We start from the raw sequence: 1,153,433 nt of genomic DNA, 5'->3' as shown, positions 1-1,153,433 counted from the left end.
TTGTGATCTCCTTGGAAGTTGGCTGACAGGTGGCCCTCAGGAACCCCATCTTAGAAAATTTCCCCAAGCAACACTGTCTCTACTTTCCCCAATGGGTCAAAAGGCTCTCTCCTCCATTTCCCATGTCTGTTAAGATACCTGAGAGCACAACATATGCCACTGTGAAAATCTAAATGGTTCACAGGGACACAAACCATCCTAGAAATTCAGGTATTGACAGCCTCTCTCAGGGGGCAACTCTGCTCACCCTATCAGCCCCCACTGCTTTGGGAACTCTGCCTATGAGCTGCATGTGTCCAAGTTTTACAGGCATATCTCTGACACCTGAGGAAATTCCCCCTAGACCACAATGCCACTCCCCTACTTTGAGCCTCTAGAGACTTCCCATATTCCGTTTGCATAAGTTCACTTCCCCTTGTATCTAATAATCCTACTGCCACCCCTCTTATAGCCTCAGATATGCACCCTTTGTAGACAAGGACCCTTTAAACAACTGAGAGTGAAACTCGTGTCTTTAAGTGAATCAACAAATCTGCTTTTCTACCTCCATTCCTGTTACCAATTAGAATGCACCCATAAATGGGATAATCCCACTATAGGAAAAATCCAGGCCAACCTCCCAGTTTATGGATGCTATCTTGGTTGGCTCTACACCATGCAATCTATCCGCTCCATGGCTGGACTGTATCCTGACACAAACAAGGACACATCACCACCAGGGACTGCAGATATGATCTGCTTTAGTAAGGGTCCCTCGAGGTGCCCAGGTTGCCTTGAGATCTGCATTCTGACCCAGGATGCTGGCTCACAGCCTGCAACCAAAATGGGCACACTCACTGATCTGGGGACACCAAGCTTGCAGTCAGTGTACAAGGTTGGGAGGCCTTCCATTCAAACTTACCTGACATTGACCAAGCTAGAGACCTCGGGGACTTCTGGCTTTAGTTGGGGATCCCAGGAGTCTGATGAGCTGCCTTGGGATCTGCACCTAGACCCAGGGATGCCCAGGTCTCAGGCTGAAAACCTTACTGTCAGGGAAGGACACCCTGGGATCCATCCCAAAGCTAAGAAGCTGACTAGTTTTTCTCTGTCCTTGCCATTATTCCAGATGGGAAACAACCAATAAACTAATCAACAGATGCCCTTAATATGTATCCTTAATAAATGGGAGCTATTTGGCCCTCAGACTCTGAGGTGAAGACATTTAATATTCTTTTGAAACTCAGCATGGCCACAATATCCTCTGGAGGATGGGGAACACTGGCCCAAAAATGGGAGCTTAAGTTACGATACTATCCTATAATTAGATTTGTTCTGTAAGACACGAGGGAAATGGGTGGATTTTCTATGTTCAAATTTCCTGCCATTAAGGGACATGAAGGAACTCTGCTTCAAGTGAGGGATTAAGTGCAAACCTGCTAAACAGAGGGTGTTTGACACAGACAACCAAGAATAAGAAGCCCCCTTGAAGGTTCACCTTCCACCGCTCCAAAATCACCTAGTGCTTCCCCCTCAATATAGTCAGAATCACCCCCATACCCTGAGCACCCTCTCCACTGGCTTGAGTATGCCCTTTAGTCAAAACTGGAGGGGAATTCGGACCAACCTGGATCCATAAGCTCTTCTCACTCCTAGAGCTAAGGCAAATCAAACTGGATTTGGGAAGCTACATAGATGATCCATGTAAATACATGGATGCATTTCAGTATATCTCCTTGGCTTTCAACCTAACATGAAAAGATGTCATGGTCATATTTAATCAGACCTTATCTGATCTGAGAATGCTAGGGTCATCAGGGCAGCTGAAAAATATGCTACAGAGTATCTAATGTCAAGCAGGAAATACCCACCGGGGGAAACAGCAGATCCCTGACTTGTCCCTTTCCATGCTGTGAAAAAGGACTAAGATGGGGATTCTGCACAACTGAAGCCCAAACATGTGGGGACAGAGTCAAGGAATCCACCATTGCAGAAACTTGTTTTATTGTTGATAGTGAGAAAGCCAAATAGACCTCTGAGCACAAACAGGTTCACAGAGTTCACCCTCATGAAATTAACCCACCCCTGGACTGCTGCTGCTGCTGCTGCTAAGTCGCTTCAGTCGTGTCCAACTCTGTGCGACCCCATAGACAGCAGTCCACCAGGCTCCCCCATTCCTGGGATTCTCCAGGCAAGAACACTGGAGTGGGTTGCCATTTCCTTCTCCAATGCATGAAAGTGAAAAGTAAAAGTGAAGTTGCTCAGTCGTGTCTGACTCTTCATGACCCCATGGACTGTAGCCTACCAGGCTCCTCCATTCATGGTATTTTCCAGGCAAGTGAACTGGAGCGGGTTGCCATTTCCTTCTCCAAATATAAAGCTAGTAGGGAAGAAATCAGCAGGGCTACAACTCAGAAGCTCCAGCGGAAAACACTCAGTTGAACCTTAAATAATTCTAGGGAGTAGAATGACGGAGCTGAGAGCCTGAAGCCTCAGAATTCATTCCTCTACTCCCTGCCTTTCCAAGAGTGTAAGGGCCTGCTCCCCAGGTAGTTTGTTTTTTATTCTTAAACTAACAAGCAGAGTCTACCTGAGCAAACACACTTAGCAGGGAGCCTATTGTCTCCCTGAGACGACCTCTCTCGGCCCTTTCAAGGCTTATCAGCTGTAGAGGGCCTCGCGCTGAGCCAAGCCCAGGTGACCCCCCACAGGTGCATCTCCCTGGCCGAGCTGCTGCCAGAAAGGGGGGCACCTGCGTGCTGGGCAGCTTCTGCTTGTGCCCGGGTCACTTCACCAACCCCTGCTGTCAGCAGGACCAGAGGTGCCAGTAGGCTTCGGGTTGTGCAGGCTAGGGGCAGTACTAGGCCTGCGGGGGACAGGAGACTGGGAGCTCTGCAAGGCATGAGGGATTGGAGAACCAGGCGGGGCGGGGCCGCAGGCGCGCGCCGCCTGCACTAATGCAAGGCCTGGGCTTCCTCAGCAAGTGCAGCACCCTGGACCTTCCACGGCTGCCACTTCTGCAGGTGTGCCTTTGCGACCCTGCACTGCCTCCCCCTCCAGACATCAGGCTGCTGTGTTCACAACCCACACTCAGGCAGTTGTTGCTTTATACTTACAGATCCATAGGGATCTACCTGTGCAGATGACACAGGAGTGAGCAATCTGCATGGATTCATCACTCGGGAAAGTCACATTCCTGGTGAATTACATAATGTATTATCATTATTGCCATTTAAGAATTTATTCCTAGGCATACCATATCACAATTGCCCAATTTAAACGTGATTTCATAACAATGTCCTTTACAGAGAGCAGAATTTTGAAAGCACACAAGATGGTAAGCAGAGCCGCGCCTGGCAGACAGAGTACCCTACATAAATCTCTAGGGATTTCTCTACACTGGGCCAACACACATCTTCTCAATTGTGAAATGCAGAGGGCTCGCTGGAGAAGGACAGGACCAGTCCTGAATGGCCAGGTGCTGCTCTTCAAGGCCAACCTGGCAATGTTCCCAGGGAAGCAAGGTGCCTGGTAACCACAGCCCAGGCCTGCCACATAAATAAAAGCCAACATGCAGGTAAATACTTACTTGTGATGACTCTGAGCAGTTCCCAACCCCATGCAAATGTAAAACTAAGGAACGTGAACTTCCAAGGTCAGAAAACAGACAAAATCCTCTGCTGGGGAGTGGTCATCTTGGGCAGGGACTGGAGACACAAGTATAGTAGGCACAGCATTTCCATGACCCTCTCCCCTTTACAGTAAGCTCTGGCTGAGATAGCAGTAAGGGACTCAGTTAATGCAGGCACAGGCCTTTAGCCCTCTTTGTTATCCCTGGTTGGGTTTCATGTGAAGCCCCTAGGCCCACTCTCTTATTCTTCCCTGCACTGTAGTCGACCCTGGGCCAATCTCACAGGGTAAAGCCATGCTTAACGGCAGTACATCCCTTCATCCCCACTTCACATCCCCTTTCCCACTGGTAGGACTGCAGCACTCCTGGGAGTGGAGCCCTTCAAGTCACCTCTTTGTTGGGTTCCGTGAGTGGGGCACTAGTGGAGGAACACACTTAATGAATGCTCAGCTTCAGGCCCATCTTCCTCCCCTCCTTCTTCCTCTGCAACCTGGGATGGGATCAACAGTCTATTGACATTCTTAGTGAAGGTGCAGCCCTTCAGCCCCACTTCTGCTCTCCCTCCTCAGGCAGCAGCCAGCTCTGCACAGTGCCAGAAGTGTGGGAGTGTGGGGTGGGTGATGGCAATTATAATACAATATCCTTTTCCTCCCTCCTTCTCCTACTAGGCTCTCCATTTGCTGGGCCTGTGCCACTGATTCACTAGCTGCTCTTTGAATGCCCCAGAGAAAGGAGGACGCAGATTACGGCAGAAGCATCAGAATTGTGGATGGTGCCTATGTAGTCCTACAGGTGAAGTAATTTCCCACTTGTCATTGGTGGTCCTAGCAGTGATGTGGGGAAAGGCCTAGCTGTGATCATTTCCAGTCTTCTAAGCAAGGCCAGCTTGGGATCTAAGCAGCAGAGCAGGAACTGAGCTCCAGGATGTCTGCTCACATCCTGGAAAACATTCAAGACTGGGACTGCTGTCTGCCAAGGACAATGACAGTGACTGAAAATGTGGCTTCTGCTCATCAAAGGTGAACCAGTTAGTGAGGTCATCTCTGAGTAGTTTCTCAGATATACTCTTTGACCCCTAGATTGCAGATGAAGTAGTGGTGGCTGTGCTGATGGTGTTAGGAGGACATGAGGATGACGATGATAATGATAGCAGCTGTGCTGATAGATGGTTATGATGATGTTAGGATGGCAATCATGATAACTGTCTTTATTAGCTCTCAGTTTATTTCATGGACTTTATATACTTAATTTCATTCAATTCTTTAAAAAAAGCCTATGAAATAGGCATTATACCTTTTATAATTGAAATTGAAGCTTAGGGTGGTTAACTTTTTCAGCTATTTCTTTTTTTTCCTTAGGAGATAAGTTATTGTATTTTACCATTACATTTAAATTATCTTAAAATATTATAAATTAACATAGCATACTAAGATAAACATTGACATAGTGATAATTAATACATAATTAATATTATTCTGAATAAAATTGCTACCATTCATGGTGCATAAGCACATCCCTAAACTATGTCAGACACTTTTTTTAATTGAGATATGATTGCCATATAGCATTATATTAGCTTGAGGTATACAACACAATGACTTGGTATTATACACAAATATATAGAATTCAGTTCAATTCAGTCGCTCAGTCATGTCTGACTCTTTGCAACCCCATGAATCTCAGCATTCCAGGCCTCCTTGTCCATCACCAACTCCCAAACTTTACCCAAACCCATGTCCATCGAGTTGGTGATGCCATCCAGCCATCTCATCCTCTGTCGTCCCCTTCTCCTCCTGCCTTCAATCTTTCCCAGCATGAGGGTCTTTTCAAATGAGTCAGCTCTCTGCATCAGGTAGCCAAAGTATTGGAGTTTCAGCTTCAACATCAGTCCTTCCAATGAACACCCAGGACTGATCTCCTTTAGGATGGACTGGTTGGATCTTCTTGCAGTCCAAGGGACTCTCAAGAGTCTTCTCCAACACCACAGTTCAAAAGCATCAATTCTTCTGTGCTCAGCTTTCTTTATAGTCCAACTCTTGCATCCATACATGACTACTGGAAAAACCATATATAGAATTGAGAAATGATAATCACAGCAAACCTAGTTAACATCCATCACCATACATACAATAATGACTTTTTTTTCTTGTGATGAAAACTTTTAACATCTCATCTGTTACTAACTTTTAAATATGCAATGCAGTATTATTAACTGTAGTCACCATCTTGTACATTACATCAGTTTCTTTTTTTATTTTTAGATTCTACAAAAAAAAAAAAGTGAAATCAAGTGGTATTTGTCTTTTTTATCTAACTTATTTTGCTTGGGTTTCCCTGCTGGCTCAGATGGTAAAGAATCTGCCTGCATTGGGGAGGCCAGGGTTTGATCCCTGGGTTAGGAAGATCCCCTGGAGAAGGAAATGGCAACCCATTCCAATACTCTTGCCTGGAGAATCCCACGAACAGAGAAGCCTGGCAGGCTTCAGTCCGTGGGGTCACAGAGTCAGACACAACTGAGTGACTAACACTTTTACTTTCACTTATTTTGCTTAGCATGATGCCTTCAAAGTCCATCTATGTTTTTGTAAATGGCAAGATTTCTTTTTTTAATGATTGAATAATATTGTTTTATATACAGGTATGTACCTAGCTCACATTTTCTTTATCTATTCATCCATCGATGGACACTAAGGTGCTTCCCTGTCTTTTATTCTATGGCTACTATAAATAATGTGCAATGAATATGGGAGTGCAGATATTTTCTGATGTTATTGTTTTCATTTCTTTTGAATAAGTACCCAGAAATGAAATTGCTGGGTCATATGGTAGTTCTATTTTTAGTTCTTTGAGGAACCTCCAACCTGTTTTCCAAAGTGGCTGCATAAATTTACATTCCTACCAAAAGTGCACAAGTGTTCAGAGTCTGATTCTTTTTTTTTTTTTTTATAAATTTATTTATTTTAGTTGGGGGCTAATTACTTTACAATATTGTAATAGTTTTTGCCATACATTGACATGAATCAGCCATGGGTTAACTACTTTACCATTGCAGACTTTTCCTATAATTATCAGCTTAAAATAAATATTCTTTGGAGTGGCTTTTTTTTACACTAAAATTTTATTATGGATATAATTAGAACTTTTATTGGCAAAACTAGTTTTACTGAATTTTTCTCTGAGCCACTCAGTAGACTTGCCCTAAATATGTCTTTTTTTAATTGAATGAAAGATTCTTTAAATTCTTTAGTGTTTTTTAATTTTCTGAAATTTCACACACATGATTTCATATAATCCCATAATAGTCCTTGTATTTTCTGAATACCTAACTGCCCCTCCCAGCTTTTTTCTCTCCTCTGAGTCTGCTTCATTTTTTGTTTTATTCAATAGGTTGTTGTGTTTTTAGCTTCCACATATAAATTATACCATTCAGTATTTGTTATTTTTTTGTCTGACATTTCACTAAGTGTAATACCCTCCAAGTCCATTCATGTTGCCGAAATGGCAAAATATCTTTCTCTTTATGGCTGAGTAGTATTCCTGTGTGTATGTGTGTATCACATCTTCTTTATCTGTTCATCTGTTGATAGATGCTTAGGTTACTTCCATATTTTGGCAATTGTAAATAAAGCTTCTTTGAACTTTGGAGTGTATATATCTTTTTGAATTAGTGTTTTGGGGTATTTTTGGATGTATACCCAGGAATGGAATTGCTGGGTCATATGGTAATTCTAATTTTAGTTTTTTGAGAAACCTCTATACTGTTTTTGACAGTGGCTACACCAATTTACATTCCCACCAACAGTATAGGAGGGTTCCCTTTTCTACACATTCTCAACAGCATTTGTTATTTTTGTTCTTTTTAATGATGCCCATTCTGACAGGTTAAGAGGTAACATCTCACTGTGGTTTGGATTTGTGTTTCCCTGATGATTAGAGATATTGAGCATCTTTTCATGTGCCTGTTGGCCATCCACATTTCCTCTTTGGGAAAAAAGTGTTGTTTTCTGTCCAATTTTTTAAATCTGTTTTTTAGTGGGGTTTTTTGTTTGTTTTTTTGGATGTTGAGTTGTATAAGCTGTTTATATCTATTGGATATTAATCCCTTATGTGTCATACCATTTGCATATATTTTGCCCCATTCAGTAGGTTGCCTTTTTGTTTTATCAATGGTTTCCTTTGCTGTGCAAAAGGTTTTATGCTCAATTAGGCCCCACTTGTTTATTTTTGCTTTTACTTGCTTTGCTTTAGGTGACAAATCCAAAATCACACTGCTGTGATTTATGTAAAAGAGAGTTCTGCCTATGTTTTCCTCTGGGAGTTTTATTGTGTTCATTCTTACATGTAGGTATTTAATCCATTTTGAATTTATTTTTGTATATGGTGTTAGGGAGTATTCAAATTTCATTCTTTACATGTAGTAGTCCTATTTTCCCAGCAGCACTTATTGAAGAGACTGTCTTTTCTCGGTTGTATAATTTTGTTTCCTTTGTCATAGATTAATTGACCATTTATTAATGTTTTTATTTTGTGGCCCTTTAAGAATATTTTTGACAGTGTTATTTAGAATATTGAAAATTTGGCCACATTGTAAATCCAATAGCAGAATTATAGGTAAGTAAATGTTTTAATTCCTTTAATGGAATTTTATGATGACTTTGAAGAATATATAGAAGATAGAATGGAAAACTGTATTCCAATATAATTCTAATGTGAAAGGAGACATATGGATGGGAGAATCACAAATATTGGGTTGGCCAAAAAGTTCCTTTGGTTTTTTTTAACATCTTAACATGTTTTGTAACTTCTAAACTCAAACACACTTTTTGGCCAATGCAAAAGATAAAAAATATGCTATAAAATCGTGGTGCTCTGGCTCCTCTAGGCACCTAAAGGCCAAATGATCTCCAAGGCCCCTCTTTGCTCTGACATTCTATGTGTCCATGTACAACACGCTTTCTTAATCCCAATATAATACCTTTTCAAGGACTTCTTTTTCATTCTGTTTCAGAGGAACACTGTTTCCATTTCCTCATAAAATGAGGATAACCTGCCATGAACTTTCACACAGATATTGAAGGATAAAATTTATGCAAAACAATCTTATTTGTTGGTGTGAGCTGTTTTATAATTTTTCCCTTCCATGCTCTGTGCATAATAATTCACTATAAATATTGAATGGATGACCATTGACCTTTTAGTTCCAAATATAGTGCCAAAAAATAAACACCATATAGGTGATTACCTACTCTTATATTACATTAAAACGATCAATTTTCAATGTTCTACTAGTAAATACATTGTGCTTTAGACAGGCAAATATCATTCTGCCATTTTCTTCATTTACATTTGTCAATTTACCTTTAGAGTGGCAATGTAGCAAAGTAGATAAAGCATGGGAAATCCCCAAAATATTGTTCAAATCCCCCCAAATACTTATTGTAATGTTTACTATCTTTATGAACTGTGTTTCAGTCTCCACAGCAGGAATATTTACCCCATTGATTCGTTAAGATACAAAAACCCTATGTCTCTTTTATATTATACATAAAGTAAAATATTGTTACATTATTATCATCACCATCAACAGTATTCACATCAGTACAATGAGGTTAGAAAAATTACTTCATAATCTAGTATTTACATGCAAATTTACCAAAATGTGCTTTTTTACATTGTGAACAGTACCCACTATACCATTAATTGAGGAGTATTCTTAGAGGTTAAAAAAAAAAGTAAAGAATAATGACAGCCTTGGAGCTAGCAGTCTTTAAATCAACCCATGATCTCGTTTATTGAGAGGGTGATTCTTCCTACACATAGCCCAAAGAATTAGTATTTTTTTAGCATTAAGAAACATTATGTTCCAAAGTTTAGTCTAAACAATGACACAGTAAAGTAGCAATTCAGAACTTCTTCAGAATTAAGGAGGTCATGTAAATGTCAGATTGGGGTCAATGCAGTTCAGTTCAATTCAGTCGTTCAGTTTGTCCAACTCTTTGAGACCCCAAGGGCTGTAGCATGCCAGGCTTCCCTGTTCATCACCAAATCCCAGAGCTTGCTCAGACTCATGTCCATTGAGTCAGGGATGCCATCCAACCATCTCATCCTCTGTTATCCCCTTCTCCTCCTGCCTTCAATCTTTCCCAGCATCAGGGTCTTTTCCAGTGAGTCAGTTCTTTGCATCAGGTGGCTGAAGCTTTGGAGCTTCAGGTTCAGCATCAGTCCTTCCAATGAATATTCAGGTCTGATTTCCTTTAGGATTGGCTGGTTTAATCTCTTTTAAGTCCTAGGGACTCTCAAGAATCTTCTCCAGCACCACAACTCAAAAGTATCAATTCTTTGGCACTCAACCTTCTTTATTTTCCAAATCTCACATCCATATGTTACTACTGGAACAACCAAAGCTTTGACTAGATGGACCTTTGTTGGAAAAGTAATGTCTCTGCTTTTTTCCTTTTTTTAATTTATTTATTTTTTATTGAGGGATAATTGCTTTACAGAATTTTGCTGTTTTCTGTCTAACCTCAACATGAATCAGCCATAGGTATACATATATCCCCTCCCGTTTGAAACATCCTCCCATCTCCCTTCCCATCCCACCCCTCTAGGTTGATACAGAGCCCCTGTTTGAGTTTGCTGAGCCATATAGCAAATTCTCATTGACTATCTATTTTAAATATGGTAATATAAGTTTCCATGTTACTCTTTCCATACATCTCACCCTCCCTTCCCCTCTCCCCATGTCCATAAGTCTATTCTCTATGTCTGTATCTCCACTGTTGCCCTGTAAATAAATTCTTCAGTACCATTTCTTTAGATTTCATATATATGTGTTAGAATACAGTATTTATCTTTCTCTTTCCGACTCACTTCACTCTGTATAATAGGTTCTAGGTTCATCCACCTCATTAGAACTGACTCAAATGAGTTCCTCTTTATGGCCGAGTAATATTCCACTATGTATACATACCATAGCTTCTTTATCCATTCATCTGTCAATGGACATCAAAGTTGCTTCCATGTTCTAGCTATTGTAAATAATGCTGCAGTGAACAATGGGATACATGTGTCTCTTTCAAGTTTGGTTTCCTCAGGGTATATGCCTAGAAGTGGGATTGCTATGTCATACGGTCGTTTTATTCCTAGTTTTTTAAGGAATCTTCATACGTCTTCCAAAGTGACTGTATCAATTTACTTTCCCACCAACAGTGCAAGAATGTTCCCTTTTCTGCACACCCTTTTCCGCATTTATTGTTTGTAGACTGTTTGATGAGGGCCATTCTGACCAGAATGGTCAGATTCTAAGGAACTCCTTAGAAGAAATGGAGCAGCCATCATCGTCAGCAAGAGTCCGAAATGCAGTACTTGGATGCAATCTCAAAAACGACAGAATGATCTCTGTTTGTTTCCAAGGCAAACCATTCAATATCATGGTAATCCAAGTCTATGCCCCGACCAGTGACGCTGAAGAAGCTGAATTTGAATGGTTCTATGAAGACCTAAAGACCTTTTAGAATTAACAACCAAAAAAGATGTCCTTTACATTATAGGGGACTGGAATGAAAAAGTAGGAAGTCAAGAAACACCTGGCGTAACAGGAAAATTTGGCCTTGGAGTACAGAATGAAGCAGGGCAAAGGCTAATAGAGTTTTGCCAAGAGAACGCACTGGTCATAGCAAACACCCTCTTCCAACAACACAAGAGAAGACTCTACACATGGACACCACCAGATGGCCAACACTGAAATCAGATTGATTATATTCTTTGCAGCCAAAGATGGAGAAGCTCTATACAGTCAACAAAAACAAGACCAGAAGCTGACTGTGACTCAGATCATAAACTCCTTACTGCCAAATTTGGAAAGACTAGAGATCTATTCAAGAAAATTAAAGATACCAAAGGAACATTTCATGCAAAGATAGGCTCGATAAAGGACAGAAATGGTATGGACCTAACGGAAGCGGAAAATATTAAGAAGAGGTGGCAAGAATATACAGAAGAACTGTACAAAAAAGATCTTCACGACCCAGATAATCACGATGGTGTGATCACTCACATAGAGCCAGACATCCTGGAATGTGAGGTCAAGTGGGCCTTAGAAAGCATCACTACAAACAAAGCTAGTGGAGGTGATGGAATTCCAGTTGAGCTATTTCAAATCCTGAAAGATGATGCTGTGAAAGTGCTGCACTCAATATGCCAGCAAATCTGGAAAACTCAGCACTGGCCACAGGACTGGGAAAGGTCAGTTTTCATTCCAATCCCAAAGAAAGGCAATGCCAAAGAATACTCAAATTACTGCACAATTGCACTCATCTCACATGCTAGTAAAGTAATGCTCAAAATTCTTCAAGCCAGGCTTCAGCAATACATGAGCCGTGAACTTCCAGATGTTCAGCTGGTTTTAGAAAAGGCAGAGGAACAAGAGATCAAATTGCCAACATCTGCTGGATCATCAAAAAAGCAAGAGAGTTCCAGAAAATCATCTATTTCTGCTTTACTGACTATGCCAAAGCCTTTGACTGTGTGGATCATAATAAACTGTGGAAAATTCTGAAAGAGATGGGAATAGCAGCCCACCTGACCTGCCTCTTGAGAAAACTGTATGCAGATCAGGAAGCAACAGTTAGAACTGGACATGGAACAACAGACTGGTTCCAAATAGGAAAAGGAGTACGTCAAGGCTTTATATTGTCACCCTGCTTATTTAACTTATATGCAGATGATCTTAGTTTCTGGTCCCATCACTTCATGGCCAATAGATGGGGAAACAGTGGAAACAGTGGCTGACTTTATTTTGGGGGCTCCAAAATCATTGCAGATGGTGATTGCAGCCACGAAATTAAAAGACGCTTACTCCTTGGAAGGAAAGTTATGACCAACCTAGACAGCACATTAAAAAGCAGAGACATTACTTTGCCAACAAAAGTCCGTCTAGTCAAGGCTATGGTTTTTCCAGTAGTCATGTATGAATGTGAGAGTTGGACGATAAAGAAAGCTGAATGCTGAAGAATTGAAGCTTTTGAATTGTGGTGTTGGAGAAGACTCTTGAGAGTCCCTTGGACTGCAAGAAAATCCAACAAGTCCATCCTACAGGAGATCCGTCCTGGGTGTTCATTGGAAGGACTGATGGTGAAGCTGAAACGCCAATACTTTGGCCACCTGATGTGAAGAGCTGACTCGTTTTAAAAGACCCTGATGCTGGGAAAGATTGAAGGCAGGAGGAGAAGGGGACGACAGAGGATGAGATGGTTGGATGGCATCACCGACTCAATGGACATGAGTTTGGGTAAACTCCGGGAGGTGGTGATGGACAGGGAGGCCTGGCGTGCTGCGGTTCATGGGGTCGCAAAGAGCCGGACATGACTGAGCGACTGAACTGAAATGATTCTGACCGGTGTGACATAATATCTCATTGTAGTTTTGATTTGCATTTCTCTAATAATGAGCGATGTTGTGCATATTTTCATGTGTTTGTTAGCCATCTGTATGTCTTTCCTGGAGTAATGTCTGTTTAGCTCTTTTTCCCACTTTTTGATTGGGTTGTTTGTTTTTCTACCATTGAGTTGTATGAGCTGCTTGTGTATTTTGGAAATTAATCCTTTGTCCGTTGTTTCATTTGCTATTATTTTCCCCCATTCTGCGGGTTGTGTTTTCACCTTGCTTATCTTTCCTTTGCTGTGCAAAAGCTTTTAAGTTTAATCAGGTCCACTTGTTTACTTTTGTTTTTATTTCCATTACTCTAGGAGGTGGGTCATAGAGCATCTTGCTTTGCTTTATGTCATCGAGTGTTCTGCCTATGTTTTCCTCTAAGAGTTTTATAGTTTCTGCTCTTACTTTTAGGTCTTTAATCCATTTTTTAGTTTATCTTTGTGTATGGTGTTAGAATGTGTTCTAATTTCATTCTTTTACAGGTAGCTGTCCAGTTTTCCCAACACTATTTATTGAAGAGGCTGTCTTTGCCCCATTGCATATTCTTGCCTCCTTTGTACCCATAAGGTACATGGATTTATTTCTCAGCTTTCTATCTTGTTCCATTGGTCTATATTTCTGTGTTTGTGCCAGTATCAAACTGTCTTGATGACTGTAGCTTTGTAGTATAACCTGAAGCTAGGAAGCTTGATTCCTCTAGCTCCATTCTTCTTTCTCAAGACTGCTTTGGCTATTCGGGGTCTTTTGTGTTTCCATATGAATTGTGAAATTTTTTCTTCTAGTTCTGTGAAAAATGTCATTGGTAATTTGATAGGGGTTACATTAAATCTGTAGATTCTATTTGGTGGTAGAGTCATTTTCACAATATTGATTCTTCCTGCCCAGGAACATGGACTATCTCTCCATCTGTTTATGTTGGCTTTGATTTCTTTCACTTGTGTCTCATAATTTTCTGTGTACAGTTCTTTTGTATCCTTAGGTAAGTTTATTCCTAGATATTTAATTCTTTTTGTTGCAATGGTGAATGGGATTGATTCCTTAATTGCTCTTTCTGACTTTTCATTGTTAGTATATAAAAATGCAAGTGATTTCTGTGTATTGATTTTGTATCCTGCAACTTTGCTAAATTCACTGATTAGCTCTAGTAATTTTCTGATACTATCTTTAAGGTTTTCTATGTACAGTATCATGTCATCTGAAAACAGTGAGAGCTTATTCTTTTCCGATCTGGATTCCTTTTATTTCTTTTTCCTCTCTGATTGCTGTAGCTAGGACTTCCAGAACTATGTTGAATAATACTGGCAAAAGTGGACACTCTTGTCTTGTTCCTGATTTTAGGGGGAATGCTTTCAGTTTTTCACCATTGAGAATAATGTTTGCTGTAGGCTTATCATATATGGACTTTACTATGTTTAGGTAGATTCCTTCTATGCCGATTTTTTGCAGAGTTTTAATCATAAATGGGTGTTTAATTTTGTCAAAGGCTTTTTCTGCATCTACTAAGATGATAATATGGTTTTTATCTTTCAACTTATTAATAAGTTGTATGACATTGATTGATTTCTGTATATTGAAGAATCCTTGTGTCACTGGAATAAACCCAACTTTGTCATGGTGTATGAGCTTTTTGATGTGTTGCTGAATTCTGTTTTCTAAAATTTTTTTGAGGATTTTTGCATCTATGTTCATCAGTGATATTGGCCGCACTTTTCTTTTTTTGTGTTGTCTTTGTCTGGTTTTGGTATCAGGGTGATTGTGGCCTCATAGAATGAGTTTGGAAGTGTTCCTTCCTCTGCAATTTTTTGAAAGAGTTCTAGAAGGATAGGCATTATCTCTTCTCTAAATGTTTGATAGAATTCTCCTGTGAAGCCATCATGTCCTGGGCTTTTGTTTTTTGTTTTTTGTGAGATTTTTGATCACTGCTTCAATTTCAGTGCTTGTAATTGGGTTGTTCATAACTTCTATTTCTTCCTGGTTCAATCTAGGAATATTGAACTTTTCAAAGAATCTGTCCATTTCTTCCAGGTTATCTATTTTATTGCCATATAGTTGTTCATAATAGTCTTATAATCCTTTGTATTATTGCATTGTCTGTTGTAACCTCTCCTTTTTCATTTCTAATTTTGTTGATCCTTCTCTCTTTTTTTCTTAATGAGTTTGTCTAAGGGTTTGTCAATTTTGTTTATCTTCTCAAAGAACCAGCTTTTAATTTTAATAATCTTTACTATTGTTTCTTTCATTTATTTTTCATTTATTTCTGCTTGAATCTTTATGATGTCTTTCCTTCTACTAATTTTGGGGGTTTTTTCTTCTTCTTTTTCCAGTTGCTTTAGGTGTAAAGTTAGGTTGTCTATTCGATGTTTTTCTTGGTTCTTAAGGTAGGATTGTATTGCTATAAACTTCCTCTTAGAACTGCTTTTGCTGCATTCCATAGATTTTGAGTTGTAGTGTTTTCATTGTCATTTGTTTCTAGAAATTTTTTTATTTCCCTTTTTCTTCAGTAACCTGTTGGTTATTTAGAAACGTGTTGTTTAATCTCCATGTGTTTGTGCTTCTTACAGTTTTTTTCTTGTAATTGATATCTAGTCTCATAGCATTGTGGTCAGAGAAGTTGCTTGATACGATTTCAATTTTTTTAAATTTACGAGGTTTGATTTGTGACCCAAGATGTGGTCTATCCTGGAGAATGTTCCATGTGCACTTGAGAAGGTGTATTCTTCTGCATTTGGAAGCAATGTCCTCAAGATATCAGTGAGATCGATCTCATCTAATGTATCATTTAAGACTTGTGTTTCCTTATTAATTTTGTTTTGATGTTCTGTCCATTGGTGTGAGTGGGGTGTTAAAGTCTCCTCCTATTATTGTGTGACTGTCAATTTCTCCTTTTATGTCTGTTAGTGTTTGTCTTATGTATTGAGGTGCTCCTATGTTGGGTGCATAGATATTTACAATTGTTATGTCTTCCTCTTGGATTGATCCTTTGATCATTATGTAGTGTCCTTCCTTATCTCTTGTAATATTTTTTAAGACCTATTTTGTCTGATATGGGGATTGCTACTCCAGCTTTCTTTTGCTTCCCATTTGCATGGAATGTATTTTTCCATCCTCTCACTTTCAGTCTGTATGTGTCTTTAGGTCTGAAGTGGGTTTCTCGTAGACAGCATGTATATGGGTATTGTTTTTGTATCCACTCAGCCAGTCTGTGTCTTTCGGTCGGAGCATTTAATCCATTTACATTTAAAGTAATTTTTGATATATATGTTCCTTAAGTAATTCTAATTACTTAAGAATTAAGTAATTCTTAATTGTTTGGGGTCCATTTTGTAGACCTTTTTTCTCCTGTTGTATTTCTTGTCTATATAAGTCCGTTTAACATTTGTTGTAAACCTGGTTTGGTGGTACTGAATTCTCTTAACTTTTGCTTGTCTGAAAAGCTCTTTATTTCTCCATCAATTTTGAATGAAATCCTTGCTGGTTATAGCAATCTTGGTTGTAGATTTTTCATACTTTAAATATATCCTGCCATTCCCTTTTTGCCTGCAGAGTTTCTGCTGAAAGATCAGCTGTTAAGTGTATAGGGTTTCCCTTGTATGGTACTTGTTGCTTCTCCCTTGCTGCTTTTAATATTCTTTCCTGTGTTTAGTCTTTGTTAGTTTGATTAGTACATGTCTTGGCATGTTTCTCCTTGGGTTTTTCCTGTATGGGACTCTTTGTGCCTCTTGGACTTGATTGGCTATTTCCTTATCCATGTTGGGGAAATTTTCATCTATAATCTCTTCAGAAATTTTCTCATACCCTTTCTTTTTCTTTTCTTCTTCTGTGACCCTTATAATTCGAATGTTGGTGCATTTGATATGGCCTGGGACTGTCCTCAGCCCTTTTCATTCTTTTTACTTTATTCTGCTCTTTGGAAGTTATTTCCACCATTTTATCTTCCAGCTAACTGATTCGTTCTTCTGCTTCAGATATTCTGCTATTGATTCCTTCTAGAGTATTTTTAATTTCAGTAATTGTGTTATTTGTCTCTGTATGCTTATTCTTTAATTCTTCTAGGTCTTTGTTAATTCATTCTTGCGTTTTCTACATTTTGTTTTCAAGGTTTTTGATCATCTTTACTGTCATTATTCTGAATTCTTTTTTAGGTAATTTTCCTATTTCCTCTTCATTTATTTGGACTTCTGTGTTTCTAGTTTGTTCCTTCATTTGTGCAGTATTTCTCTGCCTTTTCTTTCTTTCTTTTTTTTAAGTTATTGTGTTTGAGATCTCCTTTTCCCAGGCTTCAGAGAAAGTTGAATTCTTTCCTTGAAGAAGGTTGAATTCTTTCTTCCTTTTGGTTTCTGCCCTCCTAAGGTCGGTCCAGTGGTTTGTGTATGCTTTGTATAGGGTGAGATTTGTGCTGAGTTTTTGTTCATTTGTCTGTTTTTCCTCTGATTGGCAAGGATGAGTGAGGTGGTACTCCTGTATGCTGATGATTGGGTTTGTATTTTTGTTTTGTTCGTTATTTAGAGAAGAATCCTGCACAGAGTGTTACTGGTGGTTGTGTAATGCCGGGTCTTGTACTCAAGTGGTTTCCTTTTTGTGAATTCTCACTATTTGCTACTCCCTAGGGCTAGTTCTCTAGTAGTCTAGGGTCTTGGAGTCAGTGCTCCCACTCCAAAGCTCAGGATTTGATCTCTGGTCAGGAATGAAGATTCCACAAGTGGTTTTTTATGGCATTAAGGGAGAATAAGACAAATATCCGAGAAACCAAAAACAAGAAAACAAAGATGAATCCTAGACAAATGGCAGTTACAAAATCAGGCAAATAGTAATTAAAAAAATGGAATATACACATATACACATACACCCATGAGCAAAGTGTAAACAGTGCAACAAAAATAAAGTACAGGAGATTGATCCAGCGAACAAAGGAAATCAAAAATTATATTTACCAGTTAAGAACAAAACTAACTTAAGCACAAACTGGAAAACAAAGCTAAATCAAGGTGCCAAGTAGGGAATAAAGCAATGAAAACAAAACTAACAAATGAGAGGAAAGGAAAGAAAAAAGAGTAGATATGCAAAGTTAAATAGAGGTAGATGAAGAAAATTTTTGTAAAGATTAACTACAAGGGGGAAAGAACAGTAGGAAAGGCAAACGAAGAAATAAATGTAGAAAAAAATATAATAGATTTAAAAAAAAATAAATTATAAAAAAGAGAAAAGATAAAAAAACAAAGAAAGAAAAAAGGGGAAAAAAGGAAAACTCCACAGAACTGCAAAAGCCAAATGTAGAGGCAGAGGTTTATAACAACAATAGAAAGTGTGACTAAATATACACTATACATATACACCCATAAGCGAAATCAAAACAGTCCAACAAATTTAAGTATATAGATAGACCTGGCTAACAAAGGAAACCAAAAACTGTATCTACCAGAACAAAACTAATTAAAGCACAAACTGGAAAACAAAACTAAAGCAAGATGCCAATTGGGGAATGCTGCTGCTAAGTCGCTTCAGTCGTGTCCGACTCTGTGCGACCCCATAGACGGCAGCCCACCAGGCTCCGCCGTCCCTGGGATTCTCCAGGCAAGAATACTGGAGTGGGTTGCCATTTCCTTCTCCAGTGCATGAAAGGGAAAAGTGAAAGTAAAGTCGCTCAGTCGTGTCCGACTCTTAGCGACTCCATGGACTGCAGCCTACCAGGCTCCTCCATCCATGGGATTTTCCAGGCAAGAGTACTGGAGTGGGGTGCCATTGCCTTCTCCAAATTGGGGAATAAAGCAATGAAAATAAAACTAAGAAATATGTTGAGAGGAAAGGAGAAAAAGAAAAGAAAAAAAAGAGTAGATATGCAAAGTTCAATAGAGGTAGATAAAGATTTATATACATTAAAGATTAACTGCAAGGGGAAAGCACAGTAGGAAAGGCAAACAAAGGAATAAGTGTAGAAAAATAATAATAGGTTTAAAAAATTAAAAAAATAGAAAAGAAAAAAAAAAAGGAAAACTCCACAGAACTGCAAATGCTCAACATAGAGGCAGAAGTTTATGATAACAATAAAAAATGTGACTGAGGAAAAAGAAAGATAAAAAAGCTCAAAAGCTTAATTGGATTTCTTAGTGCCAATAAAATCGACAACTACAACAGAGCGGGGAAAAAGGGGAAAAAAGAAAAAAAATCCAAAACAATCTACAGAATAAGTTAAAAAATAAGAATAATAAATGTTTTTCTTGAGTCACTGCTGTCAGAGTTGTTTCCCACGCTGGGAATCACAGTCCACCTTACCTCCCTAGGATGCCCTCTAACCCTGTACTGATCTCGACCTGCTGTGGGGGCTGCTCAGATTCTAATCTGGTCCTGCTGCTGCTGCTGCTGCTGCTAAGTCGCTCCAGTCGTGTCCGACTCTGTGCGACCCCATAGGCGGCAGCCCACTAGGCTCCCCCGTCCCTGGGATTCTCCAGGCAAGAATACTGGAGTGGGTTGCCATTTCCTTCTCCAATGCATGAAAGTGAAAAGTGAAAGTGAAGTCGCTCAGTCGTGTCCGACTCTTAGCGACCCCAGTGTCTGCAGCCTACCAGGCTCCTCCCTCCATGGGATTTTCCAGGCAAGAGTACTGGAGTGCGGTGCCATTGCCTTCTCCTACCCCTGTGTTTTCTTGCCTCCAACGTCCACAGCAATCAAAGCTAGTGCATTTGCTTTTGTGGGAGCTCTCAATGGCCTTTTACATATTCCATAGACACAGAGTCTGCTTCGTTGATCATGCAGATTTAATCTGCAGCTTGTACAGCTGGTAAAAAGTTTTGGGTGTTCTTCCTTAGACACACTGCCCCTGGGGTACAATTGTGGTTTTATTTCCACCCCTACAGTGGGTCGTCCACTGGGGTTTAGCTCCTGAGGCTGCCCTGGAGGGCTTGGGTTTGCCCCTATGAGAGCCAGATGCTTGGGTTACAGGGGTTCTGGCAGCACCAGGTGCTCGGGGTGGGTGGGGGTGGAGAGGGAGGGAGGAGGGGGTGGCGGCTCGGGCAGCAGGAAATATAGTGCTCTAGAAGGGTATGGCAACCAGTATTGGCCAATACGCTGCAGTATTCTTGCCTGGAGAACCCCCTCTCTTACAGAGAATCCTGGCAGGCCACAGTTCACAGGGTCGCAAAGAGTCGGACAGGACCGAAGCGACCCTGCATGCAAAAACACAAGACTTTTTTTTTTTTTTTTTTGCCTGTGGGAGCTCTGCCCCAGTGACAGTTGAGCCTGAAGGTGGTGCATCAGCTTGGCTTTCAGGGACCCTAGCCACGACAAGTGTTCAGGGACACAAATTGCCTCCACAGCAGGAGTTATGGCCCTTCACTTCAGTTCAGTTCAGTCGCTCAGTCTTGTCCAACTCTTTGAAACCACATGGACTGCAGCATGCAAGGCCTCCAGGTCCATCACCAACTCCCGAAGTTTACCCAAACTCATGTCCCAATGGAGTCGATGATGCCATCCAACCATCTCATCCTCTGTTCGCTCCTTCTCCTCCTGCCTTCAATCTTTCCCAGCATCAGGGTCTTTTCAAATGAGTCAGCTCTTCACATCAGGTGGCCAAAGTATTGGAGCTTCACCATCAGTCCTTCCAATGAACACTCAGGACTTATCTCCATTAAAATGGACTGGTTGATTCTCCTTGAAGTCCAAGGGACTCTCAAGAATCTTCTCCAACACCACAGTTCAAAAGCATCAATTCTTCGACGTTCAGCTTTCTTTATGGTCCAACTCTCACATCCATACATGACTACTGGAAAAACCATAGCCTTGACTAGATGGACCTTTCTTGGCAAAGTAGTGTCTCTGCTTTTTAATATGCTGTCTAGGTTGGGCATAATTTTCCTTCCAAGGAGTAAGCGACTTTTAATTTCGTGGCTGCAATCACCATCTGCAATGATTTTGGAGCCCAAAAAAATAAAGTCTGACACTGTTCTGCTGTTTCCCAATCTATTTGCCATGAAATGATGGGACCAGATACCATGATCTTAGTTTTCTGAATGTTGAGTTTTAAGCCAACTTTTTCACTCTCCTCTTTCACTTTCATCAAGAGACTCTTTAGTTCTTCTTCACTTTCTGCCACAAGGGTGGTGTCATCTGCATATCTGAGGTTATTGATATTTCTCCCAGCAATCTTGATTCCAGCTTGGGCTTCATCTAGCCCAGTGTTTCTCATGATGTACTCTGCATATAAGTTAAATAAGCAGGGTGACAATATAAAGCCTTGACGTACTCCTTTTCCTATTTGGAACCAGACTGTTGTTCCATGTCCAGTTCTAACTGTTGCTTCCTGACCTGCATACAGGTTTCTCAAGAGGCAGGTCAGGTGGTCTGGTATTCCCATCTCTTTCAGAATTTTCCACAATTTATTGTGATCCACACAGTCAAAGGCTTTGTCATAGTCAATAAAGCAGAAATAGATGTTTTTCTGGAACTCTCTTGCTTTTTTGATGATCCAGCAGATGTTGGCAATTTGATCTCTGGTTCCTCTGCCTTTTCTAAAACCAGCTTGAACATCTGGAAGTTCACGGTTCATGTATTGCTGAAGCCTGGCTTGGGGAATTTTGAGCATTACTTTGCTATAGTGTGAGATGAGTGCAATTGTGCAGTAGTTTGAACATTCTTTGGCGTTGCCTTTCTTGGGGATTGGAATGAAAACTGACCTTTCACAGTCCTGTGGTCGCTGCTGAGTTTTCCAAATTTGTGGGTGTCGGAGCCAGCCGACGAGTCAACGTAGGCACGGACGCGGGATTCCTCGGCTGAGAAAAGAAACAGACACAGAGACACAGAGAGACACAGACACAGCGGGGCGTTGAGAGGATCACTGCAACCTGCAATGCCAGTGATACCTGTTTATTCTTACATACAGAATTATATACCCTTATACCAGGAAATTCTTATACAATACTATTATTAAAAATTACCTAAGTAACATGCATCAGAAATCACCTAAAAAACATAAATCTATTAACCAAACTCCCATGATTTTCCCATGATTGTGTTTCTCAGGACTTAGGTCATAAAAGCCATTTGTCCTGTGTCAGATGTGCTCCAGAAAGCTGCAAGGAGTTTCCCTAGTAAACAATAAGAGGTGGCGGGACAGAGAACTATGTCTGGACTCGACCCTTGAGTTAACAAAGGCGGCCCCAGCTCTCAAAGCAGAGCCTGCGTGCCAGGTTGCCCTGGAATTAACCCCTGAGTTAACAAGGCAGTTCTTCAAGGCACGTCCTGCTCGCAGGTTGCCCCCCGCAGCTCCCTCCTATTTATATACTAAAGCACTGATTTTTGTGCTTTAGACGAGCAGCATGAATAGCTGCTTTGATGTCAAGCAGCTCTGAAATTAAATGCTTGATGCAGCATGGAATGAGACACATCAACAGCAGTAAAACGGCCAGTACAACCATAAGACCGAGAATATAATGCCAAAATGTACTCAGAGTAGGAAAATGGGAAAATAGCCCTTCTAGAAATCCATTAACAGCGGAGCCAATATCCGTGTTTGGAGAGAGCGAATCTTCAATGTTTAGAATTTCTTGATGTAACTTTATCAAATCTATAGAAAGGTTATCGTGGCTCCATATTCCAGCAAGATGAGCTTTAATATGTTGCCACGATGTATCTGATTCATTATACTCTTTTTGAGTGACACATATCCAATAATAATTAGCATGACATCTCAACTTACTCCTAAACCTTAGCTCTTGCATTTGTTCTCCTAAGTATAACACAGAATCATACAGAGCATTTAAACGATCTTCTAAACGTTTATCAATATCTTCTTGTACTCCTAAAGCATTGGATGCATTTTTGGCAAGCCCATCTACAAAGGCAGCAGTATGAATAGACTGACTAAGAGCTATAGAAGCAGAAATAGTGGGTGCTATTAACATTATCAGAGAAATTATCCCTAGTATAACTAAACCTATTCCTCTCCGAGGCCTGGAGAGTGCATTATTCAGGCGTTCCCACAATTCTACTCCTGTATCTTCATACCAGGATTCTGACACATTTACAGGGATAACAACAAAAGGAGGTTGCTTTACAATAAGCAAGCCTGACTTGTCATCAATTCCTCGAATACAATTTGACAATGTACAGTTTAAACAGGTAATATTATACATACCAAATTGTTTACGAATAACAACAGACCCCGTTATTATCATGAAAGGTAAAGGTACACAAGCACGAGGATATCTGTAAGGTTCATTCAGATGGTTTGCGCCTGTATACGACAACCTCACTGTCTTGCTTGTAGCGGCAGCAAGCTTCCACAGGTCTGTCTGGAAGATCTTATCACCGCCGAGATTCCAAATGGGAGGATGAAGCTCTCGATAGCCAGACCCTTGTGCAGTTATCAAGTCAGGACCCCAGTCCCAAAGCCTTTGTGTCTCATTATAGATGGTATACGTGGTAGCAGTTTCGTTTCTACATGATGTCCAGGGCACATAGATCTGCTGTTCCCTTAGTCCAAGTCCACAAAAGAGAATGTCCTTAGGCCCTATTCCATTCTGCTGTTGGGTCTGTCCAGCCTTTTCTGTTATTGATGGGAAACGTAGTATCCATGTATTCTGAGCAGCAATCTTGGTTCTGTAGAAGGTTTCTGTAATTAAAGGACAGCTAGAAGCATTATAGTTTTTATACATACATATAGGAAGTTTTGCAGAGAACCCTGTATAATTTAGAGAAGCATTTTGTGGAATAATATGTTTATCTGAAGATCCTCCCAGTGTAATAGTGTCATTAACATATACAGGAATAAATGCCATCTCCCAGGTGACTGGCTGTAACAAGAGAGGGTCAGGGACATAGGCCCAATATACCTTTCCCTGAACATCAGAAAGATTTTGCAAAAGCAATAATAATTGAATCCACACTCTAAAAGGAGAGATGTGTTGATCAGACCCTTGTTGGGCCAGCCGCAAAAGGGCTTGTACTTGCTGTGATGATGGAAGAGACGAATCATCGCTGTCCGTCATTCGCCTCATCTGAGCTGTCAAGGACTGCCTCCGACGCGCGTACCAGCCTTTCCGGGAGCCAGCGCGGCGCTTCGGCATTCTGCGGGAACACACAAACATGGCCTCTCCCCCATATTAATACAGGATCAGGACCATTCCAAGATCCGTTCATAGGATCCTTCCATCGTACGAGTGGAAACTTCCGTGGTGGATCCTGCATCCAGAAGCGCTGGGCGGCAGTATTGCCTTTATTATCAAAGGTCAAAAAATTCAAAACATATAAAGCATGGCTCAATAGAGAAGGAATACTGCCCTGCACCCAATTCCCCCTTTTTAGTTTTTTCAGTTGATGTTTAAGGGTTAAGTGAGCCCGTTCAACAATTCCTTGTCCTTGAGGATTATAAGGGATGCCAGTTTTATGCAGTATAGAAAAAGTGTCACAAAAGGAACGAAATTTACGCCCAGTGTAGCCAGGACCATTATCAGTTTTTAACACACGGGGTATTCCCATGGCAGCAAAACAGCGGAGGCAATGTTGAATACAATTTTTACTAGCCTCTCCAGAAAGTGCTGTAGCCATAAGGAAGCCAGAATAGGTATCAATAGTAACATGAAGATACTTCAGCTTTCCAAACTCAGCCACATGAGTAATGTCCATTTGCCAAAGATCATTAGGACGGAGGCCACGAGGGTTGACACCAAAAGAGGGAACAACAAAGAACTGAGGACATGTTGAACAGCTTTTAACAATTTGTCGTGCCGTTTCTCTAGGAATGTGAAACTGCAAGCGTAAAGAATGACTATTTTGATGATGTATGGCATGAGAAGCTTTGGCAGCTAAGGCTGCATCTTGAAAATAAATGCTTTTTGTCAGGGCATCTGCTATCTTATTACCCTGAGCAAGGGGTCCAGGCAGAGCCGAATGAGCTCGTATATAGCCAAAGAAACAGGGGTTGACACGCGTTTGTATAGCCTTTTGGATACGAAAAAACAAATCAAATATTGAAGTTTTAATTGAGCCAATCAGCGGGACTGTTTCTATGACAGACATGGCTCTGACTACATAATGACTATCTGAGTATAAATTAAAGGCAGAAAAAACTGTATGAAGAGCTCTCAGCACCGCATACAACTCAACTTCTTGTGCTGATTCATAAGTAGTCTGAGTAAAATATGTTTGTTGACCGACAACAAGACTAGCTATTCCATTAGAAGAGCCATCGGTAAATATAGTTACAGCATTAGGAATAGGATGCTCTTTTACAATAGTAGGGAAAACAAATGGATGTTGTAAAGCAAATTGTAACAGTTTATCCGCTGGGTAATGTTGAGTTAATTGTCCAGGGAAGTCAGCTAAGGCAAGCACCCAGTCATCAGAAAACTGGAAAAGCCAGTTTTGCTGTTCAGATGAAAAAGGGACACATATAAAGGAGGGATCTTTGCCCAAATACATAATAGAGTCTTTTCGACCTCTAGCAATTACCCTAGCAACCTGAACATGGTAGGAATCAAGGGCCCGCACAGGAGAAGCTGCCAAATAAATCCATTTTAATGGCTTATCCTGATATAGTACTCCTGTGGGTGAATGTTGAGTAGCAAGTATATATAATCCCCATGGCCGGGTGTAATCACAATACGCTGTGTATTGTTCAGCAAGTGCCCTTTCCACAGTTTGCAGAGCCAACTCTCCTTGTGGTGTTAGTTGCCGAGGAGATGTAGGTGATGAATCTCCTTTCAAAATATCAAACAATGGTTTCAAACTTACAGTAGGGAGGCGTAAGTAAGGGCGTATCCAATTAATGTCTCCCAGCAACTTTTGAAAATCATTTAAAGTACGTAACCCATCTCTTCGTAACTGAAGATGAGGGACAGAGAATTTTTCCTTTTCCAAACGGAAGCCCAAATAGGAGTATGGAGGAAAAGTTTGAATTTTTTCAGTAGCTATAATTAAACCTCTAGACTTTAATGCAATCTCTACTTCAGAAAAGGCTTTTAATAAATAGGCATAATCAGTATGAGCCAAAAGAATATCATCCATATAATGAAGCATGTAGACATCTGAAAACCTTTCACGCACATCTGTTAGGGCTGCATCTACAAACTTTTGGCATAACGTAGGACTATTAGCCATTCCTTGAGGCAACACCTTCCATTGATACCTCTGCATGGGTCGTGAAAAGTTAACAGAAGGAACCCTGAATGCAAAACGATAACAATCCTGAGGTGCAAGGGGAATGGTATAAAAGCAATCTTTTAAGTCAATAATAATTATATGAGCTCCCCTAGGAATAGCCATTGGAGAAGGCAACCCGGGTTGCAAAGCACCCATGATCTGCATGGCTTTGTTAACCTGACGAAGGTCTTGCAATAAGCGCCATTTTCCAGATTTCTTTTTGATAACAAAAATGGGTGAATTCCAAGGTGAATTAGAAGGTTCTATATGGCCCAAAGCCAACTGTTCCTGTACCAGTTGTTGTGCAGCCAGCATTTTTTCTATAGTTAGGGGCCACTGATCTACCCACACAGGTTCCTCAGTTTTCCAAACAATAGGATCAGCATGAGTAACAGGACAATCAGTAGTCCCCACTAAAAATATCCTAACCCTGCTCTTGGTGCCAGCTTTTGAGGCTGAATTGGCGCAATTTTTCCCTGACCATGCTTACCCAGGCCCTGGTGAGGCAAAAGAACCTGATCAAACATTTGTGAACTTATTGCAGTGCTTGGACTGTAAAGAAAGACTCCCATTTTTGACATAACATCCCTTCCCCAAAGATTAACTGGCAATCTAGGTAGTATGTAAGGACGCATCTCGCCTTGATGACCATCTTGATCTTGCCAATGCAGTAGCTCTGCACTCTGTTCTGGATTACTGGACTGCCCAATTCCTTGTAAAGTGGAAATAGCTATATGTTTAGGCCATCCGCTGGGCCAATGATGCTCAGCAATAACAGATACGTCAGCTCCAGTATCCAAAATCCCTTTAAAATTTTTCCCATTAATTTTTAGCTCCAATTCAGGCCTGGATTCTTTAATAGCTTGGATCCAATAGGCATCTGAAGACCCAAAGGCAGCAGTGCCATGTGTCTTTTGAATCTCGCGCCCTGTGACTTTAAGAGGGAGGAGAACAAGTTGTGCAATTCTTTGTCCTGAATGAATAGTACTAATAGTACGAGGTGATTCTGCCATAATTTTAATTTCTCCATGATAATCTGAATCTATAACACCTGGAGCGACACTAAGGCCCTTTAAAGTGGTACTACTTCTCCCTAACAGTAAGCCTACTGTCTCTTCAGGCAATGGCCCAAACACTCCAGTAGCAATAGTCTGAATTCCCATTTCAGGGGTTAGTACTGTGTAGGAGGAGGCACACAAGTCCAATCCGGCGCTCCCTGAGGTGGCTCTAAACAGGTCTGAGACCCGCTTTCGACTGGAGAAGTCTGCTGAATTGCCCCATAACATTGTTTCGGGGCCAGGGGCTGGCCCCTCACCCAGTTTCCCTGCAAGGGGGGTAATGGATTGCCCTGTGAATCTGTTTTTGACCTACAGTCTTTCATCCAATGTCTTCCTTTCTTACATCTAGGGCACACATTCGGGGCTATACCTCTTGTCCCCCTGTTAGTCCTCTGAGGACAGGCTGCAGCTCGATGTCCTACTTGGCCGCAGGCATAACAAACAGCATTGGACGAATTTTTCATCATCTCCTTTTTACGCTGCTGCTGAAATAATACCTCTTTTATGTTTTTCCCTTGCAAAGCAGCTGCAATAGCAATTCCCTGCATATAAGATGGACCAATATCAGCACAAATACAAATATAATCAGACAAAGCCCCCTTCTTTCTATATGGCCGCAAAGCAGCCTGACAGGCAGAGTTAGCATTTTCATAAGCCAATTGCTTAGTTAAAATCATACCTGCTTGATCATCAGACATTATTTTTCCCACAGCTTCTAAAAGCCGGGCAACAAAATCTTGATAGGGCTCGTCGGGCCCCTGCCGTATCTTGGCAAGATCCTCTGATCTATTAGAGGGACATGGCAATTTCCTCCAAGCCTGTCGTGCGGCGTTGGAAATTTGAGGATATGCTCCTGGCTGATAATTAAGCTGTGCATTGGTAGCCTGAAATGCACCTTCCCCTACCAACATTTCATAAGTTGTGGGAATTCCTTGTCTTTGATTAATTTCAGCTATATAGTGACATTGTTCTGCAAATTCTGATTTCCACAATAAATAATCACCGCCCGAAAGACATGCACGAGCGATTTGTTTCCAGTCATTAGGAGGCAGATTTAAGGCTCCTAAATTCTCAATCATAGCCTGTGTAAAAGGTGCAGTAGCCCCATATTGTGCACAGGCGACTTTAAGTTCTTTTAACTGTTTAAAGGGAAGAGGATCATAATATCGCTGACCAGCATTTTCCAGTACTGGAAATAGAACTGGGAAACCAGAAACATTTTCTCCATCCTTATATGCCTGATGAATAGCCTGCTGTAACGGGGAAAAAACCTGAACTTGCACAGTGGCCTGAGCGGGAGGAGGATCTAACCCAGCAATAATAGAAGCGGCATAAGCGGGTGGTGCAGCAGGTACCACAATTTTTTGAGGAGGTGGTTCTTTTAAAGTAAGACGCTCCATGGGAGCACAACAGGACTGTTGCACCATTTTATTAGCAGCAGGAGGCGACTCCTCAGCTAACAGATCCCAATCATCCTGGTGATATTCAGCTACTTGCTCATCTAAATCTTCCTCATCAGAAGGAGACAGCCTATCCTCCGTTTTTGCAAGATGGGACAAAGTAACTAATCTGTCTTGACCCTCTGGAGTAGCATAAATTGGCTCCTCATCAACCATTTGATTAATTTTAGAACCCTCTTCATGACTAAAATCAAGGCAATCACGGATTAAAGTCCACAATGAAAAGGTTTCCACTGGAACTTTGGAAGGGCCATAAAGTGAATAATGTGTTTGAATCTGCTTACCAATCTTTTTCCAAATCTCTAAACTCATAGTTCCTTCCTCAGGGAACCATGCACAGACTTCTTCAATAAACTGCAAGAATGTGCGCAATTTAGGCTTAGATACTTTGACCCCTCGGTCTCTTAACATTACATATAACATATGAACAAACACTTGACGACTATGATCTTGCCCCATTTTTTACTCTCAACTATAAACCTTCCTGCCCCCGTATTTTGCTTTTTCTTTTTTTCTTTTACAGGATTTTCTTTACCTATACGCGCGTTTTATCTCTGGGCAGCGGCCGAGAATCTCCTAAACGTCGATGCCCCACGTTGGGCGCCACTTTGTCGGAGCCAGCCGACGAGTCAACGTAGGCACGGATGCGGGATTCCTCGGCTGAGAAAAGAAACAGACACAGAGACACAGAGAGACACAGACACAGCGGGGCGTTGAGAGGATCACTGCAACCTGCAATGCCAGACACAGCGGGGCGTTGAGAGGATCACTGCAACCTGCAATGCCAGTGATCCTCTCAACGCCCCGCTGTGTCTGTGTCTCTCTGTGTCTCTGTGTCTGTTTCTTTTCTCAGCCAAGGAATCCCGCGTCCGTGCCTACGTTGACTCGTCGGCTGGCTCCGACAGTGGGCATATTGAGTGCAGCACTTTAATAGCATCACCTTTTAGGATTTGAAATAGCTCAACTGGAATTCCATCACCTCCACTAGCTGTGTTTGTAGTGTTGCTTCCTAAGTCCCACTTGACTTCACATTCCAGGATGTCTGGCTCTAGGTGAGTGATCACACCGTCGTGATTATCTGGGTCATGAGAATCTTTTTCACACAGTTTTTCTGTGTATTCTTGCCACGTCTTCTTAGTATCTTCTGCTTCTGTTAGGTCCATACAATTTCTGTCCTTTATTGAGCCCATCTTTGCATGAAGTGTTCCCTTGGTATCTCTAATTTTCTTAAAGAGATCTCTAGTCTCTCCCATTCTATTGTTTTCCTGTTTCTTTGCACTGACCTCTGAGGAAGGCTTTCTTATCTCTCCTTGCTATTCTTTGGAACTCTACATTCAAATGCGTATATCTTTCCTTTTCTCCTTTGCTTTTCCCTTCTCTTCTTTTCACAGCTATTTGTAAGGCCTCCTCAGTCATTTTGCTTTTTGGCATTTCTTCTTGGGTATGGTCTTGCTCCCTGTCTCCTGTACAATGTCACGACCTTCATCCATAGTTCATCAGGCACTCAGTCTATCAGATCTAGTCCCTTAAATCTATTTCTCACTTCCACTGTATAATCGTAAGGGATTTGATTCAGATCATACCTGAATGGTCTAGTGGTTTTCCCTACTTTCTTCAATTTCAGTCTGAAGTTGGCAATAAGGAGTTCATGGATCTGAGCCACAGTCAGCTCCCAGTCTTTTTTTGCTGACTGTCTAGAGCTTCTCCATCTTTGGCTGCAAAGAATATAACCAATCTGATTTCAGTGTCGGCCATCTGGTGATGTCCATGTGTAGAGTCTTCTCTTGTGTTGTTGGAAGAGAGTGTTTGCTATGACCAGTGTGTCCTCTTGGCAAATCTCTATTAGCCTTTGCCCTGCTTCATTTTGTACTCCAAGGCCAAATTTGCCTGTTACTCCAGGTGTTTCTTGACTTCCTACTTTTTCATTCCAGTCCCCTATAATGAAAAGGACATCTTTTTTGTGTGTTAGTTCTAAAAGGTCTTGTAGGTCTTCATAGAACCATTCAACTTCAGATTTTTCAGCATTACTGGTCAGACATAGACTTGGATTACCGTGATATTGAATGGTTTGCCTTGGAAATGAACAGAGATCATTCTGTCATTTTTGAGATTGCATCCAAGTACTGCATTTTGTACCATTTTGTTGACTATGATGGCTCCTCCATTTCTTCTAAGGGATTCTTGCCCGCAGTAGTAAATATAATGATCATCTGAGTTAAATTCACCCATTCCAGTCCATTTTAGTTCACTGATTTCTAAAATGTCGATGTTCACTCTTGCCATCTCCTGTTTGACCACTTCTAATTTTCCTTGATTCATGGACCTAACATTCCAGGTTCCTATGCAATATCCATGTTCCTATGCATGTTTCTATATCATTCTTCAAACCCAATTTTAAAAATACAGTTCTGTCAAAAAGCAGTCAACTAACCAACAACAAGCAAATGAAGGTCTTCAGGCCAGAGCTGGCCCTTTCTCTCAGAAGGAAGGCCCTCCTAGGTCCTAGTCCCAGCTGACTCAGCCAAGGGCATCCTGCTTGGGAGAGAGCAGTTGTGCTATGCTGTACTTAGTTGCTCAGTCATGTCCAACTCTTTGTGACCCCATGGACTATAGCCTGCTAGTATCCTCTCATACAGAAGACCCTCTGTGAAATCCCTCTGGGACATTCTCCATGAAAGGTGCCGTTTCAGTGGGGTAGCTTCTCCGAGTGTCATGACATACAAGAAGCTATTTGGTTTTCCAAGGGCATTCAGGGGTATCTGCAAATTGGAAGATTTGGAGAATGCTAGCTCTGGACCACATATTGAAATATGGTTTTATCCTCATCCAAGGTGATCTACAAACTTTATTTTTAAACCCATTTAGTGGTAGTTACATAGTGCCGTATGCTGAGCATTCACAAATTTGATTTCACTTATATCTTTCTTTTCACACATACTTAAGCATGTGTGATAAGCAATGATAAAAATCTCTATTATGTGCAAGTCTAAAAAGAAACCTTCTGATAAGTATATTAAAATCCCAGATTGTAGTAAATCATCATTGGTAACAGAGTTTTCTTTCTGGTAGGACATAAAATAATGAAGGGCTTCCCAGGTAGCGCTATTTATAAAGGACCTGCCTGCCAATGCAAGAGATGTGGGTTCGATCCCTGGGTTGGGAAGATCCCCTGGAGGAGGGCATGGCACCCCACTCCAGTATTCTCGCCTGGAGAATCCCATGGACAGAGGAGCCTGGTGGGCTACAGTCCATAGGTTCACAAAGAGTAGGACATGACCTAAGTGACTCAGCACAGCACAAAATAATGATAGGCCATAGAACCATTGATTTCTTAGGTTCCAATAAACAGTAAATGTTAATAAAGCTTATTTTAATTTTTCCTATCAATATATAGTGGAAATTCTAAGCTTTCTCTCTAAGCTTAAAGGGTGACTCTGGGCTCCCTAAGAGTGACACTGCTGGTGCTCATGGCCCCAGTTTGGGGACCCCTGCTTGAGGGACTGACTCAGTATAACCAAATCCACAAAACTGATTATAACAGCGGCCTTTGAGTTCACATAAAAGAAAAAAGTGCCAACAGGGCCTGAGTCCTCTCTGTAGGCAGCCTGTTCCCTTTCCCTGGGAGAAAATCAGCAATGAAACTCAGTATGGCCTGACTCCCACTTCACCTGTAACTGCTTCTCACACTGGGAGCACCTGTTGTACCCTCAGCTTTTCTGAAGGTTCCTCTGAGCCCACAAGCAAGCGTTGCTGCTTTGTGGGGTTCTAGTACCCTGGGACAACCTTCTCCCATGTGGGGTGACGTGGAGAATGGTGCCAGGTCTGCAGTGGGCCTGACCTCAGTCTTGTGCTGAGTGTGGCCTCCTGGACATGCCCACCAAATTCACCTGCAGAAAGAGGCAAGGCAAGTCTCTGCTGTGGTGGCTTGTCTTTATCTCTCCTCACTAGTATCTGATGACTCATGCTCACCACAGGTTTTCACATTCAGAAGGCACTTTCTGGAGGAATCCTAGAAGACAGGACTTGGCAGGTTTGTTGGGGGAAGAGCAGGCTGGCCTCTGCCAAACAGCCCTGGGGGAAAAGTCCCTGTTAGTTGGGCCTTTGTCATTTGAATGCTTCCCCGCCCAGCTGACCCCACGTCCAGCCAGACTTGCTTTTGAGAATGCTTAGTAGAGTTGATGCCCCTGCCTATAGCCATGCCTATGGGGCTTGACAGCTTCACATGGTAACCCCTTACCACCAGGGAGTTTAGCCAACACACTTGCCTGGTCTTACTACCCCAGAGATTCCACTCAACACCTCTGTTCTGGGTTCCTAGCTATACAGAAAGCCAGAACTACAGAGTTTGGGGCTCAGAGTGAGACCTGCAGTGGAAGAGCCACATTGCCTCATTGGGGTGGTGAGCACTCCAGCTGGGGCATAGTCCCCAGTGCTCTGCAACTGTGCATTGTTGTAACCTCCTCTGTGGGAATGTCCACCATTGCTATAGGAAAGGGTGCTTTCCCACTCATTAATTAGTGGTCCCAATCGGAAAAGGCAATGGCACCCCACTCCAGTACTCTTGCCTGGAGAATCCCAGGGACAGCGGAGCCTGGTGGGTTGCTGTCTATGGGGTCGCACAGAGTCAGACACGACTGAAGCGACTTAGCAGCAGCAGCAGCAGCAGTCAAAGAAATAATGTTAGGACTAATTGGTGAATGAATGACACATGTGGATGCAAGCTGTTTTATTTTATTTTAAATCAGATCCACTTGCCTTAATTGTTAAATGATGGTGTGGAACTCTGAAGCACCACCTTCGTCAGCTCATTTGCCAAAGAAGAAGGGCTGAAGGGTTGTTTCTTTGTGAGCCTAAAAGCAGCAAACAGATTCTCCTTTAGCTCTCCAAGTGTTATAAAAATTCCTCTGTTTCCAGCTGCAGTGAAAGGAATGTACAAGCTAAAGGGAAGCACATTTCCCTTGAGCTGCATTGCGCTCTCCACAGAGGATGTCCTTCCATGCTGTGTGCTGCCCATCCAGTTGCACAGTCCACTGGGCAAAGCCCAGTAAGGAGACCCAGCCAAAAAAGACCTTTCCCTGTGCAGGTGCAGACATTTCTACTTCACTCTCTTAAAGCAGGCCTGCCACAGCATGTCTCATACACTCTGGATTTTTTTTCAGACCTGACCTTCTCACTTCACACTCTAATGGACCAAGAACCCAACTCATGTGGAATGTTCTCCTCCTCCTGCCCTGCTTCCTCCTGAAGTCTATCCTCAGCAAAGGGGGTGCCTGCTGATCAGACTACACTATACCCAGCAGAACCAGAACAATTCCTGGCCTCCCAGCGTGGCTGACCCAGATGGTGCTGCCTGGGGAAGCCAGGGATTGTGTGCCCTCTTGCATTGTCTATGTTGTATGTAATAGACTGGTTTCATTTCTTATAAACTAGAACATTAAATGAATATTTGTAATGTTAATAAACATTTTCATGAAAGAACTTTTTTTGCTTTCCAGAGTATTTCGAGGTACAGTAAGTCTTGTACATGCAAATGAGTTTCATTCTAAGAACATGTATATAAGTCAAATTTGTTTGTAAGCCCAGCAAATGTACCCAGCCTAGGTACTAAGCTAACACAATCAGCTATATAGTACTGTACTGTAATAGGTTTATAATACTATTCACAAAAATAATACATTAAAAACAAATAAAAAAAGAAAAGAAAATATTTTTAATCTTATAGTAGTACTCCAGCAGAGGCATGGGTAAACAGTGGCCTGCTGTGTGTTCAAGGGCACTGAATACAACAGTACAGGCATAAGTCCTTTTGAAGAAGGACCCCTACAATAGTTTAGCCTCAGACCAAACAACAAGGAGGGAACACAGCCCTGCAATCAACAGAAAAATGGATTAAAGATTTAGTGAGCATGGTCCTGCCCATCAGAACAAGACCCAGATTCCCCCACAGTTTCAATCTCTCCCATCAGGAAGCTTCCACAAGTCTCTTATCCTTATCCATCAGAGGGCAGACAGAATGAAAACCACAATCACAGAAAACTAGCCAAAGTGATCACATGGATCACAGCCTTATCTAACTCAATGAAACCATGAGCCATGCCATGTCAGGCCACCCAAGACAAACAGGTCATGGCAGAGAGTTCTCACAAAACATGGTCCACTGGAGAAGGGAATAACAAACCACTTCAGTATTCTTGCCTTGAGAACCCCATGACAGTATGAAAAGGCAAAAAGAGATGACACTGAAAGATGACACCAAATGCAGGTTGGTAGGTGCCCAATATGCTACTGGAGAAGAGGAGAGAAATAACTCAAGAAAGAATGAAGAGACAGAGCCACAGAAAAAACAACGTCTAGTTGTAGATTTGACTGGTGATGGAAGTAAAGTCTGATGCTCCAAAGAACAATATTGCATAGGGTAAATTGGAAGTGGTCAAACAAGAGATAGCAGGAATGAACATCGACATTTTAGGAATCAGTGAACTAAAATAGGCCAGAATGGAAGAATTTAATTCAGATAACCATTATATCTACTACTGTGGCAAGAATCCCTTAGAAGAAATGGAGTACACCTCATATTTGACAAAAGAGTTCAAATTGCAGTACTTAAGTGCAACCTCAAAAATGACAGAATGATCTCTGTTCATTTCCAAGGCAAACCATTCAGTATCACGGTAATCCAAGCCTATGCCCCAACCACTAATGCTGAAGAAGATGAAGTTAAATGATTCTATGATGACTTACAAGACCTTGTAGAACTACCACCAAAAAAAGATGTCCTTTTCTTCATAGGGGACTGGAATGCAAAAGTAGGAAGTCAAGAGATACCTGGAGTAATAGGCAAATTTGGCCTTGGAGTACTAAATGAAGCAGGGCAAAGGCTAACAGAGTGTTGCCAAGAGAACACACTGGTCATAGAAAACACCCTCTTTCAACAACATAAGAGATGACTGTACACGAAGATATCACCAGATGGTCAATACTGAAATCAGACTGATTATATTTTTTGCAGCCAAAAATAGAGAGGCTCCATACAGTCAGCAAAAATAAGTCCAGGAGCTGACTGTGGCTCAGATCATGAACTCCTTATTGCAAAATTCAGACTGAAATTGAAGAAAGTAGGGAAAACCACTAGACGATTCAGATATGACCTAAATCAAATCCCTTATGGTGAGAGGGTAACAGGCAGGAAGGCCAGGGGTCTCCAAACAGAGGAAATAGGCTGCAAGTGTCACATTTTTTTATCTCTCTCTTGAGTGGCAAGAGGAAACAAACTAGTGTTATGTTTTTTCCCTTCTCTATGCAAATTTAAAAAGAGGTTTCTCTTAAAATTCTGTATTGCCATAATGACACCTAGTTTCACCTGGACTTAACTTTTCTCAAACCTTAGCTAACCAATTCATTTTTCTAATGGAAATGTTTGTCTTAAGCTATGTTAATGTACTATGTATTTACCCTAGACTCTGTCTTCAAGTCGTTCACCTAAAGGCTCAGAACCAACTTGACAAGCCAGTATGTTTTACTCTTGCAAATGTTCTCTTTAAGCTATGTTAATGAGACTGTATTTGCTTGGAAACCTGCCTTTCTTCAAGATTCATGTCAATCATTTTAGGCACAGGAAATTCACCTTGTGCCAATGTTGTCTCAATGCATGTTGTGGGTGAGGGGCCTGGTGCCATTCTCGAGTTTTGAGACATTTCCTTTCTCTAATTTGCAGACTGCTAAAGCTATATAACACCCAGCTAAAGACTAGCAGGGGTGCATTCTTTCTGCCACCTTCTGGTGTCTATGTCAGAAGCTTTCTCTATCTCTTTTATACCTTAATAAAACTTAATTACACAAAAGCTCTGAGCGATCAAGCCTCGTCACTGGTGCCGGATTGAATTCTCCTCCAGAAGCCAAGAGTCCCGTCGTCTTTCATGGTTTAGCAACAACCTTCCAATGATTATACAGTGGAAGTGACAAAGAGATTCAAGGGATTAGATCTGATGGACAAGTTCCTGAAGAACTATGGACAGAAGTTCATGACATTGTATAGGAGGCAGAGATCAAGACCATCCCCAAGAAAAAGAAATGCAAAAAGACAAAATGGTTGTCTGAAGAGGCCTTACAAATAGCTGAGGAAAGAAGAGAAGCTAAAGGCAAGGGAGAAAAGGAATGATATAACCATCTGAACGCAGAGTTCCATAGGATAGCAAGGAGAGATAAGAAAGACTTCCTCAGCGATCACTACAAAGAAATAGAGGAAAACAATAGAATGGGAAAGACTAGAGATCTCTTCGTGAAAATTAGAGATGCCAAGGGAACATTTCATGTGAAAATGGCCTCAATAAGGGACAGAAATGGTATGGACCTAACAGAAGCCAAAGATGTCAAGAAAAGGTGGCAAGAATACACAGAAGAACTATACAAAAAAAGATCTTAATGACCCCAATAACCATAGTGGTGTGATTACTCTCCTAGAGCCAGACATCTTGGAATGTGAAGTTAAGTGGGCCTTAGGAAGCATCACTACGAACAAAGCTGGTGGATGTGATGGAATTCCAGTTGAGCTATTTCAAATCCTAAAAGGTGATGCTATTAAAGTGCTGCACTTAATATGCCCGCAAATTTGGAAAACTCAGCAGTGGCCACAGGACTGGAAAAGGTCAGTTTTCATTCCAATCCCAAAGAAAGGCAATGCCAAAGAATGTTCAAACTACTGCACAATTGCACTCATCTCACACTCCAGCGAAGTAATGCTCAAAATTCTCCAAATGAGGCTTCAACAGTATATGATTGAGAACTTCCAGATGTTTAAGCTGGATTTAGAAAAGGCAGAGGAACCAGAGATCAAATTGCCAACATCCATTGGATCATAGAAAAAGCAAGAGAGTTCCAGAAAAACATCTACTTGTGCTTCATTGACTATGCCAAAGCCTTTCACTGTGTGGATCACAACAAACTGTGGAAAATTCTGAAAGTAATGGGAATACCAGACCAGCTTACCTGCCTCCTGAGAAACCTGTATGCAGGTCAAGAAGCAACAGTTAAAACTTGACATGGAACAATGGACTGGTTCCAAATTGGGAAAGGAGTACACAAAGATTGTATATTGTCACTCTGCTTATTTAACTTATATGCAAAGTACATCATGCGAAATGCTGGGCTGGAAAGACAAGCTTGAATCAAGACAGCTGGGAGAAATATCAATAACCTCAGATATGCAGATGACACCACCCTTATTAGAAAGCAAAGAGGAACTGAAGAGCCTCTTGATGAAAGTGAAAGAGGAGAGTGAAAAAGCTGGCTTAAAACTCAACATTCAAAAAACTAAGATCACGGCATCCAGTCCCATCACTTCATGGCAAATAGATGGGGAAATGATGGAAACAAGGACAGAATTTCTTTTCTTGGACTCCAAAATCACTGCAGATAGCGACTACAGTCATGAAATTAAAAGATGCTTGCTCCTTGGAAGAAAACTATGACAAACCTAGACAGCATATTAAAAAGCAGAGACATTACTTTGCTGACAAAGGTCCATCTAGTCAAAGCTATGGTTTTTCCAGTAGTCGTGTATGTATAGTAGAGTAGCTGAGTAGCCGAGTTGGACCATAAAGAAAGTTGAGTGCCAAAGAATGGATGCTTTTGAACTGTTTGAACTGTGGTGTTGTATAAGACTCTTGAGAGTCCCTTGGACTGCAAAGAGATCAAACCAGTCAATCGTAAAGGAAATCAGTCCTGAATATTCATTGGAAGGTCTGATGCTGAACCTGAAACTCCAATACTTTGGCCACGTGATGCGAAGAACTGACTCATTGGGAAAGACCCTGATGCTGGGAAAGATTGAAAGCAGGAAGAGAAGGGTTATCACAGAGGATGAGATGGTTGGATGGCATCACTGACTCTGTGGACATGAGTTTGAGCAAGTTCCAAGAGTTGGTGATGGACAGGGTAACCCTGGTGTGCTGCGGTTCATGGGATTGCAGAGAGTTGGACATGACTGACCAACTGAACTGACTGAATGTGTGGAGCAATCATAAGCAGTATAGTATAGTGACAACAGGAGTCAGCAAGGGAAATAAATATCCAGCTCCAAACCCCTCCTCCCCAAGAGACGAGCCCATTAAGGGACTTGAGACAATCTAGGGGTCCCCTTGTTCGATCTTTGAGATCTTGGATAGTCTGTATTTTTTGAGAACCAAAAGTTTTCTTCAACTTAGCTTGCGGTGTTTAACCCAAGCCCTGTAGGATGGCACTGGTTCCTCCTTGTTCTACAGTCAGAAAATCTATAGCCCAACTTTTTTGAAGTACCACTCCTGCCAAACTGTCAATGGAATTTTCTTGTTCCTCTAGATCCAACACCAACACCTTCCATCCTTGTTGCATCATCAGTGAGATATTTTGTATTGACCTCTCGATGAGGGGAATTCCCTTAAACCAAAAGAACCTTCTGACGGTAGAGTGCTATATCCTCGGTTTTTCTAGGATGGGATTATCTTGGCCATATCATATGGTGACTGGTAAGAAGGGAAGGAGCACTTGTGTGATATGTAGCCTTTTCTATAGCCCATTCTAAGAATGAACCCAAATTGAGACTCACCTCTGAGGATGCCCCAGTTTGCTCAGCTGTAGGGAACTGAACTCTCAGAATAGTCAGGACTATAGTGCAGACCCCATACCATTGGGCTGGGAGGACAAGGTATAGAGTCTTCCCATGTAGCAAATAATACCCCGTTCCCACCAAGGATATTTCCCCCTTGATGTGGGCTGATGTGAGATGTCAGTTTCAGCCGTGGTCAGGTAATACTTTGCCCTGCACACTGGATGGGTGTCTGGATTGGGTGATGTTACCCCCATTTATTGCAGTCATTTATTGAGGGCAGTATTCTGCATACAGAAGTGTTGTTGTTTTTGACAAATGTTGTTTTAGAAAAATGAGTGAAATAATATTTCCAGGGTGGTGTATGGACTGGTTAGAGTGTCATTCTTTTGCTGTGTGCTCAGCTCCACAAACTTGGTCAGTGTTGCAGGGATTTGCTCCCCATGTCTTTGCTCCCCTCCACCAACCTCAACTCGGACAGACCTGTATAGCTGTATGCAACATCTACGAACCAGGTTCCATCATTGTTATTAGGGAAGCTTTCAGTATTGTTGTAGATCACTAAATCGCATGCATACATATGATTTCTTGCATATTTCTGGACAAGGGGTGCCCATTCCCAGTCCCAGGGATTGATAAACTGATTTTAGTACTAATTGATTCCTCTGGTTCCCATCCACACCATCCATCTGAAGTGAACCCTTTGAGGGTTCGAGTCATTGTTTCGGTATTTCTGAACCTGGAGTCCCAGAGCCAGGAAGAGTTCAGTATCGCCATCGCCCAGTTACAGTGGGTGGGGAAGTTAAGTACCCCAGTGAAGAGATCACAAAGCATCCTCGTGAGTAGTTTTCCATTTTGCCAGGGGCAACTCATGAAGCATATAGAGGCAACACCAGACACTGTTTCAACTTTTCCAACCTCTAGGATATTATTTCCTTTTGAGTGAGTGGAACTTAGCCAGGTCCCATTGACCTCTGCCAGGTCAACAAAGGGTACAGGGATGGCCACTAAGGGGTATTCAATAAGTCACCATTTTGTATTGTCATGTTTTTGATGGCCAGATCAGGGTACACCCAGCCGTCAGATCTGTTGAGGGTCTTGGTGACCTCAGTGATGGCCAGGCTCAAAGGGTGTATATATAATAGTTTAACCAGTGAGGAAGACCAGAAAGTGTTAACCACATCATGGAATCTAGGGTTTAGGGCTTATGGGATCTGAGCAAAAAAACATGTAATGAGTTCCCTTGGAATAAGCAAGTTAAAAGGGTGACTGTAAAAAAGTATAAGCGAGGAATAGGCTTAACCTGAGAAGTTCAATTCCCTGGGTGTTCATCAGAATGGCACTTACCTGTAGTTTTGAATACATGTTGAAGTTCTCCCAGGGGCTTACAGGTATACTGGGCATCCTCACATTTTTCCTTCCATGGCTTGACTCGAGAGGAGTGTATCCAGGAGTTGTGTCCTGGTACCTTGATTGCTACAGGGATAGAAAGTATTACAGGGTAGGGTTCTTTCCATGTGGGCTGGAGTTGAGCCTTCAGGGCCCCAGTTTTCCAGGTCTTGATTAGGACTTTGGTCCCTGGGCATAAAGTGGTGGTCTCTCAGAGTCCTTTAGGTCCTGGTTGACAACCCACAAGTGCATTTCTTTTTGGAATTTTCCAATGGCCATAGCCTAAACTTGGAGGGCCTAAGTCTCTGTATCTAAAGAGAAATCATTAACATAGAAAAAAGTTCTCCTGTATAGCATCTCATAGGGACTGAGACCAACCAGTTCTTCAGGAGCAAGCAGAGGAAGGCTATATGCAAAGCCTTCTTTTACCTGAGGGAGGTCTTCTGGGTTATCTTTTTTATTGCTGATTTTTAAAATTAGTTAGCTCTTCCAACTCTTCCTGAAGACTAAGCCCTCCATGCCAGTGAAGGTGATAAGTAACGCCCATTGCTCTGGAAACCCCTTGGGTGACTTTAGAAGTAAATGATATCCTGTTGTCACTTTGTAGCACCTTGGGCAGACCAAATCTCGGAATAATTTCATGGAGCAGCTTTTTCACTACCTCTCCAGAGCTTTCAGTCCAGGGAGGAAAGCCTTCAATCCATCCTGTAAAGGTATCTACCATAACCTGTAGGTAATAATATCTTCGAGAGACTAGCATTTGAATGAAATCTATCTGCTGGCCCTCCCCTGGGTATGTTCCCTGCTACTGGACATGTTGGGCCAATTGCAGTTTTGGGGCTCCTTGAGGGTTATTTAGTTGGCAAGTGGGACATTAACAGACTACCTGCCTTACGGTCATTTGGGGGCCTATTCCTCTGAAGGACCTCTCTGGTAATCTTTTGAAGGCTTTGTCCCCCACATGAGTGGTGGCATATAGGGTGTCAACCAACTTCCAATGGAGGTATCTGGGCAGAAAGAACTGTCCTTCCTTTTGGAACCACCCAATAAATTAGAGATACCAAGGGAACATTTCATGCAAAGATGGGCTCTATAAAGGACAGAAATGGTAGGGACCTAACAGAAGCAGAAGATATTAAGAAGAAGTGGCAAGAATACACAGAAGAACTGTACAAAAAAGATCTTCATGACCCAGATAATCATGATGGTGTGATCACTCACCTTGAGCCAGACATCCTGGAATGTGAAGTCAAGTGGGCCTCAGAAAGCATCATTATGAACAAAGCTAGCTGAGGTGATGGAATTCCAGTTGAGCTATTTCAAATCCTGAAAGATGATGCTGTGAAACTGCTGCACTCAATATGCCCACAAATTTGGAAAACTCAGCAGTGACCACAGGACTGGAAAAGGTCAGTTTTCATTCCAATCCCAAAGAAAAGCAATGCCAAAGAATGTTCAAACTACCACACAATTGCACTCATCTCACACTCTAGTAAAGCAATGCTCAAAATTCTCCAAGCCAGGCTTCAGCAATACGTGAACTGTGAATTTCCAGATGTTTAAGCTGGTTTTAGAAAAGGCAGAGGAACCAGAGATCAAATTACCAACATCCGCTAGATCATCAAAAAAGCAAGAGAGTTCCAGAAAAACATCTATTTCTGGCTTTATTGACTATGCCAAAGCCTTTGACTATGTGGATCACAATAAAATGTGGAAAATTCTGAAAGAGATGGAATAGCAGACCACCTGACCTGCCTCTTGAGAAACCTGTATGTGGGTCAGGAAGCAATAGTTAGAACTGGATAGCAACCTAGATAGTATATTAAAAAGCAGAGACATTACTTTGCCAACTAAAGTCTGTCTAGTCAAGGCTATGGTTTCTCCAGTAGTCATGTATGGATGTGAAAGTAGGACTGTGAAGAAAGCTGAGCACCAAAGAATTGATGCTTTTGAACTGTGGTGTTGGAGAAGACTCTTGAGAGTCCCTTGGACTGAAAGGAGATCCAACCAGTCCATCCTAAAGGAGATCAGTCCTGGGTGTTCATTGGAAGGACTGATGTTGAAGCTGAAACTCCAATACTTTGGCCACCTGATGTGAAGAGCTGACTCATTGGAAAAGACTCTAATGCTGGGAAGGATTGGGGGCAGGAGGAGAAGGGGACGCCAGAGGATGAGATGGCTGGATGGCATCACCGACTCAATGAACATGAGTTTGGGTAAACTCCGGGAGTTGATGATGGACAGGGAGGCCTGGCATGCTGCGATTCATGGGCTCGCAAAAGAGTTGGACATGACTGAGCGACTGAACTGAACTGAACTGAATCAATGAATATAGTAAAGTTGCAGGATATAAAATTAACACACAGAAATCCCTTTCATTCCTATACACTAACAATGAGAAAACAGAAAGAGAAATTAAGGAAATAATTCCATTCACCATCGCAATGAAAAGAATAAAATACTTAGGAATATATCTACCTAAAGAAACAAAAGACCTACATATAGAAAACTATAAAACACTGATGAAAGAAATTAAAGAGGACACAAATAGATGGAGAAGTATACCATGTTCGTGGATTGGAAGAATCAATATAGTGAAAATGAGTATACTACCCAAAGCAATCTCTAGATTCAATGCAATCCCTATCAAGCTACCAACAGTATTTTTCACAGAACTAGAACAAATAATTTCACAATTTATATGGAAATACAAAAAACCTCAAATAGCCAAAGCAACCTTGAGAAAGAAGAATGGAACTGGAGGAATCATCCTGCCCAACTTTAGGCTATACTATAAAGCTACAGTCATCAAGACAGTATGGTACTGGCACAAAGACAGAAATATAGATCAATGGAAAGAAATAGAAAGCCCAGAGATAAATCCATGCACCTATGGACACCTTATCTTTGACAAAGGAAACAAGAATATACAATAGAGAAAAAACAATCTCTTAAACAACTGGTGCTGGGACAACTGGTCAATCACTTGTAAAAGAATGAAACTAGAACACTTTCTAACACCATACACAAAAATAAACTCAAAATGGATTGAAGATCTAAATGTAAAACCAGAAACTATAAAAGTCCTAGAGGATAGGCAAAACACTCTCTGACATAAATCATAGCAGTATCCTCTATGACCCATCTCCCAGAGTAATGGAAATAAAAGCAAAAATAAACAAATGGGACCTAATTAAACTTAAAAGCTTTTGCACAATGATGGAGACTATAAGTAAGGTGAAAAGACAGCCTTCAGAATGGGAGAAAATAATAGCAAACAAAGCAATGGACAAAGAATTAATCTCAAAAATATACAAGCAACCCCTGAAGCTCAATTCCAGAAAAATAAATGACCCAATCAAAAAATGGGCCAAAGAACTAAACAAACATTTCTCCAAAGAAGACATACAGATGGCTAACAAACACATGAAAAGATGCTCAACATCACTCATTATCAGAGAAATGCAAATCAAAACCACAATGAGGTACCAGTTCACGCTGGTCAGAATGGCTGCTATCCAAAAGTCTACAAACAATAAATGCTGGAGAGGGTGTGGAGAAAAGGGAACCCTCTTACACTGTTAGTAGGAATGCAAACTAGTACAGCCACTATGGAGAACAGTGTGGCGATTCCTTAAAAAACTAGAAATAGAACTGCCATATGACCCAGCAATCCCACTGCTGAGCATACATACCGAGGAAACCAGAATTGAAAGAGACATGTGTACCCCAATGTTCATTGCAGCACTGTTTATAATAGCCAGGACATGGAAGCAACCTAGATGTCCATCAGCAAATGAATGGCTAAGAAAGCTGTGGTACATATACAAAATGGAGTATTACTCAGCCATTAAAAAGAATACATTTGAATCAGTTCTAATGAGGTGGGTGAAACTGGAGCCTATTATACAGAGTGAAGTAAGCCAGAAAGAAAAACACCAATACAGTATACTAACGCATATATATGGAATTTAGAAAGATTGTAACAATAAGCCTATATGCGAGACAGCAAAAGAGACACAGATGTATAGAACAGTCTTTTGGACACTGTGGGAGAAGGCAAGGATGGGATGATTTGAGAGAAGAGCATTGAAACATGTATATTATCATATGTGAAACAAACTGCCAGTCCAGGTTCATTGCAAGAGACAGGGTGCTCAGGGCTGGTGCACTAGGATGACCCAGAGGGATGGGATGGGGAGGGAGGTGGGAGGGGGGCTCAGGATGGGGAACACATGTACACCCATGGCTGATTCATGTCGGTGTATGGCAAAACCACCACAATATTGTAAAGTAATTAGCCTCCAATTAAAATAAATAAAATTTAAAAAAAAATAAAGGTAATGGTTATTACTTGTAATTGCATAATTTAGTTATATACAAAAGTAGTTACATTTATGATGTTAAACCAATCATAACTTCTTCATGAGTGACATGGATGAACACTAATGAACACAGATAAGCTGAAGGATATTTTTAAACAAAAAGGTTTTGAACTGTTCAGTTTATAAGATATTGAATCCAAACCTTCCTGATAGTATTAAAATTTTATAAGTATTTCCTAAAATCTATAGTTTCTTTTACTAAATTTTGTATTTTCAAATATGCACAAAATCTGAAATGATGATTCAATAAAATTGGGTTCAACAAGCAACTGGTGCCAATCTTACTTCATTGATTATCTCCAACATATTTTTTTCTTGAAGTTTTTTAAGGCAAATAGCAGGCATCATAATATTTCCTATGTCAAATAATGTTCTGAAAATATGTGTCTTACAAATGCAAACTGAAGGGAAATCTCATACCAGCAAGATAGAATAAAGGCTGTAAGTAGGACAAGTGTCCCATCTCTGAGTGTTTACTTAGGAGCTGAAGTCAGCTCTGAGGAGAGTTCAAATTGCCACAGATCAATTTGCCAAATCCATTGGATCGTAGAAACAGCAAGGGATATCCAGAAATACATTTCTGCTTCATTGACTACACTAAATCCTTTGAGTGTGTGGATCAAAACAAACTATGGAAAATTCTTCAATTTTCAGACCACTTTACCTGAGAAACCTGTATGCAGGTCAAGAAGCAACAGGTAGAACCAGTCAAGGAACAATGGGCTGGTTCAAAATTGGGAAAGGGGTATGTCAAGTCTGCATACTGTCCCTGTTTATTTAATTTCTATGCAGAGTACATCATCTGAAATGCTAGGCTGGATGAATTATAAGCTGAAATCAAGATTGCCAGGAGAAACATCAACAACCTCACATATGCAGATGACACCACCCTAATGGTAGAAAGCTAAGAGAAACTAAATAACATCTTGATGAGGATGAAAGAAGAGAGTGAAAAAGCTGGCTTAAATCTCAACATTCAAAAAACTAAAGATCATAAACATTCACAAAGCTAAACTAAAACTAAGATCATGGCATCCTATCCCATCACTTCATGGCAAAGAGATGGGGGAAAAACAGGAACAGAGGCAGAAATTATTCCCTTGGGTTCCAAAATCACTGAGGGCTGTGGCTGCAGCCATGAAATTAAAAGACATTTGCTCTTGGAAAAAAAATTATGACAAACCTAAACCATGTATTGAAAAATAGAGACATCCCTTTGCCAACAAAGGTCCATGTAGTCAAAGTTATGGTTTTTCCAATAGTCATGTACAGAAGTGAGAATTACACCATAAAGAAGGCTCAGCACCAAAGAATTAATGCTTTCATAGAGTGATAATGGACAAGACTTTTGAAAGTCCCTTGGACAGTAAGGAAATCAAACCAGTCAATCTTAACGGAAGTAAACACTGAATATTCATTGGAAGGACTGATGCTAAAGCTGAAGCTCTAATACTTTGGCCACCTGATGGGAAGAGCCAAATCACTGGAAAAGACTCTAATGCTGGGAAAGACTGAAGGCAGGAGGAGAAGAGGATGAGATGGTTGGATGCAAGGTAGGCAATCTGAGTCATGGCACCAAAAAGTCAAGCTGCTTCTTCTTCCTGAATTCTTGTCTCATTGTACCAAATAATTGAAATGACACACTACTGTTCAGCTCAAGCAGACAAGATATATTGGGCAAGCAGCAAGCAACACTCTCTCGAGGTGTGAGAGCAGACCTATCTTCACAGGAATGGCCCTGTACCAGTTTCACCTCCCTCTTTTATACCCCAGGTTTCCTTCCCTGAGCAGGTTCCTGGGGACTGACCTTTTATGTTCTATGCAAAATAGAGGATCCACCGGCATTTGCATGACTAGTTACACTCAGGACCAGTCGGGGAAGGGGGGCTGTATTCCCATCAGAGGTTTTCACTGTTGTCCATGACTTCCCTTTTCTAATCTAGATACTGCTTATCTTGACCGCTATCCTGGGCCCTGTCTCCCTATTCCAACTACCTAACAAGCCCACATGGCCAGGAATCAAACCCAGGCAAAACCCACAGTCTTCCAACTGAGACACAGACCTGGTTTCATGACATAATGAAGCTCAGATTCTTGATGTCTCATCGCAGAGAAAATTCAGTAGAGACACGGTGAGAAGTCGATATATTTAGAGATAAACACACTCCACAGACAGAGTGTGGGCCACCTCAGAAGGAGAGAGGCTGGATAATTTCATTGGCTAATGAGGGGGAAGATTATTCCAACTATTTGGGGGGAGGGGTGGAGACTTTCAGGAATTGGATGACCACCCACATTTTGATCTTTGAGAGTTGGCCTTGGAACTGTCATGATGCCTCTGAGTGTGTCATTAGCTTGCTGATGTGCTACACTGAGCCCATACTGAGAAACGAGTTCTCATCCAAGTTGACTTGTCTGCCATCCTGGACCCATTAGGCTCTAACTAGTTTATGTTGGGTCTTCATTCTTTCAAAGGTTGCACTCTGCCCCCCAACCTCATATTTCACTAGTGCCTGCTCTGAACCAAGAAGGGAGTGGTTTGGAGGCTTCTCCTGGGACTTGCTGATTTTCAATTCTCCTAATTATCAAAAGAGGGACAGGGGTCCTTGTATCATAGTACAGCAGATGCCTTGCAACTCTGATACAAATTGTCCTAGGATTTTAGTATAAAAACTGTTTTCTAAAAATGATATGTTCCCTTCAAAGATGAAATAATCTTTGATACTGATTAAATGTTTTAAACTTTTAAATGGGAGATTAATTAAAGAGGCTGTGAAATAAACTAGTAGGGAATTGGTGAGACTGGCTTCCATGAGGCCTCCCAAAAGCTGGGTCCATGAGCTGCCAGGACCAGGACCCACAGATCTGAGTGGGCAAAACATACAAAGGAGGTTGCCTCATGCCTTCATGAAACATCTGTAATATGAATCAAGACAAATATACTTTTAGATGTAATGGTTATTACTTGTAATTGCATAATTTAGTTATATACAAAAGTAATTACATTTATGAGTTTAAATCAATAGTAACATCTTCATGAGCAATATAGATTGTTCACTAATGAGCATGGATAAGCTAAAGGATACTTCTTTAAACAAAAATATTTTTAAACTGTTTAGTTTATAACATGATATTCAATCTTAATTTTTCTGATAATATTATAGCTTTATAAGTACTTTGTAAAATCTATAGTTTCTCTCGTTAAATTTTGTATTTTCAGATATACGCAAAAGGGGGAAATTGATTCAATAAAATTGGGTTCAACAAGCAACCATTGCCAATCTTAACTCTGATATTCCCCCAATATATTTATTGAAAATTTTTAAGGCAAATCACAAACATCATGATATTTCCTATGTCGAATAAGGTTTTGAAAATATGTGTCTTACAAATGGAAACTGTAGAAAAATGGAGAGAAATGTCTTGCCAGCAAGATGGGATTGAGGCTATAAATAGGGTGAATGTCCCATCTTTGGGTGTTTGCTTAAGGTTTGAAGTCAGATCTAAGGAGGGCTGAAATTGGCAAAGATCAGATTGCCAACATCCATTGGACCATAGAAAAAGCAAGGGAATTCCAGAAAAACATCTACTTCTGCTTCATTGACTGTGCTAAAGCCTTTGACTCTGTGGATCACAACAATCTGGAAAATTCTTAAAAGAAATGGAAATACCAGGCCACCTTAACCTCCTGAGAAACCTATATGCAGGTGATGAAGAGCAATAGTTAGAACTGGACATGGGACAATGGACTGGTTCAAAATTGGGAAAGGAATATGTCAAGGCTGCCTACTGTAACCTTGCTTATTTAACTTCTATGTAGAGTACATCATGAGCAATCCCAGATTGGATGAATTATAAGCGGGAATCAAGATTGCTGGCAGAAATATCAATAACCTCAGATATGCAGATAACGCCACCCTAATGGCTGAAAGCAAAGAGAAACTAAAGAGTCTCTGGATGAGGGTGAAGGAGGAGAGTGAAAACTCTGGCTTAAAACTCAGTGCTTAAAAAACTAAGATCAAGGCATCCAGTCCCATCACTTCATGGCTAACAGATGGGGAAAAAATGGGGACAGTGTCAGGAGTTTATTTCCTTGCGGTCCAAAATCACTGCTGATGGTGACTGCATCCATGGAATTGCAAGACACTTGTTCGTTGGAAAAAAAGCTATGACAAACCTAAACAGTGTATTAAAAAGCAGAGAGATTACTTTGCCAACTAAGGTCCATGTAGTAAAAGCTATGGTTTCTCAAGTAGTCATGTACAGATGTGACAGTTAGACTATAAAGAAGGCTGGGTACTGAAGAACTGATGCTTTTGAAACATGGTGCTGGAGAAGACTCTTGAACATCTCTTGGACAACAAGGAGATGAAACCAGTCAATCCCTAAAGGAAATCAACCCTGAATATTCACTAGAAGGACTGAAGCTGACTGAAACTCCAATAACTTGGCCACCTGACGCAAAGTGCTAACTCATTGGAAAAGACCTTGATTCTGGGAAAGACTGAGGGCTGGAGGAAAAGAGATGGTTGGATGACATCACTGGCTCAATGGACATGAGTCTGAACAAGCTCCAGGAAACAGTGAAGGACAGGGAAGCTTGACATGCTGAAGTCCATGGGGACACAGTGTCGGACACAACTGAGTAGCTGAACAAAAACAGCAACAAAAGAGTGAACCAATTTTTATTGGTGCTTTGGACTCACATATTAGAATCATGAAATATCAATTATGGAATTCGGTGTTCGTGTGCTACACATATCTGTCATTGACATCTAACTGACCCTGGTAGGCGAATCAATGGGCAACATCTTCCTTTAGAAAATACAGGTAAACCCCACCAAAACATATTGACTTTTATGCTTAATAACAGCAACAGTGATATCCACTATAACAACTAAAAAAAAATAGCGAATACTGGGAACGATATGGAACAACTTAAGCTCTTATATTGATAAAAAATTAATTTAAACACACAACTTATGCATGAACCAGCCATTTGGACATCAAGTTTTTATCCAAGGAAAAAAATAGGTCCCCAAAATTGTGTGACTAAATGTTTATAGTAGCTTTCTAAATTTCCTTCAAAACTGGAGACACATTCCATATCCTGCAATAACAAAATATATAAACACAGTGTAGCTACATAAAGGTTAAAATTGGAAACTCAGGTAAAATGAGTCAGTTTCATAAATACAAGAATTGGTTAAATCTCATAAAAATCATGCTGAGCAAAGGTGAGATAGGTGGATAAGCTGTCCTGCTGAAAACAAGAGCTTTAATCACATATTACAAATGGGATCCCACCTCTTCTTTCCCTGATCAGCTTCCAGAATCCTGGCACCCATGCTTAATCCTGCCAGGCAGGAGACTAAAGAACATGTGTGGAGACATCTAGAGACATCCAGTCCAGGTCAAAGACCTCCAGCTCTGTATACTTCCCATCAGTTAGCACAGTGAGGAGCACTGAGAGATACAGGCTACCATCCAGGCACATAGAGTTCACAGTCAGCTGATTCCTACCCTGCACACAATGTGAACAAGCAGGGTTGGGGGGGGCATCTTTTAGTATGAAAGAAATGAAGAAAAAAATGCAGAGAGTTCCCCAAAGAACAGGGAAACAAAGAAAAAATATAGGAAAATGTGATAAATTATCTTTTAATGTATTTTTAAAATAGGGAAGATATTCTAACTATTGAGTACTCTCATGTACCTATATTACAACTATACATATGTATGTGTGCGTGTACATGTAGGTACAGGTATATGTGCATACATAATATGCATATGTTTATGGTTGCACAACCACCCAGTTGCACAATCGACCAACAGGCTTACTACCCTCATTTGCAGCTTTGCATACCTGCATGGAATAAAGTCCTGACTCACCTTGGAAAATTTGAACAGAACCACTTGGATTCATAGTATGCACTCAAAATACACTCTCAGTACATACGTCATCATGTGTACCCCCTTCACACATCACCACAAATGGCTTTATTGTCAACTATATATTCGGGACAGTTCAGAAAGTTGCCCTCTTCTCCCTAGTCTGTTGGCTCCCATGGGACCCACATGATAAACATTTACATGCACTGTCTTCATATTAGAGTCCTGAAAGCTGGCCTTGACTTGCAGGAGTGGTCAACTAGAATGAGTGACTGAATTTTCTTGCATCTTAGTTTATACCTCTATAATATGGTGTTATAGCAGATGCTACCTTATTTTGTCCTCATGAGGATGGACTGAGATCCAAATAATGTATGCTTTTAATTTCTTTTCCCATCTGGGTTAGTTATTTTCTGGCTAATTGCTAGGCGGGATTAGAGGACTCATGTGGCATTCATGGGTTCTGACTTCCTGGCTAAAGCATGCTGAACCTCAGCCTTGGGAAGTGGGAGGGAATGGATTCAATGGTTCATAGGCTTATAGGGCTGGAAATTGCCCTGAGAAGCATAAGGGAAGGTGGGATCTCTTATCATCTGAAGACTACCTGATAGTGAGGAGAGTAAGGATACACAGAGGCACATCCCAGAGTTCAAAACCCAATTGCAGGCTGAGTCTCCAGGTCAAACACTGGTTGGCATCATTTGACAAGAGGCAAAGACAAGAGCAGCACTTCCTGTACCATGACTCTGTGATGGTTCAGACCACATTCCTCATTTCTCTCAGGGCTCTGTAACTACCTGACGTGTCCCTTCCCATGCTGTGAAAAAGGACTAGGAGGGGGATTCTGCACAGCTCAAGCCCAAACATGTGGGGACAGAGTCAAAGAAACCACCACTGCAGAAACTTGTTTTATTGTTGATACCTGGAAACCCAAATTGGCCTCTAAGCACAAACAGGCCCACAGAGTTTACGTCATGAAATTAACCCAGCCCTTGGGCTACCTCTCTGCAAAGGAACTTTACTCCCCAATGACTCTTCACATTTATACTACATCTGTAATCACTCCCTGACTCCTAAGACCCTTGTATAACCCTATGCACTTGGTACTTCTGCTTTGGTGTCATAGGGCCTTGTCTCCTCCCAATTTTCCATCCAACTACACTCCTCTGCCTTCATTCTCATTTCACTAGAAAACACCATCTCTGATGCCGTTGCTCAGAGAGAAATTTCTTGACTTTATTCCAACTCCTCTTTTACGTGGGACTCACAGGCATCGTCATATCTCATGGTCTATCCCTGTAGGACTCATTCTGGATCTGATTCGATCTTTCCATTTCCACCTTCATTTCTTCCCTTGGCCCAGCCTTCACTGTTCTCAGCCTCAAATCAATGTCACAGACTTCAACTTGGGTTAAGCTTTAGTCAAAATGGCAGGCAATGTTCTTTAAAAGGAAATCAAGAGAGTTCCAGAAAAACATATATTTCTGCTTTATTGACTATGCCAAAGCCTTTGACTGTGTGGATCACAATAAACTGTGGAAAATTCTGAAAGAGATGGGAATACCAGACCACCTGACCTGCCTCTTGAGAAACCTGTATGCAGGTCAGGAAGCAACAGTTAGAACTGGAAATGGAACAACAGACTGGTTCCAAATAGGAAAAGGAGTGCGTCAAGGCTGTATATTGTCACCCTGCTTATTTAACTTATATGCAGAGTACATCATGAGAAATGCTGGGCTGAAAGAAATACAAGCTGGAATCAAGATTGCCAGAGAAATATCAATAACCTCAGATATGCAGATGACACCACACTTATGGCAGAAAGTGAAGAGGAACTAAAAAGCCTCTTGATGAAAGTGAAAGAGGAGAGTGAAAAAGTTGGCTTAAAGCTCAACATTCAGAAAACTAAGATCATGGCATCTGGTCCCATCACTTCATGGCAAATAGATGGGGAAACAGTGGCTGACTTTATTTTTCTAGGCTCCAAATTCACTGCAGATGGTGATTGCAGCCATAAAATTAAAAGACACTTACTCTTTGGAAAAAAAGTTATGACCAACCTAGACAGCCTATTAAAAAGCAGAAACATTACTTTGCCAACAAAGGTCCGTCTAGTCAAGGTAATGGTTTTTCCAGTAGTCATGTATGGATGTGAGAGTTGAACTGTGAAAAAAGCTGAGCACTGAAGAATTGAAGCTTTTGAATTTTGGTGTTGGAGAAGACTCTTGAGAGTCCCTCGGACTGCAAGGAGATCCAACCAGTCTATCCTAAAGGAGATCAGTCCTGGGTGTTCATTGGAAGGACTGATGTTTGAAGCTGAAACTCCAATACTTTGGCCACCTCATGTGAAGAGTTGACTCATTGGAAAAGACCCTGATGCTGGGAAGGATTGGGGGCAGGAGAAGGGGACGACAGGATGAGATGGTTGGATGGCATCACCAACTCGATGGACATGAGTTTGAGTAAACTCTGGGAGTTGGTGATGGACAGGGAGGCCTGGTGTGCTGCGTGCGATTCATGGGGTTGCAGAGTCGGACATGACTGAGCGACTGAACTGAACTGATTGTGGTGTCAGCTCCCTCCATTTTCGAATACCTGGTGGCCTTCACCCCCATTTCTGCCATCCCCTCACTGCATTCTGGCCACCTTGCATTTTGGCTGGTACTCACACCCACCATGATCCTGCCTCCTTCAGAAATATCACATGTAACTGTCCCTTCAGATTACAAAGCTTCTACCCAGGTGTCCTCGAGGCTCAAGCAGAGCAGCCTTCCAGGACCACTTCTACTAAGACCACCACCGCCCCCCGAGTCCACTGGTTCCACTTTCCCTGCTCATATTTCTCCATAAAGCCTATCACATCCCAATACATACCATGACTTCAGTTTAATTTTCCTATCTGGAATCTTCCTCTCCCTTCTCCCCATCCCCTGCACATCACCCCGACAAAAAGACGTGGACTTTCTTTTTGGTTTTCATTAATTTTCTCCAATCCAAGCACACTTTTACTTATCAATTGTGGGGAAATGCCATTTACCATATCCTGATGCTGTCTCTGTCATTTACTCATGTGATTCCCTCCAGTTATAAAAGTGTTATGTACTGCTTTCCTTATACCATGATAAAAACCAGTGTGTGCTCATGTCTAATGAGAGGACATCATTTACATATAAAGATGTTCATTGTGGAACTTGGACTCAATTATGTGAGGGAAAAAACCTTGAGAATTCCCTAACCTCCTACTGAGGAGTGCATGATGGGGAGGGAAAGATGAGGAGCAGTGACTAGCAATTCCCCCATATTGTCCAGCTGGGTTTCTTCTTGGTCCAAAAGCTCATACCATCTCCATGGCATTTTTCAAATGTAGCCATTATTAAATTCGAATATAAATATTGTTATAAAAATTTCTAAGTATTCTATTTAAGAGCCTCTCAAAGAGGGATTACATTTTTTAAAGGCAAAAAGGCAGACGAGTTCTTTGACTTAAACGACTTAAACATGTAACTGTTATGAATTTAGATCTGTAAGTATTGCTATTGCCAGACAAAAGTCTATAATTATGAACTGCATATATTTTCACATTATAATGCAATATTTCTACATGTAATACTATATATTATACACACACACACACACACATATATACAGGATTGATATATAATAGATGCCAAAACTATTTTGAGAATTGTGGCTTAATGAAGATTCAAACTGAGTAAAAGATTAGTCTCTAAAGTACTTTTCTTTCATTGTAATAAGAAATAATCCAAGCATTCTGTAAAAAGAGAAAGTCCCAAGTTTTTTGGCATGTTCTAGGAATTTCATTACATTTAAATGAAAGAATTTGACCAGGAAGGACATCACTACTGTGCTCAGCATATAAAGTTTGAGGAACTGAAGCCCATGGTGGAGGCTCCCCTGCATCCACTGGTCTGAGCGTAACTGTGCTGGACAGTCATGGAGGTGGGTGAATGCAGTCTGGCAGCTTGGAAGGCCTGAGAGGAGGGTATGGAACAGCACAGTTAATACTCAGGCCCACTCCTAGGGAAGAGACAACCAGGGCTTGGTGCTTGGCCACCTGGCTGGTTTGGAAAAGGCCCTTGGGATCTGGTGGTTCTCATGACCTCTTCCAAAGACTTAAGCACTTTTAGCATCTCCTGCATCTCCTCCTCTGCAGGAATCTCTCTTTGATCAGTCCTTGAACCAGAGAATTGAGTTCCTGCCTCAAAATCAAGTTGACTCTCCTCAATTTTCTGTAAGTGTCAGTAAGACTGAGTACACTTATTGACTCACTCTCTAGCCTGGCATTCTCTAAAGATGTCTCCATCTCTGCATACTCATTTTTGGCAGCACGGTACTTGTCAGTGAGTTGGCATTTCTCATCAGTCTGTGCAGCCAGTGTTTCTGTGAGCTGCTTTTTGTGTCTTACATATAGTTGACTTCTAACAAACTGAACAAGTCTAAGTGTAAATAAGAGACCCACCAATAAGCTGATGACAGGCAGACACACCACTGTCTCCCACTGGAAACTCTGGAAAGTGAACTGTGAACTCTGGCCGCTTGGCAGCAGCAATATCATCATCTCACTTAGCTTCCCAAGGATCAGCCCAAAGCCAGGCTCCACAGAGGATGGCAGCCCCTCCAAGGCACTCACTCACCACGGTGCTCTGCCCAGTTACCATGGGACCATCAGCCACAACAAACCCCAACTTTCCACCTGGAATCCAACCAGCAATCAGCATCCTGAAATGGACAGTATTTAGGGAAGTAGGGGTCATAGGGAGATTTGTAAATAAAATGTTATTCTGTTGTTGTCTAATTGTAATTTTTCTTTACCTCTTTCTTAGAGTGTCTATATCAATATACAATTGAAATATAGTGAAATGTGCCAATCTTCACTTTATGTCTTCACAAATCTTTAAAATTCATAACCTCTACAGTTCCAAAACTTCAATGTATCAACAAACATATCAATCATATCCATTAGAACTGAAAAGACCTCTCTGCCAAACTTCAGTTGAAACACACCCAGTTACCCCATGCTGCCTCAGTTTCAGTTTTTTTAAACATCTATCAGTTTGGCAGAATTTGAACTTAACAAACACTAAGTAAATCACAACATACACTTTGATGTTTCTCTCTTTTGCTCTAAGTCACATATTTTTATTTGAGAAAGCAGTTCTTTCTGTTTTTAGGACTGAATAATTTTTCCCTGTAAGAGAATATCACAAAATCTTCATCTATTATTTTATAATGGACATTTGGGCAAGTTGAAGTGTGTGGTGTTGTAAATGTATTTTGCATATTTTTATACATCTCTTTTTTCTAAATATCTGTTTTTACTTTCCCTGGGTTAAGAAAACCTGGGAAGTACACTATTCAGTAGATATGTCCTAATAAATATAAACACTCTTTTATTATATAGTATATTTCTTGAGATATAGTTTACATTCCATATAGCCACTCATTTAAATACACAATTCTTTGCTTTTGTGTGAGTTAATGCACAGAGCTGTGTCTGCATCACCATCACACTTTGGAATAATTGTATCAAGGTAAATAGATTCTCAGCCCTCAGTATTTTCTACTGACTTCACATCACAGTCAGTGTCTCTCTCCTTGAAATATTTCCTTCATTTAGATTCCAGTTCTGGTGACTCAGACAGTAAAGGACCTGCCGACAAAATTGGAGACCTGGGTTCGAATCCTGGGTGGGGAAGATCCCCTGGAGAAGGGAGTGGCTACCCACTCCAGTATTCTTGCCTGCAGAATTCTGTGGACAGAGGAGTCTGGCGGGCTACACTCCATGGTATCACAAAGATTTGGACACTACTGAACGACTAACACTCTCTATACATTCTATAGTTTTTATCATTGTCTTTGTTGTTTGGTGCATTTTTCTAAACTCATGTGCCTTTCTTTTTCTGGCTCCATGGATGGTCTCTAGTTCTCTCCCCAACCCTTTAGCATTAGTTTTCACCTGGGATGTAGCTCTTGGACCAGTTTTCTTTCTCAGTAACACATCCCCTTGCTGACTTCATCAAGTCTTGTAGCATTAGTGATAGCTAATACTGTCATGACTTCTACATATATTTATCCTTTCCAAACCTTTCCATACAGTCCAGATTTACACCCTCCCCCCCACTGCCTCCACATCTCTGTGTGGGCACTGAGCATGCCAAAGCCAAACTAGATCCCTCCCTTGAGCCTGCTCTGCTTCAGTTTCCATGTCCCATGATAGTTAAGTCCTTTCTGACAGATGTTTCAAGCCCCAGACTCGTGGACTCTATTGACTTCTCCCCTCTCTCCACCTCATCTCCTTCCAGCCACCAAAGTCTCAAGCTACAGCTCCAGAAATGACCCTTATTTGACTCTCCCTACTCTACCTGGTCGAGGCTGTCTTCACTTCTTTACAGGATGCCTGTGGCTGCAGCAGCTAACCACCTTCCTTCTCCTGCCCTAACCCTGTAAGCTGTTCTCCACCCAACAAAACAGATTTGATCAGGCCACTCCTCAGTCCATCTTCCCCATAGATTTCTGCTCATCGGATTTCAAGCCAAAATGCACACATCCCCCTGAGTCCTAGGGATCTGACCCCTGGTTACCCATCAACAACATGGCCAGGCCTAACTCTGCTCCAGCCTCACTGACCTCCTTACTGCTCCTTGAGTGTGACAGAATGCTCATTCCCCAGGGCCTTGCATTAACTCTTCCCTCTGCCTAGAATTCACCCTTCAACAATCACATGAGAGTATCCCTTCTTCCCTTACAGTCTCTGGTCAAATGATGGTGAGGAGTTCTCCCTAGAAGATCCCACATAGTAAAGACCCAGCAGCTGTTCCATCATGATGTTACCAAACAGGCTTGACTGCTCATCACCCAAGAAGCCAACGCTGAGAGACAAGTATTGGGTAAAGGAAAAGTAGCTTTATTTTAAGGAAACTAACAACCTGGGGAAAAGATCCTGGTCTAAATAAACCAACTCCCCAAGTTTTAGCCAGGATTTATTTAAGAGATGAAGCAGAAATGCCTGCAAGCTTTGTTCTGGAGGTAGGCTGCTCTTCTATTTTTAAAGACTTGTATATTAGTCATGAGGTGCCTTACTAGCATCAGAACCTAACTGTGGACATTACGTGGTTTGGATTAGCACATCTGTTCCATAGGTCAGTGAAACAAAGGAAGACAAAGACAAAAAACAGAGCAAAACAAGACAAATAGGAACCAGTACATCAAACCCTGGACTGTTTTTAGGTATCAACAAGCCCTTGGATATAAAGCAAGAGTGGTTGCAGTGATACCCACGTACATCACCTCCCCTCCAGTCTCTCTGTCTCATTTCCCTTCCCACCCTCACTACAATTTCACATGCACACAAGTACTGTCTTTTATGAATTTTCTAGTTTGTCATTTAACTGCAAGTTTCATAAGTACAGAAATTTCTTCACTAATTTATTATTACTTTCTTTCCAATGCTCATTAGAGAATTGCTGCACTGTAGTACAAATGAAACACTGACAGAATTGCATGAGAATAAAAAATGTATTTCATTTTACTTTAATGAATCTATGACTTTTTCCAAAGCTGCCTATGGAGGTACATGCCAGCATATTTCAGTTCCTCTTTAGTCTTTTGATATAAAATTAATTTCTTCAATATCTTCTTGGGAAGTAACTCTAAGAGTTATGGAAGTAACTCTAGAGTTAAGTAACTCTAGGTTTATGAAGTTTAAATAGCGAACAGTAGAGGAAAAGGAAAAGGGCTTCCCTGGTAGCTCAGCTGGTAAAGAATCTGCCTGCAATGCAAGAGACCTTGGTTTGATTCCTGGGTCAGGAAGATCCCCTGGAGAAGGGCATGGCAACCCACTCCAGTATTCTTGCCTGGAGAATCTGCATGGACAAAGGAGCCTGGTGGGCAATAGTCCATGGAGTCACAGAGTCAGACATGACTGAGCAGCTAAGCACAGTAGAGGAAAAAGTGAAAATTAATAACTTAGTAAACACTTAAATGTGGCTACCAGTGTGCAAGTCACCTAATGGAAGCTTTCAGAAGGGTAGCTCCTGGAAAAGGACATAATCCACCCCCCACCTCCGCTCTGCATATGAGGAATGTTGCACGCCCATGGATGTGTGTGACCAGTGAGGGAAATCACAGTACTGAAAGTCTCATCAGGACCTACTTCTACTCCTTCCAGGCCTGTCCTTGAGCAGATCTACAATCAGGTTCAGTCCCTCAGAATTTTCTGGGACTCTCTTTTTTTCCCTGGCACAAGTAGGAGAACAAAGCCACATGGCTCAACTCATGCAAAAGAACTAGAGATGTTGGGCCCACTCAATGATGTGCTTTGCATACAAAAAACTCAGATTATGATAGACGAACCATAGCAACAGAGGCAGCTCCTCAATTGTGCAAGATAGTACAGGTCATATTTCTGGCATGTGGGCAGGGTCCAAGGTTTGCTCTGGTCTCAAGTCCTTTGCTTCTTCCCTTGAAATGGCCAGACTCTCAGCTATGCACCTAGATAGAGACTGTGGATTCACTCATTAGTGTTGGCCCTTTCTGGTGTGTCCGTGGTAGGATCCTCAGTTAGGGTTTTCTTATTCCTTTGTAAACAAAGGTAAAACTCAAGACACTACAATTTATGTATTATGTTAATTCCTCCTCTCTGCATAATCTTTTGTTTCTTAGTTGAAGAGGAGTTTATTTACAATGTTGTGTTACTTTCAAGCACACAGCAAAGTGACTCGGTAATATGCATGTTTATATGTATATATATTCTTTTTCAGACATTTCCATTAAAGGTTATTACAATGCTTTCATTACAAGGGGCATGAGTTCAATCCCTGGTTGGGGAAAAGATCCTGCATGCTGCATGGCTCAGCCAAAATATATAAATTAAAAAATGAATTAAAAAAAAAAACAAAAATAGAGTTGCCATATGATCCTACTCCTGCACAAGTATCCAACAAGACTATAATTCAAAAAGATATGTGCACCACTTTGTTCATAGCAGCACTATTTATAACAGCCAAGACATGGAAGCAAACCAAATGTCCGCTGAAAAATTAATACATAAACACGATGTAGTACATATATACAACCATAAAAAAGAATGAAGTAATGGCAATTATAGCAACAGAGATGAACCTAGAGATTATCACACTAAGCAAAGTAAGTCAGAAGGAGAAAGCTAATACCATATCACTTATATGTGGAACCTAAAATATGACACAAATGAAGTTATTTATGAAACAGATTCACAGACAAAGACAACAGACTTGTGGTTGCCAAGAAGGTAGGCTGGTGGCAGAGTGGATTGGGAGTTTGGGAGTAGCAGATGCAAAGTGTTACATATTGAATGGATAAACAACAAGGTCCTATTGTGTTGTATAGGGAACAATATTCAATATCTTGCAATAAAACATAATTGAAAAGTATATATATAACGTAATCACTTTGCTATACTCCAGAAACTAACATAACATTGTAAATCAACAACACATCAATTAAAAAATACTTAGTGGTCAATTAAAAAAATAAAACTTACTACAAGAATATTGAATACAGTTTCCTGTGCTATACAGTAGGTCACTATTGGTCACCTATTTTATATATGGTGGTGTGTATATCTTAAGCCCAAGCTCCTAATTTAATCTCTCTCCCCATATCCACTATCCCCTTTGGTAACCATAATTTTGTTTCCATGTCTGAGAGTCGATTTCAGTTTTGTAAATAAGTTCATGTGTATCACTATTTTTGATTACAAATATAAGTGATATATGGTATTTGTCTTTCTACATCTGACTTATTTCACTCAATATGATGATCTATGTCCATTCATACTGCTGCAAATGGCATTATTTCATTCTTTTTATGGGTGGTAATATTTCATTACATATCATATCTTCTTTATCCACTCAGCTATTAATGGACATTTAGATTGCTTCCATGTCTTGGCTATTGTAATAGTGCTGCAAGGAACACTGGGGTGATGTATCTTTTCTAATTCAAGTATTCTCTGAATCTATGTCCAGGATTGGATTACAGGATCATATGTTAACTCTACTGATGATTTTTAAGGAACCTCCATAGTACATACTTGCTGCGGTTGTTGTTGTTGAGTCGCTCAGACATGTCCGACTGTTTGCAACCCAGGCTCTTTGCAGTCTGACTTCTGCAAAGGACTGCAGCAAGCCAAGCTTTCCTGTCCTTCACTATGTCCCAGAGTTTGCTCTAACTCATGTGCATTGAGTGATGCCATCAAACTGTCTCATCCTCTGTGGTCCTCTTCTTCTCCTGCCCTCAATCTTTCCCAATATCTGGGTCTTTTCCAACGAGTCCACTCTTCGCATGAGGTGACAAAAGTATTGGAGCTTCAGCACCAGTTCTTCCAATGAATATTCAGAGTTGATTTCCATTAGCATTGACTGGTTTGATCCTCCTTGCTATCCAAGAGACTCTGAGAGTCTTCATCAGCATCGTATTTCGAAAGCATCAATTCTTCAGTGCTGAGCCTTCTTTATGTTCCAAATCTCATATCCGTATGTGACTTCTGGAAAAAACATAGCTTTGACATTAAGGACCTTTTTCAGAAAAGTGATGCTGCTGCTTTTTAATACACTGTTTAGGTTTGTCATAGCTTTACTTCCAAGTAGCAAGCGTCTTTTAATTTCATGGCTGCAGCCACCATCTGCAGTGATTTTGAGCCCAAGAAAATAAAGTCTGTCACTGTTTACATTTTGTCCCCATCTATTTGCCATGAAGTGATGGGACCAGATGCCATGATCTTCATTTTTTGAATGTTGAGTTTTAAGCCAGTGTTTTCACTCTTCTCTTTCACCTTCATCAAGAGGCTCTTTTGCTCCTCTTCACTATCTGCCAATAAGGTGGTTTCAACTGCATATCTGGGGTTATGGACAAATCTCCCAGAAATCTTGATTCCACCTTCAGGTTCATCCAGCCTGGTCTTTCTCATGATGTACTCTGCATATAAGTTTAATAAGCAGGGAGACCACTTGCAGCCTTGATGTACACCTATCCCGATTTTGAACCAGTCAGTTGTTCCATGTCTGGTTCTAATTATTGCTTCTTCACCTACATATAGATTTCTTAGGAGACAGGTAAGGTGGTCTGGTTTCCATCTCTTTAAGAATTTTCCACAGTTTGTTATGATCCACACAGTCAAAGGTTTCAACACAGTCAATGAAGAAGAAGTAGGTATTTAACCGGAATTCTCTTGCTTTTTCTATGATCCAATGGATGATGACAATTTGACCACTGGTTCCTCTCCTTTTTTAAATCCTGTTTGAAAGTCCAGAAGTTCTCGGTTCACAGACTTTTAAAGTTCTGTTTGAATGATTTTGAGCATTACCTTGCAAGCATGTGAAATGAGTGCAATTATGTGGTATTTTGAACAATCTTTGGCATTGGCCTTCTTTGGGATTGAAGTGAAATCTGACCTTTTCCAGTCCTGTGGCCACTGCTGAGATTGACAAATTTGCTGACATATTGTGCAGCACTTTAACAGCATCATCTTTTAGTATTTTAAATAGCTCATCTTGAATTCCATCACCTCCTCTAGGTTTCTTCGTGGTAATGCTTCCTAAGGCCCACTTGACTTCACACTCCAGAATGTCTCCTCGGGCAACCATTTTGTCTTTTTGCTTTGCTTTTTCTTGGAGATGGTTTTGGTCACCACCTCCTATACAGTGTTATGAATCTCCATCCATAGTTCTCCAGGCACTCTATCAGATCTAATCCCTTGAATCTATTTGTCATTTCCACCGTGTAATCATAAAGGATTTGATTCAGGTCATACCTGAATGGCCTAGTGGTATTGCTTCAGTTCAGCTCAGTCACTCAGTAGTGTCCAACTCTTTGTGATCCCATGGACTACAGCACGCCAGGCCTCCTTGTCCATCACCAACTCCCAAAGCTTACTCAAACTCACGTCCATTGAGTTGGTGATGCCATCCAACCATCTCATCCCCTGTCATCCCCTTCTCCTCGTGCTTTCAGTCTTTCCCAGCATTAGGGTCTTTTCCAATGAGTCAGTTCTTTGCATCAAGTGGCCAAAGTATTGGAGTTTCAGCTTCAACATCAGTCCTTCCAATGAATATTCAGGACTGATTTCCTTTAGGATGGACTGGTTGGCTCTCCTTGCAGTCCAAGGGACCCTCAAGAGTGTTCTCCAACACCACAGTTCAAAAGCATCAATTCTTCAGTGCTCAGCTTTCTTAGAAGAAATGGAATAGTCCTCACAGTCAATAAAGGAGTCTGAAATGCAGTACTTGGGTACAATCTCAAAACCGACAGAATGATCTTAGTTCATTTCCAAGGCAAACCATTCAACATCGGAGAATTCAAGTCTATGTCTCAACCACTAATGCTGAAGAAGCTGAGGTTGATTGCTTCTATGAAGCCCTACAAGGCCTTCTAGAACTAACGCCAAAAACAAAGATATCTTTTAATCATAGGGGAATGGAATGCAAAAGTAGGAAGTTAAGAAATACCTAGAATAACAGGCAAATTTGGCCCTGGAACACAAAATGCAGCAGGGCAAAGGCTAACAGAGTTTTTCCAAGAGAACGCACTGGTCAGAGCAAACACTCTCTTCCAACAACAACACAAGAGATGACTCTACACATGGACATCACCAGAGGTCAATACCAAAATCAGATTGATTATATTCTTTGCAGCCAAAGATGGAGAAGCTCTATACAGTCAGCAAAACATGGCCTGGAGCTGACTATGGTTCAGATCATGAACTCCTTATGGCAAAATTCAGATTTAAATTAAAAAAAGGAGGGAAAACCTCTAGCCCTTTCAGGTATGACCTAAATCAAATCCTTTATGATTATACAGTGGAAGTGACAAACAGATTCAAGGGATTAAATCTGACAAAGTACCTGAAGAACTAACTATGGGGGAAGGTTCATAACATTGCACAGGAGGCTGTGATCAAAACCATCCTCAAGGAAAAGCAATGCAAAAAAGTAAAATGGCTGTCTGAGGATACCAAAAAGCAGAGAAATGAAGAGAAGTGAAAGGCAAAGGAGAAAAGGAAAGATACCCATTTGAACGCAGAATTCCAAAGAATAGCAAGAGATAAGAAACACCATTCCATGTTCGATGCATGAGACAAATGCTCAGGGCTGGGGCAATGGGATGACCCAGAGGGATGGGATGGGGAGGGAGGTGGGAGGGGGGTCCGGGAAGGGGAACACATGTAAACCCATGGCTGATTCATGTCAATGTATGGCAAAAACTACTACAATATTGTAAAGTAATTAGCCCCCAACTAAAATAAATAAATTTATTAAAAAAAAAACCATTCTTTTTTTTTTTTTTTTATAAATTTATTTATTTTAGCTGGGGGCTAATTACTTTACAATATTGTAATAGTTTTTGCCATACATTGACATGAATCAGCCATGGGTTTACATGTGTTCCCCTTCCCGGACCCCCCACCCACCTCCCTCCTCATCCCATCCTTCTGGATCATCCCATTGCCCCGGCCCTGAGCCCTTGTCACATGCATCGAACATGGAATGGTGCTCTGTTTCACATATGGCAATACACATGTCTCAATGCCATTCTCCCAGAACGTCCCACCCTCACCTTTCTTATATGAACAATGCAAAGAAATAGAGGAAAACAGTGGAATAAGAAAGACTAGAGGTCTCTTAAAGAAAATTAGAGACACCAAGGGAACACCTCATACAAAGATGGGCACAATAAAGGGCAGAACAGTATGGACCTAACAGAAGCAGAAGAGATTAAGAAGAGGTGGCAATACACAGAACTACACAGAAAAGGTCTTAGTGGCCAAGATAACCACGATGATCTGATCACTCACCCAGAGCTAGCCATCCTGGATTGTGAAGTCAAGTGGGCCTTAGGAAGCATTACCACTAACAAACCTAGTAGAGGTGATGGAATTCTAGCTGAGCTATTTAAAATACTAAAAGATGATGCTGTTAAAGTGCTGCACAATATGTCAGCAAATTTGTCAATCTCAGCAGTGGCCACAGGACTGGAAAAGGTCAGATTTCACTCCAATCCCAAAGAAGGCCAATGCCAAAGATTGTTCAAAATACCACATAATTGCACTCATTTCACATGCTAGCAAGGTAATGCTCAAAATCCTTCAAGCTAGGCTGCAACAGTACATGAACTGAGAATTTCTGGATGTACAAGCAGGATTTAGAAAAGGCAGAGGAATCAGTGATTAAATTGTCAACATCCATTGGATCAAAGAAAAGGCAAGAAAATTCCAGAAAAACACCTACTTCTGCTTCATCGACTGTGTTAAAACCTTTGACTGTGTGGATCACAACAAACTGTGGAAAATTCTTAAAGAGATGGAAACCAGACCACCTTACCTGTCTCCTGAGAAACCTATATGTGGGTCAAGAAGCAATAGTTAGAACCAGACATGAAACATCTGACTGGTTCAGAAATGGCAAAGTAGTACATCAAGGCTGTATATTGCCACTCTGCATATTTAACTTATATGTGGAGTATATAATGCAAAATGCCAGGCTGGATGAAGCTGAAGCTGGAATCAAGATTGCCAGGAGATACATCTATAACCTCAGATATGCAAATGACACCACCCTAATGGCAGAAAATGAGAGGAACTAAAGAGGCTCTTGATGATGCAGCAAGAGGAGAGTGAAAAAGCTGGCTTAAAACTCAACATTCAAAAAATGAAAATCATGACATCCAGTCCCATCACTTCATGGTATATAGATGGAGAAACAATGGAAACAGTGACAGAATTTATTTTCTTGGACTACAAAATCATTGCAGATTGTGGCTGCCGCCACGAAATCAAAAGATGCTTACTCCTTGGAAGGAAAGCTATGACAAACCTAGACAGTGTATTAAAAAACAGAGACATCACTTTGCTGACAGAGATCCATAGAGTATTCACATATGGATACGAGAGTTGGACCATAAAGAAGGTTCAGTGCCGAAGAATTGATACTTTCGAACTGTGATACTACAGAAAACTCTTGAGATTCCCTTGGACAGCAAGGAGGATCAAACCTAACAATCCTAAAGAAAGTCAATCCCAAACATTCATTGGAGGGACTGATACCGAAGCTGAAGCTCCAATATTCTGGACACATGATGCGAAGGGCCGACTCATTGGAAAAGATACTGATGCTGGGAAAGATTAAAGCAGGAGGAGAAGAGGATGACAGAGGATGAGATGGTTGGATGGCATCACCGACTCAATGGACATGAGTTTGAGCAAACTCCAGGGGATAGTGAAAGATGGGGAAGCCTGGCATGCTGCATGCCATTGGGTCAAAAAGAGTCAGACATCTGAGTGACTGAACAACAGTAGCAATAAGTATGTACTATGGATGTTCCTTAAAAATATATCAGTAGAGTTAACATATAATCTAATTGTGAACATAGACTCAAAGAATACTTGAATTAGAAAAGATGTTCTTTGCAGCACTATTTACTATAGCCAAGACATAGAAGCAACCTAAATGTCCATTGACAGGTAAATGGATAAAGAAGATGTGGAATGTAATGGAATATTTCCAGCCATAAAAAGAATGAAATAATGCCATCTGCATAATATGAATGGACATAGATTATCATATTGACTGAAATAAGTCATATGTAGAAAGACAAATACCATATATCACTTTAATGTGGAATCTAAAATAGGGATACACATGAACTTATTTACAAAACTGAAATAGACTCTCAGACATGGAAACAAAATTATGGTTACCAAAGGGGATAGTGAGCATGGAGAGAGACATAAATTAGGAGCTTGGGCTTAACATATACACACCACCATATATAAAATACGTGACCAATAGTGACCTACTGTATAGCATAGGAAATTGTATTCAATATTCTTGTAGTAACCTTTATTTTTTTTAATTGAACACTAAGTATTTTTTTATTGATGTGTTGTTGATTCACAGTGTTATGTTAGTTTCTCAAGCACAGAAAAGTGATTAAGATATACATATATATTCTTTTTTATATTCTTTTCATTATGTTCTATTGCAAGATATTGGATATTGTTCCCTATACAACACAATAGGACCTTGTTGTTTATCCATTCAATATATAACACTTTGCATCTGCTACTCCCAAACTCCCAATCCACTCTCTGCCACTAGCCCACCTCCTTGGCAACCACAAATCTGTTGTCATTGTGAATCTGTTTCATAAATAATTTCATTTGTGTCATATTTTAGGTTCCACATATAAGTGATATCATATGGTATTTGCTTTCTCTTTCTAACTTACTTTGCTTAGTATGATAATCTCTAGGTTCATCAATGTTGCTGTAAATGCCATTTCTTTATTCTTTTTTATGGTTGTATATATGTACCATATCATGTTTATGCATTAATTTTTCAATGGACATTTAGGTTGCTTCCATGTCTTGGCTATTATAAATAGTGCTGCTATGAACAAAGGGGTCCATTTATCTTTTTGAATTATAGTTTTGTCTAGATACATGTGCAAAAGTAGGACTGCTGGATCATGTGGTAATTCTATTTTTGCTTTTATTAACTCATTTTTATTTACATATTTTGACTGAGCCATGCAGCATGCAGGATCTTTTCTCAACCAGAGACTGAACCCATGCCCCCTGCAATGGAAGATTATAATAACCTTTAATGGAAATGTCTGAAAAAGAATGTATATACATATACATATTACTGAAACACTGCTGTGAGCTTGAAAGTAACACAATGTTGCAAATGAACGATCTATCAACTAAGAAACAAAAGGTTATGCAGAGAGGAGGAATTAACATAATCCATAAATTGTAATGTCTTGGGTTTTACCTTTGTCTGCAAAGGAAGAAGAAAACCCTGACTGAAGATTCTACCAGGGACACACCTAGAAAGGCCCAACACTAATGAGGGGCCACAGACTCTGTCCACCACACAGCAGAGAGAGAATAGTCGTGTCAAGTGAAGAAGCAAAGGCCTTGAGATCAGAGTCAACCTTGGACCCTGTCCCAAATTTTATTACTATGACTTGTACTGTCTTGCACAATGAAGAGCTGACTCCATTTCTATGGTTCTTCTTTTATAATCTGAGTTTTGTGTGTGCAGAGTACATTTCTGTGTGGGCCCAACATCTCTAGTTCTTCCTTTTTCATGAAATGAGCCATGTGGTTTGTTCACCAACTGTTGTACCAGGGGGAAAGGGCTATATGTGAAATGACTGCAAATGTGTGGCAGTTTGAGCATTTTTTGGCATTGCCCTTCTTTGAAAGTGAAAGTGTTAGCCGCTCAGTCATGTCCAACTCTTTGCGACCCCATGGATGAGTCTCCTCTGTCCATGGGATTCTCCAGGCAAGAATACTGGAGTGGGTTGCCATTTCCTTCTCCAGGGGATCTTCCCCACCCAGAGATGGAACCTGGGTCTCCTGCATTGCAGGTGGACCGTTTACCATCTGAGCCACCAGGGAAGCATCCTTTTACCCTTCTTTGGGATTGGAATAAAAACCCACCTTTTCCAGTCCTGTGGCCACCTCTGAGTTTTCCAAATTTGCTGACATATGGAATGCAGCACTTTAACAGTATTAGCTTCTAGAATTTGAAATAGCTCAGCTGGAATTCCATCACCTCCACTAGATTTGCTCATAGAAATGCTTCCTAAGACCCACTTGACTTCACATTCCAAGATGTCTGGCTCTTAGTGAGTGACCACACCATCATGTTTATCTAGGTGATTAAGGTTGTTCTTGTATAGTTCTGTGTATTCTTGCCACCTTTTCTTAGTATCTTCTGCTTCTATTATGTCCTTACCATTTCTGTCCTTTATCATGCCATCTTTGTATGAAATGTTCCCTTGATATCTCCAGTTTTCTTGAAGAGGTCTCTAGTCTTTCCCGTTCTATTGTTTTTCTCTATCTTTTTGCAGTGTTCACTGAAGAAGGCCTTCTTATCGCTCCTTGCTATTCTCTGAAATTCTGCATTCAGTTGGGTATATATTTCCCTTTCTCCTCTGTCTTTCATTTCTCTCCTTTCCTCAGCTATTTGTAAAGCCTCCTCAGATAACCACTTTGCCTTCTTGCATTTCTTTTTCTTTGGGATGTTTTTGGTCACTATCTCTTATACAATGGTACAAACCTCCATCCATAGTTCTGCAGGCACTCTGTCTACTAGATCTAATCCTTTGAATCTATTTGTCACCTCCATTGTATAATCATAAGGGATTTGATTTAAGCCATACCAGAATGACTTAGTGGTTTTCCCCACTTTCTTCAATTTAAGCCTGAATTTTGCAATAAAGAGTTCATGATCTGAGCCACAGTCAGCTCCAGGTCTTGTTTTTATTAACTGTATAGAGCTTCTCCATCTTTGGCTGCAAAGAAAATAATCAATCTGATTTTGGTATTGACCATTTAGTGATGTCTATGTGTAGAGATATCTCTGGTGTTTTTGGGAAAGGATGTTTGCTATGACCAGTGTGTTCTCTTGACAAAGCTCTGCTAATCTTTGCCTTGCTTCATTTTGTACTCCAAGGCCAAACTTGCCTGTTACTTCATGTATCTCTTGATTTCCTACTTTCATATTCCAATCCCCTATGATGAAAAGGACATCTTTTTTTGGTGACAGCAAAACGTTTTAACTGATTGTTGGGTTTGTCATCAGATTCCTTGGTCAATACAAGGCCAATATAAGTCTTTCAGAATTCTTATTACTGACTCTTCAGATATTCCTATGATCTATAAAATGTTTCCACATCAGAATATACCTTCATGTTTGTTTCCTACATTCAATTCACCTACTTAACTAATTCTGAAGTTTCTATGATGACAAAATGTTGCAAAACCAAATGGTTCTTGATTTTCAAAACTACTTTGCAGGGGAAAACATACTATAATCCAGACAATGTTGTGCTTCTCTAATATCACCATCTACTGACTCACATGCAAAATAAAATTTCTGCATTGAAGGATCCCCTTTCTAGTTGAAATGAAATCTTGGGTAGATGGTTCAATTCTGGGGATTCATGGATTCAATCTCTGCTTCTGACTTTGTTATTGTTGTTAGTTATATTGATTGTGTTCCATATTATCTATAGAGTAACAACCTCTTATGCCTCCCAATGTATATTCAAAACTCCAACAAAAATAATGATGTCTAAATGACTTGATCATATCTATGTTGTTGTTGTTTAGTCACTAAGTCATGTCTGACTCTTTTGCGATCCCCATGGACTATATCTTGCCAGCCTCCTCTGTCCACAGGATTTCCCAGGCAAGAATACTCGAGCGGGTTGCCATTTCCTTCTCCAAGGGATCTTCCTGACCCAGAGCTCAAACATGCATCTCCTGCTTGATGGGTGGATTCTTTACCACTGAGCCACCTGGGAGGCCTGATATAAAACAATGTGCATGCACAATGCACATACAGGATAAAATTGGTGTACATCCTACTGGACAACCTAGAATTGACTATCAGTTCTTGCCAAGCATTCCACTAGATTAAGCCCCTAAAAGGACAGAAAGAACTGAGCTATAAAGACCCAGCATTGAGGGACATGATGGATCCAGGGCAGGTAAGTAACTACTCTGGTATCAGGGGACCAAATATTTGATCACTAATGCTTTCTATCAAAAGATTAATGACAGAAAGATGTTGAAATAAAATGTATATTTTAAAGCAGGACAAGAAAAGATTAAGCATAAAATTCTCTCTGTGTGTTTGTTTGGATCCCCTCCGTTCCTCCCTAATGTGCAATGTGTGTCTGCATTACACATTAACTAGAGCTCCTCAAAGATGGGAGAACCAACTCAACTGTGAAGATCAATTGTTTTTATTTTTTCTTCTGACACTAGCACTGTAACTTATTAAATCACTATTCTGTTTTCTGCCCATGGATGCCACCAAGTAAGTATCATTAAAATCTTCACCCTCTATGGCTGTCAGAGTCTCCTAAAGAGCCCAAACAATTTGGGAAGTTCTTCATCAGAAGTCTGAGCTTTGAAACAACTGATGGGAGTCTGAGGAACCATTCTGAGCAATGGGGAACCCTCACAGCCTATCCGTGGTGATAAAGGATCCAAACACCAAGTGCTCTAGAGGCTTCAGGTTTCTCACATATGCCAATGTGCAGGAGGTGGGTGCAGAGAGGAATACAAGGCCACACAAGGTAGGTAGAAGAGTTGTGGAACCAAAGACGGCTGTCTCAAGAGAAGATTCTCAAAGACCTGGTGCCCACTTACCTATGAAAAAGATTTTTGTTGGTGGCATTAAAGAAGACACTGAAGAACATCACCTAAGAGTTTAGTTTGAACAGTGTGGGAAATCTGAAGTGATTGAAATCATGAATGATTGAGGCAGTGGTAAAAAGAGGTTTGGCTTTTATAAACTTTGATGATCATGACTCTATAGACAAGACATGACTCTACAGACAATGACTCTATAGTCATTCAGAAACATACCACACTGTGAATGGAATTCCCAGGTAGTGCTAGTGGTAAAGAATCCACTTGCCAATACAGGAAAACCTGGAGATGCAGGTTCGATCCCTGGGTCAGGAAGATCCCCTGGAGAAAGTTTTCTTGCCTGGAGAATCTCATGGACAGAGGAGCCTGGTGGGCTACAGCCCATGGGGTCACAAAGGGTCAGACATGACTGAAGCGACTTAACACACACACTGTGAATGGCCATAACTATGAAGTATGGAAAGCCCTATCTAAGCAAGAAATGGCTAGTGCTTCATCTAGTCAAGGAAGTCACAGATCTGGAAACTTTGGTAGTGGTCACAGGTGGTTTTGGTGGAAATGACAACTTTGGTTTTGAAGGAAACTTCAGTGGTTGAAGTGGCTTTGGTGGCAGCCTCGGTAGTGGCAGATATGGTGGTCGTGGGATGGCTATAATGGATTTGGTAATCATGGTAGTTATGGAGGAGGCAGACCTGGTTATGCTGGAGAAAGCAGAGGCTATGGAAGTGATGGACAGGGTTATGGAAACCAGGGCAGTGGCTGTGGTGGGAGAGGCAGCTATGACATCTATAACAATGGAGGAGGTGGAAGTGGTTTTGGCGGTGGTAATGGAAGCAATTTTGGATATGGTGGAAGTTACAGTGATTTTGCCAATTACAACAATCAGTCTTCAGATTTTGGGACTATGAAAGGAGGAAACTTTGGAGGCAGAAGTCCTGGCCAAGGTTCCAGCAGTACCTGTAGTTATGGTGGTGGCAGAAGGTTTTAATTACACCCAGGAAACAAAGTTTAGCAGGAGAGTCAGAGAAGTAACAGGGAAGCTACAGGTTACAATAGATTTATCAACTCAATAAAACACAGTGGTGGTGGGCCTAACTGCTAAAAAGTAGACTTGTTTCAGACAAGACTCATTGTGTACGGGCAAAAAAACTCGAGGACTCTGTGTGTGACAAACTGTACAACAGGTTAGTTTAGTTTTTGTTCTGTGTTAAGTGTAAAGCAGTCCAAAAAAAGGATTTTAATGTAGTTTTGTTGTGTACCTATAGTATTAATTGCTGAATGCAATAGTTTGATTATGATGCTGAATAACTGTGTCTTTTTTAAAAATGTGCTGTGTAAAGTTAGTCTACTCTGAAGATCTTTTGGTAAACTATATCAACAGTGTGAAGTTAGAATTCCTTCAGGGTGATGCCAGGTTCTATTCAAAATTTATTTACAACCTGCTTGAGGTTTTTCCAGTAGTCATGCACGGATGTGAGATTTGGACAATGAAGAAAGCTGAGCGCCAAACAATTGATGATTTTGTACTGTGGTGTTGGAGAAGACTCTTGAGAGTCCCTTGGACTGCAAGAAGATCCAACCAGTCCATCCTAAAGGAGATCAGTCCTGGGTGTTCATTGGAAGGACTGATGTTGAAGCTGAAACTCCAATACTTTGGCCACCTCATGCGAAGAGTTGACTCATTGGAAAAGACCCTAATGCTGGGAAAGATTGGGGGCAGGAGGAAAAGGGGACGCCAGAGGATGAGATGGCTGGATGGCATCACTGACTCAATGGGCATGGGTTTGGGTAGACTCTGGGAGTTGGTGATGGACAAGGAGGCCTGGCGTGCTGCGATTCATGGGGTCGCAAAGAGTCGGACACAACTGAGCAACTGAACTGAACTGAACTGAACTGAGTGTAGAAACCCTTGTCTTCAGAAATCTTGATGTAGTTGAACTGACAGTTACTGTGTTGTGATCTGGAGTTTACCGTTAAAAGGGTCACCCAAGCAGAGTCATGGAGTTTTTGGTTATTAATATGATCGTTGGCACATCCTATGCAATACATCTAGTTGAATTATGGTACCAGATAAAGTTATAGATGGGAATGAAGTTTGTGTATAATCCATTATCATGTGTAATCAATAAATTATTTAATACCTTCTTGAAAAAAAGGATAGAGTTCTTTCCTAGCTCTGTAAGAGCCATGGTGACTTGTCGCTCTCTTTGTATGTGTTTGCCTGCAGTATGTATGTATCCTTGATGACCTTTATGTAAAATATCAGTATGTCATTTTGATGTATGATCCTTTGTCTCAAAAATGCATATGACTATGCCTTCGACTTCTAACAGGTGGAAGAGTTCTCAGAGCTTTCTGAGAATCTGCCTCCCAAGTTATAATCCTCAGTTTGGCTCAAATAAAATTCTCTTTTTTCTTCTCAATTTGATAGCTAATTGAATAAAAAATTTGAAGATGGAACACAGTCTATATGTCCAAAATGGGTATTTACTAAACCTAAGCATTTAGCAAAATTTCTAGAAGAGTGTGAAGTAATGTTGTGGTCTTTATTAGAGACCCAAGGCCTTGGGCCAGTTCCCAAGGGAGCTCCTAGGTGTGGAGGGAAAGTCTGCCCCTGGGATCAGGTAGTCAGTTCCTTTCCACTCATGCAATCTTGACTCATCCTTGAATGGCTCATGTTTCATCTTATCTACCCACGGGTGATGATATTTACCTCTGAGAATTTCTAGGACGATTAAACAAGAGGAGAAAAATCCTAGACATAAGACACCCTTACTACATTAGTCACAACCAGTTGCCAACCTCCCCCTCCTCTCTCACCAGTCACCAAAGGATAAAAAAGTTAGTTTCTGGCCCAAATGTTCTAGATTGAGAGCTTGTGTGATCAGGCTGTAGTTTTCCTTAACATCCAAGAAATCCTATATAGTGAACATAAACACAAGAAAAATTATTTCAGCATATGAACTCTGAATATTTTTTGTTATAGAACTTTTTTATGTTATAGAGCTTTTTCTACGGGCTAGATGCATCACATACATTATCTTATTTAATAGTTAGGATACATTTTTAAACAAATTATTTCTGTTTTCTCCCTTTCCTAGACCACTACTATGAGAAACTTAGTGACTATGAATCTTTTGATATCTGTATAAATTTTTGTAAAGATAAGCCACTTGCTAGTTTTATAACCCAGAACTATTTCACAATCGTCTGGGGTTCATCCCTTTTGAAATGTAAACACCTGAGGTGACACCTCACTCTCCCTGTCACTGTAGAGTCTAACCTAAGTACCTTTCTTGGAGCTGTGACCATCTGCTAGCAGGGAAGATTGTCATAGAAATTTATGATTCCATTAGATAAAGACATTTAAGTAGTGCAAGTGGTTTTTTGATTTCCAAGTGAGTTTAGATGCTGTCAAGTCCTCTAATGGGAAGGAGACATGCATTAACTGTGAGAGTTTATGTATGTCATGGTTAAAAATAGGGTGTCATAGAATGGCTGTGGCAGCTCAGCTGTGTAAGTGGGTAGAATATCCTTTGCTATCTCTTTTCACAGATAACCTGAAATGCATTGTACACTGATATGCATATTCACTAGTAAAACTGCTTGCTATCTTCTCTGTTTTGTGGAAAGAACTCTTATTTTGGAAGGAATTTACTTCCTCTACAATGCTCATTGTTGTTCTTGTTGTCGTTTAGTCGCTCAGTCATGTCCAACTCTTTTGCAGACCCGTGGACTGGAGCCCTCCAGGCTTCACTTCCCAGGCTCCTCTGGGATTTCCCAGGCAAGGATACTGGAGTCGGTTGCCATTTCCTTCTCCAGGAGTTCTTCTTGACCTAGGGATTGAACCCATATTTCTTGCATTGGCAGATGGATTCTTTACCACTGAGCCCCCAGAGAAGCCCACAGTAATCATTGCAGCCCTCATTTTACAGATAAGAGAAGTGAGGTGAGGCGGTGAGCAGGCCAGGGGGCGGCAGAGCTCAACGAGAAGGGAGGTGAGGTGGCGAGCAGCCAGGGGGCATCAGACCTCAATAAGGCTCCTGAACAGCAGTTCACCCACGGCTTTCATATGGCCTTGCTGACCATGAAGACAGCACCTTTCACGTTCCTGTGACTGGGCTTAATAAGACCTGCATTTGGAGGAAACCAGTGGAAAAATTGCTTTGTAAATTGTGAAGTGCTATCAAAGACATCAGGCCTTCTTATGATGCAGGGCTTCAGAACACCATGGACTCAAGAATCCCTTCACCCTATACAATAAGATGCTTCCAGAAGGATACTTGGCATTACAAATAAAATCAATGGAGTGGTTTTTAGTTAATTATTTGTATATTTATAATTTAATGATTTGTAATAAAATCAAACTAATGTAAAATTAAGTTTTCTTTTAGGTAAGCTACTAAATTTAGCTAGACTTCACTTTTTTAATCCAAAAACAGTAGACAAGTTGTAACACACTAAACAAAACTCTATTACAGGGTTCTAGGTACTTTCACCCAAAGCATTTTGTTGCAATCATTTTTGCCTCATAACTAATAGGCCATAAGGCATTTTTTCCATGAAAGATAAAATAACTGTTTGGCAGTTTAGTTTCAACTGGTTGAACCATTAGCATTTCTTCCAGTTAATAACATTATTAGTGGTTTATCAAGCTGACAAATGACAATGATCTGCCCCAGAAGTTGGTTTACTTTGAAACATACTACATTGCATGAGAAAGAGGCCAAGGGTCTTGAAGGCAGAGAGTTGAAATCACATTTCCCATAGAACTTTAGAATGTCTATCAACGAACAGATGACAATCCGCCAAGAACAAGCACTGTAGAAGAGTTCCCAGTGCAACACAGAGAATGAACAAACATACATCCTAGTGTTTGGAAATTGATACCTCTCTTAAGGAAGGAAGACATTTCAGTGAAATATGCAATGACAAATCAACAAGCAAAACAATACATTTATAAAACACTGTGAACAAAAGACCTGGAAGATAAGTGCTTAGGTACAATCCACAGAATAAAATGAGTTATTTGTGCCGTATTGCCATGGATACATACACTATTTACTTATTGTTACTTTAACTTTTAAGGTAAAATTGCCTTATCAGTTATTTGACAAGAATGTTTGTGGCAAAGATGTTTACAACAGCAACAAAAAAAAGATGTATACAGCAAAGTACTTACCCAGACAGGACATTAGAGATCCCAAACCTCTCAATTCTCACCTGGTGTTCTGGTAGTAGGCCACATTGTCAGAACTTTGGAAGTCATGAAAACACAGATGAGGAAACAAAGTCTCCTGACTAGTCATCATCTTGTACTTTCTAAGTAAAACTATATTCCATGCCTTTCTGAGAATGACTGAAAAGCCGAGCTTCTCACCTTGGTTCTCACTGGCATCCCCTGTGTGGGACTAGCCCAACTTCCAGAGGTTCTGGTTAGTTGGTCTGAAGTGCTCCCTTCAGTTCAGTTCAGTTCAGTCACTCAGTTGTGTCCGACTCTTTGTGACCTCATGGACTGCAGCACTCCAGGCCTCCCTGTCCATTGCCAACTCCCAGAGTTTACTCAAACTCATGCCCGTTGAGTCAGTGATGCCATCCAATCATCTTAGCCTCTGTCGTCCCCTTCTCCTCCCACTTTCAATCTTTCCCAGCATCAGGGTCTTTTCCAATGAGTCAGTTCTTCGCATCCGGTGGCCAAAGTATTAGAGTTTCAGCTTCAACATCAGTCCTTCCAATGAATATTCAGGACTGATTTCCTTTGGGATGGACTGGTTGGCTCTCCTTGCAGTCCAAGGGACTCTCAAGAGTCTTCTCCAACACCATAGTTCAAAAGCATCAATTCTTCAGTGCTCAGCCTTCCTTATAGTCCAACTCTCACATCCACACATGACTACTAGAGAAACCAAAGCTTTGACTAGACGAACCTTTGTTGGCAAATGTGGGTGTTTTTTTAAACAATGATCTCTCTAGATAATTGTAATCTGCATCGCCTTGCTAAGCCTCATCTGCCCCCTTTCCAGTGGCTCCCTTCCATCCAAAGGAACTCCTCTGTAAGGCAGTGCAGAACAACTTCATTTTTAATCTGGCAAATCCATGATTCTGAGTCAGGACATGTTCATGGGCTGACTTAACTGACAATCTACGAGGTGCAATCTGGGCCAGGGAGGAGGTCAGGAGAGAAAGGAGAGAAGAGCAGCTGCTCACTGCTTGAAGGTCATAGGCTGCAGATGAGGAGTTAGGCTTGAGGAAGTGATCAGCCTAAAATCAGCTGGAGAGGTTTGAGTGGTGGTTGAACCTAAGCGGGTCTGACTCCAAAATCTTCCTGAATCCAACAGTTATGCAAATAGCCTTAAAAATTGTGAGGCTATGATGAGCCATTTGTGGGCATGGGTTCTCCCATTTTATCTTCTCCACAACCTTATGAAATTGATACTTTGCCTCCATTTTCTATACAAGAAAAATGGAGACATTGAGATGTTAATAATGTGCCTGACACAATCAGGAGCAAGCCCATAAACTGTGGCTCTGGAGCCATGGCATCCAAGGTGGCAGCCACCACCCACATGAGGCACTGAGATGTGCTGTAAGTGAAAATTCTCACCAAACTTTTAAGATAAGTAAAATGTATTAATATAATAAGAGTTTGTGTCGATTACATGTTTAAATGATAATATTTTTGATATATTTGTTTACATAAAATACATTATTAAAAGTAATTCCAAAAAAAAAGTAATTCCAGGTCTTTCTTTTTGCTTTCTAAGGTGGATACTAGAAGATATAAAAATTTGGGTTGGATTTTATTTCTAGTGAGTAGTGCTGCTCAGGATCCTGTCCTCCTAATCCCATATGGCACTCAATGCAGAGGATGCTGGTATTTCTGGGCTTCATCACCAAGTAACTTCATGATCCTGAGGAAGGCACTTTATACAACCAAGAGCGAATTTCTTAGTCCGCAAAATGGGGGAGGAAACACCCTCACCGCAAGATCTGTAAGAACCAAGCATGATCACATACACACACAGAGGCAGTGACAGATCCTGGCACTGATGGAAGGCTGGCAGTGCTAGAAGTGCAGGACACACTGCCTTCTGAACAGTACTCTGTGCAAACAGCTCCAGTGGTGTAACCCAGGGCTTATGTGCTTTCCAAACTGCTGGACACCCCACGGTGTACTGTGAAGTCAAGTTTTTGGGATATTACCTGAAGGAAAGTTACATGGCTCAAAATAGCCTGGAGTTAAAACTCCCCTCCAGGTCCTCCCCACCATTCTATGCAAAACAACTCTCTCACCAGAAGGAAAAAAAAATGGACATTAAGGTTGATTAAGCCCAGCTCCCAGCTGGTCCAGCCTCTGGCCAATCTCCAAAATTCCTTGCCCCAGCCATTTAAGAGATAACTACTCCGAACAATCTTGGAGAAGAATAGGCACCCTTACTCTTTTCTTGGGTAAGTGCAGCAGCTAGCTAATCTGACTGCTGCCCCTTCTCGCCTCATTAAAGGTGATCTGTTGCTGTAAAGTGCCGGTCTTGTTCCTTTTCTGAACCTCGCCTTCTCTAACTGCCTTACCTTACATTACCAGCTTTAAAAAAAGAGAAGAAAAAAAAAAAAACAGAAAACGTTAAAACACTTTTCCGGTTAAGGTAAAGAATAGTTCTCAGGAACTTTTGATTTTGTATGTGTTGGGCGGGGGACGGGGGGGGGGGGGGGTGCGGGGCGGGGGGGGGGAGGAAGGGGGGGTTGCTGTAAATGAACTAAGAAACCCCTTTCTTCCTGTGGAGAATGGAGAACAACCTTTGGAAGCCCCTGGAATTGATAAGAGTCTTCCTTGGTGGCTCAGATGGTAAAGAATGCCTATAATTCAGGAGACATGGGTTCGATCCCTGGGTCCGGAAGTTCCCCTGGAGAAGGGAATACCCACTCGGCTATTCTGGCCTGGGGAATTCCAACGACAGAGGAGGCTGGCGGGCAACAGTCCCTAGGGTAGCAAAGAGTCCAACAAGACTGTGCAGCTAACACACACACACACACACACACACACATACACACACTCTTTAAGGGACTGGCAGAGGAACTATGCAGAGAAGAGACTCATGAAGGGCTAGGAGGAAAGTCGGCAAAGAGCCGGGAGAGGGGTTCCTGTGGGTTCAGGAAGGCAAGGGCTTTAGGGCGGCCACCAGGTGGGCCTGAACCATGTCCCCTAAGGTGGCAAGGTGCAGGGGCGATCGGGGCAGTGGCCAGCGACCAGGCCACCGACGGAGCCCCACCCTGAGAGCGCAGACTGCGCTCCCCTGGCTCTGTCCCTGCAAACCCCACCCCAACCAGGTCCTAGACGTTATTGTGCCTGCTGGTCTTACCACCACTCCCCCATTACCGGAAGTCTCTTTCAGGGAGCAGTAGGTATGGCAATATGGCAATCTTACGCATTTAGTGGATCAACAGCCGCTGTTCAGAAAGTACCACTGCCTTCACGGGAGCGGGCTTCACTTAGCAGCTCTGTGGATGCACGTGGACTCTCGCGTCTGCTTGAGGTGACCGGGAGGGCACCGGAAGATTGGGATGAGGAGAGCTTCTAACAGGGCATTGCACGGGCTGTAGGTCTGCGCCAGAGGTGGCTGCAGCCTGGGCCGCCAGAAGCACAGAGCCGGTGGGCGGGGACCCTCACTGGGGACCGGCTGGAGCAGGTGGGAACAGCTGTCCCAAGGCTGTCTCACTGGCCTCCTAACCAGGAAGCCCTAGCCTGTGGCTTGCAGGTGGCTTCCTGGGTTTCAGGAAGGTGTGGAGGGTTGGTGTTCATCTGACACAAGACCCCATCACTTTAGAGAACTCTTTTGAAAAGATGCAGTGTCCCTTAGGGTATCAAAGGCGCTTGTGTTTATTTGAAAATAAAACTTTTCAACAGAAAACTTCATTCCTTTTTCATGTAGTAGGAATTGACATCTGTAGTAGGCAAATTAATGGCCCTCCTAACACATCCCTATCTAAACCCTGGAAGTTGTGAATATGTTAGGTTATACAGCAAAGAGGAAATTATCCTGGATTATCTAAGATATGGAATCACAAGGCTTCTCAAATGTGGAAGAAAGAGACAGATCAGAGTTGGAGAAGGAGCTATGAGGATGGAGGCAAGGTCAAAAAGAGAGATCTGAAGATGCAATGCTTCTGGCTTTGAAGATTGGAGAGATAGAGGAAGGGGCCAAGATTCAAGGAATTTGGGCAGCCTCAAAGCTGGAAAAGGCAAGGAAATGGCCCTCTAGAGCCTGCAGAATATAACACAGCCCTGTTAGCACCTTGATTTAGCCTGTGAGAGCAATGTCAGACTGCTGAAATACAGAACTGTAAGATAAGTTATGCTGTTTTTAGCTACTAAGTTTGTGGTAATATGTCACAGCAGCAACAAGAAACTAAAGCAACATCATACATGAGGAAACACTGATCTACAGCATACTCCGGATCTACCTAATATCCCAATCAAAAAGGAAAACAGATAACAGGCCTGTGTGACCCCGGGTCCTGGTAGCCATCACTGCTCATCACAAGCCACCATTCATAACCCGTGTCTGGGATCCTGCCTCATGTCCCTTGGGTGCACAAAGAAAACCTGACTCATCTTGGTTAGTGCAAAGGTCACATTTTACATAAAAAATGATGAGCATAGAATGCCCCAGTTGTTTAAACAAGAGGGTTATACATACAACTTGTACACACTTGAATATTTCTGAAAGGAGGAATGAGAAGCTTGCTAAAGAGAGGGCCTCAGTTTGGGGTCTGAACTAGGAGGGAGATTCTTTGTACTGTACCCACTTTTGTGTGTGTGTGTTTTTCAGTATTTCTATAGTTTTATCGGGTACCACTTCTTTACATGATCACATGCTCTTTCCCTACAAAACATAAACAACTAAGGAAAGAGAAAACATGCAGAACACAGGTGGAGGCATGTGGATCAGGAGCAGCATACATGACAAAGTTTGGGGGAGTCCTCACTCAACTGTGGGTGCTACATGGACCAACGTGGCAATCTATTTGTTATATTTCCACTGGGAGTTTCCCTTACTAAGCCATGTTGTCCTTTGTTGGAAGACAGGATATTCAGGGTTCTGCAAAGGCACCGTGACTCACATAAGCATGGTGGTAACTGATGAAACTGCTCATCTCGGCAGCCCCTCTGTGAAAGAGACCAGATATGAGAATCCAGATGTCATACTCTTCCAAGGATACTCCTTTACAGACAGACAGTGTGCTGTCTAGGCCTCCAACTTCTTACTTCAACTTCAGAAATGCTGGATATTCAACATCAAGTTAAGATGGAAAATAAGACCAGATAAAAAGACCAATGTGAAACGTTTCTGGTAGTGAGAATTTTTCTTACTTCAACTTCAGAAATGCTGGATATTCAACATCAAGTTAAGATGGAAAATAAGACCAGATAAAAAGACCAATGTGAAACGTTTCTGGTAGTGAGAATTTTTCAGCATTGACCAAAGTCACAAAAGAAAGTGGTAAAAATTCATTTCCAAAGGACTCAGTAGCAATAAGGTAGAGCTTTGCCTGCTGGGCCTCTCAGACCAATGTGTGAGGTGGGTCATCCCCACAGACACCCTCTACTGTGTAGTAGAAACATCTGCAACAGCTGTTGTGGACAGTCATGAGCTTGTGCTTGCCATTTTCACAATGTGAACTAGCTTCATCACATTCACTTCTTCTTCATCCCAATTTTAAGATCACTGAGGAAAAAAAGTTGTCGATGAAACTGTGTGCTAATGCAAACAAATAGGGGAAAAAAGGTAAAAGTAATAAGTAAAATCTACCGAATGACATTTGATTGGAGAAGAGCCCTTTTATAATGATTTATTCTCCAGGCTAACATATCCCTGGCTTTCCGTATATCCACTAACTTTCTAGAGGAAAAGAGTGGAGCCAGATAATGTAGAAATGGAAGACAGGACGAGTATCCTCACCTTTAGCATTAAATAGTAATTATGAGATGGTTGGATGGCATCACCGACTCGATGGACGTGAGTTTGAGCAAGCTCCAGGAAGTGGTAATGGACAGGGAAGCCTGGCGTGCTGCAGTCCATGGGGTTGCAAGTGCTCTGGATACTGGGGCAGCTGCAGTCAAATTTGGATCCTGCATCTAAGTGCTCTTTGTTTCTAAGTGTTCTTCCAGAGTTGGTGTTTTGGTCCAGAATTCCAAAGAATTATTACCCAAAAAATTATTACCCAAAAAATCTTACCCAATACTTAATTTGGGCTAACAGTCTTTATAAGGAAAGAAACAACCTCTCCCATCCTTGTGAATAAATTCTTGTTAGCCTAACTGTCATCTCTAACTGTTAGGGGACACACACTGACTGAAACCACCCACTCTGGCCGGAAACCACAGTAACCATTTGCATGAGTTATTTTATGACAGGAGGTTCTGGTAAGGAACACGGAACTAACAAGCCACCACCAACTAGAAGAATTCCAGAGAGGTCAAAAGGAGATGCCATGTGTCCTACCACCTCCCAGAATCTTTCTTGCTGGCGTCCATCAGCCACACACACTTGGCTGAGCCATGTGTGTGCCACCAGGAAGAACCCTGAGTCAGAATGACTGGCCAAAGACAACCCAGAAACGAATCCCATCACCATAAAAGCCAAGACTGTGAGCCACATGACAGAGCAGTCCTCCTGGGTTCCCTTACCCTACTGTTCTCCGCCTGGGTGCCCCTTCCCAATAAAGTCTTTTGCTTTGTCAGCACATGTGTCTCCTTGGACGATTCATTTCTGAGTGTTAGACAAGAGCCAATTTTTGGTCCCTGGAAAGGGTCCCCCTTCCTCCAACATAACTCCTGGCTTTTCTGGCTGATGTCTGTTGCTGAGAACTGTGCCAGAGCTAGAGGGCCAGCATTTGTTCAGTGCAGCTTCTAGCCATTTGCAGACTTGCTAACCCAGCAAAGGGCTCAGAAGCAAAGCCACAAAGAGGTTGTGTCCCAGAAGTATCTCTGCTGATTAGAATCTTGTCTAAACTTAGTTTATTAACAGAATCAATGTTTCAAGCAAAAATGCAATTCATCTAGTCTCCTGTGTTCCCTGGTCTGTGATGTGTTCCTGGAGGTGATGAGTTGATTACAGAGACTCTGATGAAAAGTTTTTTATATTAATAGTTTGCTATTAATTTTTATATGCATTTAAGAAACTATTACTAGCAAAATATTACTATTAAACAACCAAGTAGAAGGAATGATTATATTCAAAGTCAAATCCGAAAAAATATTAAGAAAAATAGAATTAAAACATAGATAGCCATGAAAAATACCATGAGTCATAGGCCAGTGACTGATGCTGGGAAGTGCAAGGTGTGTGTGATGGTGGTCCTTTGCGGGTCTTGCACAGGCCAGTACATCAGACAGCACACAGCAAGCTCCTTCACTCTGAAGAGTCTGCTTCCGCCCTCTCCAGCTCCCTAGACTTTATCTCTTGATTTGTTCACTGTTTTTCATTGGAAGAGTCTCCTGCGATTTTACCTCTCTTACACACCATTGTTTTCACTTTTCCATATTCTCTTCCAGGAAGAGGCCACTTACATGAAACTATTTGCATGCATATTTTTCCATGGTTGTTTTATCATGCAGATAGTTTACATTTTGGCTTTATTTCATTCAGTATTATATCAGAATCATTTTCTATTTGCAAATAGTTTTCATTTTTAAGGGTTAGTTGTTTCCATTTTTTAGAAATGAGTATCATTGGACACATAGCTCTTGCCTTCTACCGAACTTTAAGGCTTTCTTAGAGAATAAATTCATGTAAGTGGCATGAATGAGTCAGAGCATATAAGTTTTCATTGCTTCTTTTTTCCTATTTATCTGATTTCTTTTATTATTTAAGAAAAATGGAAAATCAAAGGTGCAATTTTCATTCAATAAATATAATTTGATCCTTAGGCAGTTTTGTTGCAGGAAGTGAAGTTCATGGTTTTAGAATGATGGTAGCAATTCATCAACCAAGTAATCAGTTTTCACACAGTTTCAATAATTGCAGCAATTTCCTTGAACTGTCTATAGAAATCCTGACACTGTGGAATTGTCATTTCAAAGGACTTGTTCTTTACTTGGCCTGAATGATCTGCCACCTTGAGCATCACTGTAACATAAGGATACTTACGTGATCTGCAGCTGTCCAAGCTCACAGCCATACCCAGCTTCCACTGAAAATCTACGAGTTGGTTGGTGACCTTGGACTTAGCATCCATCTGCGGTCACTAGACCCCTGCATAGTAGGACCCAGGCTCTCAACACTCACTCAGGTAGAAGCTCCCAGGGCCATCTCATCATCAGTTCTGAATTGTCTACACCATTAAGCTTGAGTCTTCTTAGACCCTAAAATTAATGATTGCCTTTGTTCTTATAGGCAAAGAACATTTTCAAAGAAAGGGGTAAAATGTTCAGTGGAAAAATAACAAAGGATATGAATGTTTTCTCAGAGGAGAAGGAATACACTTGGCTATAAGCATATGATAAATTCTCAACCTAATCGATCATTAAAAATTTGCAAATTCAAGCAAAAAAAAGATACCTAGCAAGGTTTGAAAAGTTTGAGGACACATCCTGAATATAAGGTTGGGGAAACAGCCACTTTCATTAAATTTCTGCAGATACATTAACTGACAAGATTTGGGGGGAAGATAATTTGATAATCACTGCCAAAACTTAGAATGTAAATGCTTTCTGATCCAACAATTCTACTTCTAAGACTAAATCTCGGAGACTCGCAAAAGTTCACAAGGGTAAATAAACAACTGTATTTATGTCAATATAATGTTTAATAGTGAAAACTGGAAGGATGTTAAACCTCCACCCACAGAAGACCTGGTTGAATAAATCATGATACATGTACCCCAAAGCACTGCCACTGACTGAGGAGAGGTCTGAAGTATAGTACAGACATCTGCCAGGGTCAATCCCAAGGGACACAGTTCATGTGAACTCTTAGTTGCACGATGTAGAATCTAATTCCCTAGCCATGGATTGAACCTGGGTCCCCTGCATTGAGAGTGTGGAGTCTTAGCCACTGGACGACCAGAGAAGTCCTCACAGTATTTCCTTTCTCAATAGAACTTGCCAGTGAGTTCATTCTGTTTTGCTTAGTGAGTCTTCCAGTGACCAAGGTACTAGCCTAGGTATCAGAAAACTAGCATTCTGCTACTTTCACTGAATGAGTCACTGGATTCCACACTGTGCCAGAAGCTGGCTGGGAAATAAAATCTTGTCATTTATGGATGAGAAAAATTGCAGCACAAAGAATACAGATGACTGCCAGAGATATTGAGAATGCAGTCTGAGAAAACTGGCCAGTGCTGGGTCCGGGACTTCTCTAGCCTTGCTCTCTGCTGTATGGAAACAGAACTTGTGCCACAAGCCCAACTTTCCATGCATGACAGCCTCCACACTCTGACCACTGTCCACAGAGGTTAGGTGCAAGCCCACATGCAAACATTGCTGTGCCTTTGTCCTGAGACCTACTGCTATACCTCTGACTGACTGTACCCAGATCCATACCTGCTGAAGGCCAGCCTCCAGAGCACGGCTTCTGGCCATGACAGAATGTTCTGGACACAACTCAACATGCCACCACAAACCACAGATGCTTACTGAGCACTTGAAATGTGACTACTACAACTGACAGGCTAGGTTTTTTATTTTATTTAGTTTAATAAACATACATTTAAATAGTCATGCATGGTTACTGGCTACTGTGTTGGGTAAATGACACTCTAAAAGTACAGCCTTTGCTTTAAGAACTCTGACAAATCTGACTACAACATGTTGAATTGTGGTTAGCTGGACCATGTAAATTACTTATGGGGAATTTTGTGTGCAATACAAGAAGGAAGAATAGAAAACAAAGAAAGCAGGAGAAACAGGAGAGAGGAATGAGAGTGCCTGTGTTTGAAGTGTGGCAAAATGATGGGGCCTCCAGGATTTGTGGTTGCATCTGAATGGCCATGGTCAGTGCCCCAGGCATGTGTGAAGTCTGGCTTTGCAGCCACTAAGAAGGGGCTTTGCTGCTTCCAGCCTCTCGGTAGAACCTGCCAAAACTGGAAGCTCATTTTCACGCCTTGCTATGGGATCAGCCTAGTCAACACTCTCTGTACCTACGTATACAACCCAAAATGTTATTGGATGTGATGGCTTACAAATCTTGATGTACATAGAATGGATTGGCACAAAAAGAAGCATAGCTTAGTTTCTCCATGATCCAGTCTAGTGTAGAGTGGGGTTGAGGTTTGCAATAACAACAATAGGCTGACTCGCTCTGCCAGTCAACTCTCATTTCTCTCTTGGGTTCCTCTACCATCTGAGGTATGCATCAATATTTCCCAAAATGAGCAACAAAACAGACCATTTTCAAGGCAATTACTCTTAAAAACACCTGCAAATTCATGTGGGGACCCCATTTGGGATTAGACTTCTCCAATTTCTTAGAGCATACAAGTGTAAGTCAATTTCAGTTTACATATTTTTTTCACCTTTAAAAGTACATCCATTCTTTTTCATTTGTTTTAGTCACATATGTAACTTACAAATATAGTCATAAAATAGATGATAGGTATATAGATAGCCATTTTCTACCCCAAAGGTAGAAATATTCCCCTATATTTTCTAATATACCATTACAATTTTTTGAATGTTTAATTTTTTAATATTTGTGAAATTTAAATTTGCTAATAATTAGAAAGAGAGCTGCCAAATTTTTTTTCCAAATTTTTAATCAGTTCTCTAAACATTAATATATTTCTTTTTTTCCACCCATGTAAAACACTTTCTTCAATATTTACCATATTCCTAGATGTACATCAGCTTTATCTGGATCTGAGATTTTTGTTTCTTGTTCCATCTATCTCTATCAATTTAATTAATACAGTTTTCAAAATTCCTAAAATTCTTCTTAGCTGTTGCTGTACATTTTCTCTTCTAAATGAATATTAGTATCAGTTTGTCAAGTTTAATTCTAAAATCCTTTAGGTAATTTGATTGCTTATTTTCTAAGCCTAAACAGTATGTGCTGTGTTTAGTCACTCAGTCATGTCTGACGTTTTGCAAGTCTTATTGACTGTAGCCCACCAGGCTCCTCTGTCCATGGCAAGAATACTGGAATGGATTACTAAAGATCCTCCTCCAGGGGATCTTCCTAACCCAGGGATCAAACCCAGGTCTCCCACATTGCAGGCAGATTCTTTACCAACTGAGCCACCAGGAAAGCCCATAAATACTGGAGTGGGTAGCCTAATCGTTCTCCAGGGGATCTTCTCGACCCAGGAATCTAATCAGAGTCTCCTACGTTGCAGGAGGATTTTTTATCAGCTCGGCTACCAGGGAAGCCCAAGCCTAAACGATATAGTGGGAAGTTAAATGTTACACACTATGAATCTTGCCTCCTCCCTGCCCTTACCAACCACATTTCCATACCACACATTGCTGGCAGAAAACAGCACTCCTCACACAAAACATATCCTATTTCCACTCATCCTGTGTTCTGCCATGATGCCAGGCCAACCCCTACATGTTATGGCTGCTGTGGTCTTTCTTGTTGCCTTTTAACCCAAGGAGTCCACTTTGGAGGATCAATCCAAAGCAAATAGGTACGCATTCAAGTGAAAATGTATGTATACCTCAGAATTATTATTAATGGAGAAAATACCCCTAAATATAGGCATAGAAAAGATCTGTGAAGCAAATACATGCCATTAGTCATGCCAGGCAGACCAAGTTTGGACTAGCTGGTAGAGTGCTCAGCCATAAGTGACCACTGTCAGTGGAGCTTGGTGCTACCCTCATAGTGATATCTACAAAGGCTTCAGGTGGCCTGGAGACACTTCAAGAAAAATGTTAAGTAGAAAAGTGAAGCATATAGCCATAGGTATAAATATATATAATCTTAACAGCAATGTAAAAGGAACTTATGTATTCATTCAATGAATATTTCTTGAGTATTGATCCTCTAGGGGAGATATGCACTCTTACTCCATCTTTTTTTCCATGACTTATGGTGATATTAAAGGGGGATGGCACAGAACATCCTTAAGGAGAGTCTAGCTAAGCCCCTGGACAAGGCTTCAAAAGGTGTTACCGCACCTGTTCAGGTCCAGAAACTGGATTTTTCACCCAGATACCCAAAATTGATGAGGCTTATGAGGATCAAATAATGATGATAATTTATAAGTCAATTGCCAAGATGCCTGTGTACCACTTTCTTCAATGCCAATAGGGATAGAATTCTCCAATAAGTGGAGAATTCAGTGATCCCTCAGGAGCTTTCTGATCCCAGAAGAACCTAACTCAGCCTTGAAAGAGAACTGGCTGACCCAGAATTGGAGCCAGATGTGTGTCTTGGAGAAAAGCCAGACAGACCCCAGTGAGAGAGCCATGGCAAGGCTAAAGGGTCCACTTTGAGGGGGGTTCCAAACAGGCCACATCCTATCAGCTAACATTTTGTGTTTTACCTCTATGTGTAAAGCAAATTACCCAAACTTAAAAGCTTAAACAATAACTTCCTATCTCAGTTTCTCCAAGTCAGGAACCTGCGTGTCGCTGGGCTAGGACAGAGTGGCTCCAGTGGCTCAGGCCATAACCTTTGGTCTGTGTCCATACATCACCTACAATGTATAATTTATACTTGCATACTTATTTCCAGCAAAGCCTTTCTGTGACTAGACATCTAAGCACAGGAATTTTCAATGTTAGCTTTTAAAGACTGAGTATTCAAATAACTCCTGACCTGACCACTGGATTTGATGAGATTAGACCACACAGGAGGCAGGTTAGCAGTGGGGCCACAGTCTGTCCAGTGGGGCCTGTGTGGGTGTGCTAAAGTGGGCTTCCCCAGCACTCTGCACAGCACCGTCTTCCTCCCAAGCTTCTCTGAGACAGTAGAACTTGCTCCTGGAGTGTGCCTCTTGCTTGAGGCCTTCTTTCTTTTAATGCCAACACACCCGCCCCTCGTCCCAGCCCCCCACCCCCACAAGCCCCCAACTCCGTCTTACGGATCAGAGGCCAGACTGGCACAGGGGCTGGACACAGTGCCCCTGCCCCACAGCGTCACTGCGCGCATGAGAGCCCACCCCCAGCCCTCTGGGCACCACCTCCTGTTGCCTGGTGCTCTTCCTTTCACATGATTGAGGCACTGGCCCTGTGAGTGTGAATGTGGGGAAAAGACTCAGTGTGGTCAAAGCCCCGGAAGCAAATTCTATTCCTTAACCTAAAGTACACCCCATGGAACCAGATGCAAGGTTGGCAACTCAGACACTGGAAGCCCCTGTGACTGCTCTGCCGCCCCTCAGCTGGGACTCAAGTGCAGCCTTACCGGGCATACTACAAGATGCCACCAAGGATGTGGGCTTTTTGCCTGTCATGTGCTGGGAACATCTTCCCTGGTAATCCTCAAAACACACAGGAATTGTAGTTCTATAAATCAGACTGCATTAATAAGTTGGACCTGCTAGTCCTAGATCCACAGGACCATGCTGCCTGCTCTTTCCACCGGATGGACAAAGATGGTCTCTTGATAAACACACACTGCCTCTATCAATGTCAGGTGCCAGGAACTTGACTGGAACCTGCTTGCCTACAAGTGACCTGGTAAAGCAACCAGGAACCAGGTTCCTTTCCAGACTGCATCTGCACTCCCATGGCTCTACCTTCATCTTTGTTCACATTTATTGACGCCTGTCTCCCAAATGATGTGTTTGTCACCTCTATCTGCCTCCTTCTCTTCTTTTCCTTCTTCTAGAAAATATGGTGCTCGCTATTAATAGTTCTAACATACCATGATTTTTTATCTTTCTCTTTTCCAAAAACCATGCCCTCAATTCCACATTAGAGCTAAAACTATCTCTTTGTCTTAGAATCACAAAACTCAGTTGCTTAAAAGAAAACATAACATGGGTCTCTTTGAAAAACTGAACATATGAAGAAATTTAGAATATGAGGGAAACGCAGAAATAGCTAATATTGGGAAAAGTGTGTGTATATGTGTGTGTGTAGGTGGGGGAGTAGGAGAAAGAACCAAAAATTGGTAGGGAAAAGCCTGAGACATATTTTATCTTCTTCCAGCAAATAGTAAAGGCATTCTATGAATGTACTCAATGTTCTCCAAGAGGACACTCAGTCCTGGGGAATCTAAACTTCTTTTAATGCACCCTCAAATGAAGCATTTTGTAGACATGAAATTGTCTAGACATCTAAACTTATCTTTTCAAAAAAGGATCAATTATATAATTGAATGCTAATCTTGTATACGAATACAGGTGCTAACGAAGACAGCTGGGTGTTAATTTTAAATTTCATAAAGTCTGGTTATATTAGTGCAATCAAAATTTTCCTCAACCCAAACATCTATTGTTCAGGTCCCACCAATCATTAAACTCTCTGAAAAGCAGAGAAGTTCAGAGCCACTTAGAGAACATTTCTTAGATATTTTATTCTGTGGCTGACATGTGTACTGTGTGTGTAAGGCACATAGTTTGATCAAATAAGTGTGCTTATGTGGTTAAGATCATCTATGTGAAACAAACAAATAAATAAAGACCAGAAGAAATAGTTGCCAGAGGCCTACTCTTCCTACCCGACTTCTCTCGCTGCCCACCCAGCACCATGGACTATGCTCCTGTACAGCAAGGCTAGGGTGGGTTCTGCCCAGTCTCAGTGAGAAGGCCAAACAGCTGTCCCAGATTCAAGGAGGAGAGCATGAGACGCCCCCATTTTCCAAATATACATGCTGGGTATGGTGCATGTACAGTAGGCACATCTGGAGGGAAGTCAGCTATCCCAGGAAGAAGCCTTGAAGTTTCTGGATGGAAAAGCACTCAGTGTAAATAAATGAGGGAACATAACTGTGTTTCAAATGCCACTAGCTGGTCATTCTTACCAGTCCTTGTGGTGTCCTTTCCATGCTCACAACTTTGCCCATAAAAGTAGAGCATAGCCACAGAAAGACACTGTGCAGGAGCCCCCTAGGTTTTAGCTCCTCATCTGAAACAGGAGAGGAAAATGGGAAACACTTGACGGCTGATTCAATGCACATTGAGTCTCCCCAGTGGGCCGCCAGCTCACACAGACAAGTCTACCTTTCATGATCCTTCCAGCAGAGTTTTGTTTGATTGCTTTTAATAATCACATAGCATTATCCCAGAGGGTGATACCTCTCTTCACAGACAGACCACCCCCCTGAACTCCAGAGAAAACCATGTTTAGTGAACTTTTGAGAATATATCCGGAGAGTAGACTCCTAGTGAACTGGTTTGCTAAAGGGCAGCCATTATCAAATAATTAATGAAAACTGCTACTTCAATATATTTTGCCATTGGCAATACATGAAAGGACCAATTTGCACGTTATGGGGTCTCTGTGGTTCTGTTTCAATGACCCCAGGAGAACACAAAGGTCAACTCTCACTGGTAATTAACTTAGCCACAAGAAACTGAACTCAGTGAGTGTAGCTCTGTCAAGGTGTCATTTCCTCGAGAGGCCCCTCCTGACTCCTCCTTCCTCATTTGTTACTGGACCAAGACACATCCACCCTTGCTCCCCCCCGCATTGTTTATTATACTTTTCACCTATATAGGAAAGTGCTTCCTTCTCTTTCTGCTCCCCTCCTTCCTCTGTCCTGTGCATACTATAGAGGTTTCCCCAGTACACCACCCATGTTGGTATCCTTTTGCTCATATCTAAATACATCTGCCAAATTTGAGAGAAACAGAAATATGGCTGAGTCTTCTCTCCTAAGCTCAGATGTCTTGATCAGGAACATTTCTCCCACCGCCAAAACAAACCCAAGTTAAGGAATACGAAGCCAACTAGAGTATTCAAAGCAACTGTTTCCAGTGTGCTTTTCCAACCCCACCAAATACTTCTGCTATTCTCAGTAGACAGTGATTGCATGCGTGCTAAGTCACTTCAGTCATGTCTGATTCTTTGTGACCCCATGGGCCGCAGCCTGCCAGGCTCCTCTGTCCATGGGATTCTCCAGGCAAGAATACTGGAGTGGAGTTGCCATGCTCTCCTCCAGGGGATCTTCCCGACCCAGGAATAGAACCTAAGTCTGTCTCCTGCATTGGCAGGTGGGTTCTTTACCACTAGCACCACCTGGGAAACCCCAGACACTGATTAGGTGTTCCACAAATTAAGCTCAAATTTGACATCTACCTGCAGAAGGCATCAAATCCCACAGGTTAAGTCCTACTTAACCAGTCCTACTTTGTGTTCTTCTGGGGTCATAACTTGGCTCAGTCCTACCAAGACTACCCCACTTTAAATGCCAGTGCAAGGCCAGGTTGTTACCTGTGCTTCTGACCAACTAGCTATCAGTTGAAGGTTCCCCAAACACCTATGATTAATTTGCCACAGTGCCTTACAGAACTCAGGAAAACAGTTCACTTAATTAGGTTACTGATTTATTACAAAGGATAGGAATGAACAGTCAAACAAAGAGATACGCAGGGTGAGATCTGAAAAGGTCCTGAACACAGGAGATTCTGTGCCTGTGGAGTTTCAGGTGTGTCACTCTCTCAGCGTGATGATGCCTTCTGGTTAACCAATCTGGAAGCTCTACAAAGTCAGAAGTTCAGGGATATTTATGGAGGCTTCATTACATGGGCATGACCAATTGAATCTTTGGCCATTGACGACTGAACTCAATTTCCAGCCATCGCCCATGACCCCACATGACCTTCCCAGGTGGGAGGTTGGTGCTGAGTGTTCCAACCCTCTAATCATCTTAGTGGTTTCCCAGACAACCAGCGTCCAACCTCGGTTGCATGCAAAGTTGCTTCCGTCATGTCCGACTCTTTGTGATCCCATGGACTATAGCCCTCCAGGCTCCTCTGTCCAAGGTATTCTCCAGACAAGAATACTGGAGTGGTTGCCACTTCCTACTCCAGGGGAATCTTTCTGACCAAGAGATTGAACCCACATCTCTTGTGTCTCCTACATTGGCAGGCAGGTTCTTTGCCACTAATGCCACCTGGAAAGACCTCGGGGGTTTTCCAAAAGTCACCTTATTAACGTAAATTCAGGTATGGTAGAAATGGGTTTGTTACAAATAACATGACACTTATTTCACCTTTATGGCTCTGAAGCACTTTCAAGAACTGAGGACAAAAGATCATATATTATAACAAAAGTGCTCCCCTTGCTCTTACTGCTTAGGAAGTTCCAAGGGTTTTGGGAGCTGGGAGCCAGGAACAATAGATGAAGTCAAAAATAAATATTTGTTACAAATCACAATATCCCATTTTTGATATTTTTGATGTTGCTTGATTTTAAAGCATCCACTATATACATAATGCTAATTTGAACCAGTTCCTGGTAGCTGTAGAGCTGCTGATCCTACACTCTTGGGGGGCTTTTACCTATTTAAAGGTCAGGGTGGGAAAAGTTCAACTTTAGGCTTTTAGGCATGATCACACTGTAGTGCTCTTTCTCACCAACAGTTTCCATTCTTATTAAATTCAATAAATATTTACTAACCCCAAACTCTGCTGAACTCATAGAAGAAAACAAAGATTTTTGAAACTGGCATCTTTCTTACCACGATAAGTTTAACATGATAAGGCAAAAATTCCTACTCCTTGGGATTTCCCTGGTGGTCCAGTGGCTAAGACTCCATGCTGCCAATGCAGAGGGCCTGGATTCAATCCCAGGTCAGCAAACTAGATCCCACATGCCACAGCTAAGAGTTTTCATGCTGCAACTAAGAGTCCACATGCCACAACTAAGACTCAATGCAGCCAAATAAATAAATATTAAAAAAAATTTCCTACTCTCGGCACTTGAAAAAAAGTCATGGTAGTCACCCTGTTGACCTTATCAGTCATCAATCCCCAAATAGCCAGTCAGATACTTCTTAGGGAACTCATCCTCAAAGAGAAGGCTGCAGGCCATAGGTTTATTTGAGACCTGTGGAATCCATTGAAATCACTTCTCAAGTGAATTTTGTATTTATGTTTGGACCCTCTTCTTAGCTGTTAAAGAATCTGAAATTGATTAGAATGCTGATGTGGCTTTTACAAACACTTGTCTGTCTCATATTTTCTTAAGGATTCATATCCTCTGGAGCAATTTATATATTCTACAAGAAATGCGCCATAAAATAAGTAAATAAAACAATTCCCACTCACTAGATAATTTATTCATATGTTGACCTTATATTTGGACTAAATTTAGCTGTTATCAAACTTTGATCAATGAACAATAGCTGCTCAGTGATTTCTTTCATGACTTTCACTGAGGCTGCAATTGACATTATGCAGGCTTTCCAACAAGACCATTTTGCAGGAGTCTCCAAAATTTACAAACAGCTTATGACAGGTAATAGCATCAACACAAACAACCCACTTAAAAACTTGGCAGAAGACCTGAATAGACATTTCTCTAAAGAGGACGTACAGATGGCCAATAGGCACATGAAAAGCTGCTCAACATTGCCAGTTATTAGAGAAATGCAAGTCAAAACTACAATGAGATATCACCTCACAACGATCAGAACGGCTATTATCAAAAAATCGGCAAACAACAAATGCTGGAGAGGGCATGGAGCGAAGGGAACCCTCCTGCACACTTGGTGGGAATGTAAATTGGTACAGCCACTATGGAGAACAGTACGGAGGTTCCTTAAAAAACTAAAAATAGAACTACCATATGACCCTACAATCCCACTCCTGGGCATATATCCAGAGAAAAACATGGCTGAAAAACGTACGTGCATCCCCATGTTCATTGCAGCACTGTTTACAACAGCCAAGACATGGAAACAACCTAAATATCCATCAACAGTGAGTGAAAGTGAAAATCACTCAGTCATGTCCTACTCTTTGTGACCTCATGGACTATACAATCCATGGAATTCTCCGGGCCAGAATACTGGAGTGGGTAGCCTTTTCCTTCTCCAGGGGATCTTCCCAACCCAGGGATTGAACTCAGGTCTCCCACATTGCAGGCAGATTCTTTACCAGGTGAGAAAGATGTGGTACATATATACAGTGGAATTACTCAGTCATTAAAAAAGAATGAAATAAGGCCATTTGCAGCAACATGGATGGACCTAGAGAGTGTCATACTGAGTGAAGTAAGTCAGAGAAAGAGAAATAGCATACAATATGCCTTATATGTGGAATCTAAAAAGAAATTATACAAACTTACAAAACAGAAGGAGACTCACAGACTTAGAAAACAAACTTATGGTTGCTGGGGGGGAGGGGATAGTTAAGACTTTGGGAAGGTCGTATATACACTGCTATATTCAAAATGGATAACCAACAAAAATCTATTGTATAGCATATGGAACTCTGCTCAATGTCATGTTGGCAGACTGTATGGGAGTGGCGTTTGAGGGAGAATGGATCCATGTATATATGTGGCTGATTGCCTTCACTATTCACCTGAAACTATCACAACATTGTTAATTGCCTATACCCCAATACAAAATGTTTTTGGTGTTAAAAAATTAAATTAAAATTTTAAGAAAGGATCATTTTGCAGGACATGACTGAGCAATTCCACTTGCCAAACTGAAATCCACATGTACTGAGCACTGCTGTGTACAGGGTATGCTCCAAATTTATAGGCAGCAAAGAAGAGCAAGACACATCCCTGACCCACAGAACTACCCTGCAGTCCCAGGATCATGCCAGCCAGGGAGGGATATGACAAGAGCTAACACCAGGTGTTCTGGGAAATAGAGGCCAAAGGGTAGGGCAGGTGAGAGAATGTTCCACACTTTCCCTGAGCAGGTGAGATAGGAGCTGGGTCCTGTGGGATGAGGGAAGCTGTAACTGAAGGAGAGTGGGGAGCTTTGGGGAAGGCAGTGCATTTTGCTGGGAGCACTGTGTGTGAGGGAGAGTAGAAGATGGGAAAAAGAAGTGGAATGGGGCCAGGCAGCCCAGTTGCCAAAGGCCATTAGATTCTTAGCAGCCCCAGACCTCAGAGACTCCCTTCTGTGTAAGATTTGAGAAGTTGAGGACCTGAGACCTAAGTGGAAATTCTTCTCTTCTGGCTGCATGAGATCAGCTATCCATTGCCCAGTGTCCAGCAGCATCTTTTAGTACCACGTTTTGTTTCTGAAGGTAATGAGATATTGTACATGGGGTGGGGGGCAGTGCGGAGGGAGTGAGCAAAAAGATCATTGAATTAAGAGTTAAGAAACTGGGACTTCACGGGCAGTCCAGTGGTTAAGACTGTGCTGGCAATGCAGGGGACATGTGTTCAATTCCTGGTCAGGGGACTGAGATCCCACATGCTATGTGATGTGGCCAAAAGATAGAGTTAGGAAACGAAAATGAAGTTTCCATCACTGTGAAAAACACCTCTACACCACTGGTGTTAAAAATAACATATGTGACAAATGGATAAGAAAGCTGTGGTACATATACACAATGAAATATTAAATGTTACTCAGCTATAAAAAAGAATGCATTTGAATCAGTTCTAAAGAGGTGGATGAAACTGGAGCCTATTATACAGAGTGAAGTAAGTCAGAAAGAAAAACACCAATACAGTATATTAATGCATATATATGGAATTTAGAAAGATGATAACGATGACCCTATATGTAAGACAGCAGAAGAGACACAGATGTAAATAACAGACTTTTGGACTCTGTGGGAGAAGACAAGGGTGGGATGATTTGAGAGAATAGCATTGAAACATGTATATTATCATATGCGAAACAGATCGCCAGTCCAGATTCGATGCATGAGACAGGGTGCTCAGGGCCAGTGCACTGGGATGACCCTGAGGGATGGGATGGGGAGGGAGGTGGGAGGTAGGGTCAGGATGGGGACACATGTACACCCATGGCTGATTCATGTGAATGTATGGCAAAAATCACCACAATTATTGTTAAGTAATTAGCCTCCAATTAAAATAAATTAATTAATTTTTAAAAATATTTTTTAAAAAATAACACATGTGGCCACAGATAGGGCCTTATTTTTTCTCAGAGACATCACAATCTAAAACAAGAAACAAATACTATACATAGAGGAGGAGTAAAGTCAGAAGATGTTGAACTCAGAAAGGAGAGAGGAATCACTGAGGGAGAGTGGAGGAGGTGTCACCTGATACCACCCTACTTAAACACGGACCACAACTTGTCCCTGTGTCACTGGTGCTGGCAGAAGGCGCGAGATTACTGAGTTAGCAACCAAGGGGCACCCATCATTCTTGCATCTCCTGCCATGACATCCCACTGGAGAGGGATGTGTGAGAGACAGGTGCCACTCACACAAAGGGCTGAATCACAGCTGAGGAACACTGAATGCAAGGAACATTCCAGAGGGAGCCATCGCCTCTCTGAAAATTTCCTGCTGCAAACACAACTCTGAGGATGGCCTGGGGAAAAAATGGTCCAGTCTCACATTCTTGGCGCACCCAGTATTTGAGTTTCTGGTGGCTGCCATAACAAATGATCATAAACTGGTGGTTTAAAACAACAGATCTGGGATCCAAAGGTTTTAAATGGAGGTGTTAGCAAGGCTGGTTTCTTCTGGAGGCTCCGGGGGAGAGTCCTCCCCAGATCTCTCTGCCAGCTCCTAGTGGTTTTCTTTGGTGTTGTTCAGCTTGTAGATGCATCAGTTCAATCTCTGCCTCCATCTTCAATGACCTTCTCTCTGTCTCTCTGTCTCAAATCTCCTTTCTTTTATGAGAACATCAGCCAATCCTAGATCCAAGATGATCTCAGGGTGCTTAACTTAACTATACCAGCAAAGACTCTTTTTCCAAAAATGTCAACTTCACAGGTTCCCAGAGCTAGGAATTAGACATTTTGGGAAGGAGGGGCAATATTCCACTCACACCCAGCAAAGATATTCAGGAAAGGAAGAGGCCCACAGAGGATAGCTATCTCAATGCTGAGTAACTTCTCAATCAGAGGAGGGCTGTATGTCAACCTGAGGCAATCACTAACATGGAAAGACTTAAGGCACATTTGAGACAAAGCATCATATTTTACTAAAAATTGGGAAGCTATTAGGTTGGTGCAAAAAGTAATTTTGGTTTTTCAGTTGTTGAAATTTGCCATTTGACATTGGAATACATTCTTATAATTCTTATATAAATGTGGCTATGTTCTACATCATTTTAATGCACATTTCTCACTATGTTTTCTTGCTAATGACTTACTATTTGCTGTTTCTTTTATATACATTTTAGACTATGGAGATAATATTAGACAAAAAGCAAATTCAAGTGATTTTCTTATTCAAGTTCAACACAGGTCACAAAGCAGCAGAGATAACTCTCAACATCAACAACACACTTGGCCTAGGAACTGCTAACGAAAGTACAGTGCAGTGGTGGTTCAAGAAGTTTTGCAAAGGAACTGAGACCTTTGAGGGTGAGGAGCATAGTGGCCAGCTATTGGAAGTTGACAATGACCAATTGAGAGAAATCATCAAAGTTGATCCGCTTACAATTACACAAGAAGTTGCCAAAGAACTCAATGTCCACCATTCTATGGTTGTTCAGCATTTGAAGCAAATTGGAAAGGTGAAAAAGCTCAATAAGTGGGTGAAAAAAATTGTTTTGAAGTCTTATCTTCTCTTATTCTACACAACAATGAACCATGTCTCGATTGGACTGTGACATTCTACGAAAAGTGGATTGTATACAACAACCGATGACCACCAGCTCAGTGAGTGGTTGGACTGAGAAGAAGCTCCAAAGCACTTCCCAAAGCCAAACTTGCACCAAAAAAACGTCATGGTCACTGTTTGGTGGTCTGCTACTGTCTGATCCACTACAGCTTTCTTAATCCTGCCTGATGAAACCATTACATCTGAGAGGTAAGCTCAGCAAATCTATGAGATGCCCCGAAAACTGCAACACCTGCATCCACCATTGATCAACAGGATGGGTCCAATTCTTCTCCATGACAGTGTCCAACAGCACATCATACAACCAACACTTCAAAAGTTGAACGAATTAGACCACAAAGTTTTGCCTTACCCACCATATTCACCTGACCTCTCATCAACTGACTACCACTTCTTCAAGCATCTCAACAACTTTTTGCAGGGAAAACATTTCAACAACCAGCAGGAGGCAGAAAATGCTTTCCAACAGTTCACTGAATCTTGAAACATGGATTTTTACACTACAGGAATAAACTAACATTTCTCATTGGCAAAAATATGTTGATTGTAACGGTTCCTATTTTGATTAATAAAGATGTGTTTGAGCCTAGTTATAATGATTTAAAATTCACAGTCCAAAACCACAATTATGTTTGCACCAACCTTAATAGGAATAAGCAATGGTTCAAAATTGGGAAATGAGTATGTCAAGGCTGTATATTGTCACCCTGCTTATTTAACTTAAATGCAGAATACATCATGCAAAATGCTGTGCTGGATTGAGCTGGAATCGAGATTGCCAGGGGAAATACCAACAATTTCAGACATGCAGATAACACCACCTTAATGGCAGAAAGCAAAGAGGAACTAAAGAGCCTCTTGATGAAGGTGAAGAGGAGAGTGAAAAAGCTGCCTTGAAATGCAACATACAAAACACTAACATCATGGCATCTGGTTCCATCACTTCAAGGCAAATAGATGGGGGAAAAAATGGAAACAGTGACAGACTTTACTTTCTCAGGCAGATGGTAACTGTAACAATAAAAACATATCTATAAATGTTCATATAAAAATACTTTTATTTTTTTTAATATAAATTAAATCACATACTCTTTTTTTTTTTCCATTTTGCAATGTGATTTGGAGATTCCAACACACCAGGGCATAGAGGTGCTTTCACTCCCTTTTTTAAATAGCTGCATAAAATTCCATCACAGCATTTATTTAACCACAACCCCAGGGAGAACAAATGTTTCCAGTCTTCCACTACTACAGTAAATAACACGATGTAACAGTCATTGTGGAATTCTGTGACTACCTACATAAGATAAACGCCTAGAAATGAAATTTCTGGTTCAAATTGCATGCGCATTTTAAATTTTAATAGCTATTGTTACAGTGCTCTCCGTAGAGGCTGTATGAATTTATACACTTTCTTGCCTTGTATGAGAACATCTGTTTTCTCACATCTTAGTCAACATACTTCATTAAACTTTTTGATCTTTGCTAACATAAGTGAAGAGAGTGATCTCAGTATAATTCTAATTTTCATGGTTTTTATTACACATGAAATAGGGCATCTCTGCACATTTTTGAGTTTGGGGGCTTTATTTATTGATTCATAGAAACTTTTTACATCTCAGAAATTCAGCCTTTTGTTTGATCTCATTTGTAATTTTTTTCAAGTTTGTCATTAATTTTCTGACTATGCTTATGGTAATTTTTGTGAGGTTGAAATCCGCATTAAAATTTATCAGTATTTCTGGGCTTCTGATTTACATTTCCATAGCTAGCAAGGAGTGCTGCAGCCCAAAATTATAAAGAAATCTTCCCATAATTTATTCTAAGATTTTTATGGGTTGATATTTTACATTTAAACCTTTGATGCATTTGGAATTTTTCTTGCCGTGAAGCATATGGCTCAATCTTGTTTTTCCTAAATGGCTCACTGCACCGTGCTCACTGCTCCAATTGTCTTGCTGTATCTAACTGTTCGCTGAACCCAGGGTAGGCAAGCATAAGGGGGAAGCTGGAAGAAAACTCAAAGAGCTGTAGAACTGCAGACATGTTTCTTCTCTCTGGGCTGGACAACAGCCCTAGTGAAGTAGAAATTGCTAGGCAGTCAGTATAGAACACTGAGACCTCCCTCTTGTTTTCAGTAAACATCTCGATCCATTAGCATAAAACTATATCCTTTGTCTAGAATTCCTGGAATGTGTCTTTGGTCTGATAAATTATCAGCACTCAGATCCAGGGAAGGGCAGTATAATTAGCTTCTATTCCATTTGCCTGAGGGAAAAACAACTGGTGATCATTAATCTTAAACCCTTACATCTGATCCATTGTAAAATGGCCAGGAGGCATGAAAAAGGGTGAGGAGAGAAGCCATAAAGATGTTAAGTTAAGCATCTTGACCTTTAAACTGATTGGTTAGAAATAACATGATTTAAGAACAGGAGCCAACCAAAAAAGGAAGAGATTAATACTGGTAAAGATACAAAACCGCTGTAATCCCCAGCTTTTGAGGGACTCTTTACCCGCCTCTGTGTCTTCGCTGAGAGCTTTATACTTTCCTCCTCCCTAATAAATCGTATTCGCTTGCTACCATGAGTGTTTATGTGTTCCTCGAGTCCATACTTCGGCTTCATGAACAGGAACTCAGATTCCCATTTCAATAGCAGCAGACACAACACGACACACAACCTCCAGGGCTTTCCAGGTAGAACTTAAATATGCTTACAGAACAAAAGTAGCCCGTGGCCAAGTACCTCCTCATGCACATGCACAGTGCTCTAAGTGGTCTCAGCTGTTACTTAATCATTATTAACAAGAGAGGGAGGGTGTGGGGTGAGAGAGCCTGACCCTGCCATCTTGGCTAATTTGCTCTATCCCTACAGCTACTTAATTATATCAATAACCTATATTGAATAAACGATTTTTCTGCCCACTGATTTAAAATGCAACAGTTATTGAAGACTACAGCCACTAGATTTTAAGCAGGAGAATATATAATTAAATTTACTTTCATTAATTTTTGTCTTAGGTACATGTTTTCGGTTTTGGTTTTGGTTTTGAGATCATAGTCCCCTGACCAGTGATCAAACCAGTGCCCCCTACAGTGGAAGCACAGAATTCTAGCCACTGGACCACCAGGGAATTCCCATGACTCAAGCAGAGCTTTTGATATTATCATCTCAACTACATGGAATTCTGTTTTATTCTAGGAATAATCAAAAAAATTAAGAAATATTCCTGTGTTTATTGTAAAAATCCAGATTCACAGTGTAGGAGCAAAGTAGCCAAGATGCATTATTTTGTAAATAATGATTATATGACAGCTGAGATCACTAATAGCACTGTGTGTGCACATCACTGTGAGGTACATGTGAGGTACTCTCTTGGCCACGGGCTACTTTGTTCTGTAAGCATATATAAGCTCCACCTGAAAGCCCTTCTGGCTGCATTATGGTGGTGAAGATGCATTATGGCTGTGTCCACTGGGTCAACCACAAGAGGAGAGAATATAGCATGTCTGCTGCTACAGTTGCTGTGCCAGTCAGGGAGAATAAACGTATCTGCAGTTCCTAGAACTCCTTGAGTTTTCTTCGAGCCTCTTAGTCCGTGCCTCGCCTACCATGGGTTCAATGAACAGTGTACACAGTGATGAAGAGTGAGGCACACAGTTATATATGTAGCAACAATATGATAAATATAATTTTATGGCCCCCATTTTACAGACTGGAAAACTGAAGCACTGAGAAATTAAGAAGCTTGCTCAAGATCACACTAGTAAGTGACTGACTCCAAGCTATTCATCATTATGATATAGCCCAACTTAGTTTAAAGAAACAATCAAATGATGGGAAGACGCCTCTTCCTTCTGCCATCAGCTCCGTGTCTCCTGAGACACTACTTTTTCCCCTTCTGGTCTCCAGAGCACAATGACAATGTTTCTGTCTGAGGTTGGTTTACACTCTAAACCACATCTTCAGCCTTCTTTGCTACTAGCAGTTCTAGGGCCTCCTTTCTGCCTATTTAAATCAAGATTACTCCAATTTTCACCTGTTGCCCATTAAGCTAGGGACTCCCTAGTTTCTCTGCAGTTCATAGTTTCTGCTGGTTGAACTGCTTCTTGTGCATAGACTATACACACTTGAAAAGCTGAGTCACTCTCAACAAGCACTGTTGTGGTCAAGGAAGGCAAATTTCATGCTCCTTCCACCAACACTCAAAGGGCAAATGACTTGTCTCAGTGCCTATAGTGAATGCAGGGGCCTGGAGTTAATTATGGTTGAACATTTCTTGAGTAGAGGCTGCTGCTGCTGCTGCTGCTAAAGTCGCTTCAGTCGTGTCCGACTCTGTGTGACCCCACAGACGGCAGCCCACCAGGCTCCACCGTCCCTGGGATTCTCCAGGCAAGAACACTGGAGTGGGTTGCCATTTCCTTCTTCACTGCATGAAAGTGAGAAATGAAAGTGAAGTCGCTCAGCCATGTCCTACTCTTTGCGACCCCATGGACTGCAGCCTACCAGGCTCCTCCGTCCATGGGATTTTCCAGGCAAGAGTACTGGAGTGGTGTGCCATCGCCTTCTCCGTGAGCAGAGGCTAGGCTCTTTATATTATCTTTCACTGAATTCTCATAGTTACTGTATGAGGGATGTGGCCTGGTTAGGCAGGTGGAAGGTGGTGGTCTGTGCTCATCACAGACTCAGGGTAGCTTTCCAACAGCTTGGGGGACATACTGCGTTGGGGAAGAATAGCTGGCCATCCACCTAGATAAACCTAACATTGTTGGACAGACACTGCCAGAAGGAAGATCATGTCGGGAGGGAGGCTCACAGAGCAGGATCGGGGTTTTGGAGCATCATGTGTAAATTTACTCATCTTTTTGTCTACCTTGTGTTCTGTCTGGTTTGACGGTTTTATATATCTGGCTGGATAACCCATCTGTCTGTCCAGATAGAGCTTTGTGTGGCTCACTGAGAGTCTACTGTCTTTCGGGCTGGAGGTCTGCATGTCTGTGCTATGGGTTTGTCTAAGGATCTTTTCAAGTTGGCAGTCGGTCTGTCTGGGGCTTATTTTCCCAGCTGAGTCTACTTGAAGGTTCACCAGTCTATCAGTCTGAGGTCAGTACATCTGACTGTGAGGCTAGTGGGCTGTCTTGCTGAGTGCAGATTTGTCTGCCAAGCTGGTGATCTGTGTGCATCTGCTGTCCAGCTCAAGGGCTGGGGCTTGTGTGGCTAGCAGCCTGTGTAAACAGCTAGGGGTCTGACTTGTTGGAGTCCTTTCATGTGTCCAGATGGGAGTCTACCTGTTCATCTGGTTTTGGGGTCTCTTCATCTAACTTGGGATATAACTGGCCAGTTGCTTTGCAATCCATCTATTTCTCTGGTTGAGGATGGTGTCTCACTATGGCTGAGAATCTTACCTGTCCAACTAGGGGTACATCCAACCAATGGGATCCTATGTATCTGAGGGCTAGGAGCCCATCTGGCTAGCAGGGAGTCCATCTACCTGAAGGATTTGCAGTGTATGTCCCACTGCCAGATGGTCTGTATAGTGGGGGGTCCATCTGACTCATGTGGCTTTTTCTATCTGAGAATCCATCTGCTTATCTGACCAGCTGACCACCTGGGAGTCCACCTGGCTGTCTTCCCAGCAGGAGATATATCAATTTGTCTGCCAAAATATGGATTCTGTATAGTTGGTGAGTTGGTAAAGTCTGTCCACTTGTCTGCCTAGTTGGAAGTCTGCCCGGCTAGGTGAAGTGTCTGTGCAATCAAAGGTCTGTGTGGCTGATATCTGCCTGACTGGAGTACATTTGGCTACCTGGAAGTCCGTGTGATTATGCCTGTCAGTCTGTCTGCCCACATGGTAGGTCTGTGTAGCTGAAAGTCTGTCTAATTCAGAGAACATCTGTGTCTATTCAGCTGAGGATCTGTTTATGGCTGTCTGGGTGTCTGTCTGGCCAAGGGTCTGTCTGGCTAGTGTCTAGCAACCTAGCCGGAGGAGAGGGTCTGTCTTTGTGGTGATCTCTTTTGCATGGGGTGGTCTGTTAGGCTGTTGGTGTGTCACTCTCCCTGACTGGAGGTCTACCCATGGAATGGACTGTCCCTCTGAAGCTCTGGCTGTCTAGGGGAATGGCCTGTCCAGGTTGGAATTCCATCTGTCTGCTTACCCATCTGGGGATATCCTTAACCTGTCTGTCTGAAATCAGTCTGCTTGGCTGTTGTTACGCCTGGCTTCCATCTGTCTGAATGGTAGTGGGGGGTGAGGGTCCATCCATCTCTTTGTATTGTAAGCTGAATGTCTGAGTGAGGGAGTCTCAGATACTGAAATGAACCAATCTTTCAAGTGGTCTCCAGAAGTCTATCTATCCATCATCCCCTTCACAACGGGGGGCCCTACCAGGCCCTTGGGGTTGAGTTTCTTCTTGAGTATGCTCAGTGTAACCTCACCAGTCATCATCACCCAACTACCTCCCCAAGTCTCATGGTGTTGCTGAAACTTGGCCTCTGTTTACTGGTACCAAACAGAAATGCAGAGACAGTTTTGGGTGAAGTAGAAAAGAGTAGCTTTTATTGTTTTGCCAGGCAAAGGGGGCCACGGTGGGCTAATGCCATGAATACTGTGTGACCCACCCTAGAGGGGGCAGTAAGGAGTTTTATAGTATTCAAGGAGCAGGGGGTAATCACGGACCAAGCTCATGGACAGTCCTTCGATTGGCTGGCATCAAGGTGAAGTTTCAGCATCTTCAACCTCTGGTTTCAACCAGTCTAGGGTCTATGTTCTTGTTGTCAGCAGTTTTTATCTTGTGGGAGTCTGCTTCCTGTAAAAACAACTTAGGAATGTGTGTCAGGTCTTTATCTATCCCTTTCAGGAAACTGGGAGTTCAGTGATTCCACTATGGGGTAGAATTATAGTCTAAATTGTTACCAGTTGCCTAGCTCAACAACTATTCTTTGTTTTTACATCTTCACATTTCCAAATCATTAACTCTTGAGTCAGCATTTTACTTCAAAAGATAAGGACACAGGGACTTGAACATGGTTTCAGTGCCTTGAATGCTATAATCACTAAGGCAAAGCCCCACATCTTCCACGCCAAGAAACGTTTATTTTGATTCAGCCCAGCACCCCCATTCCCAACACTTCATAAAGCAGAGCATGACCCTCAGCAGTCCAGGCATCCATGCGGAGCAACAGACAGGCAGGGGCGCAGCGCTCACACCCGGGTCCACTCAGCAGGCGGATCTCGCGGTCCTTTAGGCCTCCCAATGCGCAGGTTAAAGCCTGGAAGAGGAAGGGCACCATAAGGCTCATAAGAGAAGCTGAGGTGTGGATAGGAAGGCAACCGGTGGAAAATCATTCTCAGGCCTCCAGGCCTTCCTGGTTTGCTGCAGCCACATCCACCAGGCTCTGAGGGCGTGAGTCCCCTGCCACCATCCTCGCCCCACCCCCGTCGCAACTGCACACGGCCCCACCAACCCAGTTTATCTGACTTACCTAGCCCACCAGTCTGAGCTCCATCCGCCACGTCCTCATAGGCGCCAGGCCCAGCTAGGCCTTCGTCAACAGGAACTGAGGGCAGAAAATCAGCCCGAACAGGTCAACTCAGACGGCCCTTCAAATTCCGGCATCCTCCCTGCCCAAGAAGGCAGGCTGGGGGCTGGGGGCTGGGGGTCCCAGCCCAGTGGGCAGGGGCGTGGCCAGGGGCGTAACCAAAACGGAGTCCTCTGCCCAGACCAGGTGACCGGGTCAGAGGCTGCGGCGGGGCCAGAGACCACAGCGTGGCCCTAGACGCTTCCGGGTGTGACCTGAGGACAGGCAACAGTCCTAGAAGCATGGCCAGGGAAGCCCGAACCTCAGCCCTCCAGGGCGTGCCCCGGCCAGACTCGAGCTGGGGGGAGGGGAGGTCATCGTGGCCTCCAGGCTCTCCAGAACCTAGCCACGGAGGATCGGTAGGAACAGGTAGGGGACCACCCAACCCCGCTCCGCCCCCCGGCCTCCTAGACTTACCGCGGCCCGGCTGCGCGCCGCGCGCGTCCTCAGATTGCGCCTGGGGCCGCCAGGCGCGCGGCGTCACCTGGCTGTAGAGTGGCGTGTCCTCTGTGCCGCGCGGCCGCGCGCCTGCGCCTGCCCCGGTGCCCACGGGGGCCGCACGCTTCTGCACCACCGCGTAAGTGTCGGCCATGGAGAGGGCCGGGGGCCCGGGCACCGAGATGCTCCTGCGGGTGGGGAGGGCGGGGAGGAAGTGAAACTGCAGCGCCCGGCCGGGGGAGGGAGGGGGCAGCTCCCTGGGCGAGCGAACCACCGGCTTCCTTCCCGCCTGAGGCGGCACGCAGGGAAGGAGCGCGGAGAGGCAGGCGGTTGGTCTCTGGGGAAGGGGGTCTCATTTCTGTGTCCCTAGGGCCCAGCAGGTTGCGTGGATGCAGGAAGGGCCCAGCAGGTTGCGTGGATGCAGGAAGGGCCCAGCTGGCAGGTGAACGGGGCGAGGTGTTATTGCTGCTGCTGCTAAGTCACATCAGTCGTGTCCGACTCTGTGCGACCCCATAGACGGAAGCCCACCAGGCTCCGCCGTCCCCGGGATTCTCCAGGCAAGAACACTGGAGTGGGTTGCCATTTCCTTCTCCAGTGCATGAAAGTGAAAAGTGAAAGTGAAGTCGCTCAGTCGTGTCCGACTCTTAGCGACCTCATGGACTGCAGCCTACCAGGCTCCTCCGTCCATGGGATTTCCCAGACAAGAGTACTGGAGTGGGTTTCCATTGCCTTCTCCGAGGTGTTAGTGAGGAGTGGTCATTTCTGTGTAGTTGTTTATTGAATAAATGAATGAGGAAGTGACATCTAAAGGGAAGGAAGGGAAAGTCTCAAAATGGAGAGCTGGTCTCAGACCAAGGGCTGAAGTCTGCTGCACCAGATACAAGGCCTGACAGTTGGGCAGCATCAAGAAATATCTGCTGAATTAATGACTTGGGGGGAATGTAGGGGTAGGGACAGAGGCAGTGTGATCTCTGGTATTGAAGAATCATATTCGGAAAGGCTCCCAGAGCTCAGTTCAGAGAAAGGGCTGGTGAATATGTGGTGAACTGAACGACAAGGATGGCGCCAGTGTTTCAAGGGTGAGGAAAGGGCTAGCCTCCAAGAAGAAGAAACTGGAAAGGGAAGACTCCGGGGATGGGGCTAGGTACCTGAGGACTCCACTGGATGGGCAGGCGATGGCATTAAGGGTCTGGGAAGGCCAGAGGGAGAGGGCGTCATCGTAGAGTGGGACACAGTTCTGGGGGAAAGACAGGAGGGGAAGGGCATGAGGCTTCAGAGGACACTGTCCAGGCTCCTAGTAGAGGTCACTGTGGTCTCTGTGCGGGGAGCTTAAGAGGAGACACTCTGATAAGGAAGCAAGGAGGATGACAAAGGTAGATATCAGAGTCAGTCCCTGCTACTGGAAGGAGTCCAAGGGCTAGATGCTGCCATAGTGGTGGCCATAGACCCCTGCTCTGGGTCCTGGTCTCTGAGGGTTGGAAGGGGGCCTTGGTACCTCCTTGAGGTTCTGGTAATGAAGGCTGGCATTCTGTAGCGCTGAGAGAAACATCTGAGCCACCGTGTGGTACAGGAACCTGTACTGCTCCTAGGGTAAGGGGGAAGACAGGTCATTGAGAAGGGAAGACAAGAACAGGAGGGATGTGTCCTTGGAATGGGGAGACCCTGCTCACACCTCTGTCTGTATGGCCATAGGCCGCTGCTTCCGAATCTCGAGGACCACATTGAAGAGGCTGAAGTTAGGTGGGATCATCTAGGGCAGAGAGACGGGCACATGAGAAGGACCTAGTGGGCACAGGACGCATGCTTCACGTGCATGCCCTCTTCATACCTGGGTCAGAAGCAACTGTCTCACATAATCCACAGTGCACAGGACACCTGTTCGCCCGCAGCCAGCACTGACAAGTAAGAATCAGAATAAGCTCAATCAGGGCCTTCCTGAAACCCATTTTAAAGGGGACATTTGGGGTGGGGGGTGAAGGGCTTAATTAATGGAGGGGCCCCTGCAGGACTTTTTGGTTCCCGGTTTCCCAGGTTATAATTTGAAAGGAAAAACTTTTTTAATTGCTGATATTTGTTTAGCATCAGCTGTGTACTTATTTCCCAGCAGACAGTCTGTGCTCAATAAATACTGACAATTTCAGTTGCAAATTTACCAAGTGTGGCCTCAGGTTTCTCAAAATAGGCATTCGAAAAACTGCAAGACTGGCTCCAAGTCCTGCGCTATTCTTCCCTGCCTCCCTCCCCAACTAGCATCCACTCTGTCTCACCAGATCCCCATAAAGCCCATTTATTAAACCTGCAATGGACACAGAGGGGGTTGGGACCAGATCCCTGGAGGTGCCGAGCTTCCTCAACCATGGCGAGCACATGATCAGGATTGCTGGGGACCCCTCTGTCTGGCCAGGACATATACTGCAGCTGGGACACTGAGCGAGATTCCTGAAACACAGAAAATGAGAGGCAAAGAATAAAAAAAGAAAGAAAAGCATTTATTGAGCAACTATTTCATGTCAGCCCTATTCTCCACATCTTCCATGTAAATGAAACAGATAAGAACTAAAGAGAAGGGTACTATTGTTAATGCCCATTTGACAGATAAGAAAGCCGAGACAGGAAGCTCTCACCATGTGGAAGTCTCCTCCTCCCCTTTCAGTACCTTCTGGAAGGTGACCTGCAGGATCCTGAGTGTGATGTCTGGATTCAGCCACATCTCCCTTGTCTGTGGATATGGGGCATGTGGGAAGAGGGCAGAGAAAAAAGATCACAGGTGCCAAAAGACACATTTTCAGGAAACAGTATTTCTGATTAAAAATTTTTAAAAAGGAGTTCCCTGGTGGCCTAGCGGTTAGGATTCTGGGCTTTCACTGCCACGGCCTGGTTCAGTCCCTGGTCAGGGAACTGAGATCCTGCAAGTCGTGCAACACAGTCCTTTCCCCCCACCCCACCCCCAAAAGAAACACCTGTTTCTAAAAATTCATTTAGTCCAAATATCCCCCATGACTTCTGTGAAGGAAACATTTTACATAAGGGAGAAAGAGAAACTATGAGCTAGTTCCAACAAGCTCATTTACAGTGAAAGAAAGAAATGTCTTTTGTTTTAAAACAAAAGTTTGCTTGTATTTATCAGTACCAATTGTTTTTATAACCTATGAGAGATTTTTCTGAGTTCTTTTGAAATGGTAAGGGAAATAAGAATTTTAAGAACCTAACCAGGTACATTTATATTTGCAGAGATAACCATGATAGTAGTTAAAATGCAAAATCAGTGTATAATGAGTTCTGACTATTTGCATGCTAATACCAGAGAGCTCCCTGCAGTGTGAGGGGGACTGTGGGGAAATTGTTCATCCTTTCAAGCCCAGCCCAAAAGCTTTCCACTCAGAATCTTCTGTGAAAGACAAAATCCAAGACTCCATAAAGTGCTGTTCCCACCTCTGCCCCAACTCACCAGAGTGATGCAGAAAGGCCCAATCTGCAGTGGTTCCTGTTGTAGGGCCCAATAACGCTCACACTTTTTCTGCAAAAGACAAGGGGAAAAGGGCAGGGACTGAAGAGGGGGAGTCTGCCTCAGAGTTCATATTAACATGTATACAACCCCTTGGGACAGCCCAGCTTGCTGGTGGAAGCACGGAGAGCAGCAGAATCTCATCAGATTAAACACAGACTCAGTGGAGATGTGAGCTTCTGACTGTGCAGGAGGAAGACTGTCCAGAATATTCTCCTACTGTAAGCAACTAAAAACTTGGAAAAAAATGTATGAGCCACTATTTTCAGACACTGGTCCACATGCATTTGCAGGACTGTGATCACTGAACAAAGGGAAACACATGAGTGAAACCCTATGAGTTCCCAAGCTTACTGCCTAGAGGCAGTAACCAGGCTGCAGACCATGAAGAGTCTGATGATCCCACTAGTTGAGAAACCAGAAATCTTGGCTCAGGGAGGCCGAGACAGAGTTCTTGAAAAAACAGTACTATGCAAACAAAAGCAAAGAACTCCAGAAGTCTGCATGGGGTCCCCTTGAGTCTTTAGCTGATAATAATCTGGGCACAGATTATTATGATATGAAACCCCAGGAAGCTAGGAAAGAATAACGTCCCATGAAAGCATAATAGCTATGGAACTATAAGATGAACATTTCCTAGAGCTCACAATGGAACAGAAATAATTTACATTTCCTCCAGCCAGAGTGGAGACCTGATTGATTAAAATGGGCATTCAGTAAGGAACAAGACACCACACATTAGTAAGTAGAATGAACTTAGTTCTAGAATAAAGGCTTCTTTAGATGTACCCTTAAAAAGCTTAAAAATAAACCATAAAATGATCAAATATCCAAAAATAACTGCCTTCCAAAAAACGTTCCAACACTTTTTTAAAAAAGTTCCTTTTTAAAAGAAAATAACAAGATCTAAAATTTATCAATACTTGTGTAAAATTTAGGCTTCCCATGTGGCACTAATGGTAAATAACCCACCTGGCAATGCAGGATACATAAGAGATTCAGGTTTGATCCCTGGGAAGATCCCCTGGAGGAGGAAATGGCAACCCACTCCAGTATTGCCTGGAGAATCCCCAAGGACAGAGGAGCCTGACAGGCTACAGTCCATAGGGTCATAAAGAGTCAGACATGACCCAAGCAACTTAGCAAGTGTAAAATATAAAATATTAAGCATCCAATAAAAATTTACTAGATATACAAAGAAGCAAAAAATATGACCTACACCCAGGAGATAAGTCAGTCAATAGAAAAAGACCCAATACAGATGAGGAAAAAAGCAGACAAAGACTTTAAGACAGCTTTTACAAACATGTTCAAAGATGAAAAGAAAAAACATGAATGTGGTGAAAAAAAAAGATATAAAAAAGACCTAAATGGAACTTCTAGAGAGGAAAAATAAAATATATGAAATAAAAAATTCACTATCTAAGGTACATGAAAAGATGTTCAACATTGGTAATTATTAGAGAAATGCAAATTAAAATTACAATGAGGTACCTCCTCACTCTAGTCAGAATAGCCATCATTAAAAAGTCTACAAATAACAAATGCTGGTGAGGTTGTGGAGAAAAGAGAACCCCCATACATTGCTGATGGGAATGTAAATTGGTGCAGCCACTATGGAAAACAATATGGAGGTTCTTTAAAAACTACAAAGAGTTGCTATATGATCAAGAATTCCTACTCCTGGGCATTTTTTGGGCTAATCTGAAAAGATACGTGCCCACTGTGTTCACAGTAGCAGTACTCACAACAGACAAGCCATGGGAACAACCTAAGTGTCAACTGACAGATGAATGGGTAAAGGAGATGTATGTATACACACACACACACAATATACTCATCTATAAAAAAGGAATGAAATAATGCCATTTTCAGCAACATGGATGGACCTAGAGATTATCATACTAAGTAAAGTAAGTCAGAAAGAAAAGACAAATACCATATGATATCACTTATATGTGAAATCTAAAATCTGACACAAATGAACTTACCTACAAAAGAGAAACAGAGTCACGAACACAGAAAACAGACTTGCAGTTACTGGGGGAAAAGGGAGTGTGGAGGGAACAATCAGGAGTGTGGGGTTAGCAAATGCAAACTATATATATATAGAATGGATAAACAAGGTCCTACTATATAGCACAGGGAACTATATTCAGCATCCTGTGATAAACCATAATGGAAAAGAATATGAAAAAAAATTCACTGTCTAATCGCAGATTAGGAGCTTCCCTGGTGGTCCAGTGACTAAAACTCCATCTCCCAACACAGGGCGCCTGGATCAGGGAACTAGACCCTCATGCCACAACCTGAAGATCCTGAGTACTACAGCTAAGATCTGGCATAGCCAAATAAATAAGTAATTTTTTTTAATAGCAGATTAGATACCAGAAGATCAGTGAACACAAAGGCATAGCAATAGAATCTATTAAAAATGAAAAAGAGAAAAAGTGGAGGAAAAAAACTAACAGAATCAGATATCTGTGGAAATATATCAAGTGGCCTAATGTATGTGTACCTGGAGTTCAGAAGGAGAGGAGAGGGGAGAATGGAAACTATTTTTGAAGAAATAATAGCTGCAAATTTTTCCAAATTTCATGAAACTATGAACCCACAGACCCAGAAAGGTCAGTGAACCATAAGGAGAATAATCCGAGGATTATTAACACCAAGTTAGATCATGAACAAATTGCTGAAAAATCATAATAAAAAAAAAAATCTTAAAACCATCATACACAAAAAGACATTAAATTTGAGAAATAAGAGTGACAGCACAATTTTGTCAGAAGCTTGCAAGCCAGAGGTCAATGGTGTTATGCCCTAAAAATGCTAAAATTAAAAATTCAGACAAAAGCTGAAAGACTTTATCATAAGCAAAACTGCACTATGAGAAATATTAAAGTAAGCTTTTCAGGAACTTCCCTAGTGTTCCAGTGGTTAAGACTCTGCACTTCCACTGCAGGGGGCATGGGTTTGATCCCTGGTTGGGAACTAATATCCCACATGCTGCATGGTGAGGCCAAAAATAAATAAATAAAATTCTGATTTCTTCTTTAACAAAAAAAAAGTAAGCTTTTTATACAAAAGAAACATGATCCCAGGTGGGATAATGACCTACACAAAGGGATGAAGAATAAAGAAAAAGGCAAATATGTAGCTAAATATAAAAGGTATTTCTCATTTTTAACACCTTTAAAAGATAATCTAGTGAATTTTACCAAAAAAGAAGGAATAGCAATCCTTCACAAATTTTTCCAAAAATTTCAAGAAGGAATATTTTATGAGACCAGTATTACTCTGGTATCAAAACCAGACAGATATCACAAGAAAACTATTCAACATCTCAAGAATATAGACAGAAGAATCATTAACAAAAGATTATACACAGTACACAAGATTGGTTCAAGATATGAAAGTCAATATATGAAAGTCAATCAATGTATAACATAATAACAGAAAATAAAACAGAAACACATGACCAACTCAATAGATGCAGAAAAAATGAACAAAATCCAGTACCTTTTCATAATAAAAACATGAAAGGCACTAGACATAGAAAAGAAATTCCTCATTGTAATTTAAAAAGCAAAACCAACAAGTATCTAAAAAAAACCTATAGCCAACCTAACACTTAATGGTGAAAGACTGAATAGTTTTGTCCTTAAGATCAGGAACAAGACAAAGATGTTTGCACTTTCTACTTCTGAACAATTTCATATTGGAAGTTGTAACCAGTGCAATTAGGAAAAAAGAAGCAAAGAAAGGAGAGGAGGTGGGAGGGAAGAAGAAAGAAAAGGACAGGAAAGAAAAAAGATGGGAAGGAAGAAGAAAGAAAGGGAAGTTACTCAGATTGGAAGAGACAAAACTATCTCAACTTGCAGACAGCATGATGTTATATATAGAAGTGATATCAGATAAAGTGTTAATCGCTCAGTCGTGTCCAACTCGGTGACCCCATGGAATGTAGCCCGCCAGACTCCTCTGTCCACAGATTTTTCCAGACAAGAATACTGGAGCAGGTAGCCATTCCCTTCTCCAGGGGATCTTTCTGACCAGGAATCGAACCTGGGTCTCCTATATTGCAGGCAGATTCTAGCCACTGGGAAAGCCCTATAGAAATCACATATAAACAACCCTGAAGAACACACACACACACACACACTATATCAGAGCTAAAAAGTGAGTTCAGCAAGGTTCAGAATACAAAATCAATACAGAAAAATCAATTGTATTTTCATGTAAAGAAAACTGTTGTTTGCAATATCTACCCTGAACTGATAGATTCAGTGCAATCCTTATCAAAATCCTAGGCTTTTTGATGATATTGGCAAGCTGATCTTAAAATTAATATGTTAACATTAATAAATGTGTTGTGGATACCCAAGGCTGCCCTCAGGTTTGATGATTCAATAGGAGGACTCACAGGACTCTGTACAGAGTTGTACTCATGGCTACAATTTATCACAATGAAAGGATACAGAATAAATTGGCAAAGGGAGAAGGCACACAGGGTGAAGTCTGCAGAAAACAAGGTGCCAGCTTCCAAGGGTCTTCACCCAGTAGAGTCACTTAGGATGTGCTTAACTCCTCCAGCTATGAGTTGTGACCACACATGTGAAATGTCCACAGGGAAGCTCCTTAGAAATTCAGTGCCCAAGGTTCTTACTGGGGGACTCTATGTGGTATGTAGGCACCTCTGACTAGCATGGGCCAAAACTTCAGACTCCAGAAGGAAAGCAGGTATCATATAAACATACTGTCACTTAGACACATTGCTTATATAAATACTTCAGGCAAAGTGGGCCACTCTTATTGGAAATCGGATTTCCAGTTAAGAGCCGACCTTACAGGAAGGCCTTTCTAAGCATAAGCACTACGCTTGCTATGTTAACTCTTTTCTGCACAGCAAGTGACCAAGAACAGACAAAACAATCTTGAAAATAGAACAAATTTGGAAGACTCACACTTCTTGACTTCAACACTTAACTACAAACCTACAATATGTTGTAGTACTGGCATAGTACTACAATCAATGGAATAGAATTGACAGTCCAGAAATAAACCTTTACATGTATGGTTGGTCAACTGATTTTCAGCAAAGGACCAAGACCATCCAGTGGAGAGAGCAGTCTTTTTAACAAGTAGTACTGGAACAACTGGATATCTAGAAACAAAAGAATGAATTTGGATCCCCTATCTTACACCATATATAAAAATTAACTCAAAATGAAAATGAAGCAGAGACCTAAGCATAAAACACTTAGAAGAAAACATAGGAGTAAATCTTTTTGACCTCTGGTTAGACAATGACTTGTTAGAAACAGCACCAAAAGCACATCAAAACAATAGATTGGAAGTCTTCAAACTTATAAAATGTTTGTGCTTCAAAGGACACTGTAAAGAAAATGAAAAGACACCCACACAATGAGACAAATATTTGTAAATCATATATTGATAAGGGACTTGTATTCAGAAGAATTCTTCCAATAATAAAAAGACAAATAATCCAATTAAAAAATGGTAAAGGACCTAAACAAATACTTGTCCAAAGAAGACATACAAATGGAAAAATAAGCACATGAAAAGATATTTGGTAAATCCACATCATTAGGCAAATGCAAACCAGAACCATGAGACAACACTTCCCACCCATTAGGATGGCTAAAAAACAAAACCAAAAAGTAACATATATCTTGGTGAGTGTATGGAAAAAAATGGAACCCTTGTGCATTGTTGGTGAGAATATAAAGTGGTGCAGCCACTGTGGAAAACAAAACAAAAACATGAAACACAGCGTTGCCACATGATCCAGTAATTAATTCTACTACCCCAAAAAATTGAAAACAAGGACTCAAAACAGATACTTATATATTAATATTTATAGCAGCATTATCACAATAACCAAAAGGTAGAAACAACCCAAATATCCATCAACAAATGAATGGATAAACAAAATGTGATACAAATGTAAAACAAAATGTTATTCAGCCTTAAAGAGAATGAAATTTTGATACGCTCTGCAACATGGATGAACCTTGAAAACATGATAAATGAAATAAGTCAGACACAAAAGGACAGGTATTGTATGATTCCACTGATATGAGGTACCTAGAATACGCAAATTAATAAAGCCAGAAAGTAAAATAAAGGCTACCAAGAGCTGCAGGAAGAGTAAAGGGGAAGTAATTATTAAATGGATAGAGTTTCTGTTTTGGATGATGAACAAGTTCTGGAATTGGATATTGATAATGGTTTGAAACATTGTGAATGTACTTAACGTTTCTAAATTGTATATCTGTAATCATTAAAATGGAAAAATTTATGTTATGTATATTTTATCACAACTGAAAAAAGAAAGACACAATGAATACCACTTCATATCCGACAGGATGGCTATAATGAAAAAGACAAAAATAACAAATGTTGGTTAGAATGTAGAGAAATTGGAAGATTCATACATTGCTGGTTGAAATGTATTGCAGTTTGACAGGTCCTCAAAATGTTAAAAATAAAGCTTACCGTATGACCCAACAATTCCACTTCTAGGTATATACTGAAGAGAAATGAAAACATACTTCTACACAGAAACCTGCACATGAATGTTTATAGCAGCAATATTCATAATCACCAAAAAGTGGAAATAGCTCAAATTTTATAAAGTGATTTTACTGTATGTGCTTAGTCACTCAGTCATGTCCAACTCTTTGCAGCCCCATGGACTGCAGCCCGGCAGACTCTTCTGTCCATGCAGATTCTCCAAGTAAAAATACTGGAGTGGGTTGCCATGACCTCCTCCAGGGGATCTTCCCCAACCCGGGGATTGAAGTCAGGTCTCCCACTTTGCAGGTGAATTCTTTACAGCTGAGTCATGGAAATATAAAATGGAATGTTATCCAGCAACAAGAAGGACTGAAGTATTGACATGGGCTTCCCTGGTGGCTCAGTCAACACATGCTACACTATGCATGAACCTTAGAAACACTACCTTAGTGTTTGAAGCCACTCAGCAAAGACAACGTGTCATATGATTGCAGTCATATGAAAAGTCCAGAGTGGGCAAATCTAATAGAGTAGATAGATTAGTAGTTGCTTAGGATGGAGTTTGGTAGGAAATGGAGTATGACTGCTAATGGATACAGGGTTTCTTTGTGGGGTGATGAAAATATTCTAAAATTTAATTGTGGTGATGGTTGTATAACTCAGGAATATACTAAAAACAACTGAATTGCACACTTTAGATGGATGAATAATATCTCAATAAAGTTTTTTTTTAATCTATATGAAAATAATAGCAGTATGTTGTGTAGTATATTTTAAATTTAGAACTAAACCTGTGGCAACAATAGCCTGAAGCATAGAAAGAGAAAATTGAAATATGCTGTTGTAAAGTTCTCACATTTTACCTGAAATGGTATAATAATAGTATTTGAACACAGACTGTGATAAGTACATATTTCACTAAACACACAAGCGCATAATACAGAGGTAAAACTAATAAAGTAATAATGACTATGAAATGGAGTCATAAAAATTCTCAGTAAAAAAGACAGAAAAGAAGAAAGGAACAAGAACAGATGGAACAAATAGAAAACAAATAGCAAAATCATAGATTTATACACATCACTGACACATTAAAGGTGGTGGTGCTTTAGTCACTAAGTCTTGTCTGACTCTTGAGACTCCATAGACTGTAACCCATCAGGCTCCTCTGTCCATGAGATTTTCCAGGCAAGAATACTGCAGAGGGTTACCATTTCCTTCTCCAGGGATCTTCCCAACCCAGGGATCAAACTCCTGCTTTGCAGGTGTATTCTTGACTGCTGAGCCACCAGTGAATCCTCCAATACATTGTTAGCCGCTCATTCATGTCCGACTCTTTGCGACCCCATGGACTGTTGCCTGCCAGGCTCCTCTGTCCATGGAATTCTCCAAGCAAGAATACTGGAGTGGGTAGCCATTCCCTTTTTCCAGGGGATCTTCCCCACCCAGAGATCAAACCCAGGTCTCCTGCATTACAGACAGATTCTTAACCATCTGAGCCACCAGGGAAGCCCAACACATTAAATACTACACCAATTAAAGGCAGAGATTGTCAGATTGGATTAAAAAAGTAAGTATCCACAATATGACAGCTATAAGAAACAATTTAAAAATAAAAATGAAGAATTCCCTGATGGTCCAGGGGTTAGGACTCCATGCTTCCATTGCAGGGGGCACAGGTTCAATCCCTGGCTGGAGAACTAAGATCCCTCAAGCCTCACGGTATGGACAAAAAATAAAAAGAAATTGAACACAGATTTTAAAAAGTAAGAGAGTAAGAAAGATAATCACACACACTCTAATCTAAGGAAGTTTAAATGGCTATATTAATACCAAAGTACACTTCAGAGAAAGGGTCATAAAAGAGACATTACATATTGAAAACAGGCTTGATTTATCAGGAGACATAATCCTGACTGTATAAGCACTCAATTATAGTTTTAAAGTACCTTAAGCAAAAACTGACAGAACTGAAAGAAAAAATAGATAAATGCAAGATTACAGTTAGAAATCTCAACACTCCTCTTTCAGCAAATAATAGGACAAGTAGACAAAAAAACATCTATTTCTGCTTTATTGACTATGACAAAGCCTTTGACTGTGTGGATCACAATAAACTGTGAAAAATTCTGAAAGAGATGGGAATACAAGACCACCTGACCTGCCTCTTGAGAAACCTGTATGCAGGTCAGGAAGCAACAGTTAGAACTGGACATGGAACAAACAACAGACTGGTTCCAAATAGGAAAAGGAGTATGTCAAGGCTGTATATTGTCACCCTGCTTATTTAACTTATATGCAGAGTACATCATGAGAAACACGGGGCTGGATGAAGCACAAGCTGGAATCAAGATTGCCGGGAGAAATATCAATAACCTCAGATATGCAGATGACACCATCCTTATGGCAGAAAGTGAAGAAGAACTAAAGAGCCTCTTGATGAAAGTGAAAGAGGAGAGTGAAAAAGTTGGGTTAAAGCTCAAAAACTAAGAAAACTAAGATCATGGCATCCGGTCCCATCACTTCATGGCAAATAGATGGGGAAACAGTGGAAACAGTGGCTGACTTTATTTTTTTGGGCTCCAAAATCACACAGATGGTGACTGCAGCCATGAAATTAAAAGACGCTTGCTCCTTGGAAGGAAAGTTATGACTAACCTAGACAGCATATTAAAAGCAGAGACATTACTTTGCCAACAAAGGTCCATCTAGTCAAGGCTATGGTTTTTCCAGTAGTCATGTATGGATGTGAGAGTTGGAGTATAAGGAAAGCTGAGCGCAGAAGAATTGGTGCTTTGGAACTGTGGTGTTGGAGAAGACTCTTGAGAGTCCCTTGGACTGCAAGGAGATCCAACCAGTCCATCCTAAAGGAGATCAGTCCTGAGTGTTCATTGGAAGGACTGATGTTGAAGCTGAAACTCCAATACTTTGGCCACCTGATGTGAAGAGCTGACTCATTGGAAAAGACCCTGATGCTGGGAAAGATTGAAGGCAGGAGGAGGAGGGGACGACAGAGAATGAGATGGTTAGATGGCATCACCGACTCAATGGACATGAGTTTGGGTAAACTCCAGGAGCTGGTGATGGACAGGGAGGCCTGGCGTGCTGCGGTTCATGGGGTCGCAAAGAGTCGGACACAACTGAGCGACTGAACTGAACTGAGACAAAAAAATATGAATAATACAATTTGAGTAATACTATTGACAAGCTTGTACTAATTGACAGTTATAAAACAGTTGAAGGTTTCAACACTCCTATTGGGAACTGACAGAACATTTAGAGAAAAGAAATCAGTAAAGATATATAAGATACAATAAATACATAAAAGATTAAAGTGTCTTTCAAAAAGACACAATCAATTTGATCTGATATTTATAGAATACTCAACGAGGCAGAATATACATTCTTTTCAAGTGCACACAAAACATTTACCAAGATAGATTGTATTCATGGCCACAAAGCAAGTTTCAATACATCTGGAATAATATTAAATTGTTCTTTGACCACAATGGAACTGAAATTTAGTAACAGGAAGATACATGGAAAAGTCCCCAATATTTGGAAATTAAGCACAGCCGTGGTCAAACACCATGTCAAATAAGAAATCACAAGGGCAACTAGAACACATGTTAAATTAACTGGAAAAAAAAAGACAACATAGTTTATGAAATGTAGCTAGAGCAGTGTATAGAGAAAAATGAATGACATTACTTACATGTGATAAAAATCACAAATCTATTATCTAAGCTTAAAGAACTAGAAAAAAAAGAGCAAGTTAAACCTAAACCAGAAGAAATGATAAAGATAAAAGAAATTAATGAAATAAAAATTTAAAAACAGAGAAAATGAATAAAATTCAAAGCAGCTTCTTTGAAAAAATAAAACTAATAACCCTCTAGCCTAGAGATTGGCTAACTTTCTATAAATGGCCAGATAATAAATCTTTTAGACTTTGTGAGCCATACAGTCTACTTAACTTGCAACTACTGAACTTGACAATTGTGGCATGTATACACTGTGTAAACCAATGAGCATGACTATGTTCTAATACATTTTTTTGTTTACAAAAACAGGCAGCAGGACAGATTTAGTACAACAGTTAAAAGTTTGCTTCTTTATTCTAGCCAGACCGAATAGCCAGGAGAGAAAGACATATCACAACTATCAAAATTAGGGATGAAAAATGTACATCACTACAGATTGCATAGACTCCATGATCAGCCAGCTATCCCAGCAGGCCAGGATGCAGAAACCATGTGCCTTCAATATTGAATTACATTTATTGAGTAACTAATTTATGCTTATGGGCAAAACAAAGATCCCCGCTCTCCTGGAACTTTCCTTCTACTCAGGGAGACAGAATAAACAATATACATAATGCATTTGTAGATTATCTTATATTTCATTCAGAAGCTGGTAAGAACTGTGAAGAAAAATGAAAGTAGGACCAGGGAAGAAGAGTGGGATTTTCAAATGGGGTGAGTTCCAGGAAGATCTCATTGAGGAAGGAGCGTTTGAGCCAAGACCTGAAGGTGGTGATGCAGCAGCCCAAGGAGAAAAATGTCCCAGGCAGAGGGAACAGACAAAGCACAGGACCTGAGGCAGAACAAAGGCCCCAGTGGTTGGAGCATAGTGAATAAGTGGAAGAAACATGGGGAAAGACATCAGAGTTGTACTGGGGAAGCCACAGTTATAGGGCCTTATGGTCTATGGGGCAGGAAGACCAGCAGGAGAGGGTTGCCAACATTGGAGGGATGAGCCCCATGAATAAAAGGAAAAAGATCATAAAAAAAATTAAAGCCAGTAATAGTGGGCTTGGCAGAGCTACAGTGGGGGTCACTCCAAGAACCAGTCCCTTGAGTCATGGGATCAGGGAAGAGCTAATGAGAGTTCTCCTGTCTCCCTGCATAAGGACATGCTCTCGAGAGGCTGAGCACACCTACCCGTCCATTCTCCATCTCTTGACAGGCCATCAGGATGACCTAGAGATAGGGGTAAGGGAGGAGAATCAGTTTAGGGGGTGCAGTTATCAAGGCCAAGGGAGGACCCAGAATACTGGCCACACCTCCCCCTCCCCCAAAGCTGACCTTGACCCCAAATTCCCAGACAAGGCGCCAGAAGTCAAGCAAGGTGTGAGGCAGGGGTCCTTGTGTGGCGATGTAGGCCTGGCTTCCGTCTGTGCCCTGGTAAAGGCTAAGTTCACTATAGAGAATCCACTGTCACCTCCACCACCTCTGCCCCTTTCCTGACTCCCAGGCTGACCCTGATGAAGTTGCCATTGATGTAGTCGCCATGTCCCTCTTCCTGGAGCAGGGAAAGGATCACTCGTGTCTGATCGTCTGCCAGGAGGAGAAGTGAGAAACATGGAGTTTGTGGATGACAGGGGCCCTGATTGCCTCCCAAATGAAAGCCAGCAGGGGATGGCACACCTGGGAGATCCCATCGAGGTGCACTCGTGGGATGCTGGGGAGAAGTGCAGCCACTGCAAGGCTCTGGGAGGGAGCGTTCTGGGAACCCAGGAGGACACAGGGACCCTGGCTGGCACCTGGATTCCACGGGGTGAGGGCACTGACTCCTCCGGAGGCCCCACCCCCACCTCCGACTTACAAGGCAGCACATCCTTGTAGCGGTTCTTCCTCACGTTCTCGGGTCGACTGCCGGCCTCCGTTGAGCACATGCTTTCCTTCTTCCAGGCGGCTGAGCGGGCCCGGATGTCCTGGTGGGAGGACCGCAAGAAGACTCGGGGGTGGGAAGAGAGAGTAAGAGAGGAGCCAGATCAGAGTCCTGGGACACTGAGGCTCTCACAGGGATATGCGGCACGTGGCCTATGAAAGGTGAGTGCTGCCTCCAGATAGGGTAGAGCTTACTAATTATATTGATTCAATAACAGTAGCCATTCAGAGTGCCCTCTCTACGCTAAGCCTTGTGTGAGGGCATTGAACTATCTGCAAGGTCCCTCCAAAGTGGGTATTATTGACTCCCCATTGTGCAGGTAAGAAAGCTGAGGCACCACATGTGTGAGTGACTTTCTGAAAGTGCCACCCAGGAAGTGGGTGAGTGAGTGTTGAACTCAGACCTCTGAGCATCTGTCCTCGTACCCTCAGTGTGTATTTACACCTTATCGTGAACAATAATTGTAATATATTATGTACTTAATATAACAAACATGATACACAAGAGGATAAATACAATGTATATGAAGTAAATGTATAACATTACTTATGTAGATACTATTAGGTGCTTTAATACTGTTAGATTATTATGATCAGTGAATAGTGTTGCCATCATCATCAGGTATTCATAATCATGACAATAATAAATAACACCTACCAAGCCACCATGAGTGCAAGCCACCATTCTAAGTGTTCTTACACCTACCAGGTAGGTCATTTAAGTCTTCCTGTACACATTTCTGCAGTGGGTACCACTATGGATATTTCTACTATGTAGATGAGGAAACCAAGGCCCAGAGAGGCCTTGGAAGATCCTGTGAGTGCAGGAAACTGCAGGAGGGTGGCCTCCAGCAACTGGCCCTGCTCACCACCCAGCTTCTGCATAGGGGTCCTCAGCACTGCTCACTGTCCCAGACTGGACCCAGACCTGGACGGACATGATGTCATGTACTACCTGGGTATTATGTGTTTACATTTATTATGCACATTTTCATATTGAATAAATTATATATTCTGCATTTATTACACATTTCATATATTTAATATTTATTTTATATTTGTATAAACAGATTTATCTTATACTTTTATCTATTTATTACATTGTTTCTGAGAAACTTGAATAACTGCTCATTTTATAAATGAGTATTTATGTTTATTCTACTGTTCTATGAAATTAAGGTGTAAAATATAGTTTATGACCATATTTATACATATACACTATATATTTTATATATATAATATTTTATTATATATATTTATATATATTATAATAATATATATTATATTTATTAATACAATTATTTCATAAATCTGTTCTCTATTTCTATTGTACTTAATGATTATATAGTCATTTATTACTTACATATATTTATCAGACATTTCTAAATTTGAGATGTCCCCATATATGATTCTAACACGGTTCTATGTTATTATATTCAAAATATCTCAGTACTTGTACAGTGCGATGCCTACGACGCTGCTGCATTATCACTCCTTAAGTATGGCTTGCACTACCCCACTGTGAAGTTTAGGATTATTTATAACTAGTGACAAAGGCGCCTATAAAGAAAGCGCTCAAGATGTGCTAAGCGCGGTTTACCCACACTGGCTATTTTAATCCTCAGGTCAGTTTAGTCATCAAGGTCCACATTTCACCCTAACCGCAGCGGGGCCTCTTGGTTCCTCTTTTCCCAGCCTCTCCCTCCCCAGGACCACAGTAGTGACAGTGACCACCGGGTCGCCTGGAGTGGCCGGGCATCGCGTGAGCGCCCGCCTTCTCCGCTCAGCAACCCAATGATACCCGGAGCTCAGCTAGGGCGCAGGGACCCGAGGGCGTGTGCGGCTGTGGACTTCGCCCTCTGGGGCTCTGCAGGCAGAGGGTTAAGACAGGCAGGGAGAGAGTGCGACAGAGAGAGGTGCTGGGGAGAGAGAAACAGAGAGATCCCGAAGTGAGAAGACGACCCTGGACGCCGAGAGAGAAGCAAAGTGCAGCAGGATGCACAGAAGAACAGACAGAAGTCCGGACTGTCCAGGGCGAGGAGCAGGAGCTCAGCAGTCCACACTCGCCCACTCACGCTGAACTCGCCGGCGAAGACCACCCCATCCCTGCCGCCCAGTGCCTCCAGCTGCTCCAAGAAGCTCCGCGCCGCATCCAAACTGCGGCTCATAGTGCCGCCTGGGAGTGAGGTACAGTCTACCTGTGGTGCTCCGCGCTCTCCGCTAGGGTAGACTCCGCCGGAGGCAGCGAGGCCCCGCCTCAGATCTCGCCGGCCAATGGGAGTGCGCAGCGGCAGACCGGGCGCGCCCCTCGGCCAATGACACTCAGAGCCCGCCCCAGCCCCGCCCACAGGCTCCCGGGCTAGGGGCGCCAGGTTCCCCTGGCTGTGCGTGGGGCTGGAAAACTGCGCCGGCGCTTCCATTTTTTTGTCTCCGCGCGGGCTGGCTGAGTCCCTGTGGTCCTTTGGACACCTTCTCTAGCTTGGGCCCGGGGTCCACGCCCTGGCAGGGCAGATGGCTGCACGCATTCGCCCGGCCTCCAGGGCTCGGTCTTCTGGGAGATGGACTGTGTCCGGATCCCAACCAGGATGGCGTGTCAGCTGTGAGTAAAGACGGCTGCCCAGATCGAGCTGAAATTCCTGACCGGAAAACCCTGGGTGGAGACCTTACCCCGCTCTGCGCTCGGGCAGACTCCAAGGGAGGTTGGGAGAAGTAGCCGCGGGGGGAAATGACACCCGGGCACCTGAGCTGTGAGAAAGAATTTTTTGAGCTGAGGGAGCCAGGATCATCCTAATTTGAGAATCTCAAGCCGTATAAAACTTCCAGGAAACTGAGAACCGAGGTTTTGGGAGTGGACTCCAGGGGTCTAGATGTTCTAAACGCTTTTGAGGATTTTTTTTTTTTCATCCTCATACTCTCGTCTTCAGAAAATGGGGAGAAGGCCAGAGGACGGCTGCTGCCCTAGGGCCACCAAGGATAAGGATGGAGAGAGTAGGGAGGAGCCAGGGGCCCCTGCCAAGGGCCGGTCAGTGTAGATGGGCTAGCCCATCCTTCACTTTGGAGGTAAGGAGTGTGAACCCAATTCATTAGGGAGTTATCAGAATGTTGTCACAGACAGGCAAACTGTTTCTAAAAGGACTCGGGTCTCTGGTTCTTGTCCCAGCCACTCAACTTCAACAGGCAGGGTGAAAGCAACCACAGGCCGTATGTAAAGGGATGAGCATGGCTGTATTCCAAACTTTATAGACTTTAAATTTTATTTCATGTGTCAATTTTTCTTTCGTGGGCTGCAGGCTGTAGGCTGCCAATCTGTTTAAGTGACTGAAGGCAAAAAGCAGATCAGTAGGAATGTTTCACTTATTGAGGGATCGAGTCACTGTTGACTCACTGTCATCTTTGAAAGTTCAAAGGTCAGTAGTGACCACCGAGGATGGACGTTGTGAGTTCACTGCAGGCCAGTGAGAGTTCCTTGCATGTTCATGGAGACTATCAATAGATGTCAGTGGCAGTTACTGGGAGATGTCAGTGAGAGACTGAAAGTAACCAGGGAGCCAGTGGGACTTGGAGTGTTAGTTTACTAAGTAATTGAGGGATCAAACGAGTCAGGGAAGTCCATTGAGGACCCCTAACCAGGGCTCGACAGTGAATGTCAGTGTAATCACTGAGATTTCTTGGATGGTCTAGGGGCTGTTGTTGGACTCAGGGTGGTGGGATAAAGAAGCATCAGTGAACTTGGAGAAAATATGGAGGTCCACTGGAGGAGTCACAGAGACGCTTGAGCCCCTAAGTAATCATGGACACTGACAGCAATCATTTGGGGATAGTGGACACCAGAGTAAAGGGGGAACATCCGCTGCGGATCACAAAAGGGCTTTCTGAACCTGCTAGTAGTGAATGTCATTGGATGTCAACAGTCACTGGAAACGGACGACCTGGAGAGCAGAGGCAACACTGAGGGTCAGTGAGCCCTCCACATCTGTGGTGGTGACTGGGAGGCAGGGCAGCTAATGCAGCAAATGGTTCTGGCTAGTTGGGGGATCTCTGTTCCACTAGGGGCTGAAGGTGTGTTTGTCCATGTCTATCTGTCCCCCTGGTTTAGGGGACATCTGTCTATCCTGAGCACCTTTCTGATAGGCTGGGGTCTTTCCTACTGGCAGAGTTAAGTCTGTCAAGCTGAAGGTCTGGCTGGATAGTTGACTGGGTAGTAGGATGTCTTTCCACTGCCTGTCTCTCTGTCCTGTTGTGGTGCTTTGTCTATTCTTGAGGGATTCTGTCTTTTGGTTGGCTGGAAGCAGGGTGGGAGGAGTATCATGTCTTGGCTCAGGATGATCCCCTGGAGAAGGGCATGGCTATCCTCTCCAGTATTCTTGCCTGGAGAATCTCATAGACAGAGGAGCCAGGTGGGCTACGGTCCATGGGGTTGTAAAGAGTCGGACACAACTGAGCAACTAACATTAACATCTGTTATAATTTGAAAAATACATTCAATTGAGGAACAATTTTGCACCTAGAGCTTGGCCAAGTCTGACAGTCCCCAGGGCTGACAAGGACACAGGAAACACTCAGATCTACTGACAGATCTACTGACAGTGGCTGAAGAGACAGCCTTTTGGAGGACAATTCAGCAGCATCTATAAACATTTTCAAGACACAATTCCACTTGCAGCAGTTTACTCATTAGATATACTTGCATAAATATGCATAGATGTTATGTTCAGTGTTCCCGAAACAATGTTTGTGGTAGTAAAAACAGGAAACAAGTTGAGCTTGTGCCCATCAAAAAGTGGTGAATTCACATACCAGACATCCTGGATAACTTAAAGAGATATCCTCGGTAATCTAGAAAGATCCTAAAGAGACCCTTAAAGGGAAAGATGGCCATATAAAGCTTCCCACTGCTGGTGAACCCAAGTGCACTGGGTTCTCTGAAGAACTTGAATTACACTCAAAGGAGGCCACAATGAAATGAATAAATGGTTTGCATCTTGTTTATTTTCTGCCTGCCCTGGCTAAAAGCTTGTCCCCAGGGCCAATCTCCACTGTGAGACTTCAGCTCACATTTTTATTCCCACTCCCAAATGATGAATGTACAAGGCCACTAACAGCAGCACCAGATCTCCCAGGGTAGCACCAAACCCTCCCAAAAGACCAGGAGCTCATCACTGCATCAGGTCTTCCTTGTTCTACGCACAATGTCACTACCAGGCCTGAGAACATCCCGGGGCTGTCAGGTCCGCACCTGAGGAAACCCCCACATCTTTCACACTCAACCTGACAGACCTGCCCTGACCACTTAAGAGGTAAACAGCGTGCTATGGCAATTAGACTTTATCTGATCTCTCCCCACCTCCCAGGTCCAGGTCCACATCCTGACTGGTGAGTGGGCTCACTCAGCACTCAGGAAGACTCTCTTGTGTGCAGTGTTGGTGTAGGGGTGCCAGCGCCACTCTACGTCTGCAGTGGCCTCCTGTTCCAGCGTGCCCAGGCGGATCATGTACACTGGGGGAAGAGAATGAGATATGGTCACCTACATATCCTGCATTGCCCACCACCAGATGTAGGAGAAAGCCCCAAACTCACACTTCAGCTCAAAGCGTGGCCCAACCTCAGTCAGCTCCACATTGCGGTGGTTGGTCTTCTTGTATACATGGTGCCTGGGGCAAAGGGGCAGGGCAGGGTTGAGGGGAGGCAGGGAGCAGCTCCAGGATAAACAACAAATAGTACAGGGATATAAAGGTCAGGACATCACTTGAGCCCAGCCAGCAGACCCACCGGAAGGAGATGTAGTCGTCTTGGTTGGCGAAGGTGATGACCCGGTGGCTGTCATCTTTGGGCACAGGAAACAGGTAGCGGAGTATGTCAGAGACCTAGGGCAGCAGGAAGAAAAGCCTCAAATGCCTGGCCTGGCACCCCACAGCCCCCAGCCCTCAGCCCATGGCCTCAGACTCACCCGCTTACCCAGGCGGGAGGAGAAACCATGCATGATGAGGTGAGGTTTGGCCTCTGATGCAGTGCCCAGGTCAGGGATGTCATGCCTCATGACAACGTTGCACAGTGTGAAGTACGCAGTTGGGCCAAAGGGCAGGTGGCTGACAATGAGCCCCACTGGCAGGGCCACGCAAGCCGTCAGAGACCCTCTGCTCTTAGCCAGCCACTGTCGCAGCACCAAGCTCCCTCCCACCAGCCTTACCAGGTGTGCCTCGATGCTCGTGGACAACCAGCAGGTCAGTGACCCCATTGGCTTTGCAGGCTCGCACCAGAGCCCCTACCTCATGCCGGCCACGGTTCATGCGCTGGGCACCAGGGAACACCAGCTTCAGCTCCTGCATGTGAACTCCCTCTGGTTAGGACTAGGGCCCCGAGTGTCTGAACGCCTCCCACTCACGCCTGTCGTCATACCTTTGCGAACATCTTAAGGCGGGAACTGGGATCTCGGGAGGTAGTGATCATGATCTTGGGATCCTCAACCCCTGCCCATCGATACTCATCATCTATGTGGTTGGTCACACCTGTTAGGAGCACAAGGCACGAGAACATAATATTGCCGAGGGAAGTGAACACTAACTTGCGGTGGCCAAATCCACCTAGAACAACACTGTCTGACATGACCTTCAAGGATGGAAACACTCTGTACCTGCTCTAGGCAACAGGGTGGCCCCTGGCCAAACTGGCTATAAGCACAAGTGTGATCGAGGAATTGAATCTTTATATTTAATTGTAGTTCATTTAAGCTCCAGTAATCACATGGAACAGGTAGCTACCATGTTAGCACAAGTCCAGATTCTGTTAAGGCCAAGAGGAACAGACTCCTTTACCTCACAACAAATATTTATGCTGGGATTCCTTTCATATTAATGCAATGAATCAAACATCTGGATACCAATGAAGTCCTGGTAGCTGAGGACACAGGAATGAACAAAATGGTAACTGTTCTGTCCCAGCAGAACCTACATTCCTAGTGAGAGGGCCAATTAACAGACAAAACAAAGTACAAAGTGCGGTAATACTGTGTCATGTAAACAGAACTGGGAGCACTCAGCGAGAGGTCCCCTGAGGTGTCCTCTGTGCACAGCCATGAGGGTGCCTGGAGGACAGTTTCAGGATCAGGAGCTTCACAGCCTTTCTTCAAGGTGTCTCAGGAATGACATGGAAGTTAGTGGGCTCAAGTGCACGAAGAGAAGCTGGCCCATAGTCAGGGAAGGTCACCTTCACCGCCGGCATCGTCAAACTCCAGGGACCCTTGTAAGGCCAGAGCTTCCCTGCGTAACTCAGTAGGAATCAGGCGATTCTCTGCAGGGGAAAAACAGAGAGGTTGAGAGAGACACGCATAGAACCTTCAGGTTTTACAATGCTGTACAAACTTGATGGAAAAGCACCCCTTTACTCCTTTCTGAGCAGAGAGCTGATATGTAATTAGAGGTGGAGGTGGTAATGAAAAGACTTATTTTTGGCTATATGCCACCTTGTTAAGAGTGTTTATAGGTGATTTCATTTACTATGGGTCCTGAGTGTCAAGACTTGAGAGGTTTGTAAAGTATCTAACCACAAGTATGCATTCCCTTTGTAGTGAGAAAAAAATTAACAATGTTAAGAAAAATAAATGGAAACTACTCATTCTATATGAAGGTGGATCAGAAACCCTCAAACCCTCTGATGTTAAAATCATTAATCGTGATGCTCTGGGTCAGAGGTTCCCTCTGTGAACTAAAGCTAGATTTGGCAGAAGGGCTGGGCTGTGTGGCCATGCCCACTTTGGAGCATGTCCTTGAACCCACCACTTCTCTGTAACATACCCTGGACAAACTCTTGCACACTGAAGACAATGTTCATAGCAGCAGGGCTTACCCAAACTTACCCAAACTAAAAATAAGCTGTCCACCCCCCCACAGTGAATTGGATGAAGACCCTGTGGAATATTCACCTGCAGGAGCCCCACCTACACTCAATGGATCTTAGAAAGGATCCCAAACAAAAACATAAAGTGGCAAAAGAATACACAAAACCTAATACTGCCTAAAATCAACCAATATGATTTAATATTACAAACAAGCATGATATAGGCAAAAAAGAAGAGGAAGGAAATGGCTTATTTTTATTTATTGAATCAATATTCAATACTGTGGTTCTCTAAGTTGGGGGAAATATTTCTGAACTTCAATATATTTATCATTTTTTATTTCTTAACGTGAGCAGATAGGTCATTACATTATGAGCTCAGTCACAATGGACTCTCTATGGGCTCCATGGGCTGTAGTCCGCCAGGTTCCTCTGCCCCTGGAATTTTCCAGGCAAAGATACTGGAGTGGGCTGCCATTTCCTACTCCGGCATCAAACCCACACCTCTTGCATCAGCACGGTAGATTCTTTTACCACTAGCGCTGAGAAGCTCTGTTTTACATTATGCTTGACATAAATATACATACATATACTACAATACTTTACATGTCTAAAACCTAAGACGATCAAAGTGAATTTAAAACGGAGGTACTGAGTTGATGTACTATCAGGAAACAGAGCTCCACCAACACAAGAACCAACAAGATACATATACATAAAGCATTTCCAATCAGGCATGTGTGACAGACTCTTTTAACAGTAGGGCAAATGGAAAAGTGGGCAAAATATTGCCAAGTTAAATTCCTAATTTACAACGCAAATAAAATTAAGTTCTACACGAATAAACAGTTTTCAAATACAGGGACTCGTAACAGCAGTAAAAGACAATCAGATGTTACCTTGTAGTGGAAACAGGTAAACAACAGAAACGACGCAGGGGAAATATGTATAGGACCACGTGAAATGTTTAAATCTGGAAAGGCCTAGACACTGCAACTTAAGGCGACTAAACAACAACAAAGACACTGTAAATAAAATTAATAAGCAAGCTGTAAAACCTGGATACTGTAACATGAATGACAAGTAATTCATACCATCTTGAAAGGAACACCTGAAAACCATGAGGAAGATCAAACAGTTAAGGGAAATGACCAGTAAATACGTGAAAAGATACTCACCACACTAACACGAGTAAATGCAAATTAAACGCGTTTTACAGCATGGGACCTGTTTCCCGTTGGGTTTTTAAACTAAGGTCTCTAGAAAAGATCGGAGAGCGGGGGACACACGTACCCTCAAGCGCGCGCCGAATCTTGTCCTTCCTCTCCTGGGCCGTTCGCTCAGCCTCCTCTCGTGCCTTGCGGTACAGGTACTCGCGGCGCAGGCGGGCCTCGCGGCGCAGCTGGAAAAGAGCGGGCCCATTCAGAAGGCCCGTTTTCGCCAAGTAAAGCGCGCTCCAGAAACAGACGCCCCGACCCCACCGGCCACAACCCCAGCCTCCACGAGCCCCCGACCTCCAAAACAGGAGTTTAAAACATCCCTCCTACCATCCTGAGCGCAACTTCCACGCGGGTCCAGGAGAATCTTTGGATACCGCCTGCGCAACTCAGTCCTCGCTTCCGCCGTCCTCGCTTCCGCCCTTAACCAAAAGTCGGTCCAGACCTCACTAGATTCCGCGGATTCCGACAATGCCCGAAGTTAAAATGGCGAACAGGGGGTAGGAGTCGCAAAGCGATTGGCCAGACTGAAGCGCGTGCTCACTGAAGCAACCAATGGGCAGGATGGGGGGGGAGTACTGTCAAGTGGCTTAGAACGGCAGTTAATAAAAGCGACAGCCCGCGGCTTCACTACCTATCCCGAGGAGACGAATATTCGATTTGAAGGTGAGGAGCCCCTAAAATAATCATAACTGTAGGCTCCAGCAGCTGTAAAAGCTGTACAGCGATTGACCAGATGATCGCCTACCTGCCCATTATGAAATTAAAGCCGCCCCTCCTTTAAAATGGACGCCTCGTTTCACCGCCACTCCGACAACCCTACGTTTAAATCGCAGCCGGTTCCAGAAGTGATTCGGAGATACCCACAGCTCTTGCCGACTGTCCGGGTGGCTGGTCCCCTTCGGATGCTTGCCTGACGAAGGTTCTCACTTCCAGGGTCGCAGCTCTGAGGGCGCTGATCCTGAAAAGCACAAAGCAGGGAGCCACAAGCCACCCACGACTGGGAACGCCCCCGAGGGGGCGGGCCTCACACGCCTATTGGCTGTCCTGCTAGGACGGCGGGCACTGATTGGGCGACCTGTCTGGAGCCGGCTCTCGACTCTGCGGAGCAGATGGCTTCTCGGGATCTGCGGGCCGAGCTGGACTTTCTTCTCCTGCAGCTCCTCGGAGACCTGGAGCAACTGGAGGCGAAGCGGCAGGCGCTAAACGCCCGGGTGGAGGAGGTGGGAACTTAGGGCAGGAGGGCGGGCTGGCCGGCGCACAGAAGTTACTTTGTTTCACCTCTCTCTTCTCTCTTCCCAGGGCTGGCTCTCGCTCTCCAAAGCGCGCTATGCCATGGGTGCCAAGTCAGTAGGGCCCCTGCAGTATGCCTCCCACATGGAGGCCCAGGTCCGCGTCTGCACCTGGTGAGGAGCCTTGCATGCTGCAGCGGGTGGGCGGGCAGAGGCCGGCCCGGGGCAGCCAAAGGTCCAATCTCCTTTCTCGTTCTGTAGCGAGGCTCAGGACGGACTCCAGAAGTTCTGGATGGTGAGAGCCGGCACCCAGACTCCAGAGGAGGTGGGATCCCGCGAGGCAGGTGAGCTCCCCCTCTTCTTCCCGTAGGGTTCTTTCCCATATAAAAGACAAAGTGCTGGAGATGAGGAGATGATTTTATTTAGGCTGTTGCGATAGAGCGTGCCCCAGTTCTGAAGATCAGAATATCTCAGCAGAGCAGTTTTTTTGCCTTAGATTTATAGGGGGAATAGAAAGTTATGGGTGAGGTCCTTTACCGTTAGAATTGTTTTGCAGTCAGAGGAAGTCTCAGCTGAACAGAAGATGTTTATTTCTGTGTCTAGCTAGTTTCAGGGGGACAAATTTCTAATCCCAGTTAATCATTCATGAGACAATGGGGAGTTGAAGGGTGTGTCTGGCCTTTCAGCAGGTTCAGGCAAAATGGCAAAAGTCTGTGTATCTTTTTCACAGGTAAACAAGGGGGGGGTCATTTGCTGGTTTTATGACAGTCAGTAAAAATGAGTGGACAGACACAGGGGGAAGGGTGGTTCTTTGTAATAAGGTGTTTTCCGAAATATAAAACGGATTTTCCAACCGTTGGTATTTTCTGGGATCTTGAGCTTAGATCAAGTTTAACATTGTTGCCGAGAAGACGGCCCGGTATTAACAACAAGACCCCAGCCTTTCTTTCTTCAGCTCTGCGCAGGCGCAAGGGTCTCCCAAGGACCCCAGAGCCAGACTCCTCCCCAGCTCCCCAGAACCCTTTGAAATGGTTTGGAATCCTGGTTCCTCACAGTCTGCGACAAGCTCAAGCCAGCTTCCAGGAGGGTGAGTGACCCTGAAAGGAACCTTCTATCTATAGGGAGTGCTAATGCCAGGCTTGGGATTAGTCTGCAAAAGGCTTTGCAGGTTTTCTCCATTTCAGACTTGTTGCACAGCTACTGTTTTTTAAAAAAAGCATTTATTGGCTGTTGGCAGAGTTCAGGTTCATAGGAGGTGCTGGGGATACAGCAGGAAACAAAAGGTATAACACCCTCATGGGATCTTTATTGAGTGCAGAAAAACAACATGCATGCAAACAAATAAGTAGGCCCTAAATAAAATACCAGGCAATGAAAGTTCCTATGAACAAATAAGGTAGAGAGAGTGCAATGGATGGCATAGCCTAGGGGAGCTGTTGTATATTTGGTAGCCTGGAAAGGCCTCTGAAGAGATGAAGGAAAGACCTTTGTTGGTGATCTGGGGTAACAGTGTTCTAGGTGCCAGGGACCAGCCAGGGCAAATCTGTGAGGTGATGTTGTGTCTGGTATGGCAGAGAGGAGGCCAGTGGGCAAGAGTGGAAGTGGTGTGGACAGTGGGACACAGGATAAGTGGGGGAAACTGTGTTTTTTTGAGTAGAAACCACAGGATTTGCTGATAGATCAATTCAGGAGTAAGGGAAGGAGAGCAGTGAAGGATGAGCCCAGTCTGTAGGCAGAATGCCTGAAAAGGTGAGGCGGGAGGGCCACAGAATGGCAGCTGAGGTGAAGTCAGGAGTGGTATGGGGTATGTTCCTGGTGTGGTGGAGATTTTGAGTGGATGGTTGGGTACATGTATCTGGAGTTTGGAAGAGCCCTGGACTGGAGAGAGAGATTTGAGAGCTCCCTCCGTAACACTGGTTTTAAATTCCCAAGTTGCTGACACAGCCACAGCATTAAAGTTGAAATGGGATGAGGTCAGCAGAGGTCCCAGGAATGTGAACAGGAAGTAAGGGGAAAAAGAAGAGGCCAGTCAAGAAGACTAAGGAGTGGGGCAGAAGCAACATCACGAGGGTAAAGTGTGATCTGGAGGGAGGTTATCAGTGTGACCAGGCAGTACGGCAGAAGACAGGACTGACCAGTGGACTGGGTGGTGTGCAGGGCCCAGGGGACTTCACAGCAGCTGTTCCAGGAGAGCTGGAAGCAACATAGGTGTGGATCCAGAGTGTGGACCACTCTTGGGGGCAGAGAAAACAAGTAGAAGGAGGGCAAGAGTAGTGAGGGCCTGTGATAATGGAGAAAAGAAGGAATGACATAAGGACACGAGACTATGTTATGATCTGTGAATTTTTAGTTCCTGGTGGGTGCTATAAGAGGGTCAAGGAAATCTGAGGAGGAGGTGACATTTTAGCAGTGACCAGAAGGACTTGAGAGTATGATTCCAGTGAGGTTCTCAAGGAGTCAATGCCAGCTGTACCTGGAATGTTTTAGTAATAGTTTGAAGGCCAGAGTGGCCTGAGGGTGTCCAGAGCCCCTTGAGTCATGTGGCACCATAGATACCACTGTGACAATCTCTTCTCTTCCTCTAGGTCTGCAGCTGGCTGCAGACATGGCCAGCCTTCAGAGTCGCATCAACTGGGGTCGAAGCCAGCTCCAGGAACTCCAGGAGAAACTCAAGCAGCTAGAACCCAGGGCTCCCTGACCTGTCACCACAGAAGCAAGGCAGTGGGAACAGCTGTTCTTTGATGTGGCTCCCTTATCAGGCCTTCCTCCTTCACGGATTGCCCGCCACCCCAACTAACTCCTGCTCCTTAATACCTCTCTGGTTTTCATGTTTCCAACTTTGTTAGGTGGGGAAGTCTGAAGAGGCAAACTGCATAATGTTCAAAGTTACTACTGTGAAACCACTTGTAAACTTATATTGTTCTAGGACACATCCATGTGGAGCAGTCACAAAGCTATTAGGTTAGTTCATATCATTGAACAATAACAACTTCACTCATCAATTAGCTGTGGTTTTTCATTACTGGATGAAATACTACACAGCTAGTGGCAGGGAAGGACAAGAATTAGGTGCTCCAGTTTCTCTAGATCCTTAAAACTGACTTTGATGGAGGGGAAAAAAAAACACATAGCTACACAGATCAGGACAGAATGATTCTGCATGGATAGAAAAACACACATACCTGAGTAGATGGGGAATGCTTAGCAGGTTTTAAGCCAGAAAGTAAAAAGGATCTGACCTAGATTTTCAAGGGAACTCTTCAAGAGATCATTGAGGTTTTTAAAAAACCGCTTTTGCCTTTCAAGAGTGAGTCTTTTAATTTGTTGAGGGGCCAGAAACTCTGTGTCCTGGCTTCATTTTTCTATGGGCTTGTTGATATTTTTAGCAGTTTCTAAGAGCTTATGGGGGATGTTAGTTTTTCGTTCATAATATGAGATGTATTTTTTCCCAGTTTTTGTGTTTTGACTTTACTTATGGTGGTGTTTTTTAACTTTTTATTATAAAACACATTACATTAAACTGCACAGAACAGTTGAATAGCTTAATGAGTAAGGTGAACGCTCTCTCAGCTCTTGTGTGTTTAAATCAAGTTTCTTAGAACAGTTGAAATTATCAGGTAGCTATTTTATAATTTCTAGCTTTGGGATTGCAGTTGATGGGATAATAAGGGAATTCTCCAGTGTTTTCCTCAAGAACTTTTGTATTCAAGTGAAGTATGGGGTGAGTCCTGCACTCAACTTCCTCTTTTCTACCATAGTTCACATACAGTGGACCATCCTTAGCGCTGATTTGTAATGCCACCGTTTTCTTTTAATTCCAGTGTTGTATACCCCTACCATATTTTGGCATTTCCATTTTTTTCATTGATCTTAACATAAGTTAAGACACAGGTACCACAGTGTTTAATAAATACATACTTGAATCGCAGTAGGGCAAATTTTCTGGTTGGATTGGGGGATTTGGGAGAGGGGGCATCCTACCTTTGTGAAAAGCTTAATTGAAGCACTCAAAAGGAAACAATGTGACTGGAGGAAAAAAGGGCATCCCTCTCCCAACACAAAGGCTGCATTTCCGAGATTCTCAAGCCAAAATGAGTAAAGGAGAACACCCTGGTTTTGCTTTTTCTAGGAAAATATTTTCTCTGGGAACCTGGTCCTGAGGACGGTGCGCGGGGAGGGGGGTGGCCACGGGGAGAGAAGTCTTTTGTTTTAGACGTCAGTTGACATCGAAGGTCAAGCAATAGCCCTCCCTCTTTTACTGTTTGAAACTGGGCTTAGGGGGCGCCCAGTCTCCAAGGGGGTTACAAGCACCTCGTCACCCACCCTCGCTGGGGTTCTAGGGGACGCTTTCCGGAGTAAGAATGCCGCCCTTCACGAGACGCCCAGATGTGCTGACAAACACTGCGTAGGCAGAAGACCCGGGCTCGCGCAGCCGCAGACAGGTCGAAATGCTACAGGCGCGCGCAAAGCCTGGAGTGCGTAGGCGTGTGGGTGTGCTGACGAGAGGCTGACGCAGATAATATATACACAAATAAAGGGCCAGTGCCCCTAGTGGTTCCCATATGGTCTAGCGGTTAGGATTCCTGGTTTTCACCCAGGCGGCCCGGGTTCGACTCCCGGTATGGGAACGAAGGAGTCTCTTTTACTTAGAGTTATCGGCCAAAGTTTTAGTTTTTTGCCTTTAGTACATCTCGAGCCAAATTAACTGCTTCTTTCCATTTAGTCCTAGCGAAACCAAGCCCAGGAAGCTCCGGAGCCCATTCTTAAATGTTTTAATCATTGTCAATTTTCATCACATTATTAGCTAGTTGTTCTCTACCACTGAGTTACATAAGGTACCTTATATACTACAGATGTGAATAATATTATTAATATTTACATATTAAATATTTAATTTTTAAATGTTAAACCTCCTCTGCGCAGGACGCCCCTCCTCTCCAGCTCCTCCCTGAAGGGCTGTGCGGCAGGGAAAGGTGGAGCCCCACCGCTGCACATTGGCCCAAGAGACTGCTGGCAAGCCCAAGGGTGAGCTGCTGCTGACCTGAGTCCGCGGAGGGCCGGTGGGCTGGGTGTGGGGAGGAACGGGAGAGTTCCCTGACAAATTTAACTTTCTTAGCCCTGTGGCTGCTGTGTTCCTCCTGTGATCCAGTGGCTGGGGATCCTGGTAACAGGCAGGAAGGCTAGGAGTCTCCAAACGGAGGAAATAGACTGCAAGTGTCAGACGTTTGTTCTCTCTCTCTTAAGCAGCATGAGAGAGCAAACTACAAGTGTCAGATTTTTTCCCTTATCTATACAAATTTAAAAGCAGGTTTCTCTTAAAATTCGGTGTTGCCATGATGACACCTGGCTCCACCTGAATTTAACTTTTCTCAAACCTTGAGCTAACCAATGCGTTTTTCTTATGGAAATGTTTTTCTTAAGCTACGTTAATGAACTATGTATTTCTTTACCCTAGACTATCTTTACGTAGTTACGCTTAAGAGTCAGAACCGATAAGGGCTGAACAAACCAGTATGTTTTACTCATACATTGTTCTTCTAATCTATGTTCAGTTTAGTTCAGTCACTCAGTCGTGTCGGACTCTTTGCAACCCCATGGATTGCAGCACTCCAGGCTTCCCTGTCCATCACCAGCTTCCGGAGCTTACTCAAATTCATGTCCACTGAGTCCCTGATGCCATCCAACCATCTCATCTTCTATTGTCCCCTTTTCCTGCCGCCTTCACTCTTTCCCAGCATCAGGCTCTTTTCCAATGAGTCAGTTCTTCGAACCAAGTCGCAAAACTATTGGAGTTTAAGCTTCAGCATCAGTCCTTCCAATGAACACCCAGGACTGATTTCCTTTAGGATGGACTGGTTGGATCTCCTTGCAGTCCAAGGGACTCTCAAGAGTCTTCTCCAACACCACAGTTCCAAAGCATCAATTCTTCGGCGCTCAGCTTTCTTTATAGTCCAACTCTCACATCCATACATGACTACTGGAAAAACCATAGCTTTGACTAGTTGGCAAATAATGTCTCTGCTTTTTAATATGCTGTCTAGGTTGGTCATAACTTTTCTTCCAGGGAGCAAGTGTCTTTTAATTTCATGGCTGCAGTCACCATCTACAATGATTTTGGAGCCCCCCCCCAAATAAAGTCTCTCACTGTTTCCATTATTTCCCTATCTATTTGCCATGAAGTGAAGGGACCAGATGCCATGATCTTTGTTTTCTGAATGTTGAGTTTTAAGCCAACTTTTTACTCTCCATTTTCACCTTCATCAAGAGGTTCTTTAGTTCCTCTTCACTTTCTGCCATAAGGGTGGTGTCATCTGCATATCTGAAGTTATTGATATTTCTCCCAGCAATCTTGATTCCAGCTTGTGTTTCATCCAGCCCAGCATTTCACATTATGTACTCTGCATATAAGTTAAATAAGCAGGGTGACAATACACAGCCTTGACATACTCCTTTCCCGATTTGGAACCAGTCTGTTGTCCTATGTCCAGTTCTAACTGTTGCTTCTTGACCTGCATACAGTTTTCTCAGGAGGCAGGTCAGGTGGTCTGGTATTCCCATCTCTTTAAGAATTTTCCATAGTTTATTGTGATCCAAACAGTCAAAGGCTTTGGCATAGTCAATAAAGCAGAAGTAGATGTTTTTCTGGAACTCTCATGCTTTTTCCATGACCCAATGGATGTTGGCAATTTGATCTCTGGTTTCTCTTCCTTTTCTAAATTTAGCTTGAACATCTGGAAGTTCTCAGTTCACATACTGTTGAAGCCTCACTTGGAAAATTTTCAGCATTACTTTGCTAGCGTATAAGATGAGTGCTCTTGTGCAGTAGTTTGCACATTCTTTGTCATTGCCTTTCTTTGCGATTGGAATGAAAACTGACCTTTTCCAATCCTATGGCCACTGCTGGGTTTTCCAAATTTGCTGGCATATTGAGTGCAGCACTTTCACAGCATCATCTTTTAGTATTTGTAACAGCTCAGCTAGAATTCCATCACCTCCACTAGGTTTGTTCGTGGTAATGCTTCCTAAGGCCCACTTGACTTCACAATCCAGGATGTCTGGGCATAGGTGAGTAATCATACCATCGTGGTTATCTGGGTCGTTAAGATCTTTGTTGTATAGTTCTTCTGTGTATTCTTGCCACCTCTATTAATATCTTCTGCTTCTATTAGGTCCATACCATTTCTGTCCTTAATTGTGCCCGTCTTTGCATGAAATGTTCCCTTGGTATCTCTAATTTTCTTGAAGCGATCTCTAGTCTTTCCCATTCTATTGTTTTCCTCTATTTGTTTGCATTGATTACTGAGGAAGGCTTTCGTATCTCTCCATGCTATTCTTTGGAACTCTGCATTCAAATGGGTATATCTTTCCTTTTCTCCTTTGCCTTTTGCTTCTCTTCTTTTCTCAGCTATTTGTAAGGACTCCTCAGATAACCATTTTTCCTTTTTGCATTTCTTTTTCTTGGGGATGGTCTTGATCACTGCCTCCTGTACAATGTCCCAAACCTCCACCCATAGTTCTTCAGGCACTCTATCAGATCTAATCCCTTGAATTTATTTGTCACTTCCACTGTATAATCATTCTAGTTATGGATGGCTCAGATGGTAAAGCATCTGCCTGCAATGCGGGGGGCCCAGATTCAATCCCTGGGTCAGGAAGATCCCCTGGAGAAGGAAATGGCAAGCCATCCAGTACTCTTGCCTGGAATATTCCATGGACAGAGGAGCCTGGTAGGATACAGTCCATGGGGTTGCAAAGAATCGGACACGACTGAGAGACTTCACTTTTCCTGTATAATCATAAGGGGTTTGCTTTAAATCATACCTGAATGGTCTAGTGGTTTTCCCTACTCTCTTCAATTTAAGTCTGAATTTGTCAATAAGGAGTTCATGATCTGAGCCACAGTAAACCCCTGGTCTTGTTTTTGCTGACTGTATAGAGCTCCAACTTTGGCTACAAAGAATATGATCAATCTGATTTCGGTATTGACCTTCTGGTGATGTCCAGATGTAGGGTCTTCTCTTGTGTTGTTGGAAGAGGGTGTTTGCTATGACCAGTGCGTTCACCTGGAAAAACTCTGTTAGCCATTTCCCTGCTTCATTTTGTCCTCCAAGGCCAAATTTGCCTATTACTCCAGGTATCTCTTGCCTTCCTACTTTTTCATTCCAGTCCCCTATAATGAAAAGGATATCTCTTTTGGGTGTTAGTTCTAGAAGGTCTTGTAGGTCTTCATAAAACCTCTCAATTTCAGCTTGTTCAGCATTACTGCTTGAGGCATAGACTTGGATTGCCGTGTTATTGAATGGTTTGCCTTGGAAATGAAGAGAGATCATTCTGTTGTTTTTGAGATTGCATCCATGTACTGCATTTCAGACTCTTTTGTTAACTGTGGTGGCTATTCCATTTCTTCTAAGGGATTCTTGCCCACAGTAGTAGATAAAATGGTCATCTGAGTTAAATTCACCCATTCCAGTCCACTTTAGTTTGTTTGACACTCGGAGGGCTCAAACAAACCTTGTGTGCACCAGAACCCAGAGACTTCACAGAAACTGAGCCAGAACTGTATTTGAGCATCTCCTGTGGAGGTTTGGGTCAGCAGTGGCCTGCCACAGGGGCACTCATTTCAGCAGTGCATGCACGGGACATTTTAAAGGAGGTCGCCATTAGATTCATTACCTCCACCATAGTTTGGCCTCAGATCAAGCAACAGGGAGGAAACACAGCCCTACCCACCAACAGAAAATTGGATTAAAGATTTACTGAGCATGGCCCTGCCCATCAGAACAAGGCCCAGTTTCTCCCTCAGCCAGTCTCTCCCATCAGAAAGCTTGCATAAGATTCTTATCCATCAGAGGGCCAACAGAATGAAAACCACAATCACAGAAAACTAATCAAACTGATCATATGGACCATAGTCTTGTCTAACTCAATGAAACTATGAGCCATGCCATGTAGGGCCACCCAAGATGGATGGGTCATGATGGAGAGTTCTGACAAAATGTGGTCCATTGGAGAAGGGAATGGTAAATCACTTCAGTATTCTTGCCTTGAGAACCCCATGAACAGTATGAAAAGGTAAAAAGATAGGACACTGAAAGATGAACTCCCCAGGTTGGTAGGTGCCCAATATGCTACTGGAGATCAGTGGAGAAATAACTCCAGAAAGAATGAAGAGATGGAGCCAAAGCAAAAACAACACCCAGTTGTGGGTGTGACTCATGATAGAAGTAAAGTCCAACGCTGTAAAGAACAATATTGCATAGGAACCTGAAATGTTAGGTCCATGAATTGGAAGTGGTCAAACAGGAGATGGCAAGAGTGAACATCGACATTTTAGGAATCAGTGAACTAAATCTATGTTAATGAAACTATATATTTACTTGGAAACCTGCTTTTCTTCAAGATTCATGTCAATTGTTTTATGGCCCAGGATGACTCACCTTTTGCCACTATTATCTCAGAATGCATGTTGTGGGTGAAGGGCCTGGTGCCAGTCTCTAACTTTTGAGACATTCCCTTTCTCTAACTAGCAGCCTGCTGGTAGCTATATAACATCCGGCTAAAGACTAGCAGGGGGCACTCTTTCTGTCTCCTTCTGATGTCTATGTCAGAAACTTTCTCTATCTCTTTTATACTTTTATAAAACTTTATTACACAAAAGCTCTGAGTGATTAAGCCTCATCTCTGGCCCCGGATTGAATTTCTCTCCTCTGGAGACAAGAATCCCGGTGTCTTTCATGGCTCAGCAACAACTCTTCACTGGTTTTTCAGGGGAACAATCCAGGCTTGTCACCCATGCCCCTACTCCACCACCCCACTATCTACCCCCAACCTGTGCACACTTTCCATCGAGAGGAGAGTCAAATACACAAACATGAGTCAGTAAGTGCCTTCTTCAGTTCCATTTCTTTACTTTGAATTGATCAGTTAATCTGGAAAAGTTTTGTGCAGCCTGAGGTCCTGTCTCCAGGAGTGTACTACCACACTTGTTTATTCAGTCACACTTTTGGGTGGGTGAGGGAGAAATTATCTCTATAATCATATTAATTTTTTCAGTGTAGAAGTTAAAATAGGATACAATGGTCTCTGATGTGACATGAAAAGAGCTTGGATGTCATTTCTGACCTCACAATAAGGAAAAAGCTGAATAAACTATGGTTTAGCAGCTCTTCTCAGATCATGAGAAAATTGAGGTCACAAGGCAAACTGCTGCCTTGAAAACTGTAGAGAAGAGTGAATACAGAATCATATACCTACCCAGGCTCAGAAGCTGCTGCTACAGTCAGCTAAGTAGCTTCAGTCGTGTCCGATTCTTTGCGACCCCATGGACTGTAGCCCATCCCTGGGATTCTCCAGGCAAGAGCACTGGAATGGGTTGCCATTTCCTTCTCCAATGCATGAAAGTGAAAAGTGAAAATGAAGTCATTCAGTCGTGTCCGACTCTTTGCGGCCCCATGGACTGCAGCCTCCCAGGCTCCTCTGTCCATGGGATTTTCCAGGCAAGAGTACTGGAGTGGGGTGCCACTGCCTTCTCCGACTACAGTCAGCAACTGGTAGAAAAACTTAAAGTCTTGTTTATCCTCACCCTCTTGTGGGTTTTACCTCCAGCAGCCCTACTAGCTGCTCAGAGTCAAGACTGGAGAAAAATCCCCAGGTGCTTCTGGCAAGAGGAGGAAGATAGAAACCACTTTGAAATGTACCAGAGCACCCAGTTCTCCTTAACAAAATTCTATTCTCAGGAAAACTTTTACCAGAGCCTACCCAACCTGGAGGAAGGGAAATAACCAACTCCAGCCCACTCTAGCCATCCTGTGTCACATGAAATGAGGAAAAAAGCTCAGAAGAACTTGTGAGGGTCTTGACCCAGGGGCACAGGCTCAGTAAAAGACTGGGTCTAGGGATTCCTGGCAGTCCAGTGGTTAAGACTCAGTCCTTCCACTACAGGGGGCAAGGGTTCATCCCTCATGCCCTGTGGTGTGGCCAAAAAGAGAAAAAAAAAATTTGAGAGGAAATAAAAATGGACTTATCTTTCTGGAAAGGTATAGTATAGTTGCTTTACGATGTTGTGTTAGTTTCTGCTGTACAATAAAGTGAATCACTATATGTATACATATCAATGTATCCCCTCCCTCTTGGTCCTCCCTCCCATCATCCCTATCCCCTTCCCACCCCTCCAGGTCACCATAGAGTACCAAACCGAGCGCCCTATGCTATGGAACAGGTTCCCACTAGGAACCTCATCTTACAATTCATCCCACCCCTCCCCCCATGTCCACATGTTTGTTCTCTACCTCTGCATCTCTATTTCTGCCCTGCCCATACATAGAAGAGCACAAAATCCCTTAATTTGAGAGATCTGATTTTCCTTAATTAACAGTAATCTCTTGAAATTCAGATTACCTGCCTCTTGCTGCAATAGCCTGGCTCCTCTCCCCATCTCCTCAGAAACAGTTCTCTCAGGGTCACCGGAGATGCTGTCTCCTGGGCTTGAACTCCTCATGATTCCCACCAAATAAGCCTAAATCTCAACTTTTAAGTCGCATGCGTTTTTCAGTTGACAGCCCATTTCTTCGGTCAGCTGGCTGGCTCACCAGTAGTTGGATCACACCCTCAGGAGTTTCCTGGGTAAAATCTAAAATGGGCCCCCATATGCAGAAGCTAGGGAAAGATTAAAGAAAGAGCAGATACTCTAAATTGGTAGGTGGCAGGTTTAATAAACAAGGGAACTTGCATACAAGTTTTGTCTTAGATGGCCACAAGTAGACCTCCATATTCACCCACTAGAATCTTAAAAACTTACATAGAAGTCTTACCCGAGTTCCATCAGACATATGCCATCCAGATGGTCTCAACAACACTTTATTATTAGAAATCCGTATCCTTGGGACAGCTTCTAGGATGGGGGAGGCAAGTGAATATGAACGGGTGAGGAGCCTCATTACCTGGGTCTAGCTCATAGGTCACCCAGCAGTGAATGATATCATCTTAATGAAATCCTCCAACATATTTTGTGGAGGGTTTTTACATCAATATTCTTTATAGAATATTGGTCAGTAGTTTTCTTTTCTTACAGTTTCTTTGTCCAGTGATAGTATAAAAGAAATTGCTAGTATTACTGAATCCAGCTTCCGTCCATTCATACAACAGGCCAGTAATTGGGAGATGAGGTGCTGAGGCAAGGAATGGCAACTTTATTTGGAAAGCCAGGCGTCTGAGAAGACAGTGGACTAGGGCTTCCCTGATAGCACAACTGGTAAAGAATCTGCCAGCAATCAGGAGATCCCGATTCGATTCCTGGGTCGAGAAGATCCCCTGGAGAAGGGATAGGCCACCTACTCCAATATTCTTGGGCTTCCCTTGTAGCTCAGATGGTAAGGAATCTGCCTGCAATTCAGAAGATCTGGGTTCCATCCCTGGGTTGGAAGATCCCCTGAAGAAGGGAAATTCTACCCACTCCAGTTATGGGGTCATAAAGAGTTGGACATGACTGTGACTCTCAGTGTCCTAGATTACCATCTTCTCGGGGTCTGGATGCTAGTTTCTTTTACAGAACAGAAAGGGAGAGGTGAAGAAGTAAAGTAAGAAGCCCATTTGTGGCTGTTCAGTCGCTCAGTGTGTCTGACGCTTTGCAACCCCATGGACTGCAGAACTCCAGGCTTCCCTGTCCTTTACCACCTCCCAGAGCTTGCTCAAATTCATGTCCATTGAGTCAGTAATGCCATTCAGACATCTTGTCCTCTGTCGTCCTCTTCGCCTCCTGCCTTCAATCTTTCCCAGCATCAGGGTCTTTTCCAATGAGTCGGCTGTTCGCATCAGGTGGCCAAAGTATTGGAGCTTCAACTTCAGCATAAGTCCTTCCAATGAATATTCAGAATTGATTTTCTTTTTGGATTGACTGGTTGGATCTCCTTGTGGTCCAAAGGACTCTCAAGAGTCTTCTCCAATGCCATGGTTCAAAAGCACCAATTCTTTGGTGCTCAGCCTTCTTTATGGTCCAGCTCTCACATCCATACATGACTACTGGAAAAACCATCTTTGACTATATGGATTTTTGTTGGCAAAGTAATGTCTCTGCTTTTTAATACACTGTCCAGGTTGGTCATAGCTTTTCTTCCAAGGAGCAAGTGTCTTTTAATTTCAAGGCAGCAGTCATCATATGCAATGATTTTAGAGCCCAAGAAAAAGGCCATTAGTCTTACAGAATATCTCTTGGCTTGGCCAACATCAAGGAGGGGATGTGTTAACTTCTTTTCTGTAGCCATTCACAGGTAGGCAGGGACACAATATCTCTCTTGCAGCTGAACAAAGGTATATTAGTTTAACATTCAGGCAAAAGGGCAGGTTCCACAGGCAGGCCATTGTGTACACTTGCAGCTATAGACAGCATCCTTTTAGTGATTATAATAACAGAAGCAAACAACAAAAAAAAGCAAAGGTTAGAGTAAAAGAAACAGATCTATATCATGGAGTCAGATTTTGCTCTTTTCTGTTACTGGCTTCAGAATGAGTTTAGAAATGTCCCCTCCTCTTCAATTTTTAAAAGAGTTTGAGAAGGATTGTTGTTTATTCTTTAAATGTTTGGTAGAATTCTGCCAGTGAGGTTATCTGGTCCAGGGCTTTCCTTTGCTGAGAGTTTTTGGTGACTTTCTTGTTAAATTGTGGAAAAATACATTCTTTGTTGAGAAGTTTTTGGTTACCATTTCAATCTCCTTGCTAATAATAGGTCCTTTCAGATTTTCTATTTCTTCATAATTCAGTCTTGGTAGATTGTTTTTCTAGGAGTTTGTCCATTTCATCTAAGTTATTCAATTTTTGGCATACACTTGTCCATGGTACTCTCTAATAATCCTTTCTATTTCTGTAAAATTCTATTAATCATCTCACTCTTACTTATTTGAATTTTTTGTTTTTCTTACCTGGTTCTTCTCTTTTCTTCTTAATCTAGTTTTATCGCCTTTGTTGTTTTGTTCAAAGACCTGACTTATGATTTTATTGATTTCTCCATCATTTTCCTATTTTCTATATCTCTGAACTATTTTTTTTTAATTTCCTTCCCTCTACTATCTTTGAGTTTAGTTTTTTGTTCTTCCTTTTTCTAGTTTCTTGAGATGTGAAGTTAAGTTATTGATTTGAGATCAACCCTCTTTTTTAATGTAAGCATTTATAGCTATGAATTTACCAGTTATCACTGCTTCTGCTGCATTCAATAAGTTTTTTTTTAATTTATTTATTTGGCCACACTGGATCTTGGTTGCTGCACTCAGAATCTTCAGTCTTTGTTGCAGCATGCAGTATCTTTTAGTTGAGATATGTGATCTCTTAGTTGTGGCATGTAGGATCAGGTTCCCTGAAAAGGGATTGAACCTGGATCCCCTGCATTGGGAGTGCAGAGTCTTAGCCACTGGACCACCAAGAAAGGCTCTTCATAAGGTACTGTATGCTGTGTTATTGTTTTATTTTGTCTCAAGATATTTCCTAATTTCCCTTGTGATGTTTTCTTTGACTTGGGTTGTTTAAGAGTATGTTGTTCAACTTCCACATATTGTGAAATTTTTAGGTTTCCTTTACTCTTGGTTTCTAGTTTCATTCCATTGCAATCAGAAAGTATACTTTGTATGGTTTCAATCTTTATAAATTTTAAAACTTATTGTGTATCCTAATATATGGTCTATGCTAGAGAGTGTTTTATGTGTCCTGAGAAGAATGTGCATTCTGCTTTTCTTAGGCAGAGAGTTCTATATATATATCTGTTAGGCATAATTAGTATAGCATTGCTGAAATCCTCTATTTCTCTATTTATCTTCTGTCTATATGTTCTAACCATTATTGAAAGCAGAGTATTGCAGTATCCAACTACTGCTGTAGAACTATTTCTCATTTCAATTCTGTTAATGTTTGCTTCACATATTTAGGAGTGCTGAGGTTTGGTGCACATATATTTATAATTGTTATTATCTTCTTGGTGATTTGATGCTTTTATCAATAATTAATGTTCTTCTTTGTCTCTTAAAACAGTTTTTTTATTTAAAGTATATTTTGTCTGATATTAGATAGCCACTTCTGCTCTCTTTTTATTACTGTTTGCAAGGAATATCTTTTTCTATCTTTCACTTTCTACCTATAAGTGCTCAGTCACTTCAGTTGTGTCCAGCTCTGTGTGACCGACCCTGTGGACTGTAGCCTGCTAGGGTCCTCTGTCCATGGGATTCTCCAGGCGAGAATACTGGAATGGGTTTCCTTGCTCTCCTCCAGGGGATCATCCCAAGCCAGGGATCAAACCCTCATCTCTTATGTCTCCTGCATTAGCAGGCAGGTTCTTTACCACTAGTGCTACCTGGGAAACCATACATGTTTTAAACACAGGTATGCATGCCTTGCTGTATGGCAAAGTAGAAGAGATCAAGAAGAGGTAGGAAGAATACACAGAAGAATTATACAAAAAAGGTCTTACTTAATGACCCAGATAACCACGATGGTGTGTTCACTCACCTAGAGCCAGACATCCTGGAGTGTGAAGTCAAGTGGGCCTTAGGAAGCATTACTAAAAGCAAAACTAGTGGAGGTGATGGAACTCCAGCTGAGCTATTTCAAATCAAAAAGATGATGCTGTGAAAGTGCTGCACTCAATATGCCAACAAATTTGGAAAACTCAGCAGTGGCCACAGGACTGGAAAAGGTCAGTTTGCATTACATTCCTAAAGAAGGGCAATGCCAAAGAATGTTCAAACTACCACACAATAGCATTCATTTCACATGCTGGCAAGGTAATGCTCAAAATCCTTCAAGCTAGGCTTCAACAGTATGTGAATCTATAACTTCTAGATGTACAAGCTAGATTGAGAAAAGGCAGAGGAACCAGAGATCAAATTGCTAACATCTGTTGGATCATAGAAAAAGCAAGAGAATTCCAGAAAAACATCTACTTATGCTTCATTGACTATGCTAAAGCCGTTGACTCTGTGGATCACAACAAACTGTAGAAAATTCTTAAAGAGATGGGAATACCAGACCACCTTACCTGTCTCCTGAGAAACCTGTATGGGGGTCAAGAAGCAACAGTTAGAACCGGACATGGAACAACAAACAGGTTTAAGACTGGGAAAGGAGTATATCAAGGCTGTATATTGTTACATTGCTTATTTAACTAATATGAAGAGTACATCTTGTGAAATGCTTGGCTGGATAAACTACAAGCTGGAATCAAGATTGCCAGCAGAAATATCAACAACCTCAGATATGTGGCTATTACCACTTTAGTGGCAGAAAGCAAAGAGGAACTAAAAAGCCTCTTGATGAGGGTGAAAGAGGAGAGTGAAAAGCTGGTTTAAAACTCAACATTCAAAAAACTAAGATCATGGCATTTGGTCTCATCAGTTCAGTTCAGCTCAGTTCAGTCACTCAGGCATGTCCAACTCTTTGTGACCCATGAACTACAGCACGCCAGGCCTCCCTGTCCATCACCAACTCCCAGAGTTTACCCAAACTCATGTGCATCGAGTCGGTGATGCTATCCAGCCATCTCATCCTCTGTTGTCCCCTTCTCCTCCTGACCCCAATCCTTCCCAGCATCAGGGTCTTTCCCAATGAGTCAGCTCTTCGCATCAGGTGGCCAAAGTATTGGAGTTTCAGCTTCAACATCAGTCCTTCCAATGAACACTCAGGACTGATCTCCTTTAGGATGGACTGGTTGTTTCTCCTTGCAGTCCAAGGGACTCTCAAGAGTCTTCTCCAACACCACAGTTCAAAGGCATTAATTCTTCAGCGCTCAGCTTTCTTCACAGTCTAACTCTCACATCCATACATGACTACTGGAAAAACCAAAGCCTTGGCTAGATGGACTTTTGTTGGCAAAGGAATGTCTCTGCTTTTTAATATGCTGTCTAGGTTAGTCATAACTTTCCTTCCAAGGAGTAAGCATCTTTTAATTTCATGGCTGCAATCACCATCTGCAGTGATTTTGGAGCCCCCAAAAATAAAGTCAGCCACTTTTTCCACTGTTTCCCCATCTATTTGCCATGAAGTGATGGGACCAGGTGTCATGATCTTAGTTTTCTGAATGTTGAGCTTTAACCCAACTTTTCCACTCTCCTCTTTCACTTTCAAGAGGCTTTTTAGTTCCTCTTCACTTTCTGCCATAAGGGTGGTGTCATCTGCATATCTGAGGTCTCATCACTTCATAACAAATAGAAGGAGGAAAAGTGGAAGCAATGACAGATTTTTCTTTGTTTGGGCTCCAAAATCACTGTGGAAGGTAACTGCAGCCATGAAATTAAAAGATGCTTGCTCCTTGGAAGAAAGCTCCAAAATCACTGCAGATGGTTCTTTACCATTAGCACCACCTGGGAAGCCCTCCTAGGTGTATGCCCAGAGAAATAAAAGCATATATCAACACAAAAACTTGTACCCAATTGTGCATAGCAAGATTATTCATAATAGCCAGTAAGCAGAAATAACTCTATTAATCAACAACTGGATATATAAAAAATGGCATCATAAAATGATTTGGGAAAAACACAAATTAAGTATTGATAGTTGATACATGCTATGTGGATAAACCTTGAAAACATTTTGTCAAGTGAAAAAAGTCAATCATCAAGGCATGAACACAGTTACGTGAAGTGTCCAGAATAAGCAAATCTATAAAGACAAAAATGTAGATTGGTGGCTACCTAAAGTTGGAGGGAATGGGAGATTGGGAGATAATAGATGAGAGATCTAGAATTTCTTCTAGAAATTTAACTTTTCTAAAATTGTTTATGGTGAGGATGCCCAACACTGTGAGTACATTAAAATACCCATGAATCATATCATTTAAGTGGGTGAAGTATATGTAGATGACTTATATTTTACTAACAGCTGTTTAAAAAAAAAGAATGGTAGATGAACCTATGAATAAAAAAATAGGTTTAAAATAGACAAATGAACAGAAAGATCATTGAAAAACATACAGATAGTTAGATATACAAATAGTGTAAAGGCAGACAATGATATAGATGGACAAGCGGACAACTAGAAACCAGATAGAAAAGAGAAATAGATGATAGATAGATGGTGGGTAGTGGGTAGATACTGTATACTTGCATGGGTAGTTAGATATTAATAGATAGAGAGACAGAGAAACAGCTAGATAGATATATATGCAAGCATTCATACAGGCAGAAAGACAGGTAGGTAAATAGGAAGAAAGACATAAAAACAGAGATGATAGAAAAATAGACATAAATATAGACAAAAAGGTAGAAAGTCAAAAAGACAGACATACAGAGACCCACAAACAGACAGTTACTAGGACTGACAAATAGATGAGATGGATAAATAGAGATATTGACAGATGGACAGACAGACATACTGACAGCTATGATAGGGAGTAGAGAGAGACTTTGAGAGAAATAGATAAACAAAAATAAGCAGAGACTCAGACAGAAAACCAACAGATAAACAGATGGTCAGACAGGCAAACAGAAATTAAGACGTCTAGGTAGACAGAAACTCCAGTACTCTTACCTGGAAAATCCCATGGATGGAGGAGCCTGGGAGGCTACAGTCCATGGGGTCACTAAGAGTCGGACACAACTGAGAAACTTCACTTTCACTTTTCCCTTTCATGCACTGGGGAAGGAAATGGCAACCCACTTCAGTACTCTTGCCTGGAGAATCCCAGGGACGGCAGAGCCTGGTGGCCTGCCGTCTATGGGGTTGCACAGAGTCGGACACGACTGAAGTGACTTAGCAGCAGCAGCAGGTAGACAGAAAACAGATGTATTGAAGGTAACATAGACAAACAGATGTATAAATGAATGGATAAAGACTATAGGCATGGATAAATAGAAAATAAATAAGTATTCAGACACAGACAAGTATATAAATCAGGAAGAAAGAAAGACAAGAAAGGGTTCCACTTGTGTGTTGCTAGCACGAGGATCTCTATGGGCCAGCAAAACAAGGGGAGCTGTGAAAACATTTCAAATATCTGAAAATAGTCCTAAGGACATACAACAAATGACAAATTTTGTTAAAAAAAATTTCTGGCCATGCCACGCAACTTGGAGGATTTTAGTTCCCTGACCAGGGATCGAACCTGTGTTCTTGGCAGTGAAAACACAGAGTCCTAACCACTGGATCACCAGGGAATTCCCAACATTTATTTTTTTTAATTAACTAAAACTCAGTAAAAAGAGCCACAGTCTACAGCATCTGAGGCACAACCAGCTCTCTTCCTCCCCCACCTTCTTAGTGTGCTGAAAGCTCTCCTCCAGGTGGTGGCCAAGAAGGCAGCACTCCTCCCCATCAGCTCCCCACTGACCAGTGTTTCATTGGGAGGATCAGCATTTCTCATTCCCTGCAACTCCAATAGAAGAAGCTAACTTCCTGATTTGTGCAGTTGAGCATAGGGACTCCTTTTCTTTACCCAGCACTCAGAGAAGTGGCCAAGGACCCTTAAAAACAATCCCTCTCTTAATTAAGAGCAAGGAGCAAACTATTGCCCTGCCCACTCACCACCCAAAGCAGAGTGGAGGCAGCTGAAAGAGAACCCCCGGGGTCAAAACATAACGAGTACAAATACACAAACCACTCAACACAGCGTTTCTCTCCCTTTTTCACACACACCTCCCACCCCATAAACTTAGTGCCCTCATTCATTCACAGTGTCTCACACACAAAGCCCACCCCACAGTGTCTGCCACAAATGCACAACACTAAACACAGTTTCATACACATCTATCTCTAAACAGTGTTCCACAGACTCCACCAGACTGTCTCACACAAACCTAAGAAACTGTCTCACAAATAAGCAAAACACTACTAAACACATTAGCTCTCTTACAGACACACACGGCTAAATACAGTAACACACCACCATTCAAAACACTGTCTCACACACATGGCAAACATACTTCACATGCACATACTCACATGAAACAGTCTCACACACATCCCCCACTATACTCACATCTCACTGTTGTCCCATGGCTATAATTACAGACCCATTGTCTGGATGTACAATTGTACAACATGTATATTATTGGTGTGATTTTATAGTACAGTTTCCCTGGTGGCTCAGATGGTAAAGAATCTGCCTGCAGTGCAGGAGACCCAGGTTTGATTCTTGGGTTGGGAAGATCCCCTGGAGAAGGGAATCTCCAGGATTCTTACCTAGAGAATTCCACAGACAGAAGAGCCTGGTGGGTTACAGTCCATGGGGTCACAAAGAGTCGGACATGACTGAGAGACTAACACTATAGTATAGCTCTGTTGTGCAATAGATGTAAGTTGAATAGCACAGAGGATGAATGGGGCCCACTGGCTATGTGAGGAATTAGGTGGAACAGCATCTGTTGAACCTGCAAGAGAGTTCAGGATGAAAAAAAAAAAAACAGGATGAGGCACTTATCCTGATAGTTAGATAGCTAGATGCATATCTCTGAAAGAATTTCAGGACTTCCCTGGTTTTTCCAGTGGTTAAGAATACTCCTTCCAATGCAGGGGACACAGGTTCCATCCCTGTCCATGAAGATCCCACATGCCTTCAGTTCAGTTCAGTCACTCAGTTGTGTCCGACTCTTTGTGACACCATGAACCGAAGCACGCCAGGCCTTCCTGTCCATCACCAACTGCTGGAGTCCACCCAAACCCATGTCCATTGAGTCAGTGATGCCATCCAACCATCTCATACTCTGTCAGCCGCTTCTCCTCCTGCCCTCAATCTTTCTCAGCATCAAGGTCTTTTCAAATGAGTCAGCTCTTCGCATCAGGTGGCCAAAGTATTGGAGTTTCAGCTTCAACATCAGTCCTTCCAATGAACGCTCAGGACTGATCTCCTTTAGGATGGACTGGTTGGATCTCCTTGCAGTCCAAGGGACTCTCAAGAGTCTTCTCCAACACCACAATTCACAAGCAGTTCTTCGACGCTCAGCTGTCCTTATAGTCCAACTCTCACATCCATACATGACTACTGGAAAAACCATAGCCTTGACTAGACGGACCTTTGTTGGTAAAGCAATGTCCCTGATTTTTAATATGCTGTCTAGGTTGGTCATAACTTTCCTTCCAACACATGCCTTAGGGCAACTAAAAATGAGTGCCACAACTACTGAGGCCCACAGCCTCTAGAGCCCATGCTCCCCAATAAGAGAAGCCACTGCAATGAGAAGCCCACACACTACAACAATGATCCAGCAGAGTCAAAAATAAATAAATAAATATTTTTTAAAAATCTTAAAAAAAGAATTTCAATGAGTCAGATTCTTGCATGTTCCCAAACATGGGAAAACACCAAAATCATTACCTTGAACTATCTCTTTGTGACTAGCAGTAATCTTTTAACTACACTTTGGGTAGCAAGGTCCACTTTTAGGGAATGTTAAATTCTTTGCTACTTGTTTTGGGAATTTCATTTGTTTTCTTTTAGATTTTTTAAATCTGACCCTAAATCTCTGGAATTCTATAGTCCCCATGAACCCCTTCAACTTATACACACTATTCTAAGACTGAATTCTCTTTAGTCCTCTCCATTTACCACATTAGCTGTTGAATATTTATTTCACGTTTATTGAATGCCTCCTGTTTTCTAGTTTCTGTGGGAGATGTACACTGGTGAAAAGATCATAAATTTCCTGCCTTCACGGAACTTACCTTTAATGCAGTACTGTCCAGTATCTACATTGGCTGGTGGCTGCCATATTGGATAGCACAGGTCCAGTGGGAGAAACAAAGTATCAAACAAGTCATCACACCAGATATTTCCAGGAAGGCTTTATTTCCTGTTGTACTAGAGATTAATTAACTACTATCTGGGCTCAGAAAGGATGTCATAAAAACCTTGTCAAATGGCATAATATAAATTATGGCATTTAAGAAAGACCTGGTCATTCAAAAGAGAACGTTTTGGTTTTTCTTGTGTGTAAAAGAAGCAAACCAAAGCTAGTAACTTGGTTGTCAGAAGGAATATTTAAGCTCTTTCCTTTAATGTAATTTAGCCAGTTGACATTTGAGCTAGGTTGAACTTGAGTTGGATTTTTATTTAGGTCTAATAATTTTAAATTGTATAGCACTGAATTTTTACAATCAAAGAGATTGTCCTTTATTTCCCAACATTTTCCTGTGGTAGTCATAATTATGTCTTCTTCAGTCCTCTGTTTCTACCCTTTTTCTTTCTTTTAATTCTTCATCAACAAAAGGAGGATCCCTTAGATTCTTGCACTCTGACTATTGATTCTTATATATTTGTCTCCTGTCTTCCTTTTAACTTTTATTTTTAATTGCAGAATGCCTCCGTTTCTGATCTCTAAATTATTGCAGCTTGCCTTTGATGCATTTGGTAATGTTAGTTAATGGACGACCTCGAGAAATGTTTTGAAGTTGTAAGATGACATGAGTATCTTAAGGGGTTGGACTTCCTAGCTTCTGAACAATTTGTTGAAATTAATAAAGTGCTTTCTTTTTTAAAAATTCTTTTTAGTTGTGATAAAATACACATAACACAAAATTTATCATTTTAACCATTTTTTAAGTTTACAGTTCAGTGGCATTAAGTGCATTCTCATTGTGCTAGTCATTTACATCATCTGCAGAACCTTTTTCATCTTGCCAAACTGAAATTCTCAAGCCATTGAACAGTACTCCCCAATTCCACCCTCCTTTCAGCCCCTGACAACCATCATTCTACTTTCTGTCTCTGTGAGTTTGACTATTCTTAAATACCTCATGTAAGTGAATACAAACAGTATTTGTCCTTTTATAACCAGCTTATTTTATTTAGCGTCATATCCTCAAGGTGCATCTTGTTGTAGCATGTGTCAAAATTTCCTTTGTAAAAATAAATAATATTCTGTTGTATGCATATTTTGTTTACCCATTTATATGTTGATGGATACATCCATTACTTCCACCTTTTGACAGTTGTGAATAATGCTGCTATGAACATTGATGTACAAATACCTATTGAAGTCTGCTTTTTTAATTTTAAAAAATTGAAGTATAGCTGATTTTACATTGTTGTGTTTCAAGTGTATGGCACAGTGATTCAGTTGTATGTATATTATATAAATATATATAACATATATATGTGTGCCTGTGTTCTTTTTAGACTCTTTTCTCTTATAGGTTATTATGAAATATTGCATATAGTTCCCTGTGCTATACAGTAAGTCCTCAAGTCTTTGCTTTTAATTCTTTTAGGTATATCCCCCTAAGTCAAATTGCTGAATCATATGATGATTCTACTTTTAATTTTGAGGGGTGCTTTATTTTTATTATTCTATTTAGATATTATTCTAATCCACTAGGAAGAGGAGAAACACTTAGTATTGCTTCAAACTCTAGGCAGGCTTTTGGTGCATTATAATTAGCTTAGTATTACCCACACACTGAGCAAATGAACTCAAATGTCAGGTTTCTACCTCAAAGTTTTGTTATTTTTGCTTCCAATATTTGTTCAGTCACTGAGCTTATGTTGAGAGCTTACTTTGTGCTAGGTACTGCAGACTAAGTATTAATGAAACTTCCTCTCCTGTCCTTGGAGTACCAAGTATCATTATCAGGTATTTTGAAATTTTGATCCATGTTTTCTGCTAATTGACTGGTCTTGTGTCATGTTCTCCTTTGGTTAGAAACACAGAGACTCCTCTGGCCACCTTGGAACAGGTAGTGTGTGGTCAGGGAACCATGGGCTGGAATGGGCCCAGTGCTGGGGCCAGGATGCTCTCTGCTCTCTGCTGCTTTCTCAAAGCAGCTCTGCCTGTCCATGGAACTTCTTTCTCCCTGTTCCTCCGTCCTTGGGCCCATCCTCTGTATATCTCTAGTCCAAATTCCAGAGGAAACCTGTCTGACTGACCTGAGTAGCTGCTCTTGTCCTTACTGGGCAGAGCCTGGCCTCGGGAGTTGCTGATCAGCCTGTTAATTGGCCCCTCTTGGATCAGTACCTGTTGCTCCCATCCAGAGGGTAGCCATCTCAACATTCTTCTTCCTACTGCTGATACAGGAGCTGTTACAACCAAAAGGAAGTTCCCCTGTCTGCTCTGTACCTGGGGTAGTGCTGGGTTTAATGGATATTTGCTAGCAGATGCCAAATGGGATACAAATTGTCAGGCCCTGGGGATGATGGTCTGGTTCATGTTTTGAATCAAAATTGGAAAAACAGTCACATAAAATAGCAGATCTTTTTTGAAGAGCTTATTAGACAAGGGTGGTAGTGAACTGTTTGATTTCCATTAAGGACAGAAGCTCTCTCTTAATAGGGTAACATGTGTACTTGAGAGAGAAAAAAGAGGATGCCCAGTTTGCAAGAGATCTTATTAAAGCTTTAATCTCTGTGAACCAGAAAAATTTGCAAGTCTAAACATTTTAGTTATTTAGAAGGTAAGCATTTGAGCTTTCCAGGTGATGCTAGTCATAAACAACCCGTCTGCCAACGCAGGAGACGTAAGAGATGCAGGTTCAATCCCTGGGTCAGGAAGATCCCCTGGAGGAAGGCACAGCAGCCCACTCCAGTATTCTTGCCTGGAGAATCCCTTGGACAGAGGAGCCTGGTGGGCTATGGTCCATAGGGTCGCAAGGAGTCAGACACAACTGAAGCAAGTGAGTGCGCACGCATCTCTTTGTGACTAGCAGTAACCTTTTAACCAAGATATATACTTGAATACATGTATTTCCCTAGAAAAAAACCCCATTTATATACAGGTTCCTTCCCTACCTCTTTGGCACAGTTTCCCACGGTATATTTGATTTTCTTCAAGTCAATAGTTTACAAGGAGAGAAAGTTGAATGGCACTCATGTGGGTGTTCATGAAGTGTATGTTGAATGGTACAGGTGGATGAGTAAGAGGTGGCCATTGAACCACACAGAGTGAGTATGCAAAAGTGACATCTGAATGACAAAGCAGGAGGGCAAGATGCAGTCTTAGATTGATGCACAATAGTGTTCAGGCTTTGAATCAACACAGCACAGGTGCTGAAAGTGAGAGTGGGTGTCCAAGGAGTGGAAGTGGATGATCAAAGAGCCGAAAAAAGTGTATAACAGCTGGAAGTGAGGAGGCTCACAGTGGGTGTGAGAGTCATATTAGCCAGATGACTTGGTTGGTGTGTAGACTAGTAGGTGCATGGAACACCTAGATGTGCAAGGAGTCATGTTAGGATAACGTGGAATGGGTGAGCAAAGAACTATTATTTCTCTGCAAGGAGTTGTAATTGAATTGCACAGGCTGTGTGAAAAGTGTGGAAATGGAGAGAATAGCCTGATTGTGCAGCAGCTGTCAGGTGACTAGCACAGAGGGGGCATGTCAAACAAAAGCTGGATGGAGTACAGTGGATGTGCAAGAAGTGTCATTGCTGAGGGTCTTAGTGACCACCTGAAAACATCCTTATGTCTCCTTTCCAGTGGCAAGGCCAGAACAAGGTGGGGGAGGCTGCGGGGTGGGGAGAGGCAAGGCAGTCACAGAATGTGCCTCCTGAGAAATTGCTTAAGCCTCCCCATGGAGGTAATGACCACCAGGCTGGAGAGTCTTAAGGAGGATGTCTTGGGCTGGCCTGGTCATTGCATGTACTCCCCAAACCTTTCCACCACCTCTGACAAGTGGGTTTGGCCCAGGTTAATCTGGTCCAGCCAGATGAGATTCCTTGTGATGCTCAATCATGGAAGCACCTCCTGAAAATATTTTCCAAGTCCTCTCTGGAGTACAGAACCTGCCTGAGCCTCATCCTATATAAACATCTTGAAAAATCTTTTAAAATCCTTCTCCAGAGGAATGAACCAGCATTTCCCCAGAGGAATACTCCAGAAATGTTCTAGGAAGCATGTAGTTTCTTTCCCAGGGAAAGATGGTCCTGCCAATGTCCATTTCTGCAAATGAGTTAGAAATACCTTGTAAAGGTGGTTCAAAACTATCGGCCACGTGGTCCTTCCTTGATGCCCCCCCACCTTGGCTAGATTCATTTCCTCTCCAAAGTGACACAGATTTTCTAATCTTTCAAAGGTGCATTCTGCAACAGAGCCCTATGCCTCCTATAAGCAACCCAGGCTTACTTTGGTGAAGCCCTACTGCCCTCCACAGAACTTCCTGGACCCTGTCCCAGAGGGAGACAGAAACATCTTCATGGTGCACAGCCTCTTGCACCCCATGAAGGGTTGTGGTGGTACTGGGGCACCTTCACTGGCCTGTGACAGACACTGGCCACTGTTTGGTGCAAACCAAACAGTCCTGGCCCCATTCCCCACATTTAGACATTTTTTGGTGGGGGCTACCCATTACTGAGACCCCACATGATTGAGGCATGACCAGGTGTGCAACCTATGGCCCCCTGCTCAACCTAGCCCACTGTACCCACTCCAGGGGGTGAATTGGAAATGGTAAGGGAAATTCATACAATTACCTGCTGTTGCCTAACATGACTGTGACCAGACTTGGTGTTCGCAAGGGCCAGCCTGTCTATCCTGGGATGTCCCCACCACCACAGGTGGATAGAAAACATTGGAAGACACACTGACCAAGCAGAGTCAGCCAGGCCCAGGTACACCCTGTAAAAGATAAACACAGCCAGACATTAGTTAAAGCCATGAAAACAGATTTTACTAGTAACTTTTGACAGTATACAGCTAAGCTGTATAGAAATGCAAGAATACAGCTGTATACAGGAATATAGCTACGCTCTGTTCCAGTGAGTGTGTTTTAGGGGAGCACAAGGGAGGGGAGTGTGGTGGCTGGGCAGAGAGCTGAAGAAGTACACAGGGTTGTTCAGTACAGATGCAATCTGTTCTACATGCAATGTAGTTCACTGACAGTTAGAGATGTTACGACAAAGACTGGGGTACAAAGACCTTATCCTCAGCAATTACATTTCCAAGGGAAGGCTCTCAGGTCGCTGACAGAGATGTTTCTGAGTTGCAAGCGATACTGTACATACAATTACAAGCCCATTTTAGTAAGTACTCTGGAAAGGGAGGGCAGGGGCCGATCATCAGGTGTTGGCTGAAACAAATAGTGCATTTCCTGTCAGCATTGAGCTTTATCAAGCAGATATTTTATTTGGGGTGGGGGTTGGGGAGGATCGGGGGTCATCCTAGAGACACATGCTGGCAATAGACAAGCTACAGCTTCGTCAAGTCTTTTAGTGAAAGTGTTCAGATAGAGTTGTTCTGTGCCAGGAGCTCTTATAGTTCTTACCCTCTGGGCCTCCCAGGATGACCAGTTTCCACCAACACAGGAGGTGGGCCCCATGCAGCAGTGTGGGTGGACATGGACAACTTCCACAGTCATCCCTCTCTGACTGGATCATTTCAGGACTGCAGGAAACATTGTGTGAGGTGCTCCAACTCTGGGAGTAGGAAGCCAGTTCCAGACACCCTCTCCATGCCTCCTTGGGTCCAGAAGTGGACGTGGATACATTTTCTAAAGGGGCATGTGATGACAGGGGCCCATGTGGGACTGTGACTGAACCATCTGCCCCTCCACAGGTATCTCTGGCCAGCCATTCTACAGATACGGAAAAACATTTCAGACGCACATCTGGCCACCAAGCCATACTTAGGACGTGGCAAGGACAGTGCCATCACTGGGCTTCCCTGTCCATCCTAGGTCAGTCTCTGTCTCCAAAAGGGACTTAGAAAAAATTTCAACAGACACATATGATAAACAGGCTAGACTGTGTCCGGGCCCCGGAACCACTTCATGGCATCCCTACCCAGTGCTATGCACAGGGACGATACTTGGAAACATTTTCCACAGGTGACCAGGGCCCATGCCTGACCATGGTTGGGATACCTCATGAGGCTCCCTGGCCATTGCAGGCCAGTCTCCATCATCTATGAGAGTTTAGGAAAGTTGTTGGGTGCTGCCTCCAGTGACCAGGCCCTTGATGACCTGCCCCAAGTGTGATTTCAGGCTGCACCCAATCCACCTGCAGAGCCTCCTCTGGTTGGGGACAGGAAAACATTTGGAGGGGCTGCATGCAATGACCAGGCCCACATGGGATACCACCAGGCCTGCGTATGCCCCTCTTGATTCTCAGTGGTTCCCCTTCATTGGAATGAGACTTAAGAATATTTTAGAAGTGACTTCTATGACTGGGTCCCACAAGACGCCCTTCCAGGGACCTCTCTGGCCAGCTCAGACCAATCCCCATTTGTAAGGGGGATCCAGCAACCACAGCTGAGACTAAGGCACCCTCCTAGAGCCTCCATGTCAGTCACAAGCTGGTGTCCACCACCAGAATGGGACATAAAAAGTTTCTGGGGGCACATCAGAAGTGACCTCATACAGTTCAGCACCCACATGGGATGAACTTCCAGAAGCCATCCAATGTACAGACCCACACAGGATCAGGGCCTGACCCTTAGTGGCCTCTCAGGCCTCCCTGGTGGGTTCATGGTGGCACATCCTCTCCCCTTGAGGGGAACTTGGAAATGTTTTTGGAGGCACACTAATGACTTGGGCCCATGCAGGACCATAGCTGTGTCCACTCCACCTACCCCTGCTTCCAATTTGGCTTGGGACTAGGAACACTCAAATGGCTGCTGTTGACTGCCATGCTTTCGTGGGACTGTGGTAGAGCCCAGAGCACGCCCTAGGCCTCCCTGGCAGGCTGTTTACTTCTCATTCACTGGAGGGGGACTGAGAAACATTTTGGGAAAGCACTTTTTCCTTTAGAGTCAGATACTAGCCCTGTATCAGCCCTGTACCAGGTCCCGAGGGCCCCCCAGTTCTGGCCATGGTCCCAGTTAGACACTAAAAGGTGGATGTACATTCTGTAGATATCGATGTCTCCCTCTCGAGGGGGTCATCACCAACACAGGCCTGGAGACTGTGGAGGCACCTTGAACTTCGCTGTCCTCCTGCCTGGGGATTGGTCTTTGGAGACACCCCAAAACATTTCTAAGCCTCTCTCTGGTGTGGAGACCTGGGAAGGCCAGAAAGACCTAAAGGAGGAGTCTGGATAGGTCCTGGTATTGGGAGCCCCACCCCCAAAGTTTCTAATGCCTCCTCCAAGGAGTACAAACAGGCTCAGGAAGGGTACTCTCACTGGCCACAATCCTGCATCAGTCCTGTTTATTGGCTATATTTCCCCCAAACATTTCCAATTCCCCCGCCCCAGAGGTGGGCATCACTTCATGCTGGACATGAATAAAGGGACGAGCATTGCACACACACACCCCCACCCCTCAATTTTTGAAAGTTCCCTCTAAAGGCCAGGACAAACTTTACTGGGCATGTAGATCTGTGGTAGGCCTCTCTAGACTGGCACAGTCCCATATGTGGCACATTCCCAGAGACACCCCTTAAATATCTCTAAGTCCCTCCAAAGAGGTTATTGGGACAAGCTAGACAACGAAGAAGAAGGCAATGGCACCCCACTCCAGTACTCTTGCCTGGAGAATCCCATGGACGGAGGAGCCTGGCAGGCTACAGTCCATGGGGTCGCTAAGAGTCAGACACGACTGAGTAACTTCACTTTCACTTTTCCCTTTCATGCACTGGAGAAGGAAATGGCAACCCACTCCAGTATTCTTGCCTGGAGAATCCCAGGGACAGCAGAACCTGGTGGACTGCCGTTTATGGGGGTCGCACAGAGTGGGTCACAGCTGAAGTGACTTAGCAGCAGCAGACAAGGAAGAAGGGGATGGAGCCCTTAGCCAGGCTACAGTAGTGCCTGGGGCCTGGTCTTTGCATCAGTCAGTTCAGTTCAGTTGCTCAGTTTTGTCCAACTCTTTGTGACCCCATGGACTGGCATGCCAGGCTTCCCTGTCCATCACCATCTCCAGAGCTTGCTCAAACTCATGTCCATTGAGTCCGTGATGCCATCCAACCATCTCACCCTCTGTCATCCCCTTCTCCTCCTGACTTCAACCTTTCCCAGCATCAGGGTCTTTTCAAATGAGACAGTTCTTCGCATCAGGTGGCCAAAGTATCGGAGTTTTAGCTTTAGCATCAGTCCTTCTAAGGAATATTCAGGACTGATTTCCTTCAGGATTGACTGGTTTGATCTCCTCGCAGTCCAAGGGACTCTCAAGAGTCTTCTCCAATACCACAGTTCAAAAGCATCAATTCTTTGGTGCTCTGCTTTCTTTATAGTCCAACTCTCACATTCATACACGACTACTGAAAAAACCATAGCTTTGACTAGACGGATCTTTATTGGCAAAGTAATGTCTCTGCTTTTTAATATGCTATCTAGGTTTGTCATAGTTTTTCTTCTAAGGAGCAAGCGCCTTTTAATTTCATGACTGCAGTCACCATCTGAAGTGATTTTAGAGCCCAAGAAAATAAAGTCTGCCACTGCTTCCATTGTTTCTCCATCTATTTGCCATGAAGTGATGGGACCAGATGCCATTATCTTTGCTTTTTTAAATGTTGAATTTTAAGCCAGCTTTTCCACTCTCCTCTTTCACTTTCATCAAGAGGCTCTTTAGTTCTTCTTTGCTTTCTGCCATAAAGATGGTGTCATCTGCATATCTGAGGTTACTGATATTTCTCCCAGCAATCTTTATTCCAGCTTGTGCTTCATCCAGTATGGTATTTTGCATGGTGTACTCTGCATATAAGTTAAATAAGCAGGGTCTTTGCATACACTTTCAGAAAGTTTATCTAGAGGCCGTTCTGGAGGACTGCATTGGCCTAGACCAGCAAAGGACATGTGGTAGTGCACCCAGCCTGTTTGCTGTTCTTTCTTTGCATATTCTTTTCAAAAGTATTTCCATGTCCCCAGCCTTAGAGGCCCACAGAGGACACCTGGGGCCCAGTGGTATTCTGAATGAGGCTCCAATTCCTTTTCTTGAAAGGGAACACTGGCCTATGACAGCCAGGGAGGACTGTGAGAATAGCACAGTCCCTACTGGGTCTAAGTCATTGGGAGCACCCTATGGAAAGTTTTCTAGATCTTCCTCCAGAGGTCAAGACCAACTGGCTGGATAGGGAGTCAGGAGAGACACATGTTAAGTGTGTATGTTCATTTCTGGAAATGTACAATAAGCAATTTTAGATTTGGAGTGCTAAGAAAAATGTGGGTTGCATACACAAATCTGAGAGTTATAAACACAGAGATGATAGTTGAGATTGGAGTAGAAAAAGATTGCCCCAGTGAGATGGTATAAATTTCCTTTCACAGAATCATTTCTACTCCTATGATTTCCTCTTTCTTACGGGATTTGTTCAGTTGTGTGCAGCCTATGTTTTAGCTAGTTGCTATATCCTGGGTGTTTGTGCACCCTCACAATTAATAATTTGAAATCTTAATGCCCAACATGATGGTATTTGAGAGGTGATTAGAAAAGGATGGTGGAGATCTTGAGAATGCAATGAGTACCCTTATAAAAGAGACCCTAGCGAGTTCCCTTGCCCCTCTTATCATGTGAAAACACAACCAGAAGTCTGATTCCAGGAAGAGGGCCCTCACCCAATCATGCTGGCACGTGGATCTCAAACTGCGGCCTGCAGAGATATGAGAAATAAATTTCTGTTGTTTACAAGCCATCCAGTCTATGGTATTTTGTTATGACAGCCCAAACAGCTAGAGGAATGCAATGTAACAAACCACACGAAAACCTAGTAGATACCGAAAAGAAAAAAAAGTTAAACGTTTTATGCAACAAGTCTTGGAATGGTTATGAGCAATCCTTTACATAAACAGTTTAAAAGTACAGTTTTAATTATGAACAACAACAAAAGCATTACTCCACTTCCAGCCAGTGTTGTTTACTAAGTCCTCCTTGGCCCACTGGGAGTCGCTGGAGCAGACTGGGGAGAGCACTGGGGAGAGCAGGAGGCAAGGCGCTCAGCCTGTGTGCGGGACAACGCGCTTTCTTTACACCTGCTGTAGTGTGTGCCACGTAGTGGGGCCCATGTAGGCAGAGCGGAACCCAAAGATCACTGGATATCACCTCTAGGAGAAACTGAATGATGGACAACTGACGAATCGTGGTACCTAAAAATTGTGCAAACCGGTACACTGAATGAGAAGAGGCTGCTCTCGAAACATCAGACGTTAGACCATCAACCAAAGTCAGTCAGAGACTATTATCAATAAATTAATAATAACTGCTTCTCCTTTGACGATACTCCTAAATTTAATCAGATAAGACTGGAGAACACACACACACAACCCCGCCACCGACGAGAACCAGACCCAAGGCTCAACGTGACGGCAGCGCGAACTCTCGCGAGGGCGGCCACAACCTTTCCGACGCGCAACGCGGCGGCAGCTCGAATTCGCGCGAGAGCTGGCGCGACCTCGCGAAGGACGGCTGGAGCGCGGGAGGTATGGCGTCCCTGCCGCCGTCCTGGAGTCGGCTGGATAGACGACAAGAGCGCGACGTGCGCGAGCTTGTTCGCCTTGTGGCGGGCGTCCAGGACGAAGCGGACCCCAACTTCCAGCTCGCTTTGCACTTCGCCTGGTCCAACTTCAGGTGTGGACGCGGCATCGCAGCCGGGGAAGGGAAGGGGTCTGGCGAGTTGTGTTGCACGACCGGCAGAGTCCCCGCGCGCTTTGCCGCTCCAGCAGCTTAGTGCCTTCGTGGCTTCTGGGTGCCCGAGGCGGTGATCAGTGCAGTTGCTCAGTCGTGTTCGACTCTTTGCCACTCCGTGGGCTGCGGCACGCCAGGCTTAGCTCAAACAATGGGTTGTGGGTTGCTGGGGGTCGTCCTCGGATCTTTCTCCTAGTGAAGAGTCCTGTCGATCCGGTTCCCTGCTCCGCCCACTGCGCTTAGCGCGGGCCCCTGCCCATCAAACAATTTTCTGAGTGGTTGGTTGAGTAAAATTTTAGAGCAAAATAATGGTCACACCCTGTTCTCACTGACTCCCTCTCTGCTCGGAGCACTCCGTATTTCTCTTACCCTGCTCTTTTTTTCCAAAACGCGAAGCATAACACATTGGATAACTTTGTTGTTACTGTTTGTCTACACCCTCACCGTCATGCAGAATACAAGCTCCACCAGAGTAGGGATCTTCGTTTGTTTTGTTCATTTCTTATCCCAGCACCTAAAACAGTTCTTGGCACAGAGTATTCGAGGCCATCTAATGCAACTTTTAATGCGGTTTTTTATTTAATTTTTAAAGATTTATTCAGATTAGGTACTTAGGTGAAATCAGAGCTCTCATTTTTCCTTATGGGACATGTAAATCAGTTATGATCATTACCTGTAATGAAATTATTATTAGAAGAATGGCAGTCATTGTTAATCTTCTGCCTGTTTTAATGTTGATAGAAGTCTTCTTGAATGGTAAACAGTTTTTCAAAATCGGTAATCTTTTTATCAACCTTAATGATCATACATAAAGTGCCCACTTGGTTTATAATAATAGATGAGTCTAAACGGCCCGTTTCTGAAATAAAATACTCAATTCTTAAGTGTAACATAAATATAACAATTCCTTAATAGATGATATTCAGAGAATAGGTCGTATTCATGTTCAGAGAATAGGTCATATTAAGAGAAACTTAAATGTCCTATCCCAAATAATTTTTCTATTAGTATATCTAAATGACAGTAGGTAAGCGGACATCATTTTAGAGTTAGGAGAGACATTTGCAGTTACTAACTCCTTTTACACATTGAGAAACTAAATTTATAGGTAAAATAGTATTCCACTCAGCCATTTGCTAGGTTAGAATTAGATATTTTATTGAGTAGTGTAATTTACTTCTTTTAAGTACAGATTGTGCGGCTTCCACTAAAAGATGGAAAACGAGTTGAGTGAGCTATACTGTAATTTTGTGATGCTTTAATCCATCAGAAACAATTCATATTTATATTTTTAAAATTTGAGGCCACATTCTAGGCCTTAGAAATTCACAGACGGGTGCAATACAGCTTCTATTCTTAAATAAGACAGACAAAAATTATTACATATGATGTAGAATAGGACTTCTTAACCTGAGGGTCTGAATGTATTAATAGTAGAATTCAGATATTACAGATTTGGACAAGAAGAAAATTATACTAACCTGTAGCTAAAAAGTAGCATTTCCTTCAATTATGAGTGAAAGCAACAAGAAGTAATAGCTTATGTATGACTGTGTCACCAGTAGAAATCACATATTTCACTGTCATATTGTAGTTACTGCAGGTATTTCTAATAAATCTTATTTACTGTTATGTAGTTATGAACCCACTTCTAGATCTTGTTATTTAATGTTTTAACAAATATGTCTCACTATATCACAGACTTCAAAAAATATTTCAAAACTGTATTTCAGTATGCTTGGCTTCCTTTCTATTTCATTTTATCCTGAGACGGGATTCCTAGGATTCATGGGGCTTCACAATGGCATAAAAAGATTAGGAAACCCTGCTAACAAGGATGTGCTGTGCTAGACTTACACACAGGGCATTATGGAAAGAGAGAGGAGCCAGAGGACAGAATTGGGAAACTCAAGACAATCTGTGTCATAAGGAAAGGATGCTTGAACAGTCTCAGATTCACTGGTTGCATGAATGACAGAGGTGATACAGGGAGAGAGGTGCACTCAGTGGAAACACATAACTGAGTATAGGGTGTTTGGGGGGGAATGTGTTGGACTGTGAGACTAGTCTACCTAGCTTTATGACACGATTGATATAAGAATCACATTTTCTCTTTTAGATTTCATCGTTTCTTAGATGTCAATAGCCACAAAGTAGAAAAGACAATAGAAGGGTAAGTCAGTTTATATGTATGTATATGTATGGATGTTCAGATATCTATGTATCTTCTTATAGACCTTTTTATTAATATAGCTTTATAGTTATTAGTTGATATTTTTTTAACATTCTAGGATTTATGAAAAATTCATCATACATTCCGATCTCAGCAAAGCCGCTAGTTGGAAGAGATTAACTGAAGAATTTCTAAATGCATCGCTTCCAAGCATAAAGGAATTCAAAGTATGCTATATTGTGAAATCTCTGCTGTATTTTACTGTTTCTAATCTGATTATTGTCAGCCTGTATCTATTAACATTTAGAAATTCATTCTGTTTTACTATTGTCCACCGACTAGAATCACCATCTCCTGGAAATTGACAGAAAATCCACTGTGTCTCAGGCTTGTGATTAAAGAAGTATATTCTTGTTTAATCATGTTGGCCCTAACCTACTGTGGAAATTGAGATCAGAGATTGGAAGAAATAATAGCGCTTCTAGCTTTCTTAAAACTTTTCAATGACTTCTCAGCACTTTGCAATATAATTATTGGTATATTGCTCACTAGATGCCAGGTGCTGTTCTAAGCTCTTTCATATTCAGTCATGTGTCCCTAAGACCACCCCTTAGGCTCAATGATTCAGTAGAAGAATTCACAGAACTCCAAAAAGAAAACTGCTATCCTTATTGTATGGCTTATTGTAGTGGAAAAGTTATTTCTGATTTTGAGATTCAGGACCACTTCAGCTATAATAAATGTGCAGCACATGGGGCTGCTTCTTTCAGTGTATATGTAATGTATGTCTTGACTTCCCGTAGAGTAGCAGGGATTGTGCAGGTTTTCATAAGACAGACTGTGAAGGGACATGTGACTAATATAGAGATGGAGCTCCAACTCTTTACTTTCATCTCTTTGTAAAGAGATAACGTTGTTGTTCAGTTGCTTAGTCGTGTTTCCCATCCATATGTGACTACTGGAAAAACCAAGCTTAGAATATACAAACCTTTGTGAGCAAAGTGATGTCTTTGCTTTTTAATACGCTGTGTGGGTTTGTCATAGCTTTCCTTCCAAGGAGTAAACGTCTTTTAATTTCATGGCTGCAGTCAACATCCACGGTGATTATTTAGCCCAAGAGTGTAAAAGCTGAAACTGCTTCTACTTTTCCCCCATCTGTTTGCCGTAAAGTGATGATACCAGATGCTGTGATCTTAGTTTTTTGAATGTTGAGTTTCAAGACAGATTTTTCACTATCCTCTTTCACCCTCATCAAATGGCTCTTTAGTTCCTCTTCACTTTCTGACATTAGAGTGATGTCATCTGCGTATCTGAGGTTGTTGATATTTCTGCCAACAGTCTTGATTCCAGCTTGTGATACATCCAGCCCAGCATTTTGCATGATGTACTCTGCATATAAGTTAAATAAGCAGATCGCTAGTCTTTCTCATTCTTTTGTTTTCTGCCATCTCTTTGCATTGTTCATTGAAGAAGGCCTTCTTATCTCTCCTTGCTGTTCTCTGAAAATGTATTCCATTGGGTATATCTTTCCCTTTCTCCTTTGCCTTTCATTTCTCTTCTTTCTTCAGCTATTTGTAAAGCCTCCTCGGTCACTTTACCTTCTTGCATTTCTTTTTCTTTGGGATGGTTTTGGTCACTGCCTCCTGTACAGTGTTACAAACCTCCTTCTGTATAGTACTTCAGGCACTCTGTATACCAGATCTAATCTGAATCTATTTCTCACTTCCACTGTATAATCATAAAGGATTTGATTTAGGTCATACCTGAATGGTTTTCCCTACTTGCCTCAATTTTAGCCTGAATTTCGCAATAAGGAGTTCATGATGTGAGCCACAGTTAGCTCCAGGTCTTGTTTTGGCTGACTGTATCATTCTGATTTCCGTGTTGACCGTCTGGTGATGTCCATGTGTAAGGTCGTCCCTTGGGTTGTTGGAAGAGGGTGTTTGCTGTGACCAGTGTGCCCTACTGTTAGCCTTGGCCTGCTTCATTTTGTACTCCAAGGCCAGACTTGCCTGTTATTCTGGTTATCCCTTGCCTTCCTTCTTTTGCATTCAAATCTCTTATGATGAAAAGGAGATCTTTTTTTGTTGTTAGTTCTAGAAGGTGTTGTAGGTCTTCATAGTGTAGTAGTAGTCCTGTTTGCTCAGTCATGTCCAACTCCTCGCAACTCCATGGACTGTAGCCTGCCAGTCTCCTCTGTCTGTGGAATTCTCCAGGCAAGAATACTGGAGTGGATAGACATTCCCTTTTTCAGGGCATCTTCCTGACCCAGGGATCGAACTGGGATCTCCTGCATTGAAAACAGATTCTTTACTAACTGAGCCACCAGGGAAGCCCCAACAGGTCTTCATAGAACTATCAGCTTCTTTGGCATCACTGGTTGGGGCATACACTTGGATTACTGTGATGTTGAATGGTTTGCCTTGGAAATGAACTGAGATTATTCTGTTGTTTTTGAGATTGAACCCAAGTACTGCATTTCTGACTCTTTTGTTGACTATGAGAGCTACTACATTTCTGTAAAGGGATTCTTGCCCACAGTAGTAGATAAAAATGAGATTCCCAAGTGGCTCAGTGGTAAATAATCTGCCTGCCAAGCAGGCGACGTGGGTTTGATCCCTGGGTCAGGAAGATCCCACAGAAAAGAAAATGGCAAACAACTCCAGTATTGCTGCCTGAGAAATCCCAAGGACAGAGCAGCCTGGTGGGCTACATCCCATGAGGTTGTAAAGAATCTGACACGACTTAGCAACTAAACAACAAAAGTAGATATAATGGTCGTCTGAATTAGATTCTCCCCATTCCCATCAATTTTAGTTCAGTAATTCCTAAGATGTCAGTGTTCAATTTTGCCATCTCCTGCTTGACCACGTCCAATTTACCTTGATGCACGGACCTAACATTCCAGGTTCCTATGCAGTATTGTTCCTTACAGCATCAGACTTTAATTTCACCACCAGACACATCCACAGCTGAGTGTCATTCCCACTTTGACCCAGCTGCTTCACTCTTACTAGAGCTACTAGTATTTACCCTCAGCTCTTCCCCTTCATGGATCACAGCCTTGTCGTGTTGAAGTGACTTGTATAACTCAATGAAGCTATGACCCATGCTATGCAAGGCTACCTAAGATGGAAGGGTCATAGTGAAGATTTCTGACAATACGGCATCCCCTGGAGAAGGAAATGGCAACCCACTCCAGTATTCTTGGCTGGAGAACCCCATGGTCAGTATGAAAAGCTTAAAAGATACAACACCAGAAGATGAGCCCCCCAGGTTGGAAGGTATCCAGTATGCTACTGGGGAAGAGCAGAGGGCAGTTACTAATAGCTTCAGTAAGGGGGAGCATAAAAGAACAATTAGGCCATGTTATAATGAATTGAAGTGCAGTTAACCTACAACACTGTGTTAATTCCAGGTGCACAACACAGTGATTTGGTATTTCTAGTTACCATGTGTCACCATACAAAGTTATTGTAATATTATTGACTGTTCCCACTAGTATACATTTCTTCCCCATGATGACTCATTTATTGTGTAAGTGAAAGTTTGTTCCTCTTACTCTCCCTCACCTATTTCACTCATTCCCCATCGCTCTCCTCTTTGGTTAGCTGCTATTCTCTGTATCTTTGACTTTGTTGCTGTTTTTTTTATATTTGATTTGGTTTTGTTCATTTGTTTTGCTTTTTAGATTCCACGTATTAGTGAAATGATACAGTCTTTGTCTTTGTCTCTCTGACTTACTTCACTTAAGCATGTTATTCTCTAGGTTCATCCCTACTGTTAAAAAAGTCAAGATTTCATTCTTTTTAATGGCTGAATAATAGTCCATTGTATTTATATACCTCTTCTTTTTTATCCACTCATCTATCTGTGAACACTTAAATTTCTTCCATGTCTTGGCTGTTGTAATTATACTATGATGAGGATAGGGATGATGTATGTATTCTTTCAATTTAGTGTTTTTGTTTTCTTCACATAAATACCAAAAGAAGTGGAGTTGTTGGATCTTATAGGGTTTTTTGTTTGTTTGTTTTGGCTACACCACGTGGCTTTTAAGATGTTAGCTCTCCAACTAAGGATTGGACCTGGGCCATGGCCATAGAAGCCCAGAATCCTAACTACTGAATCCACCAGGGAACTCCCTATTTTTATTTTTTTAGGATGCTCCGTACTGTTTTCCATAGTGACTGTACCAGTTTTCATTCCCACCACCAGTGTACAGGACTTCTTTTTTTTCACATCTTTTCCAGCACTTCTAGTTTTCTTTTTCACAATGACCATTCTGACAAGTGTGAGGCTATATCTCATTGTGATTTTAATTTGTATTTCTCTTATGATGGCTGATGTTGAACATGTTTTCCTGTGTCTGGCCCTTTGTATGTCTTCTTTGGGAAAATGTATATTCATATACTTTACCCATTTTTTAATCTGATTTTTTTTTTTATGTTGAGCTGTATGAGTTCTTTGTGTATTTTGGATATAAACCCATTTCAGATATATTGTTTGTAAATATCTTCTCGCATTCAGTAGATGGCCTTTTCATTTTGTTATTATCCTTTGTTGTATAAAAGTTTTTAAGTTTGGTGTAGTCCCAGTTGTTTATTTTTCCCTTTGTTTCCCTTGCCTGGGAAGCATCCCCCAAAATACTGCCGAGACTGATGTCAAACAATGTACTACCTATTTCTTTTTCAGAGTTTTAAGGTTTCAGGTCTTACATTTGATTTTTAATCCAGTTTTAATTTACTTTTTGTGCATAATGTAAGAACGTTGTCTGCCTTGATTCTTTTTTTTTTTTGCCTTGATTCTTTTACATGTAGTTGTCCAGTTTTCCCAACACCATTTATTGAAGAGGGTGTCTTTTCCCCACTGTATATTCTTGTTTTCTTTGTCATAGAATAATAGACCATATAAATTTGGGCTCAACTCTGGGCTCTCTATTCTGTTCAATTGATCTATGTGTGTATTTTTGTGTCAGTATCATTTTGGTTACTGTAACTTTATAGTGTCGTTTGAAATAAGGGAGTGTGATACCTCAAGCTTTGTTTTGCCTTTTCAAAATTGTTTTGGCTATTTAGGATCTGTTGTGTTTCCATACAAATTTCAGAATTATTTGTGGTAGTTCTATGAAGAGTACCATTGGTATTTTGATAGGGATGCATTGAATCTGTAGATTGCTGACTAGTGTTGTCATTTTAATGGTATGAATTCTTCCAATATATAACAACTGTAGATCTTTTCATTTCTTTTGTGTCATCTTCAGTTTCATTCACCAGTGTGTTTTTTCCAAGTATAGGTGTTATACATTAGTTAGATTCATTCCTAAGTATTTTATTCTTGATGCAGTTGTAAATGGAATTGTTTTCCTAATTTTTCCTTCTCATAGTTCATGTTAGTGTGTAGAAATGCAACAGATTTCTGTATATTAATTTTGTGTACTGCAACTTCGGTGAACTCATGAAATAGTTCTAGTAGTGTTATTGTGACATCTTTACGATTTATATATATATATTATCATGTAATATGCAGTAACAGTTTTACTTCTTCCTTTCCAGTTTGGATTCCCTTTATTTCTTTACCTTTTCTGATTGCTGTGGCTAAGACTATATTGCATAGAAGTGACAAAATTGGTCATCCTTGTCTTTTGTCTGATGTTAAGAGAATATTCTGTCACCTTTGAATATGATGTTAGATGTGGGCATATCATATATGGCCTTTATTATGTTGAGGTATATTCTGTCTATTCATGTTTTTTTCACGAGTTTTTATCATAAATGGATGTCGAATTCTGTCAAAAGCTTTTTTCTTCTTCTGTTGAAATGATCATATAATTTTTATTTTCCAGTTTATTAATGTTACGTATCATATCAATTTGCAGATTTGAATCATCCTTAATCCCTGGGATAAACTCCAGTTGATCATGATATATGACCCTTTAAATTTATCATTTGAATATTTTGTTGAGCATTTTTACATCTGTGTTTATCAGTGATATTGGCCTGTAATTTTCTTTTTTTGTGTGATATTTTTCTCTGATTTTGGTATCAGGGTAATGGTGGCCTCCTAGAATGATGTCAAAATCGTTCCTTCCTTTGTAGTATTTTGAAATAGTTTCAGAAGCATAGATGTTGGCTCTTCTTAAACATTTGGTAGAGTTCACCTGTAAACCCATCTAGTCCTGGACTTTTGTTTGTTGGAAACTTTTTGGTTACCAGTTGAATTTAATTACTGGAAACTGGTCTGTTCATATTTTCTATTTCTTCCTGAGTCAGTCTTGGGAGACTGTATATTCCCAGGAATTTGTCCATTTCTTCTAGATTGTTCATTTTATTGGCGTATACTTCTTTGTGTAGTGTCTTATTACCCTTTATATTTCTGTGGTGTGGGTTGTAACTTCTCCATTTCTGATTGTATTGACTTGGGTCTTCTTTCTTTTTTTGATGAGTCTGATAAATTATTAAATTTGTTAATTTTTTCAAGGAACCAACTCTTAGTTTCATTGATCTTTTCTGTATTTTTTTGTCTCTATTTCATTTATTTTTTCTGTAAATCTTTATGATTTCTTTCCTTTTACTTTTTGTCTGTTCTTCTTTTTCTAGTTCCCATAAGGTGTGAGGTTATATTGTTTACTAGATATTTTTCTTTTTTCTGAAGTAAGATTGTATTGCTGTAAACATCCCTCTTAGAACTGCATTTACTGTGTCCCATAGATTTTTGAATCATTCTTGTTTCATTTGTCTCTAGATATGTTTGATTTCCTCTTTGATTTCATCAGTGACCCATGGTTCTTTAGTAGCATGTTATTTAGTCTCCCATGGTTTTGTTTTTGGGTTTTTTTGCAATTTTTTTTGGTAGTTGATTTCTAGTCTCATAGCACTGTGGTCAGAAAAGATGCCTGAACTGATTTTTACTCTTCTTAAATTTACTGAGTCTTATTTTGTGGCCTAGTATATGATCTTTCCTGGAGAATGTGTATTCTGCTTTTTTTGGATGAAATGCCCTACGTATATCTGTTACGTCCATCTGACTTAATGTATCACTTAAGGCCAGTGTTTCCTAAGTTATTTCTGTCTAGATGATCTGTCCATTATGTATGGAAAGACGTCCCCTACTATTATTGTGTTACTGTCATTTTTTTCTGTGTTTGTTATTTGATTTCTGTGTTCAGGTCCTCCTGAGTTGGGTTCTTATGTATTTACAGATGTTGTATCTTCTTGGATTAATCCTTTGATCATTATGTAATGTCCTGTGTCTCCTTCTGCAATCTTTGTTTTAAGGTCTCTTTTGTCTTGTTTAAGTATTACTACCACAGCTTTTATTTCCATTTGTATGGAAATCCTCTTTCCATTTCCTCACTTTCCATCTGCATATTTCATCTTTAGATCTGAAGTGAGACTCTTATGAGCAGCATCTATATGGGTATTGTTTTTGTATCCATTCAGCCACACTTTGTCATTAGATTGGAGCCTTTGTAGTCTATTTATATTTAAAGTAATTATTGAGGGAATTCCCTGTTGGTCCAGTGTTTTGCTTTCACTGCTAGGAGCATGGGTTCAGTCCCTGGTCAGAGAACTAAGATCTAGCAAGCTGCACAGCACAGCCACAAATAGCCATTTTGTTAATTGTTCTGGGATTTTTTTTTTTTTTCCGATTGTCGTTCATTTCTTCTTTTGTTCTCTTTTCTTGTGATTTGATGACTGTCTTTAGTGTTAATATTTGTATTTCTTTCTCTGTGTGTGTGTGTGTATTATAGGGTTTTGGTGTGTGATAACCACGAGATTTTTATATAGCAGGCTTTATATATTCGTGATTATTTTAAGTTGCTGATCTCTTATGTTTGAACACATTTCACAACCCCGTGTTACCCCCCAACATTTAATGTTTTTGACATTTTAATATTTTTTTATATCTTTTTGTTTTGTGTATCTCTTAATTACTTATTGTGGATATAGGTCATTTATCAGAGGAGCCTGAAGAGCTACATTCCATGGGGTCACAAGGATTTGGACACAACTGAATGACTAATACTAATTACTTATTGTAGATATAGATCATTTTATTATTTTTATCTTTTAACCTTCCTACTAGCTATATAAGTGGTTGATCTACTACCTTTAATGTATATTCATCTTTACCAGTGAGACTTTTCCTTTTGTAATTTTCTATGTCTAGTTCTGGCCTTTTCCATTTAAAGAAGTCCCTTTAACAATTCTTGAAAAGCTGGTTTGGTGTTGCTGATCACTTTAAGCTTTTGCTTATTTGTAAAACTTTTGATCTCTCCTTTAAATCTGAATGTAGCCTTGCTGGGTAGAGTATTTTTGGTTGTAGGTTTTTTTTTTAATTCCATCACTTTTAATGTATCATGCTACTCCATTCTGGGCTGGAAAGTTTCCAAAAAAAAGCCAGCTGATAGCCTTAAGGGAATTTCTTCATAAGTAACATTGCTTTTCCTTTACTGACTTCAAGATTCTCTCTTTAACTTTAATTTTTTTGTATTTTAATTACAGTGTATCTTGGGGTGGATCTCTTTGGGCTGATCTTGTTTAGAACTCTGTGTTTCTGAGCTCAATGTCTGTTTCCTTTCTCATGTTAAGGAATTTTTCAGCTATTATCCCTTCAAATAAGTTCTCTGTCCATTTCTCCTTCTTCTTCAGGGACACCCCCTCCCACCCCATAATATGAATGTTAGTATTCTTGACATTGTCCCAGAACTCTCTTAAACTATCCTCGTTTTATTTTATTTTTTTTCTGTTCAGCTTGCACAATTTTCAGTACTCCATCTTATACTTCATTGATCCATTCATTCCTCTATATCATCTCATCTGCTGTGAATTACTTCTAGTGTATTTTTAATTTCAATTATTGTATTCGTCACCTGTGTTTGGTTTTTCTTTGTGTTTTCTAACTTTTTGTTATGCTTCTCATTGTGTTCATTCTTTCTTCTCCCGAGTTTGGGAAACTCTACTGGGTAGATTGCTTATCTCTACTTTGCTTCTTTTTTTTTTTTTTGGCATCTTATCTTGTTCCATCATTTGGAACATATTTTTCTGTCACCTCATTTTCCCTAATCCTCTGTTTTTATTTCTGTTCATTAGGTAGAATGCTCATGTTTCCCAATCTTGGAGAAGGGCCTTATGTAAGAGATGTCTTTGGGCCTCCAGCAGAGCACTGCCCTCTGGTCACCAGAGCTGTTTGCTCTATGAGTATCCCCTCTATGGGCTACATGAACCCTTCTGTTGTGGGCTAACTGTTGTAGGCACAATAGTACATAGGACTGATCCTCAGCCCAGTTGGCTGCACGAGCTGGCCTCATCTAGGTCTGCCAGCTGCTGGTAGGCAGTGCTGGCGCCAGGCATAGCTGGCTTCAGGACCCAGGAGGTCCCTGTGCTGGTGCACTAGTGGGTGAGTCTGGGTCCTGAACACACTGGTAGTTGGGCCTTGGTCTCCACATGGCTGGCAGCTTGCCTGGGGGTCCTAGGATTGTTGCTGATTGGCTGTTGGGCAGGTAAGCCACCTGTGCTCATAGGCTAGAGAAATACTCCAAGATGGTGCTCACTTGTACTCCTGTCCTTGTAGAACAAGCTCTCCCAGGTGGCTGCCACCAGCATCTGTGTCCTCAGGGTGCTCTCCAGGATCAGCAGGTGGGTTTGACCGAGGCTCCTTTCAAATTGCTGCTTATGCCCTGGGTACTAGAGCACGTGAGATTTGTGTATTCACCCTTTAAGAGTGAAGTCTATTTCCCATAGCCTTTTGGGTTACTTGAATATAAGCTTTACTGGCCTTCATAGCCAAAAGTTCTGGAGGCTCATCTTCCCAATGCAGAGCTCCAAGGCTGCAGAGCCAGATGTGTGGCTCAGACCCCTCACTCCTTGAGGAGAACTCCCATTTGTGGGAGGATAATTTTAACTGGGTGTATGGATCTTGGCTATACCATGTCCCCCCCTCTCTTACCCATCTCATTGTGATTCTTTCTTTGTTTCTTTAGTTGTAGAAGATCATTTCTGCTAGCCTGCAGGGGCATTTTCACCAATTGTTGTTTAGTTGCTAAGTCATGTCTGACTCTTCTGCAACCCCATGAACTGTAGCCCACCAGGCTCTTCTGTCCATGGAATCTCCCAGGCAAGAACACTGTAGTGGGTTGCCATTTTCTTCTCCAGGGGATCATCCTGACCCAGGGATTGAACCTGCGTCTCCTGTGTTGGTAGGCAGATTCTTTACCACTGAGCCATCATTCTCACTATTAGTTGCTCTGTAAATAGTTGCAATTTTGGTGTGCCTATTGGAGATGAGCTTCCCAATCTGCCATCTTCGACAGTCTCCTATATCATCTAAATGTTAACTTTCAGAGTCCTGGCTCTTAGTAGCAGTCTTTTTTCCTTAATACCATCAGTATGTTATTACTAATACATGAAACTGTAGTTTCAGGTGTAGAGTTCTTTCAGAATAAGTAATCTGACATAAGTGATTACCAGAAAATAATAGACTTATATGTTGGGAGTTATTTTCTTCAAGTATGTACATTTTAGACCACTTTTCTCTATGGAATTAAAGTTTCATTTTTTGTTTTTCTTTTTTTGGTTAAAGGAAGTTAAGGCATTTCCAAGCAGAGAAATTATCTAAAAACAGGCAGCTCTTGCGATCTTACTAGCCGTACATTGCCTTATGCCTAGGAAAGTTTACCAGGTGTCTTCTGTGTCCCTGGCATCACTGGGTTGCAGGAATACAGAATAAGCAATACATGATCATTACTATCCAAGTAGTTATTGAATAGCTATTTAGTTGTAATTATGATAAACCTTATGAAGATGTTCATGAAGTACCACACATTATATAATAAGGAGAGGTCACCTGAAACTTCCCTTTCATTCCTTGAATTTAATTCATCTCCTCTCTCCTTTCCATGCATAGTTTGCTTGTTTGGAGTGTTTTTAACTTTGACACCTTTTTAAATGTGACTTTTATAAATACAATTTAAGTTTTGAAAAAGCATGGAAGTTGAAGAGTAGTAAAAGGAATGTCTGTGTACTTTTGTTCAGGTTCACCAGTTGGTATACTTTGATCCAGAACATTGCTCACCACTTTTTTTTCTGACCTTGACATTGTTGAAGAGAGCAGGCTAATTATTTGGTAGCTTGTCCTTCAGTTTAGGTTTGTCTGACAGTTCCCCATTATGATTCAGGTAGTACATTATTGCACAGGTTCCTCTATCTGTCCATGTTTGAACTATAAAAGCAAGTTTAGAGATTGAGATTTATTTAGGTATGATTGTTTTCTTGAAGCACACACAAAAAAATTGAGGACATAACTGTCATGAGATAATCTGTTCTTTTTTTGAGGGAGGGGCCTGCACCAAATTGGCATACAGGATCTTAGTTCCTCACCCAGGGATCAAACCCGTTCCCCCAGCAGTGGAAGTTCCAACTACTGGATGTCCAGGGAAGTCCCAGGGTGAAGTTTTATTTACTCAAACTAGTTTAGAAAGCTCTTACCAACCTCAGTGATTCATATTTTTCATTTCTTGTTTTAAAGACAGATGTACATTATTCCATACTATCACTTCTTCTGTGTCTGTCTGATTCTCCTTCGAACAGCAATTATGTGGAAACACCAAGAGATAAAGAAATGGGTATGTTACCAGATAAAAGAGAAACTGGTTTTATGATATAATTACTAGACATTGAGAGTTTATAAAAAGTTGTAAATGTATGAAATAAATATTTCTGTTGTCTTGAAATGCAATTGTAATTGTAAATTTTCATATAAAATATAAATTATGACTTTGTAAGTTAAAACTACTTTCAATTATGTAAAGAGAAAAATCAGAACTGAAGATAAAAAATCAAAATTTTAAATATATTAGAATGTCAATTTATTGAGTGTTTCGGTATTTTTGAACTTTCATTTCTCAAGTGTGTTTTATTTTGAGTTTTGCTAAACTTTTTACTATAATATGGGGTTTCTTTCCCATATATTTCTGATAAAACTCATGAGATTCTTCTGTTATATTTTAGAAAAGAAGGATGATTTTGATTGGGGAAAATACTTGATGGAAGGTGAAGAAATTGACCTTGGCCCAAATGTAAACACACCGGTGAGTGGCAGTAGTTTTGCTATATATAAATACATCCCAGGTTATTTAGATTATTTTTATGGGTCCTTCTGCCCTGTAGTAACTTATCTAAAATAGGAACACTCTTCACTAAATTAGAGTAGTTTATTATGGAATTTTTATTAAGATTTTGCACCAAAATACTGGTACTAGAAAGTTGATCAGAATGAATATATATATCCCTTAAGGAGCTATAAATGTAGGGATTTTTGCCACCAGAAATAATTCCATCCTGTTATAGTAACTTTCAACATGTAGAAAAAATTTCATTTGATATAGTTTTTGCTTTTCTTCTGAACTTTTCGTAATCTTTTAATCTAAATAGGTCCATTTGTTAGGTGCTCTAAGGTTAAGGTATATTTCCTTCTTTTAATCAGAATTGGTCTGAAGAAAGTGAAGATGAAAATGATCAACAGTCCTTAAGCAGAGAGGACTCTGGGATTCAGGTGGACAGGACACCATTAGAAGAACAAGATCAAAACAGAAAACTAGGGCCTCAAGTCATCTGGAAAGGTACTGTGTGTTCTTGAATGCTGGCATCTCTCCAGTAGCATTCTCTAAAAGGAAAGGCAAGCTTTGAGAATCAGTCCCATGTGATTTATAACATTGGTAAGCTCTGCCTCCCTAATAAAACAAACCTTTTTAAACCATTGGCAGATCTTCTGTAATGCATTATAAGTATTATAGCTCTATAGAATTAATGTTGAAAAGGCATTTACAGTGCAATTTTGGTCTTTTTTTATAGGTCTGAGAACTTTGTTAGTCTTAAATGGTTTGTTTATATTTATACTGAAGAAAGATTGGCTTTGCTAAAGTTGTCATTCAGTTGCTCAGTCATGTCCAACTCTTTGCGACTCCATGGACTGCAGCACACCAGGCTTCCCTGTCCTTCACTGTCTCCTGGAATTTGCTCACTCATGTCCGTTGAGTGAGTGATGCCATCCAACCATCTCATCCTCTGTCATCCCCTTCTCTTCCTGCCTACGATCTTTCCCAACATCAGGGTCTTTTCCAGTGAGTTGGCTCTTCGCATCAGGTGGCCAGAGTATTGGAGCTTCAGCTTCAGCATCAGTCCTTCCAGTGAATTTTCAGGATTGATTTCCTTTATGATTGACTGGTCTGATCACCTTGCAGTCCAAGGGACTCTCAAAAGAGTCTTCTCCAGGACTAGTTTGAAAGCATCAATTCTTCAGCTCTCAGCCTTCTTTATGGTCCAACTCTCACATCCATACATGACTATTGGAAAAACCATAGCTTTAATTAGACAGGTGATGTCTCTGCTTTTTAATACGCTGTCTAGGTTGGTCATAGCTTTTCTTCCAAGGAGCAAGCGTCTTTTAATTTCATGGCTGCAGTCACCCTCCAGCAGTGATTTGGGAACCCAAGAAAATAAAGCCTGTCACTGTTTCCATTGTTTCCCCACCTATTTGCCATGAAGTGATGGGGCCAGATGCCATGATCCTAGTTTTTTGAACGTTGAGTTTTAAGCCAGCTTTTTCACTCTCTTTCACCTTCATCGAAAGATTCTAAAATTAGTGACTAAATAAAATAAAAATATCTTACTCAATTTAATTTTAAATTTTAATGCTTTTTCAGTTTTTAGTGAAAAAGTATGATTTGGTAGAATCTAGAAAGAGCTAGAAACAACCTTAGAGATTAGACAATCTAATCCTACTTCTCATTTTATAGATAAAAAACAAAGATGTGGTTATAATGGTTTTCTCATGCGCACAGCTATGAAACTAACTCCAGAAGCTGGGAGCTCTGACCTGGCCCTGTTCATTGTACCTGAACCTTGCCAAATGCACATAAAGTAGTTAAAACTGATTTAGCACGCTAACAATTTTCTGGTTTCTTTTCTCTTCCCTTTCTTTTTCATTATTGAATTGGACCTTTAGGGCAAAATGTGTATTAATCAGCTCAATGTCATGAACAGCAGCCTGTGCAGGGCCTTTTGGTTTAGCTTATTTATGCTCATCTGCTCTTTCTGATTCTCACTCTGCTTTCTCTGCCAGCCCAGTGACAGGCTCTTCTAATGTATTTGATATCTGTTCTCAAACACATTGAGGTCTTGTAAAGTACATTGTGTGGATTGGTTGTATTTTATTTTTAAATTACATGCTGATAATATGCTGTGTGTAACCTCTGTTCTTTCACTCTTTCCATTTAACTGTTTTAATCTGTCCATGTTGTTCTATGAACATTTTTTCTGTTGCTCTAATGGCTACATAGGATACTGCAGTTTGCAACACCACACCTGTGTTGTTGCTTCTCTTGTTGATAGGCCTGAGCTACTTTCTCCCCTTCTCCCTAGTGCCATGCCCATTCTATGGACACAGCCCACAGTCTCATCCCTACTTGTTTAGATCACCCACTTTGATTTGGTTTGCTGTTTTCATTTGTGTTTGTCTGACTACTCGGGATAAGTACTTCGGATTCCTTGGTTCCCCCCTTATATGATGTTTCCATTGATGTCCTTTCCTTGCTTTTCTTTGGAGTTTCATGTCCTTCCTGCCCATCCCCACCAACCAGAGTTCATTGTATATGTAGATAATAATTTCAAGGTTTTATACATTGCTATTTTCTTCCCTTAGTCACCTGTTAACATTTTCGTGGTATCCTTCAAACAGAATCTGATTTTTTAAAATATTTTATTGTAGTTAAATCTGTGAATTTTTCATGATATGGTTAGAATTTGGACCTTGATATTTTTCTTTATGAAAACATCCCCCTGTATTTTCCTTCTCTGTGCTTTTTTATAGCTTTTGTGTAGCTCTTCAGTGACCACCAGATCTTCTCTTACATATGAAGTGAAGAACAGCTTATTTTTCTCCAATGTCAGGAGCAAATTTCCCCGCAGTGTCTAGTGAACAGTCCATTCTTTCCACATTGCTTTGTGGTTCTAAAATTATTGTATATTGATACACTTATTTCTGAACGTTCAGTTCTCTGTCCTGAGTGTGAGTTGTGGAAGCACAGACTGTTTATATGTCTTTGTAATGTGTTTCAACACACAGAAAGCAAGTTTTTCCTTCACCTCCTTTACTCTTTTTCAAAATTGGCTTAGCTATTTGTAGACTTTTATTCTTCTGTAGACATTTTGGGAGCAGTTTGGTAAGTTCCTTTTTAAAAATCCAGCTGAAAAAAAATCTACCTGGAATTTTTATTGGGATTGCATTGAATTTATAGAGTTAGCTTGGGGAGATTTGATGTCTTTTCTGTGGAAATATCTATATTCTAATTTTTTTTATGTCTTACTAGATTTTAGAAATTTTCTTTGTCAAGATCTTAAGTATTTATTGATTCTATGTGTGTTAACAGTGTCTTTTTTTGTTTTATTTATTGCTGATGTAGGGGGACACTTGGTTTTTGTAAACTGGTTTTTTTCCCAGCATTCTTTAATTATAAATTGTTAATTCCCAAAATATTGGGTTTTTTGAATAGATGGTCAGTATTCTTTGCAAATATTGACAGTTTTATCCACTACCAGTTCTTATATCTTATTAATGAAATGTTAACATGTCTCTTTTCTGGCCAGCCCTCTAGTCTGCAGAGGAAGCAGTAGCAATGTGCATGGATTTCCTGCAGTGGTTTTTATCTCAAAAAGGTGGCCCATGAAATTCCTTAATTAAGTGTGATGGTTTTGGTGTAGGTTCTGGATATGTGGCCTTTGCAAAATTAAGACTTCTATTCCTATTTTTCTGGGAGTCTTTAATCATAAATGGTAAACTTTATCAAATGCTATTCTTTATCTGTGAGGTAATTCTATAATTCATCTATTTTGTTCTACTACTTTACTGATAGATTTTTTTGATAGTGAATTGTTATTGTATTCCTGAGCTAAACTTCTCTTGACTACATCGTGGGATTGGGTTATTAGCTTTTTTTAACTGAAAATTTTTAATCTTTATTCTTTGATGAATTACTTTTTCATATTATGTCTTCATTTGGTTTTAGAAGCAAGGTTATATTAGCCTCATAATGTTAGGTAGCTTTCCCTTTTTCTGTTTTCTACACCAATCTGTATAAGATGGCTAATCCTTCAAAGCTTAGTACTAGTTCTAAGGCTTTGGGGGTGCTTGGAAACATCTTTAGTTACCATTTCAACATCTTTCACGATTATTAAACTATTCAAATATACTGTTTGTGTTTTTTTATTCATGGGGTCATTTTAAGATTGAGTGACTTCTTTAATTTGTAGCAATGACATTAATTAAATTTTGTATATATGTCTCTTTATAGTTTTGACTGATTTTATACATATATATAAATGTTTTCAGGTAGCTGTTATATTAAAGAGCTTTTTTCAATTGAATATTTGAATGGAATCCTAAGTCTAGCTATCATAGCAAAGTTGATCAAGTATTCTTTTCTTAACTCTTATAACTTAAATGTAACTAAATTTCTTTCCACTAGATGAACCAGATGCCCGAAGCTGGTTGGAACAGCATGTAGTCCATCAGTACTGGACAGTCAGGTCCTCAAGATTTCCGCATAGTTTACATTTGCATTCCAATCTAGCTACTGTCTGGTAAGAAGCTAGTTTTCATTTCATGTGTTGTTAGAAGAAACTTTGATGTTTTAATATTTGTTTTTGAGTTGTGATTTAAATCTAGTTCCTTAAACTTTTTAAAATTTGAAGTATACTTAATTTACAGTGTTGTATTAGTTTCAGGTATACAGTTACGCATGCATACATTACATGTGTGTATGTATATATTTTTTTCAAAGTCTCTTCCACTGAGTTATTACAAGATGTTGAATATAGTTCCCTGTCCTATACAGTAGGTCCTTGTTTACCTATTTTATATATAGTAGTATATATGTTAATCCCAAATTCCTGATTCATCTCCACCCTCACCCCTGCTATCCCATTTGGTTACTATAAGTTTGTTTTCTATGCTTATGAGTGCATTTCTGTTTTGTAAATAAGTTCATTTGCATCTTTTTGTTTTTTTAGATTCCACATATAAGTGATATCATATGAGATTTGCATTTGGCTTTCTTGCTTCACTTGGTATGATAATCTCTAGGTCTATCCATGCTGCTGCAGATGGTGATTTTTTTGTGTGTGGTTGAATAATATTCCAGTTAGTGTGTGTATGTGTACCACATCTCTATCCATTCATTTGTCGATGGTTATGTAGGTTGATTCCATGTCTTGTACTACTGTAAATAGTACTGCTATGAACATTGGAGTACATGTATCTTTTCAAATTAAGAGTTTTCTATGGATATATGCCCAGGAGTGGAATACAGGATTATGTGGTAACTCTGTTGTTAATTTATAAGGAACCTCTATATAGTTCTCTTTGCATGAAATGTTCCTTTGGTATCTCTAATTTTCTTGAAGAGATCTCTAGTCTTTCCCACTCTCTTGTTTTCCTCTATTTCTTTGCACTGATGGCTGAGGAAGGCTTTCTTATCTCTCCTTGCTATTCTTTAGAACTCTGCATTCAGATGGGAATATCTTTCCTTTTCTCCTTTGCTTTTCACTTCTCTTCTCTTCCCAGCTATCTGTAAGGCCTCCTCAGACAGCCATTTTGTTTTTTTGCATTTCTTTTCCATGGGGATTTTCTTGATCCCTGTCTCCTGTACAGTGTCACGAACCTTTGTCCATAGTTCATCAGGCACTCTGTCTATCAGGTCTAGTCCCTTGAATCTATTTGTCACTTCCACTGCATACTCATAAGGGATTTGATCTAGGTCATACCTGAGTGGTCTAGTGGTTTTCCCTACTTTCTTCAATTTAAGTCTGAATTTGACAATAAGCAGTTCATGACCTGAGCCACAGTCTGCTCCTGGTCTTGTTTTTGCTGACTGTATAGAGCTTCTCCATCTTTGGCTGCAAAGGATATAATCAATCTGATTTCGGTGTTGACCATCTGGTGATGTCCACGTGTAGAGTCTTCTCTTGTGTTGTTGGAATAGGGTGTTTGCTATTACCAGTGCGTTCTTGTGGCAAAACTCTATTAGCCTTTGCCCTGCTTCATTCTGTACTCCAAGGCCAAACTTGCCTGTTACACCAGGTGTTTCTTGACTTCCTACTTTTGCATTCCAGTCCCCTGTAATGAAAAGGACATCTTTTTTGGGTGTTAGTTCTAGAAGGTCTTGTAGGTCTTCATAGAACCGTTCAACTTCAGCTTCTTCGGCGTTACTGGTCGGGGCATAGACTTGGATTACCGTGATATTGAATGGTTTGCCTTGGAAACGAACAGAGATCATTCTGTCGTTTTTGAGATTGCATCCAAGTACTGCATTTTGAACTCTTTTGTTGACCATGATGGCTACTCCATTTCTTCTAAGGGATTCTTGCCCACAGTAGTAGATATAATGGTCATCTGAGTTAAAATCACCCATTCCAGTCCATCTTAGTTCGCTGATTCCTAGAATGTCGACGTTCACTCTTGCCATTTCCTGTTTGATCACTTCCAGTTTGCCTTGATTCATGGACCTAACATTCCAGGTTCCTATGCAATATTGCTCTTTACAGCATCGGACTTTGCGTCTATCACCAGTCACATCCACAGTTGGGTATCGTTTTTGCTTTGGCTCCATCCCATCATTCTTTCTGGAGTTATTTCTCCACTGATCTCCATCAGCATATTGGGCACCTACTGACCTGGGGCGTTATCTTTCAGTGTCCTATCTTTTTGCCTTTTCATACTGTTCATGGGGTTCTCAAGGCAAGAATACTGAAGTGGTTTGCCATGCCCTTCTCCAGTGGACCACTTCCTGTCAGACCTCTCCACCATGACCCATCCGTCTTGGGTGGCCCCACACAGCATGGCTTAGTTTCATAGGCTCAGTAGGCTCAGTAGAGGACAGAAATGGTATGGACCTAACAGAAGCAGAAGATATTAAGAAGAGGTGGCAAGAATACACAGAAGAACTGTACAAAAAAGATCTTCACAACCCAGATAATCACGATGATGTGATCACTCATCTAGAGCCAGCCATCCTGGAATGGGAAGTCAAGTGGGTCTTAGAAAGCATCACTACGAACAAAGCTAGTGGAGGTGATGGGATTCCAGTTGAGCTATTTCAAATCCTCAAAGGTGATGCTGTGAAAGTGCTGCACTCGATATGCCAGCAAATCTGGAAAACTCAGCAGTGGCCACAGGACTGGAAAAGGTCAGTTTTCATTCCAATCCCAAAGAAAGGCAATGCCAAAGAATGCTGAAACTACCACACAATTGCACTCATCTCACATGCTAGTAAAGTAATGCTCAAAATTCTCCAAGCCAGGCTTCAGCAATACGTGAACCGTTAACTTCCAGATGTTCAAGCTGGTTTTAGAAAAGGCAGAGGAACCAGAGATCAAATTGCCAACATCTCCTGGATCATCGAAAAAGCAAGAGTTCCAGAGGAACATCTATTTCTGCTTTATTGACTATGCCAAAGCCTTTGACTGTGTGGATCACAATAAACTGTGGCAAATTCTGAAAGAGATGGGAATACCAGACCATCTGACCTGTCTCTTGAGAAACCTGTATGCAGGTCAGGAAGCAACAGTTAGAACTGGACATGGAACAACAGACTGGTTCCAAATAGGAAAAGGAGTACATCAAGGCTGTATATTGTCACCCTGCTTATTTAACTTCTAATAAATTATTTATTAATTATACTGTTAATCCAACACATTCTATGCAGAGTACATCATGAGAAACGCTGGGCTGGAAGAAACACAAGCTGGAATCAAGATTGCCGGGAGAAATATCAATAACCTCAGATATGCGGATGATACCACCCTTATGGCAGAAAGTGAAGAAGAACTAAAGAGCCTCTTGATGAAGGTGAAGGAGGAGAGTGAAAAAGTTGGCTTAAAGCTCAACGTTCAGAAAACTAAGATCGTGGCATCTGGTCCCATCACTCCATGGGAAATAGATGGGGAAACAGTAGAAACAGTGTCAGACTTTATTTTTTTGGGCTCCAGAATCACTGCTGATGGTGACTGCAGCCATGAAATTAAAAGACGCTTACTCCTTGGAAGGAAGGTTATGGGCAACCTAGATAGCATATTTAAAAGCAGAGACATTACTTTGCCAACAAAAGTCCGTCTAGTCAAGGCTGTGGTTTTTCCAGTGGTCATGTATGGATGTGAGAATTGGACGGTGAAGAAAGCTGAGCGCCGCAGAATTGATGCTTTTGAACTGTGGTGTTGGAGAAGACTCTTGAGAGTCCGTTCGACTGCAAGGAGATCCAATCAATCCATCCTAAAAGAGATCAATCCTGGGTGTTCATTGGACGATCTGATGTTGAAGCTGAAACTCCAATACTTTGGGCACCTCATGCGAAGAGTTGACTCATTGGAAAAGACCCTAATGCTGGGTAGGATTGGGGGTGGGAGGAGAAGGGGACAACAGAGGATGAGATGGCTGGATGGCATCACTGACTCGATGGGCATGGGTTTGGGTAGACTCCGGGAGTTGGTGATGGACAGAGAGGCCTGGCATGCTGCAATTCATGGGGTCGCAAAGAGTCGGACGCGCGTGAGCGACTGAACTGAACTGAACTGATATAGTTCTCTTTAGTGGCTGCAGCAGTTTGCATTCCCACCAACAGTGGAAGAGGGTTCCTTTTTCTCTGCACCCTCTCCAGCATTTATTATTTGTAGACTTTTTAATGATGGCCATTCTAAGTGGTATGATCTGATGCCTGATTGTAGTTTTGTTTTGCATTTCTCTAATAATTAGCAGTATTGGGCATCTTTTCATATGTCTGTTGCCCATTTGTGTATCTTCTTTCGAGAAATGTCTGTTTAGGTTTTCTGCCCATTTTTTGATGGTTTGTTTGGTTTTTTTATACTAAGCTATGGGAGCTGATTATAGATTTTGGAAATCTATCCCTAATCAATTGCTTTATTTGCAAATGTTTCCTCCCAGTTGCTCAGCTGTCTTTTTGTTTTGTTTATGGTTTCCTTTGCTGTGCAAAAGGTTTTAAGTTTTAATTATTTATCATTTGTTGGTTTTTGTTTTTATTTTCATTACTCTAGGAGACAGATACAACAAAATATTGCTGGGATTTATGTCTGAGAATATTTCAATATGTTGTCTTCTGGGAGTTTATGATGTCATATCTTATACTTAGGTCTTTAATCCATTTTAAGTTTATTTGTATATATGGTGTTAGAGAATGTTCTAATTTCATTCTTTTACATCAGCTATCCAGTTTTCCAAGCACCACTTATTGAAGAGACTGTTTTTTGCATTGTTTATTCTTATCTCCTTTGTTGTGGATTAATTGACCATGAGTGTGTGGTTATATTTCTTGGCTTTCTATCCTGTTCCATTTGATCTGTATGTATGTTTTTATGTCAGTACCATACTGTTTTGATTACTGTAGCTTTGTAGTATAGTCTGAAGTCCTCCAGCTCCATTTTTCTTTCTCAAGATTGTTTTGGCTATTTTGGGTCTTTTGTGTTTCCATACAAATTTTAAGACTTTTGTTCTGTGAAAAATGCCATAGGTGATTTGATAGGGATTGCATAGAACCTGTAGATTGCCTTGGGTAGTATGGTCATTTTAACAATATTGATTCTTCCAGTCCAAGAACACTGTATATCTTTCCAGCTGTTTGAGTTGTTTTAAATTTCTTTCATCAACATCTTTACAGTTTTCAGAGTATGGATCTTTTGCCTCCTTAACTGGGTTTATTCCTAAATATTTTAGTCTTTTTGATGCAATGGTAAATGGGATTGTTGCCTTACTTTCTCTTTCTGACATTTTGTTGCTAGTGTATAGAAATGCAACATATTTCTATATATTAATTTTGTATCCAGCAACTTTACTGAATTTATTGATAAGCTCTAGTAGTTTCCTGGTGGCATCTTTTGGATTTTCTATGTATAGCATCATGTCATCTGTAAGCAGTGACAGTTTTACTTCTTTTCCAATTTTGATTGCTTTTATTTTTTCTTCTCTGAATGCTGTAGCTAGGACTTCCAAAACTATGTTGAATAAAAGTGGCAAGAGTGAACATGCTTGTCTTTTTCCTGATCCTAGAGGAGTGCTTTCAATTTTTCACCTTTGAGTATGATGTTAGTTGTGGGTTTGTTCATAATATGACTTTTATTATGTTAAGGTGTGTTCCTTTTATGCCCACTTTCTGAAGAGTTTTTATCATATTTTGATGTTGAATTTTATCAAAGATTTTTTCTTCATCTGTTGAGATGATCATATGGTTTTTATTTTTCAGTTTGTTCATGTGGTGTATCACATTGACTGATCTGCAGATACTGAGAAATCTCTTGTATCCCTGGAATAAATACTACTTAATCATGATATACAATCCTCTAAATGCATTGTTCAAGTCAGTTTGCTAGTATTTTGTTGAGGACTTTTGTATTAATAATCTGTGTTCATCAGGTGATGGCCTGTAATTTTCTTTTTTTGTGTGATATCTTTGTCATATCAGGGTAATGGTGGCTTCATAGAGTGAGGTCAAGAGTGTTGCTTCCTCTGCCATTTTGTTGGCACGATTTCAGAAGGATAGATGTTAACTCTTCTCTAAGTGTTTGGTAGAATGCACCTGTGAAGCCATCTGGTCCTGGTCTTTTGTTTGTTGGGACTTTTTCTAAGCACTGATTGAAGTTAATTACTGGATGTTTGTTCGTTCATGCTTTCTATTTCTTTGTGATTCAGTCTTGGGAGATTGTACCTTCCCAGGAACTTGTCCATTCCTGCTAGGTTGTTTGTTTTGTTGGCATATAGTTGCTCATAGTATTTTCTCATTACCCTTCATATTTCTGTGGTGTCAGTTTTAACTTCCCCTTTTTCATTTTTGACTTTATTGATTTGGGCCTTCTCTCTGTTTTGTTTTGGTTTTGTGTGTGTGTGTGTGTGTTCTTCCCCCCACTGAGTCTGATAAAATAGAGGTTTGTCAATTTTGTTTATCTTTTCAAGGAACCAGTTCTTAGTTTCATTGATCTTCTTTATTTCTTTGTCTCTATTTCATTTATTTAAAGTCTCCCATCATTATTGTGTTACTGTCAATGTCTTCTTTTAGATCTGTTAAGATTTACTTTATGGTTTCTTTCCTTCTACTAACTTTGTGTTTTATTTCCTCATCTTTTTCTAGTTGCTTTAGGTGCAAGGTTAGGTTGTTCGAGATTTTTCTTTCTTCCTGAGTTAGGTTTGTATCACTGTAAACATTTGTCTTAGAACTGCTATGTCCAGTAAATAGACTTTGGATTAATGTGTTTGTGTTTTCATTTGTCTCCAGGTATTTTTTTATTTCCTCATTGATTTCATGACCCATGACCCACTTTTTTTTTGCAGCTTTTTTTTTTCTCATAGTTGATTGCTAATCTCGTAGCATTGTGATTGAAAAAGATGCTTGATATGATTTCCGTCTAATTTACTGAGTCTTGCTTTGTGGCCTAGCATGTAATCTGTCCTGGAGGATGTTCCATGTGCAGTTGAAAAGAATGTGTGTTCTACTGCTTTCAAATGGAATGTTCTATAAATATCAGTAAGGTGATCTACCATAATGTATAACTTAAGACCTATATTTCCCTATTTATTTTCTGTCAGGATGCTCTGTCCATTAATATAAGTGGATATTAATGTCTCCCATTATTATTGGGTTACTATCAATTGTCCTTTTAGATTTGTTAACATTTTAGTTGTACATTCAGGTACTTTTATGTTGGCTGCATATATGTTTATGCAGCCATTATATGTTATTGGATAGATCTTTTGGTCATTGTGTAATGTCCTTCTTTGTCTCTTGTAACTCTTTATTGTAAAGTCTGTTTTGTTTCATATAAGTATTGCTACATCAACTTTCTGTTGATTCCATTTTCATGGAATACCTTTTTGCATCCCATCACTTTTAGTATGTGTCTCTAGATCTGAAGTGGGTCTCTTGTAGGCAGAATGTATACAGGTCCTGTTTTTGTACCTGTTCATCCAGACTGTGTTTTTTGGTTGGAGCATTTAGTCTGCTTACATTTAAGGTAATTATCAACAAGTATGTTTCTGTTGCCAGTTTATTAACTGTTTTGGATTTGTTTCTGTAGATCTTTTCTTCCCCCTTTCTTTTGTTCTCTTATGATTTGATGACTATCTTTAATGTTACGTGTGGATATCTTTTTCCTTTTTTTGTGTATGCCTATTATAGATTTTTGTTTTACAGTTACCCTGAGGTTTTTGTATAGGAGTCTATATACATACATGCTTGTTTTAAGTTGCTGATCTGTTAATTTCTTTTTTTTTATTTTAAATTAGTTTATTTATCTATTTTTTAACTTTCCAATATTGTATTGGTTTTGCCATACATTGACATGAATCCACCATGGGTGTACATGTTTTCCCCTTCCAGAACCCCCCTCCCACCTCCCTCCCCATCCCATCCCTCCAGGTTATCCTGGTGCACCAGCCCCGAGCACCCTGTATCGTGCATCGAAGCTGGACTGGCGATTTGTTTCACATATGATAATTTACATGCTTCAGTGCCATTCTCCCATATCATCCTGCCCTCGCCCTCTCCCATAGAGTCCATAATACTGTTCTATTTATCTGTGTCTGTTTTGATGTCTCGCATACAGGGTTATCTTTACCGATTAACTAAATACCATATATATGTGTTAGTATACTGTATTGGTGTTTTTCTTTCTGTCTTACTTCACTCTGTATAATAGGCTCCAGTTTCATCCACCTCATTAGAAATGATTCAAATGTATTCTTTTTAATGGCTGAGTAATATCTTTTTCCTTTTTTTGTGTATGCCTATTATAGATTTTTGTTTTGCAGTCACCATGAGGTTTTTGTATAGCAGTCTATATACATACATGCTGTTTTAAATTGCTGATCTGTTCATTTCAAATGCATTTTATAGTCTCTTCCCTTCTCTTTGCAGATTTTCTGCTGAAAAATCAGCTGATAGCATTATAGGAGTTCCCTGTATGTTACTGTTGCTTTTCCATTGTTCCTTTTTATAATCTTATCTTCAAATTTTTGTCATTGTGATCACAGTATGTCTTGGTGTGCTCCTCTGTGAGTTAACCCCGTATGAAACTCTGTGCTTCTTGGACTTGGGTGACTGTTTCCTTTCCCGAGTAGGAAAGTTTTCAGCTATTACCTCTTCAAATATTTTTTTCAAGCCCTTTACTCTCATCTCTTTTTGGGGCCTCTATCCTGTAAATATTAGCACATTTAGTGTTGCCCCAAAGGTCTCTTAAAAACTGATCTGCTATCATCTTATTCTCTTTTCTGTTCAACAGTAGTGATTTCCACTGCTCTGTCTTCCAGCTCACTGATCTGTTTCCTGCCTCATTGAGTCCACTGTTGATTCCTTCTGGTGTAGTTTTTAGTTACTGTATTTCTCAATTCTGTTTAGTTGTTCCTTTTATTTTCTCACTTTTTTCCTAAAAACTTCTAATTTCTTTCTCTGTACATCCACTCTCCTTTCACATCCTTTGATCATCTTTACAATCATTACTTTTAACTCTTTCTTGGATGAATTTTCTATCTCTATGTCACTTACTCTTATGGGGTGTTATCTTATTCCTTCGTCTGAAACATATTCCCTCTGTCACCTCATTTTGTTTAAATTGCTATTTATATTTTTATGAATGTGGTAGGTGAGTTACATTTCTCAATCTTGTAGAAGTGGCCCTCTGTAGGAAATGTCCTATGTGTCCCAACAGTGCACCTCCCCTCTTCGCATACAAGGGCCAGGAGCCAGCTGGTCCCAGGGTATTATCTGGCTTGCATTTGTGGACTCAGTCTACAGGCTGCAGGACTGTGGTTTTCTTGCTTGTGATGTCTGTCCCCTGGTGGGTAAGGCTGGTCTAGAGGCTTGTGCAAGCTTCCTGCAGGAGGGGCTGGTGCCTGCCCCCTGGTGGGTAGAACTGGGTCTTGTCCCTGTTGTTGGCAGGGTCATATCTTAGGGCATGTATAGAAGTGGCTATGGGCTCAGGAAGTGGAAGTCTTCGGGTATCCTGTCTTCTGGTGGGTGAGACTGTATCCCTGCCCAGTTTGTTATTTCGCTTGAGGTGTCTCTGCACTCCCTGGAGTCTATAGGCTGTTGGCTAGGGCCAGGCTGGTGCCAAAATGTCAGCCTCCACGAGAGCTTATGCAGGTGAATGCTCCCTGATATATCTACCACCAGTGTCTGTCCCCAGTGTGAGCCACCAACGATCTCCCACCTCCCCAGGAGACCCTCCAAGACCAGCAAGTGGGTCTGGCCCAAGTTCCTATCATATTGCTCCTTTTGTCCTTGATCTTGGCCTGCTTGAGATTTTGTGTGTATCTTTTAAGAGTGAAGTCTGTATTTCGCTCAAGGCTACAGAGATCCTGCAATCATGCCCTACTAGCCTTTGAAGCTAAATGTTCTCCTCTTTCTGGTACCAGGTATCCAGCAAAGGCTCACATGTGGGAGAACATCTGTAATAATTCTCCAGTTTGTGGGTCACCTACCTAGGGGTTAAATGGATTTGATCATATTGCAAGTCTACCTCTCCACCTGTCTTGTGGTTCCTTCTTTAATATTTTCTGGTATGTTCCAGTGTTTTTCATCAGGTTTTCTTTCTGCGGTAAGGTGTCATTTTGGTGTGCTTATGAGAGGATATTCTTAGCTTAAGGTCCTGCCATCCACTCTCCTCAGTCACTTATTCTTTATAACACTTTACACTTGCCACTTACCCTGTGTTCATTTCCTCGACTGACTAGATCTGTTTGCCTAATGAGCAGCAAGCCAAATTCTGAAACACCACGGTTGCAGCAGGAAAGGGTTTATTCCCAAGGCAGCCAAGTGAGAAGGGAAAACAAATCTCAAATTTTCTTGAAATTTTTGTCAATTTCAATTGAATTGATAAATTTAGCTTTTAATTAATGACTTTAATTATTTAATTTCATAACAAAGTTATTATTTAACTATAGTCTGTCTTTGATTTATTTTCAAAGTGGATGGATTGGTATATATTAGGCCATTTATTTGATTTCTGTTTTCATGCACTTACTGTAAAAATAGTTAACAATTTTTCCCAAAACAACAATACGTAATTTTAAATATTTGCTTAAGTCAGCAATAAACATAACAAATATTCTGAAAGTGCTTCTTGGAGAGTATTTCAGTTGACTTGTGAAAATGAATATGGGAGGAAATTTAAAGCATGTGTATGTTTATTAGCTCATTGAGTACTTGTTAAATTGCTTGTAAATTACTTATATTCTTTGAGACTGCTAACTTTACTTAATGAAACATCTTTTCATTGACATTTGATGTTTGTTATCTAATAGGGACCAACATTTGTACAGCAGTGACCCGTTATATGTTCCAGATGACAGAGTTTTTGTTACTGAAACACAGGTTATTCGGGAAACCCTATGGTAAGATCCGTTAACCTAATTCATAGTCTAAAGACTTTATTAATGAGAAGCAGAATTTTGATTTTTTAAAGAAAGATGTTTGAGGGTATTTCACATGCATATTAAAAATAGGCCATTAGATTTGAACCCAAAACAGGTCCTTAGGCACCTAATCTAGTGCTGTTACCTGCTGAGATTTCCAGGTTCTGGTTCTCAAAAGTGGGAAGATGTGTTTTGACCATCACCTATGTGAGGAAATGCTTTAACAACACTGTTTTGGACTTTTTTAAAGATGAAATTGAAATATGTTGAGTCTTAAAATAATAAGATGAAAAGATTGATGTCTTTTATTTTCTGATTATATTACCTCTTTGCCCTCCCTCACCTTTCTGTTCGGAATCTTTATTTGAATTTCCTAGACATTACTGTAGTGAATATTTTTTTAGACTTATATTCATCTTTTCATTTCATTTCAGGTTACTTTCAGGGGTAAAAAAGCTCTTTATATTTCAGTTGATTGATGGAAAAGTAACTGTGAGGAACAATATTATAGTAACTCATTTGACACATGTAAGTTATTTGTGCTTGTAATTAAGATTTATATAAACCATGGTTATGTAATTTTATAGCATTTTGCAATATTGAAATTAACTACTAAACAAGTTTCAGAAGGCAAAATTAAGTTTGTGTCTTTAGAGTGCTTGGAGAATTCTTTAATATTGTTTGTGGTGTTCATATTTAGTTTTGTATTTTCTGTCATTTCGTATTGGGAAAGCTATCTACTATAATTTTTTGCCTGTAGTACATATACCTTTTATGTGTTTTGAAACAGTATAAGCCACAGTTCTATACTGTATAAAATTTAATACTTAAGCTGTTTCCTCTGAATGTAAAACTAAATATTTACTTTATTACTTTGTCTTTTGATAAGCATACTGTTTCAAGCAGTCACAAAAGAAATATTTTATAGTGAGGGAAATACTCACTAGAATTCCTGTGGAAGTCTGACTATAAATCATTGTGGTTTGCTTCTGTTGTAGAGCTGTTTGCGATCAGTGCTAGAACAAATCGCAGCATATGGCCAGGTTGTGTTTCGACTCCAGGAATTCATTGATGAAGTCATGGGGCATAGTTCTGAAAGCATATTACCTGGAAATGGTTCTGTTCCTAAGAAATCAACAGAAGCACCTTTTAGAACATACCAGGCTTTCATGTGGGCCCTATACAAATACTTCATTAATTTCAAAGAAGAACTTGCAGAAATTGAGAAGTGCATCATCAATAATGGTATTTAAATATTCTTCCTTTAATAATTGATATGATTTGAAATTTACATGGCAAATAAGTAATTGTCCTGAATACACTCGTTTTTTTTAATTATTTTAAATTTGTATTTTTAAGCCATTCATATCTCTAAAAATCCAAACAGTATAGAAAGATTTACAGCAAAAATTTTTTCTCCTGCACTGGTTCTCCATTCCAGAGGCAACCAAGTGATGCATTTCTTGAGCATCCTTCCAGGTATAATTTAGACATATGAAAGCAATACATATTCATATCCACAGGCCTAGTAGTCTTTTCACTACTGTCTTCAAATTGTTTTCTAATTTAAATTTTGAGAATTAAATCATACAAGTATTTAATTAAAGAGCCTCCTCATTCTTTTTTTTTTTTTTTTTTTACCAACTGAGCATTTTGTTGTATGGCTGTATTGTAGACCAGTGCCCTTTTCACAGACATTTGGGCTGTGTCTGATCTTTTCCTGTTGCCAGCTTCAGTGAGAACCACTTACATATCAGTGATTGTGCACATGTGCAGCAGATTACCTATAGCACAGATTCTTAAGAGTGAGATTGCTGAATCAAAAGGTATGTGATGGCTTATGTGATTTTAGTAGTTATTGTCACATTGTTCTCCGTGGAGGTATAGATAAATAACTTTTCACCCTTGCTGGGAATATATATGAGTATGCATTTGTTCAGTCTTGTCAGCAGTGTGTTATCAAACTTTTGGATCTTCACCAGTATGTTAGGTGAAAATGGTAGCCCAGTGCAGGTTTTTCTCCCTTAACTTTTATATGCAACTGTTGTAAAAAAAATTGTACATCGTGGTCCCATGTTCACATCACCCAGCATCCTTTGTGTTGACACCTAAAATACATTAATCAAAACTAGGAGATTGACACTGACACAATACCATAACTAGTCTGCAGGCCTGACATGGGTTTCACCACTTTTGCAGGTGCTTGTTTTTCAAGGAGGTAAGTCAGTCTTTCTCTAGTTCTTTGGCATTTTACCACATGTGTAGATTTGTATTACCACCTCCATATTTAGGATTCACAGCTGTTCCTGACCAGGGAACTAGCTCTTGCTGCCCTTATTACTCACCCTTTTCTGCCTCCCCTCACTGAAACAGTAGCCCACTATATTCTGTTTTATTTGCCCAGTCTAGTTTTATTTTGTAGTCTTTTTTTCGTGAGGTTGAACATCTTTCTGTATGTTTAAGAATCACTTGAATTTCCTTTCCTGTGAATTGTCAGTTCCTTTAATTATTTTTCTGCTGAATTGTCTTTTCCTTCTTTTAGGGAGTTCTTTCTTGGGGAAATTAGTTCCTTGTAACATGAGATTAAAACCCACTATCCTGGACTCACCTCGTGGTCCAGTGGTTAAGAGTCTGCTTGCCAGTGCAGTGTACACAGGTTCAGTCCCTGGTCTGGGAAGATCCCACATGCTGTGGGGCAGCTAAGTTCGTGCTCACTAGAGCCGTTGCTCTGCAACAAGAGAAGACACCCAATGAGAAGCCACAACTAGAGTAGCCACTGTTTAGTGCAGCTAGACAAAGGTTGCGTTCAGCAACAAAGACTCAGTGCAGCCAAAAGTAAATTAAAAAAGAAAAAAGAAAAACCGTCCTCCAATATTCCATGCTTTTCCATAAGTGGCTTAGCATTTATATCACATTTCGAATGCAGATATTTTTCCTTGCTAAGGAGTTTGATTTCTTGATATTTGCAGATACTACAGTAACTCTTGCAATAGTGGTGGACAAGTTGTCACCTCGATTGGCTCAACTCAAAGTTCTGCACAAAGTGTTTAGTACTGGAGTAGCAGAAGTTCCACCTGACACTCGAAATGTTGTCCGAGCATCTCATCTGCTCAACACCTTGTACAAAGCCATTCTTGAATACGACAATGTTGGAGAAGCCTCTGAGCAAACTGTAGGTGGGATCCTTGTCTAGTCCACTGTGTGTGACTCATTCTGCTCAGAATAGGAGTGGTGGATAGCCTGTTGTAGATCTTTGTAAAAATGGTGTGTCAGACAGTTGTGAGTTTTTAAATTAGCTTCTAAATTTGAGGCTGCATAAAACTAGCTTTTCAGCTGTAGTTGCCAAGCTCACCAGATGACTGTGGCAAAAATAGAGCAAAACATAAAATAAAAGCAAGATGGGAAAAATACCTAGCTGACTTCGATACAGATATTCACCATACCCTTTGTTAAATACAAATACAAATTTATTATATGATGTGTCTAGAGTAGCCAAACTCATAGAAACAGAGAGGAGAATGAGAATGTTGGTTACCAGGAGCTGGGGAAGAAGAGAAAAGGGGATAGTTAATGGGTACATAGTTTCAGTTTTGCGGCATGCAAAAGATTAGAAAGGTCTATTTTCACAACAGTGTGAATATACTTAAAACTGCCAATCTGTGCACTTTGGTTAAGATAGTATATTTTTTTACTATAATTTAAAAATGGAAATCTAACTAGAGACTTTGATGTAGATAGCTGCAGGTTTGCTTGGGCACATAACTTAGGTGTTTCGCCTAGTTTGTTGGTGTGACCCTTATTTCCTCACCATTTTGGTACTGCATTTCAATTAAAAGGAAGTTGATTTCTTTCATCTCTGTACTTTCTTTTTTATTAATAACTGTAGTAGAATGAAATCACTTCCTTGTTGTTAATGGACATTTTGCTAATAGCACTGTTTGGATAGGGTTTGGATTGTCCAGTTTAGAACTGTTGCTCCTGTGTAACTTTCACTACTAAGAAAGCACTGTTATGGACAGTATGGTTTCTCATATTTAAGTGAGGTTTTTCATAAAGATTTTATAGCATGTATTTTGGATTTTTAATTTCTTACTTTGTTTCAAAAAACATAGATGGATTTCCCTGGTGATCCAGTGGTTAAGACTCTGTGCTTCCACTGCAGGGGACGTGGTTTGATCCCCGGTTGGGGAACTAAGATCCCACGTGGCCAGTGTGGCAAAAAAAAAAAAAACAGGAATCACTTCTTAAAAGGTGCTTCAGAAATGCTTGAGTCTCAGCTTATCCAAGGACGAGGGAGTTCTGAGAATGGATGTGCATCTCCTCAGGTCTCGTTACTCTTCTCCCTCTGGGTGGAGACTGTGCGGCCCTACCTGCAGACTGTGGATGAGTGGATCGTGCATGGGCACCTGTGCGACTCTGCCAGGGAGTTCATCATCCAGAGGTGAGGGAGGCGCACCAGACATTGGCTCTTCTCCCCAACATTTCCATTGGCTTCAGATGATATGGGGGGGGGGGCAGTTCCAATAATAGAGCTGTGTTGTCACCACAGGTAAGTTCTCTTGCATTTTTATATAAATAGAAGACATCAGGTACCAGCCACCAAAAAAGTTTTTTCCAAGTTTTATGTCAATTCACAGCTTTCTGTATTAGCAAATTGCATTTTTTGGATTATAGTATGTTTATGGATGGCTGGTATGGTGAAAGGCACACCGAGTCCTTTGAAATGAATTGTTGTTCAGTCACTAAGTCATGACTTTGCATCCCATAGACTACAGAATGCCAGGCTTCCCTGTCCTTCACTATCTCCGACACTTGGCTCAAATTCATATCCATTGAGTCGGTAATGCTAGCTAATCATCTCATCCTCTGCCGTCCTCTTCTTTTGCTTTCAATGTTTCCCAGCATCAGAGTCTGTTCCAATGAGTTGGCTCTTCACATCAGGTGACCTGAGTATTGGAGCTTCAGCTTCAGCATCGGTCCTTCCAATGAAAATTTAGGGTTGGTTTCCTTTAGGATTATTGGTTTGATCTCCTTGCAGTCCAAGGAAATCTCAAGAGTTTTTTCCAGCACCACAGTTCAAAAGCATCAATTCTTCAGCGCTCAACCTTCTTTATGGTCCAACACTCACATCCGTACATGACTACTGGAAAAACCATAGCTTTGACTAGACGGACCTTTGTCGGCAAAGTGATGTCTTTGCTTTTAAATACGCTGTCTAGTCTTGCCCTAGCATTTCTTCCAAGGAGCAAGAGTCTTAATTGCATGACTTCAGTCACCATCCACAGTGATTTTGGAGCTCACGAAAAGAAAACCTGTTACTGCTTTGAATTTTTCCTCTTCTATTTGCCATGAAGTGGTGAATTAGGTGATGTCAAATGGCTTCATTAATGGCAATCAAAGAGAATAAATTAATGATGAGATAAAAGAAAGTATTACCAAACATACCTCTAATATATTTATTTCTCCTAGTTAGCTACTCTTTTTTTTAAATCTTTTTAGTATATTGTTTAATAAAACAGTTAAGGAAAATCTTAATCATCATGAAATCCACTTGTGACGATTCCCCTTCACTTAATTGATTTTTCTGAACAGAATCATAGAAGCTGCAGTGTAGAACTGTTTGCACTCTCTTATCTCAGTCTTAAGTTCTGCATTGTGTAGAGGTACGTGTTTTAATTGATGGGTATCCATTTAACTCATCAGGGAGAATAGCTTTCTTAGAGTTACAGAAAGGTAGCCCGGTTTACACAGTGCTTATATAAAATGAACTGGCTTTTCTTTTATCTGAATCTTCAGTCTCTCATAATGTCCTGTTTCTTCTATTGCACATGAGGATTACTGTAAAATCAGGATTCTTAGTCTCCTTAGAGGGGGATGAGTAACCCTCGTTTCATTGTTTGAACAGTCCAGCTAGAAATTTATGTGGAAAAAAAGATGTCGAAATCTGGAGTTTACTTTCATAGGAGATGGCAAAATAGGTAATTTATTCTACCTTTAGAGAAAACCAAATTAATCAAATTTTGTTTAATTCCGATTCAGGAAACTTTCTGCTTGTTAGATTTTACCAATGCCATTCAGAATATTAATCCATTTTTCTATGTTAAACTGAAGTCAGGTAAGTCCCATTTTACCTAAAGATTGCATTGTTTTACTAATCATTGATATTACTGTATTTTGGAATGTCTGGAAAACATGCATAAGTTAGAGCAGGTATATTGTTTTTAAGAAAGAAAGGTTAAAGTTTAAAATTCTTTTGAATCCCTGTAGAAACAAAAATGTTCCAGTAAATCACAGAGACTTCTGGTATGCAACCTACACACTATACAGTGTATCTGAAAAGACAGAAAATGAAGAAAAAATGAGTGATAATGCTAGTGCCAGTTCTGGCAGTGATCAAGGGCTCTCCAGCAGGCAGCACACCATGGTGTCCTTCCTGAAACCCGTCCTCAAGCAGATCATAATGGCTGGCAAGTCAATGCAGCTGCTGAAGAACCTGCAGTGCACGGAGAGCACCACATGCCAGGCCACAGCCAGAGGTACCCCTTAGTGGTGGGGCAGCAGTTCCTTCCTCATACTTGCCATCCTGAGATACGCCATTATTTTGCACTTTGGAAATGATCAAAGCCTTTTATTTTCATGGAAATTATCACTATGATCAAATTAATAGATCATGCTGCTCTTGGCTGAAAACAGATTATCCTCATTGGAGACTTTGAGCATGGTGTTTGAAAGGCAGTGATGATATGTTCCACATGCATCTTCCTTATTCTTGTTGCTTTAGGACTGGTCCTTTATAGTAATTCTCTGGAATTTCTTAATGCAATGCAGCATTTGGCATCTGAGGACATGAACTCTGGCAGATAGGAATTTGTTGGTGAGCAGTTCAGACTTGACTATAGATTTTGAGGAAATCTTGATATAATTTTTTATATTATATAAAGTTTATATTATATATGGTCTTTTTTGAGCAGTGTAATTTAAGCAATATACTGAAGTTTTTATCATCTGACTAAAAAGGCCCTGAGAAGTATAGGTGTGACCTTACTTGTTTTGTTTGTAAATCACCTTAATGCTATGTTAATTATTTTGAATTATTTTATGTCTACTTTAATATTTTTTCAGTTTGTGGAATATTTCCTTTCTTACTGAGTAATAAAACATAAAGAACTTTACAGGGCCACTGTTGGAAGTGTTTTTCCCCGTAAACTATGACTCATGTTAGTGTTATCATAGTGCTGTCTAGTGTGGTGGCAAGTTAACTCTCAGGCATCCTGTTTGGTCTGTTACTCTGTTCAGAAAAAAACAAGCTTGTATTTTGAATGTTTGACCATGAACTTTGCAGTTGTCTAACAGAGGGTATAAAAATGTTTAGTTGTACTAAAGGTACTATACTGTAAGGGTAACATAACAAAACAGGGATAGAACTTCACAGGCTGAAGGAAAAATATCAGGCTATATTTATATAAGTTTACTTAATAATTCTTGTAGTTCCTTATTTACTAAAACATAGTTCACCTTACACATTTTTGTTTTCAGATGCAGAAAGAAAAAGTCTGTATACCCTCTTTTTGGAGTCTGTACAGTCTCGTCTTCGACGTGGAGAAGACTTCACTGCACAGGCCCTCACTGAGCAGCAGGCCACCAGAGAGACCCTGATAAAGATGCAGTCCATCGCCGAGAGGCATCTTGAATTGGATGATGTTCACGATCCACTGCTGGCAATTAATTTTGCAAGGTGTGATACATACCTGCTGGATTTTTGATGTTTGAAATGGCAGAATCTGTTTATTTCTGCCAGGTAGGGCTTTCCAGCCTTTAAAATAGAAACCTTTATTCTCTGCTTTCTAATGAATGAAATACAAGAATATATTGTGTTCACTTGTTTCAAATATATAATTTGCCATCCTTGTTATTGTGAAAGTCCACAGACTGTCAGGTGCTTTAAGCCCATGGGCAGCACTGCCGCTCATATAGCAGATGCTCATAGAAGTTGCAGTCCTGGGACATGCTGAGTCAGACCTTCCCTGTGTGTCTTGGCACTTTAGAAAGTGTTTTTAGGTACTTAGCCTGAGGAAATAAGTTGTTAATACCCACACAATGAGTACCCTGTTTATCGTTTAGTGGCCATCAGTCACTGTCTTCAGCCTAATGGCTAGAAAGACCTCCTCTGTACTTGATCTTTTAGGGCAAAAGCAACTGTGTGAAGGACTATTTCACACAAAGACTATTTTGAGGAAAAAGATTTCTATTTCTATGATAATTGGCATTTTTAAGACTAAAGATAAAAATGGGCCTGGAGTTTTGATTAAAGAGAATTCTATTGAAATGAATGTATAGACAAGATGTGGTATATTAAAAAGATGAAATTTTGCAATTTGCAGCAGCATGGATAGAGTTAGAGGGTATTATACTTCAGTGAAATAAGTCAGGGAAAGACAAATAATATATGATATCACATATATGGGAAATCTGAAAAATACAACAAACTGGTGAAATAACAAGAAACAGACTCATAGATATAAAGAACAAAATATTGGTTACCAGTGGAGAGTGGGATGGGGGAGGTGCTACATAGGAGCAGGGAATTAAGAGGTACAAACTACTATGTATAATATAAATAAGCTACAAAGATATATTGTACAGCACAGGGAATATGTCAATATTTTATAGTAGCTATAAATGGAATATAACCTGTAAAAAAATTGTGAATCGCTGTGTTGTATACCTGAAACTTACATTAATAAAATATTCTAAATCAACTGTACCTCCATTGAAAGGAAAAAAGGAACTGAGTGTTTTGTTTTTTTTTTTAAAGAGAGAATTCTGTTGACAGCACCTCTTAAAAAGAAAACTCATGTTTTTATATTAAAGGTTGTATTTGGAACAGAGTGACTTTCATGAGAAGTTTGCTGGTGGAGACGTATGTGTGGATAGATCATCAGAATCTGTGACTTGCCAGACTTTTGAATTAACGCTGAGATCTTGCCTCTATCCCCATATTGACAAGCAATATCTAGATTGCTGTGGAAACCTCATGCGAACTCTGAAAAAAGATTATAGGTATGAGCAATGGTTAAGTTTGGGAAGTAGATGGTAGTTTTTTATACTTGAAAAATAGTTGAAATTATTTTTAACCTAGATTTCGAGCTAATTTTTATTACAATAGGGAATGGATATGCAATGAACACTTTTCTTTTGAGAGGATCAGTTAATCATCAGTGTTTTCTTAACTTTATATGAAATTTGTTTCTGAGAATTTATCCCAAATGAACACAGTAAAAGCTTGTTACACAAAAAGGCTTGTGTATCACAAAATTTGCTATCAGAGGGAAAAACATGAAATTGCTTAGTAATAGATAACTTGTGTTTTAAATTATGGCATATCTATAAATACCATATGGCATATCCATATTAAAATATGGCGTATTTATCTCCATGAACTTTGTAAAGTTCATGTAAGTTTATAGAGTTTTAAATAATGTGAAGTTTCTTAAATTGTAAAAAAATCCAGGATGTATAAAATGGTAAGAACTCTTTTTTTTTTTTAATGCATAGATAAAAAGACTGAGGGAAAAATGCCCTGAATATTAACTGGAAATTCATCATGATTTGGATTAACCTTTTTTGTAACACTTTAGTAAGTTTGCCAGATTTTTTCAGTTACAGGAAAATAACATACCTCTCTGATTATTAAAAGTAAGCAATATGCTGTTTTTTATTTTTGAAAGTCTTTAAAATGTTTTAGTATTTCTGATTTTAGTAAATGTAGTATGTAAACCTGTTTCACTGAAAATGATGTACAAAACCTGGTACTGGTCTAGAATCCTATTTTATGGGCCTAAGATGTTTCTGTGACTTTTCTCTTCATTCAGGTTGGTTGAATACTTGCAGGCCATGAGGAATTTCTTCTTAATGGAAGGGGGAGATACCATGTATGACTTCTACACATCAATTTTTGATAAAATAAGGGAAAATGAAACCTGGCAGAATGTGTCTTTTCTTAATGTCCAGCTCCAAGAAGCAGTAGGACAACGTTATCCTGAAGACAGTTCACGGTAAAATATGGGAGGCACCTTTTCTTTTAAATGTTATAAAATAACCCATGTGCCCCAAACTCTTCTATGACTTCTTTATGCTATCTTATTTTATCCTCACACCGATCCATGTGAGTTTATTAATGTTATTTTACACATTAGAAAACCAAGGCAGCAGCCACTTGCCAACTGAGTGAGAGGAGATGTGAGATGGGACCGTGTGGTCTCTCAGGATCTGATGACCTTGCTCACGTGGCTGGAGTCCACGCTGGCCGACTTCCTGCCCCATGGTTCTTTCTCTCCAGCCAGCTGTACCAACCTTCATTGTGGTTCACAGGTGGTTTTCTGAGAGAGTGAGAGCAGAGCCCTTGGCACTGCCAGGGCCTGAACTCCAGGCCTCACAGACCCTCACTTCCACCACAGACCCAAGTCAGAGTCCAGCCCAGTTAGGAGGGGGAGATAGATTTCACCACGCTTCATAGGCAGGGTTGCCTGTTTTCAAAGTGTTGTGCTGACTTTTCCTTAGTCAGGGAGCTCACCTTCCCCCCTCGTCCCTCCTCCTACCTGCTGAGCAACTTGGCCACGTTGGTACCAGTAATACTTATATGGCAGAGGCTCATCTTCCATCCTGTTTGGTAGTCCTTTTTCCCATTCTGTGTCCTTACTTGGCTACATTTCTTGGTACCCTCATTGGCCCTTGAAAAGTTATAATAATAATTAACATTTGTTTCATGCCACTTAGAACATTGTTTTCCCCACAGCCATGCCAGATTCTACTTCTTAGTAGTACATAAAATAATTCCTTTTATTTTTATGTGATTTTTGTACAAAACCAGAATTTTCATCAAAAACTTTGGTTAGTAAAAGCAGGGTAACGGCTAGATTCTTTTCATAGTAAAAAATTAATGCCCAGTAGTCCCCAGAGGGGGCCAGGGAAGGTTAAGGTTGTATTTTCCACTACCAATAGAAACTCGTGAATTTTGTTATTTTTAGAGTGCTTCAATCTATTACAGTTACTCCTTTTTCTTGCTTTGACTGTCCTATTTTTACCCAAAGGGAACTCCTTCAGTTGACCCTAGTAATCTTGGAGAGCATCCTTGCTTTTAGGACTGGATATCTGGGCTTGTCCTGTGCACTTCCTGCCCCAGGCAGTACACCTCCCCCAGGAGCACTGGTCCTGTCTATTCTGTGACTTTCAAGGCCCTTGCTCAGTGTCCCAGAGTGTTCATCTGTTCTGGATTATCAATACTTCTGGACTTACTCAGTGGTTGGAGCTAGGAAATAAGTAGAAAAAGGAAAATGAATCATAAGCTCATATTGATATTTCCAATATATATTAAAGATTACAAGATTTCACTTCTTTGATTTTCTTTTGTATCTTTCCCCTTGAGTGGTTACCAACACATTAATATAAATACTTACTGGATTTATTCTATAATAAATCATAATAGTTCCAAAGTAACAATAGCAGCAACAAACCCTCTGAGAATTTAAAATATGCTTGTGACTTTATTCTCTTCTTTGTACTTTCAAGTCATCAGAATCCTGTCTTTCAAGGTTACTTGGACTAATTCTCCATGTTATTATAGCACTGATACAGGGTTGGGTTCATTTGTTTTCTTTTTTACTTTTAGTCATTGCTTTGTTTTTGTTTTTTTTAATTTAATTGTATAAAACGGCTCTATTTTTTAAGTTAAAATCATTGATGCAAAGGTACTCTTAGTCTGGCTGCTGACCCACTCAGTCTTAGCCACCGAACCACCAGGGAAGTCCCTAGAAAAGCTGTATTTTTTCTAACTCCCACCAATATAGCTTTTGCCACAACCTCACTAACAGAATATGTTGTCAGACTTTTGGATTTTTGCTAGTCTGATGATGAAAAATGCTGTCTCAATATAGTTTTAATTTACATTTTTCTTAGTCATCTTTTCATATGTTTATTTTTGCGTTTTAAAGTGAACTACCCATATCTTTTGCCACTGTTTCTGTCAGTATCAAGTTATTTATTGGTCTTTATCCTCTTTGTTTTTAGAAGCTCTCTCTCTCTCTTTTTTTTTTTTTTGGCTGTGCTGTGAGGCTTGTGAGATCTTAGTTCCCTGACCAGGGATTGAACTCATGCCTCCTGCAATGGAAAGCACAGAGTCCTAACTACTAGACCACTAGGGAATTCCTTAGAAGCTCTTTCTATAGGTTTCCTAATTTGACATTTGTCTTTTTGTTCTGCTTATGGTATAACAGTTTTTTGTTTTGTCATGCAGTCATTTTTTATTGTATGTATCATAGTGTATTTACCACGTATCAGTCTTTTCTCTTACTACTTTTGGATTTTGAGTCATAGTTAAGAAAGTTTTACTCTTTCCTAGTTATAAAGAAATTCACCCAGGTTTTCTTTTAATGCTTTAATGGATTTTTTTTCAACATTTAGATGTTGAACCATTTAGAGTTTACTCAGGTAAAAAACATGAGAAATAGATCCAGTTTTATCTTTTTCCAGATGATTGGTTGCCATTGTTTATTTCTTTTTTAAAAAAATTCTTTTCCCTATTTATTTGATTACCCCTTTGTCATTAAATTTTCATATGCACTCATTATATGCATTGTGTCTCTAGATTTTTCGTCCTGTTTTACTGTTTTTTATTCACATTGCTAGTAGCATTCTGTTTCAGCAATAGGGCTTTCTTGGCTATTCTTGCTTATTTATTTTTCCAAAAGTACTTTATCGTTTTGTCTAGTTCTACCCAGAAAAATGAAAGCAAAAACCATGGTGGTATTTTTATTGAGTTTCTCTTTCATAGATTTAACTCAATACAGATGAGCCATCACTTTGGGACCCCTTCGCCTATGGCTTCCATGTGTTCTAGATGCCTGTCTGTGCCCTCAAGCTTCCTGAGTCTGAACCCATGAGTTTCCTCGGTTCCAGGCTCCCCTGCCCTGCTCACACCCCTCCCATGTCATTGGTGCTCCATCAGCAACTTCCCTATGGGTCTTTGGCCTTCACCTACCCTTGGTATAGCTTTTTGCTCTCCTGCCTTGGGCATCTTCATTCCATGTTTATGGCTTCAGCAACCCCTAATGACCTGCAAATCTGTATTTTTGGCCCAGGCATCTGCACAACCAGCCCTTCATGACTTTACTCAAATGTCATGTATATATAACTGAGCTCATCATTTTCTTAGCCCTTTGTTTCTCCTAGATGGACACCACTGTTCACCAGTGCCCAGTGGGATGGGCCCAAGCTCACCTTAGATTCCTTCCTCTCTGCCAGCCTCCACACACCCTTAGTCCCTCAGTTCTGCCTCCTGGATAATATTCCCCATCTCGGTGCTCACTTGAGCACTCCCTGCCACCTCCTAACCAGCTGTCTCAGAGTCTCTCCCTTCCACTTGACCCTACAGGGCCACTCAGGACATGAGTCACCCCACTAACACTCATGCTCAGGCTCCTTTGTGCCTCAGAGCAGATAGGCTGAGCTTTTCACGAGGGAGAAAACTTTTCACTGTTTAGCTCCCCACCTTGTTTCTTATACACACAAAGGTACAGACATAGTGTGTACTTTCTCCACCATGCTTTCCATTTCAGAGATTTGGAAATTCAGAGATTTCCATTTCAAGAATATTCCTGGTTTCCTTGAGAACTGTACCCTCTCTCCCAGGAGCCTTCACTTTTTTTTGTACTCCCCAGTTACATAAGTTACCTGCTCTCCCGTGGGCATGGCCATCAGTGATCTGCCCATCTGGCTTGGTGCAGTACCCTGTGTCTGCTTGGTGACAAGAGGGTGACTGAGCATTTGCTCTGGGCTATGAGCCTCTGGAAGAGGGGGAGGGATTGATTTTTTTATCACCTGCTTGTACAGCACTTGACAAATAAGGTATTCGGTAGGTGCCTACTAAGTACTTAGTGGATGCACTTGCGTACTAAAAAATTCTAACTAGCTTGTGACGTGGAATGAATTGGCTAAACTCATAAATCACACACTGCCCTTTGTATCTCTGGTTGTAAGGCCTTAGAGTTAATCTTTTGTGGGCTGCTCACAGACATTGTCAGAGGTGCTTTGTAATCGTGGGAGAGTCATGTCATTGCTCAGTCCACTGACAGAACTATTCTGAGGACAAGTGCCTGGCTCAGGGACGTTTCCATGCCCAATGGTAGCTGCATTTTATTGAGAGTTACACTCAAACTTATTAGGAAAGAGTGGATAAAGCAGTCTGTGACGCCTTTGCTTTAGGAGCAGACTCCATGCTTGCTCACACACTGCCTGTGTGCTCTCCAGGGCAAGGAGAAGAGTGCCCCTCCCCAAGACACACACACACACTTGCACCACCCTCAGCAGAGGGTCTGTCTCCTGGGCCTATTGCTAAACTCTGCCAGGTTTAAGCACATGGTAGGTTAACCTTCCCTGACTTCATCTTTTTTCCTAAGTAGGTTTACTCTATCTCATTTTTTATAGTTAAACCCATTATTTTAAAATTTTACCCCCTTTTCCTGTTTCTAAAACATGATTTCTATTCTGCAACATATGCTTAGAAAATATACTTTTATTGGAATATTTGTGTTCCTTTTATGAAATATCTTTTTGTAATATATAAATTAAATTAAAATGCTAAATAGCTAAAGCTGATATCTCTTTATCTAGTCTATCTATATCTTTTGAAAATGTTGACACAGCTAAGAAGAAACTCCCTGTTCATATCTTAGATGGTCTGACCCTGAGCTATAAGGTATGTGCTGGTATTCTTTGTAAGAACATTTTCTGTTAAAATTAAGACATACAAGTAACAGGTTACTTTCTATTCTGAGTCTAAACAGTGAAAATTCTGTTTTTGCTTTCATAGGTCCCATGGCCTGTGGACATTGTTATAAGTTTGGAATGTCAAAAAATTTATAATCAGGTGTTCCTTCTCTTACTGCAAATAAAATGGGCAAAATATAGCCTGGATGTTTTATTATTTGGTGGTAAGATTTGTTTTCAGCACATAAATTATAATTTAATTTTAGCTCTTTTCAGAGAGGTTGGTGGTCTTAGGTCATTTTTTATGTATACACAGGTACCAGAATGACATAAATTTATGGCATTACATAATAGTTTTACAGACATTAGAATTAACTTCCTTGAATCAGTATGGTTAATCTAATATACAATAACTAAATTAGGAATTTAACCAGAATTTAACCAGAATTAAAATTTGGGGGTTATATGAAAAAATTTTAATGACAAGTTAATGGAACTTTGTTTTTACATTTTTGATGACATTGATAATCAGAGTGATACGGCAGCACTTATTGCTTCACCTTCCAGATAGGGAAGGTAGTGTCCCTGCTGTGCATCCAGACAAGTGTTCTTTACAGGGCCAATGATCACACCATCACAAGTCCTAGGGCAGTAGTGCAGGTGAGGTCTGAGTAGATGCTCTTCCCACCCCCTCTCCTCTTTGTTCCTTTACAGAACTAGCTAATCCTGCTGACAAATCACAACTTAAAGAAGAACTTTTAGGTGACCAAGACACAGCTGCTCATTTTGGACCACAGAAGGAGCCAGTAAGACTGCAGATTCATCGTATGTTCCTCTTAAGAGTGAAGCTCATGCACTTTGTGAACAGCTTACACAACTACATCATGACCAGGGTTTGTGTCTGTCCATTCGTTCAGTTTTATCACCATATGTACATATGTTCATGGAGAATTACTTGTAATATGTTTATAAATACAAAGAAGCATGCAGAATAGGCTGTAAATGTGAAGATATTATGTACTAAAAACTTGATCATAAAATAACATGGCAGTGGGTTAAGTGTTTGCTTTTCTTTTTTTTTTTTAAACATGCCAGAGCACATGTCTCCAGAGAATGCTCTTTCTCTTGTCTAGTGACCCTTTGGGACGACACACCCAGAGCTCCTCTTTTGGAATTGCCATCAGAACTTGCCACGTAGTCCTTTAAATTTCACCAGTGATAACAGGGCTATCCCTGGAAAATGGCTTCACTTTTTATTAATGGAAACCTAAAAAAAGTCTGTCAGGCTAGTATGGAGTGTAAGACGGAAAATGCACCCAGATTATGTAACTTTTTCTTAAATATAAGAACTAACTCATAGAGTAAATAAAATTGCTCTTCTTACACATATTAAAACCAGTTCTAGAGGAAGTTCTGAAGAGAAAAATCAGATATTTGAACAGTGGCAGTGTTATTCAGTTCAGTTGCTCAGTCGTGTCCGACTCATTGCGACCCCATGAATCGCAGCACGCCAGGCCTCCCTGTCCATCACCAACTCCCGGAGTCTACCCAAACCCGTGTCCATCAAGTCGGTGATGCCATCCAGCAATCTCATCCTCTGGCATCCCCTTCTCCTCCTACCCCCAATCCTTCCCAGCATTAGGGTCTTTTCCAATGAGTCAACTCTTCGCATGAGGTGGCCCAAGTATTGGAGTTTCAGCTTCAACATCAGTCCTTCCAATGAACACCCAGGACTGATGTCCTTTAGTATGGATAGTTGGATCTTCTTGCAGTCCAAGGGACTCTCAAGAGTCTTCTCCAACACCACAGTTCAAAGGATCAGTTCTTCGGCGCTCAGCTTTCTTCACCATCCAGCTCTCACATCCATACATGACTACTGGAAACACCATAGCCTTGACTAGACAGACCTTTGTTGGCAGAGTAATGTCTCTGCTTTTCAATATGCTATCTAGGTAGGCCATAACCTTCCTTCCAAGGAGTAAGCGTCTTTTAATTTCATGGCTGCAGTCACCATCAGCAGTGATTTTGAAGTCCAAAAAAATAATGTCTGACACTGTTTGCACTGTTTCCCATCTATTTCCCATGAGGTGATGGGACCAGATGCCATGATCTTAGTTTTCTGAACGTTGAGCTTTAAGCCAACTTTTTCACTCTCCTCTTTCACTTTCATCAAGAGGCTCTTTAGTTCTTCTTCGCTTTCTGCCATAAGGGTGGTGTCATCTGCATATCTGAGGTTATTGATATTTCTCCTGGCAATCTCTATTCTAGCTGGCGTTTCTTCCAGCCCAGCGTTTCTCATGATGTACTCTGCATATAAGTTAAATAAGCAGGGTGTCAATATACAGCCTTGACGTATTCCTTTCCTATTTGGAACCTGTCTGTTGTTCCATGTCCAGTTCTAACTGTTGCTACCTGACTTGCATACAGGTTTCTCAAGAGGCAGGTCAGGTGGTCTGGTATTCCCATCTCTTTCAGAATTTTCCACAGTTTATTGTGATCCACACAGTCAAAGGCTTTGGCATAGTCAATAAAGCAGAAATAGATGTTCCTCTGGAACTCTCGCTTTTTCGATGATCCAGGAGATGTTAGCAATTTGATCTCTGGTTCCTCTGCCTTTTCTAAAACCAGCTTGAAATCTGGAAGTTCATGGTTCACGTACTGGTGAAGCCCGGCTTGGAGAATTTTGAGCATTACTTTACTAGCATGTGAGATGAGTGCAATTGTGCGGTAGTTTGAGCATTCTTTGGCATTGCCTTTCTTTGGGATTGGAATGAAAACTGACCTTTTCCAGTCCTGTGGCCACTGCTGAGTTTTCCAGATTTGCTGGCATATTGAGTGCAGTACTTTCACAGCATCATCTTCCAGGATTTGAAATAGCTCAACTGAAATTCTATCACCTCCACTAGCTTTGTTCGTAGTGATGTTTTCTAAGGCCCACTTGACTTTACATTCCAGGATGTCTGGCTCTAGGTGAGTTATCACACCATTTTGATTATCTGGGTCATAAAGATCTTTTTTGTACAGGTCTTCTGTATATTCTTGCCACCTCTTCTTAATATCTTCCGCTTCTGTTAGGTCCCTACCATTTCTGTCCTTTATCGAGCCCATCTTTGCATGAAATGTTCCCTTGGTATCTCTAATTTTCTTGAAGAGATCTCTAGTCTTTCCCATTCTGTTGTTTTCCTCTTTTTCTTTGCAATGATCGCTGAGGGAGGCTTTCTTATCTCTCCTTGCTATTCTTTGGAACTCTGCATTCAGATGGGAATATCTTTCCTTTTCTCCTTTGCTTTTCACTTCTCTTCTTTTCATAGCTATTTGTAAGTCCTCCTGAGACAGCCATTTTGCTTTTTTGCATTTCTTTTCTATGGGGATGGTGTTGATTCCTATCTCCTGTACAATGTCACGAACCTCTGTCCATTGTTCATCAGGCACTCTGTCTATCATATCTAGTCCCTTAAATCTATTTCTCACTTCCACTGTATAATCATAACGGATTTGATTTAAGTCATACCTGAATGGTTTAGTGGTTTTCCCTATATTCTTCAATTTAAGTCTGAATTTGGCAATAAGGAGTTCATGGATCTGAGCCACAGTCTGCTACCGGTCTTGTTTTTGCTGACTGTATAGAGCTTCTCCATCTTTGGCTGCAAAGAATATAATCAATCTGATTTCAGTGTTGACCATCTGGTGATGTCCATGTGTAGAGTATTCTCTTGTGTTTTTGGAAGAGGGTGTTTGTTATGACCAGTGCGTTCTCGTGGCAAAACTCTATTAGCCTTTGCCCTGCTTCATTCTGTACTCCAAGGCCAAATTTGCCTGTTACACCAGATGATTCCTGACTTTCTACTTTTGCATTCCAATCCCCTCTAATGAAAAGGACATCTTTTTTGGATGTTAGTTCTAATAGGTCTTGTAGGTCTTCATAGAACCGTTCAAGTTCAGCTTCTTCAGCATTACCAGTCGGGGCATAAACTTGGATTACCGTGATATTGAATGGTTTGCCTTGGAAACATACAGAGATCATCCTGTCTTTTTTGAGATTGCTCCAAGTACTGCATTTCAGACTCTTGTTTACCATGATGGCCACTCCATTTCTTCTAAGGGATTCCTGCCCACAGAAGTAGATATAATGGTCATCTGAGTTAAATTCACCCATTTCCAGTCCATTTTAGTTCGCTGATTCCTAGAATGTCGATGTTCACTCTTGCCATCTCCTGTTTGACCACTTCCAATTTACCTTGATTCGTGGACCTAACATTCCAGGTTCCTATGCAGTATTGGTCTTTACAGCATCAGACTTTGCTTCTATCACCAGTCATATCCACAGCTAGGTATTGTTTTTGCTTTGGCTGCATCCCATCATTCTTTCTGTAGTTATTTCTCCACTGATCTCCAGTAGCATATTGGGCACCTACCAACCTGGGGACTTCATCTTTCAGTGTCCTATCTTTTTGCCTTTTCATACTGTTTATGTGGTTCTCAAGATAAGACTACTAAAGTGGTTTGCCATGCCCTTCTCTAGTGGACCACATTCTGTCAGACCTCTCCACCATGCCTGTCCGTCTCGGGTGGCCCCCGACGGCATGGCTTAGTTTCATTGAGATAGACAAGGCTGTGGTCCGTGTGATCAGATTGGCTAGATTTCTGTGATTATAGTTTCAGTGTGTCTGCCCTCTGATGCCCTCTTGCAACACCTACCGTCTTACATGGGTTTCTCTTACCTTGGACGTGGGGTATCTCTTCACGGCTGCTCCAGCAAGGTACAGCCGCTGCTCCTTGCCTTGGACAAGGGGTATCTACTCATGGCGGCCCCTCCTGACCTTGAATGTGGAGTTACTCCTCTTCGCCCTCCTGTGCCTACGCAGCCACCGCTCCTTGGACGTGGGTTAACTCCTCTTGGCCGCCGCCCCCGGCCGCTGCCCCCCAGTCTTGGCCATTGGGTAGCTCCTCTCGGCCGTGCTTCTGCGTGGTCTGTCGCAGCCGCCGCGTTTCTGTGCATCAGTGTTATTAGAGGATAATATTCACTTGGGGTGTAAAATGGTTGCTAAAAAAAATGTGTAGTCACCCTGGTAGATAGGTTCTAGAGCCCACTTTTGTGTGGATGAAGTGTGCCTTTGAAGCCTTTGTTTTAGACATGGTACAAATGGCAGAGGTACTCCCTGTGTCCTGTACACTAGTGGCCTTCAGAGGGCAACCTTAATCTCTCAATTGTTCAGTCTTTTTTTTCAATTTTTTTTTTTTGAAGTATAGATGACTCAGAGTGTTATGCCAATCTCTGCTGTGCAGCAAAGTGACTCACTGCTACATATATAGGCATTCTTTTTTTTAAGCCCTTAATTGTTGAGGGTAAATGGTAAGAGATTGTTTTTGTTTTGTTTTGTTTTGTGTTCTGCTTAAAATGGCACCCCACTCCAGTACTCTTGCCTGGAAAATCCCATGGATGGAGGAGCCTGGTAGGCTACAGTCCATGGGGTCGCTAAGAGTCGGACACGACTGAGCGACTTCACTTTCACTTTTCCCTTTCATGCACTGGAGAAGGAGATGGCAACCCACTCCAGTATTCTTGCCTGGAGAATCCCAGGGATGGCGGAGCCTGGTGGGCTGCCGTCTATGGGGTCGCACAGAGTCGGACACGACTGAAGCGACTTAGCAGTAGCAGCAGCAAAGTACAGGTATGCTCCTTTTAAAGAAGGACCATTATGTAAGTAGTGGAATTTATTGAAACATATAAATTCAGCTTACCTGATGACTTTTAAAAAATCAGTGGGTTTTCTATACTTGTCCCTCTGTGCAGGAGCAAATCTGTTAGTCCAGAGTGAGGCATTCCCTCCCTTTGCAAGTGAACGTAGAAGAAGTTGGTAAAAAAGTTTTGTGTATTGCATACAAATGCTCACAGAAAAGATGTGCTGATTAAATTTGTCATCTTTCTCTTTCAAGATTCTTCACAGTACAGGGCTGGAGTTTCAACATCAAGTCGAAGAAGCCAAGGATTTAGATCAGTTGATTAAAATTCACTATAGATACTTATCAACCATCCATGATCGATGTCTGCTGAGAGAAAAGGTACATGAACTTGGCCATTGAGGCAAGAATGAAGCCAGCCAAGGGAAATTGTCTGTGTCCTTTGGAGTTTTATGCTTAGTAAGCTTCTGATGCAGAATATTCTTTTAAGAAGGCACCAGATCCAGTGAGGTTATAAATGTGTGCCATGTTACAAGAAATTACATCTAAAAGAAACAGTTGACATTTTTATTATGACAGTCTATACTCACTCAGCACTGTGTTTGAATTCAATTAGAAAATTTTATCTGCTATTATGGAATAGTAGTACTTTGTTCAGGAAGTGTGTCCAGTTTGATGTGAATATATGGGATTAAGTCATCATACAGCCATTGGAATGACTTGCCCCATTTCACTGGTGAATTTAAATGACTGTCTCAGGAAATGGTAGCTTATTGGCTCTGCTGATCAGATTCTACTGCTGATGCACCTTTACATGGGTACAATAGGCCTGTGGCCCAATTCCAAGTATGTTGTGTTCAGAGCCTAGCACCCTTCCTTATACTTTTTTGTTGTTGTTTAGTCATTAAGCTGTGTCCGACTTTTGCAACCCCACAGAATGTAGCATGTCAGGCTCCTCTGTCCTCCACTGTCTCCCAGAGTATGCTCAGATTTGTGTCTGTTCAGTCAGTGATGCTATCGAACCATCTCGTCCTCTGCTACCCCCTTCTCCTTAGACTTGGAAGGCAGTTATTGCATTAATGAACTTTTTCTGAGACCTTTAAATTAGGTAAAAGTGTTGGTGTCTATGTTCAAACATGGTCACAGGGTTTGTGTTCTTCCATGACTTTCTCTCCAGGTCAGCTTTGTAAAGGAAGCCATCATGAAGGTGTTGAACTTGGCTCTCATGTTTGCAGAGGGGTGGCAGGCTGGCCTGGGGGCATGGCGGTAAGTATGCAGCTTGTGGAGCTCTATGCTGTGACCATTTCAGTTTTGCTTTTAGCTGGCTTCATTCTGGCAGTCTTGTTTTTTCATTGTGACAACATACCACATACACTTATAATTATGGAAAGAATTGAAAATTGAATTTGTTCATCTGTACTAGACAGCATCAAAAATCATGCAATTAATTTCTGACTGATGAAACAGAAAAATCTGAAGTCTTGATTAGCAGAAGCAGATATCTTTAAATTACATTCCTGTTGTATTGCAGTGTTAGTTGCTCAGTTGTGTCTGACTCTTTGCGACCCCATGGGCTGGAGCCCACCAGGCTCTTCTGTCCATGGGATTCTCCAGGCAAGAATACTGGAGTGGGTGGCCATTTCCTTCTCCATCTTGTTGTATAGGTTTGCTAAGTGTTTGTTATGGTTGCCTCCAGACATACACAGAAGTGGGTGGCGGGGTGGTGGAGGGGAAGCATAACAGACCCTGGGGTCCATTACTCCACTTGAGGAGATGACAGTGACACCCAGTTTTGTTTTGTGTTTACTGCTCACTCCCAGTCACTCAGTTATTTTAAGCCAAATTCTGGACATTATGCTAGATTGTAGTCCAAAATCGTATTTTAGAGAGCTCTAAAAGAATGATTGTATATTTTACTGTTTGGGTATTTATTATTCACTCCTATCACATAGAAAGTCAGAGGACACTTGAAAACCCAGGAGCTCTTTCTTCCTATCCAGAATACATCTTCTACTGTTACCTTGAAAGTGTAGCTCAACAGCCTGTCCTTGTCTTATTTATAAAATTAATGTTATGCTGCTGGTATTACATACCTGAAATAAAAGTGTAAGTCTGGTTGACTAGACTGTTGAGATAAGAGTTAATAGTTTATACTTAGTTGATATTAGTAAGGAACTGAAAGTTCATTATAGCACTAATCTAAAATCCTATGTTATGACCAACCTTGACAGCATATTAAAAAGCAGAGACGTTACTTTGCCAGCAAAGGTCTGTCTAGTCAAGGTTATGGTTTTTCCAGTAGTCGTGTATGGATGTGAGAGTTGGACTATAAAGAAAGCTGAGCGCCGAAGAATTGATGCCTTTGAACTGTGGTGTTGGAGAAGACTCTTGAGAGTCCTTTGGACAGCAAGGAGATCCGACCAGTCCTTCCTAAAGGAGATCAGTCCTGGGTGTTCATTGGAAGGACTGATGTTGAAGCTGAAACTCCAATACTTTGGCCACCTCATGGGAAGAGCTGACTCATTGGAAAAGACCTTGATGCTGGGAAAGATTGAGGGCAGGAGGAGAAGAGGACGACAGAGAATGAGATGGTTGGATGGCATCACTGACTCAATGGACATGTGTTTGGGTGGACTTCGGGAGTTGGTGATGGACAGGAAGGCCTGGCGTGCTGCAGTTCATGGGGTTACAAAGAGTCGGGCACGGCTGAGCGACTGAAGTGAACTGAAAATCGTAACCTATAAGGCTTTATCAAAGTGTTCTCAGTGAAGAAACTCCGATGGTAGATTAAATCTCCGATAGTAGGTTAAACTCCAATGGTAGATTAAATTCCTAATTGGAGGGGTGAAAACAGGAGTCTTACTTGCTTTATTATTGCTGTTTCCAGTGTGTGAAGCAGACTTCTCCCTCCATGTCACTGTCAGATGGAGGAGAAGGTAATAATACTGCTGTGCACACATGGCTAAAATAGAACTGTTTCTTCAACAAGTAAATTGTAAGAAAAAAACAGGATGTGAGGAGGACTTAAGAATATTAACTATCACAGTTTGTGGAAATTAATTGATCCTGAGTCACATTTAAAGCAAAAAGTGAAAAATTTTTAAAGATAGGTATAATTTGAACAGTATTATTTCATGATATTTTTTAAATCATTAAGAATTTTTAAACAAGTGATATTGTGGCTATGGATTTAAAGGAGTCTTTGTGTTTAGTGCGATACTGAAATATTTATGACTGAAATGCTGTGATGTCAACTTTGCTTTTGAAGATGTGAGGCTGGGGGTGACTGCTGAAGCTGGATGTGGGTATTTGCTATTGCCCGTATTACAAGTTTTTTAGTAATTTTTAAACATAAACTTTTTATATCTTTAATGTGCTATTTATTTCAAAACAAGGTATGCTTATGAAAAGTAAAAATATAGACTTGTACAGTAGAAAAGGGAGGGACTTCCGTGGGAGTCCAGTGGTTAAGACTCCACTACAGGGGGCCCAGGTTCAATCCCATGTCAGGCAACTAAGATCTCCTAAGCTGTGTGGCCAAAAAAGGGGAATATCCCCAGTGATCCTCACTCTGGAACTCAGCAGCATGCTGAAGCAGCAGTTTTGTGTCCTAATGACACTTTCCTTCAGCCTCTTTGAAAGTTTGGCAGATTTTATATTTTATTTTAGAATCTTTAGACTTAGGAATCTAAATAAATTAAACTGAAGCACATTTGTAATTACTCCAAAGATATTTTGTAGCCTGCTTAGTAACTCCTTATACACTTACTTAAATTGAAATTTACTCTTTCCTAGGATGGAATCTATAGAGAAAATGGAGTCTGATTTTAAAAACTGCCATATGTTTCTTGTAACCATTTTAAACAAAGCTGTCTGTAGAGGATCCTTTCCCCATTGTGAGTATTACGTTAAAATATTATTGCTTTTATATTTTCTGGTAACACAGTCTGTTACTGTTTTGTTACTGATCTCATGAGAGATTTAGAATTTTTCACTACTTCAAACCTTCAGCAGTTGATTACTACTTCACTACTTCAGAGTCCCTCAGCAATTGATTCCCAAGTAAGTGGGGTGAGTGAATCAGATGTAAAATATTGAGACTGAAGATACTGCTTTCTAGTATATCATGTGTAACACCAATGGATTTCTAAAACCGTAAGTAAAGCAGATGGCAGAGTAGGTTTCAGTCACATTTCACTATCATGCATAGCTTTTGTAACTATTCCTTTCAAAAGATAGGATTTTGGGGTCAGTTTGCTTTGTTTTTTTTAAGCAATTTTAAAACTCCCAAGGCTTCCTCTTACACAAAGAAATGCAAGCCTGACAGTTCAAAACAGCGTGAAGCAAACAGAGGTCTGTGTGGCGAGTCACAGGGAGAAGAGAGCTGTGTGTTTACAGACACAAAGAACAAAGTAGTATTTCTTGCACAGCTTTTTTGGAAAAAGTATGCTGGGCTAATTTTTTCCCTATTTCTGTATATTCAGATTGTGATATGCTCATTAAGAGTAGGTGAACATTTTTTAAAACACTATTAGAGTAACAAGAGAGAACACTGCTGCTGCTGCTGCTAAGTCGCTTCAATCATGTCCGACTCTGTGCAACCCCATAGACGGCAGCTCACCAGGCTCCGCCATCCCTAGGATTCTCCAGGCAAGAATACTGGAATGGGTTGCCATCTCCTTCTCCAGTGCATGAAAGGGAAAAGTGAAAGTGAAGTCGCTCAGTCGTGTCCGACTCTTAGCGACCCCATGGACTGTAGCCTACCAGGCTCCTCCATCCATGGGATTTTCCAGGCAAGAGTACTGGAGTGGGGTGCCATTGCCTTCTCCGAGAGAGAACACTGGGAATTAACAAAAACATATCATCAAAAAGTTGTTAATGCAAGGACATCTAAGTAAATTAAGTTCTGGTATGAGATGAGCCTTTTAGTGCTAACCTGCTATACCCACAGAGCAGGTAGGTTGGGCAGTGACTAACTAGAGGCACATAGACTTTGCCAGAATAGAGAAACCCCTTGTTGGTATAGCAGACTGGAATCCTAGATGCCCCCACAGAGAGCCAGTCTTCCCCACTCCCAGCCTACCTAAGGACTCTGTGTAAGTAGTGATGTGGAAGCTGGGGGCCAGCAGGGCTGGAAGACAATGCTAATCTCACAGATCCCTAATTTCCTGTGTTGAGTTGACTCTTCTACAATGGTGAGGCTTTCATCTATTATGCAAGTATATAAAAACTAATGTTGTAATCCCCTACTGCCACCTCTCAGCCTCCCCCATTTATACCCTTGGCCAAAAAAAAGCACTGTGTTAATAATGTGTTAAAGGAAACAGATTCCATTCATAGCTTAGAACATGGTGTTTTGTTATGAAGTGAGTCCAGGTTTCATGACATTTCAAAAAATGTGATTTGTTCAGTGTAAAGCCCAGATTTTTTTTTTGTTTTCAAAACTAAAATATTATGAAATAGAAGTAAATCATAATTTTTCAATTTGCATTTAATAAATTAAGATTATTGTCTTTAGTATATGTTAAAGATAATTAGTATTTTCATTAAAAATAGAAAATATCTAATACTTTTTGAGACATTGATTAAAGCTTATTCAGCCATTGTCATTTAAATCTATCTTGTTAACCTATTTTTATTCTTCCCACAGTGGAATCTCTAGCACTATCACTCATGGCCGGCATGGAACAAAGTTAAATATCTTCAGTGTAGTAAATACCTCAGATTTAATCTTATACGTACACATTTCCACCATATGGAGCTAAGAAATGGGACTCTTATTTTGGTTTATTTTTAAACTGTTGTCTGCTGTCCAAACAAGTGGGTTTTATGTGTATTCTCTTGGGATTATTGGTTGGTATATAGAGTTACGTGTATAAAACTTTATCAATGCAAAGTATATACAGTCTGTTTACACTTATATTTCCTACTGTAAGCAATAGCTTTATGGTATTGATACCTTTAAATGTAAAATATATCATTTTTGAAAATATAATTAATATTCAGAATAAAGCACTTTATTCCCCTTTTGCTTAGTCACAGAAGTTTTTTATACAGTTTTACATGCTGTCTTCCCTAAAGGTTGTCGTAGATTCGGCGGTCTAAAAAATGTATTTTTATATGCTTGGAAATTTCCAAGATAGAAAACAGCTTCAACCAATGTCAATAAATGTAAAAGCCAGCTGTGGTACAAGAATCCTATTATATGGCCTTTGTGAGCTAACCATAATTGATTAAAACTATATTTACTGTTCAATATTCCCACATTTTTTTTTTTGCACAGTTGTATTTCTCTAGCAGTTATGACTCAGCACTATATTTACTACTTATTTTTTGAAAACAGCTACTGAAGTCCAAATAGCCTCAGAGCTGAGCATCAGGGGCCCCTACCCTATACACAGTCTCAGTCATTTTACAGCATGCAGGTGGCACAGTCAGCTAACAAGACCTCCTGGGAACCAGCCCAGGTCTAAGACTTTACTCTGAAGTCTTGGAAACCATTCACTGAGGAGGCCTTCAAACGCCAGCAATGAATAGTTATTACTTCCAGGTCTCAAGAAAAGACTGAAGTATAACCTAACAACTGTAAAATGGGAGAAGGATTTCTTAATCTAGCCCTACAAGTCAAAACTGTAGAAACTGGTGGGAGCACATGCTCGTATAAAGCATATGATGGAGTCAGGTCCAAACAATGATGGCCTGGCTGTTTTGATAAAGTTCTATATGCATAGCAAAAATCATATCAAACATACCAAAACATAACTTCTTTCATAAATTGACTTACACTTATTGTCTGTGTCACTAAACCAGGAATAGAAGATACATTTATTTATAGGATACTTAGGAAATATTTTCACTTTAAAAAATGAGTATTTAGAATTTGTTGTTGCCACAGACTGGTTTTATGCTATATTTGTTCTTTTTTTTTTAATAAATTTATTTATTTTAGTTGGGGGCTAATTACTGTACAGTATTGTAGTGGTTTTTGCCATACATTGACATGAATCAGCCATGGGTTTACATGTGTTCCCCATCCTGAACCCCCCTCCCACCTCCCTCCCCATCCCATCCCTCTGGGTCATCCCGTTGCCCCAGCCCTGAGCATTTGTCTCATGCATTGTTCTTTTCTCATGACTTTAGAGTTTCCAAGGGAAGATTAGCAAAGTTTAGATTGAGGGAAGGATAGACTTTACAAACTGTCACCAATTGGTTTCTTTGGGAAGTAGCCTCCAAAGTACAGAGTACCCAGTGAAAAGAAGGGAAAGGGAGATGGACTGGCCAGAGAGAAAAGCTGTCCCAGCAGGTTGTCCCATGTGGGGCTGAGATAATTGGCTTCTGTTCCCCACCTCCATCAGTCATTTGTTGTGTTACCCTAGGGCAAGCGTGATATCTGCAGCTGAGGCCACCCAAGGAGCAGCACTGAAGCTGTCTGCTGGAAGTGCATCAGCACATCAGCTACACTTATCTGGTGATTCTTGAGTTGTGTGGGAGAGTTAATGCTTTGATGTGCATTAAACTGTGGAATTTGATGGGATCTCTTTTAATTTTTCTGCTGTTTCTGTTTGGACCTTTAATCTTACGGTTTTCCAATTGAGCATGTTAGGAGCTTAGAAGTCATTATTCATCTTTTGCAAGAACCAGAACCAGGCTAAGGGAATTTAAATTATAATTGACAAATTGCTAGAGACTCAATGTGGATGAAACTCTTAGTTAAAGACTCCAGGGGACCTGGACATAAGGGATGAGGTGCACTTTTGTGAGTTTTGAGACCACTGCCAGTTTCTCACAGTGAAGATAAGAGGGAAATCCTCTTGTGTTTCTGCCATGAGGAAGGGAACAGTGTCCATTTCATAATATGTCCAGAGAATTCTGTTTTTAGCAGGCCTGAGTGAGGGAAACTTTATGAGAGCCTGTCCAACCTGGAAGAAGCAAAATATTGATAGTCAACTCCAGCCCCTTCTAGCCTTCATGTGTTGTGTGTGTGTGTGTAGGAGCAGAGCGAGGAGATAACCAAGAAGTACTTGTAAAGGTCATAGCACAGGGGCACAGACTGACTACAAGAATAAAACTCATACTACAAAATACTTTTCTTCCCCTACACGAAATACCTCTGCCACACCAGTAGGGCTCCTGTGTAACTGAGGAACACAATAAATTACAACAACTGTGCTAAAACCTTATTTAGGAATAAATCTAAGGAAACCTGACTACAACAGGACACAAAAATCAGAACACCAGAGGAAGTTTTAGCCTCTGACACCTACAGCTATAGATTCAAGGAATGAGATCTGGTATACAGAGTGCCTGAAGTACTATAGGTGGAGGTTCATAACAGTGTATAGGAGGCGGTGACCAAAACCATCCCAAAGAAAAACAAATGCAAAAAATAAAAGAGGCTGTCTGAGGAGGCTTTACAAATAACTGAGAAAAGAAGTAAAAATCAAGAGAGAAATGGAAAGATATATCCAACTGAATGTAGTTTCAGAGAATAGCAAGAAGAGATAAGGAGGCCATCTTAAATGAAAATTGCAAAGAAATAGAGGAAAACAATAGAATGGGAAAGACTAGAGATCACGTAAAGAAAATTGGAGATATCAAGGGAACATGTCATGCAAGGATGGGCATGGTAAAGGCAGAGATAGTAAAGAGCTGACGGAAGCAGAAGAGATTAAGAAGAGGTGACAAGAATACACAGCAGAACTATTCAAAAAGGTCTTAATGACCTAGATAACCATGGTGGTGTGGTCACTCACCTAGAGCCAGATATTCTGGAGTATGAAGTCAAGTGGGCCTTAGGAAGCATTACTACAAACAAAGCTAGTTTCCAGTCCCAAAGAATGGCAATGCCAAAAAATATTCAAACTACCATACAATTGTGCTCATTTAACATGCTAGCAAAGTTGTGCTCAAAATTCTTCAAGCTAGACTTCAGCAGCACTTCATTCAAGAATGTCCAGATGTACAAGCTGCATTTAGAAAAGGCAAAGATCCAATTTCCAACATTGGCTGTATCATAGAAAAAGCAAAGGAATTCCAGGAAAATACCGATTTCTGCTTCATTGACTATGCTAAAGCCTTCGTATGGATCACCACGAACTGTGGAAAATTCTTAAAGAAATGGGAATAACAGACCACTTTGCCTTCGCGTGGATCACAACAAACTGAAAAATTCTTAAAAAGATGGGAATAGTAGACTGCCTCACTGGCTTCCTGAGAAACCTGTATGCATATCAGGTCAGTTCAGTTCAGTCACTCAGTTGTGTCCTACTCTTTGCAACCCCAGGGACTGCAGCACGTCAGGCCTCCCTGTCCATCACCAACTCCTGGAGTTTACTCAAACTCATGTCCATTGAGTTGGTGATGCCATCCAACCATCTCATCCTCTATCATCCCCTTCTCCTCCCTCCTTCAATCTTTCCCAGCAACACGGTCTTTTCCAATGAGTCAGCTTTTTCAATAGGTGGCCAAAGTATTGGAGTTTCAGCTTCAACATCAGTCCTTCCAATGAATATTCAGGACTGATTTCCTTTAGGATGGACTGGTTGGATCTCATTGCTGTCCAAGAGAGGCTCAAGAGTCTTCTCCAACACCACAGTTCAAAAGCATCAATTCTTTGACACTCAGCTTTCTTTATAGTCCAAATCTCACATCCATACATGACTACTGGAAAAACCATAGCCTTGACTAGACGGACCTTTGTTGGCAAAGTAATGTCTCTGCTTTTTAATAAGCTGCCTAGGTTGGTCATATCTTTTCTTCCAAGGAGCAAGTGTCTTTTAATTTCATGGCTGCAGTCACCATCTGCAGTGATTTTGGAGCCCCCCAAAATAAAGTCAGCCACTGTTTCCACTGTTTCCCCATCTATTTGCCATGAAGTGATGGGACCAGATGCCATGATCTTCGGTTTTTGAATCTTGAGATTTAAGCCCACTTTTTCATTCTCCACTTTCACTTTCATCAAGAGGCTCTTTAGTTCTTCACTTTCTGCCATAAGGGTGGTGTCATCTGCATATCTGAGGTTACTGATATTTCTCCGGGCAATCTTGATTCCAGCTTGTGCTTCATCCAGTCTAGCATTTCTCATGATGTCCTCTGCATATAAGTTAAATAGGAAGGGTGACAGTATACAGCCTTGACATATTCCTTTCCTGATTTGGAACCAGTCTCTTGTTCTATGTCTGGTTCTAACTGTTGCTTCTTGACCCGCATACACATTTCCAGGAGGCAGATCACGTGGTCTGGTATTCCCATCTCTTGAAGAATGTTCCACAGTTTCTTGTGAGCCACACAGTCAAAGGCTTTGGCATAGTCAATAAAGCAGAAGTAGATGTTTTTCTGGAACTCTTGCTTTTTTCATGATCCAATGGACGTTGACATTTTGATCTCTGGTTCCTGTGCCTTTTCTAAAACCAGCTTGAACATCTGGGAGTTCACAGTTCATGTGTTGGTGAAGCCTGGCTTGGAGAATTTTGAGCATTACTAGCGTGTGAGATGAGTGCAATTGTGTGGTAGTTTGAGCATTCTTTGGCATTGCCTTTCTTTGGGTTTGGAATGAAAACTGACCTTTTCCAGTCCTGTGGCCACTGCTGAGTTTTCCAAATGTGCTGGCATATTGACTGCAGCACTTTCACAGCATCATCATTGAGGATTTGAAGTGGCTTAACTGGATTCCATCATCTCCACTAGCTTTGTTTGTAGTGATGCTTCCTAAGGCCCACTTGACTTCACATTCCAGGATGTCTGGCTCTAGGTGAGTGATCACACAATCATGATTACCTGGGTCATTAAGGTCTTTTTTGTATAGTTCTGTGTATTCTTGCCACCTTTTCTTAACATCTTCTGCTTCTGTTAGGTCTGTACCATTTCTGTGCTTTATTGTGCCCATCTTTGCATGAAATGTTCCTTTGGTATCTCTAATTTTTTTGAAGAGATCTCTAGTCTTTCCCATTCTATTTTTTTCCTCTTTTTCTTTTCATTGATCACTGAGGAAGGCTTTCTTATCTTTCCTTGCTATTCTTTGGAACTCTGCATTCAAATGGGTATTTCTTTCCTTTCCTCCTTTGCCTTCTGCTTCTCTTTTCATAGCTGTTTGTAAGGCCTCCTCAGACATCCATTTTGCCTTTTTGCATTTCTTTTTCTTGGGGATGGTCTTGATCCCTGCCTCCTGTACAATGTCACGAACCTCCATCCATAGTTCTTCAGGCACTCTGTCTATCAGATCTAATCCCTTGAATCTATTTGTCACCTCCACTGTATAATCATAAGGGATTTGATTTAGGTCATACCTGAATAGTCTAGTGGTTTTCCCTACTTCAGTTTAAGGCTGAATTTGTCAATGAGTTCATGATCTGAGCCACAGTCAGCTCCCGGTCTTTTTTTTTTTGCTGACTGTATAGAGCTTCTCCACCTTTGACAAAGAAAATAATCAATCTGATTTCAATGTTTACCATCTGGTGATGTCCATGATGACCTATGGACAGAGGTTCATGACATTGTACAGGAGACAGGGATCAAGAAAATCCCCATGGAAAGGAAACGCAAAAAAACAAAATGGCTGTCTCAGGAGGCCTTACAGATAGCTGGGAAGAGAAGAGAAGTGAAAAGCAAAGGAGAAAAGGAAAGATATTCTCATCTGAATGCAGAGTTCCAAAGAATAGCAAGGAGAGATAAGAAAGACTTCCTCAGCGATCAGTGCAAAGAAGTGGAGGAAAACAACAGAATGGGAAAGACTAGAGATCTCTTCAAGAAAATTAGAGATACCAAAGGAACATTTCATGCAAAGATAGGCTCGATAAAGGACAGAAATGGTATGGACCTAACAGAAGCAGAAGATATTAAGAAGAGGTGGCAAGAATACACAGAAGACCTGTACAAAAAAGATCTTCATGACCCAGATAATCACGATGGTGTAATCACTCACCTAGAGCCAGACATCCTGGAATGTGAAGTCAAGTGGGCCTTAGAAAGCATCACTACAAACAAAGCTAGTGGAGGTGATGGAATTCCAGTTGAGGTATTTCAAACCCTCAAAAGTGATGCTGTGAAAGTGCTGCACTCGATATGCCAGCAAATCTGGAAAACTCAGCAGTGGCCACAGGACTGGAAAAGTTCAGTTTTCGTTCCAAACCCAAAGAAAGGCAATGCCAAAGAATGCTCAAACTACCGCACAATTGCACTCATCTCACACGCTAGTAAAGTAATACTCAAAATTCTCCAAGCCAGGCTTAGGCAATATGTGAACTGTGAACTTCCAGATGTTCAAGCTGATTTTAGAAAAGGCAGAGAAATTGCTAATTGCTAACATCTGCTGGATTATTGAAAAAGCAAGAGAGTTCCAGAAGAAGTTCTATTTCTGCTTTATTGACTATGCCAAATCCTTTGACTGTGTGGATCACAGTAAACTGTGGAAAATTCTGAAAGTGATGGGAATACCAGACCATCTGCCCTGTCTGTTGAGAAACCTGTATGCAGGTCAGGAAGCAACAGTTAGAACTGGACATGGAACAACAGACTGGTTCCAAATAGGAAAAGGAGTCCGTCAAGGCTGTATATTGTCACCCTGCTTATTTAACTTATATGCAGAGTACATCATGAGAAACGCTGGGCTGGAAGAAACACAAGCTGGAATAGAGATTGCCAGGAGAAATATCAATAACCTCAGATATGCAGATGACACCACCCTTATGGCAGAAAGCGAAGAAGAACTAAAAAGCCTCTTGATGAAAGTGAAAGAGGAGAGTGAAAAAGTTGGCTCATAGCTCAACATTCAGAAAACTAAGATCATGGCATCTGGTCCCATCACTTCATGGCAAATAGATGGGGAAGCAGTGGAAAGAGTGTCAGACTTTATTTTTTTGGGGCTCCAAAATCACTGCTGATGATGATTGCAGCCATGAAATTAAAAGATGCTTACTCCTTGGAAGGAAGGTTATGGCCAACCTAGATAGCATATTTAAAAGCAGAGAGATTACTTTGCCAACAAAAGTCTGTCTAGTGAAGGCTATGGAGTTTCCAGTAGTCATGTATTGGATGTGAGAGATGGATGGTGAAGAAAGCTGAGCGCCGAAAAACTGATGCTTTTGAACTGTGGTGTTGGAGAAGACTCTTGAGAGTCCCTTGGACTGCAAGAAGATCCAACCAGTCCATCCTAAAGGAGATCAGTCCTGGGTGTTCATTGGAAGGACTGATGTTGAAGCTGAAACTCCAATACTTTGGCCACCTCATGCAAAGAGTTGACTCATTGGAAAAGACCCTAATGCTGGGAAGGATTGGGGTCAGGAGGAGAAGGGGACGCCAGAGGATGAGATCACTGGATGGTATCACCGACTCAATGGACATGGGTATGGGTAGACTCCGGGAGTTGGTGATGGACAGGGAGGTCTGGCGTGCTGCGATTCATGGGTTCCCAAAGAGTCGGACACGACTGAGCGACTGAACTGAACTGAACTGAACTGAGAGAAATGGAAACTCAGTAAAGACCTGGTTGTACTGAGCATCAACTGGATGGAATGGTCCCATTTAAATTACTTCAGCAGAATACAACTCAAATGTATAGAACATTCACCATGATAAGCCTCAATTCAGCCATAAACTGTATTTTAACAAATTTTTGAAAATAGAAATCATTTAAAATATGCTCTCAGACCACAATGTACATAGGATGAACAAGCAGGGGTGACAAGAGGCAGACTTTGTAGTAACTGGACGTGGAGGGGACAGATGTGGTTGGTTTGGATAATTCTGTGGACTGGCAGCGAAATGAAACCCGTTAGTTTGAGGACAGGTAGGGTGCTGTGAGTTCAGTGGTCAGGGGAGATTTGGTGGGAGATTTATCTAGGGAGCAAGGGAATTCACAGTTAGGCTTTTCTAAGGCCCATCCTGGAGTATGAAGTCAAGTGGGCCTTAGGAAGAATTATCACCAATATAAAAGATGATGGTGTTAATGTGCATCACTCAATATGTCAGCAAATTTGGAAAACCCAGCAATGGCCTCAGGACTACAGCATCCATTTACAATAAAAACTCTCATCAAAGAAGTCAGAGAGGGAATATATCTCAACATAATAAAGACTATAAAGACAAAAACCACAGCCAACATCATACTCAGTGGTGAAAAATCCAAAGCCTTCAAGGGTGCTCACTCTGTGGCTTCTATTTAATGTAGCATTGGAAGTCCTAGCCATAGCAATCAGACAAGAAAAAGAAACAGACAAAAAAAAAGAAAAAGAAAAAGAAGATATCCAAATTGGAAGGGAGGAAGTAAAATTGTCTCTGTTTGTAAATGTTATGGTACTCTATATAGAGAACCCTAAAGTCTCCACCCCAAACTACCGGAATTAATAAATGAATGTAGCAAGTTTGCAGAATACAAGGTTAATACACAGAAATCTTACATTACTATATATTAATAATAAATATCAGAGTAAGTTTTTTAAATCCTCATTTCAAATTGCAACAAAAAACCACCAAGGAATAAATTTGAACAAGGAGCAAAAGACCTGTATGCTGAAAACTATAAAACATGAATGAAGGAAACCAAAGATGATTTAAAGAAATGGAAAGAAATCCCATGCTCTTGGATTGGAATAATTAATATTGCTAAAATCTCCATACTACCCAAAGCAATCTACAGATTTAATGCAATCCTTATCAAAATACCCATGAGTGTTCACAGAGCTAGAATAATCCCAAAACTTATACAGAACCACACAATGATCCCAAATTGGCAAAGCAATCCTAAAATAAAAAGAAAACCTGGAGGTATAACCTTCTCAGACTTCAAAGGGCTACAGTAATCAAAATAGCATGGTAGTGGCACAAAAACAGGTCAACAAAACAGAATAGTGAGCCCAGAAATAAACCCATGCACCTACAGTCAGTTAATCTATGACAAAGGAGGCAAGAATATACAATGGAGAAAAGACAGTCTTCAGCAAATGGTGCCGGAAAAACTGGACAACCACATGTTAATCAGATTAGAATAGTCCCTAATACCATACACAAAAATAAAATGGTTTAAAAATCTAAATGTAAGACCTGAAACCATGAAACTCCTAGAGGAGAACATAGGCAAAATTCTTTGACATAAGTCATAGCAATAATTTCCTGATCAGTCTCCTAAGACAAAAATAAATAAAAGGAAAAAATAAACAAATGGCACCTAATTAAACCTGAAAATTTTTGCACAGCGAAAGAATCCATTGACAAAGTGAAAAGACAACTACTGGGTGGGAGAAAATATTTGCAAATGATGTGACCCACAAAGGCTTAATATCCACAGTTCATACAACTCAATGTCCAAAAAAAAAAAAACAATTAAAAAATGGACAGAAGACCTGAATAGTCATTTCTCCAAAGAAGATGTACAAATGGTTAACAGGCACATAAAAAGATGCTCAATATCATTAATCATTAGAGAAATGCAAATCAAAACCACAACAAGATATCACATCACACCTATCAGAATGGCTGTCACAAAGAAGTTTAAATAACAAATGTTGGAGAAGATGTAGAGTAAAGGGAACACTAGTACATTTCCACTACTGGTGAGAATTTTTAATTGGTGCAGCCACTATGGAAAACAGTATGGAAGTTATTCAAAAAATTAAAAATAGGGGATTCTTTGGTGGTCTAGTAGTTAGGACTCCATGCTTTCACTGCCAAGGAAGTCCTTGGTAAGTGAAAGATCCTGCAAGTCATGCAGCATGGCCAAAACAAGCAAAAAAAAAGCAGTCTAAAAATACAACCACTATATGATCCAGCAATTCAACTCCGGGGCATATACTTGGAAAAAAAAAATGTTAGTATATTCACCCCAATGTTTATAGCAGCACTATATACAATTGCCAAAACATGGAAGAAACCCAAGCATCCATCCACAGATGAATAGATACACACCACATACACACACAAAACACACACCCCATGGAATATTACTCAGCCATAAAAACGAAATGATGCCATTTACAGCAATGGAGATGGACTTAGGGAAGACTGTGCTTAGTGAAATAAGTCAGACAGAGAAAGACAAATACTGTATAATATCAGTTACACGTGGAAACTAAAGATTAATACAAATGAATGCATATTTAAAGCAGAAACAGACTGATAGCTGTAGAGAACAAGCTTGTATTTACCAAAAGGGATAGAGAAGAGGAGAGCAACAAATTAGGGGCGGAGTATGGGATTAACAGATACAAATACTATATATAAAATAGATCAAAAATGAAGATATTATGTAGGGAATTATACCCATTATTTTGTCATAGATGTTGTTCAGCCACTCAGTTTGCGTCCCCACAAACTCTGACTCTTTGTGACCCCACGGACAGCAGCACGCCAGGCTTCCTTGTCCTTCACCAACTCCTGAAGCTTGCTCAAACTCATGTGCATTGAGTCGATAGTGCCATCTAACTATCTCATCCTCTCTAGTCCCATTCTCCTCCTACCTTCACTCTTTCCCAGCATCAGGGTCTTCTCTAATGAGTCAGCTCTTCACATCAGGTGGCCAAATTACTGGAGCTTCAGCTTCAGCATGAGTCCTTCCAAAAAATATTCAGGATTGATTTTCTTTAGGATTGACTGGTTTGATCTCCATGCTGACCAAGAGACTCTCAAGATTATTCTCCAAAACCACAGTTCAAAAGCATCAATTCTCCAGTGCTCAGCTTTCTTTATGGTCCAACTCTCACATTCATACATGACTACTGGAAAAAACATAGCTTTGACTAGACGGACTTTTGTCAGCAAAGTAATGTCTCTGTTTTTTTAATAAGCTGTCTAGGTTGGTCATAGCTTTTCTTCCAAGGAGGAAGCGTCTTTTCATTTCATGGCTGCAGTGATTTTGGAGCCCCAGAAAATAAGATTTGTCACTGTTTCCATTGTTTCCCCATCTATACGCCATGAAGTGATGGGACAGGATGCCATGACCTTAGTATTTTAAATGTTGAGTTTTAAGCTGGTTTTTTCACTCTCCTCTTTCACTTTCATCAAGGGGCTCTGTAGTTCCTCTTTGCTTTCTGCCATAAGGGTGGTGTCATCTGCATATTGGAGGTTATTGATATTTCTCACGACAATCTTGATTCCAGCTTGTGCTTCATCCAACCCAGTATTTCACATGATGTACTCTGCATATAATCATGTACTCTCAATAACCTCAGATATGCAGATGACACCACCCTTATGGCAGAAAGCGAAGAAGAACTAAAGAGGCTCTTGTTGAAAGTGAAAGAGGAGAGTGAAAAACTTGGCTTTAAACTCAACATTCAGAAAACTAAGATCATGGCATCCAGTCTGATCACTTCATGGCAAATAGATGGGGAAACAATGGAAACAGTGAGAGACTTTATTTTGGGGGCTCCAAAATCACTGCAGATGGTGACTGCAGCCTTGAAATTGAAAGACGCTTGCTCTTGGAAGAAAAGCTATGACCAACCTAGACAGCTTATTAAAAAGCAGAGACGTTACTCTGCCAACAAAGGTCTGTCTAGTCAAAGCTATGGTTTTTCCAGTAGTCATGTATGGATGTGAGAGTTAGACTATAAAGAAAGCTGAGCACCAAAGAATTGATGCTTTTGAACTGTGGTGTTGGAGAAGACTCTTGAGAGTCCCTTGGATGGCAAGGAGATACAACTAGTCAGTCCTAAAGGAAATCAGTCCTGAATATTCATTGGAAGGAATGACTGACTCATTTGAAAAGACTCTGTTGCTGGGAAAGATTGAAGGTGGAAGGAGAAGGGGACGACAAAGGATGAGATGGTTGGATGGCATCACTGACTCGATTGACATGAGTTTGAGTAAGCTCTGGAAGTTGGTGTCGGACAGGGAAGCCTGGCGTGCTGCAATCCATGGGGTCGCAAAGAGTCGGACACAACTCAGCAACTGAACTGAACTGAAGTGAACTCTGCATATAAGTTAAATAAGCAGGATGACAATATACAGCCTTGACATACTCATTCCCTGATTTGGAACCAGTCTGTTGTTCCATGTCCAGTTCTAACTGTTGCGTTTGACCTGCATACAGATTTTCCAGGAGGCAGGTAAGGTGGTCTGATATTCCCATCACTTAAAGGGTTTTCCAGTTTGTTGTGATCCACACAGTCAAAGGCTTCAGCACAGTCAATGAAGCAGAAGTAGATGTTTTTCTGGAATTCTCTTGCTTTTTCCATGATCCAGCGGATGTTGGCAATTTGATCTCTAGTTCCTCTTCCTTTTCTAAGTCCAGCTTGAACATCTGGAAGTTTTCAGTTCACATACTGTTGAAGCCTCACTTGGAGAATTTTGAGCATTACTTTGCTAGCGTGTGAGATGAGTAAACTTGTACAGTAGTTTGAACATTCTTTGGCACTGCCCTTCTTTGGGATTGGAATGAAAACTGACCTTTTCCAGTCCTGTGGCCACTGCTGAGTTTTCCAAATGTGCTGGCATATTGAGTGCAGCACTTTAACATTATATTTTAATATTTGAAATAGCTCAGCTGGAATTCCATCACCTCCCCTACTTTTGTTCATAGTGATGCTTCCTAAGGCCAACTTGACTTCTATTCCAAGATGTCTGGCTCTAGGTGAGTGATCACACCATCATGATTATCTGGATCATTAAGTCTTTTTTGGATAGTTCTTCTGTGCATTCTTGCCACCTCTTCTTAATATCTTCTGCTTCTGTTAAGTCCTTGCTGTTTCTGTCCTTTTACCACGACCATCTTTGCATGAAAAGTTCCTTTGGTATCTCTAATTTTCTTGAGGAGATCTCTAGTCTTTCCCACTCTATTGTTTTCCTCTATTTCTTTGCAGTGTTCACGTAAAAAGGCTTTCTTATCTCTTCTTGCTATTCTTTGGAACTCTGCATTCAAATGGGTATTTCGTTCCTTTTCTCCTTTGTCTTTTGCCTCTCTTCTTTTCTCAGCTATTTGTAAGGCCTCCTCAGACAACCATTATGTCTTTTTGGTTTTCTTTTTCTTGGGGATGCTTTTGATCATCACCTCCTATACAATTTTATGAACCTCCATCCATGGTTCTTCAGGCACGCTGTCTAACAGATCTAATCCCTTGAATCTGTTTGTTACTTCCACTGTATAATCATGAGGGATTTGATTTAGGTCATTCCCAAATGGCCTAGTATGAGGCCATTTCCCCTACTTTCTTCAAATTAAATCTGAATTTTGCAATAAGGAGTTCATGATCTGATCCACAGCCAGCTCCTGTTCTTGTTTTTGCTGACTATATAAAACATCTCCATTGGCAACTGCAAAGAATGTAATCAATCTGATTTAGGTATTGACCATCTGGTGATGTCCATGTGTAGGGTCATCTCTTGTATTGCTGGAAGACGGTGTTTGTTATGACCAGTGCATTTTCTTGGCAAAACTCTGTTAGCCTTTTCCCTGCTTCGTTTTTACTCCAAGGCCAAACCTGCCCATTACTGAAGGTATATCTTGAGTTCCTACTTTTGCTTTCCAGTCCCCTGTGATGAAAAGAACATTTTTTTTTTTTTTTTTTTGGTGTTAGTTCTAGAAGGTCTTGTAGCTCATCATAGCACCATTCAACTTCAGCTTCTTTGGCTTTAGTGGCTGGGGCATAGTCTCGGATTACTGTGATATTGAATGGTTTGCCTTAGAAATGAACAAAGATCATTCTGTCGTTTTTGAGATTGCACACAAGTACTGCATTTCAGCGGAGAAGGCAATGGCACCCCACTCCAGTACTCTTGTCTGGAAAATCCCATGGACGGAGGAGCCTGGCAGGCTTCAGTCCATAGGGTCGCTAAGAGTTGGACACGACTGAGCGACTTCACTTTCACTTTTCACTTTCATGCATTGGAGAAGGAAATGGCAACCCACTCCAGTGTTCTTGCCTGGAGAATCCCAGGGACGGCGGAGCCTGGTGGGCTGCCGTCTATGGGGTCGCACAGAGTCGGACACGACTGAAGCGACTTAGCAGCAGCAGCAACTGCATTTCAGACTCTTTTGTTGACTATGACGGCTACTCCATTTCTTCTAAGAGGTTCTTGCCCACAGTAGTAGATATAATGGTCATCTGAATAAAATCCACCCATATGAATTAAATTCACCCATTCTGGTCCATTTTATTTCACTGATTCCTAAAATGTCTATGTGGACTCTTGCCATTTCCTATTTGATCACTTCCAATTTATCTTGATTTATGGACCTAACATTACAGGTTCCTATGCAATATTATTCTTTATAGCATCGGACTTTACTTCTACCACCAGACACATCCAGAGCTGGGTGTTGTTTTCACTTTGGCTCTGCTTCTTCATTCCTTCTGAAGCTATTTCTCTGCTCTTCTCCAGTAGCATAGTGGGAACTTACTGACCTGGGGAGCTCATCTTTCAGTGTCATCTCTTTTTGCTTTTCATACTGTTCTTGTGGTTCTCAAGGCAAGAATACTGAAGTGGTTTGCCATTCAGTATTCCCTCTCCAGTGGACTACATTTTTGTCAGAACTATCCACCATGATCCAACTGTTTTGGGTGGCCCCGTATGGCATGGCTTGTAGTTTCATTGACTTAGACAAGGCTGTGATCCATGTGATCAGCTTGGTTAGTTTTCTGTAACTGTGGTTTTTATTCTTTCTGCCCCGTACAGATGAGGATAAGAGGCTTGTGGAAGCTTCCTGATGGAAGGGACTGGCTGTGGGGAGAACTGCATTGCTCTAGTGGGTGAGGACGTGCTCAGTAAATCTTTAATCCAATTTTCTGCTGTTGGTTGGGACTGTGTTCCCTCCCTGTAGTTTGACCTGAGGCCAAACCATGGCAGGGGTAATGGCAACCTCCTTACTTACTTCACTCTGTATAATAGGCTCCAGTTTCATCCACCTCATTAGAACTGATTTGAATGTATTCTTTTTAATGGCTGAGTAATATTCCATTGTGTATATGTATCACAGCTTCCTTATCCATTCATCTGCTGATGAGCATCTAGGTTGCTTCCATGTCCTGGCTATTATAAACAGTGCTGCGATGAACATTGGGGTACACGTGTCTCTTTCAATTCTGATTTCCTCAGTGTGTATGCCAGCAGTGGGATTGCTGGGTCATATGGCAGTTCTATTTCCAGTTTTTTTAAGGAATCTCCACACTGTTCTCCATAGTGGCTGTACTAGTTTGCATTCCCACCAACAGTGTAAGAGGGTTCCCTTTTCTCCACACCCTCTCCAGCATTTATTGCTTGTAGACTTTTGGATAGCAGCCATTCTGACAGGCGTGAAATGGTACCTCATTGTGGTTTTGATTTGCATTTCTCTGATAATGAGTGATGTTGAGCATCTTTTCATGTGTTTATTAGCTATCTGTATGTCTTCTTTGGAGAAATGTCTTGAAGTCAGAGCATTGATTAGGAAGAAATGAGATCCTGAAAGTTGGAATTGGAAATACACAAAGATTCTAAGGATGCTGGGGACATCAAATCCCTAAATTTCACTGTCTTCTTTGCCAGCAGAAGCAGTCATTCCATCCCTGCCTGAGCTTAGTCCTTTCTCGCTTGAAAAACCTGAAATAGCCTCCCCTGAGCAGTTGCCTCGAGAGACACTACCTACCTTCCTCAGGATTTACCCTACCAGCCCTGTTTCCTTGTAGACCTATAGTTAGACTTAAATCCCAAAATGTCCCAAAGCCGAGGTCTCAAAGCAACGTGTGACCAGTAAGAAGATATTCTTTATTGACATCATTTTAAATTTTGGTTTTTAAAACAACAGAATTTCTTTTAATAGTCACCTGAGGTCCCTGGACCAATTTGAATGGCCATCTAACAGCTGACTAGGTCAGGTAGGATATGTAAAATTCAGTTTTGAGGACAAGAGCAGGGGTTTCAGAAGACCCTTAGAATTAGCTCTTGTCCTTCTAGCTCCTTTCCCTCTTGCCTTCCTTGGCCCAGCACTCTACCTGTTCTTATCTTGAGAGGAATATTTTTGTATGCTGTCTTGTTGTGGCTCACTATGTGAACTGTTCACTGAACCCATGGTAGGAAAGGTGCAAATTAAGTTGGAAGAAAATTCAAAGAGCCATAGGAACTGCAGACACATTACTCCTTCCTGCCTGGCACAGCAGACACACCATATTCTCTCCTCTCCTGGTTGACCCAGCAGACACAGCCACAATAGAGCCAACACACCATAACACAGCCATACGTAGCCACAAGGACTTTTTTCAGGTGGAGCTGATACAGGTGACTGCACAAAGTAGCCCGTGACCAAACCAGTACCTCGAGGCAAGCATGCACAGTACTGTAAGTGATCTCAGCTGTGACATAACTATGTATTTATGAAGCATGGGGCAAGAGCGAGAGGCCGTGGGGCAAGAGAGCTTGACCACGCCATCTTGACTATTTGCTCTCTCCCCACACTCCACCCCTTCAGGGTGTCTCACCTCACAATCTATGCACAGTTCACCTTCTGTGATATTCCCTGAGTGAGTAACACTGACCCTTGAACTTACATCTTGCAACAACAGCAGATGTTACAACCACAAACAGGTACATCCCCAATACATGGCAAAATCCAATGCCAGGTATCACCTGGAACTCATGTTGCAGTCCTTGCCCTCATGGGGCTAGAAGAGCCACCACAGGTGGAGTGCCTTTATCTCCCATGACCAAGTCCAGTCCACCATCTGTCTTTGTGAAATTGTAAGAGAGCCTCCACAGGGGCAACTCCACTCCTGCAGGGTTTTTATTAAAGACCCGCAAAACCCCTCATGGGCTCTAGGCCCACCCCTTCAAGGAGGGGATTTTTGTGGCATTTACAGTCCACCCACATGATTCACAGTCTACCCACATGATTCCAAACACTGTTCTAAATCTGCAAGAGAATCAGAGGGTAGTAGCATATTACAGGACACAGACTTTATACACTGTTCTACATCATTGGACACAGCCTTTACAGTATACCTTTGCACAAATCAGCCCACATTTGCATCTGTGTAACCTGGATGGGACTCCTGCCAGCTCGGGCCCCCTTTGGGGTCTTCACACTTTCAAAATGGTTTCTCACATGCAGTCCCTCTACTTCTCTCAGTAAGAACCTGCAAACCCTTCCTACAGGTGCTGGGCCCACCCCTGTGTCTCAGAGTCACAAAAGCTAACCTGCCAAGGTTTCCCCTTGCTTTTGCCAAAACTTCTTACCCAAGTCGACCAACTCTGCCTGAGTATATGGTTGATATGTAGTGAACTCAGTCACATTGGGGGCCCCTTGAGGATTTCCCCCCTGGACCATAGGCTGCTCATGCTTCACCTCTGCTGCACAACAGGTGTTGCTGACAAGCGGGGACCCACAGTCTCATAACAGTCATCATCATTATCCTTAGTTTCATAACGTTCGTCATCACCATCACTTACCACCCTGCTATCAAATTCAAATTCAAAGCCACGAGGTTCTTGCTCTAATGCCAGTATATGTTGCTCTGCTTCTTCCAAGTGTCACTGCACATGGCACACTGGCTTGGCATCACATAGGGCACTATCCACATTCGCCTTCAGGGCAGTCAGGAAAATCCATCCCACGGTGCCAGCAGCAGTACGTGCCACCTTGTTCAGCAAATGGGAACTCACTGCCTGTAATGCCTTTTCAATGTTCTCTGGTGACCCATCCACCCATCCACCACCTCCCAGTCTTCCACCAGAGCCCACGCCGATAGGATTGCAGCCACATGGCACTATGTTCTACGTGGTGGCCACTGGCTTCCTCCATCCAGTGGAGCCTCAGGCTCTTATCCTGCTGGATATCCTGCCTCCTCTTCTTCTGTGGAGCCTCAGGCTCCTCTACCTGCTGGGTATCCTGCTGAGTACACTGATTATCTTGCTATAGCTCACTGTATGAACTGTTCACTGAACCCCTGGTAGCCAAGGTGCGAGCTAAGAAGCTGGAAGAAAACTCAAGGAGACATCGGAAGTGCAGACGCATTTATTCTCTCCTGGATGGCCCCATAGCCGTAGCAGCAGACATGCTTGTTCTCTCCTCTCATGGTCGACCCAGCAGACGTAGCCATAACACAGCCAATGTGCCATAATGCAGCCATAGTGTAGCCCCAAAGGCTTTTTCAGGTGGAGCGGAGATAGATGTACCACACAAAGTGGCCCAAGACCAAGCCAGTACCTCATGGTGCACATGCACAGTATTATAAGTGATCTCAGCTGTTACATAACCATGTATTTACTAAGTCTGTGGTGAGACTGAGTGGCCATGGGGTTAGAGAGCCTGACCATGCTGTACGTACCTGGTAAGTTGCTTCAGTCGTGTCCAACTCTGTGCGACCCTATGGACTGTAGCCTGCCAGGCTCCTCTGTCCATGGGATTCTCCAGGTCAGAATACTGGAGTGGGTTGCCATGCCCTTCTCCAGGGGATCTTCCCAATCCAGGGATTGAACTCAGGTCTCCCACATTGTGGGCAGATTCTTTATCAAAATATTGAGATACACTTTATACTGAGATAAACTTCACTATAATAACACATTTTATGTTAGATAATAAAAATGAGAGGGAAGAAAGGGATATTTGGTTTGTGTAGGGAAAAGGCAAACTAGTCAAGATAGTGTGGTCAAGGCTTCCCAGGTGGTGCTAGTGGTAAAGAATCTGCCTGCCAATGCAGGGGATGCAAGAGACGCAGGTTCAGGGACATTGGTGGCCTCTCCTTTCCATGAAATTTCACACATGTAGTCTAATGCATTCATGATGTTATGCTGATTGAACATTGTGAGCAGGAAGTAGCAACTACTCCAGACATATGGCTAGGATGCATCAGAAGGTATAAAATAAATTCCACAAAAAATTCAGGGACCTACCACTTCAGTGAAATTTCTAGGGGTCATGATGTGGGAGATGTAGAGATATTCATTCTAAGGTGAAGGAATGATGGGTTGTCATATCTGGCCCCTTCTCTGACCAAGACAAAGGCACAATACCTCTTTGGATTTTGAAGACATAGTTTTTCTCTGGGTGTGCTACTCTGGTCCGTCTGCTGAATGACCCAAAAAGCTGCTCATTCTGAGTGGACTCTGCACCTGCCATGCAAGCTGCTCTGCCACTTGGGCCAGTGGCGTTTGAAGTGTCAGTGTTGGTGAGGGATGCCGTTTGGAGCTTTGGTAGGCACCGATAGATGAATCACAGCACAGGTCCTTAGGATTTTGGAGCAAAGTCCTGCTATCCTTGGCGAATAACTGATCTTGGTGAAGCAGCAGTGAGTGGTGGCTTGAAGCGAGATCCAATTCCCTGCCCAGGAATTGAACCTGAGTAACCTGGAAGAAAAGCAGGAATCCTAGCCACCAGACCAGCAAGGGCTAGAGGCTAGAAGCTAAGTTTTCCTGGATCTCTGCCCCCAGTGAAAAATACATTTATCATAGAGGCAGAAAATGTAAATGCAGGTATTAAGTTTATTATTAGATACAAAACATAACAACAAGTGGGAGAGAGCATACAGAGAAATGGTTTGTTAAGATAGAAGCAAGGCAGAGATGCACACTTGAAAAGAAAGGATGTGAGTGTCCACCCAGTGAGGAGGAGCACAATAAAGAGGCAGTTTTCATGGAGAAGGAAATGGCAACCCACTCCAGTATTCTTGCCTGGAGAATCCCAGGGATGGTGGAGCCTGGTGGGCTGCCGTCTATGGGGTCGCGCAGAGTCGGACACGACTGAAGTGACTTAGCAGCAGCAGCAGCAGCAGGGCCTTTGCACTTGCTGATCCTTTAGTATGGAAATAACTTTTCTCCAGAGAGTCATTACTGGGATCAACTGCTCTTTTCATCCAACATTATTTTTAAATGTCATTTGTTTTGAAAGGTCTTCTCTGTGGATCCTCTATAAATAGAACTAACTCTTCCATCCCTTTCAAAAAAAAAAAAAAACAGAGGCAGTTTTCATTTATATAGGTCAGTTCTTCCTGGTCTTTGTCTTCCTCAGGCCAATTATCTGGTTTCTTTTTCCACACCTGACCTACCCTGGGACCCTCCACTGGGGTGCGCATGCACCCCTCAGCCAAGGTGGATCTCAAAGTGAAGGCTTCTGGGAAGAGTAAGACTCATTATGGCCTGGCATTATCCCTTGACTTTTAACCCACAAGCAGCCTTTCTATGCATGTGTAGTGTTTCTCTTGTCCCAAAAGAGGAGGAGAGGGAGATTCCTTAATCCTTCACTCAAACGGAGTTTTGCCTTTCTGTGTTCTTGTGATGACTATTACCTTAAGGTGTTTACAAGAGACAAACACTGGCTATTTACCCTGCTTCTGTTTTTACTTCCATTTCAGAGGGAAAACAGGAGGCTGATTGTAGATGTCTCCACTGGAGCCCACCTATCTCCTGTCTCAGGAAATGCAAACAGGAGGCTAGTTTTAAGTGTCTAACCTGGAGCCCATCTATCTCCTACATCATACTGCTGCTGCTGCTACTGCTAAGTCGCTTCAGTCACGTTTGACTCTGTGCGACCCCATAGACGGCAGCCCACCAGGCTCTGCCGTCCCTGAGATTCTCCAGACAAGAACACTGGAGTGGGTTGCCACTTCCTTCTCCAAAGCATGAAAGTGAAAAGTGAAAGTGAAGTCTCTCAGTCATGTCCGACTCAGCGACCCCATGGACTGAAGCCTGCCAGGCTCCTCCGTCCATGGGATTTTCAAGGCAAAAGAGTACTGGAGTGGGGTGCCATTGGTCTTCTCCAACTACTACCCTTTTGAGAACCAACTTTTGGTTTGCTACTGGCCCTAAGTAGGGACTGAACAATTAACCATGGGCCACCAAGTTATACCATGTGACCTGAGCTGCACATCATGAACTCCAGTCTGAAGCACATCATGAACCACAAAGACATCAAGCTGGAATACATGAGATAAGTTCAAGCAGGCCTTGAAGGCCCAATTAAACTGCATATGGAAGTGGTCTAAGTGAATATGGCCCCCACATTTGCTGAACTACTTCTCTCTCTAGGACCATTCCACTTTTGAGTGGGCTCCTCAGAGGAAGAGAACACAGGGCCTGGCTTACTCATGGTTTTACACAGTATGCAGGCCCACTCAAAAGTGGATAGTTGCAGGTGCAGCCCTTTCTGGGACATTCCAGAAGGATAGTGGTCAAGGGAAATCCTCCTAGCCCAGGTGGTTCCTTATTTTTCCTGGAAGGAGAAATAGTCACAGGTGCAATTATTTATCAACTCATGACTGCAGCCAATGGTTTGGCTAGATGGTCAGGGACAGGGAAGGAACATAACTGGAAACTTGGTGACAAGGAGGTTGGAGAAAGAAGAATGTGGCAGCCATTTCTTTATGGGCCAAGAATGAAAATGCTCACTAATGGTGTCCTCAGCAGAAAAGGATGGGTTAGTAATTGGATGGGTAGTATGATCTGTTCTGTGAATACCAATCAACCTCTTTCCTCAATCACCTTGTCATCACCCAATGGGCTCTTGAATAAAGTGGCCATGGTGGAGGGACTGAGGTTGTGCATAGGCTCAGTAATATGGACTTACACTCAACAAGGCCAACCTGGCTAGTGCCCATTTGCTTGCAGAAAAAAATGAACACTGAACACCCAATATGGCACCATTGTCCACGTTTACATTAGATCCCTTCTATCATAGAAGAGGCAGTGTTTTGTTCTTACTGAAATAGACACTTACCCTGGATGTGGATTTGCCTCCCCTGCACACAATGCCAAAACTACCATCTGTGGACTTATCCACAATTATGGTATTCCATATAGCACTGAACCTAGACAGCATATTAAAAAACAGAGACATTACTTTGCCAACAAAGGTCTGTCTAGTCAAGGCTATGGTTTTTCAAGTAGTCATGTATGGATGTGAGAGTTGGACTATAAAGAAAGCTGAGCACCAAAATTGATGCCTTTTAACTGTGGTGTTGGAGAAGACTCTTGAGAGTCCCTTGGACTGCAAGTAGGTCCAACCAGTCCATCCTAAAGGAGATCAGTCCTGGGTGTTCACTGGAAGGACTGATGTTGAAGCTGAAACTCCAATACTTTGGCCACCTCGTGTCAAGAGTTGACTTGTTGGAAAAGACCCTGATGCAGGGAAAGATTGAAGGCAGGAGGAGAAGGGGACGACAGAGGATGAGATGGTTGGATGGCATCATCGACTCAATGGACATGGGTTTGGGTGGACTCTGGGAGTTGGTGATGGACAGGGAGGCCTGGTGTGCTCCAGTCCATGGAGTCACCAAGAGTAGGACATGACTGAGCAACTGAACTGAACTGAACTAAACTGATATAGCATTGCTTCTGATCAAGGGACTCACTTCTGAACAAATACAGTGTAGAAATAGGTCCATGTTCATGCAGAAGGCAATGGCACCTCACTCCAGTACTCTTGCCTGGAAAAATCCCATGGACGGAGGAGCCTGGTAGGCTACAGTCCATGGGGTCGTGAAGAGTCAGACACGACTGAGAGACTTCACTTTCACTTTTCACTTTCATGCATTGGAGAAGGAAATGGCAACCCACTCCAGTAGTCTTGTCTGGAGAATCCCAGGGACGGGGGAGCCTGGTGGGCTGCCGTCTATGGGGTCGCACAGAGTCGGACACGACTGAAGCGACTTAGCAGCAGCAGCAGCAGCATGGGCTGAACTTGTCTTATCATGTTGCCCATCATCCTGGATCGGGTTCCTTAATAGAATTTATTGAAGAACATTTTTAATTTCTTTCATCAAAGTTTTATAGTTTTCAACGAACACATATTTAACATTCTTGGTTACATGTATTCCTAAGTATTTTGTTGTTTTTGATGCTATTGTGAATGGGATTGTTTCTTTCATTTCCTTTCCAGAATGTTTATTGTAAGTGTATACAAATGCAATTAATTTTTTTATGTCAATCTTGTGTCCTGAAACCTTGCTAAATCTATTTACTAGTTTTAATAGTTTTTCAATGGATTCCTTAGACTTTTCTATACACAAGGTTATGTCTTTTGCAAATAAAGATAGTTTTTACTTCTTCCTTTCCAATATGGATACTTTTTCCCCCTGATTGCCCTGGATAGAACTTTAGTACAACACTGAGTAGAAGTGATTTTAGAGGGAAAGCATCCAGTCTTTCTCCATTAAGTGTGTGGGTTTCTTGTAAATGTCTTTTATTAAGTGAAAGAAGTCCACTTCCATTCATAGTTTGTTAAATGTTTTTATCATGAAAGAAGGTTGTTGTGTTTGATCAAATGCTTTTCTGTGCTTATTGAAGTGATTGTGATTTTTGTTATTTATTCCATTGATACTCTGTAATTGATTACACTTACACTGTAACTGATTTTTGGATGTCTAAATAACTTTGCACTCCTGGAATAAATCCCACTTGGTCATGGTTTATAATTCTTTCTATATTTTGTTGGATTACACTGGTTAGTATTTTGTTGAGAATTTTGTATGATTTTTTAAAATTGTAGTGAAAGCATAAAATGTAAAAATTATTTTTAAGTCTAAATTCAGTGATACATTGCTGTTGTTGTGCAATCATCACCATAGTCCATCTACAGAACTCTTTTCATTTGCAAAACTAAAACTCTGAATCCATTAAATAATAACGCCCAATTCCCCCTCCTCACAGCCCCTGGCAACAACCCTCAACATTCTATCTCTATGGATTTGACTACTCTAGATGCTACAAAGAAGTGGAATTATATACTTTTTGTGACTGGCTTATTTCACTTAGCATAGTGTTCTCTAGGTTCAGCCATGTTGTAGCACAAGTCAGAATTTCATTCTTTTTTAAGGTTGAATACTATTCCATTGTATGCATATATCATATTTTGTTTATCCACCCACCTGTCGATGGACACTTGGGTTACTTTTATCATTTGGCTCTAGTGAACAATGCTATTATGAACATAGGTGTACAAATCTTTCTCTGAGACATTGTTTTCAATTCTTTTTGGTATGCACCCAGAAGTGGAATTGCTAGACCATGTGTTGATTGTATTTTTCATTTTTTGAGGAGTCACTGAACTGTTTTCCCCAGTATGTGCATCATTTACATTTCCACCTATAGTGCACAAGGGTTTTAATTTCTGTACATCCTCAGCAAAACTTGTTATTTTCTGTTTTTTAAAATTAGTTTTAATTAATAGCCATCCTAGTGGATGTGAGGTAGTATCTCATTGTAGTTTTGATTTGCATTTCCCTAATGATTAGTGATGTTGAGAAAATATTTTCATATGCTTATTAGCCATTTGTTATTTTCTTTGGAGAAATATCTAATCAAATCCTTTGACCATCTTTAATTGGGCTGTTTGTTGTTGAGCTGTGCAAGTTCTTTATATATTTTGGATATTAAAACCTTATTAGATATACGTTTAGAAATATTTTCTCCCAGTCTGAGGGTTGCCTTTTCACTATGCTGATTATGTCCTATGAGGCAAAAAAAGTTTAAAAATTTGATGTTAGTTCAATTTATCTATTTTTTCTTTTTTGTTGTCCTCGTTTTTGGTGTCATATTCAAGAAATCACTGTCAAATCCAGTGTCATGAAGTCCTCTCATGTTTTCTTCCAGAAGTTTTATAGTATTACCTCCCTCTTACATTTAGGTCTTTGATCTATTTTGAGTAAATTTTTGTGTATAGATTAAGGTGATACTACAACTTCACCCTTTTGAATGTGGATATCCAGTTTTTCCAACATCATTTGTTGAAAAGGCTGTTCTTTTCCCATTGAGTGGTCTTGAAATCTTGTTAAGAATCACTTGACCATATATGTGAGGGTTTATTTATAAGGCTCTTTTCCTTTGGTCTGTATGTCTGTCTGTATGCAAGTAACACACTGATGTGATTACTGTAAGCTTTATAATAAGTTTTGAACCAGGAGGTTTGGATCATCCAGCTTTGTTCTGCTTTTTCAGGATTGTTTTGGCTATTTGCGGTCTCTTGAAATTTCATATTAACTTTAGGATGGAGTTTTGTATTTTTGCAAAAAACACTGTTGAGATTTTGATAGGAATTACGTTGAATATGCAGATCACTTGGGGGGTAGTATCAACATCTTAAAAATACTGTCTTGGGACTTTCCTGACAGTTTCATGGTTAAGATCCTGTGCTTCCACTGGAGGGGGCACAGGCTTAATCCCTGGTTGGGGAACTAAGATCCTGCATGCCACTTGGCTTGGCCAAAAAAGAATATTAAGGTTTCTGGACCTTTTTCCAAAGGTGATATTCAAATGGCCAATGGGTTCTTGAAAAGGTACTCAGCATCACTAATCATTAGGGAAATGCAAATCAAAACCACAATTAGATCTCACCTCATGCCTGTTAAAATGACTAACATCAAAAAGAAAAGAGATAACAATTGTTGGGAAGGACTCAGAGAAAAGGAAACCCTGGTGTACTGTTGATGGAAATGTAAATTGGTACAGCCAATATGGAAAACAGTATGGAGGTTAGTCAAAAAATTAAAAATACAATTACTACACTATTCAGCAATTCCACTTGTGGGTATATATTCAAAGAAATCAAATTACTATGTCAAAGAGGCATCTATAATAGCCAAGACATGGAATCAACCTAAGTGTACATCAAAAGATGAATTGATAAAGGAAATTATATATATATGTACATTATAATGGAATACTGTTCAGCAACAAAAAAAGAAAGAAGTCCTGCTCTTTGCAACAACATGGGTAAAACTCAAGGTCATTATGCTAAGTGAAATAAATCAGAATGAAAAAGACAAATATTTTATGATCTCTATTATATGTGAAATCAAAAAGAAACAAAAAATACAAGCAACAAACAGAAAAAGTTCAGATTTGTGGTTACTAGAGGCAGGAACTTGGAGGTAGAGCAGTTCGATGAAAGTGATCAAAAGGTACTTAAGATAAATAAGTACTGGGGATGTAATGTGCAACAGTTAACACTGCTGTATGGCATATTTGAAAGTTGCTGCAAGAGTAAATCCTAAAAATTCCATCAGAAGGACCTTTTTTTTCTTTTTTCTTTTTTGCAACTGTGTGAGGAGATGGATATTAACTAAATTTATTGTGGTATCATTTTGCAGTACATTTATGTTAAGCCATTATGAGTTACACTTTAAACATATACAAAGCTGAATGTCAGTTATGGGCTTCCCAGGTGGAGCAGTGGTAAAGAATCTGCCTGCCAATGCAGGAGACACAGGAGATGTGGGTTTGATCCCTGGGTCAGGAAGAAGACCTCGAGGAGGAAATGGCAACCCATTTGAGGACTCTTGCCTGAAGAATCCAGTGGACAGAGGAGCCTGGCAGGCTACAGTCCATGGGGTTGCAAAGAGTCAGATGTGACTGAGCACACATACATGTCAGTTATATCTCAGTAAAACTGAAAAAAATTGCCTTTCAATAGATGAAAGTGATCTTTTCATATATTTCTGTCTTTAATTTCTTTTGGCAAAGTTTTGCGATTCTAAATATATAAACTTTTTGTCTTTTTTTTTTGTTTAGTTTATTCCTAAGTATTTTATTCTTTTTGATGCTATTGTACATGGAAATGTTTTCTTAATTTCCTTACTGGATTGTTCATTGTTAGTGTATGTAAATGCAACTGACTTTTTAATGTGTTGATTTTATATCCTACAACTTTCCTGACTTGGTTTATTACTTCTAACAGTTTTTTTCTTTTTAATGAGATCTTAGATTTTCTACAAGTAAGATCATGTCATATACAAACAGATAATTTTACCTCTTTTCCATTTTGGATACTTTTTTTCCTGCCTAACTGCTCTGAAGCTCAATGTTCAGAAAACTACAATTATGGCATCTGGTCCCATCACTTCATGGCAAATAGATGGGGAAACAGTGGAAACAGTGTCAGACTTTATTTTTTTGGGCTTCAAAATCACTGCTGATGGTGATCGCAGCCATGAAATTAAAAGACGCTTACTCCTTGGAAGGAAGGTTATGGCCAACCTAGATAGCATATTTAAAAGCAGAGACATCACTTTGCCAACAAAAGTCCATCTAGTCAAGGCTATGGTTTTTCCAGTGGTCATGTATGGATGTGAGAGTTGGACAGTGAAGAAAGCTGAGCGACGCAGAATTGATGCTTTTGAACTGTGGTGTTGGAGAAGACTCTTGAGAGTCCCTTGGACTGCAAGGAGATCCAATCAATCCATCCTAAAGGAGATCAATCCTGGGTGTTCATTGGAAGGACTGATGTTGAAGCTGAAAGTCCAATACTTTGGCCACCTCATGCGAAGAGTTGACTCATTGGAAAAGACCCTAATGCTGGGTAGGATTGGGGTCAGGAGGAGAAGGGGACGACAGAGGATGAGATAGTTGGATGGCATCACCGACTCGATGGACATGGGTTTGGGTAGACTCCGGGAGTTGGTGATGGACAGAGAAGACTGGCGTGCTGCAATTCATGGGGTCGCAAAGAGTCGGACATGACTGAGCGACTGAACTGCTCTGAATAGGCCTTCCTGTATTAAACAGAAGTGATGAAAGTGGTTTATCCTCGAGAAAGTTTCCTGTACACTTGAGAAAAATGTGTGTTCTGCTGTTGTTGACTGGAGTGTTCTGTATATTTCTTTCAGATACAGTTGATTTCAAAAACTTGTTGCAGAACTTCCCTGGTGGTACAGTGGATAAGAATCTGCCTACCAATGCATGGGACACGGGTTAAATGCCTGGTCTGGGAAAATTCCACATGCCTCAGAGCAACTAAGCCCATGTGCCACAACTACTGAAGCTCTTGATCCTAGAGCTTTTGCTCCGCAACAAGAGAAGCACTGCAGTGAAGAGTAGCTCCTACTCACTCACTGTAACTAGAGAAAGCCCATGCAAAGCAATGGAGACCCAGTGCAAAAATAATTAAATAAATAAAAATTAAAAAAATTTTCTTGAATAAAAATTTTTTAAAAACTTGTTACAAAGCTGCAGTAGTTATGACATACAGTAAATAACAACACTGTGGTACTGGCATAAAGAAAGACAAACAGACCACTGGAATAGAATAAAAATTCCATTAATAAGCCCTCACATACATGGTCAAATGATATTTGACCAAATAAGGAAATAGAGTACTTTAACAATATGTCCTTAACATATTAATCATAGCTTTTAAAAGGCTCCTGATCGGATAATTCCAACATTCTTTCCATATCTGAGACTTGTTCTGATGCTTGCTTGATCTCTTCAAACTGTTTTGTCTTTTTGTTTGTTTTTTACCTTTTAGTTATGCGTGTGTATGTGGATATATATATGCAACCTAAAAGATGAGAATTATGTTTTATTTAGCAGTCATACTGAGGACTTCAACTCTGACAGGCAGCATTTCAAGTAACCCTGAGAAAACTGCTCCAAGGAGAACAGAGGTGAGCTAGGATATATAGGAGTTTTGCAACAAAGGGTAGGTAGTAAGAACAAAAGATTACTGTTAATGAAAGAAAACTAGATATCTCAAGTTAAGGAGTTTAGTGCTTTTCTATGCATGAGAAGATGCAAGAGTCTGAGCTCACTGAAGTCATTCCTTTGATATGCACCTCAGATGTCTAGGGCCAGTATCCTGTTCTCACATCCGCGTTTCCTCAGGGCTCACCATCTGGAGTGACTGCAGTCCAACGGCTGTTAGATGGCAAGTGTTCTTTACTTCCTGAGTTCCCTCAGGTCTCAGCAGCTCACTGTGGGAGGACTGCAATTGTTGATGATTGTAACATCCTTTGTTTACTGATATGGCAGGCAATATTTTATTTCTCATAGTATACCTTGTGATTTTTGTTGAAAGACAAAAACAATGTACTAGATAAAACAATCTGTGGTAAACAGGCATTTACCGATGTGGTGATAAGGTGTAGATGGAGGGGTAGCATTCCATAGACCATGAAATATTAGTCCTCAGTCTTATAGGGAGACTGTTCCCCTGAGCTGTGAACTTTACAAGTGTTTCTCAGCTTTACCCCTCCTTTAGATGGGAGAGGATGTCTAGAGGGGCTGGCATTATTTCCCTTCATCCAGGTGGCTTATGCTCTGAAAAAACTCCAGTAAGTTAGAGGTGTTGAGATAGTTGTTGAGGTGTTGTTGAGCTCCTTCTCCTTAGGGCAGACTTTGTTAATAACAGAATGCTCTGGTTTATTTCAAAATGGTTCCTTTCCCCCTCCCTCTGCTGAAATCACAAGAGGATTTTTTTTCTCTAATTCTTACTATAAGTAACTGGTAAGGCTCCTGGAGATAAAACTCAAAAAATTACAAGCACACTCATCTAAGAATGGTCCCCTCTGGAGTTTTTAACTCTCAAACTTTTCCACACTAAGCCTCCAGCAATTCATCAGTTTCAATTTAGGTTTCCTACCTTGATACTAGCTCCCACAGAAGTTTCTGTTCGTGGGATTCTACTTTGGTGTGTTTTGATTCTCTGAGTCTACTGGTTTGTCTCTGATTTATGGGTCAGCAATATGCCCTCTGACCTCACTTCTCTAATGGATCTAAGAAGATTTGCTGATTTTTCGTCCATTTAGCTTGTTAGAACACAGTGACAATTTTCATGCTCCAGATATGCTGGACCAGAAACTGGATCTCCATAATTTCTCTCTCATAGATACTTTCATTTTGTTCATATATTGACTTCCTGATTTCCTTAGTTTTCTGTATGTGTTACAACTTAAGTCATCAAGCTGAATCATTAAGAAAATTGCTTCAAAGTGTTTGGCAAGTAAATTTGAAGGCTTTCTTTAGGTTCATTTTCTGAAGACTTATTTTGCTTCTTTGAATGGGTCATATGTCTGTTGAAAATCAAGCATTGGACAATCAGAAACCTCTCCCAGTCTTTGCAGCCTGACTGTACAGGAGTCTTACCTAATCAATGCAGTATGAGAGCTAGGGTCTTCACCAAGCTTTTGGGTGGCGCACCTTCCTTGGGCCTGTGTGTGTGCTTTTCCCTACCCTTAATTCCTCTACATATACAGCTGCTTTTCAAAGTACATTATGTCCCTAAGAGTCTCGGCCTTCTTCTTCTTAGGGCCTTGGATGTTCAGCTGTACTGCTCTACCCACAGTTTTTTGCCCCCAGATACACATAGGTCAAAAATCCCCCTGCAGCATTCCACCATGCCCTGGCACCACACTGCTGTCATGAGCCTCCAGTCCCACACCCAAGTTAATCCACTATTCCTGTCAGCCCTCTGAGTCAGCACTCTGACACAAAAACCAGTCCTTCCAATAACCCCCAGACAAGTTGAAACATTGTAGACAACTTCCTTTCACTCTAAGGGAGGGATCAGGAATTAAGTGACTTACTGTATCTGTAGCATGCCTTTGTTGGGGATGGGCAAGCTGCTGCTGCTGCTAAGTCGCTTCAGTCCTGTCTGACTCTGTGCGACCCCATAGACGGCAGCCCACCAGGCTCCTTCGTCCCTGGGATTCTCCAGGCAAGAATATTGCAGTGGGTTGCCATTTCCTTCTCCAATGCATGAAAGTGAAAAGTGAAAGTGAAGTGTCTCAGTCGTGTCTGACTCTTTGTGACCCCATGGGCTGCAGCCTACCAGGCTCCTCCGTCCATGGGGTTTCCCAGGCAAGAGTACTGGCGTGAGGTGCCATTGCCTTCTCCGTTGGGGGGGTGGGCAAGGGTGGTTGCAAATGCCATGAAATTTTTGTCTGGAATGTTTTGAGTGCTGCTATTTCTTGGTGGGGCATTCATTTGGCTGCTGCAGATCCTTTAACTGGTTTCTAGAGTTCTCATAAAGCTACTGAGGTCAGTATGATGTTTACTTGATGTTTCTATGAGGAAATGAGGACCTGGAGCTTCCTCCTCTTCTTTCTTGATCACATCAACCAATATTATCTTTTGTACCTGGTAAAATTTCTTTGTGATAATACTTGGACAGTAATTCTTTCTCTTTTAATATTAATATTCCATTGTACAAATATACAACAATTTGTTTATCCACTTTTCTAATTATATGCTTCGAGTTGTTTCTAGTTTTTTCTTTTTATGATTGATTACTCATGTACAAGCCATTGTGTAGATATAAATTTTCTTTTCTTGGGTAAATAAAAGTAGGATTATGCTATGTACCATATGTATATGCTATGTAGCATATATATATATATATATATATATATATATATAACTTGATAAGAGACTTCCAAAGTAATTTCTTCTTTGAAGTGTCCTATTTTTGTTGGGTTGGCATTTTATTGTTGATTTGTAGGGGTTCTTTGCATATTCTGGGATCAGTTGTCTGTGTGCCAAGACTGTCTTCAAGTCTGGCATTTCACTGTCTTAACATTGTCTTTTGGTAAGAAGTTTTAAAATTTCTGACCAAATCATTTATCACTTTGTTTTTAAAGGTACTGACCAAAGAGGTTAGTACATTTTCTCTTCTAAGACATCTTTTCCCACCTATAGTCTAAGCTTGTAAAATTACTCTCTAGTTTCCTTCTAGAAACTTTGTATCTTTAGCTTTCATGTTTAGGTCTATGATCCATATCAAATTAATTTTTGTGTATGATGTGGGCAAGGAGATCAACTTTTTCCACATAGTTATACAATTACTTAGCACCATTAAAAATACTTCCCTTTGTCCATTGAATGCCTTTGGTATGTTTATTAAAAATCAACTGATTCTCGAGGTGTGGGCTTGTCAATCTGTTTGGGCAGAATATCATACACTGGGTAGCTTACAAACTACAGAAATTTATTTCTCACAGAGTCTGGAGGCTGGGAAGTCCAAAAGCAAGGTGCTGGAAGATTTGGTGACTGGTGAGAGCCTACTTTCTGCTTCACAGACCTGTAACCTCACATAGTGGAAAGGATGAAGAATCTTTCTGGGGTTTCTTTTCTATAGGAACTAATGCTATTTGTGAGGGCTCTATTCTCTTTACATATTCACTTTCCAAATACCAACACATTGGGGTATTAAGTTTCAACATATGAATTTTGAGGAGACACAAGTGATAGGGGCAGAGTAAAGGGACAAAGTAAGTAATGAAATAGTTAATCCCACTAGAGGACTGTAAGTAAAGAAAAAAGCATGGGAGACCCCTGCAAGTTAAGTGAAAAGTGAAAGTCGCTCGGTTGTGTCCAACTCTTTGCGACCCCATGGACTGTAGCCTGTCAGGCTCCTCTGTCCATGGAATTCTCCAGACAGAATACTGGAGTGGGTAGCCATTCCCTTCTCTAGGGGATCCTCCCAACCCAGGGACCTAACCCAAGTCTCCCACACTGCAGGCAGATTCTTTATCATCTGAGCCACCAGGGAAGCCCCTCTGTAAGTTAATGATCACTCAAGAAAGCAGGTTTCCTTAACCACAAAACCAAGCAGGCTTCTTAAGCAGCAAAACCACGCAATAGAAGCATGAGACAAAAACAATAAAACAATGATGGCATGAGACCCACATTTTGTCCTGTGAGCTCAGTAAGTTAATGATCCTTAAGACATGCTCTTTGCACACATTAAAAAAAAAAAAATTATGGAAAAGTGAGATTTCAAAGTGAAACACCATTGTTGTCCTGAGGCCTGGAATGATATTCCCTAGTGCCATGACCATGTAGGGACAAGAAAACTTTCTTGCCCAACGTGGAGAAGGAGCTAATGATGGAAGTTTGACATCTACTCAAGAATAAGGAAGAATGTGGTCTCCCTCCCCCACTTTCCTCTGATTATAAAACTGTAGCCCACTAAGTTCTCTGGGTGCAGTACCCTCTCACTCATCTGCTTATAAGCCTCGCAAGTCTCCAATTCTAAAATATCACTTCTTATCTACCACTTTGCCTCTCACTGAATTCTTTCTGTGCTGAGATATAAAGAACTGGAACCCCTGGGAGTCCCCTGAAATGACATCTAGAAGTTTCACAAACATTCAGTCTATACCAGGGATTTTTTTCTTACTATTCTGTTCCATTGGTTTATTTGTGTATCAAGTCAATACTATTACTGTTGCTTTGTAAAATTGGTGTTGCTTCTTTCTTAAATGTTTTATAGAATTCACCAGTGGAGCTATACACCCTTGGAGATTTTCTTTATGGGATGGTTTTAAATTACAGATTCAACTGTTTCCTTCTACCAGTGTAGAAGGGATTGAATCCTCCCACATTTGCAGATGGATTCTTTACCAGCTGAGCCACAAGGGAAGCTCAAGAATACCGGAGTGGGTAGCCTATCCCTTCTCCAGGATATCTTCCCAACCCAGGAATGGAACCGGGGTCTCCTGCATTGCTGGCAGATTCTTTACCAACTGAGCTATTAGGGAAGCCCCTGTTAATCCCAAACTCCTGATTTATCCCTGTGGGAGCAGAGGTGGATATTCTTATTTGTTCATTCTATTTTCTAGTTCATTGACTTCTGTTCTTATCTTTATTATTTTTTTACTTATATTTTCCTTGGATTTAATTTGCTTCTGTTTTTCTAACTTTTTTGAGGTAGAAGTTTAGGTAATTGATTTTAAACTTTTCTTGTTTTCTACTATGTGTATTTGATATATTAACTTTCCTTCTGAGCATTCATTTAGCTGCATCTCACAAATTTTTATTTTTTTCATCATTATTTAGTTCAATATATTTTCCAATTTCCATTGTGGTTTCTTTTTTGATCAAAAGAATATTTAGAAGTGTATTATTTAGTTATCTAATATTTGGGCATTTAAAAAGTTGTCTTGGACTTCTCTGATGATACAGTGGATAAGAATCCACCTGGCAATGCAGGGGACATGGGTTTGATCCCTGGTCCATGAAGATTCCACATGCCCCAGAGTAATAAAGCCCATGCACCACAACTACTGAGCCTACTCTAGAGCCAAGCTGCAAATACTGAGCTTGTGTGCTGCAACTACCAAAGCCCAAGTGCCTAGAGCCTATGCTCTGCAACAAGAGAAGCCACCACAATGAGAAGCCCATGATGCACAGCTAAAAAATAAAATAAATAAATAAAAAATATTTTTAAAGTTTTATTTTTATTGCATTTTAGTTCAATTTCGTGATGGTCAGAGAAAGTTCTGTATGATATCAACAATTTGACATCTATTGAGACTTGTTTTACTTCCTAACATATACTTTGTGCATGATATTTGAAAATTTTACTTCTTCTCAGTAATACCTTGAGGGTTCAGCATAAATATTTTGAACATCTCTCATCAAATACAACATATATTGTGTTTTGTTTTGTGAGGCTTAAGGGTAAATCAGTCAACTGCTTTAACATTTTTCTGTATCTGTACTTATTTTGGTGTCTGCCTGTCACATCAGTTCCTAAGAGAGGGGTGTTAAATCTCTAACTGTGAGTATCTGTATGCCTATTTGGAGAAGGCAATGGCATCCCACTCCAGTACTCTTGGCTGGAAAATCCCATGGACGGAGGAGCCTGGAAGGCTACAGTCCATGGGGTCACTAGGAGTCGGACACGACTGAGCGACTTCACTTTCACTTTTCCCTTTCATGCACTGGAGAAGGAAATGGCAACCCACTCCAGTATTCTTGCCTGGAGAATCCCGGGGACGGCGGAGCCTGGTGGGCTACCGTCTATGGGGTCTCACGGGGTCGGACATGACTGAAGCGACTTAGCAGCACCAGCAGCAGTATGCCTATTTCTTCTTCTGACTCTATCAATTTTTTCACAGCTTGTTTGGTGCATACACTCTAAAAATTGTCATTTTTTTTTCTGAATTAATTGATCCATTTATCTTTACCCAATGTCCCTTTTAATTTCTGGTCATGCTCCTTGTCTTGAGGTCTACTTTGATATTAATATAGTCACTGACTTTTTTTATGATTAGCATGGGCATGGTAGATGGTTTTTCATCTTTTAAAATTTCAACCTCTTTGTGTCCTTATATTTAAGGTATGTTTCTTTTAAACAGCCATGTATTTAGGCTCTGTTTTTAGCCAATGTGACAATTTCTTTGGAGTGTTTAGCTCATTTACGTTTAATGTAATTACTAATACAGTTGCATTTAAGTCTAACAGCTTGCTGTTTGTTACCTATGTGCTTTTTGCTCCTTCTTTGCTTTCTTCTGATTTATATTTTAGCATTCCATTTCATTTCCTCTCTTGGATTTTTTAATTGCTTATTTTTCATTAATTGCTCTAGGGAATTACAGTATTGGGATTACAGTATTTTTAAATTATCACACTATACCTTGAATATGTATTTCACCACTGCACTTACAGTATAAAACAAACAAAAATGAAACAGCCCTTGGGAATTTAACTTTGAGACTTAGCCCTGGGCTGAAAATGTGTGGACTGTCTGGGAACCAGAAAGTCACTCAAAACCCATGTTGGAGTGAGGGACCTCCAGGAGATTCTAGAAAAAGTGGTCTCTGAATATTTAGACAACTGGTAGATTTTGGTTTAGTCAGGATTCATTTGCTGTAACTTTGCATCATCTAGAAGACAGCCAGGAGGTAACGAAACTTCTTGTGGTTTTCAAAGGCTAATGGCCTGATACTTGCTGCTCATCTTTATTGCTCTCCCTTAGGACAGATTGGGGAGGTGGTGGTGGTGATGGGGATCGGGGGTAGTTTAGGGAAAAGTTTCTCCCAAACATGCTTGTGACAAGCTCACTCCACTTGGCCTCTCTCAAGACTGTGTGGGGGCTAGTTCGTCAGATTTCTGTTCTCAGCTATTCCCACAAATCTGTGCATGCCTTTGCCCCTGGCTCAGGGGGGACACGCAATCACTTCAGAGGCCAAACCGGATCATTTTCTCCCGGTTGGCTGGGTTCTGGCAGCGAGTCCCAGTCGTACCCCGCACCTGGCCGCTAGCAGGTTCCCGCCCGCAGAGCTCAGGTGTGAGCACTTCCTCCTTGGTTGTGGGGCGCCAGGCCATCGCGCCTGGGTGTCCGCCTAAGTTCGTTCTGCAGCTCATCTCACTTGCCGCCCTTACCTCACGGAGGCCCGGGACAGGGTGCGCTCTTTTTAAGGCCCAAGCTGAGCAATTCCCACTAGGAAACCCCCCACCTTCCTCCCTCCCGCGGTGCCTCAGCCAGCAGGTAGCCCTCGAGGTTCTCTCCCCTGGGGAGCATTTTCGACCGCCAGAGGTGCCCGTAGCCCCCGGGGTCGAGGGCGGGAGCACCGCGCAGCAGAGCTAGCCGACTGGCCAAGGGCCGGCGCGTGGAGGGAGGAGCGCCAGGAGGAAGGGGCCGAGCCGGGAGAGCCCCCGCCCCGGGAGGAAGGGGAGGAGGCCGGGTGTTTCCTGGCGCATTCCCGGCCCGCCCGAGTGACTCACTCGGTCAGGAAACTCCCAGGGCCTGCCCGGGACCCCCGAGCAGCCGCCGCGGACCCAGGTGAGGAGCGCTGCGGTCCCCTTCCCGCCTCGCGCCCCGCTGGATCCGGGCCCTCCCTCGGAACCTGGCCGGCCGGGAGCTGGGAGGTGGCGGGGTCGGACCTGGGCCCCTCAGGCAGCCGGGACTTGGACCTCCGCGGCGCGGCCTCCCGGGCGGCGCGGCCTCCCGGGATCACTCCGGCCCCGGAGTCGCGAAGCCATTCCCCAGCGCCCCTGGCGCGTGGCGGAGTTCCAATGGGGAGGGTCCATTGGGATTTTGCAGTTATTGTTTGAAAGTAAGGAGCAGGAGGTTTGTCCTGAGGTCGTGCTTCCCTCTCTGAGGGAAGGAGAGACTGACCAAGCGAGACCATTTTGCAGATTCTTGGAGAGAGGAGTTGGGGGCTTTGTTAAGGAGCCGGGATTGTTACGTGGGCAGCGCGATTCAACACAGCCAGATTGAGTTGTATATTTTAAGCCTAAAATGCGTGCTCCTACCTAATTCGCAGCGCTTGGTGCGGGGAGGTGAGGGGGGAGAAAAGGGTGCAAGAATAATTTGGAAATGGGGTTTAAGAAGCGCTTTCTAAGCCGAGAGAGGCGTCCGGAGCACGTCCACCCTAGCGTTCTGTCTGAACGGCCGGATAGCGAATGCTTATGAAGCCGGGTGTTGGACGGTGTACGCTTCTGTGGGAGTCTGAGACTTGGGAGTTTCCTTTTCCAGGAGTAGAGAGAGGGTGCGCCGCGCCGCACCGCGCGGCTCAGGGTTTTGTCAGAGCTTGGGGAGTTGGGTGGTATTTCTTGGCCATTGTCAACGTGATTCCGTCAATGACCCGTGATTGAAAGCAGCGGTGTCCTCGGTGTTGTAGCTCAGGTTGCTATGGTTGACAATTCACCAGCAGCTCCAGCGGCTCCGGGCTCGTGCTGGAAAATCCTGCTCCGCAGCTCGGCTGAGGCGCGGGCCTGTGAAGCTGCGCTCCGGTGCCCACCGTCCCTTCTTCCTGAAGGCCTTCAGTGGTTTTTCGGGTAAAGCGCAGATCTACTCGTACTGAGTCTGAAGAAAATAATCAAGTTTTAAATGAATGTGGGCCACGGCAAGTTTGCATTTGTGGGAATTCACTTAGGAAGATGGTGGCAAACACTGTCTTCACGCAGCGGCATCTCTATGCCAGAGGTGAACAGGGAAATGTGGAAAACATTTCCGATATTAAAACATACATTTGTATGCTCATACGTCCCTCAAAGAAAAGTTACTCGCCAAGTGTTTTTGTGTGTTTATTTAAATTTATTTTAAATTGACATACAGTAATATTGAGTTTGTGATAAACAGTCTGAATTTTAACAAATGCTTAGTGTCTGGTGACTTTCAACCACAGTCAAGATACAGAGCAGTTTTATCACCCCCTAAACTCCTTTCTGTCCTTTTGAAGGCAACTCCCTTTTCCACTCCAGACCCTTGATCTGCTCTGCATTCCTACAGTTTTGCTTTTTACAGAATGTCGTATGTGGTTTTTGAGTTTGGTTATTTCACTCAGCGTAACGCATTTGCGATTCATCCATACTCTAGTTTGTCCCTGAGGGGTAAAGACATTAAAGTTTAAAACGTGTGCCTCTAGGATACAACCTGAGCTATTCAAATAACACTTAATTCATGAGAAGAATTACAACACTTAAGCTTATTAAAAATTCAAACAATACTCCACTACATATACTAAAAGTGAAATTCCCTCAGTAAGTCTCTCTTGGTATGTAGCCTTTTCTGTGCATAGGTTTTATTTTTGTGTATGTTCTTTTTCTGACAGTGAGATTATATTACATGTATTATACCTTTTCACTTAATGCTCTTGGATTATTTAAAGATCTTGGAAATATTAGCATGTTGGCATGTATATTATATTGACATATATATTATATATACACACAGATATTCTTCATTCCTTTTAATGACTGTATAGTATAGTGCTTTATGGTTAGATGTATGATAATTTATTTAATCAGCCCCTAGTTAACTGACATTAGTTTGCATTTGTCACCACCATATTCTGGGAAAGATTGAAGGCAGGAGGAGAAGGGGATGACAGAGGATGAGATGGTTGGATGGCATCACTGACTCGATGGACATGATGAATTTGAGCAAGCTCCGGGAGTTGGTGATGGACAGGGAAGCCTGGTATGCTGCAGTCCATGGGGTCTCAAAGAGTCAGACTCGACTGAGCAACTGAACTGAACTACCATATTCAGTGCTTGTGTCTATATCTTTATGTTTATACTCAGATTTATCATTCTGGAAGTGAATGAGGGTTTAAATAAAAGCTAACGTATCTTTTAAGTTGGCTTAAAACTCAGCATTCAAAAAACTAAGATCATGGCATCTGGTCCCATCACTTCATGGCTAATACATGGGGGGAAAGTGGAAACAGTGGCAGATTTTCCTTTCTTGGGCTCCAAAATCACTTAAGAAGGTGACTGCAGCCATGAAGTTAAAAGACACTTGCTCCTTGGAAGAAAAGCTATGACAAACCTAGACAGAGTATTAAAAAAAAAGCAGAGACATCACTTTGCTGACAAAGGCAAAGCTGTGGTTTTTCCAGTAGTCATATACAGATGTCAGAACTGGACCATAAAGAAGGCTGAGCACTGAAGAATTGATGCTTTTGAAATCTGCTGGAGAAGACTCTTGAGTGTCCCTTGAACAGCAAGGAGATCAGACCAGTCAGTCCTAAAGGAAATCAATCCTGAATACTCATTGAAAGGACTGATGCTGAAATTGAAGCTCCAGTACGTTGGCCACCTGATGCGAAGAGCCTCCTGATTGGAAAAGACTGATGCTGGGAAAGATTGAGGGCAGGAGAAGGGGGCTACAGAGGATAAGATGGTTGGATGTCATCATCGACTCAATGGACATGAGTTTGAGCAAACTCTGGGAGATAGTGAAGGAGAGGGCAGCCTGGCATGCTTCAGTCCATGGGATCGCAAAGAGTCGAACACGATTTAGCGACTGAACAACAGCAACATTTCTTGAGTACTTACTTTGCTTCAGTGTTGTTTTGTGTGCGTGCATGTTAAGGCACTTCAGTCATGTCTGACTCTTTGCAACCCATGGACTGTATGTAGCCTGCCAGGCTCCTCTGTCCATGGAATTGTCCAGGTAAGAATACTGGAGTGGGTTCCCATGCTCTGCTCCAGGGGATCTTTCCAACCCAGGATGGAACCCATGTCTCTTATGTCTCTTGCATTGGCAGGCGGGTTCTTTACCTCTAGCGCCATCTGGGAAGCCCCAGCATTGTTGTAGGCCAGGATTACTTTTCCTGTCAAGGTCCAAATAGTGATTATGTACAGCTTTGCAGGCCATATGGTTTCTGTCACAACCTCCCCAGTTTCACTACTGTAGCATGAAGTCAGCATAGACGATTTGTAATGAATGAGTGTGGCTATATTCCAGTAAAACTTTACTTATGGAACAAACCGTAGGCTGTAGTTTGCTAACTCTTGAGTACTTTACATACTAACTAGTCACACAACCCTCAAAGATAGGTGCAATTATTATTCTCACTTTATGGATGAGGAAAATGACAGAGTTGAAGTGTGTGCCCAGAGTTAAACGTCTGGGGGCTTCCCTGGTGGTCCAGTGGCTGACTCCTCGCTCCCAATGCAGGGGGCCCAGGGTTCAAGGCCTGGTCAGGAAACTAGATCCTGTATACTTCAACTAAGAGCTCACATGCCACAACTATTAATAAGACCCAACACAGCCAAATAAATAAATAAATTTTTTTAAAAGTGAGCATGCCTGATAAGAGCTAGACTTTGAATCCAGCCTTCTGACTAGTAAGTTAAAAACTAGAAAGAAGCTGTCAAAGATGCTTTCTCCAAAATATTAGACCTTGGGACCTGACCCTCATACACTTACTGAATCACTCACCTATGATTTTTTGAAGGCACTGTGCTTGCTCAGGTACCACTCCAGGACCACTGCCTCTACTCCTCAGTTGGGCCAGCGCTCCCTCAACCCCTCTCAGTGTGTGACAGTCTTGTGTCTTGGCTTTTGATCTGTGTTTTAATAGTACTAGTTTATAGAGGGGTCAGCACAGTCAGTGCAAGTGAGATCAAGTTGGGTCCTGGCAAAGCTACTGCTTTGACTGTTGTCAATGTCTGCTATATGATCACCTGAGCTCTGATAGGTATGTTGGTTGGACTACCTTTGACCATTTTTCTTCTTTGGTAAGATGGAAAAAGCACCTATTAGATTGTTACGAAGATCAAAGGAGATAGTATATATAGGAATGTATTGTTAATATTCAATTAACTTAAATGTTAATTCAATTCAGTATGCTTTGGCTTCTAAAGCTTTTATATGTCTTGTCCTAGCTATTCATCATTTTTGCAACCAAAGAAGAAGAGCATGGATTAATAACATATATATAATAATTAAAAAACTTTATTTTAGCCAGGGCAATAAGGTCAGAAAAATAAATAAAAGGCAGATTGGAAAGAGAAAATTGTCCCTTTTTGCAGATGGTATTATCGACATAGAAAATCCAAGGAATCTATGAAAAAACTATCAGAATGAGTATCTGAAGTTAATAAGGTCACAAAATACAGTCAACATATGTAAATCAGTCTTATTTCTATATACCAACAATGTGCAATTAGAAAGTAAAATGTTTAAAAATAACCATTTTCAGCAGCTTCAAAAAATCAGATACTTAGATATAAATTTAATGAAACACAGGATCAATAAGCTGAAAACTGCAAAATGCTAATGAATGAATCAAAGATCATGTAAATAAATGAAGAGGCATGTTATGGGCATGAGTTGAAATACTCAACATAGTAAAGATGTCACTTCCCTCCAAGTTGATCTATAGGTTTAACACAATTCCAATAAAATATTGCAGCAAAAAAATATCTTTATATTGAGGTACAAAGTACATACCATAAAATTACCTCCTGTAAGAGTGCAGTGATTTTTAGTAGGTTTATGGAGTTGGACAGCACCATTATAACATACATATCACCCCAGAAAGATCGCTCATGACCTTTTACAGTTAATCTCCATTCCTAGCCCCTATTCCTGCTAATCACTAATTTGCTTTCTTTTATACATCTGCCACTTCTGGACATTTAACGTAAATGAAAGTGTACAATTTGTGTTCTTTATGTGTAACTTTCTTCACTTAACATAATGTTTTTGGAGTTTATTTCTGTTCTAGTATGTACCATCATTTCATTCCTTTTTTGTTGCATTGTATTCCATTGAATGGATATATCACATTTTCTTTAACCATTCATTAGATTCTTTTTTTTTTTTGCCTGTTATGAATAACTGCTGCTATGAAGACTCATGTTCAAGTCTTTATGCAAGCCTATGTTATATCATCTTCTTGATAGAAATCTAGAGTGTTCTTGCTGGGTCATAAGATATTTTTATTTAATTATTAGAAGTCACAGCAGATTGTTTTTATAGATGAAAGACAAACTGACTGACATTTCTATGAAGGGGGAAATAAACTGCAGTAGTTGAAAAAATGTTTAAAAAAAATGGGAAAATATTGCCCCATTTTTTTTTTTTACTATAATAAAATATAAATAGCCTAAAATTTACTATTTTAATCATTTTAAGTGTACAGTTTAGTAGCTTTAGGTACATTTACATTGTTGTACAGCCATCACCACTATCCATCCCCTGAACTTTGTCTTCATCCCAAACCGAACGTCTGCACTTATTTATTTTATTGAAGTATAGTTGATTTACAATGTTTCTGATATACAAAGTGGTTCCATCTTTTTTGTATCTATATCTATATCTATATCTATCTATATCTATATATACACACACACGTGTGTACATACACAGGTCTATTTTTTTTCAGATTTTTTCCATTATAAATTATCATAAGATATTTAATATAGTTCCCTGTGCTATACAGTAGGTCCTTGTTTATTTTATATATAGTAGTGTGTATCTGTTCATCTCAAATTCCCAATTTATCTCTTCCCCCCCTTACCCTTTAGTAACCATAAGTTTGTTTTCTATGTCTGTGTCTTTACCCATTTAAGTACTAACTCCCCATTTTCTCATTCCTCTAGCTCCTAATAACAACCATTCTACTTCCTGTCTATGAACTTGACTATTCCAGACACCAATCAAGCACTGCTATGGCTTAATATAACTATGAACATTGATGTACAGATATCTTATTGAGATGCTGTTTTCAGTTCTTTTGCTTATATACCCAGAACTGGTATATTACTGGGTTATATGGTAATTAAATGTTTAATTTCTTTGAACAGTTGTCATATTATTTTCCTTAGCAGCTTCACCAACATTTCTGTATACCAGCAATGCATAAGGATTCCAATTTCCTCACATCCTTTCCAATACTTGTTATTTTCCTTTTTATTTTTTTTAATTAGTTTATTTTCTATTTTTTAACTTTACAATATTGTATTTGTTTTGCCATACATTGACATGAATCCACCATGGGTGTACATGTTTTCCCCTTCCAGAACCCCCCTTCCACCTCCCTCCCCATCCCATCCCTCCGGGTCATCCGGTTGCACCAGCCCTGAGCACCCTGTATCATGCATTGAACCTGGACTGGCGATTCGTTTCACATATGATAATTTACATGCTTCCATGCCATTCTCCCATATCATCCCACTCTCTCCCTCTCCCATAGAGTCCATGTGAATGTGAAGTCGCTCAGTCGTGTCCGACTCTTTGCGACCCCATGGACTGTAGCCTACCAGGCTTCTCTGTCCATGGGATTTTCCAGGCAAGAGTACTGGAGTGGGTTGCCATTTCCTTCCATAATACTGTTCTGTTTATCTGTGTCTCTTTTGATGTCTCACATACAGGGTTATCTTTACCGATTGACTAAATACCATATATATGTGTTAGTATACTGTATTGGTGTTTTTCTTTCTGGCTTACTTCACTCTGTATAATAGGCTCCAGTTTCATCCACCTCATTAGAACTGATTCGAATGTATTCTTTTTAATGGCTGAGTAATATTCCATTGTTTATATGTACCACAGCTTCCTTACCCATTCGTCTGCTAAAAAATAATAACCACTTTAATGGGCATGAAATAGTGTCTCATTCCAGTTTTGATTTGCATTTCCCTAATGATTAATGGTGTTGAGCATCTCTTCATGTATTTATTTGCCATTTGCGTATCTTCTTTAGAGAAATATCTGTTCAAATCCTTTGTCCATTTTTTAATCATGTTTTTTTTTTTTCATGTTGAGTTGTAGGAGTTCTTTATATATTTTGGATAGCAATCCCTTGTCAGATGTATGATTTGCAAATATTTTCTCCCATTCTGTAGGTCTTTTAATTCTCTTGATAGTGTCCTTGGTGCACAAAAATTTTTAACTTTCATGTCTAGTCTAGTTTTACCTACTTTTTCTTTTGTTGCTAGTGCTTTTGGTGTCATATCCAAGAAATCATTGCCAAATTGAGTGTTGTGAAGCTTTTCTTACATGTTTTCTTCTTAGAGTTTTATAATTTTAGCTTTTCTGTGTAGGTGTTTTGTTCATTTGAGTTAATTTTTGTATATGGTGTGAGATGATAGTCCAGTTTAATTCTTTTGCATGTGGATATCCAGTTTTTCCAGCACAATTTGTTGAAGACAGTCTTGGGCTTCCTTGGTGGCTCAGTGGTAAAGAATCCGCCTGCCAATGCAGGAGACATGGGTTTGATCCCAGGTCCAGGAAGGTCTCACATGCTGCAGAGCAGCTAAGCCCATGAGGCACAACTATTTAGCCTGTGCTCTAGAGCCCATGGGAGCCGCAACTACTGACCCCACGTGCTGCAGCTATTGAAGCCTGCACGCTCTAGAGCCCATGTTCCACAACAAGAGAAGTCACAGCAATGAGAATCCCTCGTACCACGACTAGAGAATTGCCTCATTCTCTGTAACTAGAGAAGAATCCTGTGCAGCAATGAAGACCCAGCACAGCCAAAAATTAAAAAAAAAAAAGAAGGTCCTTTTTTCTGTGAATGGTCTTGACACCCTTGTTGAAAATCATTTGATCATATACACAAGCAAGGGTTTATTTCTGGGCTCTTTATTCAGTTTCATTGGTCGATGTGTCAGTCTTTATGCCAGTATCACAGTTTTGATTATTATAACTTTATAGTAAGTTTTGAAATCGGTAAAAGACTTTCAGCTTTGCTGTTCTGTATCAAGATTGTTTTGGCTATTCTGGGGTTTTTTGAGATTCCATATTATTTTAAGATGAGTTTTTCTATTGCAAAAAAAAATGCTGTTAGAATTTTGATGGGGATTACACTGAATTTGAGGATAGGTTGGGTTATACTGACATCTTTTTTTTTTTTTGGTTGCTCCACGCTGCTTGGGGGATCTTAGTTCCCCAACCAGGGATCAAACCCAAGCCCCTGTCAGGGAGAACAAGGACTCCCAACCACTGGACCACCAGGGAATTTTGTATATTGTTATCTTAACAATATTAAGTCTTCCAGTTCATGAACATGGAATATCTTTCTGTTTATTTATGTCTTTAATTTCTTTAATCAGTGTTTTGTAATTTTTAGTGTATAAATTCTTAAATTTATTTTCTTTTTGATGCTATTGTAAATGGAATTGTTTTCTTAATATTCTTTTTGGAACATTTATTGCTAACGTATAGAAATGCAGCTGACTTTTATGTGTTGCTTTTGTATCCTGTACCTTTGCTGAATTCATCTATTAGCTCTAACAGGTTTTTTTGTGAAATCTTTTGTGAAATCTCTACATAGAAGATCATGTTCTCTGTGGTTTCATGTATTCCAAAGTTGTGTTGTTAGTTGAATAGGTTTATAGTTGTTACATCTCTCTGGTGGAGTGACTATTTTATTATAATGTTTCTAGTAACAATTTTTTGTTTCAAGTCTATATGTTTAATATTAATATAGCTACTCTGGCCACTTTTGGTTTCTCTTTGCATGGTATATCTTTTTCCATGCTTTTGATTTCATCCTCTTGTGTCTTTGAATTTAAAATTTGTCTTTCACGGGTAGCATATAGGGCTTCCCAAATGGTGCAGTGGTAAAGAATCTGCCTGCCAATGCAAGAGATGCGAGAAACATGGGTTTGATCCCTGGGTTGGGAAGACCCCCCGGAGAAGAAAATGGCAACCCACTCCAGTATTCTTGCCTGGAAAATTCCATGGACAGAGGAGCTTGGTGGGCTGTAACCCATGGGGGTCACAAAGAGTCAGACACGACTGAGCAGCAGCAGGTGGCGTATACTTGGTTCATGCTTTGTTTGTTTTTTTCCCCATTCTATCATTGTCTGCTTTTTGATTGCCTACTCCATTTCCATTTAATGCAGATACTTATATCTTAGGATTTACATATGCCATTTTGTTATTTGTTCTCCGTATATTTTATATCTGGAGACCCTTTCTTTGGCCATAGTGAGGAGCTTAGACCCAGCAGCTGTGTAGGAGCCAGTAGAGAACCTAGCACTGTGAATGGCCTGAGTTCAGGCTACCTAATAAGACTCCAGTATTCTGGCTTGGAGAATTCCATGGACTGTGTAGTCCATGGGGTTGCAAAGAGTCAGACACGACTGAGCGACTTTAAAAAAAAAAAAAAGTAAGATTTCAGAGCACTCTGAGAGTAAGATTTGCATTTATATGAATTTTTTGTGTTAAAGGCCTCTCAGAACTTGGTCTCAAGAATACGGGGATGTGTTTTTTTACCTTTTTTACCTTTGTGTTGGTTTGAGCCTGGTGTACACTTGTGCTGTTGAGCGTTCATTTACGTCCCTGCCCCCCCACCAGACTTCGTCACGACTGCCTTACCTTCATGCAAGACTGTGGAGACAGAAGCCAGGCCTTGAACTGTGAAATTCAGATTTTTTAATTGTGAATAAGACAAATGGACAGTGACAGCTACTGTGACTTGAAACAAGCATATTTGTGATTTGTATTTGTATCTCAGAACTGGACTAGCCAACGTTGTCAAGTCCTGTTCTTTCCTCTCTTATAGGGGAATTTTGCTCCATGGGAGAGAAAAACCAGTGCTTAGAGAGCAATGAGTTCCATCTTGGAACTTAATCTGATAACCAGAATTTTATGCCCTGAGCTAGCATGGTTATTCCTTGTGCCCATTTGTCCTGACTAGAAGAGTGGAGGTGGGCAATGATTCATCTTTGAAGATATTCACAGAAGGTACACTTTGCTGTGAAGAACCACACAGGCCCAGGTCAGAAGTGGTGATGAGGATTTACATTATATTTAATCCCTACCTAAACCTCGAGTTACTCAAGCTGTTCCATTTTAAAGAATTTTCTTCTTTTCCCACAAATCCTGCCTGGAAGGACCAGTCTCCACAAAACCAACTAGCGTTACAACCACCTGGACTCTTGACTCATTGGGGTTGTCTGTCCCAGGGGTCATGGAATAAGTTAAATCAAGCAGACTTGTGCATGTGCATGATATTTTCAGATTCTGAAGTCAGCTTTCCTTCTGCCCTGGAGACCACATTCATAAGAGTTTTGTACATGCTAGCTGTGTTTCTTCCTTTGCTTTAATTGGGGTGGGGGTGTGTGTATTAGTCAGGATTCTCCATAGAAACAGAGCCATAGGGTATATGGAAAGATTTATTTTAAGGATTTGACTCACATGATTGTGGAGGTTGGCAATTCTGAATTCAAAGAGGAGGCAGGCTGAGGCTTTGGGAGAGTTGATGTTACAGCTCAAGTCCAAAAGTCCTCTGAAGGCAGAATTCCTTCCTCTTTGGAGAACCTCATTTTCTTCTTTTAAGGTCATCAACTGTTTGGATGAGGCCCACCCATGTTATGGAGGATCACCCGCTTTACTCAAAGTCTGCCTGTTTAAATGTAAATCACACCTAAGAAATACCTGCACAGCAACATCTAGACTGATGTTTGACCAAAAACCATATTATACCATAGCATAGTCAAGGTGGCACATAAACTAGCTCATCATAGGGAATAGTTTTTACTTTGTATTTTAAGCTTGCACTTTATTTGGCTGTGCTGCGTCTTAGTTGCCACTGGGTCTTAGTGTTGGCACATGGGGTCTTTGCAGAGTCTTAGCCACTGGACTACCAGGGAAGTCCCAGTAATTTTCGTTTCAGACAGTTGCCTCCTCCTGCAAAGACTGGCTTCAAGGTAAGCCCCATGCAAAGGGTGGGAGGGGGGGAGGACGGTGCTTGCCCTCTGGAACTGCCAGCTGAGGGAGGGAAAAACCAACACTGCCCACCCTCCCTCCACTGGGAATGTGTCACTGACCAGCATTGTACACAAGCTCTGAGAGGCTCGGACCCTCTCAGTGGCCACAGTTGCCCTGACGGCCACCAGGAGTGGACAGAGCAGGGTTAGTCCACTCTGGGAGGCCTCTGCCTGTATGGCCAAGCTCTGGGGCAGCTCCCTTGGAAGGCGTGACTTCCTGCCCTGCACTTCTGAGTGTCCCTGGACCATTTTTGAATGTGCTTTTAAGGAACTCTGTACCTCAGGAGCTTGTGTTGTGGTTTTGAGTGATTGGGGACTGTGTCCTGCTGGACAGCAGTCCCGCTGGCTCTCCCAGAGGGCCTCACTCCGTCCTGAGGCCTTTGTCCTTGGCATGTAGGTGGCCACATTCTCACCATGTTTTCACATGGCCTTCCCTCTGTGCTTGTTTGTGTCCTGATCTCCCCTTCTTAAAAAAGACACCAGTCACATTGCATTAGGACCCACCCTATAACCTCATTTTGCTTTGATTGCATCTGTAAAGACCCATCTCCAAATACAGTCAGTCTGCGGTTCAAAGAGTTAGAACTTGAAAGGGGAACACAGTTCAGCCCCAAGCAGTTCATTTAATTACAGTGATGGGGTGCCTATGAGCCTCAGGAGCCATTGGCTCCTGCTGCTCCTTGAGGATCTGGCAAGGAGGCGGGGGCAGATGTGTTGCTATCAGGGAGACTTTGTTCCTCTTTGTGAGGCAAAATTACAGACAGTCCAGCATTTTATTCTGTCACTTTGAAGGATTATATGGTATACTGTTATGTTGGAGACTGCTACCCTAAAACGGCCTCAGAACTGGCTGGTTCCCTGCTGCTTGCAGCCCCTTGCTGTTTCCCAGCCTTTAGTCCCTTCATCTGACAACTCCCAGGAAGGGGTGGGTAGGGAGCAGCCACCCATCGTGCTGTCGCCCTGGCCACACTTTCTCTAAGTGTGGGCGAGAGGCTCCAACCTCAGAATCAAGAGGTGTATGTGGGCGCGTGCCTGGTCAGCCAGCTCCCCTAGTCAGGGCAGGGTGTGAGAGTCAGCATTTGCATCAGGTCTCCCTGGCAAGCATCGTCTGTTTCAGTTGCAGCCAGCTCATACCCTAGCTCCCTAGGCATCCTGGGGTACTTGGCAGGAGGAGCCCACTTCCAGGATTTTATGGTGCTTTGAATAAGGTACAGGCAGACATCATATAATTGCTCTTTGCTTTATTGCACTTCTCAGGTAGTATATTTTTTACAAATGGAAAGTTTGTGGTGATCCTACATAAAGCAAATCTGTTGGTGCCATTTTTCCTTCAGCATTTGCTCACTTTGTGTGTTTGTGTCACATTTTGGCAGTTCTTGCAATATTTTAAACTGTTAAATTATCTTTCTATTTGTTAGGTTGATCTGTGATCAGTGATCTTTTAAAAAAATTTTTTTTATTTATTTATTTTGGCCATGCAGCATGTGAGATCTTAGTTCCCTGACCAGGGATCCAACCCGCGCCCCCTGCATTGGAAGGGCAGAATCTAAACCACTGGACCACCAGGAAAGTTGCTATGATCAGTGATCTTTGATGTTATGATTATGCCATGTTATGTTATTATTGCTGCAGGCTCAGATAGTGGTTAGCTTTCTTTTAGCAGTAACATGGTTTTAAATTAAGGTATATACTTTGTTTTTACTTTTTGATGAGACACAACCATTATGTAGTCTCTCAATACCAAGATCCTGAGCTGCTTATACATCACCACAATGGCATGCTTTTAAAAATACATTTCTAGCACCCTTATTATTTTCCCTCCAGTATTGTCTTCTAATACTCTTGGTTGACATTCCTATGGGACTCTTGGCCTGTCCCCTCTGCTATCACAGAGGAACCCTACACATTATTTCCAACTCACAAGTAATACTAAAGTGCAGTAAATTTCTGGTCTTGGTAAGTACTGTTGTCAAAAATACAGTCTTGAATTTCTTGTGCACAATATTAAATACAAATATTCTACTGTTTTACTTAAAAGTATGGTCAAATTTGAATGGTGGCAAAAGAGATGTGGGACATTTGGGGAAGTGCAGCATGAGTCAATCACATTCAGCACTTTTGTGTATCAGCCACTATTATTTAGATCAGATCTGTACATTATTTTTGGGCTTCCCAGGTGGCTCAGTGGTAAAAGAATCCACCTACCAATGCAGGAACCGCAGGACACATGGGTTCGATCCCTGGATGGGGAAGATCCCCTGGAAGAGAAATGGCAACCCACTCCAGTATTCTTGCCAGGATAATCCCATGGACAGAGGTGCCTGGTGGGCTATAGTCCATGGGGTCTCAAAAAGAGTCGGACACAACTGAGCACACACATACATTATTTTTTAAGAAATACTGCTATCACATACTTAATAGGCTACAGTATAGTGTAAATATAACTTTAGATGCTCTGGGAAACTGAAAACGTTGTGTGACTCCCTTTACTGCAGTATCTGCTTTATTGTGATGGTCTGTAACTGCACCCACAGTGTCTCCCGAGATATACGTGTACTTACCCTTTCAGCTTGGTAGTAGCCTGAAAATGCTTGTTTGCAATAACTCTTACCTCTCGAAGGCTTTCTAAGTATCACAGGGGAAAAGAAGATGTAGACAATTAGAACTACCCAGGAAGGAACTTTAAATAAGGTGGCCTCAGGGCCCAGTGGCTACAGGCAGAGCCACTAGCTGCTATATCACCTGCAGGGATGAAGCAGTGATTGCACATTCTAGCTCAGTCTGAAACCTGAAATCTCATATGTATGTATATTAAATTGTTCGTTGAGGGCAATTCCTTCATGTGCAGAGGCATGGGAAATAGTATTATGAACCCTCAATAGTGTTCTGAGCTCTCCTGTAACCCCTGCCCCACACTGCTGTTGTGAAGGAAGTCCCAGAAGCAGCATCTTATCTCAGTCATAAGCATTTCAGTACATGTCTCTGAGAGAGAGTTTTGCTGCTGTTTTTCTGGGCCAGAAGTGGAAATGGTTTTATATTTTTAAGATCTCTTGCTATTTTGTATAAGCTGGTTTCTTCAGATCCTAAAAATCTGTGAAGTGTCAAATTTTAAGTAATTGAAGCTAAACATTTGGAGTGTATATATATTTTAAACAAAGCCCACTACTCTGCAGTTGCACTATTGTGAAACACTTGATTATAGAACGAAAATGATCACTGCTGAGGGCTGAATTGCCTGAGGATGTGTGGCCCTCAGCCCAGATTTCCGTTTGGTCAGAAGCTTTCTTCAAGAGGGCAGGACTCTGGGCAGACAACAGGGATTTCCAAGGCAGATGTTCGGACTGGAAAGATGTGTTTTACTCTGAAGAAATGACTTTACATGTGGACATCACCAGATGGTCAATACCAAAATCAGATTGATTATATTCTTTGCAGCCCAAGATGGAGAAGGTCTATACAATCAGCAAAAACAAGACTTGGAGCTGATTGTGGCTCAGATCTTGAACTCCTTATTGCAAAATTCAGATTTAAATTGAAGAAAGTAGGGAAAACCACTAGACCATTCAGGTATGACCTAAATCAAATCTCTTAAGATTATACAGTAGAGGTGGCAAATAGTTTCAAGGGATTAGATCTGATAGACAGAGTGCCTGAAGAACTGTGCACAGAGGTTCATGACATTGTACTGGAGGCGGTGATTAAAACCATCCCCAAGAAAAAGAAATGCAAAAAGGCCAAATGGTTTCTGAGGAGGCCTTACAAATGGCTGAGAAAAGAAGAGAAGCTAAAGGCAAAGGAGAAAAGGAAAGATATATCCATCTGAATGCAGAGTTCCAAAGAATATCAAGTAGAGAAAAGAAAGCTTTCCTAAGTCAACAATGCAAAGAAATAGAGGAAAACAATAGAATGGGAAAGACTAGAGATCTCTTCAAAAAATTAGAAATACCAAGGGAACATTTCCTGCAAAGATGGGCACAATAAAGGACAGAAATGGTATGGACTTAACAGAAGCAGAAGATAGTAAGAAGAGGTGGCAAGAATACACAGAAGAACTATCCAAAAAAGATCTTAATGTCCCAGATAACCATGATGGTGTGATCACTCACCTGGAGCCAGACATCCTGGAATGTGAAGTCAAGTGGGCCTTAGGAAGCATCACTATAAACAAAGCTAGTGGAGGTGATGGAATTCCAGTTGAGTTATTTCAGATGCTAAAAGATCATGCTGTTTAAGTGCCGCACTCAGTATGGCAGCAATTTTGGAAAACTCAGCAGTGGCCACAGGACTGGAAAAGGTCAGTTTTCGTTCCAATCCCAAAGAAAGGCAATGCCAAAGAATGTTCAAACTACCACACAATTGCATTCATCTCACACGCTAGCAAAGTAATGCTCAAAATTCTCCAAGCCAGGCTTCAACAGTATGTGAACTTCCAGATTTTCAAGCTGGGTTTAGAAAAGGCACAGGAACCAGAGATCAAACTGCCAACATCCGTTGGATCATGGAAAAAAACAAAGTGAATTCCAGAAAAACATCTACTTCTGCTTTACTGACTACACCAAAGCCTTTGACTGTGTAGATCACAACAAACTTGGAAAATTCAAGAGATGGGAATACCAGACCACCTTACCTGGCTCGTGAGAAATCTGTATGCAGGTCAAGAAGCAACACTTTGAAACCAGACATGGAACAACAGACTGGTTCCAAATTGGGAAAGGAGTACGTCAAGGCTGTATATTTTCACCCTGCTTATTTAACTTATATGCAGAGTATATTATGTGAAATGCTGGGCTGGATGAAGCACAAGCTGGAATCAAGATTGCTGGGAGAAATATCAATAACCTCAGATATGCAGATGACACCACCCTTATGGCAGAAAGTGAAGAAGAACTAAAGAGCCTCTTGATGAAAATGAAAGAGGATAGTGAAAAAGCTGGCTTAAAACAACATTCAGAAAACTCAGATCATGGCATCTGGTCCCATCACTTCCTGGCAAATAGATAGGGAAACAATGGAAACAGTGAGAGGCTTAATTTTCTTGGGTCTAAAATCATTGCAGATGTTGGCTGCAGTCATGAAATTAAAAGATGCCTGCTCCTTGGAAGAAAAGCTATGACCAACCTAGACAGCATATTAAGAAGCAGAGACATTACTTTGCCAACAAAGGTCCATCTAGTCAAAGCTATGGTTTTTCCAGTAGTCATGTACGGATGTGTGAGTTGGACTATAAAGAAAGCTGAGCACCGAAGAATTGATGCTTTTAAACTGTGGTGTTGGAGAAGACTCTTGAGAGCCCCTTGGACTGCAAGGAGATCAAACCAGTCAACCCCAAAGGAAATTAGTCCTGAATTTTCATTGGAAGGACTGATGTTGAAGCTCCAATACTTTGGCCACCTGATTCTGGGAAAGATTGAAGGCAGAAGGAGAAGGAGACAATAGAGGATGAGATGGTTGGATGGCATCACCAACTCGATGGACATGAGTTTGAGGAAGCTCTGGGAGTTGGTGATGGACAGGGAAGCCTGGCATGCTGCAGTCCAGTGGGTTCCAAAGAGTTGGACATGACTGAGCAACTGAACTGAACTGTGTGCAAATGTATAACCCGCTTTAAGTCACAGCATTGCGGAGTCACTCTGCAGGTGTTTTCAACATTTTTCATTCTCTTTCCCTTATGTTCACAAGTTTTTGGAGGGATATTCCATTTTTTACTGTTTTGAAATAAATTCACACTTAAAAAAATTGCAAAAATAAAAATACCTCAATATCTGTTTGTGTTGCCTGAGGGTAAGGATATTCTTTTGCAAACCCACAGAACGATCACCAACTCTGGCCCTTTATAGAAAAAGTTTACTGATCCTCTCCTAGAGAACCCATTGCACATATTAGTGTGCAGGAATTTTCCTCACACTTTACCATAACAAAGACCCTGTTTAGGAAACCTCAGGAGATGGCACACAGATTGATTCATTCTTCAATGGAATAGTATATATCTGTCAAAACAGTGCTTCAGAGCAGTATGTGTGTGTGTGGATCCTTTTAGTAATAATGAAGAAAATAAATCAGACAGTTAAGAACAGCATGATACTCTTGTGTAAAGACTGAATTTTAAAAGTACTTTTCTGAGAATATATATAGGTGAAGTGCAGCTTATATACACAAAAACGCAGAGAATTTATGCCCACGTGGGATTTGCTGTATGTAAAAGTCAGGACCCTAGCTTTTGTTGTGGATGGTGGTTCACCTGTCTTTATGCCATCATTTTAACATAACAAGGTGCGAGTGGGCCAGAGTCTAGGAACTGTTTCTCTGAATCTCAGTATTACTTTCAAGTTAAATCTTTGAGATTACTGGCTGTCTCAGAAATGTTTCTCAGATGGGCAATTGTTTGACTTCTGACAGAGGTCAGCAGTTTGCTCAAGTAGGGACTGTGAGTTAGAAACTGCTTTGTTCCCTAATCGCATCATGGGGCTGGTAGAGTTCACTCTACTTGATAAATTTATAAGTGAAAGATTCCAAAGGGAAAAGGCTGAAAAGTTGATAACGGTAAAAATATTTTAAACTGGGTTTTCAAAGAAAAAAGTAAGTGACTTAAGAAGGCAAGTAGTCTGACTGGGAAACATTTTTGTAGCAACTTTCACAGTTTTAATGTCTCTAGTATCAGAGGTAGAGGTATAGTGAGTACCTGCCATTGATGAGGAAAATACTGAGGTTTCAAAGGACAAAAATAACAAGAAAAGAAACCAAACTGGCAAGTCACAGAAGAAAAAAAAATGGGTTACTCTATAAAAATTTGTTCAAATTCCTTAATAGGAATGAAAGTAATACAAATTAAAACATTTATTTTATGTTTTTAATATTCCAGTTTTTACTATTTATTTTTATTTTTAAGTTTTTATTGGGAATATAGTTGAGTTACAATGTTGTGTCAGTTTCAGGCATACAGCAAAGTGAATCAGTTTTGCAGGTACATATATCTACATTTTCTTACATTCTTTTCCCCTGTAGGCTGTTAGAGTGTGCTACATGGCAGCAGGTTCTTATTTATTATCTATTTTATATATAAGCACATTTAGATGTGGTTCCGCTTATTAAATTGTAAAAATGGAAAGTGATCCTTAGATGCTGTCCATGCTGGTATCTTTGGGGCCCTGTGGGGGTCCTCACCCGAATCCACCTGTAGCTTTTTAAAAATTGAGAAATAATTGACATGCAACTTTTTATTAGTTACAGGTATACAGTATAGTGATTTGATATATGTACCTATTGTGAAATGATCACCACAGTACGTCTAGTTAACATCTATTACCTTCACAGTCACAAAAAAATTTTTTTCTTGTGATGAGAACTTTTAAGAATCTATTTTCTTAGCAACCTTCAAATACACAATACAGTATTATTAACTACAGTCATCATGCTATACATTACATCTGCATGACTTGCTTATTTATTTTTATAGCTAGAGGTCTGTAGCTTTTGACCCCCTTACCCAATTCTCTCACTTCACACCTCTGGCCCCCACCAATTTATTATCTATCTATGAGTTTTGTTTTCTTTTTAAGATTCCACATGCAAGTAAGATCATAGGATATTTGTCTTTCTCTAACTTGTTTCACTTAGCATCACATATATCTTGGCTACTGTAAACAACACTATAGTTAACATGGGGTACAGATATCTTTTTTGTTGTTGTTGTCTGTGCTGGGTCTCAGTTGCGGCATATGGGATCTAGTTCTCTGCCCAGGGATCGAACTCCGGCCTGTTGCATTGGGAGCGCAGAGTCTTAGTCACTGGACCACCAGGGAAGTACCGATATTAGTAATTTTGTTTCCTTTGGATAAATGGCCAAAAGTAGGATTGATGGATCATCTCCTGCAGCTTTGAAGACAGAAATTCATGGGATTTAAGAATCCCCTCCATGGCTAATTCATGGAGAAGGCAATGGCACACCACTCCAGTACTCTTGCCTGGAAAATCCCATGGTCGGAGGAGCCTGGTAGGCTACAGTCCATGGGGTCACTAAGAGTCGGACACGACTGAGCAACTTCACTTTCACTTTTCCCTTTCATGCACTGGAGAAGGAAATGGCAGCCCACTCCAGTATTCTCGCCTGGAGAATCCCAGGGACGGCGGAGCCTGGTGGGCTTCTGTCTATGGGGTCGCACAGAGTCGGACACGACTGAAGTGACTTAGCAGCAGCAGCAGCATGGCTAATTCATGTTGATATATGGCAGAAACCAACACAATATTGTAAAGCAATTATCGTTCAATTAAAAAAAAAAAAAGAATCCCCTCTTGGGGTGTGCTGGCAAGAAAGTCATCTGAAAACACAGACACCCCTTGGTGTCCACCAAAGGTTGATTCAGAAACTTCTGTGGATACTGAAATCCACAGATGCTTAAGTCATTTATATAAAATAGAAGTTGTACCATGAATACAGTCAGTCCTCTGTACGCCCGGGTTTTGCATCTGCGGATATGGAGGACTGATTATACTGGACTTTTCTGCCCAGATGTTGTCATCTTAGACTTCTATCTAGAAGGTAAAAATCTGTTATTAATAAAATGGCTCACATGAAGGGAAGGCTCAGAAGGACTACTGGGTCAGAGTTCTTGGGGAGCATTTATGAGGTTGTGTAAGAAAGGTTGAGCCAGGTTGAGCCACCTTCCAGTATGGAGGGGTGGCTGGAGCCTGGACAGGAAGCATCTAGGTCCACATTTGTGGGGCCAGGCCTTCCCTGTGGTGAGTGGGGATGTCTCTGCCCCTGACAGGCGGGCCCTCAGGGTGGTTGTCAGGCTTGTATGCAGGCTTGCTCTCCTTTCTGGGGCAGGCAGCTGTCATGGTGAATGGGGAGCCCTCAGCCTGGTTGGAAGTTTGGTGGCACCTCTCTGTGGTGTGACCACCCCCCCAGGGCCAGAGACTGCCAAGCTTGACTCCATCCTAGAAAGAACATGCTGAGTTGCTACTGGCATCTTCTCTAGTGTCTTAAACATGCACTGGAGTCTGTGTAAAAGATGAAGGCCACCCCAGTCAAAGAAATGGTCAGGCATTGGTGGACCAGAGGGTCCCAAACCATGGAGGAAATCAACCTCCCACTGTCCCAACCTCATCCCACTGCAGTGAGCTTGCCTCACGGGGCTCACCTGTGTGCTTGGTGTACTGGCACTGAGAACATTTCCATTTTTCCCCTAAGGACCCACTGGAGGTGGCAGGAGTGGTAGAGCTCAGCACAGGGTATCAGTCTGGGCCAGGTGTGGGCGTTGCACGCTGTGAGGACCCTCTTTATCTCAGCAATTGAGACTTGATTCTGTGGAATTGTACACCCAGCCCCACCTTTTGTTGATTGATTTATATTTGCCTCAGATTAGTTTTTCATAAAATCTCAGGTGGCATCCCAGTTCATAAATGGATAAATGCAGTGCTACTCTCCCTTGCCATCATGGGGCACCCCAGAATTCCAGGACATGGTTTGAAACCCACAGCATGTAAGCAGGAGAGCCACAGGGTCAGAATACTACTTGCATAGTTAAAAGGAATTAAAAAGGAGTGTGGCATATGAGTGCTCTAGGTCGGGAAGAGGCCAGTCAGGCTGAGTAGAGCAGTGACAGGAAACTGGGGAGAAGGCATTCAGGAGGCAGAGAGACCGCTCTGTCTTGAGAAAGCCCTGTCCCAGGTCTGAAGACTGAGTATGAAGGGCAGGAGAGCAGTGTCAGGACCTAAGGACTGACAGACTCAAGACTCCTCTGGGGGCTCTGTCTTAGACTTCACCTTATTGTGATTTTCAAGGAAACTAGGTTTTTGTTTCTCTGTTGATGCAGTGATTCTTTTGAGGTAATTGCAGAAGGGACCAGTGCTGCTTTTGAGAATGGAAGTTAATATTTTGTGCAGTTGAATTTATTCAATAGTAAATAAATTTACTATACTCTTTTTCTTGGGCAGAAGATGATGTTTGTGTTTTAATTATGAAGTTCTTTGCCTAGGGATTATAGCAGCCCCATTCTTTTTCCCCATCCCACTTAATCTGGGGAAAGAAGCTAGAACTGGAAAAACACATTGTTTTAAAATGCAAGATAGAAAGGCACAGTTGAATACAGTATACTTCTCTTCCTCAGATGATCTATTTTACATGTGAACAGACTGCACAAAAATTTGGATGTAATTTTCTGGGAAGTGCCATTATTTGTATATAGAAGAGGAAGAAAATCAATTAGAAACATTTTGTAGTTTGCTGTGGTTTGGTTATTCTGTGCCATTTGACAAGTGAAACACTGTCCAGTTGTAAAATTTCAGAAGTACAGGTTTGGAGCTGCTGGGGAGACCCTCTTTCCAGCCAAACCACCCTCTTGCCTCAGGTTACATGGGCTTGAAGGATCACACGGGCAAACAGGCAGTGGTGCCCCAAGGCAGGATGTTTAGATGGGCATGAACCATCAGTTCTGCATTTTCCCTTCTGTTTTTTCACCACGTTTTGCAACCTTGGCATCAAGCTGCCTTGGCAGTTCTATTTTAAAGCCTATGCAAAGCACCCGTTCACTGGCTTTCAGCTGGGATGCAGCCTCCCTTATCTTTGTGTCTGACCCTGGGCCCCGTCTGTACTGGACGCCATCACTCTCTGTGTGTGGGGCTGACACAGCCTCCTGCCTGCCCTGCCCTGTCTGGCTGGACCAACCCAGACCCCGGTCCTCGGCTCCTTGCCCATGGGTGGGCATTCCCCCACCACAGTGCTTTCTTGTGCCTCACCTTTAACGTCCATCTCCTAAGGCATCTGTATCAATCTTGCTCCTTTGTTTCATCTTGTCTCTGCAGCCAGTGTTCTGATGAGGGAGCCTGTGTTCTCTCAGTCATAGAGGCTTACTAAAAACGCATACACACTTTTTTTCTCTTTTTCTTTTATTATTTTGGTGCCACCCTTGCTACCAGGTTGAAAATTACTCTCTCCCCTTTAATTTCAATTAGTGCTTTGCAGCCTAGCCCAAGTGTTCTTTTTAAAAAGTGTTGAGTTATATAAGGAAGGATTTGTTGTCTGTCTGTTACTGCCAGCAAACAGACGAGGCATCCCTTTCTCGCTGCCCACCTACTCTCATGCTGTCCAGAGACAGGGAAATAGTCAAATCATGCTTACTAAACAACACAAGTTTTGTTATCCACTGTTCTTGGTTTTGAAGCATGTGGTGACTGCTGTGAGTCACAGAAATCCTTTTAGCGTCTCCCTGTCCCCATCCCCAACATTGCCCCCTCGACCCCACCTGGAGGTTTGGGCTCTTGCTGCCCCTCTCCTGCCCTCAGACCTGGCTGGCTTCTCTACCACTAATATCACGCTTGTGAAAATCACTGTGTTGACCTCTGTCTGCCTGTACCCCCTGCCCAAGTGCACATAGCACCTGGTGCTGAGGTCACATTGACTCTGTCCCTCATCTGTGGCTGTGGGCTCTGTGCCTTTCTCTGCTCAGCTGTCAGAGCGTGATGACCCCACCTTAAGGGTGACTGTGAGGATGACTTGTTGAGAAGATGTAGGGTTATCTAGGCTGAGGGGTGGACAGTATCATGTGAGGGTCAGCAGCCATGGGGTTTCTAGCCTGGCACTAGGAACCTGGGCCTCCTACCTACTTGAGGTTGCTTGCCCCTATTTGGGGTCTCCTGGTCCCACTTGGGGTCATCTGATGCCTACGTGTGGTGGCTACCTGAGGTTCCTAGGGCACCTTCATTGGCCCTAGTTCTGGTCATGCATAGATTCCAAGTCCAGGTGAGGACTAGAGGAAGGGTCACTAGCTGGCTCTGCTGTCAGCCACGCCAGAAGTATTGTCTCGGTGCTGGTCATGGGAGAGTGGGGTTGGTGCAGCTCCACGCAGTGGTCCCTGTCATGGCAGGAGAGAGAACGTTGTCTTATGGAGGCAAGATTTTAAACCCTGCCCTGCACAGAGCTGAGCCTGAGTCTAGGTGCAAGAATGTGTGTCTGCCAAGGCAGAAGAGGCCCCTCACCTAAGGGCAGGGGGCAGGGAGTGTAGCAGAAGGAAGCAGTTGGGTCTCACTGGCTCCAAGTGTTGTAAGGTGTCACATCATAGCATCCTGTACCTCGGCCTTGCTGGTAATCTTGCCCACTCTCCTCCTCTCGAGCTCATGGGTGTAGGTACACTGTGCGAGGGCTAGGGCCCAGCTGCGGGAGCCCAGGACACTGCCAGATGACTGAACAAGCCGGGTGAGTGGTGGTGTACAGTGTGCATGAGGTTCTACCAGCTTGGAGTTCTGGCTCTGCGCTCACCCACCCTACCCATGGGGAAGATACTGAGGAGCTGTCCAGAGCTGGGTGTCCCCTGAGCCCCAGAGCTCCCTGAGTCAGGGACACTCAAACAGCAGCAAAGTGAAATCAGGATGTCTATTCTTTCTCCACATGCAGGATCTTATTTTTCTGACCAGGGAGTCAGCCTGTGCCCCCTGCAGTAGAAGGCACAGAGTCTTAACCCCTGGACTGTTAGCAAAGTCCCAGTTGAAATCTTTGTCTTAAAAACTTAGGCTTTCAAAATAAATTAGTTAATAGCTTGTTAAAAGAAAGTTCCCCTGACATATTTAAATTCATTTTTATAACTTGGCAAACTATAGGAATCAGAAACAGGGTTGAAAACTGCTGTTGAAAGAAATCAATCAAGGAAGAAAAATACCTGGCTTATATGTTGTTGGAGGACAGAAACTCTGGACAATGTCTATTTGCTTTGTTGTTTCACCCCCATGGGAAGGAAGGATGTGATGGGTGGGGGGCAAGCTGAGGTGTGGGAGGGGCGGGTCACAGACGAGAAGTGCTGATGCTAGACTTTGAGACTGAGGCCCTGGTGGGTCGGTTAGTCTTTGTTTTGCTCCTAGCAGTCTGCTTTTTGTGCATCAAGTATGTATGTATCAGAAAAATGCCAGCATGAGGGTGGATTTAGTGGCCAGTCAGCACGAGGGGGTAGGTACCCTGTCTGGGCAATTCTGCTCTACTCAATCTTAGTTGTGTTAGTCTGCTCAGGCTGTATGTGTGCTAAGTTGCTTCAGTCGTGTCCAACTCTTTGCGACCCTATGGACGATAGCCCGCCAGGCTCTTCTGTCCATGGGATTCTCCAGGCAAGAGTACTGGAGTGGGATCTTCCTGTCCTAGGGGTCAAACCCCCATCTCTACGTCTCCCATGTTGGCAAGTGAGTTTTGTTTTTTGTTTTTTTTTTACCACTAGCGCCACCTGAGAAGCCCAACTGGAACAAAACCCATACCCCAGGCAGCTTTCACTTCAGTTCAGTCGCTCAGTCATTTCTGACTCTTTGCGACACCATGGACTGCAGCACGCCAGGCCTCCCTGTCCATCACCAATTCCTGGAGTTTACTCGAATTCATGTCCATTGAGTCTGTGATGCCATTCAACCATCTCATCCTCTGTCATCCCCTTCTCCTTCCGCCTTCAGTTTTTCCCAGCATCAGGGTCTTTTCAGATGAGTCAGTTCTTCACAGCAGGTGGCCAAAGTATTGGAGTTTTAGCTTCACCATCAGTCCTTCCAATGAATATTCAGGACTGATTTCCTTTAGGATGGGCTGATTGGATCTCCTCGCAGTCCAAGGGACTCTCAAGAGTCTTCTCCAATACCACAGTTCAAAGGCATCAATTCTTCGGCACTCAGCTTTCTTTATAGTCCAACTCTCACATCCATACATGACTACTGGAAAAACCATAGCCTTGACTACATGGACCTTTGTTGGCAAGGAGCTTAAGCAATAGAAAAGTATTCTCTCCTAGCTCTGGAGGCCAGAAGTCTGAGATCAAGGTATCAGCAGGGCTGCTTCCCTCCGAGGTGCCTCTCCTTGACTTGCAGACGGCCGCCTTCTCACCGTGTCCTCACATGGCCTTCCTTCTGTGCCTTTGGGCACATGCCATCCTGCTGTGACCAGGCCCTAAGCCGTGGAGGGTATTGAGCTCATTTGAGCTGAGCCAAGGGAGACAGAAATGTAATCGAATTGTTAAACTGTGAAGTCCTGCGTGGCAGCAGGGGAGGTTTTGAGTGTGTTCCAGGTGTGTTATTTTTGTTACACTTGGGCTTTGGCACTGTGGAAGCCCACTGCAAAAGCGTTTCAGTCCTTCAGGTGTAGTTGAGGTTCTGTCCCAGGACCGTGTGGTGGGTTACCAGGCACACAAGGCCCCTGTGTTGTGCTGAGAGGAAACCCCAGTGGGCCGAAGAGGGTGAGGCTGGCAAGATTCTGGATTTGGGGTGGCTGGAGCAGGGACAGGGAGGGTGGATTTTATTCCTGGGGCAGTGGGCCAGCCCTGACAAGGGTGTGGCCACTAGAAATGGAGAAAAGTAAATGGATTTAAAGGGAATCTTGAGGTGAAATTGTGAGGTGTCAAAGAAAGCGGTGAGATGGAGACTGGGGACTTGAATTCAGAACTGACAGTTCCAGGTTTCCTTAACAGATGAGGCAGACATCTGCTTCTTCTTTGTGGAAGAAGCACAGGCTGGAGAGTCATGGAGGTGCCCATGGCCCTGGAATTGGATGTTTGTAGGGTGTATTCATGATCGAAAAGCACAGAGAGGAAAATGCAACAATTAGGAAAGAGCTTCTGTGTGTGATAACAAGAGCCTTGACTGGTTGTTCACACAAAGATTAAAGGATGCTGTGAAAGAATATTCAACAACTTCAGTGTTTTTATGGAAGTTGGAAGGGAAAAGCAGCTTACAGAATAACTTATATCACTTGTTTCTGTGAGGGATCAGAGGATTATGAATAATTTCCTTTACGTTTTCTTTATTTTCTGATTTATATGCAATAAATATTGATAATTTTATCCGAATTTTTAATTGTAGTATAATATGCAGAGCATAAAATTTACCATTTTAAATATTCCCACTGTTGTGTAACCGTCACCACCATCCATCTCCAGAACTTTTCCCATCTTCCCAAACTGGAACTCTGTGCCCATTAGACAGTAATTCCCCAGTCTTCTCTTCTCCAACCCCTTGGTAACCACCATTTTACTTTTTCTCTATGAGTTTGACTCTGCTCCTATGAGTGGAATCATGCAGTATCCTTCCACTTGTGACTGGCTTATTTCAGTTAGCATGACTTCCGGCTTCATTTGTGTTGTTCCATGTGTCAGGATTTCCTTCCTTATTAAGGCCAAATAATATTCCATTGCATATATAAACCACAGCAAACAAAAATGTCCTTAAACACTGATTTAAAATAAGTTGGACATTTGACATTTTTCCTAGGATGTGACCAAAGTGTGTCACAGAGCCTTTCTGCAGTTCTCTTGCACCACCTCTTCTGTGTGGGTGATCCTGGCCTATCCTGGGCAGAGGGTGGGGAGGAAGGGGCTCCCATGGGCACTGAGTGGAAAGCTAGGGCAACTGGTCATGTGGGCTGCATGGTTGTTCCTGGGTGGTTGGCTTGACCTGTTTTACTCCTTGGCCAGTGGAGGTGAGAGGCAGAGAGGTAAGGCCAAGCAGCCCTGTGGGACCACAAGAACCTTGTTGGGCAGCCTGGCTCCTTGGGGGCCATCAGCTTTGAGGTGCCCTGTATGGGCACCACTGGGGCCTCTGCACTGGCTCTGCAGGGCAGTGACCAGGAGGAGGACTTGGCTCCGTGCACCCCTGTCCTGGATGTACTCCTTTCTTGAGTGTGTGGAATAGGAAGTTGTGATGACAGAAGGAAGTTGGTAATGAAAGGGAGATTTTTTCATTGCTGTGAAAAATATCTGCTATATTTAACATTAATGTGTATGGTGAGAACCATGCAGAATAGATCTTGTGCTGTTGTTGGGGGTGGGGGAGGAGTTCTGTGAAACGCCGGCAGCCCTTGGCGCTCCCTTAGCGTCTGTGCTCCCTGTCCTGCTGATCTCTTGTTGCTGGCTGAGAGCTGTTGCTGTCTCCAGGGTGGAGTTACTTCTCCTTTCGGGGCTGTCAGCGTTTGCCTGGTTTGACCCTCTCTTGTTAGTGCACTCACACTGAGCGTGGTTGTTTCCTTTCTGAATGATCTTCTGTTGTGCAGCCCCCCTCTTTATCCCTGGTCATTTCCTGCTCTGAAGTCAGCTTTCTCTGACACTTGAGTAGTCCAGCTTCCTTTTGACTAGTCTTGCATGGTTTCTCTTTTCCCCATTTACTATCAGCTACCTATGTCATTATGTTTGAAATGAGTTTCTTATAGCTGGCATATGCTTCGGTCAGGAGTTCTAAATTCATTCTGACAACCTCTGTCTTTAATTGGTGTGTTTCAACTTACTTTGATAAATCTAATTATTGATATGTTTGGGTTTAGGTCTGTGTATTATTATTTAACTCCTCGTAGATCCCTCCCTCTCCGTCTCTCTCTTTTTGGCTTATAAACAATGGAAATTTATTTCTCACAAATCATTGTTCTCTAGGTCATGAACTGCTTTTCTCAGGCTATTTTTAAGATATTTTTTCATTGTTTTTATTTTTCAGCAGTGTGACTGTGATATGTCTGGGTAGGGACTTCTTTAGGTTTGTCTTGTTTGGGATCTGCTCAGCTTCTTGAATGTGTAGACACATTTGCAAAGTTTTCAGTCGTGTTTTCAACTGTTTATCCAGCTGAGACACTTTGTTCTTGTATTTTTATGAGACAGTGTTTGATATTTTTCTCTTGTTCCAGAGGTCCTCAAGGTTCTTCATTTTTTTCAATCTTTTTTTCCCCTCTGTCATTCAAATTAGCTTATTTCTGTTGCTCTGTCTTCAAATTCACTGAATCTTTCCTCTGCTTTTAAGCTCATGTGGGGAGTTCATTAAATTTCAGTATTGTATTTTTTAAATTTATTTTTAATTGGAGGGTAATTGCTTTGCAGTGTTGTATTGGTTTCTGGAAAACAACATCATGAATCAGCCATATGTGTACATATATGCCTTCCTACTTGAGCTACCACCCCTTCCCCCCATCCCACCACTCTAAGTCATCACAGAGCACCCAGCTGAGCTGCTTGTGCTATATAGCTGCTTCCCACTATCTCTTTTACACATGGTAGTGTATATATGGCAGTGCTATTCTCTCAATTTGTTCCACCCTGTCCTTCCCCCTCTTTGTCCACAAGTCTGTTCTCTACGTCTGTGTCTCTATTCTTGCCTTCCAAATAGGTTCATGAGTACCGTTTTTCTAGATTCCATATATATGTGTTAATATATGATAATTTGTTTTTCTGACTTACTTCATTCTGTATAATAGGTTCTAGGCTCATCTACCTTAGTTCAACTGATTCACATTTGTTCCTTTTTATGGCTGAGTAATATTCCATTGTGTATATGTACCATGGCTTCTTTATCCATTCATCTATTGATGGATATATAGGTTGCTTACATGTCCTGGCTATTGTAAATAGTGTTACTATGAACATTGGGGTACAAGTGTTTTTTTAAATTATGATTTTCTCAAGGTATATGCCCAGTAGTGGGATTGCTTGGTCATATAGTAGTTTTATTCCTAGTTTTTTAGGGATTCTCCATACTCTTTTTCATAGTAGCTGTATCAATTTACATTCCCACCAACAGTGCAAGAGAGTTCCCCTTTCTCCACATCCTCTCCAGCATTTGTTGTTTGTAGAATTTTTTGATGACATATTTTTTAGTTCTAAATTTCCATTCGGTTATTTATTTACTTATTTGTGACTTTCAGTTTTTGTGTTCAGGAGTGCCATGTTTGTTTAGAGCATTTTTATAGTAGGTACTTCAAGTCTGGTAGATAATTGTAGCATCTGTATTATTTTGGCATTGGTATCTGTTGCTCATCTTTTCCTGTAGGAGCTAAGACATTATTGGTTCTTTACTGAGTAGTTCAGATTGCAGCTAGACATTTTGGATATTATAGTTTGAGATTCTGGGTCTTGTTAAAATCCTAGGAAATGTTGTTGTTTTTATTTTAGCTGGCAAACAACCTGCTTTGATTTAGGTGACAGTTCTGACCTGTCCTCTCTGGACTCTGGTGTAGTGTCACTTCTGTCTTCGGAGCTCAGCAGTGCCTTTTGGATCTGTCCTGTGTGTGCCTCCTATGGCCGTCTGGGACCTGGCTGTGGTCTCAGGGTTTGGGATGTGAGGATCAGATCCATGCATGTGCAGCTTGAGGGTGAGCCTGATGACATTTCTGACCAACTTTGTGGGCTTCCTTCCAAGCTGCTTCCTCTCCACATTGTCCCTGGGGCTTTCCAGTGCCCTGGGGTTCCCTTTTTGGTCCTCTGACCCGCATGCTGAGGCTTTGGAAACCTGCCTCGTGAAATACTTCTGCTCCCATGCCTGTCTGGTGCCCAGTGCTAAGTGGAGCAGCTGGGTACCTGTTCCTTTTCTTTCAGTGTTCTTGCCCAGCCCGCCTGCTGTTATTTCCAATCTCAGAATGAACATAGCTGTCCACGTAGCTGCCCTATGTATCCTGCTGGGGTCAGGGCTGCTTCACATGTCCATCTGGAGTTAGAGTTGCTCCCTGAGTCCCATCCAGGATCACAGCAACATTCAGCGGGAGGCAAGCTGGAGTGTGTTGACTCCTTCCTTCTGGAGCCAGCATAGATGTATCAGATGAAGTCCGTCTCCTTTTCTGTGCTTCTGTATGGCAGTCACAGAGTCCATGCTCTCAGTCCTCTGCCAGTAGCCCTCTCCCTATTTCCTTTCCTTAGCCATAGGCCCTCACCTGATTGGGCTCTGCAGGCTGTCTTGTATTCTTGGAGTCAGGGCACTGGCTTTGTGCATCTTCATCCCGAGCGTGTGGCCCTGCTCGAAGGACCCGCCTGGGAAGCGTCATTGGTTGCAAGCACTGTTGCCCATCCGAGGCTGTGCTGGCCTCCTGAGGACAGGCGTAGTACTGGAGGAACTGTTCCTGCCCCCAGCTCAGTGAAGAGGTTGTCAGACCCTCTCGGAGAGCCCTCCAGGATGATGGCCCTGAGGTGAGAGGGTGGCAGGAAGCACATGTGTTGGCCCTTGTGCCCTATACTACGACCAGCAGCAGCTGTGTTGTGACTCCCCTGCTGATGAGGCCCGAGAGAGATGCCAGGCCCCAGGGACAGTTTAAGATGCCTCTGCCATCCCCAGCTCCCTAAGGAGAAGACACAGGGGAGCAGGACCCTTAGTACCCCACCCTGGAGGGATTGTCGTGCCCTTCCTCACAGTACAGGGGGCTTTGTGTTTGGTCCTAGGCCAGGATGGCAGCCCAAGTGACGCTGGAGGATGCACTTTCCAACGTGGACCTCTTGGAAGAGCTGCCTCTGCCTGACCAGCAGCCCTGCATTGAGCCCCCACCATCCTCACTGCTGTACCAGGTGGGTGCTGGACAGCTGCAGGACACGTGACCTGTGATGCTGACCTCCATGTGATGGTTTTCTTTTTCCTTCCAGCCAAATTTCAACACTAATTTTGAAGACAGAAATGCATTTGTTACCGGCATTGCAAGATACATTGAACAAGCAACTGTCCATTCTAGCATGGTAACTACATGGTTTCCTCAGTGGGAGGGCAGGGGGTTGACACATCTGAATGGCAAATGTCTTTTTTTTTTTTGTAGTATTCTATTACTAAGAAGAGTATATGCTCTTTCTGAAAATCTGGCTTCTGTGGCCCAGAGAAAACCTTTGTCAGCATCAGCAAGCCCACTCTCCTTTGTTTATACTTGTGCTCAAGCATACCAGGCACACACCAGGCACATACCCATATGGGATTGAGATTGCAGAAATGAATTGCATTGTTGTTATAATTATGTGTATTAATAATTTAATAAGCATTTTGGTATGTCATTAAGTTACACCAGATGAAGTAATTTTTAATAGCTGTCTAGTCCATTTTGTAAATGTTCAGAATTTAACTATCTTTGCATGTGTACTTAGTTTGCCTTGGTTTCTTATAATAAGAAATTCTATGATGAATATCTTCCTAAATACATAATTATTCTCCCTGGCTAGATTTGTACAAGGGAAGTTATTAGATCAAACCTGTGAGCATTTTAACGCATCTTAAAAATATTTTCAGACTGTAGTCAGCCTCCTGGCCTCTCCCTCTGGTTTATGGCTGTATATGGTAGCAGTTTGTGATTGTTCTGCTTGCCTTTGATTTGCCTGGTGTACCCTTGCAGAATGAGATGCTGGAGGAAGGCCAAGAATACGCTGTCATGCTGTACACCTGGAGAAGCTGCTCTCGGGCCATCCCACAGGTGCCCGTCCCAGCCAGACCCTGCCGCATCCCCACCGGCCACGCCCCGCTCCAAATAGACCAGGCCTCATCTCTTCCAGTCTTTCCCGCCCAATCAAACCACACCCCACCTCTGATCTGCCCTCCTCCAGCAACTCCTCACATTCTCTGGGTTGAAGCCTCTCTATGTCATGCTTGTTTACTTCCAGGTGAAATGTAACGAACAGCCTAACAGAGTTGAAATTTATGAGAAAACTGTGGAGGTCCTTGAGCCCGAGGTCACAAAACTGATGAATTTTATGTACTTCCAGGTAAAATGGTGAAATAATCCCAGGGGTTTAGTGCAGAGGAGTGAGACGCTGGCACCATGTACTAACTAAACAAACTGCATGTAAATTCAGATGATCACAACAGCTTTGAGACCAAAGGGAACTAAACCTTTGACAGGCTAAAGCTTGACTGGCTGCTTTTATGTTTCACTTCTCTTCTTCCCTTGAGAGTAAATTTGTATTTCCTGCATGAAGACTGCTTTCTATCAGTATGCTTGTACTTTCAATTCATCTGGTTTTCACATGTTTTCATCCCATTGTCTGCTCTGGTGGGCTTCAGAAGGTGTCTTGACTCCTTCTGGCCCTTGGGTTAGGCAGGGTGGCCACAGGAGGGGACTTCCTGGATTTTTAAAGACATACTTGAGAAATGTGTGTGAGTTTTTTTATTATAGATTCCTTTAGCAAACAGAGAAGATAGAACTCCTTAGGTGATGAGTTTTTGTTTTATCTTAAAAAATTGTCAAGTGGAAATCCTCCCACTCCATTTTTCAACTCTGAAAGCTAAAGCAATCTGCTTTACAGATGTTCTTTTGCAGCATTTTGCTCAGTAACTTTGCTGGAATAGTCAACAAAATTCTTCTACTTTGGGGACATAATTGGTAAAGTGCAAAATCGATGATGATTGTTACAGAGCAAAGACATGTGGAAATCACTTTCTAGAAAATGTCTCTTTACCTGAGCTGTAAATACGTACCTGTTGGTTGGGCATTTCATCAGCGAGTAATGTGAGTCTGGACCCTATGCCTGGAGCTGGGTCTGGGGTTGGCCTGTCCCTAAAAGCAGTGTATTTGTCCCTGCTTCCTCTGCACAGAGAAATGCCATTGAGCGTTTTTGTGGGGAGGTGAGGCGCCTGTGCCATGCGGAGAGAAGGAAGGACTTTGTGTCTGAAGCCTACCTAATCACCCTGGGCAAGTTCATCAACATGTTTGCTGTACTGGACGAGCTGAAGAACATGAAGTGCAGTGTGAAAAATGACCACTCAGCCTACAAGAGGTGAGTGCGCCTGGGCCTTACACCTGGGCTCCCGAGTGCCTTTGCGTGGTGGGTGCGGCACCCACAGGGGCCATTCTTGGGCCTGAGACAGATCACGAGCCCTGCGAAGCATTCTTGTAGTCCTGTGTGTGGAGTGGGCTCTGGGCTCCCATCACCCTAGAGGACAATGTGCACTGGAGCAGTGCTGCTGTCAGCTTGCGGGCACGTCTGGTCTAGGGGGCAGGAGGCTCCACGCCTGCTGGGGTTGCTTCTCCTTGTTGCTGGCTGGGTGGTGGGAATCCCTGGCAGGCATGCACTGTCGCCACAGTGGGTGCAGCTGGCTCCTGGATCCATACGGTCCCCCAGATCAGCTGTCCTCCAGGGTGGAAGGACAATGTAGACAACTTCTAGAAAACAGAATTAGAAAAAGTTGGACACATCACAGCAGTGTGTCTGTAAGACTGAGTATGTTGGTGGCAGGTAGAGCAGAGCAGCTGTCCTGTAACCAACTCTCTAGAGAAAGTCTGTGCCCTAGACTGTTAAAACAAGTTGGCTGGAATGAGATGCTGACTTCTGTTTCCTTTGTTAGATGATGAATCTTAGCTATACAATTGAAATAGAAGAAATTTATTTTGTATCTGAATAGGCGCTGGTTTCATTTGTAGAGAAAGAAAAGTAATTTTTCCTGTGCCCTTCTAGGTTCTTGCCTGAGAACCGCCTTTAAGAAAGCAGAAATTATTAAGAGCAAAACAAATTTAATTTAATAAGTGTGGCAGGGTCCCAAGACATGAGACCCAAAGAAGTAACCTTTTAAACAAAGAAAAAGTAACCTATGAAGAATTGACAAGACAGAGAAGTTTGAGTTGTCATGGTCAGTGAGTGAGGAGGTAGGGAAGTTGTTCAGACAGCCTCTGGTGATGAGGATGCCTCCTGACCTCCTGGTACAGGGAGGTTACCTTTCATGTGGGAGGTTTGTTTCCTGCTTTCAGGAGGACAGAGGAGGTCAGAATGTACTTGTTGCAGCTGTTTAAGTAACTAATTCAGAATAAATCAGTATGCCACAGTGGCATATTTGGGGGCAGCCTACCCTGAACCCTAACACACATCTAAAATCATGCAACCATTGCTGTGTCTTTAAAATGAAGTCAACTTGAGATGCAGCACGAAACAGATCTGAGTTTGGGTCAACAGTGGGGGTGGAGCTAGATCTCCCAGACTTCAAGCCTTGTTCATGTGAGATAAGTTCAGGTGTCCCATTCATCACCAAGAGTCCACTCTGCATGAAAGCGTAGATCTTCAGAATGACAACATCTTTTGAATTGTCCTGGTAACTCCTCTCCAGTAGGAGAGTCTGAAGTTATCTCCATTTGATGCCAGTTTTCGGGGATTTCAAGTGTGTGGGACTCTTGGTGGAGCATGGGGCTTCTGAGCTTCCCAGTCCAGGGGGACAGCTTCTGCTCCTGATGGCACAGATCACTTGTTGCATGATTTTGATCAGCTTTCTCAGCCTTTCTAACTCTATCAGAGAAATGGGGAGGTAGATAGCACCAGTGGTTTTTCATTTTAAAAAGGTTTCTTTTCTCTCTCTCTTAGCAGTAGCACCTTTATTTCAAAGCCCAGTCTGGAAAACAGTTTAAAGATGGGACTGCTCTGTGGAAGGCCATTGGAGGGCCCCTGGGCACCCCCTTCAGAAATTGCCCACCATCTTTGCCACCCCCCAGGCTCCCCTGAGCACAGAAGAGGGCTGAGGCACCCCTCATCCTTCCAGCATCCTCTTCCTGTGATCTCCTTTATGGACCCTCTGTTGGTTCACTTTCCCAGACAATAACCCTTACTCGTCCCCAGCCCTCACACCCACACTCAACATTCAAAACACTTTTTATTAAAAAAAAAAAAAAATCAAAAAAACACTTTATTTGCACCTAGCTGGTATTTACAACTTCTTCTAAGTATAAGTTCCAGATAACCCATATTGTCATGGTGAGGCTCAAGGAAAATGAAAACAGGTATTTTTGGTCCTTTTCTTAATTTCCATTCTTGCAGCTTCAACAATCACTCAAATCAATAAAGTGAACACTATACATTCTTTAAAAAAGAATGTAAACGTACCAGTTAATATTATTTTACTGCATATATTTTTTTAAAAAACTTACAGAAATAAGCAAAATTACAGTTTATTTCTCACCTGAAATGTCCCGATGTAGGTGGTCTGCAGCTAAGTGGGTTCCACACCGTTCAGGAACCAGGGCTCCTGCTGTCTTTATGTGTTGCCTTGTAGCCCAGAATGGCTACTTGAACTCCAGGTATCATCTCTGCATTCAGGTCAGCAGGAAGCAAGGCGAGTTGAAGGCCCCACAATATCTCTTATAAGTAAACTTTCAAGTGCCTTACAAAGTTTTGCATTATATCTCATGGCTGAGCAGTTGATCCCATTGTGGAGATGAGGCACACTGCTGCACTACAGAAATTCAGGGTTTATTTTGAAGCAGGAAGGAAAGGAAACGACAGTTGGGGCAGGTTAACCAGTCTTTGCCATGAAAGCTTTTCTTTAGTAAAACCCTCAAGGTTCTAGGTTGCACAGACAGGTCCTAGATATTTTTGGGGAAGCCCTAGACGTGCAGAGTCCTCTTCTGTGCTTTCATACTGCTTTGTGAAACTAGAGACTCAGCCCATGTTCTGCATGATTGCTGGACCTCAGGGTACAGGTCCTGCTATGTCCGCTGCTCCCTTGTCAGCCCCATAAGTAGGTCATATAGGTCTTGTTTTCCAGATATGGTGAGAGTCAGGAGAGTTCAGGGGAGATGTATTGATTTATAATAAGAAGTGTATGTTCATCCTCATTTCTGGCACAACTCCTAAAACCCTTGGAATTTCCTGTGATGAAAGCAGTGAAGTTTCTTTTGTTATGTTAATGTGATTTTGGAAAGCCCCTAGGTACCCTCAGGATGGGGCTGGTCACCAGAGGAATCAGCCCTGGGACTGGAGGGTTGGAACTTTTAGTCCTACCCTCCTGACCTCAATGTGGAGAGAGGGGTTAGAGGTTGAACCCATTGCCAGCATCCAGTAATCTAATCAAACACGTTTATGCGAGGAATCTTCCATTAAAAACCCCAAAGGACAGGGTTCGGAGAGCTTCCAGGTTGGTGAACATGTGGAAGTTTGGTGGAGTGGTGATTGGAGAGGTCCTAGAAGCCCTCATTCTTTTCCCATACATTGCCCTACTCATGGGGTCTGATGCTATCTTCCGGCAGTGTCAGAATTGAGTTAATTGCAGGCCACCCAGCTGGTGTTAGAATATTGCTTGATGGTGTGGGAACAGAATTGAGTTAATTGCAGGCCACCCAGCTGGTGTTAGAATATTGCTTGATGGTGTGGGAAAACCCACTCCTCATGTTAGACTTGGTACCAGATCTTTAGGTTTGTCCAAGATGGAGCTGCAAATTGGTGGTGGAATCAGGATTTTGTCTTAGACCTTTGGCACAGAACTGTGTGTGGTGTGGTCCCTGACTGGTGGGAGGTTTGGCTGCCCAAAAGTTTCCCAACAGAGAACCTAAACGGTGCCGGCCACCTCACTCAGCACTGGAATCACAGAGGGAGTGTCTGCCTTTCTCAGACTTGGGGATATGTAGCCGATGTGAGAGGCCATTGTGTCGGCACCCTTTAGGAAAACCTGGGAGTGGCACTGCCACATCTCTGAGGAAGTCCGTCAGCTATGGACAGTGGGGTCATGAGCTGTCCACATTGCAGAGAGACTTCCCTGGAGTTCAGGGGAGGAGCTGGAGGAGGCTGAAATTGCGACCAGCGTCTGTGATGCACATTTCTACAGATAACTGTAGCAGTAGTAAAGTAATTTTGATTTTCCCAGGCTGTTTTTTTTTAAATGTCATTAAGCATGTTGGTTGATTAACCCTTTTTTCCCCCCTCTTTTATAGGGCTGCTCAGTTTTTACGTAAAATGGCAGATCCACAGTCCATCCAGGAATCACAGAATCTGTCCATGTTCCTGGCCAACCACAACAAGATCACACAAGTAACTCACCCTTGCCACTCTGGCTGATGGGGCACATTGCTGGGGGGCTGAGGGGCAGAGAGTGGTCAGTGACATAGATCTCACTCTGTGTTTCAGTCTCTGCAGCAGCAGCTTGAAGTGATCTCTGGTTATGAAGAGCTCCTAGCAGACATTGTGAATCTCTGTGTGGATTACTATGAGAATAGAATGTACCTGACGCCCAGTGAGAAACACATGCTTCTCAAAGTACGTGTATTGAGGGAAAACTGCCAACAGCACCATGAGAAAGAGGCAGCCTTCTTTTCATGAATAGGCTGAACTTTATGATTGTTTTGCCAACCTTTTCTCTCATGCTTGTGTGTGTATGTGTGTACATATAGCATCTTCCATCCTACGTGCAGTTTGCACTGCAAATCCTTGACATATTCCCATGAGTGTGTCCCAAGCTTGAGCCCAGTGCCATCCCTGGAGAAGGTGCTTGTAGATAAGGAGGTTTTGGTCAAGGACTTTTCTCAGCATAAAGCTTCTTGTAGCAGAAATTGTGTCAGATTTTACTTGGCAGGGATGTAGTTCCTAGAAATTTAGTATACTGTGTCACCATGATTGGGCTTCTCAGGTTATTCTAGTGGTAAAGAACCCACCTGCCAGTGCAGGAGACATAAGAGATGTGGGTTTGATCCCTGGGTTGGGAAGAGTCCCTGGAGGAGGGCATGGCAACCCACTCCAGTATTCTTGTCTGGAGAATCTCATGGACAGAGGAACCTGGTGTTCTACAATAATCCATAGCATTGCAAAGAGTTGGACATGACTGAAATGACTTAGCACGCATGCACGTCACCATCATTATAGTAGAATTTGTTGTTCAAGAATCATGCCATTTAATGTATTCCTCATTATTACTCTGTTTCAAATTGGGGAGGTTTTCAATGATGTTTCTCACTGGGAAAATGAGACTTCTTTTTTTTAATCAAATGAAAGTTTAATAATGTGTACATTGGAGAGAACCCAGGAAAACTGAGTAGCTTGGAGGAGATGGTTCTACCATTCTCTTCACTCTGCTCTCTACCTTCATAGAGGGCAGCTCTGTGGGACCCTGTGCTGGATGTCCTGCTGGCCCAAAGCAAGTCGGCCCAGCTCCAAGATTTCTTCCATGTAGGAGAACAGCGTGGAGGGGTCAGAGAAAAAGGGCACTGTCCAGTGGAGTGCTTTATGATATTGGAAACATTCTGTTTGCACCTATTGGTACAAGAGCCCCCTGGCAATAGGTGCCTTTGGAAAGTCACATTTATTATAGCATTGTGCTTCTGGAGAGGTGGAGCTGATGTGTATACATGTAAGAGGAAACAAGAAGTGACATAAAACAGCTTCATGTGAAGGGCTAGCTATTAATTTCTGAGGGGCTTTTGAAAATACTTTTTACCAAGCCTAGAAATATTAAAATTACAAAAAGAAAAATCTCATTGGAAAAGACAAATAAACAATAAAAGTAGTAGATCAACTTGTAGCAAGGTTAAAAGACAAAAGTAGTAAAATCACCTGTATTCATAATAAATAGTTAAGGGATACAGAAAAGATACAAAACATGATGTAAAAAAACATTAAGTGTTGGTAGGGGAGTAAAAATGCAGAGTTATTAGAATGAGTCCAAACTTAAGAGATTGTAACTTAAAATAATTATATATGTATATGTGTATATATATATATATATATATGTTGCTATATATCAACCTCATAATAACCACAACCAAAAATTTATAATAGATACACAAAAAAGAGAAAGAAATCTAAACCTAACACTAAAGATAGTCATCAAATCACAAGGGAATAGAGCAAAAGGAGGAGAAAGGAATGAAAAGGAACTATGAAAAACTCAAGAAATTAACAATGAATAAAATGACAATATGTTGTTGTTGTTTAGTTGCTAATTGTGTCTGACTCATTGTGACTCCATGGACTGTGGGCTGCTTCAGTCCATGGGAATTCCCAAACAAAAATACTGGAGTGGATTGCCATTTCCTTCAGCAGGGGATCTTTCTGACACAGAAACTGTCTCCTGTATTGGCAGGCAGATTCTTTACTGCTGAGCCACTAACTAGGGAAATACCTATCAATAATTAATTTAAATGTGAGTGGATTAAATGCTCCAGTCAAAAACATACAGTAGCTGAACGGGTTAAAAAAATAGGACCCATATGTATGCTGCCTTCAGGAGACTCACTTTAGATCTAAAGACACATAGACTGAAAGTGAGGGGATGGAAAATGATATTTCATGGAAGTGGAAAGAAACCTAGGGTGCCAATACTTATATCAGACAAAATAGACTAAAACAAAGACTTAACAGCACAATTCTAAAGGACAAGGACAAAATCATGAAACGTGGAAGTTCGCTGTGCCTATGATGTCAACAATAATGTTGAAATGTAGGAAAATGATAGAGGAGATGGAGGAACTTCTCAGGGTGTAGATGCAGGGTCAGCCACTCAATGCTGATTCAAAAGAAAGCTAAAAGCCTTTGTAAAGACCTGAGGAAGAAACACAGTAAAGAATCAGAGGGTGTGTCTTTTAATGCCAGCCATGGCTAGCTTCATCAGTTCAAGGCTAAAGTCAACCTTTACAACATGAAAGCAAGTGGCGAGATAGCCAGTGCAGAGAGGGTAGCTGCCTGGGAATTTCCTGAAATGCTTTGAGAAATTATTGATGAAGGCTTATATTTACCAGAGCAGGTTTGTAATGTGGATGAGACAGGACTGTACTGGAAGTGGATGCCAGACTAAAGTTACATCAGTAAGGAGGAAAAGATGATGCCAGGCTATAAAGAAGCAAGTTCAGTTCAGTCGCTCAATTGTGTGACGCTATGGACTGCAGCACTCCAGGCTTCCCTATCCATCACCAGCTCCTGGAGCTTGCTCAAACTCTTGTCCATCGAGTCAGTGATGCCATCCAATCATCTCATGCCCTGTCGTCCTCTTCTCTTCCTGCTTTCAATCTTTCCCAGCATCCAGGTGTTTTCCAAATAGTCAGTTCTTCGCGTCAGGTGGCCAAAGTATTGGAGCTTCAGCTTCTATGAGACTAGAAATAAACTATAAGAAAAAAAAAATCCAAAAAAACACAACCATGTGGAGGCTAAGCAATATGCTACTAAAGAACTAAGGAGTCTCCAATGAAATCAAAGAAGAAATTTAAAAATACCTGGAAAAAAATGAAAATGGAAACACAGTGTTCCATGATCTGTGGGGCATAACAAAAGCAGTTTTAAGAGGGAAGTTTATAGCAATATAAACCTCAGGAAACAAGAAAAATTTCATATAACCAATCTAAACTTACCCCTAGAGGAACTAGCAAAAGAATAAACAAAACCCCAAGTTAGTAGAAGGAAATAATAAAGATTGGAGTGAAAAATAGATGAAATAGTGACTAAAAATAATAGAAAAGAGTAAAACTAAGCTCGTTTTTCGAGAAATAGACACATCAACAAACCTTTAGTTAGACTCCTCAAGAAAAGTAGCAAGAGGGCCCAAATCAATAAAATCAGAAACGAAAAAGAAGTTACAGCCAACACCACAGAAATACAAAGGGTCAGAAGAGATTACTATGAACAATTATATGCAATAAAATGGACAGCCTAGAAGAAATGGATAAATTGCTGGAAACGTATATTCTACCAAGATGTATCAGGAAGAAACAGAAAATAAATATGAACAGACTGATTACCACTAATGAAATTGAATCAGTAATCAAAAAACTTCCAACAAATGAAAGCCCAGAACCAAATGGCTTTACTGGTGAATTCTACCAGACATTTAAGGAAGAGTTAACAACTATCTTCAAAATATCCCCACCCCCACCCCCACCACAAAAAATGAAGAGGAAGGAAGGCTTTCTACCTCATTCTGTGAGGTGTCGTCACTCTGATAACAAACCAGGCAAAGATATCACACACACACAAATTACAGTTCAATATCATGTATGAACATAGAAGCAAAAATCCTCAACAAAATATTAGCAAGCCAAATTCAGTACATTAAAGAGATCATACACCATGATCAACTGGGATTATTCCAGGGATGCAAGAATAATTCAATAACTGCAAATCAATTGATGTGATAACACATTAACAAATTGAAAAATAAAAATCATATGACTACCTCAATAGATGTGGGAAAAACTTGAGAAAATTCAGGATCCATTTATGATAAAGAATCTTAACTAAGTGGATATAGAGGGAACATACTTCAGCATGATAAAGGCTGTGTATGATAAAGGCTGTGTACGACAAGGCCACAGTTAGCATCATCATACCCAGCAGTGAAAGTGTATTCTCTCTAAGATTAGGCATAAAACAAGAATGCCCACTCACTCTCACCACTTTTATTCAGCATAGTATTGGAGGTCCTGGCCACATCAGTCAGAGAAAGAAAAGAAATTATAGGAATCCAAATTGGAAAGGAAGAAGTAAAACTGTTAACTGTTTGCAGATGACATGATACTGTACATGGACAATCCCAAAGATACCCACAAAGAGCTTTTGAAACTAGTACATGAATTCAGTAAAGTTGCTGGATGTAAAATAATATACAGGAATCCATTGTGGTTCTTTATACCAACAACAAACTATCTGAATGATAAATTTTTTTAAAAAATTCCATTTACAGTTGTATCAAAAAAAATAAAATACCTTGAAATTAATATAACCAAGGAGGTAAAAGACCTGGACTCTGAAAAACTATAAGACATTGTTGAAAGAAATTGAAGACAACATGAACAAATGGAAAGATCTATTTTGTTTTGGGGATTGGAAAAATTAACATCATTAAAATTCCCATACTACCCAAGGCAATCTACAGTTTTGGTGCAACCCCTATCAAAGTACCAATGGCATTTTTCACAGAACTAGAACAAATAATTATAACATTTGTAAGGAAACAAAAAAGACCCCAAATAATCAAAACAATCTTATAAGAGAAAGCTTTAAGAACAAAACTGGAGGTATCATGCTGCAGTTTGCTGTAATTGATTTCAAACTATACCACAAAGTCAGAACAGTATGGTATGGCACAAAAATAGACACATAGATCAGTGGAACAGAGAGCTCAGAAATAAACTCACAATGGGCAGTTAATCTATGACAAAAGAAACAAGGATATGTGACAGGGAAAAGACAGCCTCTTAATAAGTGGTACTGGGAAAACTGGACTACTCTCTCACACCATATACAAAATCAAGCTCAAAATGGATTAAAGATTTAATTGTTAAGACCTGAAACCATAAAATTCCTGGAAGAAAACTCTCTGACATTATTAGTTTTAGCAATAGATATATTTTTTTGATCTGTCGCCTCAGAAAAGGGAAGCAAAGGCAAAAATAAACAAATGGGACTACATCAAACTCAAAAACTTTGAAGAAAACTATCAACAAAATGAAAAGACCACATACTAAATGAAGAAGGCATTTGCAAACAATATATTCCACGAAGGGTCAATCTGAGATGTAGAAAGAACTTGAACAACTCAATGTGAAAAAAATTTAAAAATGGACAGAGGATATGAATAGGCATTAATTACAAAGAAGACATAGAGATGACCAAGAGCTACATGAAAAGATGCTCAATATTACTCATCATCAGGGAAATACAAATCAAAATCACAATGAAGTATCATCTCACGCTTGTCAGAATGGATATTGTCAAAAAGACTAGAGATAACAATTGCTAGCAAGCAAGTGGAGAAAAGGGAATGCTGGTACAGTTTGAAATCTGGTGGGAATGTGAATTGCTGCAGCCACGACTGAGAACAATATGGTGGTTCTTCAAAGAATGAAAAAAATTACCATAAGATCCAGCAATTCCACTTCTGGATATTTATATGAAGAAAAATACTAATTAAAAAAGATATATGCAGCATTGTTAACAATAGCCAAGACATGAAAGCCGAAGTGTACATTGATAGAAACATAAAAAGATTATATATATCTGTATAGATATATGTTTAGATATAATGGAATGTTATTCAGCCACAAAAAACGAAATCTTGCCATTTGTGAATATACTTAGTATTATGCTAAGTGAAATAAGTCAGGCAGAGAAAGATATCATATGATTTCACTTATATGTAGAATCTAAAAAAATAAATGAACAAACATAAAATAGAAACAGACTCATAGATACAGAGAACACACAGGAAGTTCCCAATTGTGGTATAGAGGAGAGAATGAAATAGGTGAGATTAAGAGGTGTAGACTTCTGGCTACAAAATAAGTGAGTCTGTAGGATGAAATGTACTGCTTTGGAAATACCGTCGTTAATATTGTCTGTCTTTGCATGGTGAACCAGTGGTAACTAGACTTATGGTGATCATTTTTGAATGTATAGAAACATCAACTCACTGTGTTGTCCATCTAGAACTAACACAGGGTTGTAGGTCAACTACAGTTTTTTTAAAAAGTGCTTTTTGAAATAAGAATGAATTGTCATTTCAAAGTTACGAACTATAGCAGTGTGTTTATGGGTAATTAGACCTGCAGATCTAAGCTTTATGTGCCATTTTGTGATTTTCAGGTCATGGGGTTTGGTCTATATTTGATGGATGGAAGTGTCAGCAACATTTATAAACTAGATGCCAAGAAAAGAATAAACTTATCCAAAATCGACAAATACTTCAAGGTGAGTTGCAGTTTCTAGATAAACCTTTTTATTGAAGTGTATGCAGTTTGAGCTTTGGGAGGTCAACCTCTGTGACTTCGGTCCATAGTAGGAAATGCAATGTTGGCAGGTGGGTGGCTGTGAGTAGACTGTCTCCTGCCCTTGTAGCAGTTTTGCCTGAATTTGAACCTTGTCTAAAGGAATCATGCCATATATATTCTTTTGTGTCTGGCTACCCCCACTTTGTTCGTCATATCATCCCTATGGGAACCTGCAACTATAGTTTTTACTTTTTCATTGTGGTGTGGCTCTACATTTTATGACTAAACTGCAATTTACTTATCCATTCTCTGATGAACATGAGATTGTTTCTGCGTTTTGGCTTGTCTGAACAGTGCTGCTCTGATTTGAGCACATCTATGCACATTTTTACTGGGTGAGTACCCAGTGATGGATTGCGTACTCATCTGAGAGAATGGACATTGTTGGTGCAGTAGATGCAGCCTCCCAGTCCCCCACATGGCTGTGCTGACTTGCCTCACCACCAGCAGTGAGTGAGCCTTCTTGGGGCTTCATATCGTCACCAACACTTGCCTCTGCCATTCTTTGGGGAGAAGGGAGCACCCTGAAGGTTGTGCCTGTGTGTCTTTGAGAATTTATTGGCTAGTGTTTCCTTGTGGTTTAGTTGATGTTTCCCTGATTGCTTTTCACAGTATTATTAGTCTTTTGTGTGTTCTCTTTGGAAGTGTCCTTTCAAGTCTCTCATTCTTTTTTTTCCCTGTTGATTTGTAGTTTTTTACATATTCTGGATATGTATCCTTTGTTGGATACATGTGTTCTAAAATACATGCATTTCCCCTATGTAGCTCTTATTTTTCACTTTCTTGAAGAGTCATTGGTGAACTGAGGTTCTTAATTTTAATGTGGTCCGATATATTCATCTTTGATGTCCACTTTAAGAACTCTTTGATAAAACCGACTCTTGAGAATTTTCTTTTGCATTACCTTCTAGTAGCATCATTGTTTCCTTTTCCATCTAGATCTATAATCCCCCTGGAATTGATGTAATGTATGCTGTGAGATAGGGGGTTGACAGTCTTGGATTTATTTTTCCCCTATGGATATCTAGTTGACTCTGTTTTCCCTTCATTGCTCTAAGGAGTCACCTGGGTCATAAAGCAGGTGTCCCTATGTGAATGACTCTGCTTTAAGTTGCTCTGCCCCACTCGTCTGCACCTGTGCTGGCTTAGTTGCTGTAAGTCTCCAGCAGGTCATCAAGTTATGTTCTCCACAATTGTCTTGAGCATTGTCCCTCTATCTTTTGAAATATATTTGAGAATTGACTTGCTGATTTATACGCACACATATACACACATGCACATACTACCCATAAACCATTTTTCCTTTTGGAATATTGTTTGGGATTCTGTTGAATCTATAGATCAATTTAGGGAAAATGGGTATTTTTAAAATACCATGTTTTCTAATACATGAACCTAACATAAATCTCTGTTCACTTAGAACTTTAAAAAATTTTCTAGAATTTTTGGTAATATTTTGTTTTGAAGTCTTAACATATTTTGTTAGATTTAATAATATATACTTTTATTTTTTGATGCTATTGCAACTTTTTTCTTTAGTTGTTTTTCCTAATTGTTTCTTGTGTATAGAAATGCAGTTTTTTTTTAATGACCATGGTTCTAGCAACAAGATAGGTTAATTTTAATGTTTGAATTGGTTCTTTAAGTGAATGCAGAAGTTGTTTACAATTTTTTTGCAGTAAGTGATTTGCAGAAATAGCATTCAACCCGAAGTAATTATTAGCATTCCTCATTCTTCTTAGAAGGTATATGGTGAGTAAATACAATATATAATGACCCTGGGTTTTTTATTTTATTCTTTGAATACAGCAGCTCCAGGTGGTTCCGCTGTTTGGAGACATGCAAATAGAACTGGCAAGATACATCAAGACCAGCGCCCACTATGAGGAAAATAAATCTCGGTAGGCGGAGAGTGAGTTGCCCAGTCAGAGCATTCTTCAGTGTTCTCACTGTGGTTCCTGACATGGTGCTTATCTGTCCAGATATGCCACCTTTGACATTTTCAATCACATGCCTGATATGGTAGTCTTTTCCATGTGTAGATGTTTACATTTAAACTCATTTACAAGTGCAATTTATTTTCTTAGTAGAATGGCCACATTTCAGATATCTAATAGTTAGGGTCTACTGTTTTGGTCAGCACAGATATAGAACTTTTCATCATCCCTAAGAGTTCTGTTAGACAGTGTTGGTCACATATATGGAAGTATAAACAAATTGTCTGGGTGCTGATAAAAGCTTAACAACCAGTCTGCTGGGAAGGGGCTGGATGTTTGTATGCAACTTAAAGAGGTTATAGAACTATCACCCGAGGGCCAGAACCAGACCAGGCTTATTTTTGCAAGGTCTCAGTTGTTGAGAATGGTCTTTACATTTTTAAAGAGGTTTGTTTGTTTGTTTTTTTTTTTTAAGATGATGGCTCTACAGCTGATGTGACAGAGACAGTGTAGCCTCCAAATTGTAAAGTGCTTACTTTCTGGGCCTGTGCTAAGACAGTTGACCAATCCCTGTTATAAAGAATCTGCAGCTTATAGTTACAAGTGATAGTAAATACATAATTCTTTTTATTGTACCTTCCACATAGTCACGTGAGTCTCATAGGATGCTTCTGTTGACTTTTGCCAGATCCGTAGTCTCCATTCAGCCATGGTTTTGAAAAATACAGTTGCACCTCAATCTGGCTACTCAAAGGTTAGCAGTCTTTTTCTGTGAAGGCCAAATTGTAAACATATTATGTCTTTCTAGCCACATGTGTCGCATACTCTTTTTTGTTACTTTTTTATTTTTTTAATTACCCTTTAAATCTGTAAAAACCATTTTTGTGGCTTTGGGGCACATAAAAACTGGTCATGTTGGGTCTGTGCTATATGCAGCTTGCCAGCCTCTGTGCCACCTTATTTCCTAACACATCTACCATTAAATTTGATATGTGATGCCCTTCCTCAAAATCACATTCACTAAACTGAACCCTCTCTCCATTTCAGCATCGACTTGAGCTCTAATTTGGAGGGTGTACTGATTTCCATGGTATAAATAGAAATGCCTAAATGTAAGTTAGCAGTGTAGACCTCCTACTGTAATAAACACAATCATCTCTATAGTGTAAGTTATGGTGGAATCAATAAAAGAATCAGGAAGCAAGGAGTTTTGCATACTTTGTTTTTAGTAAGATCTGGTGTAAGTCATTGGCCATTATTACCAGTTAATTTCTGTTTCACAGCCACTGAGGCAGATGCCTGAGCCTGTAGCAGTCAGCTCTAAGAGCTCACCCCAACAGTCTAGCACCTGTGTCTGGCCCCTGGGGGTTGGTGCAAGTGGCAGCTGTTGGCATCTGGCTCCTGTGCCAGCTTATTTCCTAACACATCTGCCATTAAATCTGATAACACATATGCCTCTCCTGAGGTGGACATGCTGTCTGGGGCCTGCAGGGAAGGCCAGTGTGTTTGAGAGTGGACCCTGGCGCAGGGCCTGGCCTTGTGTGCTTGCTACAGACTCAAGGAGCTGCCTTGGCCAGTGTCTCTGTAATTGTCATGTCATCATATAGTGGAATCAAAGTTAAAAGTGATGCTGCTTGAGATAGTGTACTGATCATCTTGAAAATTTGTAATCTGCATCCTTTCCTTCTGGCAAAGGGGGCGAACTTGGTAGAAACATGGTGCAGGTTGGTGCTGAGTGTGAGGAAACCAAGGGAACCGCTCTGAGCCCAAAGACCCATGCTTTCTGCCCAAGAACGCCGACAGATTTAATCTTTTTTTTTCCCGATTTAATTTTTGATACCCTTTTTTTCCACTCTGTTAACTATATCTGTTTGCTGCTGAAATGGTGTGTTGTACACATAGTTAGTTATGGCAACACTGTCTAATTTCCAAGTCATGTCAGTTTCAACTCTCCCATCAAAGATAACTTTTGTTCCTGAGTCTTTGGCTGACTTGTTTTGTACTATAGTTTATATTTTCACATGTGAATAATAAAGAAATATTAGTTCCTGCCAACTGTGCAGTAATGTGTCAAGGGGCTCTGGAAGGGTTATGCAGTATCTTGAATCCAGCAACTCTCAGCTTTGTGGAAAGTAGTTCACTGATTAAGGAGAAATTACGGTTCCTTTTCCAGAATACAGACATGAGAAGGTAGACACAGACCCAACACAGGGAGCTGAGGCAGACCCAGCTGTTGCCATGCAGAGAGTTCCACGTTTCCTCTGCACCTCGATCTCGGCTACATTGGGCCTCCTGGGCTGGGGGTGGGCCTGCCTTGCATGTGTCCTCAGCCAGGTGTCCCTCAGGTCATGCACGTTTCCCCTTTACCACCAGGTGGACCTGCACGTCCTCCAGCAGCAGCCCACAGTACAACATCTGCGAGCAGATGGTCCAGATTCGGGAGGACCATATGCGCTTCATCTCGGAGCTGGCACGCTACAGCAATAGCGAGGTGAGTGGTCTCTGCCTGCAATGCACACCTGGCAACACCATGTCTGATGTGGTCCTTGTATTCTCTGCACCCAAATTTACTTTGAATTTTACACCTTTCATTTACTTTGAGAAGCACAGTTTAAGTACTGTGTACTTAAGAAGCTCTCATTATAAATGGATGAGGCAGTGCAGATATGATATAATGGAATTTGTTTGGATCTGTTCAGCTGTACAAAAAGCATCTTCTTTTTTTTGGAAAAATATTAGCAGTGATCCCCAAAAAATGACTGAGTTGAGACCATGAATTAAGTGCATTTTCTAGTCTAGTTCTGTGGTTCCAAACTGCTAGGAGAAGGGAGAGGAGAGTAGAGGACATTAGGAACAGAAGGATGGTTTTGACTTGTGCCCTTTCCTGTCTAGAGGGAGGAAGTACAAGAGCTTCCACGTTGATGGGAAGATACATCAAGTGCCCAGAAAAAGGCCTGAGGGTGGGTGTAGAAGGTAGTGCTCTCTCTTGGGCCACGGGCCTTGTTAATTCCTTCCAGCTTTGCAGCTGGGTTTTCTGTGTCCTTGTTTGGGCCAGTCACATTGCCCATACCCACTCCATGCCTGGCTCCAAGCCAGCATTACTCACATGGGGTGGGTGAGTCAGGGGTCTAAGAGAGGAGAAACAGCAACGGGAGGGTCATTTCTCATGTCCTAGCAGACAAGACACCAAGGTCAGGGTCAGAGCAGTGGTCAGTGGCATGGATGGGTGCTGCAAATGGTCTAGAGGGACCTAGGGATTTGGGGCCACATATATAGGTCTGGTTTTTGAGATTGTAGTACCTTGGGGTTCTCAGGAGGACCATTACATTTGGAGGAAGAACTCTGTGTGCTGGTTCTGCCCATTGCAGGACAATGAGCACTCCGTCCCTCAACCACAAGCACTAGTCAGTATGTAACCAAAATGACTGAAAGATAGCCCAAGTGATCAGGGCCTGTTACCTCCTTGCAGACCCCAGGTGGGTGGCCGCCCAAGTAGAGAAGGGGGCCAGCCCCCTGGACTTCTTCATGTAGTTGTAAACTGAGTTCATGAGGAGCTCTCAAACAGCACAGAGAGCTAATGTCTACCTTTTCAAATAGGAGCATTTGACAGCATGCATGGTTCCTGTCTGTCTTCTGAGTTCTGCCATAGTGCCCTTATAATCAAATGCTGGTTTTAATAAGAGAAAAGAGATCTATCTTTGAAAGCTTTGCTCAGTTTATTTTTAAACAGATATATGAGGACATAATACACATATCAGACAATTCACCCATTTGAATTATACAGTTCAAAGATGTTTAGTATATTTAGTGAGTTGTGTAACTGTCACTACAGTCTTATTGAACACTGTCAACATCCCCAGAGCAATTCTGCATCCATTAGTAGTCACTCCCCATTCTCCTTCCTTCTGGCACCTGGCAGTCTACTTTCTATCTATGGATTTACCTACTGGACATTTCATATAAATGGTATCATATAATACATGCTCTTTGGTGACTGGCTTTTTTAATTTAACATTGTATTTTCAAGGTTCATCCATGTTATAGCCTGTATCAATAATTTTATGGCTTATTTATAATACTTAAAATAATTTTATGTCTGAATAATACTGCGTTGCTTGGACACACTACATTTTGTTGGTTCATTATGAATAATGCTGCTATGGACATCTGTGTACAAGTGTTTGTGTGAACATAAGTTTTCATTTCTCTTAAGTAGATATCTAGGAATGGAACTGCTGAGTCATATGGCACTCCATGTTGAACATTTTGAGGAACTGCCAAGCTGTTTTCAAAGCAGCTGCACTGTTTTACATTCTCACCAGCAGTCTGTGAGGAGTTTGATTTCTCTACATCCTCGCCAGCCCTTGTTTCTGTTTTTTTTTTTTCATTCTGACCATCCTAGTGCATGTGAAGTGGTACCTGGTTGTGGTTTGGATTTATATCCTTAATGGCTAATGAAACTGAATATCTTTTCATGTACTCATTGGCCAATTTTAAGAAATGTCTCTTGAAGTATTTGCTCATTTTAAAATTGTAGTATCTTTTTTTTTTTTTACTGTTGAGTTCTTATATTCTCTTATCTGTTATATGATTTTCATATATTTTCTCCTGTTTTTTGGAGTTCTATCTCCTGTCTTTTTCCTGTTCGTCTGTCTTTTTGCTGTCTCAGTGATGTTCTTTGAAGCACAGTTTTTTATTTTTGATGTGGTCCAGTTTGTTTTATTTATTTACTTTTGGCTGTGCTAGGTCTTCATTGCTGTAGAGGCTTTTTCTCTAGTTGTGGCATGCAGGGGCTTCTCTCAAGTCTGCTACTCTCATTGTGGTGACTTCTCTTGCTGCGGAGCACAGAGTCCAGGGCATGCAGGCTTCAGCAGTTTCTGCATGTGGCTCACTAGCTGTGGCTCCCGGGCTCTAGAGCACGAGCTCAGTAATCGCAGTGACTTCTCTTGCTGCGGAGCACAGAGTCCAGGGCACGCAGGCTTCAGCAGTTTCGGCATGTGGCTCCGCAGTCGTGGCTCCTGGGCTCTAGAGCATGAGCTCAGTAATTGTGGTGACTTCTCTTGCTGCGGAGCACAGAGTCCAGGGCAGTCATGGCTCCCATGCTCTAGAGCACAAGCTTAGTAATTGTGGTGCCCGGACTTAGTTGCTCTATGGCATGTGGGATCCTCCAGGTCTAGGGATCAAACTCATGTCCCCTGCATTGGCAGGCAGACTCCTTAGTGCTGAGCCACCAGGGAAGCCCTGATGTAGTCCACTTTTATCTATTTTTTCTTTGGTTGTTTGTGCTTTTGGTCATAATGAATAAACCGTTGCCTAACCCAAGTCACAAAGATTTACCTCTTGTTTTCTTCTAACAGTTTTGTAAAAGTTTTAGCTCTTATATTTAGATCTATGATCCATTTTAAGTTACTTTTTAAATATGATATAATTTAAGGGTTCAGGTTCATTCTTTTGTATGTGGATATCCAGTTTTGCCAGTATTGTTTTTTAAAGACTATTCTTTCTCCACTGAAGACACCCTCATCAAAAGTCAAGTGACTGTACCACTTCTGTGTTCATTGCAACATTATTTATGATACTCAAACCAAAGAAACAGCCTAAGTGTCTACAGATAGATGAATAAAGAAAATGTGATATATATTACACAATGGAATATTATTCAGTCATACAAAAGAAGGAAATCCTGCCATTTGTGACAACATGGATGGACCTTAAGGGCATTACACTAAGTGAAGTAAGTCAGACAGAAAAAGACAAATACAGTATGATATCACTTTTATGTGGCGCCTGAAAAACCAAACTCATGAATACAGAGAACAGATTGGTGGTTGCCAGAGGCAAGAGGTAAAAGAAGTGAGAAAAGTTGGCCAAAAGGTACAAATTTTCAGTTAATAAGATAAATAATTTCTGGGGCTGTAATATACAGCATGGTGACTATAGTTATATAGTACAGTATTATATATTTGAAAGTTCCTAAGAGAGTAAATCCTGAAAGTTCTCATCACAGGAAAAAAAAAATTGTAACTATGTGAGTTGATAAGTATTAACTTATTGTGTAGTCATTTCACAGGATACGCACTTGTCTTAGTCGCTTAATTGTGTCTGACTTTTTGTGACCCCATGGACTGTAGCCCACCGGATTCCTCTGTCCATGGAGTTCTCCAGGCAAGAATACTGGAGTGGGTTTCCATGCCATCGAACCCAGGTTCTCCGCATTGCAGGTGGATGCTTTACCATGAGAACTACCAGGGAAACCCATATCAAATCAAATCATATTGTACACTTATGTATGTATCAGTTATATCTCAATAAAACTAGGTGGAGGAGAATCAATTGATTATAACCTCGAGGCTTCATTTTTGGACTCTCAGTTCTGTTCCATTGACCTTTATGTCTGTCCTTATGCCAGTACCACACTTGCTTTTTTTAATTGAAGTATAGTTGATTTACAATGTTGTGCCAATCTCTGCTGTACTGCCAAGTGACTCGGTTATACACATACAGACATTCCTTTTTTAATATTCTTTTCCATTATGATTTATCACTTGATGTTGAATATAGTTCCCTGTGCTATACAGTAGGACCTTGCTGTTTATCCATCCTATAAATAATAGTTTACACATGCTAATCCCAAACTCCCAGGCCCACCCACCTCCCGCTTGGCAATCACAAATCTGTTCTCTGTGTCTGAGAGTCTGTTTCTGTTTTGTAGATAGGTTCATTTGTGCCGTATTTTAGATTCCACATATAAGTGGTATCATACGGTGTTTGTCTTTCTCTGTTTGACTTAATTCACTAGTATGACAATCTCTAGCTGCATCATGTTGATGCAGATGGCATTGTTTTGTTCTTTTTTATGGCTGAGTAGTATGGCTGTATGTTTTAGCTGTTGTGAATAGTGCTGCTGTGAACACAGGAATACATGGATCTTTTTTTTGCCGTGCAACGAGGCACGTGGGATCTTCCCTGATCAGGGATCATACCTGTGCTGCCTGCATTGAAAGTGTGGGCTATTAACCACTGGACTTCCAGGGAAGTACCCTGCATGTGTCTTTTTGAATTATAATTTTGTCCAAGTATATGCCCAGGAGTGGGATTGCTAGATCATATGGAAATTCTATTTTTAGTTCTTTTAAGGAATCTCCATACTGTTTTCCATAGTCACTGCACCAACTTGCATTCCCACCAACAGTGTAGGAGGGTTCCATTTTTATTATTTGTGTTTTAGTTCTCCATGACATAAATTTTCAAGCACACAAATGAAGAGATCAGTCCTGGCCCCTCAGATGCCACACTAGGCTTCATCACCTACCCCTGTTCAGATACTCTTCCAGGTGAGCTTGAAGCAATTGCAAGATAACATAGCACTCCCTCTGAATATAGTTCCCATGTGTCTCTAATAAATAAAGAACGCTTTTAAAACATAACCATAATTCCATCACACCTAAAAAACCAAGTATGTATTCCTTAATAGTAAATAGCTGGTCATTGTTCACATTTACGCTATTTGCTCATTATCAATAGTGGTTTATTTTTCTAGGTTTTTGTGCCTCAGTCACCAAATAAGTTGTATAAACTGCAGTTGGTTGACATGACCATCCTCTGTCTCATGCCTGTGTCCACCCTCATTTTCTGTGCCATCATTTGCCATGACCTTGTTCCTGTGTGTCCTGTACACTGCCAGATCAGAGGCCCCGTCAAACACAGCTCCCGTTCTCCAGGCCCACTTGGCCCCTGGGCTGCCATGCTGAGGTCTGCTGAGGGGTCCAGCTGACTGTCTGGGAAGTGGCCAGCTGCATCCACTGCCTTGAGGCATGACTAGGGCTCAGCCTGGTGGTCCTCTCAGCTCCTTGCTCCTTCCATAGCTGGATTCCTTTGCTTTGTGTATCAGTTATTAAAATAATTGATTCCCTAGCATCATCTAAAGTAATAGCTAGTTTTTTAGAACTACTTTTGCCAGTGTACATTTGGAGTAGGCTCCTAGAATGGGTTTGATAAGTGGTTTCCTGGACACTGGTGACTTCTTAATGATCTATCATCTCTAGGTGGTCACGGGCTCAGGCCGCCAGGAGGCTCAGAAGACGGACGCTGAATACCGGAAGCTCTTTGACTTGGCTCTTCAAGGTCTTCAGCTGCTGTCCCAGTGGAGTGCTCATGTGATGGAAGTGGTGGGCTCTCTCACTTTTATTTGGAACTGCACCCCCTAGTTAATTAGAAGTGCTTTTCTTCCTAAACTTGTCAATAAACTGACTAAACTATATTTTTTCTGCTTTAACTTTGGCCTTTGGATCAAAAACAAATTGACTTTTTATCTTCGGCAGTAGAAATAAGAGTATATATTAATTTAAATGTTTCTAAGATGGCTCAATGTACATTTCGTTTACATATATTAGAATTAAAGGTCTTTATCTTTTAAAACACATTGGTAGAATTACATTTGTATTGTTATGATGATTTTTAATTCTCATTTTTTTAAAAACAACACTCGGTATTTCTAGCCATCAGTTTCTTTTGTTTAGGATTAGTAAAGTGGTTTATGATGCTTAGAAAGGATTGGATACTTACAAGTCAGAAGATTTTTCTGTTTCGTTGTTTATTTTGCTCAGACAAGGATTTTTATATTTGGATGGGTACTTGATTGTTTGAAAGGCTAATTCTTTTAGAAATGGTGATAAAGTGCTTATAGTCTTAGATATTCCACATAAAATATCCAGACCATTTTACCTGATGTATTTCTTAAGTTTTTGATGTATTACCTGAAACTGAAGTCACATTTCCAGAATGTTTTGCAGTTTTATGGAGATGGACTGTGTGTGCATGCATATGTAGTGTGCGTGTGCACATGTGTGCATGCATTGTGTGCGTGTGTGCATGCAAGCATTCATGCCTGTGTGTGACTCTCAGACCCAGTGAACAATAGAAGGCTGACCTTTGACCTTTGGTAGCTTTTGGCAGTAGTCCTTTAAGTCAGATCAGCAGTTAAACATTTTGCATTCAATGTGGCTGTCGCCTCTCTTTTTTGATCACACCAGTATTCATGGAAACTTGTGCACCCAACGGACAAGTACTCTAACAAGGACTGCCCTGACAATGCTGAGGAGTATGAGCGTGCCACCCGCTACAACTACACCAGTGAGGAGAAGTTTGCCTTGGTGGAGGTAAGGCTTGTCTGCTTTCTCCTGCTCCTTTGATTCTGACCTCAAACTGTCTTTGCTTTACAAAGAAAAACAAAAACATGAATGAACTACTTGTTTTATGCAGTTGTGTCTGTGTAGGGCGGCTCTTTGAATCTGTCACAGATGTCAGAATAGAGATTAAAATAGGTTGTAGGTTCCTGGTCTCTGCATAGACACTCCCCTGAGCCAGATCAGGGCATGTTCTGGGGAGAGCTTGGGAGCGTAGCAGCTTTTTGTTGGCACACACAAGAGGAGCGAGCTGAGACCTGGGCGTTGGAGGGAGAGGAACCCCACTCATAGCTGTGTGGTCCCCAGCTCTGCACAATGTTTAGGACTCTTGTGATGAACAGGTCTTAATTTCTGTGCCATCTAGTTTCTGAATGTATGTTTTGTAGCTATAAGTTTCCTACCTTGTTTGAGAAATCTTTGCATACCCCCAAGGTCATGAAGATAGTCTTCTACATTGTCTTCTGGATGTCTTATTCTGCCTTTCACATTTAGATCCGAACTACCCCCTCCAACCCTCCCAGCTGCTCTGCCTGCCACCTCTGTTGTGCGTCAGGTGACCATACCCAGGCAGATGTGTTTCTGCTCATGTTCCAATCCGTTGGTCAATCTGTCTCTCCTTTCCTAATCCCTCTGTCTTAATTACAGTAGTTAAGTGTGTCTTGTAAAGTACATCTTTCTCTCTTCAAGAGTTCTTAGCTATGCTCACCCTTTGCATTTTCATATACATTTTAGAACCATCTATTTATGTCCCAGTGAATCCTGTTAAAATTTATTACAAGGGTATGAATAAACCTATAGACCATTTTTGGAAGAATTGACAAATTTATCATGTTAAGTCTTTCATGAATCTGATACGTCCATCCATTCGTTAAGATTCTCTAATACCTCTTTTCATCTGTAAAACTGTTGCACATCTTTTGTTGGTTTTATTTTTTTTTTTTCTAAGTGTTTATCACTTGTGTTTAAAATCAGTTTTGTTTTTTTTTTTTTTAGTTTTCCTTGTATCTGCCAACTTGTCTAAACTCACTTATTAATTGTAATAAATCATCCATAGATTCTTCTGTATTTTCTACTTATATAATCATATCATCTGGACATGATGACAGTCTTATTTCTCCCCCTTCTTTTTTTTTTTTTTTTTTAATCACACTGGGTAAGATCCCTACTCATTAAATAGAAGGAGACTCTAGGCATTTTTGTCTTGTTTCCCATCCCAAAGGGAAAGCTTTCAACATTTCGCCATACAATGTATTTGTTATAGGTTCCTTGTAACTACCCTTCCTCAGATCAGGGAAATTGCCTTCTATTCCATATTTGCTAAGAGATTTTATCATGGATAGATATCAGTTTTATAAAACATTTTCCATCCTTTAAGATAGTTTTATGATTCTTTTATTCTATCAGTGTGCTAGATTTACATTAATAGGGTTTTTTGGATCAAGTTTATTATTAAGCTAGCCTTGCATTCCTGTTATAAACTCAACTTGATCATGATATTTTATCCTTTTTATATATTGCAAGATACAGGTTGCTAAGATTTTTATATGGATTTTTGCATTGAAGTTCATGAGTAAGAGTGGCTTTTAATAATACTTTTTTTCTTTTAATGTTTGGTTTTAGAACACTTTTAGATTTGCAGAAAAATTGCAAAGATAGTACAGTGGATTCCCATATACCCTGTGCCCTTTTTCATTTATTACTAACATCTTATTTTAGTATTGTTATGTTTTTAATAAGCCAATGTAAATACATTATTATTAGCTAAAGCCCATGCTTTATTCACATATCCTCACTTTTTCTATAACATTCTTCCTCTGATCCAGGATCTCACATCACATGTAATCATCATGTACCCTTTGACTCTTCTGGGTCATGACACTGTCTCAGACTTTCCTTGTTTGTGATGACCGTGACAGTTTTGAGTCTTTAGACTATCCCTCAACTGGAATCTATCTGATGTTTTTTTCATGATTAAACTGGGGTTGTAGCTTTTTCAAAGGAGGAGCATAGAGCTGAAATCCCATTTTAATAACATCACATCAAAGGCCCATGTTGTCAGTGTTGTTGATTCATCGGTGCTGGTGTTGACCTTGGTCATTTGGCTGAGAGCGTGTCCAGGTGCCTCTGTTGTGAGGTTACCTGCACCAACTGCCAACACCCCCTTTCACGGGGTGCTTTTAGGGAGGAGGTTATTATGCTTAGCCCACACTTTGATAACTTTCCGTTCTAATTTTTGGGTTCTGGCTTCATGAAATGGTTGATGTCACTCCCGTCTTTTCTGTTGTCTGTTGTGGTTTGTGTAAGATGTTATTTTTTCCTTAAATGGTTTCCAGCATTTACTTGTGAAGCTTTTCTTGTGTGGGATGGCTTTGGAAACTTTCAGTTTCTTTGCTATATATACAAGTATTCAGATTTTCTATAACTTGTATCAGGTTTGGTAAGTTGTATTTTCAAAGATTTTTCTAAGAATCTTTCTAAATTTTATTATTTTTGACATAATTTTTTTATAATAAGTTTTCATCTTTTTTGGTAACAGCTTTTTCCCACATACCTACAGTTCACAGTTCACCCATTTAAAGTGTAAAATTCAGTGCTTTGAGGGGATATGGTCACAGAATTGTCTAATCACAAATTTGGAAATTTTTTTTTGTCTCAAAAAGAAACTCATACCCATTAAGAATCACCCCCGCATTTTCGCCTTCCTTCATCCCATGGCAGCTAACAATCTACAGTCTGACTCTGTAGATTTGCTTATTCTGGACATTTTACACAATATGTGATTGTGATTGGTTTCTTTTACTTAATGATATTTTCAGGGTTCCCACATAAATCAATATTTCATTCTTTTCCTTGCCAAATAATATTCCATTGTATGTATATATCATATTTTATTTATCCATATTAGCTGACAGACATTTGGGTTGTTGTACCTTTTCACTTATGGATAATGCTGCTATGAACTTGTGTGTGTAGGTTTTTGTGTGGACTTGTTTTCCTTCCTTCTGATAATACATCTAGGAGTAGAGTTTCTGGGTCATATGGTATCTCTGCCTTTAACATTTTGAAAAACTACCAGATAGTTTGCAAAATGGCAACACTTCTTTACATTTCTGCCAACAGTGCATGAGAGTCCACTCTCTCCAACTCCTTGCCAATCCCTGATGTCTGTCTTGATTCTGGCCATCCTACTAGATGTGAAGTAGTGTCTCATTGTGGTTTTGATATGAATTTTTATAACAACTAATGCTGTTGAGCATATTTTCATGTGCTTATTGACAGTTTGTGGGCTCCCCTGGTGGTGCAGTGGTAGAAGAATCTGCCTGTAAATACAGGGGACCTGGGATTGGTCCTTGGGTCAGGAAAATCCCCTAGAGGAGAAAATGACAACCCACTCCAGTATTCTTGCCTGGAGAATTCCATGGACAGAGGAGCCTGGTGGGCTATAGTCCATGGGGTCACAAAGAGTCAGACACAATTGAGTGATACAGTTGACAGTTTGTATATTTTTGGAGAATTGTCAGATCCTTTGCCCATTTTTAAATTGAATTATTTGTCTTTTTATTATTGAGTTCTTTATATATTCTAGGTACCAGTTCTTACCAGACATATGATTTGCAGCATTTTCTCCCATTTACTTTTTACTTTCTTAATGGGATCTTTTGAAGCATAAAAGTCTTTCATTTTAATAAAGTTCAGTTTTTCAATTTTTTCCTTGGTTGCTTGTGCTTTTGGTGTCATATCTTAAGAAATCACCACCTAACCCAAGTCACAAAGATTTGTCTTGTTTATTTTGTTTGTTTGTTTTGTCTTACATATTTTTAAATGTGTATGGTCCATTTTGAGTTAATTTTTTAATGCTGTGAGATAGGGTGTTATATCAGAGGTCCCCAAGACCACCTTTAGCCTAGATTTGCTAGAACTAAGTAGCTGTTTCTGTTCAAGGTTATGATTTATTATAGAGAAATGACATAGATTAAAATCAGTAAAGGGAAAAGACACCTGGTTTAAGTCCAGGAGAAGCCAGGTGCAAATTCCAGATGTCCTCCTCCTTATTGGAGCTGCAGGGAATGTGTTTAATTCCCCTGGCAGTGGTGGGTGACCACAGATGCAAAGTGTTGCCAACCAGGGAAGCTCACCTGAGCCTTGGTGTCCAGGGTTTTTATTGAGGGTCAGTAATGTTGGCGTGTAGCACAATTGCTATAGCACTCAGCTACTCAGACTGTAGACCTAGAAGAAAAACAGCTGTTTCTTATAAATCACATTGTTAACGTAAAATATCTGGTGAAACTGCTATTGAACTGGCCCAAAGCCTCAGACACATATTCTCTGGGCTGAGTATTCCAGTGGCTTAGAGTCATTTCCTAGGAGCCAGCCACAGGCCAGACTTTCCTGGGAATGTGCAGGGTTTGTTCATCCCAGGCTACTGATATGACCCGTTCCTACACAAGAGTCCAGCTTGATTCTTTTGCATGAGGCTATCTAGTTGTTTCTCAGTATTATCTGTTGGCGTCGCAAAGAGTCGGACATGACTGAGGGCACGCACATTTGTTGAAAAGATAGTATTTCCCTATCAAATTGTTTCACACCCTTGTTGAAAACAAATTGATTATAAATGTGAAGATTTATTTCTGGACTCTTAATTCTATTCTGTCAATCTGTGTGTTTATCCTGTTCCAATACAGTCTCATAATCTCTTAGTATCTCTGGGTTGTGTGATAATGTCCCCTCTTTATTCGTAATGCTTGTCTGTTTTTTTTTTTTCTTGATCAGTCTTCCTGAGCATTTGTTCATTTATAAAACAGCTTTATCTTAGTTGATCACTTTCTAGTATATGCTTGTTTTCTGTTCCATTAATTTTTGCTTTTAGATATTCGTTTCCTTCTACTTTGGGGGGGTTATTTTTATCTTTTTATAAATTAGTGATGAGTATTGTTGTTATTATATTTAGGCCAAAGCTCCAGATTTACCTTTCAGCACACCTTTCCTACATTCCATTGTTTGAATATTTTGTTACTGTTGTTCAGTCACTAAGTCGTGTCTGACTCTTTGCAACCCCATGAATTGTAGCACACCCAGCTTCTCTGTCCATCACTATCTCCCTGAGTTTCCTCAAACTCATATCCATTGAGTCAGTGATGCCATCCAACCATCTCATCCTTTGTCATCCCCTTCTTCTCTTGCCCTCAACTTTTTCCAGCATGAGGGTCTTTTCCAGTGAGTCAGCTCTTCACATCAGGTGGCCAAGATATTGGAGCTTCAGCATCAGTTCTTCCAGTGAATATTTAGGGTTGATTTCTTTTAGGATTAGATTTCCTTTAGATTGCTGTGAGCTTGAATATAGTTCAACTTCAATTGGAGAATTTGCTTTTTTAAATAGAAAATTTCGCTTTGTTTCCTCATTAGAAAAGCAGCTCGGGTTCGTTATATAAATCCTCCAAGCAAACAGAGAAAACATGCATGTGAAATGAGGACAGAATCCTGTCTCTGGTGCCATCACAAAAATGAACTTGAAGCAGTTCACTGAATTTTCTTCTGACTTTCCATGCATATCAATTCACTGTGCCATTGTTAACAGATGGGATTTGGGTTACAAACTTGTAATTTCTTTTTTATTTTCCAGATAATAACAAATTTGCTCTCCTGAATCTTTTTCCTCTTTTTTGTTTAAAGTCTTTCACAGAGAGGTGTCCCCTAGTAGATTCAGAAGCATTTTGAGTCAGTTACTAAATGCTCCTGTTAGCTCCAGGCCAAGCAGATCTGTCCCTGCCCTCAAGGCACTTGTAGTCCGATGGGGTCAGACCCAGAAACAGGGACAGCTGCAGGTACAGTAGAAAAACAGGAGGCCAGGGGAAGAGGGCCTGTGCTCAGGGGAGGCATACATCTGGCATGTGTCAGGCTCACCTGCCACCCTCCACACACTGAAGATCATATGTCCTCCTGCAGGTGATTGCCATGATCAAAGGCTTGCAGGTGCTGATGGGCAGGATGGAGAGTGTGTTCAACCATGCCATCCGCCACACTGTCTACGCTGCTCTACAGGACTTCTCCCAGGTCACCCTCAGGGAGCCACTCAGGCAGGCCATCAAGAAGAAGAAGAATGTCATCCAGAGGTCAGCCTGCTGCACACACCTCCCTCCACAATCATCCACAACTGAAGGATCAGCTTAGGTTTGAGCAACTGTAGAGTTACATTTTTATAAATATGCTCAATACACTTATGTTCAACCTCCAGACGCCTGTTTGGTGAATTTCCTCTAAATGTAAAGTAATGGGTCCAGTTATTAACCTGAACAACCCACAATAAGTCAGATACAAAGGTCTAAGCAGTCCAGAGACCTAGGAACAAAGGTTTGGTTATCTCAGACCTGGGTGTGTCTCAAAATCTGTGTGACAATTCTGCTTACCAGGACTGTAGGGACACACAACTCAGCATCTCATCTCCCATTTCAAAGTTTATTATCTTCAGTATTTTTGCTTCTATTCCTATGGCCTGTCCTACAAATTAATCATAAACCTCATACATATTGCAGTGATCCTACAGCAATCTTAAGCTGCTGCTAAGTCACCTCAGTCATGTCTGACTCTGTGCGACCCCATAGGTGGCAGCCCAGCAGGCTCTGCTGTCCCTGGGATTCTCCAGGCAAGAACACTGGAGTGGGTTGCCATTTCCTTCTCCAATGCATGAAAGTGAAAAGTGAAAGTGAAGTCGCTCAGTTGTGTCCGACTCTTAGCGACCCCATGGACTGCAGCCTACCAGGCTCCTCCATCCATGGGATTTTCCAGGCAAGAGTACTGGAGTGGGGTGCCATTGCCTTCTCCTTAAGCTAGGTTTCTATTAATGCTTAGCATTTTAGATAAAGTCGTCTTTCAGAGATGTTTGTTTAATATGAAGCTCAGAGGGGCTCACATGGATAGTGATTTCATTTCGTTGCTTTATAGTTGATATAATTGTCACCTGGTATTGTATGACTTTAGCACTAATAAGATCTTATTACACTGTCAGGCTTCCTAGTTTTTGTTCTCTCACCTGGAGGGCTTAGTGAAAATTTTTGTGTTTTCAGTGAGCCTCAGTATTGCTGCAAGGAGCCTCACTACTACTGTGTGGGAAATGTGCAGTGTAGCCTAGCTCAAGGTGATTAGAGTGGGCTTGTGGGTGTGTCTGCCCTGAACGTGGCGCCTGTGGGGGACTGTATATGGTGGATCCCTGTTGGAAGTAGCAGCATCCGGATGTCCAAATGAGGTAGGGACAGAGTCCCCAGGATTGTGTTGGTGACCATATTCAAATGAGAAAATGGGATATATCTCAAGAAGGTTGTTTGAGCTCTGAGAGGATGTTTGGGGCCTGTCTTCTTGCTGCCCTTAGCATGACTCAGTATTTAAGAAATCAGACACCACTTCTGGGCTAATTGATGCAAAATGCAAGCACATTAGATTTTCTGAGGGTGGTAACGTCCCCAAGAAAATGGTCTATTTTGAAAGTTTAATGTTGAACTGTCTCATTACCACGTCCTCCCACTGCCCCCAAGGGAATTCATGTGTCAGAGTTGGCTGTGGGTTAAGTTAGGAGATACTGTGATTGTAAAAGTGCTGAGGAAGTCAACACTTTGTCCTACCCTAACATCTTGACTGGTGGTTTAGTGTCCTGCAGGCCATCAGGAAGACTGTGTGTGACTGGGAGACAGGGCATGAGCCCTTCAACGACCCAGCCCTACGGGGCGAGAAGGACCCAAAGAGTGGCTTCGACATTAAAGTGCCACGGCGCGCTGTAGGACCCTCCAGCACCCAGGTTCTCGTTCCTTGCTCTACTGAGTGGGGTGACCGTGAGCTGGGGAATTGGTGGGAGGCTGGGAGTGAAATGACCTCACCGTGGTCAAGTACAGTCTGGGTCTTTTTTGCTCCTTTATTTCTTGTCCAAGTGAATCTAGGGTATAGACACCCCATGATTCCCAGGTTTGGTCATTTGCATGCAGAACTTAATTTGACTGCATCAACTTCTATCCCCAAAATGTGGGTGCAAGCCTATGTGTCCATATTTACACTGTGTTTCCTGGTGGGTGTTTAAATGTGTGGTTTTAATTTTTATGTAGGGTCTAAAAAATGATTATTCCTAAGATAAAATTTTTGGAAATTTGAAAACGTAGCTTTGCTATATCCCTGGTCTTCAGCTACCACTGCTGGTCTTTCTTCTGGCACACTCAGCTCCCTCCTGCCCCTTCACGCAGCTTTCCTCTGATCATCACATCTGATTTAATTGCCCTCTGCTTTTTCCCCTCTTGTTTTGGAACTTTGTTCTCATCAGCTCTGTGTTGTGGGCTTTTAGAATCTCTTCTGTCAGCCTTTCAGAGAATTGCCAGCAGAGCATGTTGCTGGCTCTGTATGAAATCTTGGGGTACTTGGGAGGAGGGTGAGGGTGCTGTCTAGGGCCTGTCCCTCCCATCTGCCAGCATGCACATCCCTGCTCATCCGCGTGCGTCCCTGCCCCGTGCCCCAGTGACTAACGCTCTCCTGTCTGTCCATGTTTAGCTGTACCTGGTGCGCACCATGGTGGAGTCCTTGAGCTCTGCCGAGCTGCTCAGGCAGCTCAAGTCTGTGGGCGCGGAAAGACTCTTGCATGTGGTTAACGCGTTTCTGAGGCAGTCCTACGTCTATCCGCCCCTTTTAACCTTTGGTGGTAAGGCATCATTTGTTTTTCTTGTTAACGTTGATGACATGAGGCTCTGCTCTGAGTTCTTTGTCCCAAGCAGCAACGACTTGGCCATGTGGACTGGTGTTGCCCCTGCAAGGAGCCAGCGCAGTGTCAGCGGGGCAGTGCTTCTCCTGGTTTATCTGTGTTTGTTGTAACTAATGTGCCATGTATATTTTCTCCCCTACAAATGTTTCCTTGGATAATGCAGCTTTACATGGTGAGAACCATGCTAGAGTCCCTCATTGCAGACAAAAGTGGTTCCAAGAAAACCTTGAGAAGTAGCCTTGAGGGGCCTACCATATTGGACATAGAAAAATTTCATCGCGAGTCATTCTTCTACACCCACTTGATAAATTTCAGTGGTAAGACCTACTGCTGACCAGTGTCTGCTCCAGCATATTCTAACACCACTAACACTGTCTAGAAAGCTCCTGCCTAGCTGGCTGCCCCTGCTGTGGTCCCTTCGTCCTCCCAGGCAGTGACACATGTTGTAACCCTCATGGCATTTCCTCACCTGTTGCTTTAAATGCATGGCTGGCCAGGGACTTTCTCCATGTGGCATGGCCCTTAGAAGGGTGAGGCCCATCGGTCTGGGGCTGGCCCAGTGACCTGGATACAAAGTCTTTGTAACCTACACTGGGTCAGCAACTCAGGCCAGTGTAACTGTCACCTGGCTTCAGATCCAGGTGGTGATAAATACTGGAAACCACTCCAAGGCTAAGTGTCGAAAGGAGCAGGTGACCTGAGGGGCACATTGCACGTCCCATCCTGGGGTGACCATGGTGCATGCTGATGCCCTTGGTCTTCATGGAGCTATACATGTTTATTTCTGTGCTGTAGCCTTTATTCAGTGTGCGAAGCCTCTATCTTGGCTGCAAGTGCTATAGGTTTATAGTAATAGTTAGGCTTTTGTTTTTCTCTTCATAAAAGGACGGAAACATTTTTTTTCCAATCTGTTTTGCATTAGATAGACATGCACTAAGTATACATACAATACTGTGTCTGTATCCTAAGTAAGAAAAATCCTGTCAGAAGGTGCACAGTGTTAACCGTGTCCTGTTGCTGGGCGTTGCTGGGCTTGTGGTGCTGGACGCTGACTTTCCTGTTTGTGAATGAGAATCAGCGCATCCAAGTGGCTTTGTCTGTGGCCACACTGTGTGCAAGGCACATAGTCATGTCCACTCGCCAAGGCCCAGGGCTGAGAGCCTGGCACGCGCCCCCTTTCACCACCCTGTGGAGTCTTTTCTGCTTACAGAAGATTAATGTGGTGTCTTTTGAATCCTTTAAGAGACGCTCCAGCAGTGCTGTGACCTTTCGCAATTGTGGTTCCGAGAGTTCTTTCTGGAGTTGACAATGGGCAGAAGGATCCAATTCCCCATTGAGATGTCCATGCCCTGGATCCTGACAGACCACATCTTGGAAACCAAAGAGGCATCGATGATGGAGTAAGTGTTCTGGAGGCCTGTCCCAGCCTCCTGTCCACGATGTCTGAAGTCCTTGATGGTGTTTGGGAGATGGAGGTAGGGCCGATTGTTCTAAGTGCTTCATTTGAAGTCATAATTCTTGGGGTGAGACTTCAGAGATCAATACAAGGAACAGGTGTCTTGGCTTTGGATTGAAATCTGGTGCCCAAGCAATAAAACTGATTAATAAGTTCTCTGTGTCCAGTTGCCAGCAAGGTCCTGGGAACTTGGTGAGGGGAAAGGTAGCCTGACCTCTAGTGTGGCATGGCCTCAGACCCAGATGGATTTGGGAGAGGAAATGTTTAGTGTGAGGCTCAGGGTCAGGGCTGGGGGTCAGAGACTATGAAGGGGTCAGAAAATATGAAATCCATGGAGGGAAAGTAATCGCAAACAGGGTACCGTCTGGTGAGCAGATGGGGTCCCCACCCAGCAGTCCTCCCTGTCTTCCTGGCCTGTGCGCACCAGGAGAGCAGCCTTCCTTCCCTCTGCAGCAGCAGTGGCATCTATTCCACAACATTAGAGGTCTTGATGAGCGTGTATGCTTTCTGAGGGCGTGTTGGGCCTGCTGCTCATGTGACTCAAGCCCGCAATGAGACCTTACCTCTGCAGACTGCTAGCTATCACCTTTCGTCCAGGGCAAGAAGGGGTTTAGCCACCCCAGATTTGCTCTTGGTCAGTTATGGGGCCTGGGACCTTTGTATGTTTTTCTTTTTAGGTCAGGCAGTTTATTCTTAAAAATAAGAAAGTGACTCATTCTTGTGGTTATTAAAAAATTGCAAATTGGCATGACAGTCTTTGAAACACAATAAGTGAGAAGATGAAGTGGCAGGAGGCCGTCATGGATCTGCCAGGTGCCCTGGGTGTGGCTGAACCATGCATGTCCTGCCAAAAGCCCAGCCTGCCTGATGGGGCTGTTTTGCCAGGGCACTTACAGGAACCAAATTTGGCATCTGAAGTAAGAAATTATTTTTCCTCATGAGAAAGGAGAACAGTGTTACATTTCTGGTGGAGGGGAGGGTGTGAAAGCCAAGAAAGCCCATGTGGGCAGCCGGGCTGACCTGTCTACCTTTCTGCAGGTACGTCCTCTACTCACTGGACCTATACAACGATAGCGCCCACTACGCCCTCACCAGGTTCAACAAGCAGTTTCTCTATGATGAAATCGAGGCGGAGGTAAGGGCCCAGGCACTTTTAACAGACTTTCTTTAATTTCCTTTTTCCTCTGAATATTAGAGGAAGCAAACTTTCTTTTTAATACAAAGAGATTTAAACAATGGAATGAACTTTGAAATAAACATTTTGGGATGAACCCTTCTATCAGTACTTTTTTCTATGCATCCATGCAGGACGATTGGGGTCTTCAAACCAGCTTCAAACTACCCGTCAGCTGTTGGGTGACATTTTTTTCACATGATCCCATGTCTCACATGACCCCATGTCGTAAGCACCACATATCTTGCCTGTTTTCTTGCATGAACACAGTCTAGAACAGGGGCATTGTATGAAATAGATGGACTGAACCAATCTCTATTTTATTTCTCTAGTTTTAGCTCTTTATTTTTTACTCATTATAAATAATGCTTTAATGAACTTCCTTGCATGTAACTTTTTAGTTGTGTTGGGTTATTCTTGAGGAAAAATTCCTACAAGTAGAATTTTTAAGTCTGTGTACATACAGCTAAGGAGATAAATCTTATTTTCTAGCTCAAGATATAAGAGAATTTAACCTTAACAGATTACATTATACATATGGGTCTCATTCCCCATTGTTGTTGTTCAGTTGTTTAGTTGTGTCTGACTTTTTGTGACCCCATGAACTGTAGTACGCCAAGCTTTCCTGTCCTTCACTATCTCCTGCAGTTTGCTTAAACTCATGTCCATTGAGTCAGTGATGCCATCCAACCATCTCATCCTCTGTTGACCCCTTCTCCTCCTGCCCTCAATCTTTCCCAGCGTCAGGGTTTTTTCCAATGAGTTGGCTCTACACATCAGGTAGCCAACGTATTAGAACTTCAGCTTCAGCATCAGTCCTTCCAGTGAATATTCAGGGTTGATTTCCTTTAGGATTGATTGGTCTGATCTCTTTGCAGTCCAGTGGACTCTCAAGAGTCTTCTCCAACACCACAGTTCGAAAGCGTCCATCTTTCAGCGCTCAGCCTTCTGTATGGCCCAACTGTCACATCCACACATGACTACGGAAAAACTGTCCCTTTGACTCTACAGACCTTTGTCGGCAAAGTGATGACTCGGCCTTTTAATACACTGTGATTGTCATAGTTTTTTTCCGAGGAGCAAACGTCTTTTAATTTCATGGCTACAGTCACTGTCCGCAGTGATTTTGGAGCCCAAGAAAATAAAGTCTGTCACTGTTTCCATTGTTTCCCCATCTATTTGCTGTGAAGTGATTGGACTCGGTGCCATGATCTTAGTTTTTTGAATGTTGAGTTTTAAGCCAGCTTTTTCACTCTCCGTTTTCACCTTCATCAAGAGGCTCTTTAGTTCCTCCTTGCTTTCTGCCATCAAGGTGGTATCATTTGCATATCTGAGGTTATTGATTTTCCCGGCCATCTTGATTCCAGCTTGTGCTTCATCTAGCAGGCATTTTGCATGATGTATTCTGCATATAAGTTAAATAACCAGGATGACAATATATAGCCTTGACATACTCCTTTCCCAGTTTTGAACCAGTCCATTGTTTCATGTCTGGTTCTAACTGTTGCTTCTTGACCTGCATACAGATTTCTCAGGAGGCAGGTAAGTTGGTCTGGTATTTCCATCTTTTTAAGAATTTCCACAGTTGGTGGTGATCCACACAGTCAAAGGCTTTACCATAGTTAGTGAAGCAGAAGTAGATGTTTTTCTGGAATTCTCTTGCTTTTTCTATGATTCAGAGAATGTTGGCAATTTAATCTCTGGTTCCTCTGCCTTTTCTAAATCCAGCTTGAATATCTGGAAGTTCTTGGTTCACATACTGTTGAAGCCAAACTTGGAGAATTTTGAGCATTACTTTGCTAACGTGTGGGATGAGTGCAATTGTGCAGTAGTTTGAACATTCTCTGGCATCACCCTTCTTTGGGATTGGAATGAAAGCTAACATTTTCCAGTCCTGTGGGCACTGCTGAGTTTTCCAAATTTGCTACATATTGAATGCAGCACTTTTACAGCATCATCTTTTAGGATTTGAAATAGCTCAGCTGGAATTCCATCACCTCCACTAGTTTTGTTTGTAGTAATGCTTACTAAGGCCCACTTGACATCACACTCCAGGATATCTGGCTCTAGATGCTTGATCACACCTATTTGTAAGGCCTCCTCACACAACCATTTTGCCTTATTGCATTTCTGTTTCTTGGGAATGGTTTTGATCACCGCCTCTTGAACAATGTCACAAACCTCTGTCCATAGTTCTTCAGGCACTCTGTCAGCTCTAATCTCTTGAATCTATTTGTCACTGCTACTGTATAATCATAAGGGATTTGTTTTAGCTCATGCCAGAATGGCCTCATTCCCTATATCCTCACGAAAACCACAGGAAACACTTCTTCAAGGAGATGTTCTGGATTCCCTGGTAAGGCAGGGTCGGCTGGGGAGAGAGACCCATGGGTCCTGGGGCAGCTCCACTATGAGCACAGGGTGTCCTCATCACAGTTTGGGGATATGAGCTAATCCCATTTGCAAGTGAGAATACAGTCTTGAGGGTTAAGTCCCAGAACTGTCCACCTTGCATCTCCTGACTAATCTTGGCAGCCCAGGAGAGGCCATGGGCAGATGCCCTTGGGACATACATCCTGGAGACAGGGGTATACCCCCTCAGTTCTGTTCAGTTCAGTTGCTCAGTCGTGTCTGACTCTTTGCAACCCTATGAACCACAGCACGGCAGGCCTCCCTGTCTATCACCAACTGCTGGAGCCTACCCAAACCCATGTCCATTGAGTCGGTGATGCCATCCAACCATCTCATCCTCTGTCATCCCCTTCTCCTCTGCCTTCAATCTTTCTCAGCATCAGGATGTTTTCAAATGAGTCAGCTCTCCGCATCAGGTGGCCAAAGTTATTGGAGTTTCAGCTTCAACATCAGTCCTTCCAATACACCCAGGACTGATCTCTTTTAGGATGGACTGCTTGGATCTCCTTGCAGTCCAAGGGACTCTCAAGAGTCTTCTCCAACACCACAGTTCAAAAGCATCAATTCTTTGGTGCTCAGCTTTCTTTGTAGTCTAACTCTCACATCCATACATGACTACTGGAAAAACCATAGCCTTGACTGTACCCCTTGGAGGAGCCCAAATGCAGTGCACATTAGCCCCCTGGGAATACATGATAAAGAGAGACTTTTTAATATTTCTTTATATTTAGGAGAATTGGAGTATTTTTTTCCATCATTAAGAAAGGTTCTGACATAATTTTCAGTGGTAATGTGGTGGTCACTCCTGGTCACACTGAAATGGATTTAATCTGCTAACGTTGGATGGTAAAGTTGTATCCTTTCTCAAGAGAACCTCTTTTAGTTGCCTAAACAAAGGGTTGAGATTTTGTGGAAGGGTTGAGGTTTTGTGATTTTAGGGTTTTTTTTATCCCTAGAACGAACTTATAAACAGGAAGTTTGTACCTTTTGACAACCTTCACCCATTTATCCTATGCTCCACCTCTGACAACCACCAATCTGTTCATTGAATTTATGAGTTTGTTTTTATTCTTTTAAGATTCCACATATAAGTGAGATCATGCAGTATTTGTCTTTTTCTGACTTACTTCACTTAGCATAGCACCCTCAAGGTCCAGCTATGTTGTTGAAAATTGGCAGGGTTTTCTTATCTTTTATGGCAGAGCAATATTCCACATACCACATCTTCCTTATCCATTTATCCATCAGTGAACACTTAATGTTGTTTCTATGTCTTGGCTATTGTCAATAGTGCTGCAGTGAACTTTGGGGTACAGATATCTTCTTGAGTTAGTGTTTCCATTTCCTGTAGATTAATACTTAGAAGTTCAATTGCTCAATCAAAAATTTTTTTTAAGTTTTTTTTTTTAATTTGATCTTAATTCACAAAAGCAAAATTTGGGGCGAGAGTGCAACTTGTGGGATCTTAATTCCCCTACCAGGGGTGGGATCTGTACCTTCAGCAGTGAAAGCGCAGAGTCCTAGCCCCTGGACTGCCAGGGGAGTCCCTAGGGAAGCAGAATTCAATGCATGCTTTCTTTTTCTTCAGGTGAATCTGTGTTTTGACCAATTTGTTTATAAGCTGGCAGACCAGATATTTGCATATTATAAGGTTATGGCAGGAAGGTAAGTATGTGGTTTGCAATTTGGGTACAGAATCTTGGGAAATTTGATCTGACATTCCCATTAAAATTCATAGTTCATGAGAAATTGTCCTCTCTTCCCTCCATGCTAGTTTGCTTCTTGATAAACGGTTACGATCAGAATGCAAGAATCAGGGCGCAACCATCCACCTCCCGCCATCTAACCGCTATGAGACACTGCTCAAGCAGAGGCACGTGCAGGTGAGCAGGCCTCTCCTGGTTGCAGTGAGATATGGGGCCGGCAGTGGAAAAGTGGGGTTTTTCTTAGAGCTTCTCAGATTTTAATGGATGTCAGTATGTATGTGGCTATGGGAACATCCCTGTAAATAGCTGAGATTTTAAAGATAAAGTTTCTCTTGGATAACCTGACACACAAGGGACGGCTGCCCAGCGCAGCTCCCAGGAGGCCTGGGCCAAGCACAGGTCCTCTCCAGGAGCCCAAAAGCCAGAACTTAAATGAGAGAAGATTCGCACACTTGTTATAGTGGTGTGCTCAGTAGCTTCAATCGTGTCTGACTCTTTGCAACCCCATGGACTATAGCTCACCAGGCTCTTGTGTCCATAGGGTTTTTCAGGCAAAAATACTGGAGTGGGTTGCCATGCCTCCTCCAGGGGATCTTCCTGACCCCGGGATCAAACCTGCATCTCCTGCATAGCAGGCAGATTCTTTACTGCTGTGGCTCAGATTCTGAATCTTGCAATTCAGGAGGCCTGGGTTCAATCCCTGGATTGGGAAGATACTCTAGAGAAGGGAATGGCTAACCACTCCAGTATTCTTGCCTGGAAAATTCCATGGACAGTGGAACCTAGTACATGGAGTCTCAAAGAGTCGGACACAACTGATTAACTAAGACTTTCAGAGTGGTGGGGAGGAGCTTTTTCTTGCCCAGCATGAAGAGTAAGAATACAGTGCTTGTTTTGTTTCTTTAAAAATAATATATGTATATATAATCAAAAGGAAAATACAGAAAGTTGTAGGGAAAGTTTCATGTCATTCTATCTACAGATAGTGTTAGTCACTCAGTCATGTCTGACTCTTAGCGACCCCATGAACTATATAGCCTTCCAGACTCCTCTGTCTGTGGAATTCTCCAGGCAAGAATACTGGAGTGAGTTGCCATTCCCTTCTCCAATCTACAGATAACTGCCATTCATATTTTGGGCCATTTTCACCAGGGTTTTGTCTGTATCTTTATGTTATTGAAATGATGCTGAGGTATACCCTTGTTGTTACTACTCTGCAGTAGAGATGGAGCGGTTTTCTCTTATTCATCCCTGTGACACAGTGGAGGTAAGGCACACACAAGCCACTCTGTGCTGGAAGGTGGCCCTGAACCCATTACAAGGGATGCTAAGTGACAGACCCAGGTTCTCCAGGAGGCTTGACATCTCTGCCTGTGATATAAGTGCAAATTCACTGCAATGAACACTACAAAAAGTACTTTACAGCTTTGACTTGCAGAATTTCAGCTCTAGGAAAATAGGATATTTAATCATACTGCCATCTTAAATTTTGTATGTTATTTGTCTTATCCTTTGGAATAGCTTTCTGGGGGTAGATACATATTCTTTTGCTTGTTTGTGTTTTGTTGCTCACACTTTCCACTCTCTGTGTTCAGCTTCTGGGCAGGTCCATAGACCTCAATCGTCTGATTACCCAGCGCGTCTCCGCTGCCATGTACAAGTCCCTGGAACTGGCAATTGGGCGATTTGAGAGTGAAGACCTGACATCAATAGTTGTAAGTGTGCCCCCTTCTTTCAGATGCAGTGTACTTGGGGGAGGACTGGTTGCAAGGATTGGAGCTGCTACTGCTTTTGTCATTATTGATAAATTGACCTGATTGTAGGTGAAGTTTTTGCATAGAACTCAAAAAGTGTGCACTCACTGAGCTGGGCCTGCCTAGGCATTTGCTCTTAGTGTTCACAATTCCAAATTGATTTCAGAGAACACATAGTTACATCTCAGTATTGCATAAGATATGGTAAAAGAGTAAAAGGTGAAAAGTTTTAAATTAAAAAGAAATGAAGACAGACAAAAAGGATTTGAGAGAAAATCATGTAGAAGATGAGATAGTGAAGATTCAACATAACATGTCCTAGAGGCCCTGAAGACAAAAACCAAACAATGAGATGGAACAAACATTAAAAATGCTATTTCAAGAAAACTTTGATGAAATAAAAAACATAGTATAAATGCTTATTAGAAGCAAATATCACATACCAGGGAAACCAGACCTCAGGTGGCCAACACCAAGGAACATTGTAGTGAACATTGTAGTATTGGACTTTTGAAGAAAAGGAAAAGTCCTGTGGATATCTGAGCAGAGTGATCAGGGAAAGAAAAATCCAGTTGTCCTCAGACCTGAGCTGGCAGAAAAGGAGGTGCAACTTAAGGACCTTTTTGCCAAATCTGTCTTCCAGGAATAATGGCTGCAGGCACATGCTAATGAACTTGTGATAACTCCAGGAAAACTCTTTGTCCTTAGAAATCAGTAGTGGGTGGGGATTGTCTCCTGAGCCCACCTCTGAGCAGAGCATCTCCACAGGAGTTAGCATGCTTCGCCATCCTTCCTCAGGATCCAGGCTGTCTTGGGACGCGAAGCCTAAAGTGGCCTTCCCTTCAACCTGGCTTGGACTTGGCCATTGTGTTTTCATGCCCTTGGTCTTTCATGACTTAGAGGAGTCTTTGACCAGTATAAACAGAATGCAAGTCACAGAGACCATTTTCAGTTTACTTGTAGTCACATTAGAAAAGGAGAAAGAAATAGGGGGAATTAATTTTAATAATCTATTTTATTTAACCCAGTATATCCAAAAACTGACATTTTAACATATAATCATTATAAGAATTTTATTGGTGTGGATATTTTATGTTCTTTGTTTTCATATTTGGTTTCTGAAATGTGTGTATCTCACACATACGGCACATCTCAGTGCAGGCCAGCCATGGCCTCATTGCCGTATGTGGTCAGTGGCTGCCACAGTGGATGGGAGCGACCTGGGCAGGTTTCTGAATGGTCATTGTGGGAGCCTGGAAGGCTGTCTCTGAGCGTGCTTGCCAGTGCTGCTACACGGCTGTGCCTTTGAGTGACCTAAGGTGTTTTAGGGAGCTGACCGAGGCTAACACCTGAGGACACATCTCCGTGTTCTCTGCCCCGTGAAGGGTTTGGAGGATCGCATTGGACAGTAGGGGTTACTCCTGTGGAGAATGGACAGTGGCCGTATGGGGACGACCGTGGAAAGGAGGGGCATTTTAAGAGCACTAGAGAGGGCGTGCGGAGAAGGCAATGGTACCCCACTCCAGTACTCTTGCCTGGAAAATCCCATGGACGGAAGAGCCTGGTAGGCTGCAGTCCATGGGGTCGCTAACAGTTGGACACGACTGAGCGACTTTACTTTCACTTTTCCCTTTCATGCACTGGAGAAGGAAATGGCAACCCACTCCAGTATTGTTGCCTGGAGAATCCTAGGGACGGTGGAGCCTGGTGGGCTGCCGTCTATGGGGTCGCACAGAGTCGGACACGACTGGAAGCGACTTAGCAGCAGTAGCAGCAGAGAGGGTGTGATGAGTTTAGGTGTGAGAAGTAAGCTCGCATCACCTGTCAAACCCCCACCATGTAGGTTCTTGGCCTAGTACACTGACCCCATCTCAGTGTAGCCCCTTCCTATGCATGGCCTGTCCTGCTCTGTCTGCCTCCAGCCTACCACCACGGCACTGCCTATGTAGAGGATGGAGGCCACCATGCCATGCCCAACTCTGTTCTCATGTGCCTGACTTTGTGGTCCCATAGGAGCTGGATGGCCTCTTAGAAATCAACCGCATGACCCACAAACTGCTGAGCAAGTACCTGACTCTGGACAGCTTTGATGCCATGTTCCGGGAGGCCAACCACAATGTGTCTGCACCCTACGGGAGAATCACCCTCCATGTCTTCTGGGAGCTCAACTATGACTTCCTGCCCAACTACTGCTACAATGGCTCCACCAACCGGTAAGCATGTCGCCTCACAGACAGCTCTGGGTGCCCCTGTCATTGGGCATCGAGAAAGGATGGTCTCAGGGCCCATCTTTTCCCATGTCCAGGACATGCAGGCCCTTGTGATCGCCTCTGTTTGCAAGTGCAGCCCAGGGCCAGCCCTTGGTTGTGTGGTCATGGCTTTCATGTGCAGAACACGTGTGGAGCCAGGGTTCCTATCTAGGCCACTCCCTTGGGGCCCAGGGTCAAATCTGTGGTACACGTGGGTAAGCTGCTGGATCTATACCACCTCCATGCTTTTACGTCTACTGATGTTGGGATGTGCTGGGTGACTCTACACTTAGCATGCTTCCACTCTGGGATGCTGGAGCACGTGAGGGTCCAGTTGGCCTCCCTTCACCCATCTACCATTTTACTACTGTGTGGAACGCACAGGGTGGCCTGCTGGGTGGTGGGCAGGGCTGCTGGCTACAGTCTCATGTGGTCCAGCCTCAGGGTACATCCACATCCTGGGAGGGCCCTGTGTCACTTCCAGCTCTGTGCAGAGCTCCATTCCTGCTGTGTCAGCACATGCCAGGGACACATGGGAACATACGTGTGTGTGTGAAAGAGAAAACGTGGGTGGATGTGCGAAATAGGAGTGAGGGCGAATGAGGGTCTGTGTGAGAGACTGTGTGTGTTTGAGCGTGATGACCACTTTTTTAAAGCAAATGTCGTTTGCTTTTACTTTGTTTCCCTACTGCGTCTGAACATCCCATCCCATTAAGTGTAAGCTTAATCACTACTGACTTTTAGTCCTAGATTTTTGTGTCTTAATCCGGGGTGCTGAGGTTCAACCCCAAGGGCAGAAGGGAGGTCCTCCTGTGTTGTGACCAACCTGCTGTTGCCATTGTCTGTTTGGGACCCCAGGCTTGGTTTCCTTGTGGGAATACAGGCCTGTTGCTGGTACATGGAGGTGTGCCATTAGGGCCATCGTCTCAACCCCATGTAGCAGCAGAAGGCATGTGGCCATGGCCACGAGAGCCGCTGGTGAAGGAGCCCTAGTTGGCTTCCTTGGGTCAGGGGCCCTATGACCAACTGGATGCAATCCACTGAAACCAAACTTAAGTTTTTTTAGGGTTGGAATTAACTGGAAAAATATTTTTATTACACAAGTAATGCATCATAATTGTGGAAAAGCTAGAAGTCGCGTGTGTGTGTTTGTGTGTGTGTGTGTATATGGAATATTATGGGGAAAATAGTTAAATCCCTAGAGATTTCCCTTGTAAAATGTCTGTCTTTTAGAGTTTTTGCCATACAGGCAAATATACATGTGTACTTTTTATTTTGCAGAAATGGAGGCATACTGTTAAATTCACATTCTTTTTTTCACATCATATGTCACAATGAGGGGTATTCTGTGTTAGTGAGGGTGCATATATGCTTATTGTGCATTTGAAAATCTAATTCATGGCCATTTGCAAGATTTTCTTTGCTTTGGTTGGTCCGTTTGGAACTTTGGGAATTAGTTTCTGTTATGTCTGTTAACAGGCTTCCCTGGTAGCTCAACTGGTAAAGAATCTGCCTGCCCCTGGAGAAGGGAGAGGCTACGCACTCCAGTATTCTTGGGCTTCCCTGGTGGCTCAGCTGGTAAAGAATCTGCCTGCAATGTGAGAGACCTGGGTTTGATCCCTGGGTTGGGAAGATCCCCTGGAGAAGGGAGTGGCTACCTACTCCAGTATTCTGGCCTAGAAAATTCCATGGACTGTATAGTCCGTAGAGTCACAAAGAGTTGGACACGACTGAGCAACTTTCACTTTCACTATATCCCTTAAATTATTTTGCCTAGTGCTTAGAACTGGCATCTCCAAAGGTGAAATGCAACAGAACCCTGTTATAGAAAAACTGAGAAAATTTGTTACAGTGGGGGCGGGGGCGGGAGGGTTAGAATCAAGCAACATAAGGAGTTCTAATTTTTTTCTTTATTTTAGATTGCATTTTTGATCATCTAGCATTTTGTCGCCCTTTAAAGAATTCTCAGAGATCTTGGAAAAGGAACAATTGAAGATGTTCCCTGGACCCCCTTTGTGCCCCCTGCATTGCATGTGTACAGCACCTGCCTGTTCTGGTCATCTTAGTGACAGCCCAGTGGGTTAGGGCTCAGAAACAACAGGAGCTGTGTGGAAGGGCCATGGGGGTGGGGGAGGTGGGGGGGGTGGGTCAGGTGAAACTTACATGATGATGGAAATTCATGTAAACCCTGCTGTTGAGTCACTACGTTTTGTGAAAACCCTGCAGGCATGATGAGTGGTCAGTGTGAAGTTAGGAAAAGAGATCTACGCTGAGGCCTTGCTTGCCAAGCTGGGCTTACATGGGTGCCCTCACCCTGATGGAGGCAGATTCTGGGGAGCAAGCCGCCATCCAGGCCTTCTGTCCTAGTGGCAGCGGGAGTCTTGTTATCAGAGACAAGGTTGCCAGGACTCGGGTCAGGAAGTGGTGCCAGTGACCTTAGCAGGAGTGGGGACACCTCCAGGCTGTGTTACTCTCACTGCCTGGTAGAGCTGTCGGCGTGGAGGACACTGCAGCATAGGGCATATGAACGGACTCGAGGCCCCTCTGCCCTCAGTCCCCTTAGCCCGTCCCATGTGAGATCTCACGTGCCCTCAAGTAGAGGCTGCCTTCACCTGCTGGTGTGTTCCTGCCTCCCAGGAGGTGCTGAGAGGTGGCTCTGCCCCAGGCTCTTGAAGCCTATGCCACCTTCAACAGACTTGGCGATCGCAAGGAAATACAGTTTTACATGCATAGAAGCTGCAGTCTGGCAGGGGCTGGCATAAAGTGACATCAGCCTTCTTGGGCCCAGAAACCTGTGTGCAGTTCAGAGACACCATCTTCGCCAGAGCAGCTCTGGTGGCCTTCACCTTTCTTAGCGTTGGCAAAGCCAGTTACTTCTGTATTTCTAACAGTCTTCTAGTAGATCCCCTAGAGCTTTATTATCTGGAAAAGACAGTAAAAAATAGCATTTTATATCTCCACCTTACATATGGAAACCTGAGAAGACAGACAAAACTATGCCGTCCAGTATCTTAAATCCACGCTGATGGTTTTCTGAGAGCTGCTTGCAGGAAATTAGCACTCCATTTGTTTCTTGTCATATCTACTTATTCTGCTGCTTATTTCTGCTTAATAATTTATGCCTGGGGACTCTGGGAGGTCACATGGGGTGACATGTGACTTAAATTTAACCAGTACAGCTACTGATTTTGACAGTGTGATAGCCCTCAAAGTAAGCCAGCTGTTCGGAAGAGTCTGCCTGTTTGGCAGCAAGACTGCTGAGAAGGGAGCGTCCAGAGTGCAGTGTACCACAGGGTATCCCATCACTGGCCGTCGTAACATCCATCCCCTGGTTCGGGTTCTGCTTATGCTAAGTTGCTTCAGTTTTGTCTGACTCTGTGACCCCATGGACTGTAGCCTGCCAGGCTCCTCTGTCCATAGGATTCTCCAGGCAAGAATCTGGAGTGGGTTGCCATTCCCTCCTCCAGGGAATCTTCCCTGGTTAGGTTGCTGGCTGCCAAATTTCTCTACTGACATGTTTCCATTTTTCTGTTTGAAATTTGTAAGTAATGGAGATAATCTAAAGCTTTCAAAATGGTTCCTTATTAAAACTTGACCCACTAATCTGAACATCTGTTGATGATTCTTACTCAAATCAATTGTCCCTGTGGTGTCTGAACAGTGGTGATTTTCTAACCTTGTCATTCCATCTACAGTTATTCGTTGGCATTCTGCTGTACATGTTAGCATTTTTTATTTATTATTAGTAAGGATGTGGGGATTTTAATACACGGTTATAATCTGTTACTGTCGTGACTTGGTTTTAGTTTTTGTGGCTCAAATCTGTCTTGTTTTGGCTCGTGGGAGCCCCTTCTGCCCCATTTCTGTCTTCTTGGCTGTCCCATGATTCTTAAGCCTTCTACTGTGTGTAACACAAGAAGTCCCAGGTTCATCTTAGAATTATGCTTCTTTATTCTTGTAATCTGTGAGTCAGTGGTTCCTTTTAATGGAGAATATTTTAAAATTGAGCAAAGTCTGAGTGTTAGGTGTACTCACCGCTACTGGTGTGTCCTTGTTTCTCAGCTCCTTTCAGTGGTCAGAGCTGGGAAGGACTTGCATCTGAGCTGGGCTAGATTCCTGGGGCTACCAGAACAAGTTGTCATAAACTGGGGTGCTTAAAGCAACAGGAAGTTATTCTCTCACAGTTCTGGATGCAAACAGTCCAAAATCAAGGTGTCAGCAGGGCTGTGCTCCCTCTGAGGCCGGGTAGGGTCCTCGCTTGGTCTCTTCTGCCGCTGCTGTGACTGGCCGCCCTTGGCCTGCTGCTGCACGGCTCCGTCTCCGTCTTTGTTGGCATGTGGCATTTTCCTCGTGTGTCTCTCCTCTCTTCTGTGAGGAAGTGAGTCATGTTACATTGAATTAAGGGCTCACTCTGCTCCAGCATGACTTCATCTTAATTAATTACATCTGCAACAACTGCATTTCTGAATAAAAGCACATTCTGAGGTACTAGTAATTCAGACTTCAAGTTATCTTCTGGGGGGACACAAACCCATAATGTGTACACGTGTGTCTACTTGTATCTAGGCTTCCCAGTTGGTGCTAGTGGTTAAGGAACCTGCCTGCTAATGCAAGAGATAAAAGAGACACAGTTTCAGTCCTTTGGTTGGGAAGATCCCTTGGAGGAGAGCATGGCAACCCACTCCAGTATTCTTGCCTGGAGAATCCCATGAACAGAGGAGCCTGGCGGGCTACAGTCCATAGGGTCACAAAGAGTCAGACATGACTGAAGAGACTTAGCACGCACGCATACTACTTGTTCAGCTTCCCTTGTGGCTCAGCTGGTAAAGAATCTGCCTGCAATGCGGGAGACCTGGGTTCAATCCCTGCGTTGGGAAGATCCCTTGGAGAAGGGAAACACTACCCACTCCTGTATTCTGGCATGGAGAATTCCATGGACTGTATAGTCCGTGGGTCGCAAAGAGTTGGACACAACTGAGCGACTTTCAATTCACTCACATGCTACTTGTACCCAGCTCTCTCTGTATTGAAACGATGAATTTACACAGCTTTGTCTTCAATTCCAGGTCAGCGACACAGGCTTCATTTCCATTTTTTACTTCCTTCTATACTGAGAATTCTTATTTTGTCATTCTTAATGTATTTATTCATTTGCTTAATTATGGAACATGAAGAAAGTAGTTTCAGAATTACTTGACCTTCTGACTGTGAAGCACAAACCTATTAACTAGAATTCAGTGTTTGTTCCCATTTTTTTGTCTTTAGATTGAGAAATGTGTATAATCAAAATGTGGTGTTTAAAAGTTATTTGAGATAATGGAGTAACAGGGTTTGAATTTACTCTTTCACCTTAAACAAGTGGAAAACTGGAGAGCATTTATAAAACAACTGTTTTCATTGGATGTTTCCTGGAGGGAAAGGAAATGAAGGATGGAGCTGTGTGGCTCCTTGGCTTCCTACCTGAAAGCACTTTGGAGGTCTTGCTTGGTGGAGGAGACAAAGAAGCTGAGATGGCTGGGTGTGCACGGCAGAGTATGGGAGAGGAAAGAGATAACAGAGGAAGAGCTCCTGACACCAACTTAGGAGCCCTTTTTGTCTATTAGTCACTCAATCACGTCTGGACTCTTTGGGATCCCATGGACTATAGCCTCCCAGAATCTTCTGTCCATGGGGATTCTCCAGGCAAGAAACTGGAGTGGGTTGCCATTTCCTTCTCCAAGAGATCTTCCCGACCCAGGGATCAAACCCAGGTGTCCTGCATTACGGGCAGATTCTTTATCATCTGGGCCACCAGGAAGCCCAGTCTTTGCTTGAGTATGTATTTTGTGCTTTTTCGTGTGTGTGTGCATTGGTTTGTTGGGTTTTTGGTGGGTTTTTTTTTTTACTGTACCCATAGCATTCAGGATCTTAGTTCCCTGACCACCTATGTAACCTGTATCTGCTGCAACAGTAGCATAGAGTGTTAACTGCTGGACCACCAGGGAAGTCCCCATTCTTGAATATTAAACTGTGTGAGCTGAGTGGAACGCCACAAGGCTGGTAGAAGAACAGCTGCCAGGAAACTGTAGATGGAATTGTTCCCAGAGCTCACCAGGACTAGGAGTCATTTGAGGCTGCCTGTAAGAACGGAGAAAGCTCCCTGAATACTCAGGCATTCGATAGAGTTGCCAGCAGGGCCTATCTTAGTACCAGCACTAGGGTAGTGACTACTTTGTGTGCTGTCCTTAGTCACTCAGTCATGTCCGACTCTTTGTGACCCTATGGACTCTAGCCCACCAGGCTCCTCTGTCTATGGGGATTCTCCAGGCAAGAATACTGGAGTAGGTTGCCATGCCCTCCTCCAGAGGATCTTCCCAACCCAGGTCTCCCACATTTCAGGTGAATTTTTTTTTTTTTTTAATATTTATTTATTTGACTGCACCAGGTCTTAGTTGCAGCATGTGGGATCTAGTTCCCTGGCCAGGGATTGAACTTGGGGCCCCTGAATTGGGAGCCTGGAGTCTCAGCCACTGGACCACCAGGGAAGTCCCTCAGGTGGATTTTTTACCGTCTGAGCCACCAGGGAAGCCCAGGAATACTGGAGTGGATAGCCTATCCCTTCTCTAGGGGAACTTCCTGACCCAGGAATCGAACTGGGGTCTCCTGAGTTGCAGGTGGATTCTTTACCAGCTGAGCTACCCGGCAAGCCCGGTGGCCTCTTTACACCCTAACAGACCAGTTGACTTGCAAGCAGTTTAACCATCTGCCTCCCAAAATTCAGCAGTCTTTAAATCCAGCCACTCAACACCGTGATGTTTCCACGTCATTGTGCTCAGAGCCACAGGCCGCTCCTCCCCTTGGTTGCAAATGTTTGTTCCATGAGCTGTTAGTGGTTCAACAGTTACACTCTTTTTTATTTATTAAAGTGTGATATATGTTAATCAAGTTCTTAGAATTTAATAATTAACAAACCCATGACTTTTTTTTAATTTATATTTTAGTTGAAGGATAATTACTTTACAGAATTTGTTGTTTTCTGTCAAACTTCAGCATGAATCAGCCATAAGTAGACATACATCCCCTCCCTCTTGAAGCCCCCTCCCATCTCTCTCCCCATCCCACCCCTCTAGGTTGATACAGAGCCCCTGTTGGAGTTTCCTGAGCCATACAGCAAATTTTACATGTTTCCGTGAAACAAAGTAACAAAGTTTCTATGTTACTCTCTCCATACATCTCACCCTCTCCTCCCCTCTCCCCATGTGCATAAGTCTGTTCTCTTATTCTGTTTTTCCATTGGTGCCCTGCAAATAAATTCTTCAGCACCATTTTTCTAGATTCCATATATATATATTAGTATACGATATTTATCTTTCTCTTTCTGACTTCACTCTGTATAATAGGCTCTAGGTTCATCCACCTCATCAGAACTGACTCAAATGCGTTCCTTTTTATGGCTATTATTCCACTGTGTATATGTACCACAACTTCTTGATCCATTCATCTGTCAGTGGACATCTAGGTTGCTTCCATGTTCTAGCTATTGTAAATAGTGCTGCAGTGAACAGTGGGATACATGTGTCTTTTTCAGTTTTGGTTTCCTCAGGTTACATGCCTAGGAGTGGGAGTGCTGGGTCATATGGTGGTTTTATTCCTAGTTTTTTAAGGAATCTCCATACCACCTTCCATAGTGACTGTATCAATTTACATTCCCACCGACAGTGCAAGAGGGTTCCCTTTTCTCCACACCCTCTCTAGCATTTATTGTTTGTAGGCTTTTTGATGATGGCCATTCTGTCCGGTGTCAGGTGATGTCTCATTGTAGTTTTGATTTGCATTTCTCTATTAATAAGTGATGTTGAGCATCTTTTCATGTGTTTGTTAGCCATCTGTATGTCTTCTTTGGAGAAATGTCTTGTGTAGGTCTTTTGCCCTACTTTTTGATTGGGTTGTTTGTTTTTCTGGTATTGAGTTGTATGAGCTGCTTGTATATTTTGGAAATTAATCCTTTGCCAGTTGTTTCATCTGCTATTATTTTCTCCCATTCTGAGGGTTGTCTTTTCACCTTGCTTATAGTTTCCTTTGCTGGGCAAAAGCTTTTAAGTTTAATCAGGTCCCACTTGTTTACTTTTGTTTTTATTTCCATTACTCTAGGAGGTGGGTCATAGAGGATCTTGCTTTGATTTATGTCATCGAGTGTTCTGCCTATGTTTTCCTCTAAGAGTTTTATAGTTTCTGGTCTTACATTTAGGTCTTTAATCCATTTTGAGTTTATCTTTGTGTATGGTGTTAGGAAGTGTTCTAATTTCATTCTTCTATGTGTAGCTTTCCAGTTTTCCCAGCACCACTTATTGAAGAGGCTGTCTTTGCCCCATTGTATGTTCTTGCCTCCTTTGTCAAAAATAAGGTACCCATAGGTGCATGGGTTTATTTCTGGGCTTTCCATCTTGTTGCATTGGTCTATATTTCTGTTTTTGTGCCAGTACCATACTGACTGGATGACTATAGTTTTTTAGTATCTATGACTTGTTTTTTATCATGCTTCTTTGTGAGAGTTTAATGTGTTTAAACGAACCCTTCTGATGATACTTAGTCAATTTTGATATTTCTGTTTTAAGGTCCAAGCGTTTCATTTTCAGTGGCTCCTAATCCATTGTGAAGCCACAGTCTCTTGGTTCCACAAGTGTGTTTTTGGACTCATCTTCTGTTAGTTCGTACCCAGTGACCTAAGTGACCACATCGCTGCCCAAATCTGCCATCCTACTTCTGTCCCCTGGCATCATTGCTGTGTCCACAGGCCCCTTTTCAGAAGACAGAATTAGGCTTGAAACAGTTCTGGTGCCAGCTCTGGAGACTCTCTTTATGATCCAGAAGGGCCCTGGTGTTCTCTGTTTCTTTGAACTTTGAATACATTTATCAAACTTCAGAGTATTTGTAGCTCATTCCTAATATGGGTTTTGATTTCCTATGTGATGATTAATTGGGAGGAAGATTTAATTGATGAGTAATAGAAAAGTTCTCAATTTTAAAGAAGTACCATTAAATTTTTGATTTTCTTTATTTTTTAAAATCTTGTTTAGATTTGTTCGGACAGTATTACCATTTTCTCAGGAGTTTCAAAGAGATAAACAGCCAAATGCACAACCTCAGTATTTGCATGGATCAAAGGTAAGTTCTTTTGTGTTTATATTATATTATGATTTTTAAGTTCACAGTGAAGTGTATTTTGAAGTTTAGTTTGAATCAGTTTAGTTGCAATAATTTAAATGTATCCTGCCACGTAGTGCTTTCCAGGTGGCTCAGTGGTAAAGAATCTGCCAGTGCAGGAGATGTGGGTTCGATCTCTTGGTTGGGAAGATCCTCTGGAGGAAAAAATGGCAACCCACTCCAGTATTCTTGCATGGAGAATCCCATGGACTGAGAAGCCTAGCAAAGACATGACTGCGTGACTAAGTACACACACTCATCATGCCACATACAAAACGTAATCGTATCCTTCAGTTAGCATCTTTCTAAATTGTAATGTAGTGCTGCCTTAAGTGTGGCTGTAGGAGTACACAGAATCCTAGGAGGCTGTCTGTAGTCATCAGTATTTACATGTTCTCACTTGTAGGAAGTCAGACTCCTAAGGAAATAAGTCAGACAAGTACAAAGTGAAGTATGTTACAGGGGCAGTAATACATCATCGTCATAAAAAGCATGGCAGCAGACTAACTGACCACAGCACCTGCCTCACAGGTTCGGGGCTGGGGGGCTAGAGACGAAAGCCCCCTGCTCAGTACTGCTGCTGGGCAGCTGTGCAGGTAGGACAGGTGACAGGTGGGGTGGAACATGAGGCCCAGGACTCTGCCTCTTCCCCACACCCAGGTGACTATCCATGCTCTGGGACTACACAAGAAAGCACTGTCATGGTGTCTGAGCTGCTGGTGGGGCGAGGCTGGGTGCCCAGCCCACCCTTTAAATTGGGTCTGTAGAGGCTGGGATGTAGGTTGGGAGCCTCCTTAGGATGTGAGCCTTTCATTTCCGTCCTCTCACTGCAGATGTGGCTGGAACTCAGATGTGAAATGAGTAGATAATACAGTTTGGGCTCATGTGTGGGTTCAGCCTTCCTCCTACACCACTTGGTAAGGGCATGAAGTGGATAACTTTAAAAGGACTAGAATAAGTGCTCTTAATGCACCTCTTTTTGGAATTAAAATACAGTGTTTAACCCCCTTGGAACTAAAAGAAGTTTTATGTAATTTTAAAAGACAGAACTAGAAACTTTGGTGATTAAGATAGAAATTTCTGGAGAAGGAAGTGGCAGCCCGTTCCAGTATTCTTGCCTGCGAAATTCCATGGACAGAGGAAGCTGGTAGGCTATAGTCCATGGGGGTCACAAAAGAGGCAGACACAACTTAGTGACTAAACAACAAAACTGTGCTCATGTTTGCACTCCCTCCCAACCTTAGAAAGCAGTCCATGGCCACCCCTTGCTGACGAGAGTATGTTCAGCTGCCAAAATGGAATCAGGAATAATAGCTTGATTATTTTTAGTGCCAGTGAGCTGAACTCACAAGTTTCAAATAGATTCAGGATGATGTCATTGTCTTTGGGTAATGAAATGACACCGCCATGCTTTGTTTGGGACCAATTCAGGAAAAAGAAAATAGAGTATCTGCGTGAAACAACCCTACAATGGTGCTCTCAGACTTTAACATGCTTTCTATGTGATTCCCCTGGACTGCAAGAAGATCAAACCAGTCAGTCCTAAGGGAAATCAACCCTTAACATTCATTGGAAGGACTGATGCTGAAGCTGAAGCTCCAATACTTTGGCCACCTGATGTGAAGAGCCAACTCATTGGAAAAGACCCTGATGCTGGGAAAGAGTGAAGGGAGGAGGAGAAGAGGGCGACAGAGGATGAAATGCTTAGAGAGCATCACCAACTCAATAGATATAAATTTGAGCAAACTCCAGGAGATAGTGGAGGACAGAGGAGCCTGGTGTGCTGTAGTCCTTGAGGTCACAAAGAGTTGGAAGCAACATAGCAACAACAGTGTGATTCTGACAAAATTCTAGCATCACTGATTCAATGGATATGAATTTGTGCAAATTTCAGGAGATAGTGGAGGGCAGAGGAGACTGGTGGGCTACAGTCAGTCCATGGGGTTGCAGAGAATCAGACATGATTTCATGACTGAACAACAACAATAAAGGTGAGCAGAAGATAAGAGGAATCACATAGGTGTTCTTGCTTGAGTAGATTTTTTTCAAAGTGGCGAGTGACAGATCCAGCTTCTTTGCCAAATTGGTCCTCTGCCACCTTCAACACTTGCCTCCCAAGGAGTGTTCCCTGTACATAAACACTAACTGTACAGTTTGGGTATATTGAAGGAGATGGGGTGGGGAGAATATGCAATATGCAGGATGAGAAACAAAACAGACCTGCACCATAATATTAGGAAGTAACAGGAAATTAATTTGGCAGCTGTCTCATACATTTCAAGTAGAACACAACTTTCTAATTATAATTTTCCACTTGCCAGCATAATGAAAACAATACTTCAGGAGGGTAAGTTTACTGTACATCATCACTGGTAAAATTAACAGGGCTTTTACTTTAAAGATTGTGAAGATAGGGAATGTATTTATTTTTTAATTTGCTTTTACTATAGCCGAAAAGTATTTGAGTATCCCTCTTCTGGGACAGTTCACGGCTATCAGAAACACATTTTATGTGATGCAAAGCAGATAGAACACATGTCATTGTCACAAAACCCTTGTTTTTTTCGATGGGGTCTTTATTATTGTCATTTACTCCATGAAGATGGCTACTTCTGGAATCCACATAAGAACAGAACAGAGAGAAAGTTCTGGGACTTCCCTGGTGGTCCAGTGGTTAAGGCTGTGCTTCCACTGCAGAGAGCACTGGTTCAATCCCTGATCAGGGAACTAAGATCCCACATGCCAGGTGTTGCCAAAAAAAGAAAAGAAAAAGGAAGGTTGTGCCACCAATCTCTGGCGCTCCAGGAAAAGCCAACCTCCAGGAACGGAGCCAGGAAAATCCTGATTGTACATGTCAGTGCATTTCCAGCTTTCCACTCATATAAGAAACAAGGTGTGATATCCCAGTTTTCCTTTTTGTTCAGATGTAGTCACTCTAGAATAGCTTCTTTTGAGAGGCAGTAAGATTCTAGATGTTCATGGCTCAGAATGCAGAGTTCATTGCTCAGAAGAAAAGGGAAACACCTAGAAGAGCCTCCATAAGCCTTGAGGATGGAATGATCTCCCGAGAGTTGATGACTGATGAGAGGTTTCACACTTCCTCCTTAGAAGGAAAGCCATGACAAATCTAGAGAGCATATTAAAAAGCAGAGACATCACTTTGCCAAAAAAGTTCCGTATAGTTAAAGCTATGATTTTTCCAGTAGCTATGTACAAATGTGAGTTGGACCATAAAGAAGGCTGAGCACTGAAGTATTGATTCTTTTGAACTGCGGTTCTGGAGAAGACTCTTGAGATTCCCTTGGACTGCAAGGAGATCCTAAAGGAATATTCATTGGAAGGACTGATGCTGAAGATTAAGGTCCAATACTTTGGCCACCTGATATGAAGAGGCTGACTCACTGGAAATGACCTTGATGCTTGGAAAGATTGAAGGCAAAAGGAGAGGATAAGACAGTTAGATAGCACCAGCAGATATGAATTTGAGCAAACTCTCGGAGATAGTAAAGGACAGGGAAGCCTGGAGTGCTACAGTCGAGGGGGTCGCAAAGAGTTGGGCACTACGTAGCAACTGAACAACAACAATGGCTCCTGAGGATATTCATTCAGAGCGGAACAACCAGACTTGCTAGTCCAGGTCTTCAGAATCTTCTTGTCCTGATGTAGTTCTCTGTGTTTGTAGAGGAAATATTTAAGACAATTATAAGAGGATGTATAATCCAGCATATACATTACATCCTCTGTCCGTGGAATTCTCCAGGCAAGAATACTGGATTAGGTAGCCATTCCCTTCTCCAGGGGATTTCCTGACCCAGGGATCGAACCTGGTTCTCCTGCATTGTGGGCAGATTCTTTACTGTCTGAACCACCAGGGAAGCTCTTAGGTTAACTCACATAACATATAATGTAAAACTTGGAACATCACTGAAAGACTTGTGTAAAGAGATGTTCTCAAAAATACCACAGTTACGTCACAACAGAATTCCAGAAAATATCTAAGTGACCCACAGGAAGACAAGAAGAAAGACCCTACTTAAAAATCAGTAATTGCATTATTTGTAAATGTGTTATATGTAGGTAGTCTAAAGACAGTTCAAAGGCAGAGATTGACTGTGGATTAAAAAGTATGACTGCATAAGAAACTCACTTCAAGTCAATGGAAAAAGATGTACCACATATCAGGGGCAAAGAGGGAGGGACATAACATAATAATAATAAGGTCAAGCCACCAAGAAGACATAGCAATCCAAAATGTTTATGCACCAAACAACAGTTTCAAAATACTTGAAGCAAAAACTGACATAAGTGAAAGGAGAAATGAACAACTCCATAGTTGTAGTTGGGGAAGTCAACTTTCCTCTCACTTAGTAATCAAAAGAATAAGTATACAGAAAATCAGCAACAAAGAAGAATGAACACCATCAACCAACAGGATCTCATGGACATGTGTAGAACACTTCACCCAACAACAGCAGAACACACATTGTTTTCAAGTACCCATGGAGCATTCTTAAGATAGACCATATCCTGGGCATTAAAACACCCTCAACAGAATTCAAAGAATCAAAATATTACAGAGTGTTATCTGACCACAGTGAACTCAAACTTGAAATCAGTAACAAAGAGATGACAAGAAAATCTCCAGATGCTGAAATTAACATATTTCTAAATGATCCTTAGGGCAAGAAAGTCTCAAGGGGAGGAAATCAAAATTTGCAGGGTGCAGCTAAAGAAGTGCTGAGAGTGAAATACATAGCACTGAATGCTTAACATTAGGAGTTTCCCTGACAGGTGTGCACCTGTGTCCTTAGACAAACTTGGAGGCCTTATTACCAGCAACTACCCTGCCTACCTTTCTTGCCTGCCCACCATGCAGGAGCTGCTGTCTCCAGCTCCCTGGTACCCACTGTCCCATCAGAACCTATTGTTGGGTGTCTCCCTTAGGAGACGGGGAACACTAATATGGGGGCAGCAGTGAGGTTCTAAGATATATTCATTTCTCATTCCAAGACCTCAAAATATTTTCTGTAGGACTGGCAGTTTAATAAATGGTGAAAGGCCATATGGTTTTGTTTCTTCCTTCTGTTTTAGCGAGCTTGTTTTCATGTCTTCAGGTTGAAATCATAGATACCAATAAAGGGCAGTCTATCAGGTTCTCTGGATCCCTCCATCTGAGGGCATCATGTGCTAATGCATATAGATATGGATTCTTCATTTTCATGTGTGCATGGGGCTACACTGCAGACCTGGCAGCTTCATCAAGCACTAATGTTCTGTGCCCCCAGGCTTTAAACCTGGCCTATTCGAGCATCTATGGCAGCTACCGGAACTTTGTGGGGCCTCCGCACTTCCAGGTCATTTGCCGGCTGCTTGGCTACCAGGGCATTGCAGTGGTCATGGAAGAGCTGCTGAAGGTGGTCAAGAGCCTGGTATGTTTCCCTCTGGTGGGCTTCCTTCCCAGGGCTAGGGGGAGGATTCTGCACCCAGTTCCTGTGTGGTGATGGGCTGCCCATTCCCATCAAAGTTGCTTTCCTTCTATGTGTGAGATTTCCTTTCCAGCCAAAGTGATCCTCAGTCCTGGGTCATTACCGTGCATTTTACTAACAAATTTGTTTTCAAAAGTCCCCATCACACCAACAGCCTACAGGGTAATGTGGCTAGTGGTTGACACAGACCATCTCTCACAGCTGCAAGGCACAATCCTACAGTATGTGAAGACGCTGATGGAGGTGATGCCCAAGGTCTGCCGGCTGCCGCGACATGAGTATGGCTCCCCTGGTGAGCACAGAGTCTCTCTGGGGTGCGCAGGGAGGGGCAGTGTCAGCCCTAGGCCACGTAAGGGAAATCAAGTTGGAAATTACTGGCAAGGACCAGATCTGCCTTCCCAAAGTGGGAGAAGGTGGGAAGCCCAACCAGAACCTGATTGTCTCCAACAGAACGAACAAGCCTTTCAGCCAAGAGCAGGTGTGCAGGGTGGGAGAGCTGGGTGGGGGCGACAGTGCTGTGAACCCTGTGCACCTTGGCTCTCCTGCAGTACCAGGATCTTGCAAATCACTGATGAGGGAGGGGCAGGGAGCGCCACGGCCTGGTCCAACTGCCTGCTAGTCTTCAGCAGCCCAGGCCTCAGGGGAGCCCCATGCAGGGGGGCCACTTCCCCAACAGTGCAGCTTCTCTGCCTCTGTCTGGCAGCCTCCCCCTGCCGAGGGCCTGTCTCACTGACTGGCCAGCTGCAGGGCCCTCAGGCAGATGTGATCTTTGGGGTGCCAGACAAACCTATGTGGCCTGACCAGAGTGGATTTGGGGCTTTCTACATGGGTAACTTCATGATCTCAGAGAGCTTTGTTTGTGATAAAATTGAACTACAAGAACCCTTGTCCCTTAACAAAGCTGCCTTTCATCTCATATCTGTTAATACTTTATTGAAAGCTGGAAAACTATCTTGTTGGTCACCAATGAGATACTGACCTGATAGGCAGTTGACTGGTGTGGTTGAGCCCCTGGGTGTTCCTGGCACCACCCAGGGCTGTTGTTGGTGTTTGAGAAGACAGTGAGGTGACCCATTTGGCCACTGGGAAGGGAATAACCATGGGTATGTCCTGGCTTAGGGAAATCTCAGAAAGTAGACAAATAATGTTGGGATAATAAAACTGGTGCTCAGATCCTTATTAGAGGTTGATATTTTAAATGTCAAAGACAAAGCCAGAGCTGGTCTGGGGGAGAGCTGTGGACTTCTGGGCTGGTTTCCACATGTCCTCACCCAGCTGGCATGGCACCACTGTAGTGCCATGTTGCTAGAAGTACCCCCGTGCTCATGCTCATTGTGGGGTGGGCCACCAAGAGGAAAGGATGGTCTCAGGCAGGCAGGGCTGTGGGGTCATTGTGGAACAGCACTCAGGGCCTGACCTGATGGGATGAGAAGTTTGAAATCTCTTAAGTATCCAGCATTTTTCTCAGTGTTGTTTTCCCTGTTCTGAGTCTTCAGTATGACTATAAATTCTGGAGTCAGCTTGGGGATTTTGACTGTGTCAGCATTGAATGGATAGAGTGCTTCCTAGACTTTATGCTTCGTGTCTTTTCCTGCCTTATGACAGCATCCAGAACTTCCAGGAGAGTGGTGAAGATGTGTTGTCTTTCTCTGGAGCTCGGGGAGAAGGCATGCAGATTCACCACTGAGTATGGTGTTAGCTACAGGGTTTTTGTAGATGTCCTTTATCAGATTAAATACATTCCCTTCTATGCCTGTGAAGGGATTTTGAATTTTATCAAATACCTTTTCTACCTCTGCTGGAGATGAGTGTGGTGTTGCTCATTTATCGCAACATGATGCCTCCTCTGAAGGTATACACAGACCTCAGAGATGTTGCAGATCTGGTTCCAACCAGCTGCAAATTATCACAATAAAGCAAGCCATATGAATTTTTTTTATTTCCTGATGCATATAAAGTTATGTTTGTATTATGCTATAGTCTATTAAGTGTGCAGTAACACAAGATACGCCTTTTAAAACATACATATCTTGGACTTCCCTGGTGGTCCAGTGGTAAAGAATCCGCCTGCCAATGGAGGGGACATGGATTTGATCCCTGGTCCAGGAAGATCCCACATGCCCTGAAACAACTAAGACAGTGTGCCACAACTGCTGAGCCCTCACTCTGGAGCCCATGCTCCAGAAAAAGAAAAGCCACCAGAATGAGAAGCCTGCACACCTCAATGAAGAGTATTCCCTGCTTGCTACAACTAGAGAAAGCCTGAGTGCAGCAATGAAGACCCAGCACAGCTATAAATAAATAAATAAAACTAAGTATCTTAATTTAAAACACGTCATTGCTAAAAAATGCTAACCATCATCTGAACCTTTAGCAAGTTGTGATCTTTTTGCAATAATAAAATCAAAGATCCCAGATCACCATGACAAATACAATAATAGTGAAAAATTTAAAATATTGCAGGAATTATCAAAATCTGATACAGAGACATGAAGTGAACAGATGCTATGGGGAAAATGACACCTATAGATTTGCTTGACACAGGAGTGCCACAGACCTTCAATTTGTAAAAATAACACAATATCTGCAAAGCACAGAAAAACAGGCTGTGCCTGGACTAGGTTGACAGGCTTTGGAGCTGAGGACCAGGATCCAGGCGGTGGAACAGGAGACGTGGCCATCTCCTTGGTGGGCAGGATGGCAGTGTCGGAGCGTGCTTCTGCACGGGGGCTCTGGCTGTGGACCCCAGGCTGCACACTGTCATGCTCCCGCCCCTCTAGCCTCCCCCAGCCCCACATTCCTTCTCTTCCACTACAGGCATCCTGGAGTTCTTCCACCACCAGTTGAAGGACATAGTTGAGTATGCAGAGCTGAAGACGGTGTGCTTCCAGAACCTGCGGGAGGTGGGCAACGCTGTGCTCTTCTGCCTGCTCATAGAGCAAAGCCTGGTGAGTGCCCAGCGCTGCCATGTCCCACATCCTGCCAAGCCACTTCCACCTCACGGATGACAGAAGAGGCCATTCTTTAGAGGCTTGATTTAGTGCTGTTATTTAATGGGGGAAGGAGAGCAAGTGTTGTAAAGCACTTTTCTTTTTTTCATGGTTCAGTTCAGTTCAGTCGCCTCCCTGTCCATCACCAACTCCCGGAGTCTACCCAAACCCATGTCCATCGAGTCGGTGATGCCATCCAGCCATCTCATCCTCTGTCATCGCCTTCTCCTCCTGCCCCCAATCCTTCCTAGCATCAGGGTCTTTTCCAGTGAGTCAACTCTTTGCATGAGGTGGTCAAAGTATTGGAGTTTCAGCTTCAACATCAGTCCTTCCAATGAACACCCAGGACTGATCTTTAGGATGGACTGGTTAGATCTTCTTGCAGTTCAAGGGACTCTCAAGAGTCTTCTCCAACACTACAGTTCAAAACCATCAATTCTTCGGCACTCAGCTTTTTTCACCATCCAACTCTCACATCCATAACGTGACTACTGGAAAAACCATAGCCTTGACTAGACGGACCTTTGTTGGCAAAGTAATGTCTCTGCTTTTCAACATGCTATCTAGGTTGGTCATAACCTTCCTTCCAAGGAGTAAGCATCTTTTAATTTCATGGCTGCAATCACCATCAGCAGTGATTTTGGAGCCCCCCAAAATAAAGTCTGACACTGTTTCCACTGTTTCCCCATCTATTTCCCATGAAGTGATGGGACCAGATGCCATGACCTTAGTTTTCTGAACGTTGAGCTTTAAGCCAACTTTTTCACTCTCCTCTTTCATTTTCATCAAGAGGGTCTTTAGTTCTTCTTCACTTTCTGCCATAAGGGTGGTGTCATCTGCATATTTGAGGTTATTGATATTTCTCCCGGCAATCTTGATTCCAGCTTGTGTTTCTTCCAGCCCAGTGTTTCTCATGATGTACTCTGCATATAAGTTAAATCAGCAGGGTGACAATATACAGCCTTGATGTACTTCTTTTCCTATTTGGAACCAGTCTATTGTTCTATGTCCAGTTCTAACTGTTGCTTCCTGACCTGCATACAGGTTTCTTAAGAGACAGGTCAGGTGGTCTGGTATTCCCATGTCTTTCAGAATTTTCCACAGTTTATTGTGATCCACATAGTCAAAGGCTTTGGCATAGTCAGTAAAGTAGAAATAGATGTTTTTCTGGAACTCTCTTGCTTTCATGGTTATTTAGACTCTAATTTGAATTTGTTTCCTACAATTGAAAAAAACAAAAATGCAGTAGTTCATTTAAGAATGTTTTACTGTGTGAACATTGTAAGAATGTCTTACTATATAGTATTTACTGCGTCTAAATGAACATATATGATATACACATAATGTCTAAGGCTGCTGCCAGGAGAAGTGTTTATGATGGAAAATTCCATAGCTGAGGCTATTGAGACCTCAGAGTGGGGCTCCATGTGACTGAAGAACTGAGTTTTAAATTTCATTGAATTTTAATTTTTTACATCGAAATAGTTACACATGGCCCATGCCTGCTGAGGTGGACAGCATAATAAAGCAAACACTAGGAGCCCACAACACTAAGAAATCATACATGGGGCACCCGCAGTCCCCACTGCCTGCCTCGTGGTGGTGTCCTTTAGCCTTGCCCTCTGTCCCCTGTAGCTCATGTCCGCTGACTGACTGCTCTGCACTGAGAGCCCTCTCGAAGGTGGCCTCACTCTGCCTTTCAGTCAGGACTGGGGAGCGGGGAGTCTTCCCTGCTGCTGGGCTCTTCTGTTAAATGTTCTATTTGTATCTTTTGTCCATTTTACTACAACTTGTGTATCTTCTGTGTGTTACACATAAGTGCTAATATTGTTGTGTATCACTCAGTCATGTCCGATTCTTTTTTGTGACCCCATGGACTGTAGCCCACCAGGCTCCTCTGTCCATGGGATTTCCAAGCAAGAATACTGGAGTGGGTTGCCATTTCCTTCTCCAGGGGATCTTTTCGACCCAGGTATTGAACTTGTGTCTCCTGCATCGGCAGGCGGATGCTTTACCACTGAGCCACCAAGGAAGCCCAGTACCTCTCCCTGATTTTAAGCTTGTCTTTTCACTCTTAATAGTGGCAATGTTTGAGAAACTGATACTCCTAATTTGATTATAGTCTCTTTTCTATGGTTCTTGTATACAAGCACTTCTTGTATCTCTTCAAAGAAGTCCTTTCCTCTCTAGGAATCATGAAGACATTCTTTCATATTTTCTTCTAAAGATTTTAGGTTTTGTTTCTACATTAAAGTTTATAATCCTTCTGGAGTTGGTTTTTGTGTGTAATGTGAGATGTGGATGAAGATTCTTTTTTCCTCATGGGGTCACCAGTTGTCCCTTCTCCAGTAACTGAAGGAAGACTCCTTTCCTTGTTGGTCAGCAGTATCCCTCTGTCATCTTTAGCTTTCTGTGGATGTGTTAGTCTGTCTCTTGGTTTTCTTCCTCATTCTACTAGTCTGTGTCTCTCCATGGCTTCTAACATGTTGTCTTACTTATGGTAGCTCGAACTAAAGTGTTAACCCCTGGTAGGACATGCTTCTTACCTTATTCTTCTTCAAGCACATGCTACCTCTTTGTGGATCTTTGCTCTGCTCTGAAAGTATGAGAATCACCTTGGGCCAAATACACTGAAAAAGCACACTGACATTTCAGTGGGAATTGTGTTACATTTCTAGCTCTATCTGGGGAGATCTGTGCTTTGTTACTTCTTAAAGCAGTCTCTTCTCTCTCTGGAGCCTTGGCACCTTGGCAGAGGCAAGGTGTGTTTCGCGACGACCTGGGCCAGGGTGTTCCATACACTGTGCAGGGTGTGGCAGTCAGACTGCAGGCCTGAGGAGCTGAGCCAGTGGACTAGGCACCTTACACCTGATTACTCAAAAAAGATATGTTGGCTCTCATGTCAAGGAGCCCAAGTTCAGTTGCAGGGTACAGTCTCTGGTCAGGACTGGCATCTTCCAGACTCCACTCTGCCACTCTGCTCGCAGAAGACCCTCTCCGTGTGGTGCCAGAAGTGGGCAGCTCCCGGGCCCTTGCTGTCCCACCGCCTGCAATCAGCCCAGCTGCTCCCTGTAGCAAGACTGCTGGTGCTGGGCCAACAGGCAGCTCCCCAAGGAGCTGGTGTCCAGGGCAGCCTTGCTCCAGAAACAGCTAAGAGAGAACTGAATCTTTTACCTAAATACACATGAATTTTTAGCAGCAAGATAAGTTAGGGAAAATTCCTTTAAATAGTAATCACTCATCATGAATTTTAAATACTTAATATGGAAAAGTCCCTTCATGTATGACTTTTCCTGGACACACACATAAAATGCAGTATGTATCCATGTGTATCCATGCCCATCTCCTCATTCCCTTTTTCACTTGACAGTAAATATATTCTGGAGATCATTCCACATTAGTAAGTGGTGACAATCATCAGCCTTTTTCAGCTGTGTGATACTCCACAGACATTATGCTCTAGTCTGTGTTTGCGTGGTATGCCTTCACTGTCTCATGCCTTTCTTCTGTGTGAAGAACTTGTGTTCTTTCTGGACTTGGGCATAGGAGGTGGGGTGGGAGGGGGTCAGCCTCCTTTTGGAGGGTTCTGGAGGAGCAGGGCTGGCTGACTGGCTGCTCTTCCAGGCTTATGTTAGGTGATGACAGGACCTTTACATGATGGGTACAGAAAGCCTTCTCTTCTCCTCTTGGTCTTAGTTTTGCTATCATCTTTGTAGAGATCCTCAGAAGGGAAACTCTTATCAGTCACTATGTTTTGATTCTCTGATAAACATTTCTTTGTTTAGCAGTTTGTTTTATCAAGATTTCAGGAAGGGTGTAGAGTAGGAGGCAGGAGAGCGCATTCTCCTTTCCTGTCTTTGGCCTGTGAGCACACTGCTCTCTTAACGAGTTTCCCTTGATTATGGCCCCTCCAACTAGGGAAGGGCACCCTTCTTGACCATCTTTGGGTTCATGGTGGAGTTTTAGATATTCTGCAACCCCTGTGATATTGGAAGTAAGCTTTCTTCCTGCATTGCATTGTTCTGGAGAACAGGTTCTATGTAGTGTGGGGCTTTATTGCCTCTTTAAAGGAATCTGTGATCCAACAACAGGTTCAGAGTGACTGCTCAGACCCTTGTTTTAGGCTCAGTGGGGAATAACTGACGGTGCCCCTTCCTTCTACCTCCTGTTCTTTGTTTCCAAAGGAGACACCTTCTTCCTGGCTCTACAGGGATGGCTGAAGGACCCTAAAGACAAAGTCACCATGTTCAGTGCTGTCTGGGTTTCAGTTCAGTTGCTCAGTTGTGTCCAACTCTTTGTGACCCCATGGACTGCAGCACTCCAGGCTTCCCTGTCCATCACCAACTCTTGGAGCTTGCTCAAACTCATGTCCATCCAGTCAGTGATGCCATCCAACCATCTCATCCTCTGTCGTCCCCTTCTCCTCCTTCCTTCAATGTTTCCCAGGATCAGGATCTTTTCCAGTGAATCAGTTCTTCGCATCAGGTGGCCAAAGTATTGGAGTTTCAGCTTCAGCATCAGTCCTTCCATTGAATATTCAGGACTGATTTCCTTTAGGGTTTGATCTGCTTGCAGGGTTTGATCTCCAACACCACAGTTCAAAAGCATCAATTCTTCAGCGCTCAGCTTTCTTTGTCGTCCAACTCTCACATCCATACATGACTACTGGAAAAACCATAGCTTTGACTATACAGACCTTTGTCAGTAAAGTAATCACAATCTGCTTTTTAATATGCTTTCTAGGTTGGTCATAGCTTTTCCTCCAAGGAGCAAGCATCTTTTAATTTCATGACTGCAGGTATCATCTGCAGTGATTTTGGAGCCCAAGGAAATAAAGTCTGACACTGTTTCCACTGTTTCCCCATCTATTTGCCATCAAGTGATGGGTCCGGATGCCATAATCTTAGATTTTTGAATGTTGAGTTTTAAGCCCGCTTTTTCACTCTCCAATTTCACCTTCATCAAGAGGCTCTTTAGTTCCTCTTTGCCTTTTTTCCATAAGGGTGGTGTTATCTGCATATCTGAGGTTATTGATACTTCTCCAGGCAATCTTGATTGCAGCTTGTGCTTCATCCAGCCTGGCATTTTGCATGTTGTACTCTGCATATAAGTTAAATAAGCAGGGTGACAATATTCAGCCTTGACATACTCCTTTCCCAATTTTGAACCAGTCCATTGTTCCATGTCCAGTTCTAACTGTTGCTTCTTGACCTGCATACAGATTTCTCAGGAGGAAGGTAAGGTGGTCTGGTATTCCCATCTCTTTAAGAATTTCCCACCGTTTCTTGTGATCCACACAGTCAAAGGCTTTTTGTGTAGTCAATGAAGCAGAAGTAGTTGTTTCTGTGGAATTTTCTTCTTTTTCTGTGATCCAACAGATATTGGCAATTTAATCTCTGGTCTGTGTTTAAATTAATCAAAATGAAAACTGAGTAAGTAAAAATGAAAATTCAGTTCCTTAGCCACATTCCAAGTACTTAATCACCACAGGTAGCTGGTAACTACCTGGATAGAACAGCAAGGGACATTTCCACCAGCACAGAGACTCCTGTTGGGCAGTGCTGCTTGCAGTGTTTATTTTTACAGAAAATGACAAAGATGTGCCTTGTTTTCAGCATCCGATTTCTTTGTCCATCTTTACTGTGAGATAAACTTTTTCATGCAGCCTTCTTTTTCATTGTTCTAGTCTCTAGAAGAAGTATGTGACCTGCTGCACGCAGCCCCTTTCCAGAACATCTTGCCAAGGGTCCACGTGAAAGGTGAGCCAGTCCTCTGACCAGGGTGGAACACACATCTGTGTTGCCAGAGAGTTCTCTTTAGTTAAAAGGCCAGCTTTGAGTTTGCTTCCTGTTCAGTCACTTCCTGGAAGTAATATAATATAGTTAAATGAATATTGAATAATGGAAGTATTTAGGATGGAAATGCTGTATCTTGATTGTATTTCAGAATAGCATGGGAGCAGGGGTATTGGGTATATATAAAAGAAGAATGCCATGAGCTCATGATTGTAGCAACAGATAATCACAGAGAATTCATTGTATTCTGCTGTTTTTGACTACATTTGGATTTTTCAGTAAGTTTTAAAAAGTTTGAATATTGAGCAAAGACTCAAGTTCTCTGAGTTAAAATAGCAGATGAGCTAGTTGCATAAAAGGATTTTCAAAGAGAACCTCTATGCATAATGTTAACCATTTTTCATTTGGGTTTTTTTTTTTCTTTTTTTTTTGACAAAATTAAACTTGTGCAGTTGTTATTCATACAAAGGAATAGAATATAAAATATTGTTTTCCACTGTAGAGGGAGAGAGACTTGATGCCAAAATGAAAAGACTAGAATCAAAGTATGCCCCACTGCACCTTGTCCCTCTGATCGAAAGACTGGGAACTCCACAGGTAATGCAACATGCTGCTGTGAGCTGGGCACTCGGTTGGGCCGGTCATTGGCAGGGTTGATGGACTCTGGGTGAGACCTAGTCCTAAGGCATCAAGAGATTGCATGGGCCTGCTCAGCAACTCAGGCCTGAGTTTTCCAAGTGAGTTTTATAATAGGACCTTGTCACAGGGTGGCTGGGAAGTTTGAACGAGCTAACACGTGAAAGGATGCAGAACTTCACCTGGCAGGTGAGACGTGCACAGTAAACATCGCTGTTTTTGTTGTCCATCCCTTCATGAAGAAAGCTTTCTCATAGGTTTTTTAAGAACAGAAGGCAGGGAGGAACTTAAGCTAGCAACATCAGAGTCTCTCAACCTGTTGCCATTTTGGATGAGATAATTCTTTGTTGGGGGGACTTTCCTATGAATTGTAGGATATTTAGCAGCATCCCTGGCCTCTACCCACTAGATGCCACTAGACCCACAAGCTGTGATAACCAAAAGTATCTCCACACGTTGCCAAATATCCTCAGGAGATAAATCTCTCCCTTAAGAACAACTGTGCTTGACAGTTCTATTTAGTCTGATAAGACATATAAGTAATAGCTGACATATTTTGTTTATGTTTATTTTTAAAAACCCTCTTCTGCAAGCTGTAACAGTTTCTAGTGAGTCAAAAACAATACTGGCGTACTTCGACTTAAGCATTCTAGCTTCCTGCCGTGCCTGTGACATTTTGCCTTTCTACAGCAAATTGCAATAGCAAGAGAGGGGGACCTGCTGACAAAGGAGCGTCTCTGCTGTGGCCTGTCCATGTTTGAAGTCATCCTGACTCGGATCCGGACCTTTCTGGACGACTCTATCTGGCGTGGGCCTCTGCCCAGCAATGGGGTCATGCACGTAGATGACTGTGTTGAATTTCACAGACTGTGGAGTGCCATGCAATTTGTCTACTGCATTCCTGTGGGAACACACGAGTTTACAGTCGAGTAAGTGAGTGCTCAGGGAGGGGAGATGGGAGAGAAGCTGGCGTTAGGCTCACACAGAGGACCACTTTCCTCTGGAAATGGATCCCCATATTGCTGAGCTGCAATAGAGCAGCTTAAGTAGGGGCTGTTACCTGATGCCTAAGAAATGCCTCAGGGCTGGGCTTCTGGAGTTTTCTGAACTCATGGAAACATGCAAGTCAGGTGTGTATTTTGCTAGACAGGAGGACCAACACTTCACGAACTCATTCTTCATGCTGGGGCCTTGATCTAAAAAGAGGTTCAGAAACAGTTTACCAGAGGAACCCCAAAGAGGTGTTTACCAAACCAGGGACACACCTCCGCTCATCATTCCTTGTGGGACACACAGGTGGTTTCACTGGCATCAGATCACCCATTCTACCTACTGCTTCTTGTCTCCAGGCAGTGTTTTGGCGATGGGCTCCACTGGGCTGGCTGTATGATCATTGTGCTTCTTGGGCAACAGCGGCGCTTTGCTGTACTGGATTTTTGCTACCATCTACTTAAAGTCCAGAAACATGATGGCAAAGATGAAATTATCAAAAATGTGGTACGTGGAAGCTTCACAAAGACTCTATTTATTAAAAGTTTTTTTTTCTGGGAATGTTTCTCATCATCTGAGGACAAAAGGTGCCACCAAATGAAACTTTCTTTTCATTCCCCAAATGAATCTAAATAGAATTAGTAAGCAAAGGAGTCTGGTTCCATTTTCCTTCTATTTTCAAGGTATGTAGATCTACTTCATATTATAGAGCTTTGTAAGATCTGCATTTTCAGTTTATTGGCATACTCTTCAAGTCTTCTGGCTTCCTTCATTAAAGATCTTTTTGTGTTTGTCATTTTATGAATTCTTTGTAATTGAATTCCAGAAAATACTTATTATCTTTTCAAATATTTTAGTTTTTCTTCCATTTTGGGACTTCATTAGACACTTCAGTTCCGTCGCTCAATCGTGTCCGACTCTTTGAGACCCCATGAACTGTAGCACGCCAGGCCTCCCTGTCCATCACCAACTCCCGGAGTTTACCCAAACTCACGTCCATTGAGTCGGTGATGCCACCTAACCATCTCATCCTCTGTCGTCCCCTTCTCCTCCTGCCTTCAGTCTTTCCCAACACCAGGGTCTTTTCAAATGAGTCAGCTCTTCGCATCAGGTGGCCAAAGTATTGGAGTTTAAGCTTCAACATCAGTCCTTCCAGTGAACACCCAGGACTGGTCTCCTTTAGGATGGACTGGTTGGATCTTCTTGCAGTCCAAAGGACTCTCCAGAGACTTCTCCAACACCACAGTTCAAAAGCATCAATTCCTCGGAGCTCAGCTTTCTTCACTGTCCAACTCTCACATCCATACATGACTACTGGAAAAACCATAGCCTTGACTAGACAGACCTTTGTTGGCAAAATAATGTCTTTGCTTTTAAATATGCTATCTAGGTTGGTCATAACCTTCCTTCCAAGGAGTAAGCGTCTTTTAATTTCATGGCTGCAATCACCATCGGCAGTGATTTTGGAGCCCCAAAAGATAGTCTCTCACTGTTTCCATTGTTTCCCTATCTATTTGCCACGAAGTGATGGGACCAGATGCCATGATCTGAGTTTCCTGAATGTTGTTTTAAGCCAGCTTTTTCACTTTCCTCTTTCACTTTCATCAAGAGGCTCTTTAGTTCTTCTTCACTTTCTGCCATGATGTACTCTGCATTATAAGTCAAATAAGCAGGGTGACAATATACAGCCTTGACGTACTCCTTTTCCTATGTGGAACCAGTCTGTTGTTCCATGTCCATTTCTAACTGTTGTTTCCTGACTTGCATACAGGTTTCTCAAGAGACAGGTCAGGTGGTCTGGTATTCTCAGCTCTTTCAGAATTTTCCCCAGTTTATTGTGATCCACACAGTCAAAGGCTTTGGCATAGTCAATGAAGCAGAAATAGATGTTTTTCTGGAATTCTGTTGCTTTTTCGATGATCCAGCAAATGTTGGCAATTTGATCTCTGGTTACTCTGCCTTTTCTAAAACCAGCTTGAACATCTGGAAGTTCACGGTTCACATATTGCTGAAGCCTGGCTTGGAGAATTTTGAGCTTTACTTTACTAGCGTGTGAGATGAGTGCAGTTGTGCGGTACTTATCATCTCTCAGTTTTCTACGTCAGAGACTGGGTACAGCGTGGCTCAGCTGGGTTTCCATTTACAGTTTCACAAGGCCACTATCAATGTGTCTGTAGGGCTGTGTTCCTTTCTGTAGCTTCTAGTTATGGATCTACTTCCAGACTCATTCAGGTGATTGGCTCCATTCAGCTCCTTTCCATTGGAGAGCTAAGGTCTCCATTTCCTTGCTGGTTATTTAGCTCACATCTCTTCTCATGCTTTCCACATGGCCCCTTCCAGCCAACGTGATCAAGTCCTTCTCACACTACTAATCTTCTAATTGTATTTTGTGCCACATCTCTGCTGTCTCCAGCTGGAGAAAGTTCTCTGCTCGTATGATTAGATTGGATTCACCTGGGTAATCCATCTTTCTTCTCCTATTTTAAAGTCTGTAACCACCTGACTATATTTATTTGCAAGGTCCCCTTTGCTATTGGAAAGTAATACATTTACAGGTTCCAGGGATTGGAGCATGGACATCTTTGAGGGGCAACTCTCCCTCCCATACCTCCATTTCCTTGGCTCTCTGGGCTGTACCCAAGTACTGACATAACTGACTTCACCTCAGTGTGGATCTGCTGTTTTCAACTTTTGAAAGTCACTAGTTTATATTTAAAATGTTGATTTCCTTCTTCAAATCTTGGTAGTAATTGATAATTTTATCTTCACAGAATTTTTTTCCATTTTTGTTTCTTTATACATCTAGTCTAAATGTATAAAGAAATAAGTCATCATATAGTCTTTACTTTTCAGTTCTGAGACCTCAAGGGGTATCTAAAACTCTGAAATGTTTCATTGTTTATTGGATTTTTATTTGGCAGCTTTTGTTTCGTTGAACTTAATTTGGGATGCCTTTCTCCCAGGATTTACATCTACTGCTCATCTCCCAGAGTTACTACCAACTGGGAACCACCTTTAACTTCCTGAGAGGCCTGGGCTTGGTGGAGAGCCTTGGCGTGTAGGCCACCTTGCTGAAAGCCCAGGCTGTCTCTTCATCCCAGCCCTGCTGGCAGCATCTCTCTCTGAGGCTTTTCTCTCACTTCTTGCATAGGCAAAATCAGCAGTGCTTTAAACTGAAATAGACTTTAAAGTTTGTTCTGTTTTCATTTTTGTGTGGTTTTTTAATCCAGTTCTATTATAGCAGGAAGTGAAGTGAAAGTTGCCCAGTCATGTCCAACTATTTGCGACCCCAGTAGTCCATGGAATTCTCCAGGCCAGAATACTGGAGTGGGTAGCCTTTCCCTTCTCCAGGGGATCTTCCCAACCCAAGGAATGAACCCAGGTCTCCCACATTGCAGGCCGATTCTTTACCAACTGAGATATGAGGGAAGCCCATTATAGCAGAAGGGTCTGTCAAAGCATCCTGTCCACAATAACTGGAAATTTTTTAAGCTTGTGTTGTATTTGTTTACTGGTCTTCATCTTTACATTTCTAGCTTTTAGGACACTATAGGTTCTCAATACCTGTTTTTTGAATAAATAGGTCTATAAGTTTTACAAATGAATCTATAGTAGCATGAAACCAACAGAGAAATGTTGCAAAATATATTCCAGTAGTTACATTAAAGAGATGGTTTGGATCAATAGTTGGCTGTAATTTTTCTAATATGAAAATCCTGACATATTTTGAAGCATGAAGAATAAATGACAGCTATCCTAATTTTAATTGTTGTAGCCTTTGAAGAAGATGGTGGAAAGAATTCGCAAGTTCCAGATTCTAAATGATGAGATAATCACTATCTTGGACAAGTACTTGAAGTCAGGCGATGGAGAGAGCACACCTGTGGAACACGTCCGCTGCTTTCAGCCACCTATCCACCAGTCCCTGGCCAGCAGCTGAAGGAGTGTATCTCACCTGTTTTTGAAGAGTTCCAGTACTGACTGCATTTAAGATCTGGAAGGGCATGTTTTTCTTTCCATAAACTCTTTAGTAGGATTTTTAGGAACTATTTTTCAGTATCTCTGTGCGTGTTAAAGTAAGGGGGTGCTTTTCAATCTAAAAGCTTGATTTTATAAAATTGACTTATTTTTCTACACTAAAATTGTATATACTTTTGGTAATTGGAAAATCTGAGAATGTTGACTGCAGATTGTTGCCATCATGTTCTTACAAAATCATTTTCCATTTTTCTATGGAACGTACTAACAGCTAGCTATGTCATGAAGTGCTGCTGAGTTCATCCATTTATCCTGTAACAAAGGATCTTTAACATTTAAAGAAAGATTTGTGAATTTAAGCAAGAAACTTAATACCAGCTAATTGTAATAAAACTTATTACCAATTAGAATTAAACTTAATGATTAGCTTTTGTTGAGGGATTTTTCTGGTTTTTTTATGAAAACCTTTTCTAAGTCATTTCCCTTTCCCTTTTTGTGTGTTTCACAAAATAGTGAACTTGATTTCTCTGTTTCTACTAAATCCAGCTGTAACAAAATCTAGTTTGTGACAGGATTTAAAGGTTACAGAAATAAAAATAATGGAACCTGTTTGTGTTCATTCATTTACTGTGACCCTGTGCGCCCTGGCTTTGTTAAGGTATTTTCCCTACTTGCTCGAGTGCACAAATCAGGCTAGAAGTCTAGGTCACCTGCAGGCATGAAGGAAGGGACAAGATCATGATGGTAACTTCTATATGGCTTTAAAAATATTAATAACAAAGTCCAGGTGCATTATCTATGGCACCAAAAATAAAGTCTGTGAACTACTTGGTTTTACTTTTAACCTTAACATAAAACAGAACTGCTTTAGAAAAAGTAAACTAAAAATGTTGCTTGTGATAATGTGAAATAATAACCCTGGGGCCAGTATTCTCTGGCAGATTTAAGAGGTAGTATCTGTGCTCACCCTATAGTGGAAGTATAGAATATGATGAAAAATTAAGTTTAATGAGTAAATTTAAATAATCCATGAGTTTTATAAGACTTAATTATAAACTAAAGAAAAATTTTAAGTGCTGTAAGATGTTAAATAATTATAAATTTATTACTATAAAGCTATGCATTCTCAACGAGGGCAATATCACACCCAAAGGGGTGAAAATTGGTTTTCATCTATTGTGTACAAAGCACAGATATAGTTACGGTTTAGTACATAAGCAAATATAGAGTATATCTGTGGTATCAAAATTATATGGAGAGAGGCAGTTAGGAAAAAAATGTCTACAGAGGCTCCTTAGAAGATCAACAATAAAATACTGGGAAAATGGAATGTGTTTCAGAGACCTGGAAAGTGTCAACTCTGCCCTGATAAGGCCAGTGAACAGTGAAGCTCCCATGGGTGGCTACTTACACAGTAGACCAAGCTTTGTGACTGTGGGCAGGAGCAACAAAATGGAAACAGGCCCGAGTTCTTCCTACCTAGGTGGAAACGAGTTGTATTTTTGAGGCCAATTGATGACAGGTTTTGAAGCTGGACAGAGGTTCATTACACTGTTATTTTTTGCACAGGTTTGATGTTTTCTGTAAACATTTTTTTCATGGACATTTTAACAAAACCAAAATAGTGGTCCAAACTCTTTTAAGCAAAAATAAGTGCTACAAAGAAATTACATTTTACAAACACCCTGTCTGTTCTAAACATTCAGACTTAGATCCTTCAGTTTTTTTATTTCAACATGAGCTAAACTTAAGAATTTACCCTAGTCTTCTGACTTTATTTTCCAGCGTTGTTAGAAGAGCTAAATGACAATATAACTCGGTAATCAAGGTTCCAGCCATCAAGGGATTAGAGTAACTGAAGAAAACCAGCCAGGTTATAGTCTGACAAAGGATGTGCTGATTTAACAACGTGTCATTTATGAAGGCCTTCAAATGTTCATGGTGGCAACTCCCAGCCTGAGAGATACTTCCATGCAGTGATTTCCTACCTTTTTTTGTTTGTAAGTTTCCTTCATTTAATAATTTAGGGGTCTCTTAAATTAATAGTTCAAAATTTAAATAATTCATTAAATGGGAGTCATTATTATAGGTAAGATAAATTACAGGATAATGTGTTGTTTTTTTTAATCAAAAAGCCTTAAAATGATCAGAAATTGATAAGAGTGGGCATGAAAAATGTACACTTCAGACTTTCATCACCAGTGGGGAAAAAAAGCCTTTTTATAGACCTAAAACTGTCATTAGTGCATTTAGATTTTGGTGAAGGAAAATTTAACATAACTCTACAATAATACAATGTTAATAGAAATTGGCCATGTATTGAATAATCATTTAAACGTAAGTAATTTCTTAGTCCAAATTAGTGAAACCTTAAAAAACGATTGTCTCTAGAGAACATCATTTGAGAACAATGCTTTTTCAGACACATTCTGATACTCAGATTCACTTTATAACACAGTTATAGATTAATTACATCTTTCTTACTAAAAAGCCGTCAGATTTCCATTTCTTCGGGAGATATTTTCAGCAGTGTGTTGTTCGATTCCACAGGTTAAGCTCTCTTCATTATTATTAAGAACTTCATACATACTAGAAAGACTGCCATTCACTGCTTTTTCGTCTTTCCGAAAAGACACAGGCAGACTTGAGAGACTAAAGCTGACGTCTTTAAAGGCATGCAACAAGAATATTCCCACAATGATTGTAAAGAAGCCACTCAGAGTACCAATGACATCATCAACAGGCATATTTTGCCACTCCTTAAAAAGAATAGCTGAACAAGTTAAAACTGATGTTGTAAAGAACACGTAATATATTGGAGTCACGATAGAAGTGTTGAATATGTCCAGGGCCCTGTTCAGGTAATTAATCTGTGTGCTCACACAGACTATAAGGCTCAGCAGCAGAATCCAGGTCAGGGGATGTCGTAGTACAGGTTTTCCAGCAAACAGCTCTTTGATAGCAATGCCCAGGCCTTTAGCGCAGGAGACTGAAACTGCTCCAATTACAGAGCAGATTGTGATATACACAAGAATGTTTGTCTGTCCATGGCGAGGTCCCACCACAAAGATTAATATCAAGGACACAATGACCACAAGTGTTGCAAAGACCACAAAACCTGGAGGAAGCAAAGAAAAATTATATTTAGTTAAATGTTTAAGTACTTGATAAGGAGAAAATCTGTGGTCCGAAAATAAAAATTAGCTTTCTTTTGCTGCCCCAGCAAAAACACACTCATAATAATTTAGTTAGATGTACACACTGGAAGATTACGCTTCACATTCACAAATTATTATACTACTAACATTTTTAAAGTAGTATCTTGGGCCTCATACAGATATCCCTTGATTAATATGAGATTGAGTTGCATGGATCCAATTATACATGGATTTTTTTTTTTCCAGTCAATACAGTACAATACAATCTGAGGGCTGAACCTGTGGATGTGGAACCTCAGATAGACAGGATGGACTGTTAAATGGGTTTTCTCCGATATCCCTAACCTCTGTGTTGTTCAAGTTCAGTTCAGTTCAGTTCAGTCACTCAGTCGTGTCCGACTGTTTACGACCCCATGAATTGCAGCAAGCCAGGCCTCCCTGTCCATCACCAACTCCCGGAGTCTACCCAAACCCATGTCCATCGAGTCAGTGATGCCATCCAACCATCTCATCCTCTGTCGTCCCCTTATCCTCCTGCTCCCAGGTCAAATGTATATCAAAGGAAACAGTATCAGGCTGACTCACAGCCATTCGTCCAAGAACACTGCCCTACTTCCACCCACTGGGGTGCTCTAATTCCAAGAACAGGTATAATACAGTCAGAACAATCAGAAACCAGTGGAGAGAAATTATGAGATGACCTTGAATGCTCAATGATTTGTAGATGCTAAAGAACATTTGTCTAACAGGAGCAAATTTTTAAAATATTTAGGGACCAACCACTGCAGTAAAAAACAAATCAATAAGAGAACTTGACAATAACTGTCAGGATCCAAGTTAGATAGACAACTTGAATCCAACATGATAATAGCTAATGACTGTCTAAGCACTTTGCTTGGTCAGACACTTTTCTTAGCAATTTGCATCAATTAAGTCATTGAATTCTCACAATTACCTTGTAATATAGACACTGTCTTTTGCAATTTTAAGGTGAGGAAACAGAAAGAGCAGTTGTTTAATATTTTAACTCTTCTAATTCTAGTAATATGATTTTTAGAGTAGGAAACACAAAAATAAGAATTTGTAAGGAGATGATAGAAACATGAAAGCCAAAAGTCAGAAGATAATAACTGATAACAGTAGATTCAAGAAAGCTGAATCCCACATCAGCAGTGATCAAAGATTAGAAAGTGCCTCAGTGTGCTATAAAGAATACTCTGAAGATACAAACTACCTCTAGAAGTGGGTTGAAGAGCAGACTAAAAACAGGAGGGCTGGCTAAAGTCTTTTCATAGAGCACTGAAACCACCTCAGATTCCTGCCCAGTTCTGAATATCTGAGTGGCTGAGCCCCTTGCCACAGGGTATGGAAGGATGCCAGACCAGCTGAGTGCGTGGCGGCCTCACTAAAATAGGGGGCTGGAGTAAGGCATATGTCTATGATGGTAGCCATCTTCCCTTCCCCACTCAAATCCTAGGATGCTAGCAAGCCAGATTCTGACCAGCCCAACTCGCAAGGCAGTCAAGGATCACTAGGAGAGGGGCCAAAACAAACAGAAAAAGTCTGTTAGTTCAGCATAGACAGAGGGAAACTTCAAAGACAATAATGAAATGAAAGGAATCAAAGCAGTCAAAATCTGAAGTAAAAGGAAGTACCCTGAGGTAGGTATACAAAGACCACACAAAGCAATGAAGACCCAGCGCAGCCCGAGATAAATAAAAATTACTTTTGAAAAAGAGTAAAATACAGTAAGACTAATAAAGTTTTTATTTTTTCATACCCGGATCTCCTAGCTTGTGAGACATTTCATTTAAAGTCTCAATCTCCTCTTCTTTTGGAGCATGAATAACCATAACTGTAGATCCCAGAATACTTAGCAAACATCCAATTTTTCCATGAAGATTAAGTCTTTCATTTAGAAAGTATGAAGAAAGAATGGCACTAAAATGTAGGGAAAGATGGAAGATTATTAAATAATCAGCTACTTTTCTCATTTTTAAATATCAACACAACTTAAGAATTTAAATTACTGAACTCAAACTAAAACACTGAGCTTATAAAGATTCTACCTTTCAGCCAAGGTAAAGAAAATGCACCTTCAATCATAAAGTGGAAGTTTCTGGGAACCACCTGCTTCATCATACTCTAAACCAGTATAGTTACCATCTTTCTACTGAAGGACATCAATATGAAATTTTATAATAAACAGAGCTATGATACAAATATAAGAATCTAGGTCCATTTGGCAGGTCAGGTGGTCTAGTATTCCCAGCTCTTTCAACATTTTCCACAGTTTATTGTGATCCACACAATCAAAAGCTTTGTCATAGTCAATAAAGCAGAAATAGATGTTTTTCTGGAACTCTCTTGCTTTTTTGATGATCCAGCGGATGTTGGCAATTTGATCTCTGATTCCTCCACCTTTTCTAAAACCAGCTTGAACATCTGGAAGTTCACGGTTCACGTATTGCTGAAGCCAGGCTTGGAGAATTTTAAGCATTACTTTACTAGCGTGTGAGATGAGTGCAATTGTGCGGTAGTTTGAGCATTCTTTGGCATTGCCTTTCTTTGGGATTGGAATGAAAACTGACCTTTTCCAGTCCTGTGGCCACTGTTGAGTTTTCCAGATTTGCTGGCATACTGACTGCAGCACTTTCACAGCATTATCTTTCAGGATTTGAAATAGCTCAACTAAAATTCCATCACCTCCACTAGCTTTGTTCGTAGTGATGCTTTCTAAGGCCCACTTGACTTCACATTCCAGGATGCCTGGCTCTAGGCGAGTGATCACACCATCATGATTATCTGGGTCGTGAAGATCTTTTCTGTACAGTTCTTCTGTGGATTCTTGCCACCTCTTCTTAATATCTTCTGCTTCTGTTAGGTCCATGCCATTTCTGTCCTTTATTGAGCCCACCTTTGCATGAAATGTTCCCTTGGTATCTCTAATTTTCTTGAAGAGATCTCTAGTCTTTCCCATTCTGTTGTTTTCCTCTATTTCTTTGCATTGATCGCTGAGGAAGGCTTTCTTATCTCTCTGTGCTATTCTTTGAAACTCTGCATTCAAATGGGAATATCTTCCCTTTTCTCCTTTGCTTTTTGCTTCGCTTCTTTTCCCAGCTATTTTAAGGCCTCCTCAGACAGCCACTTTGCTTTTTTGCATTTCTTTTCCATGGGGATGGTCTTGATCCCTGTCTCCTGTACAATGTCACGAACCTCTGTCCATTGTTCATCAGGCACTCTGTCTATCAGATCTAGTCCCTTAAATCTATTTCTCACTTTCACTGTATAATCATAAGGGATTTGATTTAGGTCATACCTGAATGGTCTAGTGGTTTTCCCTACTTTCTTCAATTTAAGTCTGAATTTGGCAATAAGGACTTAATGATCTGAGCCACAGTCTGCTCCCAGTCTTGTTTTTGCTGACTGTATAGAGCTTCTCCATCTTTGGCTGCAAAGAATATAATCAATCTGATTTCGGTGTCGACCATCTGGTGATGTCCACGTGTAGAGTCTTCTCTTGTGTTGTTGGAAGAGGGTGTCTGCTATGACCAGTGCATTCTCTTGGCAAAACTCTATTAGCTTTTGCCCTGTTTGCTTCTGTACTCCAAGGCCAAATTTGCCTGTTATGCCAGGTGTTTCCTGACTTCTTACTTTTGCATTCCAGTCTCCTATAATGAAAAGGACATCTTTTTTGGGTGCTAGTTCTAAAAGGTCTTGTAGGTCTTCATAGAACTGTTCAGTTTCAGCTTCTTCAGCGTTACTGGTCGGGGCATAGACTTGGATTACCGTGATATTGAATGGTTTGCCTTGGAAACGAACAGAGATCATTCTGTCGTGTTTGAGATTGCATTTTGGACTCTTGTTGACCATGACGGCCGCTCCATTTCTTCTAAGGGATTCCTGCTCACAGTAGTAGATACAATGGTGGTCTGAGTTAAATTCACCCATTCCAGTCCATCTTAGTTCGCTGATTCCTAGAATGTCGATGTTTACTCTTGCCATCTCCTGTTTGACCACTTCCAATTTGCCTTGATTCATGGAACTAACATTACAGGTTCCTATGCAATATTGCTCTTTACAGCATCGGACTTTGTTTCTATCACCAGTCACATCCACAGCTGGGTATGAATCCTTCATATATATTTTTTCATTTAATTCCACATAACTTGCCTATTAATTATCAAGTTTTAATATAGCTAGTTTTATTGAAATCTTAAAAAAGTATATACCTATAAATAATGGCATAACAGAAAATTAAGAATAAGACATTACCATAATATATGTTACACATAATACATAAATAGCATCTTGTATCTTTATATATTATGTATAATATAGAGTTTCTTGAAAATTATATAATTTTGCATACAATATAGATTTATATAACTATTAATGTTAAAAAAAGGATAAAAATATCTATCAATCAACCAACTGTGAGAATACTAGCCAAAATCCAGACTTCAATATGGGCTTAGCTGTTTCAGCTAACGATTAAAACAACAGAAACAGGACAAGTCTTGGACTGTTCCTTCCAAAAAAGTATCCCAGGCCAGTCTTCAACCTTGCTCCAATCAATTACTTTCTAGAGAAGGTATAGAAATCGATTCATCACCAGTCACCACCTACCAAAGTATACATGTGTCAAATGATAAGTATTGTAATGAATGCAACTTGGAATTTAAAAATACTGAAATTAAAGTAGAACTAGTGTTGACTCTGAACACAAACAAGACAAAGCATAAAAGCATTTTCTCCGACAACTTGATAGCTGGCCTATGCACAGAAAATAACATTTCAAAAGCAAACTACTACACAGCATAAAAAAAGTCTAAAGGTTGTTTAAATATAAATTAAACTGAGCATGTGTAATTAGTAGGTACTGAATACCTTACAGATGAAACATTATTGGCTGTTTCTACACGTGTCCTTACCTTACTAGGACACTGAGTGCTCCTAACGGAGTCACTAGGGTGGCTGGTGCAAAGGCATATGCAGCAAAGTTGGCCACCTCGCCAGCTCCCACTTGGAGAAAGACAACAAAAAGAAAACACTCAGATAGGAACATATTTAGTCAGAATGAAAACGCTGCATTTTACATACATTTTTTAACATACTATTTAAATTGTTATTCATAAGGGTTCTCCTGTAAATTATCAACATTAGAATAGAATTCAAACCAATTAGAAACAATACAAACCTATAATTTTAATGGAAAATATCTGATTTCTATGTGGGTTTTTTTTGTTGTTGGGCTACGTGGCTTGTGGGTTCCTAGTTCCCCAACCAGGGATCGAACCAGGGTCCTCGGCAGTGACAGCACTGAGTCCGAATCACTGGTCTGCCAGGCAATTCCCCTGTGTATGGGTTTTTTAAATTAAAAATTTAGTATTTATATCCTATGACCACAAACAAGAAATCAGCTTAAACAGATATAAAAGCCTTTTTTACTAGCTCTTTTCTTTTTTAAAACCCAACTCTTTCATTCAAAAGATATTCTTGGTTTGCTGCTATGTGTCAGATGTTCTAGGATGAGGAAAAATAAAGATATTGCTCACGTAAGACATTTTCGTGCGGGAAAACAAACAAAACATACAAATGAAGTCAAGTGTGCTATTTAGAAAACAAAGCAAGGGAAGGAATGAAGAGCCGGTGACAGCCAGATAATGGTGCCAGGCAAGGGTGCTTGGACAGGAAATTTTGATCAGTCAGATACAGAGTTAGGGATTTACCAGTAGCAATGTGTAGGGGGGAAACGGGGAGACATCCCAAGCAGGAAGAGCAAGTACAAAATTTTGACTCAAGACCATGTCTGAACAGCAAGGAAGCCAGAGTGCTTCCTACAGAGCAAGCAATGCGGCGAGTGGCCAGGGAGAACAGTACCTTTGTGAGTCTCTCAATGGATTTCATCTGAGCTGAAAAGCCACTGAGGAATTTTAGCAGGGGAGGGACATGTGATCACATAAAATCACTCTTGGCTACTGTTTTCAAAATGGTTATGCCAAATTACACCTAGTAGTGTCTGAGAGTTTCCTGTTTCTCACTCTCCCCAACATTGCTGATCTGTTAATGGGAAACAGGATTATTTTATTATGCTTTGAATTTGCATTCCTCCTTTTCATGTTTATTAGCCAAGTTAAATCTTTTAGTGAAGCAGTTTGGGTTTTTTACCAATTTGTCTACTAGGGTATTTGTTTTCTCTTATTAAGTAATTCTTCATATATTTTGAATACGAGTATTTTCTCAGCTTCAAAAAAAGTCTTCGATATTTCCCCATTTTGGTGTTTACTATGGGCTTCCCAGGTGGCTCCAGTGGTAAAGAACCCACCAGCTAACGCAAGAGATGGAAGAGATCCCTGGGTTGGGAAGACTCCCTGGAGGAGGGCATGGCAACCCACTCCAGTATTCTTGCCTAGAGAATCCCAAGGACAGAGGAGCCTGGCAGGCTTCAGTCCACAGGGTCCCAGAGTCAGACATGACTGAAGTGACTTAGCACCAAGCAATTGTTGGTTCTGGCATTTTTTTGGCTTCAGTTCAGTTCAGTTCAGTCCCTCAGTCATGTCTGACTCTTTGCGACCCCATGAACCGCAGCACGCCAGGCCTCCCTGTCCATCACCAACTCCCTAAGTCCACCCAAACCCATGTCCATCGAGTCGGTAATGCCATCCAGCCATCTCATCTTCTGTCGTCCCCTTCTCCTCCTGCCCTCAATCTTTCCAAGCATCAGGGTCTTTTCCAATGAGTCAGTTCTTCGAATCAGGTGGCCAAAGTATTGGAGTTTCAGCTTAAACATCAGTCCTTCCAATGAACACCCAGGACTGATCTTTAGGATGGACTGGTTGGATCTCCTTGCAGTCCAAGGGACTCTCAAGAGTCTTCTCCAACACCACAGTTCAAAAGCATCAATTCTTCAGCACTCAGCTTTCTTTATAGTCCAACTCTCACATCCATACATGACTACTGGAAAAACCATAGCCTTGACTAGACCGACCTCTGTTGGCAAAGTGATGTCTCTGCTTTTAAATATGCTATCTAGGTTGGTCATAACCTTCCTTCCAAGGAGTAAGCGTCTTTTAATTTCATGGCTGCAATCACCATCAGCAGTGATTTTGGAGCTCGGAAAAATAAAATCTGACACTGTTTCCCCATCTATTTGCCATGAAGTGATGGGACCAGATGCCATGACCTTAGTTTCCTGAACGTTGAGCTTTAAGCCAACGTTTTCACTCTCCTCTTTCATCAAGAGGCTCTTTAGTTCTTCTTCGCTTTCTGCCATAAGGGTGGTGTCATCTGCATATCTGAGGTTATTGATATTTCTCCTGGCAATCTTGATTCCAGCTTGGGCTTCCTCCACCCCAGCGTTTCTCATGATGTACTCTGCATATAAGTTAAGTAAGCAGGGTGACAATATACAACCTTGACTTACTCCTATTCCTATTTGGAACCAGTCTGTTGTTCCATGTCCAGTTCTAATTGTTGCTTCCTGACCTGCATACAGGTTTCTCAAGAGGCAGGTCAGGTGGTCTGCTATTCCCATCTCTTTCAGAATTTTCCACAGTTTATTGTGATCCACACAGTCAAAGGCTTTGGCATAGTCAATAAAGCAGAAATAGATGTTTTTCTGGTACTCTTGCTTTTTCGATGATCCAGCATATGTTGGCAATTTGATCTCTGGTTCTTCTGCCTTTTCTAAAACCAGCTTGAACATCTGGAAGTTCACAGTTCACGTATTGCTGAAGCCTGGCTTGGAGAATTTTGAGCATTACTTTACTACTGTGTGAGATGAGTGCAATTGTGCGGTAGTTTGAGCATTCTTTGGCATTGCCTTTCTTTGGGATTGGAATGAAAACTGACCTTTTCCAGTCCTGTGGCCACTGTTGAGTTTTCCAAATTTGCTGGCGTATCAAGTGCAGCACTTTCACAGCATCATCTTTCAGGATTTGAAACAGCTCAACTGGAATTCCATCACCTCCACTAGCTTTGTTCGTAGTGATGCTTTCTAAGGCCCACTTGACTTCACATTCCAGGATGCCTGGCTCTAGGCGAGTGATCACACCATCGTGATTATCTGGGTTGTGAAGAACTTTTTTGTACAATTCTTCTGTGTATTCATGCCACCTCTTCTTAATATCTTCTGCTTCTGTTAGGTCCCTTCCATTTTTGTCCTTTATTGAGCTCATCTTTGCATGAAATCTTCCCTTGGTATCTCTAATTTTCTTGAAAAGATCTGTAGTCTTTCCCATTCTATTGTTTTCCTCTATTTCTTTGCATTGATCGCTGAGGAAGGCTTTCTTAATATCTCCTTGCTATTCTTTGGAGCTGTGCATTCAAATGGGTATATCTTTCCCTTTCTCCTTTGCTTTTCGCTTCCCGTCTTTTCACAGCTATTTGTATGGCCTCCTCAGACAGCCATTTTGCTTTTTTGCATTTTCTTTTCTTGGGGATGGTCTTGATTCCTGCCTCCTGTATAATGTCACGAACCTCCATCCATAGTTCATCAGGTATTCTGTCTATCAGATCTAGCCCTTTAAATCTATTTCTCACTTCTACTGTATAGTCATAAGGGATTTGATTTAGGTCGTACCTCAGTGATCTAGTGGTTTTCTCCACTTTCTTCAATTTCAGTCTGAATTTGGCTTAGAAATCCTTTATCATCTTATCATCTTTAATTCACCTCAATTACTAATTTGAAGTGGTTTTAGTCGTGAATAGCTGAATTTTACTGAAATAATCATATAATTTTTCTCCTTCAATTTAATACAGTAAATTATAGTGACTTGTTCTCCAAGATTATGCCAATTTTGCATCTGCAGAATAAATCTAACTTGCTCATATTATTTTGTTTGTGATTTTTACATATAGGTTCGTGAATGAGACTAGACTTTCATTTTTCCCTTCTTACTCTGTTCTGATCAGGTTTTGGTATTAGGATTATACTAGCTTTTTAAGAGAGTGAGGGAACCCTTTTCTGTTATTAAGAAACTTCTTAAAACTACAATTATTTCTTCTTTAAATGACTGTGTAATTTACCTATGAAACCATCTGGGCTCAGGATTTAGTATATGCAAAGGATTTAGTATATGCAAAGGTTTTAAAACTACAGCTTCAACTGGGTTAAGTTAGAGGAGTATTTCAGTTTTCTATTTCCTCATGAGTATTGATAAACTTTACTTTTCCATAAATTTTATCTATGTTTTTTATCAACTGGATGCATAATATCCTGTTAATATCTATGAAACCTTAATTACATCACCTAGCTATTCTCTCTTTTCCTTTTCTTAAGCAGTTTCAACAAAAGGTTTGTCAAGTTCATTATTCTGAGCATTGACCCAAATGTCGCTTTAATACCTTTTCTATTTAAATACTTTTAGCTCTTCTCTCTATTCCTTCTATATTTTGGGGTTTATTCTACAATTCTTTTTCTATTTTCTTCAACTAGATGCCTCATCTTTCTTTTCAATTATATTTATTTGAAACCATAAATTTTACTCTACTTCAGTTATATTCCATAAGTTATGATATTTTGTATTCTGTATCAACATATTGAAGTATTGTTTAAATTAAACATACTTTTAAAATATTTTCTAATTTCCATTCTGACTTCTTTGAACCACGGGTTACATAAAAGCATATTTCTAAATTTCTACATGTTTTTTTCATGTTATATTTTTGTTACCGATTTCTAATGTAATAATGATCTGTGAAAACACTTCATTAAATCCTTTGAAAAATTTCAAGACTGGCTTTTTAGTCCAGCAAATAGTTCATCTGCATCAATATTCCATATGCACTGGAAAATAATGTAGACCTGAAGTTGCTGAGTTCAGTGAGTTAAGTTAAATCTGCTGTTTAGATTTTCTATCACCTTAAGAATTTTACTCTGCCTCCCCCATCAACTGCTCAGTGTTATATTAAAATTTCGCTATATGAGTTTGGATTTGTGTATTTCTCCTTGCTGTCAACTGCTGCTTTGTATTTCAAGGCCACATTATTATTTTTATTTATTCATTTACAGCTGTACTGGGTGTTCGTTGTTTGCCTGCACAAACATTCTTCAGTTTTTGGTGAGCGGGGGCTACACTTTGTTGCGGTGCGCAGGTTTCTCCTTGCCTCTAGTTGCAGAGCACAGAGCTTAGGAGTTGTTGATATATGGGCTAAACTGGTCTACAGCATGTGGGATCTTCCCAACACAGGGATCAAACCCATGTCCTCTGCAATGGCAGGCAGATTCTCATCCACTGTGCCACCAGGGAAATCCTCAAGGCCATATTATTAAAGTTAGGACTGATAAAACCTCCTGAGTTGAACCCTTTGTTTTTAAGAAATAATCCTCTATCTCCAGTGTTGTTTTGCTATGAAGTATATTTTTTCTAAAACAATAACAGAAATATCAACTTTCTTTAGGCATGTTTTTCCTACCCTTCTCTTTCAGCCATTTTATATCCTCATGTTTTCTAGTGTACCTTACAACAGGCATGTAGTTTTTTTATTATTTGTTTTTATAATTCCAATAGAATAGTCTTTGTCTTTAACTGGGGCATTTTATGCCAGTAGTTGATAGATCTGGATTTAAATATACCTATGGCTGATTCATGTTGATGTTTGGTAGACACCAACACAATACTGCAAAGCAATTATCTTTCAATTAAAAATAAATTTTAAAAATTAGTTAAAAAATAAATATACCACATTTTAAAAGATTTTCTTTTCAAGAGTTTAAAGATTAATAATGCAATACTTCAAATTTTCATAAAAACAGAATAAAATATAAATGACAGCTATATATCCACCACCCGAGTGGTATCACCCTTCTTAGAGCAGTTCACAAGTTCTCTTTCAAAAGCTGCCTGCTCTGAAGTCTATAGTTACCTCCAGGGCAGAAGTATCTTCAGCTCATCCTGAGCTTTATGTGTTTCCCTGATGCTGGCTAGGTAATCCTTAACTATCATGTTGGCTCTTTAATGCTTTTAAGAGGATACTATTTTTATGTCCTGTCCAGTCTTTCAACTTGTTTTCAGCAAATCTTATTAGTTTCATCTTCAAAACACATCCAGAATTCTACCACTTCTCACCATACTAACTGCCATTACTCTGAGTCCATGCCATTATCACCTCTTACTGAATTATTTCAGTACCTTCTTACTGGTTTCTCTGCTTTTGCCCCTACGCAGTCTATGCCTCAACACAGCAGCCCCAGAGTTCCTATTAAAACCTGAGTCTGTACATGTTACCCCTTTGTTCAAGCCTCCAATAATTGCCCATCAAACATAAAAGTCAAAGTCTTTTCTGTGACATACAAAGCCCCATGTAATCAGCCACTGCCCTGCACTCCCACTCCCTTACTATCCTTACCTCTTTAAAATGTTTCCTGAGGTTTTAGTAATTCAGTGCTGTACAACAAAGCACCCCCAAAACTGGCAGCTTAAAACAACAAATGTCAGATATGTTTTCTGTTGGCCAAGACAATGATTTCTCATAGTTTCTGCTGATCAACAGGCACTTCTCACTCAGGGTCTTTCAAAAGGCTACAGCTGATACACAATCTGGAGCCTGTGCCTTGCCACAATCTGGAGGACTCACATCCAAGGTAACGCACGTGACTAGTAAGTCGGTAACTGAGTGTAGCCGGGGGACCTCTACTCAGGCTGACTGTCCTCCAGCACAGAAGCTGGCTTCAGAATGACCAATCCAATCAATCAAGGCAAAACCTTAATGCCTCTGATGACTTAAGTCACAAGTCATCAACTCTGGTGTACACGTTGATCACATCACACTAATTCAATGTGAGAGGAGATAATACAAAGTTGTGACTACCAGGGAGCAAGCAGCTTTGTAGGCTATCTTGGATTCTGCCTACCACATTTTAATCCGCCAGGCATGGTCCTGCCTCGCTGCCTTCATGTTTGTTATTTCCTCCTGCTTAAAATGTTCTTCACCCAAATACCCATATGGTCAGTCCCTCATTTCCTTTATCTTTTACTCAAATATTATCTTTCCAGTGAGGCCTGCTCTGGCCCCTCAACTATAATCCTATCTATCCTTCATTTTACTACATCCCTTCTCTACATACTACTAGCAAATGTCAGCATTTATCACTAACATACATTTTAGTTTATCTTCTTTACTGTTGTCTACCTAGAAAGTAAAGTCTCCTGTGGGTAAGAATTTTTCTCTTTATTCTGTTTATTGTTATCTCCAGCACCTAGAACACCTGACATACAAAAAATGCTCAAGAAGTATTTGCTGAATGAATAGTTAAATTGTCTCTTTGTTACTTCAACTGCCCTTAGAAAAAAATTTTACATAATTTAATCCTAAATATTTTGACAGCTCAGCATCTTAAGGATCACTCTTTCTATGTACCTTTTAAAAGACAATCATCAGAGCCCCCTCGCCTGCCCCCTTGCACCCCTCACAAGCATCCTACATTAATAAACCTACTTCTTGTCTATCAAAAAAATAATACATAAATACACAAAATGTAATCATCAAAGTATGCATGGAAGTCTTACCAAATGCATACCTCCTTTCTAATTTGGAATGAAAATCATTGGAAGGACAGGAATTAAAAACAGGATGCTTTCTATGATCTTTCACTTTCAAAATCACTTTAAACTGAGTATAATTTTAAAAAATACATATATATGTCACGTTTTAATCAGATAAGACAAAAGTTTTCTCATCCAAATTAAATAAACTATTATTAAACTGTTAAGTGACTTATACAGGCTTAAATTTTACATATTTTGAGTTTTGTTCATTAAAAAAACCCAGAAAGCTTTAAAATTTGCTGGTAATATAAGGCTGTAAAAAAGTGTACATAAATATTTCAATATACACCTATAGTATTTTCTTGAAATATCCTCTATACATACTTGACAGCAGTCCAGCCCACCACAACCATTCTTTGAGATATGCATGGCCACCTTGACCTGTCAATGAAAACATATTTCACTTCTTTGGAAGATTATCAGACTTTAATATATTTATGACAACAATTAGTAATGAAAGATTTTAAAATATCATTTGCTCATTATTACTATATTGAATAAAGGTTTCATCATGATTACACAGGGCATTTCTTAGATAATATTTTTATGATTATCCTAAAAAAGGGGATGTGAGGATCACAAGAATGTGAATGAAGGAGTTAAAACAATCCTTCTATTTCAGTTCATACTTCATGCTTTTGTTTTGTGAACTTACCTTCAATAAACAAAGTGAACCAATCAGAACAGCCCAACTTCTAGTGAATTAGATAGTAGAGCAGCCTAGATGTGGGTTAGCCCCACTTATGAGGTAGTAACCCTGGAGAAAAGGGTCCTTTATTGACCAGAACATAAAAAGATTGAGCACCGCTCACAGTTTGGAGCTTCTAGGATGTTCATCTTGCCTTTTCCTCTAGACCATCCTTCATTTTCCTCTAGACCAAACTAACAAAATTCAGAAGCAATCAGTACTTAAGCCATTATTCAAAAGAAAAAGTCAATGTGAATGTACCCTTTGATAAGCATATCCACTTGGAAAATATGAGTATCTGACTTAGGAATAAGGATATACTTGTTCAAATAGTATATGTCAATACTTTCTCCTTTCTGCACTAAATCCAACAGAGGTCATTATTTTAAGAGCTTGATTAGGTATGGCTATAGAAATGGCACAGAAAAGAAGAAGGGAATTTTTTTTTCACTGCCAAAGCAGATTTTCCTATGAGAACAGAACTGGGTCTAAAACTGAAGCAGAGGCTGAATGACAGAACATGGCCATAATGCAACATAAAGCTGGAAGCTGTCATGATACACCAAAGTCAGAGGGAGTTCAATCACATTAGGCATCTCCCAGGGTCTCACGGCTTGTCAGTAGTTTCTGGGGATCAACCTAAACCACCAATCAGAATTTCACTCAGCTGAGTACACTTCAACCCAAAGAAGCCAGCTCTCCTTCCTGCCCATTTGAGATCAAGGAGGAAAATGTCTAAGGAAAAAACAAACTTTTACTATCATAGACAAAAGATCCTAGTCTTTGATAAGATTCTGATTCTATCCATATAACCTCATTTCCTTCTCTGCAGACATATCAAAATTTAAAGAAAGGGCTGGATGCTAATTGGGTATTGGTCCCTATTCCCACTTTGATAATAACTGCAAGAGTGAGTAATTAACCTATTTTGACAACTTTTTATTTTTCTTATTACAAAAATGATTCTCTATAAACATTTACAATTCTTACGAAGTGCAAAGTTTTGAATATAGTCACTAGGAATGACAAAATAGTCTTCTACAGTCAAAGAACCCAAATATCAATACAAAGGAACGCACTGATGCCACATTTCAAAGTCACACAGGGCATAAAGAACCTACCTGCTCTCATGGAGCCTTTTCTGGCAAGTCGCAGAAGGCCTTTTTTTTTCAAAATGAAACTCCCTCCAATGAAAATACTGGAACTCATAGCCAATCCCAGACCAATATAAAAGTCATACTTTCCATGCCCCTGGCTCATTTCGCTTGCTACTTAAAAAGCTACTGTGAATCACATTGATCAAGAACAGAGAAACTGTTGGTGCTGGAAGCAGGATGATGCAGTCTTCAAACCTAAAGAGGGAAAACAAAATGAAATTTTCACAGAATGACAGGATGCATGATCATATACAATGCAAAATTTTACTGTTTCTTTTCTCATAAAATAATAATGCTTTTTATTACTACTATTAATAACAAATATATTTACCATTTGTATTTAGCACTAATTATATATCTTCCAATTATGGAAAAAGATGGGATTGTGATATAAAACCAAACTTAAAAACTAGGACTTCCCTGGCAGTCCAGTGGTTAAAACTCCGTGCTTCCACTGCAGGGGGCAATGGTTCAATCCCTGATCAGGGAACTAAGATGCTGCACACTGTGTAGTGCAGCCAAAAAAGAAAAAACACTGAACTCATAGAAACAGAAAACTCTGAAAGGTGGGGGTTAAGGGGTAGGGAAAGGGAGTGAAGGTGGTCAAAAGGTACAACCTTCCAGTTATCAGTTTAATAAGTGACATAGTTAACAATACTGTATTGCATAGGCTAGTGAATGTGGCTAGACAGTAGATCTTAAAAATTCTCACTACAAAAAAAACCCCAACCATTTAACTATGTGTGGTCATCAATGAACATTAACTAAACTTACTGTGGTAATTATTTTGTAATATATACATTATGTGGTACACCTTAAACTAATACAATGTTACACATCAACTGTAATTCAATAAAACTGGGGAAAAAATAAAAAGTAAAACCATATTTAAATTGATTTTATAAACTCTGGTTTCATATTTTAAAAATGTTTCGTCTTAGCTGCATAGTCCACAGTTAACAAACTTTCCTAAGGAAAAAAACTCCTCAGAATGAAAATGAGGCATAAAAATATACAAACCTAGTTTACAAAAACATTTACCAATTTCACAAATGTGTCTTTTTGAATACTCTACACAAAGAAACAAAAAATTTTCTCAAGCATACATTTTCTTCTTAGAAATCTATGTAGATATAAGTATATGGTAATTTACTTCTTATGTAGCCCATTCAGGAATGTGTAAGGAGAAGGCAGATGTCACATTATTTTGGTATAGTAGAGAACGAAGTCTAGCAGATAGATGTTTGTCAGGGTGTGTGTGGTACTATTGGCCCTTTTAGAAAACAGGAGGGCCATGGAACCTAGAAGACTCAAGCTACAAGACCAGAAAGGATGGCAGTGGCTTACCAAAGACTACAGTTTTTTTCAAATAGCCAAAACTCAGAACTCTGCTGGCAAATGAACTAAACTGGGTAGAAAAGCAGAGGAAAAAGCACTTACTCAGCTACAAGATTTACCACTGGTTATAACTAACTGCCAGCCCAACTTTCTGGTATGTCTTGAGATTTTTTTAGTTCCACAATTTAACAACTGAATCCCAGAATCAATCTACAATTCAGTCAGGATCCTTAGTCATTAACCCTCACTGACCAACAAGATTTTTCCATTCTTCAGGTTATAGGACTCTGGCCTTTAACAAAAGCAACTTAATTTCCTATCTACCTAGCCCCTCAATTACCTTATCCATCCACTCAAATAGTTTTTACTGAACATAACGTTATGTGCACTAAGCAATATGATAAGCTGTTTGGATAAAATGGTAATAGCTTTTAGACTTTAGTGGGGAGACAGATAAGGGACAGATTATAACAGGGGGTTGGGAGATAAGTGAAATAGGTGAGGGAGATTAAGAGGTACAAACTTTCAGGTACAAATAAGTGAATCACTGAGATGAAATATACAACATGGGGAACATAGTCAATACCAATCTAATATCTTTTTATGGTGATAGACGGTAACTATGTTCATCATAGTGATCATTTTGTAACATATAGAAATATCATAATTAATCCTGAAATGCATTTCTAAGGTCCCAAGCTGCTGAAATAGTGAACTAATTGCATCCTTAAGCAAATGAGCCAACATAAAAGAGGTTCAATTTTTTTTTTTTTAATATTTTGCACTTGGAACATAGCATTGCGGGTCAATTATACCACACACACACACAAAAACTTTCAATAGTAAACTTCCAGGTATGAAAAAATACCTTAAAAACTGTACTTACTGTAATCGTATAATAAAGTTTGACAATTTTCTTAAACACAAAGGAATGAAACCCTCTGCTGTAGTTTTTCACATCTAGTGGCTTAGTTTGAATCAATTCCTTTATTTCTCCTTCTTATTAATAAATATACAAAAATGAAAGAGAAGTTCTAAATCTATAATTAAACTGCTCTATCACCAAAAGAAAAAAAAATTATAACAAAATAAAAAGTGTGTTTACAGGTTCCCACCATACCCTACAACTTGTCTATCCATGTTTATGACTCAGTTACCCTAAGCAGAAGGCCAGCTTCTGGGCTCCTGCACAAGAGCCACCTTTATTTATCCTGTGTGCCAAGCTATCTAGCAATCTCAAAATATGTCAGATGTTTTCTGGGTGAATACTGATGAATGGAATCATATGATTGGCTCTAAAAAATAAAGCTGGCTATTTATGAGTAGTCACTGATAGAAAACCACTGCATCATTCAGCTTAGTATTCTAAAACGTAACCACTGTAAAACATAGCCTATAAACTGAAGAACTGTAAAAAGTTATCAAAATATGCTGGGAAGTGACAGTACCACATACAAATGAACATGCAAAGATAACAGTAACAAAGGCTGGAAAATGAGAGTAAAGAAACCTAGCCACCACTAAACACTTCAGCCTACTTGGCAGATATATTCTCCTAATGAGCAAGAGTCACCTAACTTAAATGAACCCTCCTCCTTTAACCACTATGTTCATGGAACAATGTTCTTAATTATCATTCAAGTTCCACTGAGGAAACAACTAGTTAAATCTTTGAAAATCTCCCTTTTGAAGGTTTGAATAAAACAAGCCAACTTATAGTCTGAATATCCTAGAATCAATAAAACAGAACTTTGTTATCTGCAAGGACCATACTCAGAAACAAGCCAAGCTTATCTATAATTCCAATCCCATTATAAGGATAGCCTCACAAATCCAAATTCAGACTTTAACTATATAAAACTGACCTTCAAATACCAAACCTGTAGCTACCAGCTTACTAATATTTACTAGTAAAGTTAAGAGAAGGAAATGGCAACCCACTCCAGTACTCTTGCCTGGAAAATCCTATGGACAGAGGAGCCTGGTAGGCTGCAGTCCATGGGGTCGCTAAGGGTCAGACACGACTGAGTGACTTCACTTTCACTTTTCACTTTCATGCATTGGAGAAGGAAATGGCAACCCACTCCAGTGTTCTTGCCTGGAGAATCCCAGGGATGGGGGAGCCTGGTGGGCTGCCGTCTATGGGGTCGCACAGAGTCAGACACGACTGAAGTGACTTAGCAGCAGCTTAAAGTCAACTTTCCATTAAATGGCAAGTTACAAGTAATGTAAGGTCTAAAATTAAGATCCAATATATTGTGCTGCCTTGACACCTGGTAAAACTGGGGTGACCTAACCACAAGTTTCGGTCCTCCCCTACTCTGCTTTCATGGATAGGTCCCAAAGTCAAACAGCTCTCCTTATCATGGAGACCAGGCACACTTCCTGCTTATCCCTGAGTAGTGAGTTTCACTGCCTTGACAGACTGCAGAATTATTAGAGCAAGCCAATCACATTCTCCTGCAGGAACTGAGGGGCCCCTCAACCTCCCGCTTGCCTCACAGAGGTACTGGTTCTTTACTCTGCAGCATGTGTGCAGCCCTGTGTAGTATGTGGTGTATTCTTCCTAGATATGTAAAATTGACTAATGAACTGCTAAGAAACTGCTCTCATGTGCCCAGTGTCTAATGTCATGGGGAGGGAATGTTCTCCAGCAACAAGGTGAAGAAGAGATGACTAAACCAACACATTAAGTCAGAATCTTATTTTATCCTACAATCACTGAAAGTTCACTGTTCTTAACTTTACTATGTCTATATATAAATTTTCTCTGTATTTTACATCAAGTTGCATGATGCTATTTAAAATCTTTTCCCCTCTTTTCTTTTTATTGTTACTGACTTATTGTGGAAAGCTTCAAGCATACAAAAGCAAAGAAGGATTTTTTTTGATCAGTTGAGTCAATCTTATTATACACATGGCTTTGGAGAGCTGTACCCCTCATCACAAATTCATTTCCAAACACAGAATCATGGCTCCCTTCAGACAAGTCATCACTGCCCAGACATACCACAGCCCCTCACATCCTTCTTTCCACTATGTAAGAGGATGCTCTTCACTTCAGGCCAGTTCACACTTCAAGTTGTGCTATGAAGACTTGTCCAGTAGCTACAGTCCACAGGCATTTTCTCTCCTGTGCAATTATTTTATTTACAGACAGGCTCATAAAATTTATTTCCCAATTAATAGTATCTCTGAAGATAAATTCTAAGTTTCTTAAAGACAATGAGTAGTTCTTTGTGGTGGTTTCCCCAGAAAAAGGCACTCACTTATACTGGCAAATCTGATTCATAAGCTTTTCTAAAATTAAGGTTATTTGTTGTATGTGTTTGTTCACTTACTGAATACACCAGTGTGTACATGGGTGGGGAAGGATGCCAAGTAACATAAAAATTGCATACCATCAAGTTATAAAGCAGCCTTCAGCCACTAAACTAAGTAAATGAATCACCTCATTTGACTTATACAGCAGTGAGTCAGAATCTGTTTCGAAGTGCAGAGAAGTTCCTCCGTGCTATGTGGGGACAACGATGAACACCCAGAAGGATGTTCAACTCCCAAAGCAGCAGCCAATGATGTAGATCTGTGGAGAATGTTACACAGAAAATGAAACAAAATTAAGGGGTCTAATCCGATGCAAAGAATGTGGATACAGAATAATGTAGAATAGGACGAAAAGACTGGTGGGTTTTGATGCTCAATGAAGCATGAAATTCAGAAGAATATCTTCATTTGGATTTGTTGTTAATGTTGTATAGCTTTTGACTATTGCATTTATGAATACAACTATACATAAATGATTTCATTTTAAAAACCATGTTGTATTTAGGTATCTAATAGTTTATATAAATATATTACTTTTTGTTCAATTAAAAAAAAGAAAGGAAAGAAAATAGACATTAGCATAAATGTCCTGAAAGGAATATTTGCTTCACTATTCTCAGACCTGGTAATGTTCTGTTCCCACTCTGTATAACTGAAGGTCAATCACAGCCAGGAGAGCCTGAAACAGAGATTATTTTTTATTTCTCAAGGATTCGCTTCAGGCAGAGCCAGATTTAAAAAGTTAAACAAGAAAACTTGCTAAGTTTCACTTCAACTAGGTTCCCAAACCAGAAATGACGAGTTCCAGGTGGTAACCTGCCCATCTTACCTCTCAGAGGGACTCAGGTGAAAGGTCCCACTCCGCTACCCTTGACTGTTACAGTTTAATTTTTGTGGCAATCTGTTCAATAAACATACACTAAGCAGCACACGTCCCAGGCACGTCCCAGGCATTGGCGTTATAAAGATAACCAAAAGTTCCTGTCCTCAAGGATTCCACAGCTAAGTAAGAATTCTGAAAATAAACTATTCAAATTTTAAACACACTTCCAAATTTCAAAAACTTTTAGAATTTTCAGCTTGTTCTAACAGGCACTTAATTTTCATAACTGATTTCACTAATGTCTATGAATACACTGTTAACTTTCATCAAATGCAATTATGTCAAAAATGAAATTAACACAGCTCAAAGAAAAAAAATTATGAAACTGGTCCACTTCCTTCTAAAGCACAGAGAACATACAATTTAAGGAAGAGGAAAACATGGACCAGTATTCTAACACCTATATGAAAAGCCTGAAGTTAGATCTGTTTTGGGAGTTCCCTGGCAGTCTAGAGATTAGGACGCAGTGCTTTCACTGCCCTGACCCCATGTTTAATCCCTGCAAAGGGAAAGATCTTACAAGCTGCAGCACAATCCAAAGAAAAAATGAAAAAAAGAAAAAGATTTGCTTTGCAAAATGACATCATCAATTTCAAAGTTAGCTAACTTTAAAAATTATACCTATTTAACAGTTTTAAACTTGTCAAAGCACTTTTGACATTTCATTTTCACAAGAGCTTACATGTGATAATGTTAAGTAACTTCTCATGCAGCTGGTAAGTAGCAGACCTAGGATTAGAAAATGAGTCTCCTCATCCTCAGCCTTTTGCGTTTTCCATTACAGTTTCCTTTTAATCCCCAAGCTGGAATACAATCACGGGACAACTCAAACCAGGTTCTCAGTGTAGGTCAGTCTTCATGCCCAACCTGCTTCTCGTGTTCCAACTGTGGCTTCACCATCCTTCATCACCCAAATTGCCTACAACGGCCAAGGGTGCCAGATGGATTCTCTCTCTGAAATACGGCCTTGCATTTTCATGTCTCTCCTTACCCTAATCCAGCTTAAAAACATGATGCTACCACACTGTCTATAAAACACATCTCACTCCTGCTTACAAAGTTAGAATGGCTGGCTACCCACTATTTACAGAAAGAATTCCAAATTTTGTAATCCAATATCTAAGACATTTCACCATTTACTCCAAACCAGTATTTTAAATCTCTACTTCCCAATACTGTATTTCATATACTATGGTTCCACCCTAGGACAACACACTGCTGCCATTCTTACTTATTCCTTTCACTCCTCTGTATCTTTTTTACATTATTCAACTTTAAAGACCTACTTCAAAAGAGCACCTCCACAATGAAGCCCTGCTTGAATTCTATAAACCAATTTTTTTTGCATGTGCTAACCTTTACTCTGAACCTCTCTTTGGACACTTTCCCAGCCTCTATTATGATTACTAATGTACCTGACTCATACCCCCTCACTGTGGCTCCCTATGCACAATGGTATGCTTATCTCATTTACTCAGTCAACAGATAACTGATTTACAGTAAATGAATACACACTATGTTCAAAAACAGGGGTACACAGTGAATACAGCAGACCAAAACCCTGCCCTTATGGAGTTTACCTTCTGTTGGTAAATAAGAACATTAATTTGGAAGGTGGTGAATGATATAGTGAAAAGTAAAGCATGTTCAAGGTATTAGTAATCTTATAGATACTGGGTAATATAAAGTAATTGGGTTCAGGGGCTTCTATTTTAACTAAGTTGGTTAGGAGGCCTATTGGATAATGTAACATTGAGTAGAGGCTTGAAAGAAATAGTAAAAGAACAAAAGCACAGAAAGAAGCAAGTGCAAAGGCACTAAGGCATGAGCAAGCATGTACTTTCTTAGGAAAAGAAAGGCTACTATAACTGACATTAATTGAATCAGAGGGCTTCCCAGGTGGCTCAGTGGTAAAGAATCGGCCTGTCTAGCAAGAGATGTGGGTTTAATCCCTGACTCAGAAAGATCCCCTAGAGAAGGAGATGGCAACCCACTCTAGTATTCTTGCCTGGGAAATAACATGGACAGGGGAGCCTGGAGGGCTACAGTTCATACAGTAGCAAAAAGAGTCCAACGCCATTTAGAGACTAAACAAAAACTGAACCAGGGTACGTGGATACCACAGCAAGGTGTTTTCATACAATAGAAATATCCTCAAAAGAGTGTAATTGTTTCTTATTATTATGTCTCCCTAGTAGTAAAAACTACCACTAATTGAACACCTCTGGAGGCACTGGTGTGATTGATCAATCCTGGTGATTGATACACATTAATTCTAATCCACACTATAATGAGAAAAAGCTATCATTACCCCCCACCTTTAAGGTAAAGAAACCAAACCTCCTAGAGATTAAATCTCAAGTAGAGGATCAAATAAAAGTTGCACAGCCTGAAATGGAACCTAAGTGTCCACTGGACTCAACTTCTATACAGACTGCTCACATCTAAGAGTTCTCATTATTTACTTCCGCTTGGTTTCCACTGCTTTAATTTTTTCCAGCCTCTCCTTGGGCTAATTATTTTTAAACATAGTAACTATAAATACTATGGAACCTAACTTTCCGATCCTATTTAGCAACAGTAATTATAAATTAAAATTTTAACTTACATGTAAGTTTAATATGGTCTCTCTTATGAATAAAAGGCTGGAAGAGGTTAGAGATGACTTATTCATTCTCATTTCCTCGTAAATAAAACCCTTTATTCTCATTTAAAGTTTTAAGCCCTGGCAGAGTAGCTCCAGCCTGGAAAGAAGAAAATACAGAAGTAGCAAAAGGAATGAATAGTTACTGAACACTTTTTAAAATTTAGCTACTAGCCTCCATACTCATTTTACTTACCAACTAACATAAAAAACCTACTCAACTGAGCATAACATACTGCTTCAACAGACAGCTTACTGGTATGAAACGAAGATCTCTATTCTCTCATATTTATTGTTAGCACTTTAACAAAAAATGTACTAACTGGGTTCACGGTATATAGAGAATTTCTAGAAACAAAACTAAAACATAGCGTGTAGTAAATGAATTGAAAAATCTATAAGAGAGATTCAAGAGACAAACACAAAATCAAAGGTATAATGAATTTTGTTCAGTTGTATAGAGAGGGAGAGAGGGCTCACTGACTATAAAAGTTAGGAAATTACACAGGCCATGCTCAAAATGTTACAGCGACATCTAAAGCTTGTTCAACTGTCAGTTAATATCTCCGTGGTAGCTGAAACAATCTTTTAGAACTCATAACAAAATGAAACTATTTTAATGAACTTAATGAACAGGGACCCCGACAATGCCAGGCCAGGTTTCCGTGGGATTTATTGGCAATCCATTCATGGTGGCATTACTCGATTCAGGTTACGGCGGAAATTACTTCCATCTCAGAACACGCATGGCTCAGTGCCTCCAGAGAAAAGAGGCGCCCCTGAGGAGTCCTTCCCGACCCAAGAGGGGCAGGCCTGCCCACAGTTAGCCCCTTCGCGCTTGCCTGAAATGAAGAAAAGTGGAGACCTCACCGAAGTTGGCAGGCCCGCCGCGCGGCTTCCCCTCCGCTATCCGACCCGGGTCACCTCCGCTCACACCCACACACAGGCCGCTCCCGCTACCCCCTCCTGAGCTCGCGCGACCACCGCCTTCGTCTCCGTCCAGTGAGAGGTGCGAGCATCCAGGGCTGCAGCCGTGCGCACCGCTTCCTCCATGGGGGAGCGCCCAGGGAAACTTGTCCCGGACGACCTCCAGCCCGCACCACCGCCGCCACCACCACCGGCGCCACCAGGACCTAAAGGGACAGCTAAGAGAGCCTGGGCGCGGCCGAATGACGCCAGGGGCAGCGCGCGCACGCGCAGTGTGACGCGGCAAACGCCCCGTCCCCGGCGCGCCTTCCGGAGCAGGGGGCGGGACAAAGGAAGATGGTCTGCACTGTGGGCTGACCGAGTGATCAAAATCAAATCAAATCAACATCAAGAAGTGCCATGTGCGGTGAATTCCCACGCGCGGTTAGCACATGAAGCTATGCCTCTCAGCTATCCTAGGGAAAGGTGCTCCGAGAGGGCGAGGGCGGGACTAGAGTGAGACCCGGATGCCCCGGGCGAGGTGGAGGAGGCCGAGGGGCGAAACCAAGTGCTGGGGGCGGGGCGGAGCTTGGCTCCGGGTAAGGCCTTCTCTTCCCAGATGGCAACTAACCGAATCCGAATCTATTCGATACGTTCTTTGAGAGAGTTCATGGTTTGCTAAAAAGCCGACCTCCCGACACTTGAGAGATTTATTTTTCATGAGGTGCACGGGAAACCCACTGTTAAGCTGCCCTGCCCTGGCTTCTTCTGGAACGTAGAAAGTTCCTGGGACCCATGATCATGGTTTCCTCAAAAAAGGACGAAGAGGGCTCAGTTATTTACTAGAAATCAGGAAGAGCAGCTAGCTGGATCTAGAGTGAGACCTGCTGATAAAACAATAATACCTTGGTTACAGGTGCACTTCCTTTGGGGATATTTTTCCAGTTTTTGACTAGATATGGGAACACTATCACACCAAATTTAAATAATTTTGGGTGAGAATCTTTCTAAAATGAAGTCTGTGCTTATTTAGCCAGAAAATGCCAAATGTAATTTGCTTGTTTAGGACTGTAGTCTCATTGGACTGGTATTATCTAGACTGCACAGTCCCTGACTACTCTGATTTTGGTAACTATGCAGCTTCTAATTTAAAACCTTTTAATCTTCCCTAAACTTGGCAACCAGACAACTGTCCTTTTTAGAATTGGCTCAGAGGAACTTTTTCGTTTACTTTTTTGGTCTCACCTGTTTTATCTAGAGGACATGGTCAAATAAGGAATTAAATTGACTATTGAAAGATAGTTGACAAGCTGGTCTCTAATGATGCAGTAGATTGTTAAAAATGGCTCTAATTCTGTACCCATTTGCCCACATATTTTGCAGAGTGACTTTGCAGTTCTACTCCATCCCGATTCTGCCTTAGCCAAGAAAATGCGGTGGTTGCCAGCCTAAATCATGATGAGAAGCCTGGACTAGTTGGCTGGAGGAGGAGACCAGGTGGAGCAGAGCACCTTGCAAAGCCACCTAACTGACCCAGAGAACAGACATAGAGCCACGTTGGTTGAGGTACACAAAACTGTCCTGTTGACCCATAGATACATGAGAAAGAATAAAGCAATCTTCTATTAAGCCACTCTTTTTGACATGAATAGGTATGTAGCAATAACTAATAAATTCCAACAGGTACCTCTAGGAGGCAGATGGCTGTAATGAAAGCAGTGGCTAGTTCATATGAGCAAAAATGCTTAGAAACTATGTTGACTTAACCTAACAAATTTGCTTGCACCTCTTTTCTACCAGTATTGTAATCATACCAACTAAATCCTGCCTCATCTAGTCATCTTTCTCTCATCACTATAGCTCACAGACTCATCTCCAATTCATTATCTGAACTCACCACACACCTGACACTTATGTCTGCATGGTGTATTATTTTTATAAGTATATGTAATATTCCCTTCTAATGTGATACAAGCTCATTAAATGCCCAGATAAATTCTTCAGCACATGATGATTTACATCTTATATACCAGAAGTGTTCAAGCATTGATCATGAGATATTTTTAAACTTTTAAAAGTTGAATGCCTTTTCATATACTGCTGGTAGGATTGTAAAATGGTACAACCTCCTTATAAAACAGTTTGGCAATTTCTTAAAAAGTTAAACATACACCAACCATATGATCCAATGATCCAGCTGTTCAACTTCTAGGTAATTTTCCCCAAGAGAAATGAAAACATATACCATTAAAAGATAGAATGTAAATGAATGTAACGTGAATGTAAATGAACATTCAATAACAGCTTTATTTATAATAAAAAAATAGAAACAATCTAAATATCGGTCAATAGATGAATGTATAAACAACTATGGTATGTCCATATAATGGAATACTACTGAGCAATAAAAGGGAATGAACTGTTGATACATGCTATAATATGGTGGCATGTCAAAGTAATTCTGTTAAGTGAAAGAAGCCAGACCAAAGAGAGAGTATATACAGATTATTACATTCATATAAAATTCTAGGAAATGGATGGTAATATATAGCAACAGAAAGCAGATGAATGGTTGGGAGTAGAGGGGGCAAGGAAGGCAGACAGATTACAATGGGGTAAAAGGAAACTTTGAGAGTGATAGGTATGTTCACTGTTTTGCTCGTGGTGATGCTTTCATCATATGACATCATATGATATATATTAAAACATACCAAATTGTGTATTTTATATATGTGAAGTTTATTGCATGTCAATCATACCTCAATGCTGCTGCTGCTAAGTCACTTCAGTCGTGTCCGACTCTGTGCGACCCCACAGACGGCAGCCCACCAGGCTCTGCCGTCCCTGGGATTCTCAAGGCAAGAATACTGGAGTGGGTTGCCATTTCCTTCTCCAATGCATGAAAGTGGAAAGTGAAAGTTAAGTTGCTCAGTCGTGTCTGACTCAGCAACCCCATGGACTGCAGCCTACCAGGCTCCTCCGTCCATGGGATTTTCCAGGCAAGAGTACTGGAGTGGGGTGCCATTGCCTTCGCCACATACCTCAATAAAACTATTAAAATCTACTTTTGTCATTGTTATAGAAGTATAGGCAAGATTTATTAAGTAATATTTTTTAAAAATCATGAATTAGTAAATCAAAATTACTTCTCATATATAAATTGTCCTTCAGTTACTCTCCTGTGTCTTGGTTTTGTTACCATAGATGTCAGCCAGAAACATGAGACTAGCATTTCAGATAATCTTTTTAATTCAGCTCAACCCCCTATTAATAATTTTACCCTTTTTCATTGAAAAGTAAATAATGACATTCTCTAGCATTTTAATAGTTTATTATTATATACATTTTTCAATTAATATTAGTTTACTCAAGGCCATAGATGACTAACACATGTAGTAGGCATTTTCTAATACATTTGTTGGAGGGAGAGGGGAGAGCTCTCTGAAAAAGTAGTAACTTGAATTTTTGGGTAGAACACTAGGATATTAGTTAAAAGCCAGATGTTGGCTTTTTTTAATATTTAATTATTTTAATGAGCATGTGACACTGTTAAGAAATAACCACAGAATCCTTCAAAACTTGTACACATCCATGTGTGTGCTTGGTTGCTAAGTCATATTTGACTCTGTTGCAAACACCATGCTCCTCTGTCCATGGAATTTCTCAGGCAAGAATACTGGAGTGGGTTGCCATCAGATGTTGGCTTTTAACAGTTGCTTCACTTGATGAAATGTTGAGTGGATCAGGTGGGGAATATTATGGCCCCCCAAAGATATCCACAGTCCTCATCCTCAGAACCTTGTGAGTATGATTAAGTTAAGCATCTTTAGATAATCCTGGATGGCCCAGGTGTGCCCAAAATAATCACAAGGGTCCTTGTAAGAGGGAGGTGGGGGTATCAGAGTCAAAGAAGGAGATATGACAGTGGAAGAAGAGAAATGTAACATTGTTGGCTTTGAAGATGGAGAAAGGGGAACAAGCCAAAGAATGTGTATGGTCTCTGGAAACTGCAAAAGGCAGAGAATAGGTCTCCTCAAGTGCCTCTAGAAGGAATGTAATCCTGCCAACATCTTGACTTGAGCCCAGTTAAACTTGTGTTGGACTTCTGACCCTCACAACTATGAGATAGTAAGTTTGTGTAGTTGTAAACCACAAAGTTTGTGGTAATTTGTTAGAGCAGCAATAGAAAACCAACAGTGAATAAACATGCCAAAATAGGGGAAGAACACTGAGATCCTCCAGACATCTTCACCCAAAATAAAACGATTCCATTTTATAAACAGACAACCTAATTTGAACTTCCTCCACCTTCCAGCCCGTTACCTCAATTATTTTACATGGATCTGTTGTGTTTGCTACTTGATTGGCATCTCTCCTATCCTGCTTGCCATGGCACAATTCCAAACCCCACACTTAACAAATTTCGTCAGCTGGAATTAATACCTCTTCTTTGAACTGCTAATATAGATACAGGTATCTTTTTATTTCTCTATTCCTTGACTGTGCCTCAGCTTTCCAAAACAAAAAGTCTTTTTGAAACTACCTATGATATGAGGTTAAAAATATGGTGTGATTAGTATTACATCAAAGATGCTGGCATGTGATGTCCAAAGGTCAACTGACAGGGATATAACTCATCAACAGAGGAAGTGGAAAGTGGGGAGCACATCTGATTTTCTATACTCCTCAGAATCAGATACAGAGCTCAGGTTCAATAGTAGTATACTTGGCTACTTAGTAGCCAAGTAGTATACTTTCTTCCAAGGTGTTAGTTGTTAGCTACAACTAACAGTTTTGTAATAGTAACCAACCCAGGCAAGTTTTTGAAGAATTTGGCACTTAATGCATTTCATCCCAAAAACCTCTGCAGAAAGGGTTATCCATTTGGTGGTTTCTTAAAATGTTTTTTCCTGATTTCTGTACAGATATACTATGATTAAAATGTGAATAATTAAATCTTTTTGGATAGAGCCTAAGGAAAAGTATTTTGCTCAAATATTTTTTTTCATTTAATAAAATTACTTTAGGACACTAATAAAGATTAGTGACAAGATTTTTGATGACAGAGTATTAAAATGTGTTATGATTCTCAATTTTCCATGTATTTAAAATGTGTTATACACCTCAAAAACATGTAAAAGACATTAACATATTAAAATACAAATGGTTTTCTTTAATACATCATTTCAGTGTATCAGAAGGTCGTCACTAGGTGGTGAATTCCTCCACACAGCATAGATTTGCTTCCTAAAATATGCATGAGTGGACATTTTCTACATCCTGATGGAGACCTGGGCTGTTTGTTTCTATGAAGAAAATGGGAAGCATCTGATTGAGAAATTAAGATGATATGGAACCTGAGACCACACAAACTTCTCATGTAAAGGGCAAAAAAGCAACGAGTGTTCAGCTAGAAATAAGTTATTTTATTTTAAAACACATACATATTAATAAATATTATTGGAAAACTTAATAAATAGCCTTTTATTTACATAAGGCAATTACAACATGCTATGACTACTTCTATAAAGCAGAATATAAGCAAGTATTAGTCATTGACAAATATGTGTGTGTGCTAATTGGAAGCTCTCCTGATACATTTACATGAAAAAAATTTTATGCAACCAACCAACATTTTACATTTTTTATCTAGTTTTATTCCTCTTTCACAATTATATTCCATTTTACAAGAAAGTTATTTAAAGAGGGAAAAACACTCAGGAATTCTACTGAAAAACAGTACCCTTAAATTTTTTCAAAGTGTAAAAACACTGACATGAGGTTGGGGTTGGGGTTGGCAAATTATTATGGTCTGACAAATAGATTCTGAGCTTTTCAATGTGACCCTTTGGCACTAATGGTTTGGGAGTTCCTGACATTCACCTGGTGTCAGGTAGTTCATGGTCAGGGTTGAGCCACTTGGAAGCAGGAAGTTCAGCATCACCCATTACAAATTCACACAACAGAATTAATCTGGTTTACAGGTCATTGATTCTTCCGCAGAACATACACCTTTGTGGAATGTCAGAGAAGCTCATCACACCATCAGAATGTGATCTCTCAGTGCAGCTTTTTAAAGTCCTTGTTTAATTTCCATATTTTACAACAGAATATATAAAACCCTTCTTTTTAAAACAAAAAAATAAAGGAAAATTAAAGCTTCATAGAGTCATGCAAGCTTTACACCCAGTGCTTCCTTTGCTTACTCAGTGCTCAAAGTTGCGTGTCTACAGCATGGCCCTGAGCAGACAGGGTGCCCAGTCCATCACTCCCAAGGAGTCCTGTACATGCACTCTGGTCTGAGGTGATCAGCATATGCTAAACATGCAAGCACTCTAACACAGATATGGAGACCCATCCCACCCTTTAGAGGTAGAGAAACTGAGGCACAGAAAGGTTAAGTGACTCACCTACAGTTGCACAATTCAGAGGAAAATAGAGAAAAGAACAAGTAAATCCTCCTGGCTCATGCTCTGGGGCCTAGACTATGCTTTTTATCATATTGGGTACATTTGAAATTAATGTTTATTTACATGATCATTGTTCTACTGAATATCAACTTTTCACTAGACAATATTTTTTGATGTAACACAAAGTTACACTTTTTTAAAATATAATTCTTTTGTTGCTTCTAACAGCATGTGAGAAATATGTATGAAAATAAATGAGTTGTGAAATTGGGCCAAATTCTTGTTCCCATTCCTATATTTCTTAATCTATTCAAGTATATGATGGAGGTATAAGAATCTGGCCAGATGTGAAAAGTCACCTGTAAGCTAAAGGATAGACCCTCAAAATTCATCACCAGTACAACTTTGAGGCGGAGGTGAGGAATACAGAAAGTTGAGGTATTTTATATGATAAACTGTTTTATGGTGTGACTGGTGTACAAACTGGTCTTTCTCTTCCTAACTCAAACTAACAGACCTCTAGCTGTGATTATGAGTAAAACATATGAAAAACTATTAATAACACAGACATGTCTTTGAGAGGAAGGTCAATGCTAAGGAGTTAATGTTACGTTTTTGGTCCCTGAGAAGGTAGAACACCAAGATTCCATCAAATCCTGCTTGATGGGTGAACTATTTCCATGGTGTCAGACACAGTAAGGACAACTTCATCAGACCACTGGAGCCAATTGGTCAGTCATGAACAGATCTAAACTAACGCTTCTTCTCTTTGCAGGTTCCTACTCAGTCCCAGGAATTCTAAGTCAGGATCAAGTAGGTGTCAAAGAAGAGTGATGGGCAGAGCTCTGTAGATTGCTCTTCTGGGTTAGTTGAGAAGCTCAGAAAAGAGAGGTATCATCTCCCAGCAAGAATTAGGCAGCATGACAGTAGCCTGTGACCAACAAACACCTCAGTCTCCGTGGACTCATCCATGCCTACAGACAGTGCATCTCAAGCACTTTACAGATGTCTAGGAACTGGCCTCTAGAAGTGAGCACAGTATTTACAAACAGCTGAGAGGTCAATGAAGAAGGAAGATGAGAGGTGACTGCCTACTTCAATAGTACTTTCTTCTATCAGACAAGAAACCCAAAGAAAAATCCAAAGACCAATCTATTGACTACAGCTAGAATCAACTTCTGGAAATAAAACTGCATATAACAAACTGGCTTGAAAAGTAAGACTTGAAAGAATATTTCTTATTGCTGAACCAAGAGCAGCAAAGTGTATTTCACTAACTTTCTAATGTGAAAAGACCATAATAACATCTGAGTAATGATACCACTGAAGACCCACCCACCTGTGGGGAGTTCTTGCTCCCCATGTGGCAGTGGGGAGACTGCCCTTCCTCTCCAGATTCTTCTCTGCAGAGGTGGAGCAGTCCTACAGAACAGCAAAATACTCAGGGTGATCTCGGTGCTGGGTTTGGGTTAGAATCCTTAACAGGCCCTACACTTGACCACTAAGCAGAACAGGAAGCAATCTTTTTAAATGCAAAGATTCAGAGGAGAAAACAAGGCATTGTCCAAGTAAGAGAGGAGAGACATGGCCTATTTAGGTATCTATCCAGGTAAATGTGCAAGTTTTGATCACAAACATGATTTTACAGGAGGCTTGAAAACAAGTGGACAATTTTTTCCTTAGTTTTATCAAAGATAAAACCCAAAGAATAGCATAATAACGAAAACATTTACTTTTGGAAAGATCACTGTAAGACCTATCCCCATTCTGGGCCTTTCTCTTTAAAGCTTTTATTTTTTAAAATTCCAAATAAATTATAAAAACACAGATTTGTAAAATAAATACTGTAAGTCAGAAATTATATGCTCTATGTTAAACTTGAAAATTAGGCTGTTAGACGGCTGGTCATGTCAGTTACTTCCAGGCTACAGTCACACATTGAATACAATGGATGATATGAATTGCATTCCACTGGAAGAAAAGCTGTGCATCCTCCAAAGTAATTTGCTAAACAGATAAAAATTTGGAAGAGTCTAACTATTCTGGGGCTTATCACCTTCAAGAGACGACAAGTTGTTTATACTTTGAGATTTTATTTTACTAAAAAAAAATCATAGGGAGATAACCCAGAAAATATCACCTCTAAGTATCTATGTAATCAAGGATTAACTGCAATCAGGAACATCAATAAATGGATTTAAATAAACTAAGCTTCACGTGTAAACTGCAACCCCCAAAAATGGTAATTTCCATGAACTTTCTTATGATACTTGTATAGCCACATGTATTTTTTGAATATCTCAACTCCTTACCTAGGAAACTATTTTTATGCTGAAAAGTATATTTATACACCTACATTTTTAGAAAATTCAGTTCAATAAATTAAGGCCTGTATTCCTAAAAATACTGATGATAAAAAAAAAATCTTCAAGAGTTGATAAAAAGAGTAATGGATTTCTGAGCATTTATTAACTATCAGTTACTGTAAGATTTAGAAAATTTTTAAAATCTTGCTGCTGTTAATTCACAGCTCACTGACAACTCATGATCATCCAATGTACTTTTAATTCATAAGGGTGTTTTTTGCTCTATCCTTGTTTTATTTAGCCTCTTTATTCAACACTTTAGGGAACTATCCCTTAGGTCTTTAGAAATGTTCTTTTTATCTAAAAAAAAAATACATCTTTTTCTATTGACATTCCTTAGTAATTTTAACTGGGTATTATTGAATTCCACCTTCTACTTCACCAAGTAAATCCCATCACCTTACTTAATCCCATCTTTCAACTTGGCTTAGTTCCCTATTTAGATAAAACACTGCCCTTAGGACTTTCCCGGTGGTCCAGTGGTTAAAACTGCACTTCCGCTGCATGGGGCACCGTTTCAATCCCTGGTAGGGGAATCCCACATGCCTCGCAGGGTGGGATGGGAGAACAATATTGCAGATGAAATATATGATATCTTGATGAATATCTGCATCACTCTGTGCTTTGTTACCATTTCATACACTTGGAAGGTTACTATAGACAGGCAAATGACCTCTTTTGATCCAAATACTTGGGATAATTAATGGCTATTTTGCATTTCAGAAGTTTAATGAGAGATTGGGTGAGGGACTGCAGAGTGCTTTGTCATCTCAAACAACAGGGAGATGGTTAAACTGTTTTCATTTTTGCTAGAAATTCTTTCTAAAACTATGTGTGTTCCAATTTGTAGCAGAAAAAAAAAACCAAAAAACTTAAGCTTAATTGTGTCCTTTAACTTGTTCCTGAACTCATATGTGCCACTGAACAGTTACTCTCTCATTTAACAGCCTTATTATCAAGTTAAATAATTTCTTCTTAGTGGCCACAATGCTTGGTGAATGAGAACATGGGTAAATTTAATACTGGATCCCAGTTACATTAGACTGAATACAAATAAAATACCTCATGCTACTTAGTCAGTTGTCTTTAATTGGACTATAACTATATGCTGAAAGGGTCAACTTACTCTAATGTGTCTTTCATCTTGATTCTCTTCCAATAAATAATATTCTATAATTTATAACTCCTTTGAACATTTATAGTTTGAATAGTGAGATACTAAAGTATAATCATGGAAGTTGCATTATTCTAATCTAAGAGAACATACACACAGTAATAGTCAAATTAAGTGAATAGTTCAAGTGATAAAGGCACTGAAATTGATTTGAGCTACTGAAAATCATCCTGCAAATGGAACAGTATATGGTATCCATTCACTCTTCTCTCTCTGTTTCCAATTAAGATGTCTAGGAGTCAGGGGTAGGAGAGTCAACACATCAGAGGATTAAAAATAATTAAATGTATATACCTCTGATTTGGATGGAACACCTGAATGTTATACATGCTTAATGCAAAATAACAAGACTAAAGACACATTTACTGTAGAGTCAGACTTCAAGACAACACTTTCTCCCATTTCCAAAGTAAGCTTCTAAATAAGAATATCTGTTCCCCTGCAAACACTAACCAGAATAGGCCCATTCTATTTAAATAATGAATGTTTTAAAAGCAAAGAGTATTCATCAAAGCTTCCAGGTTAATGGCAATGAACATAAGATTCCTCTCATCAGAGAGAGATGACACTCAGGCAACCATTGAGCAACTTCAGAGAACAGAAGGCTGAGTCCACACTCCAGTGCTAAGCAATGCATCCTCATTCTCCACCAGCCTATTCATCATATACAAGCAACTCCAACACAAGTGATTTACTTGTGTAAATTTACTCTTCTACTTCACATCAAATTAGGACCAGAAACCGTATCTACTTTCTGTTCCTCAAACCATACAATTCCCTGTTACATCCTAGTCTGTTTTCACATTAGATTTGTTCATCTCCCCCAGGTTGAAGTTGAACTCTTTGAACACCTGTATAAGGACAATTCCAACGGAGACAGTGGTGAACCCACAGGCCATGCCCAAGAAGTCCACCAGACCCACGTTGCTCCACTCCCGGAAGAGGATGGCCGAGGCCAGCAAGACCAGTGTGGTGAACACAACGTAGTAGATGGCCCCAAATACAGAGGAGTCGAAGCACTCAAGGGCCTTGTTGATGTACCTGAACTGGACGATGATACTGCAGCCAAGCACGGCCAGGAGCACCAGGCATAGGCAGAGGGCCCTCTGACTAGATGGGTTGTTGTGGAAGATGTCTTGGGCAGCCAGCCCAATGCCCTTGGTGGAAGGCACGGTGAAACTCCCCAGCAAGGAGCAGATGCTGATGTAGACCATGATGTTGGTGGGCCCATGGGCCGGTGCAATCCAGAAGATGAGCAGCAGCAGCATGAGCAGCACAATGCACAGATAGCCCACAAACACTGGAAAAGAGAGGGTACACAGTGACCCGGGGGGGCCTAGCAGAGCAGCCCCCATCGTACGCTCCACCCTCATCACCAGGACACTCCACTGCTCCAGACCCACTCAGCTCATTCCAAAAAATGTTTTCCCATCACTATTTTCACCATTAAAAAAGTCATAGCTCCTACATATTACAAGTCAATAAATAAGTCTTCTATTAGTAATATTTTATAACATTAAAAGTCAACATATACACTATGAGATTTTTCTTTTTCTTTTTCTGCACACACAGCATGGCATGCAGAACTACCCCCACCAGGGATCAGACCCATGCCGCCTGAAGTGGAAACACAGAGTCCTAACCACTGGACTGCCTGGGAAGTCTCAAGAATTTTTTTTAAGCCATTTCATAAGATGGTCAATTCAACAAACCCTAGGCAGAGTACCCCTGTTGGGGCGGGGAGGGGGCAGGGAAAGAGAGTCATGTGGGGGTCTTAAAGAACATGAAGGAAAACTGTGGGGGTGTCTCTGGCTGTTGCAGGGACTGAGGGCTGCACGCAGAGGCCATGGGTCCTCAGGTGTGTAGATAGTTTCATACAATAAAAAATCACTGGGTTCTCCTCACAACTTCTGAATGTCACCTTGGCAGGTAACTGAAAAATGTTTATGATAATCAGAGCCCAGAACCTGTTTTATGTATAAAACAAAGTAATTTGGCAAGCATTTAATATATATTGAATTTTTCAGTACTTCAAGAGTTCTTTTCCATTTCAGAAGATCTCACTGCTGGGAGTTCCCTTGTGGCCAGGTAGTTAGGATTCCAGGCTTTCACCAACAGAGTCAGGGTTTAACCCCTGGTCAGGGAACTGAGATCCTGCAAGCTGTGTGGTCCAGCCAAAGAAAAATAATAAAATAAGAAGAAGAAGATCCCACTGATGATGGAAAAATCCCAAGTGAGTCAATAAGACAACACCTCCACATCATCTGTTTTGCACCTGCCAGATTGTCAGCGACTCCACATATGCTGTGGGGTCTGCTGGCTTTAATATATCTATTCCCATGGCTATACTTGAGCATTCTATTTTATCCCAAAGTATTATTCTTAGAGCATTATGTTGACTGCTGCTATTTATATGTACAAGGAAGTTGTATTTGCCACGAATTTCATTCCCAGATTATAAAGTGAGTGCTAGGCACTGGGCCTAAGAGGGCTGGGTACAGCCTGGACATGTGTACCAGCCTGGACATGTGTACCAGCAAACAGGTGGTGGGAATCCCCTCTTTCCCAAGGGTAAGGAAAAGGACCTTGGAGCTCTGCTGCAAGAGAGGATTCAGGAAGACACTACAGCTGAAAGCTGTCTGGGAGCCTGACCTATAAACGGGGGAAGAGGTAGTGAGGGGCTGAGAGAGCAGTGTGCACAAAAGTATTATAAAATACTGCAAAAGCATGGGCTGTGTTTGTGGAAAAATCAGAAAAAGCAGCCAAGCCTGAACGTGTAGTGGATTTCCCTGGTGGTTCAGATGGTAAAGAATCTGCCTGCAATGCAGGAGACCTGGTTCAATCCTTGGGTTGGGAAGATCCCCTGGAGAAGGAATGGCTACCTACTCCAGTAATCTTGCCTGGAGAATCCCATGAACAAAGAAGCTTCATGGGTTACAGTCTGTGGGATCACAAAGAGTAGAACATGACTGAGCAACTAACACTGAATGTGCAGGAGTTTCGGCTTTCGAGTCTCATGGGGATGGGGGTGGGGGATGGGAGGTGGTGATTGCAGTTATCACAAAAAGAAAGAAAGAGAAACTAGGTAAAAAATATATACCAAAGAACAAACAAAAAACACATACAGAGCTCTACAGGGTCTCTAAAGATGAATTAAATCAGGCCTTGGCTCTCAGAGAGCTTCACAACAGAGGGAGGAACCAAGGCCTGGACACATGGTGGTCCTAAGGGAAACACCGTGTGGGAGGCCCGCAGAATTGGCACCCGTTGTGCTCTGGATAGGGAGGCAATGTCAATGTACAAGGTCCAGTCCCAAGAGGCAAGAAAGGGGCCAGGTCAGCAAGGCAGCCCCTGGGGACAGCTGTGGACAGTGGTGAGCAAAGAGGAACCAAGGGCCTGGAGGACAGACCACACAGCAGGGCAGGGCAGAGGGCACAGCTCCCCTGGGGAGAACCACGATGGAGGTAGCAAGCTCTGGCAGTGAGACCCTGAGTTACCTGGATTGGTCAGCTTCTCCTCCAACTCAGCCTGAGTAGTCACACTCTCAGATTTCGGGGAATGGATAATCAGCACGACAGAACCCGCACAGCTTAGCAGACACCCCAACTTGCCCAAGATGTTGAGCTTTTCTTTCAGAAGATAAGAAGCTAAAATGGACCTTCAATTTTAAAATAAGAAATGATTAAATCAAACCATCTGACCTGTTTCTGCTCATTGCAGATGTTATTAAAGCTACATTTTCTTTATAGTCACATTTTATTTTTAAATTAGTTTTGAAGTGTAGAAGGATTAGGAATTTATTGAAGTTGCTATTTCAATGCAAACAGGATTTTCATACCAATTCCATGCACAGCCAATATATAATGATACTCTTAAGTCATACCACGATATTATTTCAGTAGATATGAAATATACCAGGATAGAAAAATAAGTTTTATGATTGACCAAAAATTAAAATATTGCTTCCATATTTTTAAAAGTAAACAGTCCAAAAAAACTATGGTAAGTAGAATATGAAAGTTGTTAAAATAATTACAAGTAATTTATGATCAAAACACTTACATTAAAATGAATTAAATTGAGAAAGTGCACAAATAAGAAAAAAATCAAAATGCTAACAGAAATTGAATTATGATAGAAAGAATCTGGGTGATTACTTTTAAAATGTGATCACATTACTTCTTTAATTCAAGAAAAAACATTCCTCATAGAACATCTCTAATTTTAAGGCTGGTACTTTGTAGTTGTTCAGTTGCCAAGTTGTGTCAACTCTTTGCAACCCCATGAACTACGACATGCCAGGCTTCCCTGTCCTTCACTATTTCCTGGAGTTGGCTCAAATTCACATCCATTGAGGCAGTGATATTATCTAACCATCTCATCCTCTGCCGCCCACCTTTCCTTTTGCCTTCAATCCTTCCCAGCATCAGGGTCTTTTCCAGTGAGCCGGCTCTTTGCATCAGGTGCCCAAACTATTGGAGCTTCAGCTTCAGCATCAATCCTTCTAATAAATATTCAGGGTTGACTTCCTTTTGGATTGACTGGTTTGATCTCCTTGCAGTCCAAGGGACTCTCAAGAGCCTTCTCCAGCACCGCAATTTGAAGGCACCCATTCTTTGGCACTCAGCCTGCTTTATGGTCCAACTCTCACATCCGCACATGATCACTGGAAAAACTATACCTTTGACTGTACAAACCGTTGTTGGCCAAGTAATGTCTCTGCTTTTTAATATGCTGTCTAGGTTTGTCACAACTTTCCTTTCACGGAGCAAACATCTTTTAATTTCATGGCTGCAGTCACCTTTCTCAGTGATTTTGGAGCCCAAGAAAATAAAATCTGTCACTGCTTCTACTATTTCCCCTTCTGTTTGCCAAGAAGTGATGGGACCAGATGCCATGATTTTATTTTTTGTTTTTTGTTTGTTTTAATTAATTTGAAGGATAATTGCTTTATGGTATTGCATTGGTTTCTACCAAACATCAACATGAAAACAGCCATAGGTTTACCCATGTCCCCTCCCTGATCTTATTTTTTGAATGTTCAGTTTTAAGCCAGCTTTTTCACTCTCCTCTTTCACCTTCATCAAGAGGCTTTTTAGTTCTGCTTCACTTTCTAAAGCTGGTAATAGTGTTTCTTATTTCCCTGTATATAATTTGAATTGGGAAACCTGGGCTTTTTCTAAATCATGGGATTGGTCACTGTCAATTTGCTACTGTCCATGCCGAAGGCACTGAGAGAATATGAACATCTTACAGGGAGGAAACACAAGACCCAGATACATACAGGACTATTTCCAATAATCATTTCACAGATAAGGACACCAAGCCTCAGAAATGATCAGCATTTAAGCCAAAGCCACAAAGCTAAAAAGAGATGAAGCCATGGAGAGGTCAAAACTTCCATCTTCCCTTACAGCACTTTGTGTCCCTGGTCCCCAAGAAGACCCAGCAGTGTAGCTGAGAAAATAAGCAACATATTTGAAGAAACTACACAGGATACTATAATACGGAACTGGATGCTAAATTCAGGGGCTCCAAATAGCCGCACTGCTGCTGCTGCTGCTAAGTCGCTTCAGTCGTGTCCGTCTCTGTGCGACCCCATAGACGGCAGCCCACCAGGCTCCGCCGTCCCTGGGATTCTCCAGGCAAGAACACTGGAGTGGGTTGCCATTTCCTTCTCCAATGCATGAAAGTGAAAAGTGAAAGTGAAGCCGCTTAGTCGTGTCTGACTCTTTAGCGACCCCATGGACTGCAGCCCACCAGGCTCCTCCGTCCATGGGATTTTCCAGGCAAGAGTACTGGAGTGGGGTGCCATTGCCTTCTCCGAAATAGCTGCACAGAGAGGTGGAAACCAGAGGAGTGGGAAGCTCCAAGAAGAAAGAGATAGCCTGGAGTCAGCCTGAGACAATGGGTGGGCCTACGGCGAGAGGGGAAGGGGCTGTCATGCATGAAAGAAAGGGGCAGGGACAATCTTGGACCATGAGGCCAACTCATCTTTTATTCCACTCTTAGTATTACACCAGAGCACAAATTAGACACTCTATTTTTACAAAAGAGAGTGTCTAACAGAAAACTGGAGGGATACCCTTTCTCCTCTCTTCCTGGGGTGCAGTTAACTTCAGCTTGCTACCTTTTGAGCCAAGATTGAACAAAAAGCATACAGAAGCTCTTTGACTTAAATCAGGAGTCAACAGACTATGGCTGAAGGCCCAAGGCAGCCCTTCACCTGTTTTTGTAAATAACATCTTACTGGATCGCAACCACGTCCACACAGTCAGCTCTGTGGCTACTTTCTACCATGATGGCAGAGGCAAGCAGCTGCAACAGAGGCCACAAGGCCCACAAAGCCTAAAATGTTTACCATCTAGCCCTGTACAGAAAAAGGGGGCCACTCCCAAAGTGAGAGAGTCATTTCCTAGGCAGGTTGATAAGAAGTCTAGGGGTCCCCAAGGAGAGAGGGTTCTGGAATTCTGAAGGAGGAAGAAAGGACAAACTTTTTCTTTTCTCTCTACATTCCTTAGGATTATATAACAATAATATATCCCACCTGAGGACAGTCTCTGGATTAAACTTTCTGGCTAATTCTGTTATCTTAAAATGTAAATTATGGGAGTAGGTCTGTCTTTACAAGGATAATAACAATAATGTATCCTGCCTGAAGGACAGTCTCTGGATTAAACCTTCTGGCTAATCCTGTTATCTTAGAGCATATAACTCCACTGCTAACACTAGCAAGGGGGTACTCTTTCTGCCCCCTTCTGATGCCTGTGTCAGAAGCTTTCTCTATCCCTTTTATACTTTAATAAATTCTATTACACAAAAGCTCTGAGTGATCAAGCCTGTCTCTGGCCCCAGATTGAATTCTTCTCCTCCGGAGGCCAAGAATCCCGACGTCTTTTTGTGATTCAGCAAACAACCTTTCAAAAGTTAAGTGATCTACAGAACTAATCACACACCTACTTGGAGAGCTGGCCTGAGATGGAGGCACGAGTTACATGTTGGCATCAGGGCCACAACACAGAGGAGCAGTATCCTACCAGAGGGCTTGGGGAGTGGAGCAAGCATGGGAGGGTGGAGTAAGGAATAGTGTGATAAAAGGAAAGAAGGGGAAAGAAACTTAATGCCAAGAAAGAGTCAATAAACTATCTTAATAAACTTATAGTAATAGAAAGCAAACAAAAACATGCTGTAGAATTGACAGCAACGTCTTGAAAAGAAATCTGTACACTCCTGTTCATAGCAGCATTATTAACAATAGTGAAAATGTAGAGGCAAATCAAGTGTCTACCGATGGATGCATGAACAAGTAAACAGAGCCCAGAGTGCACAAGGGTTCTCTTTTCTCCACATCCTCGCCCATACTTACTTCTTGCTTATTTTTTATGAGGGCCATTCTAACAGGTGTGACGTGTATCTCACTGTGGTTTTGATATGGATTTCCCTGATGACTAATGATATTGTGCATCTTTTTGAGAGGGTAACAGGCAGGAAGGCCAGGGGTCTCCAAACGGAGGAAATAGGCTGCAAGTGTCAGACATTTTTTATCTCTCCCTTAAGCTGCAAGAGGAAACAAACTACAAGTGTCAGATTTTTTTCTTGTAAAATTCTGTGTTGCCAAGATGACACCTGGTTCCACCTGAACCCAACTCCTCTCAAACTTTGAGCTAACCAATGCATTTTTCTTAGGGAAATGTTTTTCTTAAGCTATGTTAATGAAACTATGTATTTGCTTTGGAATTTGCCTTTCTTCAAAATGGTTTCACCTAAGACTAACTTTTGGCTATAATAGCTCAACAAACCAATATTCATATCAATTATTTTATGGCTGGGGGATGACATACCTCGTGCCATTCAATCTCAAAAATGCATACTGTGGGAGAGGGGCCTGGTGAAACTCTGTTAGCCTTGAGGTGTCTCTCTTATTTGATTAATAGCTTTCTAACAGACATAAAACAGCTTGGTAAAAATAGCAAGGCAGGGCACTCTCCGGCCCGCTTCTGATGTCTATGTCAGAAGTGTTCTCTGTCCCTTTTTATGCTTTAATAAAACTCTGCTATTAAAAGCTCTTGAGTGATCCAGCCTGGTCCCTGGTCCTGAAGTTAAATCATCTTCTTCGGAGATCATGAATCTGACACCATTCACCGAAAGCTATCATTTTCATGTACCTATTGGCCATTTGTATGTCTTCTTTGGAAAAATATTTGTTGAGTTCCTCTGCTTAATTTTTAAATCAGATCGTTTATGGGCATTTTGCTATTGAGTTGTAAGAGTTCTTTATATAATTTGGATATTAACCCCTTATCCTATCTATGATTTGTAAATACTTTTCCTATTCTATAAATTACCTTTTTATTTTGTTTATAGTTTTCATTGTTGTGCTGAAGCATTTTAGTTTGGTATAGTCCTTCTTTCTTACTTTTTTGCATTTGCTGCCTTTGCTTTTGATATCAGACCCAAAAAGTGTCTAAGACCAATATCAAGGAGCTTACTCCTTATACTTTTCTTCCAGGGGTTTTTTTTTTTTGGCATGGTTTCAGGTCTTAGGTTTTGAGTTGATTTTTGTGTACAAAGTAAAATAGTGATCCAGTTTCATTCTTTTATATGTGGACTTTTATATGTGGACCAGTTTTAAGGAAGAGACTATCCTTTCTCTGTTATATATTGTTGATACTTTTGACTTAATTGCCCATACATGTGTGGGTTTTATCTGGGTTCTCCATTCTGTTCCACTGATCTATATGTCCATTTTTATGCCAATACCATATTGTTTGGATTACTATAGCTGACAATATAGTTTGAAGTCAGGAAACATGATGCCTCCAGCTTTGTTTTTTCTCAAGATTGCATTGTCTATCTTTGTCTTTTGTGGGTCCATACAAATTTTAAGATGGATAGTCCTCTTTCTATGAAAAAAATGCCACTGCAATCTTGATAGGGATTGCACTGAATCTGGAGATTGCATTGGACAGCATGGACATTTTAACAACATTAATTCTTTCAATGTATAAGCATGGAAGACCTTTGCATTTGTGTCTTCTTCAATTTTTTTCATCAATGTCAATGGTTTTTACTGTACAAGTTTTGCTTAGTTAAATTTATTCCTAGGTATTTTATTGTTTTTGATGAAACTGTAATTGTTTTTTTTATTTCTTTCTCTGGTACCTCATTTTTAGACTGTAGAAACCTGATTTTTGTAAACTGATGTTTGTATCTTGAACTTCAGTAGATTTATTTACTAGTTCAATAGTTTTTTGTTAGAGTCTTTAGGATTTTCTATATTAAGTTATCTGCAAATAGGAACAATTTTACTTCTTTCTTTCCCATTTTATTGCATTTTATTGCATTTTCTTCCTTCCTCTGGTTATAATTCTCAGTATTATGTTGAATAAAAGTGGCAAGAGTGGGCATCCTTGTCTTGTTAATTATCTTAGAGAGAAAGCATTTGGCTTTTCACTGTTAACTATGAAGTTAGCTGTGGAATTGTCATCAGTTCAGTTCAGTTCAGTCGCTCAGTCATGTCCGATTCTTTGTGACCCAATGAATCGCAGCAAGCCAGGCCTCCCTGTCCATCACCAACTCCCAGAGTTCACCCAAACCCATGTCCATCGAGTCAGTGATGCTATCCAAACATCTCATCCTCCGTTGTCCCCTTCTCCTGCCCTCAATCTTTCTTAGCATCAGGTCTTTTCAAATGAGTCAGCTCTTCGCATCAGGTGGCCAAAGTATTGGAGTTTCAGCTTCAACATTACTCCTACCAATGAACACTCAGGACTGATCTCCTTTAGGATGGACTGGTTGGACCTCCTTGCAGTCCAAGGGACTCTCAAGAGTCTTCTCCAACACCATAGTTCAAAACCATCAATTCTTCGGCGCTCAGCTTTCTTTATGTCCAACTCTCACATACATACATGACTACTGGAAACACCACAGCCTTGACTAGACTGACCTTTGTTGGCAAAGTAATGTCTCTGCTTTTTAATATGCTGTCTAGGTTGGTCATAACTTTCCTTCCAAGGAGTAAGCGTCTTTTAATTTCATGGCTGAAATCACCACCTGCAGTGATTTTGGAACCCAGAAAAATAGTCAGCCACCGTTTCCACTGTTTCCCCATCTATTTGCCATGAAGTGATGGGACCAGGTGCCATGATCTTAGTTTTCTGAATGTTGAGCTTTAAGCTAAATTTTTCACTCTCCTCTTTCACTTTCATCAAGAGGCTCTTTAGTTCTTCATCACTTTCTGCCATAAGGGTGGTGTCATCTTCATATCTGAGGTTATTGATACTTCTCCTGGAAATCTTCATTCCAGCTTGTGCTTCCTCCAAACCAGCGTTTCTCATGATGTACTCTGCATGTAAGTTAAAAAAGTAGGGTGAAAATATACAGCCTTGACATACCCTTTTTCCTATGTGGAACCAGTCTGTTGTTCCATGTCCAGTTCTAACTGTTGCTTCCTGACCTGCATACAGGTTTCTCAAGAGACAGGTCAGATGGTCTGGTATGCCCATCTCTTTCAGAATTTTCCACAGTTTATTGTGATCCACACAGTCAAAGGCTTTGGCATAGTCAATAAAGCAGAAATATGTGTTTTTCTGGAACTCTCTTGCTTTTTTGATGATCCAGTGGATGTTGGCAATTTGATCTCTGGTTCCTTTGCATTTTCTAAAACCAGCTTGAAGTCCACGGAACTTCAATGTGGAAGTTCACGGTTCACATATTGTTGAAGCCTGGCTTGGAGAATTTTAAGCATTATTTTACTAGCATGTGAGATGAGTGCAATTGTGCGGTACTTCGAGCATTCTTTGGCATTGCCTTTCTTTGGGATTGGAATAAAAACTGACCTTTTCCAGTCCTGTGGCCACTGCTGAGTTTTCCATATTTGCTGGCATACTGAGTGCAGCACTTTCACAGCATCATCTTTTAGGATTTGAAATAGCTCAACTGGAATTCCATCACCTCCACTAGCTTTGTTCATAGTGATGTTTCCAAGGCCCACTTGACTCCACATTCCAGGATGTCTGGGTTTAGGTGAGTGATCACACCATCGTGATTATCTGGGTTGTGAAGATCTTTTCTGTACAGTTCTTCTGTGTATTCTTGCCACCTCTTCTTAATATCTTCTGCTTCTGTTAGGTCCATACCATTTCTGTCCTTTATTGTGCCCATCTTTGCATGAAATGTTCCCTTGGTATCTCTAATTTTCTTGAAGAGATCTCTAGTCTTTCCCATTTTGCGGTTTTCTTCTATTTCTTTGCACTGATCCCTGAGGAAGGCTTTCTTATCTCTCCTTGCTATTCTTTGGAACTCTGCCTTCAAATGGGAATATCTTTCCTTTTCTCCTTTGCTTTCCGCCTCTCTTCTTTTCCCAGCTATTTGTAAGGCCTCCTCAGACAGCCATTTTGCTCTTTTGCATTCTTTTCCATTGGGATGGTCTTGATCCCTGTCTCCTATACAATGTCTCGAACCTCTGTTCATAGTTCATCAGGCACTCTGTCTATCAGATCTAGTCCTTTAAATCTATTTCTCACTTCCATTGTATAATCATAAGAGATTTGATTTCGGTCATCAAACCACTTGAACAAACCACTGAATGGTCTAGTGGTTTTCCCTACTTTCTTCAATTTAAGTCTGAATTTGGTAATAAGGAGTTCATGATCTGAGCCACAGTCAGCTCCCAGTCTTGTTTATGCTGACTGTATAGAGCTTCTCCATCTTTGGCTGCAAAGAATATAATCAATCTGATTTCGGTGTCTACCATCTGGTGATGTTCATGTGTAGAGTCTTCTCCTGTGTTGTTGGAAGAGGGTGTTTGCTATGACCAGTGTGTTCTCTTGGCAGAACTCTATCAGCATTTGCCCTGCTTCATTCTGTAGTCCAAGGCCAAATTTGCCTGTTACTCCAGGTGTTTCTTGACTTCCTACTTTTGCATTCCAGTCCCCTATAATGAAAAGGACATCTTTTTTGGGTGTTAGTTCTAGAAGGTCTTGTAGCTCTTCATAGAACTGTTCAACTTCAGCTTCTTCAGCATTACTGGTTGGGGCATAGGCTTGGATTACCGTGATATTAAATGGTTTGCCTTGGAAACGAACAGAGATCATTCTGTCGTTTTTGAGATTGCATCCACGTACTGCATTTTGGACTCTTTTGTTGACTATGATGGCTACTACATTTCTTCTAAGGGATTCCTGCCCACAGTAGAAGATATAATGGTCATCTGAGTTAAATTCACCCATTCCAGTCCATCTTAGTTCACTGATTCCTAGAATGTTGATATTCACTCTTGTTATCTCCTATTTGACCACTTCCAATTTGCCTTGATTCATGGACCTATCATTCCAGTTTCCTATGCAATATTGCTCTTTACAGCATTGAATCTTGCTTCCATCACCAGTCCCATTCACAACAGGGTGTTGTTTTTGCTTTGGCTCCATTCCTTCATTCTTTCTGTGGTTATTTCTCCACTGATCTCCACTAGCATAGCGGGCACCTACTGACCTGGGGACTTCATCTTTCATTGTCCTATCTTTTTGCATTTTCATACTATTCAGGGGGTTCTCAAGGCAAGAATACTGAAGTGGTTTGCCATGCCCTTCTCCAGTGGACCACATTCTGTCAGACCTCTCCACCATGACCCATCCGTCTTGGGTGGCCCCACATGGCATGGCTTAGTTTCATTGAGATAGACAAGGCTGTGGTCCATGTGATCAGACTGGCTAGTTGTCTGTGATTGTAGCTTCAGTCTGTCTGCCCTCTGATCCCTTCTCTCAGTGCCTACCCTCTTACTTGGGTTTCTCTTACCTTGGACGTAGGGTCTCTCTTCACGGCTGCTCCAGCAAAGTGCAGCCACTTCTCCTTACCTTACTGCAGTATGTTCCCTTTGTATACAGTTTGTTGAGAGTTTTTATCATGACTAGATACTGAATTTTGTCAAATGCTTTTTCTGCATCTACTGAGATGATCATATGAGTCTCATCCTTCATTCTGTTAATGTGGCATAGCAGGTAGATTGATTTATGGATGTTGAACCATCCTTGCATCCCTGATACAAATCCCATTTGTTCATGGTTTATGATTTTCTAGTGTATTGTTGAATTAAGTTTGCTAATATTTTATTAAGAATTTTTGCATTAATATTCTTCAGTAATATTGGTAAGTTATTTCCTTTTTGGAGTATCCTTATCTGGTTGGAATTATAGTAATGCTAGTTTCGTAAAATGAGTTTGGAAGTGTTCCCTCCTCTTCAGTTTTTGGGAAGATTTGAGAAGGTATTAATTCTCCTTTAAAGATTGGCTAGAATTCACTCGTGTAGCTAAAGATTGGGTAGAATTCACTTGTGTAGCCATCTCTTCCACAAACTTTTCTTTTGGGATATTTTAAATTACTGATTCAATCTTCTTAGCCTGTTTAGATTTTCTGTTTCTTCATGATCTAGTCATGTTAAGATACATGTTTTAGAAATTTATCTGTTATTTCCAAGATTATCCAATTTATTGGTATGTAATTGTTCATAGTAGTATCTTATGATCTTTCTATGTCTGCAGTTCAGTTGTAATGCCTCGTCTTTCATTTCTGACTTTATTTATTTGAATCTTCTCTCCTTTTCATTAGGTAATCTAGCTAAAAGTTTCTCAGTTTTATCAGAAAAAGGGAGGTCTTAGTTTTGTTAAGCATCTCTACTGTTTTTATGGACACTGTATCATTTATTTCTGTTTGGCGTTTTATTTTCTTCCTTCTGCCTACATTGAGGATAGTTTACTCTTTTCCTAGTTTCTTGAGGAGAAAAATTAACTTGTTTATTTGATATATTTCTTTTGTCTTAATGAACGTGTTTATTGATGTAAACTTCCCTCTTGGATCTGCTTTTGTAGCATCCCACAAGTTGGATATATTAGGTTTCCATTTTCATTTGTTTCAAGATATTTTTGGATATCCCATTTGATTTCTTCTTTGACACATTGTTCAAGAGTGTATACTGAATATTCACATATTTGTGAATTTTCCAGCTTTTCTCCTGTTATTGATTTGTAGTTTCATTCCACTCTGGTCGGAAAAGATACAACGTACAATTTCAATTTTCTTAAATTAGCTAAGACTTGTCTGTAAGCTATATAAGGTTTTATCGTGGAAAATGCTTCCTGCACACTTGAGAAGAATGTGCACTATGCTGTTGTTGGACGGGCTGTTCTGTATATCTTGTTGTTCAGTCACTCAATCGTGTCTAACGCTTTGAGACCCTATGGACTGCAGCATGCCAGGCTTCCCTGTCCTTCACTATCTCCCAGAGCTTGCTCAAACTCACATCCATCGAGTCAGTGATGCCACCCAACTTCTGTCATCCCTTCTCCTCCTGCCTTCAATCTGTCCCATAATCAGCATATTTTCTAACGACTCGGCTCTTTGCATCAGTTGGCCAAAGTATCGGAACTTCAGCATCAATATTTCCAATGAATATTCTGGATTGACTTCCTTTAGGATTGACTGGTGTGATCTCCTTGTAGTCCAAAGGACTCTCAAGAATCTTCCTCAACACCACAGTTCAACAGCATCAATTCTTCAGCATCCAGCCTTTGTGATGGTCCAACTCTCACATCCATACATGACTACTGGAAAAACGACAGTTTTGACTTTACAGACCTTTGTTGGCAATGTCTCTGCTTTTTAATACGTTGTCTAGTTTTGGCATAGATTTTCTTCTGAGGAGCAAGCATCTTTTAATTTCACGCTGCAGTCACCATCTGAAATGATTTTGGAGCCAACAAAAATAAAGTCTGTCACTGTTTCCATTGTTTCCACATCTATTTGCCTTGAAGTAATGGGACTGGATGCCATGATTTTTGCTTTTTGAATGTTGAGTTTTATGCCCGTTTTTTCACTCTCCATTTTCACCTTCATCAAGAGGCTCTTTAGTTCCTCTTCACTTTCTGCCATAAGGGTGGTGTCACTTGCATATTTGCAGTTATTGATATTTCTCCCAGCAGTCTTGATTTCAGCTGGTGATTCATCCAATCCAGCATTTCACATGATATACTATGCATAGAAGTTAAATAAGCGGGGTAACAATATACAGCCTTGACGTACTCCTTTCCCAATTTTGAACCAGTCCATTGTTCCATGTCCGGTTCTAACTGTTGCTTCTTGACCTGCATACATGTTTTGCAGGAGGCAGGTAAGGTGGTCTGGTATTCCCATCTCTTGAAGAATTTTCCACTGTTTGTTGTGATGCACACAGTCAAATGCTTTGACTTAATTAATAAAGCAGAAATAAATGTTTTTCTGGAATTCTCTTGCTTTTTCTATGATCCAGCAGATGTTGGCAATTTGATCTCCGGTTCCTCTGCCTTTTCTAAATCCAGCTTGAACATCTGGAAGTTCTTGGTTCACGTACTGTTGAAGCCTAGCTTGAAGAATTTTGAGCATTACTTTGCTAGTGTGTGAAACGAGTGCAATTGTGCGGCAGTTTGAACATTCTTTGGCACTGCCCTTCTTTGGAATGAATGAAAACTGACATTGGAATGAAAACTGGAATGAAAACTGACATTTTCCAGTCCTGTGGCCACTGCTGAGTTTTCCAAATTTGATGGCATACTGAGTGCAGCACTTTAACAGCATCATCTTTTAGGATTTGAGGGTTTCCTTTGTGGCTCAGCTGGTAAAGAATCTGCCTGCAATGTGGGGGACCTGGGTCTGATCCCTGGGTTGGGAAGATCCCTGGAGGAGGGAAAGGTTACCCACTCCAGTATTCTGGCCTAGAGAATTCCATAGACTGTAAATTCCATGGGGTCGTAAGGAGCAGGATACAACTGACCGACTTTCACTTTCACTTTCACTTTCCTTTAGGATTTGAAATAGCTCAGCTGGAATTCCTTCACCTCCACTAGGTTTGTTAGTAGTGCTGCTTCCTAAGGCCCACTTGACTTCACACTCCAAGATGTCTGGCTCTAGGTGAGTGATCACACCATGGTGGTTATATGGGTCATTAAGATTGTTTTTGGATAGTTCTTCTGTATATGTTAGGTTGCTCTAATATAGGGTTCAAGTCCACTGTTTTCTTGATTTCTCATCTGGATGATCTATCCATTATGAAAGTGTGGTACTGAAATCCTTTACCATTATTGTATTGTTGTCTATTTCTCCCCTCAGCTTTTTAGTACCTTCTTAATATATTTATGTACTCTGATGCTGGGTGTGAATATATTTATGATACTAACATTTTTTGAGGAACTGACCACTTTTTCATTATGTAATGACCTCTTCATTATCTAACAGTCTTTTGTTACAGTTTTCAGATTAAATTCTGCTTTGTCTGATATAAGTATAGCTACTCCTGCTCTCTTTTGGTTTCCACTGGCACAGATCTTTTTCCATCACTTTACTCTGAGAGTATGTGTTTCCTTAAAACTGAAGTGAGTCTCTTGTAGGAAGCATATAGTAGGGTCTTATATTTTAATCAACCTAACCACTCTATGTGGTTTTTTTAATTATTTTATTTATTTATTTATTTAGACTGTGCTGAGTCTTCCTTGCTGTGCAGGCTTTTCTCAAGTTTCAGTGAGCAGGGGCTACTCTCTAGCTGCAGTGCATGGGTTCACAATGCAGTAGCTTCTCTTTTTGTGGAGCACAGGTTCTAGGGTGCTCAGGCTTCAGTACTTGTAGCTCATGGGCTCAGTAGTTGCAGTTCCTAGGCTTTAGAGCACAGGCTCTATAGTTGTGGCACATGGGCTTAGCTGATCCATGGCAGATGGGATCTTACTAGACCAGGGATCAAACCCATGTATCCAACATTGGCAGATTCTTTACCACTGAGCCACCTGGGAAGCCCACTCTATGTGTTTTAATTAGAGAAATCAATCCAATCATACTCAGTAGTTGTTGATAGGTAATAACTTATCAATATCATCTTATTAACTGTTTTCTGGCTTCCTGAAGTTCACTTGTACCCTTCCTTCTCCCTTGCTGCCTTCCTCTGTGAATTAATGATTTTCCATAATGGTATGTGTTGATTCCCTTCTCTTGTTTGTGAATCTACTGAAGGTTGTTCTGTGGTTACCATGAGGCTTACATTAAAACATCTTAAACATATAACAGTCTATTTAACACTGACAACAATTTAACTTCTGTTGCACATAGGTCTAACCTTTGACTCCCTCCTTTTCATATTTTTTATGCCACAATTTACATGTTTTTCTACTGAGTATCCATTAATACAGTGTTGTAGCTATGGCTCTTTTTAGGACTTCTATCCTTCAACCTTTACACTAGAGTTAGGTAGCTAACACATCACCCTACAACAGTATTAGAGTATTCTGAATCTGGCTACATGCTTACCTTTGCCAGTGTGCTGCATATTCTCATATATTTCTATGTTACTAACCAGTGTTCTTTCATTTCAGCTTGAAAAACTCCTTTAGATATTTCTTATAGACAAGTTTAGTGGTGATAAACTCTCTCAGCTACTATTTGTTAGAAAAAGACTTTTTCTCACCCTTATTTCTGAAAGGTAACTTTTCTGGGTATAGTAATCTTGACTGACAGTTTCTTCCTTTCAGCACATCAAATGTATCATCCTCTTTTCTCCTGGCCTGAAAGATCTCTGCTCAGAAATCCACTGATAGTCTTATGAGGGTTTCCTTCTATGAATTTTTTTCCCTTGTTTCTTTTAAAATTCTCTCTTTGACTTTAATTTTAGATACCTTTATTATGTGTATTGAACAAGATCATTTTCGACAGAAATTTTAACGAAACCTATGACCTTCAAAAACCTGGATGTCCAAATCTCTCCCCATGTTTGGGAGGGTCTCAGCCACTATTTCTTTACATAAGTTTTCTACTCCTTTCTCTTTGCTTCTTTTCCTGGGATTCCAATGAAGCCTACATTGTTTCTCTTAATGATGTCATTTAAATCCTACAAGCTTTCTTCATTCTTTTTCATTCTTTTTGCTTTTTGTTCCTCACATTGGATAATTTCAATTGATCTGTCTTCAAGCTTACTGATTTTTCTGTTTGGCTGTCTGCTGTTAAAGCTCTCTATTGAATTCTTCAGTTCTGTCATTTCATTCATTAGCTCTAAAATTTCTGTTCGGTTCTTCTTTATATTTTCTGTCTCTTCATTAAACTTTTCATTTTGTTCTTGTACTATTTTCCTGATAGGAAAATAATTATTAAATGTTTATTTGTTATTTTGAAGCTAAGAATCTTCAGCACAATTACTGTGAATTATTTGTTAGGAAATTCACGATCTTCATTTCTTTGGGTGTTACTGGAGGTTCTTTTGGTGGAGTCATGTCTTCTGACTCTTTGTGATTCCTATAGCTTTGCATAGATGTCTGCACATTTGAAGAAGCAGTCACCTTTTCCAGACTTTATGGGTAAGGGAAGACTTACTACTCAATGATCGATGGATCAGTAAAGAAATCACAAGGGAAATTAGAAATCACTTTGAAATGAATAAAAATGAAGCAACAACATGCCAAAGCATTTAGGATTCAGTTAAATAGGTACACAGAGAGAAATTTATATACATAAATGCCTACAGGGCCCAATCCAGACTAACATGTACCTGTAGAGGGCTGGCTCTCAGAGTGCTTTCCTGGGCTGCCAGTCCACCCACTCCCAACATGATTATTGCAGAGGAGGCCTGCAATGTGGCAAGGCACAGCAGAAGGGGCTAGCTTCAAGGAAGCACATGGTGGTGATAGTCAGCTGTGGGGATACAGGCTAGTGTCTTGCACTCACAAAGGCAAACCATAATCACTCCTACTGTATGGCTGCCAATGATGTCTCTTGCCTTTCTTCCTTGTTCCTAGCCATCTTAAGACACTTCTGTTTTTCCAGTCTAGGTGAGACTTTCTTGTGGTGCTCTGAAAGTCTTGGGAAAACTGGTTACTTACTCCATTCTTCATTTCCTGGCTAGGGGAACAACACTTCCTAGCTGAGAACTTCCCTCATGGCACTGAGCAAAGCCAACTTTGGGGAAAGGATAATGCCACCAAAATGAAAACACCCTCCTTCCTTTTTTGGTGCAATTATTCTCAGGGTTTTGGTTCCAATGTATCACTAAATTTTCTTAAGTAGACTCCAGAGCTCTCCCAGGGCTGCTATTCTTTATGGATAGCTGATTGTTGATTTTTGTAGCGAGATGTTTTCTGACATCACCCTTTTTTTCCCTGAATTTTCATTTTCTTGATGTTATCCTTTAAATCACAAAAGCTTCTAATTATTATGATGTCCAGTTTATCTATTTTTCTTTTGTTGCTTGTGCTTTCAGTTCAGTTCAGTTTAGTTGCTCAGTTGTGTCTGACTCTGCAACCCAGTGGACTGCATCTTCTCCACCAGGCTTCTCTGTCCATCACCAACTATAAGAGACTGCTCACACTCATGTCCATCAAGTCGGTGATGCCATCCAACCATCTCATCCTCTGTCATCCCCTTCTCCTCCTGCCTTCAGTCTTTCCCAGCATCAGGGTCTTTTCCAATGAGTCAGTTCTTCGCATCAGGTGGCCAAAGTATTGGAGCTTCAGCATCAGTCCTTCCATGAATGTTCAGGACTGATTTCCTTTAGGATAGACTGGTTGGATCTCCTTGCAGTCCAAGGGACTCTCAAGAATCTTCTCCAACACCACAGTTCAAAAGCATCAATTCTTTGGCTCCCAGCCTTTTTGATGGTCCAACCCTCACATCCATACATGACTAATGGAAAAACAATAGCTTTGACTATACAGACCTCAAGAATCTTCTCCAACACCACAGTTCAAAAGCATCAATTCTTTGGCTCCCAGCCTTTTTGATGGTCCAACCATCACATCCATACATGACTAATGGAAAAACAATAGCTTTGACTATACAGACCTTTGTCAGCAAAGTAATGTCTGTGCTTTTTAATACGCTGTCTATGTTTGGCATAGCTTTTCTTCCAAGGAGCAAGCGTCACCTTTTATTATTATTAATTAAATTAAATTAATTAATTTCACACTGCAGTCACCTTTCTCAGTGATTATGGAGCCAACAAAATAAAGTCTGTCACTGTTTCCATTGTTTCCACATCTATTTGCCTTGAAGTAATGGGAACAGATGCCATGATCATTGTTTTTTGAATGTTGAGTTTTAAGCCCACTTTTTCACTCTCCATTTTCACCTTCAAAAGGCTCTTTAGTTCCTCTTCACTTTCTGCCATAAGGGTGGTGTCACTTGCATATCTGCAGTTATGGATATTTCTCCCAGCAGTCTTCATTTCAGCTGGTGATTCATCCAGTCCAGCATTTCGCATGATGTATTCTGCATAGAACTTAAACAAGCAGGATAACAATATATAGCCTTGATGTACTCCTTTCCCAATTTTGAACCAGTCCATTGTTCCATGACGGTTCTAACTGTTGCTTCTTGACCTGCATACATGTTTTGCAGGAGGCAGGTAAGGTGGTCTGGTATTCCCAACTCTTGAAGAATTTTCCACTGTTTGTTGTGATCCACACATTCAAAGGCTTTGGCGTAGTCAATGAAGCAGAAGTAGATGTTTTTCTGGAATTCTCTTGCTTTTTCTATGATCCAGCAGATGTTGGCAAGTTGATCTCTGGTTCCTCTGCCTTTTCGAAATCCAGCTTGAACATCTGGAAGTTCTCAGTTCACATACTGTTGAAGCCCAGCTTCAAGAATTTTGAGCATTACTTTGCTAGTGTGTGAAACGAGTGCAATTGTGTGGTAGTTCGAACATTCTTTGGCACTCCCCTTCTTTGGGACTGGAATGAAAACTGACCTTTTCCAGTCCTGTGGCCACTGCTGAGTTTTCCAAATTTGCTGGCATACTGAGTGCAGCACTTTAACAACATCATCATTTCGGATTTGAAACAGCTCAGCTGGAATTCCATCACCTCCATTAACTTTGTTCATAGTGATGATTTCTAAGGCCCACTTGACTTCACATTCCAGGATGTCTGGCTCTAGGTGAGTGACCACACCATTGTGGTTATCTGGGTCATTAAGACCTTTTTCGGAGAGGCCTTCTGTGTATTCTTGCCACCTCTTCTTAATTATCTTCTGCTTCTGTTAGGTCCATACCATTTCTGTCCTTTATTGAGCCCATTTTTGCATGAATTTTCCCTTGGTAACTCTAATTCTCTTGAAGAGATCTCTAGTCTTTCCTATTCTATTGTTTTCCTCTATTTCTTTGCGTTGATCACTGAGGAAGGCTTTCTTATCTCTCCTTGCTATTCTTTGGAACTCTGCATTCAGATGGGAATAGCTTTCCTTTTCTCCTTTGCTTTTCGCTTCTCTCCTTTTCACAGCTATTTGTAAGGCTTCCTCAGACAACCATTTTGCCTTTTTGCATTTCTTTTTCTTGGGGATGGTCTTGATCACCGCCTCCTGTATGTCAGGAACCTCCATCCATAGTTCTTCAGACACTCTGTCTATCAGATCTAGTCCTTTAAATCTATTTCTTACTTCCATTGTATAATCATAAGGGATTTGATTTAGGTCATACCTGAATGGTCTTGTGATTTTCCCTACTTTCTTTAATTTAAGTCTGAATTTGGCAATAAGGAGTTCATGATCTGAGCCACAGTCAACTCCCAGTCTTGTTTTTGCTGACTGTATAGAGCTTCTCCATTTTCAGCTGCAAAGAATACAATCAATCTGATTTCGGTATTGACCCTCTGGTGATGCCCATGTGTAGGTTGTCTCTTATCTAAGAAACCACTGCCTAATCCAAGATTACAAAGATTTATATCTGTTTTCTTCTAAGAGTTCTACAATTTTAGCTTTTACATTTACATTTGTTTTGTTTTATAATCTATTTCATCTGATCCACAGCCTCTCCAACTGTCTTATGGTTAGTATTGGCATAATATATCTTTTTCTCTTTGGGGGCTCTCTATTCTATTTCACTGATAGACATCTTTTTTGCCAGTGCCACATTCTTTCATTTCTATTTCTATATAATTCTAGCAACCTCATTCCATTAACAAAAATAGAACTGCTTTTAAAATATATATATACATACGTACCTATATATTGATATATTTGGTTTTTCCAAATTAATTTTAGTTTTCTTATTTTTAAAAAACCTTTTATTGGGATCCTGATTTGAAAGTACTCTTTTCATCCAGAATGCCATTTCACACACTTCTTTGGGAAACATCTCCTGAAGACTTGGAGTAGTGAACATTTCTGGTTAGCAGACCTAATTATCAAAGTCCGTAAGAATAGTTCTTTGGAAATTAATGAAGCAACGTATTTTAATATATGCACCTTAAATACGCAAAGATCACATAGTTGGGTTGTTTATTTGCCTGATTATTTTTCAGGAAACAGAGAGTGAGGCTGGGCTCTGAAAAGCTGAAGTAGTGATTCCCCAATAATAGCACCACTCATGTAATCCAAGCTTTTCAGGGTCATCCAAAATGAAAAGTGACATTAAGCCACATGTAATACTAAGAATATGTTTGCATTAGAAAAATATACTACAAATGCATTTTTAAATGTTGACATGTTGGAAAATGCATTTGTATTTTTTAGGCCACAGAACCTTACAGCCTAAGTGACTTTAAATTAACTACATCTATCACAGATACATTTCTCCACAAGTATCTGTAGCTCTGTCTGGAACACAGCAGAATACAAATATATCAATGAGTTAGAAACTTGGATTCTATTTCACTTCTATTTTATCTCTGTTTATTAACAATTTCTTCAAAGGTAAAATAATATAAATAGGTTCACAAAAGGATATGTGTTAATACAGCAGTCCTCAACCTTTTTAACACCAAGGACCGGTTTCATGGAAGACAATTTTTCGATGGATGGGGGTGGGTGGTGGGCTGGGGAATGATGGTTCAGGCAATAATGGGAGTGATAGGTAGGATGGTGCAGGTGGTAATGCAAGTCATGGGGAGCCGTGGGGTGCAGCATATGAAGCTTCACTTGCTCGCTCATTGCATACCTTGTGCTATGCAGCCAGGTTCCTAACAGGCCAAGGACTGCTACCAGTCCGTGGCATGGGGGTTGGGGATCCTGTGTTAATATATTTAATAACTGTCTCACAAAATCATTTTCAAAAGAGAAAGACTCCGTTTGTGGTGGCTGGTAGCTTTCATGTTCCCAATCCTCTCTTTTCCCTTTTGTCCCATATCTGGACAACCTCATAAAAAGGAGAGCTTATAATGTTAGGCCCCAGCATACTCAGTTCCTTGGCACTAAAATTTCAAAGCATGCAAACCCTAGCCTGAGCATGGAACTCTCTACCTGGCTTATCTCCTGACTGTAATAAAAACTCAAAGCCCTGCATTATTCCTGTTCTACTCCAGATCAAACCAGAGCCATTTTCCTTGAATGATACATTTACTATTGACTGTTGTGAGTAACGAATCCTTTTCATACTCACTGGAGCCCAGGTGTCATTTATCCCAACCTCCATAACTTCCTGAGTTAGGGGACTGCCTAGCATCCAGTAGGAGATGGTAAATAAAACACCAAATAAAACACCAACTGACAGTTTTGCTTACTGATTTCTCAGAATCACTTGCCAAGGAGCTAGGATGATTCCAATCTCTAGGAAGTCCTCCAGAGAAAGACCAGGACAGTAATAGCATCATGTTGGTAATCATGAATAAGTTAGAATGTGAAATATACTAAAGCAAATGTCTAAGAGAAGGTTAATTCTCACAACTAAATCTGAAGGGATAAAATTAAGCCCAGCAGTGCAATATTAAAGACCTAACTTCAGTTACTTTTATTATTTTAACAAAAACATTTAAAATGAAAAGTTTTCTTATACCTAAACTACATTAAAAACCCAAACACAGAATCCCAGTTCTCACCCAAATGGCACTCCAAGGGCACCAAGAGGAGTCACCAGGACCGTGGGGACCGCTGTGTAAGCCAGGAAGTTTCCAATCTGGCCAACAGCCACTGTCAAGAGAATCACAAGGATATCACTGCAATTACAAAACTCTCTTGGAGCATCATCACAGAGTTGAATTTTGCAAGACTGTGCTCTGAAAGGGCTTCTTTTCCATTCCAGGTGAGGAAGGATATATGGGACACTGTTTGCATGTTTAAGAGTCCTGAGGGCAAAGGACAGAAGGCCCAGTAGTATCTATCACTGGCCCAATTAGTCAAGCGAGTAGCTTCAACTTGCTATGAAAATTCCCAACTTAACCAACAGTGATTGACAGTGGATGCAATAAAAGTGTATTTCCACTTTCTTCTTAACATATCCCTGTTTTAAGACAGATCATATAGAGCTTTCCATGTCCCTTCAAGGGGCCTGGGATACAATTCCAGCGACACACTGCTGGCACATCCAGTGGAAACACTATTGCCTGCACAGGACTGTGTCTGAGGCTGCATCAAGATAAAGCTTAAACATGAGTTCTTCAATAAAGCAACATCTGCCAGAAAATTTCTTGCCTAAAGACGTGTGACAAATAGACCTCAAGATGTATCTGAAATATCTAACAAAATTTTTCTTTACATATTTAAAGTTCTGAACTGCAATTTTATAACACATGACCTCTGCTAAGGCTGAGTGAAGAAACTCTCCTTTGTAAAACCAATGACGTTGAGCAAAAGTTCACCAAATGCCCACAGGCTAACAACAGATGAGGAAGCAAGAGCTTCTTTAATTTCTTCAGACCCAGGGCAATCTGACCTGCACAAAATTTAGGGCTAATTTCAGGCAGCAGGAACCTCTACCCTCTCCCTCCATTGCTCCCCACCCTCTTGGTCCTCATTCCAGAGAACAAGCTAAGCTCAACCCAAGCAAGAGCTTCTTTAATTTCTTCAGACCCAGGGCAATCTGACCTGCACAAAATTTAGGGCTAATTTCAGGCAGCAGGAACCTCTACCCTCTCCCTCCATTGCTCCCCACCCTCTTGGTCCTCATTCCAGAGAACAAGCTAAGCTCAACCCACCACCTCCACCCAGCCCTGCCAGACAAATGGCTGATCGTACAAAAGGCCAAGCTTTTCACCAAAAAGAGTACTTACTTGCAATTGTTCCTGCCCACCATACAATGTCTGTTAAGTAGGAGGTACCTGTAAAGAGTGAGATACATGTGTCAGGAAAGTATGAAGCGAGAGGCTTACAAGCTACATACTGAAAAGAGGAAGCCAATCCAAACAAATAAAATCTTTATAAACTGTAGGGTTTTTCAGCTCAACATGTCCCCTAGTGACAAATATTCTTTGGAGTAACATTTTATACATTGATTTCAAGTGAGATTTGATCTTCAAAGTACAATTCTCTCATGCATTTACAGAAACCCATGTATATGATAATTTTACTAGCATAGGGTTTAACAACTTGCTACTTAAACAGGTTACTCAATGTTCATAATGTAGAAGCTTTCTGACATGGCTCTTTTTGAAACCATGTGAAAATGGCTGAAAGCAGACACTTACACTCACTCAGTGACTGACACTGTACACAGCGCTTTCTCTTTACTTTCTTAGATTACCCTCCTATGTTCCCATGCACGCCCGGGCAGGCAGAGACGGGAGCAGCTGTCCAGGCCCTCGTTACATCCATCCCTCCTTCTGTCCTTCTTCAGGTATGTCAAAATGCTCCTAGTCCAAGAGGCTTTTATCACTTCAGATTAAAATACCTAATTCTATTTGGATGTTTTAATTTTGAGTAATTTGGTATAATGAACATAGGAAGCCAACCTGTTTCACTGAGAAGCAGAGCTCTAGGTATTTAAAAAGTACCTTAAAAAAATTGAGACCAATAAGTAATGATAAAGTAGAAGGAATGGTCTAGTTCAAATAGCACCATCTGGCAACATCACAGTAAAAACTTATTCAGGCAAGAACCATCAATGGATACTAAAATGGGTGAACGAAAGATTGTTGAGGGATAGGATTGTCACATAGTCTCCATGGATCACCTCCACCAGTTTTATAATCACAGGAGATCAAGTTATCCTTGGGCTCCCCAGGTGGCACCAGTGGTAAAGAACTTGCTTGCCAATGCAGGAGACATAAGAGATGTGGGTTTGATCCCTGGGTGGGGAAGATCCCCTGGAGAAGGGAATGGCAACCCACTCCAGCATTCTTGCCTGGAGACCCCCATGGACAGAGGAGCCTGACGGGCTACAGTCCATAGGGTCATAAAGAGTCAGACATGACTGAAGCAGTTTGCACGCACAGCGTGCAAGACTCTGATGAATACCACCTTAACCAAATGGTCAAAGTCAAGTTTAACACAATCACCAGCGGGACAAGCTAAACTGTGTCCTCCTGTGGGTGTACCAAGAAGGGCACAGCATGATGTCTTCAGAGCTCCTACCAGAGTGCATCACCTGATCTAAGCACAAGGAAACTGTGAAATGGTCCATACATCAGCTGGCCTGTACTCGTTGAAACTGGCAATGTCATGAAAGACAACTGTTGCAGATGACAGGAAATTAAAAGAGATGTGACTAAACACAACACATGATATGATGGAAAAAAGGCTGCTATAGAGGACAGCATAGCGTAACTGGCAAAACCAGTTGGACTGCTGTAGATAACAGAGTAACAAAACCTCTTCACTTACTACATGAGAATGTGACTTATGGTCCACTTTTTGAGGGATAATAGGGCAAAAATGACCCCTGATGGGCAAATGGCACCTAACTGGAGGTGTGTGAACACCTGCTGGAAATTATCACTTGAGCTTCCCCTTAGTGCAATACCTCTGGGAACAGGCACAGCTCTTCGAAGGCCTGGGAGTTCTGCATCTATAGCTTTACACTGGGAGGCATAAGACTTGTAAGGATGGGCAGTTGAGCACCGCCTGCTGCAGTTCTGCCTCTAAGCCCTTAAACCAAACCCTCAAATAGCACCTGATAGCTCTGCCTCTGCCTCTCCTGTCCCATGTCCTTCTGAATGTGCCTGATATGAATGTGGCCCATGGTGTCCTACATGTCCGAAAATATAGCTGAGCCTAAGAATGCCCTGCAGTGAACACTGCAGAACAGCTATCAACTATTAATACAGAATCCTGGTTGAATTTCCCAAAAGTGCTGTAGCTATTTTAGAGCATGTCCTTACTTACAGGTGAAATCTTAAAGAAAGAAAGAGAAAAAGACAGAATTGTCAAAGCAATCGTGAAGAAAAAAAACTAAGCTGTAGTCATAATCCTCCCAGACTTCAGACAATACTACAAAGCTACAGTAACTAAGACATGGTTACTGTAACTATGGTTCTGGCACAAAAACAGATAGACCAATGAAACAGGACAGGGAGTCCAGAATTAAACCCATAGACTTAGGGTCAATTAATCTTCAACTAAGGATGAGGCAAGAATATACAATGAAGAAAAGACATGCTCTTCAGCAAATTGTGCTTGAAAAGCTGGACTGCTGCTGCTGCTGCTAAGTCGCTTCAGTCGTGTCCGACTCTGTGCGACCCCATAGACGGCAGCCTACCAGGCTCCCCCTTCCCTGGGATTCTCCAGGCAAGAATACTGGAGTGGGTTGCCATTTCCTTCTCCAGTGCATGAAAGGGAAAAGTGAAAGTGAAGTTGCTCAGTCGTGTCCGACTCTTAGCGACCCCATGGACTGTAGCCTACTAGGCTCCTCCGTCCATGGGATTTTCCAGGCAAGAGTACTGGAGTGGGGTGCCATTGCCTTCTCCGGAAAAGCTGGACAGCCTCACATAAATCAATGAAAGTAAAACACTCTGAGAGAGTCATTTCCTAGGCAGGTTGATAAGAAGTCTAGGGGTCCCCAAGGAAAGAGGGTTCTGGAATTCTGAAGGAGGAAGAAAGGACAAACTTTTTCTTTTCTCTCTACATTCCTTAGGATTATATAACAGTAATGTATCCCACCTGAGGACAGTCTCTGGATTAAACTTTCTGGCTAATTCTGTTATCTTAAAATGTAAATTATGGGAGTAGGTGTGTCTTTACAAGGATTATAACAATAATGTATCCTGCCTGAAAGACAGTCTCTGGATTAAACCTTCTGGCTAATCCTGTTATCTTAGAGTATATAACTCCACTGCTAACACTAGCAAGGGGGTACTCTTTCTGCCCCCTTCTGATGCCTATGTCAGAAGCTTTCTCTATCCCTTTTATATTTTAATAAACTTTATTACACAAAAGCTCTTAGCAATCAAGCCTCGTCTCTGGCACCGGATTGAATTCTTCTCCGGAGGCCAAGAATCCCAACGTCTTTTCGTGATTCGGCAAACAACCTTTCAACTCCCTCACATCATATACAAAATATAAACTCAAAATGGCTTAAAGATATACAAAATATAAACTCAAAATGGCTTAAAGAGATTTCCCTGGTGGTCCAGTGGTTAAGACTCTGCTTTCAACACAGGCAGTGTGGGTTCAATCCCTGATCAGAGAAATAGGATCCCACATGCTGTGTAGCATGACCAAAATTTTTTTTAAAAATAAAAAAAAAGCTTTAAAGACCTAAATACAAGACATGAAACCATAAAACTCCTAAAAGAGAACAGAGACAAAACATTCTCTGATATAAATTGTAAAAATAGTTTCTTGGCTCAGGCTCCCAAGGCAAAAGAAATAAAAGCAAAAATAAACAAACTGTACTGAAGCAAACTTAAAAACTTTTGCACAGGAAAGGAAACCATCAACAAAACAAAAAGACAACCTATGGAATGGGAGAAAATATTTGCAAATGATACAACCAAAAAAAGACTGATATCCAAAATATACAGCTTATACAATTCAGTATCAAAAAACAACCTAATCAAAAAATGGGCAGAAAATCTAAATAGACATTTCTCCAAAGAAGACATACAGATGGCTAACATGCACATGAAAAGATGCCCAACATCACTAATTATTAGAGAAATTCAAGTCAAAACCACAATGAAGTATTGCCTCAAACCAGTCATAATGGTTATCATCAAAAAGTCTATAAACAGTAAATGCTAGAAAGGATGTGGAGAAAAGAGAACTCTCCTACACTGTTGGTGGGAATGTAAATTGGTACAGCCACTATGGGAAACAGTATGGCAATTCCTTAAAGAACTAAAAATAGAGCTATCATATGATCCAGCAATCCTATTCTTTGTATATACTGAGAAAGAGGTAAACTCTAATCTGAAAAGATACACTCACCCCAATGTTCACAGCAGCACTATTTACAATAGCCAAGACATGAAAGCAACCTAAGTGTCCATCAACAGATGTGCGGATAAAGATGTGCGGTGTATGGGAATACATGTGTTTGTGTATGGAATATTACTCAGCCATTAAAAAGAATAAAATATTGCCATTAGCAGCAATGCATGGGCCTAGAGATTATCATATTAAGTGAAGTAAGTCAGATAGAGAAAGACAAACAAATATACAGTATCACTTACATGTGGAATCTAAAAATAATACAAATGAATCTATAAACAAAACAGAAACAGACTCATAGAGTAGAAAACAAACTGATGGTTACCAAAGAGGAAAGGGAGGGGCAGATAAACAAGGAGTATGGGATTAACAGATACACATTACTATATATAAAACAGATAAGCAACAAGAATTTACAGTATAACAGAGAATAATATTCAATATCTTGTAATAACTTTATGTAATTATAAGTACATGCAATAATCTTTTTATGTAATATAATGTAAAATAATCTGAAAAATACACACATATATAAAACTGAACTAATCTGCTGAACGCTTGAAATTAATATAATATTATAAATCAACTACACTAGGATTTTTAAAAATTTTAACAAAACCAAACTCATATATACAAAGAAAAGATTGGTGATGGCCATAGGCAAGGGGTAGGGGAAATGGGTGAAGGGGGTCAAATGGTACAAAATTCCAGCCATAAAATAAATAAGTCCTAGGGACACAATGTATAGCATGGTGACTATAGTTGATAATACTACATTGTATATGAATGTTGCTAACAGTAGATCTTAGAGAGTCTTATCAGGGGAAAACTGTTACCACGTGTGGTGATAAATGTTAACTAGACTTATTGTGGTGATCATTTCACAGTGTATACATATATCAAATAATTATGCAGTACAACTGAAACTAATATAATGTTATACATCAATTTTATTTCGATGTTTTTTTAAAAAAGAATACTATGCACCCATTTAAAATAAAAAAAATTTTGTGAATCACTGTTGTACACATGTAAACTAATATTGTACATCAACTATACTTCAATAAAAATACAATTTAAAAATCAGTCATTCATGTGCATTTACCTCATTAAAGGAAGACTACCAGCTCATCAGGTGACATACATACCAACATGCATGCATGCTCAGGTGCTTCAGTCGAGTCTGCTGCTTTGTGACCCCATGGACTGTAGCCCGCCAGGCTCCTTTGTCCATGGGATTTTCCAGACAAAAATGCTGGAGTGAGTTGTCATGCCCTCCTGCAGGGGATCTTCCCAACCCAGGTACTGAACCCGCATCTCCTGTAACTCCTGCACTACAGCAGATTCTTTACCTGCTGAGCCATCAGGGAAGCTCACACACAAACATATATAAAATTAAAAATAACAACAACAAAAAATTTAGGGTCTCTCTTGGTGGTCTAGTGGCTAAAGACTCCACATTCCCAATGCAGGAGGCCCAGGTTCAATCCCTGGTCAGAGAACTAAGATCCCATATGCCATGAGGTACAGTCAAAAACAAAAACCAAAAAACACCACATGACACAACCAAGAGTCCACATGACACAACTAAAGATCCTGCATGCCCCAACAAAGACTGAAGATCCTGAGTGCTACAACTAAGACTCAGCACAGCCTAAATAAATAAATAAATAAATATTTTTATAAGAAAGGAAATGTCCCTGTACCTAAAAAAATACATGCTGTCTATTTAAAAATAAAAGGTCATAAAGCCTACTTTCAAATACTGTGTATGAGGAGCCTCATGGATAGTTCCCTAGCAAAACAACCATAACTGGTAAATAAAGCGGTAAAAATAAAATAAAATAAAGTCTCTGGAAATTGTCCCAAGAGGATACAGCAAATGAAGAAACATTTTTTTCATGAAAATAAATAAAATCTCAGTAAGAACAGTGAGTCTTTAGCACATGAGCCAAGACCCACTTCTCTCCCTGCTGCAGCTCAGCTGGACAGAAGATCCACTCCAGGCTGGTGTGACCAAAAGACAGGGCTCCTTCCCCTCTCAGCTCTCAGTCACCAGAAGAACAGGCCTCCAGCACTTCCAACCCCTTCCAACTTCAAGTTGAAGAGATTAAATATCTGGTTAATCCATCCAGCTGGGTTGGAGGCTCACTTCCTTCACTCAGTCCCTATTTTTAGGGTGGAGACTCTACCCTAGGCATGGCAGGCCCTGATCATCCTGTCCTAAGCATGAAGATAAATGTAGGGTGAAGATCCTACATCTGGAGAAGCAACCCACCCACTAACTTTTCTCAACAAGTAAATCTGCCTGAATTTAACAGGATAAGGTGGTAAAGCAATTTATCCACTGAAGCATTGTCAACAACAGTAGAGCAACTAACCAGCAATTAGTAGATCTGGGCGTAGTACCCAATGAGGCAGACAACAAAGAAATCAGGGTAAGAGACAGTCAAAGATTACCAGTTGCCAGTTGGATGACCACTGTCATCCCAGGGTAATAGTGCATATATCCAAGGCTATTCCCTCTAAGGAGTGACATACTTTATCAAAGTATTCTAAGTCACTAAACAAATAAACAAATAGCAGTTTGGGGAGGGGGGGTAGGAGAATATGCATCTAGAGTTGCTACCACATATTACTTAAGATGTCTCGGTATCAACAAAAATATCATGAGGTAACAACAACAAAATCCATTTCAAAAATGGAGAAAAGATTGGAATAGATGTTTCTCCAGAGAAGATATACAAATAGCCAACAGGCACATATAGAGATGCTCAAAATCACTAATCATTAGGGAAATGCAAATTGTAACAATGATGAGATACCACCTACACCCATTAGAAAGGTTACTATCAAAACAAACAAAAATCCAGAAAATAGCAAGTGTTGGTAAAGATATAGAGAAATTGAAACCCTTGCTGATTGCTGGTGAGAATGGAAAATGATGCACTTGCTGTGGATAACAGAATGGCAGTTCTGCAAAAAGTTAAATATAGACTTAGCATATGATCCAGCAATTTCCCTTCTGGGTATATAGCCATAAAATCTGAAAGCACAGATTTGAACAAGTATGTGCACACTTATGTTCTTAGTGACATTATTCACAATAGCCAAAAAGCCATTAGAATCCACATGTCTATCAATGGATGAATAGATAAATTGATAAACAAAATATAATGTATATATTCCCTTTTGTTATGCATGAAACAGCAGGCAGTACAAAATGCACTGTATCAGTGCTTTAGTAGTATTTGTCTTTCTTGCACTAAGTATAAAAGTTCCGGAAAAGAACTATTGAAGAGATACAATCAGGTAATAATAAAAAAATAATTTTTAACTGAAAAAAATTACAATATGCACCAAACAAACAAGAAAACATGCACTATATTTCAAATATCATTTAGAGGGGGAATGCAAGCCACAAAACTGCCCATGAGAGCATCCAGATTTTAGATATAACAAAAACTTCAAACCAGTTATTAAAAATATGTTCAAATAACTAAAGCAAATCATGCTTAGAGAAGTAAAGAAAGATATGATGACAACTCATCATCAAATAGAGTATAAATAGACAGAAATTATTAAAAAAAAGAAAAGAAAAGCCAACTGTAAATTCTGGGGTTGAAAAGTAAAATGACTAGAATGAAAAAATCAATAGCAGATTTGAACTTTCTGGCAGAAGAAAGAATCAGTGAACTTGAAGACATATTGATAAAGATTATACATTCTGGAAAACATTAACAGAGAACAAGAAGTAAAGAGAGAGAGGTACAAAGAAACATTAACAGCACCTCAGAGAAATGTGGGACATCATTAAGAATATCAATAGATATAATGTGATTATCAGAGGAAAAGAAAGTATCAGAAAAAATATTCGAGGAAAAATAGCTGAAACTTACCAAATGTGACAAAAAAACAAATCTATACCTCTGGGAAGCTCAAAAAACTCCAATAAGACAAACACAAAGATATCTACACCCAGTCACATGATGGTAAAATGCTCAAAGACAAAACTGTGAAAGAAACAAGAGAAAAACAACTGACAACAAGGAAATTCCAGTAAGATTAACAAATGACTTCTCAGCAAAATAGTGGAGGCCAGAAAGCAGTGAAATAATATAGTCAAAATTCTTAAAGGAGAAATTGTCAAGCAACAATCTTACATCCAGCAAAACTATCTTTCAAATATGAAGGTAAAACAAAGACATTCCCAGATAAGTAAAACTAAAGAGAACTAAGAACAGATGCAGTTTACAATAAACATTAAATGAAGTTCTTCAGGTGAAAGCAAATAAATTCAGATGGCATTTTGAATACATACACATATACACACACACTCCAGTAATGACAGAGGTAATTGTGTAATTATAAAAGTCAGTGGAAACGAAAATATATTGTCCTTTCTCATCTTAGCTGATTTGAAAAGGTACTGAATGTATATCATTTTATTGTTGGATCAATAACATACAGCATTATACATTATATAGTATACATTATATATATACACACACACATATATATATAACATATAGTAATAAATTTGATAAGGACAGCACAAAGGATACGTGTGTGAGCAAACTTTTACCGAGTAAGAACATGATAACTTGATGGTAACTTGATCCACAGGAACAAATGAAGAAAATAAGAAATGGTAAATAAGAAAGTAACATAACAAGGACTTCTCTGTGGACCAGTGGCTAAGACACCACACTCTCAATGCAGGAGGCCTGGGGTTGACCCCTGGTCTGGGGGCCTCCCTGGTGGCTCAGATGGTAAAGAGTCTGCCTGTGGTACAGGAGACCTGGGTTTGATCCCTGGGTTGGGAAGATCCCCTGGAGAAGGAAATGGCAATCCACTCCAGTATTCTTGCCTGGAAAATCCCATGAATGGAGGAGCCTGACAGGCTACAGTCCATGGGGTCGAAAAGAGTTGGACACGACTGAGTGCCTTCACTCTGTTTCAGGGAACTATCCCACATGCTACAATTAAGAGTTTGCATGCCACAGCTAAAATCCAGCATGCCACAAAGAAGACTGAAGATCCAAGGTGCTGCAACTAAGACCCAGCATAGTCAAATAATTTCTTTAAAAAGAAACATAACAAACACTATAAATCTGTATTTGACTTCCTTTGTTTTCTAAGCCTCTTTGGGATATAAAATAATATAAAATATACATTATCTTTATTATAAGCTACAAAATATATTGTTGGGTTTGTAACATAAAAAATGTAACATATATAACAATAATAAAGAAAGAAGTTACATGTCTATATATGGCTGAGTCCCTTTGCTACTCACCTGAAACTACCACAATATTGTTAATTGGCTATACCTCAATACAAAATGCTTCTGGTGTTAAAAAAAAATTACAACAACAAAAAAGGAAGAAGCAATGCAGCTGTATAGGAGTAATGTTTCTATATCTACCTGGATTTAAATTAGTATAAGTCTGAAGTAGACTCCATTAGCTAAGATATAATAGTAAGTCCTAGAGCAAATAACTAAAAAATATGGTGAAAAATCAATAAAGGAATTAAAATGTTACACTAGAAAAATTCACATAATGCAAATAAATGAGTAGAGAAACAGAAAATCTATGAGATGTATAGAAAAAGAGTAAATGGCATAAATCCAACTGTAATAATTAAAACAGTAAATGCCAATTGATTTATAGTATTGTTCAAGTCTTCTGCTTCTTCGCTGATCTTCAGCCTTGTTTTTCTATCCATTTTGAATGTAGGATACTAACATCTCCAACCACTGTTTGTTTTTTTTAATTTTTATTTATTTGGTTGCATCAGGTCTTAGTTGCGGTGCACAGGCTTAGCTGCCCCATGGCATGTGGGGTCCTAATTCCCCAACCAGGGATCAAACCAGCATCCCCTGCATTGGAAGGCAGATTCTTCGCCACTGGACCACCTGGGAAGTCCGATCCAACCACTGCTTTTAATTTTCTCTCTCTCTCTCTATTCTGTCAGTTTTGCTTCATGTATTTGGGGTGTTGTTGCTAGGTCCACATATATTTAGAATGGTTACATCTTCCTGAAGATTGACCATTTCATCATTATAAAATGTCCTTCTTTGTCTCTAGTAACAATTTCTGTCTTAAAGTTTATTCTGTTTAATATAAGCATGGCCACTCCTGCTCTCTTTTGTGTGTAAATAAATATTCTTGCTTATTATTTAAAATAGCTCTGAACATACTTCATTCTAGATCTTGAAGACTGTTTCACAGCAAGTGAACACACTAATTTACTCAACAGCTTTTCAAAATTCTATATATGATATTCAAAAGATTCCAGGAACTTAGAAATCAAGGAATCAGTCACAATCTTTTCTGTTAGAGGTCTATGCTGAGGGCATGGGATCACTGCAACAGCAGCAGCTGGAATGTGGGCAACCCTCCTGCAGTTCCAGGATGCCAGTACAAGGGGACCCACTGAGACTCTCCTCTTTCACTGCTTTCACTACCATACAACACTACTATACAGCGTATGCTTTTGATGGTTTGGAATGGATTCTCACTAAAATGGGGAAGAACCTGGGATACTAGGAATGAATAACAAGACTTTGGTCTCCCTTTAGTCAAAGGGTACAAGTCAGCTGCAAGTGTTTAGGGTCCTCCCACTCATACTCCCCAAGAGGAGTTTCAATTTGCTGAAACCCAAACGGTATTGCAATCACCTGCACCTTTTAAGTCAATATTAGGTATAATTTTTCTGCTTTAATAGGCATTAAGTTACACTCCTAACTATACATCAAAGTGGTACTTCTCCACGTGGTCCCCAAGGACCCCAGTGCAGCAGTACCCCCAGTGCTCATGGAAGAAAACCCACTGCTCTTTCTGCTTATCCACCTGTGCGGTAGCTGCCCCAGGTTCCATCCTCTGGCAGCCAGAAACTCTTAGGAGCCTGCCTTCCATGTTAGGCCTTGGCCCTGTCATAGACATTATTTTCTTATGCCCTAAAATCACAGTTTCTTCATAGTTTCACCTTCATCACTGTCCCTAAACATCCTAGTTACTCAGCTGATACCCTCAGGGGGCCCTTGTTCAAGCTTACGTTCATGCTCATCCTCTTCCAGGCTGATGTTTGGGACTCTTCAAGTTCTCTGGCCTCAGCAAGAACAAGGAGCTCAGAACTGTAGGACACTGATGATTTTCTGTTTATTTGACTGCACTCATGCCTCCTCCCCTCCACTCCTAGGTATGGCTTCCAAAGGTAGCAATACTTAAAGTCTAGAATTTATTTTCCCCCTCATACTGGAAACCCTGGATGCTGAGGGTTCAATGGTTGTTTATAACAGCTGAACCATAAGACAAAGAACTGTTGTGCAACACAAAAGAAACTTGTCAGGATGATAATACCAATTGGCAGTGATGTTGTCAATTGATAGTCTATTGTCTATTGATATTGATATGATAATATCAATTGGCAGTGATGATGGACTACTGGCTTTTAAAACCTTCCATTTAGTTATAAACGTGTATCAGAAATGTCCTTAAAATATTACTTTCTAGCACAAAAATACAGACAGCCATCTAGTTTATGTACCTCCTGATCATACCACAGGAAAATTGCTTCCATTCATGTGTGCTCCTGAGAGGAAGAACAGAAGTCGCTGCTAACAGCAAAGCAGGAGTGGATCACTAAGTCCTTTACTAGCTAATTAATGCCTTAACTTAAAAGATGCTACATAGTTTTTACAGAGTTCTTTTAAAAAAAGAACTATCAAGAAAATTTCTTTCCTGACATCAACCAGCTAAATGAGAGCATTAACTAGACTCAATTTGGGCACTTGGTATTCACCAATGTATGAATGGAGTTAGTACCTGAAGTTCTTTTGTATGTTTGTTATTAGATATATAGAATCTACTTTCCTAAAGAAATAGCTAGGTAATCTTGAAAAAAAAGAAAAACATTGTATGACTTATACTATCTGATTTTAAGATTATAAAACAACATAATCAGGACAGAATGGCATAAGTATAGGCATAAACAATAAAAAGCTGAAGCTCCAATACTTTGGCCACCTGATGCAAAGAGTCAACTCATTGGAAGAGACCCTGATGCTGGGAAAGATCAAAGGCAGGGGGAGAAGGCAACAACAGAGGACAAGATGGTTGGATGGCATCACCGACTTAATGGACATGAATTTGAGAAAACTCCAGGAATGACGAAGGACAGGGAAAGCTGGTGTGCTGCAGTCCATGGGGTCACAAAGAGTTGGATACAACTGAGCAACATACAATTAAAACTGGAGAGAGAAATGGCAATCCACTCCAGTATTCTTGCCTGGAAAATCCCATGGACAGAGGAGCCTGGCAGGCTACAGTCCATGGGGTCTCAAAGAGTCGGACACGACTGAGGGACTGAGCATACAATAAAAACAGAATACAATTCAGAAATACACTCACACGTGTACACTCAGATAATGGACTAAAGCAGCAGTATAATTCAGTCAACAAATGACAGAGAACCAAATGTCTACTAGGAGAGAAAATACTGAACCTTGACTCATACCTCCAGTTCAGTTCAGTTCAGTCACTCAGTCATGTCTGACTCTTTGCGACCCCATGAACTGCAGCACGCCAGGCCTCTCTTTCCATCATCAACTCCTGGAGCTTACTCAAACTCATATCCATTGAGTCGATGATGCCATCCAACCATCTCATCCTCTGTCGTCCCCTTCTCCTCTGCCCTCAATCTTTCCCAGCATCAGGGTCTTTTCAAATGAGTCAGCTCTTTCCATCAGGTGGCCAAAGTATTGGAGTTTCAGCTTCAGCATCAGTCCTTCCAATGAATATTCAGGACTGATTTCCTTTAGGATGGACTGGTTGGATCTCCTTGCTGTTCAAGGGACTCTCAAGAGTCTTCTCCAACACCACAGTTCAAAACCATCAATTCTCAGGTGTTAGCTTTCTTGATACTCCAACTCTCACATCCATACATGACCACTGGAAAAACCATAGCCTTGACTATACGGACCTTTATCGGCAAAGTAACGTCTCTGCTTTTTAATATGCAGTCTAGGTTGGTCATAACTTTTCTTCCAAGGAGCAAGTGTCTTTTAATTTCATGGCTGCAGTCACATCTGCAGTGATTTTGGAGCTCAGAAAAATAGTCTCTCACTGTTTCCATTGTCTCCCCATCTATTTGCCATGAAGTGATGGTACCAGATGCCATGATCTTATTTTTCTGAATGTTGAGTTTTAAGCCAACTTTTTCACTCTCCTCTTTCACTTTCATCAAGAGGTTCTTTGGTTCTTCTTCACTTTCTGCCATAAGTGTGGCATACCTTGACTCATACCTTAGTCATATACAAAAATTAATTCAAGATGGCTTTCAAAAAAGATCTTAATGACCCAGATAACCATGATGGTGTGCTCACTCACCTAGAGTGACATCCTGGAGTGTGAAGTCAAGTGGGTCTTAGGAAGCATCATTACAAACAAAGCTAGTGGAGGTGATAGAATTCCAGCTGAGCTATTTTAAATCCTAAAAGATGATGGAACAACAGACTGGTTCAAAATTGGGAAAGGAGTACGTCAAAGCTGGATATTGTCACCCTGCTTATTTAACTTATACACATGCAGAGTACAGCATGTGAAATGCACAAGCTGCAATCAAGATTGCCAGGAGAAATATCAATAACCTCAGATAAACAGATGACACTACCCTTATGGAAGAAAGTGAAGAGAAACTAAAGAGCCTCTTGAGGAAGGTGAAAGAGTGAAAAAGCGGGTTTAAAACCCAACATTCAAAAAACTAAGATCATGGCATCTGGTCCCATCACTTTGTGGCAAATAGATGCGAAACCAATGGAAACAATGACAGACTTTATTTTCTTGGGCTCCAAAATCTTGCTTCTTGGAAAAAAATCTATGACAAACCTAGAGAGCATATTAAAAAGCAGGGACTTTGCCAACAAAGCTCAGTCTAGTCAAAGCTACGGTTTTTCCAGTAGTCATGTATGGATATGAGAGTTGGACCATCAAGAGGGCCAAGCTTCAAAGAACTGGTGCTGTTGAACTGTGGTGTAAGAGAAGACTCCTGAAAGTCCCTTGGACTACAAAGAGATCAAACCAGTTAATCCTAAAGGAAATCACTCCTGAATATACATTGGAAGGACTGATGCTAAAGCTGAAGCTCCAATACTTTGGCCACCTGATATGAAGAGCCAACTCACTGTAAAAGTCCATGAGGCTGGGAAACGTCTAAGGCAGGAGAAGGGGATGACAGAGGACGAGATGTTTGGATGGCATCACCAACTCAAGGGACATGAGTTTGAGCAAACTCCAGGAGATGGTGAAGGACAGGGAAGTTTGGCATGCTGCAATCCATGGGGTCACAAAGAGTTGGACACTACTGAGAGGTTCAACAACAACAACATTCATGCAACCACTGAATATTTTTTCAAAGGATATTTAACAGCATGGGGATGAGCACAACCACAGGACATAAACTGGCACACAGTTTTCAAGGTACATGGTGAAGAGATATACCACATCTGACAGGTGGTATTTATTTCATTTTTCTCTATACCCTATGTATTATATATATATTTGGTACACAGGATTTATTCATTAAAACTCAATGTTGAAATATAAGTATTGAATGTGACTAAGAAGAAATACACCTAATTTTAACAGTAGTTACCTCAAAGTGAAGAGATGAATACTTTTTATTTTTCTATTCATTATGTACTTCCCAGATTTTAAAAAACGACCACATTTCTATAATCAGGAAGAAGATGCTCTTTTAAAAATATGACAATACCCACAGTTCTCTGGAATGATATGATTGTTAAGCAGAGCTCTGATTGGGCACGAACAAGCAAAGTAAGCCCTCTGCCTGCCCACCCTCCCTGGTTGATGCAGGCAATATCTAAAAGAATCAGTTTACAGTCACAGATTTGGAAACATTAGGGAATGGCACGGATACATAGGGAATGTGGGGTTAGGGAGTGTGGGATTGAGCATATTCTTCTTGAAAAGTGGTCTTATCTAGTTGCTCATCTTTAAAATTTTTTTAAAAAGGACTGTTTACTCACTGAAATATATATTACATTATATTTTAATATAAATATAAATTACATTATATTTTATACTGTATCAATAAACATTTTAAGAAAAAATATACTCTGTCCAACAGAAGTTCAATAAGATCAAGCGGTATTTCATGCAGGAATGTATATTAGTGATCTAGTCCCATGTTTGTCATAATAAAAAAGATTAGAAATTCTTTACCTTAATGTTTTAGGGCATTAACTATATGTACTTATTTATAATAAACCAGTATCATAGTATGAGCTTTTCCCAAATAAGTTATGAAACTCATTAGAAAAGTCTTACTTGTAGGTGAATTTATGTATTAATATCTTCCCCTTCACTTTTCCTACAGGCAGCAGGAGAGAAAGACCACCTTCAAAGTCAGCCTGAGCTGGGTTCAAATCATGGTACCACCAGTCCTGTATCGAGTGCATGCCTCAACTTCTCTCCTACATCATACCTCCTGGGATCCATGTCCCTATACTGTTCCCTCACACTCCAAACCTGGGCTGGCTCTGAGTATACCACTAGATTGTGGCAGAAGTAGTATTGTAAGAGTTCCAAAACAGGTCACAAAGATCGTTCAGCCATCACTTTAGTCTTTGGAAGATTTGGTCTAGACGAAGTTATCCAGCACATAAGGGGTATGACTTCCCTGAGACCACTATGGTGTGAGAAAGCCCAAGGTAGCCATGTGTGAAGAGACTACTATAGTGACAGAGGTAGGGAGGAAGGGGGAGAGAGAAAAAGAGAGGGGACTCAGGACTTCCCCTAGCTGTTTTGGCTGTCCCAAACAAGTGAGTGAAGAAATCATCTCAGATGTCTCCAGCCCCAGCCATCATCTGACTGCAACCCACTGGAAGACCCCAAGGAAGCAGGGCCCATCTGAGTCCAGATGGATGCATGAGTCTGGGACATCATGAGTCTTGTGTAAGTAGCAGCCTTCTTTACCTTCTCTTCTCCTGGAAATACTATCAAGTAAACTAGATATGTACAGCCTATGGAGACACTTGATGCTCTTCACAACTGCACTATTCTCATCATGTTCCTTATCAATGATCTCCCCTTGGAGCTGGACAGAGGTCAGGGCTACAGATTTTCAGATCCAGCAAGAACTCTGGTTTCTGTTACTTAGCAGAGGCCACAGGTAAATGAGGTCAGCTCTGAATAATCTGAAGAAAGCTCACAAATAAAATACAAGGTTCAGTTTTACCCTCTTTACTACATGGATACTCATGGCCAGTTAGATGGCGTATTGAGTGTCCACCATATGCCTCCCATTGACAGGATGTGTCCCCTGCCTTGAACAGCCACAATCCAGGGGGCACACAGGCAAGTGAACAAGCCAAGCCATTATACCACAGGTTCTGGGGGCAGAGAAGAGTTGAACATGGGCCCAAAGAAGACACACAGCAGGAGAAGGAGCCAACTCCATCTGTCAGGGCATGGAGGATTCACAGAAGCTGAGAAACTAACCACAGGCCCAAAGGGCAGCAGGAGTAAAGATAACATATGTCCATCTCATCTCTGGGTACAGGGGCACATGCACCTAGGTGTGTGCCTGGGAATGACAGGAGAGGCAAGGGAAAACGTGTACTTTCGATAGCCAGAGAGCACGTGTCCTTCAAATTAGTACAGGAGGCTTGAGACTAGCAGGCGGGATACTTGGGTCCCAGTTTTCACTCTCATGAGACAACTCACTCACCTTCTGAGCATCTTAACAGTGTAACTACACACCTAGGCTGTACTCTTCTCAGGAAAAGAGACTATGAAATCTGAAAAGGATTTTTTTATTGTGGAAAAATACATAAAAAAATCACCATTTTAACCATTTTTAAGTGTACAGTCCCATGGCATTAAGTACATTCACTCTGTTGTACAATCATCACCATCCATCTCCAGAACTATCCCACCTTACAAAGCAGAAACTCTGTGCCCATTAAACATTAGTTTTCCACCCCTCCTTCTTACAGCCCCTGTGACACCATTCTACTTTCTGTCTCTATAATTTGACTACTCTAGGTACCTCATATGGGTAGAATCACATAAGGTTTGTCCTTCTGTGACTGATTTATTTCACTTAGCATAATGTCTCAAGGCTCATCTATAATGCAGCATGTGTCAGGATTTCCTTCCTTTTTAAGACTAAATAATATTCCTTTTAAATGTATATACCACAATTCGTTTATCCATTTATCCTTCAATGGATATTTGGGTTGTTTCCACACTTTCTCTATTGTGAATAATGCTCCTATGAAGAAGGGTGTGCAGATATCTATCCAAGTCCCTGCTTTTATTTCTTCTGGATATATATACTCAGAAATGGAACTGCTAGCTTATATGGTAATTCTACATTTAATTTTTTGAAGAACCTCCATAATGATTTGCATAGCGGGTGTACTGTTTTACATTCCCACCAACAGTGCACAACAGTTCCAATTTCTCAACATCCTCATCAATGCTTATTACCTCCTACTTCTTTTTAAAACAACAGCCATCCTAATAGGCATTAGGAGGTATCTCCTGGTTTTGACAAAAGGGAATTTTTTAAAAGTTCATGGTTCTTCCAGGCCTAGGACATTCTAATAGAGTTACTCATCTATGTAGTTCTCCGAAGCCTCCAGCAAATCCATGCTTATGACTTTCCTGAAGCTGTTTCTACAATGTCAGTCTGAGGGTAGGACATCATCCGCCTAGCTAAGAGGCTCCATCCCAGCCTGTGTACCAGCACAGGAATTCTAATATCACAACTGGCTTTCAACAAACATCTTTACACTCAATGATTACCTTGTCTCTCTTTTATAAGCTCTGCTTCAAGTGGGTTCTAACACTAAACATATTATCAATGTCCTGTAGCCCCAGGTGCTCCCGGACCTCTTCCCATCTTCAGAGTCCTTCAAAGCCACCCCAGAAGCAAGGCAGTTCACCTTAAGCCTGTGTTGTGGATGGTGCTCCTAGCCTATCCCTTCTCATTCCACATGTGATATTCTATTCAAGGTCCTTTCAAGAGTGAGTGAAAGCTAGTAACAGAGGAAGCTGTACCCCAACCTCTCCCAGCCAACAGAAGGGCTGTGACCAGAATGGTGGCTCTCCTGAAGCTGAGACTCAAAAGAAATGCTGGTGCATGGCAATGCAATAAAGTTGAAACCTTCAGTAGGACAGCTTTTTACAGAGTTAGAAACCATTTCTTAACACAAGAACTTGACTCCCCAGTTTTCAGCCACCTCCTCTGTCTTCCATTTCAGTCATTTCATAATGGCCAACAATGCTGCTTGTCAGCAGAGGCAGAAAAAGGACTCGGGAGGAGTCGATTTTGAAACTACGTACCCTCAATACCTACAACAGTGTCTGATATATAGTTAAGACTTTCATGAACATCTGCTGAACAAATCAAAACTAATTTATCAAAACAAGACTATATGTCCATACTCTACCATTATGAAGAACCCAGCTAGCTTGAATTAGTAATGGTAGATAGTAACTGGGGAAGAATGAAATTAGCAAATATCACATCTTCACTCATTAATTTAAGGGCATAGTATGCAAGCATAAATAAAAGCATCAATAATTTTTTTTCAGGTTTCTGTGGTTTTTTTTCTTATTCACTAACTGCCTTGAACACATAAGCTGAGCTGAAACAACACATTTAATTTTACTCAATAATTACTGTTTTCTGTTAAGTCTATATTTAGGTTTCCTTAGATTTTACCTAATGTCTTATGGTCACGTGTCCTCAAGCTCCTCCGGGCTCTGACAGTCTCTCAGACTTTACAACCTTGACAGGAGGGCTGCAGATTTTTGCAGGCTATTTCTGAATTCAGCTTTGTGTGGTGTTTTTCTCATGGTTACACTGGGTTGTGGGTTTGGGAGATCATGTACCCATCCTACCAAGGGCACATATGTTGTTTACTTTTAAATTACAGCAAATACTTCATCCTAAAGCCCCTCAAACTGACAGGTGCTCCCTGAAAAGTGTGCAGCTGTCAGATGGCTATTTCCTACCTTAGAGTTTACAGCTGCATCCAAGGAAAACTACATTAGATTTCATTTAGATCTTATGTATAGACTGCAACGTTTTCCCTTTGAAGCTGAATTCTTTAACAAATATCTATGATTTCATATTTTCTCTCGAGGTTGTTGGTCCCTTTATCTCTTTCCTCAATTCACTCATGGCTGAACATCCAGGGCACTCAAGAGAGTTTCACTTGCATTCTAGAATTTGAACTATTAAATGAGTTAGCTTATTCTTAAACCCATGACCTGGGGGCTTCCTCCTTCCCAGAAAGCTCCTAACACTATTCTTGTAGAACACAATGAACAACCACAAGATCTTCTCAGTCCTTCTGGACAGGTTCATTAGCAGTTTTAAAGCATGCTACATCTTGCCTTCAGTAAACAGTCTCAACCTCTCTTAGCACACAGGAACACTGGCAAAGAACTATGCCACATCTCTCACTTTCCATACTGATAAGGATTGTCCACCCCAAGCAATATTCAGTCGGCCCATTCTTGGTTATTTTAATTTGCCTTGCGTGTTCTTCACACTGAAAATCATTTGTAGTCAAACAGGTCAAATCTAAGCCAAAGATGGTTCAGTCGAGGACCTCAGGTACAGAAGCTGCAGGAAAGCACAGAGCCGGAGGGCCAACGCCTCCTTGGCCCACAAGTCCCACCCTGGCCTGCCTAGCGCACATTTTTTCTTCTGCACTGATGTGGCCACTGCAGGGAGAGAGGTCAGCGGACCTTGCCCTCCAAGTGCACCCCAGGCCCGAGTCACAGAAAAGGTGGGAGGCCAGTCGCTCCTCCTGGTCCGGCAGTGGGCTCCGACCATTCCAGGAATACTGTAGACAAGAAGCTTTCCCTAAGCAGCCGGCGAATGCAGGTGACAGGGACACCGGGGCGACAACCAGAGGGCAGGTCGGCGGGCTGCACGGCTGCAAAGGGATTGGGTCTGCGAGGTAGGAAAGAGTCTGCTGGAAACCCGTGTAAAACTGAAGACGGCCCTGGCAGCCGCGGGGAAGGGAGAAAAACAGTGGCGGCGACACCACTACCATCGTTCAGGGCGGGAGGCTGATTTCCCCGGCAGCTTCCGTAGCAGAGACGCTCCTGGCGCGCAGGGCAGCGTCAGTGCCTGCGCTTCGGGTGGGCTAGGGGGTCTCCCGCCGGGGCAGCTCACCCGTCGGAGGTGCCCCGCCCGGTCTGACGACCCGAACACTCCCCTACTTGAGGCAGCTCCTCTCCCAACACCCGGCGGCTGCTCCCTCCACACCCCCCACCCCCACCCCGAGCACTGCCGCTGCCTGCCCTACCTCGCCGCTTGGCCCGCACGATGCCCTTCTTCTGAAGCACGAACGTGGACCCATTCACCAGGCTCGACACTACGGCCACGCCCAGGCCGAGCGACACGGCGGCGGGGCTCGGGCTGCGCGCCCCCTCCCCGGCCGCCGCCGCTGCAGCAGCCGCAGTCCCCATTCCGCCCGTGCCCGCCCTCTGCGCCTGCGCGCTCGCCCGCCCGGCCAGAAGGTTGGGGCCGGCTCCACGGCCCAAAGCGGCTGGGGTGTGGGGCGGGGGGACCCTGGGCTGCACAGAGGCAGGGTGGAGTCTGGGCTCCTCGCGGAGGTCAGGCGGAGGGTGGATCCCGAGTTCTGGGAGGAGGGTGAGCGTCGAGAGAAAGCGAATGAGGGTTCGGAGCGCATTAAGAGACGCGGCGATGGTGAGGGATGGAGTGAGACGGTAGGTGGATGGGTGTAGAGGCAGAGTTTCCAGATTTGGCAACTGCAAATACAGGACCCCCAGTTAAGTTTGCATCTCAGATAAACACATAATTTTTAGTGGTTGTCCCATGCAATATTCGGGACTGAAAAAGCGCCAACAAGACGCAGTCCTAACTGGGATCATGGACCCCCACAAAGCTGGTCCGGGATCAGCAGGGAGCCGCCCCTGGGGCCTGAAGCCAAGCCAGGTATGGAAACTCAAATGGGACCACTAAATGAAGTCATCTGCCTCCGCATTGGAGCACTGAACTTGTGATCATACTGTCTATCCCAATTTATTTTTGATAAAACATACCAAATTTCAGAAAACACGGAACAGTATTTTAAAATTACTAAAGCGCACAACCCTAGCCTAATAGTTATTATTTAAAATGTTTTCCCACCTAAAGTACAATTTCAATTACAATATACAAAGTAGCCTTTTTATTTAATATACTATAATCAGCTTTAATGTTGCTGCACAATGATTGTTTTAATGATAGTATGGTGTTGGTGGTTTAGTCGCTAAGTCATGTCCAACTCTTGCAATCCCATGGACTGGGAACCTACCAGGCTCCTCTGTCCATGGGATTCTCCAGGCAAGAATGCTGGAGTGGGTTGCCATTTCCTTCTCAGCATTAAAGTTCTCATACAGAAATACAGAAATGATAGTATAATCTCCCGTAAAGTTAATTACCATAATCTGTTGTTGGTTGTTAGTGTTGAGTCCTGCCCCAGGCCATAGGTACAAGGACTTGTACCAAGGCCGCAGAAGCAGAGCCCAGCATCAACCTCACCCACGAAGCTAATTGAACCCCTTTGTAACGTTTGCCAAAAGCCCCTGATCATCACTAACTCCAAACTCCTAACTCCAAATTAGGCAAAGATGCCCACTCCGGGGAACACCCTATAGCACCTCAACCAATCACCTAATGACAACCTTCCAGCAGGAATTTTGTTTGTCTTGAGGCGATAAAGACTGGCTACTAAGCCACAAAAATACTGACTCTCCCTGGTCTGTCAGGAGGCCGGCCTGCTGCACTTACAGCATCTTCATTATCTCTGCTCCTTGCTCCTAATAAACTCATTCTCTACTGAAATACTCTGTGTCTGGAAATTCTTTTCCAACCTGAGCTCAGACTGCTTGAACAGTAAGGTTGCTACCAGTTTGTTTGTTTTTCTACTGTAAGTGAACATTTTCCTAAGTTTTAAAAATACTGGAGTATCAATCTATACCTATATACATCACTGTTTGTGAAGCAATATAAAATCGAATACTATTTCTGTATGAAAACTTTTATGCTGAATGAATCTAGTCTTTTGCTTATTCTTTTTTGTTGTGGTAATGTATATATAACATAAAACTTACCCTTTTAACCATTTTTAAATATACAATTCAGTGGCATTAATTACATTGACAATGTTGAACAACCCTTATAACTATTTCCAAAAGTTTTCCATTATTACAAACAGAAACTCTGTAACCATAAAGCATATCCCATTTCCCTCCCCCTAGTCCCTGCTAACCAGTAAGCTACTTTCTGCCTCTGTGAATTTGCCTATTTTAGATATTTCATATAAGTGGAATTGATCTATATTTGTCCTTCTGTGACTGGCTCGTGTCACTCAGTATAACATTTTTGAGGTTCATGGATGTTGTAGCATTTGTCCATGCATGTGTTGTAGCATTCCTTTATGACTGAGTAATATTCCATTGTAGGGGTATACAGTAGTCCCCTCTATACAAGGTTTCACTTTACTTGGTTTCAGGTACCCAAACTCAACGTGGTCTAAAATGTTAAAGAGAAAATTCTAGAAATAAATAATTCATACATTTTAAATTGCATGCTGTTCTGAGTACTGTAGTGTGATGAAATCTCGTGTCATCCTTCCCAGGACATGCATTATCCCTTTGCCCATTGTATATCATCCATTTGGTCATTTAGTAGCATCTTAGTAGCATCACATCGACTACTCGTAGCACAGTGCTAATGTTCATGCAACCCTTATTTTACTTAATAATGGCTCCAAAGTATAAGAGTAGTGATGCTGACAATTTGAATGTGCCAAGTTCAGTTCAGTTCAGTCGCTCAGTCATGTCCAACTCTTTGCGACCCCATGAATCGCAGCACGCCAGGCCTCCCTGTCCATCACCAACTCTTGGAGTTTACCCAAACCCATGTCTGTCGAGTTAATGATGCCATCCAACCATCTCATCCTCTGTCATCCCCTTCTCCTCCTGCCCCCAATCCTTCCCAGCATCAGGGTCTTTTCCAATGAGTCAACTCTTCGCATGAGGTGGCCAAAGTATTGGAGTTTCAGCTTCAACATCAGTCCTTCCAATGTATACCCAGGACTGATCTCCTTTAGGACGGACTTGTTGGATCTCCTTGCAGTCCAAGGGACTCTCAAGAGTCTTCTCCAACACTACAGTTCAAAAGCATCAATTCTTTGGCGTTCAGCTTTCTTCATTGTCCAACTCTCACATCCATACAGGACCACTGGAAAAACCATAGCCTTGACTAGACAGACCTTTGTTGGCAAAGTAATGTCTCTGCTTTTAAATAAGCTATCTAGGTTGGCCATAACCTTCCTTCCAAGGAGTAAGCGTCTTTTAATTTCATGGCTGCAATCACCATCTGCAGTGATTTTGGAGCCCAAAAAAATAAAGTCTGACACTGTTTCCACTGTTTCCCCATCTATTTGCCATGAAGTGATGGGACCAGATGCCATGATCTTAGTTTTCTGAATATTGAGCTTTAAGCCAACTTTTTTACTCTCCTCTTTCACTTTCATCAAGAGGTTCTTTAGTTCTTCTTCACTTTCTGCCATAAGGGTGGTGTCATCTGCATATCTGAGGTTATTGATATTTCTCCCAGCAATCTTGATTCCAGCTTGTGTTTCTTCCAGCCCAGCGTTTCTCATGATGTACTCTGCATATAAGTTAAATAAGCAGGGTGACAATATACAGCCTTGACGTACTCCTTTTCCTATTTGGAACCAGTCTATTGTTCCATGTCCAGTTCTAACTGTTGCTTCCTGACCTGCATACAGGTTTCTCAAGAGACAGGTCAGATGGTCTGGTATTCCCATCTCTTTCAGAATTGTCCACAGTTTATTGTGATCCACACAGTCAAAGGCTTTGGCATAGTCAATAAAGCAGAAATAGATGTTTTTCTGGAACTTTCTTGCTTTTTCAGTGATCCAACGAATGTTGGCAATTTATCTCTGGTTCCTCTGCCTTTCCTAAAACCAGCTTGAACATCTGGAAGTTCACGGTTCACGTATTGCTGAAGCCTGGCTTGGAGAATTTTGAGCATTACTTTACTAGCGTGTGAGATGAGTGCAATTGTGTGGTAGTTCGAGCATTCTTTGGCATTTCCTTTCTTTGGGATTGGAATGAAAACTGACCTTTTCCAGTCCTGTGGCCACTGCTGAGTTTTCCAAATTTGCTGGCATATCGAGTGCAGCACTTTCACAGCATCATCTCTGAGGATTTGAAATAGCTCAACTGGAATTCCATCACCTCCACTAGCTTTTTTCGTAGTAATGCTTTCTAAGCATTGACTTCACATTGCAGGATTTCTGGCTCTAAGTGAGTGATCACACCATCGTGATTATCTGGGTCATGAAGATCGTTTTTGTACAGTTCTTCTGTGTATTCTTGCCACCTCTTCTTAATATCTTCTGCTTCTATTAGGTCCATACCATTTCTGTCCTTTATCGAGCCTATCTTTGCAAGAAATGTTCCCTTGGTATCTCTAATTTTCTTGAAGAGACCTCTAGTCTTTCCCAATCTGTTGTTTTCCTCTATTTCTTTGCATTGATCACTGAGGAATGCTTTCTTATCTCTCCTTGCTATTCTTTGGAACTCTGCATTCAGATGGGAATATCTTTCCTTTTCTCCTTTGCTTTTTGCTTCCCTTCTTTTCCCAGCTATTTGTACGGCCTCCTCAGACAGCCATTTTGCTTTTTTGCATTTCTTTTCCATGGGGATGGTCTTGATCCCTGTCTCCTGTACAATGTCACGAACCTCTGACCATAGTTCATCAGGCACTCTGTGTATCAGATCTAGTCCCTTAGCTCTAAAGTACTTCTGTCATGTGAAGAGGTGAAAATTCTCAACTTAATAAGGAAAGGACAGAAAAAAAATTATATTCTGAGGTCATAAGATCTACGCTTAGAATGAATCTTCTATCCATGAAATTGTGAAGAAGGAAAAAGAAATCTGTGCTGGTTTTGCTGTTACACCTCAAACTGCAAAAGTTATGGCCACAGGGATAAGTGCTTAGTCAATATAAAAAGGCATCACATTTGTACAAGAAGATATTGTGAGAGAAAGACTATATTCACATAACTTTTATTACCATGCGTACATGCTAAGTCGCTTCAGTCATGTCCAACTTTGAGCGACACTATGGACTGCAGCCTACCAAGCTCCTCTGTCCATGAAATTCTCCATGAAGAATACTGGAGTGAGTTGCCATGCCCTCCTCCAGGGTATCTTTCTGACCCAGGGATTGAGCTGGCATCTCTTATGTCTCCTGCATTGGCAGATTGATTCTTTACCACTAGCACCACCTGGGAAGCCCCTTTATTACAATGTATTGTCACAATTGTTCTATTTTATCATTATTGTTGTTAATCTCTTACTGTGCATAATTTACTAATAAACATTGTCATAAGTATGTATTTATGGGGGGAAAACACAGTATCTATAGAGTTCAATACTATCTGAGGTTTCAGGCATCCACTGGGGTTCTTGGAGCATATTGCCTGCAGGTTAAAGGGGACTTCCCTGGTAGCTCAGATGGTAAAGAATCCACTTGCAATACAGGAGACCCAGTTCAATTCCTGGGTTGGGAAGATCCTCTGGAGAAGGGATAGGCTACCCACTCCAGTGTTCTTGAGCTTCCCCGGTGGCTCAGATGGTAATGAATCCGCCTGTAATGCAGGAGACCTGGGTTCAATCCCTTGGTTGGGAAGATCCCCTGGAGGAGGGTATGGCAACCCACTCCAATATTCCTGCCTGGAGAATCTCCATGGACAGAGGAGCCTGGCAGGATACAGCCCATGGGGTCACAAAGAGTCGGATACGATTGAATGACAAAGCACAGCACAAAGGAGGATTACTGTACAACATTTTGTTAATCTAGTCATCTTTTGATGGACAATTCAGTTGTTTCCACCTTTGGCTGTTGTGAATGTTGTTGCAATGATCATTGTCATGAAAGTATCTATTGGAGTCTCTGACTTAAATTCTTTGGGGTATATACCTAAAAGTGGAATTGCTGAGTCATGTGGTAAAATCTATATTTAGCTTTTTGAAGAACCACCAAACTTTTCCACAGCCACTATACCATTTTATGTCCCCACCAGTAATACATGAAGGTTCCAATTTCTCCAAATTATCACCAGTACTTGTTATTTTCCCATAGTCTTTTCCCCATAGCCATTATAGTAGGTATGAAGTGGTTGCTTATTCTTTTAAATATACTACTGAACATCAATGATGTTTTTTGAAAACATAAACAACATCTTGTATCTTAAATCTCAGCAGAAGCAAGTGGACACAGCAGCAATAGCATTACCATAATCATAATGTTTTACTTTCCTAATAATGCTACTTAAGACTAAAGCACTTTTGGCAAAAAGAAGCATGCTCAGTTTAAAAAAAAAAAATGAATAAATTTAGAGAATATAAAATCATCTCAAATTTCATCTCACTAAAGTAACTTATTACCGTTGAGAGCTCCACTCCAGACATTTTTCCAGTATATGGGTATATGGGTAGACATTTTATCCAATGGGAAGGCTCATGTACATAACTTGAATTTAACATTTAAAAAACTGAAAAGAAACTAAAGTAACTACCCAAGATGAGATAAACACTAATATACCATAAGAGATATTAGTTCCTGAAAGTTATCACTAAAATTTAAATGAAAAGCAGTAAGAGGTGGTAGTTATTACGTTTTTCTTAACGCCACATTTCAAACTTAGACAGTGAGGAAGTGAGGAAATCGGCTTACTTTCTGACTCCTTGAAATGTTTTATATGTTCAGACATATAACACTTAGAGACTATTCCTTATTCATACCTGTCTTAAATATATATATGAATTGAGGTGCTCCTATGTTGGGTGCATAGGTATTTACAATTGTTATGTCTTCCTCTTGGACTGATCCCTTGATCGTTATGTAATGTCCTTCCTTATCTCTTGTAATCTTCTTTATTTTAAGATCTATTTTGTCTATTAGGAGGATTGCTACTCCAGCTTTCTTTTGCTTCCCATTTGCATGGAATATATTTTTCCATCCTCTCACTTTCAGTCTATATATGTCTTAAGGCCTGACTTGGGTTTGTTGTAGACAGCATATATATGGGTCTTGTTTTTGTATCCATTCAGCCAGTCTGTGTCTTTTGGTTGGAGCATTTAATCCATTTACATTTAAAGTAATTATTGATATATATGTTCCTATTGCCATCTTCTAATTGTTTGGGGTTGATTTTATAGATCTTTTTCCTTCTATTTTATTTCCTGACTGTATAAGTCTGTTTAACATTTGTTGTAAAGCTGGTTGGGTGGTACTGAATTCTCTTAATTTTTGGTTGTCTGAAAAGCTCTTTATTTCTCCATCAATTTTGAATGAGATCCTTGCTGGTTACAGTAATCTTGGTTGTAGATTTTTACCTTTCAGTACTTTAAATATATCCTGCCATTCCCTTCTGGCCTGCAGAGTTTCTGCTGAAAGATCAGCTGTTAAGCATATGGGGTTTCCCTTGTATGGTACTTGTTGCTTCTCCCTTGCTGCTTTTAATATTCTTGCCTTGTGTTTAGTCTTTGTTAGTTTGATTAGTATGTGTCTTGGTGTGTTTCTCCTTGGGTTTATCCTGTATGGGACTCTTTGTGCCTCTTGGACTTGATTGGCTATTTCCTTTTCCATGTTGGGGAAATTTTCAACTATAATCTCTTCAAAAATTTTCTCACACCCTTTCTTTTTCTCTTCTTCTTCTGGGATCCTATAATTTGAATGTTGGTGCATTTGATATGGTTACAGAGTTCTCTTAAATATATATAAAAGTGAGTCATTATTCATGTCATCCTTTTACTAAGGTTTCCCATTCATCTTTGATCCACTGGAAATTTTTCAATGACTGTATATTAAAAATAAACAACTATGGGTTGTACAGTCTTTGAGCTTTTTTATTTACAGAGAGTTTGCTTGAACTACAAAATGAACATGTCTTATATTTCCAGGCCATACTTTATTTTCCTAAAACTTTGCAGGTATTGTCCCATTGCCTTCTGGCATTCAATGTTATTTTAAGTCTGAGTCCAAAGTCAGGGGAAATTGAACACAAATATGGTATAAATAATGTTGAGGAATGTTTGTTAGTTTTCTTGGGTACAGTAATAAAATTGTGACTATATTAATATCTTGACTATTACAGACAACTATGACAGTATTTACAGATGAAATAATTATACTGCAGATTTGATTTTTTTTTAACTTCACAAGGAAAATAAAAAAGAGTGTGTGAGCATGTATGGAAATGGATTTGTCAAGCAAATGACACCTGTAACCACCCCCAGGGAAAAGTCCTACTGCATGGAGGATAGCAAATAGCATAGGAATGCCTGCCAGCAAGACTGGCAGTCCCAGGATATCTACTTTCTCCATGGTTTGTAGATGTCAAGGTTGCCAAGAGAGACACGACTCATGTAGAAACTGGATGGAACACTTTGCTTACATGCAAAAGAGGCAGAGCAAGGTCAGCTTCAATAGTGGGCATTGGTCCCTCATGGTCAGGGATGCAGATAAAAAATGCAAATGAGAAATCAGGAAAGATTGAAAAAGCTGTTGTTTTCCTTTATCATAAAGTATTTCAAGTGTATATAAAAGTACTGAGAATAACACTTTTTAAAAATCTATGAATTCATTCTTCCAAATCTGTCTAATCTGTTATTTTGCTGTTTGCATCAAATGTTTTAAGGAAATAGGTAGTAGGAGAAACTCTCTTTATTTCACCTCTCTTCTGCCTAGTGCCTCCAGAATTATTTATTCTTGAAGCACAATAGCTCAATCAGGATATTACAATATTGCTCAATCTGTATCATTCTTCCTAGTGCACAGTATATCCTTTCTTTTGTAGATTGTTTTTCCTTCTTTCAGGCAATTCTTTACCACTGTGGGTTTAAAAAAAAATTTTTTTTTAATTTATTTGGGCATACAGAATCTTTTAGTTGCAGCATGCAGGATCCATTTCCCTGACCAGGGATCAAACTCCTATCCCCTGCATTGACAGGTGGATTCCTAACTACTGGATCATCAGTAAAGTCCCTACCATTGTGTTTTTTAAATATCCTCAAACTATCTCTCTTCTTCTTAGGTTCTATCGGTAAATTCTCTCTTTTAAAGACACCACTTCTCTTTGTGTTGAATAGTATTTTACCTGTATTTTCTTAATTATCTCAATATATATCATTGGAAAAGACCCTGATGCTGGGAAAGATTGAAGGCAGAAGAGGGCGACAGAAGTTGGATGGTATCTCTGATTCAATGGACATGAACTTGGGCAAACTCCAGGAGATGGTGAGGGACAGGGAAGCCTGGTGTGCTTCTGTCTTTGGGGTCTCGAAGAGTCGGACACAACTTGGTGGCTGAACAACAACAACTAAAACCACTAGTAGGATAATGGTGGTGTTCTATTTCCTTAGATCTGAAATTTTCTTCTTCATTTTATCCATTGTCTTGTTATCCAGTGTCTGAGTTCTTTCATTGTTCTATGTTCTTATTAAGCATCTGTGTCAGGGGTTCCCAAGACTACTCAGTGGTTTGATGATTCACTAGCAAGACTCATAAGGCCTCAGCAGATAGTCATACTCATGACACTGGCTTATTACAATGCAAGGATGCAAAGCAAAATCAGCAAAGGGAAAGGTCCATGGGTTGAAGTCTGGAGGAAACCAAGAGTCAGCTTCCAAGAGTTCTCTTTCAAAGGTCACACAGTATGTGCTTAATTCCTTCAACAATGAGCTGTGACAACATGTATGAAGTGCAATCTGCCATGAAAACTTGCCTGACCCCAAGAGTCTAAAGATTTTCTCTGTGGTCAGTGATACACCAAAATTCAAGACCTCCTACAGGAAAGCAAGGGTTCAACATAACCCCTATTGTTTGCACAAAAAACAGACACAGTGAACCATTCTTATCAGTTAGTGGAAAAGATAATAATGAAGCTGTGAGAAGCATAACTAAATCCAAATTCCCAGAGGTCACTCAATGGAAAACTTGGCAAGCAGGCCTCTCTCAGGACAGTTTATTTACCTATCTATCTATCCGTCTTTGTGTCTGTCTTTTTCTTCCCTTTCTTTCTTTTTTCTGTTGTGTATTTGCAGTAAGAGTTTCCTCCATATATCAGTTATAGTCAGGGAAGTACGCTCATAAAAGGTATCTGAATAGATAAACTAGGTATCATAAAGCCAACAGATTGATTCTATTAATTTTAAAAGCAGGAGGAGCTCAAGTCTTACTCAGAAAAAATTATTTACTCATTTATTTTTACACACAGAGCTTCCCAGGTGGCTCAATGGGTAAAGAATCAGCCTGCCAATGCAAGAGTATTAAGAGATGCAGGTTCAAATTTATTTAAAAAAAAAAAAAAAAAAAGAGATGCAGGTTCATTCCCTGGGTTGGGAAGATCCCCTGGAGGAGGGAATGGCAACCCACTCCAGTATTCTTGCCTGGAGAATTCCATGGGGAGCGGAGCCTGGCAGGCTACAATCCACGGGGTCACAGCGTCAGACACGACTGAGCTTGCACACACACAACTACACACAGAACTAGAAAAGTTGTAAACTTTATTGGAACTGCCTAACTATTGTGTGGTGGAAATGTTAATGGATAAGCTGAGCACAACTTGATGCTCAAAGAAAGAACATTACGTTGGATCCATTTATTACAACTTGCAGCCAAATAAATTCCAAGTGGATGAGTCTTTTAATGTTAAAAAGAGTCTCAGTCAATATTTTGATTTCAGCCTTGTGAGACCCTAAGGAGAGAACCAGCTAAGCCACGCTGAGTCCTTACACACAGAAACTGTAAGATAATAAATATTTTTTAAGTCTCTAAGTTTGTCATACAGCAATAGATAACTAATGAAGTCTGCTAGGTTTTTTGTGTGTGACAAAATTTTATTTGTTCCTCTATTCATATTTTCTATACATTGGATGTTACTTCTACATGTTTGATTAGATTCCAGTTCTACTTTTTAATGTTAAAAATATGACATAGATAGTGCTAATGATTTTATTTTTATTGCATCGAATCTGGAGGCACCCAATGCCTGATAAGGTCAGTGGGTTCAGGTGATAAGAACCTGATCCCTCCACTCTAAACTCTCCCATCATCCTTTCAACTAATAGTTTCATTCATTGCCTAAATAAATTAATATGGTGAAATGGTGATTTTTATAAATCAGTCAGCTTTTCTACATTTACTAATTGGTATCTTAAGTGTGCAGCTTGGTCTATCTATCTAACTGCTGCCCAGATCAAGATGTACAAAATTCCTAAGACCCCAGAAGATTCCTTTTCATTTTATCATTTAGTTTGCTTTCTTGAATTTCATATGGTGGTGGTGTAGTCACTATGTCATCTCCGACCCTTGCAACCTCATGGACTGTCCCTGAGATTTTCCAGGCAAGAATACTGAAGTGGGGTGCCATTTCCTTAGCCAAGAGATCTTCCTGACCTAGGGATCAAACCCTGGTCTCCTGAAATTCAAGCATATTCTTTACCAACTGAGCTACCAGGGAAGCCCTTGAACTTCATATAAGTGAAACCACATAGTGAATTTTCCCTTGTACCTCATTTCTTCATTCAACCTAATATCTGTGAGATTAGTCCATATTATTGAATGTTCTACTGCCTCATTCTGTGTGTGTGTGTGTAGTACTCCATTAAGTGAGTATCACAGGATTTATCCATTCTCTTGTTGATGGGCATTTAGATTGTATGAACTTGGAGACTATTATAAATAAAAATGGCTATGGGATTTCCTGGTGGTCCAGTTGTTAAGAATCTGCCTGCCAGTTCAGGGGACTCAGATTCAATCCCTGGTCCAGGAAGATTCCACATGGCGTGGGGCAACCAAGCCTGAGTGCCACTACTGAAGCCTGCATGTCCTAGAGCCTGTGTTCCTCAACAAGAGAAAGCACCATAGTAACTAGCCCTTGCTAGAGAAAGCCCACGTTCAGCAACAAAGACCCAGTGCAGCCAAAAACAAAATAAATGATTTTTTAAATGGTTATGAACATTGTTATACAAATGTCCCTGTGGACATATGCACTCATTTCTCTTGTGTAAATGCCTAAGGGTGGAATTTCTGAGGGTAGGAATATGTTCACAAAACGACTTTGTAATGTGATTTTACTACTCTCTACTCCCACAAACATTGCTTGACAGTTCTGATACCACCACACATTTACCAATACTCAGTATAACACACCATTTAACTTGTAACAGAGATAAAACAATGGAAATATCCAAAGTAGTATGCACATTCCCAAGTAATATTCAGTAAAGTACCAGTTTTGTTCATCTAATTCTGGTACTAACAGCCATGATACAGCCAACTTGGAGAAGGAAGTTTGAAGAACCGTCCCAGTGAGGTGTGTGTCTCACACTCCAGTCACAGAAGAAAGAGAAGGGATGGAGGAGGTTTCTTCTGGGCATGCTGGTCTCTCCTGACCTTGCTTGCTTGGCCATAGAAAGAGTAAGGAGAGCAGAAAGTGGTGTCTTCTGCCGTATCCTTCATGGAGAGACCAGCCCCTTGGCTTCTCTTTCAGGAATTATGAAATCCATAGGTCCTTGGTGTATTTATTCACTGAACATGGTTTAAAGCAATGTCTTCCTCGCTCTGTTGGATGAGTCCCGTGAAAAGAGCTGAGGCTGACAAGGGGTTCTTGAAGGAAGAAGCCCTCTGGTCAGAGTCTTTGGGCCTCTAGTTCTTGTGACTGAGGTGAGGCTGTCTAGGGAAAGCCTTCTTGACTGGGACAGGGAGTCCACAGTAATGGTGCCAGCAGGACCCAGGGTCTGTGGTGGAGCCAAAAGGCCTTGAGAAGTCACTGTTTAGCCCCATCTGAAAGAGTGCTCATGTTACTGAATGCACTGACTCCTGCTGCTTGCAATTTACAAAATCAATTACATACTCACAAATAGAAGAAAAGAAAAATGACCTTAATCAGAATGCCAGAAATTCAAGGAGATGGTAGGCTCAGTGTCCCAAAAACCCACCTCTGAAGATTCTGCTTGGCCCTGAAACTTTTAAAGGGAAACAGGAAAGTAAGTTCAGTTAATCATTGAGATAGGGAGTCATCACTATCCTCTACTGTGTACAAGCTTGTGCACAGGCTTGTTGACCTCTTGTGATCTTCATCTAGAGGTATCTTGTTCAAACAGTTTTGGTCACACAGGGAAAAGGGAATCTGAGCTCTTGTTCACAGAGACAAAGAATGAACTTCACAAACACTCAAACACTCATAGTAGCAAACAAACAGGATTTATTTCAGAGAGAAAGAAAGTACAAAGCTCTCAGCATAGACACTGAGAGGGGGTGAAGTGGCCTGAAAAGGTGGGACTTACAGCAGTTTATATCCATACTAACATTGATTTGTACACTTTTGATTGGTTCTTACTTTTAACATGTGTCATTTCTAACCAATCAGTTTAAAGGTCACAATGTTTAACTTGACATCTTTATGTCTTCTTTTGATTCTTAGATTCTTAGTTTTCATAGACATTAAGTCACCATCCCACAACCTTTTTTCATGACCCTTGTCCATTTTACAGTGGATCAAATGTATAGTCTAAAGATTAATGATCACCAGTTATTTTTCCCTCAGGCATATGGAACAGAAGTTAATTACTACGCTTTTCTGGATCTGAGTGCTGATAATTCAATCAGACCAAGGACTCAGAGCCAGGAATTTGGGACAAAGGGTATGATTTTAGGTTAATGAAGTGGGATTTTTACTGAAACAGGCTGAGGTCTCAGAGTTTCTACACTAACTGCCTAACAATTTCTACCTCAAAAGTTGGTTCAGGAGATTGCTGAAGAGGAGGCTAGGGAAGAAATCTGGTTGTCTGTTAATTATTTATTCTTCATTTTTATTTCTTTGATGTACAGAACTGACAATTTAGGCAAAGTATTGTGTGATTAAAAGACTTGAGAGGTGTGCTTGGGTGGGAGAAGAGTGGACGACGGTGAAACTACTAGGTGGAGAATTAGGGGCCTCCAAAGAGCTCCAGTTCTTTATGTCTCAGTGCAGAAATACTTTAGCAAGAGGCAAAATGATAGATAAGTGATTTGTTAGAATAGGACACTTGTGAGGCCTACAAGCAGGTAAGTTAGAGGGTGCAATATGCTGAAAACTTAGCAGGCTGCAGTTTTCTAGTCAAAGGAAAACTGAGAAGGGGGAAAAGACCACCTTCTTCCTCATTTTTGAGAAGAGATCACACTTCCATTGTCAGCTCCTCCTCCAGGTTGGGTGTGCTTTCCGTGCTAAGTTGCTTCAGTCATGTTTGGTTCTTTGTGACTCAATAGACTGTAGCCTGCCAGGCTCCTCTGTCCATGGGATTCTCTAGGCAAGATACTGGAGTGGGTTGCCATGCCCTTCTCCAGGGGATTTTCCCAACCCAGGGATCAAACCTGCGTCTCCTCCATCTCCTGCATTGGCAGGTGCGTTCTTTACCACCAGTACCATCTTGGAAGCCCTCCAGGTTGGACAGGAGAGTTTTTTTGTTCCTACACGATCAAACCAGAACTGTCATGGCATATGGAAAAATTATTTCAGGTTTCAGTACAATGAGGGTCTTTCACTTTGAAGTTTCAACTTTCAATAAATTATCATTTTTTAAGTGTGCAGAAAGTATGTCCTAGGAATCATTAACTTACTGAGTCACTGGGTAGATAGAATGTGCCACCATTGTTTTTTTGTTTTGAGCCAAATCTTATGCTTCTATTGCATGATTTTGTTGCTAAGCAAGCCTGTTGGTTCTGTGGTTAAGCAAACCTACTTTCTTGAGTGATCATTAACTAACTGTGGTCTCCCCTGAATTTCCCTCTTTATCTAAAATCTCCAGTGGGATTTCTGAGCTATTTGGTTGTCATACATTATCCTTACCAATGGTGGTGCCTAGTTTAAAAGTTAGTTACGATGTAACTTTGACAAGAAAAAGTGGCTTCCTGTGAGGACAGTTTTCTGTAAAGAATTGCTTACACTCATGCAAGTTTTGGGGGTACATAACTCTGGGCTGAGTCAGCCAGCTCAGAACAAACACAGGGAAGCATGGCATCTCTGACCTTGAAGGAGGCAAAGGCCTCCCAGCACAGGCCTACGTGAGTCTTGGGCACCTACTGTATAATTTCTAACCACACCCAGAAATGCTGACCCATACGCCAACTAGTAAATAATAGGTTTTTAAAGCTGAGAAGGGCTTTCGGACCAAACTGGAGGTACCATAGCGGCCAGCAGCAACCTGTTTGGAGGCCCTGGCGAGTGGATTGGATTTCATTAAGTGCACTGGTATTTTTGAAGAAAGCTTTAAAGTTGTAGGTGTCAACTACAAATTGGCAGGCAAGAGCACTGTCAGTGACTGAGCAACAAGGGCATTTGCCACCTGCCTCTGTGGAGATTGAACCCTGTGCTGCAGTAGCTATTGACCTTCAGCACCCTCTGAGAGAGTTCGGGGTAGAGTGAGGCACTCTGTGCTTCAGAAAGTCTGGTGGAACAGGCGTTTAGATAGTTAAATATTTTCAGAAACTGATTTCATGATTGCAATCCTTGCATCTGTTCATATCTAGAAAAGCACTAAATCCCTTTATGATGACATCAGCTCCTCATGACTAGCAGAAAATCTTTTTTAAATAAGTGCTTAATTGTACTGAACTCCCCCTTCACCAAAATCTTATGTCTTGACCTTCCCCCACTGCCTCTTTGGAAGAGTCTTTCAGGACTAACTGAGGTGATGTCTCCCAGGCTGCAGTCCTCTCATTTTGTCCCAAATAAAACTTAACTTGCAACTCTCAAGTTGTGCATCTTTTTCAGTCAACATAGGTGTCGACTGAAAACTACCCACAACTTAAAATTTGAGAATTATGTTTTATTTGGCAGACATTCTGAAGACTTTAAACCTAGGAGGCAGCCTCTCAGATAGTCTGAGAGACTGCTCTGAAGAGGTAAGGAAGAAGCCAGAATATATAGGGGCTTTTGCAACAATAACCAGGTAGTCAGACCATCAAAAGATTACAGGTGATGAAAAAGAACCAGGTAAGTTAAGGAATTTAGTATTTTTCTTTGTATGAGAAGATGTAAGAATCTGGACTCACTGAAATCATTTCTTTGATATGCACTTTAGCTGTCTAGGGCCAGTAATCTCTGTTTTTCCATCTTGAGTTCTCTTGGCCTGCACCACTGGGGGTGGTTGTAGTGGCTGAGGGCTTGGCAGTGGGTTGTCCATTCATCTCCACCCTGAGTTCCCTTAAGGTTCACTATCAGAGTTAGCTGGAGTGGCTTGATGGCTGCAACATTATTTGTTTACTGATATTGCAGGCAATGTTTTATCTTTCACATAGGATAAAGAAGGATGATTATACCTTACTGTGATATGGGTAATTCAAAATGAAGTTTTGAGCTAGATCCACTAAAAACGTTAAGAAAAAAAGAAACAACTTCCCACCTCCAAAACTCTTCCAGCTTTTCTACAGAGGTAACTATCGAGGCAAGGAGAAGAAAAAATTATTTGTGGGAAGTGAAATTTAAATGCCTTTAACTGTTCATAGCTATCAGTTTTTTTCTGTTGTTATACTTTGTTTACTGTGAACTATGGGCTTTCCAGGTGGTGATAGTGGTAAAAAAAAAAAAACCTGCCTGCCAATACAGGAGACATAAGAGACTCCTTGGGTCAGCAAGATCGTCTGGAGGAGGAAATCCACTCCTGTATTCTTGCCTGGAGAATCCCATAGACAGAAGACCCTGGTGGGATATAGTCCATAAGGTTCCAAAGAGTAGGAAACTACTGAAGCGACTTAGCACAGCAAATTGTGAACTATAAAACACATAGAAAAGTAATCAAAGACACAGTGAAATAAAGTATTATACAATCAATTCCCAGCTAATTTTTAGCTAACCACCTCCCAGGCCAAAATCTAGATTATTGGCAGCAGCCAAGAAGTGTAACCAGGAAGGGTTAATTTGAATCCATGTTGAATCTGTTCCTCAAAGTTTATTGCTTGTTTTGCCACTTTTTTTTTTCCAGGTTCATAATTTATTGTACAAATTGAGTATCACATGATGAGTTGACATTAGCTTCTTCAGGCATGGGAATTTAACAGATAATGTACAGTTCAGAATCTGTTTATGTTGCTTTCACAGCTGGAGTTTTTTTAGACCTTAACTTGAAGTATAAGACTATCAAAGCAATACTTCGTATGCGGCCAGCACACACTGTGAGAGTGTATGAATTGAAATATTTTTTGATACCAGTGAAATGGAACTGGGCATCAGCTTCTGGACCTGCCACGATTTCAATCTTCTTTCAAAAGGTTCAAACTCCACGGCCTGTGTCCTTCACCGTACGCTGCTACCCTTTTTTTTTTTTTTTTAATAAGCATACATGATAGCCTGCCTCAGGGAACCCTGCCCTGCTCTGACTGACTGTTAAACTAAAGTGCCTTTGTTCATAACCCTGTTCAACTGTAGATTGCAGGAAGAAAAAATTAACACATCCCCCTGCCTCAGGCTTGCCAATCTAGGAGATATTTGCAAGAATTAAATGGGCTGGGCGGGGCTAAGATGGCGGAGGAACAGGACGGGGAGACCACTCTCTCCTCCACAAATTTATCAAAAGAACATCAGAACGCTGAGCAAACTTCACAAAACTACTTCTGAACGCTGGCAGAGGACGTTAGGCATCCAGAAAGACAACGCATTATCTTCAAAAGGAGGTAGGAGAAATTATAAAAGATAAAAAGAGAGACAAAAGAGTTAGGGACGGAGACCTGTCCCGGGGAGGGAGTCGTAAAAGAGGAGAAATTTCCAAGCACCAGGAAACCCTCTCACCGGCGGGTTTGGGGGAAGATTTCGAATCTCAGAGGGCAACATAACTGGGAGAAAAAATAAATAAAACCCACAGATTACGTGCCTAAAGGCGACTCCCAGCAAAGAACCCTAGATGCTCGCATCCGCCACCAGCAAGTGGGGGCTGAACGGAGAGGAGCGGGCGGCACTGCTTAGGGTAAGGACTGGGTCCGAACGCCCTGAGGGCAATCTGAGGGAGCTAACGTGAGATAGCAACCTAAACCATGGGACAGCCAGAGAGAGAGAACTATCCCGTGAAAAGCCCAAATCTAAGGCACTGCCAGCCCTCTCAGAGAACAAAGGACTGAGCGATACCAGAGGACAGCTAGTCGGCTGCGGACCGCCCCATCCCCCGCCGGACACAGCGGGCAGGCGGGGCCCGCCAGAGCCGGAAAGGGGCAAACTCAGCCCCAGAGAAGGAACCCCCTACCAAACTGCAAACAGGCTCCCAGTTTCTAAGAAAGACTGCCTGAGACCCCGGAGGGTTGACAGCCGCCGGGAGGGTCGCAGCAAGACACCAGCTCCCCAGAACCGACACAAAGCACACCGGAGCGGGGCGCGCCGGTAAACCGAGGCGGGGACCAGGGAGGTGACAAGCCGCACCGCCCCAACAGGGGGAGAGTGCGTTCGCCAAACTCCTGGCTGCCCGAGCTGCTCTGACCGGGAACGGCACAAACCGTGGGCGCAATCTAGTCTGCGCCTTTGTGGAGTACCCGGGAACCTGAACCTGAGCAGCTTAGACCTGGGAAGTGCACGCATCTCAGGGCCCACTCCCCCGGCCGAGTAACCTGAAGCCTGAGCAGGGTAGACGGGGAAAGCACACACGCCGTGAGCGGGGGCGAACCCAGTGCGGCCGAGACGCTGCGAGCTCTCCACACACACGCCAGTGATATAGGTTTGCAGTGTTCCTCCCTCCCCACAGCACGACTGAACAAGCAAACCTAAAGAGACCACTTCCACCCCTTTGTGGCAGGGCAGAAATTAGATACTGAAGAGACCTCCAAACAGAAGCCAAATAAACAGAGGGAAGCGCGTTGGAAGTGACAGGCCAAGAGATTAAAATCCCTGTAGTTAACGCCGACTGCATTGAAAGAGGCCTATAGATCTTGAAAAGTATAAGCAGGAACAAGGATCTATCTGAAACTGAACAGACCCCACACTGCTCACAACAGCTCCAGAGAAAGTCCGGGATATATATTTTTACTATTGTCATTTTTTTTTTTATTTTTTTCTTTCAATTTTTTTTCTTTCACTTTTTTTTCTTTTTTCTTTCTTTTTTCCTTAAGTCCTCTATTACACCTTTAATTTCCATTTTCATAACCCACTATTACCTTGCAAAAAAAAAAACCTATTTTTAAAGCAAACTGCATACATATATCTTATATCTTTTGTGTTTTCTTTTTTTTACTGTTTTTTTCTGTTTTCCTTTTTTTACTGTTTTACTGGATTTTTTCTCCTTACACTGTTTTCTTTTTTTTTTTTTATTGTATGTTTTATAAGAGTCTAACCTCTACTCTAGATTTTTAATCTTTGTTTTACATATTTGATATCAATTTTGTACATTTAAGAACCCAATCTTTAGGACCCATTTTTACTCAGGACTGTGATTACTGGCTTGATTACTCTCTCCCCCTACTGACGCTCTTTCTTCTCCCCCAGGGAACCTCTATCTCTCACCCTCCTCCTTCTCTTCTCAACCGAATTCTGTGAATCTCTGAGGGTGTTCTGGGTACCGGAGAACACTTTGGGAACAGAATACTGCCCAAATCTCTCTCTCCCCTATTGATTCCTCCCTTTCTACTCATGCTCACCTCTATTACCTTTCTCCCCCCTCTCTATGTATCTCTGTGAACCTCTCTGAGGGTTCCAGACTGTGGAGAGCACAAAGGGAAGTGCTTACTGGCTAGACTGCTCTCTCCACGTTTGAGTCCCCCTCTTCTCCTCCTGGTCACCTGAACCCCCACCCCCACCCCCCGCCACGTCACCTCTCTGTGTAACTCAGTGAACCTTTCTGGGTATCCCTCACTGTGGAGAATCTTTTCACCATTAACCTAAAAGTTTTATTATTGATGCTGTATGGATGGAGAAGTCTTGAGGCTACTGCAAGAATAAGCCTGAAAGCCAGGGGAAACATTAATTAATAAGAGATCATCCAATAGCCTCCACATATACACTGAAACCAAGCTCCACCCAAGAGCCAATAAGTTCCAGAGCAAGACATACGATGCAAATTCTCCAGCAACGCAGGAACATAGCCCCGAGCATCAATATACAGGCTGCCCAGAGGCACACCAAATCCATAGACATCTCAAAACTCAATACTGGACACTCCATTGCACTCTAGAGAGAAGAAATCCAGCTCCACCCACCAGAACACCGACACAAGCTCCCCCAACCAGGAAACCTTGACAAGCCACCCGTCCAACCCCACCCACAGTGAGGAACATCCACAATAAAGAGGAACTTCAAACTACCAGAATACAGAAAGGCCACGCCTAACACAGCAATCTAAACAAGATGAAAAGGCAGAGAAATACTCAGCAAGTAAAGGAAAATGGGAAATGCCCACCACACCAAACAAAAGAGGAGGAGGTAGGGAATCTATCTGAAAAAGAATTTAGAATAATGATAATAAAAATGATCCAAAATCTTGAAAGCAAAATGGAGTTACAGATAAATAGCCTGGAGACAAGGATTGAGAAGATGCAAGAAATGTTTATCAAGGACCTAGAAGAAATAAAAAGGAGTCAATATATAATGAATAATGAAATAAAGGAGATAAAAGACACTCTGGAGGGAACCAACAGTAGAATAACGGAGGCAGAAGATAGGATAAGTGAGGCAGAAGATAGAATGGTGGAAATAAACGAAGCAGAGAGAAAAACAGAAAAAAGAATCAAAAGAAATGAGGAAAACCTCAGGGACCTCTGGGACAATATGAAACGCCCCAACATTCGAATCATAGGAGTCCCAGAAGAAGAAGATAAAAGGAAAGGCCATGAAAAAATACTCGAGGAGATAATAGTTGAAAATTTCCCTAAAATGAGGCAGGAAATAGTCATAGAAGTCCAAGAAACCCAGAGAGTCCCAAACAGGATAAACCCAAGGCGAAACAACCCAAGACACATATTAATCAAATTAACAAAGATCAAACACAAAGAACAAATATTAAAAGCAGCAAGGGAAAAACAACAAATAACACACAAGGGGATCCCCATAAGGATAACAGCTGATCTTTCAATAGAAACTCTTCAGGCTACAAGGGAATGGCAGGACATACTTAAAGTAATGAAAGAGAATAATCTACAACCCAGATTACTGTACCCAACAAGGACCTCATTCAGATATGAAGGAGAATTCAAAAGCTTCACAGACAAGCAAGAGCTGAGGGAATTGAGCACCACAAAACCAGCTCTCCAACAAATGCTAAAGGATCTTCTCTAAACAGGAAACACAGAAAGGATGTTTAAACATGAACTCAAAACAACAAAGTAAATGGTAACGGGACCATACTTATCAATAATTACCTTAAATGTAAATGGGTTGAATGCCCCAACCAAAAGACAAAGGCTGGCTGAATGGATACAAAAGCAAGACCCCTATATATGCTGTCTACAAGAGACCCACCTCAAAACTAGGGACACATACAGACTGAAAGTGAAAGGATGGAAAAACATATTTCATGCAAACGGAGACCAAAAGAAAGCAGGAGTCGCAATACTCATTTCAGATAAAATAGACTTTAAAATTAAGGCTGTGAAAAGACACAAAGAAGGACACTACATAATGATCAAAGGATCAGTCCAAGAAGAAGAGGTAACAATTATAAATATATATGCATGCAACGTAGGAGCACCACAATATATAAGGCAAATACTAACAAGTATGAAAGGGGAAATTAACAATAACACAATAATAGTGGGAGACTTTAATACTCCACTCACACATATGGATAGATCAACTAAACAGAAAATTAACAAGGAAACACAAACTTTAAATGATACCATAGACAAATTAGATTTAATTGATATTTACAGGACTTTCCACCCCAAAACAATCAATTTCACCTTTTTCTCAAGTGCACACGGAACTTTCTCCAGGATAGATCACATCCTGGGCCATAAATCTAGCCTTGGTAAATTCAAAAAAATTGAAATCATCCCAGCCATCTTCTCTGACCACAATGCAGTAAGATTAGACCTCAATTACAGGAAAAAAACTATTAAAAATTCCAAGATATGGAGGCTAAAGAACACGCTACTGAATAACCAACAAATCATAGAAGAAATCAAAAAGAAATCAAATTATGCATAGAAACGAATGAAAATGAAAACACAACAACCCAAACCCTATGGGACACTGTAAAAGCAATGCTAAGGGGAAGGTTCATAGCAATACAGGCGTACCTCAAGAAACAAGAAAAAAATCAAATAAATCAACTAACTCTACACCTAAAGCAACTAGAGAAGGAAGAAATGAAGAACCCCAGGGTCAGTAGAAGGAAAGAAATCTTAAAAATTAGGGCAGAAATAAATGCAAAAGAAACAAAAGAGACCATAACAAAAATCAACAAAACTAAAAGCTGGTTTTTTGAGAAGATAAACAAAATTGACAAGCCATTAGCCAGACTCATCAAGAAACAAAGGGAGAAGAATCAGATCAACAAAATTAGAAACGAAAATGGAGAGATCACAACAGACAACACAGAAATACAAAGGATCCATAAGAGACTACTACCAACAGCTATATGCCAATAAAATGGACAACTTGGAAGAAATGGACAAATTCTTAGCAAAGTATAACTTTCCAAAACTGAACCAGGAAGAAACAGAAGATATTAACAGACCCATCACAAGCACGGAAATCGAAACTGTAATCAGAAATCTTCCAGCAAACAAAAGCCCAGGACCAGACGGCTTCACAGCGGAATTCTACCAAAAATTTAGAGAAGAGCTAACACCTATCCTACTCAAACTCTTCCAGAAAATTGCAGAAGATGGTAAACTTCCAAACTCATTCTATGAGGCCACCATCACCCTAATTCCAAAACCAGACAAAGATGCCACAAAAAAGGAAAACTACAGGCCAATATCACTGATGAACATAGATGCAAAAATCCTTAATAAAATTCTAGCAAATAGAATCTAACATCATATTAAAAAGATCATACATCATGAACAAGTGGGCTTTATCCCAGGAATGCAAGGTTTCTTTAACATCCGCAAATCAATCAGTGTAATACACCACATTAACAAATTGAAAGATAAAAACCATATGGTTATCTCAATAGATGCAGAAAAAGCCTTTCACAAAATTCAACATCCATTTATGATAAAAACCCTCCAGAAAGCAGGAATAGAAGGAACATATCTCAACATAATAAAAGCTATATATGAGAAACCCACAGCAAACATTATCCTCAATGGTGAAAAATTGAAAGCATTTCCCCTAAAGTCAGGAACAAGGTAAGAATGCCCACTTTCACCACTACTATTCAACGTAGTTTTGGAAGTTTTGGCCACAGCAATCAGAGCGGTAAAAGAAATAAAAGGAATCCAGGTAGGAAAAGAAGAAGTAAAACTCTCACTGTGTGCAAATGACATGATCCTCTACATAGAAAACCCTGAAGATTCTACCAGAAAATTACTAGAGCTAATCAATGAATATAGTAAAGTTGCAGGATATAAAATTAACACACAGAAATCCCTTGCATTCCTATACTCCAATAATGAGAAAACAGAAAGAGAAATTAAGGAAACAATACCATTCACCATTGCAACAAAAAGAATAAAATACTTAGGAATATATCTACCTAAAGAAACAAAAGACTTATATATAGAAAACTATAAAACACTGATGAAAGAAATCAAAGAGGACACAAACAGATGGAGAAATATACCGTGTTCATGGATTGGAAGAATTAATATAGTGAAAATGAGTATACTACCCAAAGCAATCTATAGATTCAATGCAATCCCTATCAAGCTACCAATGGTATTTTTCACAGAACTAGAACAAATCATCTCACAATTTGTATGGAAATATAAGAAACCTCGAATAGCCAAAGCAATCTTGAGAAAGAAGTATGGAACTGGAGGAATCAACCTGCCTGACTTCAGGCTCTACTACAAAGCCACAGTCATCAAGACAGTATGGTACTGGCACAAAGATAGAAATATAGATCAATGGAACAAAATAGAAAGCCCAGAGATAAACCCACGCACCTATGGACACCTTATCTTCAACAAAGGAGGCAAGAATATACAATGGAGAAAAGACAATCTCTTTAACAAGTGGTGCTGGGAAAACTGGTCAACCACTTGTAAAAGAATGAAACTAGAACACTTCCTAACACCATACACAAAAATAAACTCAAAATGGATTAAAGATCTAAACATAAAACCAGAAACTATAAAACTCCTACAGGAAAACATAGGTAAAACACTCTCCGACATAAATCACAGCAGGATCCTCCATGACCCACCTCCTAGAATATTGGAAATAAAAGCAAAAATAAACAAATGGGACCTAATTAAAATTAAAAGCTTTTGCACAACAAAGGAAACTATAAGCAAGGTGAAAAGACAGCCTTCAGAATGGGAGAAAATAATAGCAAACGAAGCAACAGGCAAACAATTAATCTCAAAAATATACAAGCAACTCCTGCAGCTGAATTCCAGAAAAATAAACAACCCAATCAAAAAATGGGCCAAAGAACTAAACAGACATTTCTCCAAAGAAGATATACAGATGGCTAACAAGTACATGAAAAGATGCTCAACATCACTCATTATTAGAGAAATGCAAATCAAAACCACAATGAGGTACCATTTCACACCAATCAGAATGGCTGCTATCCAAAAGTCTACAAGCAATAAATGCTGGAGAGGGTGTGGAGAAAAGGGAACCCTCTTACACTGTTGGTGGGAATGCAAACTAGTACAGACACTATGGAGAACAGTGTGGAGATTCCTTAAAAAACTGGGAATAGAACTGCCATATGACCCAGCAATCCCACTGCTGGGCATACACACCGAGGAAACCAGAATTGAAAGAGACATGTGTACCCCAGTGTTCATCGCTGCACTGTTTACAATAGCCAGGACATGGAAGCAACCTTGATATCCATCAGCAGATGAATGGATAAGGAAGCTGTGGTACATATACACAATGGAATATTACTCAGCCATTAAAAAAATACATTTGAATCGGTTCTATTGAGATGGATGAAACTGGAGCCCGTTATACAGAGTGAAGTAAGCCAGAAAGAAAAACACCAATACAGTATACTAATGCATATATATATGGAATTTGAAAGATGGTATCGATAACTCTATATGCGAGACAGAATAAGAGATACAGATGCATAGAACAGTCTTATGGACTCTGAGGGAGAAGGTGAGGGTGGGACATTCTGGGAGAATAGCATTGAAACATGTATATTATCATATGTGAAACAGAACACCATTCCATGTTCGATGCATGAGACAGATGCTCAGGGCTGGGGTGGTGGGATGGCCTGGAGGGATGGGATGGGGAGGGAGGTGGGAGGGGGGTCCAGGAGGGGGAACACATGTAAACCCATGGCTGACTCATGTCAATGTATGGCAAAAACTAATACAATATTGTAAAGTAATTAGCCCCCAACTAAAATAAAAAAATTTATTAAAAAAAAGAATTAAATGGTATTTTTACTTTGTTTCCTCACCTTACTGCATCTCTGATCTATAAAGAACGTGGCATCCGGGCTCTGACAAGATGGTTATTTTGAAATGATAGAATGAGTTGGAAGTTCACCTTCCTCTGCAGTTTTCTGAAAGAGTTTGAGTAGGATAGGTGTTAGCTCGTCTCTAAATTTTTGGTAGAATTCAGCTGTGAAGCCGTCTGGTCCTGGGCTTTTGTTTGCTGGAAGATTTCTGATTACAATTACGATTTCCGTGCTTGTGATGGATCTGTTAAGATTTTCTATTTCTTCCTGGTTCAGTTTTGGAAAGTTATACTATTCTAACAATTTGTCCATTTCTTCCAAGTTGTCCATTTTATTGGTATATAGTTGCAGATAGTATTCTTTTATGATATTTTGTATTTCTGTGTTGTCTGTTGTGATCTCTCCATTTTCATTTCTAATTTTGTTGATTTGATTCTTCTCCCTTTGTTTCTTGATGAGTCTGGCTAGTGGTTTGTCAATCTTATATATCTTCTCTAAAGATAAAGAACGAGCTTTTAGCTTTGTTGATTTTTGTTATGGTCTCTTTTGTTTCTTTTGCATTTACTTCTGCCCTAATTTTTAAGATTTCTTTTGTTATACTAACCTTCAGTTCAGTTCAGTCACTCAGTCGTGTCCGACTCATATGACCCCATGAATCACAGCACGCCAGGCCTCCCTGTCCATCACCAACTCCTGGAGTTTACCCAAACTCATGTCCATTGAGTCGGTGATGCCATCCAACCATCTCATCCTCTGTCGTCCCCTTCTCTTCCTGCCCCCAATCCTACCCAGCATCAGGGTCTTTTCCAAAGAGTCAACTCTTCCCATGAGGTGGCCAAAGTATTGGAGTTTCACCTTAAACATCAGTCCTTCCAATGAACACCCAGGACTGATCTCCTTTAGGATGGACTGGTTGGATCTCCTTGCAGTCAAAGGGACTCTCAAGAGTCTTTTCCAACACCACAGTTCAAAACCATCAATTCTTTGGCACTGAGCTTTCTTCATTGTCCAACTCTCACATCCATACATGACCACTGGAAAAACCATAGCCTTGACTAGACAGACCTTTGTTGGCAAAGTAATGTCTCTGCTTTTAAATATGCTATCTAGGTTGGTCATAACTTTCCTTCCAAGGAGTAAGCGTCTCTTAATTTCATGGCTGCAATCACCATCTGCAGTGATTTTGGAGCCCAAAAAATAAAGTCTGACACTGTTTCCACTGTTTCCCCATCTATTTGCCATGAAGTGATGGGACCAGATGCCGTGATCTTGGTTTTCTGAATATTGAGCTTTAAGCCAACTTTTTCACTCTCCTCTCTCACTTTCATCAAGAGGCTTTTTAGTTCCTCTTCACTTTCTGCCGTAAGGTTGGTGTCTTCTGCATATCTGAGGTTATTGATATTTCTCCTGGCAATCTTCATTCCAGCTTGTGCTGCTTCCAGCCCAGCATTTCTCAAGATATACTCTGTGTATAAGTTAAATAAGCAGGGTGACAATGTACATCCTTGACGTACTCCTTTTCTTATTTGGAACCAGTCTGTTGTTCCATGTCCAGTTCTAACTGTTGCTTCCTGACCTGCATACAGGTTTCTCAAGAGGCAGGTCAGGTGGTCTGGTATTCCCATCTCTTTCAGAATTTTCCACAGTTTATTGTGATCCACACAGTCAAAGGCTTTGGCATAGTCAAGAAATCAGTAATAGATGTTTTTCTGGAGCTCTCGTGCTTTTTCGATGATCCAGCAGATGTTGGCAATTTGATCTCTGGTTCCTCTGCCTTTTCTAAAACCAGCTTGAACATCTGGAAGTTCAAGGTTCACGTATTGCTGAAGCCTGGCTTGGAGAATTTTGAGCATTATTTTACTAGCGTGTGAGATGAGTGCATTTGTGCAGTAGTTTGAGCATTCTTTGGCATTGCCTTTCTTTGGGATTTGAATGAAAACTGACATTTTCCAGTCCTGTGGCCACTGCTGAGTTTTCCAAATTTGCTGGCATACTGACTGCAGCACTTTCACAGCATTATCTTTCAGGATTTGAAATAGCTCAACTAAAATTACATCACCTCCATTAGCTTTGTTCGTAGTGATACTTTCTAAGGCCCACTTGACTTCACATTCCAGGATGTCTGGCTCTAGGTGAGTGATCACACCATCGTGATTATCTGGGTCATGAAGATCTTTTTTGTACAGTTCTTTTGTGTATTCTTGCCACGTCTTCTTAATATCTTGTGCTTCTGTTACGTCCCTACCATTTCTGTTGTTTATCGAGCCCAACTTTGCAGGAAATGTTCCCTTGGTATCTCTAATTTTCTTGAAGAGATCTCTAGCCTTTCCCATCTGTTGTTTTCCTCTATGTCTTTGCATTGATCACTGAGGAAGGCTTTCTTATCTCTCTGTGCTATTCTTTGGAACTCTGCCTTCAAATGGGAATATCTTTCCTTTTCTCCTTTGCTTTTTGCTTTTCTTCTTTTCACAGCTATTTGTAGAGCCTCCTCTGACAACCATTTTGCCTTTTTGCATTTCTTTTTCTTGTGTATGGTCTTGATCCCTGCCTCCTGTACAATGTCACGAACCTCCATCCATAGTTCTTCAGAAACTCTGTCTATCAGATCTAGTCCCGTGAATCTATTTCTCACTTCCATTGTATAATCATAAGGGATTTGATTTAGGTCATACCTGAATGGTCTAGTGGTTTTCCCTACTTTCTTCAATTTAAGTCTGAATTTGGCCATAAGGAGTTCATGATCTGAGCCACAGTCAGCTCCAAGTCTTGTTTTTGCTAACTGTATAGAGCTTCTCCATCTTTGGCTGCAAAGAATATGATCAATCTGATTTCGGTGTTGACCACCTGGTAATGTCCATGTGTAGAGTCTTCTCTTCTGTTGTTGGAAGAGGGTGTTTGGTATGACCAGTGCGTTGTCTTGGCAAAACGCTATTAGCCTTTGCCCTGCTTCATTCTGTAGTCCAAGGCCAAATTTGCCTGTTACTCCAGGTGTTTCTTGACTTCCTACTTTTGCATTCCAGTCACTTTTAATGAAAAGGACATCTTTTTTGTGTGTTAGTTCTAAAAGGTCTTGTAGGTCTTCATAGAACCGTTGAACTTCAGCTTCTTCAGCATTACTGGTTGGGGCATAGGCTTGGATTACCATAATATTGAATGGTTTGCCTTGGAAACGAACAGAGATCATTCTGTTGTGTTTGAGATTGCATCCAAGTACTGCATTTTGGATTCTTTTGTTTACCATGATGGCTACTCCATTTCTTCTAAGGGATTCCTGCCTATAGTAGTAGATATAATGGTCATCTGAGTTAAATTCACCCATTCCAGTCCATTTTAGTTCGTTGATTCCTAGAATGTCGACGTTCACTTTTGCCATCTCCTATTTGACCACTTCCAATTTGCCTTGATTCATGGACCTAACATTCCAGGTTCCTCTGCAATATTGCTCTTTACAGCATCAGACCTTGCTTCTGTCACCAGTCACATCCACAACTGTGTGTTGTTTTTGCTTTGGCTCTATCCCTTCCTTCTTTCTGGAGTTATTTCTTCACTGATCTTCAGTAGCATATTGGGCACCTACTGACCTGGTGAGTTCCTCATTCAGTATCCTATCATTTTGCCTTTTCATACTGTTCATGGGGTTTTCAAGGCAAGAATACTGTAGTGGTTTGCCATTCCCTTCTCCAGTGGACCAAATTCTGTCAGATCTCTGCACCATGACCCGTCCATCTTGGGTGGCCCCACACGGCATGGCTTAGTCTCACTGAGGTGTAGGGTTAGGTTATTTATTTGATATTTTTCTTGATTCTTGAGGTAAGCCTGTAGTGCTGTGAACCTTCCCCTTAGCACTACTTTTACAGTGTCCCATAGTTTTTGGGTTGGAGAAGGAATTGGCAACCCACCCCAGTATTCTTGCCTAGAGAATCCCAGGGACAGAGGAGCCTGGTGGGCTGCTGTCTATGGGGTTGCACAGAGTTGGACACGACTGAAGCGACTTAGCAGAAGCAGCATAGGTTTTGGGTTGTTGCATTTTCATTTTTATTCGTTTCTACTCATACTTTGATTTCTTTTTTGATTTCTTCTGTGATTTGTTGGTTATTCAGAAGCGTGTTGTTCAGCTTCCATATGTTGGAATTTTTAATAGTTTTTCTGCTGTAATGGACATCTAATCTTAATGCATTGTGATCAGAAAAGATGCTTGGAATGATTTCAATTTTTTTTTGAATTTACCAAGGCTAAATTTATGGCCCAGGATGTGATCTATCCTGGAAAAATTTCCAAGTGCACTTGAGAAAAAGGTGAAATTCATTGTTTTGGGGTGAAATGTCCTATAGATATCAATTAGGTCTCACCGGTCCATTGTGTCATTTAGAGTTTGTGTTTCCTCGTTAATTTTCTGTTTAGTTGATCTGTCCATAGGTGTGAGTGGGGTATGAAAGTCTCCCACTATTATTGTGTTATTATTAATTTCCCCTTTCATACTTGTTAGCATTTGCCTTACATATTGTAGTGCTCCTATGTTAGGTACATATATATTTATAATTGTTATATCTTCTACTTGGTTCACTTTTGTAATTTATATGTCTTAATTAACCCCATAACTTCATGGCAAATAGATGGGGAAAAATGGAAACAGTGACAGACTTTATTTTCTCAGGCTCCAAAATCACTGTGGACAGTGACTGCAGCCGTGAAATTAAAAGATGCTTGCTCCTTGGAAGGAAAGCTGTGACAAACATAGACAGTCTGTTAAAAAGCAGAGACATCACTTTGCCAACAAAGGTCTATATAGTCACAGCTATGATTTTTCCAGTAGTCATGTACAGATGTTAGAGTGGGATAACATGGAAGGCTGAGCACCAAATATTTGATGCTTTTGAACTGTGGTGCTGGAGAGGACTCTTGAGAATTCTTGGACTCCAAGGAGATCAAACCAGTCAATCCTAAAGGAAATCAGCTCTGAATATTAATTGTAAGTGAGAGAATTGATTCTTAGGTTGATAAGGAGTCCAGGGCCCTCCAGAAGGAAAAAGTACAAGTGTTTTTTTTTTAATATATATATTCCTTCCTATTGTCACATAAGACATTTTTTTTCTTAACCTCTGAGTTGTTATGGCAACAATCTGTTTATTCTAAGACTTTCCTTAAGCCCAGAACAATGATTACACAACAAAATAACTCATCTTGATCAAGGGTATGTTTTTCCTTAAGCTCTGTACTAATGATTATACAACAACATTGTATCTTGCTTGAGGAAATGTTTTTCCTTAGCAAGAAACTTCTGACTAAGCCTGTTTTTTTAAGATGTATGTTGTGGGAATGGGTCTGGTAATACCTTTAAAGGCTCCTCTTTCGCCGCTCCCTCTGCGGAGCTGAACTTCCTCTTGGGCATCGTGGCGGCGGGGTGGGCGAGAGTCGGAGCCTGAAGGCCACGGTGCGCCAAGAGCCTTGGCGAGGCCGAGTAGCCTGACTGCGGCTGCTTTTCCCGCTGCCCGAGCTGCTGGGACCCACAGCCAACAATGCCACTCTTTATGCTGTAGCTCTTATAAATCCCCCTGGGAGAAGCTGTTTCTTTATTGATAAAATATCTTAGGAAAGTCTCCACCACAGCCCCGTTCCCTTCAGTTTACCCTTAGTGAGCGCTAAGTGCCAAGCTTCCCGATAACCAGATCTCCTGTTTTGTCTTTCAATCTATTCTTAGTAACCAATTGAAAAAGTATATAAAGCCCCACCCAAACTAGTAAGTGGAGCATTCTCTGCCCCCTCTGATGTCCATGTCAGAAGATTTTCTATTCCTTTTTCACTGTAATAAACCTTTTGCCACACAAAACTCTGAGTGCCTGAAGCATCATCTCTGCTAGTCCCAAGGCTAAAACTGTCTTCTTCAAAGATCATAAGCTATCAGAAGGACTGATGCTGAAGCTGAAGCTCCAATAATTGGCCACCTGATGCAAAGAGCCAGCTCATTGGAAAAAAAAATGTGATGCTGGGAAGGATTGAGGGCAGGAGGAGAAGGAGGTGACAGAGGGTCACCTCTGTCAGAGGTGAGATGGTTGGATTGCATTATCGACTCAACAGATACGAGTTTTAACAAACTCCAGGAGATAGTGAAGCACAGGGAAACCTGGCATGCTGCAGTCTATGGGGTCACAAAGAGTCAGACAGGACCAAGCAACTGAACAACAACAATTTATCTCTTAACTGACATTCTCTATTTGATGAGACATTATTTGTAAAGATTCTTTTAGAAGTAGTTTCCTTTAATTCTTTGAATATATTAAAATAGCTTATTTAAAATCTTTATCTAGGGATTTCCCTGGTGGTCCAGTGCTTAAGAATCTGCCTTCCAATGCAGGGGATGCGAGTTTGATCCCTGGTAGGGGAATTAAGATCCCACATGCCTCAGGGCAACTAAGCTCATGCACCTCAGCTAGAGAGAAGCCTGTGTGCCACAACTAAGACTTGATGCAGCCAAATAAATAAATATTTAAAAAGAAATATCTTTGCTTAGTAAGCCCAACATCTGGGCTTCCTCAGGGACAGTTTCTATTGATTGCCTCTACCTCCCTGCTATTTATAGGCCACACTTTCTTGTTTTTTTAAATGTGTCATAATTTTTGCTGAAAACTGGACATTTGAAATAACATATGGCAATTCTATAAATCAAATTCTTTCTCTTCCCCAGGGTTGCTACTATTGTTGTTGTTTGTTTAATGATTTTTCTAAACTAATTCTGTACAGTCTATATTCTTTGTCATGTGTGGCCATTGTCTTTCAAGTCTCCATTCTGTTCACTTGGTATTCAGTTAATGATTGAACAGAGATTTCCCTAAGTACCTAGAGCCAAAAACTGTTCCAGTCTTCACCAATAGATTTTATGCAGACAAGGGCATGCCTTCAACATCCAGGCAGGCAGGTGCCAGCTCTGCCTTAGCCTTCACTTCTTGCTTACACAGAGTCTCATAGTTAACCAGAGGTGACTCTGAGGACCTTCTCAGATATTTCCTGATCATGCACACAGCCTGGCACATGTATGTGGCCTTCTAGATTTCTGAAGATATATCATAGCTTTTCAGCTCATTTTACATGTGTTAAACTTTTTTGCTTGGTCTATCATTTGCTCCAACTATTAATTTATTTCCTCATGCAGCTATAAAGATAAACACTTGCCTGTAATTTTCTTGAACAACTGCATGGAATAGGCTTTTTGTACTGGAAGAGGTATTAATCCATTCAAATACAGACATCCTTGCAAGTAGGGTCTTTGAGTGAACCACCAGACAGGTAAAATTATGACAATTCTTCTGGAATGAAATCTCAAAAGAACCCCAGCCCCATTCTGTTCCCCCAGTGCCTGCTAGACTTCTTGATTTCACATTAATGTGCGTTGATTTTTTTCGAGGCTGCCACTGAGCTGGAGCACTTAGGATGGGACTGGGGAAAGTTAAAACGTCACAGAAATCAGTATTCTTACCACAGTTTAGCAGATTTTTTCTTGAACAAATGTTTCCTGCAGGTTGCTGCAAGCTTTTGGTTAATTTCCAGGGTTCTGAAAGAGTTGATTCTAACAACTTTTGCCAGTTTGTTTCCTCTTTCTCTGATTTTATGGAGAAGAGAATATTCAGGGTGCTTTTTTCCCATTTTCACTGACATCACACCCCTGCCCTCATTTTGAACTTTATAACTCATTTCACTGGTATAAAATTCTGTGTTGACAATCTTTTTTTCTCAGCTCTGAAATATTGTCCCATTGCCTTATGTTTTCCATTGTTGCTGTTGGCAAGCTGTCAGTCTAATGAACATTTATTTGTGTCAATATGTAATTTCTTTTTTGCTGCACTTTAGATCTTCTATTTGTCCTAGATATTTTACAGTTAACAGCAACGTATATTTCTTTATGTTTATTCTTCTTAAGATTTGTTTTACTTTTTGAATCTGATGATTCATGTTATTTTAATCAATTCCAGCAAAATTTCAAATATCTCTTCAAATAATGCCCCTCACTCATTTTAATTTTTCTCTTTTTTAAAAACTCCAGTTGGATGTGTATTAGCTCTAGAATCAGCAAACTTGGCTCACTGACTGTATATAGTCTCCTTTCTATTTTTGTAACTAAAGTTTTGTTGGAGCACAGCATTGTTTATTCATTTATGTATGTTTTATATTTATCCACTATAACAACAAGGGAGAGTACTTGTGACAGAGACCATATGGCCCTAAAATATTTATTACCTAGCCTTTGACAGAAAAGGTTTTTTGGTACCTATGTTAGACAATCTCATTTTTTCTTCAAGGTCTTCTAATCTTTTGAATCCTAGATCTCCTTGCCTCCATTCCATATACTAGGTGGTTTCATCAGATATAACTTCAGTTTGAACTTTTAGTTTATTTCAGCTATGTATAATCTGTTTAAATCAGAAATTGACAAACTTTTACTTACAGGGCTGTGTGTGCTAAATTGCTTCTGTTGTGTCCATCTCTTTGTGACCCTGCGGACTATTGCCCTCCAGGCTCCACTGTCCATGGGATTCTCCAGGCAAGAATACGGGAGTGGATTTGCCATGCTTGCCTCCAGGGGATTTAACTGACCCAGGGATCAAGCCCTTGTCTCTTATGTCCCCTGCTTTGGCAGGCAGGTTCTTTACTACTGATGCCATCTGGGAAGCCCCTACTTACAGGGCCAGATAGTTGTAATTTTAGGTTTTTAGATATACAGGTGTAGTTGCAACTGCTCAACTCGGCAGTTACACTGAGAAAGGAGAAGAGATAATATTTTAAAAAAAAATGTGTGGCTGTGTGCTAATGCACTTTTTCAGAGAAATAGGTAGACAACCCAAAGGTGATAGTTTGCTCAATTAAACCACGAGTTGAACTTCAAATTTCAATATTTTTACTTTTATTATGAGAAGATCTATTCCTTTTCAAACTTTCTAGGGTTCTTATTTTTAAGTTGCTTTGTCTTCACAGGATTTTATTTATATACTTTTTTCTGGCCACACTGTGTGGTTTGTAGGATCTCAGTTCCCTGACCAGGGCTTGAACCTGGGCCAAGGCAGTAGAAGCCCAGAACCCTAACCACTAAGCACCAGGAAACTCCCCTAAGATTTTTAATTTCACTTTTATTTTTCTAAATGTATTAAATATATTTCCCTTATAATATAAATATATTTCCTTTACTCCTCTGCTTCTTGGAATCAAAATCTCTAGGTTCAGAGTATGGATAAGAAAACCTTTCTTTGCATGGACAAGAAAACCATTTTTCCTCTGCTAGAGCCAGACATCCTGGAATGTGAAGTCAAGTGGGCCTTAGAAAGCATCACTACGAACAAAGCCAGTGGAGGTGATGGAATTCCAGCTGAGCTATTTCAAATCCTGAAAGATGATGCTGTGAAAGTGCTGCAGTTGATACGCCAGCAAATTTGGAAAACTCAGCAGTGGCCACAGGACTGGAAAAGGTCAGTTTTCACCCCAATCCCAAAGAAAGGCAATGCCAAAGAATGCTCAAACTACCACACAATTGCACTCATTTCACACGCTAGTCGGAGAAGGCAATGGCAACCCACTCCAGTATTCTTGCCTGAAAAATCCCATGGATGGAGGAGCCTGGTAGGCTGTAGTCCATGGGGTCGCTACCAGTCGGACACGACTGAGCGACTTCACTTTCACTTTTCGCTTTCATGCATTGGAGAAGGAAATGGCAACCCACTCCAGTGTTCTTGCCTGGAGAATCCCAGGGACGGCGGAGCCTGATGCGCTGCCGTCTATGGGGTCACACAGAGTTGGACACGACTGACGTGACTTAACAGCAGTGGTAGCACACGCTAGAGAAGTAATGCTTAAAATTCTCCAAGCCAGGCTTCAGCAATACGTGAACCGTGAACTTCCAGATGTTCAAGCTGGTTTTAGAAAAGGCAGAGGAACCAGAGATCAAATTGCCAACATTCGCTGGATCATCAAAAAAGCACGAGAGTTCCAGAAAAACATCTATTTCTACTTTATTGCCTATGCCAAAGCCTTTGACTCTGTGGATCACAATAAACTGTGGAAAATTCTGAAAGAGATGGGAATACCAGATCACCTGACCTGCCTCTTGAGAAACCTGTATGCAGGTCAGGAAGCAACAGTTAGAACTGGACATGGAACAACAGACTGGTTCCAAATTGAAAAAGGAGTAAGTCAAGGCTGTATATTGTTACCCTGCTTATTTACCTTATATGCAGAGTACATCATGAGAAACGCTGGGGTGGAAGAAGCCCAAGCTGGAATCAAGATTGCCAGGAGAAATATCAATAACCTCAGATATGCAGATGACACCACCCTTATGGCAGAAAGCAAAGAAGAACTAAAGAGCCTCTTGATGAAAGTGAGAGAGGAGAGTGAAAAAGTTGACTTAAAGCGCAACATTCAGAAAACTAAGATCATGGCATCCGGTCCCATTACTTCATGGCAAATAGATGAGGAAACAGTGGAAACAGTGGCTGACTTTATTTTTCTGGGATCCAAAATCACTGCAGATGGTGATTGCAGCCATGAAATGGAAAGACGCTTACTCCTTGGAAGGAAAGTTATGACCAACCTAGACAGCATATTAAAAAGCAGAGACATTACTTTGTCAACAAAGATCTGTCTAGTCAAGGCTATGGTTTTCTCAGTAGTCGTGTATGGATATGGGAGTTGGACTATAAAGAAAGCTGAGTGCCAAAGAATTGATGGTTTTGAACTGTGGTATTGGAGAAGACTCTTGAGAATCCCTTTGACTGCAAGGAGATCCAACCAGTCCATCCTAAAGGAGATCAGTCCTGGGTGTTCATTGGAAGGACTGATGTTTAAGCTGAAACTCCAATACTTTGGCCACCTCACGTGAAGAGCTGACTCATTTGAAAAGACCCTGGTGTTGGGAAAGATTGAAGGCAGGAGGAGAAGGGCACGACAGAGGACGAGATGGTTGGATGGGATCACCGAGTCAATGGACATGAGTTTGGGTGAACTCCAGGAGTTGGTGATGGACAGGGAGGCCTGGCGTGCTGCGCTTCATGCAAAGAGTCGGACTCGACTGAGTGAACTGAACTGAACTGTGCTATTTTGCTCCTCTGGGTTTTGAGTGGGGACTATTACTCCCAAGACATAATGGCCTTTTTTCTGCTGTTCGTTGAATCCCAAGTATTAGGTTCTGAGCATGAGCAAAAGTTCCAAGAACACCAAATCTTATCTTTTTTGCTTGTTATTTCTCTAACATATAGGATCCAACTATTGGCAGCTCTTCTCTGGACAATACAACCTTCTCTCCCTTTTTGATGTATCCAATGTTTCTAGCTTCTGAGGAAATGTATTTACTACCGGAGCACCATGACTTTCTTGCCTTTGCTTCTTGGATCCAAGTTCCCTAGGTTCTAAATATAGGCTAAATACAGACTTAATGTGTCTTAATCTGTTCAGCCTACTGTAGCAGACATCCTCCTCTGCTTGGATAAACTGGATGGCTTATAGACATCACATTTTTATTTCTCACAGCCTGGAGGCTAGAAGTCTAAGACAAGGCACCAGCAGATTCAGTGTCAGGTTATGGTCCACTTCTTCTTAGTTAGCTTGCTATCTTTTTGCTGTATCCTTACATAGGGAAAGGGAGCTCTGTGGGGTCTCTTTTATTATAGTATTAATCTCATTCATGAAGGTTCCAACCTCGTAACCCAAGAGCATTCCAGTGTGTTCTCTTGACAAAACTCTGTTAGCCTTTGACCCACTTCATATACTCCAAGGCCAAAGTTGCCTGGTATTCTAGGTAACTTTTGACTTCCAACTTTTGCATTCCAATCCCCTATGATGAGAAGGATGTCTTTTTTTGGTGTTAGTTCTAGAAGGTTTTATGAGTCTTCATAGAACTGGTCAACTTCAACTTCTTTACCATCAGTGGTTGGGGCATAGACTTGGATTACTGTAATGTTGAATGGTTTGCCTTGAAAACAAACTGAGATCTATCTGTTGTTTTTGAAATTGCAGCCAAGTACTGCATTTTGGACTCTTTTGTTGACTATGAGGGTGACTCTATTTCTTCTAAGGCATTCTTGCCCACAGTAGTAGATACAGTGGTAATCTGAAGTAACGTCTCCCATTCCTGTCCATTTTAGTTCACTGATTGGTAGTCAGTGTCAGTGTTCACTCTTGCCATCTCCTGCTTGACCACGTCCAGCTCAGCTTGATTTATGGACCTAACATTCCAAATTCCTATGCAATATTTTTCTTACAGCGTTGGACTTTGCTTTCACCCTCAGACACCTCCATGGCTGAGCATTGTTTCCACTTAGGCCCAGCCATTTCATTCTTCCTGGAAATTGCTCTCCACTCTTCCTCAGTGACATATTGGACATCTTCCGATTGTGGGACTCATTTTCTGTCATCTCATCTTTTTGCCTTTTCATACTATCCATGGGGTTCTCCAGGCAAGAATACTGGAGTGGGCTGCCATTTCTTCCTCCCGCAGACCACATTTTGTCAGAACACTTCACTATGACCCATCTGTCTTAGGTGGCTCTGTATGGCATGAATCATAGCTTCACTGAGTTACGCAACTCCTTTTGCTACAACAAGGCTGTGATCCATGAAAGGTGGAGGCAAGCTTTAAAGCTGAAATAGGTTTACGTATTGAGGACTCAGAGATGTTTATCCAAAAAGCAATGGCCTTGTTGGCCTAAGAGTAGTGTCTCATACTTGGAACCAAAACCTGGGATCTGACAAGTGTATGACACAAGGAGAAGTGGTCATACTTGGAACATGAGAAACTGTTATTCAAAAATCAGTGCTTTGGTGCCCTGAAGGGGGTGGCCTCCTTGGATCTCACAGTAACAGGAAATGAGGTCTGAATGCATGGAGGGTTAGTACTATACTTGAATTCTAACAATTTGGAATCTGAAAAATTGGTGGAGATATGGTTTTGGAACCTGTGATAAGTGCACATACTTAGAACCTAGAGATGTATAAGCCAACAAAGAAGGAATAAGGCCTACTTGTAACCTGGAGATCTTGGGTGTAAAAGCAGAGAGATGAGACCTTCTTGGCTTCAAAGGTGCTTCAGTTATTCATGCTCTAGAGACCTTTGACATGAAGTGATGGGACCAGATGCTATGATCTTAGTTTTCTGAATATTGAGTTTTAAGCCAAATTTTTCACTCTCCTCTTTCACTTTCATCAAATGGCTCTTTAGTTGTTCTTCACTTTCTGACACAAGGGTGGTGTCATCTGCATATCTGAGGTTACTGATATTTCTCCCAGCAATCTTGATTCCAGATTGTGCTTCATCCAGCCCAGCATTTTGCATGATGTGCTCTGCATATGAGTTAAACAAGCAGGGTGAAAATATACAGCCTTGACGTAATCCTTTCTGATTTGGAATCAGTCTGTTGTTCCATATCTGGTTCTAACTGTTGCTTCTTGACCTTTAAAGCCTCAGGAAGCAGGTCAGGTAGTCTGGTATTCCCATCTGTTAAAGAATTTTTCACAGTTTGTTGTGATCTACACAGTCAAAGGCTTTGTCATAGTCAATAAAGCAGAAGTAGATGTTTTTCTGTAACTCTCTTGCTTTTTCTATGATCTAACGGATGTTGGCAATTTGATCTCTGGTTCCTCTGCCTTTTCAAAATCCAGCTTGAACATCTGGAAGTTCATGGTTCATTTAATGTTGAAGCCTGGCTTGGAGAATTTTGAGCATTTCTTTGCTACCGTGTGAGATGAGTACAATTGTATGGTAGTTTGAACATTCGTTGGCATTGCCTTTGTTTGGGATTGGAATGAAAACTGACTTTTTCCAGTCCTGTGGCCATTGCTGAGTTTTCCAAATTTGCTGGTATATTGACTGCAGCACTTTAACAGCATCATCTTTATGGCTCTATACAGTCAGCAAAAACAAGACCTGGAACTGACTGTGGCTCAGATCATGAAATCCTTATTGCAAAATTCAGGGTTAAATTTAAGAAAGTAGGGAAAACCACTAGGCCTTAGGTATGACCTAAATCAAATCCCTTATGATTGTACGGTGGAGGTGACAAATAGATTCAAGGGATTAGATCTGATAGACAGAGTGCCTGAAAAATTAAGGACAGAGGATCGTAACATCGTACAGGAGGCAGTGACCCAAACCATCCCAAAGCAAAATAAATGCAAGAAGGCAAAAGGGAAAAAAAAAAAAAACAAGGCAAAATGGTTGTCTGAGGAGGCTTTAAAAATAAATGTGAAAAGAAGAGAAGTGAAAGGGAGAAAGGGAAAGATATACCAGAGTACCAGAGAAAAGCAAGGACAGATAGGAAAGCCTTATTCAATGAACAATGCAAATAAATAGAGGAAACCAATAAAATAGGAAAGACTAGCGATATCTTCAAGAAAATTGGAGACACCAAGGGAACATTTCATGCAAGGATGGCTACGATAAAGGACAGAGATAGTAAAGACCTAACAGAAGCAGAAGAAATTAAGAAATGGCAAGAATATATAAAGAACTATACAAGAAAGGTCTTAATGTCTCAGATAATCATGACTGCGGTCACTCACCTAGAGCCAGACATCCTGGAGTGTGATGTCAAGTGGACCTTAGGAAGCATTACTATGAACAAAGCTAGTGGGGGTGATGAAATTCCAGCTGAGCTATTTAAAATCCTAAAAGATGATACTGTTAAAGTACTGCACTCAACATGTCAGCAAATTTAGAGAACTCATCAGTGACCACAGGACTGGAAAAGTTCAGTTTTAATTTCAATCCAAAAGAAAGGCAATGCCAAAGAATATTCAAACTACCATACAATTGCACTCATTTCACATGCTAGCAAGGTAATGCTCAAAATCCTTCAAGCTAGGCTTCAGCAGTATGTGAACCAAGAACTTCCAGATGTAAAACCTGGGTTTCAAAGAGGCAGAGGAACCAGAGATCAAACTGCCAACATCTGTTGGACCTTAAAGAACCAAGAGAATTCCAGAAAAACATCTACTTCTGCTTCATTGACTATACTAAAGCCTTTGGCTGTGTGGATCACAACAATCAGTGGAAAATTCTTGAAAAGAAGAGAGTACCAGACCACCTTAACTGTCTCTTGAGAAACCTGTATGCAGGTCAAGAAACAACAGTTAGAACCAGACATGGAACAACGAACTGCTTCAAAATTGGGCAAAGAGTAAGACAAGGCTGTATATTGTCACTCTGTTTATTTAACAGAGTATTTATTTATGCAGAGTACATCATACGAAATGCCAGGCTGGATGAATCACAAGCTGGAATCAAGATTGCTGAGAGAGATATCTACAATCGAAGATATGCAGATGATACCACTCTAATGGCAGAAAGTGAAGAGGAACTAAAGAGCGTCTTGATGAGGGTGATAGTAGAGAGGGAACGCTGGCTTAAAACTCAACATTCAAAAAACAAAGATCATGGCAACTGGTCCCATCACTTCATGGCAAATATATTGGGAAAAAAGTAAAAGCAGTAACAAATTTTATTTTCTTGGGTTCCAAAAATTACTGTGGATGGTAACTGCAGCCATGAAATTAAGAGACACTAGCTCCTTGGAAGGAAAGCTGTGACAAACCTAGACAGCATATTAAAAGCAGAGACGTCACTTTACCAACAAAGGTCCATATAGTCAAAGCTATGGTTTTCCATTAGTCATGTACAGATGTGAGAGTTGGTCCATAAAGAAGGCTGAGTGCTGAAGAATTGATGCTTTTGAATTGTGGTGATGGAGAAGACTACTGAAACTCTTGGACTACAAAGAGATCAAACAAGTCAATCCTAAAGGAAATCAATCCTGATTATTCTTTGGAAGGACTGACTGTCACTGAAGCTGAAGCTTCAGTACTTTGGTCATCTGATGAGAAGAGCTGACTCACTGGAAAAGACCCTGATGCTGGGAAGGATTGAGGGCAAAAGGAGAAGGAGGCTGTAGAGAATGAGATGCCTAGATAGCATCACTGACTCAAAGGACATGAATTTGAGCAAACTCCTGGAGGAGCCTGGTGTGCTACAGTCCATGTCATCACAAAGAGTCCACACCACTTAGCAAATGAACAGTAACAACAACCAAAGCTTGCTTGTTTCCACTGCTTTTAGATCCCATATGTGAAGGTGAGTGCCTGGCATTAAGCTTTTGATTCCAGTCATTCATTTTAAAGAGGGCTTCCCTGGTGGCTCAGACAGTAAAGAATCTTCCTGTAATTCGGGGGACCTGAGTTCGATCCCTGGGTTGGGAAGATCCCCTAGAGGAGGGCATGGCAACCCTCTCCAGTATTTTTGCCTGGAGAATCCCCATGGGTATAGGAGTCCAGCAAGCTGTAGTCCATGGGTTTGCAAAGAGTCGAACATGAGTGAGCAAGTAAGCACACATACACATTTCAAAGAAGTCCATCTTGAATAAACATATTCCTAGCTACCCAACTAGATGAAGAGATAACCCACCCATGAATTTCCCCTTAATAGAAAATTCATAAAGACCAGATAACTGACCAACCCTGCTTTCCACTTTCCACTTCGTGCACTTTAATCCTTGCTCTTATGTTTTAAATTCACCAACTGTGGCTGTTGTTCCGTTGCCCAGTCATGTCCAGTTCTTTGCAACCCCATGGACTGCAGCCTGACAGGTCTCCCTGTCTCTCACCATTTCCCAGAGTTTGCCCAAGTTCATGTTCATTGCATTGGTGAAGCCATCCAGCCATCTCATCCTCTGACACCCTCTTCTTCTGCCCTCAATCTTTCCCGGCATCAGGGACTTTCCCAATGAGTCATCTTTTTGAGCTTCAGTTTCAGCATCAGTCCTTCCAGTGAATATTCAGGGTTTATCTCCCTTAAGATTTACGGATTTGATCTCCTTGCTGCCCAAGGGGCTTTCAGGAGTCTTCTCCAGCACCACAGTTCAAAGGCATCAATTCTTTGGTGTTCTGCATTCTTTATGGTTCGGCTCTCACAACCGTACATGAGCGCTGATTTACCATTAACTCAAGTGGTAAATTCACCAATAGTGAACCTATAAATCCCTAGGCAGAACCCTCCATCTGTAGGCACTCTCTCTGTCTCTCTCCGTAACCTTGCTATCTTGCCCCAGGCATGCAATGTACCTTCTAGGTCCTGTGAGTAATAAAACTTGCTTTTTCAAAGTTCCATGATGTTTGTTGCTGATGTGCATCTTCCAATCATAATAAAAACCACAAGGGCTGGTCCAGCCATACCACTGGGGAAATGTCTGTGGAGCTGCCACAAGCAGTATGGATCTAGATGAGTGCACCAGACATTCCCAGCTAACAGCATCACTATAGATTGGTTAGACTGCCACAAAACAAGATGTCAAGATTTCAAGTATGAATATCTATACTTGTTGGATACAAATTCTCTAGGTTCAAAGCATAGAAAGCTACCCACTCGGTGCCTTTGGCTGACTTTCTCTCTTATTGGCACCAACGTCTAGGTTCACAGTAGATAGACAAACCATAATACACAAAAACTGGTCATTCTTGCTTGTTGTTTATTGGTCCTCTTGCTTGTGGGTCATCCTTGCTTGTTGGTTTCAGATACTGGCAACTATTCTAAGACTAAGGCCTTGTCTATTCTTCAGTAGAAAGAATTTAGATTCATAATAATAATACGGGCTACTTCTCTCAACTCGGCAAAGCCTATTCTATTCTGCTTGTTGGATCGCTGGTGTTTAAGAACCAATCATGGGAAACAGGGCCTTCAGTTCAGTTCAGTTGCTCAGTCATGTCTGACTCTTTGTGACTCCATGAACTGCAGCACACGAGGCTTCTCTGTCCATCACCAACTCCTGGAACTTACTCAAACTCATGTCCATTGAATCAGTGATGCCATCCAACTAGTTCATCCTCTGTCATCCCCTTCTCCTGCCTTCAGTCTTTCCAAGCATCAGGGTCTTTTCAAATGAGTCAGTTCTTCACATCAGGTGGCCAAAGTATAGCAGCTTCAGTTTCAGCATCAGTCCTTCCAATGAAAATTCAGGATTGATTTCCTTTAGGATGGACTGGTTTGATCTCCTTGCAGTCCAGGGGACTCTCAAGAGTCTTCTCCAACACCACAGTTCAAAACTATCAATTCTTCGGTGCTCAGCTTTCTTTATAGTCCAACTCTCACATCCATACATGACTACTGGAAAAACCATAGCTTTGACTAGATGGATCTTTGTTAGCAAACTAATGTCTCTGCTTTTTAATATACTGTTTAGGTTGATCATAGCTTTTCCTCCAAAGAGCAAGTGTCTTTTAATTTCATGGCTGCAATCACCATCTGCAGTGATTTTGGAGCCCCCCAAAATAAAGTCAGCCACTGTTTCCATTGTTTCCCCATCTATTTGCCATGAAGTGATGGGCCCATGGCATGATCATGCCATGATCTTAGTTTTCTGAATGTTGAGCTTTAAGCCAACTTTTTCACTGTCCGTTTTCACTTTCATCAAGAGGCTTTCACTTTCATCAAGTCCTTCGCTTTCTGCCATAAGGGTGGTGTCATCTGCATGTCTGAGGTTATTGATATTTCTCCCAGCAATCGTGATTCCAGCTTGTGCTTCTTCCAGCCCAGCATTCTCATGATGTACTCTCCATTTAAGTTAAATAAGCAGGGTGACAATATATAGTCTTGACGTACTCCTTTTCCTTTTTGGAACCAGTCTATTTTTCCACATCCAGTTCTAATTGTTGCTTCTTGACCGGCATACAGATTTCTCAGGAGGCAGGTCATGTGGTCTGGTATTCCCATCTGTTGAAGAATTTTCCACAGTTTGTTGTGATCCACATAGTCAAAAGCTTTGGCATAGTCAATAAAGCAAAAGTAGAAACAGGGCCTTGTCTCCTTTGTATTGAATCTCAGGTCTCTATTCAAGTTTGTGAGAATACTCTCTGTGCACTGAGACCTGGTCAAATACCCTTATTAAAAATGAGCCTTGGGACTTGCCTGGTGATCCAGTGGCTAAGACTCTGCGCTCCCAATACTGTGGGCCCGGGTTCTATCTCTGGTCAGGTAACTAGATCACACGTGCTACAGTGAAGATTGAAGATCCCTCGTGTTGCAAATAAGACTCAGTGTAGACAAATAAATAAATATTTTTAAAAATGAGCCTCTAGTTTCTGAGTAGAATCCACTATGCACCAAACATCAAAGCTTTTTTTTACCTTGTTGTTGAATCCCAAATTTCTAGGGTTTGAGTGAAAGAATAGACTCCCAAGGCAGTAAGATCTGTTTTCTTCTCCTTATTGAGTCTCAGGTCTGTAGTTCTGGGTATGGTAGCTGCTGTGAGGACATCATGTCTTGTCTCCTGACCTTATTATATCCCAGGTAGCTATGTTCTGAGTATGACAACTATGCTCAGGTTATCATCACCTCACATCTTTTACTGGTTAGATTCCAGATCTTTCTGTTTTGCGTATGGGCATGTAATCGTACGGTTAGCAAGCCTACATCTCTCCTGCTAATTGGAATCCTGAGTTCAGGTTGTAAGGAACTACTCTCATAACACCAAAAATTAACCTTCTTTGCTCTTTGTTTTCCAGATATCTAAGTCTAGAGTATGTATACCTTCTAAGGCAAAGGACCTTGTCTCCCTGATTGAGAATTCCCAATTTTCTAGAAACTACTCTCAGGTCACCAAAGCATTGTATTCTTTGCTATTGCACCCCAGATCTCTAATCTGAATATAGGCAACTACTTTCAGAGTAGTTGGAGTCTGCTTGTTGGAGTTCAAATTTCTATGTTGAGTTGGGACAAATTCTACTTGGGCATAAAGGTCTCATATATTCTACTTTATGGGTCCCAGATCTTTTGAGTCCAAAATTTTTACAAGCTCCTATGGCACCATGTCCGTTTTTCTCTGCTTGTTGGATCTCTTATCATTAAGGTCTGAGTGGTGACTCAGTGGTAAAGAATTCACCTGTAATACAGGAGCCACATGTTTGTTATCTGGGTTGAGAAGATCCCCTGGAGAAAGAAATGGCAACCCACTCCAGTATTGTTGTTTGGGAAATCACATGAACAGAGTAGTCTGGTAGGCTACAGTCCATGGGGTTGCAGAAGAGTCAAACATGACTTAGTCACTAAACAATAATAATCACTAAAGCAAATAATCTCCAGGCACAGAGGCATAGGCTCCTCTGCTTGTTGGAGTCCAGTTCTCTAGGATCCTAGAATGGGCAATGACACCAAGAGCATTCATGATTTTGTCCTCTTCTCCTTAGCAGACTTCAGATCTCTATGATCTGGGTATAAGCAACTATTCCCAAGGTGAAAATATCCTGGCTCCCCTACTTGAAGGAATCCAGACCTCCAAGTTCAGCAGATGAACACCTACTCCCAGGATAAGGCCTTATGTCCTGTACTTGTTGGATTCCAGGTCTGTATGTTTTCAATAGTGGCAAACTTTCCCCATGCAAGAAGATCTCAGATATTCTGCTTTGTGGATTCCAAGGCTCTAGAATCTGGGAGCTGGCAAGTATACCTTGGGCAATGTTTCTTCCTTGCTTGTTGGATCTTGGGTTATTTAAAGAAATTTTTATTGTGAGAGTTGGACTAAAAGAAAGCTGAGTGCTGAAGAATTGATGTTTTTGAACGGTGGTGTTGGAGAAGACTCTTGAAAGTCCTTGGACTGCAAGGAGATCAAACCAGTCAACCCTAAAGGAAATCAGTCCTGAATATTCATTGGAAGGACTGATGCTGAAGTTGAAACTCCGATACTTTGGCCACCTGATGCGAAGAACTGACTCAGTGGAAAAGACTGTGATTTGGGGCAAGACTGAAGGCAGGAGGAGAAGGGGATGACAGAGGATGAGATGGCTGGATGGCATCACTGACTCAATGGACATGAGTTTGAGCAAGCTCCAGGAGTTGGTGATGGACAGTGAAGCTTGGCATGCTGCAGTCCACGGAGTCACAAAAAGTCGGACCCAACTGAGCAATTGAACTGAGTTGATAGTTGCTTTAAAATATTGTTTTAGTTTCTTGCTATGGATATCAGGTTTTGATGATGGGAAAGTATCCTAGCACTGGGGCAGAGGCCCCTCTGCCTTTTGGATTCCTAGTATAAATTCTGGGTATTGACTGCTACTCTAACGGTTCTAAAGCCTTGTCTCTACTGCTTGTTTGATCTCATGAGCAGAAATACTAAATATGTGCACATAGTTTAAAGGCATTAAGACCTTGTCTCTTCTGCTTGTGAGATCCAGTGTGTTTATGCCCAGGGAACTAAGGCTTTGTTTCTTCACTTGTTGTAAACTGTGTACCCCAGTTCTCCAAGTTCTGAGTATGATCTTCTACACCCAGGCACAAAAGCCATGTGTCCTATCCTATTGGATCTCAGGTTCCTATTTCCAGTATAGTTTACTATTACCAGGCCACCAAAGCTGTCTTTGCTGCTTGCTTGAATCCAGTTCCCCAAGTTCAGATTATAAGGGCCCCACTTGTCTAGGTTCCACATAGAGTTACGTACTTCCAAGGTGTCAAGGCCCTGTCTCCTCTACTTGTTGCACCCCAAGTCTGTAAGCTCTAAGAAGGAACCTTTACTCTCTGGGCAACAATCCCATTTCTTCTCCTTGGTAGATGACAAGCATCTAAGTTCTGAATATGGTTAACTTCCCCAGGGTGAATATCCTCATCTCTCCTGCTTGTTGGTCTCTGAGACAGGTTCCCTGTACGAACACTTATTACCAGTGCTCCAAGACTGTCTCTCAGATTTGGGATTCCAGGTGTCTAGGTTCCAAGTATGGGCAACTACTTTCATGTTACAAAGTCTTTCTTACTCTATCATTGCTTTAGCTCTCAGTTTCTATTTGTATTATATCTAGAAATATTCTTGAGGTTTTAAAACTTGGTTATATTTAGACTGTAATATAATTTCTAATATGTCTAGGTGTTTTTAAGTGGTAAGGTTTTTTTTTCTCAGAAACTATATTTCCAGAAATAAAATTTTTCCAGTTAACTAAAAAAAAAATGTTTACACTTCTCTTTTTTGCAGTGAAGTCTTATTATATTTTGGAGTAAGAAATGCAACCCACTCCAGTATTCTTGGCTGGATAATTCCAGGGACAGAGGAGCCTGGTAGGCTACAGTCCATGTGGTTGCAAAGAGTCAGACACGACTGAGCATGCACGCACTTATTATATTTACTTATTTTTAGAGTACAATTTAACCTTTATATGTTTAGAAAACTAGAAAATACAGATAAGCATAACTAAGAAAATAATCACATCCTTTTTCATTGTCCAAATTTTATCACTATTAACTCCTTGGAATGTACATTCCCAGATCTTTTCAATGTGTGCATCCAGATACACACACTGTTTTGCAAAATATTTTCATCCTGTACATTGTTTTTCAATTTGTTTTTTCCCCATCAATGATATTCACTTTTTAAATATCAGTATATATCCACATAATTTAAAACCTAGATCTCATTCAGATTTCTCTTATTGTCCTCCAAATGACTTTTAAATGGAAATTGTCAAAAGTATTCAACTCAGGACTCTGCATTTATATTTGGTCTCTTAAATCACATAAGTATCTCAATTCTTTTTTTTTTATCTAATTCAGACCCTTTCTTCACACTGTTGACTTGTTGATGAGACTAGGTCAGATTACTTGTGATGATTTCAGCTTGTATCTCTAATACCTATGTGTCCTGTAGCTTAAGAATCTAAAGACTTGATAGATTTAATGAAAACATTAAAAAAGAAAATATTTAATGAAAACATAGATTTAATGAAAAATTCTAATTTTTTTAAAACTAGAGTGTATCATGGGTAATATTGGATATTTTGTATTATGTCAGAAGACTCAAAATATCTAGTTGACCTTTCATCAGAGTTACTAACAGTGGTCACAGGATTAGGATGATGTCATTCAGGACAATTAAGGTTTTCTCCTTGTGACTAGAAAGCCTTTTGGGTAGCATTACTGTAGGAATGCCCAGTGCTCCATCATTCATTCACCTAATGGTTTTACTATGAGTTGCCTGAGTCAGTGTTATTAGGATTTGCAAAACAGTGTTTCCCTAATTTTGTCATCAGTTCTACATTTGTTATACAGTCCTATAATTGTCATGTAGAGGAAGAGAAGAACCGGTTAGAGGATCTCACATCAGCAACTTAATGTTCTAGCTCAGAACTGATGTATGCCACTTCTACCCATTACCTACTGATATGACTCTACCTCACTTCAAGAGGAAATACAATCTTCACATATGCTTGGAAACAAAGAGGAACTGTTTCTGGTGCTACTGCTGGTTATTAGTTACAGATTGCATGACATCTCACACACGTTGTCTCTGAGGAACTGTTTCCAGTGCTACTGCTGGTTATTAGTTACAGATTGCATGACACCTCACATACGTTGTCTCTGGCTGAACATTTCAAGAGCTAGGCAGTGAGGCTCTCATATCACAAATAAAGGAACTGAGGTTAAACAATTTCCACGAGTTCACATAGAAGTAGCTAGCTCAGAATTCAAACCTCTATGACTCTATAGCACATACAGGAATCTTCTGGTGGGATAAATTACCTTTTTTTCTCCTTTGTCTTTTCCTTATGGATAAGCCTTGGAGTTTGGGGTCTCCTTCAGCTCCAAATAACTAACTGGAGCTAGAGTGAGGCCAAGGGGAATGATGATGATGATAATGATGATGATAATGGCTAACATAAATTAAGATCTTACTAGGCACTGTTCTAGGCACATTGTATTAATTATGTCAATCCTCAAAGTAGCTCTATGAGGTAGATACTTTTATTATCCTTATTTAAAAACAAGACCAGGGACTTCTCTGACAGTCCAGTGGTTAAAACTCTGTGCTTCCAATGCAGTGGGTGTAGTTCACTCTCTGGTCAGGGAACTAAGATCCCATATGCTGTGTGGCATGATGAAGAAAATATTAAAATGGAAAATTAAATAAAATGAGACTAAGTGACTCACCAAAAGTCACATAGCTAGTGAGAAGCAGAAACAAAATTTAACAGAGGCAGTCTGTCTGCAAAACTCTTCCTCTTAATTATTGGAAACTTGACCAATCAAAAAGGTAAAGAAATTGTAAATAGACTTGTTATTATATGAGTACCTACCCAACTCATGCATCTTATTTGAAAATACATCGAACCTATAGCTTCTGCTGAAGGACTGGATCTAAGTAGGTGTTTTATATCACAAAACTCTCTTCTTGGCTCTGATGATTGACCCAAGGATGGATAACTTCCTCAAGAGAGAGTGACCCTCTCCATTGCCTGGAAATAGTCAAGGAGGTTTCCTCTCTTGGACACTGTGAGTTGGGGTGTGGAGTCAGATGTTGGTGAGTCTTTGAGCTATGTATAAACAGAGGAAAACCAGATCTTTCTAAGGAAAATCTTTCCAAGTAGGGAGAACAACAAGGGCAAAGGCCCTGGGACAGAAACACATTTGGCGTGTTAAAGTAGCAGGAAGACCAGGGTGGCTGGAGTGAAGTGGGTAAAGAAGAAAGTGGAAGGAAGAAAGGACAGAGGAGTTGGGAGTAAACCAGGTATAGCTTGCAGACATGATAGTGATCTTGGATTTTATTCAAAGTATGATGAGAAGCCATTAGAGGGTTTGGTTAGGGAGAGATAATCTGAAGCATATTTGAAAAGCATGATGAGGTTGCTTGTGAGAGAGGGCAACAGGCAGGAAGGCCAGGGGTCTCCAAACGGAGAAAATGTCTGACACTCTTCTAGAATGCCTCCTAGACCAAGATCGCTGGAGGAGACATTTGTCACCTGAGTGCCTATGCATGACCCTGAGTATATTCCTGACCACAATAAGACCAATGCGCACATAAAACTTCGATGTTCCTTCCAAGCATCACCACACCAGTGTAAGAGCCTCCTCTGGTCCACTAAGAGCCAGTGTTACCAAAGGAAAAAAATCCATTGCAGTTCCAATCTGAGTAACCTTTAACCTCAGAGATGTTCTCGCAGCTAGAGCTCCATCTAGCTTCCAAACTTTCGATTCCTAGCGAGGCTAGGCGCTTCCTGACTACCAGCCTCAAGTTTGGGACCCAAGTAACAGTACACAGTAACAGCATAGATCACAAGTCCCTTGAAAGTCTATGACCTGACAGATAGGTTAGTACTTCTAATTCCCAAGGAGCTATGAAATGGTCAAAGAGACCGAAAAGTTTGACCGAGAATGGAGAGTTCGGTCCACACGCTTTGCCCATTTCTGGTCGGTCCCCAAAGGAGACACTGGGTGCCTCTTGGCATTGGCAGGTCGGTATAAACCCCCGACAGGTTTTTGCCATAAGCCGTATGAGGTCACCGCGGAACCGCAGAGCAGGGCTCCTCACTTGCTTCACGCAGGGTGTGTCATTCATTCACACAAGCACGCCGTAGAGTTAGTAAAGTACAGCAGAAAACGCGTTCGCTAGGAGAACAAAGAACTAGAGCTCCAAGCATCCTTACCTTGTCCTGAAGAATCTCGGACGAGCTCCCAAGATGAAAGGTTGCTGCTGGGCCACAGAAAAACCGCCGGGATTCTTGGCCTCTGGAGGAGAAGAATTTAATCTTGGGCCAGAGACGAGGCTGGATCGCTCAGAGCTTTGGTGTGATACAGTTTTATTAAAGTATAAAGGAGATAGAGAAAGCTTTTGACATAGGCATCAGAAGGGGGCAGAAAGAGTACCCCCCTGCTAGTCTTCAGCTGGATGTTATATAGTCACTAGCAGTTTGTTAATGTAAGAAAGGAATGTCTTAAACTCAGAATGGCACCAGACCCCTCATCCATAAGATGTATTTTTGAATAATCTGGGCACCGGACATTCCGGGTCATAAAACGATTGACTTGAATTTTGCAGAAAGGCAGATCATGCAAATAGTTTCATTTACATAGATTAGGGGAACAATGTCTGAGTATAACATACTGGTTTGCCAAGTAGGTTCTGAGCCATTAGGCGGAAGACAGCGTTTGAGGTAAATGCACAGTACATTAACATAGCTTAAGACAAACATTTCCATAAGAAAAATGCATTGGTTAACTCAAAGTTTGAGAATAGTTAACTTTAGGTGAAACCAGGTGTCATGGCAACACAGTATTTTAAGAGAAACCTCTTTTAAATTTGTATAGAGAAGGGAAAAAATATCGCTAGTTTGTTTCCTCCTGCCGCTTAAGAGAGAGAGAAAATGTCTGACACTTGCAGCCTATTTCCTCTGTTTGGAGATCCCTGGCCTTCCTGCCTATTGCCCTCTCTCACTTGGATGGAAAACAGATGATGGTGCACAAAAATGGAAGTAGGGGGAGGAGTTACAAGCATCTTGCATAGATCCAGGTGAGAGATTAAGGTGTTTTTGACCACATTGTTGTGGAGGTGATGTGAAATGATCTAATTCAAGATTGAGCCAATGGGATTTATTCTTGGATTGGATGTTGCACATGAGAGAAAGAGAGGAGTAACGGATGATTCCAAAGTTTTTGGTCTGAGCAACTGGGTAAAATGTAGCCTACTTACTGAAAAGAATAGGAGGTGGGGAGGGGAGAGCCTATATTCACTTTTGGACATGCTAAATTTGAGATACATGTTATTCTTCCAAATGGGTGATTGGATGTAGGACTGGAATTTAGAACTGGAGATCTGTAAATCTTATTTCCTCAATTCTGAGGTACACATTTTACATGTATTAATATCTCTGAAATCAGGATGCATCCTGTTATCACTAGATGTCGGACGAATGGAAATTGTGATTCAGTTATGATTTCTTCTTTGACACTGAAGAAGGAATTCATGGGGCCTGGACTCCATCTTAGGCCTGTTCGTGTTGATCATGTTTGGCCACCTCTCTAACGGACTTTGAACTTTGTGCTTAGTGCCTGTGGAAACGACAATAGAAGGATAAGACGCCCTCCGGACAGGGGAATCTTGAAGATTGTATCCAGGTTACTCATCACCTAAGAGAAAACATACACTAATCCCTAATCCCCCTACCTCCGGACAGGTCATAAATTTTTTCTGTCACCTCAGGCTTATTGATAATTGATTGTTTGAACACATAACACATAAACGATGGGGTTATTGTGATTGTATTTACCTTTCCTTTGTTTATGTAAGTCACAAGGAAATTGGGGTGGTGGGTTCAGACACGCACACATGGGGTATAAAAGATTTTCACAAATGCTGGTCGGGGTCCTTGGCTAAGAGGAGACTCTGCCTTGGGCCCGCCGGTGTAATAAACTGCACTTCACTATCTGCATCGTCCTTCTGAGTGAGCTTGTTTCCCGGAACGCGTGGCTATAACATTTGGTGCGTTGGCCAGGAAACTCCTCACTTTGAGGAGACAGGTCTCATTTGAGGCCACCCCGAGGCTTTGTAGCTTGAATCTCCTAGAAGGGGGAAGGCGCCTCGCCCCTCTGGAAGAACTCGGCCTTTCAACACCCGGTTTCTTCGCTTTGGCAGGTAGTGAAAGGCAACAAGGGAACTGAGCACTCAAGTAGGGAGGAACCCACCCGGTAGGGTGGAAGAGGGGGCCTGATCACCCCCCTGGGAGGGACCAAAAGGGAGACACATAGAAAACTGGTTTAGGTTGGCGACAATAGCTACTCGGCACTCAGCTCAATGGCCGTGCCAGGGATAAAGAAAGGGAACTTAGGGTTTAAGAAAGCCAGTTAGGAGATGTGTCCACGCCGTCTTAGGGAACGTGCCGAACAGTCGCCACAAGGTTTTAAGAAGAAGATATTAAATTCCGTGTGCTCGTATTCTGCCCTCCCCCAGGAGGTACCCATCTGCTGTGTGACCCATCATCTCCCCTACCAGTGGAAACAGGTAGATTGGCTTCTCGGGAAGGCCCTGGGATAAGAAAATCCAAAGGTAAGAAAATGGGAGAAAGCGGATCTAAGGCCACTGTTTTGGAAAATATGATTAAAAATTTTTAAAAAGGGTTTGATGGAGACTATGGGGAAAAAATGACAGCCGGCCGGCTCCGTACCCTTTGTGAAGTCGAATGGCCTTCCATGGGAGTTGGCTGGCTACCAGAGGGAACTATGGACTTAAATCTCATAAAGGCAGTCTATGCTATAGTTACGGGAAAGCCCAGGCACCCCGATCAGTTCCCGTACATAGACTCTTGGCTGGGAATAGCCCAAGACCCCCCCAAATGGGTCCGTTTTTTTTGCTCATGGCGGGGAAGGAAAAATCTTAATGGCCCAAAAAGTAACCAAGGACGAGGAGGAAATTTTACAAGACCCTGAAAGAGATGAACTTCCCCCACCGCCGTATTGGATGATGGTCCCGCCAACTAGTATCACCGCGGCCGCTGGAGGCCCAACCGGAGGAACCAGCCCGAGACCGGTAAGCCTCCCAGACTCCTCAGCGGTCCCAACAACTCCACAGGTTGTAGAGCTACCCACTCGGCAGGCTCCAGCCTCAGCTGGAGGGACAATGAGCCCACCGGACTCTAAGCAAAGCCATGAATATAAAATGAAAGTTACACACCGCCTACCGGCCTCAGAGCTCCGGAATGGTAGAATGAACTAACCAGACACTAAAGGAGACACTTTCTAAATGGATTATAAAAACTGACTGTTTCTGGGTAGATTTACTTCCCATGGCCTTGCTCAAACTCAAGATGACCCCACGGTCCCACGGCTACTCTCCCTATGAAATTGTGTATGGGAGGCCTCCTCCCATAATAAGACAAGTAACAACTGATATACTCCAGGTAAGCGGAGACGGGATATCACAGCAAATGTAACAACTAGGTAAGGTAATTAATCAAGTAACTAAGTTTGTGCAAAAAAGAATACCGTTCCCCTTGGGGGAGCAGATGCATGAGTTTATACCAGGGGACCAGGTATGGGTGAAAGACTGAAAACATGACTCACTGGCTCCCCGATGGAAAGGTCCTTACACTGTTGTTTTAACCACCCCTACCACAGTTAAAGTTGCAGGCATTGCTCCTTGGATCCATCACACCAGAGTGAAGAAGGCATACCACGCTGACTCAGAAGACGCCGAATAGACCACCCAAAAGGACCCCACTGACCCACGGGAAACCAAGATCATACTGAAGAAGAAGAAAAAAAACGAGGTCCCAGATGAGCCCTCTCTAGGATGGAGCTGGGTAAACGACTCCTGCTACTCGGCCTCACCAACACAGTTCTGAACCTGACCACTATTCCTGCACAAGACAACGTCTTCATCTCATGGGCACATTCCTACGCAGACTTCCACAACTCCTCTGACTGTTGCGTATGTGGGGCTATGCCCCTGTCAGTTATGAATGGACTCCCCTGGTGGGTGTCGCCACTTCGTTATGGAAACTTTATACCACTGTGCTCCTTCTTGGAACAACAAAAGGGAACTTTCCTTTCTCTCACCAATCATAATCTTTCTTTGCTCTCCTGGTGTAAAAAAAAGCCATCAATGGGCCAGGGACATGGGGTTACATTTAATATGAACACTAATCTTACAGAGGTAACAAGAGCTTATACCTCATATATTAAAAATAAAAAAGAAAAGGGCTCCCTTACAAAAGGGAGACAGGCCTCCCCGCTACCAAGTCTGGGATGAATATTTCTGGATGACTCCTGGAAAAGGACAGTTGATTGCTCCCGCTACTATTTGCTGGAAACAAAAAGAACACAAAGTTAGATTTGGAGACCACCACTTAGACCCCCCAAAATTAAAATATATGGGTTATTTGTCTCCTGAACAATGTAAACAAATCATAGAAGTTACCTATCAGCCCAATCAGTCAGTTCAGTGGCCCGGTTCCAACTGAAAATATAATCCTGGAATCTGTTGGGTAGCCCCCAACGGGACCCAGTGGCTCTGTGGGCTTAACTTATGGCCATGGTTACCAGTTGGCTGGGTAGGGCGCTGCACACTGGGATTTGCTTTCGCTCATGGCAATATTAAGCCTAGCCTACACCAACCTCCAGTAAACCTGCCCTATCTGCATGCAAGATGGACAAGATCTGTGTTTCAATGGTATGACTATCTTGCTGCCTTGTTTGTACCCTCTGTAGAGACAACGGATATCATGATTAAGGTAGAGGCCTTAACTAATTTCACTAAACAGGCCCTCTTAGACAATACAAAAGCCATTCAAGCCTTAAACGAAGAACAAATTCAAATGAGGAAGGCAATAATTCAAAATAAGATGGCATTAGACATACTCACAACAGCCCAGGGAGGGACTTGCACCATAATTAAAGTCAAATGTGGGGTATACATTCCTGACCTGTCTAAAAATGTATCTACTGCCTTAGAAGATATGCAAAATCAAATAAAAGCCATGTCCGATGAAAATATTCCGTTTTGGACTTTGGTCCTGTCCTGGGTAAAGGGAGACTGGTGGAAAACTATTGTTACTGTTGTCATAATAGTTCTAATCATACTGCTTTGTGGACCCTGCTTCTTACAATGTCTTGTGAACTTTGTAACCCAGAGGTTGATAGCATTCTATCATGTGGGTGGCCAGAGGGCTAAAGTACAATATATCTCAATGAATGATGCTCATTACGAAAACTAGGAGCATCAAGAGGGGGGGATGAAGAAGGAATTCATGGGGCCTGGACTGCATCTTAGGCCTGTTCGTGCTGATCATGTTCGGCCACCTCTCTAATGGACTCTGAACTCTGTGCTTAGTGCCTGTGGAAACAATAGAAGGATAAGACGCCCTCCGGACAGGGGAATCTTGAAGATTGTATCCAGGTTACTCATCACCTAAGAGAAAACATACACTAATCCTTAATCCCCCTACCTCCGGACAGGTCATAAATTTTTTCTGTCACCTCAGGCTTATTGATAATTGATTGTTTGAACACATAACACATAAATGATGGGGTTATTGTGATTGTATTTACCTTTCCTTTGTTTATGTAAGTCACAAGGAAATTGGGGTGGTGGGTTCAGACACGCACACATGGGGTATAAAAGATTTTCACAAATGCTGGTCGGGGTCCTTGGCTAAGAGGAGACTCTGCCTTGGGCCCGCCGGTGTAATAAACTGCACTTCACTATCTGCATCGTCTTTCTGAGTGAGCTTGTTTCCCGGAACGCGTGGCTATAACAACACCTTTTACTAAAATCAAGAAAATAATGACATCAAGGCATATTAGATTTGATGAAAGATGTCAAACTTGGGAGTTATTAGCATATTGAAAGCCACAGGATTAGACGATATTACCCAGGGAATAAGTGTTCATAAAGAAAAGAGATGAGGAATAAGCTTGGGTCATTCCAATATAGAAAGGTCAGGAAAATAAGGAGCCTGATGAAGAATTTCCAGTCATGTAGGAAGAAACATGGGTAAATGTGAAGAACAAATTTCAATAATGAAGATGCGAGCAACGGTGAACTTCCTGCTGCTGCTGTGGCTGCTAAGTTGCTTCAGTCGTGTCTGACTCTGTGCGACCCCATAGACAGCAGCCCACCAGGCTCCCCCGTCCCTGGGATTCTCCAGGCAAGAACACTGGAGTGGGTTGCCATTTGCTTCTCCAATGCATGAAAGTGAAAAGTGAAAGTGAAGTCGCTCAGTCATGTCTGACTCTTAGCGACCCCATGGACTGCAGGCCACCAGGTTCCCCCGTCCCTGGGATTCTCCAGGCAAGAACACTGGAGTGGGGTGCCATTGCCTTCTCCGATGAACTTACTGGGAGCTCACAAATGGTGAGGATTGATGACTGATATGAGATTTGGCCAAGTGAAGGTCATTGGTAACCTCTCCAAGAGTGTCCTGGTAAATGGTGGGAACAAAGCCTGACTGGTAGTGGTCAAGTGAGAATGCGATGGAGAAATAAAGGTAGAAAGTAGAGATCACTTGAAAAAAAATTGCTATACAAAAAGTGAGAGAGAAATGAGGAAGTTTCTGAAGGGACATGTAGAGTTCAAAGGAAGGTCTTTAAAGCTAGAATCCAGGCATATTTATAAGTTGATAGAACAGATATAGCAGAAAGGGAAGGATGGAGGGGAGGGGAGGCAAGGACTAACCCCTGAATGGAGTCATTGACAGCTGAGGACATGGATCCAGAGCCCTAGCAGAGGGATTGTCTAGCTATAAGACATGGGAAGCTTTATCCACAGTAACAGAAGAAAGAAAGAAACTACAGACAGAAATTATGATGGTGATTTTCATGGCAAGAAGTTTCACCAGTTAGAGTGCTTCTGACTGACTGCAATAATATCTGGTTGTTAATTTTTTCTACCCTTAGTAAGTCTTGGGGTGAGTGGGCTCAAGATTGGTGAGTGGTACATGTACGTCTTCTAGGGTCGCCTACCATCCCTCCTCTCTGCTACCCCAGCTGGCTGGTTTTTCATTCTTTCATTTTTGGCTGCACTGCATCTTCTTTGCTGTTTGCAGGCTTTCTCTAGTTGTGGCAAGTAAGGGCTGTTCTTCATTGTGGTGCATGAGCTTCTCATCTGGTGGCTTCTCTTGTTGTGGGGCACAGGTTCCAGGTACATGGGCTTCATTAGTTGTGGCATGTGGGCTCAGGAGCTGTGGCACATGGGCTTAGTTGCTCCAAGGCATGTGGAATCTTCCCAGATCAGGGATTGAACCCATGTGCCCTGCATTGGCAGACAGGTTCTTATTCCCCATGCCACCAGGGAAGTCCTATCTGGCTTTTCATCCTCAGTCCTGTTGTATTCTGGGTACCAGGAACACCAGGAGAATGGAAAGAACTACTGAGTAGATACTCAGTAGTGTACCTCAGGAATTCAGCCACATTCCAAGTGAGTGGAGCAGAGTCATCCAGTGCTGAGGTTTGCCAGGGAAGTACAGTGGAGAAGGGTGCAAGTGGTTAGAGATTATGGGCAAGTGATATTCTGGGCTGCAAAATCTAACTTGGCAAAAAAGAAAAGTGAGAATGTGACTCAGGACTCCTAAAGGGGTTGAAGATTGTTGGCATAGTTACTAGAGGAAGTGAACTAGAAAGACAAGATGTGGTGATCAAAGAGTCAGAGGCCCACAATTGTGATCTTCAAGGAGATTTGGTGAATGGAACTGATCAGGGTGGTTAATGGCTCAGGTGGAGCAGGAAGAAAGGGAGGTCCTGAGGAACTGAGAGGTTAGGGAACTGGATGAGTGATTCCTGTTCTTCAGCGAACATGAGAGGTGATGAAAAGGAGTGTGGATTATTGCAATCAGAAGCAGATGATAGCATAGTCTTATAGTAAGGGCTTCCCTTTTAGCTCAGTTTGTAAAGAATCCACCTGCAATGCAGGAAACCCTGGTTTGATTCCTGAGTGGGGAAGATCCCCTGGAGAAGGGATAGGCTACCCACTCCAGTATTCTTGGGCTTTCCTTGTGGCTCAGCTGGTAAAGAATCTGCCTGCAATGCAGGAGACCTGGGTTTGATCCTTGGGTTGGGAAGATCCCTTGGAGAAGGAAAAGGCTACCCACTCCAGTATTCTGGCCTGGAGAATTCCACGGACTGTATAGTCCATGGGGTCGCAGAGAGTTGGACACTGCTGAGCAACTTTCACTTTCAAAGAAATTTGGGTTTTTGTTTTGTTTTCTTAAGTGAAGCAGAAGGAAAAACGGTTTAAAAGTGACAGGAACAACTTCATGCCCTAAGATGTATATATGTGGGAGAATAAAAAGTGACTGATTTTTTTCACAGGGGACAACAAATTTTTCATTAGAATAGTAACATGAGGAGAATATTAAAAAATCAATTGAAGATGTTGTGGATGATAGTCTAAAAATTCAAAAGGGTTTAGGTGGGGGAAACAGATGAGAAGTAGGAACCTAAATAACATTAGGGATAATCAAAGCTTTAAGTTTATTCAACTTACTATTTGTTGCTGTTGTTGCTTGTGCTTTTGGTGTCATTGCCTAAGAAATCATTGCTAAATTCAGTGTCATGAAGGTGAAGCTTTCTCCCATGTGTTTTTCTAAGAGTTTTATACGTTTAGTTCTTATTCTTCAGTTCAGTCGCTCAGTCGTGTCCGACTCTTTGCGACCCCATGAATTGCAGCACGCCAGGCCTCTCTGTCCATCTTCACCATCCAACTCTCACATTCATACATGACACTGGAAAAACCATAGCCTTGACTAGACGGACTTTTGTTGGCAAAGTCATGTCTCTGCTTTTAAATATGCTATCTAGGTTGGCCATAACCTTCCTTCCAAGGAGTAAGCGTCTTTTAATTTCATGGCTGCAGTCACCATCAGCAGTGATTCTGGAGCCCAAAAAAATAAAGTCTGACACTGTTTCCACTGTTTCCCCATCTATTTCCCATGAAGTGATGGGACCAGATGCCATGATCTTAGTTTTCTGAATGTTGAGCTTTAAGCCAACTTTTTCACTCTCCTCTTTCACCTTCATCAAGAGGCTCTTTAGTTCTTCTTCACTTTCTGCCATAAGGGTGGTGTCATCCGCATATCTGAGGTTATTGATATTTCTCCCGGCAACCTTGATTCCAGCTTGTGTTTCTTCCAGCCCAGCGTTTCTCATGATGTATTCTGCATATAAGTTAAATAAGCAGGGTGACAATATACAGCCTTGACGTACTCCTTTTCCTCTTTGGAACCAGTCTGTTGTTCCATGTCCAGTTCTAACTGTTGCTTCCTGACCTGCATACAGGTTTCTCAAGAGACAGGGCAGATGGTCTGGTATTCCCATCTCTTTCAGAATTTTCCACAGTTTATTGTGATCCACACAGTCAAAGGCGTTGGCATAGTCAATAAAGCAGAAATAGATGTTTTTCTGGAACTCTCTTGCTTTTTCAATGATCCAGAGGATGTTGGCAATTTGATCTCTGGTTCCTTTGCCTTTTCTAAAACCAGCTTGAACATCTGGAAGTTCACGGTTCACGTATTGCTGGAGCCTGGCTTGGAGAATTTTGAGCATTACTTTACTAGCATGTGAGATGAGTGCAATTGTGTGGTAGTTTGAGCATTCTTTGGCATTGCCTTTCTTTGGGATTGGAACGAAGACTGACCTCTTCCAGTCCTGTGGCCACTGCTGAGTTTTCCAAGTTTGCTGGCATATTGAGTGCAGCACTTTCACAGCATCACCTTTGAGGATTTGAAATAGCTCAACTGGAATTCCATCACCTCCACTAGCTTTGTTCGTAGGGATGCTTTCTAAGGCCCACTTGACTTCACATTCCAGGATGTCTGGCTCTAGGTGAATGATCACACCATCGTGATTATCTGGGTCGTGAAGATCTTTTTTGTACAGTTCTTCTGTGTATTCTTGCCACCTCTTCTTAATATCTTCTGCTTCTGTTAGGTCCATACCATTTCTGTCCTTTATTGAGCGTATCTTTTAGATTTGATTAATGAGTTAATTTTTATATATGGTATATATAAGGCAAGGGTACAACTTCATTCTTTTGCATGTGGATATCCAGTTTTTCCAGAATCATTTATTGAAAAGGCTATCCTTTCATTATTGAATAATCTTGTCAGAAGTCAATTGACCAGATATATGAATGTTTATTCTAGATTCTGTATTTTAATCCATTGATGTATATTTTTATCCTTTTGGAAGTATCAAAGTTTTGTTTACTATAGTTTTGTAGTAGGTTTTCATATCAGAAGGTGTGAGTCCTCTACCTTTGTTCTTTTACTTTTGGCTTGCATGCAGGTTTTCATAAGTGTTCATTATCAGGTTGAGTTCTCTTTCTAGTTTGCTAAGTTTTTATAATGAGATGTTGGATTTTGTCAAAAGCATTTTTTTTTTTTTTTTTTTTTGCTGTTGAGATCATCTCATGGTGAATTACACTTAGATTTGGATGGTAAATCAATCTTTAATTCTTAGGATAAACTCGACTTAGTTAAGCTGTGTTATTCTTTCTGTATGTTGGTGGAATCCATTTGCAAAAAGTTGTCTAAAATTTTTTGCATCTGGTAATATGTTTGCATATTGGTCTTTTAAGTTTTCTTGTAATTCCTTTTTCTGGTTTTGTTATTAGGATAATGTTAGGCTTATATAATGAAAATGTTTACTACTGTTCAATTTTTTGGAAGAGCTTGTGTTACTTCTTTATTAAATATTTAGTAGAATCAGAATCCACCAATGAAACAATTTGGTCCTGGAGGTTTCTTTTTTGGAAGGTTTTTTAACTGTTAATTTAATAGGTATAGTCCTATTCAGGTTATCTATTTCTTTTTGAGTGTGTATAGTAGTGCACAACTTTCATGGAATTAACCCATTTCATATAAATTGTCAAATTTGTATGTATACAATTGTTTCAGGTAGAGGGAACCACTTTTCAAAAGTTCATTTTACTCCACGTTGCTTTTATGAAAAGACCTATATTACTGCCCGTTTTCGCTAACCAAAAGAAATCCCAAAGAGAATTTTTGCTTTTATGTAAAAGAGGCAGAGTGAAAATAGCGTTCAGCATTTGTTTTGCTTGTGAGTTGCTACAAAGGTAGACTGCACCCCAAGCAGCATATGGCACTATGGAGTTCCTTCCCTGGGAACTAAATTCAGCATCTCAGCATCAAGGCACTGTAACTTCAGATTGCGTCTGTGAGTATCTGAGCTTTGCGGTGTAGTCTCAGTAGCTGTAGCCCATCAGGCTTCTCTGTCCATGGGATTTTCCCCGCAAGAATACTGGGGTGGGTTGCCATTTCCTCCTCCAGGGTATCTTCCCGATCCAGAAATTGAAACTGCGTTTCCTGCTGTACAGTAAAGTGACTGAGTCATACATATATATGCACACGTTTTCACATTCTTTTCTATTATGGTTTATCACATGGCCTGTATCTTTTAATGATTTGTAGTTAATTACATTATGATCTGAGAACATACTTTACATAAATTTGTTTTGCACTTCTTAAGACAGTTTTTCCGCTACTGGTTGTGGAACTAAAAGCTCACTTCCTTTTCCCATTCCCTTGCCATCAGCTGCTCCACGTATTCTGCCCAGGGTTTCAGCAGCATTCAGTGCGACAAGCAGGAAGAGGCTCTTGCAGACCCCAATCAGTCTCATTTTTAGCCCCAGCGCCCGTGCAGGCCGCACGTTCCTGTACCAGTCCGGTGTCCTAGACGTCAACCACACTGGATGGCTTTCTGAGAGCGCATGCGTGTGTGCGGGCATACGGCGGAAATCCCGCCTCTCGGCGTCTTCGGTTGGCCCTGACCGCAGAGGGGTGAGCTTAAGGAAGAAGACGAGCAGGGTAGAAAGAAACTGGAGAATCGGGAGGAGGGGCTAGGAGGTTCCTCTTTCCCATTGGCTGGGCCCGCGGAGACGGCTCAATGCAATTGGCTGAGCAGCGTGGGCCTTAGCCCCGCGTCGACCCGCCCCTCCGGCCGCAAGAGACGCCGGGATTGCGAGCACCGGCGGAGCTAGTGGCGGCTGGTCTGTGTTAGCACGCGCCGGAGCTCGGCGGCTGGGGGCCTGTGCCGTACGGTCTTCGTACTCCGGGTGGCGGGGGTGCGGCGAGGGCGGCCGGCCGCTGGGGCAGTGCGGGCCGGGGCCGGGCCAAGCCGGGCCACGGCGGGCGTTGGCACAGCTGCTGGGCCCGGGCCTGCGCTGACCGCCTTCGGCGTGCGTCTCAGGCTGTCTTTTTATTTCCAAGTGATTATTGTTTTGGATTTTTCTGCAGACGTGAATTTTGATTAATTTATTTCGCGCACCAGTTGCTGATCTGAGGTAAAGCGGATAATGCATGCTGGTGTCGTTTGTCGTGGAGACGTGGGGTTCCTGCAGTTGGTGTGTTAACCTTTTGGATTTAAGGGAAGGAAATGACATTGTGATTTGGTCTCTGTGACCGTCCATTCTCAAGGTCTCGCCCATGTAGTATAGACGCGGGCGAACCCCGTCTGTGAGACTCTTACCTGGACTCGAATTAGGCTTTTTCCTCCCTCCGTCTGTCTTTCTCCCTCCTCCTCTCACGCCCCTCTCCCCAGCGCTCCTCCTCTCCTTTTCTGTTCTTTTTGCTGCATTAAACCTTGCGGGAGGGACTTTGTAAAATCTGAAGAGGTTTAGGTCTTCAACATTTCTGTTTTACTTGCAGGTTTTAAAAAAATTTTTAGTGGGGTATAATTGATTTATGGTGGTGTTTTGTGTTAGTGTCAGGTGTACACAAAGTGAATCAGTTAGGCATATACACATATGCAATCCTTTTTTTAGATTCTTTTCCCATACAGGCCATTACAGTATTGAGTAGAGTTCCTTGTGCTTTACAGTAGGTCCTTATTAATTATCTATTTTATATGTACTACTCAATCCCAATCTCCCGATTTATCACCCTTGGCCCTTCATAAGTTTATTTTCTACACCTATAACTCTATTTCCGTTCTGTAGATAAGTTCATTTGTAGCTTTTTTTAAGATTACACATATAAGTGATATATGATATTTGTCTTCCTCTGACTTCACTCAGTATCAGAATCTCTAGGTCCATCTATGTTGCTGCAAATGGCATTGTTTTGTTCTTTTTTATGGCTGAGTAATATTCCTTGCTTGCAGGTTTCACGACTGGGAGGAAATCAGGGGAAAGATGCCTTCTGATTCTTTTTGTTTGGCTGCTCAGGCTCGACTTGACTCCAAATGGTTGAAAACAGATATACAGGTGGGATTTTGACAACCTTTTTTCTCTTGTGTTCTTACCTACATAGTTACATTTCTGGTTAACCTTTTCTTAAGGTTATATAAGGGCATGCAGATCTGATCTTGCCATATTAGAGAAGCAGGTTTATTTTCTATAACTCAAAATTATTTTTTATTCTTTTCATAGAGTGTGTGTAGCTACAATTTTAATTAGTTATTTATAAATGCAAGAAACTTGAGATAAAGTTACACAGAAATTTTTTTTTTTAAAGGGGTCTGTATCATTCTTAGCCATACCTTGGTGACAGTGATACTTTTTGAGATGTTCAGTTAATTATGTGGGTGAGAAGTGACATACAGTAATTTATTGTGTCCTGCAGAAAGTCAGCTCATTTTTATGGGATTCTGTGTTTGTGTTTCTGGAGAGACAAGTTCAGTTGAGCTGTTTGTTTTTATTTGTCACTATTCTTAAGAGGAGTGCTTAGATTTTTGTATCAAGAACATGTGAAAACAAAATGTTAACTATAGATTTTCTAATGTTATTTTTTTAAGATAATTGCAAACTTGCTCAGAAATTATCAATAAACAGTAACAGTAACGTTTCTGTAGTCTATTTTTTATCCCATTAGTTTTGTTTGCAAATGGAAAAACTGCTTTTGTAACTTGCTATTACCCTCAGAAATTGCTGAAATAATTTTGTAGTGTATTTGTGTTCTTTCCCTCTTCCCTGAGGTTAACTACTTTAAGTATTTCTCAAGTAATCTTAACCTTGTTTAAATACAGTCTTATGACCTATATGATGCAAGTCATGTATTCTGTAAGCAGTTGATCTTGGACACTTGAAGTGAAGCATTATTGCCCCTCTTAAGTTTCTTTTATATTTATTTATTTATCTGACTGCCCTGGGTCTTGGTTGTGGTGTGTGGGACTTTTAGTTGTGGCACGTTAACTCTTCACTTCCAGCATGTCGGGTCGAGTTCTCTGATCAGGGATCAAACTGGGGCCCCCTGCATTGGGAGTGCGGAGTCTTAGACACTGGACCCCCAAGGAAGACTCTAAATTTTTAAGTGTTGAGTATTAGTTGGTGGCAGAGCTAAATGTTAAGAACTGTGTTGTGGATAATGGAATTGTTATTAATGGCATAATCTTAGATAAGAAAATCAAGAAGAATTGGGTTAAGAATTGGCATAGTAGTAACTGTTTTTTCCCCAGCAGGGTTGTGGGAGGTGAGAGATGAATAGTTTTTTATTTATGACATCCAGACAAACTGACTTTAAGAATTGTCTTTATATAAAACTTAATTGAAGTAAAGAACTTTACCTCATGAAGTTTCTTTTTTGTTAGCAATCATAATCGAATAACTGCTTAATATGAATTTTAGCGTCTTGATCTAAAATGAGTTTTAATGTTGAGTTGAGTGCCTATGATGAGTCAGGCAAATGTTAAAAAAAAATGGCATTTATACCTTCAAGTGCTTACCATTTTACTTTTGATTTATTTAGTGTAATATAAAGTGTTTGGTGCTTCTTAGATGTTTGAGTACTATACAAAAGTCTTCCAAACTCCTGGGAATAAGTGACAAGACTTAGGTTTTGGATTGTGCATCAGAGGCAAAATGTGGTATGGTTATTGAAGCTGTGAGAAAAATGTGAAAATAGTGTGAAAAAAGTGATTGCTGACCTTGGTTTTATACAATTTTTCCAGTGTTGCTTATTAATTGTGAGGAATGAATGTTGTTTTACCCTAAGGAATTTGAAAAGACCCCGATGCTGGGAAAGATTGAGGACAGGAGGAGAAGGGGACGACAGAGGATGAGATGGTTGGATGGCGTCACTGACTCAATGGACATGGGTTTGGGTGGACTCTGGGAGTTGGTGACAGACAGGGAGGCCTGGCGTGGTTTATGGGGTCACAAAGAGTCAGACATGACTGAGTGACTGAACTGAACTAAACTAAAGGAATAACTTAGACGTAGTTTACTCTTTGGAATCCTTCCTGAAAACAAATGCTGTGGATGCAGGCCTTATGCTGATAGGTTTTACCCTTATCTTGTTGGGGATGTCTCTTCCACCTGGAGTGAGAAGTGTCCCATTCCTTAGGTAGGGTTTTTATATTGGGAACAGGATTGATACCAGGTTAGTGAATAGTATGTGGGGTAGAAACATGTTTCTTAGTCATAAGGTTTAGCAAATATATTTTCTGTGGCTATTTTTATTTGAAATGCCCTTGAGGTTTTTAGTGTTTTTTTTAAAGGAAAAGTTTTTGGAGACTGAAAAATTTTGATATGTATATATTATGGAGGATATAGACACTAATGCTAGACTTTCTCCATCAGAGATATTTAGATGCCTCAAGCCCTGGGGCCTTGCAACCAGTTGCCTCTAATGGAGTGCCCATTATGTGGCAGGCATGTATCTGGTTTTTACACATATAATGCTTCTTGTTTCTTCAGTTCTTTTTTCTGATTGTTGTGTGGAGTTCTGTTATTTGTCATATTTTCCTTCACAATTCTCTTGAGGAAGCAAGAAAAGCTCAGAAGTGTTTGTTACATTTGTTATATATTCACTGCCGTTACCATTTTTATATTTACAGTAAAATCCTGTCTGTTGTGATTGATAGTTTTTTTGGTGAACCAGAAAGTCAGTTAAGGGAAAGAACTGTAAAAATAGTACATAATCCCTTAAAAACATTTTATTTTTGGAAGATATATGCATACTTGCTAGTCTTGATGTAAGGTTAAGGGTGTGTCTTGGAGCATAGGGTCAGGAATGGTATTATCCTGCTCTTTTTTGCATAAACTGTACTCACATGAATCTCTTCCAGTTTCTATTTTTGGGTTCTTTGAAGTGAAACATGAAATTAGATATGTGTGAAGCAATTTTTAAAACTTTTTATTTTGAAATATTAATAGACTCACAGAAAGTTGCAAATGAAGTAGGGAGGTCACTGTATCCTCTTCTCCCAGATTTCCTCAGTGTTACAGTCTTAGGTAACTTTAGTGCAGTGTTAAAACCAGGAAACTGACATTGGTGTAATGTGTGCCTAGTTCTGTGCCATTTTATCATATGTGTCTATTTATGTAACCATTAAAATTGAGATCCAGAAGTGTTCCAGCACTACAAATATCTCCCTCCTGCTGTCCCTTTGTATTCGCACTTAACTTCCTCTACCATCTCTGACCCCTGGCAAGCACTAATTTGTTCTCCATCTCCATAATTTTGTCATTTTGAGAATGTCATGTGGTATGTGACCTTGTGAAATTAGCTTTGTTCATTCGATATAATGCTTTTGAGGCCCATCAAAGTTGTTAAGTATATCAATAATTCAACTCACATTAAAATTTTCTTCTAATCATCAATTTAAAATGATTCAGCATAAAAATTAGCTTTCAAAATTAAACTCGTCACTTTATGCTTGGAAATACCAGTAGATTAAAAAATGTAAACATAAACATCTTGGTAAATTCTAATCTCAGGTTTTCAGTTGACAGATGATATGTAGAAATAAAAGAATGTTGTAGGGGCTTCCCTGATGCTCTAGTGGTTAAGACTGTGCTTCCAGTGCAGAGGTCATGGTTCGATCCCTGGTTGGGGAACTAAGATCTCACATGCCATATGGCTTGGCCAAATTAAAAAAAGAATGTTGTAAATACAAGGTATTTGCTTGATTGAAAGGTAACTTACTTGATTTTCATGATGACTTTTTGTATTTACTTTTCGTTTCTGTAGAATTGGTAGCATTGCTCATTTTTTTATTCGTGAGTTTGGTTGTTTGTATCTTTTCTGTATTTTGGATATATTTTGTCAGATTTATATATATAATTAGTCTTTTTTTAAAAAACTAACTTGTAGCTTTGGGTCTTGGAAAAGACTAATAATAGTTATAAAGGAAGGAAAATGAGTTTATTATAAGACTTGACAGCAAGCCTTTATGTAGAAGAAAGCTTGAGTAACATATTTAAGGCACCCAAGAAAAGAAAATGTGAGCCAAGGATTTTATGGTCCAGCAAAACTATTTTTCAGGTAAAAAAGGACACAAACTCATTAATGAGCCAGGAGCTCAGAAAATATTGTTTACATAAGTCCTTCCTGAGGAAGTGAATAGAGACTAAAGATGTTTAGATGACTGAATGACTATAGATTAACATGAAGACGAGTGGTTGGTGTCAAACCTATAGTTATGGACAGAACCCAGAGTAAATGAGTTTTATAAAGGAAGGAACATAGCATGTAACAGTTGTGTGCTTAGACATAGTGGATTAGACAAACTGTTCCGCAGTGTCTAATCTAGTTAATCCTGTGCATTGAAGTTTTTACTTTAGATCCTCTGTTTTTCGTCTCTAGAGGTTCCATTCCAGTCCTGATTTCTGTCTTCCATTTTACTTGTCATCATGTTCATATTTTCCTCTGTCAGTATATGAAACATCTCTATAGTGGAGCTTTTAACATTCTTGTCTGCTAATTCCATCACCCCTATTGTTTCTGTATTTATTTAGATTGATTGATTTCATCATTTCTGTTGATTTGTTGCTCTGGTTATAGGATATGTTTGCATGCTTGTTAATTTTTTTATTGAATGTTCAGTTCAGTCGCTCAGTCGTGTCCGACTCTCTGCGACCCCATGAATTGCAGCACGCCAGGCCTCTCTGTCCATCACCAACTCCCGGAGTCTACCCAAGCCCATGTTCATCGAGTCGGTGATGCCATCCAGCCATCTCATCCTCTGTCGTCCCCTTCTCCTCCCGCCCCCAATCCTACCCAGCATTAGGGTCTTTTCCAATGAGTCAACCCTTCGCATGAGGTGGCCAAAGTATTGGAGCTTCAGCTTCAACATCAGACCTTCCAATGAACACCCAGGATTGATCTCTTTTAGGATGGATTGATTGGATATCCTTGCAGTCCAAGAAACTCTCAAGAGTCTTCTCCAACACCACAGTTCAAAAGCATCAATTCTGCGGTGCTCAGCTTTCTTCACCCTCCAACTCGCACATCCATACATGACCACTGGAAAAACCATAGTCTTGACTAGACGGACCTTTGTTGGCAAAGTAATGTCTCTGCTTTTAAACATGCTATCTAGGTTGGCCATAACCTTCCTTCCAAGTAGTAAGCGTCTTTTAATTTCATGTAGTACTTTGTAAATAAATATGTTATTCTGTGCTAGATTTTGTTTGTTCTCTTGAAGAGCTGTAGTTTTGTCTAACATGCTTGTAAATTACTTGGAATTGATTTGGTCTTTTCAGAGACTGAGCCTAAGGTTTGTTTGGGCTGATTTAGCACAGCCTTTAATCTTGGGCTAATTTATCTGCCTCATTAAGGCAATGTCCTTCTTAGGACTCTGTCTAACACTGGTGTGTTGGGAGGTCTTTCTGTTCTGGTTGGTGGAAACAGGCTTTTCCTAGACTGTGAATATTGTTTGGGGTTCTGACTGCTCTTTTTTAGTGCTGCTTTGCCTATTCTTGGTAGTGTTCTCAACCCATACCCAGATCAGTACCCAGCTAGAGTCTCAAGGGGTCTCCTCTGTCCAGCTCCAGAGATCATTCTCTCTGCAGCCAACTTCCTCTCCGATATTCTTGTCATTTTGACCTGCTTACGGGCAATCTGCTCCTCCTTTCAGCAAGACTTCTGGGTTCCATTTGGGTTCCTCTTTCCTGTGCTACAGTCTGGAAGCTGCTTTTAGGCATTAAGCTTGGGCTCTTACTTCATTGTTGCCCTTCACAGGAATCACAGATCACACTGGATCTTTTGCCCAGTGTTGGAAAACAGTTGTTTGATATATTCGGTCTGGCTTTCTACCAGAGATGTAATTACTAACGAAGTTAATTCTTCACAGATGGGAGAACAGGCCTTCCCAATTGGATCTCATTTACTGACATGTTAATTTTAGATTTGTATTTTTTGTTTCAGAGTTTCCACATTTTTGTATGACTGCATTTTATTGAGGTATAATTATATTTAGTAAAATGCATCTACTTTAAAGACTTAACTTATGTTTTGACAAGTCTGGTTCCTGGTTGCTGTGCACATGCTTTCCCTAGGTGCAGCGAGCAGGGGCTGCTCTTTGTCGTAGTGCATGGGCTTCTCGTTTTGGTGCCTTCACTTGTTGCAGAGCACAGGCTCCAGTCGTGTGGGCTCAGTAGTTGTGGTACATGGGCTTAGTTGCTTCGTGGTACATGGGATCTTCCCTGAGCAGGGATCAAACTGATTGAACCCATGTCCCATGCGTTGGCAGGTAGATTCTTAACCACTGGACCACCAGGAAAACCCTAAAATATATCTGTTGTAATGTTTAGTTTGAAGTGTTTTGGCAGTTTGCTTAACTGCCACATTAGGGACTTTTCTGTAGTTTCCAGTTCTCTGTTGAAATTATTAACATGATCTTTTAATTGCTTAGACACATCAAACCTTGTGCAACCTTTTTTGATTCCTCCACTGCATCTTCCTTTCCCTCTGGATTGATACCCCAGCATGCCTGTGGGCCACCCTTCTATTCCTGGTCTTAGATGTAATGTCACAACAGGGCATAGGTTTTGGCTTCCCAGCCACCTGCCATGGAGCTGTAGGTGACAAAGTCTGGAAAGTGGGGGAGAGCAGAAGCTCATTTTCCATGAGGTGAACATTCACCAGTTGGTAAAGAGAGGTAAGGGAACTGGCTATTTTAATCTCCCCCTCCCCGCTTTTTTCCCCTCTTTGGATGGTTCTGTGGTTTCTTTTTGCAAACTTTGGTGAAGAGCCCCACTGCCTAGTGAATGTGCCTGCAGCACATCTTGGAGTGGGAACTAATGCAGTAAAACAGAAGTCAGCAAACTTTTTCTGTAAAGGCCCAGATTGTAAATATTTCTGTGGGTCATATGTTGTCTGTAACAACTGCTCACCTCTGCTGTTGTCATGTGAAAGTAGCTACAGTTAGTACGTAAAACAAGTGTGTAGTGGTAGGCCCCAGAAACTTTGTGGATACTGAAATTTGAATGTCATAATTTTCATGTGTCATGAAATATATTTTTCTTCTCTTGATTATTTCAACCATTGAGACATGTAAAAGCCACTCTTAGCTTGAGGGCTAAGAATCATAAAATCAAATTGTGGGCCAGATTTGGCTTCTGAGCTGGGCCTTAATTTGCTGACTTCTGTAGTAACTTGCTACGTCCCCTCACTGCCCTGGGCTGGTACCTTCCAGGGAAAGTGTCACTGCTTTAGTCCATTATTTAGGCTTTCCTTTTTAGGACAAAGTCTGTGTCTGTGTTTCTGTTTTCTGGATATACTCTTGATTTGTTTATGCTGACTTCCATTTTTATTTATTTTTTTTTCACTTTTTTAGTTATGTAGTCTTATCTTACCCATTATTATTTTTGAGTTCTAGGTATTGTATGTGAAAAATTGTTGTGGTCATTTGAGGCCATGGATAATGATCTTTTCCCCAGAGAGAATCTGTCAAGCTAGTAACACTAGTGACTCCAGGTTACTGCAGAGCAATATGGAGCTGTGATGATTCAGAGCTGGGCCTCCTGCCAGTCTGCTTGCACTTTACCTGTGCATCTGTGTATGTGGCCCTTGGAGGTTCTGTTCAAGGTATGGCATGTTTACCAGGCTTCTCCCCTGTGAGGACCAGGGCTCCATCCTTTCTCAGCAGCTCCACTGAGCTCTGCTTGGTCTCAGCTCTGCTTGCAGAATTGGCAGGTGCCTAGGGAGGTAGTCTTCAGCCCCTTGGGCTATTCTTCTCTCCTGGGTCTTAGGTTTGTTCTTCCTTGCTGCCTGAATATCTTCAAACAGATGTACTTTATGTTTCCTTGTGACTTTTCTGGAATTTGTTTCTTTCTAGAATTGTTGTTCTTAAATTTTTTTGGAATTGATAGGTTATCCTGTGTTCAACAGGTGTTTAGAAGGTAGTTTTCTGCAAGGCTAAGAAAAAAGCTAGATATCTTTATAGTCATCTGCAAATATTTGAACAGATCACATTTCAGAAATATTTTAAAGATAGAAAAAATAAATATCTAAACTATAAGTTAATCAAAATGCCATTTATATCATTGGGCACATTCTATTTTGAATTATATTGCATAATTGCACAGTTCTGAAGTGATCATGTTAATAGATACCTTAAAGGACCTCTTGCCCGATTCTGTTTGGTTTTCAACTATTGTAGCCCCTCCAGTGGCTCCCCCAGGCCTCCTTACTGCACCTGTTGGTTCATGTTGATGAGGAGAAAACAAGCTGGAGAGTTTGGCCTCTTCCCCCAAACTCTGATGACCTTGGTGATCTTGGTCAGGTAATTGAACTGCTCAGTTTTAGTTACTATCCCTCAAAACTGGCCCTACTACTACCCTCTGCCTTGTTGGCTTCTTTTCAGGATGAAAATGCCTTTACCTGTTATGTCATTTTAGAGGTATGAGGTAAGAATGTAAGAGCAAATTGGTAAAGGGTCCTCAGAATGAATAATACTAATTAGAGGTATCTGGATACTGTATGAAAAAAGTTAGAATTTAAGAACTGTATTGTTACCCATTGGGGATGTTTTTGTAAATTAGCTGCTAATAAGGTCAGGATATTTTTTTAAATTTATTTTTGGTTGTGCTGGAGCTTCTTTGCTGCTCGGGCTTTTCTCTAGTGTGGCAAGTGGGATCTGCTCTCTGGTTGGGGTGTGTGGGCATCTCGTTGTGGTGGCTTCTCTTGTTTCGGAGCACAGGCTGCCAATGCACTCAGGAGTTGCTGCTTCTGGGCTCTAGAGCACAGGCTCAGGAGTTGTGGTGCATGGGCTTAGCTGCTCTGCATGATGTAGGGTCTTCCTGGATCAGGGATTAAACCCATGTCTCCTGTATAAGAATTCTTTACCACTGAGCCAACAGGGAAGCCCTGAAGCAAGCTATTTATAGACTATTGTACAAATACTCTTGAACTGACACATTTAAGTGAATTGTATTGCTTGTGTATGCTGTTCTTCCAGTGCTATGATTGTTTCCCAGTTTCTTTCTCCTTGGGATCCTGTGCTTTCCTCCCAGTGCCTTGGAATGCCCTCCCAGGGGCTTCATCTCTGCCTTTCACAGTCCAGCTCTTTCAAGCCCTCCTCCAGGGAAGCTTGCTTTGCTACCTTAGCGATGTTCCCTCCTTCCTTGAATCCTTTCAGATGACTGAATCATTGTGGTTTGTGTGGTGGTTACTTGATTTCATGTCCTCGGCTCCTAGGAGGCTTTTACAGTGGGTATCCCTCCAGACACCCAGTTTCTACCTTCCACACAGCTTCTGCCCTACCCCCATCCTTCCCAACACTACTAAAGTGATGAGAGAAAGAAAGGATGATAGTGATGATTCTTGTCTTCATGTAAACTGTGCTTCCTTGGCCTATTCTTTAATAACTGTATCATCCCCAGCCACCCTGGGGTAATCCTAGCGGGCAGTCAGGGCTGAGGACCCTCCCTCCTTGGGTATGGGCATCTTCTCCAGGTCTGCAGCCCATTTGCTGATGATTTTCAGATTTGAATCTCTAGCCATGAACCCTCTGTTAAGATCTGAATTTGTGTTTGCAGTATATGTGTATGTGTATGTGTGTATGTGTATGTGTGTGCATGGGGAGAGGATCTCCATGTTTATGTTCAGTAGTTGGTGCAAATCTCAGTGGTTTTAACTGAGCTAATTCTCTCATTTTGATTCTGTTCTCTACCTTGTTTTTCACATCTTATCTGTCCCATTTGATCTGAAATGTCTTAAATACTCTTCTTTGTCTTGACTTAGGCTCTCATCCTATTTTCTCTGCTTTTGGTTTCTTCCTCTGTCCTTGTCCACTGCTCTGACATTGAGTTAGGACTGGACGTGTGGTCACTTATTTCCTGGAGCCCCCAAAGGTGGCATGTAATTGCTCGAGTGCAGCACACGTGGGACTGTTTAGTCTGGTCATTGTTTGATTCCCAGCCTGTGTGGCCATGTGGGCCTGGACTGAGCCCAGGGACAGGTCTTAGGTCCCTCCTCTTACCCAGGTCAGCAGATGAGCCAGATCTTTCCATCCTGTATTAAAACAGCAGGGGCCCTGAATGTTTGTGGCTCACTTTTTAGGAAGTATTTACTTCTCCCTCTGCCAGTTAATGCTTTTGCCAATAGTCATATGTTTTGGTCTTAAGTATGTTTATGGCAGTTGTCTCGTTTAGTGATGTGAACATATATGAATGCTGAGAGAAAGTTGTTGCTTCTATGAGAATTAAGTCTGTTGCCAAATTGGTTTTCTATTGCTGTGTAACAAGGCACTGACCAGAAAATGTATCAGCTTAAAACAACTCCGTGTCCTCTCTCCTTTTCTCTGTGGGTCAGGAGTCTGGCCATGGCTTAGCTGGGTCTTCTGCTTCAGGACTCACAGGATACAGTCAAGGTGCTCACAAGTTTGCATTCTCATCTAGGGTTTTATTGGCATCCTGGTTGGCAGAATTCAGTTTGTGGGACTGTGGGACTGAGTTGTGGGCTCCTAGGAGACACCCCTCTCCATAGGCAGCTCATGGCAGTGGCTGTGGAGAGCATCTCTTCTGGATGGTCCCATCCTCTGAAGGGCTTTTACCTCACATGACCCCTAGGATAATCTTCCTTTTGATTGACTAGAAATCAGCTGATGTGAGACCTTAATTATATATGAGAAATTCCTTCACCTTTGCCGCAGAAGGAAACAAAACCTAGTCCAGGTGTGATGTCCTGTCCTATATTCGGAGGTCCTGCCCAAACTCAGAGAGAGGATTACACAGGATGTGTGTGCGCCAGGGGGTAAGAATCTTCAGGGCATCTTAGATTTGCCTACTACACATTGCTTGGGTAAAACTGAGATGCTTAAAAAAATTACTTGTACAGATTAGGAAAGAAAGAATTGATAAGGATTGGGGGAGATGTCTTGAAAGTCTAGAAGAATTATGTACTAAGATTGCTCATAAAGTACTCTTCAGTTCTTGGTGAGTCTGGAAATAGTGAATGGTTCATGAGAGTTGTGTATGTGGGATTGATGACAAGGAACAAGCTAGTGGACTTGTGAGCAAAGAAAATGCCTTGGCCTTCCATTGAAAGATGGGCAAACAGATGTGTTTGTTTTAGTGTAAAGTATCTTGTCTGTCTGAGAAGAGGGTTTCTACTGTACCTGCAGTTTTCAGAATGGATGCTTTCTCTGGGTGTTCACTGTGCCCCGACCCTTGGTCAATGACTGCTTGCTCTGGGAAACCTTTTTTGACTCCCAAATGTGGATAGCCAAGAGCACTTTTTGTGAGAATGTTATTTTGTCTTTGAATATCAGTATAGACTCATGTTTTTATTTACTATTTCAGCCTAGTATAGTTGTTATATACTTTGCTGTTCAAAATTATTCTCAATTTGGCCAGTGGAGGAGTTCCTATCAGGCTTTGAGCAGCTTTTTTGGTGCAAACCTAAATATTCCAGGCTCACTATCAAAGTTATATTTGGATTAACCTCCAGGTTATTCAAGGGTGAAGTGTACTTTTCTTAATAAACAGGTTAACTTACATGTAAGGTAAACTCAAAATCTTGCTTTCATTCACCTCTCCTGCCTTCTACCCATGTTCCCCTTCCTATAACTGATCATATTATTTGTGACTGGCTTATCTTTCCAGAGCATGTGCACACATGTGTCTTTTATCTTGTATCCTAAGCAAAACTTAGTAGGTAAAATATTATGCATGGTACCTTGTTCACTTAACTGTGTACCTTGGGGCAGTTTTCATTAAATGCTGAATGACTGAATAGTAAGTGGGAATGAGATTTTTTTTTTTTTCACATTATTCTTTAAGAATTGCATTGTGAGTATGATCACTCTGAATTTATTTTATTTATCATTACCAGCTTGCATTCACAAGAGATGGACTCTGTGGTCTGTGGAATGAAATGGTTAAAGATGGAGAAATTGTATATACTGGGACAGAAATATCACAGAATGGAGAACTTCCTCCTAGAAAAGGTAAGGGCCTTTAACTAATATTTTTCATTTTTTGAAGACCTTTATAAATTGCATTCTGTAGAAATTTTGGAATATGCTGTATGGACAGGAGTGTGCCTGAGTATAACTCACTTTTGTTTTCACTTTGGAAATGTCTAAACGATAATTAATATTAGGAGCTTCCTGAATTTTGTTGTTCTACCCAAGTTGAAGGCCTTTTAATTGCAGAGCCACCTACTGTGGTGTCCTTCCTCTGATGTCTCATTTGCAGCTTCTGGGAACTCCACTTACTGTTTTTTCTCTAAGTTTTGAAATATACCTTGCTTTGACTAACTATAAATTTGTGGTTTTTATGAGGTTGAGTGGAAATAGTATTCTGAAAGTTTTCCAGCATGACTGTCTTGTGCGTGTGTGTGTTTGTGTATGTGCACGCGCGTGCTCAGTCGTGTCTGACTCTTTGCGACTCCATGGACTGTAGCCTGGGAATATCCTCTGTCCATGGGATTTTCCAGGCAAGAAGACTGGAATGGGTTACCATTGTCTTCTCCAGGGGGTCTTCCTGACCCAGGGATTGAACCCTGTCTCTCGCGTTTCATGCATTGCCAGGCAGTCTTCTCCACTGCATTACCTGGGAAACCCCTGTGACTATCCTGTGGGAGCATATAAAACACTTTTTGGAAGCCTTTGGCCTATGGACTTTTACTGTATTTGTCTGTGCAGGGAAATATCAGTGAACACTCTTGTTGGGTGTGGGATTATGAAAACGCAGTGAAGTCAGTTGTTCTTGACTTTGGCTGGGAATCAGAATCACTGTTTAGGCTTTAAAAAGAAATGGATGCCTGTACTCACCCCAAACCTATGGAATCTGAACAGCTCGACTTGAGATCCACTGCTGAAGTTTATTTAGTCCTGCTATTTGAAAATCATCAGGATGGATAAGATTATTTTAGAAAATAGTGGAATTTCCCTGGCTGTCTTGTGGATAGGACTTCACCTTCTGATGCAGGGGGTGTGGGTTCAGTCCTAGTTGGAGAGCTACATGCCTGCAGCCAAAAACCAAAACATAAAACAGAAGCAATATTGTAACAAAGAAAGAAAGGCTTTAAAAATGGTCCACATTAAAGAAAGAAAAAAAGTAGTTACTTTTCATAGAATGAATTAGAATAGTGTCCACTTGAAAACACACGGAAAAACAATGTATCTTTTCAGTGACAGTGTCTAGCAGAGTGAGCTCATTTTTTTCCTGATATTTTATTTATATTTTATTGTGAAAACTTCCATGCACCCGCAACAACTGACAAGTCTGTACAGTGAACCACTGCACACTCATCCCCCAGATCATACTAATCTACCCTCTGTCCACTGGTGCATCTTACCTGACTCCCTTAGACACTTCATGCATATTACTAACAAGATTGACTTCAGTGTAGCTTTTTGTCTTTAGGGTAAAACTTACCCGTTATATGTTTTGAGTTGCCTGTTCCATAAGTTTCAACAGACATATTCGGTGTAACCTAAACACTCATTGGTACTCCCACTTTGAAGGTTCTCACATGCCCCTTACTGGCTCCTTCCTGTCCTCTCTACTTGTAGGCAACCATTGATCTGATTTTTCTCTGTCATGGATTGGTTTTGCCTGTTCTAGACTTTCATGTAAATAGTATCATGTAATCATGTTACATGCCTGTTTTAGTTTGTAATGATTTATTAGTATTAGTAGTTCATTCCGTATACTTTTAAAGTTTTTGTGCCTTTTCGTCCTATCCTTCCAGTATTAATGCATTAAAACATACTTCTTAAAACGTTTTTTGTGAAACAGTTCTAAAAGATACTCTGAGAAAAACTAATTACATGGAAAAATTCAAAGTCTATTTCTTATTCATTACATTTGATGAGTATTTATTGTTCTTTGTTTTTTAAAAAATATGTGGTTAGAAAGCAAAGTGTAGGGCCTCCCTGATGGATCAGTGGTAAAGAATCCTCCTGCCAACGCAGGAGACATAGGTTTGATCCCCTGTCTGAGAAGATCCCATATGCCACAGAGCAACTAAGCCTGTGCACGAAAACTAGAGTCTGGGAGCTGCAGCTACTGAAGCCTGCATGCGCTAGAGCTTAGGCTCCACAGCAAGAGAAGCCACTGAGATGAGGAGCCCTCACACTGTAACTAGGGACTTCCCTGGTGGCTCAGAGGTTAAAGCGTCTGCCTCCAATGCGGGAGACCTGGGTTCAATCCCTCGGTCGGGAAGATCCCCTGGAGAAGGAAATGGCAAAACACTCCAGTATTCTTGCCTGGAGAATCCCATGGACGAAGGAGCCTGGTAGGCTAGAGTCCACGGGGTCGCAAAGAGTCGGACACGACTGAGCGACTTCCCTTCCTTCCACACTGTAACTAGAGAGTAGTGCCCACTCGCCGCATCCAGAGAAAGCCTGTGGACAACAGCAAGGACCCAGAATGGCCAAAAGTAAATAAATTTAAAAAAATTAAAGAAAGCAAAGTGTAATTGTTCTTTATGTAGGTCCCAAATGAATAGTTTTTTCTTAACATTCAGTAAAAGTTACTGTTTTTAATGAGACATGATATATGCTTTTTGTTATGAGGTAATACTTTTTTTAATAGATAGATTTATATATGCCAAATTTCATTTTTAAGACTGTGGTCTTTTTTTTTTGGCTGCATTATATAGCAGCTTGCGGGACCAACCAGGTTTCAAACCAAGACCTCTGGCAGGGAAACTGCAGAGTCCTAACCACTGGACTGTCAGGGAATTCCCAAGATTGTGTACATTATTTTGTTGTTGTTCAGTCAGTAACACCTGTCTTACTCTTTGCAACCCCATGGACTTGCAGCATGTCAGGTTTCCCTGCCCTTCATCTATCTCCCAGAGTTTGCTCCAATTCAACATCTATTGAGTTAGTGATGCTGTCTTAACCATCTCATCATCTGCTGCCCTCTTCCTTTTGAATTCAGCCTTTCCCAGTATCAGGGTCTTTTCCAATGAGTTGGCTCTTTGCATCAGGTGGCCAGAGTTTTGAAGCTTAAGCATCAGTCCTTCCAATGAATATTCAGGATTGATATCCTATAGGATTGACTGGTTGGATCTCCTTGCAGTCCAAGGGGCTCTCCAGAGTCTTCTTCAGAACCACAATTTGAAAGCATCCATTCTTTGGCACTCAACCTTCCTGATGGGCCAACTCTCACATCCATACATGACTACTGGAAAAATCATAGCTTTGACTTTACAGAGCTTAGTTGGCCAAATGATATCTCTGCTTTTTAATATGCTGTCTAGGTTTGACATTGCTTTCCTTCTAGGGAATAAACATCTTTGAATTTCATGGCTGCAGTCACCATCCATAGTGATTTTGGAGCCCAGGAAAATAAAATCTGTCACTGCTTCCACCCTTTCCCCTTCTATTGGCTATGAAGTTACAGGACTGGATGCTATGATCTTAGTTTTTTGAATGTTGAGTTTCAAGCTAGCTTTTTCACTCTGCTTTTTACCTTCATCAAGAGGTTCTTCAGTTCCTCTTCACTTTCTGCTGTTAGAGTGGTATCATTTGCATAGCTGAGATTGTATATATTTCTCCCAGCAATCTAAATTCCAATCTGTGAATCATTCAGCCCAGCATTTTGCATGAAGTACTCTGCATAGAAGTTAAATAAACAGGGTGACAGTATACAGCCTTGTTTTACTCCTTTCCCAATTTTGAACCAGTCCATTGTTCTTATCCGATTCTGTTTCTTTTTCACCCGTGTACAGGTTTCTCAGGATCCAGGTAAGGTGGTCTGATATTCCCCCTTCGTGGATCATAACCCTTTCGTGGTGAAGGGACTTGCATAACTCAATGAAGCTGGTAAGCCACACGGTTCAGGGCCAACTGAGACAGGCAGGTCATAATGACGAATTCTGACAAAACGTGATCCATGGAAGCAGGGAATGGCTAACCACTCCAGTATTTTTGCCGCAAGAACCCCATGAGCAGTATGAAAAGGCAAAAAGATATAACACTGCAAGATGAACCCCCAGGTTGGAAGGTGTCCAAGAGGGGAAAGCAATTACTAATAGCTCTAGAAAGAATGAAGTGGCTGGGCCAAAGCTGAAATGACTCTCATTACAACTGTGGATATATCTGGTGGTGAAAGTAAAGTCCAGTGCTGTAAAGAACAATATTGGATTGTAACCTGGAATGTTAGATCTATGAATCAGGGTAAATTGGAGGTGCTTAAGCAGGAGATGGCAAGAATGAACATTGACATCTTAGCAATCAGTGAGCTAAAATGAACAGGAATGGGTGAATTGAATTCAGATAATTATATCTACTACTCTGGGCAAGAATCCTTTAGAAGAAATGGAGTAGCCCTCATAGTCAACAAAAGAGTCCGAAATGCAGTATTTGGATGCAGTCTCAGAAATGACAGGATGATCTCAGTTCGTTTTCCAAGGCAAACCATTCAACATCACAGTAAACTGAAGTCTGTGCTCCAACCATAGATGCTAGAGAAGCTGAAGTCGACCGGTACTTTGAAGACCTACAAGACCTTCTATAACTAACATCAAAAAAGATTCCTTCTTTTGTCCTTTTCACATAGAGAATTGGAATTCAAAAGCAGGAAGTCAAGGGATACCCAGAATAACAGGCAGGTTTGGCCTTGGAATATAAAATGAATCAGGGCAAACACTAACACACTGGTCATAGTAAACACCCTTTTTCAATGACCCAAGAGATGACTCTACACATGGACGTCACCAGAGGTCAATACCAAAATCTGATGGATTATGTCCTTTGCAGGCAAAGATGGAGAATTTCTATGCAGTCCACAAAAAAAAAAGACCTGGAGCTGACTGTGGCTCAGATAATGAGCTTTTTATTGCAAATTCAGGCTTAAATTGAAGAACGTAGGGAAAACCACTAGGCCAGTCAGTTAATGACCTAAATCAAATCCCTCATGATTATACAGTGGAGGTGACAAACTGATTCAAGAAATTAGATCTGGTAGACAGAGTGCCTGAAGAACGACGGCCAGAGGTTCATAATATTGTACAAGAGGCAGTGATCAAAACCATCCCAAAGGAAAAGAAATACACAAAGGCAAAATGGTTCTTTGAGGAGGCTGAGGAAGGAAGAGATATACCGAACTGAATGCTTAGTTCCAGAGAATAGGAATGAGTGATAAGAAAGCCTTCTTCAACGAACAATGCAAAAAAGTAAAGGAAAACAATAGAATGGGAAAGACTAGAGATCTCTTCAAGAAAATTAGAGATATCACGGGAACATTTCATGCAGGAATGGGCAACAAAAAAGGACAGAAACAGCAAGAACTTAACAGAAGCAGAAGAGATTAAGAAGAGGTGACAAGGATACCCAGAAGAACTATACAGGAAAGATCTTAATGACCTGGATAACCATGATGGTGTGATCACTTACCTAGAACCATACATCCTGGACTGTGAAGTCAAGTGGGCCTTAGGAAGCATAACTACAAACAAACCTAGTGGAGGAGATGGAATTTCAATTGAGCTGTTTAAAATTCTAAAAGATGATGCTGTCAGAGGGCTGCACTCAGTATGTTAGCAAAGTTGGAAAACTCGGCAGTGGACACAGGACTGGAAAAGGTCTGTTTTCATTCCAATCCTGAAGAAGGATAATGCCAAAGAATGCTTAGACTGTCGTACAGTTGTGCTCATTTCACATCTAGTAAGGTTGTGCTCAAAATCCTTCAAGCTCTACTCCAGCAGTATGTGAATCAAGAACTTTCAGATAGATGTACAAGCTGGATTCAGAAAAGGCAGAGGGACCAGAGATCAAATTGCCAAAATTCATCGGATCGTAGAGAAAGCAAGGGAATTCCAGAAAAGCATTTACCTTTGTTTCATTGACTGTGGGGACTCTTTGACTGTCTGGATCACAACAAACTGGAAAATTCTCAAAGAGATAGAATACCAGACCACCTTACCTGTCTCCTCAGAAAACTGTATACATCACATGTGATTGTAGTGTGGCTGATTATGAGAAAAATACAGATCAGAGCAGAAGTTGCTTAAATGCTCCATTTTCTTTGCTCTGTTTCCCTGGGGATTGACCATTTTCTACTGTGCACACACCAATTCTAGGATGAGTTCTTACTGTTGTTTAGCTTGTTTTCTTCACGGTTCATTTCTGGGACATAGTGGCTTTTAATAATTTGAGCTTACCTTGGAATAAACCTTCTTTTCTTCCTTTTGGAACTTTTTGATCCTACTGATGAGGAAAGAGTGCTTCCACCTAGGTAGTAAGCTTTGTGTTTCCTTTTCGGGGCCTGCCCTACAAAAGACAGGCTAGATTATAATCTTACATGTTTTTTTCAAGTGAATATTTCTTACAACCCTGTTTAGAGTTACTGTGTTTATTATTTTGAGGGAAAATAGAGGAGGGAATAGGATGTAAAGAAAGGAAAGTTAAGAGGCTAATAACAGAAACACTAAACTTAATTTTGTAATCTTTGTCAGGGGCTAACCTTCGTGTGAAGAACCTAAGTATCAAGAACTATTTCATTTATTATAAACCTTCTCAGTCTGTGCAGATAGTAGAAATATACTAGCCAGTTGTTTGCTTAGTCAGGCCTCTTAAAAAATTTTATTGCTATTTCTGTTACATTACTAATGTCATTTATGGACATCAGTACTAACTTTTTATAGTTTTTATATAGTTTTTATGAAGTTTATTTTTGGCTTTTTCTGACTTTGTATTGTGTGTTGTTTTTAGGGTTTTTTTTTTCTCTTGGTCTAGTCAGTGCTCTTTAGTTATATGTGTTTCAATTTTAAGGTCCAGAGATGAGTTTTTGATTGTCGTTTTTTTTTTTAAGAATGTGACAACTTTTCTCCTGGTTTTATAATTTCTCTGTGGAGGATGTGGCTTTTCTTCCCAAATAACTCATGATTATTTGGGCAGAAAATGCATTTGCATACAGAAGTGTTTAACAGGATCATAGAAACCCCATGATGTCACCCATAACCAGGGCGGGTGGAGTTCAGGAGTGGCGTAATCCCTGTGGTTTGTCAAGGAGACCTGGCCTGGGCCCAGGGGTGGTGGTGCAAGTGGGGCCCTCCAGGTGGAGGACTGTGAAGAACAGTGGTATATGTAGGGTGGACAGGGAGCAGCAGGTAGGGGTGGGCCAGCCTGGAGGGACATGGACTGCTCGAGTGCTCAGCTGCATCTAAATCTAGGAGAATACAGTGGACACACTCTGGGGGAACACATTTGTAAACTCAGGGTTAGAAGCTATTGCACAAAGGGCTGTGAGTGTTAGGAAGAGTAGTCAGGACTCAGTCCTCCTAGCAGTGAGAACTCAGTTGAATCCTGATTCTGTAGCCCAAGGGTTCTCAAACTCTGTAGTTCATTAGGATCACCTGGAGTCTTGGTCAGACACTGGCCTGACCAGTGTCTGGCTCCACCCTTAGAATTTATGATTTCTTGGATTTGGGGTAAGACTTGGGAATTTGCATTTCTAACATGTTTCCAAGTTCTGCTGATGACGTTTGCTTTTCAAAGAGTGTGTTGTATCTGTACAGCCAAAGTCTATTACCTTGAAGGTTTCAGAGACAGGAAGAGAGCTGATCCCGGGAAGATGGCATCAGACAGCTTTCAGAGGAAGTTGATCTGGGCTTGAGAGAGGATAGCTGTGCTGTAGTCACAGAGAGAAAGCCCAGGGTGGTAGTAAAGGGTTCAAACCTTTCTTTACTGATCAACTTTGTCAATTCTGACACATTTTTTGCAGGTTTTGTTAACTAAGGCAGATCAAGTTGACCTCAGATCTTCTATTTCTCACTTTATCTGCCAACTGATCTCTTACCACCTTGTTTCATGTTTTCGCTTAACTGGACATTTTTCTTTAAGACAGAAATTACTATCTTTCTTCCTGGATAGTAATCTTTAGCATCTTGCTTATATATTTATGTTTCTTTGCCACCATTCTTTCTGGTTTAATCTCAGCTATTCATGTGGTTGAGATTATGACTTTTATCTGAATTAAGTAGCCTCTAATTCAAATAGTGGGCTTCTCTGGTGGCTCAGTGGTAAAGAATCTGCCTGTCAGTGCAGGAGACACAGGTTTGAACCCTGGGTCAGGAGGATCCTCTGGAGAAGTAAATGGCAACCCACTTCAGTATTCTTGCCTCGAGAATCCCATGGACAGAGGAGCCTGGTGGGCTGTAGTACATGGGATCACAAAACAGTCAAATGTGACTTAGCGACTAAACAACAGATTCAGAGTGTGGTTCTACACCAATTCTGTGATTCTCCAGCACCAACTGGATGTCTGATAATTCAGTCCAGTTCTGACACTTAACTACTGGAGTTCAGTCCCCACAAATGAAGCGCTCAGTTCTCCAAGGCTGCCTCCACTTCATATGCCAGACTCAGATGGAATTCCCAGGCTACTCTCACATTTGCCTGACTGACTACAGATTTAGAGGTTTCCATGACCCTCTCAGGTTCAATGATTCCCTAGAAAAACTCAAAAAATTCAGGAAAACACTTTGTTGGTTTATTATAAATAAGACAGCTCAAAACAGCCAAGTGGAGGAGATGCAGAAAGCAAGGTGTGGGGAAGGGGCTCAGAGCTTCCATGCCTTTTCTTGGCCCTTCAACCTCCCAGCACATCTGTGTATTCACCAACCTGAAATATCCCCCACTTTTTCTGTTCAAGAGATTTTATTTAATCTGCAACCCTCTCTCTCTAGAGGTCAGGAGATGGTCCTGATAGTTTTCCCCTCTAATCACTGTTTGGTCTTTTGGTGACCAGCTCACATCATGGAACATTCTAGAGGCCCCATCCTCAGTCAGTTCCTTAGCATAAGCTCAGGTATAGTGGAAAGGAGCTTGTTATGAATATCAAAAGACACTCCTGAGTTAATTGCAAGGGTTTTAGAAGCTCTGTGCCAGGAACCTAGACCAAAGACCAAATAAATATTTTTGTTACACCACAGATAAAAAAAGTATGATATTGGTATTAAACATTTTAGCAGAGCTCTAGAGTCCACATTATAAGAGTCCCATTTTACATGTTTAATAAGCAAAAAGAATGTGCTAAGTAAGAGGTGTAAAGTTGGTTTTGCATCCTGGCATACAATAGCATGAAGAGGCAAAGGCATGTGTACATTTATTTGTTAACTTGTGCGTGGTGACTGATGATCTAGTAGTTTCTCTTAGCATTTGTACAGGATTTCACAAATTCAGTAAGTCAGTTCAGTCGCTCAGTTGTGTCCAACTCTTTGCGACCCCACAGACTGAAGCATGCCAGGCTTCCCTGTCCATCCTCAACTCCTGGAGCTTGCTCAAACTCATGTCCATTGAGTCGGTGATGCCATCCAACCATCTCTGTCATCCCCTTCTCCTCCGGCCTTCAATCTTTCCCCGCATCAGGGTCTTTTCCAGTAAGTCTTCTCATCAGGTGGCCAAAGTATTGGAGTTTCAGCTTCACCATCAGTCCTTCCAGTGAATATTCAGGACTGATTTCCTTTAGGATTGACTGGTTTGATCTCCTGGTTTGATGGCAGTCCAAGGGACTCTAAAGGGTCTTCTCCAACACTACAGTTCAAAAGCATCAATTCTTTGGCGCTCAGCTTTCTTTATAGTCCAACTCTCACATCCATACATGATTACTGGAAAAAAGATAGCTTTGACTATACAGACATTTGTCAGAAATGTAATCACAAACTGCTTTTTAATATGCTCTCTAGTTTGATCATAGCTTTTCTTGCAAAGAGCAAGTGTCTTTTAATTTCATGGCTGCAGTCAACATATGCAGAGATTTTGGAGCCCAAGAAAATAGTCTGTCACTGTTTACATTTTTCCCCCATCTGTTTGCCATGAAGTGATGGAACTGGATGCCATGATCTTAGTTTTTTGAATGTTGAATTTTAAGCCAGCTTTTTCACTCTTCTCTTTCACTTTCATCAAGAGGTTGTTTAGTTTCTCTTTGCTTTCTGTCATCAGGGTGATGTCATCTGTGTATCTGAGGTTATTAATATTTTTCCCGGCAATCTTGATTCCAGCTTGTGCTTCATCCAGCCCAGCATTTTGCATGATGTACTCTGCATAGAAGTTAAATAAGCAGGGTGACAATATACAGCCTTGACTTACTCCTTTCCTGATTTGGAACCAGTCTTTTGTTCCATGTCCATTTTTAACTTGCTTCTTGACCTGCATACATGTTTTGCAGGAGGCAGGTAAGGAGGTCTGGTATTCCCATCTCTTTAAGAATTTTCCACCGTTTGTTGTGACCCACACAGTCAAAGGCTTTGCTGTAGTCAGTGAAGCAGAAGTAGGTGTTTTTCTGGAATTTTCTTGCTTTTTTTATGATCCAGCGGATGATGGCAATTTGATCTCTGGTTCCTCTGCCTTTTCTGAATCCAACTTCAACATCTGGAAATTCATGGTTCATGTGCTGTTGAAGCCTAGCTTGAAGAATTTTGAGCATTACTTTGCTGGTGTGTGAGGGGAGTGCAATTGTGCAGTAGTTTGAGCATTCTTTGGCATTGCCTTTCTTTGGGAATGGAATGAAAACTGACCTATTCCAGTCCTGTGGCCACTGCTGAGTTTTCCAAATTTGCTGGCATATTGAGTGCAGCACTTTCACAGCATCATCTTTCAGGATTTGAAATAGCTCAGCTGGAATTCCATCATCTCCACTAGCTTTGTTCTTAGTGATGATTCTAAAGCCTACTTGATTTTGCATTTTAGGATGTCTGGCTCTACGTGAGTGATCACACCATTGTGGTTATCTGGGTCATTAAGGTCTTTTTGTATAGTTCTTCTGTGTATTATTGCCACCTCTTCGTAATATTTTCTGCTTCTGTTAGATCCTTACCGTTTCTGTCCTCCACTTCATATGCCAGACTCAGATGGAATTCCCAGGCTACTCTCACATTTGCCTGACTGACTACAGATTTAGAGGTCATTTTGCATGTCCATTTTTGCATGAACTGTTCCCTTGATATATCTAATTTTCTTAAAGAGATTTCTAGTCTTTCCCATTCTGTTGTTTTCTTCTATTTCTTTGCACTGATCCCTGAGGAAGGCTTTCTTGTCTCTCCTTGCTATTCTTTGGAACGCTGCACTCAGATGGGTGTATCTTTCCTTTTCTCCTTTGCCTTTAGGTTCTATTCTTTTCTCAGCTGTTTGTAAGGCCTCCTCAGACAATCTTTTTGCTTTTTTGCATTTCTTTTCCATGGGGATTGTCTTAATCACTGCCTCCTGTACAATGTCATGAACCTCCGTCCATAGTTCATCAGGCACTCTGTCTATCAGTTCTAGTCCCTTAAATCTATTTCTCACTTCCACTGCATAATCATAAGGGATTTGATTTAGATCATACCTGAATGGTCTAGTGGTTTTCCCTACTTCAATTTAAGTCTGAATTTGGCAATAAGGCGTTCATGATCTGAGCCGCAGTCAGCTCCTGGTCTTGTTTTTGCTGACTATAGAGCTTCTCCATCTTTGGCTGCAAAGAATATAGTCAGTCTGATTTCGGTGTTGACCATCTGGTGATGTCCGTGTGTAGAGTCATCTCCTGTGTTGTTGGAAGAGGATGTTTCCTATGACCAGTGCGTTATCTTGGAAAAACTGTGTTAGCCTTTGCCATGCTTCATTTTATACTCCAAGGCCAAACTTGCCTGTTACTCCAGATATCTCTTGACTTCCTATTTTTGCATTCCAGTTCCCTCTGATGAAAAGGACATCTTTTTTTTTGGTGGTAGTTATAGAAAGTCTTGTTGGTCATCATAGAACCATTCGGGTTCTCTGGTGTTAGTGGTTGGGGTCATAGACTTGGATTACTGTGATATTGAATGGTTTGCCTTGGAAATGAACAGAGATCATTCTGAGCAACCATCAATAGGAGAATGTTGCATCCCACCAAAAAAAGATACCCCATGTCCAAGGGCAAAGAAGAAGCCCCAATAATACCATAGGAGGGGAGAATTTGCTTTTAGAATCAAACCCCATACCCACCAGAGATGCTCAGAGGGCTCAAACAAAAACTTGTACCCACCAGGACCCAGAGACCCCACAGAGACCGAGCCAGACCTGCCTTTGAGTGTTTGACTGTCTCCTGCAGAGGCATGGGTCAGCAGTGGCCTGCTGCAGCGACAGGGGCTGTGGCTGCAGCAGACCTGGGACATGTGGCGTGTGGCATAAGCCCTTTTGGAGGAGGTTGCCATTAGTCCCCGCCATAGAGCCAAGCAGATGACCCACAAACTGCAGAACAATTATACCAAAGACATTCTCGCATTGTTAAGAAAGTTCTAGGACCCACAACAAATTTCTCAACTTGGGGATCCGGTAAAGGGCCTGAGAACCCCCAGGGAATTTGAGTTTGGAGGCCAGTGGGATTTGATTATAGAACTTCCACAGGATTTGGGAAACAAACTCTTGAAGGGCACAAACAAAACTTTGTGATCACCAGCATCTAGGAGAAAGGAGCAGTGTCCCCACAAGAGACTGAGTCAGACTTGCCTGTGAGTGTTCAGGAGTCTCCGGTGGAGATGTGGGTCGACAGTGGCCTGCTGCAGGGTCAGGAGCACTGAATACAACAGTGGGGGCCTAAGTCCGTTTGAAGGAGGTCACCATTACCACTATTACCCCACTATAGTTTGGCCTTTGTCAAACAACAGGGAGGGAACACAGCCCTATCCATCAGTAGAAAATTGGATTAAAGATTTACTGAGCGTGGCCCAGCCCATCAGAACAAGACCCAGATTCCCCCACAGTCAGTCTCTCCCATCAGGAAGCTACCATAAGCCTCTTATCAGAGGGCAGACAAGATGAAAACCACAATCAGCAAACTCACCAGACTGATTACATGGATCACAGCCTTGTTTAACTCAATGAAACTATGAGCCATGCCGTGTAGGGCCACCCAAAATGGATGGGTTATGGTGGAGAGTTCTGAGAAAATGTGGTCCACTGGAGAAGGGAATGGCAACCCAGTATTCTTGCTTTGAGAACCCTATGAACAGTATGAAAAGGCAAAAAGATATGACATTGAAAGATGAACTCCCTGGGTTGGTAGGTGGTCAATATTTTACTGGAGAAGAGTGGAGAAATAACTCTAGAAAGAATGAAGAGATGGAGCCGAAGTGAAAACAACCCTCAGTTGTGGATGTGACTGGCGGTGGAAGTAAAGTCCGTTGCTGCAGAGAGTATTGCGTAGAAACCTGGAATATTAGGTCCATGAATCAAGGTAAATTGGAAGTGGTCAAACAGGAGATGGCAAGAGTAAACATCGACCTTTTAGGAATCAGTGAATTAAAATGGACTAGAATGGGTGAATTTAATTCAGATGACCATTGTATCTACTACTGTGGGCAAGAATACTTTAGAAGAAATGGAGTAGCCCTCATCGTCAGCAAAAGAGTCTGAAATGCAGTACTTGGACGCAGTCTCAAAAATGACCGGATGATCTCTCTCTGTTCACACATTAGCTGTCAGTTGAATCAGTTTAATATTGGGGTGAATATCTTTACATTAAAGAAAAACTTAAACACTGCTTTTAAGGTTGTTGTAGTTGTTGTTTGGTCCCTATGTCCTCTCTGACTCATTTCTACCCCATTCACTGCAGCACACTAGGCTTCCCTGTTCTTCACCACCTCCCAGAGTTTGCTCAGATTCATGTCCTCTGAGTCAGTGATGCTATCTAACCATCTCATCTTCTGCCACCCACTTCTCCTCCTGCACTCAATTTTTCCCAGCATCAGAGCCTTTCTAATAAGGAGGCTTTTCGTATCAGGTGCCCAAAGTATTGGAGCTTCAGCTTCAGCATCAGTCCTTCCAATGAATATTCAGGGTTGATTTCCTTTGGGATTGACTGGATGGCAATCCAGTGTTGACGTGGACGGGATTTCCCTGGTTCTCCAGTGTTTAAAACTTTGAGCTGCTAATGCAGGGGACCTGGGTTTGATCCCTGGTTGTGAAACTAAGATCCTACATGCATGCAGCTAGGGGTGGGGAGGAGTTGACATGGATGGACTTTAGAATATCTAAGGTTAAACGTAAGTTCTGATTAAGTCAGAGGTTTTGTTCTTTGGACTAACTGAAGAAATTGAGGGAAGGTTTGTTTATTATGTTATAAATGGATTTTTTTACTGCCTCCAAATAAAGTGGTTCTTGTTAAAAAAATCTCCCCTATAGTTCTGAATATATAAACTTTTCAAAATAGATAATAGTAGAAGATCTATTTTTAATTTTTATTACAGTTTTTCTTTTCCATTATAGTTTATTACAAGATATCAAATATAGTACCCTGTACTATACAGTAGGATCTTGTTGTTTATCTAATATATCCCCTTCGGTAACCATAAGTTTGTTTGCTGTGTCTATGAATTTGTTTCTGGTTTGTAAATAAGTTCATCAATATTTATTACATTTTAAATCAACATTTAAAAATCACATTTTCTAAAAATATATTCGCTAGAAATACTGCTTTGATCCATTTTTACTTTACCTGAAACAATAATCAGACTCTGTACAATGTCTCTATAGCCACTTTGGAATAGAATTTGTCATAAAATTAAAAAAAAAAAAACCTATATAGCATAGCTAGGTAATAGCATTCAAAAGCTAACACGGAGTTTTTGGTAGAGTGAGTTTCTTCCCAGTCCTATTCTTTTTTTTTTTCTTGTCAGGGGTATTATTACTAGGTTTAGGGATGCTGTTAGGGGTATTACATAGATAAAATGAGCTAGACATAATAAATATTGCACTGTTTCGTTGATATGCAATGGAGCCAAGGGAAATTTTAACGGCCACTTCTGTGTTTGTGTTTCATTAGAAAGTTTTCATACCTAATATCTCTTAAGATTGTACTTTTTTGTAAATATAAAAAAATTTCAGTGTCATACAAAAACATGTATTGTATCTCCTTTTCAGTTCAGTTCAGTTCAGTCGCTCAGTCCTGTCTGACTCTTTTTGCAACCCCATGGACTGCAGCACACCAGGCTTCCCTTTCCGTCACCAGCTCCCAGAGCCTACTCAAACTCAGGTCCATTGTGTTGGTGATGCCATGCAACCATCTCATCCTCTGTCGTCCCCTCCTTCTCCCCCCACCTTCAGTCTTTCCCAGCATCAGGGTCTTTTCAAATGAGTCAGTTCTTTGCATCAGGTGGCCAAACTATTGGAGCTTCAGCTTCAGCCTCAGTCCTTCCAATGAATATTCAGGACTGATTTCCTTTAGGATAGACTGGTTTGATCTCCTTGCAGTCCAAGGGACTCTCCAAGAGTCTTCTCCAACACCGGAGTTCAAAAGATCAATTCTTTTTCGCTCAGCTTTCTTTATAATCCAGCTCTCACCTCCACACATGACTACTGGAAAAACCATAGCTTTGACTAGATGGACCTTTATTGGTGATGTGTCTGTGCTTTTTAATATGCTTTCTAGGTTTGTCATAGCTTTTCTTCCAAGGAGCAAGCGTCTTTTAATTTCATGTCTGTTGTCACCATCTGCAGTGATTTCAGAGCCCCAAAGAAAAAGTCTCTCACTGTTTCCATTGTTTCCCCGTCTATTTGCCATGAAGTGATGGGACCAGATGCCATGGTCTTAATTTTATGAATGCTGAGTTTTAAGTCATCTTTTTCTCTCTTCTCTTTCATTTTCATCAAGAGGGCTCTTTAGTTTTTCTTCTCTATCTGCCATAAGGGTGGTGTCATCTGCATAGCTGAGGTTATTGATATTTCTCCTGGCAATCTTGATTTCAGCTTGGGCTTCATTCAGCCCAGCATGTCTCATGATGTACTCTGCATATAAGTTGAATAAGTAGGGTGATGATATACAGCCTTAACGTACTCCTTTCCCGATTTGGAACCAGTCTGTTGTTCCATGTCCAGTTTTAACTTGCTGCTTGACCTGCATACAGATTTCTCAGGAGGCAGGGTACGTGGTCTGGTAGTCCCATCTCGAAGAATTTTCCACCGTTTGTTGTGATCCACACAGTCAAAGGCTTTGGCATAGTCAATAAAGCAAAAGTAGATGTTTTTCTGGAACTTTCTTGCTTTGTCGATGATCCAGCAGATGTTGGCAATTTCATCTCTGGTTCCTCTGCCTTTTCTGAATCCAGCTTGAACATCTGGAAGTTCTCGGTTCATGTACTGTTGAAGCCTGGCTTGGAGGATTTTGAGCATTACTTTGCTAGCGTGTGAGATGAGTGCAATTGTGTGGTAATTTGAGCATTCTTTGGCATTGCCTTTTTTGGGGATTGGAGTGAAAACTGACCTATTCCAGTCCTATGGCCACTGCTGAGTTTTCCAGATATGCTGACATGTTGAATGGAGCACTTTCACAGCATCATCTTTGAGGATTTGAAATAGCTCAACTGGAATTCCATCATCTCCACTGGCTTTGTTTGTAGTGATGCTTCCTAAGGCCCACTTACTTCACTTTCCAGGATGTCTGCCTCTAGGTGAGTGATGACACCATCGTAATTAACTGGGTCGTCAAGATCTTTTTTGTACAGTTCTTCTGTGTATTCTTGCCATCTCTCCTTAATATCTTCTGCTTCTGTCAGGTCCATACCATTTCTATCCTTCCTTGAGCCCATCTTTGAATGATATGTTCCCTTGGAATCTCTAATTTTCTTGGAGAAATTTCTGGTCTTTTCCATTCTATTGTTTTCCTCTATTTCTTTGCATTGGTCGCTGAGAGAGGCTTACTTATCTCTCCTTGCTATTCTTTGGAACTCTACATTCAAGTGGTTATATCTGTCCTTTTCTCCTTTGCTTTTCACTTCTCTTCACAGTTATTTGAAAGGCCTCCTGAGACAGCCATTTTTCTTTTTTGCATTTCTTTTTCCTGGGGATGGTCTTGATCCCCGTCTCCTGTACAATGTCACAAACCTCTGTCCATAGTTCATCAGGCACTCTGTCTATCAGATCTAGTCCCTTAAATCTATTTCTATTTCTTCCACTGTATAATCATAAGAGATTTGATTTAGGTCATACCTGAATGGTCTAGTGGTTTTCCCCACTTTATTCAATTTAAGTCTGAATTTGGCAATAAGGAGTTCATGATCTGAGCCACAGTCATCTCCCGGTCTTGTTTTTGCTGACTGTATAGAGCTTCTCCATCTTTGGCTGCAAAGAATATAATCAGTCTGATTTCGGTGTCGACCATCTGGTGATGTCCATGTGTAGAGTCTTCTCTTGTGTTGTGTGGATCACAATAAACTGCAGAAAATTCTGAAAGAGATGGGAATACCAGACCACCTGACCTGCGTCTTGAGAAACCTGTATGCAGGTCAGGAAGCAACAGTTCAAACTGGACATGGAACAACAGATTGGTTCCAAATAGGAAAAAGAGTAAGTCAAGGCTGTATATTGTCACCCTGCTTATTTAACTTATATGCAGAGTACATCATGAGAAACGCTGGGCTGTATGAAGCACAAACTGTAATCAAGATTGCTGGGAGAAATATCAATAACCTCAGATATACAGATGACACTGCCCTTATAGGAGAAAGTAAAGAAGAAGTAAAGAGCCTCTTGATGAAAGTGAAAGAGGAGAGTGAAAAAGTTGGCTTAAAGCTCAACATTCAGAAACCGTAAGAACATGGCATCTGGTCCCATCACTTCATGGCAAATAGATGGGGAAACAGTTTGAAACTTTATTTTTTTGGGCTCCAAAATCGCTGCTGATGGTGATTGCAGCCATGAAATTAAAAAACGCTTACTCCTTGGAAGGAAAGTTATGACCAACCTAGACAGCATACTAAAAAGCAGAGACATTCCTTTGCTGACAATGGTTCGTCTAGTCAAGGCTATCGTTTTTCCAGTAGTCGTGTATGGATATGAGAGTTGGACTATAAAGAAAGCTGAGCGCCGAAGAATTGATGGTTGTGAACTGTGGTGTTGGAGAAGACTCTTGAGAGTCCCTTGGACTGCAAGGAGATCCAACCAGTTAGTTCTAAAGGAAATCAGTCCTGAATATTCATTGAAAGGACTGATAATGAAGCTGAAACTCCCAATACTTTGGCCACCTGATGTGAAGAGCTGACTCATTTGAAAAGACCCTTATGCTGGGAAAGATTGAGGGCAGGAGGAGAAGGGGACGACAAGAGTATGAGATGGTTGGATGGCATCACCCACTCAATGGACATGAGTCTGGGTAGGCTCCGGGAGTTGGTGTTGGACAGGGAGGCCTGGCATGCTGCAGCTCATGGGATCGCAAAGAGTTGGACAAGACTAAGTGACTGAACTGAACTGAATAGAATTTCTTCATCTTTGGCTACAAAGAATATAGTCAGTCTGATTTCGGTATTGACCATCTAGTGATGTCCATGTGTAGAGTCTTTTCTTGTGTTGTTGCAAGAGGGTGTTTGTTGACAAAAGAGCATTCTCGGCAAAACTCTGTTAGCCCTTGACCTGCTTTGTTTTGTACTCCAAGGCCAAATTTGCCTGTTACTCCAGGTATCTCTTGACTTCCTACTTTTGCATTCCAGTCCCCATAATGAAGAGGACATCTTTTTTGAGTGTTAGTTCTAGAAGGTCTTGAAGGTCTTCGTAGAACCGTCAACTTCAGCTTTTTCAGCATTACTGGTCAGGTCATAGACTTGTATTACTGTGATATTGGATGGTTTGCCTCAGAAACGAACAGAGATCATTCTGTCGTTTTTGAGATGGCATCCAAGTATTGCATTTCAGACTCTTTTGTTGGCTCTGATGGCTACTCCATATCTTGTAAGGGATTCTTGCCCACAGTAGTAGATGTAATGGTCATCTGAGTTAAATTTGCCCACTCTTTTCCATTTATTTCACTGATTCCTAAAATGTCGATGTTCACTCATGCCATCTCCTGTTTGATCACTTCCAATTTGCCTTGATTCATGGACCTAACATTCCAGGTTCCTGTGCAATATTGATCTTTACAGCATCAGACTTTACTTCTATTCCCATCATATCCCCAACTGGGTGGTGTGTTTGTTTTGGGTCTGTCTCTGCATTCTTTCTGTAGTTATTTCTCCATTCTTCTCTGGTAGCATATTGGGCACCTGCCGACCTAGGGAATTCATCTTTCAGTGTCATACCTTTTTGCCTTTTCATTTTGTTCATAGGCTTCTCAAAGCAAGAACACTGAAATGGTTTGCTATCCCCTTCTCCAGTGGACCACGTTTCGTCAGAACTCTCTGCAATGACCCGTCCATCTTGGGTGGCCCTACACAGCATGGCTCATAGTTTCATGGAGCTAGACTATGCTGTGGTCCATGTGATCAGTCTGGTCAGTTTTCTGTGATTATGGTTTTCATTCTGTCTGCCCTCTGATAGATAGGGATAAGAGGCCTATGGAAGCTTCCTGATGGGAGAGACTGACTCAGGGGAAACTGGGTCTTATTCTGATGGGTGGGGCCACGCTCAGTAAATCTTTAGTCCAGTTTTCTGTTAGTGGTCCTGGCTCTATTCCCTCCCTGTTGCTTGACCTGAGGCCAATCTGTGGTGGAGGTAATGAAGATAATGGTGACCTCCTTCAAAAGGTCCAGTGCACACACTGCTGCACTCATTGCCCCTGACCCTGCATCAGGCCACTGTGGAACCTAGCCTCTGCTGGAGACTCCTGGACAGTGATGGACAATTCTGGGTCAATGACTTGTGAGGTCACTGCTCCTTTCTCCTGCTTCCTGGTGCCCAGAAGGTTTTATTTGTGCCATCGAAAAGTCTGTTTCCCTAGTCCTGTGTAAGTTCTGGCGGCTCTATGGTGGGGTTAATGGTGACCTTCACCAAGAAGGTTTATGCCATACCCAGGTCTGCTGCACCCAGAGCCCCTGCTGCAGGCCATTGCTGACCCGTACTTCCAGAGGAGACACTCAGATACAGTTCTGGGTCAGTCCCTGTGGGTTGGACGTACATTTTGTGCCCTTTGCCGGTCTGAGTAGCTCAGGCCACCAGGTGCTCATTGAGCACGCTGTCCCAAGTGGGCTGTGTGTCTTAATCACCTCCGTGGTCCTAGCCGCTCAGTCTCTAGGTGTGTAGCCAGAGTGCCATCTCGGGTGTGCAGTGTGTCTCTTCTGGAGAGCTGGTGTCACCCTCGGCCCTCCTGGCAGATGTCAGCCATCCGGGGTCTCAGGAAGTCACGTTAGCAGCTGGGAGCCTCCTCACAGTTTGGTGGAAGATGTCTCTGGGGCTGAGATTGTAGCAGCCCCTTGCCTTCCAGCTCTGGCTGTAACAAGCCTACCTCTGCCTCCGGGCGTTCTCCTTTGGTATTCCCTCAGTCCTTTGTTCTGCGAGCAGGCCCGGCTATGCGTTAGGTTGTTAGGTTAGAGCCTTTCTCGGGAAAGTTCTCATTTCCACATTTGTGGTTAGGCGTGTATTCTGTCGGTTTATTTTTTTTTTTTCTCTCGGTTATGTTGCCTTCTGAGATTCCAAAAGTCCCCACACACCTGTCTGTGAGAGGGTTTCCTACTGTGTGGAAACGTCTCCGCCTTCAGGACTCCCTCCCCAGGACAGGTCTCCGTCCCTAACTCTTTTGTCTTTCTTTTTGTCTTTTGTCCTATCTCCTTTCAAAGAGAATAGGCTGCCTTTCTGGGTGCCTGGTGTCCTCTGCCAGCGTTTAGATGTTGTTTTGTGGAAGTTGCTCAGCATTCAAATGATCTTGTGATGAATTTGTGGGGGAGAAAGTGGTCTCCCTGTCCTAGTCCTCCACCGTCTTGAAGTATCTCTTTTTAGTTTTAATTAATTTTATTAATTGAGATCTTTAGTGTAATGGTTTATTTTATGTATCAACTTTGCCAAACCATGTTGTCTAGATATTTGTTAGATTAAATATTATTCTGGATGTTTCTATGAACGTGAATTTTGAATGAAATTCACACGTAAACCCATGGACTTTGAGTAAAGCAAATTACACTTCATAATGTGGGTGGGCCTCATCCAGTCACTTGAAGAGCCTGACTAGAGAAAAGACTCACTTTCTTCCAGCAAGAAGAAATTTTCCCTCCAGATTGCCTTTGGACTCAAAACTGTAACATCAGCTGTTCCTTGGTCCCCACCCTGCTTGGTTTCTCTGCAGTTTTTGGAGTTGAACTTCCACCATTGTGGAAGCCAATTCCTTAAAATAAGTCAGTCTCCCCCTGCCACCAACACACGTGTACCCACTGCCCCCCCCACTCCTGTTTTGTTTTTGTGGAGAATTTTCAGTAATACATTTAGATTGTTGTTGTTCAGTCACTAAGTCATGTCTGACTTTGCGACCCCATGGACTGTAGCACACCAGGCTCTTCTGTCCTCTGCTATCTCCTGGACTTTGCTTAAATTCATGTCCGTTGAGTTGGTGATGCTATTTAACCATCTCATTCTCTGTTGCCCCCTTCTCCTCTTGCCCTCTATCTTTCCCAGCATCAGATTCTTTTCCAGTGCATCAGCCCTTCCCATCACATGGCCAAAGTATTGGAGCTTCAGCTTCAGCAAAAGTTCTTCCAGTGAATATTCAGGTTAATTTCCTTTAGGATTGACTGGTTTGATCTCCTTGCTGACTAAAGAACTAAGAGTCTTCTCCAGCTCCACAATTCAAAAACATCAATTCTTCCCTGCTCAGCCTTCTTTATGGTCCAACTCTCACATCAGTACACAACTAATGGAAAAACCATAGCTTTGACTGTATGGACCCTGTCGGCCAAGTGCTATCTCTGCTTTTTAATACACTGTCTAGGTTTGTCATAACTTTCCTTCCAGGGAGCAAGCATCTTTGAATTTCATGGCTGCAGTCATCATCTGCAGTGATTTTGGAGCCCAAGAAAATAAAGTCTCACTGTTTCCATTTTCCCCCTATCTATTTGCCATGAAGTGGTGTGACCAGATGTCACGATCTTGGTTGTTTGAATGTTGAGTTTTAAGCCAGCTTTTTCCACTCTGCTCTTTTACCTTCAAGAGGCTCTTTAGTTCCTCTTCACTTTCAGCCATTCGAGTGGTATCATCTACATATCAGGGTTGTTGATATTTCTCCTGGTGTTTTCATTTATGGCTGCAAAGAACATAATTGGATTTCGATGTTGACCATCTGGTGATGTCCATATGTAGAGTCATCTCTTAGGTTGTTGGAATAGGGTGTTTGCTATGATCAGTGTGTTCTCTTGACAAAACTGTTAGCCTTTGCCCTGCTTCATTTTATCCTCCAAGGCTAACCTTGCCTGTTATTCTGGGTATCTCTTGACTTCCTGCTTTTGCATTCCTATCCCCTATGATGAAATGGACATCTTTTTTTGGTATTAGTTTTAGAAGGTGTTGTGGGTTTTCATAAGACTGCTCAACTTTGCCTTCTTCGGTATCAGTGGTTGGGGAGTAGACTTGCATTACTGTCATGTTGGATGGTTTGCCTTGGAAACGAACCAAGATCATTCTGTCATTTTTGAGATTGCACCCAAAGACTGCATTTTGGACTCTTTTTGTTAACTATGAGGGCTATTCCATTTCTTCTAAGGGATTCTTGCCCACAGTATTAGATATAATGGTCATCTCAGTTAAGTTTTCCCATTCCTGTCCAGTTTAGTTCACTGATTCCTAAGGTGTTAATGTTCAATCTTTCCATCTCCTGCTTAACCACTTCCAATTTGCCTTGATTCATGGGCCTAACATTCCAAGTTCCTATGCAGTATTGTTCTTAACAGCATCAGACTTGCACCTCTAGGCACCTCCACAGATGAACATTGTTTCCACTTAGGCCCCGCTGTTTCATTCTTTCTGGAGCTATTAGTAATTGCCATCTGCTCTTCCCCAGTAGCATATTGGACATCTTCCAACCTGGGGGGTCATCTTTCGTAGTATATTGGACTTCTTCTTACCTGGGGGGGCTCATCTTTTGGCGTCGTATCTTTTTGCCTTTTCATATTCTCCGTGGAGTTCTCCAGGCAAGAATACTGGAGTGGGTTGCCATTTCTTCCTCCAGTGGACCGTGTTTTGTCATAACCCTTCACTATGACCTGTCTGTCTTGGGTGACCTGGCATGGTTTTGGTCATAGATTCATTGTGTTATGCAAGTCCCTTCGCAACGACAAGGCTGTGATCCATGAAGGGGAGTGTTCTTAGATACCTATAGTTTTTTTTTTTTTTTTTTTTAATTACAGTCTTTTTTTTTTAATTGAGAAGCCTGTATTAGTGAACAAGCTTTCTTCAAGGTAGTGATTAAAGTGAAAACAAAACACAGTTGAACTTTTGTTGAGCAGTAGAATGCAGCAGTCTCTGATGGTGGCCCTGGGCTGTTTTAGGAGTGCTGCTCCAGCTGTGGCCCCTGCCCTTGTGGGGAGACCTGCACAGAGGGGTTGCCTGTACCTCTAGCCTGCTGCTTACCCTGGACCTCAGCTCCTCTTTCTGTAGGTCCTACACTTAGCACCTTCTGACAGTGCTTTGAGAGGAAATCTCATCGGGTGGTTGTAAGAAATCTTCTTACTGTACTAGAACAGGAGAGTGTTAAAGTCTTCTAGTCCGCGTTTCATCTCCTGAAATCTGCTCTTACCCTTCAGGATGTTACCCTGGAACCTTAGGAAGGTCAGCTCCCCCACTCCTCTCTCCCCATCTTTCCATAATCTGTGGTGTGTGTGTGTTCCATAACAGTTTATGTTCTGTTTGTTTGCTGTCTGTAAACTTTGAGTCCTGTATTAATGGAAAGAAGAGATGACATACTTAACCTGTTGTCTCAGAGCTGGTTGTGGAGCTCTTCTTGGTTGTTTTTGTATTCTCAAGTGACTTCCTCCTGATTTTGCTATTGTAAATGTTCTTGTTTATGCTCCTGAAAGTAAAACTTGAGTTGTGTTTAGTGATGCTTTTTGTCTGCTTCCTAGTGATGAAAGATTATATTGCTGATGTTATATGAGCATTTTGTGTTCTTTTTTGTTTGTAATATTTATAATGAGGTTTGCATCAGAGGTTGGCGGACTTTCTCTACAGGGCCAGGGGACCCACTTTTGGGACCCTGCAGTTGTGCCAACGCAGCCATACACAAAAACTAAGTAAACATTGAAATGTAAAGTTTTTGTAACGTTTTCATTAGAAAATATTCTTTTGATTAGTTTTCAACCATGTAAGAATGTGAAATCTTTTCTTAGCTTTCAGACCATACATTAAGCCAGCTTCAGGCTGGAGTTTGCCCCCAGCCTTGTAGGCAGACCTTATGGGTGAGTAGGGCCTAGCAGTTACAGCCTATGCTGCATTCTAGCCCAAGCTGTTTGCCTGAACTATACTGTGAGGTGCACTGTCTTCTGCATCTGTGAATAGGAGACAGAAGCCTGCCTGCTGTAAAAATTGTTTTGTAAGGATTAAAAAGAATAATGCTCTGCTGTATGGCCAGGTACTTTGTATTGTACACTTCAGCTTATTTTCACTTTCCTTGTGCTGTTTCATTTTTGTCCCCCTTCTTAAGTCTTGCCTTTTTGAAATATGGTCTGTCTTGGTGAATATTCAATGTGTACTTTAAAAAGAAGGCATGTTCTACTCTTGTTGGATGGCTTGTTCTATAAAATGTTGATCACATCTGTTTGGTTTATGCTTATGATTTTCAATTCCTTATCAGTGCTGGGTTTCTGCTTGTTTTGTTACTGACAGGGTAGTATGGGTGTCTCTAACATAATTGTGGATTTGTCCATTTTTCCTTTTAGTTCTTGTTTTGTATGTTTTGGGGCTTTATTTTGACTTCATACACATGTAAGGTTGTTATGTTTTCTCTGGTGAATTTACTGCTTTATTATTATGTTATATTCCTCTTTATCTCCAGTAATTTTTTTTTCTCTGGCATCCATTTTATGTGATACTATAATAGTCATTTCAACTTTCTTTTGATCAGTATTGTTTGGTATATATATATTTCCATTCATTTACTTTTAATCTCCTTATATTTTTATATTCTAAGTGAATTTTGTAGAGATTGCGTGTGGTTGAGTCAATTTTAGAAAATGCGTTCTGACAGTCCATCTTCTGTGCTCAGATCATTTATAGTCTAATTCATGATATGTTTAGATGTTAAGACTTATCTTACTATTTGTTTTGTTTCTGCTCTGTTTTCTGTTTCTGTTTCTCTTACCTGCCTTTCTTGGATATTGGAACATTGTTTTTAAGTTGTTGCTACTGTTCAGTTGCTGGTATCTGACTCTTTGCAACCCCATAGACTGCAGCACACCAGGGTTCCCTGTCCTTCACCACCTCCCGGAGCTTGCTCAAACTCATATCCATTGAGTCAGTGATACCATCCAACCATCTCTTCCTCTGTTGTCCCCTTCTCCCTTCAATCTTTCCCAGCATTAGGGTCTTTTCTAATGAGTCAGCTCTTTGTGTCAGGTGGCCAAAGTATTGGAGTTTCAGCATTAGTATCAGTCCTTTCAATGCCTGTTCAGGGTTGATTTCCTTTAGGATTGACTGGTTTGATCTCCTTGCAGTCGAGGGGACTCTCTCTTCTCCAACATGACAATTCAAAAGCATCAATTCTTAGGCTCTCAGCCTTCTTTATGGTCCAACTTTCATGTCCGTATATGACTACTGGAAACACAATAGCTTTGACTGTATGGACTTTTTGGCAAAGTAATGTCTGTGCTGTTTAATATGCTGTATAGGTTTGTCATAGCTTTTCTTCCAAGGAAGAAGCATCTTTAATTTCATGGCTGCAGTCACCATCAGCAGTGATTTTGGAGCCCAAGAAAATAGTCTGTCACTGTTTCCATTTTTTTCCCCATCTATTTGCCGTGAAGTGATGAGACTGGATGCCATGATCTTAGTTGTTTGAATGTTGAATTTTAAGTCAGCTTTTTCACTCTTTCACCTCATCAAGTGGCTCGTTAGTTATATTACAAAAATAATCTGTGTTTTGTTGGATTTTTTTTTTTTCCTTTTTCTTTTGGGCCACGTTGTGTGGCTTGCAGGATCTCATTCCCCGATCAGGGACTGAACCCAAACCCTTGACAGTGAGAGTGCAGAGTCCCAACCACTGGACTTCCAGGGAATTCCCTTGATATTTCTGTAAATGAAAGAGGTACCATTAACCATAGCTATGGCATGACATTGAGAGAATGGGACATAAGTAGTTTACTGTGACAAGGGCTTTTTCTTTGGCCTCGGGGCAGAACGTTGAGTTAATTATACTTGTCAGTTCCTGACACACCATTTCCAAATACATATTCTTAAGTGTTTTTCTGTCTATTGCATTTGTTTTTATGTTTTTATTTTAAATACACTAGTATTTAAAACATACTAGAGTAACTGATGTACAATGTTCACACATTATAAGTTATGTCTGGGGTGCATTAGATTGCTGTGAGTCTTTGTCTGTATGTCCTCCCAATCACAGGCCTGTGTGAGAGCTCTGTGGGCATAGTGCCTGGAGGCGACTGCTGGACCTTCCATGTACTAGATTGCTCTCCTGGCGGGCTGTGGGCTCGACTCTCCCATAGCTGTGTCTGAAGATTTGTGCCTCCAGCTCCACATTTCTCCTGACACTTGGCATTACTTGTTGAACTCATCTTCGAGGGCTTATTCCCCGGCATCCGTTATTCTAGGCCCTTGGGATACAGAGAGCAAAACCAGATGGAAAAAGAATAAAAGGTCCTGCCTTGGAGCTTTTATTTTAGCTTTCTAACAGTTGTGAGTTTGGTGAGTGTAAAGTCATATTTCATTGTTGTAATTTATATTTTTTCTAAGTATGAATTTAGTGTCTTTTCATAGCATTAGATTTTGGGGATTGCTTCTGTTGGACATCTGATATTTTTCATATAGAATGTCGGAGTTTCTTTTATCCCTTGTTGGTTTTAGATACTCTTTACTATTTGTGATAGTACTACTTTTTTACAGATTTATATGTAATAGTGGATGCTAACTAACAACACAGGTTTGAACTATACAGGTCCACATATGAGCAGATTTTTTTTTCAGTAGTAAGTACTATGGTACTGCATGATCGGTGGTTTGAATTGCTGGATATGGAAGAACTGGATTTTTGACTGCACATGTTGTTCAAGGGTCCACTGTCTACTTCTAATTATTATTTAGAAAATAGTTTCTATTATTTAGAAAATAGTTCATTTAGTAGCAGTCTTCTAGGATAGGATACATTTTCACTTCAAGGTTAATATTAGTTCTCTCTTAACTTGCTAAGTAAGGCGTTTCATAACAGTTTTTCTTAGGCCAACTTGTCAGTGGCCTAAAGTTGTGGTACTCAGTTTACTTCTGTATTGCAGCGTTCCTGGATTATTATTTCAGTGGTATTGGCCCTGTGTAGCGTTGGTTCTCAGTTTGTGTGGGGTAGGGAAGTGTATAGAGTTGAAGATGATTTTTGAATCATATTCCCGTTCCATGTCCTCCCTTCCTGTGGACACACTGCAATTGGGAATCACTGGATAAAAACAATTAATGTTAATATCAAAGAGTAAGTTTTTTAGTTGAGAAATATAGTAGGAAATTGGTGGAATATCTTGGAAGACATACGTCAAAGAACAGTTTGAGTGATATTTTGATTTTTCAAATTAAAAGAGTCATTGGGCCATTCATTGCTTCTTAAATCACACTGTCTGTTATGTTGATGAGTCATGTAATTTTTTCTTCCCAATTGTCAAATGGTCAGCTAATTATGTGTGTTGCCAACTTAACTTTTCCATTTTTTGGGTGAAAATTTGCAAAGAGACTGGCAAGTGTTATGTTACATTTTAAAAACCAATTTATATACTTAAATTTATAAAACATTTTCCAGATGATGGTGTTGATGCTCAGCTTGGAACAAAGAAAGAAGATCTGAATGACAAAGAGAAAAAAGAAGAGGAAGAAACTCCTGCACCTGCATATAGAGCCAGGTCAATCCTAGAGAGCTGGGTATGGGGTAAGCAACCAGGTATGGTGATCTTCTAAACTTCTAGTTCTTTGAAATGAATGATTTGGCATTCATTTTCTAATAGAGTAGATGGACTTTATTTTTGTCATGGGATTTTTAAAAATTAAACTTAAATTTTTATATTTTAGTAGTGCGCTCAGTCACTTGGTTGTGTCTGACTCTTTGCCACTGTATGGACTGTAGCCCACCAGGCTCCTCTGTCCATGGGATTTTCCTGGCAAGAGTATTGGAGTGGGTTGCCATTTCCTCCTCCAGGTTTATATTCTGGTAGACTGTGCATAACATACATTTTACCATTTCAATCAGTTTTAAGTATACTGTTCAGTGACATTAAATACATTCACACTGTTGTATACTATCCATTTCCAGAGCCTCTTTATCTTCCCAAACTGAAACTTCCCTTTCTTGCCTTGGAAATCACTTTCTATTTTTAGGAGTTTGACTAGTCTAGTTACCTCATTTAAGATGGTTGCCATCCAACCATGTCATCCTCTGTCGTCCCCTTCTTCTGCTGCCCCCAATCCTTCCCAGCATCAGGGTGTTTTCCAGTGAATCAGCTATTTGCATCAGGGGGCCAAAGTATTGGAACTTCAGCTTCAGCCTCAGTCCTTGCAGTGCTCTGCCCATTGTTTAATTGAGTTGGTTTTTTTGTTTTAATGTTGAATGAGTTTTTGTACATTCATCCTTATTGGATATATAGTTTGTAAATATCATCTATTCAGTAGGCAGCTTTATCATTTTGTTGATAGTTTTCTTCACTGTGCAGAAGCTTTTTAGTTTGATGTAGTCCCATTAGTTTATTTTTGCTTTTGTTTCCCTTGCCTGAGGAAACATATCCAGAAAGATATTGCTAGGGCCAGTGTCAAAGAGCATATTGCCTAGTTCTTCTAGAAGTTTCATGGTTTCAGGTCTTTCATATAAGTCTTACAGTTTAAAATCAGGGAGCATGATACCTCTCGCTTTGTTCTATCTCAAAAATATTTTAACTATTTGAGGTTTTTTTTTTAGGGTTAGGGTTAGGCTTATCATATATCAGTTCAGTTCAGTCGCTCAGTCGTGTCCGACTCTTTGTGACCCCATGAATTGTAGCACGCCAGGCCTCCCTGTCCATCGCCAACTCCCGGAGTTTGCCCAAACTCATGTCCATTGAGTCAGTGACGCCATCCAGCCATCTCATCTTCTGTAGTCCCCTTCTCCTCCTGCCCCCAATCCTTCCCAGCATCAGGGTCTTTTCCAGTGAGTCAGCTCTTCGCATCAGGTGGCCAAAGTATTGGAGTTTCAGCTTCAACATCAGTCCTTCCAGTGAACACCCAGGACTGATCTTTTGGATGGACTGGTTGGGTCTCCTTGCAGTCCACAGGACTCTCAAGAGTCTTCTCCAACACCACAGTTCAAAAGCATCAATTCTTTGGCGCTCAGCTTTCTTCACAGTCCAACTCTCACATCCATGCATGACTACTGGAAAAACCATAGCCTTGACTAGAGGGACTTTTGTTGGCAAAGTCATGTCTCTGCTTTTTAATATGCTATCTAGGTTGGTCATAACTTTCTTTCCAAGGAGTAAGCGTCTTTTAATTTCATGGCTGCAATCACCATCTGCAGTGATTTTGGAGCCCAAAAAAATAAAGTCTGACACTGTTTCCACTGTTTCCCCATCTATTTGCCATGAAGTGATGGGAACCAGATGCCATGATCTTAGTTTTCTGAATGTTGAGCTTTAAGCCAACTTTTTCACTCTCCTCTTTCACTTTCATCAAGAGGCTTTTTAGTTCCTCTTCACTTTCTGCCATAAGGGTGGTGTCTTCTGCATATCTGAGGTTATTGATATTTCTCCTGGCAATCTTAATTCCAGCTTGTGCTTCTTCCAGCCCAGCGTTTCTCATGATGTACTCTGCATATAAGTTAAATAAGCAGGGTGACAATATACAGCCTTGATGTACTCTTTTTCCTATTTGGAACCAGTCTGTTGTCCCATGTCCAGTTCTAACTGTTGCTTCCTGACCTGCATACAGATTTCTCAAGAGGCAGGTCAGGTGGTCTGGTATTCCCATCTCTTTCAGAATTTTCCACAGTTTATTGTGATCCACACTGTCAAACGCTTTGGCATAGACAGTAAAGCAGAAATAGATGTTTTTCTGGAACTCTCTTACTTTTTCGATGATCCAGAGGATGTTGGCAATTTGATCTCTGGTTCCTTTGTCTTTTCTAAAACCAGCTTGAACATCTGGAAGTTCACGGTTCATGTATTGCTGAAGCCTGGCTTGGAGAATTTTGAGCATTACTTTACTAGCATGTGAGATGAGTGCAATTGTGTGGTAGTTTGAGCATTCTTTGGCATTGCCTTTCTTTGGGATTGGAAAGAAAACTGACCTTTTCCAGTCCTGTGGCCACTGCTGAGTTTTCCAGTTTGCTGGCATATTGAACGCAGCACTTTAACAACATCATGTTTTCGGATTTGAAACAGCTCAACTGGAATTCCATCACCTCCACTAGCTTTGTTTTTATCATATATAGCCTTTATTAAATTGAAATATGTTCCCTCTCTACCCACTATGTTGAGAGTTTTTATGATAAATGTATATTGAGTTATGAAAAATGCTTTTTCTGCATCTATTGAGAGGATTATATGATATTTATCCTTCAGTTTGTTACTGTTGTATAGCACATTGACTGATTTGTGGGTGTTGATCTATCTTTGTATCCCTGGAATAAATCCCATTTTACCATGATGTATGATTCTTTTAATGTATTGTTGAATTTGTTTGTGAATTTTTTTTTGAATATTTTTGCATCTGTGAACATCAGGGTAATTGTCCTGAAATTTTCTTTTCTAGTGGTTGTCTTGTCTGTTTTTGATATCAGGGTAATCCTGGTCTTAGAAAATGAGTTTGGAAGTATTCTCTCCTTTTCTTTTTCTTTTTTTCTTTATCCTTGGAAGAGTTTGAGAAGAATTGGAATTAATTCTTCTTTGAAGATTTTGCATAATTCCCCATACAAAGATACAAAGATAGATCAACATCCACAAATCAGTCAATGTGCTATACAACAGTAACAAACTGAAGCCCTTTGGTCTTGGAGTTTGTCTGTTGGGAGGTTTTTGATGACTAATTCAGTCTCCTTACAGGTTATTGGTCTGGTCATATTTTCTATTTCTTAATGATTCAGTCTTGAAATTTTGTATGTTTCTAGGAATTTATTTCATCTAATCTCTTCAGTTTGTTGGTGTATAATTGTATTTCTCTGGTACCAGTTGTAACATTTCCTTTTACATTTATGACTTTATTTATTTGGGTGCTCTCTATTTCTTGATGATTCTAGCTAACAGTTTGTCAGTTTTGTTTACCTTTTCAAAAAATAGCTGTTGGTTTTATTGATCTTTTTTATCATCTTTTTATTCTCTTTCAATTGTTCTCACTCTTATCTTTGTTGTTTCCTTCCATCTAATAACTTCGGGCTTCATTTGTTCTTTCTTTTCATTTCATTTCATGTTTTTTTTTTTTTTTAAGTTTATTGAGGTATTTACTTAGGTTATTTAGTTTCTTGTTTGAGATTTTTCTTTTCTTTTTCTTTTTTTGAGGTAGACATTTATCTTTCTGAACTTCCCTGTTAGAACTGCTTTTGCTGTATCTGGTAAGTTTGGTAGGTTGTAGTTCCGTTTTCCTTTGTCGAAAGGTTTTTTTTTTTAAATTTCTCTTTTGATTTCTTCATTGACCCATTATTCTTCAGTGGCATGTTGTTGCATCTCCATGTGTTTGTGAAATTTCCCAGTTTTCTTTTTGTAATTGATTTCTAATTTTATAACTGTATAGTTTGGAAAGATTCTTGATGTGATTTCAGTCTAATGAAGTTTATTGTGGCCTAATATATTTTCTGTTATGGAGAATGTTTCATGTGCACTTGAGAAGAACGTGTATTCTGTTACTTTTGGATGGAATGAGCTGTATATTATCTGTTAAGGCCATTAGATCTTACGTTGTCATTTAAGTCTGATGTTATTTTATTGATTTTTCTGTCTGAATGATTTATCTGTTGATGTAAGTGAGGTACTAAAGTCCTGTACTATTATTGTATAGCAATTGATTTCTCTTTTTAGGTCTTTTAAGACTTGCTTTGTATATGGTTATGCCTATGTTAGGTGTATAAAAATTTTAACAAATGTTAGTCCTTTTGTTAGACTCACCTCTTTATCATTATGTAATGGTCTTCTTTGTCTCCTATTACAGTTTTGTTTTAAAATCTATTTATCTGATGTAAGAGTAGGTACCCCAGGTTTCTTTAGGTTTTCATTTGCATGGAGTATCTTTTTCCATCCCTTCATTTTCAGTCTGTGTGTTGTCCTTATGTCTGAAGATAGTCTTTTGTAGGCAGAATATAGATGACTTATTTATTTATTTATTTTTAAAAAACTTTATTTTATATTGGGGTATGGCTGATTAACAATGTTGTGACAGTTTCAGGTGAACAGCAAAGGGACTCAGCCATACATGCACATGTATCCATTCTCCCTCAGACTCACCTCCTATCCGGGCTGCCACATAACATTGAGTAGGTCCCATGTGCCATACCTACAGTAGGTCATTGTTGGTTATCTATTTTAAGTATAGCAGTGTGTATATGTCCATCTCAGACTCCCTGGACTTCCTAGATTTGAATATCTATTTCCTTCCCCAGTTAGGCAGGTTTGTACCTGTGTTACATCAAATCAGTTTTCTGTGCCTTTCTCTGCCTCTTCACCTTTTGGGACCCTGCAAATGTTAGTCTGCTTGATGTTGTGTCGTATATACCTTAAGCTATTTTCACATTTTTTTCATTCTTTTTTCTTTTTGTTGCTCTGATTAGGTGAATTACAGTGCCCTGTCTTTGCGTTCACTGAGCCTTTCTGCTGCTTCATGTAGTGTGCTGGTGAATCCTTCTAGCATAGTTTCAGTTCAGTGTATATTTTGCAGTCTATTTTTGGTTTTTATTCAGATTGGGCAACTTTTAGCTTTTAATTTTTTTTTCCATTCTACTGTTGAGCCCTTTCACTGAACTTTTTATTTTGGTTCCAAAATTTCCATTTGGTTCTTTTTTTTTTTTTTAAAGACATCTCTTTTTGACTTAGGTTTTCTCTTTTCTCATATGTTTCAAGTGTGTTTTTGCTTTTTGAGGCATTTTTAATCTATGGCTTCTTTAAAATCTTTCTCAGAGTATTCTAATGTCTCTGTCATCTTGGTTTTTCCATCTGTTGACTGTCTTTTGAAAATTAATTTTGAGATCTTCCTGGTTTGTGGTGTGGTGAGTAACTTTCTCTTGAAACACAGGCATCTTCATGTTGTATCCTGAGGCTATTTCATTGGCTTTCTGTGGCACCATTCTGACAGAGCAAGAAGGTGCTGTACTTTGTTAATGTCAGGAGGGGATTGGAGTTCTGCTGGCTCCCCGCATGGTCTCATGATTTATTTCTGTGTCTGTATGTAAACACTCACCAACTTGTTTTAAAGTATCCTGCAAAAAATGACTGATTTCTTGGCATTAGGAATTGGCTGGGGAAAGCAGATGTAGGACAGTCAGGAAGGAGAGCAGGCAGATGCTCAAGAGCACATGTACTCTTAAGTTTCACAGTTATCTCTGGATTTTGCAGCTAAACAGATGAGAGACGTTATCACTTTATAGTAGAAAACGCAATGACTGTTCTGGAAGGTGCCTTTTGTTAGACGTGATCTCTGGAAGAAATTCTGATGAGCTGTCCTTGGCAGTGCTGTTTCAGTGACGTCACCTGTGTGTCTACAGGGAATCAGGCATCTCTCAGTGGTGGGCCAACAGGGACTCTGCAAGGATGCCTGTGAAGGCTAGGGATAGTACCTCACGTATAAATCTTTCTACTTCATCTTGAGCCTAATGTGGAGTTTAAAAGATATATATATTTTTAAAGTATTTTTCGTCTAGATTTTGTAGTGGTTAGCTGTTTTAGCTAGTGCAACTTTCCATACTTGGAATCCAACCTCTGGTGTCTGAATATGTGTCTCTGTGCCATAGTGCCTGTGCATGGTGCGAGAAGCTTTGTCCTGGTGGCCTCCCTAAAGAGAGGCGAGGTGTGTCCATCTGATGCCTTCTGTGATCTCCTTTCTCATGGGAAAAGCATGTTAAGGTCATGGGTAGCTGAGAAGTAAGTGTCTTCCATATAAGGACATTCACTAGGTATGTGGCTGTTGTCTCTTGGGTTATAAAGCTACCAGGGTGCTGATTGGTTTAGCCTCATAACTAATCAGTATCAGAAATAGAGCAAAAAGAACAGGACACCCCTGCTCTGGTCACCACTGGGTCCCATACTGTTATAAGGGGTTGGTGGAAGGTAACTTAATTTATAGTTCAACTTTAGGCAGCTTTATGATTAATTGCTAGATAAGACTCCTTTTAATTATTTTCATTCATGTAACTTTCTTCTAGGTACCTAAAAAAAGTCCTAAAGTGTGGAAAACTTCAAACATACACAGTAGAAGGAATAGTGTAATGAAATACCCCTTATCCATAGCACATTCTGACTAGTTAATTTCATCTTCTTCTGAAATATTCCAGTAAATGTATCAACTTTCATGAGTATTGTATGCTGGGCAATTTATTGAAACATCATTTTCATTATGAATTTGGTTTCATAACATAAAAATACTGGATATGGTTTTTCTTTCTGTCTAGGAAATGTATTGCTAATATGTATTGACTTGATAGTGTTGTGTTACAAACGTTTTTTACCTCATATCATGTTTACAGAAGGGCAGTATGCCATACATGTTTGGGTGACGTTGGGCAGGTACTCTGAGCTGAGTTGCCTCCTCCATAGAATGCCCTCCCAGTACTGCCTCTCTATGGTGCCTGTGAGGATTACCTAATGTATGTTAAGTGCTGAAAATCACTGGTGGCACATACTAAGCACTCAAGTGTTACCTGTTATTATTACCTATCAACCTTAAACAGACCACGCCTGTGACATTCAGAGGTTGGATGTTTTGTGTCGTTCTCTAGACGTGAATGAACTGAAGGAGTGTCTTTCCGTGCTGGTTAAAGAGCAGCAAGCTCTGGCCGTCCAGTCAGCGACCACCACCCTGTCAGCTCTGAGGCTCAAGCAGAGGCTCATTGTTTTAGAACGATATTTCATTGCCTTGAATAGAACTGTTTTCCAGGAGAATGTCAAAGTTAAGTGGAAAAGCAGCAACATTTCTTTGCCTCCTGCGGACAAAAAAAGGTAATAATATAATTAAAGTATCTTGATAACAGCTAAATGTAAAACTCAGGCTGGTTTGTTTAATAAGGAAAGTTTAATTAAGACTTACAATGTAGTCTGTTTTTTCATTTTCTGAAATTTTATTCTTGCTTTCCTGTTTTGTATGTTTTATATAATTTGGAGAATGGCTTTCTGAATTTGCTTATGAAGTATCAGGCCATGCTGTAACCTGTCCCATTAAAGACACTTTTCTGTCAGTAGCGGTAGAAACCAGTCAGAAGTTTAGATCAGCATGTCAAGATATGAAAATCTGATCTGAACATTATGTTCTTTTTGTTTAATTTTGGTACTGGATAGGAAATTACCATATTGCAGTAGTGCTTAACTAGTTTAGATGCTTCATTTTTTTCTTCTTAATGTGATTTACTCATTCTTTTATTATAAGAGATGCTTTTATGGACTCACTTGTGGTTGTAAGAAATGATACAGAGAGATTCCTTATACCCTTTGCCCTGGTTCCCCAGGGTTAGCCACTTGGAAACTGTAATGCAAAATCATAGTTAGGATATTGACTTTGATACATTTTACCTGTGTTACTCATATTTCCCATTTTAGGTGCTCTCAGTCCTGTGTTTGTGTGTTTCCAGGTGATTTTATCACAGGTGTAGATTTCTGTCAGAACTGCCCCAGTCAGGGTATAGGACAAGGACCCTTTTTTATAGCTGTAACCATTAACCTGTTTTCCATGTCTATTATGTAACTTCATGAGGTTGGCTTTTTCACTCAATATTATTCCTTTGAGGTTCTTCCAGGTATATGCGTGTGTCATCATTGTTGAACAGGATTCCGTGTATAGGTGTACCATATTTTTTTAACCACTCACCTTTTGAAGATATCTCAGTTGTTTATAATTTTTGAGTATTTTGAATAAAGTTGCTGTGAATATTTTCTACAGGTTTTTCTGTGAACATAAGTTTCAATTTCTCTGGAATAAATAACTTAGAGTGCAATTGCTGGGTCTTAGGCTTGGGTTTGTAAGGCATTTTCATACTATGTCCAGAATAACTGTAGAATTTTACATTCTCATCAGCCAAGTGTGAGTGGTTGTTTTTTTCTATCCTTGTCAGCTTTTGGTGTAGTCACTTATTTACTGTAGCCATTTTGTTAGATGTATAGTGTTATCTCCTAAATATTTATAGATTTCCTAATTTCTCAACCTATTTGGATAGTAGAGAGTTTTACTTTTTCACAGAACTAGCTCTTGGTTGGATAGTTGATCGATATAGATGGGGGTGTGTCCAAACTGTTTCTGTTTCTGTTTGCTTAAATATCTATAAAATAGAGAGCCACTTATTGAAGATTTAGCAATTCCTACACCATGCCAATTTAGGACTGCTGGGCTCTTTTTCCGTTGATAAGGTGACGACTGGCTCAGGAGAGCCCTAGATTCATGGCTCTCCTGAATGTATTTCTTAAAGGATTCCCTGTGTGGGGTGCTCCTCCCACCTCATCTGAATTGACTTTGTCTGTGTATTTATTGTTTTAAAGACCACATGTCTTATTATACATCTTTTATCTTTTAAGGTGATAATTCTTATTCAGTATAAATCTCCTTATTCCTGTCTTCCAGGCACCCAGTTGCCTCGTAGGAGGCAGCCACTAATTGCAGTCGTTTGTATTTCCTCAAAGCTCCCCAGGCACATGTTCTGTTCTATTCAGGATTTACAGACTTGTGCATACCAGCTGCCTCTGTTGGGTCCTCACATTCTTCACTGCTAATTTGACTTGATATTTTGTCTTGGGGAGATCATTCCATATCACGTCCATTTTTAATAGCATTTCTAACTGATTATGAAAGAGAATAAAATATATGGTAGAAAAACCGTAATAGTATAAAGTTGAAAATAAAATTGCTTGCTATGATTAAGTTTATACTGTACACACATTTTTGTATTCTAGTTTTTTTTTTCAAGGATGATTTTTATGGTTTGTATGACTTCTTAATAGATGCACAATGAAACCATGTCTTGTTAAATTAACATATGTAAGTAATAAAAAGCTTAAAAAGACACCCGAGAATGATAAGCACTAACATCAGGAGAGGGTAACCTCTCAGGAGGTGGGATGAAGGAGAAGAGCATGAATATGGGGCCTGCAGACCTGGCGGTCACATTTACGCAAGCAGGGAGAGAGGCAAACCAGACTCCTGGCCTGGATGCATTGTTTTCTGTGTGCTCCTCACCTCTCGCCTGCCTTTCCTTTATTGTATGAGGTTATTCCCCCCTTTGATGTACTTACTGTTTATCCAACTAATAATATTAGTTCCCTGAGATTATTTTGTGTTTTTGCAAATCATTTAAAATTCTTTGTAAATATCTTTCTTTTGCTCAGAGAGAAAGCTTTTCCTTTACAAAGGACGTTTGGTAAAAGTTTTTAAAGCATCAAACTAAAAGTCGTTTGTGATCCTCTATCTAAAGAAACCCGTTGATCACGTTTTTGGAACAAATCCTTTTGTACTACATACTTTATTTTAGCATCTGCACATGCCTCTTGACTGACCAGTTCCCACTCTCCCCCACCCCATGTGTGTTGTTTGCAGTTCCCGGCCTGCAGGCAGAGGTGTGGAAGGCCTGGCAAGAGTGGGGTCCAGGGCAGCTCTCTCCTTCGCCTTTGCATTTCTGCGCAGGGCCTGGCGCTCAGGTATGTGCCCAGTGTGTTCTCTTTTGTGCCACATCAGGAGATGTGGATTCTTTGCTCACTTCTGCCACCCCATGCCCCTAGCATGGTCTCTGTGCTCTCCACGCCTCATTTTCCTTGTTCGTAAAATGAGAGACTTCATAGTCTGTTTGACTTTTCAGGCCTAAAAAGGTGTGTTTGCACACACACATCCCAGGTAAACCACTGCGGTGCCTCAGTACTGATTTATTTTCTAGGAGAACCAGAAAGTAGAATTGCCCATATAAAAGTCATAAAATGAAGAATTGACTTTGGAGTAACTGTTAACTTTTAATCTCTGAGTTCTTGGGGTATCTAATTGAGAGGAAAGTGGGAAGTAGAAAATGTGCCGGTGTCATTCTCTCACTCTGAGACTAGAAAACCCACCTGGGAGAGTGGGGAGTGCGTGGTGTGTGTGCTGCCTGGGGGTGGACGGCCTCACCTGCCATATGTCTGTGTGTGTGCCCAGGGGAGGACGCGGACCTCTGCAGTGAGCTGTTGCAGGAGTCTCTGGATGCTCTGAGAGCCCTGCCCGAGGCCTCCCTCTTTGATGAGAGCACGGTATCCTCTGTGTGGCTGGAGGTGGTAGAAAGAGCAACCCGGTTCCTCAGGTCTGTCGTGACCGGGTGAGTTCTTCCTTTTCATATCTTACTGTGTGAAGGGTTCCAGCCTGCTTCAGAGTCTTGGCTCTCCTTCTGTTTAGAGATAAGAAACTTAGTAGATAGATTCCTGGCATGTTTCCTGCGTACCCTCAGTTCTGTGATTCCAGATCTTTGGTTCTCAGCTTTTCAAATGTTTGACTTTTGATACTTTGATTGCACCTAGTAGGCTGTCATACTGAATGGAGTAGAAAATGAATCATGCTTTTGTTACTTATTTTTTTCAGAAATTTTATGGTTTGGATATCAGTATTTCCTAAAGTGTTTGCACACCTGTTATGCATCTCAGTGAATGCAGGTGCCACCATCCTGAGTGGTGGGTATTGTCTTAATAGACGATGTGGGACTAAACAACTGATTCGGAACGAAATGTTTAAACCTACAGTGGGTCTTCTTAGAGTGAAAAGATATGAATGTAAATCATTTTTCTTTAAGGAAAGCCATGAACTCTGGTCTTAGGTGCTATGCATTTTTGTTAATAGTTTTTAAGTTTAAGGAAAATGTGTATACTCAATACAAAATTGAACAGCAGAGACAGGGGAGGAGAGTTTATTCTCATTCTCTTCACCTGCTGTGTCCCTTGCAGCAAGGAAGACACCTGTGGTCTCCATGCCAGTGGGCTGTGGGTTTAGCTATTCAGAGTTTCTGATGTCATTGCCGTGGAGTTTAGAGTTGGGAGGCCCTGAAGATAGGCTTGGAATTGATTTTAAAAATTCAGCAGTAATAGTGATGTTGGAAGATCCTCCCTCCCTCATCTTGGGTTAAGAAGACTTATTTATTATTGCAGAACAAGGAAATGTTAAAATTATTTCTTTGGTCAGCAATAAAAATAAACTGACATTTTGCCTATAGATTTTCAGATGGTTTTATAAACTGATTCTTCTCCAGTTTTGTAGATGAATGTTGATACTATAATAGCCTTACATGTCACTGAAACTGGAAACATGTCTAAACATTTTTCTACTCATGATTTGAATAATGATATAAGTAGTTTTATGCTGTAGCAACTTGGAATGTCTTCTAATGTAATCATCTTATAGTATCTGAATCAATACTTGTAATAAAATCTTGTCTTTACAAGTTAATTGTATCCTTTAGAGTATCTGATTAAATTTGAGTAAGCAAGTCTTAGAAACTTGATTCTAAATACTAAAAACACTTTTTCCTGGGAGAAGGAATATAATTAAATTAACATTAATAGCATACTTATTTTAAGCATGTTCTCTTTAGGCTCTGTTGTCACTCTGTCCCTGCATCCTCTGATGTCATTTCAGGGATGTTCATGGAGCGCCTGGAACCAAAGGGCCAGGAAGCATCCCCCTGCAGGACCAGCACCTGGCCCTGGCCATTCTGCTAGAGCTGGCTGTGCAGAGAGGCGCGCTGAGGTGAGGCATGCCGCAGACTGGAGATGTGGTGGGAAATGCCGCTGTATTGAGCCGCTGTTGCATTTCCTTGAACTATTTGTGATTGCAGCAAATGTGTGAGCATCTGTGATCAAAGAACCATGTCCTAGGACCCTTCTTTCAGATCTGGTTACACTTAATTTTTCTTCACTTCCTTTTTATGATCAACTTTCTAGTAGTCTAGGAACTGTTTTTTCTCTCTCTCTCTCTCTCTTAATTTTCTTCAAATTGTTATTTTTATTCCATTAATTTAAGGTCCTAGAAATTCCCTGTAGAAAGTGCTGTTTGAACTTCGTAACTGGTTTTATATTTCTTATCCACAGAAGATGGATGTCTTGTGCTAAAATCTTGAATTGTTTAGCGATTTTACTGCCTAGATTTGTTTTCATTTTTCATGGCCTTGTTTTAGTTTCCTTTCATATTTAAAGTATTTCTTCAATTTTATTTAGCTGTCTACTTTTATTTTTTATAGACCAGGGCCAAAAAAATTAATCTGTTTTTACTAGAGCATAAGAATATTTTCTCTTCCAGTCAAATGTTATCTGCTATCCTGTTGTTGCTTCAACTGTGGGACAGTGGAACGCAGGAAACTGACAATGAGCGGTCTGCCCAGGGCACCAGCGCCCCACTTCTTCCTTTGCTGCAGAGATTCCAGAGTATCATCTGCAGTAAAGATGCCCCCTATACCGAGGGTGACATTCATGTAGGTATCGTCATGAGACTTTGCACCTAAATAGCTGTCTTCATTTTGCTTATCTTAAAGGATTTAACCTTTTATAAACAAGCCCAGAGCACATATCTGTGATAGTAGTTGCTTCTCGGGGGGGAGTGTGTTTTTGGCAGTTACAACAGTGAGTCAGGTGTGGGATACGTATGGTTGGGTCACAGTTGATGCAGCAGAACTTGACATGGTCACATTTGGAGTCTTTGCAGCAACTAAGGAGGGATTGGAGCCAGCTGAGTTTCATAGATGCCGGGCCCTTTGTTTTGTTCTGGATTGGGTATTAGGAGCATGCTTCTTGACATACATCAGTTTGTGCTGTTAGATCTGTCTGTGGCTGCCTTGTTGGCCATGGAGTTTTCTTTCTGCTGCACAAGTCACTGAGCCCTTTGTGTTTGTATGTTTAGTGCTTATGTGTTCCCAGCAACCACTTGTGTTGTGCTTTGGCTATGATGGGGCTGTGGAGGGTATAAAGAAGGCATGCTCACCTCCACCCGGGAGCAAGCTATTAATAGTAGCAGTATAAAGATGTGTTAAAAGTCCTGATGCTATTTCAGGAAAAAGTGTGAGAGTCAAGTGTGTTCTTATGGTACTTGCAGCAATGCCATGGGCAGTGGGGCACGGAGGCTAGGCTCAGCTAGAGTGGGAAGGAGCAACAACACCTCACTCTGTCTGTTGACAGCAGTTACTGTGGATTGGTTTTGACCCTCCCAGGGGCATTAGGCGAATCTTCTCTTCCTCCTCTGTCCTCCTTCACGTGCCATTTATGGACCACACCCCCTTATCCTGCATTTCCTACGTTGGCAGCATGGAGGCAGGTCAGAAATACACATTTTTAGAAACATATTAGAAAAACAGCATTGAAAATAGTGACTTACTTTGCTGGCCCTTCTGGAGGGTGGGGCACCATGCAGAAAATGTTACCTCAGCCGTCACCGTGTTTAGTCCTAGGAAACAGGCTAGTGGCAGAGCAGGCCTGCCTAGGTCCGAACCCCTGGGACTGCTGCTTTTCAAAGGTATAAGTTTGAGTTTGCAGGTCTTTTCTGGAAAAACTTAGCAGTTCTGGTATGAAGTTCCAGCCCAATTATTCTATTACTTTACAGTCTTTGATAATAATAAGGCTGTTCTGGTGTTAGCAGAATTAGAATTATTAATGTACAAATAAAATTGTTACTTTTCTGATGAGTGGACAAGCTTTAGATTAAAAAAATTGTTATTCTCAGTTTTCAAAGCCAAGTTGAGGTACAGTGCTTTTGTTCCCAGGTAGATAGCTCTGCATTCTTCCGAAGGTCCTTGGGATGGTGAACCTGAGGAAGATGGGGCTGTGTCACTGACCTGTGTGGAGCTGGCACACAAGTGATGGATGTGTGGGTGTGTGGGCACCTCTGTGTGCAGTGAGTGTATAAATCTCAGCGCGTCAGCAGTACTTCTTATGTGACAGCCAAAGAGGGAGAGATTTACAGGTGACGTCTTACTGTGGGTATCAAAACATAAAGAGTGGTGAAAGACTACTTGTGTTACTTTAATTTTCCCCACCATTTCTGAAGCTGTTTTTTCACTTTTCTTCTTTAGCTTCTATCTGGCCCTCTGAGCCCCAATGAGAGTTTCCTGAGGTACCTTACTCTTCCACAAGACAACGAGCTTGCTATCGACTTACGACAGACTGCAGTTGTTGTCATGGCACACTTAGATCGCCTGGCCACCCCTTGTATGCCACCTCTTTGTAGCTCTCCAACATCTCATAAGGTAAGTTGATAGCAAGGTTTATTCTTTGTGTGTTTGTTCCTGGAGTCTCATTCTGTGCCTGTGTGGAGACTCACTTTCTCTGGGGTTGGGGTGGTGTTTGCTTTCAGCTTTTGAATGTGTACACTTTAAGGTGTCAGTCACTAGCTGTCACAGTGAGCAGTCTGACGCACATAGGGGTTCAGGACCCATCCCAGGTTCCAGATTCAAGAGGCATGTCCCCAGAGAGGTCTCCTGTGTTCACACAGCCGCATGCTGTGCTGTCTTCCTTAGGAGGAACATAGTGATGTGTCTGACACTAATCTGTGTGTGTGAGGAACTGCTGATACAGCCTCACTGAGAACCTCATACAGTCACACCTGATCATTGCAATGTTGTCCCATTATATGGATGAGAAGGCTGCGTTTGGAGTGAACTTTGCGAAGGTCACACAAAGAATCCTGATTTTAATCCAGAGTTTTTAAACTTTGTTCTTGATAGTATAAGTACTTCTTAAAATTAATTTTTATTGGAGTGTAGTTGATTTGCAGTGTGTGTTAGTTTCTTCTGTACAGCAAAGTGCAGATTTTTCTGACTTTTAATTTTGGGGGGAAGTTGGGAACTGCGTCATGAGGTTTGTAGGATCTTAGTTCCCAGACCAGCTATTGAATCTGGATCATTTGCAGTGAGAGTGTGGAGTCTTGTTCACTGGACTACCAGGGAATTCTGTCTGACTTTCAATTTGAAGAGTATTTATTTTATTTTACAGTAATTTATGTTTTCCAAATAAGTAACACATTTATGTGGTTCAAAAGTAAAAACTAAATGCAAGGATACGTTGACACTTCTTCTCTCTCTGCCTTGTCTCATCCAGTTTTCCACCTGTTGCTTCTCACTTTTCTGGTCTTTGTGTATCCTTTCAGTGTTCTCTCAGTGGTAGTATATTATAGCACTTCTGTAACTTGTCTTTTCACTAATCAGGATACTGAAGAGCTCTCTATGTAGGTAAAGAGCTTCTTGCTTTATTTTTAAAAAACAGCTTAGTGGTCCATGTGTGGATGTGTCATGATTTTTTAAAATCAGTTTCCTGTTGGTGAACACTCGTGTTGCCAGAAGTTTGCTGCTTAGGTGGTATTGCAATGGCTACCCCTGTACCTTTATCCTTCTCTGTGTGTACACGCAGGTGCACACGTGTGCAGCTGTGATGTACCCGGTGTGGTGGACACGGGAGCTGATTATCCCCCAATTGCTGTCATGCGGCTTGACTCCTTTAACCCCACTAACAGCAGGGATGCTTGTCTCCAGGCTTGCTGAGGCCTTTGGGTCCCTACCTGTTATGGCAGAGTGGTAACCTATGTTTTGAGCATTTTAAAATATATTTAAGATCTACTTGTGCTACTTTTTAATGTGCTCTGTTAAGTGAAATGCTCTGGAAAAGTAACCTGTCCATTTACTTATCTTACCTGCTAACTGAGGCTGTATGGGGTGTTCTGAGTTATTTTGATGTTTTGAATCAGCTTCCTTCTTTACTTGCTTTATTTTTATCTTATTATATCTGTTTGTTACTCCTTTCATGAATTATTCTTAATTTTTTTCTAAGAAGGAAATTTTCCTGCTGATATGAAGAAAATACTTACTTACTTCATTATTTGACAGGGATCATTACAAGAAGTCATAGGATGGGGGTTAATAGGATGGAAATACTATGCCAATGTGATCGGTCCCATTCAGTGTGAAGGCCTTGCCAACTTGGGGGTCACGCAGATCGCCTGTGCAGAGAAGCGCTTCCTGATCTTGTCAAGGAATGGCCGTGTATACACGCAAGCCTACAACAGTGACACGCTTGTAGGTCCTGGGGTGGGTTGGTGGATGGGGCTCTCTGCTATGTGTGCTACATATCTTGTCTTTCTTTATGTCGGTTGATTTCTGAAGATTTATAAGCATCTGCTCATTGTATATTATTAATTGTATTTAAAAGTCTTGATTGTAATCATTATTGTCAAGATTTTGGGGCAGAATTTCTTAGTTCTTAAGCTCAGGAACTCCTTACAGTGCCAATTACTGTCAACTATTATTCCTGTTTATAAACTGTAAAGTCGTGCTCGCTTCGGCAGCACATATACTAAACTGTAAAGTCATTTCACTTTGGGACCAGGAAGTAACAAATGAGAACCTCGTGGGGATGATGGCAGATGGGTGCTCTTCACCTACAGTTGCCCATTTCCCTGTGTAAGCGTGGTCTAGACATGCCACGGGGCACATGGAGGCACCTGCCTGGTGCTGTTCTGTAGTGCTGGGCAGGCCAGCTGGACAACCACCAGAAAGGCTCGTGTTCTTTTAGTCTGAGTGGGGTTTATTAAAGTAAGATACACAAGTGAGGCAAGTCATGCAGTTTTCTTGTCCTTGGATTGCTTACTGATTTTCTTCCTGTTTTTACCTTTTTTAGGCCCCACAGTTGGTCCAGGGGCTTGCCTCCAGAAACATTGTAAAAATTGCTGCCCATTCAGACGGTCACCACTACCTGGCCTTGGCAGCCACTGGAGAGGTGTATTCCTGGGGCTGTGGGGACGGCGGACGTCTGGGCCATGGAGACACTGTGTATGTGCAGCCTATTCCTATAACTGATACGCTCTTCTTTTGTGTTGCTCTAACCAAAATAAGGTGGAAAAGAAAAGTGTAGTGAGGGTTTTGCAGCTGCTCAGACATTCAGGGCTGGGATGAAGAGGGCTGCCCCCCCAAGATGGATTGGCCCTTGTGACACTGAGGAAGCCCTGCACACTTCATAGACAGCAATATCAGTGGGCCTTTGTATTCTTCTCCCCCAGCTTTTGCTACTCCTGTTGATACACGTACTGCTCCCTCACTGTGGAGTTTTCTAAACTGAGTTCCACACTCTTCTTCCTTCATTTATTACCTCAGCACATCTCTATCAGATAATGTCCTCATTTCCTTGAGCCATACTATCATTTTCACAGCTACAAAAATCAAGAGTTAGTTCTAATGTGTTATTTTGATTGTTGTAAGAGACCAGAAACAAAACAGAATGGTTGTTCTAAATGTGGAGTCGTGAAAATAAAGAGTTCTGACGGCTGCCTTGGAATCACAGGAACCCTTTCATATGTTGCTGTTGTGAGTGGAGGTTGGTGGAGAAAACATTGGTTTTAGGTTGAGTTTGAAGATCCAACCCATTTCAAGGTTTTCAGAGCCATGAGGAGGGAGTGGGCAGCAGCAGAGTTGAGAGGAGACTGGCCCGTTCTCACTAGGTGCAAGTGGACATCTCCAGGAAGGATCCCAAATTGTGAAAAAAGAGTCATGCACTCTGGGTGTTAGCGTTCAGCAGACTTGATATCTTAAACTTGACAGTGTTGTAGGAGTTTCAGACAAATCTAGTAAAATGATAGTGAAGAAAAGGAATTACAAGTACAGAACTTAGAATTATTGTCAATCTCAGGTTAACAGGGAGGCAGGGATTGGTTTGGGGCCCACAGGATTTGAAAAGGTTGAGGTTTGGGTTGGAGGCATTAGTCTTTTTACTGTTTAAATGTTGGATATAATTACCATGCATAAAATAGTTTGTTCTTAAATAACACTTAGTTGAGATTAAGTGCTAGTTGAGTAACTTGGCTATTGCCTGAGGAGTTGAGGGAAAGAAAGTAGAATGGTGCAAATGCAGAAGTTGCAGAGAAACTTTGGGGTGAGGGGTTGAAATTTGAGCTGAATGGGGAGGTGGTACTGGAGTAAGTCATTTGTTCCTCTTCCCGTGTGTGCCCCTCCCTCTGTGTGCTTATTTTGCAGAATAGTGTGTCACAAAATAAGTGAGCTGTGTCTTTGGACAGGCTAGAATGAGTGTTACTGATCATAGCAGACATATTTTAGATTATAAGCATCGGGCATTTGCTAATTTTGAAAGTGAATCAGCTAGTGGTCTCTTCTACCCAATTAATCCTTGCTGCTTCCTACTTTTCATTTGTGAAATATAGATTGCAATGTGATTAGTAAACCTTGCCCATCATTTCTTCCCTGTTTGTTTAACAAATATATATAAATTTCAGCAATGTGCATGAGATTTACAAATTCACCAGCTTCCCATGTACAGTTTGGTGAGCTTCACAAATGCTTGAGGTTGGGAGCAGCTGTAACTGAGATACAGAGTGCTTCTGTTAGCACCCCTCCCCCCGGCTGCTTTGGACTCTTCTGCAGCCAACCCCTGCTCCCCACCTCTGGCTACTGGTTTTTGCCAGTTGGGAGTATTTTGTTTCTGGCTGTGTCACTCAGGGTAGTTCCTGAGCTTCACCCTTCCCTATTGCTGCACTTGTGCTGTCTGTGAATAGGCCACCGTTCAGACCACTGTGACCAAAGCTGCCATGGACTTGATCACCTGTGTCTTTAACAGCATGCTGGATGTGACGCTTGGCATTAGGTGCCCACTTAACAAAAAATCATGGAAGTGTTTGAATTCCATATTTCTTAATTATTTCATAAGATGCCTGAAAGGCAAAGTTATCTCGATGCTCTGATAGTTTATTCCTGGGAGTGTCACTAGTAGGAAAGGCTCAGAAGTGCATTCATGTTTGTTTCTTTTGTCTCAACAGGCCTCTTGAGGAACCTAAGGTGATCTCTGCTTTCTCTGGAAAGCAGGCTGGGAAGCATGTGGTGCACATTGCGTGTGGAAGCACATACAGTGCAGCCATCACAGCCGAAGGGGAGCTGTACACCTGGGGCAGGGGGAATTATGGCCGACTAGGCCACGGTATGTCTGCTCTGAGCCAGCTTTGGCCTGCTGCATAAGGCTATTTCTTTTAAAGATACTTGCAGTAACAGTAGTCCTATCTGTTTGAAGGCTCCAGTGAAGATGAGGCCATTCCGATGCTGGTTGCTGGGCTCAAAGGACTGAAGGTCATTGATGTGGCTTGTGGAAGTGGTGATGCTCAGACCCTGGCGGTGACTGAGAATGGTATGTGGAGCACATGCTGCCTTGGGAGGGCTCTCAGAATGAGGAGGGCCACTTCCCTAGAGGGAGTGAGCTTTGGAGGCTTTAAGTGCATATGCACCTCAGTGTCTTTGGAAGAGGTAGAGATGTTACGGGACTTGTAGTTTCCATTGCCCAGGGCCATCCTTCCTATTTGTGCATTTTATTTTTTAACAAAGAAATGAAAATAAATGTAGTAATTGATGTATTATTTCTGTTATTATGATTACTTTTCCTAATGTTGAGCCACCCTTGATTCTCTGTGGTAAATCCTGCTTATTATTAGTCTTTGTGTATTCACAGTATGATTCTTGCTTTTAATTTCAGTTTTATATTTGTGTTCATTAGTGAGATTGTACTCATGTGACACTTTTTGTGGATATACTTACCAGGTTTGATGTTCATTGTTTTCTTTTTTTTTGACGGCACTGGGCAGCTTGTGGGGTTTTTAGTTCCCTGACCAGGGACTGAACCTCGGCCCTCAGTAGTGAGAGTGCAGAGTCCTAACCACTGGTCTGCCAGTGAATTCCCAATATTGATTTTTTAAATGGTATTTGTCTTTCAGTATTGTGGCAGTCTGTCCTTTGAATTGTGGGGTCTGTCTGTCAGCATTAGTTGGGAGCCTGTCAGCCTTGCTCTCCCACAGAGCGTAACTTTATTTTATCCCTTTATGTAATATTTAATTAAATTGCACTAAAATTTTTATTGGAAATAAATCTGTTGTATATTTGACATGCGGTCAGCCTAACAAGAATGGTGTGCAGGCAGACCTGAGAGTGGTTTGCAGTATGCCATGGATCCAGTTACTGTGTTTTAGGAGGCAGTAGAGCTTTTGTTCCATGTTTAGTACTTAGTGGAAGCTGTTTCATTAAGCCAAACTAGTAAGGGTTAGGAGTTTATTGCTTCCCCAGGTGGCAGTAGTGGTAAAGAACCCACCTGCCAATGCAGGAGATGCTGGTTCAATCCCTGGGTCCAGAAGATACCCTGGAGGAGAGCATGGCAACCCCCTTCAGTACCTTCAGTATTCTTGCTGGATAATCCCATGGACAGAGGATCCTGGAGGGATACAGTCCATAGGATAGCAAAGAGCTGGACACGACTGCAGAGACTTAGCACACATAGGACTTAATTATTAATTCAGTTAAAACAAAATGAAAAGTCAGCTTTCCACTTCTTAACTTTCTTTTAAGTTTTTTAATTAATTGTTTTTGGCTGAGTCAGGTCTTTGTTGCAGCATGGGGCTCCTTTGTTGTGGCGTGAGACCTTTTCCTAGTGGAGGTGTGTGGGCTCAGTAGTTGCAGTGCCTGGGCTTAGTTCCCCTGAGGTATGTGGGATCTTAGTTCCCCAACCAGTATTGAACTCTGTCCCCTGCATCGGAAGGTAGATTCTTAACTATTAGGGAAGTCTCTCCATTTCTTAATTGCTTCTATAACAACCTGAAATAGAAACTATTTATGTCAACTATATACATTAGTGATCTAGATTTTTGTGTGTTTTTGGCTATATTGATTATTTTCAGACATTTAAAACGCTTATTTAGATGTACAGCTATTTTTACTCAGATAATCTGTACTTTTTAGGTCAAGTGTGGTCCTGGGGAGATGGTGACTATGGGAAATTGGGCAGAGGTGGTAGTGATGGCTGCAAAACGCCAAAACTGATTGAAAAGCTACAAGACTTGGATGTTGTCAAAGTCCGATGTGGAAGTCAGTTTTCTATTGCCTTGACAAAAGATGGCCAAGTTTATTCATGGGGAAAAGGTGACAACCAGAGACTTGGTCATGGAACAGAGGAACATGTTCGTTATCCCAAACTCTTGGAAGGATTGCAAGGTGAGTGCAAAATGTAAACTTTTAAAACCGTTTGAGGAGTTTTCTTCACTAATCTTTTAAAGTTTGCAGGTATTTTCCTTTACCTGACATTCCGTGAATGACCCATAAAATTAGAAGCTTTTACCCACATTTTAATAGGTATAGATAATAAATGTAAAGTGGTTTGTCTGTATTAAAAAGTGACCTAGAATTATTCTCAGCAGATTTAATTTGAAACTTTAAATTTTACCAATATTGGAGAGTTCTTTTTTTTTTCTATTTTATTGGAGAGGTTTGTGTGTGTGTGTGTGTGTGTGTGTGTGTGTGGCAAGTTCTCATTTCATTACTCATTATATTGGCCTCAGTGAGATTAGCTTCTGTTTGGTGAGGTCATCTGTAGTTATACTGTAGATCTTGCTAAGACTATGGATATGTATGTAGCACAAAGGGAGATAGGATTGGGTCAGCCTGGAGTGGTCTTGTTTGAACTGATCCTTGATGGATGAATCCTCTTTTTCTGGTTTCAAGGTGTCCAGTATGCATTCTCAGTAGACAGGAGGAATGCGGGCCAAGGCATGTAGTTGTGTTTTGCAAATACCTTCTGAAGTATGGGAGAGGTTGGTGATAAGTGTATCAAATAGGACCTGTAGTGCTCTGTTGCTACACTACATGAGGTGGGCAGGCTGTTTTTTATTGGACCAGGCTCTCTGTATGATTTTAGGTTTGAGGACCTTAGGCCGTCTCGCCTAACTACTCAGCCTTGCTAGTGTAGTCTTAAAGCAGTCATAGACAATAGGAAAAAGAATGGACCTGTGTTCCAGTACACTTTGATTTACAGAAACAGGCCTTGTGCTGCATTTGGCACAAGGGATACAGTTTGTTGGGTTACTTACCTGGATTCATCTTTATGTTTTTGCTTTGAGTTTAGAAGTGAGAATTTTAAGTGGGACTTGCCAGTTCATTTCCCCATCATTTTTATTTTAAAGCATGTTAATACTTCGGTGATTAGAAGTTTTGTGTGTTCACATGGTGTTTATTATATTCTAAGTGTCTGAGGTAAGTTCTAGAGTTAATACAGTTGGTTGTTTACTGTGGAGCTGTATTTGAATTTTATTTGCCTTTGTGTTTATATTCCCTTCATTTAGTAGATGAAATCAAGTTCCTCAGCCCCATTAGTTACATACAGGGATAGCTTACTATGAGAGTATTTAGGTGATTGTTGATATAGTCATTTGTTCTTAGGAGAGGCTCTTAGGATAGAATTGTTTTTCTTACTGTAGTAGAGTTTTTTCAGCTGAATTTTTTTTATGTTGATATGGCTGAAAGCATGACCTCATGTTAAGCATGACCTCTTAACATGACATAACATGTTTTTGTCATGTTAAATATACTAATAGGCAAAATTATAATACTTTGCTAACGCTATTAAATAAAAATATATATTTTATATTTATATCATTTAACTTTGGAGAAAAATAAAAAATAGATTTTGTTTTAGAAAACTTTCTAAATAAACAGTGTACTTTGACTTTCACCAAGATAGACCAGGCCATAAAACACACCTTTACAATTTAAAAGAAGAGAAATAAGTGTCTCCTCTCAGACTACAATGGAATTAACCAGAAATCAATAACAGAAAGTTAGCTTGAAAATCCCCAAATACATAGAGATAAAATAGTTTACTTCCAGATAAAACATAGATCAATGAAGACATCTCAAGAGAAATTTTAAAATATTTTAAACTAAATGAAAATACAACTTTTAAAAATTTGTGGGATACAGTGAAAGCTTAGATGGAAATTTATAGCTTCAAATATTTAAGAAGAAAGATCTAAAATCAATAGTCTTTCTGTCTAGCAAAGGAAACCATCAAAGAAATGAAACGGCAAACTATGAAGTGGCTGGAAATATTTGTAAGTCATATATTTGGTAAAGAGTTAATATTCAAAATATACAAATCTCATATAGCTCAAGAGCAAAAAAAAAATGATCTGAATAGTCATTTTTCCAAAGAAAACATATTATGGCTAGCAGGTACATGAAAAGATGTTCAACATCACTAATCACCAATGAAATATATTTTAAAACATTGAGATATCACCTCTTACCTCTTAGAATGTCTGTTATCAAAAGACAAGAAATAACAAGAGATGGCAAGGATGTAGAGATAAGGGAAACTTTGTGCACTGTTGGTGGGACTGTAAACTGGTGGAGCCACTCGGGAAAACAGTATGGAGGTTCCTCAAAAAATAAAAATAGAACCACCAGCAGTTCTACTTCTGGATATCAAAGACACTAACTCAAAAAAAATATCTGCATCCCCATGTTTATTGCAGCATTATTCACAATAGCTAAGACATGTATCTAACTGTAGTGTCCATTGATGGGTGACATATAAAGAAAAAAAAATATAATAGGAATAGAGGAAACTTCCTCAACTTGATAAAGACTATTAGGTTCACACAAATGTAATCGTGGTTTCTGACCATGAATTTTAAATCATTATAACTAGGCTCAAACACATTTTTATTAAAATAGGAACCATTGTAATCAACACATTTTCAGTAATGAGAAATAAGTTTATTTATTCCTATAGCTTAAAAATCTGTGCTTTGGGATTCAATGAACTCTTGGAAGGCATTTTCTGCCTCCTGCTGGTTGGGGAAGTGTTTTCCCTGCGAAAAGTTGTTGGAATGCTTGAAGAAGTGGTAGTTGGTTGGCGAGAGGTCAGATGAATATGACAGATGAGGCAAAACTTCATAGTCCAATCTGTACAACTTGTGATGCATTGGTTGTGCAACATCTGGTTGGGCATTGTTATGGAGAAAGGATGTTCCATTTCATCATTTTCTGTCCAAATTATTACTGGAAGTTTAGCTAATGCAATAAAACAAGAAAAGGAAATAAAAGCTATACAGATTGAGAAGGAATAAATAAAACTTTGTTCACAGATGACTTGATTGTTTATGTTGAAAATTTGAAAGAATTGACCAAAAAACCCTCCTGGAACTAACAAGGTTGTGACATACAAGGTTAATAAACCAAAGTTAATTTCTTCTTACATACTGGTAACTAGCAAGTAGAATTTGAAATTAAAATATACAATACCATTTGCATTAGCAACCTAAGAATGAAATACATAAGTATAAATCTAAATATATGAGATCTGTATGAGGAAAACTATAAAACTGATGAATGAAATCAAAGAAGAACTTTATAAATGGAAAGATATTCTAAGTTCATTGATAGGAACACTGAATATTGTTAAGATGTCAGTTCTTTCCAACTTGATTTATAGATTTAATGCAATTTCAATCAAAATCCCAGAAAGTTATTTTCCAAATATCAACAGAGTCTAAAGTTTATATCGAGAGGCAAAATAGCCAACACAGTATTAAAGGAGAAGAGCAAGTTGTAAGACTGATACTGTTCAACTTCAAGACTTAACTGTAAAGCTGCAGTGATCAGAACAATTTGGTATTGGCTAAAATATGATCTTTATGGGCTTTCCCGATGGCTCAGTGGGTAAAGAGTCTACCTGCAGTGTAGAAGACCCAGGAGACACATGTTCGATCCCTGGGTTGGAAGGATCCCCTGGAGGAGGAAATGATGACCCACTCCAGCATTCTTGCCTGAAAAATCCCATGACAGAGGAACCTGGCAGGTTACAGCCCAAAGGATTGCAAAGAGTCGGACATGACTAAGTGACTAAAGATGAAGTATGATCACGAGAAAAGGAGAAAAGAAGAGAGAGCTTGGAAATAGATCTACATAAATGTAGTTAACTGATCCTTGGCAGAGGAGTAAAGGCAATACAGTGGAGCACGGATTGTCATTTCAACAAATGATGTCAGAAGAACTGGATGTCTGTGTGTAAAAAAATGAATAATTAATAATGGGGAGAGGCTTAGTGTCCATTGCGATCAGGAGTATATCGCAGATATGTGCCTTCTCCTCAGTTTCACTATGAACCTGTAACTGTTCCAAAAACATATTTATTTTTAAATTAGTTTATTTATCTGTTTTTTAACTTTACAATATTGTATTGATTTTGCCATTCATTGACATGAATCCATCATGGGTGTACATGTGTTCCCCTTCCAGAACCCCCCTCCCTCCTCCCTTGCATGGTTATACATTGGGATAAGAAAATATGATCTCTAGTTAATTCAAAGTACAGTTGTCTTTTTCTGAACAAGGATGAGGAAAATGAACAGATCCTTGTCATTTTACAGTATTATTTTATTTGTAGGCTGCAGGTCTTAATAGATTGTAGCTAGTAAAACACAGCAGAGGTTTTAATAATGTACGTAAAGCAGATGAATTGTGAATAATATTAAAGCAATGACATTAAATGCCTTCTGACCTGAGTGGCCTAGAGTAAATATCTTTATTGCAACACAAGTCATAGGCATAAAGCTGTATCTGCATCCTCCTTTCCCCCCAGGGAAGAAGGTGATTGATGTGGCTGCAGGATCCACCCACTGCCTGGCCCTGACTGAGGACAGTGAGGTCCACAGCTGGGGGAGCAATGACCAGTGTCAGCACTTTGACACCTTGCGTGTGACCAAGCCAGAACCCTCTGCGTTGCCTGGACTGGATACCAAACATATAGTTGGGATTGCCTGTGGACCTGCCCAGGTACAAAGTAGATAGCTTGGTATTTTATAGAATTTTAATTTCCTGTCATTTGTTGCTAGTAGTAGAAATATACTTGACTTGTATGTGTAGTCCTTTGTCAAATGCTTTTTCTTCTCAAATGATATGATCATGTTTTCCTTCTTTAGTCTGTTTATATAGTGGAATGCATTGATTTTCTAATGTTGGGTGAACTTTGTGTTTTTGAGATAATCTCCACTTGGTCTTATTCTTTTGTATTTTTGGATTTGATTTGCTAATACACTGTTCAGAGTTTTCCTGTCAGTGCTCTTCAGAGATACTAGTTTGTGACTTCTTAAAAAACACTTTCTTGCCTTTTTATCAGGGTAAAACTGGCCTCATACATAGTATTGGCAAGTGTTCTGTCCTGTTCTGTTTTCTGGAATGGGTTGAGTAGAATTAGTGTCATTTCTTTTTTAATGTTTTCCTATGAATTTATACGACCCTAGAGATTTCTTTCTCCAAAGATTTTTAACCACAAATTCAATTTTTTAATATAGAATTGTTCAGATTATTGCCTCTTCGGTGAGTGTTCCTGGTTTGTGATACTCCAGGTATTGCTCCATTCTGTCTAAGTTACCCAGTTTCTATGTGTAACATTTTCCTTATTAGCGTTTTCTTACTGACCTTTTGAAGTTTTTGGGTCTGCAGTGACGTCCTTGTTCATTCCTGGTGCGAGTACTTTGTGCCTTTTCTCTTTGCTGGTTTTATTATAGGTTTATCCATTTTGTTCACCTTTTCAAAGAACTGGCTTTTAGTCTCATTCACTCTCCCCTTCTGCTTTTGCTCTCAGTTTCACTGCTTTCTCCTCTGGTCCCTTTGCCCCTTTCAGTTTGCTTTGGTGTCACTTTACTGTTTTCTTAGTTTGTTTAGGAGAAAGCTTAGGTTGTTGATTTTAGGCATTTGTTCTTTTGTAGTATGTAAGCACTTGATACTATAATTTTTCCTCTAAGTAGTGCTTCAATTGGATCCACAAATCTTGATATATTTTCATTTTTGTTCAGCTCTAATTTCTTTTGAGAATTGCTCTTTGCCCTATGGATTAAGTGTGTTGTTTAGTTTCAAAATTTTTGGAGATCATTCTTTTATCTTTGTTACTGATTTCTGGTTTAGTTAACCATTGAGGTTAGAGAATAAACTCTGTATGATTTCAGTTATTGATTTGTTTTTATCTCAGAATGTGTTCTCTTTGTGAATGGTCTGCATATGTGCTTAAAAACAGTGTCTATTATGCTGTTGACATATTTTACCATTGTTGGTGAAGTGTTCTATAAATGTTAGTTAGATCTAGTTCATTGATAGTATTACTCAGTTTTTCTAGATCCTTGCTGATTTTCTGTTTGCTTGTTCTGTCAACAAGGACAGATTATTCTTGGTATCTCTAAGAATAATTGTGGATTTATTCATTTCTCTTTTTGGTTCTATCAGTTTTTTTTTATATTAATGCTTTTGATCATTAAAAATTTATGATAAAACATACAGTGGCATTAAGTATATCTACAAGGTTGTGTTACCATCACTACTATTCATCTTCAAAACTTTTTCATCATCTCATACAGAAACTCTGTACCCATTAAACAATAACTCTCCATTTCTCCTCCTCTGGTGACCTGAAATTTACTTTCTGTCTCTGAATTTGCCTGTTTGAGGTATCTCATATATGTAGAATCACGTAATATTTGATCGTTTATGTCTGGGTTATTTCATATTTGATTATGAAGTGTTCAGCATTGATGTATGTTGTAGCATGTATCAGAATTTTATTTTCTAAAGGCTTGATAATATTCATGTGTGTGTATCTCCCACATTTTGTTTATCTATTCCTCCTTCAGTGAACACATGGGTTGTTTGTCTCTGGCTATTGTGAATAATGTAGCTATAGGGCCTTCCACTGAAGTGGGTGTGGATTTGATCCCCGAACAAGGAACTAAGATCCTGCCTGTGGTGACCAAAAAAAAAAAAAAGCAGGTATTAGTGTAGAAATTTCTGTGTGAGTCCCTCCTTTTCAGTTTTATTCAGTATATATCTAGAACTGGAATTGCTGGATCATTATGGTAACTATGTTTAAATTTTTGAAAAACTACCTTACTGTTTTTCCCAAACAGCTGCATGATTTTTACACTCCCCCTAGATATGCACAAGGGTTTCATGTTTTCCACATTCTTGTCAACTGGTTATTTTCTTTCTTTCTTTTTTTGTTTGAAGGCCATTCCTGTGAGTATGAAGTGGTATCACATTGTGGTTTTGATTTGCACTTCCCTAATGGAATCAGTTCAGTTCAGCGCTCAGTCGTGTCCGACTCTTTGCGACCCCATGAATTGCAGCACTCCAGGCCTCTCTGTCCATCACCAATTCCTGGAGTCCACCCAAACCCATGTCCATCGAGTCGGTTATGCCATCCAACCATCTCATCCTCTGTCGTCCCCTTCTCCTTCTGCCCCCGATCCTACCCAGCATTAGGGTCTTTTCCAATGAGTCAACCCTTCGCATGAGGTGGCCAAAGTATTGGAGTTTCAGCATCAACATCAGACCTTCCAATGAACACCCAGGATTGATCTCCTTTAGGATGGATTGATTGGATCTCCTTGCAGTCCAAGGGACTCTCAAGAGTCTTCTCCAACACCACAGTTCAAAAGCATCAATTCTTCGGCGCTCAGCTTTCTTCACCGTCCAACTCTCACATCCATACATGACCACTGGAAAAACCATAGCCTTGACTAGATGTACTTTTGTTGGCAAAGTAATGTCTCTGCTTTTAAATATGCTATCTAGGTTGGCCATAACCTTCCTTCCAAGGAGTAAGCGTCTTTTAATTTCATGGCTGCAATCACCATCAGCAGTGATTCTGGAGCCCAAAAAAATAAAGTCTGACACTGTTTCCACTGTTTCCCCATCTATTTCCCGTGAAGTGATGGGACCAGATGCCATGATCTTAGTTTTCTGAACGTTGAGCTTTAAGCCAACTTTTTCACTCTCCTCTTTCACCTTCATCAAGAGGCTCTTTAGTTCTTCTTCACTTTCTGCCATAAGGGTGGTGTCATCCTCATATCTGAGGTTATTGATATTTCTCCCAGCAATCTTGATTCCGGCTTGTGTTTCTTCCAGCCCAGCGTTTCTCATGATGTACTCTGCATATAAGTTAAATAAGCAGGGTGACAATATACAGCCTTGATGTACTCCTTTTCCTATTTGGAACCAGTCTGTTGTTCCATGTCCAGTTCTAACTGTTGCTTCCTGACCTGCATACAGGTTTCCCAAGAGACAGGTCAGATGGTCTGGTATTCCCATCTCTTTCAGAATTTTCCACAGTTTATTGTGATCCACACAGTCAAAGGCTTTGGCATAGTCAATAAAGCAGAAATAGATGTTTTTCTGGAACTCTCTTGCTTTTTCGATGATCCAGCGGATATTGGCAATTTGATCTCTGGTTCCTCTGCCTTTTCTAAAACCAGCTTGAACATCTGGAAGTTCACGGTTCACGTATTGCTGAAGCCTGGCTTGGAGAATTTTGAGCATTACTTTACTAGCATGTGAGATGAGTGCAATTGTGCGTTAGTTTGAGCATTCTTTGGCATTGCCTTTCTTTGGGATTGGAACGAAGACTGACCTCTTCCAGTCCTGTGGCCACTGCTGAGTTTTCCATATTTGCTGGCATATCGAGTGCAGCACTTTCACAGCATCACCTTTGAGGATTTGAAATAGCTCAACTGGAATTCCATCACCTCCACTAGCTTTGTTCGTAGTGATGCTTTCTAAGGCCCACTTGACTTCACATTCCAGGATGTCTGGCTCTAGGTGAGTGATCACACCATCGTGATTATCTGGGTCGTGAAGATCTTTTTTGTACAGTTCTTCTGTGTATTTTTGCCACCTCTTCTTGATATCTTCTGCTTCTGTTAGGTCCATACCATTTCTGTCCTTTATTGAGCCTATCTTTGCATGAAATGTTCCTTTGGTATCTCTAATTTTCTTGAAGAGATCTTTAGTCTTTCCCATTCTGTTGTTTTCCTCTATTTCTTTGCACTGATCGCTGAGGAAGGCTTTCTTATCTCTCCTTGCTATTCTTTGGAACTCTGCATTCAGATAGGAATATCTTTCCTTTTCTCCTTTGCTTTTTGCTTTTCTTCTCTTCCCAGCTATCTGTAAGGCCTCCTCAGACAGCCATTTTGCTTTTTTGCATTTCTTTTCCATGGGGATGGTCTTGATCCCTGTCTCCTGTACAATGTCACGAACCTCTGACCATAGTTCATCAGGCACTCTGTCTATCAGGTCTAGTCCCTTAAATCTATTTGTCACTTCCACTGTATACTCATAAGGGATTTGATCTAGGTCATACCTGAATGGTCTCGTGGTTTTCCCTACTTTCTTCAATTTAAGTCTGAATTTGGCAATAAGCAGTTCATGATCCAAGCCACAGTCTGCTCCCGGTCTTGTTTTTGCTGACTGTATAGAGCTTCTCCATCTTTGGCTGCAAAGAATATAATCAATCTGATTTCGATGTTGACCATCTTGTGATGTCCATGTGTAGAGTCTTCTCTCGTGTTGTTGGAATAGGGTGTTTGCTATTGCCAGTGCGTTCTCGTGGCAAAACTCTATTAGCCTTTGCCCTGCTTCATTCTGTACTCCAAGGCCAAACTTGCCTGTTACGCCAGGTGTTTCTTGACTTCCTACTTTTGCATTCCCATCCCCTATAATGAAAAGGACATCTTTTTTGGGTGTTAGTTCTAGAAAGTCTTGTAGGTCTTCATAGAATCGTTCAACTTCAGCTTCTTCGGCGTTACTGGTCGGGGCATAGACTTGGATTACCGTGATATTGAATAGTTTGCCTTGGAATGGTCAGTGCTTATTGACCATTTGTATATCTTTTTTGGAGAAACATATTCAAGTTCTTTGCCCATTTTTGGATTAGATTTCTTTTTTAAGTTGTAGCAGTTCTTGGTATATTGTGGTTATTAATCCCTTATCAGGAATATGATTTACAACTGTTTTTCCGCCATTCTGTGGTTTTCTTTTTATTCTGTTGATAGTATTCTTTGATGCACAAAAGTTTTAATTTTTCTTCTGTTTTCAGTGCTTTTGGTGTCATATATATATCCAAGAAATACATAATCATGTAGATTTTCCAGTCTTCTAATAGTTTTCATAGTTTTAAGTCTTATGTCTTATGGTCTTTGATGCATTGTTTCATATATGATGTAAGATAAGGATCAAATTGATTCTTCTACGGTTTTCCCAGCACTGTTTATAGAAAAACCTTTGTTCTTTCCCCATTGAATGATCTTGTCACTTGTCGAAAATCATTTGACCATATAGGTAATGTTTACTGTCTTTGAATCTTTGGTATTTGAATGTGACTTTGTGCCCGACCATGTTGTTTTGATTAATGTAGTTTTTTGGTAAGTTTTGAATTAGGAATTAGTCTTTTCCCAACTTGGTTCAGAGAAGGCAATGGCACCCCACTCTAGTACTCTTGCCTGGAGAATCCCATGGACAGAGGAGCCTGGTAGGCTACGGTCCATGGGGTCGCTAGGAGTCGGACATGACCGAGCGACTTCACTTTCACTTTTCCCTTTCATGCACTGGAGAAGGAAATGGCAACCCACTCCAGTATTCTTGCCTGGAGAATCCAAGGGACGGTGGAGCCTGGTGGGCTGCCGTCTATGGGGTCGCACAGAGTCGGACACGACTGAAGCGACTTAGCAGCAGCCGTAGCAGCAACTTGGTTATTCCTTTTCAAGATTCCTTTGGTTATTTGGGGTACCTTGAGATTTCATAGGCATTTTAGGATAAATCTATCAATTTTTGTTTTATGTATTTTGAAATTTTTGTTTGATACGTACACATTTTGAATGTTTGCTTGTCTTGGTGAATTGACCCTTCAGTTGTTTTTCGGTGTCCGCACTTGATCCTTGTTTTTCCTTGCTCTGAAGTTTCTTTTTTAATGTAGGTATTCCATTTTAATTTTCATTAGTAATTGTGTATTATAACTCTTCCAGCCTTATATTTGAAAAAAATTTGAGAAGTCTATATTTTAGTTCCTCTGCCTATCCATTAAAATTTAGAATAATCTTGTCTGTGTTTGCAAAAATACTTTGCTTAGATTTTGGTAGAGATTGTGTTCAACCTATTATCAGTTTGTGAAGAATTGACATTTTTGCTACATTGAGTTTTCTGATCTATTAAAATATTATGTTGAAACGTTTATTTTCATTTTCTTTGATTTCATTTATCAGGGTTTTCAGCATATAAATCCTGTTTTGTTAAATTTTTATCTTTTTTAAAAATTTGTTTTCAATTTGAGGATAATCTGGAGTGGAGTGATAGTTGCTCATTTGTGTCTGACTCTTTGCAAACCCACAGACTGTAGCTTTCCAGGCTCCTCTGTCCATGGAATTTTCCAGGCAAGAATACTGGAATGGGTTGCCATTCCCTTCCCCAGAGGGTCTTCCCAATCCAGGAATTGAACCTGATGAGTCTCCTGCATTGCAGGCAGATTTTTTACCATCTGAGCTACAGGGATAATTGCTTTACAATATTGTATTGGCTTCTGTTGTACAACATGAATCAACCATAAGTATATACATGTCCTGTCCCTCTTGACACCCCCACCCACCCACCCCCCTGCCGCCAGGGTATCACAGAACACTGTGTTGAGCTCCCTGTGTCATAGAGCAACTTCTCATTAGCTGTCTATTTTACATATTTATGTCTATATACATAATGTATATGTTTCACTGCTACTCTCTCAGTCTGTCCCACCTCTACTTCCCCTGCTGTGTCCACAAGTCTGTTCTCTATGTCTACATCTCTGTTCCTGCGTTAAAATAGGTTTATCAGTATCAGTTTTCCAAATTTCACATATATATGCATTAACATACAGTATTTGCTTTTCTCTTTCTGACTTACTTCGTTCTGTACAACAGGCTCTAGGTTCATCCACCTCACTAGAACTGACTCAGATTTGTTCCTTTTTATGGCCGAGTAATACTTCATTGTATACATGTACCACAACTTCCTAATCCATTCCTCTGTTGACGGACATCTAGGTTGCTTCCACGTCCTGGCTATTATAAACAGTGCTGCAATGAACACTGGGGTACACGTGCCTTTTTCAGTTATGGTGTCTTAGGTATATGCCCAGTAGGGGGAATTACTGGACTATATGGTAGTTTTATTCCTAGTTTTTAAAGGAATCACCATACTGTTCACCACTATAGATAGTGGCTGTATCTGTTTATATGCCCACCAGCAGTGCAAGATGGTTTCTTTTTTTCCACACTCATTTATTGTCTGTAGATTTTTTTGCTGATGGCCATTCTGGCTGGTGTGAGGTGATACCTCATTGTAGTTTTGATTTGCATTTCTCTAATAATGAGTGATGTTGAGCATCTTTTCATGTGTTTTTTAGCCATCTGTACATGTTCTTTGGAGAAATGTTTAGGTCTTCTGCCCGTTTTTTGATTGGGGTTTTTGTTTTTCTGCTGTTGAGCTACATGAATTGTATATTTTGGAAATTAATCCTTTGTCAGTTGTTACATTTGCAATAACTTTTTTCTGCCATTCTGGGGGTTGTCTTCACCTTGTTCAGAGTTTCCTTGCTATGCATGGGGCTTCCCTGGTGGCTCAGTGGTAAAGAATCTGCTTGCCAAAGCAGGAGATGTGGATTCATCCCTGGCTCAGGAAGATCCCCTGCAGAAGGAAATGGCAACCCATTGCAGTATTCTTGCCTGGGAAATCCTATGGCCAGAGGAGCATGGTGGGCTACAGTCTGTGGAATCGCCAAAGAGTTGGACATGCCATAGTGACTGAATAATTGCTGATAAAAGCTTTTAAGTTTAATTAATTCCCATTTTTTAACTTTCATTACTGTAGGAGGTGGATCAAAGAGGATTGTTGTTTTATTGTTCAGTTGCTAAGTCCTGTCCATCTCTTTGTGCCCTCATGGACTGCAGCACGCCAGGCTTCCCTATCCTTCAGTGTCTCCCAGAGTTTGCTCAAACTCATGTTCGTTGAGTCGGTGATGCCATCCAACCATCTCATCCTCTGTCACCATTTCTTCTGCCCTCAATCTTTCCCATCATCAGGGTCTTTTCCAATGACTTGGCTCTTCGCATCAGGTGGCCAGAGTATTAGAGCTTCACCTTCAGCATCGGTTCTTCCAATGAATGTTAAGGACTGATGTCCTTTAGGGTTGACTGGTTTGATCTCTTTGCAGTTCAAGGATTCTCAAGAGTCTTCTACAGCACCACAGTTCAAAAGCATCAAATTCTTCAGCACTCAGCTTTCTTTATGGTCCGAGTCTCGCATCCATACAAAACCATAGCTTTGACTATATGGTCCTTTGAAGCAAAGTGACGTCTTTGCTTTTTAATATGCTGCCTAGGTTTCTTGTAGCTTTTCTTCCAAGGAGCAAGCATCTTTGAATTTCATGGCTACAGTTACTGCCCCCAGTGATTTTGGAGCCCAAGAAAATAAAATCTGTCACTGTTTCTTTTTTTTTTTCCCCATCTATTTGCCGTGAAGTAATGGGACTGGATGCCATGATCTTAGTTTTTTGAATATTGAGTTTTAAGCCATCTTTTTCACTCTCCTCTTTCACCTTTTTCAAGAGGTTCTTTAATTCCTGTTCTCTTTCTGCTGTTAGAGTGGTATCACCTGCATATCTGAAGTTCTTGATATTTCTCCCGGCAATCTTGAATCTAGCTTGTGATTCATTCAGCCCACATTTTGCATGATGTACTCTGCATATAAGTTAAATAGGCAGGGTGACAGTATACAGGCTTGACATACTCCTTTCCAAATTTGGAACCACCCCATTGTTCCATGTCCAGTTCTAACTGTTGCTTCTTGACCTGCATAAGGGCTTCTCAGGAAACACGTATATTCCCATCTCTTTAAGAATTTTCTAGTTTGTTGTGAATGTTGTGACCCACACAGTCAAAGGGTTTGGTGTAGTCAGTGAAGCAGAAGTAGATGTTTTCTGGAATTCCCTTGCTTTTTCTATAATCCAACAGATGTTGTCAGTTTGATCTCTGGTCTCTCTTCCTTTTCTAAACCCAGTCACTACATCAGGAAGTTTTCGGTTCATGTCCTCTTGAAGCCTTGCTTGAAGAATTTTGATCATTATCTTGCTGGAATGTGAAATAAGCACAATTGCATGGTAATTTGAACATTCTTTGGCATTGCCTTTCTTTGGGATTGGAATGAAAACTGACCTTTTCCAGTTCTGTGGCCATTGCTGAGTTTTCCAAACTTGCCGGCATATTGAGTGCAGCACTTTAACAGCATTATCATTTAGGATTTTAAATAGCTCAGCTAGAATACCATCACCTCCACTAGCTTTGTTGGTAGTAATGCTTCCTCAGGCCCACTTGACTTCAGCTTCAGGATGTTCTCCTCTAGGTGAGCAACCATAATCGTGGTTATCCAGTTCATTAAGACCTGTCTTGTATACTTCTGCATATTCTTCTCACCTCTTCTTAAACTCTTCTGCTTCTATTTAATCCTTATGGTGTCTGTCTTTTATTGTGCCCATCTTTGCATTTAATGTTCCCTTGATTATCTCCAAATGTCTTGAAGAGATCTCTAATCTTTCCTATCCTATTCTGTTGTTTTCCTATATTTCTTTGCATTGTTTATGTAAGAATGCTTTTGTATCTGTCCTTACTGTTGTCTAGAACTCTGCATTCAGTTGGATATATCTTTCCCTTTCTCCTTTGACTTTTGCTTCTCTTTCCTCAGCTATTTGTAAAGACTCCTCACACATGCACTTTATCTCCTTGCATTTCTTTTGGAATGATTTTGATCAGTGCCTCCCATACCACATTATGAACCTCTGTCCATAGTTCTTCAGGCACTCTTCCTACCAGATGTAATCTCTTGAAGCTATTTGTCACATCTACTGTACAGTCATAAAGGATTTGATTTAGGTCATACCTGAATGGCGTTTTCCCTACATTCTTCAATTTAAGCCTGAATTTTGCAATCAGGAGCTCATGATCTGAATCAGTCAGGTCCAGGTCTGGTTTTTTCTGACTGTACAGAGCTTTTCCATTGTGAGGCACAAAGGAAATGATCAGTTTTGTTTCAATAATGACTGTCTGGTGATGTCCATGTGTGAAGTCATCTCTTGTGTTGTTGGAAGAGGGTGTTTGCTTTGATTAGTGTGTTCTCTTGACAGAAGTCTGTTAGTCTTTGCCTTGCTTCATTTTATTCTCCAAGGCCAAACTTGCCTATCGTTCCAGGTATCTATTGACTTCCAGCTTTTGCATTCTAATTTCCTATGATGGAAAGGACATCTTTTTTTTTTTTTTTTTGGTGTTCTAGAAGATCTTGTGGAACTTTATGGAACTGTTCAGCTTCTTCGGCATTAGTGGTTGGGACATAGATTCAAATGACTGTGATGTTGAATAGGTTTGCCTTGGAAACAAACTGACATCATTTTGTTGCTTTTGAGATTGCACCCACGTACTGCATTTCAGACTCTTTTTGTTGACTGTGAGGGCTACTCCATTTCTTCTAAGGGATTCTTTCCACAGTAGTAGATATTAATGGTCTTCTGAATTGAATTCACCCATTCCCATCCATTTTGGTTTTCTGATTCCTAAAATGCCCGTGTTCACTCTTGCCATTTCCTGCTTGACCACTTCCAATTTACCTTGATGCATGAACCTAAGATTCCAGGTTCCTAAAGCCACTTCCCATCCCTTTACTAAGCCACCTTTTATCTTTATATTTAAGGTAAATTTCTTGTAGATACTGTATAGTTAGGTTTTGGTTTTGCTGTATCCTGATCATCTCTCTCTTTCTGTTTTTATGTTCAGACCCTTGTCTATCATTTATTAATTTTTTTGTTTGCTTTCTTCTTTTTGTTCCTTTATTGTTTCCTGACTTTTTGGGGGTTATTTGAATAGCTTTTAGTATTCAGTTTTGCTCAGTTGCTTAATTTTGGTAGCAAACAGAGTTTTGAAAACAAGATGGAGTACTGAAATGAGAGGAAATTGGAAGCTGTTAGTATGTGAATTAGATAACTGAAAATGTTTGCACATTTGGGACAATTAGAGGGATGAAAAAGTAGTAATTTAGGGCATCTTTGTAATTCCTAATGGTGAATCTCTTGTGGAACAGGCTGATAACTGAATGTGTAGATTCATTTTAGGTTCTTGTGTTTCTTCCATAGAGTTTTGCATGGTCTTCCTGTTCTGAGTGGTCCATTGGCCTCCGTGTCCCTTTTGTGGTGGACATCTGCTCAATGACTTTTGAGCAGTTAGATCTCCTACTTCGGCAAGTGAGTGAGGGGATGGATGGCACTGCTGACTGGCCCCCACCTCAAGAGAAAGAGTGTATGACTGTGGCAACACTCAATCTTCTACGACTTCAGGTATTAATGATTTTTCTTTCCTTTTCCCCATTATAATATAAGTGTCTTAGGTATTTGTAATGATGTTTATGCATATTAAAAGACATGGGGTTTAGCCTGTTAAATGAACTACTATTGACAATTTTAAAGTGTCTTAAAGTAAGACTGTGATGGAGTGTAATGTTTATGAGGCTTAAAAAAATCAGTCTGATTATTTTGTGTTTATCCTGTAAGTCAGTCTCTGTATACAGGTAAGAATATATATATTGATTGTGTTATTACTGCTGAATTCAGCTTGTTGGCATTCATCAGGGACTTAGTCTTGAATTTATGGTTACTGTGTGTAAAGAAGTAACTGGGTGTGACAGTAGATGATCAGCTGGGTGTGGTTGCCAGTCTCTCCTCTGGCCTGAGAGGAGAGCTTCATTCAGAAGTTCTGTTTCCTCCAGTAGTACCTCCACTTCCTCACAGGAGAGCTTAGGGATAAATGTCAGTGTAAGAAAAGCTACACTTACATTACCATATGGAAAATAGAGAGCCAAGGGGAATTTGCTGTATGGCTCAGGAAACTCAAGCAGGGGCTCTGTATCAATCTAGAGGGTGGGATGGGGCGGGAGATAGGAGGGAGGTTTAAGAGGGAGGGGATATATGTATACCTATGGCTGACTCATGTTGAGGTTTGACAGAAAACAACAAAATCGTGTAAAGCAATTATCTTCCAATAAAAAAATAAATTAAAAAAAGCTACAAAAATTTTTTTCTTTTACTTTTTTAAAAAGTAAAACTGTAACTAAAATCTTTGATCACCATGTTTTTCTTTGTAATGAAACGCCTATGACTTAATGTCAAGAGAACAATATTTCTGAGCAAAATGATTTTCCTCCTTTATAATGTGAGGGTTTCTATGTGACCCATCATGTCCCCCTTTTTGTTCTCTCCCCTTTTTGCCTTGGCTTTCAAAAAGCAGGAAAGTGAATGTAACTTTTAATTGCAAAATGGAATTAGCAGAAGTTTAGAAATTACCTACCTTCCCCAGAAGTCCTTTATAGAAGGTCATTTATAAGGACACCTGTGGTGTGGTGTCCTTGTCAGGGATCCACCCCGTGTTCCGTTGCTTCCCATGGTCTTGTAGTGACACTGTTGCTTTTGTCAGTGCTGTGAAGAAAGACCTTGTACAGGTCCTAGGCTTGGTTCCACTTCATACCTATATGCCTCATGCTCTGTTTTCCCATTGCTCTGTTTTGTCTTTCAAGGTCTTTTAGTTGTGTCTTTTAAAAAATTCACTCATATAGCTTAATTTGTAAAATGAATTCAGTTTGAGAATATTTATTCAATATGTGGATTTAATCATTTATATTTGTGATTACTGATGTTTTGTGTAAGTTTGTTCATCATTTTATTATCTTTTGATCAAGTTTCTCAAATTTTTTTCCTTTCAAATCCCTTTAATTGTTCCTGAGTTTTGAAATTTTGATTTCTGGACATTACTCATATTACAGAAAATTTAAACTATTTGTGAATTTCCCAACATGTTAAGTTAATCAGTATTTCTCTTCCTGAAAAATACAGGGGTTATAGGATGCCTTAAACCTAAATGTCTCTTTCCACCAATAGTATTTGAATTATTCGGTAGTCTGTTACATTGACTCCAGGGACATTTTTTATGTGTGTGCAGCTAATAGAAGAACACTCCCAATTGCAATATATAAGATATATTCTGATTTTAGGGTTGTTAAGACATGAAAGAAAATACCTCCTTGGATTTGTGAAATATAATTATTTTTAAACTTTCCTTCAATTGATTATTATATTTTGAGAGGTCATACTTAACTCTGATATGTAGTCCTTTTTTTTTTTTCAATCAGTTTTGCCATTGTTACTTATATCACCTCTCTCCTGGATATTTCCTTCAGTAACTTTCTTCATTAATGTCTGTGAGTTATAACGTTTGAAAAACTTTATTAGCTTCAACATCTCTTTAGATAATTTAATGAGGCTTAATTTTTTAGGTTGTATGTTGTTTTATCAGCACTTGGAAGATTTTCTACTGTCTTCTGACCTTTATTGTTTCCAGTGAGAAATCATTACTAGTGCAGTTGTTCTTTGTAGCTAATTTGTCTTTCCCTTTGGTAACCTTTTGGATTTTTGCCCTTGTTTTGTGATTTTAATACATTATGTCTAGGATTTATTCTTAGCTTTGGACATGTCCTCAGAGGGCAGTTTTATACTTTTGTCTGTGATGTTCCATTGAGTTCCTCCGGCTCTAGATGAGTTTTGGTATTCAATTCTTGACTTGTGATATCCATACCTAGATGGTTGGTATAAATTTGATTTCACATCTGCTTGTAAGGCAGGCTGAGTCTCTAATTTCCTGTGGGTTCTCTGTGCCCAAAGCTTCATGTGCATAGTATGTTGCCCTCCAGGTCCTGGCTGACTGACAGGCAGCTCCTGTTCAGTGGGCTGTCCTGTGTCTCAAAAGGCTTTGGTGTGTTCTCAGAGCCCAGAACCCCTTGGCTCTTGTTGTGTATGTGTCTTGGTGAGTCCTGGTTTGGCTCTTGAGGCATTTCCTTATATACTCTCAGCTTGACTATCTACTCTTTTAATACTTTTTTGGTTGTATTATAGTCCTTATTTCTATGATACAGGTGGTTGAGAGTGGGGTAGAGGTGCTATTTCCACAGGGTTTATAACAAGTTTGTTGATATTGAGCTTTTCTGTATATGTACTTATAGTTAGGTTTAAAAAATTCCTCTTATAAAATACTTTACCTCAGATTCTCAATTACTATGGGTAAACATTTTTTAGTCTAGTTAAAAAAATACCTATACTGGAAGTTTTTCCTTTACTATTTGAATAAAACTCAATTTGAGGTATTATTTCATCTTTAATAAAAGTTTGAAAAGCATTCATTTTAAGGGATTCTGAGTGAAAATTGTTTTTCTCCTTTCAGTTGCATGCTGCCATTAGTCACCAGGTTGACCCAGAATTCCTTGGTTTAGGTCTGGGCAGCGTTCTCCTCAGCAGCCTGAAGCAGACCGTGGTGGCCCTGGCCAGCAGTGCGGGCGTGCTGAATACTGTGCAGGCGGCCGCCCAGGCGGTGTTGCAGAGCGGCTGGTCGGTGCTGCTGCCCACTGCTGAGGAGCGGGCACGGGCGCTCTCTGCTCTCCTACCCTGTGCAGGTGGGCTTGGGCTAGGAGCAGGGGTGGTATGGGGCTGGCACAGGAGGAGTGCTGGGGTTGGTGGTGCTTACCTCACACTGGCGAAAACGCTTGCCCTTTTCCAGTTTCAGGTAATGAAGTTAACATAAGTCCAGGTCGTCGATTCATGATTGATCTTCTCGTGGGCAGCTTAATGGCTGATGGAGGCTTAGAATCAGCCTTAAATGCAGCCATTACTGCAGAAATCCAGGTATGGTCCTAGGAATATATGTGTGCGCACGTGTGTGTATAAGCTGATGGAGGCGATTTTACTTACCAGTGAGCTGAGATTGAAACTTTGCCAGAATTAAAAAAAACTTTGAAACATAAGACTTTTAGTAACATCCAAATATTTCTGTAATTAAAACTTTTCTAGTAGTTTAAAAAAACTGAGTTATTAAGTATGATAAAATATACCCACTTTGTGTCTATTTATTAATAAGTGAATTTGACAGGTACCACAATCATAATATAAATCATTGCCATCACCCCAGAAAGTGCCTTTGTGCCCCTTTGCAGGTGAAGTTAGCATACTTTCCTGCCTCTCTCAGATGATGTTAGCCAGTTTGGGGGACTTTCTTGGTTAAGGGACTTCCAGTGGTTAAGAATCTGCCTATCAATGCAGGGGACCTGAGTTCAATCCCTGGTCCAGGAAGATTCCACATGCAGAGGAATAACTAAACCTGGGCACCCCAACTACTGAGCCCAGAGTGGAATAACTGCGAAAGCTGGTGTGCTCCGTAACAAGAGCCGCTGCATTAAGAAGTGCACGCACTGTGACTGGAGCGCAGCTCCTGCTTGTCACAGCTAGAGAGGGCATGTGCGCAGCAGCAGAGACCAGCACAGCTGACACTAAAGCAGTAAATAAGTAAAAATTAAAAATGTTTTTTTGCCAGTTTTGATTTTCACATAAATGATATCATACAGTATGTACTGATTTGTGTTAGCTTTATTTTGCCTTGATAATGATTTTTATATTCAGACATGTTGGATGTATCATTAATTTTTGCTGTTGAGGAGTGCTTCCTTGTGTGATTATGGCACTATTGATGTACCCATTCTCCTGTTGGTAGACATTTGATGATTTTTGATTCTTAAAGCTGCTGTGATCATGCTATGTACAAGTCCTTTAGTGAACACTTGTTTTTTCTTTGGGGTAAATACTCTGAATTAGAATTTGCTGTATCCTAGGGTGAGTGTGTGCAGTTTCCCAACATGATTGTGCCATTTATTGCACATTTAAGCAGCCAGTATGAGAGTTCTAGCTCTTTCTTGACCTCATTAACATGAGGCATGTCAGTCTTTTTTAAATGCTATAGCTATTCTGGGAGTAGGGTGGGGTGTTAATTTGTATTTGCATGTGCATATTTGTCATTCATAGCTACTTTTGTTGCTTTCATTGTCATAATAGTTTTCAATTTAAAAACTTAACACTGATAAAATTAGATGATGTGAGTGTATTAAAAATGTTTTGAAAATATACCTACTTTGATTAAATTGAAAAAAATTAGAAGCAATCAAACATGTAATGATATTAGTAGCAAGTATAATGCATTGTGTACCTTTTCTCCCTCAGATGCTATGCTGTGTACTTTACTTTCATTTTTTCTTTTAATTTTGTCAGCCATGTTGATGTTGACAAAAAAAATCAGTGGATCTAAAGAAGGGATAGAAAATTTTATTCAGGCCAAATATAGGCTTATACCCCACGAACAGCCTCTCAGAAATTTCTGAGAACTATTGTGCCCATTACAAGTCAAGGCACAGTTATGTAAGTTTTTTGAGATAGAGGGCTGTACATTAAATGATGTTATTATTGACAGTTTACACAGTCCAGATCTAAGCCTCCTCATGACCTCTTACAAAATCAAGAAGGAGGGTTTTCTTTTAAGGCATTACTTGTTGATCCTGGTAGAATGTTTCTCTTTGGTTGCGCAGGTATATCTGCTGATGAGGAGGGTTAGTCCATGCATAATGTGAATACACGGGGGCTTCCCTGGTGGCTCAGACAGTAAAGTGTCTGCCTGCAATGTGGGAGACCCAGGTTCGATCCCTGGGTTGGGAAAATCCCCTGGAGAAGGAAATGGCAACCCACTCCAGTACACTTGCCTGGAAAATCCCATGGACATAGGAGCCTTTTAGGCTATAGTCCATAGTCGCAAAGAGTTGGACACGGCTGAGTGACTTCACTTTTACTAATGTGAATACACAATGCACAGCGAGGAGAGAAAGGCCATAGGGCAGAGAAAATTTTTCTGTTTAAATTTTTCTTGTATTGCCAGAAAATGTGAATTTTTTTCACGAGTGGAAAAAGTTGTCTTAAAATTTCATTTTAGAGGCATGGACACAGAAGTACCACAGAAGTTAATAGTGGTGCTAAAGTTTCATGACTAGTGAGTAGCAGTTTGTTGATTCTAGGCTGCTTCCTTCTCTTTCTGAATCTCCTGTGACTCAGTGTAACAGCTCACCTGATGGGAGCTGTGATATGTGGACTAGACTCAAGCAGTGTTTTTAGAGCCTGTTAATTTAGTAAGCATATGTTTATTTTGTGCTTCCTGTTGGAGAGTGGAACCTTGGGAGGGGAAGAGAGGCTATAGAGTATACAGATTGTGATCCCTGGATAATAATTAAGGTTCATAAAAAAATAACCAAAAGGCCATTTGTTTTAAAGCAAAAATACATTGAAGCTACAGAAAGGCATAAACAAAAAAACCTCATCATGTAGGAATAATCATTGTTAATATTTTTTTGTTTATAGTCTTCCAGGCTTTCAAAAATGCAAATATTTACTAACAGTAGTAACTATAATACTAGAATTGGTCTTAGTGGCTTGTATCTTTTTCACTCATCAGGTTGCCATGTCATCTATATTGAATACCCTTCTGCTATGTCTGTTTGTTCTGTTGGCTTTGGGAAAGTCTGTCGTAAGGAAAAGGACTAACGTTTCCTTATTTAAAAACAATTTCTTATTGTTGACCATTTAGGTTTTAGATATTTTTACTACTATAAATATTAATTCTATTTCCAAAGAAGGGCAATGTGAAAGTATGTTCAAACTGCCATATGGTTGTGCTCATTTCACATGTTAGTAGTTATGCTCAAAATTCTTCAAGCTAGGCTTCAACAGTATGTGAACTGAGAACTTCCAGATGTACTAGCTGGGTTTAGAAAAGGCAGAGGAACCAGATAGCAAATTGCCAACATTGATCGAATCACAGAAAAAGCAAGGAAATCCACCCCCCATCCCGCAAATCTGCTTCTATTTCATTGACCATGAGAAAGCCTTTCTATGGATCACAACAAACTGGAAAACTCTTGAAGAGATGGGAATACCAGACCACCTTACCTGTCTCCTCAGAAACCTTTATGCAGAAGGTTATCAAGAACCTTTATCAAGAAGCAACAGTTGGGAACAGTGGACTGGTTCCAAATTCGGAAAGGAGTAACATCAAGGCTGTATATGTCACCCTGCTTATTTAACTTATATGCAGAGTACATCATGTGAAATGCCGGGCTGAATGAAGTGTTAAGCTGGAATCAAGATTGCCAGGAGAAATATCAACAACTTCAGATATGCATATAATACCACTTTAATGGCAGAATGTGAAGAGGAACTAAAGAGCCTCTTGATGAGGGTAAAAGAGCAGAGTGAAAAAGCTGGCTTGAAACTCAGCCTTCAAAAAACGAAGATCATGGCATCCAGTCGCATCACCTCAAGGCAAATAGATGGGAAAGGAGTGGAAGCAGTGACAGATTCTTTTCTTCTTGGATTCCAAAGTCACTACGAACAATGACTGCAGCCATGAAAGGAAAAGACACTTGCTCCTTGAAAGGAAAGCTATGACAAACCTAGACAGCATATTAAAAAGCAGAAACATCCCTTTGCTAACAAAGTTCTGTCTAGTCAAAGCTATGTACAGATATGAGAGTTGGATCATAAAGAAGGCTGAACACCAAAGTGATACTTGCGAATTGTGTTGGAGAAGAATCTGGAGAGTCCCTTGGACTGCAGGGAGATCAAGCTAGTCCTAAAGTAAATCAACCTTGAATATTAATTGGAAGCCCTGATGCTGAAATTGAAGCTCCAGTACTTCGGCCACCAGATGAGAAGAGGCAATTTATTGGAAAACATTCCCATGCTGGAAAAGATTGAAGGCACAAGGAGAAGGGAGTGGCAGAGGATGAAATGGTTGATGGCATCATCAACTCAACGGACATGAATTTGAACAAACTCTGGGAAATAGTGACGGACAGGGAAGCCTGGTATGCTGCAGTCCATGGGTTGGAAAGAGTCAGACATGACTTAGCAACTGAACAACAACATTACTATAAATAATTTTTAATTACATTCTTAAAGATTTTAAGTTATTGGTTGTAAGAATCTTAATTAGGAAAAAGATGGTAAAGATGGCAGAGTAGAAGGATGTGTGTTCATCTTCTGCAAGAACTCCAAAATTGCAACTCACTGCTGGACAGCCATTGACAGGAGACTGTTGGATCCCACCAAAAATAGATACCCCACATCCAAGGGCAAAGGAGAAGCTCCCAACAAGATGGTAGGAAGGGCAAAGTCGTGTTTAGAATCAAACTACATACCGGCCAGACATACTCGGAGGGCTCAAACAAAACTTTTTGCATACCAGGACCCAGGGACCCCACAGAGACAGCCAGACCTGCCTTTGATTGTTGGGAGCGTCTCCTGCAGAGGCATGGCTCAACAGTGGCCTGCCGTGGGGCCAGGGGCTCTGGCTGCAGCAGATCTAGGAGGTGTGGTATATAGCATAAGTCCTCTTGGAGGAGGTCGCCATTAGCCTCATCATAGAGCCACCGAGCAGACGAACCACAAACTGGAGAACAATTATACCAAAGAAGTTCTTGCACTGTTAAAAAAGTTCGAGGGCCCACAACAGATTTCCCAACCTGGGATTCCGGCAAAGGGACTAAGAACCCGAAAGAATTTGACTTTGGAGGCCAGGGGGATTTGATTACAGAACTTCCATAGGACTGGGAAAATAGGCTCTTGGAGAGGGCACAAACAAAACTTTGTGTACCAGGACCCAGGAGAAAGGAGCAGTGTCCCCACCAGAGACTGAGCCAGACTTGCCTGTAACAGTCCTGCCATGAGGTAAGGCACACTGAATACAACAGTCCTGGGAGCTGTAGCATACTGGCATAATTCCTTTTGAAGGAGGCTGCCATTACTGTCATTACGCATACCAGGCCAAACTACAGGGAAGGAACACAGCCCCACCCATCAACGGAAAAATGGATTAAGATTTACTGAGCATGGCCCCACCCATCAGAGCTAGAGAGCCAGCCTCTCCCATCAGGAAGCTTCCATCCAGGAAGCCTCTTATCCTTATCCATCAGAGGACAGACAGAATGAAAACCACAATTGCAGAAATCTGACCAAACTGATCACATGGATCAAAAACTTGTCTAACTTAATGAAACTAAGAGCCATGTGGTCTAGGGCCACTCAAGATGGATGGGTCATGGTGGAGAGTTCTGACAAACCATGGTCCACTGGAGAAGGGAATAGGAAACTACTTCAGTATTCTTGCCTTGAGAACCCCATGAACAGTATGAAAAGGCAACAAAATATGACAGTGAAAGATGAACTTCCCAGATCAGTACGTGTCCAATCTGCTACTGGAGAATAGTAGAGAAATAACTTCAGAAAGAATGACGAGATGGAGCCAAAGTGAAAACAACACCCAGTGGTGGATGTGACTGGTGATGGAAGTAAAGTTCGATGCTGTAAAGAACAATATTGAGTGGGAACCTGGAATGTTAGGTCCATGAATCAAGTTAGATTGGAAGAGGTCAAACAGGAGATGGCAAGAATGAACATGGACATTTTAGGAATCAGTGAAGTAAAATGGACCCGAATGGGCGAATTGAATTCAGATGACCAATATATCTACTACTGTGGCCAAGAATCTCTTAGAAGAAATGGAGTAGCCCTCATAGTCAACAAGAGTCTGAAATGCAATACTTGGGTGCAATCTCAAAAATGACAGACTGATCTCTGTTCCTTTCCAAGGCAACCCATTCAACATCACAGTAATCCAAGTGAATGACCTGACCTTACTGACCTACTGCTGAAGAAGCTGAAGTTGAACGGTTCTATGATGACCTACAAGACCTTCTAGAACTAACACCAAAAAAAGACGTCCTTTTCATCATACAGGATTAGAATGCAAAAGTAGGACCTCAAGAGATACCTGGAGTAACAGGTATGTTTGGCCTTGGAGTACAGAATGAAGCAGGGCAAAGGCTAACAGAGTTTTGCCAAGAGAACATAGTGGTCATAGCAAACACCCTCTTCCAACAACAGAAGAGAAGACTCTACACATGGACATCACCAGATGGTCGACACCGAAATCAGATTGATTATATTCTTTGCAGCCGAAGACGGAGAAGCTCTATACAGTCAGCAAAAACAAGACCGGGAGCTGACTGTGGCTCAGATCATGAACTCCTTATTCCAAATTCAGACTGAAATTGAAGAAAGTGGAGAAAACCACTAGACTATTCAGGTATGACCTAAATCAAATCCCTTATGACTATACAGTGGAAGTGACAAATAGACTGAAAGGATTAGATCTGATAGCCAGAGTCCCTGAAGAACTCTGGTTGGAGGTTTATAACCTTGTACAGGAGGCAGTGAACAAAGCCATCCCCAAGAAAAAGAAATGCAAAAAGGCAAAATGGTTGTCTGTGGAGGCCTTACAAATAGCTGAAGTGAAAGGCAAAGGAGAAAAGGAAAGATATACCCATCTGAATGGAGAGTTCCAAAGAAGAGCAAGGAGAGATAAGAAAGCCTGTCTAAGTGATCAGTGCAAAAAAATAGAGGAAAACAATAGAGTGGGAAAGACCAGAGATCTCTTCAAGAAAATTAGAGATACCAAGGGAACAGTTCATGCAAAGATGGGCACAATTAAGGACAGAAATGGTATGGACCTAACAGAAGCAGAAGATATTAAGAAGAGGTGGCAAGAATACATAGACGAACTATCCAAAAAAGATCTTAATGACCCAGATAATCATGATGGTGTGATCACTCACCTAGAGCCAGACATCCTGGAATGCGAAGTGAAGTGGACCTTAGGAAGCATCGCTAGGACAAAGCTAATGGAGGTGATGGAATGCCAGCTGAGCTATTTCAAATCCTAAGTGATGATCTGTTGAAGTATTACACTCAATATGCCAGCAAATTTGGAAAACTCAGCAGTGGCCACAGGACTGGAAAAGGTCACTTTTCATTCCCAAAGAAAGGCAATGCCAAAGAATGTTCAAACTCCCACCCAGTTGCACTCATCTCACACACTAGTAAAGTAATGCTCAAAATTCTCCAAGGTAGTCTTCAACAGTACATGAACCAAGAACTTTCAGATGTTCAATCTGTATTTAGAAAAGGCAGAGGAACCAGAGATGAAGTTGCCAACATTCGTTGGATCATAGAAAAAGCAAGATGTTCCAGGAAGACATCTACTTGTGCTTCATTCACTACCTAAAGCCTTTGTCTATGTGGATCACAACAAACTGGAAAATTCTTAAAGTGATAGGAATATCAGACCACTTTACCTGCATCCTGAGGAATCTGTTTTCAGGTCAAGAAACAGCAGTTAACAGGAAACAACAAAATTCTGTAAAGCAATTATCCTTCAATTCAAAAATGAAAAGAAGCAACAGTGAGATCCGACATGGAACAATAGACTGGTTCCAAGTTGGTAAAGGAGTACGTCAAAGCTGTATATTGTTACCCTGCTTATTTAACTTATATGCAGAGTACATCTTGAGAAATGCTGGGCTGGATGAAGCACAAGCTGAAATCAGTAATGCCAGGAGAAATATCAATAGCCTCAAAGATGCAGATGACACCACCCTTACGGAAGAAAGCAAAGAGGAACTAAAGAGCCTCTTGAAGAAAGTGCAAGAGGAGAGTGGAAAAGCTGGCTTAAAACTCAACATTCAGAAATTCAAGATCATGGCATCCAGTCCCATCAGTTCATGGCAAATAGATGGGAAACAATGGAAACGGTGACAGACTTTACTTTCTTGGACTCCAAAATCACTGCAAATGGTGACTGCAGCCATGAAATTGAAAGACACTTGGTCTTTGGAAGAAAAGCTGTGACAAACCTAGACAGCATATTAAAAAGCAGAGACATCCCTTTGCTGACAAAGGTCTGTCTAGTCAAAGCTATGGTTTTTCCAGTAGTCATGTATGGAGGTGAGATTTGGACCATAATGAAGGCTGAGTGCCGATGAATTGATCTTTTGAACTCCGGTGTTGGAGAAGACTCTTGGAGAGTCCCTTGGACTGCAAGGAGATCAAACCAGTCAATCCTAAAGGAAATCAGTCCTGAATATTCATTGGAAGTACTGATGCTGAAGCTGAAGCTCCAACAATTTGGCCACCTGATGCAAAGAACTGAGTTATTAGACAAGACCCTGATGCTGAGAAAAATTGAAGGCAGAAGGAGAATGGGCCAACAGAGGATGAGATGCTTGGATGACATCACCGACTCAATGGATACTATTTTGAACAAGCTCTGGAGTTGGTGATACATGGGCAAGCCAGTGTGCTGCAGTCCATGGTGTCACAAAGAGTTGGACATCACTGAGCAACTGAACTGAACTGATTAGGAAAAGTTTCAGTAGTAAAATTTGGTCAAAAGCACACACATTTTTAAGCTTTCCAACCCATATTGCCTTCTTACCTTAATTGTGGGTGGCACAGTTCTAGTCCAGCCACTTCTCAGGATAGAGCAGACTGTTGTGTTTAGACTTATTCTGGTGTTAGAAAATAAAGACCAGAAGGAAAGAAGTTGTATGCTTTTTCACAGTAAATTTGATTGCTAGAGGAATGCTTGGTATATAGTACATCCTCAGGAATATTGGTTGCATTTGACTGGCAAAAGATACCTCCTTCAGAGTTTTTTTAAAATAATAACTTTATTGAGTTCTACTTCACCTATGTAAAATTCAGTTTTTTAAAGTGATTTCTTTTTTTTTTTTGTATATTTGAAGAATTGTTCAACCATCGTCACCAATGTCTGATTTCCTCACTTACCTCACTCCAGAAAGAAACTTTGTACTCCTTAATCATTTCTGCCCATTCCCCACTCCTTGCAGCCATTGACTGCCACTAATCCACTTTATGTTGGTAAAGATTTCTCTGTTTTGGACATTTCATACAAGTGAATTTGCACAGTGTGTGGCTTTTTGTATTCTTTCCAGTTAACAGTGTTTTCAAAATTAGTGAGGTCCGGACATTCATATTGTACTTAATTTTTTTAAAATTGCTAAACAGTATTCTCTTGTATGGATATAGCACATTTTGGTTCCCTATTTATCAGCTGATGGACATTTAGATTGTTCCCTCTTTTAAGTTATTATGAATAATGCTGTTATGAATATTTCTGTGTAGGTTTTTTGTGGACAAATGTTTTTATTCCTTATGGGCATATGCCTTGGAGTAGAGTTGCTGAATTTTATGGTAACTCTGTGTGTGATGTTTCGAAGAACAGCCAGACTGTTTCCATAAGTGACTGTACCATTTTACATGCCCAGTAACATTGTATGTCAGTTCCAGTTTCTCTATATCCTTGCTAGTGCTTGCTGTTAATACTATTCATCTTTTTTGTTCTACTGTCCTGACAGATGTGAAATTCCCTGATGACTAATGATGTAGAATATTTTTTCATGTGCTCATTAGCTATTTGTGTATCTTCTTTGAAGATATGTCCATTCATTTTTTGCTTACTTTACAATTGTGTAATTTATCTTTTAATTTTTGAGTTGTAAGAATTCTTTCTCTATTTTTTAGGTCCCATGTCAGATACAGGACTTGTGGATATATCCTCTCATTCTGTGGTTTATTGCTTCATGTTTACAAAGCAGATAGTTTTGGCCTAGGTGATCACATTGGGTGTTGTGAGAGCCAGTAGCAGGAGTAAAGATTTTTAAGAACTTCACGGAGGCTGGAGAGCATTTGCACTGGCAGCCTGGACATTGGGTTTGTAGGACAAATTGTCTGTTTACAAACAGAACAGCTGAGCAGTGTGATTTTCAGTGGTTGGCTGTGATCCAGTGTCGCCACGTGCGTGAGTCAGCGTACAGCTAGGCTGTGGGATCCAGGCTCAGCCCATGGTGCCTCCACACCTGCTTCTAAGATGACTGGTAACCAATTTGTACTTCATGAATTACAGGATATTGAAGCCAAAAAAGAAGCACAGAAGGAAAAAGAAATTGATGAACAGGAAGCAAATGCCTCAACATTTCATAGAAGTAGGACTCCATTGGATAAAGATCTTATTAATACGGGAATCTATGAATCTTCTGGAAAACAGTGCTTGCCTCTGGTTCAGCTTATTCAACAACTTCTTAGGTAAATAGTATTAGATGTATTTTAATAGACTAATTGATTTTCATAATATAGATTGAATGCTGGGGACTCAAAAGTGTCTTCAGTTGTTGAGGAAATACTCCAAAAAGTACCTCGGAGAGACTTTAGAGCAGACTCTTAAATATAGGTGAAATGAGAGGTTAGAGTATATGAAGTAGAGATTCCAAAGGTTTTCACACAAGAGAAAATTGGAGTCTGTGATAAGTGTAGGATGAGATTCTTATTTTCATTAGTAAAAATCATCATGGTAACATTTTTTTTTATAGTTGGTTGTGTCATTGGCCATTCTGTCTATCATAGATTTATATGTGTTCATTTCTAAGACAACTTTTAAAAGCTGAAGTAAATAAAAGAATGGTGAGCATTATATCTGAAGGACTTATCAAGAGGAGGTAAGATTCAGTGAGAGTCACAATATGAACAGAGAGTAACATAGATAAGGGCTGAAGTAGTCACTCACTGTTTGCTGAAAAATGTCAGCCTGTGTCACGGTGCCCTTGAAAAAAAGCAAAAGAGCAGGGTGGTTTCTGAAAGGTCTTTGTTAGACAGTGAAAAATTATTGTTCTTTATGTAACACAACTCCACTCTGTAAACCTGGCTCCTGGTTTATTTTTTTATACAGAAAGGAAAGCGAGCCCTAAATCTAGAGCAGTGGTGGTTGTGCTTGTGTGGGTTGGCTCTCCTGCCAGTTCAGGCCATCTCTTCCCTTGGTGTGTAGAGACCTGTCCCTCTAGCCTGCCTGCACCTGTGCTTATTTAGTCTGTCAGTCATTTGCCACATTGATGCGATGAACATTTGAAGTGTGTCCACAGTGTAGCCAAGACACTGAGATTTTATTTTTTTATTGATTAAAATTCAAATTAAAAACTTAGACTTGATTCAACTGTTAGAAAACTTAGTTATGTTTGGAATAACTTCACCATATGAATTTACCTTTTCGTTTCTTCATTTTTATCAGCCTTAAGTGCAGATCAAGTATTTGCAATGAAAATTTAGTTATCTGAATTGAAATGTACAAAACATACAAAATATACAAATATTCAAAATATACAAAATACACAATGGCTTTTGAAGACTGTGTGTGAAAAAAACTAATATAAAACTCTCAGTGTTTTTTCTTACTGGGGTTACGTTGAAATGATAATATTTTAAATATATGGTAATAAATACATTATTAATACTGATTTTACATGTTCTTTTTATCTTTATGTATGTGACTGGTAACATTCTAAATTATACGTGTAAGTCCCTGGCAGGCATTTCCTGTTGCACCATGTTCTCTATACCATTCTCACATTGTCTCTGAACCTTCCTCTTTACTTTTGGTTCCTTTGGCATGCAGGCAGGAGTTGGCCCCACAGCAGGTTTATAATGAAGATGTACCTATTTGGAAAACACAAAACAAAAACTGAATCATGGAAGTAAATAGTACCTTAAAGTTTTTTGGAAAAGAGAAAAAGAAAAATGCATAAACAACTTTCTCACTAACAGAATGCCTGTGACCTCTGCTCTTTTCATAAGCATAATTTGCCTTTCCTCTTACAGAGATAGACTTTAACATTTATTTCCAACCTTAAGGTTTTGTGACTAAATGAGACTCATGTGTTGACTTGGCTGATGCAGTTGTTGAAAAATAATCTAAAGGTTTACAGTTTGGAGATTTTGGAGACATATGATGCGTTTTATTATTTGGAAAACAGGTTGGAGAAATTGTAGTTTGCCCAAAGTAAGCCATGAAACAGATTTCAGAGTAACTCGTATGCTGACAAAGAGCCACAGAGAACCATTTATATTTGGAAATAGAGAGCTGTGAAGATTTTTAAGTCAATGAACTCTGTCAGAATTATACACTTTTGACTATGGTTCTGAATTTTCTGTTAGGGAAATAAGTTAACATTTGTATTGTGTCCTGTTAATATATTTCGGTCCATCATGTATGGCATAAAAGCCAGATCCTAGACTGTTTCTTTTAGTGATATGGCTATCAGGGCAGGTTATCAGGTCATGGAGCAGGAAGACGAGGTGAACCGGAAACAAAGCCCTGAGCACCCACTTGCATTTTGTGTGGCTGGGATTGCTGAGCACAAGCCAAGGTTCCCTATTGCCTTTTCTTTGCAACCCTGTGTATGTTGATGTGTGTCTTCTGCTTCTATCCTCAGTCCACTGCTATAGGTAGAGTAGAGTGAGGACAGAATGAGTTCCTGGATTGAGCCCTGGGGGCAGGTATGATTGATGGAGGTTCTACTCAAACCTGCTATTATGTAAGAAATCAAAGAAGTGGAGCAGAATGCTTCTCTGTGGCCCGGTGTTGTTCAGAGGTTCTGAACTTTTTTGCTCAGTGACCATGCCAGACGCTCTTGGCTGGAATAGGGCTGGTGTGGTGGGGCTACATTGACAGAAGTTCCAAACCGGGCTCTGCTTTGGCTCTTTTCCTTCTCTAACTCACTTTCTCTTCCTGTTTTCAGGACCACAGGTCAGGCCTTGTCCACGTGGTGCTACAACTGTCCCTGAGTGATCGGGTCTTACCTGGTGTTCTCCTTGCCTTCTAATCTGCCTTCACACTAACTTGAGTTACCTTTCTTGGACACAAAAAGGATATCACTTTTCTTTCAAAACTTGCTGGCTGAGCATTGCAGAATTTATTCCCAGCAATCTGGCACTCTATCACCTACAGTGTCCACTATGTCCACTCCTCTTCTTTGTCTTGACCTCTGTGCGCTTGTTCCTTTGCATTCTGCTCATCGAACATTTACTGCTCTTCTAATTATACTTCTCTTTTACCTACTGATGGTTCATTACTCAGGTTGGATCCTGCAGTTGGAATCAGATCCTCTGCTCCTTTCCTCGTTGCTGTGTTCTTTAAGCACTTCTTACTGTGACATGTGTTTTTTGTACCCACTTTAGTCTTCCTTCCTGTACTTTCTGAGCTCTGGGTATCCCTCACATGGCCCACTCTGGTGTTTAATTGAGTAGGTCTGAAGATAGTGCTGCACTCAATATGCCAGCAAATATGGAAAACTCAGCAGTGGCCACAGGACTGGAAAAGGTCAGTTTTCATTCCAATCCCAAAGAAAGGCAATGCCAAGGAATGCTCAAACTACCACACAATTGCACTGATCTCACATGCTAGTAAAGTAATGCTCAAAATTCTCCAAGCCAGGCTTCAGCAATACATGAACCGTGAACTTCCAGATGTTCGAGCTGGTTTTAGAAAAGGCAGAGGAACCAGAGATCAAATTGCCAACATCCTCTGGATCATCGAAAAAGCAAGAGAGTTCCAGAAAAACATCTGTTTCTGTTTTATTGACTATGCCAAAGCCTTTGACTGTGTGGATCACAATAAACTGTGGAAAATTCTGAAAGAGATGGGAATACCAGACCATCTGACCTGCCTCTTGAGAAACCTGTATGCAGGTCAGGAAGTAACAGTTAGAACTGGACATGGAACAACAGACTGGTTCCAAATAGGAAAAGGAGTACGTCAAGGCTGTATATTGTCACCCTGCTTATTTAACTTATATGCAGAATACATCATGAGAAACGCTGTGGTGGAGGAAGCCCAAGCTGGAATCAAGATTGCTGGGAGAAATATCAATAACCTCAGATATGCAGATGACACCACCCTTATGGCAGAAAGTGAAGAAGAACTAAAGAGCCTCTTGATGAAAGTGAGAGAGGAGAGTGAATAAGTTGGCTTAAAGCTCAACATTCAGAAAACTAAGATCATGGCATCCGGTCCCATCACTTCTTGGCAGATAGATGGGAAACAATGTAAACAGTTTCAGACTTTATTTTTCTGGGCTCCAAAATCACTGCAGATGATGACTGCAGCCATGAAATGAAAAGACGCTTACTCCTTGGAAGGAAAGTTATGACCAACCTAGACAGCATATTAAAAAGCAGAGAAAAAAAAAAAAAAGCAGAGAAATGACTTTGCCAACAAAGGTCTGTCTCGTCGGACCTGGTCTGATTTTTCCCGTGATCATGTATGGATGTGAGAGTTGGACTGTGAAGAAAGCTGAGCACCAAAGAATTGGTGCTTTTGAACTGTGGTGTTGGAGAAGACTCTTGCGAGTCCCTTGGACTGCAAGGAGATCCAACCAGTCCATCCTAAAGGAGATCAGTCCTGGATGTTCATTGGTAGGACTGATGTTGAAGCTGAAACTCTAATACTTTGGCCACCTGATGCGAAGAGCTGACTCATTGGAAAAGCCCCTGATTCTGGGCGAGATTGAAGGCAGGAGGAGAAGGGGACGACAGAGGATGAGATGGTTAGATGGCATCATCGATTCGATGGACATGGGTTTGGGTAAACTCCGGGAGTTGGTGATGGACAGGGAGGCCTGGCGTGCTGCAGTTCATGGGGTTGCAAAGAGTCGGACACGACTGAGCGGCTGAAATGAACTGAACTGAACCGAAGGCAGACTTGTGAGGCAAATGCAGAAATGGGAGTGGATCTTATCTTTAAGAATAGTGTTGCATTTGTATTTGAATTGAAATGCGAGTGGATCTTGTCTTTAAGAATAGTGTCACATTTGTATTTGAAATGCAGCTTTGGATAAAAAATTATATAACAGTTACTTTTCCTTCCAAAGGTTTATAGAGGGGTTTTCTATTATTTTGGACTATTCCATGCAACTCCTTAGGAGCACATTTGTAAAGCAAAGGGTATCATCGTACCTTTTAGTGTCTTCTGTGCACCTCTGCTCAGTTTTGAACGAGGTATGCTTATTGCAGATACACCTGACACATTGGGGAAGGAAGCCAGCCGCAGGTCACGTGGTGTATGGTCTTTATTTCTGATTTTAATTTATGTTGTAATTTTTTTTACATCCCTTCCTCCTGTAAAGACAGACATAACTTGCTTAATTTTGCAATTCTCTTTCTCCTTCATAGAAATATTGCTTCTCAGACAGTAGCCAGATTGAAAGATGTTGCCCGTCGGATATCATCATGTCTAGACTTTGAGCAACATAGTTGTGAAAGATCTGCTTCATTGGATTTGTTGCTGCGTTTTCAGCGCTTACTTATCAGTAAACTCTATCCAGGAGAAAGTGTTGGTCAGACTTCAGAAATTTCTAGTAAGTTACTTAAAGTGTTAAAGTGTCTTGTATGTATTTTGACTTTTTTATTTTCGCTTTTTGCCATACCTATTCTGCATGGCCCACATGTGTAGTTCTTAGACTGTTAGATGTACCAATTTTGGAGGAATTTATTTTGCATCTACTTTTTTTTTTGGACAGATATTTCTGTTTTAGACTCATGAATATTTTTATTTCATTGTGTTAACATTTAAATTCCTTAGACATGAGAAATAGCATCCTTTATGTTCAGGTTAGTCTTATAGAAGGTCTATTAGACTTATTCCACATGTTAGTTATGGACTGTTAGAGACTGACATAATATGGGGACAGAATTGTGACCTAATATTTGTATGTCACCCTGGTAACCTAGATGGGTGTAGTAGGAGAAATGCATCATTGTTGGAGGAAGAGAATCTCAGTTACAGCTTTAGTTTATTAGCTGCTGGATATATGGGACAAAGTCTCCTGGGAATTGTTGATTCCTCGCCTTCCAGAGTTAGGATGAAACTTGAGGGTGCCTGTGAGAATTAGGATGATATATAAGAAAGAGCTCAGTTCTGTGTACAGTGTAGGGTAGAACACTTTGCACAAACTCCAAAGGAGTGGTTGGCTTTTTGTAGGATAGTTCTGTACCAGGGATGGAAGGGTCTGCTACTTTTGTTAGTGTTTTTATAGCTAGTATAGTCTAAAACAACTTGATTACTTCCTGAAAATAGTTAGGTACCGTAGAGAATGGAAAATTTCAGGTTGAAATCAGTGAACCATTTCAGTCTGAAAGAGGTGTCATAAACTCACAAGGACTAAAACGCTATTAAGAGCCACATAGCAGGAAAAGTTGAAGATTTTTTATAACATTGAAAACCACATAACTCTGTTCATTGAGAGTAATTTTCATGCTTTAAGATTTAGACTTGGAAAACCATGTATATTGGGTATAAGGTTTTAGAACTCTAAGTTATAACTTTGGTTTAGTGTTTTTAAACACTGTGTAGTTCAGTGTTTAAAAATTGGTATATCCAAACTCACTGTTTCTCAAATTATGTGCTGTAAAAGGAGCCAAGGACTAAGTAAGGGTTAACCACTCCTGTTTGGAAAAATTATTATAGGTAAAAGATGTAATAGATAAAGATAAAATAGTGAAACAATGAAGTTTATTTACAAAGTTAATTTTGATAGTGCAGATGAAATTCTCTAAATCTTCCCTCCAGGTCCTGAACTAATGGGGGTTGGTTCCTTGCTGAAGAAGTACACAGCCCTTTTGTGCACACACATTGGAGATATACTGCCTGTGGCAGCTAGCATTGCTTCCACTAGCTGGCGGCACTTTGCAGAGGTGGCCTGCATTGTGGAAGGGGACTTCACTGGTACTTACCTTGTTTCCTAAATGTGGCCATGTATTTATTTTTGGAGATTGATGTGATTTAAAATGTATCATTTTGTGATAAACTTGCATGCCTTTACCTCATATGTCTAGTCCTGTAGACTAGACGACATGTCTAGTACTGTAGACTAGTCTATATCTAGTCCTAGTCTTTCACCTTTTGCTTTTTTAGTTGCAATTCTAGAGTTAAGCAACCTGGTGTAAATAGAATTGGTGCTTTAGAGTCATACCACCATTATTAACACTTCAGTAATGCAGTAAACTGTAATTGTCTAATTTTATTTCAGCAACATAAGAATTAGTTGCCCTTTTAAGGACCTTAATACATTTCTATATTGCTTAATATTTTTTCAAGTTAATTCTATGACAGTAGATTATTATGATTGAGTGCTTTTTTTCTGATGATTAACTTAGTTGAAAATAGTTTTTCTGAATAAAAAACTCTAGTTACTCCTTTTGTGTTGAAACAGTGTTTTCAAAAAGTATTTTTATAACTCAAAGGGTTCTGTTTGATACCTATGTATGTTTCTTTCAAAATGAAAGATACAATAATCATGTAGAATATACTGAAGGACCAATGTTCCTTATCTTGTGATTTATCAGGATTTAAACATAGCCCAAGCTTGTAAAGTGATTTTATAAGATGAAGACTTTTGTTTTAAGTCTTATACCATTTTTTCTTTTTCTTTTTAAATGTAGGTATTCTCCTTCCAGAACTAGTAGTCTCTGTAGTGCTTCTACTCAGTAAAAATGCTGGTCTCATGCAGGAGGCTGGAGCTGTCCCTCTACTGGGTGGCTTGTTAGAACATCTGGATCGGTTCAACCACCTGGCACCAGGAAAGGAGAGGGATGACCTTGAAGAGTTAGCCTGGCCTGGCATCATGGGTATGGCATCTTCACTTAAGGACTTGCACTGGGGAAAGTTTTGTCCTAGTCTGCTCTTTCATTTGAAAGACTGATTTGACAAAGGAACAACAGTTATTGCCATTTTCACTGATAGTAGTGTGGAGAAGGAGGTGGCAACCCACTCCAGTATTCTTGCCTGGAGAGTCTCTTGGACAGAGGAGCCTGGCAGGCTGCGGTCCATGGGACCGCAGAGTCGGACACAACTGAAGCGACTGAGCACTTTCATGGTAGTGTAAGTGGAAAACAAAGATAATCCACGTCAGAATAGTTTGGGGTTATATTTAAGAAAAATTTTTCTGTTAGTAATGGTTGTTACATCCTGAATTGGATTATTTTAGAGCATTCTGGAAAATCCTTTCTTGGGAATTGTCTCCAGAAGATATAGTTGAAGTGGTTAGTTATGATCCCGCTTTGGAGGCAGATGTTGATATGGGAAGGCTTTCTTAAACTCACTGGCCTTATGTGATGTTAATGAGTTACGGAATTTCCATAGTCAGCTGGGCACTTCCCATCCTTACTGTCTCTAGTGCTTACCAAATTGGAATGAAACTTATCTTTTCAAAGTTTTGAACTTTGACACTTTTGAATCTAAGTCTAAGTATCATGACTTCCTGGACTTACAGAATTAATTGTGGTTTACCTTTCATTTTATAGGAAAGCTGAGGCAAAGTAGTCCTTTCTACCGTTGTAGACTGTCATTTTTATATGTGTTACTTAACACAAAAAGTAACAAGTGTCCTGAGGAAAATAAACCAGCCTTATGATATTGAACATTATTTTTTATTTCTTTATTATAGCTAATATTTTCAGCATCTGCTTTTTAAATGGTCATTTGTGATTTTTGTCTGTTTACTCTATATGATTGAGAGCTTATAACTTGATCAGCAGTTCAGACATAGTTATTATAAGACTTTTCTTTTATTGTGAAGTATAACATATACATAAAATTACCAAAAGCAACTCTGGGACTGATCACAGGGGAAACCATTTATTAAGCAGAACCTTGCCAAACACTGCCTCTGTCTTACTGAAAGATTTCTCTGGGCTTTTGTGCTTGCCGTTCCCCTACTTCTGTTGATCATTTTATCAGATAGGCATGTGACCCATAACAAATTAATTGCTTAAATGTTTTTTTGTCTGTTTCTTGGTGATTTGTAAGGCATGCTTTAGTACAGAATGCCAGATTTCCACAGTGATTGTACTGGTCTTCATCTCTACAAAGTATGGAAGTACTCACTGTTCCACCTCCATGCCTAGAGATCATATGCCATTTTTTTCCATAGGCATTTTGTCTGTAGGATCATTGTGTCAGCACTTTTGGGTGGAAGGGCTGTTGTAGTCCCTCCTCTGGAGTACCACCTTTGACTAAATCAGTGACTCTGCCTGTGTCTGCTTCTGAGTGTGAGCTTCCTGCCAGAACACACTATATTGCTGGCACCTTAGTGCACTGTGGAGTAGAAATGGTGATAATGGGCACTCTTGTCTTGTTCCTAGGAACAGAGGAAAAACTACCCAACGTTCACGTATGAAGTATGATATTTGTTGTAGTTTTTTCTTTGTAGATACTTTAAATATTAAGGATGTTTCCTTTAGTTTCTGAATGGACATTAAATTTCCTCAAATACTTTTTTCTGCATCTCTTGATGATTATACAGTTTTTTCTATTGATGTTGCAGATGGCAAATTGCATTCTTTTTTATGACTGAGTGGTAGTTTATCGCATATTTGTGTGTGTATAGTGTGTGTATATATATATATCTCACATCTTCTTTGTATGTAACAGATGTAACATTCATACGTTAATGGATACTGGATTGTTCCCACCTTTTGGCTATTGTGATTAATGCTGCTGTGAATATGGGTGTGTAGAAGACTGAGCCCCTGCTTTCACTTCTTTTGGGTATATAGCCAAAAGTCAGTTCAGAATTCTTGCCTGGACAATTCCCTAGACAGAAGAGCTTGGCAGGCTGCAGTCCATGGGATCAAAGAGTCAGACACAACTGAGTGACTGAGCACCAATGCACTTGATAATTCCATTTTTAATTTCTTAAGGAATTGCCATTCTGTTTTCCACAGTAGCTGTGCCATTTGAAGTTCCCACAGGCAATGCACAAAGGAACAGTTCTGATTTTTCCACCTACTTGCCAACACTTGTTTGTTTTTTAAATAATAGCCATCCTACCTTGAGATTGTCATACTAAGTGAAGTAAGTCAGACAGACAGGAGAAATATCATATGACAGCCCATATATGTGAAATCTAAAAAGAAATGATACAAATGAACTTACTTATAAAACAGAGACTCATGGTCTTAGAGAACAAACTTAAGATTGCTGGGGGAAGGATGGGGAATGGGATAGTTAGGGAGTTTGGGATGAACATGTACACATTGCTATATTTAAAACGGGTAAACAACAAGGACCTATTGTATACCATGTGGAACTCTGTTCAATGTTATTTGGCAGCCTGGATGAGAGGGAAGTTTTGGGGAGAGTGGATATGTTTGGCTGAATCCCTTCACTGTTCATCTGAAACTATCACAGCATTGTTATTTGACTATACCCCAATACGAAATAAAAAGTTAAAAAAAAAATAGTAGCCATCCTATTAGGATCAAGTGGTATTACATTGTAGTTTTGATTTGGTTTCCCTAATGATTAGTGGTGGTGTGCATCTATTTATGAGCCTGTTGACCATGTACGTATCTTTGGAGAAATGTCTTTTCAAGTATTTTTTCTACTTTTAAATCAAGTTTCTTGTTGTCATTATTGAGTTGTAGAAGTTTATTACATATTCTGAGAATATATGACTTGCAAATATTTTCTCATTCTGTGGATTGCCTTTTCATTTTGTTGATAGTGTCCTTTGATTTATTTTTTTTTAATGAAGGTTGTCTGTGCTTTTGGAGTCTTGTCTAAAAAAATGATTGACAGATCAGTGTTATGAAGCTTTCCTCCTATGTTTTTTTCTAAGAGTTTTATTTATAGTTTTAGCTCTTATGTTTAGGTTTTTAATCTATTTTGAGTCAGTTTTTGTGGATGGTGAAAGGTACAGGTCCAACTTGATTAATTTGCATTTGAATATTCAGTTTTTGCAGCACCATTTGTTGAAAAGACTGTCCTTTCCCCATTGAATGGTCTTGCCATTCTTCTTAAAAAAAAAATCATTTGCCTATATATCGTGAAGATTTATTTCTGGGTTCTTTATTCTGTTCTATTGCTCTAAATGTCATTGTGCTGGTACTATACTGTTCTTTACATTTTTTTTTCCTTAGGGTTTAATCTGAAATTTTTCTAACTTTTTGATAAATTATGCTAGTTAGCATAGTGATATTTTTATAATTTTCATTATGAAAATGTTTCAACAGATAAAAGTAGAGAAAACAATATAAAGAATTGTACAATCAAGTATTTACATTCCCAAGGACTTCCCAGGCAGTCCAGTGATTAGGACTCCAAGCTTCCACTTCAGGGGGCACAGATTCAATCCCTAGTCAGAAACTAAGATCCTGGATGCTGCATGGCATGGCCAAAAAAACAAAAAAAGAATTACTCACATTCCCCAAGCTCTCCTATGCTTTTTATCTGATTGATGGTATTATTTTAAAGCAAATTTCTGTCTTTAAAGATTTTTACACACTTTACCTGTTAACGATAAAAACTTTTTTGGGAGAATGAAACCACAATCTCATTGTTCTGTCTAAGATGAACAGATTCATTACTCTTTTTATTAGTGGTTATGTTGAGTCAGGATGTAGACAAGTCCTCTGTAGTCAAGGTCATATATACTTCTTGTTTTTCTACCCAACTGCATATATCCAGGCTCTTCTCCCTCGCTTTGGTTGTACTGTTTATTATTTTTTTTGTTTTTTAAAGAAGTAGGCTGTTTTGTTCTGGAGAATTTCACATTTTCTGAATTTGGTTTATTGGATTCTCTCCTTCAAGTCGTAATGTCTTTTGTCAGTTATATTTTCTGTGAACTGCTGATAGGTCTGATGAGATTTGGTTTCAGTTTTGTCCGGTTGGAGTGTTTCTGAGGTCATGCTGTGCGCTTTCTGTTTCACCCATAATGCTGTCTGGCTCCACCTTCAGTTCTGTCTCATGGACCAGGGAGTTCATATATAGTGTGTCTGCGATACAATCCTCTAGCACCCTTGCCCTCAGCTGGTAGCACGAGGCATAATTTGCCCAGGAAAGACATGCTCCTAGCTTGCTTTGCCATCACCCCCAGCCCACCTTAACCGTTTTTTGTAATAGTAAGTTGGAGTCCTAATGCTTCCAAAGGTGACTAATGAAGATTTCTCTTTTTGTGAACTATCATTATTAACTCATTGAATTTTATTAGTTTTATGTTTATTAACTTACTTTTTAGCTTTTATTTTTTCCTAATATGTACATTTAAAGATAGAAATAACTTCAAAAATATACTTAACTATATGTCACAAGTGTTGATTTGCAGTATTTTCATTATTGTTTGTTTAAGTTTTCTGATTTCCACAGTCATTTTTTTTCTGGGAATTTTGGATGACATAATGACAGCATAATTTCAAATGTAGAGACTGTAATTTTTTGTTACCTGCTTTATTTATTGCCACACCATACAGCTTACAGGATCTTAGTTCCCTGACCAGGGATTGAACCCAGGCCCTTGACAGTGAACGTACAGAGTCCTAACCACTGCATCACCAGGGAATTCCCTTAGCTGTTTTTAACTTAACTGCATTGTAGTCATTGTACATGCTCTGTAACTTGACTTATTTGAAATTTTTGAGGTTTGCTTGATGCTTGGTATATGGCCAGACTTACTATTCATCCTGTCACGTGGTGTTTTTGTTTTTAAATCGTTCTGTATCCTTGCTGAATTTTTGTTTGTGGTGGTAGTTATAGTAAGATGTATGTTAATTTCTTATTGTGTTGTGAGTTTGTCTATTTCACCTTGTAGTTCTTTCACACATTTTGTTCTAGTTGTTTTACCTATTGATCTATTGATTCATTGATTTTGGTTTCTGTATACACAGAGTCATTTTTTACAGGTCAGAACTGTAGAAATAATGAGGAAGTGACACTTATACGCAAAGCTGATTTGGAGAACCACAATAAAGATGGAGGCTTCTGGACTGTGATTGATGGAAAAGTGTATGATATAAAGGACTTCCAGACGCAGTCATTAACAGGAAATAGTATTCTTGGTAAGGCGTTGCATTTTACTTCATGGATAAAGGTTCTGGATGTGTCATTTTAAGTAGACCATTTGGTTTAAAATGATCAGTTTAGTAACTACTCTAGGTCTCACACATTTTAGCCTGTCAGTGACTTTGTATCACAGCAAATTCAGACGTATTTAAAGAATTTCTTATAGTTATGCAGTTTTTGTTCCAACGCTTGTTGGAACTTGTTCCAGGTTCTGAGTTGACCCAGATAGCACTGGCAGAGGGTGAGAGATCATATTACTTTGGAGTTAACCTGCACGATCTATTTCCTGTTTCTATAATAAATGGCTAGGCAAACTGTACTGAAGTCATGTTACTTTTGTCTGTTTTATTTCAGCTCAGTTTGTAGGGGAAGACCCCGTGGTGGCTTTGGAAGCTGCTTTGCAGTTTGAAGACACACGGGAATCAATGCATGCTTTCTGTGTTGGTCAGTATCTGGAGGTGAGGCTGTGTGTGTGGTGAGCAAGGTGAACATCAGTGGGGACCCTCTCTGGATATTTCTGATAAGTGGTTTTTACCCTGAAGTATTGATAGCTGGATCTTTTGGAGGAAGGGGTCATTAAATGAAAAGCAAAGATCTTTTAGAGGTTTTTTTTAATAAGCCAATTTACATTTATTCCTGTTAAGATTTATGATACACTGATCTTGAAAAACTATTTTAAAATTGTTAATTTGTAAGAAATACAAACCTTTATCCACAAAAAAAAAAAGTTAACTTTTTGTCTTTACAATTTTATTATAATTCGGTGTAGAAATTTGGAAGGACTTACCATCTTGATAGGTATTTTTGGGGAGTAGCTATTTCATAGCATAGTGTTTTAGAATAGAAGTATGTCCATTCTGTATATTCATAAGCATTTATATGTTGAGATTGAGTTTCCAGATGTGGATATAGAAGTGACAAAATGTATTAATTTATGCCTCAAGGGTAATGTTTAAAGGATCTTATGAAGGGAAAAATTAATTTTGTTTATAAGTTTGTAATGTGACTGGCAGCATTTAAGATTATTTTCACTTGAACCCTTTCTGTTCTACCTTCTGTTTGGTTTCCTAAGGAATTTTCTAGTTAAGTCGTTTATCATTGCTTTGGATTTTCTACCAGTAGACCTATGCATACACTGTCTGCTCTCAGTTATTAGTATCTTCTGTTATTGTGGAGCAGCCTGATCTCACTATTATAGGATATAGTCTTTATTACGGCAGTATATCTTATTTAAGGATAAAAGCTGTTGGAATTCTTGATTGAATGTTGTTAATTGACTCTATTTTCATTTCATACTGATAATGAAATTTATCTTTCCCAGCCTGACCAAGAAGTTGTTACCATACCAGATTTGGGAAGTATGTCTTCACCTCTTATAGACACTGAAAGGAATCTGGGCCTGCTCCTTGGATTACATGCTTCCTATTTAGCTATGAGCACACCACTGTCTCCAGTTGAGGTCGAATGCGCCAGTAAGAAAAATTTTGTTTTCTGTTAACAGATTTGCAGGTTATTTTAGCTGGAGCTGTAAGTGCCGTTAAGGATAGTGAAGAAGAATGAGCACAGTTGTTGATGAGGAAATGTAAGGATAGTGAGACTAAACCAGTTCATAAAAATAGCTGTGAGTGGCTTTTATTTGTGCGATTTGTGGCATCAAAGGAAGCTGACAGGTGTGTAGGAAGGTTGAGCCTATGTGTGGTCTCACTTCCACATCCTCTAACAGATTGGCTCAGCTCCCTGCTGCCTAGAAATCTACGTGTTGTGGATTGACGGTTCCTCGGGACAGTGTTCTGTTTGAGGATTGTGTTTTTACCAGACTCCAATCCAGTGTATTTTGGAATGGCAACATTCGTAACCACCTAGAGTATTACATTTTCTCCATATCCCATATGATACATTTGAATGACTCTTCACATATTTATACATTTCTCCATCTGTTTCTCCACTGACTATCCAATGCACATCTCTTGAGTAATTTCTCAGGAAGTTACCATGTTAGGCACTGAGGATGTAAGCAGGTATAGAATTAGATGCACCCTGCCCTTAGTTTGGAGAAGAAAATGGCAACCTACTCCAGTATTCTTGCCTGGAGAGTCCTGTGGACAGAGGATCCTGGTGGGCTGCCATCTATGGGGTCACACAGAGTCAGACACGACTGAAGCTACTTAGCATGCATGCATGCATTGGAGAAGGAAATGGCAACCCGCTGCAGTATTCTTGCCTGGAGAATCCCGGGGACAGAGGGGCCTGGTGGGCTGCCGTCTATGGGGCCGCACAGAGTTGGATACAACTGAAGTGACTTAGCAGCAGCAGCAGCAGCAGCTGCCCTTAGTTACTTCCTGTACCTAGACATCATAAACAGGTCAGGTTGGATGGTGGTAGAAGATAAAATGGAGTCATTTATAAGTGGTTTGGGAGGTGAGGAGTGGGTGGAGGGAAAGATTTCATGGAGGTGAAACTATCATGAAATTGGAGTCCCAGCAGACTGGGTGTGTGAGGGCAACATTGAGGAAATCAGCTTTGGGCTGGTACGTGTGGAGGGTTAGGGGAGAAAGCTATTGGGCAAGGATTGCCATGGTGCCTGCTCAGCCTGCCTTCTGGATAAACCTTTGTTTTGGTGCAGGTGCTGTGCACTTTGCTGCCTTAGAGCATCTAAGATGGTGATCTTGTCTTCTTGTAAATCAACTAGGAGCTACAAGATGTCAGAGTAGAGGGGAGCAGTAGGTACTGTGGGCTTGTTGTGTGGGGGTCTCTCCATTCTAGGACATCAGAAGCCACCGCTGGAGCAGAGAGATGAGAGGGAGTTCTAAATGGAGAGGTTCAGGGAAGGTCTCGTCATGACTGTGTTTTGGAAGTATTAATGTGGCACTTTGGAGTATGCTCTGAATACTTTAATATCTAAATTTCCAGTAAAAGAACATTGAGTGAACCCAGATTTGATTGCTTGGGTTTTGGAGAAATACTTTGGTAGCACAAGTTATTGAAAAAAGAATCTGTAGTTATAAAAGCCGATTCTTTTAGGTGAATCTCAGTTTAGTCATCATAGCAGTTATATGGGTATTCCTATTGGCACTGATGGAGGACTTGCTCTTATGGTGCTTGGCCTGTACATCACACAGGTCTCCTTTACAGCATACTGGATCTCAGGTTTCCAAGCATCCATCCCTTACTTAAGTTCTTATCTTACATGTTCAGTAGTCTCTCATTATTTGATTAATGCTCTCAGTTCAGTTGCTTAGTCGTGTCCGACTCTTTGCGACCTCATGCACTGCAGCATGCCAGGCTTCCTTGTCTGTCACCAACTCCTGGAGCTTGCTCAAACTCATGTCCATTGAGTTGGTGATGCAATTGAACCATCTCATCTGTTGGCCCATTATCCTCCTGCCTTCAGTCTTTCCCAGCATCATGGTCTTTTCCAGTGAGTCAGTTCTTTGCATCAGGTGGCCAGAGTATTGGAGTTTCAGCTTCAGCATCAGTCCTTCCAATGAATATTCAGAACTGATTTCCTTTAGGATTGATTGGTTTGATCTCCTTGCAGTCCAAGGGACTCTCAAGAGTATTCTCCAACACCACAACTCAAAAGCATCAATACTTTGGTGCTCAGCTTTGTTTATGGTCCAATTCTTACATCCACACATGACTACTGGAAAAACCATAGCTTTGACTAGATGGACCTTTGTCGGCAAAGGTCCGACAAACTGCTTTTTAATATGCTGTCTAGGTTGGTCATAGCTTTTCTTCCAAGGAGCAAGCGTCTTATAATTTCATGGCTGCAGTCACCATCTGCAGTGATTTTGGATCCCAAGAAAATAAAGTCTGTCACTGTTTCCATTGTTTCCCTATCTGTTTGCCATGAAGTGGTGGGACCAGATGCCATGATCTTCGTTTTTTGAATGTTGAGTTTTAAGCCAGCTTTTTCACTCTTCTCTTTCAGTTTAATCAAGAGGCTCTTTATTTCCTCATCACTTTCTTCCATAAGGGTGGTGTCATCTGCATATCTGAGTCAATAACCTTAGATTTCTCCTGGCAATCTTGATTCCAGCTTGTGCTTCATCCAGCCCGGCATTTTGCATGATGTACTCTGCATATAAGTTAAATAAACAGGGTGACAGTATACAGCCTTGACATACTCCTTTCCCAATTTGGAACTAGTCTTTTGATTAATGCTTTAGGGAGATGTATTACCCTGAACTTGTTTTTCTCCTTGGAACCCTTCACATGTGCTGTTCTCCTACCTGGATGCTCAGTGTCTTGGTCTTCATTCAGATCACAAAAATACTCTGTATCAGCCTTCCAAATAATGGGGTGTTTGCTGCTGCACATTCCCTCTGTAGTACTTTGTAGCGTATAGTTATCCCAACTGAAGTTGGGGATTACTTGTGTAAGTGGTGTCTCATTTTCTTTTCCCCATTAGAAACACAGACTCAATTTTCACATGGTATCTGTGAAACTGGAAAGCTCTATACTTGAGCAGGTATCTGTTAAATGTTGGACTGGAACTATTGTTTTGGGTTCTGATTCCATACTTAAGATGTGTTGAGTAACTGGAAGGTGTTACCTTTTTTCAGGTAGACATAGGAATTATAAGCCAATCTATGTAAATATGTTAGATGAGGCTTTCATATGAGTGATCCTGAATTTCACCTCCTAAATGAAGTACTTAGTTTTCTTTTTTCCCCTAGTGTTTATTTCTGAATAGTGCACTCAGATTTTTTTTTAACGTTTGTATATGCACTCTCTAGAGTGGCTTCAGTCATCCATCTTCTCTGGTGGCCTGCAGACTAGCCAGATCCACTACAGCTACAATGAGGAGAAAGACGAGGACCACTGTAGCTCTCCTGGGGGCACTCCTGCCAGCAAGTCCCGGCTCTGCTCCCACAGACAGGCCCTGGGTGACCATGCCCAGGCATTCCTGCAAGCCATCGCTGATAATAACATTCAGGATCACAACGTGAAGGTGAGTGAGGCCTTCCCACACTGTGTCTTCTGTTTACCTTAGGACTTTGATTTGTGAACACCTTAGCACAGACTTTGTTTGCATCTTATTTGGAGGGCTGTTAAGAGGCTGGTTCACTTCAGTATCCAGTGAAGTTTTAGAAGCATCGCTGATCACAAGTGCATCAGAAGTTGCAGCACTTAGAATTTATGACGATGTTGCAAGGTTGGCTCTGAAGTTACCTCCAGCTCTTTCTGTTGCAGGACTTTCTGTGTCAGATTGAAAGATACTGTAGGCAGTGCCACTTGACCACACCCATCACCTTTCCTCCTGAGCATCCTGTGGAGGAGGTTGGCCGCTTACTGTTATGTTGCCTCTTAAAACATGAAGATTTAGGTATGAATCTCAGTATTTTAGCTGTACTATAGATCTTTCAACTGACATATTTCACAGTCATACCTAATCTGCCCTTTATCTTAAATATCTTTCACAGGTCACGTGGCATTATCTTTAGTTCATGCAGGTACACTTGGTATTGAGCAAGTAAAGCACAGAACATTACCTAAATCAGTGGTGGATGTTTGTAGAGTTGTCTATCAAGCAAAATGCTCACTCATTAAGGTAAGTAGATTTTGATGCTGTTTCTTCTGTGCTTTGTGGACTGTTGGCGGGGTATTGTTGTTAAGTTGTCCTTTCATATTTAACTTTGTAGACACATCAAGAACAGGGCCGTTCTTACAAGGAGGTCTGTGCCCCAGTCATTGAACGTTTGAGGTTCCTCTTTAATGAACTGAGACCTGCAGTTTGTAATGACCTCTCTATAATGTCCAAATTTAAACTGTTAAGTTCTTTGCCCCGTTGGAAGAGGATAGCTCAGAAGATAATTCGAGAACGAAGGAAGAAGAGAGGTAAGAAGGTAAAGGGTGTAGGGGGATGCTTTCACCTGTGTCCCCCTTCTGTCTGTGGTTTGAGTGAGGCTGTTGGCTGCTGCCCACCGCATGGGCATTTTCACAACTGCTGTAATGTTTGTTATGTGTATTTATGATTAAGTATACAAATGCTGCTTACTTTGCCAAGACATGAGATAATGATGCACCTTTGGGACTGAGTGTGTTATGATTTGGTAAACTGATGCTGAAAAATACGGTGAACTTTATTAAATTGATGGGGAAGAAGAAGTGTTTTTTAAATCACTTGTCCTGGTAATGAGATATGGGAAGAGTTCATCTTTCCAGTGGCAATTATTCTTGCCATTTTTGTGAATAAATGTTTTTATTCGGAAATATTGAATATTCTGAAGCATGGAGGATTGTTATAAAAGAAACCAAAAGAGTTACTGGTATTTTCAGGAAGCAGCTGTGTAAGGATAGGAAAAAGAGTTTTTGTATTAACCAAAATTTGAGTGAAAATATATAAAAAACTTTATAATTTGGTCATTTGTGATTATAAACAAACCTACCAAGGTATCTGATTATACTCTTATGAATTATATTGATTTATGCCCAGATCAGCCTATTAAGCAATATTAATTAGTGAGTTTTTGATGAATATTGCAAACAATAATGTCATGGAAGACTAATTTATTTTAGAAGCCATCCTGAATTGATTGTTCCTGGGCTTGAACCATAGCTTATCTGGATCCTGGAAATGCTTTGAATTAGGAAATAGGGCAAGAGCACTTCTGAGACCCCTTTAACCCAGGAGGCCAGGAGGCTCAGGAGATAGCATCTCAGCTGGAAGGAGAACAGTTCCATCCCCATGTGGCTGTTGCCTCCCTGGACTCTGAGCTCATATGGTCGCCTCTTAAAATGTCTTGATATGGGTTATATATTTAATTGCAATTTTTAAATAATTAATATTACTGGTCCTGTGCTAATTTTGATGATTCACTGGTATGCATTACAGGACTCAGAAGAGCTATTGTACTCTTGGTTATTACTGTGAAAAAGGACAGAGGAAGATTAGCAAAATTGACACATGGAGGAAATTCCAGAGGAAACCGGGCCCAGGCTTCTTTCCAGTGTTCCCTCTAGTGAATCACAGAGTCCTGCTTGGTTCTCTCAGCAGTGACATGTGACAAAGCTATCTGTCAGGAACGCTCGCCTAAACCTTGGTGTCCAGGGTTGTTGTTGGCTGTCAGTCACATGGCCACGTGGGGCCTGCATGATTGCTCTCAGCTGCTCAGACTCCATCCAGAGTAGAACAGTTGACATAAGTCACAAACTGTCTGTTCACTCTAGTTGAGGTGGTCCTATGCCTGAGGCACACTCTTCTCAGTGAGAGCATGTCCAGGTTTCAGAGCTCAGTTCATAGCAGCTGGGCAAGAGCCAGTGCAGATGATACAGGCCTTTCTTGGGAATTTGCAGGGTTTGAGCAACCCAGACTTGGTATGTTAGTGTTTTATTGTGTTGTCTGTTATTTATATTATAAAGTAGAAGAATTAGAATAAAAGCCTTGAAGAGTACCAAAAGTAGGGAAGCAACACCACATATTAAATTGCAAATTCAATAGAAATTTCTCTCATTTAAAAGACTAACTTAAGGGACTTCCCTGCTGGCCAGGAGGTTAAGAATCTGCCTCCCAACGCAGGAGATGCAGGTTTGATACCTGCTCAGGGAACTGAGATTCCACATGCTGTGGGGCAACTAAGCCCGTGAGCCACCATAACTGAGCCCCTACATTCTAGGGCCCGTGCTCCACAAACGAAGCCCACACACTGCAACTCATGGAAGCCCGCACGTGGCAAGAAAGAGCCCAAGAGCTGTAATGAAGACCCAGCACAGCCAAAAAAAAAAAAAGACTAAACCGCCAAAAACCAAAAAATGACTAATATAGCCAAAGGCATCTAATTGATTCAGTTGTACCCTGGTGACAGAACCAATATGCTAGTCCAGAGTGGGCAGATTAGGATCTGTTGACAAATGTAGCCTGCCATTTACTGTGTACTGCCCATGAGCTAAGGCTGGGTTTTGCATTTAAGTTATTTTATAAAAAATGAAGAACAACGTGACACCTGAAAATTATATGAAGTTTAAATAACAGCGTTCACAAATAAAGATAGCTACTTTTCATGCTGCAGCAGTGGAGTATTTGCAGTAGATTGAATAGCCTGCAAAGACTAAAATATTCACTCTCTGTCCCTTTATGAAAAAGTTTGTCAGCCTCTGGGCTTCTCCTTCTTTAGGGCTTCTCTCCATTGTAACACTATCACTTTCTTTCTGTCCCTGGCATGCAATGGCAGAGAGTTATTACTGAATGTCATGTGAGAATAATTATGATAGTTTTTACTTTTTGTAAATGGAGCACTTGACAATGATATTTATGTTTCTTTTAAAACAATATTCATATCCTCTACCTTCATGCAAATTTTAACATTTCTGAATTGAAAATCATATTTAATGATTTTTGTAATGAATGGTGTTTTTAAACATAGTTCCTAAGAAGCCAGAATCTACTGATGATGAAGAAAAAATTGGAAATGGAGAGAGTGATTTAGAAGAAGCTTGCATTTTGCCTCACAGTCCTATAAATGTGGACAAAAGACCCATTGCAATTAAATCACCCAAGGTGAAGTATCTTTTGTGATTGTAAGACTGGCTATGTAGAAACACAACACATTGGAAGGGAATCCACAAGTATTACTGCTTTGTTTGTGAATATGAGTAGAGAGTATGGTAGTTATTAACAGCATGAATAACTGCCCCAGTGATGCCTAAATGCACTTGACTTATGGGGTCCTGGTCAAATCAATAGCTGGAGAAGTGTTTTCTTTTACTCTTAGCTGTATACTGTGTCATTATTTGTTCACCATTTTACTCATCCATTCATTTATTCACTCATTCATTGAATGTATCCTTTGCTCCAAAAACTGTTAACATGGATGATAATTTAACTTTATCAAGTTAGCCAATTCCACAGTACATAAGTATACAGATTATACACTGATTTATAAGACTATTTATGACATGGTTGTTTTTATCATTAGTTCCTAAATTAAAAATATGTTACCAATGTAAACCTAGTGGCATTTATTTATATTTTCTGTGAGTAATTGTTTAGAGCACATCTTAATTTGAATAGGGTTAACTGATGGTGAAAATGGTTTTCATTTGTCAGGATAAATGGCAGCCACTGTTGAGTACAGTTACAGGTGTTCACAAATACAAATGGTTGAAGCAGAATGTTCAGGGTTTGTATCCCCAGTCTGCACTCCTCAGTACAATTGCTGAATTTGCCCTTAAAGAAGAGCCAGTGGACGTGGAAAAAATGAGAAAGTGCCTACTAAAACAGGTAAATTTGCTAAGACCATTCTTCTCTGTATTGGATAATACATAAACACTTAACAGTATGCATTGATTTTTTTCACAGTTGGAGAGAGCAGAAGTTCGCCTGGAAGGGATAGATACAATTTTAAAACTGGCAGCCAAAAATTTCTTACTTCCATCTGTGCAGTATGCTATGTTCTGTGGATGGCAAAGACTTATTCCAGAAGGGATTGATATAGGGTAAAACTTTATAATATTTTTTCTTAATTAAGGGAAGCTGTGACAACAGAGCATTGTTTTATTGAAGTTAAAAGTCTGGCAATATTCTGAGTAAAATTCTTCATCTTTGTTTGAAGGGAACCCCTTACCGATTGTTTAAAGGATGTTGATTTGATACCACCTTTTAATCGGATGCTGCTTGAAGTAACTTTTGGCAAGCTGTATACTTGGGCTGTTCAGAATATTCGAAATGTTTTGTTAGATGCAAATGCCAAATTTAAAGAACTTGGTGAGTTAAAAATCTGATGGTTAAAAGGCTATATTAAAATTGCTATTGATGTCAATGATGATATCAGCATTATTTCTTACTTTGGCTCTTAATTATATATTCTGGAGACTTTGAAATGCTAATTTTTGCTTTGAAGACTTTCATAACTTTGTACATTAGAATGATAATCTAAGCTGCTTTAAACTTTCTCATATTCTCAACTAAACTTTCAGAATTTGACAGAAGGTATAATATTGTACTGTCTTAATACAAAGCTTTTGTAATTTAACATTTTTAAGTGTATCACACAGTGTACCTTAAAATGTATTTTTTATTAATACATAATTTCCTTAACAGTTTGAGCATCTACAGAGAAGAAGAGGGAGGATTGGTTTTGTGGAAGACAAGTGAAATCTCTCTCTTGTAATTGACATGAAAAGAGTGAGTCACTAGGGATATTTAGAAGAGCAGTGTTACAAGTTTTATAGATAGATGGAGACAGCTACATGTGAAGTGACGGTGTTGTGATTATAGCAGAGTAATACGGAACTGCCCAATGTCCACACTCTGTGGATATCTGATGAAAAAGACAGACTTATAAAAAAAATTGGTAATGCTTTCTGCTTTGTGTATGTTCTTGGATCAATGCGCAAGAAATTTATTTGGGTGCCAATGCCTTTTAGGTGTCCAGCCTGTCCCCTTGCAAACCATTACAAATGAGAACCCATCAGGACCAAGCCTGGGGACGACCCCACAAGCTCGCTTTCTCCTGGTGATGCTCAGTATGCTCACCCTGCAGCACGGTGCCCACAATCTGAGCCTTCTGCTGAATTCTGGCACGCTCGCTCTTACACAGACAGCACTTCGTCTCATTGGTGGGTTGGCATTGCCCTAAGTCACTTGTGAAAATTCATTGGTTTGTCTTGATCTCTCTTTCTGTAAACTTTTTTTTTGGTGGATAAGTACAAATAACATAAAATTTACCATTCTAAGTAATTTTATAATTCGTTGTCAGTAATCACATCCACAGTGTTGTGCAAGCATTAATACTGTCGTCTATAACTGTTCATCACCTGAAATGCTAACACATGTCCATTTACCAGTGACTGCTGACTTCCCACTCCCCTAGCTATTGGCAGAAGCAAATCTGCTTTCTGTCTTTGTGGACTTACTTGTTTGGATATTTCATACAAATGAAATCATACAAACAAATTTCAGCCTTTTATATCTGGCTTATTTAGCATCATTAATATCAATACTTCATTTCTTTTTATGGGTAATAAGTATTATATGAATATACTATGTTTTATTCATCCTTTGATGGATATTGGCTTATATCTACCTTTTGGCCATGCTAAGTAGTATTGCTAGGAAATTTGTGTACAGGTTTTTATTTGCAAACTTGTTACCAGTCCTTTTGTTATATACATAGGAGTAGAATTGCAGGGTCATATGGTATTCCTATGTTCAGCTTGCTCAGGAATTCCCAAACTGTTCCACAGCACTGTATCATTTTACATTTCCACCTGCAGTGGACCAAGAGTTGCAGCTTCTCCATGTCCTTGCCAACGCAAGTTATTTTCTGATTTTTTTTTTTTTTTTTTTAATTTAGGCTACCCAAGTTGGTGTGAAGTGATATTTCATTATGATTTGTTTTATGCTTCTCTAATATTGAGTGTCCTTTCATGGATCATAGCCTTGTGGTGAAGGGTCTTGCATAACTCAGTGAAGTGATGAGCCATGCTATGCAGGGCCACCCAGAATGTCACAGTGAAGCGTACTGACAGAATGTGGTCCACTGGAGGAGGGAATGGCAAACCACTGCAGTGTTCTTGCCTGGAGAACCCCATGGACAGTATGAAAAGGCAAAAAGATAAGACAGCAGAAGATGAGCTCCCCAGGTGGGAAGGTGTCCAGTATGCTACTGGGGAAGAGAGGAGGGCAGTTACTAATAGCTCCAGAAAGACTGAAGCAGCTAAGGAAAAGTGAAAACAGTGCTCAGGTGTGGAGTGTCTGGTGGTGAAAGTTAAGTCGATGCTGTAAAGAACAATATTGCATAGGAACCTGAAATGTTAGGTCCTTGAATCAGGGTAAGTTGGACGTGGTGAAGCAGGAGATGGCAAGAATGAACATTGACATCTTAGCAATCAGTGAGCTAAAATGGCTGGGAATGGGTGAATTTAATTCAAATTACCATTATGTCTACTACTGTGGCCAAGAATCCCTTAAAAGAAATGAAGTAGCCTTCATAGTCAACAAAAGAATCTGAAATGCAGTGTTTGGGTGCAGTTTCAAAAACGACAGAATGATCTTGATTCATTTCCAAGGCAAACCTTTCAACATCATAGTAATCCAAGTCTATGCCCCAACCACTGATGCTAAAGAAGCCGAAGTTGTGTGAAGTGAAGTTTTGTGAAGACCTATGACACATTCTTGAACTAACACCAAAAAGTGATGTCCATAGGGGATTGGAATGCAAAAATGGGAAGTGAAGAGATACTCAGAATAACAGACAAGTATGGCCTTGGAGTTTTGTCAAGAGAACACACTTGTCATAGCAAACACCCTTTTTCCAACAACCCACGAGACAACTCCACACATGAACATCATCAGATGGTCAAAACTGAAATCACATTGATTATGTTCTTTGTAGCCAAAGATGGAGAAGCTCTATACAGTCAGTAAAAAGAAGACCCAGAGCTGACTGTGGCTCACATCATGAGCTCCATGTAGCAAAATTCAGGCTTAAATTGAAGAAAGTAGGGAAAACCACTAGGCCATTCAGTTATGACCTAAATCAAATCACTTATGATTATATGGTAGCAGTGACAAATAGATTCAAGGGATTAGATCTGGTAGACAGAGTGCCTGAAGAACTGTGAACCGAGGTTCATAACATTGTACAGGAGGCAGTGACCAAAACCGTCCCAAAGAAAAAGAAATGCAGAAGGCAAAGTGGTTGTCTGAGGAGGCTTTACAAATAGCTGTAAAAAGAAGTGAAAGGCAAGGGAGAAAGGGAAAGATATATCCAACTGAATGCAGAGTTCCACAGACTAGCAAGGCCTTATTAAATGAACAGTGCAAAGAAATGGAGGAAAGCAATAGAATGGGAAAAGACAAGAGATCTCTTCCAGAAAGTTGGAGATATCAAGGGAACATTTCATACAAGGATGGGTATGATAAAGGACAGAAAGGACACAGACTTAACAGAAGCAGAAGAGATTGGAAAGAAGAGGTGGCACGAATACACAGAGGTATACAATGAAGGTGTTAGTGACTGGGATGACCAGGATGGTGTTTTCACTAACCTAGAGCAAGACATCCTGGAGTGTGAAGTCAAGTGGGCTTTAGGAAGCATTACTATGAACAAAACAAGAGGAGGTGATGGAAATCCAGCTGAGCTATTTAAATTCCTAAAAGATGATGCTGTCAAAGTGCTGTAGTCAGTATGTCAACAAATTTAGAAAACTCAATGGCCACAGGACTGGAAAAGGTCAGTTTTCATTCTAATCCCAAAGAAGAAGCAATGCCAACAAATATTCAAACTGCTGTACTGTTGCACTCATTTTGCATATTGGAAAGAAAGAGAGAGAGAGAGAAAGAAAGAAAGGAGAGAGAGAGAAAGGAAGGAAGGGAAGTCGCTCAGTCATGTCCGACTCTTTGTGACCCCATGGAATGTAGCCCACCAGACTTCTCTGTCCATGGCATTTTCCAGGCAAGAATACTGGAGTGGGTTGCCATTTCCTTCTCTAGGAGATCTTCCCGACTCAGGGATTGAAGCTGAGTCTCCCGCATTGTAAGCAGATGCTTTACCTTCTGAGCCACCAGGGAAGTCCATTACCAGGACTTCAACCAGGAACTTCCAGATGTACAAGCTGGGTTTCAAAGAGGCAGAGGAAGCAGAGATCAGATTGCCAACATTGGTTGGATGATGGTGAAAGCAAGGGAGTTCCAGAAAACATCTAATTCTGCTTCATTGCTAAAGTCTTTGACTATGGAAAATTCTTAAAGAGATGGGAATACCAAACCACCTTACCTTTCTCCTGAGAAACCTGTAAGTGGGTCAAGAAGAAAAACTTAGAACCGGACATGCAACAATGGATTGGTTCAAAATTGATAGAAGAGTATGACAAGGCTGTATATTGTCACCATGCTTATTTAAGTTTCTTGTAGCGTACATCATGTGAAATGCTGAGTTGGAGGAATCAAAGATTGCTAGGAGAAATATCAATAATCTCAGATATGTAGATGATGCCGCTCTAATGGCAGCAAGTGAAGAGGAACTAAAGAGCCTCTTGTTGAGGGTGAAAGAGAAGAGTGATAAAGCTGGGTTGAAACTCAACATTAAAAAAAAAAAAACAACTAAGGTCATCGCATCTGGCCCTTTCACTTCATGGCAAATAGAAGGGGAAAAAGTAGAAGCAGTGACCAGTTTTACTTTTAGGGGCTCCAAAATCACTGCAAATGGTGACTGTAGCCATGAAATTAAAAGACTCTTGCTCCTTGGAAGGAAAGCTATGAGAAAACTAGAGAGCATATTTTAAAGCAGAGATGTCACTTTGCCAACAAACTTACTGTAATCATGTACAGATGTGAGAGTTGGACTATAAAGAAGGCTGAGTGCCAGAGAATTGATGCTTTCAAATTGTGGTGCTGAAGAAGACTCTGAAGAGTCTCTTGGACTGCAAGGAGATCAAACCAGTAAATCCTAAAGGAAATGAATCCTGAATATTCATTTGAAGGACTGATGCTGAAACTGCCATATTTTGGCCACCTAATGCAAGCAGCCAACTCATTGGAAAAGACCCTGATGATGGGAAAGATTGAAGGCAAAAGGAGATAGGGCGGCAGAGGATGAGATGGTTAGATAGCATCACTGACTCAATGGACATTAATTTGAGCAAACTCTGGGAGACAGTGGAGGATAGAGGAGCCTGGCATGCTACAGTCCATGGGGTCACAAAGAGGCAGACATAACTTAGTGGCCAAACAACAATACTGAATGACATTAGCCTCTTTACCCATGCTTGTTGGCCATTTGTATATCTAGGAAATATGTCTATTCAGGTCCTTTGCTCATTTGAAAATTCAGTTGTGTGTGTTGTTGAGTTGTAGGGGTCCTTTTGACATTCTGAATATTAGACTGTTAACAGTGATAAGATTGGAGGACATTTTTTTTTTCCATTCTGGGTTTTGTTTTACTTTGGTTTACAGAAATTATAAAATATCTAATTTATCTGTTAGTATTCTTATTCTTCTGTTGCTTGTGTTTTTGATGTTATGTCTAAGAAATCATTGCCAAATCCAAGGTCATGAGGATTACTCGTTATATTTTCTTCATTAAGTCTTGTATTTAGTTTTATGATCCACTTTAAGATGATTTTTGTAAATATGATGTGAGATGAGGGTTCACTTTATTGATTTTTTGGTTATCCAGTTGAAACAATTTTTTGTAAAGACTGTTGTCAAATTCTTAGCACCCCTGTCAAAAATCATTTTGACTGTAGCTATTTAAGTTTATTTCTAGAATGTCAGTTTTGTTTGTGTTGTTCTATGTGTCTGTCATTACGCTAATCCCACATTGTTTTGAACATTCTGATAAAAGCTTTGTGGTAAGTTTTAAAATTGACAGGTATGTCTTTCAACTTTTTCTTTCTCACAGTTATTTTAGTTATTTCTCGTCTCTTGTATTTCCATATGACTTCCAGGTCTGGCTTTTCCATGTCTGCTAAAAGGCCATTGAGATTTTCAAGGATTGTATTAAATCTGTAGGTCCTTTTGGGGAGTACTGCCATCTTAACAATATTAAGTCTTTTATTCCATGAATATGAGATGACTTTATATTTGTTTAGGTCTTCTTTCATTTCTTTGAGCAATATTTTATAGGTTTTTTTTGTTGTTATCAGGATAATGCTGGCCTCATTGAGTAAGTTAGCGAGTAGTTCCCTCTTGTTCTGTCTTTGAAAGAGTTAGAGAGAATTGGTGTTGATTCTTCTTTAGTGTTTGGTAGACTTTACCAGTTAAGCTGAATCGTCCTGGTTTTGTTGTTGTTGTTGAGAGGTTTTATTTATTTGCTTTTGGCTGTGCTGGGTCTTCGTTGCTACTTGGTCTTTTCTCTAGTTGTGGATAACAGCGGCTACCCTCCAGTTGCCATGTGGGGGCTTCTCCTGTTGCAGAGCACAGGCCCTAGGCATGTGGTCTTTAGTAGTGGCGGCACATGGGCTCAGTAGTTGCAGCTCCCGGGCACAATAGTTGTGGCGCACAGGCTTGATTGTTCTGAGGCATGTGGAATCTTTGCTGGTCAGGAGTTGAAACCATGTCTTCTGAATTGGCAGGCAGATTCTGTTCCACTGAGCAACCAGGGAAGCCTCTCAATCTGTTGAGAGGTTTTTAATTAGTGATTCAATGTCTTCACTTGTTTTAGGTCTCTTCACATATTCTACTCGAGTCAGGTCAGGTAATTTCTGTGTTTCTAGGAATTTATCCATATCCTCTAGGTTAGATAATTTATTAGCGTACAGTTTATAGTGCTCTCATAATTCCTTTTATTTCTGTAGGATTAGTAGCAATCTTTCCACTTTTCATTTCTGGTTTTATTTATTTGTATCTTCACTTTTCTTGGTTAATCTACTTAAAGTTTGTCAGTTTTGTTGACATTTTTCAAGAAAAACATCTGGTTTTGTTGATTCTATTGTTTTCTATTTATTTCTGTTCTAATGTATATTGTTTCCCTTCTGCTATCTTTAGGTTTACTTAGTTCTTATTTTTCTAGTTCTCCAGGTGTAGTTAAGTTGTTTAGTTGTTTTGAGATCTTAAGTATGCATTTATAGATTTAAATTTCCTCCTTAGTACTGTTTTTGCTGCATCTCTTAAGCTTTGATATGTTGTGATTTTGTTTTCATTTGTTTCAAAGTATTACTTTTTGTTGTGATTTGTCTTTCTTTCTCTTGTTTAGTTTTCACATACTTGTGTGTTTAGTTTTCACATACTTGTGGCATTCCTAGCTTTTGTTATAATTTCTAGTTTCATTCCACTGTGATCAGAGAATATAATTTATATGATTTTAGTTTATTTCAGTTTATCGTTTTGTGACCTAAAATACTACCTCTCTGGAGGGTGTTCCCTGTGAACACCTTGAGAAGAGTGTGTTTTTTGCTGTTTTTGTATAGAATGTCTCTTCATGTCTGGTAAATCTGATTCATTTATAATGTTGTTCTTTGCTGAAAGTGTTCTAAATCCAAATGAAAGAGCAAAGCTTTCCTAAGCAATTTGATTTTGCCAGTCTTTGTGCCCACAGGACCCATTCAGAAATATGCACCAGACTCTGAGTCAACATCTGATTTCTGTGGACCTCATTAGCAACTAAAAATTGCTTTTAAAAATCTTGAAAGTATCTCTCCATCTAAAGTTGCCTCTATTTTCCTGTTGTCTCCCTTTTTTCCCGGAGACTCCAATAGGTAAAAGTCAGAGCACAAATTGTTAATTATGGGGGTTTCCTCTGTTAACAGTACTGACTGTGAAAAGCCAGGGAGTTGTGTTCAATGAATACATATCTATCTTTGTTGCTTTCTCTAATCAAGGTGATTTCTCTTTCATATAAGAAATCATTAGCATATAATATTTTATATTAATTTTTCTGTATACATACACATACAATAGCCACAAAATACAAATCACTTAAAAAAAGATTCTCCTTTTTTCCTTATAGCAAAATGTATTCAAACCCTTAGCAGCAAATTCAGCATTTACAGTGTTAACATTATAGCTGCCTGGGGAGATACCAGCTAGAATGGAACCCTCGCCCCTTCTGGGGCCCCACAGAGGCACTCCCAGGATGAGAAAAAGAATATTTTCCCTCCAGTTTATTTAAAGCTTTACTCCTGACCTGGGAATTGAATAACTTTTTTTTTCTCCTTTTTGGAGGAGAGCAGAACACAAACTTTAAATTTTTGACCCAACCAAGCCCATCTTTGGAAATGTTTGCGGCCCTTTTCTGTCCTACCTGGAGAGAGAAGAAAAACCACAGGGTTACCGGGGGTGTGCATACCCCTCCCTCAGGCCAGCATGCTGATTCCTGGGGTTAAAATTTACTGTTTTCAAATACATTGGTAAATTTTACTTCTTACAGATTACAGCTCAGCTTCTATTTTATACTGTGAGTGGTTTCATGGCCGCGAGGGACCAAATTTTCATCATGTCCTACTCCTTCATTTTCCCTTGTACCAGATAATGGTTTTGCAATATTTGAGTGAGTCCTCATTGTTCTAGCAAATCCTGTCGCTGCCATCCCTGTGTCTGGGTTCCCAAGACCACCTCCAGTTTTAATGATTTGCTCGCAGGTCTCACAAGACTCCAGATATAGTCATACTTAGGGCTAAAGTTTGTTACAGTGAAAGAATAGAAAGCAGAATCAGCCATGGCACATAAATAAAGTGTGAGAGAGACCAGACTCAAATCCTCTCCTAGTGGAGACACACAGAGTGCACTTAGTTCCCCTAGCAAAGAGTTGTGACCACACATGTGAAGTGTTGTCTTTACATGCAAAGTATGGAGAGTTGGTGCCCTGGGCTTTCACTGGGGCAGGTCATGTAGACATCTCTGCCTGACACTTGGAGTAAGCTTCAGACTCCCCAGAAAGAAGCAGATTTTAGCAGAGACCATGTTGTTTGTGCAGTTTAGGCACAGGAATGGCTTCTTGGCAGTTAAGGACTGATGGGAGCCTTCACGAAATCCAGGTTCCCAAAGGCCCGCTGAGGGCCAGCCCTGTAAGCAGGCTTTTCTGGGGACAGCAGTATCAGGCCTTCTTTGTCGGCACTTTTCTTCAGTGCCAAATTAAAGTTTATTAATTTCTCACAGTGTTAAACATTTAGATGGTTATCATTTGTTTTTCTGTTGTAATAAAAATATGAGTAATGAGTGTCTTTCTAATCAGTTTTGCTTTTTGGAATAGATCATAATTCCTGGAAATAGAGTAAATATCTTTTCTGAGAATTTCTACAATCTTCTACATATTTCTAATACATATTTATATATTTTGTCCTCTCCTTACCTTTTAAAAGTCTTAGTTCTCATCAGTAAATTTTTCACGGTATTTGTTGTATTGGTAAAAACTACAGTATAGATTATTTAAAATTATCATCTTCATTAATACTTAACTGCTTATTGGTTCATCTGCTGTTTCTGATGCTCTGATAGGCCCTAGTTGTGATAATGTTGAAGAAGACATGAATGCTTCTGCCCGAGGAGCTTCTGCTACAGTTTTGGAAGAGACACGGAAGGAAACAGCCCCGGTACAGCTGCCAGTTTCAGGGCCAGAGTTGGCCGCCATGATGAAGATTGGAACCAGGGTCATGAGAGGCGTGGACTGGAAATGGGGTGATCAGGTCCTTAGAGATTTGAGTTAAACGCATTAGCCATACATTAGTCACCTTCTGCGCATCCTGACCTGCATGTGATGAGTGGGTGGAAACTGGAATAAATACCTACATTCAAAGACAGGTGTGATTGACAGGTGATGTAGTTACTGATTCCTGGGTGGGTGAATAGAATCTCAGAACCAGTAGAGAAAAGCAGCAGCCTGCTCTAGGGCCCTTGAACAGGACTACATCTTAGAGGAGTAGCTGCTTGTTTTGGGAAACTCCTGGCATAGGCTTGACTTGAGGCTCAGCCTAGGGCAAGAGTGAGGGTGAGCAGGAGAGAGTAAACCGCATCTGAATAATCTTGTCGTGAAAGCTCTGACCCTGCCTCTGTGAGCTGATGGCCATGTGCCAGTTAGGTGTCCTGACCCGGCAGCTACAGGTATCTGCTTGGGCAGTGTCTGTCTTTCCCCTTCTCCCCCCAGCACCTTGCTCCCATGTCTCTGTTGGGTGTCCCTGAGTAGAGGTTGGGACTGGGCTCTACACCATTACTGGAGCGAGTAGCTAGGCCAGTGCTCACCCTCCTGTGATATGGAGCATTCTTGTCATATCTAGGTTTTCTTAGGTTCACTCTTAAGCATGTACCTCCTGAGAATCATCTCAGAAATCAGTGTGTCCAGAACAAATAGCAGCATCCTGAAAACAGCTTCTGATTTGAGGGAAAATTGAAGAGTGAAAGGGAATGAGAAGATACTGGTGATTGTTTGAGGTTTCCAACCTTGTGAGGCCCCATGCGGGATAAGGGGGGCCAGCAAGCAGGGTGGCAGAACCAGGCTGGAAAGTCTGGTGTCTGCATTGGCTTATAGAGGATGCTAAGTGAGGTGGTTCTTTTCCCCACTTACCTCTTTCATTAGGAGTGTGAGCAGGTTAGTCCTGGTGTTTACTTTACAGTGATGAAGTGAGCTCTGAGTATAGGTGGGTTTGGAGCACTCCGCTGACTTGAAGTCTGTGCAGCCACCCTTATAGGTAATGTTCCAGTGAGAGGCCTGCACCCTCTTAACCAGTCTTTGTTTTGGCTTCCTCAGGATGGACCTCCTCCTGGCCTTGGCCGTGTGATTGGTGAACTTGGAGAGGATGGGTGGATCAGGGTCCAGTGGGACACGGGCAGCACCAACTCTTACAGGATGGGGAAGGAGGGGAAGTATGACTTGAAGTTGGCAGAGCTCCCAGTCTCTACACAGCCTTCGGCAGAGGACTCAGACACGGAGGATGACTCTGGTAGGTGTCTGGGGGCTCTGGCAAGCTGTGTGCATGTTCTGTCTGTCCTTTGTTGTGGGAGTGAGAGTGGCACTCCGTAGGTCAAGCTTTCCATGAAGGTCTGGTTGAAACAGGCCCAGGAGCAGGATGGTTCCTGTTCCTCTTGGAGATAGTGTTGTGGGGGCAGGTGGAGTAGTATAGAGCTTGGTATGTCCTCTTCTCTGGTGGATCTTCTGGGGATCCCTGAGCCTGTGCCTCCTGGAGTGGACATTGCCTCACCATGCCCTGAAGCATGGGTTTTTCCTTCTTTTACCTTCTCTCAGAATGTGTCACACAGTGTGGAGTTAGTCAGTACTTTACTGCCTTCAGTAAAATGAAGTTGAGAATTTGGGGACCTCAGAAAGTTAAACCCTGTGTATTAAGAGGCAGGGTTGTAGGAGGAGGGCTTCATGACATTTTTCAGACATGTCTGAAAGACCTTGGGATACCAATCTTGGTGAGACTGTCCAGGAGGCTGGCACTGACTTATTTGGAGGGCTCAGGTGTCTGCTGTATGCATAGCATGGCAGGCTCCCAAGATCACTTTTATGGTTAGGAGAGAAAACCCAAGAGACTCAGTTCACTAGAGGAAGGGTGGTGTGGAAGGTGGGATAGGTGTCCTGTGCCCATGGTGTGTGCAGGCCACTGCATGCATATCAGATATAAACAGATGATGTCTGTCTTGGGCATGCCAGGAGGAGCACATGGGAAGCTGTGTGGCCCCACCTAGGTAGTTGATGCTGATTTGTTATCACTGCATCTGACAGTGTCCAGGCCAGTTGTCCCTACTCCTACCTTTCTGCCAGGGGGTTTCACTTGTGAAATTGAGGCCTGAGCAGGGCTGGCCAAGTTGCAGAATGATGGTCCAGTTCCACATGTATTCCTTATCAAAAATCCAATGATCTCTATATGTGAGCAACTGGCTCCCCTTCCATGGAAGCACCCACCTCATATTTGTCCAGGGCACAGCCAACTTACCAGCAGCCAGCTTTTGACATTTAAGTTATTTTTCTAAGAAATGAATCCTTGAAATTGTTTTAGTGTTTCTGAGCTGTAGGATGAGATTGCTTTAAAAAATTGAACTGTAATTGAAAAGTCTTATTCCCTTCAGTTAGGGTGAGTGTTCAGTGCATCCTGAATTCCATCTTTAATGTAAAGAACTGCTTCCCTTTCTACAGTAAGAAAAGAAGTATATGATATTAAATCCCTTAAGTTACATGTAGAGACATTTTCCAGTTTATTTGGAAATATAGTTCCGTATTTTGATTCTTTTTTTCAGAAGCTGAACAAATTGAAAGGAATATTCACCCCACTGCAATGATGCTTACCAGCACTGTTAATTTACTACAAACTCTTTGTCTTTCTGCTGGAGTCCATGCTGAAGTTATGCAGAGCGAAGCCACAAAGACTCTCTGTGGGCTGCTGCGAATGTTGGTGGAGAGTGGAACAACAGACAAGACGTGTATGCGGTGGAGAGTTGTGGGCCATAGAGTCAGAACTGGGCTGTCAGTTTGGATGTGTGTGTATGTGAGTGATTGTGGGTATGCATGTCAGTGTGGTAAGGCTGCTGTAATGAATTACCACAAACATAATAGCATTATGCTCCGTATTATGCTCCATTATCAGCATCACCCTCCACAGTGGAGCATTGGTTACAATTGATGAACTTGCATTGATTTATCATTAGTAGCCACAGCTAGTAGTTTACAGTAGAACTCACTCTTGGTGTTGTACACTCAGTGGGTGTGCATGGTACCACAGACGTGACCTGCCACATCAAAGTACCACCACTTGGGCAGTCTCAATAACAGAAATGTACTTCTTCACAGTTCTGAAGGCTAGAAGTTCAAGATCAAAGGATGAGCAGGTCGAGTTCTTTTTTATGAGTCTGAGGGCAGGATCTGTCCCAGGGCCCTCCCTAACATCTGATGGTTTGCTGGCAATCTTTTGACATTCCTTGGCTTCCCTCATCTTCCCTTTGGCATCCCTCATCTTCACATGGCATCCTCTCTGTGTGTGTCTGTCTTCAGATTTCTCCTTTTTATGAGGATGTCAGTTACATTGGATTAAGGACGCACCCTAATCTAGTTTAACTTCATCTGAACTTTAGTGCATCTGTTTCCAAACAAGGTCGCGTTCTGAGGTTCTAAGGATTAGGACTCCAACATGTGAATTGTGGGGGAACATAATTCAACTCTTAACAGAGGCTTAAAACAACAATTTCAGTCTCTCAGAATTCAAGATAGCAGAAATCCAAAATCAAGGCATGCTCCTTCTGACACTCTGGGGGAAGACCCTGAATTTTAGCTTTTGTACCTCCAGGCTTCAAAAGTGTGGTGTATGGTCACATCATTCCAGTTTCTGCCTCATCTTTACTTCAATGCCTCCCCTCTGCTTTTCTCTCTCTTATAAGTACTTTCATTCAATTTTGGGTTCACCCTAATCCAGTATAATGTGATCTCAATCTTTACCTTAATTATATCTGTGAAAAATTTATTTCCACATCTGACTCTGGGTGAACATGAATTTTGAGGGTACAATTCAGTCCACCAGAATGTTTGAGTATGTGAATATGAGTATGTATAAGTGTGGGAGAAGTTGAGGAAGTGATTGGAGCAAATGTGTGTGTGTATGTGCAGGTGTGAGTGTGTATACATGTGTGAGTTTGAGTGAGATTGAGTGAATGTGTGTAATTGGGTATGTTTGAGAGTTTGATGGTGTGAGTGACTGTGAGAGTGGTGTCTGATGTGGTGGGGTGCCAGTGCCTGTGCATATGTGTGGGTGAGTGTGACTGAGTGAGTGGAGTGAGCGTGTGTCTGAAGAGTGGTATCCCTGGTGAGCCAGGGAGCTGGACTGTGGAGGCTGGGGAAGGGGAGCTAGTCTGGCGACTGAGCAGGTCACATGGTATGACCCCACCTCAGAGTCTCTGCCAGCCAGGAGAGTGTGGAAGCCCCAGGTGTCCATGAGTGGAGACCCTGGAGGAGCAGACAGGGTCACTGTCTCATGAAAACCTCTTACTCTTCTTCTAGTAATAACAGCCTTCTTAAAACTTGGACTGAGAATTTATGATGCAGATTAAATATAAACAAGCTCATGGGGGATATTTAAAACATGTGAAATTTACAAACTATGGTATTTGCCCTGCCACAGATAACTGCTATTTGAATTGTAGACTGTTTTCCTACTTCTTAGAGATAGTACGTAGATGAAATTCCTTAACGAGTTTGAATGACTCCACATACCTTAGATATTTAAAAATGTAAATGTTCCTCGAGCTAACTTGAAAGTATTCTCCTGTTCTTCTCACTGAGAATCAGTGAAATTGTAGTATATTTGTAAAGGAACTTATTATTGAGAATATGTGATTTAGGTAAGCTGAAAGGAAAGGTTGTGCTGAGTGTTTGTTTTTAGAGCTTGGTGCCAAGCTGGTCTGTCTTGCTCTGCCAGCCTCCCCCAGCAGGCTGGTGTGCCGGGAGCAGCACCGGAGCTGGTGCACCCTGGGCTTTGTGCGCAGCATCGCCCTCACCCCACACATGTGCGCTGCCCTCAGCTCCCCGCCCTGGATCTCCCTGCTCATGAAGGTCGTGGAGGGACACTCGCCTTTCACCGCTGCCTCCCTACAGCGGCAGGTAACCGTGTTGCCAGGCTGATCCACACTCACTGTGAGTTTTGGGATTGGGAGCCCCGTCAGAGTTGGCATCAAGCTGACATCGTAATTAGGTTCCTGAGTGCAGAAAAGAACTAACACAGGGTGGATTTTCTAGATACCGGTGCATACTAAGTCTCTTCAGCTGCTTCAATGCTTTGTGACCCTTTGAACTGTAGCCCGCCAGGCTTCTCTGCCCATAGAGATTCTCCAGGCAAGAATACTGGAGTGGTTACCACTTCCTACTCTGGGGGATCTTCCCGACCTAGGGATTGAACCTGCGTCTCTTATGTCTCCTGCTTTAGCAGGCGGGTTCTTTACCACGAGGGCCACCTCGAAAGCCCTGAGACAAGAGGCTAAAGATATTGATTATTTTAAATTGATGAAGTTGTTAAGCCTTAGATGACTTGCTTTTCTGTGAGCAGCTGCTCTCATCTTCACCATAGTTGTGGTATACTTGTCTAAGAGTTAAACTAAAGAAATTATTTTTTAATTAAATGAGTATCTGCATGCGTAATGTAGCTTATTTTTTTAACGTGATAATTCATATTATTAATCAACTTTGAGGTAATTATGTGGCTGTAAAATAATATTAGAATTTTCACACGATTAATTGCATTACAGGAACAAAAAATCTTTTAGCTCATAATCTGTCAGATAATGGCTTTCTTTAATACTTGCTGTTTTAAATCACCTTTGTCAGATCCTAGCTGTACATTTACTGCAAGCGGTACTGCCGTCGTGGGACAAGACAGACAGGGCCAGGGACATGGAGTGCCTCGTGGAAAAGCTCTTTGGTTTCCTGGGCAGCTTGCTCACCACCTGCTCTTCAGATGTCCCATTCCTCAGAGGTGGGCCGCTCTCCTCCTTCCTTGTGTCCTGGGTGAGCAGGCAGGTCATCATGTAGCCCTTTGTTCCTGTGTTTTCCACAGAATCTACTCTGAGGAGGCGGAGGGCACGCCCACAGGCTTCCCTGACTGCTACGCACAGTAGCACATTGGCAGAGGAGGTGGTGGCGCTGCTCCGCACACTGCACTCCCTGGGCCAGTGGAACGGGCTCATCAACAAGTACATCAACTCGCAGCTGCACTCGGTCACGCGCAGCTGTGCAGGAAGGCCAGCTGAAGGGGTGAGTGCTGCACACTCCTTGCACGTCTGGCAGTGTTTCTCTGCAGAATGCTGATTTAACTTTCAGATTATCTTTTTAAATTTCGTGTCTTTTGTTCATGGATATATTTTGAAATATTTTTTACTGGAAAAAATTATTGAGGAAACTAATATAAAAAGTAAATTTGGCTTACTTGTAAATGTGTAAGAAATAGGTAGCCCTCGGGGCTCTCCTCAAGTTTGCTGTCTTCTGTCTGCACTAGGCTCTGTTAGATGACTACTTTCCTGACTGTGAGAACCCTGAGGTGGGGAGCCTCATGGCAGTCCTGGCTGTCATTGGAGGCATTGACAGCCGCTTGCGACTAGGGGGACAAGTCATGCATGATGACTTTGGAGAAGGCACCGTGACTCGCATCACTCCGAAGGGCAAAATCACCGTGCAGTTCTGTGACTTGCGAACCTGTCGTGTTTGCCCACTGAATCAGCTGAAGCCAGTAAGTGAACTTGTGTTCGGGTTGCTAGGTAGTAAGGTAAAGGGCTTTTATATTAGAACTGGGAGGAACTTGATTCTTTTAGTTTGAGTCTGCCTTCTAGGTAGCTATCCAACTTGAGGAAAACTGCCTTTCTTTGTTTGCATTCCACTCCTGTGGTTAATCAGGTCTCACAGGATTGTATAGATTAGCAGTTCATGTGTCTTATTTTAGCCTTTAAAGACATGAAAGAGCATTAGTTATTTAGAATGTCTTGTGTGAGTATATTAGTTGTATTTATTTTAGAATGTGAATTTATGAAATTTATTTATTTTTTATTTAACAACTCAACTTTCAAAAAACCTAAAAATGATTCCTTTAAAATGATGATCTTTTTTCATATAGAAAATGCTTAATTACTGTGTTGAGCGACATGACTATATTTGGCAGGTACTGTCATCTTAAATCTGTGAACTGGGGGTCCATTGGGAAAGTGAGTGAATTATGTTACTTTGTGTAACTTAAGTGCAAGTGAAAGTGAAAAATGCAGTTTTACTGTATGTTTCAATAAAATACTGTTTTTGATTATTATAGGAATATATGCATGTCATAGAAAATTTGAAATGTATAGAAAATACTTGAGAATAACTACCACCATGATGTAATTATTGTTAAAAAGTTGACAAAGAAAAAATCAATTTAGGTTATATTTACTATACACGTAAGTCTTTATTTTACCTTCAGGGTCATCTTTCAAAATTATTTTCAGATGTAAAAACACTTTTGAATACATGTATTATTTTAGAGTTAAGATTCCTGATTATGCTGACTTTCAGAACAGTCATTTGTTCTTCTCACTGGACACACTTTGAAGCTTTTTGTGCTCTTTCTTCAGCTCCCCGCCATGGCGTTCAGTGTCACTAACCTGCCCTTCACAGAGCCCATGCTCTCGGTGTGGGCTCAGTTGGTGAACCTCGCTGGAAGCAAATTGGAAAAGCACAAAATAAAGAAATCACCTAAACAGGGTTTTACAGGTCAGTACATGTGCTTCATGATGAAACAGCTACAGTCTTAACTAGTGTTTGAGCAATGTTTGTTCTTTTGTCAGAGTTAAGTTCTTTCATTGCTGAAACCTTTGCGTTCAGATGGATTGGCCATTGGTTGAGTGATGGTGGGAGTGGTGATGGGAGTGTGTGATACAGAGAATGATGCTGTGCTGCACCTGAAGAACACCAGGCCGGTGTATATCCTGAGCACACTTTTTGAAGAGGAGTCTGTTTTCTCTCTCACTGTCCATTAACCCCCCTGTCTTAATCACACTTGGGGACCTTTGCTCCTGGCCTCATAACAGCCATACCCAGCAGGGCCTGTATGCTCTGTCCTGCCTCACTTGGTGTCTGGATGCTGGCCACCCATGCAAGACCAAGGCCACTCGTACTTAAAATATTCCTCTTCCACTGCTGTCTTGATTTTCTTTACATTGCTGCTCACATGTTCTTTGAGAGTTCTTCTCCCTGACTATTCTTTGCACAATGGAAATCCTTATGGTTTCATCCATAATTTCTAGCTCTTTAGGGCCACTCTTCTTGAGTTTTCTCACCCATTTCTCCCATCCCTGTAATTGCTGCTGCAGGATTAACGATGGTGAACACTTTTAACTCTGGATCTCCAGTTCACATATCTGGCTAGAGGATCAGGTGCAAGTAAACCATGGCATGTCCACAATTCAACTAACTTTGTCCCTTAGCCAGTGTTTCCTGTCACAGGAAATAAACCTGTCTGCCAGGTATCAGAGCTTGGTGCCCCAGTGGCACCTCTCACTCTTCCTGTGCCTTCCCGTCCTACATTCCCACAGCTCCATGCTGCCGTCCATGACCTCTAGCATGTCTTGTTTTGGAATGCTGCAGCTATGACTATAGTCTCACTCTTCTTGTGGGCTGCCTATATCTTTGTAGTGGCTTGCCTAGGCTGTTCCTTAGTCAACTCAGGGACATTACTGCAGTTGTTGGATTAGATAAAATTCTAGAGCTATCAGGGAAGCCTCAAGATTCTACAGAGTGCCATGCTTTTGATGAGTTATGGAACAGTATGTTGTAAGTCTCTGACAAAATTGTCTCATAGATGTCTTGGCAAGATGAGAAAGTACTTTATTTGTGATGTAGGTATCTGGTTGAAATTTTAGCAATTTAGGAAATATTTGCTTATACTAGCGATAGTTATGGAAAAGGAAATGGCAGCCCATTCCAATGTTCTTGCTTGAATAATCCCATCGTGAAAGGAACCTGGTGGGCTACAGTCCATGGGGTTGCAAAGAGCTGGACACAGCAGAGTGGCTGAGCATGCATGCAGCAATAGCTAACATGATTCTAACTATGTTAAGCCATCTAATCGTCACCCCTACCCAAGGTCATACATGGGGAGCAAGAAAGGGAGAAGACCTGGGGGAGGTAGAGCATGCTTCCCCACAACACTGGGAAAGGCAAGTCTTTCATTACAGACAGACTTCGACATGATCAGCTGAGTCTCTCAGGGCAGGATCTCCTCAAGGCTGAACACCAGCTGAGGTGGTGTGCCCAGGCAGCCTGTGCCATTCCTGCTCAGTCCTTTTTTCCCCACAGGACAAGTAGACTTGGACCTGCTGAGGTGCCAACAGTTAAAACTGTATATTCTGAAGGCGGGCCGTGCTCTGCTTTCCCACCAGGACCAGCTCAGGCAGATCTTGTCTCAGCCAGCTGTTCAGGAGGCTGCAGCTGCTCATACAGGTATCTTTTTAAGGAGCTCTTTTGGATCTGTAAGAAAGGCAGATACTCCAATAGAAAACAGGCAAGGAACATGAAAGGGAAAATACAGATGGCTTCTACGTGTACAAGGAAGATGTGCAATCTGGCCAGTAACTGATAAAAAGTGATAGACAAACCTGAGGGGATTTGGTGGGGATTGAGGGAAGCAGTGTTCTCTTCCCCTGGTATATAAGGTGTGGTCTGAGGCCCGGTAGCATTAATGACACATAGGAGGAACATGTAGAAATGTGGACTCTCAGGCTGCACCCCAGAGCTAAGAAATCAGGATCTGCATCTTTAATAAGGCAGTAAAGTGGTTCATATGTGCATAGAGTGGCATCACTCTAACACTTTGCTATGCTAGTGGGAATTTAAGTTGGTACAACCATCTAACAGGCATTTGAGTAAATGTTAGACTTTAAACGGAGAAGGCAATGGCAGCCTACTCTAGTACTCTTGCCTGGAAAATCCCATGGATGGAGGAGCCTGGTGGGCTACAGTCCATGGGGTCCCTAAGAGTCAGACACGACTGAAGCGACTTAGCCTGCATGCCTGAATTGGAGAAGGAAGTGGCAACCCACTCCAGTATTTTTGCCTAGAGAATCCCAGGGAAGGAGGAGCCTGGTGGGCTGCCGTCTATGGGGTCGCACAGAGTCGGACACGACTGAAGCGACTTAGCAGCAGCATCAGTAGCAGTAGACTTTAAAATACATACATCTGTATATTCATTGATTAACAAGTTGTCTTGTGGGAATTTATCACATGAAAAGATGTCGTGGTGCTGACATCTTTTTACATCTCATCTGTAAACAAGCAATACATGTTTCCAGATGCTCATTATAGCTTTTTTTGTTGATATTATTTTTGTGCTGACACCTGAATGCCCATTATTAGGTGGTGTACCCATATAGTGGAATACCATGGCACCATATTCAAATGATGATACATATATAGGTTTAATACCATGGAAACATCAAAATGATAAAAAGATATTGCTGTGTATATCTGTTTGTAGATTTGCATTCATCTACTTACCAGAATAGTGATAGTAGAATTTCATCTGACTTTATTTTCTTTGTACTTTTTTGTATTACCTCAGTTTTCTGGAGTGAGCTCATTTCACTTTGAATAGGAAAAAAAAAAAGCTATGAAATATGTTTTTATTATCTCCTATTGAAAGACATTGTGGTAAATATTATGGAAAACAAGATAATCTTTGTTTATGATTTACTGTCTGGAGTCAGGGTGGGGAGAGAAAATGAAAGTAGATGGCACTGTCCAAGGTACGGGCCTGTGTGCTATAAGATGTGTGAGCACAGTTCCACAGGCGTCCTGGGGAGGCTGGAGCTGAGGGCTGGGGAGAGCAAGCAACATTTGAAGGGTGTGGTGGACCCTGGCTGCAGGCTCTTAAGGAGTTTCCATCCTGGGGAAGGAGACAGTAGGAGCAGAGGCATAAGCAATGAATATTTGGGTACTGACCTTTGCAAGGAGCTCAGGATTTATTGATGAATATGGGGCTAAAGCTGGGGAGAGGTCAGCTGAATCATGTGATAGAGTGCAGTGGCTACCAGGGTGAAATGTAAGGCTGACTGGGAATATGTGGCAGGGCCTCACGTGATAAGGAGGATATTCAGGATGACACATATGCTAGTGAGTTATAGGAGCATTTGAAACTGGGACATCATGGAGATGGGGAAATTGTGTCAAGTGATAAAAATGTCTTCCAAGGGAAGGCATGAAAAAATGGAAAGAAAGTGCCAGTAGAGACTGAGATGCTATGGTCTTTTTAGATGGTGACCTCTTGGAAAATCAGTGAAAAGTCAAAGGTGGCTAATGTCTCAAGCTTGAGTTATAGGGAAGACAGGGAGGAGTGCTGTTGACAAAATTAGAAAGTCCAATGGAATATGTGGTGTTTTTCTTTGACTTAAGAGTTACGTTTCCTTGGCTTAACGAATTTGATTACAGCATGCTGAGTGTGAAGTAAATCTGATGAAAGTGCAGATTCATTCTTTATTTGACATTAGGGACCTTGAAGATAATCTACAACCGCAGAGGATCAGGAAACCAGAGCCCAGGAAATTGGATTGACTGTTCTGTGGTTATCCCACTGAGGAACTATGGCTGCCCTGAATCAGGATTCCCATCCTGCACTTGGGACAGAACAGGGGCTCCAAATGGAGCTGTCTAGCACAAGGCTTTAAGGAAAACACCGCAGCTGCCTGTCTTAAGTTTTATGGTAATGTAGCTGCTAGCTGCACCAGCTGATTTACGTGTCATCTCTGGCTGCTTTTACATTTCAGTGGCAGAGTTGAGTAGCTGTGACAGATCCTATGGTCAGTAAGCCTAAACTGTTTACTCTCTGGCACTTTGAGAAGATTTACAACCCCTAGTCATATTTGGATTTGGTGTCAGTTTATAGTCTGAACAAGGGTTAACAAAAGCTAGGGCTGGAGATACAAACTTGGGGGTTTCGTAGAAGGGTTTCTGCATAACTGAGTGTACACCAAGATGGCAAAGGCAAAGAACTGGACTAAGGGCAGTAATCTGGGAAATAGCTTTGGTTGGCTTTAAAGACACAGACAGATGAACTAAAGAAGGACTGAGGCCATAAAGGAGGCAGTGAAAAAGCCTTGAAGATTTTGCTTGTCTAATGCTTGATTAGGTAGAAATCATATCTGGTTTAACACGATTAGTGCACTGTCTTTCATAGTAAAGAGGTGTTTGTGGTTGAAAATACAGTGTTACCCATATTTTGTTTTTAAATTCAGATGATGGAGCAGCTGTATCCCCTGACCTTGTGGACATGTCTCCTGAAGGGCCGCAGCCCCCAATGATCCTCTTGCAGCAATTATTGGCCTCGGCCACCCAGCCATCTCCTGTGAAGGCCATATTTGACAAACAAGAGCTTGAGGTATAGTAGGTAGACTTGGTAATTTTAATCTGCTGCATTAAACTGTAAACAGCTTTTGTGTGTGTGTGCCAGAAGTGTATTCTCTTAAGGATATGGTTTGAATTTTAAATGATATACCAAAATAATTCTTAGGACTAGGTAGGCTTTAACCATGTCTGTCATAGAGCACTGCAATACTAGACAGAAAATGAATGAGTTAAAAGTTTAATCTTATTTTGAGTTTCTGTAAATTATTTGTAAAAATTAACTAGATTCACCATGAGCTAATTCTCAAGTATTCATCAGGGATCTTTTTCCAGGAAATATTCTTATTGAAAGAGCCCTATTAGACCTAGGAGTACTATAGGTGCTTGCTCATTTGTCTCACTCACTCCAAAGCCTTTCTTGAACATGCCCAGGCTCTCAGCCAATACCCTGTTTTGGAGCATGTGTCCTGCACTGCACGCATTGTGGGCTGAGGGGGAGAGGGGCCTGTGTGCGTGTTCCCATAGAAGAGACTGGCACCGGATCAGGACTAAGTATGATGGAAACTCCATGGCCCACCACATGGAAGACTAGATATGTCAAAAAATCTTTCTTGCTGTGTACTATATTAAACATTCTGAAAAAAAATATCAAAGAAAGGAGTAAAATCTTGAGCAGACAATTTGGCAGGTGGAAAATACCCTAGTAGAAATCCTCAGAGACTAAGACCCTGTGGGGAGCCAGGATCCAGAGTGAGTTGGGAAGTCAGTTGGGTATAAAGGGATTCTTTAGGAAATACTGGGCATGGGGACAGTGGGGGAGGAGGGTGCCAGGCATTCTCTGACCAAGTCTGAATGCCAGCTACTCCTTAGGTCTGAAAACCTGAGATGGGAGATTGGGTTAAAGTTGCTGCAAGGCTATGTTGTCAGTCGTTTGTCAGGTAAAGACAGGATGCGGAGGAATAAGGAGCTAATCAATGAAAAGGGTGTTGAGCAGATGCAGCCCAGAGCCATGCTGGGAGGTGCCCAGAGTTGAGGGAAAAATAAGACTTGGAGGAAACAAGTAGACCTAGAGTTGTCCTTTATGAATCAGGAAGGGCTCTTATACCAGAGAGAGAGCTACAATTGTTTTGTCTCCCTTGATTCTTTTTTTTTTTTTTTTTTAAAGCTTTCTTTATTCATTATTTGGCTGTGATGGGTCATCTCTTGTTTTGGTTCATGGGCTTCTCATTGTGATGCCTTTTCTTGTTGGGGAGCACAGGCTATATAGGTGCGAGGGCTTCAGTAGTTGTGCCTTGCAGGCTCTAGTGCCCTGGCCCAGTAGTTGTGGCCCATGGACTTAGTTGCCCCATGGCATGTGGGATCTTCCCAGACCAGGGATCCAGTTGGTGTCCCACATTGCAAGGTGAATTCTTAACCACTGGACCACCAGGGGAGCCCCTCTCCCTTGATCCTAATGGAAATTCAGGTGACATTTTATTGTTCTGTATGAAATGTCTTTTATTTTCTTTTGTAGATGTTTCAGTACCTGGTAGTTTTCTTCAGTCTTAAGGAGGTTGTTTCTAGACTTTTTGGTGATGATTTATCATTTTCCCCTTAGTGCTGGTTCCTAGTCTGTAATTCTGTGAGATTTAGAACCTCTTCCAGTGAAAAACCTTTGTATCTAGACCAAAATGCTGAAACTTCGTTGGACTGGGATGGCATACCATCTTCTTAGCACTGGGTCTTCCAGCAGTTTCTTTTGGCTGGGTTCTTCAGTCTCACATATGCTCAATTTTGCAGTCAGCCAAGGATTTGAGGGTAGACTCCCTGCACATTTTGTGGTTCTCCCTCACCTGTCCTTGATCTACTAGGCCGCTGTCCAGTGATACGGCCCCTGTTAGTGGCTTGCCTGTGGGCTTCCCTTGTGCTCAGGGTTGCCCCTATTTCTGTTTTTTCCAGGGTCTTCAAACAGTTTTTAAGAATATTTTGACCAAAATTCGTAATTATTAGCAAATCTGGAAGACCCACCAGTGGCCACAGGACTGGAAAAGGTCAATCCTCATCCTGATTCCCCAGAAGAGTAGTACTAAAAAGTGTTCTAACCATTGGAAAATTGCACTCATCTCCCAAGCTAGTAAGGTCATACTTAAAATCTTGCATGCTAGGCTTTAGCATTATGCTAACCAAGAACTTCCAGATATCCAAGCTGGGTTTAGTAAAGGCAGAGGAATCAAGAGATCAAATTGCCAGAATTCACTGGATCATAGAGAAGGGAATTCCAGAAAAACATGCACCTCTGTTTCATCGACTATGCTAAAACCTTTGACTGTGTGGATCATAACAAACTATATGGAAAGCTCTTAAGGATATAGGAATACCAGACCATCTTGCTTGTCTCCTGAGAAACCTGTATGCGGGTCAAGAAGCAACGGTTAGAACACTGTATGGAACAACTGATTGATTGAGGATTGAGAAAGGAGTCCGACAGGGCTGTCTGTTGTCACTCTGTTTATTTAACCATTATGCTGAGCACATCAAGAGAAATGCCAGAATGGATGAGTTACAAGCTGGAATCAAGATAGGTGGGAGAAACATCAACAACCTCAGATATGCGGTTGATACCACTGTAATGGCGGAAAGTGAAGAGGAACTAAAGAACCTCTTGATGAGTGTAAAGGAGGAGAAAAAACTTAAAACTCAATATTTAAAGAAACTAAGATCATGGCATCTGGCCCCATTACTTTATGGCAAATACTGACTTGTCTTTGGGAAGGGTGAGGGTCTGTTTCTCCCACCCCATCAAACCTCTCACCTGTGTTCACCTCGGCTTGTTGCTCACTTATAGCTCAGTGCTTCTGTGAAGTTTCCTTAGTGGGCATTGATAATTTGCTAATTTATCAGGTAGACTGTGTGTACTGAAGCAGAAGTTATTGGGCTATTGAATCTTTCCTCTGCATGAAACTGTGAAAATTGTCTTTTTGTTTTTAAACATGTTTTATCCATTCATTTAAAAATACACATGTAAGCCTGGGTTTCTGTATTTCTGCACTGCAGTTTGTCGTAGTAGTCTGTACGTTCCATTTCCCTAGACTTCTTAGTACCCTGATTTACAAACTCTGCTTTCATTTGCGCAGGCTGCCGCCTTGGCTGTGTGTCAGTGTCTAGCTGTGGAGTCTACCCACCCATTGAGCCCTATGTTTGAAGACTGCAGCTCCAGTGAGGCCACGACTCCCGTCCCTGTGCAGCATATTCGCCCAGTCAGAGCAAAGAAGCACAAGCAGTCTCCTGGTCCTGTTCTGCCTATAGTAGTTCAGCTCATGGAAATGGGATTTCCTAGAAGGAACATAGAGTTTGCACTCAAGTCACTCACTGGGGCCTCTGGGAATGCTGCTGGCTTGCCAGGTACTGTATTTTCCTTATGGGTGTTTGACTTAATGTGCCTACCCTTCTGTTTGTAGGCTTCCCTTGAAATACTAATGTCAGAGGCCCCTCGGGCACACAGTTGCTGTGGTCCTCATGGTGGTTGTGCTGTGTGTGCTTGCTTCTAGGCGTGGAAGCCTTGGTTGGGTGGCTGCTGGACCATGCTGATGTGCAAGTCACGGATCTCTCAGATGCAGACACAGGGTCTGAGGAATGCTCAGACGAGGAGCTGGTGGAGGATGTGGATGACACGGCTTATGCTATGGTCAGTGCTTCCCTTGTGCCCATCTCTTCTGAAGAGTTCTGGATTCCTCTGCACTGCTCCATGGGGCCTTTCTGTGATTCTACTGAGCTTGTGGCAAAGCTCCTAAGTGCTGCCTGGGTTTTCTGTGCTTTAATTACTTTTAGCTTTAACATCTGTTGATGTTGGGTAGCCATTAGAAAAGATCTTAAAAAAATCATTATTTACATGACATATTTACTTCTGATTTGAGTAAGTTGTTTTATGGGATTGATTTGGAATTGCCTGAGAAATTTTCTGTACTTGCAGCTTTTGAGATTTATTCTGCATTCAGTGCTGTTGCTATTAGTCTTTATTTAAGTGAAGAATTTTATAGTTAAAACATAGAATATTATTATATACTCTTTTTTAATATTATGGATTTCACTTACTACTTTCTTTTTAAGTAGGTTTATCTGGTTCACCATTAAAAAAAATATATTTATCTTTTGTAGTCCACTGGTGCTGTTGTAACAGAGAGCCAGACTTATAAAAAGCGAGCTGATTTCTTAAGTAATGATGATTATGCTGTGTATGTGAGAGAGAATATTCAGGTGAGTAATGGTATTGGGCTAGAACCTTGATTACTTAGGTTTTCATTCAGCAAATGTTTGAGCATCTCAGAAAGTCAGAGAGGAAGGGCGTACCAGGGGAGGAACTGTGACTGGAGCAGAGGACAGAGGAGCAGAAGATGTGCAAGGGAGGCCAGAGCCAGAGTGCAGAAGGTGGCTTGTCCACAGTGATGTGGCACACAGACCTGTGCTTCTTGGTTACCCCCTATTCTGGACACTTTTAAAATCTATTTTTGCTTTTTTTAAAAAAATATTACTCTTCTTGCCATCTAATTGTAAATATTTAGGTGTGCTTTTTGTGTAGTCCTTTTCAACCTTAAATCCTTTCTTTTCCTGTTTTAATTCTATTGTTATAGTTAGTATGTGTGTGTGCCGAGTGGCTTTAGTTGTGTCCGACTCTTTGCAACTCCATGGGCTATAGCCCACCAGCCTCCTCTGTCCATAGGATTTTCTAAGCAAGAGTACTTGAGTGAATTGCCAGCCATGCCCTCCTCTCTAGTTAGTGTGAAAGTGAAAGTTGCTCAGTCTCTCTTGTGATCCCATGGATTATATAGTCCATGGAATTCTCCAGGCCAGAATACTGGAGTGGGTAGCCTTTCCCTTCTCCAGGGGATCTTCCCAACCCAGCGATCGAACCCAGGTCTCCCGCATTGCAGGCGGATGCCTTACCAGCTGAGCCACCAGGGAAGCCCCAAAATACTGGAGTGGGTATCCTATCCCTTCTCCAGCAGATCTTCCCAACCCATTAGTATACTTCAGAGAAAATCCTGGAAATGGTCTCATTTCTCCTCTAAATAAGTCAACAACATGTATCTCTAAATAAAGGATTTTATTTTTAACATACTGACAGTACTGTTACTTAACATTGCCTAACAAAGTAAACAGTAATTCCTTACTATTATCTCATAATCTAGTTCTGGCTCAGATTTTCCCAGTTTTCTCAAAAAATTGCTTGTTATAGTAATTTTTTAAGATTTAGATACAAATAAGATGACACACACATTTGGGTGATGTGTATTTTTAACCTAGAACCATTTTTCACTCTTTTTTTTTCTCTATTCATGCCATTTATTTGTGGCTAAAATTATGTTGCCCCACATCTTCCTCCCTCTCCTCTGCATCTCCTGTAAAGTCAGAGTGAGGGCTGGAGGTTGATTGGACTCTGGCTGCATCTTGGGAAAGACTGTATTGTATTATGGCCCAACATGCAGTGTTACTTGCCATCTGTACCACCCAGTCTTTATTAATTGTCCATCTTGGAGCCTTAGTAGTGATTAATGTTATTATCTAGACCCATTAAGAAGGGTTGCATAATAGTGATTTTCTAAATTTGTCATTCCTTCCAAATTTATTAGCTAGAGTTCTGTACATTGAAAAAAACTTTATTACAAACTCTTATCACTGTAAAATAGTTTGTATAGGAAAGGCAGAATGGATGGTTGCTTTTTGTTTGCTTGAATTATGAATTTTCAGTTGTGTATTGGTATCCTATGCTATAAAAAGACCAAGAAGCCTTTAATTTGCTTATATGATGAGTTTATTGGCTGTTATGGATTTGATGTGTTTCAGTCATTTTTCCTCTTGGTCAGGTTGTTCTTTTGAGGGAACCCATTAATCTTTGATAGCTCCCTTGCTTTATGGCACAAATTGATCCAAATTCATCTTGTATATTTCAAGCCAGGCAGTTTTCTTAAGAGTTCTGGTGCCATTTTGTGTAACATGATATTGAGAGCATGCTGGGTGCTAGAAAAAATTCTTTCTTAGGACTAGAGTAATGGTGCTTTACAATTGATCGTTTCACCTATATATTGGACTGTATTTTGAACTTAATTTTAGGTGGGAATGATGGTTAGATGCTGTCGAACATATGAAGAGGTGTGTGAAGGAGATGTGGGCAAAGTCATCAAATTGGATAGGGATGGATTACATGACCTCAATGTGCAGTGTGACTGGCAGCAGAAAGGAGGCACTTACTGGGTTAGGTATATTCATGTGGAACTTATAGGTGAGAACATTCTTTATTAAGTTCTTTTGGCTTTCTTAATTGTATTCAGAGTTCCCCAAAATGAATGCTAATTATATTTCTTTTTTATTGGAATCTCTAGGCTATCCTCCTCCAAGTTCTCCTTCTCACATCAAAATTGGTGATAAAGTTCGTGTCAAAGCCTCAGTCACAACACCGAAGTACAAGTGGGGGTCTGTGACTCATCAAAGTGTGGGGGTTGTGAAAGGTAGTATTCCTAGGCAAGGAAACTCCCAAGTGTTTAGCTTTTCATCAACGAATGTAAACTCTTTGTTTTTGTCATTCAAGGGCAAGAAAAACAAGCCTTATGATTTATACATAGTATTCCTTTGCTTTTCAATACTCTGTAGACCTGCAGCACACCTGTTATTGGACAGAGTCAGGTGTATTAACTCATTGCAGCATGGGAGAATGCATACCCTGGAAATGGGATGTCTTCATAAGTGGTGTAACAAAGACTAATGGAGTTTGCATTTGGTATTTTGGGGAGTGTTCAGGAAATTGGGATAATTCTAAGAATGGATATCTTAATAAATACTATTTAGAAGGAAGAGATAATGGACTCATGATAAGGTTATGATTGGCAAGGAAGCAGTTGTTTATACTAATCAGGATGGGCTTGTGGTTTGGATTAGATTGAATGTGACCAGATATGTTAAAAGAGTGGTTTTGTTTTTACCTCAGTCTGTTACAGTCTCAGGGTGGCCTTGTGTTGGGGTTCTTTGAAGCTGTTCTGTCAATCCTGCCAAATGGCTAGCTCCCTCAGTGTTTTTCTCTTTCTCTTTTAATAAATTTAAGAAATGGATTTGTGCAAATGATAGAAGTTAGCAACTGGAAACACAAAATTTTCCTCACTTTATGTTTAATGTGATATTCTTGAGATTTCAATTCAAACATGACACACTTTAAATGGTATACGTATCCATTTTAACAGCTGCATAAGAAATGATGAAGTATTTGTGTGGTTTTATTTTATCTTTAAATTTGCTTTCAGTGCCATTTTTCATTGTTTTGTCTTCCTTCATCCTTGTATGAAAAAGTCTTATTGGATAGCTTAGATTAAAAATGGCCACAATGGTGGAACTTTCCCAGTGGGCCAGGGGTGTTAGTGTTTCTTAGATTACATAAGAACAAGTAGCTTATTTAACATTTTACTTAAACAGTTTTCAGTTTTGTTTAACAGTTTTCTTAAGCAATTCTTCAAAGCTTTACAAATCAAAGCAAAGATAAAGAATAACTTGATTTAGAAGTTAATATTTAGAGTAGCTTTCACCAAAGGGCAGTAGATGTATTATTAATGTAATTTTTATTCCCTAAGATACGGAATGGAGTTTTTGCTTGGTGTAATTAAATGAACCTTCTTCTTGTAGAAAATATCAAACATGTACAAAAATAGAGACTATAGTATAAAGAACTTCTCTGTACTCATCACCTGGCTTCAACAGTTGACAGCTCCTGGCCAAAGTTGTTCATCCATGATCCTCTCCCTCCGTTATTTTGAAGCTAATTCCCAATTGACATCATGTGTTAGTTCATCCAAAAGTGTCTTAGTATGCCTCTCTAAAAGAGAAGTACTCTTTGTAAAACAAAAATAACTATAATACAATATCACATAGCTAGGTATAGATTTAGTTTTAATGTTAGGTTTTTTTTGTTGGTGACAGAGATGTTTCAAATAATTTCTGTTCATCCTAGCTTTCAGTGCCAATGGAAAAGATGTGATTGTCGACTTTCCTCAGCAGTCTCACTGGACTGGGCTGTTATCAGAAATGGAGTTGGTACCTAGTGTTCACCCTGGTGTTACGTGAGTTTTTATTTTTATATTGCTAGATTTGTTTGGGAGGAATGGTTTTCTTTGGAATTAAATTTGATAGATGACCTCATGTTTTTCTTATCAACTCAATGGCTATTTTAAAAATAGGTGTGATGGCTGTCAGATGTTTCCCATCAATGGATCTAGATTCAAATGCAGAAACTGTGATGACTTTGATTTTTGTGAAGCTTGCTTCAAAACCAGAAAACACAACACCAGGCATACATTTGGCAGAATAAATGAACCAGGTATAGTAGACTGGTTATCTTCTCTTTCATCAGACTATTATTAATGAGATAATTATTGTGGATACTTAATTTTGCTCTTTAAAGTTCATATTGGTGAGCACTATACTGTGTACACAGAGAGACAGGAAAGGTGGTCCTGCCCACTTGATGAATTGCTGTTTTGTTTTTTTTTTCAAGCAATGAGTGGTCCGTGGAACTAGAAGAACAGTGTTGTTTGCTTGTATTTCCATAAAGAAGCATAAATGGACTCAAGAAACTAATAAATATTTTGTTGGATGGGATGTGGAATTGGGTAGATTTATTTGTATGTCTTCTAGTGTGTGTGTGTGTGTGTGTGTGTGTGTGTAAATATATATATATATATTATTATGGTAAAATATGTGCAACATGAAATTTGCCATTTTAATCACTTTTAAGTGTATAATTAAGAGAATATTGCACACTGTCAACACTCAGTATTTTTAAGACTTTTTCACCGTTCCAATATAGGAGTGTACCAATTAAGCAATAATGCTCATTCTTCCCTTCCCCAACCCCTGGCGACCTCTTATCCACTTTTTGTCTCTGAATTAGACAACTCTAGGTACCTCATTTATAAGTGTAGCCACACAAAATTTGTGTTTTTGTGTATCTGACTTATTTCACCTTAGATTATGTTTCTATGGTTCATCCATGTTATATAGCTTGTATCAGAACTTAATTTCATTTTATGACTGAATAATAGTCCATTGTATGTATATATATGACATTTTGCTTATCCAGTCCTCTATTAATGGATATTTGGGTTGTTTGTACCTTTCAGCTAATGTGAATAATGTTGTTATGAACACTGATGTACAAAGTGTCCCTATTTCAAAACTAGGAGTAGAATTGCAGGGTCATTCTGTAGTTCTTCAAATTTTTAAGGAACCATCAAAATGTTTTCCACAGTGACTGGAGCATTTTACGTTCCTACCAGCAGTGTATGAGGATGCTGGTTTTTCCACATGCTCACCATTTTATTTTCCTTCTTCTTTTTTGAATTACAGCCATGCTAATGGTGAGAAGTAGTTATCTCATTGTGATTTTCATTTTTGAGTTTCCCTAGTGATAAATGGCATTGAGCCTCTTTTCATGTGCTTTTTGCTATTTATATATCTGTGGCAATTCAGTTTCATAACTTTTGATGTTAGTTTGTAGGAATTCTTTATATATTGTGGACATCAAATCAGATATGTGATTTGCAAATATTCTACCCTATTCTGTTAGTTTTCTTTTCACTCTCTTGATAGGAATTCTGTGATAAAAGTTTTGCATTTTAATGAATTTTAATTTATTGTTTCTTTTGTTTGCCTGTGCATTTGATGTCATACTTATTTCTGGGTCAACTTCAGAAATCACTGCAAAATCCAAAGTTGTGAAAATCAGTCCCTATGTTTATAAGAGTTTTATAGTTTGAACCACTTTGAGTTAATTTCTATACATAGTATAATATGTAATTTCATCCTTTTAAGTATGTGTATCCAGTTTTCCCAAAACTATTTGTTGAAAAGACTGTCCTTTCACTATTGAATGATCTTGACACCCTTTCTGAAAATCAGTTGACCATAGATGTGAGAGTTTTTTCCTGGGTTCTCTAGTCTACTCTGTTGGTCTTTTTGCCTATCCTTACATCAGTACCACACTATAACACTGTGAGTATTATAGCTTTTGTAGTAAGTCTTGAAATTGGGAAATGTGAATCTTTCAGCTTTCTTCATTTTCAAGAAGGCTTTTAACTATTTGGTGTCCCTTGGAAGTCAATATGAATTTGGGGATGGATTTTTCTACTTCTATGAAAAATAGTATTTTGATAGGAATTGCATTTAGTCTGTATATCACTTTGGACAGAATTGTCAGTAGTCTTTTCTTAGATCTTCTTTAATTTCTTTCATCAGTGTTTTGTGATTAGTGTATAAGTCTTGTGTGTTCTTGGTTAAATTTATTCCTAAGTGTTTATTTTTCATGCTATATTAAATTATTGTTTTAAAATTCCTCCTTGAAATATCTATTGCTAGTGCATAGAAATATACACTACACATATTCAGTACATGGTTTCAACACATTTTGCGTGTTGAATTTGTATCTAGCAACTTTGAAGAATTTATTTTCTCTAACAGAGTTTGTTTTGTTTTGGCTTTTTTTGTAGAGTCTTTACTAGTTTTCTATATGTAAGATATATGTGTTGTCTGTGATCTGGGATAGTCTTTTCTTCCTTTCCAACTTGGATACCTTATATTTCTTTTTCCTGCCTTACTGCTTCAGCTAGATCTTTCAGTACAAGGTTGAATAGAAGTGGCAAAAGTGGGCATCCTTGTCTTGTTCTTTGACTTATCATAGGGGGAGCTTTCAGTCTTTAAGCATTGTGCACCATGTTAGCTGAAGATTTTTTATAAATAACCTTTATCATGTTGAGAATGTTCTTTTATAGGTCTAATTTATAACACCTTTTTATCTTTATGAAGGAGATCTGTAGTATCTGCAGAGCTATCTCCTTTTCAAGACTAACTTTTCTTTCTTTTTTTTTTTGATTAGCGTGCCATGGGTTTATAAGTTTTATCAGGCTTTTCAAAGAACCAACTTTTGACTTTGAATTCGTGTCTCTCATATCTTTATCATTTCTTTTTCCTATAGAATTTAGGTTTAGGTTGATTCCCCCCTCCCCTTCTGAATGCTTAGTTCATTAATTTCTCACTTTTATCTTTTATGATATTTGAACTTAAAATTTTTAATTTATGTTTAAGCATAAGCTGTATCTTATAATACTGATAGGTAGTAATATTTCATCATCATTTAAAAATATCCTTAAAATTCCATTGGAATTATTTTCTTGTATTCATTGATTTTAAAAGTTTCAAAGATGTCAGCATTTCCTACCTGTATCTTTTTACTAGTTTCTGCATTGCATTCAAATGTGTATCCTGATTAATCTTTGACATTTTGGGGGAAACTTTTGTTTAATCATAGGACTTCACATATCATGGGATTTTACACATGTTTTATGCATATCTGAAAAATGTCTTCTGCAGTTCTGTGGTGAAGTTAGTGTTTGCTTAGTGTATCTTTTTGTAGCCTTTTGCCCTCAGTCTTTTCTGTAATTTTGTATTTTAGTTATATTGCTTGGAGTTTGCAATTTTCTAAAAAATTCCAATGTGATGGTCTTTGTCTCTTATTTTGATCATTTAAGTATTCATTTACGTTTAAGGCAGTTACTGAAATACGTATTTGTAAATTGATCAACTTTTCAGTGCTTTTTTGTTGTTGCTGTTCTGTCTGTTTTCTGTTTCTCCCTTTTTTTCCATTCCATCTTCCTTTGGACTTATAAGTTCTTTGTTATTTAGCCAACCATCCCACCTCCCACCACCCTTCTCAACACAGCTTACTGGCTTAGGAGTTACACATTTTTAGTGTATATTCTTGTACTATAAGAATGGTGTATATTATATACATTTTTGGTATTAGTAGTTACTAAAGATATTATGATATCTTTTTTGTCTTATAAACCTAATCATTATTTAGTATTTTTATCCTCCTCCTAAGCAGTGCAAGGGTCTGACATCCCTTTAATTTAATTAACCATCATTCTGATTTAAATTACCGTGTTTTTATTACTGTGTTTAAAAATTTCACACATATACATCTTAAACAATATAAGACATAGGATTGTTATTTTTTGTAGTTGGTGTTTGTTGATTTTTTTTTTCACATACTTAATATTTGTTGTTTAGTCACTAAGTTGTGTCCAACTCTTTGCAACCCCATGGACTGCAGTTTTTCTCTATTCCTTTCTGTATGCTTCACTTTTCTTTTTTTTTTTTTTAAATAAATTTATTTATTTTAGTTGGGGGCTAATTACTTTACAATATTGTAGTGGTTTTTGCCATACATTGACATGAATCAGCCATGGGTTTACATGTGTTCCCCTTCCTGGACCCCCCACCCACCTCCCTCCCCATCCCATCCCTCTGGGTCATCCCATTGCCCCAGCTCTGAGCCCTTGTCTCATGCATCGAACATGGAATGGTGTTCTGTTTCACATATGATAATATACATGTTTCAATGCTATTCTCTCAGAACGTCCCACCCTCACCTCCCTCAGAGTCCATGAGACTGTTCTATGCATCTGTGTCTCTTATTCTGTCTCGCATATAGGGTTACTGTTACCATCTTTCAAATTCCATATATATGCATTAGTATACTGTATTGGTGTTTTTCTTTCTGGCTTACTTCACTCTGTATAATGGGCTCCAGTTTCATCACTTTTCATCTGTCATTATCTTTGTTCTGCCTGAAGAATAGCCCTTAATGTTTTATTTAATTTATCTCTATGATTATGAATTCTGTTTTTGTGTATCTTTATTTCTTCTTTGTTTTTAAAAAATATTTTTGCTGGGACTTTTAGCACTTTAAAAATACTACTCCATTGTAATTAGGTTTATATTATTTCAGCTGAGGTCAGTTTAGTTATTTTCCCTTAAAGCTATTCATTCTTTGTATTTCCCCTTAATCTGCTTTTGAGATACTCTTGTTTTTATCTTACACATGCATATATATCTATTTCTTTGTATTTATCTTTCTTGCAGTTAGTAGTGCTTTTAATTAACTAATTTTCCAGCTTTTTTGAGCTATAATTGACATATGACATTGTATAAGTATAAAGTGTTCAGTGGGTTGATTTGGTACACATATATTGCAAAATGATTACTGCAGCAAGGTTGGTAATTAACACATCCATCACTTCACATAACTACCCTTTTTTTGGTGTGTGTGGTGAAAAAATTTAAGGTTTATTTTTCCAGCTTTCAAAGTAGGGCTTTTAAAATCTGTGCTTTGATATCTTTTGTTCGTTTTGGACAATTCCCCATCATTCAGTATTTTTTCTAATATTAATCTCTGCCCTATTTTCTTTTCCTTCTTTTTTGGGACTCTTCTTTCTGGTAAGACAGATCTTATTTCTGTCTATTAAATTTTTCACATCATTTATGTTTTTTAAACTTTTGCTCTTCAGTTCTTTATTCTAGATAATTTTTGCCAGTTCTCTTTTCATCTGAGTCTAGCCTGCTGGTAAACCTATTCGTTGAGTTTTTTATTTTAATTGCTGAATTAAACAGTTCTAATCTTTTTAAAAATAATTTTCAGTTTTCTGATGAAATATTCAGTGTCATATCTTTTCAAACATACTAAGTATCAGTTCAGTTCAGTTGCTCAGTCGTGTCTGACTCTTTGCGATCCCATGAATTGCAGCATGCCAGGCCTCTCTGTCCATCACCAACTCCCGGAGTCTACCCAAACCCATGTCCATCAAGTCAGTGATGCCATCCAACCATCTCATCCTCTGTCATCCCCTTCTCCTGCCCCCAATCCTACCCTGCATTAGGGTCTTTTCCAGTGAGTCAACTCTTCGCATGAGGTGGCCAAAGGATTGGAGTTTCAGCTTCAACATCAGTCCTTCCAGTGAACACCCAGGATTGATCTCCTTTAGGATGGATTGATTGGATCTCCCTGCAGTCCAAGGGACTCTCAAGAGTCTTCTCCAACACCACAGTTCAAAAGCATCAATTCTGCGGTGCTCAGCTTTCTTCACCGTCCAACTCTCACATCCATACATGACCACTGGAAAAACCATAGCCTTGACTAGACAGACTTTTGTTGGCAAAGTAATGTCTCTGCTTTTAAATATGCTATCTAGGTTGGCCATAACCTTCCTTCCAAGGAGTAAGCGCCTTTTAATTTCATGGCTGCAGTCACCATCAGCAGTGATTTTGGAGCCCAAAAAAATAAAGTCTGACACTGTTTCCATTGTTTCCCCCTCTCTTTCCCATGAAGTGATGGGACCAGATGCCATGATCTTAGTTTTCTGAACGTTGAGCTTTAAGCCAACTTTTTCACTCTCCTCTTTCACTTTCATCAAGAGGTTCTTTAGTTCTTCTTCACTTTCTGCCATAAGGGTGGTGTCATCTGCATATAGTTATTATAAAATTTGTACTTTCTAATTCTATCTGGAGCGTCTATGAGTCTCTCTCTGTTGTCATTTGTCATAGGTTGTAGTCATGTTTTCTTGTCTCCTCATTTTCCATCATGTACCGGACATTATGGGAACAAAAGTTACTTCTTAAATCAATTTGAGGCCTAGGATGCTACTTTCTCCAGAGATTGAGAGAGAGAGGGTTGATCTTCTAGGTAATTGGTGCATGTGTGTGTGCTAAGTCACTTCAGTCGAGTCAGACTTTTTGCAACCCTATTGACGTAGTCTGCCAGGGTCCTCTATCCATGGGATTGTCCAGGCAAGAATACTGGTGGAGGTTGCCATGCTCTCCTCGGGGATCAGGGGATCTTCCTGACGCCCAGGGATTGAACCCCTCTCTCTTGTATCTCCTTCGTTGGCAGGCAGGTTCTTTACCACTAGTGCCATTTGGTAATCCTAGGTAATTGGCATTAAGTAAGTATTAACATCTGGGCTCACCTCAATCCGGTTTCATTGATTGAGATGATTTCATGCAGAACTGCAATCTGAAAACAGACAGACAACCTTGCAGAGTTAACTCTTCTCTTCCTCTGCTGTTCTTCCCGTTGAGACCCTAGTCCAGAGTGTGAGTTTTTCTTTGTGTTTCTTCTTTCCTGATGGGCTGTGCTGTGTGTTCTGTTTAAGGCTCCCCTTAGAAACTGACAAATACTACTGGGGAACAGCATCTTCTTGATCCACAGGGCAGCTCATTCTGACACTTTTCATCTTAGCCTTCCTCTGATTCTGGTCCCATAATTCTTTTTTGTCAGCTAGTTTACTGTGATACTTTGAAGATTTATTCATCTTTAAATGTTTTGTCTGCCTCTTCTACTTGTCCTCAATGGAAGAGCTAGATCAATTTCCAGATTTGCAATTTATGGAAGTAGAAACTCTTCAAGTTTGTTTTTGTTGCATTTATGATAACTTTTTTGATAAAAATGTCTTCTGTAAGCACAGTTACTGAACTTCATACCCCGCTTATATATGTCCTTTTATCTGGAGATATATCACTCTGTTGTTACTTGAGGGAGTCAAGTGGAATAAATCATAGCATTATATGAACTTCATCTCAAAAATTGGGGTCAAATACCTTGGCTAGGTTTTTTGAAGGTGTTTAAGTATTATGTAATAGCTCCTTCTGATTTGAAAACTTACTGTTTTCTTGAAGTAAGGAGCTCAATTCTGTAGTATTCTTCATTTCTTGGTTGTGAGGTTTCTGTTCTGCAAGTATTAACACCGTCTGGCCGTCATTAAACAGGACAGTCTGCGGTATTTTGTGGCCGGTCCGGAAAACAGCTGAAGCGCTGTCACAGCAGCCAGCCGGGAACGCTGCTGGACAGCTGGGCCCGGATGGTGAGGAGTCTGAACGTGTCATCCTCTGTGAGCCAAGCTTCTCGTCTTATTGATGGCAGTGAGCCCTGCTGGCAGTCCTCTGGTTCACAAGGAAAGGTAGTGTGCCGTGGGGGCACATCCAGAAACACTTCTGTTTAGATGTGTTACGTTTTAGAGCTTGAACACAAACTTTGAAAATCCTATAAAGGTATACTGGGATGTCACCTGTCAGTACTCATTTTATATTTTAGTTCATAATTATTTTAAAGGTACAGAGTAATATGCCATCTAGTTTTCATTGTCAGAGATTTTAATAAATATAAGTGATAGATTTTATCTGATAGAGAGTTTATTAGGGCTTTGTTTTGTTTTACTCCCCCACATAAAATGTTTGAGTTCAGATTCTGCTTCTTATTAGAAGATTTTCTAATATATCCTAATAAATATATGTTTATCTTTAGAATGTTATTTTAATTGCACTTATATGTGGGTGTGCCTCATCCAGCCATGAAGGTTAGACTTGGAGAATGGTGCTTTTCCTCTACTTTGATTCTAATGTTTTCTGTAACCCACCCATTGATGGATATTAATGGACCACTCTTGGTCAAAAGGCTATAAACACACCATTTCTGAGGCATAGAGGGAAGCCTTCTCTAATAAATAAGTAATGGAGTAGAATACTTGTTTCTTTTTCTTTTAAAGCATTGGATTCGATTGGAGATTTTCCCAGATGTTCTTGTTCATAGATTAAAAATGATTGTAGATCCTGCTGACAGTAGCTACATGCCTTCCCTGGTTGTCGTGTCAGGTAATTGAGTTACTTTACTCAAAAAGTATCTTCTATTATATAATGAAAACTCCTTTGTCTGATTCCTTTATGACCCTGCCTCTTTATTTCCTAGGTGGAAATTCACTAAATAACCTAATTGAATTAAAGACAATCAACATCAACCCCACTGACACCACAGTGTCTCTTCTGAATGACTGCACAGAGGTGAGTAGATTAGATAGTGTTCCTCTTTTTTGAGGTATAATTATATAAATTTTTAATTGATATATAGTTAATTTACAGTGTTTTCAGTTGCTAAGTGATTCAGTTATACACACGTGTATGTGGAAAAGTCGCTCAGTTGTGTTCGACTCTCTGCGACCCCATGGATTTCTCCATGGCCAGAATACTGGAGTGGGTAGCCTTTCCCTTCTCCAGGGGATCTTCCCAACCCAGGGATCGAACCCAGGTCTCCCACATTGCAGGCGGATTGTTTACCAGCTGAGCCACAAGGGAAGCCCAAGAATACTGTGTGTAGACATTATATATAATGTGTGTGTGCGTGTGTGTATTCTTTTCAAATTCTTTTCCATTAAAGGTTTTTATAAGATATTGAATATGGTTCCCTGTGCTATACAGTGAGTTCTTATTGTTTATGTATTTTATATATAGTAAGGTTGTTAAGTTGCCAAGTTGTGTCCAACTCTTTATGACCCCATGGACTGCAGCATGCCAGGCCTCCCTGTCCCTCACTGTCTCTTGGAGTTTTCTCAAGTTCATGTTCATTGAATTGGTGATGCCATCCAACTGTCTCATCCTTCCTCTTTTGCCCTCTGCTCTTTCTGTCTATATAGTAATATGTAGAGATTAATCCCAAACTCCTAACGCCTATCCCCCACCCTCGTCCCCTTTTGTAATCATGAATTTGTTTTCTGAGTATATTTCTGTTTTGTAAGTAAGTTCATTTGTATCATTTTGTTAGATTTCACAGATAAATGATTTCATATGATATTTGTTTTTTTCTGTCTGACTTACTTAATATGAAATCTCTACGTTCATCCATGGTACTGCAAATGGTATTATTTCATGCTTCTTTTTTTTAATGGCGGAGTAATAGTTCATTGTATATAGGTACCACATCTTTTTTATTTTTCTGTTGATGGATATTTAGGTTGCCTCCATGTTTTAGCCATTGTAACTAGTGCTGCTATGAACATTGAGGTGTGTGTATCTTTAGAATTAGAGTTTTGTTCAGATATATGCTTAGCACTGGGATTGCTGGATCATATGACAACTTTATTTTTGGTTTTCTAAGGAACCTCTGTATGTTCTCTCTGGTGACTGCACCAGTTTGCATTCCTACCAACATTGCAGGAGGGATCCCTTTTCTCCACACCCTCTCTAGCATTTATTATTTGTAGACTTTTTGATGATGTCCATTGTGACTCGTATGAAGTGATACATCATTATAGTTTTCATTTGCATTTGTCTAATAATTGATCATCTTTTCATGTGCCTGTTGGCCATCTGTATATCTTATTTGGAGACATGTCTATTTAGGTCTTCTGCCAATTTTTGATTTGGTTGTTCATGAACTGCTTGTATATTTTGGAGATTAATCCTCTGTCAGTTGCTTTGTTTGCAGTTGTTTTCTTCATTCGTTTTATCTTGTTTATAGTTTCCTTTACTGTACAAAAGCTTTAAGTTTAATTAGGTCCATTTGTTTATTGTTATTCATATTTCCATAACTCTGGAAGGTGGGTCAGAGTGGATCTTGCTGCTACTTATGTCAAAGAGTATTCTGCCTATGTCTTCCTCTAAGAGTTTTATAGTATCTGGTCTTCCATGTAAGTCTTTAATCCATTTTGAGTTTATTTTTGTGTATAGTATTAGGGAGTGTTCTAATTTCTTTCATTTGCATGTAACTGTCCAGCTTTCCCAGCACCACTTATTGAAGAAACCATCTATTCTCCATTGTGTGATCTTGCCTCATTTGTTATAGATTGATTGACCATAGATGTATGTGTTTATTTCTGGGCTTTCATTCTGTTGATCTATATGTCTGATTTTGTGCCATTTCCATACTGTTTTGATGACTTTAGCTTTGTAGTATAGCCTGAAGTCAGGAGCCTGATTTCCTCTAGCTCTTTATTTCTCTCTCAAAGAGTGCTTTGGCTTTTTGGAGTACTTTGTGTCTCCATAAAAATTAAAAAATTTTTTTCTTCTTGTTCTGTGAAAAATGCCATTGATAACTTGATAGGGATTGCATTGAATCTGTAAATGGCCTGGGATAGTATAGTCATTTTCACAATATCAGTTCTTCCAGTCCAAGAACAAGGTCTATCTTTCCATGTGTTTGTATTGTCTTCTTTTTCCTTCATTAGTGTCTAAAGTTTTTGAAATGCAGGTTTTTTTGCCTCCTTAGGTAGGTTTGCCGCTGCTGCTACTGCTAAGTCGCTTCAGTCATGTCCGACTCTGTGCGACCCCATAGATGGCAGCCCACCAGGCTCCGCCATCCCTGGGATTCTCCAGGCAAGAATACTGGAGTGGGTTGCCATTTCCTTCTCCAGTGCATGAATGGGAAAAGTGAAAGTGAAGTTGCTCAGTCGTGTCCGACTCTTAGCGACCCCATGGACTGTAGCCTACCAGGCTCCTCCATCCATGGGATTTTCCAGGCAAGAGTACTGGAGTGGGGTGCCGTTGCCTTCCCCGAGACTGGTTCTTAGGTGCAGCTAAAAGCCCCTCCCTTCCAGGAAGCCCTCCCAGCCCCAAGGACCCTCAAGAACTTAGAATTCCTCTCCCAACAGCCTATGTGCCCTGTAGGAGTCTCCTTCATCTAGGCTAATTCCTACTCCTACCAGCCCACAGGAAGGTCTTATAATGTCTCACTACCCACTATATAGATATATGTGTAAAGTGAGCAGCCTCAGTGTCCCCTGCCATCAAGGGCACAGTCTTAGAAGCACCTTCTTCCCTTCTATTGTTAAGCACTGGGTGGGTTTGATTGCCCAGAGAGGGCTCTGCCTTACCCCAAGGTCACACAACCAGGAAGGGTGATGGGTAGAGGAAGGGGACCTAGATGGGCAGGCAGCCCCGCACCATCTCCTTGGAGTCCTGGGGAGCCCGGGCCTCAGCTGTGTGGGAGAACTGAAAGGAAAGGAGAGGGGGGGAGTATCAGGCCTGTGTGGCAGCGGGACAGATAACCGATGGTGCAGCAAGCGAGGAGGTGTGTCCCCAGCCCTGGCACCCCAGCTGCAGGCAGAGTCAAGCAGAGGCAGCATGCTTCGCAGAGCCCGCCCGGCAGATGCCCCGTGGCCCCCCAAGTCCTCCAGAACCGTCAAAGGCCGGTGTCTCGGTGGCTGTGAGAGAGTGAGTGCTGGGCAGTCCTGAGCAGTGGTGGTGGCTGTGGCCAGCCCCAGCCTTCAGATGAGCCACTCCTCAGGCGGCAGCTTGAGGTTGGGGGTCAGTGGAGCTCGGGCACCCACCTGCTCCTCACTGCTGGGCCGGTAGGTGCCCTCCATTTGCCTCTTCTCCCGTAGCTTCCACACCAGCAGGGCCAGACCCACAGCCAGAAGCAGGGCAGCCAGGAGGGAGAAAACCACAATGATGGCGGTGGTGGCCTCCTGCGACAGGGCTCCATTGTAGCCAGGGCTGGGGCCAGAGGGCATAGTGGTGGTGTTCACACTTGTAGAGGTCGTAGAAACTGCTTGCCCCCCGACCCGGCCCCAGCGGGCCAGCAGCAGTGGCAGGCCGAGCGCCAAGAGCGGCTCCAGGCTCAGTCTTGCCATGGGCTGGGTGACAGGCTGGTGGCACAGGGAAGGGGCTTGTTGTGGGCACCGCTCCTGCCGCATCTCCAGCCGGGGGTACCTTCGACCCCACACCTGGGAGCTGGTCCGAGCGCCTTCGATCTCGCTCTGGGTCTGGATGCCAGTCCTTCACTCAAACCCTCGGTAGGTTTAGACCTAGTTATTTTATACTTTTTGATGTGATGATTAAGGGGATTGTTATCTTAATTTCTCTTTCTGATCTTTCATTGTTAGTGTATAGAAATGAAACAGATTTTTGTGTATTAACTTTTTATTCTGCAAATTTACTGAATTCATTGATAAGCTCTAGGTAGTTTTCTGGTAGCATCTTTGGATACATTTAGTCCATTTACATTTAGCGTGTTTATCCATATGTATGTTTATATTGCCATTTTGCTGTTTTGAGTTTGTTTTCATAGGTCTTTTTTTTTTCCCTTTCTCCTTTGTTCTCTTCTCTTGTAACTTGACTACCTTTAGTGTAAGTTTGCATTTCATTTCCTTTGTTGTGTGTATTTCTATTATAGATTTTTGTTTTCTGGTTAATGTGAATTTTTTGTACAGCAGTCTAGTTATATATGTACTTGTTTTTAAGTTGCTTATCTCTTAATTTTAAATACATTTTAGATACCCTGCATTTGTACTCTACTCCCCTCATGGTCGTTGTTTTTCAATGCATGCCTCACATCTAATTATTTTGTATAACCCTTAAAACCCTTAATGTGGGATTTTTACTACTTTTATCTTTTAACCTCCCTACTAGCTTTATGTGTGGATGATTTCCTGTCTTGTTTCTAGTTGTGGCCTTTTCTTTTCCACCTAGAGAAGTTCCTTTAAAGTTTGTCATAAAGCTCGTTTGGTGATCCTGAGTTGTTCTTACAACATGTTTACTTGTCTGTAAAGCTTTTGTTTTCTCCATCAAATTTCAGTGAGCTTTTGCTGGGTATTCTTGGGTGTAGGTTTTTCTTTTTTATCACTTCAAGTATGTTATGCCAGTCTCTTCTGGTCTGCAGAGTTTTTTTCTCAAAAAAAAAAAAAATCAGCTAATAGCATTATTGGAGATCCCTTGTATGTTATTTTTTTACTTTTCCTCTGTTACTTTCAATATTCTCTCTTTTTGTTCATTTTTTTTGTTTTTTCATTTAGTTTACAATATGTCCTCACATATTCCTCTGCAGGTTAATGCTTTATGGGACTCTCTGCACCTCCTGGACTTTGTTGACTTTTTCCTTTCTCAAGTTAGGGAAGTTTTCAGCTATTATCTCCTCAAATAGTTTATCAAACACTTTTTCTCTTCTTCTTGGAACTTTATAATGTGACTCTCTGTGTGCTTGATATTGGCTTAAAGATCTCTTAAACTGCCCTTATTTCTTTTTGTTCTTTTTTTTCTGTTTGGTGGTGGTGATTTCCACTATTCTGTCTTCCAGCTCATGAGTCCATTCTTCTGTCAGATTTAGTTTACTATTCATTCCTTCTAATGTATTGTTCATTTCACTTATTGTATTTATTATTTGTGTGTTTCTGTATATTTTCTGTTTTTTTCTTAAAATGCTTCTAATTTCTCTCTCTGTGTATCCATGCTCCTCCTGAGTTCTTTGATCATCTTTACCATAACTACTCTGAACTCTTTCCCTGGTAGATTGCCTGAGACTCTGCCACATCACTTTGTTTTCCTTCTGGTGTTTTATCCTGCTCCTTCATCTGAAGCATATTCTGTTGTTTGAGTTTGTCAAAATTGCTTCTTGTATTTTTGTGTATGTGGTAGGTTGGTTCTATTTCTCGACCTTGGGGAAGTGGCCCTCTGTAAGAGACGTCCTATGCAGTCCAGCAGTGCACTTCCTTTTCATCAGCCAAGGAAGGGCCAGGGGCCTCTGGTATCAGGATAGGACCCGGTCTGCATTTACAGACTTGATGTGTTGGCTGCAGGATTAATAGTTTTCTTGTTTCTGGTGGACCTTGTTATTGTTCATTTGCTAAGTCGTTTTCAACTCTTTGTGACCCCCTGGACTGCAGCACAGCAGATTTGCCTGTCCTTCACTGTCTCCCAGAGTTTGCTCAAACTCATGTCCATTGAATCAGTGATGCCATCCAACCATCTGATCCTCTGTTAACCCCTTCTCCTCCCGCCTTCAATCTTTCCCAGCATCAGGGTCTTTTCCAATGAGTTGGCTCTTCGCATCAGGTGGCCAAAGTATTGGAGCTTCAGTAGCAGTCCTTCCAGTGTGTATCAGGATTGATTTCCTTTAGGATGGACTGGTTTGATCTCCTTGTACTCCAGAGGACTCTAAAAAGTGTTCTCTTGCACCACAATTCACAAGCATCAATTCTTGGGTGCTCAGCCTTCTTTGTGGTCTAGTTCTCACATCCATACATGACCACTGGAAAAACCATAGCTTTGACTCTATGGACCAAAATGATATGTCTGCTTTCTAATATGCTGTTTAGGTTTGTCATAGCTTTTCTTCCAAGAAGCAAATGGCACTGTCTGCAGTGTAATAAAATCTGTCACTGTTTCCATTTTGTCCCCATCTATTTGCAATGATGTGATGGGACTGGGTACCATGATCCTTGTTTTTTAAATGTTGAATTTTAAGTCGAAGTTGATGGGTAGGGCTGTGTCCCCACCTTGTTTGGGCTGAGGCCTTGTAGCACTGGAGTCTAGAGTCTGGTGTTTGGGGCCAGGTCTTGGTGTCAGAATGTTATCCTCCATGATAGCTCATGCAGCTGAATATTTCCCCAGTATATCTGCCACCATTGTCTACACCCACAGGTGGGGCCACAGCCACCCCCTGCCTCCCCTTTGAGGAGACCCTCTAAGACCAGCAGGTAGATATGGCCCCAGTACCTATCAAATTACTGCTTTTGATCTTGGTTGCAGCATGTGTGAGATTTTGCATACATCCTTTATGAGTGAAGTATCTTTTCCAGTCCTCCATCTAGAGCTCATCTAGTCAAGCCCCCCTGGTCTTCAAGGACAAATGTTCTTAAGGTTCCTCTTCCCTGTGCCAGATCCCCAGGCTGGGGAGAGTGACATGAGAAAAACTCTTGAATATAATTATTCTCTAATTTGTGGGTCACCAACCCTGGAGGATATGGGATTGATTATATCATGAGTTCACACCTTGTACCATTCTTGTTGTGGTCCATCTTTAGAGGATCTTTCCTGGTGGTTTCAGTCTTTTAGTGATAGTTCTTTTGCAGATTGTTGTGATTTTGTTGTGCTTACGATAAGAGATGAGCTGAGGGTTCTTCTACTCTGCCATCTTGACCACTCTGATAGTATTTCTTTGATGGTTTGCAAATGGCAAGAGAGGTTCCGTTTCTCATCATCTCTATAATAACATTGAGCCCATTTTCTCCCCTTAATTAAATAATTGTGTTTATTTTAAAATTTGACATGTGTACAACTTGAATTTGTTGCTTACCAGATCAACTTGAAAAGAAAACAAAACAAAAATTCCTTCCTCACTGTCTTTGGTTAAAAGCAGGTAAAAAGCTCTAGGCAAAAGTCATTGCCATACACCTTGGGCTTCTTTGGGCATCTAGCATCATGTTATTTCCATTAAATATGTATTAGTAAGCAGTGGTTCTTTTTAACCATATACATGACACTGAAATTTGTTTTTTGTTTTCCTACATTTAATTTGGTAATAAGGACATTTTCAGAATGAATCCAAGTTAATTTTATCTCTTAAAAATTCTGATAGAATCAGTGAAGGTTCTTTTAAATAGAACCTATTATAGATTAGTGAGACTGCTACATAAATCTTTCAGTAAATCTACACTATTTTAGTAAATTAAGTGTATTTAAAATAATGCAAATTAAGGCAGTTTTTTTTACTACCTATATATACATTGTCTCATGAGAACTTACTTAATTGGTATGATAGTGGATAAAGATGTCAAATATTTGACTTTCCATTCATCTAAAGTGCATCATAAGTGAGTTTATTTTTAAATTATTAAGTGCTGTTTGTCAGTCATTGATTTATTATTTTGGTGTTCCCACAAAGGGCTTCCCAAGAAGCTCAGATGGTAGAGAATCTCCCTGCTGTGTGGGAGAACAAGGTTCAATCCTTATGTCAGGAAGATCTCCTGGAGAAGGGAATGGCAACACACTCCATTATTCTTCCCTGGAGAATTCCATAGACAGAGGAGCCTGGTGGGCTATAGTCCATGAGTCATAGAGTCAGACACGACTGAGCAACTAACACACATGCCCACATAAGGACAGACAAGTTTCATGGGGTCCTAGTGTGTTACATCAAAGAACCTGATACACAGCCAGTCATAGATTAATTTTTTTTAAGGGTGGAAACTTGGTAACTTGTGTCTAGAGACTATGGGACCATACTAGCACTCCGCCCCCCACCCCTCCGCCCAGGTCCAAGAGTTGATTATTTGGCCTTTGTGTACACTGGAAGGTTTTTTTTGTTTGTTTATTTTCTTCCAGTCTTCAATGAATAAAATTGTAGAACACCATTCATTCTTGAATGTCATTAAACTATTTTGTGGAATACCATGTAATTAACAGTTACTATCAATGGTGGTAATAATAAAGTGGCCAATGATGACAATATAATATATTATTGAGTTTTTTTGAGAAAAGATAATGCATTTAGTGCATTTTATTATAATAAATTATTCCTGGGTAGTGGAAAATGCAGCTTGTCTTATGTCTGAATTATGCTACTGAATATTTTTTGTTTTAATTTTGCTTTGTATTTTAAGTAGATCAATAACCAAGGATTAATTTATTTAATAAACAACTGAGATTGTTATTCATAAATGATATATTGACTTTAACAAATTTTCAGTCGAAATCAATTTATTATGTACCATTTGATGAGCATGAAATAGCTTATATCACATATATGAGAAATATTAAGCATTGTGAGTACTCAGAAAATTCATGGCCCAGTCTCCACCCATCGAACCAACTTACGAAGTAGAGCATTATCATTCTTAAAGCTACTGAACTCTCTAGCATTGCGTTTCATCTAAAAATGGCTTGTTAACAGAATTTTTCTAATAACCAAAAATAGAAAGCATACTGAATCTTCCGTGAACCTACCACCCAGTTTCAGTGATTATCAACATTTTTGCCGGTTGTGTTTCACTAACTCTTTTCCTGTGTTACACCCCATTTTTTTTGAGTGTATAAAGCAAGTTCTAGCCATGGCATTATTTCAATAGTGAGTACTTCAATTATTAATTTCTGACAAGGACTTTAAAAATGTAACCACAATGCCATCACACCTAAAATTTTTTCTTTAATATGATACAATATCCAGTCAATGTTTAAATTTTCCCAATTATCCCATAAATGTTCTTTGCATTTGCTTTCTATGATTCGTGAGTCAGACAGTGTCTGCCCTTTGCACTGCATTAAAATCTTAACCCTTTTGTTTTTTCCTTGCTAAAGAAAGAAACTGTCTTTTTTTTTCCTATAGAATTTTTCATTTCTCTATTTGTTTGTTTTATTCAAACTGTTCTTCCTGTGACATCATAGATATTATAGATCTTAAGGTTTGATTAGGTCCCCTTGAAGCAGTCAGTCTTTGTTCACATGAAATACAGGGGTAGAGGAATAAACTACGTTTAGAAACGCCATGTATGGGATGTGGGGCATACCACAGGACAGAGAGCCAACTTTAAAATAATGAATGGCAAAGACATAACAGAGTTTGACCTTGATTTGAACAAGTCCAGAATAGAAAGATGTTTACAAGACAGGAAATTTGATCACTGGTAGCATTTAGATGACATAAGATTATTGTTTTGGCTATCATAAGAGTACTGTGGATGTATTTTTAAATGCTGATATTTCACTGATACCTACTGAAGTTTTGAAACAACATGTTGTCAGAAATTTTCTTATGATAATCTCTACATGGACAAAATCAATCATACATTGATAACTGTTGATCTAGTTGGTGGGGTTATGAGGTCTGTGTATAGTTTTTTCTAATTTGTGTGTAATCAAAATTTTTTTTTTAAACTTTTTATTTTATATTGAAGTGTAGCTGCTTAACAGTGTTATGATAGTTTCAGGTACATAGCAGAGTGACTTAGCCATACATATAATATATCCATTCTCCCTCAAATTCCCCTTCTATCCAGTCTACCACATAACACTGAGCAGTGTTCTCTGTGCTATACAGTAGGTCCTTTTGGTTATCTATTTTAAATATAGCAGTGTGTGCATGCTGATCTCAAGTTCTTTATGCTTGAAGCATTATGAAGGCTTGTGACTTGCCACACACTGCATGTCTCATCTGTCCTTCCCTCTAGTTAAAGCGTTTGGCTCTGAAAGCTCTGTAGCTTACTGTGTTTGTGTCTAGTATCACAGGTATATTGAAATTGCGATAAAGCAGTGCAGAAGCTCAGGAATTGATTGTAAAATCCATGGTCTCATCCTGCTGGGACGGATACGTGCAGAGGAGGAAGATTTGGCTGCAGTTCCTTTCTTAGCTTCAGATAATGAAGAAGAAGAAGATGAAAAAGGCAACAGTGGGAGGTGAGAGCTGTTTGCTTATGCCCACACTCTCACTTTCAAAAGCCAATATTTAATTAGAGTGTATCTCATAATGAGAATACATTAGGATTATTGTATTACAGTATATATGTATTATATAGTCTATATGTATTATATAGACTATGGACTATATGTATTATATCATTGCTCATAGGAGTATTTGGTAAATATTAGTTAAGTTTTCCAAAATTGTGATTTAATTTAATTATAGGAAAAATTTAATATGGAAACACTATATTTAGAAAAATTTGTTTAAAAGAAAAAATAAAAATGTTTAATTTTTCTGCCTGAAATATTGCTGTTAATATTTTGGTGTATATTCGTATAGTTTTCTTATTTGTTTGTCCCTAATTGTGTTTTCCTGTGGAGATAGTATGTGGTAGTATATATTTTAAAGACTTTTTTGTTAAGTATTTTATTGTTAACATGTAAATTGAAAGTTTTTATTATAATAGGATATACATAAGACTTACCATTTTAACCACTTATTAAGTGTATTGTTCAGTGGCATTAAATATGTTTATATTATTGGGCAGCTGGGAGCAACATGCATTTTTAGAATATATGTATTCTTTGTCTTCTGTTGTATAATTTTTTAAATTGACTCAGTCTATTTATGATTTATGTTTATATTTATTGATGATGCCAAAGCCTTTGACTGTGTGGATCACAATAAATTGTGGAAAATTCTGAAAGAGATGGAAATACCAGACCACCTAACCTGCCTCTTGAGAAGCCTGTATGCAGGTCAGGAAGCAACAGTTAGAACTGGACATGAAACAACAGACTGGTTCCAAATAGGAAAAGGAGTACGTCAAGTCTGTATATTGTCACCCTGCTTATTTAACTTATATGCAGAGTACATCATGAGAAACGCTGTGGTGGAGGAAGCCCAAGCTGGAATCAAGATTGCTGGAGAAATATCAATAGCCTCATATATGCAGATGACACCACCCTTATGGCAGAAAGTGAAGAGGAACTAAAGAGCCTCTTGATAAAAGTGAAAGAGGAGAGTGAAAAAGTTGGCTTAAAGCTCAACATTCAGAAAACTAAGATCATGGCATCCAGTCCTATCACTTCATGGCAAATAGTTGGGGAAACAGTGGAAACAGTGGCTGATTTTATTTTTTGGTCTCCAAAATCACTGCAGATGGTGATTGCAGCTATGAAATTAAAAGACGCTTACTGCTTGGAAGGAAAGTTATGACAAACCTAGGCAGCATATTAAAAAGCAGAGACATTACTTTGTCAACAAAAGTCCGTCTAGTCAAGGCTATGGTTTTTCCAATAGTCATGTATGGATGTTAGAGCTGGACTCTAAAGAAAGCTGAGCACTGAAGAATTGATACTTTTGAACGGTGGTGTTGGAGAAGATTCTTGAGAGTCCCTTGGACTGCAAGGAGATCCAACCAATCCATCCTAAAGGAGATCAGCCCTGGGTGTTCACTGGAAGGACTGATGTTGAAGCTGAAACTCCAGTACTTTGGCCACCTGATGTGAAGAGCTGACTCATTGGAAAAGACCCTGATGCTCGGAAAGATTGAAGGCAGGAGGATGAGGTGGTTGGATGGCATCACCGACTCAATGGACATGGGTTTGGGTAGGCTCCAGGAGTTGATAGTGGACAGGGAGGCCTGGCATGCTGCAGTTCATGGGGTCGCAAAGATTCGGACATGGCTAAGCAACTGAACTGATTTATGATGTGCAACAAATTGGAAATAACAATATTCATTTTTCTAAAGTTCTAACAGTATAGTTAACACTGACATACAATAATTTGGAAGTAACAATATCCATTTTTAAGTTTTTTTAACAGTATAGTTAACACGTAACTCATGGATATCACTTGCTGGTTTTGCCATTATACTTATTTTTTATTATTTCTTTCAATTTTATTTTCATTTTATTTTGAAGAATTTGTGGGCTTTGTTGTTCAAACTCTTAACCTGTTGAGAGCAGGTCAGAAGATAGAATGAGTGAGGTGGCAGGAGCCAGCTGCCTGTGCTTCAGGAGCCCTGGGTTTTGGGGCAGGCCTCCCCTGGTAGATTGGAGGTTGGGACTTCCAGCACAGCTGACCAGCACAGTGGACAGAGGGTGTAAAGGAAGAAAATTGCATTTTGCCTTAGGACATGTGCTTGTGTTAGAGCACATTGGAGGTCACGTGACTATCCATTTTATTATTTCTTTTGGGAAAAAATATGACCAAACAGAGGTCTGGATTTAGGGACATGGCCACAGTGCCAGTCTTGGTGGTGATTCTTAGAGCCATTTAACCAGCATTCGGAAAATGCAGTGCCACCCCACTCCAGTACTCTTGCCTGGGAAACCCCATGGACGGAGGAGCCTGGTAGGCTGCAGCCCATGGGCCACGAAGAGTCGGACATGACTGAGCAACTTCACTTTCACTTATCACTTTCATGCACTGGAGGAGGAAATGGCAACCCACTCCAGTATTCTTGCCTGGAGAATCCCAGGGATGGAGGAGCCTGGTGGGCTGCCGCCTGTAGGGTCGCACAGAGTCAGACATGACTGACGAGACTTAGCAGGAGCAGCAGCAGCAACCAGCATTCTCTCAAGTTACATCTATAGTAGCTGTGTTAAGGGGATTGGTGGTAATTGCTGTAAAAGCTGTCATGGTCAACTTGGTGTACAAGAAAATTCTACAGTGTCTCCTAGTTCCTAGTGTCTCATAGGAAGCCCCTTCCTGGATCATAACCTTGTCCTGGGTAAGGGGCTTGCATCACTCAATGAAGCTAAGAGCCATGCTGTGCAGGACCTCTTAAGACAAACAGGTCATAGCAAAGAGTTCTGACAAAACATGGTCCACTGGAGGAAGGAATGGCAAACCCCTCCAGTATTCTTGCTTCGAGAACTGCATGAACAGTATGAAAGGCAAAAAGATATGACAACAGAAGATGAGCCCCCCAGGTCAGAAGGTGTCCACTGTGTTGCTGGGGAAGAGGGGAGAAGTAGCTCCAGGAAGAATGAAGAGACTAGGCCAGAGCGGCAATGACTTTCAGTTGTGGATGTGTCTGGTGGTGAAAGTAAAGTCAGATGTTGTAAAGAACAGTATTGCATGGGAACCTGGAATGTTAGGTCCATGAATCACACTCAGTTAGACGTGGTCAGGCAGGAGATGGCAAGAGTGAGCATTGACATCTTAGGAATCTGTAAAATAAAATGAATGGGAATGGGCAAATTCAATTCAGATAACCATTATACCTACTGATATGGGCAAGAATCCCTTAGAAATGGTGTAGCCCTCATAGTAAATAAGAGTCTGAAATGCAGTACTTGGGTGGGTGCAGTCTCCAAAACAACAAAATGATCTTGGTTCGTTTCCAAGGCAAAACCATTCAATATCACAGTAATCCAAGTCTGTGCTCCACCCACTGATGCTGAAGTTGACTGGTTCTGTGAAGACCTACAACACTTTCTAGAACTAATATCAAAAAATATCCTTTTTTTAATCATAAAGGATTGGAATGCAAAATTAGGAAGCCAAGAAATACCTGGAGTAAAAGGGCAAGTTTGCCCTTGGACTACAAAATGAAGCAGGGCAAAAGCTAACAGTTTTGTCAAGAGAACACACTGGTCATAGCAAACATCCTCGTCAACAACACAGGAGAGAATTCTGAAAGTGTTAGTCACTCAGTTGTGTCTGACTCTTTGCAACCCCATGGACCAGGCTCTTCTGTCAATCAGATTCTCCAGGCAAGAATGCTGGAGTGGGTAGCCATTCCCTTCTCCAGGGGATCTTTCCAACCCAGGGATGGAACCCCAGTTTCCTGAATTGCAGGTGGATTCCTTACCATCTGAGCCACAAGGGAAGTCCTACAAAATGAAGCAGAGCAAAAGCTAACAGTTTTGTCAAGAGAACATACTGGTCATAGCAAACACCCTCTTCTAATAACAAGAGACAACTCTACATATGGACGTCACCCAATGATCGATACTGAAATCAGATGGATTATATTCTTTACAGCCAAAGTTAGAGAAGCTATATACCGTTAGCAAGATACAAGAACTGGAGCTGATTGATCATGAGTTCCTTATTGCAAAATTCACGCTAAAATTGAAAAAAATAGGGAAAACCGCTAGACCATTCAGGTATGACCTAAATCAAATCCCTTACGATTAGACAGTGAAGGTGATAAATAGATTCAAGGGATTAGATCTGGTAGACAAAGTGCCTGAAGATCTGTGGGCAGAGGTTTGTTACATTGTACAGGAGGCAGTGACCAAAACCCATCCCAAAGAAAAAAATACTAGAAGGCAAAGTGGTTGTTTGAGAAGGTTTTACAAGTAGCTGAGAATAGAAGAGAAATGAAAGACAAGCAAGAAACGGAAGTATACCCAACTGAATGCAGAGTTCTAGAGAATAGCAAGGAGAGATAAGAAAGCCTTCTTAAGTGAACCCTGTAAAGAAATAGAGGAAAACAATAGAATGGGGAAGACTAGAGATCTCTTCAAGAAAATTGCAGAACCAAAGGAACATTTCATACAGGGATGGGCATGATAAAGGACAGAAAGGGTAAGGACTTAACAGAAGCAGAAGAGATTAAGAAGAGGTGGCAAGAATGCACAACTATCCAAAACCGATGTTAATGATCCAGATAACACTGGTTGTGTGGTTACTTACTTGGAGTTGAACATCCTGGAGTATGAAGTCAAGTGGACCTTAGGAAGCATCACTACAAATAGAACTAGTGGAAGTGATAAAATTCCATCTGAGCTATTTCAAATCCTAAAAGATGATGCTGTGAAAGTGCCCACTCAATATGCCCACAAATTTGGAGAACTCAGAAGTGGCACCAGGACTGGAAAAGGTTAGTTTTCATTCGAATCCCAAAGAAGGGTAGCACCAAAGAATGATCAAACTACCATAAAGTTGCATTTCACATGCTAGCAATGTAATGGTCAAAATCCTTCAAGCTAAGCATCAGCAGTATGTGAACCAAGAACTTTCATTTGTACAAGCTGGGTTTAGAAAAGGCAGAGGACCCAGAGATCAAATTGTCAGCATTCATTGGGTCATAGATAAAGTAAGCAAATTTCAGACAAACATTTACTTCTGTTTCATTGACTATGCTAAAGCCTTCGACGGTGTGGATCCACAACAAACTGGAAAATTCTTAACGAGATGGGGATATCAGACCACCTTACCTGTCTTCTGAGAAACATTTGCAGGTCAAGAAGCAGCAGGTAGAACCAGACAGGGAACAGCAGACTGGTTCAGAAATGGAAAAGGAGTGTGACAAGGCTGTATATTGTCACCCTTCTTATTTAACTTATATGCAGAGTACATCATGCAAAATTCCAGGCTGGATGAATCACAAGTTAGAATCAAGATTACCAGGACAAATGTTAGCAACTTCAGCTATGCAGATGATACCACTCTAATGCCAGAAAGCTAAGAAGAACTAAAAAGCCTCTTTATGAGGGTGAAAGAGGAGAGTGGAAAACCTAGCTTTAAGCTCAACATTCAAAAAACAAAGATCATGACATTAAGTTCCACCACTTCATAGCAAATAGAAAGGGAAAAGTGGAAACAGTGACAGATTTTATTTTCTTGGGCTCCAAAATGACTGCTGATGGTGACTGAAGTCATGAATTTAAAAGATAGAAGCAACAAATCTAGATAGCATATTAGAAAGCAGATACATCGCTTTGGTGACAAAGGTCCATCTAGTCAAAGCTATAGTTTTTCCAGTAGTCATGTACAGATGTGCAAGTTGGACCATAAAGAAGGATGAGTGCATAAGAATTGATGCTTTCCAACTGTGGTGCTGGAGAAGACTCTTGCGAGTCCCTAGGAGTACAAGGAGATTAAACCAGTCAATCCTAAAGGAAATCAACCTTGAATATTCATTGGAAGGACTGATGCTGAAACTGAAGCTGCAGTACTTTGACCACCTGATCTGAAGAGCTGACTCATTTGAAAAGACCTTGATGCTGGGAGAGATTGAGGGTAGTATGAAAAGGGGATGACAGAGGAAGAGGTGGTTGGATGGCATCCCTGACTCAATGGTTATGAGTTTGAGTAAGCTCTGGGAGATAGTAAAGGACAGGGAAGCCTTTGCAGTCTATGGGATTGCAGAGAGTCAGATAGGACTTATCGAGTAAACAACAATAACAACTCCTAGAAAGATTCTACCGGGATAAATAGCTAAAGTTGAATTCTAGTATTGAAAGGTAGTATGCTGGTTTGTAGACAGTTTGACCTTCTGCACCACTAACTTTTGTGTATACTTCAGATTTTGTTTAGTTATAGCAAAATTTTAAGAGTTTTGATAGTAACCAGCAAACTGTGTGCTTTAGGTTGTTTCCTTTTTATTTAAAGAATTGTTATGTGGTTAACCTCTGTTTCTGTTTTATTTTTTTACTTTGATTAGCCTTATTAGAAAGAAGGCAGCAGGTCTGGAATCAGCAGCTACAATAAGAACCAAAGTATTTGTGTGGGGCCTGAACGACAAGGACCAGCTGGGAGGTCTGAAGGGTTCCAAGGTGTGTGCCCGGGACCCATGTCCTCATCATCCCATACTGCTTGGGCCCACACAGGCCCAGAGTTAGCCAGGCCTCTTAAAGTGTTTATAATGGTTTTCCTTTTTATGTGGTTTTTTTTTTTTAAATTTATTTATTTTTAATTGAAGGGTTTAGTATTGCTTTACAATATTGGTTTAATTTCTACCATACATCATACCTTTTATATGTTGTTTTTAAAGTGGACTTTTCTTAAGTAATTCTTAACATGAACTCATAAACTTTACCATTTTAGGTTCTAAGATGCCTCTTTCCTTGGAAAATAGTGCATGTTAGGTATAGTTGCATTATTGCTGTTTTATAAACTAGAAGACACACTTCCAAAAACATTTGACAAGTGTAGAGGTGAAAATTGTAGACTATAATTATATTTTAAAGAGTAGGAGTGACAAGGTATGCATTTGAACGCAAGTTGAATTCACCTGTGGCTCTGAACTAAGGCGCCACAGAATAGATTCCTCCAAGGTTTAGTGTCTGGAAACAGTTTCTTTTTGACTGAGCACCTCTACTACTTGGGTTTCGCAGGTTGTGCTATTGGTAAGGAACCTACCTGCCAATGCAGGAGACCCAAAAGATGCGGGTTCAATTCCTGGGTTGGAAGATCCCCTGGAGGAAGGCATAGCAGCACCCTCCAGTATTCTTGCCTGGAGAATCCCACGGACAGAGGAGCTTGGCAGCTTCAGTCCATAAGGTCACAGAGAACTGAACATGACTGAAGCGACTTAACACACACACTACTTAGTATTTCACGAGAGCTCACTCATTGTACGATCCTTGTTATTTGCATTGTTGAGACACTGAAATGGAAAGTTAGAACTCATTCGTTTTAAGAGCATGGTTCTGGCATGATGAAATCATGTTATATAGTTCAGCAGCCCTGGGCTCTTGTTGTTTCTGAGGCCGCAGCCATGCACGTGGAGATGTGGGGCCAAGGAGCTCTGGGCACGTCTCTTATTACTGTGGGCTGTCTAGTGGGTCCTGTGTGCACACGAAAGGTAGACTGGTGCTTCATACTTGTGAAGAACGTCCTTCTTCCATGGTAGCATTGACTGTTTGATACTTTATGACATATGGGCATCGTAAAAGGCTTTTTAGACAGGGGCTTTAGTAATTTTAAATTAAATCACATTCATCTGTAATGGGAAATTTAAGCATATATTAATAGTTTCTTAGAGAAGTCAGAATTAACAAGAATGCGGAGGACATGACTTGAGATAAAATAGAGTTTACCAAATGTCTGTTTCTATCTTTACAGTATGTGTACTTTGTTTTTCACCTTTTGTTAGGGAGATGTTCAGATGTACCTGTCTGGCAGACAGAATAGAGACTTGGCCCTTGTGTCGCTGTACCAGCTTCAGCAGTTGTGGGTGGTCACATTTTTGTCTTTATTTTCTACACAGCCTCACCCCTACTTATTTTAAAGTAAATTCCAGTATGTCATTTCATTCTTACAATGCTTATGCATCTGTAATAGACAAGAGATTCTTTGGCGAGTGTAACCATGTAAATTCTTTGTACTATTTAATACAATTACTTATAATTTTAAAACTGTAAATAAAATTTTCTTTTTTCTTTTTTAAAAAATTTTGTTTTAGATAAAAGTTCCATCATTCTCTGAGACACTGTCTGCTTTGAATGTAGTACAGGTGGCTGGTGGTTCTAAAAGTTTGTTTGCAGGTATGATTATTCTAATAATATAAAAGTTTTAAATGATGTTGAAGCCTAAATATATAGTTGTTGTGTCACAAAAAGTGAGTGCCTTCCTCACTCCTGTTCCTTACAGTGACAGTGGAAGGAAAAGTGTATGCCTGTGGGGAAGCCACGAATGGCCGGCTGGGGTTGGGCATCTCCAGTGGGACTGTGCCCATCCCGCGACAGATCACAGCTCTCAGCAGTTACGTGGTCAAGAAGGTGGCTGTTCACTCAGGTACAGGCCAGAATTGACACTTGTGCTCAGACAAGCCTGCTGCTCGTGCTCTGTAATTAACTGGGGCTTTAAACAGTTTCCCCTAGAATGTCCTTGCATTCTGTCAAGTTCTACTCATTATTAGAAGTAAAAATTGGGTAATATAAAACTTTAGATGGTCTAGAGTTTAATTATTTTTGTTACACAAGACTTTTTGGAGATCAGGGGTTATTGGTATTCTGCCATGTGGGGCGTACCCCTCCAAAGGAGGGGGTTTTTAATTTTGAGCTGTGGTCTCAGGTTCATAAAAGATTGCAGTAATCATGTTCTGCACTTAAATATGTGTTATTTTTGGGGAACAGAGCCTGTAAGTTTCATCAGATTTCAAGTGTATGTAAATTCAAGCCATAAGAAAGAATCACTTTTTAAAAAGTCACACTGCTTCAATTCAGGAAACATATAGAGCATTATTTTAAAGCACTGTGCTTGGCTTCTGAGGAATGAAACTGAATTAGATAGAAACTGAGTTTGTATTTATACTGAATAGCGTTAGATTTAACCCCATAAAACAGAAAATCTGAGCAGTAGTGCCTTGAGCAAGATAGTGTTTTACCCTTCTCCTCTGTAAAAGCCTGGAGGTGAGGTGGAGGAACAGTGTTGCAGCTACGTACCCGTGAGGGGCACTGGGTTACTGTCCATCCCCACTGAAGCTGCAGGTGGGCACATAAGCATTTCCTCAAGCCCTCTCTGCCCCTTCAAAGAGCTTTTCTGGAAGCCTCACTCGTCAATCGCATCTTTGTCACCATCCTCTCTGGGCAAGGGAGTGTGGGAAACATCATATTTAGCTGAGCACATTGCCTTGGATCATGTGGGCTCTGTTGGTAAGTGGATCTTGGATCCTAGGAGCTGGTGACAGAGAGGAAACTCTCTTCAGTTCTGAGCTGGGGTGGATGGAGTGAAAGAGTGGGCCATGGCGAGGAAAGAGTGTGAGCTGATTGTTTTGGGAAGAGTGAGCATAAAGCCTTTATTGCAATTGATGGTACTTTTGCTTTAGTAATTTCATTGTTGAGGTGCATTTCACAAAAGCCTGAATACCACTACACTTGCTAATTTGTCTGATTGCAAATGAACTTAGTTTTACTTTTTCCATCTCAATTTTGATCTTTTATATATTTAATATAGCAACCCCATTAAATTTAATAATGCTAAAAATAACATTATTGCTGCTTCTTTGCAAGTAAAATCCTTTCTAGGACTTAAACTTTGTAGAAATGTTCATTTATTTTGTATAATTGTCATATGTTGATCCCATTTACTCATTTGACAGATACTCACACATACTGTGTGCCAAGCAGAAGAGGTAGTTATGCTGTTAACTTTTTTTAAACCAACTTTAGCAGCCTCTATCTATGTGAATGTTGCAGGTGGACGGCACGCTACTGCTTTAACTGTTGATGGCAAAGTGTTTTCCTGGGGTGAAGGTGATGATGGCAAACTTGGACACTTCAGTAGAATGTAAGAATATTTTCTTCATTTTTGCTAATAAGAAACTTAATAATAATAAATGCTTTTTGAGTATTTTTGTAAAAAAATTGAATAGGATGGGTTATTTATGCAAAAGAAACTTAAAAATACATTTAAAAAATATCTCTGAATGTAATTTGCCTCACATGTTCTAAGGTTTGATAGTTAAGTGAGTCTAAAGATACTGTTTTGATTAAGTGTGGATCAGTGTAGATGTCCTTTTTTCCCCTCTTTATAAGAGGCTGGATTGATGATAGGGAATCTTATTTGATCTTGCTTTAGGAACTGTGACAAGCCACGGCTGATAGAGGCCCTGAAAACCAAGCGAATCCGGGATATTGCCTGTGGGAGCTCACACAGCGCGGCCCTCACGTCCAGTGGTGAACTGTACACCTGGGGCCTCGGCGAGTACGGCCGTTTGGGGCATGGGGATAACGCAACACAGCTGAAGCCCAAAATGGTGATTATACATATTTTTGTTGCTTACAGAAAGCTTACCATCTGCTAATTTCCAGGGAAGATAAGCTCCAAGTCTAGGACAGTTCATAAAGATACTGGCTTTCAGTCTGTGGGGGAAAATCCCCTTGCTTTCTTGGTTCCTGTGCTTGATTCTGTTTTTAAATTTGTAATTGAGTAGGTGAAAGTCCTTCTTGGTCACAGAGTAATCCAAGTGGCATGTGGAAGTAGAGATGCACAGACCCTGGCCCTGACTGATGAAGGTAAGTCCTGTCTGACTCCACATTTTGGGGGAGGAATGTTGTGAGATGCTGGCCTGATGTCTATATTTTTAAACCTAGGTTTGGTATTTTCTTGGGGTGATGGTGACTTTGGAAAATTGGGCCGGGGAGGAAGTGAAGGCTGTAACATCCCCCAGAACATCGAGAGACTTAATGGACAAGGGGTGTGCCAGATCGAATGTGGAGCACAGTTCTCGCTGGCCCTCACCAAGTCGGGTGTAGTTTGGACATGGTACGCAAATGCCTCTCACCCACCAGTGTGTCTGCTCAGAGTCTTGCAGGGAGGGGGGCGCCTTTATTTTCTTGCTCATCCAGGCGTCTTTGTCCTTTTATTTATTTTGAGATTAGTGACAATATTATAAGAAGAAATTTCCAATTATAACTGGGTTATTTAGAAAAAGAACACTGGAGAAATATTAGCCTAGCTTGTCTTTCTTATTTAGATAAAGTATGTGTAGAGGCTTTTTTCTGCTTTTTTTGCCATGCAAGGAGCCTAGCGATCACATGTGTGGAAAACAGATTTCTGATTTCTTTGATCCCTGAAAAAGTTCATGTGTGTTTCTAGTGAAAGGTAATTAAATCAGAAAGAGGTGGAATGTCCAGCTGACCATGGGCAGACAGTGTGATGGCCTTGGTCTTAGCATCATGACTCAGAGGCAGCTTGGGGAAGAATCACTGCGGAGAGATCTTTTAAGAGAGAGCCATTTGAGGTTGTGTGTCATGTTTTCAATCTCTGTATGAAGTCTACATCAGTAACTTAAATACCATAAAACACACATTAAGGATCTTGCTAGCAGAATTAATGAATTATTTTGAATTAATGGTATACTATTTTATAATTTCAAAGACCATGAGCATTGTGTGTGTTGTCATTGATCTGGCTCTAGTGCTGTGGCAGTGAGTATTTTGCTGTGGGGTATTGCCAGACCATAATCATGTATTAAAATGCTCACTGTTGACTCCTTGCAGGGGGAAGGGGGACTATTTCAGACTGGGCCATGGCTCGGATGTGCATGTGCGGAAACCACAGGTAGTGGAAGGGCTGAGAGGGAAGAAGATTGTGCATGTGGCGGTTGGGGCCCTGCACTGCTTGGCGGTCACTGATGCAGGACAGGTAAGGGAGCTCGTGACAAGTTCTTATGTTGATAGTGTAGCTTGTGACAAAATGAAGTGAGTCTTGGTATTTGGAAAACCAGAAGGGTGGGCTGTGTCCACTGTGTTCCTGTGTACATTTGCGTAACTGTCAGCATGGGTGAGGGCACCCAGGAAAGACTTGCTTACTACTGCAGGTTATAAAGTAGCAAGCTTTCCCACTGTAATGTCTGACAGGGAAATGTATGTATTTCATTTCAGAACTAAAGTTATCCTTGATAAGAGTTGTTTGTTCCTCCACCATAAGAGGCTATCCTGTGACGGGCTGATAGATAATACAATTTGAAACTCATTTATAACAACAAATCAGCATATTGTACTTCAATCAGAATGAAATAAAAATGAATTATACTTTTCTAATTCTGTAAAGCCAAAAGTCCTTGAAAATTGAACATATTTTTTGGATCATTTTCTCTTTGCAAAATTAAGGAAAAAATGTTACAATATTTAGTTGAAGAGGAGAACTTCCTGCTTCTAAGAACAATATATAGATGAATTCATTGGGTTGATATTAAGTAAATGAAAGTGAAAGTTGCTCAGTCATGTCCCACTCTTTGCGACCCCATGGACTATACAGTCCATGGAATTCTCCAGGCCAGAATACTGGAGTGGGTAGCCTTTCCCTTCTCCAGGGGATCTTCCCAACCCAGGGATTGAACCCAGGTCTGCTGCATTACAGGCAGATTCTTTACCAGCTGAGCTCCAAGGGAAGAATACTGGAGTGGGTAGCCTATCCCTTCTCCAGCAGGTCCCTTCCTGACCCCAGGTCTCCTGCATTGCAGGCAGATTCTTTACCAGCTGAACTATCCAGGAAGCACTCAGTAAGAATTTTGAAGTAAACTTAAAGAATGTTCTGAAATGTTGAAAAATTCTTTTTATCCCCTTAACAGGTATATGCTTGGGGTGACAATGACCATGGTCAACAGGGCAATGGCACAACCACAGTTAATAGAAAGCCCACACTTGTGCAAGGCTTAGAAGGCCAGAAGATCACACGAGTAGCTTGCGGGTCTTCTCACAGTGTGGCATGGACAACTGTTGATGTGGCAACACCCTCTGTTCACGAGCCTGTCCTCTTCCAGACTGCAAGAGACCCTCTAGGTGCTTCCTATTTAGGTAACCGAGATATGTGTTTTATATGAGATCCTTCTGTATAGATAGAATGTCATAGATGGAATGTTTAATACTGCTACCAGATTAAAGTTTGTAGCACCGAGTTACCTGTGTTCTGAACCATAGCCCAGAATCACCATGGTGCTCTGTGCTGTGCTTTATGCTGGAATGAAAACTTGAGGAAGTACAATGCTGGTTCTTGTGATCAGGACAGCTCTGGCAATGCTGTGCACATGTGCAGACAGAGGGACTTTAAAGTTTAGGCATTTGGTATTTTCAACACTCTATTCTGGTGTAATCAACATCTTAAAACAATCCAACATATGTAGACTAATTTTTATCAGCTTTGATATGTGTACACCTGTGAGAGCATCATCACAGTCGACATAATGAACAAATGTGTATACTACCCTTGAGTAGACCCATCCCTGCTTTCCGCAACCACTGACTTCATTTCTGTCACTGTAGATCAGTTTGCCATTTTAGAGTTTTATATTAATGGAATCATATAGTATGTACTTTTTTCTTAACCTAACTTTTTTCACTCACCATAATTATTTTTAGATTCATCCACCTTGCATGTATCAGTATTTCATTCTTTTTTAATTGTTGGCTAGCGTTTTATTTATGGGTATACTGCAGTTGATGGACTTTGGTGTTGCTTCTTAATTTTGACTATACAAATAAACTTGCTCTGAACATTTGTGTATAGTCTTTATATGGACACATATACTTAAGTTTCTCTAGGGTAAGTACTAAGGAGAGGAATGATTATCTTCTTAAGAACTGCAAACTGTCTTGCAAAGTGGTTATTCTATAGCTCCAGCATCTCCATATTTTTGTTTGTATTTGATGTAGTCAGTTTTTAATTTTAGTCATTCTTACAGATGTGTAGTGCGAACTCACTGTAATTGTACTTTGCATTTTGCTAACGACTAATGATGTTGAGTGTCTTACCTACTATGTTTTAAGTGTCTATTCATATCTTTTGCCTGTATGTAAACCTAGGTTGTTTGTTTTCTTATTGAGTTTTGAACAGTCTTTATGTATTCTGTATGCAAGTCTTTCATCAGATATTTAATTTGCACAGTGTGACTTGTCTATTCATTCTCTCTTAGGTAAATTTTAAAGAGCAAAAGATTTTAATTTTGATGAAGTTTGGTTTATCCATTTTTATCATTTATGAATCATAGTTTGGGTGTTGTATTTAAATAACCTTTACCTAACTCAAGATCATAAAGATTCTTTTCCCATGTTTTCTTGTAAAAGTTCTATAGTTTTAGGTGTATGCTTGATCTTCAGTTAAAGTTCATACATGGTGTGAGGTATGAATTGAAATTTGTTTTTGGTATTTGGATATCTAGTTGTTTCAGTTGCGTTCATCAAAAACATAGTATCCTTTCTGTATTGACAGAATTTGTACTTGTGTCAAAAAAATCAGTTGTTTATGTAAGTGTGGGTCTATTTCTGGATTCTCAGATGTGTTTTGTTGATTTGTTTTTGTATTTTGACGCAAATACCACATTGTCTTGATTACTATAGCTTTATAAAAGACTGAGTTAAGGCTTTGGTAATTCTTTAGCTTTGTTCTTTTTCAAATATGTTTTGGGTATTCTAGACCCTTTGCATTTCCATGTAACTTTTAGAATCAGCTTGTGCATTTTTTTTTTAATACGAAATTAAAAGGTGGTTTCCTTTATTTTATTTTATTTTTTTAAAATAAATTTATTTGTTTTAGTTGGGGGCTAATTACTTTACAATATTGTAGTGGTTTTTGCCATACATTGACATGAATCAGCCATGGGTTTACATGTGTTCCCCATCCTGAACCTCCCTCCCCCTCCCATCCCTCTGGGTCATCCCATTTCCCCAGCCCTGAGCATTTGTCTCATGCATTGATCCTGGAATGGTGTTCTGTTTCACATATGATAATACACATGTTTCAATGCTATTCTCCCAGAACGGCCCACCCTCACCTTCTCCCTCAGAGTCCATAAGACTGTTCTATGCATCTGTGTCTCTTATTCTGTCTCGCATATAGGGTTACTGTTACCATTTTTCAAATTCCATATATATGCATTAGTATACTGTATTAGTGTTTTACTTTCTGGCTTACTTCACTCTGCATAACAGGCTCCGGTTTCATCCACCTCATTAGAACTGATTCAAATGTATTCTTTTTAATGGCTGAGTAATATTCCATTGTGTATATGTACCACAGCTTCCTTATCCGTTTGTCTGCTGATGGACATCTAGGTTGCTTCCATGTCCTGGCTATTGTAAACAATGCTATGAACATTGGGGTACACGCGTCTCTTTCAATTCTGGTTTCCTCAGTGTGTATGCCCAGCAGTGGGATTGCTGGGTCATATGGCAGTTCTATTCCCAGTTTTTTAAGGAATCTCCACACTGTTCTCCATAGTGGCTGTACTCAGCTTGTGCATTTTTATGTGCATTTTTATAAAATAACCTACTTGGGATTTTGATTACATTGACTATAGATCAATTTGGGGTTTGCTTCACAGTATTGAATCTTCCCACTCATGAGTATACTTTTTCTCTCCATTTGTTTACATTTTTCATATTTCTCAGCAATATTTTATAGTTTCAGTGTACAGGTCTTGCATATCTTTTGTCATATTTATCCCTAAATATTTCATATTGTTCATTCTGTTACAAATGGTATTTTAAAAATTTCTTTTGTTCCTTGGTCTTATCTAGAAATGTTCAAGTTGTTCCTTATTAGTGTGTAGAAATATATTTGTTGTTTTTTAGGACATCTGGATTAGTTCCAGTTTTGGGCTGTTAGTATTCACATTCAGATTTTTTAGTTAGTCTTCCATACCTTGAATATACCCCGCTTGGTTTTGCTACTTTTCATTTCTTTGATTTTGTCTTCTCTGTTTTCAGTTTTATTGGTTTCTGTTCTCACCTTTATGCTTGCTTTGTGTTTATTTTCTATTCTTTTCTACTTTCTTGAGATGAGAGCGTAGATTATTGATGTGAGACCATTTGTCTTGTCTAGTGTAAACTTTTAGTACTATAAACTTCTGTCTTGGCACTGCTTTAGCTACATCTCTCAAATTTTCATATGTTGTATTTTCTTTTTCATTCAGTTCTATATATAAATGTATGTATAATTGAGGACATAAGTAATTTTATTTTTGTATAACCTTAAACTTGCCAAACTGCTTCATTCTTTTAATAGCATTTATCTTCTGTTTGATACCCAGCTGCACTCATATTGGAAATTAGTGATGATGGCAGAAAGTGAAGAAGAACTAAAGAGCCTCTTGATGAAGGTGAAAGAGGAGAGTGAAAAAGTCAGCTTAAAGCTCAACGTTCAGAAAACTAAGATCATGGCATCTGGTCCCATCACTTCATGGGAAATAGATGGGGAAATAGTGGAAACAGTGTCAGACTTTATTTTTTTTGGGCTCCAAAATCACTGCAGATGGTGATTGCAGCCATGAAATTAAAGGACGCTTACTCCTTGGAAGGAAGGTTATGGCCAACCTACATAGCATATTTAAAAGCAGAGACATTACTTTGCCAACAAAAGTCCATCTAGTCAAGGCTATGGTTTTTCCAGTGGTCATGTATGGATGTGAGAGTTGGACGGTGAAGAAAGCTGAGCGCCGAAGAATTGATGCTTTTGAACTGTGGTGTTGGAGAAGACTCTTGAGAGTACCTTGGACTGCAAGGAGATCCAATCAATCCATCCTAAAAGAGATCAATCCTGGGTGTTCATTGGAAGGTCTGATGTTGAAGCTGAAACTCCAATACTTTGGGCACCTCATGCAAAGGGTTGACTCATTGGAGAAGACCCTAATGCTGGGTAGGATTGGGGGCGGGAGGAAAAGGGGACAACAGAGGATGAGATGGTTGGATGGCATCACCGACTCGATGGACATGGGTTTGGGTGGACTCCGGGAGTTGGTGATGGACAGAGAGGCCTGGCGTGCTGCGATTCATGGGGTCGCAAAGAGTCGGACACGACTGAGCGACTGAACTGAACTGACTTAGTGATTCCAGCTTGAAGTTATAACCATACAACCAGATGTGTCTCTTCTTTTGCAGAAACTCTCTCTCTCTCATGCTGTACTTTGTTTGATCAAGAAGACTAAAGGCAAATGGCCAGAAAGCTAACTTCCTTCAGTGAGACAGAAATGTTTTTCCAACTTCCCCTATAAATATTTCAAATACCAAATTAGCTTTCCCAGTGTATAACAAATTCTAATTTGATCAGTTTTTTCTTACTGCTTCACTTCAGTGACCTATAAATTTGTTTAAATAATAAGTATCTTTTCTATTTTTTTTCACAATAAAAAATTAAATGATGTGTTGAAGATACTACTAAAAATACTTCATCTCTCAAATATGGTCTCTGTGTTGAAAATCTATGGAATTTTTCCAGTTAACTTTCAAATGTTGCCACAATCTCTCTCTTTTAAAAAAAATACATCATTTTTGAAGTAATTTGAATCAGTTCAGTTCAGTTCAGTCTCTCAGTTGTGTCTGACTCTTTGCGACGCCATGAACTGCAGCACGCCAGGCCTAGCTATTTATCGTCAACTCCCAGAGTTCACCCAAACCCATGTCCATTGAGTCGGTGATGCCATCCAACTATTTAATCCTCTGTCGTCCCTTTCACCTCCTGCCCTCAATCTTTCCCAGCATCCAGGTCTTTTCAAATGGGTCAGCTCTTTGCATCAGATGGCCAAAGTATTGGAGCATCAGTCTCAACATCAGTCCTTCCAATGAACACCCAGGACTGATCTCCCTTAGGATGGACTCGTTGGATCTCCTTGTAGTCCAAAGGACTCTCAAGAGTCTTCTCCAACACCACAGTTCAAAAGTATCAGTTCTTCGGTGCTCAGCTTTCTTCATAGTCCAACTCTCACATCCATACATGACTGCTGGAAAAACCATAGCCTTGACTAGAGGGACCTTTGTTGGCAAAGTAATGTCTCTGCTTTTTAATATGCTATCTAGGTTGGTCATAACTTTCCTTCCAAGGAGTAAGGGTCTTTTAATTTCATGGCTGCAATCACCATCTGCAGTGATTTTGGAGCCCCCCAAAAATAAAGTCAGCCAGTGTTTCCACTGTTTCCCCATCTATTTCCCATGAAGTGATGGGACCAGATGCCCTGATGTTAGTTTTCTGAATGTTGAGCTTTAAGCCAACATTTTTACTTTCTGCTTTCACTTTCATCAAGAGGCTCTTTAGTTCTTCTTCACTTTCTACCATAAGGTTGGTGTGATCTGCATATCTGAGGTTATTGATATTTCTCCCGGCAATCTTGATTCCAAGTTGTGCTTCCTCCAGCCCAGCGTTTCTCATGATGTACTCTGCATATAAGTTAAATAAGCAGGGTGACAATATATACAGCCTTGGGTACTCCTTTTCCTATCTGGAACCAGTCTGTTGTTCCATGTCCAGTTCTAACTGTGACCTGCATACAGGTTTCTCAAGATGCAGGTCAGGTGGTCTGGTATTCCCATCTCTTTCAAATTTTTCCACAGTTCATTGTGATCCACGTAGTCAAAGGCTTCGGGATAGTCAATAAAGCAGAAATAGAATTTTTTCTGCAACTCTCTTGCTTTTTTGATGATCCAGTAGATGCTGGCAATTTGATCTCTGGTTCCTCTGCCTTTTCTAAAACCAGCTGAAAATCTGGAAGTTCGTGGTTCACGTATTGCTGAAGCCTGGCTTGGAGAATTTTGAGCATTACTTTACTAGCATGGTACATGGGTGCAATTGTGAGCATTCTTTGGCATTGCCTTTCTTTGGGATTGGAATAAAAACTGACCCTTTCCAGTCCTGTGGCCACTGCTGAGTTTTCCAAATTTGCTGGCATATTGAGTGCATCACTTTCACAGCATCATCTTTTAGGATTTGAAATAACTCAACTGGAATTCCATTACCTGCACTAGCTTTGTTTGTAGTGATGCTTCCTAAGGCCCACTTGACTTCACATTCCAGAATGTCTGGCTCTAGGTGAGTGATCACACCATTGTGATTATCTGGGTCGTGAAGATCTTTTCTGTACAGTTCTTCTGTGTTTTCTTGCAACCTCTTCTTAATATCTTCTGCTTCTGTTAGGTCCATACAATTTCTGTCCTTTATTGAGCCCATCTTTGCATGAAATGTTCCCTTGGTATCTCTAATTTTCTTGAAGAGATCTCTAGTCTTTCTCATTCTGTTGTTTTCCTCTATTTCTTTGTATTGATTGCTGAGGGAGGCTTTCTTATCTCTCCTTGCTATTGTTTTGAAGTCTGCATTCAAATGGGTGTTTCTTTCCTTTTCTCCTTTGCTTTTCGCTTCTCTTCTTTCCACAGCTATTTGTAAGGCCTCCACAGACAGCCATTTTGCTTTTTTGCATTTCTTTTTCTTGGTGATGATCTTGATTCCTGTCTCCTGCACAATGTCATGAACCTCTGTCCATAGTTCATCAGGCACTCTATCTTATCTAGTCCCTTAAATCTATTTCTCACTTCCACTGTATAATCATAAGGGATTTGATGTAGGTCATACCTGAATAGTTTAGTGGTTTTCCCTACTTTCTTCAGTTCAAGTCTGAATTTGGCAATAAGGAGTTCATGATCTGAGCCACAGTTCGCTCCCGGTCTTTTTATTTTGCTGACTGTATAGAGCTTCTCCATCTTTGGCCACAGAGAATATAGTCAATCTGATTTTGGTGTTGGCCATCTGGTGATGTCCATATGTAGTTCTTCTCTTGTGTTGTTGGAAGAGGGTGTTTGCTATGACCAGTGCGTTCTCTTGGCAAAACTTGATTAGCGTTTGCCCTGCTTCATTCTGTACACCAAGGCCAAATTTGCCTGTTACTCCAGGTGTTTCTTGACTTCCTACTTTTGCATTCCAGTCCCCTATAATGAAAAGGACATCTTTTTTGGATGTTAATTCTAAGAAGTCTTGTAGGTCTTCGTAGAACCGTTCAACTTCAGCTTCTTCAGTAATTTGAATAGCTGCTGTGTAAATCAAAAATTGATTCACAAGCCCCTGGTACCATAATCATCCATTTTATCAAGTCTCCTAAATATGTTCTATATCAGTTTTCTTGATCATAAGATTAATTTGAAAATGTTTTTAATATAACAGTATTTTTAATTATATAGTTTCCCATGAAGACACTAGTCACTTAATGTTTGTATTACCCATTTCCATTGGTTGGCAGGAGGCTCTTCCACTGAGGACTCCCATGTTTTCTACTCCACCATTTTTCTCGCAGACAATTTAATTCATTTAATTCATAAAAAATCACCTCTCCTATTTGACCACCCTGAAGTTCAGTCAGTTCAGTTCAGTCTCTCAGTCGTGTCCGACTCTTTGCGACCCCATGAATCGCAGCATGCCAGGTCTTCCTGTCTATCACCTACTCCTGGAGTTTACTCAAACTCATGTCCATCAAATTGGTGATGCCATCCAGCTATCCCATCCTCTATCGTCCCCTTCTCCTCCTGCCCCCAATCCTTCCCAGCATCAGGGTTTTTTCCAGTGATTCAATTCTTTGCATGAGGTGGCCAGAGTATTGGAGTTTCAGCTTCAACATCAGTCCTTCCAGTGAACACCCAGTACTGATCTCCTTTAGGAAGGACTGGTTGGTTCTCCTTGCAGTCCAAGGGACTCTCAAGAGTCTTCTCCAACACCACAGTTCAAAAGTATCAATTCTTCGGTGCTTGGCTTTCTTCACAGGCCAACTCTCACATCCATACATGACTACTGGAAAAACCATAACCTTGATGAGACGGACCTTTGTTGGCAAAGTAATGTCTCTGCTTTTTAATATGCTATCTAGGTTGGTCATAACTTTCCTTCCGAGGAGTAAGCGTCTTTTAATTTCGTGGCTGCAATCACCATCTGCAGTGATTTTGGAGCCCCCCAAAATAAAGTCTGACACTACTCCCACTCTTTCCCCATCTATTTCCCCTGAAGTGATGGGACCGGATGCCCTGATGTTAGTTTTCTGAATGTTGAGCTTTAAGCCAACTTTTTCACTGTTGCTCTTCTAATTTTATAACCTTTGGTTCCGTTTTAACTGTACCCAGCTTCTCATTTGTAATCTATACTGTATACCTTCTATATGGTGCATTTTTAGGGATTCATCCAAGAACATCCAAGAATCTTTGTATACAATATTCTTAGCTTCTCATGTGGATCTTAAATATAAGCCAATCCCACAAGGCCAGTGGTCTTCTGTGGCCAGCCCACCATGACAGCCCAGTTTTATATATTTTTCAGCTTTATTTTTGACATATTAATTATTCTTTTTGTACTTTTTTGTGTTCTAGTTGCTTAAAAAAAAAAAAAAAGCCAGTTAAGAACTTTCACCTCTCTGTTCATGATAGATATTGGTTGTAGTTTTCTATTAATGTCTCTGTTTGTTTGGCCTCACAGAATGAAGTGGTGTTTCCTTCTCCTTAGTTTTCCTTTTTGTGTAGATTTGGTATTATTACAGTAGAATTCATCAGTGAAGCAATCTGTGCTTGGAGTTTTCTTTGTGTAGTGTTTTTAAACCACAAATTCCTTCAAGATTTAGGGTTAGCTGTTTCTTTTCTAGTAAGATTTGTGTCTTTGATGGAAGTTTAACTTACTGGCATAAAGTTGGTCTCAGTGTTTGCTTATTTTTCTTTTAATATTTGTAGACTCTATTGTGGTATTATTACTCATTCTTTATATTGGTAATTGTGTCTTGTCTTTCCAGTTTGTCTGTAGCTTTATCAGTTTTATTAAGTTTTTTCAAAGAACTAGCTTATGATTTCCTTGATTTTCCTTCATTGTTTTTCTGTTTTCTGTTTCACTGATCTTTAATCTTTATTCTTTTCTTCTAAGAAGCTTAGGTCATTGGCTTAGGGTCTTCCTACTTTTCTAGTGTAGACATTTACTCTCCTTGAGTAATTGACACTGACATCATTATGACAGATTATCCTTTTATCCATTTGCTTTGAAATTACTGCTTTGAAATCAAGTTTGACTGATAAGAATATAGGTACATGACAAACTATGGTATATTTTTTCCATTCTTTTTACTTTTAACCTGTTAAAAGAAAATTCCTGGTAGGCAACATATAGTTGGATTTTGCTTTTTAATTTTTTCTCTGGGACTCTCTTCACTCACATTTAATGTGATTATGAATGTATTTGTTTTCAGTCAGTATCCTGCTGTTTGTTTTGTATTATATTAGTCCTAGCTGTTTATTGTTTTTATCTGCTCTTTTTCTGCCTTTCTTTGAATTAATTGTTCTTTTTGATGTTGTATTTTCTCCTTTGTTTTCTTTGAGCTCTAACTTATTGTGTTGTTTTAGTGGTTGTTTTAGGAATTATGCACCTTTTATGTATCATAGTCTGCCTTTAGCTGATTTCCTCGTAGCTCAGTCGGTAAAGAATCTTCCTGCAATGCAGGAGACTCAGGTTCTATTCCTGGGTGGGAAAGATCCGCCTGAGAAGGAAACGGCAACCCACTCTAGTATTCTTGCCTGGAGAATCCCATGGACAGAGGAACCTGGCAGGCTCCCAGTCCATCGGGTTGCAAGAGTTGGACTCAACTTAGCGACTAAACCACCACCACGTTCAGGTGATATTCATGTATAGTATATGAATCATACAATAATATATCTGTTTCTTTCCTCCCAGTCTTAGTGCTGTTTTTGTTATGCATTTCTTTGTATGTTATAAATGTTACAGTTGTTTAAATTAACTTTTTTAAACATCAGGTTATTTATTTAAATGAGTTAAGTAATAAGAAAAGAATATCTCTATATTTACTCACATAGTTACTCTTTCCAGTGTTCTTTATTTCTTTGTGGAGATCCTTTTTCCATCTGGAATCACTTTTCTTCTGCTTGAAGGAATTCCTTTTTTATGTCTTGTCAGCTCAGATCTGCGATTCTTCCTTTCAGCTTTTTATGGCTAAACTAGTCATTATTTTGCTTCATGTTTGCAACATATTTTAGCTGACTATAAAATTTTAGGTTGACATTATTTTCATTGAGAATTTGCTGTCATTATTATCTTTGTTCTTCTGTACATAACATGTCTTTTATCTAAGACTGCTTTTAGGATTTTCTTTTTATTTCCCTGGTTTTTATTTTCGTGGTTCAAGCACTTGTGGTTCTTTGTGCTTCTTAGATCTTTGGGTTTTAAGTTTTCATCCATTTTGTAAAATTGTTGGTCACTGTTCTTCAAAACAATTTTTTTCCCTGTACCTTTGGGAAGTCTAGTTCCATGTATATTAGGACTCTTCAAGTTGTTCCACAGATAAATGACATTGTTCATTTTTAAACTATTTTTTCTGTGTTTCACATGAATTGTTTCTGTTGCCATATCTTCACATGCACTCATCTTTGCTTCATTTTCATATGCTGTTAATGTTACCAAACTATTTAAATCTCAGACATCCTAGCTACTTCTCCAAAAATTTGATTTTTTTTTTTTTTCTCTTTCATGTCTCTGATTCTCTTTTGAACATATGGAATACAGATACAAGTGTTTCAACTTAACTTGTCCGCTGATGGTAATATCTATGTCAATTCTGGATTGTTTAGATCAATTGATTTTTCTTCCTATTTCTGAGTTGAGTGGTATTTTTCTGCCTTTCTTCCAAGATGGTAACTTTTAGTTGGATGCCATACATTGTGAGTTTTACCCCGAATGTTGCTGGAGACTTTTGTGTATGTAATGAATCTTCTTGAGCTTACATACAGTTAAATTACTCTCAAAGCAGTTTGATCCCTTTGGGTCTTTGTTTTGGATTTGTTAAGTGGATTCAGAGCTGATATTATTCTGGGACTAATAATTCCCTACCACTGAGTATTTTATTTAGTGCCTTGTGAATTATGAGGTCTTCCCTCTAGCTGATGGGAACAGGCAGTAGCTGGGACCTCTATGTTCTCCTAGTCCTTTCATAGAAGTTCTTTCTTTGTCTCTGGGTCATGCCCATTTATGTAGACATCTTATCTGGATGAGTGAGAATGCCTGGATATCTCCAGGGCACTCTCTGTGCAACTTTTCCCTCTCTTATCCTGTCCTGTGAACTTTGGCCACATTGGACTCCCTGGCGCTGAGCTCAACCTCCTCTTTCACAGAGACCACTGGGTTCCATCTGGTTCTCTCCCTGTCCTGAAGCCTGGGAACTCTCAGGGCAGTGAGCTGGAACTTGTGTCTAACACTGTCTATGGTGAACATACATCTTCTCACCATTGTTTTGGATTTTTTGTTTCGCTTTACATTTCATTGATAAGTAAATATAGATAGTTATCATAATATTTTCATGGCTTATATATGTGTAGCGTAAATTGTTATAAGTGCATTTTGCAAAAGTATTTACATATTTTTGTAGTTATAGTGAACCTTTGCTGAAAATAACTTCTTTAGAGAAATACAGATGTTCGTTTTTAAACTATGTGAGATTATTAGTGAAACTAATATTTAATCTGTGAGATAGCAAAATGCTGATTGCAGTGTGCTTTGAAATGAAATGGAAAGGTCAAATTATAGAAAAAGAGCAAACTCTGATCTTAAAAATTGAACCCTGTTTTATTTTACTTTTCCAGGTGTGCCTTCTGATGCTGATTCTTCTCCTGCCAGTAATAAAATCAATGGTGCAAATAATTCTAAACCAAATCGCCCTTCTCTTGCCAAGATTCTCCTATCATTAGATGGAAATCTGGCCAAACAACAGGCCTTATCTCATATACTTACAGCATTGCAAATCATGTATGCCAGGTAGGCTTGTTTGCTAGCTTCTGAAATCCCACAATTATGTAAACTTTAGGTTTTTGTCATTTTTTGATGGAGAATATTTGTTGTTTTTAAATATTATGAGTTTTAGGTCATCTACCCTTTGATAGTGAATGATGGTATCTTTGTGCTTTTCTTTAATGGAGGTTGAAATATGAATTAGAAAATCAAGTTGAAGAACATTTTCATTATTCTTTATGGCCTAAGCTTCCCTGTTTTAGGGGGAAAAATTAGTTGATGCTTATATACAGTAATATTTAAGACAGTTGTCATCTCCTTCACTCTTGATAAGGCAGAGATTTGATAGTGCTGTCTTTTCTTCCATTTTGCTGCTATTTTCATGCAGACTAAATAAATGGCCCATCAAACATTGTATTGTGGTTATGTACGTGGTGAATAGAGATAAATACTTAGGGACATTAATTTAGACTAAAGGCTAACTTAGTTAGTCGTTGAGAGGACATTTAGTCTTTGCTGCCTTGTGTGAGGCACCTTTGGTATCTGGCTTGCAATAAACACAAAATCACTGTGGATGGTGACTGCAGCCATGAAGTTATAAGATGGTTGCTTCTTGGCAGGAAAGCTATGGCAAACCTAAACAGTGTATTAAAAAACAAAGACATCACTTTGCCAACAAAGGTCCATATAGGCAAATCTTTCCAGTAGTCGTGTACAGATGTGAGAGCTGGACCATAAAAAAGGCAGAACACTGTGAAGAATTGATGCTTTCGAACTGTGGTGCTGGAGAAGACTCTTGAGAACCCGTTGGAGAGCAAGGAGATCAAACCAGTTAATCTTAAAGGAAATAAATTCTGAATAATCTTTGGAAGGACTAATGCTGAAGCTCCAATACTTTGGCCATCTAATGCGAATAGCCGACTCACTGGAGAAGACTCTGATGCTGGGAAAACTTGAAGGCAGAAGGAGAAGAGGGTAACAGAGGATGAGATGGTTGGATGGCATCACTGATTCAATGGACATGACCTTGGGAAAACTCCAGGAGCCAGTGAGAGACAGGGAAGCCTGGTCTGCCTGCAGTCCATGGGGTTGCAAAGAGTTGGATATGACTTGGTGACCTAACAACAACAAAACCCCAAATTATCCTTAGACTGTTAACAACCAAGAAGATTTCTCAGAGAAATCCAGAGGCTTATTCTGGTCTGATTTTTATGTTGCCAGTTTTTCACCTGTTACCACTATGGTTGTTCAGTAAATAAGATCAGGAGTAAATATTTTAGGCAACAGATACATAGTAATAACATTCAATATTTTTCTAAAACACTTTTTTTATAGTTATCCTATAATGATGAGGGAATCCTTCAGTAAACAGTTGCCCTGCCCCCTGACTCTGCCATCCTGCAGAGGTAGATACAGTTCACCACAGGCCTGGCTTTCCCTCCTGACAGAGACACCGTGGTCGGGGCCCTGATGCCAGCTGGCATGGTTGCCCCGGTGGAGTGTCCTTCCTTCTCCTCCTCGGCACCCCCTTCTGACGTATCTGCCATGGCCAGTCCCATGAATGGAGAGGAGTGTGTGCTGGCTGTTGATATTGAAGACAGATTGAGTCCAAATCCATGGCAAGAAAAGAGAGGAGAGGTAAAAATAAATGGTAAAGCAGTAAAGCAGTGTTTGATCAGGAAGTGAAAGGTAGCTCATTTGTGTCTTATAAAGTATAAGTCATTCTTTCACTTAATTCAGAATGTGTTTGTGTCTACTACTATGATTTTTGGCTTGAATTAGTATTCTGTTTAAAAGGAGCCTTTTAGTGTGTAGATGGGAATATTCTTTTAAAAAGTTGCTAAGTGCAACGCACAGTTGTTCATCTGTAATTCTGAAACTTGAATGCTCTGAAAACTAAAGGCTTTTGTAATTTAGCTTGGGCAAAAGCCCAGCTTGGAGAGATGTGAGCTCATTTTAGTTGTTTTCATGTGATTTCTTGTGAATATTAATAGGTTTTCCTGGGAACATGAATATGCTCAACTTTGCAGGGCTGTCCCAGATTGCACTGGAGTTGGTAGCTGGTAGTATAAATGTCTTGTTATCTCTGTAAAATCTGACATGTTCCAGATGACCTGAGGGGTAAGTAAGCCTTTTGGAGTTAGGTGGGAAGTGTGCCATGTTGCCAAGTTTGTCCTTTTTCTTCTTCATTTTCAAACTAGATGATCTCTTCCGAGGATGCTGTGACCCCTTCTGCAGTGACCCCATCTGCTTGCTCAGCTTCTTCTCGGCCATTTATCCCAGTAACAGATGACCCAGGAGCTGCCAGCATCATTGCAGAAACCATGACCAAAACCAAAGAGGTCAAGGGGTTTTCTTCTTTAATGGTTTATTTTGAAATAATCTTAAATGTACACACAAGTTGCAGAAATAGTTCCTAGAAATAGAACGTGGTATACTCCTTTGTACTATCTACCTAGATTCTCCAATAGTTAATGTTTCTAAACTGTTGGTGGGAGAGCTGCATAGCATAATCCCAACCCTCCTTAAAGCTTCAGAATGTGCTTCCTAATTATCAAGACATCGCCATTGATCAGGGACTATTTTCTGCCTCAGAGACCAACTCAGATTTTGCTTGTTACAGGTCTAGAACCTGCCCAGGGGTGAGGGTTACCTCTTTTTGTCTTCAATATGGAACCATCCTTAAGTTCCTCTTTTTATGAGAAATGCCACAGGGATGATGTGGAGTTCTTTTCAGTGCATTCTGTTGAGGTGTGTGCATTGTTGATTTGCTGCATCACAGGTGATATTAATTCTTATTACTTGGTTAAATTTGTCTACAAGATTTCTGCATTGGAAATAATTTTAAAAAAGCATGTTTGTAGATGTTCATGGGGAGATAATTTACTTTGGGACTATGTTACTACCTTATCCCTCATTATGTTTTAATCTCCCAGTTTCTAGTATCTCTTGATAATTCCAGCTGGGTCCATTACTACTGTGATAATTGTCAAATGGTGATTTTTTCAGATTTCATCATTCCTTTTGGAATACCATTATTGCTGTTCTTCAGTAGGGAAGAACTTTCCCTTTTCATCTCATCTTTCTGTCAGTATATATTCATGGAATTCTATTTTACTCAAATACTGACATATATTACTATCATCGTTTGACACCCAAATTGTCCCAGACTTGGCCTTTGGTAGGCCTTTCATTCCATCTGGTTTGTCTTTCTGATGTGTCTCCATATTTCTTTGAGCATTTTACTTTCTAGCACAGTCAGTTTAGTTCAGTCGCTCAGGCCTGTCTGACTCTTTGCAACCTTATGGGCTGCAGGACTCCAGGCTTCCCTGGCCATCACCAGCACCTGGAGCTTGCTCTAACTCATGTCCATTGAGTTGGTGATACCATCCAACTATCTCATCCTCTGTTGTCCCCTTCTCTTCCTGCCTTCAATCTTTCCAGCATCCAGGTCTTTTCCAGTGAGTTAATTCTTCACATCAGGTGGCCAGAGTATTGGAGCTTCAGCTTCAGCCTCAGTCCTTCCAATGAATGTTCAGGACTGGTTTCTTTTAGGATTGCATCTCTTTGCAGTCCAAGGGACTCTCAAAGAGTCTTCTCCAACACCACAGTCCAAAAGCATCAATTCTTCGGTGCTCAGCTTTCTTTATGGTGCAACTCGCACATCCATACATAACTACTGTAAAAACCATAGCTTTGACTAGATGGACCTTTGTTGGCAAAGTAATATCTCTGCTTTTTAATATGCTATCTTGGTTGGTCATAACTTTTTTCCAAGGAGCAAGCGTCTTTTAATTTCATGACTGCAGTCACTATCTGCGGTGATTTGGAGCCCAAAAAAATAAAGTCTCTCACAGTTTCCATTGTTTCCCATCTATTTGCCATGAAGTGATGAGACCTATGCCATGATCTTTATTTTTCGAATATTGTATTTTAAGTCAGCCTTTTCACTCTCTCCTTTCACTTTCATCAAAATGTTCTTTAGTTCCTCTTTGCTTTCTGCCATAAAGGTGGTATCATCTGCATATCTGAAGTTATTGATATTTCTTCCGGCAGTCTTGAGTCCAGCTTGTGCTTCATCCAGTCCAGCATTTTGCCTGATGTACTCTGCATGTAAGTTAAATAAGCAGGGTGACAATATACAGCCTTGACATACTCCCTTCCCAATTTGGAACCAGTCTGTTGTTCCATGTCCAGTTCTAACTGTTGCTTCATGACCTGCATACAGATTTCTCAGGAGGCAGGTAAGGTGATCTGGTATTCCCATCTCTTTAAGAATTTTCCAGTTACTTGTGATCCACACATCAAAGGCTTTAGCGTAGTCAGTGAAGCAGAAGTAGATGATTTTCTGCAATTCTAAGATCCAGCAGATGTGGCAATTTAATCTCTGCTTCCTCTGCCTTTTCTAAATCTAGCTTGTACATCTTGAAGTTCTCAGTTCATGTTGAAGCGTAGCTTAGAGAATATTGCACATTATTTTGCTAGCATGTGAGATGAGTACAGTTGTGCAGTAGTTTGAACATTATTTGGCATTGCCTTTCTTTGAGATTGGAATGAAAACTGACCTTTTCTAGTCTTGGCCACTGCTGAGTTTTCCAAATTTGCTGGCATATTGAGTGCAGCATTTGAATAGCATCATCTTTTAGGATTTGAACTAGCTCAACTGGAATTCCATCACCTCCACTAGCTTTGTTTGTAGTGATGCTTCCTAAGGCCCAGTTGGATTCTCACTCCATGATGTCTGGCTCTAGGTGAGTGATCACACCATCGTGGTTATCTAGGTCATTAAGATCTTTTTGTATAGTTCTTCTGTGTATTTTTGCCACCTCATCGTAATAGCGTCTGCTTCTGTTGTTTCCGTACTGTTACTTTCCTTTATTGAGCCCATCTTTGCCTGAAATGTTCTCTTGGTTTCTCTGATTTTCTTGAAGAGATCTCTAGTCTTTCCCATTTTATTGTTTTCCTCCATTTCTTTGCATTGATCACTGAGAAAGGCTTTCTTATCTCCTTTTGCTATTCTTTGGAACTCTGCATTCTGATGGGTATATCTTTTTTTTTTCTTCTTTGCCTTTCACTTCTCTTCTTTTATCAGCTATTTGTAAAGCTTCCTCAGACACCATTTTGCCTTTTTACATTTCTTTTTCTTGGGGATAGTTTTGATCATGGCTTCCTGTACAATGTTACAAACCTCCGTCCATAGTTCATCAGACAGTCTGTCTGTGAGATCTAATCCCTTGAATCTATTTGTAACTTCCACTGTTTAATCATAAGGGATTTGATTTGGTTCTTACCTAAATGGTCTAGTGGTTTTCTCTACTTTCTTCTGTTGAAGTCTGAGTTTTGCAATAAAGAGTTCGTGATCTGAGCCGCAGTCAGCTCCCAGTCTTGTTTTTGCTGACCGTATAGAGCTTCTCTGTCTTTGGCTGCAAGGAATGCAGCCAAATGGTGATGTCAGTCTGATTTCAGTATTGACTATCTGGTGGTGTCCATGTGTAGAGTCAGCTCTGGTGTTTTTGGAAGAGGGTGTTTACTATGACAAGTACATTCTCTTGGCAAAACTCTGTTACCCCTTTTGTACTCCAGGGCCTAACTTGCCTGTTGGTTTGCTTTGCTATTTTGTTAAGGATTTTTGCACCTATATCTTCTCCTGATTTGCATTAAAGCATAATACTGGCCTCCTAGATGACTTAGGCAGTGTTCCTCTTCTGTTTGTTGGGAGAATTTGTGAAAGATTGGTGTCAATTCTTTAAATATTTGGTAGAATTTTCTCTCTTCTAACATATTCTCATTATTCTTTTATTTTGTTGTTTCCTGCACAACACAGAATTCTAGATTCATCAAGATGTTTTATGCTACAGCACAGAAATCAGATATTTCTCAAAAAAATCATGGTTCTTTTTCTTGGAGAATGGTATTTCAAAGCCAAGATCTGAAACATCTTTTCTTTTCTATGGTGGGAAGTACAGTTCATCTCCTTTCTTACTGGGCAGAACTAGAAAATACATATGTATATATGTTTTCAATAAGTTATGCATGTTAATTTGTATTTTGGTATATACCTACATATATTGAAAACCACTGGTTCACAGCAGTACAGTCAGTACTAATAACTGCACAAGATTCATTCTAGTTTCTTCCTTTTCTGTATTGATCATGCTCTCCTCTGAAAGTGAGGAATCTGGCTCCTGCTGTTGACAGTTTAATAACTTCCCCTTAGGTAGCCACCTTCTCATTTGGCTGCCTCTCCTCACCCACATGGAACTCCTCCTTTCCCTGCATAGCTTGTGGCACTCAAAACCAGTCTGCCTGTGCAGGGATGTCTCCTCCTGCTTGACCCACCCCTATCCTCAATGCCAGCTGGCCCAAAGCAGGAACACTTTCCACTTGGCTTGGCTCTGTCACATTGCGGCCTCTCCCCCCTGCCCCCCCCCCATGTGGACGCCCTCCCAAGCTGACTCAGGTGCTCCTTATCCGAGACCATCTCATCCTGCTCACATGGTCTCCCTTGCCAGCATATTCACCTTGTGAACAAGCATATTATTTTCAATTACATTTGGAACTCTTAATTTATTATGCTGTTACTAGTGACAAAAAATATGCTGTGGAAAATATTCATAACCTGTAGTAATAAGAAAATTGATATTTGTAAATTAGATATCTGGACTCAACTTGTGATATTTGGCAGTCTCCTGGGGTGAGGTCTTAATGCAGAAATTAATCTGAATTATGCAAAATTTTTTCTTTTAGGTAGAAGAAAGATGGTATAATTTCTTTCTTACCAATTTATTTATGAGGCATAGGTATTACCCAGATTATAGCCTGAAATTACTATCATTTCAATTTTGTTTGATTCATTAATAACAGGCAAGTAATTTTCATGTTAGTTTTGGGCACAGTGGTCAAGAATCCACCTGCTAATGCAGGAGACACAAGAGATGCAGATTTGATCCCTGGGTTGGGAAGATTCCCTGGAAGATGACATGGCAACGCACTCCAGTATGCTTGCCTGGGAAATCCCATGGACAGAGGAGCCTGTCAGGCTATATAGTCCATGGGGTCGGAAAAGAGTCAGACATGACTTAGTGACTAAACAACAGCAAGGTTATGCAGCTAGTGATTTTATTTTTCAGCAATTCCTTTGGATTTGTTCTCTATGTTTTTTTTTTTTTTTTACTTAAATAACCCCACCAAAAAATGTTTGATATTGTTTCAAATAAGACCAAAGATGTTATATATGATTAATACATTCCACTGAATGTTTTTGCTGGTCTTCAGTGAATGAGTTTCTGGAGTGTCTTCGTTTCTGATGCACTTCACTTGCTGATTCCTTGTGTCTTCACTTGAAGGTGGGAGCAGGGTCTGTTTCTTTTAAGGGAGAACCCATGGTCCTGCCTCAGAGCTATGGTTTCCAGGGCCAACTTGAGCATTGGTGGAATCTGCACATTGTTCGGATCACATTCCCCTTAAGATTCCTAAGTGGGGCTTGTGCTTTCCCTGGCTTATTTCTGCTTCTGAAAACCACTGACAGTGATTTCACTGAGATCCAGAAAGCAAGAGAGAAGAGAAGAGACGTTTGTGGCATCTTGTCCTTTCCCTGGAGAGCTGGCCTCTGCCTAGGAATCAGGAAGGGCTCAGGTCTCTGATACCCACTCCCTCTAAGCTCAGAAGCTGTTGGATTTCCCTGTTACTTTCTGTAAGCCAGACCACACTGCCAACCTTCAAGAGGCTCCTTTGTGGTGGCAGCAGGCTGTGGGGTGATTGTCCTGGGCAGGAAACCCTCATGACGTGGGATTGTGACGGGTCAGTGATGCTGTCACAGGCAAACAAGCAATTCCTTTTTCTGCTGATGTGGAAAGAGGTAAATAATCACAGGTGTGGTTTGTTTTAACTGACATACTGTGAATGAGAAGTAAAAGGGGAATACTGAGAAGACTGTTTATTTCCTTCTTGACAGTACCTAAGAAACAAGAGATTATGAGCAATGTTTATATGTCAATAAGTCTGTTAAGTAAAATTCTGAGAAAGAATTACGGAGAGAATCTAGGCAAAAGATGTAAAAGTATAGTGTACAAATGCAGTTGATAGAAGACTCCCAAACATACCCTGTGGTGATAGATTTTACATGGTAAGATTTCATTTGAAGTCCCCCCTTGAAACACACCTCAGATATGGAGTTGGTCACAGTATAAACTGTCATTTCTTTATAGTTTAGGCATTCATTTTGACAGCTGCTGTTGGTAATTTGTAAAATAGTTAACTGATTTTGAAAGCGTAGTACATGGTGATACAGATTTTAGGGGCTTGTTATTTCTTATTCTAGTATTTCATGGTCTTAAATACCTCAGAAAGTTCCTTGTTCGTCATTGGTAATATGTATCCTTTGAGTTCATGACTGTTTGTCTCTTAATATATGATTCCTCATTTTAATTGTCGAACTTTTTTAGGATGTTGAAAGCCAGAATAAAGCGTCAGGCCCAGAACTTCAGTCCTTGGATGAATTCACTAGTTTGTTAGTTGTGGACGACACGCGTGTCATGGTGGACCTGCTCAAGCTGTCTGTGTGTGGCCGGGCGGGGGACAAGGGCAGGGACGTGCTTTCTGCTGTGCTGTCTGGCATGGGCACTGCCTACCCACAGGTGAGCTGCGGGTGGGCGGGTGGGCTGGAGGTGCTGCTGCTGTCTTGTGCTTGAAGGACTTCTAGTAGAAATGAGTCCATTCTCTATCGTCTGTGCTGAGTTGCTCCTCAGTTTGCCTTTTAACATTGTTTTAATATTTTAGAATTTAGAAATTTCTAGTTTATGCAAAGTCAGATCTGCCAAATGTTTTCATTTATGGCTTCTGGATTTTGTATTATGCTGTAAATATGGTATGAGCATGACATTGTTTAAGAAATCCTCTCAGGTTTCTTTTAATCATTTTTGTTTTCATGTTATTTTTTTATTGGAATATAATTGCTTTACAATGTTGTATTAGTTTTTGTTATACCAACATCATGAATCAGCCATATATATATATATATATATATATCCCCTCCCTCTTGAGCTTCCCTCCCACCACCTCATCCCACCTCTCTAGGTCACCACAGAGCACCAGGCTGAGCTTCATTTGTTATTATATTTACCTTTTTGAACCATCTGGAATTTATCTTGATATAGGGGATAAAGTAGGGATTCAGCTTTACTTTTTCCTAGACGGCAAACATGTTGCAGCAACACAATTTATTGACTAAATCCATCTTCTTCCCAGTGACTTGAAGGCCACTCTTATTGTATTGTAAACTTCTGTACTTATTTGGGTCCTTTATAGACTTTTTTTGGTTCCATTGTTCTAGTTTTTATGCTTTACTATCACAGTATTTTAACTATTAACTATTTAAAGTAGATTCTGATATTTGGTAGCACTGGGCCCTGTGGTATTTTCTGCCATGATGACAGTCTATACCAGAGCCATCCAGTGTGGTGACTCCTAGCCTCATGTGGCTCTTGAGCTCGTGAAATGCAGCTGGTGCACCTGAGGCCCTGATGTTGCCACTGTATTTCACGTCAAGCTTGAACAGCCTCACGTGGCTAATGTAGGGCATCAAGTCAATATCATACCAGTGTACCTTAGAAGTAGAACTAATCAGTTCTGAAGTCCTTGGGCTCTCTTAAGGACCCTTGTTGTTTATCAGCAGCCTTACTCTGCCTCTTCAGAACTGGCTGTGTCAGGGAGTCTGATGCCACGTGCCCTGTGCAGATGTAACACCTGTGTTTGATTTCCATATCACCACCACCAAAACCATAATGTACTTAGGAATGGTTGAGTGTTCTTGAAATCATAGTAAATGATTTGGTAGATGTTTTAGGGGCTTGTTATTTCTTAATCATAATCAGGAAGAACTGAAAGGTTATAGGTTTCCTACTTCGTAGTTTTTCAAGGCAAGTTAACTTGGCATAATTCTGAGAGATTAAATCAAAGTGGATTTCCATAAGCAAAGTATTAATGTTTTTACAAGTGTATTGCTTTTGTGAGAGGAAAAGATGGAATGAGAATGTGGATTTAAAGTAATAATACCTAGAATTTGTTGTATACATATCTTCCAGACTTGGTTCTTGGTGCATTCTCTTAGTACAGAGCACAGGCTTTCTGAAGCTCTCAGTGGTTGTTACTCCCTCAAAGACACTCACGTTTCTGGTGGATGGGAGAAATGATTGTGAACTCTGAGTGCTCTGAGGGCAGAACCACATCTATGACCCCTCTGGCACCCTCTTCTCAGAGTTTATTTGTCTCTCCTGGGGGTACTGGCTGTCTTTGCAGAAGAAGGTGTTAAAGCCCAGAAGACCCCTGCTGGGCTGTGCATTAGGAGTTAGATAACATCAGCATTTCAAATTCAAGGGGAGACAGAAACAGAGATGGGGATTTTCTTCCAACTTTCCTGGCCAGTGGCAGGATGCTATTCTTATGTCCTACCCTGATCTAGTATTTGAGACTCTTTAAATAAGAGAAACTTTTGCATTCATAATTATAAAACCTAAATTATGGCAATGATTATAGTTTGTCATTAATGAAACTTCTTACTAAGATAATCTTTGTTATCTAAATACAAGGAAAAATAGATTAAAATAATCATTTCTGAAAAAATAGAGAATGGTTTCATTACGTTTTTTTAAATTTAAAAACTTTGGAAGTTAATATGTTATTACTGTAACAATGTATTGTTTGTTTTTTAAAATAGCAATCAAAATATAATCACAGTATTGACCATTTAAATGGTGTGAATCACTAAAATTTTGAAATGAAATCTGAACATTATGGATTGTTGGGCAAGTATGGTATGGGGGCTGACCCTGAATGTCTTGGGTCAGGAGACACCCCTGGTTGTCTCATTTCAGGTACTGTCTACCACTGTTCAGCCTGGACAGCTGGGTTGCTCCTCTCCATTCCTGCCCCTCTTGCTTGACCCCCATGCCTTCTAGGATCTTGGTCATTTTTATCACCTTCTGCTCCTTGCTTGAAAGTTTTGTTCCTGGACAGATTTTCCTCACTAGGACATAACCTTGTCTTGATGTGAAGAGGAAGTGTTGAAATCACAGGTGTTTCATTTCATCAGTTGGCATGTATTGGGTGTTTTGTGTGTCAGGGGCTTCCTTATTACTTGTACATAGATCCCTCCAAGCTTCACGGCACCCCTGCGAGCTCTGCTATCATGATTTTATCGGTGAGGAAACTGAGCCCTGATTTAAACTAGATTTCTCAAAACTCCCAAGCTCTCCATGCCCCCGTCCCTATGGAAAGAACTGAACCAGGCAGTCATCCTGATGTCTTCCTGCTTTGTCCCCTGCTTCCCCCCACAGGTGGCAGATATGTTGTTGGAGCTCTGTGTCACTGAATTGGAGGATGTGGCCACAGACTCACAGAGTGGCCGCCTGTCCTCTCAGCCTGTGGTGGTGGAGAGTAGCCATCCCTACACTGATGACACCTCGTCCAGCGGCACAGTGAAGATACCAGGTACTGAGGGCTGGCCCCAGGGAGACAAGGGTCATCTAAAAGCTGCCTGTAGAACAGCTTCATTTCTGCCATTGCATCACTTGAAGCAGCCATCCTTGTTTTACAGAAAAAAAGCTACAGAATTGCTTTAGAGTCACTTTTCCCACCTTTTCTAGACACCTCACTTACCCTAAACATGATACAGGAAACTATGCAAAGTAAATGTTTAGCTTAATGCTTACTAGGTGGATGCCTTAGTTGCCAAAACTCAGATGTAGAAGTAGTCTTCTCTCTGTTCCCAGAAGCCCTCCTTTTGTCGCCCCCTCTAATGTGACACTGTCCTGGCTTGTATTTCTGGACAGTTTCTATTACCCAAGTGTGCATTCTCATCTTAACTCTCTTAATTAAATAATTTCCATCTTTTAAGTATCTTTTAACCTGTAGTTTCTTCCTTTTTTTTCAATAATTCATCCCTGCTGCACTTTCACCTGTTCCTCAGTCCTGTCTTTCTACAGATTACTCCTGATTCATCAGCTTGATTAGTTCAGCCAGACCCTCTGACAGGACCATTAGTGTTTGTGATCCAGCATCTGGAAGCATCTAGTATCTGCTTGTCTCTCCTTTAGTGATGGCAGCAGCTACTGATGCTCATTGCCTGAGGCCATTAAATCCATTGGTGGTTGCAAAATGGTGCTATTCTAATTATTTCATTTCTTTCTTATTTATTAGCTGCTGCTGCTAAGTCGCTTCAGTCGTGTTCGACTCTGTGCGACCCCATAGACGGCAGCCCACCAGGCTCCGCCGTCCCTGGGATTCTCCAGGCAAGAATACTGGAGTGGGTTGCCATTTCCTTCTCCAGTGCATGAAAGGGAAAAGTGAAAGTGAAGTTGCTCAGTCGTGTCTAACTCTTAGCAACCCCATGGACTGTAGCCTGCCAGGCTCCTCCATCCATTTGCCAGGGATTTTCCAGGCAAGAGTACTGGAGTGGGGTGCCATTGCCTTCTCCGATTTATTAGCTAGATTACTTTATATAGGGACATTTTCCCTGATCCTTTGGTTGGTTACCCAGGAGTACTGTTTGTATAAGAAAGGCAGGATAAAAGCTTGATTCTTTTCTTCTTTTTACATTTTCACGAGAATGAACACATCATTCTTTGAAGGTGACCAGTTATTTTGGGTTTTTTTGTTGGCTGTGCCTCACAGCTTGTGGGATCTTAGTTTCCTGACCAGAGACTGAACCCGGACTGACAGATGGCGAAAGCACCAAGTTCTTAACACTAGATAGTCAGAAAATTAACTATTTTTTCTTTTATATCATGAACCCATGGATTTAAACGTGTATGATGGGCTTTAATCCATTATGACTATTGTTCTATTGAAGCTCAAATTATCCCATCTCCAGATGTTGAGCTCCTTGCTGTGTTTGGCTCTGGGCAGTGATTCTTATGGTCCAGTGGTAACTTCCTTGTAGTCTGATAAGATGAGATGCTTTAGGCTTGTCATATAGTTTCTCCTCTCCACCTGGAATCTACCCTGGTGTCTTTTAGTGGAGATGGCATTTTAGATCACTGGGCTGTTGTTGTTTCTAGACTTTCTCAGTGGATAGAGACAGGGTAAATGAGTGGACAGTCAAACAGACTGACTGCCTGACTGACCAACTTTCTTTTGAGTTCATAATGATATGATAGATCCAAATTCAGAATTACACATTTCTATTCATACTTAACCTCTTCTGTTATGTCTGTGTTTCTTTTCTCCCCCAAAATCCTGGTTCTAAGACAGAGGAATGATAGAATTAGAATATCTCATAATTACTTATTTGCTTTATTCCACATCTCAGGCACAAAAGACTCAAGGTACTAGTCTAATACTACCAGATATGTATATGGTTACTGAAAATAGTTAACAAAATTTTTTCTTGGTTTCTTGCTCTCTTCATTGTTGCAGTTTGATTAGATTGGTCATACTATAAATCCCAGAGCATAACAGCTATTGCATACTCTGCTTTCTTCCTGTTAATCTTCATTTAGTTCTAGTTGTCTCCTTCCTTACTATGATTGTCTGAAGCTCACTCTCTTGTCAGTTCCTCAGCAAGGCTCAGAGGATGACAGTCCCGACATGAGTCAACTTGTTCTAAGAGTTGGTTGCCCACATTTGAAAGTTAGTTTTATTGAATAGCATATTTTCCTCCTGTAAAAGTTGGTTGTTGTAAGTGTTATAAGTGACATTCTCAGATCAGGGTTGGTGCCCCTTTAAAATGTTTGATAGTTTCTAGTCTTGTCTTTCAAGACAGTTTTTTTTGCAGTAAGTTTGTGGTATTTGTTTGCAGCCTTGTTTCAATTTTCTTTTTCATGGATATGTGATTGTTATCTTATGTTGGATGCCTTTTAGAGTCAATATTGGCTACTTCCTTTTCTCCTGTTTGTCTCAAAGCATATCTGTTGTATTTATTTGCCCCTGTGTTCTTTCTAATTTAATTTTCATTTCCAAATTTAAACAAATTCTTTACTAAATTTTATCATTTAGTGTTTTGTCCTAATTCTTATTTATATTGTTCTTTCATATCGTGTATCATTTTCCTAATTTCTTTTAGCTTGGTTTGAAATAATAGATTATATTTTTCATGTGTTTTGTGGGCACATCTTTCTGGCTTGCTTTCATTGTCTATAGGAGAATGTTATTCTGTTCTTATTCTCTCTTTGGTAATAATAACTTTATATTGTATTTGATCTCGATACTTTTATCCTGATCATTTTTATGTGAAATTAGTTTTCTTAAACTTTTAGAATGAGATGGGATTGACAAAAGCTTCTTTAACTTTGAACTCTTACTCTCTCATAGTAGAAATTAAGCAAAAGATGATTCCACTCAGCAGTTACCTAAGACAAAGTCTAATATACCTCTTCTTCTTTTCTGTTTTCTCTCTTACTTGATAACCAGTCTGCCAGCAAGTCCTAACATTTCTACTTTAAAAATATATTTCAGATTCAGCCATTTATCACCATTCCAAATCATTCTGGGCCTAACCATCTAGTTTCACCTGGTTTATTATACTAACTCATATACTAGTATAATATAAACGTTCTGCTTCTACTTCTCACCTTCTGTGTCTCCCAGAATCAACTCCTTACATGACAACCAGAGAGATTCTCTTAAAGTGAGTCAGAATATACTGGTACTCTGTTTAAAATCTGCCAGTGCACCCCAGTAACCTTAAAATAGGACTCAGATCCTTGATGGTGGCCTGTGCAACTTCCCATGAACCTTGTTTGCCTCTCCAACAGCATTCTCTTCCTCTTTACCTGTCTCTCCTGGCCCCTCCACATCATCTTTTATGGCAGCCCTTAAATATGTTCCAGGTATAGGCCATTTGTCTCACTTTGTACTTGCCATCTGCCTGAAATAGTATTCTCGTAGGCAGTTAGTTACGGATTTCTGATCATATCTCCTCTGTGGAGGGAATCCTTTCCTTGCTACCATATACCAGAACAGCCTATACCAGATGGTAGGTAGTCTTGTTGAAATCTTCTGTATCTTTACAGATTTTTCTATTTGTTCTGTCAGTTGTTGAAGGCTAAATTTTGAAATGCCCAGTTGTAATCGTGGATTTGCCTACTTTTTTCATTTATATTTGTTTTTCTGTCATGTGTTTTGGGGCTTTGTTCAGACCTAAAAGAAGCAGAAGAGATTAACAGACAGCAAGAATACACAGAAGAACTATACGAAAAAGGTCTAAGGACCCAGAGTCATTGTTATCATATTTTCCTTTGTTATCATGTTTTCACTGTTTTCTTGAATTCTTTGAACATATTTATTATAGTTTTGAAGTCATTGCCCACTCAGTTCAGCATCTGGCCCATTAAGATCAGTTTCTGTTGCCTGATTTTCTTCCCGAGTATGGCTCACATTTTTCAGTATTTCTGCATATCTCCTTATATTTTGTTGAAAACTGGACATTTTAGATTCTGTTGTGTCACTTGGATTCTAAGCTTTTAAAAAAGATTTGTAATTGTTGCTGGGTTTCTATGGTTGTTTTGTGTGTTTCTTTTGTAAGATGCCTGGAATTACTCTCTAAAATCTCTCCCCTGCGTCACATATCCATTGATATCCTAGCTTACTTTTTTATTTTGATTTTTGTTTTCTAGCCTAACTTCTAGACTTTGTTCCATATCTGCTTGATTTAGCCTGCTCATTTCCCCATCTGTGGATGGATCTCTGTGGGTGGAAGCAAGGGAGGGCATGGAAGTTAGTGTTTTGGCAGTTTTCCTGTGTATGTATGGGTGCGCATGCATGCGCGCGTGCACACGCACAGCCAACTCTCCGTTTTCTTGAGGACATGTGCCTCGAGTCACCCAGACCTCCATGACGTCCTCATTGAGCCCTTCTTTGTTCTCTGACTTCCAGAATCTTCTTGTTAGATTTCTGGCTAGTTCTCATGTCTGGCACCCCCTAGCCACACCACATTCTCGAACCAGCAGAGATGCAAGCTTTTTTGTATGTCCTCAGTTACCCTCCCTACTCTCGGACTTTTAGGATCTCTGCCCAGGCACTGCCCCTGCTCTACACCAGTTAGCATGAGGTCACTGGAGACAGAGTCCCATCCTGGTAAAGTTGAGCTGCAGCTGCACAGGGCAACGCTAGGCGAGAACACATAGGCTCTCACTGTCCCTACCTGAGTTGGGCAGTTTTTCCGTGAATGAACTCTTCTCAGTTTGTTGTTTGCCTTGAATTGATTTGAAGAGCCCTGTAATCATTGGCTTCTTACTATTTTGAGTGATTTTATAGTTGTTTTGCCAACCTCTTCCCTCCACCATAACCCAGGTCATACCCTTCACTGATTCTTTTCTAAGCTAATCTGTCCCAGAGAAAACTCTAGGTCTAATGCTAAATTCTTGGTGGACATGATTTTATATGGCTTTTAAAATGTGGAGGGGGGGCAGGATAATAAAGCTTGATCTCCTGGTTAGGGCTGTAGCATGAAAATTTTTTCAGAAGTAAGACCACAAAACCAGTTGGCCAAGAGAGAGAGTCTGCTGTTGTTTCCATCATGGGTGAAATATTTTGTGGAAGGCAGAGTTGGAGTGAGAGGAGTCCTTATTTTTTGAGGTTAGTTCCTCCTGACTTTCTGCTTTTCATTAGCTGTTGCACATCATTTTAGACTCACTGCTTCTGTGTGATATGATTTTGGCCCCGTCTGTGGTATGTTGATTGGGAGTGTTACTTTGTTTTTGTGCTTACTTGTCCTCCAGGTGCAGAAGGACTCAGGGTGGAGTTTGACCGACAGTGCTCCACCGAAAGGCGCCATGATCCTCTCACAGTTATGGATGGTGTCAACAGGATTGTCTCCGTGCGGTCAGGTAGGAAGGGGAGTTGAGTTTGCTTTTGTAGAACAGAACCATTAGCATTACTAAGTAGAACATTACTGCTTCATTCTCATGTGCAACTGAAGGAGAGAGCGATAAGTGATCTAACTGCAAAATACAGTCGGTTTTATCTGTTTCCCCTGTGCTTTCAGTAAGAGAATTGACTCAAGTGATGCATGTCCCTCACCACTGATGGGTGGGGTTACTGGTGTCCAGTGTGACTGCCGGTCCTTGTTGGGGGGGTCTAGTCTCACCTAGACAGTAGAGATGGTGCTATAAGATATTTGGGAGTGTCAGACTCATGCACGGTAAAGATTGACATACTACAAGGCTTCTTAAAGGTTTTATTTTTTAATTGATTGCTGTGAGAAGTTAGGCTCCACACGGAGTAAGTGTTGTGTGCACGGGGTGGACAGTACTGGAGTAGATGGGAGGTGTTTCCTTTGGACCTCTCTCTGCTCTGATGTGCTCCATGAGATTGAGCAAGAGCGAATCACTCTGTCTAGGGGCTTGTTAAATGCCCTTCACTGGGTTTTTTAGAATCCTCGGTGCAGGTGTATGTGTGTCTGTGTGTGCAGATCTCTTCAGATATCTTTATTCTTCATCTGGAGCCAGGGTCAACAAATGTTTCCTAACATAACTACTCCCCTCTGCCTTTGTAGCAAAGGCAGCCACAGACCAAATGTAAATGATGGGCCTGGCTGTGTCCCGGTAGAATTTTACTCATAAGACGTTCCTTTGGATGAAGTGGTATCACAGATGAGCTTGGGTTGTTTTTTTTTTCTGGCAGTTTGACAGATGTCACTGTAGTATGCAGTAGTGTTCTGAGATGTTTCCAGTCTCTCTGCTTCCAACAGGATAAGTGGAAACTAACTGGTTTCCCCAGCTCCTCTCCAGGGCACCCCAGGCTCTGGCAGGGCTGCTCTATTCTCCCCAGAGGGTGGCTCATCTGTGCTGAACTGCCCCTGTGTTTCAGTGGGGGCTCTGTATCTTTGAACACTTGCTTCCCCTTTGAGGAAGACTGAGGCTTTCTCTTTTGCTGCCTCAGTAATAACCATTACATCAGACTCTCTCAAAGAAACTTCTGTAGGCCCCAACCCTGGTGTGAGCACGGACTGGCTCTGTGGACCTCTCACATAGCATTGTGGTTGTGTGTGAGTGTCTTCTGTTGGAGCAGTGCCTGCCTGTCCTCTACTTCCCAGTTGCTTGCTGCAATGTGAGCTGAAGGCCTTGGTGTGAACGCACCTGGGCAGTGGGCTTGGAAGAACCAGCTGTCTTTCAAACAGGGTGTGAGTGACTTTGTATCTAAGGAAGTTGATGTTGATCTGATGATGGGTGAACCCACCACCAGTGTGCTTTTGTCCCCCAGGCCGGGAGTGGTCTGATTGGTCCAGCGAACTGCGCATCCCAGGGGATGAGTTGAAGTGGAAGTTCATCAGTGATGGGTCTGTGAATGGGTGGGGCTGGCGCTTCACAGTCTACCCCATCATGCCAGCTGCAGGTGAGGAGGGGGCTTGATGATCCAAGCAAGGGAAATACACACGTATTTTCATTTGGTGCTTTGTAGTCTACCTTCTGTTGTGTTGGGACCCAGAACTGCCCAAGGCCCCACCACATCAAGGTTCAGAACTGCGGTGAGCCACTGCAGTTGTCTGGCTATTGGGGTGTAGCACTCTATTTTCACCCAGAGTTTCCCAACTGTTGCTGGTTGCAGTTCTTAAGCCATGTGAGTTTTCAGGTAAAATGTCAGTGTATGGAACATAGTTATGTGACATGACAGTGGCTGCAGCCCTCTAACCATGCCATCCATGTGGATGAAGCACTCACTGTTGGTTGAATCTCCTTGTGGGGTAGCTGTTGCCCTGCCCAACAAGAGGACATTTATAATTCCCTTTCTTCAGGCCCTAAAGACCTTCTTTCTGATCGCTGTGTCCTCTCGTGCCCATCCATGGACTTGGTAACTTGTTTGTTGGACTTCCGGCTCAACCTTGCCTCAAACAGAAGCATCATTCCCCGCCTTGCAGCGTCCCTGGCAGCTTGTGCACAGCTGAGTGCCTTGGGTAAGAGGCGCCTCTGTTGTTGGGTCTGTCTTACTTCTTGAGAAGAACGGTCATCCTCTGACTTTTCTGTCTTCTCATTTCAGCTGCCAGTCACAGAATGTGGGCCCTTCAAAGACTGAGGAAGCTTCTTACAACTGAATTTGGACAATCAATTAACATAAACAGGCTACTTGGAGATAATGATGGGGAAACAAGAGCTCTGGTATGAAACATTACATTGTAGTTTCTAGTTGTGTGACCCTTTGGGACTAAAATATTGCTTTAAATATTTTAACTTCTTAATCACAGAAGAGTTGGGAAATTTCACATAGGACTAAGACAGCCTTTCTTGCATTCAGACTCCTTTATGTTGCTACTATACTGAGTGCAGGCTGGACTTTGATTATAGAAACAGCCCCATGTAGATGGCTGTGAGAATAGGATTGTCTGTTGGGCTTTATGAGTCTGACTCACCACATCCCCTTTGTTTTGCTGGATGAAGTAGTTACTGTTGAAAGAATGCTTATCTTAACCATGTTGGAGATGGAAGTTTGTGAAGCAGAAATTCCTTTCTGGTTCCCTGGGAGAACTGTTTTTGTTATACTAAAATTAAGACCAAACATTCTGAAGTGAATTTTCATGCTCTTCTTTTTAATTTCAGTACTCATTATGTCTTTTTAGATTTCTTCCCGTTTATAAATATTAATCACTTGTTTTAGGGACAAATAGTATCAATATAATTAAACATTTGACTCACAGAAACAAAACACTCAACTCAACTCTCCTGAATTTGGTTTCCTAGTATGGGCTATAATTTTGTTATTTTCTTAAAAGAGTTTTTCAGGCAGTGCTCTTGCTGCTTTGGTGAAAGGCCTTCCAGAAGCTTTGCAAAGGCAGTTTGAATATGAAGATCCTATTGTGAGAGGTGGCAAGCAGCTACTGCACAGCCCATTCTTTAAGGTAATACTTGACTTGTTTTGAGGTGGTGAGAGAACCACAGAGAGCTATCAAGTCTGGTACATCAAATATCAGGCATCCCTGAGGACAGGTATAGGTATTGAAGTTGAATGTGAAACATTTTCAAGATTGTCTGTGTGATCTAAGCTCTTGTGCTTGAATAACAGTGTGCTTTTAGATGCTTTTACTTAGCTGGCAAGTATTGTAACAGTGGTCTGATCTGAGTTCCTGTTGTCAAGTGCATCACTAGGAACTAGGTAGGAATAATCCACATCATTGGTGATGCCACGCCCCTTGCTGGGCATGTGGCAGTTATCGTGGAGTGAGGAATTCTGAAGGAAGACCCACAGAGAGCCTGCATGGGGGCTGTCTTTAGCATGCAGTGCTGGTGAAGTAGAATGTTAGCTGTGTCTCTGAGTGTCCCTGTGTTGTTAATTTTTGGTGGCTGCAGGTACTAGTAGCTCTTGCTTGTGACCTGGAATTAGACACGCTCCCTTGCTGTGCTGAAACACACAAGTGGGCTTGGTTCCGAAGGTATTGCATGGCCTCCCGTGTTGCTGTCGCCCTGGACAAGAGAACATCGCTGCCCCGTCTATTTCTCGATGAGGTATTGTACCTTATTTTGGAACCTCTTTGGGGATGCAAAGTGTTTTCTTTTATAGTGTAAAGAGATGCCAGTGTTATGAGATAGTAACATCTGTCTTGGCAAGAAATATCATAAAAAAAGAAGCACATAGTTGAAAATGAATAACACTGAATTGCAGTTAAAGTTTATTTTTAGTAAAGATATAATGATACTGCCTAGACATTTTAAAGTATCTTCAATGTAATACAATGTTGGTTTTGATTATTAACCATAAAATCACAATGTTGATGTTGGCATTCCCTCATTTTCTTGGTTGGGAAGACCTCCTCTCCTGTCTTCTTGCCTTAGTATTATTTATTTTATTCCTGAGAGATGAGTGCTTCATTTATAATCTCACAATAATATTGTCCAGGTGGCTAAGAAAATTCGTGAATTAATGGCAGATGGCGAAAACATTGATGTTCTCCATGAGAGTCACAGCATTTTTAGAAGAGAGCAAGATGAACAGCTTGTGCAGTGGATGAACAGGTTTACTATAGCCAAAACAAGAATTAATATTGTCTGTGGGAAAATGGTGCTTAACATGGAGTTCTTTCCCATGTCAATTGTTTTTTAATGTTTGTTACAGGCGACCAGATGACTGGACTCTTTCTGCTGGTGGCAGTGGAACAATTTATGGATGGGGTCATAATCATAGGGGTCAGCTTGGGGGCATTGAAGGTGCAAAAGTTAAAGTCCCTACGCCATGCGAAGCCCTTGCAGCTCTCAGACCTGTGCAACTAATTGGAGGAGAGCAGACGCTCTTTGCAGTGACAGCTGATGGGAAGGTAAGGTGTATTTTCTGTCATACTGACATCGAAGCTGAGAGACAGCTGTGGCTAGAGGGCAGTTGTTTGGTTCATAGTATATGTAAGGATTCTCAAGATTAATAGTACTTATTGTATACTGAAAGCAGTATACCACAAATTCTATAGTGTTTCTGTATAATCTTTAATGTATTCTATGACTTTAGAATTTTTTACTTTGAAATGCAGCATGCATACAAAAGTGTATTATAGTTATTTGCGTATCAGTTCATTTGATGTGTGTATTACTTTTTTGTCTATCATAATGTTGTCTTTTAAAAATTTTAATTGGAGGGTAATTGCTTTATATTATTGTCTTAGTTTCTGCCGTACATCAACATGATCATCCATAGGTGTACATATGTCCCCTCCTTCTGGGACCTCCCTCCCACCTCCCAGCACATCCCACTGCTCTAGATTGTCACAGCACCCCAGGTTTGAGCTTCCTGTGTCATACATTCACACTGGCTATCTGTTTTACATGTGGTTCTGTGTATGCTTCAATGTTACTGTTTCAATCCGTCTCTCCCTCTCCTTCTCCTGCTGTGTCCACAAGTCTGTTCTCTACGTTTGCATCTCCATTGCTCCCCTGCAGATAGGTTCATCAGTACCGTCTTTCTAGATTCCATATATATGTATTAGTATGCAATATTTGTTTTTCTCTGACTTACTTCACTCTGTATAATAGGCTCTAGGTTCATCCCCCTCATTAGAACTGACTCAAATACATTCTTTATTGTAGCTGAGTAATAATCCATTGTATATATGTACCACAACTTCTTTATCCATTCACCTGTCAGTGGACATCCAGGTTGGTTCCATATCCTAGCTACTATAAATAGTACTGCACTGAACACATGTGTCTTCTTCAATTATGGTTTTCTCGGGGTATATGTCTAGTAGTGGGATTGCTGGGTTATATGTAGTTGGAATAAAACTAATTTTTTAAGAAATCTCCATACTGTCTTCCATAGTGGCTGTATCAATTTGCATTCCCACCAACAGTGCAAGAGGATTCCCTTTTCTCCACACCCCCTCCAGCATTTATTGTTTGTAAATGTTTTGCTGATTGCCATTCTGAATGATATGAGGTGATAACTCATTGTAGTTTTGATTTGCATTTCTCTAATAATGAACAATGTTGAGATCCTTTCATGTGTTTGTCCATCTGTATGTCTTTGGAGAAGTGTCTGTTTAGGTCTTCCACCAATGTTTTGATTGGGTTGCTTGTTTTTCTGATATTGAGCTGCATGAGCTACTTGTTTATTTTGGATTGTAGCTATTTTCTTCCATTCTGAGAGTTGGGAGAAAATAATTGCAAGTATTTTATCCTTGTTTGTAGTTTCCTTTGATGTACAAAAACTTACAAGTTTAATTAGGTCCTACTTGTTTATTTTGTTTTTATTTCCATTATTCTAGGAGGTGGGTCATAGAGGATCTTACTGTGATTTATGTCAAGGAGTGTGCTGCCTACGTTTTCCTCTAGGAGCTTTATAGTTTCTGGTCTTTAATCCATTTTGAGTTTATTTTTGTGTATGTCTTAGGAGGTGTTCTAGTTTCATTCTTTTACATGTAGCTGTCCAGTTTTCCTAGCACCACTTATTGAAGAGGCTGTCTTTTCTCCATTGTATATTCTTGTGTCATTTATCAAAGATAAGGTGCCCATAGATACATGGGCTTTCTATGGGCTTTCTATCTTATTCCATTGGTCTATATTTTTGTTTTTTGTGCCAACCATACTATCTTGATGACTGTAGCTTTGTAGTATAGTCGGAAGTCAGGAAGGTTGATTTTTATAACTCTTCTTTTTCTTTCTCAAGGTTGCTTTGTCTATTTGGGGTCTTGTGTTTCCATACAAATTGTGAAATTTTTTGTTCTAGTTCTATGACAGATACCATTGGTGGTTTGATAGAGATTGCATTGAATCTGCTTTGAGTAGTATAGTCAGTTTCATGATATTGATTCTTCCAATCCAAGAACCTGGTATATCTCTCCATCTGTTTGTGTTGTCTTTGATATCTTTTATCAGTGTCTTATAGCTTTTTGCATATAAGTTTTTTGTCTTTTTAGGTTGGTTTATTCCTAGGTATTTTGTTCTTTTTGTTGCAGTGGTGAATGGGATTGTTTCCTTAATATCTCTTTCTGATTTTTCACTGTTAGTGTATAGGAATGCAAGGAATTTCTGTGTATTAATTTTATTAATATATCCTATGACTTTATTATATTCATTGATCAACTCTAGTAATTTTGATTGATGAGCTCTGCTTGTAGGCTATCCTCCAGTGTTTGTTCCTTAGCCAGGCAAGAGGTGGAGAAGGCCATGGCTTATTAGGGCTCACTTGTTCACTTGGGCTGTGGAGAGGGTATAATGTGGCAGCCACAATTAGGATGTACTGGGCAGTGCCTGTGGCGTTAAACTTGCCAGATGTTGTCACAGTCTGAGGCGGGTCATGTGCTCTCCCAGAGGAATATACCTCAATTTGTGGGTCCCTAGGAAGAACCAAGCTGCTTAGACTCCCAGCATGGGTAGGGCAGTAACCTGTGCCTGCTCACAGCTGTTGGTACCTGCCACCACTGGGGTCGGGACTGCAGTGGCGGCTTTTTGTCTGCTGCCTCAGGCACTTGCCCTGGCTTTGGCAGTGTCTAGTTACTTATGTTTACATAAACTGCAGTTGTGTCACATTCTGCCTCTGGCTCTCCTACCAGTTTTGCTGGTTTTGGCAGCCACCACCTGGGCACACACCGCTGTCTGCAAATGCATGGAGTTAGGAGTTGGAGTGTTCCAGTGACAACGATATTTTGTCTCTCTGGGATGCCCAGTTTTTTCCACTCCCTCAGCTGTGTCCTACTAACCTCCTCAGAGTATTCTCACAGTTGGCCAAATCAGGACCTCTCCCTGAGATTCAAAGGTTGAGCCTCAGCACTCAGCTCCCATTTGTTCCAGGCCAGCAGTGTGAGCAGCTTCTCACCTGGGAAGTAAGGTTCGGCAGCTGTCTCTGTGGTGAATTCTCTCCATTTTTCCTTCTGAGCACCCACCATCGTGCTCCCTTCTGAGGTTCTGAAGCTCCCCAACTTCCCCTTCCATGAGGGGTTTCCGAGTGTGTGGAAACTTTCCCTCCTTTACAGCTCTCTCCCCTGGGCTCAGGTCCCTGTCCTGAAATCCTTTGTCTCTTTTTTTTTTAACCTTTATCTTTTGACCTACCTCATTCTAAGGAGATTGGCTTGCCTTTTTGAAAGTTTGGGTCTTCTGCCAGCATTCAGAAGGTGTTCTTTAGGAGTTGTTCCATATGTAGATGTATTTTTGATGTAATTTGTGGAGAGGAAGGTGATTTCCCCATCTTATTCCATCACCGTCTTGGAAGTTCTCCCATAATGCTGTCCTTTAAAAAATTGCTACTGATATGTGGAAATAGTTGATACTTATATATTGACTGTATGTCTAGTGAAAGTGAAAGTTACTCAGTCGTGTCCAACTCTTTGTGACCCCATACAGTCCATGGAATTCTCCAGGCCAGAATACTGGAGTGAGTAGCTGTTCCCTCCTCCAGGGGATCTTCCCAACCCAGGCATCGAACCTAGGTCTCCTGCATTGCAGGCAGATTCTTTACCAGCTGAGCTGCAAGGGAAGCCCATATGTCTAGTGACCTTATTATATTCTTTTCTTTCTTAGTATCTTATCAGTGGCCACAGGACTGGAAAAGGTCAGTTTTCATTTCAATCCCAAAGAAAGGCAATGACAAAGAATGCTCAAACTACCACACAATTGCACTCATCTCACACTCTAGTAAAGTAATGCTCAAAATTCTCCAAGCCAGGCTTCCACAATACGTGAGCTGTGAACTTCCAGACGTTCAAGCTGATTTTAGAAAAGGCAGAGGAACCAGAGATCAAATTGCCAACATCTGCTGGATCATCGAAAAAGCAAGAGAGTTCCAGAAAAACATCTATTTCTGCTTTATTTATGCCAAAGCCTTTGATTGTGTGGATCACAATAAACTGTGGAAAATTCTGAAAGAGATGGGAATACCAGACCACCTGACCTGCCTCTTGAGAAACGTGTATGCAGGTCAGGAAGCAACAGTTAGAACTGAACGTGGAACAACAGACTGGTTCCAAATAGGAAAAGGAGTACGTCAAGGCTGTATATTGTCACCCTGCTTATTTAACTTATATGCAGAGTACATCATGAGAAATTCTGGGCTGGATGAAGCCCAAACTGGAATCAAGATTGCTGGGAGAAATATCAGTAACCTCAGATATGCAGATGACACCACCCTTATGGCAGAAAGTGAAGAAGAACTAAAGAGCCTCTTGACAAAAGTGAAAGAGGAGAGTGAAAAAGTTGGCTTAAAGCTCAACATTCAGAAAACTAAGATCATGGCATCTGATCCCATCACTTCATGGCAAATAGATGGGGAAACAGTGGCTGACTTTATTTTTTGGGTTCCAGAATCACTGCAGATGGTGACTGCAGCCATGAAATTAAAAGACGCACTCCTTGGAAGAAAAGTTATGACCAACCTAGACAGCATATTTAAAAGCAGAGACATTGGTTTGCCAACAAAGGTCTGTCTAGTCAAGGCTATGGGTTTTCCAGTAGTCTTGTATGCATGTGAAAGTTGAACTATATAAAGAAAGCTGAGCGCCGAAGAATTAATGCTTTTGAACTGTGGTGTTGGAGAAGACCCTTGAGAGTCCCTTGGACTGCAAGGAGATCCAACCAGTCCGTCCTAAAGGAGATCAGTCCTGGGTGTTCATTGGAAGGACTGGTGTTGAAGCTGAAACTCCAATACTTTGACCACTTCATGCGAAGAGTTGACTCATTGCAAAAGACCCTAATGCTGGGAAGGATTGGGGGCAGGAGGAGAAGGGGACGACAGAGGATGAGATGGCTGCGTGGCATCACTGACTCAATGGACATAAGTTTGTGTAAACTCTGGGAGTTGGTGATGGACAGGGAGGCCTGGTGTGCTGCGGTTCGTGGGGTCACAAAGAGTCGGACACAACTGAGCAACTGAAGTGAACTGAACTTAGTATCTGTTGAGGTCCTTTAATGGACCGGGGTCTGGTGGTCCGGAGTTGATGATAAGAAAATGAAAGAGAGAAAGATAAATAGAGAGAAAAGGAAAGAGAGAGAGAGAAAGGCACAGGGACACAAGCCTCTGATGGAGGAAGGGTGCTTTAATGATCTTTTTATGAGTATATATATGCTGTGTTACAAGAAATTTCTTTTGACAGTAATAAAGGTCAGAAAACCAAACGTACAACAACCATTACCAAGGGAACAAGGAAATAATAATAGTCACAAGGTCAGGAGATAAACCATATCTCAAGAAAGAAGATCAAGACTCACTAGTTTTGCCTAAGGAGAATGTTTACTGAAGGAGACCCGAGCCTGTCTCATTCCATGACCTCTGTCCTGGGAACAGTGTGCCATTCCACTTGATAAGGAACAGAGGTTTTATGAGAAACAGCACATAGGAATCCTCCTGTTAATCATCCCCTGATAATTTGAGGATTCATGAGAAACAGCACATAGAAATCCTCCTGTTAAATATCCCCTGATAAGTATCTCAAACTGTTTTGTATCATCTTTATAAATTCAGGTTCTGAGATAAATTTTGTTCGTTCCTTTCCAGTTTACCTGTCTTTTACAGAGAAATGGAGCTAATTGGGCTGGGTGGTAATTGCAGTAAAATACTGAACAGGGTTGGTGGCAGTGGATCTTTTTTTTGTCTTAATCTAGGCTGCAAAGGAAACACTATGATGGGATCCTTCACACACTTACTGTGAGGTTTTGATAGATGCCCTTTATCAAATTAAGGAAGTTCACATCTTTTTTCTGTTAATGAATGGATACTGACTTTTGTCAAACATCTTTCTACATTTAAAACACTATCATACAGATGTTTTTCTCCTCGTTGTTTAGTTGCTAAGTCATGGCCAACTCTTTGCAACTCCATGGACTGCAGCATTTCTGTGCTTCACTATTTCCTGGAGTTTGCTCAGACTCATGTCCATTGAGTCGGTGATGCTGTCCAACTGTCTCATCCTCCGTCACCCCCTTCTCCTGCCCTCAATCTTCCCCAGCATCAGGGTCTTTTCCAGTGAGTCAGCTCTTTGCATCAGGGGGCCAAAGATTAATATAGTGAATTAGATTGATTGCTTTTCCTGTATCAAACAGTCTTGCAATCATTGAAGAAACCTTACTTGGTTAGGTTCTGTTTTATTTATATATTTATAAATATTTATACACACACACACACACACATATATATAGGTTTGTGTTTGGAATTTTGGGGAGACCCTGGGTCATGAGTGTGATCATCATAGTATATTTGTCTTTCCCATTCCATGTCAGGTTATGATACCATATTATCTGTTTAACTTAAAACAGTTTACATAAAACAGTACACATTTATTATTTCACAGTCTGTCTGGGTGGCTTAGCTTGGTCCTCCAACCTAGAATCTCTCATCAGGCTTCAGTTGCTGCAGGACTGGCCTGAGGAAGATTCAGCTTGCCATGACCTATTGGCTGAGGTTGCCTTCAGCTCTTTGCCATCTCACAACATGTCAGCTGGCTTCGTCAAAGCAGGAGAGCCTGAGAGCAAGACAGAAGTCACAGTCTTGTGCAAGCTAACTCAGAAGTGACATGTCATCCCTGTTGCTATATTCTGTCCATTAGGAGAGCGTCACTAGGCCCAGCCCACATCTAAGGAGGGTTTACATAGGGGCGGGAATCCTGCAAGCAGGGACTCTGGGAAGTAAATCACAGGCTACCTGCCAGAAGTATCAAGGTTATGCTAGCCAGAAGTATCAAGGGTTGAAGTGTAGCTCTCTTTTTCTGTTTTCTGGAGAATTCTGTATTTTAGTTGTTTTAACATATTTAAAATCTAAAGTTAATCAGTATTTATGTACTCCTCCCAAATAAGAAAGGCTGATTCTTTGTTATTCTGTGTTTTGGCCCTAACCTGTGTCCCTAATGATAAGCATTATTATTATTGTTTCTTTATATAGACCATATATTTTCTGGATTTACCCAAATGTTATACACATCTTTTCTCACCAGTTATTTCTTATGTCTTGGGTTATCTGGGATAATTTTCCTTCTCAGTTCAATTCAGTTCAGTCACTCAGTTGTGTCTGACTCTTTGCAACCCCATGGACTGCAGCACGCCAGGCCTCCCTGTCCAACACCAACTCCCGGTGTTTACTCAAATTTATGTCCATTGAGTCGGTGATGCCATCCAACCATTTCATCCTCTGTCATCCCCTTCTCTAACTGCCTTCAATCTTTCCCAGCATCAGGGTCTTGTCAAATGAGTCAGTTCTTCACATCAGGTGGCCAAAGTATTGGAGCTTCAGCTTCAGCGTTAGTCCTTCTAGTGAATACTCAGGACTGATCTCCTTTAGGATGGACTGGTTGGATCTCCTTGCAGTCCAAGGGACTCTCAAGAGTCTTCTCCAACACCACAGTTCAAAAGCATCAATTCTTTGGTGCTCTGCTTTCTTTTTGGTCCAACTCTCACATCCATACATGACTACTAGAAAAACCATAGCCTTGACTAGACTGACCTTTGCTGACAAAGTAGTGTCTCTGCTTTTTAATATGCTGTCTAGGTTGGTGATAACTTTCCTTCCAAGGAGCAAGCGTCTTTTAACATAATGGCTGCATCACCATTTACAGTGATTTTGGAGCCCCAAGAAATAAAATCTGTCACTGTTTCCACTATTTCCCCATCTATTTGCCATGAAGTAATGGGACCAGATGCCATGATCTTAGTTTTCTGAATGTTGAGCTTTAAGCCAACTTTTTCACTCTCCTCTTTCACTTTCAAGAGGCTCTTTAGTTCTTCTTCGCTTTCTGTAATAAGGGTGGTGTCATCTGCATATCTGAGGTTATTGATATTTCTGCTGGCAATCCTTATTCCTTTCCTGCGTTTCTCATGATGGACTCTGCATATAAGTTAAATAAGCAGTGTGACAGTATACAGCCTTTCCCTATTTGGAACCAGTCTGTTGTTCCATGTCCAGTTCTGACTGTTGCTTCCTGACCTGCATACAGATTTCTCAAGAGGCAGGTCAGGTGGTCAGTCCTTCTATTGATACTTTAAACATATATTTTCAGTTTCTTTTAGTGAGGGTCTGTTGTTGGTTAATCTCCTGATTGTTTTGTTGTTTGTTTTGAAATATCTTAATTTTGTCCTTTTTCTAGGTAAGGGTTGCATACCGTTTCTGTGAAAGGTGCCATAATATTTTTTGGCTATGGGAATCATAGTCTGTTCTCTGTTGCAATTATGAAAGCAGCTTGTGGTGAATATGAAAATGAGTGAGTGTGCCTGTGCTCTAAAAAAACTTTTCTTTTTTAAAAAAAAACAGGTGGTGGACCTGATTTGGCCTGTGGGTAGTAATTTGCCAAGCCATGTCCTAGACTATAAAATTTTCAGTTGACCATTATTTTTAGTCAGTCTATTAAAAGTTTTATTCTTCTGGTTTTTGGCCCTTGTTGATCATGAGTGTCGTTGATCATGACCTGGGATGTCAGCAGTCAGATTAATTTTTACCCAAATGAAGGTTATAAATCCTTTCTTTGTATAATAGCTGCTTCTAAAATCTTTCTTTAGTGACTTATACTTTCACTATGATATATTTAGATGTCAATTTCTTTTTATTTTTCCTGTCCTTTTTTATTGTTTTTTTACCAGGTGGTAAGGGATGAGAGGTGGGCTTCCTGGTTCTAGGAGCTGGTCTTTTAACATTCTGGTAAATTCTCAGACATTATTTTTTCAAATATTGCCTCTCCCATGTTTTCTCTATGATGTGTACTTAGAACTCCGAGTTCTGAATGATGATGTTCAAGTGAGGAAGTCTATCTCAAATTCTCTCTTCTTTTTTGTTTCCTCTTCTTTTTGTGTTTCTTTGCCATATGCTGGATAATTTCCTCAGAGCCACATGCTAGTTGTCTAATATTTCTTCACCTGCTAATAATCTCTTTTATGCATCAGGGCTTTTAATTTCAACTCTCTTTTTTTAATTTCTGAAAATTTTGGTTTGTGTTATCTTAGTCTCTCATTTCTTGGGGATACTTTCAAGCTTTTATTTCTTTAAACATAATATTGGACTTTGTTTCTTTTGACTCTTAGATAATGGGAATTTTTAAAACTATGAGCTATTTTCGTTGGAAAATTTTATGTAGAAATTCTTTGAGATGAGGCCTCGTTTTTTTGTTGTTGTTGTTTTTATTTAGATTTGTTATGTAATTAATGTGAAAGTGAAGTCGCTCAGTCGTGTCCGACTCTTTGCGACCCCGTGGACTGTAGCCCACCAGGCTCCTCTGTCCATGGGATTCTCCAGGCTAGAATACTGGAGTGGGTTGCCATTTCCTTCTCCAATGTAATTAATGGATACCTTTAAAAAAATGATATTCTAAACTATTAGAATCTATTAACATCTTAGTTAAATATCTGCAAGAAGTAGGACTCTGAAAGGATGGGACAGCTTTTTGAAGCATAGAAAACTGCCTGGAAATAGCTCCATGAAAGGTTCCAGGCAGAGACTGAGGGATCAGGCAGTATCTAACTGAAGAGAAAAAGAGAAGCCAGCACATTTTTCTGCTTTTTCACGTAGTGTTGCCTCCTGCCTCTACTAGTTAAGAAGTTTGTGGTGTTAGAGGTCTGGTCTGAAGTCACTAATCAAAAGAGCGTTTATGACCCTGGGGTACTACAAGTCTAAGCCATTGTAAATTAAATTCTCTACCTACAGAATTTAGACCACAGGTAGCATTATTTCAGACTGAAAACCCCAACTCAGTGACCAGCTTTTGTGATTATGAATTCTCAGGAGAGATTTTCCACCCTTTCAATCATTCCTAAGGTTGAGAAAGACAGCTTTCTTTGTTTTCTTCTTAGTTCTCATTCAGTCTGAGTGAGAGGAAGCCCTTCTCAGCCTCTTCTTTTTACAAAGTCTTCCTTTGGGCTTGACTCCTAATCCCCCACACCCTGTGCACTTGAGATCCTCAAAACATTCCCAGGGGAAAGTGACTTTGGGCTCCTTTATCTGTCCGAATTCTTGGTTTTACTTCTTGTTTTGGGGCTTCAAGTTTCGTTCCTATTGTGTCAGTGCAGCAGACCAGTTGAAACAATGTGAAACAGCCTTTAAATTGTTACAGGAGGGGTGTTTGACATGCATTTGGAAATGGCAGTCTTGATTTTTTTTTTTTTATGATAAAGATGTTTTATATCCTAAATGAATTACCCACCTAGAATGAAAGAAAAATAGTATATTCTACTATGTGATTTATATACTGCTTTGCTGAAATATTAAATATATGTATACTTTTCCTATGGGTATTTCTGTAGGTGTTATTTGGGATTTGCATATAGTGCGTGCATGCGTGCTTAGTCGCTTCAGTCGTGTCTGACTCTATGGACCATGGCCTGCTAGGCTCCTCTGTCCATGGGATTCTCCAGGCAAAAATACTGGAGTGGGTTGCCATTTCCTTCTCCACAGTTGCATATAGTAGATAATTAATTTTTTTTTTGCTTTTCTTGGTATTAATTGTAATTGCTATTCTAGACAAAAATAGAAGTATTTCCAGGGAAAAGACTTGTTTTCAAAATAACATTTTCTGAATTTGGGGTTTCTATTAATTGTAACTTTTTCTTTAATTTTTAGAGTTCTGATAAAGCAAAAATAAAGTCTTAATTTTAATTTCATTTTTCTTTGGTAAAAATACCTAGAGCATTGATTTTATTTATTAATTATTGAAATATGGGATCCTTAGATAAAAATATGATGTCTGTATTATTTTATCTTGTAGCTGTATGCCACTGGGTATGGTGCGGGCGGCAGACTAGGAGTTGGAGGGACAGAATCAGTGTCCACCCCCACATTACTTGAATCTATTCAGCATGTGTTCATTAAGAAAGTAGCTGTGAACTCAGGAGGAAAACACTGTCTTGCCCTCTCTTCAGAAGGAGAAGTTTACTCTTGGGGTGAAGCAGAAGATGGGAAGTTGGGGCATGGCAACAGAAGGTATTGTGTGAAAACATTATTTTCAGTGTTATGTTTTCCTTTTCTTGATTTTGTTTGTGTTAATGCTTGTATAGTATATTGGCAGTTTGTTTTTCAGGACAACATCTGCAGTAACTACTCAAACTTAATGACTTATTTATCAGAAATAATTCATGTGACATTATTTAGGCTCACCTACATGATCTCTCTTTTGGGGAACATCAAATCTGAATTTTGATTTCTGATTACCAAGTATGGTGAGCTTCATCTGTCCTTTCCCCTGAGGCTGCTTATCCTGGTCCTACTAGTTCTCCATTAATCCTAGCTGGCATTTTGTTAACATGCAGATGCTAAACCTATAAATACAGAGCAAATGGCAGTGAGGGGAAAGGAACACACAAATGACACAGTTTTTTACACAAAACAACCAAACTCAGTAATTTTTAAAAAGTAATGGGAACTAAAGGCCAAATTGGAGTCACAGGACCTTTGCATCTGAAATAACTAAAGCACCAGACAAGATACATGAAACAGCAGCCCTCAAGGCATTGAATAACAGGCAATAAAGTATGTTCAGTGATCTCTAGAGGTGAACACTGACACTCATTTGTGAAGAGAAGATCTGAGAGGCCAAGGAATAGATCACCTAAAAAGATTTCAGAGCTCACAGAGCTCAGTAGATAGTGCCTGCTCCCAAAACCTCATAATTCATAGGGCACTAAGTAGAGGACTAAGAATGATGGGGCACAAAATTGTAGAAGAAATTGAACCATAGACTAACTAAACTATTGTTCTGATCCCACTAACAGAACTAAAAAGAGCAAGACATGAAAGGATTAAACTGTTTACAAGTAACTTAACTATGTTGTAGAGGTCAAAGCTCAAGAATATTTTATGGATACAAACAGCATATAGTATTTACAATGTTGTTTGTTCATTTGGTCAGAAATTATCAGGCACATGTCTCTTCAGCAGTGTTGGTAAAATTTCATGTTCAAATGCAAAAGAATGAAATTGAACTCCTGTCTTACACCACTCACAAAGATTTGCTCAAAATGGATTAAAAACTTGACTATAGGACCTGAAACAATGAAACTCCTAGAAGAAAACTAGGGAAAAGGCTCTTTGACATTAGCCTTGGCATTGATTTTTTGATATGACACTAAAAGCAAAAGCAACAAAGACAAATGGAACTCATCATGCTGAAAATCTACTGCAGAGCAGAAGGAGCAGCACAGTGAGGAGGCGTCCTGTGGAATGAGAGAGAATATCTGCAAATCATGTCACTGATCAGGGTTAACATCCAAAATACATAAGAGACAGTGTCTAGGACTTAAAATACAGTTCATAGAGTTAATGGCAGATTAAACATTACAGAAGAAAAGGACCATGCACTTGAATACATAACAGTAGAAACTATGCAAATGAAACAGAAGAAAAGAATACATAAAAGACCGTGAGCTGTGGGCAACCTCCAATGGCCCAATATATGCATAATGAGAGGTGAGGAGGATGGAGATTTTGTAGATGTAATGGCTGAAAAAATTTCAAATTTGATGAAAATGACAAACCCACAGATATAAGAAGCTCACAGAACCCTAAGCAAGAGAAACATGAAGGAGACTACACCAGAGCACATCATAATCAAATTGCTCAAGATCATTGATCAGGAGAAAAAAAATATAAAGCAGCCAGAAGGAAAAATACCAATTACATACAGAATAACAGATGAAGGGTGATGGTGAATTTCTCATGAGCAGTATTGCAAGCTAGAATACAGTGGAGATACTGAAAGTAAAAATAACTTTCAGCCTAGGTGTTTTTACTCAGAGAAATTGTTTTTTCAAGAACGAAGTTGAAATAGACTTATGCAGCCATACAAAAGCTAAAATAATTCAACACCTCTGGTTCTGTACAGCTAAAAATTTAAAGAAATTGCTTCAAATCAGAGGAAAATCATACCAGATAGAATCAGAGGTCTATAAAATGAATGAGGAAATTACTCATGGATTAATATGGTGATGTTTTCCCTTATTATATATATGTCTTTAAGATATAATTGAATATTTCCAGAGTATGATAAAAATGAATTGAGGATGCCTAAAATATAGGAGTAAAATATATGACAGCAGTAGCACAGAGGCTGGGGGTGGAGTGGAAGTGGACATATACTGTTGCAAAGTTCTTATACTATGCCTGATGTAGTCCATGGCCCGAGACTCAGCTGTAGTGATTAGAGATGCATTTTGCCACGCCCCCAACGCAACCACAAAAGTAATGCAATGAAAAGTTTCATCTGATAAGCCAACAAAGGAGTTAAAATGAATCATAAAATTTACTTAAAAGAAACCAAAAAAGAGAAAAAATGGGGTAAACAGATGAGACAAATGGTAAGCAAATAGTAAGATGTAGCTCTAACCCAAAATATATTAACAATCACCTCAAATGTTAAATGATCTAAACAACACAGTTAAAAGTAAAATTGTCAGAATGGATATAAAAGCATTATCAAATAATACGCTACATTGAACAAATTTTGTATTTAACACATAGATCTATTCAGAAACATAAATAGATTAAAAGTAAAAGGGTGGGAAAATATGCAAAAGAAAACTGAAATACCTGTATTAATGTTACACAAACTAGAGTTCACATTAGAGAATATAAACAGGGATAAAAAGGGTCATTTTATGTAATGATGTGGTCAATTCATATTCCTAAATGTTTACACAGCTAATAATCTTTCAGATACACGAGAAACATATCTACTATTGAAGATTTTAGTATTGCTCCCTCAATAACTGAGGCTCAATAACTAAAGCTCCAGTACTTTGGCTACCTGATTCGAAGAGCTGGATCATTGGAAAAGACTTTGATGCTGGGAAAGATTTAAGGGCAGGAGGAGAAGGGGCGACAGAGGATGAGATGGTTGGATGGCATCACCAACTCAATGGACATGAGTTTGAGCAAACTCCTGGAGACAGTGAAGGGCAGGAAAGCCTGGAGTGCTGCAGTCCATGGGGTTACAAAGAGTTGGCCATGACTTAGCGATTGAACAACAACTCAATAACTGCTAGAGTTGGTGGATAGAAATCTGTCGGGAGACTTGCAGTTTTATCGACCAACTTGATCACAACAGAATACTACTTAACAAGACATTCTTTTCAAGTACACATGGAACAGCTGCTAATATAGACCATAATTTGGTCCATAAAACAAATCTCATAAATCAAAAAGATTCAAGTTATATAAAAGATTTTCTCTGACCACAATGGAATTAATTAGAAATCGAGTGAATCAATAATGTATAGGAAATCCTCCATTTATTTGGAAAGTAAGTCAAACATGTTAAAATAACTGGTGGGTCAAAGAAAGAATCAGAGCTGAATTAGAAATAATTTTGAACTTAGTGAAAGTGAAAACAGCATGTAAAAATATGTAGGATCCAGAAAAAGCAGTACTTAGAAGGAAACTTATAGCATAAAATGCCTTTTTATAAAAGAAAAGTGGTCCCTAATAATGACCTCAGCTTCTACTTTAAGAAACTAGAATAAGAAAGACAAAGTGAGCAGAAGGAAGGAAATAAGAAAGAAAGATCAGAGCAAGAATCCATGAAATAGAAAACAGAAAATGGAAGAAAATGAAAGAAAACATAAGTTGGTTCTTTGAGAAAGTGTGATCAATGAAAACCTCCATTTAGACTGATCTGTCTACACACACACACACACACACACACAGTGAATGTATAGGAATATCAGGAATGAGGGAGTTTTCATCACTAAAGATGTGTAGCTACTGAAAGATGAAGTAAGTTGAATAACTTCACGCAAACGGATTTAACTTTTTAGATGAAATGGACATGTTTCTCAAAGGACACACATTCTTTAATGCTCACTCAGGAAAGATGACTTGAATGGCCCTGTGTCTGTTTAAAAAATTGAATTTTCCACAAATAAGTCTTCAGGACCATATAGGTGACTAGTGATTTCTACCACACATGTAAGTAATAGATAATACCAGTTCTTCACAAACTATTTCAGAAAAGTGAAGAAGGGAATTCTCCCCAATTTAGTATTTTGTGGGGACAGTTCTATTCTTATATCAAAATCAGACTCAGATATTATTAGGAAAATACAGACCAATATCCTTCATTGACGTAGATGTAAAAATTCTTAATAGTTTAGAAAATTGAGTCTTAACAGTATGTAAAAGGATAAAGCAGTATGGCCAAGTGAGGTTTATGCCAGAAATTGAATAATTGTTTTAACATTAAAAAATTGATCAGTATAAAAAAAATTATGTTGATTATCTCAGTGGATGAAAGGCAGAAAAGCATTTGACAGATTAACCTTTGTTTCTGATTAAAAAAAAAAACTTTCAGCAATATAGGAAGGAAAGAAAACTTCTTAAACTTGATAAAGGGCATCTCTGTTAAACGTAGGACTAACATGGTACCTGATAGTGACAGACCTAGCACTTTTCCTATCTCCAGGAACAAGACAGGGACATCCGCTGAAGTCAACAGTTGTATTCGGCATTGTTTAGCAGGTTTAGCAAGTGCAGTACAACAATGCAAAGAGATAAAAGGCATTCAAATTGGAAAGAGAATTTGTTGTTGTTCAGTCTCTGAGTCCAACTTTTTGTGACCCCATGGATTGCAGCACACCTGACTCCCCTGTCCTTTACTATCTCCTGGAGCTTGCTTGAACTCATGTCCATTGAGTTGGTGATGCCATCCAACCATCTCGTCCTCTGTCATCCCCTTTTCCTCCTGCCTTCCATCTTTCTCAGCATCAGGGTCTTTTCTAATGAGTCAGCTGTTTTCATCAGGTGGCCAAAGTATTGGAGATTCAGCTTCAGCATCAGTTCTTCCAGTGAATATTCAGAATTAAAACTGTCCATTTACACATAATATGATTATTTATGTAGAAAATCTGAAGGTATCTACAGAAAAGCTAATGGAATTATTAAGTAAGATTAGCAAAGTTGCAGGATAGAAGATCAGTAAATAAAAGTCAGTTGTAGACAAAGGAAACATTCCTGCATCAAAAAAGTCAACTGTGTGTCTTTATACATATTACATATGCAATCAGAAATCGAAATTTTAAAATACTATTTATGGTACCCTTCCCCTAAAATTGAAATAGTAAGGAATACATTTGACCCAAAGATATGGATAACTTATAGACAACAAAAAAACCTATAAAAATGTTACTGAGAAATTGTAAAAGACCTAAAATTATGGAGGAGTATACTGTGTTCATGGATTGAAAGACTCAATATTGTTAATTTGTTGTTTTTCCCAAATTAACCTATCGGTTCAACCCCTTCCCATTCAAAATTTCTGTAGAAATTGACAAGCTGATTATAAAATTCATGTGGAAATGCAAAGTACTTATAATGGTAAAAACAAACTTTGAAAATGAGCAAAGTTGGAGAGCTGATACTACCTAACTTCAAGTCTCATTATAAAGATACAGTAATCAAGACAGTGAGGTACTGTAAAGAGAGAGAAGTATGTCAGTAAAGCAGAACAGGATGGGGAGTCCAAAAATGCACTTGCAAATACTGACACAATAAGTATGGAAGAATGAAATTTGATTTGTCCCTCACAATTTGCATTGAATAATTTACAGAAGTGCAAAGACAAGTTTTTGGAGAAAAGATAGTCTTTTCAGTGAATGGTTTTGAACAATTCAATAACTGTATGGTAAACAGTGAACTTAAATTCTTATCTTGTACCATTAATATCCAAAATTAAACCAAATACTTCACGTACTTCTACCTAGGCCAACTAGCCATTCTTCTGTTCAGATCTGGTTTAAAGCATGGACTGTGCAACATGTCCAGTAATCCATCCAAAAATAAGGACTATAGCCTAAATTACAAATACCACCGCCTGAAATCTTCAGCTTTGCCTAAGGGAATACCTCGATCTTTGAATTTGAATTATCTTGCATCATATCCAAGATTAACTCATATACCTAAAACTAAAAACTTCTAGAAGAAAACATGAGGGAAAACTTTTGTGACCTTAAGTCAGACAGAGATTTTTAGCTAGAACTCCAAAAGCACAATGCAATAAAGAAAATAGGATAAATTGGACGTCATAAAAATTGTGAACTTCTCTTTGAAGAAATTCACAATTTTTATAAAGGCAGTGTTAAGACGGACATGCTACAGACTGGGGAAACATTTGCCATCATATATTTGACTGAGGTCTTGTAGCTGAAATCGTTAAAAAGAGCTTTCAAAACTCAAGAAAAAGAAGTTTGTTGTTAGTGCTTGTCATGTTCTAGACTATTTGAGTCTGTAAATGAAAAGTTGATTTATTTCAAGGGTGGATAACCTGTTTCTCTAAAGGCCAAATACTAATAAATATTTTTGTCAGTCACATACCATCTTTGTTTATGCTTCTTGTTTTGTTTGTTTGTTTTACAACTCTTAAAAAATGTAAAACCCATTCTCAGTTCACTGGCCTTTCAAAAACAGGTTATAGTCCAGACTTAGTCAATCTGTAAGTGCTGCCCCTTGATTTAGACTGTACATCTCTTCTCTGGCATTTGGCAGCTTATGTAAAAGAAGGTAGATAGGGTATTATGTAATTTAGAGTTCAGGCCTGAATGATTCCTCTAGATTGATTTTTTTTTTTTAATGATTGACTTGATGTAGATTGAGAGGTGTGCATTGAATATGTGAACAGCAAACCAGAAGCCTAATATTAAATAATTTTAAAATATTCAAGAATTAAACTCTTTCTGCTATATTTGGTGGTGTTTTTGCAGTCCGTGTGACCGTCCTCGTGTCATTGAGTCTCTGAGAGGGATTGAGGTGGTCGATGTTGCTGCCGGCGGAGCCCACAGCGCTTGTGTCACTGCAGCTGGTGACCTCTACACCTGGGGCAAAGGCCGGTATGGCCGTCTGGGGCACAGTGACAGTGAGGACCAGTTAAAGCCAAAGCTGGTGAGGAGAAGCTTTGCTTGGGAGGTCTGGAGGGACAGCTTGCCATTGTCATTATCCTTTTTTAAAAATAAAAACTATTTCCTGTTCCAGATTCTTTTTAGTTTCAGAATTAACAGTTTTATTTTTGGTGGGAATAAAAACCATCTTAGTATATTTTCCATAGGTCATTTAAACAGGATAGTGTTTGAAATACCCTTTTATCTACACTAGTAAATATTGCTTTGGCATCTACCTAGAGACTTTGTCTCCTAGAAGGCCCAGTTTTTTTGGGTGAGGCCATAGGGCGGCAGAACTGAGCACTGGGCACCGAGCCCTGCTTCTTGCAGCTGAGATGCCTGTAGTTGGAGTATGTGAGGAGTATCTTCTATCTTGTCTTATAGGATTATTAAGATCACCTGTTTTTTGGAAAGAATTAAAACAGGCATCCCCAAAACAGATCTCAGCACTTAGCCTCTCTAGGGGAAATTCTCCTTCCTGCTGTGGTCAGATAACCCCTAAGTCCCTTTTTTCTGCAGGTGGAGGCGTTGCAGGGCCACCACGTGGTCGATGTTGCCTGTGGCAGCGGAGACGCCCAGACCCTCTGCCTCACAGATGATGACACTGTCTGGTCCTGGGGGGATGGGGACTACGGCAAGCTGGGCAGAGGAGGCAGTGATGGCTGCAAGGTGCCCATGAAGGTATTTCTCTTGACATTTCTGGGGCCCTCGGGTGTGAGGTCTCTGGAGCTCAGATTGCTCATGGGCACCATCCACGTGCATGAGCCCAGGGCCCTACTGGGCTCATGTCCTGTCCTATACTGCATTAACTTCATCTTTAACTTCTTTGGAGAAAATAAAATGGGTTATTGGGTGAAAAGTGAGTGAAAGACCCAGAGGTATAAAGATATTTTAAGTACTGTTTTGTGCTCTCTTGGAAAGTGTCTGTAATCAGTGAGGAATCACATAGTCTGTGGTTTTAATTAGTATGTAGCCCTTTTTGAGGAAAAAACACCAACTCATTCACACTTTTCAGTTTACTGAGGTCTGTAGCTGTGCAGTATACTAGTACTTGCTGAAAGGCTGCATCTGGCTTAGTCAGAAGCTGTTAGATGGACATCTTGTGAGAAGCCAAGAGAAGAGGCTTCACTTGAGCTGAATGGCTCTGGGTAGTTTATTAACATTTGTGATCACAACTGTATTTTGCCTTTGTGACTAGGTAGTTGGCAGAGGTTTTTCGTTCATTGGTGTGCTTGGGTCACTTGCTGACTGCCTAGCAGCCTGCAGCTGAGGTGGTTTGCTGTGGACTTGGGAGTGTAGGTGCTGTGCAAGAAAGCTAGAAGCTGTCTCTGCTTGGCATCCTCTCTTGTTGGTGTTCCGGGACTGCCCATGTGGAATAGGGCCAGCACGGTGCATGGGCAGCCTGGGAGGAGGTGGGAAGCCACTCAAGGCCAGTCAGAATAGGAACCTGAGCTGGGACTGCCAAGCTGTTCTTCTCAGAGTTGTGCTGCTCAGTACAATAGCCACTGGCCATACATAACTACTAAAATGTTAGCTTAAATCAGAACTAGTGAGTAAAATTACAGTTCACTCCCTCACTTAACAGTAGCCACATTTCAGGAGCTGATGTGCTTCCATGTTGGGCAGTGTGGACACCACACGCTTCCTTATCATGAGGTGTGGCATTGGCAGGCTCTGGCGAGAGGCAGGGCATGATGAAGGAGACAGCACATGCACCTCTGTGTCGTGAAGCTGTGGCTGCTCAGGGCCTCCGTGGCAGGTGCTACTGGAAAATCTGGAACTCAAGGCTGCCTCCTTGTCCTTATCACCACTTTCTCTTTTCCCTTACAGTTATACGGAACTTTAACCACATGACAGGTTGCTTATGGTTTCCACATTTATGAAAAAATTGTTGACTTTTTTATGCTGAGAAAGCTTTAGACAAAGGCTTTGCACTTAACCAGAATTGAAATGTCAAATACTTGCGGAGAGGGGCACTGGATGATATTACTGATATCATTGTGGTGAGGGTAGGGTGAGGAGAAAACTAAGAGAATTAAGTTATTACTAATTTAAATTTATAATTAAGTATGAGAACTTGAGTCTGTAAACAGTCACAAGTAATAGGAGCATAGTTTGATAGTTGAGGAAAGATGATAGCTAGGTAAATGAATCCCAACAAGACCTCTGGGTCCTGGCTGTGAAGGTTCTGGACCCTTGAGCAGGCAGGGCTGGGACTGGATTCTAATACTGGCATGATCAGCATTGTGTTTAATTGGAATAACCTGGGCAGATGGAGTGCTGGTATCAGAAGGCCAGAACCCTGTTTGTCTTGGCTATTCCTCCCTGTTACCTGCTCCTCAGCCCCTGTGGGCTTCTACATCTCGGAAGGCTGGAGGGCAGATGTGAAGTGCAGGGCTTGCTGGAGAATGGGACTGCCATAAAGAGAAATTGAGTCGGGAGAGTGAATTCTGGGGACAAGCAATGTGTTCATTTACGCAGCAGGTCTCATGGGCTTCTGGCTGCCTGTGGCCTGTGTACCCTCAGAGCCAGGGATTCCTGCTCCTTTTGAGAACATGTGGTTACATGGAGCAGAATTTTAAGTTGTAATAAATGTTTGGCATAGGAGTAAGGGTTTTCAGAGTTCTTTATTAGATTTAGTTCAGTATATAGGTGCAGCCATCAGCAAAATCCTTGATTCAGTCAGTCTAATGGAACCTTTTCCCTTCTAGATTGACTCTCTTACAGGCCTTGGAGTGGTTAAAGTGGAATGTGGATCCCAGTTTTCGGTTGCCCTTACCAGATCTGGTGCCGTTTACACTTGGTATGCAAGATCCTGTTTATTTAATTCCACCAAAACCAATGATTGTTCATTTGAGTTGCATTAACTGCTTTTTTTGTAGACTGAAATGTAGCTTCTGTGGCAGGCTGCAATGTCTGTCTTCCTGTAGGTGTTTGCACCAGAAGGGTGGGGCAGCAGGGTGAACGAGATGGCATTGCACTCATAAGTTCCATGTTCTTGTATGCAGGGGCAAAGGTGATTATCATAGGCTGGGTCATGGATCTGATGACCATGTTAGAAGACCTCGGCAAGTCCAAGGGCTGCAGGGGAAGAAAGTCATTGCCATTGCCACTGGCTCCCTGCACTGTGTATGCTGCTCTGAGGATGGTAGGTGGAGGCGATTTTGTAACTTGGAGGTGTGTGATCTGAAAGGCCAGGAACAAATGCACAGCTGTAAGGTGGTGGGGGCGGGTATGGAGGGATTCATACTCTATTCTGAAAATACGTCTATGGTGTTGGCCCTCAGCATCTTCAGCCCCTTGTGTAATACCTGTGAATATATTGTGATTCGTGGCAGAGAAGAGTTAGCAGAACAGGGCTGATACAGCTGTTTTTATTTATTTTTTCTTAATTGCAGTATAATTGCTTTACAATGTATTAGTTGCTGCTGTACAATGAAGTAAATCAGCTATATATATATATATATGTATATATATATATTTATATATATATATAAAATATGTATCAGTTCAGTTCAATCGCTCAGTTGTTCTGACTGTTTGCGACCCCATGGACTACAGCACGCCAGGCTTCCCTGTCCATCACCAACTCCCGGAGTTTATTCAAACTCATGTCCATTGAGTCCGTGATGCCATCCAACTATCTCATCCTCTGTCTTCCCCTTCTCCTCCCACCTTCAATCTTTCCCAGCATCAGAGTCTTTTTAAATTAGCCAGTTCTTTCGTATCAGATGGCCAAATATCCCCTCCCTCTTGAGCCTCCTTCCCTCCCAACCCCCATCCTATTCATCTGTGCCATGTGGCAGTTTCCCACTAGCTATCTGTCTTACACATAGTAGTATATATATGTCAATCCTCATCTCCCAATTCATCCCACTCTCCCCTTGCCCCACACATTGATGGCTGTTTTTAGAAAGGCCTGCTTATGAGGTTGGCCATCAGCTGGCTTCTGGGAACCTGGATTTCAGGCTAACCCACTAGCCCTAATTGAAAGAGGCCTTGTTAGAATGTTTGAAAAGAGTGTGGTCTCTGCTGAAACCTGCTTCGTTCTGGAGGGGAATCTGGAACTTGGGTACATGCCAAACAGAGGTGCCTGCATGACCTGCCCCAGTCAAAACCCTGGGTACTGAGTTTCTAATGAGCTTCCCTGGTGGACAGCACATCACAGTGGCCATAACTTGTTACTCAGGGAACTAAATATGTCCGTGTGACACCCCTGCAAGGGGACTATTGGAAGCTTGCTCCTGGTTTTCTCTACACTTCATCCATGTGCCCTTTGCTGATTTTGCTTTGTGTCACTGTAATGAATTATGGCTCTGAATATGATATGCTGAGTCCTTGAACATTTTATTTACTTATTCTCATCAGATATTTAAAATTTTTTTGTTTTCATCTTGTTGGACTCATGGTTTCCTAATTTATTTAATGAGTTATATATATGTAAGCTTGTTTCATGCAAGGATGAGCACAATAAAGGACAGAAAGGGTAAGGACTTAACTGAAGCAGAAGAGATTAAGAAGAGGTGGCAAGAATACACAGAAGAACTATACAAGAAAGGTCTTAAATGACTCAGATAACCAAGATTGTTTGTGGTCACTCACTGAGAGCCAGACATCCTGGAGTGTTAAGTCAAGTGGGCCTTAGGAAGCATTATATTACAAACAAAGCTGGTGGAGGTAATGGAATTCCAGCTGAGCTATTTCAAATCCTAAAGGATGACGTTGTTAAAGTGCTGCACTCAATATGTCAGCACATCTAGAAAACTCAGCAGTGACCACAGGACTGGAAAAGTTCAGTTTTCATTCCAGTTCCAAAGAAGGGCAATGCCAGAAATTGTTCAGACTACCATACAGTTGCGTTCATTTCACTTGCTAGCAGAGTTATGCTCAAATTCCTTCAAACCAGGCTTTAGCAGTATGTGAACTAAGAACTTCCAGATATACAAGCTGGATTTAGAAAAGGCAGGGGAACCAGATATCAAACTGCCAACATCTACTGGATCATAGAGAAAGCAAGGGAGTTCCAGAAAAACATCTACTTCTGCTTCATTGACTATGCTAAAGCCTTTGACTGTGTGGATCACAGCAAACTGTGGAAAAGTCTTAAAAGAGATGGGAGTACCACACCTTACCTGCCTCCTAAGTAACCTGTATGTGGGTCAAGAAGCAGCAGTTAGGACCAGACATGGAACAACTGACTGGTTGCAAATTGGGAAAGGAGTACGACAAGACTGTATATTGTCACCTTGCTATTTAACTTCTATGCAGAGTACATTATGCAAAATGCCAGCCTGGATAAATCACAAGCTGGAGTCAAGATTACTGGGAAAAATATCAACAACCTCAGATTTGCATATAATGCCACTAATGGCAGAAAGTGAAGAGGAACTAAAGAGCCTCTTAATGAAAGTGAAAGAGAAGAGTGAAAAAGCTGGCTTAAAACTCGACATTCAAAAAACTAAGATCATGGCATCTGGTCCCATCACTTCATGGCAAATAGATGGGGAAACAATGGAAACAGTGATAGATTTTATTTTCTTGGGCTCCACAATCACTGTGGATTGTGACTTCAACCATGAAATTAAAAGATGCTTGCTCCTTGGAAGGAAGCTATGACAAACCTAGACAGTGTATATAAAAAGCAGAGCCATCACTTTGCCAACAAAGGTCTGTACAGTCAAAGCTATGGTTTCCAGCAGTCATGTATGGATGTGAGAGTTGGACCATAAAGAAAGCTGAGCACCGAAGAATTGACCCTTTCAGACTGGTGCTGGAGAATACTCTTGGGAGTCCTTTGGACTTCAAGGAGATCACACCAGTCAATCCTAAAGGAAATCAACCCTATGAATATTAATTTGAAGTACTGATGATAAAGTTGAAGCTCCAATACTTTGGTCACCTGATGTGAAGAGGTGACTCATTGAAAAAGACTGATGCTGCAAAAGGAGAAGGGTGTGGCAGAGGATGAGAGGGTTAGATAATATCACCGACTCAATGGACACATGAGTTTGAGCAACTCCAGGAGATAGTGGAGGACAGAGGAGCCTGGCATGCTGCACTCGATGGGGATGCAAACAGTCGGACACAACTTAGTGACTGAACAACAACAAAAATATAAGCTGTTGCTATTACTTACCTTGATGCTCAAATCATGCCCTATTTCATCTCCTGAACTATCCCCATGTTATTCCTTGAGTACTTCTGTGCTTTCTGGCACAATAAGACATTTTGTCCCTATCCTGAGTCTTTATGTCTGAAACCTAGAATTTGATGTTTCCCCAAAGAGTCCTGGTGCCTTTGGAGGAAAATGGCGTTTAAAAGACAAGATCTGGTCTATAGGTGCTCATTGCTAAGGTGCTATCAGTACTGTCAGACCTTCTTAGAGGACAGAACTAGGGAATATATGTGTAAATAATATACAAAATTACATCTGTGCTTGTTTTTGTATGTATATATGTACAATGAACACAACTTGTTCACACCAGTACCCCAAGCTCTAGTTCTAAAACACAGATTCATTCTAGTTTTCTCTCTCCCCAACCATGTAACTTCTTTCTCTTTTGTGAGAAACCTGGTCCTCTAATGTAGCAACTCACTCTTCCTGTAGTGGCTACTGTCTCATCATTGCCTTCGACTTCTCCCCCACGTGGATCCTTACCTCACTTGGGTTATGACTGCTCCGCTCACTCAGGATTGTGCGCTCTCATGGGTATACAGCTTCCTGCTTTGGCCTACCTGTCCTACTGGGCTTACCCTCTTTGTGGAAGCCCTTGTCTCTTGTGCATTCTGAGTCCGTGCACCCGGCTCTGCCTCTGCAGAGAGGCTCTCTTCCCCTTGCTTGCACTCTGACACCTACCCAGTTGCTTTCGGACTGAGCTATCCAGAACAGGAAGGGGAAGGACACAAGCACTCTGCCCTTCATCGCGAGCCTTGTACTTTGTAGAGTGGTGCTTACGGCTGCATGGCATCCTGAGGAGTCTTTGTGAATTTTGCAAGGCTTGTGACATCTCTATAGAACGAAATTCACTTCTATTCTAATCACCACCTTAACCATACAGTGGTGTTTCATGATTGGGGTCTAGCATGGTATGCTGAAAAGCATGATTCTCATCAGTGTTTGAATCTTATGTTTAGGATATGAATAACCATTAGAAGACCACATGTTCCTTTAAAACAAAGATTTTGTATAGTTAAAAACTGACTTTCTCTTCCTTTAACATACAAAATCAATTTGGATTGTTAAGTATTTACACCAGCTGTTTTGATGTTGCTTGTTTGGATTAAGAGCTGCTTCCAGTTACATGCTTAGTCTGGTGAACAGACATGGTGGGAAAAGGAGTTTTAGCCAGCAGAGACTGTCAAGAGTCCTGGGAATCCTGCTGCCTTTTGGGTATTGTGACTCGAGACATATAGATCACCATAAGTATAACATTTGCGCAGATGATCGCCAACAGTCAGTTGGAGGGTAGTGCCTGATGAACTATGGACAGAGGTTGAGGACATTGTACAGGAGACAGGGATCAAGACCATCCCCATGGAAAAGAAATGCAAAAAAGCAAAATGGCTGTCTGAGGAGGCCTTACAGATAGCTGGGAAGAGAAGAGAAGCGAAAAGCAAAGGAGAAAGGGAAAGATATTCTCATCTGAATGCAGAGTTCCAAAGAATAGCAAGGAGAGATAAGAAAGCCTCCCTCAGCGATCAATGCAAAGAAATAGAAGAAAACAACAGATTGGGAAAGACTAGAGATCTCTTCAAGAAAATTAGAGATACCAACGGAACATTTCATGCAAAGATGGACTTGATAAAGGACAGAAATGGTATGGACCTAACAGAAGCAGAAGATATTAAGAAGAGGTGGCAAGAATACACAGAAGAACTGTACCAAAAAGATCTTCACGACCCAGATAATCACGATGGTGTGATCACTCACCTAGAGCCAGACATCCTGGAATGTGAAGTCAAGTGGGCCTTAGAAAGCATCCCTACGAACAAAGCTAGTGGAGGTGATGGAATTCCAGTTGAGCTATTTCAAATCCTCAAAGGTGATGCTGTGAAAGTGATGCACTCAATATGCCAGCAAATATGGAAAACTCAGCAGTGGCCACAGGACTGGAAGAGGTCAGTCTTCGTTCCAATCCCAAAAAAAGGCAATGCCAAAGAATGCTCAAACTACCGCACAATTGCACTCATCTCACACGCTAGTAAAGTAATGCTCAAAATTCTCCAAGCCAGGCTTCAGCAATACGTGAACCGTGAACTTCCAGATGTTCAAGCTGCTTTTAGAAAAGGCAGAGGAACCAGAGATCAAATTGCCAATATCTGCTGGATCATCGAAAAAGCAAGAGAGTTCCAGAAAAACATCTATTTCTTCTTTATTGACTATGCCAAAGCCTTTGACTGTGTGGATCACAATAAACTGTGGAAAATTCTGAAAGAGATGGGAATACCAGACTATCTGACCTGTCTCTTGAGAAACCTGTATGCAGATCAGGAAGCAACAGTTAGAACTGGACATGGAACAACAGACTGGTTCCAAATAGGAAAAGGAGTACGTGAAGGCTGTATATTGTCACCCTGCTTATTTAACTTCTGTGCAGAGTACATCATGAGAAACGCTGTGCTGGAAGAAACACAAACTGGAATCAAGATTGCCGGGAGAAATATCAATAACCTCAGATATGCAGATGACACCACCTTTATGGCAGAAAGCGAAGAAGAACTAAAGAGCCTCTTGATGAAGGTGAAAGAGGAGAGTGAAAAAGTTGGCTTAAAGCTCAACGTTCAGAAAACTAAGATCATGGCATCTGGTCCCATCACTTCATGGGAATTAGATGGGGAAACAGTGGAAACAGTGTCAGGCTTTATTTTTGGGCTCCAAAATCACTGCTGATGGTGATTGCAGCCATGCAATTAAAAGACGCTTACTCCTTGGAAGGAAGGTTATGGCCAACCTAGATAGCATATTTAAAAGCAGAGACATTACTTTGCCAACAAAAGTCCGTCTAGTCAAGGCTATGGTTTTTCCAGTGGTCATGTATGGATGTGAGAGTTGGATGGTGAAGAAAGCTGAGCTCCGTAGAATTGATGCTTTTGAACTGTGGTGTTGGAGAAGACTCTTGAGAGTCCCTTAGACTGCAAGGAAATCCAGTCAATCCATCCTAAAAGAGATCAGTCCTGGACGTTCATTGGAAGGACAGATGTTGAAGCTGCAACTCCAATACTTTGGCCACCTCATGCAAAGAGTTGACTCATTGGAAAAGACCCTAATGCTGGGAAGGATTGGGGGCAGGAGGAGAAGGGGACGACAGAGGATGAGATGGTTGGATGGCATCACTGACTCGATGCACATGGTTTTGGGTAAACTCTAGGAGTTGGTGATGGACAGGGAGGCCTGGCGTGCTGCAATTCATGAGGTCGCAAAGAGTCGGACACGCCTGAGTGACTGAACTGAACTGAACTGAACTGAGGACTGTATATGTGGGAAGATGGTAGTGGTTGTGCATTTATTGGTTCTTGTCTACAAGTCCTGTTCTCAATCCACTGCTTTAGGTGAAGTTTATACGTGGGGTGACAATGACGAGGGACAGTTGGGAGATGGAACAACAAATGCCATCCAGAGGCCTCGGCTGGTAGCTGCTCTTCAGGGTAAGAAGGTCAACCGTGTGGCCTGTGGCTCAGCACACACTCTCGCCTGGTCAACCAGCAAGCCCGCCAGCGCTGGGAAGCTCCCTGTACAGGTCAGTTGGTTGAGCCAAGAGGGCTAGCAGGCACGCACGTTGTGACAAAGTTATGATCTATATACTAAGTTATGGGTGTACAAGCATGCACACACTTCCTTTCCCCTTATATATTTAAGAGATAGTCCACTGAAAATAACCTGATTCATAATGATAAAAACAGTATTTTAAAAACCTTAATTACCAGGTTCAATCCCTGGGTCAGGAAAATCCCCTGGAGTAGGAAATGGCTACCCACTCCAGTATTCTTGCCTGGAACACTCCATGAACAGAGGAGCCTGGTGGGCACAGTCCCTGGGGTCACAAAGAGTCATACACAACTGAGCACTCAAACACATAAGAACCTTAATTATTCACACTTGCCAGCATTCTGTGTATATCAGTGTGTCACCTTTATTAAAAATTTTATAAACTATTCTGATAGTACAGATTGTATGTTTTCTGTAGTAAATATATTTCTATAAGCTAATTTTTTTTTTTTTTTTAGCATTCTCCTTGGTTTACTATTTCTTGGCTCAGGCAAAATGGCAGAATATTATTTTTAAAACAGCAAGACTTTTCAAACCAAACTCAGAAGTCACAGTGCTTCTTTGTTTTCAAGAACAATATTTTCAACCCATCTACTATACTGTGTGGCTTAACTGTGCATTTGACACCTAAATTGACATAACAAGTTTCTATGTTTCAGGTTCCTATGGAGTACAATCATTTACAGGAAATCCCTATCATAGCACTGAGGAACCGGCTGTTGCTACTGCATCACATCTCAGAGCTCTTTTGCCCCTGCATCCCCATGTTTGACCTTGAGGGCTCTCTTGATGAAACCGGACTTGGGCCATCTGTGGGGTTTGACACTCTTCGAGGAATTCTGATATCCCAGGGAAAGGTACTGCTCTGGTAACAATTTTTACTGTAGGTGATGTTGTTATCTTCAGTAAGTTTTAATCCAACAAAAATTTCTAAACCAGAAATATACTGAAAACAGCTCATTTAGAAAATGTTCATAGAGCACCTACTATGTCAGGTTCTGTCCTGGGTTCTTAGAATGCATTGGTGACAGACAGACAAAAATCCCTTCTTTATTGGACCTTATGTTAAAAATGGTTAGGTGCTATGATTTCCCCTTGTAATCTCTTTACCACTACCCCACCCCTCAGGAGGGGATTGGCAAAACTGAGCTTCCATTCTTACAGTGGTCTCTGCTATCCTGGACTTGAGGCTTTATGGCAAATTCCTACTGGCAGCAGGAAGGAAAAAAAATGGGATAATTTCTTCTCCAGCTATGTCTAGCAGAGGACCCAGAAGTTAATATGTTGCTTAGATAAAAGTATTATACTAGGATAGGTAGAAATTCCTGGTTGAGGGTAATTTATCAGACTCTGAAAAGAATCAGGAATGAGGGCTTCTGAAAGTTGTCAGACAGATTTTGACCCACTGACATTTGTAATAATTTGAGCTGTCTAGAATTGAAATATCTGAAGTCATCAAGTTTCTGGCAAGCAGCTTGGCAAGATGGCCTAGAAGAGGCTCAGTTGTTGTATGGTGAGGGGGATATTTATACAGTGAAAAAAGCATAGAGGTTAGATTGAGGAATCCTTGCCCTGAGGATTCTGATTCTGCGACATACAGGGTTTTTAATCCAAGGTCATGGCCTGTTTTTAATGATAATAAAATTTAGATGTTTTGGAGTACTGTCCAAACAGATTATTTTTCAGGATTAGCTTTATTTCCTAAAATTCCTAGCCAAAAAAGACTAGTGCACACATTTTATTTTTATGAGTGGCTTAGAGACATGTAGACAATGATGGGGATTGTGGTAATGGAAAAATTTCTCTGATGATGGGGAGCAGGAAAAAACTGTGGACAGGTAAAATCAAATTTGAAACTTTACTTCAACCCTTTTTCAGTAATAAAAATGGCAAATTGATTCCTTTCACTGTTCCTTTAATCCCTCAGAGTGGAGGTGATAAAAGGGAGAAAGCCTCTCCTTGTAGGGGAGAGCAAAGAGAGGCAGCACATATCAGATAGTGTGTGAGTCTCCTGCAGCTGAGTGGGCGGTGGGGGCCTAAGGGGGGCTGAAAGTTTCCCTCAGCAACAGTATCAGCCTCTGTTTTGGTCCTAGTTAGAAAGGATTGCTTCTGCTGGACGTTTTGGGGAATAGGTTTTGTTGGTGACTGTGGAGTCACCAGAGCCCAGAAGAGAGCGAATCTTAGGAGGGTGGGACTCGGTGGGGCTGCTCTGTGGGGAAGGGAACACTTGCCCAAAGCAGTGGTCAGGAAGGGTGAGGGCAACAGTAGCTGGCAGGTGTGCAGGACTGTGTGGGAAGGGGCTCACCTCTGCAGCCTCCTGTGTGGGGTGGGGTGTGTGTCTGTGGGCACCTCTGTGCAGATGAGAGCACCTCTGCCCTTGCCCCCTTCACAGGTGGGGTTTCTGGGGCTCTGACCTAAGAGCACTGTGCCCTGCCCTCGACTTCTTGCCCAGCCACCCTTTCTCCAGAGAAGAACACAGGGGTCCACGTGTAGGGACCCATGTCTGCCAGTGACCCTGTCTCCTTTGAGTGTCTCTGGAGTCTGGTCCCGTCCTCAGGCATGCACACACCACCGCACAATCTGTTCGTATGCCTGGGTCCACATGGGCACGCTTCTCCCTGGGTGAAGTTGGGACCTGCTCCCTTTCCTCGTCGTCTTCACCCTGGGTTTTTCTCCAGGTTTCTTTCAGTGCATGGTGCCAATGTGTTCCCTCCCTCCCTGGTCTCCCCATCCCCACCCCAGCCCTGGCCCACTGCCCGAGGTTCCCTGACCCTGCCGCTGCTGTGTGTCTGGTATCTCTTTTAGAACAGCAATACTGAGGTATGGTTAGTGCCTCAGTCCTGCCAGTATTGGACTTGCAGTTTGGCTGGGAAACCTCGTTAACCCTCAGAGCCTGGCCTGAGAGCCAAATTGGAGCAGGTGCTCCTCAGGCTCTGGCCCTCTCTCTTCTGTGTCCAGTGCACGTTGGGTTCCTCCTGCCCTCAGATGGCAGGCAGGGGATCCTGCCAAGCAGTGGCTCTGCTGGCTGCCTGAGCCTCTGCATGGACTTGTGTATTGATGCCAGGCTAATCCCCTGGGCCACCTCAAACCTAAAAAAGGGAGTTTTATGACGTGAAATATCTATGGGTAATACTTTCTGTATAATATTCTAAATTTTGGTTTGGCATGTTTTAGGAAGCGGCTTTCCGAAAAGTAGTACAAGCAACTATGGTGCGAGATCGCCAACACGGCCCCGTGGTAGAGTTGAACCGCATCCAGGTAACAAAATGGAGATGGTTCTCTGTTCAGATGCGATGGTTCTGTGGTTGTGAATCACGTCCCTGCAGCCTGGGGCAAGTACTCATAGCAAAACTCCTCTTGTGCCCTTGGTTAGAGAGCAAGGTGCCATGTGTGTGGGATGGCCTGTGGTGCTGAGACTGCTAGGTGGCATGTAAATGGTTTTCTTTATAACATGAAGAAGAAAAGCTTATTTCAGATAAACCTGGGAGCACAAATCCAGATAAGCAAAAAGGGAAAAGTAAAAATGACCCATATTTCCACCACATGTTGACAACTGCTGCTAATGTTTGGGGAGTATGTTATAACTTGAACTAGACTTTTGTAACTTCCTCTGTGTTCCCCGTAATGCATTGTGGGCACCTCTCTGCCCCGTGCTATGGGGCTGTGGGATTGTTTATGCTAACCAGCTGCACATGATTATTTCTCTGCTGTGAGCTGGAAAGTTGGGCCTGCTTTTGGGATACAGCAGGGCCAGCTGGTGTGGCTCTAGCTATGTGTATGTTTTCAGTCACCCACTTGGGTTAGATTCTGAGATGCAGACTAGGTTTCCTATTCCCACAAGCCTCACACCCTCCCCAATTCTGATGGCTTACTTTGCCAATTTAATAGGCCAGAATCACTAAGACTAAGACTTTGCATTACAGTAGTAATCAAAGAAATGAAAAGGAGACTATCTCTGGATTTATACTGCTGCCGAATGTGTATAAGCTTCACGTTAAAAGAATTAATTAAAACAGAAGGCACTAATGATGACATTGTATGTGCTTGACATTTACCATGCAAAGAAAATTGGTCCCACCTCTGGAGCAAAAGGGAGCCATGAAGAACAAGTGCTTTGTTCCTGAACCTTCTTGTTAGCACATGATTTTTACCCTGATGTTGGTTATATGATTAGAAATTCTTCCAGAGTTGTTCTTGGGGGCATTTTTAATGAAGACAACAACTCTTGTCCTTTGTTGGAGAACACATGTGACCATGCTGATGGAAGTGATTAATTCACTGACGTCATAATGTTTAATGTGAAGCTGGAGGTCAGTCAGCCCATTCCACAAACAAATGGGCTGTTTAATTAGATTAATGAGAAAGCTTTTATTTCCCCTGTTGGAGAATCATTTTGGTTTGCTCTACATTATTAGGTTTTAAATACTAAAGTTCATAAGTGTAGAAAGCTGATGGCTACAGATCATCTAATTCAGACAGTTGGGTGTTTTTGGATATGAGGCTTGCCTCAGCTGTGCACAGGCACCATGTTGGGGCCAGTGGCCCAATGTGGGTGTGCAGGCCCAGGGCCCTTGGTCATCTGGGAACCTGGATAACCTGAAATCTGCACTAGGCACATTTTTCAATCATTGTGTGCTTGATGCCTCTTTCTTTATCTTTGTATCTCGAGTACCTTGAGTTATGAGTCTGTTGGGTGCATGTCTGATCAGACATGATTAGATAAGAGTAGATAAGAGGGCAGACAGATTTATATTAGACACATTTTTTAAAGACACATAAATAACCTTCAGTGCCGTGTGCAGGCTCACTGATGTCAGAGCAGCCACTCCAGTCTACCCAGAGACCCTCAGGCACCAGAGCCAGATTCTCTTCAATTCAGGGTTTCATACCCACTCTTAAAATTAGGAGCTTCCACAAAGATGGAGATAAAATAGAGCAGAGTGGTGGAGGGAACAGTCTGTGAATCCAAGGTGAAACGCAGACACCAGTAGTCACCCAGAAAGGTGCTGTAGGTGGCCTCTTCCCTGTACTCTCCCAGGGCTGCAACTTTTGTGGGGATGCCTGTGCAGAGATTTTCTTACTTTATGTTGAAAGTGCCCTAGAGACACTAAAAGTAGGCTGTGTTCTTGGAGGGTATTTCTGTTTGAATTTGATTTAGTTTTGTAACAGGGTCTAAAAATCAGTGTATATTAAAAATTTATATTATAGATAATGCAATTATGGAAATGAGCACATTTCCAAAAATTCAGAAAATTTAAAGACAATTAAAACTACCTATATTCCTGCTGTTCAGAGGTATCAGGTACACAACCCTGTCCTTGCAGTGTCCTGGCTGTATTCGTATAGCCGTGTTCCTTCATAGTGGCTGAGAGCATCAGGCTGTGTTAACTGGCACTGTAAATGGAGGTGATGGGATCTTTCAAGTGGGAAGCAAGTCTGTGTCTTACTTACTGCTCACATAGGAACACATCCTCTTCCTTTCTATAGCTCACTTTCCCCCCAGGTATTGTGTGCCTTAGAGAGCTGCTTAGGCTAAATGAAATGACATGTGAGAACGTGCAGCTGAATGTGTGGCATGTAGGAAAACTCACTCCACAGGAAACTGTTGTTATTATTATTGCCATTGTTCTTTTAGTCTTAAGATTGATACTTTCTGCAGTAAGGAGAATTAGCTGTTAAGCTAAGCTGAGAACTCACAAAGAAGTTAAGGATGATGAGAGTTTAGCTAGAGGAGTCAGTGTAAAAGTACATTTTCAGAATCATTTTTCCTTAACTTCTCATTTTGCCATCACTTGAGACTGAGCTTCCTGGGTGATTCTGAAGCACAGCCTGAGCTGCAGGCTGCAGAGTTACTTAGTCCACTGAGTAGCTGAGTGAGGACTTGAGGCCATTGTTCTGATCTGTTAAGGCATCTTATTAGGTTGGTGCAAAAATAATTGCAGTTTCAGACCCTGAATTTTAAATCATTGTAACTAGACTCAAACGCATCTTTATTAATCAGAATAGGAACCATTACTGTCAACACATTTTTGCCGGTGAGAAATAAGTTTGTTTATTCCTGTAGCATCAAAATCCATGCCTCAGGATTTGACAAACTCTTGGAAAGCATTTTCTGCCGTCTGCTGGTTGTGGAAGTGTTTTCCCTTCCCTCAAAGTTGTTGAGATGCTAGAATAAGTGGTATCAGTTGGCAAGAGGTCAGGTGAATATGGCAGATGAGGCAGAACTTCATAACCCAATTTGTTCAACTTTTGAAGCATTGGTTGTGCAACATACGGTTGGGCATTGTCACAGAGAATTGGGCCCATTCTGGCTGTAGGCGTTGCAGTTTTCAGTGCATCTCATTGATTTGCTGAGCATAGTTCTCATATGTTATGGTTTCTCCAGGAATCAGAAAGCTGTAGTGGATCAGACTAACAGCAGACCACAAAACAGTGACCATGACCCTTTTTTTGGCTTTGGGAAGTGCTTTGGAGCTGCTTCTTGGTCCAACCACTGAACTGGTCATCAGCAGTTGTCATATAATCCACTTTTCATCTCACATCACAATCCAATCGAGAAATAGTTTATTGTTGTTGCATAGAGTAAGAGAAGATGACACTTCAAAATGACGATTTTTTTTGATTTTCAGTCAGCTCATGAGGCACCCATGAACCTTTCCAATTTGCTTCAAATGCCAAATGACCATAGAATGGTTGATGTTGAGTTCTTAGGCAACTTTTTGTGTAGTTATGAGAGGATCAGCTTTGATGATTGCTCTCAGTTGGTTGTTATCATCTTCCAATGGCCGGCCCCTATGCTTTTTATCTTCAAGGCTCTTGTCTCCTTTGCAGAACTTTTTGAACAACCACTGCAATGTACATTCGTCAGCAGTTCCTGGGCCAAACGCATTGTTGACGTTGTGCTTTCTCTCTACTGCTTTACAACCCATTTTGAACTTGAATAAGAAAATCGCTTGAATTTGCTTTTGGTCTAACATCATTTCCATAGTTTAAAATAAATATAAAATAAGCAGCAAGTAATAAGTCATTAGCAAAAAACATAAAGCAAGAAATGAATATTAAAATGATGTATAACATAACCACATTTATTTAAGAATGTATTCCAGTGTCAAATGGCAAATTTCAACAGTGCAAAACCACAGCTACTTTTTCATCAATCTGGATAGCTTATGACGAGAAACACAGGTGGGATAAGTGATCATACTGGGAGACACAGTGACCCCAAGGGTTGAGTAGAATCTGTGCAGGTGAGGAAAGGAGGGAAGGAAGGTTCTGTTCTGGCCAAGCTGTTGCATCCAGGTTTGGTCTCAGAGCTACTTGATGTGACCCTCCCAGGGCTGATGGTCTGCTTAGAGGCTGCTTTCAGGTATCCTGCCTCTTCTTCATGGAGACGATGGGTAAGGTTATATACAGTGTGAGGATAAACCAGGTTGCAGTCACTGCCTACTTGAGCTGCTTGCAACTTTCTCTGTGGTCTGTGCTGTCTTGATAGTCACCACCCGTCCTGATATGCTGTGTGTGCTAGTGAGCAAGCCCTGGCTCGGCTGACACAGCTGTCTAGCAGGCAGCCTGTGTCAAGGGAGGAAGAGAGAGGGGCTCAAGGCCGGTCTTTGGAGTCCTCAGCAGGTGTGGGTGAGGAGACGAGCACAGGAGTTAGGCTTGGGAGGTCCAGCTGCCCTTCATGTTTGCACAGGCATGCTCAGGTAGTTATACTTGAGTTTGCTGGGTGCTCACAGTGGCCTGAGGTTGTAGGGGTGACACCAGACATCTGAGTGCTGTTTGTTGTCTGTAGAGGGACCCCACCCTCACCCCCACTGTGACCAGGACAGGGCAGGTGAGGGTAACAGGAGGGATGATCAGCTGCAGAGCACTGCTTTGGATGTAGGGGTTCCAGGGCTGGTCAGCTTCTAAAGATGGCACCCATGTGCTTCCTGCTGTGGACTTTGTTGTGTATTTTCCTTCTTTCTGTGTCTAGGTCAAGCGTTCAAGAAGTAAAGGGGGCCTAGCTGGCCCTGACGGGATCAAGTCTGTCTTTGGGCAGATGTGCGCTAAGATGAGCTCGTTCAGTCCTGACAGCCTCCTCCTCCCACACCGTGTCTGGAAGGTCAAGTTTGTGGGTGAGAGCTCACGTGTGTGGAGGGGTGTTGGTGTGAGAGGAGAACTGGGAGACCCCCCAGCTGCTCCCCAGGGGGCTCTGATGCAGTGACTGTGAGCTGCTGACCCTCCTTTTCCCTAGGTGAATCTGTGGATGACTGTGGTGGTGGCTACAGTGAGTCCATAGCCGAGATCTGTGAGGAACTGCAGAATGGACTCACCCCGCTTCTGATCGTAACACCCAATGGGAGGGACGAGTCGGGGGCCAACCGGGACTGCTACCTGTTCAGCCCAGCTGCCAGGGCGCCTGTGCACACCAACATGTTCCGGTTCTTGGGTAGGCCTCTTGTGCGGATGCAGTGCTGCAGGCATGCAGCTCTGTGTGCTCTGCTTAGTGTAATGGCTGCTCTGTCTCAGGAGTAGTGGTGGCTGTTGTGAATACTGCTTCTAGCTTCCTCAGTGTGTAGCTGCAGGGACATGCAGAGCTGGACTGTTAGCAGCTGTGTGCTAAGGACCAGACGGTGCCTTTGTCACTCAGAGGATCTGAGATACTGTGTATCTGCATCTTAAACATATCCGAAACTTGGGATCACGTTTTAGAGAGTCTTTACATTTGGCCAGGGCCTCCCTCCTATTTAGGGTCTGTGTTCATCACTCGTGGCACTGCATCCAACTTTCTTGAGAAGCTCCAGCTGTCTGCTTTGCCATCAAAGGAACAAGGATTAGCCACTGTGGCTGCGACTGTTGGTGGAAAGAGCAAAAGAGTTACAGACTTAGTCCATAGGAACAGAAGCAAGTAATGAATTTTAGAGTAGGGTATAAGGCTTCAAGGGCAGACCTAAATCTCTGTGAATTGGGGTAGCATTGGTTTAGAAGGCCCTGAGGCCCCAGTGCAGAGCTCGTCTCCACTGTGTTGTTGAGTGGACTAGATACTTTGTCATCAGTACCAAGTATATTCTGTCTTTTATGCTTTGAATGAGCAGGTGTGTTACTGGGTATTGCCATTCGGACTGGAAGTCCCCTGAGTCTGAACCTTGCTGAGCCTGTCTGGAAGCAGCTGGCTGGGATGAGCCTCACCATTGCAGACCTCAGCGAGGTAACCTCCAGGAGGGAGAGGACAGAGAAATGTGACTCACTGTGTATCCAGTGCAAAGCATGGTGGGGGGTCACCTGGGGTCTGGTTAAGAGGCACAGCCTGTCTTGAGGTCCCAACATACTCATGATGATCAGTCTACTGGCCATCTGGTAGCAGAGTGGCGGTATGGACACAGGCCAATCTGCTTCTGAAACTTGATATCTGCTTTGTGAGCTTTGCCACTGGTACAGTCTTGTCAGATAAGAAAGCTTGCTTTCTTTCCTGTGGCACAGCTGAGCACATGGGCAGGCAGCTGGGGGGCAGTTCAGGCTCCTGGGGCCTCTCCATGGTGTGGTTCTCTCAGTGCAGGTGGTACTCACCTCTGACCAACACAATCACTCTCAGCAAGTGATTTTAAGGACTTCATTGTTACAAATTCTTTCTTCAGCTCCATGGGTGAAAATGTTTCCCTACTGCTCCTCTTTTATTTCCTGGCACATTCAGTGTACTTGGAGCCTTGCCACATGCTCCAGGCAGATCGAGACCCAGCATGACTATGTATGGGATGTGAACTGGGGTCTGGGGTGGAGGAACAACCCTGGCTCAATAGATGAACTCCCTTCTTCCCTTGAAAGGTTGATAAAGATTTTATCCCTGGACTCATGTACATCCGTGATAATGAAGCCACCTCGGAGGAGTTTGAGGCCATGAGCCTGCCCTTCACAGTGCCTAGTGCTAGCGGCCAGGACATCCAGCTGAGCTCCAAGTACACACACATCACTCTGGACAACCGTGCAGAGTATGTCCGGCTCGCAATAAACTACAGGTGTGTGATTGTCTGCCTTCCAGAGTTTCAACTCAATAAATAGCAAAAATAGCAGAAAATGGTTTGCTTGGGTGGCAGCTTTTTTTCCATAAGTAAAATTTAATGGACTTGGCTCCAACAATTGCTGCCTACAATCATCAAAGCTTACTTTGTGGTCAGGGTCAGAGTACTTACTATTCTCACCTGAGATTCCTGGCTCTGGCTAGAACACCAAGGTGAGAAGTCCCCTGTTGGACTATGCCAGCAGAGGTCACAGGGCCTCTGTGTGCCGCCTTTCCTGTGTTTGGATTGTCTCCACCTCTCACGTGGCCCTTGCACTACCATTCAGTTGTATTTGCTGCGTTGCAGACCGGCAGTGCCATCCATGACCTCTGCCCACTGTCCCCTTAGTGTGGTCTTTGGAAGCCTTGTCCTCCAGAATCACCCAACTGGGTGTTGGGATGAGGCTCAATGTATCAGGTGGGCTTTGCTTGCTGGACTCTGGCTGAAGGCAGTCCTTGCAGGTATCCTGTGTTGTCCACCTGTGTTCATTTCTGTCTCATGCCCTAACTTGCCAGTCATGAGGACCTTGGATACAGCATTGACTTTCAGAAAGTTCTTAGCTCGGCTATTGTGGGACCTGACTCTCTGACTCTGCATGTCTAATTCTGGCTCCTTCCTGGGAAGGAGGGAAGGACTGAGAATTGTCTCTTGTAATGTGTATAGCTGTGGCTCATTTTTGAGGTAGGATTCTGTGGGCCAGTCAGACAACCTCAGTCCGCGAGAAGCTTTGAGACTCTGTCTACAAAGCACACACCTTGCTCGTCCATATAATGAGACTTGGTATGAGTAGAACATGATCTGCATGAAATGCAAAGTCAATGTTTTCTTTCAGACTCCATGAATTTGATGAGCAGGTAGCTGCTGTTCGTGAAGGGATGGCCCGAGTCGTGCCTGTCCCTCTTCTCTCTCTGTTCACCGGATATGAATTGGAGACGATGGTATGCTCACCCCTTCGTTGTGCTTCCCTGCAGTGCCCTTCTTGTGGTAATCCACTGAATCAGCACCACCAGTTACCCTCTCAGTTAAATCTTGCTCTTGGAGGTCTGAGATATGCTAATACCTTTTGAATGAAGACGCTCTCAGGAAGCCAGTATTCGCTGCCTCCTGCTCCTCCCCTCCAGCCTCTCTCACCTGACCCTCCCCACACCAGCCCTGGTAGAAAGGTGTGGTATGCTGATGTGAAGTGTGTCCCTCCACAGGTGTGTGGCAGCCCAGACATCCCTCTGCATCTTTTAAAGTCTGTGGCAACGTACAAGGGGGTGGAGCCCTCTGCGCCCCTGATCCAGTGGTTCTGGGAGGTGATGGAGTCCTTCTCCAACACTGAGCGCTCCCTCTTCCTTCGCTTCGTGTGGGGCCGCACAAGGCTGCCCAGGACCATCGCCGACTTTCGGGGCAGAGACTTCGTCATCCAGGTGTGGCTCCTGCATGTCCTTTGGGATCAACTGAGAGTCATGCCCCTCACACAGAGCTCTGCCGCAGATGAGAAAACAAACAGTTCTTTCCTGTTACATGGTTTTCCTACCCTCTGGAAACAAAATGAAAAACACTTAACTTCTCTGATGTGATAGCTCAGAATTTTATGACTACAGGTGTTGGGTACCACTACCTACTTCTAAAAAATGTATCTGGCCACCACCAGAGTATGCTGCTATTAAGTCAGCATATTCTAGATTCTGAGCACACACATCACGTAAAAAAGCATTTGTTTGATTCTCTGGTTGAATTAAATGAATCAATAAATAATGCTGCTTACTTAGAAAAATCAGAGCGCCCATCAGATTGAGGATATAGAGTTCTGCCTTGAGTTCTGACTGGTCAGACTCAGGCTCTGTTAACCTGCCACCCCCTGGGGGTGAAATCACAATAACCAATTGCTGTTTTTTACTGAAAGACCTAAGAATTAATGAGTTGCTCCTTTTTATTTCTAAAATTGGCTAGATGATATTTTTTCTGATATTTTGTTATTCTTAGCCAAAAACATCATGCTGTATGTGAATGAGAGTCAAGTCTAATGAACATAATAAAACAGATTGCAGTTTTACCTGTCCTTGTACATGGTCTCTGATTATTTAACATTTTTCATTAACAGGTATTGGATAAATACAACCCACCTGACCATTTCCTTCCTGAATCCTACACATGCTTCTTCTTGTTGAAGTTGCCGAGGTATTCCTGTAAGCAGGTGCTGGAGGAGAAACTGAAATACGCCATCCACTTTTGCAAGTCAATAGACACAGATGATTACGCTCGCATAGCCCTCACAGGAGAGCCAGCTGCAGATGACAGCAGTGATGACTCGGAGAATGAGGATGTGGATTCATTTGCTTCAGATTCTACACAGGATTATTTAACAGGACACTGAGGTGGATAAATGCCATCTACCACAAGACCCCACAAGACTGAATGAGATGGCAGAGTGCTACAGTTTAGAGTTCAGGGCATGATATGTGCCAGGAGATGGGTTAGTCCTCTAGTGTGGGATATTGATTGAAGAGTTAGCCTTGCACTTGGAGACTTTGTTAAAAGGGTCTTCTGACCCACAATGCTGCATTACATGTAGGACTTTGTGTTTACTAAAGTGCGTAAAGGTTTTAACATGAATATTGAATTGCAGCATCCCCGAAAATGAATAAAAAGCCTTTTCCCTTGTGGGTGCAATAGATATTTTCCCCTTCCTTTTAAATGTTGTGCATTGCCTTGATTGTACATTGGAAATACTGTGTAACAATGAAATCATATTATAAATATTTCAATTAATTTTACTCGAAATTTGTTTATTAAAAGTTTTTTGAACATTAAATGATCAGTATTACTTGAATACATCCAGAAGTTACTTAAACCAAACCAAAACAAAAAGGCTCTCAGTCCCCCCTCTCCTCCCCAGGCACACATTCTAGCATTTGTGTTGGGTAAGTTGAACCAAGTCCTTTCTGTGAGCAGTGTCATAACTTCTATCATGGACATTACTATATATAATGTTTGTGTCATGTTGATGCCTAAATTTTAATTCTCTATAAATAAAACATTTGTCACAAAATTGTAAGCTGATCTTTCATATATGGTTAAAACTAGCACTGGTGGATATACTACCACCAAAATATAGATTAGTGTTTGATGCAGCATTAGTTAAAATGATTCCAGTCTAGTTAGACTTTTTTGGTTACAGAACCAAACTCATTACAGTGACAAAAGGAGTGATCATCAGAAGATGGGAGGGGTTTAGGGGAGTGGCTGGGGTCAGGAGCCTCTCCTGTCCTCCATGCCATCTATCTGTGCAACCGTGGTTCCCATAGGCCTGGGGGCAAGGGAGTGTTTCTGGCCCAGTCGGCCATGGGGTAGGATTTGAGCTGCTTGTTCCAGGATCATGTGTCTAGTAGGCTCTGCAGAGAGAAAGACTGAGATTGCAGGAGGAAGATTGGTCAACAGGCTTGATACAGTGGAACTTGGGGTGAACGGTACCAGGTGGAGGCCAGAGGTGAGTGTTTTATGTTGGGAGACTTTGCTCAGGGATCCAATGTGTTACATTAAAAGATTCAAAGAGAAATTTTCTTCTGGGCAATTATTCTTGACCAAGTTGGTTATAACATTTTTCAGCTTGTATTAAAATTTCCATAAGCTGTGATATTTTTTTTGTAGTCACCATCCCTTTTGTTGTTAGTCAGCTTTGGTTGCCTAACGAACTACCCCCAAAGTCAGTGGCACACAGTAAGCGTTTATTGGACTTCCTGGTGGCGCAGTGGTTAAGAATCTGCCTGCTAATACAGGGGACATGGGTTCGATCCCTAGTCTGGGAAGGTTCCACATGCTGGGTGTCAACTAAGCCTGTACGCCACTGCTACTGAAGCTCACGTGCCCTAGACCCTGTGCTCTACAAAAGAGATGCCACCAAAATAAGCCTGTGCACCGTGACTAGAAAGTGGCTGTCACTCACTACAACTAGAGAAAAGCCAGAGCAGCAACAAAACCCAGCACAGCCAAAAATAAAGGTTTGTTTGTTTTTAATAAATACTTATTTCTCTCTCTCTCTGCATCTGGGTGGGCTAGTTCTGGCTGCATGGTTCTGGACTGTGGGTTGGGTAGGGCTCTGCTTCACATACCCTTCTGATGACTCAGGGTAGGAGAGCAAGTAAGAACAGGTGCAGCCTGCACTCAGGCCTGAGTCCTTGTCAAGGTGTCCAGAAAGTCTTTTCCAACTACACATCTGCATGAGGCCAAATTTTCTTCATATCCTTCAGTCAAAACATTATACGGGTGTTTTTCCTGTTTTCCTCCAAGAGTTTTATAGTGTTGGTTCTTACCCTATAAAATCCATTTTATTTTTATGTATTGTTTATTTTTAGGTATGGTATTAGGGGTTGCAGGAGACATGGGTTCAATCCCTGGGTTGAGAAGATCCCCTGGAGAAGGAAATGGCAACTCACTCCAGTATTCTTGCCTGGGAAATCCGATGGACAGAGGAGCCTGGCTGGCTACAGTCCATGGGGTTGCAAAAGAGTTGGACATGACTTAGTGACTAAACAACCACTAAACAACATGGTATTAGGGAATGTTCTAATTTCATTCTTTTATGTCTAGCTGTCCAGATTTCCCAGCACAACTTACTAGAAGAGGCTTTCTTTTCTCCAATATATATTGTTGCCTCCTTTGTCATAGATTAGGTGACCATAGGTGCATGAGTTTATTTTTGGGCCCTCTCTCCTCTTCAGTTGAACTGTATTTCTGTTTTTGTGCCAGTACCATACTGTTTTGATGACTAGTTTTGTAATATAGTCAGAAGTCAAGGAGCCCTGATTACTTCAGCTCCATTTTTCTTTCTCAAGATTACTTTGGCTATTCAGAATCTTTTATATTTCCCTACAAATTGTAAATTTCTTTGTTCTAATTCTTTGAAGGTAATTTCACAGAGGTTGCATCGACTCTGTAGATTGCTTTGGGTAGTATATCAATTTTCATTATATTGATTCTTCCAATCTAAGAACATGGTATAGTTTTCCATCTGCTTGTGTCCTCTTTGATTTCCTTCATCAGTACTTAATAGTTTTCTGAGTACAGGTCTTTTGTCCCTTAGGTAGATTTATTCCTAGATATTTTATTCTTTTTGTTGCAGTGGTAAATGGGATTGTTAATTTCTCTTTTTGCTCTTTCATTGTTAAGTGTATAGGAATGTGAGAGATTTCTCTGCATTAGTTTTGTGTCCTGCAACTTTACCAAATTTATTGATCACAGAAAGATCTTTTTTGACCCACCTCCTAAAGTAATGAAAATAAAAACAAAAATAATTGAGACCTAATTAAACTTAAAAGCTTTTGCCCAGCAAAGGAAACCATAAACAAGATGAAAAGACAGCCTTCAAAATGTGAGAAAATAATTGCAAACAAGCAACAAAGGATTAGTTTCCACAATATGCAAACAGCTTATGGAGTTCAATATCAAACAAGCAATCCAATCAAAAAATGGGCAGAATATCTAAACAGACATCTTTCCAAAGAAGATGGCCAGTAGACACAGGAAAAGATGCTCAACTTCACTGGTGAAGAATCTGCCTGCCAATGCAGGGGACTCATTATTAGAGAAATGAAATAAAAAGTACAATGAGGTACCACCTCATACCAGCCAGAATAGCCATCATCAAGAAATCTACAAACAATAAATGCTAGAGAGGGTGTAGAGAAAAGGGAAACTTCCTGCACTGTTAGTAGGAATATAAATCGGTGCAACCACTGTGGAGAACAATATGGAGTTTCTTTAAAAAGCTAAACATATATGTATAATTTTGGCTGAATTGTATTGTTGTATGGCAAAAACCGAACATTGTGAAACAATTTTCCTCCAATTAATGAATTTTTTTTAAAAATTAAAAAAATTAACTTTCCTTGCTGACAAATTTGCATCAGATACAATTTATAATATTTATAATCTTATATAAATCTTAAATTTATATCTATAATTTATAATAATCTTATTTAGCTTATGTTAAACATAGGCACAATGAAAGTATTAAAGCTAAACATAGAATTACCATATGACTTGGCATATACCCTGAGAAAACCATAACTCAAAAAGATGCATGTACTCCAATGTTCATTGAAGCACTATTTAAAATATCCAGGACATGGAAGCAGCCTACGTGTCCACCAACAGATGAGTGGATAAAGAAGTTGTGGTACATATATCCAATGGAATATTTGTTGTTGTTTAGTCTCTTAAGTCATGTCTGACTCTCTTATGACCTCATGGACTGTAGCCAGCCAGGCTCCTCTGCCCATGGGATTTCCCAGGCAAGAATACTGGAGGGGGTTGCCATTTCCTTCTCTGGGGGACCTTCCCAACCCAGGAGTCAAACCAGTGTCTCCACCGTAGGCATCAGGGAAGCCCACAATGGAATATTGCTGCTGCTGCTGCTAAGTCGCTATAGTCGTGTCCGACTCTGTGCGACACCATAGACGGCAGCCCACCAGGCTCCACCGTCCCTGGGATTCTCCAGGCAAGAATACTGGAGTGGGTTGCCGTTGCCTTCTCCAATGCATGAAAGGGAAAAGTGAAAGTGAAGTCACTCAGTCGTCCGACTCTTAGCGACCCCATGGACTGTAGCCTACCAGGCTCCTCCATCCATGGGATTCTCCAGGCAAGAGTACTGGAGTGGGGTGCCATTGCCTTCTCACTCAGCTATTAAAAAGAATGAAATTGAGTCAACTGAAGTGATGTGGATGAACCTAGAGCCTGTCATACAGAGTGAAGTAAGAAAGAAAAAACAAATATTGTATGTTAAATGCATATATATGGAATCTAGAAAAATGGTACTGATGAACCTAATTGCAGACAGGCATAGAGGTGCAGATGTAGAGAACGGACTTGTGGAAACAGGGGGAAAGCAAAGGTGGGAATGAATTGAGAGAGTCGCATTGACATATATTCATGACCATGTGTGAAATAGATACCTAGTGGGAAGTTGCTGTATAGCATAGCACAGGGAGGTCAGCTTGTGTTCTGCGATGGCCTCAAAGAGTGGGATGGGGTTGGTGGTGGGAGGGAAGCTCAAGAGGGAGGGGATATATGTATACATATGGCTGATTCACAATGTTGTATAGCAGAGACCAATACAATATTGTAAAAATTCTATTACAATAAAAAAATTATTAAGATTGTCCCTTGATATCTGCAAAGATTGGTTCCAGGTACCCTAAGGCTACTAAACTGGATGCTCAAGTCCCTTATGTAAAATAGTGTAACATTTGCATATAACATTCGTATATCCTCTCATACACTTTAAATCATCTCTCATAATATCTATAATACATACTTACAATACTTATAATACATACTTGTAATACCTAATGCAATGTAAATACTATGTAAATTGTCAGCACATTCAAATTTTGCTTTTAGGAACTTTCTGGGATTATTTTTCCTGAATATTTTTGATCTGAGGTTGATTGAATCTGCACTTGTGGAACAATAATGGAGAGCTGACTGTTGCAGTTTTGGACTGCAGAGGCAAAGATGAGAAGCTGGCTATCGTAAGCCAGAGAGTAAAGAGACTGATAAAAATGTAAATGCTATTCTCACTAATTTTTTTGTTTTGGAAAATAATTTCTCAAAATAGTATTCATGTTAATTAGAAATTGGTTTATTTTTATTTTAAAATGAATAATTAAAAAATTTTCAGTTTTACATACTAACATTTTTGCTGTTTACCCTACCCTTACCTTGTGGGACTATTAAAAATTTTTTTTTTCAGTTTTAATTTCTAATATGGTAACTTGATAAATATAATTCAGATAAAAATCATTGAGGATCCTAAAGGCTTTAGGAGTGAAAAGTGTCTTGAGACCCAGACTGCTGCTTCCTGGGGAGGACAGCTGCCCCTACACCAGCTGACTTCCAGTGTTATGGCCCTGTCCACAAGCTTTTGCATAAAGCATACTCACTATGAGCTCCTTTTTTTTTTCTTTTTTTCTTTCTCTCTTTTTTTAGTTTCAGGAGTCCTGAAGGATTATCTATTTGCTCTTTCTTCTGGTGGCACTGCTGTGACCCTAGTCCCAGCTTTGCCTCCATGGTGCAAGTGCATGCCCAGTGGAAGCCACCAGCACCTGATCCCGTGCTCTCTTTTAGGTGGCTCGGATGGAAAGAGCCTTTGGAGGTCTGATGATTTCTCCAAGTAGTGACAGCCAGTCCCAGTGTGGGACACTGGAAACTGCAGTTAACATGCTGGTTCTGGAGCAGGGAGTGCTGGACACTGTATGTCCTAGTCCTGGGACCAGCCCCCTTCTCTTTAATGATGGGCTGGAGTGGTGCTGGTGCACACCACAGAGACACCCTCCACCTAGGTGAGGCGCAGGCCCTCTCCAGTGTAGGGAGCTCAACCAGGTGGGCCCCATCTCAGCCACTTTTCAAAGTACCCCCCCTCCCCATACGCAAATGAGACTCCTTTGAGGAAGTCTGCACAATGAATTTTCCTCTAGCTCATTACATTAAAAAACAAACAAAAAAAAAAGACTGTTAAAACAGTTTCAGATTCATAGCAAAATGGAGCAGAAAGTATAGAGAATTCACATATGCCCCTTGCCCCTGCACATGCATAGCATTCCCCACTATCAACCTCTGCAACAGAGTGGTACATTTGTTACAATTGATAAACCTATATCAACTCCTCACTGTCACTCAGAATCCACAGTTCACATTAAGGCTTACTCCTGGTGGTGTTACTTTCTAACAGTTTGGACAAATATCTAATGAAGTGTTTCATCACTTTAGTATCACAGAATAGTATCACTGCCCAAAAAATCCTCTGTTGTTCAGTCACTAAGTCATATCCAATTCTTTGCAATCCCATGGACTGCACCATGCTAAGCACCTCTGTCCTCGTCTATCTCCCAGAATTTGCTCAAATTCATATCCATTGAGACCATGATGCTATCTGACCATCTCATTCTCTGCCATCCCCTTCTCCTTTTACCTTCAGTCTTTCCTGGCATCGGAGCCTTTTCCAATGAGTCAGCTCTTGTGACCCATGGACTGCAACACACCAGGCTTCCCTGTCCATCACTAAATATATTCTTACCATTCCATTCAGCAATTGTGTTTCCTGGCACTTATTCAAAAGTTCAAAATACATTTACACAAAAACCATGGGTTACACATGGTAATGTGTATGTTTCAATGCTACTGTCAGTTCGTCCCACCCTCGCCCCCCTGCCATGTCCACAAGTCCCTTTTCTATGTCTGCATGTCTATTCCTGCCCGGCAAATAGGTTCATCAGTACCATTTTTTCTATGTTTCATATATATGTATTAATATACAGTATGTACATGTCAATCCCAGTCTATCCCTCTCCTCCACTCCTTTCCCCAGGTAACCATAGGTTTGTTCTCTAAGTGTGTGAGTCTGATTCTATTTTGTAAATAAGTTTGTGTCATTTTTAAAGATTTTGCATATGTGATATCATATTTGTCTTTCTCTGTCTGACTTAATTCACTCAGTATGATAATCTCCAGAACCATCCATGTTACTGCAAATGGCATTATTTCTTTTTAATGACTGAATAATATTCCATTGTATGTGTATATCACATCTCCTTTATCTGTTCATCTGTCGATGGACATTTAGGTGCTTTTCATGTCTTCTCTATTGTAAGCAATGCTGCAATGAACATTGGGGTGCATATATCCTTTCAAACCATGTTTTTCTCTGGATATATGCCCAGTATGGGATTGCAGGGTCATATGGTAGCTCTGTTTTTAATTTCTTAAGGAACCTCCATACTGTTGTCTATAGTGGCTATATCAATTTACATTCCCACCAGCAGTGCAAGTGGGTTAACTTCTCTCCACACCATCTCTAATATTTATTGTTTGTGGATTTTCTTGTTGATGGCCATTCTGACTGGTGTGAGGTTATATCTTATTGTAGTTATAATTTGCATTTCTTGAATAATTAGAAATATTGAGCATCTTTTCATGTAACTTTTGGCCATCTGTATGCCTTCCTTTGGAGAAATGTCTATTTAGGTCATCTGCCCATGTTTTTAATTAAGTTTATTTTCTTTTTTATATTGAGCAAATGGCTCTATGAGTTGTTTGTATATTTTGGAGATTAATCCCTTGTTGGTCACACCATTTGAAAATATTTTCTTCCATTCTGTGGATTGACTGTGCAATTTGTTTATGGGTTCCTTTAGTGAGCAAAAGCTTTTAAGTTTAATTTGATCCCACTTATTTTGCTTTCATTTCCATTACTCTAGGAGACAGATTGAAAAAGATATTGCTGTGATTTATGTCAAAGAGTGTTCTGCCTTTATTTCCTCTAAGAGTTTTATAGTATCTGGTCTTACACTTAGGTCTTTCATCCATTTTGAGTTTATTTTTGTGTATGATGTTAGGGAATGTTCTAATTTCATTCATTTACATATATCTGTCCAGCTTTCCCAGCACCATTTATTGAAGATACTGTCTTTTCTCCACTGTAATCCTGCCTCATTTGTTGTAGATTTGTTGATCATAGATATGTGTTTTTATTTCTGGTCTTTCTATCCTGTGCCATTAATCTATATTTCTGTTTTGATGACTGTGGCTTTGTAGTATAACCTGAAGTCAGGAGCCTGATTCCTTCAGCTCCATATTTCTCTCTCAAGATTGCTTAGGCTATTTGGGGTCTTTTGTGTCTCTATACAAATTAAAAAAATTTATTGTTCTAGTTCTGTGAAAAATTCTATTGGTAATTTGATAGCAATCGCATTGAATCTGTAGATTGCCTGTGGTAGTACAGTCATTGTCACACTATTGATTCTTGCAATCCAAGAACGTGGTCCATCTTTCTGTGTTTTTTGTCAGTGGTTATTCAGTAGTTAGTTGTCATTTAGTAGATGTGTTTTTAGATGTTGGTTTCTGTAAGAAGGGATGAATTCACATCCTTCTACTCTGCCGTTTTGTCTCCTCCCTCCTAAATGCCTTTAAACTGCAGAATTTAGTCCAGAATTCCTCCCATTGCTTGCATTAAGCCTTCATTGTTCAGTTAGGCTATCCTTGGCTAGAGAGCCATTTATGCAATTTAAAACTTGGCTCTAATGGTTTTGACATTTCTTCCATCAAGAGATGGGAGCTGTGTCCTTCCCCTTGGACCTGGCCTCTGTGACTGCTTGCTAAATGGAATATGGCAGAAGTGACACCTGCCTATCCTGGGTCAGGCCTCATGGACCTGGCTTCCATTTCCTGACTCTTGGGTCCCAGCCACCATGCTGTGAGGCAGTCCAAGCAGTAAGGTACAGGCCACGTGGCAATGGCAGTAGTAGACCCACATCAGAGGTAAGTTAGTACACCTCCAGATGCTTCCAGCCTCCAGACTCAAGTTACTTCCCACCTTTGTGTCACCTTGACTGTCTTGGTATATAGATGAGCTATTTCCACTGTGCCTTTTTGAATTCCATTCTGACCAAAAGAATCTGGGAGCATGATAGATGGTCACTATTTTTGTTACTAAACTTGGTGTGGTTTGTTACAGCCATAGATAAAGACCTGTCTGAGTTTGTGTTTGATTTTTCCGCTTTCTGAGGTGGGCCAAGAAGGAAACTTCTCTGGCCATCTGCCCCAGTATCTCTTCCTTTCCCATACCTATAAAGGATCAGTACACAGGTTTGGCTGATATGACCATCTGTGGGCATCAGTGGGTGAGCAGAACACAGAGGCTTTGTGGTCAGAGCAGACAAAGGCTGGGGTCCACAGAAGCCTGAAGAGCCAGTGGTCACAGGGACCCTGGAGGAGGGTGGAGTTCATAAAGGGAAGCCACAGGCAGGTTTCTACTGAAGTCGTGGCTGGAGGGCAGGGAAGGGGATCACTCTGAGTTATACCTGTTAACTGAGGATCTGAGGTCAGGGGCACCTTCACAGGGTCACCCACAAACACATAAAATATGCATATACACACATTCACACAAACCCACCACTGTATATAAGCAAAAGGGTTTTATTGCAGAAATGCTGAAATTTGCATGTACATTCAAGTATGGTTGACCCTTGATCAACATGGGGGCTAGGGATGCACAACTGAAAATCCATGTGTAAATGGACCTACACAGTTCAAACTCATATTGTTCCAGGGTAAACTGTACCATGTACTTCAAAATACACACTGTTGGCCTTTGTGTCAGAATCCAATGATGCTTCTCTTTGCTGAGAAAACTCAGAGAGCTCCTATTTTGGAATTTTCTGAGCCATCCAAGAAAAATGTAACTTTATGGTGATATCTTGGTAAAATCACCATGTCTTTCCTGAACTGTCCCCAACCACTCTGGCTGAAGAAATCCAGTCCCCATTCACGGGAAAGCAGGGCCATCTGAATTATACTACAGGTTTCTAGTGATGCTTCTGTATCCAATCCTTGTTCCCAGCTGCCAAGAAGGGAACCCCCATCTGGACCTGGTTTCAGCAACCAAGAGGGAGGGCTGGCAATAAATCAGGATCCAAGAGAGCTCATGGTTTGGTCCAGCATGATGCATGGCCTTGGAGACTCCCCTGCTCTGAGGGGCCTTCACTACCATGTGGGTTTGACCATGAAAATGCCAATTCTTTGCAAGAGTGAGATTTCCTCCATAATTTAGGCCATGCAAGTTCACCCCTTGGAGCAGGAATAGGGGTGATTCCACTACAAAAGTTTAGCAGCTACTCAAGAGACATAGACTAGGCAGGCTTGGGGTCAGCACGTAGATTCTCAGGACACGGGCAGGAGGCACAGACAGCCCTGTGGTGGCCACGATTGCCCTGCTGGCACTTCATGACACTTCTTTGGTGAAGTTGGCACTCACAGTCAGCCTCCCACTGTATGGAGGCCATTCAGTAAGGGCAGCGCAGCCTGGAACCTTCTGTCTGCCCCAGATGCCTATACATTTGTGCTCTGGGACCCCCTTACCACTTTCCCCATGTAACAGAGTTCTCAAAGTGCTGGAGGAAGACTCGGCTAAGGTGGCCCCCACTCCCCATGAATAGGGTTTTTGCTGTGTCCACACTGGCGGCATGTGGCAGGCCGAATAGAGATAACTACTAATGTGGCACTGGGCCTCCTCTTGGAGAGGCTGGGGTCTCCAGCTGGTGTGCCAGCACTGGTACTGCTCTGTGGCAGTGCCCACTGTGCTCTGGGAGGCCTGGTGACCCTGCATCCTTGGTCCTTGCTCCTGGGCAGCCCCCACCACACGCTGCTTTGTACAGTTCAGTTCAGTCGCTCAGTTGTGTCTGACTCTTTGCAACCCCATGGACTGCAGCACGCCAGGCCCCCCTTTCCATCACCAACTCCCGGAATTTACTCAAACTCATGTCCATTGAGTCTGTGATGCCATCCAACCATCTCATCCTCTGTCGTCCCCTTCTCCTCTAGCCTTCAATCTTTCCCAGCATCAGGGTCTTTTCAAATGAGTCAACTCTTTGCATCAGGTGGCCAAAGTACTGGAGTCTCAGCTTCAACATCAGTCCTTCCAGTGAACACCCAGGGCTGATTTCCTTTAGGATGGACTGGTTGGATCTCCTTGCAGTCCAAGGGACTCTTCTTCAACACCACGGTTCAAAAGCACCGATTCTGTAGCATACGTGTTATAACTGTGTACCTTCAAACACCTAGTGTAACTGGGCTTCATGGTTCTCTCAGAGAGGCTTGGAGAGGAAACTCCCATAAGAATAACTTTTTGAGTTCTGCCTGTTACACTGTAGGTGAGCCAAGAGCTTTGGACTTCCTGCAATGTCCAGTAAATTAAAGCCCCAGTGGGTCTTCCCAGTCCACAGCAAGCCTGTGTGTCTGTCTGCGTGTGTGTGCCTGTACATACGTCTGTGTGTTGGAGTGTGTGTAGTTATTTATGTGTCTCTCTGTGTGCCTGTTTATATTTTTGTGTGTGCTTCTGCATCTCTGTGTGTATAATGTCTGTGATGTGTGTGTGTGTATGTTTGTGTCTCTGTGAATAGTTTACTTGTCTCAGTGTGTCTATTTGTATTTCCTTATGTGTTTACGTGTCCGTGTGTGTCCAAGTATGCATCTGTATGTGGGTGTGTCTGTGTGTGTGTTGTATGATACAGTGCTTTCCACAAGTGTAACCTTCACAGCTCTAGGCTGGAGGCGGGAAAGTATAAGAAAATAAGATGAATGCTGATCAGGTTTATCAGCTGTAGTAGGGAACTCTTAAAGAGCAGAACAGAAAAAAGTAGGCAGAATATTTACTAATTTTGCATTTTCCCAATTCTTGTTCATAGGGAAAAACCTGTTACAAGTATGAATACTTGGCTACCTTCTATCAAGTAGAGCTTGACAGGGGCACAGTGAGTGTTGGCTGCATCTAGTGTTCAGAGAGGGCTCTGCCCCTGGTGCTCATTTTGGCACATACCAAAATTGGAACCATGCAGAGAAGATTAGCATGGCCCCTGAGCAAGGATGACATGTAAATTCAAAACTCTTAGAGGAAACCATGGGCAGAACACTCGGACATAAATTGCAGCAAGATCTTTTTTGACCCAAATCCTAGAATAATGAATATAAAAACAAAAGAAACAAATGGGACCTAATTAAGCCTTAAAACCTTTTGCACAGCAAAGGAAAAAAGCCATAAACAAAGCAAAAAGACAACTGTCAGAATGGAAGAAATACTTGCAAACAAAGCAATTGACAAAGAATTAAACTGCAAAATATACAAACGGTCCATGCAGCTCAATATCAGAAAAACAAACAACCCAGTCAAAAAATGAGTGGAAGATCTAAACAGACATGTCTCCAAAGAAGAAGAAATACAGAAATACAAACATGTAGGTGGCTGACAAGTACATAAAAAAATGTTCAACATCACTCATTAGAGAAATGCAAATCAAAACTACAATGAGGTATCACCTCATACCTGTCAGAATGGCCATCATTATAAAATTTACAAGGAATAAATGCTGGAGAGGGTTTGAAGACATGGAACCCACTTACGTTGTTGGTGGGAATGTAAATTGGTACAGCCACAATGGAGAACAGTATGGAGTTTCCTTAAAAAACTAAAAATGGAACTACTATATGACTCAGCAATCCCACTACTGGGCATATACCCAGAGAAAAGCATAATTCAAAAAGATACCTATACCCCAGTGTTCATCACAGCACTATTTACAATAGCCAGGACATGGAATGTCCACCAATAGAGGAATGGATAAAGAAGATGTGGTACAAATATACAAGGAATTATTACTTGAGATTGTCATACAGAATGAAGTAAGTCAGAAAGAGAAAAATTAAATATTGTATGGTAAAGATGATCTGCAAAGCAGAAATAGAGACATAAATGTAGAGAACAAACATCTGGATACCAAGGGGGAAGTGGGTGGGTGGGTAGGATGAATTGGGAGCTTGGAGTTTATATATATATATATATATATATATATATATATATATATATAAAATGTATAAACTAGATAACTCATGAGAACCTACTGTATAGCACAGGGAAATCTACTCAGTGCTCTGTGGTGACCTAAATAAGAAGGAGATCCCCCAAAGAGAGGATATATGTATACGTATAGCTGATTCATTTTGCTGTACAGCAGAAACTAACAAAACATTGTAAAGCAACTATACTCCGATTAAAAAAGAGAGAGAGCTCTGGCCTCTGACCAGGAGCATCTTTCCTCATTTCTTTTTTATTTAAAATTTTTTTAATTTATTTTTTTAATCTAAGGATAATTGCTTTACAGAATTGTGTTGGTTTCTGCCAAACATCAACTTGAATCAGTCATAGGTATACATTATGTCCCCACCCTCTTGAACCTCCCTCTCACCTCCCACTCCATCCCACCCCTCTAGGTTTGTTACAGAGCCTGGGTTTGAGTTCCCTGAGTCATACAGCAAATTCTCAATGGCTATCTATTTTACATATTGTCTTCATTTTTTGATGGTCTCTTGCAGCCGCTAGGGCAAGGGAGCAGGGGTGGGAGCAGCGAAGGGGTGGAGTGGGTGGGGGTGGAGGGGATGCCCATCGTGACGTCTGTGGGTGTGGCCGGGCTGGCTGGAAGACGGCGGAGCAGCTGGGAGCTCGCCTGACTCCCCGGACTACCTCCATCATCATTCAGCGCTCTCATCTTGAACTGTAAACTTGCTCCTGGAAGAAGATCAAGTCTTCAGGTTAGTTGGGAGAGAGGAGATGAGGAGCTAACCTGTTCTAGGGAGCAGGCGGGGTTTTATAATAAGCCTGTGCTGAATCGTTGCTTTTAGGAGCAAGGAAAATTCCTCTCAGGGAAAATGTACAAAGTCTAAGACTGAACAGCTGGTATGAGCATGTGAGCTTAACACCACAAGTTATTTTCTAGATATAATGGCTCATTGGGAGGCAAGTTCCCAAGACAAAGGGCGTCCCCAGCCCGGGAGGGCCATAGAAATATGGAAGAGGAGAATTTGAAACAGTTAAGGCAGCAAATGTTCTGCCTGAACTGAGGAATGGCATCTGCTCTCACCGCTGACTTAACCCACGTGAGCACTAGTCAGGCGTTTTTGTGGAATGGAATGCGCCAGGGTGAAAACATTAAATCCCTCAGAGCTGCTTCTCTGCACTCTGACCACACACAGTGGAGTAAATGAATTTAAGGTTGCCTGCCCACTGTTTCCAAAGAACGGATGTCAGGCGCAGGCATCCCTGGGTGTGGATGTGCTTGGGTTTGACAGGGTAGGTATCTGGAGCTCCTACCACACTGGCCTGGCTACCTGTGAAGCTACCCATGGAAAATGTTTGAGCACTCATTTAAGGAATGTGATAACTCTACAACCTGCAGTGATTTTGAGGAAGAGCCAACAGGAGGCTGTGACCAGGGTGGGCGGCTTCTATATCCTTGTGTTTACAAGGCAGTCCCCTGTAACCTAAATCATCTAGGAAATGCCATCCCTGAGGTATGCCTGTCAGGGGTGAGCATGAGGTCTGCTGTCCAAGCCCCTGGGGCAAGGCTTGCCAGGGCTTGGAGGGCCTGGGAGATTGAATATGTCTAGGGATACCTGTGCTGTGCTGTGCTTAGTCGCTCGGGTGTGTCTGATTCCGTGTGACCCCATGGACTGTAGCCACCAGGCTCCTCTGTCCGTAGGGATTCTCTAGGCAAGAATACTAGAGTGGTTTGCCATGCCCTCCTCCAGGGGATCTTCTCAACTCAGGGGTCGAACCCAGGTCTCCCAGATTGCAGGCAGATTCTTTACCATCTGAGCCATCAGGGAAGTCCTCTCACATAATTGCTATTAAGGATTAAATTTCAGGTTAGTAGGTTAGTTGCAAGAGAGGAGATGAGGAGCTAACCTGTTCCAGGGAGCAGGCGGGGTTTTTTTTTTGTTTTTTTTTTTTAATAAATTTATTTATTTTAGTTGGGGGCTAATTGTTGCTTTTAGGAGCAAGGAAAATTCCTCTCAGGGAAAATGTGCAAAGACTAAGACTGAATAGCTCGTATGAGCACTTGGGCTTGACACCACAACAAGTTATTTTCTTTATATAATGGCTCATTGGCAGGCAAGTTCCCAAGACAAAGGGCGCCCCCAGCCCTGGAGGGCCATGCAGATACGGAGGAGGAGAATTTGGAACAATTCAGGCAGCAAATATTCTGCCTGAACTGTGGGCTGACATCTGCTCTCACCACTGACTTAACCCACCTAAACACTAGTCAGATGAGAGCTCTAGGTAAACTGTAACTCTGTTTAGTCGCTTCAGTCATGTCCGACTCTTTGTGATCCTATGGAATGTAGCCTGCCAGCCTCCTCTGTTCCTGGGGATTCTCCAGGCAAGAATACTGGAGTGGGTTGCCATGCCCTCCTCCAGGGGATCTTCTCAACTCAGGAGTTGAACCCAGGTCTCCAGCATTGCATGCAGAGTCTTTACCATTTGAGCCAAACTGTAGAGGATTGCGCAAAAACTACCTCTTATTGCAGATTTAGCTTACAAATGCTTGAATGCCATGGTTCATATCTAGTGTAATGTGGGGGTGATTAGGAATATAAGTCCCTAAAGATTTATGACACTGATGAAAAGCAAATGCTGATACCATTCTTGTTCTTTGAGAAGCCATGACATCCTTGGGATTAGCTGAGATCTGAGATCATCAGGAATCATGGGGTAGGGGGAGACTCTAATCGCTGCTGGAGATCCCGGTGCCTCGATGCCTGAGGAAGGTTTTAAGCCTGAGTCCAGGGCATCACGTGCATGTTGGAAAGATCGCTGTGATTAGGTGGTGGGGAGCAGCTAGGAGGTTCTAGAAAGCCACTGCAGAGTCCTGCCAGCTGAGAGGTGAGTGCAGTCAGGTGAGGGAGGCTCTGCTTAGGTGAGGGGTCTGCAGAGTCAGAGGGAATCATCAGAGGTGCTCCTGGTTGTGTGTACCTGAATGATCACAGGGCCCCAGGGGAAGGAAAAGGTTTTGGGACTTCTGCAGAGGTGTTTGCGGAGAAGGCAATGGCACCCCACTCCAGTACTCTTGCCTGGAAAATCCCGTGGATGGAGGAGCCTGGTAGGCTGCAGTCCATGGGGTTGCTACAAGTCAGACACGAGTGAGCGACTTCACTTTCACTTTTCACTTTCATGCATTGGAGAAGGAAATGGCAACCCACTCCAGTGTTCTTGCCTGGAGAATCCCAGGGATAGGGGAGCCTTGTGGGCTGCCATCTATGGGGTTGCACAGAGTCGGACACGACTGAGGTGACTTAGCAGCAGCAGCAGCAGAGGTGTTTGGGCACCTTGGAGACACTGGGGTAGATAAGAAGGCAGCTGGAACACAGTGGTCTGGGCTGCAGAAGAGGACTGGTGAGTCACATGTCCACGGGTGAGAACCTCACTTGCTAGTTGGATTTTACAGAGTTTTGTGCTTTCAGTTGTGCTGCACTGCAGGATATGTGGAGTACCTGCCTACTGTTCAGGGAACTGCTCACCTGGGCATGATGCCCCCATGCTGGGCACCCGAGACCCTAAGTACTCAGGAGTTGCCCTTGGCAAGGGGAGTAGCAGGACTCAACTGCAGTGTAAGTCTCCTTTCGGGGAGGAAGATCTCTGTCTCCTACGATGGGGAGAGAGAGAGGCCTGAGTACAGAGTGGGACCTCCAAGTTCTTCTTCACCTGGGGCTTCCCAGGTGGCGCTAGTGGTAAAGAACCCGCCTGCCAAGGCAGGAGACAAAAGAGACTTGGGTTTGATCCTTGGATCCGAAAGATCCCCCGGAGGAGGGCATGGCAACCCACTCCAGTATTCTTGCCTGAAGAATCCCATGGACAGAGGAGCCTGGCGGGTCACAGTCCACAGGGTCGCAAAGAGTCTGACACAACTGAAGCGACCCAGCACACGAACACCAAGTTCTTCTCAAGGCTCAGAGGAAGACAGCTCTTTTGTCTGAACTAAAAGTTGAGAATTATGTTTTATTCAGGGAGTTTTCTGAGGACTCACGCCCCAGAAGACAGCCTTTCAGATATCTCTGAGGGATTGCTTTGAAGAAGTAAGAGAGGAGCCAAGATATATAGGAATTGTTGCCACAGAAACCAGGTAGTCGGAACATCAAAAGATAACTGTTAATTGAAAGGAACCAGATATCCCAAAGAATTTAGTGCTTTTCTCTGTGTGGGAAGATGGTAGAGTCTGGGCTCACTGAAATCACTCCTTTGACGTCCTCAGCTCTCTGGGGCCTGCATCCCACCTGCTTTTCCCATCCCGAACCCCTTCAGGGTGCAGTCGGCTGTGGCTGCAGAGGCTGCTGGCTTCATTGTCACAGCGTCCTTTGTTTACTGATACAGCAGGCAATATTATTTGTCCCCACTTTAAGATGAGAACATAGGGCTTCCCTGGTGGTCCAGTGGTTAAGAATCCACCTTGCAATGCAGGGGACACTGGTTCGATCCCTCATCTGGGAAGATGCCACGTGTCTCAGGGCAGCTCAGCCGCTGGGCCACAACTACTGACCTGTGCTCTAGAGCCTGTGCTCCGCAGCAGGAGAAGCCACTTCAATGAGAAGCCCTCACACCATGACTAGAGAATAGCCTCCACTTGCTACAACTAGAGAAAGCCCATGCACAGCCACAAAGACCCAGTGCAGCCAAAAATAACTGAAGATATAATATTAAAAAGAGAGAACATAAAGGGGGGCTTTTAGCCCAGTTCATTCATTGCAATCTGAAGGGATTAAGGATCAGACTTCGCAATCTCAGTCCTGGCCTGGAGTGGGATAAGGGAAAAGGCACTTGCACTGCTGTCACTGGGAAAGGCCTGTTTCTGCGTACAGTGTAGGCCAATTGCTGGTGGCCTCTACAATCCCAGAGTCTATGCCTGCACCTTCTCTAGGCTTCATCACCTAGAAAGACTGCACCAAATGCAGAAGACCCAGTCACACCCACAAGGATGCAGCTACCTGGACAGTTCTTCATCAACAAAGAAGCTTTGGTCCTGAATGGTTTTGTGGAGACGGACATTGGATAATTAATTGGGTGTTTTCTCAGGACTTAGACATAGGAGGAAAGAATTGCCTGTGGAGTGATTTCTATTTAATAATAAAGTTTTCACAACAGCTAATGTGCTTTTTGTCTGTCGTCTGTTTCCATTATTGCATTATGTCAAATGATGAAAGAATATGGAGAAAAGTGTTCTTAAAATTTACAAAGAAACTGTTTTCCACATGATGTGTATTGCTACTGCTGGTTTACGCACTACCGTAAAAGCACCAGGCTAGCATTGTATTAAGTCATTCACTTTATTCAATTGGCCTGTCTGTGCAGGAGAGGGCACCACATTCCCAAGACAGCTGTAACAGCACCACAACATACACAGTGTACCAAGGAGGTGCTTGTTTTAAGTGTAGTCTTACTGAGCTGAAGGCTACTCAGAGCAGGTTACTAGGACTTGCCCTCTTCCACTTCCTGTCCCTATGTCTCTGCTGGCTCATTGGCACCAAACCTAGAATGCAAAGAAATTCGATCATGCCCACAAAATCCTAGCCAAATTCTGCTCTCAGGGCCATCACAGAAGGGCTGTGGGTGTCTGGCCCCAGCTGGAGCATAGAGAACACAGCTCTCTTAAACCCTTTTCCTTTTTTGTTTTTGATTCTTTTTTTCCCTCTATTTTTTAATGGGAGGATAATTGCTTTACAATATTGTGTTGGCCTCTGCCATACATTAACATGAATCAGCCTCAGGTCCCTCCCTCCTTAAACCCTTTCCTATTTCCCACCCCATCCCAGCCCTCTAGTTTGTCACAGAGCACTGGGTTGTGGTCCTTGTGTCACACAGCAAATTCCCACTTGCAATCTATTTTATATATGGTAAGTGGTGCTAGTGATAAAGAATCTGCCTGCCAGTGCAGGAGACGTAAGAGACACAGATTCGATCCCTGGGTCAGAAAGATCTCCTGGAGGAGGGCATGGCAACCCACTCCAGTATCCTTGCCTGGAGAATCCTATGAGGAGAGGAGCCTGGCAGGCTAAAGTCTATAGGGTCACACAGAGTCGGACACAAACAAAGCAATTTAGCACGCAATGTATATGCTTCCGTGCTACTCTTTCAATTTGTCCCACACTCTCCTTCCCGCAATGTGTCCACAAGTCTGTTCTCTATGTTTGCATCTCCACTGTTCCCCTGCAGATAGGTTCATCAGTACCATTTTGTCTAGATTCCATATGCATGCATTAACATACAATATTTTTCTTCCCCTTTCTGACTTACTTCACTCTGTATAATAGACTAGATTCATCCACCTCATTAGGACTGACTCAAATGCGTTATTTTCTTATTTGTAGCTGAGTAATATTCCATTTTATATATGTACCACAGCTACTGTATCCATTAATCTGTCAAGGGACACTAGGTTGCTTCTATTTCCTATCTATTGTAAAAAGTGCTGCAATGAACATTGGGATACATGTGTCTCTTTCAGTTATGGCTTTCTCAGGGTAAATACCTAGTAGTGGCATTGTTGGGTCATATGATAGTTCTATTCCTAGTTTTTTAAAGAATCTCTACACTGTTCTCCATAGTGGCTGTATCAATTTACATTCCCACCAACAGTGCAAGAGGGTTCCCTTTTCTCCACATTCTCTCCAGCATTTATTGTTTATAGATTTTTTAATGATGGCCATTCTGACTGGTGTGAGGTGATACCTTATTGTGGTTTTGATTTGCATTTCTCTAATGATGAGTGATGTTGAGCATCATATGTTTGTTGGCCATCTGTATATCTTCTTTGGAGAAATGTCTGTTTGGGTCTTTCACTCATTTTTTGATTAGGTTGTTTGTGTTTCTGGTATTGAGCTGCATGAACTGTTTGTTTGCAGTTATCTTCTCCCATTCTGAGGGTTGTCCTTTAACCTTGCTTAGTATTTCTTTTGCTGTGCAAAATCTTTTAAGGTTAATCAAGTCCCATCTGTTTACTTTTCTTTTTATTTCCATTACTCTAGGAGGTGGGTCAAAGAGGATCTTGCTGTGATGTATGTCAAAGAGTATATCACCTATGTTTTCCTCTAAGAGCTTTATAGCTTCTGGCCTTACATTTAAATCTTTAATCCATTTTGAGTTTATTTTTGTGTGTCGTGTTGGAAAGTGTTCTAGTTTCATTCTTTTACATATAGCTGTCCATTTTGTCCCAGCACCACTTATTGAAGAGGCTGTCTTTTCTCCATTGTATTTTCTTGCCTCCTCTGTCAAGATAAGGTGCCCATAGATGCATGGATTTATCTCTGGACTTTCTGTCTTGTTCCATTGATCTCTATTTCTGTTTTTGTGCCGATACCATACTGTCTTACTGACTGTAGTTTTGTAGTATAGTCTGAAGTCAGGAAAGTTGATTCCTCCAACTCCAATCTTCTTTTTCAAGATTACTTTGGCTATTTGTGATCTTTTGTGTTTCCATACAAATTGTGAAATGTTTTGTTCTAGTCCTGTGAAGAATACCATTGATAGTTTGATTGTTGTTCACTCACTCAGTCATATCAGACTCATTGCAACCCCTTAGACTACATCACACCAGGCTTCCCTGTCCATCACAATCTCCCAGAGTTTGCTCAAACTCATGTTCATTGAATCAGTTATGCCATCCAAGCATCTCACTTTCTGTCATCCCCTTCTCTTACTGCCCTCAATCTTTCCCAGCATCGGGGTCTTTTCCAGTGAGTCAGCTCTTCACATCAGGTGGCCAAAGTATTGGAGTTTCAGTTTCAGCATCAGCCTTCCCATGAATATTCAAGGTTGATTTCATTTAGTATTGACTGGTTTGATCTCCTTGCAGTCCAAGGGACTCTCAAGAGTCTTCTCCAGTGGCACAGGTCAAAAGCATCAATCCTTCGGTGTTCAGCCTTTTTTATGGTACAACTCTCATATCCATACAAAATGACTACTGGAAAAAATCATAGCTTTGACTACAAGAACTTTTGTTGGCAAAGTGATGTCTCCGCTTTTTAAAACACTATCTAGGTTTGTCATAGCTTTTCTTCCAAGGAGCAGGTGTCTTTTAATTTCATGGCTGCACTCACCATCTGCAGTGCTTTTGGAGTCCAAGAAAATAAAGTCTGTTACAGTTTCCATTTTTTCCCCCATCTATTTGCCATGATTTCGTAAAGGAAATCACTCCTGAATATTCATTGGAGGGACTGTTGTTGAAGCTGAAACTCCAATACTTTGGCCACCTGATGTGAAGAGCTAACTCATTTGAAAAGACCCTGATGGTGAGAAAAATTGAGGGCAGGAGAAGGGGATGACAGAGGATGAGATGGTTGGATGACATCACTGACTCAATGGACATGAGTTTGAGTAAACTCCGAGAGTTGGTGATGGAAAGGGGGGCCTGGTGTGCTGCAGTCCATGGGGTCACAAAGAGTCAGACACGACTGAGTGACTGAACTGAACTGAACTAATTTGCCATGAAGTGATGGGACTGGATGCCGTGATCTTAGTGTTTTGAAAGTTGAGTTTTAAGCCAGCTTTTTTGCTCTTCTCTTTCACCTTCATTAAAAGGCTCTTTAGTTCCTCTTTGCTTTCTGCAATTTGGGTAGTGTCATCTGCATATCTGAGGTGATTGAGTTTTTCCTGGAAATCTTGATTCCAGCTTGTGCTTCATTCAGCCTGGCATTTCACATGATATACTCAGCATATAAACTAAATAAGCAGGGTGACAATATACAAATTTGAGATTCTCCTTTCCCAATTTTGAACCAGTCTGTTGTTCCATATCTGGTTCTAACTGTTGCTTCTTGACCTGCATACAGGTTTCTCAGGAGGCAGGTAGTTTGATAGGGATTGCATTGAATCTTTAGATTACTTTGGGTAGTATAGTCACTTTTCCCATATTGATTCTTCTTATCCAAGAACATGGTATAGCTCTCCATCTGTTTGTGTCATCTTTGATTTCTTTCATCAGTGTCTTATAGTTTTCTGCATATAGATCTTTTGCATCTTTAGGTAGGTTAATCCCTAGGCATTTTATTCTTTTTGTTACAATGGTAAATGGGATTGTTTCCTTAACTTCTCTTTCTGATTTTTTCCAAACTATGCTGAATAACAGTGGTGAGAGTGGGCACTGTTGTCTTTTCCCTCATCTTAGAGGAAATGCTTTCAGTTCTTCACCACTGAGAATAATGTTTTCTGTGGGTTTGTTGTATACGGTCTTTATTATGTTGAGATAGTTTTCTTCTATGCCTACTTTCTGGAGAGTTTTTTTTTTTCATCATAAATGGGTGTTTAATTTGTTGAAAACTTTTTCTGCATCTGTAGAGATGATCATATGGTTTATATCTTTCAGTTTGTTGATATGCTGTATCACAATGATTGATTTGCATATATTGAATAATCCTTGCATCCCTGGGATAAATCTCACTTATTGATCCTCCTTTCTTAATGCCTACATTATTGAGCTTCCTCTCAGGTCTGGAACACTGAACAACAGCTGCTGGACCAGGTCAGGAAAGACACAGGGGGTAGAACCCACTGTCTTCCCAGCAGGGCATGACTAGTCATCTCACCCTTGTGCACTGTCCCCTGGCCACCCTTGTACCCAGTGTTGTCAACTGGTGGGTCCCTCCTATCAGACTCTGGGCACTGCAGCTAGACTAGTGGGAAGGAATTGGAGCCAGGGGACAGAACAAACAGCATAGATGGATATATTTAAGGCCAGGTGTGAATACTGTGACATTCCACTGGGTCTGAAATGTCAGCCATGACCATCATTTTTTTTTTTTCCTAAATCGGTGGTGACTTGGTTATTTTGGTGTGGAAATCTGACTGACTGGAGGGTTCCTGCTCCAGATAGTTAAGATTCCAGGGATGGCACCTCTCCTGCTGACTGCAGGTGTCCAAGCTTACCCTCATATTTTGACCAAGCCCTCTTCTGTGGAGTTCTCAAGGTGAGGACTAGACATCTTTCAATAGATTAGTTGCATGGGGTTCAGTGTGATGAGACCAGACTGAGGCTTTGGGTTCAGTGGAAGTTCAGCCAGGGGCTGGGGTGCTGGAGAGTGTTCCCAGTGGACATGCTGTGGGCTGGGGGTTCTCCAGGCACATGTGTGAGAGGTGATGATCAGGTGCAAGCAGGAGGATTTGGGATATGTTTAGAGGAACAGAATGAGGAACATAAGAGAAAGAGAAGGACCTCTGGGTGAGCAGAGCCCTCAGTCACCCTGAGAAAGTAGGCTGAGCAAGAACAGAGTCACTGGGCTGTGCTGAGCAGACACACAGAGGAGGCTGTGGTGGGAGCCTGAGCTCAGGGCAGGTTGGATTGGGAGATAAACATCTTCAGAGTGGCCTGTGTCTAAAGCCCTGAGACTGAGATCTAGGGAGGGAGGGCTCAAGACAAAGGCTGGGAAGAGGGGAGGGAGTCAGCAAAGGAGGATGAGAAGAAGAACCAGAGGGCCAGGGAATCGTGGGACTAGAAGGAAGGGTGCTTGCACAGTAGGATGCTGAGAACCCCAGAGAGGGATAGAGTTGAGAGTTTACCAGAGACCTTGGCAAGGTTGTTTTTCATCAAACTGGGGGACATAAGCTTGGGTGAAGTGGGTTCAATAAAGGAGAAGTGAATATAGTCTTGAGAAGTTGTGCTATACAGGACAGGAGAGGAACTGGGCACTGGCTGAATGACTCTGGGAAGACAGAGAGATTCATTTTTTTATTTTGAGGCAATTGTATATATACATGCAATTGTAAGAAATAATAGTGGGATCCCCCGAACCCTTTACAAAGTTTCCTCCAATGGCAAACCTCATGAAAAACTATAGTACAACATGACTGCCAGGATGTCCAAGATACAGGGCATCCCATCACCAAAGGACCCTCGTGTTGCCCTTTTACAACACTTACATTCCATCCACCCCACCCCACACTTAACCTGGGGGAAACAGCTAAGCTGTTCCCATTTCTGTAATTCTGCCATTTCAATAATGTTTCACACACAGAATCATATGATGTGTGACCTTGTGTGAAGAGCTTGTCTCTGTGAAAGTGCATTCATGTAAGCTGTTGCATGTTTCAATAGCTTGTTCTGCTTTATTGCTGAGTATAAATGTTCCACGATAATATCATTTGTTTAACCAATCACATGCTTTTTCTTTCAGTTTTCTTTTTTCAACTTTATTAAAGTAAAATTAACAAATAGATAAATATTGTACATATTTAAGGCAGAAAATTATGTTTTGATAACACCCATTTTTTCCAGCAAATGTCATTTACTGTTATTAATGATGTTTTTCTTTCTTTTATTTATTATAATTGACTTATACTATATTTAGTTCAGGTGTACAACATAGTGATTCAATATTTTGGTGTAGATTATACTGATAGAAAGTTATTCTAAAATACTGACTATATCTCCTGTGCTGTAATTATATACTCGTATCATAGTTATATTTTTAAATCACAAAATTTGTGATTTTACACATTTACAGGAGACTTGGAAAACATATAACAAAGTTACATATAGTTCCATTATATATTAAAATTATTTTTCAAGTAGATAAATTAAGATTTTTAGTTTGAATTTCAATGTCAAACATTCAAAAGTTAACAGAATGGTTATACAGAGAAGCAGAAGGATATGGTAGACCTGAAAAACACCATGAGCCAATTCAACATAATTAAGATTTATACAATTTTCACACAACAATAGGATACAAATTCTACTCAAGTTCCCATAGACTATCAACTAGGAGACACTGGAATATATCCAGGGACATAAAACAAGGTGGAAAAATTTCATGGTCTAAAAGTATTGAAGTCATACAGAGTCTGTTCTCTTTTAACTGTGGAATTATGTTAGAAATCAATGTCAAACTATATTTGAAAATAGCTCACATATTTTGAAGTACAATGTGACATTTACCAAGAGAGATCTTTGATTTAGCCATTGAAAGCCCCAATAAAGTTAGGAGACTGAAAAAAACCACAGAGAGTGATTGCAGAGAAGAAAGTTAAATTTAAATGAGAAATTAATATACAAGATAACTTTAAAAAACTATGTATTTGGAAATTAAATGTTCACTTTTAAATGATGGGTGTATCTAAGAAGCCATCTAGGAAAAATTAGGAAATACTTGTGATAGAATAAACATGAAGAGAATTTACCAGAATTTGTTGCATGCAGCGGAAGCTGTTCAGTGCAGTTAAATAAGGTGTGAGAATAACTAATAGACACTAGCACAAACTTGTGAGAAATTTGAACAAAATCTGTACTTTGGTTAATAATACTGTATCACATGTTAATTTCCTATTGTTTTGCTTTTTAATAGCATAGTATATCTTTATATTCTCAGAATTCGATTAGAGGTTTCAAGACTCATTCAAATTTTTTTTTTAAATCACTAAAATAATCTTTCTAGACTTTTAGCAGTAACAGTAGATGCCAGAATAAATGGAACTATATCAAAGTTTTGATTGAATGTAAATTAGAAACATAGCATTCTAGTCATACTTAGTCAGACAAGTGGAACTAAAATGTCATAAATTTGTTTAGCTAGGCAAAAATTCATAAGTTTTTCAAAATATATATTTTATATTATACTTACTATTTATACAGGACTTCCCTGGTGGCTCAGGGGTAAAGAGCCTGCCTGCAATGCAGGAGCCTCAGGAGAAGCCAGTTTGATCCCTGGGTCAGAAAGATCCCCTGGAGGAGAAAATGGCAACCCACTCTAGTATTCTTGCCTGGAGAATTCCATGGACAGGGGAGCCTGATGGGCTACAGTCCATGGCGTTGCAAAGAGTCGGACATAACTGAGCAACTTTCACTTACTATTTATACATGTATATATAAAACTTTTTCTACTATACTTGATAAAGGCTTGAAAAAGAACAGCAAAAGAGACATCCTCTGGCTGTGTAATTATTAGCTCCCAACCTAAAGAAACACCAGTTCTAGGGCAAGATACATTGTTGCACAAAGCTTAAGAAAAGCAGAGTGAGAATGTTCAGTTCAGTCAGTTCAGTTGCTCAGTCATGTCCAACTCTTTGTGACCCCATGAACCGCAGCACACCAGGCCTCCCTGTCCATCACCAACTCCCGTAGTTCAACCAAACCCATGTCCATCAAGTCGATGATGCCATCCAGCCATCTCATCCTCTGTCATCCCCTACTCCTCCTGCCGTCAATCTTTCTCAGCATCAGGGTGTTTTCCAATGAGTCAGCTCTTCACATCAGGTGGCCAAAGTATTGGAGTTTCAGCTTCAACATCAGTCCTTCCAATGAACATCCAGGACTGATCTCCTTTAGGATGGACTGGTTGGATCTTCTTGCAGCCCCAGGGACTCTCAAGAGTCTTCTCCAACACCACAACTCAAAAGCATCAATTCTTCAGCTCTCAGCTTTCTTTATAGTCCAACTTTCACATCCATACATAACCACTGGAAAAACTATAGCCTTGACTAGATGGATCTTTTTGGCAAAGTAATGTCTCTGCTTTTTAATATGCTGTCTAGGTTGGTCATAACTTTCCTTCCAAAGAGTAAGCATCTTTTAATTTCTCCAATCAACATCTGCAGTGATTTCGGAGCCCAGAAAAATAAAGTCAGTTACTGTTTCCAATGTTTGCCCATCTATCTGACATGAAGTGATGGGATTGGATGCCATGATCTTTGTTTTCTGAATGTTGAGCTTTAAGCCAACTTTTTCACTCTCCTCTTTCAGTTTCATCAAGAGGCTCTTTAGTTCTTCTTCACTTCCTGCCATAAGGGTGGTGTCATCTGCATATCTGAGGTTATTGATATTTCTCCCGGCAATCTTGATTCCAGCTTGTGTTTCTTTCAGCCCAGCGTTTCTCATGATGTACTCTGCATACAAGTTAAATAAGCAGGGTGACAATATACAGCCTTCACGTACTCCTTTTCCTATTTGGAACCAGTCTGTTGTTCCATGTCCAGTTCTAACTGTTGCTTCCTGATCTGCATACAGGTTTCTCAAGAGGCAGGTCAAGTGGTCTGGTATTCCCATCTCTTTCAGAATTTTCCACAGTTTATTGTGATCCACACAGTCAAAGGCTTTAACATAGTCAATAAAGCCGAAATAGATGTTTTTCTGGAACTCTTTTGCTTTTTCAATGATCCATCAGATGTTGACAATTTGATCTCTGGTTCCTCTGCCTTTGTTAAAACCAGCTTGAACACCTGGAAGTTCATGGTTCACGTATTGCTGAAGCCTGGCTTGGAGAATTTTGAGCATTACTTTACTAGCATGTGAGATGAGTGCAATTGTGCAGTAGTTCGAGCATTCTTTGGCATTGCCTTTCTTTGGGATTGGAATGAAAACTGACCTTTTCCAGTCCTGTGGCCACTGCTGAGTTTTCCAGATTTGCTGGCATATTGAGTGCACCACTTTCACAACGTAATCTTTCAGGATTTGGAATAGAACAACTGGAATTCCATCACCTCCACTAGCTTTGTTCGTAGTGATGCTTTCTAAGGCCCACTTGATTTCACATTCCAGGATGTCTGGCTCTAGGTGAGTGATCACACCATCGTGATTATCTGGGTTGTGAAGATCTTTTTTGTACAGTTCTTCTGTGTATTCTTGCCACCTCTTCTTAATATCTTCTGCTTCTGTTAGGTCCATACCATTTCTGTCCTTTATCGAGCCCATCTTTGCATGAAATGTTCCATTGGTATCTCTAATTTTCTTGAAGAGATCTCTAGTCTTTCCCATCTGTTGTTTTCCTCTATTTCTTTGCATTGATCACTGAGGGAGGCTTTCTTATCTCTCCTTGCTATTCTTTGGAACTCTGCATTCAAATGGGTATATCTCCTTTTCGCCTTTGCTTTTCGCTTCCCGTCTTTTCACAGCTATTTGTAAGGCCTCCTCCGACAGCCATTTTGCTTTTTTGCATTTCTTTTCCATGGGGATGGTCTTGATTCCTGTCTCCTGTACAATGTCACAAACCTCCATCTATAGTTCATCAGGCATTCTGTCTATCAAATCTAGTCCTTTAATCTATTTCTCACTTCCACTGTATAGTCATAAGGGATTTGATTTAGGTCATACCTGAATAGTCTAGTGGTTTTCTCCACTTTCTTCAATTTCAGTCTGAATTTGGCAATAAGGAGTTCATGATCTGAGCCACAGTCAGCTCCAGGTCTTGTTTTTGCTGACTGTATAGAGCTTCTCCATCTTTGGCTGCAAAGAATATAATCAATCTGATTCAGTGTCTACTATCTGGTGATATCCATTTGTAGAGTCTTCTCTTGTGTTGCTGGAAGAGGGTGTTTGCTATGACCAGTGCGTTCTCTTGGCAGAACTCTATTAGCCTTTGCCCTGATTCATTCTGTACGCCAAGGCCAAATTTGCCTGTTACTCCAGGTGTTTCTTGACTTCCTACTTTTGCATTCCAGTCCCCTATAATGAAAAGGATATCTCTTTTGTGTGTTAGTTCTAGAATGTCTTGTAGGTCTTCATAGAACCGTTCAACTTCAGCTTCTTTGGCATTACTGGTTGGGGCATAGACTTGAATTACCATGATATTGAATGGTTTGCCTTGGAAATGAACAGAGATCATTCTGTCGTTTTTGAGATTGCATCCAAGTACTGCCTTTTGGACTCTTTTGTTGACTATGATGGCTACTCCATTTCTTCTAAGGGATTCCTGCCACAGTAGTAGATATAGTGGTCATCTCAGTTAAATTCACCCATTCCAGTCCATCTTAGTTCACTGATTCCTAGAATGTCAATGTTCACTCTTGCCATCTCCTGTTTGACCGCTTCCAATTTGCCTTGATTCATGGACCTAACATTCCAGGTTCCTATGCAATATTGCTCTTTACAGCATCAAATCTTGCTTCTATCACTGGTCCCATTCACAACTGGGTGTTGTTTTTGCTTTGGCTCCATCTCTTCATTCTTTCTAGAGTTATTTCTCCACTGATCTCCAGTAGCATATTGGGCACCTAATGACCTGGGGAGTTCATCTTTCAGTGTCCTATCTTTTTGCCTTTTCATATTGTTCATGGGGTTCTCACGGCAAGAATACTGTTTAAATGGCCCTGGACTCCCTGCCTAAATTAACTCTCTCACTTCCAACATTCTCCTGTTGATGGTTATTCAACAGGTAGTTTCAATTTTGATGTTCTCACAGGAGGAGATGAGCACATGTCCTTTATTTTGCCATCTTGATTTGATTCTGCCTTAGTTATTTTATAACTTGTAGTTTATACCTCTTAATCCTCTTCCTCATCTTGCTCCTCCCCCCATACCTCTCCTCACTGATAACCACAAGTTTGTTCTTTGTATCTGTGAGTCTATTTCTATTTTGTTATATTCATTTGTTTTATTTTTTTAGATTCTACATAAAAGTAAATTCTTACAGTGTTTGTCTTTCTCTGTATGACTTATTTTACTAAGCATAATACCTTTCAGGTAATCATCCATGTTGTTGCAAGTGGCATATTTCATTCTTTTTTTTAAAGGCTGAGTAATATTCCATTACATATATGTACATACATGTAATGTAATATATATTATTATGTATAATGTAATATATATTATATACACATATATTATATGTGTGTGTGTGTATATATATGTGTGTGTATATATATATATATATATATATATATATATATACAGAAACAACAAATGCTGGAGAGGGTGTGGAAAGAAGGAAACCCTCCTACACTGTTGATGTGAATTAATACAGCCACTATGGAGAACCATATAGAGGTTACTTAAAAACCTAAAAATTCTATATGACCCTGCAATCCCATTCCTGGGCATATATCCAGACAAAAACATGATCCAATAGGATACACGCACCCTGATGTTCATTGCAACACTGTTTACAACAGCCAGGATAGGGAAGCAACCTAAATGTCCATTGGTGGAGGAATGGATAAAGAAGATGTAGTACATATATACGATGGAATATTACTCAGTCATTAAAAAGAGTGAAATAAGGCCATTTCCAGCAACATGGATGGACCTAGAGACTGTCATACTAAGTGAAGTAAGACAGACAGAGAAACAGAAACATTGTATGACATCCCTTATATGCAGAATCTAAAACGGCATGAAACATATGAACTTATTTACAAAAAGAAACATACTTAGAGAAAGAATTTATGGTTGCCAGGTGAAAGGGATAGTTAGGGAGTTTGAGATGGACAGGTACACACTGCTATATTTAAAATGGATAACCAACAAGGACCTATTGTATAGAATGGAAGCTCTGCTCAGTGTTACATGGCAGGTGGATGGGAGGGGAGTTTGAGAGAGAATGGATACATGTGTATGTGTGGCTGAGTCCCTTTGCTGTCTACCTGAAACTATCAAAACATTGTTAATTGGCTATACTCCTATATAAAAGAAAAAGTTTAATAAAAGTCTTGGATTAGGAAAAAATAAATCAGGTTGTTTGTTTTGATGTTGAGTTGTATGAGCTCTGTATGTGTTTTGGATATTAACCCTTTACCAGATGTATCATTTGGAAATATCTTTTTCCATTCAGTAGGTTTCCTTTCTGTTTTGTTGATAGATTCCTTCACCGTGCAAAAGCTTTTTAGTTTGATATAGTCCCATTTGTTGATTTTGCTTTTGTTTCCTTTCCCTGAGGAGGCAAATCCAAAAAAAAAAAATATTGCTAAGACTGATGGCAAGCAGCATACTGTCAATGTATTTTTTTAAAGTTTTATGATATCAGGTCTTTAGTTTGGTCTTTAATCCATTTTGAGTTTATTTCTGTGTATGGTGTGAGAAAATGTTCTAAGTTAATTTTTTACAAGTAGCTGTCCAGTTTTCCCAGCACCAGTTGTTGAAGAGATTGCCTTTTCTCCGTCACATATTCTTGTCTCCTTTCTCATAAATTATTTGGCTATAAGTGCATGGGTTTTTTTCTGATCTCTGTTCTGTTCCATTGGTCTATGTCTGTTTTGTTTTTTTTTTTTTTGCCAATACCATACTGTTTCGATTACTGTAGCTGTGTAGTATAGGCTGACGTCAGGGAGCCTGATACCTCCAGCTTTGTTCATTTCTCTCCAAATTGCTTTTGCTACTCAGGGACTTTTATGGTTTCATATACATTTTGTTATAAGATTATTTTTTCTAATCTGTGAGAAATGTCATGTGTGTTTTGATAGGGATTGCCTTAAATCTATAGATTGCTAGGGATTGTGTTAAATCTGTAGATTGCTTTGTGTAGTATGGACATGTTAACAGTATTAATTCTTTCAATCCATGAACATGGGTTATCTTTCCATTTATTTGTATCATCTTCAGTTACTTTTATCAGTGTTTCATAGTTTTCGGTATATAAGTCTTTTATTATCTTGGTTAAGTTTATTCCTAGTTATTTTATTCTTTTTGATGAGATTTTTAAGTGGTTTTATTTTCTTGATTTCTTTTTCTAATAAAATAATAAATATATCACGCTCAGTCCTGTCTAACTCTTTGCAACCCCATGGACTATACTGTCAGGTAAGGAAGTTAGAGAAGGCGAGATTCGGAAAAAGAACAAGACTGGCACTTTCCAGGAACAGATCACCTTTAATCAGGCGAAAAGGGGCAGCAGTCAGGTTAGTGAGCTGCTGCACTAACCCAAAAAAGAGTAAGTATATATAGGCATATATGTGGAAATATACTGTCTTAAGGGGGCCTGTTCTTCTCCACGATTGTTTGGGTTATCTCTTAAATGACTGGGGCAAGGAGTTCTGGACATTGGCCAGAGGCTGGGACTGGCTGGGAGCTGGGCATAATCAACCTTAATGTCCATTTTTTTCTTCCGGTGAGAGAGTTCATTGTTTTGCACAGAATGGTGGGGAGGACCCAGAGGGGAGTTTTAACTTCAGGCTATTTTGAGCCGTGTAACTTCCTTCATATACAGTCCATGGAATTCTCCAAGCCAGAATACTGGAGTGGATAGCCTTTCCCTTCTCCAGGGAATCTTCCCAACCCAGGGAATGAACCCAGGTCTCTGCATTGCAGGCAAATTCTTTAGCAGCTGAGCTACCAGGCAAGCCCTTAGCTCATTATACTTCCCATTTTTCTTCCTGTATTTGATTTCTAGTTTCATGCCATTGTATTCTGGAAAAAATGCTTGATATAATTTCTGTCCTCTTGTTGAAACTTGTTTGTGGCCTACCATGTGATCTATCGCTTCCCTTTGGTGACTTCCCTGGTGGCTCAGAGGTTAAAGCGTCTGCCTCCAATGCGGGAGACCTGGGTTCGATCCCTGGGTCGGGAAGATCCCCTGGAGAAGGAAATGGCAAACCACTCCAGTATTCTTGCCTGGAGAATCCCATGGACGGAGGAGCCTGGTAGGTTACAGTCCACGGGGTCGCAAAGAGTCGGACACGACTGAGCGACTTCCCTTTCCTTTTGTGATCTATCCTTGAGAATATGCCGTGTGCACTTGAAAAGAATGTGCATTCTGCTATTTTTGAATGAAATGTCTTGTAGATATCTACTAAATCCAACTGGTCTAATGTATAATTTAGGACCACAGTTGATTTTCTGTCTTCATGATTTGTCCATTGATGTGGGTGAGGTGTTAAAGTTTCCTACTAGTATTGTGTTATTATCAGTTTCTCCCTTTACATTTGTTAATATTTACTTTATATATTTAGGTGATCCTATATTAGGTAGCATGTATGTTAAAGAACATTATATCCTCTTTTTTGTATTGATCCTTTTATCATTGTATAATGCCCTTTTTGTCTTTTGTTATAGACTTTCTCTGATATGAGTATTGTTACCCCAGCTTTCTTGTCATTTCCATTTTCATGGAATATCTTTTTCCATTATCTCACTTTCAGTCTGTCTGTGTCTTTAGCTGTAAAGTGAGTCTCTTTTAGACAGCACATAGATGGGTCTTTTAAAAATCTAATCAACCTCCCCATATCTTTTGATTGGAGGATTTAGTCCATGGACATTTAAAATTATTAGTATTACTTTTATACTTATTGCCATTTTGTTACTTGTTTTCTTGTTGTTTTCATAGTTCTTCCCTATTCTTTTCTTCTTGTAACCTTGGTGGTTTTTCCCCTTGGTGGTTTTTTTCTTTAGTGGCATGTTTGTGTTCTTTACTTTCTAATTTTTGTGTATCTATTGTAGGTTTTTGATTTGTGGTTACCATAAGGTTTATACATGTTGACCTATAACTATATATTTGTTGTTGTTGTTATTGTTCAGTCACTAAGTCATGTCTGACTTTTTGTGACCCCACGGACTGTAGCCTACCAGGCTCCTCTGTTCATGGGGCCCTCCGAGCAAGAATACTGGAATGAGTTGTCATTTCCTTCTCCAGAGGCTGTTCTTGGACCAGGGATCGAACCCTGGTCTGTCTCCTGCATTGGCAAGCAGATTCTTTTTTTTTTTTTTTGGCAGGCAGATTCTTTAACCACTGAGCCACCAGGGAAGTCCATATTTGTTTTGAACTGATAATCATTGCTTGATAATCTACTTGTTTTAAATTGACAATCATTTAAGCTAAAATACACTCTAGGAGATCTACATATTTTTACTCCTCTTCCCCAGGTTTTATGTTTTTAATGTCATATTTTACATCATCAGGTCTATCCCTCAATTGCTTTTTTGTAGTTATGCTTGATTTTATATTGTTTTGCCTTTTAATTTTCATACTAGCTTATTTAAGTTGTTTATTCACAGCCTTTATTATAGATTTGCTTGTACTAGTGGGACTTTTCCTTTCCTGTAAATTCTTACTTTTTATTGTAGTCTTTTTTTTTTTCCACTTAGAGAAGACCCTTTAACACTTCATTTAGGGTTGGTTTAGTGTTTATGATCTCTTCTAGTTTTTGTTTGTCTGAAAAACATTTCTCTCTCTTTCAATTCTGAGTGATAACCTTGGTAGATAGCAGACCTGACGTTGTAACTTTTTCCCTTTCAGCAGTTTAAATATGTCACTTCTTTCTGGCCTGCAAAGTTTCTGCAGAAACATCAGTTGATAGCCTTAAGGGGGTTCTCTTGTATGTTACTCTTTGTTTTTCTCTTGCTGCCTTTTAAATTCCCTATTTATCTTTTGTCATTTTAATTATGATATGTTTTGGTGTGTGTCTCTTTGGGCCCATCTTGTTTTGTGCTTTCTGTACATGGATATCTGTTTCCTTCCTTAGGTCTGGGAAGTTTGCATCCATGGTTTCATCAAATACATTTTCTATCCCTTTCTTTCTCTGTTTCTCCTGTGACCCCAATAAAGTAAATGTTCATATAATTTGTGCTGTAAACTATCTTTATATAAAATATTCCTTTTTTTAAAAAATGTTCTTATTGGGTAAGTTCTACTATTCTGCCCCAGATTGCCTATGTGTTCTTTTGTATCACCCAGTCTGCTGTTAATACTTTCTAGTGTATTTTTCATTTCAGTTATTCATTTCTGAGTAGTTCTTTTTTATATTTTCTAATTCTTTGTTGAAGTTCTCATTGTGTTCATCTGTTTTTCCCCCCAGTTCAGTTAGCATTTTTATTACTATTGCTTTGAACTCTTTATCATGTAAATTAATTATCTGTTTCATTAGAGCTTTTTCTGGGGTTTTGTCATATTCTTTTGCTTGACACATATCTCTTTGTTTTCACATTTTGTTTAGCTTTATCTCCTCTCTCTATGAACTTGAGTGAAGCAGCCACCTATACCAATCTTGAAGGGGTGTCCTTGTGCGGGAGTGTCCCTATACAGTCTGCATGTGCTCGGTGGCTTTGGTAGGAGAACTGGATCTGAGGCACAGGCTACATCTTCCCCTAGAGTGTTCTGTTATTCACTATCTTGGTTGGGATTAAGGCTGGAGTTGGAAAGGCTAGAGCCAGAACTGGGTACCATCTGGGGCTTCTCCTAGGCTCAATGGCAGTTGTTGCCCTTTTGAGGATGAGGTTGGGACCTGAGGGGGTTGGAGCAGAGCCCAGAGGGAGTTGTACTTCTCCCTGTGTGGTGACATTCTTTGCCTTTTGGGGGGCAGGGATAGGGCCAGAGGGCTGGGGCAGCATCTCTGAGATATCTCTGCTCCTTTTCTGGTGTCATTGATCTTTGCCCTGACTAAGACCTTTGTGCCTTCATTGGCTCTGTTCCTTTCAGGTATGTGCACTCTTATTGGCTATGGCAACCTCTTCATTAGCAGAAGCAATGTTGGAGGAGGAGGGACTGGTACAGGTGCCTGGTGTGGGCTGAGGGGCATGTTGTGGCATGCCAGCCAGAGCCTCAGGTAATTTTCAATTTGCTGCCTCTGTGCTAGGACTGGGAGTAAGCAAGTGCATGCACTCTTCAGGTGTAGAGTCTTGATTTCCTATAGCCTTCTGGTAAGCCCCACTAGTTTTCAAATCAGCTAAGTGGGATCATCCTCCTAGTGTCAGACCCCAAGGTTATATGGCTTGAACCTGTCATTGCCTAGCGAAGATCCCTTTAGCCTTGGATATTCCCCTCTTCTTTCGGGTCCCCTGCTAAACACGTGGGTCCCTGATGGATTGCTTCTCCCCTCCCACAAGGCTCTGTGTTCTTCTTTCTTTAGATCCTAAGTTGTGGATGAGCTGTTCTGCTAGTCTTTAGGTCATTCTCAGCAAGAGTTGCTCTATGTGTAGTTGTAGTTTTGATGTGTTCATGGGGAGAAGTGAGCTCAGGGTCTTCCTACTCCACCATCTTGATCCTGCTTCCTAATCATTTAGACATTGACAAGTGTTGATAGACATCAGGGTTGTTTCCAGTTTTGGCCTATTATGGATAGAGCTGCTATGAACATTTGTGTATAGGTTTTTGTGTGAAAATAAGTTTCATCAATATAGGATAACTGTCCAGGAGTGTAAATTCTGGGGCATGTGATACATCTTCCTTAAGAAGCTATCAAACTTCTTTCCAGACTGTCTATGCCATGTTGCATTCCCACCAGCAGTGGGAGTCCAGCCTCTGCTTGCTCACAAGCATTTGGTGTTTTCTTTACTTTTAAATTTTAGAAATTTTCATAGGTGTGCAGTGACATGTCATTGTAATTTTAATTTGCATTTCCCTAACAGATAATGATGTTGAACATCTTCTCATGTGCTTATTTGCCATCTCAGACTTAAATTGAAGAAAGTAGGGAAAACCACTAGACCATTCAGGTATGACCTAAATCAATCCCTTATACAGTGGAAGTGACAAATAGATTTAAGGGACTAGATCTGATAGACAGAGTGCCTGATGAACTATGGACAGAGGTTCATGACATTGTGCAGGAGACAGGGATCAAGACCATCCCCATGGAAAAGAAATGCAAAGAAGCAAAATGGCGTCTGAGGAGGCCTTACAAATAGCTGTGAAAAGAAGAGAAGCGAAAAGCAAAGGCGAAAAGGAAAGATAACCCATCTGAATGCGGAGTTCCAAAGAATAGCAAGGAGAGATAAGAAAGCCTCCCTCAGTGATCAATGCAAAGAAATAGAGGAAAACAACAGATGGGAAAGACTAGAGATCTCTTCAAGAAAATTAGAGATACCAAGGGAACATTTCATGCAAAGATAGGCTCAGTAAAGGACAAAAATGGTATGGACCTAACAGAAGCAGAAGATATTAAGAAGAGGTGGCAAGAATACACAGAAGAACTGTAAGAAAAAGATCTTCACGACCCAGATAATCATGATGATGTGATCACTCATGTAGAGCCAGACATCCTGGAATGGGAAATCAAGTGGACCTTAGAAAGCATCACTACGAACAAAGCTAGTGAAGGTGATGGAATTCCAGTTGAGCTATTTCAAATCCTGAAAGATGACATTGTGAAAGTGGTGCACTCAATATGCCAGCAAATCTGGAAAACTCAGCAGTGGCCACAGGACTGGAAAAGGCCAGTTTTCATGCCAATCTCAAAGAAAAGCAATGCCAAAGAATGCTCAAACTACCGCACAATTGCACTCATCTCACACGCTAGTAAAGTAGTTCTCAAAATTCTCCAAGCCAGGCTTCTGCAATACGTGAACCGTGAACTACCAGATGTGCAAGCTGGTTTTTAAAACGGCAAAGGAACCAGAGATCAAATTGCCAACATCCGCTAGATCATTGAAAAAGCAAGAGAATTCCAGAAAAACATCTATTTCTGCTTTATTGACTATGCCAAAGCCTTTGACTGTGTGGATCACAATAAACTGTGGAAAATTCTGAAAGAGATGGGAATACCAGACCATCTGACCTGTCTCTTGAGAAACCTGTATGCAGGTCAGGAAGCAACAGTTAGAACTGGACATGGAACAATAGACTGGTTCCAAATAGGAAAAGGAGTACGTCAAGGCTGTTTATTGTCACCCTGCTTATTTAACTTATATGCAGAGTACATCATGAGAAACGCTGGGCTGAAAGAAACACAAGCTGGAATCAAGATTGCTGGGAGAAATATCAATAACCTCAGATATGAGGATGACACCACCCTTATGGCAGAAAGCGAAGAAGAACTAAAGAGCCTCTTGATGAAAGTGAAAGAGGAGAGTGAAAAAGTTGGCTTAAAGCTCAACATTCAGAAAACTAAGATCATGGCATCTGGCCCCATCACTTCATGGAAATAGATGGGGAAACAGTGGAAACAGTGGCTGACTTTTTTTGGGGGGGCTCCAAAATCACTGCAGATAGTGATTGCAGCCATGAAATTAAAAGACGCTTACTGCTTGGAAAGAAGGTTATGACACACCTAGATAGCATATTTAAAAGCAGAGACATTACTTTGCCAACAAAAGTCCGTCTAGTCAAGGCTATGGTTTTTCCAGTGGTCATGTATGGATGTGAGAGTTGGACGGTGAAGAAAGCTGAGCACCGAAGAACTGGTGCTTTTGAACTGTGGTGTTGGAGAAGACTCTTGAGAGTCCCTTGGACTGCAAGGAGATCCAACCAGTCCATCCTAAAGGAGATTAGTCCTGGGTGTTCATTGGAAGGACTGATGTTGAAGTTGAAACTCCAATACTTTGGCCACCTCATGCGAAGAGTTGACTCATTGGAAAAGACCCTAATGCTGGGAAGGATTGGGGGCAGGAGGAGAAGGGGACGACAGAGGATGAGATGGTTGGATGGCTCTCCGACTCGATGGACATGGGTTTGGGTAAACTCCGGGAGTTCGTGAGGGACAGGGAGGCATGGCGTGCTGCGATTCATGGGGTCGCAAAGAGTCAGACACGACTGAGCGACTGAACTGAACTCAACTGATATCCCCTTCAGTGAAGTGACTTCTCATATTTTTGCCCATTTCCTTTTTTTGCCACTTTATTAATTTTTTTTAATTGAAGGATATTTGCTTTACCAAATTTTGTGGTTTTCTGTCATATATGAACAAGAATCAGCCATAAGTACACCCATGTCCCATCGATTCTGGACCTCCCTCCCATCTCCCTCTCCATCCACCCTTGTAGATTGTCAATGAGCCCCTGTTTGAGTTCCCTGAGCCATATAACAAATTCCCTTTGGCCGTCTATTTTACATGTGACATTGTAATTTCCATGTTATTTTCTCTGTACATCTCACCCTCTTCCTCTTCCCCTCCCCCTATGTCCATAAGTCTGTTGTCTATGTCTGTTTCTCCACTGCTGCCCTGCAAATAAATTCATCAATACTATCTTTCAAGATTCCATATATATGCATCAGTATACGATACTTAAGTAATATCCTGGTATCTCAGCTGTTAAAGAATCTGCCTGCAAGGCAGGAGACCCTGGTTCAATTCCTGGTTCGGGAATATCTGCTGGAAAAGGGATAGGCTACCCATGCCAGTATTCTTGACCTTTTCTGGGGGCTCAGCTGGTAAAGAATCCTCCTGCAATGCGGGAGACCAGAGTTTGATCCCTGGGTTGGGAAGATCCCCTGGAGAAGTGTAATGCAACCCACTCCAGTATTTTTGCCTGGAGAATTCCATGGACTGTCATGAGGTCACAGTCAGACATGACTGAGTGGCTTTCACTTTCATACAATATTTATATCTCTCTTTCTGACTTACTTCACTCTATATAATAGGCTCTAAGTTCGTCCATCTCATTAAAACGAACTCAAATGAATTTCTTTTTATGGTTGAGTAGAATTCCATTGTAGGAGACTTCCCTGTAGCTCAAACAGTAAAGAATCTACCTGCGAGGCAGGAGACCAGGGTTTGATCCCTGGGTTGGGAAGTTCTTCTGGAGAAGGGAATGGAAATCCACTCCAGTATTCTTGTCTGGAGAATTCCATGGACGGAGAAACCTGGTGGGCTACAGTTCGTGGGGTCGCAGAGAGTCGGACACGACTGAGCAACTAACACAATCCACAGAATTCCATTGTGTATATGTACCACAGCTTCTTTATTCATTCATTTGTCGATGGACATCTAAGTTGCTTCCATGTTCTAGCTATTGTAAATAGTGCTGCAATGAACAATGGGATACATGTGTCTTTTTCAATTTTGGTTTCCTCAGGGTATGTGCCTAGTAGTAGGATTGCTGGGTCATTTGCTGGTTTTATTCCTAGTGTTTTAAGGAATTGCCATACAGTCTTCCATAGTGGCTGTGTCAGTTTACATTCCCACCACCAATGAAAGAGTTCTCTTTCCCCCACAACCTCTCCAGCTTTTATTGTTTGTAGACTTTTTGATGATGGCCATTCTGACTGGCATGAGGTGGTATCTCATTGTAGTTTTGATTTGCATTTCTCTAATAATGAGCAATGTTGAACATCTTTTCATGTGTTTGTTAGCCATCTGTATGTCTTCTTTGGAGAAATGTCTGTTTAGGTCTTTTTCTCACTTTTTGATTTGGTTGTTTGTTTTTCTGGTATTGAGTTGTATAAGCCGCTTGTATATTTTGGAAATTAATTCTTTGTCAGTTGTTTCCTTTGCTATTTCTCCCTCATTCTGAGGGTTGTCTTTTCACCTTGTTTGTAGTTTCCTTTGCTGTGCAAAAGCTCTTAAGTTTAATTAAGTCTCACTTGTTTATTTTTGTTATTATTTCCATTATTCTAAGATGTGGGTCATAGAAGATCTTGCTTTGTTTTATGTCACTGAGTGTTCTGCCTATGGTTTCCTCTAAGAGTTTTATAGTTTTTGGCCTTATATTTAGGCCTTTAATCCATTTTGAGTTTATGTCTTGTATGGCATTAGGAAGTGTTCTAATTTCATTCTTTTGCATGTAGCTGTCCAGTTTCCCAGCACTACTTGTTGAAGAGGCTAATCTTTGCCCCATTGTATATTCTTGCCTCCTTTGTCAAAAATAAGTTACCCATAGGTGCATGGGTTTATCTCTGGGCTCTTTCAGTTCAGTTAAGTTGCTCAGTCCTGTCTGACTCTTTGTGACCCCATGGACTGCAGCACGCCAGGCCTCCCTGTCCAATACCAACTCCCTGAGTTTACTCAAACTCATGTCCATTGAGTCGGTAATGCCATCCAACCACCTCATCCTCTGTTGTCCCCTTATCCTTCCACCTTCAATCTTTCCCAGCATCAAGGTCTTTTCAAATGAGTCAGCTCTTCACATCAGGTGGCCAAAGTATTGGAGTTTCAGCTTCAGCATCAGTCCTTCCAATGAATATTCAGGACTGATTTCCTTTAGGATGGACTGGTTGGATCTCCCTGCCATCCAAGGGACTCTCAAGAGTCTTCTCTAACACGACAGTTCAAAAGCATCAATTCTTCAGCACTCAGCATTCTTTACAGTCCAACTCTCACATCCATACATGACGACTGGAAAAACCATAACTTTGACTAGATGGACCTTTGTTGGCAAAGTAATGTCTCTGCTTTTTAATATGCTGTCTAGGTTGGTCATAGCTTTCCTTCCAAGGAGCAAGTGTCTTTTAATTTCAATGCTGCAGTCACCATCTGTGTTGATTTTGGAGCTCAAGAAAATAAAGCCTGTCATTGTTTCCACTGTTTCTCCACCTGTTTCCCATGAAGTGATGGGGCCAGATGCCATGATCTTAGTTTTCTGAATGTTGAGCTATAAGGCAAATTTTTCACTCTCCTCTTTCACTTTCATCAAGAGGCTCTTTAGTTCTTCTTCACTTTCTGCCACTAGGGTGGTATAATCTGCATATCTGATGTTATTGATATTTCTCCTGGCAATCTTGATTCCAGCTTGTGCTTCATCCAGTCCAGCATTTCTCATGATGTACTCTGCATACAAGTTAAATAAGCAGGGTGACAATATACGGCCTTGATGTACTCTGTTCCTGATTTGGAACCAGTCTGTTTTTCCATGTCCAGTTCTCACTGTTGCTTCTTGACCTCCTGTTCCGTTTGTCTATATTTCTGTTTTTGTGCCAGTACCATATTGTCTCAATGACTGCAACTTTGTAGTATAGTCTGAAGTCAGGAAGGTTGATTCCTCCAACTCCATTCTTCTTTCTCAAGACCACTTTGGCTTTTCGGGTTCTTTTGTATTTCCATATGAATTGTGAAGTTTTTTGTTCTAGTTCTGTGAAAAATGCCATTGCTAATTTGATAGGGATTGCATTGAATCTGTAGAGTGCACTTGATAGTATAGTCATTTTCACAATATTGATTCTTCCTATTCTTCCTGCCCAGGAACATGGAATATCTCTCCATCCATTTAGGTCACCTTTGATTTCTTTCACCAGTGTCTTATAATTTTCTGTATACAGTGCTTTTGTCTCTTTAGGTAGTTTTATGCCTATATATTTTATTCTTTTTGTTGCAATGGTGAATGGGATTGATCCCTTAATTTTTCTTTCTGATTTCTTAATTTCTCTTTCTGATTTTTAATTGTTAGTATATAAGAATGCAAGTGATTTTTGTATATTGACCTTGAATCCTGTGACTTTGCTGAATTCACTGATTAGCTCTAGTAATTTTCTGATAGCTTCTTTTGGGTTTGTGTGTATAGTATCATGTTATCTGCAAACAGTGAGAGTTTTGCTTCTTTTCCTCTCTGGATTCCTTTTATTTCTTTTTCATCTCTAATTGTCATAGCTAGGACTTCCCAAACTATGTTAAATAATAGTGGTGAGAGTGGACACCATTGTCTTATTCTTGATCTTAGAGGGAATGCTTTTAGTTTTTCACCCTTGAGAATCATGTTTGCTGTGGGCTTATCATATATGGCCTTTACTGTGTTGAGGTAGGTTCCTTCTATGCCCATTTTTTGAAATGTTTTTATCATAAGTGGGTGCTGAATGTTGTCAAATGCATTTTCTGCATCTATTGAGATGATCATATAGATTTATCTTTCAATTTGTTAATATGGTGTTTCATATTGAATGATTTGTATATATTGAAGAATCCTTGCATCCCTGGAATAAACCCAACTTGATCATGGTGTATGAGCTTTTTAATGTGTTATTAAATTCTGTTTGCTAGAATTTTTGTTTTTGCCCATTTTCAAATTGGGTTCTTTACTTTGCGGTTTCCTTTGAGGATTCTTTATATATCAGTGATATTAGTCCTTTTCTGGATATGTGATTTGCAAATATTATCTCCCAACCTGTAGTTTGTCTTTTCATCCTCCTAACAAGTTTTCACAGAGAAAAAATTTTTAATTTGAATTTTAACTTATCAGTTTTTTGTTTTATGGATTGTGCTTTTCCTATCAAGTTTAAGATTCTTTCCCAAGCCCTAGATTCTGAAGATTTTTTCCTATGTTTATTTCTAAAACTTTTACAGCTTTATCTTTAAGTATGTGATCCATTTTGGATTTAACTTTCATATACAAGACAGAGCTATAAGTTCTTTCTCTCTCTCTCTTTTGCCTGTGGATGTCCAATTGCCCTGGCACCATTTGTTAAACAGGCTATCTTTCTTGCATTGCATTGCTTTTGCACTTTTGTCAAAATCCATTCAGCATATTTGTGTGGCCTATGTCTGAGTTGTCTGTTCTGTTACATTGATCGTTATGTGTATGTCTCTGCTACACTACACACTCTTCATTATTGTAGCTATAGAGTATTGTAGCTATTAACATTGTAATATTACAGGAAAAGTATACTGTATAACGCAGTATTACTAATGGTAATTGTATAGTATGGTAATAATAATGGCAATTGAATAGCTTGTTTCCTCCTGTTTTGGCTTCCCTGGTGGCTCAGATGGTAAAGAATCTGCCTGCAATGAGGGAGACCCCAGTTCGATCTCTGGGTTGGAAAGATCCCCTGGAGGAGGAAATGGCAACCCACTGCAGTATTCTTGCCTGGAGAATCCCATGGACAGAGGACAGGGGCAGCTGCTGCTGCTGCTAAGTCGCTTCAGTCGTGGCCGACTCTGTGCGACCCCATAGACGGAAGCCTACCAGGCTCCCCCATCCCTGGGATTCTCCAGTCAAGAACACTGGAGTGGGTTGCCATTTCCTTCTCCAATGCATGAAAGTGAAAAGTGAAAGCAAAGTCACTCAGTTGTATCCCACTCTCAGTGACCCCATGGACTGCAGCCTACTAGGCTCCTCCGTCCACGGGATTTTCCAGGCAAGAGTACTGGAGTGGGGTGCCATTGCCTTGGACAGGGGCAGAGACAGGCTATAATCCATGGGATCACAAAGAGTTGGACATGACCAAGCAACTAACACTTTCTTCACTTCCTCCTGTTTAAGTTCTTTTCCCAGATTGTTTTAGTTATTTTCAATCATTTACTTTTCCATATAAATTTTAGAATAATCTTATTTGTATCGATTAAAAATCTTGCTGGAATTTTGATGAAAGTGAAAGTTGCTCAGTCTTTTCTGACTCTTTGCAACCCCATGGACTATACAGTCCTTGGAGTTCCCCAGGCCAGAATACTGGAGTGGTTAGCCCTTCCCTTCTCTGGGAGATCTTCCCAATCCAGGGATTGAACCCAAGTCTCCTGTATTGCAGGAGGATTCTTTACCAGCTGAGCCACCAGGCAAGCCCAAGAATACGGGAGTGGGTAGCCTATCCCTTCTCCAGTGGATCTTCCCGACCCAGGAATTGAACCTAGGTGTCCTGCATTGCAGATGCATTCTTTACAAGCTGAGCTACTAGGGAAGCCCTTGTATTTCAATTTTAGGAACATTGACATCTTGACTCTGTTGAATCGTCCAGTCCATCAGCTTGATTTATCTTACCATTTTTTTTAGATCTTCGTTGATTTGTTTCATCAGCATTGTGTAGTTTCCAGCCTATGTCAGTAAATGTTTTGTTAGATGTGTACCTAAATGTTTAACTTTAAGCAATTGTGTTATTTTGTTTTTAACTTTGATGTCAACATGTTCATTGATAGTATATAGAAATATTAGATTTTGAAATGTTTATCTTGTATTCTGTGAACTTGCTGAGCTCACTTGTCAGTTCTAAGAGTTTTTTGTAGGTTCCTTGGGACTTTTGTTTTGAAAATCATACCGTCTGCAAATTGAGATGGCTTTTTCTCTTTCTTTCTACTCTGTAAGCCTATATTTCCTTCTCTTGCCCTACTGCCCTGGATAGAACCTACAGTACTATGTTGAATGAAAGTTCAATTTCACTTTGTATATCCTTGTCTTGTTCTTGATCTTAGCAGGAAAGTTTCAGGTGTCACACCATTATGATGTTAGCTATAGATTTTTGATCATCTTTATCAAGCTGAGGAAGTTGCCCTCTATTCCTATTTTCTTGGAGTCTTTATCATGAATGGTGTGGAATTTGTCAAATGTCTTTTTTGCATCAATTAATATGATCATGTGATTTTTCTTCTTTAGCTTGTTAATATGGTAGATTATATTGGTTGATACCTTTTATTAGCTTTATTGAAGTATAACTTAACATACCATCAATTTAAATGGTATAATTCAATAGTTTTAAGTATAGTCACTGAATTGTGTGACATCACCATAGTCAATTTTAGAACATTTTCACCAACCCCAAATGAACTCCCATATACATTAACTGTCAATCCTCACTTTCCTCCAACAATGTCCTCCTCCTCCTATCCTAGGCAACCACTAACATACCAATATACTCCTTGTCTCTATAGATTTGCCTATTTGAAAGATTTCATATGGAGGTGGAATTGGGCAATATGTGCTCTTTTATTTTCAAAGTTTATCCATGCTATAGCATACTTGGTATACTGTTCCTTTTTATTGTTAAATAATATTCCATTCCACATTTTATTTATCCTTAATCAGTGATCAGCATTATTTTCAAAGCAATACCCAAAATTATTCATAATACTCTTACAAAGAGTATTCATAATACTTTTTGAGTATTATGAATAATGCTTTTATGAATATTAATGTACAAATTTTTATGTGAACATATGTTTTCATTTCTCTTGACTATTTACCTAGAAATGGAATTACTGGTTCATATTGGGACTTCCCTGGTGGTCAGTAGGTAAAGAATCTGCCTGCAATGCGGGAGACCTAGCTACGACTCCTGCATTGGGAAGTTTCCCTGGAGAAGAGGATGGCAACCCATTCCAGTATTCTTACCTGGAGAATTCCATGGACATAGGAGCCTGGCAGGCTATAGTCCATGGGATCGCAAAGAGTCAGAGACGACTGAGTGACTAACACACACGGTAACTCTACATTGAACATAGATCAATAAGAAATATGTAAATCAATAAGAAACCTGTGAATATTGAATCAGTGTTGCATCCCTGGAAAAAAACCCTACCTGTTCAAGGTATATAATTATTTTTATATATTGTTGAATCTCCTATGGTAATACTTTGTTAAGGTTTATTGCATCACATTCATGTAAGATATTGGCCCATAGTTTTGTTTTTTTTTTTTTTGTATTGTCTCTATCTGATTTTAGTATCAGGTGATACTGACCTCATAAAATTAACTGGAAAGTGTATCTCATCTTCTATTATCTGAAAGAGATTGGGTAGAATAGGTATTACTTTTTTCATCATTGGGTAGAATTTTCCAGTGAAATCATCTAGGCTTAGAGTTTTTTTTGGGGGGGGCGGATTTAAAAATTCAGACTCAGTTTACTTAATAGTTATAAGGCTATTCAATTTATCTACTTTACATTGGGTGAGTTGTACTAATTTGTGCTTTTTTGAGGAATCATTTAAATGGTCAAATTGATGAATGAAGAGTTGTTCAGAATGTTTGATTATTATCCTTTTGATATCTTGATATCCGTGGTGATAGTCACCATTTCATTCCTTGTGTTAGTAATTTGTATTCTCTTTTTCCTTTGTCAGTTGTCAATTCTATTGATGTTTTTTAAGAACCAGTTCTTTGTTTTCATTGATTTTCTCTGCTTTTTTTCTATTTTGTTGATTTTTGCTTTTATACTTACTATTTTCTTATTTTTGTTTGCTTTGGATTTGTCTTGACTCTTCACACCCCCTCCTCCAGGATATTGAGAGGAGAGCTTAGGTTATTGATTTGACTCTTTCTTCTTTTTAATATGAGTGTTTTGTGCTATAAATTTCCCTCTCATTGCTGATTTAGTTATGTTCCACATATTTTGACATATTTTCATTTTAATTCAGTTCAATATAATTTTGATCTACCCTTAGGGTTTGTCTTTGACTCCTGGATTATTTAGAAGTGTGTTTTTAAATCTCAAAGTGTACATATTTTTGACCTTTCCATTATAAATCTCTAATTTGTTTCCATTGTATATATAGAATACACTGTATGATTTCAATTGTTTTGAATTTGTTGAGGTCTGTTTTATGGCCCAAGGTATATATGGCCTAGATATCTGTTCTGTGGGCATTTAAAAAGAATATTTTACTGTTGGATGAATTATTCCATAAGTATCAATTAGATCCCATTGGTTGATGGTGTTGTTCAGTTCTTCTTTATCCTTGCCAATAAAGAAGGATATTTATTGTCTTGTTCTATCGGTTGCTGAGAGAAATGAAATATCCAGTGCTATGACTCTACATGTCTATTTCTCCTTTCAGTTCTATCATGTTTAAATTACATATTTTTAAGATCTATTGTTTGATGCATAGACACTCAAGATTTCTATGTTTTCTTGGTAAAATCTCCTATTTATTATTACTCTTTCTCTGTCCCTAGTAAATTTCTTTGATTGGAAGTCTACCATATCTTGCACTAATACAGTCATTCATTTTTTTTTTTTGGATTAATGCTTGAATGACATATCTTTCTCCATCTTTTTGCTTTTCGTCCACCTATCTTGTTATTTTGTAGTGAGTTTCTTGTAGACTGCCCACACTCTGTGTTAGTGGCTCAGTCGTGTCTGACTCTGCATCCCCATGGACTGTAGCATGCCAGTCTCCTCTGTTCATGGGATTCTCCAGGAAAGAATACTAGAGTGGATTGCCATTCCCTTCTCTGTGGGATCATCCCGATCCAGGGGTCAGACCTGGGTCTCCTGCATTGCAGGAAGATTCTTTAGTTGTGCTTTTTAGCCTCTAGGGTCACAAAGAGTTGGACACGACTGAAGGGACTTAGCACACACGCATATATTATAGGGCTTCCCTGGTGGCTCAGATGGTAAAGAATTTCCTAATCAACCCTGAATATTCAATGGAAAGCCTGAACCTCCAATACTTTAGCCATCTGGTGTGAAGAGTGAACTCATTGGAAAAGGCCCTGATGCTGGGAAAGATTGAGGGCAAGAGGAGAAGGGGGTGACAGAGGAAAAGATGTATAGATGGCATCACTGACTCAATGGACATGAGTTTGAGCAAACTCAGGGGTATAGTGAGGGATAGGGAAGCCTGGAATGCTGCAGTCCATGGAGTTGCAACTGAACCATAACAAAATACATTGATAACCAGATCAGAGAATGTTAACAATTTTCCCTTCAAAAACCAAGCATAATGTAGAAAATTACAGAGGAGAGAGAAAATGTATTGTTTTTACCCATATTTTTCCTGTGTTCATTGTTCTTTTTACCTTACTGCTGCTCCAAAATTTATCTTTCCTTTTTTGTTTTAGAGGAACTTTTTTTTTTAGCCATTCTTTTAGGATAGGTCTACTGGCAACAAATTCTTGCAGTTTTCTTTCACCTAAGGTCTTGATTTCCCCTACATTCCTGAAGGATATATTCACTAGATAGAGGATTCTGGGTTGACAGTTCTTTCTTTTCATTACATGAAAAATATGATGCCACTTCTTCTGGCCTCCATGGTTTTTGTCATTTGAATTTTTTCCCATGTAGTGACATTTTCAGTTTTCTCTTGATGGTTTTGAGAGAAAGATTTAGATTTCAATAGTTTGACTACAATATATCTTGGTGTAGATTTCTTTGGGTTTATCTTCTTTGGGATTTACAAATGCCTTCAATGTTTAGGTAGATATACTTTCTCAAACTTGGGGAATTTTAAACCATTATTTCTTTTTTTTTTTTAATGGGATGTAGTTGCTTTATAATGTTGTACAACAAAGTGAATTAACTATATATATACATATATCCACTCACTCTTGGATCTTCCTCTCATCCTCAATTCCCACCCATCTAGATCACCAGAGAACACCAAGCTGAAAGCCTTAGGCTATACAGAAGTTTCCCACCAACTGTCTGTTTTACACATGGCAGTACCCATATATCAATCCTAGTCTCCCAATTTACCCCATTGACTCCCCCCCACTGTGCCCACATATCCATTCTCTATACCTGCATCTCTATTCCTGGCCTGCAAATAGATTAATCTGTACCATTTTTCTACATTCCTCATATCAGTTCAGTTGCTCAGTCATGTCCGACTCTTTGTGACCACAAGGACTGTAGCATGCCAGGCTTCCCTGTCCATCACCAACTCCCGGAGCTTGCTCTAACTCATGTCCATTGAGTCGGTGATGCCATCCAACCATCTCATCCTCTGTCGTCCCCTTCTCCTCCTGCCTTCAATCTTTCCCAGCATCAGGGTCTTTTCAAATGAGTCAGTTCTTCCCATCAGGTGGCCAAAGTGTTGGAGTTTCAGCTTCAGCATCAGTCCTTCCAATGAATATTCAGGATTGACTGGTTTGTTCTCCTTACAGTCCCAGGGACTCTCAAGAATCTTTTCCAACACCACAGTTAAAAAACATCAATTCTTCGGTGCTCAGCTTCTTTATAGTCCAACTCTCACATTCATACATGACTACTGGAAAAACCATAGCTTTGACTAGATGGACCATTGTCAGCAAAGTAATGTCTCTGCTTTTTAATATACTGTCTAGGTTGGTCATAACTTTCCTTCCAAGGAGCAAGCGTCTTTTAATTTCATGGCTACAGTCACCATCTGCAGTGATTTTGGAGCCCAAAGAAATAAAGTCTCTCACTGTTTCCATTGTTTCCCCATCTATTTGCCGTGAAGTGATGGAACCAAATGTCATGATCTTAGTTTTTTTGAATGTTGAGTTTTAAGATAGATTTTTCATTCTCTTCTTTCACTTTCATCAAGAGGCTCTTTAGTTCCTCTTCACTTTCTGCCATAAGGGTGATGTTATCTGCATATCTAAGGTTATTGATATTTCTCCCGGCAATCTTGATTCCAGCTTGTGCTTCATCTAGCCTGGCAGTTTGCATAATGTACTCTGCATGTAATTTAAATAGGCAGGGTGATAATACACAGCCTTGACGTACTCCTTGCTGAATTTGGAACCAGTCTGTTGTTCCATGTCCAGTTCTGTTGCTTCTTTACCTGCATACAGCACATATATGTGTTAATATATGATTATTGTTTTTCTCTTTCTGACTTATTTCACTCTGTATGACAGACTCTTTCTATCCACGTCTTTACAAATTACCCAATTTATTCCTTTATATGGCTGAATAGTATTCCATTGTATATATGTACCACATCTTCTTTACCCATTTCTCTGTCAGTGGACATCTAGGTTGCTCCCATGTCCTGGCTGTTGTAAACAGTGCTGCAGTGAATATTGGGGTACATGTGTCTCTCTCAGTTATGGTTTCCTCAGGGTATATGCACACTAGTGGGGTAGCTTGGTCATGTAATAGTCCTATTTTCAGTTTTTTAAAGAACTGCCATAATGTTCTTCATAATGGCTGTGTCAATTTACATTCCCACCAACAGTGCAAGAGTTACCCTCTCCATCTTTATTGTTTGTTAATTTTTTGATGAAGATCATTCTGACCGGTGTGATGTGATACCTCATTGTAGTTTTGGTGTTCATTTCTTTAATAATGAGCAGTGCTGAGCATCTTTTCATGTGTTTGTTGCCATTTCTATGTCTTCTTTGGAGAGATGTCTGTTTAGGTCTTCTGCTCATTTTTTGATTTTTTTTTTTTTTATATTGAGCTGCTTGTGCTATTTGTATATATTGCAGATTAATCCCTTTGCAGTTGCCTCATTTGCAAACATTTTCTCACATTCTGAGGGTTGCCTTTTTGTCTCATTTATGGTTTTCTTTGCTGTGCAAAAGGTTTTGAGTTTAATTAGGTCCTATTTGTTTATTTCTGTTTTTATTTTTATTATTCTAGGAAAGTGAAGTGAAAGTGTTAGTCACTCAGTCATGTCTGACTTTTTGCGACCCCACCAGGATCCTCTGTCCATGCAGTTCTCCAGTCAACAATACTGGAGTGGATTTCCATTCCTTCTCCAGGGGATCTTCCCAACCCAGGGATCAAACCCAGGTCTCCTGCATTGCAGGCAGATTCTTTACCATCTGAGCCAGAATACTAATGATGTATTACTCTAGTAGTTAGGTAAAAATGATCTTTTTGTGGTTTATGCCAATGAATGTTCTTCCTATGTTTTCCTATAAGAGTTTTTAGTGTCTGATCTTACATTTAGGTCTTTATTCTATTTTGAATTTATTTTTGTGTTTGGTGTTGTGTAGTGGTCTAATTTCATTCTTTAACATGTAGCTGTCAGTTTTCCCAGCACCATTTATTGAAGTGACTGTGTTTTCCACTATATGTTCTTGCCTTTCTTGTCATGGATTAGGTGACCGTAAGTGTGTGGATTTATCTCTGGGCTTTCTGTCTTGTCCCATTGATCTATATTTTTGCTTTTGTGCCAGTTCCATACTCTCTTGATATTTGTAGATTTCTTGGGGTAGTATTACTATTTTCACAATATTGATTCTTCCAATTCAAAAACATGTTTTTGTCATCTTTGATTTCTTTCATTAGTGTCTTATAGTTTTCTGAGTACAGGTGTTTTATCTCCTTAGATAGGTTTATTTATAGATATTTTATTCTTTTTGATATGATGGTAAATGGGCTCATTTCCTTAATTTTTTTATGATCTTTCATTTTTACTGTATAGGAATGGAGGAGATTTCTATGTGTTACTTTTGTATCATGCAACCTTATCAAATTCATTGATTAGATCTAGTAGTTTTCTGGTGTCATCTTTATGATTTCCTATGTATAGTATCATATAATCTGCAAATAGTGACAGATTACACTTTCTTTTCCAGTTTGGATTCCTTTTTATTTTGTTATTCTCTGGTGGCCATGGCTAGGACTTCTAAAACTATGTTGAATAGTGGTGAGAGTTGTCATACTTGTTTTATCCCTGATCTTATTGGTAATGCTATCAGTTTTTCACCACTAAGAAAGATGTTGGCTGTGGATTTGTCATATATGACCTTTATTATATTGAGGTAGATTCTTCTTATACCCACTTTCTAGAGTTTTAAATATATACATATATATAATATATGTTTTATACACACATATATATATATAAAAAACAAATGAGTGTTGAATTTTGTCAAAAGCTTTTTCTGCATCTATTGAGATTATCATATGGTTTTTATTCTTCAATTTGTGGTGTATCGCATTGATTGATTTACATATATTGAAGAATCCTTGTATCCCTGGAATAAATCTCAATTTATCATGGTATATGACCCTTTCAGTGTGCTGTTGGATTCTGTTTGCTAGTATTTTGTTGAGAATTTTTGCATCTATGTTCATTGGTGAAATTGACTTGTAATTTTCTTTTTTGTGATATCTTTGTCTAGTTTTGTTAACACGGTGATGGTGGCCTTGTAAAATGAGCTTGAGAGTATTCCTTCCTCTGAAATTTTTTTGAAGAGTTAGAGAAGGATGAGTGTTAGCTCTTCTCTAAATGTTTGACAGAATTTGCCTGTGAAGCCATCATGTCCTGGACTTTCATTTTTGGAAGATTTTCCATCATAGTTTTAATTTCATTACTTGTGGTTAATCTGTTCGTATTTTCTATTTCCTTTGGTTCAGTCTTGGAAGGTTGTCCTTTTCTAAGAATTTGTCCATTTTTTCTAGGTTATCCATTGTATTGGCATATAGTTGCTTGTAGTAGTCTTAAATGATAATTTGTATTTCTTGGCATCAGTTATAATTTCTCTTTTTTCATTTCTAATTTTATTGATTTGAATATTCTCCTTTTTTCTTGATGAGTCTGGCTAAAGGTTTATCAATATTGTATTTGTTCCCACAGAACTAGCTTTTTGTTTCATTGATTTTTGCTATTGTTTTCTTCATTTCTATTTCATTTTTTTTCTCTGATCTTTATGATATATATCTTTCTACTAACTTTGGGTTTTGTTGTTCTTCTTTCTCTAGTTGCTTCATGTATAAGGTTAAATTGTTTATTTGAGATTTTCCTTGTTTCTTGAGGTAAGATTACATTGTTACAAACTTCTCTCTTGAGACTGCTTTTGCTGCATCCCAAATGCTGGGCTGGAGGAAGCACAAGCTGAAATCAAGATTGCCGGGAGAAATATCAATAACATCAGATATGCAGATGACACCACCCTTACGGCAGAAAGTGAAGAAGAGCTAAAGTGCCTCTTGATGAAAGTGAAAGAGGAGAGTGAAAAAGTTGGCTTAAAGCTCAATATTCAGAAAACTAAGATCATGACCTCTGGTCCCATCACTTCATGGGAAATAGATGGGGAAACAGTGGAAACAGTGTCAGACTTTACTTTTCTGGGCTCCAAAGTCACTGCAGATGGTGATTGCATCCATGAAATTAAAAGATGCTTACTCTTTGGAAGGAAAGTTATGACCAACCTAGACAGCATATTAAAAAGCAGAGACATTACTTTGCCAACAAAGGTCCATCTAGTCAAGGCTATGGTTTTTCCAGTGGTCACATATGGATATGAGAGTTGCACTATAAAGAAAGCTGAGTGCCAAAGAATTGATGCTTCTGAACTGTGGTGTTGGAGTGGACTCTTGAGAGTCCCTTGGACTGCAAAGAGATCCAACCAGTCCATCCTAAAGGAGATCAGTCCTGAATATTCGTTGGAAGGACTGAAGTTGAAGCTAAAACTCCAATACTTTGGCCACCTGATGCAAAGAGCTGACCCATTTGAAAAGCCCCTGATGCTGGGAAAGATTGAGGGCAAGAGGAGAAGGGGACGACAGAAGGTGAGATAGTTGGATGGCATCACTGACTCAATGGACATGGGTTTGGGTGGACTCAGGGAGTTGGTGATGGACAGGGAGGCCTGACGTGCTGCAGTTCATGGGGTCGCAAAGAGTCAGACATGACTGACCGACTGAACTGAACTGAACTGCACAATTGCACTCATGTCACAGCAATGGCACCCCACTCCAGTACTCTTGCCTGGAAACTCCCATGGACGGAGGAGCCTGGTAGGATGCAGTCCATGGGGTCGCTAAGAGTCGGACACGACTGAGCGACTTCACTTTCACTTTTCCCTTTCATGCACTGGAGAAGGAAATGACAGCTCACTCCAGTGTTCTTGCCTGGAGAATCCCAGGGACGGCGGAGCCTGGTGTACTGCTGTCTATGGGATCGCACAGAGTCGGACACGACTGAAGCAACTTAGCAGCAGCAGCAGCGCATGCTAGTAAAGTAATGATCAAAATTCTCCAAGCCAGGCTTCAGCAATACGTGAACCGTGAACTTCCAGATGTTCAAGCTGGTTTTAAAAAAGGCAGAGGAACCAGAGATCAAATTGCCAACATCTGATGGATCATCGAAAAAGCAAGAGAGTTCCAGAAAAACATCTATTTCTGCTTTATTGAATATGCCAAAGCCTTTGACTGTGTGGATCACAATAAACTGTGGAAGATTCTGAAAGAGATGGGAATACCAGACCCCCTGTCCTGTCTCTTGAGAAACCCGTATGCAGGTCAGGAAGCAACAGTTAGAACTGGATGTGGAACAACAGACTGGTTCCAAATAGGAAAAGGAGTACGTGAAGGCTGTATATTGTCACCCTGCTTATTTAACTTATATGCAGAGTACATCATGAGAAACGTTGAGCTGGAGGAAGCACAAGCTGGGATCAAGATTGCTGGGAGAAATATCAATAACCTCAGATATGCAGATGACACCACCCTTATGGCAGAAAGTGAAGAAGAACTAAAGAGCCTCTTGATGAAGGTGAAAGAGGAGAGTAAAAAAGTTGGCTTAAAGCTCAACATTCAGAAAATGTAAGATCATGGCATCTGGTCCCATCACTTAATGGCTAATAGATGGGGAAACAGTGGCTGACTTTATTTTGAGGGGCTCCAAGATCACTGCAGATAGGGACTGCAGCCATGAAATTAAAAGATGCTTACTCCTTGGCAGAAAAGTTATGACCAACCTAGACAGCATATTAAAAAGCAGAGACATTGCTTTGCCAGCAAAGGTCTGTCTAGTGAAGGCTATTTGTTTGTCCAGTAGTCGAGTATGCATGTGATAGTTGAACTATATAAAGAAAGCTGAGTGCTGAAGAATTCATGCTTTACAACTGTGGTGTTGGAGAAGACTCTTGAGAGTCCCTTGGAGATCGAACTAGTCCATCCTAAAGGAAATCAGTCCTGGGTGTTCTTTGGAAGGACTGATGTTCAAGCTGAAACCAATACTTGGGCCACCTGATGCAAAGAGGTGACTCATTTGAAAAGACCCTGATGTTGGGAAAGATTGAAGGCAGGAGGAGAAGGGGATGACAGAGGATGAGACGGTTAGATGGCATCACTGAACCAATGGACATAAGTTTGGGTAAACTCCAGCATTTGGTGATGGACAAGGATGCCTGGTGTGCTGCGGTTCATGGGGTCGCAAAGAGTCGGACACAACTGTGCGACTGAACTAAACTGAACTGATAGGTTTGGGGCCCTCATGTTTTCACTATCATTTTTTTGATAGATTTTTTAAATTTCCTCTTTGATTTCTTCAGTGATCTCTTGGTTATTTAATAGCATGTTGTTTAGCTTCCATGTGTTTATGTTATTTTTTTCAATCTTCTTTTCCTGTAATTGATTTCTAATCTCATAGCATTGTTGTTGGAAAAAGTGCTTGATATGTTTTCAGTTTTCTAAAATTTGCCATTGCTTAACTTCTGGCCCAAGTTGTGATCTATCCTAGAGAAAGTTCCATGTGCTCTTGGGAAGAAAATATATTCTACTGCTTTCTGATGGAATGTCCTATAAATATCAATTATGTCTATCTGGTATAGTATGTCATTTAAACCTGTGTTTCCTTTTTTATTTTCTGTCTGGATTATCTATCCATTAGTATAAATGGGGTGTTACAGTCCATCACCATTATGTTATTGTCAATTTCCCCTTTTATAGCTATTATCATTTGCCTTATGTATTAAGGTGCTCTTATGTTATGTGCATAAATATTTATAATTATTCTATCTTCTTCTTGGATTGATCCCTTGATCATTACTCTTTTTTAATGGTCTTTATTTTAAAGTCTCATTTTTCTGATATGAGTATTACTACTCCAGCTTTCTTTTGATTTCCATAGAATCTTTTTCTATTCCCTCACTTTCCGTTTGTATGTGTCTCTGGGTTTCAAGTGAGTTTCTTGTAGAAAGCATATATATGGGCCTTGTTTTTGTGTACATTCAGCCAGTCTGTGTCTTTTGGTTGGAACATTTAATCCATTTACATTTAAGGTAATTTTGTGTATTTTTTTATTTTATTTATTGTGTTGTTTTTCACTGTTTGCTCTTTAGTTTTTCTAGGTCCTTGTTAAAATTTCTTGTGTTTTCTGCATCTGTGCCTCCATTCTATTTCTGATATTTTGGATCATCTATACTATCATTATTCTGAATATTTTTTCAGATAGGTTGTCTATCTTCTCTTCACTTATTTGTTTTTTAGGTATTTACCTTGCTCCTTTTACTGTCACATATTTTTTGCTGTCTCATTTTTCTTGATGGGTGAAGCTGTGCTTTTGTCTTGCAGGTTGCTTTGTCTGAAGTGTCCAACACTGAAATTTGCAAGCAGGTGGGTGGAGGCAGGTCTTGGTGCCTACATGAGGATCTCCAGGGGACCTCACAGCAATAAATATTCACTGGGACATGAAGTTCTCTGTTAGTCCAACAGCTTGTACTTGGTGATCCCACCATAGAACAACAGGCCTTGACCCGTGGCATGGTTACCAAGAGAACTATTCCCAGAAGTTTAATTTTGAGTGGGAATTGGTTTTCATCCAGATTTACTGGAGCATGGCCTCCTGTTCTCTACTCCTGTGTAGACATCTCTGTATGGCCAGAAAAGGAACTTTAGAATGGAATACATATCAAGAACACCTATGTGCTGCTCTAAACTCTTATCTATTTCCATTTTATGTGCTATTTCCCCCTTCTGAGTTAGTACTCTATTTCCTGTGCCAGTATATTTAACAAGAGACAAGGAGCAGAAAGATGTGTGTTTGACTTAAGTAGCTTTGAACCTCTGGTGCTGCCTTTTTTTTTTTCTTTTCAAGCCCCTCCAATATTAGGAGGTAAGGTGATATCCTTAAACTCTAGACTCTTACTACAGAGCAATTTGGGTTCTCAATGGCAGGAAATTGTGATTCCCTGTCTCTCTCTCCTCTTCTTCCTCTCTAACTACTTCTGCTTCTGTGACTCCTTTGTTCTTATTTCATTGAGTCTTTCCCAGGCACTGGAACTTAATCAGTAGGTCATTTCTAATCTATGGACCTTGTTTTTCCTCTTTCTATTCTGCTCCTTCCCCACCACATATTTTCTATTTATTAAGTGGCTTTTTTTCTGAGAATTAATCTAGGTCATACTCTATATCCTGTGCTTCCTCACTGGTTTCAGGTATCTTGCTCTATCAATAGTAATGGTAGCAGCTCCCTTCTCTGGCTTTGCCCTGTGAACTGTCCTTCTGCCAAGACCATTTGTGTTAGGCCAGAGAAAGGGTAGGTGAGGTGCCTACCTTCTCAAAAGAGTTTCAGTTTTACAAGTTGTCTAACAGCTTTATATACAGTACGTTTTAGGAAAACAAGTATACTTCTCTTTTTCACTTAGGATTTTAATAAAATAGGATTGATTCTGATGAGCAAGTTTGTGTGTGTGTGCGTGAGCATTTATGTGTATGTATACCTATACAAATCTACATTATATATACAATTTTTGTACTACCATTTAAAATAAAAAGATGTTTCTTAATAAAATGTCAAAGTCTTGCTATTAAAAAAAAATTTCCTGGTACCTCCTCTTGTCAGTGTCCTTGCCCCTGTGGTGAGCTACAGTCTACCCACACCTTCCCAGTAGCCCTATAATACCTCTAAGTAGTTTCTGGACCCATTGTGTCAGACCAACCTCTTGTGTGTTCCTCTCACCAGTGTCTGTGCCTGGAGCTGGTCCAGATCACACGTGCCCATGGAGACCAGCAGGGCATAAGCCTTCATAAACATACCCACAGAAGCTGGTGCAGGTGAAGGAAGCCTTGGAGGGGGATGGCCCTCTGCCCAGCTGGACCCTTGGCCAGAGGAGGCCCTTCTGGAGTGGCACTTGGGCTGCCAGGACCCATGAGGCCAGAGGAGGCTTTACAGGACCCACATGGCTGGAAGAGGCCTTGTCAGCCTTTATTTCTTCAAACACTTTTTCAGCTACATAGTATTTCTCATTTCCTTCTGGAATTTTGATTACATGAAGATTATACCTTTTGTTATAGACCCACAGGTCTGAGGGTCTGTTACTTTTTTTTCTCTGTTGTTTGTATTAGATAATTTCTATTGTTCTCGCTCCCAGTTCAATGGTTCTCTTCGGTTTCCTCCACTTTGCTGTTGAACCCATCTACTGAATTTTTAAATTTTGCTATTGTGCTTTTTAGTTCCATTTGGCTCTTCTTTGTTGAGGCTTTCTATTTCTTTGCTGAGATTTTCTATTTTTTCATTTTTCCAATTGTGTCTGTTATTGCCTATTAAAACATTTTCATTTTGCATTTTGGTTGTCTTAAAAATCATTGTCAGATAATTTCAACATCCCTATCATCTTGGTTCAGTTCAGTTCAGTTCAGTTGCTCAGTCGTGTCCAAATCTTTAGGACGCCATGGACTGCAGCACACCAGGGGTCCCTGTTCATCATTTTGGTTCAGTTCAGTTCAGTTCAGTTGCTCAGTCGTGTCCAAATCTTTAGGACGCCATGGACTGCAGCACACCAGGTGTCACTGTTCATCATCTTGGTATTGTTATCTATTTTCTTTCAAGTTGATATTTTCTTGGTTGTCACTGTGACAGGTGATTTTGGCAGAAACTTGCTCATTTTGAGTATTATCAAGCTCCAATTCCTATTTAAACCTTCTGTTTAGCTGGTTTCCTCTGATATCACTTCAGCAGAAGGGCTGGTACTGCCTCATTCCTGCCATGTAAGATTAGAAATCCAAGTTCCCCAGTTAGCTGATGTCGATATCAAGGTAGGGAAGGATTCCCTGCTATTTCTGGATGGTGGTGTGGGAGCTCCCTACTGAGCCCCTGCTGATACCTTCTTAGCTGGGAGGGATTAGGCCACCTCATTGCTGCTCCTCATGTGGCCTCCAGGGACACAGTTGTGAGGTGGCCTCATTATTGCAGTGGTGAAATTTCTGACTCTCCACTTGGCCTATTGCAAGGTGGGACTGAAGTTCAGGTTCCCCACTCTTGGTCTCCACCTACATGAGGGAGCATGCATATGGAGGAGGTGGGATTTCCTGGTACCCAGGACAGATGAATGTGCCATTTCCCTATGTGCTTTCTTAGAAACCACTCCAGTGGGTATGGGAGACTGATCCGCTTATTATAGCCTGGTGAGGAGGCTGGAGTTTAAGTTTACCACTTGGCCTTTGCTGTCTCATTGAATGTGGGTTTGCAGTGTTTGGCTACAGTAGTTATTGTCTATAAGCTTTCTAATCTACTAGGCTGCTGCATTCTTGTTTCTTTGGCTAGAGAGGACAGGCTTTTCTTAGGGCTTTTTTGGTCTTACATCTGTTGGTGTTTCTAGGTTGCTGACTTCTTCAGCACCTTGTCTGGGATATATGAGACATGATAAAAATCCAAGGACACAGTCTCACTGCTGTGTCATTTCTTGGATCCCTAACTAACTTGTTTGCCTTCTTCTGCCCACCTTTCAGAGTCTTCTTACCGAAATAAGAACAACTTCTTAGCAAGTTGTTTTATATAAAATGTCAGACTTTTCTTTGTACTTCATAGCAAGAAGAGGGAAAAATAGTTCTACTTTGTGTTCCTGGGAGCACAAATCCTTAGATGTAACTTTTTAGTGTTGACAATAAATCTGCATGCTGGCCTGAATGATTCAGGAGAGAAGGACTAAAATTGTAACAAAGCCATCTACGCAGGTGAGAGTGGGAGGTCTCCAGTGTGCCTGTTAGGGCTGCGGGCAGGCATGTCCTTGGAAGGCTGGGCGCTTTATTCTAATTGCTCCATTCTGTCAGTGTGGGACTTTTCTCTCTTGGAGACAGTACTCACCCTTGCTGGATTCTTCTCTGAATCTCACTGTCTGGCTCTGGCTCAGGCTCTGCGGTCAGCGACTTTCTGCTGAGTTTGGCCAATAGGAGAGTCTACTGGGAGATTGGGGAAGGGAGGAAGGAAGAGGCCAGTACTTTGCTTTGTGCCACCCTGATTTAGGAGGCATCTCTTCTGGGGCTCCAGCTCCTTCCAGAAAGCCTCCCCTCCATGGTTTCTGCATTCATCTTCTCCCTCTGTCCCTCAGCCATGATGGTGGAGGTCTTTTGCTGGTGCTAATCTCTGGCCTCTGGTTAGTTTTTCAGCATGTCCACGTCCTATGTAACCAGCTTCTGTGTTTATGTACACAGAGCAACTTTCCTTACTGGATCCTGGCTGACTCCCTCAGTGAAGAAAGGATGAGGCAAAGGCAGTGGCTGACACTAGAAAGATGGGAAGGTATATATGGGTTTAAGGAGGGAGATGGAGGAGAACAGGAGTGAAAATTGCCTTTGGTGATGCACTAGGATTGCTGGGCAGTGCTGAGCCCATTGAGAATCCTGCATGTGGAGGTCAGATGAGACCAACAGCAGGACCCAGGGTTCTCTATGGCTACATTCAGCCATTTAAGTGGTGGCTCAGGGTGGATCAGCCAGGTTTAAGGTCTTGCCATGGGTAGCAGATAGACTCTGGGATGACCTCCATGATCCCCACTGCCTGGTGTTCACACTCTTGTGTGATGACCCATTGCCCTTGAGTGACTGTGGGACCTGAAACTGGATTCCAAACAATAGAATCTGGCAGAGGTGATGGATGGGCTATTGCTCCATGGCTGTAGGAAGCCTGTGGGAAGTAAGTGTGGGCTCCAGTCGACAGCCGGCAAGAAACTAGGTCCTCAGTCTTACAGCTACCAGGAAGGGAGTTCTGCCAACACTGAGTGATCTTGAAAACCAATTCCCAACCGAATGACTCTTGAGTTCCAAAGCAGAAGATTGAACTAAGCCTTGCCCTTGACTCACTGAAACTCTGAGATTATAAATATGTATTGCTTTAAGCTACTATTATTGTGGTAATTTATTAGGCAGTAATAGAAAACTCATATAACAGGTGAGCTTGACAGAATACAAGAGAAAGCAAGTAAAAGGAGGGTGTTTGCTGGACCACAAAATCTCAGTTGGGAAAAGGGAGTGAGAACGTGGTGGTGTTGGCTGATGTGGGAGCTGGAAGCTACCTGCTGGTAAGGCACTAAAGTAGCTGAGCGTCCAAGAAATAAATGGTTAAGCCAAAAAATAGTAGCAAATGTAGTAGTGGAGGGATGGTGGTGGAAGAGAGAGTGAGAGAAAGAGTGATCACAAGCTAGGTCTCAGATCTTCAAAAAATGAAGGGACATTCCAGGAAGACAGTAGCCAGTGAGATAAGGGTAGATAGTGCATTGCAATGGCACCTGGAGTACTTTAGGGAGGAAAGAAGAAGGCAGTGGAGAGCTAAGAGGGTAACTCTCTGAAGGGAAGAGAATGAGACCGAGTGCGTAATGAAATGTGGACCCCCTTGTTCAAAAAATGGGAAAAAATGCCATTAACAGTATTAAAATATAAAGATTTTCTTTTCTTCCATAGGTTGTCAACTTGTCATGGTGTTTTAAATTGCTATTTGGTATTATGATTCTAAGTAAAGAAAAATTAAAAATGTGAATTATAAGCATAAATTTTATTGTTCATATTTATATTGTGCAGCATCAGTTTAAAATACAAATGTGAGAGTATTTAACTTGTAGAGGGAATCACAGAAGTTGCATAATTTGTGTTTCCTGACTTAAATGTGCATACAGAGTTTGTTTTTACCAGACAAGGAAACATAGTGTCAAACTAACTTTAATATTTTTATTTTGCCTTTTGATACAAGTACATTCTATCAACACTCTCTGCCTTCTGCTTATTGATGAGTAAGTCATCTTTTCAATGTAAGTGGTGGGTGAAAGCAGGGAAATCATAGCAGTAAGAAAATACTAAAACTTCCACGGTCATTTGGGTTTCTTCAAAAGTTGTTGCCTTTCTGTATTTGTAAATTTTTGTTCCACCAGAATGTATGGCCTCTTGGGCTGTCAACACTCCACTTACTCAGTTGTAGACAAAATACACTTACTTTATATATTTCTTGGAACTCCCACACATCCTGAGTCCTCCAGAATTTGTGATCATAGGGCATTGCAAGCCTCTGTGAATTGAGTGACAAGGAGTGGTGGACCCATGAATTGCTCTCATTCCGCCTACAGGTGTGTACATTGCTTCCCAGTGCTGCAAATTCTTCTCAGCAAAGCTCACAGTGATTTTGGCTTCAGAGTGTCGATTAAAAATATGCATAATTTGAGAGCTGCAAGTTAAGTTTTATTTGGAGCAGAAGGAGAACTACAGCCCGGGAGACAGCAACTCAGAGAGCTCTGAGAGACTGCTCCAAAGAGGCAGTCAGGGAAGGTCAATATATAAGATTTTGGTGAAGGGAGAGTTCACTTCCTCAAGGGGAGCGTGTGCGCCAGTGTTTTCCGGCCCTCTGTCAGACTAGGGAGGTGGGCACTCTACTCCTTTCCCTCAGGGAACCCTGAAGGCCCCCAGGAGTGTTTCTGATCATTGCTCACAGTGAACATAGTCTGTGTGGAAAACTTCCTGGGTACCAAGCCTTATGTCGAGAACTTTAGGAGTCTTTGTCTCTCTTGAGCTCCTCCACGGCCCAGTGAGGTTGATGCCATTAAGCTCCGTTTAGTAGAGAAGGAAATGGAGGCCCACTCCAGTATTCTTGCCTGGAGAATCCCATGGACAGAGGAGCCTGGTAGGCTACAAGTCCTTGGGGTTGCAAGAGTCGGACATGACTTAGTGACCAAACCACCACCACCACCAAGTGCTTACTTTACAAAAGATTTCTGCTAGTCACGAGTGTAAGATGAATGTGGAGGAAAGAGAGCAAGCGAACTGGGCAATCAGGCAAGAAAAGAGAAGTTTATTAGAGGGAAAACAGCGGGTGACTGGCCCTTAAGGAGAACCAGCGTTCTCCCTTTTGATGGAGTCCTTCTTATACCCCACCAATGAAAAATTCTCTGAAGGGATGGTCACGTAGCTGGAGGTCTGGAATCTGGTGGTCTCGAAGTTTTGAGAAGATAGGAGCCAGTGAGATAACAGCGTGCCATTTGGGCAATTTTATCAGTCTCACAGATCACTGTGATTTATTCATTGTCTGTGAGGTCGACATAACGAGCCATCTTATCAATGAGACCCCATGTGGGCCCTATCAAAGAGGAGCTGATGTTCCCCATGAAGGGATTTAGTGATTTTCTAGATATGAAGAGATACAAGGATTGGGATCATGAAATCAGTTCCTGAAAATATCTAATTATCTAAATACCTGTTCTACCAGATCCCCTGGAAGACATAGTGCCTCACTCCACCCTGAACTCTTTCAGGGGGTGTTGAAGGTCAACAGCTACAGCAGCACAGGGTTCAATCTCTGCAGAGGCAGATGACAAATGCCTTGTTGTTCAGTCACTGGCAAATGTTCTTGGCAAGTGCCAATTTGCAGTTGACAGGTAAGTGCCAATTTGTAGTTGACAAGAGCAACCTTTGATAGCAAACCATTCTGCTGCCAACCACAGGTAATTGTGGGGTTGTGGGATGCTGCCAACTATTATATAAACAAGTAAAATGATAAATGGTTAAAACATAATCCCCAAAGTAAGACACCATAATCTTGCAAGTATAGTGATTTTTCTCATTTTTATAGTAGGTATTATTGATTCCAGATGTGTGCAGTAGTAAGCAGCAGCTTGCAGCAAGCAGTAGCTGGAAACAGGGTCTTAGTTTCCCAGACTGGGAGTCCTTACCACTGGACCACAGGAGCCAGCAGTTAGGGCTAAGGTCCCTAGTCTTGCCTGCCCAGTCAAGAACTAATTCAGGTGAGGAAGCAGAAGATAAAGAGCAAAGTAAAAAGTTTATTGAAAAGAAAAGTACATGCGGAAATGTGCATGGGCAAATTCAAGAGAGAGAGTCACACCTTTGGGAAATTTGAATCCTTTATAAACAGGCAGTTCTCTGGGTCTTTGTCTTCACTCAGGCCAATCACCTTGCTTTGTCCTCCCTGGTTAATTTGTCTAAGGATTCTCCCCTGGGGTGCGCATGCATACCCTAGCCAAGATGGGTCTTGAAGTGAAGGTTTCTGGGAGGAGCAAGACTCATTATGGCCTGTAATTAATCCTCTGACTTTTGACTTCAAGGAGCCTTTTACATGTGTAATGTCTCCATTGTCAGACAGGGTTGTTTCCTTTCTTTGTCCTTGCCATGATTATTTCCTTGAGGTAAGAGACAAAGATTGGCTATTTACCCTGTTTCTTCTGCTGGCTGTAACTTCCTCAACTGGAGACCATCTATCTCTTATCTCAAGAAGTGCAAAGAAGAGGCTGGCTGATTGTAAATTCCTCAACTGAAGCCCACCTATCTTTTATCTCAAGAATTCAAGCAGAAGGGTGGCTATAAATTTCTAACCTGGAGACCTTCTGTCTCCTACTTCATTATTATTTTCTTACTGCAAGAGTATTAATTTGCTAGATGCAAAAACTGTTAAAGTCACATCCTAGATAAAGACAAAGGAGAAAGCCTCAGTCATCTGTATCTCTATCACACAGAAGTAGCCATACTTTGGAGGCTATGACCTTCTGGTCTTCTGTTCTACGTGTATTCTAAGTGTTACCAAGTCCAAGCTCCCTCTGCTTGCCACATGATGGGCCAATAAATATGAGCAAGATGTTGAGACAAGGAAGACACTTTATTCAGGGAGCCAGCTGACTGGGAAGAGGGCAGGCTCATGCCTCAAAATAACCAACTTGTCTGGGTCTGGGTGCCAGGTTCTTTTGTAGAGTCAGAGAGAAAGAAGCAATGAGGAAATAAAGTCGGAAGGCAGAATGAAGAGGGAAAGGCAGTGGGAAGTAAAGTGAAAGGGTATTCAATCTTACAAAACATCTCCAGGGGAGAGGAAGGGGTGTGTTAATCTCTTATTCACAGGTAGGCAGGGACAGATAGTCTCTCATGGGCTGAACAAAGGCACTTTAGTTTACAGTCAGGCAGAGTTCTTTGAAGCAAGCCATTATGTATGATTATAATAACAAAAGCAATGAAAAGCAAGTCAAAGAAAATTTCCAACGTAGAGTCAGAATTGGCTTCCTCTCTGCAGCATATTTATTGCAAGAGATATATCCCATTGTACCAGTGGTGTTTACCACATTTTAAACATTTCCCATTATCAATATCTTTAGAGGATGTTTATGTTTGAATAGTGTTTTATGCTGTGAAAGTATCACAATTTACCCCAATTAATACTCTGTTGTTGAATAGTTAAGTCACTGCTAGTGTGAAATATGCTAAAATATTCATCCTTGGAGATGAGCATACATTGGAATATAACATTAGATATTAGAATGCTGAAACATGATAAAGTCCTTGTTATAAGAGGTCTTTCTACTATACCATTCAGTAGTATAAATTCCTCAAGGTGCAAATGATATTCCCAGTTCGCTTTTTATCAACGGCAGTTTCTTTTTGTTTGACCCCAGTGAGAAGAGTGGCAACAGAAACATGCACCTAGAGAACACAGACGACAGGCTTGCCTCTGGCACGCTGGAGGTGGAGCTGCATCAGTCATCTGCTCCCACGAGCACTGGCCTGGGAGGGTCAGGGTTGGTGGAACTCAACACCAGCAACCGCAGGCCACAACAAGGAGTTGGCAAGGCAGATTCCCTGAGCCCCTACCACAGTGGGGCTATTGGGCAGAGCTGCTGGGCTCCTGTGGACCAGGATTTTGGCTCATTCCTCAAGGAGCGGAGGTGAGTTTAAAACAGTTTTATCTTATAAATGTGGAATTCACAAATACTGGATTTCCATGAGCACAGTTCCCTTACATTTTTTTGTGGGAAAAATTTCCAGATATTCTGCACGACTCTTTCCAGCACTAGATCACTTTCCTGGCCTGTTTTGAACGAATGCTGTTTCTAAAATGTGGCTAATGCAAATCCAAAAGGTAATAAAGATAGAAATCAGAATGGCTACATCAACTGTGTACAAACTGGTTAGTAAATATTTTCTTAGAGCTGTTAAAATTAGGATATAGATACACAGGAAAGAGGAGTGTGTTAGTTATCTAGTGCCAGATAACGTGTTAGTCACTCAGTCATGTCTGACTCTTTGCAACCCCATGAACTATAGCTCACCAGACTCCTCTGCCCATGGAATTCTCCAGGCAAGAATACTGGAGTGGGTTGCCAGTCCCTTCTCCAGGGGATTTCCCTGACCCAGGGATCGAATCTGGGTCTATGTATTCCAAAATTCAGCGTCTTAAAACAACACATGTTTGTTTCCTTACAGTTTTGTGAGTCGGAAATCTGAGCATTGCTTAGCTGGATCCTCTGCCTAAGGGTCTTTCACAGGCTGAGAACAAATTTTCAGCAGAGGCTGACCATCGTTCAAGTGGGTAGGGTCTGCTTCCAAACTCATCATTGTTGGCTGGACTTAGTTCTTCCTGGGCAGATGGTCTAAGATCCTCAATCCCTTGCCAGGTGGCCTGCTCCATCAAGGCAAGCATAAGAGACAGTTCTTTGTAACCTAATCATAGAAGTAACTTCCAATCACTCTTACTGTGTTCTCTTTGTTAGGATGAGTCACTAGGTTGTGCCCACAATGTAGGGGATGGGATCACACATGGGCGTGAACACCTGGAGTAGATCATTGAAGGCATGGCAGACAAAGGCTGCCTGTCACAAAAGTGGATGAATCTTCCTGCCAACGCAGAAGACACAAAGAGACATGGGTTTGATCCCTGGGTCAGGAAGATCCCCTGAGATATGGAATGGCAACCCACTCCAGTACTCTTTTCTGGAAAATTCCATGGACAGAGAAGCCTGGTGGGCTACAGTCCATGGGACTGCAGACAGTTGGACACAACTGAGCACACACACACACATTTTTAGTTTAGTTTAATAAAGGAAATTCCATACTGTTTTCCATGATAGCTCCATCATTTTACATTCCCACCAACAGTGTATGACGGTTCCCTTTTCTCTACATCCGTACCAGCAATTGATATTTGTAGAGTTTTGATGATAGCCGTTCTGACAGGCCTGAGATGATATCTCATTTTGTGGTTTTGATTTGCATTTCCCTGATGATGAGTGATGTTGAGCATCTTTTCACATGTCTGTTGGGCATCTGTATGTCTTCTTTGAAAAATTATCTATTCAGGTACTCTGCCCATTTTTTAATCAGATTGTTTGGTTTTTTGATGTTGAGCTGTGTAAATTCTTTTTATATTTTGGATATTAACTCCTTTTTGGATGTATCATTTGCAAATATCTTCTCCCATTAAGTAGGTGGCCTTTTTGTTTTGATGATAGATTCCTTCACTGTGCAAAAGCTTTGATGTGTACATTTATTTTTACTTTTGTTTCCCTGGTCTGAGAAGACATATCACCCAAAATATTGCCAAGACAGATGTCAGTGAGTATACTGCCTATGTTTTCTTCTAGAATTTTATGATATCAGGCCCTGCATTTAGTATTTAATTCATTTTAAGGTTTGTGTTTTTTTTTTGTACTAGCTATGAGGAAGTAGTCTAGTTTGATTTTTTTTTTCTTTTTATGCTTGTAGAGGTCCAGTTTTCCCACTATTATTTATTGAAGAGGTTATCTTTTCCCCATTATATACTCTTGCCTCTTTTATAATAGATTAATTGCCCATTTGAGTGTGGGTTCATTTCTGAGCTTTCTCTTCTGTTTGATTGATCTATGTATCTTTTGTGTGTGTGTGTGTGTGTGCTAGTACCATGATGTTTTGATATTTCTAGATTTGTAGTATAGTTTGAAATCAAGAAGTGTGATACCACCAGTTTTGCTCTTTTTAAAGTTTGTTTTGGCTATGGAGGGGTTTTTATATTTCCATCCAAATTTTAGAATTATTTGTTCAAATTCTATGGAAAAATACTATTGGTATTTTGATAGGTCTTACATTGAATCTGTAGATTGCCTTGGGTAATATTAACATTATTACTTGAGTCATTTTAGCAATATTAATTCTTCCAATCCATGAGCACAATATATCTTTCCATTTGTTTGTGTCATCTTGAATATCTTTCACTAATGAGTGTGTCTTTTACCTTCTTGGCTAGAGTCATTCCTAGATGTTTTATTCTTTTTGATGCAATTGTAAATGGTATTGTTTTCTTGTTTTCTCTTTCTGATAGTTTGTTGTTGGTCATTGTTCAGTTGCTAAGTTGTATCTGACTCTTTGTGACCCCATGGGCTGCAGCACACCAGGCTTCCCTGTCCTTCACTATTTCCATGAGTTTGCTCTTATCCATTGAGTTCATGATCAATGACCATCCAACCATCCAACCATCTCATTCTATTCCACCCTCTTCTCCTTTTTCCTTCAGTCTTTCCCAGCATAAGGATCTTTTCCAATGAGTAGGCTCTTCACATTAGGTAGCCAAAGTATTGGAGCTTCAGCTTCAGCATCAGTCCTTCCAATGAATATTCAGGGTTGATTTCCTTTAGGATTGACTGGTTTGATCTCCTTGCTGTCCAAGGGACTCTCAAGAGTTTCTCCAGCACCACAGTTCGGAAGCATCAATTTTTCAACACTCTGCCTTCTTTATAGTTTGTTGTTAGTATATATAGAGAAATGAACAGATTCCTATATATTAATTTTATATCTTGCCACTTTATCAAATTCATTGATGAGTTCCAATAGTTTTTTGATGGCATATTTAGAATTTTCTGTTTACAGTATCATGTCTTCTGCAGTGACAGTTTTCCTTCTACATTTCCCATTTGGATTAAAAGATTTTTTTCTTGTCTGGTTGCTGTAGCTATGAATTTCAACACTGTGTTGAAGAAAAGAGGTTGAAGAGGTCATCCTTGTTTTGTTCCTGAAGTTAGAAGTAATGCTCTCAGCTTTTCACCATTGAGTAAGATGTTAGCTGTGGGCTTTTCATATATGGCCTTTTCTATGTTGATGTATGTTTCTTCCATACTCACTTTGTTCAGAGTTTTTATCATGAATAGATGTTGAATTTTGTCAAAAGCTTTTTCCTGCATCTATTGATGTGGTCATATAATTTTTATTCTTCATTTTGTTAATGTGATGTATAATCTTGATTGATTTTTCCATCCTTGCATTCCTGGGATACTCACTTGATTATCATGCATGGTCTTGTTAATGTATTTTTGAATTTGGTTTGTTAATATTTTTTTGAGGATTTTGCATCTATGTTCACTAGTGATATTGGCTTGTAATTTTCTTATTTTAATTTTAAAAGCTATCATTGCCTAGTTTTGGTATCAGAGTGATGTTGGCCTTGTAGAAAGAGTCCAGAAGTTTTCTTCCTCTGCAGTTTTAAAGAATAGCTTGAGAGGACAGATGTTAATGCTTCCTTAAATGTTTGGTAGAATTGGCCTGTGAAGCCATCTGGTCATGGGCTTCTGTTTTTTGGGAGTTTTTTAAAATTACTAATTCAGTTTCATTACTGATAATTTATCTGTTCATATTTCTTATTCATTCAGTCTTTGGAGATTGTACACTTGTAGGAATTTGTCCATTTTTTCTAGGTTGTTCATTTCATTGTTTGTAATAATCTCTTATGATCTTCTGTATTTCTATAACTTCTTTTCTCATTTCTGATTTTATTGACTTTGGCCCTCTCTTCGTTTTCTTGATAAGTCTGGCTAAAGTTTGTCAATTTTGTTTATCTTTTCAAAGAACCAGTTCTTACTTTCATTGATCTTTTTATTGGCTTATTTTGGTTTCTATTTCATTTATTTCTGCATTGATCTTTATTATTTCCTTCCTTCTACTAACATTGGAAGGACTGATGTCGAAGCTGAAACTCCAATACTTTGGCCACCTTATGCGAAGAGTTGACTCATTGGAAAAGACCCTAATGCTGGGTAGGATTGGGGGCAGGAGGAGAAGGGGACGACAGAGGATGAGATGGTTGGATGGCATCACTGACTCGATGGACATGGGTTTGGGTAGCCTCCGGGAGCTGGTGATGGACAGAGAGGCCTGGCGTGCTGCAATTCATGGGGTTGCAAAGAGTCGGACATGACTGAGCGACTGAACTGAACTGAACTAACATTGGGTTTTGTTCATATTTTTTCTAGTTCCATTAAGCATAAGCTTATATTGTTTATTTTAGACTTTTCTGCTATACTGAAGTAGGCATCTCTCTTTATAAACTTCCCTCTTAGAATGGCTTTTGCTGCATCTCATAGATATTGGATCATTGTGTTTCTGTTTTCATTTGTCTCCAGGTATTTTTTTATTTCCTCTTTTATTTCTTCAGTGATCCACTGGTTACTTAGTAACATATTGGTTAGCTTCTATGTGTTTGTATTTCTTGCAGGTATTTTCTTCTTTTTCTCCTTGTAGTTGATTTCTAGTTTCATAGTGTTGTGGTTGGCAAAGATGATTTCAGTCTTCTTACATTTATTGAAATTGTTTTGTGACCTAGCATATGAGCTATCCTGGAGAAAGTCCCATGTGCACTTGAAAAGAATGTATATTCTGGTGCTTTGGGATGGAATGTCCTATGGATATCTATTAAGTCAATTGGTTTAATGGGTTTTTTAAGGCCAGCATTTCCTTATAGATAATCTGTCTGGATAATCTGTCCATTGATCTAAGTGGGGTGTTAATGTTCTCTAGTATTATTGTGTTACTGTCAGTATCTCCCTTTATATCTGTTGATATTTGATGTATGTATTTAGGTAACCCTATGTTGAATGCATATATATTTGCAATTGCTACATTTTCTTCTTGGGTTAATTCTTTGATCATTATGTAATGTCATTCTTTGTCTTTTATGACAGCTCTTTATTTTAAAGTCTATTTTGTTTAAGTTTTCCTACCTTGGTTTTCTTTTTGTTTCCATTTGCATAAGATACTTTTTTCCTGTCCCCTCACTTTCAGTCTGTGTGTGTCTTTAGAAAAGAGTCTCTGGTAGGTAGAATATATATGGGTCTTGTTTTAATATACATTCAGGCTCTTTACATTCTTAAGTTGGAACATTTAATCCATTTATCTTTTATAGTTATTGATAGGTATGTGCTTATTACACTTTTATGATATTAATTGTTTTGGGGTCATTTTTGTTTTTCTTTTTGTTATTTTCTTTTTTAAAACTCTCTTTACTTTTGATCTGATGACTGCCTTTGGTGTTCATGTTTTTTCTCTTTTTTGTGTATCTATTGTAGATTTTTGGTTACCTTGAGTTTTATATGGAGCAATCTATCTATATACACATGGTTACTTTAAGTTATTAATCTCTTAAGCTTGAATGTTTTTAACAACACTGCATTTTTACTCCCCCCTCAACTTTTACATTTTGACATCATATTTTATATCCTTTAGCTTTGTGTATCCTTTAACTAATTGTGGACATTGATGGTTTTACTACTTTTGTCTTTTAAACTATTACTATCTTTATAAGTAGTTGATCTCTTACCTTAAGTGTATATTTGCCTTTGCCAATGAGATTTATCCTCCAGTAATTTTCATATTTCTAGTTGTGGCCTTTCCTTTTTTGTTTAGAGAAGTCCCTTAAATAATTCTTGTAAAGCTGGTTTGATGGTGCTGAACTCTTCTAGATTTTACTTGTCTGTAAATTTTTTGATCTCTCCATCAAATCTGAATGAAAGCCTTGCCAGGTAGAGTGTTCTTGGTTGTGGTTTTTCACTTTCATCACTTTGAATATATCAAGTCATTCTCTTTTGGACCGCATAGCTTCTGCTAAAAAATCAGCTGATGGCCTTGTGTGAGTTTCCTCATACATTACTAGTTGTTTTTCCTTTGCTATTTTTAATATTCTCTACTCATCTTTAATTTTTTTCATTTTAGTTACAGTGTGTCTTGGTGTGGATCTCTTTGGGTTGATCCTATTTGGAACTTTCTGTGCTTCTTGGACTTGAATGTTTCCTTTTCCAGGTTAGAAATGTTTTCAATTACTATGTCTTCAAATAAGTTCTCTGCCACTTTCTCTCTCCTTCTTCTTCTGGGAATCCTACAGTATGAAAGTTAGTATGCTTGATGTTGTCCCAGAAGTCTCTCCATTTTTAAAATTCTTTCTTCTTTTTTCTGTTCAACTTGCATGATTCTCACTACTCTTTCAGTCCACTGATCTGCTCCTCTGTATCACCTAATATACTGCAAAATTTCTTTTGATGTATTTTTGTTCAAGTTATCCTTCAATTCTGTTTGATTTTTCTTTATAATTTCTGTTTTTCTTAAAAATCTCACTGTGTTCATCCATTCTTCTAAATTTGTTAAGCATGTTTATGGTCATTTTCATGGAAACTCTATTAGGTAGATTTGTTATCTCCACTTTGCTTTGTTCTTCTGGTGTTTTATCTTGTTCCATCATTTTGGAACATGTTCCTCTGTTATTTAATTTTACTTAATTCTATATTTTCATTTCAATGCATTAAGTAGAATGCTTACACTTTTGTGTCTTAGAGAAGTGGCTTTATGTAGGAGATATGTAGGACACATAAGTGTCCCAGAAGTCTACTCTTTCTGGTCACCAGAGCCAAATGCACTAGGGATGCTCCCAGTGTGGGCTGTGTGGGTCCTTCTGTTGTGATGAGTTGACTACCATGGTTGGTCTGGTAGGTGTGGTTGGCCTCTGGTCTGCTGATTGCCAGGCCCTGCCTTGGAAGTTGATGGGTGTGGCTGGGTCACCAGGTAGCTGGCTGTGGAGCTCCAAAGTGTCACTAGGCTAGTGCTGCAACCACTGCTGCTTCTGCTGCTGCCAAAGCCACAAAGTTGAAGCAAAGGAAGAGTTGGAGTATTTGGATGAAGATATGGGATTTGATCTTTTTAACTAATCATCAAAAAGCCATCAGTTTAGCCAGTTTATTTGTGAAACAAGAAATTAAAGACTAACTTCTCTTTTAAAAAAAGATCAAAGATCCTGGATCTAGTGTTGGCCTATTGGTGGCTGGGCTGGGCCTGTGGGGCTCGTGGAGCTAGGGTTATTTTGTTGGTGGGTGGCAGTTAGGCCTAGGGAGTCCCAGGGCTAGTGCTAGACTGCTAGTGGGTAGACCAGGGTGCTGGAGTTTTTGGTTCTAGGACCCTGGGGGTCCCAGAGTTGGTGTCAGCCCACTGGTGGGCCAAGCTGAATCCTGGGGTCTCTGGAAACAGAGCCTAGAGTTTTCCAGAGCTGGTGCTAGCTCTCTGTTATGTGCATGTGAAGTGTATGCATGCTCAGTTATGTCCAACTCTTTGCAACCCCATGGACTATAACCAGCCAGTCTCCTCTGTCCATGAAATTTTCCAGGCAAGAATACTGGAGTGGGTTGCCATTTCCTACTCTAGGGAATCTTCTTGACCCAGAGATTGAACTCATGTTTCCTGCATCTCCTGCATTGGCAGGTGGGTTCTTTACCACTGTATCACCTGGGCAGCCCAGTCTGGTAGATGAGACCAAAACTTGTTGTGGCTGGCTGAGGGGATCAAGCTGTTCCAAAGTTGGTGTCAGCCTACTGGTAGGAGGGGACAGGACCCTGGGGGTCCTGGTGCAAGTGCTGGCTCTCACTTTTTGGTGGAGCTGGTTACCAATGTCTCTGGCTGTAGGGTCTGGGTGTCCTAGAGCTGGTGTTGGCCCACTGGTGAGTGGGCCTGGGTCCCAACACCCTACAGTGGTCTGGGGCTAGTGCAGGTAAACTGATGGGTGGTGAGTTCTTATTCTGTGCCCTCTGGTGGGTGGGTGGGTGGGGGCCCTGGGTGGCTGAAATGTCCTAAGGCAGCCAACCTTCTAGTGGATAGGGGTGTGTCCCCACCTAACTGGTTGTTTGACCTGAGATGTCCCAGTACTGGTGTCAATAGGCTGCTGGGTAAAACTGGATCTTGGTGCTAATAAGCTGGAGGGTGGATTCCAAAGTGGCACTTGTCAGCTCCAACAGCCTTATGATAGAATGAGCTCCCCAAAGTGCATCCACCACATCTATGTCCCCAGGGTGAGCTCCAGTCATCTCCTTCCTCTCCAGTAGTCTCTCGAAGATCTGCAGGTCTGTCTGACACAGAATCCTTTCCAATTACTGCTTCTATCTTGGGTCCTGGAACATGTGAGATTTTATGTGTATCTTTTAAGAGTGGAGACTCTATTTCCCATAGCCCTCTGGCACTCTTGAGGGTAAGCCCCACTGGCCTTCAAAGCCAAATGTTCTGGGGGCTCATCTTCCTGGTATAGGTCGGGGAGCTGATGTGGGGCTCAGACCTCTTGCTTCTTGGGAAAAACCATTGCAATTGTAATTATCCTCCATTGGTTGGTTGCCCACTCAAGGGGCACTGCATCTCTGCCCCTCCTATCTGTCTTGTGGTTCCTTTTTAATATTTTCAGTTGTAGAAGATCTTTTCTGCTAGCCTTCAATTCTTTCTCATTGATAGTTATTCTGCAAATTGCTGTAATTGTGATGCTTCCATGCAAGGAGGTGAGCTGAGAGTTTTCCAACTCTGCCATGCTCCCCAGCTCTGACTGTACCCTCTTTAAAGAATGAACTTGAAATAGAGTGAATAGAACAAACAAATAGAGAAAGCAGACTTCATTTTGGTGGTATCTTGACCTTTGTGTCTGGGATCATGGGCCTCCTCTTTTAGCTACAGCCATGGAAGACTCTGCAGGATACTTATTGGTGTGACTTTCCACTTGTCTTCAGTGAGGAATTCCACCCCTTTGCTACTTGAGGCCTGCAAGTGAGAGGAATACATTGTACATTTTTAATGACGCAGAACAAACAAAATTTCCAAGTTAAAGATGAATGAATTTTTTCTAATATGCTAGCCTTCTTCATAGACAAAGTAAGCAATGTTTCACCCAGACTTCCTCATTTCTTCATTCTCTTTCTTAATCCCTTATCTAAATATAGCATTGTTTTGGATCTCAAATCTCAGAAAATTTTGAATGAATGCTTCTTTTAATAACATACAAGATCTAAGATATGGATTAAATATAGTATATTGTCAGACTGAATTATCTGACATGACCATGTCATCTGTCATAAATTGATTACTGCTTTTATTATTACCAAGCCAAAATAAATAGTTAAAAATTTGGAAATTGAAGGTGAAAAATAATTTTATGAAAATTGTTACTATCTACTGACATTTACTTATATTCCCTTCTGGACTTCTCCTATACATAATACATATTTTTACATTTTTGTGCTCATAGTAAATGTCTTATTTGGTTTTTCCTTTGTGTAATTGTGTATTTTAAATACTACCAGCATTGTTACATATTGTCTAAAGCTATTTTATGTATTTGTATTTTTTGAAATATAGTTGTTTTACAGTATTGTGCTAGTTTCAGGAGTACAGTGAATATTCAATATTTTTTACAGATTATATTCCATTATAGGTTATTACAAATAATGGGTGTAATCCCCTATACAGTAAATCCTGCTGCTTAAATATACTATGTATACTAATTTATGTCTGTTAACCACCATAATCGTAATTTGTACCTCATCCTTCTCTTACCCACTTTGGTAACTATAAGTTTTTCTGTGAGTTTGTTTCTGCTTTGTGTATACTTTCATTTCTATTATTTTTTATATTCCACATATAATAAGTGTTATCATACAATATTTGTCTTTGTCTGTCTGACTTATTACTCTAAGCATAATACTCTCTAGGACCATGCACATTGCTACAGTTGGCAGTATTTAATTCTTTTTATGGCTGAATAATACTCCATTGCAGACATATACCACATCTTCCTCATCCACTCCTCTGTTGATAGGTACTTGGATAGCTAACTCCCATGTCTAGGCTGTTGTATATGGTGCTACAAGGAACACTGGGGTGTGTGTATCTTTTTGAATTAGTGTTTTCATTTTTTTGCAGATATATTTCCAGGAGTGGAATTGCTGGATCATATAGTAGTTCTATTTTTAGTTTTTAAAGGAACCCCCCTTCTATTTTCCATAATGGCTGCACTGTTTTACATTTCCACCAACAGTGTACGAGTGTTCCCTTTTTTCCACATCCTGGCTAACATTTGTTGTTTGTAGACTTTTTGATGACAGCCATTCTGACAGGGGTAAGGTGATATCTCATTGTGGCTTTGATTTGCATTTCTCTAATAAATCATGATATTGAGCTTCTTTTCATGTGTCTTTTAGCCATCTGTGTGTCTTCTTTGGAAAAATGTTTATTTAAGTCTTCTGCCAGTTTTTTGATTGGATTGTTTGTTTTTTAAAAAAATATTGAGTTGTATGAGTTGTTTGTGTATTTTGGATAGTAATCATTTGTACATATATTTGTACATATATTTTGCAATTGCATCATTTGTACATATATTTTCCCATTCTGTAGCTTGTCTTCATTTTGTTCTGCAAAAGCTTTTTTAAAAAAATTTAAATTTTTGACTGTCTTGGATCTTAGCTGTTGCACATGGGCTCTTTAGTTATAGCTTGTGGGCTTCTCTCTAGTTGTGGCACATAGGCTCCATAGTGCATAGGTTCTGTAACTGTGGCTTGCTCACAGATTCATTTGTTGTGGCACATGAGCTTAATTGCCCCACAGCATGTGGGATCTTAGTCCTCTGATCAGGGCTCAAACCTGCATCTCCTGTATTGGAAGCAGATTCTTAACCGTCAGACCACCAGGGAAGTCTTTGTAGCTTTTAAGTTTGATTAGGTCCTATTTGTTTTTCTTTTTCTTGCCTTGGGAGACTGATTTAAGAAAATACTGCTACTATTTATGTCTGAAAATATTTTGCTTATATTCTCTTCTAGGAGTTTTATGGTGTTACGTCTTAAATTTAGGTCTTTAAATCATTTTATGTTCATTTTTATATATGGTGTGAGGGAGTGTTCTAATTTCATTGTTTCACATATGACTGTTCAGCTTTCCCAGCACCACTTGTTGAAGAGATCGTCTTTTCTCCATTGTATATTCTTGCCTCCTTTGTCATAGATTGACTGTAGGTGCATGGGTTTATTTCTGGACTTTCTAATCTGTTTCATTGATATATGTGTCTGTGTTGATTTTTTCATTTTTTGCCAATATCACACAACAGGTGCTTCCAAGCCTGGGACAGATCTGACCTTAGCATATGTGGACTTTCTGAATGCATACATTTGAGGGTTGGGCTGGGCCAGGGTCTGAGATGCCTCCATAGCTTGCACAGTGGGTCCAGGTGCATGACCACTGCGGTCCTGGCACCTGACTTCAGTGGGTCTGGCCTTGTGAAAACAATGCCTGAGAGACATCAGGGACAATTGCTGTCATACTCATGGTTGAGGTGGGACTGAGGGCAGTGCCAAAGTACAAAGTTCTCTGTGTAGATTTAGGTGTACTTTGTAAAGCTGCACAGTGGGTGAAAGGTGACACAACAGAGCAGACTCACAAGTAAACAGCTTCAGCAGAGGAATACTCAGTGACCCCTCTCCCAACGGGAGTGTTCCAATCCTGTCTGCCTCACAATGTAGATCAGAAATGCAGCTCAGACACAGATCTGAGGGCCTCTATTCCAACAACTAGGGAGTAGATCCTGCCCCTGACAGAGCAGCAGCAACCATAGAGCAATAGGAGGACCTGCTCAATGTCCAGTGCAGGTTCTGATCATCACAACACCAGACATAACCCCTATCAAGGGGATAAGAGCCAGCATACACTGAGGAAAGAGGTGGCTGGAACCGTCACACCAAAAACAGTAAAGTCACACAGCCTACAAAAGGATGTTCCTACATAAAGATAGACCTGTAAGACCACAGTAGATAATTATGTCTCCTAAACTCATAGAGCAAAAGAAATGTAATAAAATGAAGCAGAGAGACCACTACCAATTAAAAGATGGAGAGAATTTCCCTGAAAATACAGGCAATGAAATAGACCTCTTCAGTCTAATAGACACCAAGTTCGAAAAGGAGATAATGAGAATACTGAAGAAATTAAGAAAGGTTATTGATAGAAATGCAGAATACTTTAAAAAGGAACTGGCAACTATAAGGAGGAGCCAAGAAAAATTAGGAAATTCATTTGAAGAGACAAAGCTGAACTAAAGGCTGTGAATAGCAGAATGAATACTGGAAAAGAACCATTAAGTGGCTGGAAGGTTGAATGATGGAAATCACAAAATTAAAACAGCAGACAAAAACCCAAATGAAAAAAAAATGAAAGCAATATAAGAGACCTATGGGATAATATAAAGTGTGCCAATCTACATATAATAGGGGTCTCAGGAGAAGAAAGAGAAAAGGGGATTGAAAATGTATTTGAAGAAATTATGGCTGAAAAATCCAAAACATAAAGAAGGAAATAGATATCCAAATACAGAAAGCACAGAGGGTCCCAAACAAGATAAACCCAAACAGACCTACATGAAGATATATTATTTAAAAAATGGCAAAATTTAAAGACAAAGAGAGGACTCTAAAGGCAGCAAGAAAAAAAAAGAGTTAATTACAAGGGACCCTCCAGAAGACTGTAAGCTGATTTCTCTATAGAAACACTGCAGGAGAGAAGGGAGTGGCAAGATACACTCAACCTCCTGAAAGGAAGAAAAAATCTGCTACCTAGGATATTCTACCCAGCAGGATATCATTTAGAATGGAAGGAGAGATAAAGAGCTTCTCAGACAAGCAAAACTAAAAGAATACAGCCAAACTAAACCTATCCTAAAGGAAACATTGAAAGGTCTTCTCTAAATAGAAAAGAAGTAAGAATCCATCAGAAAGAGAAAATCACAGTTGGAGAGTAAATAATTTAAATAAGCCAGTTCACAGATTAAAAAAATTTAAACCATTTCTTTGAAAATGATGATAACCACAATGGATAGCAAAAGGATGAACATGAAGATTCAAAAGAGGACATCAAAATAATAAAATGTGAAGGAGGAAAGTGAGAAAATGTAGATTTTTTTCTAGATTGTGTTTGAGCCTATGACTACTAGTCTAAAGCAAGTAGATATAGGAAGTTAACATACTTGAAAAACAGGGCAACCACAAATCAAAAACAGATGATAAATTCATGAAAACCAAAAAGAAGAGAACATAAGCATAATATAATGGAACACACTTTAAATATAAAAGCACAGATAGCTTAACAGTAGAAAGATGGAAAAAGACATACAATGCTAAAATAGATATAAGACAAGTGGAGAGTGGCTACATTGGCTACATTAATATCAGAAAAAGTAAATTACAGAACAAAGAATATTATGAACAATAAAGAAGGCCATGTCATGAAATCTGTTTATCAAAAGGGCATAATTCTTAATGTTTATGAGTTAATAATACAGCTTCAAAATATATGAAGCAAAAACTGATAGAACAGAAAAAGAAATAGACAAACCCAAAATCATAATAGAAGATTTCAGTACTCTCTCTCATTAATTGATAGAATAAGTAGACAGAAAATCCTCCAAAGCCTTGACTTATTCAAATGCATGTAATAAACAGAGAAGAAAATTGTGGTCTGCAGAGGAACCTGGTGCAGTCCATAATTACCTGTGGTGAGTCTCCAGTCCATATGTCCACATCAGGTCACTAGGACAAGTATCTCCTCTCTCCTGGCAGTTTTCTCCAAGAAGAGCTTAGGAAATATACCAAAATTGTTGCTGGCAGAGTCTACCTAGAAATATGAGATAGGGACCAAATCTGTCATCAGGTTCATTTATGTTTGAATATTTTATTGATTTCTAATTAGAAATTAGTTGGAACAATTAAAAAATTTTTATTTGACTGTGTCAGGTCTTGGTTGCAGCTTGTGGGATCTAGTTCCGTGACCAGGGATCAAACCCGGGCCTCTTGCATGGGGAGCACAGAATCTTAGCCACTGGACTACCAGGGAAATCCCAGTTAGAACAATTTAAGGAAAGAAAGACTTTCTTTATATAGAATATTTTGCTGAGCAAGTAGTATACATACATACATGTGATATTAAAAATATTAATAATAGTTGTAAAATCTTCCAGAGAGCTGTCTACTCCATCAAAATAATAATGATCTTAGGTTTCATATAGTAACATATTTTATTGCACTTTCAATCCATCTACATTCTTATTGACAATGCTGAATGTTTTCTATCCTTGGGATGAAGTTAGTCTCTCTGGGAAAGGATGACTATCAGGAAAAAATATAGCTTTTTACCCAGGGGTTGTATACCTTTCGTTAATATTGAGAGTCTTAAATCATCATCCTTGAAAACACATAAGCCCGTCTGGTTTGTTTTGGGAGGTATTTCATAATTTTGGTTTTTCGTGCAATAAAACTAATTTCTCTTTTCAGTAACCAGTCCAGTCATAAGCCTCCAATGCTTAATCATGTCAATGATTAATTTTCTGGGCTTTCTAGATAACTGGAGTGAATGTTAATCTGATTTTCTCCCACAGCTGTTTTCTGATTGAAAACAACCTTTCCAATACTGATTTCAAAGATTATTGGGCTGAAATTCAAAAACTTGTTTATTACAATGCAGTGATCCTCTAAACAGGAGTCCTTGTGCCAATCAATTGCTTTGAAAAGAAAGGATTTATATCTGATGAATTACTTAGGCTAAGGATTGATTATTGTATCTTATTAGTTGTGTGTAAACCCCAGAGAAAAACTGAGCAGTCACAGCTTCTGCAGCCCTATATGTTTAGCTTCATCACTGAAATATCTACTTCATATATCCAACTGGGGTCAGTTACCACCTGATCCCTCAAAACTTATCTTTTTGAATTATAAACTTGGATTATATATAAACTTTAAAATCACCATTAAGTTATTAACTCTTCGAACTATTTTCCTTAGGGGAAAGAACAATTCACATTAGGCCTTAAATGCATCTGATTTTCTTATATGCAAATAAATTCTAAAATCGTTCCTGTAAATCTTAGTAAAGTTTATCCCAAACTTTTGGATACACCAAAAGTTTTTTGGTGTGTGTATGATTAGTAATAACCATTCATATTCAATAACTCTTGTGTTAACTGTCCTTACACATCTTTTTGATTTGAGATGTTTCTTCTTTCTTAATGTAAGTGTTGATAGCTATAAATATTCTTCCTAGTGGGCTTCCCAGGTGGTGCTAGTGGTAAAGAACACACTTGCCAATGCAGGAGGCGTAAAAGATGGGGTTTGATCCCTGGGTTGGGAAGATCCCCTGGAGGAGGGAGTGGCAACCCACTCTAGTATCCTTGCGGGGAGAATCCCACGGACAAGAGGCTGGCAGGCTACAGTCTACAGGGTTGCAGAGAGTCAGACATGATTGAAGTGACTTAACACACACACACACATTCTTCTTAGTACTGATTTTGGCACATCTCATAAATTTTGGTATGTTGTGTTTTCATTGTCATTTGTTTCAGGGTATTGTATTAGTTTGCTGCCATAACAAAATACAACAGACTGGGAGCAGTGCCTTAAACAACAGAAATTTATTTCCCTGCAGTTCTGGAGGCTGTAAGCCTCAAGATGCTGGCAGGGTTGGTTACCTCTGAGACCTCTTGGCTTTCAGCCCTATTACTGTCTTTTTACATGGTTATCTCTCTGTGCATGTGCACCTCTGGTATTTCTCTGTGTCCAAATTTACTTTTATAAGGACACCAGTCAAATTGGATTAGGATTCAACTAACAGGTTCATTTAATTTAATCATCTATTTAGAGATATCTCCAAAGCATAGTCAAATTATGAGGTCAGTTCAGTTCAGTCGCTCAGTCATGTCCGACTCTTTGCGACCCCATGAATTGCAGCACGCCAGGCCTCCCTGTCCATCACCAACTCCCAGAGTCTACCCAAACCCATGTTCATCTAGTTGGTTATGCCATCCAACCATCTCATCCTCTGTCGTCCCCTTCTCCTCCCGCCCCCAATCCTACCCAGCATTAGGGTCTTTTCCAGTGAGTCCACCCTTTGCATGAGGTGGCCTAAGTATTGGAGTTTCAGCTTCAACATCAGACCTTCCAATGAACACCCAGGATTGATCTCTTTTAGGATGGATTGATTGGATCTCCTTGCAGTCCAAGGGACTCTCAAGAGTCTTCTCCAACACCACAGTTCAAAAGCATCAATTCTGCGGTGCTCAGCTTTCTTCACCGTCCAACTCTCACATCCATACATGACCACTGGAAAAACCATAGCCTTGACTAGACGGACTTTTGTTGGCAAAGTAATGTCTCTGCTTTTAAATATGCTATCTAGGTTGCCCATAACCTTCCTTCCAAGGAGTAAGCGTCTTTTAATTTCATGGCTGCAATCACCATCAGCAGTGATTCTGGAGCCCCCAAAAATAAAGTTTGACACTGTTTCCACTGTTTCCCCATCTATTTCCCATGAAGTGATGGGACCAGATGCCATGATCTTAGTTTTCTGAACGTTGAGCTTTAAGCCAACTTTTTCACTCTCCTCCTTCACCTTCATCAAGAGGCTCTTTAGTTCTTCTTCACTCTCTGCCATAAGGGTGGTGTCATCTGCATATCTGAGGTTATTGATATTTCTCCCAGCAATCTTGATTCCAGCTTGTGTTTCTTCCAGCCCAGCGTTTCTCATGATGTACTCTGCATATAAGTTAAATAAGCAGGGTGACAATATACAGCCTTGACGTACTCCTTTTCCTATTTGGAACCAGTCTGTTGTTCCATGTCCAGTTCTAACTGTTGCTTCCTGACCTGCATACAGGTTTCTCAAGAGACAGGTCAGATAGTCTGGTATTCCCATCTCTTTCAGAATTTTCCACAGTTTATTGTGATCCACACAGTCAAAGGCTTTGGCATAGTCAATAAAGCAGAAATAGATGTTTTTCTGGAACTCTGATCTTAGGAGATAGAATTTTCAGAGTATAAACTAGCTGTATTGCTGATCCTGTTCATGATGCCAGTTATCTTGCTGTTCACACTGTTTGCACTGTTTGCTGAACCCAGGGCACAAGCTAAGAGGCTGGAAGAAGACTTGAGGAGCTGTAGGATCTGCAGACACATTTATTTTCTCCTGGCTGACATAGCAGCTGTAGAAGTATTCTCTCATGGCTGGTGTAGCAGCTGTAGCAGCAGACATGCTGTATTTTCTCCTCTATGGCTGACTCAATGGACACAGCCTTGTCGCAGCAGTAACATGCCACTGTTTTCTAGGTGGAGCTCACGTATATGTGTACCGCACACAACCTGTGACCAAGCGAGTACTTCGTGATGTGCATGCACAGTGCTATAAACGATCTCAACTGTTACATAGTCATTATTTACAAAGCATGGGACTAAAGCCTGGCCAATTTGCTCTCGCCTCACACTTTATGTGCAGTCCATCTTCTGTGATGTTCCCTTGGCGAGTAATACTGACCCTTGTATTTACATCTTGCTACAGCAGTGACTACAACAACAATCAGTTACACCCCAAATACAAAACAAAACCCAACTTCAGGTATCACCTGGAACTCATGTTGCAGTCCTTGACCTCATGGGGCTAGAAAAGCCAATCACCACATGTGGAGTGCCTTTATTTTCATGGCCAAGTCCAGTCTACCATCTGTCCTTGTGAAATTGCAAGAAAGCCTCTACAGGGGCAACTCCACTCCTGCGGAATTTTATTAAGGACCCATAAAACCCCCCACAGGTGCCACGCCAACTCCTTCAAGGAGGGGATTTTTGTGGCACTCACAGCCCACCCAAAGGTTCCAAATACTTTCACACTGTTCTAAATCTGCAAGAGAATCAGAAAGTAGTAGCACATCACAGGACACAGCCTTTACAGTACATTGTTCTACTAAACCTACATCACAGGACACAGCCTTTACAGTATAATGTTCTACATAAGACACAGCCTTTACAGTACACCTCTGCACAATCAGTCCACTTTTGCATCCTCATAAACTGGATGGGACCCCTGCCAGCTCGGGCCTCCTTTGGGGGTCTTCAGACTTTCAAAATGGCATCTCGCATGCCATCCCTCTACTTCTCTCAATGCTGCTGCTACTGCTGCTGCTAAGTCGCTTCAGTCGTGTCCGACTCTGTGCGACCCCGTAGACGGCAGCCCACCAGGGTCCACCGTCTCTGGGATTCTCCAGGCAAGAACACTGGAGTGGGTTGCCGTTTCCTTCTCCAGTGCATGAAAGTGAAAAGTGAAAGTGAAGTCGCTCAGTCATGTCCGACTCTTAGCGACCCCATGGACTGCAGCTTACCAGGCTCCTTCATCCATGGGATTTTCCAGGCAAGAGTACTGGAGTGGGTTGCCATTGCCTTCTCCGACTTCTCTCAATAAGGACCCACAAAACCCCTACAGATGATGGGCCCATCCCTGTGTCCCAAAGTCACAAAAGCCATGTTGCCAAGGGTTCCTGATGCATTTGCCAAAACTGTTTACTCAAATCAACCAACTCTGCCTGAGTATATGATCGAACTCCCATCTGCTGAACAAGGTGGCATGAACTGCCGCTGACACCGTGGGATGGATTTTCCTGACTGCCCTGAAGGCAAATATGGATAGTGCCCTACGTGATGCCACACCACTGTGCAATGTGCAAAGACACTTGGAAGAGCTAGAGCAATGTATATTGGCATTAGAGCAAGAACCCCGTGGCTCTGAAGAACCCAACATCTCTGACAGAGAGGCAGTAAGTGACAGAGATGATGAACGTTATGAGACCTTGGGTCCCTGCTTGGCAGTGAGACCCACTGTGCAGCAGAAAGTGAAGCACAGAAGTATTCTCTCATAGCTGGTGCAGCAGCCGTAGCAGGAGACAAGCTATATTCTCTTCTCTTGTGCCTGACTTAATGGACACAGCCGTGGTGCAGCACTAGCATGTCACTGCTTCCTGGGTGGAGCTCATGTATATGCACACTGCTGTCCATGGGGGCATCCTCAAGGGGCCCCCAGTGTGACTGATTCATAACATATCGACCATATACTCTGGCAGAGTTGGTCAACTTGGGTAAGCAGTTTTGGCAAATGTACCGGGAACCCTTGACAACATGGTTTTTGTGAGGAAAAACTGTGCACGAAATGGCAAACATGACTGGACTCTATTATAATGCTAAAGTGAGCCTAAAAGTATTGACCCCACAGCATCTAGTCTGTGTGAATTTCTGTTTGTATTTCTAGTGTGGTTTAGCCTGGGGTGGAAAATTGTCTCTAATTATCTTTCCTTAAACTCCAACGTTTTACAATTCAGATATAACATGTGAAGTTTACCACTGATTCTTGGGGCACATTCTTGGATCTAGCTGTAACCGCCAATGAATACATCCTTCAGTTTTTGTTAATGATCCCTTCCTTCACTGTGTCTTTCAGGTCTCACCCTCCTTTCTCCCAGGTCTTCAGCTCCAGGTCTAAAGAAACCTGCTTTACAGAAAACACTCCTTTGCTGAGGAATTTCTCACAAGAAAAAGGGTGAGTTTTTTTTTTTTTTCCTTTCTTTCTTATAAAATTAAGAAATCTCTGAGCATTACCCTTATGCTCATTATACTTATGCTGGAGAATAAGATGAATTTTTACCTGACATGTTTGGTCTCTGCTAGATCCATGTCAATTTAATGTGTGTTCATGATTCTAGTGGTTGTATTCTGTGCCTTATGAATTTCCAAATAAACTTGAGCAAAACCCTGACATGTACACACTCATGCATGCATATAGCTCTGACATGCTGTCTTGAGAGGTCAGGGCTTCTCAACTGGGGCTGAGGTTGGCACTGTCAGGAAGCATTTTTGTTGTCACAAATGGGGAAGCAGTACTGCTAGCATTTATGGTAGAGGGTAGGGATGCTGCTAAACATACTGCAATGCACAGCATACCTTCCCACAATAAAGAATTATCTAACTCAAATGTCAATAATTATAAAGTTGAAAATGTATGATTTGAAAGAAAATTTTACTTCTTATAAGTTCCTTTTGAGGATAAACCTGCCTGGTTCTAAAACTAATAAGCAGAGCTGCTCTGTAGGATGAGTTACAGACTGTCTCCCTTAGGGTGAAGAACCCTAACTCAGACCTTCAATTCATCTCCTTTACCTTCTGCAGGCAAACTTCCAGAAACCTGAGTCACCTCATTGGTGTTCTCCAATTGCTCACACATTACAATCTTGGGACATTGTCCTGGACCTTCTTTTCCTGCCCACTGACCCTTGCACTCAGCCTCCCTCCCACAGCCTATGAGGAACTTCCCACCTTCTCCCTAGCTCTGTCTGTAACTCTTTGGGGGCCTTCACCATCTAGGGTGCATCAGAATTTGAGGGTGCTCATATGCCATATGGGTTCCTGGTCTCACTGTCCAAAGACTCAAGTTCATAAGAATTTGATAGGGTGTAGGAATCTTGATTGTCACCTTCCAATGCAGAGCCAGTCTGGCTTCTTCCAGGAAACTCCTGATGACAAGTGTGTTTCCCTGAAGAAGTTCCCACTGAGTCCATTTTACAAGAGGGAACTCCTCTCCTCTTTGGTTCTCCAGGTCAGGCCCACTCAAGTTTAAGGGGCCTCAAATGTCACCTCCTTTGTAAAACCTTGGTTCCTCCACAGCTCATTCAAGAGTCAACGCTCCTTCTCCTTTGCTCTCAAACACCAAATTCATGTCCTGACTTTGGAACTTGTCCTTGTGTTATCAGTGATTATGCCTACCAGCTTGAGTCCTCTTCATCCCATCCCAGCACCTAGCAAGGCCTCTGCCACCAGGGAGATAACAACTCTCACCTCTCCTAATGAGTAACTTTGAAAATGAACACTTCACCCATCTATTCCCTTTAATGCTTTCCCTTGAATTACTTGGTAAACTGTTAAGGCCTGAGACACTTTCAACTCATGATTCTCTAGAAAACTAAGAACTCAAGAACATGAAAGCTTTTATCCTGGGCTTGGAACACAGAGGCCTTGGGATGCTGAGCTCTGTCTCACATCACAGTTCAGAAGCAAAACATGGATATTACATATTGCTTTCACATAGCCTAGTTTGCATCTTTGAGCTTCTCCTTATCAATAAAACTTTTTTTCTTGTTGTGAACAAGTCCTAAAGCAGTGATAAGGGTTCAGGAGAATCACAATGCCCAATTGAGCTAACTGGGTTTGAGAGGCATGACATAATAGATTGTGGGTATTGTGTCAATAGTGCCATCCCACAAGTATTCCATGCAATACAGGGAAATTCTGGGGTTTGGAGCAGCCTTATTAGAGACAAGTGCTGACTGAGAGGGAGAAGGCAATGGCACCCCACTCCAGTACTCTTGCCTGGAAAATCCCATGGACGGAGGAGCCTGGTAGGCTACAGTCCATGGGGTCGCTAAGAGTCGGACGACTGAGCGACTTCACTTTCACTTTTCCCTTTCATGCACTGGAGAAGGAAACGGCAACCCACTCCAGTATTCTTGCCTGGAGAATCCCAGGGACGGCGGAGCCTGGTGGGCTGCCGTCTATGGGGTCGCACAGAGTCGGGCACGACTGAAGCGACTTAGCAGCAGCAGCAGCAGCAGCAGCAGCTGACTGAGAATCTATACTGAAAGAGGTGTTCAGAAGCTCAAGGATTCAACAAAAGTAAGCAAATGCATCCACATATAATTTTGATAAAAATTTATGATCCCCCTTGATCCATCCTTCTAGATAGAGGTCTTGTTCTTGGGTCCATCTAATCCAGCACTGACGTTCCTCATTCCTGCTTGTGTAGATGTTGGGCGGGAAAACAACGTAGACAATCTTCTCTACAGCTCCATTACAGAAAGATACCTAGTATAGAGGAGGGAAGGCTTACATCACTCATTGTGCTTCAGGATGAGTATAACAGAACCAGGTATTGAGAACTCCAGCACAATCAAAGAGAAAACAAAAACTGAAATGTACTGGAGCTGGTCTGAGCCAGAAAAAGGTTTACTGGAAAATTCCAAACTCAGAACAAGCTGATGTTTCTTGAAGGGTCACAGTTTATTTTGAAGATTGTGTGACCCCAGATTTCCCTGAAGTCAAGGGTCTGTGATGTCAAGAAACATCTATTCCCACTAGTTTGACAGTATTACAGTGTTTATTGTCCTTTTAAAAACCAGGGTTGATTTCACATTTTATGCTCACCTTTGGGATGAACTGTTTTGGAAATGCTACTGTTGCTGTGAAAATAACAACAAAGCCTCAATTTCCAGGTCATGGTGCATGCCCGTTTGCCACCCAGAGTTCATTACTGGTGAAGAATCTTGGGAGGACAGCTCAGCTGAGTGGGAGGGAAGATCCCTGCTACGCAGAGAATTGGCAGGTTCCTCTGAATCCGCCTCCTTAGAGAAGGCAGAGCTTCTGGACAGTGCTCACGTCAGGTTCCGTCTTGCCAAGCTGAGGTAGGAAGACTTGGAGCGCCGCCACTGGCACGGGGTGGTGGTTACACAGAGCATGCCCTGGAACTGGGCTGGGGCAGGGAAGTGGGTCTTGCCCTCAGGACATCCTTCCCAAGGACAGGGTGGAGGTGAGGAAGAAGGCTAGGTTGTACTTTCCTGGAAAGTAGTCTGCTTTTCCTTCAGGCCTTGGAAGACAGATAAGGGCACATTTGAACCAGCATGGAACTTTTAAGGTTGCAAGAAAACCCAATTATAGACCTTAATGACTAACATCCCATACTCCTTTCTGTTGTGTGGCTGGGGTCTTCACGCCTATTAGGGTTTGCAGATGGGAATAGTCCCTGTGGTGTTTTAGAAGCTGATATCATCATTTATAATCAGTGACTAAGGTTTCTGCACATGCAGCAGAGTGTTTTTAGGGGTGTCTCGCTCATCCTGTTTGTTATGCCAATTGTCTTGCAGAATCTCACTGTGCATACTGTTCACTGAACCCATGGTAGGCAAGGCATGAGCTAAGAGGCTGGAAGAAAATGTGAAGAGCTATAGGAAAGGCATCTCCTGGCTGGCACAGCAGCCATAGCAACAGACATAACATAACTGCACACAACCCTTCAGGGCTTTTCCAGGTGAAGCTTATATATATTTCCAGAACAAAAGTAGCCCGTGGCCAAGAGAGTACCTCATGAGGCATATGTGCAGTGCTCTAAGTGATCTCAGCTGTTACATAACCATGCAAAGTCATTGTTTACAGAACATGGGGTGAGAGGGCGTGAGAGCATGGGACGAGAGACTGGTGCCATCTTGTTAATTTCCTCACAAAGGGCAAGGGATTGGGTAGGTCCGAGAGAGGCCAAGCCCTCCATGCATATATAGAAGGGCAAAGTGCACACATGCATGGGGGTTGTGAGGGCATTTTGCAGGACCACTCACGTGGGTCAGAGGAGGAGTGCTCTCCCTGCTTTGTGTGCTGGGGCTTCTGCATGAGCATTCACTTGAAAGAAGTGTTCTATTGAAAACCATATGTTCGAAAGTGACATTTTTAGGAACAGAATAAGGCTTGTGAACCAGGACCACCAAGGTCCCCATTCTGTATCTGCTCAGAGGTAGCCTAGGAACCAGCAAGTGCCAGGCATGTCCATGCAGCTATCTCCTTGTTGCCCTTGCTCCACAGCCTTCTGTGGCTTCCACTAGGATGGTCTATATGAAAACCCGTGGATAGGTGAGAGGATACCATGAAGCTATCAAATATTAGTGTTATTATTTCTCTACATAAGGGGGCCCATATTTTCTGAAGCTGTTTGAAGGGCTGAATAGAAGTGTACCTGCCTGCATCCCAAAGTGTGTCTGTCTTTAGCCAGAGAGGCCCACTCTCAGTTGTACTGTTGATGTTATAGGCAATCCTGAGAGGCAGATAAAGTACCTCAGAGAGAGTAATGGTTTTGCCTGAGGTCATGCATGGGCTTCCCTTGTGGCTCAGCTGGTAAAGAATCCACCCGCAATGTGGAAGACCTGGGTTCGATCCCTGGGTTGGGAAGATACCCTGGAGAAGGAAAAGGCTACCCACACCAGTATTCTTGCCTGGAGAATTCCATGGACTGTATAGTCAACAGGGTCACAAAGAGTTAGACACGACTGAGTGTCTTTCATTTTCACTTTCATGCAGGTTTTTGAGAGAAGCAAAGGGGTAGGGGCAGGAATATGACCCCAGGTCCCCCACCAATGCTTGACCATAGAGATGTCTTTCCTACCATGCCACCTGATAGGGATAGAGTGAAGGGACAATGTAGGTAATTAAATCCCACTTGGGGAATGTAGTGGAAAGAATGTGAGAGACTCTTCTACTTTAATGATTACTCAAGAAAGCATGTTTGCTTAACCACAAAATCAAAACCTAGCAGACCTTTTTAGCAACAAACCATGCAACGGAAGCACAAGACATGCCTCAAAACAATAAAACAATGGTGGCATGAGACACCATCCTGCCTAGTGAGCTCAATAACATGCTCTCTGCACACATAAAAAAATAATAATTTGTGAACCTAGCTTGATCATATAGGGACAAGAAAAATTCCCCTGCTCAACCTGGAGGAGGATGATGGAAGCTTGACATTTACTCAAGAAAGACAAAGATGTCTTCTCTCCTTCCCCACTTTACCTTTGATTATAAAACTGTAGCCCGCTGAGTTCTCAGGGTGTGACACTGTCTCACCCACTCACTTATAAGCCTCACAAATGTCCTATTCTAATAAATCACTTCTATCTATTACTTTATCTCTAGCTGAATTCTTTCTGCACTGAGACATAAAGGATCAGGAGCTCTTCAGAGCCCCCTGAAAAGACACCTAATGGTTTCACTCCTAGCCATGTGTAGTTTCTTTACCACAACTGGTCTTAGCTATAGGTGTGATAAACATTCAGCCAGTTTAATCTGCTATAAAAAGTATTTGAATTATGTGAAAGCATGTGACCAAAGCATGTGGTCCCCGTCATTCACCATGATGGTAAGCCCTGATACTGTTAACACCCTTCTCCAGCATGCTGGCTCACAACTCCAGAGGAATTCTTCAAATATCCTGTGGCATGGAAAATAGGATCAAGTACATTTAAGCCTTTACATTCAGTAGTTGTTTTATCTTCTATGATTCATAGAGTAGTTGCTTCAAACTTTCCGCTTAACTGAAAGATTTGGTGACATTCTTTTTAACATGTCTAGAAAGTACTACACATTATTGTTGAAACTTGTAAAAGCTATTTTGGATGATCAGCTCTGCTGTATGTGTCAGTTATGTAGAAAGACATTTGTGTTTAGGATAGTTCAATTAATGCTTCATGCTTTAAAAAGAAATATTTTTTATTCCCATTTGAATAGGAACTATTGATCATAATTTGGAAGTATGATATAATTATTCATCAAATTCATTAAATCTAAAAGAATGCAAAACAAGGTTTTGCCATTTTGAAAGGATCAGAAAGGTTTTGAAAAAGATGTCCCAATATAGACTTTCTTCCTTCATTCTACAAATGTGTTTCAAGCACAGGCTGTATACCATCACCCTATCTTTGGCAGGGGCTGAGCATAAATATCCCAGTGTCTGCCGTGGAGAAGCAGCCAGGGGAGAGCACCCTCCACCAACTGGGCAGTGATAGTATCTTCAGGAGATGGGATCTGGTGGGCCCTGAGGAGGTGAAAGAAGCAGAGATAAGCCTGGAGTGGCTGCCAGGCCCATATTTGCCCAAAGTTCTGAGGGTCACAATTAAGAAGTGTGTAATGATGACTATCAGGGGTCCACAGAGGGTGGGATTGTCTGTTAAATTATGTCTGAAGGAATTCTTAAAGGATTCTGCTGGAACAACCAGTTATAGCACTGCAAATTCTTTCTTGAATTGTTTGGTTATGTCTCAGTCAATGTTTATTTAATGATCAAATCCATATTCTTACCTTCCAGAAAACTTAAGGGAAAATAATTGATAAATATGAATCTGAGAGCCAAGATAAAGCTTGTTTCTAGGAAACCAGAGCCTTGAAAAGGCTAGTGAAGAGGCCCAAATCTTGAACTTTAGCATCTATGACAAGAAGATGTGTTCAGACATTCAGGTTTAACTTTGTTTCCTCCAGCAACCTCCTCTGAACTGCTTCTCATGAAGCTGTATGTTTATAACAGGTCAGTGGTATTCTCAGCAATATCTTCCTTCATACCATGTTATAGAAAGAATTCCACACATGGCTTTGAGATGGACATTACCCAAGGCTTCAGCAGACATCTGCGGTTTGACCTTTGTGGGTGCATGCAAATAGGAATGCCATCAGTGTGATCTGGGACCTGTCTTTTCTCTTGCAGGTGCTGTGTACGGTGGCTAAAAGTAGCAGGCTTATTTGTCTTTGTGGTGCTGTGCTCTGTGAGTACCATGGCATGCGGAGCCTTGCTGTCTGCTTGGCAGAGTCCCTGGGTGCTTTGGGCTGGGGAGCAGGGCACCTGAGGTGTGGGACACATACATTTCTTAGGAGGAGATGCTGAGGGAATGTGAGATGGCAGTCTGGAGGTGGCTAGGGAGTCTCGCCCCTAGCAATGTTCCACTACTTTTGTCCCACTTTCTGCAGTGGAAACCATGAGGATCTGGCTGTGGTCTGTAGAAGGCAGCTTGCCACGGGGTCTTAATCTCTACCTTAAGTGGCTTGCCAAATTCTCTTTTCAACCACATGCAATAAGCACTCTTTATTTGTGTTGGGACAAGTCCAGCAATCATAGTTGCCCCTAGGAATGTCTCAGTGCCCATTTGGGGTGGCGTCCAGCTGAATCACGCTGTTTGGGAGAGAGTGAAGTTTTGTGTCTGCCTCTTCCCTGGAGACTGCTCTCATTTTACTTGCCCTACATCCCCAGGGATGGTTGCAGAGCTAGAACCCTGGAGGCAACCTGAGTGCTCCTCTGACTTGAGGTGTCATGAGTGTCATTGCCAGCATTTGTGTGGTATGTGCCCTGATGTGGCCCTAGCCAAGATCACATCGTAGGCACTTAAAATATATTTGCTGAATGAGCAACTGTGAGCCTCCCCCCACCCAATCTGTGTGTGTGGATGTGATGATCCATGTCTGCCTGTGTGTTTGTGTGTGTGCAATCCTCTGTGGGACAAGTAGGTCTTTTGTGGCCTGTGACCATTTTGAGCTTGTGTGTGTGCCTAGGGAGTTATTTCTGCAGTTAAAAACTATTATCTAATTTTAGCATTGGCATAGGATACTCTGTGTGGGCCATTTTTGAGAGACCCCAGTATGTGACAGGGTATGAGATTGTGAGCAAGGAAGGGGTGGGTAAGTAGTGTTTCCATACCTGTGCCCTGTGGACTCCAGGCCTGGTGTGGCTATGGCTCTTCTCAGCGGGCAGCCTGTGGATTCCAGGCCTGGTGTGGCTATGGCCCTTCTCAAAGGGCAGCCTGTGGACTCCAGGCCTGGTGTGGTTATGGCTCTTCTCAGCAGGCAGCCTGTGGTGACAGCTCTGCTGGGTGCCCTGTGTGATTGGAAGCTGTGTGTATGTGACCATGTGTAGCTGCAAATACATGGTCTTCATTATTGGTGTGTGTGGGCACGAGGACTGGGGTTCTATGCATGTGCAGGATAGTGCATGACCAGAGTCTTCTCTTCTCAGTGTGATGTGTAGAGAACAACGTTGCATCTCAGACAGAAGGGTGCATGAAGTCAACATTGGCTGAATTGAATTGAATACAGGCAACTCTTTAATAACCCACAAGAGAGGAGAGGAGGGGTCCAGAGAAAGGAAATCTAGGCTAAAAACAATTACAATGAACTGAAAACTTCATGAGTTTACTTTTTTGGTTACCAATTTGCCTCTCTACTTCCTATTCAAACAATTGTGTGTTTCTGAAGACCCAGTTGCTTAGCACAGCCTGGTGGGTGGGTGTACTGGGATTTTCAAGGAGGAGGTATGGGTGGGCCAAGACTCACCTGATCCCTGTGAGCTCACCTGAGCTCTGTGTCTGGTCTTCACTCTTCTGGTAATTGAAATTTTGATGTTTTGTGGACACAACAAAAACAGAATTTGAGGAATTTGTTTTGAACCTCTGTAATCTGTTATCTCGGAGAAGGCAATGGCACCCCACTCCAGTACTCTTGCCTGGAAAATCCCATGGATGGAGGAGACTGGTAGGCTACAGTCCATGGGGTCGCTGAGAGTCGGACACGACTGAGCGACTTCACTTTCACTTTTCCCTTTCATGCACTGGAGAAGGAAATGACAACCCACTCCAGTATTCTTGCCTGGAGAATCCCAGGGATGGCGGAGCCTGGTGGGCTGCCGTCTATGGGGTCGCACAGAGTCGGACACGACTGAAGCGACGCAGCAGCAGCAGCAGCAGCAGCAATCTGTTATCTCATCATCACTTTAATTTAGTTTCTGAGGGTGTATAAGGTGCTCTGAAAATTCCACAGTGTGAGCTCTCATCATCATATGGGTTGTATTCCCCACTCTCCCGTGGAAAACCTCGTTTACTCTCCTCTGACAATTTAATTTTAAGGCTGGGTAGTCAATCCTTAAAACTGTCAAATGTCAATAATCAAGGCCCATTGTAGCAAAAAAAAAATAGTTTAATGGATCAGAATTTTATCTTTTAATATCTCAGAAAAGCTATTCAGAGTAAGCAGGTAAATTTTGGATACATCAAGCAGCACAATTATAACCCTATTTTCAGCTCTTATCAAAGTTACATAAATCCTATTGCTCTCATACCACAAATCTATCATTAAATGTTTCTGATTGTTACAGATTCTATTTAGCCTGTATCCAGATCAAGGAAAGCTCTGGCAGTTGCTGGCTGTGTCACCGCTGGAAAGCTACTGTATCTGAACCTTTTTTGAGATGGACAGTCACCCATGGTTGAGTCACAAAGTGAAAAGATCTGAGAACTATTATGATGGTTGCCCAAGATCACAACATAAGCAATCATGATTACTCCCCATGTGTGTTTTGTTCCTTCAGGATGTTTGTTGAAAGATGAGGCTTCAAAACATAAAGGAAGGGGGCTTTAGTGAGACTGTAGTGGGTTGGTGGTGGGGAGATTCCCCATGGAAAGGTGACAGCAAACCAACAGTGTATTTCAGTTAAGGCCCGGCTTTCTGTGGCTGTTGGATGCTCTTTCTGTCCCCCCAACCCCACCCCCAGCCCCTTCCCTCTTATGTTTTAGCTTAAATCGTTCCTCTTTACCTAGCTTTAAGTTCATTGGTTCTTTCCTTGGCAGTGTCATCTGAGTTTGATGATTGCTTGGTTTCTTATCCTCTGGGATCTCTTGCCATTTTGTGGTCTCAGCTGCTACAACAGAATACCACAACCTGGATGACTTAAGCAACAGACATTTATTTCTCACAGTTCTAGAGGCTGGACATCTAAGGTCAGGATGGGCTGATTTGGTTTCTAGTGAGCACTCTCTTTCTGGGTTTCAGATGGCCACCTTCTTGCTATGTCTCCTGTGTTTGTGTGTGTGTGTGTGTGTGTGTGTGTGTGTAAAGAGTGAGAGCTCTCTGGTGTCAAGAACACTGATACTATCAAATCTGGGCCTCAACCTATGACCTCATTTACTTTCAGTTATTTCCTTAGAGACCCAGGCTCCGCAGGTGCCTCAGTGGTAAAGAATCTGCCTGCTGATGCAGGAGACGCAGACGACATGGATTCCATCCCTGAGTCAGGAAGATCCCTTGGAGGAGGACATGGACATTCAGTCCATAGCACAGAGATGAAGTTTTAAGCTTGGAGGTGAACACAGCTTAACTTCCGTGGGCCAAGGGGAGTTATGTAAATCCAGTTGAATGCTGGCTGTGTTGTGGTCTATGGTTGCCATGGTAACCGTCGGTGCCCCAGATGCCTAGAGTTTCTCAGCCTTCTTTCATCTGCTCACCAGGCCCTGCACTGTTCCTACCCATCCTTCAGGGGCAGGGCTGCTTTTTCATCTTACCTGCCCCCAGCTCTTAGGGTGCTGTTGTACTCTTGGACTACCAGATTTGATGTGCTTCCCTAGCAAATTCAAGCTTACTCAGGGGTCTCCCCATTCCACTCATTGTCCCTGTGAGCACTTGCTGGAGTTCATGGAAGAAGAAGAGCCTAGAAGATGTTAACATCCCTATTTGGTGGCTCACCAGGCGAAGGTCAAGGCCTAGTCGAGAAGAGGGCTCAGAGGATCCTGACTCAAGTTTGGTCAAGGAGGAGGTTCTGGCCAGTGCTTCTGAGCCTAGCGTTAGATAAGCTCTGAAGCAAAATGAAGGAGAAGCCTGAGAGACTCCACAGTTTAGGTGAACCTCACAGATTTGTTCCGTGTGCTGCAGCAGCACATTGCTGGCAGTTCAGAAGTACTTTGCTTATGTGCCTTTCTTTCCATCATGCATGGGCCTTCAGGACATAGTTCTCTGTGCTGAGAACACCAGAGCAGAGTAGATGTTCTGCTTGTTAGAAGAACAGTATGGAGACTGTGAGCCGGGAACTCCCAGGAGAGTGGCCCCGGTGCTCACAGTGGGATTGGGTCAAGTCAAGCTCGAAAGACAGCTTAAATTTGAGTCGTGGATTTGAGTAATGGGAAAAGCAAGAGGACCATGGTTGGATGCAACAGAGGAAGAAGATGATTTCTTTGTCTTCTCTCTTCCATGACCTGGTCTGGCTGGGACTCTGGTATAGGTTCAAAGGACTTGAAGGATGATACTGTAAACAAATATTTATTAGTTAGACAAAGATTTTTTTGGACATAAAATGTGGTGAGAATCATGTTGGTCTCCAGAGAAGTAGAGTAATGAATAGCATGTAGTTTCTTCGCTTGAGGAGCTAGACCAGTGGGGAGAAAAATCTAAAACAGACCATAGTATGTTGTGAGTGAGCACTTTAACAGAGTAAGCCTGATCTACAGAGGTCACAGGAAGGAGTGAGGATCCTCTCAAGCTGTGGATGACCAGGAAGGGTTTAAGGAGAGGAGAGCTTGAGCAAGATCTCAAAAGATAATGGGGTTCTCTAGGTTTGAGGGAGGCCTCTGAGGCAAAGGCAAGATATGACTTTAGCAGAGCAGACCTTTCAGCATGGCTGGAAGGCAAGGATCAAAGCTACCTGCAGGGTGGGCTAGACCACACGTCCAAGTTGCTGGGATCCATAAGTCACTCCTGACAGCAGAATATTGCAGTGGGCTTTGACTCCCAGGCACAATGTGGGCATCTGTAAAGACAGAGGGAAAGGAGGGCAGAGGTACCTGTGGTCCAGTGTCCCTTGTATTTTATGTGCACTCCATTTGAGTGGTGGTTAATCATATTGTGTTTTAATTTTCCTGTTAGGGTGTGACACCCCCGCAAGGACAAAGGCCTTGTTCCATTCTTCGTGCTCTTTGTTTGCAATGTGCTGTGCTCTAATTGGTCGCTCAGTCTGACTCTTTGCAACCCCGAAGATTGTACCCCACCAGGCATCTCTGTTCATGGGGATTCTCCAGGCAAGAATATTGGAGTAGGTTGCCATGGCCTCTTCCAGGGGATCTTCCCCACCCAGGAACTGAACTGGGGTCTCCTGCATTGCAGGCAGATCCTTTACCGGCTGAGGTACCAGGGAAGCCCCATAAACATTCATTACACCATTAGAAGAAGAAGAAGCCTCTGCTTTTCTGATATTAGCCTTCAACAGTGCTGATCCATCTCCTGGGTTTCTGTAAGGTCTCTAAAGTTTATTCGGTGCTGAAATATCTTTACCCACTCCATATATATCATGTGTCTGCCTTGGGGAAAGACCAAGACAGGAATAATTTCAGTGTGGCAGAATCGTCAGTGTCTCTTTGGGCCTTTCCCTACTATATCCTGCCTCATGTGTGACTTCTGTTTGCCTTTTGTCCTTTTTGGAAGCCATGTAGCAACATAGCTGTGTGTAGATGCTTTCTAGCCAAGAGCTGGCTGCCCATTCTCAGCTCTAATATAGAAAACAGTGCTGATAAAAACACCTTTTTAAAAATTAATCAATTTATTTTAATTGGAGGCTAATTACTTTACAATATTGTGGTTTTTGCCATACATTGACATGAATCAGCCATGGGTGTACATGTCTCCCCCATCCTGAACCCCCTCCTACCTCCCTCCCCATCCCATCCCTCAGTGTCTTCCCAGTGCACCAGCCCTGAGCTCCCTGTCTGATGCATGGAACCTGGACTGGCGATCTATTTCACGTATGACAATATACATGTTTCAATGCTGCTCTTTCAAATCATCCCTCCCTGGCCTTCTCCCACAGAGTCCAAAAGTCTGTTCTTTACATCTGTGTCTCTTTTGTTGTCTTGCATATAGGGTCATTGTTACCATCTTTCCAAATTCCATATATATGCATTAATATACTGCATCGGTGTTTTTCTTTCTGACTTACTTCACTCTGTATATTAGGTTCCAGTTTCATCCACCTCATTAGAACTGATTCAAATGCATTCTTTTTAATAGCTGAGTAATATTACATTGTGTATATGTACCACAGCTTTCTTATCCATTCGTCTGCTGAAGGACATCTAGGTTGCTTCCATGTCCTGGCTATTATAAACAGTGCTGCAATGAACACTGGGGTACATGTCTCTCTTTCAATTCTGGTTTCCTCGATGTGTATGCCCAGCAGTGGGATTGCTGGGTCATATGGCAGTTCTATGTCCAGTTTTTAAGGAATCTCCACACTGTTCTCCATAGTGGGCTGTACTAGTTTTCATTCCCACCAACAATGTAAGAGGGTTCCCTTTTCTCCACACTCTCTTGAGCATTTATTGTTTGTGGACTTTTGGATAGCAGCCAAAAGTCTGACCAGTATGATATGGTACCCCATTGTGGTTTTGATTTGCATTTCTCTGATAATGAGTGATGTTGAGCATCTTTTCATGTGTTTGTTAGCCATCTGTATGTCTTCTTTGGAGAAATGTCTGTTTAGTTCTTTGGCCCATTTTTTGATTAGGTCATTTATTTTTCTGAAATTGAGCTGCATAAACTGCTTGTATATTTTTGAGATTAATTCTTTGTCAGTTGCTTTGTTTGCTATTATTTTCTCCCATTCTGAAGGCTGTCTTTTCACCTTGCTTATAGTTTCCTTCATTGTGCAAAAGCTTTTAATTTTAATTAGATCCCATTTGTTTATTTTTGCTTTTATTTCCATTACTCTGGAAGGTGGGTCATAGAGGATCCTGCTGTGATTTATGTCAGATAGTGAAAAACACTTTCTTTATCAGGATATTTTTGTACTTATTTTGTTGTTGTTGTTTTTAAATAAATATATATAAAAAAAAATCCAGTGAATTTTGCTGGAGGAATTTTAAAAAGGGTTAACTATTCACTGGCATTTCCCAACAATCTATTCAAATCCTGTAAACACTCTGGCAACAGTGAAGTTCTGCCTTTTCCCACGTCAGCTCCATAAACCATCTGTTTCTTTTAAGGTTTTAAGGAAGAGTAAAGGAATTGGTCACTGAATCGTCCTGCAGTCAGTGAGCTGCTGCTAAGACTTTTGAGACCTCACACAAAACATAGATCATTTTGAGATTCATCTTTTTGCACCTACAGCAGCTTTCTCTTCTGGAGCTAAATAGCTGGGCTAGCTGCTGTTTAGAATCCATGGCGTGGGCTCCAGACCTTGCAGCAGAGGTGAGAGTCAGCTGGCACAGAGAGAGGAAGCCTGAGAGCGCAGACCCTTACATCTGTGCAGCACACCAGTGCAGGATGTAGGAATGAAGGGCCAGGCTGTGGTGGGGACGTAAGTGCATGAGGGTTACATTTTGAGAGGAAGGAGCCTCGTTTCCCTGTAACTTCCCTGATACGGAGTCCTTCACAAGCTCTGAAGGGATTTCCCTCCTCTCACTGCAATGGAATTCACTGGTTTAGCCAATTTTGGATTTCTTGTTCAGTTCTCCCTGTGATTTCTCACCAGCCACCTTAGGATTTGGGCATTGCTGTGGATTAGTTCATCTGTTCGTTCAGGAAGCCATCCTGTCTGCTGCTCACCATGAGTCCAGGAACTGGGACAGGTGTTTTATTCTGGCTGCCAAGAGTGGTAGCCGAGATGATAGTAGGATGTGAGACACCAGCTAGATGTTAAAGCAGATGATTCAAAACACAATTAAAGAAGCTGAAGAAGTAGGGGCAGTCAGGGCAGATGGAAGGGATGGCCTGGATGTTCCTTTCTTTGTGTACCTTCCGAGATGGGTGTTCCCTGGGAGGGGAGGGGCGGGGAGGAGCAATCCAGGCCTCTCCCTCTTGTGCTGTGGTTTACCTTGACACTCTCCCAGCTGTGAACCTCAGCAGCCATGCAGACTCCATGCTGCTCCGGGTGGACCTGGCAGGGGCCCTGGTGGCCAGTGGCCCAAGTCGTCTCGGGAGAGAAGAGCACGTGGTGGTGGAGGTTACCCAGGCTAACACTCCAGGCTCCAGGTGGCGGCGGCCACAGCAGGTTACACTTAAAAGTTTTGAAAAGAATTGTAAAAACTCATTTTATTTCTTTATAAATTGAATTTCTTCTTGAATGGATTTGATGGGAATCCTAGGGCAATGACACCATTATTAGGCAAGCTGTTATCTTTTACTTTCTCGTGGAAATTCTCTTTTCTCTAAGGTGGTTATAAAACTCTCACAATTTCAGTAAAGTCAGGCTTTTGAGGTTTCTTTTTTTTTCAATTTAGAGTGTTTTTTTTGGCAATTCAGGGGAACAAATATTTGAACGTGCAGTTAAACCTGAGACTTACCTCATGGTACAGAAGATAGTTCAATACCATGGTTCCCTTGAGTTTGTGGACTCTTAGCTAAGACTGTGTCTGCTTTCCTTGAGCTTCTGCTTCTGTACCAATATGACCTTGTGCTCAGCGTCTAAGGCAAGGACTTTAGTTCACATACTGCAAAGGTTAGGAGAGTCAGCAGTCCCAGCCACCATGTCCCAGAGCCCAGACAAGGCCTAGTCTCTCTCTCTTGTCCCCAAAATCCTGGTCCCAGGGACTCCCCTGGATTTCCATGATGACTTCCATATGAAGTCATATCCCTAGTTTACACATTTTCCCTGTTACAACTAATAGAAGGAAATGCTGCTGGTATACGAGGCTGTGTCATCCAAAATGGAGTATAACTTCAGTAATGGTGGGTACAGCACCTGTCACATTTTTCTGCCATACAGAACAGTGTCCCCAGAGCTAAAGTCTTATTATGAAGAAGGCTGCAGTTTCATGGACAATGGCTGATGCAGCACTGATGTTCTAAACCGGTTGCTCTGGCCATGGTCTTAGGACATAAACTTGGCTTCCCTGTATGCATTGCATAGTTTGCTGGCAAGTTCAGTTCAGTTCAGTCGCTCAGTCGTGTCTGACTCCTTGTGACCCTATGAACCACAGCACGCCAGGCCTCCCTGTCCATCACCAACTCCCAGAGTCCACCCAAGCCCATGTCCATCGAGTCGGTGATGCCATCCAACCATCTCATCCTCTGTCGTCCCCTTCTCCTCCTGCCCTCAATCCTTCCCAGCATCAGGGACTTTTACAATGAGTCAGCTCTTTGCAACAGGTGGCCAAATTATTGGAGTTTCAGCTGGCAAGGGTTCCTCAGTAAAGATGAGGTGGGCACACTTAATCTGCTGATGGTTCCCTCTGTGACCTTGTGTGGAGGAGTGCATGACCTTTTGTAGCCTGCTGACACATTAATAGTTGCCTACCCTTGGGTCTGTATTGAGCTTCCCTGCTCCAGAAACACAACACAGGAGATATTTACTGAAGGGTTTTTTTTTTTTCCTGATACACTCTTTCCAAACATGAAAGTTTTAAGAGAAGTTGTGATCTCTCATTCAGGCTTTGACCAATTTCAGAGTTCCTGTTTTTCATTTTCTTTATGATTTGTGGGTGGCAATACTTCTGTCCTCCCACTGAAATTTCCCCAGCAGCCATAGCCAGGCCTCCCGCTGCTGCCCCACCAGCACCTCCATCTCTGCACACATCTGGCCCCTTTCATCTGGCTTTCCACTCCCCTGCCCTTGACAAGGGCGCTTTGGCTTGTAAAAATGGAAACTCATCCTCAGCCCACACCCACCTCCCGCCCCGCCCCCGCAGGCTTCTGGGGCCTGGGTGTGGAAAGTTTCCTGCCAACAGTTTGCAAACAGAAAGCAGTCTTTCTGGTCAGTTGCCCAGTGGGTTCAGAAGACTGTGTCTCCAGTAACGTGCAGTGATTTCCTTTTCTCTTAATGGGTTATATTTACTTATGAATTTTTGTGTCTTTGTGCATGAATTCTGTATTTGTATTTCCATATTCTTTTTCTTAAACACAGCCCTCCAAATTATGGATGTTTCTAGCTGCACATCACCTGGCTGTCTCTAACATCTCTGTGTGAAAAGGACTTGTGCTCTTCTCTTTCTTATTTCCTTATTCTAGACAAGCACCTACCCTGAACACTACTGGACCCCAGCTGCTGGCTCAGGTTCAAAGCCTTACCAGGATTTCATGCTTTGACTTTTGCAGGTCACTCATAACTGGACGATATTTTTAAATCCAAGCAGAAGTGAGCATGTGGTGGTGAGCAGGACCTTTGAGGTTCTTAGCAGGTAGGTCTTGGTGATTGAAGTCTCAGGGAAGCTCCTCTGGGACATGTTCCCTAGAGAAGTGTGTGACCCTTGGGACTCCAGTTATGAATAGCTATGGGCTTGGAGTTGCTCCTCTTGTGTAGCCAGTGATCATGAGTCTGTGGTGGGCGTCAAAACCACAGGTGTCAGGAAGTAAGATTGCAGAACTCATTTTGAAGCAAACTATATTTTATAGCTGATACTTTAAATTCATTAATATCATGAAGCTACACAATGGGGAATTCTGGTATATCTTAGAATTCTTTTTTCTGTAATGCCATTCCATGTTAAATCTGTACTTTTGGTTACTATAAAAGTTTGCTAGCCCTGCTATAATAAATACCACAGACAGGTGGCTTAAACAGTAGACATCTATTTCCTCAAGTTGTCAGCAGGGTATGTCTCTCCTGAGGCCCCTCTCTTTGGTGTGTAGATGCTATCTTCTCCCCGTGTCCTCACGTGGTCATCCCTCTGCATCTCTGTGCCCCAAATTCCTTTTCTTACAAGGACACCAGTCATGTTGGTGTCACTGTTTTTCACTTAATCACCTTTGTGAAGACCTTGTCTCCAAATACAGTCACATCCTGAAGTATGGAGAACTAGGATGTCCAGATATGAATTTTGAGGGGACACAATTTAGCTCAGAACAGTTACTGAAATTTTAGAGTCTTTATTTTCACCAGGCCACATACTGTTGATCTGCATGCTTCTCATTCCTGGTGTTTTCCCACCATTAGTGACAACCTGACTACCTGTTCTCAGGTTGCACATGACCCTTTTCCAAATTTCTCACATGCGAGAATTGTTGGATTTGCTATTTGTTAGTATGGGGTTCCCAGGTGGTACTAGTGGTAAAGAACCCACCTGCCAATACCAGAGTCATAAGAGACACAGGTTCGACCCCTGGGTCAGTGCCGGAGTCCAGCTCCAGCAGCCAGGGAAGCACTGAAGAGATGAACGGGGTCGGCGGAGAAAATGATGCAGTTTCTCGCTCAAAGCACTGGGCTGCATGTTTATTTGAAGCATCAGGTTTTCTTTTATACTTTTACAAAAGCATTAGGTCAGAGGTATGACATCTTCAGTTTCCCCTCACCCAGATTTACTGTCTCCATAAATCATTGTTGTCCTTCAGGTTCCCTCTTAAGTGTCCTTGTGATTACATTGTAACTCAAGTTTGTCTCTGGGCTGCATACCACATTCCTCAGTTTATTTCTTATCTTTCTAAATCCTGCTTGAGCTCATTAACTCCTAAAAAGACTTCTTTAGCTATTAGTATCTCTAAAATTCCTAGTTTCTATAAGCTATATCAAAATATGCCAACACTACAACGTACCTTAAACTTTTAGCTTCTAACTATTCTTAATTATTCCTAACCCCTAAACTCAGCAAACTTCTTTTGCCATAAACATTCCCCTTACAGGCAGGTTTCAGATAACAATGTTTCCCATGGCCTCAAGCTGCAGCCTATGTGCTCATCCTGGAACATTCTTTGTAAAGATCCTTGAACAAATGTCAATAGTTAACTTTATGGATTATAACATTCTTTCCAGCCAACTCAACCGGAGGAAGGAAAGGACAAGTCGGAATCACAAGACCTAACTCCTTCATCCCTGGACCGTGCCTGTGGGATGAGGAGAGGGGGTTGGGGCCGTGCCTCCATTTTGTCAGTAATGCCTAACGCGGCTCCCGACAGGTCAGGAAGATCCCCTGGAGGAGGGCATGGCAACCCACTCCAGTATTCTTGCCTGGAGAATCCCATGGACATAGGAGCCTGGCTGGCTATAGTCCCTAGGGTTGCACAGAGTCAGATACAACTGAAGTGACTTAGCATGCACACAAACAGTCAAATGTGTGCTGAGGAGTAAGATGGAAAGTTAAATGGTTTGAACCACTGTGAACATTCTTGCCCCTGTTCATTGCTGGACTGGTGGCACTGTGGTGAGGCAGGCAATACCTGATGGAGCCTGAGGAGCTGTGTCAGAGGGGCCTGGCTATGGGAAGGCTGTGCATATATTCACGCAGCTTGCCTGTGCTCAGGGCTCCTCATCTGGCAGGTTAGGCACTCTGAGATCTGTTCAGGCTCTGGTTATAGCTATGGGTGACTGGTGTTGGGAAGAATGCTGAGGGAGCAAGCACTAATGGTTGATGTCAGATGTGCTTCCTTTATCAGTGGTAAGGTATTTGCTTCATTCTTCAGAGAGCCTGTTTCCATGAGCATCCGAGCCTCCCTCCAGCAGACACAGATTGTTCCTCTTCTGATGACTCATCAGTACCTCCATGCAAGTGTTGAAGCACAAGTGACCATTGCTGCGGTCATCCTCGCTGGGGTCTACGTGCTAATTATATTTGAGGTAACTTGCATGCCTGCTCTCCTGGGTTTATCTGTGCCCACAGGTAAGTGTATTTTAACATGTTGAGTGCTAGAGATGGGCTCAGTCTTACATTTTAATCGAATTGAAATAGTGTCTTTCCTAAAAAAGTAACATTTCCCTCATTCTAGGTAGAAAATTGCTCTGTACTGGAATATTTGCTGAATCTTGGCAGTTGCCATAGGCAAGATGAGTTTTGCCAGGCACTAGAAAATGTTTATTGAGAAAACTGAATGTGCACATGATTTTCTCATCCTCGATTTGCTGCTCACACAGAGTACCCCTGGGACAAGTGTTGAAACTTTCTGAGAATCAGGGTCTTCTTCTGTAAAATGGACATGTTAAAATACCGCCTATCTGCTTCATAGGATTGTGTGCACGGTGTGAACCTGGGAGACCTTGGGCTATGTGTGGGGAAGGATTATTATCTGTTATGTTTATCAACTCAGCTAATGAGCCCAATGATTTCATGTCCATCAATTCAGTGTTTCTGGGAAATTTTAAGTGTGGCTATACCTTCAATAGCATGAAACAAAGTACAGACACTGCCTGACTGGGCAGGCCCATTGTTGTTTTAGTTGTGAAACCAGATTTACAGCAACACATAGATGGGACTTTTGGCCCCACTGGGTTGAGCCTGGAGGATCAGGAGGTGAAGGTGAAGGGGTGTGTCTTCTCAAAATATGAACAGTGCCCTGGAGCCTTAAGGAGGTGGTCTGAGGGGGGAGTGGCCAGGAAAATTCCCGAAATTCCCTGAGGCTGTCTGATCTGTCTGTGAGGAATGCTGGCTTCAGCAGGTTGAGCCCCTAGTTGTCCAACAAGGAACATCCATGGGTTTAGTTGCTCTGTCTCATGTCTCTTTTATTCTGGGGCAGCTTTATCCTGTTATTTTCCCCCCAATCAATATTATTATTGTTTCAGGGTTCCTATGACCACACACACACTCTGTGATCAGGCAGAGTCTGGAGGAGTCCAGGAGCAAGTTTCTGAGCAGTTTCCTCCTCAAGGGGCCACAGAGAACATATTACTTCCTCCAGTCGCATTGTTTAAGGGCAGGCTGCTTGAGACTTAGAGCCCAAGATTTTTGTTGAGGTGATTTTATAATCACAAAATTAATACACAGAAATCTCTTGCATTCCAATACACTAAAAGGAAACAATCCCATTCACCACCACAACAAATATTATAAAATATCTAAGAATAAACCTACTTAAAGAGACAAAAGACCTGTATGCAAAAAGCTATAAGACACTGATAAAAGAAATCAAAGAACATGGACAGACGAAGAGAAACACCATGTTCTTGCATTGAAACAATCAGTATTGTGAAAATGACCACACTACCCAAAGCAATCTAAAGATTCAATGCAATCCCTATCAAATTACCAATGTCATTTTTCACAGAACTGAAACAAAAAATTTTACAATTTGTATGGAAATACAAAAGACCCCAAATAGCCAAAGCAATCTTGAGAAAGAAAAATGAAGTTGGAGGAACCAACTTTCCTGATTTTAGACTATACTACAAAACTACAGTCATCAAGACAGTATGGTACAGGCACAAAAAACAAAAGTATAGACCAGTGGAAAAAGATAGAAAGCCCAGAGATAAACCCATGTACCTATGGGAATCTTATCTTTGGCGATGGAGGCAAGAATATACAATGGAGGAAAGACTGTCTCTTCAATAAGTAGTGTGCAAAAACTGGACAACTACATGTAAAAACATGAAACTAGAACACTTCCTAACACAGAACACAAAAATAAACTCAAAGTTGATTAAAGACTAAAATATAAGGCCAGAAACTATAAAGTTCTTAGAGGAAAACATAGGCAGTACACTCTGACATAAATCACAGCAATGTCCTCCAACACCCACCACCTAGAGTAATCAAAATAAAAACAAATGGAACCTAATTAAACTTAAAAGCTTTTGCACAGCAAAGGAAACTGTAAACAAGGTGAAAAGACAACTCTCAGAATGGGAGAAAATAATTTGAAATGAAGCAACTGGCCAAGGATTAATCTCCAAAATATATAACCAGCTCATATAGCTCAATATCAGAAAAACAAGCAACTCAATCAAAAAATTAGCAGAAGACCTAAACAGATATTTCTCCAAAGAAGACATAGAGATGGCAAATAGATACAGGAAAAGATGCTCAACATCACTCATTATTAGAGAAATGCAAATCAAAACTACAATGAGGTATCACCTCACACCAATCAGAATGGCTATCATCAAAACATCTACGAACAATAAATGCTGGACAGGATGGGAAGAAAAGGGAATCCTCTCTCACTGTTGGTGGGAATGTAAACTGATACAGCCATTATGGAGAACAGCATGGAGATTCCTTAAAGACTAGGAATATATCTACAACATGACCCAGCAATCCCACTACCGGGTATATACCCTGAGAAAACTACAATTCAAAAAGACACATGTACCTCAATGCTCATTGCAGCACTATTTACCATAGCTAGGACATGGAAGCAACCTTGTTTCCATCGACAGAGGAATGGATAAAGAAGATGTGGTATATTACTCAGCCATATAAAGGAACGAATGTGAATCTGTTGTAGTGAGGTAGATGAAGAGTTTGTTATAGAGAATGAAGTAAGTCAGAAAGAGAAGGACAAATATCATATATTAATGTATATAAATGGGATATAGAAAAATGATACTGATGAATCTATTTATAGGGAAGGAGTGGAGTTGCAGACATAGAGAATGGACTTGTGGACAGAGCAGGGGAAGGAGTGGGTGGGATGAATTGAGGAAGTAGCATTGACATATACACACTATCATGTGTAAAATAGATAGCTAGCGGGAAGCTGCTATATATCACAGTGAGCCCAGCCTGGCCCTCTGTAATGACCTAGAACGGTGTGATGGGGGAGAGAAGGGAAGCTCAAGAGGCAGAGGATATATATATATATATATATGTAAAATGACTAATTTGTGTTATACAGTAGAAGCCAACACAACATTGTAAAGCAATTTTCCTCCAATTAAACAAGAAAAGAAAAAAATAAGAAAGTATCACATTAGGCATGACTGTTTCTCCTAATTCTCAAAGAATACAGATGTGCACAGGTGGTCTCAGATGTTCCTACCCTCCCTCTCCTGCTACCTTGCCTCTGCAGGTGGCGCTTGTGGTAAAGAACCTGCCTGCCAATACAAGAGACATAAGAAATGTGGGTTCAATCCCTGGGTCAGGAAGATCCCCTGGAGGAGGGCATGGCAACCCACTCCAGTATTCTTGCCTGGAGAATCCCATGGACAGAGGAGCCTGGTGGGCTACAGTCCATGGGGTCGCAAAGAATCGGACACGAATGAAGTGACTTAGCATGCATGCACAGAGGACAGACAGCACTGTGGGGTTAGTCTGGGATCAGAAATGCCAACACAACCTAGCTTGGGTGCCATCCCCAAACCACCCTTCCCTCACAGACACATGGATGTGCTCATGCTGAGGGGGTTTGTTTGGAAACATGCAGACCCTGCCAAACCATAACAGGTGGGAAGACAACAGATAAGTCTGAGAAGAAAGTGGCTGTGCTGGCTCTTATGTGAACTGCCTTTGCCACTCAGACCTCAAAGGCAGTGAGGAGACTACCCCCAGTGAGGTGGCAGCTGGCCCACCCCTCAGACACGGCCCCTGACTCTCCCACACACAGAAGACCCGGGGCAAGAAGAACAGCCACAAGAGCAGTAGGGGGTGGGGGAGAAAGAGCAGAGACCCTTGTTGCCAGGCCCTCCCAAACCACCGGCCAGCAGGTGAACCCTCTTTCATTCCTTATGAAGCTTCTTAGGCAAACTGGACCCCTCTATGAAAGGAGATGGTTCATGGGGACATTCTCAAAGGAGACTCCAGAATAGCAATGGGTGCCAGAAATTCCCTCCAGTGGCAGTGCAGTGAGAAGTGGCAGCAGTTGGCACTCCCCCGAGGTAGGTCCCCGGCTCAGCAAGAGTCATGAGATGCTCTTCAGCTATGAACCAGGCTCAGTGGGCTCTGGCCCTGGAAGAAGGCACCACCCCTTCCTGTAGGGTGTGGCCACCCCCTGCTTCCAGCCAGCCTCTCAGCATCTGCACATGTGGTCAACAGGCCTCTGCTCACTGTGATCCGCAAGAGACCCAGGCTGCTTCCCACCTGGGCACCACTGAGGCAAGAAGAAGGGGGAGTCTCTCTTCTCATATCCCAACAACCAGAATACAGTTCACAACCAAATCTGACTTCAGAGGGAAGGGTGGGCAGTTCACGATCCACAAGGACAAGAATGCATTCACACAGAAGAACAGACAGGCAAGGTCCACCACTTTCAAAGGGGCCAGAACACCCTCTTCCTAGGAGACAAGGGAGGGTAGAAAGAGGACCCACCTGGAAGGTAGTGCAGCAAGCAGAGCACTGTTACTACCTCATAGGCAGACAGGACCCAGCCCAGGAAAATAGGAGTTGGCCCAGGTCTTACACCAGGGCACAGAGAGGTAGGGTGTCACCTCAAGGGACAGTCAGCTCATGCCCTACAAACCAAAAAGTTCTCTAAGTTTTGCAGATGAAGAAAATGAAATGTGGAGAATTTCAGTTCAGCTCAGTCACTCAGTTGCGTCCGACTCCTTGTGACCCCATGAATCGCAGCACACCAGGCCTCCCTGTCCATCACCAACTCCCAGAGTCTACTCAAACCCACGTCCATTGAGTCGGTGATGCCATCCGGCCATCTCATCCTCTGTCGTCCCCTTCTCCTCCTGCCCCCAGTTCTTCCCGGCATTAGGGTCTTTTCTAATGAGTCAACTCTTTGCATGAGGTGGCCAAAGTATTGGAGTTTCAGCTTCAACATCAGTCCTTCCAATGAACACCCAGGACCGATCTCCCTTAGGATGGATTGGTTAGATCTTCTTGCAGTCCAAGGGACTCTCAAGAGTCTTCTCCAACACCACAGTTCAAAAGCATCAATTCTTCGGCGCTCAGCTTTCTTCAAAAAGCCCATAATCATCCTACCACATCATGGCAATAAGAAACAATTGGAAAACAAGGCCTTCAACTGGACGCACATCGTAAGTGCTGAAATGCCTATGAAACGCTGAGTGGTACTGAATTCAAGGCCCAGAACTGTACCACTTGTACACTGTCCTGGGAATTTTTAGAAACACAGGATTCAGAACCTAGGAATGTCTAGGAAACCCACCATCAGTGTTGCCCCTGTCACTGTGGACCCGTTGGCTCCTGCCATTGCCTTCATGTACTGGGAGGGAAGGGCTCAAGAAGGCACAGGTGCCTCCCTCCATTAGCAGCCCCTCCCTAAACAGAGGTGCTCCTGCTGCCCAATGCTCCCCAGTCCAGGAGAATTTACATGAGATTACACAAAGCAAAGGCTCCCAGAGCTCATGTGGGGTCCCCAGAGAACAAGGCACACATGCGGTGGCATACAGCTGCTTGGGGACAGTGTACAGCAACCAGCAGACCACATGGGCAGAAATGGCAGCCATGGGAGTTCGACATATCTGCAAATGTTTAGGTATGTCATTCTTCTGATGAGTCTCCTTGCACTTCATTTATCCTTACATTTACCAAAGTAGCCCAAGGAAGATGAGTCAACCATCTCACGTTCCGAACATTTAAATGTAAGCTGGGAGATGATGTCAGCATCATGGCAGCATGAGATATCCCTCCTTTTTGTCCCCCTTTTTTGATAGCTAACTAGGCATCCACCCACAAAGAAAAAGTACCTCTGTAGGAGCAGTGAGATTCAAAGGACCTAGGAGGAGCCTCTCCTGCCTGTGCATCCAGTAATAAGCAAACATACCCTAGCCAAAGCTGGGAAACCAGCAGGAGCCAGTAATGAACCTAAACTCTCTTGGCTGCTATCAGGGAAAACCTGGACAGTGCTGACCTGATCAGATACCCAGGAACAGGAGAGAGTTTGTAGAAGCCCAGCCTTTCTGAGAGGAAATTACAGCATGCCACTGAAGGAAAACAATACAAGTTAGGACACACTGGAGAGGTTAATAGGACCTTGGTCAGCACTGCCCCTCTCCTAAGGCCACACTCCATCAGGCTGAACTAGCTGACAGGGAGTTAAGTGCTTGGCTTCCCCAGCTGTGCAGGATGCAGGAGGAGAACCAACTTCTCTCTGCCAGAACCAGAGTACTCAGGCAGGGCATCCATGCCTGCAGGGAGGGAGGTCAGGAAGGAGTCAAGTGAGACCATCAAAGGGCGTTAAAGGAACACATTTCCTGCTGACTGCACTCAGCACTTCAGCAGGAAATCTGATTACTGACCTGGAGAAGCTCATCCTAGGATTCCCCCAAGGCCAGCAGGCATCCCTAACACCAACCTCTCCCCGCCTCCCCTCACTGCCTTTGTAGTGGCTCCTATTACATGCTTTCTGTATGGTGGTGAGAGCACTATTGGTCAACAGTAGATGGAGAGCTGGCAGATAACAGACCGGCTATGGGCAAAGGAGAGCTGGAGCTATAGCACCACCTACTGCCAACAAAAGGGACTTTTCCAGCAGCCAGCCTGGTGAGCTGTAGAACCAGAGAACACATAAAAGTTTACACATTCTGTCACAAGAAGGAGCAAAAAGAGTGCAGCAGGTGTGTCCATAGGAGATCAGAGAAAGTATCAGGTGTAACAGAACAAACACTATATCCCATCTGAATACAACTAATAAAGATTTGAGGAGATGTCTGCTACTTTGCCGACAGAGGTCCAAATAGGTAAAGCTATGGTTTTTCCAGTTGTCATGTACAAGTGTGAGAACTGGACCATAAAGAAGGCTGAATGCCAAAGAACTGATGCTTTTGAACTGTGGTGTCGGAGAAGACTCTTGATCTAACCAATCAATCCTAAAGGAAATCAGTCCTGAATATTCATTGGAAGGACTGATGCTGAAGCTGAAACTCCAATACTTTGGCCACCTGATGCAAAGAACTGACTCATTGGAAAAGACCCTGATGCTGGGAAAGATTGAAGGCAGGAGGAGAAGGGGACAACAGAGGATGAGATGGTTGGATGGCATCATCGACTCGACGCACATGAGTTTGAGTAAGCTCTGGGAGTTGGTGATGGACAGGGAAGCCTGGCGTGCTGCATTCTATGGGGTTGCAAAGAGTTGGACATGACTGAGCGACTGAACTGACAGACTAACTGACGGCTACTTCAAATGAGAAAGCATCAATGCAAAACTACAAGGAATATGAAAAATCAAGGAAATATATCATCACCAAAGATAACAACAATCCTTCAATAAGTTAACTCAAAGGCACAGAGTGTTGCTATCTAGCTGATAAAGCATTAAAAGTAGCTATACTGATGTAGAGAACAAACTACTGGTTACCTATAGGGAGAGGGTGGAGGCAAAATATAAGGGAGGGAGAGTGGGAGGTACAAACTATTAGGTGTTAAGATAGGCTACAAGAACGTATTGTACAATATGAGGACTATTGCCAATATTTTGTAATAACTGTAAATGGAGTGTAACTTTTAAAATTGTAAAGTAATTAGCCTTCAAATAAAATAAATTAATTAATTAAAAATAGTTATACTAAGGATACTCAATGAACTACAAGGAAAGACAGAAAGATAATTCAGTGAAATCAGGAAAACAACACACGAACAAAATCAGGAAATTAAGAAATGAATAGAAATCATGAAAGAGAAACAAACAGAAGTTCTAGAGCTAAAGAACGCAGTGAGGAAGATGGAAAATGCAATATAACATCAACAGCAGAGCAGACCAAATGGAAGATAAAATAATAAGTGATCAGGAACTTTGAATAACCCAATCAGAGGAGACCAAAGAAGAAAATGAAAAAGAGCAAAGAAAACCTTCATTGTCTGTCAGATGTTCATGTAGGATAACTGGATTCCAGAAGGAGACAAGTGAGAGAAGGGGGAAGAAAGTTAATTTAAAGAAGTAATAGCTGAGCTTCCAGTTCAGAATGGTGGAGTAGAAGAGTGGGCGCTCATCTCCTCCTGCAAGAGCACGAAATCACAACTAGCTGTTGAATAACCATCCACAGGAGGACACTGGAACCCACCAAAGGAAAAAAAAAAAGATGCCCCACATCCAAAGACAAAGAAGAAACTGCAGCAAGACAGTAAGCGGGGTACAATCACAGTAAAATCAAATCCCATACCTGCTGGGTGTGTGACCCACCAACTGGAGAATAATAATGCCAAAAATGTTCTCCCACTGTTGTGAAGATTCTGAACCCCACATCAGTCTTTCCAGCTTGGGGATCTGACAAAGGGACTGGGAATTCCCAAGGAATTTACCTTGAAGGCCAGCGGGATTTGACTAGAAGACTTCCACAGGACTTGGGGAACCAGAGATTCCAGTCTTGGAGGGCACAAACAAAACCTTATGCACATCGACTCAGAGGAAAGGAGCAGTGACTCCACAGGTGACTGAACCACAACTACCTGCTAGATTTGGAGGGTCTCCTGTGGAGGCATGAGTCTGAAGGGCCTCACCACAGTGATGGGGTATTGGCAGCGGCAGTCTGGGAAGGTCCCCCTAAGGTCTAATGGTGACTCTCTTGGAGGTCACCATTAACTCGACCATAGAGCCCATAGACTTGTGCGCTGGGTCTTCTCAGGTCAAAAAACTGCCGGGGAGGGAGGGCAACCCCACCCATCAGCAGATAATTGGATTAAAGCTTTACTGAGCAAGGCCCTGCCCACCAAAGCAAGACCCAGTTTCTCCCACCACCAGTCCCTTCCATCAGGAAGTTTACACAAACCTCTTAGCCTCCTCCATCAGAGGGCAGACAAAAGAAGCAAGAACTACAGTCCTACAGTGACTAAAACTAAAACCACATTACAGAAAGATAATTAACATGAAAAAGCAGAAGGTTACGTCCCAGATGAAGGGACAAGATGAAACCCCAGACAAACAACTAAATGAAGTGGAGATTGGCAACCTTCCAGAAAAGGAATTCAGAATAATGATAGTGAAGATGATTCAGGATCCCGGGAAAAAAATGGAAGCAAAGATTGAGAAGATGCAAGAAATGTTTACCAAAGGCCTAGAAGAACTAAACAACAAACAAACATAAATAAATAATACACTAGCAGCAATCAATAGCAGAATAACTGAGGCAGAATGGATAAATGACCTGGAGGACAGAATGGTGGAAATCACTGGCACAGAACAGAACATAGAAAAAAGAATGAAAAGAAATGAAGACAGCCTAAGAGACCTCTGGGACAATATTAAATGCACCAACATTTGCATTATAGGGGTCCCAGAAGGAAAAGAGAGAGAGAGAAAGGACCTGAGAAAACATTTGAAGAGATAAGAGCTGAAAAATTCCCAAACATGGGAAAGGAAATAGTCAACCAAGTCCAGGAATCACAGAGAGTCCCAGGCAGGATAAACCCAAGGAGGAATACACTGAGACACACAGTAATCAAAGTGACAAAGACTAAAGACAGAGATAAAATATAAAAAGCAACAAGAGAAAAACAACAAGTAACATACAAGGGAACTCCCATCAAGCTATCAGCTGATTTCTCAACAGAAATTCTACAAGCCAGATATATTTAAAATTATGAAAAGGAAGAGCCTACAACCAAGAATACTCTACGCAGCAAGACTCTCCTTCAGACTTGATGGAGAAATCAAAGGCTTTCCAGATAGGCAAAAGTTAAGAGAATTCAACACCATCAAACCAGCTTTACAACAAATACTAAAGGAACTTCTCTAGGCAAGAAACACAAGAAAAGGAATAAGACCTGCCAACAGAAAATAAACCCAACACAATTAAGAAAATTTTAATAGGATCATACATATAGATAATCACCTTAAATCACCTTTCTTTAGAAAGCACACTGGTGATGGTTGTGTGTGCCTCTAGGGCATCTAGACTTTGAAACAAAGAAACCTATGATTTATCTATTGTCCTAAATTCCCTGGTGGCTCAGCTTGTAAAGAATCCGCTTGTAATGTGGGAGACCTGGGTTTGATCTCTGGGTTGGGAAAATCCCCTGGAGAAGAGCATGACTACCTCTCCATTATTCTGGCCCGGAGAACTCCATGGATTGTGTAGTCCATGGGGTTGCAAAGAGTCGGATTCAACTGAGCAACTTTCACTTTCACTTTCAATAGGTATGGTATAGACTGGCCAATCTTCACAGATACTTATACCAATACAGACTTCTGTGTGTTTTAAAATCCTGTGGATTAGAGTGAAGTAATGTTCTATGCTTCTTTCCAGATTGTTCACAGAACACTAGCAGCCATGTTGGGGTCCCTTTCAGCATTAGCAGCACTGGCTATGATTGGAGACGTAAGTTGTAACATTTTGAGTCAAAGGCTTAGCATTTGATAGAATGTCAGCTTCAAAGACAGTCCAATAACTAGGTGTTAGCTGGTTAGTTTTTAATATACTATTTCACATTTCCTGTTAAAGGCATGAACTAACAAACTTTATAGCATTTATAGGCAATTAACATTTGACTTTATCACACACACCCCAGTGGTGTTATTCTCCATCCTAGCTGATGAAAGGCTCATGATAGTCAAGTATTCATCCAGGCCATGCAGCTGAGCAATGTTAGAGCCAGCCATATGTGCTGTCAGCCCGTGGAGACCAGGGGAGGCCATCCTGGCTGGAGCAGAGAGGTGGGAGACAGTGAGGTTGGGGACAGACATTAGGAGGTCCCTGGAAGTGCATGTCTAGGAGGTGATAGTATCCCCTCAGGGTCTGAGCATGTTGCATCCTGCAGGGACATTGGAATGAATGTAGAGAAGCAAGAGAGGCCAAATACTCTGGAGATGGAGGCCTGGGGTTGTTTGAGGAGCAGTGCTGAACTGACCAAGGTGGCCACACATGGAACTTGAGATTGAAAAAAAACTCTATAGAATTTCAGAGATTGTTCTGAAAAATGTTTCTAAAGGCCAGTCCGTCAACCAAAGAGTAAAAATAATAATGTGAGACTTTGTTATTTATGTATTTATTTTCTTTTTTATGGCTAGAGTTGGTATAAACAAACACTAACTCTAAGGGTAAAATGTCTTAGAATCCTAAATCTTACACATAAACCTCTGTTATTTTTATTAATTGTTAAGGAGTAGTGTAGTAGTAGTTATTTAATTTTGGAAATAATTGATTGTGGCACATGGCTAGTGCTGCAGGAAACTCTCTGGACCGCTGTGCAGTCCTTTTCCAACAACCAGGCTCTCCAAGTGCCCTCACTTCCCAGTTGGGCTCCCAGCCATGATCCTACCTTCCCTTAGGGACAGGGACAGGGCTTAAGAAGTCTGCCTTTCTCATTGACAAGTGCATAGTTTTGATGTTACAATGCTTTGGGTCACGACTGTTTTTCAGTAATGATATAATAAGATTTCAAAGGCAAGTGGATGGTGTGATTTTTGTGATTTTTGTGATTTTTGACTCTGGCCATGAGTGGGTTTTCTGTCAAGTGCACATGTTAACAGTTTATCACCAGGAGGATGATGCCCAGGACTAATTGGCTAATTTGTGGTTTGATTGCAGAGACCCAGCCTGACCCATGTGGTGGAGTGGATTGATTTTGAGACTCTGGCCCTGCTGTTTGGCATGGTAATGACAGTCCTCCCAGTGGGACTGGGCCCCAAGTTTGCTGTAACCTGGGACTTTCTCTTTTGCTGTTGTCACTGCTAATTCTTAAGGACACCATGCTGCTTGACTGTTAGGGCTTGACTAAGAAGTGTTTGCAGGTCTAGCTAATTTCTCCTGATGAGGAATGGAGTAATTGGTGCTCTGGTTGGTTAGCTGGAAAATTTTAGCCTAAGGCCTCTGTAACAGAGAACAGGCAACAGAGAAATCTTGCCATTGAGAAAATTTAGCAGTTTTTTGAGTTACTGTCCTTAAAATATAAAATGATATATCTTAAATAAATGAATCATATAAATTTTTCAGTGATTGAAAAACTACTTTTAATTATTTGGATAAAGGAAGAGAGGAAGAAATTGTCTCTAAGTAATAGTTTGTTAATTTATCATATTTTCAAGTGACCACTCTGCTGCATGCTATGAAGAGTGTCACCAAATCAACCTGTAGGAAGGAAATTTTAAGACACACTAGTGGGTTAGTGCGGAGAAGGCAATGGCACCCCACTCCAGTACTCTTGCCTGGAAAATCCCATGGATGGAGGAGCTGGGTAGGCTGCAGTCCATGGGCTCACTAAGGGTAGGACACAACTGAGGGGACTTAACAGCAGTAGCAGCAGCAGCAGTGGGTTAGTGTGGAACATGAGTCATAAACAGGTTTAATTGGAATAAGGGGAATTTGACAAGGGTCTGGACAGCAGTGGCTCATGAGCTCTTGAACAGACCCCACAGTGGCTGAGTGATCTCAAGGAGGGTATTCCCTCTCAGGGCTAGAAGACTCACCATTTGTAAAGCAGGTCTCTATATACCCTCATTTCCTCATTAGTATTCTCTCTGCTCTGGCACCATGGAGGGCTCTGCTGCTCTAGGCTTCAATGTGATCCAAAGTAACTGTCTCCTTTGTGGGTGCAGTGTGGGATTCAGGTCAGTGCTCTGAATCCAGGCTTTATAGAGAAACTAATGTTTGCATTGGGTTCTGAAAAGTATATAGGGTATGGGCATATGGAAGGAAAAGGAAGGCATACCAGATACCTCATAAAATAAGTTTTTGTTTTAAAAAAAGCTTAAATGTTTGATGTATTAGTTTGCTGGGACTGCCATAATAAAGTACCATAGACTGGGTGACTTAAACAATAGAAATGTATTTCCTCATAGTTCTGGAGTTTAAAGTCCAAGATCAAGATGTCTGCAGTATTGATTTCTTCTGAGGCTTATAGATGATCATCTGCTCATGTACTCACATGATTGTCCCTCTGGGCATGTCTGTGTCCTCCTCTCTTCTTCTTATAAGGTCAACAGTCATATTGGACTAGGGCTTCACTTTAATTTAACTACCTTCTTAATACAGTTATATTGGATTTTAACAATAAATGGCTTAAATTTTTCTCAGTTGAAATCAGTTCAAGGTTCTATATAGAACTTTGGGGTGTGAGTGGTTCAGAGACAGTCTATATAACCAGACCCCTGTCTTTTTCACCCTGTTTCTTGCCAGTCATCCACTCATGGGACCACTCACTCAGTCCCTGAGTTCCAGTCTCTCTTGGGTGGTTCTGGCAGCAGACATGTGTAACAGTTTCACCACAACAATGGAAGACCACACAGGACCTACCCATTCACATTCATGTGTAGCTTCCATTGGTGTGAAGCACTATACTCTGTAAGTGGCCTCACAGTGGCCATTTGGATAGGATGAACAATGATGGTCATTATAGACAAGGTAGAGATTTGTACTGTTTTGCACTGTTTATGTGAAACACAGTTTGGGGACCACTATTTTCTAAAGTACTTTAGTTTACATAATTCTGTTGAATTATCACAACAACCTTACAAGGGAATAAGACATACAGAAGTAAGGTGAGAAAACCAAAGTACAGAGAATTAAATAAATTTTTTTGCTCAAGGCTCTGTTTGACTGTTTGCAACTCCATGGACAGCAGCATGCCAGGCTTCCTTGTCCATCACCAAATCCCGGAGTTTGCTCAAATTCTTGTCCAGTGAGTCGGTGATGCCATCCAACCATCTCATCCGCTGTTGCCCCATTCTCCTCATTCCCTCAATCTTTCCAAGCATCAGGGTCTTTTCCAGTGAGTCAGTTCTTTGTATAAGGTGGCCAAAATATTGGAGCTTCAGCTTCAGCATCAGTCCTTCCAAAGAATATTCAGGGTTGATTTCCGTTAGGATTGACTGGTTTGATCTCCTTGCAGTCCAAGGGATTCTCAAGAGTCTTCTCCAGCACTACAGTTAGAAAGCATCGATTCTTCAACACTCAGCCTTCTTTATGGTCCAGTTCTCACATTTGTACATGACTACTGGAAAAACTATAGCTTTGACTATATGGACCTTTGTCGGTAAAGTAATGTCTCTGCTTTTTAATATGCTGTCTAGGTTGGTCATAGCTTTTCTTCCAAGGAGCAAGTGTCTTTTAATTTTGTAGCTGAAGTCACTGTCCTCTGTGATTTTGAAGCCCAAGAAAATAAAATTTGCCACTATTTCCACTTTTCCCTATCTATTTGGCATGAAGTGATGGGACTGGATGCCATGATCTTAGTTTTTTGGATGTAGTATTTTAAGCCAGTTTTTCACTCTCCTCTTTCACTCTCATCAAGAAGCTCTTTAGTTCCTCTTCACTTTCTGCCATTAGAGTGGTATCATCTGCATTTCTGAGGTTGTTAATATTTCTCCCAGCAGTCTTCATTTCAATGTAACTACTCTTATAAAATTTATACCAGTTTAAAAAAATAAGTAAATGTAATTTAAGTCAGTTTAAAAGTCTTAAAACTTTTAATTGTTGCTGGTGTGAACACTTAGGTGCAAAAGGCCACATTCTATCCTATTTTCTGCCCTGTTTCTAGCTTTGTAACTGTGAGCAAGTCACTTTCTCTTTCTGCCCGACAGTTTCCTGGTCTATCAGTCAGAGAGTAATTATGATGCAGATGTTTACTGTGAAGTTCAGATGGAATGATAATGTACTTTGGGCACATTCTTGGACAAATGTAAAGGTGAAAATCCTCTAGTAAGGGGCTTGATTCAGAGAGTTAGTAAGTGGACCACACTTAGCAAAAGAGTGAGAAGTTTGATGAGGTGGTAGCTTTCATATAGAGGCTAGAGCTCAGATGTGTAAGTGGTCACTGATATCATTTCAGGATGCTGCTCTGAAACATTCTCTGTCTCCTTTTTCTCTTTTCCCTATAGATGATCTTAGTAGCCATATTTTCAGAAACTGGATTTTTTGATTATTGTGCTGTAAAGGTAGGTATGATGTGGCATTTAATAGTTACATATCAATTGATACTTTTTTCTACCATTACATATTTAGTGAATAAAACTATGTTTTAAAGCAAATATTTGAAAATTCTGTCCTCCTTTTCAAAATCACTGCTGCAAACCGGGGTATAATTGCTGTGCTAAGTTAGGTGTCTTTGAGCATCATTTTCAGATTCTCAACAAATAACCAAAGAAGAGGATCAAGGAGACTAGTATTCAAGTTGAATGCGTGATGGTGTTCAAATCGGCAGGTTGAGAGCTATGCACCAAAACCATTTTGCACTTCAGAGTATCTAAATATTTTAAGTCATCAGCTTCCAATTACTCTGCTTTTAGGTGAAATAATTTCAATGATTACTTTATGACATTGAACATATAAGCATTCATTTTTATAACTGGGACCCTGGGGAATCTTTCACCATTTTCTGACTGGTAGAATTTGTGTTGATCCTATCATCAGAGTTGGGAGGAAAAGACTAATGCAGACTAAGGCTGGACTTGAATTTCTTTTTTTTTATTTGAAACTGAAAAGTTCTTTTAAAAAATTAGTTATTTAACAAGCCCTTTCCAAACTTTGAATGATAGAACCATGTTGTGATTTTTGCCAATTTTGTGCACTATCTTGCACCTCCCAGGTAGCTATCTGGCCTCTTCCTCCCAATACCTTGGTACTAAAAGCAACCCCTAGATCCTCAAACATCAGCAGACTCTAGGGTCAGGTGAATCCCAAAGTCACAGCCCAGGCTGTCCAACCAAAAGGAGTTTGTAAAAGGATACAGACATGACAGGTTGTCACCTTATGAGAAATAGACCATCTCAAGGTACTGAAATGAGAATTGGAGGGAAGGAGTGTAGGCCCGCATGGATTTAGATGTTCAGGTCCAGCCATTACTGCCTCATTTCAGCAGGTTTAGGAGTTTGTAGGTCTAAGTTTTAATCCACCATGTAGTGTTTATTTAGACCCTTAGTTCTTAGAGTCCCTAATGAAAAGTTGCATCTGTTTGCTGACCCCCATTGATCCTAGCTTGTTCTTTATTGCATTCCAGGCATACCAATTGTCCCGAGGAAGAGTGTGGACCATGATCCTCATGCTGTGTCTCATTGCCGCTGTCCTTTCTGCCTTCCTGGACAATGTCACAACAGTGCTACTCTTCACTCCCGTGACCATAAGGTATGCAAAGTGGCCTTGTGTGGACATCAGGCCAGCTGATGGCAGTGTGTGCTGGCTGTCCTCCTCCCATATGATTGGCTCTGATCTTGCCCTCCTCCCACATGATTGGGTCTGACCTGCACATCCACTGGGACTGTGGCTCTGACTGCACAGCTGTGATGGCCTTAGCAGTGGTTGCAGAAATGCCTACAGGAATCAGCACACACAAACCTTTATGTCCTGTGGGACAGAGCATCAGGGGCCAGGAGTTCTACTCCACAGGCTCTATGGGGTTCTCAGCCAGAGAGCAGGAGGTGGGGCTACAGTCTTGTTCTGGCAGGATCCTTGTGGGATTGTTGGAGGGTTGGATGACCTGGCCTGGCAAGGCCTTGCAAGGTAACTTTGGGAAAGAGAAATTGAGTTTGATTCCATTTTGCTCCTTTTAATTCCACCCATTTCATTTGTGGGACTGATTACCTGGGGCCTCCTGGGGCTTGGGCTTCAGGCTGTGATTGTGCAGCCCCTTCCAAGGTCATGGATCTACACTTTTATCTAGACTTTATGTCCTTTATTTTAAGGATGGTTCTTAGCATATCATGGTCTTCCCCTGCTTAGACTCAACATGTGCTGGTACTGGCTGGTTCTAGAGAGACCAAGGGGTCACAGGTATGCCTGGTGGCTTCTGGGAAGCTAGGTAGTGAAGACATTTAGGCAACTCACTTCAGCTGCACTGATCTGGGTTGTTCCATCAAAGGAATAAAACAAGCTAGTGGTTCTGAGGATTCTATCAGATAAGAGATTCTCCTGCATATGAGGCGTGAGACACAGCAAGTACAATGTCACCAACAAGGGGCTACTTCCAGAGCTCAGGACTAATTCTGGGTGATGCCTTTGGTGTTTGGGAGAGTAGTGACCCTTAGAGGAGGAGTGAGTTAGAATGTGGAGTAGGGAGAGGAGAAGAAAGGGTAGAGAGGAACAGAGAGTTAGCAGCATCCCATGGATTGACCTGCAGTGTTATGAGTTAATCCGTTGCCCAGGCTTCTGTAAGCCTGGCTGCATTGTCATGGCCAATGTGCAAGTATGGATTTGAGGGGCAAGATGCTAGATTTAGCCTTCCTGCACAGGAGGTGCAGCACTTCCCAATACCCAGAGGTATAATTCTTCTGAGGGTAAATGGTGGATAAAGCATATGCTAATACCAACTCTGCCCCTGGACACCTCAGTGGGCAAGAGACAGTTCACACCCACCTCCCTCCAACCAGGGCAACTCTGCTGCTGACAGTGGTTTGAAACCATCTCACAATATGCCAGATTCCATCAAGTCACTACACATTCTGATGATGGCACCCTGATTCTCAACATCCTTGTACAGCTTGCACAGCTGCGGTTGTCTCAGCCTTGCTAGGATTTGTTTACATCCTCACCTTGCTAGGAACTGGCTTTGTAATTTTATGTGAGAATCAGTTCAGTTCAGTTGCACAGTCGTGTCTGATTCTTTGCTATCCCATGGACTGTAGCATGCCAGGCTTTCCTGTCCATCACCAACTCCCGGAGCTTGCTCAAACTCATGCCCATCGAGTCGGTGATGCCATCCAACCATCTCATCCTCTGTCATCCCCTTATCTTCCCGACTTGAATCTTTCCCACTGAAAGGTTGTTGCTGAGCCATGCAAGACACCAGAATTCATGGCCTCTGGAGAAGAAGAATTCAATCCGGGATCAGTAACGAGGCTTGATCTCTCAGAGCTTTTGTGTACTTAATAAAGTTTTATTAAAGTATAAAAGAGATAGAGAAAGCTTTTGACATAGACATCAGAAGGGGGTAGAAAGAGTGCCCACCTGCTAGTCTATACCCATCAGTGAGTTGTTAATTAGAGAAAGGAGATGATTCAAAACTCAGAGTGGCACCAGGCCCCTCAACCACAACATGCATTTTGAGATAATATTGGCACCAGATGAATTACCCCAGGCCATAAAACAATCGACATGAATCTTGAAGAAAGGCAGGTTTCCGAGTAAATATATAGTTTCATTAACATAGATTAGGAGAACAATGTATGAGTAAAACATACAGATTTGTTGAGCCCTTATAGGTTCCCAGTCTTCAGCAGAGCCGACTTGAAGAGAGAGTATAGGGTAAATATATAGTTCATTAACATAGCTTAAGAAAAGCATTTCCATAAGAAAAATGCATTAGTTAGCTCAAGGTTTGAGAAAAGTTAAGTTCAGGTGGAGCCAGGTGTTGTCATGGCAACACAGAATTTTAAGAGATGCTTCCTTTTAATTTTGTATAGAGACGGAAAAACTCTGACACTTGCAGTTTGTTTCCTCCTGCTGCTTAGTTCAGATCAGTTCAGTTGCTCAGTTATGTCCGACTCTTTGCGACCCCATGAACCACAGCACAGCAGGCCTCCCTGTCCATCACCAAATCCTGGAATCCGCCCAAACCCATGTCCATTGAGTCGGTGATGCCATCCAACCATCTCATCCTCTGTTGTCCCCTTCTTCTCCTGTCCTCAATCTTTCCCAGCATCAGGATCTTTTCAAATGAGTCACCTCTTTGCATCAGGTGGCCAAAGTATTGGAGTTTCAGCTTCAACATCAGTCCTTCCAATGAACACCCAGGACTGATCTCCTTTAGGATGGACTGGTTGGATCTCCTTGCAGTCCAAGGGACTCTCAAGAGTCTTCTCCAACACCACAGTGCAAAAGCATCAATTCTTCTGTGCTCAGCCTTCTTTATATTCCAACTCTCACATCCATACATGACCACTGGAAAAACCATAGCCTTGACTAGATGGACCTTTGTCAGCAAAGTAATGTCTCTGCTTTTTAATATGCTGTCTAGGTTGGTCATAACTTTCCTTCCAAGGAGTAAGCATCTTTTAATTTCATGGCTGAAATCACCATCTGCAGTGATTTTGGAGCCCAGAAAAATAAAGTCAGCCACTGTTTCTACTGTTTCCCCATCTATTTCCCATGACATGATGGGACCAAATGCCATGATCCTAGTTTTTTGAATGCTGAGTTTTAAGCTAGCTTTTTCACTCTCCTCTTTCTTTCACTTTCATCAAGAGGTTCTTTAGTTCTTCTTCACTTTCTGCCACTTAAGAGAGAGAGAGAAAACCTCTGATCCTTGCAGCCTATTTCCTCCTTTTGGAGACCTCATAGCCTTCCTGCCTGTTACCCTCTCACCAGCATCAGGGTCTTTTCCAATGAGTCAGTTCTTTGCATCAGGTGGCCAAAGTACTGGAGCTTCAACTTTAGCATCAGTCCTTCCAATGAATATTCAGGACTGATTTCCTTAAGGATTGAGTGGTTTGATCTCCTTGCAGTCCAAGGGACTCTCAAGAGTCTTCTCCAACATCACAGTTCAAAAGCATCAATTCTTTGGTGATCAGCTTTCTCTATTGTCTATCCATACATGACTACTGGAAAAACCATAGCTTTGACTAGACGGATCTTTGTCAGCAAATTAATGTCTCTGCTTTTTAATATGCTGCCTAGGTTTGTCATAACTTTTCTTCCAAGGAGCAAACGTCTTTTAATTTCATGACTGCAGTCACCATTTATAGTGATTTTGGAGGCCAAGAAAATAAAGTCTGTCACTGTTTCCCTTGTTTCCCCATCTATTTGCCATGACATGATGGGACTGAATGCCATGATCTTAGTTTTTTGAATGCTGAGTTTTAAGCCAGCTCTTTCACTCTCCTCTTTCACTTTCATCAAGAGCCTCTTTAGTTCCTCTTCACTTTCTGCCATAAGGGTGGTGTCATCTGAATACCTGAGGTTATTGATATTTCACTTGACAATCTTGATTCTGGCTTGTGCTTTATGCAACCCCGCTTTTTACATGATGTACTCTGCATATAAATTAAATAAGCAGAGTGACAATACAGCCTTGACGTACTCCTTTCCCAATTTGGAACCAGTGTGTTGTTCCATATCCAGTTCTAACTGTTGCTTCTTGACCTGCATACAGATTTCTCAGGAGGTAGGTAAAGTGGTTTGGTATTCCTATCTCTTGAAGAATTTTCCACAGTTTATTGTGATCCACACAGTCAAAGGCTTTGGCGTAGTCAATAAAGCAGAAGTAGATGTTTTTCTGGAACTCTCTTGCTTTTTGTATGATCCAGTAGATGTTGACAATTTGATCTCTGGTTCCTCTGCTTTTTTCTGAATCCAGCTTGAACATCTGGAAGTTCTCAGTTCACATACTATTGAAGCCTAGCTTGGAAAATTTTGAGCATTACTTTACAAGTGTGTGAGTTGAGTGCAATTGTGTGGTAGTTTGAACATTCTTTAGCATCGCCTTTCTTTGGGATTGGAATGAAAACTGACTTTTTCTAGTCCTGTGGCCACTGCTGAGTTTTCCACATTTGCTAGCTTATTGAGTGCAGCACTTCCATGGCATCATCTTTTAGGATTTGAACTAGCTCAGCTGGTATTCCATCACCTCCACTAGCTTTGTTTGTGGTAATGCTTCCTAAGGCCCACTTGACCTCACACTCCAGGATGTCTGGCTCTAGGTGAGTGATCACACTACAATTACTATTATGTGGGAATAGCAATTCCATTTATTAGTATACAAATTACATCTTTCATGATTAAAGTATTGGTGTGCTCAGATTTACTGTTTATATTATACTATTATATTCTTTATGACTCTCTAAGCTTAATCACATTTCTTCTGCCTCTGTCTGATTGAGTAACATTAGTCTTTAGAGTTGGGCTTCCCTGGTAGTTTAGATGGTAAAGAATCCTCCTGCAATGCAGGAGACCTGGGTTCGATCCCTGCATTGAGACTCATTCCAGTATTCTTGCCTGGAGAATCCCCATGGACAGAGGAGTCTGGTGGGCTACAGTCCATGGGCAAAGAGTTGGACATGACTGAGCAACTAAGCACAGCACAGCACACCATCTTTATAGTTAGACATCCAAATCTGGCATTGTTGATTAGCACACACTAATCCTTTTCTTGCTAAAAGCAGAGCCTGGGGCTTCCTTAGTTGAAAGCTGCTGCTGCTGCAGATTGCAGTCTGATCCTCTTTTTTGAACTACCTTCTCGACTTCTACACAGCTCTGTAGGCCAATCCTACTCAGAAGAGCTGCTGGCTATACTCTGGGCTGGAAGATAGTAGAAAGGACCCTTGAAGTACTTCCCTGGTGGTCTGGTGGTTAAGACTCTGAGCTTCCATTGCAGGGGGCATGGAATCACTCCCTGGTAAGGAACCAAGATCCCTTATGCCACAGGGCACCCCTACCAAAGAAGGTCCTTGAGGGCAGCAGGAGCTCCCCTTGCTGCCAACATCCAGGCTCAGGCCTAGCTTCTGTAAGAAAGTGGGCAATGTAATGGGTGGGTTGAGGAGACACCATGAGGTTTTCCCTGAACTTTCTTTAGAGCAGCCTTTCTCAACTGTGTGCCCAGTGGACCACTTGGGTAGCTGTAAATGCTGCTTCTTAGGCCCATCTCCGGGGGTTGTTCTGTCATGAGCTGGGTAGCAAGACTGTCAAGATCTCCAGACAAATCTAGTGTTTAGCTAAGGTGGAAAGTCACTGCTATAGAGTGTGTACTCCTTGTTAGGATTAAGCATAGTGCCTCAGCATTTGAAAAGGTGGGTAAGGAGCTAGGTTGGCAGGTGTGGTGTGAGCCGCTGGGTGGCAGTGCTTTCTGCTCCAGCCCCACCTTGACTCAGAGGGGTCTGGTGGCAAAGATGCATTCATCTGTGCCACTTCCTGCCCTGCAAGGGAACCTGTGCACCGAATGCTTCCTCCAGACTTGTGGAGCTGAGGCAGGAATGTATTTTCACATGGATGGTTCAGATGGGTTGTGTGTAAACTTTCAGAGAATTCTAGTGCTGAGAGTCAACTTTATCCTGTAGCTCTATAGCACTGTTGTCATTGTTTACCCCTCAGCATTTGCCTTTCTCATGGATATGTGTGTGTGTGTGTGTGTGCGCGCGCGTGCGTGCGCATGCTTCTTGTACCTGCAAGTGCTTTGAAAATATTTAGGTCGCACACGTGCCTTTCACAATATGAATAATGGGACTGTTTTCATTTTCCTTCATTTATGACAGATTGTGTGAGGTGCTCAACCTTGATCCAAGACAAGTCCTGATTGCAGAAGTGATCTTTACAAACATTGGGGGAGCTGCCACTGCCATTGGGGACCCACCAAATGTCATTATTGTTTCCAACCAGGAGTTGAGGAAGATGGTATGTATCACTATAATCAGATTGTTTCCAATAAATATAGACCCCAGCTTACTTGCACATTTAGCAATATTTTACCAACACGGATATCACTTCTTGTGAAGTGATCTTGGTCATCTTGAGAGTGGAAGGTTAGGTGACTGATCCTCTAATGTAGTGGTCTGAATTGACTTCATTCTCATTCTGATAAAATTTTAAGAAAATGATTACATTTTCTATTTAATCATAATATGCTATAATATATTAATGGGAATTGAGGTTTCTTCCAACAATATTAAGAATAAAATGATCTGCTCCCTCTCATTTTTCAACTGAGGTGGATGAATAAGTTCTTCATTGATGAAGAACTTAAGTTTTTTAAAATAAAGGTGAGAAAATGAAGGTCTTTCAGGATTTTTGGTAAGCTCTTATAAATATTAATATATAATTTCTTGTAAACAAAAATAAAAGCAAAGTATTAAAGAGAATGCAAATGCTATTTTACATATCTTAAAGTTAAAGTTAAATTATACAATTAATTTTCATTTGTCATTCTTTGATCATTAGAATTTTCTCAATATCTCTTCTCTGAAGTATCAATAAAAATGCTTTCAAATTGGTGTCACTTATTATAGGTGATACATTTATGCCTGTGTGTCTCTGAATGGTGTTAGTATGTTTGTGTATATTTGCTGTCTTTCATAAAAATAGTTAAGCCTTTGAGAGTTCATGGCTCTAAGGTGTTGAAGGGCATTTTGTGGGCCTACTGTGTTCTAGAGATTCAAGGTACAACTTAGATACTTTGGCTAAGTTTTAATGCTCCCTGGTTGCTCTGAAAACCAACTGTGACACTTCACCAGTCTTGCTGCATGAGCTGAGCAGCAGACCTCTCCTGACCATGTCACATGAGCACACCAGAAAGTGTGTGAATGCTGTAATTTGCTTTGGAGGCATCTGTCACCCAGAATAGGTTGCATACGCATGTCAGTTCAGTCAGTCAGTTCAGTCTCTCAGGCGTGTCCGACTCTTTGTGACCCCATGAATCGCAGCACACCAGGCCTCCCTGTCCATCACCAACTCCTGGAGTTTACCCAAACTCATGTCCATCGAGTCGGTGATGCCATCCAGCCATCTCATCCTCTGTCGTCCCCTTCTCCTCCTGCGCCCAATCCTTCCCAGCATCAGGGTCTTTTCCAATGAGTCAACTCTTCGCATGAGGTGGCCAAAGTATTGGAGTTTCAGCTTCAACATCAGCCCTTCCAATGAACACCCAGGGCTGATCTCCTTTAGGATCAGCCTTGCAGCTGATTGGATCTCCTTGCAGTCCAAGGGACTTTCAAGAGTCTTCTCCAACACCACAGTTCAAAAGCATCAATTCTTCGGCACTTAGCCTTCTTTATAGTTCAACTCTCACATCCATACATGACTACTGGAAAAACCATAGCCTTGACTAGACGGACCTTTGTTGGCAAAGTAATGTCTCTGCTTTTTAATATACTATCTAGGTTGGTCATAACTTTCCTTCCAAGGAGTAGCGTCTTTTAGTTTCATGGCTGCAATCACCATCTGCAGTGATTTTGGAGCCCAGAAAAATAAAGTCAGCCACTGTTTCTACTGTTTCCCCATCTATTTCCCATGAAGTGAGGGACCAGATGCCATGATCTTACGTTTTCTGAACATTGAGCTTTAAGCCAACTTTTTCACTCTCCTCTTTCACTTTCATCAAGAAGCTTTTTAGTTCCTCTTCACTTTCTGCCATAAGGGTAGTGTCATCTGCATATCTGAGGTTATTGATATTTCTCCCAGCAATCTTGATTCCAGATTGTGTTTCCTCCAGCCCAGTGTTTCTCATGATGTACTCTGCATATAAGTTAAATAAACAGGGTGACAATATACAGCCTTGACGTACTCCTTTCCCGACTTGGAACCAGTCTGTTGTTCCATGTCCAATTCTAACTGTTTCTTCCTGACCTGCATACAAGTTTCTCAAGAGGCAGGTCAGGTGGTCTGGTATTCCCATTTCTTTCCGAATTTTCCAATGTTTATTGTGATCCACAGAGTCAAAGGCTTTAGCATAGTCAATAAAGCAGAAATAGATGTTTTTCTGGAATTCTCTTGCTTTTTCGATGATCCATCAGATGTTGGCAATTTGATCTCTGGTTCCTCTGCCTTTTCTAAAACTAGCTTGAACATCTGGAAGTTCACAGTTCTCATATTGCTAAAGCCTGGCTTGGTGAATTTTGAGCAGTACTTTGCTAGCATGTGAGATGAGTGCAATTGTGTGGTCGTTTGAGCATTCTTTGTCGTTGCCTTTCTTTGGGATTGGAATGAAAACTGACCATTTCCAGTCCTGTGGCCACTGCTGAATTTTCCAGATTTGCTGGCATATCGAGTGCAGCACTTTCACAGCATCATCTTTGAGAATTTGAAATAGCTCAACTGGAATTCCATCACTTCCACTAGCTTTGTTCATAGTGATTCTTTCTAAGGCCCACTTGACTTCACATTCCAGGATGTCTGGCTCTAGGTGAGTGATCACACCATCATGATTATCTTGGCTGTGAATATCTTTTTTTGTACAGTTCTTCTATGTATTCTTGCTACCTCTTCTTAATATCTTCTGCTTCTTTTTAGGTCCATACCATTTCCGTCCGTTATCAAGCCCATCTTTGCATGAAATGTTCCCTTGGTATCTCTAATTTTCTTGAAGAGATCTCTAGTCTTTCCCATTCTGTTGTTTTCCTCTATTTCTTTGCACTGATCACTGAGGAAGACTTTCTTATCTCTCCTTGCTATTCTTTGTAACTCTGCATTCAGATGGGAATATCTTTCCTTTTCGCCTTTGCTTTTTGTTTCTCTTCTTTTCACAGCTATTTGTAAGGCCTCCTCAGACAGCCATTTTGCTTCTTTGCATTTCTTTTCCATCGAGATAGTCTTGATCCCTGTCTCCTGTACAATGTCACGAACCTCCGTCCATAGTTCATTAGCCACTCTGTCTATCAGATCTAGTCCTTTAAATCTATTTCTCACTTCCACTGTATAATCACAAGGGATTTGATTTAGGTCATACCTGAGTGGTCTAGTGGTTTTCTCTACTTTCTTCAATTTAAGTCTGAATTTTATGATAAGTAGTTCATAATCTGAGCCACAGTCAGCTCCCGGTCTTGTTTTTGCTGACTGTATAGAGCTTCTGAGAGAGCTATTTTCACAGGAAAATAATGTTTTATTATTTTTATTTTATAGTAATACATTTATTTTAGAGAATGTAAATCACACACACACATATCAGAAATAAAAAATTGTCATAATCCCACCCCACAGAAATAAATCCTCTCAATAGTTTGGTTAGTTCCTTGGTGGTGGTTTAGTCACTAAGTCATGTCTGACTCTTGCAACCCCATGTACTGTAGCCTGGCAGGCTCCTCTCTCCCTGAAATTCTCTAGGCAAGAATACTGGAGTGGATTGCTGTTTCTTTCTCCAGAGGATCTTCCTGACCCAGAGGTTGAACCCGGGTCTCCTGCACTGCAGGCATATTCTTTACCAGCTGAGCTGTGAGGGAAGCTGCTTATTTTGGTGCATGTAGTCTGCATGAATGTTTGTGTTGGATATATATCAGAAAAAAAATAAAGCTGCTCTTACCAAGATGGAGTAACAGGGACTGTATTTACCCGCTTGCTTGAGACATCCAAAAAGAAAATAAACCAAAATCCAAAAAACAAAACCAGAAACAAACCAAAACCAGACAGTGGTAACCAAGGTACTAGATATCAGGTAAAAAAGGGCAGTGATCCATGAGAAATGGGAAACAAATGAAATGAACTTATAGTTGCCCCAGCTCACTACCTTGAGAGATTTTCCAGGATGCAGTTTAGGGAGAGAGAATCCATGTGGAGCCCACCATATTCCTAGAGTCGAGCAGGTAGAACTGACTCTGGAGAGAACAAGACAGAGAACCAGAGAGAACCAGAGAGGAGACAAAGAGAGAACCTCAGAGTACTTGAAGAGGGAAACTACCTGTGTCCAGGGGAAGAATAACCCAAAAAGATTAGAGGGAAGAGTGCTTGATACACTGAGGGCCAAGAATGATATCTGTTTCTGCCAGGAAGACTGTAAACCTCTTAATTCATGAGGTATTGGCCCTGATTCCACCTAATAAATCTTAAAGACCTCAAATAATCAAATTGTTTTTAAATGGTTTAACTACATCCAAAAACAAACATCAAGAATATTTATAGGAATGGAAAAATATCCAACGACACACAAGGTAAAAATCACAATGTCTGACATCCAATCAAAGATTACCAGGCATGCAAAGAAGCAAGAAAATTTGATCTATCACAAGGAGAGTATGAACCATTTGGAATCAACCCAGAATAGACACAGGTGTTATAATTAACAGACAAGTGCATTAAAACTGTTATTTTTTTTAAACTGTATTCCTGATGTTCATTAAGTTAAAAAGAAACATGAAAGATATTTTTTAAAAAGGCCCAAATCAAACTTCTAAAAATGAAAACTGTAATGTATGAGATAAAAATCTCTTGTTAGGATTAAAATAGCAAATTAAGAATTTCATAAGAAAAGATTAGTGAAGTTAAGGACATAGGTCCAAAATAAAACAGAATGAAAAGTGATGAAAGACATTCATGAGCTAAAGGGAAACTCCAAGTGGCCTAATATATCTATAATTCTTATCTCTGAACGAGAGGGAAACAGAGAAAAACATTTGAAGAAAATATAGTGTAAAATTTCAAATTTTATGAAAGATATAATGTCAGAGATTCAGGAAGTCCAATGAATTCAGAGCACAAGAAACATGAAGAAACTACACTAAGCCATGTCATAATTGTTATACACGTGAAACTTAAATAATGTTATAAACTGATGATGCTGCTAAGTCGCTTCAGTCGTGTCCGACTCTGTGCGACCCCATAGACGGCAGCCCACCAGGCTCCGCCGTCGCTGGGATTCTCCAGGCAAGAACACTGGAGTGGGTTGCCATTTCCTTCTCTAGTGCATGAAAGGGAAAAGTGAAAGTGAAGCTGCTCAGTCGTGTCTGACTCTTAGCGACCCCATGGACTGCAGCCTACCAGGTTCCTCCGTCCATGGGATTTTCCAGGCAAGAGTACTGGAGTGGGATGCCATTGCCTTCTCCCTAAACTGATGATACTTTGATTTAAAAAAAAGACATAATGGGTTGTTTATTTTTTAAAGACCTATACTTTGACTTGGATATTTCATTTTGGAAATAATAAGAAATAGTTATTTTCAAAGTAGATATTTAAAAGATCTATATAAAACAGCTATTTTTAACAGCATAAAATCGAAAAACCTATGTAAAATATTCCAAGAATCAAAGAAGAACGTGAAATTGCAAAATATTTTGAATTGAATTATGAAAACAAAGTTTTTAGGGTTCCTCTCAAGCAGGAGTCAACAAACTTCTTAAAAGGCCATATAATTACTATTACAGGCATGTGGGCCTTATGGTCCCTGTTGCAATCTCTCAACTCTGCCACTGTTGCAGGAAGGCAGCCCCAGCCAACACATAAATGAATATGCATGTCTATATTCTAGCCTGCAAGTGTAGTTTTATGGTCCCTGCTCTAAAACAGTATTTAGAAGGGAACATTAAATACCAATTAGGAAAGAAGAAATATCTCAAATTAGTGACCTCACCTTCGGTCTGAAGAAACTAGATAAGGAAGAGCAAACTGAAAGTAAGCTGAAGAAACACAGACCAGCATGGAGAACAGGAAAAACAATAGAGAAAATCAATGAAAGAAAAAGCTAGTTCTTTGATAGGGTAAATGATTCTGACAAACTTCTGGCCAAACTGATGAAGAAAATAAGAGAGAAGACATAAATTACCAGTATCAGGAATAAGAGAATTACATCACTACAGAGCACACAGACATTAAAGACATTGTTAGGGAGTATTGTGAACAACTCTATGTCAATAACTTTCACAATTTAGATTAAATGGACAATTCCCTTGAAAGACATACTCTACCAAACCTCACTCAAGAGGAACTAGATAACCTGAGTAGCCCTATATCTATTAAAGAAATTGAATTTGTAATTAAAAACCTTCCCAGAAAGAACAAAGCAAAGCAACCAAAAACTCAGGCTAAGATAGCGTTCATGAATTCTACCAAATATTTAAGGAAGCAATAATACTGCAATACCAATTCTACACAAAATTTTATAGCAAATTGAAGAGGAGAGAATATTTTGCAACTTACTCTATAAGGGCCTGATACCTAAAGCAGATAAAACCAGGATAAGAAAACTGTTGACAAATACTTTTTATGAACACAAATAATAAATTTAAAAATTAGCTAATCCAATTTAAAAACTTATAAAATGAATAATACTCATAATCAAGTGGAATTTATCCTAGAAATGGAAGATTGGTGCTGTATTTGAAAACATCAACCAATGCAGTTTACTAACAAACTAAGTGGGAAAATCCATAGGATTATCTCAATAGATACAGAAAAATATCTGGCAAATTCAACATCCATTACTGATCAAATCACTCAATAAAGTAGGGAAAGAAGTGAGCTTCATCAGCCTGATAAAGAGCATCTATGAAAATATTATGGCCAGCATCATAGTTAAAACAGAACAACTAAATATTTTCCTCCTTAGATCAGAAACAAGACAAAGATGTCTGTTCTTACCCTTAAAAGCATTTTACTGGAGGCTCTTGTTGGTACAATAAGTCAAGAAAAGAAATACAAGGCATCCATATTGGCAGAATTAAAAATAAGGAAGAATTAAGTCTGTTTGCATATTACATGATTGTTCATTTATAAAATCTGAAGGAATCTACAAAAGAAACAAACAAAACAAAAACTTATGAAAATCATAACTAAAATTAACAAATGTACAATACAGGATCAATATAGATAAATTAATGATTTTCTATATTCTAACAACAAACAATTGGAAACTGAAATAAAAATGCCATTTACAATAGCATCAATATATAAAATAGGTTAAACCTGACCAAACATATGCAAGAAAACAACAAAATATTGCAGAGAATAATTAAAGAAGATAAAAATAGATGGGGAGATTTATTTTGGTCATGGATCAGAAAACTCAACATCATTAAAGTATTAGTTCTTCCTAGATTGATCTATAGAGTCATGCAATTACTATAAAAAGACAGCAAATTTTTCTTTTTGTATAAATTGACAAACTGATTTTAAAATTTATATGGAAATTCAAAGTATCCAGAATGGTCAAAAACAAATCTTAAAGTGCAGAACAAATTGGGAGGGCTAGTCCTACCTAATTTCACAACTTATTTTAAAGCCACAAATAACAAAAACAGTGTGGTTGGCATCAAGATAGGTGGAAGGTAAATAGAACAAAGGATATAAATACCAGATACAAATTTCAGATATAAATCCTCACATACATGACTTTTGACAAAGGTGCAAAGCCAATTAAGTGGAGAAAGGATAATTTTTTCACAAACAGTCCTGGAATGAATGAACATGCATATGCAGGAGAAATGAATTTCAGTCCACACCTTCTACTTTATCAAAAGATTAACTGAAATGTGGATTATAGACATAAATATAAAGGCCAAAACTTTAAAATTCTTAATAGAAAAGATAATTTACAGTAGAATAGATAGAGAAGTAGTTCAACTGAGAGCATGGTTACTGTAATTTATTAGACTAATTTTAGAACTTGGCTTCCTGTTTCTGTTATTTGTCTCTTCTTTTTATGGCAACATATTAATGAATGCTGCAACAGCTTAGCTGCCCCTAGCTGGCATCACATTAGTATTTATTTACTTATTTATTCAAGGATAATTGCTTTACAAAATTTTGTTGTTTTTTTGTCAAAGCTCAACATGAATCAGCCATAGGTATATATATATATCCCCTCCCTTTTGAACCTCCCTCCCACCCCCCTCCCCATTCCACCCTTCTAGGTTGATACAGAGCCCCTGTTTGTGTTTCCTGAGCCGTACAGCAAATTCCTGTTGGCTATCTATTTTATGTATGGTAATGTAAGTTTCTATGCTACTCTTTCCATACATCTTACCCTCTCCTCCCCTCTCCCCATGTCCATAAGTCTATTCTCTATGTCTGTTTCTCCATTGCTGCCCTGCAAATAAATTCTTCAATACCATTTTTCTAGAGTCCGTATGTATGCATTAGAGTATGATATTTATCTTTCTCTTTCTGACTTCACTCTGTATAATAGGCTCCAGGTTCATCTACCCCATTAGAACTGACTCAAACACATTCCTTTTTATGGCAGAGTAATATTCCATTGTGCATATGTACCACAACTTCTTTTTTTTTTATAAATTAATTTATTTTAGTTGGGGGCTAATTACTTTACAATATTGTAGTAGTTTTTGCCATACATTGACATGAATCAGCCACGGGTTTACATGTGTTCCCCATCCTGAACCCCCCTCCCACCTCCCTCAACATCCCATCCCTCTGGGTCATCCCATTGCCCCAGCCCTGAGCATTTGTCTCATGCATCGAACCTGGAATGGTGTTCTGTTTCACATATGATAATATACATGTTTCAATGCTATTCTCCCAGAACGTCCCACCCTCACCTTCTCCCTCAGAGTCCATAAGACTGTTCTATGCACCTGTGTCTCTTATTCTGTCTCGCATATAGGGTTGTCATTTCCATCTTTCAAATTCCATATATATGCATTAGTATACTGTATTGGTGTTTTTCTTTCTGGCTTACTTCACTCTGTATAATGGGCTCCAGTTTCATCCATCTCAATAGAACCGATTCAAATGTATTTTTTTTAATGGCTGAGTAATATTCCATTGTGTATATGTACCACAGCTTCCTTATCCATTCGTCTGCTGATGGACATCTAGGTTGCTTCCATGTCCTGGCTATTGTAAACAGTGCTGCGATGAACATTGGGGTACACGCATCTCTTTCAATTCTGGTTTCCTTGGTGTGTATGCCCAGCAGTGGGATTGCTGGGTCATATGGCAGTTCTATTCCCAGTTTTTTAAGGAATCTCCACACTGTTCTCCATAGTGGCTGTACTAGTTTGCATTCCCACCAACAGTGTAAGAGGGTTCCCTTTTCTCCACACCCTCTCCAGCATTTATTGCTTGTAGACTTTTGGATAGCTGCCATTCTGACTGGTGTGAAATGGTACCTCATTGTGGTTTTGATTTGCATTTCTCTAATAATGAGTGATGCTGAGCATCTTTTCATGTGTTTGTTAGCCATCTGTATGTCTTCTTTGGAGAAATGTCTGTTCAGTTCTTTGGCCCATTTTTTGATTGGGTTGTTTATTTTTCTGGATTTCAGCTGCTGGAGTGGCTTGTATATTTTTGAGATTAATTGTTTGTCTGTTGCTTTGTTTGCTATTATTTTCTCCCATTCTGAAGGCTGTCTTTTCACCTTGCTTATAGTTTCCTTCGTTGTGCAAAAGCTTTTAATTTTAATTAGGTCTCATTTGTTTATTTTTGCTTTTATTTCCAATATTCTGGGAGTACCACAACTTCTTTATCCATTCATCTGTCGGTGGACATCTAGGTTGTTCTAGTTATTGTAAATAGTGCTGCAATGAACAATGGGATACATGTGTCTTTTTCAAAAATTTTGATTTCCTCAGGGTATATACCTAGGAGTGGGATTGCTGGGTCATATGCTGGTTTTATTCTTAGTTTTTTAAGGAATCTCCATACCGTCCTCCATAGTGGCTGTAACAATTTACATTCCCACCAACAGTGTAAGAGCATTTTCTTTTCTCCACACCCTCTCCATCTTTTATTGTTTGTAGACTTTTTGATGATGGCCATTCTCACTGGTGTGAGGTGGTATCTCATTGTAGTTTTGATTTGCATTTCTCTAATAATGAGCGATGTTGAGCATCTTTTCAATGTGTTTGTTAGCCATCTGTGTGTCTTCCTTGGAGAAATGTCTGTTTATGTCTTTTTCTAACTTTTTGATTGGGTTGTTTGTTTTTCTGATATTGAGTTGTATGAGCTGCTTGTATATTTTGGAAATTAATCCTTTGTCAGTTGTTTCATTTGCTATTATTTTCTCCCATTCTGAGGGTTGTCTTTTCACCTTGCTTATAGTTTCCTTTGCTGTGCAAAAGCTTTTAAGTAATCAGGTCCTGCTAGTTTATTTTTGTTTTTATTTCTGTAACTCTAGGAGGTGGGTCATAGAGGATCTTACTTTGATTTATTTCATCAAGTGTTCTGTCTCTGTTTTCCTCTAAGAGTTTTATAGTTTCTGGTATTACATTTAGGTCCATTTTGAGTTAATCTTTGTGTATGGTGTTAGGAAGCGTTCTCATTTCATTCTTTTACATGTTGCTGTCCAGTTTTCCCAGCATCATTTATTGAAGAGACTGTCTTTGCCTCATTGTATATTCTTGCTTCTTTTGCCAAAAATAAGGTACCCATAAGTGCATGAGTTTATTTCTGGGCTTTCTATCTTGTTCCATTGGTCTATATTTCTGTTGACTGCAGCTTTGTAGTATAATTTGAAGCCAGGAAGGTTGATTCCTCCAGCTCCATTCTTCTTTCTCAAGACTCCTTTGGGTACTCGGAGTCTTTTGTGTTTCCATATGAATTGTGAAATTTTTTGTTCTAGTTCTGTGAAAAATGCCATTGGTAATTTGATAGGGATTGCACTGAATCTGTAGATTGCTTTTGGTAGTATAGTCAATTTCACAATATTGATTCTTCCTAGTCTTCCTACCCAGGAACATGGAATATCTCTCCATCTGTTTATGTCATCTTTGATTTCTTTCGTCAGTTTCTTATAATTTTCTGTATAGAGTTATTTTGTCTCCTTAGGTTAGTTTATTCCTAGATATTTAATTCTTTTTGTTGCAATGGTGAATAGGATTGATTCCTTAATTTCTCTTTCTGATTTTTCATTGTTAGTATATAGCAATGCAAGTGATTTTTGTGTATTGATTTTGTATCCTGCAACTTTGCTAAATTCACTGATTAGCTCTATATTTTTCTGATACTATCTTTCGGGTTTTCTATGTACAGTACCATGTCATCTGCAAACAGTGAGACCTTTACTTCTTCTTTTCTGATCTGGATTCCTTTTATTTCTTTTTCTTCTCTGATTGCTGTAGCTAGAACTTCCAGAACTATGCTGAATAATAGTGGTGAAAGTGGACATCCTTATCTTGTTTCTGATCTTAGGGGGAATGCTTTCAGTTTTTCACCATTCAGAACAATGTTTTCTGTAGGCTTATCATATATGGTCTTTACTATGTTGAGGTATGTTCCTTCTATGCCCATATTTTGAAGAGTTTTAATCATAAATGGGTACTGAAATTTATCAAAGGCTTTTTCTGCATCTATTGAGATTATCATATGGTTTTTACCTTTCAATTTGTTAATATGGTGTACCACATTGATTGATTTGTGTATATTGAAGAATCCTTGCTTTCCTGGAATAAACCCAGCTTGATCATGAGGTATGAACTTTTTTATGTGTTGCTGAATTCTGTTTGCCAAAATTTTATTGAGGATTTTTGCATCAATTTTCATCAGTGATACTGGCCTGTAGTTTTCTTTTTTTGTGTTGTCTTTGTCTGGTTTTGATATCGGGGTGATGGCGGCCTCATAGAAAGAGTTTGGAAGTCTTCCTTCCTCTGCAATTTTTTGAAGAAGTTTTAGGATAGGCATTAGCTCTTCTCTAAAAGTTTGATAGGATTCTCCCGTGAATCCATCTGGTCCTGGGCTTTTGTTTTTTGGGAAATTTTTGACCACAGCTTCAATTTCAGAGCTTGTAATTGGGTTGTTCATAATTTCTATTTCTTCCGGGTTCAGTTTTGGAAGATTGAACTTTTCTAAGTATCTGTTCATTTTTTCCAGGTTATCCAATTTATTGCCATATAGTTTTTCATAATAGTCTCTTAAAATCCTTTGTATTTATGCATTGTCTGTCATAACCTCTCCTTTTTCATTTCTAATTTTGTTGCTTTGATTCTTCTCTCTTTTTTTTCCTGATGAATCTGGCTAAAGGTTTGTCAATTTTGTTTATCTTCTCAAAGAATCAGCTTTTAGTTTTATTAATCTTTACCATTGTTTCTTTCATTTCTTTTTCATTTATTTCTGCTCAGATCTTTATGATTTCTTTCCTCCTACTAATTTTGGGGTGTTTTTTTTTGTTCTTCTTTTTCTAGTTGTTTTATGTGTAAGTTAGGTTGTCTATTTGATGTTTTTCTTTTCTTTTTTTTTTTGAGGTAGGACTGTATTGCTATAAACTTTCCTCTTAGAACTGCTTTTGCTGCATCCCATAGGTTTTGAGTTGTTGTTTTTTCATTGTCATTCATTTCTAGAAATTTTTTTATTTCCCTTTTGATTTCTTCAGTAACCTGTTGGTTATTTAGAAACATGTTTAATCTCCATGTGTTTGTGTTTCTTACAGTTTTTTCTTGTAATTGTTATCTAGCCTCATAGCATAGTGGTTGGAAAAGATGCTTGATATGATCTCAATTTTCTTAAATTTATGAGGTTTGATTTATGACCCAAGATGTGGTCTACCCTGGAGAATGTTCCATGTGCACATAAGAAGGTATATTCTTCTGCATTTGCATGGAATGTCCTGAAGATATCAATGAGATCTATCTCATCTAATGTATCATTTAAGGTTTGTGTTTCTTTATTAATTTTCTGTTTTGATGATCTGTCTATTGGTGTGAGTGGGGTGTTAAAGTCTCCTACTATTATTGTGTTACTGTCTCCATTTAGTCTGTTAGTGTTTGTCTTATGTATTGGGTTTTCTATGTTGGGTGCATATATATTTACAATTGTTATGTCTTCCTCTTGGATTGATCCCTTGATCATTATGTAGTGTCCTTTCTTATCTCTTGTAATATTCTTTATTTTAAGGTCTGTTTTGTCTGATATGAGGATTGCTACTCCAGCTTTCTTTTGCTTCCCATTTGCATGGAATATATTTTTCCAGCCTCTCACATTCAGTCTATATGTGTCTTTAGGTCTGAAGTGGGTTTCTTGTAGACAGCATATAAATGTGTCTTGTTTTTATATCCACTCAGCCAGTCTGTATCTTTTGGTTGGAGCATTTAATCCAATTACATTTAAAGTAATTATTGATTATATGTTTCTATTGCCATTTTCTTAATTGGGGTTGATTTTGTAGATCTTTTTCTTCTCTTGTATTTCTTGACTATTAAGTCCCTTTAGCATTTGTTGTAAAGCTGGTTTGGTGGTACTGAACTCTTTTAACTTTTGCTTGTCTGAAAACTTTTTTATTATTCCATCAATTTTGAATGAGACCCTTGCTGGGTACAGTCAAAACATAAAAACAAGTCAAAACATAAGGATAATAAATGTTTTTCCTGAGTCACTGCTGTCAGAGTCCTTTCCCTTGCTGGGAATCACAGTCCACCTCACCTCCCTAGGATGCCCTCCAACACTGTCCTGATATCTGGACCAGCTCTTGGGGCAGCTCAGATTCTAATCTAGTACTACTCCTGTGTGTTCTCTCCTCCAATGTCCATAGCTATCAGAACTAGTGCATTTCCTTTTGTGGGAGCTCTCAGCGACATTTTATATATTTCATAGGCAAGAGCCGTCTTAGTTGATTGTGTGGATTTAGTCTGCAGCTTGTACAGCTTGTGGGAAGGTTTTGAGTCTTCTTCCTTAACCAGCTTGCCCCTGGATTTCAATTGTGGTTTTATTTCTTCCTCTACATGTGGGTCATCCACTGGGCTTTGCTCCTGAAGCTGCCCTGGAGGACTTGGGTTTTCCCCTGTGAGGGTCAGGTGTGAAGGTGGTGCAGCTGCTTGGGTCACGGGAGTTCTGACAGCACTCAGGGGAGTTGCCAGCTAGGGCAGCAGGAAGTATAGTTCTGTAGAAGGGTATAGCAACCAATCTTGGCCAATAGTTTCAGTATTCTTGCCTGGAGAATCCCTTCTCTGACAGGGAAGCCTGGCGGGCCACAGTCTACAGGGTCACAAAGAGTCTGGACACGACTGAAGTGACCCTGTGCGCATAGATGCGAGGCTTTTTTTTTTGTTTTTTTTTTGCTGTGGCAGCTCTGCCTCAGTGAGTGTTGAACGTGAAGGTGGTGCAGCTTCTTGGCTTGTGGGAACCCTGGCAGTGCCAAGTGTGCAAGGACATGGACTGTCTCCAATGCAGGAATTATGGCCCTGTCAGAGTCTTTTTTTTGACCCTCTTTTAGCTGGTGATCAGAAGACCTCTTTGGCCAATCTTTCTCCATAGCTCCGCCTGGTCAGGCACTTAGAGGGCTTGCTTGCCTGGGGTCCTTCTCCTTTGTTTGGAGCATCAGGCATATAGAGGGACCCCCTGGCTAGGGTCCTACTCTGTAGATCAGTGTGTCATGCACTTAAAGGGGCACCCTGAGTGGGGTCCTAATCTGTAGTTCAGTGCATCAGGCATATGATGAACCAATCTCTCTATTGTTCAACTAGTGATACTGGCATGTGGGGAGAGAGGCTATGGTGATGGCTCCACCCCCTACACGTGACTCAGCAGTATTGCCTTGCTTCCATGGCCGCCTGGCTTTCCTCCACAGGCATTTCCCACCACAGTCTCCTCCCTCACATCCCCTCGATCTGTCTCTCCATAGTCAACAGCAGCCCTTGCCCTAGGATTGCTCCATAACCCCTAAACTCCACTGTGCCTTCCAGTGTCCTGGGTCCCTGTCCAGGGTATGTATGGCTGCGGCAGGGACTGTCTGATTCTTATAACATTTAGGCTGCAACAGACCAGCTGTTTCCCTCTCAGCCTTAAATGTTTCTCCTCTGACTCAGACAATTGCCCTGATGTGGGGATTGAACTCCTGCTTCAGTTCTCCCACCCGCCGAGGGCAGGTCCAGTTCTACTGAACACTCCTGTTTTTCCCTCTAGTTCCTTCATCCTATCGAGTTTTGCATGGTTCTATATATTCTTTTCTGATGGTCAGGTACTCCTGTCTGGTCTCAGCTGATGTTCTGCATGCACTTCTGTGTCTGAAGGTGTATTCTTGATGTATCCGTGGAGAGAGATGTACTCCACATCCACCTACTCCTCCGCCATCTTGTTCCCCTACATTAGTTTTAATGTAAGACTCTAGACATAATTCAACATTCAAAAAACTAAGATCATAACATCCGGTCCCATCACTTCATGGCAAATAGATGGGGAAACAATAGAAACAGTGACAGACTTTATTTTCTTGGACTCCAAAATCACAGAGGACTGCAGCCACAAACTTAAAAGACACTTGCTCCTTGGTAGAAAAGCTATGAAAAACCTAGACAGTTTATTAAAAAGTAGAGACGTTACTTTGCTGACAAAGATCTGTCTAGTCAAAGCTATGATTTTTCCAGTAGTCATGTATGGATGTGAGAGTTGGACCATAAAGAAGTCTGAGCACCTAAGAATTGATGTATTTGAACTGTGGTATTGGAGAAGACTCTAGAGAGTCACTTAGATTGCAAGGAGATCAAACCAGTCAATCTGATTCTAACAGAAATCAACCCTGAATATTCATTGGATGGACTGATGCTGAAGCTGAGGCTCCAATACTTTGACCACCTCATGCGAAGAGCTGATTCACTGGAAAAGACCCTGATGCAGAGAAAGATTGAAGGCAGGAAGAGAAAGGTATGGCAGAGGGTGAGATGGTTGGTTGACATCACTGACTCAATCGACATGAACAAACTCTGGGATATGGTGAAGGACATGGAAGCTTGGTGTGCTGCAGTTCATGGGGCTGCAAAGAGTTGGACACGACCGAGTAACAGAACAAGAAATAGGCATAGTGTCTCTCTTGGACACAAATTGAGCTAACTCTACATTCTTTTAAACGTCTTCCTGGAGTCCTAGATCTGAATGCTCTGACTAATCTGTGGGATGTTACCCAATATAAGACCTGGGTCCTGGGCCTTTACCGAGTCACATAGAAAGATGAAGGGAAAGAGCAGTCTGTTAGACTATTCCCACATTCTTCCATGGCATCCTGACATGGTGTTGTGAATACCCAGAGTTTAAACCTGACAGTAAGGGAGAAAGGTAAGGTTTTATAAAAACACCTAAAGGGCCCTGGAGGTGAGCACCCTCTCTGATTGCCCTGAAGCTAAGCTTTGGCTCCTTACCCAGCTTTGTGCCAAAATGACATCCCCTGGGGACGTGTATTTAGGGCTATCCTGTTTTATTAAAGATAACATTCCTTGTCTTCCCCTCAGTGACTCTCCCTCCTTTATTTGGGTTAAACTATATCTTTCAGAAAAGGTATCTAATTAATGTCTTTTTGTGGATAACCAAGGTGGTTTTAATTCATTTTATAGTAGTTCAGAGATAAGGGAATATTTATTTACATGGAGTGAGCTTCGCTGAGCTTCCCTAGTGGCTCAGACGGTAAAGAATCTGCCTACAATGCAGGAGACCCAGGTTCAATCCCGGGGTCAGGGAAGATTCCCTGGAAAAGAGAATGGCTACCCACTCCATTATTCTTGCCTGGAGAATTTCATGAACAGTGGAACCTGGAAGGGGTCAAGTTCCTCTGACCCTACAGTACGTGGGGTCATAAAGAGTTGGACATGACTGAGCAACTAACATTTTTCACTGCTTATTTATGTGTAGCCACAAATGAAAACATAGTTCCAGGGACAGTGTCTTTAGTGAGATTAACATATAAATTCTCATTATCAATAATGACACCACAGCTATACATTTGAATCACATGATGAGCACAGTTATTTGGTATTAATAGGTTCATTACTGGAACAGGAAGAATGATTATCAAATTAAAATAAAATTTGAAGTTAATTTAAAATATTCACAAAGAGATTTAATACTTAATGTGTAATTCAGAGTAATAATTGAAAAATAGTACTAAGCTGGAGAAAGTACTGAAGGGCTGGAAACAAGATGGTGGAGTAGGAGGACTTATGCATAACTCCTCTCACAAAAACAACATAATCACAACTAACTGCTGAAAAATCAGTAGCAAAACAGACTGGAACCTACCAAAAAAGATATTCTACCTCTAAAGACAAAGAAGAAGCCACAATGAAACAGTAGGAAGGGTGCAATCATGATAAAATCAAAGCCTACACCCACTGGGTGGGCAATCCATAAACCAGAAAACAGTTGTATTGCAGAGGTGCTCCCATGGTAGTGAGAGTTCTGAGCCCATGTCAGGCTTCACAGCCTGGGGTCCTGGCATCAGGGCGAGGATCTCCCAGAGCATTTGGCTTTGAAAACCAGTAAGACTTGATGACAGTAACCCCACACGACTGGGAGAAATAGAAACTCCTTTCTTGGAGGACATACACAAGGCCTTGTGTGCACTGGGACCCAAGGAAATGCTGTGACTTCACAGAAGCCTGGGCCAGAACTACCTCCTTGTCTTGGAGGGTCTCCTGGGGAGGCAGGAGGCAGTTGTGATTCACTGTGGGGACAAAGACACTGGTGTTAGAGGTATCTTGGAGTGCTCATTGGCCTGAGCTCTCCTGGAGGTTGCCACTTTGTCACCAAGACCTGGCACCACCCAACATCCTGTAGGCTCTACTGCTAGGCCACTTTAAGCCAAACAACCAGTAACACAGGAATACAGCCCCACCCATCATCAGACAAGCTGCCTAAAATCTTCCTAAGCCTGTAGCCACCTCTAAACATACTACTTCTATCTATAAAACAGAAACAGACTCACAGACATAGAGATCAGACTTGTGGTTGTCAAAGGGGTGGGGAAGAAGGAGAGGTATGGACAGGGAATTAGAGGTTGGTAGAGGCAAACTACTATATCTAGAATGGATAAACAAAGTCCTACTGTGTAGCACAGAGAACTATATCCAATCTCCTGGGATAAACCATAATGGAAAAGAATATTTTAAAAAAGAATATATATATATATATATATCTGAGTTAATTTGTTGTACAGCAGAAATTGGCACAGCATTGTAAATTAACTATTTCAATAAAAAGTAAAAATAAAAAGTAAATATTCCCTTGACATGGCCCTACTCACCAGAGGGACAAGACCCAGCTCCATCTGTCAGTGGGCAGGCACCAATCTCTTCCACCAGGAAGTCTGCACAAACTTCTCAAGTCAGTCTTACCCACCAAGAAGGGAGGCACCAAAAGCAAGAGGAGCTGCAACCCTGCAGCCTTTGGAATAGAAAGTGCAATCACAGAAAGTTACACAAAATGAGATAGCAAAGGAGCATATTTCAGGTGAACAAGAAAAAAACCCCAGAAGAATAACTAAGTGAAGTAGAGATAGGCAGTCTACCCCAAAAAGGATTCAAAATAATGATAGTAAAGATGATCCAGAATCTTGGAAAAAGAATGGAGGTATGGGTTGAGAAGATACAAGAAATGTTTAACAAAGAGCTAGGAGATATAAAGAATAAACAAACAGAGATGAACAATGCAATAACTGAAATGAAAAATACACTATAAGGAATCCTTAGCAGAATAAATGAAACAGAAGAACAGATAAGTGAGCGAGAAGACAGAATGGTTGAAATACTGCCACAAACTAGAATAAAGAAAAAAGAATGAAAACAAATGAGAACAGTTTAAGAGACCTCTGGGGCAATATTAAATGTTGCATTACAGGGGGTCCCAGAAGGGGAAGAGAGAGAGAGAAAGGACCTGAGGAAATATTTGAAAAGATATTGATAATAGCTGGAAATGTCCCTAACATGGGAAAGTAAAGAGTCACCCAAGATCAGGCACTCAGAGAATCCTAGGCAGGGTAAACCCAAGGAGGAACATGCCAAGATGCACATTACTCAAACTGACAAAAATTAAAGACAAAGAGAAAATATTAAAAGCAACAAGGGAAAAGCAACAAATAACATACAAACGAATCCCCATAAGGTAATCAAGTGATTTTTCAGCAGAAACTCTTGAGGCCAGAAGGGAGAGGCATGTTATATTAATATTTTAAGTGATGAAAGGGAAAAGCCTACAATCAAGAATATGCAGCAAGGCTCTCATTCAGATTTGACAGAGAAATTAAAAACTTTACAGACAAGCAAATGCTAAGAGAATTTAAAAGCACCAAATCAGCTTTACAAAAAATGTGAAAGGAAATCTCTAAACAGAAAGGAAAGGCTACAACTAGAAACAAGAAAATTATGAATGGAAAAGTTCACCAGTAAAAGCAAATAAACAGCAAAGGTAGGAAATCATCTACACACAAATATATCAAAACCAGCCACTGTGAGAAGAGAGCGCAAATGCAGGATATAGGAAATGCATTTGAAATGAAAAGACCAGCAACTTGAAATAATCTTGAATATATATAGACTGTGATATCAAAACCTCATAACCACAAACCAAATATATACAATAGATATACGTACAGAAAAGAAAAAAGAATCCAAACACAACACTAAAGTTAGTCATTAGGTCATAAGAGAAGAGAGCAAAAGAGGAAGGGAAGAAAAACAGTTGTAAAACAAATCGAAAACAATTAAAATATATTGATAATTGCTTCATTTAAATAGATTAAATGCTTCAACCAGAAGACATCCATCCATAGAATGGATGCAAATATAAGACCCATATATATGCTGTCTACAAGAGGCCCACTTCAGATCTAGGGAGGCACAAAAAATGAAAGTGAGGGGATGGAAAATGTATACAATGTAAATTGAAATAAAAAGAAACCTCAAGTAAATATTCATATTAGACAAAATAAAGACCTGTTTCCAGAGACAAAAAGGACACTACATAATAATCAAAGGATCAATCCAAGAAGAGTGTAACAGTTGTAACTATGTATATGCCTAGCATAGGAGCATCTCAGTATATAAGGCAAATTTTGTTGTTCAGTCACTAAGTCGTGTTTGAATCTTTGCAACACCATGTACTGCAGCACATCAGGCTCCCCTGTCCTTCACTATCTCCTGGAGTTTCATGTGCATTGAGTTGGTAATGCTATCTAACCATCTTATCCTCTGTCATCCCTTCACTCTTTCCCGGCATCAGGGTCTTTTCCAATGAGTTGGTTCTACACATCAACTTCAGCAACAGTCCTTCCAATGAATAATCCAGAGTTGGAGTATTGCTGAAGTTTATTGGTGTTTCAACTGAAGCGCTTCAGTTGAAGGAGCTTCAACTTCAGCAGTAGTCCTTCCAATGAATATTCAGAGTTGATTTCCTTTAAAATTGATTGGTTTAATCTCCTTGCAGTCCAAGGAACTCTCAATAGTCTTCTCCAGCATCACAATTGGAAAGCATCAATTCTTTGGCTCTCAGCCTTCTTTATAGTTCAACTCTCACATCTCTACATGACTACTGGAAAAACCATGGCTTTGACTACATGGATCTATGTCAGCAAAGTGATATCTTGCTTTTTAATATGCTGCCTTGCTTGGTTTATCATAATGTTCCTTCCAAGGAGCAAGCATCTTTTAATTTCAAGGCTGCAGTCACTGTCTACAGTGATTTTGCAGCCCAAGGAAATAAAATCTATCATTGTTTCCATCCCCCCCCCAACTATTTGCCATGGGACAGACCAAGATCTTAGTTTTTTTAATGTTGAGTTTCAAGCCAGCTTTTTCACTCTCCTTCACCCTCATCAAGAGGCTTTTTAGTGCCTCTTCACTTTCTGCCTTTAGAATGGTATCATATGCATATCTGAGGTTGTTGATATTTCCCCTGGCAGTCTCGATTCCAGCTTGTGATTCAACCAGCCTGGCATTTTGCGTGATGTACTCTGCATAGAAGTTAAACAAGCAGGGTGACAATATACAGCCTTGATGTCCTCCTTTCCCAATTTGGCACCAGTCCGTCGTTCCATGTCCGGTTCTAACTGTTGCTTCTTGACCCACATACAGGTTTCTCAAAAGACAGGTAAGGTGGTCTGGTATTCCCATCTTTTTAAGAATTTTCAGTTTGTTATGAGCCTCATAATCAAAGGTTTTAGCATAGTCAGTGAAGCAGAAGTAGATGTTCTATGGAACTCCCTTGCTTTCTCCATGATCCAGCAAATGTTGGCAATTTGATCTCTGGTTCCTCTGCCTCTTTGAAATGTAGCTTGTACATCTGGAAGTTCACAGTTCACGTACTGTTGAAGTATAGCTTGAAGGATTTTGAGCATAACCTAGCTAGCATGTGAAATGGGTATAATTATACAGTAGTTTGAACATTCTTTGACAATGCCCTTCTTTGGGATTGGAATGAAAACTGACCTTTTCCATCCTTTTCGTGGCCACCATGGAGTTTTTCAAATTTGCTGACATATTGCATGCAGCACTTTAATAGCATCATCTTTTAGGATTTTAAATAGCTCAGCTGGAATTTCATCACCTCCACTGGCTTTGTTTGTAGTAATGTTTCCTAAGGCCCACTTGACTTCACGCTCCAAGATATCTGGCTCTAGGTGAGTGACCACATCTTTGTGGCTATCCAAGTCATTAAGACCTTTTTTGTATAAGGCAAATACATAAAAGGAGAAGCCATAAAGGCAAAGCCATAAAAGGAGAAATTGACAGTAACACAAAAATAGTGGGAAATTTTAACACCCCATTTTTATCAATGGACAGATCATCCAGATAGAAAATCAGCAAGGAAACACAGTTTTTATATGACCTACTAGACCAGCTGGACTTAATTGATATTTTTAGAGCATTCCATCCAAAAGCAGCAGAATATACCTTCTTCTCAAGTGCACATGGAACATTCTCCAGGATAGATCACATTTGGGTCACAAATCAATCCTTGGCAAATTTAAGAAAATTGAAATCATATCAAGCATCTTTTCCAACTTCAAGCTATGAGATTATAAGTCAACTACAAGAAAAAACTGAAAAAATCACGAGCACATGGGGGCTAAACAATATGCTACTAAACAACTAATGGATCACTGAAGAAATCAAAGAAGAAAGGAAAAAAAATGCCTAGAGACATATGAAAATGAAAACACAATGATCCAAAATCTGCGGGACACAGCAAAGGCAGTTCTAAGAGGGAAGTTTATAGCAATACAACCTTACCTCAGGAAACAAGAAAAATCTGTTAAGCCACCTAAACAACATAACCTTTCCCTTATATCTAAAGCAATTAGAGAAAGAACAAGCAAAATCCAATGTTAGTAGCAGGAGAGAAATCATAAAGATCAAAGCAGAAGTAAATGAAATATAGACAAAGAAAATAACAGAAAAGATCAATGAAACTAAAGGCTGGTTCTTTGAAAAGATAAACAAAATTGATAAATCTTTAGCCAGACTCAGTAAGAAAAGTTGGGATAGGTCTCAAATCAACAAAATCAGAAATGAAGAAAGAAAAGTTATAAATGACACCACAGAAATACAAAGGATAAGAGACTACTACAAGTAACTGTACCCCAGTAAAATGAATAAAGTAAAACAAATGGATAAATTCTTAGACAGGTATAATCTCCCAAGACTGAATGGGGAAGAAATAAAAAAAAATGAATAGGGCAATCATAAGTACTGAGATTGAAACTATGATTTAAAAAATCCCAACTAATAAAAGTCCAGGACCAGATGGCTTCACAGGCAAATTCTACCAAACACATAAAGTCTTAACACCTATTCTTCTGAAACTCTTCCAAAAAATTGCATAACACTGAAACTCACTCTGTGAGGCCACTAGCACTCTGATACCAAAACTAGACAAAGATACCACAAAAAAGAAAATTACACGCCAATATCACTGATGAACATAGATCAAAAATCCTCAACAGAATACTAGCAAACAGAGTCCAACAATACATTTAAAGAACCACATACGATCATCAAGTAGGATTTATCTTAGGAATGCAAGGATTTCTCAATATCTGCAAATCGATTAGTGTGATACACCACATTAACCACTGAAGAATAAAAATCATACAACCATCTCAATAGATGCAGAAAAAGCTTTTGATAAAGTTCAACACCCATTTATGACAAAAACTCTCAAGAAAATGGGCATAGAGAGAGAACATACCTCAATATAACAAAGGCCATATATGACCACCCCACAGCTAAAATCATTCTCAAATGAGAAAAGCTGAAAGCATTTCCTCTAAGATCAGGAACAAGACAAGGATATCCACTGCTGTCAATTTTATTCAACATAGTCTGGGAAGTCCTAACCATGGCAATCAGAGATTAAAAGGACTCCAAATTGTAAAAGAAGATGTAAAACTGTCACTATTTGCAGATGACATGATACATACAAAATCCTTAAGATGCTAGCAGAATACTAGAGCTCATCAATGAATTTGTGAAGTTGTGGGATACAAAATAAATACACACAAATCTGTTGCATTTCTATACACTAACAATGAAAAATCAGGAAGAGAAATCAAGGAAACAATCTCACTTACAATCACATGAAAATGAATAAAATACCTAGGAATAAACCTTTCTAAGGAGGCAGAAGACCTGTACTTTGAAAACTATAAGATACTGATAAAAGAAATTGAAGATGACACTAACAAATGGCAAGATAGACAATATTGCTGGATTGGGAGATTCAGTATCGTCAAAATGACTATACTACCCAAAGCAATCTACAGATTCAATGAAATCCCTATCAAATTTGCTGTAGTATTTTTCACAGAACTAGAACAAAAAAATGTAAAGTTTGCATGGAAACGTAAAAATCCCTAAATAGTCAAAGCAATCCTGAGAAAGAAAAATGGAGCTGGCAGAATCAGAATTCCTGACTTTTGGTTATGCTAAAAAGTTATAGTAATCAAGACAGTATGGCACTGGCACAAAAACAGAAACAGAAATATAGATCAATAAAACAGGATAAAGGGTCAAGAAATAAACCCACACGCCTATGGTCAATTAACCTACAATAAAGGAGGCAAGACTCTGCCATGGAGAAAAGACAGTCTCTTTAGTAAGTGGTGTTTGGAAAATTGAACAGCTAAATGTGAAAAATGAAATTAGAACTTTGTTGAACACTATATACAACAATAAACCCAAAATGGATTAAAGATTTTGAATGCTTTAATTGAATGCTATAAAACTCTTAGAGGAAAATACAGGTAGAACACTCTCTGACATAAATTGCAGAGATATCTTTTTTGATTTCCTAAAGTAATGGAAATAAAAGCAAAAGTAAAGAAATGGGACCTAATTAAACTTAAAATATTTTTTTTCACAGCAAAGGAAACCATAAACAGAATGAAAAGACAATGAAAAGACACTGAATGGTAGAAAATGTTTGCAAATGATACAATCAACAAGAGAATGGGGAAGAAGAGAATGAGATGGTTAGAGAGCATCACTAACTTAGTGGACTTGAGTTTGAGTGAACTCCAGGAGATAGTGAAGGACAGGGAGGCCTGGCGTGCTGCAGTTCATGGGGTCACAAAGAATCGAACATGACTTAGTGACTAAACAACATCAAGGGATTAATAAAAAATTTACAAGTAGCTCATGCTGATCAATATAAAAAAAAAAGCAAACAATCCAGTCAAAAAAATGGGCAGAAGACCTAAACAACATTTCTCCAAAGACGACATAACAGATGACAAATAGGGACTGAAAAGATGCTCAATATTGCTAATTATTAGAGAAACTCAAATCAAAACTACCATATTACCTTACACAGTTCGGAATAGCCATCATCAAAAAGCCTACAAACAGTAAATTTTAGAGAGGGTACAGGAAAAAGACTCTACTCACGGACATCACCAGATGGTCAATGCCAAAATCAGATTGATTATATTCTTTGCAGCCAAAGATGGAGAAGCTCTATACAGTCAGCAAAGTCAAGACCAGGAACTGACTGTGGCTCAGATCATGAACTCCTTGTTGCAAAATTCAGACTTAAATTGAATAAAGTAGGGAAAACCACTAGACCATTCAGATACGACCTAAATCAAATCTCTTATGATTATATAGTGGAAGTGACAAATAGATTCAAGGGATTATATCTGATAGACAGCGTGCCTGAAGAACTATGGGTGGAATTTGTGACATTGTACAGGAGGCAGTGATCAAGACCATGCCCAAGAAAAAGAAACACAAAAAAGCAAAATGGTTGTCTGAGGAGGCCTTACAAATAGCTGAGAAAAGAAGAAAAGTGAAAGGCAAAGGAGAAAAGGAAAGATATACTCATTTGTTCCAATTATCCAAGCCAGACTTCAACAGTAAGTAAACCGTGAACTTCCAGATGTTCAAGCTGGATTTAGAAAGGGCATAGAAACCTGAGATCAAATTGCCAACTTCTGCTGGATCATAGAAAAAGCAAGAGCATTCAAAAAAAAAAAAAATCTACTTCTGCTTTAGTGATTACACCAAAGCCTTTGACTGTGTAGATCACAACAAACTACAGAAAATTCTTCAAGAGATGGGAATACCAGACCACCTGACCTGCCTCCTGAGAAATCTGTATGCAGGTCAAGAAGCAACAGTTAGAACTGGACAGGGAACAATGGACTGGTTCCAAATTGGAAAAGGAGTATGTAAAGGCTGTATATTGTCACCCTGCTTATTTAACTTATATGCAGAGTACATCATGCGAAATGCTGGGCTGGATGAAGTGTAAGCTGGAATCAAGAATGCTGGGAAAAATATCAACGACCTCAGATATGCAGATGACACCATCCTTATGGCAGAAAGTGAAGAAGAACTAAAGAGCCTCTTGATGAAAGTGAAAGAGGAGAGTGAAAAAGTTGGCTTAAAACTCAACATTCAGAAAACTAAGATCATGGTATTCTTAGCAGTGGTCCCGTTGCTTCATGGCAAATAGATGGGGAAAGAATGGAAACATTATTTTGGGGGGCTCCAAAATCACTGCAGATGGTGACTGCAACCATGAAATTAAAAGACGTTTGCTCCTTGGAAGGAAAGCTATGACCAACCTAGACAGCATATTGAAAAGCAGAGATATTCCTTTGCTGACAATGATCCATCTAGTCAAATCTATGGTTTTTCCAGTAGTGTGTATGGATGTGAGAGTTGGACTATAAAGAAAGCTAAGTGCCAAAGAATTGATGCTTTTGAACTGTGGTGTTGGAGAAGACTCTTCAGAGTCCCTTAGACTGCAAGGAGATCAAACCAGTGAATCGTAAAGGAAATCAGTCCTGAATATTCATTGGAAGGACTCATGTGGGAACTTGAAGATACAAGCCACTTGATGTGAAGAACTGACTCACTGGAAAAGACCCTGATGCTAGGAAAGAGTGAAGGCAAGAGAAGGAGGGGACAACACAGGATGAGATGGTTGGATGACATCACCGGCTTGATGGACATGAGTTTGAGGATGCTTCAAGAGTTGGTGATGGACATGGAAGCCTGGCATGCTACATTCCGTGGGGTCGCAAAGAGTCGGACACGACTGAGTGACTGAACTGAAATGATAGGAAAAAAGGCATTCATTTACATCGTTGGTGAAATGTAAATTGGTACAGCCACTATAGAGAACAGTATCAGTTCAGTTCAGTTCAGTCGCTCAGTCGTGTCCGACTCTTTGCGACCCCATGAATTGCAGCATGTCAGTCTTCTCTGTCTATCACCAACTCACGGAGTCTACCCAAAACCATGTCCATCGAGTCAGCGATGTCATCCAACCATCTCATCCTCTGTCATCCCCTTCTCCTCCTGCCCCCAATCCTACCCAGCATTAGGGTCTTTTCCAATGAGTCAACTCTTCACATGAGGTGTTGGAGTTTCAGCTTCAACATTAGTCCTTCCTATGAACCCCCAGGATTGATCTCCTTTAGGATGGATTGACTGGATCTCCTTGCAGTCCAAGGGACTCTCAAGAGTCTTCTTCAACACCACAGTTCAAAAGCATCAATTCTGAGGTGCTCAGCTTTCTTCACCGTCCAACTCTCACATCCATACATGACCACTGGAAAAACCAAAGCCTTGACTAGATGGACTTTTGTTGGAAAAGTAATGTCTCTGCTTTTCAATATGCTATCTAGGTTGGTCATAACCTTCCTTCCAAGGAGTAAGCGTCTTTTAATTTCATGGCTGCAATCACCATCTGCAGTGATTTTGGAGCCCCCAAAAATAAAGTCTGACACTGTTTCCACTATTTCTCCATCTATTTCGCATGAAGTGATGGGGCCAGATGCCATGATCTTAGTTTTCTGAATGTTGAGCTTTAAAAAGCCAACTTTTTCACTCTCCTCTTTCACTTTCATCAAGAGGCTCTTTAGTTCTTCTTCACTTTCTGCTATAAGGGTGGTGTCATCTGAATATCTGAGGTTATTGATATTTCTCCCAGCAATCTTGATTCCAGCTTGTGTTTCCTCCAGCCCAGCGTTTCTCATGATGTACTCCGCATATAAGTTAAATAAGCAGGGTGACAATATACAGCCTTCACGTACTCCTTTTCCTAATTGGAACCAGTCTGTTGTTCCATGTCCAGTTCTAACTGTTGCTTCCTGACCTGCATACAGGTTTCTCAAGAGACAGGTCAGATGGTCTGGTATTCCCATCTCTTTCAGAATTTTCCACAGTTTATTGTGATCCACACAGTCAAAGGCTTTGGCATAGTCAATAAAGCAGAAATAGATGTTTTTCTGGAACTCTCTTGCTTTTTCGATGATCCAGCAGATATTGACAATTTGATCTCTGGTTCCTCTGCCTTTTCTAAAACCAGCTTGAACATCTGGAAGTTCACGGTTCACGTATTGATGAAGCCTGGCTTGGAGAATTTTGAGCATTACTTTACTAGCGTGTGAGATGAGTGCAATTGTGCGGTAGTTTGAGCATTCTTTGGCATTGCCTTTCTTTGGAATTGGAACGAAAACTGACCTTTTCCAGTCCTGTGGCCACTGCTGAGTTTTCCAAATTTGCTGGCATATCGAGTGCAGCACTTTCACAGCATCATCTTTGAGGATTTGAAATAGTCAACTGGAGTTCCATCACCTCCACTAGCTTTGTTCATAGTGATGCTTTCTAAGGCCCACTTGATTTCCCATTCCAGGATGTCTGGCTCTAGGTGAGTGATCACACCATCGTGATTATCCGGGTCATGAAGATCTTTTTTGTACAGTTCTTCTGTGTATTCTTGCCACCTCTTCTTGATATCTTCTGCTTCTGTTAGGTCCATACCATTTCTGTCCTTTATCGAGCCAATCTTTGCATGAAATGTTCCTTTGGTATCTCTGATTTTCTTGAAGAGATCTCTAGTCTTTCCCAATCTGCTGTTTTGCTCTATTTCTTTGCATTGATCGCTGAGGAAGGCTTTCTTATCCCTCCTTGCTATTCTTTGGAACTCTGCATTCAGATGGGAATATCTTTCCTTTTCTCCTTTGCTTTTCACTTCTCTTTTCTTCTCAGCTATCTGTAAGGCCTCCTCAAACAGCCATTTTGCTTTTTTGCATTTCTTTTCCATGGGGATTGTCTTGATCCCTGTCTCCTGTACAATGTCACGAACCTCTGTCCATAGTTTATCAGGCACTGTGTCTATCAGATCTAGTCCCTTAAATCTATTTGTCACTTCTACTGTATACTCATAAGGGATTTGATCTAGGTCATACCTGAATGGACTAGTGGTTTTCCCTACTTTCTTCAATTTAAGTCTGAATTTGGCAATAAGGAGTTCATGATCTGAGCCACAGTCTGCTCCCAGTCTTGTTTTTGCTGACTGTATAGAGCTTCTCCATCTCTGGCTGCAAAAAATATAATCAATCTGATTTCGGTGTTGACCATCTGGTGATGTCCATGTGTAGAGTCTTCTCTTGTGTTGTTGGAAGAGGGTGTTTGCTATGACCAGTGCGTTCTCTTGGCAAAACTCTATTAGCCTTTGCCCTGCTTCATTCTGTACTCAAAGGCCAAATTTTCCTGTTATGCCAGGTGTTTCTTGACTTCCTACTTTTGCATTCCAGTCCCCTATAATGAAAAGGACATCTTTTTGGGGTGTTATTTCTAGAAGGTCTTGTAGGTCTTCATAGAACCATTCACCGTCACCTTCTTCGCCATTACTGGTCAGGGCATAGATTTGGATTACTGTGATATTGAATGGTTTGCCTTGGAAACGAACAGAGATCATTCTGTCATTTTTGAGATTGCATCCAAGTACTGCATTTCGGACTCTTTTGTTGACCATGATGGCTACTCCATTTCTTCTAAGGGATTCTTGCCCACAGTAGCAGATATAATGGTCCTCTGAATTAAATTCACCCATTCCAGTCCATCTTAGTTCACTGATTCCTAGAATGTCGACGTTCACTCTTGCCATCTCCTGTTTGACCACTTCCAATTTGCCTTGATTCATGGACCTAACATTCCAGGTTCATATGCAATATTGCTCTTTACAGCATCAGACTTTGCTTCTATCACCAGTCACATCCACAGCCTGGAAGTTCTTTAAAAAAACTAAAAATAGTACTACCATAAGATCCAACAATCCCACTCATTGCCATATATCTGGAGACAACCATGACTTGAAAAGATACATGTGCCATAATGTTCAAGACAGTCCTATATCCAACATCAAAACATGGAGTCAACCTAACGTTCATGGCTAGTGGACAAGGAGAATGTGGTACATACATATAATAGAAAGTAACTTAGCCATATATATAGTACCATTTGCAGCAACATGGATGGACCTAGACATTATCTTACAAAGTGAAGTAAATCAGAGAAAGATAAATATATGATATCACTTATATGTAGAATCTAAAAAAGTATATAAATGAACTTATTTACAAAAGAGAAATAGACTTGTAGACATAAAAAACTAATTTATGGCTACCAAAGGGATAAAGGGAGGAGGACGGATAAATTAGGAGTTTGGGATTAACAGAAACACACTAGTATATACCAAATAGGTAATCAACAGTGACCAACTGTAAAGCATAGGAAACTCTGCTCAGTGTTCTGTAATAACGTACAGGGGAAAAGAATCTGACAAAGTATAGATTTAGGTATATGTATAATTGAATCACTTTGCTGTACAGTTGAAACTAACACAACCTTGTAAAAGAGCTATATTCCAATATAAAATAAAAATTAAGAAACAAAACAAAAATCACTACTAGTCCTCATAAGAGTCAAGAAATCATATCTGACAAATCTCTGCTTTCTCTGTGTAAGAATTAGTCAGAAATTACAGGAAGTTGTGAGGAAAATTATTCCAAGTCACCCTTGCACTCTGCTCCTCATGGATCTCTTGGCATGGGTCCCATTGGCAGAATTTCTAGTACTGAATAGGCAGATGGGCAGACCTCCAGTGTCCACTGGTTCTTTCCTGGCATAGGCACAAGTCTACAGTGCTATAGGATCCCATGTGCAATGACACATTGTCCTTCCATCTCCCAACAGACTGATGGGGAGATAGTCCTCCTTTGTTGGTTACACTTGCTCCTTTTTGCCTGCTCTAGGGAGACTCCCCACTAATGAACATGATTATTCAAACACCTTTTAAACAGCACTAGAAGAGTTTCTTTAGGAGAGCCATGTACCCTATGCTCCTGAATGGCATTTCACCCATCACAGGAAGGCATTTCTCACTGTGACCCAGATATGTGTACACTAGAACATTCTTCAGGTCTTTCCCACCAGGCCCCCAGACCCTGTGCCACTGGTATCTTCCTCATGGCTCTGCCACCAGGCTACTGTGCCAGTGGTGCACTCTTCTTCTGCTCCTCCATCCACTGACCTCCTCCATCCAGAACTTCGATGGTGTTGGTCTCTGCTCATTCCCACTCTGTCTCTTTTGTAAGTTCTTCTTAGTCTCCTTTGTGAGTTTTCTGTTTCCACACATCTTCAACATCTATGGATTTTGGGGGTCTGCTTTTTTGACTCTTTTCCCTGTTAGGTGAGCATTTTCTAGTGGAGCTTACGCCCTTAGTGGCTTGTACTGTTGCCTGAATGCTAGGATTGCCCACCTCTGTCTCTTCCAGAGTCTCACCTTCCTCAAGTCATGTGTGCCAGTGCCCTAGCCTCCACATACTTGATGGATCCCTCACACTAAAGATGCTCTACCTGGATCACATCCATTCTTCAGTGCTGGGGTCATCTCCTTGCTGGGTCTCCAGACAGGTTTCTCTCCTCAAATTACACCATGATATTTAGTAAAACATTCAGTAGTTTTACTTTAGACACTTAAAGAGAATTTCTTTGAAGTAATTGTATCAGTGGGGTTCAAACCAAAATTGTTTCTTGAATTACCCTGCTACAATCCAGTTGACTGTTTTGGCTTTCACAAAGCTAGCCTGAAAGCTTCATCCCTAGAAAATGGAATTGGTGCGCCAGGAGCTAGATATCCCTTAAATATATGTAGTTTATTAGGCTCTGAATGTTCTAATCTGATTCTCAGGGATCCTTGATTATTTTATATGCCTCAACATTTGACCACTTACTCTATCAAATGAGGACATTATGGAAAATTAAGAAGAAAGCGGCTTAGTGTAGTCAAAATGAAAACAGTACAAAATGAGGCTGAGAGGGAAGGGAAGAAACAGAACCCGGACTTTGCAAGAAAGGGCTGCATTTAAGTACTGCATTGATGTAAGTACGACAGTAGGTAGTTTTGTTACTGAGTACATTCAAGAGACAAGTTTAGGAAATTGTACAGACATGTAAAAACAGCAAGGAGGCCCTGACACATGCACCTCTCAAGCTTAGAAAACACATATGCAGCCTATTTTGCATTGCACCTGCCTGTGTTTTTTCTTGAAATTTTGAATTTTTCCATTCTATATTGTTCTTACTTAAAAAATCTACTCGTTACAATTCTAGAAGCAACCAAATACTTCTTTTAGACACTGTGTTATTTTTGGTGTGGAGGCCTTTCCAAGAACCCTTTTGTCCTTTTCTTTCTCCTCATTTCACCCTTTTCATCTGATTTTTCCTTCAACTGCTCCATCACTTCTAATGGGAGAAAAATTAACAGTTTTGTTACAGGTTTTCTTCACTATTCAAACATAGAGCTTTCCCATATAAACTTTCAGAAGTCAAAATGGCATAGAGTGAGAAAACAATCACTTGTTTTCCTAAAAGCAAAAATCCTCTTCAGATTTCTTCCTTAGTGAAAACAGGTGCTAATGTAGGTCTTTTGTAAAAGCAAACTGGCATAAAGTGAAATTTCAAAAAGTGGAGGACACCTGTATTGTGTTCCAAAGGGACCCATGATTATTCAGGATATAAGTACTTAGGCCCTTCATGAGCTCCTCCCTCCAAAAAATATTAATTACATTTCATGACTGAATTCACACTCAGGAAATCCATTAATATATTTTAAGCTATCTTCTTTGACCCAAAAGGTTTCCTATTTTGTTCCTGATTTTGAAACAAACGAAGTGATTTTCATTTAAAAAGTGTTTTGGACCTTTTTTAAAAAAGATATTTGGGGCATGCATTCTTTTTTTTTTTTTTTGAGTTTGCGTCTATTTCCAGCATTTCTTTCCCATGGTGTTTATTTATTTATTTTTTTTAATAAATTTATTTATTTTAGTTGGGGGCTAATTACTTTACAATATTGTAATAGTTTTTGCCATAAAATGACATGAATCAGCCATGGGTTTACATGTGCTCCCCTTCCTGGACCCCCCACCCACCTCCCTCCCCATCCCATCCCTTTGGGTCATCCCATTGCCCCGGCCCTGAGCCCTTGTCTCATGCATCGAACATGGAATGGTGTTCTGTTTCACATATGATAATATACATGTTTCAATGCTATTCTCCCAGAACGTCCCACCCTCACCTTCTCCCTCAGAGTCCATAAAATTGTTCTATGCATCTGTGTCTCTTATTCTGTCTCGCATATAGGGTTATCGTTACCATCTTTCAAATTCCATATATATGCATTAGTATACTGTATTGTTGTTTTTCTTTCTGGCTTACTTCACTCTGTATAATGGGCTCCAGTTTCATCCATCTCAGTAGAACCGATTCAAATGTATTTTTTTAATGGCTGAGTAATATTCCATTGTGTATATGTACCACAGCTTCCTTATCCATTCGTCTGCTGATGGACATCTAGGTTGCTTCCATGTCCTGGCTATTGTAAACAGTGCTGCGATGAACATTGGGGTACACGCGTCTCTTTCAATTCTGGTTTCCTCGGTGTATATGCCCAGCAGTGGGATTGCTGGGTCATATGGCAGTTCTATTCCCAGTTTTTTAAGGAATCTCCACACTGTTCTCCATAGTGGCTGTACTAGTTTGCATTCCCACCAACAGTGTAAGAGGGTTCCCTTTTCTCCACACCCTCTCCAGCATTTATTGCTTGTAGACTTTTGGATAGCAGCCATTCTGACTGGTGTGAAATGGTACCTCATTGTGGTTTTGATTTGCATTTCTCTAATAATGAGTGATGTTGAGCATCTTTTCAATGTGTTTGTTAGCCATCTGTATGTCTTCTTTGGAGAAATGTCTGTTTAGTTCTTTGGCCCATTTTTTGATTGGGTCGTTTATTTTTCTCGAATTCAGCTGCAGAAGGTGCTTGTATATTTTTGAGATTAATTGTTTGTCTGTTGCTTCATTTGCTATTATTTTCTCCCATTCTGAAGGCTGTCTTTTTCACCTTGCTTATAGTTTCCTTTGTTGTGCAAAAGCTTTTAATTTTAATTAGGTCCCATTTGTTTATTTTTGCTTTTATTTCCAATATTCTGGGAGGTGGGTCATGGAGGATCCTGCTGTGATTTATGTCGGAGAGTGTTTTGCCTATGTTTTCCTCTAGGAGTTTTATAGTTTCTGGTCTTACGTTTAGATCTTTAATCCATTTTGAGTTTATTTTTGTGTACGGTGTTAGGAAGTGTTCTAGTTTCATTCTTTTACAAGTGGTTGAAAAGTTTTCCCAGCACCACTTGTTAAAGAGATTGTCTTTTCTCCATTGTATATTCTTGCCTCCTTTGTCGAAGATAAGGTGTCCATATGTGCGTGGGTTTATCTCTGGGCTTTCTATTTTGTTCCATTGATCTATATTTCTTTGTGCCAGTACCATACTGTCTTGATGACTGTGGCTTTGTAGTAGAGACTGAAGTCAGGCAGGTTGATTCCTCCAGTTCCATTCTTCTTCCTCAAGATTGCTTTGGCTATTCGAGGTTTCTTATATTTCCATACAAATTGTGAGATGATTTGTTCTAGTTCTGTGAAAAATACCATTGGTAGCTTGATAGGGATTGCATTGAAGCTATAGATTGCTTTGGGTAGTATACTCATTTTCACTATATTAATTCTTCCAATCCATGAACACAGTGTATTTCTCCATCTGTTTGTGTCCTCTTTGATTTCTTTCATCAGTGTTTTATAGTTTTCTGTATATAAGTCTTTTGTTTCTTTAGGTAGATATATTCCTAAGTATTTTATTCTTTTTGTTGCAATGGTGAATGGTATTGTTTCCTTAATTTCTCTTTCTGTTTTCTCATTATTGGAGTATAGGAATGCAAGGGATTTCTGTGTGTTAATTTTATATCCTGCAACTTTACTATATTCATTGATCAACTCTAGTAATTTTCTAGTAGAGTCTTTAGGGTTTTCTATGTAGAGGATCATGTCATCTGCAAACAGTGAGAGTTTTACTTCTTCTTTTCCTATCTGTATTCCTTTTATTTCTTTTTCAGCTCTGATTGCTGTGGCCAAAACTTCCAAAACTATGTTGAATAGTAGTGGTGAAAGTGGGCATCCTTGCCTTGTTCCTGACTTTAGGGGAAATGCTTTCAATTTTTCACCATTGAGGATAATGTTTGCTGTGGGTTTGTCATATATAGCTTTTATTATGTTGAGATATGTTCCTTCTATTCCTGCTTTCTGGAGGGTTTTTATCATAAATGGATGCTGAATTTTGTCAAAGGCTTTTTCTGCATCTATTGAGATAACCATATGGTTTTTTTCTTTCAATTTGTTAATGTGGTGTATTACATTGATTGATTTGCGGATGTTAAAAAAACCTTGCATTCCTGGGATAAAGCCCACTTGGTCATGATGTATGATCTTTTTAATATGATGTTGGATTCTGTTTGCTAGAATTTTATTAAGGATTTTTGCATCTATGTTCATCAGTGATATTGGCCTGTAGTTTTCCTTTTTTGTGACATCTTTGTCTGGTTTTGGAATTAGGGTGATGGTGGCCTCATAGAATGAGTTTGGAAGTTTACCATCTGCAATTTTCTGGAAGAGTTTGAGTAGGATAGGTGTTAGCTCTTCTCTAAATTTTTGGTAGAATTCCGCTGTGAAGCCGTCTGGTCCTGGGCTTTTGTTTGCTGGAAGATTTCTGATTACAGTTTCGATTTCCGTGCTTGTGATGGGTCTGTTAAGATCTTCTATTTCTTCCTGGTTCAGTTTTGGAAAGATATACTTTTTTAAGAATTTGTCCATTTCTTCCAAGTTGTCGATTTTATTGGCATATAGCTGTTGGTAGTAGTCTCTTATGATCCTTTGTATTTCTGTGTAGTCTGTTGTGATCTCTCCATTTTCATTTCTAATTTTGTTGATCTGATTCCTCTCCCTTTGTTTCTTGATGAGTCTGGCTAATGGCTTGTCAATTTTGTTTATCTTCTCGAAAAACCAGCTTTTAGTTTTGTTGATTTTTGCTATGGTCTCTTTTGTTTCTTTTGCATTTATTTCTGCCCTAATTTTTAAGATTTCTTTCCTTCTACTGACCCTGGGGTTTTTCATTTCTTCCTTCTCTAGTTGCTTTAGGTGTAGAGTTAGTTGATTTATTTGATTTTTTTCTTGTTTCTTGAGGTACGCCTATATTGCTATGAACCTTCCCCTTAGGATTGCTTTTACAGTGTCCCATAGGTTTTGGGTTGTTGTGTTTTCATTTTCATTCGTTTCTATGCATAATTTTATTTCTTTTTTGATTTCTTCTGTGATTTGTTGGTTATTCAGAAGCGTGTTGTTTAGCCTCCATATGTTGGAATTTTTAATAGTTTTTTTTCCTGTAATTGAGGTCTAATCTTACTGCATTGTGGTCAGAGAAGATGGCTGGGATGATTTCAATTTTTTTGAATTTACCAAGGCTAGATTTATGGCCCAGGATGTGATCTATCCTGGAGAAAGTTCCATGTGCACTTGAGAAAAAGGTAAAATTGATTGTTTTGGGGTGGAAAGTCCTGTAAATATCAATTAAATCTAATTTGTCTATTGTATCATTTAAAGTTTGTGTTTCCTTGTTAATTTTCTGTTTAGTTGATCTATCCATATGTGTGAGTGGAGTATTAAAGTCTCCCACTATTATTGTGTTATTGTTAATTTCCCCTTTGATACTTGTTAGTATTTGCCTTATATATTGTGGTGCTCCTATGTTGGGTGCATATATATTTATGATTGTTACGTCTTCTTCTTGGATTGATCCTTTGATCTTTATGTAGTGTCCTTCTTTGTCCCTTTTCACAGCCTTTATTTTAAAGTCTATTTTATCTGAAATGAGTATTGCGACTCCTGCTTTCTTTTGGTCTCCATTTGCATGAAATATGTTTTTCCATCTCTTCACTTTCAGCCTGTGTGTGTCCCTAGTTTTGAGGTGGGTCTCTTGTAGACAGCATATATAGCGGTCTTGTTTTTGTATCCATTCAGCCAGCCTTTGTCTTTTGGTTGGGGCATTCAACCCATTTACATTTAAGGTAATTATTGATAAGTATGATCCCGTTGCCATTTACTTTGTTGTTTTGAGTTCGTGTTAAAACATCCTTTCTGTGTTTCCTGTTTAGAGAAGATCCTTTAGCATTTGTTGGAGAGCTGGTTTGGTGGTGCTGAATTCCCTCAGCTCTTGCTTGTCTGTAAAGCTTTTGAATTCTCCTTCATATCTCAATGAGATCCTTGCTGGGTACAGTAATCTGGGTTGCAGATTATTCTCTTTCATTACTTTAAGTATGTCCTGCCATTCCCTTCTAGCCTGAAGGGTTTCTATTGAAAGATCAGCTGCTATCCTTATGGGGATCCCCTTGAGTGTTATTTGTTGTTTTTCCCTTGCTGCTTTTAATATTTGTTCTTTGTGTTTGATCTTTGTTAATTTGATTAATATGTGTCTTGGGGTGTTTCGCCTTGGGTTTATCCTGTTTGGGACTCTCTGGGTTTCTTGGACTTCTGTGACTATTTCTTTCCTCATTTTAGGGAAATTTTCAACTATTATCTCCTCGAGTATTTTTTCATGGCCTTTCCTTTTATCTTCTTCTTCTGGGACTCCTATGATTCGAATGTTGGGGCGTTTCATATTGTCCCAGAGGTCCCGGAGGTTTTCCTCATTTCTTTTGATTCTTTTTTCTTTTTTCCTCTCTGCTTCATTTATTTCCATCATTCTATCTTCTACCTCACTTATCCTATCTTCTGCCTCCGTTATTCTACTGTTGGTTCCCTCCAGAGTGTCTTTTATCTCCTTTATTTCATTATTCATTCTATATTGACTCCTTTTTATTTCTTCTAAGTCCTTGATAAACATTTCTTGCATCTTCTCAATCTTTGTCTCCAGGCTATTTATCTGTAACTCCATTTTGCTTTCAAGATTTTGGATCATTTTTATTATCATTATTCTAAATTCTTTTTCAGATAGATTCCCTATCTCCTCCTCTTTTGTTTGGTTTTGTGGGCATTTCTCAGTTTCCTTTACTTGCTGAGTATTTCTCTGCCTTTTCATCTTGTTTAGACTGCTGTGTTAGGCGTGGCCCTTCTGTATTCTGGTAGTATGAAGTTCCTCTTTATTGTGGAGGTTCCTCACTGCGGTTGGGGTTGGACAGGTGGCTTGTCAAGGCTTCCTGGTTGGGGGAGCTTGTGTCGGTGTTCTGGTGGGTGGAGCTGGATTTCTGCTCTCTAGAGTGCAATGGAGTGACCAGTATTAATTTTTGAGATGTCTATGGATTTGGTGTGCCTCTGGGCAGCCTGTATATTGATGCTCAGGTCTATGTTCCTGCGTTGCTGGAGAATTTGCGTGGTATGTCTTGCTCTGGAACTTATTGGCTCTTGGGTGGAGCTTGGTTTCAGTGTATATATGGAGGCTATTGGATGGTCTCTTATTAATTAATATTTCCCCTGGCTTTCAGTCTTATTCTTGCAGTAGCCTCAAGACTTCTCCTTCCATACAGCCTCAATAATAAAACTTTTAGGTTAATGGTGAAAAGATTCTCCACAGTGAGGGATACCCAGAAAGGTTCACTGAGTTACATGGAGAGATGAGGTGGGGGGGGGTTGAGGTGACCAGGAGGGGAAGAGGGGAATTCAAATGTGGAGAGAACAATCTAGCCAGTAAGCACTTCCCTCTGTGCTTTCCACAGTTTGGAACCCTCAGAGTGGTTCACAGAGATACATAGAGAGGGGGGAGGAAGGTAATAGAGGTGAGCATGAGTAGAAAGGGAGGAATCAAGAGGGGAGAGAGAGATCTGGGCAGTATCCTGTTCCTGAAGTGTTCTCTGGTACCCAGAACACCCTCAGAGATTCACAGAATTGGGTTGAGAAGAGAAGGAGGAGGGTGGGAGATAGAGGTTCCCTGGGGGAGAAGAAAGAGCATCAATAGGGGGAGAGATTAATCAGGCCAGTGATCACACTCCTGAGTAACAATGGGTCCTAAAGATTGGGTTCTTAAATGTACAAAATTGATATCAAATATGTAAAACAAAGATTAAAAATCTAGAGTAGAGGTTAGACTCTTACAAAACTTACAATCTAAAAAAAAAAAAAAGAAAAAAGGAAACAGTGTAAAAAGGAAAAAACCAGTAAAACAGTAAAAAAAGAAACAGGAAAAAAAAGTAAAACAGGAAAAAACATTAAAAAAAGAAAACACAAAAGGTATAAGATATATGTATGTAGTTTGCTTCAAAAATAGGGTTTTTTTTTTTGCAAGTTAATAGTGGGTTATGAAAATGAAAGTTAAAGGTGTAATAGAGGACTTGAAGAAAAAGGAAAGAAGAGAAAAAAAAATTTTTTTAATTTTAAAAAAAAAATTAAAAAAAAAAATAATAATAGTAAAAAAAATATATATCCCAGACTTTCTCTGGAGCTGTTGTGAGCAGTGTGGGATCTGCTCAGTTTCAGATAGATCCTTATTCCTGCTTATACTTTTCAAGATCTATAGGTCCTTTTCAATGCAGTCGGTATTAACTACAGGGATTTTAATCTGTTGGCCTGTCCCTTCCAAAGCGCTTCCCTCTGTTTATTTGGCTTCTGTTTGGAGATCTCTTCAGTATCTAATTTTCGCCCTGCAACAAAGCGGTGGAAGTGATCTCTTTAGGTTCGCTTGTTCAATCGTGCTGTGGGGAGGAAGGAACACTGCAAATCTGGCGTGTGTGTGGTAAGCTCGCAGTGTCTCGGCCGCACTGGTTTCGCCCCTGCCGTCTACCCTGCTCAGGCTTCAGGTTACTCGGCCGGGGAGCGGGCCCTGAGCTGCGTGCACTTCCCAGGTCTAAGCCGCTCAGGTTCAGGCTCCCGGTTACTCCACAAAGGCGCAGACTCGGTTTCGCCCGCGGCTTGTGCCGTTCCCGGTCGGAGCTGCTCAGGCGGCCAGGAGTTTGGCGAGCGCGCTCTCCCCTGTTGGGGCGGTGCGGCTTATCACCTCCCTTGTCCCCGCCTCGGTTTACGGGCGCGCCCGGCTCCGGTGTGCTTTGTGTCGGTTCTGGGGAGCTGGTCTCTGGCTGCGACCCTCCCGGCGGCTGTCGACCCTCCAGGATCTCAGGCAGTCTTTGCTTAGAAACTGGGAGCCTGTTTGCAGTTTGGTAGGGGGTGCCCTCTCTGGAGCTGAGTTTGCCCCTTTCCGGCTCTGGCGGGCCCCGCCTGCCCGCTGTGTCCGGCGGGGGATGGGGCGGTCCGCAGCCGGCTAGCTCTCCTCTGGTATCGCTCAGTCCTTTGTTCTGTGAGCGGGCCGGCAGTGCCTTAGAGTTGGGCTTTTCGCGGGATAGTTCTCTCTCTCTGGCTGTCGCACAGTTTAGGTTACTATCTCACGTTAGCTCCCTCAGATTGCCCTCGGGGCACACAGGCCCAGTCCTTACCCTAGGCAGTGCCGCCCGCTCCTCTCCGTTCAGCCCCCACTTGCTGGTGGCGGATGATGCGAGCGTCTGGGGTTCTTTGCTGGGAGTTGCTTTAGGCACGTAATCTGTGGATTTTATTTATTTTTTCCTCCCAGTTACGTTGCCCTCCGAGATAAGAAATCTTCCCCTACACCCGCCGGTGAGAGGGTTTCCTGGTGCTTGGAAATTCCTCCTCTTTTACGACTCCCTCCCCGGGATGGGTCTCCGTCCCTAACTCTTTTGTCTCTCTTTTTATCTTTTATAATTTCTCCTACCTCTTTTGAAGATAATGCGCTGTCTTTGTGGAAGCCTGACGTCCTCTGCCAGCCTTCAGAAGTAGTTTTGTGAAGTTTGGTCAGCGTTCAGATGTTCTTTCGATAAATTTGTGGAGGAGAGAGTGGTCTCCCCGTCCTATTCCTCCGCCATCTTAGCCCCGCCTCTCTGGGGCATGCATTCTAAAGACACAACGTCCACGGTGATATCCTCAGAAACGTGGTGAATTCCAATGGCCATTGAAAACATGCCATGAGTCCCAGCTCTTCATAGCTTTCCCTGCTATCTGTATATGATCAGCCTCACATAATTCCATCTGTCATTCAGATGCTGTTTTCAAGGGCAACCACTGGATGCGCAGATAAACTGCAAGAGATTAAGAACTTCAGATCATTGTACTGGCAAGCCTAAATTTTCACACAACTTACTAATGATTGTAAGTTGTGATAATGGTTTCTAAGTTGTGTTTTATGTTTAGCAATGTTATAAGTGGTTCCAGGTCTTTTCTGGAAATGAGGGGGACAAATAAGTAAATTTTAATAAACAATAATTTGTTGTTCAGTATCTGACTCTTTGAGACTCCATGAACTACAACACGCCAAGCTTCCCTGTCCTTCACCATCTCCTGGAGTTTGCTCAAACTCATGTCCATTGAGTCAGTGATGCTACCCAACCATCTCATCCTCTATCGCCCCCTTCTCTTCTTGCCCTCAACATTTCCCAGCAACAATAAATAATATTGAATTCACTCCTTCCAATTCAGGCCTTTAGAAGATGGCCTTCCTGACTGCTACCTTGGGAATGGTCTCTCAAGTTTGTCACTAGTGTCCCTGGGACTTACTCTCTTTACACCCCATTCACCCCACTTGTCCTGCCTGGAAGTCTCCCCCAATGTTCTGTCATTGTGCCTCTGACCCTGTTTCGTGGATCAGTGGTCCAGGAGTTCCTGCCAGTGAGAAACTGGTTCTCGCAGCCCAGTTCATGGGGACAACAGCCTCACCTGTCCTGCGAGGGTCTCAGAGGGTGTCACATGTACTTGCTGAAGGTTTAAGCACAGTGAAGCAAAAGGAAAAAGTTGACCAATATTGTTGCTGACTTATTCCCTTACAAATCAACCTAGTGGAGATTTCACCCAACAACAAAAATATCCTCAGCAGCTGACTGTGGAAAAGAGCCCAGAGACAGGCAAAGGAATTGTGAGGGGCAGGAGAGGGCTCCTGCCTGGGTGCTTCAGTCCTGATGGCCACTAGGTGACCTGTGGAGGACTGTGCTTTCCAGGCATGGTGATGCTCTTTCATATCGATAGCAGTGACTTAAATGAAGTATTGAAGAAAATGCAATTTACCCTCAAATAGATGAATATTGCTTCATAGTCTTTTTTTTCCTTTTAAATTGAAGTATAGTTCATTTACAACATTGAGTAAGTTCCAGGTGTATAACAAAGTGATTCAGTTATATATACATATATATTGCTTCAGGTTCTTTTGCCTTATAAGTTATCATAAAATACTGAGCATAGTTCCTGGTGCTATAACAATAGGTTCTTGTTGGTTATCTATTTTATGTATAGCAGTGATAGTTTTATGTTTTGTCTCCCTCAGTTCTGTTTCACCAGATCCCAGGGGACATGTCAGTATAGTGGTGAAGTAGAATCAGCTAAGGTTGGGATAACATGTGATGACCTGTTTTTGTTTCCTTCCAAGGTTGCTTGTCATTCAGGTAATAACTGGTCTTTTATTATGAAAGAAACAAATCTTGAATGTTTGCAAAACTGTGGTGAAGAGTACCTGTTCCATGGGCTTTGTGCTAGGTTCCCCGGCCCTTGGTCTCAGACTTCTCTGGGCCCTGCCATGAAGATGTGCCTGTGCTGCCTGTGGTTTCACGTCTCCTTTCTTGTTTCCAGGGTCTGGACTTCGCTGGGTTTACAGCACACATGTTTGCCGGGATTTGCTTCGTTCTCTTGGTCTCCTTTCCACTCCTCAGACTCCTTTACTGGAACAAAAAGCTCTATAACAAGGAACCCAGTGAGATTGTTGGTGAGTAGAAGCACCTCCTCATACAGCTTCAGAGTTTACTAACACAATATTATTTTTTTCTAGGGGAGGTTGCCACAAAAGGCAGGAGGTTAATGCCATGTAGAATACCAGGGAAGTATCCGTCATTGGGATGCTGCACACTAGAATGTCCCTGTCTGCCTCCTCATAGCCAATGCACTTTCAGGGGCTTTAAATCCATGAACTGTGCCTCTTCAGTTTTCTATAGAATGAAATGTGGTTACATGTGGGAAGCAATACCTACTGTATACAGTTTGCATGTCATGATAGCATTGAACCACCTGTATTTAATACAAATAGCAGAGCATATAGACTGTAGTCTATATTTTTGAACCACTGTGTTGCTTCATGTCCGGTTCTAACTGTTGCATTTTGTGATGCATATGGGCTTCTCAGGAGGCAGGTAAGGTGGTCTGGTATTCTCATCTCTTTAAGAATATTTCACAGTTTGTTGTGATCCACACAGTCAAAGGCTTTATTGTAGTCAACGAAGCAGAAGTAGATGTTATTTTGAAATTTTTCTAAATCCAGTTTGTCATCTGGAAGTTCTCAGTTCATGTACTGCTGAAGCCTAGCTTGAAGGATTTTGAGTATAATCTTGCTAGCATGTGAAATAAGTGCAATCAATTCCCATTTCTGTATAAAAGGCTGGGAATCTAAGTGTGTTCTCACCAGCCTTCCTGCTCATCAGATGGTGACTTTACAAGGTAGATCTACCTTTCTTTCCTGCGTGACTTTTGTATTCAGAATTTAACTGTTTTTGTTCTAACTAGGAAAATGTCATGTACACCTTCTCAAGTCATCTATATAAAACCAGCTTGTCCCTAGTAGAGTTGAATCACCCACCTCTATCAGATAAATGGGATGATAAGCAGAAATTTCTATTCTAGACAATATTTATTGATTGCACAAAAATTGGAGTGCCTTTGTAGATATAAAAGTGGTACTTTAAATGCAAGCAATCAACAGGGATTTCCTGGGCAGCCTCTTGGCCTAGACCTTAGTGAAGGCTATATAGGTGCAAGACAAGTGGACAGCTCGTGTGGACATAGGAATGGGCCTCGCCAAAGAAGCCCAAAACTGTGGGGGGTGGTTCCAGTACGGGGGCTGGAGGGGAGGAAGGGGACACAGACACAGATGCCGGGGGCCAGAGGGAATAGTGTTTTTGGCTGCGTCCAGGGCCATGGAAGCTTCCTGCCATGTTAACATAGTTTACTTCATTCAGGAAGAACGTGTTTTCTTAATAACATTGATCATTACTCATTCTGGTGGTTTGCAGAGCAGAGTATGTGATTTTCTTGAGAAAAAAGAACATATTAATGTTTATGGCTTCCCAGGTGGCATCAGTGGTAAAGAATCCATCTTCCAATACAGGAGACCCAACTGACATGGATTCAGTTCCTGGGTCAGGAAGATTCTCTGGCGTAGGAAATGACAACCCACTCCAGTATCCTTGCCTGGAAAATTCCATGGACAGAGGAGCCTGGTGGACTACAATCCATAGAGTCACAAAGAGTTGGACACGACTGAGCGACTGAGCATGTACACACATTCATGTTAACATGGCATTCTCCCTATGTGTGTCTGTGCCCACATTTCCCCATTTGTGAGGACACCAGTCATCTTGGATTTGGGGTCATCTTAATGATCTCACCTTAACTAATTATATCTGCAGTGACCCTATTTCCAAAAACGATCACATTCTGAGGTACTAGAGCTTAGGACATGAATTTCAACACATGAATTTCAGGGGGACACAATTCAACCCATAGCAATCAGTAAGAGGTATTCAAAATGTTTTATTATCAACAAGTATATGTAAAGTGGGGTAACTTAATATGTAGCTTTAGTTTTCTAATGGAAAGTGTCATACCAACGGAGAGCTAGGGAAACTAATTAATCACAATGGCTAATCTGTCTTTAGAAGCTTGTGTGGGCACAGTTGCACCTCCTTCCTCCCCAATATCCCTCCACCTTGCTGATGATCAGAATTACTCAGAAATAATTGTTATATATACAGATTATCAGGCCCACCCCCAGGAAATCTATGCTGTGAATAAACTCTTCTGAAAAGTCTTATCTTGAGATTAACTTGGACATATTGATTTGGAAACAGAAAACAAATCTGTGTATTGACTCCTCCACTCATCATGAATAAGGAGCTGAGGGAAGCTTCAAGGAAAGTGGGATAGAATGGTTGGGATATGGATAATGCTGGAACCCTATGGTAATGGCAACACAGGCTGTACATCAGCACACAGTGAACTGTACAGATACAGAGTAATCTCTCTGAGCCATTATTGCGTATAGGGATCTCTGATTTTGAATTGCTTGGCATAACTACAGATTCCTAAGCCTTATCCCAGAGATTTGGGTTCAGCAGGTCTGTGATGTGTCTAAAACATGTCAGAATAGGCTTGGCTATGCTACAGTTTGAACATTCTTTGGCATGGCCTTTCTTTGGGACTGGAATGAAAACTGACCTTTTCCAGTCCTGTGTTCACTGCTGAGTTTTCCAAATTTGTTGGCTTATTGAGTGCAGCACTGTCACAGCATCATCTTTTAGGATTTGAAATAGCTCAACTGGAATTCCATCACCTCCACTAGCTTGGTTCATAGTGATGCTTCCTAAGGCCCACTTCACTTCGCATTCCAGGATGTCTGGCTCTAGTTGAGTGATCACACCATCCTGGTTATCTGGGTCATGAAGCTCTTTTTTGTATAGTTCTTCTGTGTATTCTTGCCACCTCTTAATATCTTCTGCCTCTGTTAGTTTCTGTCCTTTATTGTGCCTTTCTTTGCATGAAATGTTCCTTTTGTATCTCTAATTTTCTTGAAGAGATCTCTAGTCTTTCCCATTCTATTGTTTTTCTCTTTTTCTTTGATCACTGAGGAAGGCTTTCTTATCTCTCCTTGCTATTCTTTGGAACTTTGCATTCAAATGAGTATATCTTTCCTTTTCTCATTTGCCTTTCACTTCTCGTCTTTCCTTAGCTATTTGTAAGGCCTCCTCAGACAACCTTTTTGCCTTTTTGTGTTTCTTTTTCTTGGGGGTTTTCTTGATCATTGCCTCCTGTACAATGTCCTGAACCTCCATCCATAGTTCTTCAGGCACTCTATCAGATCTAATCCCTTGAATCTATTTGTCACTTCTACTATATAATCATAAGGGATTTGATTTAGGTCATACCTGAATGGTCTAATGGCTTTCCCTACTCTATTCAATTTAAGTCTGAATTTTGCAATAAGGAGTTCATGATCTAAACCACAGTTAGCTCCTGGTCTTGTTTTGCTGACAGTATAGACTAGCAAAGTAAGGCTCAAAATTCTCCAAGCAAGACATCAACAGTACATGAACCATGAACTTCCAGATATTCAAGGTGGATTTAGAAAAGGCAGAGGAATCAGAGATCAAATTTCCAGCATCTGTTGGATCATCAAAAAAGCAAAAGAGTTCCAGAAAAACATCTACTTCTGATTTAGTGATTACACCAAAGCCTTTGATTGTGTGGATCACAACAAACTGTGGAAAAGTCTTCAAGAGATGGGAACACCAGACCACCTGACCTGCCTCCTGAGAAATCTGTATGCAGGTCAAGAAGCAACAGTTAGAACTGGACAGGGAACAATGGACTAGTTCCAGATTGGAAAAGGAGTATGTAAAGGCTGTATATTGTCATTCTGCTAATTTAATTTATATTCAGAGTACATCATGTGAAATTCTGGGCTGGATGAAGCACAAGCTGGAATCAAAATTGCCAGGAAAAATATCAGTGACCTCAGATATGCAGATGACACCACCCTTACGGCAGAAAGTGAAGAAGAACTAAAGAGCCTCTTGGTGAAAGTGAAAGAGGAGAGTGAAAATGTTGGCTTAAAACTCAACATTCAAAAAATTAAGATCATGGTCTTCTGTCCCATCACTTTATGGCAAATAGATAGGGAAAGAATGGAAACAGTGAGAGAATTTATTTTCTTGGGCTCCAAAATCACTGCAGATGGTGACTGCAGCCATGAAATTAAAGGATATTTGTTCCTTGGAAGAAAAGCTATGACCAACCTAGACAGCATATTAAAAAGCAGAGACATTACTTTGCTGACAAAGGTCCATCTAGTCAAACCTATAGTTTTTCCGGTAGTCATGTATGGATGTGAGAGTTGGATTATAAAGAAAGCTGAGCACCAAAGAATTGATCCTTTTGAACTGTGGTGTTGGAGAAGACTCTTGAGGGTCCTTTGGACTGTAAGGAGACCCAACTAGTCCATCCTAAAGGAAATCAGTTCTGAATATTCATTGGAAGAACTCATGGTGTAGCTTGAAGCTCCAAGCCATCTGATGCAAAGAAGTGACTCATTGCAAAAGACCCTGATGCTGGGAAAGACTTAATGCAGGAGGAGAATGGGATGACAGAGGATGAAATGATTGGATGGCATCACTGACTCAATAGGTATGAGTTTGAGCAAGCTCTGGGATGGACAGGGAAGCCTGGCTGTGCTGCAGTCCAAGTGTCACAAAAAGTTGGACACGTTTGAGCTACTGAACTGAAGTGAACTAATACTACAATAAAAAGTAGCCCTGAAATCTTAGTAACTCTACTTCATGTTAGCCTAATGTCCACTGTGGGATCACAGTGCATTGCTGATCAGTAGTTCTCAGAGCCATGAGCTGCTGGTCGTCATAGAGACCAAAGAGAACCATATGTTCCACTCTGCCACTGAATGACACAACTCCTCCTGACTGTCACCAGGCTCCACCATTTGCAGGGGCTGGGTTGAGTCAGCCTGCCAAGTGATCAGCATGGGAGAGAATTTGACTTATTTATTTAAAAGCACAAATAATCACCAGAGTATGCCCCTCTGGTCATCAAATATCAACTCATGATCCTTCTTCCTAATATTTCATGTAGAATTTTTTATATTGTGTAAATTAGGGATATTTGTGTGTAATATCCTCTCTTAAAATATATACTTTTTGCTATCCTCAAAGGATGAATATATAAGTATACCCTCCTCTTCAGCTTTTGGGAAGAGATGGTGTAAAATTGCTATTACATTATACCTTAAATGTTTGCCAAGATATTTTAGAGTTGAACCTCCTTCCCTCCCTCCTTACACCCCTGTCTCCCTTGATTTCTTCTTCCCTCTCTCCCTCTCCTTCCCTTGTAGTTTTTAACTTCAAATACTGATTGTTTAATAGATATAGGCTAGCTATTAAGGTTATTTATTTCTTTATGAGGGCTCACTGGTGGATTCTGCCTTTAAAGGAATTTGTCCCTGTACAAACTCAGTTGTTGAAAGAATTATTCTAAAATTGTTTAAAATACTTTTTTTTATTATCCTTTAATAGCTATAGAACTTTTAAAATTGAATTATAGCTGATTTGCAATATTGTGTATAGTTTCAGTTAACAGGAAAGTGATTCAGTTATATATGCAAATATATATATATATACTGAGATTATTTTCCATTAGTTTATTAAAAGATATGGAGTGTAGTTCCCTGTATTAAACAGATACAGTTCCTTATCTCTTTTATGCATAGTAGTTTGTATCTGTTAATCCCATATTCCTAATTTATGTCTCCCCCTCCTCTTCCCTTTTGGTTACCATAAGTTTATTTTCTATGTCCGTGAATCTGTTTGATTTGCATATATATTTATTTGTATTATTTTTAGTTTCTACATATAATATTTAGATTTCACAAATATCCTGTAATACTTTTTCTTTATCTGTCTTACTTCACTTAGTACAATATTCTCTATGTCCATGTTGCTGCAAATGGCAATATTTCATTATCTTTTATGGCTGAGTAATATACCATTATAAATATATATACACCACATCTTTTTACCTATTATCTGTTGATGCACACTTGGATTGTTTCCAGGTCTTGGTTATGCATATATCTTTTTCAATTAGAGTTTTCATCTCTTCTAGATATATGTCCAAGAATGGGATTGCTGGATCACATTGTTGTTTAGTCACTCAGTTGTGTCTGACTTTTTGTGACCCCATGGACTGTAGCATGCCAGGCTTACATGCCCTTCACCATCTCCTGGAGCTTGCTCAAACTCATGTCCATTGAGTCGGTGATGCCTTCCAATCATCTCATCCTCTGTCGTCCCCTTCTCCTCCTGCCTTCAGACTTTTCCAGCATAAGGGTCTTTCCTAATGAATCAACTCTTCACATCAGGTGGCCAAAGTATTGGAGTATTCAGCTTCAGCATCAGTCCTTCCAATGAATATTCAGGTCTGATTTCCTTTAGAATTGATAATTTGATCTCCTTGCAGTCCAAGGGACGGACTCCTGAGAGCCTTCTCCAACACCACAGTTCAAAAGCATCAATTCATTGGTGCTCAGCTTTCTTTATGGTCCAACTCTCACATCCATACATCACTACTGGAAAAACCATAGCTTTGACTAGATGGACCTTTGTTGACAAAGTAATGTCTCTGCTTTTTAATTCACTGTCTAGGTTTGTTATAGCTTTTCTTCCAAGGAGCAAATATCTTTTAATTTCATGGCTGCTGTCACCATCTGCAATGATTTTGGAGCCCAAGAAAATGATGTCTGTCAGTGTTACCACTGTTTCTCCATCTATTTGCCTTGAAGTGATAGGACCAGATGCCATGATCTTTGAATGTTGAGTTTTAAGCCAGCTTTTTCACTCTCCTCTTTCACCTTCATCAAGAGGCTCTTTAGTTCCTCTTTGCTTTCTGCCATAAGGGTGGTGTCATCTGCATATCTGAGGTCATTGATACTTCTTCCAACAGTCTTGATTCTGGCTTGTGCTTCATCCAGCCTGACATTTTGCATGATGTACTCTGCATATATGTTAAATAAGCAGGGTGACAATATATAGCCTTTACATACCCTTTTCTCAATTTTGATCCAGTCCATTGTCCCATGTCCAGTTCTAACTCTTGCTTCTTGACCTGCATACAGATTTCTCAGGAGGCAGGTCAGGTTGTCTGGTATTCCCATCTCTTGAAGAATTTTCCACAGTTTGTTATGATCCACAGAATCAAAGATTTTAGCATAGTCAATGAAGCAGAAGTAGATATTTTTCTGGAATTCTCTTGCTTTTTCTATGATTCAACAGATGTTGGCAATTTGATCTCTATGAGCTGCTTATATAGTCTGGATATTAACTCTTTGTCAGTTGTTTCATTTGCAATTATTTTCTCCTGTTCTGAGGGTTGTCTTTAAATCTTGCTAATTGTTACCTTCATTGTGCAGGACTTCTTAAATTTAATTAAGTTCCTTTTGTTTATTTCTGTTTTTATTTCCATTTTCTAGGAGGTGGGTCAAAGAGGAACTTGATGTGATGTATGTCAGAGTGTACTGCCTATGCTTTTTTTTCTAAGAGCTTTATAGTTTCTAGCCTTATATTTAGGTCTTTAACCCATTTTGAGTTTATTTTTGTGTGTGGAATTAGGAAGTGCTCTAGTTTCAACCTTTCACATGCAGATGTCCAGTTATTCCATGTCACTTATTGAAGAGGCTGTCTCTCTCCATTGTATATTCTTGCCTTCCTTGTCAAAGGTAAGATACTTGGGACTAAGTTTATCTCTGGGCTTTCTATCTTGTTCAGTTGGTCTATATTTCTGTTTTTGTGGCAGTTTCATACTGTCATGATGACTGTAGCTTTGTCGTATAATCTGATCAGAAAGGTTGATTCCTCCATTTCCATTCTTCTTTATCAAGATTGCTTTGGCTGTTCGAGTTCTTTTATGCTTCCATACAAATTGTGAAATTTTTTGTTCTAGTTCTGTGAAGAATACCATTAGTTATTTGATAGGGATTACATTATATCTGTAGATAGCATTTTGTAGTATGTATAGTCATTTTCACAATATTGATTCTTCCAACCTTGTATATTGATTTTTCCAACATTGTATATCTGTCCATTTGTTTCTGATGTGTTTGATCTCTTTCATCAGTGTCTTATAGTTTTCTACATACAGATCTTTTGTCTCTTTAGGTAGATTTATTGCTGGGTATTTTATTCCTTTTGTTGCAGAGGTGCATAGGATTGCTTCCTTAATTTCACTTTCTGATTTTTCATTGTTAGTATATAGGAATGCAAGGGATTTCTGTGTATTAATTTTGTATCCTGTGATTTTATATTTATTAACTCTAGTAATTTTCTGGTGGCATCATTATGGTTTTCAATGTAGAGTATCATGTCATCTGCAAGCAATGAGAGTTTTACTTCATTTCCAATCTGTATTCCTTTTATTTCTTTTTCTTCTCTGATTGCTGTGGCTAGGACTTCCAAAACTACATTGAATAAAAGTGGTGAGAATAGGCACGCTTGTCTTATTCTTGATTATGGAGGACATGCTTTTTGATCTTTCACCATTGAAGATAATAGTTGCTGTGGGTTCACTGTATGTGGCTTTTATGATGTTGAGGTATGTTCCTTCTATGCCTACTTTCTGGAAAGCTTTTATCAGAAATAAGTGTTGAATTTTGTCAAAGGCTTTCTCTGCATCTATTGAGATGATCATATTATTTTTATCTTTCAATATGTTAATATGGTTTATCAGATAGCATATATTGAAGAATCCATGCATCCCTGGGATAAAGCCCACTTGATCATCTTGTTAATGTGTTGTTGGATTCTGTTTACTGGAATTTTGTTGAGGATTTTTCTATCGATGTTCATCAGTGATATTGGCCTGTAATTTTCTTTTTTTGTGGCATCTTTGTTTAGTTTTGATGTCAGGGTTATGGTGGCCTTGTAGAATGAGTTAGGGAGTTTTCCTTCTTCTGCAATTTTCTGGAAGAGTTTGAGCAGGATAGATGTTAGCTCTTCTCCAAACTTTTGGCAGAATTTGCCTGTCAAGCCATCTGGCCCTGGGCTTTTGTTTGTTGAAAGATTTTTGATTTTAGTTTTGATTTCAATGTTTATGATTGGTCTGTTCATATTTTCTATTTCTTTGGCTCAGTTTTAGAAGGTTCTATTTTTCTAAGAATTTGCCCATTTTTCCAGGTTGTCCATATTATTAGCATATAGTTGCTCATAGTAGTCTCTTGTGAGCCTTTGTATTTCTGTGTTTTCTGTTGTAACTTCTCCTTTTGAATTCCTGATTTTATTGATTTGAATCTTCTCCCTTTGATGAGTCTGGTTAATGGTTTGTCAATTTTACCTTCTCAAAAATCCAGTCTTTAGTTTTATTGATCTTTGCTATTGTCTCCATTTATTTCTGCTTTGGTTCTTCATGATTTCTTTCCTTCTACTAACTGCAGAATTATTTTTTTGTTCTTCTTTTTCTAGTTGCTTTAGGTGTAAGATTCAGTTCAGTTCAGTCACTCAGTCGTGTCTGACTCTTTGTGACCCCATGAATTGCAGCATGCCAGGCCTCTCTGTCCATCACCAACTCCCGGAGTCTACCCAAACCCATGTCCATCGAGTCGGTGATGCCATCTCATCCTCTGTTGTCGCCTTCTCCTACCCCCAATCCTACCCAGCATTAGGGTCTTTCCCAATGAGTCAACTCTTAGCATAAGGTGGCCAAAGTATTGGAGTTTCAGCTTCAACATCAGTCCTTCCAATGAACCCCCAGGATTGATCTCCTTTAGGATGGATTGATTGGATCTCCTTGCAGTCCAAGGGACTCTCAAGAGTCTTCTCCAACACCACAGTTCAAAAGCATCAATTCTGAGGTGCTCAGCTTTCTTCACCATCCAACTCTCACATCCATACATGACCACTGGAAAAACCATAGCCTTGACTAGACGGACTTTTGTTGGCAAAGTAATGTCTCTGCTTTTGAATAGTCTTATGGACTCTGAGGGAGAAGGTGAGGGTGAGACATTCTTGGAGATTAGCATTGAAACATGTATATTATCATACATGAAACAGAACACCATTCCATGTTCGATGCATGAGACAAATGCTCAGGACTGGGGGTAATGGGATGTCCCAGAGGGATGGGATGGGGAGGGACGTGGGAGGGGGGTCCAGGAAGTGGAACACATGTAAACCCATGGCTGATTCATGTCAATGTATGGCAAAAACTACTACAATATTGTAAAGTAATTAGCCCCCAACTAAAATAAATAAGTTTATTTTAAAAAATCCATATATTTTCCATTTTTCTATTAAAACTTAAAAAATCTGCCACACAAAAAAAATATGCTATCTAGGTTGGCCATAACCTTCCTTCCAAAGAGTAAGCGTCTTTTAATTTCATGGCTGCAATCACATTCAGCAGTGATTTTGGAGCCCCCCAAAGTAAAGTCTGACACTGTTTCCACTGTTTCCCCATCTATTTCCCATGAAGTGATGGGACCAGATGCCATGATCTTAGTCTTCTGAATGTTGAGCTTTAAGCCAACTTTTTCACTCTCCTCTTTCACTTTCATCAAGAGGCTCTTTAGTTCTTCTTCACTTTCTGCCATAAGGGTGGTGTCATCTGCATATCTGAGGTTACTGATATTTCTGCTGGCAATCTGGATTCCAGCTTGTGTTTCTTCCGGCCCAGCGTTTCTCATGATGTACTCTGCATATAAGTTAAATAAGCAGGGTGACAATATACAGCCTTGACGTACTCCTTTTCCTATTTGGAACCAGTCCGTTGTTCCATGTCCAGTTCTAACTGTTGCTTCCTGACCTGCTTACAGGTTTCTCTAAGATTAGGTTGTTTATTTGATATTTCTTGTTTCTTGAGGCATGCTTATATTGCTATAAACTTCCCTCTTATCACTGCTTTTATTGCGTCTAGTAGGTTTGAGTTGCCATGTTTTCACTGTCTTTTGCTTCTATCCGTATTTTGATTTCCTTTTTGATTTCTTCAGCGACCTGTTGATTATTCAGAAAAGCATTGTTTAGCCTCCATGTGTTGGTGTTGTTTTTTTTTTAATTATAGATTTTTCTCCCATTGTTGTTATCTAATCTTATAGTGTTGTGGTCAGAAAAGATGATTAGAATTATTTCAATTTTTAAAAATTTACCATGGCTTGATTTGTGGCCCAAGATGTGATCTATCCTGGAGAATGTTCAATGTACAATTGAGAAAAAGGGCTATCTATTGATTTTGGATGAACTGCCCTGTAGATATCAATTAGTCCAAATTGTCAAATGTATCATTTAAAGCTTGTGTTTCTTTATGAATTTTCTGTCTGGATAACCTGTCTATTGGTGTGAATGGGGTATTAAAGTCCCCCCACTATTATTGTGTTACTGTTGATTTACCATTTTAATAGTTGCTAGCATTTTCCTTATGTGTTGGGTGCTCTTATTTTGGCTTCATGTACTTAATCATTTTATCCTTTTCTTGGGTTGATGCCTTGATCATTATGTAGTGTCTTTCTTCGTCTCTTGAAACAATCTCTTTTGTAAAGTCTATATTATCTGGCATGAGTATTGCTATTTCCACCTCCTGTTGACTTCCATTTGCATGGAATATCTTTTTTTAGATCCTCACTTTCAGTCTGTATGTGTCCTTAGGTCTGAGTTGGGTCTCTTGTACACAGCACATATAAGGGTCTTGGTTTTGTATCCATTTATCCAATCTGAATTTTTTGGTTGGAGCATTTAGCCCATTTATTTATATATATGATTCTGAATCTTCCCTTGTGGCTCAGACTGTAAACAATCTGTCTACAATGCAGGAGACCTGGGTTCAATCCCTGGGTTCGGAAGATCCACTGGAGAAAGCAAGGGCAACCCACTTCAGTATTCTTGCCTTGGAAATCCAATGGAGAGAGAAGCCTGGAAGTCTACATTTCATGCAGTCAGAAAGAGTAGGACACAACTGAACAACAAATGCTTTCACCAATTACTTTATTGTTTTGTATTTGTTTTATATGCTTTTCCTTTTTGTGTTTCCTGTCTAGAGAAGTTCCTTTAGCATTTGTTGTAGAGTTGGTTTGGTGGTGCTGAATTCTCTTAACTTTAGCTTGTCTGGAAAGCTTTTGATTTCTCCTTTAAATCTGAATGAGATTCTTGCTTGGTAGAGTAGTCTTGGTTGTAGGTTTTTCCCTTTCATCACTTTAAGTATATCCTGCCATTCTTGTCTGGCCTGCAGTTTCTGTTGAAAGATCAGCTCTTAGCCTTATGGGGATCCCCTTGTATGTTATATGTTGCTTTTCCCTTGCTGCTTTCAGTATTTGTTTTTGTGTTTAATTTTTGTTAGTTTGATTAATATGTGTCTTGGCATGTTTCTCCTTGGGTTTATTCTGTGTGGGACTCTCTGGGCTTCCTGGACTTGAGTAGCTATTTCCTTTCTCGTTTTAGGGAATTTTTTTGACTAAAAGCCTCAGATATTTTCTCATGCCCTTTCCTTTTGTCTTCTTCTTCTGGGACCCCTATTATTCTAGTGTTCTTACACTTAATGTTGTCCCAGAGATCTCCGAGACTGTTCTCATTTCTTTTTATTTTTTTCTGCTTCAGTTGTTTTCAGCATTTTACCTTCCAGTTCACTAATTTTTTCTTCTGCCTCAGTTACTCTACAGTTATCTCCTCACCTCCACCAGTGTAGTTCTAATCTCAGTTACTGTGTTGTTCATTGTTGGTTGTTTATTCTTTAATTCTTTTAGGTTTTTGTTAAACATTTCTTGTATCTTCCTGATCTGTGCCTCCAGTCTATATATCCGTGCGTCCATTTTATTTTCAAGATTTTGGATCATCTTTACTATCATTACTATGAATTATTTTTTGTGTAGACTGCCAATTTGTTTTCATTTGTTTGGTCTTGTGGATTTTTACCATGTTCTTTCATCTGTTGCATCTTTCTCTGTCTTTTCATTTTGCTTAATTTGCTATGTTTGGGGTCTCCTTTCTGTAGGCTGGAAGGACATAATTTCTCTTAACTGTGGAGTCTGCCCCCATGGGTGGGGTTGTGAAGATTTCCTGCTTGGGAGACATGACTGTGTTCTGGTGAATGGAGCTTGATCTTGTCTCTCTGAAGGGCAGTGCCATATCCAGTAGTGAGTTTTGGGGTATCTATGGTTTGGTATGGCTCTGGGAAGCCTGTCTGCTAATGTGCAGAGTTATGTTCCTATTTTACTGAAGGTTTGGTGTGGGGCATCTGGCATAGAAGCTTACTGGCCTTTGGGTGGGGCTTGGCCTTAGTGTTGAGATGGGGGCCCTTAGGAGAGCTCTTGCCTATTAATGTTTCCTGGTGTCAGGAGTTCTCTGGTGGATCAAAATCCTGGAGTTCAGTCTCCCACCTCAGGGGTTCAGGCCTCACCCCTTACTGGAACTCCAAGACCTCACAAGCCACACAGCATAGAAGACCAAACCCCGAGACTCTTGCTGAAGGCAACACTGAACAGCCAAGCACACCCAGTGAGACTCACACCAAAGTCATCCAATATTTCTAGGAAGGTCTCTGGACCTGTTGTGGGCAGTGTGTGGTCAGCTCAGTCTCAGATGTGGCCTTACTTTAGTTTGTACTTACTTCTAAAGTTCACAGTTGTCCCTAAAGTTCAGTGTCAGTTTCCTGCATAACCTCAAGGCAGAGAAGGCCAAGGCTTATTGAGGCTCATTGATTCACTCAAGCTGAGAAGCAGGGAGGACATGCCAGCCGCAATTTGGATCACCAGGGAGTGCCTGTGACAGTAGAGACTTGGTGGATATTGGTACAGTCTGAGATGGGCTGTATGCTCTCCCAGAGAAATTGGCCTCAGATTATGGGTCCCTAGAAAGAGTCAAGGTGATTAAGCTTCCAGCAAGGTGTGGAAAGTAACCTGTGCCTGCTCATAACCAGGCAGTTGTGACCACCTCTGGAGTCAAGACTGCATCAGCGGTGTTTTGCCTGCTGTCTCAGGCACTTTCCCTGGCTTTGGCAGTGGCAATTGTGTTTAATTCCACAGATGACACTCTGACTGGTTTTGCCAGATTTGGCAGCCACCAAAACTGTCTATGAGTGTGGTGTTAAGTGTCCCAGAAACAACAACTTCTTGCCACTCTAGGATACCCGGTATTTTCTCTGGACTCTGTCCACTGTGTCAAAGTAGCCCCCTCAGAGTATCCTTATGGAAGCCAACCCTGATCCTCTCCCTGGGATCTGATACCTGAGCCTGTGCCTTGGCACCCTGCCCCCACCCTCTGCTGTGGGCAGAGGCGTGTGAGCTACTTCTCGGCTGAGAAGTGCTTTTTGGCAGTAATTTCTGTAGTGAATTTTCTCTGTTTTGCCACCATCACATTCCCCTCTGAGGTTCCAAAGCTCCCTCCCTGACTCTGCCTATGAGGGGTTTCCTACTGTCCAGAAACTTTTCCCTCCTTCATGACTCCCTCCCCTGGGGTGCAAGTCCCATTCTGAAATTCTTTTTCTCTTTTAGTCTTTATCTTTTGCCCTACCTCTTTCTAAGGAGATTGGCTTGCCTTTTTGGAAATTTGAGGTCTTCTACTGTTGTTCAGAAGTTGTTCTGTAGGAGCTGTTTTATATTTATATGCCTGAGAAATTCCATAGACAGAGGAGCCTGGCAGGCTATAGTCCATGGGGTTGCAAAGAATTGGACATGACTTAGAGACTAAACCAACAACAACAATGTAATTTCACAATGGTCATAGAATATATTTTGTAAAATTTGATTCTTTTTGAATTTATTGAAACCTGTTTCTATGGTAAAATGTGGCCTATTCTCATTAATATTCTACTATTCTACTTGTACTAGAAAAGAATATGTTTTCTGCCATTGTTGTTTGGAGTTATGTCAATATGACCAATTAGGTCAAGTTGGCTGATAATGTTGTTTTGATCATCCATATTCTTGCTGATTTTCTGTCCACTTGTTCTATCAGTTATTGAGAGGTATATGTAGAAATCTTTGATTATGACTGTGAATTTGTCTTTTTTATCTTTGTAATTCTAAGATTTTTGCTTTACATATTTCAGAATTTTATTCACTTCAGTTCAGTTGCTCAGTCATGTCTGACTCTTTGCGACCCCATGAACTGCAGCACACCAGGCCTCCCTGTCCATCACCGTCTCCCAGAGTTTACTCAAACTCATGTCCATTGAGTCTGTGATGCTATCCAACCATCTCATCCTCTGTCGTCTCCTCCTCCCGCCTTCAATCTTTCCCAGCATCAGGATCTTTTCCAATGAGTCAGTTCTTCACATCAGGTGGCCAACGTATTGGAGTTTCAGCTTCAACATCAGTCCTTCCAATGAACACCCAGGGCTGATCTCCTTTAGGATGGACTGGTTGGATCTCTTTGCAGTCCAAGGGACTCTCCAAGAGTCTTCTCCAACACCACAGTTCAAAAGCATCAATTCTGCATGACTACTGGAAAAATCATAGCCTTGACTAGACGGACCTTGTTGACAAAGTAAAGTCTCTGCTTTTCAAAATTCTGCCTAGGTTGGTCATAACTTTCCTTCCAAGGAGTAGGCATCTTTTAATTTCATGGCTGTAGTCACCATCTTCAGTGATTTTGGATCCCCAAACAATAAAGTCAGCCACTGTTTCCCCATCTATTTGCCATGAAGTGATGGGATCAGATGCCATGATCTTAGTTTTCTGAATGTTGAGCTTTAAGCCAACTTTTTCACTCTCCTCTTTCACTTTCATCAAAAGGCTCTTTAGTTCTTCTTCACTTTCTGCCATAAGTGTGGTATCATCTGCATATCTGAGGTTTTTGATATTTCTCCCGGCAATCTTGATTCCAGCTTGTGCTTCATCTAGCCCAGAGTTTCTCATGGTGTACTCTGCATATAAGTTAAATAAGCAGGGTGACAATATACAGCCTTGATGTGCTCATTTTCCTATTTGAAACCAGTCTGTTGTTCCATGTCCAGTTCTAACTGTTGCTTCCTGACCTGCATAAAGCTTGTCTAACTCAATGAAACTAAGCCATGCTGTGTTGGGCCACCCAAGATGGACAGGTCATGGTGGAGAGGTCTGACAGAATGTGGCCCACTGGAGAAGGGAATGGCAAACCACTTCAGTATTCTTGCCTTGAGAATCCCATGAACAGTATGAAAAGGCAAGAAGACAGGACACTGAAAGATGAACTCCCCAAGTCAGTAGGTCCCCAATATGCTACTGAAGATCAGTGGAGAATTTTATTACTAGGGTACAAAAACATTTAGGGTTACTGTGTCTTCTTGAAGAATTAACACTGTTATTATTATGAAGTGACTTTCCCTATCCATAGTGATATTCTTGCTCTGAAATCTAATTTGATCTTAATGTAGCTAGCAATCCCAGCTTTTTCTTGACTGCTATTAGTCTGTTTTTTTTTTAAGTCATCCTTTCACTTTTAACATTTTTGTGTATATTTAAAGTGCATTTCTTGCAAATAAGTTACAGTTGGGTCTTGCTTTTTATATAATCTGATAATCTGTCTTTTAATTGATATGTTTAGGTCATTGATATTTAATCTGATTAGTGACATGGCTGAATTTGATTGTATCATCATGTTGCATTTTCCTAATTGTGGTTTTATTTATAATTATATAAGTAACTTCAAGTGATACTATACTACTTAACATAAAGTGTAAGAATCTTATAATAGTTTAAGTTCATCTATCAGCTTCTGGCCTCAGTGTCTTCCCCTGAGACTCCTGGATTAGAGCCACCTCCTGTGAGAGAGCAAATCCCACATGGTAATGTCTTTGCCTGAGGTTGGTTGAGAAGCTCCTAGGGGCTGATGGTAATCAGAGAGGCAGAGATAAGGTGTCTGATAATGTGTTCTGGTCAGGGCCAGTCAGCCAAAATCAACAGCTAAAACTTATACAGGGGGAACAAAGCTGACAATGGCACTCATCATTTGAGGATCTTGAGTCTTCCTTAAAGATCTTTGCGGGTCATGAGGAACCGCTGGATATTTGAAAGAAGAAATCTATGTATCTATCTGTCATTTATCTTCTTAGATTGATCAGCCTAGATAGTATTATCCTCTTAGAAGACAGGTAAATAAGAAGATAGAGTCCTTGTTTCTATATATCAATCTAACTGAATTTATCTGTCAATAGATTAATATATAGATAGTTTCTGTAGATGACAGATAGATAGATTGATAGAACAAGCAGTGTTTTAAGATTAACCAGCCGTGGGTTGGTAAGAAGTGGCTTCAGTCAAAGTTTACTGAGAGCAATTAGAATTGGCAAATGTGGGGAAATGAAACCTGGATAAGCTGGTGAACTGTGGCAGGAACAAGTGGATCCTGCAAGATCCATGTCATTATATTCGGAACTGCTCCCATGGCTCAGTACTGTTCGTTTGTAATGTATCTTATTTCTCTATCTTGTTGGAGGCCTGTCCCTATAATGTCAAATTCATTCTCTCCTTTAGCATTTAGCATCCTATCTGGCACTTATTGCATGTTGAGTGCAGAAATGTAGATGAGAATGTCATTGATAAGACCAAAATGACATTTCAGGTTCATGTACCTGGAAGATTAATGATGTCATATAAAAACTAAGAAAGAGGGAAGAGAGTTTTGTGGGGGCAGATGGAAGGTTTATCTGTGAATCTTATATCACAAGGGTCAGAGGACAACATCATGTAGCTGATTAGGATCATAGTCTTGGAGCTCAGCAGAGACGGATTGGGGAAATGGTGGTGGAGATGCAGAGGAAGCCTGGGGACTAAGGAGTGAATACTTGGCCAAACTGAGCTCTGGGTGCAGGAAGTGAGCTCCCTTTTCCTTGGCAAAACGTCTCTTAACCAAATTTTCCCATGATCAATGACATATTTATTTCATTCCCCAACTAGGAGAACAAAAGTGGACTAGCTGAACATTAACCCATAGGGTGATCTGTGGAGAGTAACCCATCCTGTTCATTTTGATGGGTTAGAAGGCATCTAGACTCTGGGTGTGTGTGAGGGGTTGAAGCTGCCACTGGAGAAGACAACTGCAGAAAGGAGCCCTGGGGATCTGGAAGGCCAGATTCACAGTTTCTACTTCTGCAAACACAGAGATGGAGAGGGTCCCATAGGCTGGCCTGGGAAAAAAGTTGTTGGGCACTAGCTTTGATATGCCTATTCAGGACTTTATTCTTAACCCAAAGAGTTGAAATTATATTACTTCACATCCACTGTAATTTTTCAAAGTCAGCTTTGTCTTCTGTTTCCATCATAATAACATGAAAGCTAAGAAGCCACTCTTTTGGTTTGGTCCCTGAATATCTGCATCATGAATGTGTGTTTCCTGTTCTTGGAGGATGCTGAGGGGAGTAGGTGTTGACATCTGAGGTTGCAGGATACTGAAGCCTCAACTTTCCTTTCCTGCAGAACTGAAGCATGAAATCCATGTCTGGCGTCTTACTGCACAGCACATCAGCCCAGCCAGCAGGGAGGAGACAGCAGTTCGAGGTCTGCTCCTGGGGAAGGTGCTGGCGCTGGAGCGCCTTCTGGCTCAGAGGCTTCACAGCTTCCACAGGTACCAAGCCAGACCCTGCTCAGACCACTCTTAGTTTACAACTATGGTCCTCATCTTTACCAATTATGCTCAGTGGTTGAATTGTGTCAATAACTTTTATATGACCACCCTAAGAGTGTTAAAATGTCAACTGCAAGATGTGAGCTAAAATGATTGTGCAGAGTATTCCGTGGTTCTGCAGAAGAGCAACACTAACTTCAGGCTACTAGGTAGGTTTTGAGCACCATACACTGTATTAAGCCTGTTACGGTGCATGATTTTATTTAACCCTCACTTAGCTCTCTGGAATGTGTGCTGATATTAGCCCCAGTTTAAGGATGAGAAAACTGAGGGTCAGAAAATTTGAGCAACTTGCCCAGGGTTATACACCTAGAAAAGAGTGATGCCTGGAATTGAGTTCACATGCCTGTCACATTTCACACCTAACACGTTGCATAATGAGAATAAAAAAGCAATATAACAAATTAATCTAATGAAATATTCTCCCAGTAGCTGATTTTCAGGAGCTCAAAGAATACCTAAGTCTTAATTCATTTCTTGGAGTTTATTTGTTTGTTTGGCCTTGCCAAGTGGCACGTGGAATCTTAGTTCCCCATCCACGGATCGAACCTTTGGCCCTGAATTGGAAGCATGGAGCCCTAACTACTGGACCACGAGTGAAATCCCTTGAATTTATTTTTAATCAAAGCTGAGATCTAATGGGTAACAATGAGGTGCTGAATCTTTCCTCCTCACTTGGATGAGATGCTGAGTTCCAACCTGTCTTTACTCTGGAAGTACTGCCAGGAAGAGCAAGAGTCTGCTCACCCCTCAGGAATGTGGAAGCAGTCCTGCAGCAGGATCAGATACTGGGTGGAGATGAGGGCTCTCACGGCAAGGGGAACTGTGAGTCCTTGTGAAGGTAATGAGAATGCTCTTACATATGGCAATTTGGTGAGACCACCCCTGTGTTCCCAGAGAGCAGGCAAGAGTCTGAGGACAGGAGCTGGGCACAGTGCCAGGACCAACCTCTGAGGGCCATCTAGAGTGGTTGTAGCTGAGTCTGGGTGTTGAGGGGAGAATTCCACAGGTGAGTATGTGGAGATTCACTCTGTCCAGAGATGAAGCCCAAGGAGAAGCTCTGTCTTAGCATCCTCAGCTCCATCTCATCCCAGAACCTACCTGTACCTTGTGGCACTGGAGAAGCAGGACCTGGTGTCTCCAGGTTACAGGAAGGCCCTGAGTTGTTGACTGGGGACAGAGTGACCAACTTCAGCAACAGGCATAAATCTTAAAAGGAAAGACTTTGTAAATTAAAGATGCAGCAGTAAATTTCTCTGAATGTATTAAATCTCTTGACCTTAAAGTTTCTTCATGCTCCTTCTGACATGGGCATTAAGACATAGTCAGTGTATCTCAGGGTTAAAATGGGAAGAAACATGTGGACTCAGAGAGTCACCAAGTTTCCATCAGCTCATCCTGTTTTGACCACAGAAAGGGAAACTGAGGCCCATAGACTGCAGTGGCCTTTGTAAGGCCACACAGTCACTGAGAAGCAAATAGTAATGAAGGTGATCTAAGTCATGTGCTTGCTCTAAAGGTCTTATTTCTACATTTTATTTTAAAAAATTTTCTTAGAACTGTTCACTTGGGTTGGCTGTGATTTCCTTTAGGGTCTATACTGGCTGCATGGTCAACCTCCACTGATATTATGACACATGAGAGCTCATGAAGACTAAATTCTCCACCAAACATCTTTTTCCTAATTGGTGAGAGAGGAAATAAAGCAGAAAGATGAGTTGACATGAAAGGTTAAAAAATAAAGGCAAGTGGGAACAAATAGAAGTGACTGAAATAGAAATGAAGATAAGGTGGGTACCATTACTAGAGAGGAGGGAAGCAGACATAAGTGCTTCAAGATAGATTTCCAACTGATAGAAATCACCACTAAAGCAAGTGGCACTTCTTTTACTGTTTTCTTCTTTAATTAAATTATAACACAGCCTCATTTTGAAAAAAATTCAGAAAATTAAGAAGTGAAAAGAGATGACTTACTGTCTCATTCCCTGTTGCTTCAGTCATGTCCAACTCTGTGTGACCCTATGGATTGTACCTGCCATGCTCCTCTGTCCATGGGGATTCTCCAAGCAAGAACACTGAAGTGTGCTGCCATGCCCTTCTCCAGGGGATTGTGCTGACCCAGGGACCGAACCCAGGTCTCCTGCATTACAGGTGGATTCTTTTCCATCTGAACCATTAGGGAAACCTGCCTATTTACATTTAGGCCAGTATCCTTCTGATGTTTCCTGTGCCGTACTCATACATACCTCACTGAACAGTCTGGTCATTGCATGTGTTACTTTCCTTGGGAATCTTTTGAGCGAGCGTCTTTGCTAGTTCATGAACCCAGCCCCACTGGGTGCCTTATAAGGCAAGAGCTGCCCCATTCTGCGGCTGCACCTGGTGTCATGCAGTGGACAGCATCCAGGCTAGGGGATCATGCTGTGTGCTACTGCTGACTGCCATCCTGCTGACCTCACTACTCAATGCCACCAGGAAAATAATGTCTGCCCTTTTCTCTTTTAGACAGATCTCACAGGAAGATAAAAATTGGGAGACCAATATCCAGGAGCTACAAAGAAAGGTATTATGGTTTCTTTTCTTAGGGATTTCTTGAGGAACAGAGTAAATTCCTTTTCTTTGTTTCATGTGAAGTTGCAACTGAAAGTCACCTCTTTTTTATTCCTATAATTGTACACAAGACATAGCTATTTCTTTGAGTTAATGGGAAAGATAATTTTCCAGACGTGGTAAGCTTATTTTGTCCAGGAATTGAAAAGTTAAACTTTTTATATTTCCTTTAAGATAGGGCAACACTTTCTGTGGTTAATGTGGATGCAGGGAAGGTTGGCTGGCTCTCGGCTCCACCTGACCTTGAAAGGCAAGTCTGTGGTTCTCATTGTGCAGGCTAAGAGATAGAAGCCAAGACAAGAGAGGCATGCTGCTTGAGATGGAACACCTTTGGGGGTAGAAAAGGAGTGTATGTCTTCTGTCGTACAGCTCTGACTTGGGGAGGCAAATATTATTTTGAGTTCTTTTGTCATTTTCCTGCCTTGGAATTTCTCAACCCACCTGAGGACATATAGTGACCCTCTTCCACTAAGAGAGCTCTGCCCAAGATCTGCTGGAAGTAATTTGTAATATCTTCATGAAATTTTAAATCCAGGTGGCTTGTTTCCCAGGGAGAGGTAGAATATCCACTCCCTAGTTATGGTAGGAACATTTGGTCCTTTGCTAAACAAAATTTAAATGTTGGGACCTGTAGCTAACATGTTCCTTGAGTCTATCCTCCCATCATCTGTCCTACTCAGATGGTCAGGGTTAGGGGAGGCAGGTGAGGTGATGACACTTTCCTGGCCTCAGGTTTAAACAGACCGTGTGTGGTTCTGGCCACAAGTTAGGGATGAGACTCACCTCTGTGTGTACCTGGTGAACAAGGATTGGAGACCTACCCTCATTATTTCTCAAACTTTTCATTGTGATGACCCCAAATAATCAAATGGTAAAATTTGATTGATATCCCAAAATAACAAAGCACAAACTTTTGGTCATCTTATACCAGCTGAGTGGCACTGACTTCCCTGATCCCTTATTTCCAGTGTTGGAGTTGGCATGGTAATACCCAGATTCTATGGTTAGCTTGGCCCAGTGAGATGCCAGGCTCCTTTCCTCCTGATTCTGCATCACAGACTCATTTACAAAATTGGCTTCCTTGGAGGGTGAAGGGAAAGATGAGTGGGGGACAGCCAAGCTGCAAGTCTTGGCAGTAGGTGGGGAAGGAAGATAGTAGCTCCCAAGGCAACCCCTAAGCCCGTGACCAGGGGGCCAGGATCTGCTGCCAAAGCCACTGTAACACAGAGGGATATGCTTATGATTTTTGTGGCAGCAGCTTTAACTATGTGACCACAGGAAATCAAGAGAGGAAATCTATCTCCATCTCTACCTATACCCATACTTACACTCAAGTCTGTGTCTGTCCATGTCCATGTCTATTCCGTTGTCTATACTCATTTCTGTGAGATACACATGTCTATCTCTATATCTTTATCTATGTCCGTATCTTATGCGTAGCTCTGTCTGTATCTATCTATACCTAGATCTGTATTGATGACCTTATTTATATTTACATCTAGACTTGAATATCCTAGGCATAGACCAACAAACAGAGGTGCTGGTGGGACCACAAGGAAGAAAATACACAGTGCAGTTGGTTCACACGGTGAAGTGTGATTACTTTGGGACCTGGTTAGATGTGCCTTGTGTACAAGCATCTGTGTCTACTTGTTGGTACCTTACTCCCTGCCCCAGCTCCACACAGCCATGGTCCTCAGAGCACAGAGTCCTTTGGGAAACCTGCCCCATGGCTCAGGCTCACTGGAAGGAGGTCTTCAACTCCAAAGTTAATGAAGGTGCTACAGTGCACTTCCCCTTGCCCACTGAATGCTGGGAGCAGGATCCATATGTGTCATTTGGTGAGTAGGGGACTGCTAAGTGCATTCAGCAGTAGTCCAGTTGTTGCAAGAATATTTTAACTTCAGTGCCACGTGAATGGGGCCTTGCATAATAAATGGAAAGGTGAACTAAAAGGAGATGAACACATAAAACCTGTGTAAACACACGTATCTGGGAAAAGAAGAGAAGCAAAAAGCAAAGGAGAAAAGGAAAGATATTCCCATCTGAATGCAGAGTTCCAAAGAATAGCAAGGAGAGATAAGAAAGCCTTCCTCAGGGAGCAATGCAAAGAAGTAGAGGAAAACAACAGGATGGGAAAGACTAGAGATCTCTTTAAGAAAATTAGAGATACCAAGGGAACATTTCATGCAGAGATGGGCTCAATAAAGGACAGAAATTGTATGGACCTAACAGAAGCAGAAGATATTAAGAAGAGGTGGCAAGAATACACAGAACTGTACAAGAAAGATCTTCATGACCCAGATAATCACGATGATGTGATCACTCACCTAGAGCCAGACATCCTGGAATGTGAAGTCAAGTGGGCCTTAGAAAGCATCACTACGAACAAAGCTAGTGGAGGTGATGGAATACCAGTTGAGCTATTTCAAATCCTGAAAGATGATGCTGTAAAAGTGCTGCACTCGATATGCCAGCAAATCTGGAAAATTCAACAGTGGCCACAGGACTGGAAAAGGTCAGTTTTCATTCCAATCCCAAAGAAAGGCAATGACAAAGAATGCTCAAACTACCGCACAATTGCACTCATCTCACATGCTAGCAAAGTAATGTTCAGAATTTTCCAAGCCAGGCTTCATCAATACGTGAACCATGAACTTCCAGGTGTTCAAGCTGGTTTTAGAAAAGGCAGAGGAACCAGAGATCAAATTGCCAACATCCGCTGGATCATCGAAAAAGCAAGAGAGTTCCAGAAAAACATCTATTTCTGCTTTATTGACTATGCCAAAGCCTTTGACTGTGTGGATCACAATAAACTGTGGAAAATTCTGAAAGAGATGGAAATACCAGACCATCTGACCTGTCTCTTGGGAAACCTATATGCAGGTCAGGAAGCAACAGTTAGAACTGGACATGGAACAACAGACTGGTTCCATATAGGAAAAGGAGTACGTCAAGGCTGTATATTGTCACCCTGCTGATTTAACTTATATTCAGAGTACATCATGAGAAACGCTGTGCTGGAAGAAACACAAGCTGGAATCAAGATTGCTGGGAGAAATATCAATAACCTCAGATATGCAGATGACACCACCCTTATTGTAGAAAGCAAAGAAGAACTAAAGAGCCTCTTGATGAAAGTGAAAGAGGAGAGTGAAAAAGTTGGCTTAAAGCTCAACATTCAGAAAACTAAGATCATGGCATCTGGTCCCATCACCTCATGAGAAATAGATGGGGAAACAGTGGAAACAGTGTCAGACTTTTTTGGGGGGGGCTCCAAAATCACTGCAGATGGTGATTGCAGCCATGAAATTAAAGGACGCTTACTCCTTGGAAGGAAGGTTATGACCAACCTAGATAGCGTGTTGAAAAGCAGAGACATTACTTTGCCAACAAAGGTCCGTCTAGTCAAGGCTATGGTTTTTCCAGTAGTCATGTATGGATGTGAGAGTTGGACGGTGAAGAAAGCTGAGTGCTACAGAATTGATGCTTTTGAACTGTGGTGTTGGAGAAGACTCTTGAGAGTCCCTTGGACTGCAAGGAGATCCAACCAGTCCATCCTAAAGGAGATTAGTCCTGGGTGTTCATTGGAAGGACTGATGTTGAAGCTGAAACTCCAGTACTTTGGCCACCTCATGCGATGGGTTGACTCATTGGAAAAGACCCTAATGCTGGGAAGGATTGGGGGCAGGAGGAGAAGGGGACGACAGAGGATGAGATGGTTTGATTACATCTCCGACTCAATGGACATGGGTTTGGGTAAACTCCGGGAGTTGGTGATGGACAGGGAGGCCTGGCGTGCTGCGATTCATGGGGTCACAAAGAGTCGGACACGACTGAGCGACTGAACTGAACTGAACTGTCGGGCCAAGTCTCTGGACGTTATGTGTTGGCTCCCCAGTGGCTTTATCTCATCTAATGCTGGCAGTGGGGCTGGGAACAGCTTAGCATCTCTCTGTCATATTGGAAAATCTATTTAGTCATGTGTCATATAAAAAGATTTTACTATATTTAAAATTTATTGTGTTAATTTTTCATAGATTTTGATTTCAAGTTTCTGTAATGTGGCAGTCTTGAATCTGTACCCATGAACTTATCATCTTTCAAGTTCAAGATATTTTATTTTTCATCATAAGGAGAAATTTGTAGTGATTCAAATCATGTAGGATTGTGGACACATTGCAGAAATTAGGTTTCATTGAGTACATGGGTTGTGTTTTCCTCTCTTACAGCACAGGATATCAGATAAGATTCTGCTCGCCAAATGCCTGACAGTGTTGGTATTTGTTATCATCATGTTTTTTCTCAATTCATTTGTCCCTGGTGTTCATCTTGATCTTGGTGAGTCTAATTTTTTGCTTAGCTTTTGTTGATGGGTTTTTCAAGTGACGTCCCAATTTGAAAGGTTTCAAAGCTTGTTTCCAGACATTGGTGAGGGCTGAGAGGGATAGTTTTCTTGAGGAAAGGAAGAGGAGGAGGAAAGTAGAGAGAGACATCATAGTGCTATGGGTCCTCAGCTTCTCTAGGTTGGACATTAGAAGGGAGAGAGAGCAAGGGATGGATAGCATCATCTCTATCATACTTAATAATTGGATCTAATCTTCAAATTGCTACCTCAGAAGCACCTCCAGGAAAGATAAGTGGTTATTTCAGCAAGGCCACAGTCCTGCAGATTGTACAAACCGATCTGATGATTAGATTAGAGACTGTTAGTGAAAAGGCCAGGGAGTTATAAGAAGTCTACACTGGTCCCTCTCCTTACTCGAAGGTGCATCCATTTTCCCTGAACAGCAGAACTCTAATCTCCCACCTGCTCCTGTGGGTTTCTCTTCTCTTGCTTTCACAATCCTATGGCTCTTACTTTGTACTTTCTCAAGGTCTAGGTTGCATGGCCCATCTCCACCTGACACATGGCCATCTTGCAGAATGAACTCACCAGATATCTTGTTTACCCTGGCATTCTTCCACTGTGCATCAACGTTTTTCATGCTTATTAGATCTTTCTAATTGATTTAATAGTTATCTCTATTGCCTATTGAATCTTTACTTAAAACAAAATAAAACCACTTCCAAAACTCACCTCAAATAAAATTTTAACCTATGGCTTTCCTTCAAAAATGAGCTCTTCTAAAATGTTTTTATAAAATTTAATTTACTACAACATTTGAAGAATATAACTTCTGTAGAAATCAAGGACTCTTAACTGTGTAAAATAGATGAATATCATGGGAAGACTTAGTTATTCAAACCACAGCATTGCTCCTTTTGTTCTTGGCTACCACTAAGACTCTGTATATCTCTAAAGATTAAACAAATACTACAAAACTGGTAGTTTGTGGGCAGAAAGATTCCATTAGCTAATTCTTTAGGTGTTCACAGATTATTTTGTTTCTTTTCCTTTTTTCTTCATGTTCATGAAATTTACTAAGCTTGAAGGAAAGTTATTGTCTCAGCTACAGAAGCTTTCAAATTAAAACATGTTGTAAAACTCTATTTAAACTTTACTGTCATACCTTCAATTGTTTTCTTACAATTTTTAATTAAAGTATAGTTGAATTACAATGTTGTGTTACTCTGTACAGCAAAGTGACTCAATTTTACACATATATATTGCTTTTTCATATAATTTTCCATTGTGGTTTTTCACAGGATATTGAATATTGTTCCCTGGGCAACACAGTAGGACATTGTTTTGTTTCTAATTTTGTTTGAGGTCCTATTTTAAAAGAACACATCATGCATTTTAAAGACTGAAAAAATATATTGAAGTTTGCATGCAATTTTGTTAACATTTGACAGTGGTCTTTGTATAAATAACAATACTTTAAAAATGTAGTCACATCTTTTACCATATCTATGGGTTGAAGGGTTTATTTTGTTTCTGCTTTTAAATCTTGTGTTTTTGGTTAGGATTGTGGATAAATTATTTTATCTGGGGATCCTAGAATACATAATCTATATATTTGCATGTTTGCTGAAATAAGAAAGAGGCTGACCTGCAGAAAAGTTTGATTAGCAAATATTTAAAACAGAATACAGTTTTCTTAAAGTTACAGTAACTCTCTTGATGGGAACAGGGGCAAAATTAACACAGGATCTTCCCAGGGCTTCAGTGGACAGATCATTTGTCCTTGGTGAAGTGCTGTATTGAACATGACATGCTGGGTAAGTTGAAGCATAATACAATGTAATGCCATGTAACATGAGGTGCTATCGCATTACATAATGTATATCATGTAACATGTGACATCATATAACAGAATGTGATGCCACATGACAAGGTGGTATCAAATAAGGTGCACCATGTAACACAGTGTGATATCACATAATACAATGTGGTGTCATATAACACTGTGTCATGTCATGTAATAAAACATGACATTATATAACACATTCCTTTATTTAAACATCATAACCTAAACACAACAGTGATTATCATTCTCTTTTTCTCACTAATTTTATTTTTTAAATTATCATAGAGCAAAATTGATTTTTCTTTTCAAATTCAAAATCCTATGAGCTTTAACAAAGATGTATATTTATGTAACTGCCACTATAATCAGAATACAGAATAGTTCTATCACCCCCCAAAATTTCTTTGTATTATTCTTTTGTATCACCCTTTGCCTTAATCCTGGTGATTCATCATATGTCCTCCATCACTATATTTTTGTCTTTTGTAGAATGTCATATACACGGACTCAGACAACCGCTGGGACTGATTTTTCTCTCTCATATTCATCCATGTTATTGCGGGTATCAATAGTTCATTCTTTTTGTTGCTGAGTAGTCTTCCATGGTATGGAGATACCAGTTTGTTTATCCACTGGTCCATTGAAGGACATTTGGGTTGTTTCTAGTTTTTGGTATTTGTGAGTAAAGCTACTTCAAACATTCATGTACATGGTTTTGTGTAAACTTACGTTTTTATTTCTCTTGGGTAATTACCTAAGAGTGGGACTGCTGGATCATATTGTGAATGTGTGTTTAGCTTTAAAAGCAACTGCTGCACCATTTTCGAGAGTGACCATAGTACTTTGCACTTCCACAGTAGTGTATGGGAATTACAGCAGCTCTATATCTTCATTAACACTCGGAGGAGGTGATGTAGACTACATCTTAAATCTAGAACTCATGTGTTATTATAATCTTTGTTTACCTCTCTGTCCCCTGGTATCCCCTACCCCAGCTAGATTCAAGGGTATGGTCCATGCCATCTAAGCTTTTCTCTACTCAGTGCCTTGTGTTAATGCCTGACACATTAGTAAATATAAGATATAGGTTAATATGATGCATGTACAAACTTCTTATTCTTATAGATTCCAATTTCATTATTGTGAGAATTTCATGTGTGGTTTACTCATCCTTGGCTCTCTAGGGAGCAAAAGCCTCTTGTGGGGATTCTTCATTGGGGAAATGATACCAGGGAAGAGAAGTAAGGGACAGAGAAGCAGAGTAGTGAAAGGAGTGAGTCAAAACAAGGCTGAATCATTATCTGACCACATTGTGGGCCCATAGGATTATCTGAGAAGAAATATGAGATGTGCCTCAGGACTGTCCGTGGGGGTGTAGCATTACCCGTTGGTGCCCATCATCCATTAGTCCAAGTTCTTTCCTATGGAATACCAACTTACAGGTATATCTAGCTAATAAATGCATGAAGGGCATGCACAGAGGAGCCCCTGCTGGGAAGCAGGTGTTGGTACATGGATTCAGGGGCAGACTTGGTCAAGGTACAGCTAGGTATGAGAGCATATTTTCATAAAACTGGCCACTGCCACAGACTTCCATTGAGTGACAGGAGAACCCCAAAGGACCCAAAGGTATGCAAGAGGTGGACAATAATGAAGAAAGAAAAGCCCATGGTCACAATTCATGTGCATCTGGCAAAGAAATAGTTCCCTAATGTGCAAGTATTTTATATCTGTTAATAAGACACAGTGGAATTAACTCCAGATTGCTCAAGCAGTTATGCAGAGACAGGTTCATAGTCTCCACATGGAGTTCTTGGGTGCCAGGTATGTTTCAAAATTCTGAATTTTTGTTTATATTTTACAAAGCCATGAGCACACACTGAATTGTATGTATTAATAACACCCCTGAGGGCTTCAGGGCCAGCGTCCTGTCCTTCAAGGATTAGTAATTCTGTAATGAAACTTGAATATTTTCTACAAATGGGATAAATTATGACCAGAAATAGCCTCATTTCAGTTCAAATTGGATTTTGTTGTATGTTGACACAAAACATAAAAAATTTGCTTTCCCAAACTTTAAGATTCTAAAATCTAAATTCTAAAATTGTGGATAACTGATTATAAAAACTGTAAGAATCAGTGAGCTGGCTTCAAAATTTTACCTTTGTCTTTAAAATTTATAATCTTGATTAACAATTTTCTAGCTCTCCTTTGATAATTAGTTCACAGTATCCCCCTGGGTTTTCTCACAGTAAGATGATTAGATTTCGTTTCTGGAGATATTTCTGTAACTATTTCCTTGATATTGTTTCAAAATTGCTGGTGTTGTCAGTGTCACTCAGAGAAATTTTATTGTCTTTGTTAAAGTATTTTTAGCTACGAACAAAACAGTATACTTGATATTAAGCAAAATAGGGAATTATTAGAATGATACTGGGGACTTCCTGGCTGTCCAGTGGTTAAGACTCCTCACTTCCAATACAGGAGGTGCAGATTTGATCTCTGATTGCAAAACTAAGATCCCACATGCCATGAGGTGTGGCCAAAAAGAAAGACAAATAAATAAAGTAAAACATAGAAAAAGAATGATACCTGCTAACCAAGGGACTCCAAGGAACAGTGTGCTCCAAGGCGAGGAGGAGGTGGAGGAGGTGGAATGGGGCAGAGGGAAGCAGACTTAGGAAATATTTGGAAAATCACCCAGACAAAGGGCATGCTCCAGTCAGCCAAACACTCTTTATTCTCTTCTAATTTTCTTGTCTTTTTTATTGCTCATGGCAGAATGGAGATGATCTCATTAGTTTCCTAAATTATAGGATCTCAATTTCAACCATGCAGAGCAAAAAGGCTATTTTGAATCCCAAATTCCCTGGTGAAGAGTTTGTTTGACCCAGGTTGGGTTAATTTCCTTTCCTAATCCAGAAATTATGACCAGGATAACAAGGGGACACATAGAAAATATGGCCAATCAATTTAAAAGGAAAATACAATTAAATATTTAAAAAATCTATAAATTAAGTGAAAGATAGAAAATGGACAGGAATGATCAATAGACTCTTCACAAAAGTGAATATTAAAATAACTGAGATTACCAATAAGCATATGAAAAAGTGCTTAACCTTATTAGTCATCAGTAAAATGTGAATCTAAACCACGAAAAGATATGGATATATCCTCACCTAAATGGCTAAAATCAAAGTCTGACAGCATGAAATATTAGAGAATGTAGAGCCACAGGAAGTGTCATAAGCTGTTGATAAGACTGTAAATTTGTACAGACTTTTGAAAACTATTAGTCAGCGTCTATAATACTCAAGTTTAGTAAAGCCCAGAAAGTTTGTTCTTAGTTATATGCCCAACAAAAATATGTATGTATGCGCAACAAAAGACATGTATTAAAATGCTCATAGCAGCATTATTTATATTAATAATATCCCCAAGCTGGAAGCCATTCACATATCTATCAACTCTAGACCTGATAAAGAAATTGTGGAATAATCATACAATGGAATACTCCACAGAATAAAAATAAATGTATTACTGAAACTGTAACAATGTGACTGAATCTCACAAACATGTTGAACAAAAGAGAAGTCTGATAGAAATTCATATGTAGCAGGTGATTCCATGTATGAAGACTGAGGAACAGGCAAATCTACTTGGTGAGGTGTTAGGAATCAGGCATTGAAGGGAGAGTATAAGGAATGGAAGGAGATCTAATTGGGCTTTTGGTATATTGTCCTGTTTCTTGCCCTGCTGGGAGGAGGTTACATTGTTGAGTTCCCTTAGTAATTGAGCTATGTGGTTTATTTAAAATTGATACACTTTTATGTATGCATGCTATAGTTCAACTAAAATGTTTATAACATAATTTAATGACTATATTCACTGTATCATTCAGATGGCATACTCAAACTTGGTTGTGGTGGTTTAGTCGCTGAGTTGTGTCTGACTCTTGCAACCCCATGGATGGTAGCCCACCAGGCTCCTCTGTCCATGGAATTTCCCAGGCAAGACTACTAGAGTGGGTTGCTATTTCCTTCCGAGTGAACACACTATTGGGCAAGATGGAGGAATCCATGAGGGGTACAGTGGTATCCCAGGCCAGTGTTTGTGTGTATATGTGTGTGTGTGTGTGTGAGAGAGAGAGAGAGAGAGCATCTTTCTAGGAACTAGAAGGATGTAATGACAAAGCCACCTTGACAAGAGCTGTGTGACCTTCAGTGAAAGGACTCTGTAGGGAGTAGTCCAAAGTAATGAATGCTGTGAGTCCTCGTGCCAAAATTCCATCTCCTGCTGGGCCTCCCCTTAGCAGAGCATACCTGGAATCCTGGGTATGACAACCTCTTGATGTGATCCACGCAGGAAGAGAGCAAGAGAGGATGGAGGAGCATGAAGAGGGGTGGGCAACTCAGCAGGGTCCTGCCCACTTACATTTTCCCATCAGTATTGATTGAAAGTTTAGTTGCAGCAAAATGATTAGAAATAGAATCACTTATTTTTAAATTACCTTTATTTTTTCAATCTCAATTATTTAAAAACTACTGACACTGTAATCATGGTGTTTCCTAAGCCTGATTGGGAGCCACACAGAAGTTTCCAGGTATTGAAGTGTGGCCACATCCCTAGATCAAGTAGGGAGAGTGCAGAACTAAGGCCAGATTACCCTGACTCAAAGTGTAGCTCTAGTACGTAGTTTTTTTTTTTCATTATTATTATTTTTAAAATTTATTTGCAATTGTTCAATGCCCATGGGCACCTGCAGGGTGCCTCAGTGCTCTCTGTAAGGACACTGTGAGGACTGAATCACCTCATACAGGCAGAAGTCTTAGAAACAGTGCACCTGGCGCTGGATTAAGTGTGATATGAATGAACAGTTTATGCTGATTGCTAAGTAACTCAGGAAAATACAAGATGATGAAAAATGGCCCTGCTTTTGCTGGATTTTAGAGGGAAACTAGACAGAATAGGACTTTTCTCATGAGAGGGCACCTTGTAGACTATATGTACAGGTAATGACATGCTCTCTCCTTTTGGTTTCAGGCCCTATGTGTGTTAGTAGAACTTAACTCCTTGGTGATTCTCCTCATTGTCACCTTCGAATCTAGCTCATCCCATGCTCCCTGTCCTACTTGCCTAACCAACTGTGTACTGGGAGCTCCCTAAGAGCAGGCTGAAGCTTGTACCCTGGAAGTTCAATGCTTGAGTGAATGGCAGGTTTAGTAGTAGATTTAAAACTACCCTCTGGACACTCATAGTGTTTCTTTTCAACTGAAATTCCTTAACTATATGTGATAAATCTTATGTAGTCTATTTTAGGTAGTCAGTGGCCAACACAATCTAGTGATACCTCACCAAAGGAGGCAGGCAGGGTGGTTTGTACTCTATACAGTATGGACAGCCCGTTCACGAGTTTCTCTGGTTTGAAGGATGAACATGAGGTATGTAACTGTTGAGATATTCTCTAGAGATGCATCCTGAGTGGCTTAAGACTATAGGTTATCTCATCTTAACTTGAGGTAGTGGATTCATCAGAACAGTATTGTTTATGACCAAAGGCACCTGAAAAATATTCAGAGCCAGACAAGGTACAGTATGTTTTTTTATAAAAGATTACAAGGTTTCAGATAGAACATAGTCGAATTGTATCTCTGAGCACATGAGACAGATCACCTTTTGGGAAGAGGTTTCATCTATGATTTTAGGTAGTGAAAACATCTAATTTTGGTTACAAAAGCAAACCTCAATAAATGTTATGTGTTAGAAAGGAAAAAAAAAAGAAAACCGAGCACATGAGAAGAGTCTACCTTGGTGCAAGGGAAAGACATTCTCACAGACTGGCTGAATTTTGGTTTTTCCCCCAACAAGCCATCTGGCCTGAAGAAAACCTGTTAATTATTGGGAGCCTTAGAGTTTCCTCAAGGGCAGTGTTGCTACAAGGTGACCAGAATGTCTGTGCCATGGAAGCTGCTTAGTGAATGGTAGAAGTCTTGTTTCGCTCTACTCTGAATCATATTGCCCAGGGCTTTAGAAACAGGGATAAAGTCACCTACTTAGCTCCTTGTTTTGCACTGAAGCTTGACCCTGTAGAAAATTTGAGTGAGAAAGTACAGAACCACTTAGCATAGTTTCTGCTTTAAGGAATGGCAGAGCCATTAATGCCCAGGGAGGGGGTTGATAGAAGAGCAACAGGATAAAAATAGCCCAGGTAAATGTTACTTTTTATCTTTAGCCTTCTCTACCCAACCAAACTTTTAATTTTTAGGAGTCTCAATGGTACATTGTTAGAATTTGTAGTAGAATGTGAAGCTGGAAATTGTGTTGTTCCCATTAGCAGTCTTATCTTCCAGCATGCTATAAAAGAGATACCACTTCATCTTTATGACTAGCTATCATTGAGGAGCTATCTCTGAGTGAGAACAGAATGAAATGTTACTGACAGTGGCCTGGGGGGACACATTAGAAAGTGCTGCTTGGATTCCTCAGTGAAGGTACTAATTGCCAATCAGATGTACTTATGCACAGGCAGTTTGACAGGTAGGTGCTCTAGAGAATTTAGAGCAACTTTGTCAGGCAGAAAAAGTTGCATACATGGAAAAATCAGGCATTCCAGCTACTTTGCTTAGAAAACTTCAGTGATTTCTTTCTGCAGAATGAGGTCCCACCTCCTTTGGAAAATGACAATGCACTTCCCAATCAGGACATCTTTCTTTTATTGTGGTACAAAATATATATCACAAAGTTTGTCATTTGATCTATTTTAAGAGTACAGTTAAGCAGTGCTAATCACATTCACAATGTCATTTAACCATTACCACAGTTCATTTTTATAACTTTTCATCACCCCAGATAGAAACTTGGTAACCATTAAGCAGTAATTCCTCATTCTCTTCCCCTCAGCCCTCAAATCTTGGTACCCTCTAATCTGCCTTTTGTCTCTATGAATTTGTCTATTCTAGATATTTCATATAAGTGGAATCATAAAATATTTGTTCTTTTGTGTCTGATTAATCTCAATTAGAATAATGTTTTCATGTTTCACTGATGCTATAGCATGTATCAAAACTTCATTCTTTTTATGGATAAATAATATTCTGTTTTATGTATATACCATATTTTGTTTATATGTTTATCTGTCGATGGACATTTGGGTTGTTGCAGATTTTGACTGCTGTGAAGTCCCCAATTTAATTTCCTTTTGAGTATATGCCTGAGAATAGAATTGCTGGGTCATATGGTAACCCTATGTTTAGCTTTTTGACAATCTGGAAAACTATTTCCCACAGCAATTTCACTGTTTTACATTCCCACTAGAAATATATAAGAGCTCCAATTTTGCCACCTCCTCTCTGATGGTTGCCTTTTCTATTTAATTTCTCTAATAATAACTACCCTAGTAGGTGTAACGGAGAAGGCAATGGCACCCCACTCCAGTACTGTTGCCTGGAAAATCCCATGGACGGAGGAGCCTGGTAGGCTACAGTCCATGGGATTGCTAAGAGTCGGACACGACTGAACAACTTCACTTTTAATTTTCCCTTTCATGCACTGGAGAAGGAAATGGCAACCCACTCCGGTATTCTTGCCTGGAGAATCCCAGGGATGGCGGAGCCTGGTGGGCTGCCATCTATGGGGTCTAGAGTTGGACACGGCTGAGGCGATTTACCAGCAGCAGCAGCAGTAGGTGGAAAATGGTATCGCACTATGGCTTAGATTTGCATTTTTTTAATTTGTTTATTTTAATTGGTGGCTAATTTCTTTACAATATTGTAGTGGTTTTTGCCATACATTGACAAAAATCAGCCACGGGTTTACATATTTCCCCCATCCTGAACCCCTGTCCCACCTGCCTACCCATCCCATTCTTCTGGGTCATCCCGGTGCACCAGCCATAAGCACCCTGCCTCATGCATCGAACCTGGACTGGTGATCTGTTTCACGTATGACAATATACATGTTTCAATGCTATTCTCTCATATCATCCCACACTTGCCTTCTCCCACAGAGTCCAAACGATTGTACTAGACATCTGTGTCTTTTTTGCTGTCTTGCATATAGGGTTATCATTACGATCTTTCTAAATTCCATATATATGCATTAGTATACTATATTGGTGTTTTTCCTTCTGGCTTACTTCACTCTGTATAATAGGCTCCAGTTTCATCCACTTCTTTAGAACTGATTCAAATGTATTCTTTTTAATGGCTGAGTAATATTCTATTGTGTATATGTACCACAGCTTCCTTATCCATTTGTCTGCTGATGGGTATCTAGGTTGCTTCCATGTCCTGGCTATTATAAACAGTGCTGCGATGAACATTGGGGTACACGTGTCTCTTTCAATTCTGGTTTCCTCAGTGTGTATGCCCAGCAGTGGGATTGCTGTGTCATATGGCAGTTCTATTTCCAGTTTTTTAAGGAATCTCTACATTGTTCTCCATAGTGGCTGTACTAGTTAGCATTCCCACTAACAGTGTAAGAAGGTTCCCTTTTTTCCACAGCCTCTCCAGCATTTATTGTTTGTAGATTTTTGGATAGCAGCCATTCTGACCAGTGTGATATGGTACCTCATTGTGGTTTTGATTTGCATTTCTCTGATAATGAGTGATGTTGAGCACCTGTTCATGTGTTTGTTAGCCATCTGTATGTCTTCTTTGGAGAAGTGTCTGTTTAGTTCTTTGGCTCATTTTTTGATTGGGTCATTTATTTTTCTGGAACTGAGCTGTGAGAATTGCTTGTATATTTTTGAGATTAATTCTTCGTCAGTTGCTTTGTTTGCTATTATTTTCTCCCATTCTGAAGGCTGCCTTTTCACCTTGCTTATAGTTTCCTCCTTCGTGCAAAAGCTTCTAAGTTTAATTAGGTCCCATTTGTTTATTTTGCTTTTATTTCCTTTACTCTGAGAGGTGGGTCATAGAGGGTCCTGCTATGATTTATGTCAGAGAGTGTTTTGCCTATGTTATCCTCTAGGAGTTTTATAGTTTCCGGTCTTATGTTTAGATCTTTAATCCCTTTTGAGTTTATTTTTGTGTATGATGTTAGAAAGTGTTCTAGTTTCATTCTTTTACACGTGGTTGACCATTTCCTAGCACCACTTGTTAAAGAGATTGTCTTTTCTCCATTGTATATTTTTGCCTCCTTTCTCAAAGATAAGGTGTCCATGGGTGCGTGGATTTATCTCTGGGCTTTCTATTTTGTTCCATTGATCTATATTTCTGTCTTTGTGCCAGTACCGTACTGTCTTGATGACTGTAGCTTAGTAGTAGAGCCTGAAGTCAGGCAGGGTGATTCTTCCAGTTCCATTTTTCTTTCTCAAGATTGCTTTGGCTATTCAAGATTTTTCTGTATTTCCATACAAATTGTGAAATTGTTTGTTCTACCTCTGAAAAATACCATCAGTAGCTTGATAGGGATTGCACTGAATCTATAGATTGCTTTGGGTAGTATACTCATTTTAACTATTTTTTTTAGCATTTTATTTTATTTTATTTTAATAAATTTATTTATTTTAGTTGGGGGCTAATTACTTTACAATATTGTAATAGTTTTTGCCATACATTGACATGAATCAGCCATGGGTTTACATGTGTTCCCCTTCCTGGACCCCCCACCCACCTCCCTCCCCATCCCATCCCTCTGGGTCATCCCATTGCCCCGGCCCTGAGCCCCTGTCTCATTTGAATCGGTTCTACTGAGATGGATGAAACTGGAGCCCATTATACAGAGTGAAGTAAGCCAGAAAGAAAAACACCAATACAGTATACTAATGCATATATATGGAATTTGAAAGATGGTAACGATAACCCTATATGCGAGACAGAATAAGAGACACAGATGCATAGAACAATTTTATGGACTCTGAGGGAGAAGGTGAGGGTGGGACGTTCTGGGAGAATAGCATTGAAACATGTATATTATCATATGTGAAACAGAACACCATTCCATGTTCATTTTAACTATATTGATTCTTCTAATCCATGAACATGGTATATTTCTCCATCTATTTGTGTCCTCTTTGATTTATTTCATTAGTGTTTTATAGTTTTCTATATATAGGTATTTTGTTTCTTTAGGTAGATATATTCCTAAGTATTTTATTCTTTTCGTTGCAATGGTGAATGGAATTGATTCCTTAATTTCTCTTTCTGTTTTCTCATTGTTAGTGTATAGGAATGCAAGAGATTTCTGTGTGTTGATTTTATATCCTGCAACTTTACTGTATTCATTGATTAGCTCTTGTAATTTCCTGGTGGAGTCTTTAGGATTTTCTATGTAGAGGATCATGTCATCTGCAAACAGTGAGAGTTTTACTTCTTCTTTTCCAACCTGGGTTCCTTTTATTTCTTTTTCTTCTCTGATTGCTGTGGCCAAAACTCCCAAAACTATGTTGAATAGTAGTGGTGAGAGTAGTGGTGAGAGCCTTGTTCCTTCCTTTAGGGAAAATGCTTTCAATTTTTCACCGTTGAGGATAATGTTTGCTGTGGGTTTGTCATATATAGCTTTTATTATGTTGAGGTATGTTCCTTCTATTCCTGCTTTCTGGAGGGTTTTTATCATAAATGGATGTTGAATTTTGTCAAAGGCTTTCTCTGCATCTATTGAGATAATCATATGATTTTTATCTTTCAGTTTGTTATTGTGATGTATTACATTGATTGATTTGCTAGTATTGAAGAATCCTTGGATTCCTGGGATAAAGCCCACTTGGTCATGATGTATGATCTTTTTAATATGTTGTTGGATTCTGTTTGCTAGAATTTTGTTAAGGATTTTTGCTTCTATGTTCATCAGTGATATTGGCCTGTAGTTTTCTTTTTTTTGACATCTTTGTCTGGTTTTGGAATTAGGGTGATGGTGGCCTCATAGAATGAGTTTGGACGTTTACCTTCCTCTGTAATTTTCTCGAAGAGTTTCAGTAAGATAGATGTTAGCTCTTTAAATTTTTGGTAGAATTCAGCTGTGAAGTTGTCTGGTCCTGGGCTTTTGTTTGCTGGAAGATTTCTGATTACAGTTGGATTTCTGTGCTGTGATGGGTCTGTTAAGATTTTCTATTTCTTCCTGGTTCAGTTTTGGAAAGTTGTACTTTTCTAAGAATTTGTCCATTTCTTCCAAGTTGTACATTTTATTGGCATATAGTTGCTGAGAGTAGTCTCTTATGATCCTTTGTATTATGTGTTGTCTGTTGTGATTTCTCCATTTTCATTTCTAATTTTGTTGATTTGATTCTTCTCCCTTTGTTTCTTGATGAGTCTGGCTAATGGTTTGTCAATTTTATTTATCTTCTCAAAGAACCAACTTTTAGCTTTGTTGATTTTTGCCATAGTCTCTTTTGTTTCTTTTGTATTTATTTCTACCCTAATTTTTTAAGATTTCTTTCCTTCTACTAACCCTGGGGTTCTTCATTTCTTCCTTTTCTAGTTGCTTTAAGTGTAGAGTTAGTTTATTAATTTGAATTTTTTCTTGTTTCTTGAGGTAAGCCTTATTGCTCTGAACCTTCTGCTTAGCACTGCTTTTACTGTGTCCCATAGGTTTTGGGTTGCTGTGTTTTCATTTTAATTTGCTTCTATGTATATTTTGATTTCTTTTTTGGTTTCTTCTGTGATTTGTTGGTTTTTCAGGAACGTGCTCTTTACCCTCCATATGTTGGAATTTTTAATAGTTTTTTCCTATAATTGATATCTAATATTACTGCACTGTGTTCAGAAGAGATGATTGGAATGATTGCAATTTTTTTTGAATTTACCAAGGCAAGATTTATGGCCCAGGATGTGACCTAACCTGGAGAAGGTTCCGCATGCACTTGAGAAAAAGGTGAAATTTATTGTTTTGAGGTGAAATGTCTTATAGATATCAATTAGGTCTAGCTGGTCCATTGTGTCTTTTAACGTTTGTGTTTCCTTGTTAATTTTCTGTTTAGTTGATCTATCCATAGGTGTAAGTGGGGTAATAACGTCTCCCACTATTATTGTGTTACTGTTAATTTCCTCTTTCATACTTGTTAGCATTTGCCTTGCATATTGTGGTGGTCCTATGTTGGTTGCATATATATTTATAATTGTTATATCTTCTTCTTGGATTGATCCTTTGATCATTATGTAGTGACCTTCTTTGTCTCTTTTCACAGCCCTTATTTTAAAGTCTATTTTATCTGATGTGCATATTGCTACTCCTGCTTTCTTTTGGTCTCCGTTTGCATGAAGTATTTTTTTCCAGCCCTTCACTTTCAGTCTGTATGTGTCCCTAGGTTTGAGGTGGGTCTCTTGTAGATAGCATATATAGGGGTCTTGTTTTTGCATCCATTCAGCCAGTCTTTGTCTTTTGGTTGGGACGTTCAACCCATTTACATTTAAGGTAATTATTGATAAGTATGGTCCTGTTGCCATTTACTTTGTTGTTTTGGGTTCAAGTTTATACACCCTTTCTGTATTTCCTGTCTAAAGAAGATCCTTTAGCATTTGTTGAAAGCTGATTTGGTGGTGCTGAATTCTCTCAGCTCTTGCTTGTCTGTAAAACTTTTGAATTCTCCTTCATATCTGAATGAGATCCTTGCTGGGTACAGTAATCTGGGTTGTAAATTTTTCTCTTTCATCACTTCAAGTATGTCCTTCCATTCCCTTCTGGCCTGAAGAGTTTCTATTGAAAGATCAGCTGTTATCCTTATTGGAATCCCCTTGTGTGTTTTTTGCTGTTTTTCCCTTGCTGCTTTTAATATTTTTTCTTTGTGTTTGATCTTTGTTAATTTGATTAATATGTGTCTTGTTGTGTTTCACCTTGGGTTTATCCTGTTTGGGACTCTGTGTTTCTTGCACTTGTGTGACTATTTCCTTCCCCATTTTAGGGAAGTTTTCAACTATTATCTCCTCAAGTGTTTTCTAATGGCCTTTCTTTTTCTTCGTCTTCTGGGACTCCTATGATTCGAATGTTGTGGCTTTTCACATTGTCCCAGAGTTCTCTGAGGTTGTCCTCATTTCTTTAATTCTTTTTTCTTCTTTCCTCTCTGCTTCATTTATTACTGCCATATTATCTTCTAACTTATCCTATCTTCTGCCTCTGTTATTCTACTGTTGGTTCCCTCCAGAATGTTTTCTGTCTCATTTATTGCATTTTTCATTATTTATTGGCTCTTTTTTATTTCTTCTGAGTCCTTGTTAAACATCTTGCATCTCTTCAATCCTTGTCGCCAGGCTATTTATCTGTAACTCCATTTTGTTTTCAAGATTTTGGATCATTTTTGCTATCATTATTCTGAATTCTTTCTCAGGCAGACTCCCTATCTCCTTCTCTTTTGTTTGGTTTGGTGGGCTTTATCCTGTTCCTTTACCTGATGGGTATTTCTTTGTGTTTTCATCTTGTTTAAATTGCTGTGTTTGGAGTGGCCTTTGTGTATTCTGGCAGTTTGTGGTTCCTCTCTATTGTGGAGGTTGCTCCCTGTGGGTGGGGTGGACGAGTGGCTTGTCAAGGTTTCCTGGCTAGAGAAGCTTGCGTCAGTGTTCTGGTGGGTGGAGCTGGATTTCTTCTATCTGGGGTGCAAAGTAGTGAGTTTTGAGGTGCCTATGACTTTGGTATGACTTTGGGCATCCTGTATATTGAAGCTCAGGGCTATGTTCATGTATTTCTGGAGAGTTTGCATCTTATGTCTTGCTCTGGAACTTATTGGCTCTTGGGTGGTGCTTGGTTTCAGTGTAGGTATGGAGGCTTTTGGATGATCTCTTATCAGTTAATGTTCCCTGGAGTCAGGAGTTCTCTGGTGTTCTCAGGTTTTGGGCTTAAGCCTCCTGCCTCTGGTTTTCAGTCTTATTCTTATAGTAGCCTCAAGACTTCTCCATCCAGACAGCACTGATGATAAAACTTCTAGGTTAATGGTGAAAAGATTTTCCACAGTGAAGGACACCCAGAGAGGTTCAGAGAGTTACATGGAGAAGAGAAGAGGGATGAGGGAGATAGAGGTGACCAGGAAGAGAAAAGGGGGAATCAAGAGGAGAGAGATAGATCTAGGCAGTACTCTGTTCCCTAAGTGTTCTGCACAGCCCAGAACACCCACAAAGATTCACAGAGTTGGGTTGAGAAGAGAAAGGGGAGAGAGGAAATAAAGGTGATCTAGGGGAGAAAAAAGAGTGTCAAAAGGGGGAGAGAGTAATCAAGCCTGTAATCACACTCCTAAGTAAAAATGGGTACTGAAGATTGGATTATTAAATGTACAACATTGATAACTATTACCATAAAGCAAAGATTAAAAATCTAGAGTAGAGTTTAGACTCTCAAAAATACAATATTAAAAGAAAAAACAAACAAAATCACAAATAGTGTGAAAAATATATGTATGAAATTTACTTTAAAAATAGGGTCTTTTTTGGGGCACGATAACAGTAGGTCATAAAAATGAAAATTAAAGGAGTAATAGAGGACTTAAAAAAAGAAAAAATTTTTTAAAATTAAAAAGAATGATAATAGTAAAAATATATCTAGGAATTTCTCTGGAGCTATTGTGGGCAGTGTGGGTTCAGTTCAGTTTCAGATAGTTCCTTGTTTCAGCTTATACTTCTCAAAATCTATAGGACCCTTCCAACGTAGTTGGTGTTAACTACTGCTGCTGCTGGTAAGTCGCTTCAGTCATGTCCGAGTCTGTGCGACCCCAGAGATGGCAGCCCACCAGGCTCCCCTGTCCCTGGGATTCTCCAGGCAAGAATATTGGAGTGGGTTACCATTGCTTTCTCTGTGGTGTTAACTACAGGGATTTTAATCTGTTGCACCTGCCACTTCCAAAGCGGTTCTCTCTGTTTATTTGGCTTCTTCTGTTTGCAGGTCTCTTCAGTGTCTAATTTCCACCCTGACACAAGGGGGCGAAGGTGGTCTCTTGTTTAGGCTCACTTGTTCAGTCGTACTGTGGGGAGGGAGGAACACTGCAAACAAATATCACTGGTGTGTGTGAGGAGTGCTTGCAGTGTCTTGGCCACACTGGGTTTGCCCCCGCTCACGACGTGTATGCTTTCCCAGTCTACACTGCTCAGGCTTCAGGTTGCTCTGCAGGGAGTGGGCCCTGGATTGCGTGTACTTTCCAGGTCTAAGCCACTCAGGTTCATGTTCTTGGGTACTCCACAAAGATGGAGACTCAGTTGGGCCTGCGTTTTGTGCCCTGCCCCAGTCCGAACAGCTCAGGTGAGCAGGTGCTTGGCGAGTGCACTCTCCCCAGGTGCGGTGCATCTTATCACCTTCCCGGTCCCAGCCACTCGGTTTCTGGATGCGCCCATCTCCGGTGTGCCATGTGTCTCTTTGGGGGAGCTGATCTCTGGCTGTGACCCTCCCAGCAGATGTCAACCGTCCAGAATCTCAGGAAGTCTTTGGTTAGAAACTGGAAGCCTGTTCGCAGTTTGGTAGGGGATGCCCTCTCTGGGGCTGAGTTTGCCCTTTTCCAGCTCTGGTTGGCACCCTCCTGCCCCCTGTGTCTGGCGGGGGATGGGTTGGTCTGCAGCCGGCTAGCTCTTCTCTGGTATTTGCTCAGTTCTTTGTTCTGTGAGTGGGCCAGCAGTGCTTTAGGTTAGGGTTTTTCACCAGATAGTTCTCTCTCTCTGTCTCTCTCTCTCTCTCTTTTTCCCCCTCTCTCTGTGGCTATCCCACAATTTGGATTGCTATCTCACGTTAGTTCTCTCAGATTGCCCTCAGGGCATTCAGGTCTGGTCTTTACCCTAAGCAATGCAGCCCGCTCCTCTCCGTTCAGCTCCCGCTTGCTGGTGGCAGATGTCAGCATCTGGGGTACTTCTCTGCTGGGAGTTGCCTTTAGGCACATAATCTGTGGGTTTAATTCATTTATTTTTCCTCCCGGTTATGTTGCCCTCCAAGATTTGAAAACTTCCCCCAGACCCACTGGTAAGAGGGTTTCCTGGTGTTTGGAAACTTCTCCTCTATTAGGATTCCCTTCCCGGGACGGATCTCCATCCCTACCTCTTTTGTCTCCCTTTTTATCTTTTATATTTTGTCCTACCTCCTTTCGAAGACAATAGGCTGCTTTTCTTTGTGCCCGATGTCCTCTGCCAGTGTTCAGAAGTTGTTTTGTGGAGTTTGCTCAGTGTTCAAATGTTCTTTTGATGACTTTGTGGGAGAGAAAGTGGTCGCCTCGTCCTATTTCCTCCATCTTAGGACTGCCTCTCAATTTGCATCTTCCAATGACTAATGATGATGAGCATTACAGAAATGTCTACTCAAGTCCATTGCCAATTTTTATTGATAAATTGTGTTGTCTCTTTGTCATTGAGTTTTATGTATTTTTATATTCTCCTTATTAAACCACTATCAGTTATATGATTTGCAAATATAGTCTATTTTTCTATAGGTTGTCTTTTCATTTTCTGATAATGTCTTTCTTCTCTTTTTAATTTATTTTTTTATTGAAGGATAATTGCTTTACAGAATTTTGTTGTTTTCTGTCAAAGCTCAACATGAATCAGCCATAGGTATACATATATCTCCTCCCTTTGAATCTCCCTCCCATTTCCCTCCCCATCCCACCCCTCCAGGTTGATACAGAACCTTGTTTGAATTTCCTGAGCCATACCACAAATTCCCGTTTGCTATCTAATTACATATGGTAATGTAAGTTTCCATGTTACTCTTTCCATACATCTCACCCTCTCCTCCCCTCTCCCCATGTCCATAAGTCTATTTTCAATGTCTGTTTCTCCATTGTTGCCCTGTAAATCAATTCTTCAGTACCATTTTTCTAGATTCTGTATATGTGCATTAGAATATGATATTTATTTTTCTCTTTCTGACTCATTTCACTCTGTATAATAGGTTCTAGGTTCCTTTTAATGGCTGAGTAATATTCCATTGTGTATATGTACCACAATTCTTTATCCATCATCTGTTGATGGACATTTAGGTTGCTTCCATGTTCTAGCTATTATTAATAGTGGAGCAATGAACAGTGGGATACATGTGTCTTTTTCATTTTCGGTTTCCTCAGGGTATATGCCTAGGAGTGGGATTGCTGGGTCATATGGTTGTTCTAGTCCTAATTTTTTAAGAATCACCATACAGTTGTCCTTAGTGGCTGTATCAATTTACATTCCCATGAAGAGTGCAAGAGTGTTCTCTTTTCTCCACACCTTCTCCAGCACTTATTGTTTGTAGACTTTTTAATGAGGGCCATTCTGACTGGTGTGAGTTTTGATTTGCATTTCTCTAATAATGAGTGATGTTGAGCATCTTTTCATGTGTTTGTTAGCCATCTGTAAGTCTTCTTTGGAGAAATGTCTGTTTAGGTCTTTTCCCCACTTTTTGAGTGGGTTGATTGTTTTTCTTGTATTGAGCTGTATGAGCTGCTAATATATTTTGGAAATCAATCCTTTGTCAGTTGTTTCGTTTGCTATTATTTTCTCCCATTCTGAGGGTTGTTTTCACCTTGCTTATAGTTTTCTTTGCTGTGCAAAAGCTTTTAAGTTTAATCAGATCCCACTTGTTTATTTTGTTTTTATTTCCATTACTCTAGGAGGTGAGTCATAGAGGATCTTGCTTTGATTTATATGATCGGGTGTTCTGCCTATGTTTTCCTCTAAGACATTTATAGTTTCTCATCTTAGATTTAAGTCTTTAATCCATTTTGAATTTATCTTTGTGTATGGTGTTAGGAAGTGTTCTAATTTCATTCTTGTATACATAGCTGTCCAGTTTTCCCATACCATTTATTGAAGAGGCTGTCTTTGCCCCATTGTATATTCTTTCTTCCCTTGTGAAAAATAAGGTACCCATAGGTGCATGGGTTTATTTCTGAGTTTTATATCTTGTTCCATTTTTCTGTATTTCTGTTTTTGTGCCAGTACCATACTTTCTAGATGACTATAGTTTTGTAGTAATCTGAAGCCAGAAAGGTTGATTCCTCCAGCTCCATGCTTCTTTCTCAAGACTGCTTTGTATACTCGGGGTCTTTTGTGTTTCCATATGAACTGTGAATTTTTTTGTCCTAATTCTGTGAAAAATGTCATTGGTAATTTGATAGGGATTGCACTGAATCTGTAGATTGCATTTGGGAGTATAGTCAGTTTCACAATATTGATTCTTCTACTCAGGAACATGGAATATCTATCCATCTGTTTATGTCGACTTTGATTTCTTTAGTCAGTGTCTTTTTTAAAAATAAATTTATTTATATTAGTTGGGGGCTAATTACTTTACAATATTGTAGTGGTTTTTGCCATAAAATGACATGAATCAGCCATGGGTTTACATGTGTTCCCGATCTTGAACCCCCCTCCCACCTCCCTCCCCATCCCATCCCTCCGGGTCATCCCATTGCCCCAGCCCTGAGCATTTGTCTCATGCATCGAACATGGAATGGTGTTCTGTTTCACATATGATAATATACATGTTTCAATGCTATTCTCCCAGAACGTCCCACCCTCACCTTCTCCTTCAGAGTCCATAAGACTGTTCTATGCACCTGTGTCTCTTATTCTGTCTCGCATATAGGGTTATCATTACCATCTTTCAAATTCCATATATATGCATTAGTATACTTTATTGGTGTTTTTCTTTCTGGCTTACATCACTCTGTATAATGGGCTCCAGTTTCATCCATCTCAATAGAACCGATTCAAATGTATGCTTTTTAATGGCTGAGTAATATTCCATTGTGTATATGTACCACAGCTTCCTTATCCATTCGTCTGCTGATGGACATCTAGGTTACTTCCATGTCCTGGCTATTGTAAACAGTGCTGCGATGAACATTGGGGTACACGTGTCTCTTTCAATTCTGGTTTCCTCGGTGTGTATGCCCAGCAGTGGGATTGCTGGGTCATATGGCAGTTCTATTCCCAGTTTTTAAAGGAATCTCCACACTGTTCTCCATAGTGGCTGTACTAGTTCACATTCCCACCAACAGTGTAAGAGGGTTCCTTTTTCTCCACACCCTCTCCAGCATTTGTTGCTTGTAGACTTTTGGATAGCAGCCATTCTGACTGGCATGAAATGGTACCTCATTGTGGTTTTGATTTGCATTTCTCTAATAATGAGTGATGTTGAGCATCTTTTCATGTGTTTGTTAGCCATCTGTATGTCTTCTTTGGAGAAATGTCTGTTCAGTTCTTTGACCCACTTTTTGATTGGGTCGTTTATTTTTCTGGAATTCAGCTACAGGAGTGGCTTGTATATTTTTGAGATTAATTGTTTGTCTGTTGCTTTGTTTGCTATTATTTTCTCCCATTCTGAAGGCTGCCTTTTCACCTTGCTTATAGTTTCCTTTGTTGTGCAAAAGCTTTTAATTTTAATTAGGTTCCATTTGTTTATTTTTGCTTTTATTTCCAATATTCTGGGAGGTGGGTCATGGAGGATCCTGCTGTGATATATGTCGGAGAGTGTTTTGCCTATGTTTTCCTCTAGGAGTTTTATAGTTTCTGGTCTTACATTTAGATCTTTAATCCATTTTGAGTTTATTTTTGTGTATGGTGTTAGAAAGTGTTCTAGTTTCATTCTTTTACAAGTGGTTGACCAGTTTTCCCAGCACCAATTGTTAAAGAGATTGTCTTTTCTCCATTGTAAATTCTTGTCTCCTTTGTCAAAGATAAGGTGTCCATAGGTGCGTGGATTTATCTCTGGGCTTTCTATTTTGTTCCATTGGTCTATATTTCTATCTTTGTGCCAGTACCATACTGTCTTGATGACTGTGGCTTTGTAGTAGAGCCTGAAGTCAGGCAGGGTGATTCCTCCAGTTCCATTCTTCTTTCTCAAGATTGCTTTGGCTATTCGAAGTTTCTTATAATTCCATACAAATTGTGAAAGGATTTGTTCTAATTCTATGAAAAATACCGTTGGTAGCTTGATAGGGATTGCATTGAATCTATAGATTGCTTTGGGTAGTATACTCATTTTTACTATATTAATTCTTCCAATCCATGAACACGGTTTATTTCTCCATCTGTTTGTGTCCTCTTTGATTTCTTTCATCAGTGTTTTATAGTTTTCTGTATATAAGTCTTTTGTTTCTTTAGGTAGATATATTCCTAACTATTTTACCCGTTTTGTTGCAATGGTAAATGGTATTGTTTCCTTAATTTCTCCTTCTGTTTTCTCATTATTTGTGTAAAGGAATGCAAGGGATTTCTGTGTGTTAATTTTATGTGCTGCAACTTTATTATATTCATTGATTAGCTCTAGTAATTTTCTGGTAGAATCTTTAGGAGTTTCTATGTAGGGATCATGTCATCTGCAAAAAGTGAGAGTTTTACTCCTCTTTTCCTATCTGGATGCCTTTTATTTCTTTTTCAGCTCAGATTGCTGTGGCCAAAGCTTCCAAAACTATATTGAATAGTAGTGGGGAGAGTGGGCACCCTTGCCTTGTTTCTGACTTTAGGGGAAATGCTTTCAATTTTTCACCATCGGGGATAATGTTTGCTATGGGTTTGTCATATATAGCTTTTAATATGTTGAAGTATGTTCCTTCTATTCCTGCTTTCTGGAGGGTTTTTATCATGAATGGATGTTGAATTTTGTCAAAGGCTTTTTCTCCATCTATTGAGATAATCATATGGCTTTTATCGTTCAATTTGTTAATGTGGTGCATTACATTGATTGATTTGTGGATGTTAAAGAAACCTTGCATTCCTGGGATAAAGCCCACTTGGTCATGATGTATGATCTTTTTCATATGATGTTGGATTCTGTTTGCTAGAATTTTTTAAAGGATTTTTGCATCTATGTTCATCAGTGATATTGGCCTGTAGTTTTCTTTTATTGTGGCATCTTTGTCTGGTTTTGGAATTAGGGTGATGGTGGCCTCATAGAATGAGTTTGGAAGTTTAACATCTTCTGCAATTTCCTGGAAGAGTTTGAGTAGGATAGGTGTTAGCTCTTCTCTAAATCTTTGGTAGAATTCCGCTGTGAAGTTGTCTGGTCCTGGGCCTTAGTTTGCTGGATGATTTCTGATTACAGTTTCGATTTCCGTGCTTGTGATGGATCTGTTAAGATCTTCTATTTCTTCCTGGTTCAGTTTTGGAAAGTTATACTTTGCTAAGAATTTGTCCATTTCTTCCAAGTTGTCCATTTTATTGGCATATAGCTGTTGGTAGTAGTCTCTTATGATCCTTTGTATTTCTGTGTAGTCTGTTGTGATCTCTCCATTTTCATTTCTAATTTTGTTGATCTGATTCTTCTCCCTTTGTTTCTTGATGAGTCTGGCTAATGGTTTGTCAGTTTTGTTTATCTTCTCGAAAAACCAGCTTTTAGTTTTGTTGATTTTTGCTATGGTCTCTTTTGTTTCTTTTGCATTTATTTCTGCCCTAATTTTTAAGATTTCCTTCCTTCTACTAATCCTGGGGTTCTTCATTTCTTCCTTCTCTAGTTGCTTTAGGTGTAGAGTTAGGTTATTTATTTGATTTTTTTCTTGTTTCTTGAAGTACGCCTGTATTGCTATGAACCTTCCCCTTAGCATTGCTTTTACAGTGTCCCATAGGTTTTGGGTTGTTGTGTTTTCATTTTCATTCGTTTCTATGCATATTTTGACTTCTTTTTTGATTTCTTCTGTGATTTGTTGGTTATTCAGAAGCGTGGTGTTTAGCCTCCATATGTTGGAATTTTTAATAGTTTTTTTTCCCTGTAATTGAGGTCTAATCTTTCTGCATTGTGGTCATAGAAGATGACTGGGGTGATTTCAATTTTTTTTTTGAATTTTCCAAGGCTAGATTTATGGCCCAGAATGTGATCTATCCTGGAGAAAGTTCCTTGTGCACTTGAGAAAAAGGTGAAATTGATTGTTTTGGGGTGGAAAGTCCTGTAAATATCAATTAAATCTAATTTGTCTATTGTATCATTTAAAGTTTGTGTTTCCTTGTTAATTTTCTGTTTAGTTGATCTATCCATATGTGTGAGTGGAGTATTAAAGTCTCCCAGTATTATTGTGTTCTTGTTAATTTCCTCTTTAATACTTGTTAGTATTTGCCTTACATATTGTGGTGGTCCTATGTTGGCTGCATATATATTCATAATTGTTATATCTTCTTCTTGGATTGATCCTTTGATTATTATGTAGTGTCCTTCTTTGTCTCTTTTCACAGCCTTTATTTTAAAGTCTATTTTATCTGAAATGAGTATTGAGACTCCTGCTTTCTTTTGGTCTCCGTTTGCATGAAATATCTTTTTCCAGCCATTCACTTTCAGTCTCTATGTGTCCCTTGTTTTGAGGTGGGTCTCTTGTAGACAGCATATATAGGGGTCTTGTTTTTGTATCCATTCAGCCAGCCTTTGTCTTTTGGTAGGGGCATTCGACCCATTTACATTTAAGGTAAGTATTGATAAGTATGGTCCCGTTGCCATTTACTTTGTTGTTTTGAGTTCGTGTTAAAACATCCTTTCTGTGTTTCCTGTTTAGAGAAGATCCTTTAGCATTTGTTGGAGAGCTGGTTTGGTGGTGCTGAATTCCCTCAGCTCTTGCTTATCTGTAAAGCTTTTGAATTCTCCTTCATATCTGAATGAGATCCTTGCTGGGTACAGTAATCTGGGTTGTAGATTATTCTCTTTCATTACTTTAAGTGTGTTCTGCCATTCCTTTCTAGCCTGAAGAGTTTCTATTGAAAGATCAGCTGTTATCCTTACTGGGATCTCCTTGTGTGTTATTTGTTGTTTTTCCCTTGCTGCTTTTAATATTTGTTCTTTGTGTTTGATCTTTGTTAATTTGATTAATATGTGTCTTGTTGTGTTTCGCCTTGGGTTTATCCTGTTTGGGACTCTCTGGGTTTCTTGGACTGCTGTGGCTATTTCCTTCCCCATTTTAGGGAAATTTTCAACTATTATCTCCTCGAGTATTTTTTCATGGCCTTTCCTCTTATCTTCTTCTTCTGGGACTCCTATGATTCGAATGTTGGGGCGTTTCATATTGTCCCAGAGGTCCCTGAGGGTTTCCTCATTTCTTTTGATTCTTTTTTCTTTTTTCCTCTCTGCTTCGTTTATTTCCACCATTCTATCTTCTACCTCACTTATCCTATCTTCTGCCTCCGTTATTTTACTGTTGGTTCCCTTCAGAGTGTCTTTTATCTCCTTTATTTCATTATCCATTATATATTGACTCCTTTTTATTTCTTCTAGGTCCTTGATAAACATTTCTTGCATCTTCTCAATCCTTGTCTCCAGGCTATTTATCTGTAACTCCATTTTGTTTTCAAGATTTTGGATCACTTTTATTATCTTATTCTAAATTCTTTTTCAGATAGATTCTCTATCTCCTCCTCTTTTGTTTGGTTTGGTGGGCATTTCTCATTTTCCTTTACTTGCTGAGTATTTCTCTGCCTTTTCATCTTGTTTAGATTGCTTTGTTAGGCGTGGCCTTTCTGTATTCTGGTAGTTTGAAGTTCCTCTTTATTGTGGAGGTTCCTCACTGTGGGTGGGGTTGGACGGGTGGCTTGTCAAGGTTTCCTGGTTGGGGGAGATTGTGTCGGTGTTCTGGTGGGTGGAGCTGGATTTCTTCTCTCTAGAGTGCAATGGAGTGTCCAGTATTGAGTTTTGAAATGTCTATGGATTTGGTGTGCCTCTGGGTAGTCTGTATATTGATGCTCAGTGCTATGTTCCTGTGTTGCTGGACAATTTGCGTGTTATGTCTTGCTCTGGAGCTTATTGGCTCCTGGGTGGAGCTTGGTTTCAGTGTATATGTGGAGGCCATTGGATGATCTCTTATTAATTAATGTTTCCTCTGGCTTTCAGGCTTATTCTTTCAGTAGCCTCCAGACTTCTCCATCCATACAGCATCGATAATAAAACTTTTAGGTTAAATGTGAAAAGATTCTCCACAGTGAGGGATACCCAGAGAGGTTCACTGAGTTACATGGAGAGGTGAAGGGGAAGGGAGGTTGAGGTGACCAGGAGGAGAAGAGGGGGACTCAAACGTGGAGAGAGCAGTCTAGCCAGTAAGCACTTCCCTCTGTGATCTTCACAGTCTGGAACCCTCAGAGAGGTTCACGAAGATACATAGAGAGGGGGGAAGAAGGTAGTAGAGGTGAGGATGAGTAGAAAGGGAGGCATCAAGAGGGGAGAGAGATCTGGGCAGTATTCTGTTCCCGAAGTGTTCTCTGGTACCCAGAACACCCTCAGAGATTCACAGAATTGGATTGAGAAGAGAAGGAGGAGTGTGGGAGATAGAGGTTCCCTGGGGGAGAAGAAAGAGCATCAATAGGGGGAGAGAGTAATCAAGCCAGTAGTCACAGTCCTGAGTAAAAATGGGTCCTAAAGATTGGGTTCTTAAATGTACAAAATTGATATCAAATATGTAAAACAAAGATTAAAAATCTATAGTAGAAGTTAGACTCTTAAAAAAAATACAATATAAAAAAAAGAAAAAAGAAAACAAAATTACGAAAAGTATCAGATATATATATGCAGTTTGCTTTAAAAATAGGGTTTTTATTTTTTTACAAGATAATAGTGGGGTATAAAAATGAAAATTAAAGGTGTAATAGAAGACTTAAGAAAAAAGAAAAAAAATTAAAAAAAAAATAATGATAGTAAAAATATATCCAGGACTTTCTCTGGAGGTGTTGTGAGCAGTGTGGGGTCTGTTCACTTTCAGATAGATCCTTGTTCCTGCTTATACTTTCCAAGATCTATAGGCCCCTTTCAATGTAGTCGGTGTTAACTACAGGGATTTTAATCTGTTGGCCTGTCACTTCCAATGCGCTTCCCTCTGTTTATTTGTTTTCTGTTTGCAGGTCTCTTCAGTGTCTAATTTCCGCTGTGCCACAAAGGGGCGGAGGTGGTCTTCTTAGGTTCGCTTGTTCAATCGTGCTGTGGGGAGGGAGGAAAACTGCAAACCAATATAACTGGCGTGTGTGTGGAGAGCTTGCAGTATCTTGGCCGCACTGGCTTTGCCCCTGCTCATGGCGTGTGTGCTTTCCCAGTCTACCCTGCTCAGGCTTCAGGTTACTCTGAGGGGGAGTGGACCCTGAGATGCACGCACTTCCCAGATCTATGCCGCTCAGGTTCAGGTTCCCGGGTACTCCACAAAGGCTCAGACTCAGTTGGGCCTGCAGTTTTTGCCGATCCCTGGTCGGAGCAGCTCAGGCAGCCAGGAGTTTGGTGAGCGCACTCTCCCCTGTTGGGGCTGTGCGGCTTATCACCTCCCTAACTTCTACTATAGATTTTTAATCTTTGTTTTACATATTTGATATCAATTTTGTACATTTAAGAACCCAATCTTTAGTACCCATTTTTACTCAGGACTGTGATTACTGGCTTGATTACTTCCTGGTCCCCGCCTCGGTTTACGGGCGCGCCCGGCTCTGGTGTGCTTTGTGTCAGTTCTGGGGAGCTGGTCTCTGGCTGCGACCCTCCCTGCAGCTGTCGACCCTCCGGGATCTCAGGCAGTCTTTGCTTAGAAACTGGAAGCCTGTTTGCAGTTTGGTAGGGGGTGCCCTCTCTGGGGCCGAGTTTGCCCCTGTCTGGCTCTGGCTGGCCCCGCCTGCCCACTGTGTCCTCCGGGGGATGGGGCGGCCCGCAGCTGGCTAGCTCTCCTCTGGTATTGCTCAGTCCTTTGTTCTGTGAGCGGGCCGGCAGTGCCTTAGATTTGGGCTTTTCGCAGGACAGTTCTCTCTCTCTCTGGCTGTCCCACAGTTTAGGTTGCTATCTCACGTTAGCTCCCTCAGATTGCCCTCAGGGCATTCGGCCCAGTCCTTACCCTGAGCAGTGCCACCTTCTCCTCTCCGTTCAGCCCCCACTTGCTGGTGGCAGATGCGAGCGTCTGGGGTTCTTTGATGGGAGTTGCCTTTAAGCACGTATTCTGTGGGTTTTATTTATTTTTTCTCCAAGTTATGTTGCCCTCTGAGATTCGAAATCTTCCCCCAAACCCGCCGGTGAGAGGGTTTCCTGGTGTTTGGAAACTTCTCCTCTTTTACGACTCCCTCCCCAGGACGGGTCTCCATCCCTAACTCTTTTGTCTCTCTTTTTATCTTTTATATTTTGTCCTACCTTCTTTCGAAGATAATGGGCTGTTTTTCTGGATGCCTGACGTCCTCTGCCAGCATTCAGAAGTTGTTTTGTGAAGTTTGCTCAGTGTTCAGATGTTCTTTCGATAAATTTGTGGGGGAGAGAGTGGTCTCCCCATCCTATTCCTCCGCCATCTTCTCATCAGTGTCTTATAATTTTCTGTGTAGAATTATTTTGTCTCCTTAGGTAAGTTTATTTCTAGATAGTTAATTCTTTTTATTGCAATGGTGAATGGGATTGATTCCTTAGTTTCTCTTTCTGATTTTTCATTGTTAGTATATAGAAATGCAAGTGATTTCTGTGTATTGATTTTGTATCCTGCAACTTTGCTAAATTCACCAGTTAGCTCTAGCAATTTTCTGATACCATCTTTAGGATTTTCTATGTACAGTATCATGTCATCTGCAAACAGTGAGACCTTTACTTCTTTTCTGATCTGGATTCCTTTTATTTTTTTTTCTTCTCTGATTGCTGTAGCTTGAACTTCCAGAACTATGTTGAATAATAGTGATGAAAGTGGATACCTTTGTCTTGTTCCTGATCTTAGGGGGAATGCTTTCAGTTTTTCACCATTCAGAACAATGTTTTCTGTAGGCTTGTCATATATGGCATTTACTATGTTGAGGTAGGTTCCTTCTATGCCCATATTTTGAAGAGTTTTAATCGTAAATGGGTGCTGAAATTTGTCAAAGTTTTTTTCTACATCTGTTGAGATTATCATATGGTTTTTATCTTTCAATTTGTTAATATGGTGTATCACATTGATTGATTTGTGTATATTGAAGAATCCTTGCGTTCCTGGAGTGAACGCAGCTTGATCATGGGGTATGAGCTTTTTTGATGTGTTGCTGAGTTCTGTTTGGTAAAATTTTGTTGAGAATTTTTGCATCTATATTCATCAGTGATACTGGCCTGTAGTGTTCTTTTTTTGTGTTGTCTTTGTATGGTGTTGGTATCAGGGTGATGGTGGCCTCATAGAATGAGTTTGGAAGTGTTCCTTCCTCTGTAATTTTTTGAAAGAGTTTTAGAAGGATTTCTTTAAATGTTTGATAGGATTCTCCCGTGAAGCCATCTGGTCCTGGGCTTTTGTTTTTTGTGAGATTTTTGATCAGAGCTTCAATTTCAGAGCTTGTAATTGGGTTGTTCATAATTTCTATTTCTTCATGGTTCAGTCTTGACAGATCGAACTTTTCTAAGAATCTGTCCATTTCTTCCTGGTTATCCATTTTATTGCCATATAGTTTTACATAGTAGTCTCTTATAATCCTTTGTATTTCTGCATTGTCTGTCATAACCTCTCCTTTTTCATTTCTAATTTTGTTGATTTGATTCTTCTCTCTTTTTTCTTGATGAATAAGGCTAAAGGTTTCTCACTTTTGTTCATCTTCTCAAAGAACCAGTTTTTAGTTTTATTAATCTTTTTTTTTTTTTCATGTAGCCATGTTTATTAAATCATAACAATTAACATAAGGAAAATATAAATAGAATTTGCACTTAGGAAATTTTTAATCTTTAAAAATCTGAGAACAAAAAACAGTCTTATAAATGCACTGAATACTATTGATGTTCAGGATTTTTGATTACCTTTCAAATTTTGATTCTTTTGTCCAGTTGGTTTGGTTTTTGTAAACACTGTTACATTCATTTATTTCTGCTCAGATCTTTATGATTTCTTTCCTTCTACTAATTTTGGAGTTTTTTGTTCTTTTTCCAGTTGTTTTAGGTGTAAGTTAGGTTGTATATTTGAGTTTTTCTTGTTTCTTGAGGTAGGATTGTATTGCTATAAAGTTTCCTCTTAGAACTGCTTTCAGTGCACCCCATAGGTTTTGAGTTGTCAGGTTTTCATTGTCATTTGTTTCTAGAAATTTTTTTATTTCCTTTTTGATTTCTTCATTAACCTGTTGGTTATTTAGAAACATGTTGTTTAATCTCCATGTGTTTGTGTTTCTTACATTTTTTTCCTTATAATTGATAATCTAATCTCATAGTGTTCTGGTCGGAGAAGATGACTGATATGATCTCAATTTTCATGAGTTTACTGAGGTTTGATTTGTGACCCAAGATGTGGTCTATCCTGGAGAATGTTTCATGTGCACTTGAGAAGAAGGTGTATTCTTCTGTATTTGGATGGAATGTCCTGAAGATATCAATGAGATCCATCCCAGCTAATGTATCATTTAAGGCTTGTGTTTCCTTATTAATTTTCTGTTTTGATGATCTGTCAGGGTGTTAAAGTCTCTTACTATTATTGTGTTACTGTCAATTTTTCCTTTTATGTCAGTTAGTGTTTGTCTTATATATTGAGGTGCTCCTATGTTGGGTGTATATATGTTTACAATTGTTACGTCTTTCTCTTGGATTGATCCCTTGATCATTATGTAGTGTCCTTTCTTATCTCTTGTAATATTTTTATTTTAAGGTCTATTTTGTATGATATGAGAATTGCTACTCCAGCTTTCTTTTGCTTCCCATTTGCATGGAATGTATTTTTCCAGCCTCTCACATTCAGTCTATATGTGTCTTTAGGTCTGAAGTGGGTTTCTTGTAGACAGCATATATGTGTGTCTTGTTTTTGTATCCATTCAGCCAGTCTATGTCTTTAGGTTGGAGCATTTATTCCATTTACATTTAAAGTAATTTTTGATATATATGTTCCTATTGCCATTTTCTTAATTGTTTGGGGTTGATTTTGTAGATCTTTTTATTCTCTTATATTTGTTCACTATATAAGTCTGTTTAACATTTGTTGTAAAGCTGGTTTGGCAGTACTGAATTCTCTTAACTTTTGCTTGTCTGAAAAGCTTTTTATTTCTGCAACAATTTTGAACGAGATCCTTGCTGGATACAGTATCTTGGTTGTAGATTTTTCCCTTTCGGTACTTTAAATATATCCTGCCATTCCCTTCTGACCTCCAGAGTTTCTGCTGAAAAATCAGTTCTTAAGCATACGGAGTTTTGCTTGTATGGTACTTTTTCCTTCTCCCTTGCTGCTGTTAATATTCTTTCTTTGTGTTTAGTCTTTGTTAGTTTGATTAGTATGTGTCTTGGTGTGTTTCCTCTTGGGTTTATCATGTATGGGACTCTTTGTAGCTCTTGGACTTGATTGGCTATTTCCTTTTCCATGTTGGGGAATTTTTCAACTATAATCTCTTCAAAAATTTTCCATACCCTTTCTTTTTCTCTTTTTCTTTGAGGACCCCTATAATTTGAATGTTGGTGCATTTGGTATTGTCCCTGAGGTCTGAGACTATCCTCAGTTCTTTTCATTCTCTTTACTTAATTCTGATCTTTAGAAGTTATTTCCACTATTTTATCTTCCACTCACTGTTTTGTTTTTTTGCTTCAGATATTCTGCTATTGATTACTTCTAGAGTATTTTTAATTCCAATAATTGTGTTGTTTGTCTCTGTATATTTATTCTTTAATTCTTCTAGGTCTCTGTTAATTGATTCTTGCATTTTCACCATTTTGTTTTCAATGTTTTTGATCATATTTACTATCATTATTCTGAATTCTTTTTCAGGTAGTTTGCCTATTTCCTCTTCATTTATTTGGGCTTCTGTGTTTCTAGTTTGTTCCTTCATTTGTTTAGCATTTCTCTGCCTTTTGATTATTATTTTTTAACTTATTGTGTTTGATATCTCCTTTTCCTAGACTTCAAGGCTGAATTCTTTCTTCCTTTTGGTTTCTGCCCCCCTGTGGTTGGTCCAGTGGTTTGTGTAAGGCTCGTATAGGGTGAGATTTGTGCGAGTTTTTGTTTGTTTATTTGTTTGTTTTTCCTCTGATGGGTTTGTATTTTTGTTTTGTTTGTTGTTTAGATGAGGTGTCCTGCACAGGGTGCTACTGGTGGTTGGGTGATACCCAGTAGTCTTTTATTCAAGTGGCTTCCTTTGTGTGAGTTCTCACTATTTGCTACTCCCTAGGGTTAGTTTTCTGGTAGTCCAGGGCCTTGGAGTCAGTATTCCCACTCCAAAGGCTCAGGGATTGATCTCTGATCAGGAATGAAGATTCAAGTGGTTTGTTATGGCATTAAGTGAGATTGAAACAAATATCCCAAAATGAGAAACCAAAGATGAACCCCAGACAAGTGGCAGTTACAAAATCAGGCAATAATAATTAAAATAATGGGATATACATATATACATATACACCCATGAGCAAAGTCAAAACAGTCCAACAAAAATAAAGTACAATAGATTGACCTGGTGAAGAAAGGAAATCGAAAATTGCATTTTCTTGTTAAGAACAAAACTAAGTAAAGCACAAAGCAGAAAACAAAACTAAAGCCAGGTGCTAAGTGCAAAATAAAACAATGAAAACAAAACTAACAAATATGTTGAGAGGAAAGAAAGAAAAGAAAGAAAGACTAGATATGCAAAGTTAAATAGAGGTAGGTGAAGAAGATTTATATACATTAAAGATTAACTGCAAGGGGAAAAGAACAGTAGGAAAGAAAAACAAAAGAATAAATGTAGAAAAAACAATAGGTTTAAAAAAATTAAAAGTTAAAATTATAAAAAAGAGGAAAGAAAAAAAATGGAAGAAAAAGGAAAAAAGGAAAAAAGAAAAAGGGTAAACTCCACAGAACTGCAAAAGCCCAACATAGATGCAGAGGCTTATAACAATAAAATGTGTGACTGAATATGCACATACACATATACACCTATAAGCAAAATCAAAACAGTCAAACAAAAATAAAGTTCAATAGATTGACCCAGCGAGCAAAGGAAATCAAAAATTATATCTACCAGAAGAAAACTAACTAAAGCAGAAACTGGAAAACAAAATGAAAGCAAGGTGCCAATTGGGGAATAAAGCAATGAAAATAAAACTAACAAATATGTTGAGAGGAAAGTGGAGAAAGACAAGAATGAAAGAATAGACATGCAAAGTTAGATAGAGGTAGATGAAGAAGATTTATATACATTAAAGATTAACTGCAAGGGGAAAAGAACAGTATGAAAGGAAAACAAAGGAATAAATGTAGAAAAGATATAATAGGCTTAAAAAATTAAAATCATAAAGAGAGAAAAGAGAAAAAAATGGAAGAAGAAAGAAAAAAGGAAAAAAAAAAAAAAAGGAAAACTCCCCAGAACTGCAAATGCCCAACTGAATATACACATATACATATACACCCATAAGCAAAATCAAAACAGTCCAACAAAAATAGAGTGAAATAGATTGACCTGGTGGACAGAGGAAACCAAAAATTATGTCTACCAGAGCAAAATGAACTAAAGCACTAACTGGAAAACAGAATGAAAGCAAGGTGCCAATTGGGGAATAAAGCAATGAAAATAAAACTAACAAATATATTGAGAGGCAAGGAAAGAAGGAAAAGAATGAAAGAATAAGTATGCAAAGTTATATAGAGGTAGATAAAGAAGATTTATATACATTAAAGATTAACTGCAAGGTTAAATGAACAGTAGGAAAAACAAAGGAATAAATGTAGAAAAATAATAATAGGTTTAACAAATTAAAAAAAGAGAAAAAAGAAAAAAGGAAAACTCCCCAGAATGGCAAAAGCTTAGTGTAGAGGCAGAGGTTTATAACAACAATAAAAAATGTGACTGACACAGATTTAAAAAAGCTCAAAATCTTAATTAGATTGCATAGTGCCAATAAAAACAAAAACTACAATGGGGGGGAGAAAAAAAATCTGAAAGAATCTACAGAACAAGTCAAAACATAAGAATAATAAACGTTTTTCTTGAGTCATTGCTGTCAGAGTCCTTTCCCTTGCTGGGAGTCACAGTCCACCTCACCTCCCTAGGATACCCTCCAACACAGAAGTGCATGCGTAACACCAGCTGAGATCTCTGGACCTGTTGTGGGGGCAGCTCAGATTCTAATGTGGTCCTACTCCTCTGTGTTCTTGCCTCAAATGTCCATAGCTATCAGAACTAGTGCATTTTCTTTTGTGGGAGCTCTCAGTGACCTTTTATATATTTCATAGACACAGTCTGCCCAGTTGATAGTGTGGATTTAATCTGCAGCTTGTACAGCTAATGGGAAGGTTTTGGGTCTTATTCCTTAGTCATACTGCCCCTGGGTTTCAATTGCTGTTTTATTTCCACCTCTATATGTAGGTCATCCACTGGGGTTTGCTCCTGAGGCTGCACTGGAGACTTGGGTTTGCCCCTGTGAGGGCCAGGTGTGGAGGTGGTGCAGCTGCTTCAATTGCAGGGATTCTGGCAGCACCAGGTACTCAGGGGAGTTGGCGGCTTGGGCAGCAGGAAATATAGTGCTCTAGAAGGGTATGGCAACCAGTATTGGCCAATATTCTACAGTATTCTTGCCTGGAGAATCCCCTCCCTGACAGAGAAGCCTGGCAGGCCACAGTCTACAGGGTTGCAAAGAGTTGGACATTACTGAAGCAATCTTGTGTGCATAGAGGCAAGACTTTTTTTGCCTGTGGTAGCTCTGACCCAGTTAGAGTTGAGCATGAAGGTGGCACAGCTTCTTGGCTTGCAGGGACCCTGGCGGTGCCAAGTGTGCAGGGATATGGACTGCTTCTGATGCAGAAATTATGGCCCTATCAGTCTTTTTTCAAGCCTCTTGTAGCTGGCAATCAGAAGGCCTCTTTAGCCAATTTTTCTCCGTAGCTCTGCAGGTTCAGGCACTTAGCGGGCTCCCTTGCCTGAGGTCCTTCTCTGTTGTTCGGTGTGTCAGGCACATAGAGGGGCCCCTCTGGCTTGGGTCCTACTCTGTAGATCGCTGGCGTCAGGCACTTGAAGGGGCACCCTTGGTGGGGTTCTACTCTGTAGTTCAGCGCATCAGTCACTTAAAGGAGCATCACGGGTGGGCTCCTATTCTGTAGTTCAGTGCATCAGGCATTTGATGGGCCAATCTCTCTATTGGTCAACTGCCAATGCTGGTGTGTTGGGGGAGAGAGGCTATAGTGATGGCTTCACCCAGTAAGCATGAATCAGCAGTATTGCCTTGCTCCCATGGCTGCCTGGCTTTCCTCCACAGGCATTTCCCACCGCAATCTCTTCTCTCACATCTCCTGGATCTGTCTCTCAGCAGTCAACAGCAGCTCTCACCCTGGGATTGCTCCACAATCCCTAAACTCCAGCTCCCAGCTGCTACACCTTCCAGGGGACCTGTGTCCCTGTCTGGGGGTATGTAAGGCTGCGGCAAGGACTCTCTGATTCTCATTCCATTTAGGCTGCCACAGATCAACTGTTTCCCTCTCAGCCTTAAATGTTTCTCCTCTGACTCAGACAATTGCCCTGATGTGGGGCTAGAACTCCTGCTTCACTTCCCCCACCCACTAAGGGCAGGTCCAGCCCTACTAACACTCCTGTTTTCCGCCCTAGTTCCTTCATCCTACCGAGTTTTTCATGGTTCTATATATTCTTTTCCACTGGTCAGGTACTCCTGACCACTCTCAGCTGATTTTCTGCATGCATTTCTATGTCTGAAGGTGCATTCCTGATGTATCCATGGAGAGAGATGTACTCCACATTCACCTACTCCTCCACCATCTTGTTCTCTCTGATAATGTCTTTTGATGCACAAAAGTTTTTAATTTTGATGAAGTCCAATTTGTTTTTTCCTATGTTGTTTGTGTTTTACTATCATATCTAAGAATCCATTGCTAAATCCAACGTCAGAAAGATTTACCATTATGTTTTATTCTAAGACTTTTATGGCTTTAGCTGTTATATTTTTCACTGACACATTCGGAATTAATTTTGTATATGGTGTGATGAAGGGGTCCAACTTTATTCTTTTGCATGTGGAAATTCAGTTGTCCTAGCTCCATTTGTTGAAGAGATGACTCTTTTTCCATTGAATGGATATGACAGCCTTCTCAAACATCAATTGGTCATGGATATATGGGTTTATTTATGGACTCTAAATTCTATTCCAGTACCCCACTGTTTTTTATTACTGTAGCTTTGTAGCAACTTTTGAAATTAGAAAATATGAGTTCTCTGACTTTGCTCTTTTTCAAATGGTTTTGGCTGTTTGGGAACCCTTGCAATCCCATGATTTTGAGAGTTGGATTTTCCATTTATACAAGGAAAGCATTTTGTTAGAAATTACACTTAATCTGTAGGTCTCTTTGGGTCGTATTAACATCTTAGAAATATTAAGATTTTTTACTCACAAAGATAGGAGTTCTCTTTGTTAATTTTTTTCAGCAATGTTCTAGTTTTCAATGTACAAATCTTTTACCTTTTCAGTTTATTTATTCCCTGGTATTCTATTCTTGGGCTTCCCTGATGGCTCAGACAGTAAAGAATCTGTCTGCAATGCAGGAGACCTGAATTTGATCCCTGGATTGGGAAGATCCCCTGGAGAAGGGAATGGCAACCCCACTACAGAATTTATGCCTGGAAAATAACAAGACAGGGGAGCCTAGTTGGCTACAATCTGAGTTGTAAAGAATTGGACTCGACTGAGGACTAACACTTTCACTTTTTTTTCTATTATTCTAGATGCTCCTGAAATGCAGTTGCTTACTTTTTTCCCCAGGTAACCTGTTGCAAATATATAGAAACACAACTAATATTTGTGCATTGATTTCATACCCTGCAAATTGTTTGTTGCTTTTTTCTGGATTCTTTTTCTGGAGATTTTCTATGTATAAGACCATGTCATCTGTTAGTATTTAGTTTTACTTCTTCCTTTCCAACTCAGAGACCTTTTATTTCTTTTTCTTGATAATTTTTTCTGCATTGAAGTTCCAGTTCAGTGTTGAATAGAAGTGATAAAAGTGGGCATACTTTTGTCCATGATCTTAAGCTAAAATCTTTCATCCTTTCACTAATGAGTATGGTGTTAGCTGTGGGTTTTTTGTAAAGTTCCTTTATCATGTTGATGAAGAAACTTCCCTTCTATTCTTATTTATCTGGGTATTTTTAATTATAAAGATGCTGGATTTTGTCAAATACCTTTTCTGTGTCAATTGAGATAATCATATTATTTTTTTTCCCTTTCATTTTATTAATGTGGTGTTGTTGTTGAATCACTCAGTCGTGTTCAACTCTTTGTGACCCCACGGACTATAGCACGCCAGACTTCCCTGTCCTTCATTGTCTCCTGGACTTTGCTCAAATTTGTGTCTGTTGAATCAATCATGCCATCCAATCATCTCATCCTCTGCTGAACCCTGCTCCTCCTGCCCTCAATCTTTTCCAGCATCAGGGTCTTTTCCAATGAGTTGGTGCTTTGCATCAGGTGGCCTAGATATTGGAGTTTCAGCTTCAGCATCAGTCCTTCCAATGAATATTCAGGACTGATTTCCTTTAGGATTGACTGGTTTGATCTTGCAGTCCAAGGAACTCTCAAGAGTCTTCTCCAGCACCACAGTTCAAAAGTATCAATTCTTCTATATTAAGCCTTCTTTATGGGTTCAACTGTCACATCTGTATATGACACCTGGAGAAACCATAGGTTTGACTAGATGGACCTGTGTTGGTAAAGTGACATCTCTGCTTTTTAATACACTGTCTAGGTTTGTCATAATTTTTCTTCCAAGAAGTGAGAGTCTTTTAATTTCCTGGCTGTAGTCACCATCCAAAGTGATTTTGGAGCCCGGGAAATTAAAATCTGTAACTGATTCCATTGTTTCCCCATCTATTTGCCATGAAGTGATGGGATTGGATGCCATGATCTTTGTTTTTTGAATGTTGAGTTTTAAGCCAGCTTTTTCACTCTCCTCTTTCACTTTCATCAAGAGGCTTTTTAGTTCCTCTTCCCTTTCTGCCATAAGGGTGGTGTCATCTGCTTATCTGAGGTTATTGATATTTCTCCAGGCAATCTTGATTCCAGCATGTGCTTCCAGTCTGGCATTTCTCATGATATATTCTGCATATATGTTAAATAAGCAAGGTGACAATATACAGCTTTGATGTACTCCTTTCCCAATTTTGAACCAGTTCATTGTTCTATGTCCGGTTCTAACTGTTTCTCTTTGACATACATAGAGGTTTTTCAGGAGACAGGAAGGTGGTCTGGTATTCTCATATCTTTTAGGGATTTTCCACAGTTTGTTGTGATCCACAGTCAAAGGCTTTAGTGTAGTCAGTAAAGCAGAAGTAGATGTTTTTCTGGAATTCCTTTGTTTTTTCTATGATCCAACAGATGTTGGTAATTTGATTTCTGGTTCATCTGCCTTTTCTTTTTTTTAAATTAATTATTTTAATTGGAGGCTAATTATTTTACAATATTGTAGTGGTTTTTGCCATACATTGACATGAATCAGCCATGGGTGTACATATGTCCCCCATTCTGAACCTCCCTCCCACCTCCCTTCCAATCCTATCCCTCCGGGTCATCCCAGTGCGTCTTGTTTCATGCATCAAATCTGGACTGGCGATCTATTTCACATATGTTAATATACATGTTTCAATGCTATTATCTCAAATCATCCCACCCTCCTCTTCTCCCACAGAGTCTAAAGTCTGTTCTTTATATCTGTGTCTCATTTTCTGTCTTGCATATTGTTACCATCTTTGTAAATTCCATATGTATGCATTAATATACTGTATTGGTGTTGTTCTTTCTGACTTACTTCACTCTGTATAATAGGCTCCAGTTACATCCACCTCATTAGAACTGATTCAAATGCATTCTTTTTAATAGCTGAGTAATATTTCATTGTGTATGTGTACCACACACAGCTTTCTCATCCATTCATCTGTCGATGGATATCTAGATTGCTTCTATGTCCTGGCTATTGTAAACAGTGCTGTGATGAATGTTGGGGTACAAGTGTCTCTTTCAGTTCTGGTTTCCTCAGTGTGTATGCCCAGCAGTGGGATTGCTGGGTCATATAGCAGTTCTATTTCCAGTTATTTAAGGAATCTCCACACTGTTCTTCATAGTGACTGTACTAGTTTTCATTCCGACCAACAGTGTAGAGGGTTCCCTTTTCTCCACACTCTCTCGAGCATTTATTGTTTGTAGACTTTTGACAGCAGCCATTCTGACCAGCGTAAGATTGTACCTCATTTTGGTTTTGATTTGCATTTCTCTGATAATTGCACTCATCTCACACGCTAGTAAACTAATGCTCAAAACTTTCCAAGCCAGGCTTCAAAAATACGTGAACCGTGAACTTCCAGATGTTCAAGCTGGTTTTAGAAAAGGCAGAGGAACCAGAGATCATATTGCCAGCATCTACTGGATCATCGAAAAAGCAGGATAGTCCCAGAGAAACATCTATTTCTGCCTTATTGACTATGCCAAAGCCTTTGACTATGTGGATCACAATGAACTGTGGAAAATTCTTCAAGAAATGGGAATACCAGACCACCTGACCTGTCTTTTGGGAAACCTGTATGCAGGCCAGGTAGCAACAGTTAGAACTTGACATGGAACAACAGACTTGTTCCAAATAGGAAAAGGAGTACGTCAAGACTGTGCATTACCACCCTGCTTATTTAACTTATATGCAGAGTACATCATGAGAAATGCTGGGCTGGAAGAAGCACAAGCTGTAATCAAGATTGCTTGGAGAATTATCAATAACCTCAGATATGCAGATGACACCACCCTTATGGCAGAAAGTGAAGAAGAACTAAAGAGCCTCTTGAAAGTGAGAGAGGAGAGTGATAAAGTTGGCTGAAAGCTCAACATTCAGAAAACTAAGATCATGGCATCTGGTCCTATTACTTCATGAGAGATAGATGGAGAAACAGTGGAAACAGTGGCTGATTTTATTTTTGTGGGTTCCAAAATCACTGCAGATGGTGATTGCAGCCATGAAATTAAAAGACGCTTACTCCTTGGAAGGAAAGCTGCATATTAAAAAGCAGAGACATTACTTTGCCCACAAAGGTCCGTCTAATCAAGGCTATGGTTTTTCCAGTAGTCATGTATGGATGTGGAGAGTTGGACTATAAAGAAAGCCGAGTGTGGAAGCATTGATGCTTTTGAACTGTGGTGTTGGAGAAGACTCTTGAGAGTCCCTTTGACTGCAAGTATATCCAACCAGTCCATCCTAAAGGAGGTCAGTCCTGGGTGTTCATTGGAAGGACTAATGTTGAAGCTGAAACTCCAATACTTTGGCCACCTCATGAGAAGAGTTGACTCATTGGAAAAGACCCTAATGCTGGGTAGGATTGGGGGCGGGAGGAGAAGGGGACGACAGAGAATGGTTGGCTGGATTGGCATCACCAACTTGATGGACATGAGTTTGTGTAGACTCCAGGAGTTGGTGATTTACAGGGAGACCTGGCGTGCTGCAGTTCATGGGTCGCAAAGTGTCAGACACAACTGAGGAACTGAACTGAACTGATAATGAGTGATGTTGAGCAGTTTTTCATGTGTTTGTTAACCACCTTAGCCATCTATATGTCTTCAATGGAGGAATGTCTGTTTAGTTCTTTGGCTCATTTTTCGGTTGGGTCACTTATTTTTCTGGACTTGAGCTGCAGGAGCTGTGTGTATATTTTTTAGATTAATTCTTTGTCAGTTGCTTCACTTGCTATTACTTTCTCCCGTTCTGAAGTCTGTCTTTTCACCTTGCTTATAGTTTCCTTCATTGTAGAAAAGCTTCTAAGTTTAATTAGGTCCCATTTGTTTATTTTTGCTTTTATTTCCATTACTCTAGGAGGTGGGTCATAGAGGGTCTTGCTATGATTTATGTCAGAGAGTGTTTTGCCTATGTTTTCCTCTAGGAGTTTTATAGTTTCCGGTCTTATGTTTAGATCTTTAATCCATTTTGAGTTTATTTTTGTGTATGATGTTAGAAAGTGTTCTAGTTTCATTCTTTTACAAGTAGTTGATCAGTTATCCCAGCACCACTTGTTAAAGAGATTGTCTTTTCTCCCTTGTATATTCTTGCCTCCTTTCTCAAAGATCAGTTGTCCATATGTGCGTGGATTTATCTCTGGGCTTTCTATTTTGTTCCATTGATCTATATTTCTGTCTTTGTGCCAGTACCATAGTGTCTTGATGACTGTAGCTTTGAAGTAGAGCCTGAAGTCAGGCAGGGTGATTCCTCCAGTTCCATTCTTACTCAAGATTGCTTTGGTTATTCGAGATTTTTTTTGTATTTCCATACATATTGTGAAATTATTTGTTCTAGTTCTGTGAAAAATACTGTTGGTAGCTTGATAGGGATTGCACTGAATCTATAGATTGCTTGGGTAGTATACTCATTTTCACTATATTGATTCTTCCAATCCATGAACATGGTATATTTCTCCATCTATTTGTGTCATCTTTGATTTCTTTCATCAGTGTTTTCTAGTTATCTGTATATAGGTCTTTTTTTTTCTTTAGGTAGATATATTCCTAAGTATTTTATTCTTTTCATTGCAATGGTGAATGGAATTGTTTCCTTAATTTCTTTTTCTTTTTTCTCATTGTTAGTGTATAGGAATGCAAGGGACTTCTGCGTGTTAATTTTATATCCTGCACCTTTACTATATTCATTGATTACCTCTAGTAATTTTCTGGTGGGGTCTTTCTGGTTTTTTTTGATTCTTCTCTCTTTTTTTCTTGTTGAGTCTGGCTAAAGGTTTGTCTATTTTATTTATCTTCTCAAAGAACCAGCTTTTAGTTTTGTTGATTTTTGCTGTAGTCTTCTTCATTCTTTTTCATTTATTTCTGCCTTAATTTTTATGACTTTTTCCTTTCTGCTAAGCCTGGTGTTCTTAATTTCTTATTTTTCTAGGTGCTTTAAGTTCAAAGTTAGGTTATTTATTTGATTTTTCTCTTGTTTTTTGAGGTAAGCTTGTATGGCTATGAACCTTCCCCTTAGCACTGCTTTTACTGAATCCCATAGATTTTGGGTTGTTATGTTTTCATTTTAATTTGCTTCTATGTATATTTTGATTTCTTTTTTGATTTCTTCTTTGATTTGTTGGTTATTCAGAAGCGTGTTTTTTAGCCTCCATATATTTGTGTTTCTAACAGTTTTTTTTTTCCTGTAGTTGCCATCTTATCTTACCACATTGTGATCAGAAAAGATGCTTGAGATGATTTCAATTTTTTAAAATTTACCAAGGCTATATTTATGGCCCAGGATGTGATCTATCCTGGAGAAGTTTCCATGTGCACTTGAGAAAAAGGTGAAATTCATTGTTTTGGGGTGAAATGTCCTATAGATATCAATTAGGTCTCACTGATCCATTGTATAATTTAAAGTTTGTGTTTCCTTGCTAATTTTCTGTTTAGTTGATCTATCCATAGATGTGAGTGGAGTATTAAAGTCTCCCACTATTATTGTGTTACTGTTAATTTCCCCTTTTATACTTGTTAGCATTTGCCTTACATATTGCTGTGCTCCTATGTTTGGTGCATATATAGTTATAATTGTTATATCTTCTTCTTGGATCGATCCTTTGATCATTATTTAGTGTCCATCTTTGTCTCTTTTCATGGCCTTTATTATATTTTAACTGATATGAATATGGCTACTCCTGCTTTCTTTTGTTCTCTATTTGTGTGAAATATCTTTTTCCAGTCCTTCACTTTCAGTCTGCATGTGCTCCTTGTTTTGAGGTGGGTCTCTTGTAGACAGCATATATAGGGATCTTGTTTTTGTATCCATTCAGCCAGCCTCTGTCTTTTGGTTGGGACATTCAACCCACTTACATTTAAGGTAATTATTGGTAAGTATGATCCTTTGCCATTTACTTTGTTGTTTCGAGTTTATAAACCTTTTCTGTGTTTCCTGTCTAGAGAAGATCCTTTAGCATTTGTTGAAGAGCTGGTTTGGTGGTTCTGAATTCTCTCACCTTTTGGTTATCTGTAAAGCTTTTGATTTCTCCATATTTGAATGAGATCCTTGCTGGGTACAGTAATCTGGGTTGTAGTTTTTTCTCTTTCATCACTTTAAGTATGTCCTGCCATTCCCTTCTGGCCTGAAGAGTTTCCTGTTGAAAGATCAGCTGTTATCCTTATGGGGATCCCCTTGTGTGTTATTTGTTGCTTTTCCCTTGCTGCTTTTAATATTTGTTCTTTGTTTGATGTTCATTAATTTGATTAATATATGTCTTGGGTTATTTCGCCTTGGGTTTATCCTGTTTGGGACTCTCTGGGTTTCTTGGACTTGGATGGCTATTTCCTTCCCTATTTTAGGGAAGTTTTCAACTAGTATCTCCTCAAGTATTTTCTCATGGTCTTTCTTTTTGTCTTCATCTTCTGGGACTCCTATGATTCGAATGTTGGGGCATTTAACATTGTCCCAGAGGTCTCTGAGGTTGTCCTCATTTCTTTTATTTTTTTTTCTTTTTTCCTCTCTGCTTCATTTATTTCTCCCATTCTATCTTCCACCTCACTTATGTTATCCTCTGCCTCAGTTATTCTACTGTTAGTTCCCTCCAGAGTGCTTTTAATCTCATTTATTGCATTATTCATTATTGATTGAGTCTTTTATTTCTTCTAGGTCCTTGTTAAACTTTACTTGCATCTTTTCAATCCTTGTCTCCAGACTATTTATCTGTAACTCCATTTTGTTTTCAAGATTTTGGATCATTTTTACTATCATTATTCTGAATTTTTTTTCAGGTAGATTCCCTATCTGCTCCTCTTTGGTTTGGTTTGGTGGGCATTTATCATGTTCCTTTATCTGCTGAATATATCTCTGCTTTTTCATTTTGTTTAGGTTGCTGTGTTTCGGGTGGCATTTATGTAGGCTGGAAGTTTGTGGTTCCTCTTTATTGTGGAGGTTGCTCCCTGTGGGTGGGGTTAGACGAGTGGCTTGTCAAGGTTTCCTGGTTAGGGAAGCTTGCGACAGTGTTCTGGTGGGTGGAGCTGGATCTCTTCTCTCTGAAGTGCAATGAAGCGTCCAGTAGTGAGTTTTCGGGTGTCTAAGGGTTTGATGTTACTTTAGGCAGCCTGTGTTTTAATGCTCAATGCTGTATTCCTGCATTCCTAGAGAATTAGCATGGTATGCCTTGCTCTGAAACTTATTGGCTCTTGGGTGGTGCTTGGTTTCAGTGTAGGTATGGAGGCTTTTGGATGAGTTCTTGTCAATTAATGTTCCCTGGGGTCAGGAGTTTTCTGGTCTTCTCAGTTTTAGATTTAAGCCTCCTGCCTCTGGCTTTCAGTTTTATTCTTACAGTAGCCTCAAGACTTCTCCATCCATCCACCACAGATGATAAAAATCTAGGTTAATGGTGAAACGATTCTCCACAGTGAGGGACACCCAGAGAGGTTCAGAGTTACATGGAGAAGAGAATAGGGAGGAGGGAGATAGAGGTGACCAGGAGGAGAAGAGGGGGAATCAAAAGAGGAGCGCACAATCTAGCCAGTAATCAGTTCCCTATGTGCTCTCCACAGTCTGGAACACCCAGAGCGGTTCACGGAGTTAAGTAGAGAAGAGAAGGAGGAGGGAGGAGGTAGAGGTGACCTGGGGGAGAATATGGAGAGGCAAAAGGGGAGAGAGCAATCAAGTCAGTCATCACACCCCTAAATAAAAATGTGTACTGAAGATTAGGTTCTTAAAGGTACAAAATTGATAACAAATACCAAAAAGCAAAGATTAAAAATCTAGAGTAGAGGTTAGACTCTCAGAAATACAATATTAAAAATAGAAAACAAAATCAATCACAAAAATTGTAAAATAAATATATATGAAAATTGTTTTAAAAATAGGGTCTTTTTTTGCAGGTAGGTTATAAAAATGAAAATTAAGGGAGTAATAAAGAACTTAAAAATAAAAAAATTAAAAAATGATAATAGTAAAAATATATCTAGGAATTTTTCTGGAGCTGTTGAGGGCAGTGTGGGGTCAGATCAGTTTCAGATAGTTCCTTGTTCCTGCTTATGCTTCTTCTCAAGATCTATAGGCCCCTTGCAATGCTTAGTCAATGTTAACTACAGGGTTCTAATCTGTTGCACCTGTCACTTTCAGAGCAGTTCCCTCTTCTTTGTGTATTTTGGCTTCCTCTGTTTGAAATTCTCTTCAGTGTCTAATTTCCACCCTGACACAAGGGGATGAAGGTGATTGCTTATTTATGCTCACTAGTTCAGTTGTGTTGTGGGGAGGAAGGAACACAGCAAACAAATATCACTGGCTTGTGTGAGAGTGCTCTCAGAGTGTGGACCACACTGGGCTTGCCCCAGCTCATGGTGGCATGTGCTTTCCCAGTCTATACTGCTCAGGCTCCAGGTTGCTCTGCAGGGGTGCTGTCCAAAGCAGACCCTGCATTTCATGCACTTCTCAGGCCTAAGCTCCTCAGGTTCAGGTTCTCGGGTACTCCACAAAGACACAAACTTGGTTGGGGTGCATTTTGTGCTCTTCCCAGGTCCGAGCAGCTCAGGCGATCAGGTGCTTGGCGAGTGCACTGTCCTAGGTGGGCCGTGCATCTTAACCACCTCCCTGGTCCTGGCTTCTTGGTGTCGTGGGTGTGCTGTGAGAGCACTGTCTCAGGTGTGCCATGTGTCTCCTCTGGGAAGCTGATCTCAGACTGCAAACTTCCTGGTAGATGTCAACCATCCAGGATCCCAGGAAGACTTGGTTAGCAACTGGGAGCCTGCTAACAGTTTTCTGGAGGATGCTGGTCTCTGGGGCAGAGATTGCCCCTTGCCTACCGGCTCTGGCTCTCCCATGCCTGCCTCTCTGCCTCTGGTAGGGGGAGGGGCTGGACCACAGCCAGCTAGCTCTCCTTTGGTATTTGTTTAATCCTTTCCTCTGTTAGCAGGCCAGGCTGCACCTTATGTTAGAGCTTTTCATGGGAAAGTTCTCTCTTTCTCTCTCTTTTCCGCTCTCTCTGGCTATCCCATAGTTCGGGTTGCCGTCTCCCCTTAGCTCCCTCAGATTGTCCTCTGGGCATTCAGGCCCGGTCCTTAACCTATGCATGCAACCCGTATCTCTCTGTCCAACCCCCACTCGTTGGTTGCGGTCACTAGCGTCTGGACTACTTCTCTGCTGGGAGTTGTGGTTAGGAACGTATTCTGTGTGTTTTCTTTTTTTTTTTTTCCCGATTATGTTGCCCTCCGAGATTCCAAAACTCTCCACAGACCCGCTGGTGAGAGGGTTTCCTGTGCTGTTTGGAAACTTCTCCTCCTTCACAACTCCCTCCCCAAGATGGGTCTCTGTCCCTAACTATTTTGTCTCTCTTTTTGTCACTTATATTTTGTCCTACCTCCTTTTGAAGAGAATGAGCTGCCTTTCTGCATGACTGGTGCCCTCCGCCAGTGTTCAGAAGTTGTTTTGTGGAAGTTGCTCAGCATTCAAATGATCTTTTGGTCAATTTTTATGGGAGAAAGTGGTCTCCCTGTCCTATTCCTCTACCATCTTAGCCTCTGCCTTTTCTAAATCCAGCTTGTACCTCTGGAAGTTCTCAGTTAACGTACTGTTGATGCCTAGCTTGAAGGATTTTGAGCATTGCCTTGCTAGTGTGTGAAATGAACACAATTATGTGGTAGTTTGAACACTCTTTGGTATTGCCCTTTGGGATTGGAATGAAAACTAACCTTTTCCAGTCCTGTCACTACTGCTGAGTTTTCCAAATTTTCTGGCATATTGAGTGCTGCACCTCTTAGGATTTGAAGTAGCTCAGCTAGAATTCCATCACCTCCACTAGCTTTGTTCATAGTAATGCTTCCTAAGGCCATCTTGACTTCACACTCCAGGATGTCTGGCTCTAGGTGAGTGACCACACCATCGTGGTTATCCAGCTCATTAAGGTCTTTTTTTTGGTATAGTTCTTCTTTGTATTCTTGTCACCTCTTCTTAATATCTTATGCTTCTATTAGGTCCATACTGTTCTGTCCTTTATGCGTGTAACTTTGCATGAAATGTTCCCTTGAAATCTCGAAATTTCTTGAAGCGATTTCTATGGTCTTTCACATTCTATTGTTTTCCTCTATTTCTTTGCATTGTTCAGTTAAGAAGGCTTTATTATCTCTCTTTGCTATTCTTTGGAACTCTGCTTTCAGGTCATCTGCAGTGAGAGTTTTACTTCTTCTTTTACAATCTGGATTCCATTTGTTTATTTTTCTGCTCTGATTGCTGCTGCCAAAACTTCCAAAACTATGTTGCATAGTAGTGGTGAGAGTGGGCATCCTTGTCTCATTCCTGACTTTAGTGGAAATGCTTTCAATTTTTCACCATTTAGGATAATGTTTGCTGTGGGTTTGTCATATATGGCTTTTTATTATGTTGAGGTATGTTCTTTCTATTCCTGCCCTTTGGGTTTGTTTTTTTTTAATCATAAATGGATGTTGAATTTTGTCAAAGGCTTTCTCTGCATCTATTGAAATAACCATATGGTTTTTATTTTTCAATATGTTTATGTGGTGTATTACATTGATTGATTTGTGGATATTGAAGAATCCTTGCATCCCTGAGATACAGCCCACTTGGTCAGGATGTATGATCTTTCTAATATGTTGTTGGATTCTGTTTGCTAGGATTTTGTTAAGGATTTTTGCATCTATGTTCATCAGTGATATTGGCCTGTAGTTTTCTTTTTTTGTGGCATCTTTGTCTGGTTTTGGTATTAGGGTGATGGTGGCCGCATAGAATGAGTTTGGACATTTACCTTCCTCTGCAATTTTCCGGAAGAGTTTGAGTAGGATAGTGTTAGCTCTTCTCTAAATTTTTGGTAGAATTCAGCTGTGAAGTCGTCTGGTCCTGGGCTTTTGTTTGTTGGAAGATTTCTGGTTACAATTTCAATTTCCGTGCTTGTGATGGGTCTGTTGAGATTTTTTATTTCTTCCTGGTTCAGTTTTGGGAAGTCATACTTTTCTAAGAATTTATCCATTTCTTCCAAGTTGTCCAATTTATTTGCATATAGTTGCTGATAATAGTGGAGAAGGCAATGGCACCCCACTCCAGTACTCTTGCCTGGAAAATCCCAGGTACAGAGGAGCCTGGTAGGCTGCAGCCCATGGGGTCGCTAAGCATCGGACACGATTGAGCGACTTCACTTTCACTTTTCCCTTTCATGCACTGGAGAAGGAAATGGCAACCCACTCCAGTATTCTTGCCTGGAGAATCCCAGGGACGGCGGAGCTTGGTGGGCTGCCGTCTATGGGGTCGCACAGAGTCGGACACGACTGAAGCGACTTAGCAGCAGCAGCAGCAGCTGATAATAGTCTCTTATGATCCTTTGTATTTCTGTGTTGTCTGTCGTGATCTCTCCGTTTTCATTTCTAATGTTGTTGATTTGATTTTTCTCCCTTTGTTTCTTGATGAGTCTGGCTAATGGCTTGTCAATTTTATCTGTCTTCTCAAAAAACCAGCTTTTGGCTTTGTTGATTTTTGCTATGGTCTCTTTTGCTTCTTTTGCATTTAATTCTGCTCTAATTTTTCAGATTTCTTTCCTTCTACTAACCCCGGGGTTCTTCATTTCTTTCTCTTCTAGTTGCTTTAGGTGTAAAGTTAGGTTATTTATTTGATTTTTTTTTCTTGTTTCTTGAGGTGAGCCTGCATAGCTATGAATCTTCCCCTTAGCACTGCTTTTACTGTGTCCCATAGGTTTTGGGTCGTTGTGTTTTCATTTTCATTCGTTTCTATGCATATTTCGATTTCTTTTTTGATTTCTTCTGTCATTTGTTGGTCATTCAACAGTGTGTTGTTCAGCCTCCATATATTGGAGTTTTTAACAGTTTTTCTCCTGTAACTGGCATCTAATCTTACTGCATTGTGGTCAGAAAAGATGATTGGAATGATTTCAATTTGTTTGAATTTACCAAGACTAGATTTATGTCCCAGGATGTGATCTATTCTGGAGAAGGTTCCATGTGCACTTGAGAAAAAGGTGAAATTCATTTTGGGGTGAAATGACCTATAGATATCAATTAGGTCTAACTGGTCTATTGTATCATTTAAAGTTTGTGTTTCCTTGTTAATTTTCTGTTTAGTTGATCTGTCCAGAGGTGTGAGTGGGTTATTAAATCTCCCACTATTATTGTGTTACTGTCAATTTCCCCCTTCATACTTTTAGCATTTGCCTTACATATTGTGGTGCTCCTATGTTGGGTGCATATATACTTACAATTGTTATATCTTCTTCTTGAATTGATCCTTTGATCATTATGTAGTGTCCATCTTTGTCTCTTTTCACCGCCTGTGTTTTAAAGTCTATTTTATCTGATATGAGTATTGCTACTCCTGCTTTCTATTGGTCTCTATTTGCATGAAATATCTTTTTCTAGCCTTTCACTTTCAGTCTTTCTGTGTCCCTTGTTTTGAGGTGGGTCTCTTGTAGACAACATATATAGGGGTCTTGTTTTTGTATCCAATCAGCCAGTCTTTATCTTTTGGTTGGGGCATTCAACCCATTTACATTTAAGGTAATTATTGGTAAGTATGATCCCGTTGCCATTTAGTTTTTTGTTTTGGGTTCGAGATTATACACCATTTCTGTGTTTCCTGTCTAGAGAAGATCCTTTAGCATTTGTTGGAGAGCTGGTTTGGTGGTGCTGAATTCTCTGAGCTTTTGCTTGTCTGTAAAGCTTTTGATTTCTCCTTCGTATTTGAATGAGATTCTTTGCAGGATACAGTAATCTGGGCTGTAGGTTATTTTCTTTCATCACTTTGAGTATGTCCTGCCATTCCCTTCTGGCCTGAAAAGTGTCTACTGAAAGATCAGCTGTTATCCTTATGGGAATCCCCTTGTGTGTTATTTGTTGTTTTTCCCTTGCTGCTTTTAATATTTGTTCTTTGTACTTGATGTTCATTAATTTGATTATTATGTGTCTTGTGGTGTTTTGTCTTGGGTTTATCCTGTTTGGGACTCTCTGGGTTTCTTGGACTTGGGTGATTATTTCCTTCCCCACTTTATGGAAGTTTTCAACTATTATCTTCTCGAGTATTTTCTCATGGTCTTTCTTTTTGTCTTCTTCTGGGACTCCTATGATTCGTATGTTGGTGCGTTTAACATCGTCCTAGAGGTCTCTGAGGTTGTCCTCATTTCTTTTAATTGGTTTTTCTTTTTTCCTCTCTGTTTCATTTATTTCTATCATTCTATATTCTACCTCACTTAACCTCTCTTCTGCCTCCATTATTCTACTGTTGGTTCCCACCAGAGTGTTTTTGATCTCATTTATTGCATTATTCATTATATACTGACTCTTTTTTATTTCTTCCAAGTCCTTGTTAAACCTTTCTTGCATCTGCTCAATCCTTGTCTCCAGGTTATTTATCTATAACTTCAATTTGCTTTCCAGATTTTGGATCATTTTCACTATCATTATTCAGAATTCATTATCAGGTAGAGTCCCTATCTCTTTCTCTTTTGTTTGATTTGGAGGGCATTTATCCTGTTCCTTTACCTGATGGGTATTTATATGCCTTTTTGTCTTGGTTATATTGCTACGTTTGGGGTGGCCTTTCTGTTTTCTGGCAGTTTGTGGTTCCTCTTTATTGTGGAGGTTCCTCCTTGTGGGTGGGGTTAGACGGGTGGCTTGTCAAGGTATCCTGGTTGGGGAAGCTTGTGTCAGTGTTGGTGGTGGGTGGAGCTTGATTTCTTCTCTCTGGAGTGCAATGACGTGTCCATTAATGAGTTTTCAGATGTCAGCGGTTTTGGTGTGACAATGGGCAGCCTGTATATTGAAGCTCAGGGCTATGTTCCTGTGTTGCTGGAGAATCTGCATGGTATATCTTACTCTGGGAGTTGGGTGGTGCTTGGTTTCAGTGTAGGTATGGAGGTGTTTGATGAGCTCCTATCTTTAAATGCTTCCTGGATTCAGGAGTTCTCTGGTGTTCTCAAGATTTGGACTTAAGTCTCCTGTCTCTGGTTTTCAGTCTTATTCTTACAGTAGCCTCAAGACTTCTCCATCTATACAGCACCGATGATAAAACATCTAGGTTAATGATGAAAATTTCTCTGCAGTGAGGGACACCCGGAGAAGTTCACAGAGTTACATGGAGAAGAGAAGAGGGAGGAGGGAGATAGAAGTGGCCTGGAGGAGAAGAAGAGAATCAACATTGGCGAGAGCGAGCTAGCCAGTAATCACTTCCCTATGTGCTCTCCACCATCTGCATCTCTCAGAGATGTTCACGGAGTTACACAGGGAAGAGAAGAGGGAGGAAGGAGACAGAGGTGGCCAGAAGGAGAAAAGGGGAAATCAAAAGGGGGAGAGACAGATCCAGCCAGTAATCAGTTCTCTAAGTGTTCTCCACAGCCCGGAACACACAAAGAGATTCACAGAATTGGGTAGAGTAGAAAAGGGGGAGTGGGGAGATGGAGGCGGCCTGGTGGAGAAAAAGGAGAGTTAAAAGAGGGAGAGAACAATCAAGCCAGTGATCTTGTTCCCAAGTAAAAATGGGTGTTTAAGATTGGGTTCTTGAAGATACAAAGTTGATAACAAATACTAAAAAGCAAAGATTAAAAATCGAGTAGAGGTTAGGTTCTCAAAAATACCATATTAAAAAAAGAGGGAAAAAAAGATGGAAAAAAGCAAAAAAAAAAAAAAAAAAGAGGAAAAAAACCACCAGAGTCATAAAAATTATATAATATGTATATATGAAGTTTGCTTTAAAAATAAGATCTTCCACCCTCCTCCCTATCCCATCCCTCTGGGTCATCCTGGTGCACCAGCCATGAGCACCCTGTATCATGCATGGAACCTGACTGGCAATTCGTTTCACATATGATAATTTACAGGCTTCCATGCCATTCTCACATATCATCCCACCCTCGCCCTCTCCCATAGAGTCCATAATACTGTTCTATTTATCTGTGTCTCTTTTGATGTCTCGCATACAGGTTTATCTTTTCCAATTGACTAAATACCATATATATGTGTTAGTATACTGTATTGCTGTTTTTCTTTCTGGCTTACTTCACTGTGTATAATAGGCTCCAGTTTCATCCTCCTCATTAGAACTGATTCGAATGTATTCTTTTTAATGGCTGAGTAATATTCCATTGTGTATATATACCACGGCTTCCAACATGTACACCCTTGGTGGATTCATGTCAATGTATGGCAAAACAAATAAAAAAATAATAATAACAATAAAAATTAAGGTCTTAAAAAATAAAATAAAAATAAAAAATACAAATAAAAATAGGGTCTTTGTTTTGACAAGGTAATAGTAGCTGATAAAAATGAAAATTGAAGGAGTAGTAGGGGACTTAAAAATAAAAATAAAATAAGAAAATAAAATTAAATTAAAGAATTTATAAAATAATAAAAAAGTTTTAAAAATTAAAATAAAATGATAATAGTAATTATATATCTAAGACTTTCTCTGGAGATGTTATGGACTGTGTGGGGTCAATTCATTTTCAGATACTTCCTTGGTCTAGCTTGTACTTCTCAAGGTCTCTAGGCCCCTTCCTATGTAGTCAGTGCTAACTACAGGCTTTTAATCTGTTGCATCTGTCACTTCCAAAGTGATTCCCTCTGTTTCTTTTAGCTTCTTCTGTTTGTTGGTCTCTTCAGTGTCTAATTTCTGCCCTGACACAAGGGGGCCAGCGGTAGTTCCTTTTTTTGTAGTCTCACTTGTTCAGTCGTGCTGTGGGGAGGGAGGAATTCTGCAAAGAAATCTCACTGGCGTGTGCTCACAATCTTTCAGCCACACTGGGTTTGCCCCGCTCACGGCATGTGTGCTTTCCCAGTCTACACTGCTCAGGCTCAGGTTGCACTGCCGGGAAATGCCTGAAGAGGCCCCTGGGATTGCCTGTACTTCCCAGGGCTAAGCCACTCAGGTTTTGTTTCCTGAGTACTTCACAAAGGCACAGACTTGGTTGAACCTGGGTTTTGTGCGCTTCCCAGGCCCAAGCAGCTCTGGTGACCAGGTTTTTGGCTAGCGTGGTCGGGAGCTGTGCCTTTTTCCCTTCCTCTGTCCCAGCCACTCAGTTTTCTGGGTGTACAATGGGTGCAGCTTCCCAGGTGTTCCGTGCTCTCCCCTGGGGAGCTGATCTCTTGCTGAGACCCTTTCGGCGGCTGTCAACCCTCCAGAGTCCCAAGAAGTCCTGGTTAGCAGTGAGGTCTTTTTGCAGTTTGGTATAGGATGTCTCTCTGGGGCCGCGATTCCGCCCTTCTGGCTCTGGCTGCCCTCACCTACCTGTCTCCTGTGGGGGATGGGCCCGTCTGCAGCAGGCTTGCTCTGCTCAGTCCTTTGTTCTGTGAGCGGGCCTGGTGGTGTCTTAGGTTAAGGCTTTCCGCGGGAAAGCTATCCCATGGTCTAGGCTGGTGTCTCAACCTAGTTCCCTCAGATTGCCCTCAGGGCGTTCAGGTCCAGTCCTTACCCAAAGCATTGCAGCCCGCCCCTCCCAGCCCAGCCCCCGTTTGCTAGTTTGGGATGCGCGCGTCTGGGCTGCGCACCCGTTGGGAGTTGCTGTTAGGTACGTACGTAGGTTTTAATTATTTATTTATTTTTCTTCCAGCTTATTTCACCCTCTGTGATTCCAAGGCTCACCACAGACCCGCCGGAGAGGGTGTTTCTTGGTGTTTGGAAACTTGTCTGTTTTTTGAGACTCCCTTCGTGGGACAGATCTCTGTCCCTACCTCTTTTGCCTCTCTTTTTGTCTTTTATATTTTGTCCTACCTCCTTTCGAAGACTATGGGCTGCCTTTCTGTGTGTCTGATGTCCTCTGCCAGCATTCAGATGTTGTTTTGTGGAATTTGCTTGGCTTCTAAATGTTCTTTCGTTGAATTTGTGGAAGAGAAAGTCGTTTCCATGTCCTATTCCCCCGCCATCTTAGGATTGCCCACCCACAGTTTCTTAAAGCACAAATATTCCATAAACTAGCCTATCATATAATTCAGCAATTCCATTCCTAGATATTGATCCAAGATAACTGAAAGCATAATGTACATATAAATAATTTATATGAAAGTTCATAGCACATTCACTTGTAATAGCCAACCACTGGAAGCAATGCAAATGTCCATCAAAGGTGAATGAGTATGTGCACTGTGGCATAGCCATACTTAACAAAAAAGAAGAATGAAATACCAACAGTGAAGAATTGAAGAATGAACACACCAATGTTGAAGAATCTTAAAATAGTTATATTGAATGGAAGCAGTCTGTTAAAAAAAAAATACATGTTATATGATTGCATTTATAGAAAATATAAAAACTATACAGTGAAAGGAAAGCAATGAACAGTCTCCTGGGGGGTGACATGGGGTGACAGGAGGAGGGAGAGGGAGAAAAGAATATGGGCATGAATAAACTGCTGGCATGGTGGATATATTCATTATCCTGATGGCTGTTGTGTTGGTTTCTTTGGTATATATATTTGCCAAAATATACATGTTAAGTATGTTCAGTTTGCAGAATATCAACTACCTTCAATTAAAAAAGAAATCTGAAGATGAAGAATTAGCATTTTAACAATTAAACTGTTTACTGTAAACAATTAAGTCTGTTTACTTGTTTTTCAGGGTGGATTGCTATTCTAGGTGCCATCTGGTTGCTAATTTTAGCTGATATCCATGATTTTGAGATAATTCTACACAGAGTGGAATGGGCAACCCTTCTGTTCTTTGCAGCACTCTTTGTTCTGATGGAGGTAAGTCTTTTGTTGAACTTTTGCAGTAGTTCAAATACCTGATTTTTATATTTCACATTTTATTTACTGAATGAAGAAAGCCCAAAGTTTGTAAGTCTTTCTACATATTCACTAAGTGGAAAATTATGGGGGTTGAAATTAGACTATTTTAAGTTAAACCAACTTTTATCTCAGGCACCTAAATATTATTTAATAAACTTGTTTATTTGGTTGCTGTTGGTTTTTTCTTGAATAACCTTTGTGGTTTGTAAACTTGCTCTAATTTCATTTGCTGTAAAGTGGAATTTACTCTAAATTGGGCTTAGAGCAAAATGACTTGTTACAGAAAGTTTATAGGGAAATATCTTGATAGTCTATTCCTTTTGTGTAATATTTAAATAAATAATCTCATAACGGGAAAGACTGCATCAAAGAAAAGAATGAATAACATGCATTATTTTAGTTATAATTGTTGTCACAAAATTATTCACAAAAAATTTTATCTTGGAAGTTGATTCACAAACATGTACCTCCTCAAATACAAAGATTTACTATATTAAAAATATTGTTCCCCAAAGGATTACTTCAAACACACCAAATGTTTCACATTAATCACCTTAACTTGTTGATTACAAATCCATTCAATATTTACTATTCTCTTGATTAAAACTTGCACTTTTTTAATAATTATTTTTAAACAGGTCCCTTGAATCATTGAAATCTGTCTTTAATTCGTAATAGATTACATAGGTGTAATAACTCACATAGTCCCTCCAAATACATAAGGAGTCATAAATCATATTCTACTTCATCACTTTTCTACTCAAAAATTTCACCTTTTCTATTCTGAGTTTTCTTTATGCACAAAACATATAGACTATTGAGGGGAAAATTCTAGTTACTATTTTATCATTGGCTTTTGAAAGTCACTGTCTCAATTGTATGTTTATTCAGGATGTAAATTGCTATCTCATCTGGGCTTTGGCATATTGTTCTCAATTTCATACTTCTCTTTGTCTGATAGGGTAAATGCTGGAATGTTTAAAGCAACTTGAGACATAATTTATAAAATTAATTCATTTTACATTTACAGTTCAATAATTTTTAGTAAATTTTGAATGTTTCATTTCCATGACCCTCATGATCCCTTATAATCATTTCTAGCTCACAACTCCAGCTCTAGGCAATCACTAATCCTTTTTCTATTGAGTTGCCTTTCCTGTACATTTCATCTAAAAGGAATCATATATTGTGTACTATTTTCTGTTGGCTTCTTTAAATTAAAATAATAATGTTGAGGTTCATCCATGTACCTCAGACTCATTTGTTTTATTGCTGAATAACATTCTGCTGTATGGATATACTATATTTTATTTACCTATTTTCATAAACATTTATGTATATTTGTGTATGAGTTTTTGTGTGGACATATGTTTGACTTTATTTTAGGTAGATAATAGGTCTTAACATTGCTTTAACTTATTAAGAAACTGCTAAAATGTTTTCCACAGTGGCTGTACCATTTTACATTCCTATCAATAATATAGTTGATTCCAGTTTCTTTACATCATCATTGTCGCATATTGTCATTCATTTTGATTACAGACATTCTAGTAGGTGTATCAGTCAGCTCAGTTCAGTCACTCAGTCGTGTTTTACTCTTTGCAACCCCATGGACTACAGTACACCAGGCCTCTCTGTCCATCACCAATTCCCTGAGTTTATTCAAACTCATGTCCATTGAGTTGATGATGCCACCCAACCATCTCATCCTCTGTCGTCCCCTTCTCCTCCTGCCTTCAATCTTTCCCAGGATCATAATCTTTTCCAAGAGTCAATTCTTCACATCAGGTGGCCAAAGTATTGGAGTTGCAGCTTCAGCATCAGTCCTTCCAATGAATATTCAGGACTGATTTCCTTTAGGATGGACTGGTTGGATCTCTTTGCAGTCCAAGGGACTCTCAAGAGTCTTCTTCAACACTACAGTTCAAAAGCATCAATTCTTCGGCACTCAGTCTTCTTCATAGTCCAACTCTCACATCCATACATGACACTACTGGAATAAGCATATCTTTGACTAGATGGACCTTTGTTGGCAAAACAATGTCTCTGTTTTTTAATATGCTGTCTAGGTTGGTCAAAACTTTTCTTCCAAGGAGCAAGTGTCTTTTAATTTCATGGCTGCAGTTACCATTTGTGGTGATTATGGAGCCCCACAAAATAAAGTCTCACTGTTTCCACTGTTTCCCCATCTATTTCCCAGGAAGCGATGGGACCGAATGCCATGATCTTAGTTTTCTTAGTAGGTATATAATGGTATTTAGCTTTTAAAAAAGACAATATGGGAAAAAATTCTTTGAACCATACTGTCCTCCATAGTAGCTGTACCAGTTTATTTTTCCACCAACAGTGTAGGAGCGTTCCCTTTTCTCCACACCCTCTCCAGCATTTTTTTTTTAGATTAATCTTTAATGGAGTATAGTTGATTTGCAATATTGTGTTAGTTTCTGCTATACAGAAAAGTGTATATGTTGAATATACATATACGTATATCCACTCATTTTTAGATTCTTTTTCCATATAGGCCATTAAAAAATATTGAATAGAATGTCCTGTGCTATAGAGTAGGTCCATATTAGTTATCTGTTTTATATATAGTGGTGTGTATATGTCAATATCAATCTCCCAGTTTATCCCTCCACCCTTACCTCCTGATAACCATAATTTTATTTTCTACATCTGTGACTCTATTTCTATTTTTTTACTTTTAATTGATTTGTTTTTAATTGAAGTATAATTGCTTTGCAATATTGTGTTGGTTTCTGCCATACATCAACATGACTCAACCATAGGTATACCAATGGCCTCTTCCTCTTGAACCTCACTCCCACCTCCCACCCCATCCCACACTTCTAGGTTGTCATAGAGCACCAGTTTGAGCTCCCTGAGTCATACAGTAAATTCCTACTATCTGTTTTCCACATGGTAATATAAATGTTTCCATGCTGCTCTCTCCATTTGTCCCATCCTCTCCTTCCCCTCCCTGTTTCCGCAAGTCTGTTCACTATTTCTGCATCTCCATTACTGCCCTGCAAATAGGTGATGGCATAATCAGCATTTTTGATGATGGCCATTCTGACTAGTGTGAGGTGATATCTCATTGTAGCTTTGATTTTCATTTCTCTAATAATTAGTGATGTTGAGCATCTTTTCATGTGCCTCTTGGCTATCTGTGTGTCTTCTCTGGAGAAAAGTCTATTTAGGTCTTCTGCTCATTTTTGATTAGTTTTTTTCTATATTGAGCTGCATGAGCTGTTTGTAAACTTTGGAGATTATTCCCTTGTTTGTTGTATCAGTTGAAAATATTTTCTCCCATTCTATGGATTATATATTTGCTTTGTTTCTGGTTACTTCAGCTGTGCAAAATTTTTAAGTTTAAAATGGTACCATTTATTTATTTTTCTTTCATTTCCACTACTCTAGGACAGAGATCAGAGAGATATTGCTGCAATTTATGTCAAAGAATGTTCTGTCTATGTTTTCCTCTAAGAGTTTTATAGTAATGTCTTACATTTAGATCTTTAATCCATTTTGATTGAAGTTTGTTATTTTTTTTAATTTAAATATATTATTTTCTATTTTTTAACTTTACAATATTGGATTTGTTTTGCCATACATTGACATGAATCTACTTTTCCCCTTCCAGAAACCCCCTTTCACCTCCCTCCCCATCCCATCCCTCCAGGTCATCCCGGTGCTCCAGCCCCGAGCACCCTGTATCATGCGTTGAACCTGAACTGGAGATTCGTTTCACATATGATAATTTACATGCTTCAATGCCATTCTCCCATATCCTCCCACCCTCGTCCTCTCCCATAGAGTCCATACTACCGTTCTATTTATCTGTGTCTCTTTTGATGTCTCGCATACAGGGTTATCTTTACCAATTGACTAAATACCATATATATGTGTTAGTATACTGTATTGCTGTTTTTCTTTCTGGCTTACTTCACTCTGCATAATAGGCTACAGTTTCATCCACCTAATTAGAACTGATTCGAGTGTATTCTTTTTAATGGCTGAGTAATATTCCATTGTGTATATGTACCACAGCTTCCTTATCCATTCATCTGTTGATTGGCATCTAGGCTGCTTCCATGTCCTGGCTATTATAAACAGTGCTGTGATGAACATTGGGGTACACGTGTCTCTTTCAATTCTGGTTTCCTCGGTGTGTATGCCCAGCAGTGGGATTGCTGGGTCATATGGCAGTTCTATTTCCAGCTTTTTAAGGAATCTCCACACTGTTCTCCATAGTGGCTCTACTAGTTTGCATTCCCACCAACAGTGTAAGAGGGTTCCCTTTTCTCCACACCTTCTCCAGCAGGTATTGCTTGTCTTTTGGATAGCAGCCATTCTGACCGGCATGAAATGGTACCTCATTGTGGTTTTGATTTGCATTTCTCTGATAATGAGTGATGTTGAGCATCTTTTCATGTGTTTGTTAGCCATCTGTATGTCTTCTTTGTAGAAATGTCTGTTCAGTTCTTTGGCCCACTTTTTGATTGGGTCGTTTATTTTTCAGGAATTGAGCTACAGGAGTTGCTTGTGTATTTTTGAGATTAATTGTTTGTCTGTTGCTTCGTTTGCTACTATTTTCTCCCATTCCGAAGGACGTCTTTCCACCTTGCTTATAGTTTTCTTTATTGTGCAAAAGCTTTTAATTTTAATTAGGTCCAATTTGTTTATTTTTGCTTTTATTTCCAATATTCTGGGAAATGGGTCATAGAGGATTCTGCTGTGGTTTATGTCAGAGAGTGTTTTGCCTATGTTTTCCTCTAGGAGTTTTATAGTTTCTGGTCTTACGTTTAGATCTTTAATCCATTTTGATTTTATTCTTGTATATGACGTTAGAAAGTGTTCTAGTTTCATTCTTTTACAAGTGGTTGACCAGTTCTCCCAGCACCACTTGTTAAAGAGATTGTCTTTTCTCCACTGCATATTCTTGCCTCGTTTGTCGAAAATAAGGTGTCCATAGGTGCGTGGATTTATCTCTGAACCTTCGATTTTGTTCCATTGATCTATATTTCTGTCTTTGTGGCAGTAACATACTGTCTTGATGACTGTGGCTTTGTAGTAGAGCCTGAAGTCAGGCAGGGTGATTCCTCCTGTTCCATTTCTCTTTCTCAAAATTGCTTTGGCTATTCGAAGTTTTTTGTATTTCCATACAAATTGTGAAATGATTTGTTCTAGTTCTGTGAAAAATACCGTTGGTAGCTTGATAGGGATTGCATTGAATCTATAGATTGCTTTGGGTAGTACATTCATTTTCACTGTATTGATTCTTCCAATCGATGAACATGGAATATTTCTCCATATTTGTGTCGTCTTTGATTTCTTTCATCAGTGTTTTCTATATATAGGTCTTTTGTTTCTTTAGGTAAATATATTCCTACGTATTATATTCTTTGGTGAGTGGAATTGTTTCCTTAATTTCTCTTTCTGTTTTCTCATTGTTAGTGTATAGGAATGCAAGGGATTTCTGTGTGTTAATTTTATATCTTACAAATTTACTATATTCATTGATTAGCTCCAGTAATTTTCTGGTAGAGTTTTTAGGGTTTTCTATGTAGAGGACCATGTCATCTGCAAACAGTGAGAGTTTTACTTCTTCTTTTCCAATCTAGATTCCTTTTATTTCTTTTTGTGCTCTGATTGCTGTAGCCAAAACTTCGAAAACTATGTTGAATAGTAGTGGTGGGCGTGGGCACCCTTGTCTTGTTCTTGAGTTTAGGGGAAATGCTTTCAATTTTTCACCATTGAGGATAATGTTTGCTATGGGTTTGTCATATATAGCTTTTATTATGTTGAGGTATGTTCCTTCTATACCTGCTTTCTGGAGAGTTTTTATTATACACGGATGTTGAATTTTGTCAAAGGCTTTTTCTCCATCTATTGAGATAATACTATGGTTTTTATCTTTCAATTTGTTAATGTGGTGTATTACATTGATTGATTTGTGGATATTGAAGAATCCTTGTATTCCTTGGATAAAGCCCACTTGGTCATGATATATGATCTTTTAAATATGATGTTGGATTCTTTTTGCTAGAATTTTATTAAGGATTTTTGCATCTATGTTCATCAGTGATATTGGCCTGTAGTTTTCTTTTATTGTGGCATCTTTGTCTGGTTTTGGAATTAGGGTGATGGTGGCCTCATAGAATGAGTTTGGAAGTTTACCATCTTCTGCAATTTTCTGGAAGAATTTGAGTAGGATAGGTGTTAGCTCTTCTCTAAATCTTTGGTAGAATTCAGCTGTGAAGCCGTCTGGTCCTGGGCTTTAGTTTGCTGGATGATTTCTGATTACAGTTTCGATTTCCGTGCTTGTGATGGGTCTGTTAAGATCTTCTATTTCTTCCTGGTTCAGTTTTGGAAAGTTATACTTTGCTAAGAATTTATCCATTTCTTCCAAGTTGTCCATTTTATTGGCATATAGCTGTTGGTAGTAGTCTCTTATGATCCTTTGTATTTCTGTGGAGTCTGTTGTGATCTCTCCATTTTCATTTCTAATTTTGTTGATCTGATTCCTCTCCCTTTGTTTCTTGATGAGTCTGGCTAATGGCTTGTCAATTTTGTTTATCTTCTCGAAAAACCAGCTTTTAGTTTTGTTGATTTTTGCTATGGTCTCTTTTGTTTCTTTTGCATTTATTTCTGCCCTAATTTTTAAGATTTCTTTCCTTCTACTGACCCTGGGGTTTTTCATTTCTTCCTTCTCTAGTTGCTTTAGGTGTAGAGTTAGTTGATTTATTTGATTTTTTTCTTGTTTCTTGAGGTACGCCTGTATTGCTATGAACCTTCCCCTTAGGATTGCTTTTACAGTGTCCCATAGGTTTTGGGTTGTTGTGTTTTCATTTTCATTCGTTTCTATGCATATTTTGATTCCTTTTTTGATTTCTTCTGTGATTTGTTGGTTATTCAGAAGCGTGTTGTTTAGCCTCCATATGTTGGAATATTTAATAGTTCTTTTCCTGTAATTGAGGTCTAATCTTACTGCATTGTGGTCAGAGAAGATGGCTGGGATGATTTCAACTTTGGGAATTTACCAAGGCTAGATTTATGGTGCAGGATGTGATCTATCCTGGAGAAAGTTCCGTGTGCACTTGAGAAAAAGGTGAAATTGATTGTTTTGGGGTGGAAAGTCCTGTAAATATCAATTAAATCTAACTTGTCTATTGTATCATTTAAAGTTTGTGTTTCCTTGTTAATTTTCTGTTTAGTTGATCTATCCATATGTGTGAGTGGAGTATTAAAGTCTCCCACTATTATTGTGTTATTGTTAATTTCCCCTTTCATACTTGTTAGTATTTACCTTATATACTGTGGTGCTCCTATGTTTGGTGCATATATATTTTTAATTGTTATATCTTCTTCTTGGATTGATCCTTTGATCATTATGTAGTGTCCTTCTTTGTCTCTTTTCACAGCCTTTATTTTAAAGTCTATTTTATCTGAAATGAGTATTGTGACTCCTGCTTTCTTTTGGTCTCCGTTTCCATGAAATATGTTTTTCCATCCCTTCACTTTCAGTCTGTATGTGTCCCTAGTTTTGAGGTGGGTCTCTTGTAGACAGCATATATAGGGGTCTTTTTTTGCATCCATTCAGCCAGTCTTTGTCTTTTGGTAGGGGCATTCGACCCATTTACATTTAAGGTAAGTATTGATAAGTATGGTCCCGTTGCCATTTACTTTGTTGTTTTGAGTTCGTGTTTAAACATCCTTTCTGTGTTTCCTGTTTAGAGAAGATCCTTTAGCATTTGTTGGAGAGCTGGTTTGGTGGTGCTGAATTCCCTCAGCTCTTGCTTATCTGTAAAGCTTTTGAATTCTCCTTCATATCTGAATGAGATCCTTGCTGGGTACAGTAATCTGGGTTGTAGATTATTCTCTTTCATTACTTTAAGTGTGTTCTGCCATTCCTTTCTAGCCTGAAGAGTTTCTATTGAAAGATCAGCTGTAATCCTTATTGAGATCCCCTTGTGTGTTATTTGTTGTTTTTCCCTTGCTGCTTTTAATATTTGTTCTTTGTGTTTGATCTTTGTTAATTTGATTAATATGTGTCTTGGGGTGTTTCCCCTTGGGTTTATCCTGTTTGGAACTCTCTGGGCTTCTTGGACTTCTGTGGCTATTTCCTTCCCCATTTTAGGGAAATTTTCAACTATTATCTCCTTGAGTATTTTTTCATGGCCTTTCCTTTTATCTTCTTCTTCTGGGACTCCTATGATTCGAATGTTGGGACGTTTCATATTGTCCCAGAGGTCCCTGAGGTTTTCCTCATTTCTTTTGATTCTTTTTTCTTTTTTCCTCTCTGCTTCGTTTATTTCCACCATTCTATCTTCTACCTCACTTATCCTATCTTCTGCCTCCGTTATTTTACTGTTGGTTCCCTTCAGAGTGTCTTTTATCTCCTTTATTTCATTATTCATTATATATTGACTCCTTTTTATTTCTTCTAAGTCCTTGATAAACATTTCTTGCATCTTCTCAATCCTTGTCTCCAGGCTATTTATCTGTAACTCCATTTTGTTTTCAGATTTTGGATCACTTTTATTATCTTATTCTAAATTTTTTTTCAGATAGATTCCCTATCTCCTCCTCTTTTGTTTGGTTTGGTGGGCATTTCTCATTTTCCTTTATTTGCTGAGTATTTCTCTGCCTTTTCATCTTGTTTAGATTGCTGTGTTAGGCGTGGCCTTTCTGTATTCTGGTAGTTTGAAGTTCCTCTTTATTGTGGAGGTTCCTCACTGTGGGTGGGGTTGGACGGGTGGCTTGTCAAGGTTTCCTGGTTGGGGGAGCTTGTGTCGGTGTTCTGGTGGGTGGAGCTGGTTTTCTTCTCTCTAGAGTGCAATGGAGTGTCCAGTATTGAGTTTTGAGATGTCTATGGATTTGGTGTGCCTCTGGGCAGCCTGTATATTGATGCTCAGGTCTATGTTCCTGTGTTGCTGGAGAATTTGCGTGTTATGTCTTGCTCTGGAACTTATTGGCTCCTGGGTGGAGCTTGGTTTCAGTGTATATGTGTAGGCTATTGGATGATCTCTTATTAATTAGTGTTTCCTCTGGCCTTCAGGCTTATTCTTTCAGTAGCCTCCACACTTCTCCATCCATACAGCATCGATAATAAAACTTTTAGGTTAAATGTGAAAAGATTCTCCACAGTGAAGGATACCCAGAGAGGTTCACTGAGTTACATGGAGAGGTGAAGGGGGAGGGAGGTTGAGGTGACCAGGAGGAGAAGAGGGGGACTCAAACGTGGAGAGAGCAGTCTAGCCAGTAAGCACTTCCCTCTGTGCTCTCCACAGTCTGGAACCCTCAGAGAGGTTCATGAAGATACATAGAGGGGGGGGAGGAAGGTAGTAGAGGTGAGGATGAGTAGAAAGGGAGGAATCAAGAGGGGAGAGAGAGATCTGGGCAGTATTCTGTTCCTGAAGTGTTCTCCGGTACCCAGAACACCCTCAGAGATTCACAGAATTGGATTGAGAAGAGAAGGAGGAGTGTGGGAGATAGAGGTTCCCTGGGGGAGAAGAAAGAGCATCAATAGGGGGAGAGAGTAGTCAAGCCAGTAATCACAGTCCTGAGTGAAAATGGGTACTAAAGATTGGGTTCTTAAATGTACAAAATTGATATCAAATATGTAAAACAAAGATTAAAAATCTAGAGTAGAAGTTAGACTCTTAAAAAAATACAATATAGAAAAAGAAAACAGTATAAAAAGAAAAAAGATAGTAAAACAGTAAAACATTAAAAAAAGAAATAGAAAAAAAGTAAAACAGGAAAAAAACTGTAAAAACAGTAAACACAAAAAGTTATAAGATATATGTATACAGTTTTCTTTAAAAATAGGGTTTTTTTTTTTTTTGCAAGGCAATAGCGGGTTATGAAAATGAAAATTAAAGGTGTAATAGAGGACTTAAAGAAAAAAGAAAGAAAGAAAATTTTTTAAAAAATTAAAAAAAAAATGATAATAGTAAAAATATATCCCAGACTTTCTCTTAAGCTGTTGTAAGCAGTGTGGGGTCTGTTCAGTTTCAAATAGATCCTTGTTCCTGCTTATACTTTTCAAGATCTGTAGGCCCCTTTCAATGCAGTCGGTGTTAACTGCTGCTGCTGCTGCTAAGTCGCTTCAGTCGTGTCCGACTCTGTGCGACCCCATAGACGGCAGCCCACCAGGCTCCGCCATCCCTGGGATTCTCCAGGCAAGAACATTGGAGTGGGTTGCCATTTCCTTCTCCAATGCATGAAAGTGAAGTCGTTCAGTCGTGTCTGACTCTTAGCGACCCCATGGACTGCAGCCCACCAGGCTCCGCCGTCCCTGGGATTCTCCAGGCAAGAACACTGTAGTGGGTTGCCATTTCCTTCTCCAGTGTTAATTACAGGGATTTTAATCTGTTGGCCTGTCACTTCCAACGTGCTTCCCTCTGTTTATTTAGCTTCTGTTTGCAGGTCTCTTTAGAGTCTAATTTCCGCCCTGCCACAAAGGGGCGGAGGTGGTCTCTTTAGGTTCGCTTGTTCAGTCATACTATGGGAAGGGAGGAACACTGCAAACCAATATCACTGGTGTGTGTGTGGAGAGCTCGCAGTGTCTCGGCCGCGCTGGCTTTGCCCCCGCTCACGGCATGTGTGCTTTCCCTGTCTATCCTGCTCAGGTTTCAGGTTACTCTGTGGGGGAGTGGGCCCTGAGATACGTGCACTTCCCAGATCAATGCCGCTCAGGTTCAGGTTCCCAGGTACTTCACAAAGGCGCAGACTCAGTTGGGCCCGCAGTTTGTGCCATTCCCGATCGTAGCAGCTCAGGCAGCCAGGAGTTTGGCGAGCGCACTCTCCCCTGTTGGGGCTGTGTGGCTTATCACCTCCCTGGTCTCCATCTCGGTTTACGGGCGCGCCCGCCTCTGGTGTGCTTTGTGTCAGTTCTGGGGAGCTGGTCTCTGGCTGCGACCCTCCCTGCAGCTGTCGACCTTCCATGATCTCAGGCAGTCTTTGCTTAGAAACTGGAAGCCTGTTTGCAGTTTGGTAGGGGGTGCCTTCTCTGGGGCCGAGTTTGCCCCTGTCTGGCTCTGGCTGGCCTCGCCTGCCCACTGTGTTCGGTGGGGAATGGGGCGGTCCACAGCCAACTAGCTCTCCTCTGGTATCACTCAGTCCTTTGTTCTGTGAGCGGGCCAGCAGTGCCTTAGATTTGGGCTTTTCGTGGGATAGTTCTCTCTGGCTGTCCCACAGGTTAGGTTGCTGTCTCACGTTAGCTCCCTCAGATTACCCTCAGGGTATTAGGCCCGGTCCTTACCCTAAGCAGTGCCACCCGCTCCTCTCCGTTCAGCCCCCACTTGCTGGTGGCGAATGTGAGTGTCTGGGGTTCTTTGCTCGTAGTTGCCTTTAGGCACGTAATCTGTGGGTTTTATTTATTTTTTCTCCAAGTTATGTTGCCCTCCGAGATTCAAAATCTTTCCACAAACCCGCTGGTGAGAGGGTTTCCTGGTGCTTGGAAATTTCTCCTCTTTAACGACTCCCTCCCCGGGACGGGTCTCCGTCCCTAACTCTTTTGTCTCTCTTTTTATCTTTTATATTTTCTCCTACCTCCTTTCAAAGATAATGCGCTGTCTTTCTGGACGCCTGATGTCCTCTGCCAGCGTTCAGAAGTAGTTTTGTGAAGTTTGCTCAGCGTTCAGATGTTCTTTTGATAAATTTGTGGGGGAGAAAGTGGTCTGCCCGTCCTATTCCTCCGCCATCTTAGCCCCGCTCCCCATCTCTCTGGTTGACTCTTTTATGTCTTCTAGGTCCTTGTTAAACTTTACTTTCATCCTCTCAATCCTTGTCTCCAGACTATTTATGTGTAACTCCATTTTGTTTTCAAGATTTTGGGTCATTTTTACTATCATTATTCTGAATTCTTTTTCAGGTAGCCTCCTTATCTCCTCCTCTTTTGTTTGGCTTGGTGGGGTTTTATCATGTTCTTTTACCTGCTAAATATTTCTCTTCCTTTTCATCTTGTTTTGATTGCTGTATTTGGGGTGGCCTTTCTGTATACTGGCAGTTTGTCGTTCCTCTTTATTGTGGAGGTTGCTCCCTGTGGGTGGGGTTGGACGAGTTGCTTGTCAAGGTTTCTTGGTTAGGGAAGCTTGCATCGATGTTGTGGTGGGTGGAGCTGGATCTCTTCCCTCTGGAGTGCAATGAAGTGTCCATTAGTGAGTTTTGTGGTGTCTCTGGGTTTTCTGTGACTTTTGGCCGCCTGTATTTTAATGCTTAGTGTTATGTTCTTGCGTTGTTGGAGAATTACCTTGGTAAGTCTTGCTCTTAAACTTGTTGGCTCTTGGGTGGAGCTTGGCTTCAGTGTAGGTATGGAGGCTTTTGGATGAACTCTTGTTGATTAATATTCCCCGAGGTCAGGAGTTTCCTGGTATTCTCGAGTTTTGGATTTAAGCCTCCTGCCTCTGGCTTTCAGTCTTATTCTTACAGTTGCCTCAAGACTTCTCCATCCATGCAGTACCGATGATAAAACATCTAAGTTAATGGTGCAAAGATTCCTCATGGCGAGAGACACCCTGAGAGTTTCACAGAGTTACATTGAGAAGAGAAGAGGGAGGCGGGAGATAGAGGTGACCAGGAGAAGAAGGGGAATCAAAAGGGGAGAGAGCAATCTAGCTATTAAGCAATTCCCTGTTTGCTCTCCACAGTCTGGAACACCCAGAAAGGTTCACGGAGTTACATAGAGAACATAAGAGGGAGGAAGGAAATAAAGTTGACCAGGAGGAGAAGTGGGGTGTCAAAAGGAGAAAGACCAATCTAGCCAGTAATCAGTTCCCTAAGTGTTCTCTACGGCCCGGAACACCCAAAGAGATTTACAGAGTTAAGTAGAGAAGGGAAGGGGGAGGGAGGAGATAGAGGTGACCTGGAGGAGAAAAAGGAGAGTCAAAAGGGGAGAGAGCAATCAAGCCAGTAATCACAGTCTTAAATAAAAATGGGTACTGAAGATTGGATTGTTAAAGGTACAAAATTGATAACAAACACCAAAAGCAAAGATCAAAAATCTAGAGTAGAGGTTAGACTCTCAAAAATACAATATTAAAAAAACAAAACAAAATCGCAAAAATTATAAAAAAAAATATATATGAAATTTATTTACAAATAAGGTTGTTTTTTGCAAGATTATAGTAGGTTTTAAAAATGAAAATTAAAGGAGTATAAAGAACTTAAGAAGTAAAAATATTAAAAAAATGATAATAGTAAAGTATATCTAGGAATTTCTCTGGAGCTGTTGAGGGCATTGTGGGGTCAGTTCAGTTTCAGATAGTTCCTTGTTCCAGCTTATATTTCTTCTCAGGTCTACAGGCCCCTTCCAATGTAGTCAGTGCTAACTATAGGGTTTTAATCTGTTGCACCTGTCACTTCCAAAGTGGTTCCTTCTTGTTTATTTTGGCTTCCTCTGTTTGCAATCTCTTCAGTGTCTAATTTCCACCCTGACACAAGGGAGCAAAGGTCGTCATTTATTTAGGCTAACTTGTTCAATTGTGCTGCTGGGAGGGAGGAACACTGCAAACAAATATCATTGGCATGTGTGGGGAGTGCTTGCAATGTCTGGGCCACACTTGGTTTGCCCCCGCTCACGGTGTGTGTGCTTTCCCGGTCTACAGTGCCCAGGCTCCAGGTTGCTCTCAGGGGAACTGTCTAAAGCAAGCCCTGGGTTGTATGCACTTCCCAGGTCTAAGCCACTCAGGTTCAGGTTCTCGGCTACTCCACAAAGGTAGAGACTTGGTTGGGCCTGCGTTTGTGCCCTTCCCAGGTCCAAGAAGCTCAGGCGACCAGGTGCTTAGTGAGTGCACACTCCCCAGGTGGGGCGGTGCGTCTTATCACTTCCCCCGTCCCAGCCTCTTCGTTTAATGGGTGTACAGTGGGAGCGCTGTCTCAGGTGTGCCATGTGTCTCCTCTGGGAAGCTGATCTTTGACTGTGACCCTCCTGGTGGATGTCAACTGTCCAGGATCTCAGGAAGATTTGGTTAGAAACTGGGGGCCTGCTTGCAGTTTGTTAGAGGATGCTGTCTCTGGGGCCGAGTTTGCCCCTTGCCTTCTGGCTCTGTCTGTCAACTGCCTGCCTCCCTGCCTCCAGTGGGGGATGGGCCGGTCCACTGAGGGCCAGCTCTCCTCTGCTATTCGCTCAGTCCTTTGTTCTGTGATCGGTCTGGCAGTGCCTTAGGTTAGAGCTTTTCATGGGAAGGTTTTCTCTCTCTCTCCCTCTCTTTCTTTTTTTTTTTTCCTTCCTCTTTCTCTGGCTATCCCACAGTTTGGATTGCTATTTCACATTAGCTCCCTCAGATTGTCCTCAGGGCATTCAGGCCTGGTCCTTACCCTAAGCAATGCAGCCTATGCCTCCCTGTTCAGCCCCAGCTTGCTGGTGGTGGATGCGAGCATCTGGGTTACTTCTCTGCTGGGAGTCGCAGTTGGGTGTGTAATCTGTGGGTTTTATTTATTTATTTTTTCCTCCTGGTTATGTTGTTTTCTGAGATTCCAAAACTCCTCACAGACCTGCCAATGAGAGGGTTTCCTGGTGTTTGGAAACTTCTTTTTTACAACTCCCTCCCCAGGACGGGTCTCTGTCCCTAACTCTTTTGTCTCTCTTTTTATCTTTTATATTTTGTCCTACCTCCTTTTTAAGGCAATGGGCTGCCTTTCTGGGTGCCTAGTGTCCTCCCCCAGCGTTCAGAAGTTGTTTTGTGGTATTTGCCCAGCGTTCAAATGATCTTTCAATGAATTTGTGGGGGAGAAATTTGTCTCCCGGTCCTATTCTTCTGCCATCTTAGGACTGCTCTCTTCTTGTATCTTCTTTATAGAACATTTTATTCTCTTTGGCTGGCTCTTGTTTTCTTGGATATTCAAGGGAGCCACACTGTGCATCTTGATTTAGTTTCCTTGAGACCAGGAAAAGCTGTTATGTCTGTTTCTTCTCATTATGTTCATTTTTCTGCAGGAGCATCCTAGTGGTAAAAATCAGATAATTTCTGAATCTGAGTACTACACTGAGAGTTTGTCTAGCTGTTTCCTTCAGGATCTTTATTGTAATTGTTGACTTAAAAAATAGTCACAACCCAAAAGTTGAGAGCTATGTTTTAGTTGGTGGGAATTTTTAGGACTCCAAACCTGGAAGATAGCATCTCAAGCCTGGAAGATAGCAATTCTTGGAGAGAATTGCTCCGAGGAGGTGAGGAGAGAAGCCAGGTTATATAGAAGCTATACAACAATGGGCAGGCAGTCTGAATTTCAAAAGATTATTGATCATTAAAGAAAACCAGATATCCCACTTAAGGAATTAAGCACTTTTCTGTATATATGAAGATGCAAGAGTCTAGGGTCTCCAAAATAATTTCTGTGTTTTTCACATCATGAACTCCCTTGGGTTCAACATAGGGAGTGGCCTCAATATGATGGCTGTTAGATCACAGGTATTCTTCTCCTTCCTGAGTGCTCTTAGGACTCAGGAACTCACATTGGAGGACTAAAATCACTGATGACTATGACATCCTTGTTTACTGTCTGTTTTTCAGTTCCTAAATCATGTCCAATTCTTTGTGACCCTGTGAACTGCAGCACGCCAGGCTTTCCTGTCCTTCACTATCTCCCAGAGTTTGATTAGATTCATATCCAATGAACTGGTGATGCCATCTAACCATCTCATCTTCTGCTGCCTCCTTCTGCCTTCAATCTTTCCCAGCATCAGGGTCTTTTCCAGTGAGTCAGCTCTTCTCATCAGGTGGCCAAAGTATTGGAACTTCAGCTTCAGCATCAGTCCTTCCAATGAGTATTCAGAGTTGATTTCCTGTAAGATTGACTGATTTGATCTCCTTGCAGTCTAAGGAGCTCTCAAGAGTCTTATCCAGCACTGCAATTTGAAGGCATCAATTATTTGGCACTCAGCCTTCTTTATGGTCCAACTCTGACATCCATACATGACAGAATTATTGCTTTGACTATACGGACCTTTGCTGAAAAAGTGATGTCTCTGCTTTTTAATTTGATGTCTAGCATGTTGTCATAACTTTTCCTCCAAGGAGCACATGTCTTTGAATTTCTGGCTGCAGTCACCATCTGCAGTGATTTTGGAGCCAAGAAATTAAAATCTGTCACTGTTTCCACTTTTTCTGCATCTATTTGCCATGAAGTGATGGGACCAAATGCCACGATTTTAGTTTTCTGAATGTTGAGTTTTAAGCCAGCTTTTTCACTCTCCTCTTTCACCTTACCTGCTTAAGAGGCTCTTTAGTTCCTCTTCACTTTCTGTAGAGTGAATAATCTGCACTTTCAGTAGACTGGTATCATCTGCATATCTGAGGTTGTTGATATTTCTCCCGGCTATCTTGATCCCAGATTGTGATTCATCCAGTCCAGTATTTTGCATGATGTACTCTGCATATAAGTTAAGTAAACAGAGTGACAATATACAGCCTTGTTGTACTTCTTTCCCAATTTTGAACCTGTAAGTTCTTCCATGTAGGTTCTAACTGTTGCTACTTAACCTGCATACAGGTTTTTCACAAGACAGATAAGGTGGTTTGATATTCCTATTTCTTTAAGGAAGAAATTGTTAGAAATAATGGGGTATATTTAATCAAGATAAATAGGATAGCCTATCAGGAACATATAACAGAGATATTCATAATAAAACATTAAAATAGTTGATTCTAAATTATAAAATAGATAATTTCACAATCGTAGAAGGTTTTATGACGCTTCTTTCAAAATTGGTAGAAGATCTAGACAAAGAAGTCATGAAAGCCATTGGAGATATGGAAAGCATTATCAGCCATTTTACTTTAATTGCCATTTGTAGAACTCTACACCTTGATGCATATGCACATGATAAATTACTAAGATTACAAATTTCAGTCTAAGAACTACATACTCTGACAGCAACAAATTTAAATGAATAAAACCAGAGATCTGGGAAAACCAATATTTTGGAATTTACCAAGATACTTCTATTCAAATCATGAGTCAAAGTCAAATCTAAGGGGAAAATATTTTTAAATGAATGTCAATGAAAATTTAACGTATCAAAAAATTTTGGATGATGCTAAAGCTGTCTGAGTGGGAAACTTATTGATTAAATACTCATAATAGGAAAATGAAAGATCTAATTCCAGCTGTCTAACATTCCATTTTAAGAAAATGGAGGAGAAAAAAAAGCAAAGGAAAACCAAAGTAAATGTAAGGAAATTAAAGATAAGGTCAGAATCAACAAATTAGGAAACAAGCAGACAATATATAGAAAATAAATCAAGCCAAACCTGGTTCTAAGAATTTTTACAAATTGACAAACTTATACCTAGATAGATCAAGAAATAAAACAGCAGAAGCTACCAATATCATCAGTAATAAGGAGCTATCAACATAGACACTACAAACACTAAAAGAATAATAATAATTACTGTTAACAACTTTATGCCAACAAATTCAACAACCTATGTTAAAGGAGCATATTCTTGAAGAATATATGGTCAGCATAGATGCTTCATATGATTTCTATTCTTTTAAATTTATTGAGACTTGTTTTGTGGTCTAGCATGTGATCTATCCTGGAGAATGTCTCATGTGCATTTGAGAAAAATATGTATTTGGGCTACTTTCAAATGGAGTGTTTTATATATATAGTATTTGATAATATGTCATTTAAGGCCAGTATTTCCTGATTGATTTTCTGTCTATGGATATAAGTGGGCTGTTAATATTTCCTACTATTTCTGTGTTACTCTCTCTTTGTGTCTGTTAATATTTGCTTTATATATTTAGGTGTTTCTATGTTGGGTACATCTATATTTACAATTGTTATGTCTTGGTCTTGGATTGAGCCCATGATCTTTATGTAATGTCCATCTTAGTCTCTTATTACAATATTTGTTTAAAGTCTCTTTTGTCTGATATAAGTATTGCTACATTTACACTTCTGTTTTCAGTGGAGTACATTTTTCTATCCTTTCACTTTCAGTCTGTGTGTGTCTTTAGATATGAAGTAAATCTCTTATAGGCAGCATATGTTTGCTGGGTCTTGTGTTTTTTTTAAAATTCATTCGCCACTATCTGTCTTGACCAGAGATTAGTCTATTTACATTTAAAGTACTGATAGGTTTGTACTTATTGCCATCGTCTTAATTGTTCTTGCAGTTCTTTTTAGTTCTTTTCTTTCTCTTTTGTCTATTCCTTTGTGAATTGATGATTACATTTAGTTTCATGCTTGAATGCCCTTCTCTCTTTTTTGTATGTAGCCATTGTAGGTTTTTGCTTTGTACTTATCTTGAGGTTCATAAATAGCTAGCTATCAATCTATCTAATAATCTGTCTATCCATATCTGATTATTTTAATTTGATGATGTTTTCAATCTGAACATTAACATTAACATGTTCTCTTCTAACTTATGTTTTATACATTTGACCTCATATTTTATGCCTTTCTTGTTTTGTGAATTCTGTATCTACTTACTGTGGACAAGAATGATTTTACTACATCTTTTAACTTCTCTAGTAACTTTACGAGTAGTTTATGTACTACCTTTGCTGTATGTTTACCATCACCAATGAGAGTTTTTTTCCTTTCATAATTTTCACATTTCTAGTTGTGTTTTTTTCCACTTAGAGTAGTCCCTTTAACAATTCCTGTGAAGCCACTTTAGTGGTGCTAAACTCAGCTTTTGCTTGTGTATAAAGCTATGTCTCCTTCACATATGAGTGATATCCTTGATGGGTAAAACATTCTTGATTATTGGTTTTTTCCTTGTATCACTTTGTATATGTTGCACCACTTCCTTCTTGCCTGCAGTTTCTGCTAAAAAAAATCAACAGACACTCTTATAAGAATTCCCTTGTATATAGCTGGTTGTTTTTCCCCTGCTGCTTTTAAGATTATTTTACTTTTGCCATTTTAGTTACAGTGAGTCTTCATGTGAATCTCTTTTTGTTGATCTTGTTCGAAACTCTCTGTGATTCCTGGACCTGGATGTCTATTCTTTCCCCTGGTTAGGGAAAATTTCAGCTCTTATGTCTTTAAATATGTCCTCTGCCCCATTCTCTCTTCTCCTTCTGGGATCCTTGAAATGCAAATATTAGCGTAATTAAACTGTCCTCATTCTTTTAATATTCTTTTTTCTGTTCAACTTTGATGATTTATATTTTATCTTCCAGTTCATGGATCCATTCCACTGTATAATCTCAACTATGGTTGATTCCCTCTAATAGAATATTTTTCTAAATTTCATTTTTTGTTTTCTTCAGTTTTGTTTGTTCTTTATATTTTCTAATATGTTTGTTAAACTTCCCACTGTGTTCATTCTTTCTTCTCATTTCTTTTTATCATCTTTGTGATCATTACCTTGAACTCTTTATTTTTTTATTTTTTATGTTTTCCATTTCACTGTTGTATAATTGACATGTAACATTAGTTTCAAGTGTACAATATACTGATTTGATATTTATATGTATTGTGAGAGTTGGACTATAAAGAAAGCTGAGTGCCAAAGAATTGCTGCTTTTGAACTGTGATGTTGAAGAAGACTCTTGGAGAGTCACATGAACTGCAAGGAGATCCAACCAGTCAATCCTAAAGGAAATCAGTCCTGAATATTCATTGGAAGGACTGATGTTGAAGCTGAAACTCTAATATTTTGGCCACCTGATGCGAAGAACTGACTCACTGGAAAAGACCCTGATGATGAGGAAGATTGAAGGCAGGAAGAGAAGGGGACAACAGAGGATGAGATGGTTGGACGGCATCACTGACTCAATGGACACGAGTTTGAGTAAACTCCAGGAGTTGGTGATGGACACGGAGGCCTGGAATGCTGCAGTCCATGGGGTCGCAAAGAGTTGAACACGACTGAACGACTGAACTGAACTGAACTGTGAAATCATCACCCACTGCTCTTTTAACTGTGCTCCATAGTTTCACCATTTCCAGAATAATATAATTTGAATCATACCATTTATGGCCTTTCAGTTTGGCTTCCTTCACTTATTAATATGCATTTAAATTTTCTTCCAGAGCATAAAGAATCCACCTGCCAATGCAGGAGTTATAGGTTTGATCCCTGGGTTGAGAATATCCCCTGGAAGAGGAAATGGCAACCCACTCCAGTATTCTTGCCTGAAAAATCCCATGACAGAGGAGCCTGGCGGGCTACGGTCCATGGGGTCACAAAGAGTCAGACATAATTTGAGTGACTATGCACACATGCACACATGCATGCTTGCCATGGCTCTTCATGCTTGATTTCTTTTCAACACCGAATAATATTCTATTGCCTGAATGTACTACAGTTGATTTATCTCTCTATTGAAGGATATCTTGGTTGTTTCCAAGTTTGGGCAGTTATGAACAAAATGCTATATGCATCCATGTGCTGAGTTTTTTTTGATGGACATTACTTTTCAGATCCTCTGAATAAGTACCAAGGAGTGTGATTACTGAATCACACGGTAAGAGTATGTTTAGTTTTGTAAGGATTAGCCAAACTGTCTTTCAAAGTGACTGTATCATGTTGAATTCCCATTGGTAATGTATAAGAATTACTATTACTCCACATGCTAGCAGCACTTGGTATTGGTGTTTTAGATTTTGGCCATTCTAATAGGTATGTAGTGGTGTCTCTGTTATTTTAATTTTCATTTCACTGTTGTCATATGATGTGGAGCATATTGTTATATGTTTGTTTACCATCTGTATGTCTTCTTTGATGAGGTATCTGTTAATAACTTTGGCTATTTTCCAATCAGGTTGTTTGCATTCTTTAAAAAAAAACTTATTGGAGTGGGGTTGATTTACAATTTTATGTTAGTTTCTGCCATATAGCAAAATGAATCAGTTATATGTATACATATATATACACTTGTTTTTAGATACTTTTTCAATATAGGTCATTACAGATTATTTAGTAGAGTTGCCTGTGCTGTCCAGTAGGTCCTTATTAGTTATCTATTTAATATATTGAGCTCTCTATTTAGTAGATTGCTTATGTCCATTTAATTCTTCTGAGGTTTTATCTTGTTCCTTTATTCTGTTTAGATGGAAATGTGTTTTTCTGTCTTTTCATTTTGCCTAATTCTTTCTGTTTATTTCTATATATTAAGTAGGTCAGATACATTTCCTGATCTTGGTGAAATGCCTTGTGTAAGAGACATCCTACAGGGCCCAGCAGCAGGGGACCAGAGCTATATGCTCTAGGGTCCCTCAATATAGGATGTGTTGGCCCTTCTGTTTTGATGAGGCCAACTTCTGCGGGAATGCTGGTAGATAGGCCTGGCTCCTGGCCTGGTTGGGTACCAGGTCTTGCCTTATGTGGTGGTTGCTGACCTACTAATGAGTCAATCTGGGCCTGAGGATCCCCTGAGCTAGTTCTGGTGCATTGGTGAGTAGGGCCATCATGTCCTGGTGCAGCTAACTGCAGGGCTGGTGGGGCCTGTGTTTGGTGTCTGCCTGCTAGTGGGTGGGTAAGCCCCCAGCACTAACAGGCTAGAAAGATGACTCCAAAATGGTAGTTGTGAGCACCAGTATCCTCATGGTAGAATAAACTTCCAAGAATGACTTCTACCAGCATCTGTGTCCCGAGGTGGAGTCTAAGTTGTCTCCTACAACGGAAAAGCTCTTTAAGGTCAGCAAATGGGTCTGACTCAGGCTCTTTTCAAATGACTCCTTCTTCACTGGGACTCAGGGCATGTGAGATTTTGTGTGCACTTTTTAAGACTGGAGTCTCTCTTTCCTATAGCCCTTTGGCTCTGCTGCATGCAATCCCCACTGGACTTCAATGCCAGATGTTTGGGGAGCTTGTCATTCTGGAGCAGTATCCTGAATGGGGGAGCCCGATGTGAGGCTTGGACTCCTCACTTCTTGGGGATTACTTGGAGGATAATCACTTCTGCATTTGTGATTATCCTCCCATTTGTGAGTTGCCATACTGGGGTGTGTGTTTTACTGTGACTGCACTGTACTGTGCTGTGACTGTACCACTCTTACCCATCTTGCGGTTCCTTTATATCTTTAGTTGTTGAAAATGTTTTGTTAGTTTTTAGGTTGTTCTCATAGATAGTTATTCTGTGAATAGTTGTAATTATGGTGTGCCCATGGGAAAAGGTGATCTCAGAGTTTTCCTACTCCACCATCTTGGCCATATCCCATTTATGAACAACTAATTTTAAACACAATTGCACTCATCTCACACGCTAGTAAAGTAATGCTCAAAATTCTCCAAGCCAGGCTTCAGCAATACATGAACCGTGAACTTCCAGATGTTCAAGCTGGTTTTAGAAAAGGCAGAGGAACCAGAGATCAAATTGCCAATATCCGCTGGATCATCGAAAAAGCAAGAGAGTTTCAGAAAAACATCTATTTCTGCTTTATTGACTCTGCCAAAGCCTTTGACTGTGTGGATCACAATAAACTGTGGAAAATTCTGAAAGAGATGGGAATACCAGACCATCTGACCTGTCTCTTAAGAAACCTGTATGCAGGTCAGGAAGCAACAGTTCGAACTGGACATGGAACAACAGACTGGTTCCAAATAGGAAAAGGAGTACATCAGGGCTGTATATTGTCACCCTGCTTATTTAACTTCTATGCAGAGTACATCCTGAGAATTGCTGTGCTGGAAGAAACACAAGCTGGAATCAAGATTGCTGGGAGAAATATCAATAACCTCAGATATGTGGATGACACCACCCTTATGGCAGAGAGTGAAGAAGAACTAAAGAGCCTCTTGATGAAGGTGAAGGAGGAGAGTGAAAAAGTTGGCTTAAAGCTCAATGTTCAGAAAACTAAGATCATGGCATCTGGTCCCATCACTCCATGGGAAATAGATGGGGAAACAGTGGAAACAGTGTCAGACTTTATTTTTTGGGGCTCCAGAATCACTGCTGATGGTGACTGCAGCCATGAAATTAAAAGACGCTTACTCCTTGGAAGGAAGGTTATGGGCAACCTAGATAGCATATTTAAAAGCAGAGACATTACTTTGCCAACAAAAGTCCGTCTACTCAAGGCTATGGTTTTTCCAGTGGTGGGTGGTAAAGAAAGCTGAGCGCCGAAGAATTGATGCTTTTGAACTGTGGTGTTGGAGAAGACTCTTGAGAGTCCCTTGGACTGCAAGGAGATCCAATCAATCCATCCTAAAAGAGATCAATCCTGGGTGTTCATTGGAAGGTCTGATGTTGAAGCTGAAACTCCAATACTTTGGCCACCTCATGCGAAGGGTTGACTCATTGGAAAAGACCCTAATGCTGGGTAATATTGGGGGAAGGAGAAGAAGGGGACGACAGAGGATGAGATGGTTAGATGGCATCACCGACTCAATGAACATGGGTTTGGGTAGACTCCGGGAGTTGGTGATGGACAGAGAGGCCTGGCGTGCTGCAATTCATAGGGTCGTAAAGAGTCGGACACAACTGAGCGACTGAACTGAACTGAATTTTAAACAAAAGTGGCAAAGACTTCAATAGGGAAAAGAATATCTTTTCAATAAATGTTGCTGAATCAACTGGATATATGTATGAAAAATGAGAAGAGTGCTACAATTAATTTTACCATTTTGTAGTTTCATTCCTATATCTGCTTAGCAGTCTCTTTAGAGATGCTGTTTTCACTGCTAAATTGGTAACTTGTGACTTCTATTCTCTCTGTCCTCCTCTTTCTTCTTTTCTGTTTATTAGTCTCCATTAGCATACAAACTTTGTAAGTCTTTTCTCTCAATTGAATATTTTTTCTATTTTATCATTTTCTTCTTCCTTTGGGTTAATTTGTTGTTATTTTTTACCTTCTGAAAATGAATGCTCAGCTTTTTTTTTATGCTTTATATTTTCAAATATGATATTTAATGCTATAAATTTCATTTGCATAGATTTAACTACATTCTTCCAAGTTATTATATGTATTTTAATTGTATTTTATTCATTCAAAGCTATTTTTAATTTCTATTTTGATTTCTTAAATCATGCTCTTTTTTTCTTAATTAGCCAATTTCCCTAGTTAATTGTGGATATGCCTTATTGTCCTCGCAGTTCTATGGATGATTTATATATTTTGAGGCTGTGTTACTAAGCATATAGAAATTTAGAATTATTAGCTGTTCATGAGGGATAAAGTTAGAAACTTTCATTTTTTTCCTATCCTTTAACTTTCAACTTTTCTTACCTTATATTTTAAATATATCTTTGGAAGACAGCATGTATTTGGGTATAAAACTCCTATTTTTAGTCCAGTCTGACAATATTTAGCTTTTTAGTAATATATGTATTCTATTACTCTTTTTTTTTTTCTCTCTTTTTTTTTTTTTTATTTTATAAATTTATTTATTTTAGTTGGGGGCTAATTACTTTACAATATTGTAATAGTTTTTGCCATACATTGACATGAATCAGCCATGGGTTTACATGTGTTCCCCTTCCTGGACCCCCCACCCACCTCCCTCCCCATCCCATCCTTCTGGATCATCCCATTGCCCCGGCCCTGAGCCCTTGTCACATGCCTCGAACATGGAATGGTGCTCTGTTTCACATATGACAATACACATGTCTCAACGCCATTCTCCCAGAACGTCCCACCCTCACCTTCTCCCTCAGAGTCCATAAAATTGTTCCATGCATCTGTGTCTCTTATTCTGTCTCGCATATAGGGTTATTGTTACCATCTTTCAAATTCCATATATATGCATTAGTATACTGTATTGTTGTTTTTCTTTCTGGCTTACTTCACTCTGTATAATGGGCTCCAGTTTCATCCATCTCAGTAGAACCGATTCAAATGTATTTTTTTTAATGGCTGAGTAATATTCCATTGTGTATATGTACCACAGCTTCCTTATCCATTCTATTACTCTTAATGACTATATTAATACATTTGAGTTTAAATCTGCCATCTTTTTATTTGTCTGACCTTGTATACTTTTACTTTCAATCTTTTTTCTTCTTTATCTCAGCTGATTGAGGATTATGTAGAATTTGATTTCCCATTTTTTGACAGTTAATATTCTTTTTTTAGTTGTTTTACTCAAGAAATGACAACTTACATTCTTAACTCATCAAAAGGCAAATATTAGCTGTTACTTTTACACTCTTCAACTCTGGTTTCTTTAAACAAAATTCCTCTACTATATCTGGTATCTATAGATTCTCTTTCTTGCATGTTTGTGGTATATTTAAATCTGTTTTAGTTATTTCTCCTCTCATTCATGTTACTTGACTACTTGTACTCTTGACTACTTGATCTTAATCTGTGGAACTTGCGACAGACTACATTTGGGGTGTTTTCTTCCAGGAACTGCTTGTGTTTGCCTCTACTGGATGCCAGGGGATAATTTTCAGCCTGTTTCAAGGCTCTCACTTCAGGGTGAGACTCATTGATTTCAACCTACAACATTGCTGCTGCTAACACCTCAGTACAATGGCTTTAGTGCCTGGTTGGCCTCTGTGCTAAGTTGCTTCAGTTGTATTCGACTCTTGGTGACCTTATGAGCTGTAGCCCACCAGGGTCTTCTGTCCAAGGGATTCTCAACCAAGAATACTAGAGTGGGTTCCCATGCCTTCTTCGAGGGGATCTTCTTGACCCAGGGATCAAACTTGCAGCTCTTTACATCTACTGCATTGGCCGATGGGTTCTTTACCGTTGGCAGATGGGCTCTTTACATCTACTGCATTGGCAGATGGGTTCTTTGTCACAAGGAAAGCCCTGGTTGGCATCCAGCTCAAGGCAATTCCATCCTTTTTTGCCATTCAAGCTCCTAGCCAGCTGCACTAAACATTTTATTGGGAAATGAGATTCTTTGGAAAACATTACGTTGTCTTGCTAATCCAGTAAAGCCTTTAAAGTGTACTTTATCCAATGTCTATTTATTTGACTGCAGAAGGGAGCTTAAGACCTCTTAGTCACCCATTTGGAAGGAATTAGTGGCACTGATTTGTTGTTATTTGTCTAATTTCAGTGGGGCAGGGATATCAGATCATTGCTGAACCATTTTTTTTGCAACCTGTCACTGCAACAGAAGGATAATAATGTTTCATATTGTGAGGGATTTACATCATATTACACAATCATCTTTTCACTATATAAATTGATGGAGGAGACAAGTGATGTATATAATCTTCATCTATACATAAACTTTAGTTTGCTGAAGTGTAAAATATATATTATATATTTGCAACTTTAGACTTGATAGAATTAATTATTACATAGTTATTTCATTCATCATTTTATAAAGGAATTACTTATTGGCTTTTTGTATTCTCATTTTTGACTTTCTTTTCTCAATTAAGAGATCAGTTAGTCATAAACGAATTATTAGATGCCATGTTCAAGTATTCTGAAGATTTTCCTTTATTTAGTCTGACATTGTTGGCACAGGTCATTTTGGGGTAATTGTATGACACTAAATCTATAAATAGATAGTTGTGTTTAGGAATACATTAAGGTGTATACTAAATACAGTATGTGTATGTATATATACCACCTCTATTTCATATCTAGTAAAAAGTTTTTAATCTGGCTTAGACCTTTGAATTTTCTTTCAATCAATAGTATATTTTCCATTACATTGTTTTTTTTTCAAAATAAAAATTTTGTTTTTTTTAGTACAAGTTGTATTACTATAAATCAGTGATTATTACAAGGGGTAATTTTGTAGTGACATTTTTGGCACTGTCTGGGGATGTTTTGGTTGTCATACTGGGTCAGAGAAGGTACAACAGGTATCAACTGGGTAGAGACCAGGAATACTGTTAAACATTCATCAATGAACAGGACAGATCCTGAAACGAAAAATGATCTTGTTCCTAATATCTCTTTAGGCTGATATCAAGAAACCATGCTCTAAATAGGCTTACATTTATGATTTAGTTGATATAGCAATCTTGATTGATCATTGTTACTGAAGACTCAATATTTTTGCTCCACAGTTATTGTATGAAGCCTAACGAAAAGCTGTACATATGGATGGGAAAGTTATAAACTGATATTTAGACATAGTCAAGCTGATAATTTCAGTATTTTAAATTATGCAGTATGATGACATCACAGTGAAAAGACCACATTTGAGAGGTGCTAGGTAGATATGTCACCCCCGTGTCTGGTTCCCTTTTAGTGTTTCCTGTCCAGGATCTGTCATGGACAGCAGAGGATCCCATCTTTGGCTGGACAAAGGGGGCAGACTGAGCAGAACGGCTCCTGCACTTATATCTCCTTCATCTAATCCTTTTTCTTACCTTTTTCTGTAAACAATTTTCAGAATCTGTCTAGTACTATGAAAAGAGTTACATGCTTCACTTAAATAGACTTCTCTTTAAGTTGTAAAAACCATGAATTTTCTTTTTATTTTTCTAAAACTCTGTGAGGTTAAACTTTAAAAAGAAATTTGAAATGCAACTTACTAGAAAGACATTCTATATAAAGAGATATTTCATTATATACAGGTGAACAGTACTCCCAGAGAGCAACCTTTTTTAAAACATTTTTTATTTTTTAATGATTGTGTTGTTTTTAGGAATTAATATCTGTTGAGCTAAATATATCAATACACTTATCTGATCTACATTGTTTTTTCTTTTTTTTTGCATCTCTGTGTTTTAAAATTGGAGGATAATGGCTTTACAGTATTGTGTTGGAGTCTGCCATCAACAATTCGAATCAACCATAATACATATATATATCCCACTCTTTAGCTTCCTTCCCAACCTGCCCCCATGCCACTTATCTAGTCTGTCACAGAGAGCCTGGCTGGGCTCTGTGTTACATAGCAACTTCCCACTAGCTATCTATTTTTACACATGGTAGTGTATGTATATCAAAGCTAATTTCTCAATTCTTGCCACTCTCCCTCCTGCTGTGTCTGCAAGTCTGTTCTCCATGTCTGTCTCTATTCCTGCCCTGAAATAGATTCATCACTAACATTTTTCTAGATTCCATGTATATTTAATATACAATATTTGTGTTTCTCTTTCTGACTTACTTTACTCTCTATAACTGGTTCTACATTCATCCACCTCAGTTCAACTGATTAGCATTCCTTCCTTTTCATGGTTGAGTAATATTCCATTTGATTTGTGTATCTCTAATAATGAGCAACACATCTTTTCAGATATTTGTTGGCCATCTGTATGTCTTCATTGGAGAAAAGTCTGTTTGTATTTTCTGCCCATTTTTCATTGAGTTGTTTGTTTATCTGCATAAGCCACTCGTGTATTTTGGATATCAATATTTTGTCAGTTGTTTTATTTGAAAATATTTTCTCAAACTCTGAGTGTTGTCTTTTCAGTTTTTTATAGTTTTCTTTGCTGTGCAAAATCTTTGGGCCTCATTTGTTTATTTTTGTTTTTATTTCCATTACTCTAGGAGGTGCGTAAAAGAGGATGATGATGCAATTAATGTCAAAGAGTTTTCTGCCTATGTTTTCCAGTAAGAGTTTTAGTTTTATAGTTTCTGGCCTTACATTTAAGTCTTTAATACATTTTGAGTTTATTTTTTAATATGATATTAGGAAGTATTCTAATTTCATTCTTTTACCAGTAGCTGTTCAGTTTTACCACCACCATTTACTGATGAGGCTGTCTTTTTTCCATAGTATATAGTTGCTTGTAATAGTCTCTTATGATCCTTTTCATTTCTACATTATCTGTTGTAATCTCTCCCTTTTCACTTCTAATTTTATTGATTTGTGTCATCCTTTTTTTCTTGATGATCCTGACTAATGATTTGTCAATTTTATCTTCTCAAAGAACTAGGCTTTAGCTTTATTGATCTTTGTTATTTTTTCTTCATTTATTTCACATATATTTCATTTATTTCTGCTCTGATCTTTGATTTCTTTCCTTTCACTAACTTCGAGTTTTGTTGTTGTTGTTGTTCTTTCTCTAGTTGCTTTAAGTGTAAGGTTGTTTATTTGATTTTTTCTTGTTCCTTGAATTAGGTTTGTATTGCTATGAACTTCCCTCTTAGCACTGCTTTTGCTTCATCCCATAGGTTATAGATTGTCATGTTTTCCTTGTCATTTGTTTCTAGATTATTTTTTAATTTCCAGTTTGATTTTTTCAGTGACCTCTTGGTTAGATAGGAGTGTATTGGGTAGCCTTCATGTGTTTGTGTTCCTGTTAATTGATATTTAATCTCATAGTGTTGTGGTCATAAAAATGCTTGGTATTTCATATATTTCATTTATTTCTGCTCCGATCTTTGATTTCTTTCCTTCCACTAACTTTGAGTTTTGTTGTTGTTGTTGCTCTTCTTTTTTAGTTACTTTAGGTGTAAGGTTATTTTATTTTATTTTATTTTTAAGGACGTGAAAAGATGTTTAATATCGATAGCCATTAGAGAAATGCAAATTAAAACCACAATGAAGTAACACTGCATAGTCTATCCGAATGACTATAATAACATAACAGTGATAATATCCAGTGTCAGTGAAGATACAGAGAAACTGGACTACTCATACATTGCTGGTGGGAAAATAAAAAGGTCCAGTCACTTTGGAAGATGCTTTGACAGTTTCTTAAGAAACTAAACATGTGACTACCATACCACCTAGCAATTGCACTCCCTGACATTTATCCCAGAGAAGTGATGACTCATGTTCACACAAAAATGTGTATACAAATGTTTATAGCAGCTTCATGTTTATAATAGTTCAAAACTGGAAACAACCCAGATGTCCTTCAGTGGGTGAACAGTTAAATTGAGTATGACCCAAACTGGTACATTTATCTCATTAAATTCCACCTGGCAATGAAAAGGAAGGATAGATTATTGATACAGGCAACAATCTAGATGGACTTTCAGAGAATAATGTTGAGTGAAAAAGGCATCAACTCTAAAAGGTTGCCTACTCTGTGATTCAATATATACAAAATACTCAATATACTCAAAATAACAAAAGTACTGAAATGGGAACAGAATCATGTTGCCAGGAGTTAAGGAGGGACTGGGTGGAGGAAAGTCACTGAGGTTATAGTTGGACAACATGAAAGATCCTTGAGATGAACGAAATGTTTTGTATCTTGATTACCAATGCCAATCCCTTGGTTGTGATATTGTGTTATCGTTCCATGAAGTTATCACTGTGGGAAACTGGGTGGTGTACACAGGATCTTCCTGTGTTATTCTTTACAACTGCATGTAAAACTACCTTTACCTCAAAATAAAGCATTTAATTTAAACAATGAACTTAAAACAAATTAGCCAGGCCTGAGTAGCAGCTACATCTTCCCTTAGGCAAGGTAACCCTCCACTGGCACAAAAGATCTTTTTGGATCATCACAGTTCCCTCTAGTCCAGATTCACCTGAGCCAGGGCTCTTCCTTCACTTGTTCTATGGCTGTGGGTGTAGCAATCTGGGCAACATACAAGGTGGGTGACTTTTCTCCAAAGTAAACCAGAGGGCCACCAGGAGTCAGCTTTAGCCTCTTTAGTGGCAAAATGATGATACTATATCCCTACACCTATGCTGCTTAGCAGTAGGTTGCAAGCCACTTGGTCCTTTCAACTCATATTAGCAAATATTTCCCAAGAACCTCTAAGTTAGATTATGTGCCAGAACATAGGGATAAACAAGCCTGCTTTGGTGTAGTTAAGTAGCTCATTTGTGTCCTCTTTGAAACCCCATGGACTGCAGCATGCCAGTCTTTTCCTGTCCATCACCAACTCCCAGAGCTTACTCAAACTCATGTCCATGGAGTCAGTGATGCCATCCAACCATCTCATCCTCTGTCGTAAGGTTATTTATTTGATCTTTTCTTGTTCCTTGAGTTAGGTTTGTATTGCTATGAACTTATCTCTTAGCACTGCTTTTGCTTCATCCCATAAGTTATAGATTGTCATGTTTTCCTTGTCATTTGTTTCTAGATATTGTTTTATTTTCTGTTTTATTTCTTCAGTGACCTCTTGGTTAGCTAGGAGTGTATTGAGTAGCCTTCATGTGTTGTGGTCAGAGAAAAAAACGCTTGATAAGATTTCAATTTTCTTACATTTATGAAGACTTGATTTGTGACCCAAGATGTGATCTATCCTGGGGAATCTTCCATGTGCACTTGAGAAAAAAGTATATTCTGCTTCTTTTGATGGAATGTCCTGAAAATATCAACAGGTTGATCTGGTCTAATGGGTCATTTAAGGAATGCATTTCCTTATTAATTTTCCCTCTGGATGATCTGACCATTGATGTGAGTGGAGTGTTAAAGTCCCCTACTATTACTGTGGTACTGTCGATTTCCCTTTTCATAACTGTTAGCATTTGCCTTATGTATTGAGGTGCTCCTATGTTGGGTGCACATATATTTATAATTGCTCTATCTTCTTCTTGGATTGATGCCTTGATCATTATGTAGCGTTCTTCTTTATCTCTTGTAATAATCTTTATTTTAAAGTTTATTTTACCTGATGTGAGTTATGGTATTCCAATTGTCTTTTTATTCCAATTTGCACGGAATATCTTTTTCCAAGCTCACTTTTAGTCTGTATGTGTCCCTGTGTTGAAGTTAATTTCTTGTAGACAGCATACATCTAGGTCTTGATTTTTGTATCTGTTCAGCCCGTCTACGTCTTTTTGTTGGAACATTTAATCCATTTACATTTAAGATAACTATTATATGTCCAATCTTATTACCATTTACTTTATTGTTTTGGGTTTGTTTTTGTAAGTCTTTTTCTTCTCTTGTGTTCTCTGCCTAAAGAAGTTCCTTTAGCAATTGTTGTAAAGCTGGTTTGGTGGTGCTGAATTCTCTTAACTTTTGCTAATGTGTACAGCTTTTGATTTCTCCATTGAATCTGAACAAGATCCTTGCTTTGTAGTGTAATCTTGGTTGTAATTTTTTTTCCTTTCATCACTTTAAGTATATCCTGTCACTTCCGTCTGGCCTACAAATTTTCACTGAAAGATCAGCTATTAATCTTATGGGGATTCCTTTGTATGTTATTTGTTGCTTTTCCCTTGCTGCTTTTGATATTTTTGTGTGTTTGTGCTTCATTTTTGTTTGTGCTTAATATGTATCTTGGTGTGTTTTCTCTTTGAGTTTGCCTGTATGGGACTCTTTTTGGATTATTGGACTTGGGTGGCTATTTCCTTTCCCATGTTAGAGAAGTTTTTGGCTATCGTCTCCTCAAATATTTTCTTATGCCCTTTATTTTTCTCTTCTTTCTCTGGGACTCGTGTAATTCAAATGTTGGTGCACTTAAAGTTGTTTCAGTGCTTTCTGAGACTGTTGTCATTTCTTCTCATCCTTTCTTTTTCTTTTTTATTCTACTCTGCTTCAGTTATTTCTACCATTCTATCTTCCAGCTCACGTATCTATTCTTCTGCCTCAGTTATCCTGCTGTTGGTTTTCTCTAGTGTATTTTTTATTTCAGTTATTGTGTTGTTCATTGCTGACTGGTCATTATTTCTAGATCCTTGTTAAACATTTCCTGTATCTTTTCAATCCATGCATCCATTCTATTTATCTGTGCCTCCATTTTGAGATTTTGGATCACTTTTACTATCATTACTCTGAATTGTTTTTCAGGTAGACTGCCTATTTCCTCTTCATTTGTTTGGTCTTGTGGATTTTTAATTTGCTCCTTCATCTGCTGCAAGTTCTCTGCCTTCTCATTTTGTTTAACTTACTGTATTTGGGGTCTCCTTTCCACAGGATGTAGGATTGTGGTTTCTCTTACTTGTGGAGTCTTCCCTCAGTGGGTGGGGTTGGATCAGTGCCTTGAATAGACATCCTGGTGGGTGAAACTGGTGCCTATGTTCTGATTGGTGAAACTGGATCTGGTCCCTCTGATGGGCAGAGGTGCATCCAGTGGTGTTTTTTTTTTTTTTTTTTCTGTAAGGGTGGGGGTGTCTGTGAGCTTAGTATACTTTCAGGCTATGCTGTTTGCTAATGGGTGGGGTTGTGTTCCTTTTTTCTAGTTGTTTGGCATGAGGTGTCCAGCATTGAAACTTTCTGGCTGTTGGGTGTAGCCAGGTCTTAGTGTTGGGATGAGGCCTTTGGAAAAATTTCTCTAGTTAATATTCCATGGGGTCAGGAGTTCTCTTGTGGTCCAACATCCTGGACTCGGGTCTTTCACCTCAAAAGTTCAGGTCCAACCCATTGCTGGAGCACCAAGTCTCCACGAACTACTTGGCACAGAAGACAAAGAAAAAGAAAAAAAATCAATCAAACAAGAAAATAACAGGTATACAGAACCCCAAGAAATATACTAAAAGCAAAACTAAACAAAAACACACAAAGAAATGCACACTCAAACTCATAAAAAGAAGAGGGAAAAAATGGAAACAAAAAAGAAAAGAGCAATTGAACCAATAAAGAAACCCATAAATGTAAACAAACACTGAAAGATAAATTAGCAAAAACACAACACTAAGATTAAATCAAATGTGGAAATGAACTTAAAAGAGGCAAATAAAGCATAAAACATATACACAAATAAAACAAAAGAAAAAAAATGTAAAAACAAAACAGAGAAGAAAACAAAAGGAAAATACAATACAGCAAGAGGTAAAGTAAAAATAGAGAAATACAAAATATAGTTAAAAATAAGATTTAAAACAAAGTAAAACAAAGGAAAAAATAAAAACGTGGAAAAAATGCAATATAATGAAAAAGTACAGTAGAGATAGGGAAAAAATAAAATAAATTTATTTAAAAATAATGTTCAAGAAAAGAAAAAGTAAATAAAAAGTAAAATTAAAAGAATAATAATTTAAAAATCAACAATAAAAAACAAAAATGAAGAAAATTACATATATACATAGAGAGAGAAAGAGTGGTAGTAAGAAGACTATTTTCCTGTGGCCTCAGATGTCAGTTTCCTTGCCCCCATAGTGAGCTCCAGCCAATCTACCTTCTCAGGACATCCTCTAATATTTCTAGGAAGGTCTCTAGACCTGCTGTGGGCACTGTGGGGCCAGCTCAGATTCTGCTTGGCCTTATTCTACCTTGTACTTGCTTCCAAAGTCCACAGTTGCCCCTGAATTCCACAGCTTCAAATGTGGGAACACTCATTGTCTATTGAGATATTCCACAGATGCAGGGTTTACCAAGACAATTGCAAAGATTTACTCCACTACTCTTGTCACTGCCTGAGCGAATTCCCTCCATCTTGTTTGGTCACACAGCTCCTGGTGCTCAGCTTTGTGTTTGTCCCAGTCACTGTTTGTAGGCCGCCCTCCATTGTCTGTTCCCTGTCCAGACAAAAGGGGGCAAAAGCAGCGGCTGAGGCTGATTACGGCTCACTTGCTCACTCAGGCCAGGGAGAGGGAGAGAAACGGTAGACACAATTGGGAAGTATTGGTAGTGCCTGTGGTGGCAGAGGCCTGTAGGAAGTTGCTACAGCCTGAGGCAAACTGCATTCTCCCAGGGGAGCTGGCTCCAGGTCACAGGTCCCTTGGCAGTGCCAAGCTGCACAAGCTACCTGGAAGGTGTGGGCAGTGACCTGTGCTTGCTCACAGCTTGGCGGCAATGGCAGTGGCTGAAACACCCACCTCTCGGGTCAGAGATAACAGTTGTGGTTTGTACTGCCTCTGGCACTTGTCTCTGGCACTTGTGGAGGTATGGTCCTGCCATCTGGACCTCGTGAAGTTTGAGGGTCCCTGAGACCAATGATCTCTTGCCTTTGTGGCAGGCCCAGGCTTTTTCCTTGACTCCCTCAGCTGTGTAGTACTAGCCCCCTCAGACTATCTTCGTGGCAGGCAATCCCAGTTCTCTCCCTGGGATCTGACCTCTGAAGCCTGAGCCCCAGCACCAAGCCCCCATCTGCCCTGTGTGCATGCAAACAACATCTCAAACTAGTGGGAACTGGTCAGCACTGACCTCTGTGCGGAATTCTCTTCCTTTTCCCTCTGCACACCCGTTGCTGTGCTCATATCTGAGGCTCCGAAGCTCTCCTATGTGCCTGCCCATGATGGTTTCCAAGTGTGCAGAAATTTTCCTCCTGCATAGCTCCCTCCCATTGGCACAGGTCCGATCTGGATTCCTTTGTCTCTTTTCTTATTTCTTTTGCCTACCTGTTTTGTGGAGATTAGCTGTCCTTGTTGAAAGTCCGAGGTCTTCTGCCAGCTATCAGTTGGTGTTCTGTAAGAGGTGTTCTACATGCAGATATATTTTTGATGTATTTGTGGGGAGCAAGGTGATATCCATGTCTTACTATTCTGCCATCTTGAAGGTCTTCCCCATGGTGATCTTAAAAAGAAATGGCCTTCTATCCAAACTTAAATTTAACATGGACATTAATACAAATTAATGTTTGTATTAATGCAAACTGGCAAAAGTTCCTGCCAGTGCTACTCTGCTCTCATCTTGAAGAATCTTCAGTATCCATATGATAGTAAATTATTTAGACTGTGTGTTTGATCTTTTATAAGCAATGAGAGTCCATGTTCACTTGCTTTCACTTTAAAGATATGTTTTTAAACATTTGCATATATTCTCAGTTTTAAACTGTTTCTCATTATACATCTATTTCTTCTAGGCATTGGCACATCTCCACTTAATAGAATATGTCGGAGAACAGACTGCTTTGCTAATAAAGGTACATTAAATATTGCAATATAATGTGTTCCAGCCACCATTCCTTTGATTTTTTTGAAAAAAAAGAAAAAAATTATCAGTTAGAATAGATCTCATTCATTATGCAAAGAGTATAACAGGGAACCTGTTTTATCCTATGTAGGCTAGAGATGAAAAGAGACTTTTTTCAAGGAATATATAATTACAGGTGCTTGCAATTTTTCTATTAGCCTTTAGCTGAAACCTTTCTAGGAAGGAGAGCAATTGAGACAGTAGTCTCAGTAAATGATGCACAGAGGTTTAACCCAAGGTTTTTGCCAGAAAGTGATGTCAGTGTGGCTAGTGTGTCATCTGGTGTCCCATCAGGACATCAAGAACAGGGGCATTCTGCTTTCCACACTCCCCTCACCCCACACTGACCCAAGGGTTGGTTGGCTTCAGCATGGTTTATAGTTACTGCTCTGAATTACTCATAGACTCTGTCCCAGGCTCCTGGTAGGAGTTGGAAAAGCCCAGATGGTGCTGTTTGTACACCAGAGTCTCCTTTGGTCTCCTGTGTGGAAGAGGAAGGACCAGGAGCCCTGTTGTCCCTTCAGAGTTGCCCATGTCCTACCATCAGATGCTCTGTGTGTGTGTGTGTGTTTGTGTGTGATCTGTGCACAATGGTAAACAGCCCTACTCTTATCTGCTGCTTTCAGATGGTCCCAGAAGATCAGCGCCTTACAGCTGCCATCATTCTGGTGGTCTGGGTCTCAGGCATCACATCCTCCCTGATTGACAACATCCCATTCACTGCTACCATGGTGAGTCACGGTATCTTTCATGTGATGAAGGCCAAGATTTTACACGCACACAACCTGGGCTCATCCTTCTTTTCAGAGGAAGCAGAAAGTAAGCCCTGTCCCTTTGCTGTGCTCACAGATTTAGGGGACAGATGTGATAAATCCCAAACAGCAGCTTGGAGCTAAGGCCTTATAGCTGCTGTGTGTAGTGAACTCCAGGATGGCTGGTTGTTTTAGGGTCAGTCTGACTGGCAGTTGCCACCTCTCATGGAAAAGATAGTCTTTCTTTTTTGTTTCTTTAAAGAAAATTCAGTTCAGTCGCTCAGTCATGTTTGACACTTTGAGACCCCATGGACTGCAGCACACCAGGTTTCCCTGTTCATCACCAACTCCTGGAGCTTGCTCAAACTCATGTCCATCAAGTCGGTGATGCTATCCAACCATCTCATCCTCTGTCATCCCCTTCTCCTCCCACCTTCAATTTTTCCCAACATCAGGATCTTTTCCAATGAGTCAGTTCTTTCCATCAGGCGGCCAAAGTATTGGAGTTTCAGCTTCAGTGCCAGCCTCTACAATGAATATTCAGGACTGATTTCCTTTAGGATGGACTGGTTGGATCTCCTTGCAGTCCAAGAGACTCTCAAGAGTCTTCTCCAACACCACAGTTCAAAAGCATCAATTCTTCGGCACTCAACTTTCTTTATAGTCCAACTCACATCCATACATGACTACTGGAAAAACCATAGCTTTGACTAGATGGACTTTGTTGGCAAAGTAATGTCTCTGCTTTTTAATATGCTGTCTAGGTCGGTCATAGCATTTCTTCCAAGGAGCAAGTGTCTTTTAATTTCATGGCTGCAGTCACCATCTACAGTGATCTTGGAGCACAACAAAATAAAAACTCTCACTATTTTCCATGAAGTGATGGGACCAAATGCCATGATGTTAGTTTTCTGAATGTTGAGTTTTAAGCCAGCTTTTTCACTCTCCTCTTTCACCTTCATCAAGAGGCTCTTTAGTTCTTCTTTACCTTCTGCCATAATGGTGGTGTCATCTGCGTATCTGAGATTATTGGTTTCTCCCTGAAATCTTGATTCCAGCTTGTACTTCAGCCAGCCAGGCAGTTCGCATGATGTAGTCTGCATATGAGTTAAATGAGCAGGGTGACAATATACAGCCTTGACGTTCTAATTTCCTGATTTGGAACCAGTCTGTTGTTCCAGGTCCAGTTCTAACTGTTGCTTCCTGACCTGCATACAGGTTTCTCAGGAGGCAGGTCAGGTGGTCTGTTATTCCCATCTCTTTAAGAATTTTCAGTTTGTTGTGATCTACACAGTCAAAGGCTTTGGTTTAGTCACTCAAGCAGAAGTAGTTGTTTTTTTCTGGAACTCTCTTGCTTTCTAAGATCCAACAGATGTTGGCAATTTGGTCTCTGGTTCCTCGCCTTTTCTAAATCCAGCTTGAACATCTAGAAGTTCACGGTTCATGCACTGTTGAAGACTGGCTTGGAGAATTTTGAGCATTACTTTGCTAGCATGTGAAATCAGTGCAGTTGTGTCATAGTTTGAGCATTCTTTGGCTTTGCCTTTCTTTGGGATTAGAATGAACACTGACCTTTTCCAGTTCTGTGGCCATTGCCGAGTTTTCCAAATTTGCTGGCATTTTGAGTGCAGCACTTTCACAACATCATCTTTTAGGATTTGAACTAGTTCAACTGGAATTTCATCACCCCCACTAGCTTTGTTTGTAGTGATGCTTCCTAAGACCCACTTGACTTCACATTCCAGGATGTCTGGCTCTAGGTGAGTGATCACACCATCGTGGTTATCTGGGTCTTTTTTGTATGGTTCTTCTGTGTAGTCTTGCCACCTCTTCTTAATATCTTCTGTTTCTGTCAGGTCCATGCCATTTCTGTCCTTTATTGTGCCCATCTTTGCATGAAATGTTCCCTAATTTTGTTGAAGAGATCTCTAGTCTTTCCCATTCTATTGTTTTCCTCTTTTTCTTTGCATTGATCCCTGAGGAAGGCTTTATCTTTCCTCGATATTCTTTGGAACTCTGCATTAAAATGGATATATCTTTCCTTTTCTCCTTTGCTTTTCCCTTCTCTTCTTTTCTCAGCTATTTGTAAGGCCTCCTCAAACAACCATTTGGCCTTTTTGCATATCTTTTCCTTTGGGATCATCTTGATTACTGCCTCCTGTATAATGTCATGAACTTCCATCCATAGTTCTTCAGACACTCTGTCTATAAGATCTAATCCCTTGAATCTATTTATCACTTCCACTTCATAAATGTAAGGGATTTGATTTAGGTCATACTTGAATGGTCTATTGGTTTTCCCTCTTTTCTTCAATTTACGTCTGAATTTGGCAATAAGGAGTTCCTGATCTGAGCCTCAGTTAGCTCCCAGTCTTATTTTTGCTGACTAAATACAGCTTGTCCATCTTTGGATACAAAGAACATAATCAATCTGATTTTGGTATTGATCATCTGGTGATGCCCATGTGTAGAGTCTTCTCTTGTGTTTTTGGAAGAGGGTGTTTCCTGTTACCAGTGCATCCTCTTGACAAAACTGTTAGCCTTTTCCCTATTTCATTTTGAACCCCAAGGCCAAATTTGCCTGTGACTTCAGGTATCTCGTGACTTCCTACTTTAGCATTCCAGTCCCCTATGATGAAAAGACATCTTTTTTGGGTGTTAGTTGTAGAATTTCTTGTAGGTCTTTATAGAACTGTTCAACTTCTTCAGCATTACAAGTTGGGGCATAGACTTGGATTACTATGATAGTGAATGGTTTGCCTTGGAAACAAACAGAGATCATTCTGTTGTTTTTGGGATTGCTCCCAAATACTGCATGTCGGACTCTTTTGTTGGCTATGAAGGCTAGTCCATTTCTTCTAAGGGGTTCTTGCCCACAGTAGTAGATATAATGGTCATATGAGTTAAATTGACCCATTCCAGTCCATTTTAGTTCACTGATTCCTAAAATGTCGATGTTCCCTCTTGTCATCTCCTGTTTGACCACTTCCAATTTTCCTTGATTCATGGATCTAACATTCCAGGTTCTTATGCAGTATTGTTCTTTACAGTATTGGAGTTTCATCACCAGTTGCATCCACAATTGGGTGTTGTTTTTGCTTTGGCTCCATCTCTTCACTCTTTCTAGAGTTATTTCTCCACTCTTCTCCAGTAGCATATTGGGCACCTACTGACCTGGAGAGTTCTTTCAGTGTCATATCTTTTCACCTTTTCTTACTGTTCATGGGGTTTTCAAGGCAAGAATACTGAAGTGGTTTGCCATTGCCTTCTCCAGTTTTGTCAGACCAAATTTTGTCAGAACTCTCCACCATGACTCATCCATCTTGAGTGGCCCTTCATGGCATGGCTCGTAGTTTCACTGAGTTAGACAAGGCTGTGGTCCATGTAATCAGTTTGATTAGTTTTCTGTGATTGTGGTTTTCATTCTGTCTGCCCTCTGAGGGATAAGGATAAGAGGCTTATTGAAGCTTCCCGATGGGAGAGACTAACTGTGGGGGAAACTGGGTCTTGTTCTAATGGGTGGGGCCATTCTCAGTAAATCTTTAATCCAATTTTCTGTTGATGGGCGGAGTTGTGGTCCCTCCTTGTTGTTTGACCTGAGACCGAACTATGGTGGAGGTAATGAAGATACTGGTGACCTCCTTCAAAAGGTCCCATACATGCACTGTCTCACTCAGTGCCCTCGACCCTGCAGCAGGCCACCACCGACCCACACCTCTGCTGGAGGCAAGTCTGGGTCAGTCTCTTGTAGGGTTACTGCTCCTTTCTCTTGGGTCCTGTTGTACACAAGGTTTTCCCTCCAAGAGTCTGTTTTCCCAGTCCTGTGTAAGTTTTGGTGGCTCTATGGTGGGGTTAACGGCGACCTCCTCCAAGAGGACTTATGCTACACCCACGTCTGCTGCACCCAGAGCCCCTACCCCTGGGGCAGGCCACTGCTGACCCATACCTCCGCAGGTGACACTCAAACACTCAAAAGCAGGTCTGTCTCAGTCTCTGTGGAGTCTCCTGGTGCGCACGTTTTGTTTGTCCAGGTGTCTCTGGCGGGTATGGAGTTTGATTCTAAATGTGATTTCGCCCCTCCTACTGTCTTGCTGGGGCTTCTCCTTTGCCCCTGGACATGGGGTATCTTTTTTGATGGAATCCAACACTCTCCTGTCAATGGTTGTTCAGCAGTGAGTTGTAATTTTGGAGTTCTCGCAGGAGAAAATGAGTGCATGTTCTTCTTCTCTGCCATCTTGTGGAGTATTCTAATCTGTACCTAGACCATAACCAGTTATACCAGTTCAAAGAAGAGCAGGTTGGTCACTCACTCCAATGCTGCCCCTGCCTTATAAAAACCTCCTTCCCTTCACACTCAGCTTGCCCCAACCTGAACATTGGAAGAAAACTGGAAGACATTAAAGACAGTTGGAAAACTTTAAAGACAATTGAAAACATTAAAGACATAGGTTGGTAGAAGGTGTTAATCTTTTTCCTACAAAGGCAGAATCTATTTTAACTGGTCAGGGTGGCTTCTTGGAGAAGGAAATGGCAACCCACTCCAGTATTCTTGCCTGGAGAATCCCATGGACAGAGGAGCCTGGTGGGCTGCAGTCCATGGGATTGCAATGAGTCGGACATGACTAAGCGACTGACACTTTCACTTTCAGGGTATCTTCTGATGCTGTGGCCTGGAGAGGATTTTGAATTCTCTGTGTGATCTTGACCCAAGCAGAAATCAAGGGTCTATATTACAGGCCTTTTACAAGGCTGTTGTGCCCTGCTCCTGCTGTGTCTTCTGACATCACTAATATTCAACTTAGGACAGAATTGTCAATCCCTGGCATGACAGTGTAAAAGTGGGAAAAGGAAGCTGAGGTCCTGTCACAGCACCTGGGGTCACAGGTGTGCTGGGTATATGTGAACACTTCTTATGTCTGGATCCTAGACAAGAGTATTCTCTCTTGTTCTTGTGACCTTGAGGGCTACACCTCTCTCACAGGACCTTAGGGTGACTGGGACTCTGTGTTACCACATATTGCTTGAAATCACAGTGTCTGCTGGGTTGATGCTCCAGTTACCAAGCTATTGTTCTCCCATGGTCTGGGCTTGGTAATTCTGAGTTAATCCTGGTTGTTTTTATTTGTTCATGAAGTCCTGAGATGGTGAAATCATCTGGATGTTGTTGAATGTATTGGTCCTGCTCAGTGGGTGCTATCAATGACTGTGGTCCTACAGAGGGCCAGGGGCAGAAGCACCTCTCAGGCAGGGTAAAGCAGCAGGGTCCTGGGCTTCTGAGGTGCCAGATCAGTTTGTGTGTGAATCCCTTTATTAGTGGAAATAGAGTCTATAGAAGACCCCGTGTATCCGAACCTGCAGCAGTAGCCTGGAGGGTTTCATCAGCAAAGCTTCAACTGTACTTCCTCAAAGCCTGCATGCTCAGAGCCAATGCACCCTACCATCTGGATGGCTTCCAGGTTTCAAGATCCAGAACCTCTTTTGGACTGAGCAAAATGGTCCCTATCATTGAAAATTTAGATTCCTCTGTTTTCTAAAAATACGACATTTTGATATTTTTCTTCTTTAAATTTTAAGTTACTTAAAATTTAAACTAAAAAAAATTACATCAAGGGAATCACAGAGGATAATAAAACAAATATCTGTATGCTTACCACCCAAAATGAGTAAAATTTATTCTCTTTGCCTCAGGTTTTCTTGTTTGTTTTGTTTTTAAGAAATAAAATATTATAGATGAATGTAACATTCTCTATTCCTTCTCTCAACCCCAGTGTTATTCTGTCCTTCTCTCTCCTGAGGGAACTAAGCTCATATATCTGAGGCATATTACTATGAAAGGATTAATGGAAAGATCTTGGTTTGTGTGAGTCAACATGGCATGGAAACTAACTTCTGAGAGAAAAAAAACAGCAGCTTCATGAACAGCTGGCAGACAGCTTCCTGCATCCCACAGATCTCTCAGCATGCAGTGGCTGTCTCAGAGGAGGGCCACTTGGGTTTCTGCCTTAGTCTGGAAGTAGCATCAGATATGACCTGTCATAGTTCTTGGATGGGAAGTGATCACATGGCCCTGTCCAAATGCAGGAGCCTGGGGAGTATGTGGCACAGAGAGCTGGGTGGACACTGAGGTCTTACACAACTGTCCCTTCCTCCCTCTTTTTTACTTGTCTGTCTTTTTCCACTTCTTTCTCATTTTGGAAGTGGTTGGAGATGTGGTCTGTAGGATTTCATACTTAGATATCCCCGAAGTGTCCTTTTGAACTAGCATGTGGCTAGTTTTCTCTGTGTGAGAGCAGAGTTCTACACATGTCTACATGTATAAGCATGCCAATTGTTAGAGCTCCTTTAGGTTCACTTATCCCTTCTCTAAACAGTAAATTCTGATAGAACAGATCACTTTATGGATTTATCTATTTAAACTGACAATTCAGCACAGTTTCTCTGAGTACTATGCCATTGGATTAGGTATTAGAGGTTCCTTATCTATGTCTCCTCTGAAGGGTCATTTCTTTCACATCGTGTAGAGTCTTTCTTCATCTCTGCTCTGACCCTCTGCCTGGTTTATCTTTTTCTTATTATTTTCAATCATTTTTAAAAATTATTTTTAAAATCTTTTTAGTTGTATTCCCAACTAAAATAAATAAATTTATTAAAAAAAAAAAATAAAAAAAAAATAAAAACAAGAAACGGATTTTTAAAATTTTTAAAATTCATGCATATCATCTATCTCTATTTGTTAAGAGAAAGGTGATGTTTCAGGGACTCTGAGGATCTTGGTTCTTTATGTCTCAGCACAGAAAGAATTCAGTGAGAGGCAAAATGATAGATAAGAAATGATTTATTAGACTAGGATGCTTGTGAGGCTTACAAGTGGGTGGTTGGGGAAGAGGATGCTGTGCCTGAGAACTTAGTGAGCTGCAGTTTTATGATCAAAGGAAAAATGGGGAAGGGAAAAGATCACCTTTTTTCCTCATTCTTGAGTAGACTTGAAGCTTCCATCATCAACTCTTCTTCCAGGTTGGGCAGAGGTATTTTCTTGTCCCTACCTGATCAAGCTTCTGGAGGAGGAAATGGCAACCCACGCTAGTATTCTTGCCTGGAGAATCCCTCGGACAGAAGAGCCTTGCAAGCTATAGTCCATAGTGTCACAAAGAGTCAGATATGATTGAAGTGACTTTGCATGCAAATGGTCCAGCCAGTACTGTCATGGCACAGTGGAAATGAGCAAAAAGGCAGTAACATACACTAAAAATGGTAAACTATTTCAAGTTTTAGTATAATGTAAGCTTTTTCTTACATTTTTGTATTTAGCATGTGCAAAGGAACATATCCTTGTTATCACTAACTTACTGAGCTCACTGGGAAGGATGTCGGTCTCATGTCACCACTGTTTTATTTTCTGGGGAGCATGTCTCATGTTTCTGTTGCATGGCTTTATTAGCAAGCCTGCTTGGTTTTATGGTTTTGTCATTAAGAAAAACTGCTTTCTTGCATGCATTAACTTACAAGACTCTTCCATACTTTTTCTTTACTTACAGTCCCCTAATAGGATTAACAATTTAATTACTTACTTTGTCCCTTTACTCTTTATCAGTTTAACATGTTTAAATTTATTGTGTTGAAGGAGAGACTTGAGTTTATTCCTAACATTTTATTATGGTTTTGCATATATTATACTTTTTCTTTTCTGATTCTTTTCCCCCTGTTATTTCCTGATTTCTTTTGGATTAGTAAATCTCATCCTCTAACTGATTTGGATGGTGCTGATTTTATTTCTAAGTCTTTTTAGTGGGAATTTTTCTATTTGTAATGCACATAGTTGTATCTGCATTTCAATCAACAGTTGCAATTAACATGAGAAACAAAATATTATCTGCCATATTAGTTAACAAAAGAAATTAACAAGGGACAGTCATCAGTGATTATAGTCCTTCACAGTGAACTCTGAGCACTGAGGCAACTCAGGATGTGAAAACACAGGATACTGGTCCCAGATAGCTAAAGTGGCTATCAAAAGAATGATTTCAATGAGTCAAGACTCTTGTATCTTCCTATATACGGAAAAGAGTTAAATTCCTTAACTTGAGATATCTGGTTTACTTTACTTAACAATAATTTTTTTTTTTTTTTTAACATTCAGATGACCTGTCCTTTGTTGTAAAACTCATATAGCCTGGATCCCCCTCTTGACCTCTTTGGAGCAGTTTTCATAGGTTTACTTGAGATACTGCCTCCTGGGCTTGAAATCCTAAGAATATACACTGAATAAAACATGTGGACTAAAAAAAAAATATTCACAGCCTAAAAGTTGATAGTTATGTTTTATTCAGTGGAAATTTTTAGGACTCCAAGCCTGGGAGACAGCATCTCAACTAACCCTGAAAGAATTACTCCAAGAAAGCAAGGGGAGGAGCTAGGTTATATAGAAGTTTTGCAACAAAAGGCAGGTAGTCTGAACATCAAAATATTATTGTCAATGAACGGAAACCACATATCTCAAGTTAAGGAATTTAGCACTTTTCTATGTATGGGAAGATACAAGAGTCTGGGTTCACTGAAATAAATTCTTTGATGTGTACCTCACCTATCTGGGGCTAGTACCCTGTGACTTCACAGGACCCCAAGTTTTCTTAGGGCTCATCATAGGGAGTGGCTACAATCTGAAGGCTACTATTTATAGATGGTGGGTGTTCTTTTCTTTCCTGAGTTCCCTGAGGGCTCGTCAGCTCACCATTCATGGTGGCTGTGATTGCTGATGACTGGTGACTGGGACATCGTTTGTTTACTAATATGGCAAGAAATATTCCAGTTTTCAAACATAATTCTCAACTTTTAGGTTTTGTGATTTTTTTTTCAGTTGACAAATAGAACCCATTTTAGCTAGTTTAAGAGAAATAGAAGTCTATCTAAGAATAGTGTACAGTTCATGTATTTTCTGAAGGACACCATGAGTAGGGGTTTGCCCCATGAGGTCCCCAAGTTCTGCTGCTTTGCTGGCCTTCCTCTCCCATTGTTGGATGCTGAGTATCTGGACCTCTGTCACTCTGCTTTGAGCACACTTTGTTACATTCATCAAATTCTCCAAGCCTACCTCTCAAGTAAAAGTGTCTGATTGGAGGAGGCCATGTCATATGCCTATTCTATCTACAAAGTGGATGGGGAAAATGAGGTTTGCCTTCTGCTTTGGGGTCCCAGAGCTCATGAAACAGAGTTCCCCAAATATAAGAGTTCCTCAGAGCCTCCTTCAATACCTGCTTTCTCTACAATGATTTCTGTATTTCCAGTGCAGGGCCTTGCTTGTCCTTGGGTCCTATAATAGTTTACACATAACTTTGATAAAGTAGTCATCAAATTGTTAAGGCATGTCTGCAGCTGCATTGTCTTATTTACTGGCATTGTGCTTGGTACAAGGAAGATGTTTAACAAGTGTTTTCACATGACTAAATAAGTAAATAAATTGCAATAGGTTAATTTTTCCATAGTAACTCTTTCTTTACATCTCCCTTGGCTTATCATCCTCCAGCAACTCTCTGTTATTTTCACTGAGGAAACTGGGCATCTCAGTGCTCACTCTGTTTCTGAGAGTCACAGATAATGTTGCCATACTATCTCTCTGCCAGGCCTCCTTGCCACCTGAAACATATTCCCATCTCTAGTTGGGCTGGTGGCACTTTCCTTAGCATGTTGTTGGGCATCTTGTGACTTTGCCTGCAATATTCTTTGCTGCTGGTAATATCTATTCCCCTCAGTTCTCTCCTTCCTTGTCCTAAGAGCTGGTCTTACCAATACATAGCTCTCTATGTTTCCCCAGAGGGAGATTGTTTCTTCTCTGGATTCTTCTTTGTGGTAGCCACTGTCACTTTGGGCCAAAGACACCAGAGGCTGGTGTAATGTGTCAGCACTGGGAAACTCTGGTGTACCCTGAGAAGGCCTTGGGAATAGACAGATGTTATGAATAAGTTAGTATTAGAGACACTGCCAAGTTCAGCAGATGCAAAGCTGAATCTGGCCTCTCTACCCCAATACCAAATTAAATCTCAGAGACAGAATTTTGGGTGAAGTGTTACAGAAAAAAATATCTTTGTTGCTTTGTCAAACAAAGGGGGCAACAGCAGGCTAATGCCCTGAAAACTGTGTGTCCCAATCCTGGGTTGAGGATGTATGGGAGGAGTTTTATAGTCAAGGGATGGTATTGCTGATCATGGTGCATGCGGGACCTGCATTCCTTCAATTGAGAGATCTTTTGGCATCAGTGATAATGGGCAAACCGACTTTGGAATGAAGAATGCTGGGTCAAGTAGTTAACATCTTCCACTTGGTGGGAGTTTTAGTTTGGCAGAAGAAGTAAGAAATATTTTTAGATGTATCCCTTGAGGGGGAACAAGAACCCTGCCCCAAGGCTGCACTATTACTTCTTGAAAGCTCCTCCATTATCTCTATATCCCCTCCCCTCCCTGATTAGCAATTATTTGAACCTGTACTTTGGAACTCAGGGAATGGGACAGAGAAGGGTTTTTGTGCCCTGGAGCTCCACAGGGTCCTGCTCAGTTTCAGACGCTCTGCTTCCCTTGGATATTACTTCCCGACTACCACCCTGTGGACTATGGGTATTCATCACCTTTCCTTCCTTGCTGTACACCTTGTGGATATAAGATTGCCTCAATTTCAGCCCCCTCAATTGTCTTTATAAAAAAAAAATCTGTGTGTATATAGATATCTCACACTGGTTCTTGCCTCTGACAGATGCAATGAAATGAATGTGTCCTAGGGAGGAGATTAAGATTTTCTGCCTGAGAGGATAACTCCTGCCCACTTCACATCCCTTCTTCCAACTAGGAGCATCTTCACTCTGCACAGCTGAGAGATCCTCTGAACTTGGGGTGTGTTGAATAAAGGGGGACTTGGGTTTTGTATGAGATATCAGCAGTCATCTGTGTCCCTCTGCACCTCTGGCTGGAGTAAAAAGAACTCTAATGCCTCATGCTTTGCATTAGGGAATCATTGTGGTCTGGCTGCCTTACATGGACCTACAGAGTTTGGGCATTCCTAGAAGAGTAGTGCATCTTCTACTCTATAAATTATGATTTCTTGAGCTATTTCTTGGGCCAGATCCAACCAAACATCCCTTAGAGTACCTAATTCTTACTGCACCAGTCTTGAGGAGTGGCATGATCAAGGTCTGGCTGCTATGTGCATTTTTATTTTGGTGAAATTCCCACATTCTCAGTTCTGCTATTTTCCTGGAGGACTGAACAGGAGACCCAAGAACATACTATAGAAATGTCAGATCAATCCAAGGGTAAAGATAGGTTTGCCCACTTATGGCCATCATACATGAAGAGAAAACACAGGAGCAGTGACTGGACCTTCTGCTGCTAGGCTTGCAGAACTGTCTGTGTTTCAGTTAAACCTTATTCTGCTGTAAGAATACAGCTTTAGGCAAGGTCATTCTCCAGGTCAACAGCACACATGTTCATGATATTTAACAAGTGGGAAATTATTTAACACGGTTAGAAAACTGGAACATACTGTCACCATTTCCAATGACTAGAAATGCCAGCCAATGTCTTGGTTGAGGGGGAGCATCTCAGATGATGGCTCTTGATCAATTGGTGTGGAAATATTTCAATATTTTAACAAATATTTCCATAGAAGAAAATCCCTTTGATATCTGCCCACCTCTCTCTCCTTCTTTCCTCTTTCTTATCTACAGTTGTCAGGGAGTTGTGGGAGCTACATGTGAGCCCAGATTTGTTTTTGTGGGCAGTTATTTCAGGCTTCCCAGAGCACTGCCTTAGAGGCTATATGGGAAAACTAAAATACACTGCTAATGACTGAAAATTCCCTGACACTCTTTCTCAACTTAAACCTATCTTTTCAGCCTCATTTGCTTAAATAAGAAGAATTATCAGATGATTTTCAAATTAAAATATGACTATTCCTGTGCAGGATGTTGAGTTAAAAAGTGGTAATTTATGCATGAGAAATTTAATATTTCCTAAAATGAAATATTTTGAGATATGAAATATTTCCTTCCATATCAGTAAACAAAGATGTAATAGTCATCAGCATGAGCCAGTCAGCTCTGAGGAAACTCAGGAAAGAAAAGAATATCTGTCATTTAGCAGCAATCAGACTGTAGCCACTCCTTACAGTGAGCCATGAAGAAACTCAGGATGTGAAAGCACAAGATACTGGCCCCAGACAGGTGAGATGCATATCAACAAAATGATTTCAGTGAGTGCAGACTCTTGCATCTTCTCATACATAGAAAAGTGCTCCCTAATAACTCAGTTGGTAAAGAATCCTTATGCAATGCAAGGAGGATTCCTGGGTTGGGAAGATCCACTGGAGAAGGGATAGGTTACCCATTTCATTATTCTTGGGCTTCCCTTGTGGCTCAGCTGGTAAAGAATCCACCTGCAACACGGGAGACCTGGGTTTGATCCCTGGGTTGGGAAGATCCCCTGGAGAAGGGAAAGTTTACCCACTCCAGTATTCTGGACTGGAGAATTTCATGAACTTGTACGGGCTAAGTAGTTTTGGTGCATGGGTTTAGAATTCCCATGGCATGTAGAATTTTCCCAGAGCAGGGATGAAATTTATATCCCCTGCATTGGCAGGTGGATTCTTAACCACCAGACCACAAGGGAGTGTGTGTGTGTGTGTGTGTGTGTGTGTGTGTGTGTGTGTGCTCAGTTATGTCCAACTCTTTGCAACCCCATGGGCTGTAGCCTGCCAGGCTCCTCTGTTCACGAAATTTTTCAAGCAAGGATACTTGAGTGGGTTGTCATTTCCTTCTCCAGGGTAGCTTCCTGACGCAGGTACTGAACCTATGTCTCCTGTGTCTCCCGCAGTGACAGGCAGATTCTTTACTGCTGAGCACCAAGTCCATCTTTTTTCTTAATGTAGTCATTTGTTGTTATAAACTTCCCTTTTAGAACTGTTTTTTCTGTATCTCACAACTTTTGGTGTTCTGTGTTTCCATTTTTGTCTAGACTTTAAAAATTTCCCTTTTGATCTTCTTTGACCCACTGATGCTTCAGGAGCATGTAGCTTCATCTACAACATTCATTTCTGTATTTGTGAGTTTTTCAGCTTTCTTCTTGTTATTGATAACTAGTTTCACACCATTGTAATTGGAAAAGATAATTGATATGATTTCACTTTTCTTAAATTTCTTAAGACTTGTTTTGTGGCTTAACATATGCTCTATCCTGGAGAATGCTCAGAGTGTGCTTGAGAAGAATGTGCATTTTGCTGCTATTGGATGGAATGTTCTATATATGACTGTTGAATGTGAAAGTGAAAATCACGCAGTCATGTCCAACTCTTTGTGACCCCATGGACTATACAGTCCATGAAATTCTCCAGGCAAGAATGAATACTGGAGTTGGTAGATGTTCCATTCTCCAGGGGATCTTCCCAATCCAGGGACTGAACCCAGGTCTCCCTCATTGCAGGTGGATTCTTTACCAGCTGAGCTACCAGGGAAGCCCATATGACTGTTAGGTCCATTTATTTAAAAGTGTAGTTCAGATCCATAGTTCCTCATTGATTTTCTGTCTGGATGATCTGTTTATTGATTGAAATAAGGTATTGAAATACACTGATCTCTTAATATTTGCTTTATATAATTATGTACTCTGTTATAGGGCACACATATATTCACAATTGTAATAATATATCGATGAATAATGACTTTTTGTCTCCTAACCATTTTTGACTTTAAGTCTATTTTGTCTGATATGAAAAAGCCACTTCTGCTCTCTTTCTACTTGCATGGCTATCTTTTCCCATCACTCTACTTTGAGCCAATGTATGTCCTGTGGGAGCATATAGTTGGGTCTTTTTTTTTTTTCAATTCCTTCAGTCACTCTGTGCCTTTCGATTGGAGAATTTAATCCATTTACATTTAAAGTAATTTTTGGTAGGAGGACTTCCCAGGTGGCTTATTAGTAAACAATCCACCTGCCAAGCCAGAGGCGTGGGTTCAATCCTTGGCTCAGGAAGATCCCCTGGAGAAGGAAAAAGCAACCCACTCCAATATTCTTGCCTAGAAAGTCCCATGGACAGAGCAGCCTGGCAGGCTACAGTCCATAGGATTCCACAGTCAAACATGACTGAAGTGAACTTGCATGCATGCACATGGCTTTTCACTGTCTGTGATTTTGGGTAGTCCTTTCCAGATGTGTTACTGTTGGAGCCCTCCTCCTTATGCTCTTTATAGAGGTCCATACAAGGCAACTGCCCCAAGGCAGAAGGTCCAGGGGTCCTTCTTTAACCTCTAATGGGCTGAGGTACCTACCAGTGATAACATGGAGAATGTCTCCTGAACATACTGGAAACAGGCCCAGAGATTATGTGTTTTTCTGGGCTTCATTATCAGCATGAGTCAAAAGGGGGCATGTTTATGGAACACAAATTTTTTAGAGAAAGGTTTACCTGCATGCAGTTTGGAACCAGAAATCAAGTCTATCTTGGCCATTTAAAAGATCTGCATCTCTCCAAGTTTGATGTCCCTATCTATCGATTGAGAGAATTGGAAACACACCTGGACGATGTTTGAGAATTAAATAAGATGATGGATGTACGCATAGAGTTAATGTAGGAAGTGGTCCACTGCAGGGCTAATATATACTGGTTAGATGGTTTTAGTCCCAAGCACTGTGTGAGATTCTATGCAACTTCACCCCATGTAGGATCCATAGTTGCTTGGGGCAACTGAGGAGAAGGAGGACCGGTTGGTCATGTGGCTGGAAACAGACTTACTCATAGGCTCAAACTCAATGTTTTTTTATTCTAAAGTTTGCTTAGGTTTCCTTTTGAACATCCTGTGCTCTGTTCAGTTTGAGTGCTAAAAAAGTGCTTTGGATTTTGCAAGTTGGTCACAGAATGGGTAACTCCTCTGGGCTTTAATGGACATGAGGTCAGTGTCCTTTTCCTCCACAGATTCCCGTGCTCCTAAACCTGAGCAGAGACCCTGAGGTCAGCCTGCCTGCTCCACCACTCATGTATGCCCTAGCGCTTGGTGCCTGTCTGGGAGGTAAGGGGGTATTGGATTTGAGGGAGGGCCCCCAGACACTATGGTGAGCCTGAAGTGATTGATTAATGAATGCCAAATTGAAAGTAAAGTAAGAATAGTTCATGATTTCCTAAGTGGAAACCCATCTTCACCTTTGACTGGAGAGTTCTAGCCCTACTCAGTTTCTCTGAAAAGTGTGTTACTTCCCATTCTCTGCAGAACTGCCTCTGATATTCTAGGCCTGTTGCCTGAGGATGGTCATTACTGACGTCTCAAAGTTAATGTCTTCCCACACTGCATGCAGATGTGGCTTAGTGGCTTAGGTTTAGAAGCAGATTTTGAATCAGAAACCATCCTCAGTGGCAACTACTTATTCCTTTTTTTAAGGAGTGTGTGTTGTGGGTGATGGTGGGTAAAGTGATGAATGTGTGAGCTAAGAAGTAGGGACTCTAATGTAAGAATAAGAAGAAAAATTTTAAAAAGTTTTTTAGGGCTGGAGGAGTGTTTTGTCTTTTGTAGACACTAAAAAGTCAATTAGTAGAAGTGTCAGGAGAGACTAACTTCTGGTGAGTAAACACAGGGGTTTGGATGTGATTGTATTTGGAAGAGACCTAATCACCTTTGGGAACACAAGAGGATTGTGAAAAATCTTAGATAAACACAATAGATACCTTTTAAATGTTTGTTTTTGCTTCCAGGTATGCTTAGATAATCTAGCTTTCTTTGTTCTTTGATTGTTCTCTAACTATTAAATAAACAACTTTGTTTTTAGTGTATCTTCTAGTTTGTAGAGGGGGACTAATGTCATTCAGTGAAGTTGCTATGATTTCTGGAGACAGCTAGATCACCTAATTCAGCAACTGAGGCATCAAATTCTGAGTTTAGGCTTGTTAAAATGGCCCCCATCTGAGATCAGCCCCAGGAAAAGCAACAACTGCATTCACAACTACATTTAATATCAGTGATAGAAACAGAACCCAGAGACACCAGGAAATATGTCTGCTGTGCGGAATTTTGTTCATTAAACCTTATTGAGCATCTTCTACTTTTATACCCTGACATTGTCTTCCTGAGTGGGGAGGCAGTCACTTAAGTTAAGATTGCAATATAAATGTATCCTCTCATGGCCATGTAAATAGATTGCTCAGGGAGCACCACAGAGACTGGAGGAAAGTCAGGAATGGCTCTACAGAGAGGGAAGTTTTGAGCTGGTTCTCAAAGAATGAGAAGCCTCCTGGACTGGTTCTTATTCACCCAGAACATGTAGAATGAATAGAATCGAGGGGATTATCAAGGAGAGAAGTAAACATGGACCACTTACTTGGCTAATAACCTAAAATATGATTAAACATTTGTTGATTGATACTCTTTTTAAAATTTATATATTTTTAATTGAAGGATAATTGCTTTACAAAATTGTGTTAGTTTCTGCCATACATAAACCATACTCTTATGGTACACAAGAGTACACACGTCCCCTCGCTTGTGAACCTCCCTCCCACCTCCCACCCCACCCCACCTCACCTCTCTAAATTGTCACAGAGCTCATGTTTGAGTTCCCTGTGTCATACAGCAAATTCCTACTGGCTATCTATTTTACATATGGTAGTGTATATAGTTCCACGCTACTCTCTCCATTCATTCCACCCTCTCCTTCTCTCCTTTCTTGTGCCCACAAGTCTGTTCTCTATGTCTTTGTCTCCACTGCTGACCTGCAGATAGGTTCATCAGTACCATCTTTCTAGATTCCATATATATGCATTAATATACCATATTTGTTTTCTATTTATGACTTACTTCACTCTGTATAATAGGCTCTAGGTTCATCCACCTTATTAGAACTGACTCAAATACTTTCCTTTTTATGACTGAGTAATATTCCAGTAATATTTTATATATGTACCATAGCTTCTTTAATCATTCATCTGTCGATGGACATCTAGGTTGCTTCCACGTCCCAGCTATTTTAAATAGTGCTGCAATGAATGTTGAGATGCATGTTGCTTTTTCAATTGTGGTTTTCTCTGGGTATATGCCCAGTAGTGGGATTGTTGGGTCATACGGTTGTTTTCTTCCTAGTTTGTTAAGGAATCTCCATACTGTCTTCCATAGCGGCTGATCAATTTATATTCCCACCAACAGTGCAAGAGGGTTCCCTTTCCTCCACACCATCTCCAGGATTTATTGTAGATTTTATTTTTTTTTGCTGAATGTGTATTTATTTTCTTTTAAAAAATATATTTATGTATTTTAATTGGAGGATAATTATAATATTGTGATGGTTTTTGGCATAGATCAACATGAATCAGCCATAGGCATACATGCGTCCACCCTATCCTGAGCCCCCTTCCCCCTTCCCTCCCCACCCCATCCCTCCAGGTTGTCACAGAGCACTGGTCCTGGGTGCTCTGCTTCATGCATCCAACTCACAGTGGTCATCCATTCTACATATGGTAATGTACATGTTTCAATGCTATTCTAACCCTCTCCTTCTCCCACTGGGTCCAGAAGTCTGTTCTTTATGTCTGCTGTCTCCTTCTGTACGTAGGATCATCAGTACCATCCTTCTAGATTCCATATATATGCATTAATATACATCAGTTATCTTTCTCTTTCTCACTCTGTATAGGCTCTAGGTTCATCCTCCTCATTAGAACTGACTCAAATGCATTCCTTTTATAGCTGAGTAGTATTTTGTTGTGTATATGTATCACAGCTTCCTTATCCGCTCATCTGCTGATGGACATCTAGGTTGCTTCCATGTCCTAGCTATTGTAAATAGTGCTGCAATTAACATTGTGGTACATGTGCCTGTTTCAATTCTGGTTTCCTCAATATATATGCTGAGCAGTGGGATTGCTGGGTCATATGACAGTTGTATTCCCAGTTTTTTAAGGAATCTCCACACTTTTCTCCATAATGGCTGTACCAGTTTGCCTTCCAACAAACAGTGCAAGAGAGTTCCCTTTTCTCCACACCCTCTCCATTTATTGTTTGTAGACTTTTTGATGATGGCCATTTCTGACCATTGTGAGATGATACCTCATTGTGGTTTCGATTTGCATTTCTCTGATAATGAGTGATGTTGAGCATCTTTTCATGTGTTTATTAGCCATCTATATGTCGCCTTTGGAGAAATGTCTGTTTAGGTCTTTTGCCCACTTTTTGATTGGGTTGTTTGTTTTCTGGTATTGAGTTGCATGAGTTGCTTGTGTATTTTGGAGATTAATTCTTTGTCAGTTGTTCCGTTTGCTTTGTTTTCTCCTATTCTGAAGGCTGCCTTTTCACCTTGCTTATAGTTTCCTTCATTATGCAAAAGATTTTAAGTTTAATTAGGTCCCATTTGTTTATTTTTGTTTATATTTCCATTATGCTGGGAGGTGGGTCATACAGGATCTTGCTGTGATTTGTGTCAGAGAGTGTTCTGCCTATGTTTTCTTCAGAGAATTTTACAGTTTCTTGTCTTACATTTAGGTCTTTATCCATTTTGAGTTTATTTTTGTGTATGGTGTTAGAAAGTGTTCTAGTTTCATTCTTTTACATGCAGTTGATCAGTTTTCCCAGCACCACTTGTTGAAGAGACTGTCTTTTCTCCATTGTATATTTTTTGCCTCCTTTGTCAAAGATAAGGTGTACATAGATGTGTGGATTTATCTCTAGACTTTCTCTTTTGTTCAATTGATCTATATCTCTGTCTTTGTACCAGTACCATACTATCTTGATTACTGTAGCTTTGTAGTATAATCTGAAGTCAGAAAGATTGATTCCTCCAGTTCCATTCTTCTTTCTCAAGATTGCTTTGGCTATTTTGGGCCTTTTGTGTTTCCATACAAATTGCGAAATTATTTGTTCTAGTTCTGTGAAAAATACTGTTGGTAGTTTGAGAGGGATTGCATCGAATCGATAGATTGCTTTGAGTAGTATACTCATTTTCACTATATTGACTCTTCCAATCCAAGAATATGGTATATTTCTCCTTCTATCTGTGTAATCTTTGGTTTCTTTCATCAGTGTCTTGTAATTTTCTATATACAGGTCTTTTGTGTCTTTAGGTAAATTTATTCCTAAGTATTTTATTCTTTTCATTGCAATGGTGGATAGGATTGTTGACTTAATTTCTGTTTTTTGATCTTTCATTGTTAGCATATAGGAATACAAGGAATTTCTCTGTGTTAATTTTATATCCTGTGACTTTACTATATTCATTGCTTAGCTCTAGTAATTTTCTGGTGGCTTCTTTAGGGCTTTCCATGCAGAGGATCATGTCATCTGCAAACAGTGAAAGTTTTACTTCTTTTCCAATCTGGATTCCTTTCGTTTCCTTTTCTTCTCTAATTTCTGTGGCTAGGACCTCCAGAATTATGTTGAATAGTAGTGGTGAGAGAGGGCACACAAGTCTTGTTCCTGATTTTAGAGGAAATGTTTTCAATTTTTTGCTATTGTGGATAATGTTTGCTCTGGGTTTGTCTTTTATGGCTTTTATTATGTTGAGGTATATTCTTTCTATGCCTACTTTCTGGAGAGTTTTATCATAAATGGATGTTGAATATTGTCAAAGGCTTTCTCAGCATCTATTGAAATAATCACATGGTTTTTATCTTTTAATTTGTTAATAATGGTGTATTACATTGATCGACTTGAATATATTCAAGAATCCTTGCATCCCTGGAATAAACCCAACTTGATCATGGTACATGATCTTTTTTATGTGTGGTTGAATTTTGTTTGCTAGAATTTTGTTGAGGATTTTTGCATCATGTTTATTAGTGATACTGGCCTGTAATTTTCTTTGTGATGTCTTTGGAATCAGGGTGATACCTTGTAAAATTAGTTTGGAAGTGTTCCCTCCTATTCTTTTGGGAGAGTTTTAGAAGGATAGGTATTAGCTCTTCTCTAAATGTTTGAAAGAATTCACCTGTGAAGCCATCTGGCCCTGGGCTTTTGTTTTGGGGAGTTTTTTTTAATCACAGTTTTGATTTGATTGTTTGTAATTGGCTTTTCATAATTTCTGTTTCTTCCTGGTTCACTCATGGAAAGTTGAACTTTTCTAAGAATCTGTCCATTTTCTCTATGTTTTCCATTTTATTAGCATATAGTTGCTCATAGTAGTCTCTTATGGTCCTTTGTATTTTTGCATTGTCTGTTGTAACCGCTGCTTTTTCATTTCTAATCTTGTTGATTTGGCTTTCTCCCTTTTTTGCTTGATGAGTCTGGCTATTGGTTTGTCAAATTTGTTTATCTTCTCATAGAACCAGCTTTTAGTTTTATTAAACTTTACTACTGTTTTATTCCTTTCTTTTTCATTTATTTCTGCTCTGATCTTTATGATCTCTTTCTTTCCACTCAGGTTTTTGGGGGTTTTTGTTGTTGTTGTTGTTCTTTTAGCAGCTATGTGATGTTTTTCTTGTTTCTTGGGATAGGATTGTATTGCTATAAACTTCCCTCTTAGAACTGCTTTTGCTGCATCTCATAGGTTTTGAGTTGTCGTGTTTTTGTTGTCACTTGTTTCCAGGAATTTTTAAATTTCTCTTCTTATTTCTTCAGTAACCTATTCATTAAGTGTAAATGTATTGTTTAATCTCGATGTGTTTGTGTTTTTTTTACAGTTTTCTCCCCCCTGTATTTGATATCTATTTCATAGCATCTTGGTCAGAAAAGATGCTTGATATGATTTCAATTTTCTTAAGTTTACTGAGGCTTGATTTGTGACCCAAGATGTGATCTATCCTGGAGAATGTTCCATCTGCACTTTAGAAGGAAGTGTATTCTTCTTCATTTGGATGGAAAGTCCTGAAGTTATCAATTAGGTCCATTTGGTCTTATGTTTCATTTAATGTTTGTGTTTCCTTATTAATTTTCTGTTTTGATGATCTGTTCTGGTTGATGGAGATGTATGTTCTTTCTCTGAAGGGCAGCACTGTGTCCAGTAGTAGGTTTGGGGAGTCTATGGGTTAGATATGGCTTTGGGCAGCCTGTCTGCTAGTGTGCAGTGCTGTGTTTCGGTTTTATTGAAGGATTGTGTGGCATATCTGGGCACTGGTGCTTGCTCGCCTTTGGGTGGGCTTGGTTTGGTGTTGAGATGGAGGCCTTTGGGAGGGCTCTCATCTATTAATGTTCCCGGAGATCATGAGTTCTCTGGTGGGATTGGAATTGGGTCTCTCATCTCAGGAGTTCAGGCTCAATGCATATTGAAGCTCCAAAACCTCACAAGCCACACAGCACAAAAGACAAGTTTCCAATAATCTTGGTGAGGACAACACTCAGCAGCCCAGAACACCCAGCAAGGCTTATATCAAAGTCCTCTAATGTTCCTAGGAAGGTCTTTGGACCTGTTTTGGGCAGTGTGGGGTTAATTCAATCTCAGATATGGCCTTATTCCAGCTTGCAGCTGCTCCTAATGTTCACAGTTGCCCCTGGAGTCCTCAGTCTTTTCCACACTTGGACATGAGGGGGCAAAGATCGAGGCTCATTAGAACTCATTTGCTCTCTTGGGCTGGGGAAAGGGGAGGATATGGCAGTCACATATGTGTTGTACTGAAGAGTGGCTGTTGTGCCCTGTTGGATGTTGTTACAGTCTAAATAGATCGTGAGTTCTCCCAGAGGAAAGGGGTCCAGTTTGTGGTTCTATAGAAAGACCTCAGCTGTTAAAGCTCCTAGCAAGTTGCGGGCAGTAACCTGTACCTGCTCATAGCCTGGAGGTAGCTGCAACATCTGGGATCGGGACCACATCTATGGTGTTTTGTCTGCTGCCTCCAGCACCCCTCCTAGCTTTGGCAATGGTAGTCATGTCTATTTCCTCAGCCTTGATTTAGTAGCCCTCTCAGTGCATCCTCATAGCTGCTAGCCCCCGACTTCTCCCTGGGATCTTCACTGCAGCCTCTGGCCCTGGTCCCACCCTCTGCTGCAGGCCAAGCTTGCTAGCCACTCATCCAAGCTCCCCATCCCCACCCTCTGGTCTGGGCTGAGGCTTGTGAGCTGCTTATGGGCTGAGAAGCACTGTTGGGCAGCTTTCTGTGTATTTTGCCTTCTGAGACCCCACTGTTGCATGGCACTCTGAGGTTCCACAGCTTCCCCTTGGTCCCACCTGAAAGGGGATTTCTTAATGTGTGGAAACTTTTCCTCCTTCATGACTCCTTCCCTCCCTAGGGGCACAAACTCCTGTCCTGAAGTCCTCTGTCTTTCTTTTTTTAATGTGTTTTTTTCATCCTACCTCATTCCAGGGAGCTTGCCTTTTTGGAGGCCTGGGGTCTTCTGTGGTCATTTAGAAGTTGCTCTGTAGGAGTTGTTCCATATTTTGATGAGTTTTTTTATGTATTTGTGGGGAGCAGGTGATCTCTGCCATCTTCTCCGCCCCCTCTTTTTTAAGCTTAGAAAAAAAATTTTTTATTGACGTATAGTTGATTTGGTTTATTTCTTTAATGATCCATTTGTAGTTTAATAACATATGTATTGGGGCTTCCCTTGTAGCTCAGTCAGTAAAGAATCTGCCTGCAGTACAGGAGACCCGGGTTTGATCCCTGGGTTGGGAAGATCCCCTGGAGAAGGAAATGGCAACCCACTCCAGTATCCTTGCCTGGAAAATCTCATGGACACAGGAGCCTGGTGGGCTTCAGTCCATGGGGTCACAAAGAGTCAGGCACAACTGAGCGACTAACACTTACTAACTTACTTACTTAACATATGTATAGCCTCAAAGTCTTTGTGTTTTTAACTGGTGTTTTCCCTTTAATTGATTTCTGTTCTCATAGCGTTTTGGTCAGAGAAGATGCTTTATATGATTTCTATCTTCTTCAATTTACCAAAGATTGATTTGTGATCCAGATGATATCTATCTTGGAGAATGTTTTGTGTACATTTGAGGAGGGACTGTATTTTGCTGCTTTTGGATGGAATTTCCTATAAATTAAGTCTATCTATTAACTCTATCTGGTCTAATACATCATTTAAGGTTTGAGGTTTTTAAAAATTAATTTTCTGTCTGAGTGATCTGTCCCTTGACATAAGTGAAACTCTCAAATCCCCAACTATTATTGTGTTACTGTCAATTTCCCCTTTTATGACTGTTAGTGTTTGCCTTATCTATTAACGTGCTCTTGTGTTGTGTGCATATATATTTCCCACTGTTTTATCTTCTTCCCGGATTGATTCCATAATAATTATGTGTGTCCTTCCTGTCTCTTGTAACAGTCTTTATTTTAAAGTCTATTTTATTTTTCTGATATGCGTATTGGTATTCCAACCTTCTTTTAATTTCCATTTACCTGGAATATCTTTTTCCATCCCCTCATTTTCAGTCTGTTTCCATAGGCCTGAAGTTTGTCTCTCGTAATAGCCTATATAATGGTCTTTGTTATATCCCTTTAGCCAGTCTTGGCTGGAGCATTTAATCCATTTACATTTACGGTAATTATCGATATCTATGTTCCTATTGTTATTTTCTCAATGGTTTTTGGTTTGTTTTTGTAAGTTTTTTTATTCTGTTCCTCTTTTGTTCTTTTTTTCTTGTGGTTTGATGACCATCTTTAATGTTGTTTAGTATTGTATTTGAGTTGCTTTTTCCTTTAGGTATATGCTTCTACCATAGTTTTTTGTTTGCATTTCCCATAAGATTTTGCTATAGCAGTATGTGTATACTCATATATACTCATGTCTTTTCATTCTTTTCTCTCTCTCTCTACATATATATATATGTGTATATATATATATATATACATACATATATATATATATATACACATACATACATACATATATATACATACACACACACAGACTGGTTCCAAATTGGAAAAGGAGTACGTCAAGGCTGTATATTGTCACCCTGCTTATTTAATTTACATGCAGAGTACATCATGTTAAATGCCAGACTGGATGAAGCACAAGCTGGAATCAAGGTTGCAGGGAGAAATATCAATAACCTCAGATATGCAGATGACACTACCCTTATGGCAGAAAGCAAAGAGGATCTGAAGAGCCTCTTGATGAAATTGAAAGAGGAGAGTGTAAAAGCTGGCTTAAAACTCAACATTCAGAAAACTAAGATCATGGCATCTGCCCCCATCACTGCATGGCAAATAGATGGGGAAACAGTGGAAACAGTGAGAGACTTTATTTTGGGGGGCTCCAAAATCACTGCAAATGGTCACTGCAGCCATGAAATTAAAAGATGATTGCTACTTGAAAGAAAAGCTATGACCAACCTAGACAGCATATTAAAAAGCAGAGACATTACTTTGCTGGAAAATGTCCATCTAGTCAAAGCTATGGTTTTTCCATTAGTCATGTATGGATGTGAGAGTTGGACCATAAACAAAGCTGATGGCCAAAGAATTGATGCTTTTTGAACTGTGGTGCTGGAGAAAACTCTTGAGAGTCCCTTGGACTGCAAGGAGATCCAACCAGTCAATCTTAAAGGAAACCAGACCTGAATATACATTGGAAGGACTGATGCTGAAGCTGAAACTCCAGTACTTTGGCCACCTGATGCAAAGAACTGACTCATTGGAAAAGACCCTGATACTGGCGAAGATTGAAGGTGGGAGGAGAAGGGTACAACAGAGGATGAGATGGTTCAGTGGTACCATCGACTCGATGGACATGAGTTTGAGCAAGCTCCATGAGTTGGTGATAGACAGGGAAGACTTGGGGTCACAAAGAGTTGGACATCACTGAGCAACTGAACTGACTGACTGATACATACATATGTGTGTGTGTGTATGTGTATATATATATACATATATATTAAGTTACCGGTTTCTTATTTTTAAATGCAGTTCCCATTTCCTATATTTGTACTCTCTTAATAGTTCTTGGTTTTGATATTATATTTGTGTATGGCTGATTTCCGGCTTTTACTGTATGTTTGCTTTTAGTGGTGAGCTTTCCTATTTGTGATTTCTTGTTTCTAATTGTAGCTTTTCCCCCCCTGCCTAGAGAAGCTCCTTGGCTTGGTGGTGCTGAATTCTCTTGGCTTCTGCTTGTCTTTAAAGTTTTTTATTTCTCCCTTGAATTTGAATAGTAACTTTTCTGGGTAGAATATCCTAGGTTGTAGGTTTTTCCCTTACATCAGTTTGAATATATCATGTCACTCCCTTCTGGCCTGCAGAGTTTCTGCTGAAAATTCAGCTGATAGCTTTATGGATTACCTTATATTTTAATTGTTGCTTTTAATATTTTTTCATTGTATTTAGTTTTTCTGAGTTTAATTAATATGTGTCCTGGTATGTTCCTCCCTGGATTTTATCCTATATCTTCATTTCCTGGTCTTGTGTGATATTTCCTTTCCCATTGTATGGAATTTTTGCACTATAATCTCTTCAATATTTTCTTAGGCCCTTTCTCTTTCTCTTTGTCTTCTGGGATCCCTATTATTCAAATATTGGTGAAATGCACCAAACAAACAATGTTGTGTCCTCATTTCTTTTCATTCTTTGTTCTTTATTCTGTTCCATGGCAGTTATTTCTATGGGGCAGGGTCTGTTTTCCAGTTGGAGTAGAAGCACTGAGAGTTGTGTTCCATGTGACTTTATTGCCCTGAAGTGTGTGCTCTATTCCGAAGGAGGTGAGCACAAAGGAAGTGAGCCCTGTATGTGCACATCAGGTCTATATGCCACCTGTGCAGCCATTTGCAGTTCTGCCAGAAGCAGCCCAAGGTTGTGTCTCTTTCTCTGTTTTATTGACCCCAGACCTCTTGCTAGGCTGTTGCTGGGGGGCAAGGTTTTGTGAATGCTGGTCTCCCCCCTGGGGGCTAGGCTGCCTTTGTGGTAGGACTCTCCAGGACCTGTCTATATCAGATCTAATTTTAAGCTGTATTGGAGGTGGGCAGAACTGAAGGGCTCCCATTGGGAAAGGAATTAGTTTGTATCACATCCTAGGGATACTCCATGATAGATGAATGATTCTGTGATGCCACCAACCAGCTGGTTTATGCATCAACAAAGTCCACTGCTGCCAAATTTGCCATGATCAAGGTCACAAGCCTGCCAACATGAGCTGTGCAGTGCTGTGAGCATGCTGACAGTAATGTTCCTATGGGGACTTATGCTGTAACCTGCATGTGCTAATGATGGGGCTCCTATGGCAGACATGCCCAGTTCTGTGTGTGCTAATGATGGGCTCTGAGTTTTGGCCTGGACTACACTCCAAGCCCTCTGGAACTAGACCATATTCTCTCCCAGGGTCCTTCTGTTGAAGCCTGTGTTTCATTGCCTAGCTGGGCAGGGCACATTAGAAGCCCTGCCCAGTGCCTGTTTGGGGTGGGAAGTAGCATGAAGTAGCAACTGATACATGTACAGCAGCTGATACACATGCACTCCTTGCAAGTAGAGTTCATGCCCCTCCTGTCCATCTCTCTGTCCTAGAAGACCTCTATGAAGGAAAGGGGGTGCTCCCAGGGAGAGGGGCCACCTTTGTGGACATTTCCTCTTTCACAACTTCCTCCCAGAGGTTCCAGTCTCATTCCAATGCCTTTTTTTCAGTCCTGCTCAGTTACATGGGAATCTTTCCTGCTGCTTCTGTTGTATAAGAGATCTCGTGTCAGCTTTCAGTTGGTTTTCTGTGAAATTCGTTCCACATGTAGATGTATTTTTGATGTGTTTGCTGGGGGACGTGAGTTCCACGTCCTTCTACTCCCCCATTTTGATCCAAAAGGAGTAGTTTTCAAATATTAATCCTTAACATGAGAGAAAGAAAGTGTTGCCTTTGATTTTAGAGCTCACTCAAGTTCTTGAATGTGACCCTGAATTATGTGTGAAATTCTGTTTTGTCCAGAAGGAGAATTCTCAAAGTTAAATCCTGGAGTAGCAATGTTTGGGGTGCAGAGTGGATGCTACTCAGGTACTGAGGTGTGTGCTCTGTGATGGAGGCTGGCAGGGCCCTCTGAGGAACATTTGCATGTCAGCGTGTTGCTTCTCTTTGCCTCGCTTTCTTCATGGGGACACTGAGGACCTCAGTGCTCAGCCCCCTGAACATTTTCTCTCTGCTTGTCTGATCTCAAGCCAGCTGCACATCTCCTACATTGTGCCATGTCTTTGCTAACAGGCTCCCTGTGAGCCCCTGAAGAATATGAGCTGATTTCCATGTGAAATGACCTGCTAGGGTGAGAGGGAGAGCCTGCCTAGGGTTAGGCAGTTAGGAAGAAGCTAATAGAAGTCTGGGGTAGGAGGAAGTTGGGAGCCGAGGCAGATCTCAGAACTGAGATGGAAATCCAGACTCAGTTCTGGTCATAAAAAATAGATAAATTTTGGGGACTTTTAAGATGGGTCTGCTTTCAAACTCACTCAGGTTGTTGGCAGAATCCAGTTCCTTGGAAGTGTAAGACTGAATATCCAGTCCCTTGCTGGCTGTCAGCTGAGGCTGCCCTTAGCTCCTAGAGGCCTCTCTGGTTATGGCCCTTGGACCTAAATCTCAGAACCAGCAATGTTATATGGAAGTCTCATGGTGGGAATTCTTCCATCCCCTAGGATCTCTCAAACTCTCTACCCTGGGTTCCCTCCACCTCTCCTCTGGGATCTCTCCTACCCATGTATTGCTGCAACTCCCTGGAGTCTCCAGGATCTCTATGACTCTCCCTCTGAGGCTTCTCTTCTGCTTCTAGCTTGAGAAAGTTCCCTGCTTTTAAGGGTTCATATGAGTCAGTTTTGCCCACTCAGATAATTCAGAGTAATCCTGCATCTCAAGATCTATAACCTGAAACACTTCTGCAAAGACCTTCTTGCCATACATAATAACATAATGACATAAGCACATGTTCTGAGGACTAAGGTGTGAGCTTCTCTATGGGGCTAGGGGGTGTCATCATTTTACTACTTGGAACAAGACAACATCTTATGGTCTGGACTGTCCACCAACCAGGGTCTATGCCTCCTTTGTTGCCACCCTAAAATCTGTCCTGCCCAAACAGTTTGAATGTTGGTCTGCCATGCCCTTCCCTGCTATGGGGCAGCTATCCCTCTCCCCTGGGTGATGGGCTTGCCCCTCCCGACCTCCCACCTCTATTGCACCCTTCCTAAAAATCTGGGTGGGTCCATACACTTTTTTTTTTTAAATTAGTTTATTTTCTATTTTTTAACTTTACAATATTGTATTTGTTTTGCCATACATTTACATGAACCCTTCATGGGTGTACATGTTTTCCCCTTCCAGAACCCCCCTTCCACCTCCCTCCCCATCCCATCCCTCCGGGTCATCCCCGTGCACCAGCCCCGAGCACCCTGTATCATGCATTGAATCTGGACTGGGGATTTGTTTCACATATGATAATTTACATGCTTCAATGCCATTCTCTGATATCCTCCCACCCTCGTCCTCTCCCATAGAGTCCATAATACTGTTCTATTTATCTGTGTCTCTTTTGATGTCTCGCACACAGGGTTATCTTTCAGTTCAGTTCAGTCACTCAGTCGTGTCCGACTCTCTGCGACCCCATGAACTGCAGCACGCCAGGCCTCTCTGTCCATCACCAACTCCCGGAGTCTACCCAAACCCATGTTCATCGAGTCGGTGATGCCATCCAACCATCTCATCCTCTGTCGTCCCCTTCTCCTCCCGCCCCCAATCCTACCCAGCATTAGGGTCTTTTCCAATGAGTATACAGTGGGTTATCTTTACCGATTGACTAAATACCATATATATGTGTTAGTATACTGTACTGGTGTTTTTCTTTCTGGCTTACTTCACTCTGTATAATAGGCTCCAGTTTCATCCACCTCATTAGAACTGATTCGAATGTATTCTCATACGCTTTGAATTACACTGAGAAACAGGAGGATTGTTATGAAATGGACCATCAGAAACACAGTGAACACAGCAGTTTGGGGCTTGGGCTTGTGGGCTTCAGAGCTCTGAAGAGACCCTGAAGATTTTTATTAAGCTCTTAAGATCAAAAGTCTTATATTATTGACATGTCAAATATATTTCATCCTTAGAGCAAGCATGTAAATGGATGTGGTGTGCTATTTCAGGAGTTTTCGCGGAAACTAGGTTGAGCTCTTATATGGAATAAAAGTAGCAGAGTGAAATAAAACTTTGTGACCCTTTGCCTTGCCTGCCTGTAGACCTGGTAGTTGTGTTAGATGCCTATGTATTTCAGGACAATGTAAGGACTAAGTGGAGGGGGGACAGGATAAACCTCATAGGTGACACAGCTTATTATTTATTCCTTACTTCTCTCCATCCTCCGTATTCCAGTGTGGAGTTCTGGGCCAACATAGCATCTCGGGACACAGCTTCCTTGATCCTCACCTTCCTGCTCTGCTGTCCAGTATTAAAAAGTCATCCCCTCAGGCCAATAAGTGCTGTTGGCAGTTGCAGATTTGTGTCTCACAGTTCACAGTCCTCAGCGATGCACAATGCCAGAACTGAACTAACTTGGCTAAGACTGGGTTCTGCACCCATCCCCAAACACTGACCTCTGTGGTTAGTGGATGAAAGATCCCAAAGGGCTTCACCCAGTAGATTCTACCCTTCCCTGATCTCATCTCTCTGTTGGTTGTCAGGCTTGAGTCACATCCCTCACTGAGGCCACACTTGTGTATATGTGTGTACGTTAGTCTCCCTGAAGATCATACATTCTGTCAAAAAGGCCCACCCAGAGAAACATTATATTATCCTGGTTGCTTACATCCATCTTTCCATACAGACAAAGGATTTTCTGGTACATATCCTGACCTGGAGTCCTAAAGGTGGTGGTTCTCATTTGCGATGAGAACCTACTTGCATTTCTCATGTTGAACCTACTTGCATTTTCCTCTGAAAGATATATGTCACCACATCCCATGGTGACTTGTTAGTTCTCCTTAGCATTTCTTCTTTCCTATCACATCCAACAACAATAGCCCTATTCAAAACTGAATACTTACAAGCAATGAATTTATCTTCTGTTTGCCGGTGTTTTTTGTGTTCCCTGCGAATATTCGCACAAGCAATCACTTTCATAATGAACTGTAATCATCAAATCAAAAGCCTGTGAGATGGTTCAAGTATTACAGAACAAAAGAGAATAGAAGTCTACCTCCAAGATGAACTGAGATTTTATTTTACTTTTTGAATTTTGATTCTAGGTAACGGGACTTTGATTGGAGCATCAGCAAATGTGGTTTGTGCAGGAATTGCAGAGCAGCATGGATATGGATTCTCTTTCATGGAATTTTTCAGGTACTTCAAAAATTTATTTAAATTTTCTGTTTATATAGTCCCTAAGCTTAAGTAATTAAAAATAAGCCACACATACTTAATATAAGTATGTTTTAATAATCAGCGAGACATTGGTATTTTATGTTGTTCTTTTAAACATTCCAATGGGGATTTGTGCCTTGACTGTTCAGGATGATGGTGCATAATGAGAGTTTGACATCCTGTATGGCATTACCTAGTGAAAAAATTCATGTTTGAAAGGATCCAGGAATATTGAAGACTGGAGGCAGCCTGTGAGCTGGTACCTCTCAGGAGCATAGCACAGAGAGGAGTCTCTGAATGGGGGAGTGCAGCTGATGCCAGCTCCTGCAAAGGAGGATCTTCTCTAAGGGAGCTGGCCTTGCTCTGGGGTCCCAGCCCCTGCATGCTTGTTTTCTTATGGCACCATTGCAATTTGGATGCAGGAACTGGATAAAATAGTCATTGCTGGAGCCTGTAAAATAGTCCTGCCAAAACGAACTGAAACTTTTTTGGGGAATACAGCGGGGGATATCTCATAGAGGCATGCATCCACATCATCTAGGCTGAACCCAACTTTTGATTTCTAGAAATAAGAGACAATTACCTTTATGGATATATAAAGCTGTTAAGGCTACATTCTTTTGCAATAACATAATTATGAATTCAGGTCTCACAGTACTCTCCAGACACCAGATACCATAATCCACTTCTCTGTGTTTCAGGCTGGGCTTTCCAATGATGCTTGTCTCCTGCATGGTTGGGATGTGTTACCTCCTTGTTGCTCATGTCGTGATGGGATGGAATTAGTAGATATACAATGTATGAAGACTAAGGAAAACTTGACCTATCATCAATGTCAGTAGAAAACTGCCGCAAAACCACTCTTTGGAGAAAAAAAGGTGCTTACCATGGGGGTGCTCTGGAATGGAGACCTTTGCAATCCACGTTCTTATTTGGGTGAAGCTGGCAAACTGTGATAAATACAAGATAACTTACCCAAGATTCTACTATAGGAAAATGTGTATATTTCAATATATATCTTGCTATGTTCTATAGGAAAAGGCACAAAAGGCTTGTATTGTTTAAATGTCACTTCTCCTGAGGTGACTGTTCTCCTTCATGTAATCACTTTTTGTGTTAAATTAATAAGAATTCAAATTGTGTATACTCTGAATGCATACCCTTCTTGGGAAGAGCATACAATTTGTAAGGAAACATTAAATGTATTTAAAACATACTGCCCCTTGAGAAAAGGTCTTAGAATTTGTTAGTCTCTTAGTTTTCAGTAGAGGAACTATTGATGTTGTCCATATAGGTCCGCTCCTGTGGATACAGCAGGACAAGTAGAAGGAGAGTAGATTTGAATGGGCAGATGGAAGACACTTAGCTCTGTCCACCATTTTTGTTCTTCAGCAAATGAAAAAAATGTTCATGTCTGCAATAAAAGAAACAATGAAAGTGCCACCAGATTTTCTATCAAGTTTGTCAATTCTCCTGATACTGTCTCCAGAATTAATAGGTAAATGATCTAGTACCTATTAAATCCTGTTTCATAATGAAGAAAGAGACAGCACTGAAGGAACAAATGGCTTTTCTATGAAATGTTGAAACGACAGAGTTAAACATTGTTCTGATGCCTCATGCATAAACCTTGAAGGTCCAAGGACCATGGGGACACACTTTTACAGTCTGAATTCAAGATAAAGAGTGTTCTTCTACGGCATATGAAGATCATGTCCTTCTTGAGTTGCATTAGTGGCTATGTACAGGTTTGAAAGGCACCTCTGTCCAGATTAAGGCCATGTGCAGGCAGGGTGGAGGGACAGGTGGCCAAGCAACAGACACAACTACCGTGGGAATTGGAACCACTTCCTCCTGCAATTTGTGTGTGCCTTGCAGATCTTGGGACCCAGTCTCCTAAACACCACATAACAGAAGACAATCTGAATGCTTAACTTTATGGATCAGTTGGTTAGAGGATGTTTGGTTTACAGCACACAGTTCAACTTTGCCTGGTGGCAATGTTTCCCACAATAAGGTCTTCAATCAGTGGCAGGGCCCAACAGCAGCCAAGAGTTGCTTCTACAATCAAGACTAGTAGTCAGAATGGGAGAGTATGGACCTTGTACAACCATTCATGCTCTGCCTTGTGATTTCCCCATTGAGGTTGGCCAGAGACACTGGGACTCCTTCAATGTGCTATGCCATTGCAGAAGGCCTAATTGGCAAGGCAACTTGCTTGACAGCTGGGCCTGCTGAAGGATCTTTATTTGCTTGTTCAGTTCAGTTTAGTCGCTCAGTCGTGTCCGACTCTTTGCGAGCCCGTGAATCACAGCACGCCAGGCCTCCCTGTCCATCACAACTCCCGGAGTTTACACAAACCCATGTCCATCAAGTCAGTGACACCATCCAATCATCTCATCCCCTGTCTTCCTCTTCTCCTCCTGCCCCCAGTACTTCCCAGCATCAGGGTCTTTTCCAATGAGTCAGCTCTTCACATGAGGTGGCCAAAGTATTGGAGTTTCAGCTTCAACATCAGTCCTTCCAGTGAACACCCAGGACCGATCTCCTTTAGGATGGACTGGTTGGATCTTCTTGCAGTCCAAGGGACTCTCAAGAGTCTTCTCCAACACCACAGTTCAAAAGCATCAATTCTTTGGCATTCAGCTTTCTTCACCGTCCAACTCTCACATCCATACATAACGACTGGAAAAACCATAGCCTTGACTAGACGGACCTTTGTTGGCAAAGTAATGTCACTGCTTTTAAATATGTTACCTAAGTTGGTCATAAACTTCCTTCCAAGGAGTAAGCATCTTTTAACTTCATGGTTGCAATCACCATCTGCAGTGATTTTGGAGCACCAAAAACTAAAGTCTGACACTGTTTCCCCATCTATTTCCCATGAAGTGATGGGACCAGATGCCATGATCTTAGTTTCTGAATGTTGAACTTTAAGCCAACTTTTTCACTCTCCTCTTTCACTTTCATCAAGAGGCTCTTTAGTTCTTCTTTGCTTTCTGCCATAAGGGTGGTGTCATCTGCATATCTGAAGTTATTGATATTTCCCCCAGCAATCTTGATTCCAGCTTGTGCTTCTTCCAGCCCAGTGTTTCTCATGATGTACTCTGCATAAAACTTAAATAAGCAGGGTGACAATATACAGCCTTGATGTACTCCTTTTCCTATTTGGAACCAGTCTGTTCAAGTTCTAACTGTTGCTTCCTGACCTGCATACAGGTTGCTCAAGAGGCAGGTCAGGTGGTCTGGTATTCCCATCTCTTTCAGAATTTTTCACAGTTTATTGTGATCCACACAGTCAAAGGCTTTGGCAGAGTCAATAAAGCAGAAATAGATGCTTTTCTGGAATTCTCTTGCTTTTTCTATGATCCAGCGGATGTTGGCAATTTGATCTCTGGTTCCTCTGCCTTTTCTAAAACCAGCTTGAACATCTGGAAGTTCATGGTTCATGTATTGCTGAAGCCTGGCTTGGAGAATTTTGAGCATTACTTTACTAGCGTGTGAGATGAGTGCAATTGTGCGGTAGTTTGAGCATTCTTTGGCATTTCCTTTCTTTGGGATTGGACGGAATGAAAACTGACCTTTTCCAGCCCTGTGGCCACTGCTGAGTTTTCCAGATTTGCTGGCATATTGAGTGCAGCACTTTCACAGCATCATCTTTGAGGATTTGAAATAGCTCAACTGGAATTCCATCACCTCCACTAGCTTTGTTCGTAGTGATGCTTTCTAAGGCCCACTTAACTTCATATTCCAGGATGTCTGGCTCTAGGTGATCACACCATCATGATTATCTGGGTCGTGAAGATCTTTTTTGTACAGTTCTTCTGTGTATTCTTGCCATCAATCTGAATTACTCATCATCAGTAAATGACTCTTCTGGTTTGTACAACACTAGGAAACTTACTTTAATTGCAGCCTCATTTTAATTTTTGTGAAGAAGTTCTGCTCTGATGAGCTATTTAATTTTAAATTTTCCAATTTTTATGACTGTTGTCTTCCTGTGAGTTGGAAATGTTGTGGTGAGCGCTTAGTCTCATAAGGTCAACAGTTTGTTCTTTTTAGCCTAGTTGCTGTTGCCTAATAGACACAAAGTTTTGCCACCTAACTTGATAATAAAATAATTGACACTTCAATGTGTGTTTCAAATAAAACATGAAGTCCACTTTTCATTTTTTGTTTTGACCTGATGGGAATGTATCAATAATAAAAGCAAATGTAATGTACATTGCACTGGGACAGAAGTCTAGTTATAACTTAGTTGGTTAAATTTTGAGTGCACCAGGTAGCTATTCAAAGTGAGGAGAGAGCTACATTCTGTCTCTGTCTCAATTACCCAACTCAGCACAGTCTTGCAAAAGCAGCCAGAGACGGCAGGTCAACAACAAAGTATGGCTGCTTGGAGCAGCCTGCATATGCAGTAAGGTTCCCCTTCTTCCTCTGTGATAACTACCCATACCAGCTCCTGCATTTATTATTTATTGACTTTTTGATGATGGCCATTCGGGCCAGTGAGAATTGATACCCTATTGTAGTTTAGATTTACATTTCTTTAAATAATTAGCAATGTTGAACATCTTGTCACATGCCTATTGGCCAACTGTATGTCTTCTTTGGAGAGATGTTGTATATTTAGGTCTTCCGCCTATCTTGTGATTAGGTTGTTTGCTTTGTGTGTGTGTGTATGTGTTTAATTTTTTTTATTATTGAAGAATAATTGCTTTACAGAATTTTGTTGTTTTCTGTCAAAGCTCAACATGAATCAGCCATAGGTATACATATATCTCCCCCTTTTGAACCTCCCTCCCATCTCCCTCCCCATCTCACCCCTCTAGGTTGATACAGAGCCCCTGTTTGAGTTTCCTGAGCCATACAGCAAATTCCTGTTGGCTCTCTATTTTACATATGGTAATATAAGCATCCATGTTACTCTTTCCATACATCTCCCCTCTCCTCCCCTCTCCTCACGTCCGTAAGTCTATTCTCTATGTCTGTTTCTCCATTGCTGCCCTGTAAATCAATTCTTCAGTACCATTTTTCTATATTCTGTATATATGCATTAGAATATGATATTTATCTTTCTGTTTCTGACTCACTTCACTCTGTATAATAGGTTCTAGGTTCATCCACCTCATTAGGACTAACTCAAATGTGTTCCTTTTTATGACTAAGTAATATTCCATTGTGTATACGTACCACAACTTTACCCATTTATCTGTTGATGGATATCTAGGTTGCTTCCATGTTCTAGCTATTGTAAATAGTGCTGCAATGAACAATGGGATACATGTGTCATTTTCAATTTTGGTTTCCTCATGGTTATTGCCTAGGAGTGGGATTGCTGGGTCATATGCTGGTTTTATTCCTTGTTTTTGAAGGAATTTCCTTGCCATCTTCCATAGTGGCTGTGTCAATTTACATTCCCACCAACAGTGCAAGAGTGTTCCCTTTTCTCCATACCCTCTCCAGCATTTATTGTTTATAGACATTTTGATGATGGCCATTTTGATTGGCATGAGGTGATACCTCATTGTAGTTTTGATTTGCATTTCTCTAATAATGAGCGATGTTGAGCATCTTTTCATGTGTTTGTTAGCCATCTGTATGTCTTCTTTGGAGAAATGTCTGTTTAGGTCTTTTTCCCACTGTTTGATTGGGTTGTTTGTTTTTCTGGTTTGAGTTGTATGAGCTGCTTGTATATTTTGGAAATTAATCCTTTGTCAGTTGTTTCATTTACTATTATTTTCTCCCATTCTGAGGGTTGTCTTTTCACCTTGCTTATAGTTTCCTTTGCAGTGCAATAGCTTATAAGTTTAATCAGGTCTCACTTGTTTACTTTTGTTTTATTTCCATTGCCCTAGGACGTGAGTCATAGCGGATCTTGCTTTGGTTTATGTCATCAAGTGTTCTCCCTCTATTTTCCTCTAAGAGTTTTATACTTTTGGTCTTACATTTAGGTCTTTAATCCATTTTGAGTTTGTCCTTGTGTATGGTGTTGGAAAGTGTTCTAATTTAATTCTTTTACGTGTAGCTGGTTGTTTGCTTTTTAAATATTGAGTTATATAAACTGTTCATATATTTTAGAGATTAAACCACTGTCAGTCACATCATTTGCAAATAGTCTCTCCCAGTCAGGAGGTTGTTGTTTTTTTGTTTTGTTTTGTTTTGTTTGTGCTTTTCTTTGCTGTTCAGAAGCTTATAAATTTAATTAGGTCCCATTTATTTATTTTTGCTTTTTATTTCTTTTGCCTTGGGTGATTGATCTGAGAAAACATTGGTATGATTTATGTCAGAGAATGATTTACCTATGTTGTCTTCTAGGAGTTTTATGGTGTCATGTCTTATATTTAATCCTTTAAGCCATTTTGAGTTTATTTCTGTGTATGGTGTGGGAGAGTATAACTTGATTTACATGAGACTGTCGAGCTTTCCCAACATTTGCTAAAGGGATTGTCTTTTTTCCTTTGTATATTCTTGTCTCCTTTGCTGAAAATCAACCATCGGAGTCATTTTTCTGCCTCACTCTCTTTGTCCTCTCTTTCCAGAAGTCCAAGGACATGAATGTTGTATCTTTGATCATAGTCCCACAAGTCCCTAAAGCTCTGTTCATTTTTTTTTTTTTACTCTATTTTCTATTGTGCAACTTGGGAAATTTCTATTGTTTTATCTTCAAGTTCACTGATTTCTTTATCATCTCTGGTCTGATATTAAGCTCATCTAATGAGTTTTTTGCTTTGGTTATTGTATTTTTCAATTCTAAAATTTTCCTTTGGTTCTTGTTGTTTTTTTTTTTTTTCCTTCTCTACTTCTTTGCTGAGATTTTCCATTTTTTAATGTATAATGATCATGTTGATGACTGGTCCTTGAAATATTTTTAGAATGACTCCTTTAATATCCTTGTTAGATAATATCCATGTCATATTGGTGTTGTCTTTTCTCATTCAGGTTGAGATTTTCATGTTTTTTTGAAATGAGTAGTGACTTTTAATTGAAATCTGGACATTCTGGGTACTATGTTATGAGACTGAGTCTTTTAAAATTTTTATTTATTTAGTTAGTAATTTTTGGCTACTCTGGGTTTTTGTTGCTTCTCAGGAGTTTTCTCTAGTTGCAGCAAGCAGGGATTACTTTCTGGGTATGGAGCACAGACTCTAGAGCACATGGGCTCAACAGTTTCAGTTCTCAGGCTCTGGAGTGTGGGCTCAGTAGTTCTGGTGCTTGGGCTTAGGTGCTCTACAGTATGTGAGATCTTCCTGTATCAATCCAGTGTTCCCTGCATGCAAGGCAGACTCTTAGCCACTGGACCACCAGTGGAAGCCCAAGACAGTCTTTTTATATCTTGTGTTTTAATTGGCCTCCTGACACCACTCCAGTGGTGCCACCTCCTTAGTGCTAGGTGATGAGGCAGGATGCATGAAGTCTACATTCTCACTGACTTCCTGCCAATGTCAAGACACAAATAAAATTCACATTCATCGCTATTTCTTCAATTTCTGAAAATTGATCCATGGATAAGGGGAATAATATAATTTTCAAGAGTAATAGGCTAGCTGTACTGGAGTTATTCCAGGCTTTAACAGTGGATTTACCATAAGTTTTTCCATGCTTTGTGGAAGTTTCAGAGAACTAATTGTGCTGCCAGGAACCACAGTGGACCCACTGTAGACAGGCAGGGTACACTGACCTTGGGATGAGTAAGAATCATCCTTCTGAAGCAAAGGACCTTTTCTGAAGCAAGAGAAAAGAGAAATGAGAATTGGCTTATTTTAATTCTTTCAAGAGACACAAAAGTTAAGACTTCAATATGGTAGAAAGTTGTTAAAAGGACATGAACTTGGGCCTAGAAACAAGTATATGATCCAACTATATAAGACAAATAAAAACTTGCAATGTAAACCAAAACATAAAAAGTACGTAACAGTGTTACCAGTGCTAGTCTTTGTAGGAACGCATATCTGTCCTATGACTATTCTCCTCCAACTGTGTTGTAAGGTGCATGAATATTTTTAAAATGAGAAAGATACAATAATCTGTACATTTAGAATCTACACACAGTGTGTAGTTTATGTAAAGAAATGCTCAGGTGTCACAGGAAGTGACAGAGAAGAGGCGACAAGTCCTGATCTGAGGTATACTGGTCCCATGGTACCAGACTTGCGTGGGAGATGTCATCATTGCACTATTTTTAAAGAAAAGCCTTTTATTTTTCAATTAAAATAATATATGTCCATGTAAAAAATTTACACAATAGAAGTGAGTAAAGTCAGGGAGCCCAGGCTGGGACTCTGTGATGACCTAGAGGGGTGAGATGGGAGAGGGGAGGGAGGCTCAAGAGGGAAGAGATATATATTATGACTGATTTGCATTGTTGTATGGCAGAAACAAATATAACATTGTAAAGCAATTATCCTCCAACTAAAAAAAAAAGTGTATTAAGTAGTGAAAATTTGCTTCTCCTGCATGCAATCCATTGTCCCCCTTTCTACCCATGAAATAGTCTAAAATAAACATTTAAAAATATTTTAGCAGGATAGCCATTTTTATCAAATAAAAATTTAAGTTGACCACTGAACATGTAAAAGATAGATTGGGGACATCTAGTGACCCCTCCAGGCTTCCCAGGTAGTGCTAGCTGTAAAGAATCTGCCTGCCAATGCAGGAGATATAGAGATGTGGGTTTGATCCCTGGGTGGGGAAGATCCCCTGGAGGAGGGAATGGTAACCCACTCCAGTATTCTGAAGAATACTGTATGCCTGAAGAATCTCCATGGATTGAGGTGCCTGGCAGGCTACAGTCCATAGGGTTGCAAAGAGTGGGACACAACTGAAGCGACATAGTGACTCAGTGTCTGAGGAGACTTAGAAGCCAAGGATCAAAAGAAGCCATAAAAATGTCAAGTTAAGCATTTTAAACTGATTGGTTAGAAATGATACATGTCAAGGACAGGAGCTAACCAAAAATGTACAGATGAATACTAGTAAGGATATAAACTGCTGTCAGTCCTGCCTTTTCAGGGACACTTCACCCTCTTTCAGTGTCTATGCTGAGAGCTTTTACTTTTCTTTAAAATAAATCCTATTTGCTTGCTACTGTGAAAAAAATATGCTCTGCTGAAATCCTTCAGAGAGTTCCGATTTTTTGAACATAAGTCACCTGTTCTCCTTGCTTGGCTCTGCAATGAACCTTGCTCCAAACTTCATTCAGGTTTCTTTGGCCTCATTGTTCATCAGGCACATGAACTTGCACTTGGTAACAAGTGTAAACTTAAAGGAAAGTGTACAACATAAGAGTCATGAGTGTAAGTTTTATTCAAGGTCTTATTGAGAATTAAAGCCCAGGAGACAGCCACTCAATGACTTGAATAAACTGCTCCAAAGACCTAGGGGAGGAGTCTGTATATATATGAATTTTTTGTCTGGAAAAATAAATACATGTAGTCAAGTATACCTTTTGATGAAAAATTTCTGCTAATCATGAAGAGCACATATCTCAAGTGCTTTTCTGTGTATGGAAAGATGCAAATATCTGGGGTCAATGAAATTCTTCCTCAGGTGTACATTTAACTATTTAGGACCCATTTACCCAAAGCATGTAGTGCTTCATTTGGGTTTTTTCATCATGAATTCTTTTTAGGATTCACTGTTGGTGGGCTAGTACAATGGACTGGGACTTCACTGTTGTATAACTTGATGAGCAGTGCTCTTTGGTTTTGTTGTTATATACAGAAGTAGGGAATATTACTGCCCTGAGGTGAAGGTACCTAAACCAAACACCCAAGATTGAGGAAGCAAAGAGGGGAAAAGTAGTTTCTGACATCCAGTCCACAGCCCAGAAGCCTGCATGCTGTGGTGCTCTTTTACCCCTGGCTCTCTCTGGAGAGCTCTGCCTTGAGGACTCTCAAAGATTCAGGCCTTGTTCTGCAGTTCTATTCTGGCCACCATGGGCAGGAAGCCCTCCAGATTAGTGGTGCCCATAGAGAATTCTTGGAGCAGATAGAGTACTACAGAGATCATTCTTGCCCTGCCCCTGCCTTAGAAATAACATGTGCCTCCTGTTACAAGTTATCATCTGTACAGACTGAGATGGTCAGAAGTAGGAAGGGGCACTCCAAGGCCTTCTCACTTATTTATTCAGTAACTCTGGTCTTAGCACTTATCCTGTGCCAGGTGAGACTGTGTGCAGTATTGAGAATTACCAAGTGGTCAAACGCATAAAAGCAAGACATGAAAGAAAAGAGCAAGTGCTATACTAAACACAACAGGACATTGTGAGGAAGACTTGGGAGGCTCTGAAAGGCCTCACTGAGGTGATATTTCCTGGGGCCAGAATGGAAAGTGGGAGCCAGCCCTGCACATAATGGGGGCAGTATGTCAGGGAGAGGGTACCACTGGTGTAGAGACTCAGACGGAAGTGAATTGGCCAGAGGAGGTAAATAGATGACCCGTGTGGCTTGAGGGAGCCTGAGAGTAAGAACAGGAGATGAGGGTGAATTCCGGGCTCAAGTCCTGGGACCTGGTAGACTGCTTTTTTACAAACTCACGCACCTGAAAATTGTCAGGCTTCATCTTGGACTCAGGGCCTTACTTAGTTTCTTTCGTTCTTCTGTCATTGGCACTCCCTCTGTTCTCTCCTATATGTACTTCTCAATAGGACAGCATCTAACATCTGTGCTTTTGCCCCCCAGATACAGGAATATGACACAGAGATGCCCCCCAGATACAGGAATATGACACAGAGAGATACCAAGAGAAACAGAGAGAGAGAGGGAGACTGAAAGAGAGAAATAGCAAGAGAGAGATAAAAGGTAGGAACATTAGAGAATGAATGAGAGGAAACTGACAATCTCTTTGTAATTCAAACTTAAACTTGACATCCCATCATCTTGATTGTATTCTTTTGGTCTGAAGCCACTTAATAACCACTAAGTATGACAGGAGGATGTGTGTACCAGGGCTGGGGATGAGTGGCAACCACTTTGGAGTGGATATGGTGATAAATTCACTGTTGTTCACCCAGAGCAAGAAATAGAGTAAGACTTTTAAAAAAAGAAAAGAAAGAAAGACAGACTGTGTCTCATTTGGTTGTGTCAGAGCCTATGTTCTCTTACAAATGGATCTTGATTGACAGCTTATTTGGAGGTTCTAGCTGAGGAGCACAGCTATTCAAATACCCTTGATGGAAGAACTGTCCTCTCTATTGGGGAGGGTCGTCCTCTTCAACCCAGTGTGCAGCTTCTGGGAGGAACACATATGGTGTGGTGGGAAGGAAGGAGACAACTGCCTTGTCAGTCAAGTCAGCTGAGTCAACCATGGTGATCAATGGGGTTACAGATGTGGCAATCAGATGGCTCTCACATCCTGAGGTAAGACTTTGAATTCATAGATACTATTGATATTAAAGGTTAAAATATGCTCCCTGGGTGTAATAAGATTCTCACCAGGCAGAATATAAATTTATGTTAAAGATAATTTAAAAGCCCAAGGGAAGCTGTGAAGTATAATAATTATGGAAGGAGCTGTACCTGGATCTCTCTTCAAGTAAAGTAAAACATCCATGACATTTTTATGTGTAAGAGAAGTTCACTTAAATAATTTTTTTATTATTATATTTTTCTATTTATTTTACCATACATTGACATGAACCCCCCATGGGTGTACATGTTTTCCCCTTCAGAACCCCCCTTCCACCTCCCTCCCCATCCCATCCCTCCAGGTCATGCAGGTGCACCAGCCCCGAGCACCCTGTATCATGCATTGAACCTGGACTGGCGATTCGTTTCATATATGACAATTTACATGCTTCCATGCTCCCATATCATTCCGCCCTCGCCCTCTCCCATAGAGTCCATAATACAGTTCTATTTATCTGTGTCTCTTTTGATGTCTCGCATACAGGGTTATCTGTACCGATTGACTAAATACCATATATATGTGTTAGTATACTGTATTGGTGTTTTTCTTTCTGGCTTACTTCACTCTGTATAATAGGCTCAGTTTCATCCACTTCATTAGAACTGATTCGAATTCTTTTTAATGGCTGAGTAATATTCCATTGTGTATATGTACAACAGCTTCCTTATCCATTCATCTGCTGATGGGTATCAAGGTTGCTTCCATGTCCTGGCTATTATAAACAGTGCTGCGATGAATATTGGGGTACACATGTCTCTTTCAATTCTAGTTTCCTCAGTGTGTATGCCCAGCAGTGGGATTGCTATGTCATATGGCAGTTCTATTTCCAGTTTTTTGAGGAATCTCGACACTGTTCGCCATAGTGGCTCTACTAGTTTACATTCCCACCAACAGTGTAAGAGGGTTCCCTTTTCTCCACATCCTCTCCAGCATTTATTGTTTGTAGTCTTTTGGATAGCAGCCATTCTGATGGGCATGAAATGATACCTCATTGTGGTTTTGATTTGCATTTCTCTGATAATGAGTGATGTTGAGCATCTTTTCATGTGTTTGTTAGCCATCTGTATGTCTTCTTTGGAGAAGTGTCTGTTTAGTTCTTTGGCCCACTTTCTGTTTGGGTCGTTTATTTTTCAGGAATTGAGCTACAGGAGTTGCTTGTGTATTTTTGAGATTAATTGTTGGTCTGTTGCTTCATTTGCTATTATTTTCTCCCATTTTGAAGGCCGTCTTTTCACCTGGCTTATGGTTTCCTTTGTTGTACAAAAGCTTTTAATTTTAATTAGGCCCCATTTGTTTATTTTTGTTTTTATTTCCAATATTCTGGGAGGTGGGTCATAGAGGATCCTGCTGTGGTTTATGTCAGAGACTGTTTTGGCTATGTTTTCCTCTAGGAGTTTTATAGTTTCTGGTCTTACGTTTAGATCTTTAATCCATTTTGAGTTGATTTTTGTGTATGGTGTTAGAAAGTGTTCTAGTTTCATTCTTTTACAAGTGGTTGACCAGTTTTCCCAGCACCACTTGTTAAAGAGATTGTCTTTTCTCCATTGTATATTCTTGCCTCCTTTGTCAAAGATAAAGTGTCCATAGGTACATGGATTTATCTCTGGGCTTTCTATTTTGTTCCATTGATCTATATTTCTGTCCTTGTGCCAGTACCGTACTGTCTTGATGACTATGGCTTTGTAGTATAGCCTGAAGTCAGACAGGTTGATTTCTCCAGTTCCATTCTTCTTTCTCAAGATTGCTTTGGCTATTCGACGTTTTTTGTATTTCCATACAAATTGTGAAATTGTTTGTTCTAGTTCTCTAAAGAATACCGTTGGAGGCTTGATAGGGATTGCATTGAATCTATAGATTGCTTTGGGTTGTATACTCATCTTCACTATCTTGATTCTTCCAATCCATGAACACGGTGTATTTCTCCATCTATTTGTGTCCTCTTTGATTTCTTTCACCAGTGTTTTATAGTTTTCCATATATAGGTCTTTTATTTCTTTAGGTAGATATATTCCTAAGTATTTTATTCTTTTTCTTGCAATGGTAAATGGAATTGTTTCCTCTTTCTGTTTTCTCGTTGTTAGTGTATAGGAATGCAAGGGATTTCTGTGTGTTAATTTTTTATGCTGCAACTTTACTATAGTCGTTGATTAGCTCTAGTAATTTTCTGGTGGAATCTTTAGTGTTTTCTATGTAGAGGATCACGTCGTCTGCAAACAGTGAGAGTTTTATTTCTTCTTTTCCAATCTAGATTCCTTTTATTTCTTTTTCTGCTCTGATTGCTATGGCCAAAACTCCCAAAACTGTTGAATAGTAGTGGTGAGCGTGGGCACCCTTGTCTTGTTCCTGAGTTTAGGGGAAATGTTTTCAGTTTTTCACCATTGAGGATAACGTTTGCCATGGGTTTGTCATATATAGCTTTTATTATGTTGAGGTATGTTCCTTCTATGACTGCTTTCTGGAGGGTTTTTATCATAAATGGATGTTGAATTTTGTCAAAGGCTTTCTCTGCATCTATTGAAATAATCATATGGTTTTCATCTTTTAGTTTGTCTATGTGGTGTATTACATTGATTGATTTGTGGATTTTGAAGAATCCTTGCACCCCTGGGTTAAAGCCCACTTGGTCATGATGTGTGATCTTTTTAATATGTTGTTGGATTCTGTTTGCTAGGATTTTGTTAAGGATTTTTGCATCTATGTTCCTCAGTGATATTGGCCTGTAGTTTTCCTTTTTTGTAGCATCTTTGTTAGGTTTTCATATTAGGGTGATGGTGGCCTCATAGAGTGAGTTTGGACGTTTACCTTCCTCTGCAATTTCTGGAAGAGTTTGAGTAGGATAGGTGTTAGCTCTTCTCTAAATTTTTGGTAGAATTCAGCTGTGAAGCTGTCTGGTCCTGGGCTTTTGTTTGCTGGAAGATTTCTGATTACAGTTTCAATTTCCGTGCTTGTGATGATTGGTGAGATTTTCTATTTCTTCCTGGTTTATTTTTGGGAAGTCACACTTTTCTAAGAATATATCCATTTCTTCCAAGTTGTCCAATTTATTTGCATATAGTTGCTGCTAATAGTCTCTTATGATCCTTTGTATTTCTGTGTTGTCTGTTCTCCGTTTTCATTTCTAATTTTGTTGATTTGTTTCTTCTCCCTTTGTTTCTTGATGAGTCTGGCTAATGGCTTGTCAATTTTATTTATCTTCTCAAAGAACCAGCTTTTGGCTTTGTTGATTTTTGCTATGGTCTGTTTTACTTCTTTTGCATTTATTTCTGCCCTAATTTTTAAGATTTCTTTCCTTCTACTAACCCTGGGTTTCTTCATTTCTTCCTTTTCCTGTTGCTTTAGGTGTAGTGTTAGGTTATTTATTTGACTTTTTTCTTGTTTCTTGAGGTGAGCCTGTATTGCTATGAATCTTCCCCTTAGCACTGCTTTTACTGTGTCCCATAGGTTTTGGGTCGTTTTGTTTTCATTTTTGTTCGTTTCTATGCATATTTTGATTTCTTCTGTGATTTGTTGGTCATTCAGCAGTGTGTTGTTCAGTCTCCGTATGTTGGAGTTTTTAATCGTTTTTCTCCTGTAATTGACATCTAATCTTACTGCATTGTGGTCAGAAAAGATGCTTCGAATGATTTCAATTTGTTTGAATTTACCAAGACTAGATTTATGTTCCAGGATGTGATCTATTCTCGAGAAGGTTCCGTGTGCACTTGAGAAAAAGGTGAAATTCATTGTTTTGGTGTGAAATGACCTATAGATATCAATTAGGTCTAACTGATCTATTGTATCATTTAAAGTTTGTGTTTCCTTGTTAATTTTCTGTTTAGTTGATCTGTCCATAAGTGTGAGTGGGGTATTAAAGTTTCCCACTATTATTGTGTCACTGTTAATTTCCCCTTTCATACTTGTTAGCATTTGCCTTACATATTGCGATGCTCCTATGTTGGGTGCATATATATTTACAATTGTTATGTCTTCTTCTTGGATTGATCCTTTGATCATTATGTAGTGTCCATCTTTGTCTCTTTTCACTGCCTTTGTTTTATGTATATTATCATATGTGAAACAGAACACCATTCCATGCTCAATGCATGAGACAAATGCTCAGGGCCAGGGCAATGGGATGACCCAGAGGAATGGGATTGGTAGGGAGGTGGGTGGGGGGTCCAGGAAGGGGAACACATGTAAATCCATGGCTGATTCATGTCAATGTATGGCAAAAACTATTACAATTTTGTAAAGTAATTAGCCCCCAACTAAAATAAATAAATTTATTAAAAAATATAAAGTCTATTGTAGCTGATATGAGTATTGCTACTCCTGCTTCCATTTGGTCTCTATTTGCATGAAATATCTTTTTCCAGCCCATCACTTTCAGTCTGTATGTGTCCCTTGTCTCTAGGTGGGTCTCTTGTAGACAACATATATAGGGATCTTGTTTTTGTATCCATTCAGCCAGTCTTTGTCTTTTGGTTGGGGCATTCAACCCATTTACATTTAAGGTAATTATTGATACGTATGATCCCGTTGCCATTTAGTTTTTTGTTTTGGGTTCGAGATTATACACCCTTTCTGTGTTTCCTGTCTAGGGAAGATCCTTTAGCATTTGTTGGAGAGCTGGTTTGGTGGTGCTGAATTCTCTGAGCTTTTTCTTGTCTGTAAAGCTTTTGATTTCTCCTTCATATTTGAGTGAGATTCTTGCAGGATACAGTAATCTGGGCTGTAGATTATTTTCTTTCATCACTTTGAGTATGTCCTGCCATTCCCTTCTGGCGTGAAGTGTTTCTATTGAAAGATCAGCTGCTATCCTTATGGGAATCCCCTTGTGTGTTATTTGTTGTTTTTCCCTTGTTGCTTTTAATATTTGTTCTTTGTGTTTGATCTTTGCTAATTTGATTATTATGTGTCTTGGGGTGTTTCGTCTTGGGTTTATCCTGTTTGGGACTCTCTGGGTTTCTTGGACTTGTGTGATTATTTCCTTCCCCACTTTAGGGAAGTTTTCAACTATTATCTCCTCGAGTATTTTCTCATGGTCTTTCTTTTTGTCTTCTTCTTCTGGGATTCCTATGATACGTATGTTGATGCGTTTAAGATTGTCCCAGAGGTCTCTGAGGTTGTCCTCATTTCTTTTAATTCTTTTTTCTTTTTCCCTCTCTGTTTCATTTATTTCTATCATTCTATCTTTTATCTCACTTATCCTATCTTCTGCCTCCGTTATTCTACTGTTGGTTTCCTCCAGAGTGTTTTTGATCTCATTTATTGCATTATTCATTATATAATTACTCTTTTTCTATTTCTTCTAAGTACTTGTTAAATCTCTCTTGCACCTTCTCGATCCTTGTCTCCAAGTTATTTATCTATAACTCCAATTTGTTTTCGAGATTTTGGATCATTTTCACTATCATTATTTGGAATTCTTTATCAGGTAGATTCCCTATCTCTTCCTCTTTTGTTTGATTTGGAGGGCATTTATCCTGTTCCTTTATCTGCTGGGTATTTCTCTGCCTTTTCATCTTGTTTATATTGCTGTTTGGGATGGCCTTTCTGTTTTCTGGCAGTTTGTGGTCCTCTTTATTGTGGAGGTTCCTCGCTGTGGGTGGGGTTAGACAGGTGGCTTGTCAAGATTTCCTCGTTGGGGAAGTTTGTGTCGGTGTTCTGGTGGGTGGAGCTTGATTTCTTCTCTCTGGAGTGCAATGAAGTGTCCAATAATGAGTTTTGAGATGTCAATTGGTTTGGTGTGACTTTAGGCAGCCTGTATATTGAAGCTCAGGGCTATGTTCTTGTATTGCTGGAGAATTTGCGTGGTATATCTTACTCTGGGACTTGTTGGCCCTTGGGTGGTTCTTGGTTTCAGTGTAGGTATGGAGGTGTTTGATGAGCCCCTATCGTTTAATGCTTCCTGGATTCAGGAGTTCTCTGGTGTTCTCAAGATTTGGACTTAAGTCTCCTGTCTCTGGTTTTCAGTCTTATTCTTACAGTAGCCTCAAGACTTCTCCATCTACACAGCACTGATGATAAAACATCTAGGTTAATGATGAAAGGTTTCTCGCAGTGAGGGACACCAGGAGAGGTTCACAGAGTTACATGGAGAAGAGAAGAGGGAGGAGGGAGAAAGAGGTGGCCAGGAGGAGAAGAGGAGAATCAAAAGGGGAGAGAGCAAGCTAGCCAGTAATCACTTCCCTGTGTGCTCTCAACCGTCTGGATTTCTCAGAAATGTTCACAGATGTACACAGGGAGGAGAAGATGGAGGAAGGAGAGAGAGGTGGCCAGGAGGAGAAAAGGGGGAACCCAAAGGGGAGAGACAGGTCCAGCCAGTAAACTTCTCTAAGTGTTCTCCACAGCCTGGAACACACAAAGAGATTCACAGAATTGGGTAGAGAAGAAAAGGGGGAGTGGGGAGATGGAGGCGACTTGGTGGAGAAAAGGGTGAGTTAAAAGGGGGAGAGAGAAATCAAGCCAGTGATCTCATTCCCAAGTAAAAATGGGTGCAGAAGATTGGGTTCTTGAAGATACAAAGTTGATAACAAATACTAAAAAGCAAGGATTAAAAATTTAGAGTAGAGGTCAGGTTCTCAAAAATACCGTATTAAAAAAGGAGAAAGAAAAGAGAAAAAAAAAAAAGAAAAAGAAAGAAAAAAGAAAAAAACCCCACCAAAGTCACAAAAATTATAAAATATATATAAATGAAGTTTACTTTAAAAATAATGTCTTAAATAAAGAAAATAAAATAAAATTAAAATTAAAATAGCGTCTTTTTTTTTTGCAATGTAATAGTAGGTTATAAAAATGAAAATTGAAGGAGTAATAGGGGACTTAAAAATAAAAATAAAATAAGAAAATAAAATAAAATTTAAAAAAATCAACAAAAGGATAAATTTAAAAGTTTTAAAAATGTAAAAAATGATACTAGTAAAAATATATCTCGGACTTTCTCTAGAGCTGTTATGGACTGTGTTGGGTCAGTTCATTTTCAGATAGTTCCTTTGGCCAGCTTGTACTTCTCAAGGTCTCTAGGCCCCTTCCTCTGTAGTCGTTGCTAATTACAGGGTTTTAATCTGTTGCATCTGTCACTTCCACAGTGATTTCTTCTGTTTCTTTTAGCTTCTTCTGTTTTCTGGTCTCTTCAGTGTCTAGTTTCTTCCCTGACACAATGGGGGCAGTGGTGGTCATTTTTTTCTTTTTTAGTCTCACTTGTTCAGTCATGCTGTGGCGAGGGAGGAACATTGGGAGCAAATCTCACTGGAGTGTGCTCACAATGTTTCAGCCACACTGGGTTTGCCCCACTCACAGTGTGTGTGCTTTCCCAGTCTACACTGCTCAGGCTCTAGTTTGTACTGCTGGGAACTGTCTGAAGTGGCCCCTGGGATTGCCTGTACTTCCCAGGTCCAAGCCGCTCAGGTTCTGTTTCCCGGGTACTTCACAAAGGTGCACACTTGGTTGAACCTGGGTTTTGTGCGCTTCCCAGGTCCGAGCAACTCCGGTGACCAGGTTTTTGGCTAGCATGGTCGGGGGTTGCATCTTTTTCCCTTCCCCCGTCCCAGCCACTCGGTTTTCTGGGTGTACAATGGGCGTAGTTTCCCAGGCGTGCCGTGCTCTCTCCTGGGGAACTGATCTCTGGCTGAGACTCTCTCGGTGGGTGTTGACCCTCCAGAGTCCCAAGCAGTCCTGGTTAGCAGCGAGGTCTGTTTGCAGTTTGGTATAGAATGACTGTCTGGGGCTGCGATTCCGCCCTTCCGGCTCTCGCTGCCCTCCCCTGCCTGTATCCTGCTGGGGATGGGCAGGTCCACGGCTGGTTTGCTCTGCTCAGTCCTTTGTTCTGTGAGCAGGCCTGGCGGTGTTTTAGGTTAAGGCTTTTGATGGGAAAGCTATCACACGGTCTAGGTTGCTGTGTCAATCTAGTTCCCTCAGATTGCCCATGGGGCATTCAGGCTCAGTTCTAACCCAAAACAATGCAGCCTGCCCCTCCCTGACCAGCCCCTGCGTGCTAGTTGGGGATGCGCGTGTCTCTGCTTCACGTCCGCTAGGATTTGCTGTTAGGTATGTAAACGGCAGGTTTTAATTATGTATTTATTTTTCCTCCTGGTTATTTTGCCCTTTGCGATTCCAAGGCTCACCACAGACCCGCCGGAGTGTTTCCTGGTGTTTGGAAACTTCTCTCTTTTTTAAGACTCCCTTCCCGGGATGGATCTCCATCCCTACCTCTTTTGCTTCTCTTTTTATCTTTTATATTTTGTCCTACCTCCTTTCGAAGGCTATGATCTGCCTTTCTGTGTGTCTGATGTCCTCTGCCAGCATTCACAAGTTGTTTTGTGGAATTTGCTTAGCATCTAAATGTTCTTTTGGTGAATTTGTGGGGGAGAAAGTCGTCTCCCGTCTTATTCCTCCACCATCTTAGGACCGCCTCCCCTAAATAATTTATAGTAGGGCTCTACACATCTTGTTTCTAAATTCTGTAAGAATATGTGGTTTAATAAATTAATTTTAAAAGTTCTTTCATAGATTAAGTGATATTTGATTATATGCCCAATGAAAGTCAAAGTGTAAGAGCTTTTGGAAAATATCATCCTTATCCATCTCCATTTTACAGATAGTTAAACTGAGGTTTAATGAGATCACCACTTGAACAATGACACAAAATTCCCTGACACCTGGATTATGTTCCTTGGTCATCAAGGGAAAACAGAATACTTTCCTTTCCCAAAGTTCAGTGGACATAATCCTTTCACTGTGTCTTATTTAAAGAAGAGAGATATCAAGTCAATATTTGAAAGATACACATAAATATTAAAGAAAAGTTAATGTCTGTGTTTCTTCCCAATATGTAAAAGATAGGATAATTATTATTCTTCCCATTAACACTGGGACAAAATAGGTTATTTGAAATGTGTGAACTCTCAGGGAATGTTGATGTTTTCAGCTCAGCCTTCAAGAAGTTTTTTTAAAAATTGTCCTCAGTTTCAACCCCCTTGTCTTTCAGGTCAATCACAGGCATTATAACTGAGTTGTAACACATTCTTTTCTTTAATACAAGTCATCTTATGCAAGTAGCATCCATACTAGCAGCAAGGCTTACTACAGGTATAGACCTGACACCATTTACAAGTCTCTTTCTCAGTTTCCCATGCAGATGGCACAGACAGTGGTAGAAGTTGGTGATACCCTTGGTGGCATTGATTAGTGCTTTTACCTGTAGGCTGATTGGGGTTAGTGTCCACATTTCAGTTGTAGAGGAGATATGCTGTTGCAATGCACCTCTGTCTATGTCCAGTTCACCTCTCTCATGTACAAACTAGAAGAACTCAGTAAAAGTGAACAGGGGGCAAAGAGCCAATATCTCAAGTTCTCACCTGGGTCCACCTCAGCATGTGAATAACATATAGATCACTCGTTGGGTTTCTACCCAGGTTCTTTCAGTCATTCTAAACTCTTATCAAATTGACTCCAAGCACTGTATATACTATAATGAGAAAGATTATGACATGAAATATTATTTGTCTTTAAAAAAGAAAGGAAATATTAACATATGCCACAATGCGGATGAAGCACCAAATAGATTAAAGCTCTAAATGTAAGACCTGAATTCTTTTCTTTTATTTTCCTTTTTCTCTTCTTTTTTCTCCTTCTCTCTCTTTTTGAGTACCTCTACCCTTTATTTGGGAAGGGGAGAAAGGAAACTCTGGGTCACCTGCCCACACCATTCCCTGGGCTAAGATCCCTATAGGCTGCCCCTCTTTATTTCCTGTGCAAAGGGACAGGACTAGGTGGACATGAGCATGGGAAACTAGTGGAGGGTGAGTGGGTGGGAGGGAGAGGTGCAGGGCACCCAGGACACGAAAGGGTGCCTAGCACTGTGTTTGCATACAGTGCAAGGATAGTATGTTGACTGTGCCCAGAGGGACACAGAGAGCTGACTGTCAGTTACACGTGTGTCAATCAGGGAAGTGCAGGATATGTTGGACCTATTGAGGTTTTGCTCTGTTCAGAAGTGGCCTTGCACTGTGCCTCCTGGTGTCAGCTTGCCTTATCTATGTTATGAGCAAGTACTGGCCTATTCAGGCTGTGAGGCAGACAGAGGGAGGCTGGGAGTCTGGGATAAGAGCAAAGCCAGAGGGAGGGCCCCAGCAGGTAGCTACCGTAAATAATACCAGAGTTTAGCCAATCTACAGCTATTCTGTGTCTTGAGCTAATGCTCTGAACCTTCCTCTCTCTGTGTGTCTGTCTTCCCTTTGCCCTCCCCAATTCCAGCTTCCCATTACTCCAACTTATCACTGTCATCCTCCTGGTGGGTCTCATCTTCATGCCTGTTCTTGTCTTCCTTGGAGATGTGGACCTGGGAGCCCAGCACTGAAAGCTAGGGGAAGCCTGTTCCTCGATTGACAACTGCCAGAGAAGGGGGCTGCTGCCCCACAAGCAGCAGGGTCAGGGCCATGGCCAGACCCTATAGCTGGGACAGCTGGTGGGCTTGGAGCTGCTGTCGGGTGATGGAGTTCAGCTCAGGAGAGATGACATGCTTATCCCTCCCACTTGCTCTCAAGACCTGTTGCTGGTGCCCTTGGGAAAGGTAGGGCAGGACATGGGAAGATATTTCATTCAGACTTTTGACATTTCAGCCTGCTTAAGCGTCTCAGTGTTCAAGCCCTAGAATGTTTCAGTACTACATGAAAAAATGATGTTTTATCTCCAACTTCTTACTGGGCAGCTTGTCACATTTGAATTTCATACTGTGGTATTGAGACTGCAGAGGCTGAAACCCATCTTTGATGCAGTGGTAGGAGTCAGAGGGGGTGAATTTGAGTTGCTGGGGTATGTTTCAAGAGCCCAAAACATCATGTCAGTCAAGGAAGGGGGCACAGGCTGTGTGGGGCCTGCAGGGAGATCACATCAGCTTGTCTTTGTGCTTTAGGCAGCTCCTGGGGCTGCTGCTTCTATCTCCAGCCCTGTCTCTCCTGCTTCCTGCCAAGACTTGTATTTTCTAAAGGAAAACATAGTACACTCTTTGACATCAGTCTTAGCAATATCTTTTTGGATATGCTTCCTCAGGCAAGTGGGGCAAGTGAGAGTTGCATAGTACAAGAAATTATCATTAAAACTAAAAGACTGTCTACTGAGTAGGAGATATTTGCAAATGTTACATCCAATCAGAGATTAATACCTCAAATATACAAAGAACTCATACAACTCAATATGAGAAAGAAACATTTGATTTAAAAATGGGCAGAGAACCTGAATAGACATTTTTCCCAAGGAAACACACCAATGGCCAACAGACACAGGGAAAGTTGCTCAGGGATGTGAATAATCATCAGGGATGTGAAAATCAAAACCACAATGAGATATCACCTCAAACCTGTCACATTAACTATTATCAAAAAGGCTACAAATAATAAGTGTTGAGGATTTGGAGAAAAGGGAACACTTGTATGTTGTTGATGGGAATGCAAATGGTATAGCCACTATGGAAAACAATATGGAGGTTTCCCCCCGAAATTAAAATAGAACTACCATGTTATTCAGCAAGTCCACTCCTTGGTATCTATCCAAAGCAAATGAAAACACTGATTTGAAAAGATATATGTGCTCCAATATTCATAACAGCATTATTTACAAACCTAAGATTTGGAAGCTACCAAAGTGCCCATGGATAGACAAATGGATAAGAAAGATGTAGTAACTATATATATATAGTAGAATATTTCTCAGCTATAGAAAAGAATAAAATCTTGCTATTTGAAAAATCATGAAAGGACCTAGAGGATATAATGCTAAAATGTGGAATCTAAAAAATAAAACAAATAATAAACATAATGACATAGAAAAAGAGTGATAGATAGAACAAACAGATTGTTTCCAGAGCAGAGAAATAGGTGAGGGAGATAAGAGGTTAAAACTTTCAGTTACACAATAAATAAATCATGAGTATGCAATGTTGGCATGGGGGATATAGTAAAAAACTATATAGTATCTTTGTATTGTGATAGATGATACCTTTTCATGCTCTGAAATATGAACAATGTTGAGCTATTTCAAATTCTAAAAGATGATGCAGTGAAAGTGCTGCATTCAGTATGTCCACAAATTTGGAAAACTCAGCAGTGGCCACAGGACTGGGAAAGGTCAGTTTTCATTCCAATCCCAAAGAAAGGCAATGCCAAAGAATATTCAAACTACCACACAATTGCCCTCATCTCACATGCTAGCGAAGTAATGCTCAAAATTCTCCAGCGAGTCTTCAACAGTACACGAACCAAGAACTTCCAGATATTCAAGTCAGATTTAAGTCAGAGGAACTAGAGATCAAACTGCCCACATCCACGGGATCATAGAAAAAGCAATACAGTTCCAGAAAAACATCTACTTCTGCTTCATGTGTAGTCACATTAAAGCCTTTGACTGTGTGGATCACAGCAAACTGGAACATTCTTAAAGGGATAGGAATTCCAGACCACTTTACCTGCCTCCTGAGAAATCTGTATGCAGGTCAAGAAGCAACATTTAGAACCAGACATGGAAAAACAGACTGCTTTCAAATTGAAAAAGGAATACTTCATGACTATATATTATCACCCTGCTTATTTAACTTATATGCAGAGTACATCATGTAAAATGCCAGGCTGGATGAAGCACAAACTGGAATCAAGATTTTCTGAAGGAATGTCACTAACCTCAGAAATGCAGATGACACCACGCTTATGGCAGAAAGCGAAGAAGAACTAAAGAGCCTCTTGATGAAAGTGAAAGAGGAGAGTGGAAAAGCTGGCTTAAAACTCAGTATTCAAAAATGAAGATCATGGCATCCGGTCCCATCACTTCATGGCAGATAGATGGGGAAACAATGGAAACAGTGTCAGACTTTAGTTTTTAAGGCTCCAAAATCATTGCAGATGGTAACTGCAGCCATGAAATTAAAAGATGCTTACTCCTTGGAAGGAAAGTTATGACCAACCTAGACAGCATATTAAAAAGCAGAGACATTACTTTGCCAACAAAGGTCCATCTAGTCAAGGCTATGGTTTTTCCAGTAGTCGTGTATGGATGTGAGAGTTGGACGGTGAAGAAAGCTGAGCACCAAAGAATTGATGCTTTTGAACTGTGGTGTTGGAGAAGACTCTTGAGAGTCCCTTGGACTGCAAGAAGATCCAACCAGTCCACCCTAAAGGAGATCAGTCCTGGGTGTTCACTGGAAGGACTGATATTGAAGCTGAAACTCCAATACTTTGGCCACCTCATGCGAGGAGTTGACTCACTGGAAAAGACCCTGATGCTGGGAAGGATTGGGGGCAGGAGGAGAAGGGGACAACAGAGGGTGAGTTGGCTGGATGGCATCACTGACTCGATGGACATGAGTTTGGGTAAACTCCGGGAGTTGGTGATGGATGGGGAGGCCTGGCGTGCTGCAATTCATGGGGTCGCAAAGAGTCGGACACGACTGAACGACTGAACTGACTGATGTATAGATGTGAGAGTTGGACCATAAAGAAAGCTGAGTGCCAAAGAATTGATGCTTTTGAACTGTGGTGTTGCAGAAGACTCTTGAGAGTCCCTTGGACTGCAAGGAGATCCAACCAGTCCATCCTAAAGGAAATCAGTCCTGAACATTCGTTGAAAGGACTGATGCTGAAGCTGAAATTCCAATACTTTGGCCACCTGATGCGAAGGGCTGACTCCTTAGAAAAGACCTTGATGTTGGGAAAGATTGAAAGCAAGAGGAGAAGGGGATGACAGAGGACGACATGGTTGGATGGCACCACTGATCAATGGACATGAGTTTGAATAAGCTCCAGGAGATAGTGAAGGACAGGGAAACCTGGTGTGCTGCAGTCCTTGGGGTCACAAAGAGTCAGACACGACTGAGCAACTGAACAACAGTAACAACACACAATATTTAGGAACTAGTTCATCAGGTCCTAAGGTCATCATCCTAAGTCTATATTTTTTTCCTTCATATCTGCATTTTTAAATATATTGTATTTAATAAAGATAGCAAAGGAGAATCACAATGAGATCTATTGCCAGAGATACGAATATGATGTAAGTACAATTAGGAATGAGCAGTCTGAGTGATTCTGAGGAGAATTTTCGTATTGTGGAAACAGTCATTCTTACTAAATCCAGGACACAAAGGCAACAGATCTCAGTCCAAACACCATCTTCATCTCTTTTCTAATGATATTTTAAACAGGATACTTTGCTGAAAAATAATAAACAAATATTTGTATTTTATTACTTTAGTCTCTCTCTCTCTATATATATATGTTTTTCCTTTTTTATTCAGAAAAAAACACTCAGAAACTGTCAGATTGATTTATCTCTCTCCCTTGGTTCTAGCTTTATCGTAACAAAGTTTTGGAATGACAGACTAATTACAGCTCAGGCAAGCAAGATTTCTTGGCTCTTGTCTCACTGTAGCAAGGTTTCAAGATAACGATTAGTTACAACTCAGTTACAGCTCACGCAGACAGAACTTTTATTAAACCGAGATCTGGGAACAGGCTGACCCTATGGGAGTGGCATCAATCCCTCTTGGCTTCCCTTTTAATACTTCCTGTCTCCTCCTCTTGGTTCTTCCCTATGCAAAATAGGGCTTTACCTGCCACCAGTCAGGGAAGAGAATGCAAATGGATGTACACTCAAGCCAATCAGGAAAGGGAGCATGGACTGACAGTTTTGATGGACAGTTGTAAGTGGTGTCTGACTCTTTGCAACCCCAAGGACTGTAGCCCGCCTGTCTCCTCTGTCCATGGGATTTCCCAGACAAGAATACTGGAGCAGGTTGCCATTTCCTTCTCCAGGGGATCTTCCTGACCCAGGGATTGAAACTATGTCTCGAGTCTCCGGTATTGGCAGGTAGGTTCTTTACCACTAGCTTCACCTGGGAAGCCCAAGTTACATAACAACAGGCTCTATTGCATGTGTCTTTCCCATCATTCAGTCTGTTATAATCAGATGCATGTATGCATATAATACTTATGAACTCTTGATGGACTCCTGGCTGTCTCAGGTTACTTGAGTACACAAATGTGCATCAAGAACACATGTGCCAGAATTGTAGAAGCCCCTGTGGTTAGTCTGTATCTACTCTGTGCCTAGGACCTATGAGCAGGAGCTGAAAACTTCTCTGTGGTTATTTTTGTAGGATATCTGTGAGCTCCCCTGTGTGTATCTGGGATGGGGTTTAGAGATCACATTGCACCTTTTTTGGCTAAGCCACTCCTCATTGCTCATGCCTAATTTCCCACCTCACAGAAACCAAAAGTTTTCGAGCCACACACGGTAGGGATATAGATAGGGAGAGTATCTGTCCATCCAGCCTTGGTCCCTAGACCATGTGGTTTTCAGCAATAAGGCATGGGTATAGTAATGCTCCCCCAATGACATATGCGTGTATGGGAAGGTGTAGCAGCAGTGGGAGTGGTGGGGGGAGGGCCAGGCAAAGCCAGTACCAGGAATGGCTTATAGGAGGCCATTTCATGACATTTCTTATTTATTTACAACTCTGGACAACTTCTCTATCCATCAGCAGGGTAGAGACACCCAAGGTCTTAGCCTTGGATGTCATGGTGATAACAATGTTGAAGACGGAGGTTCCACCAGTGTTCTTGGTAGGAAGATCCATAGTAGATTCCCAACCTCAGCTGACATGATGTTGATGAGGGTTTCACTGGGGGTGCAACCCAGACCAGAGAGAAAGTTTGTATAGCCCAGGATGGTTGCATCTTAACAGGTCTCCAAATACTATCCTGCGAAGTTGTCGTACTCCTACAGAATCTGCTGAGAAACTGAGTTTTCTGTTCAGATTCATCATGGATCTCTGTTTCCTAGTATTTATCAGTTGTCACATTCTGTTAAGGATGTAATATCAATATTCCCATATGTTCCACCCTGATCTGGGCGTTAGGAAGTGGGGGATTTATACTTCAAATCTTTAAAACCCAATGTTTATTGAAATGACGGCTTTTATTTGGTTGAAATCTATTGAGTGTTTACTGAATGTCTGATATGCTCCAATTCACTCTGCCTCTTGTCAATCTTGGAAGAACTATAAGTACTTTTGCCAACCCGGTGCTCTTAACTATTGCACCATGCACCTCTTATACCAAAGCTCATTCTGAAAGTTACCCAACTTTCAGAAGATATGAGACCAGAGGAGCCACTTTTCAGAGCACTGACTTTTAAAATTTAGGCCATCCCTTGAATATTTCAGGAATCCAGATATATTTAGGGTTACTTTAGGCTCTTGAAAATTGATAATCCCAAATGTTCATGATGTTAGGAATTTTGAATAATTTGTGTATTTAATTCTCACAGTCTATGAGAATTTATCATTTATTTCTTTTAACAACAACAACAACAACAACAAAAACTGAATACAAGAAAGCTTAAATAAATGACCACAAACTAAGTGAAAAAAGTAGCAGTTGAGCTCCCAGATCCATGCATCACCACCTCTAGGAAATTGCTCTAGAAACACGAGTACAATTACATTTTCTTGAAGGTATTTATACTAGGATGTAAATGTATACATATGGTATACACTTTTTATATGTATGTCAAATACATATTTCTAAATGAATATATTTTAATTTCTAACTATATTATGTTTCTAAAAATGTTTGAGTGAAACTACTAAAATATTGGCACTGAAAACTCATAATTTTATAATTTCTCTTAGTTTCTCAAGTTTTTCTTTTTTCATTCATTTACCAACCAAAGCACAATCCCTGGACTATGAAGTTTAAAGTTTTTCAACTCAAGCACAACAAAGAGAACTTCCATGACCTAGGCAGAATTTTAACAGGGACCTGAAGAAGGAAAATTATGTAGATAGGCTATTAACAGAGAAAGCATGTGACTAGGTCAACGGTTATTTCCCTTCCTGAATTAAAAGTAAACCATTATGATAAGGATGGAATTGGCTTTTTAGGAAATTGCCTCTTGCCAAATAAGTCAGATAAAGTGACACTGAAAAGCCTACACAATCTAGACCCATTTTTACAACTTAATTTTCCAGTGATCTGCAAAAATCCTACTTTCCACCTTGATTGGTTGATTTCTACAAATGCCTTACATGTATTTTTGAAAGAAGCTTGAAAGTTGTAATATAATTTAAGTAGTGGCTCAATATAAACATGGTGCTTATCTATATTTAAAAAGTACATAGTTTAAAGCAACACAAAACCTGATTGCTTTCTCAACTGAGACCTTATAGTATAAATGAGATTTCAGAAGGGGAGCCACAGAATCATAATGACATGGCAAATACAGAAACTTGGATAAGAAGTGAGAAGGATAGGGTCCTTTAGATGCTCAACTGCAGTGTACTTTTAGTCCAAGAAATTGTTGTGCAACTTTTGGCTAATAAGAATTTTATACTTTCTTTACATTACACTTGCTTCAGTGATGATGGGGCAAATTAAAGTATTCAGATAAATTATAAGGGGTGGATATGGGGCCCTGAGGTGGTGGCCTAATTTGGGAGCCATATCAGTCACAAAACAAAAAGGATATTGGAAAAATGTCTGAAACTGACCTACAGCTTAGAACCTATTCCAGATTATTACAGTCTGCAGCCAAACTCTAAGCCCGATGTAATGTGAATGGAAAAATATTGATATTCTAAACTATGGAAGAATTGGGATTTTGTTATAGTAGCAGAAGCTAACAATTACAATTATGTTTTGAATTTTTTTTACATTTTTAACTAAAGAACCTGAGAACGAACAGCTGTTTCTAAACAAAACTGACTAGGTAATTTTCACCTTTTTAAATACTAAGAAATGTTCAATTTTCATTCTTTACATTAAACATTAAAATGATTAGCTGAGACTTTTAGTTTCTTTTTTTAATTGCAGTATAGTTGATTTATAGTGTACTAGTTTCAGGTACACAGCAGTGATTTATTTACATATATATTCAGTTATATATATAATATATATTTAATGAATATATATAATATATATAATGAAAAGAAAATGTTTTCCTTTTCCCTTATAGGTTATTAAAAATATTGAGTATAGATCCTTGTTGGTTATCTATTTTATATACAGGAGCATATGTTAATCCAAGACTCCTAATTTGTCCTTTCTCCCTTCCCCTTTGGTAACCATAAGATTTTTCCTATGTCTATGAGTCTATTTCTATTTTGTAAATAAGTTCATTTGTATCTTTTTTATTTTTTAGATTCCACATATAAGTGATATCATATGATATATGTTTTTCTTTGTCTGGCTTGCTTCACTGAGTATGATACTCTCTGGATCCATCCATGTTGCTGCAAGTGGCAATACTTCAGTCTTTTTTATGGCTAATATTCCATATGTATGTATACATACATATACATACATACCACATCTGGCCAAGCCAGAAGGGTGTGGCACAGTATATTTAAAGTGAAGCAAGGGAAAAATCTACAACCAAGAACACTGTACCCAGCAAAGTTCTTATTTAGATTTGATGGAGAAATTAAAAACTTTATGGATAAGCAAAAACTAAGAGAATTCAGCATCAACAAACCAGCTTTACAACAAATGCTAAAGGAACTACTCTAGGCAGAAAGGAAAACTCCACAATTAGAAACAAGAAAATTATGAAATGGTAAAGAAAGGCAGATATATAGTAAATATACAGTAAAGGTAAGAAATAATCCACACACAATTATGGTATCTAAAGCAATAATTGTGAGAGGAGGAGAGTACAAATGCAAGATATTTGAAGTGCATTTAAAATTAAGAGATCAGCAATTTAAACAATCATATAAACAGCTATACCAAAACCTCATGGTAACCACAAACCAAAAATCTAAAATAGATATACACACAAAAAAGAAGGAATCTAAACACAGCACTAAAGATAGCCATCAATCACAAAAGAAGAGAACAAAAAATGAAGGGGAGAGAAAAAGACCTATAAAAACAAATCCAAAACAATTTAATAAAGTGGCATTAAGAACACACTGATAATTATCTTAAATATAAACAGATTAAATACTTCAACCAAAAGACACAGACTGGCTGAATAGGTACAAAAACAAGACTCATATATATGCTATCTACAAGACACCTACTTCAGATATAGACACACGTAGGGACTGGAAGTGAGGGGATGGAAAAAAAGTACTGGATGAAAATAAAAAGAAAGCTGGAGTACCAATACTTATATCTAACAAAGAAGATTTTAAAATAAAGACAAGAGACAAAGAGGGACCCTATATAATGATCAAAAGATCAAGAAAAAGATACAACAATTGTAAATATATGTGTACCCACCATAGGAGCACCTTGATGTATAAGGCAAAAGTTAACAGTCATAAAATCTAGTTTTTTTGTAAGATATTACAGGAAGGGAGGAAATTTCAACATGGTGGAAGAGTAAGATGTGGAGATCATCTTCCCCCCTACAATACATAAAAAAAAAATACATCTGCATGTGAAACAGCTCCTACAGAACACCTATTGAATGCTGGCAGAAGATCTCAGATTTCCAAAAAGGCAAGCTAATCTCCACATAAAGGGGTAGGGAAAATAAATTTTAAAAAGAGAGAGAGCGAGAGAAAATAATCAGATGAAACCTGTACTTTGTGGAGGGAGCTGTGAAGGAGAAAAATTTCCACACAGTCAGAAATCCCCAGGGCATGGATGGGGATAGCTTCAGAACCTCAAGAGGGGAAAGCTGCAACAGGTGCATGGAAGAAGCAGGGAGAATTCAGAATGGAAACCAGTGCATACCAGCAGTTCCTAGACTAAGACGCTTGTTTAATGCCTGCCATGGTGAGTGGGGGCTGGGTGCTGAGATTCAGGTTTCAGAGGTCAGATCCCAGAGAGAGGACTGGGATTATTGCCATGAAGGCTGACTGAGAGGACTGTACCACACAGCTGAGAAAGTCCAGGGAAAAGCCTGGGCCTGCCAAAGAGGCAAGAGTTCATTGTCATGGGGATCCTCTAATTATGTGAGATTGCAGAAAGTAAAATGCTGCCTTTGTGAGTGCCACAAGTGGGACAAACTGTGGATGTGGTCTGTGACACCAGAGGCGGGTGCAATGGCCGCCACAGCTGCCTCCAAGCTATGATCATTCACAGGTTATTGCCTAGACCTTCCCGGGAGACAGGATAATTTGGCACAACTGAGGGACCCACAACCTAGGCCAATTCCCTGGGGAAAATGCATGACTTGTTTCATGCTGTAGCAATTTCCCACAGGCCTCTGCCACCACCACAGACATTCTCCACACATCCCAATTCCATCTGCCCTCTCCCTGGCCTGACTGAGCAAGTCAGCCATAAGCAGCTGCTGCTTTCACCCTCTTCTGTCCAAGCGGGGAACCAGAGGGTGGCAAACAAACAGAGGTGGAGCCATAAACAAAGAAGAGCACCAGGGGCGATGTGACCAATGAAGAGGAAAGGAATTCATTCCAGCAGCTGCAATTGCAGCAGATTAAATCCCTGCAATTAGCTTGAGGCTGTGGACTTTGGGGGCAATTGTAGAATTTGGAAGCAAGTACAAGATGGATTAAGGCCAGATCCAAGTCTGAGCTGATATGACAGTGCTCACAGCAGGTCCAGAGATGTTTCTAGTAATATTGGAGAACTTCCTGAGTAAGCAGATTGGCTGAACAAACTTTATGGTAAGGACAATGGTTTGTTGTGGTGGTTGTTTTGTTGCAAAGTCATGTCTCACTCTTTCTGACCCTGTGGATTGCAGCACACCAGGCTCCCCTGTCCTTCAGTATCTACCAGAGTTTGCTCAGATTCATGTCCATTGAGTCAGTGATGTTATTTGACCATCTCATCTTCTGCTGTCCCCTTTCTATTTGCCTCCAATCTCCCCCAGCATCAGGGTCTTTTTCCTATGAGTCAGCTCTTCCCATCAGGTGGCCAATGTATTGGAGCTTCGGTTTCAGCACCTGTCCTTCCAGTGAATATTTAGGATTGATTTCCCTTAGGATTGACTAGTTTGATCTCCTTGCAGTCCAAGGGACTCTCAAGAGTCTTCTCCAGCATCACAGTTTAAAAGCATCAATTCTTCAGTGCTCAGCCTTCTTTATGGCCCAACTCTCACATCTGTACATGACTACTGGAAAAACCATAGCTTTGACCATATGGACCTTTGCTGCTTTTTAGTATACTGACTAGTTTTGTCAGTTTTTCGTGCTTCTTCCAAGGAGCAAGTGTCTTTTAATTTCATGGCTGCAGTCACCATCCACAATGATTTTGGAGCCCAAGAAAATAAGATCTATAACTGCTTCCACTTTTTCTCCTATTTGTCATGAAGTGGTGGGATTGGATGCCATGATCTTAGTTTTTTTAATACTGAGTTTCAAGCCAGTTTTTTCACTCTCCTCATTAACTCTCATCAAAAGCCTCTTTGTTTTACTTTTTGCTTTCTGCTATTAGAATGATGTCATCTGTTTATCTGGGGTTGTTGATATTTTTCCTGGCGATCTTGATTCCAGCTTTTTATTCATCCAGCCTGGCATTTTACATGATGTTCTCTGCATAGAAGTTAAATAACAGAGTGACAATACACAGCTTTGTTGTACTCCTTTCCCAGTTTTGAACCAGCCCATTGTTCCATGTCTGGTTCTAACTGTTGCTTCTTGACCCACATACAGGTTTCTCAGGAAACAAGTAAGGTGGTCTGGTATTCCCATCTCTTTAAGAATTTTCCACAGTTTGTTGCAATTCACACAATGAAAGGCCTTAACATAGTCAATGAAGAAGAAATAGATGTTTTTCTGGAGCTCCCTTGCTTTCTTCGACATCCAATGAATGTTGGCAATTTGATCTCTGGTTTCTCTATCTTTTCTAAAACCAGCTTGTACATCTGGAATTTCTCAGTTCACATACTGCTGACTTCTATTTTGAACGATTTTGAGTATAATCTAACTAGCATGTGAAGTGAGTGCAATTGTATGGTAGCATGAACATTCTTTGGCATTGGCCGTCTTTGGGATTGGAATGAAAACTGACCTTTTCCAGCCCTGTGGCCACTGCTGAGTTTTCCAAATTAGCTGAGATATTGAGGGTAACAGTTTAACAGCATCGTCTTTTAGGAGGACAATTGACAACACTGGAAAATATTCTTCTTACTACCACTATCTCTATATATATGTTTTTGTCTTTTTCATTTTGTTTCGTTGCTGTTCTTTTTCATTATTCTTTTATATTTTAGTTTTTACTTGCTTTTTCCTTTTTCTTAATGCTTTTATTTTCAAATAAATGTATTTCATTTTTCTTATTTTTACAGTACTTTTCACTATATTGCATTTTTCTATGTTTTTGGAGGCAAATATTTGCTACTCTAGTTTTTAGTGTTTGATTTCATTTATGAAATGAATGAAATTTGCTTGTTTATTGGCTTAACTGCTCTCTTACTGTTACTTTCTTTATTCTATCCTTTTTCATCTTTTTTCTTTCCTCTGTGAGTGTGAATGCATGAGTTTCGTTGTGTGTTCCTATCTATTTAGCATTGCTTTTACCATTTATCTCTCCATTTCTTTGCTGCTGCTTGTATGTTTGTTTTTTATATTTCTTTTTTTTTTTAATTCTATATTATGTGGCTTGTGGAGTCTTGGTACTCCAGCCAGGAGTTATGCATGAACCTTCGAGGTGCAAGATTGGAATCCAGGACATCAGATCACTAGGGAACTCCTGACCCCATTGAATAGTAATTGAATAGGGCTCTCCCAAAGGCCTCCATCTAAACTCTAAAACCTGGCCCCACCCAAAGGCCAGAAAGCACCAGAGCCTAACATCTCTCACCAAGCAACTAGCAAAACAGAAACACAAACCTACTCAGATTGCCAAAAACCATGCCCAGCTCACACACACCTTAAGACAAACCACTGGATGTGATACTACTCTTCAGAGAGAAAAGATCCAGTTCCATCCACCAGATCACTGGACCCAGCACCCCAATCAGGAAAACGTCACAAAACACTGGTCCAAACCCATCTGGGGGCAGACTGTACAAGTAAAAGAAAATATGATCTTGCATGCTGTGGAAAAGAGACTCCAAATACAGTAAATTAAAAAATCCAAAATACAAAGAAGCATGCAGCAGGTGAAGAAGCATAGTAAAAACTCACAAGATCAAGCACATAAAGGGGAAATAGGCAGTATACCTGAAAAAGATTCAAGAGTAATGATGGTAAGATGATTCAAGGTCTCAGAAATAAAATAGTGGCACAGATAAATAGAATGGAGGCATGGATTGTGAAGATACAAGAAACTTTAACAAGGACCTGGAAGAAATAAAGAACAAACAATTATCAATGAACAACATAATAACTAAAATAAAAAATACACTAGAAGGAATCAATACCAGAATGATGCAGAAGAATGGGTAAGTGAACTGGAAGATAGAATGGCGGAACTTGGTGAGACAGAGTAGAATAAGGAAAAAAGAGTAAAAAGAAGTAAAGACAGTCTCAGAGCTTCTGAGACAACATTAAGCACACCATTATTTGAATTATAGGAGTCCTAGAAGAATAAGAGAAAAGAAAGTGTTTGGGAAAATACTTGAGGAGATTATAGTTGAAAACTTCTGCATATGGGAAAGGAAATAGTCACACAAATCCAGAAACCCGAGAGTCCTACACAATATAAACCCCCCAAAAAGCATGCTAGACACATATTAATCAAACTAACAAAAATTAGCCTCAAAGAAAAACTATTAAAAGCCACACAGGAAAAGCAACAAATAACACACAAAGGGATCCCTATAAGACTGACTATTGATCACTCAACAGAAAATCTGCTGGTCAGAAGTCAGTGGCATTACATACTTAAAGTGATGAAAGGGAAAAACCTACAACCAAGATGGCCTCTATCAAGCAAGGATCTCATTCACATTCACAAAGGAGAAATCCAAAGCTTAAGGGGTAAGGAAAGTTAAGAGAATTTAGCACCACCAAACTTTAACAAATGCTAAAGGAAATTCTCTAGGCAAGAAAATACAAGAGAAAGCAAAGATCTACAAAAGAAAACCTCAAATAATAAAATAAATGATAATACAATCATATATATCAAAATTACCCCAAATGCAGACAAATTAATTGCTCCAAACAAAAGAGATAGACTGGAATAATGTATACAAAAGCAAAACCCTTATATATGCTGTCTACGAGAGACCCACCTCAGGCTTAGAGACACATAAAGACTGAAAGTGAGGGGATGGAAAAGATATTCCATGCAAAGAAAATCAAGAGAAAGTGGGAGTAGCAATACTCATATCAGATTAAATAGACTTTAAAATAAATATCATTACAAGATACAAGGAAGGGTATTACATAAGGATCAAAGGATCAATCCAAGAAAAAGGTATATCAATTATAAACATATATGTAGCCAAAATTGAAGAACATCAATACATAAAGAAAATGCTAGCAATTACTAAAAGGGACATTTATAGTAACATGATAATAGTGGAGGACTTTAATACCCCATTCACACCAATGGACAGATTATCCATACAGAAAATTAATAAGAAACACAACTTTAAATGACACATTAGATCAGATCCGTCTACTTGATATCCACAGGACATTTCATCTGAAAACAGCAGATTTCATTTTTTTCTCAAGTGCACATGGAATATTCTCCAGGATAGATCCCACCTTGTGTCACAAATCAAGCCTTGGAAAATTAAAAAGAATTAAAATCATTTCAAGCATCTTCTCTGAGCAAAGCACTGTGAGATTGATATCAACTACAGGGGAAAAAAGCTACAAAACCCACAAACACATGGAGGGTAAACAGTATGTTTCTGAATAACCAAGATCACTAAAGAAATCAAAGGAGAAAGAAACATATACCTGGAAACAAATGACAATGGAAACACAACTCAAAACCTATATGATGCAATAAAAGCAGTGTTGACATGGAAGTTTATAGTAACACAAGTCTACCTCAAGAAACAAGAGAAAGATCAAACAACCTAAACCTACACATAAAGCAACTAGAAAAAGAAGAAGGACAATAAAAATAAACTCAAAAGTTAGTTGAAGGAAAGAAATCATAAGCATCAGAGTAGATATCAAAAGAGACACAGACAAATAGAACAGTATTATGGACTCTATGTGAGAGGGGGAGGGCAGGATGATATGGGAGAATGGCATTGAAGCATGTAAATTATCATATGTGAAACGAATCGCCAGTCCATGTTTGATGCATGATACAGGTGCTTGGGGCTGGTGCACTGGGATGACCCAGAGGGATGGATTGGGGAGGGAGGTGGGAGGGGGGCTCTGGAAGGGGAAAACATGTACACCTATGGTGGATTCATGTCAATGTATGGCAAAACAAATACAATATTGTAAAGTTAAAAAGTAGATAAATAGAAACTGCAAATAGACCTTGCTGCTAACCAGGACTTCTTGGGACTCTGGAGGGTCAACACCCACTGAGAGGGTCGCAGCCAGAGATCAGCTCCCCAGGGGAGAGCACGGCAAGCCTGGAAAACTGCAGCCATTGTACATCCAGAAAACTGAGCGGCTGGGACAGGGGAAGGGAAAAAGGTGCAGCCTCAGACAACGCTAGCCAAAAACCTGGTCAACGGAGCTGCTTGGACCTGGGAAGGGCACAAAACCCAGGTTCAACCAAGTCTGCGCCTTTGTGAAGTACCTGGGAACCAGAACCTGAGCAGCTTAGACCTGGGAAGTACAGGCAACCCCACGGGCCGCTTCAGACAGTTCCTGGCAGTGCAACCTAGAGCCTGAGCAGTGTAGACTGGGAAAGCACACACACCATGAGTGGGGTAAGCCCAGTGTGGTCGAAACATTGTGAGCACACGCCAGTGAGATTTGTTTGCAGTGTTCCTCCCTTCCCACAGCATGACTGAACAAGTGAGACTAAAAAAAAAAAAAAAAAGTGGCCACCGTCGCCCCCCCTTGTGTCAGGCAGAAACTAGACACTGAAGAGACCAGCAAACAGAAGAAGCTAAAAGAAACAGAGGGAATCGCCCTGGAAGTGACAGATGCAACAGATTAAAACCCTGTAACTACAGAGGAAGGGGCATAGAGACGTTGAGAAGTACAAGCTGGACCAAGGAAATATTTGAAAATGAGCTGACCCTGCACTGTCCATAACAACTCCAGAGAAAGTCCTAAATATATTGTTACTAGTAACATTTTTAAAGTTTTAAACTTTTTTTTATTATTTTTTTGTTAATTTTTAAAAACTTTATTTTTTTCTTATTTTATTTTTCTTTTTAAGTCCCTTATTACTCCTTCCATTTTCATTTTATAACCTACTATTACCTTGCAAAAAACACCCTTATTTTTATTTTTCTTCTGTATTATTTTTAAAGCAAACTTCATATATATACTGGAGAAGGCAATGGCACCCCACTCCAGTACTCTTGCCTGGAAAATCCCATGGACGGAGGAGCCTGGCGGCTGCAGTCCATGGGATCACTGAGTCGGACACGACTGAGCGACTCCACTTTCACTTTCATGCCCTGGAGAAGGAAATGGCAACCCACTCCAGTACTCTTGCCTGGAGAACCCCAGGAACGGGGGAGCCTGGTGGGCTGCCGTCTATGGGGTCGCACAGAGTCGGACACGACTGACGCGACTTAGCAGCAGCAGCAACAGCATATATATACGTAGATTTTAAAATTTTTGTGACTTTGATTTTTTTTTCTTTTTTCTTTCTCTTTTTTTAATACGATATTTTTTAGAACCTAACCTCTACTCTAGATTTTTAATATTTGCTTTTTAGTATTTGTTATCAACTTTGTATCTTCAAGAACCAAATCTTCAGCACCCATTTTTCCTTGGGAACGAGATCACTGGCTTGATTACTCTCTCCCTCTTTTAACTCTCCTTTTTCTCCACCAGTTCGCCTCCATCTCCCCACTGCCCCTTTTCTTCTCTACCCAACTCTGTGAATCTCTTTGTGTGTACTGGGCTGTGGAGAACAGTTAGAGAACTGATTACTGGCTGGATATCTGTCTCTCCCCTTTTGATTCTCTCTTTTCTCCTCCTGGCCACCTCTGTCTCCTTCCTCCATCTTCTCTTCCCTGTGTACATCTGTGAACATCTCTGAGAGATCCAGACGGTGGAGAGCACACAGGGAAGTGATTACTGGCTAGCTTGCTCTCTCCCCTTTTGATTCTCCTCTTCTCCTCCTGGCCACCTCTTTCTCCCTCCTCCCTCTTCTCTTCTCCATGTAACTCTGTGAACCTCTCCGGGTGTCCCTCACTGTGGAGAAACTTTTCATCACTAACCTAGATGTTTTATCATTGGTGCTGTATAGATGGAGAAGTCTTGAGGCTACTGTAAGAATAAGACTGAAAACCAGAGACAGGAGTCCAAATCTTGAGAACACCAGAGAACTCCTGAATCCAGGAAGCATTAAACGATAGGAGCTCATCAAACACCTCCATATCTACACTGAAACCAAGAACCACCCAAGGGCCAACAAGTCCCAGAGTAAGATATACCACGCAAATTCTCCAGCAACACAAGAACATAGCCCCGAGCTTCAATATACAGGCTGCCTAAAGTCACACCAAACCCATTGACATCTCAAAACTCATTACTGGACACTTCACTGCACTCCAGAGAGAAGAAATCAAGCTCCACCCACCAGAACACCGACACAAGCTTCCCCAACCAGGATACATTGACAAGACACCTGTCTAACCCCACCCACAGTGAGGAACCTCCACAATAAACAGGAAACACAAACTGCAAGAAAACAGAATGGCCACCCCAAACACAGCAATATAAACAAGATGAAAAGGCAGAGAAATACCCAGCAGGTAAAGGAACAGGATAAATACCCTCCAAATCAAACAAAAGAGGAAGAGATAGGGAATCTACCTGATAAAGAATTCCGAATAATGATAGTGAAAATGATCCAAATTCTCGAAAACAAATTGGAGTTAGAGATAAATAACTTGGAGACAAGGATTGAGAAGATGCAAGAAAGGTTTTACAAGGACTTAAGAAATAAAAAAGAGTAATTATATAATGAATAATGCAATAAATGAGATCAAAAACACTGGAGGGAACCAACGGTAGAATAAGAGAGGCAAAAGATATCATAAGTGAGATAGAAGATAGAATGATAGAAATAAATGAAACAGAGAGGAAAAAAGAATTAAAAGAAATGAGGACCACCTCAGAGACCTCTGGGACAATGTTAAACGCACCAACATACGAATCATATGAGTCCCAGAAGAAGACAAAAAGAAAGACCATGAGAAAATACTCGAGGAGATAATAGTTGAAAACTTCCCTAAAGTGGGGAAGGAAATAATCACACAAGTCCAAGAAACCCAGAGGGTCCCAAACAGGATAAACCCAAGACGAAACACCCCAAGACACATAATAATCAAATTAGCAAAGATCAAACACAAAGAACAAATATTAAAAGCAACAAGGGAAAAACAACAAATAACACACAAGGGGATTCCCATAAGGATAGCAGCTGATCTTTCAATAGAAACACTTCAGGCCAGAAGGGAATGGCAGGACATACTCAAAGTGATGAAAGAAAATAATCTACAGCCCAGATTACTGTATCCTGCAAGAATCTCACTCAAATATGAAGGAGAAATCAAAAGCTTTACAGACAAGAAAAAGCTCAGAGAATTCAGCACCACCAAACCAGCTCTCCAACAAATGCTAAAGGATCTTCCCTAGACAGGAAACACAGAAAGGGTGTATAATCTCGAACCCAAAACAAAAAACTAAATGGCAACGGGATCATACGTATCAATAATTACCTTAAATGTAAATGGGTTGAATGCCCCAACCAAAAGACAAAGACTGGCTGAATGGATACAAAAACAAGATCCCTATATATGTTGTCTACAAGAGACCCACCTTGAGACAAGGGACACATACAGACTGAAAGTGATGGGCTGGAAAAAGATATTTCATGCAAATAGAGACCAAATGGAAGCAGGAGTAGCAATACTCATATCAGCTACAATAGACTTTAAAACAAAGGCGGTGAAAAGAGACAAAGATGTACACTACATTGTGATCAAAGGATCAATCCAAGAAGAAGACATAACAATTGTAAATATATATGCACCCAACATAGGAGCATCGCAATATGTAAGGCAAATGCTAACAAGTATGAAAGGGGAAATTAACAGTGACACAATAATAGTGGGAAACTTTAATACCCCACTCACACTTATGGACAGATCAACTAAACAGAAAATTAACAATGAAACACAAACTTTAAATGATACAATACACCAGGGAGACCTAATTGATATCTATAGGTCATTTCACACCAAAACAATGAATTTCACCTTTTTCTCAAGCGCACACGGAGCCTTCTCGAGAATAGATCACATCCTGGAACATAAATCTAGTCTTGGTAAATTCAAACAAATTGAAGTCATTCGAAGCATCTTTTCTGACCACAATGCAGTAAGATTAGATGTCAATTACAGGAGAAAAACGATTAAAAACTCCAACATACGGAGGCTGAACAACACACTGCTGAATGACCAACAAATCACAGAAGAAATAAATATATGCATAGAAATGAATGAAAATGAAAACAAAACGACCCAAAACCTATGGGACACAGTAAAAGCAGTGCTAAGAGGAAGATTCATAGCAAAAAAGGCTCACCTCAAGAAACAAGAAAAAAGTCAAATAAATAACCTAACTCTACACCTAAAGCAACTAGAAAAGGAAGAAATGAAGAACCCCAGGGTTAGTAGAAGGAAAGAAAACTTAAAAATTAGGGCAGAAATAAATGCAAAAGAAGTAAAACAGACCATAGCAAAAATCAACAAAGCCAAAAGCTGGTTCTTTGAGAAGATAAATAAAATTGACAAGCCATTAGCCAGACTCATCAAGAAACAAAGGGAGAAGAAACAAATCAACAAAATTAGAAATGAAAACGGAGAACAGACAACACAGAAATACAAAGGATCATAAGAGACTATTAGCAGCAACTATATGCAAATAAATTGGACAACTTGGAAGAAATGGACAAATTCTTAGAAAAGTACGACTTCCCAAAACTGAACCAAGAAGAAATAGAAAATCTCTACAGACCCATCACAAGCACAGAAATTGAAACTGTAATCGGAAATCTTCCAGCAAACAAATACCCAGGACCACATGGCTTCACAGCTGAATTCTACCAAAAATTTAGAGAAGAGCTAACACCTATCCTACTTAAACTCTCCCAGAAAATTGCAGAGGAAGGTAAAAGTCCAAACTCACTCTATGAGGCCACCATCACCCTAATAGCAAAACCAGACAAAGATGCCACAAAAAAAGGAAACTACAGGCCAATATCACTGAGGAACATAGATGCAAAAATCCTTAACAAAATCCTAGCAAACAGAATCCAACAACATATTAAAAAGATCACACATCATGACCAAGTGGGCTTTATCCCAAGGATGTAAGGATTCTTCAATATCCACCAATCAAACAATGGAATACATCACATAAACAAATTGAAAAATAAAAGCCATATGATTATTTAAGTAGATGCAGAGAAAACCTTTTTCAAAATTCAACATCTATTTATGATAAAAACCCTCCAAAAAGCAGGAATGGAAGGAGCATACCTCAATATCATAAAAGCTATATATGACAAACCCATGGCAAACATTATGCTAAATGGTGAAAAATTGAAAGCATTTCCCCTCAAGTCAGGAACAAGGCAAGGGTGCCAACTCTCACCACTACTATGCAACATAGTTTTGGAAGTTTGGGTCACAGCAATCAGAGCAGAAAAAGAAATAAAAGGAATCCAGACTGGAAAAGAAGTAAAGCTCTCACGGTTTGCAGATGACATGGTCCTCTACATAGAAAACACTAAAAACTCTACCAGAAAATTACTGGAGCTAATCAATGAATATAGTAAAGTAGCAGGATATAAAATTAACACATAGAAATCCCTTGCATTCCTAGACACTAACAATGAGAAAACAGAAAGAGAAATTAAGGAAACAATTCCATTCACCATCGCAATGAAAACAATAAAATACTTAGGAATATATCTACCTAAAGAAACAAGAGACTTATATATAGAAAACTATAAAACACTGGTGAAAGATATCAAAGAGGACACAAATAAATGGAGAAATATACCTTGTTCATGGATTGGAAGAATTAACATAGTGAAAATGAGTATACTACCCAAAGCAGTCTATAGATTCAATGCAATCCCTATCAAGCTTCCAATGATATTCTTCAGAGAACTAGAACAAATAATTTCAGAGTTTGTATGAAAATATAAGAAAACTTCAAATAGCCAAAGCAATCTTGAGAAAGAAGAATGGAACTGGAGGAATCAACTTGCCTGACTTCAGGCTATACTACAAATCCACAGTCATCCAGATAGTATGGTACTGGCACAAGGACAGAAATATAGATCAATGGAACAAAATAGAAAGCCCAGAGATAAATCCACGCACCTATGGACACCTTATCTTTGACAAAGGAGGCAAGAATATACAATGGAGAAAAGACAATCTCTTTAACAAGTGGTGCTGGGAAAACTGGTCAACCACTTGTAAAAGAATGAAACTAGAACACTTTCTAACACCATACACAAAAATAAACTCAAAATGGATTAAAGATCTAAAAGTAAGACCAGAAACTATAGAACTCCTAGAGGAAAACACAGGCAAAACACTCTCCGACATAAATCAAAGCAGGATCCTCTATGACCCACGTCCAGAATATTGGAAATAAAAGCAAAAATAAACAGATGGGACCTAATTAAAATTAACAGCTGTTGCACAACAAAGGAAACTATAAGCAAGGTGAAAAGACAGCTTTCAGAATGGGAGAAAATAATAGCAAACGAAGCAACGGACAAACAATCTCAAAAATATGCAAGCAACTCCTGTAGCTCAATTCCAGAAAAATAAACGACTAAATCAAAAAGTGGGCCAAAGAACTAAACAGACACTTCTCTGAAGGACACATACAGATGGCTAACAAACACCTGAAAATATGCCCAACATTATTCATTATCAGAGAAATGCAAATCAAAACCACAATGAAGTACCATTTCATGCCCATCAGAATGGCTGCTATCCAAAAGACTACAAACAATAAATGCTGGAGAGGGTGTGGAGAAAAGGGAACCCTCTTACACTGTTGGTGGGAATGCAAACTAGTAGAGCCACTATGGAGAACAGTGTGGAGATTCCTCAAAACTGGAAATAGAACTGCCATATGACACAGCAATCCCACTGCTGGGCATACACACTGAGGAAACCAGAATTGAAAGAGACACATGTACCCCAATGTTCATTGCAGCACTGTTTATGATAGCCAGGACATGGAAGCAAGCTAGATGCCCATAACCAGACGAATGGATAAGGAAGCTATTGTACATATACACAATGGAATATTACTCAGCCATTAAAAAGAATACATTCGAATCAGTTCTAATGAAGTGGATGAAACTGGAGCCTATTATACAGACTGAAATAAGCCAGAAAGAAAAATACCAATACAGTATACTAACACATATATATTTTTATTTAGTCAATCAGTAAAGATAATCCTGTATGTGAGACATCAAAAGAGACATAGATAAATAGAACCATATTATGGACTCTATGATAGAGGGCAAGGGCGGGAAGATATGGGAGAATGGAATTGAAACATGTAAATTATCATACATGAAACGAATTGCCAGTTCAGGTTCAACGCATGATACAGGGTGCTCGGGGCTGGTGCACCGGGATGACCTGGAGGGATGGGATGGGGAGGGAGGTGGAAGGGGGGTTCTGGAAGGGGAAAACATGTACTCCCATGATGGGTTCATGTCAATGTATGGCAAAACAAATGCAATATTATAAAGTTAAAAAATAGAGAATAGTATTGAAACATGCATATTATCATATGTGAAACAGAACACCATTTCAGGTTCGATGCATGAGACAAATGCTCAGGGCTGGGGCAATGGGATGACCCAGAGGGATGGGATCGGGAGGGAGGTGGGAGGGAGGTTCAGGATGGGGAACACATGTAAACCCATGGCTGATTCATGTCAATGTATGGCAAAAACCACTACAATAATATAAAGTAATTAGCCCCCAACTAAAATAAATAAATTTATTTAAAAAAAATACAATAAAAAGCAGAAGTAAAGAAAATGTGTTTTTAACTATATAAGAAAACAATATAAAGGTAATGAAAGAACCAGTATAAAACTAAATAAACACTGTAAAAATAAACCAAATGCACATTTAAAACAAAAAAATTAGATACTGGAAGTGAAAAAATAGATATACCAATTTAAAAAAAGAAATTGAGACAACAGGAGATATTAATAAAACTAAAAGCTAATTCTTTGAGAAGATAAACAAAATTGACAGTTACCTAGACTAATCAAATTTTTAAAAAAGGAGAAATGCAAAATAATAGAATTTGAAATAAAAAAGAAGTTACAACAGACAACACAGAAATAGAAAGGATATAAGAGGCTACTAAGAGCAACTATATGCCAACAAAATAGACAAGCTGGAAGAAATGGGCAAATTCCTAGAAAAGTGTAACCTTTCAAAACTGAACCAGGAAAAAATAGAAAATATGAACTGGCCAATCACAAGCACAGAAATTGAAACTACAAACAAAAATCTAATAAACAAAAGCCCAGGGCCAGATGATTTCAAAGACAAATTCTATCAAGTGTTTAGAAGAAAAGAGCTAGCACCTATCATGCTGAAACTCTTCCAAAAAATTGCAGAGGACGGAAAATTCCCAAATCCATTCTATGAGGCCCCATCATCATCCTCATAAGAAAACCAGACAGAGATGCCACAAAAAAGAAATCTACAAACCGATATCAATGAAGAACATATATGCAAAAACCCCCAATGAAATTCTAGCAAACAAAATCCAACAATACATTAAAAGGATCATAGATCATGATCAAGTGGACTTTATCTGAAGGATGCAAGGATTCTTCATATATGCAAATCAATCAGTGTGATATACCATATTAATATTTTGAAAGATAAAAATCATATGATCATCTCAATATATGCAGAGAAAGCTTTTGACAAAATTCAACATTCATTTTTTAAAATTTATTTATTTTAATTGGAGGCTAATTACTTTACAATACTGTGGTGGTTTTTGCCATCCCTTCACATGAATCAGCCATGGGTGTACAGGTGTTCCCCATCCTGAACCCCCCTCCCACCTCTCTCCCCATCCCATCCCTCAGGGTCATTTCAGTGCACCAGCCCCGAGCACCCTGTCTCATGCATCGAACCTGGACTGGCGATCTATTTCACATATGATAATATACATGTTTCAATGCTGTTCTCTCAAGTCATCCCACCCTCGCCTTCTCCCACCGAGTCCAAAAGTCTATTCTTTACATCTGTGTCCCTTTTGCTGCCTCACATATAGGGTCATTGTTACCATCTTTCTAAATTCCATATATTTTAAATAAAAAATCTCCAGAAAGTAGGCACAGAAGGAACATACCTCAACATAATAAAGACCATACATGGTAAACTCAGCACAAACATTATTCTTGATGTGAAAAACCAAAAGCATTTCCTCCAAGATCAGGCAGAAATAAGGGTGCCCATTCTTGCTACTATTATTCAAGATAGTTTTGGAAGCCCTAGTGACAGCAATCAGAGAAGAAAAAGAAATAAAAGGAATCCAGATCGGAAAAAATAAAGAAAAAATAAAGAAAAAATAAAGAAAAAATAAAGAAAAAATAAAATTCACACTATTTTGCAGAAGACATGATACTATACACGGAAAACTGTAAAGATGCCACAAGAAAATTACTTGAATTAATTAATGAATATAGCAAAGTTGCAGGATGTAAGATTACTATACAGAAATCCCTTGCATTCTTATACACTAACAATGAAAAATCAGAAAGTGAAATTAAGGAAACAATCCCAATAGCCATTGCAAAAAAAGAATAAAATACCTAGGAATAAAACTACCTAGAGAGTCAAAAGATCTGCATGCAGAAAACTATAAGACACAGATGAAAGAAATCAAAGATGACACGAATATGGAAGGACTGGAGGGATATACCATGTTCCTGGGTTTCAAAGGAATGTTACGAAAATGACTATTCTACACAAAGCAGTCTACAGATTCAGTGCAATACCTATCACACTATCAATGGTATTTTTCACAGAACTAGAACAAAAAAATTACAATTAATATGGAAATACAAAAGAACTCAAATAGCAAAAGCAATTTTAAGAAAGAAGAATGGAGCTGGAGAAATCATCCTACCTGACTTCAGACTATACTACAAAGTTATAGTCATCAATATGATATGGTTCTGGCACAAAAGCAGAAATATACACCAGTAGAAGACGATAGAAAGAAAGAAAAAAGTGAAGTTGCTCAGTCGTGTCTGACTCTTTGCAACCCTATGGGCTATAGCCTACCAGGCTCCTCTATCCATGGAATTTTCCAGGCAAGAGTACTGGAATGGGTTGCCATTTCCTTCTCCAGGGGATCTTCCCGACCCAGGGATCGAATCTGGGTCTCCAGCATTGCAGGCAGACACTTTACCATCTGAGCTACCAAGGAAGATAGAAAGCCCAGAGATAAATCCACACACCTATGGGCATCTTATTTTTGACAAAGAAGGCAAGAATAAACAATAGAGAAAAGATAGTCTCTTCAATAAGTGGTGCTGGGGAAACTGGTCAGCCATGTGAAAGAGAGTGATGTTAGAACAGTTCCTAACACCATATCAGTTCAATTCACTCAGTCAATCAGGTCCGACTCTTTGCATTCCCATGGACTGCAGCATGCCAGGCTTCTCTGTCCATCACCAACACCCAGAGCTTGCATAAACTCATGTCCATCGAGTCAGTGATGCCATCCAACCATTTCATCATCTGTAATCCACTTCTACTTCTGCCTTCAATATTTCTCAGCATCAGGGTCTTTTCCAATGACTCAATTCTTTGCAGCAGGTGACCAAAGTATTGGAGCTTCATCTTCAACATTGGTCCTTCCAATGAATATTCAGGACTGATTTCCTTTAGGGTTGACTGGTTTGATCTCCTTGCAGTCTAAGGGGCTCTCAAGAATCTTCTCCAACATCACAGTTAAAAAGCATCAATTCTTTGGTGCTCAGCTTTCTTTATGGCCCAGCTCTCACATTCATAAACATAGTTTTGAATAGATGGACTTTTGTTGGCAAAGTAGTGTCGCTGCTTTTCAATATGCTTGTCACATCTTTTCTTCCAAGGAACAAACATCTTTTAATTTCATGGCTACAGTTACCATCTGTAGTGATTTTGGAGCCCAAGATAATAAAGTCTGTCACTGTTTCCGTTGTTTCTCCAACTATTTGTCTTGAAGTGATGGGACTGGATGCCATGGTCTTAGTTTTCTGAATGTTGGGTTTTAAGTCAGCTTTTTTACTCTCCTCTTTCACCGTCATCAAGAGATTCTTTAGTTCCTCTTCACTTTCTGCCTATGGCAGAAGGGTGGTGTCATCTGCATATCTGAGGTTATTGATATTTCTCCTGGCAATCTTGATTCCAGTCTGTGCTTCATCCAGCTAAGCATTTCTCATAATGTACTCTGCATATAAGTTAAATAAGCAGGGTGACAATATACAGCCTTGACATACTCCTTTCCCACTTTGGAACCAGTCCATTATTCTATGTCCAGTTCTAACTCTTGCTTTTTGACCTGCATACAGATTTCTCAGGAGGCAGGTTAGGTGGTCTGGTATTTCCATCTCTTGAAGAAATTTCCAGTTTCTTGTGATACATACAGTCAAATGCTTTGGTGTAGTCAGTAAAGCAAAAGTAGATGTTTTTCTGGAACTATCTTGCTTTTCTATGATCCAGTGGAATTTTGCATTTTGATCTCAGATTCCTCTGCCTTTTCTAAAACCAGCTTGAACATCCGGAAGTTCACAGTTCTTGTACTGTTGAAACCTGGCTTGGAGAATTTTAAGCATTACTTTGCTAGCATGTGAGATGAATGAAATTCTGTGGTAGTTTGAACATTCTTTGGCATTGCCTTTCTTTGTGATTGGAATGAAAACTGACCTTTTCCAGTCCTGTGGTCACTTCTGAGTTTTCCAAGTTTGATGGCATGTTGAGTGCAGCACTTTAACAGCATCACCTTTTAGGATTTGAAGTAGCTTAACTGGAATTCTATCACCTCCACTAGCTTTTTTGGTAGTGATGTTTCCTAAGGCCCACTTGACTTCACATTCCAGGATGTCTGGCTCTAAGTGAGTGATCACACCATAGTGGTTGTCTGGGTCATTAACATCTTTTATGTATAGTTCTTCTGTGTATTCGTGCCTCCTCTTTTTACTGTCTACTTCTGTTAGGTCCATACTGTTCCTTTCCTTTGTTGCACCCATCTTGGCATGAAATGTTCCCTTGGTATCTCTGATTTTCTTGAAGAGATCTCTAGTCTTTCCTGTTTTCCTCTATTTCTTTGCATTGATCACTTAGAAAGGCTTTTTTTTTTTTTTAAATCTCTCCTTGCTATTCTTTGTAACTCTGGATTCAGAGGGATATATCTTTCCTTTTCTCATTTGCCTTTCACTTCTTTCCTCAGGTATTTGTAAGGCCTCATGAGACAACCATTTTGCCTTTTTACGTTTCTTTTTCTTGGGAATGGTTTTGATCACTGCCTCCTGTACAATGTCATGAACTTCCATCCATAGTTCTTCAGGAGCCCTGTGTATCAGATCTAATCTCTTGAATCAAAAGAATCAATAATGTGCAAATGACTATACTACAAAAAAGCAACACGCAGATTTAATGCAATCCTTATCAAACTACCAATGATATTTTTTAGAACTAGAAAAAAGATTCAAAATTTGTATGAAAACACAAAATACTCCAAATAACCAAAGTTGTTTTTTGTGGGGGTTATGAATTTATTTGTTTTAATTTATTTCAGTTGTTCTAAATTTTAGTTGTCTTTAATTGAATGCTAACTGTTTTACAATTTTGTTGGTTTCTGCTATATGTCTGCTATATTTCTGCTATATGTCAACATGAATTAGTCAAATATACATCTATATCTATATCTCTATCTCTCTACATAAGAACCTCCTTCTTTATCCTCCCTCCTACTTCCCACCCTATCCCACCCCTCTAGGTTGTCACAGAGCACCAAGTTTGAGCTATCTGCATCACACATTATTGTCCCACTGGCTATATATTTTACATATGATAATGTATATATTTCAATGCTCTCTCTCAATTTGTTCCACTCTTTCTTTCTCACACTGTGTCCACAAGTCTCTTCTCCATGTCTGTGTCTCCATTGCTGTCATGCAAATATGTTCATCAATACCATCTTTCTATATGCAAAAGCAATTGCAATTTCTGACCATGAATTTTAAATCATTATCAGTTCAGTTCAGTCACTCAGTCGTGGCCGACTCCTTGTGACCCATGGACTGCAGCACGACAGGCTTCCTTGTCTATCACCAACTCCCGGAGTTTACTCAAACTCATGTCTATTGAGCCCGTGATGCCATCCAACCATCTCATCCTCTGTTATCCCCTTCTCCTCCCACCTTCAATCTTTCCCAGCATAGGGGTCTTTCCCAATGAGTCAGTTCTTCAAATCAGGTGGCCAAAGTACTGGAGTTTCAGCTTCAGCATCAGTCCTTCCAATGAATATTCAGGACTGATTTCCTTTAGGATGGACTGGTTGGATCTTCTTGCAGCCCAAGGGACTAGCAAGAGTCTTCTCCAGCACAATAGTTCAAAAGCATGAATTCTTTGGTGCTCAGCTTTCTTTATAGTACAACTCTCACATCCATACATGACTACTGTAAAAACCATAGCATTGACTAGATGGACCTTTGTTAGCAAAGTAATGTCTCTGTTTTTAATATGCTAAGTTGGTCATGGTGTTCTTTCCAAGGAGCAAGAGTCTTTTAATTTCATGGCTGCAGTCACCATCTTCAGTGATTTTGGAGCCCCCCAAAATAAAGTCTCTCACTGTTTCCATTGTTTCCCCATCTATTTGCCATGAAGTGATGGGACTGGATGTCTTTTCGTTGTTTTCTGAATATTGAGTTTTAAGCCAACATTTTCACTCTCCTCTTTCACTTTCATCAAGAGGCTCTTTAGTTCTTTGTTTTCTGCCTTAAGGGTGGTGTCATCTGCATATCTGAGGTTACTGATATTTCTTCCAACAATCTTGATTCCAGCTTGTGCTTCATCCAGTCCGGCATTTCTCATTATGTACTCTGCATATAAGTTAAATAAGCAGGGTGACAGTATACAGACTTGACGTACTCCTTTCCTGATTTAGGACCAGTCTGTTGTTCTATGTCTGGTTCTAACTCTTCCTTCTGACTTGCATATTAAATCATTATAGCTAGGCTCCAACACATCTTTATTAATCAAAATGGGTACAGTTACATTCAACTCATTTTTGCCAACTAGAAATAAGTTTGTTTATTACTGTAGCATACAAATCCATGCTTCAGGACTCGAAGAACTCTTGGAAAGCATTTTCTGAATCTTGCTGGTTGTGGAAGCTTTTTTCCTGTAAAATGTTGCTGAGATGCTTGAAGAAGAATGCACTCAACTTTTGAGGACTTGATTGTGTGAAGTGCAGTGAGGTACTGTGGTGGAGAAGAACTGAGGCCTTTTTGTTGATCATTGCCAGAAAGTTCTTGTGTAGTTGTTAAAGAATCAGCTTCTATGATTGCTCTCAATTGGTTGTCAAATTCTGATGACAACATCAGAAGTGGCTGGCTTGCCACTACACTCCTCATTTTTAAGGCTCTCATCTCCTTTGCAAAACTTCTTGAACCATTACTGAACTGTACATCCGTTAGCAGTTCCTGAGCCAAATGCATTGTTGATGTTGTGAGTTGTCTCGGCTGCTTTACAACCCATTTTGAGATTGAATAAGAAAGTCTCTCAAAACTGCTTTATGTCAAACATCATTTCCATAGTTTAAAATACATAAAAAATAAACAGCAAGTTGTAAGTCATTATCAAAAACACATCAAACGAGAAGTGTGCATTTCAATGATGTATAACATTTATTTAAGAATGTATTCCAGTATCAAACTGGAATTCCAGCAAATTTTCACAATTCAAAGCCACAATTACTTTTGCACCAACCTAAATATATGCATTAATGTATGGTATTTATTTTTCTCCTTCTGACTTACTTTGCTCCGTATAATAAACTCTAAGTTCATCCACCTCATTAGAAATGACTCAAATGTGTTTCTTTTTATGACTGAGTAATATTCCCTCATATATATGTACCAAAACTTCTTTATCCATCCATTTATCAATGGACATCTAGCTTGCTTCCTTTCCCAGATATTGTAAATAGTGCTACAATGAACATTGGAGTGCATAAGTCCTTTTCAATTATGGCTTCCTTGGGATGTATTCTCAGTAGTGCGGTTGTTGAGCCATATACTAGTTTTATTCCTAACATATTATTTTTCACGGAATCTCCATACTCTTCTTCATAGTGGTTGTAAAATTTACATTGATATATACACATTATCATGTGTAAAATAGATCACTAGTGGGAAGCTGCTATATAACAGAGGGAGCCCAATCTGGTGATCTTTGATGACTTAGAGGGGTGGAATTATGGCTGACTCACACTGATGTATGGCAGAGATCACCACAACATTGTAAAGCAATTATCCTCCCATAAAAAAAAGAAAGTCCATTGTCTATTTCTGACTTACTTCACTCTGTATGACAGACTCTGATTCCATCCATCTCTCTACAAATGGCCTGTTATAAAGCACAGGAAGCTTAGCTTAGCACTTTGTGATGACCTAGATGGGTGGGATGGGAGAAGGGGTGTGAGGGAGTTCTAAGAGGGAGGGAATATGTGTATAAGTATAGCTGATTCACTGAATTGTACAGCAGAAACTAACAAAACATTGTGAAGCAATATATTCCATAAAAAACAAATTTCATTGTTTTCTTGCAGTAGCACATGTTTTATATATATGTTTCATATATATAGTGCTAAGTTCCATAGCAATTTAATACCACAAAAATGCATAAAATTTAAGAATTTACTAGTAAATATTTTGTTTGTCTTTAGAATACATAATTTATATTAGTCTTTAGAAAGCCTACCTTTCTAATTTTTAAAAAGTTACTAGTAATGAAATTGAATCAGTAGTAAAAAAATCTCCCAACAAACAAATGTCTAGGACCATATCACTTCATAGGAGAATTCTAAAAACACTTAAAGGAAACATCTTTCCTTTCAAACTACTCCAAAAAATTGAAGAGGAAGGAATGCTTCCAAACTCATTCCTTAAGGGCAGCATTACTCTGCACCAGAACAAGACAAAAATATCACACACATACACACACACACACACACACACACGACAGGCCAATGTTGAACACAGATTCAAAAATTCTCAACAAAATATTAGCAAAAGAAATTCAATAATATATTAAAATAATAATACTATATGTTCAAATGGGATTTTTTCCCAAAGAATGCAGTATGTTTCAGTGCTTGCAAATCAATCAGTGTGGTACATCTCATTAAAAAATTGGAGAATAAAAATCACATGATCATTTCAATAGATGTAGAAAAGGCTTTTGACAAAATCAACATCAGGTTATGCTTAAAACTCTCAACCAAGTGGGCATAGAGCATGTGTGTTGTCCTGTGCTAAGTTGCTTTAGTTCTGTCCTACTCAATGTGACCCTATGGATTGTAGCCTACCAGGCTTCTCTGTCCATGGGATTCTCCAGGCATGAATACTGGAGTGGGTTGCCATTTCCTCCTCCAGGGGATTTTCCTAGCCCAGGGATCAAATCTGTGTCTCCCACATTGCAGGCAGGTTCTTTACCACTAGTGCCACCTGGGAAGCCCCAGGCATAGAACATACCTCAACATAATAAAGGCCATATATAATCCCACAGCTAACATCATACTTATCACACTCATCAAGCAGAAAACATTTCCTTTAACATTAGGAACAAGACAAGGTTGACCATTCCCATCACTCTTACTAACAAAGTATTGGAAGCCCTAGCCACAGCAGTCAAACAAAAAAGAAATTTGAAAAAATTAAAATTGGGGTTTGGTTGCTGCTTCTCTGGCACCATGTTATAGAAGGGCCTGGAGGGTATCGGCCTCTTTGCCATGAGGCCTTTTCTTATATGCAGCATCATTCTTATATGCGATTAACAGGAAAGAAAATGCTGCTGCTGCTGCTGCTGCTAAGTCACTTCAGTCGTGTCCGACTCTGTGCGACCCCATAGACAGCAGCCCACCAGGCTCCTCTGTCCCTGGGATTCTCCAGGCAAGAATACTGGAGTGGGTTGCCATTTCCTTCTCCAATGCATGCCTGCATGCTAAGTCGCTTCAGTCATGTCCAACTCTGTGCGACCCTATGGACAGCAGCCCACCAAGGCTCCTCTGTCCACAGAATTCTCTAGGCAAGTATACTGGAGTGGGTTGCCATTCTCTTTTCCAAAAGAAAAAGAATCACTGCTAATAGATACAGTTCTTCAGACACTTTTGACATTTGCACTTACCTGTTATGGTAGAGCTCATATTGCAGGGTAGTTTAAAGACATGGATGCACTTCAGAACTAAAAAATAAGACATTTCACGCATAAGGGAATCATCCATCATTTAATGTATTTTATCATGGTCGAGTACTGTTTCAGCCTTCAGATACAACAAATTCTTCAAGCCAAGATACGTTGTCCTCTAACACATCTTTAAAGTTATGAAAACTTGAATTGCTGCCTCGTTAAGATTTTTACAAATTATAATAACAGGACAGTACACAGAGCTGGAATATTGGGGTTTGAGGTATAAAACATTTCCCTCCAACAGTATTTATATTGACCTTTCAGACCTAATTTTAAAAGCCTATGACCACGGTATATTTCTCCATCTGTTTGTGTCCTCTTTGATTTCTTTCATCAGGGTTTTATAGCTTTCTATATATAAGTCTTTTGTTTCTTTAGGTAAAAATATTTCTAAGTATTTTATTCTTTTTGTTGCAATGGTGAATGGAATTGTTTCCTTAATTTCTCTTTCTGTTTTCTCATTATTGGTGTATAGGAATGCAAGGGATTTCTGTGTGTTAATTTTATATCCTGCTACTTTACTATATTCATTGATTGGCTCTAGTAATTTTCTGGTAGAATCTTTAGGGTTTTCTAGGTAGAGGATCATGTCATCTGCAAACAATGAGAGTTTTACTTCTTCTTTTCCTATCTGGATTCCTTTTATTTCTTTTTCAGCTCTGATTGCTGTGGCCAAAACTTCCACAACTATGCTGAATAGTAGTGGTGAGCGTGGGCACCCTTGTCTTGTTCCTGACTTTAGGGGAAATGCTTTCATTTATTCACCATTGAGGATAATGTTTGCGGTGAGTTTGTCATATATAGCTTTTATTATGTTGAAGTATGTTCCTTCTATGCCTGCTTTCTGGAGGGTTTTTATCATAAATGGATGCTGAATTTTGTCAAAGGCTTTTTCTGCATCTATTGAGATAATCATATGGTTTTTATCTTTCATTTTTTTAACCTGGTGTATTACATTGATTGATTTGCGGATATTAAAGAAACCTTGCATTGCTGGGATAAAGCCCACTTGGTCATGATGTAAGGTCTTTTTAATATGTTGTTGGATTCTGTTTGCTAGAATTTTATTAAGGATTTTTGCATCTAAGTTCATCAGTGATATTGGCCTGTAGTTTTCTAATTTTGTGGCATCTTTGTCTGGTTTTGGAATTAGGGTGATTGTGGCCGCATAGAATGAGTTTGGAAGTTTACCACCTTCTGCAATTTTCTGGAAGAGTTTGAGTAGGATAGGTGTTAGCTCTTCTCTAAATTTTTGGTAGAATTCAGCTGTGAAGTCGTCTGGTCCTGGGCTTTTGTTTGTTGGAAGATTTCTGATTACAGTTTCGATTTCTGTGCTTGTGATGGGTCAGTTAAGATCTTCTATTTCTTCCTGGTTCAGTTTTGGAAAGTTATACTTTGCTAAGAATTTGTCCATTTCTTCCAAGTTGTCCATTTTATTGGCATATAGCTGCTGGTAGTAGTCTCTTATGATCCTTTGTCAAATAATTTCACAATATGTATGGAAATATAAAAAACCTCGAATAGCCAAAGCAATCTTGAGAAAGAAGGATGGAACTGGAGGAATCAACCTGCCTGACTTCAGGCTCTACTACAAAGCCACAGTCATCAAGACAGTATGGTACTGGCACAAAGATAGAAATATACATCAATGGAACAAAGTAGAAAGCCCAGAGATAAATCCATGCACCTATGGACACCTTATCTTTGACAAAGGAAGCAAGAATATACAATGGAGAAAAGACAATCTCTTTAATAAGTGGTGCTGGGAAAACTGGTCAACCACTTGTAAAAGAATGAAAGTAGAACACTTTCTAACACCATACACAAAAATAAACTCAAAATGGATTAAAGATCTAAATGCAAGACCAGAAACTATAAAACTCCTAGAGGAAAACATAGGCAAAACACTCTCTGACATAAATCACAGCAGGATCCTCCATGACACACCTCCCAGAATATTGGAAATAAAAGCAAAAATAAACAAAGGGGACGTAATTAAAATTAAAAGCTTTTGCACAACAAAGAAAACCATAAGCAAGGTGAAAAGTCAGCCTTCAGAATGGGAGAAAATATTAGCAAATGAAGCAACAGACAAACAATTAATCTCAAAAATACACAAGCAACTCCTGCAGCTCAATTCCAGAAAAACAAACGACCCAATCAAAAAATGGGCCAAAGAAGTAAACAGACATTTCTCCAAAGAAGACATACAGATGGCTAACAAGCACATGAAAAGATGCTCAACATCACTCATTATTAGAGAAATGCAAATCAAAACCACAATGAGGTACCATTTCATGCCAGTCAGAATGGCTGCTATCCAAAAGTCTACAAGCAATAAATGCTGGAGAGGGTGTGGAGAAAAAGGAACCCTCTTACACTGTTGGTGGGAAAGCAGACTAGTAGAGGCACTATGGAGAACAATGTGGAGATTCCTTAAAAAACTGGAAATAGAACTGCCATATGACCCAGCAATCCCACTGCTGGGCATACACACTGAGGAAACCAGAAATGAAAGAGACACGTTTACGCCAATGTTCATCGCAGCACTGTTTATAATAGCCAGGACATGGAAGCAACCTAGATGTCCATCAGCAGACGAATGGATAAGGAAGCTGTGGTACATATACACAATGAAATATTACTCAGCCATTAAAAAGAATACATTTGAATCAGTTCTATTGAGATGGATGAAACTGGAGCCCATTATACAGAGTGAAGTAAGCCAGAAAGAAAAACAACAATACAGTATACTAATGCATATATATGGAATTTGAAAGATGGCAACAATAACCCTATATGTGAGACGGAATAAGAGACACAGATGCATAGAACAGTCTTATGGACTCTGAGGGAGAAGGTGAGGGTGGGACGATCTGAGAGAATAGCATTGAAATATGTATATTATCATATGTGAAACAGAACACCATTCCAGGTTTGATGCATGAGACAAATGCTCAGGGCTGGGGCAATGGGATGACCCAGAGGGATGGGATGGGGAGGAAGGTGGGAGGGGGGGTTCAGGATGGGGAACACATGTAAACCCATGGCTGATTCATGTCAATGTATGGCAAAAACCACTACAATATTGTAAAATAATTAGCCCCCAACTAAAATAAATAAATTTATAAAAAAAAAAAACCATAAAAGCCTATGAAACACTGATGAAAGAAATCAAAGAGGACACAAACAGATGGAGAAATATACTGTGTTCATGGATTGGAAGAATTAATATAGTGAAAATGAGTATACTACCCAAAGCAATCTATAGATTCAATGCAATCCCTATCAAGCTACCAATGGTATTTTTCACAGAACTAGAACAAATCATCTCACAATTTGTATGGAAATATAAGAAACCTCGAATAGCCAAAGCAATCTTGAGGAAGAAGAATGGAACTGGAGGAATCAACCTGCCTGACTTCAGGCTCTACTACAAAGCCACAGTCATCAAGACAGTATGGTACTGGCACAAAGATAGAAATATAGATCAATGGAACATAATAGAAAGCCCAGAGATAAACCCACTCACCTATGGACACCTTATCTTTGACAAAGGAGGCAAGAATATACAATGGAGAAAAGGCAATCTCTTTAATAAGTGGTGCTGGGAGAACTGGTCAACCACTTGTAAAAGAATGAAACTAGAACACTTCCTAACACCATACACAAAAATAAATGGATTAAAGATCTAAACGTAAGACCAGAAACTATAAAACTCTTAGAGGAAAACATAGGCAAAACACTCTCCAACATAAATCACAGCAGGATCCTCCATGACCCATCTCCCAGAATATTGGAAATAAAAGCAAAAATAAACAAAGGAGACCTAATTAAAATTAAAAGCTTTTGCACAACAAAGGAAACTATAAGCAAGGTGAAAAGACAGCCTTCAGAATGGGAGAAAATATTAGCAAATGAAGCAACAGACAAACAATTAATCTCAAAAATATACAAGCAACTCCTGCAGCTCAATTCCAGAAAAATAAACGACCCAATCAAAAAATGGGCCAAAGAACTAAACAGACATTTCTCCAAAGAAGACATACAGATGGCTAACAAACACATGAAAAGATGCTCAACATCACTCATTATTAGAGAAATGCAAATCAAAACCACAATGAGGTATCATTTCACACCAGTCAGAATGGCTGCTATCCAAAAGTTTACAAGCAATAAATGCTGGAGAGGGTGTGGAGAAAAGGGAACCCTCTTACACTGTTGGTGGGAATGCAAACTAGTACAGCCACTATGGAGAACAGTGTGGAGGTTCCTTAAAAAACTGGGAATAGAACTGCCATATGACCCAGCAATCCCACTGCTGGGCATACACACCAAAGAAACCAGAATTGAAAGAGACGTGTGTACCCCAATGTTCATCGCAGCACTGTTTACAATAGCCAGGACATGGAAGCAACCTAGATGTCCATCAGCAGACGAATGGATAAGGAAGCTGTGGTACATGTACACAATGGAATATTACTCAGCCATTAAAAAAAATACATTTGAATCGGTTCTACTGAGATGGATGAAACTGGAGCCCATTATACAGAGTGAAGTAAGCCAGAAAGGAAAACAACAATACAGTATACTAATGCATATATATGGAATTTGAAAGATGGTAACGATAACCCTATATGCGAGACAGAATAAGAGACACAGATGCATAGAACAATTTTATGGACTCTGAGGGAGAAGGTGGGGGTGGGACGTTCTGGGAGAATTGCATTGAAACATGTATATTATCATATGTGATACAGAACACCATTCCATGTTCGATGCATGAGACAAAGGCTCAGGGCCGGGGCAATGGGATGACCCAGAGGGATGGGATGGGGAGGGAGGTGGGTGAGGGGTCCAGGAAGGGGAACACATGTAAACTCATGGCTGATTCATGTCAATGTATGGCAAAAACTATTACAATATTGTAAAGTAATTAGCCCCCAACTAAAAAAAATAAATTTGTTAAAAAAATTAAAAAATTAAAAAAAAAAATAAAGTTAAGGAAGACAATAATGCTCTTCCATATCAAAAGAAAAAAAGCCTATGACCATCATTTGTGCACTGTTAATCAAATAATTAATGCAATATAATTTACCTATGAAATAAATCTTTGTTCTTTCAAAAAATTCTTTTTTCATTTACAACAAATTCACATTTTTGTAATAGTCACTGTTTTGAGAATATATTTTCTTAGATTTCTTCTGTTTTGTACTACAGTTATTAGGATCCTTTCCGAAAGAGTGTGACTACTGCATTTTGCAGCATGAATGATAATAAAATGTTCTTATGCTTTAACAAAAAAAGGATATCTCTGAAGAGACCAAAATAGTGACTTAAAAGTTTTTCTTATGCTTCCTAAAAGTGGCTCTGTTTCAGCAGATACTTGGCAGTTTTATTTTATTTTTTCTTTTTTAATTTAATTAAATTTTTTAAAAATATTAATTTATTTATTTTAATTGGAGGCTTATTACTTTACAATATTGTAGTGGTTTTACCATACGTTGACATAAATCCACCACGGGTATATGTGTGTTCCCCATCCTGAACCCCTCTCCCACCTGTCTCCCCATCCCATCCCTCTGGGTCATCCCAGTGCACCAGCCTTGAGCACCCTGTCTCATGCATTGAACCTAGACCAGCGATTCGTTTCACACATGATAATATACATATTTCAATGCCATCTCCCAAATTATCCCACCCTGCCCCTCTCCCATAGAGTCCAAAAGACTGTTTTATGTATCTGTGTCTCTTTTGCTGTCTAGCATATAGGGTTATCGTTACCATCTTTCTAAATTCCATATATATGCGTTAGTATACTGTATTGGTGTTTTTCTTTCTGGCTTACTTCACTCTGTATAATAGGATCCAGTTACATCCACCTCATTAGAACTGATTCAAATATACTCTTTTTAATGGCTGAGTAATATTCCAAGTGATGAAGCCCACTTGGTCATGATGTATGATCTTTCTAATGGCTGAGTAATATTCCAAGTGATAAAGCCCACTTGGTCATGATGTATGGTCTTTTTAATATGTTTTTGGATTCTGTTTGCTACGATTTTGTTAAGGATTTTTGCATCTAAGTTCATCAGTGATATTGGCCTGTAGTTTTCTTTTTTTGTGGCATCTTTGTCTGGTTTTGGTATTAGGGTGATTGTGGCCTCATAGAATGAGTTTGGATGTTTACCTTCCCCTGCAATTTTCTGGAAGAGTTTGAGTAGGATAGGTGTTAGCTCTTCTCTAAATTTTTGGTAGAACTCAGCTGTGAAACTGTCTGGTCCTGGGCTTTTGTTTGCTGGAAGACTTCTGGTTACAGTTTCAATTCCCGTGCTGTGATGGGTCTGTTAAGATTTTCTATTTCTTCCTGGTTCAGTTTTGGAAAGTTGTACTTTTCTAAGAATTTATCCATTTCTTCCAAGTTGTCCATTTTATTGGCATATTGTTGCTGATAGTAGTCTCTTATTATTCTTTGGATTTGGGTGTTGTCTGTTGTGATCTCTCCATTTTCATTTCTACCATCCACTCTCTTATATCTCCTAACATCAGCTGTCTTGTTTCATCACTTCTCTTGGGTTCTGTGTGCAGTGAGCAATTTTTGTGTCAGAAATCCTCTAACAAATATATTTAACAAATACAACTTCTGTGTTCTCTTCATTTATCTGTAGATAAAAAGTCCCTAATTGATTACATAGTGTAAGAATAGCTGAAGATAGACCAAAAAAAATCCATGAATTTTATCCTGCCTATATAGAAGAATAACAATCACTGAGGAAAACTAATTACTAGCCAGTTTGACTTGTTCAAAGCCTCTGTTGTTTTATTGCATACTAAGCTAGTGAATTACCAAAATGAAACTGTCGCATTACAGGTAAACTTCAATGGAATTGGACCAAATATACTCTATATACAGAGTATAATATACAGAGAGTTCCTAGCACCTCTCATCTCTGTTGACATTGCTATTATTTAGTTCATTTATCCATGTGCTATAATTACCTACCATTATTCTCATCATTGATTTTAAAAGCTGTATTTTAGATTAATTAAGAATAAGAAAATAAAAAGATTTTGCTTTACCTTCATTTAAAAAAAAACAAATAAAGAAACTTGGCTTAAAAAAAAAGACAAATATACTCTAAATATTTGGAAATAATAGCTTTTAATTTAAAAATTAAGGTCATTTAAGAAATTGTTTCATAGCTTGCAATTTGTAGCAGGCTCAGCAATTTCCTTCTTCATTGTATTTTGCTGAAAATGAGGATGAGGGTACAGACTAGAATTATTTTAGAAACTAATTTAATTTTAGGAAAGTTTGGTCGGCTCTTTGATTTTCAGGAAGCTTAACATTTCTTTGTAGAGAACGTTGCTCTTTTTGAATTGTATAGATGTAAACGGAATAACTGTACGCAGATTTAAAGAGGAAAATTTTCCTTACACAAGAGTCTTATCCTTGATGGCATTTTTTACTGCTAGAAATGAACCTCTGCTCTTTTCTTCTGCCTTTTAACGCACAGCCAAAAGTACAAGAGTATTTTGTCACTGAATTTTTTTTTTAAGTCAGCAGACATTTTAATTAAGAAATCTTAGAAATCAGAACCACCACAATTTCAGGCACTCTGGTGCAAAGTGTACGTCAACAGCTACATCTGAAGGATGAGCAAGCCATTGAATCTTTTTTTAAAAAGTTAGTTTAGGAGGGAGGTGGGAGGGGGGTTCAGGATGGGGAACACATGTAAACCCATGGCTGATACATGTCAATGTATGGCAAAAACCACTACAATATTGTAAAGTAGTTAGCCCCCAACTAAAAAAATAAATTTATTAAAATAAATAAATAAATAAATAAAAACAAAAAAGTTAATTTAGCTCCCTTAAAGTTTGGGCATGGCACCTTATTTAAAGCACCCTCAAGTTTCATAAGTTTCATATGGGTAAAGCCAGCAGTTTCTCCTCTTGGAGAGTCACATTTAAAACACAGTTTCTGTCACTCACAAAGAGCTGGTGCCTGGAGGAAACAGAGAGGTGAGGACCCTCAGAGACTCAGGCTCATGGCTTCACGGAGGGCCAGAATAGAGCAGACAAACAGCCAGGGTCTCATCCATGCAGTGCAGACATCAGAAATGGTGGAATAAGAAAGGCCAGGAGGGAGGACAGGAGAGACTCAAGGGATTGTTTACGACTGTTTCTGAGAAAGCTCAGGGCATGGCCAAGAGTGGCCTCACTGGAGGAGTTCTGGATAGAAAGAAAGCACAGAAAAAACAAGTAATTCTCCTTACATCTGTATGTCCACTCCAAGAGGTAGCAAAGCATAAACAGGACTCTTTTTGGAACAAGAGAAAAGAAAGACACAGGGGTGAGTTAGCTTTCCCAGGAACCCCACAGCCTTGTACCTACAGCACACCATGACCTTGAATCACAGGTGGCAAGGTCAAGGCATGTAAAGGTCCACATCCAAGTCGACCCACCTTCAAAATTCTCCACCTCCCTGCCCCAGACAACTGAAATTCCCATCTCCCACCTCTATCAGTCACTGGATGAGGTGGGAGAGTAAGAGGGCTGGCATCCCAACCCACCCACCATCAAGCTTTTACATTCTTCTCTCTAGAATTTCTTTGCACAGCAATTGTAGCACCATTTTCACTAAGCTCCTCCACCGGAAAATGAAGAAAATGTATTCGAGTCATCGGTTTTCAAGTATTGTTATAAAGCCCTCACTATTCTCGCCCCTTGAAGCCGAATCTTTCAACAATCCTAGCACACGACATACCCAAAGGTTAAGTCAGGTACAAGTTGATGCAAATAGCTGCCATAGTTCTCCCAGTTTTGTCCTAGGTCCCTGGGGCCGGGGTTAATTCTCAAGCAACACGAACGCGCCCAGGGCCGTGTATTTCTCCACGCTCAAGCTTTCTCTGACAGCCTCGCTGGGGCCAGTAACTTCTCGGCTTGAGGTCTCTCGCCACGCGCCTCCTCGCAGTCTAGGCGGTCGCTCCAAGAGCCACAATGGCGGCTTCAGCTCAAGGTTGGAGTAAGTAGGACACCGTAGGGTCCATGCACCGGCTTCTTTTTCTTCCTCCAGGGGCCCTGGGTCAGTGCACAGCCCCGGAGGGTTGAAGGGAGACAGTGTCCGGTTTGCTGCGGCTGGCCCCCAGTACGGGGGGACCCGTGGGGCCTGTGGCTGCCACCGCGGCGACTGCTCGCTAGAGCCTCTGCACGGCCTCCTTGATGAGGTTCCCCGAGAGCACCAACTGCTGCAGAAGCCGGTGCGGGTCATCGTCGTTGGCGCGCGCCCCAGCTAGGGGCCATCGTCACTGTTGCAAGCGATGGAAGTTGATGGCGCCCCACAGCCATCCTCGCCAGCACGGCCCCAGTAACGCGCTGGCTCCAGCGGCGAGCTCAGCAACAAAGTAGGGAGCAGCCCGGCCCCGCATGCGGCCGTGGTCCCCGAGGGCACAGCACAAGGCCCCCGGGGGTGCGGGGCCCCAGCCTCCACCAACGCAGCCGGTAGAAACAGCTACTGCGCTGGGGCCCGGGCCTTGTCCACTCGCACAGCCACCAGGGGCCACGGGGGCTGCAGTGGCGGTCCCGGTGGCGTGCAAGCGGAGACAGGGCGGTCCTGCGCCGTGTCCAGCTGCAGCGTCTTGCCGATCTGGGCCACCAGCTGGTCCACCTCAACCGAGACGCCCACAGTCACCAACTGTTCCAGCATTAGGAAGCTCTCCTCTTCCTTTTCCTTGCCGGGTTCCTCTTCCTCCTCCCTCTGGCATGGCATGGCCCCCCGCGCCGGCACCCGGAGCTGTGCTGGAGTCGCTGGCAGCTCAGCTGTCCAGGGGGGGTTAGTGGGCCGCGGCAGAGCCGGGCGTGGTGTTGAGGCCAAAGCCGAGGCCGAGAAGGTAACGGGAGCCCACCAGGCACTCGCGCAGTGCCTGAATTTTTAATCATTGTTTAGGTTTGTTTTGCTAACCCAGTCTGTCTATGAAACACTGATTCTACTCTCCAAGGAGAGCAAAGTTAGGAATCTAAAATAATTTAGATAAGAGTTTACTGATGAAATGTGAAGTCAGGGGTTAAAGTAGTCATATAAATCAAAATAAAGTATGAGAAACAAACTTTCCATCAGGGCTATCTATCATTTTCCTCAGGTATGACTTGATTTGCAACAGCTTCTTGTTTTCTTCTCTTTTGAGGCCTGTCTTCCTTTCCTAGTATGTTTTTATAATAATTTTATTGAGATATAATTCACATACCTTACTATGTGAAGGGTAAAAATACCTTACAATCAGTTCAGTTCAGTTCAGTCACTCAGTCGTGTCTGACTCTTTGCGACCCCAGGAATCGCAGCACGCTAGGCCTCTCTGTCCATCACCAACTCCCGGAGTCTACCCAAACCCATGTCCATCGAGTCGGTGATGCCATCCAACCATCTCATCCTCTGTCGTCCCCTTCTCCTCCCGCTCCCAATCCTACCCAGCATTAGGATCTTTTCCAATGAGTCAACTCTTCGCATGAGGTGGCCAAAGTATTGGAGTTTCAGCTTCAACATCAGACCTTCCAATGAACACCCAGGATTGATCTCTTTTAGGATGGATTGATTGGATCTCCTTGCAGTCCAAGGGACTCTCAAGAGTCTTCTCTAACACCACAGTTCAAAAGCATCAATTCTGCGGTGCTCAGCTTTCTTCACCGTCCAACTCTCACATCCATACATGACCACTGGAAAAACCACAGCCTTGACTAGACGTACTTTTGCTGGCAAAGTAATGTTTCTGCTTTTATTTTTTTTTATTTTTATTTTTTTTACATTTTATTTAATTTATTTTTTTTAATAAATTTATTTATTTTAGTTGGGGGCTAATTACTTTACAATATGGTAATAGTTTTTGCCATACATTGACATGAATCAGCCATGGGTTTACATGTGTTCCCCTTCCTGGACCCCTCACCCACCTCCCTCCCCATCCCATCCCTCTGGGTCATCCCATTGCCCCGGCCCTGAGTCCTTGTCTCATGCATCGAACATGGAAAGGTGTTCTGTTTCACATATGATAATATACATATTTCAATGCTATTCTCCCAGAACGTCCCACCCTCACCTTCTCCCTCAGAGTCCATAAAATTGTTCTATGCATCTGTGTCTCTTATTCTGTCTCGCATATAGGGTTATCGTTACCATCTTTCAAATTCCATATATATGCATTAGTATACTGTATTGTTGTTTTTCTTTCTGGCTTACTTCACTCTGTATAATGGGCTCCAGTTTCATCCATCTCAATAGAACTGATTCAAATGTATTCTTTTTAATGGCTGAGTAATATTCCATTGTGTATATGTACCACAGCTTCCTTATCCATTCGTCTGCTGATGGACATCTAGGTTGCTTCCATGTCCTGGCTATTGTAAACAGTGCTGCGATGAACATTGGGGTACACGCGTCTCTTTCAATTCTGGTTCTGCTTTTAAATATGCTATCTAGGTTGGTCATAACCTTCCTTCCAAGGAGTAAGCATCTTTTAACTTCAAGGCTGCAGTCACCATCATCAGTGATTTTGGAGCCCCCAAAAATAAAGTCTGACACTGTTTCAACTGTTTCCCCATCTATTTCCCATGAAGTGATGGGACCAGATGCCATGATCTTAGTTTTCTGAACATTGAGCTTTAAGCCAACTTTTTCACTCTCCTCTTTCACCTTCATCAAGAGGCTCTTTAGTTCTTCTTCACTTTCTGCCATAAGGGTGGTGTCATCTGCATATCTGAGGTTAGTGATATTTCTCCCGGCAATCTTGATTCCAGCTTCTGTTTCTTCCAGCCCAGTGTTTCTCATGATGTACTCTGCATATAAGTTAAATAAGCAGGGTGACAATATACAGCCTTGACGTACTCCTTTTCCTATTTGGAACCAGTCTGTTGTTCCATGTCCAGTTCGAACTGTTGCTTCCTGACCTGCATACAGGTTTCTCAAGAGACAGGGCAGATGGTCTGGTATTCCCATCTCTTTCAGAATTTTCCACAGTTTATTGTGATCCACACAGTCAAAGGCTTTGGCAGAGTCCATAAAGCAGAAATAGATGTTTTTCTGGAACTCTCTTGCTTTTTCAATGATCCAGCGGATATTGGCAATTTGATCTCTGGTTCCTATGCCTTTTCTAAAACCAGCTTGAACATCTGGAAGTTCATGGTTCACGTATTGCTGAAGCCTGGCTTGGAGAATTTTGAGCATTACTTTACTAGCATGTGAGATGAGTGCAATTGTACGGTAGTTTGAGCATTCTTTGTCATTGCCTGTCTTTGGGATTGGAACGAAGACTGACCTCTTCCAGTCCTGTGGCCACTGCTGAGTTTTCCAAATTTGCTGGCATATTGAGTGCAGCACTTTCACAGCATCACCTTTGAGGATTTGAAATAGCTCAACTGGAATTCCATCACCTCCACTAGCTTTGTTTGTAGTTATGCTTTCTAAGGCCCACTTGACTTCACATTCCAGGATGTCTGGCTCTAGGTGAGTGATCACACCATCGTGATTATCTGGGCCATGAAGATCTTTTTTGTACAGTTCTTCTGTGTATTCTTGCCACCTCTTCTTAATATCTTCTGCTTCTGTTAGGTCCATACCATTTCAGTCCTTTATCGAGCCCATCTTTGCATGAAATGTTCCTTTGGTATCTCTAATTTTCTTGAATAGATCTCTAGTCTTTCCCAATCTGTTGTTTTCCTCTATTTCTTTGCTTTGATCACTGGGGAAGGCTTTCTTATCTTTCCTTGTTATTCTTTGGAACTCTGCATTCAGATGGGAATATCTGAAGAGTACAATTCTGGGGTTTTCTAATATATTCATGGAATTGTACAACTATGATCACAGTCAATTTGAAAACATTGCCAGTATGCCAGAAAGAAACTTTCTACCTTTTAGTAGTTACCTGTTCTTTCACCCCAATTCCTCCCAGCCCTGAGCAACCAGAAATTCATTTTATGTCTGTATGGATTTGTCTCTTCTGGTCATTTAATATGATTGGATTCCTATGGTATCTGATCTTTCGTGACTGGCTTCCCAAATATAGTTTTGTTCTATGTGGAGTGAGAACTTCTCATGTTGAGAACTATGATTACTATTAAAAGAAGTGGTTGATAAGAATCAGTAGATGTAAGGAAGAAAGGTTGGATACCTAACAGGTTTCTCAGTCAATCTGATGCTGCATATATATATGTGTGTGTGTATATATATATAAAATCATAGCCAAGCATTCATGATATGTTACTATAATTGTTTGTCTCTGTGTATTGAAATCTTTGCCTGCTCAGTCAGGAAAGTCTTACTAAAAATTATGCCAAATAACATGACAAGTAATTGACATAGCAGACTTCAGTCATGTCTAATTTTGCTAGGAGCTTGTATACCTCTGGTCAGGGGAGCTTCCCAAATTTTTAATTTCTTCTATTGAATTGATGCTGTCTTTTTAAAGTATGCACCGTAGGATTGGGCTGAGAATTAAAGTCATCTTTCTATTTGTATTTCCTTCAGGGGATCTTCCCGACAGAGGGATCAAACCCAAGACACTTGCATTTCAGGCAGATTCTTTACCATCTGAGCTAGATTATGAAGCAGTATTTCCGTGATGACTGCTTCTTCACAAATAAGCATTGTGGCTTATTTTTTAATGGCATGACAGCATCCAACTGGTTCTGTAGCAGGGCAAAATATTGGCTTTCTATGCTCACAGAAGCCAAATTAAAAAAATGTAGACAGAATTTGGTGGAAATAGAAAGGTGACTTTAATTCTCAGCTGGTGGAGAGGGGAGCTCATGCCTCAAGAATTCCTTCATGAGGACTCTAGTGGCTTATATAAGACAAGGGCTCGAGGTCAGAAGTCAGTGATAAGGAACAAATGTGATAGTATCTTGGTTTCTTCCTCCTGTGTCGTTTCAAAGACAGTCATAGACTGGTGTCAGTAACCCTGCAATTGAGTCTGGCAGTAGAGTGGCTCTGCGGCTTTCTTTCTGATATGTAACTACAAGGGAAAGGGTGTTGTAAGGGTAAACACCAGATACAGGATGTATTTAGAATAGAATTCAAGGAAAAAATGTGAATTGTAGCTCCTTCAGACTAAGGGAGCAGAAAAGCAAACTTAGTTACAGATATTCAGAGTTAGGAGGCAGAAAAGCAAACAGTTACAGACATTCAGAATTAGGAACAGTTAACGTAAAAACTGGAGAAGGGCATGGCAAACAACTTCAGCATTCTTGCCTTGAGAACCCCATGAACAGTATGAAAAGGCAAGAAGATAGGACACTGAAACATGAATTCCCCAGGTCAATAGGTGCCCAATATACTAATGGAGATCAGTGGAGAAATAACTCCAGAAAGAATGAAGGGATGGAGCCAAAGCAAAAATGATACCCAACTGTGGGTGTGACTGGTGATAGATGCAGAGTCCGATGCTGTAAAGAGCAATATTGCATAGGAACCTGGAATGTTAGGTCCATGAATCAAGGCAAACTGGAAGTGGTCAAACAGGAGATGGCAAGAGTGAACGTCGACATTCTAGGAATCAGCGAACTAAGATGGACTGGAATGGGTGAATTTAACTCAGATGACCATTATATCTACTACTGTGGGCAAGAATCCCTTAGAAGAAATGGAGTAGCCATCATGGTCAACAAAAGAGTCCGAAATGCCGTACTTGGATGCAATCTCAAAAACTATAGAATGATCTCTGTTCGTTTCCAAGGCAAACCATTCAATATCACGGTAATCCAAGTCTATGCCCCGACCAGTAACACTGAAGAAGCTGAAGTTGAACGGTTCTATGAAGACCTACAAGACCTCCTAGAACTAACACCCAAAAAAGATGTCCTTTTCATTATAGGGGACTGGAATGCAAAAGTAGGAAGTCAAGAAACACCTGGCATAACAGGCAAGTTTGGCCTTGGAGTACAGAATGAAGCAGGGCAAAGGCTAATAGAGTTTTGCCACGAGAACGCACTGGTCATAGCAAACACCCTATTCCAACAACACAAGAGAAGACTCTACACGTGGACATCACCAGATGGTCAACACCGAAATCAGATTGATTATATTCTTTGCAGCCAAAGATGGAGAAGGTCTATACAGTCAGCAAAAACAAGACCGGGAGCAGACTGTGGCTCAGATCATGAACTGCTTATTGCCAAATTCAAACTTAAATTGAAGAAAGTAGGGAAAACCACTAGACCATTCAGGTATGACCTAGATCAAATCCGTTATGAGTATGCAGTAGAAGTGACAAATAGATTTAAGGGACTAGACCTGATAGACAGAGTGCCTGACAAACTATGGACAGAGGTTCGTGACATTGTACAGGAGACAGGGATCAAGAAAATCCCCATGGAAAAGAAATGCAAAAAAGCAAAATGGCTGTCTGAGGAGGCCTTACAGATAGCTTGGAAGAGAAGAGAAGCGAAAAGCAAAGGAGAAAAGGAAAGATATTCCCATCTGAATGCAGAGTTCCAAAGAATAGCAAGGAGAGATAAGAAAGCCTTCCTCAGCGATCAGTGCAAAGAAATAGAGGAAAACAACAGATTGGAAAAGAGTAGAGATCTCTTCAAGAAAATTAGAGATACCAAAGGAACATTTCATGCAAAGATGGGCTCGTAAAGGACAGAAATGTATGGACCTAACAGAAGCAGAAGATATTAAGAAGAGGTGGCAGGAATACACAGAAGAACTGTACAAAAAAGATCTTCACGACCCAGATAATCACGATGGTGTGATCACTCACCTAGAGCCAGACATCCTGGAATATGAAATCAAGTGGGCCTTAGAAAGCATCACTGCGAACAAAGCTAGTGGAAGTGATGGAATACCAGTTGAGCTATTTCAAATTCTCAAAGGTGATGCTGTGAAAGTGCTGCACTCAATATGCCAGCAAATTTGGAAAACTCAGCAGTGGCCACAGGACTGGAAGAGGTCAGTCTTCATTCCAATCCCAAAGAAAGGCAATGCCAAAGAATGCTCAAACTACTGCACAATTGCACTCATCTCACATGCTAGTAAAGTAATGCTCAAAATTCTCCAAGCCAGGCTTCAGCAATATGTGAACCGTGAACTTCCAGATGTTCAAGCTGGTTTTAGAAAAGGCAGAGGAACCAGAGATCAAATTGCCAATATCCGCTGGATCATTGAAAAAGCAAGAGAGTTCCAGAAAAACATCTATTTCTGCTTTATGGACTCTGCCAAAACCTTTGACTGTGTGGATCACAATAAACTGTGGAAAATTCTGAAAGAGATGGGAATACCAGACCATCTGCCCTGTCTCTTGAGAAACCTGTATGCAGGTCAGGAAGCAACAGTTCGAACTGGACATGGAACAACAGACTGGTTCCAAATAGGAAAAGGAGTACGTCAAGGCTGTATATTGTCACCCTGCTTATTTAACTTATATGCAGAGTACATCATGAGAAACACTGGGCTGGAAGAAACACAAGCTGGAATCAAGATTGCCGGGAGGAATATCAATAACCTCAGATATGTGGATGACACCACCCTTATGGCAGAAAGTGAAGAAGAACTAAAGAGCCTCTTGATGAAGGTGAAAGAGGAGAGTGAAAAAGTTGGCTTAAAGCTCAATGTTCAGAAAACTAAGATCATGGCATCTGGTCCCATCACTTCATGGGAAATAGATGGGGAAACAGTGGAAACAGTGTCAGACTTTATTTTTTTGGGCTCCAGAATCATTGCTGATGGTGATTGCAGCCATGAAATTAAAAGACGCTTACTCCTTGGAAGGAAAGTTATGGCCAACCTAGATAGCATATTGAAAAGCAGAGACATTACTTTGCCAACAAAAGTCCATCTAGTCAAGGCTATGGTTTTTCTAGTGGTCACGTATAGATGTGAGAGTTGGATGGTGAAGAAAGCTGATTGCCACAGAATTGATGCTTTTGAGCTGTGGTGTTGGAGAAGACTCTTGAGAGTCCCTTGGACTGCAAGGAGATCCAATCAATCCATCCTAAAAGAGATCAATCCTGGGTGTTCTTTAGAAGGTCTGATGTTGAAGCTGAAACTGCAATACTTTGGCCACCTCATGCGATGAGTTGACTCATTGGAAAAGACCCTAATGCTGGGTAGGATTGGGGGAGGGAAGAGAAGGTGACTACAGAGGATGAGATGGTTGGATGGCATCACCGACTCAATGGACATGAGTTTGGGTAGACTCTTGGAGTTGGTGAGGGATAGAGAGGCCTGACGTGCTGCAATTCATGGGGTCGCAAAGAGTCGGACACGACTGAGCGACTGAACTGAACTGAACGTAAAAACACTAGGAATGTTCAGGCCTGCTCACTGCTCTCCTTATCCTCTTTTTTTCTTAGGAAAGGGAAAGAGAAACTCATTCCTCTTTTTTCTTTTTCACTGCAACCGTTGTATGTGACCTGTTTTCATGATGTATTGAGTAGTGTTGTTTGTTGTGAGCATCAATCCATGTAACACCAAACTAAACACATTCTATTGGACATCTCTTTAAATGACAGTCTCACCTTGAAAAATATTCAAATTGGAAAGAAAGGAGTAAAACTGTTGCTATTTGCAGATTTCATGATATTGTACATGGAAAATATTAAAGATGCCACCAGAAAAACAATTAGAACTGAAAAATGAATTCAGTAAATTTGTAGGACGTGAAATTAATATACAGTAATGTCACATTTCTATATACAAATAATGAGCTATCAGAAAGAGAAATTAATAAAGAAATTCCATTTATAATCACATCAAAAAGATTAAAATACCTAAGTATAAATCTAACCGATGAATTAAAAGACATATACTTGGAAAACTACAAGGCACTGATTAAAGAGGTTGAAGATGATATGATGAAATGATAACAAATGAAAAGATAACGTTGTTCCATGGATTAGAAAAATTCTAATTTTATTAGAATAAAAAACACCCAAGGTAACCTACAGATTCAGTGCAATCCCTATCAAAATACCAATGATATTCACAGAGTTAAAGCAGATACTTCTAAAATTTGAATGGTAATACAAAGATCCCAGATAGCCAAAGCAATCTTGACTTTAAAAAAGCTGCAGGTGTCATGTTCCCTGATTTCAAAACAATATACAAAGCTGCAATAAAACAATATGGTACTGGCAAAAAATAAATAAATAAATGGACACATAGATTAATGAAACAGAACAGAAAAACCAGAAATAAACCCACACCTAAATGCTAAACTAATTTATGGAAAAGGAGGCAAGACTATAATGGGTTGGAAAAACTGGACAACTACATGCAAAAGAATCAAACTGTACCATTTTCTCAAACCACATATAAAAATAATCTCAAATCGTTAAAAACTCAACTGTAAGACCTGGGATCATAAAGAAGAAAACACAGGTAGTGTGCTCTTTGACATAAATCTTAACAATATAATTTTAGATATATCTCCTTAGACAAGGTAAACAAAGGGGAAAATAAATAAGTGGGACTACATTCAACTAAAAACCTTTTGTACAAGTCAATAGAATGAACCACATTTAGAAAGCAACAATTCTTTGATGCTCAGCTTTCTTTGATGGTCCAACTCTCACATCCAGGCATGACTATGTGGAAAAACCATAGCTTTGACTAGACAGATCATTGTTGGCAAAGTAATATCTCTGCTTTTTAATATGCTGTCTAGGTTTTTCATAGTTTTTCTTCCAAGGAGCAAGTATCTTTTAATTTAATACCAGTAAGTGGGGAAATAGACTTGCAAATGACATAGCGGTTAATTATAAAGAGTTAATATTAAGCATACATAAAGAACTTCAAAAAGCACCAAAAAAAACCTATTAAAAATGAGAAGAGGACCTGAATACACATGCTTCCAAAGAAGGCATGCAGATGGTCAGAATATACATGAAAAGATGCTCAAAATCACTAATCATCAGGGAAATACATATCAAAACAATGAAAGCTATCACTTCACACTTGTCAGAGTAGCTATTAGAAATTCCAGATGTACAAGCTAGATTGAAAAAAGGGAGAGGAACCAGAGATTAATTCCAGAAAACATCTACTTCTGCTTCATTGACTACACTAAAGCCTTTGACTCTCTGGATCACAACAAACTGTGGGAAATTCTGCAAGGGATGGGAACACAGACCACCTCACCTGCCTCCTGACAAACCTGTTCGCAGGTCAAGAACCACCAGTTAGAATCAGGCATGAAACAATGAACTAGTTCAAAATTGGGAAAGGAGTATGTCAAGGTTGTATATTGTCACCTTGCTTATTTAACTTACATGCAGAGAACATCATGTGAAATATCATGCTTCATAAGCACAAGCTGAAATCAAGATTCCCAGGAGAAATATCAATAACCTCAGATATGTAGATGACACCACCTTTGCGCCAGAAAGCAAAGATGAGCTAAAGAGCCTCTGGATGAAGGTGAAAGAGGAGAGTGAAAAAGCTGGCTTGAAACTCAACATTCAAAAATCGAAGATCATGGCGTTCGGTCTCATCACTTCATGGCAAATAGATGGGCAAACAATGGGAACAGCGACAGACTTTATTTTCTTGGGCTCCAAAATCACTATGGATGGTGACTGCAGTCATGAAATTAAAAGATACTTGCTCCTTGGAAGAAAAACTATGAAAAACCTAGACAGCATATTAAAAAGCAGAGATATTACTTTGCCAACAATGGTCTGTCTAGTCAAAGCTATGGTTTTTCCACATAGTCATGCATGGATGTGAGAGTTGCACCATCAAAGAAAGCTGAGCATCAAAGAATTGTTGCTTTCTAAATGTGGTGCTGGAGAAAACTCTTGAGAGTCCCTTGGACTGCAAGGAGATCAAACCAGTCAATCCTAAAGGAAATCAACCCTGAATACACATTGGAAGGACTGATGTTGAAGCTGAAGCCCCAATATTTTGGCCACCTGATGCAAAGAACTGACTCATTGGAAAAGGCTCTGATGTTGGGTACAGAGAAGGCAGGAGGATAAGGGGACAACAGAGGATGAGATGGTTGGATGGCCTCAACAACTCAATGGACATGAGATTGAGCAAGCTCTAGGAGATGGTGATGGACAGAGAAGACTGGCTTGCTGTGATCCGTAGGGTCACAAAGAATTGGGCATGACTGAGCAACTGAACAGCAACAACATGCACAGTTGGTGGGAATGTAAATGGGTGCAGCCACTGTGGAAAACAGTATACAGTGCTTCCTGAAAAAAAATTAAAGCTAGAATTACCATATGATCCAGCAATTCCATCTCTGGGTGTTTTTCTAAACAAAAAATAAACACTAATTTGAAAAGATATATACACTTTATTGTTCACTGTACCATTGTTTACAATAATCAAGATATGAAAGCAACTTAAGTATATATCAATGAATTGATGGATAATGAAGATATGGTGTGTGTGTGTGTGTGTGTGTGTGTGTACATATATACACAAAGGGGTATCAAACACAAAAAAGAATGAAATCATGCCATTTATAGGAGTATGGATGGACTTAGAGGGTGTTATGCTAATTGAAATGTCAGAAAGAGAAAGAAAATACAACTTCACAAGCTTATAGTTACTGAGGATAAACATGTGGTTGCCAGAGTGGGGGGTGAAAATAAGTAAAATAAATGAAAAAGATTAAGAAGTACAAAGTGAGTTAGTTACAAAATGAGCCGTAGGGATGAAATGTATAGCATGAGAAATAAAGCCAGTAATTTACTAGTAACTTTTGAAGGTGACAGTAACTAGACATTATGGTGGTGATTTTGTGATGTATGGGAGTGTCAAATTACTGTGCTATGCACCTGGAATGAACATAGTGTTGTAGGCCAATATTACTTTCATTTTAAAAAGGATATTATAGAAAAACTAAGCAAATTTGTATAAAGTATGAACTTCTTTTAATAATAATGTATCAAGAAGAAACTTTCAAGATGACAGAGGAATAAGACAGAGAGATCACCTTTCCCCCCAAAAATACATACAAAATTCATCTGAATGTGGAACATCTACAGAATACCTTGTGAATGCTGACAGGAGACCCCAGACTTCCAAAAAGGCAAGCTAACCTCTGTGGAATGAGGTAGGGCAAAAGGAAAGATGAGAAAAGAGATAAAGGGCTTTGGGATAGGAACCTGCACCTTGGCGAGTGAGTTGTAAAAGAGGAAAAGATTCTGCACGCTTAGAAATACCTCAGTGGGGAAGAGGGGGAAAGAGGGGAGCTTCAGAACTTCAAAGGGTAAGACAGCAATAGGTGCTCCAAAGGCAAAATGGAGAGAACTCACCACAGAGATCATTACTGAACAGTACTTCCCAGCTAAGAACTAGCTTACATACCTGTGCCCACCACAGAGTGGGCGCTGAGTGCTCAGGCTTTGGGGGTTAGACCCCAGGGTTAGGATCAAGATTGACTGCTTTGGAAATACTATGAGGGGGCTAGTACAACACAGCTGAGGGAGTCCACGGAAAAACCTGGGCCTGCCAGAAGGTCAAGAGATCATTGCTACAGGAATGCTCTAACTTCACACACACACAACACATGACCCAAATTTGGGAGTGCTGTAAAGGGATGAGCAGGCTGCAGTCTGCAGCTCCAGAGGTAGAAAAGCCAGTGTGAGTGCCAGAGGGAGAGGACAGGAAGTGGCTACAGTCTTGATCCCAAGAGTTACAGCTGCCACCAAGCTATGAATGGGCATGGGTCGCTGCTCAAATCTTCCTGTTAGCCTGAGCAGCCTGGTTCTGCTGAAGGACCCACAACCCAGGGCCAACTCCCCAGGGGACCAGACTGTGGCTATCTCCCACAGGTCTTGGCTGCAATGGGCACTCCCCACACATGCACATTATGACAGCCATACCCTTTCCTTTCCCCAGCCCAACTGAATAAGTGAGCCTTAATAAGCTGTTACTTTCACCCTCTTGTGTCTGGACACAGAAAAGACACTGAAGGGTGGCCTACAAGCAGAGGCAGGCTCCAAACCAGAGCAGAACACCAGGGACTGCATGAACAAAAGGAAGAAGGGCAAATCACTCTTTCAACCAGAGGTGCAGTGAGTTAAGTCCCTGCAATCAGCCTGGGATGGTACTTTAGGAGCAACTGTGGATTTGGGAAACAAGTACAAGCAGGAGCAAGACAAGATATGAGTCTGAGCTGAAATCACACTGCCCACAACAGGTCCAGAAACCTTCCTGGAAATATTGGAGGACTTTGTGAACAGGCATATTTACTGGAGCACACTGTGTGGAGAGGAAAATGGAGGAATCACAAAGTCATAATTCTTACTACCTCTCTCTATATAATGTTTCTCTCTTCTTTCCTTTTTGCGTGTTCATATGGTTCTCATTATTTTTTTTATCATTCCTTTAATTTTCAGTTCTTATAATCTACTTCTCCACTTTTAAAATATTTTATTTTTTGATAAATTGATTTTATTTTTTCTTATTTTTACAGTACCCTTTAGTTATATTGCATTTTTAATGTGTTTTTGATTTTGTATTTTTGTTAGATCCAACCAGTCCATCCTAAAGGAAATCTGTCCTGAATATTCATTGGAAGGACTGATGCTGAAGCTGAAACTCCAGTACTTTGGCCACCTGATGTGAAGAACCAACTCATTGGAAAAGACCCTGATGCTGGGAAAGATTGAAGGTGGGAAGAGAAGGGGATGACAGAGGATAAGATGATTGGATGGCATCACTGACTCAATGGACATGAGTTTGAGTAAGCTGCAGGAGTTGGTGATGGACAGGGAAGCCTGGTGTGCTGCAGTCCCATGGGGTCACAAAGAGTTGGACATGACTGAGTGACTGAACTGAACTGAGTTAGAAGTATTCATTTTCATGTAAGAGTTTGTTAAATTGGCTTGATTACTCTCTTCCTTTTTTACTTCTGCTTTTATCCTCTTTCCTCCTCTTTTTTCTCTTTATAAATGTGTGACTTTCTTTGGAAGTTATTGGCTGTTGAGTGTTGTTTTCATCATTAGTCTTGGAGTTTTGCCTTCTGTGCTGTGTGGCTTATGAAGTGTTGCTGCTACAATAAGGGGTTGAACCTTAACCCCTGAAATGGGAGACCTGAGTCCAGGACTGTGGACCACCAGAAACTCCCAATCCCATGAAATATTAATCAGGGTGAGTGTTCCCAAAGACCTCCATCTCACCACTAAGACCAAACGCCAGCAATTGCCAGTGCTGGGCAAGTCATGCCAAATCTGTAGCCATACATGAACATAAACCTGCCCATTAGAAAAAGGCTACCTAAACCATGCCAAGCCCATATGTGCCCTAAAACACACTACTGGACATAGCATTGCCCTTCAGAAGGACAAGGTCCAGCTCCATCTACTGTAATGCAGGAACAAGTCCCTCAAACCAGGAAATCTTCACAAGGCACAGGCCCAACACTTTCCATGGGGTGGGTGGGGAGAGGCAGACTCCATAATTAAGATGAACTAGGACCTTCCAACTTGCAGAAAGGAGACCCGAAACATAGCAAATTAAATTAAATGAAAAGACAGAGAAACATTCAGGAGATGAAAGAACAGGGTAAACAAAACAGAAAAGTTCAGTTCAGTTCAGTCGCTCAGTCATGTCCGACTCTTTGCGACCCCATGAATTGCAGCACGCCAGGCCTCTCTGTCCATCACCAACTCCCGGAGTCTACCCAAACCCATGTTCATCGAGTCGGTGATGCCATCCAACCATCTCATCCTCTGTCGTCCCCTTCTCCTCCCGCCCCCAATCCTACCCAGCACTAGGGTCTTTTCCAATGAGTCAACTCGTCGCATGAGGTGGCCAAAGTATTGCAGTTTCAGCTTCAACATCAGACCTTCCAATGAACACCCAGGATTGATCTCTTTTAGGATGGATTGACTGGATCTCCTTGCAGTCCAAGGGACTCTCAAGAGTCTTCTCCAACACCACAGCTCAAAAGCATCAATTCTGTGGCAATCAGCTTTCTTCACCGTCCAACTCTCACATCCATACGTGACCACTGGAAAAACCATAGCCTTGACTAGACGGACTTTTGTTGGCAAAGTAATGTCTCTGCTTTTAAATATGCTATCTAGGTTGGCCATAACCTTCCTTGCAAGCAGTAAGCGTCTTTTAATTTCATGGCTGCAATCACCATCAGCAATGATTCTGGAGCCCAAAAAAATAAAGTCTGACACTGTTTCCACTGTTTCCCCATCTATTTCCCATGGAGTGATGGGACCAGATGCCATGATCTTAGTTTTCTGAACATTGAGCTTTAAGCCAACATTTTCACTCTCCTCCTTCACCTTCATCAAGAGGCTCTTTAGTTCTTCTTCACTCTCTGCCATAAGGGTGGTGTGATCCGCATATCTGAGGTTATTGATATCCCTCCCGGCAATCTTGATTCCAGCTTGTGTTTCTTCCAGCCCAGCGTTTTTCATGATGTACTCTGCATATAAGTTAAATAAGCAGGGTGACAATATACAGCCTTGACGGACTCCTTTTCCTATTTGGAACCAGTCTGTTGTTCCATGTCCAGTTCTAACTGTTTCTTCCTGACCTGCATACAGGTTTCTCAAGAGACAGGTCAGATGGTCTGGTATTCCCATCTCTTTCAGAATTTTCCACAGTTTATTGTGATCCACACAGTCAAAGGCTTTGGCATAGTCAATAAAGCAAAAATAGATGTTTTTCTGGAACTCTCTTGCTTTTTTGATGATCCAGCAGATATTGGCAATTTGATCTCTGGTTCCTCTGCCTTTTCTAAAACCAGCTTGAACATCGGGAAGTTCACGGTTCACATATTGCTGAAGCCTGGCTTGGAGAATTTTGAGCATTACTTTACTAGCATGTGAGATGAGTGCAATTGTGCAGTAGTTTGAGCATTCTTTGGCATTGCCTTTCTTTGGGATTGGAAAGAAGACTGACCTCTTCCAGTCCTGTGGCCACTGCTGAGTTTTCCAAATTTGCTGGCATATCGAGTGCAGCACTTTCACAGCATCACCTTTGAGGATTTGAAATAGCTCAACTGGAATTCCATCACCTCCACTAGCTTTGTTCGTAGTGATGCTTTCCAATGCCCACTTGACTTCACATTCCAGGATGTCTGGCTCTAGGTGAGTGATCACGCCATTGTGATTATCTGGATCGTGAAGATCTTTTTTGTACAGTTCTTCTGTGTATTCTTGCCATCTCTTCTTAATATCTTCTGCTTCTGTTAGGTCCATACCATTTCTGTCCAGAAGCGAGGCGGCTGTGACGGCTCGGTGCAGAAGCGAGGCGGCTGTGACGGCTCGGCACAGAAGCATGGCCAAGAGGAGCTAGGCCTGGCCGGGGGCCTGGGGCGACAGCCGAGACGGCCTAGGCCGGGCCGGGGGCCGGGGGCGGCGGTCGACAGGGGCTAGGCCTGGACGGGGGCCGGGGGCGGCGGCCAACAGGGCCTAGGCCGGGCCGGGGGCCAGAGACCGGGGGCCGGGGGCCGGAGGCGGCGGCCGAGAGGGCCTAGGCCTGGCCGGGGGCCGGGGGTGGCGACCGACAGGGGCTAGGCCGGGCCGCAGGCTGGGTGCTGGGGTCGGCAGCCGACAGAGCCTAGGCCGGGCCGGGGCCAGGGGGCAGGGGGCGGTGGCCGAGAGGGGCTAGGACGGGCCGAAGGCCGGGGGCGGTGGCTGACAGGGCCTAGGCCGGGCGGGGGGCTGAGGCCAGTGGCGGTGGCAGCGGCAAGAGGAATTACCCAAGGCCCAAGGTAAGAGAAACCCAAGTAAGACGGTAAGTGTTGCCAGAGGGCATCAGAGGGCAGACACACTAAAACTAAAATTACAGAAAACTAGCTAATCTGATCACACGGACCACAGCCTTGTCTATCTCAGTGAAACTAAGCCATGCCGTGTGGGACCACCCAAGACGGATGGGTCATGGTGGAGAGGTCTGACAGGAAGTGGTCCACTGGAGAAGGGCATGGCAAACCACTTCAGTATTCTTGCCTTGAGAGCCCCATGAACAGTACGAAAAGGCAAAAGGATAGGACACTGAAAGATGAACTCTCCAGGTCAGTAGGTGCCCAATATACTAATGGAGATCAGTGGAGAAATAACTCCAGAAAGAATGAAGGGATGGAGCCAAAGCAAAAACGATACCCAACTGTGGATGTGACTGGTGATAGATGCAGAGTCCGATGCTGTAAAGAGCAATATTGCATAGGAACCTGGAATGTTAGGTCCATGAATCAAGGCAAACTGGAAGTGGTCAAACAGGAGATGGCAAGAGTGAACGTCGACATTCTAGGAATCAGCGAACTAAGATGGACTGGAATGGGTGAATTTAACTCAGATGACCATTATATCTACTACTTTGGGCAAGAATCCCTTAGAAGAAATGGAGTAGCCATCATGGTCAACAAAAGAGTCCGAAATGCAGTACTTGGATGCAATCTCAAAAACGACAGAATGATCTCTGTTCGTTTCCAAGGCAAACTATTCAATATCACGGTAATCCAAGTCTATGCCCCAACCAGTAACACTGAAGAAGCTGAAGTTGAACGGTTCTATGAAGACCTACAAGACCTCCTAGAACTAACACCCAAAAAAGATGTCCTTTTCATTATAGGGGACTGGAATGCAAAAGTAGGAAGTCAAGAAACACCTGGCATAACAGGCAAGTTTGGCCTTGGAGTACAGAATGAAGCAGGGCAAAGGCTAATAGAGTTTTGCCATGAGAACGCACTGGTCATAGCAAACACCCTATTCCAACAACACAAGAGAAGACTCTACACGTGGTCATCACCAGATGGTCAACACCGAAATCAGATTGATTATATTCTTTGCAGCCAAAGATGGAGAAGCTCTATACAGTCAGCAAAAACAAGACCGGGAGCAGACTGTGGCTCAGATCATGAACTGCTTATTGCCAAATTCAAACTTAAATTGAAGAAAGTAGGGAAAACCACTAGACCATTCAGGTATGACCTAGATCAAATCCCTTATGAGTATGCAGTAGAAGTGACAAATAGATTTAAGGGACTAGACCTGATAGACAGAGTGCCTGACGAACTATGGACAGAGGTTCGTGACATTGTACAGGAGACAGGGATCAAGAAAATCCCCATGGAAAAGAAATGCAAAAAAGCAAAATGGCTGTCTGAGGAGGCCTTACAGATAGCTTGGAAGAGAAGAGAAGCGAAAAGCAAAGGAGAAAAGGAAAGATATTCCCATCTGAATGCAGAGTTCCAAAGAATAGCAAGGAGAGATAAGAAAGCCTTCCTCAGCGATCAGTGCAAAGAAATAGAGGAAAACAACAGATTGGGAAAGACTAGAGATCTCTTCAAGAAAATTAGAGATACCAAAGGAACATTTCATGCAAAACAGAAAAACTATAAGACAAAATAAATGAAGAGGAAATCAGCATTCTACTTTGAAAAAGAATTCAGAGCAATTGTAATAAAGATCGTCTAAAATTGTGGAAATAAATAGATAAATAAAATGGATAAATAGATAAATAGAATAGAGGCATGGATCGAGAAGATGGAAGAAATGTTTATCAAGGATCTGGAAGAATTAAGTAACAGGTAAGTAGCAATGAATAACACAATAACTAATATTAAAAAAAAAACACTAGAGAAAACCAATAACAGAATATCTAAGACAGAAGAACAGAAAAGTGAACTGGAACACGGTGTGGTGGAAATAATTTAAGAAGAGCAGAATAAGGAAAAAAGAAATGAGGACAATCTCAGAGACCCCTGGGTCAACATTAAGTGCCCCAACATTCAAACCATACAGGTATCAGGTGAAGAATAAAAAAAGAAAAGGATGAGAAAATATTTGAGGGGATTGTAATCATTTTAGAAATCAGTGAACTAAAATGGATGGGAATGGGTGAATTTAATACAGATGACCATTATATCAATTATTGTGGGCAAGAATCACTTAGAAGAAATGGAGTATCCCTCATAGTCAACAAGAGTCCAAAATGAAGTACTTGGTAATCTCAAAAACAACAGAATGATTTTGGTTCATTTCCAAGGCACACCATTCATTATCACAGTAATGCAAGTCTATGCTCCAACCACTAATGCTGAAGAAACTGAAGTTGAATGGTTCTATGAAGACCTACAAGAACTTCTAGAACTAACACCAGAAAAAATGTCCTTTTCATCATAGGGGAATGGAATGCAAAAGTAGGAAGACAAGTGATACCTGAGTAATGGGCAAGTTTGGCCTTGGGGTACAAAATGAAACAGGGCAAAGAGGCTAACAGAGTTTTCCAAAAGAACGCACTGGTTGTAAAAACAAAAACAAACAAACAAACAAAAAACCCTCTTCCAACAACATAAGAGAAAATAATACACATGGACATCACCAGATGGTCAATACTGAAATCAGATTGAAAGTATTCTTTGCAGCCAAAGATGGAGAAGTTTTACACAGTCAGCAAAAACAAGACTAGGACCTGACTATGGCTCAGATCATGAAAACTTCATTGCAAAATTCAGACTTAAATTGAAGAAAGTAGGGAAAACCACTAGGCCATTCAGATGTGACCTAAATAAAATCCCTTATGATTATACAGTGGAAGTGGCAAATAGATTCAAGGAATTAGATCTGATACACAGAGTGTGTGAAGAACTATGGCTGGAGGCTCATAACATTGTACAGGAGGCAGTCATCAAAACCATCCCCCAAAAAAGAAATGCAAAAGGACAAATGGTTGTCTGAGGAGGTCTTACAAATAGCTGACAGAAGAAGAAAAGTGAAAGGCAAAGGAGAAATAGAAAGATATACCCATCTGAATTCAGGGTTCCAAAGAATAACTAGGAGAGATAAGAAAGCCTTCCTAAGTGAACAATGCCAAGAAACAGAGGAAAACAACAGAATGGGAAAGACTAGAGATCTCTTCAAGAAAATCTAGAGCTACCAGGGCAGCATTTCATGCCAAGATGGGTACAATAAAGGACAAAAAGAATATGGACCTAACAGAAGCAGAAGATATTAAAAATAGGTGGCAAGAATAAGCAGAACTATACAAAAAAGATCTTAATGACCCAGATAATCACCATAGTGTGATCACTCATCTAGAACCAAACATTCTAGAGTGCAAAGTAAAGTGGGCCTTAGGAAGCATCACTATGAACAAAGCTAATGGAGCTGCTGGAATTCCAGCTGAGCTTTTTAAAATCCTAAAAGGTGATACTTTGAAAATGCTGCACTCAGTTTGCCAGCAAATTTGGAAAACTCATCAGTGGACACCAGACTGTAAAAGGTCAGTTTTCATTCCAATCCCAGAGAAAGGCAATACCAAACAATGTTCAAGGTACTGCATAATTGTGCTTACTTCACATGCTAGTAAAGCAATGCTCAAAATCGTTCAAGCTAGGCTTCACTGGTATGTTAATTGAGAGCTTCCATATATATAAGCTGGATTTAGAAAAGGCAGAAGGACCAGAGGTCAAATTGCCAACATCCATTGGATTATAGAAAAAAGCAGCTCTCCATCACCAACTCCCGGAGCTTGCTCAAACTAATGTCCATCAAGTCGGTGATACCATCCAACCAACTCATCCTCTGTCGTCCCCTTCTACTGCCTCAATCTTTTCGTACGTCAGGGCCTTTTCCAATGAGTCAGTTCTTCACATCATGTGGCCAAAATATTGGAGTTTCAGCTTCAGCATTAGTCCTTCCAGTGACTATTCATGACCAATTTCCTTTAGGATTGACTGGTTTGATCTCCATGCAGGCCAAGGGACTCTTAAGCGTCTTCTCCAACACCACAGATCAAAAGCATAAATTCTTTGGTGCTCAGCTATCTTTATAGCCCAACTCTCACATCCATACATGACTACTGGAAAAACCATAGCTTTGACTAGACTGACCTTTGTTGGAAGAGTAATCTCTGTTTTTTAATATGCTGTCTAGGTTGGTCATAACTTTGCTTCCAAGGAGCAAGCGTCTTTTAATTTCATGGCTGCAGTCACCATCAGCAGTGATTTTGGAGCCCCCAAATTAAAGTCCCTTACTGTTTCCATTGTTTCTCCATCTATTTGCCTTGAACTGATGGGACCAAATGCCATGATCATTGTTATCTGAATGTTGAGTTTTAAGCCAACTTTTTCACTCTCATCAAGAGGTTCTTTAATTTCTCTTCACTTTCTGCCATAAAGGTGGTGTTATCTGCACATCTGAGTTATTGATATTTCTTCCAGAAATCTTGATTCCAGTGTGTGCTTCATCCAGCCCAGCATTTCACATGATGTACTCTGCATATAAGTTAAATAAGCAGAATGACAATATACAGCCTTGATGTATTCCTTTCCCGATTTGCAACCAGTCTTTGTTCTATGTCCAGTTCAAACTGTTGCTTCTTGACCTGCACACAGGTTTCTCAGGAGGCAGGTAAGGTAGTCTGGTATTCCCATCTCTTGAAGAATTTTCCACAGTTTGTTGTGATCCATACAGTCAAAGGCTTGGGTGTAGTCAATAAAGCAGAAATAGATGTTTTTCAGGAACTCTCTTGCTTTCTCAATGATCCAGTGGAGTTTGGCGGTTTGATCTCTGGTTCCTCTGCCTTTTCTATATCCAGCTTGAACATCTGGAAGTTCATGGTTCACATACTGTTGAAGCCTGGCTTGGAGAATTTTGAGCATTACTTTGCAGATTGGGAAAGACTAGAGATCTCTTCAAGAAAATTAGAGATACCAAGGGAACATTTCATGCAAAGATGGGCTCAATAAAGGACAGAAAGGGTAGGGACCTAACAGAAGCAGAAGATATTAAGAAGAGGTGGCAAGAATACACAGAAGAACTGTACAAAAAAGATCTTCACGACCCAGATAATCACGATGGTGTGATCACTCACCTAGAGCCAGACATCCTAGAATGTGAAGTCAAGTGGGCCTTAGAAAGCATCACTACCAAAAAAACTAGTGGAGGTGATGGAATTCCAGTTGAGCTATTTCAAATCCTCAAAGATGATGCTGTGAAAGTGCTGCACTCGATATAGCGGCAAATCTGGAAAAGTCAGCAGTGGCCACAGGACTGGAAAAGGTCAGTTTTCATTCCAATCCCAAAGAAATGCAATTTCAAAGAATGTTCAAACCAGTGCACAATTGCACTCATCTCACACGCTAGTAAAATAAAGCTCAAAATTCCCCAAGCCAGGCTTCAGCAATTCGTGAACTGTGAACTTCCAGATGTTCAAGCTGGTTTTAGAAAAGGCGGAGGAACCAGAGATCAAATTGCCAACATCAACTGGATCATCGAAAAAGCAAGAGAGTTCCAGGAA

The 1,153,433-nt window shown here is 40.7% G+C and overlaps 11 protein-coding genes, 2 long non-coding RNA genes, 1 other non-coding gene and 9 pseudogenes across 58 annotated transcripts; 13 read left to right on the top strand and 10 right to left on the bottom strand.

The window, feature by feature from the left end:
- Window positions 1-70,481: 70,481 nt before the first annotated feature.
- On the top strand, window positions 70,482-72,271 carry LOC145540436 (heterogeneous nuclear ribonucleoprotein A1-like; annotated as a pseudogene).
- Window positions 72,272-84,168: 11,897 nt separating this feature from the next.
- LOC145540873 (COMM domain-containing protein 6 pseudogene) lies at window positions 84,169-84,402 on the bottom strand (annotated as a pseudogene).
- Window positions 84,403-95,036: 10,634 nt separating this feature from the next.
- On the top strand, window positions 95,037-99,851 carry LOC145543009 (uncharacterized). Its single transcript, XR_014080339.1, has 2 exons — window positions 95,037-95,160; window positions 98,357-99,851. It is a non-coding gene; the product is annotated as an uncharacterized LOC145543009 (long non-coding RNA).
- A 5,477-nt stretch (window positions 99,852-105,328) lies between these two features.
- On the bottom strand, window positions 105,329-124,761 carry PTPN18 (protein tyrosine phosphatase non-receptor type 18). 2 transcript variants are annotated; one of them, XM_081583135.1, is made up of 15 exons: window positions 124,610-124,761; window positions 122,470-122,578; window positions 122,125-122,201; window positions 121,950-122,045; window positions 121,806-121,844; window positions 110,266-110,334; window positions 109,474-109,536; window positions 109,114-109,256; window positions 108,646-108,712; window positions 108,490-108,567; window positions 108,313-108,402; window positions 107,966-108,054; window positions 106,797-107,005; window positions 106,284-106,358; window positions 105,329-106,070 (listed from the first exon to the last, which is right to left on the bottom strand). In XM_081583135.1, the coding sequence occupies exons 1-15, from the start codon at window positions 124,700-124,702 to the stop codon at window positions 106,003-106,005; spliced, it is 1,365 nt and encodes a 454-aa protein (XP_081439261.1). In that variant the 5' UTR covers window positions 124,703-124,761; the 3' UTR covers window positions 105,329-106,002. The 2 variants fall into 2 exon arrangements, with proteins under 2 accessions (XP_081439261.1, XP_081439262.1); XM_081583136.1 differs by lacking the exons at window positions 121,806-121,844; window positions 121,950-122,045; window positions 122,125-122,201; window positions 122,470-122,578.
- Window positions 124,762-127,505: 2,744 nt separating this feature from the next.
- On the bottom strand, window positions 127,506-131,997 carry IMP4 (IMP U3 small nucleolar ribonucleoprotein 4). Of its 3 annotated transcripts, none has more exons than XM_081583124.1 (9): window positions 131,915-131,997; window positions 131,661-131,769; window positions 129,738-129,821; window positions 128,931-129,040; window positions 128,722-128,854; window positions 128,482-128,636; window positions 128,304-128,398; window positions 128,112-128,185; window positions 127,506-128,030 (listed from the first exon to the last, which is right to left on the bottom strand). In XM_081583124.1, exons 1-9 carry the CDS (start codon window positions 131,915-131,917, stop codon window positions 127,918-127,920), a joined length of 876 nt encoding a protein of 291 aa, XP_081439250.1. In that variant the 5' UTR covers window positions 131,918-131,997; the 3' UTR covers window positions 127,506-127,917. The 3 variants fall into 3 exon arrangements, with proteins under 3 accessions (XP_081439250.1, XP_081439251.1, XP_081439252.1); XM_081583125.1 differs by having other exon boundaries at window positions 128,722-128,851; XM_081583126.1 differs by having other exon boundaries at window positions 129,744-129,821.
- Window positions 131,998-132,176: 179 nt separating this feature from the next.
- VMA22 (vacuolar ATPase assembly factor VMA22) lies at window positions 132,177-136,744 on the top strand. Of its 7 annotated transcripts, none has more exons than XM_081583133.1 (6): window positions 132,177-132,250; window positions 132,639-132,807; window positions 132,887-132,990; window positions 133,078-133,160; window positions 133,772-133,903; window positions 135,402-136,744. In XM_081583133.1, exons 2-6 carry the CDS (start codon window positions 132,697-132,699, stop codon window positions 135,512-135,514), a joined length of 543 nt encoding a protein of 180 aa, XP_081439259.1. In that variant the 5' UTR covers window positions 132,177-132,250; window positions 132,639-132,696; the 3' UTR covers window positions 135,515-136,744. The 7 variants fall into 7 exon arrangements, with proteins under 7 accessions (XP_081439259.1, XP_081439255.1, XP_081439258.1 ...); XM_081583129.1 differs by having other exon boundaries at window positions 133,757-133,903; XM_081583132.1 differs by having other exon boundaries at window positions 132,521-132,807.
- A 628-nt stretch (window positions 136,745-137,372) lies between these two features.
- On the top strand, window positions 137,373-137,444 carry TRNAE-UUC (transfer RNA glutamic acid (anticodon UUC)). Its single transcript has one exon. It is a non-coding gene; the product is annotated as a tRNA-Glu (tRNA).
- Window positions 137,445-165,032: 27,588 nt separating this feature from the next.
- Window positions 165,033-221,373, top strand: TUBGCP5 (tubulin gamma complex component 5). Its single transcript, XM_081583123.1, has 23 exons — window positions 165,033-165,205; window positions 167,382-167,435; window positions 167,554-167,662; window positions 178,965-179,061; window positions 179,447-179,526; window positions 179,922-180,057; window positions 183,961-184,075; window positions 194,790-194,879; window positions 195,335-195,428; window positions 195,899-196,145; window positions 197,870-198,072; window positions 199,226-199,341; window positions 201,168-201,436; window positions 202,437-202,635; window positions 203,772-203,960; window positions 204,773-204,955; window positions 209,568-209,652; window positions 209,767-209,887; window positions 210,378-210,556; window positions 215,601-215,726; window positions 216,523-216,611; window positions 219,141-219,241; window positions 220,996-221,373. Exons 1-23 carry the CDS (start codon window positions 165,060-165,062, stop codon window positions 221,040-221,042), a joined length of 3,075 nt encoding a protein of 1,024 aa, XP_081439249.1. The 5' UTR covers window positions 165,033-165,059; the 3' UTR covers window positions 221,043-221,373.
- A 36,082-nt stretch (window positions 221,374-257,455) lies between these two features.
- CYFIP1 (cytoplasmic FMR1 interacting protein 1) lies at window positions 257,456-361,141 on the top strand. 8 transcript variants are annotated; one of them, XM_081583086.1, is made up of 31 exons: window positions 257,456-257,520; window positions 287,837-287,959; window positions 288,035-288,124; window positions 288,766-288,843; window positions 289,031-289,132; window positions 289,962-290,143; window positions 294,055-294,151; window positions 294,248-294,376; window positions 300,686-300,790; window positions 302,683-302,771; window positions 305,181-305,298; window positions 310,853-310,975; window positions 311,840-311,965; window positions 317,936-318,102; window positions 319,631-319,778; window positions 320,887-321,040; window positions 321,967-322,123; window positions 323,218-323,314; window positions 327,354-327,430; window positions 327,540-327,648; window positions 329,067-329,186; window positions 331,239-331,438; window positions 340,531-340,618; window positions 345,943-346,086; window positions 346,345-346,435; window positions 348,961-349,091; window positions 354,820-354,892; window positions 355,431-355,525; window positions 356,255-356,493; window positions 356,914-357,061; window positions 360,330-361,141. In XM_081583086.1, exons 2-31 carry the CDS (start codon window positions 287,843-287,845, stop codon window positions 360,492-360,494), a joined length of 3,759 nt encoding a protein of 1,252 aa, XP_081439212.1. In that variant the 5' UTR covers window positions 257,456-257,520; window positions 287,837-287,842; the 3' UTR covers window positions 360,495-361,141. The 8 variants fall into 8 exon arrangements, with proteins under 8 accessions (XP_081439212.1, XP_081439211.1, XP_081439213.1 ...); XM_081583085.1 differs by having other exon boundaries at window positions 302,680-302,771; XM_081583087.1 differs by lacking the exon at window positions 320,887-321,040 and adding an exon at window positions 320,516-320,663 and having other exon boundaries at window positions 302,680-302,771.
- A 1,588-nt stretch (window positions 361,142-362,729) lies between these two features.
- NIPA2 (NIPA magnesium transporter 2) lies at window positions 362,730-387,418 on the bottom strand. Of its 24 annotated transcripts, none has more exons than XM_081583102.1 (9): window positions 387,118-387,418; window positions 386,240-386,375; window positions 383,371-383,427; window positions 382,826-383,007; window positions 378,051-378,281; window positions 376,566-376,622; window positions 368,625-368,715; window positions 365,471-365,631; window positions 362,730-363,650 (listed from the first exon to the last, which is right to left on the bottom strand). In XM_081583102.1, exons 5-9 carry the CDS (start codon window positions 378,187-378,189, stop codon window positions 363,016-363,018), a joined length of 1,083 nt encoding a protein of 360 aa, XP_081439228.1. In that variant the 5' UTR covers window positions 378,190-378,281; window positions 382,826-383,007; window positions 383,371-383,427; window positions 386,240-386,375; window positions 387,118-387,418; the 3' UTR covers window positions 362,730-363,015. The 24 variants fall into 24 exon arrangements, with proteins under 24 accessions (XP_081439228.1, XP_081439222.1, XP_081439232.1 ...); XM_081583096.1 differs by having other exon boundaries at window positions 382,876-383,007; XM_081583106.1 differs by having other exon boundaries at window positions 387,146-387,418.
- Window positions 382,955-383,128, top strand: LOC145543003 (DNA-directed RNA polymerases I, II, and III subunit RPABC4 pseudogene; annotated as a pseudogene).
- LOC145543002 (uncharacterized) lies at window positions 387,327-395,797 on the top strand. The gene is made up of 3 exons (XM_081583121.1): window positions 387,327-387,625; window positions 388,565-388,747; window positions 394,367-395,797. Exons 1-2 carry the CDS (start codon window positions 387,327-387,329, stop codon window positions 388,602-388,604), a joined length of 339 nt encoding a protein of 112 aa, XP_081439247.1. The 3' UTR covers window positions 388,605-388,747; window positions 394,367-395,797.
- NIPA1 (NIPA magnesium transporter 1) lies at window positions 392,587-442,755 on the bottom strand. The gene is made up of 5 exons (XM_081583120.1): window positions 442,565-442,755; window positions 422,109-422,156; window positions 420,939-421,029; window positions 400,629-400,789; window positions 392,587-398,431 (listed from the first exon to the last, which is right to left on the bottom strand). Exons 1-5 carry the CDS (start codon window positions 442,725-442,727, stop codon window positions 397,920-397,922), a joined length of 975 nt encoding a protein of 324 aa, XP_081439246.1. The 5' UTR covers window positions 442,728-442,755; the 3' UTR covers window positions 392,587-397,919.
- A 16,563-nt stretch (window positions 442,756-459,318) lies between these two features.
- Window positions 459,319-459,757, bottom strand: LOC145540435 (ATP synthase F(0) complex subunit k, mitochondrial pseudogene; annotated as a pseudogene). The gene is made up of 2 exons (XR_014078347.1): window positions 459,740-459,757; window positions 459,319-459,608 (listed from the first exon to the last, which is right to left on the bottom strand). The product of XR_014078347.1 is annotated as an ATP synthase F(0) complex subunit k, mitochondrial pseudogene (transcript).
- Window positions 459,758-459,846: 89 nt separating this feature from the next.
- On the top strand, window positions 459,847-489,814 carry LOC145543004 (uncharacterized). Its single transcript, XR_014080338.1, has 4 exons — window positions 459,847-460,020; window positions 477,066-477,313; window positions 483,072-483,963; window positions 488,070-489,814. It is a non-coding gene; the product is annotated as an uncharacterized LOC145543004 (long non-coding RNA).
- A 15,274-nt stretch (window positions 489,815-505,088) lies between these two features.
- Window positions 505,089-754,224, top strand: HERC2 (HECT and RLD domain containing E3 ubiquitin protein ligase 2). 2 transcript variants are annotated; one of them, XM_081583082.1, is made up of 94 exons: window positions 505,089-505,129; window positions 505,377-505,423; window positions 506,242-506,344; window positions 518,139-518,253; window positions 545,912-546,049; window positions 553,049-553,268; window positions 555,847-555,947; window positions 556,432-556,588; window positions 557,896-558,006; window positions 558,556-558,727; window positions 560,318-560,491; window positions 562,124-562,312; window positions 562,914-563,065; window positions 565,060-565,217; window positions 565,308-565,421; window positions 567,017-567,268; window positions 571,695-571,888; window positions 583,086-583,286; window positions 586,216-586,444; window positions 586,549-586,673; window positions 596,683-596,861; window positions 601,776-601,960; window positions 603,172-603,327; window positions 604,044-604,229; window positions 609,267-609,437; window positions 609,796-609,899; window positions 610,763-610,913; window positions 614,184-614,398; window positions 614,641-614,773; window positions 614,871-614,998; window positions 615,090-615,285; window positions 617,811-617,944; window positions 618,494-618,667; window positions 618,746-618,882; window positions 618,999-619,150; window positions 619,813-620,004; window positions 628,325-628,512; window positions 629,571-629,763; window positions 631,061-631,243; window positions 633,229-633,410; window positions 634,131-634,278; window positions 634,360-634,556; window positions 634,798-635,028; window positions 635,900-636,038; window positions 637,623-637,766; window positions 640,553-640,695; window positions 643,775-644,042; window positions 644,189-644,325; window positions 644,796-644,894; window positions 646,749-646,917; window positions 647,018-647,143; window positions 648,631-648,739; window positions 648,857-648,996; window positions 656,277-656,467; window positions 657,053-657,158; window positions 657,253-657,344; window positions 667,267-667,442; window positions 673,856-673,967; window positions 675,599-675,680; window positions 675,787-675,930; window positions 677,334-677,424; window positions 677,716-677,893; window positions 678,071-678,152; window positions 678,231-678,402; window positions 679,140-679,284; window positions 680,213-680,438; window positions 692,010-692,181; window positions 693,603-693,792; window positions 694,356-694,496; window positions 700,599-700,790; window positions 703,488-703,641; window positions 708,870-708,977; window positions 710,353-710,484; window positions 710,885-711,043; window positions 711,127-711,245; window positions 711,857-711,982; window positions 712,431-712,586; window positions 712,978-713,093; window positions 713,194-713,392; window positions 724,232-724,446; window positions 731,211-731,388; window positions 731,904-732,065; window positions 734,096-734,187; window positions 734,393-734,532; window positions 740,934-741,121; window positions 741,810-742,007; window positions 744,325-744,408; window positions 749,126-749,267; window positions 749,387-749,581; window positions 750,228-750,340; window positions 750,955-751,145; window positions 752,020-752,125; window positions 752,387-752,599; window positions 753,277-754,224. In XM_081583082.1, the coding sequence occupies exons 3-94, from the start codon at window positions 506,273-506,275 to the stop codon at window positions 753,547-753,549; spliced, it is 14,514 nt and encodes a 4,837-aa protein (XP_081439208.1). In that variant the 5' UTR covers window positions 505,089-505,129; window positions 505,377-505,423; window positions 506,242-506,272; the 3' UTR covers window positions 753,550-754,224. The 2 variants fall into 2 exon arrangements, with proteins under 2 accessions (XP_081439208.1, XP_081439209.1); XM_081583083.1 differs by having other exon boundaries at window positions 505,089-505,423; window positions 609,282-609,437.
- Window positions 657,758-661,955, bottom strand: LOC145542997 (protein crumbs homolog 3-like). Its single transcript, XM_081583084.1, has 2 exons — window positions 660,605-661,955; window positions 657,758-660,266 (listed from the first exon to the last, which is right to left on the bottom strand). Exons 1-2 carry the CDS (start codon window positions 660,968-660,970, stop codon window positions 660,195-660,197), a joined length of 438 nt encoding a protein of 145 aa, XP_081439210.1. The 5' UTR covers window positions 660,971-661,955; the 3' UTR covers window positions 657,758-660,194.
- LOC145542446 (NADH dehydrogenase [ubiquinone] 1 alpha subcomplex subunit 5 pseudogene) lies at window positions 688,452-688,671 on the bottom strand (annotated as a pseudogene).
- An 11,299-nt stretch (window positions 754,225-765,523) lies between the features above and the next one.
- LOC145543918 (U6 spliceosomal RNA) lies at window positions 765,524-765,614 on the top strand (annotated as a pseudogene).
- Window positions 765,615-767,176: 1,562 nt separating this feature from the next.
- On the top strand, window positions 767,177-1,069,699 carry OCA2 (OCA2 melanosomal transmembrane protein). Of its 4 annotated transcripts, XM_081583078.1 has the most exons (24): window positions 767,180-767,309; window positions 818,606-818,875; window positions 838,308-838,406; window positions 841,129-841,317; window positions 845,154-845,211; window positions 847,587-847,659; window positions 853,081-853,241; window positions 855,284-855,366; window positions 857,582-857,735; window positions 867,984-868,055; window positions 869,265-869,330; window positions 872,552-872,608; window positions 873,670-873,794; window positions 879,851-879,989; window positions 922,004-922,136; window positions 940,353-940,500; window positions 943,066-943,123; window positions 947,403-947,511; window positions 1,001,592-1,001,719; window positions 1,037,199-1,037,258; window positions 1,037,935-1,038,039; window positions 1,053,010-1,053,103; window positions 1,068,142-1,068,235; window positions 1,068,958-1,069,699. In XM_081583078.1, exons 2-24 carry the CDS (start codon window positions 818,628-818,630, stop codon window positions 1,069,040-1,069,042), a joined length of 2,538 nt encoding a protein of 845 aa, XP_081439204.1. In that variant the 5' UTR covers window positions 767,180-767,309; window positions 818,606-818,627; the 3' UTR covers window positions 1,069,043-1,069,699. The 4 variants fall into 4 exon arrangements, 3 of the variants coding, with proteins under 3 accessions (XP_081439204.1, XP_081439206.1, XP_081439207.1); XM_081583080.1 differs by lacking the exons at window positions 847,587-847,659; window positions 853,081-853,241; XR_014080337.1 differs by lacking the exons at window positions 847,587-847,659; window positions 853,081-853,241; window positions 1,053,010-1,053,103 and having other exon boundaries at window positions 767,177-767,309.
- Window positions 1,069,700-1,089,908: 20,209 nt separating this feature from the next.
- On the bottom strand, window positions 1,089,909-1,102,462 carry LOC145540434 (TLE family member 5 pseudogene; annotated as a pseudogene).
- A 12,244-nt stretch (window positions 1,102,463-1,114,706) lies between these two features.
- LOC145540433 (ER membrane protein complex subunit 5 pseudogene) lies at window positions 1,114,707-1,122,376 on the top strand (annotated as a pseudogene).
- Window positions 1,122,377-1,131,303: 8,927 nt separating this feature from the next.
- Window positions 1,131,304-1,131,986, bottom strand: LOC145540432 (GSK-3-binding protein FRAT2-like; annotated as a pseudogene).
- Between the last annotated feature and the right edge of the window lie 21,447 nt (window positions 1,131,987-1,153,433).

The sequence above is a fragment of the Giraffa tippelskirchi genome, chromosome 3, assembly GCF_054371585.1.
Source record: "Giraffa tippelskirchi isolate mGirTip1 chromosome 3, T2T-mGirTip1v1.2.pri, whole genome shotgun sequence".
NCBI classification, from domain to species: domain Eukaryota; kingdom Metazoa; phylum Chordata; class Mammalia; order Artiodactyla; family Giraffidae; genus Giraffa; species Giraffa tippelskirchi.
Note: the sequence above shows the minus strand (reverse complement) of the source record. Positions and strands in the feature narration are given on the sequence as shown.

Coding starts and splice junctions, on each gene's coding strand:
- NIPA2 (XM_081583102.1), bottom strand. CDS start 378,189: ATGAGCCAGGGGCATGGAAAGTATGACTTTTATATTGGTCTGGGATTG. Junction 376,623..378,050: donor AAAAGGCTCCATGAGAGCAG/GTAGGTTCTTTA, acceptor TTTCATTGACAG/GTCAAGGTGGCCATGCATAT. Junction 365,632..368,624: donor GCACTCAGTGTCCTAGTAAG/GTAAGGACACGT, acceptor CCTACATTTTAG/TGCCATTCTTTCTTCATACT.
- PTPN18 (XM_081583135.1), bottom strand. CDS start 124,702: ATGAGCCGCAGTTTGGATGCGGCGCGGAGCTTCTTGGAGCAGCTGGAG. Junction 110,335..121,805: donor AAGAGATGGAGAATGGACGG/GTAGGTGTGCTC, acceptor TGTCTTTTGCAG/AAAAAGTGTGAGCGTTATTG. Junction 108,403..108,489: donor CTATGGCCATACAGACAGAG/GTGTGAGCAGGG, acceptor CCCTTACCCTAG/GAGCAGTACAGGTTCCTGTA.
- NIPA1 (XM_081583120.1), bottom strand. CDS start 442,727: ATGGGGACTGCGGCTGCTGCAGCGGCGGCGGCCGGGGAGGGGGCGCGC. Junction 421,030..422,108: donor GTGGGCAGGAACAATTGCAA/GTAAGTACTCTT, acceptor TTCTCTTGACAG/TGGCTGTTGGCCAGATTGGA. Junction 398,432..400,628: donor GGAGAAGCTGACCAATCCAG/GTAACTCAGGGT, acceptor TCTCTTTTCCAG/TGTTTGTGGGCTATCTGTGC.
- VMA22 (XM_081583129.1), top strand. CDS start 132,697: ATGGCTTCTCGGGATCTGCGGGCCGAGCTGGACTTTCTTCTCCTGCAG. Junction 132,808..132,886: donor TAAACGCCCGGGTGGAGGAG/GTGGGAACTTAG, acceptor CTCTCTTCCCAG/GGCTGGCTCTCGCTCTCCAA. Junction 133,161..133,756: donor GGTGGGATCCCGCGAGGCAG/GTGAGCTCCCCC, acceptor ACAAGACCCCAG/CCTTTCTTTCTTCAGCTCTG.
- IMP4 (XM_081583124.1), bottom strand. Junction 129,822..131,660: donor GATTCGGCGCGCGCTTGAGG/GTACGTGTGTCC, acceptor TTTCCCCTGCAG/AGAATCGCCTGATTCCTACT. Junction 128,855..128,930: donor GCCTTAAGATGTTCGCAAAG/GTATGACGACAG, acceptor GTTCACATGCAG/GAGCTGAAGCTGGTGTTCCC.
- CYFIP1 (XM_081583085.1), top strand. CDS start 287,843: ATGGCAGCCCAAGTGACGCTGGAGGATGCACTTTCCAACGTGGACCTC. Junction 294,152..294,247: donor ACCACAACAAGATCACACAA/GTAACTCACCCT, acceptor TCTGTGTTTCAG/TCTCTGCAGCAGCAGCTTGA. Junction 357,062..360,329: donor ATGAAATTATCAAAAATGTG/GTACGTGGAAGC, acceptor TAATTGTTGTAG/CCTTTGAAGAAGATGGTGGA.
- TUBGCP5 (XM_081583123.1), top strand. CDS start 165,060: ATGGCGTCCCTGCCGCCGTCCTGGAGTCGGCTGGATAGACGACAAGAG. Junction 199,342..201,167: donor AGGGAGTTCATCATCCAGAG/GTGAGGGAGGCG, acceptor GAATCCCTGTAG/AAACAAAAATGTTCCAGTAA. Junction 204,956..209,567: donor TATCCTGAAGACAGTTCACG/GTAAAATATGGG, acceptor CTCTTTATCTAG/TCTATCTATATCTTTTGAAA.
- HERC2 (XM_081583082.1), top strand. CDS start 506,273: ATGCCTTCTGATTCTTTTTGTTTGGCTGCTCAGGCTCGACTTGACTCC. Junction 563,066..565,059: donor CTGGGCCATGGAGACACTGT/GTATGTGCAGCC, acceptor TTGTCTCAACAG/GCCTCTTGAGGAACCTAAGG. Junction 644,043..644,188: donor GAATGCTGCTGGCTTGCCAG/GTACTGTATTTT, acceptor GCTTGCTTCTAG/GCGTGGAAGCCTTGGTTGGG.
- LOC145542997 (XM_081583084.1), bottom strand. CDS start 660,970: ATGCGGCAGGAGCGGTGCCCACAACAAGCCCCTTCCCTGTGCCACCAG. Junction 660,267..660,604: donor GGCCCAGCAGTGAGGAGCAG/GTGGGTGCCCGA, acceptor CTTTCCTTTCAG/TTCTCCCACACAGCTGAGGC.
- LOC145543002 (XM_081583121.1), top strand. CDS start 387,327: ATGGGGGAGCGCCCAGGGAAACTTGTCCCGGACGACCTCCAGCCCGCA. Junction 387,626..388,564: donor GCGGTGAATTCCCACGCGCG/GTTAGCACATGA, acceptor CATATTTTGCAG/AGTGACTTTGCAGTTCTACT.
- OCA2 (XM_081583078.1), top strand. CDS start 818,628: ATGCACCTAGAGAACACAGACGACAGGCTTGCCTCTGGCACGCTGGAG. Junction 838,407..841,128: donor AATTTCTCACAAGAAAAAGG/GTGAGTTTTTTT, acceptor CTCAATTTCCAG/GTCATGGTGCATGCCCGTTT. Junction 853,242..855,283: donor GGTGGCGGCGGCCACAGCAG/GTTACACTTAAA, acceptor TGACTTTTGCAG/GTCACTCATAACTGGACGAT.